General features: G+C 33.2%; 4 protein-coding genes and 1 pseudogene across 6 annotated transcripts; 2 read left to right on the plus strand and 3 right to left on the minus strand.

The window, feature by feature from the left end:
- The first annotated feature begins 343,398 nt into the window (after positions 1 to 343,398).
- Positions 343,399 to 948,406, plus strand: ADCY2 (adenylate cyclase 2). Its single transcript, XM_031946113.1, has 25 exons — positions 343,399 to 344,072; positions 364,292 to 364,489; positions 533,172 to 533,333; positions 671,651 to 671,800; positions 786,810 to 786,958; positions 792,591 to 792,702; positions 795,219 to 795,346; positions 801,901 to 802,059; positions 802,869 to 803,001; positions 804,086 to 804,262; positions 805,246 to 805,289; positions 808,063 to 808,143; positions 817,523 to 817,592; positions 820,638 to 820,735; positions 826,471 to 826,555; positions 866,296 to 866,433; positions 881,925 to 882,041; positions 888,742 to 888,911; positions 902,070 to 902,154; positions 906,160 to 906,318; positions 923,063 to 923,209; positions 925,554 to 925,661; positions 939,676 to 939,790; positions 942,928 to 943,052; positions 946,716 to 948,406. The coding sequence occupies exons 1-25, from the start codon at positions 343,827 to 343,829 to the stop codon at positions 946,866 to 946,868; spliced, it is 3,309 nt and encodes a 1,102-aa protein (XP_031801973.1). The 5' UTR covers positions 343,399 to 343,826; the 3' UTR covers positions 946,869 to 948,406.
- On the minus strand, positions 713,808 to 714,580 carry LOC100928442 (annotated as a pseudogene).
- A 15,268-nt stretch (positions 948,407 to 963,674) lies between the features above and the next one.
- On the minus strand, positions 963,675 to 987,079 carry C1H5orf49 (chromosome 1 C5orf49 homolog). The gene is made up of 3 exons (XM_031946114.1): positions 986,783 to 987,079; positions 967,232 to 967,348; positions 963,675 to 964,212 (listed from the first exon to the last, which is right to left on the minus strand). Exons 1-3 carry the CDS (start codon positions 986,930 to 986,932, stop codon positions 964,033 to 964,035), a joined length of 447 nt encoding a protein of 148 aa, XP_031801974.1. The 5' UTR covers positions 986,933 to 987,079; the 3' UTR covers positions 963,675 to 964,032.
- A 6,907-nt stretch (positions 987,080 to 993,986) lies between these two features.
- Positions 993,987 to 1,013,089, minus strand: FASTKD3 (FAST kinase domains 3). 2 transcript variants are annotated; one of them, XM_023495913.2, is made up of 7 exons: positions 1,012,978 to 1,013,089; positions 1,010,094 to 1,011,565; positions 1,007,222 to 1,007,307; positions 1,001,319 to 1,001,493; positions 999,716 to 999,785; positions 998,014 to 998,128; positions 993,987 to 995,021 (listed from the first exon to the last, which is right to left on the minus strand). In XM_023495913.2, exons 2-7 carry the CDS (start codon positions 1,011,520 to 1,011,522, stop codon positions 994,926 to 994,928), a joined length of 1,971 nt encoding a protein of 656 aa, XP_023351681.1. In that variant the 5' UTR covers positions 1,011,523 to 1,011,565; positions 1,012,978 to 1,013,089; the 3' UTR covers positions 993,987 to 994,925. The 2 variants fall into 2 exon arrangements, with proteins under 2 accessions (XP_023351681.1, XP_012396653.1); XM_012541199.3 differs by lacking the exon at positions 1,012,978 to 1,013,089 and adding an exon at positions 1,012,742 to 1,012,836 and having other exon boundaries at positions 993,988 to 995,021.
- A 120-nt stretch (positions 1,013,090 to 1,013,209) lies between these two features.
- Positions 1,013,210 to 1,047,758, plus strand: MTRR (5-methyltetrahydrofolate-homocysteine methyltransferase reductase). 2 transcript variants are annotated; one of them, XM_031946115.1, is made up of 15 exons: positions 1,013,210 to 1,013,404; positions 1,017,941 to 1,018,097; positions 1,022,913 to 1,023,066; positions 1,026,312 to 1,026,429; positions 1,027,920 to 1,028,256; positions 1,030,446 to 1,030,583; positions 1,031,138 to 1,031,291; positions 1,031,840 to 1,031,928; positions 1,033,496 to 1,033,676; positions 1,037,047 to 1,037,089; positions 1,038,293 to 1,038,479; positions 1,040,383 to 1,040,501; positions 1,043,223 to 1,043,315; positions 1,043,423 to 1,043,605; positions 1,045,315 to 1,047,758. In XM_031946115.1, the coding sequence occupies exons 2-15, from the start codon at positions 1,017,969 to 1,017,971 to the stop codon at positions 1,045,457 to 1,045,459; spliced, it is 2,070 nt and encodes a 689-aa protein (XP_031801975.1). In that variant the 5' UTR covers positions 1,013,210 to 1,013,404; positions 1,017,941 to 1,017,968; the 3' UTR covers positions 1,045,460 to 1,047,758. The 2 variants fall into 2 exon arrangements, with proteins under 2 accessions (XP_031801975.1, XP_031801976.1); XM_031946116.1 differs by having other exon boundaries at positions 1,030,461 to 1,030,583.
- Positions 1,047,759 to 1,153,433: the final 105,675 nt, after the last annotated feature.

Here is a 1,153,433-nt window from a genome sequence, read left to right on the forward strand (position 1 = left end):
GAGTCATAATTGTCTGTTTCTGGGATTGCCTGCTGCTTTTACAGTAGCAGTCTACTTAATTTAACATGAAGCAATTTGGAATGCTGCTTCTCCAAATTAACTAGAGAGGGAGGGAAATAGTCTGTGTAACTTAGGAAAGCCATCTTCTTAATGATGTTGTTTTATTTATGACTCTTTAATGTATATTGAAGTATTATAAAAATAAAAAAAAATAGGTTATAAAAACATCAGTCATAAATGAATCAATATTTTTTATCTTCCTGCTAATTTTTCCATACTTCAATTAATTGCCTTTTTTCCCCCTGAGGCAATTAGGGAAATGACTTGCACTGAGTCACACAGCTAGAAAGTTTACATTCATTTCCCAGTGCTTTTTTTCCTTTGGGTGTAGCTGCTTCTGTCCATCATTGATCATTTTGAAACTGAATTAGGTCTCTTTGTCAAAGAAATCCACTTCCATCAGAGTACATCTTATAGTATCATTGCTGAAGTATATAATGATCTCCTGGTTCTGCTCATTTCACTTAGCATCAGTTCATGTAAGTCTCTCCAAGTCTCTCTGTATTCGTCCTGCTGGTCATTTCTTACAGAACAATAATATTCCATAACATTCATATACCACAATTTACCCAACCATTCTCCAATTGATGGGCATCCATTCATTTTCCAGTTTCTAGCCACTACAAAAAGGGCTGCCACAAACATTTTGGGACATACAGGTCCCTTTCCCTTCTTTAGTATCTCCTTGGGGTATAAGCCCAGTAGTAGCACTGCTAGGTCAAAGGGTATGCACAGTTTGATAACTTTTTGGGCATAATTCCAGATTTCTCTCCAGAATGGTTGGATTCATTCACAACTCCACCAACAATGTATCAGTGTCCTAGTTTTCCTGCATCCCCTCCAACAATCATAATTATTTTTTCCTGTCATTTTAGCCAATCTGACAGGTGTGTAGTGGTAAGACAGGTGTCTTAATTTGCATTTCTCTGATTAATAATGATTTGGAACACTTTCATATGAGTGGTAATAGTTTTGATTTCATCGTCTGAAAATTGTCTGTTCATATCCTTTGACCATTTATCAATTGGAGAATGGCTTGATTTCTTACAAATTAGAGTCAGTTCTCTATATATTTTGGAAATGAGGCCTTTATCAGCACCTCTAACTGAAGATGTTTTCCCAGTTTGTTGCTTCCCTTCTAATCTTGTTTGCATTAATTTTGTATGTACAGAAGCTTTTTAATTTGATGTAATCAAAATTTTCTATTTTGTGATCAATAATAGTCTCTAGTTCATCTTTGGTCACAAATTTCTTCCTTCTCCACAAGTCTGAGAGATAAAATATCCTATGTTCCTCTAATTTCTTTATAATCTCGTTCTTTATGTCTAAATCATGGACCCATCTTGATCTTATCTTGGTATACGGTGTTAAGTGTGGGTTCATGCCTAATTTCTGCCATACTAATTTCCAGTTATCCCAGCAGTTTTTGTCAAATAATGAATTCTTATCCCAAAAGTTAGGATCTTTGATTTGTCAAACACTAGATTGCTATAGTTGACTATTCTGTCTTGTGAACCTAACCTGTTGCACTGATCAACTAATATATTTCTTAGCCAATACCAAATGGTTTGGTGACTGCTGCTTTATAATATAGTTTTAGATCAGGTACAGCTAGGCCACCTTCATTTGATTTTTTTTTCATTAATTCTTTTGAGATTCTCGACCTTTTATTATTCCATATGAATTTTTTTGTTATTTTTTCTAGATCATTAAAATGTTTTCTTGGAAGTCTGATTGGTATAGCACTAAATAAATAGATTAGTTTATGGAGTATTGTCATCTTTATTATATTTGCTCGGCCTATCCAAGAGCACTTAATATTTTTCCAATTATTTAAGTCTGACTTTATTTGTGTGGAAAATATTTTGTAATTTTGCTCATATAATTCCTGACTTTCCTTTGGTAGATAGATTCCCAAATATTTTATGCTGTTGACAGTTATTTTGAATGGAATTTCTCTTTGTATCTCTTGCTGTTGGATTTTGTTGGTGACGTATAAAAATGCTGAGGATTTATGGGGATTTATTTTGTATCCTGCAACTATGCTAAAATGATGACTTATTTCTAATAGCTTTTTAGTAGAATCTCTGGGGTTTTCTAAGTATACCATCATATCATCTGCAAAGAGTGATAATTTGGTTTACTCATTGCCTACTCTAATGCCTTTAATCTCTTTCTCGACTCTTATTGCCGAGGCTAGTGTTTCTAATACAATATTGAATAATAATGGTGATAGTGGGCAACCTTGCTTCACTCCAGATCTTACTGGGAAAGGTTCCAGTTTTTCCCCATTGCATATGATGCTTACTGACAGTTATAAATATATGCTCCTGACTATTTTAAGGAAAAGTCCATTTATTCCTATACTCTCAAGTGCTTTTATTAGGAATGGATGTTGGATTTTATCAAATGTTTTTTCTGCATCTATTGAGATGATCATACGTTTTTTGTTAGTTTGGTTATTGATATAGTCGATTATGCTAATAGTTTTCCTAATATTGAACCAGTCCTGCATTCCTGGTATAAATCCTACTTGGTCATAGTGTATTATCCTGGGGATGATTTTCTGTAATCTTTTTGCTAATATTTTATTTAAGATTTTAGAATCAATATTCATTAGGGAGATTAGTCTATAATTTTCTTTCTCTGTTTTCGACCTACCTGGTTTAGGTATCAGTACCATGTCTGTATGGTAAAAGGAGTTTAGTAGGACTGCTTTAATCCCTATGTTTTCAAATAGTTTATATAGCATTGGAGTTAATTGTTCTTTAAATGTTTGGTAGAATTCACATGTAAATCCATCTGGTCCTGGGGATTTTTTCTTAGGGAGTTGGTTAATAGCTTGTTCTATTTATTTTTCTAAAATGGGACTGTTTAGGATATTTATTTCTTCCTCTGTTAATCTGGGAAAGCTATATTTTTGAAGGTATTCTTCCATTTCTTTTAAGTTGTCGAATTTATTGGCATAAAGTTGGGTAAAGTAACACCTAATTATTGCTCTAATTTCCTCTTCGTTGGTGGCGAGTTCTCCCTTTTCATTTTTAAGACTAACAATTTGATTTTCCTCTTTCCTTTTTTTAATCAGATTTACTAAGAGTTTTTCTATTTTGTTGTTTTTTTTCATAGAACCAACTCTTATTTTTATTAATTAATTCAATAGTTTTTTTTTTTTTTACTTTCAATTTTATTGATCTCTCCTTTTATTTTTAGAATTTCAAGTTTAGTGTTTGACTGGGGAGTTTTAATTTGTTCCTTTTCTAGCATTTTTAGTTGCAAGCCCAATTCATGGAGCTGGTCCATATTCTTGAACTATCTTCTCAAGAGGCCATGTGTCTCCCCCATCTATTCGCATCTCCAGTTTGAGTGAGAGAAGTATCAATACTTTGTCTCCCTCATTCTATATCATCATACAATCGGATCCCTAGATGATTCCCACCTGTGCCACGTAAACAGAAAAACTTTGGCCTGATTAGTCCAACATAATACACACCAGTTCACTTGAGAGGTAGGTGGGTATAAACTGTTTGACCACAGATCCAATAATGCCCCTTTAATGCAGGGTGGTTTGATTCAAAGATTCTGGTCCTATTGAATACTACAGTATAATATTGAGAGTCCTTGTCCCCCAATGGACCACCCTAGTAAAGAGTCCATATATTGTCCTTATATTGATATCTCCATAACTGCTGTTTCCCTTTAAAACTACAACTCATAATGTTAGCTTCAGATCTATCTTTCATACTCCAGAAAGAATTGAAATACCTGGCCCAGGTTGAATTTTGCCAGGCCCACTGATACAAAGGTTGGATTGAGATTCCTTTTTCCTCCTGCCTCATACATTCTGCTATTTGCCAGGGCCTACATGGGTAGCCAGGCTTATCCCCAGTGAGTAAAACGATTTCACATCGATTTAGAGGCCAATTCAGATTTTGGCGTGGTGGAAATTGGCAATAATCTAGTTCCCATGCTGAATTAGTGCTAGGACACCATATAATATTGTTGCACTGAACATGGGCTTGATTCCACCTATGTGTATATTTTGCGCAATCTAATTGGGTTTTCTTGACCTCCACAGCATAAGTCCAATAACACTCACTACTTCTCAACCACTTCCCTTCTCCATCTGATTCAGATAGTATCTACCAGAGACAAACTCAGTTAGTGACCATTGATGTTTCTCTTTTGTCAGACCAAAATCCCGTCCCATTGTGCACATCCACCCTTTTGCTCAAGAGCCAAGCTGAGCTCAGAGGAACAGCTACCTATGGCCACTGATCGAATTGTTGAGGTCCTCCACAAATCCAGCAGTCTCAGATGAAGAAAGTGTCAGCAATTGTCTGTACCAGGCTCTGGAAGGTGTTATCTTTCCCTAAAATGGGTTGTGAACTGGGGCTACAAGGGCAAATGACAAGAAGAATAATATGATATACATAATAATGTCACAGTAGAAGAAAAAAGATCAGCTTGTCTCAACAAGTTTTCTTTTTGAGTTGTAGTCTCAAGTCTCCCTTAGGAACTATAGTCCATTCCTTAGGAACCTCTACTGGTCCTTTAATTTTGGTATGATGAGTCCATCCTTTCTTTTTGGTATGTACTGCTGTGTCTGATGTTAAGAGGATTTGGAATGATCCTTCCCAAGTTTGTGTCAGCTTATCCTCCTTCCACGTACAAATCAGGACCCAGTCTCCAGGCTGGAACTGCAAACCCTAAGGAAGGAGTCTGAGCAATAATCCAATTGTAAAGTTTTCAAATGTTGCAATAAAGACATAACATATTTTCTCAAGAACGAGTCCTTAGTTTCAAATATTGGGTTAAGAAAGGGTTTTGCATTTCCCTAGGGTAAGGGTGACCATATATTAACTCATAGGGTGATAACCCCACATCCCTTCAAGGTTTTGTTCTAATCATAAACAAGGCAAAGGGAAGGCATTTAGTCCAGGGCAATTGTGTCTCTAATGCCAATTTGGTTAGTTGCCATTTAATTTCCTGATTCATACTCTCCTCCTTGCCTGATAAGGGTGGATGCCATGGGGTATATAAATCCCAATTTCTAAAACTTGGGCTATAGATTAGAAGACTCTGGCCATGAAATGAGTGCCTTGAACAAATCTATTCGCTCCACCAGCCCATACCTAGGAATGATGTGTTCAAGAAGTATTTTTACAACTACTGAGGCTGTTGCCCAGGCAAGGGGAAAGGTTTCCACCCATGAGGTCAGATGGCCCACTATGACCAACAAGTATTTGAGACACCCCACAGATGGCAGCTCAATGAAGTCTACTTGTATGCTTTGAAAAAGCCTGATGGCAGGGGGCCTTCCCCCTTTTCAGACTTGTTGTTAGGCTGCTCTATTTGTCCTTTGACAAACAAGACAACCACTAACAAGTTGCCATGCTATTGTGTACAGGCCAGGTGCTACAAACTTGGTAAGCACTGCATCACACAGGTTCTGGACACCCCAGCGACTGCCTTGATGTAAATACTGGAGTATATGTCTCATACCTGCTATGGTCAGTATCTCTCTGCCATCGGGTAGGAACCAATGCCCCTCTTTATCCTCCTCAGCACCAAGACTCTGAATCTTTTTCTTCTCTTCCAGGGGAGGGAAGGTGGAGGCAATTGAGGTGAAAATACTGGAATTAGCACCATCATTTCCTCTGTACTTACAGATTCCTTTTCTCCAGCCCATTTTGCTTCCTCATCCGCAAGGTGGTTTCCCTTAGTCTCAAATGAATCTCTTCTTTGATGTCCTTGCACGTGAATCACTGAAATATTCTTAAGTAACATAAGATTAGTTAGAATTTCAGTGACCAATGCCCTCTGTGCCAATCCCTTTCTTTTGCTATTTACCATTCCCCTTTCCTCCTATATCTTTCCAAAGATATGGACAATTCCCCAAGCATATTTTGAATCTGTGTATACAGTCCCATTCTTTCCTTCAAGTAATTTTAGGCCTTGATTTAATACATATAATTCACAAGTTTGGGTTGATCACTCTTTTAGCAAGGATCCAGCTTGAACCAGAGTCAAGTTCTCCCCATTAACAATAGCATACCCATTTTTCCTTTTCCCATTAACTACTCATTAGGACCCATCTAGGAACCATTGAGCACCTTTTAACAAAGCGAACTCCTAAAAGTCCTCCCTAACCTTAGTTTGATAATCAAACCTCAGAATCAAACCTCAGAATTAATCTTCTGTTTGTCCACTTCCCTCGTCACAAAGGTTCAGATTGGAACCAGCAGGGGACCCCAAGGCACAAGACCAATTGAAAGCTTTGTTATCAAATCTCTCCCTAACAAATTTACTCCTGCCCCAGGAGCCACTAAAAATTGCCCATTCACTTTAACTCCCTCATATTCTATGGGTAATATCTCAGTCATAGGTACTGAGAAAGTTTCTCCCTTAACTCCAGAAATCATCATACATTTTGATGATAATTTCTCCCCTGCCGATAATTGTGTCACAGAAGTCCAGATTGCACCCGAATCAACTAAAACAAACAAACAAACAAACAAAAAAATGTCTTCTTTTTTAGACCCAAATTCGAATTTATCAAGGGCTCTAGGTGGGGTCCCCCTCTGAGACCCTGACACCCCTAGTCTTCCAATTCCACCAGGGACAATACCTACTCCTCTTCAATTTTCTGTGGGCACCTCCTAGAGAAGTGACCTGGTTTCCCACAAGACCAACAAATCACATCAACTCTCTTCCTTCCACTCCCCTCACCTCTTTTCTGAGGGGGTTTTCTTGAACTCCCCCTTACCTCTTTCTCCTTATTAGCATCCTGCTGTGTTGTGTGCAACAACATCTTAATCCTTCTATCTCTGTTTTTCCTTCTCCTCATCCCTTCTTACATACACCTTGGTGGTTTCTTCCAGAAGGATTCTTAGAGGGGACTGCATCCATCCCTTAATCTTTTATATTTTCTTATTAATATCTGGCCAGAAATTGGATACAAACAGTATTTTCAATATCTGTTCATTCTCTGGGCTATCAGGGTCAGCCCCTGAATACTTCCTCATTCCTTCACTTAGTCTTTCTAAATACTGAGCTGGTGACTCATACTTTTCCTGAATGATAGTCAGTGCTTTGTTTATATTTTGTCTCTTTGGGAAGGCATCCTGTATTCCTACAATTATTAGCTCCCTCAAGTCCTGCATATTTTGTCTATGGGTCTGATTATTGTTGTCCCATCCTGGGTCATTCACTGGATATTTCTGCTCTGCTGGGAGCAGAGCTCCCTCATTCAGGGGTGGGTGCCTCCTTTCCCATTCCTGCATAGCCTGTGCTTGAATTGAACACCTCTCCTTGGGAATGAATAATATGGATAAGATATGCATCAATTCTGACCAAGTATAAAAACTGGGACCTAAAGGATGCCCCAGCCGAATCTTCCATGATAGAAACTAATTCCTTCTTAATTTTTCTAACCTCATTCGCTGACAGAGCTACATTTCCAAATCCAATCCCTCCCTGATCCCCACTTAATGGGACCTCTCTAAGTGGATACATATTTTGTATCTCATTAGCTACTGCTACCAGCTCCTTTTTCTCTCTAAAGGGGAGATTCTCTACATCCTGTCTTAATTGATCTAATTCTTTTCTTAGATATTTATGAGTCACTGTGAGCTCTGCCTACACTTCCCTGGCCTAAATCCATTACTTCTTCTTTTACAGGAGGGGGAGGAGGAAGCAAAGGATCTTCCTCTGGTGGTGCAAGGGAGGGGGGCTGCATAAGGAGGTGGAAGGGCAGCAAGGGGATCCCACTGTCCAGCTTCAAACTCTAGGTTCTTATCTACTTTCCCTTTTTTTTTATCATGCTTACTCCCTTCCTTTGTTTTGCTCAGAAAAATTCTCAAAGCTCTAGCAACTCCTAGCACCCAGAGGCTAGCATAAGCCTATTTCTCTGGATTATACAGAACTCTATTGTTCACATATTCAATTGTTGACATATTCAATGCTCAGCAGAACCATATTTTGGCCAGATTATTCCCTCACCAATATTTTGGTTATCCCAAACAAAACAGCAATACTTAATCATTATTTTCTTGACTTTCTCTTTATATTTGGCTAACTTATCCCAGTCTTTCAGTTAACTCCCAAGCAGACTATTGACTGGAATTCCCTGGCTAACTTCCTGAAATACATTTTTGGACTGCTTATGTCCCATTTTTACAACTGGGTCTCAAGCCACATTGTCAGCGGATGCCCTTCATTACCCTCATACCCCGCAGTCACTCGAGAGAGAGCCTCCTTAGAAAATCCTTTATCGTTGGGGTCAATAGCAGTCCAACAAAACAATTTTTAAGAGGACTAGTCCCTCGGGTCTCCCTTGACCCAGCCAATAGAACTCCAGACTTCCCAAGAGCTTTGTTTACCTCGAGAACATGTGTTTCTTTTCAGACTGCTACCGGCCTGTCAGGACTCTATTTCTCCTTCAATTCTGCTTTTCACTAAGTATCTCTGCCTTGGGTCATTTGTCTGAGAGGGAAGGAGGCTACACACTCAGAGCCAGAGACCACAGAAAAACTAACCGTGAATATGCCTATCCCTGTTTGGGATGCACAACCATCTCCCCTAAAGACTCATCCCGGATGAGCCCTCAAAACTGTGAGGGATAGAACTCCTATCCAAAAATGACTACTCAGAGACTTCTCAAAGTAAAAAAAAGCAGAAAAAATGTTGTTTATTAATAGATTCTCATGAGAATGAACAGTTCTACCATGAGGAGGGAAAGAGAGAAAGCTCATGGTAGAAGGGCTAAATAATTAGGAAAGATATACAGTTTTGATAGGTTTGATTACAAAGGATTATATCATAGGCTAGGGAGCATTAGAAAATAGGTACCCTTTCCCCTTAATTGAATGTTAGACAAGGGTGCCAACAGACCTTCAAAATTCAGATTACTAAGCTAACAGGATTCAACTAATAGTCTAAATATTGATAACATTGAATAGTGATAAATGTCATCATTTTAGGTTAAGTAAATATATCTAAAGTTTAAGTAAATATTGGCACCACATATTTATGCAGATCACAAGGACATAGAAATAATGAATAATAAAATACAGAAAAAGAATTTAAATATTCCTAGAAGTTCTTCATCTTCTCTTTCCATTTAGTACAGTTTTGTCTTTACAATTAGTGGAGAAGATAAAATATGTATTTAAAAATAAATAGTAAGGATTCATCAGTTACCATAATTTGCTCTTACTATGAATTTTAGATTTTTTTGGTAGGGGTCAGGGAAATAGCCTTGTTACTTAACTGGTGTTTAAAGTTCCTATGAAAGTGCTTTTTTATACAGCAAATTGATATGTCCTTAATAATGCCATCATAGACAATGGCCTGCAGCAATCTTTTTTTTTTTAATTTTGGAATACTATTATTCTTTTTTTCTATTATAGCTTTTTATTTAGAAGTTATATGCATGGGAAATTTAATAGCATTGACAATTGCCAAACCTTTTGTTCCAATTTTTTCCCTCCTTCCCCCCACCCCCTAACCTAGATGGCAGATTGACCAATACATGTTAAATATGTTAAAGTATAAATTAAATACAAAATAAGTATACATGTCCAAACAGTTATTTTGCTGTACAAAAAGAATCAGACTCTGAAATAATGTACAATTAGCCTGTGAAGGAAATAAAAAATGCAGGTGGACAAAAATAGAGGGGTTGGGAATTCTATGTAATGGTTCTTAGTCATCTCCCAGAGTTCTTTCACTGGGTGTAGCTGATTCAATTCATTCCCTGGAGCAATCTTTCAATGAGATTAAGTATATTACCCAGGGATAATGACCCATATGTGTCACAGAAAGGAACAAAACATAGATCTTCCTCACATTGAAGTTACTTTTCTTGGCTAACTTTACATACCAAGATATTTCAATATGTATTCACATATATAATGCAACAGTTACCCTGGTCAGGTAGATAGGTGTAGTTATAATTTGTATTATCAATATATGCATGCCAAATGACTGTCAAAATGACAGTTTGTTGATAATTGAACATTTGAACTTCTGAGGGTGGGGCCAAGATGAGATGGTGGAGTAAATTCAGGAAGCTGCTAGAGCTATCCCAATTTCCTTTGAAAATTACATGAAACTAAGTCTCTGAACAGAATCTGATGTAATGAAACCACTCTCCAGCAAAAGATAGATTTGAAAAACTTCAAGAAAGGTAAAACTCATTGCAGTGAAAAGGGTATTTTCATCTAGCTCAGACAGAATCTGCAAAAGCCAATGAGAACATTTTAACCACAGTTGAGCAGCAACTGAGACCCTTGGTCCTACCTCAGTAGCAGAACAAACCAGTGGGATAGTTTCCAGTCCCAGCTCAGAAGGCAAATTCTGAAAAATCAGGGTGTTTTCTGAAAAGAGCAGGCAAAGCTAACCCCTACAAACTCAAAATGTCCATGTGCTCAAAGCCAAGGCTCAGAGGTACTCAGGCAGCTTGGAACAGTACCCCCTTTACCCCAGGAGCAGGGCTCAACTATAAAAGTAAAAAAAGAGGAAATATCAAAAGAAAGAGGAAAGAAAATGGCAAGACACAGAAAAGAATATTGATCAAAGAAAGCTACTATGGTGACAGGGAAGACCAAAACACCAACTCAGATGAGCTCAAAATGTCCACAGAGGAAATCTCAAAGACTGATATGAATTGATCTCAAGCCCAAAAAATCTTGGAAGTGCTCTTAAAAGACTTTAAAAGGCAAATAAAAGAGGTAGAAGAAAAAGTAGAAAAGAAATGAGAGATATATAAGAGAGACTCAATAGCTTGGAAAAGGAAAGCAATTACTTAAAAATACAGTTGGCCAAATGCAAAAAATATCCACTGAAGAAAACCAAACTTTCACAAGTAAAATTAAACAAATGGGAAAAAAATACAAAAGCTAATTGAAGAAAATAACATCAGAATGGCGCAAATGTAATATAATGACTCTATGAGACATCAAAAATCAATCAAACAAACTAAAAAGAATGAAAACATTGAAGAAATGTGTTTTTTACTTTCAATTCCCTTTCTCCCCCCATATATTATTCTCCCCATATAGTATTCCATCCAAAAATCCTGGCCTCATCATTTTTTTTTCTGTAAGAGAAAGCCCAATGTTGTGACTACTCAATGTGTAATGTGTATTTTTAGGGCATCATAACTTGTACTTTGGATTATGATATTAATTTTTGTGGTAATACACTCATATTTACTTGCCACCAATACTTTCTTTTCAAAAATAACAGAAAAAGGAAATTAGGATTATCTCCTACCTAAGGAAAATCAGAGTATTGTTGCTATAGAAGGCATAGAGTATGGCTGAAGATGTGTCTGGCCCCTTTGAGTTATAACTTTGAAGAAAATGCAATGCAAGAAACAGCATGTGAGTGCTCCTGTCTGTTGTAAAGAGTTCATTTCTTCTAGGTATGGGCATAGCTTATTTGCATGACGTTAATAAATCAGGTTATTTCTTATTTCTATATCCATAAGGAAGAAAAATAAAGGAGTTCTAAGACACATGGAATATGCACCAAAGCTAATGGAAAGGTAGCAAAATGTGACAAATTTCTGCAACTGCAGAAAGCATTTTTTTTAATTGAACACATTGCTTCAGATATTGGAACGTATACATTTATTATTATTATTTTTTAGTTAATTTAGTACTTGCTTCTTAGTATTTTCATAACTGAAAGACAGCTTCCTATATATTCTGAGACTGTCATTTCCCAAAGAGAAACATCTTAGTAATTAAATAACTTGTCCAAAGTCTCACTGCTAGTTAGAGACTCTGAAATTATTACAATTACTTCCAAAGTTTATTTTTATTAAAAATTGTGTCATTAGGAGTAAGTTTCAGAAAATCTTTTATGTAAATATCTGAAAACATTTTTTTTACAGTGAATTGATGAACTATTTATCAAGGTACAAATTATCTCATGCCAAATATAAATGATATCCCAAATATGATGATAATTACCTCTCAATATGTTATGCAGTAAATGGCAATGTTTATAATTTTAGGTATAGAATTGAATTTCCAGAATTTGATCAATAACAACTTTTTGAGTCTTAAGACAAAGCTAGGGGATATGGCCTAAATAAAATGTAACTACTTAACTTTTCTTCACTGTTGTAGTGTTGGGCAAATCTATAACATGATACATATATAATATGATGTGGTTGTGTTATTTTAGACTAGCTTTAGGATAAACTACCCAGGGCAGGCACACTTATTTAAAAAAATTGCTAGAAGGAAAGGGGGTAAATGTTTTTTGTGAGATCAATGTTGAATGGACTTTTTATTGTATTACAGAGATGAAGTCTCTATATCTCTATTGAATTGTGTCCTAAAGTCATAGAGAAATTATAGAAATGTACACGGGTGTTTACTGTAAATAGACCAAAAAGATATGGGAATGTTCTTTCCAGGAACTGAGAAAAATGGGATGCTAAAAGATTTGTCAGTTATTTTTCTTCAACTTTCTTCTTGAAGATGGTAATGAGGACAATATAGCATGGTACAAATAGAATTGGATTTAGACTCAGAGGGCCTATGTATATCACCTTGGACAAACAATTTTATTTTTTTATCATAACTCCTATTAAAATGAGGAAGTTAGAAAAGAATGTTCCTAAAATGCCTTTTACCTCTCAATCCTTCATCCCATCAGCCTGTGATGACATTTCTTTAGTATACTGACACAAAGATGGTGCCAAGAAAAGTATTAGTACTTTATTTCTCAACAGAATTTGTACCAATATGTTTAAGAGCTTTTTTACTTTATTCTTTTTCTTCCTTTTTATCCTCCTGTCATCCCCAAGCAGGTTATAGTTAAGAAAGGATACATTTATATATACATACACATGCATATACACATACATAGATAAGCATATATCTCCCTTTTATCACCCCCACCTCTAAGCAAGCTACAGTTAAGAAAATATATATTTTTGTGTACATATGTAGATATATACATACATACACACACTCACACATACATATCCCACATACACACATGTCTTTCCTATTCCTGATGACTCTTTCATTAAATTCTGCTACATAACTTAGCTTAGTATTATTTACTCCCACCCAGGTATTCCTCCATTATCTTTTCACCTCACCCTCTACTTCCCCATTGACCTATGCCTTCCCCTTATTTTTTAATAAATTTTGGAGCATGCTGTCCTCTTTATGATTTTGAATCCATTCCTGATGTGAAAAGGTTTTCAGAATTATGAACCTTTCTCCCCCTCTAATGTTTCTGTGTTTATTCTTTTTCTGTACCTCATTTGCATAACATGATTATTATTTTTACCTTTACCAATCTTTCTTTTGAGTTTAACCTATTGTTGATATAATTATTAAAGATAAAGTATACATTTCCCATGTTAGAAAAACATAAACAATTTGTCTATGTTTAAACAGTTTTTCCATGTTGAGTTACTTAAAATTGCTCTCTGATCTTGGATCTTATATGCTAAATTTTCTTTTAAATTTGGGTTTGGTTGACAGAAAATCATGAAAATCTCCAAGTTTGTTGAATGTCCATTTTTTCCTTATTCAAAATTATAGATAATTCTGCTGAACATGATATTTTTGCCAACAAGTATAGTTCTTTTGCTTATCTATGGATATGATTCCAAGATCAGTGGTCCTTTATTGCAGCTGTTGCTAAGTCTTGTACCATTCTAATTGGAGCTCCATGAATTTTGAATTGCTTTTTCCTTGTTTCTTGCAAAATTTTCTCTTTGATCTGGGAGTTTTGAAATTTGACAAAAATATTCCTATGTGTTTTCCACAAAGAATCTCTTTAAGATGATGATGGGTGGATGGTTTCTATCTCTACTTTCTCCTCATGATCTTTCACTCTAGAATAATTTTTGAGGATTATTTACTGCTTTATTTTGACAATTCTCTTTTTGGCCACAACTTTCTGATAGTTCAATTATTCTTAGATTTTCTGTTCTTAATCTGTTCCCAGATATGGTATTTTTCTTATGAGATATTTCACATTCCATTCTATTTTCTCATTCTTTATAATCTGTTTTCTTATTTTTTCATCTCTCATAACTTCATTTCTTCCTCTTGCCTGATTTTAATTTTAAAAGTTATTAATATCTTTGAGACTTTATATCTCCTTTTTTAATTGGTTAAATTTTTTTCTTGGTTTTTTTTTTTTGGCTGGGTTTAAGTTTTTTTCTTTATTTTATCCTCAATATCTCTTGTTTGATTTTTCAATTCTTTTTTGAGTTCTTACAAATTCTCTCTGGGCAGGGAGCCATTTTACATTACTTTTTACAGCAGAAGCTTTTTTTTTTTTTTTGGCTAAAATGTCTTTCTCAGAAGATGAATCCTCATCTTCCCTGTTCCCATATGTTTCAATGGTGGGGTTCCTTCTTCTTTGCTGGTTCATTTTTTTTTTTTTTTGATAAAAGGTATTAGTGTAAGTATCTCCCATTGTGGGATAAGGGGATAGTACCTCAAGTTTCCCTTCAACTTTTCAGTCTGACCAAGAACCTTAACTCAAGAGCTCACCCTCCTACACATGTCCACAGGAAACAGTACCCCTGCTCCACTGTTTCTGCATTTGCTAGATGCTAGTTCTTTCTTGCCTTCTTGCCTAGGGCAACTAAGCACAACTAAGCCCGGCCTTCCCAATCAGCCGAGGTTCACTCTGTCCTCCTGGACTCAAACCTGACTCAATAAACATTCTGGGAAGGTGAAAGTTTCTGTGGTTTCTATTAAGGCTCCAGCCATAATCAGATAGTCAGAGGGATTCCCACTTGATGTTTCTGCAGTTGGCCAGAAGTGTTTGCATTTCAGTCAGGTTAATCCCAGCCAGGGATTTGTATCAGGAGGATCCCTGCTCTGCCCCAAGTCTTCTTGGTTTTTCATCAATCTATGTTCACCCTGAGATGCAAATTTGTTCTATTTTGGGGGGAAATCAGGAGAGTTTGAAATTTACCAACTTACTTCACTATCTTCCCAGAATCCTCTCCCCATATTCTACTTTTAATCAATCAGTAATCTATTATGAATTTATTCTGATTGAATTCATTTAAATTATTTTTAATGTATTTGTAATTTCAATTGTCATATATCTTGGGATATAAAATTGCATTAATATATTAGAGATCATAAAAAAGACCTTTTCCCTTTGGTCTCAAACTTACCCTACAAAATTTGAAAGGGGTTCCCTTTCTTTTTGAGTTTTCAGGATGCAATCAATTGACACATTGCCCTGTAATGTACACAAATTTGTAAATCTTAAGCTGATCCTTCTCTGACTACTTTTTAGTTAAAAAGGCCCTAACGTAGTATTACAAGGCATAATATAATTTCCTTCTGAATAATTGCGGTTTAATTGACACACATTTTTGGAGAACCTTATTGAATGCCACCATTGGCCAAGGTCATATTTCCCAATCTCCTCTCTCTGTCCATATTAAACAACAATAACTGATATATGATCTGTTTCAGCTTCATCTTGATCAAAATTGATCAGTTTTTTTTTTTATAAAAAAACATTTTAAAAAGAAGAAAACCTTACTGGATAATATAAGGAGATTAATCTCATAACCTTTGATTCCTTGTTAGTTAGAAATTGTAATTGTATTTATAAAGGATATCAAGTTGTCAAGAAAGGAATTGTAAATTATGGCAGCTTCTTCAGTTAAAGCTTTAAGCCTGGATAATGATGCATTTTTTTTTCCTTCAAGGAAGAGAAATGGAAAAATGTAGAAATTTTAATTATGCTAAGGCTTAACAGTTTGTTGAAGATGAAAGTTAAATTTGCAACTCCTGTAATTAATTTAATAGAAATATGAAAATGATGGAATGTCATAAAGTGTGATTTTTTTCTGGTTCCAAACAGGGTTGTGTATGACTCACAGACATCTGACTTCATCACAACTATTTGAAATTCCAGGGAATTTGATAAGTTCACTTTTTGAACTACTTGTAATTTGATAACAAATCACAACCATAAGATTTCAGATTATTTCAGTGGGTACCTTGTCTTTTAGTTTCCAAATATTTTCTAGCTGGGGCACTAAAAAAAGATATTAAGAATATGGGTCATAGAATATAAATGATTTCCTTAAATTGCTATCAATGGTCAAATTGAAACCTGAGAGAGTCTTATCAAATATTATGAGTCTCCCAAAGGCTTTTCTTAAGGATAGGGTTTTGAACATTTTTATCTAATACCCAGCCAGTGATAGAATGTTGGAGATAGAATGAGATAAGACCATGGGTCAGTTTACTTAATTGTGTGATTGCAAAAAAGTCACTTAACTCTTTTAAGCTATAATTTCTTCATTGTTAAAATGGAGACAATATTAGTACTTACCTAATAAGGTTGTTGTGAAAATCAAAGGAATAATGAATTTAGAGAATTTTGCAAAAATTCTCTATGATATGTAAATATCAAGTGGCAATAGTAGTAACAGAAAGGATATTTGATGCCTGTGACAACCTATAAAAAGGAAAAAAAATATACGCTTCCTATAAAAACATATCTACAAGGTATGGGAATTGTGCCAAGCACTTTATGAATATTATCTCATTTAATCTTCACAACTCAAGAAGGTAGGCCCCATTTTACAGCTAAGGAAACTGGAGCAGACAAATTAAGTGGTTTGCTTAAAGTCACACAGTTTGTAAGTGTCTATGGCTGAATTGGAACTTAGGGCTTCCTGACTCCACAGTTAATTACTTATTCACTAACCTTGCTACCTCTTTATGACAGGAAAAATGAACTTTAAAAGATAGCATAGAAACACTGTATGGGAATACAATAATAAAAAAATATTTAAAAGAAATGACACCATACAAGGAATCAGGAGACCTGAATTCTAGGACCAGCTCTACTAGTAAGTAGCAATGTTTGCCCCAATTCAGATTTCTCTGAGTCTTCAACTAAAAATATAGGTTTAACTCCATCTTTGAGATCTTTCCTCAGAGGCAAATTCATGCCTTAGAATTTTGCAGACACAAAATGTTCAGAAGAAAGGGGTTGTTTTTTATTTATAGAATTGAGATATCATTATTGATTTAATTTATATCCAATAGATGTTATTTGCTAAGACAGGGAGGTATGTAATACATTTAAAAGTTTTCCTTACAGAATTATCAAAATAAGGCCATCATTCTGTGTGTAAAGTAAGTAAGCTTCCATTATCTGAAAATTTCATTACAATGGAAAATCTCTTTCCTGGTTGAATTATATGTGATTGTTTGATTCAATTCAATTATAATTTAATTAATTTCAACAAGCATTGTGGTGAGACTATGTATGAAATGTAAGGTACCGAACTAAATGCTGGGACAAAAAAAAAAAAAAAAAAAAAAACATACAGGAAAGCCTCTCAAAATGCTGATGTATTACTGAAAAGACATATGAAAAATGTAAATAAGTAAATACAGAATAATTTGAGGAGCAAGAGAGATCCTAGGAGGAACAGAAAAAGCTTCTTCTAAGAGGTGGTACATAAGATAAACCTTAAAGTAATTCAAAGACTCTAAAGTGAGGAACATCATAGGAGTGAGGAGACATTCTATTATAAGAAACAGAGATTAGAGATGAAAGACTAGTTAAAACAAAGATTTAGGAAAAGTAGCTATTTGCTACCTGGAAGCAATTCCACATAGCAAAATGCAACATGATTTACTTAAAGATTTAAAACTATATATATACATATATATATATATATGTATATATATATTTGTATTTCAAATGGATAGCTACATTAAAGTGTGACAGAAAAAAAGTCAGAGTAGAGCATTTGGTCCAATATTGACAAGATCTACTATTTTTCTTTAATTGTATTTAGTTGGAGGTCTTTAAGTTCTTTTATCAATAAATTAATTATTTATTAATTTTCTATTTTCTCTCTTTCATGATCTTTTCATTGCTTTTTCCTTCCTTATGTATCTTTCTCCCTCTCCCCAAGCCCATTGCGGGTCATCCCTCCATTTCAGACATGACTCTACTCATATTCTCTGGATCTGTTGTTGTGGGAAACAAAAGCTTCAGAGAGATGATCCTGACATTCTTTATTCAAAAACTAGTTTGATAGAGTTAGCATTTCTAATCTTTATTTCCTTTTTTCATTTATAATGAACTACAAACAAAACAAAAACTGGTGAGAATCAGTTTATTGGGAAACTAGTTATGCACTTCATTTCTAGACCTATATTACAAGTCGTTTTTACTTGGTTAGAACTGGTACTAGCTTACATATTACTGTCACAGTGTCTGAGAAACCAAGTTTATCACCACACTTTAAAAATGAAGGCAATTTGATATACATGCATATATATATATATAATGTCTATGCTAATCTGTGGAGGACATTTATTCAGTTTTTTTTAAAGAAAGACAGAAATCCCCCTATGCTCTTGACATGGCTTCAGGGTTTCTATATAGAGCAATTATTAGGCTTCCTATGATTAAAATCAGGCATATTAACAGAGAGATATATGTGCAAATTATCCAATTAATTGCAATGACATTCTCTATGAAGTTTTGAGTTACCACAATTATTCCTTCCAGAAAACCTGCACATATCTCTGTTACTTCCCATGGATGTTATGTATTAGCTGGTATTTCAATTCATGGTACCCTGCAGTAATTGAAAATTACTTACCATTAAGTTTACTTCCCAATAAATTACTTGAATAGCTAGAGTCAATTTTAGAGAAAGGTGAGTGGGCTGAAGTATTAAAATGATAGATAAATATACTGTTAAGCTTTATGCAGTGTCTTTTTAAGGCATTCAAAAGAGCTCTCCTTCCTCTCTCAACTCCAGTGTTATATTAATTAAATTAAAAAGTCATATAAAAAGTCATATAACCATATCAAATATTTAAAAGATTCACCAATTTTCATACCACTTTGCAGATGCTTTTGCATTTACTGTTTTTCCCCTCAATTTTCCATATGTAATATAGAGAGAGAAGAAAAATTTTATTCCATTTTTTACAATTGCAGAAAACATGAGGAAGGCATTTAAATAACTTATCCAAGGTTATTCGTCTTACTTGGCACTAATTTCCTTTATTTTATGAGTAGTATAAGGAAAAATCAGGATTTTATTTATTCCCTGAGATGGTAAATTAACAATAGGGACTGATTATCCCATCTTCAAGCATTACTACAATTGGGTGGAAGAAAAGAGGTCATAAAACACTACCAATGACATAATATAGTATTCCATCCACATCATAGGGGTTAGGGGTGTGAAGCCTCAATGATTTGGAAAATTCATGAAAAATCCCTTCATACTAGAGAAGTTTGAATTGCTATGGTATTAAAATATAAAATACATTGATATCATATTATGCTATACATACATATGTGTGTGTGTGTGCATTTCTGAGTTTCTAAACTTATTCTTCTGGCCTTTGCATGTGTGGTTTCCACTAAACTCCCCCAGAATTCCAATTTAATTTCTCATGCTGATTCATAATATAATAAAACTATGATGGGGAAAGTGGAATGGAAGGAATAAGTGTAATACAATTATATATTAATCATCTAATTTATAATAAAAGTAGAGGAGAACCATAATCTAGGGAAATATTACAAATTAATATAATTGAACTACTCTACATATTTATGTATGGAAACAATGAAAAGGAGATAGAGATTCTATAAAAGTTTTTTAATGTTCCAATTTACCAACTGTTCTAAAAGGATCCTTGTGTCACTTATCTCCTTCAATAGCTTCTAGATCCTTTCTTGATTTGAACAAATCAGTGTTGTTCTTTCTACACAACAGAGGGAGGGTAGCTCCTGGCACTTCTGCATGGCAACCATAGTTTTTCAAATTTCTAAGTAGCAACTTGGAAAAAAAAGTATTCACAAACCTTTGGTCTAGACAGGCATTGAGGAAATCATAATGGTGCCAAACCCTATGACCTCATATTTCTAGCTGCTTCCTTACACTTTTTCTGCTGTACAATAAAGAAGGATAATAATCACTTGATGCTTCTTAGTTCAGAGTATATTCTCATAAAGAGTCTTCCCAATTAATTCTAGCAGAAATTAATTAATTAATTTAGCAGAAATTTATTGAGCCTTTACTCTGTACAAAGCATTGTAGTACTTTTTTTTTTTTTTTTTGATTATGGAATCTTAGAGATAATGAAACCTAAAAGGTTATATGGTTCAACCCATAGCCAAATGCTACAAAATTCCCTCTTCAAGACAACGCAGAAAATAGTTTAAATCAGTATGTACTTAAAGACCAAGAAAGGGAAAAGAAATATTTCTTGTCTACCATGTTCAGGCTAAGTATCTTATAAATATTATCATATATCTTCTTACAACAGTTCCATAAGTTAGGTGCTATTGTTACCCTCACTTAGCAGTTAAGGAAATGGAGGGCTACCAATTGACTTGCCCAGGATCATACAACTAGTATGTGAGGCTTTATCTGAACTCAAATCTTTCTGACTCCAGGCGAGGTACCTTATCTATTATATCACTGAATTGCCATTCATTTAGTGAGGGATCCCACTGCCCCATGATATTTTTTATATGTATAAATAAGAAGAATTTTTGTGTTTTTTAAAAACTAAATTTGGGTCAAAATCTCTTTCTTTGCAACCTCTATTCATTGCTACTAGTTTTGCCTATACATTTTTTTATTTACCATATTCATCAAGTCCCTTCAGGTTAATTATTCTCAATTCCTTAATTATAGCTTTATGTGTAATGTACTCAAGGCCCTTTGCTATCTTGGTATTACTCCCCCAGATGATCTCTAGTTTATTAATGACATTTCTAAAATTTGGAACCCAGACCTGGGCACAGTATTTCTTGTGATCTCACCAGGGCAGAGGAAAGTAGGATGATAATTTCACTAACTAAACTGAATTGCTGTTTGGTGTTGTACAGGGTTTTTTATTATTGAAAAAAATTTAAGAAAGATCATTTTGGCTTGACATTTTTTAATACAGGGTTTGTAACTAAACATTTGCCTAGTGACAATTTAGTTGCAAGGTATTTTCAGTGGTTATTATTAGAGAAAGTCTATTACACACATATTTGGGGGATTGCTTTTGTATTTACATGTCACTACTTAATGGAAGTGAAAAAATGATAAAATATCTCAGCTTAGAGTGAAAATACACCAAGTAGCTATTGTTCTATGGTTTGCTCTATCATAAGGATAATCATGGAGATGTTACTAAGTAGGTTGCTGGCCTATAAAAATGAAGATCCCTATCATATTCACATTCTTCCTCTAGTTTTATTTAAAATTACATGTACAAAGTACTCTTAAAAAGAGCAATTTTATTTGGTTATTAAGGTAACAATTTTTTTTTGATAACTAGGGGAAGTCAAGAAGTAACCAAGAATCAGAAAGTTAAGGGGGGAGAGAAAAACTGATATCAAATTGGGTCATCAGCAAGACACTACAAACTTGGGACAACTGTAACTTGTGGGTGGGAGAAAAGCGAAGAGACTTGGACTGAATGGAAATATTTTTCATGGGGCAACAGAATAGAAAACAGTACAAAGAAGCTGGCATTTTTGATAAAATATTGCTTAGCCATTGAAAGAAGATTGACCGTCCGGTCAGAATTCAATTCAAACCTCAATTCAAATCCTCTCCCTGACACTTGCTACTTAAGACAACTTTGAGCAAGTAATTTTATTTCCATTAATCCTCAGATCACTTATCTGTAATATGAGAGCATCAAGCAAGAAGGTCTCTGATATCCTTTCAATTCCAGATTTCTCACCATTATGACCCCCATGTAGATAACAATGCTGTTTCCATTGAAAATGATCACCTTTTGACAATAAGAATTATTTTAAATCAAAGAGAAGTTATTAATGCAAAGCAAGAAAAGACATATGAAGTGATGTTGGCTGAAGACAGCAAAGACAAAAGAAAAATATGCAAACTGACAACTATGTAAAGACAACAAGAACAAGAAAAATGGCTTTTAATGGTCTCTGAAGTATCTTCTCTAAGATTCTATGATCTTGCAAGATTGATTAGTATTACATGCATATTGGGTAATGCAAATTCTGAGATTTTAGCAGTGATTTTGAGATTTATGAAGATCAATTCTGCTTAGGCAGAATATTAAAAATATCTAAAGTAGGGGGAGAGATTTAGCAACTATTTTAGACTGGGTATATAAGACATGAAATGATAGTATTTAGAAAATGGAGCTTCTAAGGTATGATTTTTTTTCCCCTTGATTAATTTTTTCTACAGTCAGGGAATACATCTTGCTTCTTTGGTTCCTGCCAGATATGAGAGCTAAAAGTTCTATTAGTAATGGCTGCTAAGGGGTATGGGAGTGGTTGAGCAGAGATGAGGGCAATCAAATCACCTGGGAAAACTTAAGTACAGAAAGAATTATCAGTCAAGCTTGATTGATTATTAATAAAGCATCCTTACTGAGATGTTCCCTTGCAATAGCTTGTTAAAGAAAAGGAAATGAGCTTCTGACACATAGGTAATTTTCACCTTTTTCCCTTTTTAAACCTAATCCATTTTGAGTGATTAGGACGTCAATACACTTGATAAAGTCTAGTTGGGTATTGTGTTGTTGCTTTTATAATGAAAGAGAATAAGATAAATGAATTCCCAAATTCCCTCAACAAATGACTCACTGTGACTGACTCAAGACTTTTGCTTGATTTTATTTAAATTTTAGTTGTAGTTTTCTACTAATATAGGTTAGAACTGAGGCATTAAACAAATTTTGTTCAAATTTTCAAATAGCTTTATAAAGATCCTGAATTCTCACAGGAGTCATTAAATACTAGGTCTAACATCTATTTTACTGATCTCCCCTGCCTTCACAAAAGCAATTCCTGCTTCTTTGTTAGCTAAAAATAAAATAAAATTTTAAAATATGAGTAACAGTTAAATAAGGTGTTTGGCAAAAAATGCAAGGTATTTTCATTAACATTTTTTGATAATTAGAGAGCACAATTTTTCTTCAAAGATATTAGCTTACTTTGTTGGATGGTATACATTGGACAGGGTATCCTTTCATGATCTATAACTTTAAAAAGTTTTAAGTAGGTCAATCTATAGATTAATAGAAGGTTCATAGGGAAAAGAGCCTATCTCATAGTGAGAAAAAAGCATAATCTTTTATCTCCTTTAATGTTGTACTTGGAGCTTTCCCATGTCCATTATTAGCCAGTCTTGTTTTAAAATGGTATTCTATTTTTATATCAGGTCTAGACTATATCGCAGAAACATCCATTACAGGTATTATTTTGTCAGCTTCATTGTGTTCCTTTATTACAGGTCCTAGGAAAATGGCCTTGGCAAGGTAATTTCATTTGTGGAAATGAACTCTATTGAAAATATGAAGTTGTCTCTAATATTATCAGGCAGTGTTAGCTTTGGTTTTTAAACCATTTTTTTATCCTCCTTATTCTGCCCTTTTTAATTTTTCAAGAAAAACAAGCACATAGTGTTCTTCTTATTAATTTTCTTTCTGAGAACATTCTGGGCACTTTGATTTCTAAATGAAATTTGCATAAAATATACTGTGTGCATTAGTAATAAAAGAGTGCATAGAACTAGTTTTCTGAGAAAATATGAACAATCTTGAAGGCTAGGGAGGATGAATAGTTTTTTGATATTTGAGAAAGCAATAATTAATGCCAGAATATAGACTGAACATGAAAAGTGGGTGGTGTTGCCATGGTCTTTTATAAGTAAAATTATTGTGTAGATTATTGCTAAAACATAAATAAACAAACAAAAGGCAAAACAAAAATCAAATCATTCAGAGGCATTGTGTACTTATATAGAACGTCATCTCTGCCCCTTCCCCCCATTTAGGTATTGAATAGTTATTACTAGGTATTACATAGACCAGAGCTGAGACTAAGTTCCTCTATGATCTTAATTGGCCTAAAACTAGAATGTGAGATAACAAAAAGAATACTAGACTGGAAATTCTAGCTTTTATTCAACTATTAGCTAGTTGTGTGACCTTGTACATGGTTTTTACCAGCAAGTTTCAGTTTCTTCCCATGTAAAATGAGAGTTGTAGATTGGAAAACTTCTACTCTTCCTTCTGATATTTTTTTTTGCTTCTAAAAGACTGAAATTGATCTTTCAAGAAGGTTCATTACTTGGAAAAAGACAAGAGGACAACTCCGATATAACTGCAACTGATTCCAAAGGGTGAGAATTGAAAAGTCAAAAGTGGAGTTCATCTTTTTCTATGATAAATGACAATGAAGTTTACAAGGTGACAATAAAATCTGTTAGACTGTGTTTGTTTAATTGCTCTGGTCTTAACACTACCTAGAAGAGGCCTTTTTCTCCTCCTAGAGAACTGACAATTACCAAAATTCAATTGGGTCCCATGTTTTCTATATTCGGGTTATGTTAGGTTGCTTCTTCAATTTTGACTCTGTGCAAAACACTGACTAAAATCCTCTTCAGAGATGAAATTAAGTGGTCAAAAGAGAGGATAGTTTATTTTAAAATCAGTCTCTGCAAAAAATGTTATTTTGATTTACTTGGTCTATCTTAAATATATATATTTGTTTGCTGAGGCAATTGGGGTTAATTGAGTTGCCCAGGATCACATAGCTAGGAAGTATTAAATGTCTGAGGCTGGATTTGAACTTAGGGCTTCCTGACTTCAGGGATAGTGTTCTATCCACTGGGCCATCTAGCTGCCCCTGATCTTAAATTTTAAAAGAGCTAAGAGGGTGAGTGAGAAGACAGAGAAAAAAAGAGAGATAGAGACAGACAGACAGACACAAGCAGATGCACAGATACATGAACAGATGAACAGAAACATAGGGAGAGACAGAGACACAAAGATTGAAATAGAGGGACAGAATGATAGAGACAGGGATTTGACTCTAATAAAATATTTCCATTTTTATCCTAAAAGTTCTTCCATGTAGAAGAATTTCTAATTTCTTACTAATTAGCTAAGTACTAACCAGCACTCAGTGACATACTGCTAAGTGGGATAGAGGTATTTATTTTATGCCTAGAAAAGACTACTTTCCTATTCCTTGATTTATAGAAATTCAGAAAGATTCCTGTCTTGTTACATTTTATCTCTGTCAGCCTCCTGTGCTCTCCTTTCTCTTGTCTATCTTTTTTTTTTTTCCTTTGTCTTTCTGACTTTCACTTCTTCTGGCCCTTCTATCTCTTTTAAAACTTAAAACTTAAATAAGGGCATCACTATTTTAAATCCAGGAGGATATTAGCAACCCCATGAGTATATTTTTCCCCTATAAAATAATCTACTGATAATGAAAACCACAGCTAAATTCCTTTTCTAGGAGTTTAGACCAACTTATAGAATTCATGATTTATTAGACCTTGCCACCCTTTAATCGAATCTTCCCCTTGATTAAGTGAATTCTACTAGAGAATTTAGTTCTTACCATTCCCCTTATTAATTGGTAAAACCCCATAGCCAGCTTTTGGAAGCATAATAAAATCTTTGACTCTTATTTGGAGATAGAATAAGCTAACAAATTCTTGTCAGACACTTTGTGACACCAGCCTGAAACCCCTATATACTTTTGAGCTCCAACAGTCCCATCACCTCATCATTTGGTGGCAAAATGCCATTGATCTAGATACAGCAAAATCCAAAGTTTCAAAATTATTATGTTTTCATTTAGGAGGTTTTTTCTTTTAGCTCAGTTGATTAAAAGATGATACACCAAGGCCAAGACAAAGATTTTCACCCCTGAATCAGTCCTTTATTTTTCTATAGAAAGAATTATTCATTAATAGTTCATAGTAACATTCCTCCTCTATAAATCTCTCTTCTGGTAATAACCCTGAGAAATAGATAGCATTTGATATTATTATCATCTTCAATTTTTATTGATGAGCAAGCTAAAGCTCAAGAAAATGAGGGATAGATTTTGGAGTTAAATCCAGATTGTTCTACTCTAAGATGAAAATTCTTCTTTCATGTGACAGTTTAATCTTTTATTATATTTGTTGTTGTAACTTCTGTCAGCTAATGAGGGAGGTGGTAACAAGAAAGAAGAGCACAGATGATTATTCAATCAAACCATTGCCAGTAACATAATAACAGTTTTAATGCATTTTCAACTAAGGGTAGATCAGTGGCACATAAAGTACAATATATTCATTTAAGAATAAAATATAAAACCTCCCCAAAGTCATTAGCTTTAAAGATTAGTTTATTAGAGATCACCAAAAGTTTTATTGATGCCACTCTACCAAAATAAGGGAAAGGTTTCCCTCCAAGTATCCAGATTTCCAGGGTTTTTAAAAAAACATTAACCATCCCATTAAAGTGAATTCAGCCATCTATGCAATGACTAATAAATTTCAACTTGTAAATTTAATAAATTGCAATCCTGAAAATTGGTTCTGTCAACTTAAACATTTTTGACTTATGTTGCATAATCATAGATTCAAATAACCTCCATTTCAGTAACACTTTTGTAGTCTGAGTTTAATACTATGATAAATTTTATAACCTTATTTCAACATTTTGTATGTTTTGTTTTTGTCCTTAAGAAACAAGACACTTACATGTATGCATACCATCATATTCACATTCCCAGATGCATAAGACTCACCCTTATAATCTTGATGTATTCTATGTAGTGTGAAAACAGACTTGAGGGAGAAAACATAGTTGAGAGATTGTAAAAGAGAAAATTTGAATGGAGCAGGAGGTGATCATGTGGAGAAGGAAAATAATTTTACTTAAGTTATTTGAGGCTAAGGAAATAAGGGAACATTGAGCTAGTTTTCAAAGCTATAAGTATATATCCTAAGTCATAACAAGGGCACCATATGCTTGAGCCTGGACATGGATTGAAAGCTACAATCTAATGCCAATCATTTCAAAACTCTCTCTCCCACCAGAAGCTTGTTCACTGAGAGCAATTGAGAAATATTTTTTTCCCCTAGCACCATTATGGAGAGCATATAAACTCTAGCCATCGTATCTTACATCCAGGGGAATTCCCTTAATCTATCACTCATATTTCTTCTATTACTCTTCTCATACTTCTTGCTAATACTCATAAAGCAATAATGTGCCAGAATATCTCAACAATATCTCTAATACCTTAACCCCTCCCTCTCTACTACCCTATAAGTCAGAGTAATCTTTAGTAAAGACAGTGATAGTGTTGTAACTGTCATGGTGAAGAGAGAAAAAGGTGAGTTGTGTATCAGATTTTTACATGTTCTGCTCTAAAAATGGAAGTTTTCCCTCTATTTGTTGATACCACAGAAGAATTCTGATTATTTATGATCATACTGAAATGTGATATTAAGGATATGAATTTTGAGGTTAATTTTTAAATTTAAATTTAATTTAATTTTAATGAGGTTAAATTTAATAATTTAATTAATTTCATTTCTCCAGTTCATTTAATTAGTAGTATGACATAATAGGAAACTCATTCATTATGAAATTAAAGAATCTGAATACTGAATTTACTACCTACCAGCTTTGTTAACTTGAACAAATCATCTAAACTTTAATTTTCTTATTTATAAAATATGGAGATTAGAATTGATAATCTCTTTCTTAGGTTCTTTCTAGCTCTAAATTTTAGTATCTCATTGTTATTCCACAATTCTTTTTTGTACTGGTTATATTTTATTGAATATTGGTGAATTTAGCTTTTAAAATAGTGATATAGACTCCTGAATATTAAAATAGAGACTGATGTCCCTCTTATTTTTTATGTAAAGTTCTTTCCAGTTCTAAATCTTTGAGTCTAACATCCCATTAACACTTACCAAATCTCATTTGGGGACAAGAATAAATAAATAATATTTAACCTTTCTGATTTTCATAATCATTAATGTATAGGGATTAATATCTTTCTCATTATTTACAGGATCATAGGAAGAAGAGATCATAAAGGCCATCTAGTACAACTCCTTAAGTTAATATAGGAGAGAGACCAAATAAAGTGGCTTCCAGAATATTACATTTTGTGGTGAGCATTATAGGCAAAAAGTTGAATGAACCCAAGTCTTCAATGTTCTGAGCCATTGCTCTTTTGAAGGTTTTCTTTTAAAAATCTTGGTTCCCTTTCATGATTTTCCAATTTCAGAACTAACTTTCAGAAGTAATGTGAAAACTTTTTTTTTTAACTGATTTTATTTCACTTCCTTTTCTCTTTATATACATAACAAAGTGTTTAAGATAGAACCAAGATGGCAGAGTAAAGACAGGAACTTGCCCAACCTCTCCCCTAAACTGCTCCAAATTCCTTTAAATAATGATTCTAAACAAATTTTGGAGCATCAGAACACCCCCAAAAGACAGAGTAGAACATTTTCCAGCTAAAGACAATTTAGAAGATCAACAGAAAAGGTCCGTGACACCAGGGTGGGAATATTAGTGAAGTCCCAAACTCAACCCCAGCTCCAGTCCAGCTAATTTCTGAATCAGAGGCAGTACTAGTGGCTTCCAGACTTTTCAGCCCAGAGACACTAAAGAGAGCTGAAAGGTCAGGAGAAAAGGTCTATGGAATCAAAGTGGGAACCCAGCATACAATCCCAGGGCAGACCTAACCTGGACCCAGATCCAGCCTGGATTCTAGTGATGCAGTTAAGGAACCAAATAATGCAGTTGGTGTCAGTGCAAAGAGTTGTGGGAATTATTCTTTGGTCAGTGCAGGTTCAATGTGAAAGAATTCACTAACCCAAACTATTAGACTGGAAAAAGGAAATTTATTGTTGGCACTACAAAAGTCAACTTTTGCTAGGAAAACAGACTTTCCGGTGACAAAGTCCTGGCAGAGAGATAAACAGAGGTGTTAATACTGAGAAGAGAATGTCTTCACAGCTAGGCAGGAGTCCTGGCAGCTATGCCAAAGTTTACTACTTTGGACATTCTACAAAGAATAAGTAAATATATTTTATGAGCAGATCTTGGTGGAGATGGGGGGATAGGGAGAGAGGGGGCAGGGGCTGGGGACAGTTTGAGCTAGTCAGCTCTCCCAATTGAATGAAATTACTTTGAAGGCTTTTTCAGTCTGAATTTGAATGGGGATCTGGATATCAATGGGGTGAGACGGTGATTTGCCTTAGAAAAGGCAAGCCAGAGCCCTTTTTGTAGTGGCTAGAAACTGGAAACTGAATGGATGCCCATCAGTTGGAGAATGGCTGAATAAATTGTGGTATATGAATATTATGGAATATTACTGTTCTGTAAGAAATGGACCAACAGGATGATTTCAGAAAGGCCTGGAGAGACTTACACGAACTGATGCTGAGTGAAATGAGCAGGACCAGGAGATCATTATATACTTCAACAACAATATTATGTGATGACCAGTTCTGATGGACCTGGCCATCCTCAGCAACGAGATCAACCAAATCATTTCCAATGGAGCAGTAATGAACTGAACCAGCTACGCCCAGAGAAAGAACTCTGGGAGATGATTAAAAACCATTACATTGAATTCCCAATCCCTATATTTATGCCCACCTGCATTTTTGATTTCCTTCACAAGCTAATTGTACAATATTTCAAAGTCTGATTCTTTTTGTACAGCAAAATAACGGTTTGGTCATGTATACTTGTGTATCTAATTTATATTTTAATGTATTTAACATCTACTGGTCATCCTGCCATCTAGGGGAAGGGGTGGGGAGGTAAGAGGTGAAAAATTGGAACACGAGGTTTGGCAGTTGTTGGTGCTGTAAAGTTACCCATGCATATAACCTGTAAATAAAAGGCTATTAAATAAAAAAAAAAAGAAAAAGAAAAGGCAAGCCAGGAGCTCATGCTCTCTCAAAAACTTTCTGGAGTGTGGAAGACCAGGAATCTCCCTTCTTTTACAGATCAAATGGGACACAATTTTAGAGTGATAATTTTATATAATAAAGGGAACAGAGTTTCACTCCCCCTTCACTAGGAAAAGCAAGGTAGGACCTCTGAATCAACAGTACTGCTGGAAGTTTCTGGATTTCTCAACCTGGGAACACCAGGGAGGCTTCAGAAAGTTCAATGAAGAGGGTCTGTGGCAATGGAGTAGGAGTCTGGAGTGTAGCCCCATTCAGCAGAGCAACTAGATGTTACAGCTATAGTGGGGTGGGGACATACCTGATAGCTGCAGAGAAGGAAAGAATGCTTGTAGTCAGATTCCAAGAAGGATTTCTGAAAAGAGTTGCACAAAATTCCTGAAGCTTGGGAAAATGAACCTTCCACCCTGGAAACCAAGCCCTAACATATAATAAAGAGTAAAAAGTAGAGTAATAGACTGGGTAAATGAGCAGAAAACAAAAAAATGTTCTGAACATTGAAAGCTATTATGGTAACAATGGGAATCAAAACACACTCAGAAGATGATAAAGTCAAAGCTCCTACATCCAAAGCCTCAAAGAAAAATAAGAATTGAACTTAGATGATGGAAGAGCTCAAAATAGACTTTGAAAATCAAGGAATAAAGAGAGGGAAAAAATTAGGGAAAAATTGAGGGAGGTGCTAAAGGAAATAAAAAAAAAAACTAATGAGGGAAGAATGCCTTAAAAAGCAAAACTGGCCAATTGGAAGTGGTGGTACAAAAGTTCATTGTGGAAAAAATTTCCTTAAAAAATTGAATTGAGCAAATGGAAGCTAATGATTTTATGAGAAATCAAGATGCAATAAAGCAAAAGAAAAAATAGGAAAAATGTGAATATCTCCTTGGAAAAACAATTTACCTGTAAAATAGATCCAGGAGAGATAATTTAAAAATTATTGGTCTCCCTGAAAGTCATAATCAAAAAGCGAAACCTGGACATCATCTTTTAAGAAATTATCAGGGAAAACTGTCCTGATATTTTAGAACTATAGAGTAAAAGAGAAATTGAAAGAATCCACTGATCACCTCCTGAAAGATATCTCAAAATAAAAACTCCCAGGACAATTATAGACAAATTCCAGAACTTCTTGGTTAAGGAGAAAATATTGCAAGCATCCAGAAAGAAATAATTCAAGTATAGTGGAGCCATGTGACATAAAATCTAGCAGCTTCTATTCTAAAGAACTGCAGGGCTTGGGATATGATAAAGAGCAATGGGGCAAGGATTGTAATCAGGAATCATCTGAGTATAATTCTTCAGAGGAAAAGGTCATTCAACAAAATAGAGGATTTTCAAGCATTTGTGAAGAACAGACCAGAGTTGAATGGAAAATTTCATTTGCAAACAAAGAACTTTGGAGAAGCATAAGGAAGTAATCAGGAAAGTGACATCATAAGGGATTTAGTAAAATTCATTTGTTTACCTTCCTATCTGGGAGGAGGATACTTGAAATTCATTAGAACTTTTTTTTATTATTATGTCAGTTATAGGGAATGCATATATAGAGAGGACACAGGTGAAATTAAGGGATGAGAGAGGAATGTACTGGGAGGATGGGAACAGGGGAAATGAAATGGTACAAATTATCTGCCATAAAAAAGGCAAGGAAAAAATTTTGTTGTGGAAGGAAAGAAGAGAGGATGAGTTAGTGAACCTTGCTTTCATTAGAATCAGCTCAAATAGGAAATAATATACATATTCAATCAGGGTATAGAAATCTATCTCACCCTGAAGGCAAATAGGAATGGAATGGAATGAGGGAAGGGGGGAGGGTGACTAAAAAGAGGGCATATTAAGGGAATGAATGATCAGTAGCAAAACACTTGAGGAGGGACAGGGTAAAAGAGAGAAAATAAATGTGAAGGGATACAATTAGCAATAGTAATTATAAAAATAATGAGGCAACTTTCTCTGATGGAATAGTACTGTTCTCTGGAAAATGATGAACAGAATGTTCTCAGAAAGAAAAAAAAAACCTGGAAAGTCCTCCATGATCAAAGTGAAATACTGAAATACTATAATAACAATGATTTGTGATGACCAGCAGTAAATGACTTTATTTTCAGTAGTATAATCATCTACACCTTCTCTGAAGTACTTATGATGAAAAATCAGTTCTTCTCCAGAGAAGGAACTGATTGAATCTGAAGACAGATCAAAGCAATCTCTATTACTCTATCTTTCTATTTTTAACTTAATTTTTCTTGAGGGTTTTTTTTCATTAGAGATCTATATTTTCTTTCACAACAACTTTTATGGAAATATTTTTCATAATTTCACATGTGGTTTCTTAATTGTGGTGGGGAAGAGAACCTAGAACTCAAAAATCTTAAAAACAAATGGTTTTTTTTTATTATAACTTTTTATTGACAGAACATATGCATGGGTAATTTTTTACAACATTATCCCTTGCAGTCACTTCTATTCTTACTTTTCCCTTCCTTCCCTCTACCCCCTCCCATAGATGGCAGGCAGTCTTATACACGTTAAATATGTTATAGTATATCCTAGATACAATATATCTGTGGGACACCATATAGTTCTCTTGTTGCACAAGAAGAATTGGATTCAGAAGGTAAAAATAGCCTGAGAAGAAAAACAAAAATGCAAACAGTTCACACTCATTTCCCAGGGTTTCTTCTCTGGGTGTAGCTGATTCTGTCCATCATTGATCAATTGAAACTGAATTAGGTCTGCTCTTTGCCAAAGATATGCACTTCCATCAGAATATATCCTCATACAGTACTGTTGTTGAAGTGTATAATGATCTCTTGGTTCTGTTCATTTCATTCAGCATCAGTTCATATAAGTCTTTCCAAGCCTGTATGTAATCATCCTGTTTTTCATTTCTTATGGAACAATAATATTCCATAACATTCATATACTGCACTTTACCCAACCATTCTCCAATTAATGGGCATCCATTCATTTTCCAGTTTCTAGCCGCTACAAATAGGGGTGCCACAAACACTTTGGCACATACAGGTCCCTTTCCCTTCTTTAGTATCTCTTTGGGATATAAACCCAGTATAAGCAGTAACCCTGTTGAATCAAAGGGTATGCACATAACAACAAATGTTTAAAAATGTTTTGAATGTAACTGGGGGAAAATATTAAATAATTTTTTAAAAAAGTGTACTAAGGGTAATTAATACAGTTGAGTATCTGGGGCCACTGAATTTTTATTCGTATTCTGTTATCCAGGCTGAATCCATGTGTGGAAGTATCCAAATAGATTGGGCTAAATTATATAAATTAGCTTTCATATCAATAAAAAACCCCTTTCATTAAATACTATATGTAATGTACTGAGTTAAACTCCAGGGACAGAAATAGAAGGCAAAACTATCTCTGATCTCAAAAATCCACATTCTATTCAGGGAGAGAACAGATGAACTCTGAATGCAGATTAAAATATAAATATAAATATAAATATAAATATAAATATAAATATAAATATAAATATACACACACACACACACACACACATACCCAGACATATGCATTGTACACATGTAAGGATATGTGTATTATGTATATTTATGTATACATACATACACATATAAATTTTCTTATTTATTTGCCAAATAATGTTTTGCATTATTTCACATGTATAATTGATAGATATTGCTTGCCTTCTCAATTGTGGAGAAGGGACTAGAGAGAAGAAGAGAATTCAGAAGTAAAAAAATGTTAAAAAAAACTTCACCACATTTTAATAGGGGCAGTAATATTCTTCACTGTAAATAGATATTTGTACTCCAATGAGAATGTGGATTAAAAAGAACAAATTTATTATTTATCTTTAACTTTTATCTAAATTTTTGAGTATATATTGATATATATGTATATGTATATATATATATATATATATTCATATATATGTATATGTATATATATAAAACATATTACAAACAAATAAGAAAAAATGAAAACCCTCAAGTTCCCAGATACATATTCTTCCATATGATTATATTGTCAATGAAATAGCCTCATTATTTTTGATTCCCCCTCTCCTCAGAAGTTCTCTTTAAAATGTCTAGGGTAATAGTTTATCTCTTTTTCCTTGAGACCATTTCTTGATTTGATTTTTGTAGATTGTGTTTCATCTGTCATAAAGATTTTAGAAAGCTTTCTATCTTTGCTGTTTTATACTCACAACCATTCTCCATTAGATGAATTCCAATCACTCCCTAATTCTGCGTCCCATTGCTATTGCTTTTTGAGTCTCTGAGTGAGGTCCTTTGTAATTTGCTTTCACAACTCAGACACTGATTTGTGCCTGGCCACATATTGTGTACAAAATTAGCATGCCGAGTTGATCACTTTGAGTTCAGCTGTGCCAATATATTAGTTGCAGTAGGCAGCTGCTGATAATGTATTAACAAATAATGCTTAATTAGCAACTCCTGAAATCACATAGGCATTCTCTCCCCAAGATTAGCTCTGCATCCAGCTGGTCATCAAGTCCTTGGAGATTTCTGATGGCCAAATGGAAATTATGGATGAGGAACATAGTGAAGGGTTTCATATTCTTTCTGTCTTGGGTTTTCAATTTCTATTATTTTGAAAGGGTCCTCTCTTTTAACACACACACACACACACACACACACACACACACACACCACACACCACACACCACACACTAGCAGGAAAAAACAGACTCATATCTCTTTTGATGGATTGCATACCTTTCTCTTTTGCCAATTTTTTGACCCTTACAAGTTACAGTTTCTTATCATTGAAACTGGAATAATAATTTACCTGCCCCAAAACAAGGCCAGATGATTTCATGAGGTTTTATTTTTAGCTTTAATACTACAATTCTGAATCTGTACCATTGTGTCTTCCCCCTTTTCATGGCCTCTGTCTTCTTATGCTTTTAATTGAATTTTCAAAAACTCATATTTGTAATTTTGAAACTTGACTTACATACATTTCAAGAACAGTCTTATGAAGAGTAGACATGTGATTTGTTATATCTTTTTTTTTTTCTTTTAGTGTATTAGCTTTTCTTTGGCAATATTTGATTGAGTTTTAGTCAGTATGTTTTATCATTCTCTTTTAATGGTTTATGCTTTCTCTCTTGTGACAAGGGCTGCCCTTTATTTTCATTTCCACCTCAAAGAACTTCAGAAATATGAACAAGACTGCCTTCATAGAATCCCAAAATAAGCAGGTGAGGGTCCCATAAGAATTACTTAAACATAGGCTGTATCAATTGCTTCAGAGAACATAAGGGGCTTTATCCCAGGTACTTAAGGGAAGAGGGAGATAAGGTTACAAGTGTTCCCTGCTATATTTTAGCAGGACCAATTTACTTCTTAAATCAGCATGGTTTACATGACTCAGAATTCAGAGAATGTTTAGATTAGCCCTTCTGGAGAAAAAAAAATACATGGACTCTTTATCCCAAATAGCTACAGTAAAGTGTTCTTCACAATTGTCGTTGGCTTTGATCCTGTTCTACTCTGGTAGTAAATGAAGTATTCTTTACCCTATAGGAGAGAAATAAAAATATCCTTTATTTATCCATCCCATCTTTATATTTCCAAGTCTCACTTTACATATAGCTCTTGATTTTCCTTAACAATAAATGTAATAGGATTTTAGCCATGGAACTGAAAGGAGTGTTAGACATATATTTAGCTTGAAGATTCCTGAAGGACTTTTTTTTAATCTCATGAACCCCTTTCCCAGTGTGGTGAAGCCTAAATATATTCACTCCTCAGAACAGTGCTATTAAATGTATACATTAAAATAAAAAGGCTTATAACAAAAACCAATTATTTCAAAATATTACTATTAAAACATTTTTAGAATTCACAGAAACCTGATTAAAAAACCTTCTGAATTCTGGTCCAATCTTTTCTTTGAAAAGATAAGGCAACAGACCCAAATATATGAATGATGAAGGAGAATATAAAAATGAATTATGTACAATTCTTGTCCTCAAGAAATTTGTAGTTAACTTAGCCCATAATAAGTAACACTAAATCTCAGTGTTCCAGAAGGTTAAAACTTATTTCTAAACAACTTGGTTTAATATTCTACATCCTACCATTTAGGTGGAGCAGCAGAGAGAGTACTGGGCCTTAACTCAGAAAGACTCAACTTCCTGAGCTGAAATCTGGCCTCACACACTTATTAGCTGTGTAAGCAACTATCTTTGTCTCACTTTCCAAATCTAGGAAAATTATCTGTAGAAGGAAATGGCAAACTATCTATCAATATTTATTTACCCCTGGTAATAATAGCAAAGATCCCTAATAGTCCAAGATTCTCAGATTGGGCAATGCTAACTGGGGCCATTTCACTTTTTATAAGGTTTCTTCAATAAAATAGAAATTTTGTTGTGACCTTGATCTTGTCCTATTCTGGTAATAAATGAAATGATCTTCACCCCATAGGAGAGAGGTTAAAACTTCCTTTAATTACCAACCCCTCCATATATTTCCAAGTTTCTCTTTATAGTTACAGTACTTGATTTTCCTTAACAATAATTGCAACAGGATTTGAGACCATGGGTCTTGAAGGGACTTTAGATACATCATTAGCTTGGAGATTCTTAAAGTTTTCTTTTTTTTTTCCTCTCATAGACTTCTTTGACAGTGTGGCAAAGCCTGGCCATTCACTACTCAGAACAGTGCTATTGCATAGGTACAATAAAATATAATCCTATCAGAAATTGATTATATTATTTATGATAAGTAAATACATGAAGAATTTGGTGATTTCCTCAGTCATTATATCAATGAAGTTCATTAAGTGACTTGCCTAAAGTTACACAATTAGCTAGTATCAAAGACACTTTTGATGATGCCCACATCTATGGTATATTGTTATATAACAAAGGTCCAGGAATTCAATTTCTTCCAAAGATGAAAAAGCTCCAAAAACTGGGTCATTTTTATATTAAATGTGAAGTAATAGGTTCCCATAGAATTTGAGCCTAGTATGCTATTTTACTTTGGATAAAGGATCACTATTGTTGCTTCCATTGAAGGTCCAACTTAATAGGAAGAACAAATGATATTGTTTAATCCAGTGTATGCAGCCATACCTGGCCAAGATCTAGGCATGTCTTTGTCTGAAACAAGAGGAATGTAACAACAATAACTAGAATTCGTATAATACTTTAAAGTTTGAAAAGCACTTTACATATAGTAGTATCAAATTTGATTCTCACTACAACTATAGGTACTGTTATTAACCCATTGTTTTATAGATCAGGAAATTGAGACTGATACAGATTGAACATTTTATCCAAGGTTATACAGCAGTGTTTGAGGGCAAGAAGTTAACTCAAGTCTTTTAGTCTCCAATATGTCTATCTACTGGACCAATTATTGACCCAAATTGGGAAAAATATTACATAAAAAATTTCTTAACTTTTATGCATCTAGACTTTCAACCCACTTCTTTCTGACTCCAAGTCTGTCATTCTATTCACTATATTTTTCTGGTTCTTAGATTTTAGAATCATCTGAAACATATTAGCTATAAATTTGGATCCCAAATTCTAGTCTAAATAGCTAATAACTGAATTATTATTGATAGATATTTGATGAACCCCCTTTCCTTCTTACAATGTAGATACATCAAACATCTCAATAATTTCAAAATCATTTAACATTTTAACCCTCATTTTTCAATTTCTTTATTTATGAAATTAAGTTTTTGGATTAGTTGATTTCCTAAAAGCCTTTTCAGATCAAAAATTCCATACTCTGTTATATATGCAAATTAAACATTCTAGTTAATCATATGGTCTCAAAATTTAAATTCAGGTTTAATTTTGGTCAAATGCATATATGATTAACAAGATTCTTCTAAATCATAGACACCATGTATACTTATTGTGTATCTAATTTATATTTTAATATATTTAACATCTACTGGTCATCCTGCCATCTGGGGGAGAGGGTGAGGGGGTAAGAGGTGAAAAATTAGAACAAGAGGTTTGGCAATTGTTAATGCTGTAAAGTTACCCATACATATAACCTGTAAATAAAGGCTATTAAAAAATAAATCATAGACGCAGTCAAAAATTAATTTTAGGAGATTATGAGGTGTCTTTAAAAATGGTTACACTCTGTCCTCAATTTCCTCTATCCCATGAGGTAAACACTTCAATAAATTCTTAGAAGACATATTTGCAGCATAAATTGAATCAAGGTTTCCCTGCTATTCCCTCTTTGTACTTTTTTAATTGGCCTTTTCCCTTAAGAATGCCTTGGAGGTAATGTATGATGTCTCAGTTCTTCCTTAGGAACAAAGAACATTCAAACAAATAAAATAATTTGAGTAAATGAATTACTTTCCTCTTAGTGAGAGGTTGTAGGTAGGTTGTTTTTAGTATTTCCTTCTTTTTGGAGATCAATCTGGCTGCCAAGCTTACCACTGGCTGCAGGCTTCATAGCATAGCCAACAAAGTGAGCCTCATGAAATGATCTTTAAAACTGATTTCTAATAATACATCTTCATAAAGAGGGCTATGATATTGATAAATCACCTTGGTTCATGAATGAATGAGAAGAATGCATTTATTAAGTGCTTGCTCTATGCTAGGAATCATATGAAGCATTAGGTTACAAATGTAGAAATTAGGGCAGTCCTTGCCCTCAAGAAGCATTTTTTTTTCCTGATAAGGGAAAACAACACATGTATAGGGGAATGAGGGGATTCTGTAACAAATCAAAAGTCTCATTAGCCTACTTTTTGCCTCAAGGTACACCAACACCAGGAGGAATTCCAAGTAGGAATATTTTTGTATGAGAAATGAAAGTGCTACTGAGTCATTTGGCCAATTAATTGGTATATCTTTTTTAGGAATGGTTGTTGTGATTTAGTTATCCATCCTCAAGCTAGAAGTAGAAATAGGTAGATAGGAGGGTAGTGGGATATGTGCAGAGCAATAGCAGAGAGAGTTTGAGAGTAGAATGATAGGTTGGCCAAATATAGCAAATTCTCACCAATCTGGTTTGGGCTCCAGTTATGTCAGAAATAATATCATAGCTTTCAATTCTCATATGAAAAAGAGCAGGTAAATTATTTTCTGATGATATGCCAAATAAATAATATAAGATAGCTACAATTTTATTACTTCACAGATCATTCTTATGAGCAAATTAAACAAAAGCAAGTAGTTTACAGCAAGAAACTTAGAAAAAGATATCATCTCGGGCAAATCAAGAGAAGTCCAGTCAGTTGATCCAGAAGGGAAATGAGCATAATTGAGAGTCCTTTAAGTGTCAGTTTAGCCTGGGAAATCATCCATCAGAAGACCAGGCACCAGGGCAAAAGCATCTAAATGTAAATTTATTCAAATTCTTGAATTCCCCACAGAATAAAAAAAAATGTTTTCTAGTTTATTGTCTAATTCAAAGCATGAAACCTACAATCAGGTATTTCTGAGGCTCTCTATTCTCTATCCATTAATTTTCAATCCCTCACATCTATTTCTGGCAAGCCTTGTTCCAATTCCATTTTACACTACTCTTCACTGAGCCCTTTGGAGTTTCATTCTATCATTAAAGAATTGCACTTCAAAGTAGACTTGTGTCTTCCCCTTCCCCTAGAAATTATTCTATTTTTACAACAAGCAAATTGTGAGCTCTCTGAGAGCAGGGATTATTCTTATGCCTTTTTCTGTATCCCCAACACTTAGAACAGGCAAGTAATAGGTGTTTAAATGGTTAGCTAATTTACTATGCACATATTCTTCTCCCATCCTCCTACCTCAGAAATACAATTTCATTTTATATACCCAACATTGATTATCATGCCTGACACATAGATTGAAATCATTTGTTTCTTGAATTGAATTGGATCAATATTAATTGGTAAACTTAGGAAAATCTCTCCTCCCACACATCCAAGAACATTATTAAGGACATTTCTCCTCCATATTCCCTAAAGTATTGAAATTATAATTAATCTTGTTTTTTATAAGGTTCTAACAGCAACATCTCCCCCAGAAAAATCTATAGAAGACTGCTTTCACACAGAGGGGACCAGTATTAAAAATTACAAACTCACAATTTATAGCAGGTGCCAGAAATGAACTTCAGCTTCATGTATGTTTATAAATAAAACAGCAATAGTTACACAACTTTCTAGTGCTTAAAGAACAAGAACTGTGAAAACTAATGGTTGGGAAAAAAACAAAAAGAAAACTAATGGTTGGTTGCAATTTCCTCAACAGATCCTGCATTCCTTTCCCTCTCTTGCTTCAAAATCAAACCTCCTACAGTCAAGAGAACGTATTCTGTGGCATTTCCCAAAAACTGAAGTACAAAGAGAATGATTTTTTCATGATGTTGGCAAAAGAATAGCAGCAAGGCAGTCCTTTTCTAAAATAGTTTGAATCCTGCTGGTATCAAAGTGAAAACATCAGAAACTGGTTTATGGAGGAAAATACTCTTAGGAGAGGCAAAAAAATAGAACTATGAGGAGAAAAGATGCTGAAAGAAAAATGTTCCTGCCAAGTTCCATAATCTACTCTGAAATGAGATGATGCATTTAATATCTTTTCTCTGTGATGATCCATGTTCTCAAGGAATGACTGACACATAACATCCTTAGTTAATTGGCAATATTTATATGGATGAAGAGGCACCTCATACTTGAGAGGGAATGAGAGAGAGAGAGAGAGCAAGGGAGCAGTTATTTCTCTGGTTATAGATATGGTTTTCTATCAAAAGTCCATCCATGGATGATTGTACTAGTGAGAATAGCAAATTCATGCAGTCATCCCAGAAGATTTCTATTACTTTGTATGTACATTTCACTTTGCTTGAGTTCATGGAGGACTTTTCGGGTATTTTTCTGAGAGCATCCTGCTCATCATTTCCCACAGAACAACAATATTTTATAACAATCATATACCACAATTTATTCAGCCATTCCCTTATTGATATGCATCCCCTCAATTTACAATTTTTTTTGCCTTGAGAAGTGAGTTACTAGAAATATTTTTCTTCATATAGGTCTTTTTCTTCTTTTTTAAATTTCTTTTGATATCCATTCTTATTAGTGTATTTTGCCTCATTTTATTCTTTACTTTCATTCTGTCCCTCCTCAAAAGTGGTTTTTTTTTGGTTTGTTTGTTTGTTTATTTGTTTTATTTAAAATAACTTTTTATTGACAGAACCCATACCAGGGTAATTTTTTACAACATTATCCCTTGCACTCACTTCTGTTCAGATTTTTCCCCTCCCTCCCTCCACCCCCTCCCCCAGATGGCAAGCAGTCATATATATGTTAAAGAGGTTACAGTATATCTTAGATAAAATATATATGTGGAGAACCGAACAGTTCTCTTGTTGCACAGGGAGAATTGGATTCAGATAGTATAAATAACATGTGAAGAAGAACAAAATTTCAAGCAGTTTACATTCATTTCCTAGTGTTCTTTTTTTGGGTGTAGCTGCTTCTGTCCATCCTTAATCAATTGAAACTGAATTAGATCTTCTCTTTGTTGAAGAAATCCACTTCCATCAGAATACATACTCATGCAGTATCATTGTTGAGGTATATAATGATCTCCTGGTTCTTCTCATTTCACTCAGCATCAATTCATGTAAGTCTCACCAATCCTCTCTGTATTCATCCTGCTGGTCATTTCTTACCAAACAATAATATTCCATAACATTCATATACCACAATTTACTCAACTATTCTCCAATTGATTGGCATCCATTCATTTGCCAGCTTCTAGCCTCTACAAACAGGGCTGCCACAAACATTTTGGCATATACAGGTCCTTTCTCTTCTTTAGTATCTCTTTGGGGTATAAGCTCAGTAGAAACACTACTGGATCAAAGGGTATGCACAGTTTGATAACTTTTTGAGCATAGTTCCAAATTGCTCCCCAGAATGGCTGGAAGTGTTCACAATTCCACCAACAATGTATCAATGTCCCTGTTTTCCCACATCCCCTCCAACATTCCGTGTTATCTTTCCCTGTCATTCTAGCCAATCTGACAAGTGTGTAGTGGTATCTCAGAATTGTCATAATTTGCATTTTTCTGATTAATCATAATTTAGAGCATATTTTTATATGGCTAGAAATAGTTTTAATTTCTTAGTCTGAGAATTGTCTGTTAATATCCTTTGACCATTTATCAATTGGAGAATGGCTGATTTCTTATAAATTAGAGTCAATTCTCTATATATTTTGGAAATGAGGCCTTTATCAGAACCTTTGACTGTAAAAATGTTTTCCCAGTTTATTGTTTCCCTTCTAATCTTGCCTGCATTAGTTTTGTTTGTACAAAAACTTTTCAATTTGATATAATCAAGATTTTCTATTTTGTAGTCAATAGTGACTTTTAGTTTTTCTTTTATCATAAATTCCTTCCTCTTCCACAAGTCTGAAAGGGAAACTATCCTATGCTCTTCCAATTTATTTAAAATCTCTTTCTTTATGCCTAGATCATGAACCCATTTTGACCTTATCTTGGTGTATGGTGTTAAGGGTGGATAAATGCCTAGTTTTTGCCATAATAATTGCCAATTTTCCCAGCAATTTTTTGTCAAATAATGCATTCTTATCCCCAAAACTGGGGTCTTTGGGTTTGTCAAACACTAGATAATTAAAGTTATTGGCTGTTTTGTCCTTTGAACCTAACCTATTCCATTGATCAACTAGTCTATTTCTTAGCCATTACCAGATGGTTTTAGTAACCGCTACTTTATAATATAATTTTAGATCTGGTACAGCTAGGCCACCTTCATTTGATTTTTTTTTCATTAATTGGCTTGAAATTCTTGACCTTTTGTTTTTCCATATGAACTTTGTTGTTATTTTTTCTAGGTCATCAAAATAGTTTTTTTGGGAGTCTGATTGGTGTAGCGCTAAATAAATAGATTAGTATAGAGAGTATTTTCATTTTTATTATATTTGCTCACCCAATCCAAGAGCATTTAATATTTTTCCAGTTGGTTAGATCAGACTTAATTTGTGTGGAAAGTGTTTTGTAGTTTTGCTCATAAAGTTTCTGATTTTCCATTGACAGATAGATTCCTAAATATTTTATATAATCAGTAGTTACTTTAAATGGAATTTCTCTTTGTAACTCTAACTGTTGGGTTTTGTTAGTGATATATAAGAATGCTGATGACTTATGTGGGTTTATTTTGTAACCAGCAACTTTGCTAAAATTGTGGATTATTTCTAATAACATTTAAGTAGACTCTCTGGGGTTCTCTAAGTATACCATCATATCATCAGCGAAGAGTGATAATTTGATTTCCTCATTGCCTATTCTTATTCCTTTAATCTCTTTCTCAGCTCTTATTGCCAAAGCTAGCATTTCTAATACAATATTAAATAGTAATGGTAGTAGTATTAATGGTATATATTAAATAGTAATTAAGGGAAACCTTGTTTCACTCCTGATCTTATTGAGAATGGTTGCAGTTTGTCCCTAATACATATGATGCTTACTGCTGGTTTTAAATAGATGCTACTGATTATTTTAAGGAAAAGTCCATTTATTCCTATACTCTCAAGTGTTTTTAATAGGAATAGATGTTGGATTTTATCAAATGCTTTTTCTGCATCTATTGAGATGATCATATGGTTTTTGTTACTTTGGTTATTAATATGGTCAATTATACTGATAGTTTCCCTAATATTGAACCAGCTATGTATTGCTGGTATAAATCCTACTTGATTGTGGTGTATTAACCTGGGGATGATTTTCTGTAGTCTTTTTGCTAATATTTTATTTAAAATTTTAGAATCAATATTCATTAGGGAGATTAGTCTATAATTTTCTTTCTCTGTTTTCAACTTACCTGCTTTAAGTATCAGTACCATGTCTGTGTCATAAAAGGAATTTGGTAGGACTCCTTCATTCCCTACTTTTTCAAATAGTTTATAAAGCATTGGGACTAATTGTTCTTTGAATGTTTGGTAGAATTCACATGTAAATCCATCTGGTCCTGGGGATTTTTTTTTAGGGAGTTGATTAATAGCTTGTTCTATTTCTTTTTCTGAAATGGGAGTAATTAAGCAATTTACTTCCTCCTCTGATAATCTGGGAAGCATATATTTTTGGAGTTAGTCATCCATTTCACTTAGCTTATCAAATTTATTGGCATAAAGTTGGGCAAAGTAACCCCTTATTATTTCTTTAATTTCCTCTTCATTGGTGGAAAGTTGAAAAGCTGTTCTCTTTCTGAATAGAAGCTATCAATTGTCCTTTTGATTTTTTCCTCATTTTGTTAAAGCTTGTAGGGTCTGCCTTCAGGGCCAGGAGGTTACCAGCTTCCTCTGCAGAGCAGTGAAAGATGTATGGACAGGTAGGTATCCTGCTAGCTGGCTCCAAAAAGCAGCGAGGTACTGGTGTGCTCTGGGAAAGAATTCCCCACCTGGAAGTAACTCAGACCTGCAGGGCAGAGCTGGGAATGTACCCTGCAAATAACCCCACTGTGTGAGCTAACAACTGCCCTGGGGCTAGATGCTGAGCAGTGAGTTTCACTGCCCCTAGACAAATCTCACCATGGCCCTATGGGTATTAGCAGTTGAGCAGTGAATGTACTAGCAGGGACTGGAAGTGTCTCTGCCCTGGGAAGCACAGTCCTGCTGGGGAAGTTCTATTGCCCCAGGCCAAGCCCCGCACTGTGCTAATTAGAGGCTGCTCAGACTGTGCCTCCCTGCCTTTTGGGTTTGTAACTGCCCCGCAAAAGCCCCAAACTGCAGGATGTGGCAGCAGGGCTGATTTACAATCTGCTTGAGTCACTTCCGGTTTTGAGTAGTTACAGTCAGATCTTGTTAGGTTCTGGCATTTTTTTAGAGTACCCTCTGTTTTAGGCTTTAATTTCTCTGTCAGTTTACTGCCTTGTAATCAAGACAGAGCAGTTAGCTTATGGGAAAGTAGTCTCCATAATTCTCTAGCCACAGAGATCCCCCCCCCCCCCCCCAGTCTGTTCCTGGCCCATTAGGACAAACCTTTCTTGTCGATCTTCCTGATTGACTTCAGCTGGTAAGTTGTAGTACTTCTGATCTTCCTGAATTAAAGCAGTGAAGAGCTATTTTTGAGGCTGAATTGAATAGTTGGTTATGAGGGGAATGAGAGGAGTTTAGAAAGTCTTCTCTGCCTTCTTGGCTTCTCTGTGCCTTCTCTGCCATCTTGGCTCCGCCCCCTCAAAAGTGTTTTGCTACTTACCACTTATTCTCCCAATATGCCCTCTCTTCTATTATCCTACTCCCTTCCCATGACCTATTCTCCTCACATTTTCTTGCAGGGTAAGATAGATTTCTATGCCCATATTGAGTTGTATGTTATTTTCTTTTTGATCCAATTCTGATGAGAGTAAGGTTCACTCACTCCTCCTCTACAACCCCTCTTCCTCTCCAGTATAAAAGCTTTAACTTACCCCTTTTATGGCAAATAATTTGTAGAATTTCCCTTTCTCCCAGTACAAGTACATTCTTTTCTCATTCCTTAACTTCATCTTCTTTTAAGATATTATCCCTTCATAGTCAACTCACACCTGTGCCTTCTGTCCATATATACTCCTTCAAACTGTAATAATAATGAGAAACTTCTAATGAGTTACAAGTACCATATTTTCATGTAGGAATGTACACTGATAAACCTTATTAGGTTCCTAATAATATCACTTTTCTGATTACCTCCTTAGACTTCTCCTGAATCCTGTATTTGAAAATCAATTTTCCATTCAGCTCTGATTTTTTTTAATCACAAATACCCAAAAGTCCTCTATTTCATTGAATATAAACTTTTCTCCCAAAGGGTTCTTCTTAGTAGGTAATTCTTGGTTGTAATCCTATCTCCATTGCTCTCCAGAATATATTGCAAGCCCTCAGATTCTTTAATATAAACTCTGCTAAATCTTGTGTTATCTTGACTGTGGCTCCACTATATTTGAGTTATTTCTTTCTGGAAGCTTTAAATATTTTCTCGTTGACCCAGGACATCTGGAATTTGGCTATACTATTCCTGGGAATTTTTATTTTAGGATCTCTTTCAGGAGGTGATTGGTGGATTCTTAGAATTTCTATTTTACTCTCTTGTTCTGAAACATCAGGACAGTTTTCCTTGATAATTTCTTGAAAGATGATGTCCAGGTTCATATATGAATAAGAAAAGAAAAATGAATTGTATAAATAATCATATGTAAAGAAGAAATATTAAAGTGTTTGGTCAGTTAAAATTATAATAACAAAAATGGTTGTTATATTTGGGCAATCTTATTCTATCTCTATTGACTTATTTTTATTTTGTTATTAATAAATTAATTATGTTATTTTTTCCTAATAGGAAAAACATTTCTACATTCCTTGTATAAATTCAACCTGATCATAGTGTGTAGACTTTGTGATAATATTATTTTATCACACATACATGTGTATATATATATATATATATATATATACACAAATATATACATACATATGTACATATATGTATATACATATACAAATACACACATACATGTATATGTATATATACATATACATGTATGTGTGTGTATTTGCATATATTTCATGATACTATAATAATCTTGCTTTACGCTCACCCCAGTATTATCTATCTGTAGATATTTGAATCTTCTCTTGCTTGTTTCCCCTTTACTTTTGTTACTTGGCTTTTCCGAGTGTCTAATTGCTTAAATCTCAGCTATTATTTTGAACTTTAGCAATACTAGTCTTTCTCTTTTTTATTATAGCTTTTTATTGACAGAACTTATGCATGGATAATATTTGCAACATTGTCGCTTGCACTCACTTCTGTTCCAACATTTCCCTTCCCTGCCTGCACTCCCTCCCCTAGATGGCAGGCAGTCTCATACACATTAAATATGTTAAAGTATATCTTAGATATAATATATATGTGCATATCTGTACAGTTCCCTTGTTGCACAAGAAAAATTGGATTCAGAAGGTAAAAATAACCTGGGAAGAAAAACAAAAATGCAAGTAGTCCACATTCATTTCCCAGTGTTCCTTCTCTGGGTGTAGCTGATTCAGTCCATCATTGATCAATTGGAACTGAATTGAATCTTCTCTTTGTTGAAGATATCCACTTCCATCAGAATACATCCTCATACAGTATTGTTGTTGAAATGTATAATGATCTCCTGGTTCTGCTCATTTCACTTAGCATCAGTTCATGTAAGTCTTTCCAAGCCTGTCTGTAATCATTCTGCTTTTCATTTCTTATGGAAAAATAATATTCCATAACATTCATATACCAAAATTTATCCAACCATTCTCCAATTGATGGGCATCCATTCAATTTCCAGTTTCTAGCCACTACAAAAAGGGCTGTCAAACATTTTGGCACATACAGGTCCCTTTCCCTTCTTTAGTATCTCTTTGGGATATAAGCCTAGTAGTAACACTGCTGGATCAAAGGGTATGCACAGTTTGATAACTTTTTGAGCATAGTTCCAAATTGCTCTCCAGAATGGCTGGATCCGTTCACAACTCCACCAACAACGTATCAGTGTCCCAGTTTTCCTGCATTCCCTCCAACATTTGTCACTATCTTTTCCTGTCCATCTCAGCCAATCTTACAGGTATCTAGTGGTGTCTCAGAGTTGTCTTAATTTGCATTTCTCTGATTAATAATGACTTGGAGCATCTTTTCATATGGCTAGAAATAGTTTCAGTTTCCTCATCTGAGAATTATCTGTTCATATTATTTTTTTCTAGATCATTAAAATATTTTCTTGGGAGTCTGATTGGTATAACATTAAATAAATAAATTAGTTTAAGTAGTATTGTTATCTTTATTATATTAGCTAGACCTATCCAAGAACACTTAATATTTTTCCAATTTTTTAAATCTGACTTTATTTGCGTGGAAAATCTTTTGTAGTTTTGCTCATATAGTTCCTGACTTTCCCTTGGCAGATAGATTCCCAAATGTTTTATGCTATCAACAGTTATTTTGAATGGAATTTCTCTTTGCATCTCTTGCTGTTGGATTTTGTTGGTGATGCATAAAAATGCTGAGGATTTATGTGGATTTATTTTGTATCCTGCAACTTTGCTAAAGTTGTGCATTATTTCTAATAGCTTTTTAGTAGAATCTCTGGGGTTCTCTAAGTATACCATCTGCAAAGATTGGTAATATGGTTTCCTCATTACCTACTCTAATTCCTCTAGTGTCTTTTTCTTCTCTTATCGCCAAAGCTAGCATTTCTAATAAAATATTGAATAGCAATGGTGATAGTGGGCAACCTTGTTTCACCCTTGATCTTATTGGAAATGGTTCCTATTTATCCCTGTTACAAGTAGACACTTACTGGTAGTTTAAATAGATGCTCCTGACTCTTTTAAGGAAAAGTCTATTTATTCCTAACTCTCAAGGGTTTTTATTAGGAATGGATGTTGGATGTTATCAAATGCTTTTTCTATATCTATTGAGATGATCATATGGCTTTTGTTAATTTGGTTATTAATATAGTCAATTATACTAACAGTTTTCCTAATATTAAACCAGCCCTGGATTCCTAGTATAAATCCTACTTGGTCACAGTCTACTATCCTGGGGATGATTTTCTGTAATCTTTTTGCTAATATTTTATTTAACATTTTAACATCAATATTCATTAGGGAAATGGGTCTATAATTTTCTTTCTTTGTTTTCAATCTACCTGGTTTAGGGATAAGTACAATATGTGTGTCATAAAAGGAATTTGGTAGGACTCCTTCAATCCCTATTTTTTCAAATAGTTTATATAGCATTGAATTTAATTGTTCTTTAAATGTTTGCTAGAATTCACATGTAAATCCATCTGGTTCTGGAGATTTTTTCTTATGAAGTTGGTTAATAGCTTGTTCTATTTCTTTTTCTAAAATGGGATTCTTTAACCAATTTACTTCTTCCTCTGTTAATCTGGGCAAGTATATTTTTGAAGGTATTCTTCCATTTCATTTAAGTTATCAAATTTATTGGCATAAAGTGGGGCAAAGTAACTCCTAATTATTGCTCTAATTTCCTCTTCATTTGTGGCAAGTTCTCTTTTTTTCATTTTTAAGACTAACAATTTGATTTTCCCCTTTCTTTTTTTTAATTCCAATTTACTAAGATTTTATCTGTTTTGTTGTTTTTTCATAAAACCAACTCTTAGTTTTATTTATTAATTCAATAGTTTTTTATTTTCAATTTTATTAATCTCTCCTTTTCTTTTAAAAATTTCAAGTTTAGTTTTTGACCGAGGGTTTTTAATTTGTTCCTTTTCTACCTTTTTTAGTTGCAAGCCCAATTTACTGACCTGCTCTTTCTCTATTTTATGCAAGTAGGCCTCTAGAGATATAAAATGTCCCCTTGTTACTGCTTTAGCTGCATCCCACACATTTTGATATGACATCTCATTATTGTCATTTTCTTCAGTGAAATTATTAATTATGTCTATGATTTGCTGCTTCACCCAATCATTCTTTATTACAAGATTATTTAGTTTCCATTTTTTTGGGTCTATTTTCCCCTGGCTTTTTATTGAATGTAATTTTCATTGCACCATGGTCTGAAAAGGATGCATTTACTATTTCTGCCTTACTAAATTTGTGTTTAAGGTTTTTATATCCTAATACGTGGTTAATTTTTGTATAGGTTCCATGAACTAATAAGAAGAAAGTGTACTCCTTTCTGTCTCCATTTATTTTTTTTTCCCAAAGGTCTATCATATCTAACTTTTCTAGTATTCTATTTACCTGACTTTTTTTCTTATTTATTTTGTGGTTTGATTTTTCTAATTCTGAGACTGCAAGGTTGAGATCTCCCACTATTATTGTTTTGCTGGAGATGTAGTGCCCCCACTTTAACCGTTTTCTGGTACAATTTCCTTTCTACCTCTAGTTTCTAGAATAAATTATATATGTGTTCTTTATATATCTTTATAGTAGAAATATAGTTCCCAAGATTTCTTTTTATCTTTTTAAGTATCTCAAGTTCTTTGTGTGGAGATTAAACTTTTTGTTTAGTTAAGGTTTTTTCATCAGAAATTGATGAAATTCATTTATTTTGTTGAATGTCCATTTTCTTCCCTGGGGGGAAAAATATTATAATTCTTTTCTATTTAATGCTCTTGGAGGGACATTATATTTGTGGATAAAATGACTACTTTTTTCTAATGGCTTAAGTATTGTTATTATCACTGTTGTTATTCATATAACTTATGCCCACTTCTGGCATGGCACTTCTTCCTTTCCAGTGATGCTTAGAGTGATAAAAGATTGATTTCAGTTTTGTCATTAAAATAGAACACTGTTTCCTGGTGCCCTATTGTCATATCTTTGAATTCTCCTAATCTTCCTTGTCTCTATTCCAATCTCTTTTCAATGTGTAGAAGCAGGAATTCCCTAATCATTTTTCCTGGATTTCTTCCAAAATTAGTTTTAAAGAAATTAACATCTAACACCATCATCAATCATTACAGACTATTTAAGCTTGTACTTCTTTCATAAATCTCTATACTAAGGTTATCATTTTCATGCTTAAAGTGTAATTTTGGTGCCTCTTTAAATGCATAAGGAAAGAGCACACTTGTTAAAGCTTCATTTCAATTTTTATTCTGAATTATTATGGCTTCCTAACTAAGGCTTCCTGGAAAATAAAGTGAGATCTACCAGAGGGCCTGAAATTAAACCAGAATTATCTTTAGATACATTTCAGTACTTACTGATTTCTCTATTTTCTTTCTTTCTAACTTAAAAGTAATTATCTGACCCAGAGTTATTTCTATATAAGCATATGTCCCACCACCATTGCATTCTGCATACATTGGTTTGATTTTGAATTCTCTTGCTTTCGAACAGAAATGTATATGTGTATGTATGTGTGTGTGTACTCTGCTACTGTAGATGATTTAATATTTGAATTAGGAAATAGGATTAATTTTGCTTATAATCACTTCACTTAATTATGAAACTTGTTGGAAAAATAGAATATTAATGCTCTTTAAAGTCACACAATCAATGAGTATCAAAGGCAGAAATTAAATTTAAGTTCTTTAACTCCAGAGCGAATGTTCTTCCCCCATACCAACAAAGCATGATTAGCACTCCTCCAAATAAATCTGACTCAAATTAATTAAGCATAAATAAGCATATATATTCATATCCATATGTCCCTTTCAGTTCTTGTACTGTTGGTTTTTGAACCAAAATCTAAAACTTATGCTTATAGTTATTAAATTGATGTTTAGTGCTTAATAATTCCTTGATTATTAATTATTAGATTTAGCTGATAATTCCAAATTACTGATTGGAAACATGGCTTTAAAATTTAATTTGTTGTGTTTTTCTTTTGTTTTTAGGGTTTTTGTAGTTGCAGTTGTTTACTTTGGGAATGTGATATGTTGACTGAATTCTTTGGAAATTTGATTCATATAATCATTCCAGACCTGAACCAATTTTAATCCTATTGAACGTAAGTATCTGTGTCTTTTTTCAGTCCTAAAAAATCTAATACATGGGGTTCTTTAATAGATATGTTTTTCCAGATTGATATTGATCAACTAACGATTAATTTTTGGATCCATTCTTCTAAACAACTTTTAATCTACTTAACTATCCCATTAATCCATTCCACTTGTTTCCAGATTGCCCACCATTGCATAGTAGAAGACACACTGAAATAAATATCTATGGAAATGGAATCCTTTCAATCTTCTACTTCCACAATTATATTTAACAAGTCCTACTTTTGGTGAACATTTATTTTTCTTCTTTATCACCACTTACTTTGCTATAAACATGGCAGCCTAATTCCTGACTCCACACTTTGCAGTTTTGCTACATGTATAGAATGAACTCTTTTCTAGCTCTTAGAATATTTTCATTTCTTTTAAGACTCAATTTAGCCAAAGAAAAGCTTTTCTCAATATTCCTCCATTTAGAGGCATTAAGCTTTGTTCCTTCCTAATTTTACATATAAATATTTTACAACTACAACTTATTCTAGGACAATGCCAACTTTTGTATACAGACACTATTTTCATTTTGTCTTTGTATCTTACTGCTTTAATACGATATAGTATATTATTGCATAGTATAGTTAAATACTGTATGTGTGCTATATGTAATAGTATGATATTACATATTATAGTTATTCAATAAATGCCTATTAAATCAAATTCAGTGTTCTAGTTGCTTTCAAATTGGCCATTGACAACATCATTATGAGACACATTATGTTATGATCTTTATTTTATAAATGAGGAAACTGAATATAAGAAAGGTTATGGGATTTGTCTAGATTCACACAGCTATTAAGTACCTGACATAGGATTTGCACTAAGTACTTCTTGACTCTTAGTCCCATATTCTATTCACTGTATCATGATTCAGTTTAGGTGCCATCCATACTCATAAGTGTATATGAACCTATCTGGCTAGATCTGAGCATTGATATAATGAACTATTCTCTGAGAAGAGGTCTGTATATACATACTGATACTGTGTACCTGGCAGTAAAGATCAGTCACAGAGATGTTTGACAACAAATCAAATTTTATCTTTTGCAGAGATTCTCTGTTTCTGTTTTTATATTTTATCTATCTATATTTCATGATAGAGATAGAGATGATAGATAAATGTATCTTATTATTAGTCTTCTTTACAATCTTATGTACTATTTTATGTGCATATAAAAGCATTACTCTGAGAAAGGATCCACAGGTCTCTCTGGACTGCCAAAGGGATCCATAACACAAAATATCCTTCTATTACTTTACTTAGATTTTGTAATATCCATCCATTGTTTAACTTGTGAGGACAAACAAAACAAATCCTACCCCTTTTAATTAAATATATATCCTTAAAATGATTAGATTTTAAGGACTTCACAATAATTATCATGTTCCTCTTAGAAGTTCTCTAGAGTCTAACAATAGCTATTTTTCTTAGTGATGACATGTTCTTCTTGTCAAAAATGCTTGCCTGCCATATTTCTTAAGTTTTGGAAATCACTTATTTTCTACCAAAATAATAATCATCATATGTAAAAGTGGCTTAATGATAAGATGTGCTTTTCAAATTATACAATTTCAGAAATTCTTTCCACTCCAACAAAATACATTGGCATTTATGCAAACAGATAGTTAACCTAATGTTTAGGGACTTTGCTGATTCAGATATGTTATTCCATGAATTCAACCAATTGTGCCATTTCAGTTGTATAAAATCAATCATTAAATCCTTTTTAACAGAAGAAAAATGGCTACTTTGTCATATACCAATAGTCTTTTCATATCTAGAGTCTAAAATGTCATCTCAACAAGCTACTGGTTAATAGAATATTTTGATCATCAGTTCTACTACCTTTTTCATATTTACCAATTGCATATCTCTGTCATTAATATTTTGTGACTCTTACAGATGTGAAAAATTCAAGGGTGAGAGAATTACTTCTTACAGCAATATATTCTATACATTTTCACTACTAGTTTTCTCTTCCTTCACAGAGAATTGCCTATATATCTTCATTATTCCTGGATCCATTTTTCAAGATTGTCAAGTTACTCTAAGTAGGTAATTGAGGCTTTTGTAAATGTTTCATTCTCCTTCTGACTGTCACATTTTTTTCTGTCATTTTTCCCCTCATGTTTTTTCTCTAAAGTCAGATTTATCCATTGCCTATTTTTCTCTTTAAGTTTGGCCTTTTCTTAGACTCATTCCTAAGAAATAAATCATAGATTGTTTTAGACATTACTTTTGATATCAATGATCTTCAGTCATGTCATTTTCCCTCATCTACTCTGAGTGGTTTTGTAAGCCTCACTTCCTTTAATATAGAATCCTACCAAGAGGACAAATACAAACTTCATTAGTAACTTCTGTTCTCCTGAGTTGGACAATGAGATAATAATACCATTTTCAATGACACAGCTGGATCAATTCTGACAATTTTAAAAGGACTGAGATTTAATTAGTTATACTAAAGCGGTAAGAAAACTATCAGGAATATTTTGTTAAAAAGCATGGAGAAAAAAAGACTTTATTGTCTAATAAAGTCATAGACCGACTTTTCACCACTTCAGTTATACCAACACATCTCTTTAAGAGACATGTTGTTCTCCTTAAAAGATAGGTATCTTTTAAATGGAAGGTATTTCTATTTTATTTTGTTCCTTTTAAAAAATCCTGATTTTCCATAAAAAGTGAAAAGTTATTTACTCATTATTGTAAGAAGTACTCATATTCTAGATATATTAGAGGTTGCTAATTGATGGAAAACTCCATCATTTAATTTTTCTTATTTATAATGCTTAATGACTTTATATATCTGAAGTATCTTTGAGAAGTAATGTAAAGGTCAGTTTCTCTAATTTATAAGAAATCAAACTATTCTCCAATTGATAAATGGTCAAAGGATGTAAAGTCTGGGTTAAGCACCCTGGATGCCTTAAAATCAGCTGAAGGCAGGATAAGCAAAAGTCCTTGGTCTTTATTCTAGGTGTTTAGGGGGACAAGTGAAGGGGATGGACAAAAGCTCTCTACAACCTTCCTTCTCCTCGTCCATCATAAAAGTCACCCTGGCTTCTCTTACTACACCCCCTAACCCCTCCTACAATTATCTGTATACACCAAAAGATCAAGCCAGCACAGAATAGTGGGAAGGGCCATTTTCCAAGCATATGCTAACAGAGTATTGTCCAATAGGTAATTAGACTTAAGTGCTTGGTTGTCTGATTCCAGTGCACATATTCAGAATTTTAGCCCTTTACAAAAGAATATGAGCAGACAATTTTCAGATGGAGAAATTGAAACTATTTCTAACCATATGAAAAGATGCTCCAAGTCATTATTAATCAGAGAAATGCAAATTAAGGCAACTCTGAGATACTACTACTCATCTGTCAGATTGGCTAGAATGACAGGAAAAGATAATGCTGAATGTTGGAGGGGATGTGGGAAAACTGGCACACTGATACATTGTTGGTGGAATTGTGAATACATCCAGCTATTCTGGAAAACAATCTGGAACTATACTCAAAAACTTATCAAACTGTGCATACCCTTGATCCTGTGTTACTACTGGGCTTATATCACAAAGAGATTTTAAAGAAGGGTAAGGGACATGTATGTGCAAGAATATTTGTGGCAGCCCTGTTTGTAGTGGCTAAAAACTGGAAAATGAATGGATGCCCATCAATTGGAGAATGGTTGAGTAAATTGTGGTATATGAATGTTATGAAATATTATTGTTCTGTAAGAAATGACCAACAGGATGATTTCAGAAAGGCCTGGAAAGACGTATATGAACTGTTGTTGAGTGAAATGAGCAGGACCAGGAGATCATTATATACTTTAAGAACAATACTATATGATGATCAATTCTGATGGACATAGCTCTCTTCAACAATGAGATGAACCAAATCAGTTCCATGTTCAATAATGAATACAACCAGCTACACCCAGCAAAATAACTCTGGGAAATGAGTGTGAACCACTACAAAGCATTTCCAATACTTCTATTTTTGTCCACAGGTTTGATTTCCTTCACAGGTTAATTTTATATTATTTCAAAGTCTGATTTTTTTTGTTCAGCAAAATAACTATATGGATATGTATACATATATTGTATTTAACGTATAATTTAACATATTTAACATGTATTGGTCTACCTGTCATTTGGGCTAAGGAGTGTGGGGAAGGAGGGGAGAAGTTGGAACAGAAGGTTTTGCCAGTTCAATGCTGAAAAATTACCCATACATATATCTTGTAAATAAAAAGCTGTATTAAAAAAGAAAGAAAATGAGGTCAGTTTTTAAGTTCACAAAACACAAAAGCCAAATGCATCTCTTAGGTTGTATTTTGAAAGGATTTACAATTAAATGTATTAAATTTAATTGATGGCCTTAAAGGATAGATAATTACAGAGTTGAATTCAAACTCAGTTTTGTTACCCTTTGTGGGAAGTACAATACAAACAGGCTTAGGATAGAACCTCAGAATCATGGAAATGATAGAATCATAGAGAGTTCTATTATATATAACTTCAGAGACAAAGGACCTGGTTTCTGGGCCTTGATTTTGCTATTTCTAGCCAGTGTAACTACAGACAAGCTACTTAAGCTCAACAGGGCTTGTTTTCTCATCTAAAGTGTAAAATGTGATTATTTCCTATTTCTAAGTCTCTTGTTCAAGATTTTTATAGCCCTATACTGTACTGAAATACAAAAGTTACAAGGGCAGCTAAGTGGCACAGTAGATAGGGTACCAGCCCTGAATTAGGAAGACCTGAATTCAAATCTCCTCTTAGACACTTATCTGTGTGACCTTGGGCAAGTCAATTAACCCCAATTGCCTCAGCAAAAAAAAAAAAAAAAAAAAAAAAAAAAGAAAAGAAAAGAAAAAAAGAAATGTAAAATTCACAAGAATGGTAAATAATAGATCTAGTTTCTAATCCAGATTATACCACTAATTATACATATCATAAAAATGTGTTTAACATCGTTGACACTCAGTTTTTTTATTGGCCTGGGGGTTATTTTAGGTAGTATCTGATGAACTTTCTGGTTCTAAAATTCTAAGTTTCATTTTTAATTATGCAGGGAAAAATTTACCTTTCTTTTAAAAATGTAGTTAAACTATACTACAAAAATGCTATGAATGAGAGGGCAAGGCCAAATATAAATGAAAAATGTCCACACTAGATTCAACATGCTTTTGAAAAACCAAGGCAATAACTTATAAGATATCTGAGAGGTCTAGAAAATGTCTGAAAGAGTAATGAATATTATTATTGTTGAAAATTTTGATTGAGAAAACACAAAAAGCTATGAATCTATCTTTATAAAATATGTATGAGAATAGTCTAAACACAGAAGGTAATGTGAACACTTTCACATACTGTAATCAATTGTTGACCACATATTTAGGAAGGCATAATTAATTAAATGGACAGAAAACACAAAATTTTTGATGGTTTAACACACACACACAAACCAATTTCAGAAGAGCAGAATATTACTTTAATAGTTATACTCCCATAATTTTTCCTTGCATATGTAAAAGTAATAGAAGATTTCATAAATCATTTAAGATATCAAATTATTTTGATGATCTTCTGTTTATTAAAATAAAAGCGTGGCATAAATTAAAACTGTTATCCTCAAACATTGTTCTACTATCATAGAGGAGGTTACACATAAAACATGAGTAAAAGAATTATTCCTTAAAAATCATAGGATCCAAAATATAAGTCTGTCAAGAAGCTCAGAGGCCATTAGTTGCCTGAATGTTCCTATTATAAATCATCTTATATTGATTGCATAAAATCCCAGAATATTACAGGTTTTCCTTAAGGAAAACCATAATCTCTCAAAAATCCCTCATCCATAGGATGGGCTAGAGAAGATAATGACAACCACTGTAATATTTTTGCCAAGAAAACTCCTAAGGGGTTCATAAAAGGTCAGACACAACTGAAATGAGACATAGTTAAGAAATGTTTGTTAAATGTTTGAGACCATATTTGAACTCGAGTCCTCCTACTCCAGGACCAGTGCACTATTCATTGCATAATTCCTAGCTCTGTGACCAAGGACAATTTACTTAATCCCAATTGCCTCACCACTAGTAATAATAAAATTAAATTAAATTTTAAAAACTTTATGCTAAAGTTGGGCTGTACTCAGGGGGTTCATACAGAATTGCCCCAAGATTCAAAATTTTTGTGTTCCGTCTTTTAGTGCTAGTTCAAGGGGTGAAAGGTATTTGTCCAGAATCACACAGTCAGTCTATATCAAAGATAAGTCTTGAATACAGGTCTTTCTGAGCCTATGACTTAGCTCTTTATTTACTATGCCATTTATTAAAGTAAAAATTTTCCAAATAGCTTACATTTAAAACTTTTGACAGAGAAAATACAAATTTAATCTATTTGGATAATTATTTTTCAATTTGATGATGAAAAGATTAAATAAACTCAAATTCAAAAAATAATACAGATAGAATGAATGCACAATCAGCCAATCAGGATCATTTCCTGATCCTGATCAAAATATATATTATAGAGGTCATTTCTGGCTCTACCATTTATTGTCATTTTGATCAATGACAGTGCCAACTTTCCAAATCAATGAGCTAAATTTATCTATTTGACGCCATATCATCTATTAGAAGATTGAAATTATTTCTTAGAGTCCTGATGAGGAATTAGATTGCACAAAATTGGACTGGTAGCACCTGGCTACTAGGAGATTTAGAGAACCCAATTAGAAAGCTACTGAGGAAAACATCTCCCCATTGTGTGATTACCAATTATTAGTGTTTGCTAAGAGACCACAGAAGGAGACCATAACTAGGGTTAAGGGTGTAATCATTGATAATCTGGATCTGAGAAACTAAGGAAGAGGCAATTTGAAGAGAAATGCATCTTGTTAATCGAGAAGATGCTTTAATTACAGAAATTTCATCACTTCAGTAAGGAAAATATCTAAAACTATTTGAAGAGAGCGCAAAGTCAAAGAAAACTCTCAATATCCTATTGTAATCCCTTCCTTATATGTGATATTATACTTTTTCATTCTACAAAATAAAATAGCAATTCTATCATGCATTATTTGGTTATACAAAATATTTTTCAATTATGTTAATAAGTGGATTACAAGAAGCTTGAAAAGGAATAAGTCTTTTCCCTTAAATTACCTTATATTTAGCTTTTTGAATTTATTGTCATATAACTTTTACATATTTTGTGTGTATTTATGATGTTGTCTTCTGGTTAAGTTATCTTACCTTGAAAGTATATTTTCCAGGAATGTCCACATTGATAAACAGATTGACACATCCATTGCCAGAGCTAGTTTGGTGTTTGGGAAGCTCCAAAGGAAAGTGTGGGAGAGGAATGGTATTAGACTGGCTACCAAACTGAAGATCTATAAAGCTGTTGTGCTGACTTCATTGTTGTATGCCTGTGAAACCTGGACAGTATAACAGCTCCATTCCAGGAAAGTGAATTGCTTCCATTTGAATTGTCTTAGGAATATTCTGAACATACTCTGAGTATCACCTGGCAGGATATGATACCAGACATTGAGGTCCTTTCTCAAACTAAACTGCCAAATATTCCAATTCTACTGCGGCCAGCACAACTCCACTGGGGTGGCCACACTGTTCGAATGAAAAATGTATTATTGCCTAAAACAATTTTTTAATGAAGAACTTATGCAGTGAAACTGGTCACAAGGTGGTCAGAAAAATGATACAAGGACACTCTCAAGGTCTGTCTTAAGAACTTTATATGAATATGTAATGAGGATAAACTAGAACCATTCCCAATAAAATCAGGGGTGAAACAAGGTTGCCCTCTATCACCATTGCTATTCAATATTTTATTAGAAATGCTAGCCTTGTCAATAAGAGAAGAAAAGGAGATTAAAGAAATAAGAGTAGGTAATGAAGAAAACAAATTCTCAATCTTTACAGATGATATGATGGTATACTTAGAGAACTCAGAGAATCAACTAAAAAGCTATTAGAAATAATCCACAACTTTAGCAAAGTTGCAGGATACAAAATAAATCCACATAAATCATCAGCATTCTTATATATTACTAACAAAATCCAACAGCAAGACATACAAAGAAAAATTCCATTTAAAATAACTGGTGATAATATAAAATGTTTGGGAATTTATCTGCCAAGGGAAAGTCAGGAACTATGTAAGCAAAACTTAAAAAAAAACATTTTCCACACAAATAAAGTCAGATCTAAGCAATTAGAACAATATCAAATGCTCTTGGATAGGTTGAGCAAATAAAATAAAGATGACAATACTCCCTAAACTAATCTATTTATTTAGTGCTCTACCAATCAAACTCCCAAGAAACTATTTTACTCACCTAGGGAAAAAAAACCCAACAAAAATCTTTTGGAAGAACAAAGGGGCAAAAAGTTCAAAGAAATTAAAGAAGAGAAAAGTAAGTGAAGGTTGCCTAGCGATACCAGGACTAAAACTATATTATAAAGCAATGGCCATCAAAATCATTTGGTACTGCCTAAGAAATAGAGAAGTTGATCAGTAGAATAGGTTAAGTATATAGAACAAAATAGCCAATGACTATAACAATCTAGTATTTGACAAACCCAAAGGCCCCAACTTATGGTATAAGAATTCACTATTTGATAAAAACTGCTGAGAAAATTGGAAACTAGTATGGCAGAAACTAGGCACTGACCCACACATAGCACTGTATACCCAGATAAGGTCAAAATGGGTTCATGTTCTAGACATAAAGAATGATATTATCAACAAATTAGAAAAGCATAGGATAGTTTACCTCTCAGATTTGTGGAGAAGGAAGGAATTTGTGACCAAAGAGGAATTAGAAATCATTATTGATCATAAAATAGATAATTTTGATTATATTAAGTTAAAAAGTTTTTGTAGAAACAAAACTAATGCAGACAAGATCAGAAGGGAAGCACTAAACTGGCAGTTTTATATCCAAAGGATCTGATAAAAGCCTCATTTCTAAAATATATAGAGAATTGACTCAAATTTATAATAGTTCAAGCCATTATCTAATTGATAAAGGATCAAAAGATATTATTAGACAATTTTCAGATGAAGAAATTGAAACTATTTGTAGCCACATGAAAAGGTGCACCAAATCACTATTCATCAGAGAAATGGAAATTAAGACAACTCTGAGATACCACTACACACCTGTCAGATTGGCTGAGATGACAGGAAAAGATAATGATGACTATTGGAGGGGATGTGGGAAAACTGGGACACTGATACATTGTTGGTGAAACTGTGAATGGATCCAACCATCTGGAGAACAATTTGGAATTATGCTCAAAAATTATCAAACTATTCATACCCTTTGATCCTGCAGTGCTTCTACTGGGATTACATCCCAAACAGATCCTAAAGGAGGGAAAGGGACCCACAAGTGCAAAAATGTTTGTGGCAGCCCTTTGGCAAGAAACTGGAAACTAGTGGATGTCTATCACTTGGAGAATGGCTGAATAAATTATGGTATGTGAATGCTATGGAATACTATTGTTCTGTAAGAAATGACCAGCAGGATGATTTCAGAGAGGCTTGGGGAGATTTATATGAATTGATGCTAAGTGAAATGAGCAGAACCTGGAGATTATTATACATGACAACAAGACTATATGATGATCAATTCTGATGGATGTAGCTCTCTTCAACATTGAGATGATTCAGACCAGTTCCAGTTATGCAGTGATGAAGAGAACCATCTACACCCAGAGAGAGAACCATGGGAACAGAGTGTGGAACATTACATAGCATTCTTACTCTCTCTCTTATTATTTGCTTCTATTGTGTTTTATTTTTCAGTTTTTCTTTTTCTTCCTTCTTGATCTGCTTTTTCTTCCACAACAAGATGATTGTATAAAGATATATACATAATTGGATGTAACAAGTCTTTGAATATATTTACCATGTATTGAAACCTGACAGCTAGGGGAGGGTGTGGGTGGAAGGAGGGGAAAATTTGCAACAAAAAGTTAAACAAGGGTCAATGTTAGAAAAATTATCCATGCCTATGTTTTGTAAAAAAGCTTTTAAAAAAAAGGAACTTTAGGTGAGATTGGAGACATTGGCATAAGACCACCCAGCATAACATGCCCTTATCAGAGAAGATGCTATGCTCTTGAGCAAAGCTGAATTGAATTATTCCAAAAGAAACATAAGATGTGCAAAATTACAGAAGGTACCTCAAATATTCATAAGGACTACTTGTGTCTGACCTGTGGCAGAGCATTCAGAGCTCATATTGGTCTGATCAGCCATTGTCAGATACACTGTATTAACATGGTGATGTCATTTTGATTCTCTTTGAATATGAAAGACAACAATGAAACAATGTGAATAGTGTTTAGCATATTATGAATACTTATTGATGACTTTTTCCCCCACAGGGCTATTTTTTTCATATAGCAAATGAGAGCTGTGGCATTTTAGCAGATGGAGTCTTATTTTCTGATGCAATGAATTTAATAATAAAATGATGTGAATAGGTGACTGATAATTTCAATCCAACCCAAAGTTAAGGAGAAATCAAATCAATATTTGGGGATGAGATTTAATAGTTTTGGGTAACAATGATAATGCCTTTTGAGTTCTACAATTTTCTGATTTTGTTTTTGCTTCAGTCAACCTACTGAAGAAAGCTTTGCAATTATAAATTTGCAAGGAATTGTGCTTCTTTCCCCCTTTAACAAATTTAGTAATTTTGGCAGAGTTTTTTGGTATTATTTTTTAATTATACAAAAAAATAACAGTTTGTGTAAAGAGTTAGGTGCCTATAATACATCTTGTTTAGACTGATTATTCATGAATAATTACAATTTGGGGTTTAGTTGTTCCATATAAAAATTATTTATTTATACATATTCATGTATATATATATATAATATTCATATATAAAATCTAAGTGATATGTTTTTTACAGAAATATTTTATACAGTATTCATAAATTCAATATTTTGTTACTTAGTTAAGCAAAAAAAGGGAAAAAAAATTAGAGAGAGGTTAAAAAAAAAACTGCCCAAATTAGTATGTTGTTAGACAAGTAAGGAAGGAATCTATTTAGTGTTTTGAATATTATATTTCTTATTCCTAACATACTTCCTGATCAATAAGAAATAGCACTCAGAAATATTGGGCTAGTTAACTCTCTGTATACATGTAGTGCTTATACAATTCATAGGACAGGCTATGGTGCTGAAGTTGGAGAAAAAAGGGGCAGGGAGTTCTCAGTTCTTTCCCAGATACTTTAAGGTTTCTGAACCAGTGAAATTTTTTTTTAATCTCAAAGATATATTGAAAACTGATTAAACTTCCCTGCTAGTCCTTTTTTTGTTATTTTTGTTAATTTATCTTTCCTTTTGTTCAAGAATTATTTCCCCCAAAATAAAAACAATGAAAAAACTTTCCCCAGAATAATATTAACAGGTAAAAAAGAACAACATTTAAGCATAGACAACCAACACAACTATGTTCAATAGTGTGTTTTTAAGTTCACAAATATCTTCCTTAGAAAGGTGTATTTTCTATCAGTTTTCCAGGGCCAAGCTTGTATATCATATTTAAACAATTTATCTCTCTTTTTTAAAAAAAAGTATAATTATTTGAATTGTTATAGTATTATCTTTAACCTGCTTTCCTTAATCTGCATCACCTCTTCTCAGATTTCTTTGAATTTCTCACCTTGCTGATTTAATTTCTTATGTTCTCATGTTATGACTAGCTTATAGAAGGAATTTATTTTCTCCTCATCATTAATGTTAAGGCCTTAGATTAGGTTCTTAATATTTTTGTGTACCATAAATGGTTGGCAAACCTATGAAGCTTAAGGGACCTACTCAGAATAATGTTTTTAAATTTATAAAAATAAAATGCATAGAATTGCAAAGAAAATCAACTATACTGAATTATTAAAATATTAAAAAAAACATTGCATAGAACCTAGATTAAAAATATCCTGCTCCTCATTGATTCATAGTCCATCAGATAGTGTAGAATCAAACCAAACTCTAAGCAGAAGTATCTTTCATGAGCAGAATTATCTTTTGACTCAGCAGCTATTGCTTTCATATTTACCAAAAATTGGCTTTAGTTGGCCTTTTAACAATTTTTTTAATTTGTTTTTTTGCTGAGACAATTGGAGTTAAGTAACTTGCCTAGGGTCATACAGATAGTAAATGTTAAGTGTCTGAGATCAGATTTGAAATCAGGTCCTCCTGACTTCAGGGCTGGTGCAGTGGATAAAAATCCACTGCACCAACTAGCTGTCCTGGTTGTTGGCCTTTTATTATTATTATTATTATTATTATTATTATTATTATTAGCATTGAAATATCAGAGAATGCAACAACTTCTGTTTTTGGAATATAGACTATATACTATGTTATTAGTGTTTACAGGATGTAGAAACATTATGCCCTATAAAGTTGTTAAATCAATAATGGGTTTTTGTTTTTGTTTTTAATAACATGACTGATTTTTAAATAACAGAAGTACATTTACTTTAATTGTGTCTACATTATGGTTGTCCAGATATACAGAAACCAAGAAGTAGTCAAATCTCTTGGCAATGAATCAATTGCCTTCATCAAAAGACATAATTAAATCTTATATGGCCAAACATACATTTCTTCAATGTAAAAATATGATCATTGAGTAAGATTTCCCTGTTTTTTTTTTACTTTTCTATATATTAAAAAATAAGGTAGGATTAAAGAAATATTGTCCCTGATATTTGAATACATCTGACTCTTGTAAATCCAGCTAAAGACAATTACTGTTTAGGAGATACACGAGTGTGTATGTGCATAAGTATTGTTTTAATGTGAATACTAGTCTATTCAAAATTTATGACCATGCTATTTCCAAAATGGAATGCTCATTGAATCTAATTGTAGTTATAAGCCATTAGATGACTAATTGGAATATGTGGATGGGAATATTATATGATAATTCCAGAAAAATGTTGTTGGAGCCAGGTTGTACAGGTCTTTAAATAACAAGTAGATAAGTTTGTACCTAATATTAAAGGAAATATAGAACCACAGGGATTGTTTAAGAATAGAGTGACAAGATCAGAGCTATGCTTAAGGAATTATAATTTAATAGCTCTGAGAAGGATGGATCCAAGAGATGGGAAACTTAAGGGAAGGAGACCAGTTAGGAAAATGTTGCAGTTGTACAGAAAAGAAATGATGAAGTCTTGAACTAGGATTTTAGTTCTATGAGTGGAAAGAATATACCTTCTTCTTTCTATATGTATATATTAGGAAAATGTTTCAGTTGTACAGAAAAGAAATGATGAAGTCTTGAACTAGGATTATATATATATATATATGATACCAGGAAAGTAGAATCAACAAGATTGAGTCTCTGATAAACTATATATGATGAGAGACAGTGAGAAGTCAAGGAATGAATGGATTGAGGATGTGAGATTGGGTGATTGAGAAGAAAGCATCTCAAAAGACATCTTCATGTTACAAAGAGATGTGTTTTATGGAAAAGACAATGAGTTCTGTTGAATTTGATCTACCCATGAAAATTCTAATTCAATGAGAAATTGTTCAGGATTGGTGATGTCAACTCTATATCAGGACAATTCAAGGGCAAGAGTGGGAGGAAATAACGTGTTGAATGAACAACTGAATGAAAATATGGTATTTTGTACTAATTAGACTAATCTTGTCCTAATATCCCAAATGAAATGTGAACAGCTACGGAAGAAGAATTTCTACCTAAGTCAAGGCTAAAGGAAGATGAAATAGGAAACAGGATCCTTTTACTAAAACAAGTTCTCAGGACTGAAATTCCAAGGGCACAAAGAGAATGGCAAAATATTTTGATGAGAAAGAAAAGAGGAAGTTGTCAAAAGAGACTTATGGGTACACATGCAATTCGATGGCCAGCTTCAATTTCTTAAGGCATGTATAGAAAATGAAAGTGTGAAGAGATGGGAAAAGGATTATAAAATTATATCACAGTTCTTAAAAAATAATATTTAGGGTATGAAAGCAAAGGGTGAACTAAAGAAAATTTATTATTGGTATCCTTCTTAGTTTATGTAAATCCAAAGTTTCTGTTGTAAGCCCACTAAATTTCTAACAATATATTCTTTCAGGTGTAACATTCATATCTATCAAGAATACACACACACACACATACACACACACACACCCCTTTAAAAATCTATATACCAAAAAATAAGGTGGCCTGAGGGAAATAAAGCAATCTTGAGCCTTATATATAAAACATATAATTACTACACACATAATAATAATCCATATATACCTATGTGAATATATGTGTGTTTCCCTGACATATGTATGTGTAAAATCTAATATATTTATGTATATATGCATATGAATATACATATATAAACATATATGTATGTGTGAAAATATATATGCATATATAGGTGTGGACGTGGGTGTGCGTGTGTTTCTGTGTCCAACCTCAGTCTCTCCCCTGAGCTCTAGTCTTGCATTGTAAGTTACCTATAGGACATATCAAAAAAAGGTATTCCAAAGACACTTCACATTAAGTATATCCTAGAATGATTTTTCTGTCTCCAATATGTTACTTGTTGAAGTACTTCCATTTTGTATGGGATGGGTAAATATTTTTTTCAGTGTAGCAAGATTATAAATTGTCATTATCCTCAATTCTATACTTTTGTCTCAAATATTCATCATTACCAAATTTTGCTCTATTTCCACCACTTCTCTTGCTTCTAACTTGTCCTTTGTACTCACATGGGCACCATCTTCGTAGAGCCCTTTATTATTTCTTACCTGATTATTGGGACTTCTTTTGAACTTAAGTTCCTAGCCCATTTCATTTTAGGTCAGAGTTTCCAAAATGCTACTGATAAGATGAATTTCCATAAATGTATATTATTACTTTCCTGTTCAAGGGACATCAGTTGTTTCCTCTTGCTTCTAGGATATAATAGTTATTATTTTCTTAAACTTTCTGAATCCCAGACAACTGTTCCTTAAACTGTCTTTTCACCTTCATTAGATAATAGTCCTCCTTTAAACTCTTTTTTTAAAATTTTTTATTTAATAGCCTTTTATTTACAGGATATATGCATGGGTAACTTTACAGCATTAACAATTGCCAAACCTCTTGTTCCAATTTTTTACCTCTTACCCCCCCCCCCCTCCCCTAGATGGCAGGATGATCAGTAGATATTAAATATATTAAAATATAAATTAGATACACAATAAGTATACATGACCAAAACATTATTTTGCTGTACCAAAAGAATCAGACTCTGAAATATTGTACAATTAGCTTGTGAAGGAAATTAAAAATGCAGGTGTGCATAAATATAGGGATTGGGAATTCAATGTAATGGTTTTTAGTCATCTCCCAGAGTTCTTTTTTTGGGCATAGCTGGTTCAGTTCATTACTGCTCCATTGGAAATGATTTGGTTGATCTCGTTGCTGAGGATGGCCTGGTCCATCAGAACTGGTCATCATATAGTATTGTTGTTGAAGTATATAATGATCTCCTGGTCCTGCTCATTTCACTCAGCATCAGTTCATGTAAGTCTCTCCAGGCCTTTCTGAAATCATCCTGTTGGTCATTTCTTACAGAACAGTAATATTCCATAATATTCATATACCACAATTTATTCAGCCATTCTCCAACTGATGGACATCCATTCAGTTTCCAGTTTTTAGCCACTACAAAAAGGGCTGCCACAAACATTCGTGCACATACAGGTCCCTTTCCCTTCTTTATAATCTCTTTGGGATATAATCCCAGTAGTAACACTGCTGGATCAAAGGGTATGCACAGTTTGATAACTTTTGAGCATAGTTCCAAACTACTCTCCAAAATGGTTGGATTGTTCACAACTCCACCAACAATGCATCAATGTCCCAGTTTTCCGCATCCCTCCAACAATCATCATTATTTTTCCTGTCATCTTAGCCAATCTGACAGGTGTGTAGTGGTATCTTAGAGTTGTCTTAATTTGCATTTCTCTGATTAATAATGACTTGGAGCATCTTTTCATATGACTAGAAATTGTTTCAATTTCTTCATCTGAGAATTGTCTGTTCATATCCTTTGACCATTTTTCAATTGGAGAATGGCTTGATTTTTTATAAATTAGAGTTAATTCTCTATATATTTTGGAAATGAGGCCTTTATCAGAACCTTTGACTGTAAAAATATTTTCCCAGTTTATTGCTTCCCTTCTAATCTTGTCTGCATTAGTTTTGTTTGTACAAAAACTTTTCAGTTTGGTATAATCGAAATTTTCTATTTTGTGATCAGTAATGATCTCTAGTTCTTCTTTGGTCATAAAGACCTTCCCCTTCCACAGGTCTGAGAGGTAAACTATCCTGTGTTCCTCTAATTTATTAATAATTTCATTCTTTATGCCTAGGTCATGAATCCATTTTGACCTTATCTTGGTGTACGGCGTTAAGTATGGATCAATGCCTAGTTTCTGCTATATTAGTTTCCAATTTTCCCAGCAATTTTTATCAAACAGTAAGTTCTTATCCCAAAAGCTGGGATCTTTGGGTTTGTCAAAGACTAGGTTGCTATATTTGTTGACTGTTTTATCCCTTGAACCTAATCTATTCCACTGATCAACTAATCTATTCCTTAGCCAATACCAAATAGTTTTGGTAACTGCTGCTCTATAATATAATTTTAGATCTGGTACAGCTAAGCCACCTTCATTTGATTTGTTTTTCATTAATTTCCTTGAAATTCTTGACCTTTTGTTTTTCCATATGAACTTTGTTGTTATTTTTTCTAGGTCATTAAAATAGTTTTTTGGGACTCTGATTGGTATAGCACTAAATAAATAGATTAGTTTAGGTAATATTGTCATCTTTATTATATTTGCTTGCCCTATCCAAGAGCATTTAATATTTTTCCAATTGGTTAGATCAGACTTAATTTGTGTGAAAAGTGGTCTGTAATTTTGCTCATAAAGTTTCTGATTTTCTCTTGGCAGATAGATTCCTAAATATTTTATATTATCAATAGTTACTTTAAATGGAATTTCTCTTTGTAACTCTGACTGTTGGATTTTGTTAGTGATATATAAGAATGCTGATGACTTATGTGGGTTTATTTTATAACCAGCAACTTTGCTAAAGTTGTGGATTATTTCTAATAACTTTTTAGTAGAATCTCTGGGGTTCTCTAAGTATACCATCATGTCATCGGCAAAGAGTGATAATTTGGTTTCCTCATTGCCTATTCTTATTCCTTTAATCTCTTTCTCAGCTCTTATTGCTAAAGCTAGCGTTTCTAATACAATATTAAATAGTAACGGTAATAGTGGGCAACCTTGTTTCACTCCAGATCTTATTGGGAATGGTTGCAGTTTGTCTCCATTACATATGATGCTTACTGATGGTTTTAAATAGATGCTGCTGATTATTTTAAGGAAAAGTCCATTTATTCCTATACTCTCAAGTGTTTTTAATAGGATTCAGTCAAACTTACCTATTTTCTATTCATTTCATATAATACTCCAATTCCAATCTGCTTGTCTTTGCAAGGTAGTGGATCAGTTGAGTAGGATTATTGAGACACAATAATCAATTGTTATAGTGATCTAGTGTTTGAGAACTCCAAAGAATTCAGCTTCTGGAACAAGAACTCACTATTTGACAAATGCTGTGAAAACTAGAAAATAAGATAACAGAAAATACTCATTGAACAACATCTCATAAAATTGATAAAATTGAAATGGGTACAGGATTTGGACAAAAGGCCAATACTATAAGAAAATTAGTAGAGCAAAGAATACTTTATTTGCCACATATAAGGAGGAAGGAGGAATTTATGGCCAAGAAAGAGAAAACATTATGAAATGCAAGATGGATAATGTTGGTATAATTAACTAAAAATAAAAGCAGCCAACATTAGAAGCGAACCAGAAAGCTGGAAAACAATTTTTACAGCATGCATTTATGATATAGGTCTCATTTATAAAATATATAGAGAATAGAGTCAAAGTTATAAGAATACAAGTCATTCCCAAATTGCTAAATGGTCAAAGGATCTTAACAGACAATTTTCAGATGAAGAATTTAAAGCCATTTCTAGTCCTATGAAAAAAATGTTCCAAATCATTATTTATTAGAGAAATGCAAAAATAACACAACTATAAGGTACCATCTCACACCTATCAGATTGGCTAAGATGACAGGAAAGGATAATGATAAGTATTGGAAGGGTATGGGCAAATTAGGACACTGATGCATTGTTGATGGAGTTGTGAACTGATCCGGCTGTTCTGAAGAACAATCTCCAACTATGACCAAAGGGCCACAAAACTGTGTAGATCCAGCTTTGTTATTACTATGTCTGCATCCAAAAAAGAGCATAAAAGAAAGAAAAGGACCCACATGTACAAAAATGTTGGCAGCAGCTCTTTTGTAATGGTAAGGAATTTGAAATTGAATGGATGTACATCAATTAAAGAATGGCTGAATAAGTTATGGCCATAGCATATAAATGTAATGGAATATTATTTTTTTATAAGAAAGCATAAGTAGGCTGTTTTCAGAAAAGCCTGGAAAGATGTGAACTAATGTTCAGGAAATTGAGCAGAATGAGGAGAACATTGTACAAAGAAATAACAAGATTATATTATGGTCAACTATGATAGATTTTGCTCTTCTCAGCAATGTGATGATCTAAAACAATTTCAGTAGACTTGGAATGCAAAATGTTATTAACATTCAGAAAGAGAATTATGAAGACTGAATGTGAATTGAAGCATAGTATTTTCATCTTTTTTGATTGTTAGATTTTTCTTTCTCATGGTTTTCCCCTTTTGATTTGATTTTTCTTGCACCACATGACAAATATGCAAAAATCTTTAAAAGAATTCCACATGTTCAATCTATATCAAATTGCTTGGTGTCTTGGGGAGAGCAAAGTGTAATAAGGAAAGGGAGAAAAATACATGTTGAAAACTACCTTTACATGCATTTGGAAAAAATAAAATACAATTGAGGAAAAACAATAAATGCTTGGTGGTTGATTGGTACTAGCCAATCTGTAATCTATTTGGGAGAATGAAAAGAATGAAAAATTGAAGATTAACTACTATTCCAGGTATGTCAGATATTAATAATGAGAAATATATAGAAGGCAGAAATACTTTCTAATATTACTTCTATATTTTTTGAATCAGAATGGATAGAACACAAATAGTTAATGAGAAATTGAAACGGAAGTATTTAACAAAGTTTTTCATGCTATTCCTATGGATAAAATTATGAATGGTCCTGTATTAAATGAGGTAAATTTGGAATTATATGTGTCACAAGGAGCATGCTACTGGCACAGAACCGCCCAGTATGGTGGGTCCTCATCAAATATATGTGCAGTATTGAAATAGCTCAAAAGAAACATGGAATGCACAAATTTAGAATCCACTTCATATATTCACATCAACTAATTGTGTCTGACAGCAAGTTATCCACACATTAACTTATCTCTTAACATAGTGATATAATTTTGGTCCTTTAAGAGAATAAAGGACAGCAACCAGCCAAATAGATTTGGAGTCTATACTCAGCTAAAAGTCTATAGTGGACTACCCCATGACTCCATCTTGGTTTTGTGTTGTTTAATATTTTTATGTATGACTTGGATAAAAGCACAAATAGGATGATTATCAGATTTGCAGGTGACATTAAACTGAGTGCTAAGTAACATGTTAAGTCAGTGTCAGTATATCAAAAGTTCTCAAAATCTTAGAAGGCTATACTCATTCTCATAACATGAAATTTAACAGTGGTATATGTAATGTCTTCCTCTTGCATTAAAAAAAAATAAACTTCAGGGGCATCAAATGTTAAGTCAGAAGGATCTGAGTTCAAATCTAGTTTTAGATACTTAACACTTAGTAGCTGTGTGACCCTGGTCAAGTCACTTCACCCTAATTGCCTCTTAAAAAATTAATAATTTAACAAATAAACTTCAAAGTACAACATGAACAGCAAGTAGCTAAATAGAAATCAAATTGAAAACATCAAGGGTTTATCATGTATCATAACTTTCTTATGTATTAACTAGATGACTTGGCAACCATTTTTTAATTTAGCCATTTTAAACTGTATTAAGAGAGGTATAGTGTTTTGAACCAAGGAGATAGACTGACATTCCACTGTAATTTGTCCTAGTTTTTTGCAATTTTGGGATTCATGTCCTCTACATTTTAGTCAGCACCTGGAAAATGTGGGGCACATCCAGAGTAGTTCAAGGAATATTATGAGGAGTCTTAAGATCTGGATGTATACAAATTGGGTGAAGGAATAAAGAATATTTAACATGAAAAAGACAGCAGGCAGGGGGTGGAGAGACTGTTTTCAGAGTACATTGGTAATCATATGAAAGAGTAACTAGACTTATTCTTCACTTTGATTCTTAAATGGTAATCTTTGCCTAAAGAGGGCAATACACTTCAGTTGAAAACAATTTCTATGGCAACTATAAGGGGCAATCTCCTTGAGAGAGATATAAGTTAATATTTGAGAGTACAAGAAAGAAAATAACACAATTGTGTCCATTTAAATAGAATTGTGGTAACTATATCTTAATTTTTTATTTAAAAATGTATCTACAAGGTCACTTATTCCATAAATATTTTACTATAAAGAATTTTAAGAATAGCTACCTTAAAAATGACTATCCTTGATTTTTCACTCAAAAACACAGTCAAGCAAAAAATTGATGACGAGAAAAATGTAGTCTTATTAAGATATTAAATTTGCTAACATTATGTTTTACTGAGTATTATTTTATAATAGTCTTTGATTCAATCACTATTTTCATGTATCAATGTAGTGATTATTTATTTTTAAAACTGCTCAAAATGAAGAGATGAATATTAAAATGAGACAACCAGTGGCATGTGAAAGTCAGCTAGGTCAGAGCAAAACAATACAGAAGAGATGACAATAGATATCTATTTTCTCCACTCTCTATTTGGTTCCAGTAAATTAAATATAATATTCTATGTACTTGGTGGGGGAGGGGTTGAAGATTTGGCAGAGAGATCTACAGTACCTCAGAGACTCTTTTTTTAAAACCATGATTTCCCATAAAAAACTGTCCTTCTGTGATTAATGATCATGGGAGGAGGAGAGAAAATTATGGGGTAGAGGTTTTATCTGACTTTCTTATCCTGGTTCTATATAAACTAACTGCTTTTGCTTTGAAACATGATTTAAGGATGCAGTTATCTTTTAGACAAGCCTTAGCATCATTGCATTGCAGCCTCTTGTTTTTCAACTTAACAGAATTTCCATATGGTTCAGCTAAGTGCTACTTCAGGTTTGGAGAGCCTCATGGATTAAAAATTTCTCCAAGGGCATTCTCTGTCCTCTGTTATTGATGGTACTTTTTCAAAAGAAGATGCTGCCAGCAGACCTTTCTAAAGCAGTCTTTTTTTATTGAGATAAGTGGCCACTTAATCTTTTGTGCATGTATTCACCTCTCAGGTGAATGCACACTGATGAATTAGAGGCAAAAACAGAATTTAAACTGAATAGGCTCTCCTGATTCCTGCTATTAGTAGATGTGCATATGGAAAGAGTTGGAAAGTTCATTAATATTCAGTGACTACTTACAATATATAAGCCACTGTGCTATGTACCATGTATCTTGACTGTTAAATGGAACATAAATCTACCATAAATTTAAAAATGGCCACTGCACAAATAGAAAAGATTCCAATTTCAATTAATGGCATGATTATTGGGAGATGTATTTAAATGTCTATGATGTCGAAGACAAATAGGTTGGTGCAATAGATAAAGGGTGGCCTAGAATTTAAGTCATACTTTTGACCACACAAAATCTGTTGTCCTGTGGAAGACACTTAAGTTTGTATTACCCCAAGGAAACTATCCAAGACTGTAAGACCCATTCTCCCCCTTTAAAAAAGTCAATATACATTAGAGAATTCTCATACTGGCAATTTCTGATGTTAAATGAAGTCACAAACCTAGATGAAAGAGAGGGAGAGGGAGAGGAAGAGAGGATATGATAAAATTTTTCTATTATTCTTTATATTTTACAGACCCTTACTAAAATATTCTATATTGCTTTGAGATATGTACACACTCACACACATATATGCATTATATATATATGTTGTATTTTATTTTTGCAATTACATATAAAGATGATTTTAAGTCATTAAAAAAATTTCATTCCAAATTTTCTTTTCCCCCTCCCTTGGTTCATGTTCCTTAAGAGAGTAAGCAATTTTATATTATAAATAAATATATTTATATAACACACATGTATATATGTGATTTATGCATAGATGTACACGTAAATTATCTAATATATATATATATATATATATATATATATATATATATATATGTATATGTGTATATATATCACATTTAAAATAAATTTCTACCTTAGTATAATAGTATGCTTCAATCTTCAATCAGGGCCCATAACTTCTTTCTCTCATTCTGAATAGCATCATGGATCTTTTGCAATTGTTTTGAATCATTATATTGTTGAAAATTTCATTCATGGTTTATTACCACACAATACTGCTGTTACTCTGTCACAATGTTCTAGTTCAGCTCACTTCACTTTGTGTAAATTCATTTAAGTCTTTCAGGTTTTTCTGAAACTTGCCTGTTCATCATTACTTATGTTTTAATAGTATTCCATAACAATCATATATTACAACTTGCTCAGCCATCTTCAATTGATGGACATTCACTCAATTTCTAATTCTTTACCACCACTAAAAAACTGCTATAATTTTTTTGAATAAATAGAAACTTTTCCCTTTTATTTTTTCTTTGGGATACAGACCTAGTAGTATTTTTTTGGGTTGAAGGTAAGGCACAGTTGGACAGACTGGGTATAGTTTCAAATTGCTCTCCAGAATGGTTGTATCAGTTTATAGCTCCACCAAAAATGTTTTCATGTCCCAATTTTCCCACATCACTTCCAGCATTTTCACTGTCCTTTTCTGTCATATGAAGAAGTGCCTCAGAATTATTTTAGTTCATATTTTACTAATCAATAATGATTTAGAGCATTTCATATACTACATATAACTTTTATTTTTTCATCTGAAAACTGCCTGTTAGTTTTCTTTGTTGGTCATTATATTTTAGGAGGGAGACAGGGAAAAAAGAGAAAAAAAGGTTAATCAAAGAGAAACAATGAAAGGGACTTATGTTTTCTGATTTGTGATTAAAAATAACTTAATGTGAAGCAATTATTAGCTTTCTACATTGTAGGTAAGGAGCTATGATAATGGATTTTATGGTTTCCCTCTTTGCAGAGTTAAGCAATAAGGTCCAAGATTAAATTAAAAATAAGAAAATTGAATCAGAATTAAGGATTATAAACAAAACAGAAGAAACAACTAAAGGAGGAAAGAAGATCATTAAAAAAGGAAATAAGAAAACAGTCCTTTTTTAGTTCTGGCCACTGAGGACTATGTAGCAGAAGGGGCTAGAGAAACTTAAAGGCTTGAGCTATATAAGAACAAAGACATTTCTGAGGTGATGTGCAAATGAATGCTGGTTACATCTGCTAAAGTATAAAATAAAATCTAAACTCCCTCAACACCTAACATTCTCTTTTATATTTAAAAAAACCTAAAATTTTTTTCTAAGTACACATAAAGTTTTAAAAAGACGAGTTTTATTAATGAGGTAAATCCATGACAGAGATCTCATCAATTTACCACTCCTCCCATAAAATGCCCTCTTGGCAGAAATAAAAGTGGTTAAGGAAAATGACTGGAACAATTAATAATATGAAAAATATTCAGTCTTAGTAGTCCCTCTGCTTCAATGTAAATATATTTCATTATTTTCTCTAATTTCATAGATTTTTTTCCCATTGCTGAGTTTAGCTTCCATTTGTGATCTTTTTATTTAAATTATTACAATCATTGTGATGTCATACTTCTGTTTATATTTTTCTACCTAAGTTTATAAAAACTTACCATGTTTCTTTGAACTCTCTAATATTTCTCATTTGTAGGACCACAATATTTCATTATTTTCATATGATATAAGTTGTTATTGTTTTGCTTCATTTTGGGGCATTCATCAAACAATAGACATTTACTTTGATTCTTCTTTTTTGCTTATTCTCCATAGTTGAATGATTGCATGGGAAATCTGAAAAAAATGATAGAATTGGTTTCAAGTCAAAGAGATTTCTTGGAAATGCTCATAAGCGACTTTAAAAGGCAAATAAGAGAGGTAAAAGAAAAAATGAGAAAGGAAATCAGAGATATGCATGAGAGAGTCAACAACTTGGAACAGGAAAGAAAAACATTGTCTGAAGGGAGGGGGGTGATAGAAGCAAAGGCAAGTAGAGGGTGGGATGAGTTTGAAACAAAACACTATTAAAGAAGCACAAGAGGACAGGATGGAAAGAAACCGAAATAAAGAAGAGAGAAGATGGTACAGAGGGAAATACAGCACTGGTAGTCATAATTGTGAATGTAAATGGGATAAACTCTCCCATAAAATGGTAGTAATTAGTAGAGTGGATTAAAAAACAGAATCCTAAAATGTGTCATCTATAAGAAACACATCTGACACAGAGAGATACTTATAGAATAAGGTTAAAAGGCTGGATTATAATTTATTGTACCACAGATGAAGCAAAAAATCAGGGGTAGCAATTCTAATCTTAGATAACACAAAGTAAAAATAGATCAAATAAAAAGAGATAAAGAATGATACTATATCTTGTTGAAGGGTACCCTAGAAAATGAAGTAATATCAATAATAAATGTTTATGTATCAATTGGTAGAATGTTCAAATTCCTAGAAAAGAAATTAAGCCATTTATAGGATAAAATAGACAGCAAATCTATATTAGTGGGGGACCTCAAACTCCCAATCTCAAAATTAAATAAATCTAACCACAAAATAAAAAAAGAAAAAAAATATTGAGTCCTAGAAAACTTAAATATGATAGACCTTTGGAAAAAAATTGAATAGTGACAGAAAGTAATACACCTTTTTCTCAGCAGTACATGGCATTTACACAAAATTTGATCATGAATAAGGGCAGAAAAACTGCATAATCAAATGCTGAAAGGCAAAAATATTAAATGTTTCTTTTTCAGATGTCAAGGCAATAAAAATTATATTCGGTGAAGGACCAAAACCTATAAGCTGAAGCTGTTCTAACAGAAAATTTTATATCTCTTATAGGGGGCTGAAACTCCAAAAAGGTATGACTGAATCAGACAACTAAGCAGTTAGGGTTAATTACCTATTCACTGTGGGATAATGACTGTATTAGCATATATTTGGATAATGACTCTCTTCACCATTGGTGCTTGCTGAATGTTTGGTGTTAAGATAATCGTAGGCAAGTATAGGAGAGAGTGGAAAGAGAAGTCAGATTCACTTGGCAGCAGGATGAGGAGTAGAGAGGCTAGAAACTCTGGACTCCAGAATCCAAGATATATCGTTGGCAAGCCATATGGCAGCTTGTCTGCCTCCTTCACTTCTCCCCTAAAGACCGAGGACTTTGATTTATCCTGACTCTGGCTGACCCTGAGGCCCTCAAGGGAGCTAACCCATACTTGACATTTGGTCCCCAGTGTGGACCAAGTACCCTAATTTCAGTCAAGAAGTCCTTGTGACAAGGAAATAGGATGAGTATTAAAATAGATAAACAGGGAACTAACTTTATCAAGGAATAAACTAATAATTTTCCTTTTCTAGCTGAAATGGGGAAGATATCATGAAAACATTCTCCCTCACCCCCACCCCAAACCCCAACACCCAGGGAACTCTATAGAAAGAATACTTAGACTAATAAAGAGACAAGGTTTGCTTGTAACTTGGGAGCAACATTGGGAGAAACATTAGAATGCATGTCCCTGTGGTTCTTCAAGGAAGAAGAAATGGAGGAAGATAATTGGAAAGTAGTAGGAGATCAACTATGTGAATATTACAATGATAAAGGTCTTGATTCAATTTCTAAGGAACATTCTATATATACAACATAATACACTTGACCTTAAAGAATCCTGCAAGTTCTAGAAAAAAGAAAAGTTTTAAGTAATATAGCCAGACAAGGAAGCCTGTGGAGAAAAAGGAGGAGGAGGGAGAGGATAATGAAAATATAGCTGAAAGGCCTGGGAAGTTAACTGAACTTGAAGGGTGTGGTGATTCTCACCCCACCCCCCCAGCCCAGCTTCATCTCCACCTAAAAAAATTTAGCAAGACCTTTAGCAGGCTCTTGATCCTCCCCCATCAATTTCACCTTCCAGGGTGGAGGGAGGAGGAGTGGAAGAAGCAGTGATATCACCAGCACCTTTCCCCAGCAATTACCACCCCCCCCATGACTTGATTACAAAGGGCACTACTTAATGCCAAAGAGAAAGGACAGAATACAGGTGATTTGAGAATAGAAATTTATCCTGTGATTGAATAGCTTAACTTTTCAGGTCAAGAAAGGAGAAGATGCACTCCTTTTAATCTAGAAATTATCAAAGATCCGAAAAAGGCTTGCACTCTTTACAGGTCTATATCATCTTATGTTAAGATGTTATTACAGAATTTGGCTTATGAAATTTTAACCTGTAGTGAATGGAAATCTATAGCAAGGACATGCTTAGAACATGGACAAAACTTGTGACTTTCTGAATATGTGAACTCTGTAGGATACAAGCCCAATGAAATAAGCAAACTTCAATTAATACACCAATCACCTGTGACCAACTAACAGGTGTAGGTTCTTATGCAGACTCTTCAGCACAGATTATCAAATTGCTTCTGCTGCTATCAAAACATGGGGCTTTCTCCTAAGAAAACAAGACAGAGGAGAAACTTTCATGAAAATAGCACAAGTTCCAAATGAACCCTTTGCTGATTTTGTGGGATGTCTGCAGACAGCTGTCAGATGAACAAATATGTGAAAATGCAGCAACAGAAATTATGATAAGGCAACTTGTTAAAGAAAATGCTAATAAGGTTTGTAGAAGAATTATACTAGGATTATACAAGGATGCTCCTTTAGAGGAGATCATAAGATGCTGTGCCATAGTGGGCACAAATACCTTTTATACCCAGGCTATGATGCAGACTATCAAGATCCATACATGGGAAGATAAGGTCCCTTTTATCAAGGGACTTCCAGAGAAACTTGTCAATGCTTTCAACGTGGTAAAGTAGTGCATTTGAAAGCTCAATATTGGCATAAAGACAGAGTGAGAAAACAGGGTGGGAGAAAAACCTCATGTACAAAATGCAACAGAGGCTTCCATTAGGCATCATAATGTAGATTGATTCAGGGAAAATGGATGGGGGGACCTAGCCCCAGGGCCCAAAGAAAAAAAAATATTTGGGCCATGATGGCAGCCGATGCTATACCCAGAGAGTTTTTAGAAGTTCAGTACTCAGACATAATCAATCAGCCAGGAAGCAACCTGATGGGTGAAAGGGATGACAATTGGGGAGAATAGAGTTGTATGCAGTTGGGATTACTGAAATACCCCCTGGAGAGGTGAAATCTGTTCCTCTCCAGCCTATAGATCTCTTTTTTTTTATTTAATAGCCTTTTATTTACAGGTTATATGCATGGATAACTTTACAGCGTTAACAATTGCCAAACCTCTTGTTCCAATTTTTCACCTCTTACCCCCCACCCCCTCCCCTAGATGGCAGGATGACCAGTAGATGTTAAATACATTAAAATATAAATTAGATACATAATAAGTATACATGACCAAAACATTATTTTGCTGTATAAAAAGAATCAGACTCTGAAATATTGTACAATTAGCTTGTGAAGGAAATCAAAAATGCACAGCCTATAGATCTCTTGACACCAGGCACAGTAAGCTTGAGAACAGAGGAGCTAAATATCTTAAATGACTTTCAGAAATTGATAGGAGATATCCAATGGATGTGTCCAGTGTTAGGCTTGAGTAGCTATCAATTGCAACCATTATATGACATTTTAAGGGAAGACAATGCTTTAAACACAGCATGACAGATTACAAAAGAAGTTCAAGAGGCTTTGATAGAAGTTGAACTGGCTTTATCCAACGTGGTTGAAAGAGTCACTCAAAAACCCTTGGAAAATATCAGTTTTTTTTTTGCTACAAAAGAGGCACCCACAGCAGTCCTTCATCAAGGAGACAGTGTGATAGACTGCATGACCCTCCCAGAGCAACCAGAACAAAGCCTTACTCCTTACCCAGCGCTTGTGGCTAGAATTTTATTAAAGGCCATTAAGTGAGCAGTACAATTATCAGGAATAAGACCTGACAAGATATATACGTTTTATAACAATGAACAAATTAATGTATGCTGTGAAACCATTCCAGAATGGCAAATTTTATTGGCTATGGCTCTAAATTTTACACATGGGTCTCTATTAAAGATAAAGATAATAACTATTACATAATTGGCAATGGATTCTTGAAGAAAAGGTTTCTAAAGTTCCTCTTAAAGGACCAACTATCTTTACAGATGCATCCAAATATAACATTTGTGCTGTATACTCTCATGACTTAAGTGTAGAGTAGTTAGAACTCCTTTTCAGTCCTCTCAGCAAAATGAATTGTATGCAATCATTCTAGCTCTTGCTTATTATCCAGGAGATGTAAATATGATATCTGATTTGGCCTATTCAGTAGGTATGGTACAAAGAATTGCCACAGCCCAAATAAAATTTGTAGCTTCTAATATATATCACTTCTTTATGGAACTTCAAGAGCAAGTGAGAAAGCATCCAGGTAAGATTTATACCTTGCATGTCCACTCACATAGTGGACTTCCAGGTCCTATTTTGATGGTAATTAAAAGGCAGATAGCATTCTAACTATGTTGGCCAATACTCCTTTGTTTCAGGCAGCCCAAGAATCTCATTCTAAATATCAGGCTGCTCAAGTTTTATGTTTGAAATTTGGGATAACAAAAGAGGAAGCTAGGAGCATAATAAAAACCTGTACAGCTTGCCTTCCTTTCCACACTCTTTCACTCCCTTCAGGGAAGACCCCTCATGGTTTGAGACCCAATGAAATTTGGCAAATGGAGGTAACCCATTATAAATATTTTGGTTATCTGTCTTTTATCCATGTTGTAGTAGACATCTTTTCAGGATTTACTTTTGTAATACCAACAGCCAAAGAGACAGCCCAAGTGGTCACTGAATTCCTTATAGAACCATTTGCAATTATGGGTGTACCACAAGCAATAAAAACAAATAATGGACTTGAATATACTTCTAAACATTTTGCAAATTTTTGTGCACAGTATCAGATTTTACACACCACTGGCATACCTTTCCATCCTCAAGGACCAGCAATAGTAGAGAGGAGAAACAGAGACATCAAGACACTCCTCCAAAAATCAAAAGAAATGGGAAGCCGCAGCTAACCCTAGAGAACTTCTAAATTTAGCTCTTTATATAATTAACTTCTTGATTTTTGATAAAGATGCACTGGCTCTGACAGACAGTTTTATTACCCACTGGAAGGGCAGTGTCCAATGCGAGCAGCACTATCTTTAGATAATCACCAGGGGAGGTAGAGAGACCCAGAAAGTGGTGAATTAGAAGGGGCCAGATAGGTTAATTGTTTGGGGAAGAGGGTTTGCTTGTATCTCTACAGATGGAGAAGGAATCAGATGGGTGCCAGTGAGCCATATTTGCCTCGTCCATCAGAGACAGAGAAGACCCTTGAAATGAAGGAGAAGACCCAAGAAACATCAGGTGGTTCCATTGATGATCATGCCCACCATTGAAAGAGCATGGCAGTTATGGCAATTGATTCATGTACATCAAAAATTGTTAATGACACTGATGCAGGACTTGAAAACCTTCAGGAAACATTGGAATCCCTGAGACATGATAGAGAGTTGCAAGACTTCAAAATCTGCAGGAATCATTGGATTCCCTGACCCATGACGAGACTGTTACAGAACTACAAAATCTGCAGGAATCATTGTATTCCCTAACACATAAAAAGACTGTTGAAGGAATTCTAAAGCTTGCAGGGACCATTGGATTCCCTGACATGTGAAGTAATGGACAATAGATTGGTTTTGGACTATTTCTTGGTTGCTGAAGGAGGAGTATGTGTGATTGTTATTTACATACCCTCCTTCTGGGACTCCTGGAAATCTTTTACAATACCATGTTGATTCATATATATATATATATATATATATATATATATATATATATATATATATATAGTTTGTTTGTTTGTTTTATCACTACTTACATGTACAATTTATGTATTTAACCCCACATTGAGCCTGTGCCAGCTGTGGGGAGAGTCATCACTACTAGCCTGTGCTATATTGGTATGTTCTTGTGTAATACCTCCCATGCTGACGGATTTGTGTATACTTGTTTCTAGTAAGACCCTTCAGCTCAGAAACCCGCTAACAATATCTGGTTTGATTCCCCATTCCCTTTGGTGTTTTTCATCTACTTTCCTGAGAAATCAGGGGGGTTTTGATCACTTCCTTTTTGGTGTTTTTACCCCCTTTCCTGAGAATTCAGGGAGGAAGTGATTACCTCCTTTTTGGGGTTCTCACATCCCTGAGAAATCAGGGAGAGCATGACGACCCGTATTCTAAAACAAAAGAAAGCAGGAGATGTAGAGGGCTGAAACTCTAAAAAAGTATGCTTGAATCAGACAACTGAGCACTTAAGGCTAATTACCTATTTGATGTGTGATAATGACTCTATTAGCATATATTTGGATAATGACTCTCCTCATCATTGATACTTGCTGAATGTTTGTTGTTAAGATAATTGTAGGCAAGGATTAGAGGGCAGGGAGAGAGAAATCAGAGTCACTTGGCAGCAGGATGAGGAGTAGAGAGGCTGGAGACTCTGGACTCCAGAATCCAGGATACATCTTTGGCAAGCCATGTGGCAGCTTGCCTGCCTCCTTCACTTTTCTCCCTAAAGACCAAGGACTTTTATTTATCCTGCCTCTAGCTGACCCTGAGTTCCTCCAGGAAGTTAGCCAGTACTTTAGAATCTCTAAATGGTTAAATCAGTAAAACAGAGAAAGAGTTGATGAATGAATTGGGCATACAACTAAAAAAGCTAGAAAAAGAAGAAATTTAATTAGATTAGAGTTATTACCAAATTAGAAAATTAGAAATTACAAAATTTCTAAGAGATTAAAAAATTGAAACTAAGAAAATAAATTAATTAATAAAACTAAGTTTTATGAAAAAATCCAACAAAATAGATAAATCTTTGGATAATTTGATTTAAAAAGGAAATTGCAAAAAAAAATTACAAGCACCAAAAAATGAAAAGGGTAAATCACCACCAATGAAAAAGAAATTAAAGGACTAATTAGGAACTACTTTGCCCAACTTTATGCCAGCAAATCTGACAATCTAATTACAGTTGATGAATATTTTTAAAAATATAAATTGTCCAGATTAACAAAAGAGGAAATGAATTACATAAATAGTGCCATTTTAAATTAAATTGAACAAGCCATCAATGAACATCCTAAGAAAAAATTTGCATGGCCAGATGTATTTACAAGTGAATTCTACCAAACATTTAAGGAACAATTGATTCTAATATTTTGTAAACTCTTTGGAAAAATAAATAAAGAAGGAATCAAGCCAAATGTCTTCTATAACAAAAATGTGGTACTTATACCTAAATCAGGAAGGGCCAAAACAGAGAAAGAAAAAGCAGAAAAAAAACCAATCTCCCTAATGAATATTGATGTAAAAATTCTAAATAAAATATTAGGAAAGAGACTAGAACCATCTGTTAGCAGGATAATACACTATGATCAAGTAAAATGTATACCAGGAATGCAGGGCTGGTTCAATATCAGGAAAGTTATAGTCATAATTGACCATATCAATAACAAAAGTAATGACATCATGATAATTTCAATTGATGCAGTAAAAGCTTTTGACAAAATACAGCACCATTCCAATTAAAAACACTAGAGAGCATGGGAGTAAATAGTTTTCCTTAAAATTATAAACAGCATCTATCTAAAGCCATCAGCAAGCATTACGTGTAATGAAGAGAAACTGGACACATTCCCAATAAGATCAGGGGTGAAACAAGGAAACTCATTATTTTCATTGTTATTTAATATTGTACTAGAAATGTTGGCATTTAAAATACAAGAAAAATAAAGGAATTAGCTTAGGCAATGAAGAGATAAAAGTATTGCTCTTCAAATAATATAATGACATATTTAGAGAATGCTAGAAAATGTACTTGAAAAATCTATTTGGAACAATTAACAATTTTAGCAAATTTGCAGAATATAAAATAAACTGACAGAAAATACAAGCATTTATATATATATATATATATATATATATATATATATATATACTTTATAAAACCTAGAAACAAGAGCTAGAAAGCATAATTCCATAAATAACTGTAGACAAAACAAAATATTTGGGTGTCTACTTGCCAAGACAACCCAAAAACTGTATGGACAATTTCAAAGCAATTCTCACACAAATAAAGTAAGATCTAACAATTGGAAAAATATCTGTTGCTCATGGCTAACGGAGACTAATATAATAAAAATGACAATTCTTCTTGTTCAAAGCCATATCAATCAAATTGACAATAAATTGTTTGATAGAACTAGAAAAAATAACAACATTTATCTTGAAGAACAAAAGGGCAAGAACATCAAATAAAAAAATACATTCAGAGTCCATAGTTTTCTCTTTGCATAAAGATGGCATATTCTATCCAAAGTTTATCAGAATTGCCTTGGATCACTGCATCACTGAGAAGAACTAAATCTTTCATAGTTGATTTTTGCATAATCTTGCTGTTAGTGTGTATAATATATTCTTGGTTTTGCTTGTTTTGCGCAGCATCAGTATACATAAATCTTTCCAGTTCCTTCTAGTTTCTGGGAATAAAAAGACAAAACAAAAATTATTCTTGGCCTTAATGAGTTTAGGTTTTTATGGGGATTAAAACATCTAATATGGATAGACAGATAAGTGTTTATATACCTAATTTGAAGAGAAAGAAATGTAACCATAATAAAGGGCTTGTATACAGTATTGTATTTTGAGGTTTACAAAAATGTTACATAATTTATTTCATTCATTACTGAAAATACTGTTAGGGAAGTACTTTGATTATTATTCCCATTATTTTATTTTATTTTTATTGCCTTATTTTTTCTGGTTACATATGTACATTTTTTTTTTAATTTACATTTAAGAATCATGTTGTGGGGGGCAGAGCCAAGATGGCGGAGAAGACACACTCGACTTTCTAAGCTCTTCTCTTACCCTCTTTATCAATATTATATCGAGCCTCAAAAATAGTCTTGACTGCTACAATTCGTAAAGATAAGAAGTAGAACAACTCACCGGCCGAAGAAAATCTGCAGTCTTGCCAAAAAAGGTTGGTTCCGGGGCCAGGGGGGAGATCGGCTCAGACGGGGAGAGAAATTAGGTTCCGAGGAGAGTCTCAAACCAAGGGTGAAGGAACAGATCCGAACCCGCCCCAACCGCAGTACGGGCTTTTCCTTGGGGCAGTTTCCTGCAACAGGAGGGAGCAGCCGGGTTACCTAATCTGGAGTGGGAGCTCGGGCTTGGGCCAAGAGCTTTCCAGGGCCGTTTCTTGGGCAGAACACTGGGCGGAGTTCCGGCAGTCTGGGCGGTCGTTCCCGGGTCACCACCACAGTCCCATAAGAGGCCCGCCTGGGGGCAGTGACACTTTCCCCCAATCCAGCTGAGGGCAATCACTAACCCACTAGCCCTACTGCATTTGATAGTCCCAGTGGAATCCACTTCCTGTTAAGGAAAACCCACTCAGAGACTCCCCAACCCGGAGCCGGAAATGGTTTACATCTTTCCCTGATCTGCAGAGGAAGCTGGTAACCCCCTTCCTAGACTTACCCTAAAGGCTTTAAAACATGAATAAAAAGATGAAAAGAACGACGACAGCTTCTATGCAGAAAAGAGCAGGTCAGCAAACCGAAGAGACCCCAAACAGCAAAAATACATCAGACTGTCTTTTACATGATGCTCAAGAAGAGACATTAAAAGTCTCAAAAGAGGTTAGAAGATAAATGGGGAAAGGAAAGAGAAGCCTTAAAGAGAGCAAAATTCCTGAAATACGAATTGAAAAGTTAAAAAAATTCCCAAAGTAGGGAAACAAAATTGGTGAATTGGAAAATAAAAAAATCTTTGGGAAAGTAAGAAATTGTGAATTGAAAAATAAAGAATTATAGAAAGTAGGATTTGTGAATTGGAAAAGACAAAGAACTCGAAGAAAGTAGGATCCTGGAATTGGGCAAAAACACGAAGAAAGAGGATCTGTGAATTGAAAAGAAAATAATTCACTAAAAAAAATTAGTGAAATGGAAAAAAACCACAGACCAAAACAATACATTCAAAAAACTCAATTGACATATACAGAAAGAAGTAAAAAAAGCTAATGAAGAAAAAAATTTTAAAAATTGAATAACAAAAGAATCTAATGATTCATTGAGACAGCAAGAATATAAGCAAAACAAAAAAATGACAAACTGAAAAACCATGAATTATCTTTCAAAACGACAGACTTGGAAAAATAATCAGGGAGAGATAACTGAGGATTATTGGACTTGAAAACAATGAAAAAGAGTTTAGATATTATTTTACAAGAAATCATCAAAGAGAACTGCCCGATGTAATAGAACAGAAGGAAATAGGCATTGAAAGAATTCATCAACATTTGAAAGAAACCCTAAAATAAAACCCCGGAATAGGGCAAAATTTCAAAACCATCAGATTAAGGAAAAAATTTTACAAGCAGCCAAAAAAAACATTTAAATACGAGGGCAAATAAGGATCACCCAAGTTCTGGCTCCCTTTAAAGGAAAGAAGGCCTGAAATGATATTGAAAGGCACAAGAACTTGAGATGCAACCAAGAAAAACTACCCAGCTAAGTGAGCATTTTCTTCCAGGGAAGAAGATGGAATTTAAGAAACAAATGAATTCCATTTGTTTCTGAAGAAAAAACCAGAATAAACAAAAAAATTTGACCTCCAAGCATAGAATTAAAAGATGCAGAAAAGGTAAAATAACTCTTGAGAATTTATTTTGTTGTGGATATACAAAAAGAATACATGTATAATTTGATTGTACTGATATAAATAAAAAGGGAAGTAGATATGGAAAAGGAATGGCAGAAAAGGGGAAGGAGGGATAAAAAGAGGGAAACCACATCCCACAAAGAAGCTAAGGAAACTTATAATCTGAGGGAATTTGAGAGGGGAGGAACATTTGGTGAATCTTACCCATCAGAGTTGGTAAAGAAAATAATTGACATTTGTTTTAGAGAAAATTTCCCTTGCCTCATTAAAAACAGGGAGAGGAAAAGGGAAAAGAAAAAAGATAATAAGGGAAGGAAGGGGAAAGAACAAAGGGGGAGGGAGGGATTATAAAGAGGATAAGACGAGAACAAGAGGGGACATAAGTTTAAAAGGGGAAAGAGGGTTGGGGGCAAGAATGAAAGCACAATCGGGGTTATTAGGATGGCATGAAATACAGATTTAGTAATTCAACCAAATGTGGAATGGGAAACCCCCATAAAGAGGAGGCAGATAGCAGACTGATCAAAAGTCAGAACCCTACAATATGTTGTTTACAAGAAACATTTAAAGCAGGGGATACATATAGAGAAAGGTAAAAGGCTGAGCAAAATCTATTATGCTTCAGGTGAAAGTCAAAAAAATAATCCTTATCTCAGATCAAAAAAGAAAATTGACTAATTAAAAGAGATAAGGAAGGAAACTACATCCTGCAAAGGGAGCATAAACAAAAGCAATATCAATATTAAAATATATGCACCAATGGTATGGCACCCAACTTCCTAAAGAAGAAGAGAGGCTGCAAGAAAAATAGACCAAAAAACTGTAAAGTAGGAGACCAACCTTGCACCTCAGAATTAAAAATCAAACCAGAAAACCAATAAGAAAGAAATTAAAGAAGAAATAGAATATTAGAAAAAATTATATGTTGGATCTTTGGAGAAAATTGAATGGAGATGGAAGGGAATATACTTTCTTTTCAGCAGTTCATGGAACCTATTAAAATTGACCATATTAGGACATAAAGACCCAAATGAAATGCAAGAAAGCAGAAATAGTAAATGCTTTCCAGATCATGATGCAATAAAAACAATTCAACAAAAGTTAGGGGGAAATAACCAAAAAATAATTGGAAACTAAACAATCTCATCTTAAAGAATGATTGGGTGAAGGCAAATTATAGATACAATTAATAATTTCACTCAAGATAATGACAATGATGAGACATCATAAAAAACAAAAATTTGGGGAAATTTTACCAAGGTTATTAATAAAAAAAAAAAATTAAGAAGGCTTGAATAAAAAAAAAGAAAAAAAAAAATTAATAAATTGGTTTAAAATTAAAAAAAATTAAAAAAAAGAAAAACCAAATTTAAAAAACAAATTTTCAAAAACTTAAAATGAAATTTTTTTAAAATTAAAAAGGAGGGAAAATAAAATACAAAATAAAAAAAACCAATGAAAAAATTAAAACTAAGAGTTATTTTGAAAAACCAAAAAATTTGATAACCTTGGTAAAAAATTGATTAGAAAAGAGGAGGAAAATGTTAATAGTCCCTTTTAAAAAAAAGAACAAATTAAAAACTCCCTAAGAAAAACCCAGGACCAGATGGATTTAATGTGAATTTTACAAACATTTAAAGAACAATTGGCCCCAATGCTATAAAATTATTTGATAAAATAGGTAATGAAGGAGTCCAACAAATTCCTTCTATGACACAGACATGGAATTGATACCTAAACAGGTAGGTGAAAACAGAGAAAGAAAATTTTAAGACCAATCTCCCCAGATATTGATGCTAAAATTTAAATAAGTATTAGAAAAAAGACTACAGAAAACCCCCAAGATAATACACTATGATCAATAGGATTTATACCAGGAATGCAGGTGGTTCAATATTAGGGAAAAACTATCAATATAATTATTTAATAATAAATTAACAAAACCATATGATCATCTAATAGATGCAGAAAAAGATTTAAAAATCGAAATCCATTCCTATTAAAAAACACTTGAGAGGATAGAAATAAATGGACTTTCCTAAAATAACGAATCTTTTAAAACCACAAAACATATGTAATGAAACAAACTGCAACCATTCCCAAAAGATCTGGAGGAAACAAGGTGCCCACTATCACCATTACTATTTAAAATTAGAAACGCTAGCTATAGAAATAAGAGCTGAGAGATATTAAAGGAATAAGAAAGGCAATGAGGAAGCCAAATTATCACTCTTTCGATGAATGATGGTATACTTAGGCCCCAGAGATTCTGCTTTATTAAAATAATCCAAACTTTAGAAAGTTTTGGTTATAAAATAAACCCACAAAGTCATCAGCATTCTTATATATTAATAAAAATTCCAAATAGAGTTAAAAGAGAAATCATTTAAAGTAACTACTGATAATATAAAAATTTAGAATCTACCCAAAAGGGAAATTTAGAAACTTTAGAGCAAAATTAATACCACTTTTCCACAAATTAAGTCTGATCTAACCAATTGAAAAAATATTAAATGCCTTGGATAGGGGAGAAAATAATAAAGATGAAATATTACCTAAACTAATCATTTTATTTAGTGCTATACCAATGACTCCCAAAAAACATTTTAATGACCTAGAAAAAATAAAACAAAGTTATATGGAAAAAAAGGCAAGAATTTCAAGGAATTAATAAAAAAAATAAATGATGGTTTAGCTGTACCAGATCTAAAATTAATTATAGAGCAGCAGTTACCAAAACATTTGGATTCAAGGAATAGATTATTGATCAGTGGAATAGATTAGGCAAGGATAAACAGTCAACAAAATAGAAACCTGTCTTTGAAAACCCAAAGATCCCAGCTTTGGGATAAGAACTACTGTTTGATAAAAATTGTGGAAAATTAAACTAATATGAAAACTAATTGATCCATATTTAACGCCAGACACCAAGATAAGGTCAAAATGGGTTCAGACCTAGGATAAAGAAGAAATTATTAATAAATTAGAGGAACATAGGAAGTTTACCTCAGACCGGGAAGGGGAAGGTCTTTATGACCAAAGCAGAACTAAGATCATTAAATCACAAAATAGAAAATTTCGATTATACCAAACTAAAAGTTTTTTGAAAAACAAAATAATGCAGATAAGATTAGAAAAGCAATAAACTGGGAAAATATTTTGTCGGTTCTGATAAAGGCCCATTTAAAATATATAGAGAATTAACTCAATTTATAAAAAAACCATTCTCCAATTGAAATGGTCAAAGGAAGAACAGACAATTTGATAAGAAATTAAAACAATTTCAGTCATATGAAAAGAGTTCCGTCATTATTAATCAGAGAAATGCAAATTAGAAACCTAAGATAACCACACCGCAATTCTAAGATGAAGGAAAAATAAGATGATTGTTGAGGGGATGCGGAAAACTGGGACATTGATGCATTGTTAGGAGTTGTGAACGAATCCAACCATTTTGGATAGTTTAACCAGCCGTTATCAAGTTGATACCCTTTGATCCAGCAGTACTTACTGGATTATATCCCAAAGAGATTATAAAGAAGGGAAAGGGACCTTAGTACGAATGTTTGTGGCAGCCCTTTTGTAGTTAAAACTGAAACTGAATGGATGTCCATCAGTTGAGAATGGTTGAATAAATTGTGGTATATGAAAATTATGGAATATTACTGTTCGTAAGAAATGACCAACAGGATATTTCAGAAAGGCCTGAGAGACTTACACGAACTGATGCTGAGGAAATGAGCAGGACCAGGGAGATCATTATATACTTCAACAACAATACTATATGATGACCAGTTCTGATGGATCACCACCCGAAAACGAGATCAACCAAATCATTTCTAATGGAGCAAATGAACTGAACCAGCTATGCCGAAAAAGAACTCTGGGAGATGACTAAAACCATTACATTGAATTCAATCCCTAATTTATGCACACCTGCATTTTATTTCCCCAAGCTAATTGTAAAATTTCAGAGTCTGATTCTTTTTCACAGCAAAATAACGTTTTGGTAGGTATACTTATTTGTATCTAATTTATATTTTAATATATTTAACATCTACTTCATCCCCATCTAGGGGGGGGGGGGGAAGAGGGGAAAATTGAACAAGAGGTTTAGGTTAATGCTGTAAAGTTACCCATGTATATATCCTGTAAATAAAAGGCTATTAAATAAAAAAAAAAAAAGAAAAAAAAAAGAAAATATCTTCAACCTGCTGAAAATTCAAATTTTTATTTTGATAAAAATAAATTTGAAATTCATTAAAAAATGTAAAAAAAAAAAATAACAAACAAACAAACAAAAAAAAAAGAATCATGTTGTGGGGGAAAAAACACTAAGAACAAAAGGGGAAAAACCATGAGAGGAAAAAAACAAAGAAAAAGTGAATATAGTTTGAGTTCAAATCAGACTTCCATACTTTTGACCTTTAGTAAGTCTTTAAACCTTTTTGCTTTAATTTCCTCATCCTTAAAATGAGCTGGAGAAGGATGTAGCAAAGAATTGCACTGTCTTTGCTTTGGAAACCCCAAATAAGGTTAAATGAGTCAGATATGACTAGTTAATATCAGCTGTTTTTATTGAATTCTATCTACTAAAAAAAATTCTAGATTGAGCATTACCCCTGAAGTCAGGAGAATTTGAGTTCAAATTTGGCCTTAGACACTTAACTTAACAGTTCCTATCTGTGTGACCCTGTGCAAGTCACTTAATCCCAATTGTCTCAGGAAAAAAAAGTTCTAGCTAAATTGCATATTTTTAAATCTATGCATAGATCGATTTATTCTTCCAACCTGATCACAAAATAACTGAATGGGGGAAATCAGCAAATTAAAGGCACCTTCTTTAAATTTCTAATTCATTATTGATTTGATTACTGAATCATCATATGGGAGACAAAATTGTGGCAAATTGATATTCAGTGAGATGAAAGCACAAATGGAACTTTAGTGATAATGACTTTTCTAAAAGGCTGTGATCATCTTTAGGGTGTAATCCATTTCCTTCTAATCGTTGGATTCATAAGGATCACTGACTCTCTGAGGTCTTGTCCAAGGGGTCATCTAGTGCAGTACTATTTGGGCTAGATGAACTTGGTAACTTTCCAGGAGATGAAAACATTCTGCTCCATTCAGAAAATGAATAAAGCACTGGGGAAATTTGAGTCATTGATGTATATAACCTGGGAGACTGAAAAATCAATTAAGAATCAGTCAGGAGAAAAAGTTAGAATTCTGAGTCTTTAGAGCATTGATAAATAGGCAGAGAGGAAAATAAAAAGGCAAGTCTAGGAAGAAGTTGCTAAAATCCAGATATTAGGCACTATGTATTAAAAAGGAAAATGCAAGTTGACCAAGAGTAGCAAACATGTAAATACCAGTTCTGCAGATAAAAAGCAAAAATGATCTGAAATCCTATTTTTTTCTTTTATAATAAGTTTTGAAGAAAGATTACAAGGTTTCAGAAATAATGGTGTGTGTGTGTGTGTGTGTGAATTAATAGACATTGGTAACCATCCATTTGTAGCTGTTAGCTTCCCATGGATAGCAATGTCTAAACACATAGCTAGGGCAGGTAAAGTAGCAATAGACTAGAGATTTCTTCGTAGTCTAGGGCAAATCACTTCCAAAGTTGTGAAAATATCCCTTTAATTGTCAAAAGTTGCCCACAGATGCCACAGGGCTTCTGCAAGGCCAGATACAGTTTATTTCTTTGATAAGGAAGAAGTAGTTATAAATGGGGTCTCAGGAAGTCTGAACTTAAGTCTTAATTTTTTTTCTGTATTCTCTTTGTCCCAAAGTCCTCACTGTAGGGCAACAGATCAATCCACCCAAGCCTAATATTCACACAATCTTCCTGGGGATCTGCTTTGCAGAATTTGGGCTTACAATACTTCCTTAATAGTGTGGAAGTAGGAGAGTTCATTCATGTACCTAGTTCACTAAAATCCTTGCCCACAATAATCCTCTTAACCACTTGCCTGAAAATTAAAGGATTAGATTACCTCTAAAGATCCATTTAAAAAAGCCTTTTATCAGTGACTTGGATGAATGCATATCTGATATGAAGTTAGGAAACATAATTAATTCATTGGATGCAAGACTGTTTTCATGAGCATTTTTTAACAGAATATTATGTAGGGTTGATTTTAAGAAAATTAAATTGAATAGAGATAAAGATAATATGAAGTTCTATGCTTATGTTAAAAAAAAAATCAGCTCATATGAATAGAGGTTGGGGAAAAGGGATAAGGAGGATCCAAAACTACTTAATGTGAAAAGATCTAGGGCATTTAGTGGACAGTAAATTTAACAGTATGAAATTGCAACCAAAAATTTAATGGAATATTAGACTGTATTAATTAAGGCACTGTCCATAATGAAAATGTAATAGTCACTTTTTCATTTTTTAATGTGATGTTGTCAAGTCACATTTTGATTACACGGTTTTACCAAGATGCTTTAAGTGATGTTGCCAAATATTTGCAATGAAGGTAAAAACATCATCAGGATTAGGTATGTTTGCCCAACTGCCCACATGATAGTCTGAAGAAGCTATAAAATGATACTTTCAAGGTCTTTCTAAAGAACTTTGGAACAGATGGTGTAAAAGAAAGAAACTGAGTCTAGAGGTCCTTTGATATTTATAGGCAATCTTCAATAAATTTCACTAAGGAAATGAGTGAAGTCATTGTTTAAAAAAATAAGAAAATTTAGAAGCCATCTGTATTTGACTTTTGACTGCTAAAGTCAATGCTCACATTTAAATGTGATTGTTTCAGATGTACATGGTGCTTCACACTAAATCATGAAACCACAACAACACTTGGAAAGTTAACCAACATTTTTAAATTTATATTTTGACTGGTTATCTTCTGTCTTGGAGTATTTTATATGAGATTTAAACTTTGTTGAAATATTTTTCAGAATTTTGATCAAAACCTCAGGTTACTTTTGATAAAGGATAATTTTAGTGTTCTGGCAGAGATGTGATGGACTATACCTTCAGAATCATATATGATGAAAAGATGCTCCAAGTCATTATTAATCAGAGAAATGCAAATTAAGACAACTCTAAGATACCACTACACACCTGTCAGATTGGCTAAGATGACAGGAAAAAATAATGATGATTGTTGGAGGGGATGCGGGAAAACTGGGACATTAATGCATTGTTGGTGGAGTTGTGAATGAATCCAACCATTCTGGAGAGCAATTTGGAACTATGCTCAAAAAGTTATCAAACTGTGCATACCCTTTGATCCAGCAGTGTTACTACTGGGCTTATATCCCAAAGAGATTATAAAGAAGGGAAAAGGACCTGTATGTGCACGAATGTTTGTGGCAGCCCTTTTTGTAGTGGCTAGAAACTGGAAACTGAGTGGATGCCCATCAGTTGGAGAATGGCTGAATAAATTGTGGTATATGAATATTATGGAATATTATTGTTCTGTAAGAAATGACCAACAGGATGATTTCAGAAAAGCCTGGAGACACTTACACGAACTGATGCTGAGTGAAATGAGCAGGACCAGGAGATCATTATATACTTCAACAACAATACTATATGATGACCAGTTCTGATGGACCTGGACATCCTCAGCAAGGAGATCAACCAAATCATTTCCAATGGAGCAGTAATGAACTGAACTAGCTACGCTCAGAGAAAGAACTTGGGTGATGACTAAAAACCATTACATTGAATTCCCAATCCCTATATTTATGCCCACCTTCATTTTTGATTTCCTTCACAAGCTAATTGTACAATATGTCAGAGTCTGATTCTTTTTGTACAGCAAAATAACGGTTTGGTCATGTATACTTATTGTGTATCTAATTTATATTTTAATATATTTAACATCTACTGGTTATCCTGCCATCTGGTGGAGGGGGTGGGGGGTAAGAAGTGAAAAATTGGAACAAGAGGCTTAGCAATTGTTAATGTTGTAAAGTTACCCATGCATATAACCTGTAAATAAAAGGCTATTAAATAAAAAAAATAAATAAATAAATAAAAGAAAGAACTCTGGGAGATGACTAAAAACCATTACATTGAATTCCCGATTCCTATATTTATGCCCACCTGCATTTTTGATTTCCTTCACAAGCTAATTGTACAATATTTCAAAGTCTGATTCTTTTTGTACAGCAAAATAACGTTTTGGTCATGTATACTTATTGTGTATCTAATTTATATTTTAATGTATTTAACATCTACTGGTCATCCTGCCATCTGGTGGAGGGGGTGGGGGGTAAGAAGTGAAAAATTGGAACAAGAGGCTTAGCAATTGTTAATGTTGTAAAGTTACCCATGCATATAACCTGTAAATAAAAGGCTATTAAATAAAAAAAAAAAGAAAAAGACCAAATTAAAATACATAATTCAATACCAAATTAGAAATTCTGAAAATAAAACAATATATTAATGAAATTAAAAGTAACAAAACTATTAAACTAATAAAGAACTGTTTTTAATAAACCTGATAAAATAGATAAACCTTTGGTAAATTTAATTTTTAACAAGAAAAAAAAAACAAATTACCCATACCACATATGTAAAAGGTAAATTCATCACCAATAAAGAGGAAATTAAAATAAAAATTAGGAATTATTTTGCCTAACTGTATGCTGATGAATCTGACAATCTAACTGAAATGGGTGAATGTTTACAAAAATGTAAATTGACCAGATTAAAACATTCCTGAAATACAATTTCACACCTATCAGACCAGGTCATATTACAGAAGGAAAATGATAAATGTTGGAGAAATTGTGGAACAATAATGCATTGTTTATCGAGTTATGAACTGATCTAATGACTCTGGAAAACAGTTTGGAATTATGCCCAAAGGGTTATAAAATTGTGCATATCCTTTAATCCATCAATATCACTACTATGTTTGTATCCCAAAAAAGATCATAAAAAGGACAGACTTGTACAAAAATGTTTAGGTGGAAACCTTTTTAGGTGGAAAAGAATTGGAAATCCATCAACTGGGGAATGATTGAACAAAATGTAATATATGCATGTAATGAAATTATTTTGTTCTATAAGAAATGGTGAGCAGGCACATTTCAGAAAACAAAACAAAACAAAAAAAATTAAAAACTTGGACTTATATGAAAAATAGATGCTGAGTGAAGTGAACAGAACCAATTGAACAGTATACATAGTAGCATCAACATTGTGTAATGATCATTTATGATACTTTGCTCTCCTCAGCAGTAAAATGACCTAAGATAATTCCAAAAGACTCATTACAGAAAATGTTATCCATACCCTAGAAAAAGGACCATGGATTTTGAATGCCAATCAAAACATATTATTAATTTTTCTTTATTTATTTCTTTTATTTTTCCCTTTTGTTCTAATTATTCTTTCACAAAATAACATGTGAAAATATATTTAATATGATATACATGTATAACCTACATATGATTGCTTATCCTTTTAGAGAAGAGAAGAATGGAAGGAAAAATTGAAATAAAAGTCTTCTAAAAGTAAATATTGAAAACAATATTTAGATGTATTTATAAACAAAATACTATTAAGTAGAGAAAAAAGAAAATCCCACAAAAATTTTAGAAAATCTCATTAAATTTGGAAAACCTTTAAAAATGAGCATCTTACAACTCCAGCCCTATGCTAAATTCAGTGAAGATAGAAAATATAAACTCTGTCACAGTGCAGAGTGAAAAGACTAGAAATTTGGACATTTGTTATCCGAGCCTAACTCTAGTTCAAAGTAATACTCACTCTGAAATAAAAGAAAATCAGGCCTAATGAGATCAAACATCAGAAGTTCTCAACTGGTGACATTAAACACAATGTAAATGCTTTACAGATCTTTATGTTAGTGCTTAATGTTAGTGCTAAGTTAGAATATATGGAAGAGAAAAATTACCATTTCTTTTGCTATTAATTCTATTGCCGCTTTCTCAGTTTTCACCAGGGATCAGAGATAGAGACAGAGTATATTCAGTTTTGCAGTTTTATTCTAGAATGAATTGATTTTCTTTCTGTCACCCACTTTTAAGAACAGACTGGTACTGAACAGAGATAATTCCATTCTTTTAATAATAGAAAGTAACCTTCTCATTCCAGTTAAATGGTCCAGCACTATACCCTTGTCCAAAAACATTTTTTTCTGATTATAGCTAAGAAGTAAAACAACATTATACCACTTCCCAAATTGCTAGAAAGTAATGAAGTATTGATAAATAATTATTCCATTAAGAATTTGATAATGATCTGTACTATTTACTTTCAAATGAGCTTTATGGAATGCAATTTAAGATCAGAACAATTTGCAATTTTTAAAATGACAAATCTCCTAGTTTATGTTAAGAAAAAATAATCTTGTAAAATAATTTATTTTGCTTTACATTAATAGAATAATGAGTAGAGGTAGGATGAGGAAAGAACATCTAGAACCAGTTCATTCACATACTCAGGAAAATTAAATCTTAAAATTTTAAATCTTTTTTCTCATACAATCATTCAATGACTCAGCAAGCATTCATAAGTGTGTCTTTGATCTTCAGCATTATGCTAAATACTTGGTAAGATGGAAAAGAATGAAATTTTAAAATACATTATTTAGTGTGGTACAAAGGGAAACAGATTGGCAACCTATGATCTAGCCCTCACTCTGCCATTAATGTGCTGATTTACTTCAGTTATAAAAAATTAAGGTGTTTGAATTAGATAAACTCCAAAGTTCTTTTTAGGATGATTAAGTATGGAATTTACTGACATTGGTAGTACTGTGGCCAAGTTTTCCCTTTTTCATGAAGCCTTTCTTGATCTCACCTTCCAAAGTCTTGAAAATATTATGTTCACCTCAAAAGCTACAAGTCACCAGCCCTTATCATCAAACATTTTCTTATGGAAATGAGACCTGATAATTGTTGCTTCTTCTTTTCTCTCAAAGATATTTTATTTTTCTAATTACTAGTTTTCACTCCTGCTCTCCAATACCTCCTCTCCTTTTAAGACAGCAAGCATATGCTGATATAGGTTATATGTGGAAAATCCTTTTAGACATATTTCCACGTGTCATATTATTAAAAAACATCAGAACAAAAAATGAGGGGGAAAAAAAGCAAAGAAAGCAGAAAGCTAACAATAGTATACTTCAATCCACATTCAGTCTCCATAATTCTTCCTCTGGCTGTGGATAACATTTTTCATCCCCAAACTATTGGAATTGTCTTGGACCACCACATTACTGAGAAGAACAAAGTCTATCATAGATGATCATTCATATAATTTTGCTGTTACAATGCACAGTGTTTTTCTCACTTCACTCATCATAAGTTCATATAAATCTTTCCAGTCTTTCTGAAATTAGTTTGCTCATCATTTCTTATACAATGACAATATTCCATTATATTCATATGTCTGACTTATCACATAAATTTCTTATATATGTGTTGCTTCCACCATGAGACTGTGAGATTCTTTAAAGCACTTTTAAAAATTCATTTTATTTTTTAATTTATAGAACAAAAATATTTCTATAAAATATTATATATTTTTTAAAAATTCATATTGAACTCCACATCTGTTATTTACAACTTGCTGTTGCTTTTAATCATGCAAGTTTTATCATGTACATTTCTCATTTTCTCTTTTTTATTTTCTCTCCTTTCAACACTAGAGATGGAAAACACCAGACATATTACACAATATATGTCACACACATACACACAAACATATGTTTATACATGCATACAACATGTATATACATATAAGACATATTATATATATATATATATATATATATATTGTTATTTACAATTATTTGCCTTTCCATTTAAATCCTCAGAAATTAATACAGTGCTTTAGTATTGCACTTATAATGCTTTTTTCATTCATTTATAGTAATTAGCTACTTATTTATTGCAATAATTATTCAGCTGAGCATCTTTTTCCTTATTCATATTATATTAAACAACACTGAAAGATTCATGTTCCAAAGAGCAAAGCTTTCTGATCATAGAATCCTTGACTTTAAACCCTGTAAAGAATCCTTATATCTACAAGGCCAGGCCAAGTTTATGTGATTTTTCCTCTTTAAAAATCTTCAGACCAACTTCTACTCACCTCCATAATTGCCAACATAATATAGCTCAAGTTCTTTAACCAAAAACAGGGTAGGATATATGTTATGGTTAAATTATTGTTTATGTGGGAACACACACACACACACACACACACACACACACACAACCCTGAGAGTTTATAGTTAAGCATAACCTCCATATAAGACAAAAATGTCATATTTGGCCATCTCAGAAGTGAATGCAATTTTAGGCTGTATTAATCTATTAATATTAGTAAATGAAGTGATATGAAATCCCTTAATCGAATACTCAGTTTTTATTAGACAATACCTGGAGTCCCATGTTTAATTGTGAATAATATTTTAGGAATTATGTTGAAATATTAATAAGCATCCAATAGAACAGAAGCAAAATATCTGGGAGACACACAACCATGCCATCCAGTGATTAACTGAAGGAACTAGAAATGTTTAGTAGTGCATTCAAGTGAAATAGGAGTTGATTTGGTTTAAAATTCTGGATGTGATGCTTATGACTTATAAAGTTAGACAAATCATTTAGCTTCTCTTGCACTTGGTTAGCTCACCTCTAAAATGGTGTACTTCAACTACAGAAATTCTAAATTTCCTTCAAGCCTGAAATGACATAATTATCTACCTAATTTTTAAGGAAGTGTTTGAAAAGTTGTCCTGTACAAGAAGATAAAATAGAAATGAATTAATCTTATTTTTTTGGTTATATTTTGCTTAGACAACAAATTAAGAGCCATATGGGTGTGAATTTGTACATTTGTCTTAACATAAAGAAAAAGTTCCTCATAGTTATAGCTATTTAGCACTTAAATAAAACTTAAATATAAATTATTACATTAAAATTAATTTTAGAAACTTGGAACTTCTATTTAGAATTTAAATTGAAGTACTTACTTTCCCAATCACTGCACTGGAGAGATTCAATATAAGAGATTTTATATAGAGATTCTTGCCAAGATGTGGGCTATTAAATACCTTCAGAAGTTTCTTACTATTTTTATCAAATCCCTCCATTGTCTAGTCCATTCCTTCTTTCTAAATTTTTATCACGTAATCCTCGTACCTATATTCTATTGAATGGACAAAATATTTGACCTTTACACCTTCTCTTCTCCAGGCTAACAATCCCTAGCTTCTTTAACAATTTTTGTATGGAATAATTTTGAGGTTTTTTTCCATTCCTATAGAACTCCTCATTCTTTTTATCACAATTATATCTGAATACTTTGTGTACTTTTCCACATATGTTTTTCTTCATTCTATTTCCCTTAACCCACCTGAAGTATATTTCCTCCAACTATTATCTGATGAAGTTTTTTCTCTCCTTTAAACTCAAGCTCACCTTTAACATTTTTAATGAATCTGCTTTGGAATTAAATGCATCTCTCCTCATTGGAGGTTTTCATGCAAAAGCTAGATGAGGATTTATTGGGGATATTGTAGGGGGGGACTTTTGGTTTAGTCAAATAGAAGTTGCACTAGATCAAGGAAGATTTAGTTTTAAAATGGTAGCACATGGAATAGTAGCATGTCCAAAAATAGATTTCAGGGGTTAATTAAATTGAAAGGACCAAAATATATTTTATTTTCATTTACCTGTAATTGAATTTAGCATTACATTAAAATATGAATGTAGGTAACAAACATTCTAATGAAGAATCCACTGACTTAATCAGATCATTAAGTGGTTTATGAAAAAAATGATAAGTTCTAGAGGTAATATTTGAACACAGATCTTTTAATTCAGAAGTCATTTCTTTATCTACTGTTTCATGCTGTCTTTTCTGACACTACCTTTTGGAAATGTGATTTTCCTCTAAATTCTCAGGAAACTTAATCTCTAATTGAATTTCCCTTATCTTGAATCTCTATCACTATAGTCCATCCTCCACACAATTGCCAATGTGATTTTCCTATGGTGCAGATTTGGACAAATAACACTCCTCTGTTTGTCAATTATAGCCATTTACAACCTAGGACTCAGAATTGTATAAGGACAATAAATCTGATGATTGACTCCCATTACTGCTTTCTTCACAAGTTCAGGCCTTTCTTTCCTGAATTTGGAACTTCCTGCTGTGGTACACAGATACTCTCTGAATTGAAATTCTTTCCACATTCCCTGGCTAGACCTCGTCCCAGTGTTTGTAATTCTCCTTCTCTGTGTTCCAGTGTTGAACTGGGCTTACTATAATACTTTTTTTCTTGGCTTTTATGAATATGACTCAATGACTTGATCTGGTGCATTTGCTTAGTTCTTAGAGGAGATGTGAATTATAATGCATCCGTCTACTCTATAATCTAACTAGATTCATCTTCATACATTTCCAAATACCTATCACACATCCTTTGCACATAGCAGGCACAACAATGTATTAAATTGATGAAAAAGTAAATATAGAAACATGCATTTAAGTAAGTTTAACTTCTCTGTGAGATCTATAAGGACATGAATAGCACATCCTCTGTGCTTTCCTCTTTTGTTTTTATAATTCTAAATACTTCTACAGGTTTTGTTGAGTAAATCAAGGAAAATTTGAGATAAAAAATGGACTGCAAAAGCATTTGCTCCAGCAACTTGGCAGCTAGCTGTTACATAGTATTTTCTACATAACTTGACCTGAAGCAGAACTTTGCTTTTTTCCTAAGAGAAAAAAATAGGATGTTTTTAGTTTTGTGATTTTTACATCCTGGTATGATTGATTTATACTAACTTATCTGTAATGCAAATGAAGTGATAGGCCAGGCATAAGATCCAAATAATACTTTGCTTGCCAAACATGATGCTATTTTTTTCAAATTGGAGATATTCTGTGCAGCTCTGCTGAGCCATGTTATTTGTTTTTCAAATCGTGGTTTTTTTTTTTTTTTTTTTTTTTTTTTTGTGAGGTAGGAAAAGCCAGTTTTATTGGATCAGAATATTAATAGGGTGGCACTAATAAAAGAAGCAAGGTCGTTCTGCAAAACCAGTTCACTGTACTCACATGGTGATAGGAATCTTACAGTTTCTTGCCTTTACTTATGAATACTCTTCCAGGGAGAAACTGTGACAATAAGAGTCAATGTGGTATAGTGAGAACGGTGCTAGAAATGTCTGAAGTGTTGGGTTCCAAATATTTCTCTCCCAATTTTAACTATATGATTTTGGGCAAGTGTTGTGACTTCTTTAAAGTCCAGTTTCTTCACATGTAAAATATGAATTGAGGGGACTAGATGAGTGTTGTAAAATAGCAATAGAAATAAGAGTCACTAAACTGTAATAGGTAAGCATGTCTATATATAGCATATTGACTTAGAAAAACACATATTAATATTATCTATATTTTATTGAAAATTTTTAGTTATTTCCCAAATTCATTGGAATATGGTTCAGGCCTCATTCAGTCGTATTGCGGGGCCTTTGGGCCTATGAATCCCCACTCTGCTGCTTGATCTCTGGACTAAATGATGTCAAAGATCATTTTAGCTCCAAATATATGATCTTATGAATTTTAACTTATAAATTTCTCAAATTCTGTATTTCAGAAATTAATTTAAATGTTAAATTATTTTAACATGAAATTAATTTGAAATAAATTTCTCAAATTCTGTATTTCTCAAATTTTGTATAAGGTCATGAATGTCTATCCAGATGTTTCTGAGAGCTTTCTGCTCATTATTTTGATAGTACAATAGTGTTCCATAATAGTTACTTACTACAATTTGTTCAGCCTTTCCTCATTTGATAGGCATCTCCTCAATTTCCAATTCTTTGTTCCCAGAAAAGAATTGACATAAATATTTTTTGTACATATAAGTCCTTTTCTTTCTCATATAAATCTATCTATCTATCTATCTATCTACATATGATTTTTATGGTCGTTTGGGTATAGTTCCAAATTACTTTGCAGAATGGTTGAATTACTTTATAACTTCACCAACAATATATTAATGTTTTTTTTTCTATATACCTTACAATATTTGTCATTTTCCTTTTCTGTCCTATTAGCCAATAGGTATATGGTAGTACTTCAGAATTTTTAATTTGAATTCGTTCAATCAATAGTGACTTAGAACATTTCTTTTTTGTATGGCTATAGATGGCTATCATTACTTCATCTGAAAACTGAACTTATCTCTTGACCATTTATCAATTGGGGAATAACTTATTTTTATAAATATAATTCAGTTCTCTATATATTTGAAAAATGAGGTGTTTATCAGAGAAATTTCTTTCAAAATGTTTTTCAGTTACTTTTGCTAACTGTATTCTCTCCACCCCATCCTCTCGTTTATTCTATTTTTTTCTCTTTTTTTACTCTGTCACTCCTCAAAAGTATTTTGTTACTGACTGTGTCTTCCCCAAATAGGACTTCCTTTTTATCACACCCCCCCCCATTTCCTTCCATTCCTTCTTTCTGTAGGGCAAGAATGATTTCTAAAATCCGTTCTGTATGTATGTCAGTCCCTCTTTGAGTCAATTCTTGTGAGAACAAGTTTCATTCATTCCCCTTTACTTTGCCCTCTTTGTCTCTACTGTAAAAGCTTTTTTTCCCTTGCTTATTGCATGGCAGATAAATTATTCTATTCTACTTCTCTCTTTCCATTTTTCCCAGTATATTCCTCTCTCACACCTAATTGTGTTTTTAGATATTATTCTTTCATGTTCAAACATCATCTGTGTCCTCCATCTATTTATACATCTTCTAGCTTCCATGAAAATGAGAAAATACTTATGAATTAAATGTATTATCTTCCCATGTGGGAATGTAAACAGTTTAACCATATTAAGTTCCTTATAATTTACCTTTTTATAAAGTCAGATTTTCTATTCATAATCCAAGCTCTCTAATCATTTAATGTAGAAGGTGCTAAAACTTGTTTTATCCTGACTATGGCTCCACAATACTTGGATTGCTTCTTTCTGGCTATTTGAAATATTGTCTCTTAATCTGGAAGCTTTGGAATTTGACTGTGATAATTCCTGGGAGTTTTCATTTGGGGATCAGGTGATCATTAATGAATTCTTTTAATTTCTATTTTATCCTATGGTTGTAGAATATCAGTTTTCCTTGATAATTTCTTGAAAGATAATGGCTAGGCTTTTTTTTTCTTATGGCTTTCAGGTAGTCCAGTAATGTTTTTACTCTTTTTTTGCTATTTTCCAGGTCAGATGTTCTTCTAAAGAAATGTTTCCTATTGTCTTCTTCTTTTTATTCTTTTGTTTTTGCCTTATTGTTTATTGATTTATCATAAAGTCATTAGCTTCCTTTTGATCAGTTCTAATTTTCAAGGAATTATTTTCTTCAGTGAGCTTTCTCATCTAATTTTCTATTTAACCAATTTTATTTTTAAGTAAGTTATTTTTTCTTTATTTTCTATTAAGCTAATTTTGTTTTTAAGGCATTCTTCTTATTGGCTTTTTGATCTCTTGTCTTGGCCTTCTGTTTTTGTAAAATATTATTTTTCCAGTGTCTCTTTTATCTCCTTTTCCACAATGTTGACTCTTTTTTCATGATTCTCTTGCCAATTTTTCTCTCTGATCTGAGTTTCAATATTCTTTTTGAATTCCTCTATGGCCTGAGAAAAAAATCTTTTTTAAAAGAAGCTTTAATATAGGGACTTTAATATCTTCTACTAAGTGTTTTCTTTGATCTTGTCACCATAGTAAATTTCAATGGTCAGATTTTTTCTACTCTTTGCTCAGTTTCAAATCTATTCCTTGATTTTTAATTCTTTGTTAAAGTAAGGATCTACTTACAGGGTGAAGGGTGAACTGTTTCAAATTTCAGGGCTTTTGAGTAGCTGCTTTCAAATATTCTTCTAGGTACCTATAAGTTTTTAGTTCTTTTAAAATGATTTGATTTAAGAAGTGTGCTTATTACTCTCTTGGCCTGTGCTCTGTTCTGTGAGCAATCATCAACATTCTTTTCTACCCTAGAACTGTGCTGAGGCTCTCTGCTCTACTGTGACCACAACCCCTCTCCAGCCTAGGACTTCCACTCAGATCTTTAACCTGAATACCAGTATGGCTAAATCAGCTGTATCCTTCCTACAATTCCAGCAAAGAGAGTAGTCTCCTTCTGCCAGTTGTTCCATCCACTTATTATCTGTGGATTGAGAGGTTTTGAAACAGCCATTATCACTAATGATTCAGTGGTTCCTAAGGCCTGTTCCTGGCTTTTTGGGCCCTAGGCTGCACTAGCATGTCTTGCATTGGACTCTACTCTCTTCCTAGTGCAACAAACCTTTCCTATTGACCTAAGTAGTCTTGGACTGAAAGCTGTTTCTCCGTGTCTTTTTGTGGGTTCTTCTGCTCTAGAAGTCAAAAATTTTGGTGGCAATTACAAATGTATTTCACTAAGATGAAATACAGAGGGATGGACAGTTGGATGGATGGATAGATAAACATATAAATGAGTGGATGGATAGATGGATAACAAGATGAGAGATAATCCAAAGGCCCTTCCAGGTACTAAATTCTATAATATTTTGAGCTTAAATATATTCCTTTCTTATTTTTGACCTTTTGGCCTCATTCGTGTTTTTAAATAATTCAATTTGACAAACATTTATTAAGTGCCTACAATAGTGACATTTTTTTTTTGGTTGTTTCATGCGATTTGTGAGTTTTACTCCTGCAGGGAGGTTGCACACTAGATAGTTCCTTGTACTTAGAATCAAGAATTGAGTTTAAGCATGGCCTTAGACACTTCCTAGCTATGTGATTCTTGTGAGTCATTTAGTCATTTAACTTCTATTTAGTTCAGTTTGCTTAATTATAAAATGGGGATAAATAACAGCACCTATCTCTCAGTGTTGTTGCAAGGATCAAATGAGATTATATTTATAAAACATATAGCACAGTTCATAGCACATAATAGGCACTTGATAAATGTCTTTGTTCCCTTCCTTTCCTCAACTCATTACATAGATCCATCCACCTCTGATTAATTAAACAATTATCCAATAATTGGCTTATTATTAATATATTTGACTTTTCATTGTTCCTTCAACTTATTCCTTTTTCAGATATCCAATGAAGATTTTATTATAAAAGTTGAAAATTTAGTGGGCCATCTTTTCTCTCGAAAGATAAGTGGCTTATATTACAATCTATATAGTATACTTTTAGCATTTTAAAAAGATTGTCTTGAAGAAAAATGTTATTGCTTTCCAAAGCCTGCCATTGTTCTTCCTGTTCCTTGGACATTTTTTTCTTTAAAATGTATTCCTGGGAAAATTAGTACCAAAATTAATTCTCATTGAAAACTGGTAACTATGAGCTGCTCTTGACAGGTAATCAGAATTATTGGAATGCCAGGTACTTGGGCCTTTGAGTGGCAAGACATTATAGGAAAGGGAATATGATGACACAAATTTGCAATGACCTGTTGTATTCCCATGTAATGTTAAGATTAGTAGAATTAACTTGCAATTTATTATTTCCACCAGATAAACTGTTCAGATTCATCAAATTTTCTGGTGATTTTTTAAACCATTGGGTGGATAAAATAATGCATAGTTTTCAAGGTTCATCTGATTCTAACCTGTATGTGCAATTGTGAGTGTTTCCTAAAAAGAGGATATTGATTTAACTTGTTTTTCTTAATATTTTTCTCTTTAATAATACAATTCAAAGTGAGAACAAATGTTTGAAATCTAGCAGAAAATACAGATGGATTTATTATTTATGTATTTAATTCATATGATCCTTTAAAGTTATGTCTTTTAACATTAAAGTTTGTTTTTCATCAATATACCTTTTAATTCTTCATGGATATTAAGGGAATATGAATGAAATCATTCAGAACTACTAGATAATATGATGTATTTTTTATGAAATCCCTAGGAGACTTTGAATCAATAATAAGCTTAATCAACCAAGGTCCAAACTCATCTTTAAGGTGCAAACTCTGCCAAATGAGTGGTATTCAGGTTATTGATCCAGGTAACACTATGTGTGTGTGTGTGTGTGTGTGTGTGTGTGTGTGTGTGTATGTGTGGGTATACTATAAATAGACTATATAGTATCACCAGATATTATGGACTGGAGCCTAGTACTTAATTTTCACAAATTTAGCCATCATCAATTTAGGCAATTTCTCATTGGTGGCCTCCACCAATGCTCTCCAACCACTATTTACTATAGACAGACACACGTTTGTTTCAGTACAGACCCATGATTTGTAAGAAACACAGAACAAAAGGCTCATATCCAAGAGACTAGTGCTTGAGAAACTAATCAGAAGTGAGATCATACACTCATACACAAGGACAGAGTTGGACCATATCTAACAGGAATAAAACAACAAAAAGTTTTGAATAACTTCCCCTATTTTATAAATCCTTTGAATTACTATTCTGTAATATTCTGTATTCTGTAATAGCAAGTTTGCACAGATCAGGAATTAAGAAGTAGCCTCCAAATCACCAATATTAAAAAGTTTCTGGTTCTGACTTATCTTGCATCAGTCTTTCTTCTTCATCTAGGGTTATGGCAAAAAACTGAATAATCTGGGGTTAGAGGTCTAACTCTGTTGAGTTCAAGATTTACTACAATCTATCTCAGAGCCTCTGGGCCCTTCTAATATGAAGCTGCAGTTAAGTTAGTTTTTTTTTGTTACTTAATTGTCTTCCATGAAACCTCCAAATTGGGGATATTTTTGAATTTTGCTTTTGTGAAAATCACAATACATAAATTTCATTTACAAAGGAGCTGGCTAGTTCTGATTCTCTGTGTGACTTTACAAACTATTTTGATTGAGTGAGAAGTCATTATATATGTCACATATAATGTGAAAGTCATTATATATATATATATATATATATATATATATATATATATATTCTCTAAGCCTAGATTTTACAGAATCTATCAATGTGAGTCTAGTCTAGGAACTTCATTTCTGTGTACAAGTATCAATCTGCATAATGCAAAAAGTAATCTCTCTTAGAGTTAATAGTATGGATGAAATGATACACTAGAAGCACATTTTATTCTTTATGTATCTATGCTTAAAACCACACCAATTAATCCTTTTTTAAAAAAAATTCAGTATTTTTCCTCATGTTTTATTTTTTTTCCTACATGTTTTATTTTTTTCTCTGATGATTGTCTTCTTATGTTCCCTGTGTTTCTTAGTTCTGCACCTTTGGAGCCCAGACCTTAAAGAATTTGCAATTATGCTAATTTTTCAAAAGTTTTTATACATGAGGAAGCTTTCTTTAAAGGTATAAATAGCTAGAAGTATCTCAGGAAAACAGGCAAAAAGGGAGAAATCAACAGATATGAAGAGTAGCCTAGAAACTCTTAGTTATTATTACTTTAACAAATAGAATGATGAAATGTGATAGATATCAGTTGTGCCCAGTCTCCCTCCCTACTTCTTTTGTTGTTATTAAATTTATGTGGAATTTAACATGTGTAAGACTGCTTGCCATCTAGTGGAGGGGGTAGAGGGAGGAAAGGGAAAAGTTGGAGCAGAAGTGAATGCAAGGGATAATGTTGTAAAAAACTACTCAGGCATATATTCTCTCAATAAAAAGTTACAATTAAAAAAATTATATGGAATAAAACAAGTCTTTCCATAACATAGGATAATAAAAAAAGATAATTGTACATGAAACTGCAAATCTTCTATATAAAATCTGTTCTTCCTTTTAAATATATGACAAAATTATCATGTAAATTTCTTTTTTCTCCCTCTTACACCCTAGAGAAGGCTATCATAAGACACAAATACACATACATAATTATTCTATACATCCTTCTATTTGTTAGTTCTTTTTTCTGGTTGTAGATAGCATCTTTCTTCCTATAGCTTTCATAACTAATTTGGGGATTTATAATAGTCAAAATAACTTAATTCATTCAAAGTGTTTCTTAATACAATATTGCCCTAATTGTATACAATGTTCTTTTGGTTCTGCTCATTTTGCTCTTCAAAATTTGTTGTTTTTTGTTTTTTTTTTTTTTCCTGAAATCATTGAGTTCATCTTTTCTCATAGGACAATAGTATTCCAACACAATCATATGCCACAACTTGATCAATAATTCTCCAAATGACGGACATTCCCCAATTTATGGGCATCCCTTCCAATTCTAGTTGTTTGCTACCACAAAGAAAGCTGCTATAAAAAAATTTAGAGCATGTAGGTTCTTTTCATTGTTTTTTGTTTTCTAATTATCTTCAGAAATAGAATATTGGCAGTATTGCTGAGTTAAAGGATATATAGATGTAGTTTACAAATTCTTTGGAGATAATTTCAGATTGCTCTCCAAATGTTTGGATTAACTCACAATTCCATCAAAAATGAATTAGTGTCCTAATTTTCCCACATTTCCTCCAACATTTTCTATATACTTCCCCTTTTTAATAGTTAGTTCATATATTCATCCAAATCCTGCTGTGTGAATCCTTCAAATGAGAAAATAATGATTATAATCCCTCTATTTAGTGTCCCCTAATTTTTGTTGTTTGCAACCTGCTTAATTTCTTGCTGAGATAATTGATGCTTAACTAATTACTTTTAGCTACAATCTGGCATTCAAGTAAATAGATAAGAGAAAATCCGCCACATTGAAATTAGAATTGCTTGACCTCATATTGATAATTTGGCATCAATAAACCTGCCTTATAGACAGAGATATAAGATTCAAGATATTTGTATGCATATTTACAAATACATATACATGGATACATAATGTGTTTGTCACTATAGATGACAACTTGTAGGTACTACCAGAGGTAGATAAATGGCCATAGCGAGGGAGGAGCAATGGGGGCTACCATGCCTATTCATTGCTTATAGGGAAGGGAACTCTTTAATTCTTCTCTTTCATTTGTATTCCTTCCTTTTTCCTTTCCCTTTTCCTCCTCTCCAAAATTTTTATAAGTTAGATGCCCTTAAGCAAAAACTCTTGAATTAGATTCATCTTATTAGGGAACTTGGGGTTTTGGGGTGCTTGAAAAATGAGAGACCAAGCCCTGGGAGGAAAGAGAGAAAGGGAATTATGAAAGAAAATAAAACTAAGGTTTGGGCATTTTGTTTTTCCAGAGTTCCTCACTTAGTGGCTGTGAAGGCTGAAGAAAATTAGCATTTTATATGCTTTGAACTTTGAAACTGATTCTTTTGATCTCTTAATTAGTGTTTTCACTGCATTTTATGGTTCAAGAGTTTCTTGTTGCATTTACATAGTAGAGTCCAACTAATCTGATTGATTTAGGCCTGGCCCAGAATACCATGTAGAATATTTTTTACTATGTCTTTCCCTGTGTTAAATTAAAATCCTAGCTGTCTTGCTTTTTTTTTTTTTTTTTTTTTGGTATGTGGTTAGTGAGAATATGCACACCACATTCTCAAACAGACAGTTTGTGTTTAATTAATATTATTTCTTAAATAGAAGATGTGCTTTGATTAAATCCATGGAAGAGGTTACATGTTTTGTTTGTCACTTTTGCTTTGTGGAATTTTATGGACGCAAAATATAGCATTATTAACTTTGCATCAAAAGAGAAAAATATCCACATGAAATTAGATGAGGTGAGGAAGAAAAAACATTCTGTCAAAGGAGAATTTCTGATGATAATAAAAATCTTTAATTTCCATAGAACTCCAGCATTTAAGATTTGCCTCTAAGAAAACATTCTAATTCAGACACATAGATAATTTCCAGAATAGGAAAGGCTTAATTTTTCTTCCTTCAATATGTCATTGTTATGGGAATACATTATTCAGAAAAAGATTATCTAGTGTCCAAAATTCTTAATAAGTGCAACTTCTTTTTTTTTTTCCTCTTGAGTTGTGCTTTGGCAGTGTTGGGGGTTGTCAGTAGAGTTTCACAGAGATTAGGGGCCCAACTATTTCCTAGTATTTCTTTTGAAAAGAAGAGAAACTGGGAAAATTAAAAAGGAATGATATAAAATTAGGTTATCGTTAGGGTGAAAAAGCAAATGATTAAAAAGTGATTGACGTGGAGGTAGAGCCAAGATGCCGAGTAAAGGCAATGACTTTCTCTAGCTCTCTCCCAAATCTTTCAAAATAATAAAATTCCAAATTCTTTAAATAATGACTCTAAATAAATTTTAAAGCCAAAGAACCCATAAGAAAGAGGAAGTAAAATTTTTTTCCAGCACAGGACAATGAGGAAGGTTAGAAAGAAAGGTTTGTCACACGTGTGTGTGTAAATGGAACACAGTCCAATAGAGGTTGCTCTAGCATGGTCCAGGGCCTCAGCAAATAGAGAATAGGGCTTGGGAGTCAATGAATCCACAGCAGCAGCTACTTCTGGAGAATTCAGCCAAAAATTGCTCAAGTGATCATACAATTTGTCAGGAGGAGATCCTCCTGCTCTCTTTACTAAAACTGAGACAGGATTCTTAAAAACAAAAGAATGGGGAAAAAAATAGAAGACAATGTGAGATATCTCATTGGAAATACAATTCACTTGGAAAATAGATCCAAGAGAGATGACTTAAAAAGCATTGGACTATCTGAAAACTGTGATCACAAAAGAGCCTAGAAACCATTTTTTTAATTAAGAAGTTGTAAAAAAAACCCTGCTCTTCTGTTTTTTTTTTTTTTTTCATTTGCCATGGATAAGTTTATTGAGCAATCTGAACATCTTCAAGGTTCTTAGATTTAAAGTGAACATTGATAAGGTATCATCATGTTCCTTTTTATCTTTTGAGCAATCCCTCCTGTAGGTGACAGTTATTTTCTATAGTGTTCCACTTATGTAACAAATATATTCAGTGGTTTAGCAGAGGGTGCAATGGCTTTTTTTTCTTTCTTTTTTTTTTTTTTACTATAGCTTTTTATTTACAAGTTATATGCATGGGTAATTTTACAGCATTGGCAACTACCAAACCTTTTGTTCCAATTTTCCCCCTGCTTCCCCCCATCCCCTCCCCTCAATGACAGGTTGACCAATACATGTTAGTCATCTCTCTGAGTTCTTTCCCTGGGTGTAATTCAATTCATTACTGCTCCATTGGAACTGATTTAGTTCATCTCATTGCTGGAGATGGCCACATCCATCAGAATTGATCATCATCTAGTATTGTTGTTGAAGTATATAATCATTTCCTAGTCTTGCTCATTTCACTCAGCATCTGTTCATGTAAGTCTCTCCAGGCCTTTCTGAAATCATCCTGCTTGCCATTTCTTACCAAAAAATAATATTCCATAATATCCATATACCACAATTTATTCAGCCATTCTCCAATTGATGGGCATCCACTTAGTTTCCAGTTTCTGGCCACTATAAAGAGATCTGCCACAAACATTCATGCACATACAGGTCCCTTTCCCTTCTTCAAGATCTCTTTGGTATATAAGCCCAGGAGTAGCACTGCTGGATGAAAGGGTATGCACAGTTTGATAACTTTTTGAGTATAGTTTGAAATTCCTCTCCAGAGATGGCTGGATATATTCACAATTCAATGAATTAGTGTCCCTGTTTTCCCAGATCCCCTCCAACATTCCACATTATCTTTCCCTGTCATTCTAGCCAATCTGATAGGTGTGTAGTGATATTTCTGAGTTGTCTTAATTTGCATTTCTCAGATTGATAAACACTTGGAGCATCTTTTCATATGGCTAGAAATAGTTTCAATTTCTTCGTCTGAGAATTGTCTGTTCATATCTTTTGACCATTTGTCAATTGGAGAATGGCTTGATTTCTTATAAATTAGAATGAATTATCTATATATTTTGGAAATGAGGCCTTTATCAGAACCTTTGACTGCAAAAATGTTTTCCCTGTTTATTGCTTCCCTTCTAATCTTGTCTGCATTAGTTTTGTTTGTACAAAAACTTTTCAATTTGATATAATCAAAAAAAGGATATGAACAGACAATTCTCAGATGAAGAAATTGAAACTATTTTTAGCCATATGAAATAATGCTCCGAGCAGGATGATTTCAGAAAGGCCTGGAGGAACTTACATGAACTGATGCTGAATGAAATGAGCAGGATCAGGAGATCATTATATACTTCAACAACAATACTATATGATGATCAATTCTGATGGACCTAGCCATCTTCAGCAATGAGATGAACCAAAACACTTCCAATGGAGTAGTAATGAACTGAACCAGCTACACCCAGCAAAAGAACTCTGGCAGATGACTAAGAACCATTACATAGAATTCCCAATCCCTGTATTTTTGCCCACCTGCATTTTTTATTTCCTTCACAGGCAACTTGTACACTATTTCAGAGTCTGATTTTTTTTGTACAGCAAAATAACTGTTTGGATATGTATACTTATTTTGTATTTAATTTATACTTCAACATATTTAACATGTATTGGTCATCTGCTATCTAGGGGAGGGGTGGGGGGAAGGAGGGGAAAAATTGGAACAAAAAAGTTTGGCAATTTTCAATGCTGTAAAATTACTCATAAATATAACTTGTAAATAAAAACAACTATTAACAATTTAAAAAAAGATGAAATTATTTAGTTTCCAATTACTTTTTGGTCTATTTACCCCTAACTTTTTTGTTGAATGTAGTTTTTATTGCATTATGATCTGAAAAGAAAGAATTTACTATTTCTGTCTTCCTGCATTTAATTTTGAGGTCTTTATGTCCTAATATATGGTCAATTTTTGTATAGGTTCCATGAACTGCTGAGAAGAAAGTATACTCCTTTCTGTCACCATTTAGTTTTATCCAAAGATCTATCCTACCTAATTTTTCTAATATTCTATTTACCTCTTTAATATCTTTCTTATTTGTTTTGTGGTTTGATTTATCTAATTCTGAGAGTGTAAGATTGAGAACTCCCACTATTATAGTTTTGCTGTCTATTTCTTCTTGCAACTCTCTTAACTCCTCCTTTAGGAAGTTAGGTGCTATAACACTTGGTGTATAAATGTTTAATATTGATATTGATTCATTGTCTATAGTACCTTTTGGCAACATATAGTTTTCTTTCTCATCTCTTTTAATTAGATCAATTTTTGCTTTTGCTTGATCTGAGTTAAGGATGGTTACCCCTGCTTTTCTGACTTCACCTGAAGCATAATAGATTCTGCTTCAGCCTTTTACCTTTTTTACCTTTTACCTTTTTTTTACCTTTTACCTTTACTCCGTATGTATCTCTCTGTTTGAAATGTGTTTCCTGTAAACAACATATTGTAGAGTTCTGACTTTTGATCCAGTCTGCTACCCACCTCCACTTTATGGGAGAGCTGATCCCATTCACATTTACAGTTAAAATTACTAATTCTGTATTTCCTGCCATCATAATATCCCTGTATTGTGCTTTTCTTTTTCTTGCCCCCCCTTTACCCCCTTCCCTAGTATTAAACTTATGATCCCCCCTTGTGTCAGCCAGTTCTCCCTCTTTAGGATCCCTCCCTTCTCCCTTTGAATCTCTTCCCCTTTCTTGTACCCTTCCATTACTACTCTTTTCCTTTTCCCTGTTCCTCTATCCCCTTTCAATGAAGTGACAGAAGATTGCCTGTAAAATAAATATGTCAATTATTTTCTCTTTGAGCCATCTCTGATGAGAGTAAAATTCACACAGTGTTCCTCCCCCTCTGTAAATCCTCTCAGATATGATAGAAACCTTTGCCTCATTGTGGGATGTAGTTTCCCTCTTTTTATGTCCCCTTTTCCCTTTTTCTGACACTATCCCCTTTCCATTTCTACTTCCCTTTTTATGTTATATCAGTAAAATCAAATTATACATGTGGTTTTTATGTATATCCACATCAGAAATACAGTTCTCAAGAGTTTCTTTTACCTTTTTCTGCTTCTCTTGATTCCTATGGTTGGAGACCAAATTTTTTTGTATAGATCTGTTTTTTTTTTTTTTTTTTTTTGTTAGAAACAATTGGAATTCATGTTTCATTAAATGTCCATCTTCTTCCCTGGAAGAAAATGCTCTGCTTATCTGAGTAGTTTATTCTTGGCTGCATTCCAAGTTCTTTTGCCTTTTGGAATATCAGATTCCAGGCCCTTTGATCCTTTAATGTGGAGGCGGCCAGATCTTGAGTTACCCTTATTGTGGCACCTCAGTATTTGAATTGTTTTTTCCTGGCTGCTTGTAATATTTTTTATTTAGTCTGATAGTTCTGAAATTTGGCCAAAATATTCCTTGGAGTTTTTCTTTTAGGTTCTTTTTCAGAAGGTATTTGATGAATTCTTTCAATGCCTATTTTATCTTCTGGTTCTATTACTTCTGGGCAGTTCTCTTTGATGATTTCCTGTAAAATAGTATCTAGGCTTTTTTTTTTTTTTTCATCATAATTTTCAGGTAATCCAATGATCCTCAGGTTATCTCTCCTAGGTCTGTTTTCCAGATCTGTTGTTTTTCCAAGTAAATATTTAACATTTTTTAAAATTTATCTTTTTTTTTTTTTGGTTTTGCTTGACTGATTCTTAATATATCAATGAATCAGTCATTTCTATTTGTTCAGTTCTGATTTTTTGTGAGTCATTTTCTTCATTAGCTTTTTTTTTTTTTAACTTTTTTTTTCTATATGTCCAATTGAGTTTTAAATGACTTATTTTGCTCTATGGAATTTTATTTCACTATTTTTTTAAGTGAGTTATTTTCTTTTTCCAATTAACAAATCCTACTTTCCTCAGAGTTCTTTACCTTTTCAAATTCATAAATTATGTTTCCCTGCACTTCTTGGGATATTTTTACCTTTTCCAATTCACATTTCAGGAAGTTGTTGCTCTCTTGCATAGCTTCTCTTTCCTTTCCCCATTTTTCTTCTAGTTCTCTTTTAAAGTTTTTAATAGTCTCTTCTAGGAAAGCCTTTTGTGTTGGGGACCAAGAATTGTCTGGAGACTATCTGCTGTTAGTCTCTTCAGTGTTGAAAAGCTTCCTCTCTTTCTGTATAGAAGCTACTGATCATCCTTTTGAATTTTTACTCATTATTTAAAGCCTGTAGGGCCTGCCTTCCAGGCCAGGAGGTTACCAGCTTCCTCTGCAGAGCAGTGACAAGTGGTATGGATGGGTAGCTCTTGTGCCAATCAGCTACAAAGAACAGTGAGGTACAGGAGTGAGCTGGGAAGGGTTCCCCACCTGGAAATAATGCAGGCCTGTAGGGCCAAGCTGGGAAAGTGCCATGCAAAGAACCCTGCTGTGCTGGTTAACGACTGTCCTGGGGCTAGATGCTGAGCAGTGAAATTGTCACTACCCCAAGCCAAAGCCTGCAGTGGGGGTGTAGGTATTAGTGGCTGACCAGTGAATAGTCCCACACAGACCAGAAGTGTCCCTGCCCAGGGAAGCACAGTTGGCTGTGAAAGTTCTATTGCTCCAGGCCAAGCCACACACTGTGCAGATTAGAGGCTGTCCCGGGCTGTGCCCCCCTACCATGCAAATTTGTAACTGCTCCCACAAAAGCCTAGTACTGCAGGATGTGACTGCAGGGCTGTGTTACAGTCTGAGCTGAGTCACTTCCAGTTTTGGGTAGTTATAGCCAGATCTTGTTAGGTTCTGGTGTTTTTAAGAGAGTACCCTCTGTCTTTGCCTTTAATTTCTCTGCTGCTTTACTGCTTTATAATTAAGGCAGAGCAGTTAGCCTATGGGAGAGTCATCTCTAGATGCAGAGGTCACCCCCATCCCTTGTCTGCTCCAGAGGGTAGTCTCTCCCTGCCTGCGCTGGTGTGTTCCTGGCCCCTCAGGACAAACCTTTCCTGGTGATCTTCTAGATTATCTTCGGCTGGTAAGTTGTGCTTCTATACTTTGTGGATTTTACCAGTCAAGTGCTATTTTTGAGGCAGAATTTAATAGTTGGTCATAAAGGCATGGGAGGAGCTTAGAAAGTTGCATGCACCTTCTCTGCCATCTTGCTACCTGCTATTCTTGAACAGAGGACAAAAGAGGAATTGAAAGAATACATAGATGATCACCTGAAAGGGATCCCAAAATAACAACTACCAGGAATATCATAGTCATATTCCAGAATTCCAAGGTCAAGAAGAAAATATTGCAAGGAGTTAGAAAGCAACAATTCAAGTACAAGTGACTCACTGTCAGGAAAATACTAAATTTAGAAGCTTCTACATTAAAGTATTGGATGACTTGGAATATGATATTCCAGAGGTCAAAGGAGCTAAAATTATAACCAAAAATCGCTTATCCAGCAAGGAAAGTGGAGTAAATCAGTTTCTGACAAACTCAAAACCAATTTTATTAACCTTAAATCTTTGATAACAGCAAAATTCTCTCTAGGTAAGTAAACATTGATGGATTATAGTATGTATCATTATAGTGAAATTCTCAATCAGTGAGAGCAGTGACTTATTATTTCATTGAATTTGAAGAGAATAAGGACACAGATTAAAGATCTTAAGGGAGAAATGATTATTTTTAATCAATGACTAGTTTAAACAATAGAAGAGGCATTTTCCATAGTAATATATTTCTAGGATTCAGGAAGGGACAAAGAATAGAATAATAAAACTAGAATGCAAAAATACAATAGTAAAGAAAAATAATAGCACATAAAAATCGTTGTAGGAGAATATATGGGATCTCTATAAAGTATAGAGAAAGTAGAGATATAATGCTGAAGAAATATCTAAGCATCATCATTCTTTAGGGAAAAATAAAAGATGCAAAAGAAAAATGTGAATACCCTACTCCAAGAAATCATGTAGAAATTTTCTGAGATGTATTATAAACTTTATATAATTAAAAAAATAAAAAAATCTATTTTAAATGAAATATAATCCAATTTCAACACTTTAAGAAAACAATTCCAACAACACAGAAAAAGAAAAAAAAACAGCATTTAAAATTCCAAGGAGAGACAATCAGAATAGCATAGGATTACACTATAATAAGAAACCAAAAGATAAGATTGGAGTGTAATAAATAAAATAAAATAAAGATAAAAATAAATAAATTTATTTTCTATGACAAAGAAATAAAATCCAATCTCAAGACTTTACTATTAAGAAAAAAATTTCCAATAGTGACAAAAAAGAAGAAAAAACCATTTAGCTCCTGGCAGAGCCAAGATGGCAGAGAAGGCACACACGACTTTCTAAGCTCTCTTATACCCTCATGACCAATTATTAAATTCAGCCTCAAAAATAATCCTCGACTGGTAAAACCCATGAAGATTAGAAGTATAGCAACTTGCCAGCCAAAGATAATCTGGAAGTTCATCAGAAAAGGTTTGTCCTGAGGGGCTGAAGCAGACCAGTGCAAACTGGGAAATAGAAGAGGCTAGCAAACAGAGCAGACAGGGGAGAGGGTGGTTAGAAAAATTGCAGAGAAGACTCTGGCACGGGCTGATTGCTCTGCTCTGCTTGCAAAACAGCAGATCAGCAGAGAAATAAAAGTCAGAGACAGAAGGTACTCTAAAAACCGCCAGAACCTAACAGGATCTGGCTATACCTACCCCAAACCAGAAGTGACTCAGCACAGATCACAGCACAACTGTGCAGCTCCATTCCACAGTACGGAGCTTTTCCTTGTGGCAGTTACAAACCTGCCCGGCAGGGGGACACAACCTGGTGCAAACTCTAATCTGCACAGTGTGGGGCTCAGCCTGGAGCAATAGAACTTCCTCAGTGCAGGTGTGTGTCCCTGGGCAGAGACACTTCCGGTCCCTGTGGGGTTATTTGCTGGTCAGCTGCTAATATCCACAGCCCCACAGTGGGCTTTTGCCTGGGGTAATGACACTTTCACTGCTCAGCCTCTAGCTCAGGGGAAGGGAGCTAATCTGCACAGCAGGGCTCTTCACTGGGCACTTCCACAGCTAGACCAGTGCTAACCAGGTCTGAATCACTTCTGGAGGGAACTTTTTCCCAGAGCACACCGGTACCTCGTTGCTCTTTGCAGCCCATTCACAAGACAGCTGCTGTCCATATACCTATCCCTGCTTTGCAGAGGAAGCTGGTAACCTCCCTGCCCTGAAGGGAGACCCTAAAGGCTATAAAAAATGAGTAAAAAAATCAAAAGGATGATCCTAAACAGAAAGAGAGAAGGTTTGCAACCAAAAGGAGACTAATAGCAAACATTTTCCAGACAATAACCCAAAGGGGAATATTACCTGGCCCCTAAGAACTCTCTCCTAGAAGAGACTATTAAAAATTTTAAAAGAGAGGTAGAAGAAAAAATAGGGAAAGGAAAAAGAAGCTATGCAAGAGAGTAACTTCGTCCTGAAATGTGAATTAGAAAAGGTAAAGAATTCCCAGGAAATGCAGGGAAACAGAATTAATAAATTGGAAAAGGTTAAAATATCACAATAAAGTAAGATTTGTAAATTGGAAAAGATAAAGAATTCCTAAGAAAGTAGGATTTGTGAACTGGAAAAAGAAAATAACTCACTAAAAAAAAATAGTGAAATGGAAAAAAATTTCATAGAGCAAAACAACTCATTTAAAAACTCAATTGGGACTTCCGGGCAAGATGGCGGCGAGGAGGCACACAGCTTTGTAAGCTCCTCATTTTCTCTCAGAATCCATCTCATTACAAGCCTCTGAATTAATGCCTGACTGAAAAAAAAACAAAAAACCTCACAAATCGTTACCAAGAGAAGACATCCTTGAGATTCACCAGGAAAGGTCTGTTTTTGCTTGAGGGCGGGATGGTTTTAGATTGGGCACAGGCTGAGGGCAGCTGGAGGGCTGAACTCAGCAGGCAGCTCACAGCTGAGCAGACCAGAGGGAGTTGGGGTGTGATCTCAGCTGTCTCTGTGGAGAGAGCTTTGCTACAGGATTGGATACTTTGCCCTGGCAGCAAGTCAGTAGCCCAGCAGAAAAGCGAAAACCACCGGGGGTGAAGAATTCAACCCCAAACAGCTGGAGTTCCTTGGGACCTGGACACCTCTCCTCCACAGCATCTCAGCACGATCTCAGAGACTTGGAGCACAGGCCCAGCACAGTCCTGCTAGTGCCTCGCTGCTACCCCTGCAGTCTGTAGAGGAAGCTCGGTAACGCCACCCAGCCCCTCCCCCAAAAAAGCAGATTCCATTTGGGGTTTTTTCCTTTTTTTTCTTTGCTAGTTTGTCTCTGATTCTTCTCTGACAAAATGAGCAAAATATTGAAAAGGACCTTAACAAATGACAGCTTTTATATGGACAGCGAGCAGACTCTAAACCCTGAGGAGACTAAAAAACAGATTATCTCCAGGTGAATTCCCACAGGAGATCATCTGTTCCTCAGCACAGATGAATCTCATAGAAGAAATTAAAAAGGCTCTCACAAGAGAGCTAGAAGAAAAATGGGAAAAGGAGAGGGAGGCTTGGCAAGAGAGTCTGGAGAAGTCATCCCACTCATTTAAAGACAAAGTGGATAAAGAAATCAAATCCTTGAAAAATAGGATTAGTGAACTGGAAACAGAAAATAGCTCTCTAAAAAATGAAATTGGCAAAATGGAAAAACATTCCATAGAACAAATTGGACAATTAGAAAAAGATATAAAAAAGTGAGTGAAGAAAACACTTCATTGAAAATCAGAATAGAACAAATGGAATTGAATGACTTGAGGAGACAAGAAGAATCAGTCAAGCAAAACCAAAAAAAAATCAAACAATGGAGAAAAATGTGAAATACCTTCTTGGGAACACAACAGACCTGGAAAATAGGTCTAGGAGAGACAATCTGAGAATTATTGGACTCCCAGAAAAATACGATGAAAAAAAGAGCCTGGACACTATTTTCCAGGAAATTATCAAAGAGAACTGCCCAGAAGTCATAGAAACAGAGGGTAAAATAGAAATTGAAAGGATTCATCACCCACTGAAAGGGATCCTAAAATCAAAACACCAAGAAATATAGTGGCCAAATGCCAGAACCCTCAAACAAAGGAAAAAAACTCCAAGCGGCTAGAAAAACCCAATTCAAATATAAAGGAGCCACAATAAGGATCACCCAAGATCAAGTAACAGCATCCACATTAAAAGATCGAGGGGCCTGGAATATGATATTCCAAAAGGCTAAGGAACTTGGTATGCAACCAAAAATAATTTATCCAGCCAGAATGAGCATCTTTTTTTCCAGGGAAGAAGATGGTCCTTCAACAAAATAAGTGAATTTCACCTATTTTTGGTGAAAAAACCAGAACTTAACAAGAAGTTTGATCTACAAATATAGAACTCAAGAAAAACCTAAAAAGGGAAAAAGAAATCTTGGGAACTATATTTCTGCTGTAAAGATGCATAAAAAATACATGTATATCTTGTTCTAGAAATTAGAGGTGGAAAGGACATTGTATCAGAAAAATGGTAAAGTGGGGGTACTATATTTCATGAAGAGGCAAAGGAAACCTATATCTGAGAGAAAGAATGGAGGGGGATGAATATAGTAGGTATTTTACTGCCAAAAGAATTGGCTTTAAGAGAAAAAATTTTAGACATATTCAATGTATGGTGAAACTTCTCCCATCTCATTGAAAAGTGAGAAGGGAAAAGTGAAAAGGGAAAGAATAAGCTAAGCAGAAGGGAATATGGAAACTGTGAGGGAAAGGAGTAAGATAGGGGGAGGCACTCTAAGGAGGGGAGGAGGTATACTAAAAAGAGAGGGCTGTGAGAAGCAAGTGGTGCTCACAAGTTTGATACTGGGAAGGGGGTAAAGGGGAAAGAAGGGAGAAAAGTATAAACAGGGGTTAACAAGATGACAAGTAATACAGAATTGGTTATTTTAACCATAAATGTGAACGGGGTAAACTCCCCCATAAAAAGGAAGCGATTAGCAGAATGGATTAAAAGCCAGAATCCTACAATATGTTGTTTACAGGAAACACACCTGAAGCAGGGAGATACATGCAGAATAAAGGTAAAAGGATGGAGCAAAATCTACTATGTTTCAGCTGAAGTGAAAAAAGCAGGGTTAGCCATCATGATCTCAGATCAAGCAAAAACAAAAATTGATCTAATTAAAAGAGATAAGGAAGGGCACTATATCTTGCTAAAGGGTAACATAGATAATGAAGCAAGATGAATATTAAACACATATGCACCAAGTGGTGTAGCATCTAAATTCTTAAAAGAGAAATTAAGAGAGCTGCAAGAAGAAATAGATAGCAAAACTATAATAGTGGGAGATCTCAACCTTGCACTCGCAGAATTAGATAAATCAAACCACAAAATAAATAACAAAGAAGTCAAAGAGGTAAATAGAATACTAGAAAAGTTAGATATAATAGATCTCTGGAGAAAACGAAATGGAGACAGAAAGGAGTACACTTTCTTTTCAGCAGTTCATGGAACCTATACAAAAATAGACCATATATTAGGACATAAAAACCTCAAACTCAAATGCAGTAAGGTAAAAATAGTAAATGCATCCTTTTCAGACCACGATGCAATAAAAATTACACTCAACAAAAAGCCACGGGAAAGTAGACCAAAAATAATTGGAAACTAAATAATCTCATACTAAAGAATGATTGGGTGAAACAGCAAATCATAGATATAATTAATAACTTCACCCAAGAAAATGACAATACTGAGACAACATACCAAAATGTGTGGGATGCAGCCAAAACGGTAATAAGGGGAAATCTCATATCTCTAGAGGCTTACTTGCATAAAATAGAGAAAGACAAGGTCAACGAATTGGGCTTGCAACTAAAAATCCTAGAAAAGGAACAAATTAAAAACCCCCAGTCAAATACTAAACTTGAAATTCTAAAAATAAAAGGGGAGAGATCAATAAAATTGAAAGTAAAAAACCTATTGAATTAATTAATAAAACTAAGAGTTGGTTCTATGAAAAAAACCAACAAAATAGACAAACCCTTAGTAAATCTGATTAAAAAAAGGAAAGAGGAAAATCAAATTGTTAGTCTTAAAAATGAAAAGGGAGAACTCGCCACTAATGAAGAGGACATTAGAGCAATAATTATGAATTACTTTGCCCAACTTTATGGCAATAAATTCGACAAGTTAAATGAAATGGAAGAATACCTTCAAAAATATAGCTTGCCCAGATTAACAGAGGAAGAAGTAAATATCCTAAACAGTCCCATCTTAGAAAAAGAAATAGAACAAGCTATTAACCAACTCCCTAAGAAAAAATCCCCAGGACCAGATGGATTTACATGTGAATTCTGCCAAACATTTAAAGAACAATTAACCCCAATGCTATATAAACTATTTGAAAAAATAGGGATTGAAGGGGTCACACATAACTCCTTTTACAACACAGACATGGTACTGATACCTAAACCAGATAGGCTGAAAAGAGAGAAAGAAAATTATAGTCCCATCTCTCTAATGAATATCGATGCTAAAATCTTAAATAAAATATTAGCAAAAAGGTTACAGAAAATCATTTCCAGGATAATACACTATGACCAACTAGAATTTATACCAGGAATGCAGGGCTGGTTCAATATTAGGAAAACTATTAGCATAATTGACTATATTAATAAGCAAACTAACAAAAACCATATGATCATCTCAATAGATTCCAAAAAAGCATTTGAAAAATCCAACATCCATTCCTAATAAAAACACTTGAGAGTATAGGAATAAATGGACTTTTTCTTAAAATAGTCAGGAGCATATATTTAAAACCATCAGTAAGCATCATATGCAATGGCGAAAAACTGGAATCTTTCCCAGTAAGATCTGGAGTGAAGCAAGGTTGCCCACTGTCACCATTATTATTCAATATTGTATTAGAAACACTAGCCTTGGCAATAAGAGTTGAGAAAGAGATTAAAGAATCAGAATAGGCAGTGAGGAAACCAAACTATCACTGTTTGCAGATGATATGATGGTATACTTAGAGAACCCCAGAGATTCTACTAAAAAGCTATTAGAAATAATCCATAACTTTAGCAAAGTTGCAGGTTATAAAATAAATCCCCATAAATCCTCAGCATTTTTATACATCACCAACAAAATCCAACTGAAAGAGATAGAAAGAGAAATTCCATTCAGAATGACTGTCGACAGCATAAAATATTTGGGAATCTATCTACTAAAGAAAAGTCAGGAATTATATGAGCAAAATTACAAAAAAAAACTTTCCACCCAAATAAAGTCAGACTTAAACAATTGGAAAAATATTAAGTGCTCCTGGATAGGTTGAGTGAATATATTAAAGATGACAATACTCCTTAAATTAATCTATTTATTTAGTGCTATACTAATTAGACTTCCAAGAAAATATTTTAATGATCTAGGAAAAATAACAACAAAATTCATATGGAATAATAAAAGGTCAAGAATCTCAAAAGAATTAATGAAAAAAAAATCAAATGAAGGTGGCCTAGCTGTACCCGATCTAAAACTATATTATAAAGCAGCAGTCACCAAAACCATTTGGTATTGGCTAAGAAATAGATTAGTTGATCGGTGGAACAGGTTAGGTTCACAAGACAGAATAGTCAACTATAGCAATTTAGTGTTTGACAAACCAAAAGATCCTCACTTTTGGGATAAGAATTCATTATTTGACAAAAACTGCTGGGATAACTGGAAATTAGTATGGCAGAAATTAGGCATGGACCCACACTTAAAACCATATACCAAGATAAGATCAAAATGGGTCCATGATTTAGACATAAAGAACCAGATTATAAAGAAATTGGAGGAACATAGGATAGTTTATCTCTCAGACTTGTGGAGGAGGAAGAAATTTGTGACTAAAGATGAACTAGTGACCATTATTGATCACAAAACAGAAAATTTTGATTACATCAAATTAAAAAGCTTCTATATCAACAAAACTAATGCAAACAAGTTTAGAAGGGAAGCAACAAACTGGGAAAACATCTTCACAGTTAAATGTTCTGATAAAGGCCTCATTTCCAAAATATATAGAGAACTGACTCTAATTTATAAGAAACCAAGCCATTCTCCAATTGACAAATGGTCAAAGGATATGAACAGACAATTTTCAGATGATGAAATTGAAATTATTACCACTCATATGAAAGAGTGCTCCAAATCATTATTAATCAGAGAAATGCAAATTAAGACAACACTGAGATAACACTACACACCTGTCAGATTGGCTAAGATGACAGGAAAAAAATAATGATGATTGTTGGAGGTGATGCAGGAAAACTGGGACACTGATACATTGTTGGTGGATTTGTGAACGAATCCAACCATTCTGGAGAGCAATCTGGAATTATGCCCCAAAAGTTGTCAAACTGTGCATACCCTTTGACCCAGCAGTGTTTCTACTGGGCTTATACCCCAAGGAGATACTAAAGAAGGGAAAGGGACCAGTATGTGCCAAAATGTTTGTGGCAGCCCTGTTTGTAGTGGCTAGTGACTGGAAAATGAATGGATGCCCATCAATTGGAGAATGGTTGGGTAAATTGTGGTATATGAATGTTATGGAATATTATTGTTGTGTAAGAAATGAACAGCAGCATGAATACAGAGAGGCTTGGAGAGAATTACATGAACTGATGATGAGTGAAATGAGCAGAACCCAGAGATCATTATATATGTCAATAATGATACTTTATGAAGATGTAATCTGATGGAAGTGGATTTCTTTGACAAAGAGACCTAATTTAGTTTCAATTGATCAATGATGGACAGAAGCAGCTACACTCAAAGAAAAAACACTGGGAAATGAATGTAAACTGTTTGTATTTTTGTTTTTCTTCCCAGGTTATTTTTACCGTGTGAATCCAATTCTCCCTGTGCAACAAGAAAACTGTTTGGATCTGCACACATACATTGTATCTAGGATATTCTAGGACATATTCAACATATATATATAGGACTGTTTGCCATCTAGGGAAGGGGGTGGAGGGCGGGAGGGAACAATAGGAACAGAAATGAGTGCAAGGGATAATGTTGTAAAAAAAATTACCCAGGCATGGATTCTGTCAATAAAAAGTTAATATAATTTTAAAAAATATACTCAATTGGATATATACAAAAAGAAGTAAAAAAGCCAATGAAGAAAATGACTCATGAAAAATCAGAACTGAACAAATAGAAATGACTAATTCATTGAGACATCAAGAATCAGTCAAGCAAAACCAAAAAGAAATGATAAATTAGAAAAAAAGTTAAATATTTACTTGGAAAAACAACAGATCTGAAAAATAGATCTAGGGGAGATAATCTGAGGATTATTGGATTACCTGAAAATTATGATTAAAAAAAAGAGCCTAGATACTATTTAAAGGAAATCATCAAAGAGAACTGCCCAGAAGTAATAGAACCAGAAGGTAAAGTAGGCAATGAAAGAATTCATTGAACACCTTCAGAAAAAGAACCTAAAAGAAAAACTCCAAGGAATATTGTGGCCAAATTTCAGAACTATCAGATTAGGAAAAATATGACAAGCAGCCAGAAAAAAACAATTCAAATACTGAGGTGCCACAATAAGGATCACCCAAGATCTGGCTGCCTCCATATTAAAGGATAGAAGGGCCTGAAATCTGATATTCCAAAAGGCAAAAGGACTTGGAATACAGCTAAGCATAAACTACCCAGCCAAGCTGAGCATTTTCTTCCAGGGAAGAAGATGGACATTTAATGAAACAGATGAATTCCAATTGTTTCTAAGGAAAAAAAAAACAGATCTACAAAAATTTTGATCTCCAACCATAGGACTCAAGAGAAGCAGAATAAGGTAAAAGAAACTCTTGAGAACTGCATTTCTGTTGTGGATATACATAAAAACTATGTGTATAATTTGATTTTACTGATATAAAATTAAAAAGGGAAGTAGAAATGGAAAGGGGATAGTGTCAGAAAAGGGGGAAAGGGAGCATAAAAAGAGGGAAACTACATCCCATGAAGAGGCAAAGGAAACCTATCATATCTGAGGGAATTTAGAGAGGGGGCGGAACATTGTGGTGAATCTTACTTTCATCAAACTTGGCTCAAAGAGAAAATAATTGACATATTTGTTTTACAGAGAATTTTCTCTCACCTCATTAAAAAACGGGAGAGGAAAAGGAAAAGGAAAAGAGTAATAAGGGAATGGTACAAAAAAGGGGAAGAGATTCACAGGTAGGAGAGAGGGATCCTAAAGAATGTAAGTGGTGTGTCACAAGTGGGGTTATTGAAACAGGAATTCTTCTCAAGGTGAAGAAAATAGAACCAAGCTCAACTGTGTCATTGGATCAGATAAGCTGTACCAATTAGGAACTGATCTACAATTCCCAAAACAGATTGATTTGTCCTAGTATCCTGACACTTGAACCCAAACTTATTTTTCAAAAACACACAATTCTCTACCCCCAAACCACATGATCAAATGATCAAACAGGAGGAAATTCAAGGCAAGTACACAATAATCTATAAACATGAACTCAGTTCCACTAATAGCACCCAAAGCACAGGAACCACCAAAGACCCTGAGCTCAAGTAGACTCATTTTTAGTATTCTGATCCCAAATCTTAGAATCCTGACCCAAAAGAAATAGAATTTTATTAAAAATCATTAATGTCCTTCCTCTTGGATTTCTCTAGAAACACCTCTAATACAAAGTTTAGATGTAATTTCTTAAATATGGGTCCAAAAGCAATCTGATTATATTGTGCAATATGAGTATCAGGAATGCAAATTAAAATATTTTTTCTTTCACTCATTTTAAAACACTCAATGTCACAGTGAATATTTAAAAGAAATATTTAACACTGAAATAGACAAATATATGTATACTTCTCTTGCCTCTTAAAAATAAAAACCAATTATTTTGGGAATGCTGAAAGGATATTTGACATTCCTTTGGATATGACTTTTCTTAAAAACTAATACAAATTCTCCTAAAGGTTGACAAGATCTGTATCACTTGCCCAGTTATTGCATGACTTTGTACTATACCTATCGGCTGTATTTTGTTGGAGTTTTCTCTTTGACAAATATAATATTGTATAAATCTTGTCAGACTGAGTAGCTGATGTCTGAGATTCGTACACAGGAACCCTTATAGTTAGAATCACACATAGCTGTAAATGTCCATTTATTACAATTGTTCATCACTGACCTATGCACAAAAAATGAAATTAAAAGACAAAAGAAATACTGGAAATGAGAAAGCTAAAGAAATTCTTTTTCAGGGTCACTTGGGCAAATGTGACAGCCACTGTCACCTTGCTTCTAATAATGCTTAAAAATAGATAATTTTCCATAGCCCTTGCTATATGTCAGGCACAGAATTTTTATAATTATCTCATTTGAACCCTCACAATAACCCTAGGATGTAAATGCTATTATTATCTCCATTTTACATAAGAAAAAACAGAGGCAAATGAAAATTAAGTGATTTGCCCAGTGTCACACTTATAATATGTATTTGAAATTATATTTGAATATACCCCCATCTTCCTAACTCCAGGACCAGCACTCTATCCAACTACTACTCCCTACTGTAGAGTTTCCATTGTTTTAGGTTTTAGAAGAAGAAAAAAATCCTCTTTTTCCTTGCTCTTGGACTCTCCTTAGTCAAATTGGTTTCATATGAAGCACTTAGATGATATACTGACAATGTTAAAGCCATTTCTCCAAGTAAAATTGCAATTTTAGGATCAAAGAGTGCTCAATCTTTTGTCCTCACTTGACAGAATATAAAATTAAGTGTCAGAGAGCTTTAGTGACTTTCTTGAGGTTATATAGACTGTATTTGGCAAAGATTCCAATCAATGTCTTCTGCTTCAAAATCCAGTGTTTTTCTTCCCATTACTAATAAACACTTTCTAGGAACTTCCAAAATATTGTGAAATGTGGAGGAATTCTAATGAAATATCAGCAATTTCCTATTTTTATACTTACATCTTGGGAGAGATATCAGGTTTAATACTTCTGAACTCAGTCTTGGGAATGAGATTTGTGGATGATTTGGGGATTAATGTTTCTTACACCAAAATTTAGGGGACCTAAGTCCCCATATCAGAAATATAGACCCAAATTGTTCTCTAGGGGAACTGACATCTCTGAATAATCTCTACTGACAGCTCATTATGGCAGACATTATGATAGACATCATCACATAGCAAAATATTTAAATGATATGGAACGGTGTTCAGTGGATTTATTTTCTCATATTTTTGATGCTCTATCATTTTCTAAGAGACTACCTATAGGTTTTGCCTTCTCATCCTAATCCTAAAACTACTAAACACAAATGGACTGGATGATCTAAGATGATAGCAAAAACCAAAGCCATGGTATGCCCTTAAATGTCAACCAAAGGAAGTCGGCCATTATCTGATGGCACATAATTACATAGTTTCAGTATTCTTAACAGTCCATACCCTGTTGTCCTTTAAGTTTTTGCCTCTTGTATTAATATTCTATTCTATTATTTAGTTGGATAATTCAGAGCCATTAGGCCTAGGTGATATAAAGAAAAGCACAGTGCTACATAACCTCATATCTCCTTGTTAAAGATTTCTTAAAACCTTCAACAACTTCTTTCTATCCTTGAATGATTCTTATATGTCAAGAACAAATAATATATTTGACAAAAGAGTCTTCTTCTTTGATATACTTATTAAAACAAACATCCTCTCTTTTGAGTAAGTAACTATGTACAACCTCAATAGTTCCTAACAATATCTTCTTCAAGGAAAATTCCCCATTGTGTATAGCCCTATCAACAATACCCCAATAAAGATTAATCATGTCTAATTTCTAGAAAATCAGGATGGTGTTTTCTTTTCAGTTACTATCTTTTCAATGACTTCTCCCTGTTGTGCCCTGTATGGATATCATAAATTGAACTGATGAAAGGGGAAGAGTTTGACTTCCTCTGCTTAACTTTCTTCTAATTCTGAGAAATGGGTTTAGAGGTGTTTATTTCATGCTAGAGCTTATCCGCCAGGAACTGGAAATATGAGTCATGCTGGATCTGGAGCTTGGATTGTCAGGACCATCAGTCAAACAGTCATGCAATATAAGCCTTGAGAAGATGGAGTGCCTATGAGTTGTGGCCATGATGGGCTTTGGATTTGGAACTGGGACAGTGCTCTATGGTGACAAAACTAATCTATAATCCTCTTCCCTTTTCCATTCACTGAGATGGTGTACAGCATCTATTCCTTCCATGATTTGGAGATAAGTGGGGGTGGAAGGGTAATCTATGCTCATAGCATTTTGAAAAATAGTGAATAGTGTAATAGTAAACCATGAAAATCATTCTGTTACCAACAAGGCTGCTATTACTTTATTCAAAATTATCTGGTTCCTTTAAAAACTGACAGTATCTTTTTCTTCCCCCCTCAAAAAAGCACACCATGTAATCTTGGACTTTGACAGGAAAATAAAAGGTACTGAGCAATGGAATAAGACTGTGAACCAAGAAGAAAGTTTAAAAAGGTGGTTGAATGTATATAAAAAATTAAGTATTCCCTATCTAAGATAATTATCATAAAGCAACATATCTAAATGATCTTGACCAGAGTTCAGTGGCTTTATTTTTTCATACTCTTAATGATCTATGAAATATTCATAAATATTTTAAATAAAATGAAATCCTTATTTTCTAGCTAGCTCTAAGGTCTCAGAACCAAGACATCATTATAAATGACTTTTAACAATAACTGAAAGGAGGCAATGACATGAGTGTATCTTTTTTATAAATGGAAGCAAAAATGTTAAAGGACTTTAAAGAAATTTGAATTGAAAAAGAACAAAGAAGCAGTTCATGGTGAAGAGTTATTTTTCCAGGAAAACTGAGAGGTGTTTTCATGTTAAGAGAAGAGAAAATTTATGTCAGTAGCTAAAATCCACATTGTAAGCAGGATGAATAAATCTAGAATGTAGAAGCCAAAGGAAAAGAGAGAGAAATTAGGAAATAATGACTATTATTTTTAAAAATAATTGGTTAAGCATTAGATATTGTTCTAGATATTGTTATTAAATATATATTTAGTCATATTAGGTAGGATTGTAGCTGACAATTTTTGGTTAACTATAAGGGATACTAATGAATAGAAAATAATGCCACATTTTTACTACTATTGCTTAATAATTATGAGTACTCTTCTGTGGGTTTTGAATACAACCAAAACAAAATGGTAAATATGAAAACAGGACATTTCAGAAACATAGGAGAGAGATGTCTTTCCAACTTTGACTTTGCTATCTAACTTTGGGGGTGATGTATTTGGTTTTGAAGGTGATTATGTCAATTCCAGAACATTTCCAGGGTTTATATTTCTCAAGAAGAGGTTATATTTACCTTGATCCAACAATAGCACTGTTATATTTGTATCCTAAAGATATTAAGGAAATAGGAAAAGACTTATTTGTACCAAAAATATTTATACTAGTTCTTTTGGTGGTGGTAAAGAATTGAAATTGAGTGTATATTTATCAATTATAATTGTTGAACAAGCTGTGGTATATGATTATGATATAATACAAATGTAATATAAAAATGATGAACACTATGGTTTCAGAAAAACCTGGAAAGACTTACATGAACTGATGCAAAGTGAAGTGGGAAAAGCCAGGAGACAATTGTATAGAGTAATAATGAAATTGCATAATGATAAACTGTGAATTACTTAGCTGTTCTTAGCAATACAATAATACAAGATAATTCCAAATGACTTATGAAAATTGCTATCTACCTCCAGAGAAACAACTGATAAGAGTCTGAATGCAAAATGATGCATTCTTCTTTTAAATCTTATTTTTCTCCTTTTTGTTTTCCTTTTGGTGAATGTTTTCTTTTACAATGTGACTAATATGGAAATATTTTTACATGACTATACTTAGATAGTCTATATTAAATTGCTTTGATATAGGAGAAGGGAAAGGAGTAAGAGAGAGTGTGAAATTCAAATTAAAAAAGAATGTCAAAATTATTTACATTTAAATGAAAAATATTTAAAACTCAAAAGAAAAAATTATATTTCAATGATTTTTATTTTAGTATTTTGGGATTGAAAAATATGCTACTACATAATGATAAATAAAGAAATTTGAATAATGTGTTATCACTGAAACTATAAGAATCTATATAGACTTCTGCTTTTTTACATCGTCTATTAAGGACGCAAAATGTTAGACCTATAATGCTCTTGATGTTCCATACATAGAAGTAGTTTTGAGAAAGTATATTACTAAAAGTATGCTTTATCTCTGTTCGTTTTGGTTTACCCACTACTAGAGAATTTTTTCCCACTTTACCAAACCTTAAGGAAACTGTTGACCTCTAAGGGACTGAACTAAGAAACTTGATATATTTGTTATTCCAATTGGTATTAGCAATGTATAAACTTAGGCTTTTAGTTAATTAAGAGGTTTCTAATACCACAAATATCTATTGACAATGTTTTATCTTCTATTTGAGGGAAGGAATATCATTTTCCCTCCTTTCAAAAAGTGACCCTAAATTGTCCTTCCCAAACTAAGTAAATGACTTTCCATTTTTGTTAGTATTGGACTCTTTAGAATTAAAAATCTATTTGCCATTTAAAAATGGTTAGGACCTTTTAAATGGACCATAGAACTTTGAAAAGAGAAGGCATGATTTTGTTCACAGATATCTAGGGAAGATAAGGAGCTATTTGTAGGTTTGTCAAGTGACATATCAAGAACAGTTAGGATTTCTTTTCACAGAAAGTCCTTACTTGCAAATTTATGCTAGGACATATGGAGAGTACAACATGCTGCTACAGAATACTCAAATCCTTGAAATAGACATGTAGATCAAAGCATTCTTTCTGGCTCCTTTCCCGCCTATAAGTGCCCTAGGAAATATACAAAAAGGTGCAATCATGTTGGAAACCTTTTTATCCCTAGAGAAATACAAAGTATATGAATTAACTAAACCTTAACAGGTTAGTGGCCTTTTTTATTTTTCTCACTATAAGAATGATTTGATCTAACTAAAACCACATAATTGCTCAGTTAAATCTACTACAAATGGTAATTGTCTTTTGTTCTCCTTAATATTCAAGATAACGTTTCAGTGGAGGACAAAAACAAAACAAAAAAAAAAAAAAAAACCCTCAGCTACACTACCCCACTTCTTTATCCAGTCTTTGTGTAGTCAATAGTGATTTTGTTTGTTTTTGTAAAGTTTCAAATACACTGCAAAGCACAGTGCTACCTTTTACCACTTGCATAAGGAATCCACACTAGAGATAATAGATGCAAGCTCTAGATACTCTAAGAACAGCAAAGATTTTGTTGCTCTTGATTTATTTTCAAATGATTTGAATAGAGTGAAACACATACTTTGGTTCTTCTTCCCCTCTCCTCCCCTATTTAATTTAATGTATATTTTAACATGTTGAACATATATTGGATTGCTTGTCATCTAGGAGAGGGGGTGGGGGGAAGGAGGAGAAAATCTGAAACACAAAAAAGTCAATGTTGCCAAATTATCCATGCATATGTTTTAAAAATAAAAAGATTTAAAGTGAAAAAAAATAAACAGGTAAAATTAGTATTCAGTCATATCTCTTTTGTTGTTGAGATTCCCTCATCTTCCTTTTTCTTCATGCTGTATCAGCCAAATGATCAAATTCATAATAGTTTCTGCTTAGGAAAGAAAATCTTTCCTGAAGTTTTGTTTATAGTATAGAATAGATAGAAAAATATTAGATACTATAAATATTGCAATCTTCACTGATGAAATTGGCTACCTTTTGCTTTCCAAAAGTAATTTTAAGTTCTAAAGTTTTAATAAGTACTTATCCTTGAACATCTTTCCACTGACTGAAAATTCCCCATTTTCAGGAAATATTCATTGACATTTAATTCAATTTTAAAAATCTTTTTAATGAAATTATGTTACTTAGTTACAGAAATTATTCTATTAGAAATATGAACATGATACTTATCTTATTATCCATTTTCTTTTTTGCCATGTTTATGGGTATCAAAAAGGCAGTGAATGATAATAAGATGATCTTTTTGTTTTATTTCTACTTTTTTGGAGAAACAGAAAGAGAAAGGCACAAATACATGACTTTTAGCATTAGGATAAATGAACCACTATTTTGTTTATATCTATTTTAGTGATTGAGATTTAGCTAAAAAACTATCAATAACAATACATTTTCAGGGTTGACTGGTTTCACTCCGGTTTTATACAATATGAGTTCCGAGGCCTATTCTTGAATAAGGTTAAGGAAAAAAAAACAAAACAAAGCAACAGCAACCAGAATTTCTTCCCATAAATTCTTGAATAGTCACTCCCAGAGAATGCTCTTTACTTACAGACACTTCAGGACTTAGTGATCTAAAATAGTCCAAGACCTCCAAAAAGAACATGCACCTTTAGGGCAATTAGGTTTTTGTTTTTTAAATTCTAGGAATTCTCTAAATTGTATATGGAAAGTAATGACATTTCCTCACAATATTTAGAGAGCTCTGATGGCACTAGGATTGACACAATAACTCTTTAGTGTTTTGTGGGATTTTTTGGTTGTTACTGGAGTCTTCAGGTTGGAAATAAAATCTTGATCTGAGTACCTAATGGTATTGTTCAATGCTAGTTAAATTCATTAGCTTAACTCAGTTGAAGACTGTGAGACAACAATAAGTATATTTCTGGCAGCCTAGAGGAATTGTGGGTGAAAAATATTATTGAAATTAGTGAGAAAAAAGGGTATATGAAGATCTAAGAATTATGTTCTTTGAGATTACTAGCCTTTGATCCATCTGAAAGGTACCCAAAAGATCAGCTGTGAAATCTACTCTACGACTTGTTGCAGAAGGATGGGGCTTTTAATATAGTCAGATAATTCTCAAGAAAGATATCTTGGTGTGCAAGTTGCATTTTGTATTTGTATATCAAGCACCTGTATAGAATCTGGAACTTAGTGAGCTACTTATTAAATGCTTGTTCATTGTTCACTGACTAATTCATTTGAAGGTTGGATTACTTAATATTGCCTCTTGATTATTCCTGTTGTCTTTATCAAATGACAATCCTATTTGTCATGCTTATATGACTCTATTTTGGATCCAAATCTTATAACCTATGTCGAGATTTTCCCTAGTATCTGTTCCTATTGGTATCATCAGATTAGTATTCTACCTTCCTTCACTTGGATCTGCAAAGTTTGCTCTTTTAATCTGTTGCATTATTTGTTTTGTTTTGTGTTATGTTGCACTTCTCTTTCTTTGTTTGGAGACTGGTTCTTTTTATCTCACCCAGGCTAGTAGTACAGTAGTCACCTATGGACTTAATTCTGCTGCACAGGAATTCGACCCTTCTTTCCAATCTGAACTATTTCATCCATACTTAAGCAATTTAGTGGACCCTCTCCTCAGAAATGGCTTATTATATGGGTGGTGGACTTAGCATGGATATATGACTGGTTTAACTCAGTATAGCTCATGAGCATATGAGCTTCTGAGCTCAAATAATCCATCTTCTTCAAACTTCCTAGAAATAGAGATTATGAGTATGCCCTACTATTCTCATTCACATTTAATAATCCTACTGGAGGACTTTTCTCTACACTCTTACACTTTTCTATCTTAGCTAAAAGTAGTTCATTCATTAAATGGGGCCTTTTAAAAAAGACTCACTATCTCCTTAAATGGAAACATATTGCCTTTTGGCTTTTTGGAAAATATATTAAAATGTCTTCTCCTTTCCAACTTCCCTTCTCTAATTCTTGGGAATTGTTCTTCCCCAAACAACAATTATAAAGAAGGAAACAATAGATAATCTAACTGGACTGAGAGGGCAGCTTCTGTTACTTATGAGGCAAAATATATTTTGTTCAAAACTGACCTATATTTTAAAAATAAACAACATCCCTTAAATTATTATCTGTACTAGATTAGAGTGTATTTAGTTATTTAGGAAACATAATTTTACATCTAACCTTACAGGTATATTAAAGGACTTTTGGGAAGAACTATAATTTCATGGGACTTGATGGAAACAGAAATGAAAAAAGTACAAAATAGAAGTGCACAAGACTTTTACCTTCTTTTGGGGGAGAGAGGTCTGTCATTTTTTTCTTCTGTGATGACAAGAGGAATAAATGTCTAAATGCAGTTTATAATCCTTTGGTAGCATGCCAAAATCTAGAACTGTCACTGAACTTGTCTCTATATATCTACTCTTTAATTCTTTATTGCCCAATTATTTCCTTCACTTTTTTCTCCATTCATCTATGCTTAGTTTTGATTTAGTAAATCTAAAGCTCTAATGTCAAATAAGTAAGCCTTATGAAGGACTTAGGTTTTATAAATATATATCAATTAAATCCATCCATATATATAATGTATATATATATGATATTTCTAAAGCATTGAAGTATTAAAGTTTAAAACTTAAGAATTAAAACTTATTGAAATTTAAAGCTTAAGACTTTTGAGACATCCTGTACATTTCTTCATATTTCAATCTGTAGATGATTATAATAAAGTTGTGTCTATATTTTTAATGAGATATTTTTTTATCAGTTAAGCATTCTACAGGACACTTTCTGAAATTCAATGAGTGCTGGTTGTGAAAGGTAGTCAAATGGACCTTGAAATTCTTTCCTGGAGCAGTATTAATTGTGAATACCAAAAGCTTCTGGTTTCTTTTCTTGTTAACTGTCAAACCCAATGTCCCATGGGATTACAGCATTAACGGATTTAGCACATTCATGCTCATGAAACCTTTCTGCAAACACTGATGCTAATTTTGGTCCAAGTTTTCAGTTACTTGGAATATTTTTATGGAATGGTAACATTTTTTTTCTGAGGAAAAATAAGTGGTTCAGTGAAAATAAGTTGAGAAATATGAGTGGTTAAGTCTGAAAGGATTTATATTTATGACAGTTCAAAGACCTTGTAAAAAATCATTATTTTTTTATACTCCAGGTTGATATTGTTATTTTTATAGAGCTCATTTATTTTTGGAACAGTTGATTTTTTTTCTTTCTTTTTTCCCCTCAACACATTTGTGGATATAGGACTTGCCTAGGATCACACAGCTGATAAATGTCACTTGTCTGAGGTCTGATTCAGGTCCTCCGGGCTTCAGGGTTATGCTCTATCAATTGAGCTACCTACCTACCCCAAACAACACATTCCTTATTATTATATTGCTACTATCTATTATATTATATTTATATAATATATATTTTATGTGTAATATATATGATTATAATTATAAAATATATTACATTGCTACTATCTCCTTTATAGAATTTGTTGCAAAAATTAAATAAAATAATAATGTATGTCAAATATTTTATAATCATAAAACTATATAAAATGTAGGATATTGTTATTCTTAGAGTCATCTGAGTGACTCAATAAATGCGGCACCAGGCCTGGAGGTCATGAAGACCTGAGTTAAAATCTGGTATCATACACTAACTGTGTAATCTTGAGCAATACACTTATTCTCTGGCTGATTCTATTTTCATAGCTGTAAATGGGATTAATAACATCATATAACTCCAAGAGTTGTTGTATGAATCAAAATGATATAACAGCAGTTGATTGATTGAAATGAATCTGGATGTTTTGCCTCTAAAACAAGTGTTCTTTCCACTCCAGTATATTGCCTTGTCCTACTAATACAATACACTTTGAGATTTCATATGAAATGACTTGGATGAAACATTTAAAAAAATTTTTTTCCATATAGCAAATGAAGAATCCCATGCACATCCCTAACTTTGAAAAGTTAGGCCATAAAAATCCATTTAAAATGATGGCAGAAAAATCCCTTTTCATTATAGATGAGAAGGGCAGAATATCTTTCTTAGACATCTCTTTTTTGGGGGACCAGTGAATTATAGCCACAGAATTTGGGCTCTTTCAACTCTGTCATCAAGAAAGTTCTTCATTAAATTTCTAGGATCTTTAAAAATGGCAAGTAGATACCATTCCCTGTGCCTCAGTGTATATCACACAGAAACATTTTTATTCATATTTTCTTTCTGTTTTATTAATGTATAGCACATTCAGATTTAATTTTCCTGTAATCAGTGACATTTTTGGTGAAACCTCTTCACATTATTCATTCAATATTTGAATACATTATTCATTTAATATTTGAATTAAACACATAGAACCAGTTGAGAGAAGGGAAGATACCAGAAAATAGAGAATTCATTTCTTTTCTAATCCTTTCTATGTCAACATTAAGGAAAACTAAACATAGATAGAAACATAGATTTATCAGGGGCAGCTAGCTGGTGCAGTGGAGAGAGCACCAGCCATGAAGTCATGAGGACCTGAGTTCAAATTTGGCCTTTTGCACTTAATACTTACTAGCTGTGTGATGCTGGCCAAGTCACTTAACTCCAATTGCCTCACAAAAACAAAACAAACAACAACCAAAACAAACAGAAAAATCCATAGATTTATCAATATAAAAAGATGGAGAGATTGCTATTTATTCAGTTTCTATTTAACATGATTTTGAAGTTCATTTAGCGATCACATTTAGGGCTCACCAAAAGACCCAGTTGGTATATAGCAGTGCTTTGACTCAGAACTGTTTTTATATCTCAAGGTCCAAACTATTTTGCTATGTTGCCAGTGTATACACTTCAATATGGAATCTCATATATGTGTTACTCTTTCCAGTAGTGCTAATCACAATCTTCCCATGCTCCTTCATGCTTTAAAATTCTTGTCCATGAAATCCTCTAAAACCTTTACAGAGGATCTGTGCACCATGTCTAGGGATTTTATTCTAGTTATCTAGATATGATATTGTAAGAAGCTAAGGTTGGGAGAGGTGGAAAGTCCTCTACCTTTCCTGCTCAGTTGATGATGTGTAAATAGGATGATGAGGTATGTTAACAAGGTGTTAGTATCCTGTTATCCTTTTATGATGTAGGACTCTTTCTTGACAGAACCCAAAGGGCCAATAACCTTTGGCCACCCTAAATGAAATAGTTTTAGCAGTGAAGACATTTGTTAAGAGGCATATACACCTTTTATTTCTTTTAACATTTATTGAACTAAATATTACATAATAAAAAAATTAAAAAAAAAGAAAAACAGAAAAGAAAAATAAACAAAGCAAAATTTTGTCATGTGCCCAGGAGAACATCAGGGAGGATTCAAAATATATAACAATAAATCTCCATTTCAAGAAAGCATACATATAATAGAAAAATTATATTCATAACTTTATTTTTCATTTGCTTCCTTGTAGGTTATTCTGTTCTCTGCTAAGTATTTTTTACTTTATTATTTTCCCCCTCTCATGCCCCTATTTTCCCAAAGAAACAGGCTAAGTTAATCATGAATATATTTTATATACATATATATATATATATGTATATATACCATACATACACACATATATATATAAATATACTATATATGTTTCTCTGTATGTATATAGATTATATGTATATACACATACACACACATTCACACTCACCCAAAGATCCTCCTACATATACATATATTAATACGTACAAATACATAGGCCTATATTGATACATACCCACATATACTCAGATTTCCACCCACATCCACATACCCACTTGCACACCCCCATCCCCCACCCTCCTATATATATGCATATGTAAATGTGCATCTAAAATAATAATAATGATATGGCTGATATATAATATATATTTCTCTCGATTGAATCTCAAGTTTGACTTTAAGATCAATGATTACTAGTCCTTTTTTTCTAGTAAATTCTATTACTGATACTTAAAGGATTTTTATTTATCTCCAATTTCCTATCCTTGATAACTCTTTTTATTTAATTCTGCTCCTTAACTTGCCTTGCAATTGCTTAACTGCCCCCTACTCAAGGATCTTTCCCAAATCTTCTCACCTCACCCATTTCTTCCCTGTTTATCCCATTCCCATTAATCTATATATCATATCCCACTTAGATTAATCTAAACACCCTCTGTATCCTTATTTTATACTACTCTTTTCCTTCTATTTTATCCCTTCCCCATTAATCTACACATATTGTACTACTACCATTACTCTACATATCCTTTTGTACCTCCTTATTTTTTATCCCTTTCTTATTAATCTACACAAGTTCATAATTTATTATTTAGTGTTGTCTATTTCATTCATCTCCCATGCTAGTAGGTTTCACTGATACTCTACTGCTGTTTGTCTATTCTTCCTCTTCATCTCATTTGGATTATATAATTATTTTTACCTTTTCCTAGAAAGTTTTGCTTTTTAGAATCAGATAATACTTGACTCTGCCTCAATCTTTCTTTTGAGCTACCCAATTACTGATGTCTTAAACATATGGTAAACATTTCCATGTTAAAAAGCATAAATAATTTGTCCATGTTAAGTTAGAAATTGATCTTTGATATTGACTCTTCTGTATTATATTTTCTATCAAGTTTGGGTTTGGTTGAGATAAAAGCCTAAAATAAAAGTCTGAAGATGAAACCTGGTCTTTTCCTATAGTAAGTTTCTATGGTTGGGTTCTTTCTTCTTTAGTGGTTCATTTTTTTTTTATGAGAAGTATTAATTGTTGAGTGGATCCTCTAGCTTTAGCTCTCCTCTCTGACATGGAACCACAAAGGCAATCTCTAACATTCTGCGAGTGCCCACAGCCAGCAGCATCCCTTCCCCAGCTGCTTCTGTGCTTACTGGGTGTTTTGGTTCCTTTTAGCTCAGCCTCTTATCCCTGCAGCACACCTGGGCCTGGTATTCTTTATAAGTAAAGCTTCCCTCAGTCTTCCTAGGCTCAGAACCCAGACTCCCTGTGTTGTTTGGAATGGAAAAGTTTCAGTTGTTCTGGCTTAGGCTCCAGTCAAGTCCATCTTCACACTGCTTAACCTCCATGCTCTGGCTTTTCGTACAGTCTTCTTAGGTTGTCCCAAAAGTTCCCCTTGTTCTACCCCAAGTCTTCTTTGTGTTTCACCAGTCTTTATTGACCTTGAAGAAAAATTTGTTCTGTTAGTGGAGGAAATCTGGAGAGCTTGAAATTTATTGAGTTACTCTGCCATCTTCCTATAATCCTTTTGGTATACATTCCCTTGAACAAATACAGAGTCAGTTGTGGAGAATTTGAGACTTTACACATTAGACAAAAACAGATCCAAGGAGGCAGTCACTTACTACTGGAAGCAAAGGACGTGACTTTTAAAGCCAAGGAGATACTTAAATATGGACTGACCAGAGAGTTGGCCAGATCAATCATAATCTGTGTGCAGAGATAATCAGACTTTGGTGTGTCAGAAGAATAATGACTGAGTAGATACATTATACTAAAGTTTTTTGAGGACTGTACTAGAAGAAAAATGATATCAAGGTTTTGCATGACCATATTTTTTAGTTACATTGGCCCTATATTTTAGTTACATTCCCTATATATGTGTGTATGCCTCACGGCCATTGTATTGTTTTTTGGCTCACTTTTCAAAGATGTATGTGTATTTTTGATAATATGTTACCCAATTGGGAGAGGTATATAAATATATATATTTTTACTTTTGATTTTGCTGTCATTTTAATAGATAATGTTGTGTCTCTGAGTAAAATGTGGCTAGTAATTGAAAGTTAATGGGACAACTACTGCGTAGAACATGACAAAGGTTTTATGAATGCATTCCCACAGGATTGTGAGAGTAGTTCTCCATTCGTTCACCTCACCTGAATGTTTGAGGACCAAGTAGGAGGAAGTAGTACAGAGAGGGTGCTATGTATTAATAACATAGACATATATAAATTATTCTTTGGTTATGGTTTTACTCTTTTTTCATATTTTGTTTCATTTTTATCTTTGAATTCTTTCCTTCTCACTTTCCATCCCTCATCATTTGTGAAAGCAAGAACAAAATCCTTTAAGTATGTAGTTAATCAAAACAAATTTCTGCATTCATCATGCCCAAATACCTATCTTCCTAATTTATCTATCTATCTATCATTATTTCCTTTTTATTTTCTGGTGAGGTAATTGGGGTTAAGTGACTTGTTCAGGATCACATAGATAGGAAGTGTTAAGCGTCTAAAATTAGATTTGAACTTAGGTCCTCCTGACTTCAGGGCTGATGCTTTATCCACTATACCACCTAGCTGCCCCCATCTATCATTATTTCCATTGTGCTGATCAGAGTATTTGTCTTTCAAAATCATTTATCTTTATAATATATTATTGTATAAACAGGTCTCCTGGTTTTGTTCACATCACTTGGTATCAGTTCATACAAGTCTTCACAGTTTTCTATGAAAGTATCTCCTTCCTTCACATACATGTACCATATGCTTTTCAGTCATTTCCTAACTGATAGATGCTCTCATAAGTTTCCAGTTCCTTGATATAATAGAATTACTATAGATGTTTTCAATTATAATAATCCTGTTCCTCTCTCTTTTATCTTTTTTTAATATAGACCCAGGGGTGGAATCAATGAGACAAAATGTATGCCCAGATTAATAATATCCTCAGAGAATTCAGTTTCAGATTGTTTCTAGAGTAGCTAGACAAGTTTACAGTTTTATGAACATTTCATAAATGTAGCTTTCCCTAACACTTGTCATTTTCCTTTATTATTAACTACTAATCTGTTGAGACTGAGGTTATATTCCAGAAATGTTTTAATTTATGTTTACCTAAATATCAGTGATTCAGAACATTTTCCCACAGGACTATTTGCAACTCTATTTCTTATTCTAAAAACTAGCTTTGAAGATTTATTAAAAAATGAATGCATACCTCATTCCCACTATATGACAAACTTATCTCCTTTTCTGGTCACAATTTTCTCAAAAGATATATTCCACCCAACTATTCCCGACAATTCCATTGTCATTTCTATTCTCTAGTTCCTTTTTAGAAGATGGCCATAAATTTAAAGTTCTGCAGTAAAAGAAGTACCTTCACTAAACCTTATATTTTTACACTGATGATTAAGGGTAGGTGAAGTAAAATTCAGAATAATGTGATACTAATTATTCAGAAATTATAAAGCTGTAGGGAAAATATTAGTTATGCAAATTTAACTTTAAATTGTATCATGACATGCATGCATTTCCCCCCAAAGAGCCTGTTCTTATACATTTATGGATACCCCCAGGTCTAAAACCAAACTAATCCCATATAGTTTCATCATGGCAAAGAGATAGATCTGAAATTTCATTTACTAAGGCAGCAGAACACATTCTGGAAAGAGTTATAGAAGAGTCCCAGTTTTGATAAAGAAGTAGTAAATTGCTTCAGTATCTTTGCCATGGAAACCACATATATAGCCTTTGTATGCTATATTCCATAGGATAATGAAGAGGTGAATGTGACTGAAGTGAATACGAGTTTCAACAACAGTCTTTTTCCTGAGTACAAGCCTTGCTTGCTAAATGTAGAGTGGTTCATCAGCAGTAGGGAGTTACTTAATAATGCATTGTTGGACCATGATAACCCATAAAAAAAAGCACCAACTGACCCTAAGCCCTCTATGTCATCCTTCTGCCTCTACAGTTATGGTAGCAAAGTGAAAGGAGATAAGAAAAATAATGTTAATAATTAATTGCTTACTTATTTAGATAGTATAAAATTTTATCTTTATTGCTTTTCAATGATTTTTCAGTTATGTCCAACTCTTCATGATATCATTTGGGGTTTTCTTGGCAAGGGTAATGGAAAGGTTTGCCATGTCCCTATCCAGCTCATATTTTGGTTGAGGAAACTGAAATAAAGTTAAATGACTTATCCAGGGTAACACAACTAGTAAGTCTCTTAGGTCAAATTTGAATTCAAGTCTTTCTTACTCTAGATCCAGTGCTTTATCCATTATATAGTTAGAAACCCACTGAACTTTACTATTAATACTTAAAATATGAGATCCCTATCTACTGACCAAAAATGGACAATCTACTAGAGAACTTAATCATGTCAACATTGATATTCAAATTATACTTGAAACAAGAAGTTGAAGATAGAGTGTGACTAAATGGAAAGACAATTTCTAGTTTCTTCTTGGAGAGATGAATAAAGGAATCATCTCTTCAAAGGGAACATGATATGTTCTTTCAAGAATTATGTAAGCATTTTTATTCCATCACAAGTATTTGAAAAGATTATATGAAAATAATTGTAGCTTATACACTGTGGTCTATTTCAGAGTATGGAAAAGGAAAGAAATGCAAGTTGTTCAACAAATTCATCTAGATTAAATTAACATATCATTTTGAATTTGTTGACTTCAGTGCAGGGAATGGGATAATGAAAAATATTTGAACATATGGAATCAAACTAGTCATTGAAAGAAGCTAAAAACTTATAGAAGCAACATGCAGATATGCATGCAAACTCAAAAAAGTGTCATGAATGCATTATCTTTTACCTGGAGTCAGTTTTTAAATATTTACAGCACACTTTTGAATCTTTAATGTATAATTAATACTTTTTTCAATCAAAAAATCAAAAACAGTGGACCTGGAAGTACAAAATACTACTACAAAAATAGCAATGATTATATTTTAGTGGACAGAAAAATCACTTACTACTAAAATATATTGTATTTAATAAAATGAAATACTTGTTAGAGGAAGGATAAAAATTAGTGCATAGTTAGAATAAAAGAAAAACAATGATTAAAAAAGGCTTTTATATCTAGTTAAATCACTTCTGCCTTTACTTATTTAAATGAGCTATTGATTCCAAAAATCAGGTATAAAAGAAGAAATATGCTTATAATATTTACATGAAAAAATTCATTTATTGAAAATAAATTTTTATAACAGGAAGAATAAAAGTGTTAGCAAACACTTGGCTAACTACCCAAGCAGAGATTTGACTCAAGAATAACTATTAAATTGCATATAAACGTTTTTATAACTCATGAAAGAGAAGCAGCAAATGGTAAAACCAGGTTGAAGAAAGTTTTTACCTGAGTATTGACTAAACAAAATCATTCCAAGGGACATGAAGAATGCAGTCATAAGAAGAGCAATAAATAGATGAAAAATAGAAAAGATATGCAAATAAGTTTCAAATAAATTATTTTGATCAAGTAAAGAAGATGTACTATACTTGCATTCTAACATTTCAATCCTAATTGTATTGAATGAAGAGGTAGAAATGACAGTAAGGAGAAAAAGCTAATGGATAAAACAGATTTAACTAAGGGTAGTGGAAATATATGCTAAAGCAAATATAATTATGAAGAAATTGAGCTATTGAGTCATAGAATATTTAAAGGAATGGAAGATACAAGGAGCATGGGAAAATTTCAGATTTTATTAATAATAACAAACATTACAGAAACAATCAACAATTACTATTCATTGTAGGTTATCTCCATATCTATATAATTTTCGTGAGAATGATCTAGAAATAGTTCAAAGACGTATTTGGCACATGCATATATTGTCAGTAATAAATTTGGATCTAAACATTGTTAACAATGACCACAAACTTACATAAAATATATTTTCTTTTAAAAGATTTCATGTTATTTTCTGTCTGTTATGTTGAATCAGTATATGAAATTATTCTACACCACTTATATAATTGTAAATGTTTTCCATACCCAAATCTGAAAAAATAGGATACTATAACCTGGTGTTTTAAATTTCATTTTAAAAATCTTTATATGAAAATTTAAATTATAAATTATAAATACTAATAAGAGTTAACAAATTATTTTGATTTTAGTACCTATTGTGTATCAGATATTGAAGATGTAAGGTGTCAAGACTAAGAGCAGTATAAAACAGAGATTATCAACAGAGCAAAGGTATTAGCATAAGGGGGAGCCGCAAAGGTTTTTATAACATATTCTTGCAGTGATTGCTATAGCACTGAGCTACTTAGTAACTTGATTGTCTCAAAATTTTCATTTGCCAGCATCATGACTTGAATCCAGGTCTTTCTTAACCCAAGGGCAGTATATTTTCGAGAAATCAAGAAAACAAAAGGTATCTCTCTACCAAAAAATAAATCAGACAGACATATTTGATTCCTCAGTTATTCCATGACTTTAGACTCAATTTCTACATTTATTCAACCTATAAACATTTATTAAACATCACTTTGTGCCAGGCACTATGAAAAGCATATTGTATGAAAAGTTATTCTAAAGTTGATTACCTTGATATGAATCACAGTCCAACATCAGGAAAACAGTCCATTTTCTGGCCAATTTACCCATATCAGGGTAAAAGATTCATACAGTAATTAATTCAGGAATTTGAATTTGAAAAGAAACTAAGCAACTAAAGAAGTATTGCCTAAAGAAATGACTATAGGTCAATTCTTTGCAATGAAAAATTTTCATACAAGTACCAAGAATACTGTATACAACAGGCTGAAAATGGATATGAGCCTTTATTTTCTCCCATGATACTTATGAACAAGGTATCCTTGTTTTAAATCTTATAAGTATATAACTTTAAAATATAGATTAAACTTATAAACATTAATTATGCATACAGAATGTCCCAAAACATAAAATTTCAAATATTAAAAATAGATTATATAGTGCAAAAAATCTTAGGGTAATTTCAAAGCCCTAAAACTTTTGGGACATATTGTATAAATATCTTATTCTATAGATTTAAGTATTTTGCTTTTGATAGACTAGCTACATTAGATTTTAAATTATGTAATGAATCTAATTGTTCTCTGTGTTTTTGCCATTACCTTCAAATAAATTATTAATTGAAAGAGGTGCATAAACCCCATGATGTCATTTATAGGACAAAGAACAATAAAACCTTTAGTATTAGCTCATACTTATAAAGCGCTTAAATGGAAAATTATATATTTCACAGAAAGATTGGTTAATTTGAATCTTTGAATCTAAGTAACAGTCTAATCATACAAACAGATTATTTCAAGACTTTAAAGATGGGGTACACCAGTCCCCACAATTTATAAATGTAGTACTTCAAAGAGCTTAAGTGACTTGGTCAAGATCACTCAGGAAATAAGAGACAAAGAATTATATTTTACATTTTTGGATTCCAGAACTCTTAATACATAGAGACACTTCCAATACTATTATATTTTCACAAATACTTCTGGGGTCTTCTTTTTTGTTGTTGTTCTTGTCCTTATCCTTGTCTGTGTTCTTATTCTTGTTCTTGTTCTTGTGCTTCTTCTGCTTCTTGTTCTTGTTCTTATTGTTGTTGTTGTTGTTCTTCTTCTTCTTCTTCTTCTTTTCTTCCTCTTCCTTGTCTTCTTCCTCCTTGTCTTCCTCTTCTTCCTTCTCCTCTTTTTCTTCCTTGTCCTTCTCCTTGTCCTCCTACTTAATTTCTCTGTCTGTGTATGTGTGTTTGTGTAGCTATCAAAAAAAGTGATGCTAAAATTATTTTGTGGTAGCCTTCCTCACTGTATTTGATCTTCTTGTGCATAAGTCCACCAGTTGAATCTTTGGGTCAAAAGGTGACCAGTTTAGTCAATTTTCTAGTAAATCTTACTTGATTTCAAGAAGTTTGAAATTTTCAGAGCAGTTTCATCAACATCTTATACAAGAACACTTCCAACATTGATGAACTCCATATTTTGCCATTTTTGAATACCGTGAGGTTAAACTTCAAAATTATTTTAACTTGATTTACTCTTTTTATTAATTATTGCTATTATTTTTTCATATGAATGTTCATAATCATTTTTCTTTTGAAAATCACTTGATTATGTTCTTGGGCTCCTTAACTTTTGGGGAATAGTTATTGATTTTAAATATTTATGTCAGTTCTCTATGTTTTGTATATCAGAATTCCTTTAAGTGTGACAAGAAATACTCCCATATCACATATACGTACACTGCACCCTGAAATTTCCCTGCACATTTCATCCTTGAGATTCCTCTTATTGGCATTTTAAAGTAATGTACTTAACCAAGTTTTTTTAATTAGCCATTGTTTAAAAAAATAAAACTAACTTCTTCTGAAGCACTATCTACCAACTCCTGCTTTCTAGAACACATTTTTTCAGGTTCCTAATGTATTAGATGTAATATTGAGCATAAAAAAAAATTTGTTCCTGGTGCTTTAGTAATGTGATCCATCAGAATCAAACATACTTCTTTTCTTAGAGCATAGGTTTGCTTTGCTATTGGGCTGTTCATTTTTTCCCACCCAATACTCCCCAAGAAACTCCCCAGAGACATTTAACTGGGTTGCACAGTTCAATACAAAGCATGTTCCTTTTTCCCTTTGGCACCATCATTAAACACAACATGTGTTGTATTGATGGAGATCAAATCCAGAACCTGAAGATTAGTTTTTAATAACACCTACAGCCATTTTCTGTAATTGCTAAGTGCACTAGGCAAGAAAGAGAGTGCCTCTAACTCTCTTTGAGAGAATAGAACAAAAACATCTCAGATTCCATTCCAGTTCATCCTGAAATTGGCACGCTCATTTTTTACTGCCCTGGGAAGAAAAAGATCAGACATTCTTTTTCCTTATTATTATTATTATTTAAAAAGAAAATATGAGCATAGTTATAGTGATTATAAGCAATAGAAAATACTATGATAATTGTTGCTTCATTTTAAGAAGAGATTCCAGGTCATTTTTTAAAGTTGAGATAAGGATGGTAGCATCTTTTCTCAGCCTGTGCCTACAAAATAGCCTTTAATCCAACATATACAGCAAATATCTACTTTTTTATTATTCTTCCATCCCCAAAACATTGACAAAAATCATTATTTTTGTAGTTATAAAGAATTTACAGTTGATGAAGAAAGTCTTGAATGTTTGTGCCATCTTAATGACTTAAACATCTTTTGGGTTTGTACTGGTCTTTTAATAATCTTGTTTCACTCCTGATCTTATTGGGGATAGTTGTAGTTCATCCCCATTATATATGATGCTTACTGATGGTTTCAAATAGATGCTACTGATTACTTTAAGGAAAAGTCAATTTACATTTATTCCTATACTCTCAAGTGTTTTTAATAGGAATAGATGTTAGATTTTATCAAATGCTTTTTCTGCATCTATTGAGATGATCATATGGTTTTTGTTAATTTGGTTATTACTAAATTATACTGATAGTTTTCCTAATATTGAACCAGCCCTGCATTCCTGGTATAAATCCTACTTGATCATGGTGTATTATCCTGGAGATGATTTTCTGTAGTCTTTTTGCTAATATCTTATTTAAGATTTCAGAATCAATATTCATTAGGAAGATTGGTCTATAATTTTCTTTCTCTGTTTTCAACCTACCTGGTTTAAGTATTAGTACCATGTCTGTGTCATAAAAGGAATTTGTTAGGATTCCTTCATTCCCTAGTTTTTCAAATGGTTTATATAGCCTTGGGGAGAATTGTTCTTTAAATGTTTGGTGGAATTCACATGTAAATCCACTTGATCCTGGGGATTTTTTCTTAGGGAGTTGATTAATAGCTTGTTCTATTTCTTTTTCTGAAATGGGACTATTCAAGCAATTTAGTTCCTCCTCTGATAATCTGGGAAGCCTATATTTATGAAGGTAGTCATCCATTTCACTTAGGTTATCAAATTTATTGGCATGAAGTTGGGCAAAGTAATTCCTTAATATTTCTTTTATTTCCTCTTCATTGGTGGAAAGTTCTCTCTTTTAATTTTTAAGACTACTAATTTGATTTTCCTCTCTCCTTTTTCTAATCATATTTACCAAAGGTTTATCAATTTTATTGTTTTTTTTTTCATAAAACCAACCCTTAGTGTTATTTATTAGTTCAATTTTTTTTAACTTTCAATATTATTAATTTCTCCTTTTAATTTTAGAATTTCAAGTGTAGTATTTGATTGGGGTTTTTTTATTTATTTATTTTTTTCTAGCTTTTTAAGTTGCAAGCCCAATGCATTGATCATCTCTTTCTCTATTTTATTCAAGTAAGCCTCTAAGGATATAAAATTTCCCCTTATTACCACTTTGGCTGCATCCCATAAATTTTGGTATGATGTCTCATCATTGTCATTGTCTTGAGTGAAATTATTAATTGTGTCTATAATTTGCTTTTTCACCCAATCATTCTTTAAGATGAGATTATTAGTTTCCAATTACTTTTTGGTCTATTTATCCCTAACTTTTTGTTCAATGTAGTTGTTAATGCATCAAAATCTGAAAAGAAAGCATTTACTATTGCCCCTGCATTTAAATTTGAGGTCTGTATGTCCTAACATATGGTCAATTTTTGTATAGGTTCCATGAACTGCTGAGAAGAAAGTATATTCCTGTCTGTCTCCATTCAGTTTTCTCCAAAGAGCTATCATACCTAATTTTTCTAATATTCTATTTACCTCTTTAATTTCTTTCTTATTTGTTTTGTGGTTTGATTTATCTAATTCTTAGAGTTTAAGGTTGAGATCTCCCACTGTTATAGTTTTGCTGCCTATTTCTTCTTGCCACTCTCTTAACTTCTCCTTTAGGAAGTTAGATGCTATACCACTTGGTGCATATATGTTTAGTATTGATATTGCTTCATTGTCTATGCTACCCTTTAGTAAGATATAGTTTCCTTCCTCATCTCTTTTAATTAGATCAATTTTTGCTTTTGCTTGATCTGAGATCAGGATGGCTACCCCTGCTTTTTTGACTTCACCTGAAGCACAATAGATTCTGCTCCAGTCTTTTACCTTTACTCTGTATGTATCTCCCTGCTTTAAAACTGTTTCCTATAAACAACATATTTCAGGGTTCTAACTTTTGATTCAGTCTGCTATCTGCCTCCACTTAATGGGAGAGTTCATTCCATTCACATTTACAGTTAAAATTACTAATTCTGTATTTCCTGCCCTCTTATTATCCCCCGATTATGCTTTTCTTTTTCTTGCCCCTCCCAACCCTCTTTCCCAGTTTTAAATTTACTCTTTGAATTTTTGAATTGCATTTGAATTGAGTTTAAACAAAACCCTTCCCTTATTACTCTTTTCCTTTTCCCTTTTCCTCTCTCCCCTTTTAATGAGGTGTGAGAAGATTTTCTGTAAAACAAGTATGTCAATTATTTTCTCTTTGAGCCAACTCTGATGAGAGTAAGATTCACACAATGTTCCTCCTCCACTCTCAATTCCCTCAGATATGTTGTTTCCTTTAGCTTTTCATGGGATATAGTTTCCCTCTTTTTATCCTCCCTTTCCCCCTTTTCTGACATTATCCCCTTTTTATTTCCTCTTCCCTTTTTCATGTTATATCAGTAAAATCAAATTATACATGTAGTCTTTATGTATATCCACAATAGAAATACAGTTCTCAAAAATTCCTTTTACCTTTTTCTGCTTCTCCTGAGTCTTATGGTTGGAGATCAAATTTTTTGTTTAGTTCTGATTTTTTTCTTAGAAACAAATGGAATTCATCTGTTTAATTAAATGTCCATCTTCTTCCTTGGAAGAAAATGCTCAGCTTGGCTGGGTAGTTTATTCTTGGTTGCATTCCAAGTTCTTTTGCCTTTTGGAATATCAGATTCCAGGCCCTTTGATCCTTTAATGTGGAGTCAGCCAGATCTTTGGTGAGTCTTATTGTAGTACCTCAGTATTTGAATTGCTTTTTTCTGGATGCTTGTAATATTTTTTCCTTAATCTGAAATTTGGCCACAATATTCCTTGGAGTATTTATTTTAGGGTCTTCTTCAGAAGGTGTTCGATGAACTCTTTCAATGCCTATTTTATCTTCTGGTTCTATTACATCTGGAGAGTTCTCTTTGATGATTTCCTGTAAAATAGTGTCTAGGCTCTTTTTTTCATCATAATTTTCAGGAAGTCCAATAATCCTCAGTTTATGTCTCCTAGATCTATTTTCCAGGTCTGTCATTTCTCCAAGTACATATTTAATGTTTTTTTTCCTAATTTATCATTTTCCTTTTTGGTTTTGCTTGACTGATTCTTGATGCCTCAATGAATCATTGGTTTCTCTTTGTTCAGTTCTGATTCTTAGTGAGTTATTTTCTTCATTATCTTTTTTTACTTCTCTTTGTATATGTCCAATTGAGTTTTTAAATGAGTTCTTCTGCTCTATGGAATTTTTTTCCATTTCACTATTTTTTAAATAAGTTATTTTTTTTTTAATTCACAAATCTTACTTTCTTGGGAATTCTTTATCTTTTCCAATTCACAAATCCTACTTTCCTGGGATTTTTTTAAACTTTTCCAATTCACAAATTCTGTTTTCCTGCACTTCTTGGGAATTTTTTATCTTTTCCTATTCATATTTCAGGAAGTTGTTACTTTCTTGCATAGCTTCTCTTTCCTTTCTCCATTTTTCTTCTTACTCTCTTTTAAGATTTTTAATGGCCTCTTTAAGGAGAGCATTATGTGATGGAGGCCAGGTACATTCACCTTTGGGCTATTGTCTTGAGACTATTTGCTATTAGTCTCCTTGGGGTTGCAAACCTGTTCTCTTTCTGTATAGAAACTATTGATTATTCTTTTGATTTTTTTTAACTCATTTTAAAAAACCCTTAGGTTCTGCTTTTAGGGCAAGGAGGTTACCAGCTTCCTCTGCAAAGCAGGGAAAGGTATAAATGGGCTGCAAAGAGCAGTGAGGTATGGGACTGCTCTGGGAAAAAGTTCCTCCCCTCTCCCCCACCAGAAGTGATTCAGACCTGGTTAGCCTGGGCCCAGCTGCAGAAGTGCCCAGTGAAGGACCCCTGCTCTGCGGACTAGTGACTGACCTGAGGCTACATGCTGAGCAGTGAAAGTGTCATTACTCCAGGCCAAAGCCCATCATGGGGCTGTGAGTATTAGCAGATGACCAGTGAGTAGACCCACATGGACCGGAAGTGTCTCTACCCAGGGAAGCACAGTCACTCAGCAGGAAATTCTATTGCCCCAAGCCAACCTCGACTGTGCAGATTACAGGCTGCCCCTGGCTGTACCGCGCTGCTGTGCACATTTGTAACTGCCCCAAGCAAGCCCCATACTGCAGAATGTGTATGCTGAGCTGTGTTACAGTCTGCACTGGGTCACTCACTTCTAGTTTGGGGTGGGTATAGCCAGATCCTGTTAGGTTCTGGTGTGTGTTTGTTTGTTTTTGTTTTTGTTTTTTTTTGTTTTTTTTTTTGTTGTTGTTGTTTTTTTTTTTTTTAGCATACTTTCTGCCTTTGGCTTTAATTTCTTTTTTTTTTATTTAATAGCTTTTTATTTACAGGTTATATGCATGGGTAACTTTACAGCATTAACAATTGCCAAACCTCTTGTTCCAATTTTTCACCTCTTACCCCCCACCCCATCCCCCAGATGGCAGGATGACCAGTAGATGTTAAATATATTAAAATATAAATTAGATACACAATAAGTATACATGACCAAACCGTTATTTTGCTGTACAAAAAGAATCAGACTCTGAAATATTGTACAATTAGCTTGTGAAGGAAGTCAAAAATGCAGGTGGGCATAAATATAGGGATTGGGAGTTCAATGTAATGGTTTTTAGTCATCACCCAGAGTTCTTTCTCTGGGCGTAGCTAGTTCAGTTCATTACTGCTCCATTGGAAATAATTTGGTTGATCTCCTTGCTGAGGATGTCCAGGTCCATCAGAACTGGTCATCATATAGTATTGTTGTTGAAGTATATAATGATCTCCTGGTCCTGCTCATTTCACTCAGCATCAGTTCGTGTAAGTGTCTCCAGGCCTTTCTGAAATCATCCTGTTGGTCGTTTCTTACAGAACAATAATATTCCATAATATTCATATACCACAATTTAGTCAGCCATTCTCCAACTGATGGGCATCCATTCAGTTTCCAGTTTCTAGCCACTACAAAGAGGGCTGCCACAAACATTCGTGCACATACAGGTCCCTTTCCCTTCTTTATAACCTCTTTGGGATATAAGCCTAGTAGTAACACTGCTGGATCAAAGGGTATGCACAGTTTGATAACTTTTTGAGCATAGTTCCAAACTGCTCTCAAGAATGGTTGGATTCGTTCACAACTCCACCAACAATCTTTGGCTTTAATTTCTCTGCTGATCTGCTGTTTTGCAACCAAGGCAGAGCAATCAGCCTATGCCACAGTAACCTCTGTAATTTTCTAACCAGAGAGCCTTCCCTCTTTCTTGTCAGCTCTGTTTGCTAACCTCTCCTACTTCCCTGCCTGCACTGGTCTGTTCCCACCCCTCAGGACAAACCTTTTCTGGAGATCTTCCAGATTATTTTCAGCTAGTAAGTTGCTGTACTTCCAATCCTCGTGGATTTTACCAGTCAAGTGCTGTTTTTGAGGCTGAATTTAAATTGGTCGTGAAGTTATGAGAGGAGCTTAGAAAGTCGTGTGTGCCTTCTCTGCCATCTTAGCTCCATTCTGGAATTTCCTATCTAAAAGGAATTAACAACATATATAGAGGGATTTTGACAAGAGAAGGCTGTTTAGGTTAAAATGATATATGACTGATGTCCCTCATACTTCCTCAGGCAATTCCAATATGTTTTTGATTATGGTTTCAGAGTTGAGAGAAAGACAAAGGGATAGGCAGGAAAGATGGCAAGAAGATGGCCAGGAAAAAAATGTCAGAAGTTGATTCAGGGTTTGCATAAGTGTAACAAATTAAATTTTAGTTTGAAGCTACTGTATTGGTGTAATCCAAACATTTTATGAATATTAACATCTAAAGCTTATAACTGCCATAAAATTACACTCATGTTTTATTCTTTGTATGGCAATGACCTAAGGTGCTTGAAACTTATGCCAATAGAACTAGGTCCTGAAAGGTACTGTTATGGTAAAAGAATATGATTCCATCCTAGTGAAAGATTCTTTAGGCCTTCTGAGGCCCAGAGCAGCTAAACTAGGAGAGATTTGTCAAGTAGGCTGGTTATTCAATGATGATTTTGTGATGACCAAACTGGCACATATAAAAAATGAAATGGCCTTTAGTTATTTATTTATGCTCCTATTCTACTTTTTCAATGATGATGAAATTCTTGTACATTAGACCAATGAGCTTACCAGAATAGAAAATTTTAATGTGTGTGTGTATGTGTGTATGCATATGTGTGTGTGTGTGTGTGTGTGTGTGTGTGTGTGTGTGTGTGATGGACCTTTTTGTCAGTGTAATTAAGCCTCAGGAATGCATTTCAAAATAATTATTTTAAATAATTAAAAAATAGTTTGTATTAGAATTAGAAGTTAGTGAAACTAAATCTTTACATTGATATTATATGGTAGTACACTTATCACCGTACACCAAGATAAGGTCAAAATGGGTTCATGACCTAGGCATAAACATTGAAATTATTAATAAATTAGAGGAACACAGGATAATTTACCTCTCAGACCTGTGGAAGGGGAAGGACTTTATGACCAAAGAAGAACTAGAGATCATTACTGATCACAAAATAGAAAATTTCGATTATACCAAACTGAAAAGTTTTTGTACAAACAAAACTAATGCAGACAGGATTAGAAGGGAAGTAATAAACTGGGAAAATATTTTTACAGTCAAAGGTTCTGATAAAGGCCTCATTTCCAAAATATATAGAGAATTAACTCTAATTTTTAAAAAATCAAGCCATTCTCCAATTGAAAAATGGTCATAGGATATGAACAGACAATTCTCAGATGAAGAAATTGAAACTATTTCTAGTCATATGAAAAGATGCTCCAAGTCATTATTAATTAGAGAAATGCAAATTAAGACAACTCTAAGATACCACTACATACCTGTCAGATTGGCTAAGATGACAGGAAAAAATAATGATAATTGTTGGAGGGGATGCGGGAAAACTGGAACATTGATGCATTGTTGGTGGAGTTGTGAACGAATCCAACCATTTTTTTTTATTATAGTAACTTTTTATTGACAGAATCCATCCCTGGGTAATTTTTTTTTACAACATTATCCCTTGCACTCACTTCTGTTCCGACTTTTCCCTCCCACCCTCCACCCCCTCCCCTAGATGGCAAGCAGTCCTATATATGTTGAATATGTCCTAGTATATCCTAGATACAAATGTATGTGTGCAGATCCAAACAGTTTTCTTGTTGCACAGGGAGAATTGGATTCATAAGGTAGAAGTAACCCGGGAAGAAAAACAAAAATGCAAACAGTTTACATTCATTTCCCAGTGTTTTTTTTTTTCCTTTGGGTGTAGCTGCTTCTGTCCACCATTGATCAATTGAAACTGAATTAGGTCTCTTTGTCAAAGAAACCCGCTTCCATCAAATTGCATCTTCATACAGTATCGTTGTTGACGTATATAATGATCTCTTGGTTCTGCTCATTTCACTTAGCATCAGTTCATGTAATTCTCTCCAAGCTTCTCTGTATTCATCTTGCTGATCATTTCTTACAGGACAATAATATTCCATAACATTCATATACCACAATTTACCCAACCATTCTCCAATTGATGGGCAGCCGCTCCGCTCAGTTTCCAGCTTCTAGCACTACAAACAGGGCTGCCACAAACATTTTGGCACATACAGGTCCCTTTCCCTTCTTTAGTATCTCCTTGGGGTATAAGCCCAGTAGAAACACTGCTGGGTCAAAGGGTATGCACAGTTTGATAACTTTTTGGGCATAATTCCATATTGCTCTCCAGAATGGAATCCAACCATTTTGGAGAGTAGTTTGGAACTATGCTCAAAAAGTTATCAAACTGTGCATACCCTTTGATCCAGCAGTGTTAATACTGGGCATATATCCCAAAGAGATTATAAAGAAGGGAAAGGGACCTGTATGTGCACGAATGTTTGTGGCAGCCCTCTTTGTAGTGGCTAGAAACTGGAAACTGAATGGATGCCCATCAGTTGGAGAATGGCTGACTAAATTGTGGTATATGAATATTATGGAATATTATTGTTCTGTAAGAAATGACCAACAGGATGATTTCAGAAAGGCCTGGAGACACTTACACGAACTGAGGCTGAGTGAAATGAGCAGGACCAGGAGATCATTATATACTTCAACAACAATACTATATGATGACCAGTTCTGATGGACCTGGCCATCCTCAGCAAGGAGATCAACCAAATCATGTCCAATGGAGCAGTAATGAACTGAACTAGCTATGCCCAGAGAAAGAACTCTGGGTGATGACTAAAAACCATTACATTGAACTCCCAATCCCTATATTTATGCCCACCTGCATTTTTGATTTCCTTCACAAGCTAATTGTACAATATTTCAGAGTCTGATTCTTTTTGTACAGCAAAATAACGGTTTGGTCTATTGTATAATCTTATTGTGGTATTTAATTGATATATTTTAATAAGTTTGAATATCTAAATAGTCATCCTGCCATACTGGAGGATAAAAGGTATGTAAATTAAAAAGAATTGAATAGAGGTTTGGTCAATTGTAATGCTTAAGTTACTCAAATCATATAACCTAGAAATAAAAAGGCTATTGAAATTAAACTAAGATATTATATTTGAGTTTAGATTCTTCCGTGTAAAAGGACTATATCAGAATCATTAAGACCATCAAAACTTCAGCTATTGTCTTTCTTCCAAGTCTCTTTCATTCTTCTGACTCCTTAGATTCTTCCCTCTGTAATGGGAACCTTAATCTTATACTCTATAAGACCAATAAACAATTTCTCTGTTTCTTTCTTCCTGCGTGTCTCTGTCTCATTCTCTCTGTTCCTCTGTCTTTCTGTCCCTCTGTTTCTCTGTTTCTTTTTCTCTATATCCATGTGTCTTTCTCCATCTCTCTTTCAGTCTATTCCTCTGTGTCTTTGTGTCTGTCCACTTCTCTCTCTCTCTTTCTTTCTGTCTTTCTTCTCTTCCTTTGTCTCTGTTCTTTTCTGTGTGTGTGTTTCTCCTCTTCTTCATCTGTCCATCTTCTCTGTCTATCCTTCTTTTGATTTCATCTACCTCCTTATTACTGTCTTTCCTCTGCATTGTATCTTTTCTCTTTTCTTCTTCTGTCAAATACCAAAAATGACAACTACTCTTTCTTCTGCAGAATTTAAATAGGGTTTCAAAAATAGGCCTCACTTAAATTAACTGATTACCCTAGACAATTTAATGATTTGTGATTATCAAACTCAGTTATGCCTCATTTTCTTAATTAGCAAAATTGGCAGAAAAAGAAATATATCAGAATTTAATCATAATTATCTTTAAAATCAATAGTCAACAGCATAGGACTACTGAAAATAACTGAACAACAAGAGCATATTTAAATTGATTTTTGGTTGATTACTCCAAACTCAGTAGACGCTAGTTACTTTCTTACAATATAGGAAAGATTTGGGGAAACAGAACCATACTTATCTATGAATTTTTTAGTCATGAATTATTTTATCTTCACTCACATCTGGTCCTCCCATTCCCTGAAATGTCATCTTTCACTTAAGCAATTCTGCACACAGATAAATTTTGGAATCCTAATGAAATAATCACTGTTAATCATTGACAAAATGAAATGAAAAGGGTTACAACTCAGTTGATTTCATTTTAGAAAAGCCATTATTCCTGGGAGTATATAGCAGAGTCTCTCTCTGAAGACAACAAAAGAAAGGAGAAGGAAAACAAGGGGCCCTCTTTCTTTAATTTCTGATGCTGTTGTCTCTCTCCAGACCTGAGTTACTTATTAGTAATGAACAAGGATGCAGGAATTTTATCTAGGCATTTTATTTGAGCTTCTTTTCATATTTGATTTTAAAAGGGTAGGCTTTGACAGTGGTTGAAAAATCACAGCGAACGTTGTTGGCTTTCTGGTACCAAATACGATTTCTGGGACTGAGTGTACTTTTCCTGACAAACATGGTTATTTGATCTCCACTTTCTGGATGGAAAGGCTATTTTGTAGAGAAAATAAATCTCTCGAAATTGGCTTTGAGCAGTAAACCGGAACCAAGCAGACATATTTTTTCCCCTTTGTTGTAATTTAACTGTGCCATAATTGCACCCATCATCTTGTACTTGTGGGATGAATTTAACAATAGTTGGATGAAGTCGGGAAAATTTCAGAATTACTCTTGTATTTGACAAAGTTTGGAAAATATCACCTATTTTTCCACAGAATGTTTTGGGGATTTTTGGTCTTGGTTCTTGCACAAATGCAGAAAATGCTTTTCTTCTGTTCACACCTGGGTCTCATTGTCTTTGGGAGCTACGTAAACATCAAATTTCTAATGTTATCCCTAGTAGTTTATTCAGTTCTAAAAAGAAAAGAACTTTCTCTTGAGCTCCAAAACACCCTAAAGATCATTTGATGCAATTCCTGAAAAAGATATTTTTTTCAATTCAACAAGCATGTATTAACAGCACTTGCCATTGCAGATACAAAGACAAAAATGAAAACAGATCTGTCCTTAATGCCTTTATGTTTTAATAGACAGTGCAGAAAAGGGTATTATTTTAGAAAGAAAGTCTACTGCAGATGATTCCATAAGAGCAAGGGTATTGACTTTGTTGAGACTGAGAGAAGAGTTACACTCCATTATTAAATAACATGTGCATCCCTCTAGACGTCCTTCCCTACTCCATGATGGAATGCTGTGCCAAAAGGATTGCCTCTCTCACCATGAAGAACATCCCACCAAGGAGAGAAGCAATCATTAAGTTCATTTTCTTCCATTTCTCCAGAGAGTAGAGGCCCAGAAAGCTTCTTTCTTAGATTTTTCATAATGGGGGAAAGATATCCCCCTATTGAATGCATACAGCATTCATTTAGTCATCAAGCACTTATTCGGTTCTTACTATCTTTGAGATAAAATGCTAAGGATTAGAGATAAAAATAAACACAAAAACATAGTTACTAATGTTAAGGAGCTTATATTTTAATAGAGGATACAGGATTTCACCATTTAAGATATATATATATATATATATATATATATATATATATATAGCATAAATAAGAGGTAATTTCTAAGTGAAGGTATTGAGATAAGAGTGTAGATGGGTGTTAGTCTTTATTTACAGAAACTAGGATTAGGACTAAATCTTAAAGAAATTTAAGGAAGCCAGGAAGTAAAAGGCAGTAGTGAGAACATTTATTGTATGGAAGGTACAGCAATATGTAATGTACATGGGCTATTTAATAGATCCTGATCCTGGATCACAAATTTCTGGATGCTTTCTTTTCTTTCTGTAGGTGACCAAATAGCAAACAAGAGATTGCCTTCCAAAGAATAGCTAAGTGGGGAATTCAGGTGCTCCTAGTTTCTTTAGTTAGAATAGTCTGAAGGTTGAGGAGTTTCTATGAATATAACCTTCTCAGAGAAGTTGACCACTGCTAAAATTATGAGCCTAAGCTATGGCTTGGCTTGTTAATGAATTTCAATTTTAAGGAAGTTATTTCGAAAATACAGAGAAAGAGAAGTTAAATTCCTGGTTAATAATCCTATAAATTCATTTGTATTTTGGTGTTTTAAATATTAGCCTCCTGGCAGAGTATGATATAAACTAAGAGATTAATATTTCAACTTTTAAGTCTATATCTCATACAATTTTTGTGTTTTAAGCATTTATTTTCTTTGAAGGAAATAAGTAGCTGTTGCATAGCTAATTATCTTTACCACCATTCTAAATTTTTTTTTAGAAAAAGATATGAACAAACTTTTCCTGAGTCTTTGGGTGAGGATATAAAGAATTAGATATAATGAAAAAGAGCTAGATTCTTCTATGTAGATGCTAGCCTCCCCTCAAGTCTGAATCCAGTCCTTCAAGAGTTAAGAGTTGGGGTAACAGAGGAGGTGAGGATATTGCCTAATCCACTAGTCTTTAATGAGGAGAGCAAAAAAAGATATACAAAATAAATATTAAATAACTTTTGGGAAAGAGTAAACTAAGTATTAGAAGGATTAGATATGGCCTCCTTTGGAGATAGCATCTGAACTGAGCCTTTGGGAAGCAAATGCTGTGTATGAGAAACAATAAATAGGCTACTTTTATTGGAAAATAGAGAGAATAAAATAAGTAAGATGCAAAGAATCTGGAAAGATTAAGTGGATCCTATGTAGAGCTTTAAATGATAAAAAGGGGAATTCAGAATTTCTGTGTTATCATAGAAACAAAAGGAAGTCCTTTAATTGTTATGAAAGAGAAGCCATGTTCAGAATTGTGAATTTAGTAATACCAGTTCTGAAGTTGTGTGAAGAATGAATTGGATAAGGGGCCAAGTTTAGTTAAGGAGAAAAATTAAGAGTCTGTTGGAATAATACAGGTGAGAAGTAATGATAGTCTAAACTAAAATTGTAGCCATGTGAAGGGGGAGACGTATATGGAGAGAAGTGGTATAGAAATAGAATTAAAAAGAAGGAAATATAGAAGACTAATATGGAAATGAAGGAGAAAGAAGAATAAAGAATAATTAAGTGTTGTGATTGGAAGGATGATAAAATCCTTTATAGAAATGAAATGTTTAGCATTTTTTTTATCATGAGAAAAAAGATGAATACAAAGTTGACTAGAATTTGGAACACTACAATAGTACACAGATGTGATTTATAATTACTATTTTGATTATTTTTATTGGTGTACAAGATTTTATCAATATTATATTTTATTTTTGTCAGGTAAGGCAGACTGGAATCATCTTCACTACTATATTATTGTCTTTTTGAGCAGACAATATACTGATGATGTACCAAACACCTTTTTAAGATGGTCAATATTTCTATATCCAGTTACATATAAAAACAGTTAGGAAGAATTGTGACCCCATAGATTTGATTCAATTTAAATACAATATTAATTTAACTTCCCAAAGCACATGGTCTTCTGATGATGTCATTTCAGAAGTAATACAAAAAGTTCCCATCTCCCATACTAGCTAATTTGTGAAATTTCACACTTTGAATTTTATTCCTTGTCTATAAGGGTTTGAATGCTAAACGAAGATATTTCTAAGAGTGGTAACACTTTAGATTGTTCTCAGCCATTTATTCTTTACTCTAGATAAGTTTCAGACCTTTTTTTATTGTTACCCAGTTTTTACAGGAAGGAATATTGACAATTAATGCCCTATATTTAAAAACTTCTATTTATTTAGCTCTTATCATGCTAAATATGAAAAAAAAATGACCACGGAAGGTACAGTGAAGCATAAAATGTAGTCTTGACATCTAAGAGTTTGTAGTCTAGTAGTGTCAAGGAGATATGCATGAGACATGACATCTTTAATAATATGTTAATTCCAGCATGTCTGTGGAGGGCAAGACTGGGGTACCAGAGAAAGAAAGTAGAATTAAAAGATGATAGGCACTTAAGAGAAATGTGGCCTACCACTTGACTTTGCTTAGAATTGATCCTAGTTTATATCCTATACCACTTCATTTTTTTTCTCCTTTTTTCCTCCTGGATTAAACTAAAATGGTAACTCCATTCAAAAAAGACAAAAAGTTGCACAATAGCAAACGATACTACTAAGGAATGAAGACAGGATCAGGATGTATATTTTGTGCTCTTTCCAAATCCTTGAGCAGCCTACTTTATCTCGTTCTTATTGTTTCAGAGATTTTTCCCAAATCTGAAGCTTTGTGATCCTGAATAGGGCACCAAGAATGTAATAGAACTAGCTTGAACTCTAATGGAGCTCCTTAATAAACCCTCTGTCCCTGATGACTAGTTATTAAAACCTGGATAAATTGCTCAGCCATATTGAAGCCTCATCTATCGAAGTTATTTTAATTACAGTTAAGTTAAATTTGCTTTTATTAAGCTTTTTTTAAAAAAACTGTTATTTGACTCTACTATTGAGTCTTGATCTCAGGAGGACATTTATAATTCTAGATCTGGGTCCAAAATATTTTAAATTGGCAAAGTAACCCAAAATAGTATAATTTAAGGCCTTTTTATTTCTAAAGTAGAATTAGATGGGATAACACCTGTTTTCTTTCCTAAAGTACTTTTCTAAAGATTCAGTGACTAAGACAGATGAAACATCAATTTCCAAATATATGTATGCTGTCCCTGAGTCTACCCCTTAGGAAGTCCTTATTTCCTTTTACACAACTCCATTCTTACTCTTTAATTCTTCTTTCTGAAGCTTTAGGAATACTTTTGCTATAATAGATATGCCTTATGATATGGAAATTGGACGCAGAAATATCCCATTATAGAATTAGTAAATTAGGGTAAAGATTCATATTAACTCTAACCTTCAGGAAGTCTTTAGCTTGTTTTCCTCTTTCATAAAGTGAGAATAATAATGCTCTCATTAAATTCACCACAGAGTTGTTCTAAGGCTCAAATAAATAAGAATTATTCATTACTAATCATAACACTATTATTACCTCATATCTTAGGTCCTCTAATGTTCAGATTTCCTAAAAAGCATCCCATTAAAATGTAAATTTTCCATTGCTCCATTTATTCATATAATCCTCTAATAATGAGTCAACTCTGTGATCATTGGATAAAATCCCACAGTCAATATATTAACAATATAATTCATTTTTGTACATGGTCTACCAATTGTGTGATTCTTAGAACTCTCTGCCCTATTTGCCACCTCCATTTCTAAAAACAAACAAACAAAAAAAAACTATCTAATCTTTTTCTAAAAGTATTGAAACACTCCTGAAGCCATAATTTTTTTTTAAAAAGGTTAGTGCCATTTTCTGGTGGGCTAATTACAAAATAAAATTTAGGAGTTAGGAGTTCTTCCTCTTGCTTATAGTATATCTTATTTAAATAAAATTTTACTAAATAAGATAAATTTTTTAAGTAAAATTTTGTTATATTTTATTTTCACTTTACCTAAATTTCTCTTAGTATCCTTAAATATAATCCTTCCCACAGAGTTATCGCATCTAACAAATGATTTAAAAAAATACCAAAACAACAAAAAGCCATGATCAAGATAAAGCAAAACAAACAAATAGAAACAAATCAATCCAGATTAAACACAGCAAAATGAAAATCTGGGGGGAAAATGCAGCATCCTATAGCTGTGAAACTCCCTTTTCTGCAAAGGGGTAGAAGGGATGTCCTTCCATTTCTCTTCTTTGGAATCATACTTTTTTTTAATGATTCATTCAGTATTTTATTAGTTTATAATCATGAACCTTTTGTTTTATATTGTTGCAATAGCTGTGCATATTATTTTACTTTTCTTTTGGCATTCCTTCTTTTATTTTTATAGTTGAGCTCTATTCTTGGGGTAAAGGAGGACTGTCTCCTATGCAACTCTGAATCTTGGCTTTTAACTTGGGGCCCCTTGAATTTTGCAGGTAGCTTTGCCTGCTCTGTTCAAGAAAAATCATGGCTTCCCAGAGTTTGTTTTCTGAGCAGGGACTGGAAGTTCCTCCCCTACTGTGCTCCTCTAATGAGCCAGGACTGAGAGTCTCAGTTTCTGATTTGCTATGATTAAGACCCATTTATGGGCTTTCCCAGTCTGTCTTAGCTGGGCTGAACACCCTTTTCACCACAGTGAGAGTGACTTTTCTTGAAGTTTTTACAATCTGTCTTGAACTGGAGAGTGATTTCATTCCATACAACTGTTTAGAGACTTGGTTTCATATATTTTTCAAGGGAAACTGAGAGAGCTCAAGAGGCTTCCTGGCTTCACTCCATCATCTTAATATATGTTGTCTTAATAGCTCTATTTACTTCACTTTGCTAAAAGTCTTCTCAACCTTCCCTATATTCACCATTTCTTACATTCATGCACCAAAATGTGTATAGCTAGTCCCCAAAGAATGCATATGTACACTTGTTACAGGACCTTGCTAACAAAAAAAGAAAAAAAATGTATTGCTGTAAATCTTTTTATGTAAATGAAGATTTCCTTCTTATAACAAAGCTCCTTAAGATTTATGCCTAACTAATGAAATCTCTGGGTCAAAGAATATGAGAATTATATGCATAATTCCAAATGGCTTTCTAAAATATTTGTATTGATTCACAATTCTATCAATAATGTAGGTAGTAGCTATCTTTCCATAATCTCTTCATAATAGGCTATTATCATCTTTTAAAAAATTTTGTCACACATATAAACTATATCAAATTACTTGCCTTCTCAAGGAAGGGAGAGGCAAGGAGGGAGAGAATTTGAAATTCACATTTTAAAAAAAAAGACCATTAAATTTTCTGTTTACATGCACTGAGAGAAAAATATAATGAAAATTAAATGAACATTTTTTGTCAATTTATGGGGTAAAATATGAAATTTAGGGGAATTTTTATTTACATTTCTATTATTAGCTATTTAGAACATTCTTTCATATGGTTGTTAATGGTTGTGCTTCTTTAGAGGACTATTTTTTTTTCTTATGTTTTGACTTTATCTATTGGGGAATGTGTTTTACTTTTATATATTTGTTATATTTGTTATGGTGCATGATACTTTCAATAATGCCAACATGGTCCCTACATACAAAGACTAGCTTTATAAGCTCAATATTCCCCTGGTAATAGTGCATGATTGTAAATCATGGCCCATGATGGGCTCAAAAGAATTCAAATTGTAGGTCACCCCAAGAACAATGGAAAGATACATGATAAAGTAATTATTCTGAAGCATATTATCAACAATGACTTGCCTACAATAAGTGATGTTAAAGATATTCTCAGGCATGCAGAAGGAAGTACATTGGATTTGGAGTCAAAGAACTAAGATTTAAATTCTCATTCTGTCATGTATTTGTCCTGGGACCATTCAATGAAACACTGTATTTCTCATTTTTTCTCCTGAAAAAGGAGAAAGTTAGACTAGATCAGAGATGTCCGACATGCTGCTGCTGATTGCATGCAGTTGCAACAGAATGAACTATATTAAAAATTAACCTGATCTATTTTATATAGTATTTTTTGCATTTCCCAATTATGTTTTAGTCTGGTTCCCTGATGCACTTAGGAATTTTGCAAGCTGCAGATGATCAGTGAGTTTCACATTTCTTTCTAGAGCACTGAGAATGGCTTCTTTAGGATTACACAATCAATGTGTCAGAGGTTAAACTTGAACTGACATTTTCTTGGCTCTCAATCTGGCTTTCTAACCACTGCGTCAGCTGACCCTCCTACACAGGAAAGTACAAATGAATCCAAGACAGTTAAAAATAAGGTATTATGGAAGGGAGGCCAGTAACATTTGAATAGTATCATGAAGCAACAGAGGACTTCCAAGAAGACTGGATATGGAGGAGATTTCAGGCATGGCTAACAGATGGGAAATGGAAAACCATGTTAGAAAAACAGAGAGAATGTCGGCTCAATTGGAATCTCACATGGCATAAGGGGAAACAATATATGATGCGGATGGCAAGAGACATTGGGGCCAGGTTCCATTTCCTCTTTTTCCTATATATTTACTTAGTATAGCATTTTAAATTGTTGTATGCATATGTCTTCATTTTTTCAGAACAGAACAATTTTACCATGTGTAAAAGCCAATATTTTTTTCACAATGTAGTGGTTAAAGGATCTATACAATTAAAAAAAGGAAAAGGATGCTTTCTTGCTGTAGAATATTCAAGGAAAGAGTTTAGTAGAAACTGACCTTTTAGTATGTCTTTTCTTTCTAGTATGAAAATTTCTTTTCAGTTCTTTTGTCATTGATTTTCTTTGGATTTTTATCCTTGAATAAAAAATCTGAAAAGAAGTCCCCTTCATAGATATCAATCTCACATCCTTCATGCCTTTGAAAATAGGCTTTGTAATTTGTTATGCCCCAAAATATTCATCACCCAGTGGCCAATTATATGATAAAGTTCTCCAAAGTTAGACTCTTTCTGATATTCAGCCTACCTTCACAGGATTTTTAAAGATTTACATTCTGTAACACTGCCTTTTAAGAATGCATTGGCACATTCTCTGATTGATAGTCAAAAAATATGAACAGACAATTTTCAGAAAAAGAAATCGAAACCATTTCTAGTCATATAAAAAGGTGCTCTAAATTATTATTGAACAGAAAAATGCAAGTAAAAACAACTATGAGATACCACTACTCACCTTTCAGATTAGCTAAAATGACCAGAAAAGATAATAATGAATGTTGGAGGGGATGTGTGAAAACTGGAACATTGATACATTGTTGGTGAAATTGTGAACAGATCCAACCATTCTGGAGAGCAACTTGGAACTATGCCCAAAGAATTAATACCCTTTGATCCAGCAGTGTTTCTACTGGGCTCATATCCCAAAGAGATCTTAAAGAAGTGAAAGGGACCCACATGTACAAATATGTTTGTGGCAACCCTTTTTGTAGTGGCAAGAAACTGGAAAATGATTGGATGCCCATCATTTGGAGAATGGCTGAATAAGTTATGGTATATGAATGCTATGGAATGTTATTATTCTGTAAGAAAAGATCAGCAGGATGATTTCAGAGAGGCCTGGAGAGACTTATATAAACTGATGCTAAGTGAAATGAGCAGAACCAAGAAATTATTACACACAGCAACAACAAGGTTATATGATAATTAATTCTGATGGACATGGTTCTTTTCATCAATGAGATGATTCAGATCAGTTGTTTCAATTATATTGTGATGAAGAAGCCATCTACACTCAGAGAGAGTTCACAAAGTAACATTTTCACTCTTTTTGTTGTTTACTTGCATTTCATTTTCTTTCTCATTTTTTTCCTTTTTGATCTGATTTTTCTTGTGCAGCAAGGTAATTGTATAAATATGTATACATATATTGAATTTAACCTCTAGTTCTACCATGTTTAACATATATTGGACTGTTTGCCTTCTAGGGAAAGAGATAAGGGAAGGGAGAGGAAGTTAGAATACAAGGTTTTGCAAGGATTAATGTTGAAGAATTATCTATGCATATGTTTTGAAAAATAAACTTGAAAAAAAAGAATGCAGTGGTATAATTATATGTCATGTTGAGATAAGCACACAGTGTTTCAGTGGAAGTTCCTTTAAATAATCTGGACATGACAGGTGCCTATATAATTATTTCAAGTGTTTCTCTTTACATAATCCTATTTTCTCACTTGAGGAAAGGTTGGCAATTAAAAAATAGTCAACTATTAAAAAAATATGTGTTTTTTTTTAATTGCCAATCTTTCCTCAAGTGGGAACTATAGAATCCAAAGAAAAAAAGACAGCAGCAGCAAGGTTTATATATTAAATATCTGACCAGATTATCTTAACTAAAAAATCAAAGGAACAAAACACAGCAACATGTTTGGTGGGCATCAATAGAGCCCATTATAAGAAAAATACTACATATGAAATTGAAAGCTAAATATGTCTTTTCTGAGGATAGATTATTTCTGAAGGGAGGGGCATTTGTATTGATTACTACTTATTGGAATAGTAACTTCTTCATTCCATCCCTAGAACTACTTCCAAGTCTTAACTTCTTTGGATCCTATAGTTCAGAAATTCTTAACCTGGAGGCTATAAGTTTTTTTCTCCATTATATTTCCATTTAATTTCCTTAACAATTCTATATATTTTATTAATTTAAAAACAAATATCTGAGAAAGAATCCATAGGCTGCAATACAGGCCCAGAGCTTATAAATTGTTGAGAACTCTTCTACTTTCAGGCCATGCTAAAGTGCTACTGGTACATGTGAGACCTGCCCTGGTCCCAGACATCCAAAATAAGAAAGGTACTTTTCTATCAGGTCACAGGTTACATGGCATTCTGCAATAATTTCCCATTTACTTTATTCATCTTTTCTACAATTCTCTAGAAAGTCTACTTCCTTTCTCTCATATACTACCTAACCATTTCTCTCTATTCTAGTTCAGATTCTCTGAATTATGTTCAATAAATAGCTGTTAAGATTCATCCTACCCTTTGTTTAAACAATTGCTTCAAATTAACATTTTGACTCTGGCTCCTGAATAGCTAAGTAACCTAGAGAGAAGGCACCCTTGGAGGAGCAGGCCTGACTTATGTTGATGACCTATCCAAAATAAAAGTAGACTGCCTGTATCTTTCTATTTCAAAACCTGTGCTAGTTACATATTTTGTCTTCTTCTTGAAAGCAATGTTTTTCAAAAAAATATTTTTATCCACATTTTTATTGACTAATCAAATGCTCTCCACTTTAAGTAATACTTCATATTCAGACATATAGTCATAATAAATTCCCTTGTCCTTTGTAATTTAGTGCATTCTGATCACATACATTTGTAAAATGTTTACAGGTTTAATTCATAATACAAATATTTTACATAGAGAAAGAAAGAAATAAACATTAAATAACAATTAATCATGTGCCTGACCCCTTTGTTTGGAGACACAAATACAAGCAAATAAATCTCAATGAACCAACCAAACATATTACAAATATATTATCTGCCTTCAAAGAGTTTACACTGTAATGAGGAAAGGCAATTCCAAGAAATAGCTGATGGTGAGGGAGGGTAAAGGAGGCAGCACAAAAGGAAGGTACCCAGAATAGGATTTTTGGAGTCTGTAAAGTTGAGAGGGCAAGTAATTGGTACAGTGCCAGGCTTGAAGTCAGGAAGATTTACCTTTATGAGTTACAGCATGGCCTCAGACACTTACTAGCTGTATGACTCTGGGAAAGTTTGTTTCAGTTTCATCACCTGTAAAATGAACTGAAGAAAGAAATAACAAACCACTCTAGTTTCTTTTCCAAGAAAATCTCAAATGGTGTCACACAAAAATGACTGAAATGACCAAACAACAACAATCAGATAGTCAGGACAAAACCAAGAGGGAACTGAAAACTGGACTGCCTCTTTCATAATGGATGTCCTAGGAACTCAGAAATGGGAAAAGGGGATTGGTCTCATGAAGAAATATTCCAGGATAGATGGGACAGGGGTAGTTGGATGTTTCAGATCAAGCAGATGTTAGGCACAGAGTAAGTTCAATGATGAGATACCAAGTGAGAAACGATTTTGTCTGTAAAGTCAGAAGCAGAACTCGAAGGGTAATGAAAAGAAATCACATTATAGAAATCATTTTGATCTATTGTTAGGTCATAATGTCTCATATAAGAGGGGAGTCTTTCCTTCACAAATTCACACTGAGCTAATACTGAACACACTATGGCTATAATTTGTAAAATAGAACTTTGGTATTTGGATGATGGACAGGATAAATTCAGGATGATTTGTACTATTTTTGAATCAATCCATCATTTTTTTGGTACTTAAAAAATCTGTGGAATAAGCACAGTACTACTTATTAATTATACAAATATAAATGTTATTGTATTTCAGGCGTATTTAAATGTTAGTCAATTAATAAACAATTATGTTTTAGTCTTGGTATTAAGTGGTACTTATGATGCTAGAAGATAAAGATAAAGATATAAATGAAAACAGTCTTTGATCAAAGGAGTTTCCAGTCTAGCTTATATTCTCTGATGATATACAACATATGCATAGTAAATACATGACATATAAAATAAATACACAGTGATTTGGATGAGATGAACCATTAACTGGGGGAAGCATATTGGCAGCTCTATGAATGATGATTTGGGATGGATAGAAACAAAAGGTAGGGAGAAAAATTAAGAGGTCTTTTCAAAAGTCTAGGGAAAAGCATACAAGGACCCAGATGAGGCTAGTTGGGGTGTAAATGTAAATAAGAGTTGCTTGAGACATATGTTGAAGAAATAAAACCATTTTAAAAAAAGAAGTGGGTACCAAAATTAAAGTTACCAAAAGCAGAATGAGAGCCTTTATTCCCAACATTTTCCTCTTCAAAACACCATTATTTTAAAAAGATTTTTAAAGAAAGCTTTGAACATGAATGTCTTCTTCCTTATTACTTTAACTTAAAAAAATGTGAACCATAGAATTCTAGATTTGAAGTTTGAAGATCAAACACCAGTTAATCCATGCTTATTTCATCCCACAAACCTTTCCATGACTTCAAAAAATGTAGCCCTATTAAATAGCAATTAGTTTCTTTTTCTTTAATAATTTGAGGCTATAAAAAGAGAACATTAATTTCTGATTGTCCAGAACACAATGCACAATGGGATCGGTAAGTCTGAAACTTAAAGGTTAACAGTGAGTTTGCAGGACTTGACAATGATTCACAAGATAATGAGAGGAAATCTTCTAAGCATGGAACCATGTCCAGATTTCAGACATTGAGTATGAGCATATCTATGTGATGAGCAGTTTTGCAGCTTCTCCTCTTACTTCATTCCAGTTGTGTTATTTGTTGTCAAAACCTGATTTTAGATTTGCATTTTTATTAAAGATAGAAATTAGATTTGGAGACATTCATAAAATGGTTGGCCTACAGTATAGTTCTGCTGATAGCACTGACAAATATTAATAATCTGACAACATATCTCATATACTACCACAAAAACATGTTCTCATTTGCTCACTCATGGTCTCTAACATATAGCCATTCTATTACTTAATTATTATTATTCTATTACTTAATTATTATTGTATATAATACAATGTTCATTAGCTTCTGCTCATTTCACTCTTGTTTTATGATGGTCTATCCATGTCGTTTTAAGATCATCAAACTCACCATTTCTTATAGCACAGTTGTATTCCATCACAATTTTATACAACTTGTTCAGCCATTCCTTAATTGCTAAGTGTCCCCACAATGTTTTACTTTTGTGTTTATATCTCCCAATGCCAAGCATAGTGTCTGAGACATAATAGACACTTAATAAATGTTTGTGGGTTGATAAGGAAAGTTGATTCCATTCACACCCAATAGAGCTCAGTGTAGGTATATTACCACAGAATCTTATATAGTTTAAACTTTATTAACAGACCAAATAGGAATAATCAGTTTAATTACAAGGTATTTAAATGGGACAAAATAAAGAAAATTTCCGTGAAAAGTCAGCCAATGGAAGCATTCTTAATCTTTCATTTTCTATTTTTCACCCTATTCACTCCTCATTTATAAATGATTACTATGCCCTAAGCAAACTCACTTGTTAATGGAAGGGGGTAAGTATCATATCATATCCTATATCAAATCAAATCACATCAAATCAGTAAAATAATATATTCAAAATTATAGTAAAGGACTTGGGAAAACAACAATAACAAGAAAGACAAATTATAATGTTCTGAAATAATGAATATATTTGATTATATTATTATATATTTTATATATTATATTCATAATTCATGTGGGGAGAATAAAATGAACTAACAATTAGAAAACTGCTTAGCATGGCATCTGATACACTAATAAGTGCTATATACATGTTAACTCTTAGCTGTTATTACTTGAAATATTGGTAAAAGCAATAAGATAAGAAATAATTTATTGAATAAACATAAATAAAGAAAAATTAATTTGTCATTTTTTGAAAGTGACACAATGGAATAAAATTAAAGATTTAACTAAAATTAAGACAAAAACTTTAGCAAACTTGTAGGAGGTGAGGTAAATCTTCACAAATTCAGCATATCTATATAATACCAAAAATCCCAGCAAGAGAAAAAGAAATTCCTTTTAAATGTATAAAAATTTTGGAGTCCATAAAACCAAGATACAGAACTATATAAATATGATTATAATCTACTATTAACATAAATGCAGACCTAAATAACTGAGAAAACATTAATTTCTTATTATACTGAGTCAATAAAGTGACAATTCTAACTAAATTAATTTACTTATAGAGTAATACTTGTTTTTACAAAAATATAAAAAAGATCACATAAAATTAAAACTTTTCAAGAAACCCAATGAAAATAATGGGGAAAAAAAGAAAAGAAAGGGGGCTATCAGTATTTGATTATAAGATCTCAAAATATACTACAAAGTTATAATTCTCAACAAAACAAAGGAAAGAAATCTGACATTGGTTACAAAATACAGAGATGGATCATTAGATCAGAATAGGATTGTGGCATACAGAATTAAAAAAAATCAAGTAATATAAAAATGGTCGATAAAACACAAAGTCCTAGCTACCAGGATAAGGAATCGCTTTTTTTTGTTTTAATAAAAATCTCTAGGGAAACTGGATAGCAACATGGAAAAAAATAAATTTAGAAAAAAAATCCAATATAGTTCAAAATATTCCTAGCATTACTGTGTTCAGAAAAAAAAAATAGAAACAAAGTAATTGTTCATTAATTAGGAAGGTGTTAAAATTGGACAAGGGATTAAAAACATAACAATATAATTGATGTAGATCAAGATAGGGTAACTTCAAGAAAATCCTAGAAATGTGAAAAATTTGCATGAAGTGATAAAAAAATAAAAATAATCAGAACCAAATGAAAATATAAATAATATCTTTGATGAATGAAAAATGATTAAAAAGAAACATCTTTCAATAACTAAAAGAGTATGATTAGGGGAATATATATATGGCTATTTCAAGACAGGGATTCCTATATTATCTATTCCAGTGATATGAGAACCACCCAAAAGGTTACCTTAAATCTAGATCTACCCTTACTAAGGAAAAAAAAAACCTATCAATTTAATTTTATGTGATAGTTCAAAAGTAAGGGCATTATTTAGGACATCATTTAAAGTGCAGTAACTTTAGTCACAATATCCTAAAGGAAAAAAAAATTATTTCTTTCACATTTTTCATGGAAATTTCCACTGGATTCATTTTATGTAACAATAGAGTTAATAATACATTATGTATTGATACCCATTTTCATTTTTTTTCACTTAATAAAAAACCAGAGTGGAAAGGGGAAGAAAAACTCCTCAAACTTTATTTTAAAAAAATAATGCATTAGGCTATGGATTAGGCATTTTTATTAGTACTTATTCTTTTTTTTAACCTTAAAACCACTATATACCTTAATGAAAAACAAAAAAATCAAAAAAAACTTAAAATCCATCATATTTTCAAAGATTCACATAGCTCTCAGAATCCACCCATGTGGATTCCTATAAAACAACCTCAATTTTAAGGTATTATGTAGTACAACACTAATCAAAATCCTAACTTACCTGCTGCACATTGTTACAAACTAAGAGATATTTAATAAAAGACCATAGCAAGCTTAGTGTCAAAAATATCTTTCCATGCAACTATAGGGTAAACACTCCCTCATGTTTATAAAGCACCAGTATGGAAATATACACATAGATAATATTTATGAGCATGAAATATATATAGTAGGGTCACATGTTAAAGTGTGGAAATGGAAGGTATGTGGAAATGGAATACTGTGAAAAGGCACATAATCCAGTATGTTTGTGGCTGGTAGACACACTTGAGTAACACACATGTAGGGACATGCATATTCAGAACTTGGGTAGGTCCACAGCAACTAATATTTTGGACTCTGTAGCATCACCAGTGTTTTATAGTGATGTTACCATGCTTCTCTTGTTCTCTGCTGGAAAGTGTATTGTTCTTTCTGTTGTATCCTCTTTGCAAGTATTCCCTGATGGTTTTATGCTCTCTGAAGTGCGCTCTATCATCAAGATCTTCTGTCATCAAGCTTCTGTCATCAAGATCGAAATATTTTAGAGTACATTTTTGGACTATGATAGTGAGAAAAATTGACCAAAGCCCCTGATGAAGAGTAACTATAATTTTGTCCACTTTTCTTTTCATGCTGACTCAAATCCTTTATCTCCTTTTCAATATCTGATTTCTGATTAAAATCATCTTTTTAAACTTCTGTTAAATTTCTGATATAATCATTCTTTATCATGAATAGATATACTCCTAAAAAACCCCAAAGGATTGTTGTGAGATCTGAGGTTCCCCGAGTACCCACAATTTTTCCTGGTTGGAATACAAATAGGTATCAATCATGACACTAAAAATGAACTGAATGATATTGAAGCCAGAAGAATGATCTCTTCCTTTTTCCATATGATGGTCTTTATTGGTCTATATGCCTGCAAAAAAAAATGCTGGTTATCATTAGTTATTCCGGTTAGTTCAAAAAAGTTAATTTTTCTGTACTTGGATATTCAACATCACACAAACAAAACTTTTCACTCTTTCCAAGTTTATAATGGGATCCTATATTTAAAATTGGGTAAATCAATATAATCTCACCCCTTCATTTTACAGAGGAGGAAATTGAGACCCACAAATGTTATTTGCTCAAATTCACAAAGCTAGTAATTGTCACAGAAAAAACTTAAACCTATGCATTTTGACTATAGAGATACTAGAGTATATTGTTTCTTAATGACAATGTTTTCCAAATACAGGCAATATGTTTTCCAATTGCCCAAAATAATTAAAATTTTTATGCACTCTCTTCCATCCACCTTCTGTAATTTTATGTGGTTTTTTGCATGGGTTTGAGTATATGATATTAAATGTTTGCTTTGACATATAAATGATAAAAATGTGTAGGTTCAATTTGGCCTTGAATTAAAAACTTGCTCCTCACTTCCATATTTTCCAAAGAATCCATGTTTAACTATCAGAGAACAAAATTATCCTCTTTTGTTTTTAAAAATTATGATAAGTGAATGGAGATCTTAAAGAAAAAAGAAAAAAATGTTAAAAAAATTTCATCTAAATGTAACATTTCTGCTTTGATAAATTAATAGTCTTTTAATTAAGATCCTAAACATAACATATCCCAGATGGACTAATTTTTTCTCCCTTTCAATTTATGTATTTTTCTGGGAAGAAAACAAAAGAGAAAAAAAATAGCTATTCTAGTAAATCCCTGCAACATGAAATAGAAAGGAATGCTTTATGTTTTGATGTGTAAATATCCAGATGTTGCTCTTCTTCTACATTCTCAAAGTATGTAAAGAAACCAACTTGGGGTGTGTATATGTAAGGAAAAGTTCTTTTTCTGTTAGAGAACTCAAATTATTGCCAAATTGCTTTTGGATGTTAAGATTCTGACTGAAAGAAATCTCTCTTGATGTACTGAATAAAATGAATTAGCTGATGGCAGTTTATGCTTAAGAAATGAAGCAGCCTGTAAAAGGAGTTTCATGGGGATTTTAACCCCTTTGATGCTATCTGATGTGCTTATGTATTTAGGAGCAGGATTTTTGCTTTAGTTACAGAGTTGAGAAATGGTGAACTAGGGAGACAAATGCAGCAGGCTTCCTTTTCCCAAAGCAAAAGCAGCTTTTATCTTTACTATTGGAGACATTCTAAGCTTCTAATCAATTGGTAAATCCATAGATCTTAGACTGTCAGGCCCACAGTCCTCTAGCATCAGGAGAGAGAAGAATTACTTTCCTCTCTTATCTTTCAGCATTCCTTCAAAGGTTTAAATCTCAGAAAGGTCTTTTTTGGAAACATCTAGACCTGAAACTGAAAGATGTAAGTAAAGGAAAGATCTCAACATGAAATGGTAAAGCTACTGGATCAAGAAGTTCTTAGGACACTTGGAGATTTACTCTCCCTCACACATGCAGTTTCATGAATAAAGAATACCAATCACACAACTATTCCTAGCTTTTCCTTGGTTCTTTATTTTCTCTACAAAGCATAAATTTAATGTCACTGAAAACAGAGCCATTGGAACAAATGATTATTTAAATCTTAATGCCCTGCTTTAATTTCTAAGTTCTTTAAAACAATATATATATCTAGCATCAGGAGAGAGAAGAATTACTTTCCTCTCTTATATATATACATATATTGTATATATATATATATATACATACACACAATGATTGTATCTATAATAATGAGGACTGGCATATGCTAATGACCTAAAATGCTGAGACCCAATAGGATCTTTTGGTCTCTTAAACTGTTCTCCCTGATATATATTCCATGATCCAGTGATCTGAATTATTCTTGTCACAAGACATTCTATCTCGACTATCATTTTCAATGACTTTCGTTCCAAGAATTCTCTCCTTCCTCTCAATAGACCTGGCCTCCATGGAATCATTCAGTCCCAGCTAAAATCTCAGTTTCTGTAATAATTTTGCAGAATAAAATTCTCCATTATTATCTCTTCTACCTTTTAAATAATGAAATTATCATTTCAGCAGGTACAGAAGTTAATAATCTACTCTACTTTTGGCAGAAAATTTCAGTAATTGTCTAGTTAATTTAAAACTCCCATTACAATAAAATGTCTCTGTGCCATGCTTGTGATCAGTTTCTCAAACTCCTCATCCATTTCCTCTGTAGGTCAGGTTTGTACATAATTTAATGGAAAAATTGTTTTTGTCTCTCCAAAGACTGATCTTTACCCATATACTCTTTGCCATAATACCTGTCTCTAGATCTTAAATGTAATGTGGGAGAAAGTATTATAGATGAGGTTTAGATAAAACAACCTACTATCAAGTTCTCACATCTTTTACTACACTCCCACTGTGTCTGACTTATACACTATAAACTGTCTTCAACTTGTCAGGTCCATTGAAACAGATTGCAACCACTACAGAATTATATTCAAACTTTCTTAAAATTCTGCAAGTTAGGGGACACACACTTCTCATATTCACCATCATATTTACAAGTTGATGCATCCTCTATAATATTTACACATTTAGCTAATTTGTAATAATTTTTAAACATTGCATATGCATAATTTTGCTTAAATCTAATTCACATGACATCATCTTCCATTTGTTACAGTCCTTGTTGAGAATGAAGGACAAATAAGAGTAATGTATTTATTTTGATATATTAAGTAATAATATTACAGATGCAGATGCAGGAAAACAAATACAAAAAGTAATAAAAGTGAACACACATTGAATTTTTTTTAAAGTTGGTTTTCCAGTTTTGAAGTACCATCTTATAGCTACTAGATTGTCTAATAGGACAGAACAGGAAGATGAGAAATGTTGAAGGGGATGTGGGGAAAATGAGATTAATGCTCTGTTGGTAGAGTTATAAACTATTTCAACCATTCTGCAGAGGAATTTTGAATTGTGTAATATTACTAGGTCTATATCACAAAAGAAATTGAAAAAAAAGAAAATTACCCACTTTTACAAAACTGTTTGTAGCACCTCTTTTCTGGGGACAAAGAATTGGAATTTGAGGTGATGTCCATCAATTGGGAAATGACTGAATAAAAAGTAACCATGATGGAATACTATTGTGCTCTAAGGAATAATGAGTAAGATGCTCTCAGAAAAACTTTGAAAGACTTCTAGAAACTGATGCAAAGTGACATGTACTATATACAAAATAATGACAATATTGTAAAATGATCAATTGTGAGTGACACAACTACTCTCAGCAACACATAAACTGAAGGATTGATGATTTAAAAATGCTATCCATACCCAAAGAAAGAACTCATGGTATCTGAATAGGCATTGCAGCATACTTTTTAAACTTCATTTTCATGTTTTCTTTCAAAACATGACTATCATGGAAATGTTTTGTATGACTATGCATGTATAACCCATATTGAATTTCTTGCATTCTCAATGAGAAGGGTTGAGGAAGAAGAAAAGGAAGACTAGAACTCAGAGTTTTAAAACAAAATTTTCTATTTGAAAATGAAAAGAAACTGAGGTTGCTGATGATGATGGCAAGAAAACAATAATAGATGAATCATGATAAGCATATAAGAAATATTTGAAATCAACAAAAAAAGAATGATAAGACATAGTACATCATGAGATTGGAACTGGCTGTATTCTAATATGAGATCCTGAACTCTCCAGAAAAATCCTCCTCCCTTAAAAAGACATATTTGAAAGAAGCTATTACTGAACATTATGCATTAAGTAAAGAATGTATAACAGTATAGTATAGTATAGTAACAGTATAGTAACAATATAATTATTGAGAGACAATAACATTGTAGACAATGTCTAAAATATGGACAAAGGGCAATCCTTGAGCCCCTCCATCTTCTTTCAAGCATAGAGATTAACTCACACTTAGAAAATACTTAGTGATTTCATTTGGTTATGTAAATTACAAACATCTATCATTTTGTAGCAAGGCCTTGAGTATTTTTCTCTATTTTTCTTAAGTTGAGAATTTCAGCTATCCTTTTTGGACCACTCAAAATGCTAATAGCACATTTCCTGAGCAGCATATAAGAACTGTTGTTCCTTTTCTCACTTCCTAACAACTTGACAGCTAAATTCAACTTTATTTCCTTTTTTTTCTTTCAATTCCATAATTGATATGCTTTAGTTCCTCACCTCTAATGCTTAGACTCTTTGGATTCCTTCACGACCCAGATGCAAAAGCACTTTAGCTTTAATAAACCTTTTTTTCCCCTAGCTGCTGGGGCTCTCTCTGAACTTATTGTATTTTCCACCTACTCTGTATGTATATAGTGTGTATGTACATGTATGTGAATATGTTGGTATACGTGTTGTCTCCTACATTTGAACCTTCAGAGTTTTTACTTTTTCTTTGTATCCCTAATGCTTAGTAGTATACTGTCAAGCACAGAGTAAAAACTTAATAAATCATATTTGGATGATTTCCATTAACTCACAGTTTTATAGATGTACCATGCATCTGTTCCTTTAATTTTTATAAGTTCTTATATTCTAATTTACATTCTATTATGGTGATTAGAACATTTTCACAGGTAGATAGTATGTACAAAATTCACAGTGATTTGAAAGGGGGTTCCGTAATAACTGGGAGAGTCAAGAAAGACCTCTTGACAGAGTTGATGCTTAATTTGAACTTTGACTGGAGCCCAAAGCATCAAAGGATAAATAGGTAAAAAGGAAAAGTATTTCAGTTATGAGTGACAGCCTTTGCAAAGATATTCAAATAAGAAGTGGATTTTATATGTGAGGAGAAACAGGTAGGATCTTTTGGCTGAAGTTTACCATATGAATAAGAGCCAGTTCATGGATTTTCCATTGCTTTTGCAGAACTGGGTACACACATCCAGAATTGGATTGAGAATCAAATTATGCTTCTGCTGCTATCTTTTGGGTTGTGATCTTTCTTTCACTAGGACTGAAAGGGGGATAGCTGAAGGGTTCCTAAAGAGGAAATATTCAGGTTTCTTCCTCTTTCTTCCATGAAAAAAATTCATTTTCAAAAAATATAGTCTCTGAGTCCCTCAGAAAGGAAAAATGACAAAAAACAATTTGGCTACCTTTTGTGAACCTGTTAAGTAATTTCTTCCATATCCTTCTGGTGTCTGAACCAAAGGATGCCCTCTCTCTCTGCACTGAATTAAGAGTGAGTCAAACAGACATTACCAAAATCCTCAAATAAATTTACAATATATATCCCACAAAGATTTGCTGATCAAATCATCTGGTTGATTGAAGAACTATCTTGAACAATTCATTAAGCCTCCTAAATTATATTACAAACAATGTTCCTTTGGAACATTTCGGTAAAAAGACTAAACTATTTTTAATTGTTTTATTTCCTGCTTACACAGGTACATTAATTTTTAAATACACATTTCTTTATGAATCATGTTGAGAGAGAAAAATAAGAACAAAAAGGGAAAACCATGAGATAAAAAAGCAGAAAAAAAGACAAAAAAAAAGTGAACTTAGCATGTGTTGATTTATATTCAATCTCTACAGATCTTTTTCTGGATTGCATATGGCATTTTCTATTCAATATTTATTGGAATTATTGTGGATTACTGACCTTCTAAGAAAAAAAAATCTTTCATAATTGATCATTACACAATCTTGCTGTTACTGTGTATAGTGTATTGCTGGTTCTGCTTATTTTGCTTAGCATCATTTCCTGCCAGTCTTTCCAGGCCTTTCTAAAATAACCTTGTTCATCATTTATACAGCACATTAATATTTCATTACTTTTATATACCATACCTTATTCAGCCATTCCCCAACTGATGGACTTCTTTTCATTTTCCAATTCTTTGACAGCACAAAAAGAACTGTGACAAACATTTTTGCATATGTGGGACCTTTACCTTCCAAAAAGCCTAAATCATAAATGTGTTCATATTCTTCTGGAAAGAAAATTTCAAAAAAAAAAAAGGAAAATAATTCATAAGTATAAAAATTTTAAATTTAAATAGAATGTCCTTGAAGAATCGCTTTTATTTTGGTTTTGAACTACATACTACTTCCATTTTCTCATCCTCTTACTTCTAAAAAGAACAAGTGTCACTGTTTTAGGTTTTTGTCACATTAGCAGGACTTAAGACTGAGTTTTATTGTAGGAAGTTGATATGTGCCATTGAAAGTTTTATACCAAAAGTAAAATTTTAATGTATGGACATAAAAAGTCTTAGAACCAAAATCACATTAAAATGTTGGAAATGTATCTCTTGCTTATGTAATGTAGTAATATTTCTAAAGGTCTTTATAGCTCTGCCTGTCCTCCAATTATTACATACCAGAGAATGATTTCTTCCTTGAAACCTTTTTTTTAAAGAGAGACAAACAATTTTTAAATAATATATGAGTTTAAGCATTGTAGGTACCCAAAACTAATCTTTGCACAAATGTTATATTCGTGTTTTAGAAGAGTAAAGCTAAGATTGGGACTAGCTTTCTTTGATGTGTAGCTATGTGACATTGAACAAGTCATTTTACTTTCTGTCTCAGACAACTCCCATAAGCATTGATAGATTTACCTATTTCCTCAATAAAAAAATCATTTACTGATACTTTCACCAACCAGGGAAAATGGCAGATCCTTCACATATAGAGATAGTAAATATAACTGACATTATATCTATATCTATATCTATATCTATCTATATATATATATAGATAGATAGATAATATAACTGTCATTGTTAACAGCATTTTGAATTTTATTCTGTTCAAGTCAGCAAGAATTTTAAACTGCTACTATATGATATGCATTTTTCTATGCACTGGGAATAAAAAGACGAAATCAAAATAGTCATTGATTTCAAAGAACTACTGTTTTACAGTAATAGAAAACCTAATATGAATTTTTCTATCTAACTTCCACAGCAATACTGCCAGGTAGATATTTTTAAAAGGTCAGGAAGTTGAACCTGCAATGTCATTGTTTTGGGAAAATCCTAGTGATTAAACTCTCTCAGTTTAGTCAACAAGCCTTTATTTAGTACTTTCTGTGTGCCAAGTATGATGCTAAACCCTTCAGATGCAAAGGATCCATTTTTCAATGCATATCTATAACTGTTGTGCAGCTAGTAGTTCTAAAGAATTGATTGGGATACTAAGATTTCAAATCTTTTACCCAGGCTCGCATAGTTAGTATATTTAAAAGGCAATACTTGATCCCAAATCTTCCCAGTCCCAAAAAGTTGACTATCAATTCTAAAACAATGCCTCTTCAACTTCTGTATTTCAAGAATTATTTTCCCATCTTACAAATCAAAAAAATTGAGGCTAAGATGAGGTAATGACTTTTTCATGTTCACACAGCTAGTATGTATCACAGAAGCTTGATTCCAAGCTTAGACTTTTCCAAATACAATCCAGCACTCTTTCCATTATGCCAGGGTTCATCAGAGAGGTGCCAGAAACTTGAATTTATTGATATAAATATTTGTTGAAGCAACCCTGATATTCGTTGTGTACTTTGGGTACATATTGTATCATTATGCTTTTGTTATACAGTTATTCACCAAACTCCCCCAAATATTTGCCATTCAGCTCTACAAGTTATCTTTCTGTAGTCAGCCATAAACCAGTTTCCAACAGGCAGAACCTTTTTGCCTAAAGCTGAGGTGTGAGACTGGTTTTGGATAAACAAATTGAGAATCATCTGTTCAACTCTAGGAAGGTAAAAATTTCCCATTCTTTTCTTTGACTTTTTTTAAATTAACTTTTTGGGGAAATACAGTTATCACTTCTTTCTCATAAACCAAAAATGGAAGAAGATAATTTGAATGAAAATATTTTTTATCACCATTGCATTTTTTATTTCTCAATGAATCTAATCCTAATGTGCACATCCTATTAACTACACATTGAAATTATAAGTATATTGTCCCTTCTATCATGAGTCTGATATCCCTGAGTGAATCCATCAAGGAAAAGAACTTGACTTGAAAGGAAAATGTTTCACTTATAGTTCAGTGAATTAATCAACTTTGAAATATCACTGTTCCGAGGATCATTGAAATATCAATGCATTCCCAGGAATGCATTATAACCAAAAGTAGATTCTAATATAGTAAGAACAGGCCAAGTAAACAGCTGTTACATAAATGCTTGAACTGATCTATTCATTAATAAGGTGATGGCTCTTGTTATGTTGGAAATAGCATTCTAGTGAGAATCTGTATACATATTATTCTTTCTAAGCCCTGGTACAGACAAAAACCAATTTCTAGATCTACCAGGTAATATCATTGGAGGACTCTCACAAATAATTGACAGAATTCTACCCTATTTGATAAGAGGTGGATAAATTTGAGTCAAGCAGGAAGTATGTGGCCCCATAATGGGGAACATTTATAATATGATGACTGTTCGGTGACAGAAGGTACTGGTCTCATATCTAAAAAGGTCAGAGATTTGAAGGGAAAAAGCAGTGTCTGAAAAGGAAATAGTTGTCATTATTAGGGATTACAAATCAAAGATCTGAAAGGGTAGGGAGGAAAAAGCAATGTAACAGAAACCATATCAAAATTGGAATTTTATATTGGTCGAAAGAGGCAATGAATTGGGTTCAGAATTTAAGAATTAGATATTTGATAACTTATCTCTGCTCTAAATGAAAGATTAATACAATTTGAAGAATTTATGCTGTATAAGAATTGATCACTATCTAAAACCTGTGTTTGGAATGAGTATTAAGAATAATAATACTCTTGCATTTATGGTCCAGTGAAGTGGAATAGAGTTCTCTGTTGTATGTTATTTATTATTGGATACAAACATTTGTAACAGATTTTCTTTTCTTTCTATTTTAAGATAAGAAGAAATGCTCTAGATTAAACTCTTTAGTGTAGAGAGTTGCACGTATTTTCTACCTGGATTAATATCGCATACAAAAATGAAAATAAAAAAAATGATAATTGTGAACTAGTGAAGTTTTGCAACATACTTAAAATGTGTTAATTTGGCTGATCAGAGCAGTAGCCATAATGGAACTCCTTCCCTACCTCAACTGAATTTTCTCCAGACCTGAGAATTATTGTTCATCTATAGGGAAGTTTTATCTTGAATGTGCCTGAAGAAACTGAGAGGAGATTTCAGAGCAGAATCATGAATTGAATAAGCATAGATTGTTGGTGAGTGTATAAACCTCAAAAAAAGAACTGCCTCAGGTTATCAATCCCATTTCCACCTATATCTCATTCACTTTTACACAATAATTATTAAGAATCCTTGTGGATTTTCTGAAGAAATCTTAATTCAATGCAACAGAAAACTCCCCAAAGTCCAAAAAACTAAAGTATCCTCATTTATTAGGCTCTGTCAAACTTAGGGAAAATTTAAGCAAGTCTTAAAAAAAAGAAAAATAATAAATTCTAGGCCTGTAGATGGTATGAACTAAAAGCACTTGCTTTAAAAGTCCATGTTTAATTAAATAGCTCTGTTTTTTGAACAGAATCCAGGTATGATGAAAGAAATCTTCTTAAGATCCATTTAAAAATATTTTATGATGAACAAAGTTTCTGCTTGAAGCAACAGATATTTCTAGTCATTGTGGTAAGAACAAAAATTTTTCCTTGGCTTTTAATGTTCTCATCCTCTTAACTTATCATGTCAAATGCTAAAAGCCTGAGGTTATTGTTTTGATGAAAAACCATTTATGATAGCAATTAGTGACCAAAGAGTAGGATATGAACCCATAATTTTATTTTATTGTTTGCTACCAGAGAGATAAGAGCTTAAATATGTCCATAGTTACCTTTGTTGGGTGGCAAAAGATACAAAATAAGGTCTGCTAACATCTTTGCACAAATGTCCTCATTTCTTTTTTCTTGAAACAAATGACACATAATCTGTCAAATTCTAATCAACTTGAATTTATCATGTTTTTCTTATACCTCTACAGAACAAAGAAGAGAAGCCTCACAAGATTGACACTGAAATTTGTTATTTTCTATAATATAAATAGATAGGCATTAAGAAATAGAACTTCTGGCCAAGATGGTGGAGAGAACACACACATCTACTTAACCTCTGCATTTTCACTCTGAATTTATTTCATATTAAGCCTCAAAATTAGTCCTTGACTGAAAAAAAACCCCACAAATAATTATCAAGAGAAGATATCCTTGAAATTCGCCAGAAAAGATCTGTTTTTGCTCGAGGACATGGATGGTTTTAAATCTGGTGCAGGCTGAGGGCAGGCAGTGGCAGCGAGAGCACGGCAGGCAGCTCACAGCTGAGCAGACCGGAGGTGGGGTGGGTTGTGATCTCAGCCATCTTTACAGGGAGAGTTTTACTATAGTATTGGCTACTTTACCCTGGCAGCAAGCCAGTAGACAAGAAGAGAAGCTAAAAACACAGGGAGTAAGACTCTAACCCCAAAAAGTTAGGGTCTCTTGGTTCCTGGCCATACCCACCAAGAACATCTCAGCATGTTCTCAGATCCTCAGAGTTTCAGAGCACAGATGCAGTGCAGCATTGCTATCCTGCTGGTGCCTTGCTGCTGCACCACCACAACCCCCAGTCTGTAGAGGAAGCTCAGTAATAAAATCCAGCCCCTCCCCCCCTAAAAAAGCAGACTGCATTTTTTTTTGTTTTTTTTTTTTTTTGCTACTTTGTTTTCTTTGATTCTTCTCTGATAAAATGAGCAAAAAATTTAAATGAACCCTAACCATTGATCGCTTCTGTATGGATAGAGAGTAGACTTTAACCACTGAGGAGACTAAAAACAAGCTGTCTCCAGATGAATCCCCAAAGGGGGATATGATCTGGTCCTCAACACAGAAAACTTTCATAGAAAAAAATAAAAAGGCTCTCACAAGAGAGCTAGAAGAAAAATGGGAAAAGGAAAGGGAAGCTTGGCAAGAGAGTCTGGATAAATCATTGTACTCATTTAAACATAGAGTGGTAAAGAAATCAAATCCTTGAAAAACAGAATTAGTGAACTGGAAAAAGAAAATATCTCTCTAAAAAACAAAATTGGCAAAATGGAAAAAAAATCCCATAGAACAAAACAACTCACTTAAAAACTCAATTGGACAATTAGAAAAAAGATATTAAAAAGTGAGTGAAGAAAATACTTCATTGAAAATCAGAATTGAACAAATGGAATTGAATGACTTGAGGAGACACCAAGAATCAGTCAAGCAAAACCAAAAAAAAAATGAAACAATGGAAAAATGTCAAATATGGCCTTGGGAAAACAACAGACCTGGAAAATAGATCTAGAAGAGACAATCTGAGAATTATTGGACTCTGAAAAATATGATGAAAAAAAAAAGCCTGGACACTATTTTCCAGGAAATTATCAAAGAGAACTGCCCAGAAGTTTTAGAAACAGATGGTAAAACATTGAAAGAATTCATCAGTTACCTATTGAAAGGGACCCTAAAATCAAAACTCTAAGAAATATAGTGGCAAAATTCCAGAACTATCAGACAAAGGAAAAAATACTTCAAGCTGCTAGAAAAAATCAATTCAAATATAGAGGAGCCACAATAAGGCTTACTCAAGACCTAGCAGTGTCCACATTAAAGGATCAAAGGGCCGGGGATAGAATATTCAGAAAGGCTAAGAAACTTGGTATGCAGCCAAAAAGAACTTACCCAGCCAAAATGATCATCTTTTTCCAGGGAAGAAGATGGGCATTCAACGAAATAAGTGAATTTCACCTATTTTTGATGAAAAAAATAGAATTAAACAAAAATTTTGATCTACAAAAATAAAACTCAAGAGAAACCTAAAAAGGTAAAAAGAAATCTTGGGAACTATATTTCTGCTATAAAGATATATAAAGAATACATGCATACCTTGTTCTAGAAACTAGAGGTGGAAAGGAAATTGTACCTGGAAAAGGGTAAAGTGGGGATACTACATCTCTCACAAAGAGACAAAGGAAACCTATATCTGAGAGAAAGAATAGAGGGGGATGAACATAGTGTGTATTTTATTGCCATCAGAATTGGCTTAAAGAGAAAAATATTAGACAGATTCAATTTATGGTGAAACTTCTCCCACCTCATTGATAAATGGGAGGGGAAAATGAAAAGGGAAGATATAAGCTAAGCAGAAGGGAATACAAAAATTGTGAGGAAAAGGAATAAGATAAGGGAAGGAACTCTAAGGTGGGGGAAGGGATATTAAAAAAGGGAGAGCTGTGAGAAGCAAGTGGTGCTCACAAGTTTAATACTGGAAAGGGGGGTAAGGGGGAAGGAAAGGAGAAAAAAATGAACAGGGGTTAAGAAGATGGCAAGTAATACAGAAATGATAATTTTAAGCATAAATGTGAATTGGGTACTGTGAAGACGGTGTATTTTAAAATCAGCCGGAGTCAGGAATTCAGGTTAGGGGAAAATCGTCAGTCTTTATTATCAGTGAAGAAAGATCAGAGGTGGAAGGGAATCGGTGATAGTAATGTGTGCAGCTGAGTCAAGAAGTTAGCTAGACCAGCAGCCACACGACCAGCAGCTAGGAGTATGGAACCCAGCTCAATCTCTCCCAGCTTCTCTTCCTCTCTCTTTCTCTGCCTCCACCCACCAAAATCGTCATTTCCTCTACAACACATCAGGACTTGCACAGAGAGTGGGCGGGGCCATTCTTTATCCAATCATGTATATTAATAGGGTATAGTACAATTACTATTTAGCCTCACGGACTTAGGACCTCAGTTCATCAACTCAAACCTCAGCCCATTACATCTCCCGCTTTCTTTTGTTTTAGAACACAGGTGGTCATGCCATCCCTGACTCCTCAGGGAGGTCAGAGCCCCCAAGGGGAGGTGATCACACCCTCCCTAACTTCTCAGGGAAGGAGGTGAAAGCACTGAAAAGGAGGTGATCACAGCCTCCCTGACTTCTCAGGAAAGGTGGTGAAAGCACTAAAAAGGAGATGATCACACCCTCCCTGACATCTCAGGAAGGGAGATGAAAAGCACCAAAGGGAAGTAGGGGTCGCTAGCAGGTTTCTGGGCTGAAGGGTCTTATTATGCACAAACCTATCAGCATGGGAGGTATTACACAAGCACATAGCAATAACGCAAAGGCTATTAGGGATGACCCTCCCCTCAGTCAGTGCAGGCTCAATGTGGTGTACCAAACATGAATTGTATACGCAAGTAGCAGAATAACAAACAATATAAATCAGCATGGTGTTGGAAAAGATCACCAGAAGTCCTAGAAGGAGGGTATGTAAACAACAGTCACACATACACCTTCTTCATCAGCCAAGAGATAGTCCAAAACCAATCTATTGTCCATTGCTTCACATGTCAGGGAATCCAATGATCCCCCTGAGTTTTTGAAGTCCTGCAAAAGTCTTTTTATGTATTAGGGAATCCAATGATTCCAGCAAGACTGTAACAGTCTTATCATTTCTCAGAGAATCCAATGATTCCTGAGAGTTTTCAAGTCCTGTGTCTCAGAGAATCCAATGATTCCTGAGGGTTTTGAAGTCCAACAATCTTTGGAGCACAATCAGCAACAGAACCACCCGATATTTCTTGGGTCTTCTCCTTTGTTTCAAGGGTCTGCTCTGTCTCTCTGCGATGGACAAGACGAATATGGCTCGTTGGCACCCATCTGATTCCTCCTCACATGTAGAGATACAAGCAAACCCTCTCCCCAAAGCGGTTAGCCTATCTGGTCCTTTCCATTCACCACTTTCTGGATCTCTCCACATCACCTGGCAATTATCTAAAGATAGTGGAGCTGCTCTCACTGGACACTGATCTTCCGGTGGGTTATAAAACCTGTCTGCCGGAGCCAGTGGATCTTTGTCAAAAATCAAGAAGTTAAGAGTATAAAGGGTTAGATTTAGAAGTTCTCTAAGATTACCTGTGTGTGAAGACCGTGTATTTTTAAATCAGCAGGAGTCAGGAATTCAGGTTAGGGGAAAATCGTCTATCTTTATTCTCAGTGAAGAAGGATTAGAGGTGGAAGAGAATTGGCAATAGCAATGTGTGCAGCTGAGTCAAGAAGCTAGCTAGACCAGCATCCACATGACCAGCAGCTAGGAGTATGGAACCCAGGCCCAATCTCTCCCAGCTTCTCTTCCTGTCTCTCTCTGCCTCCACCCACCAAAATCTTCATTTCCTATACAATACATCAGGACTTGCAAGGAGAATGGGCGGGGACCATTCTTTATCCAATCATGTATATTAATAGAGTATAGCCCAATTACTATTTAGCCTCATGGACTTGGGACCTCAGTACATCAACTCAAACCTCAGCCCATTACACCTGTGGCTCCCCCTTTCTTTTGTTTTTGGAGGAGCATCTTAATATCTCTGTTTCTCCTCTCCACTATTGCCTGTCCTTGAGGATTAAAAGGTATGCTCGTGGTGTATAAAATCTTATACTGTGCACAAAAGTGTGCAAAATGTTTTGAAGTATAAGCAGGACCATTGTCTGTTTTTATTGCTTGTGGCACACCTATAATGGCAAATGCTTGTGTGAGGAATTCAGTGACCATTCGGGCTGTCTCTTTTGCTGCTGGTATTGCAAAAGTGAATCCCGAAAAGGTGTCTACCACAACGTGGATAAAAGATAGATGACCAAAAGATTTATAATGGGTCACATCCATTTGCCAGATTTCATTGGGTCTCAAACCATGAGGGTTCTTTCCTGGAGACAGTGTAGGAGCGTGGAAAGGAAGGGAAGCCTTACAGGCTTTTACTATGCTCCTAGCTTCCTCTCTTGTTATTTCAAATAGTAAATATAAAGCTCGAGCAGCCTGATGATATTTAGAATGAGATGCCTGGGCTTCTTGGAATAAAGGAGTATTGACCAACATAGTTAGAAGGCTATCTGCCTTTGAATTGCCATCAAAAATGGGACCGGGAAGTCCACTATGAGAGTGGACATGCAATATATAGATCTTACCTGGATGCTTTCTCACTTGCTCTTGAAGTTTCTTAAAGAGCTGATATATATTAGAGGCTGCAAATTTTATTTGGGCTGTGGCAATTCTTTGTACCACACCTACTGAATAGGCCGAATCAGATATTATATTTATGTCTCCTGGATAATAAGTAAGAGTAGAATGATTGCGTACAATTCATTCTGCTGAGTGGACTGAAAAGGAGTTCTGACTACTCTCTTTATAGTTAGATCATGAGAGTACACAGCACAAATATTATGTTTGGATGCATCTGTGAAAATAGTTGGTCCTTTAAGAGGAACTTTAGAAACTTTTTCTTCAAGAATCCATCGCCAATTATGTAATAGTCTGGTTATCTTTAATGGAGAGCCATGTATAAAATTTGGAGCCATGGCTAATAAAATTTGCCACTCTGGGATGGTCTCACAACACAAATTAATTTGTGTATTGGTATAAAAGGTGTATATCTTGTCAGGTCTTGTCCCAGATAATTGTACTGCTTGCTTAGTGGCCTTTAATAAAATTCTAAATAAAATAGATGAACAAGCTGTACTATATTAAGGTAATGGAATATTATTGTTCTATAAAGAAAATGATGAACAAGATGATTATAGAAAGGCCTGAAAAGATTTACATTAATTGAGAAACAAATAGAATCAGGAATACATGTTCAATGATCAACTATGAAAGACTTGATTCTTCTCAGTGGTTTGGTGATCTGAAGCAATCCTAATAAACTTTGGACAGAAAAATACTATCTGCATCCAAAAAAGATGTAAGAAGACTGACTGTCAATCAACACTTGCTATGTTATCTTCTTTTTTTCTGGGTTTTTTTTTCTTTTGGTTTCTCCCATGATTTTTTGTTTTTGTTCTGATTTTTCTTTCTCAACGTGATTCATAAAGCAATGTGTATTAAAAATAAATAAACTTACTACAACAGGAAAAAAAAAAGAAAAACAAAGAGAGTAAAAAATGTGCGCTTAACCTATATTCAGACACCAACCGTTCCTTCTCTGAGGATAGATAGTATTTTTCATCTTAAGTACTTCCAAATTATGTTGGAATATGGTATTGCTGAGAATAGCTAAATTATTCACAGCTGATCAGCTTACAATATTGATGTTATTTTGTATACAGTATGTGTCATTTTGTATCAGCTCGTGGAAGCCTTTCCAGGTTTTTCTGAGAACATTTTACTCATTATTTCTTATAGGAGAACAGCAGTCTATCTTAATTATATACTATAATTTGATCAGACATTCCCTAGTTAATGGGTATAGTCTCAATTTCCAGTTCTTTGCCAACAGAAAAGAGGCGTGCATGCACGACACACATACGTACACACACATGTTTATACATATAGACCTGTTTTTGTAAAGTCGGGACTAGCTCTCTGGAGGACCTCAGGATCGGTCCAAGTTCTTGGTCTTAGTGGAGGAGTGAAGGAGGCAGGAGAGCTGTCAGGTGTCTGGTCAAAGATAGAGTCTGGAATCTGGTGTCTTCTCTTGTGTCTGTGGCTGAGAGCTGTGGCTGAGAGAGAGTCCTGAGTCTGAGACTCCCTTCAAATACTCCAGTATGATTATGTCACTACCTCACACTGAGCATTTATAATCACACTGAGCATGTGCAACTGTTGAACATTACATCACCAGATACCCTTAAGTATATGTACTTAACTAGAGTGATTTCATCAGTAGCTAGAGAATCATTATTTCAATCATATTGCATCTTAAGCATACCTTTTCAGAATTTTGGCCCTCTACACATTTTCTTTTCTTTTTTAATATCTTTTGAGATACAGACCTAGCAGTAGTATCACTAGATCAAAGGATATGCAGAGGTTTATAGCCTTTTGGCATGGTTCAAAATTGCTCTAGAGAATAGTTGAATAACTTCAAAACTCCATCAACAATGCATTATTGTTTCATTTTTCTCACATCCCCTCCATAATTTGTGCTTTTCTTTTCCATATGTGTTAGCCAATCTAATAAGTAGAAGGCAGTACCCAGAATTGTTTTAATTTGCATTTCTCTAATTGATAGTAAGTTAGAGAAATTTTTTTTCATATAGTTGCAGGTAGATTTGATTACTTTATCTGAAAACTGTTCATATGTTTTGATCATTTATTAATTGGGAAATGGCTCTTATTTTATAAATTTGACTCAGTTTTCCATGTATTTAAAAAAAATAAGGCCTTTAAAAGAGAAAGTTTCTTCAATTTTTTTCAGTTATTATTTCTAACTCTGCTTCCCTCCATCCTATTCCTTCCATCTTATTCCCCACTTTAATTATGTTATTCTCTCTCCTTTTACCATGTTGCTTCACAAAAGTGTTTTGCTTATGACCAACATCTCCCTGAATCTGCCCTTTTTTATATCAGCACTACCGCCTTCCCTGATCCCTTCTTCTCCTAGTTTCCTTTAGGATAAAGTAGTTTTCTATACCTATTGATGGTGTATGTTATTTCCTCTTTGTGTTTATTTTCAGAAGGTTCACTCACACTTCCTTACCTTACCTCCCCTTGCCTCCAATGTAACAGATTTTTCTTGTCTCTTTTTATGTGAAATAATTTATCCCATTCTAGTTTTCCCTTTCAACTTCTCTCAGTACATTCCTCTTACCAACTGGTTTTTCTAATGAAATATTGATGAAATAGTTCACATTGTCTTCTATTTTTCATTCTTTTAGTTTTGTTTGGTTGTTTCTTGTTTTATCATAAAGTCCTTAATTTGCATTTGTTCAATTTTAATTTTTAAGGAATTTTTTTTTTCAGTAGGCTTTAATACATTCTTCTGCATTTGGCCAATTCTACTTTTTTAAGGAGTTTTTTTTTTTTTCCTTCAGTGAATTTTTACACTTCTCTTTCCACTTGATCAATTCAACATTTTAAGGCATTTATTTTCCTTGTTAACTTTTTGTATCTATGTTGCCATTTAACTTAATCTGTATTTTAAGGTGTTATTTTTTTCAGCATTTTTTACATTTCTTTTCTATATGTATTGACTCTTTTTTATGATTTTCTTACATCACTCTCTTTCCCCAATTTTTCTTCTACAGCTCCTATTTGTTTTTCAAAATGCTTTTTGAACTCTTCCATGTCCTAAGACCAATTCATTTTTTTTCCTGGAGCTTTTGTATATAGAAGTTTTGACTTTCTTACATTTGTGAGGGATGTAGAAGACCTTTACTCAAAATGACTATTCAGAGATTATTCAGTAAAAAGCAGAACAGTTGTTTATTGAAAATCTCCAGAGGATGAGCTGTCCCATCATGAAATAAGAAAGAGAAAGCTTGTGTTAGGAGGGCTAAAGAATTAGTAAAGATATACAGCTTTTATAGATTCTGTTATAAAGGATTACATCATAAGTTGGGGAGCATTGAGAGATAGCTGCCCTCTCCCCTAATTGAATATTAAACTTTGGTGCCAAAGAGAGATTAAAACAGAAGGATTTGTTTCCCTTATCCTGAGAGGAATCATCAGTCAGACCTTCAAACTTCAGATTACTGAGCTGACAGCATTTAATAATCTAAATATTGATAACATTGAACAAGGATAAATGTCATCATTTCTGGTTAAGTAAATATATCTAAAGTTTTAACTAAATATTGGCTGGCACACATTATACTTATGTAGGTAACAGAGACATAGAAATAATAAAAAATATAGAAAAATAATTTAAACATTCCTTTCTTCACTTTATCTCTCCATTCCATACATCATCTTCTAAATGTGAGTTTTAATCTTCCTTGTCACCATAATGATATAGTTACATATATTATACAAACTATAGTCAGATTATTTTCTGTTGTTGCTCATTTTCTCACCTATTTCTTTACTTTTAATTCATTAAAGTAAGGTTCTGCTTCTAGGAGAGAGCGTAAACCATCCTAAGCTTTAGGGTTTGTTTTTTTTGTTTGTTTGCTTGTTTCCAGCTGTTTTCAGAGATACTTCTTAGAATCTATAAGTTTTCAGTACTTTAAGTGATATGATCTAAGGAAATGTATGTTTGCTCCTCTCCTGGTCTGTGTTGTGTTCTGTGAGTGACCACAAATACTCTTTTCGGCTCCAGGATTATTAAAAAGGTCTTTTTTCCACTGTAGCAATAATCTCTGGTCTTCTAATAGTCATTTTCACCTAGAGACCACCATTCAAGACTGTGACTCAGATCTAAATATGGGAAAAACAACAGGGACATGGCTCAATGCTAACAAAGAGACCCATGCAATTTCCCTTTTCCAGTTATTTGAGTCCCTTACAGTGGGCTTAGAACTTTAGAAGTAGTTTGTATAGCTGTTGATTCAGTTGCACCGAGGCCTGCTATTGGTTTGTTGAGGCCCTGTCTACTTTGATTTAGTTTCTGCTAGACTGTTTTCCACTTTTGCCCTGGTACAACAAATCTTTCCTCTTGATCTTCTAAATTGTCTTGGGTTGGAAAATTGTTTCACTTCGTCTTTTTGGGAGGAGGTGATTCTGCCACTCTAAAATTTGTTTCAAATCATTATTTAATGATACTTGGAAGTATCTTTAAAGATATTAGGAAAAATTTAGACAAGTCTCTACCTTCATTCCACCATCTTGGCTCTGCCTCCTTCTCAGTTTACTTTTAAACTATTGGAGTTGTTAAAGTGAATTATATAAGTATAATTGCAAAGAGTCTGATAGTTTATCGTTTTGATAACTCTAAGTGTGGTAATTTCCTCAACAAATACATATTGTTAAATATTCTCATAACTCAATTGGTTTGTGTCAGAGAGCTGTCTAAACCACATGAAAGTCAAATGGCTTTCCGAAGGTTACAAAGTTTTAAAAAAAATCACAATTCTAATTTTATGACAATTCTTCTTGACTCTAACAACATAGACATCATGCTTATTTTAAATAAAAGTCATTTAGAATCTAGAAGAAAGTTATTTTAAAAGATGTAGCATTATATATGCTGTAGAAAATTCAGAAAAGAGAAAGTAGTCAATATGTAAAAGATCTATTGACCATGTTCCAAATATAATGAAATCTGACTTGAGGAGTTCAAATTATCATATAAGGTAATAAGTACACTTGTTACTCTAGAGAAATTGTGTAGGTTAAAAAAACTAATTTAAAAGATGACAGAAAAAGTCATAGATGGTTTTTCCATAAGAAATAAAGGACATTGATAATATTGAAGACACTATCCTTTCACCTAAGGTTGTAACGTATTTACTGAGGAAGGTGAGCTTGATGCAAATATCACATATACAGACAAAATAGCCATCATCAGAGACACATGACATGAGTAGGTCATTGGTGTAATCCAATGGGCATTTCTTAGAATAGTATTTCCATGATGGCTTAAACAGCATAGACAGGGATGGTAATAAGTAACCTATAATCATCTGAAATTATTCCACCTTTGTTTAGTTATAAGTGTAAGGAAATTTTTCCCTAAGTGGAGCTAAAGTTTCCCTCTATAAGCTTCATCTAGAATCAAATGGAGAAAGCACATTCTCTTTCTCTCATAACAGATCTTTGGATACTCAAAGACAACTATTCTTTCAGACTAGGTCTGATATCCTTTATTCTGTGCATCCTTGTCTCCTTCACTGGCAAGACCCTAAGTCTCATCTCTTTCTTAGCCACCCTATTTTGAAATTGTTCCAATATGTCAATGCCTATCTGAAAATGTAATGCTCAGAATGAATCTTTTTAACTTCTCTGCATCATCTTTAAAATAGAGCATTGCATTTTATAAGCTCCAAATATTCTATCTGGTCTAGATGCAAAGGAGTATCTACCAAACCCCAGGAGTCAATGTTATTTACATAGAGAGAAAACCATTATCCCTGGATTTGACTTTTTTCTGGGCTTTTATCTCCTGACTATTCTCCAGAGGAGAACAAGAAAGATTTAGGATTTGAAAAACAGAACCCATTAGGAAATTATTTTGGAAATACCTTATTCCCTGGTTTGTCCCTAGCTTTGGAGATTGGAAATTTGAGAAATATATTGAATGTTCACCATGTAGGCCACCACCATCAATAATAGCAATAGCAAAAGTAACAAGCAATTAAGTGTTTATGGGCCTGGTATTATACTAAGCACATTATATAAATAAAAGTAAAAGAAAAAAACCCACCCTCAGGAGACTTATAATCTAATAAATGTAAATCTATGCAAATAACTGCATAAAAATAAGATGTATATATGGAGAAAAATGAATATATATTCTCCTAGAAAGTTGTTACTAGCTAACACTTGAAGGAAGTCAGGAAAGCCAGGAGATAGAAACAAGGAGATATTTTCAGTACTAGGGGACAACCAGAAGGTACAATGGAAGGGCTAGGTAGTATTTGGTTGAAACTTTGGTGTGGGAACTTTGAGGGATATGGAATAAAGAATTAGGTAATGGGTGTGAATTGGATTTAGAAGATTTTCTACAGAGATTCAGAATTAGAGATATGAAAGATATAATCAAGTGTAAAAATGTTCATTATTGAGTGGAAGTTGAAGATCTGGCTTGGAGACAAGTATAGCATGAGAAAACAGAAATGAAAGCTGAGCAACAACTATCAGAAACTACATGTTTGGCTGAGCTACAACTGCCTTAGATTACATGTTTAGAAGAGAATCATCAAATGGAGACTACAACTTCAATGGCAGCAGGCCAAATGTAAACAATGTAGTGATATCATTAATTAAAGTCAGCTGACTATATATTGTCCTTCCATGCATGGGCCTTGGTCACACTTTTACCCTACTTGTCATATCTTCAAATATATACTAGCAATGCATGTTTTCTTTTTTCTCTGTAGGTCTCCACTTTTCACATTTGTCCTATCTGCTTTTGTGAGAAAAGCTCCTCTGTCTCAGGTTAATTAGTGAAATATTTTGTTCACTAATTAACTAATTAATTAATTCACTTGAAAAATTCACTTGAAATTTTTTAAAAATTATTATTAATTAGTTAATTAGTGAAATATTTCCCACTATTGTAATTTTGCTTTCTATTTCTTCTTGTAACTCTCTTCACTTCTCCTTTAAGAAGCTATACCACTTGGTGCATATATAGTTTAGCAAGATATAGTTTCCTTCCTTATTTCTTTTAATTAGATCAATTTTTGCTTTTGCTTGATCTGAGATAAAGATGGCTATTCCTCCTTTTTTGACTTCACCTGAAGCAAAATAGATTCTGCTCCAGCTTTTTGCCTTTACTCTGTATATATCTCCCTGCTTTAAATGTGTTTCCTGTAAACAACATATTGTAGGGTTCTGGCTTTTGATCCAGTATGCTATATGGCTCTGCTTTCTGGGAGAGTTCATCCCATTCACATTTACAGTTAAAATTAATAATTCTGTATTTCCTGACATCTTATTATCCCCAGATTATGTTTTTCTTATTCTTGCTCCCCCATACCCTTTTCCCCAGTATTAAACGTATGGGCATCACTTGCCTCACACAGCTCTCCCTCTTTAGGATTCTCATAAGTTCTATGTTTGGAGATCAATTTTTTTTTTTATTTAGTTCTGATTTTTTCTTAGAAATAAATGGAATTTATCTATTTCATTAAATGTTCATCTTCTTCCCTGGAGGAAAATGCTCAGCTTAGCTGGGTAGTTTATTCTTGGCTGCATTCCAAGTTCTTTTGCTTTTTTGGAATATCAATTTCCAGGCTCTTTGATCTTTTAATGTGAAAGCAGCTAGATCTTGAATGATCCTTATTGTGGCTTCTCAGTATTTGAATTTTTTTTGGCTGCTTGTAATACTTTTCCCTTAGTCTGATAGTTCTGAAATTTAGCCACAATATTCCTTGGAGTTTTTATTTTAGGGCCTTTTTCACAAGGTGTTTGATGAATTCTTTTAATGCCTATTTTACTTTCTGATTCTATTATATTTGGGCAGTTCTCTTTGATGATTTCCTGTAACATAGTATCTAGGATCTTTTTTTTTTCAATCATAGTTTTTAGGAAGTCCAATAATCCTCAGATTATCTCTCTTAGATGTATTTTCCAGGTCTGCTATTTTTGCAAGTAGATATTTAACATTTTTCCAATTTTTCATTTTTTTTTTGGTTTTGCTTCACTGATTCTTAATGTCTCAATGAATCATTCATTTCTGTTTGTTCAGTTCTGATTTTTAATGAGTTATTTTCTTCATTAGATTTTTTTTTCTTTTTGTATAGGTCCAATTGAGTTTTTAAAGTAGTTGTTTTGCTCTATGGAATTTTTTCCATTTCACTATTTTTTTTTACTGATTTATTTTCTTTTTTTAATTCACAAACCCTATTTTCCAGGGAGTCCTTTATCTTTTCCAATGCACAATTCTGTTTACCTGGGAGTTATTTACCTTTTCCAATTCATCTTTCAGAAGTTGTTTTCTTTTTCCACTTTATCAAATTTTTCTTTAAGTGAGTTATAAGCTTCTCTCTACTCACTTGCTTAGCTTCTCTTTCCTTTCCCCATTTTTCTTCTAGCTCTCTTTCAAGATTTTTTATAGTTTCTTCTAGGAGAGCCTTGTTTAATGGGGAACTGGTTACATCTCCCTTTGGGGTTTTGTCTGGAGACTGTCTGTTATTATTATCCTTGGGGTTGAAAACCTGCTCTCTTTCTATATAGAAGCCATCAATTGTCCTTTTGTCTAGTTTACTCATTTTTAAAGCCCTTAGGGTCTGCTTTCAGGGCAAGGAGGTTACCAGCTTCCTCCTCAGAGCAGGGATAGATATATGGACAATAGCTTTCCTGCAAATGGGCTCCAAAGAGAGGCTAAGCTGTGGAAATGCTCTGGGAAAAGTTCTGCACAGGAAGTATCTCTGTCCTGGGTAGCACAGAATGAGATGGGGAAGTGCCCTGCTAAAAGCTCCACTGTGGGGATTAGCGACTGTCCTGGGGCTAGAGGCTGAGCAGTGAAAGTGTCACTACCCCAGGCAGAACCTCACATTAGTGATTAGCAGTTGCTCTGTGAATAGCCCCATACCCCACAGGAAGTGTCTCTGCCCTGGGGAGTGCAGTCACTCCCAGGCTGAGCCCCCCACTGTGCAGATTAGAGGTTGCCTTGGGCTGAGCCCCACTGCTGTGCAGATTTGTGACTGCCCCAGGCAAAAGCCCAGTGCTGCAGAATGTGACTGCATAGCTGTGCTAGGTCTATACTGAATCACTCACTTCTGGTTTTGGGTGGGTATAGTCAGATTCTGTTAGATTCTGGCATTTTTTGGAGTACATTCTAACTTTGGCTTTAATTTCTCTTCTGGTCTACTGCTTCACAACCAAAGAAGAGCAGCCAACCTGTGGTAGAGTCCTCCCTGTAAATTTTCCAGTCAAGGAGACTGCCCCTCCCTGGTCTGCTTTGTATGCTAGCCTCTCCTATCTCCCTGCTTGCACTGGCCTGCTCCTGCTGCTCAAGACAAATCTTTTCTGAAGATCTTCCAGATTATCTTCGACTGCTAAGTTGTTGTACTTTCAATCTTCATGAATTTTACCAGTTAAGTGTTATTTTTGGAGCTAAATTTGGTAATTAGTAACGAGGGTATGAGAGGAGCTTAGAATGTTGGGTGTGCCTTCTCCTCCATCTTTGCTCCGCCCTCCCATTACAGAACTTAGAAGAGGAAGTGGAAGAAGTTAAGAAAAGCAGTTTTTTAGACTATCAATAATGATTTACTTTTTGGAACTCTGAAGATGAGATCTTTGACAGTGACTATGAAGCATACCAACCAAGTCATATTGCTCTTGGTGAATGAATGCCTATGAATAAAGTCAGAAAAAAAGACAATGGAACCAAAAAAGGAGGTGGTTGTACTCATTTTATTGTGTGTCCAAAGAGAACAAAAGACATCATTTCATGGAATATTTGGTCATCTCATATTGCCATGGACATGTAAAAAAAAGAAAAAAATAATTACAGTAAGGTGGTGTATTCTCAACATCTTGAAGTTAATTGCATGACTATAAAATATGATCTGCTGTAGAATATTACTTTGAATTTCTACTCTATCCTTTATCATCCCTTCATCAAGATTTCTCTCAGTACATGTGTAATGCAATAGCATGATTCAGTTAGAAAGTACTAGATGGTGGATTCGAGAAACTCAGTCAAATATTACCTCCACGATAATGAGAAAGTCACTTAATATTTCTTACTTTCCTCATCAGTAGAAAGATGGCATTCAAGTAGATGGCTTCTGAGATCTCTTATGAATCTCTAATGGTATAGTATTAAAAAATTACAAAGAAATGGCAATGTAGGCTTATAGTCTAGTAATTATTGTTATCTAATTTGTTTTAAAGTAAAAGTAAGGTATATTTGCATTCCCCCATTCCTGCAAATATTTAGCTCTCTTTTATCAGATATTTTATAATAAATTCAGCATCATACTACAAATTCTGTAATCTTCAGAATAGAACATTAAATCTTTTATTCTTACAATTTAAATATCTATTGTTAGGTATATTGATATAAGTATATTGAATCCATAAATATGTGATAGATTGATGCACTATGCTCAATTTATGACTCATAAATCAAAAGTTTTTTTTTTTATTTTTAATGAAAAAAAAGGATAAGCACAATGAAACTTTTTACTTAGCATCTTCCACAGAACTGTATTATAATAAAGATGTGGTCTCAGAGGCAGAGCCAAGATGATAGAGTGAAGGCAGGAACTTGACCAGTTTCTCTTCCAAACTGCTACAAATTCATTTAAATAATAACTAAAAAAAATTGGATCATTAGAACATCCAAAAAGATGGAGTAGAAAGAACATTTTCAAGCCAAAGACTATTTAGAAGCTTAGCAGAAAAGGTCTGTGATACTAGGGTGGGAGTTCAGCATGCAGTCCAGGGACAAGATGCTGGTGTAGCCATGGATCCAGCCCCAGTCCCAGCCTGGTCCAACCTCTGAATCTGTGGCAGTACTGGAGACTTCCAGACCTCTCAAGCCAGAGAACTAAAGAGGCCCTGGAAGGTCAGCAAAAAAGGTCAGTGGAACTGAGAGCACAATACTAGAGTATGCACAGCTCAGCCCCACCATCAGTGAGGCTCCAGCATCAGTGAGGGTGGGTGGGTGTCCCTAAATCTGCAATAGTGCTAGAGACTTCTGGATCTCTCAACCTGGGGACACCAGGAAGAACTCAGAAGGTCAATGGAGAGTATGTGTAGCAAAAGCATAGGAATCTGGTGTGCAGTCCAAATGAAGCCCTGATCAGTAAAGTCCAAGACTGGGTTAGGACACTAAATCTTCTATATACAGTAGGATAGGGGAACACTTTATCAATAGCTCCAGGCACAAAAGAGTGATTGTTGTCAGATTCCTAGAAGTATTTCTGAAAGCACCTGCACAAAACCTTGAAGCTTGGGACAATGAACTCTTCACCTAGGGAAAAAAAAAAGATCCCTACTTTAAATAAGAGTTAAAAGTAGAGAATAGGCTAGGAAATTGAGCAGAAAATAAAAAAGTTTCTGACTATCGATAGTTATTATGGTGATAAGAAGAATCAAAACACACGTTCAGATGATATCAAAGTCAAAGCTCCTACATCCAATGTCTCCAAGAACAATAAGCATTTGGCTCAGGCCATGGAAGAGCTCAAAAGGGATTTTGAAAATCAAGTAAGAGAGATAGAGGTAAGATTAGGGAAAGATTTGAAAGAGGTACAAAAGGAGATACAAAAAACTAATAAGGAAAAGAATGCCTTAAGAAGCAAAATTGGCCAATTAGTGAAGAAGATACAAAAGCTCACTGAGGAAAATAATTTCTTTAAAAAAAGAATTGAGCAAATGGAAGCTAATGTCTTTAGGCAAAATCAAAATACAGTAAAATAAAATAAAAAATTGGGAGAAAATAGAAAAAAAATGTGAAATATCTCATTGGAAAAATAACTAGCCTGGAAAATAGGTCCAGGAGAGATAATTTAAAAATTGTTGATCTACCTGAAATTTAAGATCAAAACAAACAAAAAAAAGGTATTGGACATCATCTTTCAAGAAATTATCAAGGAAAACTGTCCTGATATTCTAGAAATAGAGGTTGAAATAAAATTTGAAAGAATCTACTGAAAGAGATCACAAAATAAAAACTCCAAAGAATATTATAATCAAATTCCAGAACTCCCAGGTCAAGGAGAAAATATTGCAAGTATCTAGAAAGAAACAATTCAAGAAGCCACAGTCCAGGATAACACGGGATTTAGCAGCTTCTATGTTAAAGCACCAGAGTGTCTGAAATATGATGCGTTGGAAAACAGTGGAACTAGGATAGCAACCAAAAATTATCTACCCAGCAAAAGCGAGTATAGTTCATCAGGAAAAGGTGGTCATTCAACCACAGGATTTTTAAGGATTTGTGATAAAAAGACCAGAGCTGAATGGGAAAATTGATTTTCAAATACCGAACTCTGGAAAAGTATAAGGAGGTAATCAGGAAAGTAATATAAGAAACTTAATAAGGTTATCTGTTTACATTCCTACAGAGGAGGAACATTCTCATTAATATTGCAATTAGGAATATATATGAACAGAGGACATGGATGTGAGTTGAATATGAAGGAATAATATATGTTCTTAAAAAACAATGATGAAATTATGAGATGAGAGAGAAATTACTAGGAGAAAGGAAAAGGGAGAAGTGGAAAGGTATAAATTATTTTCCATAAAAAAAGAGGCAAGAAAAACGTTTTTGTTTTTTTTTTTTTGTTTTTTTTTTGTTGTTTTTTTTTTTTTGGTGGAGAGGAAGAGAGGGAGGAGAAAGGACTTAAGTGAACTTTCCTCTCATCAGAATTGGATCAAATATGAAATAACACACATACTTACTAGTGGTATAGAAATCTGTCTTACCTAGCAGAAAAATAGGAGAAGAATGGAATATGTGAAGGGGGAAATGTAATAAAAGAGAGGGCATATTAGTGGAGGAAATGCCCAGCAGCAAAACACTTTTGAGGAGGGACAGGATGAAAAGAGAGAGAGAGAGAATAAATAAGGGTAAATACATTTAGCAATAGTAATTGTAAAAAAAAACGAAGGGCATTTCTCTGATAAAGCCTCATTGCTCAAATATAGGTGGAATTGAGTCAGATTTATATTTAAAAAATAAGAGCCATCCTCCCTATAATAAATGATCAAAAGATATAATCTGTGCCTAAAAGGCTTCAAATTCATACATATCCTTTGACCTAACAAGACTGTGGGGAGCCAGGCACAATCTCTAAGCTGATTGGCAAAGCCCAGCACTGAGATCAGATGTGCACAGCACTCATGCAGAAACAACATTTCCTTCTATGATTCTCATTAGTGGACTACTATTTCCTATATTATGTATAATTGACTTGATTACAGCACTAAACATTATCTAAAAAAATCTTGTGACAAGGGGAATTTGGGCAAGTTACCTAGAAATGATTCCACATGCATATTCTGTCCTAATAAAACTAATCTCCCACTGAGACAAATGATAAAGGAGAGAACACCATAGAAAGCATTGTCACTATCGGAGTGAATCCAGAGTTCCAGGGAATAATGGTGTTTACCAACTTAGACTCAGAAAAGATCAGTATGTCTAGGAAGCAAAAGATGGTTAAAGTATAACTAGGAATTGCCCTAAATGCCTATGTACATGGCTCCAAGTCAGGGAAATAGAGGAATCAAACAATCCATAGAATTGACAGAAGACATAAATAAACTAACAAAATTCACTGATATTTAACTTTGTATAACATTTACCTTTCATTACTGGCTTCATGTAATGTAATCAATAATTAACACAGTCATAAAACGCTTACTCAAATATTAAATGTCAAATACATAAAGGTCAATAAGTCAGACACATGTCTGAAGACTATATTGACCTAAAGAAAAGAATATGATCATGATATAGTATAAAAATAAAGCCTGAAGAAGCCTAAGAGATCAGTTCCTCACTCAAACTACCCCATGACTCTTGTCTTCCTTTAACGCTGACCCTATTCCTCCTGCTCAGCCCTCTGGACCCCCGGCAGAGGCTTGAACCACCTGCACAAGACCACTACCAGGCATGAATACCAAAAGAGATTTGGAAAAAAATAGAAAAGAAAAAAAAAAGGAAAATGATCTATATGTACAAAAAATAATTGTAGCAGATCTTAGGACAAAAAAATAGAATTGAGGGGATGACCATCGATTGATGGGTAATAACTCAATAAATCGGGTAATAACTCAATAAACTGTGATAAGTGTGTTTTTATGGAATAGTATTGTTCTCTAGGAAATGATGAGCAGGATGCTTTCAGGGGAAAAAATCCAACCTGGAAAGTCCTCCATGAACTAAGTGAAATATACTGTATATGAAGTAATAACTGGGATGAACAGCAGTAAGTGACTTTGTTATTCTCAGTAGTACAATCATCCACAACTACTCTGAAAAATCCTATCCATACCCAGAGAAAGAACTGAATGTGTCTGAATACAGATTGAACCATTTTGAATTTCTTTTTCTTTTTAACTTAATTTTTCTTAAGGGTTTTCATTTTCATTAGGGTGGGAATCTATGTTTTCTTTTATAATTCGACTTTTATGGGAATGTTTTGTGTAACTTTACATGTGGTTTCTTAATTGTAGGTGGGGATCGGGGAGAGAACCTAGAATTCAAAAATCTTTTTAAAATGTCAAAAAATGTTTTGAATGAATTGAAGAAAAATATATTTTTTAAAAAGATGTAGTCTCATTTTGAATTTCCTGAGAAAATCTATTGGTTCCTGTCTAATACCCTCATCAAGGATGACCTTAATTAGTACAGAGTTTTCTCAAATATTTTATAGAAGTGGGAAAGTAACCATATGGAGCTGATATACCTCAATCACATTTTTATAATAATGATAAATTCTGAATTTTTACCCACTATACTGATATCTTTATTCAAATATTTTTAAAAGATCCTTAAGTATCATCAAAATTATTTTACTTCAAGATTGATTATGATCTATTCCTTCAATAACACTTAGAAACATTTAGAAAGTATTGGGAAAAAGGTGAAACAAAAGGAAGCTATGAGTTTACACATAGGGATATGTGAGTAACCAGTCAGATGGCTGAATATGGATTGCAGCCTATATCTCTGCAAAGCTGAGACTTATCTTCAAAACAACTGCTGTGCTTCCTCATTCCCCATCTTTGACTTTCAGTCTGGCTGTACCAGAAGAGGTCATCTCACCAGAGTTATTATCTAATCAAATCCAAGATGTTGAGACAGCATAAAACTTTTTCTTTTTAATGGGAAAAAATATGTAGCAAAGGTGGAGTGCCACAGGTGAATTCTAATTACATTACCCCTCCTCCCAAAATCCACTCCTCTTTCTTGCATGTTTATTTACATGGAGGGAGAGCACCTTGATTCTTCCAGTCTTCTAGGTTCCCAACCTATATATTATCCTTGTTTCTCACTCAATTGAAATTGTTCTTTTCAAAATGACTAATAATTTTAATAGATACTTTTTAGCCTCACTGCAATATTTTATACTGTTAAACACACTCACCCCCTCAATATTTACTCTTTCCTTTCTGGGATATCATAACACTGTTCTTTAATGGTCCACCTGGTGATGGAGTAGGATCTAATGATAGACTAAATATAGGGCAAGAATAGAGGTAAATTATAAAGCTCTCACTTTTTCCTAATTCATTATCTCTATTGTGAAGCCAAGTTCTTTGGGAGGAACAGAAAAAGTAAATGGTTGAGGCAGAACTGAGTTTCCTGCTAACAACCTTGTCTCCTCATCTCAGAAACCTTTTCTTTCCTCAAATTTGGGGAACAAATGTTTTAGGTCCATCTAATTACAAATAGGCCTCCTAAAGTAGGATTTTGACTATGATGAGACAATAAATGAAAAATAAGTGGTAGACTACATGATATAATATAAAGAGCATTGGATTTAGATAAAGAATACCATGTCTAATTTGTATTTTATATATAAATAGCCATTAAAAGTAGGACTCTTTTTCAGAGATCCCAAAATTGTTCTCCCAGATCTAGGAGATCATCACACATTCTCAACACTGTCTGCCATGGAAAGTGAGGGCTGGCAATGCTTCAAGTGGACTGAGGGAGGGGAAAGATTCAGGGTTTTAATAGAAAATGCTCCTACTCCACACAGTGCTACAAAATTGCTTATAAATTTGATCTTTTAATCTATTTGGTTAGATTTTAGGTGGAAAGGACAAGGGTACTTCCTGCTTTCATGCTTCCTGTATGCTTGATTCTTGAGAATGGGAATGAGTTCTCTAGAAGAGTCATTATCCCAACACATATTAGGGAGAACATTTTTAGACAGTTTGGATAGATAGGACAGAGTCCTAACCTGGCCATTAAAAGAACCTTATAAATTCCAGTCCCTGCTCTACCACTAACTTTGGCTCTCTATTTTCTTTTTTTCAAAGTGAAGAGATTAGACAAAATGAACTATAAGATCTACTCCAAATATATTATTCTGTGAATATATGAAATATAATCTCTATTTAAAATTTATAGCATTTTAACAAGTAAATAAACTTTTCTCTGTTATGTTGAACAAATCACTTCCCCCTAAAATGCTTCAAAATCATTTCACACACAAAAGTAAAATAAAGATTTGAATTAAATTAGATTAGAAGTTGTTAAACATTTTGTGTATGTGTGTCATGGACCTCTGGGAAAGTCTAGTGAATACTAGTGACATCCTTTCATAATAAAGTTTTTAATTGCATAAAATAAAATACATGGGATTTCTAAGGAAGCTAATTGTTTTAAAATAAAGATATAATTTGCTTTTCCATCCAAGTTCTAAGACCTGAAATATATCCTCATCCCATGGGGGATTTTTAGTCTCTGAATATAAAAGCTACATGGAGTCTAATGTCTATATCAGATTTAATATGATACTTCGAAGGATAGAAGTGGGAAAATAATTGAATTAAAATCCTATTTCTCTCCTCTTCCTATAGTATTACTTATTTTTGTAAAGGTTATCATTCAATCCTTGCCTCTACATAATCAGATTCTTTGGATGCCAAATTTCCATCTGTTAAGTTTGATTTAAATTTGAAGCACTTGGAAGCTACCTAATAAGCTTCTCTCTCTGGCAGAAAGGTTTTGTGGGCAGTTTCTGTGACAGTGGTCTTTTATTAAGTTGCAGTTACTGACTCTCACCACAGAGGAGTTTCCACCCCTTCCCTAAGAGGCCTTTTATGTTTCTTGCCCTCCTTGCAATTTTGATTTCTATCCCCAAAGGCCAAACTGCCTACATATAGCTCTGAATTGTTTCATGAATCACTATGTTTAATGAAGTGGTCACCAACAGAACAACCTGCTAACTATGTGTGGCTTCATGATACACAAGGTTGTCCCTTAGAAGAAAGAAACATCTTAGTCCTGATAATACACTCAAAAACTTATATCATAAAGGATTCTCCAAGCTCTCCCATTTTGTTAGGATAGCCTTAAAGAACCCAGGGTCACTTTCACATCATGATGAGGCATTGGATATGTATATTGTTAATTACGTATTTTAGAGTACCTATCTTAAACTTCAAGAAAGTAGGTATGAAATAATAGCAAGTATTCAGCTTCTCTTTATATGAAAATGTAACAAGTATTCAGCTTACAAATACTAGAAATGAAATTTCTAAAATTTACAGATAATGATAGGAAATATGTAGCAAATCTCCATTTTCTCAGTATGTAGAAGGTTACAGTGTCAGAGCCTTGATTTTGACTCTGAGATTAATTGTATATGAATCCATTTATGCTTTGATCAGATGACTGCATTAGTATAATTCTCTTTCTTTTAGCCTATGAAAAACATAATGTGCTCTGCTTGCATTTTATTTTTTTTTATCAGATAGTACATGATTGTATGCTACCTCGGTATTAAATGTGGATAACTAATGACATAACAGCATAGTAGATCAACTGCCATATGGAAAAATAAATCGAGGCAGTTATACATAAAACAAGAAGGAAAAAATGACATAAGCATACCACCAAATAATGTGGTTTAACTTTGGAGTCATACTCGGCATGACCAATTAGAAATAGACTCAGTCTATTCTTAGATTTTATGTGTAAAAAAACTGAGATATGAGTGATGTTAGGTATTGTAGTGAGTATCTGTAGTTCCAAATCCAAGCAAACTTAATGATAATTAAGTACATTAAAAATGTAGCTCATATGTCAGTATTTTTAGTCATAAATGATAAAAATGCATGCCATAAAAGAAAATTCAATTTACTATTCTGCACAATAAGTTGTCACTATTAAATATTTATTCAAAACACTGATTTCAGTGGGTAAATAGTGAATAGAAAATTAGCCTTGCAGTTAGAAACCCAATATTTTATGCCTATATGGGCTTTGTGATTCTTGCTCTACCACATTTGAGGGAGATTTCCATACCAATTAGGTTCTAATTTACTGCCAATATATTTCATGCAATCAATGAAATCTGGAAAGAATCAAGGCACATACAAGTTTTTCTGTCTATGTATCCAATGATTAAAAAAATTAAGGTAGTTTGTTTAGATTGTTGTACCAATAGGATATTCATTCTAAAAGGGGCCTATAAGACAGAGGACAGTCTGAAAGATTGTTGAATTGGAAATCATTTTTTGTAGCTTACATTTGAAAGCTGGAAGATAGGTTTTCTGACTTTCACCCTAAACATAATATCATGAATTTATATTTATTTATTTATTTATTTTATTATAGTGACTTTTTATTGACAGAATCCATGCCTGGGTAATTTTTTTTTACAACATTATCCCTTGCACTCACTTCTGTTCCGATTTTTCCCTCCCACCCTCCATCCCCTCCCCTAGATGGCAAGCAGTCCTATATATGTTGAATATGTCCTAGTATATCCTAGATACAATGTATGTGTGCAGATCCAAACAGTTTTCTTGTTGCACAGGGAGAACTGGATTCAGAAGGTAGAAGTAACCCGGGAAGAAAAACAAAAATGCAAACAGTTTACATTCATTTCCCAGTGTTTTTTTTTTTTTCCTTTGGGTGTAGCTGCTTCTGTCCATCATTGATCAATTGAAACTGAATTAGGTCTCTTTGTCAAAGAAATCTGCTTCCATCAAATTGCATCTTCATACAGTATCATTGTTGACATATATAATGATCTCTTGGTTCTGCTCATTTCACTTAGCATCAGTTCATGTAATTCTGTCCAAGCTTCTCTGTATTCATCTTGCTGGTCATTTCTTACAGAACAATAATATTCCATAACATTCATATACCACAATTTACCCAACCATTCTCCAATTGATGGGCAGCCACTCAGTTTCCAGCTTCTAGCCACTACAAACAGGGCTGCCACAAACATTTTGGCACATACAGGTCCCTTTCCCTTCTTTAGTATCTCCTTGGGGTATAAGCCCAGTAGAAACACTGCTGGGTCAAAGGGTATGCACAGTTTGATAACTTTTTGGGCATAATTCCATATTGCTCTCCAGAACGGTTGGATTCGTTCACAGCTCCACCAACAATGTATCAGTGTCCCAGTTTTCCCACATCCCATGAATTTATATTTAGAAAAATATGTAGAGGTCATCTAAGTCAATTACCTTTTTCCAGGCAACTAGAATTCAAGTGACATGATGACAGATGTGGGTTTAAAACTACACTCATCCCTCCTCTGAAAATATACCCTAGAAAAAAGAAATAAGTTGGATAACTAACTAGTTAATAATATTCTTTCCAAAAAAGGATGGAGTTGAGAAATCACTCAACCTTGACAAACAAATGTTTCCTATATTTTTTTTTTTAAAAAGCTCTCTTTTCTTTTGTAATGTCCCTATTAAAAATAGTCCAATTCATTTTTACATTGTTTGTGGATCAACAAGAACATAAAATTTATTTTTCTTCAAAATATTTTATTATTAAAGCTTTTTTATTTTTAAAACATATGCATAGATAATTTTCAATATTCACGCCTGCATAACCTGTGTTCCAAAATTTCCCCTCCCTTCCCCCAAACCTCCTCCCGTGGATGGCAAGTAATCTAATGTTAAAAACATAAAAATTAAAAATCAAATAAACAAAAGATATTAAAATGCGTAAAATTTGAAATAAACAATCTTAAAATCTGATCAAACACTAAGCTTAAACACAGAGCTACACAAGTATTTGAGTATTATCATAGAAAATATACATAAAGACCTTTGAGAACAAACAGTAGTCAACACCTATAAATTAAAGGAGTGAAGTTTTTATTTTAATTAGATTTAAACCAGGTCCTACATTCTCATGTCATGTGAGTGTGTGAAAGTATAAAGGAAATTAGTTCCATAAGGCCACTTTGTTGTTATTGTTGCAATTTGCCATTTTATTTTTCCACAATTGCAGCATTTGAATTCTAAATTCTCTTCCTTCTTCTCCACACCTCTAGAGAAGGCAAGCAATCTAATATAGTCTATGCATGTGAAGTTATACAAAATCCCATTTCAATATTAGTCATGTAATGAAAGAAAACATAGAGAAAAAACCCTCAAGAAAAAAAAAAGTCAAAATGTTTGCTTCAATCTGTATTCAGACAACATAATGCTTTTCTAGGGATGGATAGCACTTTTCATCATAAGTCCTTTCACAGTTGTCATAGAGCATTGTATTACTGACAAAAGTCATTCACAGCTGATCAGTAAATAATATTGCTTTTACTTTGTACATAGTATATGTCATTTTGCACTAGTTCATGGAAGCCTTTCAAGATTTTTCTGAGAGCACTCTGCTCATCCTTTTATAGCACAAAATAAGATTCCATCATAATTATACACCACAATTTTCAACCGTTCCCCAATGATAGGTATCCCTTCTATTTCTAATTCTTTTCCCCAGGGAGGGGAAAAAACTACTATAAATATATTTGTACATGTAAGACCTTTTTTCCTTTTTATCTCTTTTGGAATATAGGCATAGTAATGGTATTGATAGATCAAAGGCTATGCAATGCCTCATGGATAGAGTTCATAATTGCTCTACAGAATAGTTACATCAGTTCACAACTCTACCAACAATGCAATGTCTGATTTTCCCCATATCCCTTTTACCATTTGACAATTTCTTTTTTTTTGTCCTTTTAGCTAATCTAATAGGTATGATATAGTATCTCAGAATTATTTTTATTTACATTTCTCCAGTCAATAGTGAGTTTGAGCATTTTTATTTTATATGGCCATATCTTATTCCCTTCCCATTTATTCTAATCTCACTCTCCTTTCACTCTATCCCTTCTCAAAAGTATTTTGCTTCTGACTACCACCTCCTCCAAACTGTCTTTCCTTCAATCATTACCACTCTCCTACTCTGACTATCTTTCCCTCCTGATTTCTTGAGGCTAAGATAGATTTCTATACACAAATGAATATGTATGTTATTTTTTTTGAGTCAATTGTAATTAGGTAAATTTCATTCATTCTCCTCTGTCTCCCCCTATTCCCCTTTCCTGTGAAAGCTTTTCCTTGCTTCTTTTATGTGAGATAATTTATCTGATTTTATTTTCCTTCATCTTTCTTTTTTTAAATTTTCAGTAGTATTTTATTTTCCATATACATGTAGATAATTTTCAACATTCATTTTTGGAAGACTTTGTGTTCCGTATTTTTCTCCCTTTCTCCCTTAACTCCACTTTCCCTAAGACAGAAAGCAATCTGATAGAGGTTAAATATGTGCAATTCTTTTAAACATATATTCATATTTGTCATGTTATGCAAGAAAAATCAGACTAAAAGTGAAAAAATAAGAAATAAAACAAATAAACAAAGACAAAAATACTATACTTTAATCAACATTCAGTTTCCATAGTTCTCTCTCTGGATGCAGATGGCATTTTCCATCCTGAGTCTTTTGAAATTGTTTTGAATCACTGCATTGTTGAGAAGAGCAAAGTCCATTACTGCTGATCATCACATTCTCTTGTTACTGTGTACAAATGTTCACTCCATTCAGCATCAGTTCATGAAAGTCTTTCCAGACTTTTTTTGAAATCAACCTGCTCATCATTTCTTATAGAACAATAGTATTCCATGCATTCATATACTATCACTGCTTTGGTCATTCCCCACTCAATTTCCAGTTTCTTGCCATTAGAGAAAAGGTTGCTATAGATATTTTCATACATGTGGGTCCTTTCCCCTTTTTTATAATCTCTTTGGGATACTGACCCTATAGCAATACTGCTGGATCAAAACGTATGCATGTTTTTTATAACCCTTTGGATACAGTTCCAAATTGCTCTCCTGAATGATTGGATCATTTCACAATTCCAAAAATGTAATAATGTCCCAGTTTCCCCATATTCCTCCAACATTTATCATTATCATTCTCTGTCTTAGTCAATCTGGGAGGTATAAAAAGGTACCTCAGACTTGTCTTAATTTGCATTTCTCTAATCAGTAGTCATTTAGAGAATTTTTCCATATTATTAGAAATGATTTTAATCTCATCTAAAAAAATGTCTGTTTGTCCTTTGATCATTTATCGATTGTCTCCCTTTCTCTTTCCCATATTCTTTCCTCTCTGACTCCATAATTATATTTTTAGATATCATGTTTTCAGATTCAACACACATCTGTGCCCTCTGTTATCTATACATTTCTCTCTACATATATATATGTATATGTGTGTATATATACATATATGTATATATATATGTGTGTGTGCATGTGCTTGTATGTGTATTCCTTCCAACTGTCCTAAAAATGAGAAATGAGAGTTTTTATAAATTCAAATATCCTCTTCTTATGTAAGAATATAAAGTTTATCCATATTAAGTTTCTTATGATTTCTCTTTATATGCTTCTCTTGAGTCTTGTTTTTAAAAATCAAATTTTCTATTTGTTCTGGTCTTTTCATCAATAATGTTTGAAATCCCTCCTTTTGATTGAATATCCACCTTTTTCCCTGATGGATTATATTCAGTTTTGCTGGGAAGATGATTCTTGATTATAATCCCATTTTCTTTACCCTTTGGAAGATCATATTTCAAGCCTTCTGATCTTTTAATATAGAATCTATTAAATCTTGTGTTGTAGTGACTGTAACCCCACACAGTATTTGAATTTTTTTTCTGATTAGTTGCACAATTTTCTCTTTGTCATGGAAACTGAAATTTTCTATAGTATTCTTGAATTTTTTCATTATGGCATCTCTTTCAGGAAGTGATTGGTGCATTTTTAAAAAAAATATTTCTACTTTACCTTATAGTTCTAGAATATCAGAGACATTTTCCTTGATAATATCTTGAAAAATGATGCCTAGGATCCTTTTTATTTTTTATCATGGCTTTCAAGTGAGTCAAATAATCTTCAAATTATTTCTCCTGGATCTATTTTCTAAGTTAGTGTTTTTTTTAATGAGATAACTCATATTGTCTTCTCTTTTTTTCATTATTTTGATTTTGTTTAATTGTTTCTTTCTTGTGAGGCCATTAGTTGCCATTTGCTCAATTCTAATTTTTAAGAAATAATTTTCTTTAGTGAACTTTTCTATTTCCCCTTCTGATTGTGCAATTCTACTTTTTAAAGAAGGTTTTTTTTCCCTTCAATTAATTTTTGGTCCTTTTTTCCCATTTGGCCAATTCTGCTTTTCAATGCATTTTCTTCCTTATTGTTTTGTTTTGGGTTTTTTTGTATCTCTTTCAACTTTTAGCCTAATCTGATTTTTATGGTGTTGTTTCTTCAGTATTTGTGTGTGTATGTCTCCTCTCTCAAGAAATTGACTCTCCTTTTAATCACTGAATTCTCTTCCCAATTTTTCCTTTACCTCTCTTACTTAATTTTCAGAATTCTTTTTGAGCTCTTTCATTGTCTGAGACCAATTCATATTTTTCTTAGGTACTTTGGGTTGGAGCTTTGACATTGTTATCTTCTCTGTGTGTTTTGATCATCCTTGTCACTATAGTAACTTTCAAAGGTCAGATTGTTTTTTCTGTTGTTTGTTCATTTTCCCAGACTACTGACTTGACTTTTTAATCTCTTTGTTAAAGTAGGGCTCTGCTTCCAGGGCATATGGTGCAGTATCCCAAGCTTCAGGGGTTTTCTGCAGTTGTATTCAGAAATAGTTCTAGGGATTTATAAGTTTTCAGTGCTTCCAAGGTGGCCTTGATCCAGGAACACATGTGTTTACTCTTCTCTTGGCCTGAGCTCTTGTCTGTGGATGACCACATACTCTTTTCTGCTGCAGATGTATAAGGAGGATCCTCACTTTATTGTGGCTTTAAGCTCATTTGTTGATGTTCCTCTTTACCCTGATATTGCCATGCAGGAATGAGATCTGGATCCAGTATGGTCAAAGCAGCAGAGTCTTGTCTCGGTGTCAGCAAAGACCCTTCAAATCTCCTTCTGATCAATTGTTTCACCCCCTTATCAACTGTAGGCTAAAAGTTCTAGCAACTGCCCCTGCCACTGCTGGTTCAATGATTCCCAATGCCTATTCTGGGTTTGCTGGGATAAGGGTCGTGCTGGTACAACCTGTGCTATGCTGCACTCCATTCCATCCCAAGGATGACAAAACTTTCCTGCCAACCTTCTAAGTTGTCTTTAGTGTCCAGGGCCTGAGAGGTACCAACACTACTATTGCTACTATTGATTCAGTCATTTTGATTTGCTGAGGCTGGGGCTAGACTGTGCTCCATGCTCATGTTGGTGGAACAGACTTTTCTTGCTAACCTTCACAATATTTCTTTTTTTTAATTCCTTTTTTTATTTATTATAATAAATTGTTATTGACAGAACCCATGCCAGGGTAATTTTTACAACATTATCCCTTGCACCCACTTCTGTTCCGATTTTTCCCCTCTCTCCCTCCACCCCCTCCCCTAGATGGCAAGCAGTCCTATATATGTTAAATATGTCACAGTATATCCTAGATACAATATATGTGTGAAGAACCAAACAGTTCTCTTGTTGCACAGGGAGAATTGAATTCATAAGGTAAAAATAACCTGGGAAGAAAAAAAATGCAAACAGTTTACATTCATTTCCCAGTGTTCTTTCTTTGGATGTAGTTGCTTCTTTCCATCATTGATCAATTGAAACTCAGTTAGGTCTCTTTGTCAAAGAAATCCACTTCTATCAGAATACATCTTCATATAGTATCATTGTTGAAATATATAATGATCTCCTGGTTCAGCTCATTTCACTTAGCATCAGTTCATGGAAGTCTCTCCAAGCCTCTCTGTATTCATCCTGCTGGTCATTTCTGAACAATAATATTCCATAACATTTATATACCACAATTTATCCAACCATTCTCCAATTGATGGGCATCCATTAATTTTCCAGTTTCCAGCCACTACAAACAGGGCTGCCACAAACATTTTGGCACATACAGGTCCCTTTCCCTTCTTTAATATCTCCTTGGGGTATAAGCCCAGTAGTAGCACTGCTGGGTCAAAGGATATGGGCAGTTTGATAACTTTTTGGGCATAATTCCATATTGCTCTCCAGAATGGTTGAATTCATTCACAATTCCACCAACAATGCATCAGTGTCCCAGTTTTCCCACATCCCCTCCAACATTCATCATTATTTTTTTTCCTGTCATCTTAGCCAGTCTGACAGGTGTGTAGTGGTATCTCAGTGTGATCATCACGTATTTTAAAATCAGTCGGAGTCAGGAATTCAGGTTAGGGGAAAATCGTCAGTCTTTATTCTCAGTGAAGAAGCATCGGAGGTGTAAGAGAATTGGCGATAGCAATGTGTGCAGCTGAGTCAAGAAGCTAGCTCGACCAGCAGCCACACAACCAGCAGCTCGGAGTCTCGAACCCAGCCCCAATCTCTCCCAGCTTCTCTTCCTGTCTCTCTCTCTGCCTCCACCCACCAAAATCGTAATTTCCTATACAACACATCAGGACTTGCACAGAGAGTGGGCAGGGACCATTCTTTATCCAATCATGTATATTAATAGAGTATAGCCCAATTATTATTTAGCCTCATGTACTTGGGACCTCAGTGCATCAACTCAAACCTCATTCCATTACATCTCAGAGTTGTCTTAATTTACATTTCTCTGATTAATAGGGATTTGGAAGACTTTTTCATATGAGTGGTAATAGTTTCAATTTCATCGTCTGAAAATTGTCTGTTCATATCCATTGACCATTTATCAATTGGAGAATGGCTTGGTTTCTTATAAATTAGAGTCAATTCTCTCTGCATTTTGGAAATGAGGGCTTTATCAAAACCTTTAACTGTCAAGATGTTTTCTCAGTTTGTTGCTTCCCTTCTAATCTTGTTTGCATTAGTTTTGTTTGTAGAAAGGCTTTTTAATTTGATGTAATCAAAATTTTCTATTTTGTGATCTATAATGGTCTCTAGTTCATCTTTGGTCATAGATTTCTTCCTCCTGCACAGGTCTGAGATATAAACTATCTAATGTTCCTCCAATTTATTTATAATCTTTTTCTTTATGCCTAAATCATGGACACATTTTGATCTTATCTTGGTATATGGTGTTAAGTGTGGGTCCATGCCTAATTTCTGTCATACTAATTTCCAGTTATCCCAGCAGTTTTTGTCAAATAATGAATTCTTATCCCAACAGTTAGGATCTTTGAGTTTGTCAAACACAAGATTGCTATAGTTGACTATTATGTCTTGTGAACCTAACCTGTTCCACTGATCAACTAATCTATTTCTTAGCCAATACCAAATGGTTTTGGTGACTGCTGCTTTATAATATAGTTTTAGATCAGGTACAGCTAGGCCACGTTCATTTGATTTTTTTTTTCATTAATTCTTTTGAGATTCTTGACCTTTTATTATTCCATATGAATTTTGTTGTTGTTTTTTCTAGATAATTAAAATATTTTCTTGGAAGTCTGATTGGTATAGCACTAAATAAATAGATTAGTTTAGGGAGTATTGTCATCTTTAGTATATTAACTCAGCCTATCCAAGAGCACTTAATATTTTTCCAATTATTTAAGTCTGACTTTATTTGTGTGGAAAGTTTTTTGTAATTTTGCTCATATAATTCTTGACTTTCCTTTGGTAGATAGATTCCCAAATATTTTATGCTGTTGACAGATATTTTGAATGGAATTTCTCTTTGCATCTCTTGCTGTTGGATTTTGTTGGTGATGTATAAAAATGCTGAGGATTTATGGAGATTTATTTTATAACCAGAAACTTTGCTAAAGTTATGAATTATTTCTAAAGCTTTTTAGTAAAATCTCTGGGGTTCTCTAAGCGCACCATCATATCATCTGCAAAGGGTGATAGTTTGGTTTCCTCATTGCCTACTCTAATTCCTTTAATCTCTTTCTCAACTCTTATTGCCACGACTGCTGTTTCTAATACAATATTGAATAATAATGGTGATAGTGGGCAACCTTGCTTCACTCCAGATCTTACTAGGAAAGGCTGTCAGTTTTTCCTCATTGCATATGATGCTTACTGATGATTTTAAATATATGCTCCTGATTATTTAAAGGAAAATTCCATTTATTCCTATACTCTCAAGTGTTTAGGAATGGATGTTGGATTTTATCAAATGCTTTTTCTACATCTATTGAGATGATCATTTGCTTTTTGTTAGTATGGTTATTGATTTAGTTGATTATTCTAATAGTTTTCCTAATCTTGAACCAGCCCTGCATTCCTGGTATAAATCCTACTTGGTCATCATATATTATCCTGGGGATAATTTTCTGTAATCTTTTTGCTAATATTTTATTTAAAATTTTAGCATCAATATTCATTAGGGAGATTGGTCTATAATTTTCTTTCTCTGTTTTCAGCCTACCTGATTTAGGTATCAGTACCATGTCTGTGTCAAAAAAGGAGTTTGGTAAGACTCCTTCAATCCCTATTTTTTCAAATAGTTTGTATAGCATTGGAGTTAATTGTTCTGTAAATGTTTGGTAGAATTCACATGTAAATCCATCTGGTCCTGGGGATTTTTTTTTTAGGGAGTTAGTTAATAGCTTGTTCTATTTCTTTTTCTAAGATGGGACTGTTTAGGATATTTACTTCTTCCTCTGTTAATCTGGGCAAGCTATATTTTTGAAGGTATTCTTCCATCTCATTTAAGTTGTTGAATTTATTGTCATAAAGTTGGGCAAAGTAATTCCTAATCTTGCTCTAATTTCCTCTTCGTTAGTGGAGAGTTCTCCCTTTCATTTTTAAGTCAAACAATTTGATTTTCCTCTCTCCTTTTTTAATCAGATTTACTAAGGGTTTGTCTATTTTGTTGATTTTTTCATAGAACCAAATCTTAGTTTTATTAATTAATTCAATATTTTTTTTTACTTTCAATTTTATTGATCTCTCCTTTTATTTTTAGAATTTCAAGTTTAGTGTTTGACTGGGGGTTTTTAATTTGTTCCTTTTATAGAATTTTTAGTTGCAAGCCCAATTCATTGACCTTTTCTTTCTCTATTTTATGCAGTAGGCCTATAGAGATATGAGATTTCCCCTTATTACCACTTTGGCTGCATCCCCCATATTTTGGTATGATGTCTCATTATTGTCATTTTCTTGGGTGAAGTTTTTAATTATGTCGATGATTTGCTGTTTCACCCAATCATTCTTTAGTATGAGATTATTTAGTTTACAATTATTTTTTGTTCTGCTTTTCCCTGGCTTTTTGTTGAATGTAATTTTTATTGCATCATGGTCTGAAAAGGATACATTTACTATTTCTGCCTTACAGCATTTGAGTTTGAGGTTTTTAATGTTCTAATATATGGTCAATTTTTGTATAGGTTCCATGAACTGCTGAAAAGAAAGTGTACTCCTTTCTGTCTCCATTTCGTTTTCTCCAGAGATCTATCATGTCTAACTTTTCTAGTATTCTATTTACCTCTTTGACTTCTTTCAAATTTATTTTGTGTTTTGATTTATCTAATTCTGAGAGTGCAAGGATGAGATCTCCCACTATTATAGTTTTGCTGTCTATTTCTTCTTGCAGCTCTCTTAATTTCTCTTTTAAGAAGTTAGATGCTACACCACTTGGTGCATATATGTTTAATATTGATATTGCTTCATTACATATGCTACCCTTTAGCAAGGTAAAGTGCCCTTCCTTATCTCTTTTAATTAGATCAGTTTTTGCTTTTGCTTGATCTGAGATCAGGATGGCTACCCCTGCTTTTTTGACTTCACCTGAAGCATAGTAGATTTTGCTCCAACCTTTTACCTTTACTCTGCATGTATCTCCCTATTTCAGGTGTGTTTCCTGTAAACAACATATTGTAGGATTATACCTTTTAATCCATTCTGCTAACCGCTTCCTCTTTATGGGGAAGTTTACCCCATTCACATTTATGGATAAAATTACCAATTCTGTATTACTTGCCATCTTGTTAACCCGTTTATGCTTTTCTCCCTTCTTTCCCCCTTAAACCTCTTCCCAGTATTAAACTTCTGAGCACTACTTGCTTCTCACAGCCCTCCCTTTTTAGTATCCCTCCACCTCTCTGCCTTAGAGTTCCTTCCCCTATCTTCCTCCTTTCCCTCACAGTTTCTGTATTCCCTTCCACTTAGCTTATTCCTTCCCTTTTCACTTTTCCCATCTCACTTTTCAATGAGTTGGGAGAAGTTTCACAATAAATTGAATATGTCTAAAATATTTCTCTTAAAGCCAATTCTGATGGCAGTAAGATACCCACTATATTCATACCCTGCCATTCTTTGTCTCAGGTATAATAGGTTTCCTTTGCCTCTTCATGAGATGTAGTACTCCCACTTTACCCTTTTTCTGGCACAATGTCCTTTCCACCTCTAGTTTCTAGAACAAGGTATACATGTATTCTTTATATATCTTTATAGCAGAAATATAGTTCCCAAGATTTCTTTTTACCTTTTTGGGTTTCTCTTGAGTTCTATATTTGTAGATCAAACTTTTTCTTAAGTTCTGGTTTTTTCATCAAAAATAGGTGAAATTCGCTTATTTCGTTGAATGACTATCTTCTTCCCTGGAAAAAAGATGCTCATTCTGGCTGGGTAAGTTATTTTTGGTTGCGTACCAGTTCCTTAGCCTTTTGGAATATCATATTCCAGGCCCTTCTATCTTTTAATGTGGATGCTGCTAGATCCTGGGTAATCCTTATTGTGGCTCCTCTATTTTTGAATTGGGTTTTTCTAGCCGCTTGCAGTATTTTTCCTTTGTTTGAGGGTTCTGGAATTTGGCCACTATATTTCTTGGTGTTTTGATTTTAGGATCCCTTTCAGTAGGTGATCAATGAATTCTTTTAATGTCCATTTTACCCTCTGTTTCTGACTTCTGGGCAGTTCTCTTTGATAATTTCCTGGAAAATAATGTCCAGGCTCTTTTGTTCATGATATTTTTCTGGGAGTCCAATAATTCTCAGATTGTCTCTCCTAGATCTATTTTCCAGATCTGTGGTTTTCCCAAGAACGTATTTCACATTTTTTACATTGTTTGATTTTTTTTGGTTTTGCTTGACTGATTCTTGTTTTTTTCTTGAGTCATGCAATTCCATTTGTTCGATTCTGATTTTCAATGAAGTATTTTCTTCACTCACTTTTTTTTTCTCTTGTGAGAGCCTTTTTAATTTCTTCTATGAAATTCATCAGTGCTGAGGAACAGATGATCTCCTCCTGTGGGGATTCACCTGGAGACAGTTTGTTTTTATTCTCCTCAGGGTTTAGAGTCTGCTCTCTATCCATATAGAAGCTGTAAATGATTAAGGTCCTTTTCAAATTTTTGCTCATTTTGTCAGAGAAGAATCAGAGACAAACTAGCAAAGAAAAAAGGAAAAAAAAACCAAATGGAATCTTCTTTTTTGGGGGGAGGGTCTGCGTAATCTTACCAAGCTTCCTCAACAGACTGGGGGGGGCATGCAGCAGCGAGGGACTATCAGGATTGTGCTGCACCTGCGCTCTGTGACTCTGAGAGTGTGCTGAGAGGCTGTGGGGGAGGAGTGGCCAGGTCCCGAGAGACTCCAGCTGTTTGGGGTTGTATTCTTCACCCCCAGTGTTTTTAGCTTCTCTGCTGGGCTACTGACTTGCTGCCAGCGCAAAGTATCCAATCCTGTAGCAAAGCTCTCCCTGCAGAGATGGCTGAGATCACACCCCACCTCCCTCCAGTCTGCTTGGCTGTGAGCTGCCTACAGAGCTGTTGCTGTGCCTGCCTGTCCTCAACCTGCACGATCTAAAACCTTCCCTTCCCTCAAGGAAAAACAGACCTTTCCTGGCGAATTTCAAGGATGTCTTCTCTTGGTAACTATTTGTGTTTTTTTTTCAGTCAAGCATTAATTCAGAAGCTTGTCATGAAATGAATTCTGAGAGAAAACATGGAGCTTACACAACTGTGTTCCTCCTCTCCGCCATCTTGGCAGGAAGTCCCCCAATTTTTCTTGCACTGGAAAATGGTTTCACTCCATATTTTTGTGGGTTCTGGTGCTCTACAACTTATTTAGGGTCATTATTTAAAGGTGTTTATAGCACTTTGTGGGGGGGAGCTCAGAAGATTGTCTGCATTTTACTCCACTATCTTGGCTCTGCCTTCTAGTAATCTCATTTTCATGTTCATATTAACACTGGACACATTTACACCCATGTGCAGTAGAGAAACAAATGAGATGCAATGTTGGTAAGTTTGTGAAAAAGCTGTTATTCTGTTAGGCACTTCCCTGGTCTTGTTTAGTCTTCTCTTGTAGTGTATTCATGTGTTGCCTATGTTCATTATTTACCTTAAAAACTCAAGATTTGTGTTGTAATTATGCCCCCAAAGGGTAATACAGGTTCTTCAGGCTCTAAACCCAAGGTACAGGTTCAGTGATGTAGCTTAGTAAGAAAATAAATGTGTTAGATAAACTTTGTGCCAGAATATCTATAGCCACTGTTATGAGTTTGGTGTGAACAAATAGATGATTCCACAGAAAGGAGCAAAGTATTCAGAAGAGCATTTATGAATCTGCTCCAGAAAGTGCTAAAGTAACCTCTCAAGTATGCAAGGTGGGTGTTGAAAAAAGAGAAAAGCAGCTGAGCTTATGGGTAAATGAGATGGTTATCCCTGCCCTTTCTCCAGTGCTTGGGCTGCTGAGCTAGAGTTCTGCCTCTCCTGCTCCTGGCACTTTGGTCCTCCAGAGTGCTCCTTGTACTCCAGGTGCTCTTGAGTGCATGGCTTGCAGCAACAGAACTTGGAGCAGCACAATATGCCCAGACCCACTTTAGGTTGATAGGGAAGTTCGCTAGGCCATACCTTCTACCTTTGTGGAAGTTTTGAGCTTCAGAGGGGAAAGCAAGAGGGAGAACAATAGGACTCAGCCTATGGGTCACATGCTTTCCATGAGGAATAATTCAGTTACTTAATCTAAAGTTTATTAGAAATAGCAGAGTTCTGATAAGTTTGTCCTTGCTGTTCCTATTCCATATTGCTTTGCCTCTTTCCTGCATTTTATGTTAACATTTTATGTTAACATTTTATGTTATGGTTATTGTCTTAGGAAAGATATAATGTGTATAAGAAATCATCTATTTGTTCACAACAAACTCATGACAAAATATCGGAAGTAATGTTTTGTCATAAAGAATTTTATGTAAAATATGTATTTTCTGCAATCCATAAGGAAAGATTATAATTTTTAGTGATCACAAGAATCTAACCCCCTATTTCACATAGGTTTCAGAAATGTTACCTCCTCACCCGACCCACCTCATCCTCTCCCCACCCCTACTGCCCTGTGACAGTTGAGGATTGATTGTATATATACATTATTATAGGGATTTAGGTGGGTTGAGATGCCAGTGGAACAAACAGAGGCAATCTAAATAAGGGCTAGTAGGACAGGAATGTTAAGTTTGATATTTATAATTAACTATTTTAAATTATTATTCACAAATGATGTTGAAGAAGTTCTGAGACAGAAAATGATGACTACAACAAAGTAGAGTAGAGATCTAGGTTACAATTCAGGTAGGTGGGCAGAGATTCTATGAATCAAAAATCATATATTGAATGGAATAAGGGTGGATCAGCTGTGGTCATAACATATTTGTGAATATCATGAATTTCTTACTCAAACAGGGAAGAGGAATGGATCCCTATTGGATAACAAGATAAAGCATATATAGAGATATATAAAATTATACTGGCAACAGGAAACATTTTCTGTTGACAGCTACCATTTACAATTGTGCCTCATTGCTTCTTCAATCCTAAACTGATCCATCTTGGTTTCCCTGATCTGACTGTCAGGGAGAACAGATAGTCTCTGTCTGTGTTGCTTTTTGCTTTTGTTTTATGGGCGAGGAGTCACAAAATGATAGGATATACAGACAGAATATTAGATCCTACCATATGACATATGGGGACAGCCAAGCTCAAGTAAATGAAATAATTTGCTCAAAGTCACTCAGACAATAAATTTTGGAGCTACTGAGTCTATATTAGTGCCTTAATGATTTGTTGTACTATTTGAAAGGCCAAATGATGGAGAAATTTCCAGTGTCCTTAAAAACTCCATTCTCTAATTATTATGCAATTCATTGGAGCCATTTCAAGATTTCTTAAACACAGAGAGCAGGTTAAGAAGTTGTAACCTCAGCTGACAAGGAACCTTAATGCATGTCTACCATTGCTCCTCCATTCCAGTGAAGTCATCCATTGGTCACCCTTGTTTAGTAGTGACAAAAGGGGGAATGCCAAAAACCTTTAGCAGGAATGGGAGATTTAAGTAGAGAAAAGGAACCACATATCAGGTCCTTGAAGAGGCTATTGCTCAGTTAACATGATTATAGGTGATGAAAATTTATTTTTCCAACTATGTATATCTAAGATGGTAATCAATTTTTGTTGCAAATTCCAATTAAGAAGCATTCCTAGTTTTACATTGGGAATCATTCCACAGTTAAAAACTTTTTTTTAGCTGATTATCTGTATTACTTGTCTTCCTTTGGCATTCTGTATCTTGTCCTTTTTCTCTAACCAGATTAGTTTTATTTCATATGTTCATCTTTCTTCTAGTGCCTCAAGTCTTTAGGCACATTCTTTGCCTGTAAAACTCACCCCCCCCTCACCTTTCCAGCAAACCTTCTTTAAATTACTTTTAAAAATCCATGTCTTCCTATTTCTAGTTGTCCACCTTATAAACTCATACCATTCTGAGCATTAGTAATGAATGCTTGAACACTCTATAGTAGATATTATGTGGTAACATGTAATGTTTATAAAATGCTTTACACATATTACCTTATTTAATCCTCAGGTTCTATTATCAGCATTTTAAAGATAAGGAACCAGAGGCTAAGGGAATTTAAGTGACTACTGCAGGATCATAAAAATAGTAGGTGTCTGAGACAGTATTTGAAATGGAATTTCCCTAAATCTAAGCTCAGCACTCTATTTAATATTGCCCTGTTGTGCATATCTCTATACTGACATATATATTATTTAAAGTAATTTGATTTTTGCTTGTGCATTTTATATGTTACCTTATTTTATACAGCTTTACTTTCTATCACCATTTTATCTGGAAAAATTTTAGAAATTATGTATAAAAATTCAACAAAATTGTGATTAATGAAGACATCAGTAGATAGATTTCTTTCCAAATATAGAATTTGATCAGTTTTTTAAAATTCTTTTTTAACTTTTCTTACAATTAATCACAATCTATCTGCTTGGAACTTCTTATATTTTTTCAGGAATAAAGTTGAAATAATTCAATCCCTTTATTGGGGATAGTCTTGTAAATACTTAATGACAGATATCATAGTCTTCTCCACTCCTTTCTCCTCCCCTCACATAAGCACATATACATATCTTCTCTTCTCCAGGTTAATTGTACACAATCTTACCAACCAAACAATATAATATTATATAATTTCAAGGCTTAGAGTGCTTTCTCAGGATGCTCTTCAGTTTATCAATTTCCAAAATGTAGCTCTTAGAACTGAAAATATTAGGTCTAACTAGGGCAAAGTACCATACAGATATCATTCATTCTTGCTGGAATTGTCTTCCCATTGTTGCCTTATAGGATCCCCTTTAGCTTTGCTGATTCATATACAATCAGCCAAGCTCACTCCTTTACAGATAAGAAAACTGAAGTGATTACATTTCCCCCCATATATGTGGTATCACTTAGACAAACTAACATCCAGTTGCATAAATATTGTATTCCTGGATACTATAAAAACAAAATATCTAACATTATCTATGTATTTGGGCATGTGCGCATGCGCGCACACACACACACACACACACACACACACACACATATATGCCAGGATGTGCCAGACACTGTACTAAGACTTTTCTCATTTTATCCTTACAACATCTCTGAGAAGTAGGTGCTATCATATTATGATCCTAAATTTTAGCAAACAGGAAGACAGATTAAGTGACCTACTATGACACAATGAGTAACTAAGACCAGGTTTGTACTCAAGACCCATGCCCCATCCACTACCCCACCTTCTACTCTAATTTGTTTAAATAGTTCTCTACATCTATAAATCTATTTTGTAATCTGTTGTAAGGAAATATTTGTTGAATGAGTTGAGTATTGCCTTTTTTTATTATCAACATCTAGAATACTGTATTCTAAAAATTGAACAAAGCCACCAGTCATAATAAAAAACATATATACAAATATAATAGTAGGGAGATAGTACTATTTGATTGATTTTAATAAATTATGCAATAATTTATAGTTAATCCTACAACTGGAACTGGTGGTTAACTGAAACATATGATCATAATATCAGAGATTTTGAGCTGGAAGAGATCTCTAGTGTCATCTAGACAAAGACTTTTGTTTTGCAAATGAGAAAACTGATCTTAGATTTGGTTGATTTAGCATGATACCAGAGAAACCCAACATATACTCATATATACATATAAATACAGATAGATACACATACATATTTACACATATATAACAATATATGGCCATATACACATATAACACATGCACATATATATGTGCATGTGTGCATACACACAGTAGCTTGATACTGTGAAGAGAGAACTGACTGGGTTTGAATCTGATACTTGATACTTGTGTGATTTAGACAAATCATTTAATCCCTGAAACTTAATTTTCCTTATTTAGGAAATGAAGGATATTGGACCCACTGACATCTCATATCTTTTCCAGTTCTAGATCAATGCTTCTAAATTCAAGCAACTTATATTTAGTCAAAATTTTTATAATAATTCTATCACTTTTATTCTAAAGTAATAAGTTGTTTACATAGTTATTGCTTGAGATTCTTGAGAAAGTCTTATGGGAGAAAATAATCTTTTAAAAAGCATTTTTTCAGGAAGTTTTGGTAATGGTTTTTCACTCCTTCCATAAAGTCCCATTTGTCCTACAACAAATTTAGATTAGTTTAGCATGGCAGGGAGAAGCTGGATTTTTTTTGTCTAAATTCAAGAGTTTAAAAAAATAATGTAAACCATTAACTAGATACATAATCTTTCTCTTAAAACAAGGAAAGATTATTTTTTTTGTTTTTCATGTTTTTTTTCTCTTGATATGATTTTTATTGTGTAGCATGACAAATATGGAAATATGTTTAGAAAAACTGTACATGTTTAACCTGTATAAGATCTCTTACTGTATTGGAGAGGAGGATGAAGCAGGGAGTGAAAATTTTGGAATACAAGATTTTGTAAAGGTGAATGTTGAAAAGAATTTGCATGTATTTAGAAAAATAAAATGCTATTGGGGGAAAAAAACACAAATAAGTGCATGAGTCAAATGAGTTAATGTGGAATCCTGCTGCCATATCATAGCTAGAGATGCAGCAAGGCTTTCACAGTTTTATACACTTTTAAGGAAAATACAAGTTTACAGATAATGCCTTTTCTTTATGCCTCAGGAAAATTTTCATTCTTTTAGGAAATGTTTTATTTTCCCTATACCATGATTTGATAGATGGATTCTATAACCTAGTCTTACTATCCCAAATAACTATTTGTTAAGTGATATTAATGGACAAGCAAACTTAAATACCAGCATCACTTATTAAAATATAATGACCTCCCATCATTTACAAAGTACTTTGGGGAGTACATGACTTTTGATAAACAATCTCTATAAATGAATAGGAAGACCAACAACATAGAATGCTTTTAGTAAGTAGTATAAGAACAAGTGAGAGTAGCTCTATTAGACTAAGGAATATTGTTGCTTGTTAATTATCTTTTTTATTATAGTTAAGACACTAAAATTTTGTTGAAGTGATTTATTGTTTATAATTAGATGCCATAATTAAAATAGTTTTTACATCACCCTGGAGCTCCTTTTAAAAATAAGGAGTTGTTACTTTAATGAGGACAGTGGGTGGTTTTGAAAGAATGCATTGACTGGTTTACAGGATCCAGTTTTTTCCATTTGCAGAAGTGCTTAGAATTCACTTTTAGATTCCCTAAAGATTCTGCCATGTTAATTAAATAAGACAAACACAGTAGATATTATCCTAAGGAAACATAATTGAAACATAATGTTAACATTAGATTGGTCTTTACCAGTGGAGATATAGATAGAAATAGATATATCTGCCTATGTTATCTATATGGATGTACATGTATGTATATATAGATATGCATATTTATATAAGGTCTATTCTACCTAAATAAAGCATAAAGATTTTGATCATCTACTCTACACACACACACACACACACACACGCCAAAGACAAAAACAAAAATCTAATATGTACTAAAATATTAATAGCACCATTTTTGTGGAATCAAGAACTGGAAACAATTCAGGTGTCTATAATTTGGACAATTGAAGTTTAATATATGATAGTAGTGGAATATTATTGTTGAGTATGAAATGATAAATGGGATGAATCCAAGGAACTATAAGCCATTATTTATCACCTGATATAGAGCAAAATAAGCAGAATGAAGAAAACAATATATACTGTTTTAAGTAGTCACTGTGCTCATGGCTAAGAGGAGGCTCTTGGTTTCAGTTAAGCAATTGAATCTCTACTCATGTTATGTATAAAAGTTACTCTGAATGAGATTTGGTTGATAATATTCCATCTCTACTGTGACAAAATGATATACAAATAGGGACCGACCATGAAAGACTTCTGGAGTCTTTCAGCATAGTGGAACAAAGAACCATAGAAGGCCAGATATAGTGGTCATCCCACAACAAAGCAGCAGACCTTCCTAAAATTGCTGGCAAAAATTGTAAGTCACTTTTTGCTAATTCAGAAAATGTGTCATATGGCCTGCCAGCTGGGATTATCCTCTTGACTCCACATGTATTCTGTGTTTCACTAGTCTTTGCTACCGCAGATTTGACATCCAATAATGCTTTGTTTAATTTGGGTAGAAGTTGTTCTTGATGACCTTGACTATCAAATACAATGAGACTCCCTCCAATACCTGGTGGTCTAGAATATGGTTGCAAGACACAAAGATGATTTGAGTTCTGATCCTATGGCATGAAAAGGTGTTCTAGAAGTTCATTTGTGGAGAGCAACTTGGGCCCATTGATTTCTATATTTCCTGATTCTCTGATCCCAATACCACATTATACTTTGGCTTATATTCATTAATTTCCCAGTTTGGGTTTCAGCTGTCCTACTCCAAGATAAGAATTACTTCTTTATCTGCCCTGTTTATGTAATCATCTACATCCTTCACCCCAACTTCAGATAGGATAGAATGTGTTGCTTAATTAATCAAGTTTATTGTCGGCTATCTGGTACTAAATCTTTAATACAAGATATACTTCTAATTGTTATATTGTTCTATGGAAAAATGTGATTCACCTTACTCTGAAATCTGGGGATTTGGTTTCCAGAAAAGCATTGCAGCAAGAAGTCAACTCAGCATGCACAAGGGTAGCTTTATACATGGGGTCCTTTTTGTAGTTTTTATTTTTATTTTTATTTTTTTTAAGGCTTAAATAGATTACCATGTCTTTAGCAATTGCCTTCCATGAACAAAACATCTTGTTGAAGGACTCTTAGAGAGAAAAAAGAAATAAAAAAAAAGTCTGTGAAGTCTCATTTTCAAGAAACGGTGCTGTTTAGAACCTGTACTTTTACTTTCTATTTTAATGTGTTTTCCCTTGTAATTATCTGTTTCTTTTACAGGAAGGAAACAATAGAATATAATTCCCTAGTTAATAGAGCACCTGTAAATTTCCCTTAATCACAGGCAGAGACCAAAGCTTAGTGGTAAAATTACCAATCCCATTATGTGAAAGGTATGAGTTCAAAGGTTGTCATTTTGTTAAAATTACTATTAATTTTGAGCTATTGGTGTGATTAGATTTCACATGGATAATGACTGTTGCAAAACTCTTTTGAATTATTTTATAGTGGAGGCAGTCTGTGGTTTATAATTCAAAACTAACAATTCTACCATATTTATAGAAAAGGGTAGATTTTCAATTTAGAAGGCAGTGGGTATACATATAGAATAATTTTGGAATTGTAGTGGAATTATACCTGCCTTCTTATGTTTGTTTAATAAACTAGAAGATTTAATTACACATATATGAATATTTTATCATGTTATAGAGGAGAAAATACTGTATTTAGAGTTCGAACATCTTGGGTTCAAATTCTATCTTGGCTTCTTAATCTTAGCCAAATTATTGAACTACTCTCATTTGGCATTAGCTTCTACCTCTGAAAAATGGAATTAGGTCTTCTAAAATCCCTTTCAGGCATAAATCTATGCTTTAATCATTAGATGTAAGTACTTTCATCCAAATGTTCAATACAAAAGCATGTTAAGAATATGTAAAACTCATTTTTTTTTAGCATAACTTCACATGTGTCTTCTCAATGAAGTTGCAGGTGGGAGTGAGTAGGGAGGAAGAGAGAGAGTCTGGAACTCAAAGTTTTGCAAAAATTGTTTCATATTTAACTAGAGAAAATACAATATTAAATAAAACTAATGCATTCAGAAAAACAACTTTCAACCCTCCATACTTGGAAGAAGAAATAATATTTTTTACAGAGAAATGAGCAGTGAACTTGAAACAACAACAACAACAAAACAAAAAAACAAACAAAAAAAACCCTTAAGTTTCAATTCAAGTTCCAGTGCTTACTTCCTATTAATGTAGATACATCACATCATCAGAAAAACAAAGATCTGAATTCAGGGACATGTATGATGAAAAATGGAGGGAGACTAGTCATATAGCAAAGGTAAAGAAAAATAGCCTCAATTTAAAACATTAGAAGAACACGAGAAATTCCTTCTTTGTGTTTGAATGCTCCACTGAAGAGGATTTATGAGATAATCCCTTCCCCAAATTGCACAGGCAACATGTGGAACAATTGCTCTACTCCAGAGTATCTCCACTAATGAGCTCAAGGTACTATATTTTAGAATTTAAAATTAGAATAACAATAATAAGCTTCCATCACTGGGTTGCTATAAAAAATCTGATAAATGGTAGTTATTTACCATGGTAAATTAATTGAATTAATGTAAATAATCATTATTACAATTATTATTATGTGGAATTCCATACTGTAACTATTTTGTACAGGTACCATTTAACTTAGTCTATCCCAGAAGTAATTTATTAAACAAAGTAAGGACTAGGGTTGGACAAAAAAAAGGATTGATGTAATATTTGATTCATTCTACTTTCCATGCTCATACTCCAATTCTATTTCTTCACCAACCACATATTCATCCTAGACCTGACCAAGTGGAGTAATTATGAGAAAAAAGTAAAATCAGCTTTCCTTAGCTGGGATATCAGCCAGTGACTTCACTGCCCATACTTAATTCACATTAATGAATATTGTACATCAGTGACTTTTGAACTCAACATACAAATGTACATAATTTACAAATTAAGTGTGTCCCTGAATGAACAATAATAATAGTATTAATGATCTGGTACCCTTTGGAAAGATGCTTTCTAACTGATAGTTCAGAAACCTCTAAATTCAAGTTTATTTTCATGTTAAAATTTTTCTTAAGCCTTTTATGCTTAGTCTGAGAAAATTTATCTGCTTAGTTCTGTGTTCATACTCCATCAATTAGTTTTTTTTGAAATACAAGGCAGTATTAGAAATTTTCTGTTCCACATTTTTCAGAAATGAACTAGATGAAGCTAGCAAAGCCCATAGCAAGTTGCTTACCAGGAGAAAAAGAACAAAGGTGATGACTATCTGAATGCATCATTGCAATACCTATTCTTTATACATTTTGATTAATGGAGGGCAGGAGAGAGGCTTCATTAAAAGCAAAGCAAAGGCAGAAAAGTTTTAATTAAAGAAAGTTTCTAAAGATCACCCCTGGTCAGCATTAAGTAAGCATCATCTCAATGTACTCATTTTTAACTCCGTTATTTAAAATTAATTAGTCTAGTGAAATTCATATATAAAGCAAATATTCACCTATAGGATAGAAATCTGCTAAATACCAATTGTCTGGTACAAGACTTTTCTTGTGATTTCTTGAATGATTTATATACTTTATAAATGCTTTCCTTCTTGAGAGTATTTTCTGTGCATGGTTCAAAAGCTTAAACTGAATAGTAATTCTGTCAGGGCAAGAGCCACTTCATTTCTTTTTTTTTTCTGTTCTAATTCTAACCCTTCTATTTATTACTCTTATGAGTTTGGGGGAAGTCACTGATACTTTCTGATTAAGCCAGGAGCAATATCAACCTAATATGAAAAGATCCAGAAAAACTTCTCATTCCTCATTTCTTGATTACTCTTTACATGGGCTTCACTTCAAAACTAGTTGCCTGGCCTCTACACAAATTGGATCCTGCTCTCCCCTTTCTCACCATGAATCTACTTCCCTTTAATGTTTAGTCTCTCTCCATTAGAATGTAAGCTCAATAAGAATATTTTTGTAACCCTCACACTAAGTACAGTGCCTGACACATAATGAGAACTTAATATACATTTTAAATAGTTATCTCTGGGCTTTAGTTCCTCATTTGTAAAAGAGTGATTGGATGTGACAACCTAGAAGGTTTCCCCTTGCTTTATATCTATGCTGCTATTCTATCCCATATTAGTATCGTATAGGACGGCAAAAAAGTATAAATAAAAGGGGCATTTAGCTGAGATTTCAGCATGAAAGGTAATATAGTACACCAATTCTCACAGATATATTTAGTAAAAATTTTAAAGGCACATTAGCAAATAATGATGAAGAAATCTAATGAGAAATAATAATTTGTTCTCTTATACAGCTCCAGAAAGGTACCTGAAAAACACAGCAAGTTTTCTCTTTCCAAGAAGAAGGAATCCTAAAGTTTTCTAACAGGGCAGCTCTAGAAGATTGAATAGAAAGCCATAATGCTTTGATCATCATTGTGAATCTAGAAAATCAACTTCTAGAACTAAGATGAGATGCCCCTTGGTTGCCAGGAATGTATAGTATATAAAACTGAGATGTCCAGAGGTTTCTCTGAGAATCCTAAACTGAATGATCCAGGGAAAGCTAAAATGAGCCAACTTTAAATCTGAAGGAAAAAGGTGGGAAAATTTAACATTGAACCATTCTTATGAACCAAATAAAAGGAGGGTGAAAAACATGCACATACACACCTAGAGTATTAAAATTATATCTTGTTATAGTCCCCTCAATAAATCCACTTAGTGAGTAGGTAAAGAAGTAACCAGAGTAAGGTAGCAATGAACAGAAAATAGAAATTAAGAATAGCTTTCCACAAACTGCCTCATAAATTAATTAATGTTATGTCCGGAGACTATGTGGCAAATTGGGAGAAACTAGCTAAGTCAAAATAGTGGTTCCTTGTTGTATAAGCTCTGAACCCTTTTTGTATTGTCCTAATTAAAAAACTATTGCTGGCACAGATAACTTTGTTATGATATTGCTATGTTAATACTTGAACCATGAGGTGGAAAAGATAGAATTCGATTCCTTCATCAGAATCCGATAAGAACGGAACCACAAAAATCCTGTGTATTCTCCCATCTCTTGTAGGTCCATGTTGCTCAAGTGCTCCCAATTTAATTTAATAGATCAGAATTAATCAATAGGTAAAGAAAAAGCTTTTGACCTGAATATAATATCTATTCCTTATAAAAACAGTAGAAAACATATGAATTAATGGAGCTTTTCTTAAAAAGAAAAGTAGTATCTATTTAAAATCAAGAGCAAGCACTATTTCTTACAGGGATAAATATGAAGCCTTTTCAATAACAACAAGAATGAAGCAAAGACATCCATTATCACTACTATTATTCAATATCATGCTAGAAATGCAAGCCATAACAATAGTAAAAGAAGAAATAAAAGAAGGCAATTAAAAAACAAAACTATCATTCTTTACCAATAATATGATATATACTTAGAAAATATTATGAAATTAACAAAAAAATTAAAAACAATTAACAATTCTAGCAAAGGTACGCAATATAATATAAACCCAGGGAATCATCAGCATTTATATATATATATATATATATATTCAACAAAGCCTAGCAGGAGAAAATAGAAAGAAAAAAACCCAAATTTAAAATAACTGCAGAAAATATAAAATACTTAGGAGTCTACTTGAGAAAATGAACTGAATACAATTACAACCACTTTTCATGCAAATAAAGATAGAATTAAACAATTGGAGAAATATTAACTGCCCATGTATATGCTGAACAATATAATAAAAATAACTATTATCCTTAATTTATTTATTTGGTGCCATAGCATTCAAACTACTAAAATATTTAAAGAGCTATAAAAAAATAACAAAAGTTATTTGCAAGAACAAGAGAGCAATAGTGAATATCAAGGAATCAGTGAAAAAAATATGGGAAGGAATGTTGCCTAATAGTATAAGATTTCAAATTGTATTGGAAAGTAGTAATCAAAGAAACAATCTGGTACTGGCTAAGAAATAAAATAGAGGATTAGTGATACAAATTATGTAGACAACATATAATAGCAAATGACCATCCTAATATATGTTGTTGTATATTCAATAAACCTAAAAGAGCGAAACTTTTGGGATAAGTATCTCCCATTTGGCAAAAAGTGCTGGAAAAACTTGAAAACTATTTGAAAGAAGCATTGCATAGATTAACATTTTATTCTGTATACCAAAGTAAGGTCAAAATGTGTACATGTTTTAAACATAGAAATTTATATAATAAAGAAATTAGGACAACATTAAAAAAAAAGTCCCTGTCAGATCTGTAAGAGAAGAATGTATGTAATGGAACAAGAGCTCTAATGGATCAGCAGAAATGTAACTGGTAATTTTTATTAAATATAATTTTTTTTTTAAAAAGACCTTTTGCACAAATAAAACTAAGAAGCCAAAACTAGAAGGAAAGCTGGAAACAGGGGAAATATTATAGCAAGTTTCTTTTGATATAGGCCTCATTTCTGAAATATATAGGAAACTGAGCCAAATATATATATATATATATATATATATATATATATATATATATATATAAAATTAAAATTTCCTGGTTGTTACATGGTGAAAACAAACGAATAGGAAATTTTCTGAAGAAGCAGAAAAGTTATTATTGATAGTCACAAAATATCCTCTAAATAAACATTTATTGGAGAAATGAAAATTAAAACACCTCTCAGGTACTACCTCATACATTTCAGGTTAGCTAACATGACATACAAAGAAAATCATAAATGCTGAAGGGAATGTGAAAAAGTTACAACACTAACACACTCTTGGTAGAGTTGTTACCTGCTTCAACATTATGGAAATCAGTTTGGAAAGGATTAGACAATTGATCATATTACCACTACTGTATATGTATTCAAAAGAAATTGGAGGGGGAAGAGAAGGATCTATTTATACAAAAACATTTATACTAAGTCTTTTTGTGATGTTGATGAATAGGAAATTAAGGAGATGCCCATCAACAGGTTGTGGTATATGGTTGTGATAGAACCGTAGCATGCTATAAAAAAGGACAAAGAAGATGACTTAAAAAAAATCACACACACACAAACACACACCTGGGAAGACTTCTCTGAATTAATGTAAAATGAAATGAGTAGAATGAGGAAATTATTATATACAGTAGCAGTAATATTGCAAGGATGATCAACTGTGAAAGACTTTGCCACTCTGATGAAGACAGTGATTCATGATGTAAGTGACATCAGCTTCCAGAGAGTGAACTTTTGAATTTGACCACAAATTGAAAAATGCTTCAAAAATTTTTCCTTTATTTTCTTGCCTTCTTTCTGTTTTTGTTTTTGTTTTTCTTACAAAATGACTTATATGAAATTGTTTTGCATGACTGAACCTGTATATCAACATCAAATAAATCCCTTCCTTTGTCAAGAAACAGAGTGATGGAAAAAAAAAGAGAGAGAATTTTAAATTCAAATTTATAAAAAAAAATGGTCAAATATTTTTACATGTAATATATTTAATTTAAAAATATTTTGAAATGTTAAAAAAGTGCACTGAGAGACTATCAGTTCTTTTTTAGAAGGTGGCTAGCATTTTTATCCTTTGGAATTATTTTGAATTATTTTGTTGAATATCTATGTCTTTCACTATTTATCATCATTACAATATTGCTGTTACTACATGTAATAATTTTCTGGTTCTCATCAGTACACCTCTTTTGCTTTGTATAGGTCTTTCTGATACCATCGCCTTTGGTATTTCTCATATGCCACAGCTTGTTCTGCCATTCCCCAACTGATGGTCATCTACTCAATTTCCCATTCTTTGCCATGAAAAAAGAGCTTCTGTAAATATTGTGCATACAAGTCCTTTTTCTTTTCCCCCCATCTAGCAGTAGTATGTAGATGTAGGGGGAAAATAGGACACTAATACACTGTTCATTAAGTTGTGAATTGATCCAAACATTCGATAGAAAAATTTTCCCCTTCATCTCTTCTTGTATTTATCATTTTCCTTTTTTTTTTTTTTTTTTTTTGGCATTTTAATCAATATAATAGGCATGAGATGCTACCCTAGTTTCTTTAATTTGCATTTAAATGCAATAATAAAGAAATTAGGACAACATGAAAAAAAAAGTTCCTGTCAGATCTGTAAGAGAAGAATGTATGTAATGGAACAAGAGCTCAAATGGATCAGCAGAAATGTAACTGGTAATTTTTATTAAATATATATTTTTAAAAAAGACCTTTTGCACAAATAAAGGTAATAAAGGTTCAAAGACCTTTTGCAAGGTCTTTGCAAAAGAAGTAAATATATCCAAAAAAAGTAAATAAAAGCATTTTTCATATGATTATAAATAGCTTTCACTTCTTTCATAAACTAATTTAATATGTGGGGACCATTTATCAGTTGAGGGATTGCTCTTATATATTTGTTGTATTTTCCTACAAATTTAAGAAATCAGGTCTTTATTAGAGAAACTTTTTTTATATTACTTCATCATCCATGGCACATTTTAGCAAAATATAGTTTTCCTGATTATCTCCTTTAATTAGGAATATTATTGCTTTTCTTTTGTCTGGGATTGTGATTGCTATCCTTACCCTTTCTTACTTTAGCTGAATAGATTCTACTCCAGACCTTTATTTTAACTTTGTGAGTCTTTTTGTTTCAAGAATGTCTTTTCTAAGGAGCATGTTGTTTGAGTCTGGTTTTTAATCCATTCTGTTATCTGCTTACCCTCTTCTTTTTATGGAAAGTTAATTATTTTTTTCACATTTAGTGATGAATACTTAGCTTTGTATTTACCTCTCAAATTATGCCTATAAATATCTACCTATCCATATACACACATGGATATGCATTTGTCAGTGTGTATATATCCTCAAAGAAGTAGCAGTATAAGATCATCTAACTTGTCTCCTGAAGAATCTGAGGAATCTTGCAGACCATGAAGCATCAGTTAGAACAAAAGGTGTAATAACTGATTGGTTGAAGATTGGAAGGGAAATATAACAAGACTGCATATTTTCACCTCATGTATTTAAGTTCTAAGCAGAGTTCATCATGTGAAAAGTCAGACTGGTTGAATCAAAAGCTGGAATTAAGTTTGCTGAGATAAACTTCAACAATGTCAAATAAGCTGATAATACCACTCTGATGGCATAAATAATACAGAAAATAAAATCCTATTGATGAGAATGAAAGAGAGGAATATAAAAGCTGGTTTAAAGCTTAACCTCAAAAAAAATAAAAAAGTAAGATCTGAACAACTGATCACTTCCTGTCAAAAAAGAGGGGAAAAAGATGAAGCAGTGTCAGATTTTATGTTCTTGGGCTCAAAGATACACAGAAGGCAACTGTAGCATGAAATTATGAGACACTTGCTCCATGAAAGAATAGGTATGACAATTCTCATCAATCTACTAAAAAGCAGAGATATCTCCTTGTGACGACCACGCTAGCACCCAGGACACCCCAGAATCAGACGGAGTCAGGAGAAGCAAAAATCCTTAGTCTTTATTCTTGGTCTTTAGATGCAGGATTGAACAGGATGGAAGCAGAATCTCCACAACTGCCTTCTCCCTCGTCTACCACCAAATTGTGACTCTGACTAGTCTTATTCCACCCTCTAGTCCCTCCTACAATCCTCTGTATACACCAAACATTGAGCCAGCACAGGATAGTGGGAAGGACCATTTTCCAAGCATATGCCCATAGAATATTGTCCAATCAGTAGTTAGCCTCAAGTGCTTGGCAGTCCTGACCTCAGTGCATTGACTCAATAGTTTTAGCCCTCTACATCTCCTTGATAAAAAATGTCTGTAAAATCAAAGCAATATTTTTGTTTGTTTGTTTTTGTTTTTCTAGTAGCAATGTTTGTGAGAGTTGAATTATAATGAAAGGTGAGTGCTGCAGAATCAACACTTTAAACTTTGGTTCTGGGAAAAATTTTTGAAAGTCTTTTGGACAGCAAGAAGATAAAATCAGTCAATAATGAAAGGAAATAATGAAGTTTAATAACTGGAAGGTCAAATAGTGAAGGAAAAGTTTAAATAGGCTACATAATGAGAATATGAGAGTCATGGGAAAAGATCCTGCTGTTAGGAAATATAGAAGTCAAAAGAAAAAGAAGATGAGATGGATAGATATTATCATAGAAATAATGAACATGAACTAGGGACAGAATTGAAGAGATACTGAAGAATAGAAGATTCTGGCATGTTCAGGGGGTAACAAAGAATCAGATACAATTGAATAACTGATCAGCAACAGCAACGACAACAAATTTACCTTTATCCTATTTGTTTTTGTTTATGCTTCTATATTTCATTTTACCCTGTCCCTCCTCAAAAGTCTTTTCTTTTTGTTTCACCACAGTCTCCTTTAATGCATCCTTCCTTTTATCACCTTTACTTTTCTCTTATCCCCTTTTCCTCCTACTTTCCTATTCAGCAAGTTTCTATACCTTTGAATGTATTCCAATGAGAGTGCTGTTCAAGTATTGTTCTCTCACTCCTTATTTTCCTCTCCATACTAAAACTTTCCTTCATGCAACTTTTATATGTTGCATTTTATATGAGATAATTTTTCCTATTCTACCTCTCCTTTTTCACAACTCCAAGTACATTCCTCTTTCTCACACCTTCATGTTTTGGGAATTGTTCCAACATAACTGAATCACACTTAAGCCCTCTTTCTATTTGGATGACATCTAAATACATTATTAATGCGAAAGTTCTTAAGAGTTACAAACACAATCTTCCCTTCAGTGTCAGCTCTGGGAACTGAGAATCTCTCAGAAACAGACACAGAGAAGACTCAAGATTCCAGATTACAAACTCTGGACTCCATCTTTGATCAGCCTCTTGGTGGCTGCCCTGCCTTCATCACTTCTCTACCTAAAGACCAAGGCCCATCCAGAGATCCTCAGAAAGCTAACCTGGACATTACAATGTGAAATTCATTTAAACATATTTTCATATTAATTATGCTGAAAAGAAAATCAATAAAAATCAGATAAAAAGGAAAAATTGATAAAGAAAAAAAGCAAGCTACAAAAAAGTGAAAATGCAATGCTTTGATCCACATTTAGTCTCCATATTTCTCTCTCTAGATGTGGGTGATTCTTTTCATCACAAGACTTTTGGAATTATCTTAAAACACCTCATTGTTCAAAAGAGACAATTCCATCACAGTTAATCATCATATAATCTTGTTGTTGCTGTGTACAACTCTTTAAGATTCTACTTATTTCAGTTAGCATCAGTTCATATAAATCTTTCCAAGCTTTTCTAAAATCAGCCTGTTCATCATTTCTTATAGAACAATAATATTCCATAACATTCATATACCACGACTTATTCAATGATTCTCCAACTGTTAAGCAAACAGTCAGTTTCCAGTTCCTTAACATTACCAAAAGGGTCTTCTACAAATATTTTTGCACAAGGAGTATTCTTTTCTTCCTTTTTATGATCTTTTTGGGATATAGACCCAGTAGAACCACTGCTGGATCAAAGAGTGTGCACAGTTTGGTGGCACTTTGAGCATAGTTCCAAATTGCTCTCCAGAATGGTTGTATCAGTTCACAACTCCAACAGCAATGTATTAGTGTTCCAGTTTTCCCACATCTCCTCCAACATTTTAGATTCCAAGTTTTAGGAAATTTTTTTTTTCAGTGAGCTTTTACAACTCCTTTGACTTGGAGAATCCTGCTTTTTAAGGACCTCTTTATTTTTTTTCAAGAAATTTTTGTACCATTTTTACTATTTAATCAATTCTGCTTTTAAAGTTGTTTTTTTAAAATATTTTACTGGTATTTCCCTTTTTTCCCTTTTTACTAAGCTATTTATTCTCTTTTCAAAATTTGTTTGTAGAATTCTCATTTATTTTCCCAATTTTTTTTCTCTTCCACTCATATTTTTATGTTTATTTTTCCAGGAATTCTTGTTGTGTTTTGTCAATTTTCATTCCTCTTTAAGGCTTGGCTTATAGCTATTTTCATTTTGTTGTTTTCTCCTGAGTTTGTATCTTAATATTCCCTGACACAGTAATATAGCTTTCTGTGGTTGGATTCTGTTTTTCCTATTTGCTCTATTTCTTGACACTGAATTTACATTAAAATTAGGCCTTACATGGGGTTGGGAAGACACTGTTGTAAGCTTCTGACTTTTATACTTTGCTATTTTTAGAACTCATTCTGAGGTTTTTAGTAAGTGAAGTTTTCAATGCTTCTAAAATGGTATGAATTGTAGAGAGATGTTATTACTATTTTCCTAATCTCTACTTTGGTCTTTACACAGGAAAAGCCCTTATCCTAAACATCTACAATTATATTTTTCAGTTCTAAAACTGTGATCCACAACTTTGAATGGGCAATTTAGTTTCCACAGTGCCCAGTCTTATAGTGGTATCAGCTCTGAGACCTTTGTAATTTCTTTTTTTTACCAATTGTCTACCCTGCCTCCTTTCTTCTCTCCCTGGCCCACCCCCATAGTCACTAGGCTGAAAGCTTCAGAAGCTTCTACTGTTGCTTTCACTGCAGTTCCACTGTGTGCACTTTAAACTGATCCCTACCCCAGTATTACAGATCTCCTTCTAACCTCCTAAATTGTCTTGGACTGGAAAAAACTATCACCCTCAATTTTTATTGGTTCTATAACTCCAAAATTTGAATTGAGCTATTTTAAAAGTTTTCTGAATGGGAATGTTGCAAGATTTCATATGTGTTGCTGTTGCTACATTGCCAAATTGATTCTATCCTCCTTCCAAAATGATCCTCAACATAGAAGGATTCATAAAAAAGAGTAAAAGATGGGGGAAGGAATGAATAAGGATTAATGATTAGAGTCTGAATAAGAAAAAAAAGCTTTTGAATGTAATTTTGAATGCATTTTTGGAGTTCAATTTTGAAATAATTAATGTAGAATGGGAGAAAAAAGATGAAAAATACAAAATTAACAATCATATTTGTGAAGATAAATGGGATTCATATTAAGAAAACTGAAAAAAAAACATATGAGAATGGGCTGCAAATTAGGCTTCAATAATATGTTCTTTACAAAAAACATTTAGGTGACACAAATAGATAAAATTCTAAGCTTAGAGCGAGAAAGAGCAGAATTTATTTATCTTCAATAGTACTTTATTTTTGCAAATATATTTTAAAATAGTTTTCAACATTCTTTCTTGTAAGACTTTGTGTTCAATTTTTTTCCTTTCTCCCTTCTTTACTTCCCCCTCCCTAAGACAGAAAGTAAACTGATATGTTAAACATGTGCAACATATTTCCATATTTATCATATTGTGCAAGAAAAATTAGATCAAATGGGAAAACATGAGAAAGAAGACACAAATAAATCTAAAAAAGTGAAAATATTATGCTTCAAACCACAGTCTCCATGATTTTCTTTTTTTGAAAAATTTCAATAATATTTTATTTTCCAAATATATGTAAAGATAGTTTTTAAGATTCATTTTTGTAAGATTGTGTTCCAATTTATTTTCCCTCCCTCCTTTACCTCTCCCTTTGTCAAGACAGGAATAGTAAAATATAGGTTAAATATGGAGAATTTATTTAGACATATTTCCACATTTGTCATGTACAACAAAAATCAGATCAAAAGGGAAAAATACCACAAGAAACAAACACAAACAAACAAAACAAACAAAGATGAAAATAGTATGCTTCTATCCAAATTCAGTCTCCACAGTTTTTTTTTCTTTTAGATGCAGTCAATATTTTCCATTCCAAGTTCATTGGAATTGCATTGGATCACTGCATTGTTGGGAAGAGCCAAATCCATCACTGCTGATCATCACATAAGCTTGCTTTTACTATCTGCAATGTTCTCTTAGTTTTGTTAGGATCTTTTACTGATCAGCATCAGTTCATGTATTCATGGTTTTTCTGAAATCATATTCCTCATCATTTTTTATAGAGCAATAATATTCATTATATTCATATACCATAATTTCTTCAGCCATTACCCAACTGATGGGCATTCACTCACTTTCCAATTCCTTGACACTACAAAAAGTTGCTATCAACATTTTTGCACATGTGGGTCCTTTGCCATCTTTTACAATCACTTTGGGATACAGATCCAGCAGTGAAACTGCTAGATCAAAGGGTATGCTTAGTTTAATAGATTTGGGGGGCATAGGAATATCTGAATTTAAAATTGCCTTCAGACATTAGCTGTGTGAAGCTTAGCAAGCCATTTTTTTATTATAATAACATTTTATTGACAGAAACCATGCCAGGGTAATTTTTTACAACATTATCCCTTGCACTTACTTCTGTTCCGATTTTCCCCTCTCTCCATCCACCTCCTCCCCTAAATGGCAAGCAGTCCTATATATGTTAAATATGTCGCAGTATATCCTAGATACAATATATGTGTGCAGAACCAAACAGTTCTCTTGTTGCACAGGGAGAATTGGATTCAGAAGGTAAAAATAATCCGGAAAGAAAAAACAAAAATGCAAACAGTTTACATTCATTTCCAAGTGTTCTTTCTTTGGGTGTAGATGATTCTGTCCATCATTGAGCAATTGAAACGAAATTAGGTCTCTTTGTCAAAGAAGCCACTTCCATCAGAATACAACTTCATATAGTATCGTTATTGAAGTATATAATGATCTCCTGGTTCTGCTCATTTCACTTAGCAGCAGTACATGTAAGTCCCTCCACACCTCTCTGTATTCATCCTACTGGTCATTTCTTACAGACCAATAATATTCCATAGCATTCATATACCACAATTTATGCAATCATTCTCCAAATAATGGGAATCCATTCATTTTTCAGTTTCTGGTCACTACAAACAGGGCTGCTACAAACATTTTGGCACATACAGGTTCCTTTCCCTTCTCTAGTATCTCTTTGAGATATAAGCCCAGTAGTAGCACTGCTGGATCAAAGGATATGCACAGTTTGATAACTTTTTGGGCATAATTCCAGATTGCTCTCCAGAATGGTTGGATTCATTCACAACTCCACCAACAATGCACCAGTGTCCCAGTTTTCCCGCATCCCCTCCAACATTCATCATTATCTTCCTGTCGTCTTAGCCAATCTAACAGGTGTGTAGTGGTATCTCAGAGTTGTCTTAATTTGCATTTCTCTGATTAATAGTAATTTGGAACACTTTCATATGAGTGGTAATAATTTCAATTTCATCATCTGAAAATTGTCTGTTCATCTCCTTTGACCATTTATCAATTGGAGAATGGCTTGGTTTCTTATAAATTAGAATCAATTCTCTATATATTTTGGAAATGAGGCCTTTATCAGAACCTTTAACTGTGAAGATGTTTTCTCAGTTTGTTGCTTCCCTTCTAATCTTGTTTGCATTAGTTTTGTTTGTACAAAGGCTTTTTAATTTGATGTAATTAAAATTTTTTATTTTGTGATCAATAATGGTTTCTAGTTCATCTTTGGTCATAGATTTTTTCCTCCTCCACAGGTCTGAGAGATAAACTATCCTATGTTCCTCTAATTTATTTCTAATTTCATTCTTTATGCCTAAATCATGGATCCATTTTGATTTTATCTTGGTATATGGTTTTAAGTGTGGGTCCATGCCTAATTTCTGCCACACTAATTTCCAATTATCCCAGCAGTTTTTGTCAAATAATGAATTCTTATTCCAAAAGTTAGGATCTTTGGGTTTGTCAAACACTAGATTGCTATAGTTGACTATTCTGTCTTGTGAACCTAACCTGTTCCACTGAATAAACTAATCTATTTCTTAGCCAATACCAAATGGTTTTGGAGACTGCTGCTTTATAATATAGTTTTAGATCAGGTACAGCTAGGCCACCTTCCTTTGATTTTTTTTCCATTAATTCCCTTTAGATTCTCGACCTTTTATTGTTCCTATGAATTATCTTGTTATTTTTTTCTAGATCATTAAACTATTTTCTTGGAAGTGTGATTGGTATAGCATTAAATAAATATATTAGTTTAGGGAGTATTGTCATCTTTATTATATTCGCTTGGCCTATCCAAGAGCACTTAATATTTTTCCAATTATTTAAGTCTGACTTTATTTGTGTGGAAAGTTTTTTTGTAATTTTGCTCATATAATTCTTGATTTTCCTTTAGTAGATAGATTCCCAAATATTTTATGTTGTCAACAGTTATTTTGAATGGAATTTCTCTTTGTATCTCTTGCTATTGGATTTTGTTGGTGATGTATAAAAATGCTGAGGATTTATGGGGATTTATTTTATATCCTGCAACTTTACTAAAGTTATGAATTTTTTCTAATAGCTTTTTAGTAGAATTGCTGGGATTCTTTGTACCATCATATCCTCTGCAAAGAGTGATAGTTTGGTTTCCTCATTGCCTACTCTAATTCCTTTAATCTCTTTCTCGACTCTTATTGCTAAGCCTAGTGTTTCTAATACAATATTGAATAATAATGGTGATAGTGGGCAACCTTGCTTCACTCCAGATCTTACTGGGAAAGGTTCCAGTTTTTCCCCATTGCATATGATGCTTACTGATGGTTTTAAATATATGCTCCTGACTATTTTAAGAAAAAGTCCATTTATTCCTATACTCTCAAGTGTTTTTTATTAGGAATGGATGTTGGATTTTATCAAATATTTTTTTCTGCATCTGTTGAGAAGATCATATGCTTTTTGTTAGTTTTGTTATTGATATAGTCTATTATGCTAATAGTTTTCCTAATATTGAACCAGCCCTGCATTCCTGGTATAAATCCTACTTGGTCATAGTGTAATATCCTGGGGATGATTTTCTGTAATCTTTTTGCTAATATTTTATTTAAGATTTTAGCATCACATTGCTGGTGGAGTTGTGAACGAATCCAACCATTTTGGAGAGTAGTTTGGAACTATGCTCAAAAAGTTATCAAACTGTGCATACCCTTTGATCCAGCAGTGTTACTACTGGGATTATATCCCAAAGAGATTATAAAGAAGGGAAAGGGACCTGTATGTGCACGAATGTTTGTGGCAGCCCTTTTTGTAGTGGCTAAAAACTGGAAACTGAATGGATGTCCATCAGTTGGAGAATGGCTGAATAAATTGTGGTATATGAATATTATGGAATATTACTGTTCTGTAAGAAATGACCAACAGGATAATTTCAGAAAGGCCTGGAGACACTTACACGAACTGATGCTGAGTGAAATGAGCAGGACCAGGAGATCATTATATACTTCAACAACAATACTATATGATGACCAGTTCTGATGGACCAGGCCATCCTCAGCAACGAGATCAACCAAATCATTTCTGATGGAGCAGTAATGAACTGAACTAGCTATGCCCAGAAAAAGAACTCTGGGAGATGACTAAAAAACATTACATTGAATTCCCAATACCTATATTTATGCACACCTGCATTTTTGATTTCCTTCACAAACTAATTGTACAATATTTCAGAGTCTGATTCTTTTTGTACAGCAAAATAACGTTTTGGTCATGTATACTTATTGTGTATCTAATTTATATTTTAATATTATTTAACACCAATGGGTAACCTTGCCTATTGGGGGGGGGGGGGGGGGGGTAAGAGGTGAAAAATTGGAACAAGAGGTTTGGCAATTGTTAATGCTGTAAAGTTACCCATGTATATATCCTGTAAATAAAAGGCTATTAAATTTAAAAAAAGATTTTAGCATCAATATTCATTAGGGTGATTGGTTTATAATTTTCTTTCTGTGTTTTCAGCCTACTTGGTTTAGGTATCAGTAACATGTCTGTGTTGTAAAAGGAGTTGGGTAGGACTCCTTCAATTCCTATTTTTTCAAATAGTTTATATAGCATTGGAGTTAATTGTTCTTTAAATGTTTGGTAGAATCCACATGTAAGTCTATCTGCTCCTGGGGATTTTTCTTAGGGAGTTGATTAATAGCTGGTTCTATTTCTTTTTCTAAGATGGGACTGTTTAGGATATTTACTTCTTCCTCTGTTAATCTGGGCAATCTATGTTTTTGAAGGTATTCTTCCATTTCATTTAAGTTGTCTAATTTATTGGCCTAAAATTGGGCAAAGTAATTCCTAATTATTGATCTAATTTCTTCTTCGTTAGTGGCAAGTTCTCCCTTTTCATTTTTAAGACTAATAATTTCATTTTCCTCTTTCCTTTTTTTAATCAGATTTACTAAGAGTTTCTCTATTTTGTTGGTTTTTTCATAGAACCAACTCTTAGTTTTATTAATTAATTCAATAGGTTTTTTTATTGATCTCTCCTTTTATTTTTAGAATTTCAAGTTTAGTGTTTGACTGGGGGTTTTTAATTTGTTCCTTTTCTAGAATTTTTAGTTGTAAGCCCAATTCATTGACCTTCTCTTTCTCTATTTTATGCATGTAGGCCTGTAGAAATATGAGATTTCTCCTTATTACTGCTTTGGCTGCATCCCACACATTTTGTTATGATTTCTCATTATTGTTGTTTTTTTGGGTGAAGTTATTAATTATGTCTATGTTTTGCTGTTTCACCCAATCATTCTTTAGTATGAGATTATTTAGTTTCCAATTATTTTTTTGTTCTACTTTCCCCTGGCTTTTTGTTGAATGTAATTTTTATTGCATTGTGGTCTGAAAAGGATGCATTTACTATTTCTGCCTTACTGCATTTGAGTTTGAGGTTTTTATGTCCTAATATATGGTATATTTTTGTATAGGTTCCATGAACTGCTGCAAAGAAAGTGTACTCCTTTCTGTCTCCATTTCGTTTTCTCCAGAGATCTATCATATCTAACTTTTCTAGTATTCTATTTACCTCTTTGATTTCTTTCAGATTTATTTTGTGGTTTGATTTATCTAATTCTGAGAGTGCAAGGTTGAGATCTCCCACTATTATAGTTTTGCTGTCTATTTCTTCTTGCAGCTCTCTTAATTTCTCTTTTAAGAATTTAGATGCTATACCACTTGGTGCATATATGTTTAATATTGATTTTGCTTCAGTACATATGCTACCCTTTAGCAAGATACAGTGCCCTTCCTTATCTCTTTTAATTAGATCAATTTTTGCTTTTGCTTGATCTGAGATCAGGATGGCTACCCTTGCTTTTTTGACTTCACCTGAAGCAGAGTAGATTTTGCTCCAACCTTTTACCTTTACTCTGCATGTATCTCCCTATTTCAGATGTGTTTCCTGTAAACAACATATTGTAGGATTTTGGCTTTTAATCCATTCTGCTAACTGCTTCCTTTTTATGAGAGTTTACCCCATTCACATTTATGGTTAAAATGACCAATTCTGTATTACTTGCCATCTTATTAATTCCTGTTTATGCTTTTCTCCCTTCTTTCCCCCTTACCCCTCTTCCCAGTATTAAACTTCTGAGCACTACTTGCTTCTCACAGCCCTCCCTTTTTAGTATCCCTCCACCTCTCTGCCTTAGAGTTCCTCCCCCTGTCTTACTCCTTTCCCTCACAGTTTCTGTATTCCCTTCTGCTTAGCTTATTTCTTCCCTTTTCACTTTTCCCATCTTACTTTTCAATGAGGTGGGAGAAGTTTCACCATAACTAAAATTTTTCTCTTAAAGCCAATTCTGATGGCAGTAAAAGACCTACTATATTCATCCCCTTCTATTCTTTCTCTCAGATATAATTGGTTTCCTTTGCCTCTTCATGAGATGTAGTACCCCCACTTTACCCTTTTTGTGCTACAATGTCCTTTCCACCTCTAGTTTTTAGAACAAGGTATACATGTATTCTTTATACATCTTTATAACAGAAATATAGTTCCCAAGATTCATTTTACCTTTTTGGGTTTCTCTTGATCTTGTAGATCAAACTTTTTGTTAAGTTCTGATTTTTTAATCAAAAATAGGTTTAATTTGCTTATTTTGTTAAATGACCATCTTCTTCCCTCGAAAAAGATGCTCATTCTGGCTGGGTAAGTTATTTTTGGTTGCATACTGAGTTCCTTAGCCTTTTGGAATATCATATTCCAGGCCCTTCTATCTTTTAATGTGGATGCTGCTAGATCCTGGGTAATCCTTATTGTGGCTCCTCTATATTTGAATTGGGTTTTTCTAGCCACTTGCAGTATTTTTTCCTTCATCTGAGGCTTCTGGCATTTGGCCACTATATTTCTTGGTGTTTTGATTTTAGGATCCCTTTCAGTAACACCATCAATGAATTCTTTCAATGTCTATTTTACCCTCTGTTTCTAGGACTTCTAGGCAGTTTTCTTTAATAATTTCCTGGAAAATAGTGTCCAGGCTCTTTTTTTTCATCATATTTTTCTGGGAGTCCAATAATTCTCAGATTGTCTCTCCTAGACCTATTTTCCAGGTCTGTTGTTTTCCCAAGAAGGTATTTCACATGTTTTTCCATTGTTTGATTTTTTTGGTTTTACTTGACTGATTCTTGTTGTCTCCTCGAGTCATTCAATTCCATTTGTTCGATTCTGATTTTCAATGGAATATTTTCTTCACTCACTTTTTAAATATCTTTTTCTAATTGTCCAATTGAGTGGTTTTGTTCTATGGATTTTTTTCCCATTTCACCAATTTTATTTTTTAGAGAGCTATTTTATGTTTCCAGTTCACTAATCCCATTTTTCAAGGATTTCATTTCTTTATCCACTCTGTCTTTAAATGAGTGGGCTGACTTCTCCAGACTTTCTTGTCAAGTCTCCCTCTTCTTTTCCCATTTTTCTTCTTGCTCTCTTGTGAGAGCCTTTTTAATTTCTTCTATGAGATTCATCTGTGCTGAGGAATAAATGATCTTCTCCTTTGGGGACTCACCTGGAGACAGTCTGTTTTTAGTCTCCTCAGGGTTTACAATTTGCTCTCTATCTATATAAAAGCTGTCAATGGTTAAGGTCCTTTTCCATTTTTTACTAATTTTATCAGAGAAGAATCAGAGACAAACTAGCAAAGAAAAAAAGAAAAAAACCCAAATGGAATCTGCTTTTTTGGGGGGAGGGACTGGGGGGGTGTTACCAAGCTTCCTCTACAGACTGTGGGGCCAGCAGCAAGGCACTAGCAGGACTGTGGGCACCTGTGCTCTGAGAGTCTTAGAGAGAGCTGAGACACTGTGGGGGAAGGGTGGCCAGGTCTCGGAGAGACTCCAGCTGTTTGGGATTGTATTCTTCACCCCTGGTTTTTTTAGCTTCTCTGCTGGGCTACTGACTTGCTGCCAGGGCAAAGTATCCAATCCTGTAGCAAAGCTCTCCCCACAGAGATGGCTGAGATCACACCTTACCCTCCTCCTGTCTGTTTGGCTGTGAGCTGCTTGCTGAGCTCTCCCTGCTGCTGCCTGCCCTCAGCCTGCGCCAAACTAAAACCGTCCCCGCCCTCGAGCCAGACCTTTCATGGCGAATTTCAAGGATATCTTCTCTTGATAACTATTTGTGGGTTTTTTTTTTCAGATAAACAGTAATTCAGGGGCTTCTCATGAAATGATTTCTGAGAGAAAACACGGAACTTACACAGTTGTGTGCCTCCTCTCCCTTAGCAATCCATTTAATGTGTTCAACTCAGTTGCTTGATCTATATAATGAGAATAATAATAGCACCTACCTTATAAATTTGGTATCAAGATCAAAGGAGAAAATAATTGTAAAACACAGCTGGAACATATTAAGCTCTATAGAAATATTAGCTATATTAATGTTGTTGTAATTATTATTATGAAACATAAAGATATATACAATTAAAGCTCCCTATTATTCCTGAATAATAATTCAGGAAGATAAAACATTTATTAAGCACATATTATATGTTTATATCTGCTAGAAATCTAAACACTTGCTAATCCCTGTCCTCAAGAAACTTATATTTTAATGATGGAAGATCACACATAAAAAAGTGCTAGAAAATGTGAGATGAGTTACATTATGTTCATCATGGTAAGGAGAGTGATGACAAGAGAATTGCAGACCTCAGAGTATCTAGGTAACTCAGCCCTGAAGTCAGGAGGACCTAAAGGTAACTCAGCTCTGAAATCAGGAGGACCTTAATTCAAATCTGGCCTCAGACACTTAATACTTTCTAGCTCTGTGACCCTGGACAAGTCACTTAATTCTAATTGCCTCAGGAAAGAGAGAGAGAGAGAGAGAGAGAGAGAGAGAGAGAGAGAGAGAGAGAGAGAGAGAGAATAGCAGGCCTGCATCCTTGCAATATAAATTGAAACAATCTATCAGAGCCCCAGAAATCAAGGAAAAGTTAGAGTTCTCTAAGAAAGTTGAGACTTACTGGTTGGAAACATGATTTTAAACAAGGTAACAAGAGAAAACAAATTTTAAAAAATAATGAAGGAAAATAAAATATTTTTAAAGATACAAGAAACAATAAAATCATATCAATACACAATACACATTCACTTAACGGGATAGCATCTTTAAATAAAAACAATCTAATTTTAAGGAGAAATAAGAAATTTTAAAAAATAATAATAATAATCATTGGAGTCATCATTGTACAGACTCCCCCTTCTAAATGTAGACAATCAAACAAGATATAAAGAAATAAACATAAAGACTTAAGTAGAATTTTTTGGGAAAATTAGATAGGATGGATTTCCAGAGATTACTCATCATTAAGGAAATATAAATATTTCTCAACTATGCATGGCACCTATTGAACAAATAGCAAAGGATTTAAAACCTCAAAAAATTCAGAAACTGAGAAATATTAAACCCATTTATTTATCACTAAGAGAATAATCAATAAAGTGCCTCAAGAAAGGATTTAAAATTGAAGACTAAATAATTTAATACTAAAGAATTAATTGTCACATAAATAAATCATCATCATAATAATTCCCTAGAGAAAATTATTTTAAAAGTTCCAAAACTCCTGTAAAGTGTTTTATGGGAAAATTCTTACGTCAAAAATTTTTACAATGAATGAATGGTAAATATCATACTAATGAATTTGAACAAATTTTTAAAAATAAAATATTCATATATGTGTGTATACACACAAATGTACATACAGATTACATGATTATTGTTCAAAGTCAGAACAAAATCAGAAGAAATGAAAGGAATCTTAACAAAAGAGCCTGATTTTGATTCAACTATCTATATGATCAACTTAATTTACCTGAACATCAGTGTCCTCATCCTTAAAATAAGAGGATTGAACCAAACCTATAGAACACTCCTATGTGACAGTCAGAATGAATCAGCTGATTTTAAGACATTGCAGATTTTCTTTTTTGATCTGGGATTACTACCATGGTTATTTTTTTGTAGGTTTCAGACTGGGCTAGTAAGTTGGATCTGAGACTCTTGTTCAGCTCAAGGAGTTGAAGTCACACTGTTGTTCTTTGTTTGTGAATTTGAGTCTTTCAATTTAGGGTCTATGACACTCTTTGATACACTTTCCCTTCCACAGATCTGTGACCTGGGATTAGATAGGAAACAAAATGTTGCTAAATGACACCTATTTCCATGTCCTATGATGGCCAGTAATGGATCTCAGATCTTCTATCGTATTGCTGATACAGTCTTTCCTTGAGTACCACAGTTTTCCACATAGCTGCTTCTAGACAAACCCAGTCCCCGGTGTCCATACAGTTTTCTTTCTTGCTAAACCAACATGATAGTCATTGAAAAATTACCCATATAGTGTATTCTTTAAAAAATTGTTGATTGGTTAACAATTAGAACTCCATAAACTCTAAACTTTATATTTCTGTTAATTATACAAGAGTATTATTATAGCAAGAGACATAGGAGTTGACTTTAAATGCAATAGCAATTATAATGAATATCTTATGGTCCTGTAATCAAAGGTCTTTGAAGAATAGAAATTTTATTTACTTTCCCCCTTTTGAGCTGTAGCATCATTTTTTAAATCTATACTAATCTTTTTTATTAAAACTTTTTATTTTCAAAACATATGCATAAATAATTTTCAACATTCATCCCTGAAAAACCTTGTGTTCCAAATTTTTCCTCCCTTCCCCCCACTCTCTCCTCTAGAAATCCAATATATATTAAACATATGCAATTCATATATATATATATATTTCTACAATTAATATTGTAGCATCAATTTTAGAGTTCACATAGCAAGTGATTCATAAAAAATTATTAATTAGTAGAGAAAGAAATCAGACTTTTCTTAACTAGACTGGCCATTAACATGAAGAATATACTCATCCCTCATTTAAAAGATCCCATTCTATTCATCTACATGTAATACAGTGATAATCCTCTCCCAAATTCAATGAGTCTCCCAATTAATCTCCCAATAAACTTGATAAGATTTCATAGCAGAGAACTTTGTCTGAAGAGAAGCTCCCATCACACTGACATGTCCATTGCTCCCTTGCTCAGAATAAAGGCCATCCCTTTGCTTGGTTCCAAGTGACAGGAACTACAGGAAGTTCTTCCAAAATGATTAGGGAATGAGAGTCAGAAGGATGAACTCTTGAAGAAGGAGCTTCCTTGTGGACTTTTTTCTTCTTTGAAAGACTTTCAGATTATGGTATAGCAAAGAAACATTTGACAAAATTTAGATATGACATGCCTAAGCCAAAAACACATTCTCCTTTCTTTGTGTGTGAGGGTTCTATAGAATTTAGTGAATAATCACTATGGTTTATTCTCATTAAATGTTGAAGAAGATTTTACTCACGATTCTTACTTTTCTTTCCCAGAATCACTGCAATGTTTTTGTTTGTTTGTTTTGTTTTGTTTTCTTACCCAAAAATAGTCTAGATATGATGTTGAACTAACTGTTGTCTCACTTGGCACCACTAGAGGGAGAGGGTAGCTGAGCATGGAATCTCTCAGACATGGCTAAGTCCGAGGCTTAAAAGTTTCTGTATTTCCTAATGATAGAAGACCTACAGGGAGAGGGATAGACAGACATAGATATGGGAAGAATTCAGTTCAAAAAGGAAATGTATCATTTGAGATTTGTGTTTGTTTTGTATTTTTCTCGTAGCTTGATATTGACAAGCATCATAATACAAGAGAAGCTCAGCAATTGGGAATAATTGGGAAATTATTTTTAAGAGTAATTATAGATGGCAGTTATCATAATGGCCAGAAAAGAACAAAGAGGGCAAGTTATAATCAGACCAGTTAAAGATTGAAAGAATCATATGGAAAAGAATATCTAAAAGGGAATTTAAAAAGTCACCAAATGGGCCACATTGTAACTGGGACAAGGGACAATGTGGGAGAGACAACTTTTTTATAAAGGAGGGACAACTGTAATGATGGGTATTACATGGGAACTGACTGTATAAAAGACAAATAAACAAACACACAAATAAAAGACATGAATAAAAAAAATCACAAAACTGTAAGCTCATTGATATGAATATTCTGAAAAGACTTCACTGGATTAGAAATTTGAATGTTCTATATTTTGTATATTGGTAAGGTGACCCCCAGAGTATCAAGTGGTGTCAAAGAAGAAGAGAAAGCTTAGTCACCTGAAATTGATAGGTTTTGATGTCAGATTGGATATGGGGATAAGAGATAAGGAGAAGTTCAGGATGATGTTTAAGTTGTGAAGTTGAGGAACTGGGAGGATGGTATTCCCTTCTATGTGAAAGAGAAAGGTAGGAAATAGGGAGGTTTAGGAGGAAAGTTAATGAGTTTCAGTTAAGTTTCTGTAGTGAGTATGGGGAGGATAAATAACCTTGAGAATTATCAGCATAGAGATGATAATTAAATCCATGGGAACTGATGAGATCATAAAGTGAATAAAGGGAGAAGAGATGAAAGTTCAGAATCAAAACCTGAAATAGATCTTCTTTCCATCTTTTCTCCCTCCTATGCTATTTCCCTCCCTCCCTCCCTTCTTTCCTTCTTTCCTTCCTTCCTTCCTTCTTTCCTTTTTTCCTTGCTTCCTTCCTTCATTTTTTCCTTTTTCATTTTCTTTCTTCTTCATTTATTTATTATTACTTTTCCCCCCAAAAGCTGAAACAATTTGCTTTTTTTCCTGCTTGTCTTTTTCTTTAAATTTTCTTGAAATACAGCTCTGAAATGCAGAGTTAAAAACCCATTGTGTTTTAAATAAAACTACTTGACTCCACCTTAAAACCCAAATCACTCTGAAATTCTTTGAATGGCTAATAATAAGGTCAATTCAAGTCTCAAGACTCATTGTTGACTTAGAAAGCATATAAATAGATTTGTTTTCTATTCTGAACAGAATACTCTCGGTTTTTTTCCTCTCTGGATCTTACATTACCAAGTGTTGTCTTTGCCTTCCATCAGATTTCAATGACTGAAGGAGAGAATGAGACCCAGTACTTTGCCCAAGTCTGTACCATTTGTGTCCAATTCATGCACAAATCAAGACATCACCCTCATTATATCATTGGTCATCTTGAGAAGTAAGGATAAAGAGCAACAACAAACAATAAGAGCAAAGATTACAATAACAACTGGAGATGGAAATCAAACTTACACAAAATCATAAATATTTTTTTCCTATTAACTTTCCCTTTCCTTTTTCCTCAAGGGACAGGTGCAGCAGGAGGTAGATAGAAGATGTGAAACCAAAGGAAAGGATGCTCCCCTTTGCACTGGAAATTGTACAGGATGTAGACTCTGTCTTGTTATCAAACATGGAAGTCATTGCTTTGGGGCAGATGGAAACTGTCCCCTTGCTGCTTCCTCCTACTACACAAACTGAGCACAGTTGATATAAACTTACTCAATTTCTTCATCTGTAAAATGAATTGGAGAAGAAAAATGGCAAATTAATGTAGTATTTTTTGCCAAGAAAACCCCAAATGGAGTTATGAAGAGTCAGGCATAACTGAAAAACAACTAAACAAGGAAAAAATAATTTGATATCTTTATCAATTTTCTTGACATGAGGTGAAGCATCAGAATTATTTGATTTTAAATCCTTTCATTTTTAATAATTGGTAAGATCCTTTTTTTTTTTTTTTGCTAGTTTGAAATTCTTTCTTAGAAATGACTTGCTCATATCTTCTTACCACTGAAGAATGGGTTAAATCCCTTTGTATCCTACTTATCAGTTATTAACAGAGATATTTGATGTCATTTCCCCCCATTAATTGACAATTATCATAATAACATCAGTTTGTTTTGCAAAAGCTCCATTCATTTTATGTAATTGTGTTGAGGTCTAGATTTGGGGTACCTAAATGAAATTAGGGTTTAGTTGAGGTCTAGTGGCAGGTTTGGGGTATAGGAAGTCAAGCAAAGCTCCCCTGCAACCTCCTTGGATTCAGTGCAAGGATACAGCAGTAAATAGCGGCACAAATCCCCAATAAAAGCATTTATTAGCCCAAGAGCTAGATTGATAAAAGAGGTTTATTATTGAGTTTGGAAGTAAGGGGATAGGTGAAGGTAGAGATAAGGAGGGCACCAGACAGAGGGTCCAGTGGGCAGAGGGTCCTCACATGGTTAGCATGTTTGGAATCTCTGCAAAGAGGGGTTCCCAGCATGGCCCTTTTATAATAGGAGACTTAGCTTGAGGGGCTTTTTGGTGTAACCCCAAAGTTGGCTCAGATCTGGATGGGGCTGGGTCAGGTCTGGATCTTCTATTGGAATTCAAAGGGACCAGGATTTGTGAGTCAAAGGGTAATTACATTCACTAGAGGGGTTCGGGAATCAAAGATAGGAATCTTTTTCTACATCAATTGAACCTATTGAAACTATTTAATTCTTAAGGGTCTTTTAAAAATTATTAATAACCCTTCTTTTATTAATACTTGTGAAAGAAATCTCCTTCAACATTCAGTTTGTCTTATTTTGTTTTGTGATTTGACCTTGCTTTGACCACCATTGAGGGAAGCAACTCCTTTGTACAAACTAAATGTTTGATAAATCCTTCATTTATCAATTCATAGTGGAATGAAGTATAAGCCCCTGGTCTAATCTTATTTACTGTCAAAAACCTTTTCTAGTTTTCCATAAAGTTCTTGTTAAATAATATGTGTTCTTATATTTCTTGAATAATGGGCATGGTTTCATTATTTCTGATTCTCATTTATCTAATGTGTTCCATTCATATCCTGTTTTATGATTTAGCCAGTAGCAAAATTCTTTGATAATTACTTGCTTTGTTATATTTTGGGATCTGGAATTATTATTGCCTCTTCAGTTCTCTCCCCCATACTGTTTTCCTTGAGACTCTAGACCTTTTGTTTCAAAAATGAATTTTTGTTCTATAGCTCTATAAAGTAACCTTTCCACAATCTGAGCGCATTGTTTCTGTAAACTAATTTCATCAGTATTCTTATTAGGTTGGCAATATTTCTTCTTGAGAAATAAATGTTCATGCAATTATTTATGTCTTTTTTTTTAATTCTAGAGAGTTGTCTTACTTGTCTTTTAAGTTGATGCTGAAATATTTTATATAATTTTCTGTTATTTTAGATGGCATTTAGATTTTATTTTCTTTTTTTATTTTTGCAAAAAATAAAACTGCTATTTTCTTGTGCATTTAATCATTGATGTTCATATGCATGTATACATGTTATCTTTAGTATCCTAGTGTTTTAATGAAACTTTTCTTTTTTATTCTCAAAAACAGGTGTTCTTAAATACTTTTATATGTGCCATAAATGACTTTGGTAGTCTGACGTTTCTAGACCATTTCTCAGAATAGTGTTCATTACCAACATGCATAATTGAAATAAATGCTCAATTTTGGTCACAAATTAATGAAAAAAAAACAAGGAAAAAATTTTCAATGTTCCTCTTTCCCTAAAATCTGTCCACAAACTATCCGTAAATGCCAGATTAAAACCCTGCACTTGAACTATAATAGTAAATGATAATACAGTCAATAGACAGGCAAATTTGGGGTATTATTTTCTGATGTTTATATATTTAATTTCTTTTTTTTTTGTCATATCGACATCACTGGAATTTTTAGATTATCTAAAATAATAGTAATGAGAATAATGTATATTTATATTTAATGGGAATTTATGTAACATTTCAATATTGCAAATAAATTGTACTTTTTAGGATATTAAGACAGTATATTTCTATTACTACTTTATATAAGTTTTAGCATAAACAAAGGCTATATGTTTGAGGGGGTTTTTTGTTTGTTTTTGAAACTAAAGCTCTTTAATTCAACTACTCTGGAAGCATAGCAGTCACCAAAGGCCTGACTGCACAATTACTTTTTAATTTTTTTATGGAAGTTTTTAATCTGCATTTTTTCCTAATCTATCCTGGTTCCCTACTTATGAGACAGGTTGATAGCACTGTGTTCCTATAAGTTCACTATTTTGAGATGCTGGACTATATGGATACCCAATTATTTTAGTTCTACTTCATCTAAGAACTCCTGAAATCAAGATATACACCATCCTTAACACACTTCCCCAGTAGGAAGTATAGGGATTGAAACAACACTGGCTAGGTTTTTTTTGCATGTATAAACATAAGTGTGTGTTTTGAGTGACTTTCTTTTTAATATGATTACATATGCTAGTTTTTTCCTATAATTGAACAATCTTTGCATCCCTGCTATTAGCACAATTTTATTCTAGTAAACAATATACTTTGACTAGTTTTGTTGATGTTTTTGAAATAATTTTATTTAAAATTATTACATCAATATTGTAAATGATATGGCTCTACAAGTTATCCTTTCCTGCTTTGGATATTAGAAAAAAATATTCATTTCCAAAAAGAGAAATTAAGAGACTTCTTTCTTTCTCATTTATTGAGAATATTTTTTTCTGGAATCTCTTAAATGCTTTTTAAGAGCTTGATAAAATCCACTTGTAATATTAGAATACAGGACAATACATGAAGATAACATATTGTTTTATGGTTTAACTTTCAAAGTTAAGCTATTTAAGATCTCTGTCTTTTGTTATTGAAGTTGATTATTGATTATGTTATTGAAGGAAATTGCGACTTTTATTTATTTTTTAGTTTTGTGAAATATTATTGTTCTCATTGGGTTCTGATGATTCTTTTCAATTTTCTCCATTTTTAATGATCAATTTGTTATTTTATTTTTGGAAATCTTGTTTTCATCTCTTCATCCTTTCTTTTTGAAACTTGCTGATGTTTAATTACATACACACATATATAGATATATATGTATACATACACATGCACATACACACACACACACACACACACATATATATATATATACATATATATATATATATATATATATATACACACACATACATATGTGTGGATGCATGTGTATGTCCAAGATTAGTGGAATAATTTTCTTTTTCTTTCTTTTGCTGAGTCATCTATGATTTAATTTGCAAAACTAGCATTTACATTTCAAGCCATGTCACCTGAGTATCAGAAATCTGAGACTAGGAATGATTTATAGAGAGGTTTTTATAGTAACAAAAAAATAGGAATTAGAAAAATAATTAAAACTGTTTTGAACATAATTGTATTGGATAAGAGAATCAACTTTAGACTCCATCAGCCAGTACCAATCATCCATATGTGAAACTATTGGCTACAGCAAATGGTGACGTTTTGAATGTTGTGGCTAAGTTCACTTCCCTTAGCAGTATATTTTTCAATGATAAACACATTGATAATAAGATCAGCATTAATTGCCAGGAGTACCTCAGAGTTTGAGAGGCTCTAAAGGAAAGCATGGAATAGGAGAGGTATTATACTCATTGTCCAACTAAAGGACCGCAAAGCTTCATTGTTGTATACCTGTGAAACATGGGCAATATACCAGGGCCATACCAGGAAACTGGTATTTGAATTGTTTCAAGAAGGTTCTAAAGATCACTTTATAGAATAAGAGAGCAAACACTGACGTCCTTTCTCAAACTAAATTGCCAAGCATTCAGCTCTACTGAAGGGAGCACAATTCCATTGGATTGACCATATTGTTTGAATGCCAAATGTACACTTGCTTTTAAAAAAGACTATTTCATAGAGAACTCACAGAGGTAAGTGTTCACAAGATGATTGGAAAAAGTCATACAAAGATACTCTCAAGGTCTCTCTTTAGAACAATGAAATTGATTGTATGACATGGGAGATATTGTCACAAAATCACCCACCATACTGTGCCTTTATCAGAGAAAGTGCTGTGCTCTATGAGCAATTGAATTAGCTAAAAAAAATGTGAAATGTGCAAAGTTACAGTCCATCTCAAATGTTTATAGAAACTATTTGTGTCTGACATGTGGCAGAGTTCTGATCTCATAGTGGTCTGATCAGCCACATTAAACACACTAATTTGGCTATAACATAGTGATATCATTTTAGTCCTTTCAGTATACAAGGAAGCATCTGGGATAGGATTTGAATTTAGGTCTTTTTGTTTCTATATCTTAATCCCTATCCATTATAGCACCTAGTTGCCTCTTTGAAGAATCAATTTGGATAAGTAGAATTATAGTAAGAAAGGGTATTCACTCTATGATCTGAACACCTGTATTCCAAACCTGTTGGAATCCTTGCAAAGTGTTAACTCATTAGAGTTGATAGAGATAATAATTATCTAATTTATCATGGTTCAGTATAATTGATCTAATCTTACAAGGAGATGTTATGGGCTAGAACCTGAAACAAGGTACTAAAAGTAGAACTAATAGAAACAATGCTTGTGTTCACACCTTTAGAGAGTGCATATAAGCAAGAAGCTCCCAGGGCCAAAGGGCACTCTGGGACAGACGCAGAGCACTCTGGGAGATAGAGAGCCAGAAGCCCTCTCTTGGAGGCAAGACAGATTCATTCCCTTTTCCACCTTTGTGCTGGTTGGAGGCTGAAGGACAAACCTTTGGATTTGGAGTCATTCGGAGTTGAGCTAGAGGCAAAAGATTAGCAACGAGGGCTCTCGGAACCAAGGAAAGCTGAGGCCTCTAAGAAAGCTACCCAGGCCCAAGGAAGAAGAAAATAAATACTTGCATTTTATCAGCTGGATGCATTTGGAGTAATTATTACTTGTAACTGAAACTAAGGCTACCTCCAGAAAACCTCCCCAAGAAACCTGCTTCCAGAGAAAATGATTATATTTTTAAAAAGAAGAAGAACATCACACAAACCCATCTTTGTTGCTTTAAAAACTATTTAGCCACAGGGAAATTATTTTTTTTCCCTAAGACTTGTTTCCCTCCTCTGTTAAAGGAATAGTCTGGTCCAGAAGAGATATCTCCTGAAGCTTCTTTCAGCTTTAAGATACTAATCCTACACCTTCATAACAACTGGGGGTAAAGAATCAGGCAAAGGTATAGGCTGGTCGCAGAGCAAATGAATGAATAAACAGATTGAAAATCTATACATTCCAGGTATCCACCTAATAATGTGCAATATGGAAGAATTGAGCCAGCTTCCTAGTGTGTATTCTGTGGACCCTGCACTAAAAGAATATTAACAAGTGTTGCTATTACATGGTGCAAATTTACAAATAGGTTGCTTCTTTACTATTTGGGAAAATATCCATATCATTGAAATCACATAGACACCAAGCATGATAGTATTATTCTTCAAGAATTCTGATCTTGTTGCTTTAAAGGAGGGTACTTGGAGAATGAGCTTGATTTCCAGGTAACTGTCTATTAACCTAGAGAATATAAACTTTAAAAAAGTCATTCCTACATTTCAATTTAATTGGTTTCTTTTTAATACTATGTGTTTTATTTTATTCATTTGGAAACATTATTCTGTGTAGAATTCCATAGACTTCACCAGACTTACAAAAGAGTAAGAAACTCTGCTCAGTTATGTGGCTACATTTTATATGCCTGTACTTGATTGAATGTTTGCAAATGTGTGGGTCTAGTCTTAAGAGAAAGGCAGAAAGAATTAATTTATTATTAATTTAAATTAATTTATTAGTACAAGTTTGTCACTATTACTGGAAAAACACATTCCATGGATCTGTATTATTATTATATTCCATGAAGGGCAGTATAGTTTTCAATATACAAACCCTAGCAAAAATAGCTGCTTAGCAAATATTAGTTAAATGGGATTTAATATACTTCATTGTTATAGTATTACTTTTTGACAACAGAATGGGAATGAGTCAAAATTGGGTGAGCTCTCCTTTATGTTGCATCCTATTTCTATTTTCACCATTATTTCTTTAACAACCAGAATGCAGAGGGTATAAAAAGCACATTAGCACTATTTTGCTTCTGATAAATTTGTGCTAGCCAATTGAGCAAGCTTAATGAATTAGTAATGTTTGTGTCTTGATTTGGAAACACTTTTTAAAAGGATCACAAAGCCTAGAGCCAAAAGGGACGTTACCACTTATAAAATCTAATATCCTTATTTTATTGAAGTAGAACCTGAAAATGAGAGACCTTGGGTTTTACCAAGGTCAAAAAATAGTAAATAGTTGATCCTGGAGCCATACCAGGTCCACTAATTGCATTGGCGCTCTTTCTGCAATACTAATTGATGTCTAATTTATAAACAATAGGAATTACTATCTGCTCTGGTGACTGGAGAGCTGTTCTTTTATCTTTGTAGCAGTACCTAAAATAAATTGTAAGAAGGAAGTATTATAACCTTCTTCATAGACCTGCTTACCTCAGTTTCCTCATCTGTAAAATGAGCTAGAGACGTAAATGGCAATCCATTCCAAAATCCTTGCCAAGAAAATCATAATTTCAGCCATAGAGAGTCAGGCATGATTAAAAGGACTCAAGAAAAATAACAAACATTTATAAAATATAAACACTTCTTCAGCTGTATTACAGAATAAAAAGAATACATAACATAGCTTCAAACAATTCATAGATACCTAATTGAATCATTCAATAAAAGTAATAAACTATAGGCAAAGAGAGAAGTGCCTCTAGCCATGGATATAATCAGTTAGAGAAATGTATTTGGATTGGACCAAGGTGCATAAAGACAAAGAATTCAAATAGAAAGAAATGAATTTTGAGGATACTTAAACTTTGTACTTGTAGACTGCAAGGAGAAATGAACTAAGAGAAAGTATCACAGACCCTCTTTACTCTTCTCTCTTTGTGTTTTTAGAGATACAAATCAAGGAACAAAAAAGGCATCCAAATAGAATATAAATGGGATAATTAAAACACAGAAAGTAAAAGAAGTTTTAGGGATCATGGCAACTTTGAAGCAGTGAGAACTGCACCTTCAGGATTATAAGATTGTTAAAACAGAGAGTGCAATAGATGACTATGCCTTCAGGGAAACTCCATAAGCATTTTAGGAAGGAGATCTGGATAAAAAGCATTTCCATGCAATAAGTTGCTGTAAATTATTCTTTTTGGTAAATATTTTGTAAGCTTGTGTCCATTTTCCTCTGGTCTCTGTATGCATTTGTGGCAGAGAATTTTGGAGATAATATTTTGTACCAACTATTATTAAAAATGCCTAACTGAAAGTTAATGAATTCTACACATCCAATTATTATCAAAAGGGTAATTAACAGGAACATATCAGTGGGGGCTTCTGAATGACAGAATTTAGAAACCAGTCCCTTACCTTCTAAAAGAAATTAAACTAAAGGCAGTATTTAAAAGTAGTAAGCATAAGATAAGAGATTCAAATCCAATTTTTCCTGATTCCAAGTCCAATAATATTTTGTGATACTTATCTTTTCTTCTAGTTAGTCATTTCATACTTTAGGAAATATTCTTCTATTTGTTTCTGTTTTCTTAGTGGAATTAATTTAGTCATAACAAATCACTCTATGGGAAGCCATACAAGTTTTGAAGGGTGAAAGGATTTTGTGGAGAAAAGTTCTCCTTTCTCTATAAAAATAACTGAAAGACTGTAGAAGTTTCTTTTTGTTGTACTCATATATCCAGTTTCTCATCTCTTTTATGCCTGACCACTGGTAGACTTCAAAGAACATTTGCCATATGGAAAAGATTTAAAGAGGAATAAGAGATTTTGGTTGTCCAATACTATATGATGACCAGTTCTGATGGACTTGGCCATCCTCAGCAACGAGATCAACCAAATCATTTCCAATGGAGCAGTAATGAACTGAAGCAGCTACGCCCAGAGAAAGAACTCTGGGAGATGACTAAAAACCATTACATTGAATTCCCAATCCCTATATTTATGCCCACCTGCATTTTTAATTTCCTTCACAAGCTAATTGTACAATATTTCAGAGTCTGATTCTTTTTATACAGCAAAATAATGTTTTGGTCATGTATACTTATTGTGTATCTAATTTATATTTTAATGTATTTAACATCTACTCGTCATCCTGCCATCTAGGGGAGGGGGTGGGGGGTAAGAGGTGAAAAATTGGAACAAGAGGTTTGGCAATTGTTAATGTTGTAAAGTTACCCATGCATATAACCTGTAAATAAAAGGCTATTAAATAAAACAAAATAAAATAAAAAAAAATTTAAAAAAGAGATTTTGGTTGTCTTTAAAATATGGAGCTCAGACTAGAGGGTATCTAAGGTTTTTTCCAGCAGAGATGCTACTATTCTATGCTACAGACAGGAACCAAATTGTTGTTCAGTATGCTGCAAGTTCTTTTTGAGTAAGGAGTGTGTGGGTCCTTTTCCTCTATACATTAAACAATCTTGCACAATTACCATCGTTGGCCTCAAGAACCACTTGGTGATAGATTATCTGCTTTTTTTTATGTTCAAGCCTATGAAAGAAGGGCAAAGGTTCTTGCTGACTGACTGCCTGCCCAAAGTAACAACTGACATTGTGCTTGTCTTGGATTTGTCCCCATTCTCCCTTTTCATGGTTTGGCAAATCGATTTGAACCACTGCTAAAAATCCATTAATTTTTCTTTCACTGTCATTTTTTTCTCCCATTGATGTTAGCTACAGTCATTACCTCAAGGGTAGAAAATTTTGAGTGCATTAAAATAAATAAGGTTAGAGGAATGGTTCCTACTGGGCTTTGGTTTGATATAGCTCAGTATCCTTTGAAAATTTGTTATTATAACAGAAAATGTATAAGTTATTACCCAATTCAATAGACCTTTAGAATAGAATAGAGATGAAAGAAGAAAGCCAATATGAATTGGTGAAAAAACTGACCAGGGTATTTGAATATGTATTGATAGACAAGGACCTTAAAAGATTTGCTGATGTATTGAAATTTACTTGATAACTAGAAAAATAGCAAATCATATAGCTAAATGTTAGGAAATACTGTAATCCCTTAAGAAAGCTATGAAAATCCTTATCATTTGATTCTTTGTTCAACAAGGGTTTTTTTTTTACTTATTAGGAAAACTTTTGCTGAGTTAATTATATCATTTTACATCAGTGCACAAGAATAATATACATTCAATTGGTCATCATTGATTTTAACCCTGAAGATACACTGCCATAATATATGATGTAACACAAATTTATTATATTGCAATTAAAACATATTTCAAACTTCTCCCATGTCATTGAAAAGTAGGAGGGGAAAAGTAAAAAAGGAAGGAGTAGGCTAAATAGAAAGGAATACAGAAATAGTAGGGGAAAGATTTAAGAAAGGGGGAGGGACTCTAAGGGGAAGGGAGGGATTCTAAAGAGGGAAGGCTGCATGAGGCAAGTGGTGTTCGTAAGTTTAATGCTGGGGAGGGAGGTTAAGGGGAAAGGAAAGAGAAAAGCATAATCTGGGGATAATAAGATGGCGGGAAATACAGAATTGGTAGTTTTAACCATAAATGTGAATGGAATGAACTGTCCCATAAAGCTGAGGCAGATAGCAGATTAGATTAAAAGTCAGAATCCTACAATATGTTGTTTACAGAAAACACATTTAAAGCAGGATGATATATAGAGTAAAGGCAAAAGACTGAAGCAGAATATGCTATACTTCAAATGAAGTCAAAAAATGAGGGGTAGCCATCCTTATCTCAGATCAAGCAAAAGCAAAAATTGATCAAATTAAAAGAGATAAGGAAGGAAACTATATCTTACTAAAGGGTAACAAAAGATAATGAAGCCATATCAATACTAAACATACATACACCAAGTGGAACATCTTGATTTAACATCTAAATTCCTAAAGGAGAAGTTAAGAGAGTACGGGAAGAAATAGCAAAACTATAACAGTGAGAGATCTCAACCTTGAACTCTCAGAACTAGATAAATCAAACCACAAAATAAATAAGAAAGAAGTTAAAAAGGCAAATAGAATACTAGAAAAGTTAGATATGATAGATCTTTGGAGAAAACTGAATGGAGACAGAAAGGAGTTCACTTTCTTCTCAGCCATTCATGGAACTTATACAAAAACTGACTATATATCAGGATATAAAGACCTCAAATTCAAATGCAGAAAGGCAGAAATAGTAAATGCATCTTTTTTCAGATCACAAATGCAGTAAAAACTGCATTCAATAAAAAGCCAGAGGAAAATAGACCAAAAATTAATTGGAAACTAAATAGTCTCATTCTAAAGAATGATTGGGTGAAACAGCAAACCGTAGACACAATTAAATTTCATCCAAGAGAATTACAATAATGAGACATCATACCAAAATGTATGAGATGCAGACAAGGCAGTAATAAGGAGAAATTTTATATCTCTAGACACTTACTTGAATAAAATAGAGAAAGAGAAAATCAATGAATTAGGCTTGCAACTAAAAAAGCTAGAAAAAAAGATCAAATTAAAAACCCCCAATCAAATACTAAACTTGAAATTCTAAAATTAAAAGGAGAAAATAATAATATTGAAAGTAAAAAAAAAAACTATTGAATTAATAAATAAAAGTTGATTTTATGAAAAAAAAGCAATAAAATAGATAAACCTTTGGTAAATTTGATTAGAAAAAGGAAAGAGGAAAATCAAATTGTTAGTCTTAAAAATGAAAAAGGGGGAACTTTCCACCAATGAAAAGGAAATTAGAGCAATAATAAGGAGTTACATTGCCCAACTTTATGCCAATAAATCTGATGACCGAAGTGAAATGGATGACTACCTCCAAAAATATAGGCTTCCCAGATTAACAGAAGAGGAAGTAAATTGCTTAAATAATCCCATCTCAGAAAAAGAAATAGAACAAGCTATTAATCAACTCCCTAAGAAAAAATCCCCAGGATCAGATGGATTTACATGTGAATTCTACCAAACATTTAAAAAACAATAAACTCCAATGCTATATAAACTATTTGAAAAAATAGGGAATGAAGAACTCTTACCAAATTCCTTTTATAACAGAGACATGTTACTGATACCTAAAACAGGAAGGACAAAAACAGAGAAAGAAAAATATAGACCAATCTCCCTAATGAATATTGATGGAAAAATCTTAAATAAAATATTAGCATAGAGATTACAGAAAATCATCCTCAGAATAATACACCGTGACCAAGTAGGATTTATACGAGGAATGAAAGGCTGGTTCAATATTAGGAAAACTGTTATCATAATTGACTAAATCAATAATCAAATTAACAAAAAATATATAATCATCTCAATAGATGCAAAAAAGCATTTGATAAAATCTAACACCCATTCCTATTAAAAGCATTAGAGAGTATAAGAATGAATGGACTTTTCCTTAAAATAGTCAGTAACATCTATTTAAAATCATCAGTAAGCATCATATATAATGGGGATAAACTGGAACCATTCAAGAAGATCAGGAGTGAAACAAGCTTGCCCACTATCACCATTAATATTCAATATTTTATTATAAATGCTAGCTTTGGGAATCAGAGATGAAAAAGAGATTAAAGGCATTAGAATGGATGATGAGAAAACCAAATTATTGCTCTTTGCAGATGATATGATGGTATACTTAGAGAACCCCAGAAAATCTACTAAAAAGTTATTAGAAATTATCCACAACTTTAGCAAAGTTGCAGGATACAAAATAAATCCACATATCATCATAATTTTATTTACCATTAACAAAATCTAACAGCAAGAGATACAAAGAAAAATTCCTTTTAAAATAACTGTTGATAGTATAAAATATTTAGGAATCTGTCTGACAAGGGAAAGTCAGGAACTACATGAGCAAAATTACAAAACACTTTCTACACAAATAAAGTCAGATCTAAATAATTGAAAAATATTAAATACTCTTGAATAGGTCAAGCAAATATATTTAAAATGACAATACTCCCTAAATTAATCTATTTATTTAGGGCTATATCAGTCAAATTCCCAAGAAACTATTTTACTGACCTAAAAAAATAATAATAAAATTCATCTGGAAGAACAGAAGTTTAAGAATGTCAAGGGAACTAATGGAAAAAAAATCAAATGAAAGTAGCCTAGCTGTAACAGATCTAAAAGTATATTATAAAGCAGCGGTCATCAAAATCATTTGGTATTGGCTAAGAAATAGAATAGTTGATCATTGGAATAGATTAGGTTCACAGAACAAAACAGTCAATAACTATAGCAATCTAGTGGTTGACAAATTCCCAAACCCCAGCTTTTGGGATAAGAATTCACTATTTGACAAAAACTGCTGAGAAAATTGGAAACTCGTATGGCAGAAACTAGGCATTGACCCTCACCTCACACCATATATCAAGATAAAATCATAATGGGTTGCTGATCTAGACATAAAGAATGAGATTATAAATAAATTAGAAGAATATAGGATTGTTTACCTCTGAGACCTGTGGAGGAGGAAGGAATTTGTGACCAAAGAAGAACTAGAGATCATAATTATAACAAAATAGAACATTTTGATTATATTAAATTAACAAGTTTTTGTACAAACAAAACTCATGCAGACAAGATTAGAAGGGAAGCAATAAACTGGGAAAACATCTTCACAGTTAAAGCTTCTGATAAAGGCCTCATTTCCAAAATATATAGAGAATTGACTCCAATTTGTAAGAAATCAAGCCATTCTCCAATTGATAAGTGGTCAAAGGACATGAACAATTTTCAGATGAAGAAATTGAAACTATTTCCAGTCAAATGAAAAGGTGCTCCAAATCTTTACTGATCAGATAAATTCAAATTAAGACAACTCTGAGATACCACTACACACCTCTCAAATTGGCTAAGATGACAGGAAAGGATAATGTCAAATGTTGGATAGAATGTGGGAAAACTGGGACACTGATACATTGTTGGTGGCATTGTGCACAAATCCAACCATTCTGGAGAGCAATTTGGAACTATGCTCAAAAAGTTATCAAACTGTGCATACCCTTGGATCCAGCAGTGTTACTATTGGGCTTATATCCTAAAGATATCCTAACGAAGGGAAATGGACCTACATGTGCAACGATGTTTGTAGCAGCCCTTTTTGTAGTAGCTAGAAACTGGAAAATGAATGGATGCCCATCAATTGACGAATGGCTGAATAAATTGTGGTATATGAATGTTATGGAATGTCATTGTTCTGTAAGAAATGACCGGCAAGATGATTTCAGAGAGGCCTGGAGAGATTTACATGAATTGATGCTGAGTGAAATGAACAGAACCAGAAGATCATTATTCACTTCAACAACAATACAGTATGATGATCAATTCTGATGAATGTGGGTCTCTTCAACAATGAGATGATTCAAACCAGTTCCAATTGTTCAATAATGAAGAGAATCAGCTACATCCAGAAAGAGAACTATGGGAAATGAGTGTGAAACACAACATAGCATTTCCACTTTTTCTGTTATTGTTTGCTTGCATTTTTGTTTTCCTTCTCAGGATTTTTTCCTTCTTTCTAGATCTGATTTTTCTTATGCAGCATGATAACTGTATAAATATGTATACATATATTCTTTATCATATACTTTAACATATTTAATGTGTATTGGACTACCTGTCATCTAGGGGAGAGGAGATGGGGAAGAGGGAAAAACTTGGAACAGAAGGTTTTGCAAGGTTCATTGTTGAAAAATTACCCATGCATATGTTTTGTAAATAAAAAGCTATATATGTCAAGAAATATTTATTTATTGCTTTTCAAATAAGATTAAAAAAACAAAATAATATTTTGTAAGTGTTTGGTGTTATAAAATTGTTTAACTGTATTATTTTTGAAAGTTTTTAAAAATTTATTAAATAGAGCAAAATTTCCCAAAACAGACTAGAATTTTTAAAAGATATTTTATCTAAATTGATCATTTACAATTACCTATTTTTTAAATATATAATAAATTTTTTAGGAATTATTTTTTATTCCCTTACCTCACCTTTCCATCCTAGAGTTGGCTACCAATAGTCACAAATATATATGTTTTTTTCTATGGATGTAGATAGTATCTTAACTTCAAATTTACTTTATATTTAATTTTGGTATTTATACTTGCCAAAATAATTTCAACTCAAAGTAGTTCTTCAAATATTGTTGCTGTTACTAATGTAACATGGCATTTTTTAAATTGTTGTTAGATGATAAAGGAGAAAGAAGCAAAACCCTCATAGCTATCTTCCTATAAAAGAATAAAAATCAACAATGAAAGTTTTCAATTAAATTATTCACAAACTTTATGAAAATGATAGCAACTCACTCTTAGCAATTATATAATCACCATTATTATTACTGATGTTAATGATGATGCTTTGTTCCATAATCTATCTCCACTTGTTATTTCTCTCTGAAGTTCTGTTCTCTCATGCTGTTTTTCTGATAAATAGGCTGTCATAAAACTCGTGCTCTTCTCAGAAATACTGTGGGAGTAGTGGATCCTGACTAGGCCTTTTAGGCAAATATTAAGATTTAGAGGAAATAACTGAAATTAGGAGTTTAAAGTCTTTGCGTAAGGCAACTGAAATGCCTTAAAATGCCTTAAAAATAAATAAATAAAATTATGTCAATTCTATATTCCCAAAAGAAAAAAATGTTTTCTGTATCGTGTCTAGAATAAAATTTGTTTTCCTTGGAATTATAGAGAGCCCTTCACCTAAAAGAGAAAAAAAAAAAACTACCACTGTATGGATATCAGTAGTTTGGCATTAGTCATAACAATGCACATTTGTCATGTCTTTCAATTATTCTGTTTTTAGAAAACCAAAGGCCAAATGAGCATTATTGAGCTTTAGAAGGCTCAGCAAGCATTTCTGATAGTGATGATTTAAAAGCTCATTCTTCCTTCTTATATTTATCTTTGGAAACCATAGTTAATCATGAATTGTTTTCTGATTTCTAAAGTGAAAACATCTAAATGTAAAAATTAAAATACCAAAAATTACAATAAAAACTGAAAAAGCATACCTTTTTTTTCCCTGAGGCTTTCCCACTCATCACATCTGTAACAATCTCTAAAGTTAAAGATTTTCTGTCAGGGATAATCATCAGGATAGATTGCAAAAATATTTTGTGTATCATCTGAGCAGTCAATCTCTGCTTTAAAAGTCACAATAGAAAGATGAAAAGAAAGAAAAGTGGATAAATATTTGTGAAATAAAGGTTTCATGAGACAAAATCATAATTATTTAAAGAACTCTCTGTGGAGAAATGTCTTTTAGTCATATTTGTAGAGTTCAGATATTTATAAATGGTATTTATTGTAGACTAATATTATATATTTCTTCTAAATGTGAATTTTAAAAATAATCATTTATATACTTATCTCTTTTCTCTTCAATATTTGTTTTATTTCTCCTTTCTTTAATACCCTGTTTTACAAACAGATGCAGGATATTATTTTTCCCATAATTTCTATGAAGGAATTTAACAATAAACATAAAAAAATCACACAGGAATAATTGCTGGATGTGATCCATTGAAGAAAGCATATAAATTATCAAGATATTGGATCTGGAACCTGCTGAAATAGCAATTAATTATCTGAGTATCAGATTGATTTAAGGATAAGCATTGTTGCCTTTCAGAGAAAGCAATTAACTGAGAGTAAAAACTTGTATCTCAGCATGGCTTTTAAAAAGTTATAGGACGTAGGTGTTAATTTCTTTGAACTTCGGTTCTTTCAGTTGTAAGATAGGAATATAATAATGACACTATTTTATATAAAAAGATAAAATAATTATCATTTTTAAAGGTGAATGTTAAGGATTAAAATGTACACAATATCAGAAGATTTAGTGGGATACATTAAGTATCTTCTTGGTAGTTAAACTTTTTTTTAGCTATAGAAGTATTACCAGAAAAATTCACCTTAACTTACCCTTTCTAGGTCATAGGAGGAGTGGGAATTTGAAGTATCTTTAAAGAGAGAAGATATTTCCTCTCCAGGTTGTGAGTTCAGTATATGCAGTCATCAGCACATGATTCTGTCTGGCCTTATAAGAAAAATTCAGAGATTGTCTTGTTATGAGATGCATAACATGCTATCAGAATTATGTCAGTGAGTTCAGATTTTCTTAGAACATGAAAAGGTATTCAACCAAAGAGTTCTGCTCCATGTACATGAATGTCAATTATGCTGAACAACTCTGATGCAACTAATTGCCATAACTATTCTCTTAACCCTCTGAATACAAAAGCATCTCAGAAGAGATCACAAAGGTAAATAAAATAATTTCAGTTACATGAAATTTTAAAAAGTTTTTGCAAAGCAAAATCATTTCAACAGGATAAGTATACTATTAATAGGAGAAATATTTGCATCAAATATTTTGATAACAAAAACTAGTAAGGTTAAAAATAATTCAACAATTAAGAAGTGGTAAAATACAATAAATTATATTATAAATAATTTATTTCTAGTTATATTTATATTAATACATAAATAATATAATATAAATACTAATAAATAATTCTCAGAACATTTGGAAGTAATTATGAACTACATGAAATATTGTTATAAAACAGTAATAATTGAAGAAATATAAATAAAAAAAAAGTTTAACTTCACATTTAGAAAGCTGGAAAAATGTCAAAATATGTTGCTAGATGTTAGAATTACACTGGGGGAACAAGAGAACTAATATACTTTTGGTAAAACTGTGAATTGATCAAGTGAATAAAAGTGATGTGTCCTTCACAGAACAGATTAATAATAGACTAAACAAAACCAGGTATCTTATTTACAAAGGTTTCAGGGTCAACTATTCTGCCTTTAACTTATCCAGGAACAGTTTTTAGAAATAAAGTTTCTATATTTTTTTCTGCTACGAGGAGAAAATCTACATAGCTAGTTTTTAAAAAATCAGTGACAATGATTTAAAAAAAGCCCAGTATATTGTATAAATATTGAATTTACTTTATATTTCTCAATATTTATAGTATGTTGAGGGATAATGGCTTACTTTTGTTTACATATACTTTGTTCAACTTGTGATAATATAAAAAAAAAGTTTAACTGCAAAATCATTGGGTTAAAAATTAGAAGGTAAAAGGACCTCAAAGTATCAGCCAATGTAGCTTTCTAAAATTAAAGAAAATTGGGACAGCTAGGTGCTGCACTAGATAGAGCACCACCAGATAGAGCACTACCCCTGAAGTCAGAAGAACCTGAGTTCAAATTTGACCTCAAACACTTAACACTTCCTATCTGGTGACACTGGGCAAATCACATAATCCCAATTGCCTGAGCAAAATTAATTAATTAATTAAATTCAGTTAAAGAAAATATTGTCTTAAAATGATATAAAATTTATTTTATTTTAGAGATCTCTCAAGGAGATTTATATTGTTTTCTATAATAACTTTTCACTTTTAGGAATTTTATTCTTAATAATTTCCCTCATATCTTAGTTTAAGTCAATTTAAATTACTGGTCATAACTGGAATTTCAGAATCCTCATCTTTATGCCTATGGGGGCAGCTAGATAGCATAGTGGATAGAGTATTAGCCCTGAGGATCTGAGTTCATATCTGGTCTCAGACACTTAACACTTCCGACTTTGTGAGCTCTGCCTGGGCAAATCACTTAATCCCAATTGCCTCAGCTAAAAAAAAACAAAACAAAACAAACAAAAACAAAAATTTTATGCATATCTATTTTTGTTTTCTGTTGGTAGATAGAGGGAGAAGAAAATATATTTATAGACATCCATTGTAGCCTGAAAATATCAATTACTAACCATATAATTATGATCAAATCAATGAAACTTTATGAGCCTCAAGTTTCTTATTCACAAATATGGAAAAAATAATAAGCAATTTTTGTGAGAATCATTTGGCACAATGTACATAAGAACAATTTTAAAAGCTGAAAGAACTTCAGAAATGTAAGTCATTGCTAATTTTCCTTAGTTACTTTTTATTGCTTTGGTAATCTTCATAACTCTACTTGATATTTATTAATATTTTTCATTATATGAAATTGTAGAAGCCTAAGTCACACATAGCTCTCTAAAGAGTAATAAATTTAAATTCCTTGGAAAGATCATTGGATTTCATGAAAACCATATTTTTTCTATCAAATATTTATCAATTGTTGGCTAAATTCAGTGCCTTTTTAAAAGCTTCTTCATACTCCAGGTATTTGAGAAAGTGAACATAGAATTCCTTTAGGTTTTTTTTTTTTTTTTGAATAGGGAAAATGTTACTTGTTTTTGCCTGATCTTGCTTTCTACACATTTCCCTTTTTTTCCCCCTCAAATGTAGTCATTACTCTTTTTTTTTTTTTTTTTTTTTTTTTTTTTTTGCTGGCTGCCTTCATTTTTATTTTACTTTTTGTTTTTCTAATTCAAATATGCTATTCTAGTATTTATTACTTTGCTGTTTTTTTTTAATTACTTCTCAAATCAACAGCAAGGCAAAAGACTCTAGCTAGAAAGGTGTCATGAAATCAGAAAGACTAATCAACCTGAGTTGAAATCTGGCCTTAGGTACTTTCTGTGTGACACCATACAAATCACTTAACCGTATTTACCTCAGTGTACTCAGCTGTAACCTTTTAACTGGAGAAAGAAATGTTGAGGTGTCCCAAATGTTGAGGTCTAGATTTGGGGTACCTAAGTGAAATTAGGGTTTAGTTAAGGTCTAGTGGCAGGTTTGGGGTACAGGGAGTCAAACAGAGCTCCCCTGCAACCCCCTTGGATTCGGCACAAGGATACGGTGGTATATGAGGTCTAGTAGCGGCGCGGAATTCCCAATAAAATCATTTATTGACCCGGATAGCTAGATTGATAAAAGAGGTTTATTATTGACTTTAGAAATAGGAGATAGGTGAAGGTAGAGACAAGGAGGGCACTGGACAGAGGGTCCAGTGGACAGAGGGTCCTCACATGACTACCATGTTTGGAATCTCTGCAAAGAGGGGTTCCCAGTGTGGCCCTTTTATAATAGGAGACAGCTTGAGAGGCTTTGGGGTGTAGCCCCAAAGTTGGCTCAGATCCAGGTGGGGCTGGAACAGGTCTGGATCTTCTATTGGAATTCAAAGGGACCAGGATTTGTGAGTCAAAGGGTAATTTACATTAACTGGGGGGGGGGGGGTGGGAATCAAAGATTGGAATCTTTCCCTCATCAAAATCACTCTAGTATCTTGGCCAAAAAAACCCCAGAAGTTTTTCTTCTATAGAAGAAAGGGTCAAGAAAAATCAAATATGAATGAAATAACTGGTCAAAAATAAACCAATATGCAAATCTAAGTATTCAAACATTTAAGGAGCTAATAATCCTGAAATATTCTGCCTATCCCTTCTACATACATACCTATAAGAACCCTGACATTTAATTAGCCTCATTTATATTGCCTTTTGAGGCCATTAATAAAATTTTTTAAATTCATAGCTATGTATAGTTTCAGGGCTGGGCAGGATATATAACATATTCCTTTCTACCAATTCTTTCACCTTCCCACTAAAAAGTTTTATAGTATATATTTTCTAAATTTATTAACTATGACAGCTGTTATTTTGTAATAAATTGACTAATAATTATAACATTTATTACAAAATGTAAATGGATAATTTAAGAAAAAATCCTTGTTATTTTTAAAATAAATCAATGATAACTTACATTTCCTTAATGACCAGAATACTCTATACAATTTAACTCAGTAAACATTAATGCCTGCTATATGCCCAGCAATGAGCTAAGCTCTTGTTAAGAGTCTATTTGTTACATATAGTTTTATTCTGTAGAAAAGATAGATATAGACACAAGAAGTGAATTTACTATATACTTAAATGTTTTCCAATTTTATTGCCATACTATTTTAAAGATATACTTAGTACCAATTTAAATTATAATACACAATAAAATTGTTGGATTAATTTGACTTTAATGTCAAGCATATATTAACAAGATAATTTGTTTTTTAAACTTAAATATTTTGAAGGTATGATTTCCTTAGTGCCAGCATTCCCAACAATACAAATACTATTCTTCAAAACATTTCATCCTTTCTGATTTTGGTTGTTATGAATTATCCATGTGACTTTGGTCAAATAACAGTTTTTTGGGCATTGTTAAATTCATCTGTAAAGTCAGAATATCATAAAAAAGTGATATTATATACAAACTAGAACAACATAGGATAATTTACCTTTTAGATCTGGGAGAAGGAAGGAATTTATGTCCAAAAGAACACCAGTCCTTCTGAATATCTAAATAGATAATTTTGATTATAACAAGTTAAAAAAACTTGTACAAACAAAACAAATGCAGACAACATTAGAAGGGAAGCAATAAACTAGGAAAACATTTTTTTACATTCAAGGGTGCTGATAAAGGCCTCATTTCTAGAATATATAGAGAATTGACTCAAATTTATAAGAATTCAAGCCATTTTCCAATAGATGAATGGTGAAAGGATATGAACAGACAATTTTCAGGTGAAGAAATTGAAACCAGTTCTAGTCATATGAAAAGGTGCTTTAAATCACTATTGCTTAGAGAAATGCAAATGAAGCCAACTCTTAGGTACCATTATATACCTCTCAGATTGACTCAGATGACAGGAAAAGAAAATGACAAATATTAGTAATAATAGGATCTCTGACATCATCATTTCTTATAGAAAAATAATATTCATTAATATTTCTATAGCATAACTTAATATATACCATAACTTATTCAACCATTCTCTGATGAGTAGTCACTCAGTTTGCTGTTTCTTGACACTACAAAAAGGGCTGCCACAAACATTTTTGCACATGAGTTCCTTTCTCTCCTTTAAGATCTCTTTGGGCTATAAGCCTACTAGAAACACTGTTGTATCACAGGGTATGCACAGTTTGATAACCCCTTGGGCATAATTCCAAATTACCCTCCAGAATAGCTGGATTTTCCTACAAGAATTGATGATGTCAGATAGGCCTCGAGAGACTTACATGTACTGATGCTAAGTGAAATGAGAAGAACCAGAAGTTTATTGTACATGGCAACAAATTCTGATGGATGTGGCACTTTTCAACAATGAGACAATGCAGGCCACTTCTAATGATCTTGTAGATGAAGAGACCCATCTGCTCAGAGAGAGGACTGTGGGACCTGACGGTGGATAACGGCATACCATTTTTACTCTTTTTGTTGTGGTTTCCTTGAATTTTATTTTTTCTCATTTTTTCCTTTTTTGATCTGATTTTTCTTGTGCAGCTAGATAACTGTATAAATGTGTATGCTTATATTGGATTTAACATTTATATTTTTTATCATGTTTAACCTATATTGGATTATTTGCCATCTAGAAGAGGGGATGGAGGGGAGGGAGAAATTGGAACACAAGGTTTGGCAAGAGTAAAGATTAAATATTATCCTTTCATACATTTTGAAAATAAAACATTTCAATAAAAAAACAAAAATAAATAAATAAAGGATAAAAATATCAGAATATCAGATTAAATGATATTGAACTCCTTCTTGCTCTAAATCTATACTATCTATGATCCAAGAATAATTGATAAAAATTTTCCCATAGAAATAAAGACCTTCTTAGATCAGCTCTTGGTATATAGTTTAGGGATGAAGAGGAAAGAAAGAATGTGAAGATATGAAATGGTAAGCATTGTACCTTTAAGCTCTTCTATCTATTGTCTTTTTCAGTTAACTCTTTGTGTATGTATATGTGTATGTAATTTGATTCAGAGAGAGGTGGAAAAGTGATTTTAATTGAATCTTTTGCCAGTTTTTCTATGGAAGAAGTAGAAATCAAAGTGTTTTTCATTCAAAGATAAAAATCTAGCCCCAAGTGATCTTTTTCAGCCATCTTATAAACATTATGGACCTTTATGCATACTAAAATTCAACCAAAACTCATCTTCCGCTATCATAATTAATTTCCCAATTCTATGATATGCTTCATATACTGATTGTAGTTTCTTTTCCTCTGCATATTAGAATTCAAGAATAAACTTAAGTACTATCATTTTCTATATGTGGTCTTTTTTTCATACCCTGAATTACCAATGACTCTTCAGACAGGATTCTGTGCAGTACAAAACTCTTACTGACTAATATTCATTCTTCAAAAAAATCTGGCTAACTCCTGAAAATGAGCATCCCAGAGAAATTCAAAGCCCAGCAATTCTTCTGCAACTGAACAGATGCAGACAGGAAGATGTGAGTGATTTAGAATGTTTCAATCAATGGTTTTATGTTTGCTGATTGCCCAGCTAATGCTTGCTTCTGTTTAGTGTTTGTTTAAGGGAGAGAGGTTTGAGGACACTCGGAAAGAGGACCAATTCCTGATTGATAAAACCTGGTTTTCTTAGAGCAAAATGAAGCAAATTAACTCCAGAAGGGAGTAAACAGGTGGCCAGTATAAAAACAGCATCCTCAAAGCTTATCATAGGCAAGTCAGGCCTTAGAAACAGCACTAGGAGCAGAAATGGCAACATATTTTCATAGTAGACAGCACCAAGAATTTCCTAGAGAAGTCACATCATATAAGCCCTAAACCTTCCCAAACCTGTAGTTAAGAAACAATAATTCTGATGGACATGACTCTTTCCAACAATGAGATGATTGAGGCCAGTTCCAATGATCTTTTGATGAAGAGAGCCTGCTATACTCAGAGAGAGGACTGTGGTAACTGAGTGTGGATCACAATGAAGCATTTTCACTCTTTTTGTTGTTGTTTGCTTTCATTTTACTTTCTTTGCCATTTTTTTCCTTTTTGATCTGATTTTTCTTGTGCAGCAAGATAATTGTATAAATATGTATACATATATAGGATTTAACATATATTTTAATATGTTTAACATATATTGAATTATTAGCCATATGGGGAGGGAGAAAGGAAAGGAGGGGAAAATTAGAACACAAGGTTTTGCAAGGGTCAATGATGAAAAATTATCTGTGCATATATTATGAAAACAAAAAGCTTTAAAATAAAAAGAAATTCCATCTCCTCCTCTGAGAAATGATGCTGAGTCTTGCTGATTGTTAATTCTTGGTTGTAATCATAGGTCCTTTGCCTTCTGGAATATGGTATTCCAGGCCCTCTGTTCCTTTGTTATAGAAGCTGTCAGATTATGGATAATCCTGACTGTTGCTTCTAGATATTTGAATTGTTTTTGTCTGGAAGTTTGCAATATTTTTGTCTTGATTTTATAGTTTTTGAATTTTGCCACAATTTCCCTTGGAGTTTTCCTTGTGGGGATCTCTTTCTGAAGATAATTAATGGGTTCTTTCAATGAGCATTTCCTCTTCTGTTTCTAGAATATTGGTACCATTTTCTTTAATCATCTCCTTATCTTTTGGTCATGGCCTTCAAGTAGGCCAATAACTTTAAATTATCTCTTCTCATCTATTTTCTTTAATTCTATTTTAAGGAGTTATTTTTTTCAGCATAATTTTGCCAAATTTGTTTTTTAAGTTGTTTTTTTTTCCTCAGTTAATTTCTTTATTTCCTCATTCCAACCTATTCATTCTTTCCCAAAACTTTCATAATTCTCCTGCATTACTTCCCTTTCTTTTCCCTATTTTTTCTGTCTCTCTTTTAAGTTCCTTTGTGAGATCTTCCAAGAGAACCTTTTGAGCTTGAGTTCATTTCTTCCTCTGAAGCTTCACAAGCCACTGAAGTCCTCTTCTGGGTTTCTTTTCTGATCTTCCCTCTCTCTGTTGCAGCTTTCTATGGTCAGGGTTCTTTTTGTTTTTTTGATGATTTTAAAAAGTGAGCTCTGCTCTTGGGCCACAAGGAAAATATTCTCAAGCTTTTTTTTTTTTTTTTTTTCTTTTCAGTGTGACAGGAGCCTCTTACTTTTTGCTGTACTGAGGAAGTGCTACTGCAATGGTGCAATTCAGCCCACTCTGCTGGGTTGGTCTGACCTGGTCTCACCTGTTATTCTGGGGTTCAGGGAATCATAATTTGTCATTTTTGGTTGCATTGAAAGTCTCACACCTCACTGATGAATCACTGTCTCTTTAAATCATGACAGAGTAAGCAACAGTTAGATTCTTCAGGCCATACCTCCCTGCACCATCCCCATGTTGAACTCCATGTCCCCCTGCCCAATTGAGACAGGGTTTTCTTGCAGTCTTTCCAAGATATCTTAAGCTGGAAAACTGTTTCACTTGAAGTGTTTGTTCTGTCACTCCAAAATCCATTCAGTGGCTTTGTCTAGTCTTGATTCTGAGAAATACTGGGGAGAACTAAGGTAATATGCCAGCTTTTCACCACTATTTTGTCTCTGCCCAACTTTTAAGATGTTTCTTAAGTGCCAACATCTAAATAATTATTTTTTAATATGCTTATTATTCATGACATCCCTTTGAAATTTTCATGCACTTATTTGTGTTTATTCTTTTTTAATTTTTTCTGTATATCAATTCATAATTATTTGTCTTCCACAATATAATATAAACTAACTTGTAGTAAAAATTGCTTCATTTTTGAATCCCTGACATGGAGTGCTTGGCACCTAGTAAACTTCTTTTTTTCCCAATGTATTTTTGTTTATTAAATACTTCCCAATTACATGTAAAATTTTAACATTCAAAATCTCTCCCTCCCTCCTCCCCCTTACCACTCTTTGGAAGGCAAGCAAATTGTTGTTAATTATATATGTGTTGTTATTTTTACAGTCCTTTCAGTCATATCTGACTCTTTGTGACTCCATTTTAGGGTTTTCTTGGCAAAGATACAGAATTCATTTACTATTTGTTTCTCTAGATCATTTTACAGATGAGGAAACATGACTTGCCTATGGTCCTGTAGTTACTAAGTATCTGATATAGAACTTGAACTCGGATTTTTCTGACTCAAGGCCTGACACTCTATACATTGTACAACTTAGCTGTCCTAATTATGCATGTAAAGGCTTTTAAAAATATATTTCCTTATTAGCCATTTTGCAAAAGGAAACATTGGAAGGGGCCAAGAAATAAAGAAAGTTAAAAACGTATGCTTGATTTTATACTAAGACTTCATCAGCTCTCTTTCTGAAAGTAGATGCATTTTTTTTTTTGGTCACAGGTCTTTTGGAATTCTCTATTGTTTTTCTCAGAGATGCTAAGTCTTTTCCAGTGGAGCATCCTTACAATATTTGTTATTTGTGTACAGTATTCTTCTAGTTCTGTCCAATTCATTTTGCATGAGTTGATATGTTTTGTCAGCTTTCCCTAAAACTATCCTTATCGTTATTATTATTATTGTTTTATGCTAAGGCAATTGGGGTTAAGTGACTTGCCCAGGATCACACAGTTAGGAAGTGTTAAGTGTCTGAGACCAGATTTGAACTCAGGTCCTCCTGATTTCAGGACTGGTGCTCTATTTATTGTGCCACCTAGCTACCCCTTTATCATTTCTTAGAGCACAATAATATTCTATCACATTTAAATACCATGACTTGTTCAGGCATTTTCTAGTTGTTGAACATCTCCTCCATTTCCCATTCTTTGCCACCACAAGAGGCTGTTAGGAATATTTTTGTACAAACACATTGCTTTTCTTTGATCCTTGGAAACTGAGTGGATGTCCATCAATTGGAGAATGACTGAATAAATTGTGGTATATGAATAATATGGAATATTATTGTTCGATAAGAAATGACCACTAGGATGATTTCAGAAAGGCCTGGAGAGACTTACACGAACTGATGCTGAGTGAAACGAGCAGGGCCAGGAGATCATTATATACTTCAACAATAATACTATATGATGATCAATTCTGATGGACCTGGCCATCTTCAGCAATAAGATGAACTCCAATGGAGCAGTACTGAACTGAGCCAGTTACACCCAGGGAAAGAACTCTGGGAGATGATTAAGAACCATTACATTCAATTCCCAATCCCTATATTTTTGCCCACCTGTATTTTTTATTTCCTTCACAGGCTAATTGTACAATATTTCAGAATCCAATTCTTTTCGTACAGCAAAATAATGGTTTGGTCATGTATACTTATTGTGTATCTAATTTATACTTTAATATATTTAACATCTACTGGTCATCCTGCCATCTGGGGGAGGGAATGGGGGGAAGTAGGGGAAAAATTGGAACAAGAAGTTTGGCAGTTGTCAATGCTGTAAAGTTACCCATACATATGACCTGTAAATAAAATGCTATTTAAAAATAAATAAATTTAAAAAAAAAAACTTTTCTTTGATCCTTTTTGGGATACAAACCTGGTAGGTGGTACCGTTGGGTCAAAAGGTTTACACAGTTTTACAAGACTGGGAATAATTCCAAATTGTTTTCCTAATTGGTTTGATAAGTTTTCAACCACACTAATTCTGCATTGAGGTTCCTATTTTTTTTCCCTCATTCCCTTCAGCATTTATAATTTTCCTTTTCTGTTATGTTAATGAATCTATAGATGTGAAGTGATATTTCAGAGTAATTTTAATTTACATTTCTCAAATCGGGAGAGATTCATATAATTTTTCATGATTATTTATAGCTTTGATTTCTTCTGAATACTGTCTATTCATATGCTTTGATCATTTATCAATTGGGGATTGACTTTTATTATTATAAATTTGGCTCTGTTCTCTATATATTTGAAAAATGAGGCCTTTATGAAATTTTCCACAATTTTCTATTTGCCTTCTAATTTTGATTTCTACTAATTTTGTATAAAAGCATTTTAATTTTATGTAATCAAAATTAGCTATTTTATTATTCATGATGATCTCTATCTCTTGTTTAATCATAAACTCTTCTTTTACCTACACATCTAACAGGCACCTTTTCCCATGCTTTCCTAATTTGCTTATATAGTCCTTCATGTCTAAATCATTTATCCATTGTTGAAGCTCAAATAAGGTAATATATGTAAATCACTTTCCACATTTTAGAGAATTTTATAAATGTCAGTTGTTAGTAATTTTAGTTATGATGATAAAATGCTTGTGAACACTTGAAAAGTATTAATCATTAAATATACCATGTATTCATTAAGAACAAGACATAGGATTTAGAATCAAGCAACAGATGAGGAGATAAAGGCCTAGAGAAAGGAAGAGACATTAGGCTAAGGAAACATATTAAATAATTAGAACAAAGGGGATTCAAATTGAACTATTATGAATTCAAATCCAACACTCTTCCTAAAATATCTCATAGACCTTATTCCAAATTCACATTTGTTTTATTGGAAGATTTATTAACTGATAGGTGTGGGAGTGCTAGAGATAAAATATGCCTATATTTAATGACAAATTTAACAAAGTTTTTCAAAATTTATTTGTGGCCTACATGTGGATTAAGTTAATTCAAAACTGGTTGAGACAATTTACTCTACACTAAATAGCACTAGGCATGTAGTATATACTTAATTTCTTTTAAATTTTCTGTCCTGAATTCAACTTTTCTGATTCCAAGCCAAATTCTGATTCTACTATACCACATTGCTTGTAATTGGTCCCGCAGGTCTCTCTTTTTGTTTATGAAATAGGTAATAGCTTAGATGATGGCAATGACTTTTGTATTAAAATTTTAGATGGTATGAAGGTTAGAAGGGCAATTAATCCATTAGATGGCAAAATCAGCATTCTCAAAGTTTTCAGTATCTCATACCTAATGGCATTATATATAATTTACAAGTATAAGAAAAAAGATTATATAAATAGACAACAATTTGTGTACAAGAGGGATATATATGTTTTTATAGATTTTCAGAAAGAAAAAAAACCTTGTTCAAACAAAAAGCTTAAAAAATAATTTAACTATGATTTACTTTATGAATGATCTAAATAATGCCTCTTTCAAGTGAGAATATTTTGAATCATTAAAGTGTCAGAGAAGGAATATTTATTTATTAAAAACTGATAAAATCTAAATGTTAAAGAATACTTTTTTTCAAAGATACAAATAGGAAGAAGGCTACATTAAGAACCAATCAATGCCAGAAGTGGTAGATTATTTTACTATGTCATTTAATCTGCATATAACTTTAAAAAATTAAAACTATATATCTCAGAAAATGAAAAATATTGTAATTACTGACAGACTATGGTAAAATTATATAACTACTATCAATTCAAAAGGAAGATATAGTGATTTTTTTTTCATAGTAAGTGAAAAGTGAATCATTGTTTATGAGGAAGCATTTATTTGAATCTTTGAAAGTATAGTGAAGACATTAAAGAAGCCTTCTTGGAATATTCAATAACATATAGGAGAGAAAAGACTCAGAAAGGACTAGAAAAGAACTTGCCTGAACTGAGTGAAGAACCAGGAGGAACCCAGGAGCAGAAATAGTTCAGCTAAAGTATAACTTTAAATTCCAGTTTCTGATGAGTTGAATAAAGACTGGAAACCAATAAAAGAGTTTTGGTTTCAAGTATTTATCTTCATCATCTCTTAAAGTTGGACAGCTAGGTTGCACAACGGAGAGAACACTGAGCCCAGAGTAAGGAAAACTTACTTTCATGGCCTGAAATTCAGCCTCGGACATTTGCTAGTTGTGTGATCCTGGGTAATTTACTTGAGATATCTTATGTGTAAAATGAGCTAGAGAAGGAAAAGAGAGACCATTTTGCCAAAAAAAAAAAAAAAAATCCCAAATATGGACACAAAAGGTAGAATATGACGGAAAAATCCTTCAACAATGACTATGTAGGATGGAAGAGAGACATATTTCTAAGAAGTTCCTTTGGCTCTTTGTATGGAAGAGCGAAATACCTCTAAGAAGTTACTTTGACTTTTTGTTTCTCTCCCTGATTTGAGAGTGAAAATCTCAAATAAAAAGGAGACTTATCTTGCTGCAATGGACAATACAGTTTCCTTGTGATTGAAAGTTTTCTGTGATCATCTGCCATGTACAGATTTTCTATAAGTAAACTTGTTTTCTGTCATTTTTATTGTTTCTAAGTTGATTGGATAATGCATCACTTTGTTGAATGAATAATTGTTTAAATTTGTCAGTATTGCTCAGAGACAAAATATAATATTGGTGAGTTTTGAAGTTCTCTGGCTTAAAATATAACTGCTAGTGAATTTAATAGTGTAACATTTTTCCAACATCCTTTTAAGGGTGGGTGAAATTTAAAAGAATTGTCTATTTTCTGTCAGTTGAGATTATAAGACAAGGTTTGCTCAGCTGAAGAGTGGTGTTGCTCATAAAAGGGACAGTTTACAGAAAACTTTGTTTTAATATTTAAATATATGTAAGGCTATGAGCATATCTTTTGCCTAGTTATTAAGTAATTGCCTGTATTTAAGATCATATTTTTTTTATTGTAAGTAGCTGGTTTGTATACATGAAAGCTTATTGGCAGACGCTCAGTAGATTTCTTCTACAACAGGGTTATCCCAAGGTTTTGGAGAGAGTCTTAGTGAAATTTTAAGATGGTGGTCCTTTCTGAGATAGATAAGTATGATATCAGGTTAGAATGAAAAAGCTGGCAGAGCCACGTGAGTGGGTATTGACATAATCTGTGTGAGGTGTATAAAGCACCATTGTGTGAATAGTCATCTCACACAAAGGATAAACCTAGCAGTGGGATATTTGGATCAAATGGATGACTATTTTAATCACTTAGTATAATTCTTAGTTGTTTTATGTAATGTTTGATCTATTCCATGGCTAAACCAGCAGTGATTTAAAACCTATGTTTTAGAAGGATTTCTTAAAGCAGATAAGTCTTAAGTTGAACCTTGAAGACTAGAATTCAGAATACAGAAGACAAGTTTTGAGGATTACATGAAGATAGTGAGAAGAAAAAAAGTCTAATTGAATTTATGGATTTAGAAAATGTGAGAATACATATAGAAGATTCAAAAAGTCTCTTTCCTAATGGCCACAAAGGGAATATGCTGAAAAGTTATTAGGTATCAATCCTCATAAGAGCTTAAAACACTACATTGATGTGTGTAAGGACAATAAGCAAAAAGAGAATCAATAAATAATATAAAAAGGTAAGTAACATGCATTTTAATTTACTACTATATATATGATTTTTTAAAAAGATTCCAGATGTTGATAGTTGTCATTATAAATCTTGATCATTAAAGGTTCTGATCATTATAAAAGTATTATCATTTCTGGTGGTAGAGCAAAAATAACAGTAAAATCAGGAAGCTGCTGGAGCTCTCCCAGTTTTACTCAAAAAACACATGAAATCAAGTCTATGAACAGAGTGATGAAATGAAATCACTCCCCAGCTCAAGGTAGACAGGACAACTTCAAGAAAGCTCAGTCTCACTGAGGTGAAAAGGATGTTCATCCCTGCTCAGATACTCTGAGAAATTTGGTAAGAGGGGCTTAATCAGAGGGGCAAAACTCTCAATCCTGACCCAGTAGAGCAGCAAATAAGTAGGACAGCTCTCAATCCCAGCTCAGAAGGCAAACTCTAGCTGTTTCCTGAAAAGAGCAGACAAAGCTATCCACTGCAAACATGAGGGATACCTGTGTTCAAGGCCAAGGATCAGAGCTGCACAGGAAGCTTAGAACTATGTCCTCTTTACCCCAGGAGCAGAACTCAATCATAAAAGTTAAAAAAAAAAAAAAAGGAAATAATGAAAGAAAATGAACAAGAAAGAGAAAAGAACCTTGACCATAGAAACTGTTGGAATCCTTATAAAGTGTTAAGTATTAAGAATTGATAGAGACAATAATTATCTAATTTAACATGGTTCAGTATGATTGATCTGATCCTACAAGGAGATGTTATGGGCCAGAACTTGAAACAAGGTACTAAGTGGAACTGAGGAGACAATGTTTAAATATAGTTTAGAATTGATTTAATCCTACAACAAATAATGGTTTCCCAGTGATGTAATTATTGGTGTGTACTCAGTGTACAGCATATAAACTAGAAGCTCTCAGGGCCAAAAAGCACTCTGGGAGATTGAGAGCCAGGAGTGAGTGGAGGCGTCAGTTGAGAAGATTCAGAGAGAGCTGGAGGCAGAAGCTGGCGGACAAGCTGCAAGAGCTCTTGGAACCAAGGAGTGATATAGGCCTCTAAAAAAGCTACCCAGGCTCACGGAAAGAGATAAGACTTGGAAGGAGAAAATAAACATTTGGATTTTAACAGCTAGCTGCATTTGGGGTGATTATTATTTGGAACTGAAGGCTGTCTCCAGAAAACCTCCCCAAGAAACCTGCTCCCAGAGAGAACCATTCCATATTATACAAAAGAAGAAGAACACCACAAGAAACTACATGCTTGTAGAATAATATGTTTCTATATGGTGAGAGAGCCAATCAAAACACAAACTGAGATGAGGGCGAAATTTCCACAGAAAAAATCTCAAAGAGGGATATGAATTGGTGTCAAGGTTCCTTGGAAGTAATTATAAAAGAATTCAAAAGGCAAATAAAAGAGGTAGAAGAAAAAATGAAGGAAACGAGAGGTATGCATGAAAGAGTCAACATCTTGGAGAAAGAAAAAAAATTGTCTGAAGAAAACAACTCCTTAAATAGTAGAATTAATCAAATGGAAAAAGAGATACAAAAGCTAGTTGAAGAAAATCACACATTAAAAACTAGAATAGAGCAAATGGAAGCTAATGACTTTGTGAGACAGCAAGAATCAGTCAAACAAACTAAAAAGAATGAAAGAATGGAAGAAAATGTAAAATACCTCATCGGAAAAACAGCCAACCTGGAAAATCGATCCAGAAGAGACAATTTAAAAATTATTGGCCTACCTGAAGGCCATGACTAAAAAATGAGCCTCATTAGCATTCTACAAGAGATCATTAAGGAAAATTGCCCAATATTCTAGAAACAAAGGGGGGGAATCCTGATTGAAATAATCCTCAATTGCTTTTGAAAAGAGATCCCACAAGGAAATCCCTAAGGAACATCTTTTTGAAACTCCAAAATTAGTATCTCAAGGAAAAAAATTGCAAACTGCCAGACAAATACAATTCAAATATCATGAAGCTGCAAGAATTTGACAGTTTCTACAGCAAAGGATCAAATTGCTGGACTACCATATTCTAGAAGGCAAAGAACCTGGAGTTACAACCAATAATTAACTACCCAGCAAGATTCCGCATCATCTTTCAGGGGAGGCAATAGAACTTCCATGAAGTAAGAGAGTTTCAATAATTTTCTATTGAAAAAAAAAACAGAAGTAAACAAAAAAATTTATTCTAGAAACACAGGACTCAAGAAAACTATATCAAGGTGAACAGGGGAAATACATATACTATTTAAAGATTAAATTGTTTACATTTCTAGATGAGAAAGGAATATCAACTCCTGAGAATATTTCTGTCATTAGGACAGACAGAGAAGGACATTGCATGAACTGAGGTTGTGGTTGTAAATGTACTTTGATATGATCACATCAAAGAAAAAGACATTAAGGGTGAGAAAAAGTCTATACTAAAAAAAAAACACAGGAAAAGGGAGGTACAATGGGAACATTAGTTCACATGAAGAGGTGCAGAAGACCTATTACAATGGAAGGAATGAAGGGAGGGGATGAGCATTATCTGAAGTTTGATCTTATAAGTTTGGGCTCTAAGAGGGAATAACTTAAACTTTCAGTTGGATATAGAAATTTATCTTCTATAAAGGAATAGAAAAAGAAAGAGGAAAAGCAGAGGGAGGGACGAAGAAGGGAAGGCAGAAACACTAGGGAAAAAGGTAAGAGAAAGGGGGGAAAGGGATGGTAAAAGACAAGGTAGTAGGTAGAGTGGGTAAAAAAAAATACTGAGGATGGGAGGGAGAACAAAAGTATATACAGGGGAGAAAATAGGATGGAGGGCTAGTAATCATAATTTTGAATGTGAATGGGATGCATTCTTCCATAGAACAGAAGCAAATAGTAGAATACATTAAAAAACAGAATCCTACAATATGTTGTTTACAAGAAACACATTTGACACGGAGAGACACATACAGAATAAAGGTAAAGGGTATAACAGAATTTATTATGCTTCAGCTAAAGTAAAAAAAAAAAAAGCAGAAGTAGCAATTCTGATTTCAGATAAAGCAAAAGTTTAAAAAAATATCTTATTAAAAGAGGCATGAAAGGGAAAGTACATTTTGATAAAGGGTAGCATAAAGAATGAAGTAGTAATGATACTAAATGGGTATGCACAAGTGGCAAAGCAGGAAAATTCTTAGAAAAGATTTTAAGGCAGTTACAAGAAGAATTAGAGAGCAAAACTACAGCTTCAACATTCTCCTCTCAAAATTAGACAAATCTAACCAAAAATAAACAAGAAAGAAATTAGAGAGATTAATAGGATCCTAGCTGTGATAAACATCTGGAGAAAATTGAATGGGGACAGAAAAGAATACACCTTTTTCTTGGCAGTACATGGCACCTACCCAAGAATTGACCATGAAGTAGAATATAAATACATCACAATTAAATGCAGAAAGGCAGACATAGTAAATGCTTCCTTTTCAGACCACAATGCAATAAAATATATATTTAAAAGAGACAGAAAAAGATAGACTAAAGTCCAATTGGAAATTAAATAATCTAATTATAAAGAATGAGTCAAACAAAAAAAATCACAGAAACAAGGCATAATTTCGTGCAAGAGAATGACAGTAGTGAGATGACATATCAAAATCTTGGGATAGAGCTAAAGGAGTTCTTAGAAAATTTTATATCTCTAAATAGCTACATGAATAAAACAGAGAAAGAGGAGACCAAGGAATTAAACATGCAACTAAAGTAGAAAAAATTTTAAATGTCCAATTAAATATTAAATTAGAAATTTGGAATCTCAAAGGAGACATTAATAAAATAGAAATTAACAAAACTATTGAATTAATAAATAATAAGAGTTGCTTCTATGCAAAAAATCAACAAAATAGATAAACTTTGGTTAATTTGTTCAGAAAAATGAAAGAAAAAACAGACCCCCAGCATCAAAAATTAAAAGAGTGAACTTAGCAGCAATGACAAAGAATTTAAAGCAATAATTATCTTGCCCAATTGTATAACAGCAAGTCTGACAATATGACAAAAATGGATGAATATTTACAAAAATATAAATTGTCCAAGTTAACAAAAGAGGAAATAAATTATTTTAATAGTCCCATTTTAGAAAAAGAAATTTAACAAATTATTAATGAACTCCCTAAGAAAAAAAATCTCCAGGGCCAGATGGATTCACAAGTGATTTCTACAATACATTTAAAGAACAACTAATTCTAAAGTATTTGCAAAAAAAATAAGAAAGAATCCTGGCAAATTCCTTCTATGACACAAATATGGCATTGATACTTAAACCAGGAAGAACCAAAACAGAGAAAGAAAATTACAGACTAATCTCCTTAATGAATATAGATGCAAAAATATTAAATAAAATATTGGCAAAGGATTACACCACTTTATCAGCAGGATATCAGCACTATGACCAAAAAGGATTTATACCAGGAATGCAGGAATGGTTCAATATCAGGAAAACTTTTACCAAAATTGACCATATCAATAATAAAACCAACAAAAATCATATGATAATCTCAATAAATACAGAAAAAAAAAACTTTTGACAAAATACAAAACCTATTCCTATTAAAAACACTAGAGAGCATGTGGTTAAGGGAACTTTCCTTAAAATAATAAGCAGTATCTATCTAAAACCTAGATCAAGCATTATTTGCAATGGAGAGAAACTATTTCTATTGCATTCTATTGCATTTGCAATAAGATTAGGGGTAAAACAAGGATGCCCATTATCATCTCTATTATTCAGTCTTGTACTACAAATGTTGGCTTTAGCAATAAGAAAATAAAAAGAAATTAAAGGAATTAACATGAGCAATGAGATAATAAAACTATCATTCTTTGGAGATGATATCATAATATACTTAGAGAATCCTAGAAAATCATTACTAGAAAGAATTCACAGCTTTGCCAAATTTGTAAGATGTAAACCAAACTCACACAAATAATCAGCATTTCTATATATTACTGATAAAGCCCATCATCAAGAAATAGAAAAATTCCATTTAAAATTACTGTAGAGAAAATGAAATATTTGGGAGTCTACCTGCCAAGACAAACCCAAGAATTATATGAAAACAATTACAAAACAGTTCTCATGCAAAAGTCATATCTAAACAATTGGAAAAATACCAAGTATTCATGGTTGAACCAAGCTAATATAGTAAAAATGACCATTTCTACTAAATTGGTCTACTTGTTCAGTGTCATACCAATCAAACTACCAATACCTCATTTTATAAAACTAAAAAAAACAAGAATGAAATTCATCTGGAAGAATAAAAGATCAATTTTTATTTCAGAAGCTGGAGTTTGGAGGTTTATCAAATACTAGATTATTATAGGGCTTCATTATTATGTTATGTGTCTCTATTCCACTAATGCACTATTCTATTTCTTAGCAAATGGTTTTAGTAACTTCTGCTTTATAATATAGTTTTAGTTTTGGCACTACTAAGCCACTGTCCTTTGTATTATATTTTCAGCAAATTCCATGAAAATCTTGATCTTTTTTCTTCTTTTTACCTATCAGATCTTTGAAGAAGGAAGAAAAGAAAGAAGGAAAGAAGAACTAGGGAGTATTATGAAAAGCAAAATGGACAACTTTTATTGCATAAAATTTAAAAGTTTTTGTGCAAATAAAACCAACAGAAACAACATTAAAAAGGAAATACAGAATTGGGGGAAAATCTTTATAGCCAGTATTTCTAAAGGTCTCCTTTATAAAATATATAAAGAACTGTCTCACATTGATAAGAATTAAAGTCATTCCCCAACTGAAAAACGGTCAAAGGATATGAACAGGCCAACAATTTTGAGATGATGAAATTAGTCATCTACAATCATATGAAAAAATGCTCCAAATCATTATTGATTAGATAAACACAAATTAAAACAACTTTGAGGTATCATCATTGGCTAAGATGACAGGAAAAGATAATGATAAAAGATAATGGAGTGGTTGTGGGAAAACTGGGAAAACTGGAACACTAATGCATATTGATAGAGTTGTGAAATGAGCCAACTATTCTGGAGAGCAATCTAGAATTATGCCCAAATGGGTTTAAAACTGTGCATATCCTTTGACTCAGCAGTTTCATTATTGGGTCTATATCCTAAGGAAATCATAAAAGAGGGGAAGGGACCCACATGTGCAAAATGTTTATAGCAACTCTTTTTTTCTGTTTTTTTTTTAAATCTCTGCCATGGTTTTTATATTTTACTCTGACTTTTTTTTCCCAACAGGATTCATAAAACAATGTGTATTAAAATAAATAAAAAATTAATTTACTTTAATTTAAAAATAAAAATAAAAAATAGAAGTGTTACCACCAGTTGAATTGTTAAATATCAGCTGTTTTAGGATACATTATTTTTAATGTTTACTTAGTTCCTACAATATGCTAAGCATGACTCTCTCAAGAAGCTTATTGCTTTCTCCTGATATGAGATTATGAGCTTTGTAGTGAAAGCTATGCTATTCTATGACAGAAGAATAAGTGGACAGGAAAATAAGTACTATAATTTAGTACAGAGAGGGATTGATATTGGACATGCTATTTCATTGACATAGGGAAATCCTGCATAAGGAAACTCACCCTTGAAATACAGTTTAGCACCTTCTCCTGTATTCCTAGAAGGAGTTTTCTTACTCAGGATCATACTTGGCATATTGTGAAAACTTAGTTATTTTTTTTAGCTTCAAGACTGATTATCTACTATCCTATGTTGTCTTTCATTTTTTAATATAAAAATTAATGCAGTTTAGAAGAGAAAGATGTGTTTCATATAAAAGTAATGTATCATTCCACAATGCATATAAGCTGAGTATCTAGAAGGGATTGTATTGAAACTACTATTAGTTCTAAATAGATGGAAACATGAAACAGACAACAGCAACCATAGTGACAGGAAGACAAACACATTCCATAGAAAAAATGTAACCAAGGGATAACTTTCTCTTTAGCTGAATATGGAGACCACACAGAGGGATGATAAGCTAAAAAAACAAAATTTATTTCAGGATGAAACAACGTAAAACATATCTGAGTGTTAAAAACATGGATGTATTTCACCAGAAATTCATCAGTATTATTTTTGGGGAAATGTTGTCATTTCAGGTCTGAAGAGGAAAATTATAGCTCAAGATAAGCCATAGAAAGTGATCATGTAATCATTTCTGGAAATATAGAAGAATTTTTAAAAAGAATAATAGTTTTTATTATCAAAATATATACAAAGAGTTTTCAACATTCATCCTTGCAAAACCTTGTGTTGAAAATTTTTCTTCCTCTCTTCCCTCCAACCGCTTCTCTAGACAGAAAGCAATCCAATATATGATAAACATGTCCAATTCATATTGGACTATACATATTTCCACATTTATCATGGTGCACAAGAAAAATCAAATCAAAAAGAAAAAAATAGAAATAAAATAAAAAGCAAGCAAACAACAACAAAAAAATGAGAATAGTATGTTGGGATCTACATTCAATTCCAACAGTCATCTTTCTAGATACAGATGGCTCTGTCCATTACAAGTCTATTTGAATTGGCCTGAATCACCTCATTACTGAAAAGACTTCTGTCCATCTGAATTGATCATCACATAATGTTGTTATTGCTGTATACAATGTTCTCTTGGTTTTATTCATTTCACTTAGCATCAGTTCATGTAAGTCTCTCCAGGCTTCTCTAAAATCATCCTGCTGATTGTTTCTTATAGAATAATAATATTCCATAGCATTTCTATTTCATAACTTATTCAGCCATCCCCCAACTGATGGGCATCCATTCACTTTCCAGTTCCTTGCCACTCCTGGCACTACACCACCTACCTGCCCAAAATTTGGAGGACCTGCCAGATTAGTTTTGGTTTCAAAAGTCATACCAATGTATTGATCCCTTTCTATCTTTTATTTTTATTCAATATTCCACTTGTAACAATAAGGGAAGAAGAGAGAGAAGAATATTAATAATATGGAGCTGGACAAAAGAGAGTCACTATGGTAATTTATGATAGTTGGGTTAATACTGGTTAAGCTTTTCATTAATACAAAAACTTAGGACCCAATTGCTTTCATTATTCTTCACATCTGATATTGACAGCTTCTTCTCTAGCATCAAGACAACTATACCATTCCTAATGCTTTTCTATATGATAATAACCAGCCTATAAGAAATTATGGTATCTTTGTTCATATTTTATATACCTGGAAGATATATGAGTCTATGAACTTTTATTTTTTTTTTTAATTTTTATTTAATAGCCTTTATTTACAGGTTATATGTATGGGTAACTTTACAGCATTAACAATTGCCAAACCTCTTGTTCCAATTTTTCACCTCTTACCCCCCATCCTCTCCCCCAGATGGCAGGATGACCAGTAGATGTTAAATATATTAAAATATAAATTAGATACATAATAAGTATACATGACCAAACTGTTATTTTGCTGTACAAAAAGAATCAGACTCTGAAATTTTGTACAATTAGCTTGTGAAGAAATCAAAAATGAGGTGGGCAAAATGTAGGGATTGAATTCAATGTAATGGTTTTAGTCATCTCCAGAGTTCTTTCTCGGACGTAGCTATTCAGTTCATTGCTGCCATTGAAAATGATTTGGTTGATCTCATTGCTGAGGGTGTCCAGGTCCATCAGAACTGGTCATCATATAGTATTGTTGTTGAAGTATATAATGATTTCCTGGTCCTGCTCGTTTCACTCAGGATCAGTTTGTGTAAGTCTCTCCAGGCCTTTCTGAAAACATCCTGTTGGTCATTTCTTACAGAACAATAATATTCCATAATATTCATATACCACAATTTATTCAGCCATTCTCCAACTGATGGGCATCCACTCAGTTTCCAGTTTCTAGCCACTACAAAGAGGGCTGCCGCAAAGATTCGTGCACTTACAGGTCCCTTTTCCTTCTTTATGATCTCTTTGGGATATAAGCCCGGTAGTAACACTGCTGGATCAAAGAGTATGCATGTTTTGATAACTTTTTGTGAGCATAGTTCCAAACTGCTCTCCAGAATGGTTGGATTCATTCAAAACTCCACCAACAATGTATCAGTATCCCAGTTTTCCCGCATCCCCTCCAACAATCATTACTATTTTTTCCTGTCATCTTAGCTAATCTGACAGGTGTGTATTGGTATCTTAGAGTTCTTAATTTGCATTTCTCTGATTAATAATGACTTGGAGCATCTTTTCATATGACTAAATTGTTTCATTTCTTCATCTGAAGTGTCTGTTCATATCCTTTGACCATATTTCAATTGGAGAATGGCTTGATTTTTAAAATTAGAGTTAATTCTCTATATATTTTGGAAATGAGGCCTTTATCAGAACCTTGACTGCAAAAATATTTTCCAGTTTATTGCTTCCCTTCTAATCTTGTCTGCATTAGTTTTGTTTGTACAAAACTTTTCAGTTTGGTATAATCGAAATTTTCTATTTTGTGATCGGTAATGATCTCTAGTTCTTCTTTGGTCATAAGATCCCCTTTCCAAGGTCTGAGAGGTAAACTATCCTGTGTTCCTCTAATTTATTTATAATTTCATTCTTTATGCCTAGGTCATGAACCCATTTTGACCTTATCTTGGTGTACGGCGTTAAGTATGGATCAATGCCTAGTTTCTGCCATATTAGTTTCCAATTTTCCCAGCAATTTTTGTCAAACGGTAAGTTCTTATTCCAAAAGCTGGGGTCTTTGAGTTTGTCCAAGAATAGGTTGCTATAGTTGTTGATTGTTTTGTCCCTTGAACCTATCCACTGATCAACTAATCTATTCCTTAGCCAATACCAAATGGTTTTGGTAACTGCTGCTCTATAATATAATTTTAGATCTGGTATAGCTAAGCCACCTTCATTTGATTTTTTTTTCATTAATTCTCTTGAAATTCTTGACCTTTTGTTTTTCCATATGAACTTTGTTGTTATTTTTTCTAGGTCATTAAAATAGGTTTTTGGGAGTCTGATTGGTATAGCGCTAAATAAATAGATTAGTTTAGGTAATATTGTCATCTTTATTATATTTGCTCGCCCTATACAAGAGCATTTAATATTTTTCCAATTAGTTAGATCAAACTTAATTTGTGTGAAAAATGGTCTGTAATTTTGCTCATAAAGTTTCTGATTTTCCCTTGGCAGATAGATTCCTAAATATTTTATATTATCAGTAGTTACTTTAAATGGAATTTCTCTTTGTAACTCTGACTATTGGATTTTGTTAGTGATATATAAGAATGCTGATGACTTATGTGGGTTTATTTTATAACCAGCAACTTTGCTAAAGTTGTGGATTATTTCTAATAACTTTTTAGTAGAATCTCTGGGGTTCTCTAAGAATACCATCGTATCATCAGCAAAGAGTGATAATTTGGTTTCCTCATTGCCTATTCTTATTCCTTTAATCTCTTTCTCAGCTCTTATTGCCAAAGCTAGCCTTTCTAATATAATATTAAATAGTAACGGTGATAGTGGGCAACCTTGTTTCACTCCAGATCTTATTGGGAATGGTTGCAGTTTGTCCCCATTACATATGATGCTTACTGACAGTTTTAAATAAATGCTGCTGTTTATTTTAAGGAAAAGTCCATTTATTCCTATATTCTCAAGTGTTTTTAATAGGAATGGATGTTGGATTTTGTCAAATGCTTTTTCTGTATTTATTGAGATGATCATGTGGTTTTTGTTAATTTGGTTATTAATATGGCCAATTATATTGATAGTTTTCCTAATATTGAAACAGCCCTGCATTCATGGTATAAATCCTACTTGATCATAGTGTATTATCCTGGGGATGATTTTCTATAGTCTTTTTGCCAATATCTTATTTAAGATTTTAGCATCAATATTCAGGGAAATTGGTATATAATTTTCTTTCTCTGTTTTCAACCTACCTGGTTTAGGTATCAGTACCATGTCTGTGACATAGAAGGAATTTGGTAGAACTCCTTCATTCCCTATTTATCAAATAATTTATATGGCATTGGGGCCAATTGTTCTTTAAATGTTTGGTAGAATTCACATGTAAATCCATCTGGTCCTGGGGATTTTTTCTTAGGGAGTTGTTTAATTGTTTAATTTAATAGTTGTACTATTTCTTTTTCTGAAATGGGACTAATCAAGCAATTTACTTCCTCCTCTGTTAGTCTGGAAAGTCTATATTTTTGGAGGTAGTCATCCACTTCACTTAGGTTATCAAATTTATTGGCATAAAGTTGAGCAAAACAACTCCTTATTATTTCTCTAATTTCCTCTTCATTGGTGGAAAGTTCTCAGTTTTCATTTTTAAGAATATTAATTTCATTTTCCTCCCTCCTTTTTCTAATCAGATTTACCAAAGGCTTATCTATTTTATTGGCTTTTTCATAGAACCAACTTTTAGTTTTATTAATTAGTTCAATAGTTTTTACTTTCAATATTTTAATTTCTTTTAATTTTAAAGAATTTCAAATTTAGTATTTGATTAGGGTTTTAATTTGGGTCTTTTAGTTTTTTTAGTTAAGCCCAATTCATTAATCTTTTCTTTTGTTTTATTCAAGTCTCTAAGGATATAAAATTTCTCTTTTTACCCCGGGCATCCCACAAATTTTTATGACATCTCATCATTGTCATTATCTTGAGTGAAATTAAATTGTATCTATAATTTGCTGCTTCAGCCAATCATTCTTTAAGATGAGATTGTTTATTTCAATTACTTTTGGTCTTTTTCCCCTTTTTTGTTAATGTAGTTTTTGCATCATGATCTGGGTTTTTTCGCTTTCTTGCATTTAATTTTAAGGTTTTATGTCAATATGGTCAATTTTTTGAATAGGTTCCATGAACTGCTAGAAAAAGTATATTCCTTTCTTCTCCATTCAATTTTCTCCAAAGATCAACATACCTAATTTTTCTAATATTCTTTACTTTTTAATTTCTTTCATTTGTTTTGGGTTTGATTTGTCAATTCAAAGGAGTGCAAAAGGTTGGGGTCTCCCCTATTACAGTTTGTTGTTTTTTTCTTGCAACCCTTCTTTCCCTTTAGGAAGGTGGATATACCATTGGGCATATATTTTAATATTGAATTTGCTTATTGTTTATGCTACCTTTTACAGGATGGTTTTTCCTTATCTCTTTTAATTGATCAATTTTGCGGATCTGAGAAGGATGGGCCCCTTTTGATTACCTGAAGCATAATAGATTTTGCTCCAGCCTTTTCCCTTTACTCGTATTTCCCGCTTTAAATGTGTTTTTGTAAACAAATAGAGTTCTGACTTTTGATCCAGTTCTTTATTGCCTCCTCTTTATGGGGGATTCATCCCATTCCATTTCAGGAATTATAATTCTGTTTTCCTGCCATCCCAATAACCCCAGTTATGCTTTTTTTCCCTCCCCCCAACCCTCTTTCCCTTTTTTGAACTTTGCTACCTTGCATCATGTGCTTACCCTTTAAATCCCCTCCCTCCCCCACTTTTCTTTTCCCCTTCCTTCCCTTTTTCTCTTTTTCTTTTCCCTTTCCCTTTTTTAAAGAGGGGTTTTCTTAAAACAAATGTCAATAATTTTTTTACAACTCTGATGAGGAAAGATTCACTGTTCCTCCCCTCTAAATTCCCTCAAATAAGATGTTTCCTTTGCCCTTTGTGGGATGTGGTTTCCCTCTTTTTTATCCCTCCTTCCCTTTTTTCTCATCCCTTTCCATTCTCTTTTTTTTATTTATCAGTAAATCAAAATTAACATGTATTCTTTTGTATATCCCAAAGAAATACAACTCAAGGTTCTTTTTATTTTTTGCATCTCTTGAGTCCCAGGTTGGAGATCAATTTTTGTTTAAATTTTTTTTTAGAAACAAATGGAATTCTTTGTTTCATTAAATTATCTTCTTCCTGGAAGAAAAATGTCAAAACTGGGTGGTTTATTCTTGGCTGCATTCAAGTTCTTTTTGCCTTTTCGGAAATCAGTTCAGGCCCTTTTTTTAATGGGAAGGCATCCAGATCTTGGGTGATCCCCTTTTGGGGCCCTCATTAAATTTTTTTTTTTTTTTTTGTAAAATTTTTTCCTTAATCTGATAGTTCTGAAATTTGGCCAAATATTCCCTTGGGGTTTTATTTTGGGGTCTTTTAAAATGTTCGATAATTCTTTTCCTTTACCTTCGTTCTTTACATCCAAAGTTCTCTTTGATATTTTTTAAAATTGTATTGGCTCTTTTTTTCATCTAATTTTGGAAAGTCCAATAATCCTGAATTTCTCTCCCTGATCTATTTTCCAAGTCTGTTGTTTTTTTTAAGTAGATAATTCATGTTTATTTTCAGTTTGCTTTTTGGTTTTTGATTAATCTTGCTGTCTCAATGAATCATTAGTTTCTTTGTTCAGTTCTAATTTTAAATAATTATTTTCCATTAGCTTTTTTATTTTTTCTGTATATTTATTGAGTTTTTTAAATAATTTTTTTAGTTTTTATTTCACTAATTTTTTTTTTTTTTTATGAATTATTTTCTTTTCAATTCAGATCCTTTTGTGATTCTTTTCCCAATTTGTTTTTCAATTTTTTTTCCACAAATTCTTTTGCTGGGTTTTTCTTTTTAATTCACAAATTTTCTTTTCCCTGCACTTCCTGGGAAGTTTTTATCTTTCCAATTGATTTCTAAGTTGTTGCCTCTTGTAAGGTTTCTTTCCTTTCCCCTTTATCTTCTAACTCTTTTTGAGACTTTTAATGGTCTCTTCTGGGGCATCAAAGGGAAGGTTCATTCCCCTTTGGGATATTTCTGTCTTTCTTAGTCCTTCAGGTTTGCTGACCTGCCTTTTCTCAAAAGCTGTCAATTTTTTTCCTTTTTTCTTTTTAAACCTTTGGCTATGCCTCAGGCAAGGGGTTACCAGCCTCTGCAGAGCAGGGAAGAAACCGTTTTGGGCCCGGTATGGGGTGCTCATAGGTTTTCCTTCCCCAACTGGAGGTTTGCACTGGCCTACCAAAGTGCCCAGTGGGCTGTGTGGGTTAGTATTGCCCGGACAGAACTGGCTGAAAGTGTCACTGCCCCAGGCCAGGAACTTCTTGTGGGGTGGGTAATGAGTTGACCACTGATGCCGATTTCTGGAAATCTGCCAGCCCCCCCATCTCGCCTGATCAAATCGGCCCCAAGTCTTGGCTGCCAGCCCCCATGTAAGATTGGGCTAACCTGGGCTGTGCCCTCCTTCCGTGCAGGTTTGCAACTGCCTCAAGGAAAAGCCCCATACTTGGGTTGGGGCGGCTTACTGTTTTGGCCTCACTTTGGTTTGAGGCCTCCTTGGAAACAATTTCTCCTGTCTTGCTGATTCCCCCTGGCCTGGAAAAACCTTTTTGCAAGACTGCAATTTTCTTTGAGATTGTTAACACTTTTTTGTAGTAAATACTATTTTTGAGGCTCAAAATATTATAAAGAGGGTAAGAAAACAAAAATCATGTTGCATCCTCCCCATCTTGGCTCCCCCTCCCTTTCCCCCCAGTCTTGAACTTTGAGGGGTGCTCGTTATTATACAAGATCTGGAGAGAGAAGAGTTCAGAGAAATGATTGTCAGCCTAAGAGGATTATATAGAGGTCTAGAGAACTCACTTATCACCTTAGAGATTTAAAAGACATGTTATTGAAGGGAAAGAAATATGTTTTTGGATAAATATTTGGCTTAAAATCATATTTCCTTATAACTAAGAGCAATCACAACTTTTACTGCTCCAGTAACTTCTTTAAGACTATATGTATAGGTCATTAAAATAGTTTTTTTGGGAGTCTGATTGGTATAGCGCTAAATAAATAGATTAGTTTAGGGTTATTTATCTTTATTTATTTTCCCCTTCCAAGGCATTTTAATATTTTCAATTGTTTCAGACTTAATTTTGTGAAAAGTGGTCTTTAATTTTGTCAAAAGTTTTAATTTTCCTTGGGAATAATTCCAAATATTTATATTATCAATGTTACTTTAAAATGGAATTTCTTTTAACTCTGACTGTTGGATTTTGTTAGTGATATATAAAAATTGATGACTTTGTGGGTTTATTTTTAAAAACTTTTAAAGTTTGGATTGTTTCTAATAACTTTTAACAAATCTCGGGGTTCCTAAATATCGTCATCGGAAAAGTGATTTTGGGTTTGCTATTGCCTATTCTTATTCCTTTAATCTCTTTTTAGCTCTTATTCAAAGTTAGCGTTTCTAATACAATAATTAAATAGAAGGTGATAGTGGGAACCTTGTTTCCCTGATCTTATTGGGAATGGTTGCGGTTTGTCTCCATTACTTGATGCTTACGATGGTTTTAAATAGAGTTGCTGATTATTTTAAGGAAAATCTTTATTCTATACTCTCAATGTTTTTAAAGTTTGACAATTTTGTGGAGCCCTTTTTTGTGGTGGCTAAAACTGGAAACTGAATGGATTATCAGTTGGAAATGGTGAAAAATTTGGTATATGAAATTATGGAATATTACTGTTCTGTAAGAAATGACCGGGATAATTTCAGAAAGGCCTGGAACCACGAACTGATGCTAAAAATAAAGGGGACCGGAGATCATTATACTTCAAAACAATAGTGATGACCGTTCGATGGACCAGGATCCTCCAACGAGATCAACCAAATCATTTCTAATGGAGCAGTTGAACTGAACCCTATGCCCAGAAAAGAACTCTGGGAGATGACTAAAAATCATTACATTGAATTCCCAATCCCTATATTTATGCACACCTGCATTTTTGATTTCCTTCACAAGCTAATTGTACAATATTTCAGAGTCTGATTCTTTTTGTACAGCAAAATAATGTTTTGGTCATGTATAATTATTGTGTATCTAATTTATATTTTAATATATTTAACATCTACTGGTCATCCTGCCATCTAGGGGAGGGTGTGGGTGCGTAAGAGGTGAAAAATTGGAACAAGAGGTTTGGCAATTGTTAATCCTGTAAAGTTACCCATGCATATATCCTGTAAATAAAAGGCTATTTAAAAAAAAGACTATGTATAATAATAAGTGACTACAAAATCAGAAAACGAACTGTGAATCTCTGAATTCTCAAGTCTGACACAATGACAGAAGCATGCACGATCCACAACAATAACAATAAAAACCTTCCCTAAATAATGGTAAGGAGAAGGAAAAGTTTAAAGAAGTGAACTTTTCTCAAAATGAAGGGGTGAGTGAAAACAGATGATAGAGAGGTAATAGAACTATTCTACTTCTGTTTTCTTTTTCAAGGAGCAAGATTTTTGCATAGAACTTAAATGATTAACAGAGTTGATTTAAAAGGATTTGACATTCAGCATAATGGAGGAGATAACCTTATTGAGGTCATCACTAGGCCTAGATGAACTTCAAGCCAGAGTACTGTATGAAGTGGCAGATGTGATTGTTGATGCCTTTTTTTTTTAATGGGAAGTGTTCTTGTTCTAACTGAAAATGTTACCTCAGTATTTTTTTAAGAATAAGAGCTATGATTTTGTTGATATATAAGAAGTATAAGATATATAAGAAATTCCTAGATACAGTAAACTCCCTCCATCAAAACAGGTCAGCAGTTTCTTTGCAATGTAAAGTCTTATAGAATTGTGAAGAACATGGTCAAATGAAGTGATTTCCCAGTGTCACATAGGCATTATATATTTAAAAAATGTGCCTAAAATTCAGGTCTTTGTGGCTCCTGAGATTGATCACTTATCACACTTTCCTGCTACCCATTCAAAATACCAGTGAGCAATATCTCAATTTCTAGTAAAAATTCTGAAAGGGAGTGAGTATATATTAATGGAGGAGGTGATCATTAAGTGTCAGCATGACTTAAAGAACATGCCATTATTCTTGTTTCATTGCCTTATTTCATAGGGCTATTAGCTTGGGGGGTCCAGGAAATACCGTAGAAATGTCAGCAAAGCCTTTGACACAGTTTTTGATGGTCTCCTAATTGGCAAAATAAAGAAGGTTTGAATTGATGGCATCATGAGAACTCTGTTCAGACCTATACTTTTCAATATTTAATTCAAGATATGGATGAACAAGTCATAAAATAGTTGTCTTTTTCTCTCTTCATTCTCTCAGTGATTGCATCTGCTCAAATACAACTCAAATATAATCTAGATGTAAGTGGCTATGAAATATTCTTAGAATCTCATTTTTTTCCTTTATCTTCAGTCCTGCATTCAGTGGAATCATAGAGTTTCCAGATAACTAAGTGCCATCTTTTCCAATGCATACCTACCTATGAAAGCCCTCAACATCCCTTATATGGAATTTTCAAGCCTAAACTGACCAATTTCCTGTGGGACAACTTCATCTATGTGTTCTTTCTGCCAACTCAAAATGTCTAAATACTGAATCCATCCTTTTGTCCCCAAAACTACCCTTCCTGTCACCTTCACTATTTCCACTGATGACAACAACATTGTCTCATTCAGCCAAAATCCAAACAGACTCATATTTGATCCTATCTATTATTTATTCTCTTATCTTCTATGTGTACTCAAAGAACTAATTTCTTCACATTTCTCACAATCAGTTCTTTATTCCACTTACATCAACCCTCATCATTGTTCTCCAGAGTTATTATAAAGGTCTACTAATGGTTTTTCCTTCTTCTAGTAATTCTTGTTTCTAATTCATCCTTTATAATAATTCATCCTTTTATACCTGCCAAATAGGCTTCTGTATGTCAGGGTTTGGTCTTATTACTCTTTTTCTCAAATACCTCACTCACTTTTTCTTCTAGAATGAGACACATTATTTTGCTTGGTATTTAATGTCCTCTGCCATCTGCATTCAACACATTTGCCATATTATATTTCATATTACTCCTCTTTATATACTTCAAGTATCTGCCAAAATGAAATTCTTACAAATTAGATATCTTGTCTATTACCTCTATATTTATGCATGCAATCATCTCAAATATTGAGAATGATTGGTTTTTGGTACTTTTTGTTTGTTTTTTTCACATGATTGTCTATTATAAATATTCTCTTCTTTCAAAAGTCAACTGAAGTACAATTTCTTTCATGAAGTTATATTTGATTTTTCCCTCAACTGAAACTTCTGTTCTTCAGATTTACAACCCTTATTCTCTCCTTTGCCCAAATACTGTACATTGTATTTCCCAGCTTTGTTACTGTGGAGAAGTCATTTAATCTTTTCTTCATTACTTTCCTTATCTGTAAAATGGGGATACCAATAGCACATATGTTGCTGGGTTATTTTGAGAATAAAATGAGATAATTATAAAATGTTATACATACCTTAAATTACTGCACAAAAGCTAGTTATTTTATTATTTTATATTTATAAAATTAAAATATTCATTCCTTAAGGTAGAAGTTCTGTCTTCATATACACACATACAAAATACCTAAAACAGTGTCTTGCAAAAAGTATGGACTTGATAAAAGATCTTACCACACTAACATAATCCACCAAGTCTTGTTTCAAAAAAAAAATAAATCAATAAATAAATAAACCAAAACAAACATGCTAAATTTCTGGAAAGAATGGAGATTCAGAAAACAGTTCCCATAAACAGTATAATGAGATTTCAATAATCTGAAAGCTCAACGTAAGTCAAACAGTGTGGCATGCTCAGCACATAGTACAGTGCCTGGCATATACCAATATTTAGTATATGGTGGCTTATTGTCATTGATGGACGTCCAAAAAGCTTATATAAGAAATAGAGTTTTACCCATTCTGTTCAGAGCAAAGAAAATCCTATGTTTTCTGAACTTTGCCCCGATTAGACCATATCAGGATTATTGTTTTAGATTCTATGTGACACCTTATAAGAATACAATTGATAATTCTACTAGGAAGCATGGAGAGGAGGTAAACCATTATGGTGAACTTTTTTTATTATTATTATAACTTTTTATTGACAGAACCCATGCCTGGGTAATTTTTTTTACAACATTATCCCTTGCACTACCTTCTGTTCCGACTTTCCCCTTCCCTCCCTTCATCCCTTCCCCAAGATGGCAAGCAGTCCTATACATGTTGAATATGTCATATGGTGAACATTTATTAAAATTATTTATGGATATATAACCTGGAAATGAGAAGGGGATAAGGAGAGGGATAAGTCTCTTCAAGTACTTGAAAAGCTGTCATTTCAATGAGTAATTGTTTTATTTTTCTCATGCTCAGATGGCAGAACTAAAAGAAATAGGTGGAAGTTGTGGAGAAGAAAATTAGATTTATTATAAAGAAAAAAAAACTTAATGATTATAGTTATTTAAAAATAATAAAAAATAGAATGAGCTGTCTTGTGAAATAATGTATTCCCTCTCACTGGAAGTCTTCAATCAAAAGCTAAATGACTGTTTATCAAAGGTTTTATAGATAAAATGATTTTAAAAGGACCTTTATAGTTCTCTTTAAATTCAGTTATATTGTAATATTTTCACCAAAATGAACATGGTGACTTCGTTTTTTATCACATCTTACTATTTACTTTTAGTTTTAGATTCAAGACAGCAGGTTTAATGTTCTTTATAAATAATGATGAATCTTGATATCCTTTATACTATCCTCTGGGTCAAGTCTTGTTAGTACAAATTAAATTTCAGTATGTTACTGGAACTTGTCCCCATTTTATCATTGCACTAGGGTCATAACAACTAGCATGTCAGAAGCTTATTTCTCCAGGCCAGATTACAAAAATTTAAACATCTGCTGGATGTTTTCTTTGCAAAACAAACCAAAAAAAAAAAAAAAAAAAAAAGGAGAGCAAACATTCACACTTTCTCTTCAAGGCACCAAATCTGTCTATAGAACAGCAAACTTGCTATAGGCTTATATATCATTTTACTTGTGAGGTATTTTCATGGTGGGTGGGGAGTGTGGGGAATTACTTTGTCCCCACAGATTCTGTTGATTAAATAGATCTGGGAAATCTGAAACAAAGTAGGCATCTGCATAGTTTTCTGTTTTTATATATGACTCACCTCATATGGCAAAAATACTTTGAAACCATTGGATGTCAACTGCTGTTTCAAAACAATCAAAATCAAAATTCATTATAATTATGTTTTTTTTTTAATGAGGGCATTTCAATGAATAGCAATATAGTAATTACACTGCAGGACTCTTTAGATTTTTAGATTTTTGTAGCATATAAATTTCTTGATATAGGAAGTTATCTGTTTTAGCATCAAATATCCTATTAATCAAAAAAAGCATTATAAAACTTTTGAGTCTTAGTGTCTTTATGTGTAAAATGGAGATAAAAATTATGTTAGTATTTTCAAGTATTATTTAGTTTCCATTTGCTTACTTTTATTTTTTAAGGAATTATTTTCCTCAGTGAGCTTTTGTACCTCTTTCCTAATTCGCCATTTTTATTTTTGAGGCATTCTTTACCTCATTACTTTGTTGTATTTTCTTTTGTACACTCTCAATTCTTTTCCTAATTTTTCCTCTATCTTTCTTACCTGATTTTCAAAATTCCTTTTGAGCTTTTCCATAGCCTGAGCCCAATTCCTATTTTTCTGAGTCTTTGGATATAGGAGCTTTGATATGCTATTCATCTTCTGAGTGTGTGTTTTTATCTTCCTTGTCACCATAATAACTTTCAATGGTCAGAAACTTTTTTTGCTTTTGTCTACATTTTCCTAGACTGTTGTTTTTTTAACTGTTTTCTAAAGTAGGGGTCTGGGCAAGTGCACTGTCCCAAGCTTCCAGGGTTTTATGCAACTATTTTCAGAGATTTTTCTAGGGACCTGATCACAAGCACTCTTTTCTGCCCTGGATCCATAGTGTCCCCATCACTGTAGCTGTAAGATCTACTGTGCTAAAGCATCAGAATACAGCTTTTCTGATACCTGGGCCAGGCTTGGGGCCAGGGCTGTACTGATCAGACATCTGCTGGGACAGCATGCTGGACTCCCACACTGTTGCTGCAGACCCTCTCCACTGATCTTTCAAATCCTCTGTAGTGACCCCCAAAGAAATGGCCCAGAAGCCTCCATCACTGCTTCTGATTCAGAGGTCCTGCCTTACTGAAGCTGGAGTTAGGGCTGTGCTGCCATAATCTTCACTAAGATTGCATGCTGGGATTGTGTGGTGGCCTCTCATCCTGGTTCTACAAACCTTTTCTGCTGACCTTCCAGGTCTTCTTTGGTGTCTCTGTGCTGAAAGGTCTGGAATCATCAGTATTTCTGCTGATACAGAGGTAGGGGTGAGGCCCTGGGCTAGGATCAGGGCTAAGGCTTGCACTATGACTGCATGCTGGACTCCTATCTTGGTGTCCCAAACTTACCTTCTGAGTTATCTTCAGCTGAAAAATGTTCTACTTTGACTTTTTGGGTGTTCTGATACTCTATATAGTCCTTATAAAGGAATTTGCAGCAGTTTGGGAAGAGCTTAAATGAATTCCTGCTTTTACTGGACCATCTTGGCTCTGCCAAGTATTATTTGGTGAGCAAAATACTTAATGATGATATATATCCAATCTTGTATTAGACCTGAATATTGGCTATATCACAAATTCTATGGAGTTTTTTTGTTATTGTTGCTAAAGGATGTATGACTATAAACATAAGCAACTCTTGTGATGAAATTCCCTCTTACAATAAGGTCAACACATGTTTTCAAATGAAAGTATTAGATTTTTTTTCCTGCACAGAGGAATCTGGGAAGAAAGGGGAGTAGGTTGGTAAATTCCAAGCTCTCCCAATTTCCCCTACAAATAGAATAAATTTGCACTTCAAGGCAAAAGTAAGTTTGTGAAAAATCAAGAAGATTTGGGGCAGAAAAGAGGTTCTCCTGATACAACCTGAGACATTCTAAACAAGGATCCAGGACTGGGATTAACCCATATAAAGTGCAAATACCTCCAAGCTAGCTCTGCAAAAAAACACCAAGTGGGGAGCTCTGGGATAAGCTGGGAATGACTGGACCTTCAGCAGCAACCACAGAAACTTTCACCTCCCAGACTGTTTGTCAAGTTGGATTTAAGGTGGGGAAAACTAAAGTAATCTCAGCTGATTAGGAATGCCTGTCCCAGCTGTTCTGCTAAGACATAACTCTGGGGGAGAAGGAACCAGCACCCAGTGAGTGCAGAGGCAGGTGGCCAGGAAGCTGCTGGCTGTAGGCACTTTCAGGATGTTGGAACTCTTAATTTGGGGGTTCTAGTCAAAAGAGAGAGCTGAAGCAAAGCCAGAGACCTCACTTCCCCCAACTAAGGATTAGAACTACTTACACTTGTACCTCTTATTTTAAAAAATGAGCCAGCAAAGAAGAAAGAACCCTTCCCCCCATAGAAACACACTATGGGAACAGGGAAGACCAGGGTTCATCTTCAGAGGAGGACATTGAATTAAAACCCTTCCATCTCAAAGAATAATATGAAATGGCTTCCAACCAAGAGAGAATTTATTGAAGAACTCAAAAAAGAATTTAGAAGTCAAATGAGAAACATTGAGAAAAAGCTAAAAAAATAAAACTATCCAAGAAAAAAAAGAAGATTATGAAAAATAAGTAAACCAACTAGAAAAGGAGGTAGAGTCTCAAAGGTGAAAATAACTCTGAAAATTAGAATTGAATTATAAAGCAGCAGTCATCAAAATCATTTGTATTGGTTAAGAAATAGATACTCTATTGGTGGAATAGGTTAGGATCACAGAACAAAATAGGCAATAACTATATAAACTATAGCAATCTAATGTTTGACAAACCCAAAGTCCTCAGCTTTTGGGATAAAAACTCACTATTTGACAAAAAACTGCTGGAAAAACTAGAAACTAGTATGGAAGAAATTAGGGCTTGACCCACATCTAACACCACATACCAAGATAAGCTCTAAATGGGTGCTTGATTTAGACATAAAGAGTGATATTATAAGCAAATTAGAAGAACATAGGATAGTTTACCCCTCAGATTTGTGGAGAATGAAGGAATTTGTGTCCAAAGAAGAATTGAAACTCATAATTGAACACCAGATAGATAATTTTAATTATATTAAGTTAAAAAGTTTTTGTACAAGCAATATTAATGCAGACAAGATTAGAAGGCAAGCAATAAATTGGGAAATCATTTTTACATTTAAGGATTCTGATAAAGGCCTCGTTTTTAAAACATATAGAGAACTGACTCAGATTTATAAGACTCCAACCCATTCTGCAATTGATAAATGGTCAAAGACTATAAACAGACAATTTTCAGATAAAAAATTTAAAACTATTTCTAATCACATGAGAAGATGCTCTTAAATCATTATTGATCAGTAAAATGCAAATTAAGACAACTCTGAGATACCACTTACACAATTTTCAGATTGTTTAAGATGATAGGGAAAGATAAAGATAAATGTTGGAGGAGATGTGGGAAAAGTGGGACACATACATTGTTGATGGAGCTGTGAGTGGATCCAGCCATTCTGTATAGCAATTTGGAACTATGTTCAAAATGTCATCAAACTGTACCTACCCTTTGACCTAGCAGTGTTTCTACTGGGCCTATATCCCAAAGAGGTGTTAAAAGAAGGAAAAGGACCCAAAGGTGCAAAAGTATTTGTGGTAGACCTTTTTGTAGTGTCAAGAAACTGGAAATTGAGTGGATGACCATCAGTTATGGTATATAAATGTTATTATTATTCTGTAAGGAATGATCAGGAAGATAATTTTAGAAAGGCCTGAGGAGACTTACATGAACTGATGCTAAGTGAAATGAGAAGAATCAGGAGAACATTGTACGATATAACATCAATATTATATGACGCTTAATTCTGATGAACATGACTCTTTCCAACAATGAGATGATTGATGCTAGTTCCAATGATCTTGTGATGAAGAGAGCCATCTACACCCAGAGAGAGGATTGTAGGAACAGAATGTAGATCACAACATAATATTCTCACTCTTTTTGTTGTTGTTCACTTGCATTTTGCTTTCTTATTCATTTACTTTCTTCTTTTTTATTTGATTTTTCTTATGCAACAAGAGAATTGTATAAATATATTTATACATATTGGATTTAACATACATTTTAACATATTTATCTTATATTGAATTGTTTGCCATCTAGGGAAAGGAGTGAGGGAAAGGAGGAGAAAATCTGAAACACAAGGCTATGCAAGGGTCAATGTTGCAAATTATCTGTGCATATGTTTTGAAAATAAAAAGCTCTTTAAAAAAAAGAACAAAAGACAAACTATGACAACAGCAAAAGAAAATTAGAACTGGGCAAGAGGAATACAGTGAAGCTATGGGAAACCAAGAGTAACAAAAAAGATTATAAAGAATGAAAAAAATCGAATAGAACATGAAACATCTTATAAGAAAAGTGACAAATCTGGAGAATAGATCAAGAATAGAAAATATAAGAATAATTGAACTGCCTGAAAGTTGTGACCCCAAAAAGTATTTTAACATAATAATACAAGAAAAAATGTCCTGGAGTAATAGAACGTGAGAGGAAAGTAGAAATAAAAAAAAAATCCACCAATCACCACCTCAAGAGATCTTTTGTGATATATAGAAACATATAAAAAACATACATATAGAAACATTATTGCCAAATTTCAAAACTCTCAGACTAAATGGAACATTTTGCAAGAAACAAGAAAAAACAATTCAAACACACTGGAGCTATAAGTAGAATTGTACAGAACTTATCAGCCACAATATATTAAAACCTGCAGGTCCTGGAATTACATCTACCAACAATCAAGAGAGACAGGCCTGTGACCAAAAATATATCCAGCAAAATTATCTACAATAATTAAATGAGAAAAAATGGACATTCAATGAATTTTCAGATTTTTAATACTTTCTACCAACCAATCCTGAACATAATAGAAAATTCAACATATAAGAAATAACATAAAATAATAAATTTCAAGGAACTCAACATGGATAAATTGCTTTTTGTTTTTTATTTTTACACAAGAAATGTATAGCATATATTTAAAATTGACATGAACAATGCAAGAGCTCAAAAGAAAGCTCAGGGAAGAGTAAAAGTAAAAATAGTAATTATATCATACAAATGAGGTGTAGAGAAATAATAGACATAGAGAAATTAGAGGGAGGAGGAGAGCTCATTGTTCTGAAAACCTACTCACATTGGGTATGGATTAAATAGGTTATGGATTAAATTAAATATGCACTATGAAGCACCCTCCAAAATCTATAAAGAAATAATGGGGGAGTAATGGATGCACAGGGAAGCAAAGAATGAGGGAAGAATACAAGGGAGGGATCTATGGATGGGGGAGGTTAAGTTAGTAAGGCAAGTGAGGGATAGGAAAAATATGTGTATGTCTATATGTGGTATATGTGTATGTCTATGTAAGTGTATGTATATTATTTACATATATATATATATATATATATATATTATATATATATTTCCTTTCTTAACTATAGCCTTCTTGGGAATGGTGACAAATGAAAGGGGGATAAAAGGATAACATAAAAAAAAAAGATTCACAACAATGTCAAAGCTAATGTATCAAAAGTCTCAAGCTAAAAAAAATGTGAATTAGTTTCAGGCACAAAAAAAGGATTACTAGAACAGTTCAGAAAGGATTTTTAAAATCAGATAAGAGAGATAAAGGAAAAATAGGGAAAGAAATGACAATAAGGTAAAAAAATCATGATAAAAGTCAACATCTTGGTTAAAAAAAAATGCACAAAAATATGAAGAAAATAGCACCTTAGAAAATAGAATACTCCAAATGGTAAAAAGAGGTACAAAAATGCAATGAAGAAAAGAGTGCTTTAAAAAGTATACTTGGTCAAATTGTAAAAATGTACAGAAATTTACAGAAGAGAAGAACTCATTAAAAAGCAAGATTGGGTAAATGGAAAAGGAGTTATAGATGCTCACTGAAGAAAACATTTTTTTTAAATTGGGACTGGACAATGAAAACTAATGATTCCATTTGACATTGGGATTCAACAAAAATGAAAGAAAAATATGAAATATCTGATGTCTGGTGCTGGGTAGGTATGACTAGATCCCATTTTTCTAAGGTTCTGGGGTTCTGAGATTCACATTTTGCTTTTTATATTTGCTTTGGGCATCTCACAGTAAATCTGCTGAACCACTGGCTTGGAAGCAGGACAGAATAGCCTAAAAGCCTCACAGTAGACTCCCCAGTGCATAGACACAGAGCACACTGCAATAATCTGGCTCCACACCCCAGCTCCTTGTCCCAGGCTTCCTGCATTGTGGTCTGAGCTTGGCAGCCTTTTCTCCTACTGGATTGAAACAGACCTTTCTGAAGTTCTTTAAAAATATCTTCTTCTGGAAAGTTGTTGTACTCCAAATATTTGTGGGTTGTGTCATTCCAAAACCAGTTCAGAGGCTTAATCTTCTGTTGATATGAGGGAAGCTCCCAGGAGCTCAGATACTTTTTATTCTATGCCAAAATTTAGAATCACAATCATAACCTTACTTGTCTGCTTTGTAAATCTTGGTTTGTGATTGTTGGCTATATGGAAAATAAACTATAATTCCACAAATCTGCAGCATAAATCATTAAAAGTAGGCCAAGCTTAAGGGTGCCAAGATTTACTGGCAAATTGGTTTGCTATGTCTGACACTCAAAACTGCAAGGCAAATCATGCAAAGCAAATAAATTAGATGAATGTCCTTTGAGATATATGAAATGAAAATAAAGATTTAAGTAATTATTACTTTACCTAAAAGTATTCTATAACCTCTTAATCTACCATCTCTTTTCCCTAATTTTTATTTCTGGACAGAAACATAACTCCATGGTGAAATATAGGTAAACACAATCTTTTAACATTTATTGTGCTAGATAATGTAAAAGTAGAATGGGGGAGAAGAAAGAAGGTAAAGAAAAAAAGACAATGTTATAGAAACAGATTTGATGATCATTGAGGAGTTATGATCAATATGTGATAGAAATTTCAGTGCAAATTGATAAATATATAAGAACCTACTTCTTTGTGGGCAATAACAATTATATTTTACAGTTGCACTCATAAAATGTTAATCTGAACTTAATTTCTACATAAATTCCTTTGATTCATGGAAAGGTCTGAGATAATTCTATTGATTATGCCTTTTAAAATTATTCAATTTTGAAAATGCTTTCTCAAGTTTGATACATAGCAGCATCTTAATCTTTTGTTTTAAACTGATGTTGAGAATTTTAAGTCTATGATTACATTATGAATTTGACCTCATGTAATGATTCCTGTGCTGAAGTTGAATATATATATATATATATATATATATAGAGAGAGAGAGAGAGAGAGAGAGAGAGAGAGAGAGTAGGTAGAGAGAGAGAGGTAGGTGTGCATGTTTGTATAATAAAAACAAACACCTTTAATGGTTTTTCATATTCATCTAGATAAAGTGGTTTCATTTTCATCTAGATATGTTTTAACAATTCCACTATACTAGTTGTAATTTCTCTATCTGTATTTCTGTTCTTTACTACTTTACTCCCTCTCTCCTCCTTTTTCCCTCTCTTTCTCCTTCCTTCTAGATCTTTTTCTCTCTGTCCCTGTCCCTCTTCCTGTCCCTCTTCCTCTCCCTCTTCCTTTTCCTTTCCCTCTTCCTTCCCCACCTCTGTCTCTGTCTCTCTCTCCCTCCCTTTCTCTTTCTCTCTCTCTTTGTAGATGTATGTACTTTCTTTCTGTGTCTCATATACACACAGAGACACAAATGAGAATTGAGTCTAAGTGAAAATTAACCATCCATATATGCAGAGATAAAATATGGTCCTAAAAAAAGCAAAGGAAGGATAATTAATCCCAAAGTCATATTTTTTAATGAAACAAAGTATAAAAAATGCTGTGCCTACTATGTGCCAGGCACTGTGTTAAGTTCTTTGCAAACATCATCTCATTTGTGTCTCTCAGCAACCTTGGGAAACATCATGTGGTTATTAAATGTCTCAGCACTCTCTTTCCAATTAACTGCTTCAGTGACATAATTTTTCATTTGCAAAAATTTCAGGTAGCATCCCCTTTCATAAGAGAAACACAATTAAATACAAAGGAGAAAATAGTAGTGAAAGTACTGATTCTATGGATTTAAATGTTTTCTTTATACTTTGAAAAAGTAACCATCTACTGACTATATTATTTAATCCTCTGGATGACCTGGTAACATAAGACCAAATATCTTTAATCTCCATTTTCTTAACAAAATTTTCTCAGAGAAGTTAAATGGCTTACACAAGGTCATTCAGTTAATTGTGAGTTACAGTCCAAGTTAGAATCTGGCAAAGAATTTGACCTTTGTCCAATATTATTTCCACTGATCATGTTTTGGGGTATCCCCCCCAGAGACCTAGGCTTTTAGTCTACAGAAAGCATGAATTCTATCAATCAAAAAATTTCTTGACGTATTTTTTTTCTTATTGTAATATTTTTACAAAAGTCTCAGAAGTCATCTATAGGTATGTCTGGAATGTTTCCTCCAAGTCTGAAACCCTGTCCTTGCAGCTTAATAATTGAGAAAGATGTAATTTAGAATAAAATAAAATATTTTCTTTAACCTTTTTCCCATTAATTTAATAAGATCTACATAGTACATCAATATGAATGTGTTTTTCCTCATTGATAACAGTGGAAGTATGTATATAATTTCATTTTTGTATCATCTAGCATTACATCTGTTGGAATACACAGGAGAGCTTTTGGAATATACGGGAGCCACTTGACAGTGGCTGCTGGAGGTCCTACCCAGAATGGATCTCCTCTTATGAAAGGATGATACAAGGAGACTGAGAGCTAGTTGCTGTTCTCTGACCTCTCTGACTGAGAGGCTGTTGTGTTGTCTGACCTATCTCCTCTTCCCTCTACCTCCATTTTATCTCATTCCCACTCTGCAACACTTGTGTCAGCAAAGGTTGCCTTGCAACTCCTTCAGATGTTATGTTTCACAACTGTGGAGGCTCTAGGCAGGGGTCCTCAAACTACGGCCACGGCCAGATGCAGCAGCTGAGAACGATTATCCCCCTCACCCAGGGTTATGAAGTTTCTTTATTTAAAGGCCCACAAAAGAAAGTTTTTGTTTTTACTATAGTCCAGCCCTCCAACAGTCTGAGGGACAGTGAACTGGCCCCCTTTTTAAAAAGTTGAGGACCCCTGCTAGGGGAATAATGATACATACGGCACCTCAACGTGGGGTAAAAATTACAAGAACCAGAGCTATTCATGAGAAGGATCCTTCTAGAGTTAAGGAAGAAGAACCCCTGTAAGACTTTTTTAGTCAGGGTAATTAAATGGGCCAATACATCAAAGGAACAAGTCAGGAGACTGATGAGAGATTTAAATGCCTATTCTGCCTACAATCCTCTTTTCCATTTGAAAGTTTGCCTCAATGACCTCCTGCTACAACCATCCTGAAGTGATAATGGTACTTGTATTCTTCAGTGTGCAGACCATCCTCATGGGGAAAATAACAGCAAAAAACAAAAACAGGGAATTGTTAAGGGACAGGTCAATTCTCTGAGAGCCCCCACATCTGTGGATCACAGCATTTAAAGGAGTTGCAAGGCAGCCTTTGCTGACATGGATGATGCTGACTAGGAATGAGATAAAGTGGAGGCAGAGGGAAGAGGAGAGAGATAGGCCTACACAATAGCCTCTCAGTCAGAGAGGTCAGAGAACAGCAATTGCCTCTCACTCTCCTTGTATCATCTTCTCATAAGAGGAGATCCATGCTGGTTTGGATTCACTGTCAAGTGGCTCTCGTGTATTTCAACAATATCCTTTTAGACATATATATATAATGCTTCTCAAAGAAGGTATTTTGTGAATCACAGAATATTAGAACCAGAATAGAAGCAATATAATATGTGTAAGTGGGAAAGGCCATGAATTTAGAATCAAAAGATCTCAGTTCAAATCCCAACCTTCTGCTAACTGCTTGAAATGCTGTGAAAAATCATTTAGTATCTTTGATCTTCAGTCATGTGATTCATGAAATAAAGTGATGACTAAATTATTTGTAATACCTTTTCCAGATTTAAGCTATGATCCTATCTTACAAACATAAGAATTTCTTCATCAGAGAAATAATACCTGTTTTTGCTTTGTACATCATACAAAAACACAAATTGAGCTATATCATAAAATATGTAGGCCATATCTTGCCAATCCCTGAACTAGTGGTGTGTGTGTGAGAGAGAATAATATTTATTAATTAATATCTATTAATTAATTAATTAATTAGTATTTAGTAACAAGATTTAGAAGAAAAATATTCATGTAAAAATAGGCATAATCATGTAAAACAAATCACTACTTTGGCCATTATATTTGTGTGTGTGTGTGTGTGTGTGTGTGTGTGTCTTATCCTACATCTTGATTCCAACATATCTCCTTTTCTTCCTTCTTCCCTTCCTCAATTTCTCAGTTTGACTATCTCTCCTTCTCTCTGCTCTCTGTCTCTCTCTCTCTCTCTGTCTGTCTGTCTCTCTCTCTCTCTCTCTTTCTTTCTTTCTCTTTCCCTTTTCCCTTTTCTTTTAAGTTTCTAAAAATATTTAGTTTTTTTTTATTTTCCTCCAGCTATATATAAAAACAATTTTAACACTCATTTTTAAAATTGAGTTCCAAAATCTAAAATTTTCTCCTTCCCTTCCACATTTAGAAGGCAAACAATTCAATATAAGTTATACACCTGTAATCATGCAAAACATTTCCATAATAGTCATGTTGTGAAAGAAAACACAGATAAAAACCCCCTCAAGAAAAACAGAGTAAAAAAGGTGTGCTTCAAAATCTATTCAGACACCAGGAGTTCTTTCTCTGGGAATGTGTATCGTTTTTCATTCAACTTTCATTTTCAGAGTTTTCTTGGGTCATTTTATTGCTGAAAATAGCTGTCATTCACAGCTGATAATCTTACAATATTGCTGTTACTTTGCACATCATATATTTCCCTTTGTATCAACTCATGGAAATCTTTCCAAGTTTTTCTAAAAGCATCCTGCTCATCATTTTTATAGCACAATTCTATCTCATTATAATTGCATGCCACAACTTTTCAGCCATTTCCCAATAGATGAATGTTCCCTCAGTTTCCAGTTCTTTGCCCCAGGAAAGAATTGCTATAAATATTTTTTGTACAGATAGGTTCTTTTCCTTTTTTCCTTTTTACCTCTTTTGGAATATAGATGTAGTAATGGTATTGCAAAGTCAAAGGGTGTGTAGGGGCTTATAGCCTTTGGGCATAATTCAAAATTGCTCTGCAGAATGTTTGAATCAGTTCATAATTACACTAATGATTCATTAATGTCTCCTGTTTCCCACATCCCTTCCACTATTTGTTATTTTTCTTTTTTATACTATTAGCCAGTCAAAAGGTATGAAGTAATACTCACAATTGTCTTAATTTGAATTTCTTCAATCATTAGTGAATTAGAGATTTTTTTAAATGACTATAGAAATCTTTAATTAATCATCTGAAAATATTTCATATTTTTCATCATTTATCAATTGGGAAATGGATATCATTTTTAGAAATTTGATTCAGTTCTCTGTGGTGTATGTGTGTGTAAACATTTATGAAGGTGATAAGCTTTCAAATTTTTTCCAGTTATAGTAACTTTATTTCCCTCCATCATATCACCCAATTTATTCTATTTTCTCTCTTCTTTATGCTTTAACCTTTTAATCCTTGTCTGAGTTGTTCTCCTATTCACTCCACTCTGCATTAATTCAAACAAATCTTCCAAGTTTCTCTGAAACCAACCCCTTTGTCATTCCCATTGGCACAGAAACACATTACATTATATTCCACAATTTGTTCAGGCAATTCCTCAATTTTTGAGTACTTCCTTCCTTTCCATTTGTTTGTTCTTATAAAAAGTTTTGCTATAAATATTTTTGTATATCTAGATACTGTTCCACTTCCTTTGATCTCTTTGAGAAATAGGCATAATAGTGGTGTCACTGAGTCAAAGGGTATATTTTACTGATTTTGGGGGTATAATTTCAAATTACTTTCCAGAACAGCTGGATAAATCCATGGTTCCAGCCATATTTTGTTAGCATACTTGCTTTCCTACATTCCCTCTAACATTTTTTTCCATTTTTGTTATCTTTACCAAACTGGAAAAAAAAAAGCTACTAAACAAACTGGAAAGTAGTTTAGCAGAGCAATCTTTCACACTAAAATATGCTCCCCATACGAGGTCTCCATGACTTAAATGTAAACATACTGATATTAATAAAAAATGCCACATCATAAACAAATTAAGGAAACAAGAGGGTAAGATTATCTTGCATGTCCATGGAGAAGAATCTATTTATGACACAGAGGAGAAAGAAAATTACAGAAGATAAAATGGATATTTTTTTTTCTTATTAGATTCTGCACAAATAATACCAATCCAGCTAAAATTAGGGGAAAAATAGTTAAATGAGAAATTACAGAAACTTCCTTTGTAAAAGTCTTATTATATATACATATATATATATATATAAATATATATAAAGAATTAATTCAAATTTATAAAAGTAAGTATCCTTTCCCCACTGATAAGTAGCTAAAAATATAAACAGGCAGTTGTTAAGGAAGAAAGTTATTGACAGTCATGTGAAAAAAATGAAATATAATCATTACTTTGGGATTATGCAAATCACTAAATTACAGGCATGCAAATTAATCCATATTCATTCTTCCTAATATCTCTCTTGTAAGCATCATTTCTTTTCCATTTTACTACTACCATTCTATATCAGGCTGTTATCCTAATGCTTGAACAACTAGAATAGTTTTAATTTGCACTATCTCTTCAAGCAACTAGCAAATTAATTTTTTTATAAAAATACATCATATATATATATATATATATATATATATATATATATAATTTCATTGAAGGAAATAGTAAATTTCAGTTAGATGTTAGTACGACGAAAGATATAATATTTTTTTTCCATGTAACTTCAGGTATCCCCTGAAATCCACCCATGAAACCCTATTTTGTACCCCAGGCTAAAAACCCATAACTTAAATGTATTTTATCCTTTTTACAATATGTTTCCTGCATAAATGCCTATGTTCACCCTGTTACACATTGCCTAAAATGATCTTTCTCTTCATTGTTAGTCTTGAGACACACTCTTCCTTCAAGTCTTCAGGGGATAATTCATAAAGTTTTATCAATTGCTGTCTCTGTGTCAAGTGCTGTGATAATTGATTAGGATACCAAGGTAAAAGGCAGTCTCAACTCTCAAGGAACTCACACTTTAATGGCTTCAATTCAAGTTCCGTCTTAGTGATGACAAATTATTTAACCTTTCCAACCTCCACTAATTGCTTCTTCTCCTGATTTATTTTAACTCTTATTGTCTGTGCATTTCACACTTAGCACATGCTAACATTCATTGGTTTAGTATATATAATCTGTCTTTTCATCAAGATCATATGACCTTTCAAGACTAGAGACATGATTTATGTTTCTTTATATCTTTTTAGAATTTATCCAATGTATTAGTTGTAATAGATGAAAAATAAGTATTTATTTTACTATAAATATAGCTTTTGGGAAGAGATAGTAGTGAACAAGATAGGTATCGTGTGACCCAACCATAAACATAACTTGCTTTGACTCTTTTCATCTACTCACTTTTTAGTTTCTACTCTCTGCCAAGTATTATGTTAGGTGCTGGAACTACAAAGACAAAAAAATAAGCAAACATACAAGTATGGATAAATAAATAAAGGTTAAGTAAATAAATAGATTTGATTAATGGATGGATGGACTAAATATGCTCTGCCTTCAATGATTTTAAAGTATATTGAAGAAAAAAAACATATATCAAGAAAAGTAAAAAAAAAAAATAAAGATATGGAGGATGGACTCTAACAATTGTATAATTAAGACAGTCTTTCTGTAAGATATGGAACTTTAAAGCAGCCACAAATTCTAAATGACTGGGTAGCATAGACGTATACTACAGAACCCTGTGCAGTGATAATATCCAGTTCATCAATGAAGAATCAGACTTTCATGATGGGAAATGTAAACAAAAACCTCAGCAAAAATGAGAGAACTGATTGCTTAAAAGCAGAGTTGACTTTCAATAAAATGATCAGCTACAGAAAGAATCAAAATAAGTAAAATATTAGGGAGAAGATTTGGCTGAAATCTTATATTCTTTTTGTTTTTAAAGGAATCAGAATAATTTATATATTTCCAGCTAAAGTTTTCTGTCTGATTACAGGAGGAAAACAAAGGCATTAAAGTTAATTACCACTTTAATAGGCATGGGATTAGACACTCTAAAACTTTGATAGGTTCAAATTCTGTGTCCCTTTCTCTTTGGTATGTAAGCATTCAAATTAATAAGGATTTGTTATTCAATTTGCTACATAATCGTGGTGTAATCAAAATGCATCATGAAAAAAACCTTTTATTTCCTAAAATGGAAATCATTCCTAAATGTAGTAATATACAGCCATGGTTGTGATATTTATTGCGAAATGTATGAAAATGATGCCCTAATGCCTATCAATTGGAGAATGATTGAGTAAATTGTGGTATATGAATGTTATGGAATATTATTGTTCTGTAAGAAATGACCAGCAGGATGAATACAGAGAGGATTGGCAAGACTTACATGAACTGATGCTCAGTGAAATGAGCAGAACCAGGAGATCATTATATACCTCAACAACGATACTGTATGAGGATATATTCTGATGGAAGTGAATTTCTTCGACAAAGAGAAGATCAATTTGATCAAGATTTCAATTGATCAAGGATGGACAGAAGCAGCTACACACAAAGAAAGAACACTAGGAAATAAATGTAAACTGCTTGCATTTTTGTTTTTCTTCCCGGGTTATTTATACCTTTTAAATCCAAATCTCCTTGAGCAACAAGAGAACTGTTCAGTTCTGCACACATATATTATATCTAAGATCTACTGTAACCTATTTAACATGTATAGGACTGCTTGCCATCTGGGGGAGGGGGTGGAGGGAGGAAGGAGAAAAATCAGAACAGAAGTGAGTGCAAGGGATAATGTTGTAAAAAATTACCCTGGCATGGGTTCTGTCAATAAAAAGTTAAAAAAAAAGAAAAGAAAAGAAAATGATGCCCTCTCTGACTCTCTGTTCATTAATCAGTCTCAACTCTGTCTAAAATAACAATAGATTTAAATATAAAATTAATGAAACACTGGCTTTTTTTCAGTTATTAAGTTGGTTAATTTTTTTTTACATGACCAAACCGTTATTTTGCTGTACAAAAAGAATCAGACTCTGAAATATTGTACAATGAGCTTGTGAAGGAAATCAAAAATGCAGGTGGGCATAAATATAGGGATTGGGAGTTCAATGTAATGGTTTTTAGTCATCACCCAGAGTTCTTTTTCTGGGCATAGCTAGTTCAGTTCATTACTGCTCCATTAGAAATGATTTGGTTGATCTCGTTGCTGAGGATGGCCTGATCCATCAGAACTGGTCATCATCTAGTATTGTTGTTGAAGTATATAATGATCTCCTGGTCCTGCTCATTTCACTCAGCATCAGTTCGTGCAAGTCTCTCCAGGCCTTTCTGAAATCATCCTGTTGGTCATTTCTTACAGGACAATACTATTCCATAATATTCATATACCACAATTTATTCAGCCATTCTCCAACTGATGGACATCCATTCAGTTTCCAGTTTCTAGCCACTACAAAAAGGGCTGCCACAAACATTCATGCACATACAGGTGCCTTTCCCTTCTTTATAATCTCTTTGGGATATAAGCCCAGTAGTAACACTGCTGGATCAAAGGGTATGCACAGTTTGATAACTTTTTGAGCATAGTTCCAAACTACTCTCCAGAATGGTTGGATTCGTTAACAACTCCAAGGTTGGTTAATTTTTAAACATTTATAGCCTATATATTCCTTAGGATTATCAGTTTTTTGCTGGGTTATTTAATGTTTTATCCATCAGAAGTGTCCAAAAGGTTGAAAACAATGGCACATACCTATAATTCCTGTTACTGGGGAGACTGAATCTAATTGATTATGTAAGTTTGGAAGTTCTGAGCTATTATAATTAAAAACTGATGTATATCTGCATGAACTCTGGCACTGAGATTGTAAGACTTCAAAAGTAGGAAGTCACTATTTGATAGGCCTACATTTGAAACAGAGTGGGTTGTAGCTGATGGATTAAGCAGAAATGGGGTCAGGTACATAAATCGCTACTGTATTTTTAGGCTTAGGGAAAATCAAGAAGATAGTTCTTATTTATTTTCTTTATTCCCAATTATGATATTATATAAATGTAAGGGAATACTGGTGATGTGTAAGAAATGACTAAAGGGACATTTTCAGAAAAAAAAAAGCTGAATAGAGGTATGTGAATTGATTCACAGTAAACTGAGCAGAATCAAAGGAACCATTTACAAAATAACCACCATTTTAGAGAGAAAAATTAATTTGTAAAACTTAAGAACTCTGATAAATACAATTATCAAGTCATGCTTGATGAAGAATGCTATTCACTTCAACAAAGAATGGTGATAGATTTAATATGCAAAATGAAATATATCTAAGGACAATCAATATGGAAATTTCTTCTGTTTCAAGAAGAAAAGTTTTTGTTCTTTATTTTCCAGTCTAGGAGGGGGAGTTGAGAGGGAAAGAAAATTATACAATTTAATAATTTTTAAATAAAAGTATTTCAATTTCCATTTGGTACAATTCATGACCACCACCCCCCAGTAAAAATTCCCACTCACCAAACTAATGGATATTCATTCTTTAATTGATAACCTTCAATGAAAGTACTTTTTTGTGGCACACATGGCTTTTAATTGTTGAGTAGCTTTGCCTAATAGCACACCTAAATTTCCCTTTACAAGTCCCATTCACTCATCCTGGTTCTTATCTCTAGAAGCAAAGGAAACAACAACAGCAATAACAAAAATCCTTCTTTCCACAAGACAGCATCTGAAATATTTGAACACAATTTTAGGTCATTATATATAGCTGAAAATAAAGGTCCTGGAGGAGTGAGTAAGGATAACAATGAAGTGCTTGTATAGGGTAATTAATAAGGGCAACATTTAGGTAGGCCTCTTTTCTGAGAAAAAAGCAGGAGCAAATGAACTCCTTGAAAAGTGTTGAGGTGTGAAAGATGTTGAATATAGGAATTTCTAATGAACTGAATTTCAAATGAATTCCTTCTCTTAAGATAAATAAAAAGCTCCTATGTTCTAAACGTGAAAGCTGAGATGCATTTGTGAACTTGAGAAGACAAGTTATAGCACAGTAATTATAGATACTGTATTAAAACTTCAATAAAAGTAGGGTGGAAGAAACTGTAGTAAATGAAGCTGTGCTCCCCAAAATTTTAATGAATATAGCAAAAGAAAGCAGCTATCTCTTTTTCCAATAAAAACTCATAAAATCTTAAAATCTTAGAGTTGGAAGGAACCTTAGATTTTAAGATTTTGGTTCGTGCAAGCATTCCGCTCAACCTCTCACCCTTTGTGATTTCATGAGATGAAATGAAATTTAAGATTTAACTATATTTATTTTTATTCAAAACAGTATTCAAATAGTATTCCAAATAGCTGAAAGTCATAATCCTATCAGACTTATGAGAACACTTATCTCTTTACAAATAAGTCAAATGATTCAAAGGAAGAGCTTTATTTTTATTCACTTTCTTTTTAACAGCATGAAAAACAACTTTTGAATTGAAAAGAAATAACCAAACATATTTACTTTGATTATAAGCTATTATATGGCATGCTTTTAAAACTATCTATAGATATCATATTCTTGTCCAATTGAGTTCCTAATTAAAAGAGAAAATATATAATTTAATATCTCTTATTATGAGAAATGCTATTTAAAAGTTCACCTTGCTGAGCCCGAAAATTTTATTTGTAAAATAATAGAGTTGGGATAACTGACTTGGAAGATGCCTTCTTATTCTAATATTCTAGAATTATATCATTTTGCAGAGGTTCATGTCAAGGTGATTTGCTAATGAAAAAAGCAAAAATATTAGATTATCACTGGATTTTGATTTTTACTCAACTTTAAAATATGAAAGAGAACCAGATCAGAAATCATTCATAGGTGGAGTTAAGGGAAAGCTTCTCAGTCAAACAAGGGAAATATGAAATCACAAAAGATAAACTCAAGACTTTTGATTTTTTGTAAAATGTTTCAGAACAGAATAAGAAAAAATCAATACAACTAGAATAATATGGGAAATTCTTAATTGGGGGGAATAAATCTTTGTATGAAGTATTTCCTCAAGGGTCTGATTTCCAAAATCTATAGGGAACTAAAAAAAACATGGAAGTAATATAACCAAACAGTTCTTAAAAGAATTGGGATTTCCAGATACCTATGTCTGAGAGGCTGGTGGTATTCTGTGACAAAAATGTCCTATATGTCTGCCAAGCAAAAATAATCAAAAACCCAAAGGTTGCTGACAATGTATTTGGATAAATATGGAAAAGGAGTGATTTATCCTTCACCATTTTCTTTCCTTTGTGACTTTGAATCAGTTTGATGAATTCCTGAGGATTTACAGGGAGCAAATAATAGAGGTGTAATTAGGAACTGAAAATCCTAACTACAAATCAGATGCTGTTTCTACCTAATTAAGACTAAAATCTTATAATTCAGTTTTTTTATTATTCTAAAATAGTACTTTCCTAATAAATTATCCCATATTAATTATTTTTAAAAAGGTTAAAAATAGTTCCTAAAGCAACTTTAATAGAATTGTTTATAATATTTTCATTTCAAATGATAGTTTTATTTTGTTAGTATGATAAAAACTTATCCCCCTCATATTATTTTTCCATGTGTAACCTATATATTCAAAAATAATATCCAAGAATCATCATTCATTTATTCATTGAACAAGAATGTATTATGTCTGTCCTGTGCAAGGTAACTTTTCATAAAGTCAATATTTGCAAATTGAAATAAATGTATTTCTCCTCCAACCTGGTAGAACAGGCTTGTAAATTCCCATCGAGATGACTACAAAATAACATTTATTTTCTCCCAGTGTTCTGATATTAACTCACAGAATTGGAGAGTTGGAAGAGATCACAAAAGTCTTCTAGTTCAAACCTGATGCTTCATATGCTGTATAAGTTATGTTTACTTAATCCCCTGGTTTTATAGACTAAGAAAACCGAGTCCCTCTTTGTTGAAATAGTTTGCACATGATGCCAAGATATTTATTCATATTAAATGTGCAATGATCAGTGCTTCCAAAAAGTATTCTAATTCTTCACTATGGATGGCACAAGAGATGATCAGCTTTGTAAAGATTGTATGAATTGTAAAAATATTAGTGAAGAACAAGGGATGAGATATTCCACTTTGTAGATACAAAATTGCAAGATATTGTTAGTGTAAATTGAAGGAGGTATCTTCATCTGTAGATAAAGGTGGATATTCTGGTCATCTACATGAGCAAACTTTTTTTTTCTCAACTCCATTGTAACTTAGCTCTCACTCACTGTTTTTCAATCAAGCACGGGTTGCACTTAACACATGAGCTCTGGTAAAGTGCTACTTACTTGGATAATCAGGTCCACCTAGGTTATCAAAGCATTAGGGAACAAGCTCTGTCAAGTCACAAAATCTTAGTAAGTTGGAGTTGGAAAGTACCACAGTGAATATCTACTCCAATCCATGCTCAAAAGTAATCATCTTACAGTAAACACATTCTCCAGAGTAACTGTCTAGTTTCTTCCTGAACTCACACCTCCAGTGAGGAAGATGTCATAATTTCCCAAAGCAAAGCATTTAAATAACTCTAATTGATGGATATATTTTTTTCTTAACCAAGAGCCTCTTTGCAGAACTATGGTTCTTGGTTCTACCCTTTAGAGGAATTGGGAAAAATCCTCTTCAACAAGAAGCAGTTCAAAAACTTGAAGACAGATATTCTGCCCTAATCTTCTAGGTTTTCCTATCTCCTTGTTCCTTCAACTAAACCTCATGTGACATAATCTCAAGGCCATTGACTTATTCATTCCTATAATAGATTATGTCCAGTTTACCAAATTATTAGATTGTGCTAAAATGCTAAATTCCAGATTCTAACAGGTTTTTCTAAGTTGATGTATTTTGTCTCTGTACTCTAAGGAGCAAACCAGCTAATTTTAATCACTCAACAAGGATTTATCAAATGCCTATTATGTGTTAGATATTGACCTAGACTTTGTGAATGAAAATGCAAAGATAAAAACAAATCACTCCCTGTCTTAAAGAGCTTATATTCTATTGGGAAGAAATAATATGTATAAAGGTAATTCAATATAAAGTAAAACTACATTAAATAAAGACTAATACTCGCTGAACTATAGAAAGATGACTATCTCAGCTCACCTCTTAAAGGCATCTATATGCAGAAGTTTATCTACATTCTACATTCATGAAAGGAGAACCCATACCTTACATATCACAGATCCTTAAAATATTGAATATGGAAAATACAATCCACATTGTACTTAGAGATATAAAGGATACAAGGAAGAAAGAAGACTATCTCTGTCTTCTTTCCTTGTATATAATTGATGAGATTGAAAGTATATATATAAAAGAATAATTAAAAATACTAAGTACAATAAGGTAAATATTAAATGAAGAGAAGTTACACAGATAGGAAGGAAGAAAGGAAGGAAGGAAGGTGGGAAAAAAGGGAAGACGGAAGGAAGGAGGAAAGGAAAGAAGGGAAGAACAGAAAGAAACAAAGAAAGTCATATGAATAAATCAACTTATTTGCATTTACATGATCCAGGAACTCTCCAATCCTGGCCTATTCTTAAGATCAAGGTACCAAGCAGAAGAGCCTAGAGCTGCCAAGGACAGAGACAAGGAGCTAAACTAAAACAGATTGATATATAAAGACACTGTCTGCTCAGCAGCAATACCTGGAGGTTTTTCTCTGTAAGAAGAAAAGAAAACAACATTTTTGGCCAACATCTTGCCACAGGAGGGATCCATGCTAATATAAAAGAGGATACAAAGTCATAATTAAAGTGAAGATCATAAAAAAAATGTCCCTTATTTTTGGAATTTGAGGTTATGGGAGCAGAGGTGTATTTGTATATGGAAAACTAAAGATTATTACTTGTTACGGGAGCAACCTATTAGTGGCTACTCCATGTTATCAGAGCCACCTGCCAGTGGCTACTGGGGATACAACTAAGATCAGCAGAATGGATTCCCTTCATGTGAGAGGATGATAATGATACAAGGAGACTGAGAGGCAGTTGCATTCTCCGACCTCTCTCCCCTTTCCTTTTGGCTCCAATTTATTTCATTCCCAACCCACAAGCAACATCTGTGTCAGTAAAGGCTGGATGCAATTCCTTCAGGGTTGTTATGATTCACAGCTGTGGGGGCTTTTGGAGAACCAACCTTCCCCTTCACACCCAGTCCTTAACAATTACTGATTGATTTTTAATTTTTTTCCCCTTGCAAACCATTCTCTCTAAAGTACTTTGGCTATTTGATTAACATATAATTCTTAGTAGAAGAGGATATCCATTTGTCCTGAGGGTATTCCACTAAACTTCATGGAAAGCCTATGATTTGATCTGTGATTTAAAAATTAACTAATATTTCAGATAGTAGAGAGAAGGTAAAAAGGCATACCCAATATAGGTAGCCATGAGAATGAAATGCAGAAGGCAGGAGAGAAGTTACTGTAGAGAGGATATTGAGCTAAAACTAATGGTTTGTGTAGGCAAATAGAGGATGAGCCTGGAAATGTCACAAAGAACCTGGTTGTAGATAATCTTAAAGGCTAAGGACTTGGGAAATTTTCTTACAAGCAATGAAGAACCACTGGTCATTTTTGAGTTATTGCTGTCCATTTAGAGAACACTTGTTAATTAACATAATGGGCCTTCAGTTGACCATAGCTTTATAATTGGAAATGTGTGTTGTTCCATTAAAAAAAAGAATCAAATTAAATGCTTTTGTATTTATTTTGAATTTCATAGTTTTGACATAAATATAGGAAGAAGAATAAAATTTTAATCCCCTTAACAGTCAGCAATGCTCAATCTCATCCTTCTAAAGTGGATATCCTCAAAAATAGCCCTAAGTAATTTTAATAAGAACTTCCTTTTCCAGTTTCCTTCCAATAGATTTGTGAGTTTAAGCTATTATGATTGAGGAAGAGGGAGATGAAGATTTGATGAAACCTCTAAAGCTACGAAGATGCAACGTGGGTAGGAAATTCTTTACCAAGGAACTCCTTGAAGTGGAGACTATTTTTATTTTTGTCTTTGTATCACTATTACCTAGCACATGTCCTAACAGGTGCTTAATAAGTGCTTGGTAATGAATAAATTATCTTCTCATTCAAATATCTTCAGAGTTATGGCAAAATCTTATGGTCCTTCATTAAACTAGGAGCTCTATTCTGAATGCCTTAGTTTAACAAGGCCATTCCTAAAATATAACATGTAGAATAAGCAAAAAATCAAGAAGCTATATAAACTAAACAGATTACAGAAACATGATCCCTTCCCATCTTAGTAAAGCACTTCGCAAATTTTGAAGTATTGTATAAATGCTAGTTATAGTATTCAGGAATACAACACTTTTAGGTCATTACATTACACTATGGCCTCATCCTGAATAACCTAAATTTATATTTATCTTCCCAGTTAGATCAGGGAAATTTCTTTTTAGCTACCTCCCATCCAGAACGCATTAGATACCATAAAGCCTGGTAGAACAAGTGCTATGGGGTTCACTTCTAATTCAACTTTTGCCAGAATTTTCTCCTTCTCCTAACCTTGGTGAATACTGAGTGCCCATACTTCTACACCTCTGTGAAAGGGAATTCAAAATCTTGTTCCACTCAGATAGTCAGGTCCACTTATTCCTTTCTGAATAGTGATCATTGAGGTCCATTCAGCAACACCACCCCACCAACAACCACTCTTTTGTCCTACTCCTAGCAGTTTTGGCAACCACAATCCTTTTAAATTAGAGGATTTCTTTTTAATCTTACCTCTCACTACATTCTAATGTACTTTAACTTTTAACATCTATTTTGATGCTACCATTGTCAGCTACTTAAGCAGTCCCATAATGACTCTTCTTGGTATCAACCAGGATTTAGGAATTCTTTTTTTTTAAATTCTGTATCACAGATAAATTACTTATATATGTATTGAATTCTACAATTAAAGTTTGAGCTCCTTGAGAATAGTGATTATCTTATTTTTCCATTTATATCTGTGAAGGTTAGCAAAATATTTAGCAAAAAAGTAGATAATAAATATTTTTATTCATTAATTTATAAATCTTATTAGAATTGAATTAGCTCTCTAAGCTGTTAGATTCTGATTCTATCATAAGCTTGATAACTATATCTCCCCTGCAGAATTTTTCAGTCATTTGAAAATTTTACCAGTGTGCTATCTATGCCATTATATAAGTAATTTATAAAAATGTTAAATAGCATTGGCCCCAACCCAGATTTTTTGAGTATTCTAAGACTTCTAAGTTTGACATTAACCATTAATCATTTTAAATCCAGTTATTCAATTAATTCTAAATCCAGCTAATCATAACATTTAACCTACATTTCTCTAACTTTTATGCAAAAATAGCAAGATGCTAAAACATTTTATAATTTTTTTCTCAAATTATATTTACATCATTCAAGATCAGGTTAAGTATGCTGTCAAATAAGGAAATTAGGTTAGATTAGTATGGAATAATTTGTCCTTGATGAAGCTACCATCACCTTTTTTTAAAAAGATAATCCCCTTCTGCTGTTACTAGTTCTGTTTCCGTTCCTTAGCTTGTTCTCAGGTTTAACACTATTATTGTTGAACTGGCGCATTGTTTTATTCATTCCCCATCATTTTCCTTTGCTATCATCTTCTGTACATTTAAAAATTCTACTTTTGGGAGGGCAGAGCCAAGATGGCAGAGAGTAGACACAATTTTATTTAACCTCCTTTGACTTTCTCTTAAACCAACAGTAGAATAAGTCTCTAAACTGGTTATGGAGTCACAGAACCCACAAATATTTCAAGCACAGCACATTTACAGAAGATATCTTGGAAGAACTTCAGGAGAGGTACAAGACAATTTTACAAGTCAGTACCATGTCTGTGTCATAAAAGGAATTTGTTAGGACTCCTTCATTCCCTATCTTTTCAAATAGTTTATATAGTATTGGGGCTAAGTGTTCTTAAAAAGTTTGGTAGAATTCACATGTAAATCCATCTGGTCCTGGGGATTTTTTTCTTAGGGAATTGATTATTAGCTTGTTCTATTTATTTTTCTGAAATAAGACTATTTAACAATTTGCTTCCTCCTCTGTTAATCTGGGAAGCCTATATTTTTGGAGATAGTCATCCATTTCCTTAGGTTATCAAATTTATTGGCAAAAGGTTGGGCAAAGTAGCCCCTTATTATTTCTTTATTTTCCTCTTCACTGGTGGAAAGTTCTCTCTTTTAATTTTTAAGACTACTAATTTGATTTTCCTCTCTCCTTTTTCTAATCAGATTTACCAAAGGTTTATCAATTTTATTGTTTTTTTTCATAAAACCAACTCTTAATTTTATTTATTAGTTCAACATTTTTTTTTTACTTTCAATATTATTAATTTCTCTTTTTAATTTTAGAATTTCAAGTTTAGTAATTGATTAGGGGTTTTTAATTTTGTCTTTTTCTAGATTTTTAAGTTGCAAGCCCAATTCATTGATTTTTCTCTTTCTTTATTTTATTCAAGTAAGCCTCTAAGGATATAAAATTTCCCCTTATTACCACTTTGGCTGCATCCCACAAATTTTGGTATGATGTCTCATTGTTGTCATTATCTTGAATGAAATTATTCTGGTTTGGGATGGTCAGAGCCAGATATTGTTAGGTTCTGGCATTTTTTAAGAGTATCCTCTGTTTTAGGCTTTAATTCCTCTGTTAGTTTACTGCTTTGTAATCAATGCAGAGCAGTTAGCCTATAGCAGAGTCATCTCTATAATTTTTCTAGCCACAGAGATCACCCCCCTCTGGTTTACTCAGGATGCTAGTCACTCCCTGCCTGTACTGGTCTGTTCCTGGCCTCTCAGGATAGCTTTCCTGGCTATCTTCCAGGTTATCTTCAGCTGGTAAGTTGTATATTTCCAATCATCATGAATTTTAGCAATCAAGCGCTATTTTGAGGCTGAATTTAATAGTTGGTTGTGAAGGGCCTTCTCTACCATCTTGTCTCCATTCCCTGAAATTATACCTTTAAAAAAATCTCTCTTTTAGCCAAATCTTATGAGAATAAGATTCACACAATGCTTATCCCCCTCCCTTCTTTCCCTCAATTTGTCTTTTTTGTCTCCTCATGAGATGTAATTTACCCCATTTTAATTCCTTTTTCCAATAGAATCACCATTCCTCCTCTAATTTCTTTTTTCAATGATCACAATAAAATCAAATTATACCTGTACTTTCTAAATATACCCATAACAGAGATGCAGATCTCAAGAGTTAAACATCTCATCTTCCCATTTAGGGATAAAAGCTTTTTTAACTTTTAAAAGAACATTATTTTCTCTTTCCTTTTTAGCTTTTTTATGCTTCTTTTGCATTCCGTATTTGAAATTCAAATTCAGCTCTGGTATTTTTCAGAAATAGAGGAAATTCACCTGTTTCATTGAATATCCATCTTTTACCCTCAAAGATGATGCTCAGTTTTTCTGGATAATTGATTCTTCACTGAAATCCAAGTTCCTTTACCTTTCAGGATACCATATTCCATGCCCTTCAATCTTTTAAAGTGACAGCTGCTAGGTCTTGGGTAATCTTGATTGTGTGGCTCCTTGATATTTGAATTGTTTCCTTCTGGAAGCTTGCAAATATTTTCTCCCTGATTTTTAATTCTGAAATGTAGCTACACTATTTCTTGGAGTTTTCATTTTGGCATCTCTTTCAGGAGCTAATTGGTGAATTCTTCCAATGGTTATTTTACCATCTGTTCTAGGACATTCAGGTTTTGATGATTTCCTGAAAGATAATATCTAGACTCATTTTTTCATCATGGTTTTCAAGAAATGTAATTTTTCTTAGATCATCTCTCCCAGATCTATTTTCCAGGTTAGTTGTTTTTCTAAAGAGGTATTTTACATTTTCTTTTTTTTCCCTTTTTTTTTTTTTTTTTGGTTTTGTTTGATTGATTCTTGAAGTCTCCTTCAGTCATTCATATCCATTTGTTAAATTCTAATTTTTAGTGAATTATTTTCTTCAGCTAGCTTTTTTTATCTCCTTTTGCATTTGGCCAATTGAATTTTTATATAAAGTGTTTTGTTCATTGCATTTTTTTTCCCATTTCACAAATGTAAAGGGCTGAAACTGAATAGGTGTACTTGAATCAGACAACGGAGCACTTAAGGCTAATTACCTATTTAAAATAAGATAATAACTCTATTAGCATATCTTTGGATAAGTGGCTCTTCTCACCATTGATGCTGGCTCAATGTTTGGTGTAAAGATAATTGTAGGAAGGGTTGGAGGGTGGGGTGACAGAGGTCAGAGCTTACTTGGCCACAGGAAGAGGAGGAGAAAGGTGGATATTCTGGACTCTAGAATTGAGGAGAGATCCTTGACAAAACTCCTGGCAGTTTTGTCTGTCTCCTTCACTTCTCCCGCTAAAGACCAAGAACTTTTGCTTATCCTGACTCTGGCTGATCATGGGGCCTCAGGGGAGCAAATGTGTGAACCAAGGACCCTAATTTCACTGAACAAGGCCCTGTGACCATGAAATAGGCTGAGTATTTTAATAGACGAACAGGGAACTTACTTTGTTAAGAGCTAAACTAGTAACTCTCATTTTCTAGCTGAAAAAGAGCAGATATTAGGAAAAGATTCTCCCCCACCCCCAACCTCACCCCAAGGGAGATCTACAGGAAGCATACTCAGACTGATAAAGAGACAGGGTTTGATTGTAACTTGAGAGCAGATTGATGGACTCGTAGATACAGTAGATTGCACTTACCCTTGGTTCTTCAAGGAAGAAGAAATAGAGGCAGGAAATTAGTAGGTGATCAACTATGTGAATACTACAATGATAATGGTCCTGATTCAGTTTCCAAGGAAACATCCTATATGTACAACTTAATACAATTGGCCCTAAAGAACCCCGAAAGTAATAGAAAAAAGAAAAGTTTTAAGAACAGCCAGTTGAGGAAGTGTGAGGAAAAAGTGGAAGAGACTGAAGAAAATAATGGAAATATTGCCAGAGGGCATGGGGAACTTAAAGAATGTGATTCTCACTCTCACAGTCCAGATTCAACTCAACCTACACTGGAGCAGGTCCTTGACCCTCCCCCATCAACTTCCCCTTCCTGGGTGGAGAGAGGAGGAGGAGTGGGAAGGGCAATGATATTACCAACACTCCCCTTCTCCCCCCCGAAATCACATTAGATTACAAAAGGCACTACTTAAAGCCAAAGAAAAAGGGCAGAATATAGCTGATTTGAGAATAGAAAATGTATCCTGTGATTAAACAGTTTGACTTTTCAGGTCAAGAAAGCATAAGATACACTCCTTTTGATCTATAAAGCATCAAAAGACCTAAAAAGGCTTGCACTCTTTATGGGACTACATCATCTTATGTTAAGATGTTAATAGATAATTTGGTTTATGAAATTTTAACCCCTAGTTAATCTATAGCAAGGACATGCTTAGAACCTGGACAAAACTTGTTGTGGCTCTCTGAATATAGTGACCAATATAGTGAACTCTGTAGGATGCAAGCCCATTGAAATACACAAAATGGAGTTAATACTCCAATCATCTGTGACCATCTAACAGGAGTAGGTTCTTATGCAGACATTTCAACATAGATTACTTACCCCATAGCAGCATATGTGCAAATTGCTGCTGCTGCTATCAAACAGAGAAGAGGCTTTCACAAAAATAGTACAAGGGCCAAATGAACCCTTTGCTAATGTTGTGGGAGGTCTGCAGACAGCTATCATACAGACTATTTGTGAAAATGCAGCAACAGAAATTATGATAAGGCAACTTGCTAAAGAAAATGCTAATGAGATTTGCAAAGGATGCTCCTTTAGAGGAGATGATAAGATGCTGTGCCACAGTGGGCACAAATACTCTTTATATCCAGACTATGATGCAGACTTTCCAAAATCCAAATATAGAAAGACAGGGTCCTTTTTGGCAAGGGACTTCTAGAGAAACTCATCAGTGCTTTCAGTGTAGTAAAGTAAGGTATCTGAAAGCTCAATGTTGTCATATAGACAGAATGAAAAAAACACAGGTTGGGAGAATAAGACCCAAAACCCTATGTCCAAAATGCAACATAGGCTTCCATTGGGTATCAGAATGTAGACTGATTCAGAAAAATGGGATGAGGAGCCTGGCCCTAGGGCCCAAAACAAAAAATATTTGGGGAATGATGGCAGCCTATGCTGCACCCAGATAGCCTTTATAAGTTCAATACTCAGGCATTGCCAATCACCCAGGAAGCAGCCAGATGGGAGAAAGGGATTATAATTGGGGAGAATAGAGTTATATGCAGCTGGGACTACAGAGATACCCCCTGGAGAGATGAAATCTGTTACTTTCCAGCCTATGGATCCCTTGCCTCCAGGCAAAGTAGGCTTGACCATTTCATCTCCTGAGAATACTTACAAAACAGTGTTCATCCATACAATGATGTGGGAAACTGGGGAATACGTATATAATATCCCAGTCACTATTACAGGTAGACAATGTGTGGCTTATCAACCAGGAGAAATAGTAGCATCAGGTTTACTGCTATAGACTCCTAATAATCAGTTTGGGGATAGTTGCTCAGATTCTGACTCCAAGCAACACAATCCAGGAATATTCTGGACTGCAGCAGTTACAGCCGACCATCCTATGCTCACTATCTATATGAATGGCATACCATTTGAAAGATTGGTAGACACAGGTGCAGATCATACATTCATTAGAGGTTCACCCAGTCACTGGCCAGATTAAGACAGATGCTTATTTTTCTGGCATAGGAGGATCAATAACAACTGAAGTTAGTGCTAACCCTTTAAAATGGACTTTTGAAAGCAAAACAGCAGTTTTTACTCCTTATATAGTTGCAAAAATCCCCATCAATCCATGGGGAAGAGACATTTTACAATTAGGATTATAAATAAGTACTTATTTTTTTAAGCAGGTCTGCTGTTGAAAGCCTGCCAAAACTTTCACTTGTTCCTATTCAATGGAAAACTAATACACCAGTGTGGATAGAACAGAGGGCCCTTAGCTAACGATAAAATTCAGGCCTTATTAGATATAGTACAGGACCAACTTGACCAAGGACACTTACAACCTTCTCTAAGTCCTTGGAATTCCCCTGTATTTGTTGTAAGAAAGAAATCTGAAAAATGGAGGATGTTGACTGATTTAAGAAACGTAAATGAACAGATGGAAACTATGGGGACTCTTCAGCCTGGACTTCCATCTCCTACCCAATTGCCTAGAGAATGGCCTCTTTGAGTTATAGACATTAAGGATTGTTTCTATTCTATCCTTCTAAATAAGGAGGATATGAAAAGTCTTGCCTTTTCAGTGCTCAGCATTAACTTAGCTGAGCCTTATAAAAGATATGAATAGACAGATTTGCCACAGGGAATGAAAAACAACCCTATTATGTGTCAAATGTATGTTGCTGCTGTTCTTACTCTAGTAAGAAAAGCATTTCCAAAAGTAATGTTAATACATTACCTGGATGATATATTGGGATGTGCACCTGAGGAACAAATGTTAAAAGCATGCCTAAAAAAGATCATAGAAACACTAAGGAACTAGAAATTGCATATAGCTCCAAAAAAATTCAAAGACATGCTCCTTTTCACTATTTAGAATATGAAGTATATCCTAAAGTGCTTACAGGACAAAAACTTTCCTTAAGAAGAGTGAAGCTAAACACCTTAAATGATTTTCAGAAATTGATAGGAGATATCCAATGGATGTGTCCAGTGTTAGGCTTGACTACTTATCAATTGCAACTATTATATGACATTTTAAGGGGAGACAGTGCTTTAAACTCATTACACCAGCATACAAAAGAAGCAAGAGGCTTTGAGAGTAGTTGAACTGGCTTTATCCAATGTGGTTGAAAGAATCACTCAAAAAATCCTTGGAAATATCAATTTTTGCTACAAAAGAGGCACCTACAGCATTGCTTCATCAAGGAGACAATGTGATAGAGTAGGTGAACCTTTCAGCACAAATAAACCAAAGCCTTATTCCTTACTCATTGCTTGTGGCTAGAATTTTATTAAAGGCCATTAAGCAAACAGTACAATTGTACTGTATCTGGGATAAGATCTGATAAGATATATACCTTTTATACTAATGTACAAATTAATGTATGCTGTGAAACCATCCTAGAATGGTAAATTTTATTGGCCACGTGACTTTTTAACACATGGGTCTCCATTAAAGATAACTCGACTACTACATAGTGCACAATGGATTTTTGAAGAAAAGGTTTCTAAAGCTCCTCTTAAAGGATCAACTATCTTTACAGATGCATCCAAACATAATATTTGTGCTGTATACTCTTGTGACTTAACTATAGAGTAGTCAGAACTCCTTTTCAGTCTACTCAGAATGAATTGTATGCAGTCATTGGAGCTCTTACTTATTATCCAGGAGATATAAATATAATATCTGATTTGGCCTATTCAGTAGGTGTGGCACAAAGAATTGCCACAGCCCAAATAAAATTTGTACTCTAATATATATCAGCTCTTTAAGGAACTTCAAGAACAAGTGAGAAAGCATCCAAGTAAGATTTATATCTTGCATGTCCACTCTCATAGTGTACTTCCAGGTCCTGTTTTTGATGGTAATTCAAAGGCAGATAACCTTCTAACCATGTTGGCCAATACTCCTTAATTTCAGGCAGCCCAAGAATCTTATTCCAAGTGTCCAAATATCATCCAAAGCTGTTTGAGCTTTACGTTTGCAATTTGGGATAACAAAAGAGGAAGTTAGGAGCATAGTAAAAGCCAGTACATCTTGCCTTCCTTTCCATGCTCTTACACTCCCTCCAGGAATGAACCCTCATGGTTTGAAACACAATGAAATTTGGCAAATGGATGTCACCCATTATAAATCTTTTGGTTGTCTGTCTTTTATCCATGCTGTAGTACACACCTTTTCAGGATTCACTTTTGCAGTACCACAGCAAAAGAGACAGCCCAAGTGGTCACTGAATTCCTTATATAAGAATTTGCAATTATGGGTGTTCCACAAACAATAAAAGCAGATAATGGACCTGTGTATACTTCTAAACATTTTGCACACTTTTGTGCACAGTATAAGATTTTACAAACCACTGACGTACCCTTTAATCCTCAGGGACAGGCAATAGTAGAGAGGAGAAAGAGAGACATTAAGATTCTCTTCTAAAAACAAAAGAAAGGGGCAGCCACAGGTAACCCTAGAGAACTTCTTAATTTAGCTCTTTATATTATTAGTTTCTTGATTTTTGACGAACATGTACTTTCTCCAGCAGACAGGTTCTATAACCCACCAGAAGGGCAGTGTCCAGTGTGAGCAGCTCCACTATCTTTAGATAATTGCCAGGTGATATGAAGAGATCCAGAAAGTGGTGAATGGAAGGGACTATATAAATTAACTGCTTGGGGAAGAGGGTTTGTTTGTATCAGTACAGATGGAGAAGGAATCAGATGAGTGCCAATGAGTTGTATTTGCCTTGTCCATTGGGAAGAGATGGAACAGACCCTTGAAACAAAGGAGAAGACCCAAGAAACATTGGATGGTTCTGTCGCTGACTGTGCCCACCACTAAAAGAGTATGGCAATTCTGGCAACTGACTCATGGACGTCAAAAATTGTTAATGAGACCAATCCAGGACTTAAAAACCCTCAGGAATCATTGGATTCTCTGAGCCATGATAAGATTGTTGTAGGATTTGAAAACCCTCAGGAATCATTGGATTCCCTGAGAAATGATAAGACTGTTTAGGCCTTCAAAAACTTGCAGGGCTCATTGGATTCCCTGACACATGAAGTAATGGACAATAGATTGGTTTTAGACTATTTCTTGGTTGCTGAAGAGGCTTATGTGTATTGTTATTTACATACCTTCTTTCTAGGACTTCTGGAAATCTTTTACAATACATGTGAATTCATATTGTTTGTTATAACACTATCTGCATGTACAATTCATGTTTATTGCACCACATTGAGCCTGAACCAGCTGTGGGGAGAGTCATCACTGCTAGTCTGTGCTTTATTGCTATTTGCTTGTGTAATACCTCCTATGGTGATGGTGTGTCTACCTGTTTCTAGTAAGACCCTTCAGTCCAGAAACTCACTAACAATATATGGCTTGACTCCCCACTTCCCTTTGGTGTGTTTCATCTCTCTTCCTGAGAAATCAGGGAGAGCATGATCATCTCCTTTTTAGTGCTTTCACCTCCCTTCCTGAGAAGTTGGGGGGGGTGATCACCTCCTTTTTGGGGTTCTCATCTCCCTGAGAAGTCAGGGATGGCATGACCACCTGTGTTCTAAAACAAAAGAAAGCAGATGTAAAGGGCTGAAACTTTGAATAGATATACCTGAATCAAAGAATGGAGCACTTAAGGCTAATTACCTACTTGAAATAAGACAATGACTCTATTAGCATATGTTTGCATAAATGGCTCTTCTCACCATTGATGCTGGCTCAATGTTTGGTGTAAAGATATTTGTAGGAAGGATTAGAGAGTAGGGTGACAGAGGCCAGAGCTCACTTGGCCACAGGAAGAGGAAGAGAATGCTGGAGATTCTGGACTCTAGAACTGAGGAGAGATCCTTGGCAAAACTCCTAGCAGTTTTGTCCGTCTCCTTAACTTCTCCCCCTAAAGACAAAGGACTTTTCCTTATCCTAACTCTGGCTAATCATGAGGCCTCAAGGGAGTTAATCCAGACCTTACACACAAATTTTGTTTTTCAATGAATTGGTTTCTTTTTCATATCTATTTTGTAAGGTGTTATAGGCTTTTTTCATTTCATCACACCGATTTTAAGGAGTTTTCTTCAGATAATTTCTACCTTTCCTATTCCATACCCTCTTGCAAAGATCTCATTTCCTTTCCCCATTTTTTCTATCTCTTTTAAGATCCTTTTTGAATTCTTCCAAGAGCCCTGTAAACTAAGGACCAACTCATATTACCCTTTGGGGTAATTTGAGGATTTCTTCCAGTGTTGATTTGCCTTTAGAATCCTCAAAGTTTGAGGTCTGTTGTTCTCTTTCTCCATATAAGGTATTAATGCTCAGAGTTCCTTTTTGTTCTTTTGCTCATTTTTTTTAAAAGATTGAGGCCTACTCTTAACGCAAAGGGACAATAGCTGCTTTAGTTCGTTCTGGGGCAGTTCTGCCGACTGACTTCTGGGGCTGGATAAGCACAGCCAAGTCCAGTGTTCTCCCCCAGGCTCAGTGGCTCACAATTTGCCTTTTGTATTTGATTTTAGGTATCTTACAGCAAATCTGCTTAACCACTGATTTGCAACGAGGACGGGATAACCTAAAAGCTAGATTCCCCTGTGTTTGTACACAGTAATGCCCTGGCTCTCTGCTTTAGTTCCTTGTCCTGGACTTCCTGCACTGCAGTCTTCCCTCAGCAGCCTCTCCCTTGCCTGATTGAAACAGACCTTTTCTGAAGTTCTTCCAAAATATCTTCTTTTGGAAATTTGTTGTACTCCAAATATTTATGGGTTCTGTCAATCCAAAACCAGTTAAGAGACTTAAGCTGATGTTAATTTGAGGAAAGCTCAGAAGAGGTCACACAGAGACTTGCCTGCTCTCTACCATCTTGACTCTCGCAATCTGGAGTATTTAAAGGACATACATTTATAATAATAAACTTCTGATTCATTTCGTTTACTATTATAACCATATTTTCACTTAAGTAAAAATATAATTTAAGCTATTTGGATATGTAAAATTAGTCCATAATACCCATTCTGATTCAACATGATGGTCAGGCAACAGGTCCTAAGGACACAATGTAAGAAGGATTGACTAGCTGGGTCATTGCTTTTAGTTAGAACTTTCCCAAGCCAAAGCTCAGAAAATCAATGTCTTTTGCAAGGCTGTGGAAGTGTTGGAAACAGTTTATCATTAACCTCCACCCACTGTTCTCAATGTCCATGAAACAGATTCTAGTCTCCCCAGTGGCTTTTGAAAAAGAACTAGTAACCAACTTGTAAATGGTACTCCATTTTTTTTTGATACCAACTCTTAAATATATCTGATGCTTCTCTCCTTAATGTTAATGAGTTCCTTTCACCATAGCCAATGACTCACAATCAATATTTGATAGCAGCAGTATCTGTTCCAATTCTATTTCTAAAGGATCAATTAATCAAATTTATTAGAAGATAAGTATTTTCAAAATTATTTTAATAACTCTAAGAAGTGAAATGATATAAATCTAATTCTTTCTTCTTCATTATTGCCAATGACTCTAGATATTTATTTTCTAAACAGCAATTCAGTCTATAACTTACATGAAAGAGTTAATTTGACTTTCTCAGAATACCTGCCTGATTCCAACAGGGTGATTTATATATTTAGAGAATCTAACTCTATCAATATATGAATGTTATCTGGGTACACAAAACATATTTCATGTTGATAATGAATTTCTGTTGACACTGTTAATACTTCATTATATAAATTTCGCTGATATATTTGCTAGAGAGAAAATTAATAAAGGAAAAGAATATGGACTATGACAAACAATATGTTTCTGTTGGCAATGTGCATTTTTTGTGGTGGAATACAGTTTTCTACTGAGCTTTTATTTGAACAATATGAATATTGAAATCTTCATACTAAGCAAGTCTTTATTATTGTCCGTGGTATATGAATTGCTTTGAGAACATAAATGAAAACTTTTATTATTCTTTTAACAAAGATCCTAAATTCAAATTTTATGATGTTGATGAAGATAAATAAATAGAATTACAACATATCAAATTTGTTTTTGTTTATTGTAAAGTGCAAATGAAAATGTTATGTCAATTATCTATTAGACTGTTTTTTAAAAATATTGCTAAATTTCTTCTAGGACTACTAGATGTCATAGCTGATATAATACTAAGTCTGAAATCAGGAAGAATTGTGTTCAAATATTACCTCAAACATTTGCTAGGTATTTGACCCTGGAGAAATCACTTAACCCTGTTTACCTCAGTTTTATTTTTTTTTATTATTTGTCAAATGCACTAAAGAAAGAATTGGCAAACTATTCCAGTATCTTTGCCAGGAAAATCTCAAATTGGATCATGAAGAGTCAGACATGACTGAATTAATTAAACAACAACAACAATTTACTTCTGGTTGAACTCCATGCTTCCCAAATAAAGGTATAATTTGAGAAGATAAAATTGTACTGGTCAAGTATACATTGGTAAACTGAACCTGAAAGCACCCAAGCCTAATTAAACCTGAGTGTTATAAAAAGCAGGAAAGACCTTCCCAAATTAAACAGACCTCAGCTCCAATATACTGGCATGGTATAGCCTTTGTCATATATTGATTGAAGAACTCATCACTGAATTTTCATTGCATCTTAAAAATTTTATGTAATCTAACTGTTCAAAATGTTCAGTGCTTTATAACATTCTTAATCATGTAACACTGCCATCTTCTGTCACAGAAGAGTTTCTAAACTTCTTTTGATTATGTTATGGAATCTTCAGTCACAAATATTTTTTTAGTTGAAATATATCATCTGATTCAGGTGCTATTCAGGTGATATTAGAATATCATTCTAATTGAAGGTAGAGAAGTAAGCTCATTTTAAACTAAATCTTTGCTAGACAATTTGAATGAATAGCAATATGAATAAAAGAAATGCTAACCCTCTTAAATACTGTTGCATTAAACAAGCATTTTTCCATTTCATTGTAAAGTTATTTTTTTTTCCTATTTGCCTGTATTTGTTTTTTGTCTTTCTCTGTTTCTGTTTTTTCTGTCCCTCAAAGAATCAAGTTAGTACTTTGTGGCCAGAGAAGGGGATTTATATTCACAACATTTTCATATGATGATTTGATATATGTATTTACTGAACAACCTAAATTGGTACTTGGTTAATTTTCTATTTTCACTTATGTAAATAAATATATAAGAAAATAAACAAAACAAATATCAGTAAGGAATCACAACAAAATTCAGAGTTGTACTTAAAAGACAGAAATGCAAAAAAAATTCTTCTGAAAATATCCAAATAACCATGAAGGAGTGTGTATGTGTGTGTGTGTGTGTGTGTGTGTGTGTGTGTGTGTGGTGTGTAACGTAAAGAATGTAAAAATCACAAAACATAGACTGCTGCCGTTGAGATTAACCTCATATAGCATCTAAGCTAAATTTAGCCAAAATATGATTTCCTTGTCACAGTCTTCTGTGATTTTGACGCTAAATTTTCAATTATGTTCTTCATGATTTGGGGGAGGCGTCTTTTTTGGTATGATGGTATTAGATACTACCTGCATTTTAGCCCTGTTTTTCATGCCCCCTTGGAAGTCATAAAACTAGCATCTCAACTTTTGCCTCTCCATATTTAGATGCTATAAAAAGGTTGTCTTAAGACCATATGGCAGGATCCCCCAAAATATTTTTCTCACTCAATCTCCCCTCCTGTCATATCTTTATTTTATAAGAATTCCCAAGCTCTTAACTGGAGTCAATCTGTTCTCTTCTCTCAACAGGATGTTAATTATGTGGTTTGGGGATGACAGTCTACATTGCAAGAGGGGCAGATGAGCAAACTTATTTACACATTTTCCAAGTCATCTAACCCTCTGTCTCTCTCTCTTTCTCTTTCCCTCTCTTTCTCTCTCTCTCTTTCTCTCTATCTCTCTCTCACACACACTCATACACACATACTCTCTCTTAATTTGGAAAGTTAGCTGTGGTTTAGTGTTTTGTTTTTGTCAGAGTGTGTAAGAACATATGTACTAGAGAGGTTTTAAATGAGGAAAAGTTGAGTAAGAATGAGAATAATATCATATTACACAAACATTCCCCAAACAACATAAATTCATAGCATAAGCAAATATCAAAGTTGAAAAGGAACTGAAGAAGCAAGAAGAATTGGAATCTTAGGAAGGTTGATTGTTCAGTACTAGCAAAAGAAAAAATATATTTTAATTAATTCTCTTCCCTCCCCTCAGACAATATTAGGAGAGATCTTTTTATGATCATGTTCATATGAGTTGAGAATGGAAAAAGAATTTAGTAGACTACTCATTGAACTACTTTTTTTTAAATGAGAAAAGAAATACATGAAAATATAAATTACTTGCCTAAACATATTAAAAAGCATAAACAATATTTAAATCAAATACTTCTCTGACTATATATCCATTGGCCTTTCCAAAAAAAGTAAAGCTTCACCAGCATCAATACCTCCAAATCAATAGAGAATTTGAAATAGTAAAACTTAATCTGTATATTTCTAACGTCATCACTGGGATTAAGGAAAGAAAGGAAAAGACACAGAATCTTATCTTTGGAAAGAATATTGAAGGTCCTTGGGATCTGGGTTATCAGAGCATTGAACCTGACGTGAATTGTTGTTTAAGGGAGTGGGGGTGATGCCATCAATTTGAATGAAATGATCTGACAAAATAGTTTTCCTTGGGAGTCATCAGTTTCATTAGCATGACAAACTAATTACATTTGTCTTGTGTGGGGTGGTAAAGGCTCCTAGAAGTATCAAAAATCTAAATTCTGCTTATGAAATAATGTCATTTCTGTTTCTGTAAATGGATTTTGTGCTGTGTAGGAGCTGCTAAGGCTGGAATAAAACCAGGTTAAGTTTTTCTTAAGGTGGAAGAAAGAAACATGCTGAGCTGTCTGATAGAAATGGGTAGAAAGAAGACTAGAAGGATGAAGAAAAAAAGAACTCATTCTGTCTGCTCAGGAGAGATGAAAAACTAGTGAACTGGAATCTTTCATAAGCTGGTTTATAATGTAAATACATTTCTCATGTTAGATATAAGTAGGGATTTGTGTAATAATACTTTATGTACATTCCCTAGTTTTTCCTATCCTCCCTCACATTGTTGCACATAAAATATCACAAAAACTCTTATGTGACATTAATTGTCAAATGTAATTAGTACTGCAAAACTGAATTAAATCTTTTTGGGATATGCCTGCCCAGTCTCTTTTTTTAATAAAAAAAAAATTAGGTAACTGAGTCAAAATCCAGACAATCACTTGGTTTTGCTTTCTGCTTTCCCTCAGCTATGATGTCCCTACATGGGGACTTAACATCTGTCCAAAACAATTTGTAGTCTTTCTCCTCCAAGTGCCCAATGAAGCAAATGAGGCCCTTTCCTTAACAATTAAGCACCTATTTCTGTCAAATGATACCTAGCAATGCACCACCCTAGGGAAAGGAATATATAGCCTGATGTTTAGGTACCTGATTCTGATTTATTAAGCACTTAATGTGTACTGCATAGATACTATCAGGAAATTTTTTTTTTCAAAATAGATTACAGAGTTCCTGATCTCCAATGTGGAGAGGGAAGTTAGGATCCTTACCCTTAGGGATTTAGTGCTGTACATAAAGATATAAGATGGGAGTGTGTGTGTAATAACTAGAAAATAATTCAAAATACTATATATAACCTATCTACCATCTACTTTGTGAGATAGAACCCATTACTGCTATGGGAATATAGAGAAAAGAAAATTGTGGTCTGAAGTTGTCTAGGAAAGGAATACCTGAGTCACATTTTGGAAAAAGCAAGAGTTCAGGATCTTTAAAGGAAAGGGCTGGTGAAAAGGTAGTGGTGGTGAATTAAATGCAATTGACACCCAAAGAAATGATCTGTTTTGGATGCCAGTGGTCTCTCAATGTGGCAGCTTTTTGCTTGAAGAATTCTACAAAGACTTAGTCATTCTTTCCCCATTTTGTTTCTCTACCTTTTGCCCAGTCAACGCTAAAAGTTCATACTTTTTCCAAAAGTGTTTCAACAGTACACTTTGATATGTGAATTTCAATGAGCTGTTCTAGTCAGTCTTTTGCTGGTAAAGATTGAATTGGAGGATGTGGCCCTAGGAAGGTAGAAATGAACTCGCCCCATCTTTTCAAGTCCAGAACTGATTCCTCCCTAACTTTCCCATCATCTTCTGCATGAAGCAAGCAAGGAACTTGACAAGATCATTAGTCCCTTAATAAGTGATGTAACTTTACTCAAATCCTCTGGTGAGGAGAACCTTTCTTACGAATGAGATCACCCAAGTAAACATTACATCCAAAGGAGGACATATAATACAATGGAGTTGTCTGAAGAAAAGAAAAAGGAAAAGATCCCGCTTTCTTTTCTATCTATCACCATTCTGGATCTTGTCTTTTTTTTTTTTTTTTTTTCTTCTCTAGAGAAGCTGTCAACTCTATTTTCTCCCTATTTCCCGAAGAATGTCTGCCCAGCTCTCCTCAGTTTTGTTGGTGGGCTGTTACATCCAAGTCCAATAAAGATAAACTCTCTCAATGTCCTCTTGAGGGTGAGAACATTGCCCTCCCCCACCCCAAAGTCCCCTCCACCTTTTTCCCAACCAGTCCATGGAAGTGTATCCATAGAGGCACTGATCTCCCTCCTGCTCCCTTCTCTTCTTTACATTTCCCTCCTCCCCCTCTCCACTACGCTGCCAGGCGCTGACCACACCCCTCTCCCGTTGTCCAGTGTCCCCGGGACGGGTCCGCTGCCAGTCTGTTGGTGCTGGGGTTTGGCGACCAGAGTCCGGGAGCTGTCAGACCGCCCATGCGCGGAGGCAGCAGCAGTGGAGGCTGCGGGAGCGCGCAGTGGAAAGGCAGAAGGGCAGCTCCTCCAATGTAACTCTCCTCCTCCTATCTCGCCGCTGGTGGCAGCAGTAGCTGCAGCGGCGGCAGCATCTCGCAGTCCCAGAAGCTACACCATGCTTCTAACTGCCCTGCCACTGACCGGAGTCGGGGGGTCTCTTGTCTCCTATCCTCCTGGCCAGTACCTCTAGGGCTGAGAGCTCATTCTCCCTGTTCTCCAATTCTGGGAAGACTTTTCTTTTTTCTTCTTTTTGGCTTTGGGATTTAAGAGTATCGGGCAGCGAAGTGGGAAGTGGGCTACAGAAGAAGGGCTGAGGAAGCAGCTGTACAAGTCGGCTCCAGACTCGGCCTGAGACTTACACCAATGTGGCAAGAAGCGATGAGAAGGCGTCGCTATCTGCTGGACAGGGCAGAGGCTGCCGCAGGCGGAGGTGGCAGCGGCTCCGGGTCCGGGGCTGGGGGTTGTAGCGGCCGGCTACACAAGTCCCGGGACTGGCTCTACGAGTCCTATTACTGTATGAGCCAACAGCACCCACTCATCGTCTTCCTGTTGCTAATTATCATGGGCGCCTGCCTAGCCCTCCTCTCCGTCTTCTTTGCTTTGGGGCTGGTAAGTCCCTTTCCTGTATTTCCACACGCGCTGAAGCACCCCAGACCCTTGTGGTCCTCTCCCTTTAGTACTATGGCTTTCCCATCCATTCCCTACCTCTTTCCCCTTCTGGAGACCTCACCTATTTAGTTCAGACTGTACAGGTTAAACCTTTTGCCACTCAATCTTTCCTTCTCTACCTAAATTTTCTGCGCCCTCCCCATCCTTTCTGTCTCTTTCTCGTTGCTCTACTTGAATCTTGGTTTCTTTTCCTGGCTCAGAGAAGGGCATGTAGAAAGGAGAAAAAAAAGTTATTTTGGGAGGCATTAGACAAAATAAAGTTGCAGAATTTTCAGGTCTATGGTCAAGGTATAAGGACTTACTTGTTGTGGTGTATCTTCTCTCACACTTAGGCAAACACCATTTTCCCATTTAAACTAGTCACTTCAAATTTGAATGGGCATAAAATCAACAAATTATTTGGGTTCATTGATTCCTAGTCTTTTCCATTGGAATAATCACCATTGTGACATTTTATAATGTAAAACTCATGACATGAAAATTACTTTAAAAATCTCAAGGAACAAGGGATAATAAGATTTTAGCATGGAAAAAGAAGGAAAATTTATCAATTTTTCATGCTCAAACAATTAGAAATGAACTGGTAATCAAAATAAACCATTACACAAGTTTCGTGAGAGGCAGATTCAGTCTGCTTACTGTATATTTAGTGCACTTTATAAATGTAGCTTTTAGTACTATGGAGGATATAATGCCTCAAGAAATGATGTCAATTGCCAGTTTACATTTTCAAGCAAAAATCTATAGCTTTATACATTTGGATTGAATAGAAAGGGTGAGTCTGTAGAGGGCAGTAAATTCCTGTCAGTGGTTCTTTTTCTTATTTACAATTCAAAGTTTTACTCCATACAAGGATAAATATAAGATTTGTTCCAAGGCATTTATTGTTCTAAGATACATATTTGGTTATTGTGCTATTATTTCTCTCTCTCTCTCTCTCTCTCTCTCTCTCTCTCTCTCTCTCTCTCTCTCTCTCTCTCTCTCTCTCTCTCTCTCTTTCTCTCTCTTCTCTCTTCCTCTCTCCCTTCCTCCTTCCCTCCCTCCTTCCTTTCTCCTTGTCTCTTCTTTCTTGCTCTGTCTTTCATTGCTAATCTATCTTTCTGTCTGTCTCTGTCTCTTTTTCTTTTCTTTTTTGCCTCTCTGCTTTTTCTCTGTATCTTTTTCTTCTCTCTCCATTCTAGGTGGTATTTTCTGATACTGGTTACTCTATCAAAGAAAAGGATGCTTTTTATTTAGAGAGTAATGGGCCAACAAAATGGTTCTTTATTTTTTTATCAGGTACAATTGAGAGCTTCCTTGGTTTTTGAAATATGTTTTTTGAATGAGCTAGTACTCAGTTTTTATTCATTGGTCATGCTGAATGTCTATTCTCAGAGGGTTACTTGGTATTTCTTTTTTGTTTGTTTGAAGAGGAAATGAATTCTATTTTGTTGTCAATATATAATATTTTTGATCTTTTGGATAAGAGAAAAGCAATATGACCATCAAAGCATACAGGAAGGGATATTTTGGTATCAGTTCACACATGTGAAAATGTGATAAATATCTAAAAATCAAAAAGACCTAACAGATTCTCACTGTCTAGCTACATAGGGCAGTTCTTTCTGGTATTCATTCTCTAGGCTATTTTGGCCAAGTTTTAAATATCCCTATTCAAAGTGTATTTATTTCTTTCACTGAGATATTATTCTCTAATCACAGAACTGGTAAAGGACCTCAAGTTCATTCTCTTTTTGAGGAACTGTCTTGAAAATCAAATGATATCCTGTGTGTGTGTGTGTGTGTGTGTGTGTGTGTGTATGTGTGTGTGTCTACTGTATGCCTCCAGGTAAGGAAAATCCATAACTTCCCCTCGATGCATTAAATAGCTCTCACCTTCAGGAAGTTCCTGCTTAGATCCAGTCCTAAATCCATAATACTCATTTGTTTTCTTATAAATGAAATCGGAAATCAGGTGACCATCTATTTATAGTATCCATTTATCTGTTTAAAGACAATTATGAAATTGGGGCCTCTTTTAATTTTGTTCTTTGCCTGAATATATTTTCTAATTCTTTTAGCTTTTCATCATAGTAAGTGCTAAAAGGTCAATCAATTTTTTTGAGTGGAGAAGCTAGTCAAAGTTATTTCTTTAATTTCATTTCACTTGTTTTGGGGACTGAATCACAGATTTATATCTGAGAGAGACCATAAAAGTTATCTAGTTGAAAGTATCTGTTTTATAGAAGTGGAAAAAAGAGGCCCAGATGACTTACTAAAAGTCACACAAGCCAGAGACAGAATTTAAATACTTGTCCCCTCATTCCAGAGTCAAATGTGTTTTCCATTGTATCACAAAGTAAAATAATTTCTATATATCATGTTTTGTTTAGCTATTATGCACTTTTTTGAAATGTTAGAATAATAGTTTGACAAATATTCTTTGTCTAAAAGCATTCATTCCTAAATTATCATATTTTCAAAAAATTTGCTGTTGCCTCTCCCTTTAGAAGATTTGGAAAGAAATCCTAGGGCCAATGATGAATAAAATCAAGCATAGCAGTATCAGCCTATTTCTTTATGACCTGGTTCCATTCTATGCCACTCATCATATAGATCTACTTTAGTGATCTCTTTTATTACAGGAAACTAGGATTAAATCTGCTTTCACAAATAATGGTGATGTCTTTGGCTACTGAAAGCAAGATCTTGTTTGAATTTACTAACCTAGATAATCTGATCAGAGAGAAACAATTCTTAAGTGGAAGGACTTGCATTACTTCTTACACTAGACCCGTTGAAGGTGCAGAGACATGAGGGAATTCTGTTACCTTGTGATTTGTTGTTGTGAAGACATCATGTTAAACCTTATTATAACTCCAAGTCAGATAAAGTCTAGTTGGGGAGCTTCACAAGAAGAGGAAGTTTCATTTGAAGTTGTGGTGCTTTCAATGAGCCTAAGATGATTTCTTTGTAAGACTGAAGAAAAGTTTGTCTTCAGAGACTTCCACCTCAGGATATTGAAATATTTCCTTTGGGATATTGCCCAGATTTCCACCTTAAAACACTTTACTAGAATAGCTTGGCTCTGATGTAATTCAGGAGCTAAGCAGATCTATTTTTTGCTGCTTGAAATCTTGGATTGATTCCTTATTTTCCCCTGAATGTGTCTGATTTAAATTAAGAGACTTTTATCAGGTTTTAGTAGTAGAAAAAGTCTAGCCAATTTTTAATAAACAATTGTACTTTCTTTGAAAATTTGATTTGAATCAGTAATTCTAGAATATTTCTAGCACATAACGTGTGTTTCTATTGCATGTTTTTCTTGTGATACGAAATTAAATCAGTAATGAAATTCATCTTAATTTAGCATTGCTTTAATTTTTGCAGAATTTCAAAAGCATTTCAGTTCACTTCAGTAAGAAGCCTAATTTTTGATTCACAAATAATGTGCTTATGACACTTTGCAAATAATTTTAGAGAAAATTTGCAACTAAATCTTAAAGTGGATATCACAAGGGCTTAATTATAAAGTTTCTTATTCCTTAAAATTAACTTGACTGTTTAGAGAATTTTTATTTGTTGAAAACTATTTGAATGTTTAAAAAAATGTAAATAGAACTTAGAGTTTGTCCTGAATATTCAAATTGATAGAAAATTTACTCTTTACAAAGGGTAGAAAATCTTTAATATAAATACTCAGTGATATTGAATTTAAGTTTAAAAACTTTTTAAACTTTTTTTCCACAAAACTAAAATCCTTGTTTCCATATGTACATATTTGGATGTTTTCTACATAGATATAAGTTTGGGATAAATACTTGACACGTTCTTTGGACAAAAATACAAAATACTAACTGGACCTATTTAAACTTATTTTCAGAAATATAAATTATAGTGAGGCAGTTTGTTGGAAATATAATTCTTATAATTCTCAAGTTAACAAATCACATTATAAACCATACATTTTTCACATATTGGGTTTTTTACTATTGCATTTCTTTTCTAAAAACCTATAAAACAATTTTTGAATAGGTAAACACTGATGGAGTTTTCACAAAGTTTTTGGGGTTTTAGACACAGTAGGATGATGATAATACTAAATTGCAAATGCCAAATAATTTAGTAATCGGTCCTATTCCCACTTTAAGATATCATTCCATCTTTCAAATTTATTTCTTTCCCTACTTATTCCCTAACATTAGACAGTTTGGGTGCAACTTAAGATCTTTATTCTTCCTTGATAACTCTTAGATAAGATAATAATTAGATCTTATATTCATATTTACTTTTATTATTTAATTGCTAAAATGTCTCACTTAAGATTTTTTTCACTAACAGAATTATTTGTGTTTTAGATTTTTTTTAATATGGATAATGAAAATTTATTAAAAGTATCAGTAACCCTAAATAATCAAACCCATGAAGGAATTGACATGTTTTTCCCATAATAATCAAATAGATTCTCTTCCAGATGGGCTAATGTGAGAAAAGGGATATGGATTCCTCCTCTACAAACAGAAGATGGGGGAGGAAGGGGAAAGAGAGTGGTTGAAATTGAGGTACTATGCATACAGGTCCCTTATTCAAAAGAGTTGTGTGTATAGTTACTTTGTCTTCATATTTGTTGAAATGTGGAAACATAAGTACATGTTCCAAGAATTTCAGTGGAAAAGGGGGGGGGGGAGAGGAAGATTATGGTTATTAAGGATACTTCTCTTGTGACATATTTTATATAATATTTGGGAGGGAAAAAAAAAAAACAGATGTGCTGCTGCTTCCAATTGTGGATCATCCATTCTCCTGCCTGAATACTTCAACTATTCCTTTTCATCTAATTAAATACCCCTTCCTTTAATACAATTTATAATTCTATTGTGTCTCAACATGTGATCTTAATGAGTAACTCTGGCTGAAAAAGAAATTTTGTTTTCCTTCTAGTTAACAGTCTGGTAATTCTTTGACCAGGTCAGTCCTTGCATAACAGTTATCTACAGGTTCCCATAAATTAGATAGCTGAATGTGCTTGGACTCTTGAGACAGTTATTAATAGAATTCTTATATAGTCTACAGAATGAGGAAGAAAAGCTGAAATTTCTATAGATGCTTTGTGGAAGTGGTAGAATAATTGGATAAAACATTTTGTGGTTTAAAATAGCCTCTTTTATTTAATTAGCTTTAGAAATATTTTTATTTATATGCCACTTGGACATAAATAGATTCAAAATTGTTTATTCCATCCCTTCCCCATCTACTTTTTGAAATTTCTTGACTGAACTATTGTTTATATTAAAAATATACCTTACAACTGATTGGTTGTACTGATATAACTTATTCTTTCATTTTTGTAAATGTGTGAGGGGGTATTTATGTGGTGTATTTATGTGTGTGTGTGTGTGCATGTGATTGTATGTTTTTAAAAAATATTTTAAATATGTTTTTCATAGTTTGAAAGTTATAACAATTATCTGCCTAGCTTTGAATTGCAGAAGGATTATCTTCCACACTGTATATTCCAGTAAGATTTCCAAATAGACACTAAGTGAAAACCAGTAATTCTCTATAATTTAATGCAACATTCACTTTATCACAATATTAAGTTAACATTGCTTCAGGGGAAAATGTGCCCCAGTTTACTTTTAACATGATTGTGTTCATGACATTGATGTGGTTTCATCAATAATTATCAATGACAGAAAATGAGTTTCTTTTTCCTTTCTATCATGAAACTTTTCATTATAAAGAAAAATTCATTGGAAAGAGGGTCTTTGTTGCACTACAAAATAGAAAAATCATTTACTGAAGTGCTAATATAACATCACAAAAGTACCCTAAGCATTTTAAGAGCAATGACCAATTACAACTTATGTTTGTAACTTCTAAAGCCTAGAATAGTATTTGTTGTATATAATAGTTTACTTAATAAATATTTGTCAAATGAGGTTATCTAATCTAAGTCATGATTTTTATGTCATGAAACTGACATCTGAAGAATTTAACTGCCTCAAGGTCACACAAATAGAAAAAAAAAAGTCAGAGCTTAGATTTAAACTCAGAGTTCAAAGCAGAAAATTTAAATAACTTCCCCAGCATCACAGATAAAAAGAGGGTAGAGCTTAGATTTGAAAACAAGTTCACTAATTTTAAAGATCGTATTATTTTCCATGCTTCTTTTTATATGACATATTTTAACTTCAACTAGGTTGGAATGACTAGGAATTTGTTCAGGGGTGATGAAATTTATGAGATATACCTGTGTGTGCATGCATGTGTGTGCATATACACACATACACATACATATACACATGCACATGTGCACACATGTTCAGTACCTAGTTAGCAATAATAATTAATTTGAAATATACTATTAAATAGTCTACCTCGGAGCTGTATTATAATTGAGTTCTTCAATAAACTTGACATGCTCTTTAGTCATAATCAAGGTGAGCTTTTCCTATAAGTGATAGTTGCAGATTCTTTTGGGATAACTCTTTCCTCTCCAAATCACCATATCCCAATGGTCTCCCATTCTGTCATGGAACCTTGTGTTCTGAAAGGTGATGTCACTCTGAAATCCATCAATTAATCCCTTTGAATATCTCTTTGCCCTAAAGACTAGATGTCCTAGATGTTGCAGTGCCCATAATTATATCATCTGAAATAACTCAAATTACTTTATGTGTGTTGTTCTTGCTTCTTACCTAGATTATAAGCATCCTTGAGATTAAATGTTCTGTCCAACATTCTCTCATTTCTTCAGTAACAAATAGCACAGTTTCAGAAACACAGTTGATAATCATCCAATAGTTATTCATTTATTGATTGTGAGTTTTTTTTATTAAATTCCTAGAACAAATCAATTTTCCTGGAGAGAAAGCAATTCATAAAGCTGCATGGTACTGTCATTTAGACAATAAAATGATAATTATTTGACTAATTTTAGGGTGTAGATAAGGGAAAGTAGAGTTGTTTGCTGTCTCTATGATAAACATTTACGATTTCTTGGATAATCAACTAACTAATGGTGAAGAATCTCCCTCCCCCAATGCAGTTTGGAAACTTTCTTGCAACTTTATAGTGTTAGATTGCTGCCTAGGGTCCTGGAAGTTAAATGATTTTCCTGTCCACACTGCCAATATGAATTAGAGTAGCTTTTCTGTATTCCAAGATATCACTGTGTATTACACATTCACTGACAGAGTGTTCAAGATCCCAGAATAACAAATTAGAACACTAAAATGAAGCACAGAGTTTTAATAGAGTTATATATGGTGGTACAAATTACTTTACACATATTATTTTATTTAATCCTCACAACAGTTCTAGGAGGTAGGTTCTATTTTATCTCATTTGGACATTTGAGAAAGCTGAGGCAGGTGGATATTAAATGACTTTCCTAGGATCACACAGTTAAATGCTTAAGGTTAAGTTTGAACTCAGGACAAAGGATTTTATAGATCGTTGAAATCGAAAAGACATTCATTGTTTTTAAATTTCTCCCCATGCAAACTTTCTACCAAATTGTTAATAAGGAGTAAAATTGACTAGGGTTTGTTTCTTCTAGAGATGAAAATTGAACATTATTTGAAGTTAGTTCCAACAATTAGGGAACCAATAAAAAGGTACACAAGGAAGAAAAGCAAGAGGTGGGGTGATTCAAAAACTGGATAATGAGCCTCTGAAAAAATCAAATATTGACTGTTTATATAAGAATTTCCAATTCAGTGTGAGTTGAATAAGGTACATATTGACCCTAGTACTCAGATCTATCATAGAGAGATAATTTTATACAAATTGATAAAAAAAATAAGCAGATTAAAAAAAACTGCAATTCCTTAGCTTAAAATTTAAGTCAAACAACTGCAAATGTTGGATTTAAGAGATAATTTTTTCAGCATACCACCCACATGCTACTTTCACTAACCCAAAATATGATCAAAATTGTGCTGGCAATGCTATCTAGATTGAAAAGAACATAATCACAATGAATGGAAAGAGGGCAGGGCAGTGTTCAGGAGGATTCTTATACTGGTGTTGTACTTTAGAAAAAAAAAAAGAAAAATAGTTTTGCATTTTTCTTGTCACTTTGGTTTGATATCATGTTGCCTCAAGGAAATCTCAGATGAAGGGGAGATGTGTATTGTTGGCATACTTCTTAGCTGAGTTTCAAAGAGTCATTAGGAATGTTTTGTTTTGTTTTGTTTTCCTAGACAATCCTGGCTCTGATGCATAGAACCAGCTAGAAGCCAGAGAACAATGAAACAGCCTAACATTTCTCCTTAAAGCTCCTATATTTACTTTTACAAAGGGGACACTTAGAAGTTCCAACACAGATGAATTTTGTCACCAGTAATAGTAGATGATGCAGTAGGCTTCATCTCCCTAGGTCTTTCTACCTCACCTTTCTGTCAAAGAGTTTAGGAATGAAGAACAGAAGAGATAAATGAAGAATGAGAGACTATACTGACAGACACATTTTTTTCCTATGATTTCCTAAGCTCTGGACTGCTTTCATGATCTGAAGGTGGAACAGATCATCCAAAATGTGTACTGACCAATAAACACATAGGAAACAATGATGTAGAAGTAGTCCCATAGGCAGTTTGCCTTAGCCTTTTCGCAGTTAGGAAGTTCAAAGGGATACAAGCTGAGTTTGTTCCATGTTTTTACAATTCCATCATATTTAAATTCTGCATGTTGCATTACTGGTGGTTTCTTTATTGACTTTCTGTAATGTCCTAATTTGTTTTGTTAACAACAATTCTTTCTTTAAAAAAAACACAGGAAGTCTATAACAAGAAATGTTCAGTCACAGATCCAGATTTTTTTTTTTATTTAATAGCCTTTTATTTACAGGTTATATGCATGGATAACTTTACAGCGTTAACAATTGTCAAACCTCTTGTTCCAATTTTTCACCTCTTACCCCCCACCCCCTCCCCTAGATGGCAGGATGACCAGTAGATGTTAAATACATTAAAATATAAATTAGATACACAATAAGTATACATGACCAAAACATTATTTTGCTGTATAAAAAGAATCAGACTCTGAAATATTGTACAATTAGCTTGTGAAGGAAATCAAAAATGCAGGTGGGCATAAATATAGGGATTGGGAATTCAATGTAATGGTTTTTAGTCATCTCCCAAAGTTCTTTCTCTGGGCGTAGTTGGTTCAGTTCATTACTGCTCCATTGGAAATGATTTGGTTGATCTCGTTGCTGAGGATGGCCAGGTCCATCAGAACTGGTCATCATATAGTATTGTTGTTGAAGTATATAATGATCTCCTGGTCCTGCTCATTTCACTCAGCATCAGTTCGTGTAAGTCTCTCCAGGCCTTTCTGAAATCATCCTGTTGGTCATTTCTTACAGAACAGTAATATTCCATAATATTCATATACCACAATTTATTCAGCCATTCTCCAACTGATGGACATCCATTCAGTTTCCAGTTTCTAGCCACTACAAAAAGGGCTGCCACAAACATTCGTGCACATACAGGTCCCTTTCCCTTCTTTATAATCTCTTTGGGATATAATCCCAGTAGTAACACTGCTGGATCAAAGGGTATGCACAGTTTGATAACTTTTTGAGCATAGTTCCAAACTACTCTCCAAAATGGTTGGATTCGTTCACAACTCCACCAACAATGCATCAATGTCCCAGTTTTCCCACATCCCCTCCAACAATCATCATTATTTTTTCCTGTCATCTTAGCCAATCTGACAGGTGTGTGGTGGTATCTTAGAGTTGTCTTAATTTGCATTTCTCTGATTAATAATGACTTGGAGCATCTTTTCATATGACTAGAAATAGTTTCAATTTATTCATCTGAGAATTGTCTGTTCATATCCTTTGACCATTTTTCAATTGGAGAATGGCTTGACTTTTTATAAATCAGATTTTTTTTAAAAGAGTAGGATATGTGTGTGTGTTTTTTTTTTTTTTTTTTTTGTGTGTGTATAGACATTTCCTTTAAAGACATGCATGTTCAGGATTGCTAATGTAATAAAAAAATTTTAAAGTTCTTATATTTTTTAATACATTTAATGAACATGGGGAAAATCCCTTGAGTTATAAATTGAAGTATTGCACTAATCCATAGGAGAATTCCCTGTTTACATTGTTCTTTCAACATCTTAACCATTTATTGACCAGCTAGACTGAACTTGATAGTCCTCTACTTTACTTCCTTGAGAGAGGTGACAAATCAGTACTCACTGTGACATGGGTACCTAATTAGAAGAAACTGGAGGCAAAACTACAACTCTTTTTTCATTATCCAGTTAGCTGTTTACATGTTACTGATAAAGTTTAACTTAAGGGAAAATCAGAGCTCAAAGATCTTATATTTCATTTCCATGTTCTTGCCCAGAAGAATATGTTCATTTTTGTTTGTTTGTTTTAGTTTCATGTGCCATTAACAAAACTATAGTTATTAATAAAAGGAAAATTAAAATATTCCAAACTGTCAATGAGCTTCAAATATTACAGATGAAATAGAAAATGACAAACTAAATACATTATCACAACAAAATGAACAAATTGGATGGTGCAGAAATGGTAAAAGCATCTAGCCTGAGAATCGAAGGCAAATAAATTATTATGTAAAGAGATGCAGTGTGGCTGAAAGCTTAATTAGTAGATAATACAAGGTTGAATTTTAAGCCTCACTACCTCACTGATTTACTACCAACCTCAGTGTGACTTTTCTGTATGTCTTTTGCCATAAAATATGATGAACAAAACTAATGTGCTGTCCTACCTTTTAGAATAAAATGTCATATTATAGCAAAGAGGCTGAGTCAGACTTTGGCAATGAAGATTTATCAAGTCCTATCTGTGTGCAAAATTCTACAAGTACAATGCTAAGAAGGGCATCAGAAACCAGATGACTGTGGCCAGGCTTTGTCATGCAAGTTTTTACAATAACTCTAGAAAGAGAAAGAAACTTCAAGACATGGTCTCTACTCCTAAAGTTTACAGAATAGTGGAAGGCTATAATACATGTATAAAAACTATGTTAAACATAATAAATGATAACTACAGTAGATAGGTACAAACTAAGTCTTTTTGAAGACAAAGAAATGAAAATTAAAGGACTGAAAATTGTGCCAAAACTTTTACTATATATTTAAAGTGTCTGGAGACAAGTTACTTCTTCAAAAACAGGCAATGTTTTCATTTCTGTCATTTTTCATATTATAAACATATGAGGGTCACAACTAATCATGATTGGAGTATAGAAAAAGCATTTCAGAAACAAAATATAGGTCACAGATAAAGATTGATTGTTACAATTCCAGGAAAACCTTCAAAATTATTTGAGATGAGCAATAAAGGAGAAAAAGAATTATTGAAAAATGCAAAAAATAATTATCATTCTGACAGAGTCAGAAAAGTCCTTGGGAGGAAGCTTTGAGGAAGCAGACCAAAGGGAAAGAGGGGAGAGATGGATAAGAGGATTACAAAGAAACTTAGAAGGCAGAAAAATAGTCATCAGGGAAAGAGAAAGAAGAGCAGAAAAGAACAAGAAGGAAGGTGTGATGAATAGAACTGAAAGAAAGGAGGGAGAAAGAAAAGTGAGGCTTTAGTTTTCCCACATATTCCACATGATCACATATGATTGCACAAATATGTTTTGTGCTATTTATACATTTTAATCCACCTCCTGAGGCACTGAAGACAGGAATTTTTATTTGTGTATTATAATACATTTTAAAAAATCTTTCTAAGTGCTTATTATAGTTCTCAGGCTGATAACAGACATAGAATAAAATATTTGTTGAACTGAATCTTGGGGAGCTGATTGATAATTCAATAAAAATTCAAATGAAATGTTGTAAATAAATAAATAAAATAAAAATAAGACTACATTAATTAAAGCTATGTTAGTTGAAATATTTATTAATTATAAATTCTTAAAATATAATGAGATATAATATAGTACTATCCCGGTTTTCAGGAATAAAACTGCTTTCTTTTTATTCCTCTATACTATTAAAATGATTATTTGTTAGGGAGTGAGCAGAGGATAAATAAGACAATTAGACAAAATATGAAAATTACAACAAATACCTTCCCCTCCCCCCCAACCTTTACTAAACTACCTGAAACTTTGAATCTTCACTACACCTAGCCTTCATTAGAAGTAAAATAACTTACTTCTGAATAAACATAAAAATGAATTTCTTGATATTAAAAATATGTATATCTATAAAAAGTAATTTTGAAAAATGCTCTTTTTTGTGTATCTCATTCATTCCATCTTAGATGTCTGTCTACTAGTCTTGGAGTGGAAGCAAAATACCCCCCGCCCCCAAAAAAAATAAATAATGAAAGACAAATCCAAAACTATAGGCAACACTATAGTTTAGTTCAAAGTGGCAGCCAGGTGGCACATAATGAATGAAAAACCATGCCTGGATTCAGGAAAACTCATCTTCCTGAGTTCAAATCTGGTCTCAAACACTTACCAACTGTGTGACATTGTAATCCTGTATAACTCAGTTTCCTCAAATGTAAAATGAAATGGAAAAGGAAATATCAAAGCACTTCAGTATCTCTGCTAAAAAAATAAATAAAATGAGGTCATGAAACATTAGACATGACTGAAACAACTGGATAACAACAGGAATATTGGCATAGCAAGGAAAGGATAGGTGTAGCAGAAAGTTTCTATCTTTAAGCAGAACTATGATGAGCTCTTCTCTGTATGGGCTGATTGGGTTTGAAATTGGATTGCAGATTCCTTGAAATCCACTCGAATGCCTTTTGTAATTACAGCCCAAGAATACAGTGACTTGAGACATAATTTATTTTAAATAACTATGGTGTATATGCATGCAAATATATATGCATGTATTATTATTCAGATAGTCCATTAATAAACAAATAAACAAAATAATTATGTTGTAATTTAGGTTTTCAATAGCATTTGGGAAGTAAAGAAAACAGTAGGAAATAAAAACTTATAAAGCACTTACTATATGCCAGGTTTTATGGTAATTTTTTACAAATGTTATTTTATTTGATCCTTGCAACAACCTTTTGAGATTACTGCTATTATCATTTCCATTTTTACAGTTGAGAAGGTTCTGTCAAGTAGAGGTTTAAGGACTTTCCCATGATTGCACAAATAGCAAGTATTTGAAACTGGATTTGACTTCAGATCTTTCTGATTTCAGACCCAGCATCTTTTTTTTTTTCATTGCACCAGTTAGTTTCATTAGATTTTATATTTTTAGACAGACAGATTGATGGATAGATAAATAGAAAGAAAGAATAAATAGATGGATGATGCACAGCTATAAAGCAGAATAAATAAATCAATAAGAATAAGATTATGAATGTATAAAGATGGTATAAAACAAAAATCAATCAATCTACAATATTTATTAAAAATCTTCTATGTGCCAGCATTCTGCTAGTTTTGGGGATATGAAAATAAATAATGAAACAGTCCATGCCATTAAGAAGCTTATAATATATTAGGAAGAAATAATAGCCCCATTTAGTACGTGTAAATATTTGCACATGTAGCTCATCATCTAAAACTAATCTCCCTACTCCTACTTATACAGGCAGGCTGAGCATGTCTGCTGCAACTCCACCCCAGAGTCCTAGGGGATAAACCTACAATATTTGGTATTTGTTTATCTAAAGTTTTATAATTTAGGACCTTCTATACATATTCTTCCCTCCGTGATTAGTGATTTATATCAGTCACACAAATTTCTGAGCTTTTAATAAGAGGTATTACTTAAGATATTATAGTTAGAACAGTTAATACTACTTGTACTTCCAAGTTCATGGCACAACCTCCTATATAACATATTATATATAAATATATAGACATATCTATATATCTTTATATATAATCTTTTAGGAAACTGAGGCAGAGAAAGACTATAATCCTCAGAGTTACAGAAATTATAGATCTCAGAGTTACAGATCAAGAATAATAGGACTAAAGAAATAATGAATTATTTTTGTATGTGTGTATTCTTGTCCAGATATTACATTAAGATGTATATATTATGATAATGTATGCATTGCATACATCCAGTAAGAGAGAGAGAGAGAGAGAGAGAGAGAGAGAGAGGCAGAGAGAGAGAATCTTGTGAATTGGTTTAACATTTAAGAAATAAATATGTCAAAATGTGGTGATACAACCCTGATTTCCAGAATTTTTTTCTGCTTTTCCTGGGTACTTAAAAAGTTCCCTTCAGGTATCATATAGCTTTCTCCTAAACTACTTGTAGAGCCTTTACTCTGTTTTTCTCATAATATTCAGTCTGTCCCTTCCAATGATCACCACTAAATGCTACTATCTCATGGAAACTTTTAGGATGCAAATTGAAAAATTCAAACTCTTTTGGTCTTCCAAAGTTCACAAGATCCTCTCCTTTTTAAGAGAGAGATTATACTGAAGCTGAAGCTGAGGTACTTCTCCTGCTCTCTCCCAACACACCACACACACACACACACACACACACACACACACACACACATTTCTGTACTGGTCTGATATTTTATAGAAGAACTATATGATATGATCAAATATTGTAAACAAATAAGGATTTAATCCCAAAAGATATTCTGTTCTGCTTAATTATAGTACTTATAATCAGAGTGAGAAACTGATTTATTCTTTTGAGATATTTTTCCATCTGGTAAAATATCATGGGAAAGTAGGATAGAGTGATTCAAATGACCCCAGCCCTTAATAGGATAAATTTAAGAAAAATAAAAGATATCACAAGATAGCATGGAGAAAAGAGGAAGTTTATGATAAGTGTATGAGAAAAGACTCATGGGATTGTACTAAAGCTAATCTTCAGACTTAGTTAAGGATTCAAAGTAATAAAGCTCTGAGATGAGACAAAATTCCAAGTATAAAGGACAGGCTGCCTAATGGTATGAAGAACAGAAAAATCAGTTTTGGTGGGAAAAGAGAGTGCATAAAGGATGGTAATGTATAAGTCTCTAAGTTCAAATTTCAGGACTTAAAAAGCTGAAAATAAGACTTTGTATTTGAATCTAGATGCTTCAGTATTTGTATCTTTTTAACTTAGCACCCAGCACATAATAAGCACTTAACTGTATGTTGATTGATTGGTTGCCTATTTAAAATGATTAAATTGTGTAATGTTTTATATTTAATTAGTCTTCTCTAGTCTAAATAAGTATATGTGCTTTAAAAAAGAGATTTAGCAGATTCTAATTGTGGTCTGCAAAGCCTATCACTATACTATAGAAAGATCTATTAAACTTTACATTTGAGAGGAACTTTGTATCTTAACATTTACTTGAAAATTATTGAAACAACTTTCTTTTAAATTTTTGAAATAGGAAACTTTAAACAGAGTTTCTCCTCTTTCTTTTAAAATTAAAAAAAAAACTAAAATTTAAAAATTTGTTATTAAAAAATAACAACTTTAAAGAGAGTTCAACTGAAGCCACAGACTATTGGGGTTTTATTTTGATAAAACAAGCTGGTGAAATGTTTGTGGCCCAGTTTTAAATTGTCACAAAGAGACTAAAGGCGAATTACTTTGCAGCACACACACACACAAAAGAACATGAAGAACTGGGGACCAAAGAAATATATGAAAGCAGACTGGCCCCTTAAAATTTTAGAGAGCAACCTTTAGTTCATATCAAAGCTGTTCATTAAAATATCTTAACCTGAAAGAATAATTTTGTATAGCACTGATGCTCTCTCTGTTCAATACCATCTAAATGGAGGCTCATATTATTTTCAAGGAAATACAAGAATGAATATGGTTAAGGATGGAGAGGCAGGTGAAAAAGGATAGCTTTATAGAAAGATCACAAAGAATGACTTACCATCTAAAATAAAAGTGCTATCATACAATACGTGAAAATGGTGAGCTTTTAATTAGCCTAACAATTAGATGGAATACAACATTAGCAGAAAAGCATTTGGAAAGGAAACAAATTCTGAATTGAAAAGAACTATCCAGATGGACTGATGCATTAGAGGCACTATGCTAGTAATTTCATTGTTTTTGCTGCTTTTTAGTGCATTTATTTAAGAGTGGAATCTGTTCAAAGACTAGCCCTTCTATCCTTCTATGGAATATGAGGAGGTAATGTGATTTATCTTGAACTGAAAAGATTTTTTAAATTGTTTTAGTATCAGTCAACTTTAAAATTATCTATGCTTTTGCCAAAACATTTTAATATTGATCATTGTTACTAAAGATTATCTGGGAGAAAACCATTTTTTAAAAGTATGTTTCTGTGTTACCATGGCTTTGTTCCTTTTTCTGTACATTTTGAACTGTAAGTTGGAAGACATTCAGAATCTTGCCTTCCTATGATTAAGGAAATATCCTCAGTTAATTGATCTTAACCTTAAGAAGACATTTAATTGAAATGATGGAGTCTAGGAAGGAAAAACAGGGAGAGACAGAGACAGAGACAGAGACAGAGACAGAGACAGAGACAGAGACAGAGCCCAGATAGAACCTTTTGAACTCCTTAATGAATATCTATTTTTTCTTTGTGATATTTTTTAAACTTCTGTTTCATTGAAGAACCCACATTAGAACCTTGCACAAATATAGTTCAAAAGAAAAATGCCTAGGTTAAAGATTGCTCCTCTTTCTTAGGGAGTTCTTGGTTCTTCAGTGTACCATCCCTTCAGAATAAAAGGCTGACAGAGATGACCATACCAAATGATGGAGTCTTAGGACTAAAAGAGATTTTAAGATTTATATAGTTGAAGTCAAATCTGATAAAGAGTAGGGATAGATTTTATCCTCTATATTATATCTGACAAATGGGTAATCAGTCTTTGTTTTAAGATATACAGTGAGTAGGCAACAGCAACATGGTACAACTGAAAAAGTTCATATCCTAGAAGTAGAGGCCCTGGGTTCAAGTCCCAACTCTACTGATTATTATATGTTTGACCTTAGGCAAGTCATTTTATCTCTATGGACTTCAATTTACTCCATTTGTAAAATGAAAGAGTTGGTCTTGGTGGCTTCTAAGATCCCTTCCACCTTTAGATCTAGGATTCAATGAACTTCCCAAAACATCTTATAGGCTTCAAGTAGCTTCAATTTTTAAATTTTTTCCCCCTTCAGCTGCATATACTTTTTCAGCAACTTTCATTTTATATTATCTCAAAACAAGAAGGAATCTTAGCAGTTTATCATGTCCTTTTACAAATGATGTTACTTAAGCCAGAAAAGTGGAGTTTTGGCAAGATCCAACAAGTGTGCACACACACAAACACACACACATACACACACACACACACACACACACACACACACATATATATATTTAAATTAGGAATTTAATAATGTATGGATAGGGAGATTAATGATACGATATATTATGATGTGATATAATGAACATGTATTAAATACCTAATTGTATACTCAAGGCACTATGAAAATTACAAAGTTTTGCTAAAAATAGTCTCTGCCATCAGAATAAAATTAAATTATCAGAAAAAAATTATGAAGCTATAAGGTACAATAGTACTTAATAACAACAGCTAACACTATATATATGTATACATATATATATATATATATAATTTTAAGATTTGCAAAGTGCTTTGTATACATTATCTCATTCGATCATCATAACAGCTCTTTGAGGAAGATATTATTATTGACCTCATTTCAGAGATGGGAAATTGCAGAATAGAGTGATTAGAAGAATTGCCCAGCATCATACAGCTTCTCTGAGATAAGATAAGATTTGAACACAGGTCTTCATCATTCCAAGTATAACATTCTGTCTACCAAATCAGATTTTAGAAGATAGTAGGAATTTGACCTAAGAAGAAAAGGGAATTTTTGGAATAAAGTAGATATATTTATTTTTTGGAGTACTCAGTGTACAGAGGAGATTAATCTGGGGTTTATTATAGGCTTTAATTGTCAAGTAGAGGAAATTAAATGGCAGTTGGAAGTCAATAAGAAGCACTTGAAAAAAATTTAGCAGAGCATATAACATTACCAGATCTAAGTAGGAAAAGGATTGTCCAGAAGTGATAAAGGTTATGAACTGGACAATGGTCAGAGCAAAGACAGAACCTTGGGAAATTTCCACATTAAGTAATTATAAAAGACTAAGAAATCAATGAAGATAATAATGAACTGGTAAAGTGGGGGCTAGGGAAAGGAACAGAACCTAGTATGTCCTACCAAAATGAGCTTTGGATATGAAATCAAAGAACCTGGGTTGAAACCAGCATTATTGCTTACTGTGTTCTGGGGGGTGTGTGTGACTTTTCTTTTCTAGAACTTAGTCTTCCATAAATGATGATATTAAAATAGATGACCATTGCGGTGGTTCATACATGTGAGTTCTATGATCTTAAAAAATAGAATAATATCTACATTCATTTAACAAATATTAAGTTCAATGCATTGTGTTATATAAGTAGCACAATAGACTTCAAAAATAATGAAATAAAGATGATACTGAAGAATGATCTATACAGTGTGAGAAGTATTCTAAATTTAAGCCTTAAAAATATTCTTCCTAAGACAAATTTTCTGATATTATTGAAATGAATGGTACAACATTTAGAAAACAATAAAATATATTGCCTAATCCACCTATAATGTTGTCATAATTCTAATTTAACAATCTGATATTCTTCTCAATATTTTAAGTCTTATGGATTAAAAGAAAGGAAAATAAAAAGACATTTTACTTTTTCAATTAAATCTAAAAGTAAAACTATGCTACTTTGTATAGAAAGTGTCAAATTGAAAAAGAGAATAGAAATATGGCAGGTGGGAATAGAACCATAAAATAAAAACAGAAGAATAGACTACTCTAATTCATCTTGCTTTGCTGCTTTCCTCTTCAACTTTTGGTACCCAGAATAGATAAATAATTATTTGCAAAATAATGCCCATTATGTACCAGGCTATATACTAAATGCTTTACAAATATAATCTCAATGCCTGTAGATTCTATTATGATACTAATTTTTCTGTTGAGAAAAGCAAAGAGATATTAAGTGACTTTTTCCAAGATTATACAGTTGTTAAGTGTCTGAGGCTAAAATTGAAACTGCATTTTCCAGACAGCAGGCCCAATGGCCTATCTATTGGGGTACCCAGTAGCCTATACAAGGTTCTAAATATAGAAGAACAAAAAATTTGTAAAAAAAAAAAATAGCTACCTACAAAATTGGGGGGAGGATGCAATTGTACTTAAGGTTTTTGTGTTGTTGTTGTTGTTGTTATTATTTTCTGAGTATGAAAGCTTGATCACATCACCCCACTATGCAAATCCTTCTTTGGGTTCCTATTACCGACCAATCAAAATCCACTCTATATGTTTCCAGTTCAGAGCCCTTTACCATTTTGCTATAGTCCAATTTTCTAGCAAAATTGTGCTTCTTATTTTATATTTCTCTCAAACAATTATTTCATGCTATAGGCAAACTTCTTTTCAAATGCTAAATTTTGTTTACAGTTTTATATTTTTACTATATTTGGTAGGCAAAAAGAGAAATCAGAAAGTAAGTATAACTGGAAATAGTAAAAAAAAAAAATACAGTAAAATTTTGCAAATAATTATTTACCTATCCTGGATTCTGAAAGTTGAAAGGGAAAGTAGCAAAGCAAGATGAATTAAAGTTATCTATTCTTCTGTTTTTATTTTATGACTCTTTTTTCAACTATCATATTTCTATTCCCTTTTTCAACTTGATCACTTTTATAGAGAGTAGCAGTTTACTTTTAGACTTAGTTGAGAAAGTAAAAATATTTTTAAAAGCAATGATTTCTATATGTATGAATATTTTTCTTTAATGTAAATCCAATTCTGTTCTCCTAAATTGGATTAGATAGATTTTATTTTTCTGAATTTTATGTTTCTTTGTATTGCAAAATTAATTTCTTGATTTATTATGTATTGTATACATGAGAATATATTTGTTGTTACACTATAATATACTTCATATTATACGATTTATGTATAAGGTCATGTTTCTATTTTGTATTAAACTTAGTTTTCAAATGTTTAAGCCGGTTTACTCTTGAAAGAATGGTTTTATTCTGATATTCTTTGACATTGGTTATCGATCATTGGATTTTAACAACATAAATACTTTTTTAATCCAAGTGTCTTTATATTGATACATATTTTCCATTTCTCTTCTCAGGAAGCTAAAGAGCATGTGGCATTTTTAATAACAGTTCCAACTGCCCTTGCTATTTTCTTCGCAATATTTATTCTCGTCTGCATTGAATCTGTATTTAAGAAGCTGCTTCGTGTTTTCTCCTTGGTAATATGGGTATGCCTCGTTGCCATGGGATATTTATTCATGTGTTTTGAGGGATCCATTTTTCCTTGGGACCAGGTAAGATTTCAAAAAAAAAGTTTTTTTATTTCTTTTTTTTCCACAATTTGATTATAATTTCTGTAATCTATTCTAAAATAAATAATTTTGTAAGTGAGTTACTTTAAGTAGATATCTTAAAAATAAGCAAGTTGATTGATAATACATTTTAACAAGATACTTTCATGTCAATATATTCAAAACAGAAATAAGAGCAACAACAATGACAATTTAGTCACCACTACTTAACCCTAAGCCTTAGAAAATGAAAACATTCAACAGAGATTTATGCCATCAACTTTCCTTTATATGGAAAAGATTTTTGAGGAACTCTTATCAGGGAAAGAAAGATGTTGGAAGAATTTCATAAACAAAAGGCTATTTTTGAGCAAAAAGCAGTTGGTGGATTTTAGCTGGAAGTTGTGATGCATAAGTATGGTTCCTGCAACTGTGAAGGCTGAAGATGGTAGATCATTTAAATGTGGCAGTTCTGAGCTTCAGAACTAAAGTCAATCAAATCTAGCACCAGTATGATGAGCCCCTGAAAGTCAGAGAGAGGTAAACCAGGTTGTTGAAGTAAAAGCAAATTGTTTTATGTTGATAATAGCATACATAAAAAGCCTTCTTTTTGATCAGCAGCAGTCGTATTATGAATGGCTGCTGTGCTTTCAGACAGGGGCAGATAAGAAGATGCAAATAAATAAAACAAAATGGAACACAAAATATGAAATGTAACCACATATTGAGAGTTTTTTCCAAGACAACTATAGATATAATGAAAATGTTTTAGTTCATTAATTGACACCTCTATAGATAGGAAGAATGAAAAGATTGACCAGTTTGATGATTGACAGTCACTCAATTACTTATATGAAGATTTTAGAAAATATTATCAAGACTCAAAAGAGCAGAAACAAAAGTGCTTCTCTTATGAATATAAATGATGTACTTAAGGTGTTCTTTGGGGAATTCCAATTTTTAGGCACTCTATGGATCAGTATGTTCCTAAAATAATAGGACAGAAGTGTGAAAACCATGTATTTTAAAATCAGTTGGAGTCAGGAATTCAGGTTAGGGGAAAATCGTCTTCTCAGTGAAGAAAGATTGGAGGTGGAAGAGAATCGGCGATAGCAATGTGTGCAGCTGAGTCAAGAAACTAGCTAGACCAACAGCCACCTGACCAGCAGCTACAAGCATGGAACCCAGGCCAATCTCACCCAGCTTCTCTTCCTGTCTCTGTCTCCACCCACCAAAATCGTCATTTCCTATACAACACATCAGGACTTGCACAGAGAGTGGGCAGGGACCATTCTTTATCCAATCATGTATATTAATAGAGTATAGTCCAATTACTATCTAGCCTCATGTACTTGGGACCTCAGTGCATCAACTCAAACCTCATCCCATTACACAGAAGCCCTTACCAATGTGCTTACTTACTGGTAAATAGAAGACATACATTTTAAAATGCATTTATCAAATAGAAAAGAGAAGAAAATGACAAGAAAACATCCTCCTATATATATATATATATATATATATATATATATATATATACACAGAGATTACCACACTACTGATAGGAGAAAATATAAATGACCAGAGAATATTGATACCTCATACTATTTAGAGGTCATATGACCAGGGTATATGCTTAAAAGACCACATGAAACTAGTTCACACCTCTGCTGCAGAGCTACCATTGTTCTTTGGTGATATCATTGCCCTGCTTTCTGCTACTTTGCTTCAGTGCTATAGAACATAATTGTTTTCTGCTGGATGTTGTATCTAATTCCATTATTTCTACTTGTTAATTGTTAATCTATAATTGCTAAACTATTATTTGTTGCCATATGCTGAACTTTAGCTCTTTAATGTCTTCAGGGTCCTCTCGAGCTTTGGTGCCATCTATTGAGGCACAAGACCTTACACACTTCTTTGACAGAGGCCAGCTAATTCTTTTTTAACATGCAGGACTCAAACACAATACTACCTAGTCAAACATTCAGTCAAAGCTAGCAGAAGATGCCAAACTAATATTGATTTGTAAATCTTAGCTCAAGAAATTAAGTTTCTCTCCCTCACAACATTCTGCCCAATAAACATGAAGCAAAAGCTAGAGGAAAGAACAGAAAGCTAGATAGAATAGACAGTCCGTATATGTGTAGCCTTGTTTCTCATTCTGTTGGGGTACACCATAATGTTAGGGTATTGGGGTGTATGTAATATCATCTCTGAAATAATTCATGCTCAAACCAACTTCAAAACAAGCAAAGGGCATTTACTGGCATTATGCACTCTGAGGGTTAAGGGAAAAGAGCCACCCAGCAGAGTAAAGTGAAGAGTAAAGTAAGACAGCAGGAGAAATGGGTAAAGTAGGAAAATTGCTCTGATATGTTTGTACAATTTCAGATAAAATGAGCATGGGAATAATTCTTGTGATTAGATATATCTCACATAGAATATGCTTGGGAAAAGTAATATTTTTCCTAGTGAGCAGTATATTGGTACTGAAAAATGGTGGAAAAAAAAAAAAAACTTATCAGGTTAATGGGACTGGAGTTGCAGTTAAGATTCCAACAATTCAAATATTTTCCAGTAATAAAATTGCTGTGTTTTTCTGCCACATTCTGGTTAGCACAAACCTTACTAACCTTACTATTCCTACAATTGAAAATCTGAGAATTATGGGAAGAGCTGATTCAAATGTTGCTGAGTAAGGTGAGAAAAGCCATGGAAATAATATACACAGTGATTCACAATAGCTTGTAGAAACATTTAAAGGCAGCATAACTGAGATCAACCACAATGAACATTCAGCTGGTGCTAAAGAACAGATAATGAAATATTTGCCCTTTCTTGGTCGAGAGGTGAAGGGTTATAAGTGCAAAATGCAACACCTGTTTTCCAAAGCAATAATTTTGTCATTTGGTTTTACTTACACATCTTCATTTGATCCCAGGGAGCATTTTCTGAAGACTGAGAGTGCATATAAGGAATTAATTGATATAAAAATGAAAACAATTTAGAGGTTCAATATTTTTTTAAAAAAGAAGATACTTTTCATCAAGTCTATATACTTTATTGACAATGGAAGCATAGGAAGACTTCTGGTTTAAAAGGATACATTTACTTTTAGAATTTAGATTTAGAATTATATGCTAAACTTGATCAATTATTGCTAAAATTTGCTAGTTAAATGTGGCCTAGTCATTTCTTTAGTACCTCCTAAGACTGAAAATTAAAAGGAATAAAAGAATACTTCCTCTCTGCTAATACATTTTCAGCCTAAAAGACAGAGAATGAGGACAATCATTAATAGCAGTCTAGTGCTGCTTCTTAGAAGACAGGAGAAAGGATTTATTAAGTTCCTATTACATGCCAGACACTGGGCTAAAAGATTTTTTAAAATTCATTTCATCCTTACAACACTCTGAGAAATAGGTGATATTATTATCTTCATCTTACAGTTAACTAAGACAGTCTGAGATTAAGTGTTAGGATATATCTAAGACTGAATATCTTTCCCTAAATACTTTTTAAAAGATTACAATATGTTCAATACTTTTTGTTTCAAAAATCTTTTTTCCCCTTAAAATTTTCAATAAAAGGCTAAATATTCATTTTTAGGAGATCATAAACCAGATTTCTCTTCAGGTAGGGGGTGAATTAGATGCTTTGTAGGCTCCCTTCCAGCTTTAAGAGTCAGTATTTCTGTTAATACTTCATTACTGAGGGAGATGAACAAATGATGAGAATTTTCAAAAACAAAAGAGCAAGTAATGACATTCAAATTTTCTTCTCTAATTTTTCATGGTAGCTTGTTACACTATTTGGGGAAATTTTAAAAATTATAAAATAAAATCCTATTTATTGATAATAGTATTCATATAATCATTATTAATCTACCACCAGTGCCTCATTTCCTAAAATATTGCTAAGATATCTAGCCATATAGAAGTTATACAGAATTAGAATGAATCAGAATTAAAATTATTTTATGAAAAAATATTTCACTAAAAAAGAAGTTAATAACATATTGTATTTTTTAAACAATCATTTAGATAAACTTTGTTCATAAACAAGCAGTTTTAAAATTTAGACCAACAACAAAATAACAATAAGAAGCACAGGAATGGGCTATTTGCTAGGTATTAAGACGTAAGTTCAGATGCCACTCCTAAAGCTTGTTACCCACAGGAATCTCAGTAAATCATTTATTCTGTGTCTTTTGGGCCACCAACTAGGACTTTTGTATTGAAATAAGAGAGGGATTATAATCTGCATCTATGGAAGATGTTCCCTATGTGGAAAAAGATACAGATCTTTTACATTTTCAAGTGACAAATAAAAACTGATAGATTTTATTGCCTTATTCCTTGGCATTTATTCAGGCATGAGATATTTTAAGAGAATTATTTTCTTTAGAAACAAGCTTCAAGTGAATTTAGGCATCTTCAAGTATCTAAATGCTTACTTCAACTTTTTAAAAATAGAAAATGCTCCTTAAATATTCTACTCCCCTTCCTGTCTTCTAAAATAGAAGATAACAAATATAATTTCATGCTATTTGATTTCAGCATCATCATAACAACCCATTTTATATTGTATGTAAAATTGTATACCTCAGAAAGAGAATTAGAGAACAAAACACAAGCCACTGTAACAGAGACTCTTAGGAAGCTGTTCCTGGTATAGAGGATTTTTTGTTCTTGTTAGTTTGGCTCTATTCTGGAAAAGTTGAAGCTTCTGGATATATTGCCATTACTACTTTTACCTAAGCCATTACTATTTAAGTTTTATTTTTTTCTTTTCATTTCACAAGTTGCAATATTCTAAAGATGGAACCCAAACCCATAGCCTACCTATAGACAACATAATATGAATGAAAGAATACGGATAAATAAAGTCAGCAAGCATATATTTAGCCCAGGCACTTTACTAGATATTAAAAATAGCAAATAAACAAAAACCCTCTGAATCAGAGAGTTGGGTTCAAAACTCATCTATTCTATTAATCATGTAACTGGGTAGTGCACTTAACTTATCTGGGCTTTCACTTTTCTCCTCTGTGGAAAAAAAAGGCAGGTCTAGATACTTGTTTATGGTTTTTCCTAGACCCAACTCCAATCTTGCATTGTTGTTTTATTTTTCTTTTGGAAGTAAGTAGCTTTCTATTGATTATTGGTATCATATATGCTATTTTGGCAATTAAGAATCTCCAGTCAGATTCTGACATCTTTCCAGAAATATTTAATGTACCCATTGAATATAAACTATATCAAAGTATTAAAATATCAGCTGTTCCCCGATCTTGTCCTGAACTGTCCCATCTCATCTTTCCTTCCTTCTAAGACCCCTTTTAGGTGTTCTATCTTCTAAATTTCTTTGTCAAAAAGATCTGTTTTTCATTAAATAATCCTAGAGCACAATTTTCTCTAGAGAACATAGATACACCTTTATTTGTTCTATCTGTCTGAACTTCCATAGTACTACATGAATTTATTGAGGGGAAGAACAGTGTCATTTTCCATTGTCCCAACCATCAAACATTTGATTGAATTAATTAGGGTAATAGCAGCAGCAACAACAACAATAGATTTTTATATGCACTTTATAGTTTTATACTATCTCTCTTGAGCCTAACAATAATAAATACTATAATCATTATTCACCTTATAAAATAAATTAGAAAGATGAGGTTCAAAGGGTTTACATTATTTTGCCCTGATCATAAACATAGTGGGATTATGAATTTAGATCTTATAACTCCATGTTTTACCAACAGGCAAGCACAACTTCACAAAATTTACATGAAAACTAGGTTTATTATAAGAGAAACAAACCTACATGTGGAACAAAAGGATTCACAATCTATGAAGAAGTTTGTATTTTTAACAGTAGGACAAAGGAAGAAGATACCAGAAATTTCCATCTGAGGGAGCATGAGAAGAGAAAAGGTACAATGAAGTTAGAAAAAGAATAAAACTCTTCCAGAAAGAGCAAGGCAATGGCAAAACCCTCATTGTTTTCCCTTTGGAACTACTAGGCTTTGAAGATAAGGTGATTTGCTTATCTTTGAGTCCTTGCACACAAAACTTTCATATTTGACCATAGACAGATAAAGTTTTAATACGTGTTGCTTTATTAATCATGTTTTCAAAAGGGAAAAACCAGGGGAGAGATAAAAAAAGTGAACATAGCATGTGTTGATTTACATTCAGTCTCCTTATTTCTTTTTCTGGATGCATATGGCATTTCTGTTCAAAGTCTACTGAGATTGCTTTGGATTACTGAACCACTGGGAAGAACCAAGTCTTTCATAGTTGATTATCACAGATTCTTTCTGTTAATGTGTATAACATATCCTGGCTTTGCTTGTTTCATTTAACATCAATTTGTGTAAATCTTTCCAGGTCTTTCTAAAATCAGCTTGTTCATCGTTTTCATAGGAATTGCACAAGTAGTTCTTCAGATTAGCAAAGACTGACTAGCAACCATCTTGACCTCAAGGACACACAGAGAGTCCAGTTTGGGATACTTAACAATTTAACAAATTATGTCAGATGGGAGAGACTTCAATCAGGGTACATGCTCTGGGTCCAGGGTATCTGAAAAATATAACAACTCAAAAAATGAGTTCAGGGGACCTCTTAACATTATAGAATTTTTTGTAAATAGAAGAAGGAACCTTCTGAAGATTCCCCACTGGGGTGACTATGGCATATCTTTCCAGTTTTGCACAGTGTTACTACTCTGTCCTAGCAGGACACCTGTTGGGGTTGGCAGGAGGAATAGGCATAAAACCTCTCTTGTTCTCTAAAAAATAGCTTTCTTAACAGTCCTTATTTAATAAGAAGCTCCTAAGCCATGGTGGCAGACACTGTCAGCTATACTGAAGAATTTAGAAACTCTGTTGGAAAGGTTTTTCTTTCCTTTTAATCTCTTTGAATTGATCTGTGAAAATATGAAAAGTAAAACAAAAAAGAAAGATCAAGCAGAACACAAATTTTGAAGGAAAAACATTCACTTATTTGAGTAACACTGTTCCTTTCACTAATTAGTTGTTTCTTTGAGAGATTCAAATGACTGTCATAGACAAAATATACTACCCAAAAGGATATAGCTCTACTTAAGAACAAGTATTTGTCTATTAAAAATCACTAGTATTTTTTTCTAAATTATTTTTACTTGATCATTGGATGTAAATTCATTTAAACTCTAAGCATAAAATTATAAATATAAAGAAAAAACACAAGTATGACATTTAAACATTTTAAAATAGCAAACTTTTTTGCATCAATTAGAGATAAATCAATAATCATAAGTATAAAGAGAGTATCAATCCACAAATCTGGCCAAGCAGATTTACCTGAGAGTTGTGAGAATTTTAAGAATTAATATAAATGATGATTTGTCATTGGACAGTCAAATCCTATTTCAGGGTCTCCTTTCTGTTACTGTTCTAGGATTATTTACAGGACAATGACGTGTTACCTAATATTATCTTTTGTACATATTATAATACAAAAATAAATGTGTGTGTGTATCTATTGAAATTCTGAGCGAATAATTACCTTGAAGACTGACACAATACAAGGCAATTGCTTTTTGGCTTGTGTAACCTCTCTCCTCTAGATTTTGGTACAATGCAAAGAGTTCTAGTTTTGGGGTCAGAAGAAGTAAGGTAAAATCATAGTTCAAATGTTTAGTACCTGTCTAATTTTGAACAACCCATTTAAAATAACTAAGTCACAGTTTCATCATTATAAAATCAGAGCATTGACTTGGTGGTATCTGACATCCTTTCCAGCTTTACATCTATGATCCTGTGATTTGTTTTTATATGGATATAATGCAATTGGAGCACTAGTTCTGGAGCCAAAAGACTTGGCTACAACACTACCTTCTGATATTCAATGTGTTACCTTGGGAAAATCATTTAACTTAGCTGGGGTTCAGTCTCCTCTTCTAAGTAATTAAGTTATTGGACTAGTTGGAGTATAAGATCCTTTCCAGGACACTTACTCTCCTTTCTCTCTCCCTCTCCCTTCTTTCTTCCCTTCCTCCCCCCTTCTCTCATACATATATAATTATATGAATATTCATTCCAAATTTTGAAAAAAAAAGGGGGGGGGGCTAGTCTATATAGCTAGAGCCATTGGCCAGTACAAATATGACCTATAAAGGTATAAAGGAGCTTGTAGAAAATTTTCACATTTGACCATAGACAGATAAATTTTAATACATGTTGCTTTATTAATCATGTAGGCAAAAAGGAAAAACTAGGGGAGAGATAAAAAAGTGAACATATCATGTGTGGATTGACATTCAGTCTCCTTAGTTCTTTTTCTGGATGTATATGGCATTTCTGTCCAAAATCTACTGGGATTGCTTTGGATTACTGAATCACTGGGAAGAACCAAGTCTTTCATAGTTGATTATCACAGATTCTTTCTGTTAATGTATAACATATATCCTGGCTTTGCTTATTTCATTTAACATCGATTTGTGTAAATCTTTCCATGCCTTTCTAAAATCAGCTTGTTTATCATTTTTTATAGGACAATAATATTTCATTATCTTCATATACCACAACTTGTTCAGCTATTCCCCAATTGATGGGTATCTACTCATTTTTCAATTCTTTGCTGGCTCAAAAAGAGTGGCTACAAACATTTTTACACATGGGGTCCTTTTCTCTCCTTTATCATTTCCTTAGGACACAGACCCAGTAATGGCACTGCTAGGTCAATAGATAACAATATTTAACAGAGTTTATCTTCATCATTATTGGATTTAAATCTTTGATTAACATTTTCAGTCTGTCCACATTTATTTCAGTATTCAATACTTAGTAAAGAAAAATGTTAAAAGATAATTATAAAAATACATTAATGGTCATTTATCATCATAATATGTAAAAGTTAACTAAGGAATTCTTCATATTTTCAACTAGGAAGATGTAAAATAACTCAGCATATGCTTATATGTATTTTCTTTCCTTTTCTTTTTTTTTTTTTTTGGTGAGGCATTTGGGGTTAAGTGACTTGCCCAGGGTCACACAGCTAAGGAAGTGTTAACTTTCTGAGTTCACATTTGACCTCAGGACTGGTGCTCTACCCACTGCACAACCTAGCTGCCCTTAAGTATTTTCTTACAAAAAAATAGAGCATTTGCACATAAACATTTTCCTTTTGGGAAGGGAAAGAAGGAAGCCTTCTTCTAGACTTTGGGAGTACATGGTTTGCTTTTGCTTACGGAAATTATTCAGAATACCATACAATTATATATTTACTATATGAATAGCCAAATATGTTATTATATAGCCAAGAATTCAATCATTTATAACTGAGTAATCACTTTTGTGGTACATGTTTTCAAACAAGAAACCAAAGCAAATAGATAAGGTTTTTATGTTTGACTAAAAGTGAATAGATTTAAATGGTCTATATTATATGAAATAATTTTAATTGTTAAGTAATTGTGTAGTAATTGTTAAGTAAATGATAATTTTAATTTTCTTTCAAGTCATATTTTTCAATAAACATAAATTAAGCACCTACTCTATATTAGACACTTTGCTAGGTGCTGAAAATAAGAGAAAATTAAGCTCCCCTTCTTCCTTCTCTTCCCTTCTCTTTCTATCCAATAAGAAGTTTACATTTTTGTCAATTTTCACAACAAACTCAATCTTTGTCACAATTTTCTGAATGCCTAAATTGGTCTGGTCTTGTTTATACTTCTTGTAACCTTCCTCTCCATGATGAGTGATAATTTCATTAATGTTCATGATTATTAATCATGATCATCATTAATTACTATAAATTGATCTAATATTTTAGCACTTTCTTTGCTAAACAATGAATGCTGAGATATGTTTATTTCTGACTGAAAATGTTATTCAACTAATCCAATAACCAATAACTACAAGGGAAATAATATAAAAATATGGCACATAGGTTTCTCTCTTATCTATCTTAGGTTTCCCCCATATTTTCATAATGATAAACATCTTCTCCCTATTCCAATTAAATGTCTATTTGTGTGCATTTTTTCCCTAATGGGTATAGGCATTCCTTCTTCCCTTTCTCTGCACGATTGTATTATGAAAATTTAAAAAAATAAATAAAATAAATACTTCCTTAGTTTGGAGTGAGAGTTGAAAGGCATTGATTGACTTGTGATTATCTATTTTTTCTCATTTTTTATTAACTTAAAAAATCTACATTTATTTTCTCTTTATCAATTCTTCCCTCTTAAGATTTGGAGGATTCTAACAAACATTCATAATAAAATAGATATAAGCACAGATGAAAGGAACAGATTTAGAGAAGTCTGGGGAGAGACTTCAATGAATTCATGTAGAATGAAGTAAGAAAAAGTGGGAGATAAATTTCTGCAAGATCAAAACTGTTTGTTTGTTTTTTAAACTCTCTGTAATCAGATCAGTTTTTTGGTCAGAAAAGATAATCATCTGTTAACTTAGAAAAGACAAAAAATCAATTGATTGATAAAGGATTTGAATGAAAAAAAAAGCATGTCCTTAGGCTATCTTTGATAACATTTCACTGAAGGTTGTGTGCAAAAAATGCTGTATTTGCAAGCACTTACCACACTGCCTAACATGATAGGAACTTAATAAATGCTCATTTCCTTGCTTCCCTTTAAGGCTGTCTAAACTGTGACCAGGTCCTTGCATTCTAGTCTTATTTCGTAGTTCCCCTACTTATCTTCCAGAGTAGGATACTCAGTTTTCATCCAGCTGATCCTGATCTTTCTTATCTGAGTTTTTGCACCCTCCCTCCATGCCTAGAATATAATCCTTCCTCAATAGTTTCCTGAACTCTCCAGGATTTTGCAAAAGATGGAGGGAATATGCTTTCTATACATCTGCTATTAACTCATTTTAAAGAACAAAAATTTGACTCATCTCAATACTTTAGGATTTGTTGTAAATTATTCCTTATTGTTTAGCAAGTGACTTTTTTGAAACACACATATATTTTAAAGATATTCTGCTGCTGTCTGACTGGGATTCAGACTTATTCTAGTAGATTAAGCAATTTAGTAAGCAAAGTTTTAACCACCAGCCAGGTTGAAGAAGGAGGGGAAGAAATTTGGAAATTTTGGATATAGCACCAAATTCCTAGGAAGGAATAATCCAGAGTTTAAAATATTCCCCATTAAGAGTTGCTAGGCAACATCTCAGCCTCACCTCTATTTAGTATTTCAAATTTCCTTATCTCAGCAGCTGCTACATCAACTTCACCTACCTCATAAACTAAGGAGCAAAGTATAGACCTTCAAACCAAATAAAAACATTTTTATGGAAGAATTTTAAATCTTGATTTCTATATTTAGAGTAACCAAATAATGAAATATCACTCATTTTTTCATGACAATTGTAAGAATAAAGAAAATTATTTTGTCTTAATAATATCTTGAAACTATCATTATCTTTCCTTTAAGTCTCCCATACCCTCATTGTGAACTACTTATATTCCTAAATTGGTTCATTTTTTTCATCTCTCTTTTGCACCTTCATCTCTCTCTCTCTCTTGAAAGAGTATAAGTTCCTTGACAGCAAGAACTATTTTTCATTTTTGCTTTGTTATTTATGATGTTATTCATTAGCTCAGTACTTTGTAACCAGAAAGCCTTAAATGATTGTAGAATTTAATTATGTGTTATGTACTAATTTTTTTTTTGTATTCCCAAAGCTCCTTTACATGATACTTGGCATATTATAAATACTCAATAAATAGCGTTTTAATTGTCTGATTGATTGATCATTACTTAAAATATTTGTGGATAACAATTATATGTCTTATTCTTCAGTGTAGTTCCTCCCATGCTGTGAAAACCCAATAAATATTGCACTCTTCATCCTCTCTCTTCCAAGTGAGGCTGGACTAAAGAGTTTCATTTGCTTTTGCTTAATATGCATTTTAAGAGTTCCCACAGGTGTTTTTTAAAATTTTCTTTTAGCTATTCTTAACATGCTTGCTAGGCTTCAAAACACATGAGTAAAAAGAATTGGTGATGATAATGAAGAATAAATTTATCCCCCACCACACACTCTCTTTACTTCTGTCATGCATACTTTTCTATGAATCATCTAGCACTCAATGTCATCAGGAAAACCATTTCACCATATGTGATATCTATTACAGAGCTAATTGAGCTTAAAATTGGATTTCTATCATTTGTTCACAATAATACTGCTTACCCTTGTGTGTAAGTGATTACTAATATTTCTGTTTAGAAGACGAAAATTTACCTCCCGGATATAAAAAGAAACAGTCCAAGGCAAATGTCTCATTCAGTATAGTTCAGAAAAAACTTTGGTTTACACATATAACTCACCTCTCAAGTAGTCATTTTTCCCCACAAAAGAGGGGGTTTTCAGGTGGATGGATGAATAAGTAGAAATAATGTAAAAACTCTCACTGTCACTCATAGGACTAGAAGGAAGGTCTTTTTTGGTAAAGAGAGAGAATACCCTAGTAGTATTTTTCACTGTGACATCCCCTGGGGCAGACATTTTTCCTTAACCTTCAAGTTCTATAGAAAGTGCTTAAGGCTTCCCTTAGACTATAGAGGAAAGGGAAGATTCCTTACTACACACTTATTAAAAATTTTTAGTTAAAATTAGACTAGGTAAGCATTCCATTCAAACTCTTCATTTTTATACCAAATGGGACTTTATTATTATAAGATCTATAACTAAGCCAGGACATTGAAGAATGTTCATTTTCCCAGCTGCCTATAACAACAGTTAAAACAGAATTGCTGGTAAATACATAATTATCTATGCTCAATAATGTAGGCTTGGATCAATTTTATTAAAATCTTAGATCTATGGAACTGTAATCAGTTTCAGTTTGAATTCAAGTTCTCTTACTTGAACTCAGAGTATCCCACACTGATAATTCTTGACCAAGTAATTCATTCTTTTCTATATATATATATATACATGTATACCCAGTACAGTCCTTCCCAGGTTCAATGACATATACCTCTAAGGGAAAATAACATATGATGAATGAAAAAGGAATTCCTGTTATGATTTATAGAGATTCTTTGAAGGATTCTCTAAGAATGGCTTTCCTGATTGTAGAATGCATGCTCTAGGGCTTTCCTCTGGTCAAATAATAGATGACCAGCTGAAGAGCTACATCTTTTGCTGTCCCTTTTGTCCTAAGTCATAATCTAAGTTGAGACAAAGTGAGTGAACATGATAGAAATTATGGTTAAAGAATATCACTAGTTCTGCCTGCTGAAATCATTGCATAATTAGCATATATGTGTTTATGCTCTTCCTCCCTCTCAGTCATATTGCTCCAAAGTTCTAAGTATGGCAAAGAATTTGTTCATCTCTTTCAAGGCAGAATGTCTGACCAAAGAATATCTATAGCACGTTGGCAGTTTGAGTTACTCTATTTCCTTCTTTTGTTGATAGATTTCCTCTGGATTTTCATTTGGTTCAATTGTATACAGAGGATGGGAGTTAGAAAATTCAATAGGAACAATTAATAGTACAGGGAAAAATTAATTTAGCCTCTTAAAGAAGGGCAAAATTTTTTTTCAATAAAGAGGTACTACTATGACCTCTCTATTGTTTATTGTAATAAATTACAAATTTAGGCACAAGTTAAAAAATTTACTCTTTACCTTCATATTCTTATATGATCCTTATTGCTGTTTTTTTTTATTCTATAGCTTATGAACTCAATAGTAACATTTATATTATAAAGAACAAATCCTTCCTAAGAAATGTAATCTAAGTTGAATATCCATGGAGTTTTTATTGCATCATATTGACATCATTCTTTGGTGGACAAGAAGATGAAAAGTCTGAAAAGTTTACAGCAAGGAAAAAAAAATTCTTGCATCTTGTAGAATTCTGGCATGTTGAATTTGAAATTAGTCCTATGATTATTTGACTTTTCCATCTGCTCTCAGATATTGCTACAATCACATTTTATTCCTTCCACTACTCTTCTTTTATAAAACTATCACAAAACAATTTTTTTAAGTCTTGTGGATAAACAACTCTTAAAATTTGAGTGCCAATTATATAATTTGTAGATTATCATAGGACTTTTATCCTTGGTTAAGCATCAAGCCTACCACAAAATTTCATCATTCCTTTAATGATTTCCATTAGTAAATCCAAAGTAAATAGAATGAGTAGAAAATATTGAAATTCAATTAGTGGCTTTTGTGACATCAGTGATTTCTAAAATATAAACTAAAAGAACAGATATATCTTGTTTCTTTAGAGTAATTTCTACTTTCTATTGATGTTAAAGTGAATTCATTGAACCTGATGATATAAAAATTGTTATAAAAATCCTGGAAGATCTTTTCTGTTTTCCTTATGTTTATTGTACTCTTTCTATTTGTATCTATAAATGTCCTGAATTATTATAAACTAAATTGGATTTCTCCCTTAAAGTGATGGTTTTGCCTCTATTTCTGTCTAGTTTATACAGAAATTTCCTTCTATTTAATGAAAAGACAAGATTATGCTTACCTTTGTTGGGTAAGTTATTGTGGTTATAACATCAGCTCTTTTGCTCTATGAAATAAATTTTTCCAATTTCTACAGTCCTTCCACATAGAAGCTGGTAGATCTTATTTAGTCTTTATTATAGCTCACAATATTTAAATTGTATTTTTTCTTATATTATATAGAAGGCATAACAGAAAAAAAAAACCTATAGAGCAGAGTTTTTGATAAACTTAGGAACACATTTCAGGGGAAAGAATTTTGGAATTTTAATTTTGTTACATTTTGTCTACTTTGATAATTAGAATACAAACATTTCAAAAAGTGATTTATTCTATACGATATCTCCCACCTACCATTTAATAAAAATTAAGAATCCTTCAGTTTTCAATAACTAGTACTAGCAGAAAACCTGTGGAGATTGAATTGAATAGAGACCATGGTGAGTGTTAGAATAGATATAATCAAACATGGCCCACAACTGTCACAGAATATCCTGAATTAGAACAAAATATGTTTAAGGATATTTAGCAAAATAAAATTAAAAAAACATATGTAATGTTAGAGTTTGAAATTATAAATATGTAGTCTGAAGGGACTTTGTGGGAGGAGGAAAGGTGGGTATGTGTCAATCAGAGTTAAGGGACTTACCCAGGGTTACATAACTAGATAATGTCAAGTATCTGAGAACAAATTTGAACTCAGATCCTCCTGTCTCTAGGGTTGGCACTGAATCTTCTGCACCACTTACCTTCCCTTTAGGGATGCTTATGTATGTCTTAGTGACTCCCATTTCTATTTGAGTTTGAAACTACTGTTGTAGAAGAAAAGAAGGCAATAGTTTGGGAGGTTATTTTTTCTTATTATCCTTACTTTTGGTCTTCTTTCTATTTCCTCTTTTTACCCTCCAATGGCAAGTCTAATCATGAAATAAATCTGTCCTGCTATTGCACTGATATTATCTTTCCTCTAACTCCTACACTCTCATCCTTATTCCATCCTATGTAGAGTGAAGATGCAAGAGTGTATGTATGAGAGTATGAGTGAACATAGCTATTTTCACCAGTCTCCAGTCTCAATCTTAATTAAACATCCAAAGTTCCTTCTTCTTTAATATTTCACTGGAGAGTATGGAAGACCATTATAGCCTGGTTGTGATGATTAAAAGATATAGTGGGTGCGTGTGGAGCCAATGCCTAACAGAACAAGGAATGTACTAATAATTATAGATATTAAAAAATCAAATGGGCTTCTATAATGCTTGATGAAGTTCTCATAACTATGTCTTTGAGGAAACAATGGATAGTCACTCTTCATTGTTACTTTTTTCTTTGTCACTCTTAATTATTATAGAAATCAGTAACATCAATGGGTTGCTGAATGACAAGATGAACTGGAAACAAATCTATCTCATTTTAGCCTGATTCTTTAACTAGGCAAATATAACATTCATTCAATCAAAATACTTTAAACTAAGTTAGAAAAATCTTTGAAAGCCAGTCAATGAAGTGAAAGGATGCCAGACTAAATAAGTCTGCTCTAATTGGCCTTGGGATTTTATTATTCCCTCTGGCTCTGGTATAACAGCATACAGTTAATTAGAATGGAATGCTTTTTTATCAGTCAGTCAAGAAGAATTTATTATGAGCCTACAATGAACCAAGCACTGTGCTGGGTTTTTCCAGAAATTAGAGCAAGTAAGCCTTTCAAGCACCTCATTGAAGAAGCACTATCTTGGAGCAGGACTGAGGAAGGAGAGATCTTTAATTTGACCAGATCTTCTTCTCCTACCCTCTGCTTTTGAATAGAGAGAACTTTCCCTTTTGAAGGGGATTTTTGAAGTACAAAATTACTTCCTAGTGGTGTCCTAAATGGTATTACTGGATTACCTGTAGCAATGTCTAAATTAATTTTGACAAAAAGGACAAAGTGGACCTGTGGGTTACAAGCTTTACAAGGAACTCAACAAAAAGATTTTACTATGCTTAAGGAATTTCCCACAATTGGGGAAAATAATATCCAGAAACCAAGAAGTGTAAGTTCTTTGCCACATAGGCTCTTTAAAAAAATTATTATAGCTTTTTATTTACAAGATACATGCATGGGTAATTTTTCAGCATTGACAATTGCAAAACCTTTGGTTCCAATTTTTCCCCTCCTTCCCCCCACCCTCTCTCCCAGATGGCAGGTTGACCAATACATGTTACATATGTTAAAGTATATGTTAAATACAATATATGTATACATGTCCATACAGTTATTTTGCTGTACAAAAAGAATCGAACTTTGAAATAGTGTACAATTAACCTGTGAAGGAAATCAAAAATGCAGGCAGACAAAAATAGAGGGATTGGGAATTCTATGAAGTGGTTCACACTCATTTCCCAGAGTTCTTTAGCTAGGTGTAGCTGGTTCAATTCACTATTGCTATATTGGAACTGATTTGGTTCATCTCTTGTTGAAGAGGGCTATGTCACATAGGCTCTTTAAATTTGAATCCACTTAACTTTACACACTATATTAACTTGTGGAAGAGTATGTTATAGACCTCTGGAGAGATGTTTGTACTAAGTGATCTTATCTATTTCATTTACTTTTTAACTAAAATGTAACTGCAATTAGAATGTCATATTCTTTCAATTAAAGCAATACACCATGAAGTAGGAAAACTTTTTATTAAAAGTAGTATTTAGGTAATAACAAAACACTTTTATATTGCTTGCCAAATATAAAAATGGTGATTTCCTATTTTGAATTTCAAAAATAAATTTTCATCTAAACATAATTTCCAGTTTGGGATGGAATAATGAGGGAAGTATTTATTTATTTTTATTTTATTTTTTTATTTAATAGCCTTTTATTTACAGGATATATACATGGGTAACTTTACAGCATTAACAATTGCCAAACCTCTTGTTCCAATTTTTCACCTCTTACCCCCCCACCCCCTCCCCTAAATGGCAGGATGACCAGTAGATGTTAAATATATTAAAATATAACTTAGATACACAATAAGTATACATGACCAAAACATTATTTTGCTGTACAAAAAGAATCAGGCTCTGAATTATTGTACAATTAACTTGTGAAGGAAATCAAAGATGCAGGTGTGCATAAATATAGGGATTGGGAATTCAATGTAATGGTTTTTTAGTCATCTCCCAGAGTTCTTTTTCTGGGCATAGCTAGTTCAGTTCATTACTGCTCCATTAGAAATGATTTGGTTGATCTCGTTGCTGAGGATGGCCTGATCCATCAGAACTGGTCATCATCTAGTATTGTTGTTGAAGTATATAATGATCTCCTGGTCCTGCTCATTTCACTCAGCATCAGTTCGTGTAAGTCTCTCCAGGCCTTTCTGAAATCATCCTGTTGGTCATTTCTTACAGAACAGTAATATTCCATAATATTCATATACCACAATTTATTCAGCCATTCTCCAACTGATGGACATCCATTCAGTTTCCAGTTTCTAGCCACTACAAAAAGGGCTGCCACAAACATTCGTGCACATACAGGTCCCTTTCCCTTCTTTATAATCTCTTTGGGATATAATCCCAGTAGTAACACTGCTGGATCAAAGGGTATGCACAGTTTGATAACTTTTTGAGCATAGTTCCAAACTACTCTCCAAAATGGTTGGATTCGTTCACAACTCCACCAACAATGCATCAATGTCCCAGTTTTCCCGCATCCCCTCCAACAATCATCATTATCTTTTCCTGTCATCTTAGCCAATCTGACAGGTGTGTAGTGGTATCTTAGAGTTGTCTTAATTTGCATTTCTCTGATTAATAATGACTTGGAGCATCTTTTCATATGACTAGAAATAGTTTCAATTTCTTCATCTGAGAATTGTCTGTTCATATCCTTTGACCATTTTTCAATTAGAGAATGGCTTGATTTTTTATAAATTAGAGTTAATTCTCTATATATTTTGGAAATGAGGCCTTTATCAGAACCTTTGACTGTAAAAATATTTTCCCAGTTTATTGCTTCCCTTCTAATCTTGTCTGCATTAGTTTTGTTTGTACAAAAACTTTTCAGTTTGGTATAATCAAAATTTTCTATTTTGTGATCAGTAATGATCTCTAGTTCTGCTTTGGTCATAAAAACCTTCTGAGGGAAGTATTTATAAAGGAAGTTAAATGAAAGCATGGCCTTCATAAGCTACAGTTAGATAAGATGTGGGGAAGAATATTTTAGATCCAGGTATCAAGGAACAAAAGAAGACAATAAATTCTGAGAATGGTGAATAGAACACTTTTGCTGATCAACATACAAAGGAAAGAGTATAGTATGAGATCAATTTTGTAAAGCAGTTCAGAGGCAGATTGTGAATATCTCGAATTACAGGCTAGGGAATTTTTAAAGTTTTTTTCAATAGCCAAAAATGAGTCATTAAATGATTTATCAAAGCAAGGAGGCATAGAAGTTGGGGAGTAGGGAGCATAAGGGACTACTAAAATTATTCAGATAAGAAGCAATGAAATCAGTTAGGATGGTGGCAGGGGAATAGAAAGGAGATAATGGAGAAGAAAGATATTGAAGGAAATAAAACAAATAAGTCTGTGTGATAAATTGGAATAGGATAAAAATGATTGAAAATTTTAGTCATGTGACTAAACTTTGTGTGCTATATTACTCAGGGTGAATGTCAGAAAGAGATTCCATGAAAGAAATCAATTAAAATGGCAGAATGATTATTAAGAAAACCTCCCACTAATTATAATAAAAAGGTTATGGCAGTATGATGTAGAAGAAATAACATCTGTCTGTAAGACCTCTAGATTCTAATGTCATCTCTATTATTAATTATTCTCAGTAACTTCAGCATATTATTTAGTTTATTTGGACATGAATATCTTCATCTATTAAGTAAAAAAGGTTAATCATTATAGACTCTTTTATAGACTATGCCTCTTTTTATTTCTATTATTATACCAAATATGTGCATTACTATGGATTATACTTAAATAGCTTTAAAAAGATGGTTGGTCCTATCATTTCATCTATATAGTAATATTCAAATCATTGTGATTAAGAACATCTTAAAACAGCTATGAAAGGTTCCTGTACTCAGCTGAAAATAACCAGAATATTCACAGATTCTCATTTCTACTGACACTTTAATCATAAAGTTGACTTTTTAATGCTTATAGGCTTTACCAAGAAGTCAAAAGAAACTATTTAAATAATCCATACCTTGCATTCCACACAAACTAAGCTTAGTCAGTGCTTCACATGCCAATAATACCAATCAAGAACAATATCTCTCTGTAATTAATAAGTATTTTATTTTCACAATGGAGATATAAACAAAAGAATAACATGATTTAATGGGTGTTCTCTACTATGGATATCCATTGAGTTAGAGTATAATAATGAAATTGTCTAATGTTCATAGATAAGGGTGTAAATTGTGATTCAGCCATTAATTCTACAATGTCATGTAGCGAAAAGAAAATCATTGAAGCAAGAATCTTAATTCTGGATCTCAATTCTGGTATGTTAGTTAACATTTATGTGATGATGGACATGTAATAAGCTCTGTGGCGTTGGATTTCCTAATATTTAAAATGAAATACCTGCCCTACATGACCTCTAAGGTCCTTGCCAAATCTAAATCAATGTTTCTTTGAAATATGTATGTAGTAGATACATACTGTAATAAATTATGGAGGAGAATAGGAAGGAGGAGAGGATCACAATACATAAGTATAAGGCACATCTTTAAGGAACATATCATCTTGTTTGGAAGACAACATGAAAAGTGTTAAATAATAAAACAAAAAAAATATGTGAAGATGTAACTACTTGAGGGATAGAAACATGTATCTAGAGAACCCCAGAGATTCTACTAAAAAGCTATTAGAAATAATTCATAACTTTAGCATAGTTGCAGGCTATAAAATAAATCCCCATAAATCCTCAGCATTTTTATACATCACCAACAAAATCCAACAGCAAGAGGTACAAAGAGAAATTCCATTCAAAATAACTGTTGACAGTATAAAATATTTGGGAATCCATCTACCAAAGGAAAGTCAGAAATTATATGAGCAAAATTACAAAAAAACTTTCCACACAAATAAAGTCAGACTTAAATAATTGGAAAAATATTAAGTGCTCTTGGATAGGCTGAGTGAGTATAATAAAGATGACAATACTCCCTAAACTAATCTATTTATTTAGTGCTATACCAATCAGACTTCCAAAAAAATATTTTAATGATCTAGAAAAAAATAACAAAAAAATTCATATGGAATAATAAAAGGTCGAGAATCTCAAGAGAATTAATGAAAAAAAATCAAATGAAGGTGGCCTATTTGTACCTGATCTAAAACTATATTATAAAGCAGCAGTCACCAAAACCATTTGGTATTGGCTAAGAAATAGATGAACTGATCAGTGGAACAGTCTAGTTTACAAACAGAATACTCAACTATAGCAATCTAGTGTTTGACAAACCCAAAGATCCTAACTTTTGGGATAAGAATTTATTATTTGACAAAAACTGCTGGGATAACTGGAAATTAGTATGGCAGAAATTAGGCATGGGCCCACACTTAACACCATATATCAAGATAAGATCAAAATAGGTCCATGATTTAGGCATAAAGAAAAAATTATAATGAATGTTGGAGGGGATGCAGGAAAACTGGGACACTGATGCATTGTTGGTGGAGTTGTGAATGAATCCAACCATTCTGGAGAGCAATCTGGAATTATGCCCAAAAAGTTATCAAACTGTGCATACCCTTTGACCCACCAGTGCTACTACTGGGCTTATACCCCAAGGAGATACTAAAGAAGGGAAAGGAACTTGTATGTGCCAAAATGTTTGTGGCAGCCCTGTTTGTAGTGGCTAGAAACTGGAAAATGACTGCATGCCCATCAACTGAAGAATGGTTGGGTAAATTGTGGTATATGAATGCTATGGAATATTATTGTTATGTAATGACCAGCAGGATGAATACAGAGAGGCTTGGAGAGACTTACTGATGCTAAGTGAAATGAGCAGAACCAGGAAATCATATACTTCAGCAATGATACTGTATGAAGATGTATTCTGATGGAAGTGGATTTCTTTGACAAAGAGACCTAATTCATTTTCAATTGATCAATGATGGACAGAAGCAGCTACACCCAAAGAAAGAACACTGAAAATGAATGTAAACTGTTTGCACAAAAATGCAAAAATGCATTTTTGTTTTTCTTCCCAGATTATTTTTACCTTCTTTATCCAGTTCTCCCTGCGCAACAAGAGAACTGTTTGGTTTTGCACACATATATTGTATCTAGGATATACTGCAACATATTTAACATATATAGGACTGCTTGCCATCTAGGGGAGGGGGTGGAGGGAGAGAGGGGAAAAATTCGAACAGAAGTGAGTGCAAGAGATAATATTGTAAGAAAAATTACCTGGACATGGGTTCTGTCAATAAAAAGTTATTATAATAAATTAAAAAAATTTTTTTAAATTAAAAAAAAAAGAAATTATTGAATTGAACTGAAAAGTGGACCTTGGTTAGCTAGGCCAGTCAGAAAGAGCAGGGCTATCAAAACAATCTATGATTGAGGTTCCTAAAGTTTGGTTCTATTATTTATATCCATTACCAAATGGTAATCATTTTAACAGGGTACTCCTCTAGATAAAGGTACTTAGTCAGATGAAAGTCATCAATCAATGAAAAAACATTTATTAAGTGCTGATAGCAATACAGTGATCACTTTAGGAAACAAAAAGCATAAATAAGACATGATCCTTGCTTTAAAGGAACTTAGAGGCTAAAAGTAATTAAAAATCATTTTCATTTGTTTCCTCTGTATTTTAATATCAAAACCATATGCTAGGTAGAGCTATTTTTTTTCTGAGAATTATTCTTATGATTAAGAAACTAAGTATAAAAGTTTAAAACAACACAGTAGCTTTCAGATGAAAAGTGAACAGAAGACAACCATTAAGAAAGTGGATTATGGTTTCTTTCTACTTTGAATATTATCTTGGTTCTTGATTTTTGGAAGCAGGTTGAAAAACTAGCATAAAAATATTTGGTATCAGCAATAACATTTGAAAGGCATCAGATTTATTCAAGATTTATAATTTCTTATTTAGTCAATATTTAGATTGGCATTTACTGGTTTGGGAATACTTTTTTTGACCCTGTGCAGAATATTAAAAATGAGAGGTATGACAAATGGAAAAGGTTACTGAAACTGACTCTTTTAGAACAGACTTTGGATAGTAATACCTGAACCATATATATTGAAATCCAAAATAAACTTCCAGGCCATAACTGTGATTTTTTTTTTTTTTTTTTGTAATTCCATAGTTAGCTTTGGGCTCTGCTATCAGGAAATATTCTGATCTACCATATTCTCGCTAGTGAAGGCTATTGCCTTCATTTATTTAGACAATAATAAAGACTAATGATGGGATTAAATAATGTATGGCTGCACATGCACAAATTTAGTGTTAATCAAATCTTACTTGGCAGAAAGCAGAGACTGCTTTCAATTAGTTTTTAATAGTACTATTTAACTTATTTTCTTTTTTGTCATAAGCAATTCATCCATTTAAATACCGGTAGTTTTTTTTTTTTTTTGTTCTGCTTTGTTTTTTTTTTTTTTTGTTTTGTTTTTGTTTTGTTGTTGTTTGTTTTATGTAATTTTTTTTAAAGAAAGAGATTAAACTATTCTACTCACCATTCCCAGAGTTTACTGACTGTCTTCTTTTGTTCCATGATGCATATGCGTAAAATGTCCTTACCCAGACTGCATTTAGCTGGAGGCTTTGAAGGTCATGGTTACATGTCATTTCCTTCACAAACACTTCTCTCATATGCATCCTAACCTCAGGCTTAGCTAGAAGTGATTTCTCTCTTTTTAAGAACTCTTATAAGGGAATTTTTCCAGATGTATTTTGTTAATTTTTGTCTGTGTATTATTTCATTAGATTGTTTTAGATGTAAAAATAGAAGGCCCTTAAAGATCATGTATTACAATCCTTCATCTTAAATATAGGGAAGTTAAAGGAAATGGAATTTCCACAATAGACTGCTAGTTTATAAGCTTCTTAAAAGCAAATACCAACTATTTGTATACTTAAGTGGAATTGTTTATATCCCTTAAATAGCATATAATAGGTTCTCAATAACTATGTGTTGAATAAGATTATCTTGTTCAAATTGGGAATATAACAGAAAGGATAATGGATGAAAGTTACAGATATAAATCTTTGACTGCTAAAAAGCAAAAATTTTGAAAAAATAAAGTTGTCCACCTGAATCCCTTTTAAAAGCCCGAATTGTCCAGCATATAAGTTAGATAATCATATCTCAGGTATGTTCTGGACAGAATTGAGAAACCAGAGGTCAGTTAACATCTAAGTTTCCTTCCTGCTCTAAAATCCTGATTCTTTTTAGCTTGGAAATTCTAGTCATCTTTTCTGTAAATTAGATTCTTGATATTTAAGGTGGAATTAATGACTTCTTTTCTTAGGTATCATTAGAGATAGCAGCAGCAGCAGCAACTTCATTGTTATCATTATCAATATGTCAAGGAGGATTTAATAGATATAATGTGAGCAAAACAACAAATTCTTAACAAAAGTTAAGAATGAGAATAAGATTTTATAACAGGAGCAATATTTGGGGATGAGCGTCATCCAAGCAAAGTAGTCTAACATGTACTCAAATTAGGGTAATTAAGTATGACATATTTTTTAAACTTTTAAAAACCATAATTATTCTGGATTTTATTTATAGAATTAATATTGAAATATAAAAAGTTTCTATGTATGATTTGATGGAAAAAATCTTGATTTTTAATTTACTTTGATTTTTTTGGATAGCTAGAAAAAAACCACAAGATTATAAAAAGACAAAAAAATTTCTTTGGATGCCAGCTTTCCTTCAAATCTGAAACAGCCATTTCTTTGACATATGTGTTAATAGAATAGTTTTGTTATGATTGGATAATATTTCTTAACTATTTTGTCTAAATGCTCTATTATATAACTAATCTAGACTCCTGTGACAGGCATAATTATAATAATAGTATATTAATTTAATGCCAATTAATTGTTCCTGTACCTGCCTTATCTATCTGTATCTTCTCTTTCACTTGAACAAATTATTTAAATGCAATATTTTTTAAAATGGAGTTCTTAGTATATACTAAATCCTCATCATGCAATGAGTTGTGGGAAACATAAAAAATAATTTCTTTTCCTAGAAAAGTATTTTCCTTAAGGAGTTTTAATTCTTTAGTTTAAATATATTACTGAATGCTTCCTTTTCTCCTTCTTAAAATGCTAAGGATTCCAGAAATATAGAGGAAGCAAAGAATCACTTTTGAAAGCCTAAAATTGAAGAAGCAACAAAACACATTTGTATTATACAAATGGTGCCAAAGAATAATTTTCTGCATGGGGTCATACTTGACTTTTGCAATAATTAAACCACAAAACATCAAGTCTTATATTGTTTATTCAGAAATCAAAGCAAAAAGGGAAAAAAAAAACATTTAGGACCATTCTTTTTGTTGTCTGAGAAAGCTTTATATTACATGTGAAAAGCCTCATATTGAATGTTGTAAGCTGGTTGGAGAGCTGTAGAAACTCTTTGGGGTAATTAGGGTATAATTAATAAATTATTTCACAAGATTGTGGTTCCTATGATTAGAGAAAGATTAGCCCTGCAGCAATTTGGGGTAAAGTTTCTTGAATTGTCTCTACCTTGATGGGCTCATTTCAGATCTGAAGTGTGGGAACATTGAGCTGTTTTCCCTGGAAACTTGTGCTATATCTATTCATTTGGGGGTGATTTTCAAAAGTAGGATTATATCTATTCATCTGGTCGTAATTAGGATTATTTTCCAAAAACAAAACTTCAAATAAATTTGCTTTTAAATCTGAATGAGAATTGATTAGTTCACAAGAATGAATTTACCTTTTCTTCACTAATTGAAGACACGTTACTTACCCGAAGATTTTACTTCCTACTATCAGTGTATTGTGGAAGCATAATTATTAAACAGAAGTTTCCAGGTAAAGCTAGAATTAAATGAATGGATTTTACTTATCCTCAGGAATATTTAATCAAGGCCATATTGCAGCTTTAGAATTATTTGTTCTGATTTTTAATTTATTCTTGTATTTATTCAGTCAATTAACAAGTATTTATCAAAGTTTATTTTGTGCCATGAGTTGTTCATATGCATATGCATTAACTCATTCAACAAAGGTTTATTAACAGCTTATTGTGTATATAGCACTGTTATAAGTCCTGGAATGTGTTCTGAAGCTTAGATAATATGGAACCCTTGCCCTCACCAAGTTTAAAATTCAATGGCAGTTAGGACCTATATGGCAGAAGAGGAGAAAGAAATATTTCAAAGTCCTCATCTAGAACTTTTTAACAGAAATCTAAAAAATGCATTAGACGGAGTCCTTAGTGAGAAAATCAAGGGTAAAAAAATCACAGCAAGTCATTATTTTCTAGACCAGAACATATTAGGATATTGAAGAAGAGGGCTGAGGAAACTGAAGAAAGATTTTTATATAGAACTAGGGGGAGATGGTAGTGATGAAGGTAAAAAGAACAGAGACATGGTTTTAAGTCTGTAGAAAGTCAGGAACAAGGCTATTGGGAGAATAAAGGCAGGTCAGTCTCAATCTCTTAAAAAAATTTCCTGGAGGAAATCACCAATGGAGAAGGGCAAGGCAACAGGAGAAAAAATTAACTCAATCAAGTAATTAGGTAACTAATTAAAATTATAATCCCCTACCTTAAATTTCATCTTAACCAAATTTAATTTTAGGCCATTGACTCTGTCCTAAGATTTCAGGATATGTACAAGTAACATGCTAACTCATCTCCTATAAGAATGTTTTCATATTTTTTCCTGTACCTTTGTCTCCCAGAACTTCCCCATCAGTGCTAGAGAAGCTGCTTTCCCAAATTTCGAAGAAGGAAAGAGATAGTTATTGTTATCCACAGAAACTTTGTCCCTCATGTATTAATTAAGGAATGATAAAAGGGGAAGGGATGACATTTAGGGGTGAGGAAAGTACAGCTTAAGTAATAAGGATGCAAGGACAGCTAAAAGAGGAAAGATTGCTTATCTACTCAGAAGAAGGGAGGAAGTCTTAGTTGAACTCTTTGTTTTTAAGGAAGTGCTATCTGAGAAAACTTCTATTCTATTTCACAACTCTATATATTCAACTTGACTGATAATTTGTATTGGGTGCCTCTTGTATACCACACTGGAAACTTGAGAATTTCAATGGAACTTAGTAGACATAACCTTCAGAGATTATTCTTAAGGAAATCCATTTTTGCAGCTGTGTGGAAGATGATTGGGAATGGAAAGTTACAGAAAGAGAATTTCAAGGAAGATGAAGTTAACAATGTTGAAGAAGCCAAATCAAAGAGACTAAACATGAAAAATGGCTGTTTTTATTCTTGAACTTAGACTGCAGGAGATTTTATATTTGCACTGCTTTTCTTTGTATTGTTGTTTTTAAGTTAGGCTTTCCAGACTCCTTGTGCCAATTGCATTGAAAGCTTTTATTAAATAAAGGTTCCTTTTGAAATTTCTGTTAAAGACAGAGAAATAGATTGATTAAAGTTGTGTTATGTTTGTAGACTTCATAATAGCATAACAGACCACAAATATTTATAGAAGCTATTCAAGTCTCTTTTCCTCCTCAGCCATCTTTTAAATCAGAAATTCTTAACATTGTGTGTGTGTGTGTGTTATAAATTCTTCTGGCAGTCAAGTGATTGATCCCTTCTCAAAATAATGTTATGAAATGAATAAAATTAAATACATAAGAATATAAAGAAGCCAATTGTTGCATTGTTAAAATATGTTATAAAAACATCAACAGCTTTATATACCCCAGGTTAAGAACTCCTATAAATCAATCTGTTTAAAAGTCAATGATTATTCAAGACTACTTCACCCTAATGGTTTAATTAGTCTATTCTTTATGCTATGTAGTGATTCCTAGTTGCATTGTTGCTATACTTCAGTCAGAATTTCTTTAGGGGTCCAAAATATGTAATGCACAAACCTTTCTCATAAGTACATGTAAATGCTTCCTGGTAAAGAAGATGACATATTGAGATGGCTCATATTTCACTAGGAAACTGCATAGCAGAAGGTAGGAAGAACATAGAAAAGAATGTAGTTTTAAGATAAGGGATGAATGGCATTAAAGTAACAAAAAACCATTAAATTAAAATTCAAAATGATACATATACAAAAATGAAATAGGTTTTTCTAAAAAAAAGAAAACGGGGGGGAGGGGGACAGAAAAAAAAGGGGGACAGAAGTAGGGCACAGGATTTTAGGGTTTTAAAAGTTGAGCAAAGAGACCCAGAAAGGAGTGGAGATACATGATAAATAGGGAAAGTGCTGTTTTCTTTTTAGCAGATTTACAGTGGCTAAGGGAATTTTCAAGCTTTAGAAGAATTGCAGGAATAAGGAAACTGTATGGCTTCCCAAGATTAGCTCAATCAGCCACCTTATCAGAAAAGTATGGGACCACTGGACAAAAAGTAATTATGACTATGTCTGTCAGTTCCTTAGCCCAATTTTGTTTCTATTTTTGATCATTTAAAACTAACTTTTAAAACTGAAGGAACAGAGATCATCTGAGTCAACTCCCGCAATATACATAGAAATGTTAGTACTTAAAAACAAAAGTCTCAAATTCACAGAGCTAGAAAATGATTTTTTTCACAACCAGGATCGTAGAGCTAGAGTGAGAAGAAATCCCAGAGTGCCCATAATCCAAGCCCCTCTACCAGGTGAGAAAACTGAGCCAACCAAGGTTAAGCAACATTCCCAAATTCATACATTTAATATTAAAGGCTGAATTTAAATCTAGATTCTCTGACTTGATCCAGTGAATGCTTTATTTCTTACTCACACTGTTCTATAGCTGAATTCTACTAGACTACCAGACAAAAACTCTTTCAATTGCAGATAGCTTTCCCTTTCAGGTAGACTTCAGGGGAATTCAGGGCCACTTCTGTGCTCCAAGATCTCAATATATGTTTCTTGCTACCTTAAATTCTTTCAAGAAAGGGAGAATTTTTTCAATAATTAAAGGAAGTTGGCTTGGAATGAAAATTCCAAATTGAAGTATTGCTTTTGCTTGTATCCCTCAGAAGTCAATTAGCAGGATTAAACTACTTATTATTACAGTTTTATTAATCCTTGTCTGACTTCAAGTAAGAGTGAAGAGAGCAGGACTCCTGAAATGAGAGAAGAGTTGCTTTTTGGAAGTAGAATAATGCAAAAGGAGAAAACCAGGGAAAGGCAAAACACATTTCTCTGACTTTAGGGCTTTGCTTCTGGTAAATACCTTTTACAGTCAATAAGAGTAGGCCATATAGAAGCTAAGCACTCTATGGTATTTTTATTGTGAAGCTGGTGGCTTTTTATTTGTGAAGCAGAACCCAGGCGGCTCTGTTCATATGGCTTCTGAAAGGTGTGTTTTGTTTGTTTTTCTTAACAAGGTATGTCTACTTCCTGTAGTGGCTTTTTATATCCAGGGAAAAGATGACTTCCCTAGTGTTTCTTGCCTACTGAATTTAATCCATTGGGTAGGGTTTATTATAGGTTTTGGAATGTAGAGAAGTGCATGGATTTTAATGAAAACCTCTGACTTTTTGAAACTTGAATTTTATTGATAACTTTTTTATTTTTCATATTTGTAGGCTTTCTGCTAAAGTCCTTTCTTTATCCCGTAGAGCTGTCCTTTATGACCTGTGTGTATATGTTACTATGTGTACATTTATATATGTGTGTATATATGTATATATATGTATATATATATATATATATATGATAAAAAATGAAATTTTCCCCTCTGCAAGGATTAGAATCATATGGGACAAGGGAGAGTCAGGGTAAAGAGGTCTTCTCATAAGTTTTCATTGGAACCAAAAACTTATTCTTTAAAATTTTTCAATATTCATTTTCAGTTATTCAGTGGTTATTGTTCTTTCCATTTATATTGCTCTAAACATTATGAGTATGGTTTCCATGGCTCTATTTAATTCATTTTGTTTAAATTCATGTTTTTTTCCTTGTTTCCATTTTCTGTATTTATCACGTTCATATTTTTAAATGAACACATAGATTCCATTACATTCATATGCCATAGTTTGCTTAGCCATTTCCCAATTTATGGGTGTCTATTTGTTTAAAGTTTTTTCTATGTACAATAGTAGTACAGAAGCTTTTTTTTTTTTGGTCAGTGACCTCCAGAGAACATATTCTTGCTTAATAATGAAATTTTGATATATAGAGAATTAACTCTAATTTATAAAAAATCAAGCCATTCTCCAATTGAAAAATGGTCAAAGGATATGAACAGACAATTCTCAGATGAAGAAATTGAAACTATTTCTAGTCATATGAAAAGATGCTCCGTCATTATTAATCAGAGAAATGCAAATTAAGACAACTTTAAGATACCACTACATACCTGTCAGATTGGCTAAGTTGACAGGAAAAAATAATTATGAGTGTTGGAGGGGATGCGGGAAAACTGGAACATTGATGCATTGTTGGTGGAGTTGTGAACGAATCTAACCATTCTGGAGAGTAGTTTGGAACTATGCTCAAAAAGTTATCAAACTGTGCATACCCTTTGATCCAGCAGTGTTACTACTAGGCTTATATCCCAAAGATATCATAAAGAAGGGAAAGGGACCTGTATGTGCACGAATGTTTGTGGCAGCCCTCTTTGTAGTGGCTAGAAAATGGAAACTGAGTGGATGCCCATCAGTTGGAGAATGGCTGAATAAATTGTGGTATATGAATATAATGGAATATTATTGTTCTGTAAGAAATGACCAAAAGGATGATTTCAGAAAGGCCTGGAGAGACTTACACGAACTGATGCTGAGTGAAATGAGCAGGGCCAAGAGATCATTATATACTTCAACAACAATACTATATGATGACCAGTTCTGATGGACCTGGCCATCCTCAGCAACGAGATCAACCAAATCATTTCCAATGGAGCAGTAATGAACTGAAGCAGCTACGCCCAGAGAAAGAACTCTGGGTGATGACTAAAAATCATTACATTGAATTCCCAATCCCCATATTTATGCCCATCTGCATTTTTTATTTCTTTCACAAGCTAATTGTACAATATTTCAGATTCTGATTCTTTTTGTACAGCAAAATAACATTTTGTTCATGTATACTTATTGTGTATCTAATTTATATTTTAATATATTTAACATCTACTGGTCATCCTGCCATCTGGGGGAGGGGGTGGGGGTAAGAGGTGAAAAATTGGAACAAGAGATTTGGCAATTGTTAATGCTGTAAAGTTACCCATACATATAACCTGTAAATAAAAGGCTATTAAATTAAAAAAAAAATAATGAAATTTTGAAATCAAAATGAATAAGTATTTTACTCATAGCTCCACTAACTATATATTAGTTTGTATTTTAACTATCCCTCTAACTTTTACAATCTTCATTTTTTGTATCCTTTCCCAGTTTACTAAGTGGAAGGTGAAATTCCATGTGTGCTTTGCTTTGCATTTTTATTATTACTTTTATTTAACATTCTATTTGTTAATGGTTTGTAATTCTTTTGAGAACTGATTAAAACCCCTGATATTTTGTTTATTTAAAAAAAAATCTCAACTCTAATTTAAAAGAATGAAAAAAAATGAATCGTAACAACTTTTTTTCCTAATTTCATTTCTTTTTGGTTTGATTTTAGAATTGAAATGGTTATTTTATATATGCTCATTGTGGCATAGTTAGTATGAAATCTTGATGACCCTTCTTCTATATTAGAGAGCTTCTTGGTCTCAGTTCATACTTTCTCATGGGTTGTCTGCATTAATCTTTTTAGAATACGGTTTTAGCTACAATTTGCTGTCACAGCATTGAGACCAAGTTATAGTAGGGTTCCACAGTGTCTCCGATTTCATTTAACAATAAACCTACTCTTTGGATGTTTGTTGTTGTTTCCTTTTCCTTTATTCTCAGAAAATACCAAGACAGCAGAGAGGTTAGGCTATGACATAATTTAATTGAATTTAAGTATAGGAAGGATGTGCAAAGTCAGCAGAATTATTCTTCTCCAGAGCCGTTTAGGTCCAGGCAAGATGGTCCTGGATGCCATGAAGGACCTTGGCCTTTTAAAGCTAAGATCTTTAACAAATTTCAGTTTGATTGAGGCAAAATTGATACTGTTAATAAGACTAAGTTAGAATTGAGGCAAAAATTAGTAAAAAAAAAAATCCAATCTGGGAGGGAAAAACCCAGGTTTATAACTAAACTAGAAACAGTATCTATTTATATTCACTCTGAGCCAATCAGGGCCCAAATAAATAATAATCAAATGAGCTGGGATTTATTGTTGTTCAATTAATTAGAACTAGAGTGATTTGGAATTAAAGCATGGTCCTTAAGAAAGAAATTTACCTGGTAAACTCCAGGATATTTCTGGAGGTTTCAGTGATCAAAAATAAATAAATAAATAAATTACTTACCTTTGAGTGCAGTAACCACAGCCAAGGGTATTATATTCACTGAAGGAAGAAAAGAAGGAAGAAAGGAAGAAAGGAAGGAAGGAAGGAAGGAAGGAAGGAAGGAAGGAAGGAAGGAAGGAAGGAAGGAAGGAAGGAAGGAAAGAAAGAAGGAAGGAAACTGACAAGGAAAGGAAAACTGCCTAATGTAATATCCTTAATTTTTTTTAAAAAAAGGAATTAAAAATGTAGGGAAAGTATTTTAAAGTATTTCAGTTATTTGAAGTTCAATTTATTTTGATGCTATTGTTTTTAATGTTTAACTGCCCAAACAAGCCTTATCTGTCTTTACTTTTTCTATATATAAATGGAATATCTTCCTTTTTTTTTCTTTTTTCTTCTTAATTTCGTGAAAGTAACATCATCTTTCTAGGCAATAGATGAGTGGACAAATATAAACAATAATCCTTATTCCTTAATAATTATAGATTATTATTGTCTTCTCAAGAGAGGGAAATATATTGTCACTAGGGTAAATTTTATTTGGATTTTAATTTAGTTCAAATGTGTTTCCATTTTGTGACTATATATAATTTTCTATATTTTTTGAATTTTCAGATTCATAATCATAGGTTCCCACCTTTTCTTCATATGTCCTTCTTATAAGTATCCAGAAATGTGTCTTCTATATGTTCCTCATCTCTACCACTCACCACAATACTATTACAATTTCTTTCTGAGCTACTAGAGCCTTAATCACAAAGCAGATTAACAGAAGAGGAATGATAAGAAATTAGAAAAGAGTTGGGGGAGGGCCATCATTATATTATCATTATCTTCATAAAGCCACTGGAGTAAAAGAGTAAATATGTTAGGGAATATGACAGCACTGCAACAGAATAGTGGAGATATCAGCTATGAATGTTTCCCTTTGCAGTATGTTTACTTTGGAAGAATTTGTAGCCTACATCTGATGCACAGAAAATACCTTTGAGACTTGGAGTGATGAATCTGTATCAAAAGATGAGTAACATACAACTTCCTTGGAAGGACCAAGTGTATAAATTGATGCAAGAATTTTTTAAAGTGTTATGTTACAATTTTACTATCTTATTATAATTTCTCCCACATGTAACAATGTACCTTAAGGAGAAATAATTAAAAGAAGATATTATAATTTGAAATAAAAATTTTCATATCTTAGATGCATTTTGCATTGAGTTTTGGATGTAAAAAAATGTATTGAATCAATTAATGCAGCTTGGTCCTTCAAAGTAGTCTTAAATTCCAGGCTTCTTCTTTTTTTTTTATTATTATTATTATAGTAACTTTTTATTGACAGAACCCATGCCAGGGTAATTTTTTTACAACATTATCCCTTGCACTCACTTCTGTTCTGATTTTTCCCTCCCACCCTCCAGTCCCTCCCCTAGATGGCAAGCAGTCCTATATATGTTGAATATGTCGTAGTATATCCTAGATACAATGTACGTGTGCAGATCCAAACAGTTTTCTTGTTGCACAGGGAGAATTGGATTCAGAAGGTAAAAATAACCCGGGAAGAAAAACAAAAATGCAAACAGTTTACATTCATTTCCCAGTGTTTTTTCTTTGGGTGTAGCTGCTTCTGTCCATCATTGATCAATTGAAACTGAATTAGGCCTCTTTGTCAAAGAAATCCACTTCCATCAGATTACATCTTCATACAGTATCGTTGTTGACGTATATAATGATCTCTTGGTTCTGCTCATTTCACTTAGCATCAGTTCATGTAATTTTCTCCAAGCCTCTCTGTATTCATCCTGCTGGTCATTTCTTACAGAACAATAATATTCCATAACATTCATATACCACAATTTACCCAATCATTCTCCAATTGATGGGCATCCATTCAGTTTCCAGTTTCTAGCCACTACAAACAGGGCTGCCACAAACATTTTGGCACATACTGGTCCCTTTCCCTTCTTTAGTATCTCCTTTGGGTATAAGCCCAGTAGAAACACTGCTGGATCAAAGGGTATGCACAGTTTGATAACTTTTTGGGCATAATTCCAAATTGCTCTCCAGAATGGTTGGATTTGTTCACAACTCCACCAACAATGTATCAGTGTCCCAGTTTTCCCACATCCCCTCCAAGAATCATCATTATTTTTTCCTGTCATCTTAGCCAATCTGACAGGTGTGTAGTGGTATCTCAGAGTTGTCTTAATTTGCATTTCTCTGATTAATAATGATTTGGAACACTCTTTCATATGAGTGGTAATAATTTCAATTTCATCATCTGAAAATTGTCTGTTCATATCCTTTGACTATTTGTCAATTGGAGAATGGCTTGATTTCTTATAAATTAGAGTCAATTCTCTATATATTTTGGAAATGAGGCCTTTATCAGAACCTTTAACTGTGAAGATGTTTTCCCAGTTTGTTGCTTTCCTTCTAATCTTGTTTGCATTAGTTTTGTTTGTGCAGAAGCTTTTTAATTTGATGTAATCAAAATTTTCTATTTTGTGATCAATATGATCTCTAGATTATCTTTAGTCACAAATTTCTTCCTCCTCCACAAGTCTGAGAGATAAACTATCCTATGTTCCTCCAATTTATTTATAATCTCGTTCTTTATGTCTAAATCATGGACCCATTTTGATCTTATCTTGGTATACGGTGTTAAGTGTGGGTCCATGCCCAATTTCTGCTATACTAATTTCCAGTTATCCCAGCAGTTTTTGTCAAATAATGAATTCTTATCTCAAAAGTTAAAATTCTAGGCTTCTTGATAACAAAACGATTTGAACCACGCCCTCACTGTCAGTGCATAAAAGAATAAGAAAATATTAGCTTAAACTATAGAGAGGTAATTTAAGATGTAGATGGTAGCACGGTTGCAAAGTAGTTAGAGCACCAGACCTGAAGTCATGAAGATTTGAAATGAATGTACCCTCAGATACTTATTAGTTGTGTGAGCCTGGGAAAGTCATTTAACCTTATTTGCCTCAGTTTCCTCATTTGTAAAATGAGCTAGAGAAGGAAATGGTAAACTTTTCCAGTACCTTTGCCAAGAAAACCCAAATGTGGTCATAAAGAGTTCAATACAACTGAGAAGACAGAACATGTACACACACACACACACACACACACACACACACTCACACACACACAGAGGGATGTAACTAATTTTATTAAACTGCATTTCTAGGACCAGAAATTTATAACACTTTGAGTGTGGGAAATACTGCTTTCACAATATGTTTGTTTCTAAGTATTGTTGAGGGTAAAATTAACTCAATTATTAAAAAATTGAAGTATCATGGCTATTTTATTGTTTTTTGAGCATGGGATAGAGAAAACAATTATCTTTATGTCAGAGGGAAAGCAAGACAAATATTTTCCCCTGGGATGAAGAAAGTACTTTAACATTATGGAAATGTCTTTCTTCATTGGATTCTTGATTCATTTTTTTTTTTGAACATTTCATGAAGGGAGACATTCTACTGACACAGTAATCTATGTTGTTACTGACTTTGCTGACCTAAGGGCTTTTAATAAGAAAAATAAAGCTAACCTCTAAATCAGAGATCGCCAGTATTTATCAGAGAATAATGCCTTTAGTGTCTCAATTGTAATAGTTCCATTTATTAAGTAGTTAAATCCCCAAAATTAACATTTACTTATGCTCTAAAAACTTAGTAGTGGTTTTGAAAAAAACTCATATAAATTGAAAGGAATTTTTAAAAATGTTATTCTTAAATAACCTCAATTATAAATAAAAAGATGATGTATGTCTATTGAACAATGCAAAACTTTTCAAGTCCTGAATATACTTATACATTGTTCAGGTTTGAATTTTGCACAGTTCTTGCTTTTTATCACAGCAACTAACCAAAAGGGAAGAAAAAAAAAAAACACCAACAATAAAGAGTATCACAAATGATAAAGTGAGAGAAATTATTAGCAGAGCCAAAAGTATAAGCAAACAAAATATATCTCAAACATGGAAGAACATCATTGACAGAAATAAAGCTCAATCTAATGTTGAAATTGTAAACTACCTCAATCTAATAGCTGCCAGTATGACAGAATTATATCAAGTATCTCTCTATTTCCCTAAAAATGTAAAATATTCTGCTATACCCTTCTTGATTTGCAGTTTAAAAATGTGGAATTGAGGCCTTACATCTTAAATGTATATTATTATTTCCAGTTAGGCCAATAGATTAGAGTGAAAAACAAGTTTTGAAAGTAAGAGAAGTGAATTTAAGTCTTGTGTACAATAGTTATTAGCTGTGTGAGCCTGTAAAAGTGTTTTAATTTCTTTGGACCTTATTTTCCTTAAGATAATATAATAATATCCTAGAAGGTTGTGAATAAAGAACCTCATAACTCTGAATAATTTTATAAATGTGAGCAGTCATTTCATTTACTTATGTCCATAACCTTGAAAGTTGTTTTTAGGCAGGTTGAAAAACATTTGCTTCTATTTAATGGAAGAAGATGTGAAATAAATAAATAAACTACTTGCTCTGCAGTTTCCAAGAAGAAAGTTTTCTTTCTGGTTTACCTCTAGGCAAAATGGTAATTTTAACGATAGTCCATTTTTTGTAAAATCTACCATTGCAGAATGGCTTGATAATTCAATGAGTATTAATTTGAAGTGAACAAGAGAATATGACATTTTAAAACTAAAGGTAATTCAATGATTAATTATTTAGATTAATATATCCTTAGTATGAAGTAAATAAACCACTTGTTTTTATAAAATTCATGACTCATAGAAGTTAAATTATTTATGTATAAAGATGAACTAGCTCTTCAAAATATTACTTAAGAAAATTATTGCACCTCCAAATACAATGAAGTTTATATCTAGCAACAGCCCTAAAATTAAATTCCTAATAATTTAGCTTTTGCTAACATGAAGATGATGAAACTTTATTTACATTTCCTGAAGCAAGACAATTAGAATCAAAGTTGCATTTATATTTTGAATCATGACATTTGATTTTATATTATTTGCAAAATTGTTGACCAAGTCAAGGAGTTACATTTTCTGCTCATTTTAGGAATTATTCTTTTAATATTACTAGTTAGAGGGAAAAATCTGTCTTCATTAAATTATATGTTTTCATGAATTAAGCAGGTTTTCAAGATACAGAGATACACTCATGTGATATAGTTAGAGAGTTTCTTAATAAGTGTACACCCTTGCTGTCTCATGCCCATTTTGATTGTAATATTGATTTTGATTTCGAGAGATTGAGGCATTATATCAGGTAGATAATTCAGTGGATACAACACTAGGGCAGGAGACAAGAAGACCTGAATTCAAATTCAGCATCAGGCACTTTCTAATTGTATGATCTTTGGTAAATCAATTCTCTCTGCCTCCATTTCCTCAACTATAAAATGGGGGTAATAATAACATCTATCTCGCAAAGTTGTTGGAGGACCAATTAAGCTTTTATAAAGTATTTACCATAGTGCCTGGTTTAATAAATAGATGTAATTAATAAATGCTTATTCCCTTCCTCACTTTCCCATATAGAATAAAAAGCTAACCTCAGGAACAAGACCACAAGTTTCAAATTTTGCCTGAAAATACGAAGAATCCAGTTGTTTTGTGACCCTTATGGAAGCTACCCAACTCCTCAATGGTCTAGGTACATATCTAAGATTAGTAGTTATGAATAACATACTGACTTTCTTTGATAGAATAAACTCTCTTCCCTGTACTAAGTCAATCCCATGATCAGTCCCTGTTCTCTCTCAGAGAGATGAAACGATAGAAAAGATAATTTCAGCAAGCATTTCTTCCACAGACTTTGCTGGCTGAGTCTGAGTGACCTGGAATAGTTAGGTTTTGTGGGAACAAAGCAAATTGGAGCCTTCTAAAAATATACTGTTTAAGAATGACCAGAATCTACCTTTGAAAATACTAGTCATGACAGGAAAAGATGATAGATATCTAAGGGGATGTTGGAAAACTAATACACTAGAATATTGTTGGTGGAGTTTTTAACTGATCCAACCACTTTGGGAAGCAATTTGGAAGTGTGCCCAAAGGGCTATCAAACTGTGCATATCCTTTGATGCAGCAGTATTGCCACAGAGGCTGTATCCCAAAGAGATCATAAAAAATAAAAGAACCCACATAGGCAAAAAATATTTGTAGCAGTTCTTTTTATATTGGCAAGGAACTGGAAACTGACTGGAAGCTTATCAGTTGGGGAATGGCTGAATAAATTGTGGTATATAAATGTTACAGAATATTGTTGTTCCATAAGAAATTATCAGCAGAATGATTTCAGAGAGGCCTGAAGAGACTTACATGAACTGATGCTTAGTAAAGTGACTAGAATCAAGAGAACATTGTACACAACAACAAGATTATGTGATGACCTGCTGTGATTGGCTCTTTTCAACAATAAGGTGATTCAAGCTAATTCCAATAGATTTATGATGGAGAGAGCCATCTGCATTCAGAGAGAAGACTGTGGGGACTGAATGTAGATCACAACATAGTATTTTCACCTTAAAAAATACTAATCACAGGTAGGTTAATAGGAATAAACACTCAATGAAGAGATTACAACTTTTTGGGGAGAAGGGGAAAGTCATTTCTCGTTAAAGAAATCATATGACTGAAGTCAAAGAAGTAGGGATATTCTCAATGAATATTATTGAAAATAATGAAGATGGTCTGACTGAGGAATTATATTAGGAAGCTGCATATGTATTAAGGAGAAAATTGGGTAGAAATAGGGACAGGGGGAAATGTCAATTTTTGAATATGAAGATGAGAATATTTTTATAGTTTTTACATTTATCTATATGTCAGATGTTATAATTGCCTTCATATCTTCCCTGATCCTTTGTTACAACACACCTCCACCCCTTTTCAGCATTTTCTCTCACTTCACCGCCATAATCTATAGAAGTAGCTCTGACACTGGAAACTTCAAATAAGAATAGTAACTAAAATTTCATATAAAATTTTCAAAATGTGTTCTGGCAATGTTTGCTCATTAAAATATAATTTTAAAAAATGTAACATTAAATGTAGCCTTCCCCATTGTTCTTTGGAGATAAAAATCATCTCTCTTTTTTATGAGTAAAATAGTAATGGAAAGATTTACTTCTTATAATTCTCCTAATATTGAATCTAAGACAGTTGTACAACTCGAATCCATTCCCCCCCCACCCTAGGTAGTCTTGAAAAGACATTGAGATAAGGGAGCCAATGGGGTATCCTTTTTGTGTTCTTGATACTATCAAGAAACTTTTGGGATTGAATATAAAAACCTGAAATGAAACTCACTTAGTTTTTATACATCCATAAAAATATTTCATAGGTATTTAAACCATTGTCTCTACTTTGGGAAAAAGAGGAGCATAATCCTACTACATTTACATATTTAGCAGAGATCTAAACAATTTTGATGAGCAAAGCAAACTCAAAATAATGGGGAAGATTTAGTTTGCTATTGTCTTCATATATTTCCAAGAAAGATCAAAATTTGGATTTTATTGTAGATAAGATTGATTTGTTTGTTGGGGTTTTGAGTATTTTTGAGTCATAGTGGAAATAATATATAGAGAGGGAAAATGACAGAAACAAAGAAAGGGAGGCTGAACAGGGAAAGAAAAAAACAAACAAACTCAGGCATAATAATTATCTACAGCTTTTCAAATACTCTTATCAGGTTTTTAGAGGACCACTCTGAAACAGACATGTAGTGCTGATAGTCACAGCTACCTGCTAGGGGGGATATTATCTGCATAGATTCAGTGACTTTGTGGGTTCTACACTCCAACAGGAGATTGCTAGACTATCTCTATTTGTATAATATCCTTAAATCATTTCCAATAACTGAGCTATTACTATCTCCCCTGCTACCTCTGTTTTAGCAGTAAAAATCTTCAAGAGAAAATGAGAAAACCATGCAAGTAACTAACAAACTGTGTAGGTATATTATCAACCAATTTTGCTCTTTAATCTATTGTTACTCTTTAAATGCAAAGGAAGAATGAAGAGGAAAATGGAGATACTTTTAGTCATATCATCAATCTACATCATCTACAGTAAGAATATATATTCAATGAAAGGGGTTCATATAGACCCAGAGCAATCAGTGGTCAGAAGAAACTTTCTTTTTCAAAGTCGAGGTTTGTAGGACCCAATCTTAAAGAATAAAGGGTAAAAAAAGACCACAAAGGATTTTTTCATTGTTAAAGGTGGAGTAGTAATAGGAGAAACATTGTACATTTCCAGCATTAGAGATAATCTACTCATAAGGCATTGGAATAATTATAAATATTCAGTGTTCTGTTTTGACATCTATTATTGAATTATCATGATTGATTTATTTATAGGAGCTTGGGAAAATAAGTGTCAGTAATGACAAGCATATAAGTCTGTTCAACACTTTCATTTTACCTTTATAAATCCTTTATTTTACATATTATTTCCTTTTCTAGACTGGAGTTTGATTCTTCTTGTACATGTCAGAATGAGTATATACATTTCTTCATGTTTTTTTTTTAATTTTAAAATGTAGAAAGATTTTTACATAATTTAATTGTAGTAGGGGAATAATATTCATTGGGGAAGATTTTAGATGCTACCCAAATATTGGCCAATGGAAAAATGCCTTTACTTTTAGACTGTAGTTGGTGCTAATATTTGTGTAGAATCTTAAAGCTTACAAAATACTTTTCTCACAACAATCCTGAAAGCAGATTAATGAAAGCATTATTATTCCCATTCCACGGATGATTAAACTAAAACTAAATTAAGTAATTTGCCTACAGTTGAATAGATTTTTAAGTGGTAGAACCAACACTTCAACTGAAAATTTTACTTCACAGTAAATTCTTATTAGACTTTAAAAATTAATTTAAAAAATATTAAAAATTCTTTTTATTAGACTTTGTTGCCTCATATACTGGGAGAAAACAATAAATTATGCAACATATTATTAAAATGTCTGATATCTTTGTAGATCAAAGGACTACTTTCCACAAATTGGGTCCTCAGAGGAACAATTACTACCTTGAGTCAGAGGAATAATGGGTATGGCTAATGTAGCTGCTGAATAGCCATCAATGTTCTTTACATTAGTAATCAAACAGTAGACTTAATTAGCTTTAACAAATGCATTTACTCTAATGCCATAGTAATTACTATTGTTATAAAATATTTCCTCTCAAAATTCTGGGATTCATAATGCTAATAAGTATTAAGTTTTCAAGGGAAAGAGTTGAATATGTCAGAGTACAATGGTAATGAGAAACACTAGGTCTTATGACTTTAAGTTCAAAGAGTTTCTCATTACACAACATTATACAATAACTCAGACCATCCTATTACGACTGTGTGTACATTGGTCCCCTATGACTAGAACAGACATTTCTTCCTCCAAAGACCAGCAAAATTGTCAACTCCTTGAAATTTTTCTTGGTCTTCTCAACTAAGAATGACCAACAAATACTTTTTTCAATAGTTTGAGATCTCTGCATTTCTTCAATATTTCCATTAATTTATTAGTTCAATTTATAATTGTTTTAGGTTTTTTTTTTAATTTGTTGGTAAGGTGTCATGCATCATGTGTGAAGTTGTCTAACTTAGAAAAGCAGCAATTCTAACTTGAACTGACTATAAATAGTTTTAAAGAATTCTTTTGAAGATAATTCAATGAATATGATAAAAACAATGAATTTAGATTTTTTTTACTTTAATATGTTCCATTTTAAATTTGTCAAGATTAAGAGTGGAATGATATAAAATTTTATAAAAGAAAACATTTTTGCTTTCTAAAAAAATGTAATTTAATGTTTTAATAAAATAAGATAAAATTCAAGGATGATTCTCCTCTTTTGTGACTCTCTTTCCTTAGAAGTTTTGGTAATGTTATATTCTATATTTTAACTTTCTTTGGACACAATAACTCAGTATTAGTTCCTGAAAGTAACCAAGTGTTTGAGAACTCCTTTACGTGCCATTAGGCTAATGGGTTGCAATCAATGAAAACCAAAAGCCTAAAGTTTGAATTTTGGTATATGTAACTTTATTTTGAAGTAATCATTGAAAAAACTTATATTAATTAATGAAAATTTTAAAAATACCGGTGCATGAAGCTAACAATATGTCAGCACTTCAAACTGTGATATTTAGCTCACAAATTAATAATAGGTCAGATGCCAAGTTTTGATTTTTTATTACATGGCATGAACAATATTGTATTCATAGTTAATGGAATTAATGTGTAGTATCTTGAATACTTCAGATCTCTTGGTTTCTTTTTATCTCTGGAGAGATTTTTCCTAATACAGTATAAATTGTAAATGGAATTACATCATTTAGGATTCAGTTAATGAATCAGTTCCATTAACTGACAATTTTCCACATTTAAAGTAGTCATGCCATATTCTTGGCACTGACCAGATAATGTGAAATCTCAAAATATGTCCAGGATGACAAAAGAGAGACTAGATTATGATAAATAAAATTTTGAAAGTTCCATGTGTTTTATTATTCTTCTTTTTCTTAATCTAGCACCTATCTAAGTTGTGTGTATTGATTGCCTACCAATCATTAATCCTATTCTATGGCTGAGTCAACAGAATTTTTACTGTTTCATTAGTTATATAATTTCCAAATCAATATCATAATGCATAGGTAAAAGAATGATTTGCATATTTTTCAAATGCTGTATTTGTAGCAAAAATAAAGATTTTTCTAAGTTGGCTTATGATAACCAACTCAAGGAGGCGATAGGAAATCTAGATAAGTTTATTTATATTATCTTAGAGCTTATCATAACTGCCTTTTCATCTTTCAAAATACATTTCATTACTCCCCAAATGACATCTTGTCAAATAGTCTAAACTCATTGTAAAATTCTTAAGAATAGTGTATATTACATAAGATTTTCATTCCCTTCATGCTTAAATTGGCTTTTTTCTCTGTATTTTAGGAAGGGGTTACATGTTTCAGATGACCTTTGTGGAAATATGGGTTGTCAAGTGCTTTTTGTAGTGTCAAAAAATATTCAAATAGTTAGTTAGGACAGGAAGGCACTCACAAAAATATTTCATTTGTAATCTGTAATTTTCATCTGTAATGCAGAAAATATTCAAATAGGACAGGAAAGCACTCACAAAAATATTTCATTTGTAATCATTGTTAGATTTTTAAAAGGGCAGGAACCTGAGTGTTACATTAAAGTCTCTAATTGTTTGGGGTAGGATAGGGATAGGAATTGAATCTTTGATTTCATTAGAATAAAGAATCTCTCTCTGATTGGGTAAGATCCCTTAGTATTTAAGTCTGTGTCTTCTTGAGAACTTATAGTCTTAAGAGTTGGCTAGAACAGGGGTGTCAAACTCCACTTGAAACAGGGACCACTAAAGCATCCCTATGACATGTATATTGATTTATATAACCACTCATTAATATTATCTATGTCACATTGTATTTGTATTTACTTTGTTAAACATTTCACAATTAATTTTAATCTTGTCTGGCAATACTCAAGAGCAGCCCACAGTTTTACATCTTTATCCTAGCACACTGACAAGTCAAGCTGCTTACCCAAATTCTCATAGTAGTGAGACTCAAGGGCAGAATTTTAATTCAAAACTTGGGCTTGAAGCCCATTCTGTGATTACTATTCCATGCTGCCTATAAGCAAAAAGAAAAAAAAAGTCTTTTAAGAAATATAAATATCATGTGACTCAATGTCTTTTACATACATACATATATATGCATATATATTTTTCCCACTTTTTTACCATTATCACTGCAGAATCCATATATCACTTGGTCTGTTTTTGTTGTTTTTGATGGTTTTTCATGGATTGGCCTGTGTTTACCAAACCTACTGCCTAACACATATCCTCTTTGCAAAGTAAACTCTTTTATATACTTCTATTTGAAATTATACTATGGTTATTGTGTTAGACTCGCAGGCGTCCTCACACTATGGCCCGCGGACCATAGAGTCTCCTGGAAGAAATATATAACCACAGAAAGATTTTATCACATTCTTACAAAAACAGCAGCAACAGCATATGGAGGAAAAATAGTTTTTCTCTAGATTATATATTTGTGTTGGGGAAGGTGTGATGGAAAGGGGACAGATAGTGCAAAGACAAAGTTGGGCCCATAATTAAGCAGGACGTAGAGAATGGCTGAACTGTCTTTAGACAATCAAAAATCTAGTATTGTCTTCAACTTTGTCTCAGAAACCAATGTTGTACTTTTAATATAAATATTCCAGCCATGTGGCTATATGGATTTGTCATATGACATAATTGACAAAGAAGATTAAAAATAATCACCACTATATGAAGAACCAGAAAGGTGTGAGCAGGTATCATATTACACAAATAAGGTATAAGAGTAAGGCTATCATTGAGAAAATTATATGATTGGAAAAGAAGATGAGGTGCTTCTGAGAGAGAGACAGATAACAGGTTACCACCTTGAATATTCTTTTGGTATGCTCTCAATATGAGGAGAAAGAAATAAAGAAAGCATTGTTCTGATCCCCCTGACTACCTCCCTTCTATTCAGTAGAGTAAATAAATTTATAAGTAGCCAAGATAAAGGGTCAATAGTAGGAAATAAGATTGCATAGAGGGACTTATAAGTCACAGACAAACCATCTCAAAGGGAAATGGAACATGGATTACAAATTATAACATATTAATAAAAATTCATATCTGGGTAATATATGTTGAATCATCAGAAGCTATTTAGGTGCTGCCATCAGTGTTCTTGGGTCTATGACATATAAATTCCAATTTCCAAACTTTCATAGTTCCAGATCAGCTGTATATCAAAAGGTACTAATAGCTTTGAGATGATGTAGACATTTTAACTATTAAGTTTTACTTTAAAACTTTGAGATGACTTGTCTATGTTAACAAACCCCCAAGGTGGCACAAATAGAAGTTGATCTATTCCTCTAAAAATCCTATGAAAATGAAATCTTGAATACCTTTCCCCAGCTCTTTTTGATTTCCATTGGGTTCATGTGGTCTAATGTTCCCAACTCTAATCCAAGGTTACATGAGTGACACTCTCTGTTTCTCCCTCTTCTGATGCTTTCTCCCACACCATCAGGTTTTCTACATCTTCCCTACACCATCTGCATATGTACCCACTTTGCAACTTTGAATTTTCTGTGCTTTATTAAAATGTAGTATTTTCGTTTTCCACTGATATCATGGGATTTCCCAATAAATACACAAGTAATGTATGTACCTGTTCCCTTTTCAAAGTCCCATTATTTCGTAAATTTATCATAAAGTCAAAAGTCCTTAGGTTGACTATCTTTAGTAAATTTATGGAAGAGTCTAGAAACAAGCTGCAAAAGATGGAATGGCATAAATTGATTCTAATATGTGTTTTTGGAAGAAATATAAAAATCAGTAAGATTGAGATGAGTTTAATGTTGACTGTGGTATAGTTTAGATTACAATGTCATCTTTAGGTAATGAAATGATGTGAAGACCGAGTTAGCACCCTGGATACCTTAGAATCAGCCAGACTCAGGATAAGCAAATGTCCTTGCTTTTTATTCTTGGTCTTTAGGGTTAGAAGTGAACAGAATGGACACAGATCTCCTTGACCTTTCTTCTCTTTGTCTACCACCAAAGTGACTCTGGCTTGTCTTACTCCACCTCCTAATCCTTCCCACAATTCTCTGTATACACCAAAAGTTTGAACCAGCACAGAATAGTGGGAAGGGTCATTTTCCAAGCATATGCTAATAGAGTATTGGCCAATCGGTAATTAGCCTTAAACGCTTGGTTGCCCAACCTCAGTGCATCAACTCAGAGTTTCAGCCCTTTACAAAATGATTTGCAGTTTTGATAGAACTTTAGCTATTGATGATAGATATTGTTGTCTAGTGAGGGGGGAAAACATTTGGTTGAGATTAAACAATCTAAATTCTAGTTTCCACCACTTAAATCTATGATACTATGACTCAATTATAGTATTTCACATTTTAGAGTGCTTTGAGATTTACAAAGTTGTTTATTAGCAACCTAACCTCTTTGAACACAAATTTCAGTATCTTTAAAATGAAGAGATTGCACTAGATAATTCCTTGGATTTATAGAAGCTCTAATCCAGTGAAGCCTATGGATTTGTGATCATTGCTATATAAATATTCCCTTTGTTATTGTATGTAGAGATTTTCCTCCCTTGACTCCATTCTCTTCCATTCAAATGCCTTCTTATCTTGTGTGATTTTTATCAATATTTTTTAATGTATCATTCTAAAAAGATCATGAGACTTAGTGACAGAAGAGGCCTGGGTTCAAATCCTGCCTTTATAATTTAGTAGATGACTCTTTGCACGGTACTTAAATTTTCTGAACCCAGAACCCAGAACTTCCTTTTATGCAAAATTCCCAAATTAATAATCTCATGGAGTTCTTGTGATAAGCAAATGAGTGTATAAATTATCTTGCAATCCTTAAAACCCTGTAAAAATATCAGATATAACTATCCCTGACTGTTTTGTTTGTTTTTAATACCTCATGGGTCCTATGCAACACATAGGCTGCCTATCTATTAATCCTCACTCTAACCATATGGCTTCTTTTTCTTTGTATATAGCTCACATAACATTTTTATGTTATTTTATCCACTGAACAATTTAGCAAATAAAAACTCTTTTGTATCAGGCATGGTGCTAAACACTAGTAATACACAGACAAAATCAAAAGCATCATTGAATGTATGAGTGAAAAATAATCATTAAATACTTACAATGTGCTAAATAGAAGGCTGAGACAGAAATTGATCTTAAAGATTTAATGTTATGATTGAAGAAGATATACATGGGAAGGTTCTCCTTTAGAAAGATTGGAAAGATCTAAAGGTACATCAATAGGTCAGATGACAAAGACCATAGCTGTTTTGGAAGGTTTACTGTTAAGGCAGATGTTTAGTCCTGGTAGTCCTCCAGACCAGAGAATTATAATTAGAGGTTCCTTACTTGGCCAAAAAATGTAAGAGGCCATATGGAGATGGGGTGGAGGCAATGAAAGTAGAGTGAAGTTATAATGGTTTTGTGAAGACAGGAATAGTTCAAGGCGTGTGAATGATGGGAGCTTTAGGATTTCTCTTTTAGGAGGATGGAAGTGTCAGCTTTCAGCCAGGAAGGATGAAGGAAAATGAGAGATTACAACAAAGGTTGAAGGGAATAGATTCCCACAGTACCTACTCAACTGAGTCAATAGAGCCTCAAGAAAATCCATATCTAATGGCTCAGTTCCCCAGAATGTCAACTCTTACTACATTTTCCATTTATTTAATGATTTTAAATTTTAATTTCAGAAGGCAATTTGTAATAAGTGAATTTAATGCATAGATAATATTTTTTTGGGGGAGGAATTACACCTAGGAGAATAACACCTCTGAGAAGATGGCTTTTGACCTAAATCCCCGAAGGAATTAGGACTCTCAGGAGGCCAAAATTGGAAGAGATGGCATTACAGGCATGTTGGACAACCTGTGAGAAGATATAGAGGAGAAACTAGTTTTAATATGTGTGGGGAGTATAAAGTCATTTTGTTTGGATCACAGAGTTACACATTCTGTAAAGATAAATGAGCATTTTTGCACAAACAAAACCAACAGAAACAAGATTAAAAGAAAAGTACAAAGCTGAGAAAAAATCTTTATAGCCAGTATTTCTGATAAAGGCCTCCTTTGTAAAATATATAAAGAATTGTCTGAAATTTATAAGAATACAAGTCATTCCCAATTGATAAATTGTCAAAGAATATGAAGCCAATTTTCACATGTTGAAATTAAAGCCATCTAGAGTCTTATGAAAAAATGCTCCAAATCACTATTGATTAGAGAAATGCAAGTTAAAACAACTCTGAGATATCACTTCATACCTATCAGATTGGCTAAGATGATGGGAAAAGATAATGATAAATTTTGGAGGAGATATGGGAAAATTGGAATTGTTGATAGGGTTGTGAAATGGTCCAACCATCTGCAGAGCAATCTGGAACTGTACCCAAAGGGCTATAAAATTATGCATACCCATTGACCCAACAGTCCTATTACTGGGTCTGTATCTCATGGAAATCATAAAGGAGGGAAAAGGACCCACATGTGCAAAAATGTTTCTAGCAGCTTTTTTTTGTGGTAGTGAAGAACTGGAAAAGGAGCAGATGCCCTTCACTTAGGGAATGGATGAACAAGCTGTGATATATGAAGGTAATGGAATATTATTGTTTCATAAAAATGAACAAGCTGATTAGAGAAAGACCTGGAAAGATTAATATGAATTGATTATGAGTAAAACAAGCAGAACCAGCAATACATTGTACATAATTACAAGAATGTGCAATGATCAACTATGAAAGACTTGATTCTTCTCAGTAGTTCAGTTATTTAAAGAAATCTCAAAAGATTTTGGACAGAAAATGCCATCTGCATCCAGAAAAAGAATTAAGGAGACAATGTAACTCAACACACGCTATGTTCACTTCTTTTTTCTGTTTTTGTTTTTTAAATATATCCCCTGTTTTTTCCCTTTTACTCTAATTTTTCTCTCCCAGCATAATTCACAAAGCTATATGTGTTTAAAAAAATAAAATTTTAAAAATATAAACTGAGCTTGATTTTGAAGGATTTTAAATGCCTAAAAGTTTTTATTTTATCCTGGAGCCAATAGGAAGCCATTGGAACTATTCAATAACAAAAAGTTACCTTCCTTGTGGGAATATGAATTAGGCAGCTGTGTAAAGGATAAATGGAAAGAGAAAAGACTAGAAGCTTGGAAACCAGTTAGGAAACTTTTTGAAATAGTCTTATTAAATACAATTCACCATTGGTAATCTGCTATAAATCAGTGTACATATATTTAATTGATTTAAATTTAAAATGTATTTCTATTAAAATTATGTTGTTCCATGTAGTCTTCTAGACTTCTCCAAATAGTAGCTTGAAGCAAGAAATCATTCCTTGGAAATTCTATGGAACTCCCTAATTTTGTTCTAGTTTGCCACATATCTATAACCAATAATACCTTGAAAGCTAAAATAATAGAGGTAAATTTGCTCCATGAAAATTTAATTATCAATATTAGATGGGGTATAATATTGATGAATCCATACTCTTCAAAGGCATTTGTCACTTGTAGAACAGAGCCAATGCAGACCAAGTCAGAAAGGGATTCCAAATAGATGACAAACTATTCCACACCCTCATATGTATGACATTGTGTGATATTCATGTTTTCATGAAATAACCAGAAATACTGAAAAGTCTACTAATGAGTTCTATGATCATTTAAATAAGCTGAACCATTGAAAAAAGGGGAAAATAATAATAATTTTTGTTATTTAAATTATAAAAAAAATAATAATGTATATCCTCAGAGAAATTATGGTAAATGTTTAACAACTAGCTTTCTGGGAGAAAAATATTAAGGATGACACTATTTTAAATTTAATCTACATTATTAACATTCTTCTTATAACTTATTTAATTATAAACTATCAAAAAATAACAAATAAGACCCTGATTTGAAGTCTTGATTTCTAGTGTATAGATGCTTACTGTAAAAGTTAAATAATTGGCTTCACAACATTTTATGATTTTGCTCTAGTAAGCACCCAGGTTATGACATGCGATTGGATGAATAACCAGTAGAGAGAGAAGACACCCAATCAATGCTAATCATATGTAAATTTATTCATAAGGATATAGTTATTTATGCACATGCATAAATGCACATGTATGATATATGTGCATGTACATATATTGTATGCATATATTATATCTATGGTCATCTACATGTGTGTATATATGTGTTTATATACACATGTGTGTTTTAATAAACATTGAGTTGGCATAAGAATACCAAGGTGTTTGTGGAAATTATGAATTTTTTAAAAAAAATCTTAAGTTTCTTGAAATAGACTCATCTTTTCAGCACTGATATTTTTCTTGGAAATATTATGTAGGTGGCTATCATGGAAAATTAGTCTTCAAAGGCATGAAGGTGAAACACATCTAACATGTGATAGGAAGGTGCATCATAAACATTAACATGCCATGGCATGTTCACTAAATCATATTATAATAGCAATTAATTAGAAAAAAAAGAATCCATTTAAAGAATGCCATTCAAAAACTTTTGGTAGAAAAATAAGAGAGGAATGTCACACTGTAAAAGCTTATTGTGTTGTTGTCCTCCCAACTAACAACAAAGGTCCTTAATGTTAGATGAACCTCATATAGTGAATATTATAGACAACATGAACAAGAACTAGACAGAATACATAGACAAAGATGGACTGTGAGCTCTATGTTGGAGAAAATACTCATATCCAAGTTACGAGTTGGACCCACTACATTTTCCATCTACACATTTAAATCTGGAAACACTCAAAATTACTTAATATTACATATTGCTATATCTTGATACTGCAAGATCATGTTTCCCATACTATTCTGTGATTTGCTCAAATATCTAGCTATTTTTTGTGAGAGTGTTTTTCAAGGGCATATATCTTAACTGACTAGAGAAGGTATATTTAAAGTTTTTAAGGCTAAACATAAAATCACCTTAGTTTATTTAAGAACAGAAAGTTCCACTGATAATGAATTGCAAGGAAGTGTATTATAAACAAAGAAGTAAGCATAAGCTTGCTCTTGTACAAATGCAATGGTGCATAGATTCCTAAGGTACTCCCTGTTCAGTTCATTTGATGTGACTTGGAAAGAGTTCAGATAATAACTAAAATCAAGGAGATGGAGGACTCTGGACTAACTTTTTGAAAATAAATATTTCTCAAGTCTGAAAAATCCAAATCTGGGAAGTTAATTTATCAAAAGTTGTAAAAACACAAAATATAAACAGGGTCAATATTATTCAGTAAATCCTAGAGAACCAGAATTAGCAATACTATATCTGAAACTTAAAAAAAGTAAAGTTGGAATAATTGGAAGTAAATTAGTCAGCCAATTAACATTTATTAAGCTGTTATTATCTTTTAAGTACCTAGCTAAGTACTAGAAATACAAATATAACATTTTTAAAAATGCAATCCCAGCTCTCAAGGAACTTACTTTAAAAAAAAATCTAACCTTAAGAAATAAAAAAAAGCATTTCTATAATATGGCAGAAAAAAAGAGATTATTGCATATGAAACTGCAAGTCTATTTTATACAACTTGGGTATATATATTATAAAATTATCATTTAGTTTTCTTTTTTTTTCATCCCTCTCTCTTTTGCCCATCTAAAGACAGCTACTATTATTCACAAATATGTATGTTCATATGTATATGTATATGTACACATATGTGTAAAATCATTCTATGCATTCTCCTTTTTATCACTTTTTTGTTTGCTTGCAGATAGCTTATTTCTTTCTTCATGTAAGAAAATAACATAAAGTAGGATGCTGAAAAGGATGGAAGGAAGATAACTTCCTTGGGAGGATGATAGAGGAAGTCTCAGAATATAACTTAGAAAGGATTGATTTATAGTTTTGAAGGAGATTCAGAGAAAGGGAGGAGGGGCAAAAAGCAGGTAGGGTACTTCAAATTATGAGAATTCTAGGCCTGTAGTAAAACTCCATGATGAACAATTGGATCATGTTATGACTTTAATTTGAAGAGCTAGAGAATGATATAGGAAGTTAGAGTGCAAGAGTACAGCTTGTTCCTGACAGGGGGTTAATTCCACATTAATCATGACAATATAATTTCCTGAGTTTTGGGGACTCCTAATGTGGGAACTCCCTAGACCAATCCATTTATAACTTAGCAGATAGTTCTAGGATGCTGCTTGAGGCATATAAAAATTAAGATATTTCCTGACTCATATAGTTGGTATCAGAGCTGGGACTGAAACACACATTGCCTTCAGGGTACAGTTTGGAAAACATATGATTATGGTGAATAAGTCCCAGTAGAAAGGCATATAATCATAGTTGATAATGATTTAAATAAAGGCTAATCTTTTAAAGTTACATAATAGAATATAAAGTTGACAAGATGATAACAAAGCAATGATTTCTTAATGTCATCAAAGATATGATTTAGGTTTATTGAAATATTATATTGAAGTAGTATAGATTTCTTGTGATCTTGTATTCTTATCTGCAAGTAATGATCTCTCCTAAGAGAATTCTATAGCCATCATGAATGTATCAATCATCAAAAATTTCCGAGTACCTGCTATATGTATGACCTTTTGTGTGAAAAAGATATACAGCAAATGGTCCCTGTCCTCAAGGTGTCTATGGATTTGGGGATATAATTAGTTATTTAATAAATACTTATTGTATGCTTATTATGTTCTCAGGACTAGGAACAAAAATATGAATATGGAAAACATTTAGAATTACTTAAAATTTTAATGTTGAAATTTTAGAAATTTAAAATTATTTTAAAATTCTAAAAATTAATAATTAAAATAATAAATTAAATTACATTATTTTAGAAACTTGAAATTATTTTTAAATAATTAAATCACTAAATAAATGTTAAATTTAAATAATAGTACATCAAAATATTGAGATATCATAAAACACATATGGTTAATAGCAAAATAAATGAGATTTTTATACTATGATAATAATATTCTGAACTTGGTATCATTGAAGTCATGATTCAGTAAAGTGTTGCCTGTCTGTGTAGTGCTTTGTAGTACTTCTGGGGTATAAGCATAGGCAAAAAAGTCTTTTTTTTTAATATAAATTCTTGGATTTGTGGTATTTCTTATGCATTTATGTTTCCAAATTTTATTTAGTTGTATTGTTATAGCTAGAAATAAAAAAAAATACTCTCTATTACCTTATTTTAGCTCTTTGAAAGCAAATTTGAAATTTGTTTTGTAGAAAATAATAATGCATATTCCTAAAGTAGGCTTTTCCCTTAAATTACAAACTTATCCCCATTTGAAATTGGAGATTGACTCAGCTTCTTCTGAATAGCCATTGCTAGAGGCCAGTATAGAAAAAGTAATGTTAAACAATATATATTTTTTAAGTAAACCTATCTTAAAAGATTAAGAGTGGCTACCTGTTATTTCACAGATAAAAACACGAAATGAATGTAAGACTTGGATACATGATACTGAAGGCATTTACATATTCCCAATGATGATTAAAATACTTGTACTTTTTAAAAGATTAATTTCTAAATTCTTTCAATTTAAAAGTTTTCTTAGTGATTACTTAGAGACAATACCATGTATTAGTGACATATTTAGAACTACAACTAAGTGAAACATTCAAAGTCATCAATGTTATATGGGGAAGCCTCTTTACATAAAACCAAAATCCTTATTTAGAGGGAGTCTAACTTCTGGAATAACTGCAATAATAATTTAAGGTCATTTTAGGAAGGTAATATGTTAGATATTGATAAGACATTTGAAGTCAATTAGCTTCTTAATTTCACAGTTGAGGAACTGAGGTTCTAAAAGCTTAAATGATGTCTCTGATGTTAACTGCTGCGGCCAAGATGTGACTTTTAACTGGTGTTCTTTCTACTTCATCACAGAGCCAATTCTTTCTTTTTCAAATTTTGTATAAAATTATTCCTCTTATTCTGGCTTATAGCTGTTGAGTAGAATATATTCTCTAAAAATAACCTCTACAATGTAAAGTAAACAGAATAAATAAATGAATAGATAGATAAATAGAGAGAGTTAATAAATACACATATAAAATTGCTTTTGACTCTACAAAAATAAGGATACTGGGTAATTTTTCACCTTTAAAGTTGCTTTCAATTATCCCTTAATCTAATTTAAATTTCTATATAAGGCATGCACTTTATGCTTTTACTATTATTTTCAGAAATGGTCTCAAGAAAAGCCTTGTGGAGTTGACTATTTGTTCTAGTTTTCAAGCTGTGAGGAAACCTCCTCTCTCCTCTACCTCCATCTAGTATGTGTCCATCTTGTAATGAATCTATGATTTCATGGATATTAATATTGCCTCCATATTACAGAAAACAACTCATTCTTGCCCTGCCATTCTATGTCATTCTTGTTAATGTTCTCCCTACTGATAATGCTTGTCTTCAAAAATTATCATATATGTTTATACATATATAAATAACTATTTTGTATGTCTTTCTTTTTAGTACCTTTACATTTATGTCGGATACATATTTTATATATACCTTTGGCCTCCTCCATTAGAATGTAAGGTGTTTGTGAAGAGGGCTTGTTTCATTCTTGTATTTGTATCTCCAGGATCTGGAATAAAATTGTGTACCAAGCTACATATTTACTGGATTGATTAAGTGAATGAGAAGCAAATATCCATGAAATAAGAAATACAAAATAATTTTATGATCTTGGGAATTTAAGAAAAATAAACTCAAGAGATGTTAATGAAACAGGTATTAAATACATTCCTAAAGGCTTCTTACTAATGAAACTCTGAATTATGATGACATAAAGCAAAATATGAATTAAGAAAGGCATCACAAACATGAGAAAGACTATTCAATAGGCAATTATATATAGCATTGAGGCATTTTCCCTTACCTCTCTCCCAATTTTAGATAGCATTGCCATGCCAACATTTCTTTTAGGTACTAAAACTTACCTTTATGTATAAAAACATTTCAATTGGAAAATTAAACATCAGTCACTGGCTAAGGGAGAGTAGGATATACCTTAAAGCCTCAATAGAATTATGAGTATTTGTAAATGATAATGGCAGTATAAGTGATAAAGCAAAAATAACCCCATTGCCAAATTAAGCTCTTTTGCAATCAAAAAACAAGATGATACAGGGAACACTTACTCACTCATAACGTTACCTTCTTCTCTTATCTGTACTTTAAAATCAATCTTTAATGAAAGAACATTGAGATGTTACAAAATGAGAAAATAATGTCCAACTGAAAAAGAAAAGCAGAAGGACTAGTTAATGGGAAAGTAATGTAATTTTTGGACTGTGATGTCTCTCTATCTTATTTTGATCTCCTCTTTAGAATTTGAGGCTTCAAAGTCTTGAAATTTGAAGTTTGAATTATCTATGATAGAGACAACTCTTACTGTGTGACCTTTGGCCAGTTATTTAAACCACTTATCTTGCTAAATAGAATCCCATTTAGAACCAGATATTGTCACTAAGAAATATAGTTACAAATATCAGTCTTAAGACTTCTTATTCATTGCATGTCTGGGCACTAATCCATCTAAGAAAAGACATATCATTTTACACAACCTTGCAAATACATACCTATGCTATATCAGTTTCCATAAATTGTTTTATTACCCTGTACTTCTGCCAGGAGTTAAAAGTAGGAGAATGAACAAGATCAGGATTCTTTACTACTTGCTTAGGATAAAGTACTGGTTGTCACAGGTAAGTATTTATTCTCATGGCTGAATTCTTTACTGCAGTTTATTTAACAGTTTTAACTGTGTGCTTTCCAGATTCAGAGTTAGGGTAAAAGAGTAACTATCATGGAGTAGCATTAATTAAAAACTCATGTCTACATCTCTCTCAGGAAACTTTAAAAAAAATGAAAAAACAACCAAAAAAACCTCTTTAACTCAACTTGTCTTTAAACCAAATGTAAACTAAAAGTTTCCAAAAATTGTTGGTCACAAAATTTTCATTATAACATTTATCAATACTCTCTCACAGGCTCTTGTATATCTTTACCTTTTTTTCTTTGAACTCTATCAACATTGATAAGGTAATGGAACTTTATACTCCAACTATAGTAAAAGCCAGTTTTTACTAATATTTATATTCACATTAAATCCAAATCATGTAACTAAAAGCATAGTTTTGTGAGATGGTTTGCCAGAGTTCAGTTTCTGCCACTGAAACATTTTGCTTCCAGAACTCATTAAATTGTGCTCACCACAATATTTCACATGATTTATGATTGCACAACTGTGGTTGACCAACCATCTACTGTCAGATAATAGGCTAGACATCCTATAACAAAATGATATTTAAACTGAAAAGACAGTTTCTTTTGAAGTGCCATAACCAAAGTATTTAATCATATGATATATAGCATTCTGGTGATGAATCTCTCTGACCTTCTATATACTAAGTGGTTATTGAATGGCAGGAACGCATTAGAATCATTAGAAGTACTTAATTTAAAGAGGAATACAACACAATCTTTTTTTTGCTTACTTAAAATAGTTTATAATAATATATTTTATTTTATATTACCAAATTTTTCCATTGACTCTTCCCCTCCCAATATTGAAAGCTACTTCAGAAAATAAGACTTCTTTAAAAAAAGAAAAATCAAAGGAGATAGCAAAGGGACATCATAACCTGAGAAGAAAAACAAAAATTTAAACTGTTCACACTCATTTCCCAGTGTTCCTTCTCTGGCTGTAGCTGATTCTGTCCATCATTAATCAATTGGGACTGAATTAGATTTTCTGTTTGTTGAAGATATTCATTTCCATCAGAATACATCCTCATATAGTATTGTTTTTGAAGTGTATAATGATTTCCCGGTTCTGCTCATTTCACTCATACAATGCATTAAAAAAAACAGAATAGGTAGCACAAAATTTTAATTTATTTCTCCATTTTAGTTTAGTTTCTCTAGCTACATTATAAACTACTTAAAGTCAAGGATACTTCTTTTCTTTCTCTTCTACTTCTTAGGACATTGGTGGGCACACTGTGGGATCTCAGAACTTTCTTGTTTATTGCTTGAATATAGTATCTGCACAATAAAGATAAAAAACTTATAATTATACTTACTTCCATAATTATGTGTGGAAAATCCATCTATATTATATATTATTATATGAACATCTGGCCTCACAAAGTATGCTTTGTGAAGCTCTACAATTGAAATACTAACTTTTGATAATATCTCACATTCCTTTATATGTTTTCTGACTTTAAAGAAGGAAGAAATTGATCCAGGTAATATTTCATTTAGGTGTATTTGGAACTGGTTGTTTAAATCAAAAGAGAAATTTGGTTTTAATGCCAAAAATGGGGGAGATTCTAGTTGAGTATCCCAGGTATCTGTGTGTGGTACTGCACTATTTAACACTTTTCTGTGACTTGGATGAAGAAAGAGATAGACGGCATGCTCATAACATTTGCAAATGACACAAAAGGGGAAGGAGAGCTGTCACACTAGATGAGGCATTATTAGAAAAGATTTTGACAGAGTAGATTGAACATTAGGAGAAATAAAACGAGATGAAATTTAATAGAGATATCAAAATAGTGATATTCAACAGGTATATGGAAATATATTTTGGGTAAAATATTAGAACCAAATATAGTGATTTTTGTGTTATCCATGCAAGTAATTGTCAGTACTTCAACATAGGGTGCTTTATTAAATGACAAAAAAAAAATTACAAAAATGGACAGAATTCAGCATAAAGAATGCTCCTTATTAGACTACTGTTCTGATTTATTTTGGATGCAATTTAGTGGAGTTTATGTAAAGCTTTCCACTAATGTCAAGCAAAATTACACACAATATGGGGAAGGGGTGCAATATGTCTGAAAACAAGTTTTTGAGAATTTAGCAGAACATAAGTTCAATGAGAGTAAATGATGTGCTATGGCAGCTAATAATGAGAGTGTGATTTCAGGCTGCATTGAGAGGCATAGCTTGAGGCATAATGATATAACAGTTCTTTTGTACTCAGAGTCACTCTACTGAGAATGTTATGTTTAGTTCAGAATGTCATATTTCATGTCTCAACCTCAGAATCCTTGATTCTTCATTCTTTCTCACCATTCCACCACACATAACACATGACTCCATTCAGTTGTGAAACCATATGTATTCTATGACTATAACATCTCATTCATATCTCCCATTCTCTCCTTTCTCATGGCCATCATCTTACTACATAATTATCATTATGTCTTTTCTATGTGATTGCAATGGCCATCTTTTAAAAACATATTTATTTTAACATGTTTTTAGAATTTTTACTTTCAAATCCCCTCCATCCATTACTGGTCCTCCATCATCCTTTGAGAAAGCAAGCAATATGATATCAATTATACATGTGACATCATGGAAATATATTTTCATATTAATAATGTTATAAAAAAGAAAAGAAAGAAAAAAGTATAGTTTAATTTGTAAAGTTTATCATTTCTCTTCCTGGAGTCAGAATTTTTCATCATTAATCTTTTGGAATTGTCTTAAACTATGTTAATGATCTGAAAAGCAAATCTTTCATAGTTGATAATCATTTTAATATGGCTGTTACTGAGTAAAATGTTCTGGTTATACTTACTTTGTATCCTTTGATATTTTTCTCATGTTTTTTTTCCTGAAATTTTCCCTCTTTTAAGTTTTTCTTATAGAATAATAATATTCTATCACAATCATGCCATAGCTTGTCCAGCCATTTCTCAATTGAAGTTCATCTCTCAATTTCCTATTCTTGAACATCAAAAAAAGAGCTGAAAAATATTTTGGTACATACAGGACCTTTTTCTTTGATCTCTTTTGATTGCAAACTTAGTAGTATAAATTCGACTCAGTTTCCTATATACTTGATAAAAGAGACTTTATCAAGGAAACTTGCTCTAAAAATTTTTGATATTACTTGTCCATGATGTTTTTCATCAAAATTACCTCTTTTAATTTGATTTATTTTTGGTTTTTCCTTTGAGATCATAATTGCTACCCTTGCCTTCTTTTTCTTTAAATGAGGAATAAAAAATCTCCTCCATTTCCATATTATAATTCTGTATATATGTGTTTCTTTGTCAAGATTCTCTTGTAAACAATATAATATTAGATTCTGGTTTTTAATTCATTATGATATCTGATTTCATTTTATATGTGGACTCATTTCACTCACATATATGAGCAAATATTTTCCTCCATTCTATTTTCTCCTGTTTATATTTCCCTCTTTCTTTTTGCCCTATCTTTTTTGAATGTTTGGTTTGAAGTGATGCCAAAATGGTGGAGTAAAGGCAGCAACTCTCCCAACATCTTTCCTTAACCACTGCAAATTCCTTTAAATAATGACTCTAAATAAATTTAGTTTCAGAATACTGAACAAGACAAAGAAGACAGAGTTGAACATTTTCCAACCAAAGGCAACCTAGAAGGTCAGCAGCAAAGGTCTGTGAGACCAGGGTGGAAGGCCAACATGCAGGCCCCGTGCAAGCCATGCCAGCACAAACCTGACCTCAGCCTCAACCCCTCCCCCATCCCAGTAAAGCAGGAACAAATATAGGGATCTCTGAATCAGAATCATGCCAGAGTCACTAAAGATGAGTTTAAAGGTCAACAGAAAAGATCTATGGCAACAGGGTGAGAGTCCAGCATGCAATCTTAGTCCCAGCCCCGGCCCCATCATCAGCAAAGCAGGACTTTGTTAATTTAACACGCTAGATCTTATAGCTACAGAGCAGTGGGGACACTCCTAAGAATTTCAGGGCAGAAAAGAGTGCTTGTGGCTAGGTTCCTAGAAGTATCCATTTTCACAATCACTCTGTACAAATAGGAAAGTCTGGGATTTAGTTATGCCTGATAATAACAGGTTAGGATTTTTCCTAACAAGGGAAAACAGAAAGCTCAAAGTTCACACTAGACTATAAATCAGATGTTTTAAAGAAGAAATCATAATGATGAAAAAGCCAAGTAACTAGGAATATGAGAAGACAACAGAAAAATATTCTGGCCATAGAAAGTTACTATGGCAACTAGGAAAAACCAAACACACACTCAAAACTATTTCAAAAACTCCTACATCCAGAGCCTCCAAGAAAAATAAGAATTGGACTTATGCCATGGAAAAACTAAAAGGGATTTTGAAAATCAAATGAGAGTTAGAGGAAAAATTAGAGAAAAAAATGAAAGTGGTGCAAAAGGAAATACAAAAAGCTAATGAGAAGAAATTCTCAAAAACAAAATTGGTTAATTGGAAAAGGAGATAGAAAAACTCACTAAGGAAAATAATTTCCTAAATATTAGAACTGAGTAAATGGAAGCAAATGACTTTATGAGAAATCAAGATACAAGATGCAAAGCAAAACCAAAAAAATGGAAAAAAATGAAATATCTAATTGAAAAAACAAATAACCTAGAAAACAGATCCAGAAGACATAAATTGGTGTACGTGAAAATCATGGTCAAAAAAAGAGCCTAGACATCATCTTTCCAGAATTTGTCAAGGAAAATTGTCTAGATATTCTAAAACCAGAGGATAAAATAGAAATTTGCAAGAATCCATTGATCACTTCATGAAAGACATCCCAAAATGAAAACTCCCAGGAATATTACAGACAAATTCCAGAACTCCCTGCTCAAGAAAATTTGTTGTAAGAATACAGAAAGAAACAAGTCAATACAGTGGAATCTCAATCAGGATTACACAATATTTAGCAGCTTCTACATTAAAGGACAAGTGAGCGTTGAATATATTTCAGAGAGCAATGGAGCTAGGATTACAGTCAAGAATCACTTACCCAGAAAAACTAAGTATAATTCTTCAAGGGAAAAGGTGGATTTTCAATGAAATAGAAGATTTTCAAACATTCATGATGAAAAGACCAAAGCTGAATGGAATATATGATTTTTAAATACAGGATTCAGGAGAAGCATAAGGAGGTAATCAGAAAAGTGTTTTCATAAGGGGGGACTTAATAAAGTGTATTTACACTTATATGGCATGCTGATACTTGTAACTCGTTAGAACTTTGTCATTATACTGGAATGAAGGAATGAAACAGAAGTTAGAAGGAATGAAATAGAAAACACAGGTGTGAATTGAATATAAAGGGATAATACCTTTAAAATTATGAAATTAAGGTATGAAAGAGGGGAGAAGTAAAATATTTTCTTCAATAAAAAACAAGCATGAAAAATCTTGTATAAAGAAGGGGAAAATTGTAGGAGAATAAACGTTACTCTCATCAGAATTGACTCAACATGGAAAAAACATGCATACTCAAAATGGGTATAAAAGTATATCTTTCCCTGAAGAAAAATAGGAGGGAAATGGAATATTGGAAGAGGGAAGGTGATACAGTAGAGGTCATAGTGGGGAAGAGAAGGGTCAGTAAGTATTAGTAGCAAAACTCTTTTGAGGATGGACAGGGTGAAAGGAAAGAGAGAATAATTTAAATGGGAGAAAATAGTAATTGTAATAGTAATAGTTAATAGTAGTAAAAAAAATTGAAGCATGTTTCTTTAATAACATTTCTTAAACCTAGGGATAACTGAGTCAAAATTATAAAAAATAAGAAACATGACCCAATTGATAAATGATCAAAAGATATGATCTATACCCAAAGAATGATAAATTCATGCATTTCCTTTGACCTAATAATACCACTATTAGGCATGAATACCAATAGAAATTTCTTTAAAATAAGAAAAAGACCTATATATACAAAAATATTTATAGCAGCTCTCTTCTCAGGGGAAAAATGTTGGAAATTGATGGAAAGCCCATTAATTGGGGCATGACTGAATAAATAATGATATGCGTTTATCATGAAATATTATTGTTCTATGGGAAATGATCAGAATGTTCTCAAAAAAAAAAAAAAACAAACAAACAAACAAACAAAAAAAAACAAAAACCTTGGAAAGTCCTCCATGAACTCAAATGTAGTGAAATGTACTATTTTCAAAGTAATAGCAATGTTCTGGGATGACCAGGGGGTAGTATTTTCAGCAGTACAATAATCCATGAATATTCTGAAATATTTATTAAAAATGCTATTCATTCCCAGAGAAATAACTAATTGAGTCTAAATACAGATTGAATCATATTTTCTCTCTATTTTTTAAACTTTATTTTTCTTGAGGGTTTTTAAAATTAGGATTGGAGAGCTATTTTTTTTAAATCCACAATATGACTCTTATGTAAATAGTTTATATAACTTCACATCTAGTTTCTTAAGGGGGTACTGAGGATGGGAATAAGGAAGAGACTTTGGAACTCAAAAATTTTAAAAACCAAATGGAAAAAAAAATGTTTTAAATGTAAACTGGGAGAAAATATAAAATCAGTTAAGTAAAAATAAAAAATAAATACTAATGCAATAAAAAAGCCTGATTTGCTTTTCTCAATGTCTATCTTTTATATTTTTCTCCCTTTCTCTTATCCCCTTCTCCTCCTATATCCATTGATTAGAGTCAATTTTTAATACCCAAATGTGCTTGTATTTCTCTTTTTGAACCAATCTGATGAGAATGAGGTTCAAGCATTTCTTGTCAGTTTTCACCCCAAACAAAAGCTCTTTTTTGCACACCTCTTCTTTTTTGAGAAAAATTTCCCCATTCTTCCTCTCTTTTCCTTTTTCTCCCAGTGCATCCCTCTTTCAAAACCCTTCAATAATTTTTCAGATAATTGCAATATAATCAAATCACATCTATGCCTTCTGTCTATGTAGATTATTTCTCACTGCACTGATAAAGATAAAATTCTTAGAAATTGCATGCATCAATTACATGTAGGAATATAAACAGGTTTACTATATTGAATCTCTTATGATTTATCTTTCATATTTACTTTTTTTCTTCTCTTGTGCCTTATGTTGAATTTCAAATTTTCTATTCAGTTCTAATCTTTTTCTGTCCGTTATTTCATCAAATATCATTTGTGTTAGGTATATTATTCTTGTATGTAATTCTGGTCCCCTTAGAATATACTATTCTAAGCTCTCTGATCTTTTAATGTGGAAGGAGCTAAATTTTGTGTAATCAATCCTGATTGTAACACAACAGTATTTTAAGAGTTTCTTGCTGCTTCCTTGCCATATTTTCTCCTTGACATAGAAACCTTGAGACAGAAACCAAATTCTAGAGCTTCCATTTCAAGAATTTTTTTCTCCTGCCATAGCATGATGCTGGACACATGGTAATTGTTTAATGTTTTTATTATTTATTCATTTATTGCTTATCTTGGTCTCTTAATCTCCCAGTTTTCTTCATGTGCCACCTCCCACAACATGCTTTCTCCTCCTGGTAACTAGTAATATACAATACAGAGCTATATAAATAGTAGCAATTGTTTCTGTTATTTCAAGTACTTCTACAGGCTCAGGTAAAATCAATATTATATTTTCTTTAACTTCAACAAATATTAGGGTTTATTTATTAATAACTGTTTTCCATTTTTTCCACTAGATTTATGTCTGCATCTGAATTCACTAAATGTGTATGTAGATATTTTAGATTAAAAATTAGAAGAGATGGAGGAATAAAACCTAGGAAAAGTTAACATACAGAAAGATGCAATCCTGCCTTCATGGAACTAAGAATCTGATAAAATTAAATGAACCAGACATAACAAATGTAGTTCAGTGTAAAAGGTTTCATTTTTTACAAAAACTATGAAGAAAGGAATATGAGAATTCTAAAAAGGTATTGCATTTGAGCTATATGTTAGAAATAGAATTGCATTAGGGAGAGACTGGAAATTGAGTACTCCAGGTATAGGGAACAGAGATGGAAGAATTCATTTAGAATGTAGTGAATAAGAAAAGTGAAAAAGTACTACAGAAGTGTGGGCTAAGACTGAAAAAATTAAAACCAAAGTGTGGAAAGCCTTGAATACTAAGCTAGAGGTTTAGACTTCATTTCATCCACAAGAGGAAAACACTGGATGTTTTAGAATAGTGTGATGATGTCATATGGAAACAACGAATAATAATTTAGCAATGAGACATGATTAAAAGACAGTGTGAGATTGGGAAGAAAGGCTTCATCCTTGCTTAAATCCCATAGAGTTAGGCAAAAAAAATAGAAAGAATGGCTATAGGGAAACTCTGAATTTGACAAATTTAATCTAGACTAAAATCCAGATAAAAACAACAACAAAAACATATAGCCTCCATCAGATGTCTTTACACAAATGCAAAAGAAAAATAGAAATAAGCTGAACTAGAAGTTCTAATGTTAGAGGATATATCTGAAATCATAATTGCCTCTGAGATTACCTGATGCTTGAATATGAATATGGTTGCAGAAATAAATTATTAGGCTCAGTTAAAAAATAAGATATGAGGATGGGAAGTAACATATTATGCAAAAAAGAAGCCTTAATCTCAGAAGAAGGACTCCCATCCCAGTGTGCTGACTACCACCCCAGTGTGCTGATTTAGGAGCCAAGCTTCTTCCAGTACAGAATACTGAGACATAATGTGGTGGTAGAATCAACAGATCTTGGCAATCAATTAAATGTGGGAGAAAATCTTAATAATAGCAGGATTTACATAAGACACTTCTGAAAGAGGAATACCATGATTTAAAAGGGAAACTGAAACAAATTTGATAACCTAATATTGTATTGTAATCTGACTTTATAGTGAAACTAATATTTAAAAGCAAACAAAGCTGAGTAAATTTGAATAGGACTAATAGATAAAGCATATTTTGATAATGGGGGATTTTAAAAAGGGAAATGGCTTGGCCTGACATGAATTTCAGTTTGGAAATGTGTTTTCTCTGTTCAGATGAAATATTATATATATATATATATATATATAATAACTCAGGAAAAAATTCTTGGAGCAAGGAATACATGGGAGAGCAGCAAAGGCTGCCTTGCAACATCTTCAAATGTTATTATCCACAACTATGGAGGCTCTCGGAAAATTGGCCTATCCCTTAACAAAGGATAATTATAAATAACTAGTGTAACATTTTTTCATATGAATCTGAACACAGAATATACAGCCCCTATTACAGTTTCACACTGTTTTCAGTTCATTCATTCCAACTGGCATCTGAGTACAGTATTTATATATATCATATTTTCACTACATTTAAATTCAAATCCTTCCCAATCAAATGAAGTATGTAGCTTTGTGTTAATATACAATCTATACACACTAAAGAGTAGAAAAACTTAAATCATAATTTGGGTAGCAATAGACTTAGAACAACTAGACATGAATTCAGTTCAACTTAAAACAAAATATTTAAGCATTTACTATATGAAAGACACAGTGCTAGGCAAATGAATACCATACATGGAGAAGGCAGAGACCCTACTCAAGAAAGCCTTATAAGATCATAGGGGAAAAAGACAAATAACTTATGTAAAGGAAAAGATGATAAGTATATGCAGGTAGAATGCTAGGGGAGTAATTACATTTCAAGACCTTCATGGAATAACTGCTACCTGACTTGAGACTTGAAATAAGAGGGATTAGAATAGATATGACTGATAAAGTTTATTATAAACTGTACATGGAAATGGGAAAAGGCAGGATGAGAACAGGTTTACACTACTTCAGATTATATAGAATATATTGAAGTGGATAATAGTAGGTCAGGCTGCAGAGATAAGACAAGAGTCAAATTGCAGAAAGCCTTGAAAATCAGGCTTAGGATTTCACATTTCATTCTGAAAGCATTCAAGAGGCATTGAAGATTTTATAATATGAGAATACTGTGATCAGAGTAATGCACTGGGAAAATTCCTAATGGGTAATGAAGACAAAGATTGCTTGGGGAAAGCACCAGATAGATCAGATAGAATACCAGAGCTGATATGAGAAGAAAGATCTTGGGGAAAGTAGCAATGTTAAGGAAATTTTGTTTCTTTTCTTATTTTTTCTTGATTCAGAGCACAGGGTTATAAATATGTTTGTAGGCTGAAAGGAAGCAGTATGGGAAAGATAAAAGATTTCATATACCTTAGAGTAGGAGAAAGTTAATGATTGACAGGACATTTGTTCAGTCAGTTTTTAGTCACCTCTTACTATTTGTGATCCCATTTGGGATTTTCTTGACAGAGGTACTGGAGTGATTTTTCAGTTCATGGTCCACCTCATTTTATAAATGAGAAAACTGAGGAACATGGGGTTAAATGTCTTGCCCATTATCACATAGCTAGAAAGTGTCTAAGGCCAGATTTGAACTCAGGAAGATGAGTCTTCCTGATTCCCGGCCAGATGTTCCATCCACTGTGCCACATAGCTGTGCCCAGGACAACATTTACATGTAAGAAGAATTGGAATTGAGGGTAGAATGAAGTGGCACTTTAGCTTCACCAAATAAGAAAACTTTATTCTGTAAAATATTAAATGTTATAGATTTTTTTAAATTTCCTGAAGTAGACTAATTTGTGTCAACAGAAAATGTCAAATAAACTTTTTTGTTCATATGTGATATCTCAAAATAGTAAAGTACATAGGCTGAAGAATCAAATATAAGATATTTGTATATGTATGAGACATGTATAAGACATTTGTATGTGTATGAATTGTAAATATATATCTAGATTTATAAGCATGTCATTTTATCCACTCTGCTTAAACCAGAGTAACTCATGTCTCTGGTATTTGAATCATAGAGCTATTTTCTAATAACTGACCAAAACATCTACTACTATTCCAGGAAATATCTAATTTTAGCTGCCTCACAGTTTATTAAATCTGTCTGTAACATAAGATCACTTTACTTATAATATGAATTAATCAGTGAAGCAGACCAAATCATATTTCCTTTAGGATGATTATTTTTGAAGGAAAAATATTTTGATTTCTCCTGCTCTTTATATGAGTATTTCCTTTTCTAATATATGAACAGTGTTAGATTGTATTCATGTGAGTAACTGATATATTGAAAGGTTTCAATTTATAAATCCATAAGTAATGTAAAGTCTGAGGAATATATTTGATATAAGCTAACCACTGTTTCATATTTTCAAAGTAAAATATTTTTTACACAGGATGCCAATGAAGTTGTAATGAAGTCTGTTCCTTTACGTAAAAATCCAAATCAAAACTTCCCACCACTTTAAAGTTTATTCTGCCTAAATATAGTGATTACAAAATTCTAAGTGTACCTATCACAAATTAAATTGAACACCCAAAGTTTATGTTTTAAAGTTGAAAAGACCCATAAAGTTTCAAAGTTTAACACCATTACCTTGCAAATGAACTGAGATACAGAAATATTAATTGCTTTGACAAATTCCCTGGCAGGAACCATGGTTTAATTTTCAATCCTGACACTAAAACCTGTATGGTTTGAAAAAAAATTGTATTTACTTTGGAAGTCACTTAACTATTGGGACTTCAGTTTACTCATGTATAAGATAAAGGGTTTAGTTCAGGTCATCTCTATGATCCAGTACAATTACGAAAGTCTATATTTCAATGTGTCGCAGCTATTATAGTCAGGTGCTACATATACACTACAAACCATTTGTTGAAAGTCAAAAAATCAGTCAACCATCTATCTTAAAATATCCAGATGGTTCTCATTTTCTTCACCTTCTAAATATCTGAACTTTAAGAAGATGAGCCCTCAATGAAACTAAATAAACAATTTCATAGAGAATGAATTAGTAGGAGTGATAACTAGAGATGTCATGATAATGTACTAAAGGAACCATAGTCATCCATGAATGCTGTTATGCAGCAGATGATAGATTGGTAAATCAGAATTAGAGCAGTAAGTGGACAGAAGAGTTATTTTATTCTTTTTCTGAAGATTGTTCCCCTTTTGTCACTGGTATTAGCAAATTCATTTTAGTATAAAGAATAATTAAAGCTTAAAATTAGATTATTTCTTACTCTTTGAAGATCACTCTTTAGTATCTTTACTTGTTTCATTGTTATTTTACTTATTTTGATACATGAAAAATTTCTTTTCTTTTTCCTCTTCATCTTCGTAGTCCCCTACATAGCACAGTGTATAATTTAGCATTTAGTCAGAAAGATGAGTCCAAATCCAGTCTTCTATACAGAAAAGCAGAGACAAAAATTCTACCAGATTATACACAGAGCTACTTGAGCTAAAAAAAGCTTCATTAATTACATTGTGATTTAAAATATATGTGCTCAAATAACATTTTGGTCATGTATACTTATTGTGTATCTAATTTATATTTTAATATATTTAACATCTACTGGTCATCCTGCCATCTAGGGGAGGGGGTGGGGGGTAAGAGGTGAAAAATTGGAACAAGAGGTTTGGCAATTGTTAATGCTGTAAAGTTACCCATGCATATATCCTGTAAATAAAAGGCTATTAAATAAAAAAAAATATATGTGCTCAAAAAGTTATCAAACTGTGCATACCCTTTGATCTGGCAGTGTTACTACTGGGCTTTTATCCCAAAGAGATCTTAAAGAAGGGGAAGGGACCTGTATGTGCAGGAATGTTTGTGGCAGCCCTCTTTGTAGTGGCCAGAAACTGGAAACTTAGTAGATGCCCATCAATTGGAGAATGGCTGAATAAATTGTGGTATATGAATATTATTGTTCGGTAAGAAATGACCAACAGCATGATTTCAGAAAGGCCTGGAGAGACTTACATGAACTGATGCTGAGTGAAACGAGCAGGGCCAGAAGATCATTTTATATATATATATATATATATATATATATATATATATATATATATATATCAAACAATACTATATGCTGACCAATTCTGATGGACCTGGCCATCCTCAGCCAGTTCTAATGGATCAGTAATGAACTGAACCAGCTACACCCAGCAAAAGAATTCTGGGAGATGACTAAGAACCATTACATTGAATTCCTAATCCCTATATTTTTGCCCACCTGCATTTTTTTATTTCCTTCACAGGCTAATTGTACAATATTTCAGAGTCTGATTCTTTTTGTACAGCAAAATAATGGTTTTGACTTCTATACTTATTTTGTATTTAATTTATACTTTTATATATTTAACATATGGTCATCCTGCCATCTAAGGGAGGGGGTGGGGGAAAGGAGAGGAAAAATTGGAACAAAACGTTGGCAATTGTCAATGCTATAAAATTACCCATGCATATAACTTGTAAATAAAAAGCTATTAAAAATTAAATATATATGTGTGTGTGTGATATATTCACAGACTTTTTCTACATAATTTAAGAATAAACTTATTTGCATTAGGTAATCCATATGCACTCAAATATAAACAATACTCTTGTATACATCAAATGTGCTTCGATTTGAGGATCCCTGCTTATAATGCAGATAGCAACTAATCTCTCCAAGTAAGATCATATTACATGACTCTCATCATAACCTGCAGTAAATTCATCACAAAGAGTTCATTCATCCACTATTCTAGACATCTTTGCATTTCCTTGATAATATAGAGACAGTACTGACACTAATGGACTAGCCATAAATATTTGGTTTTTTTTTTAAATGTTTCAATATTATACTAATTTGAATATATCATTTTTTACCATTTTTCCTTGTAGTTTTTTTATTTTATTATAGAGCCAATTTGCATTGACCAGTTATCACTTTATTGCTCTGTGAATGAAATTGAATTTTAGTTTTTTAAAGACCATAATACTCCATAACTTCACAAAAATATAACAATGCCAGCAATGATATTAAAGATATGTGATTGTCTTTCAGGTATTTTCTTGGGATTTATAGCACTTTACAATCTTCCAAAGGCAATCTAATCTGCTTACCTCCTTCTATCCAAGGCAAGTTTATTGTTCATTTTTAGTGTTTGACCAGGATATAGATCATAATGAAAAAAAGCTTTCTTTAACTTTTCCCCTTGTGATAGAAATGGTAAAGGTATATAATTTATAATAATAATGAAAATATATTTATTATTATTAACAAATAAAATTATTAAGGTTGCAATTCTAATGAAGCAATGGAAATTGTTATTTACTTTGAAGTGAGTATCTTTTTTTAAAAAGATATTAAATTATTAGCAGGTAATTAGTAGCTGTATCCCCCCAACCCTAACATGTATTAAAATTCTATCTGCAATTAGATTTGGATGTAGAAGGAAGGAAAAGAAGAATAAATTCAGATTTAAGTTCCCTGATCTTTTTAACATTTATTGTACTTAATAAAACATCTAGATTTATTCTTTTGCTTTTTAAAAACATATTTTGTTTTTTTTAATTGCTTGTAAAAACAATTTGGACATTTGTTGTAAAATCTTGCCTTCCTTATCTCTCCTTTGCCCTCACTGGGTAGGCAAGCAATGGCTATATTATAAATGTGCAGTCATGTAAGACGTATTTCTACATTAGTCATTTTGTGAGAGAAAATAAAAGATCAAAAAATTAATAGAAACAAAATTTAAAAATACACTTCAGTCTGTATTCAGGTCCATCCATTCTCTTTCTGGACGTGCATAGCATTTTTTCATCTCAAGTCCTTCAGAATTGTCTTGGATCATTTGTATTCCTGGGAATAGCTAAGTCATTTACAATTAATCATAATACAATATTGTTATTGTGCACACCGTTTTTCTGGTTATGCTAACTTCACTTTGGATCAGTTCATATAAATCGTCTATGTTTTTCAGAAATCATTCTGCATTTCATTTCTTATAGCACATTAGTGTTCTATCACAATCATATACCACAACTTGTTCAGCCATTTCCCTGTTGATGGGCATTCCCCACAATTTACAATTCTTTGACACCACAAAAGGGTCTGTGTAAATATTTTTGGACATTATTTTCCTTTCCTTTATAAAAATATCTCTTTGAGCTATAGACCTAATAGTGGTCTGTGTCAAAGGGTTATATGATTTTACAGCATAGTTCCAATTTGGGCATAGTTTCAAATTACTCTCTAGAAGAGTTAGATCAATTCACAATTCCACCAGATGTGTTTTAGTGTCCCACTTTCCCCACATTTTCACCAAAACTTGACACTCTCTTTTTCTCATATATTAGTTGATTTGATAGGTGTGAGTGGTGCCTCAGAGTTGTTTTAATCTTCATTTCTCTAACCAAGAGTAATTTAGAACATTTTTATATGATTATAGATATATTTTATTTCTTCAACTGAAAACTGCTTTTTCACATTCTTTCACCATTTATCAATTAGGGAATCCTTGGTATTCTTTTTTAAATTTAGCTCTTTTCTCCATATATCTGAGAAATGAGACCTCTCTCAGAGAAACTTGTATAATTTTTTTCCACAATTATGATTACTAACTATATATTTGCCTCCGTACTTTTCTACCATGTTTATTTTTCTCTCTTTGTCCTTTTACCCTCTCTGTCTTCAAAATGGTTTTGCTTCTGACCATCATGTCACCCAATCTATCCTCCATATTATCAGCATCCTTTTTTCCCCCTCTTTTTCATCCTTTAATTTTGTTTTTCAGATAACTTCTCATTATCTCACACTCTTCCCTGTGTCTATGTATATTCCTTCTAACTGCCCTAAAAATTATAAAGTTCTTAAGAATTACAACTTTCATTATCTCATAAAGTGATATAAAAAATCCAACCTTATTTAATCCCTTGTGATTTCTATTTCCTGTTTAGCTTTTTTGTTTCTCCTGAGTCTTGCTTTTGAAAGTCAAATTTTCTATTCTATTTTTTTCTTCAGAGTGCTTAAAATCTTCTTTTTCATTAAATATCCATTTTTCATTTGAAGATTATACTACATTTTTCTGGATATTCTTGGTTATAATCTTGGCTCTTTTGCACTCCAGAAGATCATATTTCAAGCCTCTGATACTTTAATATAGAAGATATTAAATCTTGTATTATCCAGGCTGTGCTTCCTTGATATTTCAATTGTTTCTTTCTGGCTACTTACAATATTTTCTCCTTGATCTGGGAGCTTGGAAATTTGGATATAATACTCTTGGGAGATTTATTTTGGGACCTTTTTAAAGAGTTTTGAATTCTATCCATTTCTCTTTTTACCCTCTGTGCAATTTTCCTTGATAAATTCTTGAATGTGATGTTTATATTCTTTTGCTTTTATCACTAACTTTCAGGTAATCCAATCATTCTTAAATTTTCTCTTTTCATTATCATGAGACCAAATCACATTTTTCTGTAATGTTTTGATAGTTACTTTAAGTTTGTTGTCTTTTGAGTTTATATTTTTATGATCCCTATCACCATAATGACTTTCTATAGTCAAGTTCTTGTTTACTTGCTTCTTTTCTCATTTTTTAGGCTATTTCTTGATTTTTAATTTTCAGTTAAAGTTTCTGCTCCCAGGTTGAAGGGGAAAGCATCTCATGTTATAGGTTTTTCTTGTTGCTATTTTCAGCTAGTTCTAGAAACCAAGTTTCCAGTTCTTCCAAAGTGGTAGGATTTAAGGACAGGTATGGTTAATGCTTTCCTAGCCTATGAGTGATCACAAATACCCTTTTTCGACTGTGGAACTCAGTGTAACCTCTTCTGTTTACCTCTTCCTCAGTTCAGTTATGTTTACATTTGGATTTAGCAAAGGAATAAGTACTTGTATAATAATGGCAGGTATTACTTTTGTTATATGGTTGATATAAGAAAAAAACATTTGCTGAGATATGGTTCTGAGGATCCCAAGTTACATCAAGAGCAAAACAGAAGAAGGTTGACATACCTACTATACTGTTATCCAGTAATCCAGGTAAAAGCCAACTAGATTAAGAGAGGATGGATGGTCTTTTGAGATGGGATAACACTGTAAAATATCACTCTGATTTGCATATCATAATCTAAAAATATACATTCTCCATCCATTTTGTGCAATTAATGTAATATCATACACAAACAGAAATGTAGGAGAACTCCACCATCTATAGGGAATTTCTTTTCTATTTAGACACTGTACTGAATATTTCCATGATAATGTCCCAATCTTTGTAAGCATATTTCCTTCTTGTAATCTTCACTTGATATTAATAATCAGTTGGCCACTGAATAAAGTCTTTCTGATTTATTTCTTTCAAAGAATTTTTTTGCATATATATAGTATATATATTGACCTGATAGTTTGTCAGATCATAGCCTTCATGCTGATTCATTTTTTTTTATGATCAACAAACAACAATTGCAGAGGGATCTTATATGCTTTAAATCAGGGGTCCTCAAAATACAGTTCATGGGATAGATGCAGCAGCTGAGAACATTTATCCCCCTCACCCAGGGCTATGAAATTTCTTTATTTAAAGGCTCACAAAACAACGTTTTTGTTTTTACTATAGTCTGGCCCTCCAACAGTCTGAGGGACAGTGAACTGGCCCCCTATTTAAAAAATTTTAGGACCCCTGCTCAAATCTTCCAGAATTGGGGCTAGGTAGTACAGTGAGTAGAGCACCAGCCCTGAAGTCAGGAGGACCTGAATTCAAATCTGGCCTCAGATGTTTAACACTTCCTAGTTGTGTGACCCTGGGCAAGTCACTTACTCCCAATTGCCTTACCCCCCTCCAAAAAAAAATCTTCCAGTCATTGTGTAATTGAAAATGCCATCTACTAGTAATATATTGCTTTTGAAAGCTTGCCCATTTGTTCTTAATATTATTAAAGCCATCCTTGAGGTGAGTGTAAGTTATTCTCATAAAGGTTTTATATTGATGAAAAAGTAAGAAGGTAGGTCTAATTCTTTATGTAACCTCAGTAACTTTTTTGTAATGATAATATCTGAGTTGTTATTTTTCTTTTTAACTATACCTTTCTTATTCTCTATCCTCCTCTCTTTCATGTAACTTGACTTTAAAAATTGTATTACTTTCACGGATCTCTTTTGTTTGTGTGTGTACCAGCTGCTGTTCTGATATTTGCCTTTTATTTTTTTAAATCTTCATCTTTCTTCATTGTTAAGTAAAATTGATATTATATAGATACATTGGTTGGTTGGTTAGTTATTATCATTCGAACTTGAAAAGAACCAAAATTACATCATTATGTTAGAGTCGAGTTACAATATGTCTGACTGTGTCTGATCAGAGCAATACAGGCTCAAAATGTTCTGCCACAGGATGGACACAAATAGTTCTTATGCATATTTGAGGTGGCTTCTCTAATTTTGCATATCTTGTGTTTCTTCTGAACTAATTCAATTCTGCTTCCCTTGTAGAGCACAGCACCTTTTCTGATGAGGGCATACCATGCTGGGCAGTCTTGTGCCAGTGTCTCCCATGTCATATAATTGAGTCTAAAGATTTTAAGAGAGATCTTGAGGGTGTACTGCTTTTTTGATCACCATAAATACATACATATTTGTATACATGTCTTTTTTTGAGTATGTAAAGATACAAAGAAAGGGAAATTTGTTTTACTATTTCTTTTTAGCTGTTTAACAGCACCTTCTTCACCTTTGTTTGCATTTAGCTTCTTAAGCATCCTGAGAGGTCTTTCTCTCCAAAGTTCTCATATCCTCTAGAGAATGACTATTGGATCAGAAAAATAAATCTTTATATTTCTGGACAAGTAGAAGAAAGATGGATTTCTGCAGTGTTCACTTATGTGATAGAGAAACCAGTCAGTTTCAGTTTCCCTTGTCTTAGTTAATTAAATCTAAGGTAGAGATCTTGAAGAGTGACTACCAATGACATCAGTGTTTGTGTTCAAAGAAATGCCCTGAGATTATATAAGCAGATAATCTGAACCAATGTTTTCTTTGCTTCATCTCCATAAACTTTCACATAGCCCTTGGTACTTTATGTCAGTAATTAGGGCAGGACTAAAGAATTATACAAACAGGCAGAATTTTTACCCTCATTAGAAAGCAATTAAGTGAGTCTTCCAGTAGGTAAATTCATAATTTTTGCTAATTGTCTCATATCTGTTTATACCATATACTAAGAATAAACCCTGCTTACTTTGAGTGGAGTAGGATTTATACTCAAGTGAGAAAGGCCACTTGAACACCCAACTATTGATTTAGAAAGTACTTGCTATTATATATTCCAGTAATGTGCAGAATCAGTCAACCAATCAAAAATAATTCACTGGGGACTCAAGGATAAAATTGAAACAGTTTTTTTCTTCAAGAAGCTTATATTTTTATCGTGCAGAAGGGATTGATCACCTTTCTTTTTTTTTTTTTTTTTTTTTATTTAATAGCCTTTTATTTACAGGATATATACATGGGTAACTTTACAGCATTAACAATTGCCAAACCTCTTGTTCCAATTTTTCACCTCTTACCCCCCCACCCCCTCCCTTAAATGACAGGATGACCAGTAGATGTTAAATATATTAAAATATAACTTAGATACACAATAAGTATACATGACCAAAACATTATTTTGCTGTACAAAAAGAATCAGACTCTGAATTATTGTACAATTAGCTTGTGAAGGAAATCAAAAATGCAGGTGTGCATAAATATAGGGATTGGGAATTCAATGTAATGGTTTTAGTCATCTCCCAGAGTTCTTTTTCTGGGTATAGCTAGTTCAGTTCATTACTGCTCCATTAGAAATGATTTGGTTGATCTCGTTGCTGAGGATGGCCTGATCCATCAGAACTGGTCATCATCTAGTATTGTTGCTGAAGTATATAATGATCTCCTGGTCCTGCTCATTTCACTCAGCGTCAGTTCGTGTAAGTCTCTCCAGGCCTTTCTGAAATCATCCTGTTGGTCATTTCTTACAGAACAGTAATATTCCATAATTTTCATATACCACAATTTATTCAGCCATTCTCCAACTGATGGACATCCATTCAGTTTCCAGTTTCTAGCCACTACAAAAAGGGCTGCCACAAACATTCGTGCACATACAAGTCCCTTTCCCTTCTTTATAATCTCTTTGGGATATAATCCCAGTAGTAACACTGCTGGATCAAAGGGTATGCACAGTTTGATAACTTTTTGAGCATAGTTCCAAACTACTCTCCAAAATGGTTGGATTCGTTCACAACTCCACCAACAATGAATCAATGTCCCAGTTTTCCCACATCCCCTCCAACAATCATCATTATTTTTTCCTGTCATCTTAGCCAATCTGACAGGGATCACCTTTCTAATAACTCAAAACATGAATTATTTTAACCTGAGACAGTTCTTATAAGATAAGGTGCTTCTTAATCAAGTGTATATGAATTTCTTACTGTTGCTATTGTTTTATTATTTTTATAACTGTACATCAGTATAATTGTTTCTTTTATAATTCCATATATTTTATTTTTGGAATTTTTTTGAGAAAACATCCATAGATTTTATCAGAATGCCAGAAATATCTATGATGTTAAAAAAATATGAATGCTTTTAATAGTTGTATAATAGTAGAATGGTCTACTTCTTGGTTCATGGGACCTCTATCTTATATTTGATGAAAAACATTTTGAATGTGTAAAATAATATAAAATTGTTATGTTTTATACTCTCTGTCATCACTGTAATAGTGGAAGGAGTCCACACGAATTAAAGGTCAATTTGTTATTGTTTTGTGTCATAAATTGTTATAGTCAAACAGTTCATTACTATAGCTGGCTAGCAAAGCACACTGAAAATCAGCCTTTCTGGACATAATGGGCACAGTTTTTGGAAAGCAGGGGATATCATTATTGGCATTGCAAAGCTGAAGAATCTTCTGAATTAAAGCTCTGCTGCTATAACCTCTGAGAAAGCAAAGTTAAATCTATAATTTGATGAGAAATCATAATAGAATTTTTGTGGAAGATTACAGTATAATTCTTATAAAGTTATTTCAATTACCCTGAATTAAAAGGTAAAATGCTTGGTACCATAGGATCTATTTCTAGAACTTCTTTTACATACCCAGAAATCTTTTTGCCTGAATTGAATTTATAAAACTTGAGGCTGAATCAAAGAAATTTAAAGACCATTTGTTTTAATCCACTTATTTTACATGTGAAAAAACTCTTAGTGAAAAGTTAGGTAACCTGCCCAAGTTCATACAGATTGCTAGTTCCAGAAATGAGACTGGATTTCAGTTTTCCTAATTTTTAACATATTTCATTTTTGGTCATAGGTTCTTTTTTAATTTATGAAATAAAACAAACATTTTACACTATTAGGTTCTTAACAAATTATATTAGTTACAGAATGAAAATTCAGTAAGTATGAAAGCAAGAGATGATTAACTGAGAATATATAGGTATACAAAGACATGTATGCATACATGTATATGTATTTGTGTATGCATATATATAATATATAACAGTATATATTATATAATCACATATATATGTGTATATATATATGAAAGAAATGAAGCTGATTTAGAGAGGATAAAAGGCCATAGTAAATGGATTATACAAATCTGATTTTGAGTAAATATAGGAAATTGATCTTTAGGGAACAATCGAGAGGGGAATGTCACAAAATGAAATAATTGTATTTGGGAAAAATCTGTCCCTGAAAATAAAGGTTTATTGTAAAATTGGGAAAATTGGAATATATGCTTAGACTATGTTAATTTTGAGAAATATTCGCCTTAAGTAAAGTTTATGCTTACAAGTCTTACATGTTGCATGGTATTTATGAACCTTAAACTGCTGGATTTTAACAATCATATTGTATTTTATTATTATAAACATATTATAATAATTTGTATTTTTCAATTGTGTAAAAAAAAATTTCCTTTTCTTGAAAACTTTGGTAGACATTAAGATAGCTGCACAAAAGAGAGTGGAGCAGAAAGAATCCAGGACTAAATCTAAGTAAGAATCAGCAGATAGAACATCCTGATTCCATTCTAGGACTAAAATTCTTAGAGTCCTCTATGACCAGATTGAGGATTGATTTACTCATGGTCCTATAACATAAGATTATATATATATATATATATATATATACATATATATATATATATATATATAGAGAGAGAGAGAGAGAGAGAGAGAGAGAGATACACATATATACACATATATTATAAATTCTAAGGGAAAATATTAAATTTTATAGTAGTAAAATTGTAAACCTCATATTTCATATTATTATTTGTCTTAGGTTTATTGGATATTCAATGGGTGAAAAAGAATTAAATTGAAATAAAACAGGGCATTTTAGAATCACATTTAATGTCAAGGACTTTTAAAGAAGGGAAAGGGACCTGTATGTGCACGAATGTTTGTGGCAGCCCTTTTTGTAGTGGCTAGAAACTGGAAACTGAATGGATGTCCATCAGTTGGAGAATGGCTGAATAAATTGTGGTATATGAAAATTATGGAATATTACTGTTCTGTAAGAAATGACCAACAGGATGATTTCAGAAAGTCCTGGAGAGACTTACACGAACTGATGCTAAGTGAAATGAGCAGGACCAGGAGATCATTATATACTTCAACAACAATACTAGATGATGACCAGTCCTGATGGATCAGGCCATCCTCAGCAACGAGATCAACCAAATCATTTCTAATGGAGCAGTAATGAACTGAACTAGCTATACCCAGAAAAAGAACTCTGGGAGATGACTAAAAACCATTACATTGAATTCCCAGTCCCTATATTTATGCACACCTGCATCTTTGATTTCCTTCACAAGCTAATTGTACAATAATTCAGAGTCTGATTCTTTTGTACAGCAAAATAATGTTTTGGTCATGTATACTTATTGTGTATCTAAGTTATATTTTAATATATTTAACATCTACTGGTCATCCTGCCATTTGGGGGGGGGGGGGGGGGGGGTAAGAGGTGAAAAATTGGAACAAGAGGTTTGGCAATTGTTAATGCTGTAAAGTTACCCATGTATATATCCTGTAAATTAAAGGCTATTAAATAAAAAAAAAATAATGTCAAGGACTTTTAAACAGTTTGCATCTTCTGATATTTAATATCTCAATACATGAGAAAGAAAGCAAAAACAAAACAAAAAAGCTAGTCTTTCTTAAAAAAAAAAAAGAAGACAAAAAGCTTGTCTTCTTTTTTGTCCCAAAAATGAAGCAGGATGTTCTGTCTACTAATCCTTCCTTACATTCAGTGTATGTGTGTGTGAAATATTTGTGTATGTGTGTGAAATGTTTGTATGTGTGTGTGCATGTGCTTATATATATATATATATATATATATATATATATATATATATTTGTGTGTATACACACATTTATGTATGTTAGTTGTAGTCCTTAGTTCTGGAAGAGGATCAAAATGACATCACTATTTTAGAGCCAAGTTACAGTGTGTCTAACTGGCTCACCAGACCAATACAAGCTCGGGAATGTTCTGGCACAGGTAAGATACAAATAGATCCTATGAACATTGAGGATGAATTATCTAACTTTGCACCTCTCACATTTCTTCTAATCTAATTCAATTCTGTTTTGCTCAAAGAGCACAGCATCTTCACTGATAAAGGTATGGTGTGCTGGGCAATCCTATGGCACTGTCTCCAATCAGTTCTAAAGTTCTTAAGAGAGATGTTGAGGGTGGCTAGGTGGGCACAGTGGATAAAGCACCAGCCTTGACTTTAGGGCCTGAGTTCAAATCTGGTCTCAGACACTTAACATTTCCTAGCTATGTGACCCTGGGCAAGTCACTTAAGCCCAATAGCCTCAGCACAAAAAAAAAAGTAAAGAAAAGAAAAGAAAAAGAAATATGTTGAGAATGTTCCTGTATTGTTTTTTCTGACCACCTTGTGTGTTATATATATATATATATATATATATATATTGGCAAGGATACATTTGAATAATGTGACTAGCCCAATGGAAAGTACTCTTCATAGTAGAGTTGGAATGCTTGGCAGTTTAGTTCAAGAAAAATCAGTGTCTTTTACCTTATCCTGCCAGATGATCTTCAGAATATTCCTAAGGCAATTCAAATGGAAGTGATTCTGTTTCCCAGAATGGTACTTGGTATACTGTTCACTACACACACACACACACACACACACACATATTTGTGTGGATGTATATGTGTGTTTGTGTGTGGATGTGTGCTTGTGTGTGTGTGTATATATATATATATATATATATATATATATATATATATATATATATAAGTTTGAGAAGAAAAAGATCAATGATGAATTCTCCCTACATTTATGGGTAGCTAGGTGATAAAGTAAATTGAATGCTAGAACTAGAGTCAGAAAGACTTCTTCATTGTGAATCTGGTCTCAGAAACCTACCACTTGTGTGACTGGGGACAAAGCATTTTTCTGTTTGCCTCAGTTTCTTCATCTATCAAATGAGCCAAAGAAGGAAATAGCAAACCACTCCAATATCTTTGACCAAAAAACCCCTAATGGGCTCATAGTCAGACCCAATTGAAATAACTGAATAACTATGACACTATATTTATACTATGATAAAAATTATTTTGGTGAATTCGTGATCTGGTTGACATGAGCATCTGCTCTTTCCAACAATGACATAATTACTTTTTTATCAAGTGGAATTTTGGAACATCTCTTATGAATTTTTCAGAGGGGTTCACCCAATACTCTAGGAGACATTTTGTAGATCTCTTGATAGTTGGTTCATAAAAATGTAGCATGGTCCAAAAATAAAAAATACTGGGTCCTATTTTGAATACAATTATTTTGTTTTGTTTTTTAATTTCATGTTTGTGTGTCTTTATGTCTCCTTAACTAAAAAGTTATTTGAACATGTTTTTTACCCAGATATACTTCTCTTTAATCATTCTGACCCCTCCCCTAAGTGCACAGAGCAGAACTGGACACAGAAAAAGTATTTAATAAATACTTGTTGGCTTGCTGATTAGTTTATATTTAATGTCAAGCACCTGTAATCTACTCAGCATTATACAAAAATCTATGCAAATGTGATATATGAAGTTGATACTTTCGATATCCATGTTATCCATAAATCATTTTAACTGTTTTTTTTTTCTTAGTTATTTCACTTAAAATTTAATCACAAATCCAGTAAAGAAGACCTAGGCTAGTATCTGTATTTGTACATTTCTTTTTAAATAGATTTTATAGATATTTTAAAAAAATATTTACTTCTAGATTTCTCCCTGTATAACTTTCTGACTCTCCACATCCAGTAAAGCCATTCTTTATAACAGACTTTTCAAATAAATGAAGAATAATTTCAGCACACCCAATCAATATTATTTTTTAAAAAGTCATAAACAATGTTCCACATCTACAGACCTACTTCTCTAAAGAAATAGATTATATTCTCATATCTCTTCTTTGAAGTCATGCTTGATGTTTAAAATATATTTATTTTTCACTTTTTTATAACTTATTTTTTTTCTTTTACATTGGTCACTACTGTGTATATTGTTTCTTGGCTCTTATTATTTGGTTTCATCAGTTCATATAGATTTTTTCTTAGCTTTCTATTTTTATCATATTGGCCATATCTTATAGCACAATAATAAAATAATAATGAGAAAGTTAAATCAGTGGTCATCAATTACATGCCAATGTAAATTGTAGGTTCAGTTTAGTACTCTTATTTCTAAACTTCAATGATTTTCATCTTCTGTCTTTGCTTGGTGTTTGTTAATCCACGGGATGATTATTATTTAAAAATTAATTTTACCATTCAGTTATCATCCATTCTTTCTAGATAGTTAAAGTTTAATAACAACATTAGACAATCTTATAGTTGCCAAGATGTTTCCCTATTAAAACCCAACCGAGTAAGGCAAAGTAGCAAATCTTGGGCTAAGGAATCCACATTCTCATCTCTTTCTGCTGGAGGGGAAAATACAACTATGTCATAATAAATGTCAATTTAGTCACTTGTTAGGATCTAGCATCCTTAATTAAGGGAGGAAAAAAACCTGAAAAGACAATTCTAGTCATGGTAGAATGGGGTTCATCATAAGTGGCAATGTAAGGAACCGCAGTTGGATATTGCATGCTTTGATGAGATCAATGACAGCACTTTTAGGGTACTACTATAATAAAAAGAAAATCTAGAAATTTTTAAATTAATAACCATAGATTGGTTAGTAATCTGTGAAATTCTGGGATATATTACAATGACCTGTGGAAGGGAAAAAGGAGAAATCTGTATTTGTGATTTTGGTAAGACAAATGAGAACTCCAAGAGAAGTGTTCCTAGTTAGTTAATAATCAATTCATTAATTAAACTATCCAGCAACCAATAAATTAATGGTCAGTGGTTTCTCTCAGTAACCAAAGATCCCAAGGAAGACCTTGAAATACCTTAAATCCCTGCTGAAAGAGAATTCACCTAACAAGTAAAAATCAATATTGATTAATGGACTTTTAAAGAGGTGAGCCTTCGTATTTTTTTCTGCTGAGAATGTAGCTTGATCTTAAAATTCAACAGTCTTCAGTAATCTAGGGAGAGGAAGCTGTTTCTATCCAGACTTCTCTGGCTGATTTTCTCCTTTATGAACTGGGCCACCCTAAACTCTAATGGAGGAGATGGAGAAAAGGGTTTCTCTCCCTCAGGGAAGGTTCATAAGGACTGGATTCCATTTATATTCTAAAAAGAACCCAGGCTTCCTAGTTGGATGGAGTTCTACTCAAATTGAAGAGCATATGCCTTGAGGGCTAGGAACAATACCTTTCTGAAATTGATTGAGACTTAACCAGAGTTGGAACAGAAATAAAAGAAAATATAACAGGAAAAGGGTGGCTGATTAGTTATTGATATAATAGTATATTGACAAGGTGAAAAAATGTCTGCTATTTATATAGATTGGCAACTTTGGTTCTTAAATGAGTTTAACGGTGAGTTGCTGAGTATAATGGTTTACACTGCTGGTTTGTGTCACAGATAGAACTAGAATTTAGATCTTCCTCACAATATAATCAAAGGAATTTTAATACAATTTGAAAAATTTGAAAAAAAAGTAATTTTTTTTCTAAATTGCCATATATTCCTTAGACAAGTGAGCAACATAGATTGATGATATACAATTAAAGCGACAAAATTCTACTGTAAAAATCAAAAGAAAATCAAATTTAAAGAATTGTTACAGGTAAAAGAAAAATTATATAATCCGTTTAAAAATACGGGATAACTCAGGTGAAAGAAAATTACAAAGAAAGACAGAGATAGAAAAACAGAGACAGTATTAATTAGGAACTTACTTTTTTTTTCAATTACTGTGTTAACATTTTTGGATACAAATGCAAGTAAACTTACCCATGTTTTTCTACAAACAATGAGCTCGTTATTTCTTATAGAACACTAATATTCTATCATTATCATATACTACATCTCTGGGAAAGAGAATTGAGGAGAATGAGGTAAGGGGGAAAAAGAAAGTTACATAACACTTTATTATATATTTAAAAGGAATAGCAAATTGTAAATAATAGATTAGTTGTTTCATGTGCAGTTATATTTTTATTGTATTGTATTATGGAAATGCTTGTGTCATTTTATAAATAATGAAGAAAATAAAAACAATAAGTTCCTTCTCATTCTGACAACAACAATGAAAGCGAGCACAATAATCCTTGTCCTCAAGAAGTATATATTCTTACAGGAACAAATAAACAGTAGGTAGCCAATGGGGGAAAAATTAAAATAAGATAAAATTAATAAAATTATTGTAGTTTTATGGATATTAAAATTATTGGAATACCTTTTTTTTTAAATGGAAATATGTTATTTGAGTATACAACATCAAAATAAAATCTTCAGTAGACTTAAGACTAAAGAACCTATATCTACAAGTCATTTCTATGATCTGCTTTTTAGTGTTTGATTTCAGGAGTCTTCTAAACATATAAGAACTATCAGATATCTTTAGCAATCTTCTTTTATAAATTAACTATGACAGAAAAAAGACAAATGTAATGATTTCTCTGTGGTTACAGGAAATTCCTGTTTAGGATAAATAGAACTCTTATAGGCTTTTAATTTCTTTAGTATTTTATCATAACAAAACATTTTTACATTTAAAAAATCTTACCTTATCTTTACAACAGCTATGAAAGATTGATAGTGCATTATTATCTTTTTTTAAATACATGGTTTAACTAAGATTTAGAATGGTAATGGGTCTTTCACAAGTTCACACAAGTAATAATTGGCAAAACCAAAAAGTAAAACTTGTTTTTACTCCAAGTTCAATATTCTTGACACTGCAGCATTCACTTTTCTTTACGTGGGTCATCCCGATATTCAATGCTGCTCCCCTACATGTTAAATTTTTAAATATTTTTTCAGGACATATTAGAATATTTAATAGAATATTTTAAAGTTGAATATATATATATATATATATATATATATATATATATATACTTAGCTTGTGAGTTGAAAGTGTTAACTCAATAAACAGTTTATTCTTTATAATCACTCTTTTATTGTAACACCAGAGAAACCAAGGCAAGAAAGAAATTGGTTTTTAATCTTTTAATGTGGAGATTTTTAAGCTAGCTGACTGGGATGGGATTCATGTTTAAATCATTCTGGCTCTTAGAAACTGAGACAGAGAACTTATACAGGGCTTTAGCTAACTAGAGTTTGTAAACATAACATATAACCTGAGTATAAAATCTTAAAGAGCAAACAAAGACAGATGTGGGGGAGGGGGCGCAAGGACACTGGGTGGGCAGACAAGCAAAAATTCCAGAAAAGGACCATAACCTAACAGGATAGGGGTTAAGATTAGAAGTTTGAGGGCAGGAGACAGGAAGGTGAGAGGCAATACTCAAATGGAGGGGGAATTGTCCTAGATAATATACCTGAAATTTGTAACACAATGATATGTAAAGGTGATCAGAGCCAGGATTTGTCGTGACTCAATTCTCCCAGTCTTAATGGCAAGGAAAGGAGAGTGGCCATAATAATTTTATTCAAGTCATAACATTATAAGTTGCAAAGTTGTGTTTTTCCACCATAATCTTTCATCATTACTCTTTTTATTTTTATTTTAAAAACAAAGTAGTCCATATGTTGAAAAATTCTTTAAAACTCAAAACAAATTTGGAGTATAAATTTTCAGTGTTTGTTGTTCAAGTTGAGAGAATGACTTTTAAAAAGTTGAAATATGGCAGTCACTTCTCTTAGCTTTTTTATATCTCTACCAACTCAACTCCTAATTGGCTGGCTTCTTGGTTTTCATAAAAATAGGAATTTCATTGTTGAAAATGAGATATGGTTCTTTAAACTAAAAGTTATTTTGTCTTCTCATAGTTCAAGCCAACACTATTAATTCCTTTTTAATATACATTCTAATATAATAACAGCCTAAAAGCACTGATTCCGGGTGCTCTAAAATGTATGGAAAATCAGTTTTAAGATAAAAGCATTAGATGTTACTTAAGATTGTATTTAAAATTGATCATTGATTAGCATTGATGTAAGGTAGACATATCAAAGCATAGATGTCTCTATACCAAAGGCTTGGAACAATTTAAATGATCGTTTCCTTTAAGGCAGAGACCACATTTTGTGCTATAAAAAACTCTTTCTCCCAATGGTTAGAGACTGAACCTGGAGTTGTGAAGACCTAAATTCAAAACTAGTCTCAGATATTTATTATATCATCCTGAATGAATCAATTAACCTCTCTCTACCTCATTTTCCTGCTCTGTAAAATGAAGATATTAATAGCAACTACCTGTAAGAGTTGTTGGATTAAATGAGATATTTGTGCCTGGCATATAATAGGTACTTAAATTTTTGTTGCCTGCCTGCCTTTCTGCTATGCTGATGAAGCTCCCCATGGTGGATTCAGACCTTAACATGGTTAGTTGCTTCACTTGTGTTTATTACACAACTATATACTTTTAATCCATCTTTTTTATAATACTTGCTTACATAGGCCATGTGAGTTTCAAATGAGAAAATATAAAAATAATTTCAAAAAATTGGTAGATATATGATAACCCTTTTAACCTCTTATTACCAATATTAGATTCATATGAGCTTGGGATTTCTAGTTCTATCCTTTTAATAATTTAGGTACTTAGATTTTGTTCAATTTTGTTGTTCTTATTTACCCAAAGGGCGTATTGAATCTTCTTAATTTTCTTATTTTTTAAATTAGGAAATAGTACAATTGATGCCTTTTTCCTTTTGAAATATAGGCAATCTTCTTAATATCTTTATAGCCTTATGGATTAAAGGAGAGGGAAAGGAATATAATTTCAGCTTCATGACCATCATGGTGCTAAGTGATTTATAAATATTATCTCATTTGTTTCTCACAATTCCGTAAAGCAGATGCTATTAAGATTCTCATTTTGCTTTTAATAAAACTGAAGAATGAATTTACATTATTTGTCCAGAGTGATACAGCTGATATTGAAGCTACATCTTACTGAGTTTGCATCCAAAATGCTATCCATTGGATCACCTAGTTGACTATGCATAGTAAAAGAACCAACATTTGGAATAATTCTATGGAAAGATAAATGAAACAGTATAAAGACTGAAATACAGAATAAATATGGAGAAAACAAAATACAATTTTATTTTTAACTATTTCCAAGTGTGTAGACCTGTTCACTTTATATCACCAACCAAAACCTTCCTTGGCTTCCCAATACATAACAATTAAACTCCATAATTCTCATTTCCAATTCACAATTTTGCTACAGTTTGTCTTTCCAGTTTTGTTTTATAATTCTCCACAATTGCTCTGTGCTATAGCAAAAATAAATTTCTTTGCCATTCTCCACAACTTGCCCACAATTTTATTTGTTTTTTTAACTTGTTTTGATTTTTGTTATGTGTGTCTTGCTCATCATGTTCTTTCACCAATTAGTGCCCTCTCTGCTACCTCAGTTGCTTAATATCCAAGCCATCCTTTAAGGACTTGGTCAAATGCTTTCTGTTTACCCCAGGTAAAGTGTTCAATCTCCTGTTTGATCCAATGGTCCTTTGTATAACTAAAATGAACTCCTTAAGTCTTGTTTTATATTATACTTACTTAAAAACATGTCTAATTCCAAATGCTGATGGTAAATTGTTTTACATCTGGAATTTTATTTGAACTTCACACCAAGCCAATGAAGTAAATGCTATTAACCCTCCTTTTAAAGGTCCTTAAGTATAAGCTGAGAAAAGATAAGTGAACTTATGAGGTCACACAATGGGTAAATGTCTGAGGCAGTATTCTAAGGCTTTCCATTCACCAAGTCATCACTCTCTCCATGATGGTTTATTGCACATAGCTTCTTTTAATAAATACTCACTTCTTCAATTTTTCAAGAAATTTCTGCACTTGAAGAAACTAAAGTTTAGAAGTGAAGTGATTTTTTTAGTCACACAGTTGATAAAGGTATCATAGAATTAGGACTCATGACTTACACCCAGATCTTCTGACACTGAAGCCCTTCCATTATGTTTCACTGCTTTCTAAAAGTACTTAGAATAATTTTGTCTAAGATTTTCAGTGACTTCCCCCGCCCCGACCTATACTACCAATATGCAATATAAACAAAGCATTTGATAAATAAAAATCAATTTAATTCCAGCCCAGAATTATCACAAGCTTCAAATTTATTGTCTGAATTAATGAAGATTCAGAGCAAATACAGAATATGTTATCATGATTAATATAACTACCATTAAAATTCTGTGAAGTCAGATTCCTTTAAAGTCACGCTTTTTATTTCTGAATATTTTAACTGAAACCTTCAAAGTCTAAATGAGTTTCTATCTTTTTTCCTCAATCTAGGTCATATTACTCATGCTGCATTGTTTGTTCTGTTTTCAACCCTCCCCCCCCTTTTTTTTTGGTCTGGATCTCAAGGTGAGAGCTTATTATGATGATTGCTCTCCTGCAGATAACTTAAATTACTTAGGCTCAATGAGAAGAGAAAGATGATCCTATTGTGGTTCTCATAGCAAAGGCAATAATTTTGAGGCTTTTAATCATTTTCAAGGTGGTTTGGGGGTTTCTTTGGCTCAGTTTTATGAACTGAGAATTCTATCCATGTGTAATATTTTCCTGAAAGTAGGATTTATATAATTCTAAAATCAGCAGGTTATAGTCTTGTGGATTTTTCCAGGATTATTTTACCCAAATTTTTTCTCTGGAAAATATTTACTACTGAAGCTGAAATTTGAGAGAAATTGAAGAGCTGCTAAATACTGATTAGAGATTGACAGATGACTGATTTGGAGGAGGCGTAGACACAGGAGTTTCAGGCTGCTGGTCTATTATTCTTGATTTCATTGTTTCTCGGTACAGTTTTAAAGGTGGTAAAGTTTAACATTTCATTTGGATCAAATGTAAAGGACTTGCATGATGTAAATTACTACTCTGAATGAAGAGGCCTCATATTTCTGCGGGGGAGGGGTTCAGGCATGATTAGAGGTTTAATTATTTTTTGCCAGAATAAGTGGTTTTCACAGAAAAAAAATATAAAAGTGATTGAGTTTAGATTTTTTTTCAATATGTGAGGTATTTGTAATAGGAATAGCTATCATTGCATATATCCTTTATATCTTTTGCTTTACTCATTTCAAAAAGGCACTGCTTGAATATTTCACTTTTTTCTTTACATTTAAGAGAAAAGAATATTTTGAATAGAAATACTTTGTCTATTTTGCACATCAGGGATATTTAAAGCTTATTAGAAGACTTTGAGGGTTAGATACAGCTCTTCTTTGAAGGCTGCTGGCTAGGCATGTTAAAAAATCATTTGGGAGAAAGGAGTACTATAATATCTTAAATATAAAATTTCTTCTAATAGCCTGAGGGGAAGAAAATAAAGGCATTGCAGCCTCATGAGAATTTAAGGAGTTAGAATCCTCATCTCTTAGCACTGAAAGAGATCTAAGAAAACTTGTAATGCAGTACCCTTATTGTATGCTTGAAGAAACTGAAACCCAGTAAGTTCATCAATTTTGTTTTGTTATACTCTCTGCTTTTTTTTGTTTGTCTATGGTCCTCCTAAGTTATAATATCTCATTTCTAAAATAGGTTAAATTTTTAATCAGCTCTTTAATAGTACTGAGCCTTGCTATACTAAAAGGCGTGAGGGTGGCCTTGTCTTTGAACTGGCTTCTTCCCCTAAAAATGACCTGCTAGCATTATCCTGAATAAGTTGCAAGGCTACTTCCATATCATGTATCATTTTGTCTTCTAACTTATCTAGTATTCAAACTACCCTTCTACTTTTTTAATCTGCTTATATATTATTCTGTAGCCAACCCAACCCAGATACGCTGCTCAGGAGTCATGCTATTCTAGGAACAAGACACCTCATGTCTTTGCTTCAAACATTTTCTCTGACTGTCCCCCATGTCTATAGTGTTCTCATCTTTTCTCCACCTACTGGCTTCCCTGGCTTCCTTTAAGTTCACCTAAAACATGTTAATTGTAGTTTCTTTTTTTTTTTCTAGTTCTTATTGCCATTTCATCTTATTTATAGCTTTTGTGTAATTTTTCTTTTTCTTATGATCTTCCCCATTAGACTGCGAGCTCCTTGAGAGAGCGGAGGGTCTTTGGCCTCTTTGTATGATCAGAACTTAGTGCAGTTTCCTAATAAATGTTTAGTGACTAACTGCTCCAACTTCCTTATCTAGATTCCTAATTTTCCAATCCTTTGTGGATTGCAAATCTGGTTTCTTGATACCCTATCCTCTCTTTTCCATAGTGTACTGATTGCTTACTTATTGACTTGTTTACTTCCTCTTACCCATAAATATTAGTAGCTCCTGACTTTAACTTCTGGTTTGAATTTCCTTACTTTGGATTCTACCTTTGGTATTCCTTCTCACTCTTGACTATCTGGTTTCAACACCTTATCTTGTTTTGAGCCACATTGCTAAGAGACTATCTCTCACCTGCTCATGCTTATCTTTGACTTGACAGTTAGATTCTAAATACTTACTTGGTTCTAGCTTGTTTCTCTGCTCTTAGCCTCAGTACAACTCTCGCAGACAAACCTGTTCCTTTCTCTATCTCCTGGAATCACCCATATGCTTAACGTACTACCTGGACCACTAATATACCAAAAGAGAATTTTCTCTTATTGTCATGTCCAGATTAACTTTATTGATCCAACTGGGAGGCATTTATAAAAGCAATAAGTTGAAAAAGCTGCATATTCCAATTTTCAGATGTTACAAGGAAAGTACTTTGTTAACTGCTTAAATGTCTCTCTCTTTTTTAAAGATAGGCTCTTCAGTAATGAACTGAACCAGCTATGCCCAGCGAAAGAACTCTGGGAGATGATTAAAAACCATTACATTGAATTCCCAATCCATATATTTTTGCCCACCTGCATTTTGGATTTCCTTCACAGGCTAATTGTACAATATTTCAGAGTCTGATTCTTTTTGTACAGCAAAATAATGGCTTGGTCATGGATACTTATTGTGTATCTAATTTATATTTTAATATATTTAACATCTACTGATCATCCTGCTATCTGGGGGAGAAGGTAGGGGGAAAGAGGGGAAAAATTGGAACAAGAGGTTTGGCAACTGTCAATGCTGTAAAGTTACCCATACATATAACCTGTAAATAAAAGGCTATTAAATAAAAAAATAAATAAATAAAGATAGTCTCTTACTATTAATAAGCAATCATATCTAAAATGTTATAAATTTTGCACAAAAAGACAAGTAAGCAGGAATCTCATTTAAGTTATTTTTGGTACAATAACATGAGGAGCATGCAATTTTCTTATAGTCTATTTAAATATATGTTATTAATTATATCTTGTTTTCGCTTTTCTTCAAGTAAACTGGTGGGGCTGTTATTTTGCAACATGATCTATTAAAGTGTTGCTATGAAAGGAGGGAATATGAAGAAAAGTGTTTGAACTAGGATAGCAGACTCATCTGAGTCTGATTTTTTTAAAACATTTATTTTAGTCTTGAGAATAATACTTTGTGAATCTGCCATCTGGAAATGACTGTCACCCGGAGTGATTCTGTTGTAAGCTTCTTCAGATTCAAATAATAGGCAGTCCTCATTTTTCTGAAGTTTCAAATATTTCTGGTTTCCTCATTCCATACCTCCTTGTAAAATCCTATCCCTTCCTTCTTTTTCTTGATTTTATCCATTAATAGTTTCTTCCAGTATCTGAACACAAGAAAGTAACATGACTCAGGATGGAAGAGAGAAAGAGAAGGAGAAGGAGAGGGAGAAGGAGAGGGAGAAGGAAAGGGAGAGGGAGAAGGAGAGGGAGAGGGAGAGAGAGAGAGAGAGAAAGAGAGAGAGAGAGAGAGAGAGAGAGAGAGAGAGAATATCTAATCTTAGCTAAACATTTAGACTATTTAGAGATGGAATGTTCTAAGTAAAGTTTAATAAAGCCCTCTCATTGTGCTTTTCTCTCTGTCTATATGTGCAAATGCTTACGTATATATGTATGTATATAATATATACACATATAGATCTCACCAGTTCTCTAAGAAATCTTTTGAGTTCCTTTTTAAAAAATTGTTTTAATGATCCTGTAAATTTCTTTAGATATCATGCCTTACATTTGTCAACAAAATGAAAAGAAAATGACTTAGCCTCATTTATTATTTACTAGTGTTACTGGCTGGGTCTATTGACTTCTAATTTTAGATAAACTATGAAGTAGTAGACAGAAATTTTGGAGCAGCTCTAACTTCAGATATGCTTTCTAGTAATACAAATATCATCCTCAAAAATAAGTACAGCAATTGAAAATCTATGGTGATTCTTTGAAGTTATAAGGACATTTAAAGGATTCTTATTTCCTTGTGTCACTTCAGGAAAAGTTACAAAAACAAAACAAATAAATAAATAACAGATGGATGAACATTTAGATAGATGGGCAGATGAATCCTCAGACAAGAAAGTAAGAATATTTACTCAGACTCCTTATAAAACCCTATTAGAGTAGAAAGGATAATTTTACAAATAAAATTATATATCTTCAAAATATTAAAATATTTCATTTATGTCAAATTTGCAATCTAATAAACTTGAAGGTTTTTTAAAAAATATATTGCATTTATATTTTATAATTTGTCAGAATCCCAAAGTCTAATGAGTTTGTGATCATTTTATAGAAATCGGTATATAGTTTTAATATTTTAATGGATATGTTTATAAACAGATCAATGATTTCATGAAGAACTTCCTCTACCAGTGCATGCAGCTCAGCTCTTTTCTGCAATTCTTAGCCTGAAGAGAAATGCTTGAAAATCTATTGTCCTGGGTCCCAGAGCGGGAGGCAAAATCCAAAACTTTATGATTCCAAAGCTAGCTCCTTACCAATTTGCATGCTAAATATCATTAGATAATTATTGAGGTTTATAACTGCACCTTTCAGAACAGATTTTCAAGTGCAACTGCAAGTTCTTATTCAACTGTACATTTGTCAATTATGTCAGTGTTCATAGAGTATGGGTTTTGAGCTAGAAAAACCAGCTCATATTAAAGATGAGGAAATTGCCCTTTGAACTGCAGCATGTCAACTGTAGGGAAATAAATTCTATTTTACAATCCTCTACTTTGTTGTTTCTAGGAAAAATTGGAAACAGCTCAGAGGCTGCATTCATCTTCCTCCTATTGTTTCATTTTTCAGAATTCTCTTATATTGCCTTATGGAGAATAAGAGATCCAATAAGCCTTGAATTCAACAAAAACTGAATCAAAATACAGCTGGATTCACCTTCTCGCTTTCCTTTAGCTTCTTATATTTCGTGACCCTTCTTTTTTTAAATTCAGAAAATCCACATTTTAATTTTCTCATAGTAACAACAGTAACAATCCACTATGATAGCTGTATTCAGCTGCACATCTCTGATCATTCCCATCATGCTCCAGAAACCTTTTTTTCATTCTCAATGATCACTTCAACTCTAGAAATCATACTACACTAGTAGCCTTAGACCCCACAGCCCCCTCTGACTGGAGCTTCTCCATGAAGCTCAGTTTAAGGAAAACAACTAGAACAGCCTTTTCTTTATTTCCCATTGGACTATACTTATCTGGACTTTCCTATCCTGCTCCTTAGTCACCATATCTACTTTCAAGATTTTTTTTTCTATGTAGTGTACTCCTATTAGATTGTAAGCTTCTGAAGGCAGAGACTAAATTTTGCCTTTCTTTGTATCCTCAGTACTTAGCACAGAAGCTGGTATATAGCAAGTACTTAATAAATGTTTATTGATGGAATGGATAATAATAGCAGATCTTTGTAAAGTTCTCTTATCTTAATTTCTTGAAATATGATATCTAGGCTTTTTTTTTATCATGGCTTTCAATTAGCCCTATAATTTTTAAATTATTTATTTCAGATCAGTTGCTTTTCTAATGAGATATTTCACCTTGTCTTTTTTATTCTTTTGATTTTGTTTCTTGTTTCTTGATTTCTCATAATGTTATTAGCTTCCATTTACTCAATTTTAATTTTGAACAAATTATTTTCTTCAATGAACTTTTGTACTTTCTTTTCCATTTGGCCAATTTTGCTTTTTAAGGCATTCTCCTCATTGGCTTTTTGTACTTTACCATTTCACTTAATGTTTTTAAAGTATTTTTTAAAATTTTTTGTGTCTACTTTATTAATTATTGACTTTTTTCATTATTTTTTGCATCACTCTTATTTCTCTCCCCAATTTTTCCTCTACCTCTTTTACTTCCTTTTCAAAATCTTTTTTTGAGGTGTTCCATAGTCTGAGACCAATTCACATTTTTCCTGGATGCTTTTGATGTGGGAACTTTGACTTTGTTATCTTCTAACTATGCATTTTGATCTTCCTCATCATCATTGGAACTTTCTATGATCAGAAATTTTTCTATTGTTTGCTCATCTTCCCAGCCTATTATTTGACTTTTAATTCTTTGTTAAAATAGAACTGTGCTTGTAGGGTGCACTGTCCCAAGCTTTAGGGGTTTTTTATAGTTCTTTTAAGAGAGATTTCTAGACACCTATATATAAAATTTTAGTTCTTCCAAGGTATGATCTAAACAGTGGTGTCTTCATTACTCCCCTGAACTGTGTTGTAATCTGTGAGTGAACACAAGCACTCTTTTCTGTCCTGTAATTGTGAGGACAATACCCATTCCACTGTGTATGCAAATTTTTGTGTATTAGTATTCCTGCTTGCCTTGAAACAGTCAACCAAGACTTCTACCCAGATCTGAGTATGAGCAAAGAAATAGAGTCCTGCATCAATGCTAGTAAAGAGATTCCTGCATTCTCCTAATTGACCAATGATCATTATGGCTGAGAGCTCCAGAAGCAGCCACTAGAATTGCAGATTGAGTGACTTCCAAGGCCTTCTCCTGATTTGCTAGGACTGGGGCTGTGAATTATTTTAATTGAAAAAGCTGACTCAAATTTCATACAACTAACTTTCCAATTCTTTCTATCAGTCATTCTTTTGTCCCAGCAAATTCTGGCTCTAGACTCTAGGCTAATTTAGACATGATATATATATATATATATACACATAGAGACAGAGAAAGAGATACATATCTATATCTATATATATAGCTATCTATATCTATATCTTATTCTTTATGTCTTTCTTTTTCCTCATTCAGAAATAACAACAACAACAACAAGGCTAATCTACTCATTATGACCTCCAGTTTCAGTCCTAACATAACTTTCTGACCTTGGAAATTCCATCATGAATACTATTTTCACTTTTTAATTATTTTTTTCTTTCTCAAAGTTTTTCCCTTTTGTTCTGATTCTTCTTTCATAACATTACTAATAAAGAAATATATTTAAAATGATTTTACATGTATAGCCTCTATTGGATTTTTGCTGTCCTGGGGAGATAGAGGAGAGAAGGAGGAAAGAAGAAAAATTTGAAACCAAAAATATTACAAAAGTGTATGTTAAAAACATTTTTATATGTAACTGAAAAAATAAAATATTTGTAGTTCAACAAAAAGAAAGAAAAATTATTTCATGAGTGAGTATACCTTTCTTAGCTGCAAGCCTACTTTGGGAAAAATATAATTACATACTCATAGCTAAAAAACACATATACACATTGCACATCTTGAAGTTAGAAATGGCTACACTATTGTGACAGTTCCATGTTCTCAATTCAGAATTCAGGATTACTGACATGAACTACTGAATTTTTCAATAAGTTGATTTGTTTGGGGTTTTTTGGGGGGGAGGGGAATAGAAATGAATATCATACATGATTAGTAAGAAATATAGAGAATTGTTTTAGAAAATTGAAAACAAAACTGATGTGAGGATTTTTAGTGGTTTACCCTAGGAAATATATATATATATATATATATATATATATATATATATATATATGTATATACATATACATATATATATATATACACACACACACACACACACACATACACATACATACATACATACATACATATATTCACTGCACTGAACGAAAAAATATTAGAGGTATGAAGTAGCCAAGTTTGAAAATTTTAAATATAGCTTTACATTTGTTCCTTTTAAGAAAACAATTTTGATTCTTTTATTTTTTATGGGTACTAATGAGTAAAAATTCTACATTTTATTTTTTCTGTTATATTAAATTAAATGTGTGTTTCATCTGCACATTTAAGCATCTGTTGCTATCTAAAAATAGCTCCTTAGAGTTTTTCATTTCTCCAAATTAGCCACTGATTTGGAATCACTCTCTATAAATTATTTATCCAGTCAGTGGAAAGACCTCACATATTTCAGGAAGGAGAGTAGCTACAAAGAAGGATCTGTGAATCTGCAAAAACAATTTCCTTTCTGAGTTCTGGTCATGTATCTGCCCATTTTTTTACAAGCTAGTTGCAGCCTACTCCACATGCCCTACTGAGACTGCAAAAGGCCCCTTTTATTGCCAACAGAGACTGGCCAAGTTTAAAACATATACAAGGATGTGAAAGCTTTTCTTTTTTTAGGACCATAAATGTTAGGGGATTTCTCACCTTCTTATATTTTTGACATTTTCATTTTCCAATGTGATTTACAGTGCTTGGTTGAAAGTATGAGCAATGTGTTAACTCCACAGTAATATTCTTCCATTTGTAACTGAGTGTCTATAAGAGAAAGCAAGTAGCCAAGTGTACACCTGGCTGAAGCTCACATTCCATCCTAACAACTCGATTACACTCACACAAACTTATATTTGCTAAAGTGTGCTTTGTATGTCACAACCTGATTAAAACACTGGTATCACAGAACAGACCTAATTCTTTTCTTAGAATCACAAAAGGGGAAGAGAGAAGGGAGAAATAAGCATTTATTAAGCATGTACCATGTGCTAGGCAATGCACTAATTGCTTTATAAACATTATCTCAGTCACTAGGGCCTTAGGACTTTAGAAATTACAATAATAGTCATAGTAACTCATATATATGTATATGCATATATGTGCATGTATAAATATATGATGCACATATATAGAAATAAAAATTCTTAATTTCTTTACCTCGTAGCATTAAGAAAAAAAGTATTTGATTCTCTCTTTCTCTGTCTCTGTCTGTGAACATATATATGTATGAATCAGATCATCAAATACTTCCTTCTTAATACTAAGAGGTAAATAATTTAAGAATTTTTATTTCACTGAATGTAAGTTAACACATGCTATGTTCACTTCTTTTTCCTATTTTTTAATCTCTCCCATTGTTTTTCCCTTTTGCCCTGATTTTCTCTTCCACCATGATTCATAAAGCAATGTATATTAAAAATAATTTTTATTTCCATTTTAGAGATGAGGTTAAGAGAAAGGAAATGACTTATCAGTGGCCATCTAGTTAGTAAGCATGTAAAGCAGGATTCACACTCTTGTGTCTTGATGCAAAGTCCAATTCACTATCTATTATGCAACAGTTTCTCATCTAGTTCAATACAATTCTGTCTTAATAAGCAAATTGTTTTATATCATTGTTTGTTTTTTACAACTGTTGTCATATTTTGGGAATATGCAATCTGAGTTTTGGTATAGCTAATGGTATTCATTAATCTGAGTTAACAAGAAACACATTATACATACAAACTCTATGATTCACATGTATTTCCTGAGTTCAAGTTTCAAGAAGTCTAGGAATGGTGGATGGGGAACAGAGAAAGAAGTTCTTTTTTTATTATTATTATTAGTTTCTACAATTTATTTTCTTCTTACCTTGTATCTGTCTGTCTTCTTTTTTTCCTGTCTTTCTCTTTATCTCTGTCTCTATGTGTGTGAGAGAGAAAGAGAAAGAAAGAGAGACTCTCTCTTACTTCCTTTTATCCCAAGAGAAGCAGCTGGGAGACAATATATTTCTCAACCAGGAAACAATATATATTGAGAGCTTATCCATAGCCACTGGTCTTAGGATAATATATTTTTGTGTGAACAAGAAACAAGGGTGTGGGGTCTAGGAGAAAAATATAAAATGAAATTTCCATTTAAAGTCTGTCAAGAAGGGTCCAGGGAAATGACTAAAATCCAAGGTATAGAAAAAGTCCAAGGTATAGAAAAAAGAAAAACACTTTGAGTTAGTGAAAATAGAACTTGAAACAGTTAGAGGCAACAAGACAGGTCTATACACCATAATGAGCATCAAAAAGTATTGCAGCAACTCATTGAGGTTAAGGAAGCATGGAACTCCAAAGCCAGAGTCAATTGAGGACAAAATAAATGGGTTCAATCTTCAAGGTTTACTCACAAATTGATATTCTATCTGAATCATGACTCTGCCTCAGGGACTTCTCTCTTATAAAAATGATCTTTGCTCATTTTGGCTTTTATCTAGGTGTCCTTACTTGCTTTGCTAGCTAGAAAGCCAGTGAAGCATGAAAGAAAAGTTTGTTTAAAATAAGAAAGAATACAAAAAGATAATATACTCAAAGCCCTAGGCAGAAAGTACTATCCCCTTCTTGTGATCCTTAACTGAGAAGAGGAAAAGAAATTAGATTTGTTATTTTTGGTCTTGAGTAAAAATATCAAAAAGGCAGATTTAAGGTGATTGTAAGGAAAGATCCCTTAACAATTAGTGTTTTTGGAAAGTGGAATGGACTAATTTGTTGCTGTTCTTCATGAAAAAGCCATGAAAAGGCTGGACAAAAACATTTTGCAAATATGCAAAACCAACTTCTTGTTTAGGAGTTGGTTGATCAAGATGGTTTTGGTATCATTCCACACTCTGAAATTCTGTGATTTCCCACTTAGTTATACAATATTTTCAGACTTATGTTACCACTCTAGTTGAAAATTCCAAAAGCAAGAAAAGATTAAGAGTTGTTAGACAGTTAGGCAACTACTATGGCAAGTCCTGCCTTCCCAGGATCTGAGAAAAAGTATGTAATAGTTCCACTTGAGTGCCACCATCATGGGACTAATCCATTCTTCCATCCACTTAAGACAAGAATACAATCTTACTCTGGAGTCTATCTCCTTCTATTCTGCCAAAACAACAAAACTCAAACAACCCCAAGAAGGGAATGTCAGTTTATAAGTTTACATTTGTTTAGTAAACTATTTGTAACCTTATTCCTATGGTATTAACTGCTTCCTGAAATGTTATTTCACTTAATATATTTTCGTGAAAGCCATTGATTATGATGTTTCAGAAACTTTGCATGTTTATTTTAATTTTGTTTTTAATTTTTGTTGCTGCAACTTTTTAATTTATCCTCCCTTTCAGAGACTAATCAATAACAGATAAATATAATTCTAACTAACCAACTAAATTTAAAAGGATAGATGGAAGGATCCCAAAAGAATGTATGAATGTCTTGAAAAGACCACATGTGAAAGTGTGATGGAGTTGAGTAATAAAACTACAAGACTTAGTTGTCCAATTAGCAAATTGAGCAAATCATGTCTCTCTTTACCCCAAACTTCAATACCTATATCCTATGAAGAAAATTGCTTCTCAAGCTTTTGCTTTTGTTTAAAAATAAATGAAAAAAAGTCTTATTGTCTTATACCATGCTTCTTTTATTGGGCTTCCTATTTATCATATTAAAACAATAACACTTTCTAGTGATTGTCCTTTTTTTCTTCCTCACTTCCCTATGGAAGAGGACACAAATATACCCATGCCGATGTCTAATTTAGTTGTTTTTGTGATTCCTATAAGCAGCGTGGAATACCCAAGCAATTGTCCCTTAAGGGTTATTGATTTAAAACAAAAAAAAAAGGTGTTCTTAACTAATGTTAAAATCAATTTTAGTTAAAAATCTATTTTTAACATCACCTTTATTTCCCAATACATCTTTTTCTTCTCACCCACCTAACAAGCCAGCATTCTTTTCTCACAAAAAATAAAAAAAGGAAGAACAAATAGAGAAGGTAGGGACATTTATTTTCAAATCTCATTTTTAGAGTAAAGCCACTCACCTATTATATGACAAGTTTCTACATTAATGCATGAAAATAAAAATTATGATACAAAGAAATATGTGACTTTTTGAATGGAAGGCTTTATTTGCCCTATGTCTAGTATATAGTTGTAAAGACCACAGGATTCAACACCAAAGACAAGACTTTGAATCTTAGGGTTGATATTTAATACTCACAATACCTTAAGCAAGTCACATCCTCTCTCTGGTTCTTAGTTTCTTCATCTGAAAAGTGGAGATATTAGACTAAATATTTGTAAAAATTCCTTCTATATTCTATTCACTTGAAATCAAAGTTGGATATTTATAGAATAATCTCTGGTTTTTCTTCTTATTTAATCTTAGATAGAATTGTACCTGGTCAAAGGACTTAATAGAATTGGTTGCAAGTAAAACTAATACTTTGAAGAAAACTCAAGATACATTTGAGGCAACAAAAGAATCTGCTTTTAAAATTCTTGCTTCAAATTAATTACATATACACTTTTGATCTCATTTCAATTTATTCCCTGGGTCTCGCTGAGATGCTGATTAAAAGCCAAAAGCTGTTCAGTTCTGAAATGGAAGTTTTCAACTATTAGTTCCAAGTGCTGACAAATTAACAAATTCTCTATCGCCATAGAAATGATATAGAAAAAAATAATGGCACTAAGAAAATAGTGTGGTACAGTGGAAAATCCCTTCTTCTATACTTAATAGCCATATAACCTTGATTAGCCTCAGTTTTCCTCATCTATACTCTGAAGTAGTCTTTTCTCTCTGGTATTTTAAATGGTATATAATGATTTCTTGACAATATGTGTGAGACCTGCTTCCAACAGTTGTTGAAACCTAACCATGATTGTTTTTGAGTATTTACTGACCTGGAAACCCAAGTCAAGTCTCTTCCAGGCACTTCAACCCAATATCTGTCCCACTGTTCATTGGACATTTTAAAGGCTGTCCCAGAGACATCTCTTAACATATCTGAAACATAACTTATCTTTCTTCTCTATCTTACCCCTTTGGAAAATTCTTCTATTTCTTTTAAATGAATCATAATTCTTTTGATCTCTTAAGTTAGTCATTTCACTGTCATCCTTCACACCCCACTTTTCCTTATTCCACATGTCTAAATCATATATTTCTATCTTTACAATATCTTTTAAATGTGGCTTCTTTAAAGTTTAAGTCAGACTACAATCATCTATTCCTTAAATTATTGCATTGGCATCCTAATTGGCCTCCTTACCTGAAAAAAATCTTTATACTTTATACAGATATTAAAGAAATCTTTATTAAACTATATTTAATAGTTGTGTCACTCTTTTACCCGATAAACTTCAGTATTGCCTTCCTATTACCTCCAAGAAAACTGTGAATTATTCTGATTAGTGTTTATACCCTTTGACAATCTGGTTCTAAAAAACAAGATGGTGTCTTTGATAGAGTGCTGGGTCTGAAATAAGGGAGATCTAAATTCAAATACAGCATTAGACATTTCGTAGCTATATTTGCCTCATTTTCCTCATATGTAAAATCTGCAATAGTACCTATCCCATGGGTGTTGTGAGGATCAGTTGAGATAATTAATAAAGTACTTAGTGTATTATCTGGAATATAGTAAACACTATGCCAGTATTGGTCATTATTTTCCCGAACCATATTGTACATTATTCCCCCTCCTATGCTTTCTTATCCATCAAACAGAACAAAAATCACTTAAAATAATTATATAGCAAACCAATTCTGGGACCAAATTATCTACATATATAGACTTTTTGGTATTATTTAAAATAAAACACTATTGAAATCTCATCTATATAAAAGCTTTCATCTGATATATCACTTGCAGCATAATATGACAAGTATAACAAATTTTAGTAAAAAAATTTTGCATATATCCGAAAAATTTTTAAACTTTTTTTATAACACTATCTTGGAGCAACTTTTACTGTTTTCCATAAATCCACTTGAAAGATATTAATTTTAACTACTTTGATCATTTATGGAAATATTATTCAATAATAAAGTAGAAAATGGTCTTGTGAAGAGACATATATGGAGCAAAATCATAGCAGCTGACAATGGGAGCTCTAAGTCAAAGGAACACATAAACCTAAGAAACTTTTTGGAATTACTTTTTCATGCATTACTAAAGCTATTTACCTCATTCAAAGACAGTGTTTTGATTTATCCTGAAGGAAAGATCCATTATTATTCCAGCTGGAAAATTAATACTATTTATTAGATTATTATAGAGCTTTATATTAACAGTTAAAACAACCATCAACAATTGTTGAATAGTAAAGTTATAATTCATTGCCTCAGATTATAAACATGTGTCTATCTCCTAATGCAACTGACACAACAAAATTATTGATACTTTATATTACATTGATGGGTCTGGAACCTCATCAATGTGAATATTCCAAATAACAGTATAGATCACATCCTCTCTGTGCTTTCTCATTCTCAAGCAATAGCTTGAATATGGTGGTGGTGGGGGAGGTGTTGATAATGAAAAGTCAAGGATGACAACTAGAATGCCAACCTGAGGGAATGGAAAGATAGTGGTATACTTTTATAATAATAATAATAATAAATAATAATAATAATAATATCAAAATAGATAGCAGGGGAAAATATTTAAAGGATAGGTAATGAGTTCTTTTTTAGACATACTGAGTTTAATTAAGATGTCTACTGCTGGACTTCTATTTTAATATGTCTAAAAGGCAGTTAGAGATGAAAAACTTCATAGTGTTGGCAGAGGTAGGGGAAAAAGAGATAGATTTGAGAATCATCAACATTGGTTATTCAATCATTTTTCAGTGATAGCTCCAAATTCGTGACTCTATTTGGGGTTTTCTTGGCAAAGATATGGGAGTGGTTTGTCATTTCCTGCTCCAGCTCATTTTAAAAATGAGGAAACAACTAAACTGGGTTAAGTGAGCTCCTTCAGGTCACACATCCAGTATCTGAGGTCAGATATGAACTCAGGAAGATGAATCTTCTTGACTTCAGTACCAATACTCTATTCACTGTACCACTAAGATGCCCACCATCAGCATAGAAATGGTAAAGAAAATCCATGATATCATCAGGTAGGGGTAGAAGAGAAAAGGATTCAGGACAGAACTTAACTTCTCTAGACCTCAATTTCTCCATCTGAAAATGAGAAATTTGAATTTGTTATTTGCTAAGAACCATTCCAACTCAATCTATGATGTTATGATTTCATTTCTTTTATATCTTAGCTACATCTAGAGCTAAATTTATGGCTACACAGGGAAGAGAGAAGGAAATATTTTCTGTAGTATGACTTTATTGTAAACTACCATGGAAGATATTTCTTCCCCCAAAATAGATGAGCAACTCATTCATAAATTATAATTCAAAATGTTGTCTATAGCACTAAATTGTTAAATAACTTTTATAATCTTGCATCTAACATGTGTTAATTAAGTGACATAAACTTGGGTCTTCCTGACAATAAGGCTGGTGGTGTATTCAATATATCATGTAGTACCAGATATTTAATATTGCAGGAAAGGAATAAATATCATAGGGATCCTATATGTGCTAGACATTTTATTTAACACTTTTTAAAACTATTATCTTATTTGTTAACAATAACTATGAAATGTTTATGTTATTATTATCCCCATTTTATAGCTGAGAAAACTGAGGAGAAAGGAGGTTAAATGATTTTTCCAGTCTAACATAGCTAGTAAGTGTCTGAAGTCTAATTTGAATTCAGTTTATGCAGACTCAAAGCCCCAATGATTTATCCATTCTATCAGCAAGCTGCTTTGTATTACTTATATGTTGCCTAGTTACTATTCACAAAAAAAAAAAATGGGTACAACTGTGACACATAGAAAATGTAAAAGGGGGTTATTAAATTGCAATAAAGATGTTACCATCTTTGGTATGGTGTTTGGTAAAAATACCATTTCTGGTATTTTTAAATAGATGACTAAGGAGAGGATTGAGAAAGTAGCAGGAAAATAACCCATGTATTGATATATCTTTCCACTAGTCATAGTGCTATTTCAAATTAGTTTAAGTTTGGTTTTAATGCAAACCCGAGATAAATCATTTATGTATTTTTTTATTTTTTTATTTTTGCTGGGGCAATTAGGGTTAAGTGACTTGCCTAGGGTCACACAGCTAGGGAATAGTAAGTGTCTGAGATCAGATTTGAACTCAGGTTCTCCTGATTTCAGGGTTGGTGCTGTATCCACTGTGCCACATAGCTGCCCCCATTTATGTATTTCTTATATTGGATGGCTAATGTTTTTGTTTTTGTTTTTGTTTTTTTTTTTGTGAAATGGGATAGGTAAAAATGAGAGGTAAAGATATCTTATTAGTGAAGATTCATTTTTGTTTAATATGGTTAAGGTCAACAGACACATTATAGGGCAAAAAGAATTTTTGTGGGCATAAAAATCTTGAAAACTATTTTGATAGCATGGCTAATACTGTCCATATTAGACAAATTTTTGGATATGTGGTTCAGTAGATAACAAAGTTAAATAGTCCATGAACTAGAACTGAATCTTATGCCTAACCAGTTTGAAGGAAGAGTAGGCAATGACTAATGATCTTAAACTGTTATATATTCATTAAAAGATTCTGAGAGGAAAAAAAGTCATAGGGTTAAAGAATGTAAAATTTTGTCTAGATTATTCTAATGGTAATTGCAAAAGCTATTTATATGAAATCTTCAAATTTAGAGGGCCTTATTGTGGAAAGAATTTCATTGTTTTCATTTGGTATTGACTAGTTTCAGTGGAATAAGTTAGGTTCAAAGGACAAAGCAGCCAATGACTTTAATAATCTAGTGTTTTACAAACCCAAAGACCCCAGCTTTTGAGATAAGAATTCACTGTTTGACAAAAATTGCTGGGAAAATTGGAAATTAGTATGGCAGAAACTAGGCAGGGACCCACACTTAATACCATACACCAAGATTAGGTCTAAATGGATTCATGACCTAGGCATAAAGAATGAGATTATAAACCAATTAGAGGAACATAGGATAATTTACCTCCTGTGGAAGGAGAAGGAATTTATGACCAAAGAAGAACTAGAGATCATTATTGATCACAAAATAGAAAAAAATTGATTATATCAAATTGAAAAGTTTTTGTACAAACAAAACTAATGCAGACAAGATTAGAAGGGAAGCAATAAACTGGGAAAACATTTTTAGAGTCAAAGCTTCTGATAAAGGCCTCATTTCCAAAATAAATAGAGAATTGACTCTAATTTATAAGACATCAAGCCATTCTCCAATTGATAAATGGTCAAAGGATATGAACAGACAATTCTCAGACGAAAAAATTGAAACTATTTCTAGCCATATGAAAAAATGCTCCAAGTCATTATCAATCAGAAAAATGCAAATTAAGACTACTCTGAGATACTACTACACATTTGTCAGATTGGCTAGAATGACAGGAAAGATAATGTGGAATGCTAGAGGGGATGTGGGAAAACAGGGACACTGATGCATTGTTGGTGGAATTGTGAATACCTCCAGCCATACTGGAGAGCAATTTGGAACTATGCTCAAAAAGCTATCAAAATGTGCATACCCTTTGACCCAGCAGTGTTACTACTGGGCTTATATTCCAAAGAGATTTTAAAGAAGGGAAAGGGGCTTGTATGTGCAAGAATGTTTGTGGCAGCCTTCTTTGTAGTGGCCAAAAACTGGAAACTGAGTGTGAGTGCCCATCAATTGGAGAATGACTGAATAAATTGTTGTATATGAATATTATGAAATATTATTGTTCTGTAAGAAATGACCAGCAGGATGATTTCGGAAAGGCCTGGAGAGACTTACATGAACTAATGCTGAGTAAAATGAGCAGGACCAGAAAATCATTATATACTTCAACAACAATACTATATGATGATCAATTCTGATGGATGTAGCCCTCTTCAACAATGAAGATGAACCAAATCAGTTCTAATAGAGCAGTAATGAACTGAACCAGCTACATCCAGGGAAAGAACTCTGGGAGATGACTATGAACCACTATATAGAATTCCCAATCCCTCTATTTTTGTCCGCCTGCATTTTTTATTTCCTTCACAGGCTAATTGTACACTATTTCAAAGTCCAACTTTTTTTATATAGCAAATTAACTGTTTAGACATGTATACATATATTGTATTTAACTTTAACATATTTAACATGTATTGGTCAACCTACCATCTTGGGGTAGGGGTGGTGGGAAGGAGGGAAAAAGTTGGAACAAAAGGATTTGCAACTGTTGATGCTGAAAAACTATCTATGCATATATCTTTTAAATAAAAAACTATTTTTAAAAAGTTTAAAAAAAAGAATTTCATTGTTTTGCTGTAGAAAGAATAGACAAAACAATTCTAGAGTTACAATCTTGGGCAAATAACTTGCCTTCTTCCAACACCATTTCCTTCCCTACAAAATGAGGAGATTCTACTTGATTTCTTTCCTAACTCTAAAATTAAATCATTATCTAGAACAGATGTATGGTTATTTCCCAATCTAAGATACTGATTTACATAGGTGCTGAAAATACAAGTGCAAAATTTGGCTCCAAAATAATATTTGTAGTTAAGAGGATAATTTATTCATGTTCCCTGTTTGAGTTTTCCTTATCTGAAGCCATGAGCTTTCAAAATAAATATATAAATGTTTAAAAAACACCAGGCATGAATATTCACAAGTGAAGAAAATTGATGAATTTTTTCTAGAATATTCAGAGATATTTTGAAGGCTTTTAAATTTTCTATTAAATGAAAATTCAAAGAATGTTCAAGTGTCCTAATCACATAGAAAAATGACCCCAGCTCCTTATGCTTGATGACTTTTTCCTTTCTTGTGTATAAACTGCCATAGACACAGAACTTTCTTTACATGAGAGAAATAAAATGGATTTCTATTCTATCAAGGCCCCTTAGAACTTTTCCATTGTCTTTCTCTTCTTTCACATGTTAGGCCTTAGCTATATTTGGATAGAATGCATCCAATCTTTTGTTTTATCTTGGACTTCTTTTCTTTACATGTACCGCCTATTTAGCCTTTAAATAGCTGAGCTTTGTATTTTGTCATGTAAATGTCTAAAGTATTCAGTGGGAACAATGTACTTACAGAACAAAAAGCACATTAGTACAAATTTTCTCATTTTGTCCTCCCAATAAAATGTTGTGGTGTTAGATCCATTTTTTTTAGATGAAGAAGCTGAGGTTGAGAAAGGTTCAATGATTTTACTAGGTGACCTAGTTTCCAAATCCTACAGCTGAGGGAGAATCCAATTCTACTTTGTCCAGGTCCAGTGCTCCTTTCATGAAACTAACCTTTATACATTGCCCAAGAAAGTAAGTAGCACAGTAAATAAAAACACCCTGAGTTCAAAACTGGTATCAGACACTTACTAGTTTTTTTTTTTTTTTCTTTAATGACCATCTATCAGTCATTTAGTGTGTCTCTTAATAAGATTCCTCAACTATAAATAATAATTCATACCTAATTTTTTTTGCAAAGTGCTGGTAAATATATATAGTAGGTGCTTAATAAATACTTATTCTCTTCCCACTCCCCAATAAAAACCCCTAATGTAAACTATTGGATTCTGAGAACATGAACTTTATGTGACTATTTTGGAAATTTTTACCTTCTTAAAGGCAATACTTATCTGCCTAAACTCTGTTATATATACATACAAACACATAATAATTACTAGTCATTTACTGTGTCTGTATCATTCGAAATTGGGGTCTCATATACACAAACACAAAGTTATTGAAATGAAGAATTCTCAATCTGTGAATTGCTGTCATTAATGTACCATCACAGATGCAGACACAAAGAACTGAAGTGAACTGAGACATTCTGATATTCATATTAGCATGTGTCATTTCAGTCTAAAGAAAGGATATAAAGTAAGAGTTTGATAATGATTTCATGTTTGTGCAAATGTATGAGTATAAAATAGAACACTAGTTATTTATTACTTGCTGAAGAAAAAAAAAGTACAATTCAGAAACTCTCCATGTAGTTATCTATGATAACTAGTGAAAATTATGCTTAGAGGGGGAAAAACAGACATGTGATATCTTTTGAATAAAAATATCCTTGCCCAATCTCTTCTAAATCACATTGCTGTTTTCTTTCTTTGAATCTAAAAAGAAAAATCAGATGATCTACATTGATAAAGACTTGTCACTGTAAAGTGCTTTTAGTAAAACATATAAATACCCAAATTTCTTATGATTTTATATGTAGTAAATGTCTTGGGTTCTAAAACTTTTCTTATATCCTTTCCTGAATATTTTTAGAATCAGAAGAAATATCTTTATATACTTTAGGGGAAATGTGCTCTTAGTTTTACTATTTATGATCTTGGACATCAGTTAACCTCTTTATGCCTCATTTTCCCAAATGTAAGGAAGGAAAATAATTGCCAATAGGCTAAATCTATAAAATGTTTTGTGATGTATAAAAGGTCACTATGAGGTTATGTGAGGTTCCCCCTTTCTTTATTTCCTTTGTCTTTTCCATCATTCTAAAATTCTTGTGATGTGATGTTTACTTTTACTTGTAGAGATTGTTCTTTCCACTCAAAGATATTCTTACATCTAACTCTAATTGCTTTATGACTAAGGCTGTCATTTTTTTTGTATAAACTCTGAAGTTATTTTTTTTTCAGATTCATGCTGATGATGATAAAATAATAGTTGCCATATGATACTAGACATATCTTTTAATCCCTCACAGTGTTGGCATTTTCATCAGTAAAATATGAATATTATTGTTTGTATCATTTTCTTCATATTTCTTGTAAGGAAAACACTTTGTAAAGTATAAAATTATATACACATTTTAGGTATTATTAAATATTTTAACTCAGCTGTGTCCTTACTCCATAAAGTATGGGCTAGCTCCCTGGAGGGCTTCAGAATCAGTCAGAATCAGGATAAATTAAAGTCTTTGGTCTTTATGGGGAGAAATGAAGGAAGTAGGCAAGCTGTCCTGAGGCTTGCCAATGATGTATCCTGAATTCTGGAGTTCAGAATCACCAGCTTCTCTCCTCCTCATCCTGCCACCAAGTCATTCTCCTTTCTCTCTCTCTGCCCCCAATCCTTGCCTAAGATTATCTTACTACCAAAGATTCAGTAAGCACCAAAGGTGAGGAGAGCCAGGATCCAAATATATGCTAATAAAGCCATTGCCTCACATGGAATAGGTAATTAGCCTTATATCTCTGCATTTTCAGATTCAAGTACACCTATTCAGAGTTTCAGTCCTCTACATCACTCCTCTATTCTAGAAAGGGATTCTTAATCTAGTATCCATACATAGATCTCTGTGGGTCAAGAATGGATGGTTATATATACAAATATGTGTGTATGTATTTAAGTGCACATGCACATATCTATATTTATATATTGTTTAGTCTTTTCAGTCCTAATTACTTTATGACTGAAGTTTCCATAGATTTCCATAAACCTTGAAGTATTTTATATAATTTATGTCATGTATACATTCACTACACTTTAACTAGCCTACTATTTTTATTGTTTTATTGTTTTTTGTTTTTTTTCTCATATTTTTTCCCTTTGGTCTGATTTTTCTTTCACCATATGACAAATATGAAAATATGTTTAAAATGATCGTAATCCTATATCATATCGCTTGCTATTTTGGAGAAGAGAGAAGTAAGGGAGGGAAGGAAAAAAAAATTGGAATTCAAAATCTTGCAAAATGAATATTGAATGCTATCTTTATATGTAATTGTAAAAATAAAATACTTTTTGGGGGGAGAATTTTATGGACTTCACGTTAAGATTCTTTATATTTCAAACTTGAGTGATTGGGAGAATGGTGGAAACTTCAAGAGAAAAAATAATTTTCTGAAGGAAAAGCTGTTATTAGATGGAAGATAAATAGTTTATGAAATGGTAAATCTGAGTTGCTAATAATATATTGAGGTGGAGATATGCAGCAGTCAGCCATTGGAATGCTCAGGAACATCCTGAGCATGTTCTTGAATGCTTATATTCTTTTCAGCACAACATACTGGGAGCAGTGTTGCAATTGAGGTAATAGAAACTTCTATTTCACTATTACTGGCTATGTGCCCTTGAAGAAATCTATTAACTTTTGTGAATATTAGCTACTTCATTTTAGGGAAAAAAGGTTGTGGGGATGAGAGAGAGTTCATGAGTCTCTGATATATGAACACTATTTTAAATATGCATCTCAAATACCACAAAAATTAATACTTGATTTTGAACAACTTTCTATCTCTGTAGATTTCCTGCCATATTATATTTGAGATATTTAGTATTTTTCTCTGTTAAGCTATTTTTACTAAAACTATTTCTTCTCTGCTTTTAAATTGGAAACATCCAAAGATGTTTTTTCTTTGATTTTTACCACCTATCTTTTTGAGTAATGCCCCCAAAGATAGATGCTATGTTTGTGTGAGTGTGTGTGTGTGTGTGTGTGTGTGTGTGTGTTAGGTCCCTATTTTTCAATCAAACTATGTTTTTCAAATAATCTTTCTTATGTCTAATAATGCAGTCCTGAAAGAAAATATTTTTACTTTTGCCAAGATAAATTTGATAACTGAGATATATTTTTAGCCGAAGATATTCTTATGTAGAAATTATTTTCTGCAACATATGATCAAAATGATCTAAATGCTACCAGGCTTCTAGAAGAGGAATGTGGCATTTAAGTCAGAAGGAAGTATTCTAGGAATGAAATAACTTTCCTTATTAAAAAAAATACATATTTTATTGATACTGTTGAAAAATACCACTATCAGTTTCTAATGATCCCCACTCCCATAGAATTCTTCTTTCTAAAAAAAATACATTTAAGCCAAATAAACTAATATGTTAGCAATGCCTGACATGTTACTCCCTCTTTGTACTTATAAACTACATTGAAAGGAAGGAGACCTATCTCTCAAGTTAAAAACTGTCACTGATAAGAGTCAGTGTTCTTTAATGACAATATATGCAAAATGTCTTTTATATTTTCTTTGTAATAGAGGTTTGCCCCTAGTTAGAACTTTCATAAATTTATTCTAAGGTTTTGGTAGCATATAATTTATTCAGCATAATTTATTTAAAGAATTCCAATAACATTTATTAATCACTATTTAAGTATAACAACAACTTCCAGGACAAGAAAAAATGGAAAGAAAAATAGAAAGAAGGAAAAAAAACTTTCTAAGAAAGACAAAAAGACAGAAGGAAAGAAAAAAAAAGAAAGAATAAAAGAAAAAGGAAAAAAGAAAGAGAGAAAGAAGGCAAGGAAAATGAAAAAGAAAGGAGGAAGGAAGGAAGGAAAGAAGAAAGTAAGGAAACAAAGATTGAATTATATAAAGAAAGATAAAAGAAGGAAAACAAGGAAAAGAAAAAAGAAAATATCAAAGCTTCTTCCATTAAAGAGTTCATAATCTATTGTGTATTACTTCCTTTTCTTTTTTTTAATTTCAACTTATTTTATTTATTTACTATTTCCCTGATTACATGAAAAATAAATGTTTTACATTTGTTTTTAAAATTTTTGAGTTCTAGATTCTCTCCCTTATCCCTAATCACAATTAAGAAAACATGTGAAGTTGTATAAAAATTTTCCATGACAGTCAAGTTGTGAAAGAAAACATAGATCTCCCACCCTAATGAAAATAAAAACCTTCAAGAAAAATTAAGTTAAAAATAAAAAGAGAGATAGAGAGAGTAATAGAGAATGCTTCTATCTATATTCAGATTTGATCAGTTCTTTCTATGAGTATGGATAGGATTTTTCTTCATAAGTCTTTCAGAGTAGAGATGAATGATTGACTCCTAAGAATAACAAACCCATCTACAGCTGGACATCCCAGAAAATTGCTATTACTTTGAATACAGTACATTTTATTTTGTTCATGGAGGACTTAGGTTTTTGTTTTGTTTTGTTTTCCTGAGAGCCTCCTGCTCATTATTTTCCAGAGAACAATAATATTCCATCAGAGAAACTTGGTTCAATAAACTTTTTTTTTTTACAGTTACTATGGTTAACTGTATTTTCTTTCATTTATTTTCTCTCTCCTTTCATCCTGTCCCTCCTCAAAAGTGTTTTGCTACTAACCACTCTCTCCCCAATGTGCCCTCTCTTTTATCACTTTCTCCTCCCTTCCCATATCCCATTCCTCTTCTATTTTCCCTCAGAGTAAGATAGATTTCTATATCCCTACTAAGTATGTATGTTATTTCATATTTGAGCCAATTCTCATGAGAGTAAGTTTCACTCATTCACCCACTCCTCTTCCTCTTTACTCCCATTATAAAAGGTTTTTCTTGCCTTTTTTATGACAGATAATTTGCACCATTCCACTTTTCTCTTTTTTCTTTCTCCCAAAACATTCCTCTCTTACTCCTTAATTTCATCATTAAAAAATTATATATTATCCCTTCATATTTAACTCACACTTGTGCCCTCTGTCAATATGTATTCCTTCTAATGCCATAATAATGAGAAAGTTCTATTGAGTTTCAAGTGTCATCATCCCATGTAGGAATGTAAACAGATAAATATTATTGAAGTCCCTTATGATATCACTTTCCTGATTACCTCCTTATGCTTCTCCAGAATCCTGTGTTTGCAAATAAAATTTTCCATTGAGCTCTGGTTTTTTATCACAAATGCTTGAAAACCCTCTGTTTCATTGAATGAAACTCTTCCTCTGATGAATTATACTCAGTTTTGCTGGGTAGGTGATTCTTGGTTGCAATCCTAACTCCATTGCTCTCCAGAATAAACATATTCCAAGCCCTCTTGTCCTTTAAGGTAGAAGCTACTAAATCGTTGGTTATCCTTACTGTGGCTCCATTATACTTGGATTATTTTTTTCTGGATTCTAACAATATTTTCTCCTTGATGTGAGAGTTCTGGAATTTAGCTATAATATTCCTGGGAATTTTTATTTTGGGATCTCTTTCAGTAGATTTCTATTTTACCCTCTGGTTCTAGAATATCAAGACAGTTTTCCTTAATAATTTCTTTAAAGATGATATCCAGGCTCTTTTTTTTAAAAATCATGACTTTCAGGTAGACCAATAATTTCTAAATTATCTCCCCTGGATCTATTTTCTATGTCATTGTTTTTTCAATGAGTTATTTCCCATTTTTTTTTCTATTTTTTCTCTTTTGTTGGTTTTGCTTTATTGTATTTTGATTTCTCATAAATTCCTTATCTTGCATTTGCTCAATTCTAAATTTGAAGTAATTATTTTCCTCAGTGAATTTTTGTATCTATCTTCCCAACTGGCCGATTTTGCTTTTTAAGTCACTCCTCACATTAGCTTTTTGTATTTCCTTTTGTATTGTTCCCAATTTTTTCCTTAATTTTTCCTCTATCTCTCTTACTTGATTTTCAAAGTCACTTTTAAGTTCTTCAATGGCCTGAGTCTGATTCTTATTTTTCTTGGAGGCTTTGGATGTAGGAGCTTTGACTTTGTTATCATCTTCTGAGTGTTTTTCAATCTTCCTTGTCACGATCATAATTTTCAGTAGTCAGAAACTTCTTTTGGTTTCTGCTCATTTTTCTAGTCTATTACTCAGCTTTAACCTCTTTGTTAAAGTAAGGCTCTGTTTCCATCATGGAGGGTGCATTGTCCCAAGCTTCAGGGGGTTTGTGCAGCTGTTTTCAGAGATCCTTCTAGAAATCTGACCACAAGACCTCTTCTGTGCCCTGGAGCTATGAAAAGTTTCCCTGTTCCACTGTAGCTATAAGATATAGTGTGCTGGCCTGGGGGCTGGAACTCTGCTGCTCTGGACTGTGCTGGGATTGCAAACCAGACTTCTACCCTGTTGCCACAGAACCTCTCTACTGATCTTCTGAATCCTCCCTGAGGTCCCTGGGTTGAGTGGTCCTAAAGCTTTCATCACTGCTGCTGAGTCAGAGGTTCCACCTGCTGATGTTAGGGCATGTCAGAGCTGAGGCTGACCTGTGCTGGGATTGCATGCTGGGTTCACACACTGGAATCCTACTCATGTTCTATAGATTTTTTCTGCTGACCTTCCAGCTCCTCTTTGGTGGCTCTGGTATGACAGGTCTGCAGCCACCAGTACTGCTGCTAATTCAGAGGTCAAGCCTGGTTGGGCTAAACTGGGATTGATTTTGGGGCTGCACTAGCATGTCCTATCCCAGTACCCCCACCCTAAAGTCACAGACCTTTTCCGCTGAGTTTCTAAATTGCTTTGGCTGGAAAATGTTCTACCTCTGTTTGTGTGTTTTAGTGCTCTAAGATTTGTTTAGAGTCATTATTTAAAGGATTTTGGAGCAATTTGGGGGAGAGTTTGGATAATTTCCTGCTTTTACTCCATCATCTTTGATCTGCTTCATTACTTCCCTTTTCTCTCCCCTTACCTTACTGTTTTGATTAAAATTGATAAGGTCTAGATTTAGGGAACCAAAATGAGATTAGGGTTTCTGGTGGTCAGGGAGTTAAATGATAAGGTCTAGTGTCAGGTTTGGGGTTCAAGGAACCAAATGGAGAATTTGACTCCCCTGTATCCCCTTGGGATTCAGCACAAGGATAGGGAGTTTTGGAGACTCCCTTCTGGTGGTGCAGAGATTCTCTGTAAAGGAATTTATAGACCCGAAAACCTAGATTGATAATAGAGGTTTATTATAGGAAAAATTAGAAATCCTGTCAGAGAGGCATTAAGTCTGGTTAGGGAAATAGGTGAAGGTAAAGAGAGGGTGACACTGGAAAAGAATATTCCAGTGGACAGAGGCTGCTTGGCATAGCAAGCATAACATAGCTGACATGTTTGGAATCTCTGTAAAAAGAGGATTTTAGTTTGGCTCTTTTATATTGAGTGTCTTAGTGGGGGCTGGGAAAGAGAGCATGTCAGACCTGGTGGGGGCTGGGACAGCCCAAGTTGGCTCAGACCCAGTGGAGGCTGGGACAGCCCTGATCTCCTATTGGAATTCAAAGAGATGCTTTTTGACCAGGATTTGTAATTGAATCAAAGGCTCTGGTATCCCAGAAAGACAACTTATCTGGGGAGGATATGCCTCAGCCAGGAGGGGCTGAGAATCTAAAAAGGATTACAGATCAATAGGAAATACAGTTTCTTAAAGGGGCCATAACCCACTTCAAAATGAAATTGAGAAGAAACTATATGACTATTTAACTCATATTCTGTTTTATTCCATTGTATTCCATTTTGTGGACATTTCAGCTAACCACAAAAGAATGGCAAAAAATACTGGAAGAGTAAGAAAAGAAAAGAAGAAAGTTGAAAGTAGATAGAAATGGCAAATAGAGAAATATTATTAGAGCTTTGTGCCTAGAAATATAAAAAATGATATAAGATAAAGAATTTTTGTTGTAATTTTAGAACTTAACTGCTGGAAAATTTGGGAAGATTAATATTCTCAATCAATAATTGTTGTCAGCACCAGTTCTGAAGTCAGGAGGACCTGAGTTCAAATCTTGTATCAGACATCTAACACTTTCTAGCTGTGTGTGATCCTGGGCAAGTCACTTAATCCCAATAGCCTCAGGGGGAAAAATGTTGTCTGGAAATAACATTTATCTGAAAGACAAAGAACATTCTTATGAAAATTACATCAAATTACATCAAATTCATATAAATTATATAAATTGTCATATAAATTATATAAAAATATAATCATGATGGGTTTCTGCAAAGTATTTAAAGTTTATTTTAATTTAATTAATATTTTAGAAAATTAGTGTCATGGTGAATAGAATGGTAGTCACAAAATTATGAATACCAGCTTCTGGATACTATGTCAGATTTTATTTTTACCCTGGAAAAGTCTCTCTAAATCACAAAATGAGGTTTAACCTCCAAATACCTTTAAATAATGACTCTATGCAGATTTTAGAGCATCAGAACCCACAAAAAAGACAGAGTAAAACAATTTTCCAACCAAAGACAACTAAGAATGTCATCAGGAAAGATCTGTTGCACCAGGGTGGGAGTGCAGAGCAGTCATACATAGGCTGTGAAAGCACCGACCTGGCCCCAACAAACCAGGAGTAGTTCTTCAGGCCTCTGAATCAGTGGCAACAGCAGTGGCAATTGCCAGACCTCTCAGCCTATAGATACCAAGGATAGCTTAGAAGGTTGTCAGGAAAGATTTGTCACTCCAGGGAGCCCGGACAAACCAGTAGCTTTGAGAACCACTGAATCAGCATAGATGGTAGTAGTAGCAGGGGCAGCAGCAGCAGATTCTAGAGATTTCAGGATAAATACACATCTCCTTGGATTATAATTCCTTCAAAAAACTAAAAACTTACAGGTCCCTAGAAGGCTCTTTGAATACAGATGAAATTTCTGAATCTTGAACCAATGCACTCTTCACCCTGAAAAGAAAACCTTACTTTAACAAAGAGTTAAATGCCAAGTAATAAGCTGGGGAAATAAGCAAACAATGGAAAAAAAGATTTTAACCATCAAAGGTTACTATGATGACAAGAAGATCAAAACAAATTATAGTCATGCAAAAAAAAAAAAAAGTACAAAAAGCAATGAGAAGGATAATACCTTAAAAAGCAAAATTGACCAAATGGGAAAGAGGGTACAAAAGCTCATGGAGGAAAATAATTACTTAAAACTTATAATTTAGCTAATGTAGACAACAACTTTATGAAAAATGAAGAAACAATAAAACAAACTCCAAAAGAATGAAAAAAAAAATAGAAAACATCTTATTAGAAATATCTCATTAGAAAAAAACTGATCTGAAAAATAGATCCAAGAGAGATAATTTTAAAAAAATATATTGATCTTCCTTAAAACCATGATCAAAAAAAAGAGCCTAGACATCATCTTTCAAGAAATTATCACAGAAAACTGTGCTGATCTTCTAGAACCAGAGAGTAAAATAGAAATTCAAAGAATTTACTGATCATCTCTTTAAAAAGATCCCAAGATGAAAACTACCAGGCAAATTCTGGAACATACTTACTTAATATATGTTGAGAAATCTATTTTACCCTGAAGTGAAGTAGGAGGGGAAAAGGAAATGTGAATTGGGGGAAATGATAGAAGGAAGGGCAAATTAGGGGAGGAATAACCAGAAGAAAAATATTTTTGAGAAGGAAAGGGTGAAAAGAGGTAGAGAATAGAATAGGGGGAAAGAAGAAAGAAATATGATTAACTAATAATTTTGAAAACAACTGTAAATCAAATTTGTTCTGATGAAGGCCTCATTTCTCAAAGTGTGGGAAACTGAGTCAAATTTCTAAAACTGAGATCCATTCCTAATTGATAATCAAAAGATATGAATTTTTCAAATAAATTAAACTATCTATATCCATATTTTTTTTAAAAAAACTATTAATTGGGGAAATGTAAAAATGCAAATTAAAACAATTCTGAGGTACTATCTCATATGTATCAGTTTGGTTACTAGGCCAGAAAAGCAAAATGACAAAAGATGGAGGGAACGTGAAAGAATGAGATATTAGTGAATTGTTGGTGGAATTGTGAACCGATTCAACCATTCTGTAGAGCAATTTACAATTATGTCCAAAGGGTTATAAAAGCATCTCCTTTTGGCCTACTGGGCATGTATCTCAAAAAAGATTTTTTTAAAAAAGGAAAAGGACCTATATGTACAAAAATAATTAAGACAGGGGTGGAGCCAAGATGGCGGAGAAGGCAGATGTGACTTTCTGAGCTCCTCTCATGCCCTCACTACCAACATTAAATTCAGCCTCAAAAATAGTGCTTGACTGGTAAAACCCATGAAGATTAGAAGCACAACTCACCAGCCAAAGATAATCTGGAAGATTGCCAGGAAAGGTTTGTCCTGACGGGCTAGGAACTGATCAGCACAGGCAAGGAGAGACTAGCATCCCAGAGCAAAAAAGGTGGGAGTGACCTCTGTGGCTAGAGACAACTCTTCCATAGGCTAACTGCTCTGCCTTAATTACAAAGCAGTAAACTGGCAGAGAAATTAAAGCCTAAAACAGAAGGTACTCTAAAAAATGCCAGAACTTAAGAAGATCTGGCTATAAAACCCAAAACTGGAAGTGACTTAGGCGAACCCATAACAGCCCAGCAGTCACATTCTACAGTTCAGGGATTTTGTTGGGGCACGTACAAATCTGCACAGCAGGGGGACACAGCCAGGGCAGCCTCTTATCTGCAGAGTGAGGGGCTCAGCCTGGAGCAATGGAACTTTTCCAGCCAACTGTGTTTCCTGGGGCAGAGACACTTCTGGTCTCTACAGGGTCATTCACTGCTCAGCCTCTAATACCCACAGCTCCAGGGCAGGCTTTGGCTTGGGGTAGTGAAACTTTCACTGCTCAGCATCTAGCCCCAGGGCAGTCATTATCTCACACAGGAGGGGGAGTGAGGGGGGGTGTTCTTTGCAGGGCACTTTGTTAGCTCTGCCCTGCAGGCCTGAGTTACTTGCTGGTGGGGAACTCTTTCCCAGAGCACTCCAATACCTCCCAACTCTTTGTAGCTGGTTGGCAGGATAACTACCTGTCCATACACCTTTCACTGCTCTGCAGAGGAAGCTGGTAACCTCCTGACCCTGAAGGCAGACCCTATGGTCTTTCACAAAATGAGTAAAAAATTCAACAGGACGATTGATAGCTTCTATACAGAAAGAGAGCAACTTTTCAACCCCAAGGAGACTCATAGCAGACAGTCTCCAGACAATTGTTGGTCCCCAACACAAAAGGCTCTCCTAGAAGAGACTATTAAAAACCTTAAAAGAGAATTAGAAGAAAAATGGGGAAAGGAAAGAGAAGCTATGCAAGTGAGCAACAAGTTCCTGAAATGTGTATTGGAAAAGGTAGAAAACTCCCAAGAAGTGCAGGGAAACAGAATTTGTGAATTGGAAAATGAAAATAACTCACTAAAAAAAATAGTGAAATGGGAAAAAAATTCCATAGAGCAAAACAACTCATTTAAAAACTCAATTGGACATATAGAAAAATAGGTAAAAAAAAAAAGCAAATGAAGAAAAAAACTCACTAAAAATCATAACTGAACAAATAGAAATGACTGATTCATGGAGACATCAAGAATCAGTCAAGCCAAACCAAAAAAAAATGAGAGATTAGAAAAAAAAATGTCAAATATTTACTTGGAAAAGCAACAGACCTGGAAAATAGATCTAGGAGAGATAACCTGAGGATCATTGGACTATTATGATGAAAAAAAGAGCTTAATTACCATCATACAGGAAATCATCAAAGAGAACTGCCTTGAAGTAATAGAACCAGAAGGTAAAATAGACATTGAAAGAATTCATTGAACACCTTCTGAAAAAGACTCTAAAATAAAAACTCCAAGGAATATTGTGGCCAAATTTCAGAACTATCAAACTAAAGAAAAAATATTACAAGCAGCCAGGAAAAAGCATTTCAAATACCGAGGTGCCACAATAAGGGTCACTCAAGATCTAGCTGATCAACATTAAAGGATCAAAGGGCCTGGAATGTGATATTCCAAAAGGCAAAAGAACTTGGAATGCAGCCAAGAATAAACTACCCAGCTAAGCTGAGCATTTTTTTTCCATGAAATAAGATGTGCATTTAACAAAATAGAGGAATTCCATTTGTTTCTAAGGAAATAGCCAGAATTAAACAAAAAAAAAAAAAAAAAAAAAAAAAAAAATTGATCTCCAACAACAGAACTCAAGAGAAGCAGAAAAAGGGAAAAGGAACTCTTGAGAACTGTATTTCTGTTGTAGATATACAAAAAAACCACATGTATAATTTGATTTTACTGATATAACATCAAAACACTGAAAGTGAAGTAGAAATGGAAAGGGGATAATGTCAGAAAAAGGGAAAAAGGGAGATAAAAAGAGGGAAACAACATCCCACAATGAGGCAAAGGAAACCTATCATATCTGAGGGAACTTAGAGAGGGAGAGGAACATTGTGTGAATCTTATCTCATCAGAGTTGGCTCAAAGAGAAAATAATTGACATATTTATTTTACAGAGAATCTTCTCTCACCTCATTAAAAAGTGGGAGAGGAAAAAGAAAAAAGAAAAAGAATAATAAGGGAAGGGTACAAGAAAGGGGAAGGGATTTAAAGAAAGGGGGAGGGATCCTAAAGAGGGACAGCTGCATAACACAAGTGGGGCCCATAAGTTTAATATTAGGGAAGGAGGTAAGGGGGGGAAAGAAAAAGAAAAGGACAATCCGGGGATATTATGATGGCAGGAAATACAGAATTAGTCATTTTAACCGTAAACGTGAATGGGATGAACTCACGCATAAAGCGGAGACCGGAAGCAGACTGAATCAAAAGTCAGAACCCTACAATATGTTGTTTACAGGAAACACATTTAAAACAGGGAGATATATAGAGTAAAGTAAAAGGCTGCAGCAGAATCTATTATGCTTCAGGTGAAGTCAAAAAAAGAGGGGCAGCCATCCTTATCTCAGATCAAGCAAAAGCAAAAATTGATCTAATTAAAAGAGATAAGGAAGGAAACTATATCTTCCTACAAGGTACTATAAAAAATGAAGCAATATCAATATTAAACATATATGCACCAAGTGGTAGAGCATCTAACTTCCTAAAGGAGAAGTTAAGAGGGCTGCATGAAGAAATAGACAGCAAAACTATAATAGTGGGAGATCTCAACCTTGCACTCTCAGAATTAGAGAAATCAAACCACAAAATAAATAAGAAAGAAGTCAAAGAGGTAAATATAATACTATTAAAGTTAGACATGGTAGATCTCTGGAGAAAAGGAAACAGAGACAGAAAGGAATATGCTTTCTTCTCAGCAGTTCATGGAACTTATGGAAAAATTGATCATATATTAGGACATAAAAACCTCAAACTCAAATGCAGTAAGGCAGAAAGAGTAAATGCATCCATTTCAGACCACAATGCAATGAAAATTATATTCAATAAAAAGCCGGGAGAAAATAGACCAAAAAATAACTGGAAACAAAATAATCTCATATTAAAGAATCTCATATTAAAGAAAGAAAATAATATCAACTCTGATGAGATAAGTGAAATGGCAAATCATAGACATAATTAATAACTTTACCCAAGAAAATGGCAAGAATGAGACATCATACCAAAATGTGTGGGATGCAGCCAAAGCGGTAATAAGGGGAAAGTTCATATCTCTAGGGGCCTACTTGCATAAAATAGAGAAAGAGAAGGTCAATGAATTGGGCTTCCAACTAAAAATCATAGAAAAGGAAGAAATTAAAACCCCCAGTCAAACACTAAACTTGAAATTCTAAAAATAAAAGGAGAGATCAATAAAATTGAAAGTAAAAAAAAAAACTGTTGAATTAATTAATAAAACTAAGAGTTGTTTCTATGAAAAAAAAAAAAAAAACAACAAAATACACAAACCCTTAGTAAATCTGATTTAAAAAAGAAAAGAGGAAAATCAATTTCTGGGTCTTAAAAATGAAAAGGGAGAACTCACCACTAATGAAGAGGAAATTAGAGCAATAATTAGGAATTACTTTGCCCAACTTTATGCCAATAAATTCAACAACTTAATTGAAATGGAAGAATACTTTCAAAAATATAGCTTGCACAGATTAACAGGGGAAGAAGTAAATATCCTAAACAGCCCCATCTTAGAAAAAGAAATAGAACAAGCTAATAACCAACTCCCTAAGAAAAATTCCCCAGGACCAGAGGGATTTTTTACATGTGAATTCTACCAAACATTTAAAGAACGATTAACTCCAATGCTATATAAACTATTTGAAAAAATAGGGATTGAAGGAGTCCTACCAAATTCCTTTTATGACACAGACAAGGTACTGATACCTAAACCAGGTAGGATGAAAACAGAGAAAGAAAATTATAGACCAATATCCCTAATGAATATTGATGCTAAAATCTTAAATAAAATATTAGCAAAAAGATTACAGAAAATCTTGTCCAGGAAAATACACTATGACTAAGTAAGATTTACACCAGGAATGCAGGACTGATTCAATATTAGGAAAACTATTATCATAACTGACTATATCAATAACCCAATTAACAAAAAACATATAATCATCTCAATAGATGCAGAGCAAGCATTTGATAAAATCCAACATCCATTCCTAATAAATACATTTGAGAGGATAGGAATCAATGGACTTTTCTTTAAAATAGTCAAGAGCATATATTTAAAAGCATCAGTAAGCATCATATGCAATGGGGAAAAACTGGAACCTTTCCCAGTAAGATCAAGAGTAAAACAAGGTTGCCCACTATCACCATTATTATTCAATATTGTATTAGAAAAACTAGCATCGGCAATAAAAGTCGAGAAAGAGATTAAAGGAATTAGAGTAGGTAATGAGGAAACCAAATTATCACTCTTTGTAGATGATATGATGGTATACTTAGAGAACCCCAAATATTCTATTAAAAAGCTAATAAAAATAATTCATAACTTTAGCAAAGTTGTAGGATACAAAATGAATCCCTATAAATCCTTAGCATTTTTATACATCACCAACAAAATCCAACAGCAAGAGATACAAAGAGAAATTCCATTCAAAATAACTGTCAATAACATAAAATATTTGGGAAGCTCTCTACCAAAGGAAAGACAGGAATTATATGAGCAAAATTACAAAAAAACTTTCCACACAAATAAAGTCAGACTTAAATTATTGGAAAAATATTAAGTGTTCTTGGATAGGCTGAGTGAATATAATAAAGATGACAATACTCCCTGAAGTAATCTATTTATTTATTGCTATACCAATCAGACTTCCAGGAAAATATTTTAATGATCTAGAAAAAATAACAACAAAATAACAAAAGGTCAAGAATCTCAAGGGAATTAATGAAAAAAAAAATCAAATGAAGGTGGCCTAGCTGTACCTGATCTAAAACGATATTATAAAGCAGCAGTCACCAAAACCATTTGGTATTGGCTAAGAAATAGATTAATGGATCTATGGAATAGGTTAGGTTCATAAGACAAAATAGTCAATGATAGCAAAGTAGTGTTTGAAAAACCCAAAGATCCTAACTTTTGGGATAGGAATTCATTATTTGACAAAAACTGCTGGGAAAACTGGAAATTGTATGGCAGAAATTAGGCATGGACCCATACTTAACACCATATACCAAGATAAGATCAAAATGGGTCCATGATCTAGGCATAAAGAACAAGATTATAAAAAAAAATTAGAGGTACATAGGATAGTTTACGTCTCAGACTTGTGGACGAGGAAGAAATTTGTAACCAAAGATGAATCAGAGAGCATTATTGATCACAAAATAGAAAATTTTGATTATATCAAATTAAAAAGCTTTTTTTACAAACAAAACTAATGCAAACAAGATTAGAAGGGAAGCACCAAACTGGGAAAACATTTTCATGGTTAAAGGTTCTGATAAAGGCTTCATTTCCAAAATATATAGAGAATTGACTCTAATTTATAAGAAATCAAGCCATTCTCCAATTGATAAATGGTCAAAGGATATGTACAGACAATTTTCAGATGATGAAATTGAAACTATTTCTACTCATATGAAAGTGTTCCACATCACTATTAATCAGAAATATGAAAATTAAGACAACTTTGAGATGCCACTACACACATGTCAGATTGGCTAAGATGATAGGAAATAATAATGATGAATGTTGGAGGGAATGCGGGAAAACTGGGACACTGATACATTGTTGGTGGAGTTGTGAATGAATTCAACCATTCTGGAGAGCAATCTGGAATTATGTCCCAAAATTTATCAAACTGTGCATACCCTTTGATCCAGAAGTGCTACTACTGGGCTTATACCACAAAGAGATACTAAAGAAGGGAAAGGGACCTGTATGTGCCAAAATGTTTGTGGCAGCCCTGTTTGTAGTGGCTAGAAACTGGAAAATGAATGGATGCCCATCAATTAGAGAACGGTTGGGTAAATTGTGGTATATGAATGTTATGGAATATTATTGTTCTGTAAAAAATGACCAACAGGATGAATAAAGAGAGGCTTGGAAGGACTTACATGAACTGATGCTAAGTGAAATGAGCAAAACCAGGGGATCATTATACACTTCAACAATGATACTGAATGAGGATGTATTCTGATGGAAGTGGATTTCTTTGACAAAGAGTAGATCTAATTCAATTTCAATTGATCAATGCTGGACCAATGCAGCTACTCCCAAAGAAAGAATACTGGGAAATGAATGTAAACTGTGCATTTTTGTTTATCTTCCCGGGTTATTTTTACCTCCTCAATCCAACTCTTCCTGTGAAACGGTTTTGCACACATATATTGTATCTAGGATATACTATGACACATTTAACATGTATAGGACTGCCTGCTATCTAGGGGAGAGGGTGGAGGAATGGAGGGGAAAAGTCGGAACAGAAGTGAGTGCAAGGGATAATGTAAAAAAAAATAGCCAGGCATGGGTTCTGTCAATAAAAAGTTATAATTATTAAAATATATATTTAATATAGCTTCTTCTAAGGGCAAAGAATTGGAAATTAAGGGGATCCCCATCAATAGGGTAGTAGCTGAATAAAATGTGGTGTGTTCTTTTAATGGAATACTATTGTTCTATAAGAAATGATAAGCAGTATGCTTTCAAAAAAAAAAAAAAACTGTAAAATCTCCAGTGAGCTTATGCAAAGTGAAATGTACTGTGTAAAAAGTAATAGTATTTATTATTGTGGGATGATTAGCTGTGAATGATTTTGCTATTCTCAGAAATAATATGATCCAAGACTACTCTGAAGGACTTATGATGAGAAATGCTATCCAAAACCAGAGAAATAATTGATGGTGTCTGAATAAGGGGGGGTGGGCAATCTATGTTTTCTTTTGCAACATGACTTTTATGGAAATGTTTTACATAACTTCCTACGTGCCTTCTCAATGTGGGGGGGGGGGTAAGGGGGTAAGGGAGGAAGGAAGAGAGAAAATCTGGAACTAAAAATTTTAAAAATAAATATTAAAATTTCTTTCACATGTAACTGGAAAAATTTTAGATATATTTAAAAATAAAATAAAATTATGTTTAATTAAAGCATCTATAGTATTATGTGCCAAATATTATGCTAACTTTTGAAGATACATGCAGAAGAGTATAGCTTCAGGTAAAATATCAAGGTCTAATAACTGTTAGAGAGTACTAGTGCATTTGCCTGCATGGTGAGGAACTTGCAGATAGCTCCAAATCTTTCTAAATTATGGTCTTTCCCAGGTCTCAGTTTCTCTAAGACTATACCTTTTAATTGAGGAAGGGCTAGGGAAAAATTGAGATGCCCTATTTCATCAATGGAAAGATTATCAGTCTAAGAGGGAAAGATCCTCTAGAGTTTCTGGCCAGAACAAAATAATAGCTACCTACCCACATTCTAAAACATTCCTAAACAACAAACTATAGAGGCTTGAGTTGGGGTTATCATTAATCATTCAGTGAAACCATGAGTGATTTGGCTTTAAAGGTGTAGTCAATTAGCTCCATTTAAAACACAATGGGCTTTTTAAAAGCTTTTTTTTTTTCAGAGCTATTTCAAGAAATCAAAGTTAAAAGGAAAAGAGACATCCACAAGAAGGTTGTTGTGGGGTCTGGAAATCCTGTATCAGAGAAGAGAAATGATATTTTCACATTATTTCATTTTTAGCTAGGTCCCTTTTAATGTTCCATAAGACATATGACAATATAATATGATATTAATTTCATGAAAAGTTGGCATCTACATCAGTGAAGAGAGTACATAAAAAGAGCACCATGAATTCTCTGTATTGTTGGTGTTGTATCAAGATATGGCATAAATCCTTATCCTATTTAAACAAACAAGTTGAACTTTCTATCACACCACACTGTTTCCTGATAAATTTTTTAAAAATGGTCGTTTTATTGTGATACTTCTTGTAATAATAGTTGACTTATTTTCTCCAAATAGATATTTTAATAAATTAATTAGTATGTATTAAATAACTACACTGTGCCAGGCACTACACTAAGTGCTGGAAAACTTGGCATTTAGGGTTGGAGGAACGGGAGTATTGACTAATGAAAAAGTTTTATTTAGTTACAAAGGACCAAGCTTTGGAGCCTTATTCTGAAATCTATTCTCTATATAATCTTAGGAAGATCACTTATTTGATTGGATCTCAGTTTCTTCATCTATAAAAGAGAATTTCCTTCTAGCTTTAGATTCTATAATACTGTCAACTCATTTCTTTTTCAAAAATGACTAAACTACAACACTTTTTGCTTTGTCGTTTGGTTTGCTTTAAATTTCAGACATTCTTTTTTTGCATAAGTTTTAGAGTTATAACATCCTCAAATCCAATTTACAGATGAGGAAACTGGATCCAAAAGAGGCTAAATGACTCATTCAAGCTCACATAGATAGCAAGTGACAAAACCAAGATATGAAGTTGAGTCCTGTGACATCCCCTTTAGTATTCTTTGATTCTTTGTTGGACAACTTCTTTCTAGCAGTAACTTTTCTCTTGAATACCTTCTCAATGATATATATTTAGGAGAATCTTGCTATTCAGCTAACTCAGGGGGAACATAAAGATTCAAATTATAATATTAAATATTTAATTTAACTCATATTGTTAAGAGTTGCTAGTTCTAAAATAAATTAAATATTACAAAAATTAAATAAAAAGGTTCCCAATTATGTTCTGGTCCTGCATATAAATATTTCTGAATTTTCTTTGGAAGAAGATTTGAAGTAAAATCTTTTGAGAATAATCAAAAATTGAAGACATTTCCCTAAATCTTAGAACAGCACTATACTGTCTCCCACCTCCTTCATGACTGTGAAATGCAGCCTTGGAGATATTTATGAATTCCTAAAATATAGCCACCGAAACTTTCTTCTTGAATTTAATGTAATTTCCTTAATTGACCCATTTTTGAAATAATTTATCTGTTGTCTGAAAATTAAATTTAAAGTGTACACCTGATGAATTTACTATGTAGATATAAAATGGATATGTGTGGGTATGATTTATTATTTGTTTAGTCTAATATATTGCTCAACTGGCAAGATTTAGCAGTAGAGCAGATTCAATTCAATTCAGTTCAGTTCAAAGATGTTTCTTTGTCAGATAGCTAGCAGAACATCAGGGAGGATTAAAATATATAATACTAAATTGCCAATTCAAGAAAGCACATATAATAGTAGAAGCAATTTATATTTGTGAGTGTCCATCTTTGCTTTCTTTTAGCTTATTATTTTGTTCTCTGCTTTACACTTCTTATTTTTTTTTCTCTTTAGCCCCCTCACCTTTTCTAAGCAGACTACAGTTAAGTACAGATATTTAGATTCACACACACACACACACACACATGCATTTACCCATATGTAAAGATGTATCTAAAACAATAATAATATGGCTGACATATAATGTAAATTTCTCTCATGATTGAATCTTTAAGTTTGATTTTGTATAAGATCAATGATTAGTAGTGTTACTTTTTTTTCTAATAAAGTCTACTTCTGATTCTTGTAGTGTTTGTACATATCTTATTTCCTATATCTGATAACTTTTTTACTTTAATTCTTCTCCTTAACTTTTCTTAACTTCCCCCCACATAGAGTTCCCTCCCTTATCTTCTCCCCCCACTCTTTCCTTCCCTCTTTATCCAGTTCCCATTAATCTACACATTTTATCCCACTTCAGCTAATCTAAACTCTCTTCTGTGCTCCACCCTATCAATGCCACTCTTTCCCCACCTCTTTATTTCTTTTCCATTATACTATACACCTTGTCCCACTATCATAACTCTATATACCCTTCTATAACTAAACACCTTGTGCTACTTCCATAAATCTACACATTCTTTTATGCCTCACCTTATCCTATTCTGTCTCTCCTTAAGTCTTTATAGATTTTGAAGGGTGCTATATCTTTCATTATATGTGTGTGTTTCTGTATAGTGTTCCCTATTTAATCCATTTCCAAAGTGAATAAGTTTTCAAAACTATGAGCCCTCCTCCCTCCTCCAATGCCTATATGACAGTTTTATCCAAATCTTATTTGTATAACATGATTACTATTTTTACCTTTTCCCAGACAGTTTTGCTTTTTGGAATCAAATCATGCTAAACTCTGCTCCAATTTTTCTTTTGAGCAACACAATTACTGATACATATGGTATACATTTCCATGTTAAAAAACTGAAATGTTCTGTTCATGTTGAGTTCCTTGGAATTAATCTTTGTTATGTGTTAAATTTTCTATTAATTTCAAGTTTAGTTGAGACAAAAGTCCTGAAAATCCACAAATTCATTGAATGTCCATTTTTTTCATTCAACATTATAGATAATTTTGCTGGGTATGGTATTTTTGGCTACTGGGCTAGTTTTTTGATTGCTGTTATATATTATTCTAGGGTCCATGATCTTTTTATTGTGGCTGCTGATAAATCTTGTACAATTCTAATTATGAATCCAGCATATTTGAATTTTTTTAACTTGTATTTTGCAAAATTTTTCTTTGATCTGGGGGTTTTGACATTTGGTTCTTCTTCTTATTATTATTATTTAGTTTTTTCCTTAATCTCTTCCAGTTGATTTTTAAAGTCTTTTTTTAAGTTCTTCTATAAATTATTTTGGAACAGATAGTTATATAATATTACTCTTTGAGGTAGAAGAGCCTTTTTTTTTTTTATTTCACCGCCCTCCACTGAAGATGAACCCTGGTCTTTCTTATTCCCATAGTAGGTTTCCATGATTGTGTTCTTTCTTCTTTGCCTGTTCATTTGTCATTTTTAAAAATGAGAAATATTAGTGTAACGACCTCTAAACCTGGGGTGGAGAGGGGGAGCATGGTGCCTCAAGCTTCCCTTCAGCTCTCCTTTCTGACCAGAAACCTTAAACCAGCAGCAAACCTGCCCCACTGCTTCTGCACTCACCAGTTGCTGGTTTCTTCACACTTAAGGCTCTTACTGCAACACAGCTGGGTCTCAAATTCCTAATCAGCAGAGTTCCTCTCAGTCTTTTGGGACTCAGACTCCTAACTCCCCATGCTGTATAGGAGGTGAAAGTTTCTTTGATTCCTGCTGAGCTTCCAGCTGAACCCAGCTAGCCCCAGAGGTTCCTACTTGTTATTTCTATGGAGCCAACCTAGAGGTGTTTGTATTTCACACTCCTTAAACCCCATTTTAGGGTTTTTTTTTTTTCAGATCTTCAAGGGTTGTCCCAAGAGGAAACCTGTTCTGTCCTAAATCTGTTTTTCACCAGTCTATGTTCATCCTGAGCTGCAAATTTGTTCTGTTTGTGAGGGAAATCTGGAGAGTTTGGAATTTTCTGACTTACTCTGCCATTTTTCCAGAATCCTCTCCATAAGTATGATTTATTTTTGATATTGACATCTGTGCAACAGTAAAAATGTTATTATGGTAGGATGTTTTAATAATCATATTGTTAACATTTAAATTTTCTTTTTTACATGCAAATGTAAATACTTAGAAAAGCTCAGAGAAATGCCAAAGACTTTAAAAAGAAAAATTGTATTGAAGCAAATAGGTTTATTAATAATGTATGGATTAGTTGCTTTTGTTACTATAATTTAGTAACTTATCTGAGTTATAATTATGTTTTGTAGAAATGGTACCTATGTAAATACTCAAATAAATCTTTGGTCTCAGTACTGTGACTGTTCCTTTAGACCATACAAATTATCACCCATCTAAACCTGATGATTCTGTGTAATTTTTGTTAATGCTTTTCTATAAGTTCACCATATGGTGTTCACCTAAAAACTGCCCTGCCCCCTCTTCCTAATATTGTTGTTTACCACAGACACTGGCTGTTCACTACTTATCTTTTATTGTTTCCCAAAACATCTTTTTTGTCATATATTTTGCAAAAAATATTTTTTATTCTGATACAAACAAGGTAGATAGCAACTTTTTTTTTTTTTTTTTAATTTAATAGCCTTTTATTTACAGGATATATACATGGGTAACTTTACAGCATTAAAATTAAACCCTTTTGTTCCACACCTCTTCCCCCCACCCCTCCCTAAATGGAGGATGACCAAGATTTAAATATATTAAATATAAACAGATACATAATAATTATACATGACCAAAAATTATTTTTTGTAAAAAAGAATCAGACTCGTTTTGAAAATTAGCTTTGGAAAGGGAAATCAAAAATGCAGGGTGATAAATAAAGGATTGGGAATTCAATGTAATGGTTTTAGTCATCCCCCAGGTTCTTTTCTGGGTATACGGTTCAGTTCATTACTGATCCATTAGAAATGATTTGGTTGATCTTGTTCTGAGGATGGCCTGATCCATCAGAACTGGTCATCATCTAGTATTTTGTTGAAGATATAATATCTCCTGGTCCTCCATTTCATCAGCCATTCATTTAAGTCTCCAGGTTTTTGAAATCATCCTGTTGGTCATTTTTACAGAACAGTAATATTCCATAATTTCTTACCACAATTTATTCAGCCATTCTCCAACGTGGACATCCATTCAGTTTCCAGTTTCCCAGAACAAAAAACTAAAACATTGTGCACAACAGGTCCCTTTCCCTTCTTTATAATCTCTTTGGGATATAATCCCAGTAAACCTGCTGGATCAAAGGGTATCATAGTTTGATAACGGCATAGTTCCAAACTTCCAAAATGGTTGGAGTTCACAACCCACCAACAATGAATCAATGTCCCAGTTTTCCCACATCCTCCAACAATCATCATTATTTTTTTCTTCATTTTGAATCGCAGGGTGTAGTGGTATCTTAGGTTTCAATTTGCATTTCTTGATTAATAATGACTTGGGGCATCTTTCATATTAAAATGTTTCAATTTCTTCATCTAAATTTCTGTTCATATCCGAATTTTTTCTGGAGAATGGCGATTTTTTATAAATTAGGAAACTTATATATTTTAAATGGGTTTATCAGAACCTTTGACTGAAAAAATTTTCCCAGTTTTGTTCCCTTCTAATCTTGTCTGCTTAGATTTGTTTGTCAAAAACTTTTCAGTTTGTATAATAAAATTTTCTTTTTGTGGTCAGTAATGATCTCTAGTTCTGCTTTGGTCATAAAACCTTCCCCTTCCCAAATTAGGATGTAAACTATCCTTTTCCTCTAATTTAAATGTTTCATTCTTTATGCCTAGGCCTGAACCCATTTTGACCTTATCTTGGTGTTGGGCGTTAAGTATGGATAAATCCTAGTTTCTGCCATATTAGTTTCCAATTTTCCCACAATTTTATCAAACAGTGTTCTTATCCCGCTGGGATCTTTGGGTTTTCAAAGACTAGGTTGCTATATTTTTGATGTTTTATCCGAACTACTCTTTCCACTGATCAACAATCTATTCCTTGAAAACAAATGTTTTTAACTGCTGCTCTATAATATAATTTTAGATCTGGACAGCTAAGCCACCATCATTTGATTTTTTTCATTAATTCCCTTAAAATTTTGACCTTTTGTTTTCCATATGAACTTTTTTGTTATTTTTTTCAGGTCATTAAAATGTTTTTGGGGTCATTGGTATGCCTAAAAAATGATTAGTTTAGGGTAATATTTCATCTTTATTATTTTGTCGCCCTATCCAAAGAGCATTTAATATTTTCAATTGGTTAGATCGACTTAATTTTGTGAAAAGTGGTCTGTAATTTTTCATAAAAAGTTTCTGATTTTCCCTTGGCAGATAGATTCTAAATATTTTATATTTCAGTAGTTACTTTAAATGGAATTTCTTTTAATTTGACTGTTGGATTTTGTTAGTGATATTAAGAATCTTTATGTTATGGTTTATTTTATAACCGCAACTTTGCTAAAGTTGTGGATTATTTCTAATAACTTTTTGCAGAATCTCGGGGTTCTTAAATATACCATCATGTCATGGCAAAGGTGATAATTTGGCTTCCCATTGCCTATTCTTATTCCAATCTCTTTCTCAGCTCTTATTTATAGCTAGCGTTTCTAATACAATATTAAATATCGGTGAAACCCACTCAGATCTTTTGGGAATGGTTGCAGTTTTCTCCATTACATAGATGCATGATGGTTTTAAATAGATGCTGGATTTTTTAAGGAAAAGTCCATTTATTCCTATACTCTCAAGTGTTTTTAATAGAATGGATTTGGATTTTATCAAATGCTTTTTCTATCTATTGAGATGATCATAGGTTTTGTTAATTTGGTTATTAACATGGCCAATTATATTGATAGTTTTCCCAAATTGAACCAATCATTCCTGGTATAAATCCACTTGATCTGTGTATTATCTTGGGAATGATTTTTTAGTCTTTTTAATATCTTATTTAAGTTTTAGCATCAATATTCATTAGGGAGATTGGTCTATAATTTTTCTTTCTCTGTTTTTCGCCTACCTGGTTTGGTATCAGTACCATGTTTGTCATAGAAGGAATTTGGTAGGACCCTTCATTCCCTATTTTATCAAATAATTTATATAGCATTGGGGCCAATTGTTCTTTAAATGTTTGGTAAAATTCAATGTAAATCCATCTGGTCCTGGGGATTTTTTCTTAGGGGTTTTTAATTCCTGTTTCTTTTTTTTCTGAAATGGGACTATTCAAACTTTACTTCCCCCTCTGTTAGTCTGGGAAGTCATATTTTGGGGTAATCCATTTTTAGGTTATCAAAATTTTGGCAAAAGTTGAGCAAAATAACTCCCTTATTTTTAAATTTCCTCTTTTGGGGAAAGTTCCCCATTTTAAGACTCTAATTTCTTTTCCTCCCCTTTTTTAATCAGATTTACCAAAGGCTTATCTATTTTTTGGCTTTTCTGAACCAACTTTAGTTTTATTAATTAGTTCAATAGATTTTTACTTTCAATATTTTAATTTTCTCCTTTTAATTTTAAATTTCCAATTTAGTATTTGATTGGGGGTTTTAATTTGGTCTTTTTAGTTTTTTTATTTGGCCCCAATTCATTAATCTTTTCTTTCTTTTTATCAAAAGCCCTAAGGATAAAAATTTCTTATTGCTTTGGTTTAAAATTTTGGTATATGTCTCATCATTGTCATTATCTTGAGTGAAATTATTAATTGTATTTTATAATTTGTGCTTCAAATCATTCTTTAAGATGTTTTTAGTTTCAATTACTTTTTGGTCTATTTCCCCAATTTTTTTGAATGGGTTTTATTGCATCATGATCTGGGAAAAAAAGTTTACTATTTCTGCTTTCTTATTTTAATTTTAGGGTTTTATGTCCTAATATGGTCAATTTTTTGAATAGGTTCCATGATGCTGGGGAAGAAATATATTCCCTTCTATCTCCATTCAATTTTCCCAAAGATCCAACATACCTAATTTTTCAATATTCTTTTTACTTTTTAATTTCTTCTTTTTGTTTTTGGGTTTGTTTGTCTAATTCAGTGCAAGGGGATCTCACTATTACAGTTTTGTTGTCTATTTCTTCTTGCAACTCTTAACTTCTCCTTTGGAAGTTTGAGTGCCATACCATTTCAATTATGTTTAATATTGATATTTTCGTTGTTTATCCCCTTTACAGGATGTGGTTTCCTTCCTTATCTCTTTTAATTAGATCAATTTTTCTTTTGTTGATCTGAGATGGGATCCCTCTTTTTTTGATTTCACCGAAGCATAATAGATTTTTTGCTCCGCCTTTTACCTTTACTCTATAATCCCCTTTTAAATGTGTTTTTTAAAAACATTTAAAGGGTTCTGACTTTATCCAGTCTGCTATCTGCCTCCCTTTTGGGGGGGTTCATCCATTCACATTTCGTTGAATTCTAAATCTGTTTTCCTGCCATCCCATTAACCCCAGATTGCTTTACTTTTCTTGCCTCCCCCAACCCTCTTTTCCCCTTTTAAACTTGACCCCTCTTTTAACATGTTTCCTCTTTTTCCCTCCCTCCCCCCTTTGGGTCTTTCCCCTTCCCCAACCTTTTTTTTTTCCTTTTCCTCTCCCCCTTTTTAATGGAGGGAGAGAATTTTCCAAAAAAATGTCAATTTTTTCCTTTGAGCCAACTCTGATGAGGGTAAGATTCCAATTTCCTCCCCTCTAAATTCCCTCAGATTGATAAAGTTTTAGCCTCTTTGTGGGATGTGGTTTCCTCTTTTTATCCCTCCTTCCCCACCTTTTCTGCCATCATCCCTTTTCCATATCTACTTCCTTTTTTAATTTATATCATACTATCAAATTTTCATGTATTTTTGATATCCACAACAGAAATAAATTTCAAAGTTATTTTACCTTTTTTGCATCTTTATTTCATTCTTGGAGATCAAATTTTTTTTAATTCTGGTTTTTTTCAAAACAAATAATTCATTTGGGTTTATTAAATGTCCATCTTCTTCCCTGGGAAGAAAAGCTCAGCTTACTGGGTAGTTTATTCTTGGGATCCCAAGTTCTTGTGCCTTAATATCATTTCAGGCCCCTTTCTTTAATGTAAGGGCCAGATCCCGGGATCCTTATTGGGCCCGGTTTTTAAATGGTTTTTGGCTGCTTGTAAAATTTTTCCTTTATCTGATGTTCTGAAATTTTGCCACAATATTCCTTGGTGTTTTTATTTTGGGTTTCTTTCAGAAGGTGTTCGATGAATTCTTTCAATCCTTTTTCCTGTTCTTTACATCTGGGAAAGTTCTCTTTGAATTTCTTGTAAAATAGATTGGGCTTTTTTCATCATTTTCGGAAAGTCCTAATCCTGATTATCTCCTAGATCTATTTTAAGTCTGTCATTTTAGAAGATAAATTCATGGTTTTTTCCGTTTGTCATTTTTTTGGTTTTTGACTGATTCTTGCTGTCTCAATGCATCATTAGTTTCAATTTGTTCTTTAATTTTTAAAAGAATTATTTTCTTCATTAGCTTTTTTACTTTTTCTGTATATGTCCAATTGGTTTTTGAATGTATTGTTTTGGTTAGATTTTTTCCATTTCACTAATTTTTTTTAGTGAATTATTTTCTTTCAACACGTCCCTTTCTTCGTGTTCTTTTCTTTTCCAATTCACGGATCCTACTTTCTATTAATTCTTTATTTTTTCCAATTCCAAATTTTACTTTCCTGTGATTTTTTATTTTTTCAATTCACCAATTTGCACTTCCTGGGGATTTTTTAACTTTTTTCAAATTCATTTCGGAAGGGTTTTGCTCTCTTTTAAGGCTTCTCTTTCCTTTCCCCATTTATCTTCTAACCTCTTTTGGGACTTTTAATGGTCTCTTCTGGAAATTTTATGTAAAGGAGGACAGTCTGATGCATTTTGCTGTTTGGGTCTCTTCAGGTTTCTTTATGCCTTTTTCTGCATAGAAGCTGTCGATTTTCTTTCATCTTTTTTATTCATGTTTTAAAGCCTTTGGGGTATCCCAGGGCAAGGGGGTTAAAGCCCTCTGCAGAGAGGGAAAGATTTAAAAGGTTTCGGCTGGGATGGGTCTCTGGGTGAGGTTTTTAAACAGGAGTGGACAGCACTGACCGAGCTATCAAACGGCTTAGTGGGGCGGTGGATTTCGATTGCCCTAAGGCAGAGACTAAATTGAAAGTGTCACTGCCCCGGGCCGGGCCTCTTGTGGGACTTAGTTTAGCGCTGGTGGGACCGGAACCGCCGGGAACTCTGCCCCAGGCCTGCCAATGCTCGCCCTGGAAAAGCTCTATGGCCCCAAGCCGGGCTCCCCACTGTGCGATTGGAGGCCCCGGCTCGCCCTCCTGCCGGCGGATCACCTGCCCCAAGGAAAGCCCCTGCGGGTTGGGGGCGGCTGTGAGATCTGTGCCTTCACCCCGGTTTGAGACCTCCAACCAATTTCTCCCCCGCGCCCGATTCCCCTGGCCCCAAAACCTTTTTGGCGAGACTGCAGATTTTTCTTTGGCAGGTGGGTTCTTTCCTTCTTTCCATGTGCAGTCAAGACTATTTTTGGGCTCGAAAATATTAAAGGGTAAGAGAAGAGCTTAAAAAGTCGCGTGTGTCTTCTCCGCCATCTTGGCTCCGCCCCCTATTTCACTCAGATAGCAACTTATAATTTGGAAATTGTCCTATTCTGTCTGATTATTATCTGTTTTATGGAAACCCAAAGTATCATTAACAAAAGAAATACAATTCTAAACTAATTCCTGTAACAATGATCTTACGTAACATCCCATATCCTTGACCTTAATGAATCCTTTCTTTTTTAATTATTAAAGCTTTTTATTTTTCAAAATATATACATAGATAATTCTTTGACATTTAATCCTTACAAAATCTTGTGTTCCAATTCCCCCCCCCCCTTCCTCCATATCCCTCTTCTAGATGGCAAGTAATCCAATATTTGTTAAACATGGTTTAAATGTATGTTAAATTCAATATATGCATACATATTTATGCAATTATCTTGCTGTACAAGAAAAATCAATTCAAACTGGAAGAAAAATGAGAAAGAAAATAAGATGCAAGCAAACAACAAAAATGAAAAGTTATTTGTGTCCCACTCAATTGAAAAGTCCCTCTCTGAAGATGGTTCTAGGACCATTTAACTTCAAATCATCTCATTGTTGAAGAAAGCCACATCCATCAGAATTAATCATTGTATAAACTTGTTGTTGTGTACAATGATCTCCTGGTTATGCTCATTTCACTTAGCATCAGTTCATGTAAGTCTTTCCAACTCTCTCTGAAATCATCCTGCTAATTGTTTCTCATAGAACAATACAATTCCATAACATTCATATACCATAACTTATTCAACCATTCTCCAATTGATGGGCATCCATTCAGTTTCCAGTTTCTTGCCACTACAAAAAGGGCTGCCACAAACATTTTGTGGTCCCTTTCCCTCCTTTATGATCTCTTTGAGATATAAGCTCAGTAGAAATATTGCTGGATAAAAGGATATGTACAGTTTGATAACTCTTTGAGTGTAGTTCCAAATTGATCTGCAGAATGACTAGATCAGCTCACAATTCTACCCACAGTGTATTAGTGTCCCAGTTTTCCTACACCTCCTCTAACATGCAGCATTATTATTTCCTATCATCTTAGCCAATCTGAAACATGCATAGTGGTACCTCAGAGTTATTTTAATTTGCATTTCTCTGATTAATAGTGATTTGGAGCATCTTTTCATTTGACTAGAAAGTGGTTCAATTTCTTCACCTGAAATTTATCTGTTTATATCATTGAACCATTTATCAATTGGAGAACGGCTTTAATTCTTATAAATTTGAGTCAATTCTCTATATATTTTAGAAATGAAGCCTTTATCAGAACCCTTGAATGTAAAAATGTTTTCCAAGTTGATTGCTTCCCTTCTAATCTTGTCTGCATTAGTTTTGTTTGTACAAAAACTTTTTAACTTAATATAATCAAAATTATATATTTTGTGATTAATAATGATCTGCAGTTCTTCTTTGGTCACAAATTCCTTCTTCCTCCACAAATCTGAGAGGTAAATTGTCCTATGTTCTTCTAATTTATTTATAATATCATTATTTAGAATATAAATCATGAACCAATGAATATTTGCTTAAAACAAGTAATAGTACTAAAAATACTATATAGCAAATTATAATGGCAGCTAGGTGCCACAATACCTGTCTTGGAGTCAGACAATTTGGATTTTCAATCCTGCTTTAGTTACTCACCAACTGTGAGACCCTGCATATATCACCTTTGGCTTCTTCAATTTTCCTTATCTGCAAAATGGGACTAATAATAGCACCTAACTCCCAAGGTTATTGTGATGATAAAGTGAGATAATATTTTCAAAGTGCTTTGTAAACCATAAAGTACTAAATAAATGCTATCACTATTATAATTAGTATCATTTCATTGACTGATTCAGACTATCTAATGTACTTATCTTTAATAAGGAATTGGATTAATGATACAAGTTAGGCAATTTGTTTTACCTATTATTTAAATATAGAAATCAAAAGAGAAGGGAAGTATAGTTATTAATATATAGAGTTGATTTTTTTTTGTTGTTTGTTATTGGGTCTATGTATTTCACTGCATTTTGCCTTCTTACATTCTATGAATTCCCCATAGTCATTACACAATGATATAACATTGTTAATTTATCATTTTTTTTAGCTATTAACTAATTGATGATTATTTATTATTTCATCTATTTGGTACCACAAAAATGACACTAAAAATATTTGGGCACAAATTAGATCATAGTTTCTATCCTTGATCTCTTCATCCAATAGTAGCATTAATAAATCAAAGGGTGTGAACAATTGTTTCAATTTTCTTACTTATTGTCAAATTGCTATTCTGAATGTTTGGCTTCATTTACAATTCCAACAGTAGTTTATTAACAGGTATTTTTTTTCTGTCTGTCTGTCTCTCTCATCCTTGTCTTTGTTTATTAACATATTGAATGATGAAACTTCAGGAATAATTTTAAATTGCATTTCTCTTTATTAGTGACTTCTATTATATGATCATTTATTTCTGCTTTTCTTTGAAAACTATTTGAATCATTGATTTCTTATCAATAACTATGTTCTTATATGTTCCCAATGTATAAGAAGGTAACATAAATAAAATATAACATATGACTATATTCTTATATGTTCCCAACAATTCCCTAAATAGCTTTATATCAAAATTTTATTTGATATATTTGATGCATATTATCTATCATTTATCAGCTTTTCTAATTCCATCTTTGTATTTTTTTATAAAAAAGCTTTTAAGTTGTTATGTAATTGACAGTATTAGTTTTTATGATTATTTCTTTTTTCTTGTCTGATTAAGAATTTCTCCTCAACCGTATTTAGAAAAATGTAATTTTTCCTGTTCTCTATTTTAATGATACTAATTTTTTATATTTAGTTAGAGACATTATTTAGAGCTTTTTGTGGTATATGCTAACTTTTTTTAAATTGTTACCAAACTATTTTTCAGTTTTTTCATTAGGACTTGCCAAGTAGGAAATTCTCTCCTCAGTAATTTATATTCTTATGTTTATCAAACATTGAGTTATTAACTTCAATTGATTTTGCTTCTTTCTCTCATTTGGACATTTTCCTTGATCGTTTATTTCTTATTTTTGAGCTATTCTAAATACTTTTGGTAGTTACAATTTATACTGTAATTTAGGATCTAGCAATATTTTACTCTCTTTATTCCTATTTATTTTTCTTTATGCTTCGTAAGGAGCTAGATCTTTTAATACTTCAAATTACTTTTGTTAAGTACTTTGTTTACTGTTCTGCTACTTTTTACTTCTTTATCACTTCAGGATCATTTTGAAGGAGGAGACAATAAATTATAGCTTTGTCTAATTCTATAAAATATTCTTTGTATAGTCTGATTAGCAAAACACCAAATCTTTCAGTGATCTAGTTAGAATTGTCATCTTAAAAGATTATTAGAATAGCCCACCTACAAACACTGATGATCTTTCCAGATATTTGTTTTCCTTTAAATCTGTGAAGAATGTCTTCTTTTTAATTATTAGTAGTGGTGCTATCCATTGGGGATTTTCATATGCACTTATATAGATAATGTCTTTCATCTCAGGAGGAATACTCAGTATTTGTCCTGTTCTCTGTTCTTCTCAAAGAATTAGTAACTTTCTATCTCTCTGAAGATAATTAAGATTTGTTGATGAGAGTTACATGGATCTGTGGATCTATTCATTTGGAATTTAGCTCTGAACCTCTATCCATGGTCAAAATCCTTCCTTACTTAGGCTTTTTCAACAAGTGTTATTCATATAACATTGACATATTGAAATCATCTCAAAAGGAAGCAAAGAAGCATTCTTCAATACTGGATGTGTTAATTTTGCTCAACCCAGAATAATGGCAATTAGTATTATCAGTAATAATACTAATAACAACAGTAATCAAAAGTAGCTAACATTCATACATGCTTACCATGTGCTAGGGACTTTGTTAAGTGCTTTATACTGATTATTTTTTTTATTCTCACAACACCATTGGGAAGCAATTGCTATCATAATTATTTACCTTGTATAGATTAGGAAACTGAAGCAGAAGGAGAAAAAAAATGACTCATAACTAGGCAGGATCACAAAACTAGTAAGTGTATGAAGCCAGATTTGAACTCAGGTTCCAAGATTCCAAACCTAGTACACTAATCACTGCACCTCTTAATTACCTTAAAATCAATTAGCAAATAAGCTGTACATAATAGAAGGTAATTTTTAAAAAAAATTAAATATTAATTAAAATTCAGACCTCAGTACTTCTAGACTTTAGAAATCCATGAGCTGGAATAGAAGTTCTCGGAAATTCACAGAACTCCTGATCATACAAAGTAGCATAATCACACATTTCCTATAGGACAATTGATTCATTGCAGTACAACTGTTCATTAGATATCAATGTCAAAAATGCAGGAAATGGTTGACTGAGGACTCATAGCATGGGGAATAAATTGGAAATCTGAGTACTTTTGGGATCTTAGTTCAATTCAGGGCATAGAATATGGATGCAGAATTCATAAATCCTGCTACTTATTTGAAGTTATTAATCATATCAGTTTCTTTTCTTCCATTTTTTTATATTTCATTGTCATTCATAAAAAGGAATAATTTATTTCCTTTTCCTCCTGGTTTATAATTTTAATTCTATTGTATTTTCTTATTAATGGCTTAAATTTCTAGGACAATGTTATATAAAGAACAAAGAAAGGGAATCCCCATTTTTTTCTTTCTATATTACAAAAGCTTTGAAAACTATTTTCCATCAATTTTATATTTTAATGTGTTATTTTATTATTATATTTGGGCAATATTACCAAATAACAAAATGATATCCATGTTTATTTTTAATAAATAAGTTCTAGGTTCTTATTTATTTTTAAGCTTCTCACTATTTCTATTGAATTAACTGTGGTTTCATTGATTTCTTATTCCCTCATTTCTATATTGACTTTATGTCACAGATGACCATAACAGTAGTTTAAATGCTTCCTATCTTCCCACTTAGAGTTTCATAGGGATCATGAATCTCTGGATAACATTCTTTTTACTTTACCTTATTTAATGGATAACATACTTATGTACTTTTTACTTATAACTCATTTTGCAAGTATTTGTGTTTTTGCATTCTATTTTTTGTAAATGGAAAATAGAGACATTATATGGAGTTTATAAATTTTGAATATCCACTATTTACTGTACTATGTACAGAGTAAATTACTGATAGCTAAGTTTTTACTATAGTACACTATACTAGTCACTGAGGATATAAAGAAAAAGGAACAACAATCATTGCTCTCAAGGATAAAAAATGTACATAATTCATATTCTCAGCAATTGTCTTTTTCAAGGATAAAAAATGTATATAATTCATATTCGCAGCAATTAATTGTCCTTTTCTATGACTGTTTATTCTTTTTATCTTTCTTCATCTCATTTATTAGGGGCTAACAGTAGATTTTTGGAATGGGTATGTGTTGGAAGGTTTTAACTACATAGCTAAAACAATTCATATAAGATTCCACTCTAATAATCCATTCTTACTTCTGGTTGCTCTGCCCAAAGGAATATAAATTTTCCTCTCTAAAACTTCATAAGATGTCTTAGGACCATTCCTTAAATCCAAATCATTTTGGTTCTCTTTGATTGACCAACAATAAGTACTAGGCCAAGCCCTACTTGGTCATTTTTTGGTCCCTGATTGTCTTGGAATGAGTGTAAATAGTAATTGTTTCTGGGTTTTACCCTTCCAGATTATTATTTTTTTTTGACTAAGAGAAGCCATTTTTGGCCTTATTTCTTATGTAGTCTTAATCATTGATTAAGCACGGCCTTAGTCAAAAGGTATTAGGACTTGTTGAAGATTTCAGATTAAAAAATGCCAAGTTTTTTCACAGCATTCATGGCAATCCTCAGTCTTCCCAAACTATCCCAAACTTTCCATTCAGATAATTCTAGAGGAAAAAGTCATTCACATCTAATTTATTTGCATGTCATGGCATTACCTTTCTGCTGATATGATTCTTTTTGAGAAGGAAGGACAAACAACAGCAGTTGTCATTTGAAAATAAATAAAAATTTTAATTTACCTGATATAGTGATAGCCTTTGTCATACAATTATTGTGAGGAAACTAATTTATAAACCGTATGAAGCACTAAGTGAATGTAATCTATTACAGTCCCTCTTATACAGAAAGGAAGCAAATTCCAAAGAAGTTAAGACTTTCCAATTACAATAAATTTTCTAGGTTTGGAATATAAGAAGGTTTCCTAGAGTTTGATTATACTAAAATCTATTTCCCATGATGGAATATATATATTTTTTTTTTTTTTTTTTTTTTAGTGTTTGCCTCCCCTAAAATAGTCTTTACTTACATTCAACACTGTTCTTTGGGGAATATTTTATGTGAGTATTCCAAAAAAGCATCAGATTTTTGTCCATGTTTATCTTTTTTTAATATCTGAGCAGCAGAAGTTTTAGCTGGCTAATCAAAGAATTCTGTGCTATATATGTATATGATACATATATACAGGCCAAAACATATGAGGTACAGTTTAGTCCAAGAAACAAGAAGAAAAAAAGCAAAGTGTTAAATTTCCTTAAAGAAAAATGTACTCTAAAGGGAAAGGACTATAAGAGTACCTAGCAAGTCATGAGAAGTATGAATCAATCGGAAAGTTTTCCAAACAATGTCTGCCTATTAAATAATTTTGTCCCTAGTTGGTATGAGAATTTCTTATATTTGTATTATGCCCTTTATTTTGTGACCCAAAGCAACAGAAAATGAAAAGTAGTCAAGTGAATGAAGTAATGCTGTTCTGTTAAGGATTCTGTGTGAGGAAAAATGTGGGTGTGTATAAGTATATTATGTTTATGTGTCATAGATGATTTTATTAGGAAATTTAATGACAAGTAAATTGATAGCACTCTATAGCAATTTGACAGATTAAAGCAGGAAATGCTAAAAAAAGTAGGCCATGGACCTAAAAATACTATGAATAGGCAATACCTTCAGTAGCTTGGATCTGGGAATGAGAATTGTGGAATGCATTTTCTGGGTGAAATAATAAAGCATATAATACAGTGGTGATTTCAAACCAAAAATAGAGACCATTACCCAATATATGAGGCTCACTGTGGGTCTCATATTAATTTAGAAAATGATATCATCTATAGTATTTCTTTTATTAATTATTTCCCAATTATATAAATACTGTTTAGGCATCACTTCAGAATATTGTGGGCCACATGTATGTTTTGACACCTCTGCCATAAAGGGCAGATGATCTATAGGTCATCTTAATATTCAGATAGTGTGAGCACTAACCATCTGATTTTAGAGTATATAGTATCTTCCTAAATGATTTGGTTTTCAATTGCGTATTTTACTCAAAATGGTCTCTCTATGAGTGGAAAGCACTTTTAACTTTTTTTTTTCCTATGGTATTAACAAATAAAAGGATGCTGAGGAAAATGGGTGGTGGCAATAAACTTTTTTTTAAAGAAATAATTAAATGAAATTATGACATGAGTATGGCAATGTCAGGGTTAAAACATATCAAAAGAAAAAGTTAACAGACTTTATAGAATTCTATGAACCTGTAATCAGAAATAACCTAGCAACATTTGGACAAGAATAAAAAGATAAAGAATTATGAGAATATACTGCAAGATGGAAGGAATGAATTCTATTTTCCTATTTCAGATTATGGAATTGGCACAAAGAATGTTAATAATGAGGCATTTCAATTATGTACAGATTTACTAGAATCTGATTCTATGAGATTATAAATAAATTGGAAGAGCATAGGATAGTTTACCTCTCAGACCTGTGGAAGAGGAAGGAATTTATGAACAAAGAAGAACTAGAGATCACTATTGACTAAAAAATAGTAAATTTTGATTATATCAAATTGAAAAGTTTTTATACAAACAAAACTAATACAGGCAAGATTAGAATGGAAACAATAAACTGGGAAAACATTTTTACAGTCAAAGGTTCTGATAAAGATGTCATTTCCAAAATATATAGAGAATTGACTCTAATTTATAAGAAATCAAGCCATTCTCCAATTGATAAATGGTCAAAGGATATGAACAGACAATTCTCAGATGAAGAAATTAAAACTAATTCTAGCCATATGAAAATATGCTCCAAATCATTATTAATCAGAGAAATGCAAATTAAGACAACTCTGAGATACACACCTGTCAGATTGGCTAGAATTACAGGGAAAGATAATGCAGAATGTTGGAGGGGATGTGGGAAAACAGGGACACTGATACATTATTGGTGGAATTGTGAACACATCCAGCCATTCTGGAGAGCAATTTGGAACTATGCCCAAAAAGTTATCACACTGTGCATACCCTTTGATCCAGCAGTGTTTCTACTGGGCTTATACCTCAAAGAGATACTAAAGAAGGGAAAGGGACCTGTATGTGCCAAAATGTTTGTGGCAGCCCTGTTTGTAGTGGCTAGAAGCTGGAAAATGAATGGATGCCCATCAATGGGAGAATGGTTGAGTAAATTGTGGTATATGAATGTTATGGAATATTATTGTTCTGTAAGAAATGACCAGCAGGATGAATAAAGATAGGATTGGCAAGACTTACATGAACTGATGCTAAGTGAAAGGAGCAGAATCAGGAGATCATTATATACCTCAACAACGATACTGTATGAGGATGTATTCAGATGGAAGTGGATTTCTTCAACAAAGAGAAGATCTAAGTCAGTTTCTATTGATCAAGGATGGATAGAAGCAGCTACACCCAAAGAAAGAACACTAGGAAATGAATATAAACTGCTTGCATTTTTGTTTTTCCTCCCAGATTATTTATACCTTCTGAATCCAATTCTCCCTGAGCAACAAGAGAACTATTTGGTTCTGCACACATATATTGTATCTAAGATATACTGTAACCTCTTTAACTTGTATAGGACTGCTTGCCATTTGGGGGAGGGGGTAGAGGGAGGGAAGGGGAAAATGGGAACAGAAGTGAGTGCAAGGGATAATGTTGTAAAAAAATTACCCTGGCATGGGTTCTGTCAATAAAAAGTTATTTTAAAAAAAGAATCTGATTCTAACAATAAAGTAGATGTTAAATTCTTAATTTTGTCATAGTTCAACATATAACCTTCTAACTCCATTCTTATGTATTTGGACTAGAATTTTGTATATATTTACCTTCCCTTTATTTCTTTACATGTTCTTGATTAAAAATTTATTAACTCAGATGAAATGAAACAACACAATCCAACACTACACTTTGGCACTAATTGTTTTCTAAAGGTTATTTCTAATACAATTTTCCCCAGGGACTTCAAAAAAAATTTTTTTACAGTTTTAATAATGACCTAGCATGCTTTTCTAGTTCTAAATGACAAAAAATTAGAAGGCAAATCTAATAAGTATGAAGATAAAAAATCTTCATTATAGAATTTTGGATCAATCTCATAAAGAAGATTTTAAAGAGATAGATAAATATGAAATGTTGAATTTTGGAGGAGAGGAAACTCTTCACTTATGTAAGGTTAATGAATAACATGGCTAAATAAGAAGTGTTCTAAATAATACTTGTAGGATTTTTGCACAATTAAACTTATCATGAGTCACTATTTGATGTTTACAGACAAAAGAGTTAATATTGCTCAGGCTACAGCAAGCAAAACAGTGAGTAGAAATAAGAAGGCAATAATCCTGCTTCATTGTTTCCTGATTGGAAAACATGGAGTGTAATTATTTTTTGTTCTAAGTCCCAGATTTTATGGCATATAGGACACCAATAAGCTGAAAATCATCTAGAAGTGGACAACCTGAATGAGGAAATGAATTAATAATATGCTATACAAGTGAATGAAGAAGCATTTTTACAAGTTTCATATGTGTCAATTAATATACTGAGTAAGACAGATAAAAACACAAAAGTGAAATCAGTGCCCATTATTAAGACATTTACATACTAATAGTAGAGATAACAGATATAGGGATATGATGACTGTGAGGATATTTTGGTAGTCATGTAATCTTAGATTTTTGAATAGTAAATAAGAAGATATAGACAAAGTTGGCTTTCCACTTTCCACTTTAGGGGAAACTACCTCAAAATTTAGAGAAAATGTGGTTATTATGGTATAAATTAACTTCTAAAAGGTGATCAAGATGAAGAATTATGGAGGTTTTATAAATGAAATCCTATATAAATATGACTAATCCAAATGAGGGAGCAAAATGTATTTTAAGAAATAATATAGAAGCATACAAAAGTTATCCAATGACTTGACAATTTTTAAGAGACCATATTTAAAGAATGATTAGCAATTCATGCAACCAAATACAAATACAAAACAGTGTCACAAACCACCAAAAAGGTGTCAGAATTTTGAATGTCAAATTGAGCTGAGACTAGATAAATATATTTATGATCTGAAAAGTAGAGAGTGAGGTTAGGCTAGATTCAGACCAAAAAAAAAAAAATGAACAAGTAAAGGATAGTGTGAAGGATTATATAATTTTAACAGATGACTGTGAAAAAATAGAACTACTCAACTTATTTTCCTTATGCCTTCTCCACTGATGATAATGAATTTTAAACTGGATAGAATGGAACTGGTATTATTTATCTTTTTTAAAAGAAGGTTTTTGTTCTTTACTTAAGAAAGCTTTATTTTACCTTCCTCATACTTCATCCCATTTTGAGGAAAAGAAAGAAAAGAAAACCAAATATACAAAACAAATATTGATAAGAAGAAATTGAAAACCAAGACTGGAAAGAAGATATAACATTTATCATTTTTGAATGATGTTAAATATCTATAATTTGATGAATTACATATCTAGAAACTAAAAGAATTTGCAGGCATGATTGTGGAACCATGATTTAGAATACTGAAGAAGATAAATAAAATGGAAAAGTTTCAGAATACTTGAGAATAGGAAAATGTCACATGGGTGATAGTGATAACCCCAAGAGAGAAAAGTTTGAAAAAGAGATGTTTTGAAGTAAAAATCACTTATGATCTGGGCTTGTTTAGTATAACATGCTTATGGGACATTCAATTGGAAATAAGGATAGACCATTTTTGCTGTATGTCTGGACCTTAAGAGCTAATGAAGTTAGTGAAGGAGTTCAAAAAAAAGAAAGAAGGTCCATGATAAACCCTTGGGAAACAAACATTTAGGATATATAATATAGATGATGTATCAGCAAGGGCTGATAGGAAGGTGAGAGGAGAACTTAAAACAGTTTCATGGATGTTCTAGAAAGAATTTCTAAATTAATTCTTGAGGATTTATGGTCTTTAAAGGCCTAGCAAAACAGTACCAGAACTAGGGTAGATGAAGTAGGCAGTAAGCTAAGACACAAGATAAGAGGTTTAGTTTAATCTTATTTTTAACATATACATATATGAGTATATATACATAACTATACATAAATAGTATATATATATATATATATATATATATATATATACATACCTATATATACTGTGTGTATACACATATACACATGATATACATATATAAATACACAACATAGATAGATAGATAAATAGATTTCTACATTTATTAGATGTCTTTTTTACAATGAAGTAATGGACTAGTAAATATTCAAACCTTACCTAGGACATATGTGTACTTTGTTTTAAGATTCCTTGACTATATAAAGAGATAAAGATATTAATGAACAGAACTTATGAATAAGAGAAACTCAAATCTGAGATTATTATCCTCCCTTTAGAGAAAGTGTACATAGTTTATCTAATAAGAAAATATATAGTATACTTATCTAATAAGAAAAGATAGCAGAAATACTTAAGATGTAACAAAGATAAATATAAAGAACCACATCAAGCTATGTCTAGAACTTCAAGTCCTAAGAGAAGGAAAAGTGTTTCTGTAATAAGATAATTCTAGAGCTAGACAGAATTTCTAGACATCATCTTCTATAAAATAAATGAATAATCTAAACATCCTCAGTAGATTGTTTTCTTCTTAAATATTTCTAGGTAACAAGATTCTACAGTCTCTTGAAAAGGATTAGCATGTTTATATGAAAATTTTTTATATTCTTGAAGATAATATACATAAATATCATTGCATCTGCCTCCTTTCCTAGAACATGAATTTCTCTAAATGATATACCATCTTAGTTACAAAATCAGTATCTAAAACTGTGTGCTTCCCACTGAGATACTTAGATGAATATGTGACCTCAGAGATACAGTAAAGTCCCTAAAATAAATTCAAAATAATCCAAAAATCAACCAACAATCATTTATTAAACATGTATTAATTGTCATGCATAACATGAGATACTTTAAAAACAAATCTGGAAATTGAACAATCTCTCCCCTCAGAGCACTCACTTTCTATTAAAGAAAACACTATTTACATCCATTAGTATATACTGTATATGTAGAAAGTAAATATAAGGCAATCCAGAAGGTAGGCCTAATATCGGCAAAGACACCAGAGAGATAGGAGGTAGTATTCAAATAAAGCTTTGAAAGAAGCGAGGGATCCTAAAAGGGGGGGAGGGGTGAGGAAGATGTATGTTTCAAGTACCCTGAGAAGTACATGGAGATGGATCTAAGAAGGTTATATATGAAGATCAACAAGAAGGCTAGTATGACTGAACTGAAATATAGAACATATGAATGCAAATAATATATTGGCCTGGAAAAGTAAGTTGAAGCCAGTTGATGAAAAAAAATTAAATGACAAATAGAAGAGTTTATATTTGCTTCTAGAAGCAATAGGAATTTACTGGAATTAAGTCAACAAAGAAATGATTTCGCTAGTTTTGTGCTTTAAGAATAATCCTTTCACAGTTAAACAGAGAGTAGAAGAGGAAAAAAAAAAAACTTGAGGGTAATTAGGGGGTTATTTCCATGGTCCAGGAAAGAGAAGATGAAGGTCTGAATTAAAATGATAAGTATATAAGTGGAGAGAAGGGGAGAGATTGGTGAGTGGCTAGGGAATTAAAATTTACAAGATTTAGCAGCTTTTTGGTTATAATGGAAGAATGAGAATGAATTTCGGGTAATTTTAAGGTTGCAAATCTGAGCAGTCAGAACAGTGCATTAGAGAGAGAAAATAATGAGCTATGTATTAGACATGTTGATTTTTCAAAGACAGAGTGCATTCAGTTTTAAATGACTACTTCTTAGTTAGTGTTATGGGAATGGAGCCTATGAAAGACAATACAGGGTTTATAGACATAGGAATCATTGGCACAGAGATGAAATTACTAAGTGAGAGAGGATAAAGAAATAAGAGATGAAGGCTTGAATATGGGCTTGGTTATACCACAATTAGACACATGGATAATGTATCAGAAAAATGCTGAACATTTAATTATTAGATAAATAAGTTTAACTAACAGAGAATAGTGTCATAGAATTTCAAAGAAGAGTGAATATGCAAAAGTAAGGGGGCAGTAGACAAGGAAAATAATTAGAAAGGAAGGGGAGGAAGGAAGGAAAAGGATAAAAGAAAAAGGAAGGAAGGATAAGGAAAAGGGAAGAAAAAAAACATACATTTAGTAAATGCCTATCATTCTGAGTACTTTTGAAAAATATTAATTTTTTTAACTTTACCCAAGAAATTAGATGCTATTATATTCATTTTACAGTTGAGAAAACTGAGGCAGAAAGGGTTAAGTGACTTGCCCAGGGTCACACAGCTAGTAAGTATCTGAAGTCAGGTTTGGATTCAGGCTTTCTTAACTCCAGCTTCAGAACTCTAACCTGCTACATCAAGAAGGATTAAGAAGGGGGACTTCTGGCCAAGATGGCAAAGAGAGACCAGCAAGATGAATACAGAGAGGCTTGGAGAGACTTACATGAACTGATGCTAAGTGAAATGAGTAGAACCAGGAAATCATCAACGATACTGTATGAAGATGTATTCTGATGGAAGTGGATTTCTTTGACAAAGAGACCTAACTCAGTTTCAATTAATTAATGATGGACAGAAGCAGCTACACCCAAAGAAAGAACACTGGGAAATGAATGTAAACTGTTTGCATTTTTGTTTTTCTGGGTTATTTTTCTACCTTCTGAATCCAATTCTCTCTGTGCAACAAGAGAACTGTTCAATTCTGCACACATATATTATATCTAGGATATACTGCTACATATTTAACATTTATAGAACTGCTTGCCATCTAGGGGAGGGAGTGGAGGGAGAAAGGGGAAAAATAGAAGAGAAGTGAGTGCAAGGGATAGTGTTGTAAAAAATTACCCTGGCATGGGTTCTGTCAATAAAATAAAAAAAAGAAAGATTAAGAAAAGAGACCTTTGATTTGACAATTTAGAAAGCAGTATTACTTTTAAAACAGCAGTTCCAATTAAATGATAAATTTGGAAGTCATTTAACAAGCATTTTCAAGTTAATAAAAATCAATAAGAACTGAGAATTTAGTATCAAAAAATTAAATATTTCCCACCTTAAAGGACCTTGTATTTTATAGGTTCCTCTCTCTTGGTGAATATCATAATTCCCTAAACCTCATCATCATTGAAATTCTCATCTATGGCATAGCACAAATACTCTACATTGGAAATATTCAATATGCTGAAGGCTGTTTTTAATTCATCTACTACATGAATTTCATGTTAAATAATATTCATGCACAGTGTGAATATTTGTTCCCTCCTGTTTTATGATGTTAAGTTTATTTCTGTGAAATCAAAATAATAAAACTGTTCAAATTATTTGACCTCAAGCTATTTTTTAAAAGCAATTGAACTGGAGTATAAGGATTAAAACAGATGCTCCACATAGTATGTTTGAATCCTGGCCAGAATTCCTAGCCATTTTCAAATTCTTCTAGGTTATTTTACCTTGGCAAGTTCAATCAGATGAAATCTTTCTAGGATCTTGAAGAAATTTATATTAGAGAGCTGCTAAAGGGCCTATCTATGATGAAGGGTATCAAAAGAGTAGCTCTGTGGTGTGTGTGTGTGTGTGTGTGTGTGTGTGAGAGAGAGAGAGAGAGAGACAGAGACAGAGAGAGACAGAGTAGTTGTGTGTATTCATGTAAAAGATATAGACAAAACATTGTTTTCCTGTGTCCCAGTACATTATAAGAACTTTAAATTATAAAAAATGAAAATAAAGAAAAAAGAAAAATATCTATGATAGTTCATTGTAAATTCCCAGAGGATAAAGATTGTACATTGTCCTCAGTTCTTTCAAAGTATTTTTTTCATATAGCAAAAGGGCTATAAAATAATACCTTTTGAGAGATATAGGTCTTCCTATAAGTGAGATTTCTTTTTATAAAAAGGGGAAGAGAGCACTGGTACAAACAGTGATAAATGAATATATTTGTCCAAGGCAAAATTTTTATGTTCTTATAGGTTTTTTTTTACTATACTAGTTCTGATCAGCTGCCTGGGAATAAGGATAGCAAAGTAGACAGTGTATTTTTGACATTCTTCTATGAGGAAACATATTTTAGAAGATATGCACCAATGTAAATATGTGATTTCCTAGGAGGACACATCACATAATATCTAGGGAACTGGATTTAAATCCTTGAAGATATGGGTTCAAATTTGGTTTCTGGCATATACTGGCTATGGGACTCTTGATAAGGTACTTAAGGACAGAAGAATAGTCAGTATCTAACCCAAGGAGAAGTTCATCAAGTCTCTAGTGTAGCAAAATAGGGATAGGATATGATGGAATTTGCTGGTTTATCCACAGTTTGACTTTCATAGAATCTTTCTTTCTCCTAAGGGATATTCTGTCATTTTTTTCTAGATTGTGGAACTATGAGTTTTCTTTTTCTAAGCTGGAAACAGGAGATCAGGATCTCTCTTATAAAAAGCTCTCATTAACTTGACCTTCATAAAGATGTAGAGCACTGAATATTCAGTTTTCATGGTTGTGCACAGTCTTATGTAAATTAACCTTTGAGCTAAGAATTACACAGAGAAGATGCCATCCTGCATTGGTAAAACCCTGGGAGTTTCCTATTCCAAAGAAATCGTGATTTTGGTCATTGTCCCAGGCCAACAGACACATGCACACATGCATGCGCATGCGCGTGCACACACACACACACACACACACAAACATACACACACACACACGGGAAAGGGAGAGAAAATATAATTTTTCTCCACCTGTAATGTTTTTTACAATGATGAATTTACTGTTTGAAATTTATCTGGACCAAAATTATGGAGCTATAGCAACAACTCAGCTGAATTATCTCTCTCTCTTTTTTTAATAGTCTTTTATTTACAGGTTATATGTATGGGTAACTTTACAGCATTGACAGTTGCCAAACCTCTTGTTCCAATTTTTCCCCTCTTTCCTCCCACCCCCTCCCCCAGATGGCTCAGCTGAATTCTCATTACACTCTCCCTTCAAATGACTTTAAAATAATCCCACTAATCAAATTTTTATCTTCAGAACCTTCAAAAGGCCAGAATAATATATTTCCCCAGTATAAAACAACTTAGGAGAGATCTGTGACAATGGGATGGCAGCCATCCTAGAATGATCACAACAGCAACACCAATGGTGGAACTTGGAGGCAGATATGAGAGCAGCAACAGCCATTTCTGGACCTCTCAGTCCAGAGATGAGAAGTGAGTCAGACAAGTAAGGAAAGGATCTCATGGGACCTTTTTCTGGTCCCGGGTACAGCTCATACAGATTTGCAACTCTATTGTTTTTATGCAGTTCTACCTTGCTGTTCCAAGACAAAGAAGAAATTAATACTTATATATTCAGAAGAAAATGGTTTCTGGTCACAGTTCCCTTTAGTTGCACTGATGTTTGAAGAGGAGCATGAACCCTTCCATGGACAAACACCAGAATCCAGAAGAGCAATGACTACAGCTCTCACCAGACTACACCACTTAGGTAGCATCGAAAAACTTGTAAACCCCCAGAACTAACTTTGAAATAGCAGCAAGAAAAATCTAAAGTTTGGAACAATGTTCTACAACCCAAGATTGAAAAGAGCACAACATAAAGTTCAAAATCAAGGAAAAAAACTTGGAGAATTAGCAAACAACAACAACAAAAAAAACAAAACTTAACCACAAAATGTTATTATGGTCATGGAGAAAACCAATATACTCAAGGGAAAGCAATGTGAAAATACATATAAGCAAAACCACAAAATGATGATAAATGGACCAAGACCAAAAAGAATTTCTAGAAGAGTTAAAGAAAGAAATTAGAGTAGTGAGGAAAATTGGGAAAGGAAATAAGAGTGATGCAAGAAAGGTAAGAAAAGAAAATTAATAGCTTGGTAAAAAAAAAGACAAAAATATTTTGAAGCAAATAACACCTTTAAAAAAAGAATTGGCTAATGAATGTAAACTGTTTGCATTTTTGTTTTTCTTCCCAGGTTATTTTTACCTTCTGAATCCAATTCACCCTTTGCAACAAAAGAACTATTTGGTTCTGCACACATATATTATATCTAAGATATACTGTGACATATTTAACATATATAGGACTGTTTGCCATCTAGGGGAAGAGGTGGGGGGAGAAAGGGGAAAAATCGGAACAGAAGTGAGTGCAAGGGATAATGTAAAAAATTACCCTGGCATGGGTTCTGTCAATAAAAAGTTATTATAAGAAATAAAAAAGAAAAGAAAAGAGAAAAAATAAATAAATAGGGGAAAAAAAGAATTGGCTAATGGTAAAAGGGGCACAAATTTTTTTGCAGAAAAGAACAATATATGAAGCAGAATTGACCAAATAAAAAAAGAGGTACAAAAGGTAATTGAAGATAATTGTTTAAGCTGGAATTGGAATTGGGCTACTATTAAAAAAAAAAACACAAACAATGCAGCAAAGCAAAAAATGAAAAAAATGGAATAATATGAGAACTCTCTCTTCAGAAGAAACAACTCAACCAAAAAATACTTTGAGGAGAGATAATATAAGAATTATTGGCCTTCCTGAAAGCCATGATTAAATAAAAAGAACTTAGACATTATATTTCAAGAAATTATCAAGAACTGTCACAATGTTTGAGATGCTGAGAAAAATAGAAATTTAAAGAATCCATCAATCATATCCTGAAAGAGATCACAAAATTTAAACTTCTGGAGTATTATTTACAAATTCAAGAAGCTTCTGGGTGAAAAAGAAAGCATGGCAAACAGCTTCAATAAAACTACTTGTTTATGTCTCAGACAGTGTCACATGAAATTTATCAGTTTCCATATCAAAGGAATGGAAGGATTTCAATATTTTATTCCAGAAAATAAAGGGATGAGACTCACTACCCACTAGCCTTCAAGGAAGAAAAGGGATATTTAGTAAAATAGAGGCCAAGCAAGCATTTCTGAGGGAAAAGGCCAAAACTCTAAAAAAAAATGTGATATTCAAACACATGATTCAAGAGAAGTTTAAGAACTTAAACCAGAAAGAATATCATCAGGGACTTAATAAAATTAAACTATTTATATTCCTAAATGAGAAAATGATTCACGAAACTCCAAAAAACCTTGTAATTACTAGGGCAGTTAAAAGTAGTCTGCACAGAAGAAAGGCATTAATATAAGTTGATTGTATTTGGATGATCTCAAAAAAAAATTGAAAGGATAAGAAAGAGGACTGCACTGGAAAGGGAACATTTAAAAGAGACAAACAAGGAAGAGCTTTTATAATGGAGGAGAAGATGGGGTCTGGGAGAAATGTCTTAATTTCATTCTCATTGGGATTGGTTTAGAGTGGGAAGAAGATAAATAAAGATTTGGATAAAAAAATATATTTACCCAATAGGGAAATAGAGGAAAGAAATAAAATATATGGGTAGAGGGGACAATGATAAAATTGAGGTTGCATTAAGGTAGGCAGTGATCAGAAGCACAATAGACTTTTGAGGAGGAATAGGATAAAAAGAGCAAAGAATAAATAGAAAAAAATAGGATGAAGGAAAATACTCAATAACTAATCATAACTGTGAATGTAAATAAAATGAACACCCATGAAACAGAAGAAAATAGAAAAAAAAATGAATTAGAAATCAGAATTTTTAAAATACGTCTTTTATAAGAGAAACACTTAAAACAGAAAGATTCATGTAAAATTAAATTAAAGGACTGGAGAAGAATCTATTATGCCTTAACTAAAGTGAAAAAAAAAACAGGCATAGGGATGATGATCTCAGATAGAGAAAAAGCTAAAATAGGTCTAATTAAAAGAGATAAACAGGAAACTACATTTTACTAAAAGATAATTTAGATAATGAAGTAATTTCAAATATATTTATATATTGTTTCTCTATTGAAAGCCTCATTTTCTCAAATTTATAAAGAACTAAGTCATATTTATAATAACAGCCATACCCCAATTGAAATATGATCAAAGCATATGATTAAAAATCCTCAAAAGAAGAAATTAAAATTAGCTATGTCATATTAAAATGTTCAAAGCCACTATTGATTAAAGAAATACAAATTAAAACAACTCTGAAATATCACCTCACAACTATAAGAAAAGAAGAATGTTGGAGGGAACAAGGGAAAATAGGTACACTAATAAATTGTTGGCGGAGTTGTGAAAAGTTGCAATCATTTTGGAGAACCATTTTAAACTATGCTCAAAAGGTCTTTAAACTGTGCATTTCCTTTGACCCAGTAATACTACTACTAGGTCTAAGAGTTCAAAGAAAGAAGTTAAAAAGTTCAAAGAAAAAGGAAAAAGATCTATATGTATAAAAATATTGTAGCTCTTTTGTGTTGGTAAAGGATTAGAAATTAAGAGGAATAAATTGAGGAATGATTGAAGTTAGATCATATTATTTTGATGTGATACTATTTTACTATATAAAATAATGATAGAGTAAATTTTGAGATGTAAGATAGCAAGACCTATGAAAATTAATACAAAATTAAGAGCGAAGTACTGGGAGATATTTATGCACAGTAACAATAATAATATAATGCTGATCAGCTTTGAAAGACTTAACTAATCTTATTAATGCAATGATTCAAGATAAATTTTAAACAACTTATATTGAAAAAGTCCTTTTCACTTTGAGATAGAAAACTAATAAACTCAATGCAAACTGTAGCATACTTTTCTTGCTTTCTTTTTTCTACCTCCTTGTAATATGGCTAATATGGAGATATGTTTTGCATGATTTCACAAGTATAATTGATATCAATTCTATTTATATCCTAAGTGAGGAGTAGTAAGAGGAGGAGAGAGAACTCGCAACTCAAAATTTTAAAAGAAAGGAATGTTAAAATAAATATGGTTATTTAAAATATACATATTTATTGAAAAAAACTAAATAAATTGGCCCCATTTTGTAAAAGATACAATGTTAATGTATGTTCAATGGTTGCCTTAAAATATTTTCTTTTAATATTCAATAATAAGTGAAATCTCTACAAACTGTCTTATGCAATTTATATTTGATAGACTTATTACTGAAAATTTTCTTCATCATTTATGCTACAATCATGTAACAAGATGGAATTCTTTATATTCTTTCACCATTTATCAATTGGAAAATGTCTTGAATTCTTATAAATTTGAGTCAATTCACTGTATATTTTAGAAATGAGGCTTTTAGAACAACCTATAGTGTAAAAATATTTTCCTAGTTTATTGCTGCCCTTCTAATCTTGTGTGCATTACTTTTGTTTGTACAAGAACTTTTTAACTTAATACAATCAAAATTATTTATTTTGTGTTCAATAATGAATTCCAGTTCTTCTTTGGTCACAAATTCCTTCTTTCTGCATAGATCTGAGAGGTAAACTATCCTATGTTCTTCTAATTTCCTTATATCACTCTTTATGTCTAAATCCTGAACTCATTCCAATCTTATCTTGCTATACTGTGTTAGATGTGGGTCAATATCTAGTTTTTGCCATACTAGTTTCCAATTTTCCCAGCAGTTTTTGTCAAATAGTGAGTTCTTATCCCCAACATTGAAGTCTTTGGTTTGTCAAATACTAGATTACTATAGTCATTATTATTTTGTCCTGTGAACTTAACCTATCCTAATGATCAACTACTCTATTTCTTAGCCAGTACCAAATGGTTTTGATGATTGCTGCTTTATAATATAGTTTTAAGTCTGTCACATCTAGGCCACTTTCATTGACTTTTTTTTTTCATTAATTCCCTTGAAATATTTGATCTTTTGTTCTCCCAGATGAACTTTATTATTTTTTCTAGATCTGTAAAATAATTTCTTGGCAGTGTAAGTGGTATGGCATTAAATAAGTAGATCAATTTAGGTAGCATTTTCATTTTTATTATATTCTTTTGACCATTAGCACTTGATGTATTTCCAATTGAGTTGTGTTCCTATAGTTCCTGACTTTTCCTTGGCAGATATACTCCGAAATATTTTATATTATTGACAATTACTTTAAATGAAATTTCTTTTTGCTCTTCTTGCTGCAGTAATATGTTAGTAATATATAAAAATACTGATGATTTATGTGGATTTATTTGGTATACTGCAACTTTGCTAAAGTTGTGAATTGTTTTTAGTAGTTTTTTAGTTGATTATCTGGGGTTCTTTAAGTATACCATCATACCATTTTCAAAGAGTGATAATTTTCAGATGAAGAAATTGAAACCATTTCTAGTCATATGAAAAGGTGCTCTATATCACTATTGATCAGAGAAATGCAGATTAAGACATCTCTGAGATACCAATATACATCTCTCAGACTGACTAAGATGATAGGAAAACATAATGAGGAATGTCGGAGGGTTTAGGGGAAAACTGGGACACTAATACATTGTTGATGGAATTGTGAACAAATTCAATCATTCTGGAGAGCAATTTGGAACTACTCAAGGGTTATCAAACTATGCATATGCTTTGATCCAGCAGTTTTTCTACTGGGCTTGTATCCCAAAGAGATTTTAAAGGAGGGAAAGGGACCCACATTTGCAAAAATGTTTGTGGCAGCCATTTTTTTAGTGGCAAAAAACTGGAAACTGAGTGGATGCTCATCAATTGGAAAATGGCTGAATAAATTATAATATATAAATATTATGGAATATTATTGTTCTATAAGAAACGATCAGCAGGAGGATTTTAGAGAGCTCTGGAGAGACTTAATGAACTGATGTGAAGTGAAATGAGCAGAACTAGGAGATCATTGTACATGGCAACATCAATATTTTAGAATGATCAATTCTGATGAATGTGACTCTTTCCAACAATAAGATGATTGATGACAGTTTCAATGATATTGTGATAAAGAGAGCCATCTAGACCCAGAGAGAAGACTGTGGGAACTGAAAGTGAACTACAATATAACATTCTCACTCTTTTTGATGTCTGTTTGCCTTTTGTTCTCTTACTTATTTTCTTTCCTTTTGGTTCTAATTTGAAATCTGATCTGAGTAAAATGAGCAGAACCAGGAGATCATTGTACAAAGCAAAAATAAGATTATATCATGATTGATTCTGATCACAGATTCGTTCAATCCTTGTATTTCACAGAGTAGAAAGAATAAAGCTCATGGTAGTGAAATGACTTGTCAAAATCATATGCATAATAGGCATCAGAGGTAGGATTTGAGTGTTTTGGGGCTTCAATTTTCTCCTTCATAAAATAGCTAATATATTTGAATGCAACACAAAAAATCTTTAATAAATGTCTTGAATGGTGAAATACAAGCATAGTTATTGAAAAACACACAAACTGCCTATATTCCAATGGAAATTAACAACTTTACAAAGTTATTGTAAGGAAAGCAACTTTATAAACCTTAAACCCTATATAAATATGAATTTTTAAACTTATTTCACTAATCAGAAAACTGAAGCTTAGAAAAATTCAATGATTTTTCCATGTTTAATAAATTATGCAGCCAATGAATAAAGCCAATGAATAAAATGCCAATTCTTGGATCTCCAAATTTATTGCTAGTTAGCTATTTTTTTATTGATCTTACCATTTTTCATAAGAGAAAAAACAGAAATATTTGAAAAATTTAAATTTCAATTATAAGTTTCAAACTTTCAAGAACTGAGAATACCAGATGGGTGAGGTTAGCACCTCATTCATTTAACTGAAAATTCATTCCCGAATTCAGTCAATCAGTTTTTATATGTAATATATTTATACCACATATCCAGTCTGGGCATCTCACATTCCTGTCTGTAGGTAATATTGTTCATTTAAGAAATCTTTAAAATCTGAATGTATTTTTCTAACACATTTTTGTTTCTTCTGAAGAAATTATTACTTCCCATAAATTTCCTTTTTTAATACCTGGAATAGTGTTTTCAAAGATTTTCTGAGGAAGTGACTTTTGTTTTAATGAGCTCTATGAAATTTCTTGCTTTTACATTTCTATTTCCTTTGGTAGAATATGGGAATGGAACCTGATTAGGATAGAGCATTCTCCCCTTTTATATAATTAACAAAATATTACTCCATTTAATTTCAGGCTTCTTGAGGACAGGAATTGTTTAAATTTTCCTTTTTATACTCCAAACCTTAGCATAGTACCTGGCACATAGTAGTTACTTAATGAATGTTTAATTTAATTGAATATCATCAAGAATAGGTTTGAAAGTCACTGTTAAGTTAAAAATCACTGAACTTAGAATTCTCAATTGCTTTCTTTCATTGATATAATTAATGTCTTTTACCTTCATTTACTCATATATAAATGGAGATTAATGCTTCTGATGTATTAAAAAGTTCTTCTTTATAAATAAGTTATGGGAAAAGGGGGCTATAATAATATTTGACTACATGGGACTATTTGTTTTTTTGTTAGCTATAAGAATAGAAATAAAATAAAAAAGGAGGGGCATTTTTTCTAACCAGTATTTATTCAGTCTTCTTGAGTATGAAGAAATTTGGAATATACTAGACTTTAGATTCCTAAAAAGACCTTATTTGCCTAAGATACCCAGGCTCAGGCAGACCTTGGATCTATAATAATTGCTTCAAGTTTAGTCTAGTTGTTATGGGGTCTCAACAGCCTATAGATTATAGCTTGTCAAGCTTAAATATACATATTACTTATTTAATTTATTAAGAGGCAGCTAAGTGATGTAGTGATTGAAATACAAGGCCTACAGTTATGAAGATTCATATTTCTGAGTTCAAATCTGGTCGAAACTCATCAGCTGTGTGACTGTTTACTTCAGTTTCATCATATGTAAAAATAAACTGAAGAAGGAAATGGCAAACAACTCCAGTGTTCTTTACCAAGAAAACTCCAAATGAAGTAATGAAAAGTCAGATATCATTGAAAAACAATTAAGCAGCAACAATTTCTTAAGAGATTTGTTTTCTTAATTAATCAAATTAACCAGAAATTTTAAAGCACCTACTATATGCCAGGTATTGTGCTAAGTCATTGAGATACAAAAGCAAAAATCTAATACTGCTGCCTTCAAGGAACTTAGATGGAATCAGTGAAAATGAAAATGTCATGCAGAAATATAGGAGTGTGTGTGTGTGTGTGTGTCTATGTGTGTATGTGTGTGTATGTGTGTACAGACATATATACATGTATACACACATAAAGGCAAATCCCATTTTATTTTAGCATGGAACATTAACAACTGAGGAGGCAATAAACACATTTGTAGTATGAAGTACATGAGTATAGAGTATACCTTTAAGAAAGGTAAGGATTTCCAGTTGGTGAGGAAAAGGCTTCTAGATATGGAGCCATGTACAAAGGAATAAAAATGAGTGTTAGAAGGCCATGTAGATAAGTAGACCAACCCAGACAACTTGGTTGGATAAAGTAATACATGAAAGGCAAATAATGTGTAATAAATTTAGAAGAGTAGATTGGGACCCAATTGTGAAAGATTTTAATATGTAACAAAGTAGTTTACACTTCGTCCTCATAGCAATTGAGATTCCCTGGAGTTTATTGAGAAAGGAAGTTTCATGGGGGAGGCTTGTTAAAGATGAACCCTTTAGAGACTATATAGAGCTTAGATTTAAAAAATAGTAAATTAATAGATTTAGAGCTGAAAAGAAACTTTAGACATCATTGAGCCTAGCTCTCCCATTTTAAAAATGGTGAAACTGAGGCCTAGAGAATATAAATAACTTGTTCAGGTTCACAAACCTAGGGGGTGCCAGAGAGAGAATTGAGACAAGGACAAAAATTAGTATTATCAGTATTTTTCATCATTAAGTTGTGGTTGTTGGTAACATTCAAATTTCTGAGAAGGCTGAAAGCTACTTTGTTGCTTTATAAGAAAAGGCAATATATCAATAACCATTGTATGATATAATATTAAAAAAAAAAAGCAGTAGGAGTTCAGAGCTTTTGTTGTCTTGCTGTATTATCCTGGATTTTTAGAAAAGAGAAGGTAGGTTTTCCTCTTCCCAGAAAACTTCATTAGGTATCTTTTGCCTAACAAGTACATTTTGTGTTCCTTTACCTAGACTTCAAGAACCTCTAAAACCTGACACCACTATATTTCTTTCATTTGTCCCATAATTCATTGTACTCTTTTCTATCCATTTAAGTAACCTATTATAAAGTAAACCAAATTTTAAAGTCCAGATCAAAAGCTCTCATTAAGTCTATTATATTCCTCCTTTTAATAGCTATCTTCCCCCTAGGACATCTAACCACTTTATTTTTCATATAAATGTGTATATGTTAATGGATATTAATGAATTTATGATATGTGTGTGCTTGTATGTGTATTTTCCCAGTATAAGTTCCATGAGGGCAAAGATTGTGTCTTACAAAATATTTTCTCCCACAATGCTTAGGATAGTGATCTGTACTATTAACAAATCTAATAAATATCCTGGTCAGTAGACATTGAAATCATACCCATTTTAAAAAATCAATTAAATATGATTTTTTTTCATTTTCAGCTTCCATGATTCCCCAATCCCTGTTAATAATGGAAGAGGATGATCCTTCAAAGGGGACCTTCCCTATATTGAGTCCTGATTGTGCTATATGTTTCTTCTATCCAATGCATTGATCCTATAATGTGTGTATTATACCTCTACAGAATCATGATTAGAAATGCAGTATTCAAAGCAAGAAACACTACATGCAGTCTGAGATCTATATTGAAATTTCTAATGAAAAAAATAGAATAAAACATATGATATAATATAAAATATTACCAGAATCCAGTAAAAACAATTCAGTTGAATAGGAAGGGAATCAGCTTCTAAAGTAGAACTCAGATGTGTGATATCACCATTTGATAGTTTATTATTAAAGGTAGTATTCTTGACAAATACTAAGCTCAATTAATTTTTTTTCTTTGGAGAAGTTCTTATGGTATTAACAGGTAAATGTAACACATTTTAAAATTTGCTTTAAAAATTGTAGCACATTCCCTTCTATATCACAAATTCCAAGTGGATAGAAATATTTCTGATCTAATCTTTATTTTTCCCTCAATCCCTTGTTTCCCACTTAAGTATGCAATAAATAATTGTCAAATAATAAAATGAATGAATATGGAGACATTAAAATGCTACAATGGTGTGTTGGATCTATACTGTACTTTTGGATGAATCTAAAGTGCTATAACTTTTGCAGTCACACTGTCATGGGAGCTGACCTGAAGCAGCACTGGCAATGGACCTTGAAAATAGCCATGAGCATGTTCAGCAGGAGTAGCACCTTTTGAAACTTTCCAATTGGGTATGGGAAAAGGGCCAGACAACCAGTCAGAAAGATTACAGGGGAGCTTTGATGGAACTGGTACAAACTGATACTGAATGGCAAATCTATTGCCCATATGCAGTTCAGGATTGCAATTCCTGAGAATAGAGAAGTACTAATGCTTGTGGCTTCGGGTGAAAAGAACAGCTCTAGAGCCAAAAGGAGCGCTTTGACTTAAAGTTTCAAGAAGCATGGGCCCTTTTAAAGTAAACAACAAAGTGTACACCAGGGGAGCAGTAACAACTCCTTTCTCCAAATCACATTACCTTGAAAGCACCAAAATCTAGAACTTAAGAATTATCACTGAAAACAGCAGTAGGAAAAAAATTTAAAACATAGAACAGTACTTCCCATCTTCAAATGAATAGAGCACTACTCTAACATAAAGTTAATATTAAGAAATGGACTGAAAAAAAGGGCATACTACCACAAGAAACTAATCATAAGAAGCTACTTTAGTTTAGACTCCCAAAAAACTATTTTAATGACCTAGAAAAAATAACAACAAAGTTCATATGGAAAAACAAAAGGTCAAGAATTTCAAGGGAATTAATGAAAAAAAAATCAAATGATGGTGGCTTAGCTGTACCAGATGTAAAATTATATTATAGAGCAGCAGTTACCAAAACTATTTGGTATTGGCTAAGGAATAGATTAGTTGATCAGTGGAATAGATTAGGTTCAAGGGACAAAACAGTCAACAAATATAGCAACCTAGTCTTTGACAAACCCAAAGATCCCAGCTTTTGGGATAAGAACTTACTGTTTGATAAAAATTGCTGGGAAAATTGGAAACTAATATGGCAGAAACTAGGCATTGATCCATACTTAACGCCGTACACCAAGATAAGGTCAAAATGGGTTCATGACCTAGGCATAAAGAATGAAATTATTGATAAATTAGAGGAACATAGGATAGTTTACCTCTCAGACCTGTGGAAGGGGAAGGTCTTTATGACCAAAGAAGAACTAGAGATCATTACTGATCACAAAATAGAAAATTTCGATTATACCAAACTGAAAAGTTTTTGTACAAACAAAACTAATGCAGACAAGATTAGAAGGGAAGCAATAAACTGGGAAAATATTTTTACAGTCAAAGGTTCTGATAAAGGCCTCATTTCCAAAATATATAGAGAATTAACTCTAATTTATAAAAAATCAAGCCATTCTCCAATTGAAAAATGGTCAAAGGATATGAACAGACAATTCTCAGATGAAGAAATTGAAACTATTTCTAGTCATATGAAAAGATGCTCCAAGTCATTATTAATCAGAGAAATGCAAATTAAGACAACTCTAAGATACCACTACACACCTGTCAGATTGGCTAAGATGACAGGAAAAAATAATGATGATTGTTGGAGGGGATGTGGGAAAACTGGGACATTGATGCATTGTTGGTGGAGTTGTGAACGAATCCAACCATTTTGGAGAGTAGTTTGGAACTATGCTCAAAAAGTTATCAAACTGTGCATACCCTTTGATCCAGCAGTGTTACTACTGGGATTATATCCCAAAGAGATTATAAAGAAGGGAAAGGGACCTGTATGTGCACGAATGTTTGTGGCAGCCCTTTTTGTAGTGGCTAGAAACTGGAAACTGAATGGATGTCCATCAGTTGGAGAATGGCTGAATAAATTGTGGTATATGAAAATTATGGAATATTACTGTTCTGTAAGAAATGACCAACAGGATGATTTCAGAAAGGCCTGGAGAGACTTACACGAACTGATGCTGAGTGAAATGAGCAGGACCAGGAGATCATTATATACTTCAACAACAATACTATATGATGACCAGTTCTGATGGACCTGGCCATCCTCAGCAACGAGATCAACCAAATCATTTCTAATGGAGCAGTAATGAACTGAACTAGCTATACCCAGAAAAAGAACTCTGGGAGATGACTAAAAACCATTACATTGAATTCCCAATCCCTATATTTATGCACACCTGCATTTTTGATTTCCTTCACAAGCTAATTGTACAATATTTCAGAGTCTGATTCTTTTTGTACAGCAAAATAACGTTTTGGTCATGTATACTTATTGTGTATCTAATTTATTTTAATATATTTAACATCTACTGGTCATCCTGCCATCTAGGGGAGGGGGTGGGGGGGGTAAGAGGTGAAAAATTGGAACAAGAGGTTTGGCAATTGTTAATGCTGTAAAGTTACCCATGTATAAATCCTGTAAATAAAAGGCTATTAAATAAAAAAAAAAAAAGAAAAAAAAGAAAAGGAAAAAAAAAAGAAGCTACTTTGGTGTCAGGGAAGAACAAGAATTCAGCAATATGAAAACATATGTAAGAAAAGCCTCAAAGAAAACTACTAATTGGATCCAAGACTGTAGTGTTCCGATTGGTTCTCTGGAGCAGCCTTAGTTTCAGCAGAGTAATTACCACAGGAGCAGCCAACAACAATTCCTGGAAGAGTTAAAGAAAGAAATAATAGTGGTAGAGGAAAAAATGGCAAAGAAATGAAAAAATGAAAGAAAATTATGAAAGAGAATGAAAATTAATAGCTTGATAAAAGAGGAACAAAAAATACTGAAGAAAATAATACCTTAAAACCAGAATTGGTCTAATGGTAAAAAGAAGAGCAACAATTCACTGAAGGAAGAATTCTTCAAAATTACTACTGTGTATCTGGAAACTAAGGCCTCCATAAGATATCAAGGAACAATAACAAGAAGTGAAAAGAAACAGAAAATGTAAAACTTCTCATCAGAAAAACAACTGACCTAGGAAATAGATTGAGGACATATGATGTAAGAATCATTAAGCTATCAAAAAGACATGTCAAAAAAGCCTAGACATCATATTTCAAGAAATTGTCACTAATTAACCAATATCTCAGATATAAAGGATAAAATAAGAATTGAAAGAATTGACCAATTATCTTCTGAAAAAGATCCCAAAGGGAAATTTTCAAGAATAGCATAGCCAAATTCAAGAGCTTCTGAGTCAAAGAGAAAAAAAATTACAAAAAGCTAGAAAGGAATAATTCAAATATTAAAGAACCAAAGTCAGGACTACCCAGGTTTTAGCATCTTCCACACTAAAAGGAATGGAGAACTTGAAACAAACTTTTGAAATGCAAAGGAAATAAAATCACAACTAAGAATAACTTACCCAGCAAAACTAAGTATAAGACTGAAAGGTAAAATAATCAATCTTTAATGAAATAAAGAACTTTCAAGTATTCCTTGTGATGACCATGGTAGCACCCTAGAATCAGCCGGAGTCAGGATAAGCAGAAGTCCTTAGTCTTTATTCTTGGTCTTTAGGAGCAGGATTGAATTGGATGGAAGCAGAATCTCGGCAACCTTCCTTCTTTGTCTCCCGCCCAGAGAGTGACCCTGGCTAGCCTTACTCCACTCCCTAGTCCCTCCTACAATTCTCTGTATACACCAATTATTGAGCCAGCACAGGATAGTGGGAAGGGTCATTCCCCAAGCACATGCCCATAGAGTATTGTCCAATCGGTAATTAGCCCTAAGTGCTTGAACTGACCTCAGTGCAACAACTCAAGAGTTTCAGCCCTCTACAATTCCTGATTAAGTGATCAGAAGGGAATCGAAAATTTGACTGTCGAATACAAGATTTAAGAGAAGCCAAAGGAGTAATCATGAAAGAATAATCATAAGATACTTTTCAAAAGTTTAAATCTTTACATTCTTATATGGTAAGATGAAAAATAACTTCTAAGAATTTTATCATTTTAAGACATCTCCTTAAAAAATACAATTGGCCAAATGGGAAAAAGTGAACAAGATTAATGGAAAAAAACACACAAAGAGTATTAGAGTGAATTGTTTTGGAATGATGTAGAAAAAGGGGGTAAGAAAAAAGGGTGCACTGGGAGAAAGAGTAAGTGAGGGGTATAAAGGGAAAAAAATTTATATAAAAGAGGCATACATAGAAGAGTTTTTGTACTGGAGGTAAAAATGAGGATAGGTATGGTATCATTTTCACAAGATTTGGTTTAGAGAGAGAAGTGGATAAACAGTCAGATATGTAGAGAAATCCAAGGAGAAAAAAAAATGTGAGATTTTCTATGAAAAATGAAAGACTGAATTAAGAGAGCCATGGTCAGAAGCAGCGAGACGTTTGGGGAGAGACAGGATAAAATGAGAGAAAAGGATAAACAGAAGAAAATAAATTAGAAGGAAATATACAGTTAGTAATCATAACTGTGAAAAGCAGTTAAGTAATGAAATTGATAGACTGCAGAAGATGAGAGCCTAGAGTCAGGAATACTTGAATTCAAAACCAATCGGACATTTATTAGCTGTGTGTCCCTGAACGAGTCCCTCAACTCTGTTTGCTTTACTTTCCTATTAAAAAATGACTTGGATTAAAAAAAAAAATGACTTGGAGAAGGAAATAATAAACTACACTAGTACTATTGCCAAGAAAACTCCAAAAGGATACTTGAAGAGTTAGACCAACTGCAGAATCAATTATGCTCCAACTGAAAAAAAAGAAAAGAAAAGAAAAATCAAAACAACAAAACAAAGCAAAAACAGGATTAGAGCAATTATAATCTCAGACAAAGCAAAAGTAAAAACAGTCCTTAATTAGGCTAAATAAAGAGATAATCAGGTAAAATACATCTTGCTAAAATCAAAAGATTTTATTTAATTTCTCTAATGAAAGCCTCATTTGTCAGATATGTAAGAAAATTGTCTAATTCATAAAAAATTAAGTCACAACTGATAAGTAGTAAAAAAAAACATGAATTTCTGCAGAAGAAAACAGAGCTAGTTACAATCACTCAATCTTTTTCTGAAAAGAAAAACATAAATTAAAATAACTCTAAGGTAAAACATCACACTTATTCATAAATGACAAATGCTGGAGCAGATGTGGGAAATTAAGTTGGTGAAGTTCTGAATTGGTCCAATCATTCTAAAGAACAATTTGGAACTATACCCAAAGTGCTATAAAAGTGTGCATATCCTTTGATCCAGCAATACCATTATTAGGTCTGAATACCAAAGAAGTTAAAAAAGCATGGGATCTATTGTACAAAAATATTTGTTTCTGCTTTTTTTTTGTGGTGGCAACAAATTGCCAATTGAAGGGATGATTATTAATTGTAAAATGGCTGAACAAGTTATAATTTATAATTGTGATGAAGTATTATTGCGCAATGAGAAATTATAAGGGTGTGGTTTCAGAATAAACATGGCAAAACCTATGGGAATTGATGTAAAATAATGTGAAAATAACCAGATCATTGAGCACAGTAATAGCAATGTTGTAATGATGATCACCTATGAAATGTTTAGCTTCTGCAATCAATACAATGATCCAGGACAATTGCAAAGGGCTCTTGTTGAAAAAATTCTTTCCAACTCTAGAGACAGAACTGATGAACTTTGTGTGTACATTGAAGTATTTTTTTTTGCTTTCTTTAATTTTTTTATAATAATATGAAAATGTTTTACATGATTTTAAATGTCCATTTTCTGTCATTTTACTTGCTTTCTCAATGGGTATTAGGATGGTGGGCAGGAGAGAGATAATTTAGAATTCAAAATTTAAAAAGAAAACAAAGTTTAAAAATAATAATTAAAAATTATTTAATATATCCCAAATAGGCCTTTTCATCTTTCTTTTCATAAAAAGGAATAATATATTTCTTTTAAGGATTCCATCTTTATAATCATTAACACTTGCAACTTTGAACTCATTCTCACTTTGTCATTTTCCCTTATCATATGTATATAATTGGTTGTATTTTTTATACTTTAAGCAGAAAATCTGTCACATTCATCCCATATTATTACATATTCACAAATTTGATCCTAGTTTTATTCTTTATTATATCTTACATAAAGTACTGTAATTACCTCCTAATTAGTCTTTCTTTGTCTTTAATCTTATTCTTTATCAATCCTTTGTGCTTATAGCTGCAAAAGTAATGTGCCAAAAGTATAGGTTTGACTATAACAGTGTCCTGATCAAAAATCACCAATGGCTCCCTTTTGTGTCTATATTCAAATACAAAAGCTTGTCCTTACATGAAATTCCATCCTGTCTTTACACAGCTTCTTCCCTTTTTTTTTTTTTTTTCTGTACCATTATTTCCTTTAAAACTCAGAAAAGCCTGTTAGGATATAGAAGAAGAAAAAATTAAAAGAAGAATTATTGAGCAGTTGAATGGTCCCACATGAAACAACATATATCTAATACCTAGACAAACTCATAGCTTTGAGCATGGCAACATCTGTGTATACTCTTTAATAAGAGTAGTTGTTTTCTGTTGAATTACAAAGGGAAAAATTAGATGAATTAAAGCTCAAACGGTTATCACTATCCTAAGAAAGTCACGTGGTTATTCCTGCTGCTGTTAAGAAATCAAGCCAGCAAATAACAAGACAAGAGCTAGATTCTACTTACTGAAATTTTTTTCCTTTATTATATGACATAAGCATATTCCTCTCAAGTCAATATGATACCTTTGATAACTCTAACAATATAATACTTTGATAACTGGTAAATGAAAAATATTGATTTTCTTTTCTTGAGTTCTTAATTTATTATGAGGCTGATCTCAATCTGTTTAGGTTTAGGATTTAAAATTTACACTGAAATATGCAAAAGATTTCTGTAATCTCAAGATTTCAATCTTTCCAATTCATACACTTAAATCTAGATTAGTGACCATGCTATAATATGTATTACATGGAAAAGAATTCAAATAAATTGTGAGCAGTCAGTTAATTAGATGAAATTATTTATGAATACCCTGATTACATGTTATGAAGAGGACAGTGCTGCCTTTGGGAAATGTCAAGATTTGAATAATTTAAACTGTGTCTTTTCCATTGCAAATAAGGATTGATTACCACTGTTTTTAGGTATTTAAAAATACAGTTGTATGGATGTTTCAAAGTTCATTCATTCCTATTCAACATCAATTAAATAGATAGGTAAAATTGTGAACATTTTGTTTGAAAAGAACTGTCAAATTTCAAATACAAATTGTAATTTTCTTACTTTTTTCTTTCATATTTATTTTCTCTGTTGGCTATGTGATAATTGCTTTGCAAAGTTTTTGGAAAAAAACTAAATTTAACAGATTACAATGATTTTGAAACATAAGAGCTTCAAAACTATTGTTTTATTCCAAGATAATGGAGACCATTATTAATGTTCACTTAAAATAATTTCATTTTGTGCATTTATTTGGAGAAAATGCTGGATTTTGAAAGGGCACAACATTTCATATTGCCTTAAGTAGCCTCATGTGGAAAATTATGAAAGAAATTCTTAAATCTGATTTCAATGTAACCTTGACTATTCTTTTTTTCCTCCTTATAGGTATCATTTTTTTTATTCATTATCTTTGTGGTATACACTATGCTGCCCTTCAACATGAGAGATGCCATAATTGCCAGCGTACTGACCTCTTCATCCCACACCATAGTTCTGAGTGTCTGTCTCTCTACTCTTCCAGGAGTGAAGGATCACCTGATTTGGCAGGTGAGTACATGATAAAATGAAGCATGATTATGCATTGACTCATCCAATGACAATAGGAAATGTATGACAACTTTCATTTGAGTATATGATTCCATTTTTTTTTCATTCTTCCATTAAATTTCTATAGCTTACACCTCCACAATTTTTGGCTTTAAGTTTGAGTTTGAGAGCTAATAGATATATAAATCCACCAGTACAATCAACAGCCATTTAGTTATTAGCAATACACATTAAAACTAGCATGAAACCTAAATACAGAAAATCTATTTCCCTGACTTCTAAATTATAACATAGCCCCACAGTTTAAAAAAACAGTCATTTTATCATAAATTATAATATAACTCTACTAGTTTTAGGATGAAATATTGCTTTTCAGTAAATCCATACACCAATATGCACAATACACACACTTGTAGAAAACTTACCTTCCAACAAACACATGACACACACACACATGCATATCCACACACATACTAAAAGCATTACTAATCATTATATTTCATGAGACAGTACTTTGGACAGTATTACAGTTACATACATAAAATGTTATTTGTTTATTTATATATTTTTATTTATTATAATAACTTTATATTGACAGAACCCATGCCAGGGTAATTTTTTACAACATTATCTCTTGCACTCACTTCTGTTCCGATTTGCAGTCCTATATATGTTGAATATATCGTAGTATATCCTAGATACAATATATGTGTACAGTACCAAACAGTTTTCTTGTTGAACAGGGAGAATTGGATTCAGAAGGTAAAATTAACGAGGGAAGAAAAACAAGAATGCAAACAGTTTACATTCATTTCCCAGTGTTCTTTCTTTGGGTGTAGCTGCTTCTGTCCATCATTGATCAACTGAAACTGAATTAGGTCCCTTTGTCAAAGAAATGCACTTCCATCAGAATACATCTTCATACAGTATCATTGTGGAAGTATATAATGATCTCCTGGTTCTGCTTATTTCACTTAGCATCAGTTCATGTAAGTCTCTCCAAGCCTTTCTGTATTCATCCTGCTGGTCATTTCGTACTGAACAATAATATTTCATAACATTCATATACCATGGTTTACCCAACCATTCTTCAATTGATGGGCATCCATTCATTTTCCACTTTCTAGCCACTACAAAGAGGGCTGCCACAAACATTTTAGCACATACAGGTCCATTTCCCTTCTTTAGTATCTCCTTAGGGTATAAGCCCAGTAGTGGCACTACTGAGTCAAAGAGTATGCACAGTTTGATAACTTTTTGGGCATAATTCCAGATTGCTCTCCAGAATGGTTGGATACATTCACAAATCCACCAACAATGCATTAATGTCCCAGTTTTCCCACATCCCCTCACAATCATCATTATTTTTACCTGTCATCTTAGCCAATCTGACAGGTGTGTAATGGTATCTCAGAGTTGTCTTAATTTGCATTTCTCTGATTAATAATGATTTGGAATACTGTTTCATATGAGTGGTAATAATTTCAATTTCATCATCTCAAAATTGTCTGTTCATATCCTTTGACCATTTGTCAATTGGAGCATGGCTTGGTTTCTTATAAATTAGAGTCAGTTCTCTATATATTTTGGAAATGAGGCCTTTATTAGAACCTTTAACTGTGAAGATGTTTTCCCAGTTTGTTGCTTCCCTTCTAATCTTGTTTGCATTAGTTTTGTTTGTACAAAAGCTTTTTAATTTGATGTAATCAAAATTTTCTATTTTGTGTTCAATAATGGTCTCTAGTTCGTCTTTGGTCACAAATTTCTTCCTCCTCCACAAGTCTGAGAGATAAACTATCCTATGTTCCTCTAATTTATTTATAATCTTGTTCTTTATGGCTAAATCATGGACCCATTTTAATCTTATCTTGGTATACGGTGTTAAGTGTGGGTCCATGCCTAATTTCTGCCATATTAATTTCCAGTTATTCCAGCAGTTTTTGTCAAATAATGAATTCTTACACTAGGATGATATAATTGACTATTCTGTCTTGTGAACCTAACCTGTTCCACTGATCAACTAATATATTTCTTAGCCAATACCAAATGGTTTTGGTGATTGCTGCTTTATAATATAGTTTAGATCAGGTACAACTAGCCCACCTTCATTTGATTTTTTTCATTAATTCTTTTGAGATTCTTGACCTTTTATTATTTCATATGAATTTTGTTGTTATTTTTTCTAGATCATTAAAATATTTGCTTGGAAGTGTGATTGGTATATCACTAAATAAATAGATTAGTTTAGGGAGTGTTGTCATCTTTATTATATTTACTCGGCCTATCCAAGAGCACTTAATATTTTTCCAGTTATTTAAGTCTGACTTTATTTGTGTGGAAAATGTTTTGTAATTTTGCTCATATGATTCCTGACTTTCCTTTGGTAGATAGATTCCCAAATATTTTATTCTGTCGACAGTTATTCTGAATGGAATTTTCCTTTGTATCTCTTGCTGTTGTATTTTGTTGGTGATGTATAAAAATGCTGAGGATTTATGAGGATTTATTTTATAACCTGAAACTTTGCTAAATTTATGAATTATTTCTAATAGCTTTTTAGTAGAATCTCTGGGGTTCTCTAAGTATACCATCATATCATCTGCAAAGAGTGACAGTTTGGTTTCCTCATTGCCTATTCTGATTCCTTTAATCTCTTTCTTGACTCTTATTGCCAAGGCTAGTGTTTCTAATAAAATATTGAATAATAATGGTGATACTGGGCAACCTTGCTTCACTCCAGATCTTACTGGGAAAGGTTCCAGTTTTTCCTCATTGCATATGATGCTTACTGATGGTTTTAAATATATGCTCCTGACTATTTTAAGAAAAAGTCCATTTATTCCTATCCTCGCAATTGTTTTTATTAGGAATGGATGTTGGAGTTTATCAAATGCTTTTTCTGTATCATTGAGATGATCATATGTTTTTTGTTAGTTTGTTTATTGATATAGTCAGTTATGATAATATTTTTCCTAATATTGAACCAGCCCTGCATTCCTGGTATAAATCCTAGCTGGTCATAGTGTATTATCCTGGGGATGATTTTCTGTAATCTTTTTGCTAATATTTTATTTAAGATTTTAGCATCAATATTCATTAGGGATATTGGTCTATAATTTTCTTTCTCTGTTTTCAGCCTACCTAGTTTAGGTATCAGTACCATGTCTGTGTCATAAAAAGAGTTTGGTAGGACTCCTTCAATTCCTATTTCGTCAAATAGTTTATATAGCATTGGAGTTAATTGTTCTTTAAATGTTTGGTAGAATTTTATGTAAATCCATCTGGTCCTGGGAATTTTTTCTTAGGGAGTTGGTTAATAGTTTGTTCTATTTCTTTTTCTAAGATGGGACTGTTTAGGATATTTACTTCTTTCTCTGTTAATCTGGGCAAGCTATATTTTTGAAGGTATTCTTCCATTTAATTTAAGTTGTTGAATTTATTGTCATAAAGTTGGGCAAAGTAATTCCTAATTATTGCTCTAATTTCCTCTTTCTTACTGGCGTGTTCTCCCTTTTCTTTTTTAAGACTAACAATTTGATTTTCTTCTTTCCTATTTTTAATGAGATTTACTAAGTGTTTGTCTATTTTGGTGGTTTTTTCATAGAACTAACTCTTAGTTTTATTAATTAATTCAATAGTTTTTTTACTTTCAATTTTATTGATCTTTCCTTTTATTTTTAGAATTTCAAGTTTAGTATTTGACTGGGTTTTTTTAATTTGTTCCTTTTCTAGCATTTTTAGTTGCAAGTCCAATTCATTTCCCTTCTCTTTCTCTATTTTATGCAAGTAGGCCTCTAGAGATATGAAATTTCCTCTTATTATCACTTTGGCTGCATCCCACACATTTTGGTATGATGATTCATTATTATCATTTTCTTGGGTGAAGTTATTAATTATGTCTATGATTTATTGTTTCACCCAATCATTCTTTAGTATGAGATTATTTAGTTTACAATTATTTTTTGGTCTACTTTCCCCTGGCTTTTTGTTGATTGTAATTTTTATTGCATTGTGGTCTGAAAAGGATGTATTTACTATTTCTGCCTTACTGAATTTGAGTTTGAGGTTTTTATGTCCTAATATATGGTCTATTTTTGTATAGTTTCCATGAATTGCTGAAAAGAAAGTGTATTCCTTTCTGTCTCCATGTTGTTTTCTGCATAGATCTACCATATCTAACTTTTCTAGTATTCTATTTACCTCTTTGACTTCTTTCTTATTTATTTTGTGGTTTGATTTATCTAATTCTGAGAGTACAAGGTTGAGATCTCCCACTATTTTAGTTTTGCTGTCTATTTCTTCTTGCAGCTCTCTTAATTTCTCTTTTAAGAATTCAGATGCTACACCACTTGATGCATATGTGTTTAATATTGATATTGCTTCATTATCTATGCTACCCTTTAGCAACATATAGTGCCCTTCCTTATCTCTTTTAATTAGATCAATTTTTGCTTTTGTTTGATCTAAGATCAGGATGGCTACCCCTGCTTTTTTGACTTCACCTGAAGCATAGTAGATTCTGTTACAACCTTTTACCTTTACTTTGCACTCCCTGCTTCAGGTGTGTTTCCTGTAAGCAACATAGTGTCGGATTCTTGTTTTTAATCCATTCTGCTAACTGCTTCCTCTTTATGGGGGAGTTTACCCTGTTCACATTTATAGTTAATATGACCAATTCTGTATTACTTGCCATATTTTAACCCCTTTTTATACTTTTCTCCCTTCTTTTACCCTTACCCCCCTTTCCAGTATTACATTTGTCAGCACTACTTGCTTCTCACAGCCCTCCCTTTTTACTATCCCTCTGCCTATCTTACTCCTTTCCCTCACAGTTTCCATATTCCCTTCTGCTTAGCTTATTCCTTCCCTTTTCACTTTTCCCTTCTCATTTTTCAATGAGGTGGGAGAAGTTTCACCATAAATTGAATATGTCTACAATTTTTCTCTTAAAGTCAATTCTGATGGCAGTAAGATACCGACTATATTCATTCCCCTCCATTCTTTCTCTCAGATATAATAGGTTTCCTTTGCCTCTTCATGAGATGTAGTACCCCCACTTTGCCCTTTTTCTGGTACAATGTCCTTTCCACCTCTAGTTTCAAAAAAAAGGTATACATGTATTCTTTATACATCTTTACAGCAGAAATATAGTTCCCAAGATTTCTTTTTATCTTTTTAAGTTTCTCTTGAGTTCTATATTTGTAGATCAAACTTTTTCTCAAGTTCTGGTTTTTTCATCAAAAATAAGTGAAATTTGCTTATTTTGTTGAATGAACATCTTCTTCCTTGTAAAAAGATGCTCATTCTGGCTGGGTAAGTTATTTTTGCATTCTGAGTTCCTTAGCTTTTCAAAATATCATATTCCAGGCCCTTCGATCTTTTAATGTGTATGCTGCTAGATCCTGGGTGATCTTTATTGTGGCTCCTCTGTATTTGCATTGAGTTTTTCTAGTCCCTTGGAGTATTTTTTCCTGCGTTTGAGGGTTCTGGCATTTGGCCACTATATTTCTTGGTGTTTTGATTGTAGGATCCCTTTCAGTGGGTGATCGATGAATCCTTTCAGTGTCTATTTTACCCTCTGTTTCTATGACTTCTGGGCAGTTCTTTTTGATAATTTTCTGGAAAATCGTGTCCAGGCTCTTTTTTTCATCATATTTTTCTGGGAATCCAATATTCTCAGATTGTCTCTCCTAGATCTATTTTCCAGGTCTGTTGTTTTCCCAAGAAGATATTTCACATTTTTTCTTTTATTGTTTGATTTTTTTGGTTTTGCTTGAATAATTCTTATTGTCTCATCGAGTCATGCAATTCAATTTGTTTGATTCTGATTTTCAATGAAGTATTTTCTTCATTTATTTTTTTTTATATCTTTTTTCTAATTGTCCAATTAAGTTGTTTTGTTCTATGGAATTTTTTTCCATTTTGCCAATTTTATTTTTTAGAGAACTATTTTCTATTTTCAGTTCATTAATCCTAATTTTCAAGGATTTGATTTCTTTATCCACTGTGTCTTTAAATGAGTCGGATGACTTCTCCAGACTCTCTTGCCAAGCCTCCCTCTCCCTTTCCCATTTTTCTTTTAGTTCTCTTGTGAGAGCCTTTTTAATTTCTTCTATGAGATTCATCTGTGCTGAGGAACAAATGATCTTCTCCTTTGGGTATTCACCTGGAGACAGTCTGTTTTTGGTCTCCTCAGGGTTTACAGTCTTCTCTCTATCCAAGTAGAAGCTGTCAATCGTTAAGGTCCTTTTCAATTTTTTGCTCATTTTGTCAGAACAAAATCAAAGACAAACTAGCAAAGAAAAACAAAAAACAACCCAAATGAAATCTGCTTTTTTGGGGGGAGGGCTAGGTGGTGTTACTGAGCTTCCTCTACAGACTGTGGAGGACAGCAGCGTGGCACTATCAGGACTGTGCTGCGCCTGTGCTCTGAGACTCTGAGAGCATGCTGAGACGCTGTGGGGGAGGGGTGGCCAGGTCCGGAGAAACTCCAGCTGTTCAGGGTTGTATTTTTCACCCCAGGTGTTTTTAGCTTCTCTGCTGGGGTACTGACTTGGTGCCAGGGCAAAGTATCCAAACCTGTAGCAAAGTTCTCTCCACAGAGATGGCTGAGATCACACCCCACCCCTTCTGGTCTGCTGTGAGCTGCCTGCAGAGCTCTAGCTGCCGCTGCCCTCATCCTGCACCCGATCTAAAACTGTCCCCGTCCTCGAGCAAAAACAGACCTTTCTTTTCGAATCTCAAGGATGTCTTCTCTTGGTAACTATTTATGGGTTTGTTTGTTTTTTCAGTCAAGCATTAATTCAGAGGCTTTTCATGAAATGCGTTCTGAGAGAAAACACGGAGCTTACATAGCTGTGTGCCTCCTCTCCCCCATCTTGGCTGGAAGTCCATATACATAAAATGTTGCTGAATGAAACAACATTTTAAAAAATCACTCAGAAGGAAAATACTCTGTTTCATTTGGAAAATAAATAGCTTTCTCACAAATATTTACATCAACAATAGAGACTATAAGTTATTTAGAGTTGTTCCTAACAGTCTCTTTTTTCTTACTAAAATGGCATTTCCTTTTTCTGTAATACTGTTGAATGACAAAAACATCAGCACAAAGTATGATGTAGGAATCTCTGAAAATCATGGTAACTATAAAAAAAAAACTATAATGAGAAAATGAAATCTGATCTTTGATCACTGCAATCATCTATTAACTACCTAATGTTTACGTCTTGAAGGTTTCTCATGCAAGTGAATATGGTGTTGATTATGTAATGTTAGATCTATGGAAGTTAAACAATAGAACTGGAAATTCTTGGAAATTATATGATGGTAAACTTTGGTTTGGTATGAAATCTGAATAAGGATTAAGGCTTTCCTTGAATGGAAAGCCTTGAAATTAATGAGTTCTTTATTATTGGGGTTGTTCATGCCTAGATGATCCTTGATGGGAAGTTTGTGGAGGAAATTTGCAAAACATGAAGTTTGCTGTATTAAATGGCCTTTTTAGTCTCCTCAAGATCTGTTTCTATAATCCTACAAAATTATAAACAATGTTCTCTATCTGATGCAAAAGAGAAGAAATCCTCATTTGACCCCCAACAGCCTTTGAAACTCTTTTACCTCTCAAGTTTTTAGCACACTGACTAGAAGTAAGCAGGTGATTAATGTTGGGACTTGCAGTAACTTAGAGTACTTTTTCTTCCTAGCTCTATACTCAAACATGTAATGTGATTTTATACTGGGTTTACTGCTCTGTGGTTTTTTTTTTTTTGGTCCTCAATAGGAAAATTCAGTTCTCTCATACTTCATTCCTCTCCACTTTGGATTCCCAAGGAAAGTTACTTCTTATAGAATCACTAATTATAGAACTGTTAACAGATTGTAGTCTAAGGTTTTCCCCAGAAAGGAGAGAAATTAAAAAAAAAAAAGATTCACATGATCGTATGTTTGGTGAATCCTAGAGAATTAACTAAAAAAAAGAGTTGAAATAATTAACAGCTTTAGCAAAATAAAGGATATAAATAAACTCACATAAATCATCAACATTTCTCTATTACCAATAAGGTCCAGCAGTAAGAAATGGAAAGATTACATTTAAAATACTTGGGAGTTTACCTACTAAGACAAACATGGGAACTATATGATCAAAATTATAAAATTATACATTTCACACAAATAAGTCAGATTCAAACAATTGGAAAAATATCAGTTACTCATGGATGAGCTGAATCAAAATAATAAAAATAACTATTCTATCTAAATTAATTTACTTACTTGGTATCATATAATCCATTATCAAAATTTACTTTATAGATCTAGACAAAGATAACAAAAATGAGCAGGAGCAGAATATAAGAAAAAAAGAAAGAAGAGTATCAAGGGAATCAAAAAAGGGGATGGGGTAAGAAAAAGTAGCCTAGGCATGCCAGATCTCAAACATTATTACATAGTCATAATCATTAAAACAACCTGATATTAACTAAAAAAAAATGGGATGTCAGAGAGAATTAACTTTTTACCCTTTAAATAAGGGAGGGGGGGGGGGATTACCCTAGATGAAAATTACTCCATTATACCATTTTGCTACAGGGCAGTGCTGGAGAAAACATCTTAAAACATAGAACACATCAAAATATCACCCAGCTATCTTTTTTTATACATAAGGGTATCTCATTTATACATAAGAGAAAGATTTCTTTCGGGTCATTATACCATAATGCATTTGATGTTTCCTCAAAGGACCACTACCAGTAAACCGTACAGTCCAAATAGAGTAACTCACCCCTAGGACAAACAGATTAAAAAAGGGAAAGCATATTTAAAAATGCACCAAAGTTGTATATATCCCAAACTGAATTAGGGTTGATGGCTCAGGGTTTATCAAACCAGCCAGTAAAACATATCTTAAGATTTAGAAGTCCATAAAAATGACAGATAAACTATTTCTATAAAAATATTACAGATAATTCAAATCTGTTTAAAGCCAAAAAGGGGAAAAAATGGACATTTATAAATTTTATGCAAATAAATAATTGGGTAACCTTGAACATATAAGTGGTAGTAACAACAACAACAATAATAATAACAAACTAATATTTCTGTAATAGCTACTATTTTCCAGGTACTATACTAAGCACTTTACAAATATCTCATTTGATCCTTAAAACAAGTCTGTAAGATAAGGGTAGAGTAAATATTAAATAAATATAATAAAACAATATATTGGAACTAAACATTCAAACAAACAAAAGTTATCTTGAAGGAATCAATCTAATTGATGAGAAAACACTGAAATAGATTGTCCAAGTATAGTCTAAAGTAAAAAAAAGAAGAAAAATATGCATTTCCATCTAGTGAATCTCTGCAAACTTAAGTATCCAAAGATAAAAGGACTTCAAATTATCCTAGGAAGCTCAATCCCTGTTGCTGTTCAGTTGTTTCAGTCATGTGAACTTCATTTGGGATTTTCTTGGTAAAGTTACTGAGATGCTTTGCTCATTTGTTTCTATAACTCATTTTACAGAGGAGGAAACTGTGGCGAACAGGGTTAAGTAATTTGCCCAGAGTCACATAGCTATTATGTCTGAAGCCAGATTTGGACTCAGAGATTTGAATCTTCCTGACTCCAGATCCAGTATTATACTTATTGTGCTGTCTAGCTACCCTTCTCCTACCCCCCAATATAGCACTAACTCCAAGATTACTTCCCAAACTTCCTCTAACAAAGGCCAGGTCCCTAGAGGACAGCTAACTATTACCGCTGATAGTCTAGGGAATGATCTTAAGGGGTCGTATAATTTCCCTGCCCCCAACTTCTCATTATCAATCAATAAATATTAATTAGCTTTTTAAGCAAACCTAAAATATAAATAATAAGTGTAGTTTTAAAAGTTTTTCCCAGAAGTCTGTTACACACTGGTTCCATGAGAAGAGAAGGCACAAACATAAACCAAAAAAGTACAAAGTTATATGTAATGGTCATATATTGTAGAGGTAACTCACAATTCCTAGTATAGTAATATAATAATATTCTTAAAATGATTATGTACTCACACCAACACAATCCCAAAAAACTGGATGAAAAATGCCATCTGCATCCTGAAAAAGAACTATGGAGAGTGAATGTAAATCAACACATGCTATGTTCATTTCTTTTTTTTTCTATTATTTTACTCTCCCCTGGTTTTTCCCTTTTGTTCTGATTTTTCTCCCCCAATATGATTCAAAAAGCATTGTATATTAAAAATAAATAATTAAATACAAAGAAAGAAAGTGATTATGTACCCACTTATACCTACTTTGTGTGTTTGATTGATTGATTTGAAGTGACTTGGCATTCTGTGATTTATTGGCATGGGAGTGAAATAGCACCCTTAAATAATCATAACTTTCATATGACAAATACAGATGGTTAATTATCATATTCAGGGAAGAGAATGAGACTAGAGATTTAGTGGAGATCATAAGAGAAAAAAAGAAGAATATGGTGCTTGCTCTCTGTATTTATATGTTTATTTTTATTATATATACTATAATATGTGTATATGTATATATGTAGATATAGCTCTATATGCATGTGTATATATATATATATATATATATATATTGTGTGTATAATTGTATATGTGCATATACATATTACATACATATTAGTGACATCTAATATAGAGATGTTAGGGAGAGAACCAAGAGTGAGCTGTGTCACAGAAGCCCAAAGAACAGAGTATCCAGGAGGGGAGGTTTATCAAATTCTGTAGAAGCATCAAGAAGAATGGAGACTAAGCAAAAGGTCTTTAGATTATCCAATTGGGAAATTCCTGATAAGTTTTAGAGATTGCAGTTTCACTTGATAAGCAGTAGGAAAAATGGGGAAATAACATATTCTTAGTAAACTGGTAAAAACATTTAAATGACTTTGAATTGAAAAAACAAGGATATTCAGAAGGAATATATGTACCTTAGTAGAATTAAGGAAAAATTCAAAATATAGATAGAAAATAGAAAATAATTTATATTGTAACCACTTGACAGCTGATTGTAAAGACAGAAATGTAGCACTGATTAAAAATGAGAATGGAGAAGAAACTTGTCAAAACCAAAATACTAGTCCTTTTTCCATAAGGTAGTCTTTCAGGTATTTGAAAATAATTGTATTACATTTCCCCTGAATCTTCTCTTCCTCAGGCAAAACTTCACCATTCACTCCAATTGATCCTTATTACATGGACTCAAGGCCCTTCACCATCTAAGTTGGCCTTCTCTGGATACTATCTAGTCTTCTGATGTCTTTGCCATACTGCAGTATCCAGAAATAAACACAATGATTCATATATAGTTTGGCAGGGGAAAACTACAGTGGTGATATCACACATTTATTCCTATATGCTATTCTACTCTTAACACAGTATAAAACTGAATTAGCTTTTTCAATTCCTATAACTAATAATTATTTATTATTGAACTAATACAGTTCTTTTTCAGGTAAATTGTTATCTAATCATGCCTCTACCACCTTGTATTTGTGATACTGATTTTTTTTTCCAACTCAAACAAAATACTTTGTGTTTTTCCCTCTAAAATTTCTTTTTTAAATCCAACCCAACATCTTTTAAGATTTTTTGAAGCCTATCTTTGCCATTCAGTATGTTAGCTATCCCTCTAAATTTTATTGTGTCTTGGATAAAACACCAGATCCAAAATTGGGAAGGATTGAATTAAATCTTGACTTAAATACTTACAAGCTGTGTAAGTCTAAACAAATTATTTAACACCTTTGTGCCTCAGTTTCCTTTTTTCTAAAATGATGTGATTGAACTTTTCAGTCTGTAATGTTTCTTTTAGCCCTAAATCTTGAACCCTTTTTAACTTTTATTTAAGCTATTTATAGAAGTGTTAAATAGCATGGAATCAAGCATATGTCCCCATATTACAATGGATGTAGCATTGGGCCTAGAGTCAGGAAGACTCATCTTCTTGAGTTTAAATCTGGCCTCAGTTACTTATTGGCTGTATCACCTTGGACAAGTCACTTAGTTCTTCTTGCCTCAGTTACATATATATAAAGTGAGCTAGAGAATGAAATGAAATGAAAAAGCTACTCCAGTATTTTTACCAAGTAAACTCCAAATGCAATCACAAAGAGTGAGACATGATTGAAAAACAACTGGCCAAGAAGCATATTTCCTTGTTACACTATGCTAACCATTATCTTTCAAGTTGATGTTTAACTATTAACCATGAAAATCTGATTCTGACTAAGCAATTCCAAATTCAACTAATTGTATTATTGCTGAGTCCCTTCAATCCAATTTTTTATAAGTATAGTTTGGAATACTTAATCCAATGCTTTGCGAAAATCTAGGTCAACTTTCACAATCCTTTGGCCTAAAAACATAAAATCCTGTTCAAAAATAAAATTAAGTTAGTTTGGCAGGAGTTGTCCTTTAAGAAAGCATGATGACTTTAAAGGATCAGCAGTTAATTTTCTAGATGTTTACTAAGCATTTCTCTAATATTATAATATTATATTATTGAAATGAGTTTTTTTTTCAGAATTGGTTTTTCTTTTTTCTAGAAATATAGCTGGATGTTTATTAATATATACTTAGCTGGAAATGGTATTTAGCACATGTCAAGATTACCAAAGATGGCAGTGTGAGACACCAGGAACTGCTACAGGCATGGAAATTCTGCATTACTTTACCATATGAATGGGAGTAAACTGTCCAAAGTGCCTACGTTTAATAAATGATGAATCTCTGGTCCCCATTTCACCCATCCCAGAAAATTACCTTTTACTTTCAGGTGATTGGAAAGATGGATATCTCATCTCCAGCACTGGCTCACACCCCAATAATTTTCCCCCTATATTGTATTTCAATAGCTTATATCACAAAAACTTGCTATAAATAAATTTATTTTAGTTTCCTACTTTCCTTCAGCTTTTTCCTGCATTGGTTTTGACTTGGTTTCTTTGTATGGAACTGATTAATTTAGGTATATTTGTTATTTTAGTTATATTGGTTTGGCCTACTTATGAGCAATGAATATTTCACAAATTATTTAGATCTGTATTTTATATGAAAATTATATTGTCATTGTATTCATGCAATCCTTTGGTTTCTCTAGGCAGTTAGATTCCCAAGTATTTAATTTCATATGGTCAAAATTATCCATTTTACTTCCTATGAGCCCTTGCTATTTCTTGTTTGGTAATAAATATTTCCCTTATCCATATATGTGACAAGCAAATTGTTCTATGCTCTCCTAATTGACTTATGTATATCGCCCTTTTATGAATCATTTATCCATTTTGATCTTACTTTGGTATACTGCGTGAAATTTTGGTCGGCACCAAAGTCCTATCAGACTGCCTTTGAATATTCCCAGCAATTTTTGTTAAGTAGTGAGTAATTACAATAAAAGTTTGGATTTTTGGGATGATCAAACATTGTATTTCTTTGTATTGTATATCCATTCTATTCCTGTGATCAAGCACTTTATTTCTTTGTCAATACCAGATTTCCTTTGTGGAGATTACCATTTTGTAATATTGTTTGAAAACTGGTAGTGCTAAGCTATGTTCCTTCATACTTTTTCAACTCATATCTATATATCTATATATCTATCTATCTATCTATATATATATATATATATAAAGAGAGAGAGAGAGAGAAAGATAGATATATATATATATATATATCTATCTTTCTCTCTCTCACTGTCTCTCTATCTTTGTCTCTCTCTCCCTCTCTTCCTTTCTCTTTCTTTCTCTCTCCATCCTTTAATATTCTTGATTCCCTTAATATTCTTGAACATTTTTTTCTTCTAATGAATTTTGATCTCATTTTTTTCTAGCTCCTTAATATAATTTTCTTGTCATTTGTTTGTATGGAACTGAATAAACAAATTAATTTAGGTATATTTGTTATTTTAGTTATATTTGTTTGGTCTACTTTTGAGCAATGAATATTTCACAAATTATTTAGATCTGCATTTTATATAAAAATTATATTGTAATTGTATTCATGCAATCCCTTGGTTTCTCTTGGCAGTTAGATTCCCAAGTATTTTATAATATCTGCAATTATAGTAATAGAATTTTTTCTCTCCTTTATGTAAGTTTAATTTATATCCTGCAACTTTGAAAGAAGTGTTAATGATTTTGATTAGCTTTTTAGTTGGTTCTCTAGAGTTCCTTAATTATAGCATCATATCATCTGAAAAGAGTAAAAGTTTTGTATTCTCAATGATTATTTTTATTCTGCGAAATTCTTTTATTTGGCTTATTGCTAGTATTTCTGTTTGGTTGGTTGTTATCCTTTGTTCTCATAAATGACCAAAATGACATCACTATGTTAGATTGAGGTTAGCATGTCCAACTTTTGACTTTGCAGTAGAGTCTGAATGCATGGTAGTTTAATTAAAAACACTGTTATGCTGTCCAGGTTTCACAAGCATACAACAATGAGGTTATGGCAATGGCTCCATAGATCTTTAGTTTGATATTCAGTCTAATACCTCTCCCCTCTCCCACTTTCCTTTGGAGCCTCCCAAACACTCAGCTAGTTCTGACAACGCATGTGTCAACCTCATTATCAATGTGTACATTCCTCAAAAGCATAATACCAAGGTAAGCCAATTTATTCACAGGATTCAAAACTTCTCCATTTGTTGCAACTGATGTTTCACATATGGATAGCTTGGTGCTGGGTGATATAGTACCTGTGTTTTCTTGGTGTTACTTGTTACCTAACAAGTAACAAGTTGGCCTAACAAGTAAGGCAAAATTAGCACAAACAGCAAAGAATCAATCCATACTTTGTTGCATCTCAGCTTTGGAAGCTCTACTAAGTATACAATCATCTACAAACAAAGAATCATGCACCAACCCTCCTTCCCCTTTAGTTTTGGCTTGTAGCTTTTTTAAGTTGAAAAGTTTGCCAAAAGTGCAGTAACTCATTTTGATGCCTTGTTTGTCATCGTTGAAAGCTTTTGGCAATATGGCTGAAAAGACCATACTAAAAAGCATGATGCAAGCACAGAGACTTGTTTCACTCCACTACTGACCGGAGAAGCTTTAGTGCACTGTCCATTGTCCACAACCTAGGCAAGCATGCCATCATGAAAATGACATGAGATACTGATAAACTGCTCTGTATAAACAAATGTTGACATAATTTTCCATTAAGACCTCATTACTGACACTATCAAAAGCTTTGGTTAGATCCACAAATATTGTATGCAGACTTCTAAAGTTCTGTTCCTGAGATTACTAAAGTTGTTGGACAGCAAACACCATACCTACTGTTCCTCAGCTCCTTCTCTTCACACTACTTCTTAAGTAGATGACTTTCTTCCATATATAGGATCCATCTATTAAGGAGGAGTCTGACAAGAAACTTCCATTGGAGACTAAAAGAGAGACCTCTCTGTAATTGTCATGGGATAATCTATTCCTTTTCCTTTACAACAGAAATATCTTTGAGCTGCTGGGTCATAACATCCTCTTGCCATATAATCAGTCAGATTTTGTATAAGCAATGGACCTTCCCACTTTGCAAATCTAGACTGGAATAGAACCAGCACCAGGTGCTTTGCTCAAGAAAGTAACCTAATGGCATCTAAAACTTTTTCTTCAGTTGGAACATCAATCACTGAATATTTGATTTCAATCTGAGATAAATGATTGATGATTGATGATGGTCTGCTAACAACACTATGGACTAAACAGTCCATCACTTTAGGCTCATGTTCTTATCATTAATTGATGTGGCTCCATTAGTACTGAGTAATTAAGATGCACCAAAGCTGTTTGACTTATAAATAGCCTTTATTACATCATAAAATCCCTTTGATTTATTACTGTCAGCATAAAACTGAATTTCATCTGCCTTTTTAATGAGCCAAGAATCTTGCATCTCTCAAGTTTTGCTTGTACTTTATTTTGATGGAATTGAATGGTACCACTTAGAGATGAATGAACTATCCTATTGGTACAACCTGTGGAGTTCTCATTTTTCACTTAATAGCTTCAGAATTTCTCCATCATTGTCATGAAACCGTTCTTGATATTTGCAGGTGTTCTGACCCAGATGATCAAATCAATGCTGTTCTCAGAAATCTCTGAAAGTTGTTCCTTACTTTTCGCTCCATTGTTGCCAGCTTTGCTTTGACTCAACTTACTCTCCAAGTTAGCAACAAAGCATTCTAATATGTTGACTTTAATTCTTCTGGTAATATTCAGCTTGGCGAGATTAAGTCTATGATCAATCCAGCACCCTGCATCACATGTTATCTTCATCACTTTCATATCCTGTCTCTTTGCCTTCTTAGAGTCACGTGGTCTTTTCAATTACAGTGTTTGTTGTAAGAGTAAATGCCGGAAGTTTTATCATTTTTAAGATAGCAGGAAACAGTTTTAATGTTGGGAAGGTCATGAGATACACAAATCTTCAATAATAATGACCACTGCTACTGGTCTTTCCAACTGCATTCCTCCAAAGGACTTCCTACCTTGTCTTGTAGTCTGAGTCTACTCTAGCTTTGACATTATACTTATAGCATTACATTAATGCATTTATAACTTATAGAATTAAAGCACAGAAAATCATAAGCTTGTCCTCTTCTGACACATTTTAACTATACATTTTCTTCTGTATCCCCTTCTCTCTCTCTCTCTCTCTCTCTCTCTCTCTCTCTAGAGAGAGAAAGATTTTTCTTGTGTGCTTTTTTATATATATATCTTTCTCTCTCTCTCTTTCTTTGTCTCTCTCTCCCTCTTGTCCTTTCTCTTTCTTTCTCTCTCCATCCTTTAATCAAAAGTATGTTCTGCATTTGAACAATGCATCTTAATTCAACCTTTTTTTATCACCCTTCACTGGCTTTTTCTCCTGTTTTCCTATTTGGTAAGATAGATTTCTCTAAATAAATGTGTGTGTGCACATGTGCATTTATTCTTCCCTCTTTGAAAAAAAATTCAGATGAGAGAAAGATTCAAATACTATCTATCTCACCACAACTTTTCTTTTTAATTTACGAGCTTTTTCTTGTGTGCTTTTTTATGTGAGAAAATATTCCCCATTCTTCCTTCCTTCTCTGAATGCATTTCTCACCCAATATTATATGTATATGTGTGTGTGTTTGTGTGTGTTGGTGTATGCATGTGTAAGATTATGTATGATTTATGAGGGTGAAACAATCATTTCTGTAACAGCATAAATAAAAAGATGGTTACACATGAAACTGAAAATCTACTGTGTACAATTTTCTATTCCTTCAAATATCAAACATTTTCATGTGTCTTTTTGTTCTTCCTTCCACACTTACCCTAGAGATGGCTACCATAAACACTATAGACCCAACTATATTTTTATATCATACCAATATTATTGACTCACTCCTGCAATTCCTGTCTATGCAGAGTATTTCTAACTTCTGTAATAATAATAAAATTCTTAAGAATTGCATGTATCATTTTTAATATAGAAAAAAAAGTTTCACCTTACTGAATCCTTTACAAATTTTTTTATGCTTATGCTTTCCTTGACTCTTGTTTATAAAAGTCATATTTTCTATTCACTTCTGTTCTTTTCATCAGGAATGCTTGAAAGTCCTTTATTACATTAAATAACCATTTTTTCCTCTGAAAGATTATATTTAATTTTTTCTGGATAAGTTATTCTTGGTTGTAAATGACTTTTAACATATCATATATCAATCCTTCCATTCCTTTACAGTGATACTTGTTAAATCTTGTGTGATCTTCACTGTAGCTCAATTTGACTTTCTGACTTCTTAAATATTTTCTTTTTGACCTGGGGGTCCTGGAATTAAGTAATAATATTCCTGGGAGTTTTTTGGATCTCTTTCAAAAGATGATTGATGTATTCTTTCATTTTCTATTTTATCCTTTGGTACTAGGATCTTGGCAAGTTTTCCTCTATAATTTTATAAAACATATTACCTTGGCTCTTTCTTTTATCATGGCTTTTCTGCTATCCATAATGATAAAATTATCTCTCCTTAATCTGTTTTTCAGATAAGTTGTTTCCAATTAAATATTTATATTTTTCTCATTTTTATTTTTAATTTTGTTTTATTGTTTCTTGATGTCTTTGTACTATCTTATCTTCTACTTCCCCAGTTATGATCTTTAATTCAATCTTAATTTAATTTAATCTTCAGTGAGATTATATATCTGTTCTTCCATTTGGCTAATTCTATTTTGTAGTTTTCATTTGTTTATTTATTTTTAAAGGTGTTTCTTTTTTATGCCTTTTTTAATAAGCACCATTTTTCCTTTATTATATTTCTTGTAAAATTATCATTTCATTTCCCAGTTTTTCTACAACCACTCTTATTTGCTTTTGAAAATCATGTTTAGCTCTTCTAGGAAATCTTATTTTGCTTTTGTCCAATTCATGTCTTTTCTTTGTAGTTTTGCTTGTGGCTCTTAGGATATCTAGTCTTTTTTTGAGTTTTTTTGAGTTTTGAGTTTTGGAGTTTGAGTTTTTTGTCTTGACCTTTCCTTTCATGATAGTAGTTTATTCCCCCCAATAGTCAGTTTTTTATTTTGTTCTTTGCCCATTTTTTGTAATTTTCTTGACTTTTAACTTTATGGTTAAGTTTGGCTCTGTTCCCAAGGTGGGAGTACAGGATGCTACCCTAAACCTCAGGCTTTTTTACATTTGTGTTTTCAGAGTTAGTTCTGGCAGTTTTTGGTGCTTCCAAAATTTTCTGATTTGGGAAGAGGTGATATTTTTACTTTCCTGATCTTCCTTCTACTCCTTACTTAGAAAGAACTACTGATCCATTGCAGCTGCAAAAAGTACTGCCCCTCATGGTCCTTGATCTCTTGTAATAGCAAAAATCTTCTCTCCACCCCAGAACTGTGACCCAGAAGAGAATATGGGACATTCATTGGTCAACAGCATACTGTTCTGGACTCTGTCCTAGGATAGGGCCCCTATACTTCCTTGGAGATCAATTGTCATATTCCTTTATTACTTCTGGCTTGGAGAGCTTCTGAGTTTTCATTTTCTTTTCTGATCCTGCCTCTGACTCACCCTGTCTCATCCAATATCACAAATCCTTGTTTTATACTTCCAGATTTTCTTACACTGGAAAATTTTCTCATTCTGACATTTTGTTTGCTATATCACTCTAAAATTTGATTTAAGGAGTAATTTTAAAGTTGTTGGAAAGGGAATGTTGGGAGAGTTCAGCTGCCTCATATATTCTACCATTTTGGTTTCTTCCCCTCCTCCAGATAATTTTTTTGAAAGATCTTTCACAATATTTAACAAAAGACTAAAAATTGTATTAAATCAACGTGAACTCCTCTATACTATTTTATATAGAATTCACTGATAAGTGATCTCAAATCCATTTAACTTATCTCTGTGTTATTTCTGTGTTAATATGTAGATTAATCTACATATAATTAGCTCCTTTGGGCCAAAGTCTCAACAAAATTATTTCTAAGATAATACTCAAAGTGATTTTTCTTTGTTTTATTTTGTTTCTTGAGACCAAACTAAAATATCAGCTCAGTTTACTTTTACTTTTCCCAAGTATTCATTTAGACACATTTGGATGTACAGTTGTTATTCTTATTTATGTAGAAATAAAACTGCATTATAAAATTACACAAATCTCCAAATATTTTAGCCTTAAATAACTTCATTTTGTTATGCTTTTCTTTTTTGACTAAGTTGTGGGGAACATAAGAAAATTACCTTTTCCTATTTATATTTAAATTCTGATTAGTTTGCTAATAATTTGTTTCCATAAAAAGTCATGTCTAGCTTATTTCAGGACTAAATTTAATTTGATTTTCAAATTTCAGTTTTTTTATTTTTTATAGTATCTTTATTCAACATAGATTTCTGAATGATTTGTATATATAATCGTTTAGATTTTTACAATTTGCTTAAATGTGTCTATCATCATACACTTGTACAATCCTAGATAAAGAAGTTTCTTAGGCAATCCAAAGCTTTGAAAAATTAATAACTTAAGTTTGCTCTATTAGTAGACTGAGTGTATTTTAATTTTAGAACTGCTGAAGGTTAAATTTAAAACTCCTTTTATTGCTCTGATTATAGATGACATTTGCTAATTTATAGTTGAGTTAATTTGAACAAATAACTAAAGAAATTGCCAGCAGGATGTTAGGAGTGTAGAAAATATAAATAATAATAAAGCTTTGAAAGGCTTTTGGGCTTAGACTTTGGAGTCAAGATACAAAAATCATTTTGATTTTTTGAAACTTACAGACTAAATTAAATGCCCAATATAATAATTTATTGTAATTTAAATTATATCTAAAGATCAGTTAAACAATAGCATATTCTGTAAAGCCAATACTTTATTCACACATTATACTTTGTTATCTTCATAACTTAAGATTTTTAAAATACTTTACATTTGTTCTTTCATGACTACTTCTATTCTATTTTTCCATTACTTTTCAGAGATACTGCCATGCTATTTTAAATAGAACTGGCCTTAAAGCTAAATGGTGCCTGTGACATATAGTGACTGATCCTGAGCAAGTGACTTCACTTCTCATTTACTTTAGACAACTCTTTCTAAGTTGCAGCAAAGATGCTGGCCTATACTGACAAATGGAGTTCCGTCACTGAGAAATTCTATGACAATGAAATAACATTTGGTTTTTATCCCTTATGTTAATTTTGTATCTATTTCACTTGTTAGCATTTGCCATTTTAAGGGGGAGGGCAGATTGTTCTTTTCTTAGATCTTATTATATAATATAGAATAAAGCCTAAAAGAATTATTCAACTGGAGTTACATATTGCGATCTATACCTTTCCCTGTCCTTCCTAATCATTGTACTTTGCCTACATTCAGTTCTAAAGAATCTGACTTATCAGTAGTGAAACTAGGCTCTTCATTTTCACTTTTATGGCCTAAGTACCTTCATATTTGTGTTTTGTGAAAAGTTATCAATTATAGCAATATTTATAGTTATAGCTCAGGTCTAAGTGGCTTCTCCAGAAAAACTGATGGTTTAAAAGTTACCTTATACACAATATGAATCAACTTAAAGAAAGCAATGATAAACGTAAGACAATGACAACATGAATTCATAGATTGTATTAAATATCTAGACTTAGAACAAGTAGCACCTTCAGCTGGAATGGTAATATTTAAGCTTTGTTAGGATATGAATTTTTTTTCAAAACTTATAAGTAACCATTTCAATTTCACATTGGCATTGTCTAGTCAACCATCTGAGATTGGATTTTCTGGTAGTACATTTCCAATGCCATCTCTTCTGTTGGCACTAATCAATTCAAGTCTCTGCTTTGGTATTCCTATTCTCCTGCTGCTTATTCCAGAGCATGGAAAGACTGCCAATTTTTCAGACACTGGATCAATTCTAAGGAAAAAAAATATACAAAAGACTCAAAGAGAATGGTTTAGAACTGATTTTTATGATTTCAGATTGAAATTTTGCTTACAATTTTAAGCTGATACAATAATATTACAAGGTATGTGAATTTGAACTAAAATTAGTAAAGTACCAATGTTTCATTTATGGGGAAATTAATGAGAGAGTCCTTTTTGTTTCATGGGAATGTAAATGACACAAAGAAATGTCTTGTCTGAAAAAATAACTTGCAAATTCAAATCAGAAGACCTTCCTGAGAATAAGATTTTGTATTGCTTCATCAACACATGGGAGTGGTAATACTGTACTGTGCAGGGGGGAGAAGGTGGTAGAAAAAAGGCAGGAGGAACAATATACTTCAAACCACACTTCAAACAAGGTTACAATTCTAACTTAGTAAAACCATTTCAATTCACCAGGCCTCAGTTTGAAATGAAAACATTTGACTAGTTGTCTTTTGGGATCCCCTCTAACTATAATATTTTCTCTATGATCTTTTGAATCATGGTACTTGAATCTAAAAGTACAGTGTTAGAGCAGACTGTATTGGAGATATTTTAGCTTATCTCTTGTCCCTTTTCTATCAGTCTTCCCTAGATACCTCAACATAAATATCATATTGTGTTATGTTTTATTATTATATAATGTTTTTTATTTTATGTTATATTACCCATAAGGCCCTGTCTGTATCTATAATATTATAAGAAACCTCTTCATTGACAGCATTGATCTTTGTTACTTCCCTTTTTTTGTGTAATTTTATTCCAGTATCACTGGAGATGATCTCTCTAACCCAACCTCCTTTTGAGTGTTTCTTCCTGGATATTTGGCAGGTACAAGGAGTATGTGAAATGCATAATGACCAGTTATTGAACAAGAGAAAATACAACTTCTAATAATGATAATGATAGTACACAATTATATATTGTTTGACAATCTACAAAGGATTCTCTTCATAACAGTCCTCTAATATAGAAATACTCATTTTACCAGTAAGCAAAATGGAAGCTTCAGACATTAAATCCCTGACCTATGATCATAAAGCTAGTGAGTGATGAGACCGTAACTAGAACCCAGGCCTTTTAAATTCTAGTCCAGAGTTCTCCTTACTGCAGCAGAAGTTAACATACTCAAAAACTCTGGTTATTTTTTAAAAGATTGCTTTAAATTTCTTTCTTCCCTTTCATATTCTAAAGTTTGATATTTTCAATGTTATCTTCTCTCTACTCAATTTTTTTTGTCCTCACTTCCTGTCCCCTTAGCAAAAATACTTTTATTTTCTAATTATTCATGAACTTTTAATGGATACTGTCCTATCTTTGAAGAAACAGTTTGATTAATAAGACACAAGTGTACTACAACAATTATTATCATAAACATATAAATGTTAGGTGAGAGGAGAGATATGTGTGTATATATATCTATATACACACACACATATATATAAACAAAATTATCAATTTTATATTTTTGTAATGCTCTCTATTTCTTTGGTCTTAAATTCTTCCCTTAACCAGAAATTTGACTTAAACTATTTCATGCTATCTTAATTTGCTTATGGTATAAATCTTTATGTATTAATCATGTATCCAATTTGACCTTGTCATGATATACAGTGTGAAATGTTGATTTGTAATTAGTGTCTGGCCTGTTGTTTTTCAGTTTTTGTTAAATAATGAGTTTTTGTTTCAGAATTTTGGATCTTAGGATTTATCATATACTAGATTACTATGGTCATTTAGTATAATATAATTTGTGTGTTATCCATTTCATTGATCCACCAGTTTTTCTTAACCAGTACCAGATTGTTTTGATAATTACCACTTTATAATACAGTTTGGGGTCTGGTATAGCTGAATGACTTCCTTTAAGTATTTTTTCAATAATTCCCTTAATATTATTGACCATACCATCTTCCAGATAATTTTATTGTTTTTTTCTAGATTTATAAAGTAATTTTTGGAAGTTTGATTGGGATGGCACTCAGATTAATTTAGGTAGAATAGTAATTTTATTAAACTGGCTTAGCCTATCTACAAACAATATTCTTTATTTTTTAGATCCAAATATATTTGTATGAAAAGTGTGTTATAGTTGTATTCATATAGTTTGGGAGTTTTTTTCTCAGCAAGTAAATAAACTCCCAAATATTTTTATTGTCTACATTTTTGTTTGTTTATTATTTGGATTTCTCTTTCTATATCTTGCTGCTTGACTTTGTTGGTAAAATGTAGAAATGTGTTAATGATTTATTTGGATTTATTTTGTATCCCGCAGCTTTGCTAAAATTGTAATAATTTCAAGTAGCTTTTTGGTTGATTCTCTAGAATTTGCTAAGTATAACTACATCATCTACAAAAAATGATAGTTTTGTTACCACATTGCTTATTCTAATCCCTTTAATTTATTTTTTCTACTCTTTGTTATAGCTAACACATTTGGTACAATTTAAAAAAGAAGTAATAATGGGCATCCATGCCTCACCTTGATAGTATTGGGAAGGCTTCTAACCCTATAATAGGTAATGCTTGATGGTTTTTGATAAATACTATTTATCATTTTAAGGAAATTTCCATTTATTCCTATGTCCACTAGTGTTCTTAATAGGAATGACTTCTATATTTTGTCAAAATATTTTTCTATATCTAATGAAATAATCATATGATTTCTGTTGGTTTTGTTATTCATATGGTCAGTTATGTTAATAGTTTTCTTAATACTGAACCAGACTTGAATTTCTGGTATAAACCTCCCTCCCATAGTGTATTATCCTGTTGATAAATTGCTGTAATCTCTTTATGAATATTTTATTTAAAGATTTTGTATCAATATTCATCAAAAATATTTTTTCTCTGTGTTTTAGCTCTTCATTATTTAGGTATTTGCACCATATTTATGTCATAAAAGGAACTTAGTTGGAATCTTCCTTGCCTATTTTTTCCAAATAGTTTATATGATATTGGAATTAATTACTCTTTGAATGTTGGATAGAATTCACTTGTAAATCAGTCCATGAAGATTTTATTTGTATTTTAAAATCTTTAATATTTGCAAAATATATGGATCATAGTTTTTAGCTTTTACCTTTACAAAACCTTTTGTTCCAAATTTTTTCCCCTCCTTTCCCCTTATCTCTTTCCTTAGATGGGAAGTAATCCAATATCTGTTAAATGTGCAATTCTTTGATACACACACACACACACACACACACATTTTTCCAAATATCATGCTACAAGAGAAAAATGAGATCAAAAAAGAAAAAATGAGAAAGAAAACAAAATGCAAGCAAATAACAACAAAAAAGATGAAAATACTATGCTGTGATCCATATTCAATGCCCACAGTCCTCTTTTTGGATGCAAATGCCTCTCTTCATCATTGGCCTGAATCAGGTTATTGTTGAAAAGAGCCATGTCAGCAGAATTGATCATAATATAATGTTGTTACTGGGTCCAATGTTCTCTTGGTTTTATTCAATTAACTTAACATCAATTCATGTAAGTCTCTCCGGGTTTTTCTGAAATCATCCTGCTAATCATTTCTTATAGAATAATAATATTTTACAACATACCTATACCATAATTTATTCAGCCATTCTCCAATTGATAGACATCCTCTCAGTTTCCAGTTCTTTGACATTGCAAAAAGGGCTGCTACAAACATTTTTGCTTATTTGGATCCTTTACCATTTTTATGTTCTTTTTGGGATGCAGGTTCAGTAGAGTCACTGCTGGATCAAAGAGTACTCCCATTTTTATAGCCCTTTGGACATTGTTTGATAGTGTTCTCCTCAATGGTTGGATCAGTTCACAACTCCATCAAGAATGTACTAGTTTCCCAGTTTTTCCACATCCTCTTCAAAATTCGTATTTATCTTTTCCTGTCATCTTAGCCAGAGGTTTTGTTTTTGTTTTTGTTTTTGTTTTTTTAAGGATGATCAGTGATAACTTATCCATTTTTTTTTTTAATGTGCAGTTTAAGTGCTTAATTTCTTCTGTCAATCTGGGTGATTTCTATTTTTAGACATTCATTCATCTATTTCATTCAGACCAATTTATTGCTTTATAACTGGGCAAAATACTTCCTAACAATCATTTTGATTTCCTCTTTATTGGTGATAAATTCACCCCTTCAATTTTGGATACTAATGTTTTTCCTTATTTTTTCTTCTTTTCTTTTTAAAATCAAATTAATCAATAGTGTTATTTCATCATTTGTGGTTTTTAAGTCTTTCATAAATCCTGCAACTGGTTTAACATTAGTTCAATTTCATTAATCTCTCTTTCAATGTTTAAGATTTCTAATTTAATGCTTATTTGGGAATTTTAAATTTATGCTTTTCCTAGATATTTTTTAATTGCATGCTTAATTTAGTGATCTATTTTTTCTCTATGTTATTAATGTAAGGAAGCAATTGTAGAAATAAATTTTCCCCTAATACCACTTGGACTGCATCCTATGAATTTTGGTATATTGTTGATTGTTGCCATTTTCTTTAATAAAATTATCTGTTGTTTCCATAATTTGTTCTTTGGTTCACTTATTTTTTACTTAATTTCCTAATAACTTTATCTTTTTGTTCATTATTGAATGCCATTTTATTTCATTATGATCTGAAAATGATATGTTTATTATTTTTACTTTTTTGCATTTAGTTTTGGTTTTTTTTAATATCCTAATACATGTTTAATTTTTGTGTAGGTGCCTAAGAACAAGTTACATTCCTTACTATTCCCATTCAGTTTTTTCCAAAGATCTATATCTTAACTTTTTCAGAATTTTATTTACCTCCTTAATGTTTTTCTTTTTTTGGGGGGGAGATTAGATTCATCTAGTTTAGAGAGGGGAAAGTTGAGGTACCCCACTCATACTTTTATTAGCTATTTTTTTCTGTAACTCATTCAACTTCTCCAAAAATTTAGATGCCATACATTTTTGTAAAAAAATGTTAATTATTGATATGAATTTATTGTCCATAATACCTGTCAGCAAGATATATATTTCCTTCTTGTCTCTTTTAATTGGATCTGTTTCTGTTTTTGCCGTGTTTGAGATCATGATTGCTGCCCCTGTTTTCTTTGCTTCAACTGAAGCATAATAAATTATGCTCTCATCACAGTTACCCTGTGTTTATCTCTGTTTCCCATGTGTTTCTTGTAGATAGCATATTATAGTATTCTGATTTTTAATCCATTCCACTATCTGCTTCTATTTTATAAGTTCATCCAGTTCATGTTTAAAGTTAACTTTGTGTTTCCCTCCATGCTATTTTCTCCTTGTTTACCCTCCTATTTCTCATACATCCCATGTACTTCTGGCCAGCTTAGCAAATTTACCCTCCAATTTTATCAGTCCCCTCTCCTCCTTCAATTATCTTCATTCATTTTTACTTCTATATAAGGTTAGATAGATTTCTATATCAAATTAAGTGTTTTATTCTCTCTTTGATTCAATTTTGTTGAGAATAAGGTTTAAGTTTTGCCTACCCTACACCATCTTCCTCTCCATTATGCTATTTCTTCATGTCTCTTTGAAATGGGATAAATTGTCATATTCAATTTCTCTTCTTTCTCTTTCAGTGAAATTTTCTCCCATCCCTTTATTTTTCAATTTTGGCTATCATCTCATCACTGTCCCCTTACATCCATACCTTCTGTCTATATATCCTCCTCCTAATTGCTTTTATAATATTATATTTCTTAAGAGTTACAAATATTATCTTACCATATAGAAATATAAGCAGTTTAACCTTATTGAATTTCTTATATTTTCTCTTTCTTGTTTCTTTTATTTTTTTTTACCTTTTTCTGTTTCTATCTAGTATTTGGAAATAACTTTTTTTATTTTCAATTTAGCTCTGGCCTATAAATTAGGAATGCTTGAAAGTTCTCTCTTTTGCTAAATGCTTGGTTTTTTTTTGGTTCCTAAAAGATTATAATAAATTTTGCTGAGTAGGTGATTCTTGGCTGTAATCCTAATTCCTTTGCTTTCTGTTATATCATATTCCCAGCTTTATAGTTATTTAATGTAGAAGCTGAGAAATTCTGTGTAATCCTGACTATAGCTCTTTGATAGTTGTATTGTTTCTTTTGGGTTGCTTGTAATACTATCTCCTTGATCTCTAAGCTCTGGAATTAGACTATGATGTTCCTGGGAGTTTTCCTTTTGGAATCTTTCAGGTGATGATTAGTGAATTCCATCAATTTCTATTTTTTTTTTTTTGTTCTAATATATCAGGACAATTTTCTTTGATGATTTCTTGAAAGTTCTTGTCAAGGTTTATTGTTGTTGCTGTTATTGTTGTTTTAATACAGTTTTCAAGTAGTGCAATAATTGTTATATCATCTCTACTGGATCTGTTTTCTAGCTGTCACTTTTCCAATGAGAAATTTCACATGTTTTTTTTTTTTACTTTTTTATTTTGATTTATATTATCTTGGAATCTCATTGAGTCATTAGTTTCCACTTGCTCTGTTCTAAGTTTTAGGGAATTATTGTGTTCAGTAATCTTTTGTACTTCCTTTTCCATTCGACAAATTCTATTTTTTAAGGAAGTTATCCTTGGAAAATTTTTGTATATATTTTTTCATGCTATTGACTTTTTTCATAGATATAGATATATACACAAGATCAGAGCATTCCATGGAGTAAATCCATATATACTGCAAAGAAGTAAAAGGATTTGTGAGTTACTCTAGAGGAACAGCTAAAGCAGACTGAAAATCTACTCTGACTGCTAATGAATGGCCTAGATCTGCACCTGAATTCTAATTTGGGCAGACAGTTTGTTGTAGTCAAAAGGATTATTCAATCTGATTTTTTTCTTCCAATGTATGCTTTGATTAGATCCCTCATGGGATAGCCAAAAAGGTGATCAGTCTTGATGCATACATAGTCTTATGTCAGTTTTGATTAATTGGTTGCAATAACTCCATTCTCAGCATAAGAATTCATGTAAATACCTCTGAACACCTGCAGCTAAATCCAAAGTATATGCTCAGCATTTATTCTGAAGCATATTTAAATTTTTCTACACTATGAGAGGGACTAGCTGCAGTAACAGAGGGACAGTGGTTCTCAAGCTAGGAAGGCCTGGGATCAAGACCTGACTCTGATACATACTATGTTTTTGTGGCAGAATCACTTAACATCTCAGTACTCCAGGCTTCTCTTTTAAGACAATAAATTGAAGAGATGATTCCAACCTACAGTGATAGGAGTTCATATGTCCTCTTGGTGAGGAAATCAAGCTTTCGTCACATCTGGGCCTGAAGTTTATAGCTTGAGTGTTTTATGTTCTCTAGAGAGCTTTCAAGTAGCTATGCTATAGAGAAGTTGATTAGATCTTTTAAATGTTGGTATTGGAGATAGAGGCTTTCTGCTAAAACACAGGCAGAATTTAAAATTAGAAAGGAATCTGAATTAAGTGTACTCATTCGTTCATTATTTTTCACGATGTCTTTCACATACAAATCATGTTATAATTATCTGTTGACTGACATTTTTAAAAACATCTTTCAGTCTCTAAATTTTGTAATGGGGTAGATCATGTTACTTGTTTATATCAAACCAAGAAAAGAAGTTGAGGAGAGGCAATGTTAAGAAGAATGAAAGCCTTCTTAAGCATACGAGAATTTTGATAGTAAATATTTAGATCAGTTTAGTAATTTGCTTATTCAGTTCCCAAATGCCATCGTCTTTGCAATTGTGTCCTGATACTCACAATTCATATGAACCTTTTTTTTATTCTGTATCAATCCCCACAATACAAATATATATAAAAGATATGGATTTTTTGTTTGTTTTTTTAAAGGTTTATCATTAGTAAATCATTTGGCTATTCTAAGTTATCTGAACACTTGATATATCTAATACTAGATAGCAATTCATCTCTGAAGTATTTTGTTTGTTTATTTGACCGTAATTCAGAAGCTGGACAGTTAGCTGTGTTTTTGTGGTGCACATAAAGCTGGCTTCTAAAAATATATTTTATAGAAGTGACATGAGAATCCCCTAAGTCAATCTCTGGTCAGAAATGCAAGACTTGCAAAATAAAAACATGTCAATGGAAATAAAAACCCATTTCCATTTATAAATGTTATAATAAAGACACACAAACTTCTGTCTGTCTTTGGGAATGTGACTGTAATTTTTAGCACCTACCTCCAAAGCTAGTTCTGAGGATCAAATAAAACAATATTTGTGACAGACCTAGCACATTGTATAGCATGTAGTAGGCACTACATAAATGAAAATTCCCTTGTTTTTGCAGTTTATTTTTCAGATATCACATTCAATACCTAACATAGAACGCTGAATATTCATAAACTTTTAGCAGGTTTTTATGAAATTAAAAATAGATGTGAAAAGAAAAGTACTTTTAGAGAAAAAATAGCCCATGATTCAACCACAAATATAAATTATCTATAATAATACTCCCAAAATATTTGTCAATTCAAAGAAATTAATATAAAAACATTGGTCTCATAAATTCTAATATGGTAGATTTGGAGTATTAAGAAATCTTTGTAGTCCAGAAACTATCCAGTTCTGTGAAACTCAAATTAAAACTCATATCATAAATTTGAACTGACTTCTGGCCAAGATGGTGGAGAGGACACACATACCTACTTAATCTCTGTCTGTGCTCTCAGAATTTATTTCATGACAAGGCCTCATAATTAGTGCTTAACTGGAAAAAACCCACAAATAATTACCAGCAGAAGACATCCTTGAAATTCACCAGAAAAGGTCTGTTTTTGCTCGCAGGTGGGGACAGTCAAATGGGGCACACACTGAGGACAGGCAGTGAGAGTAAGGCAGTTAGCTCACACTGAGCAGACAGGAGTGGAGATCTCCCCATTCAGCCATTTCTGAAGAAAGAACTTTACCACAATGTGGATACTTTGCCCTGGCAGCAAGCCAAGATTAGCAGAGAAGTTGTAAACATAGCAGGTAAAGATTATAACCCTGAAAAGCTAGGGTTTCTCAGGACCTGGCCAGAACCATCCAGAGTGTCTCAGCACACTCTCAGAGCTTCAGAGCACAGATACAGCACAGCCATTGCTGTCCTTCTAATGCCTCACTGCTGTCTCCCCCCACCCCCCCCAGTCGGTAGAGGAAGCTCAGTAATAGCATCTATCCAGCTCTCCCCCCAAAAAAAGAAGACTGCATTTATTGTTTTTTTTGTTAGTTTGTTTTCTTTGATTCTTCTCTGACAAAATGAGCAAAAAAATAAAATGAATTCTAACCATTGATAGCTTCTATATGAATAGAGAGCAGACTTTAAACCCTGAAGAGACTAAAAACAGACTGTCTCCAGAAGACTCCCCAAAAGGGGATATGATCTGGTCCTCAACACACAATACTCTCATAGAAGAAATTAAAAAGGCTCTCACAAAAGAGCTAGAAGAAAAATGGGAAAAGGAAAGGGAAGCTTGGCAAGAGAGTCTGGATAAGTCATCCCACTCATTTAAAGATAGAGTGGATAAAAAAAAAATAAAATCCTTGAAAAACAGAATTAATTAATTGGAAAAAGAAAATAGCTCTCTAAAAAATAGCATTGGTGAAATGGAAAAAAATTCCATAGAACAAAACAACTCATTTTAACATTCAATTGGACAATTAGAAAAAGATATAAAAAAGTGAGTGAAGAAAATAATTCATTGAAAATCAGAACTGAAGAAATGCAATTGAATGACTTGAGGAGACAACAAGAATCCGTCAAGCAAAACCAAAAAAAAAAAAAAAAAAAACTGCAACATTGGGAAAAAAATGTCAAATATCTTTTTAGGAAAACAACAGACCTGGGAAATAGATCTAGGACAGACAATCTGAGAATTATTGGACTGCCTGAAAAATATGATGAAATAAAGAGCCTGGACATTATTTTCCAGGAAATTATCAAAGAGAACTGCCCAGAAGTTATAGGGACCCTAAAATCGAAACTCCAAGAAATATAGTGGATAAATTCCAGAACTATCAAACCAAAGAAAACATATTATAAGCTTCAAGAAAAAATCAATTCAAATATAGAGGAGCCACAATAAGGATTACCCAGGATCTAGCAGCATTCACATTAAAGGATTGAAGGGCCTGCAATCTGATATTCCAAAAAGCTAAAGAACTCAGTATATAGCCAAAAATAACTTGCCCAGCCAAAATGAGCATTTTTTCCCAAGGAAGGAGATGGACATTCAGTGAAATAAGTTAATTTCATTTATTTCTGATGAAAAACACAGAACTAAAAAAAAATGTTTGATCTCTAAATACAAAATTCAAGAGATACCTAAAAAGGTAAAAATAAATCTTGGGAACTATATTTCTGCTAAAAAGATATATAAACACACAATGTGTAATTTGTTCTAGAAAGTAGAGGTATAAAGGAAATTGTACCAAAAAAAGGGGGAAAGTGGGGGTACTACATCTTATGAAGAGGCAATATCATACTCTCGTCACAATTGGCTTAAAGAGAAAAATATTAGACATATTCAATTGATGGTGAAACTCCTTCCACATCATTGAAAAGTGGGAGGGGAAAAATGAAAAGAGAAGGAGGAAGTTAAGCAGATGGTAATACAGAAATTATGAGGAAAAGGAGTAAAATAGAGGAAAAAAATCTAAGGGGGGAGGAATACTAAAAAGGGAGGGCTGTGAGAAGCAAGTGGTGCCCACAAGTTTAATACGGGGGTGGGGGCTAAGGGGGAAGGAAAGGAGAAAAGCATAAGCAGTGGTTAACAAGATGGCAAGTAATATAGAATTGGTAATTTTACCCATAAATGTGAATGGGGTAAACTCCCCCATAAAGATGAAGCGGTTAGCAGAATGGATTAAAAGCCAGAATCCTACAATATATTGTTTACAGGAAACACACCTGAAGCAGGGCGATACATATAGAGTAAAGGTAAAAGGTGAGCACAGAATCTACTAGCTTCAGGTGAAGTAAAAAAAGCAGGGGTAGTCATTGTCATCTCAGATCAAGCAAAAGCAAAAATTGATCCAATTAAAAGAAATAAAAAAGGGCACTATATCTTGCTAACAGGTAGCATAGATAATGAAGCAATATCAATATTAAACATATATGCACCAAAGTGGTGTAGCATCTAAATTCTTAAAAAAGAGAAATTAAGAGAGCTGCAAGAAGAAATAGATAGCAAAACTATAATAGTGGGAGATCTCAACCTTGCACTCTCAGAATTAGATAAATCAAATCACAAAATAAATAAGAAAGAAGTCAAAGAGGTAAATAGAATACTAGAAAAGTTAGATATGATAGATATTTAGAGAAAACTAAATGGAAACAGAAAGTAGTACACTTTCTTCTCAGCAATTCATGGAACCTATACAAAAAATTGACCATATATTAGGACATAAAAACCTCAAACTCAAATGTAGTAAGGCATAAATAGGAAATGCATCATTGTCAGACCATGATGCAATGAAAATTGCATTCAATAAAAAGCCAGGGGAAAATAGCCCAAAAAATAATAGTAAACTAAATAATTTCATACTACAGAATGATTGGGTAAAACAGCAAATCATAGACATAATTAATAACTTCACCCAAGAAATGACAATGAGATATCGTACCAAAATGTAAGGGATGCAGCTAAAGCAGTAATAAGAGAAAATTTTATATCTCTAGAGGCCTACTTGAATAAAATAGAGAAAGAGAAAGTCAATGAATTGGGCTTGCAACTAAAAATGCTAGAAAAGGAACAAATTAAAACCCCCAGTCAAACACTAAACTTCAAATTCTAAAAATAAAAGGAGAGATAAATAAAATTGAAAGTAAAAAACTATTGAATTAATTAATAAAACTAAGAGTTTGGTTCTATGAAAAAAGAAACAAAAAATAAGAAAATAGGTAGATACTTAGTAAATCTGATTTAAAAAAGGAAAGAGGAAAATCAATTTTTGGGTCTTAAAAATGAAAAGGGAGAACTCACCACTAATGAAGAGGAAATTAGAGAGTTACTTTACCCAACTTTATGCCAATAAATTTTATAACTTAAATGAAATAGAAGAATACCTTAAAAAATATAGCTTGCCCAGATTAACAGAGGAAGAAGTATATTGGTTAAATAGTCCCATCTTAGAAAAAAAATAGAACAAGCTATTAACAAACTCCCTAAGAAAAAAATCCCCAGAACCAGATTGATTTACATGTGAATTCTAGCAAACATTTAAAGAACAATTAACTACTATGCTATATAAACTATTTGAAAAAGTACAGACACGGTACTGATATCTAAACCAGGTAGATTTAAAACAGAGAAAGAGAATTATAGACCAATCTCCCTAATAAATATTGATACTAAAATCTTAAATAAAATATTAGCAAAAAAATTACAGAAAATCTTCCCCAGGATAATACCCTATGACCAAGTAAGATTTACACCAGGAATGCAGGGCTGGTTCAATATTAGGAAAACTACTATCATAACTGACTATATCAATAACGTAATTAACAAAAACCATATGATCATCTCAATAGATGCAGAAAAAGCAGTTGATAAAATCCAAAATCCATTCCTAATAAAAACACTTGAGAGGATAGAAATAAATGGACTTTTCCTTAAAATAGTCAGGAGCATATATTTAAAACTGTCAGTAAACCTCATATGCAATGGGGAAAAACTGGAACCTTTCCCAGTAAGATCAGAAGTGAAACAAGGTTGCCCACTATCACCATTATTATTCAATATTGTATTACAAACATTAGCCTTGGCAATAAGAGTTGAGAAAGAGATTAAAGGAATTAGAGTAGGTAATGAGGAAACCAAACTATCACTCTTTGCAGATGATAAGATGGTATACTTAGAGAACAGCAGAGATTCTACTAAAAAGCTATTAGAAATAATCCACAACTTTAGGAAAGTTGCAGGATACAAAATAAATCCTCATAAATCCTCAGAATTTTATACACCACCAACAAAATCCAACATCAAGAGATACAAAGAGAAATTCCATTCAAAGTAACTGTTGATAACATAAAATATTTGGGAATCTATCTACCAAAGGAAAGTCAGAAATTATATGAGCAAAATTACAAAACACTTTCCACACAAATAAAGTCAGATTTAAATAACTGGAAAAATATTAAGTGCTCTTGGATAGGCCAAGCAAATATAATAAAGATGACAATACTCCCTAAACTAATCTATCTATTCAGTATTATACCAATCAGACTCCCAAGAAACTATTTCAATGACCTAGAAAAAATAACAACAAAATTCATATGGAAGAAAAAAGGTCAAGAATTACAAGGGAATTAATGAAAAAAAAATCAAATGTAGGTGACCTAGCTGTACCTGATCTAAAACTATATTATAAAGCAGCAGTCAACAAAACCATTTGGTATTGGCTAACAACTAGATTAATTGATCAGTGGAATAGGTTAGGTTCATAAGACAAAATATTCAATACCTATAGCAATCTAGTGTTTGACAAACCCAAAGATCCCAACTTTTGGGATAAGAATTCATTATTTGACAAAAACTTCTGGGGAAACTGGAAGTTAGTACAACAGAAAGTAGTCATGGACCCACACTTAACACTATATACCAAGATAAGATCAAAATGGATCCATGATTTAGGCATAAAGAATGAGATCATAAAGAAATTAGAGGAACATAGGATAGTTTACCTCTCAGACTTGTGGAGGAGGAAGAAATTTGTGACCAAGGAACCAGAGATCATTACTGGTCCCAAAATATAAAATTTTGATTACATCAAATTAAAAAGCCTTTGTACAAACAAAAGTAATGCAAAAAAAAATTAGAACAGAAACAGCACACTGGGAAAACATTTTTACAGTTAAAGGCCTCATTTCCAAAATATATAGAAAATTGATTCTAATTTATAAGAAATCAAGCCATTCCCCAATTGATAAATGGTCAAAGGATATGAACAGACAATTTTCAGATGATGAAATTAAAATCATTACCACTCATATGAAAGAGTGTTCCAAATCATAATTAATCAGAGAAATGCAAATTAAGACAACTCTGAGATACCACTACACACCTATCAGATTGGCTAAGATGACAGGAAAAAATAATGATGAATATTGGAGGGATGTGGGAAAATTGGTACATTGATGCATTCCTGATGGAGTTGTGAACAAATCCAACCATTCTGGAGAACAATATGGAATTATGCCCAAAAAGTTATCAAACTGTGCATACTCTTTGATTTAGCAGTGTTATTACTAGGCTTATACCCCAAAGAGATACTAAAGAATGGAAAGGGACCTGTATGTGCCAAAATGTTTATGGCAGCCCTGTTTGAAGTGGCTAGAAACTGGAAAATGAATGGATGCCCATCAGTTGGAGAATGATTGGGTAAATTGTGATATATGAATGTTATGGAATATTATTGTTCTGTAAGAAATGACCAGCAGGATGAATACAGAAAGGCTTGGAGAGACTTACATGAACTGATGCTAAGTGAAATGAGCAGAACCAGGAGATCATTATATACATCAACAATGATACTGGGAGGACTCCTGGCCAAGATGGTGGCGAGGAGGTACACAGCTGTGTAAGCTCTGCATTTTCTCTCAGAATCCATCCTTACGCCCTGAATTAAGCCTGACTGAAAAAAAAAAACATAAACAGTTACCAAGAGAAGACATCCTTAGATCGCCAGGGAAAGGTCTTTTTTGCTCGAGGCTGGACGGTTTTAGATCAGCACAGGCTGAGGCAGGCAGCGGCAGCAAGAGCTGGCAGGCAGCTCCCGAGTGGCCAGAGTGGGTTGGGGGTGACCAGCGTCTTCTATGGGAGATTTGAAATTACTTCTGGCAGCAAAGCGACCCACAGAGAAGCTTAAAACACCGGGGTAAGAATACAACCCCCCAGCTGGGTTCCTTGAGACCGGCCACCCCCCTCCCCCACAGCGTCTCAGTACTCAGAGTCTCAGAACACAGGTGCAACACAGTCCTGCAAGCCCGCTGCTGCCTCCCAGTCTGTGAGGAAGCCAAACGCCACCCAGCCCCTCCCCAAAAAAAGCAGATTCCATTTGGGTTTTTTTTCCTTTTTTTTTTGATAGTTTGTCCTGATTTTCTCTACAAAATAAAAAAGTTAAAAAGGACTTTTGATTGACAGCTTTAAGACAGAGAACACATTCCAAACCCAAAAAGATTTTATCTTCAGGTGAACTTAAGGAGAATCTGTTCCTCAGCACAGATGAATTCATAGAAGAAATTGGCCTCACAAAGAGCAGAAGAAAAATGGGAAAAGGAGAGGGAGGCTTTCAAGAGAGATGAGAAGCCATTCCACCATTTAAATACAGTGGATAAAGAAAACAAACCTTGAAAAATAGGATTAGTGAACTGAAACAGAAATTGCTCATTAAAGAATAAAATTATAAATGGAAAAACATTCCGTAGGAACAAATTGGACAATTAGAAAAAGATATTTAAAAAGTGAGTGAAGAAAACACTTCATTGAAAATCAGAATAGAACAAATGGAACTGAATGACTCGAGGAGACAGGAAGAATCAGTCAAGCAAAACGAAAAAAACCAAACAATGGAGAAAAATGTGAAATACCTTTTGGGGAAAACAACAGACCTGGAAAACAGGTCTAAGAGAGACAATCTGAGAATCATTGGACTTCCAGAAAAATACAATGACAAAAAGAGCCTGGACACTATTTTCCAGGAAATTATCAAAGAGAACTGCCCAGAAGTCATAGAAACAGAAGGTAAAATAGACATTGAAAGGATTCATCGATCACCCACTGAAACGGATCCTAAAATCAAAACACCAAGAAATATAGTGGCCAAATGCCAGAACCCTCAAACAAAGGAAAAAATACTCCAAGGGACTACAAAAACTCAATTCAAATACAGAGGAGCCACAATAAAGATGACCCAGGATCTAGCAGCATCCACATTAAAAGATTGAAGGGCCTGGAATATGATATTCTGAAAGGCTAAAGAACTCAGTATGCAAAAATAACTTACCCAGCCAGAATGAGCATCTTTTTCCAGGAAAGAAGATGGTCATTCAACGGAATAAGTGAATTTCACCTATTTTTGGTGAAAAAACCATAACTTAACAAGTTTGATCTGCAAATATAGAACTCAAGAAAACCTAAAAAGGTAAAAAGAAATCTTGGGAACTATATTTCTGCTGTAAATATGTATAAAAACTACATGTATACCTTTTTCAGAAATTAGAGGGAAATGACATTTATCAGAAAAAGGGTAAATTGGGGGATTATCTACAAAGAGGCAGAGGAAACCTATTAATCTGAGAGAAAGAATGGAGGGGGATGAATAAGTGGGTATTTTACTCCATAAGAATTGACTTTAAGAAAAAATTTATACATATTTGATGGGAAAATTCTCCCATCCTTGAAAAGTGAGAAGGGAAAATTGAAAAAAGGAAGGAAAACAAGCAGAAGGGAATACAGAAACGGAGGGAAAGGAGAGATGGGGAGGAACCAAGGTGGGGAGGAGGGATACAAAATGGGAGGGCTGGAAAGAAGTGGTGCTCACAAGTTTAATACTAGGAAGGAGGGGGGAAAGAAGGAGAAAAGCACAAATAGGGGAAAAGATGGGAAAACAGGAGTAATTTTAACCATAAATGTGAATGGGGTAAACTCCCCATAAAAAGGAACAGTTAGCAGAATGGATTAAAAGCCAGAATCCTACAATATGTTTTTACAGGAACAACCTGGAAGCAGGGAACATGCAGAAAAAGGTAAAAAGGATGGAGAAAATCTACTATGTTGGTAACCAAAAAAAGGGCCATCCTGATCCAGACGCAAAACAAAATTGATCAATTAAAAGAGATAAGGAAGGGCACTTATTTGCAAAGGGGCATAAATAATGAACAATCAATAAAAATAAGCACCAAGTGGTGTAGCATCTAAATTTTAAAGAAAAATTAAAGAGCTGCAAGAAGAAAAGATAAAAAACTAATAGTGGGAATCTCAACCTTACCTCAAATTAGATAAATCAAATCATAAAAAAAAAGAAAAATCAAAGATAAATAGAATACTAAAAAGATATGATAGACCCTAGAAAACAAATGGAGACGAAAGGAGGACACTTTCTTTTCACGCATGGAACCATACAAAAATAGACCAATTTAGGACATAAAACCTCAAACCAAATGCAGTAAAGAAAATAGTGAATGATTTTTAAGACCATGATGCAAAAAATTAACCAAAAATCCAGGAAAGAGAACAAAAATAATAGGAAACTAAATAATCTCATACTAAAGAATGATTGGGTGCACAAATCATGACATAATTAATAACTTCCACTCAAGAAAACGACAATAATGAACCATTCAAAATGTGTGGATGCACCAAAGGGTAATAAAATTTATTATTCTAGAGGCTTACTTGCAAAATAGAAAAGAAAGGTCAAATGGGCTTGAACTAAAATCTAGAAAAGGAACAAATTAAAACCCCCATCAAACCTAAACTTGAAATTCAAAAATAAAAAGGAGAGATCAATAAAATTGAAACTAAAAAAAACTTTGAATTAATTAAAAACTAAAAGTTGGTTCTAGAAAAAACCAAAAAATAGACAAACCACAGTAAATCTGATTAAAAAAGGAAAGAGGAAAATCAAATTGGTCTAAAATGAAAAGGAGCTCACCATTAATGAAGAAATTAGAGCAATAAAGGAAATTACTTTTTCCAACTTTTATGGCAAAAATTCTAAACTTAAATAAATGGAAGAATACCTTCAAAAAATAACCCCAGATTAACAGGGAAAATAAATATCCTAAAAGTCCCATCTTAGAAAAAAGAAATAGAACAAGCTATTAACCAATTCCCCAAGAAAAAATCCCCGACCAGATGAATTTACAGGAATTCACCAAACATTTAAAGAACAATTAACCCTTCTTTATATAAACTATTTAAAAAATAGGGACTGAAGGAGTCCTACCAAACCCTTTTACACAAGACATGGTATGATTAAACCGGTGGCGAAACAGAGAAAGAAAATTATAGAAATCTCTTTCCGTCATCGATGCAAAATCTTAAATAAAAATTAGCAAAAAGATTCGAAAATCACCAGGGAAAACACTATGATCAAGAGGATTTATACCAGGAAAGGGTTGGTTCAATATTGGAAAACTATTACAATTGACTATTAACAAACTAACAAAAACATATGATCATCCAATAGTGCAGAAAAAAGCATTTGATAAAATCCCCAAAAATTCCAATAAAACACTTGAGAGGATAGGAATAAATGGACTTTTCTTAAAAATAGGGTATATTTAAAACCATCAGTAACATCTATGCAATGGGGAAAAATGGAATCTTTCCCAGTAAGATCTGAGGAAGCAAGGGCCCCTTCCCATTATTATTCAATATTGTATTAGAAACACAACCTCGGCAATAAGAGTCGAGAAAGAGATTAAGGAATCAGAATAGGCAGGAAAACCAAACATATCTCTTGGATGATTGATGGTATACTTAGAAACCTTTGAGATTAGAAAAAGTATTAGAAATAATCCTAACTTTAGCAAAGTTGCAGGTTATAAAAAAACCCCTAAAATCCTCAACCATTTTTATACATCACCAACAAAATCCAAAAAAGAGATACAAAGAAATTCCATTCAGAATAACTGTCGACAACATAAAAATTTTGGGAATCCATCTACCAAAGGAAAGTAGGAATTAAGAGCTAAATAAAAAAACTTTCCAAAAAATAAAGTCAGATTTAAAAATTGAAAAAATATCAAATGTCCTGGATAGGTCAAGGAAATTATAAAGATGACAGTACCCTAAACTAATCTATTTATTTATGCATACCAATCAGACTTCCAAGAAAATATTTTTAATGATCTAGAAAAATAAAACAAAATTCATATGGAATTAAAGGTCAAAATTTCAAAGTTAATGAAAAAAAAATCAAAAGAAGGTGGCCTAGCTTATGATCAAAACTATGTTATAAAGCAGCAGTCCCAAAACCATTTGGTATTGGTTAAGAAATAGATTATTGATCAGTGGAACAGGTTATTTACAACACAGAATATAACTAAGAATTTATTTTTGAAAACCCAAAGATCCCAACTTTTGGGATAAAATTATTTTTGAAAAAACTGGAAACTGGGAAAAATATGGCAGAATTAGGGACCCACATTTAACACCATATAAAATAAGCTAAATGGGGCAGATTTAGAAAAGAAAAATTATAAACAAATTAGGAACATAGGATATTTATTCTCGGACTTGTGGAAGAGGAAGAATTTGTGACTAAAGGGAAACATAGACCATCATTGATTAAAAATAGAAAATTTTGATTACATCAAATAAAAGTTTGTAAAAAACAAAACTAATGAAAAAGATTAGAAAAGGGGCAAAAATGGGAAAACATCTTCACAGTTAAAGGTTCTGATAAAGGCCCATTTCCAAAATATATAGAGAACGCTCTAAAAAGAAAACCATTCTCCAGTTGATAAATGGTCAAAGGATAGAACAGACAACAGATGATGAAATTGAAACATTATACTCATATGAAAGAGGTTCCAAATCATTATTAATCAAGAAAGCAAATTAAGACAACCTGAATTACTAAACCTTGATTAGCAAGATGAGGAAAAAATAATGAATTGTTGGTGGGAGGGGAAAACTGGGCCTGTCTTGTTGTGGGTGTGCAATCCAAATTCTGGAGAGCAACTGTTATGCCCAAAAGTTATCAAACGTATGCCCTTTATCCAGGTTTTTCATTTAAACCCGAGATTAAAGAAGGAAAGGGACCGTATGTCCAAAATGTTTGTGGGCCCTGTTTTAGTGGCTAAAGTGAAACTGGGGATGCCCACAATTGGAGAATGGTTGGAAATTTGTATCTGAATGTTATGGAATATTATTTTTAAAGACCAGCAAAAGAATACAGGAAAACTGGAAAATTAATTGAACGATGCTAATGAAATGAGCAGAACCAAAGATCTTTTCGCCAACAACGATACTGTATGAAATGTAATCGGATGGAAGTGGATTTCTTTGACAAAGAACCTAATTCAGTTTAGTTGATCAATAGGAAAGAAGCAGCTCACCCAAAGAAAAAACATTGGGAAAGAAATTAATTTTGCATTTTGTTTTTTTTCCTGGGTTTTTCTACCCGAATCCAATTCCCTGTGCAAAAGAAAACTGTTTGGATCTGCAATACATTATCTAGGAATATAGGATATATTCAAATATAGGACTACTTGCCATCTAGGGAGGGTGGGGTGAGAGGGAAAAAATCGAACAAAGTGGTGCAGGGATAATGTTATAAAAAAATTACCCTGGCATGGATTCTGTCAATAAAAAGTTACTATAATAATAAAAAAATACAATGATACCGTATGAGGATGTATTCTGATGGAAGTTGATTTCTTCAACAAAGAGAAGATGTAACTCAGTTTCAATTGATCAATGATGGACAGAAGCAGCTACACCCAAAGAAAGAACACTGGAAAATGAATGTAAACTGTTTGCATTTTTGTTTTTCTTCCCAGGTTATTTTTACCTTCTGAATCCAATTCTTCCTGTTCAACAAGAGTACTGTTTGGTTCTGCACACATATATTTTATCTAGGATATACTGTGACATATTTAACATATATAGGACTGCTTGCCATCTGGGGGAGGAGGTGAAGAGAGGGACAGGAAAAGTCAAAAAAGAAGTGAGTGCAAGGGATAATGTTATAAAAAATTACCCAGGCATGGGTTCTGTCAATAAAAAGTTATAATTAAAAAATAATAACAAAAAATAAAAATAACAAAATAAATAAATTCAAAAAAAAATCTCAATGCCTGAGATTACTTCCTAAAATAGCAGTTACAGTCTAGTTGCTGGTCTACATTGATCAAGTCCCAGTTTAGATTTGAATTTTCCTTGACCAATGAAATTGAAAGTTTATCCAAGAAAAAAAAAGAGGTGGGAATTATTTTCAATATTCTATGAATGCATAAGTCAAAAAAAGATGACATATAAAAGAAATAATAACTGGAAAATAATGTTATGTTTATGACAATTGGTATGTTGTTATGATATGTTAGAAACATTATATGGAAAAGACTATTATAAGTGCTGCCATAAACTGATGCTTTAAAATTCTCAAGTGGCAGATAAAAATGCTTTTCACCTTATTTTAGAAATTATTTCTAGCTTTAAAATTTTGTGAGAAATACATCAAATACCTGTATATTTGTGGAAAATTCTTATGGGTATTACAAGTTTTGAATTTAAACAGTACTTTGGAAGATTTAATGGAACAAAACATAGAAAACTTGCCGAACAGTTGGAAAGACCCGAGTTCAATTCTTAACTATTTTACATAGTGACTATATGACCAAATGCAATGCACTTATTACCTCCATAAGCCAATCAGAGAAGGTTTTAATATATATTCGTAAAGAAAGCTTCTCACCAGAAGCTTCCTATACCGTTTAAATCATTAGTACAATTTCCCAAAGAGAAACTTATAAATGATCTAGCTTAATCTTCTCATTTTCAGACGAGGAAACTGAATCTGAGAGAAAATTTATGGGCCCAAAATTATATAGATGAGAAATGCCAGATCACATGATTACTAGTTCAGTATTCTTTCAAATAAATTATATTATGAACTACAAGTTCAATGTGATTCATCTATAAAAATAGGTTAAATCAACAGTTAGGGTATGGAACAAAAAATATAATAGTACTGACCAAATTTTACAAATATATAGTATTGTGTTCTATTGGGCATCAAACACAGGTGAAGGATTGGGAAATGCTGTTTTAGCTATCAACTAAAAATGGAGAAATTATGTTTTTTGCAATTCCAGAGAACAAAGTAGATGAAGAACAAAAATAGTAAGAATAAAGAGACATAATTTTATATGAGGAAAAATTTAAAATTAAGAAATACTATATAAAATAAATACTATATAAAATATTTATAGATGCTCTTTTTATGGTACAAAGAAATTGAAACTAAGGAAGTACTTAATCATTGAGAAATAGCTAAAAAAATATTACACATGATTATAGTGGAATACTGTACAACCTTGAAGGTAATTGTTTCAGAGAAACTTTGTAACATTTATATGAACAGATTCAGAGTAAACTGAAAAGAACTAGGAAAAATTTTAACATAAAAAAATATTATAAAGATAAACACTTCAAAAGACTAAAGAATTTCAATCAACCAAATAACTGGCGATTGATGATGAAATATATTCATGAATGACCATGTTGTTGACATGCTATTGCCAATAGGGGCACAACATTGTGAAACTTACATAAAAACTAGGTTTATTACAAGAGAAATGAATATGCAGGTGTAACCTAATATATTCACAATCTATGCAGAAGTTGTCATATTTATGACAGTGCAAGAAGGGAAGGAGGAAACAAACACACACTTCCCCTAAAGAGGCATGGCATTAGAGGGGTAAATGTTCTGTAAAGTGGGGTAAAGACAAAACCCTTCCCAAAGGGGAAGAGAAAGGCAGTGGCAAAAGCTGCATTCTTTTCCCTTAGGTATGGCTAGACTATAAACATAGAATTGTTTCCTTATCTACAAAAATCCCAGGTACACAAGAAATTTTCCAGTCTAATGTAGACTTATTCACATTTGTCTTGATTACTAATAACACTCAGGGAATTCAGTTTGGGATGCAAATAAATTATATTAGCTGAGATTCAGGGTAGGAGACTTTTACCTTGACACATTCAGGGCCTTCTCCTTCTTATGGGTCTAGTGTTTTTGAAAAATATGGCAACTCAAATATTTAAATTCAGGAGACTCCTTAACATTCCTCAAAACTATACACAATCTTGCAGAATGGTGATGGACTCAGGGCTACAGAATGAGATGTATTTTTTTAGATTTGAATAATTATCTACATTGTAATAAAGTTTTCATTTTCCTCTGTTTTTTTTTTTCAAAAGGAAGATTATTGAGTTAGGGATTTTTGTTGTTGTTCATGGGGAATCTTAATTTTGTTTTGAAACTCAGGTAAGAGATGTCTCCAAGTAGAATGAATCTCCTTGTGAGGTCATTAATGTCACTAGAAGTTTTCAAATAGAAACTGGCTTTTAATCCCATTTATTTCACATATTTTAGAAGGGATACCTACATTTTGCCCCTAAAATTTTACATCTTTTTTTAGTCAAAAAGTGTTTTAATGACTAAAAATATTTAGTATTTTATAAAAAGTCATCCCCATAAGCACATTTGTGATAGCTCACAATTTGTCACTTGGAAGAACTTTCCAAACCTAATATGATACCAAGAAGGTAAACTGACACATTTTCAGTGCATTTAGGAAAATCATATTTACCTTCTGTTATTAAGACCTTTTATTTTGCCAGCTATCTTGATTCTTTGATGAATCTTCAAAGCTAATGAGTTCAATCTATTACATAGCAATTTCCCATATGTTCCAAACAGAGGAAGGGATTTTAAGTTGCTTCAATGAATCTTCATTGAAAAATTCAACCTTTTACACAATAGATTCCCATATCTTCCTAACAGATGAAAGGTTTTTAATATTAATAGATTTTAAAAGGATCATAAACTTGGAAAGGAAATAAATTTCATCTTTTTCTTCTGTAACCTTACTGAAATTTTATTTTCCTTCAGTTATTTAAAACTCTGAAGAGTTCTAAAGGCTTCTACCAAACTAGTGAGAGTTCTACAAAATGATACAATGATAATTAATGATACAAAATACTCTAAGAAAATCTGCTAAAGAGATTCTATTAAAATTTTACAGTAGAAATAATATTTTGCTTATTTTTGTGTTTCAGGGAATACTAATTTACAACCAAGATTCACAACTATATAGCAACACTGAAAGACTATCAATATTAAATAAATAGCCCTTATATTTTTTTTAAATTTCAGATCACATCAATCTACCATATTTGTTCAAATTATACATGTCGATGGATTAATTTAATAAGTTGAATTTAGTAGGTTAATTCAGTTGTATGTCACAAATTGGACATTTTCTTATCTCTTTCATATATTTGAATTTTTCTGAACTTCACAGCATTCAGTTCTTTGGTGAAATGAATAGGATTCTACCTGTGAATAGAAATTTGTAAGATCAATAATCAATGAAGTAACAACGAACATTTATTAAGAACTTATTTATATACTAGGTATTGTGCTTTGCTTTAAGAATACCAAACTTAAACTGGTCTTTTTGCCCTCAAGGATCACACATACTGATAAAGATGACAATACATATATGTAAAAGTTGTTTGGTGGTGCAGAGCTAACTAGGAAAAACTTCAGTACCCTCTTCTTTGGCTAAGCTTGAAGGAGAACAGAAATTCTAAGTGGAGGTATAAAGGCAATGTAGTCCAGGCAGGAAGATGAAAGATGGAGAACTTTTGTGTTAGGAATAGCAAATAGTCCAGCGTGATAAATGAGTAATATGTAAGAATATCAAAAAGTTAGGAGAAGATCAGTTTATGAAGATTTTAAAAACCAAATGGAAATGTTTATTTTCATCTTTTATTTATTTGCAAGGTAATTGGGGTTAAGTGATCTGCACAGAGTCATACATCTAATTAAGTATTAAGTATCTGAGGTCAAATTGGAACTGAGGTGCTTCAGGACTGGTGCTCCATCGACTGTACCATGTAGCTATCCTGAATTTATTTTCATCTTAAAGGTAGAAGAGAATCACTAGAGTTTACTGAGTGTGAATTCAGGGGAAGTTAACACTATCTTACTATAGGAAAATCACTTCAGGAATTGAATTGTAAATGAATTGGAGTAGGAATGATCCTAGGACAGGAAAATCAAAATAGGAAATGATTGTACTAGTACAAATGAGAGATCATGAGATCCAGAACTAACTTGCTGGGTTTGTGAATGGAATAATGAGGATATACTCACAATATTGGGAATTTTAAAATGGCTATATTAAAAATGACTTTCTTTTATTTACCTTTTGGAATACATATGCTATGAAAATACCTTCGGCAAACACATACCTCCATGTTTAATGTTATATGAAGACAATATTATAAGAAAGACAATATCTGTTACATGCAAGAGTCACAAAAGGCTTAATGAAGAAGATGATACATAAGCTGGGTATTGGAAGAAGAAAAGGGAGTTCACAGGGAAAAGGGGAAAGGAACAAGTATTTATTAAATACCTAATTAATATGCCACAGAGTGTGCTAAGTATTTCACAAGTAATATCTTATTTGATATGATCATAGGTAGAAATGGGCTAGTGAGTGAGTAAAGGAACAGAGATAGAAGAATGCAAGATAAGAATGTGTTAGCAGTTTGTATGCAAGAACTGATAGGGTATGAGCGGTTAATGAATGATAAAGAGTGATAAAGAGCCAAAAGAGAATCCACAATTTAGAGCCTGAGCAAAGTAAAGAATAGCAAAGAAATTAGATGTTAGGGTAGGATTTTGAGGGTAAATGAAAAGTTCCCTTCCAGGCATGGTATATGTGAATTAGACATTCCTTAAGAATTTTACTAGAAGAAATGGATTCCATGAGAGACAACAAAGCTGAAATAGTTCTAAAAGCCATGTATGGAGGTGATCATTGAACCTATGAGAGGATAAAAAATAATATAGAAAATTTAGAAATTTAAAGATACAATCTTTTTTTGTTTATTAGTTCAAATCTATTTGTTTATTTCATAAAGGCAATCAGGGTTAAGTGACATGCCCAGTGTCACATAGTTAGTGCGTAAATGAGGCTGTATTTAGATTCAGGCGCTCCTGAATCTGAGACCAGTGCATATCCACATAACTGCCCCATTTTTTGGTTGGTTGGTTTGAGGGGTGTTTTCTTGTTTGGGGGTTTTGTGGAAACAGTCACCATTCTTATTAGGATCATATGAATTTCTTGATCAGGTAAGTGATGGAAGTTCATGTATTAAGAGGAATTAATTGAAATTCAGGTAGCTAGAGATAAGAACAACCAATGAATTTCTAATACAACTTCCCAATGTAGTCATATCATTGATATCAAATGAATCTCTAGCCCAAAACAGCTTAGGAGGACTCCTTATTTGAATGAGAGCCAGGAAATCAAATGTGGAGAAAACACAAAAACTGGAACCCTTTTTAAATAATGGCAAGGAAAAGCTAATGTGTTAAGACAACAAGAACTCTTTGATAACTAAGTGATAGATCAAAATCAATTCATCCACTAGTAAAACTAAAAGCCTTTGGAGACTGCAGGCCCCAGGTATTTAGAGGAGGAGAACCTGGACATACAATCCCTGAAGAGCTAGTGAGAGCAGTCTTTAAGAATTAGGGAGAAAACCCTGAAACGATAGTGCTTCATGATATTTAAGAAATGAATCTTGGGTATGGCAGAGGGGACAAGGTTGGTGGAAGGTTGGTGGAAGCTCTCACTCCTAAGGCATTTCCTGCACCCTGATGTTAGAATAAGAGTCCCCATCCCTAAAAATGCCTAAAAGGTAGATCACTGAAAAAGGAAGAACAATTGTTCATTGGTCCACCTTTAAAATCTATTTTAAAAATCACACGGACAGGAACCAGGTTGGGAAAATCTCGCTTTATTCCAGTGAAGAAGGACGAGGTGGAAGAAATCGGCGTGCTTGTCAGCTAGTCAAGGCTAGCCCACCAGCGCCACACAAACAGCATTCAGTCTCCCAGCCCAATCTCCCCATTCTTCTAGCTCTCTTTGCCTCCACCAACAAAATCTCTTTATCCACATCAGGACTTGCATGGAGTGGGCAGGGACCATTCTTTATCAATCATGTATATTAATAAGTATAGCCCAATTATTCAGCCTCATTACTTGGGACCCTCATCAGCTCAAACCTCAGCCCATTTAATTTCCCCTTTTATTTAGAACCCAAAGGTCTCCATCCCTGACCCCTCAGGAGGTCAAACCCCCAAGGAGGTGATCACAGCCCCTAACTTCCCAGGGAAGGAGGTGAAAGAAAAAAGGTATCACAGCCCCTGACTTCTCAGAAAAGGCGGAAAGCACTAAAAAGGAATGACCACCCCACCACCTCTAGGAAGGAATGAAAACACCAAAAAAGGGGTTGCTAGGGGTTTTGGGCGAAAATTTATTATAAAAACCATCGCATGGGAGGTACAAGCCCAAAAATAACACAGAGGCATTAGAAGACCCTCCCTCAAACATTTTGGGCTCAAGTGTTTAACAAAATGAATTTTAAAAAGTACAAATAAAACAATATAAATCAAAGGTGTTGGAAAAGATCACCAAAGTCCGAAGGGGTAGTAAAAACAGTACATATACCCCTTCACACGAATAGTCAAAACCAATCTATTGTCCATTTTTTCATTCAGGGAATCCAATTCCCCTGAGTTTTGAAGTCCTGAAAAGTCTTTTTATGTGTTAGGAATCCAATGATTCCAAATTTTAAGTTTTAACAGTCTTTTTTCTGAGAGAATCCAAGATTCCTGAGAGTTTTCGTCCCTATTTAGAAATCAAGATTCCTAGGGTTTTCGTCCTATTCCAAGAATCCAAATTCCAGGGTTTTGAAATCCAACAATCTTTTGTCCATATCAAAGCCATCCCCTTTTGGTGACACAATCGCAACGCCCCCAAATATTTCTTTGGGTCTTCTTTGTTTCAAAGGGTCTGCTCCGTCTCTCTGAGATGGACAAAGGTGAATATGGTCGTTGGCACCATCGTTCCTTCTCCACCTGGGTAAACCCCCCTCCAAACAGTTACCTTCTGGTCCTTTCCATTCACCCACTTTCTGGGTCTCCCACATCACCTGGCGTTATTAAGGTGGGTGGACTTTTATGGACATGACTTCCTGGGGAAAACCCTGACCGGGGCCAGTGCATCTTTTCAAAAATCAAGGTTAATAGTATAAAGAGCTAGATTTGGTTCTAGGGTTACCTGTGGCCCCCTTTCTTTGTTTTTGGAGTAGTGTCTTAATATTCTTTTCCCTCTCCACTATTCCTTTGAGGTTAAATATCCTGTGGTGTAAAATTATTTTTAAAATTAAAATTTTCAATATAACAGGCCATTGTCTGTTTTATTTTATGACAACCTTTAATAAATCTTTTAGTGACCATGGTCTCTTTTGCTGCTGGCATTGAAAAGGAATCCTGAAAATGTCTCCAACATGGATGAAAGACAGATAAAAATTTATAATGGGTCACATCCATTTTAATTTATTTTCAAACCACAGGGTTCTTCCCAGGCAGTTAGGAATGGAAAGGAAGGCAAACAGGTTTTCTATCCCAACTTCCTCTTTTTGTTAAATTGAAACGAAAGCTAGCAGCCTGATATTTTAAATAGATGCCTAGCTCTTGGAAAAAGGGTTTGGTTAAAATTAGACGCTATCTGCCTTTGGTCCCAAATAACCTAAGTCCCTTAGGAAGGGATTTGGGATTTACCTGGATGCTTTCTCCTTGCTCTTGAAGTTTCAAGGCGTATATTAGAGGCGCAAAAGGCTGTCTTTTCAACCCCTCTTAAAGGCCAATCAGATTTTATTTGTTCCGGATAATAAAAGGAGCTAGTATGCTTTAAATTATTCCTGAGTGGATGGAAAAAGGGTTCTGACTCTTTTTTATAGTTGATCATGAGGACACAGCACAAATATTATGTTTGGATATCCGGAAGATTTTGGTCCTTGAAGAGGAACTTTAAAACTTTTTCTTAAGCCATCGCCAATTTAATGTCCCTAGTTATCTTTAATGGAGACCATGTAAAAATTTGGATTGGCTAATAAAATTTCCACTTGGGATGGTCTCACAACAAATTTTTTGTATTGGTTTAAAGGGGTGTATATCTTATCGGTTTTCCCAGATAATTTGTATTATGGCCTTTAATAAAATTAACAAGCCTTTGGGGTGTTTTGATCTGGGTTGGGAGGTTCACCCCTCTTCACCTGTGTCCTTGATGAAGGACTGCTGGGGTGCCTTCGGTTGGCAAAACTGATATCTCCAAGGGTTTTTGGTGACTCTTTCAACCCATTGGATAAAAAGTTCAACTTTCTCTCAAACCTTTGAGCTTCTTTTGTGTTGGGAATTTAAACACTGTCCCCAAATGTCTATAACAATTTAACTGATGGAGTCAACTCATTCCATCCATTGGATATCTATCAATTTCTAAAAATCATTCAATGTTTTACTTTTCTGTTCTTGGAGGTTTTTGTTTGAAGCATTAGGGTTCTTTATATCCCAAAATTGAAAAGGACATGTCTTTAATTTTTTTCTGGTGCTATTATAATTTGTTCTAGTGTTTCATGGTCTTTTTGTAGACATCCTCTAACATTTTTCCTAGGGACATCCCAAAATGTCATCCATGTAATGTAATAGCATAATTTTGGGAATCTTTTCTTACTGGAGCAAAACAGCACAACATACATTTGACACATAGTAGGGCTGTTTTTTTCCTTGGCAAAACTTCCATTCATATCTTTAAAGGCTCAGGGTTACGCTGGGCACTGAAAAAAATCTTTTCATATCCTCTATCCAGAGGGATAGAATAAAAAATCCTTAATATCTATGACCCAAAGAGGCCATTCTAGGAACTGGTGGGATGAAGTCAGGCTGAAGGTTCCCATGTTTCCATCTGTTCATTCCCACTTTTTCTTAAATCCGTTAACATCCTCCATTTTCCAATTTCTTTTTTCACAAAAACCGAATTCAAGGACAGAAGGTTTTAAGTGTCCTTTCAACTGTTCCCGTACTATATCTAATGGCCTAATTTTATCTTTACTTAAGGGACTCTATCCCCTGGTGTATCAGTTTTCCATTGGATAGGAACAGGTGAAAGGGTTGGCAGGCCTTCAACAGCAGCCCTGCTTAAAAAACATACTCATTTTAACCCTAATTGCTGTAAAACGTCCCTTCCCCCACGATTGTGGGTTTTTTCAACAAAAAGGATAAAACCCTTTTTGAAAAGTCCATTCATGGGGCACAATGCTTAAGTCCTCCTCGAGGAAGTGTCTGTTTTAATTTTTGGACTGGGCCAGCTGGCATCTAATGACCGTCCGATTCTTGCTAAATCCTTAATGGAAGGCCATTTTATAGTTGTGAGCATGGTCCAGTTTTCAACTGCTTCAGTAAACTTGGATTGTCTGGAATCAGAATCTGGGTGACTACCCAGGTCTTATTAGTCTTGTAGAGTAAACCGATCTACTATTTCTCCTGGGTGATAAGTCCACATTGTCTCCTTATTGATGCTGGGATTATCTACTTCCCCAGTTTCCCCATCAGTATGTGGATGGACATTTTTTTCGGCTCAGAAAAATGGTCTCTGGTGGAAGGGATCCATGGCTGGAGGAAAGTTTTCCCTCCGGGGTATCCCAGTTGTCTCAGCTCCAACAACCTATTCTCCCATTGTAATCCCTTTCTTCCATCAGGTTGCTTCCTTGATTGTTTGTAATCCTTTCTGCCATCATTGGCCCTGGCTGATTGGTCATTTGGTTTGGCCGTCTAGTCACCTCTGGGTGCACCATTGGCTCCATCTGCCCCAAATGTTTTTGCCTGGGGCCCTGGGGCTGGGCCCTCATCCTTCCCTCCCCCACTTCAGGAATGGAAGCCTTTTTCATTTTGGACATGGGATCGGGTCTTGTTCTCCCACCCTGTTTTCCCTGCCCAACCAACTTGGCTTTGATGCCCTACTTTCCACCGGCTTGACGTGTCTCTTAAAGCCCTTGTTGGAAGGGACCCCACCAATGTTGGGATCTTGGGAATCTGCATCTAGTCCTTATAAAGGCATTTGTCCCATGTGGCCCGTCTTATGAACTCCTCTAAAGGGGAATCCTTGGGCATCCTATATAATCCTTTCCACCTCATTAGCTTTTCCTTAGCAAGTTGCCTTATTAAAACATCTGTTGTTGGTTTTCCCCATTTTCTGGTAGCGTCTGCAAACAAAAGAAAAGTAAAAGGGTATCTGGGCGCTTTTTTTGAAGGCCTCACCTTTATCATTTTATTGTAATGGAAATCCCACGCGTGCTTGGCAATTTGCTCATATGCTGCTACTGAATAATTAACCTGTGCGTGCGTGCTATGGACCTATACGTATGGTCAGGTGATCCAGCATGAACAATTTGACTATTTTGTTGGGCTTGTATCCTGGCTCACTATATTCAAGCCACATGTAATTTTGTCCAGGTTCGGACCCTCATAGATTTCCAGTTCAGGGTCAAGAACTTCAAAAGAAATTTTAACACATCTTAACAAAGCTGTGTGCCCTGAATTACAGGCCTTTTAAGATCTTTTGTTTACTAAAAGGGCATATCTTCGACTTTGTTACCTGAGGCATTAAGACTGGGAAATTACAGGAAACATAAGGTTAAGCCCGGGACCACACCCCCTTTGGCCTTAAGCCCTCTAGAAGCCGCTAAGGTTGGTCCCCTCACTGCCCCTCCCCCCCGCCCTCCCCCTCCTCCCCGGGGGGTTGGGGAAGAGTCAATCACTTTGGGGGTCAAGCCCTCCTAGGGGAAGGCCCACCCTTGCTCATTAATCTCCATGCCCTTGGGGATTGGTCATTAATCTCTTCATTGTCTTCCTCCAATATATCAATTTGAGGAGGTGGAAGGACCAAGGTTTTTTTTTCAGGGATTCTTATTAACTAAATACATTGTATAAATAAAATGCCTCCATGGAAATTGAATGAGACCATATTCCAAAAATAACCTTTCTTTCCAACCTGGGACCAGTTATCTGGAGATCTGCCCTCCTCTAGATCAAGGGGTAGATGCAGTTTAATATACCCCAAAATCTCCATCTGCCCAAGTTATAAATAACCATGTATTTCTATCAGCTTAATCATGTTTCCATAGCACCACCTTGGGTGGGGTTGGGGGCGGGATGAAAGTCTTTATACTTTGTCCCATTTTAAAAAAAAAAGTTCTGTTTAGTTTTTTAAAAATAAGTTCCTTTTTGTCTATTAACAAACTACCCAAGTTCTGGTCCCGGAGACTTCTTCAGTCCCGGTTCCCACCGTTGGGCCCAAAGTTAAGATCGGTATTTTAAGATCAACGAGACAGGAATTGGTTGGGAAAATCGCAGTCTTATTCTCAGTGAAGAAGGATCGGGGTGGAAGGAATGATGCAAGTGTCATTGACAAAACTAGCTCACCAGCAGCCCCACAAACACAGCTGGTCTCGAACCCAGCCCAACTCCCCCATTCTTCCTAGCCTCTCTGCCTCCACCCAACAAAATCCAAACCTTTATACAACAATGGACGCATGGAGAGTGGGCAGGGACCATTCTTTTCAATCATGTATATTTGAAATTAGCCCAATTACTATCTCCTCATGTACTTGGGACCTCAGTGCATCAGCTCAAACCTCAGCCCATTACACCTACCTAATCCCAATGCCGAGGGTTTCCATAGGGAACTAACCCATTTGGATAAGTCCCTGAAAAAGTCTATCTCCCCAAAATCCCTTGGTTTTGAAAAAGAATAACTTTTATTTACTTGAAACCTTTTTGTTTTTTTTCTTTGTTCCGGGTAAACCTTTTTCTTTCCACAAACTTTTCCTTTTTCCCTTTTTTAAAAACTTTTTTCCTTTTATTTTTAATTTTTTATAATAATTTTATTATTTTTATCCCTTTCCAAAATGTTTTCTCTCACTCTCTTTATTATCTCATTCTCTCTATTTAGTCTTTCATTCTCTTTCATGATCTCCTTCCCCCCTTTTTTCCTGGTCTCTTTCTTTTCTTTCTATTCTCTATGCAAAATATCTGAGATAGCCATTCTAGATTTTTCTTCAACTGCCTTGTAGTACTTGCTTCTTGTGTTCCTCTTTTCAATTTTTCTTCAGTCCTAAAACAATGCCAATTACTGAAGGTGTCAGAGAAGATCCTTCATGATAGGTCCCATCATCATCATGTTTGTGATTATGCATCCCACCTTTCATATAAACTCTTTTATTAACCCCCTTTCCCCTAAATTTTCCTAGAAATCATTTCTTTGTCTCTATGTTACCCCATTTCTCTAGATTCAAGTTGCTTACAGAGATTCCAATGTAGTACAAGTAAATAGATTTTTTAAGTACCAAATCTCCCAGACCTTGAATAGTATAAGGTCCTCACCTCCTTTTACCAAATATCTCTCTTCATCCATAATATCATTGATCTTGTTGAACCTTCTCTTACAAGGCCTTCTTCCTTGACCTCCATCCCAATTTTAATCATTCTTCTCTCTTCCTTACCCACTTCCTGATAGGTTCTTCTCTTTTTAAGACATCAGAGGTCACCTTACCCTCATTGCTATCTCTGAATTTGACCCTGGTATACCACATACTCTTTTCTCTCTACTCTTCTTTCCCTTTTACATACTTTCCCATGTTGTAATGTAGTTCCCATGTTGTCCCCTTCTTTTCCAAAAAACCTTTAATTCCCCTACTATTAAGCTATTGCCATCTTTTGTTCATAATGCCCCCATCTGCCTCTTCACTGTTACTTCTAACAGATTTCCACCTTCATTCTTATCTCTTTGTGTATATTTGGAAAGAAGTTGTTTTTTTTTTTTTTTTTTAATATTCTCTTTATTATCACTGTGTTGTTGTTGCTGACCTTGCCTATTATATTTATTCACCTTTCCAGCATTTTTGTTGTTTGAGATATGAAAGAGGCAAATAATCTCCTTGATTCTGATTTTCTTTCTAAAACTGTTTCAAACTCTTCTTTTTTATTTACCATCCATCTTTATTTCCCCATAATTAATCTTTGATTTGCAAGAAAGGTTACCATCCTCTCTGTATCAAACTTCATTGTTCGTCACAACACATTATTCCATTTCCTGCTCCTTTTTAAGTAGGAATGCAAAAGGTTTGCATTATTTGAATTGCTTTCCTTTGTTTATGAAGGCCTTTCTCTTCGTGGCTTATTTATTGTTTCTATATGGAACTGATCAATTTAATCATGTGTCTCAGAATCAATAGCTTTAATGTGTTTTTTTTTCCTTTTTTTCCCCCCTGGAGATATTGATGATTTTTTTCTTCAACTGGAATTTCACTTTTTTTGTAAGTTTTGGATCTCTAAATAGTTCTTATCTATTACTTCTGTCATTTTGGTGTTAAGCTTTTTTTTTTTTTTTTTTAGTTTTATTACGTTCTTCTGAAAGACCTATAATTCTTGGCTCTGTGCATCCTTTCTTTGAGATCAATATCTTGTTTTCTTTTTATGGTAGGATTTTCCTTCTCTTATTTTAGATTGTCTTCAATTTTTTGTTTTTGTATTCTCTATCTATTATTCTCTCTTTAGTTTCTTTTGTGAGCATTGCCAAGCAAATTCCAGTTTTTCTCTTCTGTTCATTATTTTTGCCAAACAAAACACAAATTCTGCTCCCATAAATTTCATTTCTCTTTAAAGCTACTCAGAAATAGCATGTTGTGAATCGATGTGAATCCTCAAATTCTATAGAGTCTTATGTTTCATCAAGTATTTGTATCATTTCTTTTCATTTTGGAATATTTATTAATAGAGGCCTTGACTCATTTATTAGAACTGAAATTATATTTCTTTTTATTTAGTGCTTTTCCTGCTACTGCTTTTCCTGCTGATTTATCTGTTTATATTCAAGTTTATTTTTATTTAAATTTTTTTCTTCCTGACATTTTTTGATTAATTCAGTCTTCCCCTTCTCAACCCTTATTTTCTTTGTAACTTATTTTTTGACTCCCTCTCCTCTAATTGTGATTTTCTTAGGGACTATATTTCTAAGAATTTTAGTCTTTTCCATGGTTTATTGATGCAAGTGTTTGTGCCAAGTCACATTTGGGTAGTCAGAAACAGTCCTGACTAGATGCTTTGCTTCATTCCCTCAGGCTTTGAGGAGTGCTGGAGAGTCTCCATCACACAAAGGATCCTGTCCCAATAACCTGTACCATTCCATTTTATCCCTAGTTCTCTGACCTAGCAATGACAGAGCTTAATTTCCCCAACACCAGCCATTCAGAGTTTGTATTTGTAAGCTGAAGCTTTCAACAAGGTTTTATTCTTACAGAATTGTGGCCAAGCTGATTGTTGAAACTCAAAGTTCCACAGTCTATGTCCAGATTTTCCACAGTATTATAAAGTGGGAGGGGTCCTAGCATATAGGTGTTTTGTTTTAAGCTTGTGTCATGACATTGGGTATGCTAATACAGCACCACTATAAGTGGAATGGAGTACAGAGGGATGCTAAGTGAGTTCATGGTTATTAGGCATGAATTCCCTTTTTTTTTCAATTTTCTTTTGGATTTTGGTTGTTATAGACCATTGAGACATCTATTGTTGGTTCATCTTTAGCATTTTTGCAGAGATTTGAGAAGTGATAGAGATCTAAGAAAATACCTAATCATCTATCTTGTTTTTCACATGACCTGGAAATTTTAGAACTTTTAATTTTTGACTTTTTTTACTTCAATATAATGTTCCACATTGAAAAGCATAGTTTCTAACATAGGAAGGTCCTTTATTCAAGGAAAATAATAAGAATAATATCTAGCACACACATGATGCCTTAAAGTTTGGAAAACACTTGATATGTGTGATCTCATTTGATCTTCATAACAACCATGCAATATAAATACTATTAGTATTTCCATTTTAAATCTGAGAAAACTGAGGCAAACAGATTATGTGACTTCCCTGGGGTCACACAGTAAGTGTTTGATGCCAATTTTGAACTTAGGTCTTCCTGACTGTAGAAAACAGTGTTCTAACCCTTGTGCCACCTAACTGGTTTAACATGTCAAGCTCTCTCAGAAACCTTGTTAAGTAAGTAAGATTATTATTACCATTTTGCAAATGAGGACTTTAACAAGGCTAATTGACTTTCTCTGTCATGTAGCTAAAAAGTTTCTGAGGCAGAATGTGAATTCAGATTTTTTTTTTTACTTGAAGTTGAACATACTATCTTATACCAAGCTCTCTCTTAATAGCAAATTTCCCTTTGCTAGAACTAGCCCTCCTACATCTTTTTTTTAATTAAAGCTTTTTATTTTCAAATCATGCACAGATAATTTTGAACATTCACCTTGCAAAATCTTGTGTTCCAATTTTCCCCTCCTTTCTCCCATCCTCTCCTCTAGATGTCAAATAATATAATGTAAGTTAAACATATACACTTCTTCTCTATATATTTCCACAATCATCATGCTGTACAAGGAAAAATCAAAGCAAAAAGGAAAAATAATGAGAAAGAAAACAAAATGAAAGCAAGCAACAATAAAAAAGTGAAGGTAACTCTGCTGTGCTCCACACTCACTTCACAGTCCTCTCTCTGGATTTAGATAGCTCTCTCCATTACAAGACCTGACTTAAATAATCTTGTTGTTGAAAAGAAGCATATCCCTCAGAATTGATCATAGTATAATCTTGCTGTTGGTGTATACAACGTTCTCTTCATTCTACTCACTTCACTTGGGATCAGTTCATGAAAGTTTCTCCAGGCCTCTCTGGAATTATCCTGCCAATTGTTCTTACAGAACAATAATATTTCATTTATATACCATAACTTATTCAGCCATTCTCCAACTGATGGGCGTTCACTCAGCTTCTAATTCCTTGTCACTACAAAAAAAGGCTGCTACAAACATTTTTGCATTTTTCCTGTTTTTATGATCTCTTTGAGATACAGTCTCAGTAGACACTGCTGGATGGTATACACACTTTGATGGCCCTTTGGGCATAGTTCCAAATAGCTTTTCAGAATGGTCGGATCAGTTCACAACTCCACCAGTAATTAGTGCCCCAGTTTTTCCACATCTCCTCCAACATTTATTATTATCTTTTTCTGTCATCTTAGCCAATCTGAGTAATGTATAGTGATACATTACAGTTGTCTTAGTTTTCATTTCTCTGATCAATAATGAATTAGAACATTTTTTTTCATATGACTGTAAATGGTTTTAATTTCTTCATCTGAAAATTGTCTGTTCATATCACTTGATCATTTATCATTTGGAGAATGGCTTGAATTCTTATAAATTTGAATCATTTCTCTATTTTAGAAATGAGCCTATAAGAAAACCCTTGTATGCAAAAATTTTCCCAATTTTCTTCTTCCCTTCTTGTTTGCATTGGTTTTGTATGTACAAGAACTTTTTAACTTAATATAATCAAAATTATCTATTTTGCATTCCATGATGTACTCTACTTCTTCTTTGGCCACACATTCTTTCCTTCTCCACAAATCTGAGAGGTAGACTATTCTTTATTCTAATTTGTTTATAGCATCACTCTTCATGTCTAAATCAGGAACACATTTCAACTTATCTTGATGTACTGTGCTAGATGTGGGTCAATGCCTAGTTTCTGCCATATTAATTCCAATTTTCCTAACAATTTTTGTCAAATAGTCAGTTCTTATCCCAGAACCTTGGATCTTTGGGTTTATCAAACACTAGATTACTATAGTCATTGGCTATTGTGTCTTGTTAACATAATCTATTATTGATCAACTACTCTATTTCTTAGCCAATACTAAATAATATTGATATCTGCTGCTTTCTAATATAATATTAGGTTCGGTACAACTAGGCTATCTTTATTTGCTTTTTTTCATTAATTCCCTTGAAATTCTTGACCTTTTATTCTTTCAGATGAACTTTGTTATTATTTTTTCTAATTTTGTAAAATAACTTCTTGTGAGTTTGGTTGCTATGGCACTGAAAAAGTAGATTAGTTTAGATAGTATTATTTTTTATTATATTAGTTCAACCTTCACATTTGTATGTGTTTTTTTTTTTTTTCTAATTGATTATATCTCACTTTACTTATGTGGAAAATATTTTGTCATTCTATTCATATAGTTCCTGACTTTGTTGTGACAGGTATACTCCCAAATATTTTATATTATCTAGTTATTTTAAATGGAATTTCTCTTTGTTTCACTTGCTGCTGGACTTTGTTGGTAATATTAAAAATGCTGGTAATTTATATGGATTTATTTTTGTATCCTGCAACACTGCTAAATTTGTGAATTGTTTTTAATAGTTTTTAATTGATTCTCTAAGATTCCCTAAGTATATGATTATATCATCTGCAAAAAGTCATAATTTGGTTTCCTCATTACCTACTCTAATTCCTTTAATTTCTTTTTCTTCTCTAATTGCTAAAGACAAAATTTCTAATATATTTTAATGTAATAGTGAGTAGGCAACTTTATTTCAGCCCTGATCTTATTGGGAATAGTTCAAATTTGTTTCGATTACATGTGATGCTTGGAGATGATTTTAAATAGATGCTACTAATCATTCTTTTCCTATATTCTCTAGTGTTGTTTTTCTCCTGAGGCAATGGGGATTAAGTGACTTGCCCAGGATCACACAGCCAAGAAGTCTTAAGTGTCTGAGGTCTGATTTGAACTCAGGTCTTCCTGACTGCAAGGCTAGTGTTCTAGTCACTAAGCCAACTTGATCTCCATTCTCTCTAGTATTTTTAATAGGAATGGATGTTGAATTTTGTGAAATGCTTTTCCTGCATCTATTGAGAGAATCAGGTTTTTTTTTTAGTTTGGTTATCGATATAATCAATTATGCTAATAGTTTTCCTAACATTGAAATAGCCTTACCTTCCTGGTATAAATCCTACTAGGTCATGGTGCATTATTCTGGTGATAACTTGATATAATCTCTTTGGTAATATTTCATTTAAGATTTTTACACCAATATTCATTAGGGAAATTGGTCCATAATTTTCTCTCTGTTTTGATCCTCATAGTTTAGGTATTAGCGCTATATCTCTGTCATAAAAGGAATTTGGTAGGGATCTTTCTTGACCTGTTTTTCCAAAGAGTTTGCATAGTATGGGAATGAATTGTTCTTTAAATGTTTGTTAGAATTCTTATATAAATCCATTTGACCCTGGAGATTTGTTTAGGACATTGATTAAAAGCTTTTTCATTTTTTTTCTAAAATGAAAGTATTAAAATAATTCATTTCCTCTTCTGTTAATCTGGGCAATCTATATTTTTGTATATATTCATCCATTTCACTTAAATTATTAGATTCATTAGCATATAGTTGCCAAAAATAGCTTCTAATTATTGCTCTAATTTCCTCTTCATTGGTGGAAAGTTTACCCTTTTCATTTTTGATACTAAGAATTTTATTTTATTCTTACCTTTTCCTAATCAAATTAACTAAAGGGTTATCTATTTTGTGTTGTTTTTTTCATGAAACCAACTCTTGGTTTGGTTTATTAGTTCAAAAGTTTTTGTTATTTTTTAATTTTATTAATCTCCTCTTTTATTTTCTGCATTTCTAATTTGGTATTTAATTGGGGCGGTTTAATTTGTTCTTTTCCTAGGTTTTTGTTTGACTGCCCAATTTATTGATTTTACCTTTTTTATGCAATTAAGTATCTAGAAATATAAAACTTCCCCTAAGAGCTCATTTGGCAGCATCCTATAAGTGTTAATACATTTTCTTATTCTTTTGGATGGAAATATTGAATGTTTCTATGATTTGTTGTAATCCCACTTATTTGGTAAGATTAGATTGCTTGGTTTCCAATTAATTTTTGGTCTATTTTCTCCTGGTCCTTTATTACATGTAATTTTTATTGCATCATGATCAGAAAAAGATGCATTTACTGTTTCTGCCTTTCTGCATTTGGTTTTGAGGTTTTTCTAATACATGGTCAATTTTTGTATAGGTTCCATGTACCAAGAAAAAAGTATATTCCTTTCTGTATCCATTCTTCAAAGGTCTATCACACCTAACGTTTTTAAAGTTCTATTCACTTTAGCTTCTTTTCTTATTCATTTTGTGGTTTGATTTATCTAGTTCTCTGAGAGCAAAGTTGAAATCCCCCATTAGTACAGCTTTGCTGCTTGAAAAGAGAGCTTGCAGCTCTCTTAATTTCTCCTATAGGAATTTGGATGCTATACCACTTGTTGCATATATGTTTAGTATTGATATTACTTCATTATCTATGGTATCCTTTATCAAAATGAAGTTTCCTTCCTCATCTCTTTTCATTAGATCTATTTTTGCTTTTGCTAGATCTGAGATCAAATTCATTGTCCCTGCTTTTTTCTCTTCCCCTGAAGCATAATATATTCTACTTCAGATTTCTACCTTTCCACTACATGTATCACTCTGCTTTAAATATGTTTCTTATAGACAACTAATTGTAGAATTCTGGCTTTTAAACCAGTTTTCTATCCCCTTCCGTTTAATGGGAGAATTCATCCCATTCACATTCACAATTAAAATGATTAACTCTGTATTTCCCATCATCTTATCTTCCCCGTTATACTTTTCTCTTTCCCCTTTCCCTCCTCCCCAATGTTTTGTTTCTGACAATCATCTCCCTCAAATAGATCACCCCTTTTATAGTCTCTCCCCCTCTCTTATCCTTTCCTCTTCTAATTCTGTTCTTCTTTGAGCCAATTCTGACACATTTAGCTCACAGAGAAACTTGTATCACCCTATAGGGAAGTAAGAGAAGAAAGGGGAAAGGAAAAGGGGAGATAAATAAGAGTCACAGCATCTTCCCGTATAGGGGTGTAAACTTTTCAATTTAAAAAAGTTATTTTTTCTTTCCTTTTTATCTTTTTATACTTCTCTTCAGTTCTGTATTTGAAGATCAAATTTTCGGTTGAGCTCAGGTCTTTTAATTAGAAATAAATGAAATTCACTTGCTTCTTTGAATGTCCATCTTTTTTCCTGAAAGATAATGCTGTTTTGCTGGATAGTTGATTTTTTGCTGCAGTCCAAGTTCTTTTGTCCTTTGGAATATCACATCCCAATCCCTTTGATCCTTTAAAGTGGAAGCTGCTGGGTCCTGGGATATCCTGATTGTGCCACTTGATATTTGAATTGTTTCTTTATGGTTGCTTGCATTATTTTCTCCTTGGTCTGATAATTCAGAAATTTAGCTATGATATTGCTTGGAGTTTTTATTTGGGGGGTCTCTTTCAGGAGATGATCAATAGCTTTCAATGGCTCTTTTACCCTCTGGTTCTAGAATATCAGGGCAGTTTTCTTTCATGATTTCCTGAAAGTTGTTGTCTAGACTCTTTTTTTTCATCATGGTTTTCAGGAAGTCCAATAATTCTTACATTGTCTCTCCTAGGTCCATTTTCTAGGCCAGTTGTTTTTCCAGTGAGATATTTTACATATTCTTCATTTTTTTTTTTCATTTTTTGGTTTTGTGTGACTAATTCTTGATGTCTCATTTATTCATTCAATTTTTCAATTCTAATTTTTACTGAATTATTTTTTTAGTTAGTTGTATATCTCCTTTTACATTTAGTCAATTAACTTTTTAAATGACTTGTTTTGTTCATTTTTTTTTTTTCTATTTCAGAAATTTTGTTTTTCAATGAGTTGGTTTCCTTTTAAATTTTGTCTTATCTATTTTATAAGGATTTTTTTTTTACATTTTATGAAATCTATATTTTAAGGAATTATGTGGTCTTTCCATTTCTCTAAATCTAATTTAAATTAGATTTCAGATAATTTTCATGTTTCCTTTTCCAAATTTTCCTTCTTTTCCTAATTTTCTTCTACCTCTATTTTTAATTTTTTTCCAAGTGAGGCTTGTGAGATGAAGACTAACTCATATCACCCTTTCAGCCTTCATCTGGAGATGATTTGTATTTAGTATCCTCAGTGTTTGAGATCTGTTCTTCTCCATCTCCATGAAAACTTATCTATGGTCAGAGTCCTTTTTGCTTTTTTTTCCTCATTTTTAAATGTTGAAGTCTGCTTTTAAGGCAAAGGGAAGATTGGCCCAATCTTCTTCTTCAAAGCAGAATCCAGACAGATAATCTTTTTTTGGCTAAGATCCTTGCAGTAGAATTCTCTGGTGCACTGCAACACCCTGTATCCCTGAGGTCAACCCCCTCCTCCTTCCCCTTCCCCCTTTTGTCCCCAACACCATGCTCAATTAAAACAGTCCTTTTCTGAAATTCTTTCAAAATATCTTCTTTTGAAAATTTGTTACACTCTAAATATTTATATGTTCTCTAACTCCAAAACCAGTTCAGAGGCTTGATCTGTTGTTGAACTCTGGGAAACCAGGAAGAATTTAGATAAAGACCTGTCTATTCTCTGCCATCTTGGCTCCCCTCATCCCCAGCCATTCTACATAATAATAGAGAGCTTTGCAACTAATATGTTCATGGAAACATCAAGTTCAGGTTGTTTAAATGTGCTTTTGTAAAAAAATATTTGGGGATAAAACTTCTTGAGAAGAAATTTCATGGATCACCTAAAAAAGTCATATGTAATTTCTATGAAAATTTCAACAATGGGATCTATGTGCGAAGGGGTCCTCAAACTTTTTAAATAGGGGGCCAGTTCACTGTCTCTCAGACTGTTGGAGGGCCAGATGATAGTAAAAACAAAAACTTTGTTTTGTGGGCCTTTAATAAAGAAACTTCATAGCCCTGGGTGAGGGGGATAATCGTTCTCAGCTGCCACATCTGGCCCACGGGCCATAGTTTGAGGCCCCCTGTCTGTGGGTATCTAATGGTATTTATGTGTGTAATGGCATTATATTACCAGTTATAATAAACTATTAAAAGGTGCCTTATTTTAAAGTTAAAATGAGCCAACTAAGTCACTTATCATGCACAGTTACTCAATAATAAGGCATGAAAGTATAGTTTTTATGAATTAATTATTCTCAAACTGATTTTCTTTTATGTTAAAATGAGATGATACAGAGTACTTGTGAAGCTTGAAGTTCATATTTTTGAACAATATTTTGAAAATAATGGGAAATTGGACTTAGAAAGACAGCCCCCTTTAAAGAGTTAGACAATAATACCTGATTCAAGATTGCAAAGTTATGATTTTACTTTTCAAATCCTCATGAGAGGCAGTGTGATATACCAGATAGCTTAATTTAGAGTTAGGAAGGTCTGGGTTTAAGTTTTCCCTCTGATGTATGTTGGTTTTAATATCCAGAACTTCACTTAGCCTCTCAGTGCTTCAGGATACTTTTAAGATTATAAATTGCAAAACAAGTATAAATTTGTCTTAATTGTCTTAACGTTTCCTGACTAGGAATCCCTTTGTGCTAATGAAATTAGAAGTATATTTTTAAAAAATGGTTATTTTCAAAATGGTTCCCAAAATACATGTCCACTGATGATGCATACTTTCATAAGTGTCTTTATCGGTGCTATAGGAGTGACACAGAGATCTGAGACTATTGGCTTCGTAAGCACTACTCTTACTAATGACAAGTACTTGATCCTAAATCATTTCCTAATCATTTCTTTTTTAGTCAATGTGATATTATGAAAGCACTCAACTTTCTTCTTCAGGAAAGACTGTAAGCCCAGACTCTGTATCCCAGAGGACAATGTTGGCTCTTTGCCTGGAAACCAGAAGTCACCTATAATTTGCATAGAAATGTACTTCAAAAAATCTAAAATAAACATGCAACCATAATATTTACTTGTCCTCTTTTTTTTTCTTGCTGAATGAATAGAAGTTAACTGGTTGCATTCACTACCAATGAAAAATCTTTGGTTAAACAGTATCTCTTTACCCTGTACTGAAAGTAGGAATCGTTACCGATGATGTCTCTATATACCAGAAGGATATGTGACTAGGAAAAAAATGTAATAAATGAATTTACCCAGTCTAAACTGTATAGCATTTCCCATGTATAATGGTTAATGGCTTTACTGTTGAAATATTTCTGTGTCCTATCTGAAGTTTGCATAGACTACTTCACTTTTTCCTGAGGATATATAGATCATTTCACATGTAAGTAGGAATCTTTCTGTGATAAAAAGGCTTCTTCTGGGGAAGTAATAAAGTGGGAAAATATTTTTACAGTCAAAGGTTCTGATAAAGGCCTCATTTCCAAAATACATAGAGAATTAACTCTAATTTATAAAAAATCAAGCCATTCTCCAATTGAAAAATGGTCAAAGGATATGAACAGACAATTGTCAGATGAAGAAATTGAAACTATTTCTAGTCATATGAAAAGATGCTCCAAGTCATTATTAATCAGAGAAATGCAAATTAAGACAACTCTAAGATATCACTACACACCTGTCAGATTGGCTAAGATTACAGGAAAAAATAATGATGATTGTTGGAGGGGATGCGGGAAAACTGGGACATTGATGCATTGTTGGTGGAGTTGTGAACAAATCCAACCATTCTGGAGAGTAGTTTGGAACTATGCTCAAAAAGTTATCAAACAGTGCATACCCTTTGATCCAGCAGTGTTACTACTGGGCTTATATCCCAAAGAGATCATAAAGAAGGGAAAGGGACCTGTATGTGTATGTTGGTGGCAGCCCTCTTTGTAGTGGCTAGAAACTGGAAACTGAGTGGATACCCATCAGTTGGAGAATGGCTGAATAAATTGTGGTATATGAATATTATGGAATATTATTGTTCTGTAAGAAATGATCAACAGGATGATTTCAGAAAGGCCTGGAGAGATTTACACGAACTGATGCTGAGTGAAATGAGCAGGACCAGGAGATCATTATATACTTCAACAACAATACTATATGATGACCAGTTCTGATGGACCTGGCCATCCTCAGCAATGAGATCAACCAAAACATTTCCAATGGAGGAGTAATGAACTGAACCAGCCTCGCCCAGAGAAAGAACTCTGAGTGATGACTAAAAACCATTACATTGAATTCCCAATCCCTATATTTTTGCCCACCTGCATTTTTGATTTCCTTCACAAGCTAATTGTACAATATTTCAGAGTCTGATTCTTTTTGTACAGCAAAATAACGGTTTGGTCATGTATACTTATTGTGTATCTAATTTATATTTTAATATATTTAACATCTACTGGTCACCCTACCATCTGGGGGAGGGGGTGGGGAGTAAGAGGTGAAAAATTGGAACAAGAGGTTTGGCAATTGTTAATGCTGTAAAGTTACCCATACATATAACTTGTAAATAAAAGGCTATTAAATTTAAAAAAAAAAGGCTTCTTCTGATAGGTGTATATGTGTGTATGTGTGTGTTTGTGTGTGTGTATATATGTATGTATACATACATATATATATATATATATACATATTTATAGTGTGTATGTATCTTTATGAGATATATACATTTCTGAGATACATTGAATAATTAAAAGATGCCACATTAGCATAGTGCACAGCACATTAATTTGGCACTCAGCATTAATAAAAGATGTTGACTTCATTATCTACTAGAATTGATCACCTTATCACTAATTCTTAATTTTGACAAACTCAGATACATCTTTACAGGAATCCATATTTTGCTTTATGGCACAATTCAAGTAACATGCTAACAGATTCTTCTTGGTTCCCAAATTAGAATTTGCCAAATTTAATGAGCTAAAAATAAAGCTTTCTACTTTACCTTTTGTTTTCTACTATATATATATGAATTTATATCAAAAGTTAGTTAGTAATCATTTTCACCACCACGTAAGATAAGTTACTTATTGGCTAATAAAAACACATATGCATTTTTCGTATACAGTTTTTTTTGTTTGTTTTCAAAAAATGAGTACTTCAGTGATTTTAGACACTAAAATTGTATCAACAAAATGATACATTGACTTGAAGTCCTTTTTAGAAGTTGCCACCAAAATGTTTTATATTCTAGAATGAGAAACTCAATTCAGTACTCAAATACTCCTTCTAATGCTGCTACTCATTTTAATTGAAAGTTATCACCCAATTTTTTTTATTGTATTCTTGAAATGGTCCAAAGTAATACAATTCAATTTCCACTATACCATAAGCTGTGCCTCCAGAATAAACAATCTTAAAATTGTAATGTGGATGATATTATGGAACTATATGTCTTTGTGCTATATGATACATATGTATTAATATATATGTATGTATATATATGCACAAAATATAAAAATAAATATGTGTGTTTATATGTGTGTGTGTGAATGGTTTTAAAAAAAAACAGCTAGGTGGCTCAGGGTAGAGAGAACTGGGCCTGGAGTCAGGAAGAGCTGAGTTCAAATGCGGCCTCAAGCTCTTATTAACTGAATGACCCTGGACAAGTCATTTACTCTCTGCCTTAATCCACAGAAGGAAATGACCAACTACTCTTGTATCCTTGCCAAGAAAACTCCATGAACCATATAAAAATGGTATGGTCCATTAGTTCACAACAAGTTGGACATAACTGAATGACTGAACAATAACAACTATAAAAAGTCCATTTTACACCAGATTAAATATTGACATTGTCTGATAGTACCCGAACAGGTGGTAAGAATTACAAGAAGAACCAGAGCTGCTCATGAGAAGGATCCTTCCAGAATTAAGGAAGAAGAGCCCCAGTAAGACTTTTTTTTTTAGTTGGGGTAATTAAATAGGCCAACACATCAAAGGGCCAAGCCAGGAGACTAATGAGACACTTAAATGTCTGTTCAGACTATAGTCCTCTTCTCAGTTTGAAAGTTTGCCTCCATGATATTTCACAAGATCAACACCTACTACAACCATCCAGACGTGATAGTGCCATTCTTCAGTGTGCAGACCATGCTGTGGGGGAAAATAACAGAAAAAACAAAAAATGGGGAATTGTTAAGGAACAGATCAATTCTTCAAGTGCCTCCACAGCTGTGGATCATAACATCTGAAGGAGTTGCAGGGCAGCCTTTGCTGACACAGGTCTTGCGGACTGGGAGTGAGATAAACTGGAGACAGAGGGAAGAGGAGAGAAGTCAGACAATGCAACAGCCTCTTAGTCAGAGAGGCCAGAGAACAGCAACTGCCTCTCAGTCTCTTTGGATCATTCTCTCACAAGAGGAGATCCATTCTGTAGATATGGGTTGAATCTCCATCAGCCACTATCAGGTGGTTCCCATGTATTCCAACAAGTGAGAGTGTTAATAATTATTAATTGATTTTCAATTATAATTTCAGAAAGGGATTTCAGAGGTGACACAGGTGTTTTAAGATATTTTTCATGACTAAATAATTGCTATCTCATTGCTGGTTTTTAAATAATATTTGACTATACTGAATCTTCTCTTATGAGACATATAGCAAATGATATTTCTATTTGTTGTATGCATTGTGATTTTATTGCCCTCTACTCTGTTGGCTGAGTATAATCAAATCAGCATGAGTTCTCCAAGACTAAATTAACATTATTTCTACTATTAATACCTTAACAACAAATGTTGAATTATTTGGGGGCAACTTTAATATGACTCACCACTAATAATCTCTAATTTTATACTTAGTGCAATAGGTGCAATAAAACATACTTTAATTCTTTCTGAGGATTGTTTCCCCATAGTAGACTTCCTAGAAAACATCTTTAAAAAAGCCACACATATGTCTTAACATAATTTCCCCCAAATAAATCAGGTACATATAAATACTGATTCAGATTTTTTAGATCCATGAATGGGCAGACAGATTTTTTTAATCCTTTATCTTCTTTTAAAATAAAATTACAAAACAAGGAAAGCATCATGATTCCAATCCCCATCTACGAGAGGTTCAGAGTTCTTCCCCACTGAGAAGTAGTAGAGTGATAGGTTACTAAAGTCCATTTTAATAAACTATCCTTAAAGGGCATATCTATTACCTTTCTTCTGATGCATTTAATCTATAGATAATTTTATTAATAACCAAGTTCTTTACTTAATAAATGAGTCAAGTTGATTAAAAGTAAGTGCATTGTTTGAAAGACATAATTCTACAATGTAAATCATCCTTTGCAATCTCATTGCAATCATAGATGTAATAATTATTTGTAGTAAAAACAGGCAATATGATGTTGTGAATAAAGAACTAACTTTGGAATCATCAAAGACTGGTTCCTGTCTTCACTATAACATATATGTGCAGTTTAACTCTGATTATGTAAGTCATTTAACCTCTCAGGAATCCATGAATTTTAAAATATTAATTCCAATCTATTTTGATAGACAGAATGCCTAGAAAATCAAATTTCTAGAACAAATAAAATTTTTAGATTTTTCAGAGACTTACTGTCCCACCAACCTATTCCAGTTTTACTCAATCAAAAACATTTTGAAGTGAGAGGAAGATTGGAGGTTATTTAGTCTAGTCTCTACTTGATATGTGAATTCTGTCTTTAATATCCAAGCAAAAGGGGGTGTGAAAGTGAAAAATCTTACATTTTTATGTAGTTTATTATAGCCCCAATGAGATTTTATAACATCTGTCCATTCTATTTCTGGATGGCTGGAATTATTAGGAAGTTCTTTGTTGGGAGTTAATCTGTTCTAATCTGTCTTGCTTATAGTTTCTAGCCTTTGCTTCTAGTTATTCCCAGGAGAGTCAGAAAGTATGTTTCATAATGAATTCAAACAAGAGCCTTTCAAATACTTGCAGATTTCTACTGAGGCTATGTAAGACTTCCCCTGGCTTAAAACCAAGACTGAGAAAGATTATGATTTCCCTGTGTTCAAAGACAAGAACTAGGATTTAAATGTGCATTTAAATCCATCATTTCTATGTTTCAAGTTTACCATTATACCTCTTCTCAAAATAAAAAATCGTCCCTGCCCACAATAACCTTATAGATCAGCTCAAGAGGCAAATAAGCTCATGAAAAACTTAGAATTATATGAAATAAGGAACATTCACTTTCATAGTGGTACTTGAGTTAAATTATTTTCCAATAAATACCTGCTCCCATTTTCCTTCTAGTCCTATTTTAGAGGAGATGACATCCATTTTTTTCTCTTCCATATTAGTTCCTTCCCAAACTTCTTTAATCTTGTTGAATAATCTTGGTTGCTAATATTCATTTTAGTTAAAATATTGATTGATTATGCAATGTGTACATTTAGATATAAAATTTGGATTTTCCTTGTGGAAAATAACACTCATCCTCTGGAAGTAGTGAGAACTTTCTTGACTGGTTCCTAACATTAGCATTATTATTATTCCAAGTCCAAGTCCTACATTTTTCTTATTTATAAAGCTCTGAAATTCCAAGACAATATTTTTACTAGTTCTTTTTCAAGGGTATTGTTCTTACTGCTAGCTAGTATTTTATCATCTATGCTTAATTCAATGTAAACTTGGTTCCCAAATAACAGCTCTTTAGAGACACCAACTTCAGATATTATTTCTAACTGAAAAGAGAAGTTATGCAACTTGAGATACACAACTTCATTTCTTAGCTAGAAATAAATATTAGCATCCATTGGTTATGTGGACACCGATATATTTCAATCAAAGCAAAGCTCAGTAAGCTGATGAGTTCATGAGTTTAGATAATATTCATTTTCACAATAGAATTAAGAATATTGAAATAGTACTTTATGATGTGCTTTGTTTAGTTTCTTTATATCTTAATATTAATTATAATTGGTAAAAAAAGAAAAAGGAAAGAAGAGGAGAGGAGAGGAGAGGAGACGAGAGGAGAGGAGAGGAGAGAAGAGGAGAGGAGAGGAGAAGAAAGCAATACACTCATATTTTGTTTCTTCTTTTCCGCTTCCTGCTATTGCAACAAAACCACTCTAATTCATTTAGAAATAGAGTTAATTTAAGCCCTTAAAACTGCTTAGCAACAGATGTTTGTAAGTTTCTGGAACATTCCATTAATTTTGTCCTCTGCCCATCTTGTTAAATTAAGTGGTGTTTCTTAAACAAGCCAGATTTCATTAATTTTGTCCAATTTCTTGATGTATTACATGTTAAGAATAAGAAGCAGCCAGCTTCTGTCTGACCTTTCAATGTCTTCTGAAAAGAAGCAAATCTTAAAGTTTTTCTCTTTTCTGTTATTTTATATAATCATGCATTTAAAGCTGGAAGTGATCTTAAATTTCTACCGTTTATAGATGTTTATAAATACTAAAAGTAACACAGTTATTAATTGGCAGAATCAAGATTTGAAATCATTTTCTGACTCCAAAGTCAGTGTTCTTTGTGTTGTCAGTGCCTCCCTCCTTTAAAAAAATTGAAAGATCAGTTTTCCTTAAGTCTATGACATGAATTTTTAAACTTTTTACAATATTACAAAGTTTTAAAAAGTAGCAAATAATAAAACAAAGAAAAACTCTTTTAAGGCATCATTTTTTCCTTCTTTCTTAATATATACCTATTCTTATTAAGAAATCAAAGCTATATCTGTGGGATTTTTTTTAATTCCATTATCTTTATATGAATTATATAACTGGACACAAGGTCTCAACTGGATGCTAATGTTTGAAGAAAGTTGAAACAATCTACTCCTGAATGAACACAAAGGAAATTCTATTAATATATTCCATCTAACTGAAAAGATATCAAAGTAAAAGTATATTTTGGTCCTATGTCCTTTTTCTCCCTCATAATATATGTTCCAGCTTCAAAGCCAACTGAGGGAAAAATTGGGATAGATTGTAACAGGTATCTGACATTTGAACCAAGATAGATGTCCAATTTGCCCTTAGAAGGAAATAAGGCTATGAGCAACAGTATTTATTTCACAGTTAATTTCAGGAATAAGTAATAAATATTTAAAGGTAATATGATTATAACTGGCTAAATTTAGATTTTACTTTTGCAAATAAGAAAGGGTACAACAAAACATTTAATATTCATTTGTCTCCTTTTCTCAATTCCGTTTTATCAGACAAACCAAAACTCATAAAAATCATGTATTGTACTATTAATATGAATTCAAACATGTATGGGAGAATATTAAAATAGCAGCTTTCCATGATTGCAAAAGTGAAAATACAGGTTACAGATCTTTTCTCACTCTCAAAGAACAATAGGAACAATGCATAAATGTCTAGAAATACAGAATGGAAATTATTTCCAGACTTTGTTATACAAAATATTCACAAAGGAGATCATGTAGAAGGAAAAATTTATACAGCCTTATAGGTATGTATGTATGTGTGTGTGTGTGTGTGTATTTGTTACCAAATTGTTACCAAACTTGATAGCATGATTATTGTTGGGATTACTCATAAATATTCCATCTGACATAAAATCCTACCCAAATTGTGCATCCGTAGGAGTCTGGTGAATAAAGTAGGTTTTAAGTCCTACTGGAATAGAGATTTTGTAAAGAAAACCAGAACTGAAGATAATAGTTTTGTGAAGAAATACAAAAATAGTTGAACATTTTTCATTATGCTAAGGCTCAAAACTGACAACATATAATATCTCTAATATGAAAGAAAAATCAACATATCCTTATCCAGGAAAGAGTATGTTTTTAATATCCAGATGTTTTTCTTTCTTTTTTTCTTTTTTTAAACAAAAATATTTATTATTTGTGATGTATAATCCTACTAATTGAAAGAATTGTCAATTTTAGATTTGCAGAATGAAAGCATATTTTTTAATTTACACAAAGTATCACAATAATTCAACTGTTATAAAGACAAAATATTATTCTAAATTTTTTAAAAATGTGATTACTTCTATGTGAGGGAATTCCAGACTAAAGCACAGTTGGTGACCTTGCTGTTTTTGTTCTTTTCTACTGAAGAAAAATCTGCAATAGCCCATTAGAGAGAGCATGGAATATTATTTGGGGAAAAAAAACTTATAAAGTTCATCAAGTTGTTACAGACATTTTGCATTTTTCCATTTTTGTGATTACTTTAAAACACATAATCCTGATAGAATTTCTAAGTGAATTATATAATTGAGTAAGATAGTTATAAAATTCCCTTTAATAAAAAATTCATATTTTTTAAACTTTGGATAAGGCATTGTGATGATAAATCTAGTCAAGTTAACAAATTTGAAGTTTGATAGTTATACCCAATTGAGGTTTTGTTTCTTTGTGCTTTAATACAAGTTGTTGTTGGTATAAAATGCAACCTTAACTCATTTTGATGATCTTCTTTTTGTGAGTCTTCACTCAAAATAATTTGCTCTTTGTGCTACCACATGTTGAATTTAATTGAGCATTTGTTCTAATTCATAAAACATACATATAACTGGCTTGATTTGGGGGAGTTGATTTTACTTAATTCATAAAAGAGAAGAATGTAGCTACTTCAAGCATATTAACTTGAAAAACAACTGGGTACTTAAAAAGAAAAACTGTGAAGGTCAAGAATTGAATTTGGGATTGAAATGCAAAGGAGGACCTAGAATAAATAGATTGTCATTAGATAAGGAAACTTAAGAGTTAATGAAGATGAAAGTGTTATATTTGTGGATGATAGCAAGATCAAGACTATGAGCATCTTTATGTGTGACTGAAATTGGATGCAGTAGTTCATGTGAAATAAGTAATATGAAGAAGTGAGATGATAGCATCTTTGAGGAAGCACTGATTTGTCTGTTGGCAGAAATTGAAGAGAAGAGAAAAACTATAAGCCAGGCACTGACCTTAACGAGGAGAGAGAGCATTCCAAAGATTATTAGAAAATGCCTACTAGATTTATGATTGTATAATAAATAAATTTATGATTGTATAATAAATATGAAGTGAGTGAATATTTATTACATGAAGTAAGTAAATTTCAAAAGGGTACTGAATTACAGTAGTGAGGGAGAATGTAGAACTGACAGTATTCCAATTCCTTGGTGAGATAGCTATATATGGTTTGTCTAATTGATTATTTCACAATTTCATCATTTATTTCACAATATGCCATTTGTGATAGTCTAAATATATCCTATCCTGCAGCATAATACATTAAAATACATTTTCATTTTTAGTCTATGATTTCTAAATTTAATATGATGTTTCCTTTTGATCATTATGAGAAGTTTTTTTTTTCAAAATTTATTTATGAGACTATGATCTGCACCACTGCATTACCATTCTGATAGGAATATTCACTATGGAATCTGATTTTCAGATTCATTTGTGCTCTCCCACAATGCTGATGGAAATTGTGATATTAACTGCATAAATAAATTGTTACACAAAACTGTTGTTTTGTTATATTATTACATATGCAATATATTATAGATCCTGTGAAGTAAAATATTCTTGAAAGAATTCAAAAGTGTAGTTCTAGATATGATAGTGATAGAAATAAGTCACAACTGCAGTTAAAATAAACATCAATTTTAGTTCAATAAAAATGTATCACACAAGGAAATCTGTTAGTAAATCTAATAAAGTTAGGGGGTTCCAAATAATGCTTCATAATATTGGCCAGTTGAAGTTTGGTTTCTTTGTGCCTTAGTTTATGGTTGATGTTCTATTCAATGATATTGTACTCTGATCATTTTTCTGCAGTGTCCCATCACAACTCTGAAAAAGAAACTAAATGGATAAGCATTAGTCAAAAAGAGATCAAATTCTCTCTGTTTATAAGATGCTTTATTTAGATAACAAAATATTTATACTCTCAAAAGAAATAATGAGAGGGAAATAATGTAAGGGGACTAGTACTTCCAAACTTCATATTGTATTATGATTATATATTATGTCCTTATTAAACAATAAAACATCAACAGCATAGATATGAAAGAATAAAAAAAATAGAATTCAATGACTCAATATTCTTTAAACTTAACAACAAAAATCACTTGGAGAAAATATCTTCATGAAAGCAACTTGGGAAATTAAAACGCAATTTGTCAGAAATTAGGTTTAAATCAATATCTTATAGCACATAACAATAGAAATGTTCATATGCAACATTAATATGAAAAGCCATGCCATAAAAATGTAGTTATAATAAATTTGTAGTGAATAAAATGTTCATATTTTGAAAGAAAAGTTGTACATACTATTTAACCTAGCAATACCACCACTAGATCTATGTCCCAAAAAGATCAAAGGAAAAGGAAAAGGACTTGTATATACAAAAATATTCATAGCAGTTCCTTTGGTTGAAAAAAAAAAAGAAATGGAAGGGATATTCATCAATTGGAAAATAGTTAAACAAATTGTGATATATACTTATAATGGTACACTATTGTGCTATAAGAAATAATGAGCAAGATGATTTCAGGGGGAACAAAAGACAAGATTTATATGAACTGATGCAAAATGAAGTGAGCAGAACAAGAACATTCTGAATAACAGCAATTCTGTAAATGATCTATGAATAACTTAGCTATTCTGAATAATATAATGACCTAAAACATTCTAAAGCACTTAACCATAAGAAATGCCATTTGAAAATTGGCCAGTTGAAGTTTGGTTTCTTTGTGCCTTAGTTTATGGTTGATGTACTATAAAATGATATTGTACTATGATCATCTTTCTGCAGTGTCTCATCATAACTGTGAAAAAGAAACTAAATGGATAAACATTAGTCAAGAAGAGATAAAATTCTCTCTCTTTGTTTATATGATGGTTTATTTAGATAACAAAATATTTATATTCTCAGGAGAAATAATGAGAGGGAAATAGTGAAAGGGGACTAGTTGATAAAGTCTGAATGAAAACTGGAGCATATTTTTTTAATTTGGTTTTCTTTTATTTCTGTTACAACATGCCTAAATGGGGATGTGTTTTTCATGACTTTAATGTACAAGTGATATCACTTAATAATAAGAGAAAAGGAGAAAATTTGGAACTCAATCTTTTTAAAAATGGCAACATTCTTGCCTTAACAATGAGAGAAAAGGAGAAAATTTAGAACTTAATCTTTTTAAAAAATGAATGTTTATATATATATCATTATTTTAAAAATTAAAATGGACAGGATTGGAAGAGTCTTCTACCTCTATTTTGGAAATTGTATTTTTATCTAGTATTTTCCATTATAAGCATGCCCCTTCAACACTGATATTTGATTTTATCAAAACTGAATTTGAGGTTTAAAAAAAAGGTTATTTCTGTGGGAAAATAATATAAATGGACAATTGTCCCATTTACCCAGATAGCATTTGAATTAGAATTTGTTTTTTTTATGATGGTATTCCATTCTAACATATTAATGATATAGAGCGAAACTGGACTTGTGATTTCATTGGTATAGGGAACTCTTAATGAAAAAACTTTCTCTACCAATGCAGATCTGCACCCTCCCCAAAATTTATTCTCTTGGCTATTTGCCTAAAGCACTTAAAGTTTAAAATCCATACCTCTACTTTAATGGTGTTAATGCAAAATAGCATTAGGACAAGATTGTTATATTTTGTATTTGGGAAATGACTAAATTAGATGTCAAGCTGGAGTTTCTTATCTGACATGAACTCTAGGGTCAGATAAAAATTAGAGTAGTCCTAATTAATTAATTGCTTGCCCACCTCAATAAAAAATCTTTTGAGAAGACAAAGTAACATCTTTGTGCAGATATATCTTTTTTGGCAGGACCTATAGATATTCTGGAATTAAAATATCCGGTTGTCATTGTTACTGTTGCTGTTGCTGTTGATTGAAGGAAACTTGTTTTAAATTTAATTTAGGATAGCATCTTTTGACAATTAACTCCAGGACTGAACATATCAGAAAAGCAGCAGGAACAAACAAAGAGACCAAACTTCTGGAAATTATATTTGTAAGCAAAGTAGCATTTTTCATTGGCCCATTTTTTCTTCAATATTTGTGGATTAAAGTTACTCATTTAAAAAATTATTATGATACTCAACTTAGCTTTTTCTATCTAGATTTGGTTTAATATTGCTCCTTCTTTGTTTCCATTGTTGACATTCAGGTGTCATTGTGAATATGACCTTTTGAAGTTGAAGGTCTTGGGATTCCTTACTGAAGGCCCTCTGGAAATATTTGGCACATTACTTTTGAAGCTTAATGTAGTGTTGCATAAATTTGTGATTGAATTCACATCTGTATTCCTTAAAAGTAGCCACACAAACCCTACTCTGTTTTGCCTAGGAAACTTTGGGCCTGGTTTATTTATTTTTAATGAATCTAAAGAAAAGAATGAAAGTGGAAAAAAGCCTAAATAGAACAATACTACAGGGACATTGATGGAGCTAGTTGCTTCTCAGCAAATTCTTGCCTATGCAAGTATACATTTGATTGAAGAAAATTTAGACTGAGATTGAAAAGAACCTTAGGGTTCAGCTGATAAAACTCCATTTTCTAGTTGAGAATACTGAGAGAGGTCATATAAGCTGTCAGAGGTTATAAAGCAGTAAACATTCAAGCCAGGACTTGATTTTGAGTGCTCTTATTCCAAAGTCAATATATTTTCTACCATACTATTTGCCTTTTTATATTTGCCTATACATGTGTGTGCACACACACACACACTTGGAGTCAAGAAAACCTGAGTTCAAATTCACCCTCAGATACTTCCTAGCTATGTGACCCACAGCTTCCTCATCTTTAAGAGCTGGAAAAGGAACAAAGCACTCCAATATCTTCACCAAGAAAACCCTAAATGGAGTCACAAAGAGTTGGACATGACTGAAACTACTGAAAAACAACATTACACACACACATACACATACATGAATAGACAGCCACATCCACAAGCACATATACATACACACTGTTGTGTTTAGGCATGTTCAACTCTTTTTGACCCTGTGGACCATAACACACCAACACTGTCTTTGGAATTTTCTTGGCAAAAATAATAGAGTGGTTTGCCATTTCCTTCTCTATTGCATTAAGTCAAAAAGAGGATAACTGATTTGTCGAAATTCATACAGCTAGAAAGTGGCTAATGTCAAATTTGAACTCAGGTCTTGCTGACTCCAGGCCTACCATTCTATCCACTGGGCCACCTATCTTTGTCTAACATATATGCATCTATGCACTGCAGACTGATTGTATAAAAAAAGACGCTGTTTTAAATGTAGCCATAATGATATTTATCCTAGTAAACTCTTCACCTCTTCTTCTCCAGCTATTTATAAGTGGAAAGGGATGAACTAAATAGGGTCTGAAAGCTTTTGCTCTAATGTAGTTATTGTTAAGCTATAAATTTTAAATGACTTCCATACAAAACCAAATGTTTAAACTAGGAAAGGAAAATGTCACTTTTAATCTCTTACTGAGTTTTCCTTTTCTAAAAACACTAAATAAAACCACTGTTTAAAGTGATGAAGGCATGTGTACTGCTGAGAAGTAAGGCCAGCAACTAATATCTTTAGACCGTGTGTTCTCTCTTTTGTTGTTTTCGCTTCTCTTGATACTCGTGTTTTTATTAACTTCATAAATGTCTTCTGTAATTTCATTCAGAGACTTCAATGGGATGTAGAGACAGAGAATTTTAATCCTAATACTTAGTGACAGAAAGATTACTTTACTTCTATAGCTGATGCCTCATCTTGTAAAAGAGAGCAAGAGTTTATCTTTCACAAAGCTGTTCTAATCAATAACTAAGAAAAAGTGTTTCTTATTTGAGGAAATTAGATACTATATTTTTATTCATCTTCATTTCTCCCATACCTGGCACATTGCCTGGCATAAAATAAGTAGGTGTTTAATAAATATTTGTCTTTGGAATTAAATCAAAGTTGAATTATTTAGGAAACAAGATACAGCCAATCTCTGGGTTCCAATATAGGAAAGATGATTCTTTCCCTCTTGAGAATTCATAGAAAACTTCTTGTGTACCTTGTTTTATATTCTAATCATATACTCTTCTACATTATAGTTCTTTTGCTTTGCTTTCTGTTCATTTTTGTGTGCCTGTAACCTCTCTTCTGTTTAAAAAGTCTTTAGGACAGTTCAAACTTCTCTTCATTTTCTCCAAGGCACCTGCATTAACATAGACTCTGACAATGTTTAATGAATGTTTCCTGAATGGAATGAAATTGAATCCCTGTTCTTCCAATATCTATTTGATTCTGGATAAGAAAATTACCAGAACTTTGTTTTCTCATTTATAGATTTACACGATTGAATAGATATTTTGAAGGTTCTTCCTGGATCTGATTTTGTTTCTGATTCTATATTTGATAAATAATAATAATATAACTATTGACTCAAACCTTGTAAATTTGGACTTTTTTACTACTTGAATGAGTAGCTAGAAGACATTACTTAACACTATGCTAAAACTGTAAATGGTTGCCCAAACCAAGTTATTAGTGCCATGTAAAGAAAATAATGATATTTCTTTAACTGAAATAATTTTTCCATTTTCATTCTAATATTTTGGCATCTTGTAGTCTATTGTTATGTAATAATCTATCTAAACTCCATAGTTCTAATATGCAATCTTATGTCCTTTTCATGACTTTAATTAATTGTATGAGTCATTAATAAACTCCCCCCTCCCACCTCACACCTTTCAGTCAGATCTCTAAAAACCCACACATCACTCTAGTTTTAAATAGTTTTATTCCTCATATGTTGTATATTTACATCTTAAAACTGCCTTATTTCATTCTTCTGTACTTCAGTCATCTCACTTCTGTCCAACTCTTTGTTACCCCATTTGGGGTTATCTTGGCAAAGATACTGGAGTGGTTTGTCATCTTTTCTAGTACATTTTAGCTATGGGGAAACTGAAGCAAACAGGGTTGAGTGATTTACCCAGAGTTACACAGTTAATATGTTTCTGATGCCTGATTTGAACTAGTTTTTCTCACTACACCCTGGATATTCTATCCTGTGTACCACCTAGCTGCCCACTTTGTTCTCCTAGATCTATATTAACTGTGGGGTAGAATGATATACTTTAAATCAAATGCTTTGAAATTTAACTAGTCATAGTAAATATTCCATAGCTCTAAATTGTTACAGTTCTTCTATTTTACTTTCTACTAATTTGCAGAATGTCAAAATCAATCTTTTTGAAAGAATGAAAGCATTTCTACAAAAGATAAGTATCTTCCCTAAGCAGGAATTCAAAATCTCTTGTCAGTATCTGAGAAAGCATATCTCTATTCTCAAGATATGTTTGATTATGCTTTTTGCTACTTATTTTGTTTTCTTCTTTCCCTATTGAATTCATACCCTTCCTATAAAATCCCAAATCAATTGGTAAATTTTTCACCTTGCCCCATATAATAGTCTTTTCCACTAAGATGTCAAAGTCTTTTGTTTTGGACTTCCTGAATGCATACATCATATCATGTTGCATATTATGATGAGCTGTGTTTGCATCTTACCTTTTATATAAGGACCTTTGCATTACTCTGAGTGAAGTAACTATGTATTACCCTGACAGTGATTTCAAAAACTATTACATATTGAATGAAACAAAAATTTTAGTGACATTAAAGGACAAATAAACTCAACTTTCAAATTCATTTTTCAAAAATAATTTTCTCTCTTTTAGAAAGTCCAGATCATAGCTATAAAAAATGGTTTTGTATTGGATATAGTTCCAGTACATACAATCTACCATGCCAATACATACTTTGAAAAAAAAAAGTAACTCAATGATTTCTAGCTCCTGAAAAGGAGCACCCTCTATCAACATACTATGCAACTATAAGTTGAAGAGTATCTTTTAAAGTTAAATTTTATTTATTGTGCTCATTCATTAAATTGAAGTGATTGCCTATATGTAACAAACAAATATATTGGAAGACAAATAAACTGGGGAAGGAGAGTGTATGTAAACCTGCAATTTCATCCATGAAGAGAATTCTCATGCAAACATTCCTTTTCGTGGTGGCCCCGACAACAATTTGTAACTTAGAGTGTTAAAGCATTACCTAAGACATTGAGATCCTGATATTTGTCTAGAGTCACATTTCCAGTATGAGTTATTATAGTGATTAAATTTCATAATTCTTGATCTAGATCTTCCTAATTTTTTCCAGACTGTATCAATCATTTATTTTTTTTCTTACTCTCTCTTTCTATATCTCTTTCCCCCACTTTTCCTTCCCCTCCCCAAATCAAAAATACCTTTTAAAAAGGCCAATAATTTATGATTTTGTTGTGGATTTTAAAAGAAAAAAATTTACGATTGAAAAATAAACTTGAAAGTAAAGTTGACTACTTCTTTTGAACTCCATTAGATTTTTTCTTTAAATTTTCAACTTTTTTGGACATTTAACATATATTCATGATATTTTAGTATGTGTATATATATAGAACACATGTGTAAACCTTTCAAATCAGAGTGCTTAATTAGTTTTCATTATGCACCAACATCATCCTTCTAACAAAGAAACAGAAACTAAGAAAGACCAAATAACTGAATCCAAGAGGCTTACATGATTAATTCCAGTAAATATCAATCATATGAAGAAAATTAAAGCATACTGATATAAATGTAAATACTGGAATTAGTTCTGACAGAAGCAAAGTTGGTCATTTTTTTAGTGAGCTGAAAGAAAATGGATTTTTCATAGACCACTTTTCTTATAACCTCTATATATTTACATACCAACATATCCATTAACCCTGAGAAACTATCAATAAAACTGTAAAATTTTCCTTCACGCAGACCTATCCAACTACTGGTTTTTAATATCATACTTTCTCAATGCAGCCTTTCACACTGCCTTTGGCCTTTTTGTGTCTTTCCTCCCATCAGTCAATAGGTTTTTCTTCTTTTCCTTAGTATATCTTAAAACAAAATGTTGTTCCTCTCTCATCCCTTTGCATCCTCCCATCCCCATGACTGCTCTGGGAGATCCAGTCCATAAATTTTTGGCTTTCATATAAATATAAATTGAGCTTTATTATTTATATTTGAAGGATTCTCAAATTCAATCCCTTCATTATGATGAAGAAATTAAGTATCTTCCTAAACTCACAGAGTCTACTTAGGGCCAGCTTTTGTCTGCTGATTCTAAGTTATGTTCTCCTACTGCACAGTTGTCTGAGAAATAAAAATGTATATCTAAATATGGAGATAAAACATACATATATAAAAGTTTGATATGGATACACTTTATATGTGAGAATTCCTTAAGGAGGCAGTACTTCATTTATTGCCTAACCAGAATGGCTGCATCTAGATACATCATATGTAGAGAAGAGCTATTCATCAAGTTCACAATTTTTAGATTCAGTTATTTTAACCTTTTCACAGAGGAAAGAGGAGAGAGAAAGGGAGAGAGAAAGAGAGAGAGAATGAGAGAGAGAATGAGAGAGAAAGAGAGAGAGAGAGAAGGAGGGAGAGGAATACCATAGAATTGATGCTAGATTACTCACTAACACATGTACTTTTCTTAGATCAAATTTTAAGCTAATCTGGGCATCTAGTCATTTTCTCTTGATTCTATCTGATGTCATATTATTAGATGTAGAAAAAGAGGAAGTAAAACATTTCAAATAAAAACATATGTGTGGATTAGTTCTTGTCAAATTAGTGCTTATAATCATAGCCACAATTGACTTTTGATTCTCAATTGACAATTAAGATCTGTCTCATGAAATATTTACTATCTTTTAAAAAGCCACCTTTAAAGTAACAAAAATTTTTAAAAATTATTCACATTCTTCACCTGTCCATGATAGTGACAGACAATAATAGTGTATTTTAAATAAAAGGAAGGGAAAAAAAAGAAAATAAAAAACAGTTATTTTTAACCAACTCTCTCCCTTTTCCCAAAGACATTTTAGTGTTTAACTACTTTCAAATAGTCTTTGATTACTGAAGTGATTAGTAAATGATAGCTTGGCATTTTTGTTTTGTTTTGAGAAAAGGTTTAGACCTGTTATATTACTGCTTTGTGGAAACTCCCTCCATCAGCAATTGATAATCTGCAGAGTATAGAGCCATTGAGAAGTTAAGCATCTAGTTTACTGTCTCATTTGTTGCTGTCCAACTCTTCATCTCCCAATTTGGGGTTTTGTTGACTGGGATATTTCAGTGGTCTGCCTTTTCCTTCAACTAATTTTACAGATGAGGAAACTGAGACAAACAAGATCTTTCCAGGGTCACACAGGTAGTTAAGTATTTGAGGCCAGATTTGAGCTCACAAAGAGGAGTCTTCAACCGAGCTACCCCTTGTTACATAGGTATTGTCAAAGGTAAGACTTAAACCCATATGTTCCTTTCTTCAAAGATCCAGTACTCTCCACTGCACTATGAAGTTTTTGGCAATAGAAGTTTACTTCAGAACATGAATGTAGCGTGGTAGAATGGTGGCACTTAGCCTGAGAGCCAGATGAGGTAGATTCTAGACTAGATTACAGGACAAACTGGTCTTGCATAATCTAAGTTCTAGTTTCTTCATGTAAAATGAGGAAATTGAACTTGATAATTTTTAAGGCCCTTCAGCCTCCCAAACTCTAGGAGTCTGTGAAAATCTACTTTAATACTGAGCCCCTGAATGCAAGGAAACCAATTAGACAGTTTTGACAATTGCCAGCTAGCAACCTGGTGCTATGTAGATAGATGTTCTATTCCCCCACACTCACTATTCCCCAATTCACTCCCCTTAAATCTTTTGCCACTGGAAAATGCTGCTTTGGACCTCCTCTTTTGAAAGGACCTTTTGAAAGCCTGGCTTTATTTTTTGTCACTGATGGAGATCTAAGAAATGTCAAAAGAACTTTAGAGATTATTTAGATCTGTGTTTCTTACACTTTTTGTGTCCTAGACCTTTTTCCAGGATAGTAAAGTTTCTGGACTTATTCACAAAATAAGTTTTTTTTTTAAATGCATAAAATAAAGTTTATTGGATTAAATACATACACACACACACACACACAGTCCAACATAATCATTTTAAAAATGAGGAAACTGGAGGGTCAAATAGTTTAAGTAAATTGCCCAGTAGCATACATTGCAAAGTCAAGAACTTAAATACAATTTCTTTTATTCCAAATATAGTATTCTTTTCACTATGCCACAGTACTATAAATATCTCAAAGTCAAAGTCTTCACTAAGATTTTGCTCATTATCCCTTCCTGAAGATCTCCCACTATGGAATTCCTGTATGATCATTTTAGTATTTATCATTTACTAACTGTTATTGTTAATTATCTTTTATTATGCCAGGTGTCTAATTCATACAAATAGACTGTAAGCTCCTTGAGAGTAAACATCTATTCATATATTTTTTCTTATGGCTTCACTAGTTACTGTCATAAATTATTGATTATAAAATTATTATAAAATTATGTATAAAATATATAATTATAAATCATCTAAATTAAAACATGTGATTTTTGGTGTTATTCAGTTCAATAGCCATACATATTTATACTTCAGATGTTCAGAACTGCTGTCTGTAATGTTAGCTTTCAAGGGTTGTAATTATATGGGAGAAAAAAGTTCTGTCAGCATAAAGGAAGAGAAGAAAATGAGTATAAGGAAAATACATAAGTAAATTAGACAAATATGCATGCATGCATTCAGTCTGTCATAAAATTAAAGCAATTAAAAAGACAATAAGAGAGATATCTTAAAGCATTATGCATAAATATGGTAGATTATAATTACTGTGCATTTTATAGATCAGTAATATTTGGTATTCAAAAGCTCACTCACCACATTAGTCTTTGGCTTTAGCAAAGCAAAGTCCCTAAAGACAGAACAGATTAAGAAATTGGAGCTACTTTAATTTTGCTGTTTACTATAAAGGAGGAAGGTCCTATAAAATTAGTGTCCCCATAAAGCAATTCAAGAAATCCATTCGGTCTTAAATGCAAACTCATTTTCAACCCAATTCTCAGTTCTGTCCAGGTTTTAGTAGAGAACATAAAACCTTGATGATTTATGGACCATTTTACCTCAATTCAAAGATGTGGCTGTTCCGCAGAATTGCCAGAGCCCTGGAGGCTTGAGGGAAGATACTTCATCTCTGCATTATTCCAACACCTTTCAATAGACTTATAGAAGAAATTATCTCAGACAAAGCTCAAGTCTTTTTCAAGTGGTTGTTGTTGCTCCTTTTTCATTTGACTCTTCTCAGGTACCTAAAAAAATAGTAATGAAAGGCCAAAACCAAAATGAAGTATGCTTGGACAAAAAAAGCTTGGGGTAGGGGGAGGAAAGAAAATTTTCCCTCTTCTTTTCTTTCTTTCCTGTCTTTTTTTTTCTTTTTTCAATTATGTTCACAGCAATTTGAGTGAGATAGGGAATAATAAATTGCTTGCAGGAAAAAGTTTAACAATGCTAACAGTTGACAGAGAGAATGTACAACTTCTTAACCCAAGTTTTGTTACTGTCTTATCTGTCAAAAAAGAATTATTGTTAAATTGTAAAGTGAAACAAACATGGTTAAGAGGGAATGGAAGAGCAAAAGGTATGAGGCTGTAGTGTGCTTTCTAGAGTCCCCACGTTGGGGTGACAAAATGTACTGTTGCTTTCTAGAGCCGCCATGCTGGGGTGGCAAAATATAACATCTGGACTAACTCTCTGGAGGACCTCAATACCAATCCAAGTCCTTAGTCTTAGTGGAGGAGTGATGAAGGCAGGAGACTCTCAAGGATGGTCAAAGATGTAGTCTGTTTATTTCAAGTCCTCTCAGACTTTAAATACCTTAGTAGGATTACATCACTACTGCATACTGAGCATATGCCAACTGTAGAACCATTACATGACCATTACATGACCACATCACATTGCCCAAGTGCTAACTATGGTAGCATTACATCACCATAGTACACTGTACATGTGTTAACTATAAGCATCCTGCTATTGATATGTAAATTCCTCTTACTGTAAGTATTCCTTGCTTCAAGTAGAACACAGATGGTCATGCCGTCTCTGACTTCTCAGGAAGGCCAAGAGTCCTTAGGGAGATGGGGAACCAAACCAGAAATTGTCAGCAGGTTCCCTCTGGGCTGAAGGGTCTTATACCTTACCCAGAGTTCTCCCCTATCTATAGCCCTCTACACAAAGTGTTAATAGAGGACCTCGTAACTGCTTTAAGTGAGTTCATCTCTAGTTCCTATGAATTATATTTAATTTCAGTTTGCCTTAATCCACTGAAAAAGGAAATGGCAAACTATTGTCAAGAAACCTTATCAATCTCATTAGCATTATATATTTCATGGGATCATGAAGAGTCACACACTATTGAACACAAAAATAGAGGCAGAGGTGAACTCTCCAAGCTGAAGGCCCATTTATATCTATTCTCAGATGCTGAGTTTGGTTATATTCACCAGGATACCCAAATTAACCTCTCCCCCCAAGACTGGCTAACCTAAGAAGATCAAAACTAGCTAAACTGCAACTGCACAAGTCTTAGAGATTTGATTCCCTTTGATGAGCCAGCTTAACTCAACAGTAGAAAGTCATCCAATCTCATAGTGAGAACCCTGCCAAAAAGAAAATATCCTGAAGTCCTCTTACGGAGAGCCAATATTAAGGAGTTCTTAATTACTGAATACTATACATCCCTGAAACATGTCCCACATGCCTATTTCATATGTTGTCTGTTTCCATTATCCTTGCCATGGATCAATCTATGTATATTTGCCCTAGTTTATGAGAATTTTAAAAAATATATATCATTTGATAAAATGCCTGTATTAAAAATTTGACTCCACTAGCTAATCTTTAAGAATAAGCTCATTGGTAGGAGTTTGTGAATTATATGTTAGATGGATATCCACCCACAACTAGACTGGAGCAGAGGATAAAGCATTAGTTCTAAAATTAAGAAGATGAGTTCAAATTTGGCCTCAGAAACTGAGTAGCTGTCTGAGCAAGTCATTCAACCTCTCTTTGTGTTAATTCTTTTCACTGCAAAATGGGATAATATGGAATTTTGTGAAGATCAAACGAGATAATATTTGTAAAGTGCTTTAGCACAATACTTAGTACATCACAATTGCTTAAAAGAATGGCAAAGTATACCACTCTTTAAAAATCTTTTTGTTGTATCACCCCATCATGAGTTGAATTTCCCAATCTAAACTGGCAGATTATTTTGTCTAGAAAAGCTTATGTTACCACATTTCTTTTGAGTTGGTACTGTAGAGAAGGGGAAAAAAGAATAAATATTTATTAATATATGCTATATATCAGGCATTATGCTAAATACTTCCAGGACAGTTAGATGATGTACGTCAATGAGCCATCTCAAGAAGCATGCCTCTTTTATTTTAAATCACCCAACACATTTGGTTCCAAACTGTTAGAAAAACATCTTACTTTCCATATTACATAACCATAGATTTCACTTTTCATTAACCCTATAGGAAGTCAAGTTTAAAACAGTTAATGGACTAGAAATTGTGGTACCATTAAGTCTGAAGCAATAATTAGTATGATAAGATTACATTTAAATAGGCTTCTCATTGTTATAGTCAAGTGTTTTAAATTCCTTACTTTCTCAATAAATATAAAATGGCATTTTATTATTTTTGTTATTGCTATTGCCACTGTTGTTGCCAGTGATGATTAATATACTGTTTGGGTCTGTTGTCCTTAGTCACAAAGGTCAACCTGTCATCATCCTAGATATATTACAAAGTCCAACATTCTACAGCTCCTGTTTCTGATGGTCACCCTGATAACTCCACAACACTAGAAGCTTTAATCCCCGTTCCAGAATTATCCAAAGGGTAGGAAAAAGTGATAACAGTGATGATAGAGCAGAGAAAATTCTTCCAATCCTCAAAGTACTTGGTATCTTGGTCTTCTGGTTTTCATTAGACCCATTGTTCCATTACTAATTATGGAGATAAGCTCTAGGACTTTTGTTTTAGAACCTCTGGTTCAGTCACTTGACTACCTTTTTCCAAACTACCCTCTTACCCCTTTTTTGGTCTTTTTGAATGATGTCTACAATTGTTAACTAATCAAAGATTACAAAGCATTCCTTTTCCTTTCCCATATTCATTTATTTCATTTATATGGCTGCTTTTATAATAGTCTGGTTCTTTTAAAACTGAAGTTGACTCAATAAATCTAAAGGATTTTTCTTTTTACTTAGTTCCTTCTCTCAACTGTTCTCTTCTATATTTACTTCATTACCAACTTCTGAATAAGTAGGGAGATGATATGAAATGCAAATCAGCAAATTTTACTCCTGATTATATTTAGCCATCTCTTATTTTAAAATGTCTATGAAAGTATATATATGTATATATATAATATATGTTTATATTATATATATACATATATGTATAGATACAAGCACATAACATATATGTGAATGTATATAGAGAAAAATTGCACAGAATGAGAGTATTTTGGGATACTTGTGCCTTAGACTAAGAACCACATTGAAGGGATCATAGAAACATGAAATAAGTTCGTAAGGTAAATCAAATTTGGGAACTAAAGGCAGAAAATGTATTCATATTGTTCCTCTATGTTAGCAATGTTAATAGAAGTTTGGCCATAAAATTATAAAATCTTACAGAATTGGAAATTAGCACTATAAAACATTAACTATATTATATTTCATTAAATCTCTCCCCAAATATATATTTAACAATCACTTAATGATTTTCTCAAAAAAAAAGTTTATCCAAATTTTTATTTCAGTGACAAATTCCCAGTGAAATCAATGCAAATTAATGAAGCAAATATAAAGGTTTTAAAATATAAAAATTGCATTTTGTCCTAAAGAGAATCATTCATTTGAACTTCTTTAGCAGGTAAATGATATAGTCAGATCTGTGCCTTAGAAATAAGTTATTGTTACTATTATTCATTTTGATGGTGATATGTTATGATCGGAAGATGTAATATCAGAGAGGACTGAAGTTTAAATCAAACATTTTTGATGATAGTGATCATTAACTTGAAATACATAAACCAAAAAGCTGGAATTTTAGATGTCTGATTTAAATTTAGGCATTGCAAATATATCCTAAGACTGGAGACTATAGAGTTTAAATGTAATGATTTGGATTTTTTTTTTTTAATTTAAGCATTTTTGCTACTTAAGAGGAACACAATTCTTGACAAAGTAGAGAGGCTGATTGGATTCTTCTTTGTACTTTTATAAGCAAAGATAAGCCATAGCTCTTGGATGACTAAGGAACAGAGAATATCTAAGCCAAAAAGAAAAAGAAAAAGGCTGAATTTTAGCTCTTGCAACTTACTGACTGCTCTTTAGCAAGCAATTTAATCTCTCTAAGTCTATTTTCCTTCCTTATAAAATGAAGTGGTTGGACTAGATGATTTCTCTAGAACTCTTCCCAAGCCTAATTTATTTGCTTCCATGTCCCTAATTGTATCAAACGAGAAGGTATGATGGGTTGTAGTCTACCAAAGGAAAGAATGTGCATATCAATGATATTGAGAAAAATTATTATTTTTCTATTATGTTAATAGCAATTATTAATTAGGATCCAAGGTTCCTATTTCCTCATTTAAGGCTCAGCCCCTGTAGACAGTCAATCTCTGAAAGTCTGATTGATAAAATTATCCATATCCTCAACTGTGTACTCTCCAGTTTTAGACCAAACCCAGCACAATTAGGAGACCTAATTTTTGTCTAAAGTATAAATAGAATCCTGTTTATTGGAGTTCTTGCCCTAAGGAAATATACCTCTATTCCTGTAGTCTTCCAACTAGACTTAAAGGCAACCCATTTCATGAACAAGAAAATCAACCAAAGTGGTCTGGATGCAGATGAATTCCCTTTTCCAGGCTTCTGGAGACAGCTGGATCTTATGATCAAGTCATGTTCTCAGCAGGAAGAGCTGAAGATTCCTAGCCCACCTACTCATTAAATGTTCACCAATAGGGGTTGGTTTCACATATGGGGGCATTCCCCCTTTCCAGAGATATTTAAAGCAGTCCACAAATCTATTGTGAATCTTTGTTTTTTGTTTTTGTTTTATTTTGTTTTGTTTTGGGGGGGTAGGAGAAACCACTGACCATCAATTTAGTAATTACTAGTTGGTTTAATTACTAAATTAATTATAATTGCCCAGAAACCATATCTCCAGGCTTTTTATTCATCATAAGATCATGAATCTATTTGCTGATGGGATTATAAAATCTGTTAAAATCTTTTTTGTTGTTGTTATTGGTGTAGAAACTTTCTCTTATGAAGGTAATACTGTTTGTGATATCTCTGTGGTTGTTTTTAACTATCAGTCCTTTAGCTCAATGTCAAATCTGCTACTCTAATCAGTAGTGAGAATTTATAATTAGTAACAAAAATCAGTGACATTGGCATAATGGGAATATTATATAAGAACTGATATAAAATGAAATAGGTAGAACTTGAAGATAAATATACCAATAACATGAATCACAGTGTCAAATATAAGCAATTAATAAATACTTCTTAACTATCTATAGGAGTGTAAATTGTCCCATTAGAACTTAAAGTCACTGAGACATGGATTAATTTTGTTTTATTTTGTTTTTTATCTTTTCAGTTACATAACAATATGTAGCACATAACATATATTTGCTTAAGTAATGATTTTTGATTGATGAAAACATCAGCAATGACAAAAAAGTCAACCTTTAAAGAAGAGAAATTTAACAATCAGACTTTGTCCCAAAGAAAAGATAGGAGAATGTACTTCTCCTACCCTAGACACGGAAGACTAGGAAGTTGTCAGATTTTTAAATGTGTTTGTTGGTTAATTCTAGTGATTCTTTTCATTCTATAATATATCCTTCTCGGATGTGTTGGAAAATGTGATATAAAAACAAAAGATATCAATAATATTTTATTTTAAAAGAAGATGGAGATAAATATAACAAGTGCATTTGCCATTTTTGTGTAAGATACAAATGTAAATGAGAAAAACACAAGCATCATAGTAGCTTTGGTAGCTTCTTTTTACACTTATATAAGTGACCAACTTCTCTAAGAAAGGATCATACTTAGTTATTGCAGGAGTAGTTATGTAAGCAAAAAAAAAAATTCTAGAAAAAAATTACCTAAAAATAAAGTTCCCCTAATTAATTTTTCCAGCAAAATTTGTAATCATTTTCAAGGAATAAATGTAAAATAACTTTTCATGACAAACTACCAAACAAAAGTATTAAGCCTCAGAATTGAAATTAGCTTCCTATTATAAAAATATGGATATATGCTACAGAAATCAGTTATTACATTTTCTTAATTAAGCTTATCACTTATGAAAGTACTTGATTAGAATCATTTTAAGCATTTTTCATTCATATGAAGGAAGCAGAATTTTTTCTAGTATTTTCAAAGCACAAATATCCAAAATACTTCCTTACATCCAGATGTTTGGCAATGTATAAAGCAAATGAGCTTTTACCTGCTAGAAACTGTAGTAGAAGAGAGATGGTATTGATTGGAAAATTCATTTTAAGACATATAGTGGTAAAATAGGTAAATGCCTTTTTTCTGATGTCCCATTATTTGTGATGAGTGCAAAGAGAAGGTAAGGCCTAATTTTCAGAAGTAATCCGTTTTTCCATTTGGTTGGAAAAATCTTCCTTAAGAGAAGTAGGCCTCTGCCTTCTGTTTCATAAATTCCTTAATAAATATATTTCCATATTTTAGATAAAATGTCATTTTATTTTTTACTGAGAAATCTATAAATCATCAGGATTTTAATTTGTCCATTTCAGGAATTCAGTGATATCTTTGTGAGGACAGAGAGTGTCTCAACAGCATTGAGAGTCATATATGTACAAAAACATACATACCTGAATTTTTTAAATTAAATTCAATTCTTAAGCACAAACTAAGGTTTTATACATTTGATAAGCACCATCTCTGAATGGAAAGATTATTGCCAATAAATTAAATCTATTTTTAATTATTGATCAGTTACCAATTTAATTTATAAAATAATACAAGATATAAATAATTTTAATAAGTAACTGTTTTCCACAAAATGAAGATGAATTAAGAATCCTCTTGATGAAGATGAAAGAGGAAAATTCAAAAGTTGGCTTGAAAGTTAAAAAAAAAAAAATTAAGATTTGGTAACTGGACCCATCACTTCCTGGTGAATAGAGGAAGAAGAAATGGAACTGTGTCAGATTTTCTATTCTTGAGCTCAAAGATCACTGCAAATAGTGACTGCAGCCATGAAATTAAAAGATGCTTACTCTTTGGAAAGAAAATTATGGAAAATCTAAACAACATACTAAAAAGCAGAGAAACCACTTTGGTGACAGAAGTTCATATAGTCAAAGTTATGATTTTTCCAATAGTAATTTGTGACTGTGAGTGTTAGACTATAAGAAAAGCTGAGCAGCAAAGATCAATGCTTTCACATTGTGATGATGAAGACTTCAGAGAATCTCTTGGACAGCAAATAAATCACATCAGTACATACTAAAATAAATTAATTCAGGATATTCAGTGATCAAAGATCAAATATTGAAGCTGAAGGTTAAATACTTTGACCACATGAAGAGAATATGAGATTCATTGGAAAGTACTCTAATTTTAGGAAAGACTAGAGACAAAAGAAAAAAAAAAAAAGAACAGCAGAGGATGAGATAGATAGATATCATGATAGAAACAATGAACATGAACTTGTTTAGACTTTGAGAGCTAGTAAAAGATAAAAGAGTCTGGTGTGCTGTAGACCGAACTGAACCTTTCGTGGAAAGGACCACATGACAGACTAACCATCTGAAAGCTATTCAACATATCTATTTAAATACAATTAGTAGAAGTTTCTGAAATTCATGTTGTATATCCTGATGAATACAATACAACATAGGTCATTAGTCACATTTTATTTTTTCCTCTTAACTTAAAACATTCTTTTTTAACTTGAAGTATGATTGTTGTGAATTTAAGATAAAACAATAAAGTTCTTTATATGACTTTTTTTTTCCTTTTCCCTCTGCCTAGAGAAAATGAATAGATAATTGTTTAATGTTATTAGGTAAGCTTAATGCTCTTTAAATTCAGACAAGTTGTTTTGTAAACTTTATGTTTGTCACTGATTTTACTACATTAAAATGAGTTTTTGAGACTGGAAAGACATCTGAATGTATGTGTCTTAACATTGGAATCTGATGATTATTTATATTTTATTCATTTGAACAGATACAATTAGCCACAAAATTAGCCTTAACCAAGAGTTTCTTGAAATTGATGATAGCAGAGAAAATAAATAGATTGAGGAAAAGTCACACCATGTTCAACAAAATGGGAGGGGGAAAACAAATTAACTTTAAAAGGTAGATTACCCTAAAACCAAGTGTCACAAGGCCCCAAGTTATGAGAACATCTTAGCCTGTCCATTTATTATTTTTCTAAAACCAGATACACTTTATTTTTCTTCACTAAACAAACAAGCAACAAGGAAGTGCTGTTACACTTGATGTTTTCTTTATCTTCACTGAAACATTCTGAAATTGATTCTTTGGATTTGGGATAGGTTTTAGACATCTATTATTGCAAAGAGTATTGCTGTGTATAAAAATAATTGTGTATTTGCTTCTCTCTCTCTCTCTCTCTCTCTCTCTCTCTTTCTTTTTCTCTCTCTTCTCTCTTTCTCCAACTCCGCAACCCAATCACCATCACCCCCACCCCTGCCATCATTGAAACAGAGCCAAAAATGGTTTCATTCTGGACAATCCTGCTGTACCTAAAAGCTCCCAGGAGACTAGCAGGCTGGTGACTAACAGTCAGCAATGTTATAGATGGAACCTTGAGAGTACGTGTAATGCATACTTTAAATCCACAGCCTCAATTCATTCAGCCTTGGAGAAGGATTAAGTGGTAAACAGGGGCCAGTGTGACTCAGTGCAAAATGTAAAATCAAACCTTTATGATCTGTATGGTAAATATTGTATCTTTCTTTGGATTTAGAATCTTCAGAATATTAACTGAAGTTATCAAAGCTCTTAAATCATTTAGAGGCTTATATTTACATAGGAATGTTTCAAACCTTATCTTATTTAATCATAATAATACAATCTTATGAGGTAAATAATTTAGTTAGTATTTCCAGGATTTTACAGGTAAGAAAACAGATTTCGGAACAATTAAATGACTTGTCACACAGTCTCTAGGTAGCAGAGCTAGATGTGAAACTTGGGAGTTTGTTTCTAAAACCGAATAAAGATAGCATTCCATCTATCTCCCAGAGCTTTGCCTTTGTAGAAGATGTCTAGGATGGCCACAGTTTCCCTTTCACTGCACCTTTGACTCTTATAATACTTTAGCATCTTTGACTCTTACAATACTTTAGCATCTTTCAAGGAATATCACAAAGGGACTATCTCCCATAGCTTATTAGTATTCTGTGTTAATGTAGTTTCCTTTAGCAGAATTTAACTTTTTTGAGTTCAGGGACTTTTTCATCATATTCTTTTATCACAGTTTCTTAGCAGAATGCTTTAAATTCAGATTGATTAAAGAAATATATTTTCCATCAAATTAGTCAAAGGATCATTTTTCTTTTTCTAATATATGCCCAGAAAGTCTTGTTGCAGGTTAAAGCTTCAATAGCCTTAATAACAATAGCTTTTGGTAATTAACAGCTTTAATAACTTAAAACTTCACTAAGACTTTTGGAACACTCTATATTTAGCTTCATGATCAGTCTCAATTGCAGTTAGTTTAACTCAGCCTGTACCATGCTTTTAATATGAATTTTAATAATTACCAGGTGACTTTTAAAAATTGTCTAAATTTAATGTTGATAATTATCTCTCTTGACTCTCCAAAGAGCTTTCAATCATCTTTCTGCATAGAGTATTCAAATCTATAACTCTAGCCTGAATCCTCTCCTGAAATTCAAATTGACTTTGGATGTCCTGGAGACTCTGAAAACTCTTTTGTCCCCAATAATATTTATCAAATAACTTAGATTTTAAAGGAACATGTGGCAAAGTTGTGATGCATCAGGAAATGAGATTTGCATAGAAAACCAAAGGCACAAATACCACAAATATCCATATAGCGATACATCTATATGGCATCCATGCATGTATAAATAACCACAAACTTATGTAGGAAGCAAGAACAGGTAATGTAGGATGAATACAAAAAACCATCATATAATATTATAAAGATATTCTCAGTTCTAAAACTGAAATGGGGCTGGCAGTCAAAGCTAATGATCACAAAAAGGAACATTTCTTTAGTCATTTTAGAGAAACAGGGAGATTCAAATAAGGACTAATGCCTAGACTAGAGGGTATACTAATAGCTGATTATGAAGAGAACATGAAGTTGATCAACTCATTTTATTTGTTTTTTCTTCCCTTACCAAGGAAAAGGATCTTTATACTGGAAAGGACCAAACAAAACTGACTAATAAAGATTTGATGCCCTTGATAAGCAAAAAAGATAATAAAAGCACTTATCTACCCTATTTGTATTCAAAACACAGTATTCCAATGAACTTATCCTAGGGAACTGAAAGATTTGAAAGATGACAATATGGAATCATCTGGTCAATTAAAACATCAAGTATTAAGTATAAGGCATTGTACTAGGGTGTGAAATTCTCATATAAGACAACATGCACATATAGGCATATAAAAATGTACACAAATCAGATATGAGGTGGCCTCAGTAGTAGAAATGCTTATAGCTACAGGGAACAGAAAGGCCCTGTGTAAATAGTAGCACTTGATCTTTGAAATATCCTAAAGAGCTAAAGAAATACTACAAGAAGATTAGAGAAGTAGAACATTTTTTTTTAATTAGAAAGCAGAGCTTATCAACTATAGGCTAGTGAGTTCCACTTCAATTCTTAGTCAGATAGAGTATTTTACTATAGGGAAGGCTAATGGAAATCTGAAAAAAGCAAGCAGTGGTCATAAAGAGCCAATGAGCTTGACTTCATCAAGCACATGACCAAAATTATCTGCTTGTTTTTGAAGAATCCTAAGAAATAGGTAGGTGAAATAAAAAAAAATTAGGTAGTTTATTTAGATTTTAACAAAGCATGTGAAAAAGTCTTTTATAATATCTCATAGAAACTGTACAAATATGAAGACTAGACAAGAGTATACTTAAAATTCATAACTTATTGAAACAAAACAGTAGGCATTAATTATTCAATACTAAATAGGCAAGTAGCCTAGAGTGGAGTGATCCAGTCATCTATATTTGCTTCTGTGGTGTTTGACATTTTTATCAATGACTTGAATAAAGACATAAATACTATGTACCATACACTATACTAAGCACATTACAAATATTATTACAAATACTTGCTATTCATAACAACCCTGAAAAGTAAGTGATATTATTATCTATATTTGTAGTTAAGGAAGTAAGGCACACAGTAGTCAAATGTTTTGCCCAGAATTCAAATCTAATAAGTATCTGAATCTGGATTTGAATTCATATCTTCCTAACTCTGAACCTTCACTCTATCCACTGTGCCACCTAGCTCCTATTGAGATCCAAAAAGATATTTATAGGCCAGGTTATTTGGCCAAATATACTAAAAATGAAAATAATATGGATAAAGATTTTTTTCATTTTTCTTGAATTAATTCACTTTACAATTATGAGAGTGTGAAATAGCTAAGTGGTCATATGTCCAAAAAGGAAAGATTTGGGAATTTTAGCACACTACAAGCCTGTATGAATTAGCATTGTAGCATAGTAACTACATAAACCTACATAATCTTTAAATACATTAAGATAGGTATGTTATTCAGAACAAGAGAAGTGATAGTCCCACTTCACTCTTTCCTGATCAGACCAAATTTCAGGAAAAAAATTAATAAAAGAGAGTGATTTTAGAAAGGGGCAATGAAAGTGGTGAAGGTTCTTACTTTCATGTCACATGGGAATCAATTTTTAAAATTGGGAATGATTAACCTGACAAGATGATGGAGGGGTGGTGGTAGAGTGGGTGGCTATGATAGCTTTCTTCAAAAATTTGAAAGAATATTTTGTAAAATTGTAATTAAACCTGTTTTACTTGAATTAAGGCCTCTCAAATGCAATGAAGGGCAGTGTCATATAGTGGGAAAAGCCCAGGTTCAGATACTATGTATGGCTTATATTGAATGTCCCTGCCCATCTGGTGTCCCCATTAACTCTTGATCCTATGTTTGCTTCAAGATGACCTCTCACTATGCATAAGAAGCATTTGTCCTGTTATACATGATGCATGGTGGGACACCGGTAACTTAGCGGCTAGACCAATTTGTCCTCTGATTTAGAGTATAATTTTCTAGTTTAACCTTTCTCTAACTCCCCTTTGTTGAACAAGATAAATTGAGGCATATAGCAAAGGGTCAATAAAGTAATATTTTCTAATGCCTTTTGTCATTTAAAAAAGTATAATCAGAAACAAATATACAACATGCATACAAAGAAAATTTAAAATTTAAACCTACATATTTTAGTTAAATATGCTGTTTCGTGGGCTCTGTGAAACTACCAATAGAATTCCAGCACTGAAATTATACTGTCTTTGGAACATATTTCTAGTCCCAGGAGATTCACTGTTCAAAGAGAGAAAGAGACAGAGAGAGAGAGAGAGAAAGGTATTGAATATGTTGTGATTGTTATTGTTTGTGAAAATTACATAATATAAATATAATACTGAAGTCTAATTATACAGTTTTTTATTCTTGTCTTCCTCCACACCCAGAAATATATTTTGTTCCTGTTTGCTACCTAAGTACTTATTTTTTTTTTTTAAAGCAGCAAACCATTCAACCAATATAATGAATTACAAGCCACCTCTCCCTTCATTTGTTTGTTTGACTGTTATTAGGGAATTGTGAAACTGTCAAACAGCTTTTTATTAATTACCTACTTATTCCTAACAATTTAATATGTATACTCTAACTTGAAAAATAGGATACCTTTATTGTTCAGAGTCTCTATTCCACTTCTGAATGTTTATTGGGACAACCAATATTCTTTTTTCTAGCAATGATTCTCTATTCTGCGAATAAGAAACCACAAAAAAAGATGAATAAAATATCTACTGCTTAAAAAATAATTCATACCCTTCCACCAACTTCCCCACATGCACATTTTCCAATTGGAAATATCTAGGTAGTAAAATGATCAAATTTTAATTAATTAAAATTGCAAGAGTTATTAAAGATCATCTTATTCAATTTAATTTAATAAATTAGGAAACTGAAGTTCTGAGAATTTTTCTTTCCTAAAGTCATACAAATTTAAAAGTTGCTTCACTAATGTTTAAAATTTTATTATTATTATTATTATAGCTTTTTATTTATAAAACATATGTATGGGTAATTTTTCAACATTCACCCTGGCAAAACCTTCTGTTCAAACTTTTCCCCTCCTTCCCAACCCCTCCCCTAGATGGCAGGTAGTCCGATACATGTTAAATATGTTAAAGTATATTTTAAGTCCAACATATATATATATATATATATATATATATATATATATATATATATATATGCATATTTATGCAATTATCTCATTGCACAAGGAAAATTGGACCTAGAAAGAAAGAAAGAAAAAAACCCTGAAGGAAAATAAAAATGCAAGCAAATAATAACAGAAAGAGTGGAAATGCTCTGTTATGGTCCACACTTATTTCCCATAGTTCTCTCTTTGGGTATAGCTGATTCTCTTCTCTATTGAACAAATGGAACTGGTTTGAATCATCTTATTGTTTAAGAAAGCCACATCCATCAGTTGATCATTATATAATCTTTTTGTCGTGTATAATGATCTGCTGGTTCTGCTTATTTCACTTAGCATCAATTCATGAAAGTCTCTCCAGACCTCCCTGAAATTACCCTGCTGATCATTTCTTACAGAACAATAATATTCCATAACATTCACAATTTATTCAGCCATTCTCCAAATGATGGGCATCCATTCAATTTCCAGTTTCTAGCCACTACAAAAAGGGCTGCCACAAACATTTTTGCACATGTGGGGCCCTTTCCCTTATTTAAGACCTCTTTGGGATATAAACCCAGTAGTAACACTCCTGGATCAAAGGGTATGCACAGTTTGATAACTTTTTTAGCATCATTCCAAATTGCTCTCCAGAATGATTGGATCCATTCACACTTCCACTAATGATGTATCAGTGTCCCAGTTTTCCCACATCCTCTCCAACATTCATCATTATCTTTTCCTGTCATCTTAGCTAATGTGACAGGTGTGTAGTGGTATCTCAGAGTTGTCTTAATTTGCATTTCTCTGATCAATAATGATTTGGAGCACCTTTTCATATGACTAGAAATAGTTTCAATTTCTTAATCTTAAAATTGTCTGTTCTTATCCTGTTGGAATCTTTACAAATTGTTAAGCCATTAGAGTTGATAGAGACAATAATCTAATTTAGCATGGTTCAATATGATTGATTTGATCTTAGAAAGAGATATTTTGGGCCAGAACTTGAAACAAGGTACTAAGTACAACTGATAGAAATGATGCTTGTGTTCACACCGTTAGAGAGCTCATAAGTATCTAAGTACTCAAGGGAGTTCACACATTTGAGATTTCAGGGTTTAGAAAGAGATATCTGAATTCACACCTCCCTTAGTGCCAGAGAGCACTCTGGGAGATAAACCCAGAATTCCTCTCTCTCCAGAAGGAGGAATTAACCTTTGGGAGATCATATACAGGAAGCTCTTAGAGCTTGAGGGAGTTACTTGGGAACATTCCCAGGAGTCAGAGAGGAGCACACTGGGAGGAAGCCCACAAGCCCTATTTCCGAGGCAAGAGAGATTTCATTGCTAGCTGGAGTCAGAAGGACAAACCTTTGGATTTTGAGACATTCGGAGGGAGCTCTTAGAACCAAGCAGAGAGATAGGCCTGAGCTAACCAAGCTATATTGAAGAACGTAATAAAAGATCTGAACCTTTATCACCTGGTGTGTTTTGGAAAAAGAACACCACAATATCCTTTGACCATTTATCAATTGGAGAATGGCTTGATTTCTTATAAATTTGAGTCAATTCTCCATATATTTTAGAAATAAGGCCTTTATCAGAACCTTTCAATGTAAAAATGTTTCCCCAGTTTATTGCTTCCCTTCTACTCTTGTCTTCATTAGTTTTGTTTGTACAAAAGCTTTTTAACTTGATATAATCAAAATTTTCCATTTTGTGATCAATAATGATCTCGAGTTCTTTTTTGGTCACAAATTCCTTCCTCCTCCACAGGTCTGAAAGGTAAACTATCCTATGTTTTTCTAATTTATTTATAATCTCATTCTTTATGCCTCAATCATGAACGCATTTTGACCTTATCTTGGTATACAGTGTTAAATGTGGGTCAATACTTAGCTTCTGCCATATATTCCCAGCAATTTTTGTCAAATAATGAATTCTTATCCCAAAACTCGGGGTCTTTGGGTTTGTCAAACACTAGATAGTTATTGACTATTTGTCCTGTGATCCACTGATCCACTAGCCCATTTCTTAGCAGTACCAAATGGTTTTGATGACCGCTGCTTTATAATACAGTTTTAGATCTGATACATTAGTTCTATTGAAATTCTTGACCTTTTATTCTTCCAGATCAATTTTGTTGTTATTTTTCTCAGGTCAGTAAGATAGTTTCTTGGGAGTTTGATTGGTATAGCACTAAATAAATACATTAGTTTAGGGAGTATTGTCATCTTTATTATATTCACTTGATCTTTCCAAGAGCACTAAATATTTTTCTAATTGTTTAGATCTGACTTTGTGTGGAAAATGTTTTGTAGTTTGGTTCATATAGTTCCTGACTTTCCATTGGCAGATAGATTCCCAAATATTTTTATACTATCAAAAGTTACTCTATTTTATTTTATTTTTGTTAAAGTATTTTATTTACAGAGCAAATGCATGGGTAATTTTTCCAACATTATCCTTGCATAACCTTTTGTTGCAAATTTTCCCCTTCTTCCCCCTCCCCTATCTGGCAGGTAGTTCAATACATGTTAAATATGTTGAAATTGATGTTAAATCCAATATGTGTATACATATTTATATAGTTATCTTGTTGTGCAAGAAAAATCAGATCAATAAGGAAGAAAAAGAAAAAGAGAAAAAATATTCAAGCAAATAACAGAAAGAGTGAGAATGTTATGTTGCCTTCCACACTATGTTCCCATGGTTTTCTCTTTGTGTGTAGATGGTTCTCTTCATCACTGCACAAGTGGAACTGGTTTGAATCATCTCAGTGTTGAAGAGAGCATATGTCCCTCAGAAGTGATCATCATATAGTCTTGTTTTTGCCATATATAATGATCTTCTGGTTCTACTCATTTCACTTTGCATCAATTCATGTAGGTCTCTCCATGCCTCTCTGAAATCATCCTGTTGGTTAATTCTTACAGAACAAGAGTATTCCATAGAATTCATATACCATAATTTAGTCAGCCATTCTCCAATTGATGTGCATTCACTGTTTCCAGTTTCTTGCCACTAAAAAGAGGGCTGCCACAAACATAAATGTTTATGCATTTATGCACATGGGGTCCCTTTCTCTCCTTTAAGATCTCTTTGGGATATAATCCCAGTAGAAACACTGCTGGATCAAAGGGTTTGCACAGTTTGATAACTTTGTGAACATAGTTCCAAATTGCTCTCCAGAATGGTTGGATCCATTCACAACTCCACCAACAATGCATTATTGTCCCAGTTTTCCCACATCCTCTCCAACATTCGTCATTATCTTTTCCTGTCATCTTAGCCAATGTGACAGGTGTGTAGTGGTATCTCAGAATGGTCTTAATTTACATTTCTCTGATCAATAGTGATTTGGAGCACCTTTTCAGTTGCCTACAAATAGTTTCAATTTCTTAATCTGAAAATTGTTCATATCTGTTGACCATTTGTCAATTGGAAAATATCTTGAACTATTATAAATTCTCTATATATTTTAGAAAGGATACTTTTATCAGATCTATTGGATATGAAAATATTTTCCCAGTTTATCCTTGCCCTTTTAATCCTGTCTGCATTAGTTTTGTTTGCACAAAACCTTTTTAACATAATATAATCAAGCATCTATTTTATGATCATTAATGATCTCTAGTTCTTCTTTGGTCACAAATTCCTCCCTGCTCCACAAATGTAAGCGTTAAATTTTCCTATGCTCTTCTGATTTGTTTATAAAATCATACTTTATGTCTGGATCATGAACCCATTTTGATCTTATCTTGGTATATGGTGTTAAGTGTGGGTCTATGCCTATTCTCTGGCATACTAGTTTCCAGTTTTTCCAACAGTTTTTGTCAAATAATGAATTCTTATCCCCAAAGTTAGAGCCTTTTGGTTTGTCAAATACAAGGTGGTTGTAATCATTAGCTATTTTGTTCTGTGAATCTAACCTATTCCACTAATCAACTTCTCCATTTCTTAGCCAGTACTAAATGTTTATGATGACCACTACTTTATAATATAGATTTAGATCTGGTACAGCTAGGCCACCTTCATTTGCTTTTCTCTTCATTAATTCCTCTGAAATTCTTGACCTTTTGTTCTTCCAGATGAATTTTTTGTTATTTTTTTTCTAGTTAAGTAAAATAGTTTCTTGGGAGTTTGATTGATATAGCACTAAATAAATAGATTAGTTTAGAGAGTATTGTCATCTTTACTATATTTACTCAACCTATCCACGAGCATGTAACATTTTTCTAGTTGCTTAGATCTGACTTTATTTGTGTGGAAAATGTTTTGTTTATGTAGTTTTGCTTATGTAGTACCTGACTTTCCCTTGGCAGATAAATTCCCAAATATTTTATATTGTGAACACTTATTTCATATGGAATTTCTCTTTGTATCTTGCTGTTGGATTTTGTTAATGATGTATAAGAATGTTGATGATGTTTGAGGATGTATTTTGTATCCTGCAACTTTGGTAAAGTTGTGAATTATTTCTCATAGCTTTTTACTTCATTCTCTGGGGATATACCCTCATTTCATCTGCAAAGAATGATAATTTGGTTTCCTCATTATTTACTCTAATTCCTTTAATCTCTTTCTCTTCTCTTATTGCCAAAGCTAACATTTATAATACATATTGAATAATAATGGGGATAGTGGGCAACCTTGTTTCACTGTTGATCTTACTGGGAATGGTTCCAGTTTATCTCCATTACATATGGAGCTTACTGATGGTTTAAATAGAAGCTATTGATTATTTTATGGAAAAGTCCATTTATTCCTATATTCTCTTGTGTTTTTAATAGGAATTGGTGTTAGATTTTATCAAATTATTTTTCTGCATCTGTTGAGATGATCATATTTTTTTTGTTAATTTGGTTATTGATATAGTCAATTATGCCATTAGTTTTCCTAATATTGAGTCAGCCCTGTATTCCTGGTGTAAATTCTATTTGGTCATGATATATTATCCTTGGGATGATTTTCTGTAATCTCTTTGCTAATATTTTATTTAAGAATTTTGCATCCATCTTCATTAGGAAGATTGGGCTATAATTTTCCTTCTCTGTTTTATCCTACCTGGTTTAGGTATCAATATCATGTCTGTGTCATAAAAGGATTTTTTAGGAGTCCTTTATTCCCAATTTTTTCAAACAATTTATTTAGCATTGGGGTTAATTGTTCTTTAAATGTTTGGTAGAATTCACATGTAAATTCATCTGGTCCTAGGGATTTTTTCTTAGGGAGTTGATTAATAGTTTGTTCTATTACTTTTTCTAAAATGGGACTATTTAAGCAATTTACTTCCTCCTTTGTTAATCTGGGCAACTTATATTTTTGTAGGTATTCCTCCATTTCACTTAGGTTATCGAATTTATTGCCATAGAGTTGGGAAAAGTAACTCTTAATTATTGTTCTAATTTCATCTTCATTATTGGAAAATTCTCCCTTCTCATTTTTAAGACAACAATTTGATTTTTCTTTTTCCTTTTTCTAATAAAATTAACTAAAGGTTTATCTATTTTGTTGTTTTTTTCATAAAACCAACTCTTAGTTTTATTTATTAAGTCAATGTTTTTTTTTACTTTCAATTTTATTAATCTCTCCTTTATTTTTAGAATTTTAAATGTGATATTTGATTGGGGGTTTTTAATTTGTTCTTTTTCTAGCTTTTTTAGTTGCAAACATTGATCATCTCTTTCTCTATTTTATGAAAGTAAGTCTCTAGAGATATAAAATTTCCCCTTTGGCTTTACCTCACAAATTTAGCTATGTTGTCTCATTATTGTCATTCACATGGATGAAATTATTAATTGTTTAATTAATTAATTAAAGTTAATAATTAAGATTATTTAGTTTCCAATTACTTTTTAATCTATTTTCCCTTGGCTTTTTATTGAATGAAGTTTTTATTGCATCGTGATCATGATCTGAAAAGAATGAATTTACTATTTCTGCCTTTCTGCATTTGATTTTGAGATCCTTATATTCTAATATATGTATATGGTCAATTTTTATATAGGCTCCATGAACTGCTGAGAAGAAAGTGTACTCTTTTCTGTCTCCATTCAGTTTTCTCCAAAGATCTATCATACCTAACTTTTCCAGTATTCTATTTACCTCTTTAACTTCTTTCTTATTTATTTTATGGTTTGATTTATCTGGTTCTAAGAGTGCAAGGTTGAGATCTCCCACTATTATAGTTTTGCTGTCTATTTCTTCTATTCCACTTGGTGCACATATGTTTAGTATTGATATTGCTTAATTTTCTATGGTAACCTTTAGCAAGATATAGTGCCCTTCCTTATTTCTTTTAATTAGATCATTTTTTGCTTTTGCTTGATCTGAGATCAGGATGACTACCCCTGCTCTTTTTTTTTTTTTCTTTACCTGAAGCATAGTAGATTCTGCTCCAGCCCTTTAACTCTAATCTGTATGTATCACCCTGCTTTAAATGTGTTTCCTGTAAACAACATATTTTAGGATCGTGGCTTTTAATCCAGTCTGCTATCTGCCTCTGCTTTATGCTAGAGTTCACCCCATTAACATTTATGGTTAAAACAACTAATTCTGTATTTCCTGCCATCTTATTATCCCCAGATTGTACTTTTCTCTTTTCTTTCCCCCTTACTCACCTCCTCAGTATTTAACTTAGGGGCACCACCTGCCTCAAGCAGCCCTAGTCCCCCCCCCCCGTCTTATATCTTTCCCCTAATATTCCTGTATTTCCTTCTATTTAGCCTACCCCTCCTCTTTTCACTTTTCCCTTCCCACTTTTCAATGAGATAAGAGCAATTTCTCTGTAAACCATATATGTCTAATATTTTTCTCTCTGAGCCAAATCTGATGAGAGTAAGATTCACACAATGTTCATCCCCCTCCCTTTTTTCCCTCAGATACAATAGGTTTTCTTTGCCTTTTCATGAGATGGAGTTTTTTCTCATTTTACCTTCACTTTTCCCTTCTTTTGGCTACCATCCCCTTTCCACCTCTAGTTCGTTTTTTATATTATAACAGTAAAATCAAATTATACATACACTTTCTATGTATGCCCATAACAGAAATATAGCTCTCAAGAATTCATTTTACCTTTATATGCTTGTCATGAGTCCTATATTTAGAGGTCAAACTTTTTGGCTAGCTTTGGTTTTTTCATCAGAAATAAATGGAATTCACCATCTTCTTCTGTGGAACAAAATACTCAGTCTAGATGAGTAGTTTATTCTTCGCTGCATTCCAAGTTTCTTTGCCTTTCAGAATATCAGATTCCAGGCCCTTCAGTCCTTTAATATGGAAGCTGCTAGATCCTGAGTGATCCTTATTGTGGCTCCTCAGTATTTGAATTGTTTTGTTGTTGTTTCTGACTGCTTGTAATATTTTTATCCTGGTCTGATAGTTCTGAAATTTAGCCACTATATTCCTTGGCCTTTTAATTTTGGGGTTTCTTTCAGTAGATGTTCAATGAATTCTTTCGATGGCTATTTTACTTCCTGATTATATGACATCTGGGTAGTTCTCTTTGATGATTTCCTGAAAAATAATGTCTAGGCTCTTTTTTTATCATGATTTTCAGGGAATCCAATAATCCTTAGATTATCTCTCCTAGATATATTTTCCAAATCTAATGTTTTCCCAAGCAGGCATTTAACATTTTTTTTCAATTTTTTCATTTTTTTGGTTTTCCTTGACTAATTCTTGATAGCTCATTGAGTCATTCATTTGTATTTGTTCAGTTCTGATTTTTATGAGTGCCTGTGCCCAAACAAATCTTTTCTGGTGATCTTCATAATTATCTTCCCCTGATAATTTGCTGCCCTCCCAATATGCGTGTATTCTGTCAGTCTAGTCCTATTTCAGAGACTGGATTTTGTAATTAATGTGCAGGTAGTGGGAGAGCTCAGAAAGAAGTCTGTGTCATTTCCACCATCTTGGCTCCACCCCCCAAAAAGCAAAATCAAATTGTCTTTTTCTCATTTTTTATTCTTCCTGACCTCTCTGCATCTTCTGACCCTTACACGCCTTCCTCTTTTTAATATATCTCCCTCTTTTTAGTACACTCTTTTTTCTAAGTTTCTGTAACACTCTTCTTTCCTGGTTTTCTTCTACCTTTCAGACACTCCTTTTCTGTCTCATTTGCTGGATTTTTATCCAGTTCACAGTTAAAAAATGATGTTTTTCTTTGTCTTATGCCTGCTTTTTTCTCCATCTCCGTCAAATCACTTGTTGATATTATCAGCTCTCATAAATTCAATTATCATCTCTATGCTGCGAAAGATTGTCATATCTACTTATACTATACTAAGCCCTGCCCTTACATCCAGACTCAAATATCCAGCTATTTACTAGATACCTCAAAATGGATGTCTCATAAATATCTTATATTTGATATATCCCCACTTCATTATCTTTTTCTGGAATGAAAAGCTATTCTTTCTATTTTTCTATTACTGTGAAAACCATCACCCTCCTTTTGTTCAACCATTTTCATTCTCAAAGCATCATCACATTTTCTTACATTCAAACTATCAGCAAGTCTTGTTGATTTTGTTTTTGCCAAAATTGATGAGATCAAGCTTCAGATAATACTTATCCCCCTTTTTTCTTTCCCCTAATTGCAGTTGATCTTTTGCACCATTTTCTTATGAAATAATTTCCCCATTATACCTTCCCTTTCCTCTATTTTTGAATGATTAAAGTCTTTTTCTTTGATGTCATCACATCAGAGTCCCTTCACCATCACACTCCCAGTCCATATTATGGTCTCCTCTGCTCCAGTGACAGATACAGTTTTCAAGAATTACTAATATTGTTTTCCCATCTAGTGATGTAAACAGTTGAACCTTTAAAGAACATATATTCTCCCCTGTTTACCTTTCTATGCTTCTCTTGAGTCCTGTGCTTGTAGATGAAATTTTTTGCTTAGTTATTTTTTTCAATAGAAATGATTGAAAGTATCTTACTTCATTGAAGCTCCATTGCCTCCTCTGGAAGATGATGAAGAATTAATTCTTGGTTGTAACCCTAGGTCATTTGACTTCTGGAATATGGTATTCCAGACCTTCTGATCCTTTATTGTAGAAGCTTCTAGCTCCTGGGTGATCCTGGCTTTTGCTCCTTGATATTTGAATAGTTTTTGTCTAGCAGTTTGCAGTATTTTTTCCTTAAGACTGCAGTTTTAGACTTCCACAGCAATGTTTCTTGGGGTTTTCCTTGTGGGATCACTTTCTGAAGGTGATTGATAGATTCTTTCAATCAATATTTCCCCCTCTGTTTCTAGAATATTGGGGCCATCTTCTTTAATGATCTCTCGAAGAATGTACCTAGGCTCTTTATTCAGTCATGGCCTTCAGGTAGGTCAATAATTTTTAAATTGTTTCTTTTGGATCTATCTTCCAGAACAGCTGTTTTTCAAATGAGGTATTTCACATTTTCTTTCATTTTTCATCCTTTTAGTTTTTTTGACTGATTCTTGCTGTCTTACAACATCATTTGCTTCCATTTGCCTCATTCTTGTTTTTAATGTGTTATTTTCTTCAGTTAGTGTTTGTATTTCTTTTTCCATTGTGTTAATTCTACTGTTTAAGGAGTTGTTTTCTTCAGACAATGTTTTTCTTTCCTTCTTCAAGCTGTTGACTCTCTCATAAATACCTCTCATTTATTTTTTCATTTTTTCTTTTGCCTCTTTTAATTTCCTTTTAAAATCTTTTTTGAGCACTTTTGAGAAGCCTCTTGGGGCTTGAGACCAATTTATATCATTTTTTGATATTTCCTCTTTGGCCATTCAGTCCTCGTCTGAGTTTGTGTTTTAGTCTCCCCTGCCACCGTAGTAGCTTTGTGTGGTCAAGATTCTTTTCTGGTTTTTGCTCGTTTTTTCTTTTCTTTTGGTATTTCCTCTTTTTTTCTTTTTTCTTTTTCTTTTTATGGTTGACCTTTGCTTCTGGAGTAAAAAGGGTGCTGTCCCAAGCTTCCTGTGTAGCTCTCAGCTTTGGCTTTGAGCAGAGGTACCCCTTATGTTTGTAGAGCTGCTATTTTCAAAAAACAGCTTGTTTTCCCAGAGTTTGCCTTCAGATCTGAGATTGGAAGCTGTTCCACTGATATGCTCCTCTACTGAGCCAGGACTGAGGGTCTTAGTTATTGATTTACTGTAATTAAGACTCTCTCACTTGCTTTCCCAGAATTTATCTGAGCTGGGCTGAATATCACCCTTTTTATCCCAGTGAGACTGAGCTTACTTGAAATTTTTTCAGTCTATATTGAGCTAGAAAGTGGTTTCATTCCATCAGGCTCTGTTCAGAGGCTTGATTTCAAGTGGTTTTTGAGGGAAATTGGGAGATCTCAAGCTGTTTCCTGACTTTACTATGCCATCTTAGATCCACCACTGGAAGTCTCTTATTATAATCCTAATATAAATTATTCAACCACTCTCTAAATTATAGAAACCCATTTTACCCCTAGTTTCTACCACAAAAGTTTGTATATGTGGGAGTACTGCCTAAATGCTGCAACAACTTCCAAATATGTTTCCCTCCTTCAAATATCTCTTTTTCTATTCCTACTTATCAAAACTAAGAAAATGATCTAAAGCATAGACCAATTAATAGCACTTCTCTCCTCAAACATCTACAGTAGTTCCTTATTGCCTCTAGAACAAAATACAAATGTCTCAACTTGACATTTAAAGCCATTTTACTATCTAATTGTAAATTAAGTTTCAAGAATAATTATATTACACCTAGTCATATTACTCATTGTGGAGATGGACTGAAGTTGTCAGAATGAATGAGTTCAAATCTAGTCTTAGACACTTGTATGACTCTGGACATGTCACTTAACTTATGTCTGCTTCATTCCCCTCAGTTGTAAAATGGAAATAATAATAGGACCTATTTCCCAGGATTGTTCTGAGGATCAAATGAGATACTGTGTGTAAAGTGCTTAGCATAGCACCTGGTCCTTAATAAATACTTGTTTTCTATATTATTTCATACATAAATGTGTTCATGTTACATTCTAGATAAATTGATGTATATGCTATCTTCTAAATTCAACTTTTCCATCACTTGCCTCTGTATTTCTGAAGACTATCTCACTTATATGGAATATATTCATTTACCTCTGCCTCTTAGAATCCTCAATTTTCTTTACAACTCAGCTCAAAATTTGGAACTATGCTCAAAAAGCTATCAAACTGTGAATACCCTTTGACCCAGCAGTGTTACTACTGGGCTTATATCCCAAAGAGATTTTAAAGAAGGGAAAGGGACCTGTATGTGCCAAAATGTTTATGGCAGGTCTCTTTGTAGTGGCCAGAAACTGGAAACTGAGTGGATGCCCATCAATCGGAGAATGGCTGAATAAATTGTGGCATATGAATATTATGGAATATTATTATTCTGTAAGAAATGACCAGCAAGATGATTTCAGAAAGGTCTGGAGAGACATACATGAACTAATGCTGAGTGAAATGAGCAAGACCAGAAAATCATTATATACTTCAACAACAATGCTATATGATAATCAATTCTGATGGATGTGGCCCTCTTCAACAATGAGATGAACCAAATCAGTTCCAATAGAGCAGTAATGAACTGAACCAGCTACGCCCAGAGAAAGAACTCTGGGAGATGACTAAGAATCATTACATAGAATTCCCAATCCCTCTATTTTTGTCCACCTGCATTTTTGATTTCCTTCACAGGCTAATTGTACACTATTTCAAAGTCCGACTCTTTTCGTACAGCAAAATAACTGTTTGGACATGTATACATATATTGCATTTAACTTATACTTTAACATATTTAACATGTATTGGTCAACCTGCCACCTGGGGGAAAGGGTGGGAGGAAGGAGGGGAAAAGTTAGAACAAAAGGATGTGCAACTGTCAGTGCCAGAAAATTACCTATGCATGTATCTTGTAAATAAAAAGCTATAATAATAAAAAAATTAAAAAAACACATCTTTTTTAAAAAATCTATTTATTCTTCTATATATATCAAATAAATGTCTTTGTAGAAACCTTTTTTAAAACAGACCAAAAAAAAAAAAAAAAGGAATCAGCTCAGGTGCTATGGTATTTTCCTTATAATTATGTTTCCTCCAGCATAGAGTTTCTTTATATACAATGTATGCTAAAAGTCTTACTGCAGTTTTAAAACTTCAATAACTTTTGCCACTATGAAATAAAGATAATAAATCAATTCTATTAATCTATTATTACTATTACTACTAGTTTATTACTCTTATTAATTTTATTCCTTTGTCATTTTAAGTTGCTAAATTTTAAACTGCATCATACATTTGAGACATCCTGCATAATTGGTCCAATTGAGCTGTTTTTCTCATCTTTGTTCCTTTTTAATGCCATTTATACCTCACTTATAATTACTTCCAGGTTTTGATCTTAAAGTATTTTGATTCTCAGAAATATTTTTACACTGAAGTAAAGTGATAATCTTTCTGGTCTTTAATATTATAATTTAAAAAAAAACTTTAAAATTCAGAAATACGAATTAACCTGATTACTTCTATCAAAAACATAATGATCTTTATTTGTCTTCCTCTACAGAATTTATTCTAATTTAATAACATTTACATACTAGGAAAATTTTGTAACTATTAAATAAAGATACTGAATTATTATTATTTAAAGCAATATTTCACTTCATTATCTTTTTTCAAAAGGCAATTCATATTTTTAAAAAGCAAATGGTTTTTTATTACAATTCTAAAAATGTCATTAGTTAGCTCTGAAAAGCAAGGAGGAAAGATTTTGGAATAATTATCTCTTAAACATTTCAAAGTAATGAATGATTCGGAGTCATATCATTTAAATCAGAGCATATTGATTCAAGTTTATTCTATTTACCAGATGTGGTATCAGTCTGTTCTTTGTTGTAAAATAATAAAATTAACCTAGGAGGAGGGATTAAAATAAAATGCTTTTATGTAATGAGAGAAGTTCTGCATGTGTGAAACTTTATAAAAGACAAACAGAAAAGAAAATGAGAGACAGAGATAAAGACACAGAGAATATCACAGAAATAGAGAAAGAAATTTTCTGGTGGTTAGTTCTTTAACATAACTAAGATTAAAAATAAAAAAAAAAAACTAAAATACATTTATTTATTGTTCCTGCCATTAAAGCTGACTAAATTTTTCCCCTTCTAATATGTTCTAATATTTCTATAATCTACTTTCTAATTACATACCCTCCTGTGTCTTTTATGTCACAATGATTTATTACAATGTTGATTTTAATATCTGCTTTAAATGAACGACTGTGATCTGTGTATACATGTATAGAAAGATGTATAGGGGTGACATAAAAAAAAAGAGAGATGATTCAAAAATTCAAAGTTGTAGGCTGAACTTTGACTTATTAGCCATGTAGTGCTGGGTAAATCACTCAATCCCTTGGATCCTCAGTTTTCTCATCTGTACATGTGTTAATGTTTGCTAATGTTCTCCTCCTACAAAAAGAAAACAAAATCCAAATAACTTTTTTTGTATTTACTTGTTTACTTGTATACTTTTCAGTAAAATAATAATTCCCTATAAGTAGGAAGTGTTTTCATTGAGGTGTGCATTATCAGCACTTTCACAGATTGTAAGTAATTAATATTGTAGGTAATTACATGATGATTATTGAATTGTCATTGAATAAAGAAATGATGATTATGGAATTCACATCATTTTTTCCCTTGCACTTATCTTTTTCTTCCTACCTATTTAGTGAGGAGAAAACAAAAGGTCATAGAAATGTGCTATGTTCATCAATCTTATCAATAGGTATTTTATTGTTTGTTTTGGTTCATAGCATTTGTGACCAAGGGAAATTACATTGGAGTGTGAGAGAAAAATCTTCCATTATATTGCCTGGGTTCGTTTCAGAATACAATTTACTCAGAACATTTTCCCTGGGGTGCTAATAAGTCCTACTTTTGAACTGCTTCCAGTAGAAGAGTGTAGGTGGGAAGGAAAGCAAGGATCAGAAGGAGGAATTGTTGAGAATTCTGTTCAATTATGTTGGAATTAAATGTAGGAAATAAATGTGTTTGTGAAAGAAAAAGCAAGTCTCATGTTTACATTTAAAATTCAAAATTCAGCTAACAAATAGTCTTCTAAGGAATAAAAAAAAACTATTTCCTTTTCTTTTACTAACAATGCATTTAAAGTTTAAGTATTTAGTACATTTTGCATGTATTTCTTAAAATTTCATTTGGACAATGAAGATCAATGAGGATAAAGACACTGGTATTTATTGGTATTTGTATAATAATAACCAATTGGTATTGGTATAATAAATTGGTATTTATTAAATACTTTCTATGTGCTAGACACTATGCTATGTGACAGTATACAAAATAATGAACGAAAGACTTTTTTTTAACTCTAATATTCTAATGGAAAAAGAAGCACATATTTCAGTCTATGCAAAATAAAACCAAATACAGAACATGAAAAGTATTTCAGTCCACAAGATAATTAAAGTATTTTAAAAGGAAGGGGCCCAGCAATTTGGAGGGTCACGAAAGGCTTCACATAGATAATAATGCTTGAGATGTAATTGAAGGAAGAAAGGGATTCTGTGAGACAGAGATAAGAAAGCAACACATTCAGGGATGGGACCACCAGTGCAAAGACATAGAGAGTAATATGGAGTGCCATTTAGAACTAACAGAGAAAACTAGCATATCTAGATTACCTGATCCAAAATCTTTATAGATTATCTTCAATAGATGTCCTTTTTTCATGATATTTTTTTATTCCCAAATTCCCATTTGACCTCTGAATTATGAACATATTTTATGGTTGGCCATGATTCACAGTCATCTAGAATCACTAAGATAACTTGGGTACTAAAAATATATGAATTCTTTTGTCTGTAAGATTCTAGTTAGTTTTCTGGAGGTCTTTGGACCAACCTTCATTTCCAGCAGAATAATCACCAGGAGAAATTCTTTATCTCCTTCACAGTCTTGTCTCCTTGCCTGGGGCTTGTCTAGCTTTCCAGAGGCCCTTCAGACAGGCCTTGGTCTCAGTGTGGGAAGCAGGAGGACAGGCCAACCATTAAGGTGGTGTGAGATGGAATGAATGTCTCTCATCCAGTTCTTGTTGGTTCTTATATACTCTGTTATAATTACATCTTCATAGATGTGAATCTTGTAGAATAGGTGTCAGTCTTGTAGAACTATATTAAGTACTAAGTATATGTACTGAACAAGACAACTATTAATCACCATGCTAAACTAGATAGCCATTGTCTTATCAATTCCTCTGAGTTATCATCTTGTTTCAAGTATGCTTCTCCAGAGTTCTGGCTTTCTGCATTTGTCCACTTTCTTCTTCATGCATGGTTAGTTATGTTAAAGCTCTGTGTCATTATCCTTATCTAACAGATACTGAGATCATTTTGTGAACTAAACTGTCAAGCATTCAAACTCTACTGCAGAGAATATACCTCCATTGGATTGGGCACATTGTTCAAATGCCATATGTATGCTTCTCAAGAAGACTATTTTGTTGAGAGTCCACACAGGGCAAACCTTCACACAGTGGTCAGAAAAAGTGATACAAAATTACTCTCAAGGTCTCTCTTAAGAAATTTAGAATTTTCTTCATGAGATGGGAGGCTCTGGCACAGGATCATCCAGCCCTTATCATGCTCTTATCAGAAATGGTGCTGTGCTCTATGAACAAAACACAATTAAAGTAGCTCAGAAGAAATGTAAAATGTGCAAAGTTAGAGAATATACCCCAAATATCCATATAAATTATTTGTGACTGACCTATACAGAGCATTCTGAGCTCAGTGATCTGATCAGCCACAGTCAGATACACTGTAACTTGACTAGTGATGTCATTTTGGTCCTCTTCAAGAGCAAAGGACAACAAACCATGTCAATAAAATAACATAAGGCCTAATTGAATAAGAACTTTTAAGGATGCTATCTTAGAAAACAACTACCAAGATTTCCTCCATATATAAATTACCAAAGGAACAAAATTCTGACATGGATTTGTATATTTCCATTTGAATAAACTTTTATTTGAGAAATGAGACAGGGAATCTAATAATTGTAAAACAGTAAATCATGCAAACTTGAATGTTTAGTATAGAGCTAAATTGTAGTAAATATTTGAAAGTCCTCTTATCGGATGGCAAGTGAGAATCATGATAGCAATCGAATTGTATGTGGGTTTATTATACATTAATATAAAAAGTAAGCAGGATTAGTCTTTCCATTTAAAACTTGCCAAATGAAATTGTCAAATTTGGTCTAAATGATGATGTATGTATGCTTCCCATTGGTTCAATTCTCCTTTCTACTTCTACTTCTAGGTCTTTTTATTGCTGAGTACATTCATTTCTCATCAGTGTTTCTCATTTCAGTGGTTTCCTATAGAAATCCTTGACATATGGAAAATAGATTCTAGGAACCGATATAGCATATCAATTTATCTTGCTATAACAAAACAACTACCAGGACTACCTGGCTCGAAGCAATGGGTTCTTCATCGGTTCCCTCCTAAACGCTCTAGGAAGTCACATAAAATCTTACATTTTCTTATTAATTATGTTTACCTATATTTCAATACATTTGTACACACATGGAAATTGTTTTTTCTGTGCATTTGGAAGTTCTCTATCCACATCCATATATGTGAAAATTATCAATACATGCCCTAATAATTATATATTAAGCTTTGAAAAGTTATTTAGTCACAACAGCCCTATGTGGAGGATAATATTACCTCCATTTTAGTTATGAAAAATTTAAAGTTAAAAGAGTCTCAGTGACCTAGAGACTATCATTCTACATGCATATCCTTACTTTGAAAAACGGGGAATCCATAGCTTATCGACTTTAAAGGACAACTAATGCTAACTCCCTCATTTTACATATGTGGAAACTGAGATCTAGGCAGGACTTAATCTTTGTCCAATTGCTTCTTCTTTTCACCTATTTTTATTTGACTTTCTGAGGCCTAGGTATAAAAATAGATATACAAATCAAATATTTACTAATGATAAAATGATAATTTTATAATCCAATTTTATAATTCAGTTATAAGATTCCATATGGGGCCATGACCAATTTAAGAAGCTGGAATTTAGAGAGGCAAACTGACTTGCCTCAACATCACACAGGTAATAATAGCCAAAAATGGAATTTGTCACCAAGTTATCTAATTCCCAGTCCTGTATTCTTTTGGTGGTACTACATTGCTTATGATCCAGAAACTTGTCTGAGTAAAAGAATGCTGTATTTCTAGACATAGACATTCTAATTAGTATGACAGTGTCTTATTACTGTATTGGCTAGGCCTGGCTAATGACCCATGACAATCTCAGAATAATAACTAACATACCTAACAGTTTATCTTGGAAAGATTAATTTTAATAAAAATTACTTGTAAGGGGGCAGCTAGGTGGTGCCCTAGATAGAGCACCAGCCCTGAAGTCAGGAGGAACTGAGTTCAAATCTAGCTTCAGAGACTTAATACTTCCTAGCTGTGTGACCCTAGGCAAGTAATAAACCCTCAGCAAAAAAATAAATAAATAAAAATAAAATTACTTGTGAGTAGTAAACAATAATTTTGATGGGAAATTTGTTCCTATCTTAATGCAAGATAATTTAAAATGTTCTTTTTTTTTCTAATTGCTGAATCTTTAATATCAGCAAAGAGGTAAGCGATATGTCTAAGTACTGTGAGAATTGTTTCTCTTAGAATCATTTTCTAGATAATTAATGCATCTTCTGAATATTAACTGGAAACTTGGTTGATTTCTTAGTAAAAGACCAAGGTCTTTAATAGAGTCCACATATTATGGCAAGCTAATCAATAATATTTTGAGACTCTTTTGTCTCCAGCACAGTAGCAATTCACAAACTGTGGATTTACTTCTCCACTTTATTTGAATTTTTTTAAAGCATTGCTACATCCCTAAGATATGTATGGCACTGTAGGAAATGAAAAGAAGAATTTGACAGAAATTCTCCCTTCATGAATTTTACAATCAATAAGAGAAGTCAAGATAAGCTGTTAACTCTAATATAATATATATGTATATTATACATATACATATAGGTATAAACAGAATTCTCTGGGAGCTCAAAGCAGGAGATCAAGTAAGGTTTCATAAAATAATTAAAAGAGGCAGATTTTGAAAAGTCAGTCAGCTAGCATTTACTAAATGCCTAAGAAATCCAGGCCCTATGACAAACTCTGAGGATACAAAAAAAAATGCAAAAGTTAAGGGTTTAGAAGAGAATCTTTACGATTGTTAGCAAAGAGTAAAAATGAGCATTTTTTAAATTAAAGGTATTTTAGAGATCATTTTCTGCCTTTCTCTGTCCCATCTCCTGATTATTTCTACAGTATCATTTCTACTTTTGAGAAGGTTTAAGTCAGAATGAGAGAATTTAAGAAAGACAGGAAGATAGCTGATTTGAAGGGATAAAGTAGAACCTCTAGTTTTATCCATGGGGAAATAAATGTACTTATCTTGAGGTTGTTTTTTGAATATATTATTCACAATTATTGTAACACTATGGCTATAGTCACAATATTAAAAACTTATATATCTGCTGCTTCACCAATCTCCCTACCATTTCCATTGTTAGACTGTTAGAAAACTAGGTTCTGACCTGTGCAGAAGTGAGCAGTAGAGATGTGAGTAGTGATAAGAATTTTGTCTTTGGTTTCCTAGCATTCACTGTGACAAGTGTCTTGAAATTGCAATTAGTCTGAGAAAGACAAAGAAATCAAAAATTGCAGCTGCTAGGTAAATCACAATCTCTTCATGTATACTAATATCTATGAGCCATGGCCTTATGAGAAAATAGTGATCACAACCACTGCTTTAACAATCATGCCCTCATCTTGCTTCTGCAATTCAGGGTATCTCAAAAGTTTAAATTTGCTTTTAGACTTTAGTAGCTTGAAGTAGGAAGAAGGGAGGCCTAGGAAACCTCTAGAATTATTTTATGAGTAAATTCAAAAGTGACATTACTTTATTCAAGCTTATATTAACAAAAGCAAAAAGAATAAATTGAGGGTGGAAGATTTAAAAGAGAAACTAAGAAAGAAAGGAAAACCCTCAGCTATATTCAGATTGAATAAAAGAAATATATTTTAATAATCTGCAAACTAATTTCATCATCAGTGTTTAATTAGTAAAACCAGTCTGCTAAGTGCTATGTTCTATACACCTGCAGACCATTAATTATATGTTCTTCCTGAAGGGTTGACAAAAGGAAGAAATGAGATTTTATAATAATTCCAAGTTTATTTTAATCATTTATGCAGAAACGTGTGTGAATGGAGATTTTTTTTAAAGCAAATATCTAAAATTATGATAGAAGGAGTACTCAGGATGATTAACACCTGCTTTTCATGCACTCAAAAACTTCCTTCATGTAAGATTCATAATGATGAAAAAAACTATGACTGATATGCCAAAGATCCAGAAAGATACTAAATAAAAATGTTTGCTTGCTACGAGTCATTAAAGAGGTGTCTTACATTTCTGTAAGTGAGCAACACCACTGAATCTCACAGGATGCTGGTTTTTTCTCCTGGCAACAGATTTTCTGGTGATTCACTGATGAATCTGCCCCATTAAAATCAATACTCTGTTTAGCAAGACATCTCTTCCTATCACTTTACCCATTGAATGCACTTGGCTGCTTCCAATCACTGACAGTGAAAAAAAATGTAATGATGCTGAATGATCAGGACAAATCCAATGTTATTTTTTGTAATTGAGATTAACCAGCAAGTCAATTTTCTTGTCAGACACTGAAAGCAGAATTTTTTTGTCAGTTGATTTAAAAATATGTCTTGGCATTTCTGAGAAAAATATACAGTAGTAAAGGATGGGAAATGATTAAGCTAACCACATGAATTCAGATTCTGATAAGTCACTTAAACTCCTGCAAAAGTCTTTTATTGTTTCCTGACTTTTTAATCACAAAGAAAGAAAGCCCAGGCATTCATTTTAGTCAGTATTTTTCGAAGAATAATTAGGATTTATATTTATTTAAAATGTTTTTCAATTTTTTTCTACCAATCAGTGCCCATGTGTTTTGTTACTTCTGTTACTGTTATTCTTGTTTATAATCACAAGCTATTTGTTAGAAAGTACCTATAGTTATGAAGAAAGAAAATTTTCCAATTATCATCTAGGGCCATTTCATTGTAATTCCCAAAAAATTCATAAAATCTCTAATATGTGCCTTATCCCAGAGGAGAGGTACATAGAAAACAATTTTTCCAGTAAATGGCCAAGAGGAATTTATGATTTACTCAGAGGCTAGGTCAGTTCACAGATAAGCAGGAGTCGAGGTAAACATATGTTACATGCAAAAGACAATTCTACACTAATCTCACTGGGAGAATTTAGGAGGGATAAAGCTAATTGGATCAGAGGCTTCACAGAAAAAGTGGCATCTGGGCTGAGCCCTAAAGGTTGATATAAAAATTCTGAAACATAAAAGGTCAATATAAAAATTCTGAAATATGAGGAAGGACTTGACTTCTGATATGAGCAATATATTGATTGTTAATTCAGATAAGGAAGAAAATAGGCTAGTTTCAGTTAACACTTGGTAGTCCAACTGGCTAAACTATAGAAATCCTTGAAGGAAAATAATGTGTGATAAAGTCTCAAAAGGCAAATTGAAGCCAGATCATGGTGCATGTGTGTGTGTGTATAGATTACCATAAAAGTCAGATTAGTGACGATGAAACAGTATTGTCTTTCTCTCTCTTTTTCTCTTCCTCCCTCTCTCCATCTTACTTTTCCTCCCTCCCTCCCTCCCTTCCTTCTTTCCTTCCTTTTTCTTTCTTTTTTTCCTTTCTTTTTCTTTCTTTCTTTCTTTCTTATGACTGTAAATACATTACAATTTTATTTATAATTTTTGCATTTCTAAGGATCTAAAAACATATTATGACTATTCAGAATTTCAGAATGGAGTCTTATCTGCATACTTAGGAAACTGTTCTAAAGTTATGGAAATATTTATTTTAGATGTTTACCATGGAAAGTTATAACATTATTTACTTTGGTTCTGTAGCATATACAAGTTACTGGTAGTCTTAGTGATATCAGGGAAATGAACCCAGAAAGAAAACTTTTTTGGTTTCTGGTGTTTTTAGGTAGAGTAAACCACAAGAATGCAGTTCAATTAGACGACAGCAGTCTCTCTTAATTTAAGGCACTTAGTCAATGAGTATTTGTTAAGTGGCTATTATATACCAATGATTTTCTGAATTGTTAATGTTAAAGAAGGTTTTATAGTAATGACTAGCCTTTTCTACCAGCATAAGGCATTTTATTTTATTTAGCTTTTTATTTTCAAAATGTATGCTGTTTTCAACATTAATTTTTCAAAACCTTGTGTTCCAATTTTTTTCTCCTTTTCTATCCCCACCCCTCCCTTACACAGCAAGTAACCTAATGCATGTTAAACATGGGCAATTCTTTTATACAAATTTCTACAATTATCATGCTGCACAAGAAAATTCAGATCAAAAAGGGGAAAAAAAGAAATAAATCAAAAAGAAAGAAAATAACAAAAAAGGAGAAAATATTGTGTTGTGATTCATATTTCATAACATTCATATATCATAACTTATTCAGCCATTCTCCAATTGATGGGCATTAACTCAGTTTCCAGATCCTTGCCACCACAAAAAGGGGTGCTACAAGCATTTTTGCACATGTGGGTCCTTTTCCCTTTTTATGATCTCTTTGGGATACAGGCCCAGTAGAGACACTGCTGGAACAAATACAAAGTTCAATAGTCCTTTGGACATAGTTCCATATTGCTCTCCAGAATGGTTGGATCAGATCACAACTCTACCAACAATGTATTAGTGTCCCAGTTTTCCCACATCCCTCCAAAATTTATCATTATCTTTTCCTGTCATCTTAGTCAATCTGAGAGGTGTGTGTTGGTACCTCAGAATTCTCTTAATTTTCATTTCTCTAATCAATAGTGATTTTGAGCATTTTTTCATATGACTAGAAATGGTTTTAGTTTCTTCATCTAAAAAGTGTCTGTTTATATCCTTTGACCATTTATCAATTAGAGAATGACTGGTATCCATGAAATATGAGTCAGTTCTCTATAAATTTAGAAATGAGGTCTTTATTAGAACCCTTGAGTATAAATTTACCCCTCCCCCCAGTTTTCTGTTTCCTTTCTAATCTGCACTGCATTGTTTTTGTTTATACAAAAAGTTTTTACCTTAGTATGATAAAAACTATCCATTTTGCATTTCATAATGTATTCTAGTTCTTCTTTGGCATAAATTCCTTCCTTCTCCATACACCTGAGAGGTAGACTCTCTTTTGTTCTTCTAATTTGCTTATGGTATCACTCTTTATGTTTAAATCATGAACCCATTTCAATCTTATCTTGGTATAGTTTAAGTTTCTGTAATTTTTGTCGCATAGTGAGCTCTTATCCCCAAATCTGGGATCTTTGGGTTTATCAAACTCTGGATTACTATAATCCTTGATTATTGTGTCTTGTGAACCTAACATATTCCACTGAACAACTACTCTATTTCTTAGCCAGTACCAAATAGTTGTTGTTTCACCCACTCATTTTTAGGATTAGATTATTTGATTTCCAATTAATTTTTGGTCTAATTTTCTCTGGCCCTCTATTACATGTAATTTATATTGCATCATTATCTGGAAAAAGACGTATTTACTATTTCTGCCTTTCTGCATTTGATTTTGATGTCTTGATGCCCTAAAAAATGGTCAATTTTTGTGTAAGTTTTATCTGAAACTAGGATTGCTACTCCTCATTGTTTTTTTACTTCAATTGAAGCATAATAGAATTTGCTCAAACCCTTTACCTTTACTCTGTATATATCATTGTGCTTTTGATGTGTTTCTTGTAAGCAATATATTTTAGGATTTTGGCTTTTAATCCAGATTGTTATCTGCTTCTGTTTTATGAGAATGTTCATCCCATTTAAATTCACAATTAAAATTACTAATGCTGTATTTCCCACTATCTTCTTTTCTCCATTATATTTTCCTTTCCCCCTTTCCTTTCTCCACAGTGTTTTGCTTCTGACAATCATTTCTTTTAATCAGTCAGCCCCTTCCTCCTTCCTTATTCCTTCCCCCTTCTACTTCTATTCTCCCTTCAATTAGCTTCCCCCTTTCCTTTCCCTTTTTATGTCCTACTTCACTATAGGATGAGACAAGCTCCTCTTTCAAACTAAATATGCCTGATATTTTTTTAAGCCCAAATCCAATAAGATTCACACAGTGCTCATTCCCCTTCCTTCATACCCTCAATTGTAATAGGTCTTTTTTGTCTCTTCATGTGATATAATTTACTACATTTTACCTCCCCTTTCCTCTTCTTCGAGGACAATCCCTTTTCTACCCCAAGTTTCATTTTTTATATTGTCACAGTAAAGTCAAATAATACCTGTACCCTCTAAGTATATCCCTAACAAAGATACAATTATCAAGATTTAAACACATCTTCTTCCATAGAGATGTAAACTTTTTAACCTTTACAAAACCATAGTTTTATTTTTCTTCCCTTCTTAACCTTTTTATGCTTCTCTTGAGTTCTGTATTTGGAGATCAAATTTTCTGTTCAGTTTTGGTCTTTTAAATGAAATTCCCCTATTTCAATGAATGTCAATCTTTTCCCTGAAAGATAATACTTAATTTTGTTGGGTAGTTGATTTTTGGCTGAAATCCAAGCTCATTTGTCTTTTGGAATGTCATATTCCAGGCCCTTCCATTCTTGGAAGTAGAAGCTGCTAAATCCTGGGTAATCCTGATTATGGCTTCTTGATATTTGAATTGTTTCTTTCTGGATGCTTGCAACATTTTCTCCTGGATCTTAAAATTCTTGGAGTTTTTATTTTGGGGTCTCAGGAAGTGATCAGTGAATTCTTTCAATGACCAGAACCGTCTGGTTCTGGAACATCAGTGCAGTTCTCCTTGATGATTTCTTGAATGATGTTGTCTAGGCTCTTTTTTCATGATGGTTTTCTAATAGTACAATAATTCTTAGATTTTCTCTCCTGGATGTATTTTTGAGACTAATTGTTTCTCTAAAAGTTATTTTATATTTTCTTCTTTTTTTTCATTTTCTGGTTTTGTTTGACTGTTTCTTGTTGTCTTATTGAGTCATTCATTTCCATTTGTTCAATTCTAACTTTTAGTGAATTATTCCCTAAGCTTTTATACCTCCTTTTGAATTTGCCTATTGAACTTTTAAATGAGTTGTTTGATTCATTGGATTTTTTTTCCATTTCACCAATTCCATTTTTAAGATGTTGTTCTCTTTTTCCATTTGCCAGTTGCATTTTTCAAGGAGTTGTTTTCCTTTCTTTTTTTTTTTAAATTAAAGCTTTTTATTTACAAAACATATGCATGGGTAATTTTTCAACATTGACCCTTGCAAAGCCTTCTCTCCCAAATTATCCCCTCCTTCCTCCAACCCCCTCTCCTAAATGGCAGGTAGTCCAATACATGTTAAATATGTTAAAATATGTTAAATCCAATATATGTATACATATTTATACAATTATCTTACTGCACAAGAAAAATCAAATCAAGAAGAAAAACAAAACTGGGAAAGAAAACAAAATGCAAGCGAACAACAGAAAGAGTGAGAGTGTTATATTGTGGTCCACACTCAGCTCTTACGCTTCTCTCTTTGGGTATAGTGGCTCTCTTCATCACTAAACAATTGGAACTAGCTTGAATCATTTCATTGTTGAAGGAACGCACTTCCATCAGAATTGATCATCGTAGAGTATTGTTGTTGCAGTATGTAATGATCTCCTGGTTCTACTCATTTCACATAGTATCAGTTCATGTAAGTCTTTTCAGGCGTCTCTGAAATCATCCTGCTGGTCATTTATTACAAAACAATAATATTCCATAACATTCATACACCATAACTTATTCAGCCATTCTCCAATTGATGAGCATTCATTCAGTTTCCAGTTTCTTGGCTCTACAAAAAGGGCTGCCACAAACATTTATACACATGTGGATCCCTTTCCCTCCTTTAAGATCTCTTTGGGATATAGGCCCAGTAGAAACATTGCTGGGTCAAAGGGTATGCACAGTTTGATAACTCTTTTTTCATAGTTCCAGCTTGCTCTCCAGAATGGTTGAATTTGTTCACAGTTCTATCAACAATATATCAGTGTCCCAGTTTTCTCACATCCCCTGCAACATTTGTCATTATCTTTTTATATCATCTTAGTCAATATAACAGGTGTGTAGTGGTATCTTAGAGTTGTGTTAATTTGCATTTCTCTGATCAACAGTGGTTTGGAGCACCTTTTCATATGACTACTAATAGTTTCAATTTCTTCATCTGAAAATTGTCTGTTCATATCCTTTGACCATTTATCAATTGCAGAATGGTTGAATTCTTATAAATTTGAGTCAATTATCTATATATTTTAGAAATGAAGTCTTTATCAGAACCTTTGAATGTAAAAATATTTTCCCAGTTTATTGTTTCCTTTCTAATCTTGATTGCATTAGTTTTGTTTGTACAAAAACCTTTTATTTAATCAATAATCATCTCTCGTTTTTCTTTGGTCACAAATTCCTTCCTCCTCCATAGATCTGAGAGGTAAACTATCATATGATCTTCTAATTTGTTTATAATATCATTTTTTATATCACTCATTTCAACCTTATCTTGTATATGGTATTATATGTAGGTCAATGCCTAGTTTCTGCCATACTAGTTTCCAATTTTCCCAACAATTTTTGTTAAATAATGAATTCTTACCACCAAAGCTGGGGTCTTTGGGTTTGTCAAACACTAGGTTGCTATAGTCATTGACTATTTTGTTCTGTGAACCTTACCTATTCCACTGATCAATTGCTCTATTTCTTAGCCATTACCAAATGGTTTTGATGACTGCTGCTTTATAATATAGTTTTATATCTGGTACAGCTAGGCCACCTTCATTTGCTTTTTTTCTCCATTAATTCTCTTGAAATTCTTGACCTTTTGTTCTTTCAGAAGAATTTTGTTGTTATTATTTCTAGGTCAGTAAAATATTTTCTTGGGATTTTGATAGGTATAACACTAAATAAGTAGCTTAATTTAGGTAGTATTGTCATCTTTATTATATTCACTCAATCTATCTAAGAGCACTTGATATTTTTCCAATTGTTTAGATATGACTTTATTTGTGTGGAAAGCATTTTGTAGTTTTCCTCATATAGTTCCTGACTTTCCATTGGCAGATAGATTCCCAAATATTTTATACTATTGACAGTTATTTTAAATGGAATTTCTCTTTGTATCAAGGAGTTGTTTTCTTTTTCCATTTCATCAAATGTATTTTAAAAGGAGTTTTCTTCAGTTTTCTTGTCCAAAATCTCCTGTAAAACTTCCATTTTCTTTCCCATTTTTCTTCTACTTCTTTTAAGATCCTTTATTGAACTCTGCCAAAAGAGTCTTTTGAGTTGAAGACCAATTCATATCATCCTTTGAGATTTCATCAGAAGATATTTTGCCTTTAGTGTCATTAGGGTTTGAGGTCTGGTCTTCCTGTCTCCATAATACGTATCTGTGGTTAGAGATATTGTTGGGTGTTTGTTCTTATTTTTTTTTTTTTGCTCTTTTTAAAAAGTTGAGGTATACTCTTAAGACAAAAGATAGATTGTCCAGAGTTTGCTCTACAGAAAATAGAGATTTCACACTGCCCAGAGGCAAGTTCTGCAGGCTTTTTTCCCATGGTATGTGGGTATGGCCAAGTCCTACATTATGCTGGGGTTCAGTCTCACTATTATCCTTCTTTAGTTGCATTGGAGGTCTCACAAATGCTGATCTACTGGCATCGGGACCAAGACAGAGTAGAAAACTCTGCTGGATTTTGGCTAAGATCCTCCTAATAGATTCTACCTGGGGTGAAGGCCTCTCCATTCTGGGTCCCTGCACTGTGACAGACAAGGTATAAGTCTGTGGAATTGATAGAGTGAGACAGACCTATCCTGAATTTCTTCCAAAATATCTTGTACTGCAAATTTGTTACAGTCCAAATATTTGTGGGTTCTGACACTCTAAAACCTCTTCAGAAATTTGTTCTGGTGTCTTTCTGAGGGAAGTTAGGAAGAGTTCAGGCAAAGAATTGTCTACTTTCCTCCATCTTGACTTACCCCCTACCCCATGACCAATCTTGATCCCAAAGAAGACTTAAAAATATAATGCATTTCATGTTTTGTTTTGTTTTGTTTTGTTTTTAAATGTGGAATGGAGCATAACTTCACTGACTATCATTTTGTTGGCTTGGTCTTTCTTCATTTTCAGAGGGGAAAAACAAAAAAATATATAGCTTTAAAAATTATAATCACTCAAATCATTAAAAGAAACCATTTTGTATTAGAACTTCTTAAGATATTTGCTTTAAGTTTGAAACTATTCCCAAATAAAATTGTGCATCCTTTTGACCCAGCAGTGCCACTACTGGGTATGTAATCCAAGAAAATCATAAAGGAGGGAAAAGGACCCACATATGCAAAAATGTTTGTAATAGCTATTTAGCAAGAATTGGAAAATGAGTAGATACTTATAAATTGGGGGATGGCTGAATAAATGGTGATATACCATTTATATGATATATGAGGATTGTTGGATATTATTGTTCTATAAAAAAATGATGAACAAGGTGATTTTAGGAAGGCCTGGAATGATTTACATGAACTGATGCTGAGTGAAACAAGCAAAACCAGAAATACATTGTACACAGTAACAGCAAGATTGTGGTATAATATGTAGTGTTCTACTTGACTTTCTGGAGATCTCTGAACAAGCCTTCGTTTTAGCACGAGAATAGCCAGGTGGTAAAGTCCAAATTCTTTATTATCTCCTTCACAGTCTAGTTTCCTTGCCTGGGGCCCAGGCTAACTTTCTTGAGGTCTTCCAGAGTGTGTCTTGGTTTCTGTTAGGGAGGCAGGAGGACCATCACCACAGTCTCTGTCTTGAAGTCTGTCTCAGTCCGAAGGTTTGTGCTCCAGTCTCCAGACACCATAAAGGTGGGACATAAATGATATCTCTGGCTGAGTTTATTCCAGCTTATATACAGTATACTAAGTATAAAACAATCATTATATCACTAGGGCATCATTATTTGCAGTAAGATTAAATCAATCATACTGAACTAGGGAACTATTAATCACCATGCTAAACTAGATAAGCATTGTCTTATCAATTCCACTAACTTACAATTTGTAAGAAACCTTGTTTCAAATACAGAGTTCTGACTCATAACAATAATCAGCTATGAAAGACTTGGGTCTTTTCAGTGGTTCAGTGATCCAAGGCAATTCCAATAAGCTTTGGATAGAAAATGCCATCTGCATCCAGAAAGAGAATTATGGGGACTGAACATAGATCAACACATGCTATGTACATTTCTTTTTTCTATTTGGTTTTTTTTCCTATCCTGTGTTTTTTCCCTTTTGTTCTAATTTTCTCTCCCAATGTGATAGAGAAAGGTGTATTTAAAAATTTAATATAAATGTATAACCAAAAATAAATAAATAAATAAGTGATGGATTATGGGGAAAAAAAGATACTTGCTTTAGTGAACTGTTTTTAATTAAAGACAGGTAAATAAAGCATTTATTAAGCACTTAATGTGTTTCTTAAATTCTTGATGGTTTTTAAAATCAATGGAAATACATAGTTTAAATATTACATCTGAAAATTTCTATCAACAATTTATTTAGTAAGACCTCTAGAATAAGCAGATACATTTCAGCTTAGACTAGGTCCTCAACATTACAAATTCTAATTTAGTACACTCAAATTAATCAGTGTTTTTTGTTTATATTATAAAAATAATTGCAAAAAAAATTAGAGGTTGGGCATCAAGCAAGCATTTATTAGCATTATTTAATGTACTTGGTCTTATATTTGGTGCTGGAGATATTCAGACAAAGGTGAACCATGCTCTGCTCTCACAGAAGCAACATTGTAATTCAAGGAAGTTATAGGACTTTTGTTTCTACTCCTAATAATGGGGAATTGACAAATCTAGAGGAGAGTATTAGCTTCTGATTTCTTTTAATATTATGTAATATTACAAAATAAGTAAAGCTACTCCCCAATCTGATGTTAATAATCTGTTGCTCTTCTAATAACCATTGTTTAGTGTCTTGACAACTTTGAGCATAAAACCTCTGGTCAAAAACAAATCACTACATTTTCTTAGCGCCATATAAGCAGGGAATATTTGGTCACTTTTTGGTTTATCCATTAACATCCCCAAAAGATGATACTTAGATTATTAATCTTAAAAGCAATGTTTGCTGTCTCCCATAGAAATTAGAAGAAAAAAAAACAACTATAATAAAAGCTAGCTTTTATAGAATGCTTTAAAATATGCAAAGGGCTTTTAAGATTATTTCAGTTTATCTTCACAACAATCCTGGGAGAGAGGTACTATTATTATGCCTTTTTACAGATGGAAAAACTGAGGGAAGGAGAAGTCAAATGACTTGGCCAATATTAGATTGAGTTTAGTCTTTATGACTCCAGATCCAGCACTCAATTTATTGTGCCATCTAATCCCTTCTTTTAAAACTTTTATGTCCAGGCATGGATGCCATAGTGGATAGAATTCTAGAGTTGGAGTTGAGAATTCTAGGAGTTCAAATCTGGCCTCAAACACTTACTAGCTAGTTAAATTTGTACAAATCACTTAATCTCTGCTTGCCTTACTTTCCTCAACTATAAAATGTGGTAATGATACCATTTACCTCACAGAGTTGTTGTGAGAATCAAATGAAGAAATATGAGTAAAGCATTAAGAACAGTGCTGTGCTTTATTCATTTAGGTAACAATAGTACAGACAAGTACCATTCACTAATCATCAATTGGTTTTCTCTTAACTTTGTTTCCTTATACCTTTACTAAAGCAGAATTTAGTAGTTTTCCCTTTGTTATCTTTCCTTTTATGAACAGTGGTAAGACAGTATATCAAATAGGGAATAATCTTCTTTCTCCTAATCTACATTTTATTTGGTTTTGAGAAGAAACAAGATTTAGTCCTAACTTCATTCTCCAAGGCAAGAATTACAGGTCTGGATCTTTGCAAGGTTAATTAATTCAGCCTTTTAATTTTTAAAGATGAGTTGTGTTCAATAGATTTCATGGGGGGATTGATATAAATATATATCAAATATATATTTGAAATCCAACAGACTCATCTCTTTCTACATGATTTTTAGCTGTTGTCTGAAAGGTGACTGGATCCTAGAGAAAAGAGAAAATATTTATATCAGAAGGCTTGAATTTCAATGTAAGCAATGACATTTTCTAACTAAATAATTTTGAATAAGTCTATTAGCTCCTCCATTTACAATATGGGGAAGATTGCACTGCCTGTAATTCTGAAAGTAAGAATGACATCTAGTCTATCTCATACCACACAAAGATGTATTGCAATAATATAGCAAATAAACATTCCTCCAGTTTTTATTGCTTCCCAAGGTAGCTCATTATACTTTTGGATGGTCAGAAATGTTAAGAACTTTTTTTCTTGCATTACAGCCCCAGTGTTTCCTTTTTGTGACCTCCAATGATGCTTCTCATTCTGCCTTTTGTGACCACGCAAAATAAATCTATTATCTCTTACCTCTGATAGCCTTTCATTATCTTTATAAGTATGTTATGTAAATGAAATGAGATAACTCAGTTAAAATATAATCATTATATAAATATCAATTCTACTATTAGAAATCAAATTTGGAATGATTAGAAACTGATAGGAACAAGAGGTCTTTTCAATATGTCTTTGTTATTATAGTAGACAGTGTATTCTGCTTCACACCTGGTTTCTTTGAATACTCAACTCAAAGGCAGTTGGATACAAACTAATACATGCAGTATACAAAAAGATTCTTGTAGGGCTAATAGATACAGTATAAACATGCATAATAATGCTGTCAATCAACAGTGATCATTATCATCATTATTTCTATTGGTTTTTCCTGTAGGATGCCAAGGGTCTCTCATATTACAAGTCTAAGTTTCATACTACTCACCTGAAACTTGTCATCCACAACAATCTGGTTTCACTGTTCTAGCTAGTGCCCCCTTCTTTTACTAATATGTAATTTCCATGAATTATCAGCTCAGGCTTATTTTGATCTCTGTCAATTCATCATTAATTTTTATCAGCTAGAGAGCAGTGTCTCCCATTACAATTTAATCATATGATAAATAACAAGAAATCAAGAAGTCTGGGCAAGAAATCAAATTTAATTCATGGGAGAAGAAGTTTATGGTGTATCTACAAAAGCCTCTAGTGAAACTGCAGTGAGATTGTAATTCCCTGGAGCTGTGTTTATCAGATCAGGTCAGAAAATTTGTATCTGTTAGTTTTCTTGTCTCTAACAAGACTTACTTTATTAAAGCAGCAATTGTTTGTGCAGTGGTATAGTTTTGATCAATATTCATCATTAGGTTTCTTAAAGACATGTCAGGGTTTTTTTTCCTCTCCCTTTCATCTCTAATACACATTACTTTTGACAAATTTGCATATTTAACATATGCTTTATTTTATTTTTTAAAACTTACGACCCTAGTCCTGTATGCTAAGGACTCAGATAATAAAATATCATTTGTCATTTATTAAATATCTACTTTATGCAATGCACCATAGCATGTAATTAATGCAAGACACTATTTTTCTCATTTAGATAAATCAGTGCTGTATGCAAGGAGACTTAATGAATCAAACTCAAAACACATGTCTATATGTATTATCTTCATGAAATCCAGTTTCTCATGTCCTTAGGAACTAAAAGAAATTAGGGCAGGTATTTTTAGAACTAAAAAAAACATAACATATAACACTAAATTTCTTTTAGCTCCAGTGGTTTGTCAGCTCCAGTTGTGCAATAATTTTGGCCAAAGTAGTGGTGGAAATCTATAAGCTCATACAACCTTTCTCAAATTCTTATGGTGCCCAGGTCCACAATAATATATGTGCCCAACATACTCTTCCCTATTTCCCACAGAGGGTTCATCTAATCTCAGGGAGGGGTGGTGAGAAAAGCAAGCTTCTTGCCTGATTCTGGTCATCTGCAAGGTCAGTAAGACTAAATTGGTTCTAGTGTTGGGAGGGCTTTTGAAATGCTTTGGGGAGTATTTTATTAACTAAATTATGTCCCTAAGCTAGAATTCCTTTAGAATGAACTCTTAGGTCCTTTCCAGACTGGAAAGTACAAGAGAGCTATATTGACTCCTGTAGAAATCCAGTGGATCTATGGGTCCTATCAATCTATACCTAGAATCTCAAAATAAAATTAAACATTTTTCAATTTACAATATGTATAAATTATTTTATTTTTTATTGAATCTTTTTTATTTTTTAAAACATATGCAGGGATGGTTTTTCAACAATGATCTTTGAAAAACGTTTTTTTTCCAATTTACCCCCTTACTTCTTGCTCCCTCCCCATATGGCAAGTAATCCAATATATATTAAACATGGTAAAAAAATATATATATGTAAATCCAATATAAGCATACATATTTATACAATTATCTTGCTACACAAGAAAATTTAGATCAAAAATGAAAAAAATGAGAAAGAAAATAAAATTCAAGCAAACAACAACATTCAAAGAAGTGAAAATGTTATGTTGAGCTACACACTCAGTTCCCACAGCCCTCTCTCTGGATGTAGATGGCTCTTATCATCACAAAATCATTGGAACTGGCCTGAATTATCTCATTGTCAAGAAGAGCCATGTCCATCAGGGAATTAATTATCATATAGTCTTGTTGCAGTGTACAATGATCACCTGGGTCTGCCCTTTTCACTTAGCATCAGTTCATGTAGGTCTCCCCAGGCCCCTCTAAAATCATCCTGCTGATCATTTCTTATGGAACAATAATATTCCATAGCATTTACAAAAAAATAACTTATTCAACCATTCTCCAATTGATGGGCATCCGCTCAGTTTCCAATTTCTTGCCACTACAAAAAAGGCTGCCACAAACTTTAAGATCTCTTTGTGTATAAGATCTCTGTGTGAAACACTGCTGGATCAAAGGGTATGAACAGTTTGATAACTCTTTGAGCATAGTTCCAAACTGATCTGCAGAATGATCAGTTCACAATTCTACTCACAATGTATTAGTGTCCCAGTTTTCCCATGCCCCCTCCAACATTCATCATTATCATTTCCTATCATCTTAGCCAATCGGAGAGATGTATCAAGTGGTACCTCAAAGTTGTCTTAATTTGCATTTTTCTGATCAATAATGATTTGGAACATCTTTTCATATGAGTAGAAATGGGTTCAATTTCTTCAACTGAAAATTGTCTGCTCATATACTTTGAAAATTTATCAATTGGATAATGGCTTGAATTCTTATAGATATGTCAGTTCTTCATATATTTTAGAAATAAGGCCTTTATCAGAACCTTTGAATATAAAAATGTTTTCCCAATTTATTACTTCCCTTTTAACTTTGTCTGCATTAGTTCAGTTTGTACAAAACTTTTTAAGTTAATATAATTAAAATTATGTAGTTTGTGTTCAATAATGAGTTCCAGTTCTTTAATCACAAATTCCTTCCTTCTCCATAGATCTGAAGGGTAAACTATCCTATGTTCTACTAATTTGCTTATGATATCACTTTTTATGTCTAAATCATGAACCCATTTCAACTTTATCTTCATATATGGTGTTAAATGTGGGTCAATGCCTAGTTTCTGTCATAGTAGTATCCAATTTTCCCAGTAGTTTTTATCAAATAATGAATTCTTATTCCAAAAGCTGTGGTCTTTGGGTTTGTCCAACACTAGATTATTATAGTCATTGACTATTTTGTCCTGGGAACCTAACCTTTCCACTGATTGAGTATTCTATTTCTTAGTGCCAAATGGTTTTGATGACTACTGCTTTATAATATAGTTTTAGGTCTGGTACATATAAGGCACCTTCAATGGCATTCTTTTAAATAATTCCCTTGAAATTCTTGATCTTTTGTTATTCCTGAAACTTTGCTAGTTATGAATTGTTTTTAGGAGTTTTTTAGTTGATTCTTTAGGGTTCTCTAAGAATATCACCATATCATCTGCAAAGAGTGATAATTTGATTTGCTCATTACTTAATCTAATTCCTTTTATTTCTTTTTCTTTTCTTATTGCCAAAACTAGCTTTTCTAATACAATATTGAATGTAATGTGATAATGGGCACCTTGTTTCACCTTGTTTTCATTAGGAATGGTTCTAGTTTGTTTCCATTAAATTTGAATTATCTATGGTCAGAGTTCTTTTTTGCTTCTTTGCTCATTTTTTAAAATTGAGGTCTGCTTTTAAGGCAAAGGGGAGATTGTCCAAGCTTCCTCTACAGGTGACAATGGCTGCACTGGGTCAATGCTGACTTACTTCTGGTGCTGGGTGGATGTGTCCAGGTCCCACTATAATCTGGAGTTTAGGGGCTCATTATTTGCCTTCTATATTTGTGTTGTATGTTTTAAGGCTAATCTGCTGTAAAAACTGGCTTGCATAATTGTACAATATTTCAGAGTCTGATTCTTTTTGTACAGCAAAATAACGGTTTGGTCATGTATATTTATTGTGTATCTAATTTATTTTTAATATATTTAACATCTACTGGTCATCCTGCCATCTGGGGGAGGGGCTGGGGGGTAAGAGGTGAAAAATTGGAACAAGAGGTTTGGCAATTGTTAATGCTGTAAAGTTACCCATACATATAACCTGTAAATAAAAGGCTATTAAAAAAAACTGGCTTGCAACAAAATCAGAGTAGTCAACACTGCTGTAGATTTCTCTCAATAGATTCCTCAGAGTACAGAGCCCATACCACCCTGAGTCTCTGCACTGTCTGTGCTTGGGTACCTGAGCTTAGCTGCCTGCCCTCAGTCTACCTCCTCTCCACACTTCTGCCTCCCATACCCTATCCACTATGCCCAATTGAAACAGCTCTTTTCTGAAGATTTCCAAATTATCTTCTGCTGGACATTTGTTACACCACAAATATTTGTGAGTTCTGTCACTCCAAAATTAGTTCAGAAGCTTGATTTGTTGTTAATTTGAGGGACATTAGGGAGAGCTCAGAAAAAGACATGTCTTCGCTCCACTATTTGGCTCCACCCTCATGTAAATTATTTTATAATTTTCAGCTGTTAATGTTATTAATCCCATTCATTATTAATGATAATCTCCTTCATGCCTCACAGTTTTTGCCTTACTTTATTATTCTGAAAGATATAGAATAAGGCATTTAGGTGGCACAGTGGATAGAGTGTCAGAGCTGGAGTCAGGAACACTCTTTTTTGAGTTGAAATTTTACCTCAGTCACTTACTAACTATGTCACCCTAGGCAATTTTCTTAACCATATTTGCCTCGATTCTTCATCTGCAAAATGAACTGGAGAAGAAAATGGCAAACAACTCCAGTGTCTTTGCCAATAAAATCCCAAATTGCATCACAAAGAGTCAGACACAACTGAAAAATGAATAAATACAATATAAGTAGTAAGTTCCCTTACTACAGAGTCTTAAAGATTGCAAAGCACTATAAATGCAGTATCTTATTTGATTCTCACAATAATCTTGGTAGAAAAGAATTACAAGTATTTAGTATCCCCATATTATTGATGAATAACTGAGATTCAGTGAATTTAGATAATTTGACCATATTTACAGTTAGTAATTGTTAGAGGTAGGATTATAAATCTTACCCTCTTTCCATTACCCCTACAGGCATCTTCATAATATTAAGTATCCACCACTCTTCCTTCAGTCATGTGGTTCTTTTCTCCCTTCCCTCTACAGGCTACTTCTTAGAGAGTGGGACAGAAAATGAAAAGTAAATGTGACAACATGACACCAAAATAGATGGATTGTAGACAATGGTGAGAAGTTAGAGATGGAGACTGGATAGGGCCTACTTTTTAGCCATTAGAAACTTGAAGTGAATAAATTAAAGTCAGAGACAGGATCAAAAAGGGGATGAGATGGTAAAGAGGAAAAGATTCCCTATTTGTCTTCTTCATCTTTGCCTCCCCCTTCTTTTTCCAGTACTTACCGGCAACAAAATACTTATTAAACAAAACCAAATCAATTATATACTCATTGACCCACTACTAGGATAATTGTGGAAAAGTGGGAGAAAAAAGAACATCTATATGTTCTAAAATGTCTTATACAATCTCTTTGTGGCAACAAAAAGAAAAAAAAAAGCCTGAAATCTTGGGGATGCTTATCATTTGGTAAATGACTGGAAAGTTATAGAACATGATTGGGATGGACTACCCCTGTGCTATAAGAAAGAATGAGCTCAATGCTTTTAGAAAAACATGGATAGACTTGCATGAAATAATGAAAAGTGAAATAAGCAGAAAGAAAACATTGTATGCAGTAACAACAATATTGTTTTAAGAACAGTTTTGAGCAGATAAGTCATTTTGACTATTATGAATATCTAAATCAATTACAAAAGACATATAAAGGAAGATACTATTTATGTCTAGATAAATAACTGAAAAATAGAAGTAAGCTTTCAATGATTTTTGTATATATAGCTATCTCTGGGAGGGAAAAAGGAAAAAAATAAATTTATATAGCATTATTATATATTTAAAAGGAATAGTAAATTGTACATAACAGATTTTTAGTTCAAGAGCAATAATCTTTTATTGCAAACTTTTTTTATTCTATAAATTAAAAATAAAATAAATTTTAAAAGTCAAAAATAAAATATCTGGTTCTCAGGACCTATTACTCAGGATCCAGAACCCATATCCCATAGTAGAAGAAAGGGAAATTTAGTCTAGAAACCTAACAAGTCCTACTAAATGATATCAGTCAAACATTTGCTAAAAAATATTTTCTATTTTCAACATTCTTTTGTCTAACCACAGAAGGAGTGGACATAGGGGAACAATGAAAGGAGTCAGATTTCTGAATTGAGGGAGGTCCTTTTACTATGAATGTGAGGGTGTATGGGTCTAGGTTTACCAGAAACTATGAGTGAACATCTGCATGGTAAACATTTTCCTATCCATTGTTTACATTTTTTATAGTTCCTATGCCAAAATTAAAACACTATTTACAACTAAGTTTCTCTCTGTTCATGTGGGTAGACACTATATAATGCTAATATAACATGACTACAGGCTTTGTAAAATATGGCAGATTCCAGAGGAATATAGAGTTTTCCATAGGTAGAGGTTTTTAAAGCAGATCCATATAATTTCTTATCATTCATACTGTGCATACCTGATGAACTGATTAGATAATCCTCAAGAGACAACTAAGTGATTGAATATGGTCTGCTCTCTAAGAATTGTTGGGAAGTTGGAGAAGAAAGAAAGAAAGAAAGAAAGAAAGAAAGAAAGAAAGAAAGAGAGAGAGAGAGAGAGAGAGAGAGAAAGAAAGAAAGAAAGAAAGAACAAGAGGGAAAGGGAGGGAGGGAAGAAGGAAGGGAGGGAGGAAGGGAGGGAGGAAGGAAGGAAGAGAGGGAGGAAAAAAGGAAAGGAGGAAGGGAAGGAGGAAGGAAGGGAGGGAGGGAGGAAGGAAGAAGGAAGGAAGGAAGGAAGCAAAGGGGAAGTGAAGAGAAGGGAGGGGATGAAAGAGAAGGCAATATTAGGAAAAAGACTAGGAAAGATTAAGGGAACATTTCAAACTTGCATAATTTTGACAATTGTTTTTTAAAAAGACAACATAGAAACTAACATACCTCTAAGACTCTTGGATTAAAAGGTCATAACTGAAGAGCTAGAAAGAATCTTAGAGGCCACCTACTCCTAGCACTTTATTTCATATGTGTAAAAACTGAAGCCCAATATCATATTTAAATATTTAGGAGGCAAATTTTTTAGCAGAGAACTTAGTCATAAAGATTTTCCTCTTATTTTCTGTTTCCTAATTTATTTTATTTTTACAAAATCATTTTTATGCAATCAAAACTATCCATTCTATCTTCTGTGATAACTTCTGTCTCTCATTTGATCCCCACTTACTAACAGGTAATTTTTTCCTTCTTGTTTTTGTTTTTAAATTTTTAATCATGTAATCTTTTATAGCTCAGTCATTTATAATGGTAACTTCCACTTATACAGGGCACTGTGGTAATCCTGATCATATTCCAGTATGATAAACACCAGCGGTTTCTTTTATGGTACACTTTCATCTTTAATTTCGATTTTGGAGAAATTTATTCTTTAATGTGTTTACATTCTTTTGGGCTTTATGTTTTCATGGGAGGGGACAAAATTTCTCCTCCTGGAGAACTATTATTGTTGTTTTTCATAACAACATTTAATAACAGTGAAGTTTAGTATTTTGTTAGAACAGGGATGTGGGTGTGAGACAAAAGCTGCTTCTTGTTTGGGTATTCACTCCTTTCATCCTTTTGCTACCTTATACTACTGTTTTGCAAAGGGTTCCACACTAACAAAGCTCACAGTGTTATTAGTACTTAGGGCTGTCACTTTACAGCAGCAAGTGATGGCAGCATCTAATTAACTCTGTACATTGGAGAGCAGAAACTGAATTCCTCTTTAGGGAGATACAAATCTCTTCGAAATAGGTGGTCAGGGAGTTCACCAAGACTTACTATTTTCACTCCAACTACAGTGAAGAGACTGATTTATTATCAAAAGATTTTCAAATTTGTATAAAATTATAGAGGTCATCTAGTACAATCTGTTTTATTGATTGCTTTATGGAAGCCCAGGGAAGTTAAAGGATTTGCCCAGTCAGAAATTAGCAGAAGCAGGATTCAAATCCAAACAGTTTAACTTTAAATTCACTCTTTCCATACTGTGCCTCCTTTTCCACCTAGCCTCTTGATATACATTTGGATTCTGAGTCTGTCATCTATTTTATCAGCTATTTGGCCCCCTACATGGAGGACTGTTTCTCTTTGATTACTTTTACAGCTAAAGATTTCTGAATTGGTTATTGGCTCAGAGAGACCTTAGATATCACAGAGTCCAGTGATCTCATTTTACAAATAAGAAAACAGGTACAGAAAGCTAAAGGGACTTGAGCAATGCCAAGTGTCCATTTAAAGAACCTTATTTCTTATCCAGGATTTCCCTTATATTATTTTCATAATTTAACAGGTAAGTATTAATCTATTCAATTATGCTGATACTTCTGGTTTTGGCCTAATAAATTTTTTTCAAATTAACAGATGAAATTTTGTAACAGTCCTCTAGGAGAGTCTTAATAGTTATATAGGAAGTCAGAATAATTATCTTAGAAAACAAAGGAATATCAGTGAAATTGTCCCTCAATAAATGCTGTTTGAAGGTGCTACAAACTTTTGATGAATATAATAGCCATCAGAGTTCATATTATCTCTTGGTGATTGTTGATGAATATTTTTTCTTTTCCACCCATTCATAATCTGGTATTGTCCTAACTTTCCAGTCTTCTGGACAGTTAGTTGCTACAGTGGATAAAGTACTGAGCCTGAAATTAGTAAGGTCTAAGTTCAAGCCAGCCATACTTGCTATCACTGGAAAAGTCATCTAACCTCTCTCTACCTCAGTCTCCTCATCTGCAAAATGGGGTAAATAACATACTTGTAGGGTTGTTGTGGAGCTTTAATTAGATAATATTTATAAAGTGCTTGGTGAAAGAGCCTAGCACATAGGACGTGTTTAATACATGTTGGGTCCTTCTTTCTTCTTACACTTTCTGCTGGCCCACATTCTCTGCAATACATTTATACTGTCCTTACTATTCTTGACATATAGCAAAAGATATCTCTCTACTCCATGCTTTCTAACTAACTTCTGCAGAACTAAATGCTTTTCTTCCTCACTTTTAGCTATTGGAGCCTCTAACTTCCTTCCACATTCAATCCAATATAGCCTTCTGCAAAAGGCATCTCCATCCCTAACTGATATATTCCCTCTAAAATTGCTGTCCATTTTCATTGTTTTGGGGCATATTTTAGATATATAGTGACTGCTTGTTATAGATGGTAATGATATATAAATGTGAGTTTCAGTAAGAAAATTCCTGATTTGTTGATTGATGAAAATCAAATAATAAAATATAATTACCATCTTTTTATTCCTTTAGATACTAGCAAATGTTATCATTTTCATCTGTGGAAACCTGGCAGGAGCCTACCACAAGCATCTCATGGAACTAGCTCTACAGCAGACCTATCAAGATACTTGTAATTGCATTAAGTCCAGGATCAAGTTGGAATTTGAAAAACGGCAACAGGTAACATTAACCTTTGTGTTTTGCCTATGTTAATATTTTCATTAGAATTGTACTGATGTAGTCATTCTAAATAATATATAACAGTAGTCTGGTGAGTCAGTACAATGTCATCAGTTTGTACATCTTACACCTAGCACTGAAGGAATTACAAATAGAAGACTTGGTCACTTGTCAAAAGAAGTTTTCAATCACATATAATCCAATAACTAGAATATATAAAGTACTTATCACCTCCCAAGAATTTTAGGAAAACAAATACAGGGAGAAAGATAATCCTTGTCCTCAGAGAGCTTGCATTCTAAAGAAAAAAGATAAAAGGAGTGCATGATAGAGAAAGTCTTTGTTAGATCAAGTAACTGGGACACAAAGAAAGCAGGACTCAGTCCTGCTTCAGTAATGTCCTCTCATCTCAGTCTCCTCATCTGTAAAAGGGATTCAGAATGTCTGGCTTCTGTGTATCCCTCTACTTCTAGAACTGTAATATTGTTGTTCTTGCTATGCAAATATATTACCTACCTATTTTTCCTCCTCTCTTAGTCTGCTTCCAAAGTCATCATTCTTAACATGTTTCCTGAGGAGAGGCACTGATCTCTTCTGACCAATAGATTTTTCCAGCTCGGGGCTCCTGATTATTTGTTGGCATGAAGTATATCAAGGACAGGTCACCTAGATAGTGGTAATAGGGAAAAAATAATAGACAAAGTGACACAGGAAATCTTGGGTTAATTATTTTTAAAGTGCTTTAAAGTTTTACAGATGAGAATACTGAGACTCAGAGAAGTTACATTACTTCCGTGATCACTACCAAATTTACTCAGAAAGAACCATACCCATAACTGGAATAGAGCTCTGTCCTGATAACAAATCATCTGTCTTTTTTCTCTTTTCCATTATGCTATGCTACCTTAGATAAGTAGGACCATCTAAAGGATGACAAAAATAGAGAATAGCAATAAAATAATAATAGTCTTATGATTTGCTAATAGCTTCCTCTGACAAAATGCATAATTGAATATTGAGAAATGGCAGATGATAAATTCCTTCTTTACAGAATAATGAACTTCAGAGCATGGACAGTATGTTTTGTGCTCTCTTTGTAATTCTCACAGCACCTACTGAAGTATGTATTCTATCTAGCTGAATATTTAAGGAGAAACATAAGAAAGTGTAACTAAAATTATTAGTGCTTTATAGAAAATGCTAGGAAAGAGAGAATTGGCATAAAGGTATGGAACTTGCTAGAGTCAGTGGCTATAGAAAGGTAGACTTTGTATGGCAAGGTTGAAGGTGAACACTGCATAAAATATTGAAGCAAAGGAAAAACAATGATAACCAGAGCAGAGGGACAAGATCATTCCAGCCTAGCAATGTAGTAGGACAACTGTATTATCTCCTCATTCTACTTTTCTGCCACCAAGAATAATCTGAGTGAAGGGTAAACAACAAATAGGTTAAAATTATAAAATTATAGATCATGATGATAGGAAAATCCTTTTCAGATCATGTAATCCAATTTATACCTGAATAGAAATTATTTCTGTAAATAAAAATAAGAATAACCTGAATTATATTTCCATCTTATTTATAATTTTATCATTGCTTGCTAAATGTTTCATTTACAAACTCCCCACACCTTACCTCCATAGCATTTACTATATATTATTTTGCATGCAAGTAATACTCAGTAAATATTTGTTAGATTAATAGAATAAGTGACAAAGTGCTCACTGAATGAATAGAATTGATGTGGAGCTGTGATCAGTATCATATCATAAGATAATTGAAAACAGGTGGTTGGGTTTGATAAAGAAGCTCTCTTAATAGTGATTATCCTTGGATATTGCCTGTGACTTATGGGATTCAAAAGGAAAGGGATTATTGCAGGAAGGGGAAAGAATAAGAGAATCTACTAAAAGATGGCAATGGATTAAGAATAGAATTTTTAAAAACCTGAAGATTATCCTAAATAAGCCTATTTTTCTTGATAGCCAGAATCATAGTGCCAGCCACCACTGGCAATGGAGAAATTGGGATATGGCAAAGATATCTAGTATATTTACAAATAAGCTGTATACATAGCACATTCAACTTTAGGGCATGTTGGGACATCTGAGTGAGACATCTACTACTTATTTGATTGTCACAAGATCACATTTATTGATCTCTCAGAGCCCAGTCTATAACAGAAATTAGCCCCATGGTTCTATTGAAGGCAACAGCTTTCTGTGAACATTCGCCTTAATGTTGGTATCATTAGTTTTTATTTCTTTCAATCAAAGTTACTTTAAAATGTATTGTGGCATTGGGAGCCATCAAATTCAGCCTTAATGTTGAAATTGTTGTGTTTTTTTGGCTCCCAATTGGACTGATTTCATGGCATTCATTTCTCTTTTTGGAAACATGAATTCTATCTGCTCATTCATAGAGTAATACCATATAACCCACAGTTTGGATATGAAAAAAAGACATTTCAGGTGATAGAACTCTCATACAGGAACATTTAATAGCTGAAATGGAACACTATGGTCTCTGTAGTTGGATATGAATAGACTGAAGAATATTATAAGTAATAATATTTGTGGGGACAGCACAGTGAATAGAGCACCAATCCAGAAGTCAGGGGAATCCGAATTCAAATATGGCCTCAGACACTTAATAATTCCTAGCTGTGTGAACTCTGGGCAAACCACTTAACCTAAATTGCCTCACCAAAAAAATAATATTTGTATGACAATTGGCATTAAAAAAATCACCCAGAACACATTAAACTATGAAAGGCAGTAGGCCACTTATGTACCAGGAAGAAAGGTTGATAGATGGACAGTCTGAGACCTTCCAGAATCATTATCAGAATTAGAAGCAAGATTCAACTGTTTTGGGTGTAATCTCTATGAAAAATTTACAGAGACCAGAACAAGAATATTTCAGGATAGGTTGGAAGGACATCACTAAGCTGTAATCAAATGATCATTGATGATAAAAAAAAAGGAATTTTAGTGATCATTTCCAGGCCATTAAATAATAATAATAATAATAATAGGATTTATATAGTGCTTTAAGCTTTGCAAAGCACTATACAAATGTTACATCATATCATCTGAGGCATGTGCTATTATTATCATCTCCATTTGATAGCTGAGGAAATAGGCTGAGAGAGGTGAGAAAGGACTTGCCAGGTTTACACAGCTAATAAATGTCTGTGTTAGTCCAAGTTGTGTGGTTTAATAGCATAATTTTGCCTCACTGAAGTATGGAAAGTTGTTCATTTTAGGATAAATATTCTCCATTTATTAAAATTTCCCTAATGACAAAATTATATACTTTTATTGTACATGCTCATTTATTGAACTCCAAATGATACTCAGTTCACTGAGTAAATTTTAAATCATATTCTAGAGAACATCAGGGATATAATAAAAGGACTTTTAAATTTCAGGATTCCCAAATGAAGATAAGAAGGGATTTGATACTATATGTGTCCTAAAATCTGGTGTATGATTTTGGACAAGTCCTGACATCAATGGACCCCAGAACATTTAGCTATAAAATATAACAAGATGATTTGTAATTTCTAATGTCCTTTCCAAATCTAAAATCTCACCATTTTTTCCACTTTACAATTTGACCTAGCATACCTGCAGGTAAGATTTGCTTGTCAAAGAAAGCAATAAGGAAAATTTATACAGCCTCAAAAGTTGAAAACTTTTGTCTTAAACAATCTTCCTCCAAATATACATACCAATTAAAAACAAAATATATAGGCTGTCAAATACTGTGTTATGGGAATTATATAGAAATACTTTAAAAGTAAAATTGTAGGATTTAGAACACAAATATTATTTAAACAAGCCCCTTATTGCACATAAAAGGGAATTGAGACCCAGTATGATTAAAATAATTGTCCAAAATCAAACAGGGAACATCAAAACTGCAATTTGAATGCAGGCTTTCTGACTCTAATAAAATCACAGTAGAGAGCAAGAAAGTAATGTAGGGCCTTTTGGAGGTATGACCATGGCCATATTATGTGTAACTCAATAGTATAGATAATACCATGATGCTCCATTATTTCCCATCCCCAAACACTTTTCCTGAATTCTAGTAAATTTGTAGGATCCATCAGTCATAGAAAGGGGAGTAGAAGGAGGAAAAACACAAGGCATAATCAAAGTAAAATAGACAATGTAGGTACATCAATGAGAGGTCAAATAAATAGCAATTGATTATGTTTGTTTCAAGAAAGAAGAAAATGCTGAATTAAAAAGATTAAAAATTGAGAAAAATTATTTAAAAGAATTGAGAAAAGTTACAAAACTTAGTGAGATGCAACCTTCCTTTGGAATTAAATTAGGTCACTGTTAATTTTGAGCTTAGGCATTTAATTTTGCTTGGTAATCTTTAGAGAACCATAACCATCTTTTATGTACCCTGATTGTACCATAAAAGTCTCCTTGTCAAGCCTGAAGAGGCCTGAAGGTTTTTGTTACTGGAATCTGTCAGGATCTTTCATAAGTTGATGAGACATTGATGCAGAGCAATACAAGAGACCTCTTTTTCTATTGGTGAAGCCTGTTGTATGCAGAAGGCAATCACTAAGTCCTTGTTAAAGTGAATTGAATGGAATATTGCTTCCATACAAGAATGAAAAGCTTATTTTTTTTTCATTCTTTCAGGCGAAATTAGGAATTTTTCTATTTGTAAATCTTTTTTTTTTAGGGCGTAAGTAATAGAATTTCAGATTTTATTAGCTGTTTTTAAACCGTTGCAGCAGAAGGATAATGAATCTCATAAAAATAGCTGATATTTATATAGTATTTAAGTGTTTTATATGACTTTTTTTTAAATTTATAAATATGAAAAAGCATAGATACAAAGATGTCACATCAAACTTTAAATCTATTTCCCCATGTAGGGAACAGACAATGTATGAAGCCATTTTGGCTGCATGCACATGATTTTTATTTATTTTTGTTGTTATTGTTGCTCAGATTGTATATATATATATATATATATATATATATATATGTTTGTGTTGCATGAAATGAGTGTGGGAGCTTCAGCAGTAAGGTAGATGCATGAACTTTTACCCTGGCACCTAAATGGTATTTAATAAATACTTACTGATCAACTGAAAAAAATATATAACCATCACATTATTAGTATTGTTATTTTAAAAGTTGTGATTCTGGGACTAAAAAAAATCTACTAAAGATTGACTTAACATTGCTATAAAGAACTTCTGAAGAATATTTTCAACGGTATGACTATTTTTAACAAACAAACAAAATATAAATATGAATGAATATGATTTAATTAGTTGTCTGGGGTTTCACATTTTACATATATAATAAAGAAAAGTACATAAGTGCTCCCTAAAATTTGGAATCAGTTTGTAAAGTAACATTTTATTTAGTAATATAACACTATGTTTAGTTATATTTTAATGCCTTTATTGGAAATATCTTCATTTCTATCAAATGGATAAGTAGCGGTGCTGTAATACTAATCAACAAGAAATGTAAATTTCCCATCTTAGCCATAATAAGAAGGAGTTTTCTTCTTTATTTATTTATTTTTATTTTATTTTTTTAATAACTTTTTATTGACAGAACCCATGCCATGGTAATTTTTTACAACATTATCCTTTGCACTCACTTCTGTTCCGATTTTTCCCCTCCCTCCCTCCACCCTCTCCCCCAGATGGCAAGCAGTCTTATATATGTTAAATAGGTTACAGTAGATCTTGGATACAATCTATGTGTACAGAACCGAACAGTTCTCTTGTTGCTCAGGGAGAATAGGATTTAGAAGGTATAAATAACCCGGGAAGAAGAACAAAAATGCAAGCAGTTTACATTCATTTCCTAGTGTTCTTTCTTTGGGTGTAGCTGCTTCTGTCCATCCTTGATCAATTGAAACTAAGTTAGATCTTCTCTTTGTTGAAGAAATCCACTTCCATCAGAATACATCCTCATACAGTATCGTTGTTGAGGTATATAATGATCTCCTGGTTCTGCTCATTTCGCTCAGCATCAGTTCATGTATGTCTCACCAGTCCTCTCTGTATTTGTCCTGCTGGTCATTTCTTACAGAACAATAATATTCCATAAAATTCATATACCACAATTTACTCAACCATTCTCCAAATGATGAGCATCCATTCATTTTCCAGCTTCTGGCCACTACAAACAGGGCTGCCACAAACATTTTGGCACATACAGGTCCCTTTCCCTTCTTTAGTATCTCTTTGGGGTATAAACCCAGTAGAAACACTGCTGGATCAAAGGGTATGCACAGTTTGATAACTTTTGGGGCATAGTTCCAAATTGCTCTCCAGAATGTCTGGATAGGAGTTATCTTCTTGAAAAATGGGATTAAGAGAAGAATAAAAATTATTGTGTATGAGTTTTATCAAATATTTAGAATCATTTGTTATGGAAAATTATGGCAAAGAAAGAGTAGATTTTATTCAAAGAAAAGCAATATTGCTGCATTTTAACATCTTTACATTCTAGTATATTGGTAACCTAAAGATTATGATTTCACAAAGACAAGCACATACGTTTTTTACTTTTAGCATCATCAAGCATTGAATCTCTACTATGTGAATTTAATTCAATCAATGAACAGGGAAGCACTAGAGATATGTATAGTTATGTGATATGACTTTTGCCTTCAGGAACTCTATAGTTAGAAAAATAAGACAAACAATTTAAACGATAATAAATGTAGTAGATATGTAGATAATAAATCTCTAAAAGTGTTTGAAGCCTGGCTACATGGGTTTCTGGAAGTTATAGTTTTAAGAAAGTAGTCTTATCCTCTTCCCTCCCTTGAAGAGTTTTGGGAACTCTCCTGGGAATGGTATTTGTATACAAGATGAGAATTTTTAGAACAGAAAATCTTGGCAACAGAAGCTTCTATAATGAGAAAAAGGGAAACTCTGTGAGAGAGATTCTGAACATAAAGAACATGGGAGTGATGAGCAATCCAAAATTCAACTGAGCAAGTTGATATCGCCCTTCACTGAGGCTAATGAAACAAATATGATAAGAGCATGAGATATCTGATCTTTGGTAAAATGTCTCTTGGGTAAGAATTCCGTTTTGGACATGTTAAATGTAAAATACATACAGAACAGTGAGTTTGAGATATCTGATAGACTATTAGAGATGTGAAATGAAGCCAAGAGGAATATTGGAGCTGATAATCATTGGGATAAAAATGATGTTTGAATCCATAGAAATTGATGAGATAACCAACTCTTTCTGGTAAACATAAAAATATAGAGAAACATAAAATCTGTCCAGACACATGGGTTTGTTAGCATATGACATGAATAGAATTGTACATGAATAACTGGCATTAAAAACATTATCATACTGAAAATGATGTCGGGCAAAGGGGTGGAGGAGAAGTAAAATTGTAAGATCATGCAGTAATAGAATCAGAACCATTAGATAGTAGGGCTGAAGAAGAACTTAAAGATTTGGCATGTCTATCTCAGTTTACAAACAAAACTGAAGCTTCAAGAGGTTACATGGTTTGCTCTTAGTCACCCACCTATATAATAGAGCATCCAGGATGCCAGTTTCATAACTTTTAATCCAAAGCTCTTCTAAATCTATCATGTTGCCTTCTAAATAGGCCATGATTATTGCATAATATGGCCATATCATGTTATTTATTTCTGGGCATGGCTGCCTACATTATTCATCTGAGAAAGAATTCTGAGAAAAGTTTAAAAAAAAAAAGCAAATATCCAGGAAAGTATACATGATGAAAATGATCAAGGAAAAATGGAACTTAAGAGAGAAATAAAAGAAGAATCTGAGGTAGAAAAAAGTACTTCCCCCAAAACTTCAAAAAGAGTTGGGAATAGGGGAAAAGATCTAGAGATTTAATGAGGAATGATGACTAGAAAGCTTATGGTGATTTTTGAAAATTTCTAGATTGGTGTAAGCATAAAAATACACTCAAATGGAATCTAAAATTAGAATATAATCTTAAATAGTAACATAACGATTTCAAGCAGAGAAGCTTTTTCTGTAGATAGGATGGAATTTAGGCATCTTGGACACCTGTTCATAAAATTTTCTCAGCTCCAAAGCAAGAAAAATGATGGGAAAAGCAAATAAAGGAAATCAGAGTATAGTGGGGATGTATTTGTGTTCTCCCAGTATAGAAACATTGTGGCCAGCACCCAGAAAAAAAGAAGGAAGGATGAGGAAAGGAGAGGAAGGAAAGAGGGTTGCAAAATAGTTAAGAAAGCCATTCAGTCCTGCCCCAATCTACCACCCTGGTCTCTACTACTTCTCATTGTGTCAGGTAATCTGTTTTTCAGGTTGAATTTCTGACTGCTCCTTAGCATACTCTAAAGGCTGGAAACCATATCCTACCTCTATGACAGATCTGATGACAAATAGAATTGTTTATCACTTTAAAGGGACAAAACAATTTTTGAATTGTGGGTGGACAACCTCTTTGACAATGGAAAACTATATGTTTGATCCAATAACATGATCCAGAGGAGTCTACTTCCCTGAAATCTCTTACTCTGGCTAGAACTGAGAAAGACAAATTATATATCCTCACTGTCCCACCCCCCCCAAAAAAAAACTACCTCCAAATGTATTATACTGTGTCTATTCCTAACTACAATACCATACTGTATTGTTAAATAGTTAAAAAGACAGATTCCTCAAATAACAGAATATTGGAAGAATCAGAGGAAAGTTTCCAGTACACTGAAAAGATTTTCTTTGGATGAATTAGGAAAAGAAATAAATAAAAATCAAATGGAATAATGTGGCAATACCATTATATTTGAAATGTTATGGCTTCTCTGAACAAGCAATACATTTCATATGTATCGTGTTAAATATCCTAAAAACACTAGGATCAAAGCAGTGGCTTCATTATGTTATCATTCTAGCATATGTTTAAAAGCCATTGGATGCTGAAAAATGTTATTGAACTGAATCTTGTGAACACTAAAGTTTCCTCTCTTACTGATTGGTCCCTATGATGTAGTGGTTGTATTAAAGTTATTGTCATGAGCTGTCAATGTGTTTCCAGTGGGATGTATAGAAAAAGGAAGTCTTTATACTGTGAACAATTCTATTTTTATGTCAAAGATGAGATACAAGCATGAAATCACTGGGCTGCTAACTTAATCCAGGTATGCAGCAGAATATGCATTTTAACTAGCCTTATATTAAAATACTTGGATCACAGATCCAATTGTGATGACAATATGCAAGGGTAATGAATCTTTAAAGCTGTGTTAGAGTTTGACATTGATGAGTACAGTAGTTAACATAATTACTATTTCAGTTCTTTGCTGGTGATTTTGTATTAATACACTCAGGGGAAAAAATGTTTGGAGGAATTCTTAAGGATGGGAGTTTGGAAGAGACAGAAAGTAGGTATTGAGATGAATGTCAACACTAGCTACCATCCTTTAAAAGGAGGCAGAATAATGACAGACTTAAAAACAGGGCTCTGAAGATGTAGCAAATTTAAATGAGTGGGATTTCTGAAACGTTATGAGTGGGATGTTAAATGTCTCATTGAAAAACACAGCAAAACCCTTTCATTATAGGAGTGAGACACTTTACAAACTGACTTTAAATTAATCCAGAATGAGTGAAATCTGACTCTTGGGTGAGGATTGACAGCTCACATCCTCTCTCTCTCTCTCTCTCTCTCTCTCTCTTTCTTCTTCTTCTTCTTCTTCTTCTTCTTCTTCTTCTTCTTCTTCTTCTTCTTCTTCTTCTTTCATTAATAAAGGAAAACTTTGAAAAAGTCATTTTAAAACCAGACTTCCTTTTATATCCTGATTTTTAACATTTGCATAGACATGAATTTTATTTTCCATATGTTACCATTTTAGCAATTATTTTTATATTCATTTGGCTATGATAAAACAATTATTTTTAGTTTTAAGCTTCAGAGCAAGTTGGAAAGAAAAACTTTGAGACTAAAGCCCCTTTGCTCTCTAAAGAAAAGAGCAGCAATAAGATGCAATCAATTGAAAACAAGAGCTTCTAAGGTGTACAAGATGGCTTCCAATTTATCCCCTGCCTTTGATGATACTTCAGTAAGTCTTTTGTAGTTCTTTCATCATTTAAATAGGGATTATGATATTTAAGTTACTTATCTCTTGGGATTAAACTAAGGAAAACACTTTAGAAATAGCAAAATGATATATAAATGTGAGCTATTATTAATAACAATCCAGTTTTATTAACTTCCTTATTGCTTCTTTGTTTTCAATATACTTCCTAGTTTTGGCAAAGACCAGATGGGTAGGAAGGACTAGATTAGGCCACACCATTTCTGCAGTCTAGTCCCAGTTGCTCTGTCATTATCTAGTTTATGATCTTAAGCAAGGAAATTAAAAGTTCTGGACTCATTATGATCTTTAAAGTTACAGGGTTGAGCAAGGCAACTTCTAATGGACCTACTTTATATTTATTTAGATATGGTTAAGCCCTATCTCAATATAATCAAGGAAGTCCAGATATCTCAATTAATATTGAGATAATTCTTCTGTAATTATAGAAGTATACCATGTGGTTGGCTAACCAACTATGATAACCAGGTCAATAGAGCCAATAGAGTCAATAGAGGAGGAAACATCCACTAGTATAGATTTCAAGTTTGGAAGTTTTCAATTTCCTAGTTGTGTAGATATGTCTTCATGTCTGCATCAGAGGGAAACAATCGGAAGTATTAAGGGAGGAGGCACTGAGTCCAAAACGGTTCTTATCCCTCTTCCATTGACAACATAACTGGAATGACTGGATCAATCAGTAGTAAACACTGCACCCGGTCAGAAGCAGAGAAAAACACCCACTGAATTGGAGAGAGAATTTGAAAGGAGAAGCCATACCTCTGTTCATCTTTCATCTGAGACATGAAAACCTCAAAGTTAGAGTCAAGCTAAAGAAGTATATAACTTTTTTAGGTTAACAGTATCCTTTCTTTCTAAAAGGGTATAATAGTAGTAGTCCAGTCAAGAATTAGCAATTAAATCTGAAGGTAGATGTGATAGAGATAATAACTGCCGAAGAAGGAATCAGCTTAAAGTACTGACCTAAACAGCACAGAAGTCATTCCCAACAATGAACTTCATAAGAACTCTCAAAGAGAGAAAGTTTCTGGTAGTTATGAATTATTCTTTGACACATCACTATATCTGGCATGTGTCTCACAATAATTCTAATGTTAAGCTTTAATTTTAGCCCATTTTTCCCATGGTCTGTGTGTGTTTATGAGACAATGACCCTGAAAGGTTTTTTGGAGGATGGAAGCAGTGGGTAAGGTGTTTGTGCCAATTGTTCTTATTTTATCCCGTTAGTAAATTCTGTTGTTAAAAAAAATAGTAGTCTACTGGTAGAGAGTTAATAGGAAGCACTCCATATTTCCTATTACAGTGTTAAGAAATATAATCTCACAGGGTCTTTATAATGCTGAGGGACAATAGCTTCTCTTCTGAGGACCCAAAGTTTAAATAAAGGTATGTTTGGGAAGTAGCCTCAGAGGGGTGTTTTGCATATTTAAAATTATTGATTGCACATGGAGAGACTTGTCTTTTTTCAGAAAAGACAGTGATTGCTGTTTCTTCAAAAGGACTTAATAGGGATGATTCTATTCCTTTTCACATCGAGAGTTCTTTTAGAATCTTTCCATTTGTTCAATGAGAAAAATAAAGAAATCAGTCAGAAAATGGCATTGCATCATTGATGCATTCTCAATGACTTTATTTTGGTCTTGTTGAAGCAAAGAGGACAGAGACTAGAACTAGTTCTATTGATAAGAGTAAGTTCTACCCTACTTCAATGGTGAGATGTTCTGGGTTAACAGGAGAAAGTGCATTTTGATTCCTTAAAGGTAATAACCAGCAACACAGTACTTATTTGATTATACTATGGCTAAAATAAGAGAAACAAGGGTAGCTAGATGGTGCCATAGTGCATAGAGTACTGCACCTGGAGTTAGGAAGATTCATCTTCCTGACTTCAAGTCCAGCCTCAGACACATACTTGTTGTGTGACCTTGAGCAAGTCACCTAACTGTGTTTGTTTCAGTTTCTTTATCTATAAAATGAACTAGAGAATAAAATGACAAACCATTTCAGTATCTTTGCTAAGAAAACCCTAAATGGGGTTAAGAAGCATCAGATAGAATTGAAACAACTGAGTAGCAGCAGGAAGAGTCAAATATGATAGAAAATGACTGAACAGCAACAATATAAGAGAAACATGTGACCCATTAAACAGAAAGATTGTCCAGAACTAATATTTTTTGCTGAACAACCTAATAAATGACAAGAGAAGGATATTTTGAGCTGCAGATTTTTTTAATTCCCTGAGATGATAAGAAGAAATCACTTCTGTAAAAGCATTAGTAATCCTAACCCTAATTAGTAACCCATCGTAATTAGTAACCTTAGGAGAGCCAACCTACTGCTGCTGTGCTTAGATCTAGCTGTAATTTTACGGAAAGTTTGAAACAAGTTCTTTCTCCCTCTTTTCCCATAAATAGGAGTGAGATGCAGACACATGTAAGCAATACCTGAAAGTAGTTTTGTTTTTGGTAATGTCTAGTCCTATAAATGGGTCTGGTAGAGTTATTCAGAATGCATAATGGCTACTAAGAAAATAGTGAACAGAGAGTCACTGTAATATTTGTTGAAAATTCTTACTTGATCATTGATTTTTAATTGCATGGGAAGTTAGAGACTACATAATTAAGCCTATCTCATTTTACAGATGAGGAGAATGTGGATCAAATAAATTAAGTGATTTGACCATAAGCAGCAAACTAAAAAGTACTTGAACTTGTCTTCCTAATTCCAACTCCAATTTTCAATCTACTGTGCTATGTAGCTGCCTCTGTAGCAGATAATACTCAAGTAAATGCTGTTTCTAGTCCCTAGAGAAGGGTGTGTGTGTGTGTGTGTGTGTGTGTGTGTGTGTAACTATTGGAAAATGGATGGAGCATCACAGACTATTTGAGGTGAATACTTAATAACATTCTTTAGCACTGAAAACCATGTATCCTTCATACCCATGTTTCGATTGCTTATCTGACAGTAAAGATAGAAACTGACAATGCTTTATATCATTCTATAATAATGCAGTCATTAACCTGCAACTAAGAATTTATACCTCCAAAAATTATTGACTCTGATGATTCTCCTATGGTCTTGATCTTCCCATTGTAGCCATCAGCTGTCACAGTTTAAGTTACTATGTGACATTTTTTTCATTCTGATATCAGCAGGATGCTGAACACATTACTTTGTGTGAATAATGACAGAAAATCAGCAAAAACAAATCAGATTGCGACAGAGAGACATAATGAATGACAGAAAAACAAAGAGACAAGAAAGAGAGAAAAAATATAAAGAGAGCAAAAGAGTCAGAAAAAGAAAAAGAGAAAGAGGTGAAGAAAGAAATATTTTGCCACAAAAATTCAGATTTATTAAGACATCATGTTTATTAAAATTTTTGTTCACAGAAAAATAATGTGTTGAAATTTTACACATCCAACAGATCCATCAGATATATGATCTCTCAGATAGAGGACATACATGAAATATAGAATATGACAGTTGTATTCAATTAATCAGTGTAAATGCTTTTCCTGTCTATATTCTAAAGGGGGAAAAAACACAACTCTTTTAGTTTTCTAGCTGATAGTTCATACTTGAGAAAATGTCATTTAATTTTTTTGGTCCAAAATAAAAGAAAAAATATTTTTCTTCCCCTAAGATTTGATAAGAAAACAGGAGCAAAGAGAGCTCTCCAAAAACAATTAAAGAATGGAAGTTCTCACAAGTTGATTATACCATCTGTAAATCCAATCCCATCCACTAACACATCACTTCATAAGTAGGACTGCAAAAGAATAAGAGTCTTGTGATAATTCACAAGCCAGTGGCAAGGAGTAAAATAACATGGGTTATATATGAGGGAAAGATCACTTCCTAAATTATGCAATAGAATCCAGTGAAATTTTTCCATTATCATTTTACAAGCAATATTTTCTCCATCCATGAACATGAAAGCCCTTAGTAAAAGAAAAATCTTAATTATGTTTAATACATTTAATTTTCAAAATTCTGCACTCTCTGAAATTATACAAATTGGCATTAGGGGCATGTTACATTTTTATAGCATTGTTTACTAAAGGAAAATAAGTGCTTCATAAATATGTAACTTAATATCAGAAAATGTCTCTAGAAGCAATGTTATATGTAAATATTATAATAATTACATTTTCATTAAAAAAAACCTGAAGTAAAGCAAGGGTTGATAGTCATTTATATACTCATGTAATCACTCTTGGTTCATTTGCCATAATTTTGCACGTCTTGAGACATATGGCAATCTCTTGAGACTGACAGATCCTTTTAGTGAGTTCATGTTGAAGTCTCATTGGTTATTTGTGTCATTCTGAGGAATGAAAAGGAAAAAAAAAAGCTCTTGGCACAGAAACTTTCTTCCCTAATTGGTAATTATAAAAATGCTCTTGAATTAATTTTCCACACATTTAATCTGACCTTCACTTACCAGACTCTTAGAAGCTGAGATATAATGGCTTCAGAACTTGAGTATTTGTGATTTGACAGTTTGATAGAGCAACGATTCTGTCAGGATGGGTGAATGCTATATTGGTACACATAGGCAATTCTTATCCATGTTTTCTCATAAATCCTCCATTCTTCATGATATAATCATTTTGAATTAAAATATTCATTTTTACCTATGAAGAAGTCAAAAAACGATATGCAAACTCATGTAGCACTAAAAATTATTTTGAACTGGTTTATAAATAGCAGCTAGAACTCTGATTTCTACTGATTCTTATGCATTAACACACTCAAAATCTATCTTACACACTAATTCAATTAATCTTCCAGGGATATGTGAAAATTCTTACATGGTATTTCCCTAGTATGACATTTCGCATCACATGACACTAATAACTTCTTGTATTTAGTTCTGGTCTTTTAAAATTGTGACAGGATGTTCATTTTCTCTCCTTAGCACTGTCTTGAATATATTTCCTTTTTTTTAACTTTTGTGTTTGCAAAACTTGGAAGATTATACTAATATAATTTATTATAATTGTCCCTGTTTTCATTGGTCTTGTTGCCATTTATTATCATTTTGTTGTTATTAATCTGCTGGCATGAAATTGCTTATCCAAGAATGCTATTAATAGGCTTCCAAAGAGTCTACTTCTCCAATTTTCACTATTGTGTTAAAATCTAGAGCCTGACCAGGAATGTTCTAGAATACTTTCTAGAATGACTGGATCAGTTCACAACTCTACCAACAGAGTATATATGTCCTAGTTTTCCCATATCCCTTCTAGCATCCATTATTTTCCTACTTTTGTTATATCATTCAATTTAACAGCTGTGAAGTGGTACCTTAAAATTGTTTTAATTTGCATTTTTCTGATCAGTAGAGACTGTGAAAATTTGTTTTCATAAGACTAGATAGCTTTGATTTTTTCCCCTGAAAACTGCCTGTTGACCATTTAACAAATGGGGAAAGATGTATATATTTTTAAAAAATTATTATATTTTTTATAAATTTGACTTAATAATCTATATATTTGAGAATGAGATCTTTATCAGAGATAATTGTATTTTTTCCAGTTTACTGCCTTCCTTTTTATTTTGATTGCATTGGTTTTATTGTGAAAACAACTTTGGTTTTATTGATTTTACATTTTGCATTCCTCTTTCAATTTTCTTTTATCATAAATTCTTCTCTTATCTATATACCTGATACACTATTCCATGCTCTCCCAATTTGCTTATTATATGACCATTTATGTGTAAATCATGTAGCCATTTGGGCCTTATCTTGATATGTGATGTAAGATATTGGTCTATAGCTAGAGTCTGCGTAACATTTTTTCCAGTTTTCTCAGTAGTTTTTGTCAAGTAATATGTTTTTGTGATTGGGTACTAGTATTTAAAATATGGGTTTTCCTTTTCTTCAAGAATCCATCGACAATTATGTAATAGTCTGGTTATCTTTAATAGAGACCCATGTGTAAAATTGGAAGCTGTGGACAATAAAATTTGCCACTCTGGAAAAAAAATAAAATAAAATAAAATATGGGTTTTCTACATCTTGGATTAGCAACTTGAATCTCTGGGTTTATTATATACTATATTATTATGACAATTTTATATAATGTAATGTAATGTATACCTAATCTATTCCACTGATCTATCACTCTATTTTTAACCAGTACTAGATTGTTAGGAAAATTACCACTTTATCATACAGTTTAAGATCTGGTATAACTAGATCACCTTCCTTCACATTTTTTTTTCTTTGATTCCATTAAAATCCTTGACCTGTTTTTCTTCCAGATGAATTTTGTTATTTTTTATAGCTTTATAAAATAACTTTGACAGTTTGATTGGAATGGTACTGAATAAATAAATTTAGGTAGAATTGTCATTTTTTATTATAATGGCTTAGTCTACCCATAAACAATTAATATTTTTCAAATTGTTTAGATCTGAATTTATTTGAGTGAAAAGTGTTTCACGGTTGTATATATAATCTCTTGGTTTGTTTTAGCAGGTAGACATCCAAATAATCTAGGTTGTCTATAGTTATTTTAAATGGAATTTCTCTTTCCTTCTCATGCTATTGGAGTTGGTTGGTAAAATACAGAAATGCTCATTAGTTCTTTGGATATATTTTGCATTGCAACTGTGCTAAAGTTGTTAATTATTTCAACTAGAATTTTGGAGTGGGGAGGTTACTCTCTAGGATTCCTTACATCTAATACCATATCATCTGCAAAGAGTGATAGTTTTGTTTTTCCACTGCCTATTCAAATTTCTTCAATTTATTTTCCCCCTCATTGCTACAGCTAACATATCTAGGACAACATTAAATAATAGAGATGATAATGGGCATTCTTAGACTTCCTGATTATATTAGGAAGGCTTCTAGCTTGTCACCATTACAGATAATGCTTGCTAAGTTGATAGATACTACTTATTTTAAGGTAAGCTTTATTTACTCTTTATGTTTGCTATGTTGTTTGTTTTTTTTTTAAACAAGAATGTGTGTTACTTTTTGTTAAAGACTTTTTCTGCATGAATTGAGATGATCATCTGGTTTCTACTGGTTTTGTTATTGATGCATATTGATAGTTTTCCTAATACTGAATCAGCTCAGCATTCCTGGTACAAATCCTACCTGGTTATGATGTATTTCTTTGCTTGTTATTATTTTATTCAAAAATTTGCATAAATATCTATTAGAGAGATTGGTCTAGAAATTTCTTTCTTTGTTTTGAATCTTCTTGGTTTAGCTATCAGCTAAATGTTTGTGTCATAAAAGGATTTTGGTGGGACTCCCTCTACTTTTTCCAAACAATTTATATAATATTAGAATTAATTATTCTTTAAATGTTTGATAGAATTTCCTTGCAAATCCATTTGTTCCTGGGGATTTTTTCTTAGGCAGTGACTTGCCTTGCTCATTTTTTCCCTAAGATTGGGTTATTGAAATATTTTATTTCTTCTGTTAATCTGGACAATTTTACATGTTCATATATTTCATTTAGATTGTAAAGTTTATTGGCAGATAATTGAACAAAATAGCTCGTAATAATTGTTTTAATTTCCTTCATTTTTGATACAAGAAATTTAGTTTTCCTCCTTTTGGTTTAAATCAAATCAACCAATAGTTTATCGCTTTTTTTTTTTCATAAAAGAAGCTTCTAGTTTGATATATTAGTTGAATGGTTTTCTGTTTTTCAATTTTATTAATCTTTCCTTTGACTTTTAGGATTTACAATTTGGTATTTAATTAGATATTTTTAATTTGTCCTTTTTCTAGTTTTTTTTGTTTGCATACCTAATTCATTTTTCTGCTTTTTTCTGAATTTATTGAGGTAAATAATTAGATATATAAATTTTCTCCTATGCACCACTTTTACTGTATCTGATAAATTTTAGGATATTGTCTCATTGTTGTAATTTTCTTTAATGGAATTACAAAATATCTGTATAATTTGTTCTTTGAACTTTTTTGAAGGATTAGATTTTTTAATTTCTTCCTGCAGCTCATTCTCCTTCTTTAATAATTTACCTTCTGTACCGTATAGTAAATATATGTTTAGTATTGATATGACTTCATTGTTTATAGTGCACTTTTCAATAAGATATCAATCTTACCTTTGATGCTTACTACCCTCTATGATCATCAGTAAAGTATTTAGCTTCCATGGATTTCAATTTCTTCATCTGTAAAATTTAAAAGAATTGAATTGGATGGTTTCTGAAGTCCTTTCCAACTCTTTATTTATGATCCTATATGAAAATGTACACATATGAGGATGCACAGTAAGAAATAATAGTAACTACTTATATACAATAATTGATTATAGGATAAAATACTAAATTTAGAATCAGGAAAACCTAAATTTGATCCTTCCTCTCATCCTTACTAGATGTGTGACCTGAAAAGTTACTGAATATTTCTTAACTTCAATTTCCTCATATATAAAACCGGGGCAGTAATATCTATCTCAAAGTAAGTGTTGTTCCTCCTTTCTGTAAAACTCAAGTAAAAGTATAGAAAGAACTTTGTAAATCACAAAGCACATTATAAATGTTAATGCTTATTATTACTATCCGAACAATAATCCTATGAGGGAGATGCACATTTTCATTCTAGTTTTACAGAAGAGGAAACTGAGACTCAAAGAAATTAAGTAACTTGTCCAAAGTTTAATATCTAGTAAATGAAGAAAATGGGATCTAGAAGATCTTGCAAACAAACCGATGCATTAATAGTTAGTGATAGCAATCAGTTGTCCAAGAAAATCAGTAACTTTTGTCAGAATTACAAAAATAAGTGGTTTTTTTATAATTCTGTGAAGCAGAGAAAATAAAAATATCAGTAAATGAAATCCAGTGATAGACAGACAGATAGATACTTAGATAGATAATAGGTATTTTTAGAAAAGATAAGACTATATACTTATTACTGATGTTTTAGAAAATGCTTGACAATTAATATCTGTATGTAGTAGAGAAAATTGACTTACATTAAGGATTAAGCTTATGCAGATTTATACAAGAAACAAAGTTCAAGTCATAAGGCCCAGTAATATAAATGTGGAAAGAGATGAATTTAAAAAAAAAAACCCACAGTTTATATGATATAAGCAAACATTAACAAATGACAAGATGTTACATGAAATTTTTAAAGCAACTGTTCTTAGCCATTCCAGACATCAGGGGTGGCCTAATCCTTTTGAGTCTGAGAAAAGAAAATATTTTGGAGAAGGGCCTTTTACTAAAGATTCTAAGATTATGCAAGCCATAATGACTTAGAAGATAAGCTACTGTAACTTATTGGAAATAAAACAAGTTCAATAAATAAGAGTAAGCTTTTATAAGTAATTCCTCCAGTTCAGCAGAGGCTATCATTATGATGTTGTCAGGGTCACATAGCTGGTTTTCCACATAAAGGAATAGCTGCAATAAAATGTGATCTTAGTCTTAACATTATTATCCTATGCTGCTCTTCACCATCGGTCATAAATAAGAAAAAGTGTTCAATTTTATGTCCTTTATATGCAAATATTATTTTGATGATGAAAAACAAAATGGAATTATTCCGTTTTTATTTGGATACTTAGGACTTTATAAAAGACAAAGAGTTCATTATTATGCCTTTTCAAATACTGTATTTTTATGGGCAAAGGATCAATTTATGGAGCACCTAATTCTAATTAAAGTACACTCAACTGAGTGTAGTAAATTATACAAATCTTAGAGGCTGTAGGTAACATAAGTACTATTTACTAAGCATCATACTGTTAGTAATATAGCAAAACACATTTCTATAGAGCCAAAAATGGAATTATCGAATCATTTCCTGTTGCCCTCTCTCACACACATTCTCTCTTTATATGTGAGAACAGCTTAAATTAACAAATGCATAACCATAGTAAAAAAAACTTCTGGTTTTCCATGTGGGTAAATAGTATCCTCTCAAAGTATTTGCTACTGTAAGGGGGAAGGAAAGAAGAAAAACATAAGCATGGGTTAACAAGATGGCAAGAAATACAAAATTATTCATTTTAAACATAAATGTGAATGGAGAAAGCTCCCCCATAGAGAGGAAGTGGATAGAAAATTGGATTAAAAGCCAGAATCCTGCAATATGTTGTTTATAGGAAACACACTTGAAACAGGGTGATACACACAGAGTAAAGGTAAAAGGCTGGAGCTGAATCTACTATGCTTCAGGTGAAGTAAAAAAAGCAGGGGTAGCCATCCCGATCTCAGATCAAACAAAAGCAAAACCTGATCTAATTAAAAGAGATAAGGAAGGGCACTATATCTTGCTAAAGGGTAGCATAGATAATGAAGCAATATCAATATTAAACATAATGCACCAAGTGGTGTGGCATCTAAATTCTTAAAAGAGAAATTAAGAGAGCTGCAAGAAGAAATGGACAGCAGAACTATAATAGTGGGAGACCTAAACCTTGCACTCTCAGAATTAGATAAATAAAACTACAAAATAAATAAGAAAGAAATCAAAGAAATAAATAGAATACTAGAAAAGTTAGACATAATAGATCTTTGGAGAAAACTGAATGGTGACAGAAAGGAGTATACTGTCTTCTCAGCAGTTCATGGAACCTATACAAAAATCGACCATCTATTATGACATAAAAACCTCAAATTCAAAGGTAGAAAGGCTCACACACACTGCATCCATCATCATCATCATCCCATTTATATATCATTTTGATTTTTGTAAAATATTTTTGATTATTATCTTACTTTATCTTTAAAGAAATCTTAGGCATCAGGTAATATAACCATCCCCATTTTAGAGATGACAAGATTGAAACAGACAGAGACTAACTAATTTGCTCAGTCACAAAGCTATTAAGTGGTTGAGGTTAAATTTGAACTCAGATCTTCATGTTTATAGCACTATTTACTGTGGCACCTTAGTTATTTTAGTAATGAATAACAGAGCTCGAATCTGAAACATGATATTTCAACTTCAGATCCAGCAATTTTAAGTGTATAATGACAATGAGTTTTCATCTGCAATAGCCTCAATATACATGTTGTCAAGAGATGAAGTAAAGTTGTAACAACCCCTTCAGATACACTCTTGCTATTTTATTTCTGAAGCCTGCCTACTTGACCATGAACTGAAATGTTCCTGAAAAGTAGCAGTTCATTCAGGGAGATTTAAAGCCAGATTGATGAATAACTTTTTACTATAGAATGTGAAGAATGTAACTTCTAATTTGGATCATTAAACTGGTTCTCCTAAATAGGAAATCACTGGCATGCTGTAAATCTTAGGATCTTTCATTTTTACAAGTTTGATTAAGAATGAGTAAGAATTAATTTTTAGATCTTCTGCATTTATATTGTCTTTAAAGTTTCTCCTAGACATCTAGATTTGCTACCTTGCCAGTTGCTTGAGGGTGCTGTTAAGGTTAGTATTTCCAGAAAATGAAGTCTATGGTATGATTTGCAGAAAAGAACCAAAATTGCTATCCAAAACTAACACCTTCTACTACCCTGACACTTCTGATTCCTTTACTTCAGTAGACTGATGATTTCATTAATGCCAGTATTTTTTTTCCTTAAATACAGACAGTAATTCATTCTTACTTTTTTTGTTTTTGCTCAAATACTTCCATATTGTCAAATTAATAAAAGCTTTCAATATGTACACAACACATACATATATATACTTGTATGTGTGTGTGTGTATATATATAGATATAGATATAGATATATATTTATAGAGAGAAAGAGAGAGAGAGAGAGAGAGAGAAATCCATGGTATATTTGTGTATAAACACATGCACACACACACACACACACACATGTATATGTGTGTATGTATATATATGTATATATATGCATATACATATGCACACACATACACACATCTTTCATGTAAAGTGATTCTCACCATGACTTAGTGGCTCACCTACAATTTTTATTTTTTGTCATACATCATGTTCTATAATTAATCATTATTAATTGCTAAAAGGCTCACTAGGGGAATGTTGTAGATATTGATTATGTATAAGAGTGTGTGTATATGTGTATATATGTCAGGAAGCAGCTTCAGATTCAGATTAATTTAAGTTCTCTATAATTTCCCAAATAAGGATTTCACTTTCTCCTCCTTTTCAAATTTGCTATCCATTTCCAATTCCCATTAAAAATGTATACAGATATAGTTGCTGGCTATAAAGACTCAACATCAATTAGTTTTTCAGTCCTGTCACATGTTCTGAAATTCACCACTAAAGCAATGCTGGAGAATCAACTCAAAAATGAAAGAATGCTATCTACTTAAGTTCAAGATAAACAATTCAGTATCACAGTATACAAGTCTGTCCTCCTATCACTGTAACCAAAGTGACCAAAGTTTCTCAATTTTATGAATATCTACAACATTTTGAAAGAACACCCCTAAAAGATGTAACATCATAGGAATTGAAATGCTTAATTAGGAAATCATAAGTTGACTTTAATAAAAGGAAAGTTTGTCCTTGTGGTACAAAATAAAGCAAGACAGAGACTAATAGAATTTTGTCAAGATCACTGATTGGTCATAGCAGATATTCTTTTAAAAATTCAAAAGGTGATTCTACACATGAAAATTACCAGATGATCAAAATCAAATTATGCAGATGATCATTCTGATGGCAGAATGTGAAGTAGAGTTAAGAAGCTTCTTGATGAAGGTAAAAGAGGAGAATGAAAAAGCTGGCCTGGAGCTTAATATTAAAAAAAAACCTAAGATGAGGGCAATTGATTTCATCACTCACTAACAAAAAAAGAAAGAAGAAAAGAAATAGAAGTGGTGTCAAATTTTGTATTTCTGGGGCTCAAAAATCACTGCAATTGCAACTGCAGCTATGAAATTATAAAACACTTTCTTCTTGAAAGGAAAGCTATAGCAAATCAGAACAGCCTCCTAAAATACAGAGTCAGCACTTTGCCATCAAAGAGCCATATAGTCAAAGTTATGTTTTTTTCCATTAGTAATGCATATTATATATACATTATATATATATAATGTCATCTTATAACATTATAAGCCTATAAGAGTTGGACTATAAGAAAAGTTGAATGCCATACATTAGACAGCAAGTAAATTGAGTCAATCAATATTTAAAAGAAATCCATTCAGACTATTCATTGGAAGAAGTGATATAGTAGCTGAAGCTTAAATAATTTAGCCACATAATGAAAAGAGAAAATTGATTGGAAAAGAAAATGATATTGGGAAAGATGGAAATGAGAGGAAAAGGGGATAGCAGAAGATGAGATCTACATATAGTATCGTAAGTGTCATGAGCTTGGACAGACTTCAAGATAGTGGATGATAGGAAAACCTGTCATGCGATAGAAGGTATGAAAAGTTGTACATTTATTAAATGATTGAATAACAACACCAGAGCCCCACTCACTTAGATTGCAAAGGTCTTTTAGCCTTCATAGATTCCATTTTAAAATACAAATATCCTTGTATGGAAAGCCTCCAGTAAAGCTTATTAAAGTATGTGTAGAGTGCATGAATTGAGGCGTGGTATGCCTGAAAGAATTTTCTGTCCAGAGTCAAATGTCCTGCATTTAAATTCCTGTTCTGATACTTGCAATTTGTGTCATGTTCATCACTCTGGGTCTCATTTATTTACCTGTAAATGAGTTCAACTTGATCTCAGAGATTCCTTGAATTCTATATTTGAGAACCTTTGAGTAAATTAGGATGCACAGAATATATTTCTCAAGGTTATCTATAGATAGGAGATTATATTGTAGGAATTAGTACTTGAAGTTTAGAGATGGTCAAAACTATAAAATAAAGAAGTAAAAATTCTACAAATCTAGTATCTCTAAGTGTATATAAATTATAATAGTGTGTAACATTCTAAGATGGCACATCTGAACCACCAGCTTCAGGTATATCTGGTTCAGTAAAAAGAAAATAACTTGGTAGGCATAGTCCTCTTGCTGTCTATAGATGGAAAGTAGTTGGTAGAAGGGACAGGAGATGTCTTCTGAACAGACAATACTTTAGATATAATAGCTTTCTATTCTCACTCACACTTTAAACAAATGATTTTTCAGCTTATTTCTGCTTTACAATTTTACCTTCAGAAGTTGCCATTAAAGTGCCATGGAGAATTAAAGGATAATTGTCTATGCATCAGTGGACTAAAGTGATTGAGGAGAAGTAGAAAGCACATAAACATGATACCTAGAACTTATGTCAAAATGGGCTGTTACCCTGGCAAGTTGTTTAGCAAAGAATATAGTCACATGGGACTGGAAAGATTGTGAAATAATTTTTTCAAAATATTATGTTATTCATCTACTGGTCATCCTGCCATCTGCGGGAGGGGGTGAGGGGAAAGAGGTAAAAAATTGTAACAAGAGGTTTGGCAATTGTTAATGCTGTAAAGTTGCCCATGCATATAACCTGTAAATAAAAGGCTATTAAATAAATAAAAAATAAAATAAAATAAAAATTAAAAAATTATGTTGCATTGACAGTAAAAAAACAAAAACAAAAACAAAAACAAAAACAAAAACATTATGTTATTATAAAAGTTGTGATGTAAATGGACCATAAATTGTAAGATATTGTTTTCATTTGCATTAATAGGCAGATGTTTTGTTCTTCGTTTCCTTAGACTTTGACAATTTTAGTAAACATTTTTTTTGTTTACAAGTTTATGTTTTACTTAAATTGGATTGTGAGCCATGGATGAAGAACAGAAAAACCTATGAAATAAATGGTCAGAAGATAAATAGTACAGTATTATATATTTAAAATGTGTAAATCTTACACATCAGTTTGAAGAGTTGGTCTCACATTTTTAATTTTAGGTTAGATTATCAAAATATATTTTATTAATAATAATAATAGTAATATAAATAAAGTAACAAAACATTAAAACATTCATTAAAATCTTAGCTCAGGAACAGAAATGCTTTGTAATATTTTACAAATATCATGTAGTGTTTCAGTGTATGCAGTCATATTTTTCATGCTACCAAGATATTTAAACCTTTAAGTTTTGTCGGTCAATCTATGTATAGAAGATATTAATTACAGAGAGTATGAGGTCAACCTATGTCCCCTTCATGGTTTTTATTTCAGGTTATATCTTTGGTTAAAATATTTTTTTCATTGAGATTCTTGGATGTCCTATATGGATTTGGGCAAGTTATAACTTTTTCCTTCTGCTGAACAATAAGTATTATTATCTATCTCTTGAATAAAGACATTATAACACTATTAACATATTAATTGTGTTAAGTTAGTTGCAATACAATTTGACTTTCAAAAGGAAAAATGGGCACCACTGATTGTTTTGTGAAGTTTCCTAAATTAACTTTTTAAGTGAACATGCTTTTGTTTTTTTCTAATCAATCAGATATGTTACAGTAAACACAATCTTTTGGAATTACTATAATATGACTGGCTAGAGAATATTTTATATTCATAGCATAAAATATTTGTAAACTATGTTGGTGCTGACTTAAATCTTAAGAGGGTTTAAAACTAATACTTATCCTTTATAAAACAGCAGTTATTGAAGATTTCAGATACTCATTGAAGACCTATTTTTTTTTTGTTTTCTTCAAAAATAGTTGCTTAATTATCAGAATAAATAAGTGATGGATTATGGGGAAAAAAGGATACTTGCTTTAGTGAACTGTTTTTAATTAAAGACAGGTAAATAAAGCATTTATTAAGCACTTAATGTGTTTCTTAAATTCTTGATGGTTTTTAAAATCAATGGAAATCCATAGTTTAAATATTACATCTGAAAATTTCTATCAACAATTTATTTAGTAAGACCTCTAGAATAAGCAGATACATTTCATCTTAGACTAAGTCCTCAACATTACAAATTCTAATTTAATACACTCAAATTAATCAGTGTTTTTGTTTATATTATAAAAATAATTGCAAAAAAATTTAGAGGTTGGGCATCAAGCAAACATTTATTAGCATTATTTAATGTACTTGGTCTTATATGTGGTGCTGGGGATATTCAGACAAAGGTGAACCATGGTCTGCTCTCACAGAAGCAACATTGTAATTCAGGGAAGTTACAGGACTTTTGTTTCTACTCCTAATAATGGGGAATTGACAAATCTAGAGGAGAGTATTAGCTTCTGATTTCTTTTAATATTATGTAATATTACAAAATAAGTAAAGCTACTCCCCAATCTGATGTTAATAATCTGTTGCTCTTCTAATAACCATTGTTTAGTGTCTTGACAACTTTGAGCATAAAACCTCTGGTCAAAAACAAATCACTACATTTTCTTAGCGCCATATAAGCAGGGAATATTTGGTCACTTTTTGGTTTATCCATTAACATCCCCAAAAGATGATACTTAGATTATTAATCTTAAAAGCAATGTTTGCTGTCTCCCATAGAAATTAGAAAGAAATTAGAAGAAAAAAAAAACCCAACAATAATAAAAGCTAGCTTTTATAGAATGCTTTAAAATATGCAAAGGGCTTTTAAGATTATTTCAGTTTATCTTCACAACAATCCTGGGAGAGAGGTACTATTATTATGCCTTTTTACAGATGGAAAAACTGAGGGAAGGAGAAGTCAAATGACTTGGCCAATATTAGATTGAGTTTAGTCTTTATGACTCCAGATCCAGCACTTAATTTATTGTGCCACCTAATCCCTTCTTTTAAAACTTTTATGTCCAGGCATGGATGCCATAGTGGATAGAATTCTAGAGTTGGAGTTGAGAATTCTAGGAGTTCAAATCTGGCCTCAAACACTTACTAGCTAGTTAAATTTGTACAAATCACTTAATCTCTGCTTGCCTTACTCTCCTCAACTATAAAATGTGGTAATGATACCATTTACCTCACAGAGTTGTTGTGAGAATCAAATGAAGAAATATGAGTAAAGCATTAAGAACAGTGCTGTACTTTATTCATTTACGTAACAATAGTACAGACAAATACCATTCACTAATCATCTCTTAACTTTGTTTCCTTATACCTTTGCTAAAGCAGAATTTATAATAAATTTTATTACTATGTTAATAACTTTGAATGTTGTAATTGACAAGTTATATTGTCTGTTACTATGAACAATATGTGTTCTTTTCTTTAAAATATCATAAGTATGTTGTCATTTTTATTGACAAAGAAACTGAAAAAAGGATCAGTCATAAAAATGAGTAATATAGAAGGAAATTGAAATAGAAACTGATAGTTTTTGCAATTTTCCACAATGTCACTGACAGAATAATCTTTCTTTTTTAAAATATAATATTAGCTTTTTTTTTTTTTGCAAAATTTATACAAAGAGGGGCATCTAGATGAAGCAACAGCCCTGAAGACAGGAGGACCTGAATTTAAATCTGGCCTCAGATACTTAACACTCCTTAAATGTTTGTTTCCGAGCAAATCGTCTAACTCCAATTGCTTCACAAAATACATGCAAAGATAGTTTTCAACATTCATTCTTGCAAAACCTTGTGTTCCAGTTTTTTCCCCTCCCTTCCCTACATAGCAAGTAATTCACTATAGGTTTAAAAGGTGCGATTTTTCTAAATTTCTACATTTATCCTGCGGCACAGAAAAAATCAAATCAAAAGGGTACAAAATGAGAAAGAAAAAACAAGCAAACAAACAAACAGCAAAAACAAAATGGTGAAAATACTATGTTGTGATACATATTCATTCCCCATAGACCTCTTTCTGGATGTAGTTGGCTCTTTCTATTACAAGTCTATTGGAAATGGCTTGAATCACCTCATTGTTGAAAAGGGTCAAGTCTATCACAGCTGATCATCACATAAGCTTGTTGCTGCTGTGAACAATGTTTCTTTTGTTCTATTCACTTCTTTTAGCATCAGTTCACATAAATCTTTCCATGCTTTTAATGAAATCAGTTTGCTCATCACTTCTTATAGAACAATAATATTCCATTTGTCTTTACATACCATAATTTATTCAACTATTCCCAAACAGATGGTCATCCATTCAATTTCCAGTTCCTTATGACAACAAAAAGGGCTGGTGCAAACAATTTTGCACTTGTGGAATCTTTTCCCTTTTTTTTATCTCTTTGGGATACAGGTCCAGTAAAAACATTCCTGGATCAAAGGATATGCATAATGGTTTTATACCCTTTTGGACATAGTTCCAAATTACTGTCTGGAATAATTGGAGTAGTTCACACTCCACCAACAATGTATTTGTGTCCCAGTTTTCCCCTCATCCCCTAAACTATTTATCATTATCTTTTCCTATCATCTTAATCAATTTGAGAGGTATGAAGTGGTTTCTCAGCACTGTGAAGACCTAATTTTTAAACAGGAAAATAATATAGCCACATATACATTAAGAATTCCATGATTATTATTGCAACAGGTATAGATGCATTATTCTTTTAGATAGAATCATTGTTATGAGCCCGTGATGTCATTTATTATATAGAGAGTCAAGAAGGAAAAGAATAATACCAGAGAAATTGAAACCTTGCTGGTTATAGCTGGATTTAAGTGAGGGAGGAATGTGCAAAGAATGTCACTTTCTCCTTCAGAGCCATCTGGGTCCAGTGGGAAGATATAGATCAGGAACTAGAGATGGCTTTGGGGGCTATGATAGAGATTAGTCTTATTAAGCTAAGATCTTTCCCAAGTCATAGTTGGCATCATATAGCTAATAGAATCAGGGTGATACAGTGGACTAAACAGTGGTTTCAAAATCACTGAGCTCAAATCCGATCTAATAATAATTGCTGATATAACTTTGGGCAACTTATTTAACATTCTTTGGTTTTAATTTCCTCAGCTCTAAAATGAAGAGGAGTACTGGATAAATTCTGAGGTCCATTCTACCTCACAACTGATGCCCCACTGTTCTAACCTAAGAACTAAGCACTTCATTCATAGTCACAGAAAGTGAAAACATCCCTAGGGATACCTTCAAGAAATTTAGATCTTCTCTAGAGGATTTATTTTAAAAGCATGGATGAAATCAAAATGAAATCATGGTTCTGAGTGAGAACTGAGATATCATGTTTTACTAAAACAGTGTGGCCTGTCATTTCCAAAATACATAGAGAATTGACTCATTTATAAGAAATCAAGCCATTCTCCAATTGATAAATGGTCAAAGGATATGAACAGACAATTCTCAGATGAAGAAGTTGAAACTATTTCTAGCCATATGAAAAGATGCTCCAAGTCATTATTAATCCAAGAAATGCAAATTAACACAACTCTGAGATACCACTACGAACTTGTCAGATTGGCTAGAATGACAAGGAAAGATAATGTGGAATGTTGGAGGGGATGTGGGAAAACAGGGACACTAATAAATTGTTGGAGGAATTGTGAATACAGCCATTCATTCTAGAGAGCAATTTGGAACTATGCTCAAAAAGTTGTCGAACTGTGCATACCCTTTGATCCAGCAGTATTTCTATTGGGCTTATATTCCAAAGAAATATTAAAGAAGGGAAAGGGACCTGTATGTTCATGAATGTTTATGGCAGTTCTCTTTGTAGTGGCCAGAAACTGGAAACTGAGTGGATGCCCATCAATTAGAGAATGGCTGAATAAATTGTGGTATAGGAATATTATGGAATATTATTGTTCTGTAAGAAATGACCAGCAGGATGATTTCAGAAAGGCCTGGAGAGACTTACATGAACTGATGCTGAGTGAAATGAGCAGGACCAGGAGATCATTATATACTTCAAGAACAATACTATATGATGATCAATTCTGATGGACGTGGCCATCTCTAGCAATGAGATGAACCAAATCAGTTCCAATAGAGCAGTCATGAATTGAACCAGCTACACCCAGTGAAAGAACTCCAGCAGATGACTAAGAATCATTACATAGAATTCCCAATCCCTATATTTTTGTCTGCCTGCATTTTTTATTTCCTTCACAGGCTAATAGTACACTTTTTCAAAGTCTGCTTCTTTTTGTAACAGCAAAATAACTGTTAGAACAGGTATACTTATATTGTATTTAACTTATACTTTAACATATTTAACATGTATTGGTCAATCTGCCATTGGGGGAAGAGGATGGGAGGGAAGGAGGGGAAAAATTGGAACAAAAGGTTTGGCAATTGACAATGCTGTAAAATTACCCATGCATATAACTTGTAAATAAAAAGCTATAAAAAAAAAAAAAAAAACAGTGTGGCCTGACTAACCATACAACCTCCTTTCCCATTTAATATTAAGCCTACATTCTCTATTCTCTGCGAAAGAATGTTCAAGTCCATTCATAATGCATAGAGACTTCCAACTCATCACTATATAATTTTTTTCTTATATGATGTTATTTTCCTTTTATCACAAATTCATATTGAAATTGTGTGCTTTTACTTACTTTTTCCCCCCTTTTTTGTTATTTCTGTCAGTGTTTAGTATTATGCTATGAATGTAGGACACAATGTAATATCCCATACTTGTTTATTCTATTCTCACTTTTTTTAGGGGATTAGAGTTTCTTGATCAAAATAATAAATTAAACAGGCTGGTGAGTCTATCTAGAATTTTGAGAGAATATTCTCATGGAGGGAACATTTATGGGTACCTTCGACAAGATCAAGGATGCAACCTGAAGATTGATCAAGGACATTATCTGAACCTAATAAATTGATAGGATAGTGAGTTTTTGATTGGAGCATTTAACTATATTGTTTTATAGAAGACATTTGTATGGTTCTTATCATTTTCTAGAGTTTGGATATTACTGTTTATAGGTTGCTTGATTGACTCAGACTTCCATAGAATGACCACATAAGAGAGCATCCACCCATTTGTGATATCATCAGTCACAGATATAGCCTCTTTTCCTTGTTGGGGAAGACAGACCAAGACAAAATAGCTCCTGGCTGGGAATTTGGGTAAGTGTTTCCCAAGAGCTGTTAATGATTGTCTCAGAGTAGAGATCCATGAGTTGTATATGAAATTATGGCTCATGGCTAAAAAAGAGTTCTAGATCCCAAATTGCTGCCTCTAGTTTTGAAAAGGCAATTATATAACTTCTTAAGCTAATAAAAAGCAAGGGTTGAGAAAAGAATAATGTGGCCATGTGATAAAAAAAAATTCCTAGATTCCAACCTCCTGGATAGAGCTAAAGGTTTTCTTTTATTTAACGATTCATTAATTTTTGACATTTACTAATACAAGATTTTGATTTTCATTTTTTCTACTTCCTCTCACTTCTCCCCAAGACAGGCATCAATCTCATGTAGGTTATACATATATAATAACATTAAACATATTTCCACATTAGTCATTTTGTGAAAGATGAATCAAAACAAAGGGGGAAAAACATGAGAAAAAAAATGAAAATTGTATGCTTTAATCTTCAACCATACCCCCTAGTTCTTTCTCTGGATAGGGATAGTATTTTCCATCATGAGTTGTTATATTCTCTTCTCTACAATATAATCATTCTCTGGGAGCAGGTTTCTGGGGGTGGGGTGCTTCTGGAGGCAGTCTTCCTTTTAGTTCAAAGTAATAATCACCTCCAATGCAGCCAGCTGTTAAAGTTCAGATCCTTTATTGTCTCCTTCAAAAGAGCCCCGTTAGTTTTCTTAGAGGCCTATCTCTCTCCTTGGTTTCAAGAGCTCTTGCCGCTAGTCTTTTGCCTCTGCCAGCTTCAGCCTCTTGTCCCTTTGGTTCCAAAGCTTCCTGAATCTGGCTCTGCCTCCGAGAGTGTGCTTATGGGTTACTGGGCTTGTCCTTCCTGACTTGTGAATATCATGGACTTCTCTCTGACTTGTGAATGTTGTAGAACTCCAATGTGTACTAAATACATTAGTGAGCAAGAGAACTGTTAAGTACCATGCTAAATTAGATAACTGGCTTAGCACCTTGTAAAAATTCTAACAATGAGTCTTTTAGAATTCTCTTAGATCATTGCATTGCTGAGAAGAGCAAAGACTACCAAGTTGATCATACATGCAATATTGCTGTTATAGCAATATATAGAACACAATGTTCTCCTATCTCAGTATTAGTTCATATGTCTTTATTTCTGAAATTTGCCTGCTCATCATTTATTATAGTATAAATAGTATTCCCTTACATTCATTTGCCACAATTTATTTAGTCATTCCCCAATTTGTGAGCATCCTCCCAATTCCCAGTAACTTACCACCACAAAAAGAACTTCTGTAAACATTTTTGTACAGGTGAGTTCTTTCTCATTTTTATGATCTCTTTGGGATACAGGAGATCGAGGATTTATTCACGAATGTTAAACTTTAAGTTCAAGAAATACAATCTGGGGTAAGTTCACATCTTGAGGTAGACTCTTTAGTAATACAAATTTCAAAAGCTATGGAAGCCTGTCTTTCAGAATGATATGGGAGATTTTTGGGTGTAGAATTCCTAAGTCCAATCCTAATAAGTAAAGAGGATGTTCTAGGTAATTTTACTCAATACTGTGTTAGAAAGGAAGTTTCTGGTTAAGTTGCTCAAAAGTCTATCAATCTATCTTGTGTGAGAAAGGGAACTTCTTGGGAAATACTTGGAAGACATGACTCTTACAGTTTAAAAATCAGTAAAGTATGAAAGGCACAATAAGACAGAGCTAATCCAGAGACCTAGTCTTTGCCCTGCATTATTGCTGTGAGTTATTCATATATTAAAGTTTTCTGGCAAATGTGTTTGTCTATTTAGCAACCATAATTTAGGTTCCTTTCAGGGAGAATTGAAACTTCAGGGTAACTCCATAAAGATATAAGCTGTTATGAGTCTCCCTAGGGAGGGGGGGGGGGGCAGAGGGAAATGGAATATGAATGTTGTGGAAGTGTCTATCCAGCATGGCCCAAAGCATTTCTCTTGAAAGAGAGTATATGACCTTGGAGTAGTAGTATGAGGCTGAATGTCTACAGCTATAATCTTGGTAAAGTATAGACTCATCGAAATGTCCCAGTTACCTTGTTACAGAAACCCTAAATTCATTTAACCTCCTAGAGTGGTCTAATCCATGGGATAGCACAATGAGTTTGGGTGTCTGTATAGGACAATAAGGAGAAGACCTGTGCTCCACACACACACACACAAAAAATTGTTTTGCCTTAGTAATCTTTTTTTTTTTTTTTTTGCAAACATACCTTAACCATGGCTATAGGCTAATGGGGAGAGTGCCAGTTTTGGAATTAGGCTGACCTGGATTCAACTTTCTAGCCCTAATTATATGAACATGGGCTGCTTTCTTTGCCTCTGTATTTTCAAACTCCCCAAGACTTTTGCAGGCAGTGTCAATAAAGGGAATTCTTCTCACTGAGGAAAATATAGATCCATCTTAAATTTAGATGACAAGAGGTTGTTTGCTCCTTTCTGAGCTATCCTGTTTTAGCTCCACGGTTTCATACAACACCCTAGCTGTGGGATATGTTTTTTATTTGGTGTGTGTGTGTGTGTGTGTGTGTGTGTGTGTGTGTGTTTGAATTTGTTTCCTTACATAAAAAGTAGCAGATGGTTTCTGAAGAGAATGTGGCACTAGATCACTCACTCATGGAGAATTACCAGAGTGGTCCATGGGCAGAAGTTGTTCTTCCACAATAAGGGAAAAAGGGAAAAGGGGAAACATCATTTCACTCCGACCCTCCCTTATTTCTGAACTTTCAATAAGAATACATTTTAGGGCAGTCACCTTTGTTATAATTCTAATTGCATTTCAAAGACTTTTCATTTTCTGGAATCTACCTAGAAAATCTATTATGTGGGGAATTTCAACAAATGAATGAAAAATCCAATCAAATAGACTGCTCCAAGGTACATAAAGATAGATCCATGATGATGGATTAGAGGCAGCAACTCAAACTCTCTCAACATTTCTCTCTAAAAATTTTAAAATAATACCTCAAAACATGGAGTGACTCAATAAATATAATAAGGGCAAAAGAGACATTTTTCCAACCTAAGAAAATTTAGAGGGTTTACAAGATAGATCTGGGTAGAGGTCATTCTGGAGCATACACACATGGAAGCATAAACAGCAGCTTTGGAAGCTCTTTGTGCAGAGATGCTAAGAGTGTTGGACAACTAGTCAGAAAGAAATTATAAGGGATCATTGTTAGCTTTGTATTTAGCTGACGCTAATTAGCAATTCTATTGCCTATAACAAGTTTTGGGTGGTAGCTCCAGGATAGGGAAATGAATCTGTGGTCAGTTACAAGGGAATAGCTGCCCTGGCCACAGTTCCAGAGCCAAGAGCAGTATTAGCACTTGTAGCTGCAGAGTAATAGGGGACCTTAATTAGTAAAGAATAAAGCACAGACCACATCTATTCCTGGATCATACCATCTTGGAAGCACCAAAAACTTTCAGATATTTAGAACTAGCACTAAAAACAGCCACACAAAAAAGCTTATAGAGTAGAATAATGCCTCCCCAATTCCAGGTGAATAAAGTCCAATGAAGTTCAAAGTCAAGAAATACCTTGGAAAATTGATCAAACAACAATTTTAAAAAATAACTTGACCATAAAGAATTACTAAGATGTCAGGGAAGACCAAGAAAAACACTCAGAAAAAGATAACAAAGGGAAAAGAGCTAAAAACCAAAGCTTCAAAAAAAAAGCCAAACAAGTATTGCTTGAAGATTTAAAAAGATAAGAATGTTCAAATAAAAACTGGAGAAAATGGGAAGATGACAAAAGTAATGGTACCTTAAGAGGTGCAATAGTTGAAAGTAGAATAGACTTTTGAAAAGAGACAGGATAAAAAGATGTAGAAAATAATAAATACAAGAAAATGAGATAGAGGGAAGAACACAGTAATCAGAGGAAGAACATAGTAATCAGATGAACTCACCCAAAAAACATATATCAGAATGTGTTAGAAACCAGAATCCAACAATATACTATTTACAAGAGACCATTTGAAAGAGAAAGACACATGGTGTTTAAAACAAAGGGCAGGAGCAGAATCTAATAAGCTTCAGTGGTAGTAAAATATTTTTTGTCAGGGTTAACTGTTGTGTACTCAAAGAAAGCAAAATCATGATTAAAAGAGATAGAGAAAATACATTTTGCCAAAATATAATATGAACAAGGAAACAGAATCAACAAATTTATAGCTAGTTTCTGACAAGTTCTTTGTTTCTAAAATATGTAGAAAATTGATTCAAATTTAGAGAAATGAGTCATTCCTAATTTACAGATGATTAAAGGATATAAGACAGTTTTAAGAAAAAGAAATAAAAGCTATCTACAGTAATATGCAAAATTGCTCTAAATCAGTAGTGATTGGATAAATGAAAATTAAAACAATCCTGAGCTACCACCTTATCCTAACCAGAAATGACAAATTCTAGAGGGGATAAGGGAAAATAGATATAATATTAAACTGCTTGAATCAATCTGAAGAACAACCAATATTCTGTAAACTATTTGGAAAAAATAGGTAAAAAGAGAGTCCTACCAAATTCCTTTGTGACACAAATACGATACTGATATCTAAACCAAGGAAAGCCAAAACAGAGAAAAAAATTACAGTCCAATCTCCCTAATCAACATTGATGGAAACATTTAAAATTAAATATTAGCAAAGAGATTACAGCAACTTAGCAGCAGCATAATACACTATGACCAAATGTGATTTATACCAGGAATGCAAGGATGGTTTAATATCCGGAAAATTATTACCATAAAAGACCATATCAATTACAAAACCAACAGAAGTCTTATATAATCTCAATAGATGTAGAAAACCTTTTGACAAAATTTACCACCCATTCCTATTAAAACACTAAAGAGCATAGGGATAAAAAGAACTTTTCTTAAAATAATGAGCAATACCTATTTAAAACTAATACCCAGCATTATTTGTAATAGAGAGAAGCTGGACTCATTCCCAGTAAAATCAGAGATGAAATAAGGATACCCATTATAACCATTATTATTCAACATATTACTAGAAATGTTGGCTTTTGTGATTTAAAAAAAATTAAAGGAATTACAATAGGCAATGAAGAAATGAAACTCGCTTTTTGCAGATGATATGGTGATGTACTTAGAGAATTCTAGAAAATCATTCAAAACCTCTTTCAAAAAATTAACAGCTTTAGTAAAGTTGCAGGATATAAAATAAGTTCACACAAATAATCAGCACTTCTATGTAAGATTGACAAAGCTCATCAGCAAGAGATAGAGAAATTCCATTTAAAATAATTATGGACAAAATAAATAAACTCCAGAATTCTATGAATACAATTATATTTAGACAAATAAAGTCAGACTGAAACAATTAGAAAATATTAGTTGCTTATGGATAGGCTAAGTTTATATAATAAAAATGACAATTGTGCCTAAATTGGTCTACTTGTTCAGTGCCATACCAATCACACTGCCAAAATATTATTTTATAGAACCAGAAAAATTGATAATAAAATTAAACTAGAAGAACAAATGTTCAAGAATATCTAGGAAAATAAAAATACAAAGGATGGTGGCTTAGCGGTACCAAATCTAAAATTATATTATGAAGCAGCAGTCATCAAAACCATTTTGTTACTGGTTAAGAAATACTGGTGAATCAGTGGAATAAATTAAATACACAAGACACAATTATCAAGGCCAATAGTAATCTAGTATTTGATAAACCCCCGAAATTCAGCTTCTGATTTAAATACTTACTATGTGACAAAAAATTCTGAGTAAACTGAAAAACAATTATGTCAGAAACTCAGCACAGACAGACAGATAGACAGAGTTCTATATCTCACATCATAAGCCAAGATAAGGTCAAAATGAGTACATGATTTGAGTATAAAGAATGATATCATAAACAAATGAGGAGAGCAAGGGATAATTTACCTATCTGATATTTGGAGAAGGGAAGAATTTGTGACCAAAGAAGAACTAGAAAACATTATGAAAAGTAAAATAGACAATTCTGATTATATTAAGTTAAAAAAATTGTAAAAACAAAACTAACAGAAAAGATTAAAACTAACAGAAACAGAAACTTCTTGTACAAGAAGTACAAAGCTAGGGGAAAATCTTTACTACCAGTGATTCTGATAAAGGTCTCATTTCTAAAATTCAGATCTGTGTCAAATTTATATGGATACAAATCATTCCTCAGTTGATAAATGGTCAAAGGATATGAATATACAGTTTTCAAATGACAAAATTAAAGTCATCTATAGTCATATGAAAAAATGCTCTAAATTGCTATTGATTAGAGAAATACAAATTAAAACAGTTCTGAGATACCACCTCACACCTCTCAACAGGAAAAGATAATGATAAATGTTGGAAGGGATGTGAGAAAACATGGCTTGTTGGTGGAATTATGAAATGACCCAACCATTCTGGAGAACAATTTGGAACTGTGACCAAAGGGCTATAAAATTGTACATACTCTTTGATCCAACAGTGCCTCTATAAGGTCTGTATACCAAGAAAATTATAAAGAAGGCAAAAGGACCCACATGTGCAAAAATGTTTGTAGCAACTCTTTTTATGGTAGCAAAAAATTGGAAAATGAATACATGCCCATCAATTGGGGAATGGCTGAACAATTGTGGTATATGAAGATAATGGAATTTCATAATTCTACAAAAAATTATGAACATGATGATTTTCAAAAGGCCTAGAAAGATTTATACAAACTGATACTGTGTGAAACAAGCAAAACCAGAAATTCATTGTACACAGTAACAACAAGAATATGAGATGATCAACTATGAAATTCTTCGTTCTTCTCAGTGATTCACTGATCCAAAGCACGACCAAAATAGACAGAAAATGTCATCTGCATCCAGATAAAGAATTGTGGAGATTGAATCTAATTCAACACATGGATGCTATGTTCACTTCTTTTTGTGGGTTTTTTTTCCCTCTCATATGATGTTTCCCTTTTGCTCTGATTTTTCCCATTCATAAAGCAATGTGTATTAAAAATAAATTAATTTTTAAAAATCTGGAAAATAATTTGGAATTCTGAACAACTGTGCATATCCTTTGACCTAGCAATACTACTACTATTTTGGCCACTTCCCAAAAAGAGGAAAGAAAAAAGAAAGGGATCTATTTGTACAAAAATATTTATTGTGGCTCTTTGTGATGGAAAAGCATTGAAAATTGAGAGGCTATCATTAGGAGAATGACTGAACAAATTGTGCTATATGAGTGTGCTGGAGTACTATAGTACTATAAGAAACAATGAGAGTAGTGGTTTAAGAATAAAAAAAACAAAAAATATGGCAAGACCTACATGAAATTAATCGAAGTAAAACTGAGAAATACCAGGGAATGACTGTACACAATAACATTAATGTGACTATGAAGCAATGAAAATCACATGTGAAAGATTTGTTTACTCTGAACAAATCAATGATTCAGAACAATTCTAGAGGACTCATATTGAAAAAAAAAATGCTGTCTTCCTCTAGAGAAAGAACAATGAAATTTGAGGTCAAATTTAAAAAATGTCTTTATCAATTCATTTATTTTTGCTTTGTTATGTGACCAATATGTAAATATATTTTGCATGATTTCATATATATGATTGATATATTGCTTGCCTCCCTAGTGAGTGGAGGAAGAGTTGAAGAGAATCTATTTTGGTAAATATCCTTTAGTAAAATAATTTAATTATAGTAATTAATGTATATGGGTAACAGTACACTGGATGGGGTTCATGGGTGACAGGGCTGGAAACTACAGCTCTTTCAAATTATCCTATGATAGAAGTCTGAAAGAAAAAACAGTTAGCTCTTATCTGAAGGAAAAAATTTCCCAGTATGCATTGAGTTTAGAAGATTGCACCTATAGTGCACTAGAAAAGGACAATTTCTAATTCCTTTTGGTTAGCCCTTCAAGTACCAGAGCACTCTTGAAATATTTTAAGGTTGGGTGATACCATATGCAAATTAGAAGGGCAAGGGATAGTTTACCTATCAGATCTTTGGAGAAGGGAGGAATTTATAACCAAAGAAGAACTAGAAAACATTATGAAATGCAAAATGAACAACTTTTATTACATTAAATTAAAAAATTACATGTAAATGTTATTGTCAAGTAGTTTATAAAACCTGACCTATTGTTAGCTCATGGCATCAAAAAAACAATACACAATTGGAAAATGATAAAATAATAATTTTGTATCACCACTATGATTAAAAGATAAAATAAATAAAAATAAACTCCTTCTAGAACAGATATAAACTTTTAGCAGCAAAAATTTATTATTCATTTTTATAAATGCATTTCTATTATATACAAACTTAAGTCACATATTGTTCATAGATTACATATTTGAAATAGGCTTAATATGCCTTACTATTCTGAAGAATCTAATCAACCTGAATTAAGCAATGATTATAATGTGTTTACTAATCGTTTTTTCTTGTCTGCTTCAGATATCTGACATTTTGATTATATAGACATAACTACAGAAAGAACTTAGACATGTATAAACATAAATATCCATGTGTATACACAGCAAGAGTTGAATTCTGAGACTTGTGTTTCATTGAACTAAACATGGACAGCAACCAAATATAATCATTTAGACATGCAGGCTTATTATATATTTTCTTTAAGAAAACATTGTTGAATAGTCACTCACTTGTTTACTAAAATAGTATATTTAATGCAATCTCTCATTCTAACTATAGTAGAACAGACTGTCAAAAAGATATTAAGACCATTATACTTTTATTCATGATCTCAAAACATACTTGCAAAAGCCATTATATTTGATTTTTTGATGAAATTGTGATATGCTGTGAAATGCATAACTATATAATGTTAATTATACAAAAACAAGGCATTTTTAAAGCATTGCAGCCAAGTATTATATGGCACTATAGTTTACTTAATCACTTTTACCAACTTGATTCATTAAGTCTGAGTCTTGTAAGCCAAGCTTCTACTTCAGGAAGTGATTCAGTTTTAGAAACAGAGCCAAAGAACTCCATTTGCTTTTCTTTGATACTTTTTTCTATGTCACAGGTTTCTGTCCCAACATCCTTGATTCTCACTATAAATGAATGTCTTAATTATAATTAAGTTCCTTGGAAACAAGAGTCCTGGTTGAATTGCAATTGAGTTTGCTGTTGGAATGGGACCCTTCCACAGATTTCTTCTTCTGGCTGCTAGGCATCCAGCAGCAGGAGTTAATCACTCCTGTCTCAAAACCCTCCATTTCACTTTCACATCTATCAAGTGTGTCTTTTTATGGATGTTCTGCTTTTACTTTCTCTGCTATTCCCTTGGCTATTCTAGCACATTTATCTTTTCCCTCAGCTTCTCTTCCTTTGGTGTACATTGCTTACATGAACATAGTTCTGAAATTATTTAAATAAGTAAAAAATTCTTTTACAGACACTTTCTTCATATCAATAGTATAGTAGCCCATTTGTTCATGAACAATTTTTCCATGTTTTTATACATTATATAAATTTTCTTGGAATTGTTCTTTTACAAAGATCACAAAACTGGATATCTTTGTTTAAAAATTGCCATGCTTGTCCTCAGAGGAAGGAAAGGAATCCAAATCCTTCTCAAACTGCTGAAATTGCCTTCCCATCTGTGTTAAATTCTTTTCTAGGTTTATTGCAAAGACTGTTAGGTTTGTCTATGTGCTTCAAAGTATCAACAAAACTCAAAGTAGCTGGATATTTATCTTCACATATTTCAGTTAGAAAACAGAGCAATGTTGTTTTCTTATCTGGTGACTTTGTGTCTTATAGTTTGCAGGAAAAAACTAAGGTTTAATCAAAGATCTAGGCATTCATTCATGTAGTTTCCCATTAGCAACACAAGTTCCAATACCTTGCTGAATTTTTGCTCTCTTTGTCAAAGGCAGCACTTGAAAGCCATGATATCCAGTTTGAGGCTATTCATCTGCTCCTCAAAGAGAATGCAATTTAGACATTGCACTTTCACTGCACTCATCCCAAGAAATTATTCTGGCTCACATAGGTTATTATATTCATTCTTGAACTTAGTGGATTCTGCTGCTCCTGATCTCGCAGGTGCTTTATTAATTTCCTAATTGTAGATTCAACTAATTCATCTAACTCCAATATCATTATTTTTATTTCTTCATTAGTCACATGAAAAGAATCCAGAAAGATTGAAAGATTCTGGGCAACTTTGGAATCCAGAACTTTTAATTTTTTTAATTCATTTCTTTATTGTTCTCTTCTCTGAAAAATCCTCCTCTTCCTTTTTCTATTTTATTTGACAGCAAAACCTATTCTCAAGTTTAATTTGCAAGTCTGTGTTTCTTACTTCTTATTTACTTTTGACTGGAAAGATTTCAGTTATTTGATAAAGTCTGATTTTTTTTTTTGCAAGTCAAATGGGGTTAAGTGACTTGCCTACATTCACACTGCAAGTAAATGTTAATTATCTGATATCAAATTTGAACTCAAGTGCTTTGGCTCCAGATCTGTACTCTATTTATTGTGTCATCTAGCTGCACCTGAGGTCTGATCTTTTACCTGTTCAATCTTTTCATAGTGGTTTCAGGTTTGATTTTTTTATTTGTTTTAATACAAATGGTAGTGTTCATGGGGAGGGAGATCAGTGCACTCCTAGAGATCATAAAGAGAGTGGTGGAAAGAGAGGACTACCAAAAATCATTGGCATTCCTGAAATCAGGGGAGGAGTTGGTGGAGACAGGTGGAACCATATCTCTCTACCCAGTGACAGGAATTGCAGTGGAGGTAAATGGTAAACAATTACATCTTCTCTTGATTGTGGTTAAAGCAAGAAACTAGGATTGTGGTTAAAGAACCAAAAGCCTATACTTCTGGCTGCAGCTCAGTGATTTCTTTTCTTTTATTGGGACAGTTTCTTTTTCAGATTTTCTGCAAGATTCTCATACTTTTTTCACATTCTTCTAGTTTTTTCTTGATCAATATAAATTGATCAACCTACAAATTGTCTTAGATCTCTACCTAATTTTTACATGTAAAATTAGGATCTGTTACACTTCTATGTAATATTATCTGAGATATGCATTCTTTAATTAATTTGAAATACTGTGACTGTATGAAACACTTATTTCTGATGAGCAATAATGTTGAAATATAGAAAGAAATTATCCTTCTGCTCGTTTCCTTCAATGTGCTCCATAACATATTGTAAACATCATTCACTTCATCAAGTTCAGCTCTAATACCTTCTAAATGATGAAAGAAGTCAATAAAATATTCCTCCTTATGTTCATCAAACACTTTAAGCTGTGTGCCTAGACTATCACTTTTGATGTGTTTCAAATTAGCCAGAATTTGTTTCAAGCCACAAGCCATAAATTAATTTCTGATATGAAGTCTGAATTCTAAGTCATCAAGAAATGTAAGGAAGCCATTGATGAATTCTTTACAATCTATTTTCATTTGAACAGAATTTTCCTGAAGACTTTTACAATAGAAGAAAACCTCCTCCCACCTTCTAACTGTAGTTAAGGTTTCTGAAATTTTTTCAAGGGTATTTTCCTCTCCAACAATACATACTACTGCAGAAAGAAGTTTAACAACATTCATTATCAAATTGGCTTGTTGGGAGTCCATGTCCTTGACCAATAATGACAAACACTTTTCTTCTCCCATCACTTTTTAAACCATACTTCCTGTTCAACAAAGCTTTCAAAAGCTATATGACTTCATGCTGATTCCTCCCATATTTTTCTCCATAGATTTTATTATTAATCAGTTTTTTCCACAATATCCAGCAATAACCCAAGATCTCCATGTCCAAAGTTTTTCACCCATCTGATAGATTTATTAGTCAAAGATACCCATGGGACTCTAAGCAGGTGAGAAGACTTTTGTCCTGAAGCTCCCATTTGCAATTCAGTGATGAATTCCTGTAGTGATATTTGTCTCCTACTTGAAACATCCCACCTTACAAGCAGTATTGATGTATTGCAGCTCCATTTCTCTTTTGATACTGAAGTACTTTTCCCATAATGATGCTTTTATAATATTCATTCAAATTCATATCTTACATCATTTTCCCCCCAAAAAAATGCCAGGAGTTCTTTCAGACAGTAATCTAGTATTATTTTCAATCATATCTGAGGATATTGAAGATCAATCAGTCCTTGAGGAAAATAAATGCTTCAAATGAAGTTTGGAGGACTCTTTCTTACTTCTTGGAATTCTTATGCTCGCAAATTTGTTTTTTTTTTAACTTGATTCTTTTCTTTCTGGGCTGTTCAGTGTTGCATGGCCCAGCATGCGGCTCTTCCACCACTGCAGTTTGATTTCCCAGCTGCCACTGCACAAGGAATATGAGGATAAGGACCAGGAGGGCTTCCTAGCCCATTCCTCTTCATTCTTCCTAAGTTCTGTGGGCAGGCGGCAGCTCCACGAAGGAAGGTAGTGGGATGGGAAGGTAGACAATAACCAGGCTATGAGCTGCTGAGGGGATAGTGGAAGTGAGTGGGGAAGTTGGGTTGGAGGAAAATGGTACTAAGGTGGGAGATACACCAGTCTACCCTCTACCACTCATTAGCATACAGCAATCCTTCTTACTTAAAAGTTAGCATGAAAGAAAGTAAAAAGAGGACAAATGAAGGGTGTGTAAATTATTTTAATGTGCACTGAGTTTTTACTTTATTATTACTCTTTTTGTCCCTGAAACAAATTATAAAATTCCTCATAACTGTAGCATCCTAAACTCTAATTTCTTTATGATCATAAGGAGGCTCACCAACATAGAACTGAAAATAAGTATTACATATTTATGAATGTATATCACAAAATGTAAAGGACAATTTTTAATGTTCTCTAATAAACTTTTTCTCCAAGTATTATGAAATAGAACTGAATAGCATTCCTCTCTGGTTCAAAAATCATTCTTTTCATTTTGTAGGGCAGTTGCTTGGAGAATATTGTTTTGCCTATAAAGATGCTGATGGGACAAATGCATTAATAAATTATTTCTGAACCTATAGTTAAACAGTCCTCTGACAATTTGTTAAGGGCAGTATCTGTACCACCTAGCAAAATTATTTTTCACATAGCTCTGAGCTATCTTCATGATTCTTGATTATGTAACTATCTGAGTAAACCATAGTCATCAAAATCAGTCTAGTGCTAAAGTTCCCTGATTCATAGCTGAATATAAGGAGGTCTTTTTATAGAAGTCTGATCAAACTGCAAAAATATCTGAAATTTTTAAGACAGATGGAATGAAAGAGAAACTATTTCCTTTGATAACTCTTTCTTACTAATCAATGAATTATGTCTCCATCAACAAAGATCCTCCTACACATCTTAAAATCATTCCCAGCTGTTAATGTTCTCTGTCACATACATAAAATACTTAAATATCTAGCACAAAAATAACACCATGACTAAATTATTTTAAAGGAAAAATAAATTTGTTCTGAATATAAGCTTTAGTTATCTTTTAGATAACTTTTTTCTCATTAAATATGAAATGACAGTATATAACAGTGGAAAAAGTCCAGTGCTTAAAGCCAGAAGTCACTGGTAGTTATGTTAGTGTGAACAATTCACTTCATTCCTTGAATCTCGGTTTCCTCCTTATTCTCAGATAAGATTCCAAAAGATACTTTCTGCTTTATAGGATTGTTATAAAGAAATGACTGCAAATCTTAAGGTGACTATATCAATATGGATTGCTATTTTTGAGAGTTTTAGGAAATAATAATTCCTTTTTTTCCCCATATGTAAAAAGGATCAGATCAAAAAGCACCAGAATGCTAGAAAGCAATCTAAGTGGGGATAGTTTCTCTATTCTTCCTTAGAGCAGTAGACTTACAGAATGATGTATCCATGCTGTTGTATCAATTGTAAGCAACTAGAACTAATTGAAATCTCCAATTTCCTCATTATCTATGAACTTTAACTACAAATTTTCAATATTGTTTTTAGATCAAGATTTATCTTAAAGGTATTTGGGTCAACATATTGAAATTTTTGTCTATGATTTGATAAAAAAAAAACTTCAGGAAATACTAGAAAATAGACTGACAGAATCTAGGAAAAGACAAACATCTCACACAATATATCCAGATAAGCTTAAACTGCGTACAGGATTGAGACATAAAGGATGGTATGATAAGCAATTTAGGGGAGCATAGAAAAACTTACAAGTCAGATCTATGAATAGGATAAGAGCTTATGACCAACTAAAACATGAATAAGTTATTATAGATAAAATGGCTAAATTTAATCACATAAAATTTTGAAAAGTTTTTGCACAAACCAAACTAATAAAGCTAAAATTTAAGAAAAGCAGGAAACAGGCAAAAGTATCCTCACATCAAGTTTTTTTTTTCTAATAAAGTCCTCATTTATCAAATGTTATCAAAGTGCTGAGACAAATTTGTAAAAATAAGAACCATTTACCAATTGACAAATGGTTAAGGGATATGAATAAGTGGCTTTCAGAGGGAGAAATCAAAGTTCTGAATAATCATATAAAATTATTGTCTCAACAATTACAGAAATGAACATTTGAAAAACTATGATACCACACCACAGTCATGAAATTAACTTAAAATAACAAAAAAAAAAATGACAATTGCTGGAAGGGATATGAGAAAATAGATACACTGATGAACTGTTGGTGGAACTGTTATCTAATTCACCCATTCTGGAAAGCAATTTGGAATTGAAATTTAGGGAGGGAAGGGGATATGTATACAATACCTCTTTTAGAGATGTATACATATTGGCAATGAGATAAAAGAAAAAGAGAAAGAACCCTTATGTACAAAAATATAACAACTCTTTTTGTGGTGGCAAGAAATTGAAAATGGAGGGAATGCCCATCAATTGGAAAATGACTGAATACATCATGATATATGAGTGAAAGTGAAATATAGTATTTTTTGTTCTGTATTCAGAGGGTACCAGTTCTTTCTCTAAAGGCAGATAACATTTTTCATTATGAATCCTTTGGAATTGTCTTATTTCATTGTATTGCTAAAAAGAGCTAAGTACTACACAGTAGTTTATCATATAATGTTGTGGTTACTGTGTACAGTGCTATTCTGGTTTTTCTCATTTCACTTTGCATCAGTTCATGTAAGTCTTTCCAGTTTTTTTTTTAATCATCATGGTTTTAATTATTTTAAACTACAATAATATTCCATTATAATCATATACCACAATTTGTTCAGCCATTCCCCCAATTAATGGAGATTCTCTTAATTTCCAGTGCTCTCCCACCACAAAGAAAACTGCTATAAAAAATTTTTGTAGAAACAGGTTCTTTTTCCTTTTAAAAAAATTCTCTTTGGGATACAGATCTAATAATGGTATTGCTGGATCAAAGGATATACACAGTTTTATAACCCTATACACATAGTTCCAAATGGCTCTCCAGACTGGTTGGATCAGTTCACAGTCCATATATCAGATGTGAGGTAGTATTTTTAAGTTGTTTCACTTTGCATTTCTCTTATCAATAATGATTTAGAGCATTTTATTTCATATGACTTATAGATAGCTCTGAATTCTTTACCTGAAGACACTCTTTTAAGGCTGTGCAGTGTAGTAGAAAGAGCACTGGCTCAAGAGTCAGAGGATTAAGGATCAGATCCTGAGTCTATCATTAGCTAGTAATACATCACTTCAGAAGATTGACTCCATGACATTTAAGATCCTTTCTATTTCTAATTGAGAGCAATAATTCTATAATAAGACTTGGATTCAAGTTATTTTTTAATGCAGATCAATTATATGACTGAGCAAGTCACTATTTTTTTAGTATTCCAAAGAGTGCTCTATCACACTAAGTTGCCTAGAAAATGCCAATTTGCATAGAATAAATAAGTTTCTTAATTGATAAAAATCACATCCTGAAAAAATACAGAAACATGATATTAGCATAGAGAACATTTCACTATTTCATATGTTCATAAGGAAGATAAAGGCTAATCAAAAATTATCAGGATACATCACTCAATCAACTTTACCTTTTCCAATATTATTCAAGTCTTTGTAAAATTTTATTTTTAGAACATATAAACCCTCCACAATGAAATAAAGAAGATTCCTTTAGTTTCTCTTTAGCCAAATACTTAATAAAGTCCATTCTCTGCATAAAGGATTTTTCATACTACTCCATAATCCTGCCTTTTGCATTCAGATTTATGGGAGTTCTCCAGGGTAATTCTAACAAGTATCACTTGAGAAGAAGTACATTTTATTTATTGTGTAACATAGAGATAAATTTGAGACTGACTTTCTTTGTTCTTATAATGTTGACTTCCTGGTCCCTAGTGCCTGAAGACTAAGTATGTTACATCTTCTTTTCCTAGGTTTCTCCAGTACTCTTAAACAGATTGGGATGGCTCTCTATGTTATCCAGCCCCACCAGTTAGGATCATTGATTTTTGAGGGTGGGTCTCCTGTAGACCAGTTCCATTAAACCACTAACAGATTAGCATTTACAAAGGAAATTTTACTTTGAAGTTATAAAAACAAATATTTGAACATATTCCCCAACATGTGGTAGGGATAAGCCACATGCCTACTCAAGTCTACTCCCATACAAACCTTAGTCCCTGGGGAGAGGAAGGAGATTAACTTCATATCTTAACTTTATTACTGTAGAGTGCAGTCCCAAATTTCTAATCACAAAGCCCCACTTGAGGTCAAATCCCAGGCATCTTAGCATCTTAAGGCTTCTCTTCTGGACTGTCTGGCTTTCTGATCTACTACAACATCCCTCTTGGGATCCTGGCTACAAGGACATCATGGACTTAAACAGAATGGACATAACTGAACAGAACAGAAATATTTCAAGCCACAGTACTTAAAAGGAGAGAGGAGGGAGAAGGTATCTCTCTTTCCTAGTTCAGTTAATATTTCTTATGCTGTGGATGAACTATGTATGGTTTTTACCCTCTGGATGCAATACAAAATAAAGAATGAAGTTGTCTCAATCTTGAAGTTTTAAAAGACTCAGCCTGTTACAGTTTTATATCCAAAAAAGAAGACTACTTCTATCTACTTGGTAGGGGAACATAGAAAAGCAAGATCCTTTCATATTTGGCAACTGAGGAATATTCCAAGGCCCTATAATATACTGATTTTTTTTTTAAAAATCTAATTTTAAATCATGTCAATGGATTGTCTTGATATCTATTTTGTTTATTTAAAGATTATTCTAAATTGTAAATAGCTTCTTTCATTTTAACTCTTTAAAGATGACATTAAGCCTGCTTCTTTTTCTTTTTCTGGGGAAGAAGTATGGTATGCATTTTCAAAGAAAATAATGAAAAGAAGTTAAATAAAACAAAAAGGATAAAGATTTAGGGACATAGACACTTGGTTTTAATATAGAAGGAAATGTAGGTAATTTCCACAGGGTACCCCAGCCTTCAGTGGTACCCCTTCATCTGCAAAATCAAGAAGCAGCTCTTTTTCTTTGAATATAAATCCTCATCAATCTTACCCATCAACTCCTCTAATTTATAGTCTTCTGTATGGCAAACTCTTAACTCCTATTAACTGGTTTCCTCACTGCTCTACAAACATACTGATTTCTGTCTTTCCTTCTTAGTCCATGTTATTCATTTTGCCTAAAATACTCTCTTCCCTCCCACCTGTTGAAACCCCTATCCTCCTTTAAAGGCTCACCTCAGATTCCAGCTTTTCCACAAAACTTTCCTGTAATAGTGTAGCCCAGCTTTACTTTGTTTGTTTTTGAATGACTACAGTAGTAGTTGGTGACGCCTTTACCAACTTCTATTGGTCTATTTCATTATTAAATTTTCATCTAAAGATATATTCTATTATTTCTTCATAAATTAGTAAAAATGAATAATTTACCCTTATAAGATCTGAGTCTTCTCCCCAATTTATAAATTAATGATAAAAATGTTTTTTCCAATATGCTTTCTTTCATCACTGCTTCATACCACCTGGTTTCAGAGGCTTAAGTTAAAAAAATATATTTATTTAATTAAGCTAATATTTACTAATGTCATTAGAAATATTAGTTATTAACATTTAATAGTATTAAAAGCAATAGAATGACACATTGGTGTATTTCAACAATGTATCAACTGTAAGGAAGATTACAACCAGAGTTACAGCATTAAGGGCTATTGCTGAAGGATGAATACAGAGAGGGTTGGAGAGACTACATGAACTGATGCTAAGTGAAATGAGCAGAACCAGGAGATCATTATGCACTTCAACAACAATACTGTATGAGGATGTATTCTGATGGAAATGGATTTCTTTGACAAAGAGAAGCTCTAACTCAGTTCCAATTGATCAATGCTGGACAGAAGCAGCTACACCCAGAGAAGGAACATTGGAAAATAAGTGTAAACTGTTTGCATTTTTGTTTTTCTTCCTGTGTTATTTTTACCTTCTAAATCCAGTTCTTCCTGTGCAACAAGAGAACTGTTCGGTTCTACACACATACATTATATATAGTATATACTGTGACATATTTAACATGTATAAGACTGCTTGCCATCTAGGGGAGGGGGTGGAGGAAGGGAGGGGAAAAGTCAGAACAGAAGTGAGTGCAAGGGATAATGTTGTAAATTCTTTCAATAAAAAGTTATAATTATGAAAAATAAAAAGGGCTATTGCTGATTTCTTAGTTTAACAGTTCAATTTTCTCAAGATGGCAGTCAAAGTCACTCAGTACTCTTTTTAGAATATCTTCTTCATCATACACTTTTTCACAGGATGGGATAACCTTGTTCTTTATGGAAAGATCTCTTTAAACTATTTGTCATTGACGATTAACTCAGTCTCAAAGGAAACACTCCTAGCCCATTCAGTTTCTTGATTCTCAAAAAATGACACTATTTCCAGATGATAGTTAAATAAATTTACTTTCTCCAAAATGTCATTTGAAGTCTATATACTTAAGCACATAGACATATAGGTATAACCTTGTACTATTTAAAATTATTTGATTTATATCATTTTTCTTTAGTTATCTTATAAGCACCTGGTGGTCTATATATTATGCTTCTGGCATAGGCTGCTTAAAACCTAATACACTATTCAATGCAACGATAAAGGCATACAAGATGTCTATTGATTTTAGTTTGCTAGTTTAAAGAAAATCTGCATTGTACCCACATTCTGTTATGATTTGGAACCAAAATTCAAAATTAATCTAAAAGATATTTGATTAGTTTATATCCCATTCCCCATTCCCTGTCAGTATCTTATTTAAATGTATTTATGTGAGATTTATATGTCAATAGGCATTTGCAAGTTGTGTTACATTTTAATTTTTTTTTTTAAAAATGCACTGAAATAACTTTGTCAGAGTGAAGAGTATATAAGGCTGTTATAATAAAGCACCTGTTTTAAGCTTCAGTCTTTGTAATTATATAGAACACCTAATGATGTGTTGCAAGTTATTTACTTTCTTTTAAAAAACGATAGTAATTATAGGGAACTTCTATAGAAGCTGTTCACATTATTAACTACTATGACATTTGATTTGAATTTAGTTCTGGGAATAGAATTGGAAAATAAAAATGACAATAGCATTTTTTAGACAATAAATCATGCTTAACAAATTTTCTTGATAACTTAAATTGTTTTTAAACTTTGGATTTTTACATTTTTGTGTAATCCACAGAACATGATAACCAATAAAGAGATTAGATTTGTTTTACGCAGCAGTAAATATATATATAGATATAGATATAGATATAGATATAGATATAGATATAGATATATGTTTATGAATAAGGATATCTCATTGACAATACATTTACTGACATAAAGTTATTATGTATGCATATATATGTAGGATGACAGCAGATAGTATCATGCAGTGCTCCAAATGGTTCAGAACCATGTCTTCATTTTCCCTTCTTCATTTTTCTTCCTATAGAGATCAGGAATAAGGGGGATTAAAAGAGGGGTGATAGAACCAACATTAGACCACAGTGGTCTGAAATTCATGTAACTTGAATTCTGAAGCCTCAAAACTTTGGAAGAGTCTGTAATTCAAAACTAGGCAGTTTGCTTCAAACTCATAATGTACACTCTACTTCTTTTATAAATATCAGTATACTTCTAAAATACAACTATATACTTTTAATTTCAGTATGAGATAGAATATATAATTTGAATAAATTAATTTGAATTCACTATGAGAGCTTAAAGTTTTTATAAGATGATATTAATGTAAGGGTTATATAATTCAAATATAGAAATCAGAATTGTGTTTTTACCTAATTCCTATTGACCACATTTTAGAATCACAGTCAGGGAGGACTTCAATATCCATTTAGTTAAAGCCATATCTGAGAAGGAATCTTTCCTATGCTATTCTCAACAAGAATTCATGTATATTTCATTAAAATATTTCTAGTTAGGAAAAACTACTACCTCCTAAGGTAATTCATACTTTTTCTCTTCTATCATGAAGTTAGAATGGTCACTTTTCTTCTTCTCAAGATTTTCCTTTTTTTATTTTGTTTCTTAGTCAAAATCATCTTCCATTAGTTTATCTCATTGTTTAGTATCATTTAAAGGATGAAACAATCAGTAAGACAATCTAAGAATTTTCAGAATAGAGAGTTCTCCACCATAAATCATTTTGACAGTATTTAGTATGCTTCTAGGTACTGTGTTCAAAGTTGTATGACACTATCATTTCTAATTGCTCTTCATCCACTGTTTTCTTCCCCTTTTTTTATTTCCTCATAAGCATATAATTTTAAAAATGTACAGTGCATCTGAGCATTTTCTTCTATGCCCCAACAAGATTTGGTTATATCTATGAAAACTCATTTACCTCTTTGCAGTTGAATATCTCTTCTGTGTTTTTGTTGTACTACTTACATCAACATTGATCTCAATCCTTCTATGTCTTTTGATTAATCAATCAACAAGCATTCATCAAGTTCCTATAATGACTCAATTCTGTCATAAATATTCAAGATATAAAGAAAAAAGTTAAAAAAAGTTTCTGCACTCAATAATCTTACATTTTATTGGTGGAAACAATATGAAGATATAAGAAAATATTTACAAATCAGATATGAAATTAATACAAGTTAATTTTGGTGATGGAACTAGTAGCTAGAAAGATCAGGAAAAGCCTTGTGTAAGATGTCGCATTTGAGCTAAGTTTTGAAGGAATTAAAAGATTCTAAATGGCCCCAGTGATGCAAATACCTTTCAGGAATAGGTGGGAAACCTTTGTAAAGGCATGGAATGTCATATGGGAGAAATGACAAAAAATTAATTGGGCTGAAAAATAGAATGCAATGTAATGTAATAATTCTGGAGAATTATATTGAAGCTATATTGTAGAGAGATTTAAATGCAAAATAGATTATATTTTTAGAGGTGTCTAGGTGACATGATATATAAAGCATTAGAGCTGAAGCCAGAAAGGACTTAAATTTATTTTTTAAATTAAAGCTTTTTATTTTTCAAAACATATGTGTGGACAATTCGTCAACATTACTCTTGCAAAACCTTGTGTTCCAATTCCTACCCCCTTTCTCCATGCCCTCCCCTAGATGGCAAGTAGTACAATACATGTTAAACATGGTAGAAATATGTTAAACCCAACATATGCATACATATTTATACAATTATCATTCCATGCAAGAAAAATCCAATCAAACCAGTTTTAAAAAGAAGCAAAATAAAATGCAAGCAAACAACAACAAAACGCATGAAAATGCTATGTTGTGAACAACACTCAATTCCCACAGTTCTCTCTCTGGATGTAGATGGCTCTCTTCATGACTGAACAATTGGAACTGGTTTGAATTATCTCATTATTGAAGAGAACCACAAAGGACTTGCATTTAAATACCACCTCAGACATTTACTAGGAGTGTGATCCTAGGCACTTAACTTCTGGGTACCTCAGTTTCCTTATTTGTAAAATCATATTAGCACCTATCTCACAGTGTTATTGTAATGCTCTAATGAGATAATATCTGTAAAGCATTTATCATTGTGCCTGGAATCTGATAATCTGATAATCTGATAATCCCTTCCCTCTTTAATCTACAAATAAATTTAATGTTACATTAATTAAGGTAAACTACTTAAATTCCATTTGAATACACAATAACTGTAAACTCCATATATCCATTATTATTATTATCCTATTCCATTTATGATCAGCCAAGCTACAACAAGAGTCCATTATATTTCCCTGATTCCCCAAACTGTATTAACAGTGAGCCTATGTCAAATATGTCAATGATGCACAAATTAGTAAAGCTATCTAATCCTCCCTTTTTGTGTTCCATTGCCTTTTTTGTTACTTTTGTTTAAACTATCATATAATTAAGAGGCTTCATGATTTATAAGGTATAATACATCATTCTAACTGTAGTAAGTGAATCTTTTCAACTTACATTGAGAAAGATGCAATTATGCTACTTTTTTTCTCATACCTTTGGGAAAGACCTTTTATATTGTCACTTATGAGTTCATGCTTCTTTACTAACAAACTTACATTATATCCTTTCGGTAGAATTCAAGTTTAACAAAATTTCAGTCTGTCCAAGAATTCAGTATCGTTTAGTAATAAATGGCAATGATCTAAGAAGATAACGATGAATTGTTTTTTTCTAGAAAAATTTAACTTAATAGAAAATGGTTGAAAGGAGAAAGGTACATTAGGGCATAATAATGTTTGGAGATATATGTTAAGAGAAAAAGTATGTTAATATATTGACACAATTTAAATAAGTTATAATAGTATCATGGAATGTTTTAAGGACATGGAAATTAGGGATTTCCACCATGGTCTTACAGGATGCAAACAGCTATGAATAAATAAGTTATAAATAAGATGAACTGAATGTAAGCAATAGACATAAGGCACTGTAATTACAATTGATTGAGAAAGGCTCTATGTAGCAGGTGTGATTTTAGTTGAAACTTCATGAAAACCAGCTAAATTTGAAGAGAGAGAGCATCCTTCCCATCAGAGAAAATTCAGAATTATATAATCATGTTGTACAGCTCAAGCACAACCTTCTGGAAATTGTAGTTGAAAGAATTTATTCCATTGAGTAGTTCTCTCTTTTTCACTCTCTCTTTCTCTCTCTCTTTCTCTCTCTCTCTCTCTCTCTCTCTCTCTCTCTCTCTCTCTCTCAATCTCTCTCTGCTATGGGAAGATATAATTCATCCATGATCATTGTATGGATGGATGAATGGATAGATTATTTACCAATAGCCTAAACACAAATGTAAACACATTTAGCAGTTCCTTGGGGGGAAAAATAAATGTCCCTTTTCCTTCACATTTGTTGAAATCAAGATCTCCATTTGACTTTTGTTTCTGAGGATATCTTTCATGGCCAGTTTTTATGATTAACTGCCTTTTTTTCTCTACTCAGAGATATATAAAGTCTGGAGGCTTATCTTATAAAAAGACTCAACTTTTTTGTTCTGAAGCCTCAAAATTTCAAATCAAAGTTGTGCCAAATATTTTGCATATTATTCTGAATCTGGTGGATTATTGCTTAGAACAGAATAATGACTTTAAGAAATGAAAAAAAATCACTAATTCATGGTTACATTCTTTAGATTTTTCATCTATAAGGGGCAATACATAGTGAGAATTCAATTTGATTCAACAAGTATTTAGTAAGTACTTGTTATGACAGAGTCACTGTGCTAGACAGAGAAGATAGGTAAAAATGGAAATAGTGCTCATCATGATTAGTTTAGAACACTTTCTGAAAACAAAAGAAGTCTTACTGAAATATGAGTTAAAGACTTCTTGTTCTTGAGAAAGATTCTTATATTATCCTTCATCTTTGGCTGGCTTCTTATATAATCGGTAATTCATTTTCTAGAATTACTTAAACCTAGCTGTCTAGATGTGTGTGTGTGTTTGTGTGTATGTGTCAGTCCAAAGGAAAAGCATGAGTTTTAGAATAGTCACATATAACATTCTATATGGATAAATATGAAAATTCTTACTTGACATTTTTATAAATATTCTTGAAGAAAATACATCCCATGAAATTTCTAGATTTACAGATAAGTTTAAGTTCAGATGGCAGGTGGAATGTGGAGCAGACAGGATATACTACAGTGATACCTCATGCAGACAAACAACAGATGGATTTCCATTTGGACATATGTAAGGTAATTCATTTAAAAAAACTACACTTGCATGTTAATGAGCTATAAATTCTCAGAAACAATTTAGGAAAGGTACCTCAAAGTAATAAACATTCCAGAAGTCATTGGTTCATTGTGCTCCTATAGATAAATAACTACAGAATTATTGAATACTTTTAGGAGAAACATTGGAAATAAAGAGAAACACTTTTCTTACTTAAATAAAATTATAAGATAATTACACTTGAAAAACTGTGTAAATTACTGATGACTGAACATACATAAAGACACAATGGGGTTCTTAATGTCTCACAGAACTATAACTTACATGGTTATATAGGCAGAGAGGCTATCATGTTAAGGCAGCTAGGAATACCAAAAAAAAAGGAAAAGATAGTCACTACTTATTCTCAAGGAGCACATAGTCTAATGGGAAATCAACATGCAAACACCTATTTTTAAATAAGAAAATTTTAAGGATAACAAGGATCATCTCATATGGAATGCACTGAGATGTGGGAATATTGGGAAAGGCTTCTTGTAGAAAGAAGTCAAGACATTAGCTGAGACTTGAAGTTAACTTGAGAAGTTTAGAGGCAGGAGTAAAAAAATGAGATATTTGATCTGTCAACTGAAAGCAAAAGATTGAAATTTACACAATTATCTATATTATAGGTAAGGATAAATAGCAAAGGAAATGGTGAATATTAAACTGCTTTATGAAATCTCAAAAACAATAATATTTAGAACAAATTAATAGATGTTCTTAGGAGGTAATAAAGATATGAAATGGGTTACATAAGAGATAAGAAAGGCTTTAAATTATAAGTAGGTTTAATTCAATTTAACAAACATTTATTAGCTACCCTATTAGATGTTAAGACCTCGAGCTAGGCAATAGAATACAAAAATTGAAACACAATTGTTCCTGTGTTTAAGAAGTTTAGATTCTATTAGAGAGCTGCATGGTACATTGATAATTAAACTCTAAGTAATTTAAAAGGGATAGGACACTCAAGCTGGGAAAAATCAGAAAAGGCTGTATATAAGAAATGAGACCTCAGCTGAGCTATGCTGGATAGAAATTTCAATTAAAATCATAACTGTTTGAGAGTATATTCATAACCCATCAGAGTTGATGTCAAGAATAAAAGCAGAAAATATTCATATGCAGAGATACAGTATTGGTACATATATGCTACGAGACTTTGAATTTCTAATCTAATTAGTTATTTGATTGAGAAATCTGAGGACAGCATTAAATTAATTTCAAGTAAGGGTGTATTTGTTATTGTTTTCAACATTTAGGAATGACAGTTTCTATCATACTGAAAAAAAGAAAAGGCAAAGAAAGTGTATGTCTACAAATATACATTTTTGTTGGAATGCATACAAGTAAATTTTCTGGACTGATTAGTAAGCATCTGGGGGGGAATAAAATGCTCTGAAGAAAGTTTTAGTCTCTTATTAAATAATTCATACATTTCCTTTTCACATAGTGGAGATGTTTTCATGTTCAGTTCTCATTGTGAATGCTCTGTTTATAACTGACTAGTCAGACATGTTGAAACTTTTCTACTACTCATGTACTCTAAAGCTGGGCTTAATTAATTTTCAGTCATAAAGCATTTCAGAAAGTCAGGTGGCTTCCTCAAAGGTGCTTCGATAGTATTTCACACTAAGTAAACTATCATGTCTGTGTTTTAATCTCATATTAGAATAAATTTTAAATGTTTACATTTTTCCAGTATAAATTCCATCTCAGTGTATCACCTAGACAAATAAAATCAACTGGGGCAATTGGAATCTGAAATGTTTTTCAGTAGTCATGGTCTTAACAGGTATTCATTTGTTCGATTTTTAAACCCTGGTTGCAGCTGACAGGAATTTGGAAGTTAAAGGATAAGGAAAGAGAGGGAAAAGAGCAACAGACAGTGAGTAACAAGGTCAAAGAGGAAGAATGAGTATTTGAATTTGATGAGACATGAATCCTTTCTCACTTCGTGCTTGATTGCTTGAGATCAAAATGTACAGTATGCTGTTACTTGTATGACTGGATCAGTTTACCTAAGTGTTGCTGCTAAGCATACCAATTCATATCAGCGAAAAGGATACATTGTTAGTAGTGCCAAACAGTGCCAACAGTTATTCTATTGCTGACATCCGAATCTCTTTATTCCTGGAGGTAGGGAAAGATTTTCTCACTTCATATACCTTTTATAGAGGTATATTTTAATAAGGCTTCATTTGTCTAGCTATTAATAGTCATCATCCAGAAAAAGCAATGACAATTTGTTATATTTAAATTAAGGATAACCACAAACCATAGGATTTTTTAAATTGAAAATTGTCTTATTGCTCATTTTAGAAATTTTAAAATAGGAAATAATTCCTTGGGCAATATAATACCATCCATTACTTCCTCCAACCCCTGAAGTTTAAAATGCTGGAACTGGGAAGGAATTTATAAAAGTAATATCAGCAACTATTAATGTTTTATATGATCCCCATCATATACACTTGTTCCCAGTGTAGAGAGTGGTGGAATATCTTTTTAGGCTAAAGGAAGAAATAATTACTTAGCCCAATGCAAGAGACTGTTAAACTTTGAAATGTTTAATTGATGCTGAGTAAGGAGTGGCCTAAGTTTGCTTTACCTATTAACAGTATCCTGAGGAGCAATTTCATATTTTCTCTCCGACTGACTCTACTTAGTGACAACCAAATGGGCAATAAAGCAATAATGATTTCTCTTTCATTATCTAACCAACCTTGATCATTCCTCCTTACCCCTTCTAATACTTTACCAACTTGCATTTCCACTGCCTTGGGGAGAAATGAAAGGGCTACACAAACAGGAGAGAAGATGTGACTAGTTTTTATTTATTTTTAATCTCTTGGCAAGTTCTCCTCTGTCAATGTACTCAGTGTTCCTTCTTATAGTTAGACTCTTTTGAAGGAGGTAAAACACATGTGCAGTTCACTTGGATGTGTGGTTGAACTGGAGCTCAATGCCAGTGCCCACACAGCTGCTCTTGAGATGATTTCTGGATACCAGGTGTCTGGCCTGGGTAGTGATCATGAGGTTAAAGCATTTAATATTCATACATTTGCTTTTTCAATCCACTGAGACATCCATATAAAAGGCACACATTCTTAGCCATTTACTCTTTTTACATTCTTTTCATTTTATTTTTTAAATTGAAACTATATATTTTCCCCTTCCAAACCTCCTAATATAAAAGAAAAAGAAAAAAAATAAATCCTGTAAAAAATCCGTAGTCATGCAAAATAAGTTGTTACATTTCATCCAAAAATGCATATTTCATTCTGTATGCAGAATGTATTATCTCTTTGTTTGGAGGTGGTTAACATGCTTCATCATCAATCCTGGAATCATGATTGGACTTTGCATTGATCAGAGTTCTTCCAAGGAGATAAAGAATAGAAAGACTAATATAACTGATAGACTGGTTGTTGTAGTTTTGGATGATTATCTCATGCTAAGGTGAGAAAGAGTTAGAAATGAGTTCTCTCTTCAAATGAAAGTCATGATAGAACTTTGAGGCATAACCAATGACCTTTTCCCCCTGAGCACACAAATATATAGTGGGTGGATTTAGACCTTCACATATAAGCGCTCTTCCAGTTTTATAAAGATTGATCTCAAAATCATTCTATGCGATCTTTCCTTATCAGTCACAACAGCAATCCAGCAGTCCTCAGTAAGCACCCTGGATTGATGCCCTTTCCTACTAACATGTGCAGCTAATCTATAAACTCTTATTTCTCAAAAACTGAACTTCCCATTCTCTGAATGTGCTAGTATGCTCTTACTTTTTTCATCTACTTTCTATATATCAAATTTACTATAGTCTATATTACATGAGATGTATCCACTACTGAACCATACCATATTTATTTTTTACTTTCTATAGTCATAAATGAAAATGTGTATTTTAAATATAAAAGGAAAATTGTGTCTCTTTATGATGCTATTCCTTCTGTTGAAAGCAAAAGCTAAGGAGACATGCACGAGTTCTAATATACATAACACTGACATATCTCTGAGTACCTCTTTCTCTTTCAGAATAAATCATTTTTTTCTAAAATAAATTGTTTTTAGGCCTAGGTTTTTAATGTAGTAATTGTTCAAAAGTCCTCAGAGGAATGCTACAATGAATGTGATAGGCTTTAACTCTGTGACTGTTGCTGAGTTTTTTTGTTTTGTTTTTTTTTTTTATGGAGGTTGATTCCTTCTTTTTTGAGCAGCTGCAGATTCTATTGAATTTAGTTCCAGTAAAATACTATACAATTATTTAACTCTCCCAGAAACTATGTAATTTAAAACTAGAATTGGCAAGAATCAATGTGTCTGTTCTGTGCGTGTATGTGTGTGTGCATGTTCCATTTTCATTTATTCAAGAACATTGCCCAGATTAACTTTTTTTGGTAAACTAGTTAATTGTGTTCCACCTTAAGAATTAAAGGAGCTTAATAAATGGATATCAAGATGCTTTTCTACTTTTCATATGTTCCAGAAACCTTTGGCATTTTGTACTAAAATGCTGTTTTATGATTTCTAAGAGCAATACTTTCCCAATGAGTCTTTAAATATCTATGATCTTGCCCCACCTACTGTAACAATACACTTGTGAGATCAGAGTATTTCTTTTCTAATGACATAATAATACCTACGTGAGGTACTTGGTAAAATTAAAAATACCACAACTTAACAATGTAGCAAGAAAAATCCAAATGGATAATATTTGTTGTCCAGAGAAAACTGCAATTGGATGTACAACTCACAGAACTGATATATTTGAGATAAACATTGCATATAGACTATGAACAAGGTCTAGAATTAAACAGAAGAAACAAACCTATATTCTCTTGGCAGAATTGCACAATTATTTTAATGAACCTTTTTAATAAAATCAAAGCTCATCTTTTTAATATTACTGGTCTTTCAGTGTACTGAATGTACACTGTACTATGTACCATGGAATATAGTACTGTGTACTATGGAATTTCCATAGTCTCTAAAGAAATGAAGCTAAGAATACCAAAAATATAATAGAGAAGTGTAAGTAGACTGCAATATGTTGCCAATGAGAAGTTATGAAAAATATCAGAGAAGTATATGTCTGGGAGGAAAGAAGATAGTCTGGTTTTATCAAGAAGACAATTCAGTAAATATTTATTAAATGCTTACTAAGGCAACAACAGATAATGATGGCCCCACTGGTATTCATACATTATCAATAGAACTAGAAGAACACCTTTAGTATGTTGAATGGATGTAATGGTGAAAATTTAGGGGAAGACATTAAATCAGCAAGAATTACTCACAAAGAATGGAAAGGTTTATATGAGATAATGAAAGAAGTATCTACATCTATGAGACTACTAATTTATCAAATTATTTAAGTATCTGTACCATATCATAAATATCAAATGAATTTGATGCAAATTCATTTAAATATAAACACAAGTAGAAAAGCAGCATAACATGATGGCTTGAATATCAGCTAATAAAATTAGCAAAAGTGTATAAATGAACTATCATGTCAAAATCAGTTAGGAAAATGCAAATAAACTAATTAAATATTTAAGTTGGTTATATAACAATATGAAAATTAGCTCAGCTATTAATAGGCTGTACACTATGTTCTTCAAATGACCATTTCTTGGCCTTGTCCCAAATATTTGATGATACTAGAGCAGACCTAAGAACTTTAGCCATCTCTATACAACCATATTTACTATTCACAATTCAATTAAATTAAACAAATAATTCTTAAGTGGCTGCTAAGTACAAAGCATTGTGCTAGGTACTGGGGATAATGAGACCAAAAAGAACAGTCCCTTCCTTCAAGGAACTAAAAGACTAATAAAGAAAGTGTGACATAAGTACAAAAATGTATGATATAATATTTATCAGAGGTCATAATAATATTTACTAATGTCATAAAAGCCAAGAGGAAGTAAGTTGGACAGTCACCACTGAAAATAGTAAATAAATAATAGTTTGGGAGGATGGGAAAAGAAATGAAATAACAAATCTTATTTGCCAAAAAAAAAGTTGATCATTTGCAGAATAAGAAAGGGCAGTAAACTTGAAATGTGGGTCATTTGAGGATTCTACTATATTAACAACTATCCAATCTGACCTTAGTTTGAAATCAATCAATTATTTGGAGACACTAAAATTGTTTTTCCACTCTTGTTATGATTACTACTCAATGTTTCTAGTGATGACTTTCATCTTTTCCCTCTTGGGTATTATATTGTCTGTAAAAGTATTAATATTGCTCCTGATAAATGTGTTGGACTCTGTTGTTACCATCTAAGCCACCCTCAGCATGCAAATCCCTGGGAATCTGATATTTTTCTAATACTCCAGCACAAGGTTTAGAGAAGCAGCATGTAATATACCTCTAGAAAATCCCCAATCTCAAGGTATTGTTTTGTGATTTCCTGACCCATCTTGTCATTTTCATTTATGTTACATTTTAAAATTCAATTAAAACATTCTATAGACATTTTAGTTATAACATGCTGAGAGGGATTTGAGATTTAAAGAAAATCCCTTAGGAACTCAGAAAAATCTGCTCAAATATGAAGATAATAAAGTCACTGTGACAATTTTTTTTCTTGCAATATCAGGAATAGCTTTGCTGAGATTTCAAAACCTGTTTTAACATGTTTGATAGTAGAGATGAACAAGTACCAGAAACAACTACCAGATATATGGAAGGACAGACTGACAGAAAGGGATGGGTTACTCAGCTCTAGAATGTATTCTATTGGCTTTGCACAAGACATCTCGTTCCATTCATGTGGGCTCTCTACCTGATTTCTTCCATCTTTCTGCTAGGAACTTTGGAAACCACTGGGTTTCTAAGGGTAGTGGGTAATAGCAATTGGATAAAATTAAACCTGGAGTGAGGAAGACAAGTTCGAATATGGCCTCTAGAAGTGTAACAAGGACTAGTCTCTTAAGTCTATTTGCCTCAGATTTCTCAATTATAAAATGAGTATGATAATAGTACCTACCTCAGAGTGTTATTATAAGGATTAAATAAGATAATATATGTAAAAAAACATTACAGTTTCTGGTACATAGAATACAGTCTATAAATGCTTATTTCCCCTTCATTTCTAGTGCAGCAATTTGATAATATTATCATGATTGTTATGAGCAAAAACACTTGAGAATTAGCTTGACCTGGCATTATATCTAGATATAGTCAATCAATTAACATTTATAAAGTCTAATAGACTTTTTCCTTCTTCAATATCCACAAGTCCTAGAAGATATTTTAGCAAAAGAAATGATTCATATGATGGGATAATTTATATTTTTAAGGGTATAATTGATTATGGAGAAAGGTAATAAAAATTTTGGAGCATAGAGTTTAAAGATTTACTAACCAAGACCGGAAAAACAAAGACCTCTAGCAGTTCTTTTTAGTAACACAGTGGGCTTTGTTTTTATTGTTGTTATTTGGATTGTTGTTATGGCATTGGTGGTGAGGATGGTTGTTCTTGAAGGGGAAAAAATCTGGAAATAATTCGCATTCCCCTATCAAGGGGCAAGTGTGAGGACAGCTGAAATTTCTTTGGTATAACTGCTCCTAGAAAAGCTGACAGCTGCTGCCCATTCTCATTCCATTACTTAAGGAGACTTCTGTCCATCCTGAATGATTCTATGAATTCTGTGAACTCAGAAAATATTATTTCTTCTAATTGCCAAGATTCTTACCATCTTTTCTAGCTTCTGGTTGTTCTAGTATGACGACTGTGGTGTTTTTATTTTCCTATCATTTTTAATTTATATGACTTCATTCTGAATCTTTTCTTTGTTACTGGTTCTTCCTCTCCACCCTAACCTTGCATGTAGTTTAAAAAGAAGTATATTCTTAGGACTGAAAGAGACATAGTTAGGGTTTCTATTTAGCTGACAGTTTTTATTTCAGAAGACTACACTCCACAGCTTGTCTAAACAAAAAAAAGCTCACAAATTTAGCATAGATTTATCAAGATGTTGCAGTGAATAGAGTACAAGCTATGGAGTCCAGAGAACCCGAATTCAAATATGGCTTCAGACATTTACTAGACATGTGGCTCTGGCCAAGTCACTTAATTCTGCTTGCCTCAATTTCTCATCTGTAAAATGAGCTGGCAATAAAATGGCAAACTATCCAGTATCTTTGCCAAGAAAATACTAAATAGCAGTCATGAAGAATTAGACACAATTGAAAATGAGCAAATATACACATGTAATGATTAGCACAGTGTCTGGCAAAAAAAAATAAGGTACTTTATAAATGAATCTGATTAAGAAATACCCCAGATAAAAGGAGATGCATATTTCAAGAATTTTCTTCGGAAAGAAGTCAAATTAGAAACACTCGATTCTACAATATATCTGAAGGTTAATAATAGAAATATTAGAATAATGGCTCCTTTCCAATCCCACCTCTTTTTGCTTCCTAAAAAGATCAGCAGTCTCAGACTGAACACTTGATGGGCTTATAGAATCTGACAATCAATGTCAGATTCCCATTCTTCTCTTCCTTCATAAATCCTGATCCTTTAAATCAGCAGTAAGGGTAATGGATATGACTCAGCTTTTAAGGATCCAGTTTATATCAGTTTTGTACAAATATTGCTCAGCATATTCAAGTATCAAATTAAGTTGATATTAGAGGTCTAAAGAAGACATTCAGTAACCCAGAGAAGTCAAATTTAATGTATGATCCAAATTTTGTGATTTCTCTCTATCATTATACTGTTATTAAAAGTATTAATACTTTGGCTCATGAACATTTATTAACTATCTACATAATAAACATAGATGTGCATCATCTAGATAGACATAGCATCACTCAAACAATTGTTGTTAAACACATAATAGTTATTATATATACCTGGGGCAGCTAGATGGTGCAGTGAATAGAGCACCAGGACTGTAGTCAGGAGAACCTGATTTCAAATCTGAGCTCAAACACTTAACATTTCCTAGCTGTGTGATCCTGATTAGGTCACTGAACCCCAATTGCCTTATCCTCCCAAAAAAATTCTGAAAGGGATCTTAAAATTTACAATGAATTGTGTCAGTTTGTCATCCAGGGAACACAGTTTTAGTGGATTCTTTAGGGTCTCAATAAAAAATCCAGATTTAATTTGTTTAACCCTCTTCTAGGGTTCTCTGATCTCTGAGACTCCTTGCAGAAGAGACACGGAATTGTCCTGAGCAACTAGGGCAGTTTTTGTTTTAATAACTTTTTTTGAAAGTAGGTTAGAGTCACTCTCCAATTGATAAATGGTCAAAGGATATGAATGAGCAGTTTTACAATGAGAAAATCAACGCAATTTATAATCATATAAAAATGTTCTAAGTCTTTATTAGAGAGATGCAAATTAAAGCAATCTTGAAATATTTTACATCTACCAGATTGGCTAAAATGATCAAAGAGGAAAGAGAAAAATGTTGGAGAAGATGTGGAAAAATTGGAACACTAATTCATTGTTGCTGGAATTGTGAACTGATCTATTCATTTGGGAGAGCAATCTGGAATTATGCCCAAAGAGTTATTAAACAGCCTATACCCTTTGAACCAGCAATACCACTACTAAGATTATTTCTAAAGATGATTAAGGAAAAAGAAGAGCTCGTATGCTTTAAAAAGTTTATAATAACTCTCTGTGGTAACAAAGAACTAAAAATTGCAAGGATGCCCATCAAATGGGAAATACCTGGACAAATTGTGGTATATGATTATGATGGAATCCTACTGTGCTATGATAAAAAAAAATGATCTCAATGATTTTAGAAAAAGATGGAAATAATTGCACAAAAAATGAGAAATGAAATGAACTGAACCAAGAAAATATTATATACAGTAATAGAATATTTTTTTAAGAATGAGTGAGTCTATTATAGTCAAGTTAACTATGAAGGATATATTTAGAAAGATTAATAGTGTGTATAGAATGATCTGTGTGTGTATACATACATACATACATATATATATACACATACACCACATATTTCTATTTGTGTCCAATGATAGCCAAATCTAAGGTGGGAGGTAGGGATAGAAGGGGTAGGAAGAAGAAAAGCAGAGGGAAAGGGAATTTACATGATAATTCTGTTGTATATTTGCAAGGAATAACAAGTTGTGCAGTTTTGTCTGTAATCATGTATTTATTGTACTGTTATAGAAATGATTGTTTTAATTCATAAATTAAAAGTTAAGCATATATCCTCCTTATGACAGAAAAGTAAGGGAGTACTAGAATTGACCATTATATATATATTATCAAGTGAGTTTCTTGTATCAGATATTTTAAAATTGTTTTTCTTTGTTTTATGGGACAGTTGCTGTAAGAGAAGGTTGGGAAGGAGAAGAGAAATAATGAATTGGGCAACAAGGTATCAATTTTCACATAATTGCACATAAACTTATACGGGTATATATATGAAAACATAAATACACAAACATGCAAAAATAATTACTTTCAAAGAAAATAGGCTTAAAGTCTCCTTTATTTTCATTTTAGCAAATCTTTACTGGGGCTGGGGATTTGGAAGATAAAAGTCTAGAAATCCAAAATTACTCTAAGAAAGATATAGCCAAGTTCTTTCCCCAGATTTTGCCTCCTAGTGCAGGTGCTTTTGTGTATCTGTGTTGCCAAGAATAAATTGTTTATTTCTTTAAGCTTGATCTGGAAGTCTGTAGCATTTAGTTTGCCAGAGCCTTGTAAACCAGAAATGGTTCTTTAAGGTAAAACTAGCAGTTAATGTTTATGGAACCATCAAATTGTGATAATCTGAACATTTCAAAAGAATTCTTCATAAATTCCCCTTATAAAAAGGTTACAGGCAAAAGAATGAATAGCAATACAATAAACCACAGCCACAAAATCATTCATTCCAAAAATCATGTGAGCTTTCTCTTGGCTCTGGAAATGAAAAGCATGATGAAAAATTTAATTTCTTTTAGATAAATAGTGAAGCCTCAATTCTGTTCTTCTAATAAACTTTTATTCCTCTTTAGCCATGACAAAAGGCTTTACAACAGGGGCTGAAGAGTAAATGCTAGTATTGTGTATTGTGAGGCTGTGATCTAGTCTAGGGAAAAAGTTGCAATGATCATTTAAAGGAAACCCCTTTTTATTTCAGACTGGGTAATATTATCTTGAATAAAATTACTCTAGTATCCATTGTGCTGGAGTTTCAAATTGCCTACAGGAAGAACATCCCTATCCTAGAGGTCAATACATTTTCAAAACTATGAGACTAGCAGTGTTTTTAAATCCTTCTGGCATATTGTAATATGGATAAGAAATGGTAGTAGCAAAGCTTACAAACTTCCACTAGCTAGGAGGGTGTTGGTTCTAATAAGAAGGAATGAGGGAATTGTAGAACTTGACCCACTACTCCTAAGGAGAAAGTCAGTCACTGTTGATGTTGTTGATAGAATGTAGTTTAGAAGGCAGTAGCAGTAAACACCCTACATGTTACTTTAAATGATTCACCTATGATGTTTATAACATATGTGGCATAAAATTGCCTATCTGTGATCTACTACACAGTCCACAATCTACCTATTTTTATAGGACCATGAGCTAAAATCGTTTTCCATATTTTTGATTGCAATAAAACATTTTTATAAAGTTAATTTAAAAAACATTCTTAACTACTTATATATTTAAAAACAGGTAGTTTCACTTGGCCTTCAGCCAAATTCGCCTGGAAGAAAGAATAATGACCTCAGAAGATTTGACATCGACATCTATACCTTGTTTAGTCTATAATTAATTATGTCATTCATTGAATATCTCTAGATCCCTGTTTGAACATCTAGAAACAACATTTTCATACTTTAATGACTCCTTGAAATCTATTTTCCCTTATTTTTGCTATACAAAAATTACTTTATGTAAGATTTTCATGACAATTCCAGTGGAAAGGAAGAGAGAAATTTGAAAGATATATTGCAGATGGTATCATCAGAACTTGGCATCTGAGTGAATGTTGTCAGAGGTTGAATAAAGAAAGAAAAATGACTCCAAGATTTTGCATTTATATGGCTAGCATAATTTTGGAGTCATCAAAAGAACTAAGAAAAAGATCAGGTCAGATGTGTATTCTACAGTATATATATGAAAATATGTTTTTAGATATAGAAATAAGGGATTTGGTGACTGGCACACCTAATCCCATGTATACCAAAATTTTCATAGCAGCACTTTTTGTTGTACCAAAGAATTGGTAACATAATGGTTCCATCAATTGGATGATAGCTAAACACATTGAAATACATGAAAAAAAGGATAATCATTGTAAATTAAGAAAAGATCTGTGATAGGATGGTATCATGGAGAGAGAGCTGGCCTTGGAATAATTGAGTTCAAGTTCTACTGACTGTATAAACTTGGGCAAGTAATCTAATATTCCAGCATCCTAATAAATTTTAGGTTAGTCAAGGAGGTGTCAATCTGCATTAAGGAGAAGATTTGTTCACATTAGTGAAATCACTGGTCCAGAATGAAGAAGAGGACGGAAAGAGGGAAAGAAAGGAGTAAAGATAAGAGAAGAAGAGGAAAGAGAAAGAAAAAAGTGAAGGCAAAAGTAAGAAAAGAGAGGAAAGAAGAGAAGAGAGGGAGAGATCAGTTCCTTTCCTATGTTCCTAGTTCACATTTGCCTCCATAATCAACTTTAATGTCATGGTATGCAATCATGCCTTAATCTTCTATTCGTTATCAATTCTTCCTTACCTTTAACTCATGGGCTACTAAGTCTCATTTAAAAATGAACAAAATTAAGATCATTTTATCTGTAATAAATTTATGGTGCCTAATCTCTAAGAAACCTGGGATAAAGAGCTGGCTTTGAAGTGATGAAGACAAGGATTTCAATCCTGCCTGTGGTATATCTTGATTGTGAGACACTTGGTAAGACACTTAATCTTGAAGTACTATAGGCAACTCTATCTTTGCAGAAAGGATATTGGTTTCCTAGATGGCTGAAATCATAGTCCCTGTCCCTACCTATCTTATTGCTATCTGAACCCAAGGTAACGCATACACTGTTCAATTAAAGTGAAATTTAAGTACATAAAAATTTGCTTTGACAACAACATTCTCATGAAAACCACTTGTAGCAGAATGATTAACTTGGTGAATTATTTCCATGAAAACATAAATTGGGAGGAATAGTTAACAAATTGGATAATATGGAATATTACTGTTCTGTAAGAAATGACCAACAGGATGATTTCAGAAAGGCCTGGAGAGACTTACACGAACTGATGCTAAGTGAAATGAGCAGGACCAGGAGATCATTATATACTTCAACAACAATACTAGAATGATGACCAGTCCTGATGGATCAGGCCATCCTCAGCAACGAGATCAACCAAATCATTTCTAATGGAGCAGTAATGAACTGAACTAGCTATACCCAGAAAAAGAACTCTGGGAGATGACTAAAAACCACTACATTGAATTCCCAGTCCCTATATTTATGCACACCTGCATCTTTGATTTCCTTCACAAGCTAATTGTACAATAATTCAGAGTCTGATTCTTTTTGTACAGCAAAATAATGTTGTGGTCATGTATACTTATTGTGTATCTAAGTTATATCTTAATATATTTAACATCTACTGGTCATCCTGCCATTTAGGGGAGGGGGTGGGGGGGGGTGGGGTAAGAGGTGAAAAATTGGAACAAGAGGTTTGGCAATTGTTAATGCTGTAAAGTTACCCATGTATATATATCCTGTAAATTAAAGGCTATTAAATTTAAAAAAAAAAAAAAAAAAAAAAAAAAAAAAAAAAAAAAAAAAAAAAAATAAAAAAAAAAAAAAAAAAAAAAAAAAAAAAAAAAAAAAAAAAAAAAAAGAACAACAAGAGAACTGTACAGATCTGCACACATATATTGTATCTAGGATATACTTTAACATGTTTAACATGTATAAGACTGCCTGCCATTTAGGGGAGGGTGGGAAGGGAAAAGTTAGAACAAAAATGAGTGCAAGGGACAATGTTGTAAAAATTACCCATGCATATGTTCTGTCAATAAAAAAAAAAAAAAAAAAAAAAAAAACAAATTGGATAATAGAATCTCAAATCAGCAACACTGAGATAAGTTGGATTCATAGCAGGACTTCATTTCTGGGACATGGATTTCTGCAGGTGCTTATCCGAACTCAGGGATCACATGGTGTTGGTCTGAAACAATTCTGGGATTTTGCTGGGGCAAAGTGGGAGTTCATCCAGAGGGTGAGCACAAATGATTGCTGCTATGCCAAACTCAGGGCACAGCTTACTTGTTGTTGGGTCTTAGCTCTGGAAAACAGGGTATCTTCTAATAATAAAAAGAAAGGAGTAAAAAGAGAGAGGTGGTCTTAGCATAGGGATACTCATACTATCATATGCAACATGTCACTAAAATAAAATCAGCAAGACTTGGCAAGAGATTCTATATTGGAGGTTAGAGAGCGAGTAGTGAAAAATGGCACCTAGGTTGCAAGCTGCATGTGAAAGGATGGTGGTGCTCTCAACAATAAGAGGAAACTTGGAAGAGGGTTGTAGGGAAAGATGAGTCCAATTTTGGATGTGTTGAGTTAAGTTGTCAATAGAACATCCAGTTTGAGAAGTGTAATGGGTAGTTGGAGATGTGAATCTGGAGGTAAGTAGAGTAAGGATTGATCATTACAATTATCAGCACAAAGATGTTAGTTGAAACTATGAAACTAAGCTGATGTAATCAACCAAAGGAAATAATATCAAAAAGTGAAGAGATCCTGGGACAGAGCCTAGGAACATCTACCTTGACGAGGCATGATTTATATGAAGATCCAGCCATTCATTACTAGTTTGATAGGATATGTGAAGAATAAATCATTAAAGTTGATATAGGAAATAAGGTGAAAAATGTGGGCAGAAAAACTGAAATCAGGAGCAGGGACAGCTTGGGGGAAGAAGAAAACTATGTGTTTTATGTCAGATATAATGAATTACAGTGTAAGTAGTATTCAAGAAATTTAGATTTAGCCATCATTTACTATGCCCCACCTCAGATATACAATATAAAAAGAGGTCTTTGCCATGAGTGTTTGAGGTTTCATAGGACAAATAACAGGAAATAACAGCTTCTTTGCAGATTATATGATCCATTGAAAAATAAATTGATTCCGTACTTATTTGTAAGCTTAAGGGTTAAATTGTGAACAGTTTCAGCTTTTATGAACAGGTCTTATTTGTCATGATTTTGTACATTTAAAGGATTTGAGTAGGAAATTCACTAACCCAATTAATATGCTGAAGAATGAAGCTTTTTAGGTTGCTCCATCAATCCTATTTTTTTCTTCCAAAAAAAACCCTACTTTATATAGCTTTGCTAAAATAAAAAAGTGAAAAAACATGTTATGTATGCAGATTCATTATTTCTTCTTGAAATCACCACCATTTTTCAATTAAAATTACTCAAATTAATTATGTGTGTCTTTTCAGTCACATCCAGGGCTTCATACTCTCATGTGAACTTTTCTTAGCAATGATGCTGAAGTGGTTTGCTATTTTCTTCTCCAGTTCATTTTACAAATGAGGAAACCAAGATAAACAGGGAGAAATGACTTGCCCAGGGGCTCACAGCCAGTAAATATAAGAGGCATATTGGAGCTCAGATCTTTCTGTCTTCCAGTTTAGTTGTATACACTGTTCCACCTAGCTGTCCAATTATTTGGAATTAAAGTAGTAAATATGGATGATAAATAGGCAAAGCATTTTGGGAGTTGAATTGGAATGAAATTAACAGTGTAACTGTGTTATTAAGTATTTAGTGGCAAAATGTGAAAATACTTTTTAATCTCTAATTAAAGACACACATTTGAAAAGATTTAGGTCACGCATTTGATTTTTGACAAAAATAATTTTATTTGCCTAATTCCCAAATAGATACATAGTATTGAAAATGTAGTTTTGACAATTTATTCTTTTATTGGCTTTTTAGGGTAGGAATGCTGCTGCCATGTAATTTATATAGAGGTGGGACAATTTTGCTCATCATCTTTTCTACCCACAAATCCCCCAAAATCTCCTAAATCTCTGAACTACATAAAATTTTCTTTCCTCTGCCACTTTGGAGAGCATGTTTCTGCCTTTGCTTGATTGAAACAAAAAATCAGGTCAAATCATGGAAACTTCTTGCTAGGATCAGGCTAAGAAGTGTTACTTTAAAATAAATAAATAAAGCTTTGTATATAGTAGGATTCTAATTAATTATGGCATGGGAAGGTTTCTCTTAGAGACCTACAGAGAGAAGCAATACTGAAAAATACTTGCCCATAACTATAACAGAAAAATAATAAATGCATCTGAAAAACAGACAGTGCTATGTAAATAATCTTACCAACTATATCAACTCATATCCTTTATGAGTGAGATAATAGCTGAGTACTAAAATTAACTTCCCATTATATAAGATGCTAATATAGGTACATTTCTGGAATATTAAAGATTTGGATAATTTAAAGTTTCATATATTTTAAATGACATAGATAGCATATTATAATCATTACAGTAATTGAGAATATCTGGGTTCAAAACTTATCTGCCTCAATCAGGCAAGTTAGAAGGTATTTATTAACATCCTACTGTGTGTCAAACACAAAAGCAAAGCATTGGTATTGCTAGAGAAATATGCTGATTATATTGATTTCTTAAAATTAAAAAATAATAAATGCAGTGGTTATTTGTAGCATTTACCCTCTTCTGAAGTAATAAATGCTCACATTGAATATTTAATAATCTCCTCTCCCAAGCTGAGAGTAGTTGGCTCCCAAAACCCTTGTATAATTGCTGGGTCAAAGAGTAAGTACAATTTAATAATTTTTGTAGCATAATTCCAAATTGTTTTCCAGAACAGTTAGACAAATTCATATATGTATCAATAATTTCTAGCTTCAGGATGCTTATTTTAAATGGTGAGGCTTGTACAAGTATAGGCATAAAATAAACAGAGAAATAGAGGAGAGAGACAAAGAAAGAGAAACAAAAAGAGACAGAGAGAGAAATAGAGAGAGAGAGACAAATATAGAGAGACAGACAGACAGAGAGAAAGAGAGACAGACAGAGAGACAGACAGAGACAGAGACAGAGAGAGAGAGAGAGAGAGAGAGACAGAGACAGAGACAGAGAGAGAGACAGAGACAGAGAGAGACAGAGAGAGACAAAGAGAATACAACCTTAGTGGGGAGGTACTAAGTAACTCGTGGAATTAGGATGGTTCTCATGCATTAAGTGGCATTTGAGTTGAGTCTCAAAGGAACCTAGAAATTCTAAGAGGTAAAAGTAAATAAGAAGAGCATTCTATGCATTTAAGAAAAATAACAGAAAAGTTCAGAGCTAGGAAGTGGAATGTCATGTATAAAAGGAACAAATAAGCCATTATAGAGGGCATGTCAGGGAATAAGGTTGAAGAAGTCTGGAAAGGTTCAATGGAAACAGATTAGGAAGGAAGGAAAATGGAAAGGTATTTTTAAGTACCTAATATATTGTAGGCACTATGCTAAGTCGTTACACATTATTTCATTGGATCCTTATAACCCTTAGAAAGTAAATGCTATTATTATTCCCATTTTAAAATTGAAGGAAATTGAGGCAAATGTAAATAAAGTGATTTGATCAGGGTCATACAGCAAGTAAATGTCTGAAGTTGGATTTGAACTCAGTTATTCCTGATTCCAGACCTAATACTCTGTACATTGACCCACCTAGCTTCCTCTAAAATCTTTAAAGGTCCAACAAATGAATTTATGTTTGACCTTTGAGATCACAGGGAGCCACTGGAATTTATTGAGTAGGCAGGTTGAAATGTTCAGACCTATGCTTTTAGGAAATCACTGTCACAAACAAGCTGTGTGAACCTGGGAATTTGTATGTGCTTTAAGCAACTCTAATCTCTTAAAATTAATAGGCAATAAATAGTTTGGGTTATAACTTTTTAGTGTCTTAAGATCATAGAATTATGGTGGGGAAAAATGAAATAGAAGAAACACGGGCTGAGAGGTAGAATACTTAGGATTTGGTCATAAATTTGTTTAGCTAATTAATTAGATATATGTCTTCATTTCTTTACCTGGGTAACAAGAGGCATGGTAATCTTCAAGCTTTTAACATTGTATAAGTTTATGATTTTAGTCCAATTCCAACTCTCATGGAGCAATCCCCTCTAAGATATGTATCTTTCGAAAGAAGTCATATTTATATTCTGCTTGAACTTCATGAGGATTATTTCAATTAGTGACTATTACATTCTTGCTATATCATAGTTTACTATAGAATAAAAGTCAGTATAACAACAATATAAAGAACAGTATAACAATAATATAAATACCTATAATTTGAACAGCATATACTAATATAAAGAGAGTTCAATTCTTGGAGACAAGACAACCTGGATTCAAAGTCTTCTCGGTTTATGAGATTGAACAAAAAATTTAACCTCTCTAAGCCTAAGGTATTTATCCCCACAGTGCTGGGGATACCATAAAAGTGCTGCTGGATAGTGTTTGGTTTAGTTGGAGTGAGAACAGTCACACAGAATTTTCTATAAGTCAAAATTTTATTCCACAAAAGTAGGTAGGCCAAATAGCATAAGTAACTAATTGGCAATTAGAATCAGAGGGAAGAAAACTTTTAAACCAAAATTCGGGCTCTAATCATGTTAGGAAAACTAAGGCTGCTAAAAATAGAATCTTTTTCAGATAGTAATAGCCATAGGGTCTGTTCGTGAAAACAGCAACTTGGTTACCTAAGTTCAAGGAACAGTTTACTGGGCAAGTGTTTCTGCCGTGGGCCCAGCAAGTGTAAACATACTTATGCTAGTGATTTTATAAAACGTTTGTCAGTAATTTTCATAAACTAATCTGTAGCCCAGACTTAGTGTACAACATGTCCTCTACAAAATGAAATGATAAATGAAAAAAAAAAATTGCATACCATAAATGTAAGGTATTATGTGGGTAGGAGGCTCAAGTTGAGGATATAGTTGTAGTGTTCAATTGATACTAAGTAGCTGTAACACAGAAACAATCTGATCATGGAAAAATTTAATCTTCTTTATTCTGAAGGCACCATAGCACAGTATTACTATTGAAAATTCCATGAGAATTAATATGTCTGTCTGTCTCTCCTATATATATGAGAGAGAAAAAGCATCTATCACCAGAAAAACAAAAGGTTCACTCTTATAACAAGAATAAGAGACAATACTTTGAAATTCAAAAAAAATTGTGAGGATCAAATCAAATTATAATTGTATAGCACACAACAAAGTGGCTAGCATACAGTAAATGCTACATAAAGGCTAGCTACTATTATTGTTATATATGTGTATATATACCAATGTATACCTACATGTATAACTACATATACCCACACAATATATAGAGAGACACAATCATATACATATATATGTGTATATATATATATGTATATATACATATGTAAAGAAGGAAATAATGGGAAAACCTAGCAGTTTGTTGGAAAATGGATCATGCCAATATCTTACACATCACAATAAATATAAAGGAACTAATAATCTGTGTTTGTTTTCTTTTTTTTAATTATACCTTTTTGTTTTCAAAATATATGCAAAGATAGTTTTCAACTTTAATCTTACAAAATCTAGTGTTCTAAATTTTTCCCTCCAGTCTCCTACCTTCTCCCCTAGACAACAAGTAATGTGATATATGTCAAACATGTGCAATTCTTCTATACATATTTCCACAATTATCATGCTGCACAGGAAAAATCAGATCAAAAAGGGAAAAAAAGTGAAAAAATAAAAAGCAAACAACAATAAAAACAAAAGATGAAAATACTATGTTGTGATCCACATAGCCCTCTTTCTGGATATAGATGGCACTTTCCATTACAAGTCTATTGGAACTAGCCTGAATCACCTCATTGTTGAAAAAAGTCAAGTCTATCAAAGTTGATCAGCACATAATGTTATTGTTGCTGTATATAATGCTTTCTTGGTGCTACTCACTTCACTTAGCATCAGTTCATATAAGTCTCTCCAGGCCTCTCTGAAATCATCCTGCTGATTGTTTCTTATAGAACAATAATATTTCAAAACATTCGTGTACTACAATTCACCCAGACATTCTCCAGTTGATAGGCATCCACTCAAATTCCAGTTTCTTACCACTACAAAAAGGGGTACTACAAAAATTTTGCACATGTGGATCCTTTTCCTGATATAGGCCCAGTAGAAATGAAAAGGTATCCAAAGTTTGATAGCCCTTCGGACATGGGAATTAAAATTTTTGGCTGAAGTAATTGGGGTTAAGTGACTTGTCCCGGGTCACACAGCAGGAAGGCCAGATATGAACTCAGATTCTCCTGACTTCAGGGCTGGTGTTCTATTCACTACACCACCTAGGTAATACAGAATTCAAACATTTTTTAAAATGAATGTCAAGACTTTTGGGGGCAGGGAGGGGGATGTAGAGCCAAGATAGTGGAGAGGAAACACATTTCTTTATGACCTTGTACAACCTTCAGAATAATTCACAAATCCAGCCTCAGAATTAGCTCTGGACTGGCAGAATCCACAAATATTGGAAGCACAAAAAATTACCAGGAAAAGAAAATTTCAAAGATTGCCAGAAAAGGTCTGGTTCGATTGGAAATGGGAGGGTGGCAGCTAAGTGCAAACACTTGAGCAAAAATGCCAGCACAGACAGTGCAGATCCCAGGATGGACTCAGAGGAGTGGTGCAGACTCTACCTGGTAGAGAATCTATAAGAATCTACAGCAGTGTTGGCCACTCTGTCTGGTTACAAGCCAGCAGATCATCAAAGAAGTTAGAAAACATCCAACAGAAACACAAAAGCTAAATAGTGAACCCACAAATGCCGGAAGTAAAAGTAAAAAAGTAAAAAATAAGTAAAAAGTAAAGTAGAAGTAAAAGATACAGAAAGTTCAGAAGTAAAAAAAATGAAGAAAATAATTCATTAAAATTAAGAACTGAACAAATGGAATTAAATGACTCAATGAGACAACAAGAATCAGTCAAGCAAAACCCAAAAAAATGAAAAAAATAGAAAAATGTAAAATACATAATTATGAAAACAACTGACCTGGAAAATGAATCTAGGAGAGACAGTCTAAGGATTATTGGACTCTCTGAAATACACAATGAAGAAAAGAGCCTAGACACTATTTTTCAGGAAATCATCAAAAAGAACTGTCTGGATAACATAGAATGAGAAGGTAAAATGACCATTAAAAGAATTCATGGAAAACCTCCTGAAAAGAACCCTAAAGTTAAAACTCCAAAGACTATCATGACTAAATTTCAGAACATCAGACCAAGGAAAAAATATTACAAGCAGCAGGAAAGAAATAGTTAAAATACCAAGGATCCACGATAAGGATTACTCAGAACATAGTAGCTTCCACTTTAAAGAATTGAAGGGCCTGAAATCCGATATTCCAAAAAGTAAAGGAACTTAGAATGCAGCCAAGAATAAATTCCCCTGCTAAAGTGAGCATTTTCTTTCAGGGAAAAAGATGGACATTCCATGAAACTGATGAATTCCATTTATTTTTGATGAAAAGACCAGAGCTAAACAAAAATTTTGACCTCCAAATATAGAACTTAAGAGATGCATAAAAAGGTAAAAATTAAAAAAAAACTCTTGAGAACTATATTTCTGTTATTGATGTACATAGAGAATACATGTATAATCTGATTTTATTGCTATAATATAAAAAAGAAATTGGAGGTGGAAAGGGGATTGTAACAGAAAAAAAGGAAAGTGGAGGTAAAATGAGGGAAATTACATCTCAGGAAGAGACCAAAAAATCTATTGTAATTGAGGGAAAGAATAGAGGGTGATGAATATTGTATGAATCTTATTATCATCAGATTTAGCTCAAAGAAAGAATATTTGATATATTTGGTTTCACCGAGAAATTTCTCTTACTCTATTTAAAAGTGGGAGGAGAAAATTTGGGGTTAATAAGATGGCAGTAAATATAGAATTGGTAGTTTTAACTGTAGATGTGAATGGTGTGAACTCTCCCATATAGCATAAGTGGAGATCAGACTGAATTAAAAGCCAGAATCCTACAATATGTTGCTTACAAGAAACACATTTAAAGAAGAGCAATACATACAGAGTAAATGTAAAAGGCTGGAGCAGAATCTATTATGCTTCAGGTGAAGTAAAAAATCAGGAGTAGCCATCCTGATCTCAGATCAAGCAAATGCAAAAATTTATCTAATTGAAAGAGATAAGAAAGGGCACAAATATTAAAGCAATATCAATATTAAACATATATGCATCAAGTGGTGTAGCATCTAAATTCCTAATAGAGAAGTTAAGAGAGTTGCAAGAAGAAACAGAAAGCAAAACTATAATAGTGGAAGATCTCACTTTTGCTCTCTCAGAACTAAATAAATAAGAAAGAAGTTAAAGAGGTAAATAGAATACTAGAAAAAATAGATATGACAGATCTTTGGAGAAAATCGAATGGAGACAAAAAGAAGAATACTTCTTGGCAGTTCCTGGAACCTATACAAAAATTAATCATATATTAGGACATAAAGACCTCAAGATCAAATGCAGAAAGGCAGAAATAGTAAATGCATTTTTCAGATCATGATGCAATAAAAATTACATGCAATAAAAAGCCAAGGGAAAATAGACCAAACATAAAGAATGAATGGGTGAAACAGCAAATCATAGACACAATCAATAACTTCATCCAAAAGAATGACAATAATGAGACAACATATCAAAATTTGTGGGATACATCCAAAGCCAAAGTGGTAATAAGGGGAAATTTTATATCTCTAGATGCTTACTTGCATAAAATAGAGAAAGAGAAGATCAGTGAATCGGGCTTGCAACTAAAAAAAACTAAAAAAAATAAAAAATAAAAAACCTCCAATCAAATACCAAACTTGAAATTCTAAAAACAGGAGATCAATAAAACTAAAAATATAAAAACTAAAAGTATAAAAATAGGAGATCAATAAAACTAAAAGTATAAAAGTATAAAAAAAATAATAAATAAAACTAAGAGTTGGTTTTATGAAAAAAATCAACAAAATAGATAACCCTTTAGTTAATTTGATTAGAAAAAGGAAAGAGAAAAATCAAATTGTTACTCTCAAAAATGAAAAGGGAGAACTATCCACCAATGAAGAGGAAATTAGAACAATAATTATCTATTTATTTAATGCTATACCAGTCAAACTCCCAAGAAACTATTTACTGACCTAGAAAAAAATAACCACAAAATTCAACCAGAAAATAAAGGCCAAGAATTTCAAAGGAATTAATGAAGGGAAAAGTTGGCCTACCTGTACCAGATCTAAGATTATATTATAAAGCAGTGGTCATCAAAACGATTTGGTACTGACTAAGAAATAGAGAAATTGATCAGTGAAATAGGTTAGGTTCCCAGAACAAAATAATCAGCTTTGGGGATAAAAATGCACTATTTGACAAAAAATGCTGGGAAAATTGGAAACTAGTATGGCAGAAAGTAGACAAAGACCCACACTGTATACCAATACCAGGTCGAAATGGGTTCATGATCTAGACATAAATAATAATATTAGAAATACATTAGAAGAATATAGGATAGTTTACCTCTCAGATTTGTAGAGGAGGAAGGAATTTATGATCAAACAAGAATTAGAGATCATTACTGATCACAAAATAGATAATTTTGATTATATTAAGTTAATAATGTTTTATACAAACAAAACTAATGCAGATAAGAAGGGAAGCAATAAACTTGGAAAACATTTTTACATCCAAAGGATCTGATAAAGGCCTCATTTCTAAAATATATAGAGAATTGACTCAAATTTATAAGAAATCAAGCCATTCTCCAATTGATAAATGGTCAAAGGATATGAGCAGACAATTTTCAGATAAGAAATTGAAACTATTTTTAGTCACATGAAAAAGTACTCCAAATCACAATTGATCAAAAAAATGCAAATTAAGACAACCCTGAGATACCACTACATACCTATCAGATTGGATAAGATGACAGGAAACAATAAAAACCAATGTTGGAGGGGATGTGGGAAAACTGGGACACTGATACATTGTTGGTGGACCTGTGACTAGATCCAACAGTTCTGGAGAGTAGTTTAGAATTATGCTCTAAAAGTTATCAAAGTGTGTGCATACCCTTTTATCCAGCAGTGTTTCTACTGGGACTATATCCCAAAGAGATCTAAAAGGAGAGAAAGGTAGCTACATGTGCCAAAATGTTTGTGGCAGCCCTTTTTGTAGTGTCAAGAAACTGGAAACTTAGTGGATGCCCATCAATTAGAGAATGGCTGAATAAGTTATGGTAGATGAATGTTATGGAATATTATTGTTCTGTAAGAAATGACCAGCAGGATGATGATTTCAGAGAGATCTGGAGAGATTTCATGAACTGATGCTAAGTGAAATGAGCAGAAGTAGGAGAACATTTCACACTGCAACAACAAGACTATGTATAATGATCAATTCTGATGTACATTACTCTCTTCAACAATGAGATGATTCAAACCATTTCCACTTGTTTGGTGATGAAGAGAACCACTACACCCAGAGAGAGAACTGTGGGAACAAAGTGTGGCATATAACATAACATTCTCACTCTCTGTTGTTATTTGCTTGCATTTTGTTTTCTTTCTCATTTTTTTCTTTTTCTTCCTTCTTGATCTGATTTTTCTTGTACAGCCAGATAAGTATAAATATGTATACATATGTTGGATTTAACATATATTTTAACATATTTAACATGTATTGAACTACCTGCCAGCTAGGGGAGGGGATGGGGAGAAGGAGGAGAAAATATGGAACAAAAGGTTTTGCAAGGGTCAATGTTGGAAAAATTCCTCACGCATAAGTTTTGTAAATAAAAAGCTTTAATAATAAAAAAATGCCAAAAAGATTTTATATTTAATTTGAAAATATTTGTCAAAATACTTAAATATATTTTTAAATACTTCAAACGTATTGTAAAGCCGAAGGAAAAGATACAGAACTAAAAAAAATTAGAGATGACACTTAGAGAACCTTAAAGATTCCTTGATACCGTTAAGATGCTAAAAAAAAAAAAAAAAAAAAAAAAAAAAAAAAAAAAAAAAAAAAAGCCCAAAAAATCGGGGGTAGTTCTTCTTAGTTGGTTTAAGGGAAAATCTGAAAAACAAGACAAAGTACAGAAGATTTTCAGTTGAAGAAACATGGACAAAAATGCTGAATTCATGGAACCAAAAAAAAAAAAAAGAAAGAAAAAAGAAAAAGTAAAACCTCAATAAGATTATACTTACGTAGTACATCACTATTCTAAACTATATTCATCATCTCATTTTATTGTCAAAACAAACCTGGTGAAATATGTGCTAAGGTTATATTATCTGTGTTTATAAATGAGAAAGACAGAAGTCCATGTAATAACCCTGGGTACATGGAAGTAATTTTTCATTTTTCTGACATCCAATTCAGTGCCCTTTCCACTAAAACTATACTGTCCCTTTTTGTGGGGAATGGGCAAACTTAGGGGGTAGGTAAAACTAATTTTTTTTCAATTCACTGATTTAGATGAGGCAATTTTATAATTTAATTATCTTTTCTAAAGCTATAATCCTACAGGGATCCTGACAAATACAAGAGGAAAATAGGGAAACTTAATATTTAGTATTAATTACACAACTGAAAAATAGTTTTCTTTATCAAAGACCTCTTTTAAAAGTTTTCATTGTTCATATTGTCTGTCGTGGATATGTGGGTGACAGTGTATGAATCAAACTAATTGTAACTCTTACTTGGATATGAAAAAAAAATGACAGGTGCATTCTTCCAAATTAAGTCTTGCTCATACAAATTACTAGTTGCATTGTAAATCTAACAACATGTGTTCAGAATTCTGACTATTTGAGAATTAGCTATTGAGGAGGGAAATGAGATACTTTTGTTTGTAGCTAAATTCAAGTTGACTTTTTGTTTTAGATAAAAATAATATTGTTTTAGAATCATGGAACTTGGAACTCAAAAGGAAAGGCCCTTTTAGATAATTTATTGCAACACTTGTTTTACATGTGAGAAATAAGAGGCATAGAGAGGTAAAATGGCTTGAGAAATATTATATTGCTGGAACTAGTGGAAATTTTTTATTGAAACTCAGATAACTAGTCTCTTATTCCATAGCATTTTTCATTTTACCATTAGGTTAGGAGGTCAAGGGATTTTATTAGAAGCTATAGACTTTTTTTAGGGAATGTTTTATTAGAGCATATGATCGTAGGTAAATCTCCTCAAGACCCCCAAGCATCTCTGCAACACTGGAAAGTTATAGAGGAGTTATTAACCTAAATCTGTAGAGAGAGTTCTCATATCAGGGGTTCATTACTTTAATCAAATCATAGATCTAGAATCTTTGCCTTTCCATCTCCTACTCTCCTTAAATAAGTAGAAATACACTTGCAAATTGTTTAATTCACTACCATTCAAGTGGGAAAAATGTCATGTGCCAATTATGATTGGCTAAAGCACTAAAAGATATGACTTTTTCCTGCCCTTAAGGAGTCTCTAATCTATTTAGGAGATGTGTGGTATATGCACAAATAATTATAATACAAAATAGAATAGAAATGAGAGAAATGCAAATGGTTGTAAGAGTTCTGAGAAAGAAATCAATTTGATGAGTGTAATGATAGGAGGACTGTGCCCATGAAGAAAGGCTGTCAAAAGGAATGATTTGATCTGGGCCCTGAAGGGTTAATAGGGTTTTAATGGACAAAGTTAAGGACATAAGCTGGTAAATTCCAGGCATATGCAACTCCAATTTAGCTTAATTATAACAAACATGAAGAAGAAATAGGCAATCTTGATGGCCAATGCAATTCAATCAGCATCTGATAGGTTTGGCAAGTAGAATCAGCTACAGAGTGGTTTGCCTCTGGGACCACTGTGGTGGTGAGGATATCCCTCCTGTTTTAATGAATTGTTATTGTTCACTTAGTACTGAACTTAAATGCTTCTATACTTTCTATAAAAAATGCCCTTCAATTTCAGCACCCTGGGGCATCTTGTATTTCTCTCCAGTTAAGTTTCAAATACACAGTGAAATAGGCTTGTAAAGACTGGACCAAATTTGGTTGGATAGAACCATGAACAGGAGGATAAGAAGTATAGATTTGATTTATAGCAATGAGATGTCTTTTAAATGTTTAAAATAGTAGAAATATAGTCAAAGTTGTACATCAAGATAAGCAAACTGACCATCAATTTGAAAAAAAAGATGAAATGGTTGAAAGAGGGAAGACAGGTTAAGAGTTTGTTACAATAAGTCTGGAAGAAGGCAGTTAGTACCTTAATTAGGCTGATGGCAGTTGAAATGGGAAGGAGAAGATAGATGATATACAAGAACTAGAATTAATAGGATTTCTTTTCTGACTGAATGCTTCAACATTAAGGACTAGTCTAAAATAAAGTTCCAGACTTCCAACATGGGTAATAGAATGGTTATATGCTCAATAGAGGCAGAAAAATCATTTGATAAAATCCAACATCCATTCCTAATAAAAAACACTTGAGAGTATATAGAAATAAATGGACTTTTTCTTAAAATAGTCAGTAGCATCTACTTAAAACCACCAGTAAACATCATATGTAATGGGGATAAACTGGAACCGTTCCCAATAAGATCAGGAGTTCACTATCACCATTACTATTCAGTATTGTATTAGAAATACTAGTTTCGGCAATAAGAGTTGAAAAAGAGATGAAAGAAATTAGAGCAGGTAATGAGAAAACTAAATTATCATTCTTTGCAGATGATATGATGGTATACTTAGAGAACCCCAGAGATTCTACTAAAAAGCTATTAGAAATAATTTACACCTTTAACAAAGTTTCAGGATACAAAATAAATACACATAAATAATCAGAATTCCTATATATCACTAACAAAGTTCAACAGCTAGAGATATAAAGAGAAATTCCATTTAAAATAACTGCCAATAGTATAAAATATTTGGGAATCTATCTTTCAAGGGAAAGTCAGGAACTATATGAGCAAAACTACAAAACCCTTTCCACACAAATAAATTCAGATCTAACCAATTGGAAAAATATTAAATGTTCTTGGATAGATTGAGCAGCTATAATAAAGATGACATTACTACTTAAATTAATCTATTTATTTTGTGCTATATCAATCAGACTCCCCAAAAACTATTTTAATGACCTAGAAAAATAATAACAAAATCCATCTAGAAGAACAAAATGTCAAGACTTTCAAGGAAAGTAATGGAAAAAAAATCAAATAAAGGTGGCCTAGCTGTACCAGATCTAAGATCATATTTTAAAGCAGTGGTCACCAAAACCATTTGTTACTGGCTAAGAAACAGACTAGTTGATCAGTGAAATAGGTTAGGTTCACAGGACAAATAGTCAAAAACTATAATAATCTAGTTTTTGAGAAACCCAAAGACCCCAGCTTTTGGGATAAGTTTTGTCACTGTTTGACAAAAACTGCTGGGAAAATTGGAAATTAGTATGGCAGAAACTAGGCATTGACCCACACTTCACACCATACACCAAGATAAGGTCAAAATGGGTTCATGATCTACGCATAAAGAATGAGATTATAAATAAATTAGAAGAACATAGGATAGTTTACCTCTCAGACCTGTGGGGGGGAAGGAATTTGTGACCAAAGAAGTACTAGAGCTCATTATTGATCACAAAATAGAAAATTCTGATTATATCAAGTTAAAAAGTTTTTGTACAAACAAAACTAATGCAGACAAGATGAGAAGGGAAGCAATAAACTGGGAAAACATTTTCACAGTTAAAGGTTCTGATAAAGGCCTCATTTCCAAAATATATAGAGAATTGACTCTAATTTATAAGAAATCAAGCCATTCTCCAATTGACAAATGGTCAAAGGATATGAACAGACAATTTTAAAATGAAGAAATGAAAACTATTTTTTAGCCATATGAAAAGATGCTTTAAATCATTAGTTATCAGAAAAATGCAAATTAAAACAACTCTGAGATACCACTACACATCTGTCATATTGCCTAGGATAACAGGAAAAGATAATGATGAATGTTGGTGGGGATGTGGGAAAACTGGGACACTGATACATTGTTGATGGAATTGTGAATACACCCAGCCATTCTGGAGAGCAATTTGGAACTGTGCTCAAAAAGTTATCAAACTGTACATATCCTTTGATCCACCAGTGTTACTACTGGGCTTATATCCCAAAGAGATCTTAAAGAAGGAAAAGGGACCCATATGTGAAAAAATGTTTGTGGCAGACCTTTTTGTAGTGGTTAGAAACTGGAAATTGAATGGATGACCATCAATTGGAGAATGGCTGAATAAATTGTGGTATATGAATGATATGGAATATTATTTTTCTGTAAGAAATGACCAGCAGGATGATTTCAGAAATAAAAAGCTATAATAAAAAAAAGAAAAAATAAAATGGTTATGTGAAAAGATAAAGGATAAGATAATAGAAAAAATTACATTTAGAATAAAGGAAGAAACTCATATTTCTGTGTCCTCCAATGTTTATTGATGAATCTACTAATAGTTATATTACTCTTCAGTATATCTAAAGAGACTTTGACATAGTGGCTAAAAATATGACCTTGGATCCAGGAAAACCTTGGTTCAAGTCCCATTTCTGACATTTCTTGCTATGTAACTTTAGGCAATTTGAGATTTAGAACACTCTAAAAATAACCATGCGTATAGAAGTTTGCCAATTCTCATTTGCATAGGGACTTTCCTTAGCAGGGAGCTTTCTATACTAGTAAAATTAAAGGGCATATCCCCATTCCAGTCTTTATAAATGAAGGTCCAAATGATAAGAACAAAGAATTAGGTATATATTGGAATAAGCTTTAGATCTGAAGTCAAATGACTCAAATCCTGGTTCTGCCACTCACTACCTTTGTGAACACAAGGAATTCACTCAGATTTTACTTTTCTCATTTGTAAAATGAGGAAATTGAATGAGGTGATCCCTTGCAGGTCTAAATTTAGAATTCTATATGATAACAATAATTAATTATTATACTTCCTTAACTTTACTTTTTAATAGCAAAATAGTCATTCTCTAAATGAGCTGTGTCCAACTTACAAGACAAGTTGGATTTAATTGGCTGTCATTTAGTGTAGGACTCTGCCTGAATGATTCATTAGTTAAGTGGTTCAATGCAAAAGGAATACAGAGAAGAAAATTGTAGGTAGACAGTATGCTACTGTAGGAAGTACAAGGGACTAGGATTAAGGAATCTTGAGTTCTAGCCTGAGCACTACAACTGGCTAGGTATGAAATTGGGAAAATTATTTAACTATTGGTTATTTAGTTGCCTTAATTGTAAAATAAAAGAGCTGAATTAAATAATTTCTAAGGTCCTTCCAGTTCCAAAATTCTGTGACTTTCCTAGTTGAAAAGATCCTAGAATGTGTGTAAAGTATCACATGGCAGGAATCTCTTAGAATTCTTTTGCCTTTCATTGTATTCCCAGTGCTCAACATACTGCCTAGAACACAGGAAAAGATAAGTAATCTGTCTATTAGTTGAAATCTATCCTTCATAAGTGATCATCCACATTTTGCTTAAAAGCAGTTTACAAAAGAGAATTTCCTACATCAATAAGGTAACCAAATTTATTTCCACAATGTTTTCATTGTTTGAAAATATTTTCTTTTACTGAGGCTCAATCTGCCTGCCTGTGATTTCTTCCAGTAGAAGGCTAATAACATTCTCTTCAAATTTTTCAGTGACTCTATTAGTCTCTTCTCCTCCCAAAGTAAATTTATCTTCAGATTAGGCATTCCATTTTCTTTCAACATAGATGATGTAGCTAATTTGTTCCTATTTTCTTAATATCTTCCTAAAGATATATCGAGTTACCATGAAGTTTTAAATTTATATTTGAGATCTCTTATTTGGTGTGAACCTCTTTAGGTAAAGAAGAGAGATGATAGGCCAACCACATAAATTAACTACATTTCTTAGACTTTAAATAGCTACAGGAATATCAGCAATTAACTATTAAATTACTTCATAAATTCTTTCACCAGTAGAAGATTCCAGATTCAGTGTCTGAGAATTCCAGACCCTGAGAAGAAATTGTTTTGGGGGCAAGAAAAGAATTTCTTCCTGTCATTCTCCTTCCTGCCCCACCACCCTCTCACCATTAAACATATAGAAACTGAATCTGTAGGCATGTAATAGGAATGATAGGAAAGCTTTCCAAGATCAAATACTGGCAAATATAGATGTAAATGAAATAATACCCTGAGAAAAGGCCACTTCAGATAATGTGGACTTTTAGGGTAAAAAGCATCTATAGACTTTGCAAAAGCATTTTCCATCAAAATCCAGAAGAGAATTATACCTATGGGAATTCATGAGGAATTTTTGAAGGGAGAAAAGGACTACTGGTTGCTCTATGGCCACTTTTTTGCCACAGGTATTACTTACATATATGTCTTAGGACCTTCATATTTTAAGTATGAGCCCACTTCTCCAAGGACCTTGTTTTTTCAAGGGGAAATTTACCCTCATATTCAGAAATATTTTATACCTCCTGTCCATATTTTAACACTTTAGATAACATCCTATTCTAAATATATAATTAAATCTGACTGGTTAGTTTTCTATGGGCACAGAGCTCAGGTCTCAAGTATGACAAAACGGGAAACTTTGACCCTCAGGGTCCCTCCTAGAGTCCTGAGAGTAGTACAACCTTTTTGGGAACCTGGCCTGCCAATGTACATATTGATTAACTCCAAAAGGGAGGTAATACATAAATGAATTACCTAATTAGAGATGTTGTGAAGTAATGAGAAGCAGTCTGTATAAATATGATGGGATCAGATTATGGAAGCTTTGAAAGCTAATAAGAAATGTGGGAAGCAGCAGGTATATTGTAAATTGTTGACATAATATCAGTGGTTATAATCATGGAATATATACTAAATATGATTGTTTCACCAATTAGGGAACACTCAGAAGAAACTGAAATAATTTTTGAATATGATAGTAAAGACAAAGATTGTATACCCGTTGTCATCATCTCTTATTAAACAATTTTAAAAACTAAGACATTTGATTGATATAGCCTTTGCTGTATTATAAATGAATTAACTATAATCTATAATTTTTGAGTTGAGTAAGAATCATCAATACCATGTAGTGAATTCCATTTGTTCAAAATATCTCTTTGTTTAAAAAATAGATATTTTGCCTTTGTCATAAATATTGAGTAAATCTTATTATAGGTAGGATTTGGCTATAGAGAAGTATTTTCACTAAAATCACTGAAATGAAAACAAAATGTTCCCATTTCTATGCATAGATCATTTAATAATATTCCAGGAAAGATATTTTTTAAATCATTTAATTAATTTCATTTCTTTCACCAATAAATGTTCATTTAAAGTAAAATTATCAACTGTAGTCAATTATAATCTCATTTTAATTTTCTTGAGAAAATAATTTTAGTTAATATTTGAAAATATGACAGTCTTTGTCAGAAATGTACTTCAATTCTAAAGTAATTAACAGGATTTTATATCAAAGAATCTTTAAAATATACTGAGTGTAATTGTGTTGATCCCATAATGCATGTTATTGTGCTATCCTTTTCTTTGTTATGACTCGTATTGTCTGTTAACAAACAATATGAGTTTAAAAAAAATGCAAGTTGCAAAGGGAATCAAATTGGAAGCAAACTTACCACTTCTCAAATTCAGTGCTTACTAACCATCCTAATCTTATGAGCCCAGATTTGAAGGACAATTGTGTTCTAGTACAAGACATTATGAAAGATAGTAAGCCAACATTGTTTCTGGTTTGGAAATATCTTAAAAGAAGCTAACTTGGTTCAAGTCAATCTTTAAAAGAAAACAAAAAACAATAAAACTATACTATTCAAAATAAAGTCAATCTTGAGAGACAAGGTAGGTTAGTGAAAAGAATTATGCATCTAGGTTCAAATATAGGCTTTTATACACTTCCTACATGTGTGAAGCTGGACTAGCGATTTCATTTCCAAGAGCCTCAAATTCCTTATCTATAAAATAGAAGTATGAAAGTTCTAGCATTACCTATCTCAACTCATAGAGTGAGTGAGAAGAAAGTGTTTTATAAACTTCAAAATACATTATCCAGAGCCAGAATTACAGTAGATAAGAGTTTCTGAATTAAATAGCTTCCACATTTGCCATTGAGTGGACTTCATTTTCCATAAATTCTCTAGAAGCAATCAGTCAACAAATAAATATTAAGTGCCTATTATGTCTCAGGCACTATGTTAAGTTCTAAAAATACAAAGAGAGGTAAAGGATAGTCCTTGCTCTCAAAAAAAAAAAAAAAGCTTACCCTCTAATGGGGGAGACAACATACAAACAAATATATTTGTAAAAAGTTAAAAAATTAAGAGTTATAGATCATACCCATATATGTATAGGATTTATCTATAAATATCAGAAAAGGGAAACTATTAGAAAAAGAAAAGCACTGCCTTCTTGTAGATGGTGGGATTTTAGTTGGAACATAAAGGAAATCAAGGAGGTCAATAGATGGAGCATAAAAGGGAGACTACTACAGATGTAAAGAATAGCCAGAGAAAATGCCCAGAATCTTTAATTTGTGCAACAGTCAGGAGGCCAGTATCATTGGATAAAAGAGTCCATGCTGGGGAGTAAGGTGTAAGATGATTGAAAAGATAAGAGGGGGTAGGTTTTGAAGGAACTTGTATTCCAAAGAACATTTTGTATTTGCTACTGGAATTAATAGATCAATGCAGATTATTGAGTAATTGTCTGGAGAAAGTGACATGATCATCAGACTTATGTTTCAGGAAGATTACTTTAGTGGCTGAATAGAAAATGGATTTAAATTAGGAGAGACTTGTAGTTGGCAGATATATATATATAATATATATATATATATATATATAGTGTATATAATATATATATATATACACTATGTACAACTTACAAAAGGAATGCCTTTCAAATACATAACAAAATTATCATGTGAATTTCTTCTTTTTTTTCCTCTCTCCACTCTTCCCCCTGCCCTAGAGATGGCCATTAGACACAAATCCATATGGCATATTGAGTTTAAGATGACAATCTAGTTCAAACTATCTGAAAGGCAGTTGGAGATGCTAGATTTGAGGCCAATAGATCAATTGTGGAAGAAACGATAGATTTGGAAATAATCAGTCCAGAGACATTAAGTCCATAGGAGCAAATGAGATCATCAGGTGAAGTACTATCAAGAAAAAAAGAGAAGTTCTAAGAGACAACTATGAGGGACTCCTACAATGGGAAGATGCAATCCGAAGGAAGAAACAGCAAAGTAGTTGAAGTCATATAGATGGTGGTCATATAGATAGGAGAAAATCAGAAATCAAGATTATCTACCATAATTTAAAGAACCTGTGATCTGCTCAGTTCTACATGTCCAAAACCTTCCCAAGTTTGGGCTGAAAATGCCTTAATTTTGGAGTAGATGAGGCAAGATGCTATTATGCTAGAAATTCAGTCAATGATATTTGATTCTTGATCTGACACCAATTTTAAAAATAATATTTTATGTGTTTTCTTTTAAACTGATTATTTTGAAAATATATTTTATATTTGCAAAAATATTGAGAATACTTTACATTATATATGTACATGTGAATGTTCCAGTTAGCCAAATCTTTCCCTCTCAAGAAAATGTGGGTATCCATCTAATGCACTGACCACTCATTATCTAAAAAGTTCAATCCCTTTCTGATCTCATTGACTCTGTCTACCTGAAAATATGCTCTATTTTCATTTTGTCAGCATAATATGGAAGGTAGGTTTTTATCTTCTGCTGCTCAGCACTAGCGTTCAGGACTGTCACAATTCTAGCAGTCAGTATAATTAGAAGTCAGCTGCATGAAAAGTATATTTTCACGAAATTTACATGAGTAAAGTGAATTAGTAACTGTGTGGCATCAGGAATATGAACACCATTTTGCTATTTCAAGTAATTAATGTCAAAATTCTGAAATTTTTTGAATTACAGGCAGCAGATAACAAGTCTAAAACAAGAGAATATCTGAAAACAATTGATGTGACCCATTTATTGAATATTTTCAATTATCATCAATATAAAACCTCAACTTTTATACAAATTTCAAAATATTGGAGAAATTGAAAGCTCTTGGTAAAATCAATATCTTCCCTGCCCCACTCTGACATTCCTGCCTAGGAAAATTAATATTTAAAAATACCTCTTAAAATATACCCAATAAAATAATTTCTCAAAAAACTTTCCAACATTCTCCATTTTTAATCAAGAAAACAATACCTTTAAGTATGTCTACCCAGTTTATCCAAACTACCCACATAAATTACTGAGGAAATAGCTGGAAACATTTTCTTAATGTAAATCTTTATAAATTCATGAAATATCACTGTTTCAAATTCTAAGTCTCATCATTGTCTTTTCCAGACAAAAAAAAGGCACTACAATAAAGGACTCAGTATTAAATATAATGTGCTATTTGCTCTTTGACTGTAACCCCATGTATCTCTTCTTTTGTCTATCAAATGAAGAACTTTGATTAGATAAACTCATAGTTCCTTTCTAATTCTTTCTAGCTTTACATCTGTGATCCACAATCTTGGCCCTTAATTTTTTTTTATTTTCTTTAGCTGAGTTGGCCCCTAACTTTTATCTGTGGTAGAATTAAGCACCAATCTCCCTCATTTTTTTCTATGCTAAATCCACAGAATTCCTTACTTGTATTGTTAGGTTCATTTAAACTTATACTATTACTCACTAATCACCTCCATAGGTAATTTGCTTGAAAGGTGCCAGACTGAATCATTCAAAAATCTTATATAAGCTCCCATCTCTTAATCATCACTAGTGGAATTAGCAAACAGCTAGCATTTATAGATTGCTTTATGGTTTGCAAAGAGCTTTACATATATTAGAGCCTCTGACACTGAATGAGAAATAATTCTTTAAGCTCATTTTTATTGTGTGTCCCCACAAATCTTTCTGGAGTTGAGAAAAGAAAGTTTCCTTTCAAGTAACCAAAAAAAAAATCTTCAGTCTGTTTCCTGGGAATATGTTTTTATGAAAGATAAATCCCAACTACTGTGGTGCCTACACTAATGTCACAGATTTATTCAGTACAATGGAGTAAAGCACATTATTGAGAGATGCTTACAAACATTCTTAACCCAGGAAACTTCATCATAAGAGAATCCATGTGTATAGAGACAAATCCACAGCTTCTCATGGAATAAAATTTAGTTGAAATTATTTTTAATGAAGTCTTTGGAAAATAAATTCTTAAAAAATTTAACAGTGGTATCTTATTGCACAACTGTCTCCTTTTATTTTATCTTAAGAGGGTTGCTCATATTTAGGTTAGCTGCAATAAAATTAGTGTTGTCTATCCTTTTAAATTCATCTTTCTTCCATAGAATGATTTTTGTCTGTAGAAATGGTTAATAAATCTTATGTGAGTTGCATTAGTACCCAGGCAACCAAGTTAGCTTTTATTTGTTTGCTTTTCCTCTTATGCAGGCCTCATATTTTAGTAAATATTTTCATAATGCGTCTTAGAAGTATGAAAAGAGATTTATTAGGGAAGTCCGGTGGTATACTGATAAGCAAACATTTGAATGTCCTTTTCAATACAAAGAAAGATCCTAGGCTCCTTTCCAGTGCCAACTGTTCACTGCACATTCACAGGAAGAAAGAAAAAAAAAAGAAATTTTAAAAACTATAGTCATTCAGAAGCTCAGGATTATGATCACATAAGAAACATTTAAGGATTTTTAATCAAAAAATATCTTTATATTTAAAAATATTAAGTTAGATCTTATCAATTATTTTTTGCATGAGTTTCATTTTATACTACAGTGGATAAGACTGTATTCTACACACTTCTTAGTGTATAGTTTAGGGTAGCTTTCTGGGTCTTAATTCTCTCATCTGTCAAAGTAGAGTTATATGACCTCAAGTTTCTCTTCAAACTCTGACATTCCATGTAATATATTGTGTAAAATATATTAACTTTGAAGCAAGGGCTCAAGAATAATGATTTGTTGAAAAAAAATATATATTCAGTTATAAATTTGAAAATCTCTTTAAATAACAAAATAAAATGAGCATGAGACTGGTGAGCTACCTTTTGTAATAGCTATATTTTTATAACAAAGAAAAAATTCACTGAAGTATGAGAATAATACTGATTTCTTTGAGTCAACTTACTGACAATTTTATTTGCCAAATATCATCCTCAGGGAATATGTCCGAAGTACTTTTTTTTCCCCCCAACTGAAGTTACTATGACCTGAATTGCAAATTTGGAAGTTACATCCAGTATGTTAAGAATATATATCAGTTGGCTGCTTTTGGATAATTTGGCAGAGTACACAGCTACATTAGTAAAAAAAAAAAAAATCTGAAATATTCATGACAATATTAATATTGTCAGACTACTAATTTAGTAGAAATGTCTCTTGTGTACCATAACATTATGCTATTCATTTGAAGTATAGCATTTCCAGGAGGGGGAAGGGGAAGTGAAGAACCCTGAAAGTAACAAGGAAATCCTTTACCTGACAATCCCCAAAATGCTACCAAATCAATTTTGGAACTTTTAATGGTTAATAGGCATTTTGTGCTTTGTTAACTCAGATAATTCAATGTAAATAGAGATGCTGAAGACCCACAGAAGACCCAGTTCAGAGCCAGTAACTTCTCTGGCTAATACTTTATAGTTTAATTAGTGAGGAATTATGGAAGTGCTATCTACATAATATCTTCTTTTTGAATGAACAGAATTTATTTCTATTTCTATTATTATCATTAGCATCATCATTGCAATTTTTAATGAATTTCACTGATATAAAGTACTTCAAGTGAGAAAGTTCCCTCTTCCAATGTAGCTCAGAACTTATGTTGCAATTGAAATTTTGGAGTGTTGCCTGGGCACTGACAAATTAAAGAACTTCCCAGAGTCACACAGGCAATATATGTTAGAAATAGTACTTGAACCCAGGTATCTGGAACTATTAAGTCATGCTATTTCTATTACTATTATCAGGTGACAATTTTGTAATACTTAATGGTCCAAAAAGTACTTATTTTACAAAAAACGTACAAAACATCCATTCTCCCATTTGATCTTTTAAAAAGAAACACTATAGGGAAAAGGGAACATGACCTCCATTTCATAGATTAAGAAACCAAGTCATGAGAATATTTAATGACTTGGATCTGGACCAAGGTCTTGGCATAGTGAACAGACTTGGCAGGCAAGGCTGCCACAAAACTTAGCCACAAGTTGAAGAGAGAATTGAGGAGTTCATTCCTAGCAAATAAGAAGGGAAAGGGAATTTTCCAATGAAAATTTTCCAAAAATGCAAAAATTGCATAATATTTATGTTTCTAGCAAAGCCAAGGTACAACAATTATGTCCAAAGAGCTTGTTGGTTTCCTGAGAAAAGTAGAGCCTGAAGAATTAGAGAAATGTCTCTCTACTTTCCTGCTTAACAGGGGAAATGAGTTTCTTTTCAAATAAATAACTTGCAAAGGAGAAGAAAAAGGCAGAAGAATCATTATCCTGAAGAAAAGGACATAGACTTTAAATAGGAGCCTCTGAAGCTTTAGGGCAGGAGTCCTCAAACTTTTTAAATAGGAGGCCAATTCACTGTCGTCAAACTGCTGGAGGGCTTTAAATAAAGAAACTTCATAGCCCTGGGTGAGGGGGACAAACATCCTCAGCTGCTGCATCTGGCTCATGAGCTGTAGTTTGAGGACCCCTGCTTTAGGGGATTTGTAAAAGATATGAGGTTATTCTCATAGTGACCAGAACTAGACCCTGTGATGCTTTACATATTCCAGAGATTGATTATGGAGATACAAAGGTCTCATTATTAGAAAAGACATTCAATACTGGTGAGAAGAAATAATGATGAAGATGGTGGTGGTGATGATGATGATGATGATGATGATGATGATGATGATGATAATGGTGATGGTGGTGGTGGTGGTGGTGGTGGTGATGGTGGTGGCAGTACCAGCAGCAGCATCCATATACCACTGGATAACAAAAGTTTTGCAGAATCCTATACTCTATCTAATATATTACTATAGCTTCCACACTGTTGGAGTCCTCTCTCCACTAAGAGCAAAGCAGATGACAAATTTCTGACTTGCTTAATGTTACTTTCATTCTTTAAAATACAGAGGAATCAATAAGGGAGAACTCTTATTTTGAATATGATTTTGATCAATAAAGGAGAACTGGTTGTAGGAAATGTTAAGAGAAAATACATTATTATATTTTTAAAGTTCATGTTATGTAAGAAAGGGAAACTGGGATTAGTTTAGTGAAGGTTAGAGAAGGTTCACATGTGAATTATAGGCCTCAAATTCTCCCAAAACTGGAATTGTAAGGGCTGTAAAGCTATTGAGAATGACAAGTTAAAGACAATAATTGAAATGATTCCTATGTGGTAGAAAGATGGGGCTGTCTTAAAAGAATGAGGTATATACACAAGGAACTTGTCAAATTACTAATTTTTAAAGACATGTATTGATAGAGATTAAAAGTCAAGAAAAAATGCTTAGGATGAAGAATGGAATAGTTGTATAAGAACAACATCTGAAACATTGAAGTTCAGCATAAAATAAGTCCAGAAATGGATGAAAAAGAACCCATTTTAGCCATTTGGGTAGCACATTGTTAGATTGCTCATTAACAGATCAGGGAAGAAAGTACAGAGCAAAAATAGTTCAAAAAGAATTGAAACTCAATGTAAGTAAAAATCACTAGACCCACATGAAGTAAATTTCAAGCATACCTATTGTTCTAGGGTATAAAGACATTTAACCTGTAATTAGAGAAAATTGAAAGACAAATGACATAACTCAAAGACAAACCTATTCCCAATGAAACTTAAAACAATAAAGAAACTAGTTGAAATTACTACTGCACAATTTTTTTCCACTTTTGTTAGAGATATAGAAGGAAAGAGTTATAGGACAATATCAATAATAATAATAATTATCACTTATATAGTTTTTTAAAGTTTGCAATATGCTTTATAAATATTATTTTACTTATCTTATAATCCTAGGAAATACATGTGATTATTATCCTTATCTTACCAATGAAGAAACTGATGCAAACAGAGATTAAGTAATATGTTGAGCTAATAAAGTGTTTGAACTTTGAACTAGCTTTGAACTCAGGTCTTCCTAATTCCAGGTCCAACATAGTTCCATCTAGCTCCCTAATATGGGACAAATAGCCACTTGGAAAATTGTGGAGGAGATGTAATTCACTATTACTCCAAAGAAAATGGGGAAAAAAAGGAAATATTTTAATAAATGGCAAAGTAACATCTAAGGTTAAATGACTAAAGCTTTGTCTGAGGACATTGGCAGGATTTAAAATTATTCCATCATGTAGAAACAATTAGGCATAGTGCATTATAAAACGAAATCATTAGTCACCAGGAAGTACCCATTTTTCCTACCCTTCTCTGACTTCTCCTGCCTAGTCCTGCTTTGCCTGGCAGGGCTCTTAAGCAGATACCTCATTAATCACTGGGAACTTAGTACATAGAAGCCAATTCCACTCCAACATTTGAAGGAATATTTCATGCCAATTTGGCCTGGTTATAAAAAAATTTTAGCTATAAAACAAGTGATCATTTTAAATATTCAGTAACAAGTCCCTTCCTAATTTGAGAGTGAGGAAAGTTCTTAAAGATCAAATGAACTCTGAGTAAGAGAGCTAGTTGAAAAAGTATTTGTGGTGGGTTGAGGAAATATTCATTCAGCTCTAGCATAGGGCAATTAATATACTATGTGTGACTCAGCAAATATTTACTGAATAGTTACTATGAACAAGGTATAATGCTAGATTCTGTGAAACTACAAAGCTACATAATACAATTTTTGACCTTGAAAATATTATAGTCTAGTAGGAAAAATAAAATGTATATGTATATGAATATAATGCAAAGAAATATGAAATAGGCATCATAACAGTGATCCAGACACAGTACAATAGGAATTTAAAAGAGAAATAAATTCCATCCTAGGAGAATGAGCTTCAAAAAGGACATAAAAAATAGATATGAATTTGATAAAGCTGATGGAGAAGTAGAAGAAATCCAATTTGATTAGAGAATCAAATATGTAGTAGATGACAAAAAGGAAAAGATAAATTATAGTCGTATTATAAAGAATTAACCTAAACAGACTACAGTTATCCCTTCTACATCCCAGCTTTCCTAGTTGTGGATTTGATATACCATGAGTCAGCATAAGAAATTAAATGGAACTTTGGAGGAAGTTTTGAAGAAGGCACAAATGACATATGAAAGCTAGCAAATAACACAAAGGTTTAGAAACTCAAAAATGCATGAAATATATGCATATTATTGTAAAAATATCACCATATTTTATCTTTTAATACTATAATAATTGATTTCTCTGACATTAAGGGTGGGCCAAAAAAAATGCAGATTTTCCAGATTGAGGGGGGCACTGTGCCTCTAAATTCCATGATGTGAAAAAGATTACTGTACTTTTTATTTTGTAAATAAAGTGAATAATTGAAAGAGAAAAATAATTGAAAGAGAAAACTGAAGGTTTTTAATCAAGGCAATGACCTTATTAGAAGGCAATGTTTTGTAGTAGATAGTGTACTGCACCTTGAGTCAATGAAGACCTCAGTCCAAATCTCATCTCTGATGCTTAGTGAATGAATATCTGTAAGAGTGTGAAACCATGGTCATGTTTTTAAGCCCTCAGAATTATAAATTAATTCTGATAATAATAATAATAAAATAAGATCTGTTGGTCCCACCCTCACAGAGTTCTGAGGTTCAAATGAGATAACAAATGTAAAGCACTTTGTAACCTTTAAAATTCTTTATAAATATCTATTTTGTTATTTAAAATCAAAAGTGTGAAGTCCGAGCTAACTCCCTAGAGACCTCAGGAACACCTGGAGTCAGGATAAGTAAAAATCCTTGGTCTTCAGGGGGAGAAGTGAAGGAGAAAGACAAACTGCCACAAGCTCACCAGCAACCTCCCTTCTCCTCATCTTACTGCCAAGTGAAGTTTTCTGGCCTCTTTCACCCCACCCCCCCTTATCCTTACCTATAATTCTCTTAACCCCAGACACTGAGCCAGCATTAACTGTGAGAAGAGGAATTCCAAACATATGCTAATAGAGTCATTGTTTAATAGGTAATTAGCCTTAAGTGCTAGGTTGTCTGATTCAAGTGCACTTATTCAAAGTTTCAGCCCTTTACACAAAGGGTCACACTAAGAAGGCTAATTTTATAAGTGCATGAAATAGATAATGGAAGAAGAAAAGAAATAGAAGATCCATGAAGAGAGTATTGAAATACCTTTGATTCAGAAATGATGTGGCCATGTTGGATGTTCTGTCTTAGGTTAGAGCTCATACAAATAGAGGTTGAGCCTAGTGGGGCCTGAAATAAACCATTCCATTTGATAATATTACTACTGTTCAAATCAGCAAAAGTCTTTACTTGTCATTTGGATATTGAATATAGTATAGATATAATATATATCTAATATATATTATATATATTAGGGTCTAATATAAAGACTTCTTTTAATTATGTTCTATCTTTTTTTTGTCTGTAACAGAAGCAGTTTAATAAATGTTTTCAAATTATACATATTTCTATGGGATTTCCAAGTAGAAAAGGTTGAGTTTAGACTAAAGTTATTTTTTTCCTGTTAATGTCTCTCTCAGACTTCTTCATTATTTGAGAAGTATTTTTTAAAGCAAAAGTCAATTTTCAAATTCCTTGATTATGAGCTTGGCTGTGAGGTTGTAAGAAATAGTTCTTGTTTTCTTTGGTCACAATCTCATCAAAATCAAAATGCTGCATTATTGAAAGCTGTTGCTGGTAGATCACTTCCCTGATTGGTTTTTAATCAAGGCAATGACCTTATTAGAAGACAATATTTTGCAGTGGATAGAGTATTGCACTCTGAGTCAAAGAAGATCTAGATCCAAATCTCTGCTGCTTTAGTTAGTAGCTATGGGAGTGTGGTCAAACTATAATTCTGTAATAACTAAAAATAAAAGCATTCTGGGTTGAATGGGATAGAGTCCTATGTCCACTCTCTTTCCTCTAAGGTGACCATATGCGTGATCAGAATGGATTCAGTCCTGGGGAACTTTATGGCTTCCAGTGAAAGTATTGGGCTCCCCTTATTCATCTCTTTTGCTCCTTATAACCCTTACACAATACCTTCGGAGGAAAATGACTAATGGCTTGGGCCAAATGTAGGGTGTCTTCAAAAGGAGGATGTAATAAGATATGCAATGTACTATACAAATCAGACATGGGATTGGTGTTTTTCTACACCCAAAAGAAATAGATTCACTAAGACATTAAAGGAGAGAACTGGGATTTTTCTATCAGTGTTCATCTTCCCCTGATAACATTCAGTTCCAACCAATAGAATCAGGGTTTTAAGTCCTCTCAAACTCAGAAAGTCACCTCCACGCCTCAATATTTCATTTCATTATCAATTTTCAGTCATCTGGAAAGGAAATACAAGGAGGAACCTTTACACCTGGGTTCAAGCCTATTTTCTTGAATTTACATTCTCTGTCTGCCACAAGAGAGCTATAGTTTTCAGATGGACAAAGCCTAACCCTCCCTTATCCATCATAGGAAGTCTCAGAACTGCATAATACCACCTGGGAAGTTGAAAGAAGAGAATCATTGAGCAGTCATTCCCTGTTTAAAAGTCTGCTGATTCATCAATTCTTTCTTCTCAGTAGCCAATAAGGGGAGGGTCCTGTCATTTATAAAGTGCCCCTCAGTACTGAGTCACTGACAGTAATAAGGACTTCATCATTCCCAAAGCTCCCAAACATTGATCTAGGACACAAAATCCGCTAAAATCCAGAAGAGTGATTCTATGAAACACCAGACTCCACTCTCCTGCTAGTTACTTTATACAATTTTCAAAAAACCAGTCAGAATTTATCTGGACCATTTGTCCATAATTATGGAAAGTTCTGTTAAACATTGTCCTTCCTGATACCTCCCTCTGTGCTTTTATTAAAAAATCTCAAAAGAACTAAGTGGTACATCACTTTATGATTTACATATCATTTAGAGTTTTATCAGTCCACTCAACCCAAGCCTTATACAGTCCCAGACCTAAAAGATGGGCAGAAGAACCCCCAAACCTACCACAGTTAATAGGTCTAGATCTCATAATCCATACCCAAATACAAAGTTATTCAAGTTCTACAAACAACATTTTACAAAGCTTGTAAGAGTTTTGCCTATTTAATACTTAGAAAAGACCAGTCTGAAAGCCAAGCCAAAAGAGGAAAATCATTTTTTAAAATGAAATGTTGAAATAAAGAACTGAAGTGGAAAATAGAGAAAAGCAAATGGACAAAGTTAACTTTCTCAGGGAAATCCTAACTTCAGGTAAATTATCCCATCAAACACCTTACAAGTTCCCCACATCTAATAGGACATCATTGATGGGCCCAATAAATGTGCACACAGTCTCCAATAAGGGATTCCTCTGATGGACCATACATGTATATGGTCTAAAACATGCTTAGTCCTGAAGGAAAATATCACATCTATTGAAAGCAGGGTAGCTCTTTTTTTTTTTAACATACTTCCACACATTACATCAGAGACTTAGAAAAAGTTTTCTTAAAGTTTCAGATTGAGTTTATGTCTAGGAGTTCCCCAAAATGGGGGGATAAAAAAGAATGCAATAAACAATATAAATTAAGTTTGGGGCATGTGTTTAATTCCTACAAACAAAATAAATGCTGGACACAAAGCATTCAAAGTATACATGAATACAAAGACTTAACTAATCTAAACAGCCTTACTAATAATAACATTTATGCCCTATAGGGAGGGTGATACTTAAACTTCATCAGAATAAAAAGCAGTTTGCAGGCTACTGATTGGGCATTGTTAAACTTTACTTCTGTTTTACATTGTTCTCTCAAAATTCATGTCTACCACTAGCCAGTCCAGGGTTCAGTTTCCTCCTCTTGATAATGGTCATCTTGAGGCAGAAAATTCACATTTTAAAGATCTACTAAAAAAAAAAGCATTGGCTCTCACTGTTGAAGGATAAAGGGATATTGCTTTATCATCTCAGAATATCAAAGCATTTAATTGCTAATTTCTAAATACTTCCTTTAATGATTATCTCTTTGTAAATGTGAATCTCCAACATCTCCTACAATTTAATCAAATAACACAGAGAAACTATTTTGTGGGGTAGCCACATACCTAGCTAGTGCCTATATTCACTCAGGGATCCTCAAACTTTTTAAATAGGGGGCCAGTTCACTGTCCCTCAGACTGTTAGAGGGCCAGACTATAGTAAAAACAAAAACTTTGTTTTGTGGGCCTTTAAATAAAGAAACTTGATAGCCCTGGGTGAGGGGGATAAACTTCCTCAGCTGCCAAATCTGGCCCACGGGCCCATAGTTTGAGGACCCCTGAAGAGCATCAATGATATAGTCTATTCAAAAAATTTTTTTTTCAAATCAAAAGTTACAAAATGGAATTGGTACTCCAAACCAATATTTCCTCAGTAAAAGTCAAGTCCTATTTCCAATGCCAGTTTTCCAGTAACTGAATCATTATTGTATTTATTCACATCATTTGAAAAATATGTACTATGTAATGTGAATTTAATAAAATAAACAATAATATTTCCATAAAGTACAAGAATACTTCTCAAAAGTATGTGCTGTCATTGAACACAAATATATATTCTGGATCAAGCTGCCAGTAGATTACCACTAGGACTTATGCTGTAGAAACACATTTATAATGTATATAAACTTATACATATACAAATATACATACATATCCTTCATATTACAATATAGAGCTTGAAAAAAAATCTCCATTGAGTCACCACTTCTAGAGGTAGATTTAGCTTGATCCCCCATCTCCGCAAATTTATTTAAAGATCTTGGACAAATTCAAAAATATGACTGTCATCCCACTCAAATGCATAATCACAACAATACTTCAATGTATTGTAGAGACTGCATGTAGTTTATGCCTCCATCCAGTGGAACTACTACTAGCAAATCAGACAAGCAACTTGAAGCAAATAGCTGAGTGTGTAGGATAACCCCTCATATCCAAATGTATGCGTCATACCTGCCTCCCACATAAGACTTCTATATTGATGGGAAAAGGGGACAAATTAAAACACACACACACACACACACACACACACACACACACACACACACAAGAGGAAGAGAAAACTGTGTGTCCTGTGAGGCCAGATAGATTTGGAAGTAAGGGGCAAAAATTCAGCCAATTCATATTTTCTCTCAAGTTAATAGTCTCACTAACAAGTATAAAGGCTTTTCCACACTAGACTGGCTTCAGCACAAAGTGATGATTGTTACTGTCACATAGAATTGGACTCCATGCATGTGCACTAAGTAGACAGCTTCTTCTGACATTTGGCTCTTTGACTGCAGAAGCTCCAGGCTCCAATCTTTGCCCTGTAGATTTCAGAAACATTCAGCAGATTGCTGATCTGGATGGCACCATTGCAAATACAGTCACATAGCTCTCCTTTCTACCTCACTTCCTTGCTTCGTGGTAAAAAAAATTCTTCTGCATTCAGGCACATATGTCAAGGAATTTAAATCCTGAGAATTCTAATTAAACATTATGGAAGACAAAATAAGAAATACATTTCAATGTGGTCCTATTATACATAATTAGTAAAATCAAAAGCAATAGGTCTAGAGAAACACAATAAAATACTTAATTTGGACTAAAGTTGACCTAAGAGTGAATCCCATCTCCCTCACTTTATGACAATGGAAAAGTCATTTAACTTTCTGAACTCAACTTATTTACTTGTTAGATCACGGTAATGAATCCTGCATCATCTAACTCACAAGATTGTTGTGTAGCTCAAATGAGATTCTCTGTGTTAAGTGCTCTGCAAACTTAAAGTGCTATATAGTTGGTTATTATTGTCACTGCGGCTGCTATTCTGATAATGAAGAAGATATCTTGTAAATAGCTGAAAATTTATCTGGAACATGAAATAGAGACTGAGACTGGAGATAAAAATTTAGGAGTACCATAGATAGGTAGAATAACTAAATCTGTGGAAGGAAGCAGTCATAAAGGATGTTTCTGAAGCTAAAATAGGAGCCCTTTGTACCATGTATAAGTAGAAAATATGGGCTATTGGGAAATATGTACTTTTTATCTGTATGTATATAGCCATACACAGATATATGTATATATACACACATATATAAACATGGATGTGTACATAAGCATATACACAATACACATACATAACTACACACACATTGTACAAATGTCACTAGATTGTGTTAGGGCAAGAATTTTCCTCCATTCTATGCTTGTAGCCACAGTCCTTAACCACAGTACCTAGAAGTGGGCACTTAATGAATGCTGATTGACGTGAATATCTCTTTATAGAACTCAAATGCATTGTATAATACCAAGGTGATTTACATTTTTGAAACATATACCAGGTCTGATATAAATCCTATTAATGATTTTGGAAGCCGAGCACCAATTATAGTAAATATTTAATATGTTAAATTAATTTGAGGATCATCTTACAGAAATATAAATAAGGAAAACTCTGTCATTATTTTTACAACTTTTTCTATTCTTTTTTTCCACTAATTCAACAATATTTTTGAGTGTCTAATTTAAAGAATGCACTGTGCTAAGCATGGTGCAACACATGCAATAGAAGAGTTAGATGGAGGGATAGGTAAAGTAGGAAAGTTAGAATCAGAAAGACCTGAGTTTTAATCTTGCCTCAGACATTTACTAGCTATTTGTCCCTGGGCAAATCAATTAACCTTTCTCTGTTTCAATTTTATCATCTATAAAATGGGATAACAATTTCAACTAACTCACAAGTTGTGAAGATCAAATGAAACAATGTATAAAGTGCTTTCTGAAACTTAAAGTGCTACGTAAAATGTTAGCTATAATTATTTACTTCTGTTTAAATATATATGTATTATGTATATATATGTGTGTGTGTGTGTGTGTTGTGTGTATGAATATACATATTGGTGTGGTAGTGTCCTTCACACTTGAAGAGGACCAAAATGGCATCACTATGTTAAAGTTGAATTACGAGTGTATGACCGTGGTTGATCAGACCAATACATACTTGGAATGATCCGCCACAGGTCAGATACAAATAAGTCTCTATGAACATTTTGAGATAGTTTCTCTAATTTTGTACATCTCATGTTTCTTTTGGGCTAATTTAATTCTGTTTTGCTCACAAAGCGCAGCACCTTCTCTGATGAGGGCACATCATGCTGGGCAGTCCTTTATCAATGTCACCTATGTCATATCATGCAACTGATTCTAAAGTTCTTAAAAACTTTAGAGTGTCCTTGTATTATTTTTTCTGACCATCTTGTGAGGACTTGTCCTATGTGAGTTCTCCATAAAATATTCTCTTTTTTTGGTAAGCATACATTTATATTCAAACAATGGAATTGGTGTTTTCTGCAGTAGTTGAAATGCTTGGCAGTTTAGTTTGAGAAAGGACCTAAGTATCTGGTATCTTATCCTGCCAGGTGATCTTCAGAATCTTCCTAAGACAATTCAAATGAAAGCAATTCAGTTTCCTGGCATGGAGCTGGTATGCTCTCTAGGTTTCACAGACATATAACAAGGAGATCAGCACAACAGCTCTGTAGACCTTCAATTTGGTAGTCAGTCTATACCTCTCCTCTCCCACACTTTTCTTCAGAGCCTCTCAAAGACTGGGCTACCTCTGGCAATGTGTGTATCAATCTCCTTTTACTTTCTTGAATGTTACTTTCTTGAAAGATATTTGCCAAAATAAGAGAATTTATCCACAGCATTAAAAACTTCACCATTTACTGTAACTGATGGTTCAACATATGATGTGGTGCTAACTGATAGAGGTATTAATTGTTAGATCAAATTAGCCCTCGCCAGCAAAGGTCTGTTTTTCCTCGAGGGCGGGACGGTTTTAGATCCGGCACAGGCTGAGGGCAGGCAGCGGCATCAGGAGCTAGGCAGGCAGCTCACAGCCGAGCAGACTGGAGGGGGTTGGGTGTGATCTCAGCCGTCTCTGCGAGGAGAGCTTCACTACAGGATTGGATACTTTGCCCTGGCAGCAAGTCAGTAGCCCAGCAGAGAAGCTAAAAACACCGGGGGTGAAGAATACAACCCCAAACAGCTGGAGTTCCTTGAGACCGGCCACCCCTCCCCCACAGCGTCTCAGCATACTCTCAGAGTCTCAGAACACAGGTGCAACACAGTCCTGCTAGTGCCTCGCTGCTGCCTCCTCAGTCTGTAGAGGAAGCTCAGTAACGCCACCCAGCCCCTCCCCCCAAAAAAGCAGATTCCATTTGTGTTTTGTTTTTTTTTTCCTTTTTTTTCTTTGCTAGTTTGTCTCTGATTCTTCTCTGACAAAATGAGCAAAAAGTTAAAAAGGACTTTAACGATTGACAGCTTTTATACAGACAGAGAACAGACTCTAAACCCTGAGGAGACTAAAAACAGATTATCTTCAGGTGAATCCCCACAGGAGGAGATCATCTGTTCCTCAGCACAGATGAATCTCATAGAAGAAATTAAAAAGGCTCTCACAAGAGAGCTACAAGAAAAATGGGAAAAGGAGAGGGAGGCTTGGCAAGAGAGTCTGGAGAAGTCATCCCACTCACTTAAAGACAGAATGGATAAAGAAATAAAATCCTTGAAAAATAGGATTAGTGAACTGGAAACAGAAAATAGCTCACTAAAGAATAAAATGGGCGAAATGGAAAAACATTCCATAGAACAAATTGGACAATTAGAAAAAAGATATAAAAAAGTGAGTGAAGAAAACACTTCATTGAAAATAAGAATAGAACAAATGGAATTGAATGACTCGAGGAGACAAGAAGAATCAGTCAAGCAAGACCAAAAAAACCAAACAATGGAGAAACATCTGGGGAAAACAACAGACCTGGAAAACAGGTCTAGGAGAGACAATCTGAGAATCATTGGACTCCCAGAAAAATACAATGAAAAAAAGAGCCTGGACACTATTTTCCAGGAAATTATCAAAGAGAACTGCCCAGAAGTCATAGAAACAGAGGGTAAAATAGACATTGAAAGGATTCATCGATCACCCACTGAAACGGATCCTAAAATCAAAACACCAAGAAATATAGTGGCCAAATGCCAGAACCCTCAAACAAAGTAAAAAATACTCCAAGCAGCTAGAAAAACCCAATTCAAATATAGAGGAGCCACAATAAGGATCACCCAAGATCTAGCAGCATCCACATTAAAAGATCAAAGGGCCTGAAATATGATATTCCGAAAGGCTAAAGAACTCGTATGCAACCAAAAATAACTTACCCAGCCAGAATGAGCATCTTTTTCCAGGGAAGAAGATGGTCATTCAATGAAATAAGTGAATTTCACCTATTTTTGGTGAAAAAACCAGAACTTAACAAAAGTTTGATCTGCAAATATAGAACTCAAGAAAAACCTAAAAAGGAAAAAAGAAATTTTGGGAACTATATTTATGCTGTAAAGATGTATAAAAATACATGTATCCTTGTTCTAGAAATCAGAGGTGGAAAGGACATTGTATCAGAAAAAAGGGAAAGTGGGGTATTATATCTCACAAAGAGGCAAAGAAACCTATTATATCTGAGAGAAAGAATGGAGGGGATGATATAGTGGGTATTTTACTGCCATAAGAATTACTTTAAGAGAAAAATGTTAGACATATTCAATATATGGTGAAACTTCTCCCATCTCATTGAAAAGTGAGAAGTGAAAAAGGGAAGGAATAAGCTAAGCAGAAGGGAATACAGAAACTGAGAGGAAAGGAGTAAGATAGGGGAGGAACCTAAGGTGGGGAGGGATACTAAAAAGGAGGGGGGAGAAGCAAGTGGTGCTCACAAGTTTAATACTGGGAAGGGGGGTAAGGGGGAAAGAAGGGAGAAAAGCATAAATAGGGTTAACAAGATGGCAAGTAATACAGAATTGGTAATTTTAACCATAAATGTGAACGGGGTAAACTCCCCCATAAAGAGGAAGCGATTAGCAGAATGGATTAAAAGCCAGAATCCTTCTACAATTTTTTAAGGAAACAACACCTGAAGCAGGGAGATACATGCAGAATAAAGGTAAAAGGATGGAGCAAAATCTTACTATGCTCAGGTGAAGTCAAAAGAGGGTAACCATCCTGATCTCAGATCACAAAACAAAATTGATCTAATTAAAAGAGATAAGGAAGGACTATATCTTGCTAAAGAGTAGCATAAATAATGAAGCAATATCAATATTAATACATATGCACCAAAGTGGTGTAGCATCTAAATTTTAAAGAGAAATTAAGAGAGCTGCAGAAGAAATAGATAGCAAACTATAATAGTGGGAGATCTCAACCTTGCACTCTAGAATTAGATAAATCAAATCACAAAATAAATAAGGAAAGAAGTCAAGAGGTAAATAGAATACTAGAAAAGTTAGATATGATAGACCTCTTGAGGAAAACGAAATGGAGACAGAAAGGAGTACACTTTCTTTCAGCAGTTCATGGAAACCTATACAAAATAGACCATATATTAGGACATAAAACGTCAAACTCAAATGCAGTAAGGCAGAAATAGTGGAATGATCCTTTTCAGACCACGATGCAATAAAAATTACACTCAACAAAAGCCAGAAAGTGACCAAAAAATAATTGTAAACTAAATAATTCCATACTAAAAGAATGATTGGTGAAACAGCAAATCATAGACTAATTAATAACTTCACCCAAGAAAATGACAATAATGAGAAATCATATCAAATGTGGGATGCAGCCAAAGCGGTAATAAGGAGAATTTTCTCATATTCTAGAGGCTTACTTGCATAAAGCAGAGAAAGAGAAGGTCAATGAATTGGGCTTAAACTAAAAAATGCTAGAAAAGGAACAAATTAAAACCCCCAGTCAAACACTAAACTTGAAATTTAAAAATAAAAGGAGAGATCAATAAAATTGAAAGTAAAAAACTATTGAATTAATTAATAAACTAAGAGTTGGTTCTATGAAAAAACCAACAAAATAGACAAACCTTAGTAAATCTGATTAAAAAAGGAAAGAGGAAAATCAAATTGTTAGTCTTAAAAATGAAAAGGGAGAACTCACCACTAATGAAGAGGAAATTAGAACAATAATCAGGAATTACTTTGCTAACTTTATGGCAATAAATTGACAACTTAAATGAAATGGAAGAATACCTAAACATATAGCTTGCCCAGATTAACAGAGGAAGAAGTAAATATCCTAAACAGTCCCATCTTAGAAAAACAAATAGAAAAGTATTAACCAACTCCCAAGAAAAAATCCCCAGGACCAGATGGATTTACATTGAATTCTACCAAACATTTAAAGAACAATTAACCCCAATCTATAATAAACTATTTAAAAATAGGGACTGAAGGAGTCCTACCAAACTCCTTTTACGACACAGACATGGTATGATACCTAAACCAGGTAGGAAACAGAAAAGAAAATTATAGACCAATTCTCTAATGAACATCGATCAAATCTTAAATAAAATATTAGCAAAAAGATTACAGAAAATCATCCACAGGATAATACACTATGATCAAGTAGGATTTATAACCAGGAATGCAGGGCTGGTTCAATATTAGGAAAACTATTAGCATAATTGACTATATCAATAAACAAAACTAACAAAACCATATGATCACCTCAAAGATGAAAAGCATTTGATAAAACCAACATCCATTCCTAATAAAAACACTTGAGAGTATAGGAATAAATGGATCTTTTCTAAAATAGTCAGGGCATATATTTAAACCATCAGTAAGCATAATGCAATGGCGAAAACTGGAATCTTTCCCAGTAAGATCTGGAGGAAGCAAGGTTGCCCACTGTCACCATTTCTATTCAATATTGTATTAGAAATACTAGCCCTCGGCAATAAGAGTCGAAAAGGATTAAAGGAATCAGAATAGGCGTGAGGAAACCAAACTATCACCTTTGGATGATATGATGGATACTTAGAGAACCCTTAGAGGTTCTACAAAAAGCTATTAGAAATAATCCATAACCTTAGCAAAGTTGCAGGTTATAAAATAAACCCATAACCTCAGCATTTTATACATCACCAACAAAATCCAACAGCAAGAGATACAAAGAGAAATTCCATTCAGAATAACTGTCAACAGATAAAATATTTGGGAATCTATCTCCAAAGGAAAGTCAGGAATTATATGAGCTAAATTATAAAAAACTTTCCACACAAATAAAGTCAGACTTAAACAATTGAAAATATCAATGTTCCTGGATAGGTCAAGCAAATATAATAAAGATGACAATATTCCCTAAACTAATCTATTTATTTAGTCCTATACCAATCAGATTCCAAGAAAATATTTTTAATGATCTAGAAAAATAACAACAAAATCATATGGAATAATAAAAGGTCAAGAATCTCAAAAGAATTAATGAAAAAAATCAAATGAAGGTGGCCTAGCTTGTATCTGACCTAAAACTATATTATAAAGCAGCAGTCACCAAAACCATTTGGTATTCTAGAAATAGATTAGTTGATCAGTGGAACAGGTTAGGTTCAAAGAAGAATAGTCAACTATAGCAATTTAGGTGTTTGACAAACCCAAAGATCCTCACTTTTGGGATAAGAATTCATTATTTGACAAAAACTGTTGGGATAACTGGAAATTAGTATGGAGAAATTAGGATGGACCCACACTTAAACCGTATACCAAGATAAGATCAAAATGGGTCCATGATTTAGACATAAAGAACGAGATTATAAACAAATTGGAGGAACATAGGATAGTTTATCTTCAGACTTATGGAAGAGGAAGAAATTTGACTAAAGATGAATTAGAGACCATTATTGATCAAAAAAAATTTTGATTACATCAAATTAAAAAGCATCTGTAAAACAAAACTAATGTAAACAAGATTAGAAGGAAGCAAAAAACTGGGAAAACATCTTCACAGTTAAAGGTTCTGATAAAGGCCTCATTTAAAAATATAGAGAGCTGACTTCTAATTTATAAGAAACCCCAAGCCATTCTCCAATTGATAAATGGTCAAGGATATGAACAGACAATTTTCAGATGATGAAATTAAAATCATTACCACTCATATGAAAGAGTGTTCCAAATCATTATTAATCAGAGAAATGCAAATTAAGACAACTCTGAGATATTATTACACACCTGTCAGATTGGCTAAGATGAAGGAAAAATAAATGATGAGTGTTGAGGGATGTGGAAAACTGGGACACTGATACATTGTTGGTGGAGCTGTGAACGAATCCAGCCATTCTGGAGAGCAATATGGAATTATGCCCAAAAAGTTATCAAACGTGATACCCTTTGACCCAGCAGTGTTCTACTGGGCTTTATACCCCAGAGATACTAAAGAAGGGAAAGGGACCTGTATGTTTGAATATTTGTGGCAGCCCTGTTTGTAGTGGCTAGAAGCTGGAAACTGAGTGGCTGCCCATCAATTGGAGAATGGTTGGGTAAATTGTGGTATATGAATGTTATGGAATATTATTGTTCTGTAAGAAATGAACAGCAGCATGAATACAGAGAGGCTTGGAGAGAATTACATGAACTGATGCTAAGTGAAATGAGCAGAACCCAGAGATCATTATATATGTCAATAACGATACTTTATGAAGATGTAATCTGATGGAAGTGGATTTCTTTGACAAAGAGACCTAATTCAGTTTCAGTTGATCAGTGATGGACAGAAGCAGCTACACCCAAAGGAAAAAAAAAAAAAAACACTGGGAAATGAATGTAAACTCTTTGCATTTTTGTTTTTCTTCCTAGGTTACTTCTACCTTCTGAATCCAATTCTCCCTGTGAAACAAGAAAACTGTTTGGATCTGCACACATACATTGTATCTAGGATATCTAGAAATATTCAAATATATAGGACTGCTTGCCATCTAGGGGAGGGGTGGAGGTGGGAGGGAAAAATCGGAACAGAAGTGAGCGCAAGGGATAATGTTGTAAAAAAAAAATTACCCAGGCATGGATTCTGTCAATAAAATGTTACTATAATACAAAAAAAAGATCAAATTAGCCCAAGCAGAATTGATGCAGACTTTGTTGCATCTTAGCTTCAGAAGCTGCATTGTGTGCACAATTATCTACAAACAAAAAAATCATGCACCAACATTCCATTTTGGTTTTGTCTTGTAGCCTTTTCAAGTTGAAGAATTTATCATCAGTATGGTAGCTGACTTTGATTCCATGCCTCATTGAAGGCATTTGACAAGATGGATAAAAAGATCTTGCTTAAAACAGGGGAGCAAGAACACAGCCTTGCTTCATTCAATTGGTGAATGAGAAAACTCAAGAACATCACACATTGTCCAGAATCTGGGCAAGCATGCCATCATGAAATTGCTGTACTATACTGATGAACTTCTCTGGGCAACCAAATTTTGACATACTTTTCCATAAGCCCTCATAACTGACAGTATCAAAGACCTTGATCAGATCTATAAATGTTGTATACAGCTCTCTCTTCTGTTCCTGGAATTTCTCCTGGATTTGGTGGGCATTAAACATTACATTAACTGTCCTCAGACCCTTCTGAAGCCACATTGGCTCTCAGGTAGATGATATCTTTCTAGATGTGGAGTCAGAAGAAGATTCTGACAAGAATTTTGCCAGCAATGACTAAGAGAGAGAGCCCCCTTTTTCCTGGGGTCATCATAGGACAATCTATTCCTTTCACCATTATAAAGATGGACAATGTATGTATCCTTGAACTCCTGGGGCATAACTTCCTCTTGCCACATAATCTGAAAATTTTCAGTTCAACCTTTATATGAGCAATAGACGCCCCCCACCTTGAAAATTTCAGCTGGAATAGAATTATCATCTTGTGCTTTGCTACACAAAAATAGCCTAATGACATTCAAAATCTTTTCTTCATTTGGGACTTCAGCTAGGGAATGATTGATTTCAATTTGTGGAAAATGGTCAATAGCTAAGCATTGATTGGTGATGGTCTATTGAAAACACTATGGAAATATTCAGCCCATCTCTCTAGGGTCATGTCCTTATCATAATCAGGATGCCATCAGCATTGTGTAGTTGAGGTGCACCATAGATCTTTGGCCACTAAAGAGCCTTCAATGTATCATAAAAATGCTGTAGATTGTTGCTAACAGCATAAAATTTAATTTCATCTGCCTTTTTACTGAACTAAGAATCTTTAATCTTCCTAACTTTTGATTGCACTTTACTTTTGATAGAATTGAATGCTATTTTTTTAGAGACTGATAAACTACCCTGTTGGTACACCCTGTGGAGTTCTCGTTTTTCATTTAATAGCTTCTGAATTTCCCCAGTCTTCATTTTTGTGATTTTTTTTCACCCAGATGAGCAAATGTAATGCTGTACACCAAATCTCTGAAAGCTGCCCACTCCTTTTCTGCTCCATTGTTGCCAACTTTGTATTGGCTCAACGTACTTTCCAAATTGGCAACAAACTGTTTCTTCTCAAAAAAGCGCTCTAATCTGTTGAATCAATTCTTCTAGTAGTCTTTTTGCCTTGAGGTTGCCACTTTTGTTGAATGTGAATGTTCAGCTTGGAGTGGATAAGCCTATGATCAGTCCAGCACTCTACAATACACATTGTCTTGATCATTCTCATATCCTTTCTGTCTCTTCTTCTTATATTCACAAAGTCCATTAAATGTCAATGCTTGCCACAAGTGCACATCCACAAAGTTTTATTGCATGTAGTAAACAGAATACAGTGTTCATGATAAGATAATTATGAGATGCATAAGCCTTCAATAGTAAATGACAATTACTATTGCTGTCTGCAGCTTCATCCCTCCCAAGGATTATCTGCCATAATTTGTAGGACTAAGTATATTCTAGCATTAAAATCACCCAGAATTATAAGTTTCTCCTCTTTTGGCATATTGATAATATGGGTCTCCAGATCTTTATAAAAGTTTTTTCTTTGACCACATCAGAGTTCATGGTATTGGGAGCATAGGCACTGAATGATGGTGACATGGCATTTTCCTGCAAGACACAATCACATTGTCATGAGCCTGTCATTCACTCCTTTTGGAAGGCATACAAGCTTGTTTGCTAGATGAGTTTTGATTACAAAACCTACAGCAGCTTCTGGATGCTCCCTTTTACTGCAGTCATTCAAGAAAAATATCCAGCTCCTACTTCAGTAAGCTAGCCTTCATTTGTCAGCCTTGTTTCACTCAGGGCTACTATTTGGATGTGATAGTTTTCTCACAACAAAAGCTGTTTTTTTTTTCAGAGCTACTAAATTGTATATTGTCTATAAGTGTACTCACATTCCATGCACCAATAGTGAAAGCATTAAGCTTTTCCGAAGTTTTTGTACATTTTTTAGTAATTCAACCACAGAGCAGGATGTCTACTTGACACAGTAATCAGACCAGGATTGGGGAAACAGATAATTTTTAGAGCAACTTTTCCAGCCTCTTCATTACACTAGGTGAATAGTATGGTCCTTAAAAGGCTTCTCAGATACCCAGGGAGCTGCTGAATCCCACTGTTGTTTCAAGTGAGAAGATGATCCTATGATCTGGGCTGCCTATGTGTAGGGTTTTGACTACAGATCCCAGTGTATTCGCATCTGCTGCTTCATCATTCATTAATTGCCACGGGACTTTGAGATAGGTAGATATAGTAAAATGGTATGGCAATATCTTTTGATTCATGTATAAATTAGATTTAAGTGAGGTAGAATTGCACGAGGTCATCAGCTTCACTCTCTCCTCTAAAGCCATAAATTTCCAGTGGCAAGATAGAGTCAAGATACTTGGTGATGGACTGGAAATACAGTGAATAATCTTGGTGTCTAATCAAATTCTACATGCTCCACAATGTCTGTTTCATCTGCCTTCACGGCCATTGGAACAAATCATTCTCATTCTCTCATTCCATCGGGGAAAGTCTTTGCATGCCTGGGGTAGATGCCAATCTAACTCACCATAAAGTTTGATACCCTTTGATTATACTCAACCAGGTTTACCCTGTCTACCAAAATGGTTTACCAGGATGCGATTGCCACAGCTTTTTGGACCCATAGATGAGAGTTAAGTGGATCAGATGGTCACCAAAGGTAGAAAGCAGTCTATAAAGGGCTCAGCAGCCTTCACACCAGAGGTACTAGTCTTCCTTGAACACACTCTACACCCTGGGCATACATTAAAATACAAAATAACAAGCAGGGCTTTTTTTGTTTTGTTTTGTTTTTTTGCTGACACAATTGGGGTTAAGTGACTTGCCCAAGGTCACACAGCTAGGAAGTGTTAAGTGTCTGAGACCAGATTTGAACTCAGTTCCTCCTGACTTCGGGGCTGATGCTCTATCCACTGCACCACCTAGCTGCCCCAACAAGCAGTTTCTTTAAAAAAAAAACTTTTAGAAAAGATAAAAACATTTCTCATCGCTCAAATGTATAAAGGACTCTGGAAAATCTATGAGTATATAAGTAATTCCCCAATTGACAAATGCTCAAAGGATATGAGCAAGCAGTTTTCCATTGAGAAATCAATTCAATATATATTCAGATGGAAAAATGTTCTAAATCATATTAAAAGAACCTTAAAATATCATTTATATCTACTAGACAGGCTAAAACAGTTGAAGAGGAAAGCTACAAATGTTGGGGGGAATCTGGATTAGAACACTAATTTATTGTTGGTAGAATTGTGAACTGATACAACCATTTTGGAGAACAATCTGAAATGGCCAAAAATTTATAAAACTGCCTATCCCTTTTACCTGGCAATACCACTGTTTGATCTGTTTCCAAAGATGATTAGGGGAAAAGATAAGAATTCACATGTTCTAAAATACATATAGCACCTCTTTGTGATGACAAAGGACTGCACATTGCAATGATACCCATGAACTGGGCCATGAATGGATGAACAAGTGATGGTTTATGAGTCTGATAGACTACTGTACTACTATGCTATAAGAAATGATGAACTCAACAATCTTAGAAAAACATGGACTTATAACCTTTATAGAGGTTTTGCAGTGTGTTTATTATTGCTTTTCCTTAAATTAGAATCACTGTGGAATTCCATGGATAGATCATATAATAAATAGTTATAATAGATAGTTCATCTGTGACTGTCTTTGTGGACAAAATAAAAAGTGACATATTGGCAAACTTTTATAGTACAACAAAACATGTACTTCAGTTCCCAAGTAGATTAAACAACAACAAAAAATGGATGTTTTCTTTCTTAGGTTAACCATGTTTTGGTATGTGAATGGCATTTCTCTTTCAACAATTTAAAAAATCCAACTTGAAATATAGTCTCCTTGGGGAAGATACTCTTTTTTTCTACAGAACTGGACACATTCATGAAACTGAATAATAATAAGCAATGTAATAATTCTCTCTGACCATGGAAAAAAATATACTTATGTGTTTTTGTTGATGGGGACTTGGGTCAAGATGAATCCTCTTAAAATCCATTGTTGATTTTTAGTTACTATTTATACAATGTTAGTCATTTAAAATTTTCTTAGTTGTTGTTTTTATTAATCATTTCTTTGTTCTAGGAGCGTCTTCTGCTCTCTTTACTGCCTGCTCACATTGCCATGGAAATGAAAGCAGAGATCATTCAGAGGTTGCAGGGACCCAAAGCAGGCCAGCTGGAAAACACAAACAACTTTCACAATCTCTATGTCAAGCGGCACACCAATGTGAGGTATTGTGCTTTGTTCATGTTTGTTAGCAGGATTTAGCAAGCAATCTGGCTAACGAATGAATTAACTTCTCTGTGTCTGTGCATTTGGAGTCCAGAGCACCAGATCTGAAGTCAGGAAAACCTCAGTTCAAATCTGGCTTCATACACTTGACACTTAGGAGCTGTGTGACATTAGGCAAGTCACTTAACCCCAATTGCTTCAGGAAAATAAATACAAAAAGTTATATTATACCATTATAATAGTATATCATTAATTCATATCTGTTTTTCCTATAATTTTATTTCTTGTTTTAACTGTTGTGATATGTATTGACAAAGTGATTCATATTCATGTCTCTCTCAGAAATTTTGCAGTCATAGAAAACACTGAGTAATTTGAGAACCTCTGTACTTTCTTGTACTTTCTTCCTTTCCCACTCATAATTCTGCTTTTTCCTAAATGAACATTTTTTGAATTTTTGAAATTTTTGAAAAGTACCTTAATAGAAATGTTGATGTAGTGAATGGAATGCTGGATTTGGCACCAGAAAGACTTAAGTTCAAATCCTTGTTCACACATATACTAGTTATATTACTAATAAGTACTACTATTAGTGATATTGCTATTATTACTATTTACTAATAAATTATCATTATTAACAATAATACAATATATCATATATAATTATAACATACATATATTAACAATAATATAATTAATAACAATACTGTAACAATAATAATAGTTTATTGTTATTAGTAATTACAATACTTATGACCAAGCAAATTACTTAACTTCTTTATTCCTTAATTTCCTCATCTGTAAAATGAGCAGGTTAGATTCATTGGCCTCCAAAGTTCTTTAAAGCTCTAAATTTATGGTCTTGTGCAATGGTAGCTGAGACTCTGACAAATGGTAATTCCCCAAAAGTCCAAAGGTATAAAACAATTGTGTTTTAAGCAACTTAATAAAAGTTGGCATTTAACCATTGACTAAAAGTATATGAAGGTACCATTTAGCAGTAGCATAAATATCTACAATATGAGTTTATGTGTTAAAGTCTAAAACAGAGTAATTAATTAACATTTTGCAAATTCAAAGAAATCTTTTAAAATGCTAAATATACATTCAATGTAATTTAGGGATCATTTATTAATATCACCTGTGTGCCCCGAAGTAGTGCCTACCTATCTTTATGGAGTTTATGTTGTGTTCACAGAGATCACTTATATCTCTCTATTAAAAAAAAAAAAACATAACAAACTATAAAAATTATTGGGGAAGGGACTGGAATGCTGAATCAGTAAAGACCTCATTTTAGGAAGCATCACTTGAATAAAGCCTTGGAAGATGCCAGGGATTTTAAGAAATAGAGAGCATTTCAAGCATGGGGAACGGCACAGAATGCCATATATAGAACATTAAGGACTACAGTTTGGCTGGGAAATAGAATACATATGGAGAATTGTTATGGAATTAGCCTGAGCAGAAAAATTAGAATTCAATTATTAAGAGCTTTGAATTTCAGAGAATATTTTTTAATCTTAGAAGCAGCAAGGAATCCATGAAATTTCTTGAGAGAGAGACTATGTTCAGATCAATGCCTTAAGAATACCAATTTGGCTGACTGTTGAAGAACTGGAGAAGGGCAAGACCATAGAGAAAAACCAATCCATCAGATAACAAGCACTTACTGAGTGGCTATTATGTCTTAGACACTGGGTATATATAAATAGATAAAAATGAAATTTACCTTCTGTGCTCTTATATGTTAATAAGGGGACTAGGTAGGACATTATTACAATAGCACAGGTAAAAAGTGATGAAAGTCTAAATTAGTGTAAGTCTCTGGGAAAAAAAGGAATAATTTTAAGAAATGGATATTCTTTTATATCAATTCTTTTTTCCATACAAATAGATCCACTAAATGTCAAAATAGAAAACATTTTATTATTTTTTCAACAAATTAGATAAATTAGTGGCTCAGTAATCCTTTATAGAGGTTCTAAACATTTTGTGTGCTTTAAACCTCTTTGGCAATCTTGTGAAACCTATAGAACCCTTCTCACAATAATGTTTATAAATGCGTAAAATAAAATACATAGGATTTCAAAGGAAACCAGTTACTGTTATGCCTTTCACATGGTGAGATGGTAAGGAGGAGCTAAAGGGCAGTGTACCCTTGCTATCTGGAAAATCTGCAATTTTTTTGACCCTCCTTTCATACCAGAAAAGAAGTCTGATTTTTTTTCCTTTTTCTTGCATGGGATGTTTACAGTATCTTATTATAAAATTTTGGCTAAATATTTGGTCATAGCTCTGTGTCATCTGCTGGATTTTATCCCTGACTTCCACAAAACTCCTCAGAAATTCCTGTTTAAATTTTTATCGAATCCAGAATAGAGAAAGTTATGATGTAGAAATGATATGACATGTAGTTATGAAATGTTTTAAAGTTCATGGATCCCAAATCAAAAACTGATTAATATAAATGGAGCTCTTTTCCTTGAATGGCAAGATATGTTCCTTTAGCCTAATTGATGTCTGTATCACCTCTCTATCCTGCTTCTGGGGGAGGGGATCTTCTCCAAAGGAGTTCTAAACTTCATCAGGGGGCAGTTTCCATGAACACCAGACATATTTGTATATTCTGTTTAATTACTATTAAATAGAATAGCTAAAGATTCTTCAGAAGGTGACTTTTACAAAGTCACCCATCTATCAGAAAAGAAAGACAAAAGTCTTTAAAGAGAAAAAAAATGTTTCTCTCTATGGGAACATTTGTATATGTTATTAAAATTAAGAAGCTTGTTGAAATTTCTTAGCAGAAAGCAAACCAAATTAAATAAAATTCTGGAATAATAAGAAATGAAAGGATTAAAAACATCATCCTGACTAGGTATTGCCACCCTGGAAGGTACAGAATTTCACTGAAGGGCAATACTCACTGTACCTGATAAGGGAGAATAATCAGCCCACTGCTATTCTTCTGCCTCAGATGTAGACCAAAGTTCAGCCATCATTCTCTAATCTTTATAAAGCTTTGTAAGTGACTGATAATCCACACTTGTAAAGATAAGCATAGATTTAAATGAATGGAGTCCAGAAAAGCAAAGGTTGAGTCCCATGGCAAACATCATTGAGTAAACATGAGCCCTGATATTCCGGGTTAAACGGAACTATGAATGACTAAAAACAAACACAGAGAGCTGTTAAACAGCACTGGGAAATCAATGTCAGGCAAGCTAAAATTTGGTGAAAATGATAACATGGATTGTGTATCTAAAAATGACTTGAAAATATACGAAATTTAAACAAATACACAGAGACATACACATACAAACCAACTAAAGATAACAAATGGAAAGTGAATTTGTGTTCTCAAAATGGAATATACAAAATCTATTTCTAATCATGCTGTAAGAACAACCAATGTTTACTTGCAGGCTTAAGCAGTGAAAGGAGTTTTGCAATATTAGTGAATCCAGGCCTGTGTATAAAAAGCATGCTAATAATTGAGACAGGAACTGATTTGTCTTTTTTTGTCACTTTTCTCCTGAAATATATTTTATCTTCCTTTGTCAGTAGAAGTAATTTACCTTAGCAACCAACTTATATGAAGCAACATGATAGAGGATAGAGTAGTGGGCTTAAAGTTAGAAGGACTTGGGTCCATAATATCCCTCAGATACTCAATAACTGTGATCTTGAGCTTGTTTAAGTTTTGATTCCCTTATCTATAAAATAGGAATAAAAAAAAAAACACTTCATATGATGGTTGTGAGAATAAAATGAGATTTTAAAGCAGTTTATAAATGTTATTTATTTTGCATTAGTTATCTAGATCCACTGATGACAGATATGAGGGGGAAAGTGCTTTTAGTTGTAGTTGTGAGGAAAGTGGATAGGAACAGTGTTTCCAGCTCGTTAATCCAATGACAATACATGAGAGAATTCAGAAAACTAAATGTTTGCCCACTCACTTGAATATGAAAAATCAATTTGATATTTAGAATAAAAGTAAAAAGACAGATATGTGCAAGCACAATCATATTGATGTTGTCCTAAAAAAAATTAAGTTTTATTTAGTTACCAAAGTGATGTTAAGTGTATTTTTTGTCCTGAGTCTTTTAGATTTGCTATAAAATGTTCCCCTAATGTAGCAGGCTGCTGTCAGCTCTCTCTTTCACTTTATCAAGTGCAGAACTGGAATTCAAATAGTTTTTTGTTTGTTTGTTTGTTTGATTTGGTTAAAGCAACTAGGTAAAGATGAAGTTCCTTGAATTTATTGTTGTATTGTGATTGGTTCTTCATTCTTAAAGAGAACCAATGTGTTATAAAGATGTTATCTTAACTTGTGAGTGAATTGGACATCTTCAGCTACTATATCCTCCAGTCACCAGAGTCCAGTAGCAAGACAAAAATTGAGATGACTTAGCAATAACCCACCTCTTAAATTCAAACCATATCAGTACTGCTTGAAGGAATTTGGGCTGATTAGTCTGAAAAAGAAAGCATTTAGTGGTGGACATAATAGTTGTAGCTATATATTTTAGAGAATATCATGTCAAAAAAGGGAGGGAGGGAAACATGATTTTTCCTATTGTTCCCTGAGGAGGCCCTAACTAGAAGAGATGATATTAAAGAAAGGTAAAACAAAGTACTAAACATGAGCAGAAAATTAAGAAGGGGATATTCAATGAAGAAAAAAATCTCTCTTAAGAAACAAATCTTCACATTGGATAGAGCACCAGCCCTGAAATCAGAAGGACCTGAGTTCAAATTTGGCCTCAGATACTTAACATTTCCTGGCTATGTGACTCTCGGCAAGTCACTTAACCCCAATTGCCTCAGCAAAAAAGAAAAAAGAAAAAGGAAACAAATCTTAACAGTTTAGAGCTAGCCATAAGTGGAATGAGCTTCTTTCGGTAGGTGGAAGGTTCCCTCTCTTCACTTGCCCTTAAGATAAAGTTGGATGGGTACTTGGGAATACAATAAATGAAATTCCTTTCTGTGTCCAGGATAGTCTCTAATTCTGTGATTCATCATTATTATTATACATTTCATGGAATTGTATTTTATTCTTACAGAACACTTTACACATGTTAATATCTTTTATTCTTATAACAACCCCTGAGGCAGGTAGTGTAAATATTATTCCTTTTTACAGATAAAGCATTCAAGCCTAAGAGAGATTAAGTGAAAGGTCACTTAATAAATAATGGTAACCATGACAGTCACAAATGCAGGGATCTTTTCACTTTTCCATGTGTTCTGGGAAGATTTTCCTAAGTAAATACATTATCATTATCATTTCTGTTGGCCCAACTCATTTTTACTAGCTCTCAGTAATGATTCTGCAAGTGTTAATGGAATCAAGACCAACAACAAAGTGCAAAGTTCAAAATAGAAAATTAAAAGTAGATGGTTGCTTTTCATCTTTGAAATAACACTAACCTCAAGTAAGTTCTGTGTAAATTTTTACAAAGGAAAAATATTCAAAATAATGAAGAATTCAAGAAAATATACAAGCAATCAGACCTCAGGGAAACTATATTCCTCATGTGAAATTACTAAATTAGTGATCATTTATAGGGAAATATTTTTTCTTAACAAATACATTTTCAAGTACTGATTCCTTTATTTTGATAGCATATTATATGCTGACATTGTTGGATTCACCCGTCTGGCTAGTGACTGCTCTCCAGGAGAATTGGTACACATGCTGAATGAACTTTTTGGAAAGTTTGATCAAATTGCCAAGGTGAGTCATGGTGAGAAGCACCATCTGCTTCATTACCTTACCCCTACTCCTTTTTAAAAATTCACCTTTTCAGAAAAATGAATTGTCCTATTTCATACCAAAAAAGTATACTTTTTGTCCTGTTGCTTTAATCCAATTGAGAACAATACAGGCAGGGAAGTGATGCTGTGAATAGAATGCTGGTTACTGAATCAGGAAGACCTTAGTTCAAATGTACCTCTAGACACTAGCTATAAGCCCCTGGCTAGTCACTTAACATCTATCTGTCCCAGTATAGTACAGTATTATGGTTTTTTTCCTAGATTTTTATCTCTGTAGCACCTATTCTAGAAGCTACCTCATGAGCATGGCACTGCTAGGTTACAGGTTGAATTCCTCCACAACCAAATGAGATAATATCTGTGAATTGCTTTGCAAACCTTAAAACACATTATAAATAACAACTATTAGTGTCCCAAAAGTAAAAACTAATTTGTCTGTGTTTTACTGCCTTTAAAGTATTTGTTTGAGAATCCTCCATATGAATGTGTGCATCAAGTAATTAGAGATATAGTATGTTTACCCAAACCCTCCTTGATTTGACAGTTTTTAACACTTTCATATACATAATTTATCAAGAACTCCTCTTTGAACAACTATACGGTGATATTTGAATCCACTCACATTCCTTTATTTACTATTGTCTTATTTGACTTTTTTGCTAATTGAAATAATTAGCCAAAAGAGTAAGAAACCAAATATCAGCAGTGACAAAAGATTCAACCTTTAAATAATTGTGTTTTCACTTATAGTAGAAACCTCTCCTTCAATATAAATAATAAAAGTGTGAGATGATATCTCAAAGTTTAGTTTGTATTTCTCTAATCAATGATGATTTAAAGCATTTTTTTCATATGACCACATCTATAGCTTTGATACCTTTATCCAAAAATTGCTTGTTCATATCACTTGACCATTTCTCAATTGGGAAATGATTCATATTCTTAGAAATTTGATAATTTTCTCTATATGTTTAAGATATGACTTTTATTCAAGAGATTATCTATGTTTTTCCTTAATTTTCTGTTTTGCTTCTAATGTTAGCTATATTGATTTTATTTATACAAAACTTTTTTTTTAATTTTATGTAATTAAAGTTATCCATTTTACATCTCACAATGTTCTCGTGTTAATTCACAAATTATTCACAAGTATGATTGTGAATTTTCTACTTTACTCATGATATATCCTTTTATGTCTAGGTGATATATTAATTTGACCTCATCTTAGTAAGTAGTGTAAGATACTGGTCTACATCTAGTGTCTGTGATACTGTTTCTAGTTTTCCCAAAAAATTTTTACCAAATAGTGAATTCTTATGTCAAAAACTTAAATCCTTACATTTATCAAACACAAAGTTAATATAATCATTTACTGTTGTGTGTTGTATAGCTACTCTTTCATTTATCTACCTTTCTATTTCTTGGACAATACCACATAGTTTTGATAATTACCACTTATAATAAAATTTAACATCTAGTACTGATGGATCATCTTCTTTTACATTTTTCCCAATAATTCCTTTGATATTCTTGACTTTTCATACATCCAAATTAATTTTGTTAATTTTTTAGCAATTCATTGTTAACAATGAAATTAAAATGAACAGTATCTCAAGCAAACACAAGCTTTGTATGTTGAGTTTAATGTGAACTTTAAACTATGAAAAATTAATTTGTTTATTTTCATGAAATTCATGTTCTATTGAGATTCAGAATCTATATTTATGAAGTAGCAGGGGGAGTCATTACTAAAAGATATTGGGTTTTTTATTGCTTTCTTACAGTGTATTAAAATTATATTTTATTATCTGGCATTATTAAGCACAAAATTTAGGGTGTCTGGAGTAGAGATCAAAAGGAGCACTGGCTTCTATTTTTATTTTATGAAAGAAAAAAGGAGGAATACTAGGCAAACTAACTCAGATTTGGGATTAGTTTTTAAAATAAACATAAGCTTTTTCTTTCTCCTTTTATGAATATGTATATTTGTGTATGAGTTTGTTTATGCATAAACTTTCATGAAGAGCTCTATATTTTCTGTGGCTACTTTTTTTGTATTTTCTTTATTTCAAGGTAATGAATGCAATAATTGAAAATCCTTAATGAATGTTAGAAATGAGAAAAATTTTCATTGACAAACTTAAGCCAGAGTCTGTTGATCAAATAGAATTTAATTATTATTATTTTTTTACTTTATATACAAACTTCTGAATAAGTACAGTTTATGCTAGGTTATTTTGGTCACTCTCCTTGTTGCTTTATTTACTTACTCTTCTTTTCTTTTCCCAAAATGGATGAATGAGTTGAACTATTAACAGTAATAGGCAATCTCTTGCTTGATTTTTCTTTTACTTCAAGCATAGTTGACTATATATTGTTATCAATAAGAATAAAACACTATATATTACATGAATCTAAATATCAGACCAGAGTGCAAGGACTTCATGCTATTAATATCTTTTTTTTTTCTTTCAGGAAAATGAATGCATGAGGATCAAAATTTTAGGAGACTGCTACTACTGTGTGTCTGGCCTTCCTATATCTCTTCCAAACCATGCCAAGAACTGTGTGAAAATGGGACTAGATATGTGTGAAGCTATAAAGTAGGTACAATTTAAAACTTAAGTGACCTAAAATTTTTTATCCTTGACTGCACTCTTTCTTTAGGATATTTTTAAGTATATTTTTAAAGTTCAGCATTATTTGTGTTAATAACAAGACTAGAAAGAAAATGTGTTCAAGTACTAGAAAATGATTAAATGAGACATTACTATGCCATGAAAAAATGAGTATGAAAAATTCAGAAAAACAAGGGGAAAACATCATGAAGTGATGCAAAATGGAGAAAGTGGACCTAAAATAATTACTCATGTGATGACCATAGCAACGTAAATAAAACCAGCTTAGAGACACAACATTCAATGTTTTTATCATATTGTTTAAGTTTTTCTTTCCATTAATAATCCATAACCCTTTCTTTTTCTCCTTAGGGAGTGTACTTTGTAGAATGAACTTTTTCAGTGACTGTTGGGAAGGATCTTGTGTCAAAATAAAATATCATTTTTTAAGATACATGGAACATAGAACAAGAAAACTAGAACCTTAGATTACTTCTAGATTACATCACTCATGTTACATATGAAGGAAAATTTACCAGATTATTTCTATTTTAACAACTTTAGAAACATAGCAGCAAGATCATGAGAATTTAAGCTAAAAGGAACATTAAAGATTCTCTCTAATTTAAAGCCCTCATTGGTCAAGTAAGAAAATTGAGGTCTACTCTGGGATAGCTAGGTTTCATAGTGATTTAGGGTTAACCAGACTTGGATTCAGTAAGAACTAAATTCAAATTCAGCCTCAGACACATAATAGCTATGTAATCTTGGGCAAATAATGTAATCTTTTCTTCCCTAAATTTCCTCAACTATAAAAAGAGAGCTGTAACCCAATGGACTGTTAAAAGGATTAAATGAAAAAATATTTGTAAATTACTTAGCACGTTGCTTGGCATATAGTAGGCACTATTTAAATACTTACTATTATTATTACTATTATTATTATGTTATTATTATTTGGTTATTTTACCCTTTGGTAGAAGGAAGTAAAATTTTAGTTATTTATATGTCTTAAAAATAGCAACTTATCATTTTTATATTGTTATATTTGAGCACCTAATATGCTCTTCCTCAAATATTTTCACTAAAAAATAGAAGTAATAAGTATGTCTGTGCATACTAGTTCTCTACACTTTCCTATTAATAATAAAATAAGCTTTGTGTGAAGATATGAGTATATATATATGACAATACGTATTTATAATAGAATCACATATAAAGAGAGAGCAGGAAATAGCATAAAGTGAAGTGAATAGAGATTGAAAGATATTTATAAATAAGATTTTCTTTCAAGTTTTAGAATGAGACAGTATTGATATGGGAAAGCAGAAACAGGTGATAGTTTCAGTCTAACACCTAACTTCTCTAGTCTAACATCACAGGGTTATAGGAGCCTTTCTTTCTAACTTAGTGTTTGTTCCCACAACTGGCTGTCAGGAAAACTTAGTTCACCAGCATTAGAGTTGATATAAGAGGAGATGAAAAAGAAACAAAGTGAAAAGAAAGAGCTAACTAGAGGAAGTAGAGGGAATATTGACTCACTCTCTAATTCACTAGCAAGTGTCTGGAAACATCTAAATCCTTCATAAAATGGAATCCTTTAAATTCTTTGAGGTCAAAAATCTTGATTTATCAAAAAAAAGTTTCTCGATCAAAATATTATGTTCTTCAGTCCCAAAATGAACTTTGTTATGGTTATTAGACTAGAAATTGAAAGCAAAGTGAAGGAAAGAGAAAGCCTTTATTATTGAAGGAATTATTTTTCTCTCTTCAATCAGGTGGGAAAGATTTTTCAAAGGAAAAATTTGCAGTTTTATATTGTTTTTCCTATCTCCTCCACTGGTTCTCCAAGGATAATTATATTAGCTATCTCTACATATTGATGAACTATCAGGAAAATTAAACTAGAATCATTTTGTTATATCAAGAATTTTAGAAATATATTTCACAACTCTGATTAGAAAACTTGATGGATCAATACAGTAAGAAAGATTGGAAAACATATTCAGGCTTCTTTTTCATTGGCTCATTAAGCCCAGTTGAAGAAAATTGTTTCTGTGTTCCAACAGAATACTTCAGGGTATTTCCTTACCTTTATTATCTGCCATGCTGCAAACTGATTAGGTGACATTCCTTGTGATTCAGTACTTTGTCCACAATAGATTATTTACAGCAGACTTGGAAAAATTAAGGTTTTCTTATTAGTAAAAAAAAGTAAAGAAATACATCAGATACAAGAATTAGGGAATTTGCCTTATTTCTATGAATAGTTTATGGATTACAAATATGTATATTTATATTTTTATGTCTTGTTAACTTTCCAAAAAGATTGTGGACAGCTAGTTTATTAATATTTTTAAAACAAAAAAGATATTTTATATTATTATTGCAAATTTTAAACAAACCAACTGCAAGAATTTTTGATGTAGCAATTAAATTATTAATACAAGAAATAAAAATTATTGTTCCATTTAATCAAGGTCAGTCCACATAAAGGAATGAAATATTTGTACAGCTGCTTTAAGAAGCTTGTGTAGAACTAAATTGCCCAGTACATTTAACCAAAAGGATCATTTCATTAGTCTTCTCTTGGCTATGAGCCTTTTTTGGCAATATTTGGGTAACTTAAGTTCAGTGAATATTGCACTTTCTCACAAATATTAAAATATAAAGTGCAAGTTAGACTCCTATGATAAATCTTTAGGAAAATTGCTTTAAATTCCCAACTTTTCAAAAAGGAAGTCCAGAAATTTCTTCACAAATTACTCACCACATTTGTTTCACTATTATAATTGATTGGACAAATTTTGATAGTTTTTATTTAAAACCAACAACAAACAACAAAAATCATTCCCGGATGGGGGGGAGGGGAAGCTTTTTATATCTTCTTGTGAGGTATTTCTGTATCACTTTCAGGGAGTCTATTTTCTGTGTCTAGCAGCAGGAAGGAAAATTTTTAGCCCAGTTTAATAACATTTTTTTAAAGTTTTAGGTTTATCCTATGGTAACATAAACTGTCACTGTCTTTTCTTTATGCTACAGCAATAAGCAGCTCCAAATTTAGTCATGTTTTTTCCTGAATTACAATTATTTCGTTATCTCTAGGCTTAAGATAACAACATGACTTCAGTGTGACCATGTATCTTTTCATATACTATTTTTGCATGTATTTTATATTTTTATTGAATTATAGCAAGTAACCCATTCTTTTTTTCTTTCTTCTATGTTTTTGACTTACATTAACTATTATTCAAAACAAAATGGCACAATGATTTTTAAAAATCAATCATTTAGAACAATGAACTTTAAGATGTGTAATATGATATATTTACTACTATAAGAATTGAAGGCTGGACTTAGAGTCAAGAAGATTGAAGTTCAAATTCCACATCAAACATTTACTGTGTAACCCTGGACTAGTAATTTAACTTTTCAAGCTCCTTTTCTTATCTGTAAAATGGAGGTAATGATATCAGCTATTTCAAAGGATTCTTATGAGAACCAAAGGAGAAAACATGTAGAGTTGTTTTAAAAATCTTGAAGCACTATATAAATGCTAATCATTATTAATAGTAGTATTATCATGTAAAATACTAAAGCTTTTTAATGTGAATTTTCTTTGATGTTGACAAAATAATACCTATTAGCTAGCTGTGTGATATTATGCAAGAAGGTTGGCTTTTATGTCTTTCTGAAAAGACAAGCAGCAAAAATAGAAGAATTCCTTGAGAAAATCTGGAAGTCTTGAAAGATTCAAATAGAATTCTTAGGTTTCTAATACTCTGTCTTAAAACCCCAGAATGTATCCTAAAGAGCCAGCACTGAATGTCAACTATTCAGGGGGGCTACACTAAAGATTTTCTGGTGAATGTTTTAACAGCTTGGTTTCCAAAAAAACTTAATCTGTGTTATTAACATTTTCTTCATCATTTTCTTCAACAATATTGTTGTAAATTAAAATTTACAACAATTTCCTATTTCCAGAATGTTGCTAGACACACAGAAAATTTAACAATTGGCCAAAAAAACGGATTTAAACTGACTCCCTCCCACAGTCCGGGATTTAACCCAAGAGTTGGGGGTCATCAAAGAGTCTAGGAAATGCAGAGTCAGATGAAACTGGGTTGACCAATAAATCCAAAACTTAAGCAGAAGCTTGAGTCTGACCCTGTTGTTTTTTTTTTAAGCTGTTATTAATGAACTAAACTTGGAAAGATGAATAAATCAAAGAAAATGTCCATCATTATCAAATTATTACAAATAAGGAGGAGGGTGGAGCATTTATTAAGTATCTATAAGCCAGTGACTATGCTAAGTATTTTCTAACATCTCATTTGTTCTGATCTAATCAAATATAACTCCATAAAGCTCTAGAAAGAAACTCAAAAGGGAAAAAAAATGGATTCTCATGTACTACATTAAAACATTGAAGATGTGAAGTAAGAGATTATTAAAAATGAAATAATTTTTAAGTACAATAAATTGCCAAGAAAAAAGTGTCAACCCATTCAAAAAATGAACTCCCTAAAAAGTAGACAATAACAGAAAAAGATTTCATGAGATAGCAAAATATATTAGAAAAATAGAATAAAATTTAGGATATCTTATATGAAAAATAACTAACCTGGATAAAAAGGTTGAATACATATAATTTAAAAATAACTGCACTCATTGAAAATGATGATTTTTTTCAAAAAGCTTGAATGTTATTTCTAGAAATCATAAAGTAAAATTGCTTAGATATATCAGAACTAAAGGACCAAGCAAAGATAGAAAGAATACACAGATTATTTTCTAAAAACAATCTTTATACCATCAACCCATCCACCACCCTCCCCCCCAAAAAAAAAAAACCCAACACTTTATGGATGACATAACCAAAAATAAGAACTTCAATATCAACCAAAAAATAGTGTAAGCATACACAAAATAGTCATAATCAGGATCGCATAAAATCTGATAGCTGGTACTAAAATAAAGATCTTTTATTACAATATTCCAAAAAGCAAATGTTATAAGCTTATAATCCAGAATAATTTAATTCTGTAAAACTAATATAATCCTATGGATTGGATGGGAAAGAGTCAGAATTACCCACTAATTCAGTGGTCCTCAAATTTTTTCATCTCAGAATTCCTTTTAATTAAAATTAAAAACTACAAATAGATTTTTTTTTATTTCTGTGGGTTATATATATATATATATATATCACCATTTACTGTATTTGAAATTAAAACTTTTTTTAAAAAATAATTCATTTAAAAATAACAACTATAAACTCATTAAATACTAATATAAATAACATTTTTTAAAAATTTATATTTTCCAAAACAAAAAATTGTGAGAATGGCATTGTTTTGAATAGTTTTTAGTGTCTAAATTAATATAGGGTTCTCATATCTGTCTCTGAATTCAATCTTTAAAAATACATTGTTGGAGTATTGAAGTATATGATTGAAATATATGAAGAAAATTTGAACTCACAGAGATATATAATTGTACAAGATTTGATTAGACAAATGTGTTAGTATTTATATGAAAATAGTTTTTGTCTTAGAGATCCTAGATGTCCTTGGTCTACTCTGAGAATTGCTGTTTTTATGGAAAAGAGGAACATAGAAGCAATTCAGATGAATTACCAGAACTAAATAGGAATTTTGAAATTAACAACACACACACAAAAAAATCCAGAGAAGCCTAGAAAGAAATGACAAAGAAAAATGATTTCTGGGTAGCGTGAATTGACCCAGAGCCAAGTGAGCAATACCATGAAAACAAATTATACAACAATGTTGTAAAGAAAAACAACTTAGAGATTTTTTTTTAATTGATCACATAAATGACTAAACCTCCAAAGGATCTATGATGAAGTGTTTGTAATGAGGGGAGAAGGGAACATGTCAGAGTTGGCAAAAATGATGTTATAATAAAGCATCTTTTTAATTAATTAAAGTATTTAAATGTACAAAAGAAAATAAGGGAAGTTCAGAAGAAAAGTCAGACAAGTAAAACAATTTTGATAGTTATATTTAGAATATATTTAATTAAAAAAACTAGAAGGATGAAATGGAAATATACAGTTTCATTAAATCTTTTATTTATATTCAGCATTTGATTAATTACTTTGGTTGATCAAACTATTTTGAAGCCTCTCTCCTGATACTTCTTTTATGCAAAATGATCACTGCCTAATTTTTTTTAATCAAGACAATTCACAAATTAATATGGGTACAATTATGTTTTGCTCTGCCCTTCCTTAGAGTCCCTAGTCCTTGCCTTTCAGTGAACTGTTCTAGGGAGGAATATAATATGTCTATATTGTTGGCTCCTAGCAGCTGTCTTATACAATATAATCTATTTGATGACAACATTACTTTTAAAATACATGGGGAAAATGGGATAGAATGTGAGCTGATGGTTATAATTGGGGGTTGAGGAAAGAAAAGTTATTTTATCCATTTTATATATTTTTTCTTCTTTTTAGAAAAGTAAGAGATGCAATTTTATCCATTTTATATGTTTTTTTTTTCTTCTTTTAGGAAAGTAAGAGATGCAACTGGAGTTGATATCAATATGCGTGTGGGAGTACACTCTGGAAATGTCCTCTGCGGTGTGATTGGTTTGCAGAAGTGGCAGTATGATGTCTGGTCTCATGATGTTACACTAGCAAATCACATGGAAGCTGGAGGTGTTCCAGGGTATGGAAAATTGAGTTCAATTCTTAAGTCATCACTTTATTTACTTATTTGTTTGTTTGTTTGTTTGTTTTGCTGAGGCTTTAAGTGATTTGCCCAGGGTCACACATCTAAGAAGTATAAGTGTCTGAGATCAGATTTGAAATCAGGTCTTCTTGACTTCAGGGCTGGTGCTCTATCCACTGCACCACCTAGCTGCATCACTCTTTAAGTCATCACTCTTGACTTGGTTCTTATTTGACAAAATCCTTATCCTCAACACATATTTACAAGTTATTAAATTGATGCTATTTATTAGATTTGATGACCTACTTGGTTTAATTATTCATCCTTTATTTAAAAAAAACTCACATGGATAAAAATTTAAATTTGATTCCCAATTTTTTAATATTATTTTCCCCAAGATAAATCTTTGATTAACCTATTGAAAAGGGGAGAGAGGAGGATGCTATATAGTTCTATGCACTTCCTATATAAACCTTTTACATAAGCTTCATCAAATATGCTTGCCTGATTTGAATTGGATGTAACAAAAATTTTCAGTCCATGAAAAGATCCAAATTAAATCCCTTGACTTTGCATGTGCCACAGAATACTTTACTAGACCTTGCTGCTCCTGAAACAGATATTACAAGTTGTTAAACCTTGGACATACCTTGCCTTTCACTCATATTCATTTCTAAACTATATCCATAATTTTCCTTACACCATTAAAATAGGAAAATACTTGCCAAAGTAAGCATTGTTTTATAGGGTAAACCACCAAGATAATTTTCATATTGTTCTGATCAGGTTTTAAAATATAATTGCAGGCGTGTTCACATTACTTCAGTTACCTTAGAGCACTTGAATGGAGCTTACAAAGTAGAAGAAGGAGATGGAGATATAAGGGACCCATATCTGAAGGAACATTATGTCAAAACTTATTTTGTGATCAATCCCAAGGTCAGTATTGATATGAAAACATGTGGATGTTTTTTGAAACAGTTATTTCTGATTTAAAAGTCAAAAAAAGTAGAAATGTAACAATTTCAATAATTTTGTAAGTTTTATATTCCAGTTGCAGAGTCCTGGGATTATAGAAGTCTCTCAACAAATATTTCTGGATTTCAGTTCAATATTTCATCTTTATCTGCCTACAAATTTTAACTATTCTAAATTTTTACAAAATTATGTTTATTTTTCTAATCACATTAGTGGAGGGAGTTGCTTTGGAGTCACTACATACAAGAAAAATCAACAGGACTAACTTAAAATTGTTATTGAGTTTCTTTAGGTCTATACATATGTGATGGTTTTAAACCATCTGTTGATCAAGCGTTATTAATTAAATAATTGTAAGTACAATGTATGTTAATGAATAATGAGGCCTTTAATACAACTGTTCATCAATCAATCCTTATTAATTATCTACTATATGTAAAACACGGGATACAATAACAGATTCAACATAGACCTTGTTCAAAAGGAACTTAATGGGCAAATGTATTTGCAAATTAATAATTGTAATACAAAAGAGAACATGCTCAATTTTAAAATGGCAAAGTTGTTTTTTGTCAAGTCTTTTAAAAATCAAGAGTATTTCAGAAATGGTCATGCCAAATTGACCAAAATATTATTATTATTATTATTATTATTATTTTGATTCTTGAAAGCATAATTTTTACTTTCCATTATCTAAAATGTTTAACTACCTAAAGATTCTAGATAAGTTATATTTTACTATAGATGATTGTTAAAAGCAATAAACTGAATAAACTGAGTAGAAGTAGATTTATTTAAGTAGGGTTTTCTGGAGATGTGTTTTCAGTTGGCTTTTAAGAGATATATTGCATAATATAAAAGATGTATAAATATAAATTAGCAAAGAAGATGGATAAATAAATTTTAAGTAAGAAATAATTTATTAAGAAATTACTATATATACACATACATATATGTATACATACATGCATACATACTATGATACATAAATTGATCTAATGCTTCAGATGTGTAATGTGCCTGCTACTTTATTTTTTGCAATCAGGGAGAAAGACGAAGTCCTCAGCACCTCTTTAGACCAAGGCATACATTAGATGGAGCCAAAATGAGAGCATCAGTCCGCATGACCCGGTATTTGGAGTCCTGGGGAGCAGCCAAGCCCTTTGCACATTTACATCACAGGGACAGCATGACAACAGAAAATGGCAAGATCAGTACCACAGTATGGGCTTTTTTATGTCACTTAAAGTAGCATAATTATGAGAGGAAAATATATTTTCTCAATATTAAATGTTCCACCTTTCCTTGACATATTAACTATAGTCCATGTTAAAACATTTTCAGTTTCCTTTTCCAAACAGATCATTATAGATGGATAAATGGATAGATGTGAATTAACATCAATTCCTGAATTCTATGTTACATAAGAGCAGTATGCTCCCTGTACTGTTATTTCTTTGATTAATCTGTGGAATTAGATAATCAGTTTCTATTGAGTGACTGAGTCTGCCAACTTTGGTTTCATAAGAAATTACAAGGTTTTACTCATGAGACACTCTTTCTTGTATGCACAGATCTAACAAGAAATTGTCATATTCCCTTATCCCACTTGGTCCTACTCATGTTATGCTCTGAATCTCATCTGTATTCTATCATTCCATGGGCCTTGTTTGTTTTGATCTTGAAGTCTTGTTGAACTGTTTTGTAGTCAACAACCCTTGTTGTCAAACCTGTTCTTTGGTAAATTTTCAAAATATATTATGTATTCATGTTTTATGTTTGAAAAGTATTTTCATTTTAAACAAGATCCTTTAAATATCTGTCTAGCCCCAAACCTAATCAAAATTCCAATCAGATGTAATCTGACCATCACTATAAAAACCAATTGCTTGGGACCAAACCTAAAAACACCTGAATGAAATGTAAAAAGTTGTAAAACCATCTTATTCGTAATGGTCCAGATAATTGCAATTATATAGAAAAAAACATATAATTCACTACATTTTCATTTTTCATTTGACTATCATGGTTCCATATAGACAGTTTTGAAGGATGAGAGTCTAGTTGTCTATAAGAATTATTTTTTAGCTACCTAAAGTTTTCATTGTAAAAGCAGATGGCTATGTGGTGTATATGTTGTTATTGTTTATAAATTATCTTGTAATTCATAATCTGACTAGTACATATTCTTTTTTTTTCCTCTAGGATGTTCCAATGGGTCAGCATCACTTTCAGCACCGCACATTAAGGTATAACTTATGGTATCAAATGAATATATATGTATTGCTCTCATATTTCTGGAAGATAGAATCTATCATCATTTTTAAAAAGCTTGTTCCTTTTTTAAAAATGAGTCTTTTATATTGCGTTTAGTTCTGAAAACAAAACAGCATAATTTAATATCATTTGAATAAAGAAATAAAATTAATAATACATGATTACAAAAACTCCATGAAATATATAAATTGTTTTGCTGAACAGAATTATCTTATATTGAATTTGTGACTAATACATGCATTTCTTCCTTCTAAGATTGTCAGAGATTAACTCCAGTTTATCCTGTATGTATATATGTAAATAAATACATATGCACACATAATATACAACATATAATATAAACAATACATGCAATATATATGCACACAATGAACATATATGTGTACCATATATAAGTATGTGGGTATATGTATGTGTACGTGTATATGTAAAGAAAGGGAGAAAAAATGGGGGGAGGGAGAAAAAAATAAGTATAATTATATGTTGTCTTCCCCATTAGATCATGAGCTTCTTCAAGGAACAAAGACTTTTTTTGCCTTTCCTTGCTCACCATTTAGCCCATTATGTCAAAATAATAGGCATAAAATGAGTGATTATTGCTTAGTTAACTTTTAGCTAAAGAATCTTCTGATAAAGCAGAACTGAATCCATTCTCCTTGAATTTTTTCTCATAAAATGTAAAATTCTTTAAAGCAAGTAATAATTCATTTTCATCTTTGTATTTCCAGAGGTTGGTACAATGCCTAAGAACTTTCTTAACATCACTATCTTATCATCAGACCCTTTTTTCTCTAAATCCTATTTACTTTCATGCTTTTTTTTTGTTTTAATTGATAGTTGAAAATAAATGCATATTTGTTTATATGGATGTGTACACATTTCTGTGTATATGTTTTATTTAGATGGGTAGGATATATCTAGGCATGAAAGAAAATTCTTCATTCTTAATTGGTGATCGTCAATTAAAAAGCAGAATCAAATCATCAATTTTTCCCCATTTTGTCATCTAATGATGCAAATAAAATACAAATGCTTCCATTATGGAAAAACACATATACATACATATATACACATATATATGTGTGTAAGAATAACACATAGAATCATGTTAGTATCACACAATGTAGAAAATTAATTATAATCATTGCTTTTTTAATGGAACATTTGCCCAAATATGGAAATAAAACTAACCAGAAAATGTACATTTATCTAAAACAGAAACTTGAGAAATTGTTATCCTAAAGAAAAACTAGGTAGTGATGAAAGAGAAATCTATAGATGAGGTTAAAGAACAAAGATATATGGGTAAAATGGTATTCTCTAAGATTATTGAAATAAATGATGAAATCAAATTGATAAATATTTCATAAGTAAATAAAACTTTTTATTCATTTAATTAATAGTAATGTTTAAAAGCTGTAAATACTGGCAAATTTTATATTAGTATATAAAGGTGCAATATAAATTTTTATTCTAAGCTTAAAAGTTATTTCTTTTTATTTTATGACAAAAATCCATTCAGTAATGAAATTCTTAATCAAATTAAAGAGAATCAGGACATTTATTTTCAGAGTTATCACTGCAGTCCTCATTAATATTGTCACTCAGTGTATATAAAAGTTAAGAAATGCCAATGAAAACTCTGCTTTTTAAAAGAATTCAACTGGGGTTTTTAGCTTAATTCCAAAGAGTAATTCCAAAGTCCCAGTTTTCCTGCTATGAATTATTCACTTAATAGTTGTCAATTAATACTTCTCAACTGCTATAGTTATTAAATTTTAATGTGTTGAATGTTTCAATGTACTTATAAAAACATGTTAAAGTCATAACATACTTCCAAATATGGTCTATAAATAGGAAACTATTTCTGAATAGGCCTAAAAGAAAAGCTTTCTTAGACAATTTGAAATTCATGTTGCTGGTTTTGGGGGGAAATTGGTTTGTATTTATTTTTTCATCAATATAGAAAACTCCTACTGTCTATTGAAGATAGTTGTTTGGGAAGTTAACTGATTTATCGATGGTATTAAACCTAGTGTCAGAGGCAGAGTTTGAGACTCAGTTTTCCTCAATCCAAAACTAATCCTCTCTCCATCATGTATCTCTCAGGTTAAGATTGAATATAAATAAAATAGGAAACTATGTGATCTCTCTGAAAATAGAAGCATTGAATACTGAATAAGACCAGACAGGCAAACTCACCCAAATTTTCGAGGTTTCTAAGTAATGATTCATAGGAAAATTAGATTTCTCTTTATCAAATTAAATGATTGTATCAATTCCTTCAATGAGGTAAATATAGAGCTTTTATTAAAGTGGGTTCTAATATATAATCTAAACCTCTCTATTTGTACATTTTTTGCAAACCTTCCAAAGTATTATCTTTTAGTGTTGTTATTTAATACATAATGTCACTCATTGTTAAGTCTGAAATTGGAGTATATACTAAGATCAATTCTTTATTATTGTTCAGTGGTTTTTATTTATGTCCATTTTTTTGCAATCCCATTTGGGTTATTTTTGAGAAAAAGATATTGGAGTGGTTTGCCAATTTTCTTCTCTATGAAGACTAAACCATCCACTAAATTCAATAAGCCTTGATGTTTGGTACTGTGTTAATAAAACGGCCTAATATCGGAAACATTTCTTCATGAAACTGAACAAGTGTTTTGGCATCATGTGTACAAAGACAGGTTAGTTATTCTTAAACATTTATTCCTTAATGATGCTTTTATTTTCCTTTAGAACCAAATCACAGAAGAAAAGATTTGAAGAAGAACTGAATGAAAGAATGATTCAGGCAATTGATGGAATCAATGCTCAAAAGTATGTTGCTATATTTTAAGAATTGAGAATTATTGCTCATCTTCCTTTTCCATCCCTGTTTTTCTTTTGCAAACAGAAATTATATGTTTTTATCTTTTTGTTTCTGTTGCTATTTTTAAAATATTTTAATTTGTTCATTTATCATCATCCCTTGGGTATATTTGTCTTACATAATTATACTTTGTGTGTCCCATGTCCTAGACTTCTCACCTAAAAAAATTTCTTATATCTTGTTCTTTAGTGTATCAATTTCTTTTTTATAAAATATGCTTTGTTGTGCATCACTGAAAAGAAATAACAAAAGTCAAGAATGAATATTATCATGTTGATAGTGATTATTTGAAAAGCTAAAAGTGATATTCATTTGAGGTCATATGGTTAATGTACATATTCATATAGGGTAACCTAGGCCTCAGTAGCTAAATGCAAGCCTTTCTCTTTATGAATTGCCTGTTCAGACCCTAAAGAAAGGAACAATCTTAGAGAAGAGAAAAGACAAGAAAAATTATTAGCTATACATGTGGAAATTGAACTAGATTTGCAGCAATAAATTGAGATGGCTTTGGGAGGGGGTAAAAGCAAATTTTACTATATATAACAACTTATCAAAAATTGACTGGTCCTGCTAATCTTATTACTGCCCTACTAATCAATAAAGAAGCTATGCATTTTCCCAGGATGGAAAGAATAATGTGTGACTCGAAGGACTCAACTAACTTTTTGTTTTTTGTTCAGGTGTTCGGTTATATCCAACACTTCCTGACGTCATGTATTAACAGCCCATCAAGTCCTCCACTCTATTCCACTATCTCCTGAAGTCTATTCAACCCCAAGTCCATTACTTTCATAACATTATCTATCCATCTCACTTCCTGCTGTCCCCTTGTTCTTTTACTTTCAATCTTTATCAATATTAGGGACTCTTCCAAGTTCTGTCTTATTATTATGTGGCAAAAGTGTTTAAGATTCAGTTGCAATATTTGGTCATTTAGTGAATAATCTGGATCAATTTCTTAAAATATTGATTAATTTGATATCTTTGTTGATCAAGGGACTCTCAAAAGTATTCTCCAGTACACAGTTCAAAAGTTTCACTTCTATGACAATCAGATTTACTTATGGTCCAACTGTCACAGACAAATGCTATTACTGGGGGAAAAAACATAATTTTGACTATACAGACCTCTGTTAGCAAGGTGATAGCTCTGTTTTAGTATACTAACCAGATTTGCCATAGTTTTCCTTTTAAGAAACAAGCATTTTTTTTTAATTTTGTGGCTGCATTTACTATTTACAGAGATCTTAAAGCCCAAGAATATAAAATCTGTTTCCATTTCTTTTTCTTCTGATTTTCAGGAAATGATGAACCAATTGCCAAGATCTTAATTTTTTGATGTTAAACTTCAGCCCAAGTTTTGCACTGCTTCTTTCACTTTCATCAAGAGACTTCTTAATACCTCTTTACTTTTTACATCAGAGTAGAAGAATATCAGATTATTGGTATATCTACCAACAACCTTAGTTTTGGTTTCTGATTCATCCAGTCTGTCATTTCACATGATGTACTATGCATATAAGTTAAATAAATTAGGTAACAATATACAGCCATGCTTTATTCTTTTTTTTGATATTAAACCAAGGTAGTTCTGTGTTTGGTTCTTATTGTTGTTTCTTGGTCCATATAAAGATTCAGTAATCTGGACGTTCTTTGATATTTTTCTTCTTTAGGCTTGAAATGTAAACTAATCTTTTCCAATCCAATGGCAATTGTTGAGTTTTCCAAATTTTCTGACATATTGAGTGCATTACTTTAATAATATGTTTTAGGATTTCAAATAGCTCATTTGGACACTTAGCACTTTCTAGTTGTGTGTCCCTGGCAAGTCATTTAACCCAAATTGCTTCAGGAAAAATAAAAAGAAGATTCAGTGAGAAAAGCTAAGTGATCTGAATTCAAATCTGGCATCAGACGCTTAACACTTACTAGTTTTGTGGCCCTAGTTGTGACTAGTTGTGTGACAAGACACTTAACCCTAATTGCTTCCAAAAAGAAAATCTCAAAAGCAAGATTCTGTGCAAAATTTTACCTCAATTATAGCCATGTATACATTTTCTTTCAATGTTTGTTGGCCATCACTATGAGCAACCTTTCTCAATTCCTAGAGACAATATAGAGCAGTATTTATCTCATTTGAAATAATGCGGTTTTTTAGACAACTGAAAATATAATAAGAAAAAATTAGTATGAGTAGATATGGAATAGCATTTGTTCATGTGAGGTGAAAAGAATAAGTAACTATTCAGTAGGCAATTTTTAAAAATGTACTTAAAAGCATTTCAAACTCTAGTGCTATTTACATGTTATTAATGTTACTCTTCTAAAGATTTTATAGTGAAGAGAAATTACACATATCTATTGGTACTTATTAACCAACTAGCAAAACTATATTAAGCACTTACTATGTTCCAGCCACTGCCCTCCTGATCACCTTATCCTGACAAAATTATTTGTGATTTTCTCCCAATCATTTGAAGAAAGGACTTCATAAATTTATGAGAATATCCTTCAAAGTCCTCATAATTCCAGACCTCCCAGAAAGAATATCCTTTGTATATTTGGTTTGGTTCAGATGTTCTTCCTTGCTTTGAGGGATCATGTCTTTTTCTCCATTTCTGCCCTAAATTTTATTGCCAGGCTAGAGAATGAGGAACAGAGGGACAGGTTCACCATAAAAAGATACTATATTTAAGGGGCTGTACAGAATTCCACTATGTCTAAAGGAAATAATATAGTACCCAGCTGGGGTCTTTTCTAACTAACTAAAAGTCAGTCATGGAAGAAACATAAGCTAGTGAATTGGTGAGGAGACCGAAATATTTTTTAATCAACTTCCAAGGAAACTATAGTTAAGAGTTAAGGGAGTCAGAAGGTGAATAATAAGGAATAAAAAGGTGTAGAAGAAGAGAAATAGTGAGACTGAAATAGCCAAAAATTCCAGGAAAATGAAATCCCAAAGACATTGATAAGTCAAAAAAGAAATCATGAAGAACAGATAGATATGAGACTTCAAATTCTAGTAAGCAAGCTGAAACATCTATGAATAAATACTGAAAAGTTAAGAAAATGTTTCAACATTTCATGAGACATAGGACATTGCAAAAAAACAAGAAAAACATGGAACTGCAATGTGCTTTTTCCTCAATGGTTTAAAAATGATAATTTTAAGTGCAGAATTTATATCCAACACGGCAAAAATAATGAGCAGAATAGAGTATCTCGAATCTGCAATGACAAGCCTCAACAAAAAAAAAATGAAAGTGAAAACAATACATTGGGAATGGAAATAAATAAATGTGAAGGACATTCTAGAAGAGAAGCAAATAAACAATAACATTATGTAAGCAAAACATACTGATCTCAAAGACAAGATGAACAGAAACAATTTTAGGATCATAAGTCTCCCTGGAGAATACAATAGTGCAAAAAAAAATCTAAACACCATTATGAAGGAAATAATATAAGAGAAGAATCAGAATTTCTGAAAATAAAATTTCAGTTGAAAGAATTTACAGATACCAAGGGGGAAAACTATAAATACCAAAGCCACACAGTGGTTAAATCTAACAATTCAATTAAAAAACAATAAGTTCTATAAACCATCGAGAATAATCATCAAATAATATAAAACCACACTGCATCCACTGGCAAAAGAAAGAAATGGAATAATTTATTACAAAGAGAAATGGAGCTCAGGATGGAACTTACAATAACCTATTCTATAAATCTGAGCCTTACCATACAGAAAAAAAGATGGATGACTCAATTAAAAATAAAGAGTTTAAAACATTTTTAGAAAGAAAAACAAAACTAGAGATTATTTGCTTCTCAACACCCCAGATAATGGAAATAAAGGAGTAGTGAATAAATAAAACCAGCAAATACAGCAATAAGAATAAAGTTTCAATAGACAAATCAATAAGAAACTTCTTTCTAAATGTACCCAAGAAGATGGGATGAAGGCAGAAATCTGGTAGCAATTAACAATGAAGATTTGAACAGGAGGTATTATGAACAGAACCTGATGACACTCTGCTTGTAGGTTTTTTTTTTTTCTGCAGGACTTTATTAAAATATAGAAGGCTACATGATAGGGGAGAAGAAGAGTGGGGAAATATAGGGATGATATGCCAGGGTCAAATCAAGGACTGGCAATGAGGGGAAAGTGATCACCATGGTCTCAGAAAGAAAAAAGCCTACAGAGAAATAAGGAGAAGAAAATATTGACACAAAGGGGGAATGGAGAAGGCCTTACTTTGGAAGTGGGAAGGGATTCTACTGATAAATGCTTTTATGTGTGAAGGAAGATGAGGATTTTATACTGGGTGTGACCCAAGCTATTTGGTACTTGAAAAATCTACTTGTTCTGGGAGGGGGAAAATTGGAACTCTTTGGGGCAACTGACACTTAGAGAAGTAGAAGAACATGTACTGAGGAACATTTCCAGGCAGATATAGGGAGCAGAAAGGATTAATAAAAGAGGGCAAAAATAAGTACGGGAGGATGTCCTCTCCGACATCTAAAATATTTGGAATTATTCCAACACAGAAGCACAGTAGAAAAGGGGAATTCAAAGCTTACTAAGCCCTATTAAGAAGTAATAGAAAGTGGGTAAAGGGGAGAAATCAGAATGGATACCTTGGAATCTTTAGAGTCATAAATCTGAGAAGCAGGTCTAGAATAAATAGAAAGAAAAGGGAGTGAATAAGAGATGTAATTTTATAATATCTTCTTTTCCCCAATTACATCTAAAAATATTTTTTTTACATTTTTTTGAGTTCCAAAATTTTTCTTTCCTCTTCTCCTTTCACCCCTTCTGGGATGGTAAACAACTTGATACAGTTGATACATGTACAATTATCCAAGACATATTTCCATATTGGTCATGTTGTGAAAGAAGACACAAACTGAAAGGAAAAAATGAAGAAAAAAATAAAGTGAAAAAAAAATAGTATACTTCGATCTGCAGATTCCACCAGTTCTTTCTCTGTATATAGAAAGCATTTTTCATTATGAGTCCTTTGGAATTGTCTTGGATCATTGTATTGCCAAGAGTAACTAAGTCATTCACAGTTGATCACTATATAATATTGTTGTTACAGTGTACAATGTTCTCTGGTTCTGCTCATTTTACTTCACATCAATTTGTGTAAGTCTTTCCATGTTTTTCTGAACTCAGATTGCTTTTCATTTCTTATTATACAATAGTATCCCATTAAAATCATATCCTACAACTTGTTTAACCACTGACAAATTGATAGATATTCCTTGACTTTCCAATTGTTAGGTACCACGAAAATAGCTTTTATAAAAAATTTTGTACAAATAGGTCCTCTTTCCCTTTTTATTTGAGATGTATTCTAAATTAAATGATAAAAGTGATTGCAAAAGATAAAATAGAAAACTTTGATTTCTTAAAACAAACACTTCTGCACAGAATATTAATCACATATATAAGATCAGAAAAAAAGAGGTCAAATGGGAAAAATATTTTTGTATCAAATTTCTTTTATGATAATTTTGTATTATATATATATACAAATTATATATTTGTATTTATACATAGATATAGATATATACATATATATATAATTAATAGCTATTCCTTAATAGATAAATATCAAAAAAGATATAAAAAGCTCTCCAAAAATGCAAAGTATTCACAACCACATGAAAAAATACTTCAAATTGATAATAATAAGAGAAGTACAAATCAAAACAATTTTGAGATATTACTTCACATCTTGAAAATTAGCAAAAAATAATTTTAAATGGCACCAGTCATTGTTAGAGAGATTGTGGAAAGATAGGCATACTAATACATTATTGGTGGAGCTAAAAATTACTACAGCCATTTTGGAAAGCAAATTTGGAATTATGCAAATAAAATAACTAAAATGCCTATACCCTTTGAACTAGAGACTTCATTATTGGACTTGTGTTAAGTCCAGGTTAGCTCTGGAGGCCTCAGAATTAGCCAGTCAGGATAAGTAAAAGTTCTTGGTCTTTAGGGGGAGAAGCAGGTAAACTGTCAGGAGTTTTGCCAAAGATCTCTTCTCGATTCTGGAGTCCAGAATCTCCACTTTTCTCCTCCTCTTCCTGCAGTCAAGTGAGTCTCTGGCCTCTGTCACCCTACCCTCTAATCCTTGCCTGAGATTATCTTAACCCCAAACATTGATCCAGCACCAAACAGTAAGGACTATTTTTCCAAACATATGCTAATCGAGTCATTGTCTTATATTGCATAAGTGCTTGGTTGTCTGATTCAAGTACACTTTTTCATAATTTCAGCCCTTTATAGGCTATACAAACATACAGCCAAAGAACCTATCAATAAGAAAAAAAAAGGTCCCTATATACTTCAAAATATTTATAGCATTATTTTGTTGTGATAGTTAGAAAATGAAAACAAAATAGATAGTTATTAACTGGGAAATGGCTAAATAAATTGTGATACATGAATGTAATGGAATAGTATTGAGAGGAATATAGAGAAGCAGTCATATTAATCAGTGTGGTGTCTTTTTTTTTCCCTCTGTAAAAAATACTATTTGTCAAATGGGATGAGTCTCTTGGAGGAATAGGAGTAAGGGAGAGATAAGTGGGGGAAGATACAAGAAATAAGAAATAGCAATTAAAATTTGTTTAAAAAGTTTTATAAAATACATATATATGCATATGTGTATATACATATGAGAGAGAAAGAAGGAAGAAGAGGGAAAGAAAATCTAGATATAGATATATCTTTAGGAAAATTTAACAAAATAAATTAAAGTAGAATGAAACAAAAATAATATTAGTATGTAGTTTTCTATGTCAATATATAGACTACATGGATTCTTATGTACAATTTAGTGTCTCCCATTCTATTTGAGTTTAACATCACTGTTCTATATTTTTCAATGATGATTTCATCAGCTCCATGGATTCACCTATTGTATCTATGAATATGATTCTTAGGTGTATTTGTTCAGTCTTAACTTGCCTCCTGACTTTTAGTTTCATGTCACCAAATGCTACTGGGAACTTTGAGCTGAATTTTTTGTAGACATCTTAAGCTGACCCTGACCAAAACTTAACCCCAAAGCTATCTTCTCTAACTTTCCTATAACTGTCCGTGTACCAACATCTTTCTAAGTCACTCAGACTCACAAAATATCATTCTCAAGTTCTCATTTCTTTCATACATACCCTCCATATCTAAGTTGTTACCTCAATTTATGATCTTTCCTTTTGTAGCTTACTTCATACTTCATACTTTAGTGGGCATATGCCCATGTCTCTTCTCCAATGTTACTTACCACCCTAGTGCAGCCCTTGTAACAGTTAAAATTAAGGTGAACTGAGCTACAAAGTTCCAAATATGATCAATTTATTAGTAAAACACATATTTACCAATAAGTAGGATTTCAGTTTCCTAGGCAAAACTAAGACCCCAAATGAGAGAAACAACTCTCTTTTATAGTTTTGGGGAATACAGAACAAAGAATAAGACTTCATAGGTAAGCCAACAAATTATGGTTGGTTATAAGAGGTTACCATCATAAAAATCAATATGATTGGTTACAGAGCGAAGATAGGGGACAATAGGGTTGATTGGAAATTGGGAATGAGTGTCTGGCAACAATCCCATCCATCCTTCCTGTAACTAAGAAATATTTATTGTTTGAATGCCCTTGCATTTGTGGTTACAGATAATAGACTAGACTTTGGATAACAAATTAGACATTCTTGACACAAGAATAGAACACTGATAAGAATAATAATGGTCTATTCTTCATATATCTGTCAATCAGATCTTCCAAACTCTATGTCTGATCATATAACCCTTTGTTCTTATCCTATACTATCCTAGTGGCTCCCTATTTCGTTTAAGATCAGATATGAAATACTCCATTTTGTTTTTAAAGCCCTTTATATCTTGGCCCCTTTCTTCCTGGGCAGCCTTCTTACAATGCATTCCCCTCAATGCATTCTGTGAACTCCTTATTCTGGCCTCCTCAATGTTGTCCATTTTCTACTTCAAAGTTTCTTCATTGACCATCTCCCATATTTAAAACTGTCTATCCCATCTCCATCTCTTAGCTTCCTTGGATTCCTTCAAGTTTCACCTAAAGTTCCATCTTCTGTAAGAAATTATTCTCATTTCCCCTTAATCCTAAATTTTCCCTCTGCTGATTAGCTCCAGGGTCTTCCAGCTATATCATGTCTGACCATAGTAGTCTATATATTGAGCAATTTTGTTTTTCTTTCTGTTTTTTTATTTACTTTATGTCTCCAGAGCTTAGCAAATGAAGAGAAGGACTAAATGAAATGAAAGTAAGTAGGGAGGATATTGAAGAATTGTGGAATGGACCAAAAAGTCAAAGAAATTGAAGATGTAATGATGATTTGATGAATTAAAAAAGGCTATTCAGTCTCAAAATACAAGAGAGGATGTAAATGATGTAAATGTTTAGTAAGTCTTGAAGCATAGTTTGAGGCCAAATTATGAAGTATGTTAAAAGCTAATCTGAGGAGTTTATATGTTGCCTAGAAATAGAAAACAAATGAAATTGATTTAATGGGGGAGTGCCATGGTCATGTCTGGTCTTAGGAAAAACACTTCAGCATTAGTGTGTTGGATGGTCTGGAGCAGTGAGAAACTTAAGGTAGAGAGTTTAATTAGAAGATTGTTGCAATAATCTAGTGGAGAGGTAATAATGCACTAGACTGAAGTGGTATTTGAGGAAAGAAAATGAGTAAGTGTGTTGCAGAGGTAGAAACAGAACCTAAAAGCTATGTATGTTAACTAGGAGATATCATACTTTTGTTGTTCTGTAATGAATGCATTGGAGAATCATTATGTGCTAAAGAGAATGAATAGAGTATTTTTTCAAGGATCCAGAGATATCCTTCATGAGAGAGAAATTTTGTGTAATTTCAATATAGCATCAGTAATAAAAAGAGAATAGGGGATTCAAATATTTTTAATGAACACCCCATCTCCTCTATCAAATTTTGGCCATTTGTGCGTATATATATATACACATATATGTATGTATACATTTATTTATTTATTTAGGGCATGTGCTGGTAAGTAGGTAAATAAGAATATAGTATTAGCAGAACCTCATTAGAGTCTCAGGATTTTATATCCAAAGCAATTATTTCATTCAGTCTTTTTCTCTATTTCAATCTTACTCACATTTTATCATTTTTTTTAAGATTGAGGAATGGAATATGAAATTATTTGACTCTTTTAAAAGAAGAAATAATTTTTACAGATGCTTTAATGGCAATTTTGGTTTGTTACATTCTGTCCTTTTTTTTAATTTTCAGGCAATGGCTCAAATCTGAAGACATTCAAAGAATTTCTCTGCTTTTCTATAACAAAACATTAGAAAAAGAAGTAAGCTATTTTCACTTTAAACTCAAATGTTTTTTTTCTGAAATGCTAAAGTCATTTTTAAAAGTTTTTCTGAGAGTTCTTTTCAAGTTATTTGATGTGGCCTTAAAACTATAGCTAAATATGTCAGAATCATTCTTGGCTTTTCCTTTCATTCCTCCATGAATGTATTTTTGTTACCATAGGAAACCTGATTTCTTTTGCTTTGCATGCCACAATCCATTCTATACTCATTACACATCTTACAAAAATGATGTTGGCAGCAGATGTTTCATATACTTGCATTAAGCTAAAGGACTAAGGGCAAATATATGTGATTTTTTTTATTTTCTTAGGAAAAAATTAAAACATAATCAACTTCTTGGTGATACATCTGTAGTGTGCTTTAAAAGGAAAATATCATTGAACTTAACACGTGTTCACTGTTTGGGGGAAAAAAATGTCATTTATATCTAACACCTTTCTTAATGGGATTTAGAAATTGGATATTTTAAAACTTTGGTGAGTGTTATTGACTTCTAGTTGTGACCTCCAAATTTTAATGTTTATTCACAAATAAACAGGTGAAATTTTCTTTATCTTTTTATATGCCAAAATTTAACAGCACCGCTTATGAATATATATATATGTAACAGCCAGCTGAGCATTGAACTAGAGCATGGAGAAGAGAAATCTTTCCTAGTTAAACTTTATTTCATTTTGTCTCCTGTTATATTTTGTTTCTTGCTGACCTAAAAAAAGGAGGTAATAGCAAATCATTATTTCCAGCCTTAAACCATTTTATTATAGCCTTGAGTAACAAGACTTCTATAAAAGTACAAAAAAAAAAAAAGATACAAAACTCTAATGTAGCAAAACATGCATTAAATTGAAAATTCACCTGAAATAATTATCTTTTGTTACATCATAGACATTAGCCCATATTTGGTATGGAATATCAACTTCTCTGTCAAAATATTTTCACAAAAAAAATAGCCCTGTGTCTTTGTGGCCAGGAAAATCATTTTGTACACTTCTAATTACTGTGTTTTAACTTTTGATAATTTACAATATTGTTATGTATTTTGTTCTCACTTACAATTTAATTGAATAGTGTTAGCCTTCAAATAGTTGCAATGTAAATCAATCAGGTTTGGGGTTTTTTTTCCTTAAAGATAATACTAATAATACAGTTCTTTTCCACTTTGGTACACAGTAGCATTTTAAAAATTATATTAACAAGCATTTTACTGCTAATTCCTATGGATATCTCCGTAAAAACTTGAGAATTTAAACAGATTAAAGTGTAAATTCTTGTATGTGGATTAATCATATTTAAATAATTATGCTAATATAGATAATTTATTTGCCCACAAATTCTTTTGGACTTTCAATGACATATTTCATTAAAGTGTGTTAATAATACTTGCCTAATATATACCTCTATATGTACCACCACATTAAGATTCTGAAACTTTGGAAATCCTCAGGGAAGGATTCAGCATTTAATGTTTCTTATTCTATTTCCAAGTGCTCTAAGAGTTAATAATGATGATGTTCAAAATTAACAGTAATCATTTATATAGAGGCTTTTTTTTCTGGCTGAGGCAATTGGGGTTAAGTGACTTGCCTAGGATCACACAGCTAGGTAATATTTATTACATGTCTGAGGCCAGGTTTGAACTCAGGTCCTCCTAATTTCAGGGCCGGATGCTCTATCCACTGCACCACATAGCTGCCCCTTATTAAAGATTTTTGAAGAAGCTTTAATAGTACTTTGCATATATTACCTCATTTGTGCCTCATCAAAACTTATTATAAAAACACAGAAAAGATTGAGACAAGGCTTTACTAGCTTTCCCCAAATCAATTACTCATATATCCATATACATTTTATAAGCTACTTATGTAGAACATTAAAAAAGGAATATGTAAATCTTTCAAATTATCTTTTGAAATGCAAGATAGTAAGGTATCCATGAGTCTAGTTAATCCTAGTGAATATTGAAAGAATATCACAAAGATATTTCTTATCCTTTTTATTCTAGAGAACACACATATATATATATATATCAATTTTTAACTTTCATACCCTTATGCACAGCATAAACAGCACTAAAAAGCATGCCCTTCCAGATAATGTTAAAAGCAGTATGAATGCCCTGCTGAGGGGACTGGGGTAGCTAGAATTCTAAGGGCAATAACATAGATGTGAACAAATTAAGTACATCATTTCACATTTTTATGAATAAGAAGATTCATCAAATCAAAGTATCTAGTAAATCTCTGTTTCTTAAACTATATCAACTATCTCAGTACAGAAAACAGTGATTCTTATTCTTAGAAGGAACTATTTGCCTAATTGAATCCAATCTACAAAGTGACATTAAAAGATAATCGGAGAACATTTTTATGATTTTTTTTTCTGAATGAGTGATTTCACTAGTGTAAAAAACTTCCAGTACAAAAAGTTCCTATGTAAAGACTTATAATTTTATAATATGGACTTATTTCCCAAGAGATTGAATGACTTTTCAGGATGATATATCAACTATATGTTAAGGAAAGTACTTGAGTCCAATCCATGACATCACATATCCTCTAAGGATGTATTCATTTCCTAGACAGTATACCAAATTCAAAAAGTCTATATAGCCAGGTTTTGTGTAATAAATTTACAAAGTAATTTGACATTTTGCAGATGATTTGAATCTTTTCAGTTAACTTATTGTCTCCTAAGATCTTTTCATTTTCTCAGGAAGTTCTTTACTCTTTTTCCCCCAAAGAGATATGCAAAGACATAAAGAAAGGACTTTGAATAGCTATAGAAAGCAGTATTAAGGCTCTCTGACAGGTCTCTGTTATGTTGTATAAAGGGAAAAAATGAGCATGACAGAGTTAGACCAGATAACTGGCGTTAATTGATACTGTGGTGAATACTGTAGTTATTTTATTTTGTCATTTGTTATTCAAATCAGTGAAGTGTGTTCTAAGTACAAATTAGGCTGATGGATTTTTATATTTCTCTCTTAAGAAACTAATTAGATTTCTATTTGTTTTATCTTCTAGTACAGAGCAACCACATTACCTGCATTCAAGTATTATGTGACTTGTGCTTGCCTCATCTTCTTTGGCATTTTTATTGTGCAGATATTAGTATTACCAAAGTAAGTATATGGGATTTTTTCTTTTTTTTTAATTAAAGATTGTTTCTCTTTTACACCGAATTTTTATGGACAATTGTGGGACCCAGATTGTATTTAACAACAGAAACATTTTATAATAATGCAGTCAAATGACTACTTTAACATGACCGTTGAAGATTCATTAAAAAAAATCTTGATATTAAAGCCACTGTAGTAAAGAAGGCATAGAATGAAATCCATTTCTTTAGTTTTTGAGCATATTTTTAAGAGTTCAGTCATCTCTTTTGATGACCTCTTGGTGGAAGGTCAACTCCAATAAAAAAAATCCTAATTAGCTTATTGTCTATTGAGCCTAACCACTTCATTTTTTTCATTTTAAGTGACTTGTCTAATGTCACATAGAGAGTAAATTCTTGAGGATGGATCTGAAGTTGGGCCTTCTTAACTCTATGTCTAATGCTATATCCTCTAATTCACCTAGAAGCATAGTTAAGTAAATATAGAAACAGAAAAATCTAAATCTTTAGATTTAGAAAAATCTATTTTTTTTAGAATAGACTTCTACTATATTAAAGGAACAAAACTTATCCTGGTCACTTTCGTTCTGATTCATCAACAAGGGGAAATATCTAGAATTATCAGGATATTCTATATTAATTTTGGATGTACCCTGGAAGAAAGAAGAGTCACACATTCCCAGAATATTTTGCTTTATAAACAATTTCAGCATCTGGCATTAACTATGGTTATTTTGTTAGTAAGAGTTCTTTGTTCAATGTAGTCAATCTTGCACTTCTTTCTTGCATCTCTTTACCTATATAGATCTTTGTTTTGAAAAGCAAAGCAAATTGCAAGTCAAATTAAATGTATTGATACAGTCAATGGTAAATATGTAATATGTACTTCTGAGATTCTGGTTCATTTGATTTCAGGCAAATGTTAAGCTGTCTTGGAAGTTCTTTGTTTCATTCTTCTTTTCCGTGGGATCTTTTCCCCTTTTTTCTGAACCATCTCTGAAACTAATAGATGGATGAAAAAGCATTTGTTATGCCTCTAAACTTGACTAAGTGCTAGTAATAAAAATGCAAAAAGTAAAACCTCTCCCTTCATGGTACTTACCTTTTAATGGGAGAGAACCCAGGTTCTGGTTCTGGTTGGACTAAATGGCTTCTGAGGACTCTTCCAGCTCTGGGATTCTGTGGTATTTTGTGTTATCACTTCAAATACCTTACCACCATGACTATAATACCCCATGCTAAAAAGGTGGAAGAATCCTAATTTTTCACTTCTAGAAGGCCACAATTCTTTTCTTATAGAGTTGAGTAATAGATAAAACTGTCCTTTAGTATTTGGCACTTATTTATATTTGGTGGAACCAAGTTTGAATAGTAGTGAGAGATAAGAATAAACTTATTTTTTTTAACACAATGAATAACATTTATTCGGAAAGAACAAGTGGAATTATATGGAGGGAAAGACATTTCAGTTGAAAGTGGCTGTTATCAAAAACCACATGACCTATTCACTTAAACATAGAAACACCAACCTCAGATAAATTCAGGACTACAGAATATTCAGAAAATTCTATTTTGTGATATTTTAAAAATAGTATCTTTTTACTACAGCAAACTAGTACCTCTTCTACCTCATCTGTCCTTGCTTTTGCTTTCCTTTAGGAAACAAGCAAAACATTGTGGCAAATACAAAAGCTAAAGAAGAAAGGAAAAGAAATACTTTATAAATTTTTGAAGTTACACATGGATATTAGGTAGCTAGTATGTACAAAATTAAAATTGTCCATTACAGCCTGTTTCCATTCATAATTTTTGTACTCAAAAAATCTTTGCATCTGCTTTGCATCTAATTATAGGGCATCATTCATTTTGTAAAATGAATGTAATATGAATAGTTTTTCTGTTAAACTTCTATAAAGATAGGGCTATTTTTTCATTAGCTACTCTGATAAGAATGAATTTAAAAGTACAGCTTGCAACCTCAGTAGAAATTAAGAATTGGACACAATAATATTTGGAAAAGAACCTTCCAAGGTATCTTATCAGACTCAATATGTGTCTCTGGAGGTTTCTTGCAGTATAAATACCCTGTAGTTGTAATTGAAAATTTAATCAAACTTTAATACACTCCTTTTACCCTCCACAGGGATTCTGATTGGGCAGCTAATTACAGAACATTCTCTTCTCATAACTAGAAAAAATATGCCCTGGGTGGCAATAAAAGTTGATTCTCATTGTTTTTCCAGACCTTCTTAATTCAATGGAGATAAAAAGAAACTACCTCTCCCTCTAAAAGTGATTCTAATCCTGAATTAAGCTAAACGTCATCAAAATTAGCACAGATATGACACTCAAAGAACTTTCAAGTCTGTAAACTTGTATCTTAAGTATTAAAAAACCAGGGAAGGAAATGAGGGGAGAAATTGCTTCTCAAATGAGTTGGCGTCCAAAGGAAGAAAAAGGGATACTCAACTATCTTCCCCTAAGAAATGAGTGTCTTATTAATATTGCTATTTTTAGCCCATTCATGGACTTTGTTCTCTGTTTATTTCCTGTCAGCAAATTGTCTACTTTATTTTTCTTAGGGTCATCTGTTAGTAGTTATCAGACTGAAAATAAGCAGAAAGAGACAGATGGGGGAAGTATGTACTAGTCTTTAAACAGCCCTTATTCATCCATAGGATCAATCCAGCTGAATTTTAAAACTATAGCATCAAAAATGACTAATTAAAGAATATGTTTTGCTTCTAACATGACAAAGAAAACTGCTTTTCTGTAAATTTTATCAATCTAATATGAATTTTTAAAACAGCTTCACATCTAGCATGTCATCAAAATTGATTAATTTACATGGACATCTTGGTATACCTAATGAACCCCAACCTGTCATCTTTAAAATAGACAAGATTAATGGTTCTGATGAATGGCTTTAGATCTACTATCACTATGTCACAAAGTGTTTGTGGTGTTGTTGTTGTTTTTTTTTTTTTTAAACAGGATGACAGTTCCTTTCATTTGAACAAGAATGCAATATGCTCTGCATATTCTAATATGATCAGATTCATTTGATAAATCTAGCGAGTGTTTGACCTGAATGAATATTATGTCCTTAGTAATGTATTTTGTCATTTTTATATTTTTTTCTTGTCGATGATTTTGTTTGTTTCATGTCACATTTAGTTTCTTTTCCTGATATATGGTCGCCCCTTCCCTACCCAGTGGTAAGAAAAAAAAATATCTTAAAATAAAGGGGAAGGGGAAAACATTTCAACAAAACTAAGCTACACATTGACCATGTCTGACAGTATATGTAATATATAACACTTATGGCTACTCTAGTTCTGTGATAAAGGTGTATTTTCTCAACTTTTTTTTTGAATAAAATTTGGTCATTCTTTGCTGTCACAAGAAGTATTTCCATGATTATTTTGGTATACATTGGAACTTTTTTCTGGTTTTAGCGCTCTTATTATCTATGCCTAGAAAAGGGATCCTGGGTCAAAACTTATAAATATCTGTTTAAAAATACTCTTTAAAAGATTCTTTTCTACATTAGTGAGTATCTGGAAGGACAAACAACAAGTATTATTTGGCATACTATCATCCAGCATATATATAGTATGGCAAATTAAAGTTTATCAAAAGCTTTATGTCTCATATTTTATTCTCACAATAACATTGAAATTACAGATGAGAAAACTAAGGGAGGTTAAATGACTTTTCCAATGTCACACTACTAATAAACATCTGAAGGAGGATTCAAACCCCAAACTTCTTGACCTTATTCAACACAATCTACTATGCCACCTAGCTGCCTCGATGAAGCAATGTGTTTAAGCCATTTCTACTTGATGAGGCAGATACAGAATATCCCTTATCAGCCTCACAACTGAAATGAACAACTTTGTAAACAAGAATGTAAGCATTAAAACTTTCCAGCAGAAGTGTCAGAAACCCTCTATCAGATTATTTAACTACATCTTTCTTATCAAAAATATATTGGTGATGGATTCAGATATTTTCTGGAATGTTAACTAACATGTCTGTATTTGATCTTTCTTGAATGATCATTCATCAAATAAGTTTTTATTGCTTAAAATATACAGGGCATAATGGAAAATCCTTGGTATATAACTACAAAAAATTCTAGAACTCATGTCTTCAAGATGGCTATAATCTCTTTGGAAAGAAAAGGATAAGTAAATATACAAAAAAAGTAGGAAATAATGGGGGGGCACTAAGTACTGGTAGGCTTCTTTCCAATAAAAGTTTTATGTAGGACATAACCCTTGAATTGAACTTTGAAGGTAGTTAAGGATTCTGAGGGAGGAACACACTTTAGTCATAAGAGACAATTTGTTCAAATGGAATGTTGTATACAGTAAACAGTAAAGAAGCCAGTTTGGGAGAGATGTTATGAAGAAAACCTGTAAAGGCTGGTTAGAGTCATATAATGAATAGCTATAAATGCCAGAGGAGCTTGTATCTTATCCTAGAAGCAATAAGAATGTATTCTTCTGTTATCTTCATTAAGAAATAGAGTCTGTGGAGAGGTAAGACATGGGAAAGTTAGAATAAAGTAACAATTCCTGTAATTTTTATGTCAATATTTTGAAAAATCTTAACTTCATCTTTATAATACTCTCTTTGTGGATGCAAATCAAAATGTCTTCCATACTTCAGTAAAGGGCAGTTGATCCTTCTGCAGCTGCTTTGACTGATCCAGTATTCATTTGATGCCAAATTACTATCCATACTCAAAGCCCTTTCAGCTTGGTGAAATTTTCCTGAACTGATATTCCTTAAGTAGAGTTTTATACCTATGCTTATACCTATCCCTATACCATATAAAGATTTTTCAATAAAATTTCAGTAAAGAAGCTACATTTAAGAACATAATAAACGATTTGAGCCCAGCTCCGAACACTGTTCTATATCTTTATTGGGAAGGGAAGGAGAAGGAATAAACATTTATATAGCACCTATCATGTGACAGACATCATAAAATGCTTTACAAATATAGAACTTATCTTCAATTTTTAGAGTCCAGGGTCCTATAAATTACTTCTTTTTACTTGGTTTTGTGGAAATGTTTATGCTGTCCAATGGAAGTAGTTCAGTTTTTTAGAGTTTCTTGGATCAAAGATACTCCAGTGGAAGGCCAGAGCTGGCCCATTATATCTGATAGAAGAAGGATAAGCTGACTCCAGGGAAGTAGGAGGATCTTAAAACAAAGTCTTCAAAGCAGTGTTTCTTTAAGAAACAGTGGTAGCAACATCATCTTCCCTAGTCATAACAACAAGGGCTCCTTTATAAAAGAGTAAGGAGAGATGAATGGGAGAAGAGGTAGTACCAGTTATTAAATAATGATTTTAAGTCACATATTCATACATAGAGAACATCTCCATGATTGTACTACCATTTACAAGAAAATATTTGAGTCATATCAACTTTCATCATTAAGAAACAAATTGTTTGTATAGAGTCACTTGATTTGAAAATGTCTCCTCTCAATTTGTTTTCATACACACACACACACACACACATACACACACATACACACACACAGGATAGATTTAAGGGCTGGACTAAAAGCAGATAAACTATTCACTTAATGTATAATCTTAAAGGGCATTTAGATTAGCTATTAATAGAAAAAATATTTGGTGTAGGTTTTATAAGTAATCTTTGGGACCATATTATCTCTATATTAACCTGACTTTTTGTTGTTGTTGTTGTTAGAACATCTGTTCTTGGAATTTCCTTTGGAGCTGCATTTCTTGTGCTTTCCTTCATCCTTTTCATCTGTTTTGCTGGACAGCTTCTGGTAGGTACTCATTGGTTTTAACATATCTGAAAAAACAATATAATGAAAAAAGAAAGACAGGGAAGGGGAAGACGGGAGGGTAGGAGGAAGGAAGAAGGGGAAGAAAGAAAGAAGGAAGGAAGGAAGGAAGGAAGGAAGGAAGGAAGGAAGGAAGGAAGGAAGGAAGGAAGGAAGGAAGGAAGGAAGAAAGGGAGGGAGGAAGAGAGAAAGGAAGGAAGGAAAAGAGGAAGGAAGGGAGGGAGGAAGGGAGGGAGGGAGGAAGGGAGGAAGGGAGGAAGGGAGGAAGGGAGGAAGGGAGGAAGGGAGAGAGGGAAGAAAGGAGGCCAGGCCTCTTCTTTTAACTGATCAAAATGTCATTTGCTAGGAATAAATTATCTGTTCAGAAGATATAGTCAAGAAAAAAGTAAATATCAGTCAATAAAAATTTTTAAAGAAAGTTTTTTAATCATGTAAGGATCAACCTAGGAAATTTAAAATTATGTCAATTTTTATATTCATTTATGATTTTCCTCTGAAATTATTCAAAGGAAGTTTCAATAATTAATAATAAGCTGTGACTGATCTAATAGATAGTTGATGGGAAAATGAAGAGAATAGGATATACTGATATTTCTAAATATGTGATATTGAAAATTATTGCTTATTAAAGTATTCTAAAATAGTAATCATTTCACTTAAGTGAAAAATCCCTATTCTTACAACTAAAACTTACAAGTTTTAGTCCAGTCCATTATGTAAATAAATATTATGCCTTTATATTAATTAGTATAGGCAGAATTATGTTCATTCATGATTCTAGTGAAGTTAACCAGATAAAAATGCTCATAGAGATATTTACCTCATTCATGTGTTATATTGAATAAAAGAGGAAATTAACATCATTGTCTACTTATTCATATACCTAGGAAATTTGCTTTGTGTGAATGATATTCCTTGCTTCTTTCCCACTTTGATTTCAAAACTGCTTTTGAAAAGCAAAATATTTATCTCATTCATTGGTGAGACTTTTTTCTGCATGACCTACTTCTTCTATCACATTGTAAGAGTTGTACAAATGTCAATAAAGATTTCACAGCCATTTCCATAGAAATAGTTTTCTTTGGTGATTGTTGGTTAAAGCTCCCTTATGTGTCTCTGTGTGGTAATATCATTTTGGCTTGTTCAGAGCTCAAACCATTAGTTTGACCTATACCATTACTATAATTCATAATAATATTTTATTTTGCTTTCATGAGTACGTATCATGCTCTGAAGAGAGCTGTCAAATCAAAAGGGTTGAAATAGATCATCTATATGGTCATTTCTAGATTTGAAATTCTATGTTATTATCAGCAATTCTCAGATACATAACCGGAGGGCTGTGGATTGTCCATCTTTTGTTTTTGTTTTACAAAAGAAGCATTAGAAAATTTTTACAAAGGAGAATGTTAAGTGATATCATGATGGGCTTTACAATATCTTGGGCATTTTTTCATTCATTTGTACATGACAAACACTTATTAAATATCTAGTCTGTGCCAATCCCTTGCCTAGTTGCTAGAGATGAAAAGACAAAAAATGTCTTATCTCTTGGACCTGGACCCACCTGTTGTTGGATATTATAGCATCTAGGACTCTTGTTGCATGCCTGCATGCCTCAACTACTTCATATGATTTGCAAATTGTTCTAGAAATGAACTGTGCTTTCTAAGTCACCCAAAATACCATCCAACCTAAGAAGTGAGCCAAATAAGGTACTAGGATGGGGTTCGCGCTTCTAGAAAAATTAGTAAGGTTAAACAATTGTTCCTTTCAGTAACCCTACCACAACTTAATATGCTCCACTTAAAAAAAAAAAGAAAGAAAAGAAAAAAAAAAATAATAGCTCTTTTTGAATGATAAAGAATCACATATCTTCCTTGGACTGACTTTACATGAAGCAACTTTGACAAGTTATCAGAGAAGGCACTCATCAAAAACCATATATACTCTCAATTTCATTTAATAGGAATTTTTAAGAAGTCAAAATAATCTGTTTTCCTTGACAATAGATTATAGCACTGTATGGTTTATTTAAAATTATTAGATCATTTTACTTTGGCAAAATTGGAGATGATTTATTGGAGTGCAGGATCTTTCCAGCTTTAAAATCACTTGAAATTAATTCATTAAATCTCCATCTAGTGTTCAAATTTAATCCTTACATTTTTGAAAGTAGGGGAGGAAAGTGCAGGCTTTCATGTTATACAAATTGTTCCAAGAATAAGCATCATACCCTATTCAAAGCATTTCATTATTTGTTTTAATATGTCCCAACCAAGTATAGATTTTATTTAAAATATCAATAAGATTATGCATGTTATACAACCAAAAATCAATGTGGGTGATTATTTTTTATTTATGTGCTACAAATATACATCACAGCACAAAGGAAATTCATTATTGCACATCCTAAATACCAAATTGTCTCTTTTGTGGTTTACTAAATATATGAGGGTTTTCCTATTGTTAACATTGTTATTTACAAATTCGAGTTGTGCCCTACCTAGCTGCCTGAAATATATGCCTTAGATTCATCCTGTTCTGAATCAATATTTTATTATGGTGAGATATTAAATTCCTAAAGTGGATCTGTTCTGGATCTAAGAACACAAGTATTTAATAACCTTTCTTTATAGCACTTATAGAAAGGGAAATTAAAGTACAGTTTGTTTTGATCTTTTAAAGATAGATTTGAAATTGTAGGTTCCCAGGGATTGGTTTGTTGTAAGGTTCATTGGTTTGTTGATCAAGCGTTGTAAATAATGGCAAATATTATTACTATGGAGGCAGTAGATTGTGTGAGGAAATATTTTGTGGCAGCCTCAGTGGCTCGTGGATTTTTGGGGGTTGTTATTATTGGAATGATAGCTAATGTGTTGATTTCTAATCCTATTCAGGCTGTGAATCAGTGTCATTGAAAATAGTTAGGCAGGTTCCATAAAAAGACTTAGTGTTAAAATAGTAATTACATAGGGGACATTAGTATGGGAAGGGTGTAACCAACATTTTCGGGTATGGGGCTGATAGCTATTTTAGCTGACCTTACTAGGATGTGGTGTAATGGGAGCACAAAGGATTTTGAGTTCTTTGGTATAGGTTCAAGTCCTATTGTCCTAGAAATAAGGGGGCTTGCACCTCTATTATTTATCCTATCAAGATAATTCTTTTGTCAGACATATTTCTATATTTGTGGTGGAATGCAGGATAGAGCAATAGGTAGTGAGATAAATCATAGGCATATTGCTAGAGTTATTGGTAGGAAATTTTTTCATAGTAGATGTATTAGTTGATCATAGCGGAATCGAGGGTATGATGCTCGCACTCATAAAAAGGTTATAGTGAGAAGGAGTGTTTTTGTTATGAATGATATTGTGTTTAGGTGAGATAAATTAGGTATGAGGGATGGTCCTAGAAATAGAATAGTTGTAATTGCGTTTATGGCAATAATATTTGCATATTCTGCTAGAAAGAATATAGCGAAGGGGCCGGCGGCGTATTCTACATTAAAACCAGATACTAGTTCGGATTCTCCTTCAGTTAAATCAAATGGTGCTCGATTTGTTTCTGCTAGTGTAGAGATATATCATATTATAGCTAGAGGTCATGTTGTAATGATAAGTCAGAAGTTTTCTTGGGTGATTGATATTGTTTTTAATGTGAAGGATCCGTTGATTAATATAATAGATAGGAGAATAATAGCCAGGGAGACTTCATACGAGATAGTCTGTGCTACTGCTCGTAATGCTCCAATTAAGGCATATTTTGAGTTGGAAGCTCATCCTGACCATAGGATAGAATAGACTGATAGGCCTGATAGAGAGAGGATAAAAATAAGTCCTAGATTTAGGTCTAGTAGGGTGTTAGGTATGGGTAATGGAGTTCAGATTGTTAAAGCGATGGAGAGGGCTAGGATGGGGGCGATAATAAATATTGAGGTAGATGAGGTTAGTGGGTGGAGTGGTTCTTTAGTAAATAGTTTTACTGCATCTGCGAATGGTTGAAAGAGGCCATAAGGTCCTACGATGTTAGGGCCTTTTCGGAATTGTATGTAACCTAGTACTTTTCGTTCAATAAGTGTTAAGGAAAGCGACTGCTAGAAGAATTGGGATAATATAAAGTAGAAGGTTGATTGTAAACATCTATTAAGAAGAGGGTTTGAACCTCTGGGAGTAAGGTTAAGCTTTATGCAATTCCAGTCTGCCATCTTAATAGCCCTGTTCTTGGGGATATATGGGTTGATTTAGTATATTTAGATAAATTCATATATTAATTCTAGGGCTTATTATGGATATTAGCCCTATTTCTCTTGTCCTTTCGTACTGGGAGAAATGAATTTACAGATAGAAACCGACCTGGATTTCTCCGGTCTGAACTCAGATCATGAGGACTTTAATCGTTGAACAAACAACCTTTAATAGCGGTTGCACCATTTGGATGTCCTGATCCAACATCGAGGTCGTAAACCCTGTTTTCGATATGGGCTCTCAAATAGGATTGCGCTGTTATCCCTGGGGTAACTTGTTCCGTTGATCAAAATATGGGTCAATTACTGGTAATATTAATTAGATTTGTTAATCTTGGTTTTATTATTCGAGGTTCTTTTATGCCTGAGGTCACCCCAACCAAAGACTATAACTCATAGATTATACATGTTATTCCAATAGGTTAAATATTAGTATTTGTTGAGTTATAGACTAAGCTCCACAGGGTCTTCTCGTTGTATAATTATCCCCCTCTGCACGGAAGGTCAATTTCACTGATTGGGAGTAAGAGACAGTTGAACCTCGTGGTGCCATTCATGCTAGTCCCCAATTAAGAGACAAGTGATTATGCTTACCTTTGTAACTTGTCAGGGATACCGGTTAAAGTCATGACTCACTGGCAGGAATGCCTCTAATACTGGTAAGTGCTAGAGGTGATGTTTTTGGTAAAATTAGGGGTTCAGATTTCGAGTTCCTTTTACTTTTTAATCTTTCCTTTATATGCAACCTGTGTTAAAAAGTATATAATAAGGTACTAGTATGTGTTATGATTATTTGTTTGGTTAATGTGTTGTTGTTCCGTCGGATATATGCTTGTGCAAGGAGAATATTCAGGTTACTCATATTAGCATTATATCTTCAAATAAGAATAGAATTGTCCAATATAAAATAAGGGATTTTGATTAAATATGGGAATTAAGTATTGGATAAGTTTGAGCTTTAACGCTTCTTAATTGATGGCTGCTTAGGCCTACAATGTTTTGTGTTGATTTCATTATCCTATGAAAGTTTTTCACATATCAAAAGAGTTGTCCCTCTTTGAGTAACATTTAAATTTAAAATGATGTTTATGGGTACTTGAATTAAATTTAAAGTCGAACTTAAATTCATTTTTTGGACAACCAGCTATCATTAAGTTCGATAGGCTTTTCACCTCTATTGTAAAATCATCTCAACTGTTTTGCTACACAGACGAAGTTCGTTCTGTCAACTGTTCTACAATAGCTCACTTAATTTCGGGAGGGGTTCAATTGCTTTTGTCCGGTTTGACTAGCTAAATCATGCAAAAGGTAAAAGGTGAAAAACTTTGCTTTTTATTGCGTGGATGAAGTTTTTCAACGTTCCTCACGGTACTTCTCTATTGTGCCTATATATTTGTTCGTTCTATCGCCATACTAGGGCTGATAAAATGTTTTGTGGGTGTAATAAATAGTTTAAATGTTGTTTGTAGGACTAGGTCTAGCCTAAAATGGTCAGGATTAGCTGAAATCTTTTAGGTGTAAGCTAAATGCTTTAGTTGCTACATTTTGTTGTCCAAGACACTTTCCAGTACACTTACCATGTTCGACTTTTTCTCCTCTTTTGGTGTATTGTAATTAGGTATTAAAAGTTACTTTATTGAGGAGGGTGACGGGCGTGTGTTGTAATTGATATTGCTATTTCAATTAAGCTTCTATTCTTAATTTACTATAAATCCTCCTTCCATGTCTTTTTTCAGTTACAATTGTTATGTTCTAGTATAGAAAATGTAGCCCATTACTTCCCCTTCAATGCTAACACCTTGACTAACGCTTTATGGATTTATGATTTTGCTTCACTTTGGGCCCCTATTGGGGTGAGCTGACATGGCGTATATAGACTGTTGGAGCGAGAAGGGGTGAGGTAATCGTTTATCATTATAGAACGGCCCTCTAGAGGTTAGGGCACCGCCAAGTCCTTTGAGTTTCAAGCGTTGCTAGTAGTTCTCTGGCGAGTAATTTTGTTATTTAATTACCTGGGTTACTGTTAAGATAGTTTCTAATCCTAGTTTGTACCTTAGCTTTAGTGTCTTCAGCTTTAGTAAATTACAGTTGTGTATTTTAGTATCAATCCAGGGCGACTGATAATTGAATTTTATTTATTTGTTTTGCGTGTTTAAACATTTTTTACGCCAGAGTTTCTGTTAATTTGGGTTAATCAGATATCAGGTGTGTGGACTAGATTTACAACCCTTTTATTATGATTTAGTCAAACTTTCGTTATAGCTCAATATTAGTCATGCAAACTCCTGTGGGGTGTGGTTAAACAAGGTGTCATGGGCTTGTTTTAGTGTGCCTGATACCAGCCTTAACTTTAATGGAGTTAAAAGGCATACCACTGATGGAAACTTGAGTGTAGGTCTTAATAAAAATTAACAGTAAGGCCAGGACCAAGCTCTGTGCTTGTGGAACTGATTAAAGTCCATCTAAATTTTCAGTGTTTGTTTTATGTTGTTCCAAACAGTGAGTTTGAATTTTAATTTATCAGAAATTTTGAAAATTTAAGTTTGTACTATGTCAGTATTAAATTTATTTTAGGTTTTTTTTTTTTTTTATAAAATTAAAATTTGGAATAGAAAACGGTTGTATGTGTGATTTATAGAATATTGGGAGGTATTGTTGAAGAATTTATATAAGTAGAAGTTTGACAGTGAGTAGTGGCGGGTTAGATTTAGTCAGGCCCAGTTGTTACTTATGTGTTTTTAAAGCCTATTTCTCTGAGGTATTTAGTTACCATACTAGAGGACTATCATCCGGTTTTGGGGTTTGACGGAAGCGATAAAATTTAGTAAGGGGGGTAGGGGGGTTTAGTGGTAGAAAACTTTTATAAATATATTTGTATTTGTTGTTGTCTTAAACACACACGCGCACACATACACACACATACACATTACACAATAATACAACACATACACAACACATACAACACACACAACAATAAACACACATACACACACAATAATACATTAACACACATAATCACATTATACATACCATACACATACACGCCTATCTATACAAAAACTCCTCTGACTGTACTATTTTAGTCGAAAGGAAAATTATGGGGGAATATAAACTCATGTCTAATGAGTTGTTATATATATATATCGATCATTGATTATATGTGTAAATTAATTGATATTTATTATATTTCTTAATATCTAAACAATATATATATATCTTGCTTCTTATTAATATAATGTCTAATCATCATTCATATATTAACACCATAATGGAAATAATCGCGTGTCCGGAAAGAGTTCTCAAGTGATGTCCGTTTGAAATGTCGTTGGTCTTGTTATGTAAGTCTGCATTTTAATGGTGTCCCCAGGCTTCCCCGCTTGCTGATAAACCACCCCCAAATTAAAAACTACCTAATGCCGTAATGATCACTGGAGATGCCGCGATATGAGGTTAAACAGTATTGTTACCATCACAAATGCCTCGACGAAAAGCATGATTTAGCTGAAGCAGGAACGAATGGGCCTGAAGTAACAACCAGTAGCCAGTCATGGGAAAGAAGGTTCATCCACAAGTTATGGGCTTGCTCTGAAGGATATTGTATCTTCAGATGGCGGGTTGCTGATCTCTCGTGAGTTGGGGATTAAGGTATCCGTAATGGTGATGATCTGCTAGAGGAAGTAGTTTTAGTGGTCTTGATTCATGGAGTTAATGTCTATGTACGCCAACATTATATGTCTTATGTAATATATACATATTATGTATAATGTACTATTATGAGTTATATTAGTAAGAGATATGAATGTATTAATTAATTATTAGTAATATATTACATTAATGTATTTAGTAATATATGATTATTATGTACATTAATTATATGATAGAGGAATATAAATGTATGCTCTATATACATAAATATATCATATTATATTGATTTGTATATCAGAATATGGATGAATCTATATGAATGTGCGTATATTTGTTTAAATTGATTTTATAAAAAATTGTAAAAAAAAAATTAATACTGGGATAGTATATAAATTAAAATTAAAAAAAAAATAAATTTAAGCAGGAAGTAGTTTAATTAGAATGTCGGCTTTGGGCGTTGATGGTGGGGTGTAATGTCTCCTTCCTGATTGGTCCTAGGAAGGAGTTTACCTTCATAGTTGGCTTACAAGGCCAGTATTTTAGTTAAATTACTTGGACTCTTCATGACTCTGTGGTTTTAGTATATACCTTTCTCGACCCGCGTAGAGGTATGAGGACGAGAATGAGTAGGAAGTAAAGCACAGAAGCCAACTGACCAATGATAATGAACGGTTGTTCTACTGGTTGGCCCCCGATTCAGGTAAGTGTAATTAGGTTTGCAGTGAGAATTCAGAATAAGGTTTGGGAGATTGGGCGGAATATTATGCTCGCTGATTGGCTGTGCGAAGCAGTGGAATGGATTAGAGAATTAGATAGACGCTAGTAAAGTTTGAGAACTCCTAGTTTGTTAGGACAGGAGCCAGAATGGCATATGCAAATAGTGGTGTCATTCTGGTTTAATGTGTGGAGGAGTATTTAAGGGGTTAGCAGGTGAGAAGTTGTCTGGGTCACCTAGGAGTTCCAGAGAAAAGGGTTAGGGATGAGGAGTGCTAAGAGGAGAAATATAACCTAAGGCATCTTTGATGGTATAGAATATGGGTGGAATGGAATTTCATCTGAGTTTGGGTTGATGCCCGATGTGTTGCTAGGTCTGTTTCATGCAGAAAGAGTAGGTGGACAATGGCTAATGCTATACGATAAAATGGTAGAACAAAGTGGAAGGCAAAGAATCGTGTAAGAGTTGCTTTATCTACTGCTAAACCCCCCCAAACCTTATTCTGCCAAGGTTAAATTAATGTAAGGGATAGCTGATAGTAAGTTTGTAATACGTAGCACCTCAGAATGATATTTGGCCTCAAGGGAGGACATAGCCAACAAATGCTGTGGCTATAACGTAAGTAGGGAGGACTACCTGATGTTCCATGCTTCCTTTGTATAGATAAAGATCCATAGTAAATTCCTCGCCAACATGTAAGAATAAAATACATAAAGAATATGGAGGCCCCATTAGCTGCAGATTGGCGAGTAATCAATGTGAATTAACGTCACGACAAATGTGGGCCACGGAGGAAAAGGTGAATGGTCAGAGGTGTAGTGTATTGCTAGGAATAGTCCGGCAGAATTTGAATAATTAGGCATATTCCTAATAAAGACCCGAAGTTTCACTACCATGCAGAGATGTTGGATGGGGTGGGTAGGTCAATAAAAGAGTGGTTGATAATTTTAGGAGGGGTGTTTTCGAATGTTAATCATTAGTTTTTGTAGTTGAATCACAACAATGGCCTTTCTCAGGTCATGTTTATGGCTTAAGTCCATACTCAAAACCACATGAAACCAGATGCTTATTTTGCATTGTCTTTAATGTTAATTTTGGGTTTGCGTTACCTACTTCTAAACCTTCTCCTGTGTATGGGGGGGGGTTTGAGTCTTGTAGTCAGTGGGTTTAGGTTGTGCTATCATTGTTAGTTTGAATAGCACGCTTGGGGTTAACAGTTTTGATTTATTTAGGAGGCATATTAGAAGTGTTTGGTTATACTGCTGCTATGATGCACTGAAGAGTATCCTGAAAGCTGGGTAGGTAATATGGCAGTTTCTAGTATGTTGTTATTGAGTTTATTAATAGAAATAGTCATTAATGGTGTCAGAGAGGCAGAAGCGGTGATGGCTGCTGAGTTACTTGATCCATTAGGGAATTCATTGTGTCGGGTCAGATTGGAATGGGGGGCATCTTGCTGTAATGGTCATGTGGCTGGGCCATATAGTATTATTAGGTTGAATTTTTTCTATTACCATTCTTTGGTAGTTTCCGGAGGTTATCTGGGCCTTGTAGTTTACAGGATTATAAGTTAGTGCTATAGAAATTATAAAAAAGAGAGGAAGTAGTATTTGATGAGTCCTTTTGGCAGAAGCAAAAAAGCAGAAATATTAACAGGGAGCTATGTAAACTGGTCATCCCTTTGGTCCAGTCTTTCATATCACCCTAGATCAATTAGTATGGTAGCAATGTGTTGACCTGTTTGTAAACCTGCTAAAGGTTTTAGTCGATGAAAGATGTGTGTGAAATATCCTAGTATGTTTGAAAAGTTGTATGCAGGAATTATAGGTATGATCTGCATTCTTGTTGGGTTAAGGTGAAAAAGTTCAACTGAATAGAATGCCCATAATAGTAATCCAACATATTGAGATTTTAGTATGGTTGGTATTGTTATAGGGATTCGTTGTGGTAGAGGAACGCTTGTTGTGAGTAGGAATCCCAAGAATACTCACCTAAAGCTAGTCGATAATAGGATTAATTAAGCTTGGATTTTGTTTTCAGATATTACAGGAATAGGTAGGAATCGTGGTTCGTTTAGTAAGACGGCTATGAATTACCTCGTGATGCCATAGAAGGCTGTAAGTATGGTATGGCCGCGGATGGCTAGGCTCATGTATTTACGCAGATGTGTTTATGGTCATTATCATACAGCCTTTGAGTAGAATCCTGCTAAAAATGGGGTTCCTATAAGAGCCAAGTTGCCTAATATAATTAAAAGAGGATGATTGAAGAAGCGTAGTAGTCCTCCCATTTTAATGGATATTATCTGGTTCGTCATTAAGGTTATGACACAGAGCCGAGCATAGGAATAGTATTGTTTTGAAGCTGCTGGGTGCAAATATGTAGGAATGCTAGGTATGGTTGGTTTAGGCCAAGGGCTACTATTATTAGGCCTAGTTGACTTGATGTGGAAAAAGCTACGATTTTTTTGATATCATTTTGGGTAACGGCACAAATAGCGGTAAATAGGGTTGTAATTCCTCCTAAGCATAGTATAGTGGTGAGAGCTGTTTGATTGCCTTGTATGGTTGGGTTAAATCGAATTAGTAGAAAAATACCTGCAACAACTATGGTGCTAGAGTGTAGTAATGCTGATTACCGGGTATCCTTCTATAGCTGATGGTAGTCATGGGTGTAAGCCACCAGTTGATTCAAGCGGCGTGCAAGGATTAATCCAAGTAGGGCTGGTGTATTAATGTTTACATGAAAATATGTTGATGTCTCAGGAGTTGTAGAAAGGAGTATTATTCATGCTATATTAACATGAACTGGAGCGTTCCGGGATTCGGGTTGTATAGTACAGCTTGAGAGCAGCGTGTTTAAGGCTGAAATTGGTCCGGACCATCATCCGAGCGAGAGTATAAATGATATGATGCCTACTCCTTCTCATCCCATGAATAACTGAAGTAGATTGTTTATGGATACAAGAATAATTATTAAAGAGGAAAGATAATTAAGTATTTGGAAAAAGCGGTGGATATTTGGGTCAGTGTGTATGTATCAGATTGAGAATTCTAGGATGGATCATGTAACATATAATGCAATTGGGATAAATGTGATGGAGAAATAGTCTAGTTTAAAGCTTATTGATAAGTTAAATGTGCTAATAGGAAGTCATTGCCAGTTTGTAATTGTAGATTCTTGTCCGGAGTAAATGAAGAGTATTAGTGGGATGAGACTAGTAAAGAAAGCTAGTTTGATTGTGGTTTTGCATAATGGTGGGAAGTTGATGGTTTTATTTGGTATAAAGATATTATAGATTAAAGGAAAAGTAATTATAATAATGGTTAGTAGAAGAAAGGTATTTAATAAATAGTTAATTACTTTTATTTGGAGTTGCACCAAAATTTTTGGTTCCTAAGACCAATGGATAACTACTATCCTTTAAAAGTAAGAAAGCCATGGGGTTTAATCATGGAATCAAGAGTTAGCAGTTCTTGTAACTTTCTTAGGCATATAAGGAGGTTTAAGCTCCTAATATTAGATTCACAATCTAATGTTTTTGTTAAACTATATTTGCAGTATGTAACGCCAAGAATAAATTTGGGACAGGTAGAAATGATAAGTAAGGGTAGAAGGTGTAGGGTTATTAATATATGTTCTCGAGTAAGTGTTGGTTTGATAGGGTAGATATGGTCAGTAAATTTACCTCGTTGTGAAGTAATTAGTATATATAATGAATATACGGCTGTAATTACTGTATTGGTGCCTAGTAAGATTAGTGAGAAATTAGATCAAGAGAATGAGGTCATAATAACTAAAAGTTCTCCTAAAAGATTAATGGAAGGGGGTTGAGCTAGGTTGGCGAGACTTGCTAATAGTCATCAGGCTTATTGTGGGAGAATTATTTTGTGCTCCTATAAGAATAAAGAGTCTCGCTGTGAGCGCTCATAATTTCAGATTGGCTAGACAGAAGAGTATTGAGGAGGTGAGTCCGTGAGCTACTATTAGGACGGTAGCTCCTATAAAGCCTATTGGGGATTGTATAAGGGCTGCAATAATTACTAAGCCTATATGGCTGACAGAAGAGTAGGCAATGAGAGATTTAAGGTCTGTCTGTCGTAGGCAGATAGAGCTTGTTATAATTATGCCTCAGAGGGATAGGATTATGAATGGGTAGCATAGAGTTGATGTAAATGGTTCTGTGAATGCTGTAATTCCAGATATTACAAATGCTTCAATTTTAGTAGACGAGCAGCTAGAACTATAGAGCCGCTGCGATAGAGCCCTCAACGCGTGCCTTTAGGCGTTTCAAAGACGGAGGCCGAAAGCGGCATTTTAATCATAAATGCCATTATGCAGCATATCAGAGTAGGGAAGTTGACATAGAAGAGTCTGCTGCAGGCGCTACCAATGTTATATAGTAAGCATGCGTAGATCTGGTTATTGCGTAAACAAAGCAGTGCCACCAGGAGAGTGGAGAGTCAATACATAGAAGAGGAAATATAGGCCAAAGATTAAGTCGCTCGCTTTGGTCATTCCAGCGCAGCACAATAATAAGGGTGGGGATTAGGTATCTAAATAGGATATAAAATATGATTAGCCTCAGATGCGAGTTTCATAATTAGGAGAGCTGGAGAATAATCAAGTGTAGTTAAGTAAATCCTTCAGACTAGAGGTCTCGTCAACAAGTATGCCTAGATGATCTTTGGCTGAAGCACACCATTAGTGGAACAGTCAGCAGGATAGGATAAGTAGTGGTCCTGATAATGAGTCTAAAGAGAAATAATTATTATAATTATAACCCAGGTCAGAGTCGTGGCATAAAGCAGGGTTGCTTCAAAATGCCAATAATAAAACCATGTATGGTAGTATTGTCACAGTCAGGGTTTTGGAATAATCGCGTTAGGGGATGAGTATGAAGGCTGATGTAAGGATTTTAGCATTGTAGTAGGTTTAAATTTTGAATATAATCACACCATGGGTTGTTGGAGCCTTAACTAGTAGGGCGAGACCAATCTCGCTCTGGCCAGGCTGAGAACACTAATAAGATTAAAGGTAGTATAGATATTGAGAATATATGGAAGTGGGTAATTTAAAGAAATGCTATACAAATGCACAATATTATACTCTGAATAAAGGAGGGTGGATATTAGGTGTGAACGATAGATTACCACCCACCGGTTTCAGTGCAAAAGCCAATACAAGGTTTATGCTAATGGAAAGCATAAGGTATCATAAGAACCATGATTTATTGAGTCGAAATCAATTATCTAATTAGATTAAAAAACCCATTCAGTTCACTAAGGCCTTTTGAACCATTCGTATTTCAGGCCTCCGTCAGTAGAATGATGATGAAATATGATAGGAAGAGAATAGTATTAGTAGCAGGTTGGATGGAAACAAAAGAGGTGAATGAGGAGGGCGATTCTAAATCAAATAATAAGAATGTAATAGCTACTAGGAAGAATTTTATAGAGAAGGGTAGGCGGGCAGATCCTAGGGGATCAAAGCCACACTCATAGGGGCTTGATTTTTCTAGATATAGATATAATTGTGGTAATCAAAAGGCAATTAGTACTACTACGGTTGCTAGGGTAGAGTTGATTAGAAGTGTTAATATTAGGTAATTATTTTTCTCTGGTGTTTCACCGCAGAACTTAATGATTGGAAATCAGCAGTACGACCATACTAGAAAAAATAAGAACCTCCCATCAGTAGATAGAAACATATAGGAATAATCATACAACATCTACGAAGTGTCAGTATCAGGCAGCAGCTTCAAATCCAAAATGATGTGTAGATGTGAAGTGGTAAAAAAGTTGTCGCATAAGGCATACGATTAGGAAGAGAGAACCGAGCAATTACAAGTCGTAGCCTGTTGCCACAAAGAATGCTGATCCAGAACCGTCAGAGAGAAGTAAAAGGGGCTTTACAAGACTGTAGCTTGCAGATCTGTAAAGTACAAACCCAGCTAATAGTAGTTGTTAGAGCTTGAATTATTTGTCGGCGGTTACCTTCTATTAGGCTATGATACCTGGGCGATAGAAACACCTGACGCCCAGGAGAATAGCTGTGTTTAATAGTGGTACTTCTAGTGGGTTAAGTGGATGATTCCCACAGGGCCAAAGCAGCCTCCCACCCTAAGGTTGGGGACAGGCTTGAATGGTAGAAAGCCCAGGTGCCCAAAAAAAAAAAGCAAAGACTTGATGTGATGAAAAGATTAATAGCAGACCTTTTGACCACGGGGTGTGATGGCCTCGATAGGTGCTCTCTCGTACAATATCCCGTCACTACTGGTATATTGTTGTAGAAGCATGGTTGAAAAAGTCCCATAAATAGGAGCAGGGTAGAATGGAAAATGGAATCATATGATTATTCCTGAGGTTAAGAGGTGAGCCGATATAGCCCCGCTAGTGGGTCATGGGCTAGGATTTACTATGTGGCAGGCATGGGTTTGCGGGTCATTAAGCATCACATATACTATAACATTAATATGTAATTATGCGTTATTATGTAAAATATGTTTACCAGCAGGGTGAAGACATGTTTGAATTATAGCCACAGCCAACTCCTAAGATGGTTAGGAGGAAGAGAACAATAAGTGTAACTGAGGATAGACAATAATAGAACCAATGCCAAGCTAAGAGAGCTAATAAGATGGATTAGTAGGTGACCAGCAGTGATGTTAGCTGTCAATCGGACTGCTAAATGCCAGTGGCTGAATAAAAGGCCAATAGTCCTCACACACTACAGCGATAAGAAGTGCTGGAGTTCCTTGTGGTGAAATGGGCCAATGAGAGGTTTTGGTTTGTTTCGGAAAGTCTAGCAGTACGGTTGCTATTCAGAGAGGGATACATGCTAATATTTATTGAAAGTTGTGTTGTTGGGGTGAAATGAATAGGGTAAAAGGCCTAAAAGGGTTGGTTGTATGATAAAATAAGAGTTATGAGTATATGGCTCAAGGTGCTTACCCAGGTTATTATGTATTGTTATTATTTGTTTAGTAATCAGTCGGATGAGTCAGATTGTAGTATTTGGATTCGATTAGGGAGTCAACGCTTGGGTGTTGTAAAAATGAGACAAGGGAAGATTATAATAATTGGTAAAGTAGAAATGCCTATAATAGTATAGGGGCAGATGAAAGGGCAAATAAATCTCTCGTTCATTTTTCCTGTGAAACGGGATTTCTGGAGTTTGAGGATTTCTTCTGGAGGATAGCATAGATTATTTCAATACCATGAGTTGTGAAGCTGAATGCTTGCAAAATATTAATGATAGTTAAGCCGCAACGTGAAATCATGCTGATGTTTCTAATTGAGGCATAGCTTTGAGAGTTGCTAACCCTATAAAATACCCAAGTATTATTATGATTTTTCAAAGATGCTTGTATTATGTGTGATCAATTTTCAAATATTTTAGAGTAGATAATATTTCTAGTACGATGGTATAAAGCCGTGGATTAAATCACAAATCTCTGAGCATTGACCGAAATAGACCCCAGGGCGTGTAGAGGTCAGGTGGCTTGGTTTAATCGTCCAGGAACAGCATCTGCTTTAATCCTAAAGAAGGTACTGTTCATGCGTGTAGAACATCTTCTGATGAGATTTAATATTCGAATTGGTAATTCTATAGAAGAACTACTCGGCTGTCAACTTCTAGTAAATGCAGTTGTCCTGGATTTAAGTCTTGAGTTGGTACCATGTATGAGTCAAAAGAAAGGTCTTCATAGTCAGTATATTCGTAGCTTCAGTATCATTGATGACCTATAGCTTTAACTGTGAGATAGGGGTTAAAGATTTCATCTATTATGGCAGAGAATGCTTAGGGGAAGGAAGGGCAATTAGACTGTAATAATTGGCGGTAGGGATTGTTCAAATGGTTTCTACTTGAGCCGCCTTATAGTACTAGTGTATGTGTTAGTTTTGTTGTTAATATTAAAATTACCACGCAGAAGCACCAAAGAACTAATTAAGAAGACGATTATTAGTGTATGATCATGGAAGTATATAAGTTCTTCTATAATGGGGGAAGTAGCATCTTGAAAGCCTAGCTGTATAGGATATGGCATGCTAAGATATACAGGGGTAAAACCTGTAATTTAACTATGGCAAAGTTATGTAATTATTACGGCACATCTTTCTTGGAGAAAAGATTGGTTTGCAGTCGATCTGAAACCTTCGAATTGATCATTTTATTTGTTTTAAGATGGATAGTGATCATTGTCATAAATGCAGGCATAGCGCAGGAGAGCGCATTATTTATCTAGTCATTAGTATGGTTGGTCACGATGATAGGTTATTAGATTACTGATTGATAATGCCTGTATCAGCCCACCACGAAAATTACCGCGGCATTTGGGTTTAATGGTCGATACGTAAGCATACCGCGCTGTCCGGCAAAACACCCGGAGCACCAGGCGTCCAGAGAACCAGGCTGGCGTTGAAGCGTCGACCCCACGTCGGCCAGAAGTGAATTTTGTCTGCACCGCCCAGCAACCCGCAACAGCCAAACCGCACGCTCCCGGGCGATAGCAAAGACAGCACCTATAGATAAGACGTAGTGGAAGTGAGCTACCATGCATTATGTGTAATCGCGAAGAACAATATCTAAGGATGAGTTAGCTAACACGATTCCTGTCAGGCTCCAATTGTAAAGCAAGAGAAAAATATTTTAGGCTCGCAATGTCATGGAGACCATTTAATATTACTCAAAAATGTGCTTAATCAGCTAAATACTTTTAATGCCTGTAGGAATAGCAATAATCATGGTGGCTTACGTGAAATATGCTCGTGTGTCAACGCCTAAACCTACGGTGAATATGCGTGATGGGCTCATACACAAAGCCTAGGGAAGCTAATAGATATTGGTTGCTCAGACTATGCCTGCGAGAACCGAAAAGGTTCTTTTTACCTGCATAGTATAAAATAATATGAGAGATTATTCGAAGCCTGGTAAAATTAGAATATAAACTTCAGGGTGACCAAAAAATCAGAATAAATGTTGGTATAAAATAGGGTCTCCCCTCCTCCGGCAGCAGTGATCAAAGCAATGTTGTATTTAGATTACGGTCCACAGCTAGTAGCATTGTGTCACGCCAGCACTGGTAATGAAAGTAGAAGGAGCACTGCTGTAATCATCACTGATCAGACAAATAGTGGTGTTTGATATTGAGATATAGCAGGGGTTTTATGTTGATAATAGTCAATAAAGTTGATAGCACCTAGAATGGATGAAATACCTGCCAGGTGAAGTGGAGAAAATAGCTAAATCTACAGAGGCTTCCCATGGGAGCTAGGGTTACTCAAGGGGATAAACTGTTCATCCCATCCTGTGCCCGGCCTCAACGGGTCGAAGATGCAAGGAGAAGAAGGAATGAGGGAGGTAGTAGCCTGTAGTTTATATTATTTATCTGGAGGAAATGCTGTCAGGGGCTCCAATTAGGGGAACCAATCAGTTTCCAAAACCTCCAATTATAATAGGCATAACCATGAAAAAATTATAACCTAAAGCTGCAGTTACCATTACATTGTAGATCTGATCGCTCCTATAAGGGTGCCTGGTTGACCTAGTTCTGCCTGGATTAAGAGACTTAGAGCTGTTACCATTCTGCTCATGCACCAAATAGTAAATAAAGAGTTCGATGTCTTTTGCGATTAGTAGAGAAAAGTCATCGAGTAAATGAACATAGGTAAAATGGCTGAGTGTAAGCATTGAACTGCAATTCAAAGACAGAGATAGATCTCTTTTGCCACGCATAAACTGAAGCCAAATGTTAAGGCGCTTAGCTGTTAATTAAGAAATAGTAGGATAAAACCTTCAGTTTAGAGGAAAAGGGCTTTACAGACACCGGACTCCCCGCCTTTTTTCTAAAGGCGGGAGTCTCTGGATGGCTCAAGAAAAGGCCAGGCGATTTTACACCTGCTTAAGGCTTGAAGGCCTTTGTCTTATTTGAACCTAAGCCTTTAGTAGCTCTGGAAGTATTGATTAATGCTGAATTGCAAATTGAAGAAGTAGCTTAAGTGCCGCCAGGCTTATGTAGAGAACTTAGCTTAATTAAAGTAACTGACGGCACTGATTACGGTGATAAAAGTCTTGTAGTTCTAGTTAGGAGAGTGTAATAAATAGTGGGGTGAGGGGAAGTAAGAGGCTGGAGATTACTGTTGTTGTTGGGATTAGTATAGTAATTTGTGTTGGATTGTTGTATCATTGTATTTTAGAATTATTGGTAGATGGAAATATAGTGAGGCTGGATGCATAGATAAGTCGTATGTAGAAGAAGAGGTTTAGCAGGGCGAAGCTAGGGGCTATTAGTGTGGCGGTCATGATGTTGTTATTATTGATTAGTTCTTGTAAAATAAGTCATTTGGGTATGAAACCGGTGAGGGGAGGTAGGCCTCCTAAGGATAGAAGAGTAAGTAGGATGATGATGGTTGCTGTATGATTTATTTCACAGGCCTCCCATGATTTAATTTGGTAACGCTTGATAGGTTAAGTGTCAGGAACATGGTTAGGTAGCTGATATAGAAAATGGTAAGTGATAGGACAGGTTAGAGTAGGGTTAATTTGTACAATAATAATTATTCAGCCTATGTGGGCAATGGAGGAGTAAGCTAGAATCTTTCGTAGGTGGGTTTGGTTAAGGCCTCCTCAACCTCCCACTAAGGTAGATAGGATTGCTAGTATAATTAGGATTTTTATGTTTAGGTGAGGGGCGATTTGGAAGAGAATAGCAGGGAGCAAGTTTTTGCCATGTTAAAAGAATTATTCCTGTTAGTAGTGGAATTCCTTGTGTTACTTCTGGCACTCAGAAGTGGAAGGGGGCAAGACCTAATTTGATAGCCAGAGCTAAGGTTATTGCGATTGGTTTGTTCCCTGGGATTCCCAGGCCAATGTCATCATTACACATCTTCTTCCCCAGTATTTGATTATAGAGAATCAGAGTTTTAAGTGTCAAGAAATATCTTAAATGTTGTATTGTCTACCATCCTTATTTTAAAAATGAAGAAATTGAGACCCAGAGAGATCTGTTGACTTGCTCAAAGTCACACAGAGAAAAAAGCAACAAAGTCAAGATTTGAATTCAGTACCTTTGATTCCAATCAAGATCTTTTACCACTCTACCACTTTATTGTAGGGTACAAAGTCATTGAAGTAGACTAAAGCCCTTTATTCATTTCAAATTCCATTTGAACTATAAAGAGAAAAGAAAATAAATATTGGCAAAGTAGGAAAACATTCTTTTATTTTATGAGAAGATTCAGTCCGGTTAAAAAAAAATCAAATAGATATTATTAAAAATGAATGGACAAATAGAAAATTATTTATTAAGACCTACAATGTCCTGATCACTTCAGATAAAATAGAAAAGGGAATCTATTCCTGTCCTTAAGGGATTTATAATCTAATCAGCAAAATAATAGCTAGAGGGGAGAGAGGACTGAAAAAGGGAAATTTTTTCTAGGGTCATAAGAATAAAAGGAACCTTTGAGGGAGGGAGGAGGCAATAATGAGGCAGGTTAGATGGCAAGATGTCCAGAAAGGAATAAATAGATGTGAAGTGTGCTTTGGAGGCTGGCTAGAAATGATGGATGAATTTTCATCATTAATCAAAAGAACTTAACCCAAATCATAATGTATAAATTTGCCCAAGGCATAGTGTCTAGAGGTCTGGTCAGGAGAGTGCCATTGCAGAGGGAGAGAGCTGAAATAAGATAAGGCAGATGACCATGTTTCCTGGTGATGATGGGTGATCAAAAATGGCTCATGTTGTTGGAAGAGGAAGACCCGAGAGATAGAAACCGAAAAAGAAAGAGAGAGAGTCAGACTCAGGAGTTAAGACTCAGGAAAATATGGGTTCAAATCCTACTTCTAAAAGACTGGCTCTGTGATCTTGAGCAAATAAAAATCTTTAAAACTTATAAATTAGGGATCAAGTGCCAAGCTGCACTAGTTGAAGAAGTTTCCTCCAAACAAGTTTTATACATTAGTAAAATTGCATATTTAGGTCCCATTTACACAAGCACCCAGGAGTTGACTTGCCTACCACTCCATCTTGCTATGTTCCCTGATTCATTATCTCTTTCTCCCTCTCCCTCTCCATTGCCCTCTCCCTTCCTTCCTCTTCTCCTCCCTTCCAATTCTTCCTTCCTCTTTCTCCTCTTCATTCTCTTCCTCCCTTTTTTTCTCCATCTCCTTTCTCCTCCTTCCCTCTTCTATTCTTCTAGAAACTTTCAGGTGGTCTGTCTTTCAGATTCTTGTCTTGTTTCTGTCTTCTTCTCCCCATCTTCCATATATAGTAACATATGAAATATAGATATTATTATTATTGCTACATATATTTATTATATATTTTATTATACTGAATTTATTCTAATGCTAGGTTTAGGTATATTATATTATTTATATTAAAATCCTCTTTTTTCCTTTAAACACAATTCAATCAAACCTGACTTCTCCTTTCTCTGATCTCTTATATTCCCTCCCTGTCCAGGGCAAATTAGGCTATGGTTGTATTTATAAGTCTGCTCTCCCCAAATAAATCATAAGGTTCTTAGGGCCAGGACTATATAGTATACTTTCCTGGATCTCCTTCAGTATATAATACAATACTGACTCAAATCCTTGATGCATTGAGTGAGTTAAACTTGATACTTTTTAAAGTTGTCATACCTTCCTCACTTCTGCCCCTTAGAATCCCTAATGACTTTCAAGGAACAGCTTAACTGTTACTTACTATATGAAGCATTTCATAAACATTTCCATAGATGTGCCTTCCCCAAAAAAATATGTATTAGTACATTTATTATGTGTGTATGTGCAATATACACAAATTTATATAGAGACTTACTTTCTCTTGTGAAACTACTTGAAAGCAAGAACTATTTCCATTTTTGTTTTTGTTTCCTAAGCACCTACATTCCTGCCATTCATTGGCCATGCTTAATAACTACACAATGTTTGCAGTCTTCTAAATGATAAATTAAATTTCTGTCTTCCATCTTAACATCTGACACTGATAGCAAGAATTTCCCAGGGCTTGACTGAATTTTTTTTTAATGGAGAATTCAAATTGTCTATGACATAATTTAAGACAAGAATAAATAAAGTTGGCAGATCAGAGGAAAAATATGAGAGCAATAACAGAAGAAGTTGAAATTCCTCCTATTTATAAATTCTTTTGGAGCTCAATAATTTGCATAAATTGGCCAAAACTGCTTGCCTTTAGATTTTTTTTTTTCATTTGGAATTCTAACCTGTAATTTTAAAATAGTTCTTGTTATTTGGAGTCCTGCCATTAATACAATCAGCTATGTTACTTATATCAGTACTTTGCCTTAAAAAAAAAAGAAAGAAAAGAAGCCTCTCTTCTTTAACCTATTCATTATAGTTTTGCCAAATACGTTTTCTTTTCGTTAACACTTCAGTAACAACAAGAATTCACATTTGTATAGGTTTTTTTGTTTTGTTTTGTTTTATTGTTTATATGAGGAATTCTTAAAATTCAGTCCAAGAGTCTCTAAGTGTCCTAAGATGCTTTCAAGGAGTTAATGAGATCACATCTATTTACACACCAATATTAATATGTTATTTGCCTATTAAAATATCCCTTCCCTTTCCAACTACATATCACTCTGAGGCCAATTTTTTTGTGGACTTCAATAAAACAACAGATTGAAACATTGAAAGCAGAAGCAACATAAGAATCCAGTTTTCTATTAGGCTGAAAATTAAAGAGATATGTAAAAATATGAAAAATAGTATTTTTCAAAAAAAAATGTTAACATGTAATGACATAATTTTTACAAATTAGTGAATCATTTAAAATGATCTCAACTTCTAACTATATATGTATATACACAAATATATTGTAGATATATATGTTTATACAAACACACACATATATATGTATATGCATATACATGTATATAATTCTTTATGGTCTTTAATAATTCTTAAGAGTTTTGTTCTTTCCATTTATATTATCACATTTATTTTCTCTAATGTTTTTCTGGTTCTTTATATTTCACTCTACATCAGTCTTTACAAATTTTTCCATGTTTCTCCAAATACTTCATACATATCCTTTCTTTCAGATCAATAATATTCTCTTTCATTTCTGTACCATGATTAGTTAATCATTAAATAATCATTAGGTGCTTACATTTTTTCCAATTATTTGCTACCACAAAAGGTGCTTTTTTATGTATATGGAACTCTTCATCATTTGGTCCCTTTTCAGAATACAGGATTTCTAGTTTGAGGGAAATTGATATTTTAATTATTTTATTAGCATAATTCCATTTGGAAGGGTTATACTAAAACACATCCACATCATATTAATTTACATATATTAATAAATCTACTTAAATGCAACCCTCTCAATATTAATTACATCATTCATGATCTTTGTTGTTTATTGAATAAGAAACTTAAGAGTTTTGATTCTCTTCATTTCTTGAAATATGCACAAGAGTCCTCCTTTTCTTATCAGCAAATTTCCGGGACCTTTTAGAGTATTATTTTCATTTTGCCTTCATCAGCAAGTTTGTGTTTCTCAAGTGTTTTATTGGTTATACAACTTTGAACATTTGGTGCACTAAACAAATATCTAATAACAATAAGCTTGAAGAAATATTGGATCAATTTCTGGCATAGTAATCAAGAAACTACCCCCTGTCTCTCCAGCTCTCACCCAGGTACTTTTCCAAGACTGCAGTTCTTGTTATCTTTTTAATTTTGTGAACATTCATCATAATAATAGTGTTATTGTTTTGTTTCATTTTATCTAGTTTGGAAATGTCTTTTCTTCCTGAGATACTTGAAGTTACAATCCTAGAGAGTCCAAGTATCTCAGTGAGTCAAGGGAACTGCCAGAATCTGATGTCAACTGTTTTGCTATTAAAATCAAGTGCAAGTTGGATGCTATCAGTTGCTAGGATTTAGGACACAAAATTCCCTTTCTTGAAAACTATAGAGAATTTAGAGATTATAAACCAACAATCTCATTATGGTTTGCAAAGTGCATTAAACATATTGTGTAATTTGTTCCTCATAACACCCTTATGAGGTAAGCATTATTTTATACTAATTTTACAAACGGGAAAACTGAGGCTGTGAGAGGTTAAATGATTTTCCCAAACTCACACAGCTAGTAAGTATCTGAAGAAGTATTTGAATTCATCATCTTGATTTCATCTCAGTACTATATTCACAGCTGGTCACAAATGGAGATCAGAAAATTATACACTTAGACCTCAAAGAATATCTAAGTCCACCTCATTTATTTTGTAGATGAAAAAAATGAAGCTCAAGGAGACTTACTCAACATCACACAAATAGTAAATGTCATATTAGAAATCAAACCAAAGTCCTCTTACTCCAAAACCAAATTTTTTTACACCAAATCATGAAACCTATAGAATTGTTAATAATACAGTGACTATAAGGAAATTTTGTTCTCATGTCATATGAAAGAACTGGTCTAATAATTCTCTCCTTAGGAATTGATCACTCTAGTATAAGCTGCTATTGAGGAAGACTGTCATTATTACCACTGCTTGTGCCTCTTTCTCAAAGCTACCACTAAAGGAGTTAATTTCCATTCTTAATGTGGCATGACATTGCTCTTGGCACCTTTCATGTTGTTATATATTAAAAATAAATTACAATTTTTTTTCTAGAGAAAGATAGTACCTCATGAAATTCCTGCATTCTGATTCTCCTCTCATTTTTTAAATATTTTTAAGATGGTCAAGTATACTTCACTTTCTTGACATTTGCATGATGGGAGGGAAAATGACATTTGTATAAAAAGAATTCTTTGGAGGATAAGGGATCTGAGGGGTCTTTAAGAGATAACATGGTTTAGGGGTGCCTTAGAGTTGTCTTAAAAATTTGAAAGGCTGTCATTTGGAGGAGGGATCAGAATTGTGCCCTCATGAGCAGAATTAGAAATAGTGGGTAGAAGTTACAGAGGGATAAATCTTGTGTTAATGTGGGGGGAAACTTCATAACAACTAGAGTCACTCAAAAGTAGAGTAGACTGCTTTGAAAATAAGTGAGATACTGAGAAGAGTATTATAAAAGGATATTTTTGTAAAGGTTCAGATTGTATTAGATAACCTCCAATTTTTCTTCCTGTTCTAAGACTCTGAAATTGTGAATTTACCTAAGGATTTTAATAATTTTCAACTTCTCACTTTGAATTTCAAAATACCCATTTGAAAAAAATATATCATTGTACCAATCCATACTAATTTAAGTGCTTTATACTTTTCAACAAATCCAAATTATTTTACAATCATGCTGTCAAGAAGATAAAAGATATTATCCCCATTTTATAGAACAAACTAGAGAGGTTCTTAGAAATTAATGGCCTTGTGTAAGATAACATTGTTATGGTGACATTAAACTTTGTCATTAAATTTGAAAATAGAAACAATATTACAAAGAACCAGAGAAGTTCTATATCTGTTTGCTAGACTTCTGACAAAATGAAGATACCATACAAGGTAAAAGTTAACTAACTTTTGAATATGAATGAAAAAAACATATCTCCTTAACATTTTCTGGAACAAGTACAAAAACAAAAAAATAATGAACAGAGTTTATCTAAGGGAGAAGAGAGTAGCTTGTGTGTACTAGGCAACTGAAAACCTATAAGATATATATATATATATATATATATATATATATATATATATATATATATGCAAACATATCCACAACCACGTACATAAGAAGACTGTGGAGTTCCCCTTTCCATATGAGTTAAATATGCTATATTTTCCAGTAGGCTTATAGGCATATGCTTATAATCAGATGAAGTTTCTTGGCTTTTGTGCCCTTGAAAAACTTACTATATCTTTTGTGTATGCACATGTGGATGTGAAAATGTGTAACCACTAAAAAGATGAGAGCTTGAAACATGAATAAAACCTAAGCTATCTTGTGAAAAAAGATTAATTATGTTTGAGCAAATAAAAGCTTTCAAATCAGAATGTTAACAATACAATTAAATCATCAAGTATTTACATAACAGTTCTAGTAGCATTATCTTTCAAGTGGGACATGAAATGTTACAAATAATTATGGCAACAAGTTTTTGCTGTCTTTGAAAAATACAGTCTTTCCTTTATTAAAATACTTAAAATCAGTAAATCAACAAAAAATAATGTTTTTAATAATCTTGGTTAGGCAATTCCAATAAACTTGTGTTGGAAAGTTCCATCTGCATCCAGAGAGAGAATTATGAATGTAGATCAAAGTTAGTATTTTAACTTTTGTTGTTGTTTGTTGTTTGGTTATTTGTTCTTTCAAGTGTTTTTTTTTTCTTTTGATCTGATTTTTTTGTATACATGATGAATATGGAAATATGTTTAGAAAAATTATACCTATTTAACCTATATCAGATTGCTTGCTATCTTGGGGAGGGAGAAGAGCGAGAGAGAGAGATAAAACTTTGGAACACAAAGTTTTACAAAGGTGACAGAGGAAAACTATCTTAGTTAAAAATATAACATGTAATATAAAAGTTTAATTATGATATCAAGATTTTTTGATAGTCATAGGTAAAAATAAGAATCTTAATGATTTTTTTTGGAGATCCTGACAACATTTAGAGATATTTTTTACTTTTAAAAAACAAGAACTAATAAGTGTCAAAAAAGGAATAGGATTAGAGAATGGAGCTATGATTCCATTGGTAAAGGGAAGACTCAGTTGAGTTGGCACTTTCTCTGCATCTTATTTTTTTATTTTATTTTTTATGTCTCATCTCTAAGAATTTTGTGGAATACTGAGATATTAAGGTACTTGACTGGAAGTAGTACTTGAACTCAGGCCTTCTTAGTTTCAAACAAACATTTTATCCATTTTGCCATACTACTTCAAATAGTGTTACTAATATTACTAAAATTAAATATTTCTCATAACTTATAAGCTATATCTTCTCATATCTTTAAGCTGATGTGGACAAAATTGAAAAAAATAATATACTCTTATAATTGCTCTTTATGAAAAGAGATAGGTATTTATCAAATATCAATGCCTATCTACAATCTTCTTTTGAGTTGGAAATCTACAAAAATCAGAAGCAGTTGAAAATGTATTCAATTTTGAAAGTCAAAAGATCATACATGATTCCTTTTCTTTTTACCCCCCACCTTCCCCCCAGATGGAAGGATGACTAGGAGATGTTAAATATATTAAAATATAAATTAGATACACAATAAGTATACATGACCAAATTGTTATTTTGCTGTACAAAAAGAATCAGACTCTGAAATATTGTACAATTAGCTTGTGAAGGAAATCAAAAATGCAGGTGGGCAAAAATATAGGGATTGGGAATGCAATGTAATGGTTTTTAGTCATCTCCCAGAGTTCTTTCTCTGGGCATAGCTGGTTCAGTTCATTACTGCTCCATTGGAAATGATTTGGTTGATCTCATTCCTGAGGATGGCCAGGTCCATCAGAACTGGTCATCATATAGTATTGTTGTTGAATTATATAATGATCTCCTGGTCCTGCTTGTTTCACTCAGGATCAGTTCGTGTAAGTCTCTCCAGGCCTTTCTGAAATCATCCTGTTGGTCATTTCTTACAGAACAATAATATTTCATAATATTCATATACCACAATTTATTCAGACATTCTCCAACTGATGGGCATCCACTCAGTTTCCAGTTTCTAGCCACTACAAAGAGGGCTGCCACAAACATTCGTGCACATAGAGGTCCCTTTCCCTTCTTTATGATCTCTTTGGGATATAAGCCCAGTAGTAACACTGCTAGATCAAAGGGTATGCACAGTTTGATAACTTTTTGAGCATAGTTCCAAACTGCTCTCCAGAATGGTTGGATTCGTTCACAACTCCACCAACAATGTATCAGTGTCACAGTTTTCCCACATCCCCTCCAACATTCCTCATCTTTTCCTGTCATCTTAGCTAATCTGTAAGATGTATAGCAGTATCTCAGAGTTGTCTTAATTTGCATTTATCTGATCAATAATGATTTGGAGCACTTTTTCATATAACTAGAAACAGTTTCACTTCCTTCATCTGAAAATTGTTTGTTCATATACTTTGACCATTTATCAATTGGAGAATGGCTTGATTTCTTATAAATTAAATTGATTCTCTATATATTTTGGAAAGGAAGCCTTTATCAGTACCTTTGAATGTAAAAATGTTTTCCCAGGTTATTGCTTCCCTTCTAATCTTAGCTGCATTAGTTTTTTGTTTGTAGAAAAACTTTTTAACTTAATATAATCAAAATCTTCTATTTTGTGATCAATAATGACTTCTAGTTCTTCTTTGGTCACAAATTCCTTCCTCCTCCACATGTCTGAGAGGAAAACTGTTCTATGTTCTTCTAATTTATTTATAATCTCATTCATTATGTCTAGATCGTGAACCCATTTTGACCTTATCTTAGTATATGGTGTTAAGTGTGAGTCAATGCCTATTTTCCCAGCAGTTTTTGTCAAAGAGTGAATTCTTTTCCCAAAAGTTAGGATCTTTGAGTTTGTCAAACACTAGATTGCTACAGTAATTGACTATTTTGTCCTGTGAAACTAACATATCCCACTGATCAACTAGTCTATTTCTTAGCTAGTACCAAATGGTTTTGATAACTTCTGCTTTATAATATAGTTTTAGATCTGGTACAGCTAGGCCACCTTCATTTGATTTTTTTTCATTGGTTCCTTTGAAAGTCTTGACCTTTTATTCTTCCAGATGAATTTTGTTGTTATTTTTGTCTATGTCAGCAAGATAGTTTCTTGGGAGTATCATTGGTATAGCACTAAATAAATAGATTAGTTTAAGTAGTATTGTCATATTTGTTATATTCACTCGACTTATCCAAGAGCACTTAATATTTTTCCATTTGTTTAAATCTGACTTCACTTGTGTGGAAAGTGTTTTATAGTTTTGCTCATATAGTTCCTGACTTTCCCTTGGCAGATAGAGTCCCAAATAATTTATACTATTGACAGTTATTTTAAATGGAATTTCTCTTTGTATCTGTTGCTATTGGATTTTGTTAGTGATGTATAAAAATGCTGATGATTTATGTGAATTGATTTTGTATCCTGCAACTTTGTTAAAGTTGTAGATTATTTTTACTAGCTTTTTAATAGATTCTCTGATGTTCTCTAAGTATACCCATCATATCATCTGCAAAGAGTGATAATTTGGTTTCTTCATTACCTACTCTAATTCCTTAAAACACTTTCTCATCTCTTATTGCCAAAGCTAGCATTTCTAATATAATATTGAATAGTAATGGTGAGAGTGGGCAACATTACTTCACTCCTGGTCTTATTTAGAATGGTTCCATTTTATCCCCATTGCATATGATGCTTACTGATGGTTTTAAATAGATGCTACTGACTATTTTAAGGAAAAGTCAATTTATTCCTATACTCTCTAGTGTTTTTATTAGGAATGGATGTTGGATTTTATCAAATTCTTTTTCTGCATCTATTGAGATGATCATATGGTTTTTGTTAATTTGGTTATTGATATAGTCAATTATGCTAATAGTTTTCCTAATATTGAACCAGCCCTGCATTCCTGGTAGAAATCTGATTTAGTCACAGTATATTATCCTGGGGATGATTTTCTGTAATCTCCTTGCTAATATTTTATTTAAGATTTTTGCATCAGTATTTATTAGGGAGATTGGTCTATAATTTTCTTTCTCTGTTTTGTCTTACCTGGTTTAGGTATCAGTACCATGACTGGTAGGACTCCTTCATTCCCTATTTTTTCAAATAATTTATGTAGTATTGGAGTTAATTGTTCTTTAAATGTTTAGTAGAATCCACAGAATCCTTCTGGTCCTGAGGATGTTTTCTTAGGGAGTTGATTAATAGCTTGTTCTATTTCTTTTTCTAAAATGGGATTATTTAAGCAATTTACTTCCTCCTCCGTTAATCTGTGTAACCTCCATTTCACTTAGGTTATCGGATTTATTGTCATAGAGTTGGACAAAGTAATTCCTAATTATTGTTCTCATTTCTTCTTCATTAGTGGAAAGTTCTCCTTTTTCATTTTAAGACTAACAATTTCACTTTCCTCTTTCCTTTTTCTGATCAAATTTACCGAAGGATTCTCTATTTTGTTGGTTTTTTCATAGAACCAACTCATAGTTTTATTTATTAATTCAATGTTCATTTTTTACTTTCAATTTGATAAATAAAATTGAAAGTATTTATTTTTATTTTTAAAATTTCAAATTTAGTATTTGAGTGGGGGGTTAATTTTCTCTTTTTTTAGCTTTTTTAGTTGCAAGCCCAATTCATTGATCTTCTCTTTCTCTATTTTATGCAAGTAAGCCTCTAGAGATATAAAATTTCCCCATTGATTGATTCCCACAAATTCTGGTATGTCATCTCATTGTTATAATTCTCTTGAATGAAATTATTAATTATGTGTATGATTTGCTTTTTCACCCATTCATTCTTTAGGATGAGATTATTTAGTTTGATTTTGAGGTCTTTATGTCCTAATATATGTTCGATTTTTGTATAGGTTCCATGAACTGCTGAGAAGAAAGTGTATTCCTTTCTGTCCCCATTCAGTTTTCTCCAAAGATCTATCACACCTAACTTTTCTAGTATTCTATTTACTTCTTTAACTTCTTATTTATTTTATGGTTTGATTTATCTAGTTCTGAAAGTGCAAGATTGAGATCTCCCACTATTATAGTTTTGCTGTCTATTTCTTCTTGCAGCTCTCTTAACTTCTCTTTTAGGAATTTAGATGCTATATCAGTGCATACATGTTTACAATTGATATTGCTTCATTATCTATGGTACCCCTTAGCAAGATATAATTTCCTTTCTTATCACCTTTAATTAGATTAATTTTTGCTTTTGCTTGATCTGACATCAGGATGGCTACCCCTGCTTTCTTTATTTCACCTTAAACATAATAAATTCTGCTCCAGCTTTTTACCTTTACTCTGTATGTATCACCCTGCTTTAACTGTGCTCAATGTCAACAACATTTTCCTGTAAACAACTTATTGTAGGATTCTGGATTTTAATCCAGTCTGCTATCTGCCTCTACTTTATGGGAGAATTCACCCTATTCACATTTACAGTTAAAACTACTAATTCTGTATTTCCTGCCATCTTAATATCCCCAGATTTCTCTTTCCTTTCCCCCTTACCATCTCCCCAGTATTTAATTTAGGGGCAATACTTGCCTCAAGCAGCCCTCCCCATTTAGAATCCCTCCCCCTTAGAGAACCTCCCCCTTTTTTATACCTTTACCCTACTATTTCTGTATTTAGTCTACCCCTTTCCTTTTCACTTTTCCCCTCCCACTTTTCAATGAAATGAGAGAAGTTTCTCTGTAAATCAAATGGCTAATATTCTCTCTATGTGCCAAATCTGAAGAGAGTAAAAGTCACACAATGTTCATCCTTTTCCCTTCTCTCCGTCAGATACAATAGGTTTCCTTTACCTTTTTGTGAGATGTAATTTCCCTTTTTTTACCTCCACTTTTCCTTTTTTCTGGTACAATCCCCTTTCCACCTCTAGTTCCTTTTTTATATTACAGCAGTAAAATCAAATTATACATACTCTTTCTATGTATGCTCATAACAGAAATAAAGTTCTGAAGAGTTCTTTTTGCCTTTTTATACATCTCTTCAGTCCTATATTTGGATGTCAAATTTTATGTTTAGCTCTGTTATTTTCATCAAAAATAAATGGAATTCACCTATTTCATTGAGTCCATTTTCTTCCCTGGAAGAAAATGTTGAGTTTAGCTGGATAATTTATTCTTGGCTGCATTCCAAATTCTTTTGCTTTTCAGAATATCAGATTCCAGGCCCTTTGATCCTTTAATGTGGAAGCTACTAGATACTGAGTAATCCTAATTGTGGCTCCTCAGTATTTGAATTGGATTTTTTCTGGCTGCTTATATTTTTTCTTGGTCCAATAGTTCTGAAATTTATCCACAATATTCCTTGGAGGTTAAATTTTGGGATCTCTTTCAGGAGGTGTTCAATGAATTCTTTCAATGGCTATTTTACCTTCAGATTCTATGACATCTGGGCAGTTCTCTTTGAGATTTCCTGAAAAATAGTGTCTAGGCTCTTTTTTTCATCATGATTTTCAGGGAGCCCTATAATCCTTATCTTTCCTAGATCTATTTTCCAGCTCTATTGTTTTCCCAAATAGATACTTAACGTTTTTTCTATTTTTTCATTTTTTGCTTTTGTTTGCCCCATTCTTGATGTTTCATCAAGTCATTCATTTCCATTTGTTCAGTTCTGATTTTTAATGAGTTATTTTCTTCATGTACTTTTTTTTACTTGTTTTTGCATTTGTCCCATTGAGTTTTTAAATGAGTTGTTTTGTTCCATGGATTTTTTTTCCATTTCACAAATTTTTTAAAGAGTTATTTTCTTTTTTCCAATTCACATATTCTGTTTTCCTGGCAGTTCTTTACCTTTTCCATTTCACATTTCAGGGAGTTTTCTTTTTCCACTTTATCAAATCTTTCTTTTAATGATTTATATGCCTTTTTCAAACCCTCTTGTAGAGTTTTTCTTTACTTACCCCATTTTTCTTCTAGCTCTCTTTTAAGATCCTTTTAATTTCTTCTAGGAGAGCCTTGTGTGGTGAGGACTAGATTATATCACCCTTTGGAGCTTTATCTGGAGATAAACTGCTTTTAGTCTCCTGAGGGTTTGAAATCTGTTCTTTTCTTTCACTATAGAAGTTGTCTATAATTAGAGCTTGCTTTGCCTTTTTACTCATTTTTTTTAATGTTGTGATCTGCTTTTAGGGCAAGGAGGTTCCAAGCTTCCTCTACTGACCAAGTAGTGACAGTGGTTGTGCTGGGATCATGCTGATCACTCCTGGTGCTGGGTGTATCCAGATCCCATGAGACTCTGGTGCTTTGGGGTACACTCTTTACCTTTTGTATTTGTGTTGGATGATTTATAACTTCTCTGCTGATCTACTTGCTTGCAACTAGGGCAGAGTAGCCAATACTGTAGTAGAGTCCTTCCTGTAGATTCTTCACCCTGTGTAGACCACACCCCACCCCCAGTCTGTTCAGCATGTGCTGGCCTCCATGCTCTGCCTTCTTGTCTGTGCCTGGTCTCCTCCCGTACTCACACCCAACCAAAACCGACCTTTTCTGGTGATCTTCAAAATTATCTTCTGCTGGTAATTTGCTGCAGTCCCAATATTTGTGGATTCTTCCAGTCAAGCTCTTATTTCAGAGGCTGAATTTTGTAATTAATGTGAGAGTAGTAGGAGAGCTCAGAAAGAAGCATGTGTTCTGTCCACTCTTCATTCATTTTTCACATAAGCAAAGTTATACTCAATATTCTTTTAGTTAGGCTTCGATAATATGTGAACAGTGAATTACCAGTAGAGCAAGCTAGTTTTTAAGGCAAAAGCACCAGAGACCAAATTGCCAACGTTTACAAGGTTGCTAGGAGAAATCACAAAAATTTTAGATATACAGATGATCATATGCCCAAGCCAAAAGTGAAAAATTAAAAAGTCTCTTTTTGAGGATAAAAAAGGAGAATGCAAAAGCTGGCCTGAATATTAAATCCAAAAAACTAAGATCATGACAATTGCTCCCATCACTTCCTAGCAGATAGAGAGAGAAGAAGTGGAACCAGTGTCATATTTTATATTCTTCGATTCAATAATCACCACAGATGGAGACTGCAGCCATGAAATTAAAAGGTACTTGTTCCTTGGAAGGAAAGCTAGGGCAAATCTGGACAGTATACTAAAAAGCAAAGATATCATCTTTCCAGCAAAGGTCCATCTAATCAAAGTATTGGTTTTTCCAGTAGCAATATGTAGCTTTAAAAGTTTGACTACAAAGAGACTAAGCACTATAGAATCATCCTTTTAAATTGTGATGCTATAGAAGTCTTTGAGTACCCTGGACAGCAACAAGGTCAAATCAGTACTTAAAGAAATCAATTCAAGCTGTTCAGTGGAAGGTCAAATACTGAAGCTGAATTTCTCTAATACTTTGGCTCCAATGAGAAGATGGCACTCACTAAAAAAAATTAAAATAAAAAACAAAAACCTTGAAGTTTTGAAAGATAGTCATGAAAACAATGAACAAGAATTTGGACAGAATTTGAGAGACAGGGAAGGACAAAAGGGCCTGTTGTACTATGATCCATGGGATCACAAAGAGTCAGACATGATTAAACAATTGAACAATAAGTATTCTTATGAGACATGGCACAGATTTAAACAAAACTATAATATATATAAAATAAACAGAAAAGTATCCTAAGCTTGGTACAAAGTGTAAAATTGGTCTCCAGAAGAAAAGCTCATTTCTTACTGTGACAGGGAGTGACTGTTAGAGGGCATGGTGTTGGAGTTAGTTCTTGAAGAAAAGGCAGAATTTCCAAAAGCAAAGCTGACACAATAAATAGTACTCCAGGCCTCGAGTCAAAAAGACATGAATTGAAATCTGGCCTCAGACATTTATTAGCTCCATGACTCTGGGCATATTATTTAAACCAAATCTCTTCTCACAACCTCATTTGTGAAATGGAAATTATAATAGCACATATCTCCCAGAGTTGTTGTGAAGATTAAAAGAAATATTTATAGAATACTTAGAATAGTATGTGGCACATAGTAGGTACTATATAAACGTTAGCAATTATTTTTAGCTATTATTTGCAAAGGCAAGACAGAGTGTGCAGAAATAAATGAATACAGAAGTTAAATAAGAGAATTTTAACACTGCTAATAGCTAGGCATTCTGTGTGAGAAAGATGTAGAAAAAGTCTAAGCCCTTGACTTATTTTAGTGAACTTTTTCCTTTTTGTTTTTCTTTCCCTGGTTGCTTTAGTTTTATGTAAAATTTTTCTTTCCTGGTAATATCAGACAGAAAATTTGACTAGTGAATTATACAATACAATACATACATCTACACACAATATATAATAAGCCTGGAGAGTTTCATTATATAGATAAATCATTAAAATTATTGCTATATTAGATAATTAGTATTTCTTAGTAATTATGGTACATCTCATTATTGCATTTTTTTCTTCAGTGTTAACCCTGGACCTTCAGCTAAATAATGTGGAGGGAATTACAAAATGTAAGGGAGGAAATTGTTTTAATTATTACTAGATTTAATATTGCTTCATTTTGCAATATATTTAATTTACTTTCTCAATTCAGTTAAACAAAATTATTCAACTACTACTATCCAATTAGTCACCTAATAAACAAACCAGTAATGAGCCTCACAAAACTTAGCTAGACTGATCCTCAGATAATATACAATCCTTTTCTGTACTTTTTCTTGAGAATTCTGATCCAATCTGCTAATATGGGACAGGACCTCCTTTTGCTTGGCCTAAACTTTGAAAATGCAGATTAATATCTCTCAAGAGTGACTTATCCATGTAGAATTTTACTGGAAACTTCACAGAAAATTGTTGAATTAAGTTTCATGTTATCCTGAACAACTTTTGGAGGGAAAACTAGATGCAAAATTGTCACACTATAGCTACTGAGAGACAAGTAACTAAATCTCTTTTCCAAGGTCAGCCAAAAACCAATCAACCAAGCCAAACTGAAGACTTGTTTTAGAATCTCAGATTTCAGCCTGATTTCCATTTGATCAACAGCCAAACATTCTCACTAACACTAACTGGCTCATGAATAAAGGAAATAGCTGAATAAACAGGAAACTTACTGTAACCCTGTACTTGAGGCCTCTGTCATGGTACCATTACAGGTGAAGACACCATTTAATGAAATTATTTCTAACAGATTTTTGTGGAAGAATTTCATGACAAATCTACTTCCATGACAAGTTCCACTCTACAGTTATTTAATGTTTAAAGTCAGGTTTCATTATTCTTTTTGTAACTAAGATGTCTTTGTTGTTGTCATTGTAGTAATATATTTTCTTTTCTTCAATAACAGTGTTTTGTAACTATTTTTATTGATACAAATAAAACTCCTCTACTGTTAAATCAAATATGTAATAATTCCACATTTTGAATTTATGCCAAAGTATGTTATATTACAAATTCTGATGATTGCAATTAATGTATATAAAATCATTTAACCAAAAAGATTAAGAATGTATTTATTAATTAAGAATTTACTTCTATATACTCAATTCTAAAGGGAGGAAAACATGACTAGAAATTGCATTAATTTGTTGGGAAAAACCCTGAAAGTAGTATTTTTTTAATAAATTGGAAAACAAAGTTTGTTTTCCACCACCACTAATGGCTTCATTCTGTTCAAGACCATCTCCTTTCTTTCTCTGTAATTTTGCTTGTTCCTTTCCTTTGCCCTCCATCTTTATTACTCTAATCAAGCACATATTTCCTTCATCTAGCCCACTACTGTTTTCTTTCCAATAGTATTATAGGATCTTTACACCTTTAAAACAGAATTTGGCTCCGTTTATCTTTCTTTTCTTACAATTTTTTTTTTATTTATTGTGCCCTGTGTTAATGAGAAAAAGAAAAAAATGTAGCTTTCTTCTCTGGACCTCTCATAAATAACACTGACATAAACATTTAGTGTTATCAGACTTAAGGAACTATGTAGGTTATACCGGTGACATGGCAGATAAACCCTGTTTTTCTGGGACTCAATCAGGACATTAAATATAATTTATTCATGATTTTGATAAGTAGAAATATGGTAACAAATTTTAATAGTGATTTTTAAAAAACATCTTTTGATATAAATAGATTTCTTTTCAGTCATGTACTTATATTTTTCTTAATGTGAGAGAACTAGGATCCAGTAAATTAGCATTCATCTATAACTGAGAAGATAGCATGTTTACCTGTAAAACATGTATCATAATAATGATAAAGAATATTGGAGCAGACATGAATATTTTCTCAAACAATCAAAGCAATTGGAAAGGAAAAGTTTTTTTTTTTTTAACTCTCTATTGTAATTGTTTTTTAAATGTCCCATGTTCTTAATGTTTCTTTGGGAAATTTTGAAATGCTTAATAATATTAAAATTGTTAAGCTTTGCAACTGGATGTATCTGAAATCTAATATTATTTATTAGATTAAAAATAAGAATCCAATAAATAAGCTAATTCTAACTTAGTAAAACAGATATTTTCTCAAAATTTCCAACCAAATATTTCAATATTGATTAGTATAATATTAACATAACTACCTGTGGGGACAAGAGCTAACATAATATGTTACTTTGTTTTAATCTCCAGTTTTATACTTTTAGCATAAACTTTTTTTTAATTTTTCAGCAAAGACAGTAACATACCACTACTACATGGCTACTACTACATCTTTTTGTACTACTACTGTACTACTACAGTACCACTGTACTGTACTGCTACAATCTTTTTGGTATTTTTTTTTATTTCTAGAAAGCCCCTAGTATTTTGGAAGAGTAAAATGACACATAAGAAGGGAAAACATACATCATTGGAGGAAGTCCAACATCAATTAGATCATAGATCTATTGAAATACTAGTGACAGTATCATCACCATCATTACTATAAACAATATAAAATGAATCCCTACTGCTCATAAGGCATCTTGAAAGTCTATTTTAAGCTTAAAATCTAAGAGAATCCAATTGATACATTAAATAATATCCTGCTAGCTGAAAGAGTTTATACAGAGTTTGGTAGTCCTCTTTACAGTATATAATTACAAAATCTAGCCCATGTATGATCATTGTGCTAAATTCTACAAAGACTGTCCAATTAAGCACAAGTCTCCTTCCATGAGTTAATAATGTATGTATCTAATATATCCTTTCATTCACTGAACCTAAAAGAAATAAGTGAAAAACTCATGAGAATCAGAAATAGATGAAAAATTTTAAGTGTGGCTTCCTTTTCATATTTCTGTTCTTTGAGATTTTTTGGTAGGATTTTACATTAATGAGGAAATATTTGAGATGCTTGCCACAAATAGATGCTCTTATCCTATCTTTTTAAGATATCTCAAAAGTCTTATTGCGGGTTTAAGCTTTAATATCTTACATAGCTTTATAAGCTTAATAGGATTGAGTAGCTTAAAACTACATTAAGACTTTGGGGTTATTGTAGATAAGGAACAGCAGAAAGAATTGAAAAAGTAGGGAGGGTAAAGAAATGCAATGAGGAGAAAGAGGTCAAGCAGAATTTTTGCAGATGAACAACTTTGAGGATTATTAGTAGAATAACTGCTAACTTATTGTGGGAAATATGATCACAATATAATTAAACAAATGGAGGATTATGTGAACATACATCTAAAATTAAATATTGTCATAATCTGTTCTCCATTTATAATGTGATGGTTTATCATTCCCAAAAATAATGAGACATATTCCAAACATATTTCTATTCATTAATCAGACTGAATGATTATAAAAAGAAAAAGTATATATATATATATATATATATATATATATATATATATACAGAATATAAATAATAGAGGGTTGCATTTCTTATCTAGTAAAAATAATGTGAATGACTGATTTTCAAATGGATTATTATTTCACTTTTATTGGTCCCACAGTGGGATAGCCTTTTGCTGGAAATAAGTCAGAGTTCACTAGGGAAAGTATGAACTATTATTTATTATACATATTTATTCTGCCTCCTCTTCTTTAGAATCCAATGAAAAAGAATTTTTTTAAACTCTTGAGACCCATAGATACCATCTTGTTAATTAAAGGCACCAAACCAATAATTGAGTTATTCTATAGACAAATAATTCTTCTTACTTTGTTCAATGGAGTTCAGCTGGAAATATCCCTTAGAGAAGTTGCTTTCTGGTTCTTATTTCTTTATATTCAAAAGAGAAAATAAGAATTTATTTAGTACCTGCTATGTGCCAGGCATTTTAGTAAGCATGTTACCCAATGATCTCATTTGATCCTCACTACAACCCCTGGGAGGTTTCTTATTGTTTCCCTTTTATAATTAAGGAAAATTGAAGCAAAGAGAGGTGAGGTACTTTTTCCAGGATCAAACAAGTAACCAAAGCCAAGGCTAGATAATGGCTTAGGTTAAATCTGAACTCAGATATTTCTGACTCCAAGCCCAAAGTCCTATCCACTGTGTCACTTAGCTATTGGTTCATAGTTAGACAAAAAAATCCTGCTTTTTGTGGTTAAATAAAAATATTATGATATTAACTATCCTTTTGTAAGCTCATTACAAATACAACTCTAAGTCTGTATTTTGAAAACTTCTCATCTTCTTTTAATCTTGTCATCTCTTTGGATGGAGTTCAGAAAGAAGTGGTCCAAGGACAAGTCACTTCCCTGAAATTATTCTTAGACTATTGCTCAGATGGATAAAGTGAGTGCATTCCTTTTCAGTAACTGAATAGAAGTATTGGCATGTAAGCTCATCCTTCTGTCAGGTCACTGAAAGCACCTTTGGGATATTTCCAGTAGCAAACAGAACAGAGGTGACATACTTCTCATCCTTTTGCCAAATAGTTTCTAATTCCCCTATTAGATCTCTGAGCTTTAAAAACTAACTATTCATTCTATATAGTTTGAAAATTACAAATATTTAGTATGGCTTCAATAATAAGAATTATTATTGTCATTATTGTTATTGCTTTTATTATTTTATCAGATAAATTATGCTACCTTTTCCACAAATAAGTTGAATTTATAGGAAGTGTTTGAAAATGGTCATGATCTCCCCCACAAAATAATCAAAAGATGAATTTGAGTAACCAAGTGTTTTTCTTCAGATATTTTAATAGGTATACTAAGAGATTTAAAAGACATTATTTCAAGTATATTACTCAGATGATGTTACAAATTTATTCTTAAACTAAAATTATAATCCCAAAATTATTTTAACGACTTACCAAATTAGCTTCTCTGAAAATATAGCCAGCAGGTATATATATATATATATATATATATATATATATATATATACATACATGCACACAAACAGATATGTATATGTATATGTATATACATACATATATGTGTATATACATAAAGGTACATGTATATGTGTTCACCTGAATATATAAGTACATGCATATATGTGTATCTTTATGACTAGTTTCCATTAACATGTATAAAAATGGTCATGATATTCTGTTTCCTGTTCTCTTTCTCTAGCAATGTAGCAAAAAAGCCTCTGCCTCATTATTGTGGATTTTGAAATCATCTGGAATAATTGCAAATCGTCCTTGGCCACGAATCACTCTCACAGTTACCACCACTACTATTATATTAACCATGGCTATCTTCAACATGGTAAGTGCCTCAACATATAATACTTTAGCAATATACTTTAGAGCTCACATCAGTCTAATCATTTTCTCTTTTTGTTATATTTCTTTTTTTAATTCACTCATTAAATATTTTCCCCACTTAACATTTAAAACAACTTTTAAAATTTGTTTTTAAAACTTTTGAGTTGCAGATTTTCTTCCTTTCCCCCACCACAATTCCAATAAAAAACCATATGTGAAGTTATGCAAAACATATCCAGAAATCATTTTGTGACAGTAAACATAAATCTGAGAGAGAGAGAGAGAGAGAGAGAGAGAGAGAGAGAGAGAGAGAGAGAGAGAGATTGAGAAATGTATTTAGATGCAATCAGTTCCTTCTCTGGGTATAGAGAGGATTTTGCATCATAAGTCCTTCAGAATAGTCATTAATCATGTATTGCTGAGAAGAGCAAAATCATTTACAGCTGATCATCCCAGAACATTGCTATTGCTACATATACAGTACATTTCATTTTGTTTGAGTTCATGGAGGATTTTCCAGGTTTTTTTTTTTTCTGAAAGCATTCTGCTCATCATTTCCCAGAAAACAATAATGTTCCATCATACTCATATGTCACAATTTATTCAGTCATTCCCCAATTGATGGGAAATCCCCTCAAATGTATAAAAGTACAACTCAGTAGCAGACATGATAGCAGGAATGATATTCACCTCATCTTGTTTGATTTTTTCCTAAGTCTGTATTTTGAAAACTTCTCATCTTCTTTTAATCTTGTCATCTCTTTGGATGGAGTTCAGAAAGAACTGCTTTTTATGGCCATCCCCTCAAATTCTAATTTTTTGCCTTGAGGAGAGAGCTGCTATAAATATTTTTGTACATATAGGTCCCTTTAGTTTTAAAAAATCTTTTTGGGATTCCTGCCTAGCTGCGGTATATTGTTAGATCAAAGGATATGCATGAATTTATAGTCCTTTGGCTACATCATATCTCTTGATCATTTATCAATTAGGGCATTCGATCACATGTTTTTAATGTCTTTTTATAATTGAGGCCTGTGATTGTTTCAGTGAGGAAAATAACGCCATTTATCTTTTATGAAATTTTATTTCAACTTTCAGTAAAATAATTAGTACACAGCAAAGATTATCTTCAAAAAGCTATGAGCTGAAAAAACTTCATGGGCCACTTTTACTATTGCTATGGACCAAAGGACAAGGAAGGGCATGAGAAACTTAAGACACAGATGTTCATCCAGAAGGACAACAGAGAAATACCAGTGCATGATTCCAAAGAAGAGCAATGTTGAAGCCTTTAGTAGTTTGTGCCAAGCTCTATTGCCAAATTTGGTTCATTTGCTACAGAAGGGGCAACACAGGTTGCAGATTGTGTGCTATCTAAAGTTTTCATTTCTTCCATTTGTACTCTAAAGAAAGAAAATGTTTAATGTTGACCTGAATACCACAAGGATCAGACTAGGTAATATAAATAAAATTATGAAATTGCAATTAAAATGCAATTTAAAAACTATGGCAAAAGTGACAGAATTGGAGAGGAGTACATGGCATGGCAGCAAATGAGAAAATACTTGATCAAGCATATCTAAGAATTTGCTCCTCCTTAAGCCCTTCATGCCCAAGCATAACTACAGCTGTTACCATTATCAAGAGTGCTCTTCTGAGAAAGTTAGGCAAAATTTTTGATGATCTTGACCCTCATGAACCCTAATGAAAATGTTGTCAGTATAAAATAAAGAAACTAGTAAATTGCATTTGGCATTTAAAAGCCATTAACAAAATGACTAGAACTTATATCTTCATATACATTTATATCTATGCAGCACAATATATGTAAATATATATAATATGTATACAACATATGCACACAAAATGTGTATATTTATCATATGCCAGATATATACATAGATCATATACATGTGTATGTGTATATACATTTATATATTTGTATATACATTTTATATACATATATATATATATACACATATATATACTGTGGCATGTGTTGTATAGATATACACATAATTAATAAAATATAATATAATTGAATAAAATGTAAGATAAATCCCATATTTATTTCTGGATATCTCCCTAATAAAATATAAGAATTGAAACTCTTTGAGAATAGGAACTTTATCATTTTGTGTTTGTATATATAATACCAGCACAATGGACAGGTAGTTGGCACCATGAATAGAGTGATGAGCCTGGAGTTAGGAAGATCTGAGTTCAAATATGGCCCCAGATACTCATTAGCTCTCTGACCCTAGGAAAGTCACTTCAACCCAATTTGCCTCAGTTTCTGCCTCTGTAAAATGAACTGGAGAACAAAATGGCAAACTATTCTAGTATCTTTGCTAAAAAAATAACAGATGGGGTTATGAAGAGTCACACATAACTGAAAACAGCTGAACAACAAAACTGCATTGATTGGGGCTCAATCTGAAGAACTATTGTTAATTCAGTATGAATTTCCATTCATTCCACCCATTTCTTTTCCTGTTCTAAGTCAATGGATTTAATGGAGAGGCTACTAAAATTTGTTGCTGCAATAATGTAATTTAGTAATAGCTTAGGTAAGACTTTCATTGGTCCTTGATGTATTATGCTTTGAAAGCTTCAGAGGTCCTATATGGACCTTTGGCTCAGATGCAACAAAATTTCTTTGCCAAAAATTCAGAAATGACTTGAAATCTGATGCTATTTTCAAAAACTGAAAATGTACTTGGTTTTTCATATTGAACTATGTGATTTTCCTTTTCATGAACCCTAGTCTTTAGTTCCAAAACAAGGTAATTTTTTTGTTTTGTTTTGTTTTATAATAGATGATAGTCACCATTTTTTCCATGACAACTTTTTGAATATTTGAAATTTAGTTAACAAAAAAAAGATTTCTATGTGAATGCTTTAATGACTTCAATAATGATGCTTCCCATGGTTCTCAGTTTTGTTTGCAAACCAATTACCATGGAGTTCCATTATTTTCATGTTACAATCATAAATTAGCCTAAAACAATATTAATAACTAAGATGCCAACCATTATAGCAGTGTTGAATGAGGGCCAATGCATCAAGTGACCTGAGGATGGTTCAGAGAGTTTCTTAATTATATTTGCTTAAGATATAAAACTAAATAGATTTTTAAATGTCATTAAGCATAGAATTAAAATTTAGTGTCAGCTTCAAAAACCAGAAAAAGAGATAAAGACCAAGAGAACATGAGACAAAAGAAGTAGTGCAGGCAGTCATCAAATTAAATAATGCATCCCCAAACAGTCTGTGTTCCTAGTACTTTAATGCACTTTTTAGACTTAAAATTATCATCATAAGTCTCATTAAAAATCATTTAGCAAGTGACTATTCTAGGTAGGATACTACCAGGTATTTAGAACACGATAAGATATAAGAAAGAATCACAGAAATTCAGAGTTAATAGGAGCTTCAGTAGCCAACTAAATACATGTCCATATTCCCTTTACTTGAAAAACTCCTCTAAAGGTGAATTTACTATTTTTGAAGCATCCCATTCCATTTCATGATAGTTTTAATTGTTAGAATATAAATCCTTATATCAAGTCTAATTTTGACTCCTAAAAAATTTCATTCATTGTTCCTAATTTTGAGATGAATCAGAAATGTAATTACTGTCATGTGAAAATGGACAGCTTTCCAAATACTTGAAAATTTTATCATGTCTCCCATGAATCCTCCTCCTTAGGCTAAAAATCTCCAATTCTTTTCAATAATCTTCATGTTGCAAGATCTTGGGATCCTTTCTGGTTTTTTATTGCCTCTTCCATATCTTTCTAGCTTAATAAAGCCTTCATAAAGTGTAATATCCAGAGAATGTTTTGTATAACATAGAGTTGTTTAACCAAGAGAAGAGAACACTTGGGAAAGGCATCATAACTGTCTTTGAAAGACTGTCACCTGAAAAAAGGACTAGATTTATTCAACTGGTCAAATCCAATTAGTCAAAACAAGTAACAATCAATGTAAGTTTCAGAGAGAAAAATTTTGGTTTAATGCAAAGGGAAATGTAGAAATAGCTAAAGTGAAATGAGCTGCCCCAACCAGTAATGAGTTTCCTCTCATTACAGGAAGCTAAATGTCCACTGGTTGGATATGTTAGAGAGAAGATTCTTGTTCAGGTAGAGTATGTTGGATAGTCTCTGAGGTACCTGAAATTTTGTTATTCTCTTTCTACTGTTGAATAGCCTGTAATCTATTTAGCGAAACAAGAATCTACATAAATAGAGCAACTAGAAATGAATAGAAAAACTAATATCTGTTGTGTTGAGTGGTTCAAAAAAACAAGGGATATAAGATTTTAAAGGAGGAAATATTCTGGAAAATAGGAGTAGTTACAAATAATGAGTGGATTGATGCTTAAGGTAATAATAAGATAGAGAGAAGGGAAATGTAGGAAATGTAGCTGAAGAAAATGGCATGACCAAACACATAGGGGAAAGTGTAGGCATTTCATGATATAAAATCAGTACCTTTGACTGGAATGAGAATTCATATAAAATAAGTTGAAAGTATAAGAAGAAATTTTGTAGAGGCCTAAAATACCAAGCTAAGAACTCAGATATTATCTTGTAGGCATAGAAGAGCCATTAAAGATACCTTGCAGAAAAGAGAATAGAGAAGTAAAAAAAGGAGTGTTTTAGGAAAATTGATCTGACAACATGCTCTATACAGCATGGATTAGAACAGGGAGAAAAATATTTACCCCAGCTTTCAAATAAAATCTCATTGTTGTATTAAGAGTTACTATACAGTTTCTAATATATGATAACTTTGGTACGTTTTTATACATTTTTTGAGTATAAAGCTGCCAGCCTTTCTATATCTTGGCAAAACAAGAAGGGAAAGTTTTCCTGCCAAAACCCATGATTAGAAATAGTCATATTCTCTTAATTTTGCTCTTAGATTTCTACTAACACATTCAGAGGTTTTTATAAATCATTTGAATATTCCAACATAGGCAATGTCATTTCTGGATAATAATCAATTTACTTGGGTGAGGGCAGTAACTTCTTCAGGCTTGTAAAAGAAACATGTGGTAGTACATTATAACCAGGAGGACCTAATATAAATTCCTCAACTTCTGGAAGAGTTAAGATACACAATTTAATTTTTAGTATATTCTGTTTTCTAAAAATCCCTTTTCATGTAGTTTTATATATTTGAGGTTGTCCTTTATCATAAATTATAATTTAAGTTGAGGCTATACATATGGAATTAGTGATCTGAGTTACCAAGCATTGCCAAGATATCAACAGAGCAATAGAAGGTACCTTGAGAGAAAATAGGGTACAGTAAGCTGAGGAGGATAGAAGCAAAAAGAGAGAAAAATATATCATTCTTTGTTAAGGCTCAAAGAATCCACTTTGGAACTATTTTAGAGGTGATTAGTTTCTCGGGGCAGATAATTCATTCATTCATTTAAAGAATGTTTTTGTAGGGGGTTTTGTTTTTGTTGTTTTGTTTTGTTTTTAACATACTACATACAAGGTACTGTGCTAGACACTGGAGATACAAAGATGGAAATGAAAAGGTTCCTCCTTGAAGATGCTGGGGAAAACAATATATTCACAGATTGTCAATACAAAATAAATTTAAAGTATTTTTCAAATAAAGACCATCAACAATTAAGGAAGATAGAGAAGGATTTCATGGGAGGTTTTACTTAAAACAAGCATTGAAGGAAGTTAGGAATTCTGAGAAGTGGAGCTGAAGAGAGAATACATTGTAATCATGGAGGACAACCTCTGTGAAGGTAGTAGTAATTTGAGAGGAGGAATTGGAAGAGTGATATAAGAACTTGGGGGATAAGTAAAGTTTCAAGTAGGAAGTTAAAAAAAAAGACTCAGGACAGACTCTTTAGTAATACAGTAAAGAATAGGCATATAACTTTTTTCAAAAGCTCTTTTTATAAGATCCTTTTTTTATTGCCTCTTATATAACTAGTGTCCATTAATTAGTTTAAAGAAAAAGAAAAAGAAATAAGAGATTATATTTAGGAAATAAAAAGACTTTTTTTTTTTAACAAAACATGTCCAGGTTAGAGAAGGAATAAGTAGCAGGTAACTAAATCAGTGTTTATAAATGCTTGATAAGATCAGCATTCAGATCAGGGCTAGGCTTTTGGCACAGTACAAAGAGTATTTGGAGAAAAATACACAATTTATAATAAGAGGAATGTGTTGCAATTTTACTTCCTCAGAAAGCAATCTTTTGCTTGGTAAATGAGGTAGAAAGGCCTGTAGCAGAGATACATTAAAAAATTATCTTTGGAGAAAGAAATAAAAACAAGTGGCTTTTTTTTTTTTTTTTTTTTTTTTTTTTTTGTTTTTTTTTTACTGAATTAGCTTCTGTTGCTGTCTAAAACAGCAAAGAGGCAAGAGATAAGCTAAAATGCATTTTTTCTCCTATTCATGGAAGCTCAGAGAGAAGAGATCACAGTCCCTCAAGAACTGACATTTTTTCCAAAAGCATAGCAAAAGGTATGCTTTGTGCTATGGAATTAATGATAATGGTCTCAAAAACCCTTGAAGGGCAAGGACTGTTTTGCTTTTAGTATCTAGCATATTAACTTATATATAGTAGGTGTTTAATAAATCATTTGAATTGAATTAGAGTAAGTCAAACTTTTTAGATGCTAAAACAATAGAAAATCAATATTAATAAATATATCCAGCTGCATAACTCATTTCTATTCTAATAACTAATGAATATCAAAGGGAGAAAAAAACTTGTAAATCAGTGTTATTCCTTTGTGATCATTTGCTGAGAAGCAGGTTTCAGCTTTTCAAATTGCCTGAAATTTTGAGATATATTTGGTTATAGGGTAAAAAAAAAATACCATCATCTGTGCCTCAAGGTACTATAAGTCCCATTTGCCATCATAACTTACCATATGTTCCTTACAAAATACTCATCTTGTTAAAAACAGAAAAATTGGGAATAGAATTTAAAATCACATGAACCTAACTCAATTCAATAAAAATTTATTCATACAAAGAACTATGCTGGATGCTTGAGCTACAAAGACAACAAACAGTTCCTACATCAAACAACTTTACATTCTTCTAAAGGATATATCATGTATCAGATAAATAAATATAAAATAATTTAAATAGAGAGGATACACTAAAAATGTTTCTCTAAAGGTTGGCATATAAGCTGAATATAAACATTCTAAGATTCAAAAGTAAGAAAGGAGTGGATATCAGGAATTTCAAGATTATTCCAAATTATTGGCAGTTCAGTGCCAAGCTCATGAAACAATAAGCTAATTTTGATGAAATATTGAATGTCAAAAGGCCTGAACTTGAGATGGTGAACTCATAACTATAAAGAAGAAAATGAGTATGAGAACAAGTATGAGGGTAGAATCAACAAGGATTCATATCTGTTTGGGTATAAGAAAATATATGAGAGAGGAAAGAGACTAGAATGACTGAGTTTGAAAACCTGGTCGAGGAGGATTCTAGGAAGATGGTAAGTCAGAAAATTCCATGCTCTTCAGAATTTCCTCCACAAATGAGGCAAAATTGTGCTTCAGAGTGAACATTTCAAATAAATAAGAGTTGAAGTAGAACAGTGGTCTCCTGGGAAAATGGGAAGATCTGAAGAAAAATACTAGGATGGAAGTTTGGCTGCTGTGAAGTGTAAATACCTTCAGGCTAATTCCTCTGAAATAAGCTGTAAGCCCTGGAGTTAGATAGGTTGAGGGGTAGCCTTGGCCTCAAACACAGGAATTTACACCTCTCAGACTGTTTGGAAGACTGTGTCAGGGAAGATAGAGAGAACTTCTCTTGTCAAGGAACACCAGCCCAGATTTGCTGAGGATACATGGCCCTGGGTGATAAGGAACTAGCACCTATCTGCTGAGTAAAGAAACAGTGAGGCAGGAATCCTGCTGTCTGCAGATACTTCCAGGAGGCTAGATTTCTTGATTTGGAGTTAAATGGCCACCTAGCCCCCCCCAAAAAAAATCAGAGAAGAACATTTTCTTAAAAGGCTTTAAAAATAAAATGAAAAAAATGAGAAAAACTGAAGAAAAAAATTGCAATTCAGAAAAATCATGATTACGTAAAGAAGGTCAACCAACCAGAAAAGGAGATCCAGAATCTTAAGAAATGACTCCTTCAATATGAGCAAAGGAAAGACAGGAAAAAAGTTATAAAGACCAGGATATAAAACAGACATTCAATGAATTGCTGAACTTAAAGGAATTTGTTGAAAAAAAGAACCTGAACTTAATAGAAAATTTAACATATAGAATCTAAGGTAAACAGCAAAGATTAATTTTAAAGGATTTGATGTGGACAAATTGTTTATGTTTTATATATAGAAAAGTAAGCCATATGTCTAAGATTGTTATTAGAAATTGAGTAGTTCAAAAGAAATATTAAGTTTTTGCTGTGTATGATATGATTCTTAAAAGCAAAACCATAAAGGAAAAGGTAAATAGAGTATTTTATATAAATGAAGTGGGAGAGCAAAAACTGGCACATAGCAAACAGACGGAGGAGATCTGGTAGTTCTGGAACTCTCCTCTCATGAGGAAAATGTTAAAGAGGGAATAATCTATCTATATTTAGAAGGGTATAAAAATTTTCTAAATTCACAAAGAAACAAGAGAGAGTGAGACTAGGATAAAAGAGTGAATAGATTAATGGGAATGAAAGAACAAGAGAAAGGGTGGGAAGACACTATAAATGAAGGCTCCTTAAAGACAGAGATCAGGATAGGCTAAGTAATAGCAGGACAAGATAATGGGTAGAAGTAAAGCAAAGGAGTCTGGATGAATAGAAAATAAGAGACACATACAAACATAATAATATTGTTGGGAAAAGCAGGGGTAATAATCATTGATCTCAGACAAAGTTAAAGAGAAGATAGATTTACTCTAAAAAGAAAATTAGGTAAATCACACTATTTGCCAACCATATTAATAAATATTGTTTTAGATCATTTAAAATAAGTAGATAGCATGAAGTTGGATTATTGCTGTGTTGGAGAAAATAATGAATTGCTGAATCTAGAAAAATATGAAAAGATTTTGACTTATGAAGTGTAATGATATCCACTTTCAGAGAATCAGAGGACAAACAACCATGTTAAGTCTTAAATGAAGTAATATGAATCAATTCATCTAGAAAATCCTTTCCAAAGGAAATACATAGAGCCATTCAGAAAGAAAAATGAACATTAAAGCATTTACTACCTTTATTATAATTACCAGGAGTAAAGACAAATAGATTCTGGAATCCAGTTTCCTGTTAAGTTTTTGTCTTTGGAAAGAATTTTTCTAGGGGATTTGATTTGCATGTGAGATTTCATTTCTCTTGGGTAATTCTTAGCAATTACTAATGTATTGATTCTTTTTCTTAAAAATAGACCAATGTTCCTGCTCTTTTTTTCCTAAGACAGGTAACTTAGTAGATGTTTAAGGTATTTAACAAATACCTTAGTAGAGGTATTTGGAAGGAGAATGGAAAATACTAGTTTAAAAAAAATTAACCAAATTTTGAAAAATTGTCTTACATTTTCAAAAATGAAAAATGGAGAGGGGCCTTCACAGGATAAGTAGGATGCATGATTTCAATTTTGTTTTGGAATTTGTCCATAAGAGAAAATGTCATGATATTTTTATTACATTGATTTGAAAGAGATGAAATTCAAGTGTACTCCATCTAATAAGCCTATATACAGAACTCCATTGGGTTTATTTTTAATATTCAAGTGGTAGATAGAATGTAAAATATCTAGATGAAAAATTGAAAAATAAATGAAGCCATTAAATCCAAATATTTAATGACTTTATTTTTTTTCAATTTTTTAAAAAAATTTCATCTATTCTACACCTACCACTTTTTTCTTGACATATTTAATAATGTCATTTTGCATCATGTTTTTCATGCTGCTCTCAAAAATTTTATGAGAATCTTAGTATAGTTTAATCATAGTTTTTTTTTAAATGTAAGAAAAAGGTCTTTGAGCAATCAATTTGCAACTACCTAAAACAAAAACTACAGGATAGCTTGATCTTATAAAGAATAAATTCTGCAAGACCAATTTAATTTTTTTGTGATATACCATAATAAGTCAAGGAAGCAGTAATCACAACAAGGTATCTAGACTTTTGGAACAATGACATCTTAGTGAATGGTCTAGGAAGAAATGTACTGAATATTGAATGTAAATCATTGATTTTGTACAAATCTTTTTAAAAAGACATGATGCTGAGTTGTATTAATTATGACATACAAAATCTTAAAAGCAAATCTACAATTTAAATCCTTATTAAAATGTCATGTGAAGTTTAGGTCTCTGCATTTTTAAGTGATGTGGAAAACCAGAGTACACTAAGAAGAACAACTACAATAATTAAAAGAATGAGGGAAAAGAGGGTGGTGATTTAACTGTGATAGAGGAAAGAACATCAGATCATTTCTAATAAGAGAGTCGAATCTGACAAAATATTATTATGTATCAGAGGCGTAATCACTAAATTAATACAGAAAAAAATAAAATAATAAACTATTACAGTCACTCAATTTTCCCAGAAGGCAAAGGCAGGCGTAGAGAACTGCTGAACAGAAATTTCCCATTTATCTCAGACCTTCTTTATCTGAGAAATACACACAATCCAAATCTTCTAAGCATCCTGGAGACCAAACTGGATAACTATCAAATTCCTAAAGAAAAATAGAATAAAAATTTAGTCTTAAGCAGGCCATTTTTTTAAACCAGAGAACCTATCAGAAATAAATTTGTTAATTAAATTCAAAATATATCTTCTTCAAGCTATTTGTTAAAGAAATTCAAAGGGACTGAAATTCATACTACCTTTAAAAATCTGGACATAAATCATCTCCATCTTACAGTTTATAGTTCAAGAACAAAAACAAACTCTTATCAGTCATAATTTAAGGAAGGTTGTTGTTTGTCCTTCATGCATGAAGAGAATCCTGACATCAGGGAGGTGATGCCATGACATGCAAGTAAATTGGATTTAAGTGAGGGAGTGCTATACAAATCATTAGCCTTATTTCCTCCCCTGGAGTCATCTGTATCCAGTGGCAAGATTTTAAATCATCAAAGAGAACAAAACTAGAATAGAAACTTTGGATACTTCCTAGAAAATCATTTTCCTAAACTCATTCAGTCTGATGTACAGAGAAGAAAGGAGGAATATATTTAATTGAATTAAGCAAAGGGTCTGTTGTTCTTACTGAAGATATTACTCTAATCAGTTTCAGAGAGGATTCTCGCCTGGACTGATTATATCTGTTCCTTTAGGAATTGATTAGACCTTAAAACAAGCAGGAAAAAAGATTTTCTATTCAAAGAATTGTTTCCTCAGAATAAAATATATGCTGATATTTTTTTACTCAGATGAGACCAAGAACTTTAGACAGACACTGAAAATATATGGTTTTTGAATATTTCTAAAAATGAAATGAGGTGAGGGTTAGAGGAGTGAAGATTCATTTATAAAGTTAACTAATTCTAACTGGTATTTATGAAAGAAAATGGAAAAGTGGTGAAGAACTCAGGTTCTCTTAAGCAAGTACTTAGGCTCCTTGCCTATGCTAATAGCTGACCTCATCTCCAGGGGAAGCAAGAGAAAGTAATTCCTCTCCTAGAAATTCAAGAGTATCCCAAAAGAACGAAAGCCCAAAAAAAGGGGGTATAATTGTTTTCATCTCTCTTAGGGACCCCACCAAAAGGAGAATTTCCTCCTGACTCAGTCATCAAAAATCAGCACAATCTCACAGGCACAACAATACATGGGAATCATGAACCAAAGGAGAGCTTCTGCATCATGCTAAAGTGCTGTAGAATTCTTCAATTCAGAGCCATTGGGCATATTTAGTTCCATAGAAAATTCTTCTTTCTTCCAAAGATCCATGCTTTTTTATCAAAAGGATTGGGAGACCTAGTGATCTCCCCTCAATCCATGCTACAATTAAATGTTCTGTGAGGATTGTGTGAGAATAGGCAGAGCTGTAATTGCTATTTGTATAGAGATTTAGTTTTAAATATCATCTATGAAGAGACTTTTATTGTCAGGCTGAAAAGAAGATAAGAAAGGGTTTGTCTAGCCTTTATATCGTGAATAATTAAGAAGAGACTTTAATTGGTATCTTGTGGGAACTGAGTGGTGGGGCTGTTTTCCAAAAATGAAGAGTTAAAATGATGGTGAGAGGTAACTCTGGCTTTGATCTGTGATAAGATGTTATAAATAATTATTTATGTCTTTGGTATTAATGTTATTCACTTAATGAACCATTAACAATGATGTTTATTAATGTCAATAAGATCTGGGCAGGTAGGTGGTGCAGTGGATAGAGCAACAGCTCTGAAGTCAGGAGACTTAAATTTAAATCTGGCTTCAGACACTTAACACTTTCTGGCTGTATGACCCTGGGCAAGTCACTTAACCCCAATTACCTCAAGGGGAAAAAAGAAGTTGAGTTTAGGGACTTTGATACATAGAAGTAATTAACTGTTTATGGGTAATTTTTTCTCCATTTGATTAAATAAATTATATTTAATAAAATTAGGTAGTGATTCAGAGTTTTAATTAATAAGAAAGTAGTTACAAATTGAAGAAATTATACTTAAAGTGAATTAGTAATTCAGAACTTTAATTAATAAAAAAAATAGTTACAATTTTATTAGTCAAAAAAGAAACAAATACATTCCTGGAATATTTTAGAATTTAGGATTATGAGAATGAATGTGGTAACAAGTCAAGCCAATTTAAGGGGGTGACCATCTCATATAAAGGAAGTTAATCTAAACTCATACAAATCATATGGTAAGTAAATTAGTTATACAAAATGGTATGAAATCTAACTGAGAGAAAGAAATTATTACTGACTGGGGGAGATCAGGAATGGTTTCCAAAAATATAATTGGGAATTCAGTCATGCTTTAAATAATTGGTAGTAAATGATCAAGTCAAAAAGACAAAAGATATTCACAGCAGAGGGATTAATGTGAATGAAAGTATGAAGGCAAAAATCAAATCAACAATAATTTTTTGTTAATTAACAAATTTATTTTTAACATTGATTTTAAAAAAATTTAGAGTTCTAAATTTCCTCCCACCTATTAAGAAGGTAAGCAATATGATATCAATATACATGTGACATCATTCAAAACATTATAAGCCATTCAACAAGAATATATTAAATGTGCACCTAGGGATTCAAAGAACTATGCATCCTAGGGATACCAAAAAAAAAGCAAATGACAGACCCTATTCCTAAAGAGCTCACAGTCTAATGGGGAAAGTCATGTGCAAACAGCTATATGCAAATAACATATACACAGCATAAATTGAAGATTTTTATAAGGTTATATGAAGATTTATAAGATATAGAGAGAAAACATTAAAATTAAGAGGAATCAGAAAAGCTTCCTGAGGCATCAGGATCTTTAACTGGTACTTACTTTAACTGGTAAAATAGGAGACAGATTAGAAAAGAATCCCAGGCATGAGGGATCCAACATGTTTGGATTTGGAAGATAAAAGTATCTTGCTTAAGGAACAGCAAACAAGTAAATCATAAAGAGTCCTTAGGATGCAGATTCTAGTCCAGTTTGGAGAGTATAAAGCATTGTGAAGAGAAAAGCATGATCTTAAACTTAAACATGATCGTAAACTTAGAAAATTAGAGTAGACTCCAGAATTTCTAAAGTTGCTACTCATATTAGGTTTTATAAATTGTATTCCATTTATTATAATAAGCTCCAGACAAAGTACAATTTTAAAAATACAACATTGATGCATACCGCTCCTCAGTATCTGTAAAAAAAAAAAAAAAAAAAAAAAAAAAAAAGGAAAAGCAGAGCCTCAGTCATTTTTTTGACTTTTTCCCTTTCACATGATGATATGATTAAGAATTTAATGCTATGCTTTTAATATCTGGAATGTCTACTTTTATAAATCCCCAAAGTAAAGCATTTTCCTTTAACTTGTCAGTCCTTGATACATTATTATGCAGATGGATTATATTCTGCTCCCCCAGAAGCTGTATTTATAAAATATTGAACTCATGATTTTTGCCAAGAAATTTTTCCATTCCTTCCTATCTGATTTAAAGGTTTTGTTTTTTCTCTTTTCATGGCTCCCATAGTAGCAGTCAAATAGTGATGATAATGCTTTTGATCAATTCTGCAGCAGCAGATCAGTAAAACTCTCAAGCTTCTTTGATTTTTTAATTAGCATTTTTCTGAATTTCATTAAGTGATATGAAGGCTGAAAATACTCTTTTCAGAATACTAAATATGCTAAATAACCATAGTCAATTTCTAACTGATATTTGTTCTATTTAGCCAAAAGCCTAAAGTGGCTATTATTTAAATATTTCAAGGAATCTTTACTAAGGGGGTAAATTGAGGTATCAGAAGAAATGAAAATATTGAAATGCATTTGATTTTAAATCCTAATTATATAAGATTTTGCTATATGCTAGGAAATTCCTTCTAGAATAATCAGTAAAAGTGAAATATTTTGAGGTAAAGAAATAACAGTCAAGACTTTGGAAAGTTTTAAACCTGACCAATTTGGTGACAGTGACTAGTTTCATCCTTAGACAGAAGTTAAAACCTCTTCAGCTTCACTTTTTCTCTTTAAAGTAGAAATTGATATACTCTGTTTTATAGATAAATTATCACTTTTATTCAAGGTATTAATATAACTATGAAAGGAACCAATTATCCTCATTTCCTCAGGATCATGTTACAATGGATGTATTTGTCTTTCTAGTATTCTAAAGGATCAATCTTTCTCAGAATTTTGGTATTTTAATATAATGGTCTATTCTCTCAATCCCATGTGTGTAAGAGAATTCTTAGTCTTTAAAATAGTGGAAATGTAATATGATATTGATGACAGTGGGTCTAAACCAACAGTGAGCAACATGATGTCATTTTGCTCATTAATTTAATGTATTTTATCATAGACTTATAAATGCTGGTGGATTAATTTAAATCAAGGTCCAAAATAAGACCAATAAAAGTTCTATTGAATACTTTACAAAGATGTCAATCTTATTCATTGTGATTTGACTTTCTACTTAATCCCTCTTTAAAAAAATTAAAATGAAACCCAAATGCTATGATCAAATAGTATTAGCTCTAACATTTTTACATTTTTAAATAAATATTTAGCTAAGAAATATTCCCAGACTTCCAAAAGGATTAGTATCCTAGTGATCAGATGCTTAGCTAATAATCATTCATCTTTCACTATAAATTTTTAAAACCTTCAGAATTCCAAGTAGAAAGTCATTAGTAAATTTAAAGCAAAAAAAGACTCCCCATCTGTCAAGAAAAGTAATTAAGTTTATCTTTTACCACAAAGGAAACAATGTATAATTAATGAGTGAGAATTTATCCTCCTGAGTTTCCTTTCTTGATAATAGCTTATACTAATAATACACTGTAAAATTGTTTTCCTCTCAGTTTTTCCTGAATGAAGCACAGATGATGATCCCTTCAGGTTCCAACATGTCAAATTCAAGTCTTTCTGACTCAATTGACCGCAAATCTCAGAATACACAAAAGTATTTTTTCCTGCCTGTAAGTATATTTTATTTCTTTTTATATCATATTATGCTTCACTTTATGCATATTAGGTTGTATCCATTTATGCTAAGTGGTATTGGAACTATAGTTCCAAGTTTTAGCTTAAGAGGAAATAAATATATCAAAAGATTATGTGTGTATATATATTATGTGATATATATATATATATATCAGAGTTTCTAGTTTTATTGTCTCTGAATTGTCTTTTAAAATGAAATAGGCAATGGCTAATACCTTTTTAAAATGGTAAGCTCATCCAGAAAGTATATTTCAAGTGAAATCTGTTTAAAATCAAATATAGATAGATAGGTACACAAATACATACATACAGAAATGTGTTAAGTAAAAATCCAACTTAAGGCTATGTCATGAAAGCTAGTAACTTTTAGTTTAAAGTCAGAAGTCTTGATTTTTAGTTGTGGCTTTAAAAATAGGCAAGTCAATGTCTCAGACATCTCAACATCTTTCTCAGTTTTATAGATTCAGAGCCAAAAAGAATCATTTAGTCCAACTGCTCCATTGCACAGATGAAAAAACAGGTTACAAATGGCTTGTCTATGGTCACAGAGGTAATAGAAGTAGAGGAGCTAGGATTTGAATTCAGATCCCTAGGTACTAAAAGAAACATTTTTTCCCATATATTTGAAATGTTGTACAACTCTTAAAGCAAAATAAAAATATCACCTATCTTTATTTATTTATTAGTTTGTCGATTGTTCTATGTAGCAGACTAGTTTGCCAACTTAGCATATAATCTCTTTGAGGACAAACACAATATCTTATAGTTTTTCATTATTCTTCCTAACTTCCAGCTCCAGATACTTTCTTATATACATATCTTTAATAATTACTAGCCAGTTGATACATTTTAACCAACAATTTGAACATTTCAAATTTAGCATTATTATAACCTCTTAAGTACAGAGTTCCTTCAAATATTAAAGAATATGTGATATAATTGATGTAAGAACTTTCTTTATATGAATCTTCCACAGAGGACTAAACCAATGTGCCTTCCTCTAAACCTTTTTTTTTTGAAAGAGAGGCAAGGATATTTCATGATTTTCAGTGCAACATTTGAGCAATCCATTTGTTAGGGTTCAGCATTACTACATAACCAGTCCAGCCTTCTTTTCCAGTTATATGTGGCCTCAATATGTTGAGGCCCACTTATACTTATTATGAATCTTTCTTTGACCTTTGATTCACCTGTAGCTAAGAGTTTTCTTAAATCAAGGTTTTTCATGATTCATAGCTATGGACTTTTATTGTGAAGGAAACAAATAGAAATTATTTTCTAGTTAAACATTCTTTTCCCCTGGAAATGATTTATACCAAAAGAGAGATATTAAACACTTCATTTTGAATACTGACCATTGCCTAGATCATACAGAAAAACCTGATTTAATTCTCACTTTACTTTGCAGCCTACCTCCTTGCTTTTCCTAGGTATCAATTTAAACATCCACATTGTGTTTTTTGTGATATTCATTTTCATTTGGCTCTCCTACTACCTGTCTGAAACTTTCTTTTCAGTCTTCTTTGCTTGGTCATTATAAATGTTTTACCCTTTGATTCTGGTCAAACCTTGAGGCTCTGTCTTGCACAGTGCTCTCTTCTATCTCTATATTCACTCAGCTTTCTACCTTTGTACTGAATATCTTCCCTTCAAGAACCAACTAGCTGCTCATCTGTACCTCTTAAAATACTGAGCATCCTTCAACACTTAAGTTAGAATCTCTATTTCATAGCAATCTTTCTGTATCTCCCTGGTTGATATTTCTCTATCCTCAAATTATAGTGTATTTCCTTAACTATGTAATCATTATATCCTTAGAATTTACATTTGCAGAATGTAAACTCTTGGAGGACTTGATCTATATTTATCTTTGCTTCCTCAATGCATAGTATTGTGACATTTGTACAGAAGACATGTAATGAACATTGGTGAACTGAATATAGACAAATCCATTGTAGGAAACTATTGTAGTATAATAGGAAGGACACATGACGTGGAGTTAGGAGCTAGAATTCAAGTCTTGACTTAAGGATTTACTATATATGGATCATAAGCCATTTAGCATCTAAACTCAGTTTTCTCATATGTAAAAAAAACTAGATGATGTTATATGTACAAATGAACAATGTTATATGTATAATGAACAAAGTGGTTGGAGGAAGGAAACAAACATTTACTAAGCACTTATTATAGCTTAAGCCATTTATAAATATCATCTCATTTGAATCTCACAACAACCCTAGATGCTGGGAGGTAGGAAACTGATGTAAATAAATATGAAGTAATTTGCCTAACACAACAAAGCTAGTGTCTGAAGTCAGAGTTAAAATTAGATCTTCTTGACTACAGGCTTTGCCTTCTACCTACTTTACTATTTAGCTGCCTCTAGTTGAGGCTGAAATGTTTTGCAAACATTAAAATGCCATGCAAACATGTGAGTTGTCATCATTTTATCCATAACTGAAATTATATCTTTGTGATCTAATATATAAATTCTATTTCTTATGCTTAGTATCTCTTGCACTGGGGTTAAATAACTGAACTTTCCAGGTTCTCATTTTCTTCCATAAAGTTAAGAGTCTATAATAGATGGCTTCTGAGGTCCTATAATTTTTTGACCATTATTATTAAACATTTGATTTGGAGTAGTGGACATAATCCTATTTATTTTATTTATGAGAAGTATTGAGCCAACAGAGGTCATCTTGATGATCCACATAGAGAAGATTATATGGTGATTCAGCACCTAGCCTGGTGTTTTGCACAGAATAAGTACTCAGCAAATGTTTGTTAAATTATGTAATATTGCATTTGATGTTAAAATTCTACATGACCAATCTTAGAGGTAAGCCTGAAATTAGGATAAGGTCCAACTCTGATATCTTGATCCAACCCTGAGATTTAAAAAAGAAAAGAAAAAAAAAAAGAGTGATTAATGCTGAACTTGAAGGATATTTTGACCCCTTCTTTAGATAAATAGCTAATTGATTTGTGCTAATTTCTATCATTTAAAAAATTATAGAACATTAACAGCATGCCTATATAGACACAGCAAAGAGAACACTTGCACTTAGTTTCTAATCCTACATTATAATGAAAATATTCCTGTATTGAAATCAATTTTAAAAAGAAAAAGTAGTTTGACTGGCAAGGAACATTTCAGAATTGGTCCAGCTAATATTTTTAGATGAAATTTGGCAGGACATGATTGTTATTACTTAGAGAAATTCTATATTCTTCTATGACCTCATTTTAAATAAAAGCAAATCATTAGAAGCCCAAGTTAGTGGGAGTGATGGGAATGAAAGAGAGAGCATTAGGGAATATAAAAGTTAAAATTCAAATTTATTCTGTCTTAATAGTTCTTCTAAAATAAAATCACTTAAATGATTCATAAATCAAAATGGGGGCTTACGAATTTTCCCAATCTGTTGTAGCTATTTTGGAGTTTTTATGAATTAGCAGATTAAGTCAGTATTGCTAAAAAAAAGTAATGATTTTATTATAAAGAAACTGCGGTGTTACTCTTTTATGGCAAAAAAAAAAAATTCAGAGCGAAAGATAAGTCAAAGGCAATCTATTCTAGCCTACATGAATTGAATATGAAGATATTCTGTTCAACATAGTAGAAAAGTGATCAGATTTTAGTTGGCTACATCCTATGAGATAGAATCTAATACTCCTCAGGCAGTCCATTCTGCTTTTGGATAGCCTTGTTAAGAATTTTAGGAAGTTCCTTAATATCAATGTGGCTTTATTACCTTATCTATAAAATGAGTGATTTGGGTTAGAGCTAGCCTTAAATATTTATTTTAAGTAAATTAACTTTCAAAAATAATCCAAAATGAGCCTCAATATTGTAAAAACTGTGTGAGATATTTTTTAAAACAAGGACATTCCTGGATTCCTACAATTCATAGTTCCCAATAATTGACCACTTGATTGGACTCTTCAAAAGATCAGCCCCATTCACAACCTTTCCTTATAATATAATATAGAACTATACAAACATGAGGAAAGAAGGAAAGAATTGTACCATCTTGTTATTACTTGTTATTACTTTTCATCTTTCCTGCCACTTTTTTGTATGCCTGGAAAACTTCATAATGAGACTTTAATTATCCTTTTTTCTCTTTCTCATATCAGGGCAGTTGTAATATATCAGAGGTAGTTGCAGAGAGAGTTGCAACCTCCTAAGGAGGTTGGAAAAGAGAAAAAAGCTACTTTTTTAAAGTAGCTTTGGCTTAAGCTATCTCAGCTTCTCCTCTCCATTTTTAATTCAAGTTGGTGGGACTTATGTTTATCTCCTGAAAGGCAATTCTACTTATTTTTACAAAAGATTTGTATTGAGGAAGAGGGTAGGATCTGGGAGTATCCAATCTGACTTTTCTCAGCTAAAAATTGAGACAAATGGCCTTAAATGATTATTCTTCCTAATATATTAGATACTTCCTTTTATGAAATCAATGGAAAGAACCACAGATGAGAAAACTTATAGTTTAATATCTTTGTTATATGGTTGCAATAAAGAGCAGAACAAATAAGTGATGAAGAGAAGTTCAGAATTAGGGAAAAGGAAACCTACTTTCAAGATTAAAATTGTATTATGTAATAAATATTTTAGACATTCATAATTTCACATTTATTATTTTGTGTTACGTATTATGTTGAAAGTTTTTTACTGGCATTGAATTCCCCCAGAATTAGTCTTCTTTCACCTGATACAGAACATTAGGTTGTACATAGTGCAACTAGGCCATGGATCATGGTATGATTAAAGGGCTTACCTTATCTTACCTTATCCTACTAATAAAAAAGTGTTCCTTGTCCTTGTGTGATTTTAGTATAAGAACTGATATTAACCTATATCCCACCAGAAACCGAAAGATTGAGTATCAGAAAGAAATAGAAGATAAAAGCAGGAGCAAATTGTTGATGTGTATAATCGAGATTTTCTCAAAAGTCCTAGAAATCATTCTCAGTTAAGTAGAGAGGGTATTATTTTGGAGAGAATATAAGGTGAATGAGATAGAGAATCAATTTAAGAAGAAGTAAAAGAGTCTTGCTTCAGTGAGGGCCTAGTTAAGACTGGAAAAGTCTTCCTGATTCCACAGGCAGCTTTCTATCCACTGTTTCAATTCAGCATATTCCATGGTATGTAGCAGTTGTTGTTGCTGTTGTTTTTTGCTTGTTTATTTGTTTGATTCTTAAATACCCAGATAATATTTTCAGAATTGATGAAAAGGTTTCCACAAAACTAGATTTCTTTTTCTCATTAAATAAATGTTTAGTAATAAAACCAAAGCTAATCTAAAAGTATCACTTAGTAATTTAGTATAGTAATTATAAGTGTTTCAAATACATATTGTATTAAATAGTTTTAAATAATTTGAAAAAAATCTGTTGAGCTAAGATATCATTGTACCATTTTAAAATACCATAAAAGAAAAAGTTAACTCTTTACTGTGTCACTAATTAGGAATAGGCAGTATCATATACTTAACTACAAAAAATAAATAATGAATATTATATCATATAATATATATATATGAATTATATTTCATATCATATGAAATTGAGAAGCTGGACACCTGGTCTCATCCCACACTACTAATTTGCTCTTTTATTTTCTAAGGCTCAGATAACTTCTCCCAAAAACCTTCTCTGATCCCCTAGCTAAGAGTCTTCTCTCCATAAGTTTTCTTTGTACCATACTTATTGATTTATACTGTGTTTTGTATCTCCTCCAGTTGAATGTAAGTATCATCACAGCAGAGACTGTTTCAGCTTTGTCTTTGTATTCCCAACACCTAGACCATTGTATTGTACATAATAGGATCTTAGTAAATATTTGTTGAATCAAGTATTGCTTTATAAGGCAGACTCAATAGTATTTGCCACCAAATATCTAGAAATATTTTAGTCAAAAGCAGTATGGATTTTTAAATCTCTTTAATTGTCTTGAAAAAGACTACTTAAAACTAAGAACATCTAAGAAGAGAAAAAAACTGTGGAATGGTGTTTAGAAAAACTCCCTGGGTTCTAGACCTACCTTTGATACATACTGTCTTTGTGATTATAGGCAAGGAGCTTTAACTACCAGTATCCTAGGTAATTCCCTAAGATTAGAAGAAACCAAAGTTATCAATCACTAGATTAGAGGGATTCTGTATTGCCATTGAACAACATTGAAACATTGAAACTGTATTGCCTCCTACCCAAAACAAACAAGAAACCATCAACAGTTAAACAGGTTTTCAAGCTTCATTTGATGTCAGAACAAGTTTTCTGGATATAGTAATGGTTCTCATGGTTCCTAACTTGTAGTATTTTCCATTTCAATTAAATAGGCACCATTCTGAAATAGGTTAAATTTTTACTGGAGTCATTAAAATGTCAACATTTCCACAGTCTTTAGGACAGGCATCATTTAGCTGCACCAGCAGAAAATTCTTCATTCAGTTTAGACCAGATCTGCACTAGTCTGCAGATTGAGGGATAAAATGTTATTGACTGAGATGCCAGTTTTGTGATAATCTTTGATGTGAATTATAGTTACATGAGTTTGGAAGTTGACAGTATAATGATGGTAGTGGGATTTAATTTGTTCTGATTTTTCAAATCAGATCTTAAATATGTTTCTTTTTTGTTTTGTTTTATTTTTCCCATTTCTAGTACTTCATTTACAGCTGCATTCTGGGCTTGATATCCTGTTCTGTTTTCCTGCGAATAAACTATGAATTGAAAATGATAATCATGCTGATTGCACTCGTGGGTTACAATATCATCCTCTTACATACTCATGCCCCTATACTTGACGAATACAGTAAGCTTCTAATGGGCAGGTAGGTTGCCTTCTGTTTACATGAAATTTTCTCAGTAGTGAATAATAAAAATAAAATCTAGTAGTGGCTAAATGCAAAATGGGAAGATGATTGTTATTATTCTACTGTTACAATGCAGTAATTGTGGGAATTGAGGACATCCTTGAAAATCATGAAAGTGTTTACACAGTAATTACAGAGGAACTGAAAGGAAATTGTTTGAAGGGAAAGTTTACATAAGTTTTTGTTACTAATATGCCCCAAAATACATTTGTATAATTGCCATGAGTCTTAGTAATTTCAATTATGATTTAGTATTAGGCAGCACACTTTGAAGAGATTTCCTACAAGGTGCTAAGGCTGAAAAAAATAGAATATAAATTTTCTTCTACACTAAGGAATTGGGGGAAGGGAACTGGACTTCATTCATTTTTATTGGTCTTAATATTGTTCCAAAAAGTTGCTTTAGAAAATTATCTATTTTCACTTATATCTTCATACACACTCATTTTTCTTCATATTATGTTTTATTCTTGTTGGAAGAAATATCCTCGCTGGGAAGTACATTAATGTACTACAATTTGTTTAACCATTTAGCCATTTGGTGGGCCTCTACTTTGTTTACAATTCTTTGCTTCCACTAAATATGCTGCTATAAATATTTTGATATATATGCGGTCCTTTTGCCAATGATCTCTTTGAGTGTATATGCCTAGCAGTGGAATCACTACCTTAAAGCATATGGATAAATTAGTTGTTTTCCTAATTGCAAATTGCTTTTTCAAATAATTTTGCTAATTTGCAATTCCACCAATATCGGATAATAAACATTAATTAAGTGCCTACTATGAATACAAATACAACTAAAGATAACCCACAAAACAAAGTTTAAAAGTGAGTTATAAGGAAAGGAAGAAGTGCGAAAAATGACACTGGAGCATATTGGAGAGCTCCACTAGTTTCCAAAAGCAGGGTAATTGAAGAGAAATATGGAGAAAAATTGTGCTGAATCCACTCTTAAAGTGGATCCAGGGACTTGACCTACAATCACAGGGCAAAATTAGAATAGCAAAGAATACTTACTGAAATAAGGGTACCAAGAAGATTCCTTCTTGTAAAACAATGACATTTCCCTGTGATGAGTTTCCTTGGGAAGAAAGGCATGACAGAGTTTTAAATAAGTTCAAAAGTGTATCTGGTGTGAAATTACATTAGTATATCATTCTTACTACTAGTTAGTTTCTATAACTCTTCTACTGAACATTGATTCTTTCATTTATATTTTCAATTATTTTTTCAGAAGACTGAGAATATACTTCTCCTCCACTGTACAAAATTCAATTATCCATAATTACATTACATATTTGTATATATACCACTTTAATAATTGCTTTTCTTATACTAACATTATAAGATTAGAAATCAAAAATTTTGCCCTCATTTTACAAATGAAGAAATAAGTCACATAGAAATTAAATGATTTGTCCAGCACCATTGACCAACAGAGAGTACAGTGAGTACCTCAACCTAGGTCATCTAAATTGGAAGAATTGAAACCCAATTCTTATGATTCCAAGTCCAAGGTAAATTACACTACATGTGCTATTATTGGTTACAATAATTTTTTAAAATATTTCTAATTAAATTAAATTTATTTTATGATTTATAAACAACCATCAGGACAATGACTAAAAATTTCTCATAAATTGTAAAAAATATTAAGAAAGAAAACAAGCTGTTTCTTTTTGATAGAAAAAAAATCAACCATTAAATTCCCAAACAGAACATTGTCATTATCATGTTATAATTAATAATAATAATCATTACTCATGTTCATATGAAATTTATGGTGTATTCTAAATTTCCATTCATTAGAGTTAAAGATCATGAATATGGCATAAATCTGAAGCAAAATAAGAATATTAGATTGAGACATGTCTGAGAAAGAGGAAATGACTTGTAGAGAGTGGATTTGAGTACTTTAGGAAACATATAATCTCTCTAAATGCCATCACCAGAAACACTAGAGTAGGTATTTACTAAATAATAATACCTAGAATTTTACAGTACTTAAAATTGTCTTCTTAGGGTTTTAACATTTACTATTTTATCTCTGTCCTTAAACCACCTTAATGAGTTATACTGGACCAGTGTTATTTATAGATTTGGAACCAGGCAAGGGATTAAGATACAGGGAGCCAAATGATTTGCCCCTATTCTACAAAATGAATTAATGGTAGATACAAAAGAGGAATCCATTTCTCTTGCTTCCTATACTTATTCCCTTTTCTCTTAAAAATATTATTAATTTAGAGTATGGAAACTTTTTAATATAATAACTATTCCAAAATCATTTCCTTTAAACCTTATTGTATGCATTGAAAAACATTCTTCTGGGAAAGCATCCGTGGATTTCATCAGACTACCAAGGGGGTCCAAAAGTAGATCAGAAACCCCCTCTTTATAATTTTCCTTTATTGTTTTTGCATAAATAGATGTTAGATTGTATGAAATGCTTTGTTTTTCTTTATTTTTCAATATAATATTTTCTAGTGTTTATATTCATAGTGGGGTATTGATTGTGGTCTTTTGATCCATTTCCCATTATATGTTTTTATTATGATTGTGTTCACTGGTTTTTTTTAAATATTGAATCAGCCTTGCATCTCTCATGTATGTATGTATACACATACACACACACATACACACACACACACAAATTGATCATAATCAAGTTTTGAGACAGTGCTGCAGGGTTTTTGCTATTTTATTTAAAAATGTTTAATCAATATTCATTAGCAATATGGCCAAATATAAAAGATTTAATATATAAATATTTTATTTTGAAGGATTTGTATTATTTTCATGTTTTACATAATCTTTTGAAATAAATAAAAAAATTTTTAATATTGCTAGCTTAAAACAAATAACAGAGACTTTGAGAGTAGAAGTTTGGAGTCAACACCTGAACTCTATAAGGTTCAAATGATCTATATTTTATCTAGTATGTAGAATGAAGTTATAGGTCTTCTAATCATTCCATTTTCTAGGAAATTGACTTTATTTTATCAATATAATTTTTTTTTAAAAATCACAGTTTACTTAAATTCCAGTAAACTGCTCAAATCCCATGGACTACTCACATTTTTTTTTCTTTCCCCTTGTCTAAGACCTAGGGAAAGAATTAATCTTGACCCATCTGAATAACTTATTTTAGGTTCATCAAGTGTTTCAAGTGTTCCTCAATATTTCCACTTATGCTTTGTACTCGAACTTTTAAAACTGAGGATCAAACTCATTCTATTTCAGCATTTTTAGCTAAGGAGTCTAACACACTATAATTATTGTGAGTCAACTCCATTCAAAGTCCCAAGAACAAATATTATTCAGGATATATGTGTAATGCCAGAGAAACTGAGACAAGATAGAGATTAGAGAGAATTTAATAATTTATTTAAAAGGGAGAGATTTATTGGGACTAAATGGATCCATGGTTTGGTCCCAGGGCTGAATGAGCCTGTCATCTCCAAGAATCCAACCAACAATGTGAGTTCTCAATGACATATATACATGTGCTTAGACTCAGGGGGTAAACTGAGGCAGGGGCGGAGTCAGGGTGCTGAGAGCAGGAATGGGACACTGCCACCAAATATGGGATGACATAGGAGATGGGATGACATAATGGGAGAATGAATCCAGAAGATGGGGAGAGGCATCTTGATAAAACAGTATCTGATATTCTGATAGCTTGGGATAGGGAGAGGCATTCTGATATTCTAAAACAAAAAGATCTTTTATCCTTATCAAATATTCTGATAAAGAGGAAAAGGTAGTTTCACAGGACTGAGCAGACAATTATAAACTGAAGCAGAACAATTAGGGAAACTGAGTCAGGAAAATTAGGAAAACTAAGTCAGGACAATAAAAGAGCACTGTGGCATAACATTCCACACTCTCTTAGCACCACAATTTTGACAAATCTTATGTAAAGCAAATAAACCAAAATAAAACTAGAAAAATGCAAGGACTTATGGCAAGGACAGGTCTCTCCCTGATAACCCCAGTTATTAGCATAAAAACATTATTCCTCATTTAGGGAGGTACACAGGCCTATCTGTTGCAGAAATAGCAGGTCCTCTGCAGTTGGGGAGCATCTCAGTCAGAAAATCCAGTTTGAGATGGACAGTTCACTGTGAGTTAGATCTGTCATCATTTGTGCATTTAACTCAGCCTCTTCTTACATAGAGAGTAGCAGTGCTTAGGACAGTTTTACTGCCCATCCTAAAAGGGCACCCTAAGTCTGTCAGGGACTCCAAAGGGGGTTAAAAAGTGGGGCCTGGAGTAGCTCCACCTGTCCCCTCTGATAGAACAGGAGCTGCTATTAGGAAACATATTTCTGAGCAGATTATGCAGTTAGACCAAAGCAGGCAACCCCAAACTATTACAGACCTGAAATCAAAATGCTGAAATACTAATTAAGGAACTGGGCTAACAGGAGTGGAAAAACAGATCAGAGAGACTGTCAGTCCCAGAACAGATGTCTGATTTCTGATTGTTTCTAAAAAATAATCCCAAAAATTGAGTCTGCCAGGGCAATTCTAACAGAATTAGGGATTTCAAAGATAAAATATAACCAGTAAATCATAGTCCAGTAAATTTTAAGCAAGGAGCAAAAATGAAAAGGATTGTTTAAATAATTTCCAACTCAATCTGAACTAATGAGATAGGGGCAGGGCAGAAGTGCCTAAGAAAAATACATCAGTTTTCCCAATTTCCTAACCAGTTTCTTTCTCCCTTTTTTTCTCACAGAAAGGAATCCCAAGAGTGAATCAAAATTCCTATACATAACAAATTAGTACAGTAAGTTTCCTAAAAATTCGTCATACAGCAATAGTTGCAAATTTATCCAAAATTTTAAACACACAGTAATAGAGGACCCAATCAGCGTTCCTAAATTCTTCATGGGGTTAGGGGTCCATCAGGGGTAAGGGACAAAGCTTCATTCAAAACTGTTTCAAGCTGGGCACTGGCAGGAAACTCTCAGTCCATGCAGAGGATACACGTGGTATGGCCTGGTGTGCTGATCTAGGTCCCAGAAACCAGTATGAATTGGTCAGCAGCTTAATAGATTTTCTTCACATCACAGGCCCCATAAATAAATTGCAGTTAGGTCTCACTGTGCTAAATGTCTTCTCATTATTTGGAAACCTTTAAAAACCTGAATATCCACAAACACAATATCCAGTAACAGATAGATTGTCAGACTAAATACTTATTTGCCCAAGTATTTAGGATATTATGATTTCATATAACCAGATTGGAAACAGCAAGATATGACATAATTGAATTGCATTAACAGTTTCTATTGATCATTGCTCTGATTATACAAATTAGTTACAGGAGGAAAAAATGCAGGGACACAACCCTAACATAAGCAGTTAAAACTTTTCAGCAAACACCCAGGGAAAGAACTTTGGGAGATGACTATGAACTACTACATATAATTTCCAATCCCTCTATTTTTGTCTGCTTGCAGTTTTGATTTCCTTTACATGCTAATTGTGTACTATTTCAAAGTCCGATTCTTTTTATACAGCAAAATAACTGTTTGGACATGTATACATATATTGTATTTAACTTATATCTTAACATATTTAACATGTATTGGTCAACCTGCCATCTGGGGGAAGGGGTGGGGGGAAGGAGGGAAAAAGTTGAAACAAAAGAATTTGCAACTCTTAATGCTGAAAAATTACCTGTGCATATATCTTGTAAAGAAAAAACTATAATATTAATAAAAAAACTTTTCAGCAAAACAGGATAAAATAGCTTTAATTCATTTTTACTCCAGTTAATTGTCCCACTAACTGTCAGAGGGTGGAGCTTTAAATCTCCCAAATAGTATTAACTATAAGTCCAAGGAATTTTACTTCTAAAAACAAATTCTATTAACCAAAGTTTCAGATAAATCCTAAACAGATATTTATCATACTTATATTTATAACAGTAAGAATTTGTCTCAGTAAGTTCACTTCTTTCATATCTAAGTAGATGTTTCCATAAGTGAACATTATACATACAAATCATTTTGCTTTTAAAAATACCCAATACACAAGACAAATATTTCAAATTACATCTTGTCCATAACAGAAACATTTTCAAAAGGACAAAAAGTATTATTTTCAGAGACCCTTTAAATGGCCTCAGGATGACCCAATACAATCAATTAAAACTTAAAATATCCTATACCGACTATCCTAATACCACATAAAAGAATCCAAGAGGTTCTTAAAACTAATCTTTTAGAAATACCATAACCTCAAATACTAACCTCAAGTGTTAATATTATCTCATATTTGTGGATGAGGAACCCAAAAGAAAACAGAGATCAAGAAATTTTCCCATAATTACATACAATGTCTGAAGCTAGATTTGAATTCAGGTCTCCTTAACTCTACCAGTGCTCTATCCAAGGCGTCACAATATTCTCTGATGTTGAAAAAGTTAGAATAGATTTCTAAAACAAATACAGAAGTTAGAAGAGGTCTTTAAACTATATTAAAAAAAACAAGTTTCTCATATAATAGATAAAATAACTTAGTACTTTAGAAGACAGCAATTGACAAAGTCATGCTATTTTTTTTTAGAAAAGATGGAGTGATGATAGTGAGATAATAGCATAACTAACTGGACTAATAATTATTTGTAAACCTGGGTTCAAAGGATAACAATAATGATTCAAAGTCAACTTGGAAGGAAATCTCCAATAAAATATTTGGCCTAGTGCTATCTAACATTTTGAGAGTAATTTAGATAAAGGCTTAAATGATGATATGCTTATCAGATATTCAGAAACACAAAGTTATGGGGGAATAATAGCATAATGGACAGCAGTCAGGACTTGATAAACATACTGATGAAGTCCTTGGTCACTAAGTGGGTTGGCAGAGAAAACCTGAAGTACAGATAAAATGATAGGGATCCCCTCAACCTTATAATCCCACCCCTGTGAAGATCTTGGGTAATCCCATCTTCCTGTATTCAATCAGAAAGCCAAGTTAATCCCAACTTAAATTTCCCCTATAAATCTGTCCATGATCTATACCATCTTTGCTGAATCTCTTTTGTGTTAGCACACCATGCCTTTTTTCCAATCTCCTCCTTCATGCCTCATGATGAATTTCTCCTTCTTATAGCTAACTAACTCTTTTAAGGTGCTAAACTCCTCTACAAATGTAGCCTGCCAGTTAATGGCATATTTCTATTGTATTCTCTTGATGTATTCTCTTTCTTTTGGTTAATTGTGACTTCCACTGGGGAACTTGTATTTTCCATTGTTAATTGTTTAAACCCCTTTCCTTGTTAACTATATGCTCTCCCAAATCAATTTTATATTTCTCTGTGCACAGTATAAGATTTTATAAGTATAAGTGTGTAAAATCTTATACTATGCACAAATCTTTTATTGTGTCCTTCAATATAACCTGGTTAATTTTCTTAGAGGCCTCTCTCCCTCTTTGGTTCCAAGAGCTCTTGCCACTAATCTTTTGCCTCTGCCAGCTTTGGCTTCTCTTCTTCCAAATATCTCCAGCCAGCACCAAGGTGAAAGTTAGAATGAATCTGTCTTGCCTCTGAGAGAGAGCTTGTGGGCTTTTGTATCTCCCAGAGTGCTCCTCTCCGATTCTTGGCAATGTTCTGAACTGAACTGACTCTGACTGACTCACTGAAGCTCTTTTTATGCTCGGTGTAAAAGGTTGACTCCTCCTCCGAGAGTGGTATTGTGGGCTTCCTCCCAGAGTGCTCTTTGGCCCTGAGAGCTTCTTGCTTATATGAGCTCTCTAAAGGTGTGAACACAAGCATTGTTTCTATCAATTCCACTTAGTACCTTGTTTCAAGTTCTGGCCCATAACATCTTCTTGTAAGATCAGATCAATCATATTGAACCATGCTAAATTAGATAATTATTGTCTCTATCACCTCTAATGAGTTAACACTTTGTAAGGATTCCAACAACTCCTGGTGGCTTTTTTACCTCTTTATTTTGTCTGTAACTTCTTCTCATAAATAAAAATATGTTTTGGCATAGAGAAAGGCCATTTAGGGTTACTAAACCCAATTGGTGCCAAATCCCATGATTTGGTGCAAATGGCCTACACCAATGTCATCATATGCCAAGGAAGGCAATATTTAAGAAAGATAACCTAAATATTTTACATTTTGGTCCCAGATGTGGTGTTTTTCTTCTTTAAAATAATAATGTTTCTCTCTGGAAGAGAAGTTTCTTGGGGAGGTTTTCTGGAGGCAGCCTTAGTTTCAGTTGAAAGTAAATAATCACCCAAATGTAGCCAGGTGATAAAATGCAAACGTTTATTTTCTCCTTCCAAGTCTTGTCTCTTTCCTTGGGCCCAGTTAGCTCAGAGGCCTATCTCTCTGCTTGGGTCCAAGAGCCCTTGCAGATTGTCCCTTGCTTCTGCCTCTCTTCAGCCTCCAGCCAGCACCTCCTTGCCTGGGGCTGGGCAGCTTTCTGGAGAGCCTTTCAGACCGGTGTTGGTCTCAGTAGGGGAAGTGCAGGAGCCCAGCCACCACAGTTGTGTGAGATGAAGTGAATCTGGTTGCACCTCCAAGAGTGGGCTTCTGCTGAACTGACTGATGCTCCTCCATTCTGAATCTTTTCAACTGAACTCCCAACCAAGCCTCTGTCCACTTCTTATATATGATCTCCCAAAGGTTAACTCCTCCTCTGAGAGAATGGGATTATGGGTTTCTCCCAGAGTGCTCTCTGTCCCTGAGAGCTTCAAGGGAGGTGTGAATTCAGATATTTCATACTGAACCCTAAAATCTCCCAAAAGTGTGAACTCCAATGAGTACTTAAATACTTCTTGCTTATATGAACTCTCTAAAGGTGTGAACACAAGCATTGTTTCTATCAGTTGTACTTAGAACCTTGTTTCAAGTTCTGGCCCATAACATCTCCTCGTAGGATCAGATCAATTATACTGAACCATGCTAAATTAGATAATTATTGTCTCTATCAACTCTAATGACTTAACAGTTTGTAAAGATTCCAAAACCCAGAGATCAGATTTATTAGTTTAAATTTAAGGGGTCATGGTTAGACAGTAACTCAATCTGAAAATGATCTGATAAGTTAGAGAATATCCTAAGGAGTGCAACTAGTATGATGAAGGGTATCAAACTCATACTACTTAAATATCTTTTGAAGGAATTGGAGATATATATTCTGTCAAAGAGAGGACTTAAGAGAAATGAGATCATTTTCTTCATGTATTTGAAGGACTGTTACATGGGAAAGAGAATAAACTTTTCAGCTTGACAATGGAATAATAAGAATATAATAGAGAAAACAGAAAAATTGAACAGATTGTAAGTTTGGAATAAAAGCCACACCCTACTTCTACATTATGGACAAATCATTTAACCTTTTAGAAACTTGGTCTCTTCATGTGTAAAATGGGGATATTAATGTTTGTATTACCTAATAGGATTATTATGATTTGATTCATAAAGATCTATGAATCCAAATTACTATTGAATTATCTATAATTCCTAAGTACCTTAATAAAAATTTAAATATATCCTTTCCCTGTAAGGAAGTTGTAAACACCTTATTTATGTATTATTTGGCAAATGGTTCACATTTAGAAATAATAACATTTTTATAATAGCACTACAGTCACTTGCACATAGATGTGAAACTATCAAAATGGCCTTGATTCTGTAGATCTCACATAAAAATAAAACTTTTAGGTGATAAGACCTTATATATATAAAGCCCACATAAGCTCTAAAGATCCTCATTTTAACTCCCATTCTCACCAACAAGTCTTAGATCCCAGAGCAAAATTAAAAATACCCACCAAGAGTTTTACTACCCTCTGAAGATTCAGGAATGATTGATTCTCTAATGCCTTCAATTCAATCCCCCAACAGTGTACTTTTCCAAATCCCTGGGGTTATCAATTTAGGACAATTTAGTCAATCAGCTTTAAGTAGTTTTCAGAAAGAGATATTTACTTTAAATGATGCTGTGAGACTAGTTGTTATAAAATATCCCTCCTACAATCTGATACATTGTCCTACAAATTCATATGGAATCTAAAGGAAAGTGGATTCAAATGTAAGGACATCTATGGCAAAGGGGTTAATTTATCACTTTTGATTGTTGCGTATTCTTTTCTTTTGTTCATCAGGGGATAAAGAAGTTCACTTTAAGCATAGTGAATTTGTATTTTCTGACCTTGGATCTCAACACAGATTCTAATATCAGTCTTTGCTATACTGGGATGACAATACTGATGAGAAGATATGAAATCCAAAGTTTTCCACAATTGTATAAATTCACATTCCAATTTTAGTTAAAGTTGGGGAAAGAAAGAGGTCACAGAAAATCTGAAAAGGCAAAATCTTCTTTCTCCCTGTCTTGCTAGCTTTTACTTAGGTTTTGCTGAAAAGGTTTCCTTTTCTTTCCTGTTCACCACCTGCTAGAACTCCCCAATTAAAATCAATTCACTATTTTTATACAGGACCTAGAGGATGCAAAGAAATCCCTCAGCCAATTGCAAGAGACTTCTTTAGTGTCATTTTGTTTAATCCAATGGCTTTCAAGGGCTTTTCACACAATCTAAAGCCTATGATTGATTGATTGATTGTACCCATTAATCACTCACTTTAAATAGGTTAGAATAACTTGATTACGATCAATTAATTGTACTCTTACATGTAATACACAAAAGAGAAAATTATGAACTCCATGAAGGTTAATAGAGATAGTAAGTTCTTTTTCAAAGATAGTTGAAAAATTCTGGTTTCAAATTTGTTGACTACTAACCATAGCAATTCAAAGTTGTGAGAATTAGGTTTATTTAGAGACAAAGTGTTAAATAAGAACCCACCAGAACCTTGGGCACTCATGGGCACTAAAAGCATGTACACCAGGACACAAATCTACTCCACCTAGCAAGGATGTTCTCAGAATACACTATAAAATAATAAGACCTTGTACATAGCCTTCTCTCCTACTGAATCCTTATTGTATTTTCTGCCCCATGACTTCTAAATTTTTTCTACTCACAACTCCTTTTCATCTAGAAATTTTTATATGAGCCCAGGCATATAGATATGCAAAATAAGTTTACAGATCAAACATTTACTGATAATAGAATCATAATTTCTCAATTCCCACATTCAGTTACATATGAAATCATGACCCACAATTTAAGAAGCTGGCCTCTACACAATCATTTTTTTAAAAAATCTTTCATTCTGCTTCCTGTAGTTTTCATTTCATCTAACTTTCTAATTTTCATTGTATTTTGTCACCCTTCTGTTAACTCATTTTGTTTTTAATATAATTACTGAAAAATAATCAAACATGTATGGCTTTAAAATTTTTAATATATTTAATTTTTTTTTTGTTTCCTCAAAGAGCCCTTCCCGCTTTGATTTTTGAAACTGGGTTTCTCTCTCTCTCTCAGGCTGAAAGTGAGGCACTCATTCACTAACCTAAACCCAAGACTAATAGGTATAGAAGCTGTAGCCTGAACTGCTTTTCTGGCAGGCTAAGGTACCTCCCTTAGGCAGTCTTCTGACCCTCCATTTCTAGAGACTCACCATATTGGTGCCTGGTTTAGTTCAGACATTCAATCAACTTTAGCCTTACTTCAACTAAGAACTTCTGAACTCAAGCAATTAGCCTCAGTCACTTTAGTATCAGGAATCATGTATGTTGAGTGACTAAGTCCTTTTCATTATTATAAATATAAAAGGATATATAATGGAAGATGATCTCTGAATCCTGAGAAAGAACTGATAACTAGAAGGATATACAGAATAATTACACACATACAGGCATATTTGTGTCTAATGGTAACTATCTCTAATACAGGAAGAAGAAAAAAATTTTAAAAAAGAAATTTACATAATGTCCTTATATGTTTAAAAGAAATAGCAAGTAGCACATAATTGATTTGAGTTTCATGTGCAATCATCTTTTTTTAATTATGCTGTTATAGAAATGTCTGCTTTATTCCATAAATTAAAAACAAATAAATAAAATTTTAAAAATATGTGTCACCATGCTCTGCTCAAAAAATCTATTAGATAATATTAATTTTTTTAAAAATCTATATTTGTTTAAGAGCTCTTTTGTGATGACAAAAAAAATGGGAAAACAAGTAGATACCCCTCAATTGAGGAATGGCTGGATAAGTTATGGTATATGAAAGTAATAGAATGTTATTATTCTATAAAAAATTCTATTCTATATTATTCTATAAAAAATAATGAACAGGTTGATTTTAGTAAGGTCTGGAAGTTTTACATGAATTAATGCTGAGTGCAATAAGCAGAACCAGGAAAATATTGTACACAGCAACAAGATTTTGCATTGATTAACTGTGATAGATTTGCTTCTTCTCAGCAGTTCTGTAATTCAAGACAATCCCAATAAACTTTTAATGAAAGATGTCATCCAAATACAGTGAGAAAACTATGGAGATAAATATAAATCAACACATGCTATCTTCACTTTTTTCCCCTTTTTCTTCTGTTTTTGTTTGTTTTTTTTTCTTTTAGGGTTCCCTTTTGTTCTGATTTTTCTTTCCCAACATGATTCATAAAGAAATATGTTTAAAAAAAGAAAAAAAATGTTCTTTTTACCTGTAACTGGATAAAATACTTTAAAAAAAACTTTGTCAATAAATAGAGAATTAAAGCAAATTCAATGCAATTAATGAGTAAAATCAGCTTTGTAAGACCACATACCTGTTTGTATATATCTCTTATTATTTTTATTTGACTTTATAATCCATATAACAGAAAAAATGTTTCAATTATTTTTGCTGTTGTCCTTAGTCCCCCAATCTCCAGCATTTACTATGTTGAGAGGTGATATTTTCTAGAATTGAATAATATAAATTTAAACATTCTCCTTACAACATATTAAAGTAATTATTGATTCTAGTTTTACTAGTTTTACTGCAGAGTTTCTCCCAGACTAGAAATAAATCACACAAGTTCTCTTTAATTTGAATCTTAAAATAGCTATAAATACACATAAGTGAAAGACTAAAGACTAAATACTAAAGGCTGAAAACTATGACTTAACTGCTGTGCCTACACAATTTATTTTTCTATTTGTATTTTGTTTTTGTTGTGTAGACCAGGCATCTGGAAAGACCTAAAGACCATGGGTTCTGTGTCTCTCTTTATATTCTTCATCACATTACTGGTTCTGGGGAGACAGGTAAGAAATCTGTTATTTATATTAATAAAGATTTTTGTATGTACCTATGTCTTTATTTTCATGCAACCACATCTGGGAGTTACTTGTGTCAAAGACAGAGGACACAGCCTATAATGACAAGGTCTGGATATGCAACCTGAAGGGTAAATATTTTTGACTCTTTGATAAGAACAGGTAAATGCTTTGAACACAGAAAATCAGCCTATATTCTTTTAGTTTCATTTAAGCCTTAAAATAGGAAGTCATCTTCTGAAACTATTAAAAATATCTATAATGTTAGAAAAATGAGACTATTGGGTGGGGAGAATGTTCATTTGAACAATGGATTTTTTCTTTTATTTTGGAATACATATTCTGAGGTGTATTTCTGTCTCTGTCTTGTTATTTTTAATGTGGATGTTTGCAAACAGGATGTTTAGCTTAAGGAAGAGAACACTTAGAGGGGAATATGATTGCAGTCTTTAGTATTCGAATGGTTGTCATGGAAAAGAGGGATTAGAATTAATATTGGAGAGTGAAATTAGAAGCAATGGATAAAGTTACAAAGAAAGAAATTTCTACTTGATGCAAGGAAAACTTTGCCAGTAATTCAAGTGGGTACAAAGTAGAATGGGGTGCTTCAGGTGAAGCAAATTCCCCCTTATTAGAGGCTTGTGATGTTATTAGAGGGTTGTGATTTTGTTGTTTTGAGGTAATCAAGGTTAAGTGATTTGCCTAGGTCAAACAGCTAGTAAGTGTCTGAGGCCAAATTTGAACTCGGCTCCTCTTGACTGTAGAGCCAATGCTCTATTACCTAGCTGTTCCTCACTAAGAAGTTTTCAAAGAGATATTATTGAAGAAATCTTGGTCAGAAGGAAATTAAATCACTTGGATTCTGGAATCCCATTAAATGCTAAAAATTCTGTGGATTCCTCCCCAAAAAATGTTCACTCCAATATAAAGGGAGCCTCATTTCCATGGTGTTGGCCATCAGGTAACAAAAGATTTTGACATCAACAACTCATGGAGAACAATAGCACTCATTGACTTATGAAACTGACTGACTACCCATAGGATCTAAAATCATATAAAGTTCTAAAGTCATAGATCCTGGATATTTTAAAGTAATAAGTCTAACCAAATCCGTAAGGCTTAAAAAACTTAATCAAATAACTGGTCTCTGTGTCAGAGAATTTAATACAAATAACTATTTTACAAAATAGCTAGCTACTTGTCAATAACTGGTATATTGTTCATTCACATGGTCCTTAAGAAATAGGTTAAGATGATAAGTTAACTAAAAGAATTAACATGCCCAATAAAATTTCTAACACCTATTTAAAGAATTTGTGGTAGATACTGCTGGCACAGTTTAATCCAAAGTCATATTTTTTCTATAATAGTTTTGTTTTCTTTTTTTAAGTAGCAAGGGATACTAGAAAGCATTGAATTTAGAACTAGGAAAGCTGAATTTAGTTTCTGGTTCTGACATTTATTTTCTGAATGACTTTAAGCAAGGCTTAAACCATTCAGTTTCCTCATATATAAAATAGCATAAGAATACTTCACTAACTACCTCATAAACTTATCCTGAACAAAGAGCTTTGTAAATATAAAAACCCTATAAAAATGTCATTATTATTATAAACATTATTATTTTCCTAGACACCATATGTTCCAGTAAACTTAATGCATTCAATAAGTAATGTCAGTTTGTTAGTACAATTGTTTCCAGAAGCCTGTGGTAGTATTTTTTAACCTCTATTTTCTTCTTGAATACAAATATTTTGCAAACTCTTGCATTTTTCATGATAGCAAATGATCATCTTTTCTAATTTGCTTTTTAATTTTCACAGTGCAGTTATTTGGGAACTCAATTATTTATTTTTTGCTAGCCTATAGTACATTTTGCCTTAAGGTTGATCTTTTCTATCACCATTCTTCTTGAAATAAAAGGAAAACAAAACAAAAACAAACAACAACCAAAAAAAAAACATGTTTTTACTGCCTGAGTAAATTAGTATTTTTCTCTTAAGAAAAATACATTTTTAAATCGGAATTTTAAAATATGTACTATACACAAAACCAGAATTAAACTGTCATATTTGCAAAGATCAGCTTAAAAAATATTTACCAAAAATATTTATACTGCAATTTTAGGGCACCAAAAATAAAGGTGAAGATCTTTTTTCATTGTTGTTTAACTTAGAGGTTTAAAGAAGGGAAATCCTTTTAATGGTCCTTCCCTTCTCTCCCAGTATCATATCATGTTCATAATTTTCTTCTTTATCACTTATAGTTAAAGGAAATCATATTTTCTAAATAATTTCCCTTCAAAATCTAATACCAGTGATACTATGATCTTACCCTTGTAATGCAACTTCATAAATATTATCTCCATTCCCTCAGATGTGAAGCCCTTGCTTTATATTCATGGATTTTTTTGTTGTTGTTGGATGGGTGTGCACTAGGGACAAATGAAACATATGACAAGCTGAGTTATTTGGTGAAAAAAAGAGTTTAAAGTCACTTTGTGAAGGTGAATTTTCTAACCTTATTATGTAGGTGCTTATAGGATACTCTAACATTATTATCTATCATTTGTTTAAGCATTCAAAAGGCAATTCTGACTGGTACCAAAATTTGTGTTTTATGAGACACATAGTTGTTTACAAAAAAAAAAAAGAAAAAGAAGAAGAAGAAGAAGAAATTTGAAGCATAGAATTATAATGTTTATATAGAAGTCTTTTTTTAATTCTAGAATTTATTTATTATGTGATATTTATTCATCTAAGTTCTATAAAACATATTGTACATAGCAAATAGTTTGAGGTTGTCATGTTGAATGGTCATTTACAAAGATTTCATTTTCTGTGTAATGTTAATTGTTTGATTATTAATCTCATTTTGAGTATATGACTATGTCAGTATTCTTTTGTAATAAATATATGCCTTTATTGTTGTGGAAAATAATCTATATTTTCAGGAGGGGAAGGTGATAAAGAAGATTTCAAGAATGTTTGAGTTTTCAAATAAATATATTTTCAAGTTTCCATTTAAAAACTTCTCTGAAAATTTTTTAAACTAGAGGAAGAATATATCTGAGTCTACTTATGTAGGCCAAAGTCACATAACCTTTCTCCTCACTTTGAAAATAAGGGATATTTATTTGTATCTCATTTGTGAACTAGGCCCTGTTTGTTTGCTATTTGTTCTTTTTTGAGATGTCACTGAAATCTTCAGTCAACCCAGAAAAAGACTGCTGCATGCTCATCTGAATTTGTTTGTCAAATAAATGTCTATTGTGCCAAAAGTGCACCCTCTCTATTAGGCTCAATTAATCATTAATCGTTACTTTCATGAATTTTCATAAAACATGATAAATCACAATGTTGAAAGCAAAAAGTCTATAGTTGGGAAATGCATTTCTACATAGATTTATTTAAATGATACACTTTATTGAAAGTACTTTCTTATTTGTCTGAAGTATGCTTCTTTAATTCTAATGACTACATTTTACTTATCAAAGGAAAAAAAACTATGTGAGAAATGTTTTCCTTCCTCCATGTCTATGTTATAAAGCACAGTAAAGTGAGTTTTTCCTGATAGATGCAAGGTAATTTAATTGAATAGATATTATATAGCTATAACTATACTTTCTCAGTCTCACTCAAATCTATCTAAAAATAAACAATTTTGTATTGCCTATTCAGCTGAATAATATTCACTGGAGGAAAAAAGTGGCTGTGATTTTTTTAAAACTTTGAATGCAATCCAAAATTTAACATTATTGGTAAATGATGGCCAAATATGGCAGTGCCACATATATGATTAAACTTCCATAACAGCTGTTTCCTTTGTGTAACTTAGCTTTTTCCTCTGTGCCATATTGGAAAGCATTTTTTTAAATAACAGAAAGCTTTTTAGGGAGGGTGGACTATACTATGTTTTATTTCTTTAAAGCCTATTCACTTTAGCAGAACAAGATGCCTATTGTTTCTTTACCTCTGTGTCCTCTTGTAACAGAATGAATATTACTGTAGGTTAGACTTCCTATGGAAGAACAAGTTCAATAAAGAGCGTGAGGAAATTGAAACGATGGAGAATCTGAATCGTGTCCTGCTGGAAAATGTGCTCCCTGCCCATGTGGCCGAACACTTCTTGGCTAGAAACTTGAAGAATGAGGTCAGATATTCTCTGCTAATCAAAACTGGTAGTGTATGGGATCATGGTCAAACTTGCCAATGAAAAATGGAAATAGGGACAAGGAGAAGGGAAAAATACTGAACAATCACAAGTTTGTATTTCCATTCTATGATGCATAATATAGTATAGACATAGGATCAGGAGACCTAGGTTCAAATTTTGGCTCTGAAATTTGCTGGTGATATAATTTTTAAAAAGTCATCTAATCTATAGGAGTCTCAGTTTATTCAGTTCTAAAATGTTCTTTTTGCATTATCTCTCACACAAGAGTACTATAAGGAAATTTTGTTACAAACTTTAATGTACTAAAGAAATATGGCCTGTGAGTATAGCTAAATTCTAGGATCATGGGTCTATAAAGTGCCATGAAATATCCAGTTCAATTTTCTGCCCAACTTAAATCAGGAACATAAGTTTTTCTTTTATGTCTCTAAGCATCTGGATAAAAATGAAAAAATCTAGTCAAACATCCAAGTGTTTATTCCAACTAATTCCAAAGATCTAGATGTCTGATTGCATGCTTATGTTTTTAGCTGGACATTGTATTGTAAAGATACTCCTTGAGAATGATTCATTGTCTTCTGAATTTTTTACATGTGCCTGAAACATCATTGAAATGTTTCAAATTTCTTTTCTTCAAGCAATGCACCTAAATTTTCTTCTTTCATCTTATCCCATCCCTAATAATTATCTCAGGTTAATCTGAAAAAAGTGGGGCATTTACCCCTTCCTTCACTTAATTAAACTTATTTATTTCTATTGTTAATACTGTTAGTATAATTGAGATATGACTAGTATACAGATCAGCTGCTTTGATAGCAAACATCATCCAAAGTCTATTTATATAATGTGAAAATTGTCCTAGTGACGCTAGATGACTGTGAATCTCTCATTCAGCAAGCACCTATTACATATCAAGTATTGTGTAAAGCACAGGAGTGTGAAATGAAGTAACATGAAGATACAAAAGGAAGTTAGCCCCTGTCTGTAATGTCCAGGCTAGCTTTCTGGAGGATCTCTGGATGGGCTTTGGTCTTAGCAAGAGAGTCACCAAGACAATGGTCAGGAATAGAGTCTGGAGTCTGGAGTCTGTGAGTCTGAGATCAAGCTAGAGCACACATTCTCATCTCTAATCCTCTCAGCCCTTAAATACCTTAGTACAATTACATCACTGTAGCACACTGAGCATGTGCCAACTGTAGAACCATTACATTACCATATCACACTAAGTACTAAATACTAAGTATATGTGAACTAGAGAACCATTATCTCATCAGTTACATTGAGTAAACACCCTGCTGTAAGTCTCTTTGCTTCAAGCATACTTTTCTCAGAGTTCTCCAATATCTGCAGTCCTCTACATTTCCCACTTTCTTTGTTTTATAACACAGGTGGCTAAAACCTCCCTGACTTCTTAGGAAGAGAGGTGAGAACACCAAATGGAAATGGGAAGTCAAACCAGATATTGTTAGTATGTTTCCTCTGTGTTGAAGAGTCTTACTTGAAATACATATACATAAATCCATTATCATGGGAGGTATTATACAAGCACATAGTAATATAACACAGGCTAGTAGTGATGTAACAAACAACATGAATCAACATCTCAGGAGGTGAAATGGTCAAGCCTACTGTGCCTGGAAGCAAAGGATCTATAGGCTGGACAGAGACAGATTTCATTTCTCCAGGGGATATTTCAATAGTCCCAGCTGCATACAACTCTATTCTCCCCAATGTAATCCCTTTCTCCCATTAGGTTGCTTCTTGGCTGATTGATCATGTTGGAGTACTGAACTTCTAAAGACTCTCTGGGTGTAACATTGGCTGCCGTCATGCCCCAAATGTTTTTTGCCTGGGGCCCAGAAGCCAAATCCCACTTCCCATTTCCCTGAGTCAATCTACATTCTGATGTCCAATGGAAGCCTTTGTGGCATTTTGGACATGGGGTTTTGGGTCTTGTTCTTCCACCCTGTTTTTTCACTTTATCTTTATGCCAACACTGAGCTTTCAAATGCCCTACTTTACCACATTGAAAGCATTGATAAGTATCTTTGGAAGTCCCTTGCAAAAGGGACTCTGTCTTCCCATGTTCAGATCTTGAAAAGTCTGCATCATAGCCTGGGTATAAAAGGTATTTGTGCCCATGGTGGCACAGCATCTTATGATCTCCTCTAAAGGAGCATCCTTATGTAGTCTTAGTATAATTCTTCTACAAACCTCATTAGCATTTTCCTTAGCAAGTTGTCTTATCATAATTTTTGTTACTACATTTTCACCAATAGTTCATAGGACAGCTGTCTGCAGACATCCCACAAAATCAGCAAAGGGTTCATTTGGTTTTTGAGCTGTTTTCATAAAGTTTTCCTTCCCCTCTATCTTGTCTTCCTGGGAGGGTGCCCCATGCTTTGATAGCAACAGAAGCGATTTGCTCGTCTGCTGCTATAGGGTAATTAATCTTCTCTAAAGTGTCTGCATAACGACCTATACCTACTAGTAGATCAAGGGTAGCTGATATATTAACCCCAGGTTGCCTGTTTCTTTGGGCTTGTATTCTACAAAGTTCACTATACTCAGAAAGCCTCAAGTTTTGTCCAGGTTCTAAACCTGTCTTTGCTATAGATTTCCAATCACTAGGGGTTAAAGTTTCATACACTAAATTCTCTAATACCATCTTAACATAAGATGATGTAGACCCATAAAGAGTGCAAGCCTTTTTCAGATCTTTGATAATTTCCAGATTAAAAGGAGTGTATCTTCTTCTTTCTTGACCTGAAGAGTCAAACTCTTCAATCAGAGGGTTTATTCTCAAATCAGATGTATCCTGTCCTTACTCTTTAGCTTTTAACTAATGTCTTTTGTGATTGTGTCATAATCTGGGGGACAAAACTGCTGCATACGTGATGCTGATGGTGTCACTGCCCCTCCCACTCCTCCTCCTCCCTCCACCCATGTCCAGAGCCTCAAAATGTAGTGTGCTTCTTTCAGTGCCCCACTTTTAGGCACCAAAATATAATGTCCAGGATAGCTTTCTGGATTATCTCTGGATGGACTTTGGTCTTAGCAGGAGAGTCACCAAGAGAATGGTCAGGGATAGAATCTGGAGACTGGAGTCTGTGTTTCTGAGATTGCAGTAGAGCACACACTCTCGTCTCCAGTCCTCTCAGGCCTTAAATACCTTAATACAATTACATCACTATAGCACACTGAGCATCTGCCAACTGTGAAACTATTACAACACCATATCACAATAAGTATATGTGAACTAGAGAACTATTATCTCATCAATCACACTGAGTAAACACCCTGCTTAAGTATCTTTTGCTTCAACTTTTCTCAGAGTTCCCCATTTTTGCTGTCCTCTACACCTGTCCAAATCAAAATTTCAAATGATCTGAAAGATATTTTAAAAATACATATAGATATGAGTAGCTTATAGTTTATTACTAATTATTATTTGTGTGTAAAAATTAATGGCACAAAAAACATGAAGTACATAGATGAACACAGAAAAGGAAATAAGCATGTCTCTCTGGACATTGATGTATGTCATATACCATGTTAACTACCAAGTTTTTCTCATTTTTTGTGTCTGTCTGTCTCTCTCTTTGTATGTATTCATACACATATACATATATACACATATACATACACAGGGAGAGAACAAGAGCAGACAGACAGAAAAGGGGGATGAAAAGACAAAAGGAAAAGAGACAGCCACAGAAGAAAAATAAAGAAAGAGAGAAAGAGAAACAAAGAGAGATAGAGAAAGAGAAAGAGGGAAAAATAGAGAGAGAAAGAGAAATAGAGGAGGGGAAGAAAAGAGGGAAGAAAGGAGGGAAAGAGAAAGATATATATAGATATATATAGTTCCCTGGCCAAGGAACTTGAGTCTATGTAGTTTAAGTGGAATTTCTCTAAAAATCCAAAAATTTCCAGTCTTTTTTGGTAAACTTTAATGGAATGAAAGTGGGCTAAACATTGCATATGCATCAGATATTTCAGTACCTAATTTACACAGAAAACAAAAGTGTTCCACTTGTCAAGGAAATTCAGCCTCTTCTTAAGGAAAGCATAAAAATGTTGAAGGTTATTCAACTATTTAAGATAGGAATTACTTTCTCTGAATAGTCACAGGCAGTCTTCAATTTTGCCATTAAATTATTAGGAACAGAAGGCTTGCCCTCAAAAAGAAATAATAGGACAAATCTGGTCTTGAAAATAAGACAGTGTCACATAGTAGACAGTGTACTACTGGATTTGGCCCCAAATTCCGCCTCTTCAATTTATTGTCTTTGTGACTTTGGGCAGGACACTTTTCAGTAGGCCTCAATTTTTCCTTATCTACAAAATGGGAAATTGCTACTTAATATTCTGTAAGGTACCTTCTAGCTTTATGCCCTATGAATGTAGAATAAGAGATTACTGTCCCCTCCCCTTACTACTCAATGCTGTTACATGTTATATAAAATGCAAGCGTCAAACCTGTCTAGTATGTTTTCCATTAGCTAATATAGTAATATATGCATAAAAAAATCTTAAAAACTAATGGTAATGATCATAAGCTCAAATCCTATGTTGATAATAATGAATAATACAAATATATAGCATAGTGAAATCTAAGTAAAAATAACATCTCCAACATCTCTTAGCTAAGCTCAATGACTCAAGAATATACATATGCTTTTGTAGAAATGTGCAGTTGACTCAATTCATTTGTCATAAAAAATGAGACTTTGAAAGATAACAATAATAATAGCTGGGATTTTATAACACTTTAAAGTTTGTAAAATGGCTTCTACATGCTATTTTATTAATTCTTTAAAACAACTCTACTGGGTAAATAATATTATCATCCCCATTTAACTGATGAAGAAATTGAAGAAAAAAAGAGTTTAAGTGGATTGTATAAGACTACATAGCCAATAAGTATCAGAGGAAGGATTTGGACTTAGGTCTTCTTTCAAGTCCAGTGCCTTGTCCACTGAGCTATCAAGCCTTGATAAAGCTATTTTTTTTCCTAAAGATTTTGTTGCAGGATAATGAAAGTTCCAGAGAAAACAAATGCCCTGTGTATAATTTTCCGTCTCTTTAAATAAACAATTCTCTGCTCCTTGTTAAGAAGATCCCCACCCCTTCTTTATACATTCAGCCAGTGACTCCCACCACCTCAGAAACTTCCTTTGTACTCCTTTCCTGATCAGAAATTTCATCATAAAACAGTCAAGAGTAAACGAGCAGCCTGTTTGTAGTGTTTCTTTGTAGGAAACAAATTAAATTAAGCCAGTAACTGAGTTGTCTTGCAGAAGCACTTGAGAAAAGAAAGAAAAAGCTCTTTTTAAGTTCAGAAGCTTTCTCTTCCATATACATAATTGTGTCATGTTATCCTTCATTTAACCTCTGGCTACGCTTTTCCAGTGGAACATTTTAAAAATCCATTGATCCTTGTTACAATATATTGAGACTTAATTTGTCCATCAACGCAGAAGATAAATCCTCAATAATTTTGAAAGTTTCTATGGCAAAAACATTTCTATTAGAAAATGATGGCAAATGAAAATGTAAAACCACCATTTAAATATAATCTCTAGAATGATTTTCCTTTGCTGACCGGTTTTATATTTAACAAAAACCTCAGATGTAGTTCATCATGGGAAACTAATCTATTTCTCTGCAATTCTCCTGGCATCCAAAATATTCCTGAATACACTTAACAGGTAGTATTGCAGAGAAATTAATAATGACTCAAGGAATAGGGTTGTTGTGTTGTTGTTTTTGTTGTTTTAAATATAGTGGTATTAAGTTCTGATAGCTATATGTAGAATAGGCTCTATATTCTAGTCAAAATGACCTTCTTGTAGTTCTCACAAATGATACTTCAGCAACTTGTTCCCAATGCCTCAAAAATCACTCTCTTCTTAGCTCTCTCTCTTAGAATCTTTTATTTCATTCAAAATTTAGCAGCTAGTACCTTCCATCACTAAATTACACTATAATTACTTTGTATATATTTATATGTTCTAATAGAACATACTCTCTCCTTAAGGGCAAAAATGGTTTTATTTGTCTCTTTTTCTCCTTAGTGTAGCATGGTAGCTCAGAGTTTGTAGTCACATTTAATAAATGATTGTTGATTGATCTTAAGAGAAAATGGCATTAGTAAAAAGTATAATGACATAATTGCATCATGAATTTTACTATGTTTAATTAAAGGTAGTGTGTGTATTTAGACTGTTGGAATAGCAAGCCTTGAATAGTAGACTGAAATTAAATCAACAAGATGCCACTTTATAATGATTTTCTATGTTTCTTAGACCACTGGATTCCATCTTAAGGGCTCCAACAAAGCATCCATTACAGATGTATTTTTTTAATTCTATTAATTTATAAATTAAAGAGTTGTTTGTAGCCTCTGTTCATCATTTTGACTAGGGAATATATTTAGAGTATTTTTGAGAGACTTCCAAAGAGTTATTATGCCCATTTGAAGAGAATGTCTGCTGTAGCTAACTCTTTAAACTTTGCTGGAGTAGTAGACTCTATCAGGAAAGTAAAAAACTTAATGGAGTCCAGGCCATTTTCAATGAATAGGTTTTTATTTCCTATAAAAGCCAAGAGATAGTGTGTCTTGTTTGTAAAATTGCAAGAAGGTCAATGTCATTGGATCAAAGTGTATGTGACAGGGAGTAATGTGTGAGAGAACTAAAAAGTTAGAAGGGAGCTAAATTATCTAAATTATTAAGGACTTTGAAAGCCAAATAGAGAACTTTGTACTTGATCCTGGGAGTTATAGGGTGTCACTGAGTTCAATTGTGTAGGAGGTAAAATGGACCTGAGTTGTGGGGAACTCATTCTAGTAGCTAAATGAGGTTTGTTTGAAGTGGAGAGAGAAATTGGGGGAAGGCAGATCTACTAAAAGAAGACAACAATAGACTGGACACTTTTCTTGTCCTACCCCCATGAGACTAAATCTAACAAATTGAAGGCCTTCTTGTTCTTTTAGTATCACTGTGTTCCACTCAGATTGTTCATTTGGCATCTCTAATTTTTATAAAGTGACAAAGTCAAGTTCTTTTCTAGAATTACATGTCCTTATAACAAATTTTCACTGTTAATATGCTGACTTACCATGTATTTTCTCAGATTCTATCTACCTTAAATTCCTATTACTTAATTAGGGATTCAGATTATTGTTCATCTACATGCCTACTAAAAAGTATACAAATAGTGTACAAGTTTCACAGTTTATCCATATAGTTATATAATACAGTATAGGTGGAATGAGTTTTATCCATTTTATTTTTTACATATGAATGGCTGAAGGGAAAATTTATTTTAGTGCTATGAAGAATTGAATGTTGTAAGTGAAAATTCATGAGAAATAAAAAAGAGTTGCAGTTAAAATGATATTGTGAAGCAAAAGGTAGCATTTATATTAGTTACCATATTCAGGTTGACAGTCTATGAGGCATTGATAGAAAGCTAGAGACTACACAGAGAAGGATTCAGGAAGAAATAAGCTTACCCAACATATATACAAGAGCAACCTTACTTTTATCTGAACTGAAGGGAGGAAGATTAAATACACAAAAGGCATTTGGAACAGAAATATATTTAAGTCACTAGAACTTAAGTTACAAAAGGAGATTATAGAATAAAAGACAAAGTAGAATCACAAGCAGAACAAATTTCATCTTTAGAGAATTCATCATAAAAATCTAATCTATTGCCAAAGCCCATCAGTTTCAGTTTTGGAATATCTCTCATATACATCCATTTCTCTAATTTGACAATGCTATTCTAGAAAAGACCTTACACATGTACTATTGCAATAGTCCACTGATAGTTTTTCCTGCCTCAAGTCTCTTCCCACCCCATTCATCCTCCTATCTTTTGTCAAACTGACTTCTCAAAGTACAATTCAGACCATAACTACTATCACTTCTTCCCACTTAATGAACTCCAGCAGCTAGCTCCCTGTTACCTCTAGGATTCAAAATAGTTTTCTTATACCTTGTATACTTTTGACCACTGTGGACAATCCAGTGATACTAGTTTTCTTTCTGTTTCTTGAATGACACGCCATTTTCCAAATCTAGGCATTTTCTCTGGTTGTCACCCATAACTGGAATTCTTTCCCTTCTTATCTCTATTTTCTGAATACCTTAGCTTCCTTCAAGTTCAAACTGAAATCCCACCTTCTACAGAAAGCCTTTTGAAACCCCTCCTAATTCTAATACTTTCCCATAATTACCTCCAGTTTATAATATCTTCCCATAGCTTCTTTGTATATAGTGTTTTCATGTTGTCTCTCTTATTAGACTTTGAATTCTTGTCTTTTGCCTTTCCTTGTATCTTCAGGTCTTATCACAGTGACTGGTACATAGTAGATACTTAATAAATAATTACTGGATGAATGACTGGGATGAACTCATCCATTTTATAGATAGTACCAAAATCCATATTTTGTTCAAGGGCACCATAAATAATGAAATAATAGCATACCTATTTATACCAAAAAGAAAGTTATAAAATTACAGGAAGAAATAAAGAGAACAAACTATTACATTTATCTATATCAATGCATTCCTTTCAGAAGCAGACAAATTAACAAAAATGTAAAATCAAGATTGGGTAGTCATTAATGGATAGAAGATAAGGAAAAGTTTTATATTAAATGTGATACCTGAATTGTGCTTTGAAAGAATATAGATATTCTAATTAATTAGTTAAAAATCTTTTAGGCACTTACTATATAGCAGGCACTGTATTAAATATTAGGGATACAAAAAGAGACAAAAATAGTCACTCTGCTCAGAGAGTTTACAATCTAATGGAGTCTAAAAGATGAAGATGGAAAATATATTCCAAGAAGCAAGAACTGTGACCCATATGAGAAGATGCAAGGTTATGTGTTAGGGACAGGAGGTTATGCTCACCCTGAATGGTAAGAGAACTAGATCTGGAGTCAGAGGACCTTGCCACAACCTTAGAACTGCTCCATGAGTTACAATTGGACAAGTCACTTCCCGTCTTGGGACCTCTTCATCTAAAAAAATGAGATGTTTGGACTAATCAATCTCTTTGATCTAAAGATCTTCCTACTATCCTTCTAACTCTATATTCTTAAATATTTTTAAGGTCCTATGATTGAAAGATAAATGATCTTTGGCAGAGTGCATTTCAAAGATATGTTGTTATCTGTGTAAGTTACAAATATAGTTTTAAGTAGTTACAAAAAATTCCTATCCATGCTATGGAAAAAGTACCAGATTTGAGATCAGAAAACCAAGATTCAAATATAACCTTTGATATTTATTATCTATGTGACTTTGGGTGTGTCTCAACCTCCCTAATCCTCATTATTTTCAGTAAATAATGAGCCTTGAATCAGGAAAATTCTAGTTCAAATCTGGGTACAGAAGCTTAATAGCTGTGTGACCCTGGCCAAGTTGCTTGAACTCTGACAGCTTCAGTTTTCTTAGGTGTAAAATGAGAATATAATAGCATATACTTCTCAGAATTGTTATGAGGATCAAGTAAGATATTTGTTAATTATCTAGCATAATACCTGACACATTTTTTTGTGTTTTAGAAAAGCTTATTTTTTTCTTCCCCACATCAACAAAATAAGAGGTAGAAGGATGGACTAGATGATCCCTAAGAACCTTTCTGTTTCTATATCTTTAATTCTTTACTTTTTGGCAAAACAATTAGAGTTAAGTGATTTGTCTAAAGTCACACAGCTGGTGAGTGGAAATAGATCTCTAATTTTTAATAGACTTGGATATTTTGAATTTCTGTATCTTCAAGATCCTTAATCACTAATAAGAAAAGATTGGGCAGTACACTAGATGGCTAGAGGTCTGGTCCTGATGAGAAGGTGTAACTTTGGTACACACCCTGCAGAAAGACTTTCGGCAAATGTGGAAAGAATCTAGTCTTCAAAGAAATCGGATCTGGATAGATCTTGGATTCTAAGACTGAGATGCTACTTGTAACATAATATCATAATACACCCACTTCCAATATTTTCTTTTCATTATCTTTCTTCCATTGCCCATTCTTTTCCTTCTTTTTTCTCTTTTCTTCCCACAATCTCTCCCATTCTAAAGATTTTATTTTTATTTAGCTTTTTAATTTTTATTTATTTATTTTTACTAGTATAAGCATTAGGGTGGAGGATTACTTCCAAGTTTTTATCCCTATTGTATTAAGGAAGAAGAAGAAAGCCACACAGAACTGTCAGACAGGGAAATACTCCATAGCTCTTACTCTATAGGGAGGCACTGTTATTATTCAAACACTCTTGAGTGGGTTAAATGGATGATGCCTTCAGCAGGCTATTTTTAGGCTGCCGAGTTAATATAGAATCATCATTCCAAAACTCATCACAAATAAGACCGTAGAATACTCTATCTTATCCATTTTGAATGAACTCTCAGGCAAAAATCTCAGCATTGACACTGTGCTGTCTGAACTAATCTATGTGCAAGTAGGTCTCAACAAAAACAGAGGAAGAAGAAAAGACTTGATATCATATTGTGGTGTCTTTCATTAAGTTTGCTTCATTAGTATGCTTCAACACTGCACAATTTCTTAAATGAGAAATAAAATTCCCCATGCCTCAAAAGAATGAAAATTAGTTTAAACTAGTTTTAACCATTTTATATTGAAATGAATATTGAAACAGATAATATAAGACAATGAGGTGGCACAGGGTCAGATCTGGAATTGGGAAGACTTTCCTTGACTTCAAATCCTGTCTCAAACACTTATGTGATGCTGGGCAAGGACTTAACCCTGTTCCTCATCTGAAAAACAAAAGATAAAGTAGTAAAGCAATTTTCTACATCTATTTCTAATAAACTTGATGATTTTTTTCTTTTTTAATAGCATCTTATTTTTTCAATTGCCTGTAAATATCATTTTAATATTCATTTTAAAAAGATCTTGAGTTAATTGACAATAATTGAGTTAAAATAATATTTTAATGAGATTAAAGAGATTTCTCTGTCCTTCCATTTTCCTATCCCTAACGTAGCAAGTAATCTGATATAAGTTATACATGTGCAATCACGTTAAACATTTCCACACTACTCATGTTGTAAAAGAAGAATCAGAACAAAAGGGGAAAACCATGAGAATAAATACAACAAAAAATGGAAATAGTATGCTTTGACCTGCATTCAGACTCCATTGTTCTTTCTCTGGATATAGATAGCATTTTCCATCATAAATCTTTTGGAATTGCCTTGGATCATTAAATTGAGACGAACTAAGTCTATCATAGTTGATGATCACACTATGTTGCTATTACTGGATATGATGTTCTCCCAGTTCTGATCATTTACATTCAGTTTGTAACAATTTCTTGAATCAGATAGGGACTGCTTCAAAATTCATATTCCAAGATTTTCAGTGACTCTGTAAGATATATGCTTTTCCATATTTTGAACAGAGCCTTTTTCTAATTCAATATTAGTATTCATGAACTAGATTGACATAAGAAATATCACTTTTGTTTTGGAAAGGAAACTCATTTCCTTGGAAATCCTTTAGTCATAAGAGCATTTGATTTAGACTTTTCCATTAGCTGAATACATTTAAATAATTGGTTATATCAATAACAATATTAATGGTTAAGGTATATAACTGTTATTTAAGTTTTTATTCTCCAGTACAAATTAATCATAAGTTTTTTTTTCAATATACTTTCAAAAATTTCCGCCAGGGTTAGTTAGGTCTGTACCAAAACACCTGTCTTCATCCTCACCTGTTCCCTGCCATCAGCGGGTTCAGGAGCCAGAAAACATCTGTTCCAACAAGAGTCATTCTAACCATTTGCACCATATGGAATCTTTTTTCTATGTCCCATGCTATAGCCTGTTGTGTTGTGGCAGGAACATTTATAAAGAACCCCTGGAACAAACATCACAAATAGCTTTCATCAGATTTTGAAAAGACTTCCTTTTGTCATCCAATCCATATTCCAGCCAAAATCCCCAGGTGGTATTGCTTAAGTGTGACTCTGTCTGGGCCAGGCTACTTCATTCCACAACAGCTCAGGCTTGATCAAAATAGGCAGCAGATGTCACTATAGACATTAATGTAATATACTTCGCAAGCAAACTATCCTTAGTCATTATAATAGCTCCTTAAATTGAGACAGAATTCAATGGTGTCATCACTCTAGCTTGTAAACAGTTCTTTTGGACTTTCAGTATATAAATGCCAAGTTAACTCTAAATATCAGTTCTGGCTCGAGTGATTCTGCCTTTTATTTTTTAATTGAACAAATTCTCCTTTGCCTAAATTAGCAGTAAAATAATAAATCAGAAGAGAAAAGGACTTTTTAAGGCCCCCAAGTAGTTTAGCACTGCAGTCACTCATCCAAAGCACTCCAGAAGATTATTGAGTCACTGAGCCCAAGGACCAATGACCATATGCTGGTGGATCTGTGGATTGACAGTGTCTTCATAGCCAAAAAAAAATGATAAGATAGAAATAGCACTGACCTTGGAATCAAAAGATTTGGTGAATTACAGTACAAGTTCAACTATGAACTAACTCTATAATGTTACTCAAATATAGTATTTATATTTTAAGATTTGTGAACTGATTTCCTTATAGAAGTCCTATGAGACAGTTAAGAGAGGGATCATTATTTTCATCTGTAAAATGAAAGAGTTAGACAGGATGGATAATTCCTAAGGTCTTTTCTAAAGTTGACATCCTATTATTCTACATGAGTGTTAATACAGTGACCATGGAATGTACTAATTTCTATCCACTGATTCTAGAGAAATAGGGGCAGGATTGGAAGGGGTAAAGTAGGCAGTCACCTACTGTGAAATATGAAAAGGTTGGAGTAACAACAGTCTTTTTAATATTATCTATTCAATAAAACACAATAATTCAATAAAATTATATTATTCATGGTTCTAGGGTCAGTTTTTGTAGCCGAGAAAGTCACGTGTATAACAGTGAATGAAGGCTTAAAACTTATAATGGATAATAGCACACTTTACAATTATTTTCTACAGGTACAATTTTGTCCAGGAGACCCAGAGAATTGTCCTAAATTTCCTTAATGACCATTCACTTCATTTCCCCATCTTGATTTTCTTGAGATAGAATAGTAAATCAGGTGATCTATTACAAATTGTAGGTAGAAGAGTGTATTCTTTTTAGAATCAAGTCAATATTAGAATTTGCAGAATCATTGTGTAAGTTATATTTTAATATATTTAACATTTACTGGTCATCCTGCCATCTGGGGGAGGGGGTGGGGAGTAAGAGGTGAAAAATTGGAACAAGAGGTTTGGCAATTGTTAATGCTGTAAAGTTACCCATACATATAACCTGTAAATAAAAGGCTATTAAATTTAAAAAAAAAATCTATCTGAAAAAAAAAAAAAGAATTTGCAGAATCCTCTAGAGTTTTTGGTGAAGTTTCAATTTGTACAAGGGATTTATGATAAACTTCAGAGAAGTTATAAGGAATCTAGACTGAACTTGCTTTTTTTTTTCCTCTCAGTTCCTTTCCCTGCCCTATCAATGCATGTGGACGCACAAGCACGCACACACACACACACACACACACACACACACAGAAAGAGAGAGAGGAGAGAGAAGGGGGGAGAGGGAGAGAAAGAGAGAGAAGAAGAGAGGGGAGGGGGGGAAGGGAAGGAGAAAGAGATTCATAAAATTACTGTGAGATATCATGATTCCTTGCTCTTTACTTCCATGGGACATATCCTAATGGCCACCATAAACTGAAGACCCAGAATCATCAAGATCATTCCTAAATGGTGCTCATTATGCTAACTATATCCACACCCTAGAGCGACATATTAATTGTCTCATAAACATGCAAGACACCCTGGGTGGAAACAAACATAACACACACCACCTGCTCTCTCAATTGTCTTTGGATAAGACCAGACACACCCACAGAACATAGTAACATACCAGGGGGAGAAAACAATCAGAAATTCAAGACCAACACAGTCATGCTACCTGAAAACACCTAGCGCCTTGCCCTCCTTCTCCTTACTTTACATGTTATTATTCTGTAGTATGGACAAAGAATAATTTGAAAACATCAGCAATGTTTAAATCTCTTTTTTCTTCTTTAGAGGTTGCTAAATAGGTAAAATTCTGTGCCTGAATTAAGGAAGAACTGAGTTCAAATCCAGCCCCAGATATTGAGTGACATAATCCTCTCTTCCTTTGTTGGTTCTGTCAACTGTAAAATGAGAAGAACAATACCCCCTACCTACCAGAGTTGTTGTGATGATCAAATGAGATAATATTTGAAAAGCACTTAGCACATTATCTGGCATATAATTGGTACTTAATAAATGCTTGTTCCCTTTCCTTTTTATATCCTAGTTGAACAATGCTTTGCAGCAATAAAGGCCTGAATTCAGGTAACAATGTTCTACCATTGTAGTGAGGAATAGTGAGGAAGAGATGCATGTAGACATAGTAGATTCAACAGGACTTGATACCAAGAGGACAAAAGTAAGACAACATTAAGAATTCAAACTTGGGAGGCAAGGTCATGCTACAGGCAAAAGCAGTTCCTTCAGAAAGAATGAGGAGGGAAGTGGATAATAAGTATAGCCCTGAGACATGTTGGTTTTGAGTTACACAAGGGATATATAGGTAGATTTCTGGATCTGTAAGTTAGGAAAGAAGCTAAGTCCAGTGATATAGATTAATAATAACATTTAATAAATGTTTCTATAACTATAATTATATATACATAATTTTATCTTATGATATATATAATTTTATATATGTTTTATAATTTGCAAACGCATTTGATAGACATTGTCTCATTCAGTACTCTCAGCAACACTCTGAGGTAAGTAGAACAAATTGTATTGTCCCCATTTTACAAATTAAGTTATCAGAATTTAGTGACTTGATCAGATAACAGCTATTGAAATGGCAGGTCTGGGCTGAAGTCCATGTCTCTTGATCCTCATCCAGTACTCCTTTCTATTTAGTAATCACTACTAGGCTACAGAAAGAAATCTTTTCCACTTTAGCTATGCTGTACTAGGCTATATTGTATTTTTCCTTAGGAGCATCTGATCCTGAGATGTCCATTCTGCTATCAGAACTCTAAAGGACTTTTGTTGTGATTCTGTGCAAGAGAAAATTAAGCTTTGCTTTAAACTTTGAAGAACATTGTATTATTTATGGAAAAAGAAGCAAAGCTATTGCCTTGTGTGTTTTGAGAACTTTGATTTTTCAGCATGCATGTAGAGACAGAGTAGAACAGAACACAACTCTGTGTTTTATATATTTAAGTCTACAGTTTAAGGTGATCCAAAGCCAATGATTCAAATCTTGAATACTATTTATGAGTCATTTGGGTTTAATAAGGCAAGCTCTTATTATGTTTAGAGATGGTTCTGGATGTCTAGATGTCTAGAGATGTCTAGAGAGGTTCAGAAGATGAGGTCAAACTACAGTTACAAAAGCTCTGTCCTTGGCCCTACTCTCAGGGGAGAGATTCCAACCTCCATTATAAGAATGGAGGGAGCTAAAAAGGTCAGGCTTAGAAATGAAAATGGTCTGAATAGGAAGACTACTTTCTACCCTCTTTCACCTCTTCTGCCCTTTTCTCTTCCCATTCTTTTTCAGAGACTCAAGAAGCAGGAGTAGGTTAGGATACAAAGATGCAAAGACACCAGTCAAGGCCTCAATGGCTCCTGAGTCAGAGTTCTCCCTTCAACTAGTATTCTGCTTTCCCTGAATCTCCTCTCCCCAACTTACATACATACTATCTAGACAACAGACTAGCTGCTTATTCTAAAAAGGAGGAAAGCTGGGGAAGGTTGAGGATGACTCAGGAGGAGAACTTGAAACTGGTGACTTTGCTTCTCCCTTCTTTACTTAAATTCAATTCACTGACATGTCATAGCATTATCTTTCTGTTATTATGTTTCTCTTCAAGAACAAAGGACAAATAATAACTATTTATGAACTGTGTAATCTTAGATATTTATAATAATATGCATTTATATCATATTTTAAGGCTTGAAAAATACATGTTATTTCATTTGATCTTCAGAACAACTTTTTTAGGTAAGTGCCATTATAATCCCCATTTTACAGATTAGGAAACTGGAATGAGAGAGGATAAATGAATTGCTCAGTGTCACATAAGTAGTAAGGGTCTGAAGCAGGATTTTAACTCAAATCTTCAGTATTCCAAGTTCTGAATTCTATCTACTATGCCACCTAGCAGCCCACGTACATCACTTTCTTATCTGAAAATTTCTTATGAAGAAAGTATTTACAAAGAAACTTTTGTAAATATAAGTTATAAATAAAATGTTGCAATTACAAGCAATTATGTTGTTATTCATAAAAGACTCTGAGAAACACATTTCAAAAAATGTCAAACAGTATAGATAACTAATTTGATGTATTTACGCCATTGTAGATGAAAATAATTTGTAAAAAATTGTAAAATTTTTTAAATGAGCTTTAAAAATGTAGCTAAAATTAATTACAAATTAAAAAGTGTTAATTTTATTAAAAGATGTGTTTCTTTTCATTATAGAAGTTGTTTCCTGTTCTAAGCTTAATGATCTCACTTGATCAAATGGAATTGCCTAAGAAATCACTTGCATTTAAACCTTTTTTTAATATATTTTATGAAACATTTCTAATTTACTGCTCTTGGTTTTCTATTGTACAGGATTTGTATCATCAGTCCTATGACTGTGTCTGTGTCATGTTTGCTTCTATTCCGGATTTTAAAGAATTTTATACAGAATCAGATGTCAACAAAGAAGGCTTGGAATGTCTTCGACTCCTGAATGAAATCATTGCTGACTTTGATGATGTAAGTGCTAATGTATGTGGAAAATGACATGTGTGAATATAATAGGAAACCATATTTTCTCAGGAAATTTGCAACACGAGGAATAAGAATTATATTTTAAATAAAACCAATAGGTTTGGAGTGAAAGGAGAGTACTACTATAGAATTTCTGATAACCAGCACTATAGTCTCCTGCTGGCAGTGATTGGTATATCCACTAATCTAAATTTAGCCACCTTGCTATGGCAGGATAAAGATGTATATTTTATCATCAAAGTTAATAGGATTGCTGAAATTCATCAATAAACACTGTCATACAAAGAATGTTATTTATGCTACAAACAGCAATGAAATTTCTAGAAAGACATGAAACTCAAGGAAAATTTTCTGACAGTGGCTTTATGTCTAAAAGTATAATAAATATATTCTTCACTTTGGCAATTCTCAGATCAAGATGTATATTCCAAATGATTAAGTGATTTGTTGGATTCTATCTTGAAGCCTATATGCAGAACTGCCATCTGTTCTTTAAAATAAAAGTAAATTATGCTCCTTAACTCATCTTTTTATTCCAGAAGGCATAGTACACTCTTCCTTTATACAGGGGTATGGATTTTAGAATTCAAAATGTTATGTGTTCTATGCTAACATTCACTACATTATCTGAATATAAGAAAAAGCAATGTTTTCCATGTCCATGTGCATATTTTTTTCATTTCAAGAATACTGTTGATATATACTTTAACATATTTAACATGTATTGGTCTACCTGCCATCTGGGGGAGCCGGTGGGGGAAGGAGGAGAAAAATTGGAACAAAAGTGTTTGCAATTGTCAATGCTGAAAAATTAACTATGTATATATCTTGTAAATAAAAAACTATGATTTAAAAAAGAATACTATTTATGTTCCATTATGATCATATATAAAATGAGGTAATTTTAACATTCATTGTCATATAATCTAATAAATCATGGACATATTTTCATATAAAATAATGTATTTAGTCTACAAATCTTCCTAAATTGGAGTAGCTAGGTGATGCAGTAACTAGAGCACCAGCCCTGAAGTCAAGAGGACCTGAGTTCAAATGTGGTCTCAGATACTTAACACTTCCTAGCTGTGTGACCCTGGGCAAATCATTTAACCCCAACTGCCTCAGCAAAAAAGAAAAAGAAAGAAAAAAAGAAAAGTCCAACAAAGTATTATCGAGCTAAGGTCAAGAGAAATTAAATAACTTTCCCCAAATCATAGAGCCAATAAGTGATGGAGCCTTACTCCTATGATTCCAAATCCAATATTCTTTACACTGTTCCATTGTTTATATAGATAGAAAAATTTGGAGAGAAATGTGGATTTAGATATAGTTAGGCATATGTAATCTCTCTAGAGTATGGGAAGATTTAGTGTTACCAATATAAAACTGAATGTTTCCTCTATAGAATACAAATTATATTTTAATTATGTTTCCAGTGATTCTATTAAGAGCCTAACACTGATTTCTCACAGTGAGGATAATTAGATAGAGTAAAAGATAAAGAGGATCTTGATGGGAACATATTCTAGTTCTTCTAATGCCATATTTAATTCCATTCTGCCATTTCTGAACAGGAGCAAATCATTTCAATTTCTCTCCTACCTTGCTTTCTCCTCTTTCTTTCTTTCTTTCTTTTCCTAACCCTTACTTTCTTCTCTGTTTTTGCTTATTCCTTTTCCTTAAACTATCTCCTAATTTCAACTACTTTGTATTATATTATTCTTATGAAATGAGGCAGCTAGGTAGTATATTGAATAGAGTCCTGGGTCTGAAGTCAGGAAGACATTCTACTGAAGTCAAATATGACCTTAGATATTTAACCATGTTTGCTTCAGTAATGTTAAGTGACTCCAGTATCTTTGCCAAGAAAATCCCAAATGGGATCATAAAGAATCAGACATAACTAAATGAATAAAAAATTACAAAATTCTGACTACATACATAATTATCAATTTTTACTTGTAAACATTTTATTTATTCAAAGCATCATATTTTCAGAAAGCCAGTAATGGTATTTCTAACCAAGAGTCATTAAAATTACTTGGAGCCATCATTAATTGACTTAAGTATTTATTTTGATTCCATGATTAACAAATTCTTTAAGATATTACATATCGATTTGAAATCAGCTAAGAACACACTCCTCAAGAAATGTAATCTTTTAAACTACCCTCTCTTACTAAAGAAAAAGACCTAAGATAAACAAATAGCATATCTGAAAAGAAGTTAACATTGCCAAGAATTGGTTACTTACAATGCTGCCAACACATTGAAACTTAGATCAGTACAAGCCTAAGTAAATAAATAACTATTATTTATTTCTTCATAGTTGCTGTCCAAACCAAAATTTAGTGGAGTTGAAAAGATCAAGACCATTGGAAGCACTTACATGGCAGCCACAGGACTGAGTGCTACACCGAGCCAAGAACACACACAGGTACAGCACAAATATAAACATCTTGATGGGCAAAAGTGATTGTATGTGTGCTCTTTATGTTCACCCATATAGAATTATAACTTATCAGGACAAATCCTTTTTAAGAACACATAAACCTGACTCCTAAAGTTGTATTTACACAACTGACTCTCATTCACTTTGTCAAGTTGATAATTCCTTATCAGGGGTCCTCAAACTTTTTAAATAGGTTCACTGTCTGAGGACTGTTGGAGGGCCGGACTATAGTAAAAACAAAAACTTTGTTTAGTGGGCTTTTAAATAAAGAAACTTCACAGCCCTGGGTGAGGGGGATAAACATCCTCAGCTGCTGCATCTGGCCCACAGGCTGTAGTTTGAGGACCCCTGCTTAGATTCTTAAGTCTGTTCTCTCTTTTTCTCATGAACAATTTAGCACTCCCCAAGACATCAAGAATATAGCAGATAGGGAATAACTACTTTCTACATGAAGCCTTTCCTGACCTCCAATTACTAGTACCTTCCCCAAAATATTGTATCTGTTTTACATATACTTAGATATATGAAAAATTGTTTCATGGTTTTCTTTGTAGTCTGCTTAGCTAACAATGTTTGATCCACCATAGGAGCTTAATAATCAATTGTTCATTGATTGTTCCTCTTCCTCCTTTTAACCTTTTGTTCTTATTCATGTGTAGAGAACATAAGTTACCTTTTGACAGTCTATCCATACTCTATAAATATCTACACCCAAAATATATGATTTCTTACCACAAAGCTTTACTCAGTAGGGTTACCATGCCATGCTACTAAATACAAATTAAAATTTAACTATAAACTCATATCTCAGTTCTACAGAACTTCCTCTCCCTTACCACAACCTACCTATGACCCAAATGCCAATATCCAGTCTGAAGATCCAGTAGGAATGGCACAGAAGATGTCAATGGCATTAGGGGCAGACCTCAAAGAATTCATTTTCATCACATCAGCTCCATCCTGTAGCAATACCTACCTTCTTATCCCTATCCTTCCATATGTTAACCCAAAGTCTTGTTATGCTTCAATTCTGAATCTATCTCTTCCTTTTCTAATAATCATTGGTAAGAGATCATTTTCAGTACCCTCAGATTTTACTAGGCTTTACCATATACCTTGAAGATTTTCCGTCTATGCTCCCAGGCCTTTCCATGAGCTCTGAACATGAACTCTGCTTTATAAGTTGCTTCTCAATTCAAATAACTCTTTTATGAGATGTTTTGCTTTTCTATTTGTGTTGCTAGTGCTTAGCACAGTTTCTAGTATGAACATAAATTAATTAATTAATGCCTTTTTGTTGCATTCCATTAGCTCCTCACTGATGATTTCAAGCTGTTTTGTTCCATTTTTGTTAATCCCTTAGGATAATTCTCATAATGATTGTCTTAGACTTTCTTCTCTTTCCCCAAACTCTAAACTTTCCTCAGCTTCACTATTGACTAATGGTCTTATACCCTACTAGGAAGACTGAAGGCATTATATGAGGTTCCTATATTGCATCTTCCTCTATCTTAAAATATATCTTTAGATGATCCATGTGTTCATGTATCCTTTGAGAATCAAAAGGGAAAAGTAAACTTTTCTAAGGTTAACAGAGCTAGATCCTTAATCTACCCCTAAACCTGATACCAAGTTTGTGATACAAGACCCTGCCTTTATGGCAAGAAAGTATATTCTGCTCATGGTAAACTTCACATCAGTGTACTATGTTCCCAGTAGAGAAAATACAAATATGGCCTAATGCAGCATGTTGGCAAAGGTCAAGTAATTGGATCAAGCACATTTAGATGAGGAACAAATATCTAATGTTCAATGACCTAGGGAATTTCCCAAGCAATAACAAGGAAGCCAGGAGTGAACAATCAGAGAGAACAGGATTAAAGTAGATGATCAGTCTGGAAAGTGATCTACCAATAGAAACATTAAGTTGATGATCCAAGCTCATGGAAGAACCAGAAAAACACATTCTCTGGTCTCAGGGTCAAAAAGTCTGATGTCAGTTTAGGACAGTAGATAAATAATTTAAGTACAAAGGACCTATCTGACCACTACAATACAATTTTTACAAAACAATGGAAAATCAGGACACATACTATGGATGGCTTTGAGGAAGAGATTATGGATTTGGAATTTTTATAGAAATTAGTCATTTTTACAGGTGACCTCCAGGAAAGAGATATTGCTTTCCCAAAATCACACAGGAAGAACATAACAAAACATGGCTTCAGACTCAGATCATGAAACTCTAGATCTACTGTTTTGTCCAATAAAGCAACAAAGTTCACAATGAGGAATCAAAGAACATTTCTAGTTAGAAGAGGGACAGAATCAAGCAGTGCTGGAAGGAGAGTAATTGGATGACTGTCTATAAAAGTGGTGAGACTATTCAAGCAAGAAAATCATTTAAGCTCAGTAATAGTCTTCTTTCAAGGTTACAAAGGCCTGAACTAAGTTGATGACAATAAGTATGCAAAGGAAGAGATAAATGGAAAAGACTGCAAAGCAACAATTAAATATTTTTGGTGACTAGATGTTGGGGCAAAAGTAAAAGAGGAATACAAGTCATTACATACATATTGAATTGAATTATCTTCTTTCTTGATCTGAAAATTAGATTGCTAAACTACTCAATTGAATTCTTGTTTTTTGGAATTAAGCCACATTCTTCCTTTACTCTTAACATCTGGTCTTTTATTATTGTAAAAAGAATACCCTTCCTACCAACCTCAGAGGATTGTGACGAAGATTAGATGAGGTCATGGAGGTAAAGTATTTTGTTATGATATAAATCACTCTTCTTACTCTGTTACTATTTTTTCAATAACTTATCAATGAGGTTTCTGAAACCTTCAGTTTCAATTGAAAGTCATTTTTTTTAAAGATGAGAAATCTTTGAGTAGAAACTGAGCACATGTTAGGAACACCTTTTTTTTTTTAAGAAGAGTCACAATTTAGGGGTTTTTTTCCTGGGGTTTATTCTAACTCTCAGATTCTGCGAGTTGGGGATCATTTATTACATGTTTATTTGTCAGAAAGAATATGTTTTGTTGTGTTTATTTTTCCCCCTATAATGTTATTGCTCTTCCTAATGGTGGCTTAGTTGTAATTTTCCTGAAAAGTATATTTGTTACACAGCCTTTTGCTTGTTGATTTAACAGCTTGTGTTTCTAGTTAAAGCACAAATAGTTTTACCTCTAGCTGTGTATACTTTCATGAAATGTTTTTCCTCTAAGTTACAAGCTTAGCAACATTAATGCATGAAATAGAAAAGCTTTCCATGCATGAGGATGATCCTTTGCTTAAGCTATTAGTTGAAAGCAACTTTTCACTTTTAAATTATTCATTAAAAGTGGAAAAACTCTCAACCTATTCTAATTTCAAAGGGCTAGAAGTAATGGGGCCTGAAGCACTGAACCCAAAATATATTAGGTTCCAGGACTCAATCTGTACAATCCACCAAGTGTTAGGGAATTGGGGTTTGACCCTCAAAAGATATTGGTTTTATGGGCCAGTGTCACAAGAAGTCTCAAAAGAATTTATAGGCATTATTAGATTGGCTAGGATGACAGGAAAAAATAATGAAGAATGTTGGAGGGGATGTGGGAAAATTGGGACACTGATGCATTGTTGGAGGAGTTGTGAACGAATCCAACAATTCTGGAGAGCAATCTGGAATTATGCCCAAAAAGTTATCAAACTGTGCATACCCTTTGATCCAGCAGTGTTTCTACCGGGCTTGTATCCCAAAGAGATACTAAAAAAGGGAAAGGTACCTGTATGTGCCAAAATGTTTGTGGCAGCCCTATTTGTAGTGGCCAGAAGCTGGAAAATGAATGGATGCCCATCAATTGGAGAATGGTTGAGTAAATTGTGGTATATGAATGTTAAGGAATATTATTGTTCTGTAAGAAATGACCAGCAGGATGAATACAGAGAGGCTTGGCGAGACTTACGTGAACTGATGCTAAGTGAAATGAGCAGAACCAGGAGATCATTATATACTTCAACAACAATACTGTATGAGGATGTGTTCTGATAGAAGTGGATTTCTTTGACAAAGAGAAGATCTAACTCAGTTTCAATTGATCAATGATGGACAGAAGCAGTTACACCCAAAAAAAGAACACTGGGAAATGAATGTAAACAGTTTGCATTTTTGTTTTTTTTTTCCCGGGTTATTTTTACCTTCTGAATCCAATTCTTCCTGTGCAACAAGAGAACTGTTCGGTTCTGCACACATATATTGTATCTAGGATATACTGTGACATATTTAACATGTATAGGACTGCTTGCCATCTGAGGGAGGGATTGGAGGGGGGGAAGGGAAAAGTCAGAACAGAAGTGAGTGCAAGGGATAATGTTGTAAAAAATTACCCAGGCATGGGTTCTGTCAATAAAAAGTTATAATTATTAAAAAAAATGTATAGGCTTAAACCATTTCCAAATTAATAGGTAGAGATTTTATTACACTGCTAGCAATGGGCTAATTTCCAAAAGGGATTGTTTTACTCATTAACAAGGAGGAAGACACTGTAAAATAAGGCTAAGCTCCTGATAAACTAGCCATGCCATAATGTAGGCTAACTTCCTAAAGAAGTTAGGGAAGATAAAAGGGCCTGCCTGAACTGGTGCTGGGTAAAGTGAGCAGAAGGAGGAAAACATGGTACACAATAATAACAAGATTATGTGATGATCAAATGTGATGGATTTGGCTTTTTTCAGCAGTGATATGATTCAAAGCAATTTCAATAGACTTGTGATGGAAAGAATCATCTGCATCCAGGGAAAGAATACTGAAGACTGAATGTGGATCAAAACATAGTATTTTCACATTTTGTTACTGTTAATTGTTTGTTTGCTTCTTTTTTCTTTCTCTTTTTTTTCATTTTTGATCTAATTTTCTTTGCACAGCATGATAAATATGGAATTTTTTTTTTAGTAAAACAGCACATGTTTAACTTAGATTACTTTTTGTCTTGGGGAGAGGAGAGGAGATAAAGAGCGGGAAAAAATTTGGAACACAAGGTTTTGGGTGAATGTTGAAAACCATCTTTGCATGTATTTAGACAAATATTATTTAAAAAGAAGTTAGGGAAGAAGAGGGGGGTTGAGTTCTTTCGGAGAAAAATAACATGGGGTTGACATCATAACTTGAACTTCTGAATGGAAATAGTGACTTTGAGGTCAGGATAATTTTTTCAATGCAATAAATTCAATAAGGACCTACTGCAATAAAGGTTCACTTAAGGATAATAAAAGATCTGCTTATAAGAAAAGGACCACTTATGGATTGAATAATCCTGTCAGTGCTCCCCACTTGCCTCAGGGAGTAGGTTGGCTTCCTGATTATTCCTAGTAATACAGTAGTAATACAGTAATTCCTCTCCCTGTAACCTAGCCAGCTCCCAAAGACCAAGGACCCTATCACAAGTACTATGTTCTACTTCTTCTCTGGCTAATGGAAGCTTTTCTTCCTGACTCCAGAGCCCAGTCCTTGTTCCACTTAGATAAATGCTATTTATATAGTGCTTCTGGGTTTTCAAAGAACTTTGATCTCAACAAAACTCTGGGAGGTATATCCCCATTTTACAGATGAGAAAACTGGGAGAGGTTAAATGACTTGCCCAGGGTCACATAGTATCACAATTTTGATTTGAACGGAAGACCTCTTATTTTTTATTGCTCCATGATTTTTTTTCAGCTTAACTGAAAATATTTTTCCTGGCTTCACCTACTTTAAATAAAGAAAAAAATAGTCTATAAATCTTAGTTAGTGCCAGATACTGTGCTAAATAATGAGTACACACACACACACACACACACACACACACACAAAAGAAACAAAAGAATTCCTACTCTCAAGGAATTTACCATTTAATTTAATATATACAAAGCAAGCTATATATAGGATAAATAAGAAGTAATTAATAGAAAGAAGGCACTAGAATTAAGATGAATAAGGAAAGTTTCCAATTAAAAAATAGAATTTTAATAAGGACTTAAAGGAAACCAGGAAGATCCATATGTATAGTGGAGAAGGAAGAGCATCCCAGGCATGGGAGATAGCTGGAGAAAAATGCCCAGAGCTTAGAGTGTCTTGTTTGTAAAACAATATAGGAGACCAGTATCACTGAATTAAAAAATACATGTTGGGACAAAGCATACCTGGTAAAGATGGGAAGAAGCAAGTAAAAAATGTTCTTTTTTTAAAAGAGGCAACTGGGATTAAGTGACTTTACTAGGGTCACATAACTAAGGGTTAAGTGTATGAAATAACATTTGAACTGAGGTCTTCCTGACTCCAGAGGGTGGTTCTTTCTCCACTGAGCCATCTAGCTGTCCCTGGGAAGGTCTTTGATTACCAAAAAGAACATTTTGTATTTGATTCTGGAAGAAATAGGGAGTCACTAGAATTTATTGAAAAAGGGAAGAACATGATAAAACCTTTAGGAAAATTATTTTAGTGTTTGAACGACTGATGAATTAGAATAAAAGAAGGATGTGGTGGTGTAATTTGATTTATACAGATCCCACCAGCAAGCTATTGCAATAATCCAGGGGTGAGATGATAAGGACCTTCATTAGAATAGTGGAAGTATCAGAGAAAAGAAGGTTGGAGAGATTTAACAAAGATGAAATCAATAGACCTTAGAAACAAGAGTGGATATTGGCAGAAGGGGACAGAATAAGAAATAGGAATTTAGAATGACTCCTAAATTGGCACCTTGAGGAATTAAAAGGATGGTGTTGCCTTCTATAGTTAACAGGAAAGGTGGGGAAAGGCAGGAAGATTTAGAGGGAAAGAGAAAGAGCTCAGTTTTGGACATGATGAGTTTAAGATGTCTACCACACATCAAGTTTAATATAACTGAATGGCAATTTGAGGTTAGCAGATGATTTGGGGCAGGATTGAGAATCATCAGCATAGAAATAGTAATAAAATCCTTGGGAACTGATGAGATCATTGAATGTGATAATATATAGAGAGAAGAGAAGATGATTCAGACTAGAACTGTAAAGAACACAGAGAGTGTGATTTGGAAGAGGATCCAGCAAAGGAGACTTAGAAGTAGCAGTCAGATAGGAAGGAGGAAAACCAGGAGAGAGTGCTGTCCTGAAAACCTAGAAAGAAGAGACTATCACAGAGGAGAGGGATATCAACAAGGTCAAAGGAGAAATCACGGAGAATGAGGATTGAGAAACAGCCATTAGGTTAAGCCAATAAGAGATCATTAGTAACATTGGAGAGAACAATTTCAGTGTAATGATAAAGTCAGAAGCCAAATGGTTAGGTATAAGAAGGGAGAGAAAATGAAGGTACTTATTATATATTGTCTTTTCAAGGAGTTTAGGTATAAATGGCCAAAGAGTTATAGATTGACAGTTAAGAGGAATGGAAGGATAGAAGAGACATGGCCTATACAATCAGTAGAAAATGAGCAAGTAGAAATTGAAAATAAGTGAAAGAATAGGGATGACAAAAGGGGCATTCAATGGGGGTAAATGGAATGGGATGGAATAGTAAACAGCCTTAATTTTTTCTGTAAAATATGAGGCAGATTCTCAGCTTGAGAGAGTAGGGACAGGAGTAGCCATGGGAGGTTTGAGGAAGGATGAAAAGATTTATAAGCACTATTGTAAAGAGTGAGATAAAGGGTTAATAAGGAAGGTAGAGTAGGAATGCCTAGCTTCAGTGAGGATCCAGTTGAGTTTTACAGCATAAATTTTTAGTGAGTCCAGTCAGAATAGTTACATGGTTTTCTCCCTCTTTGTTCAACAGACTATGTGTAGAAATGAAGGCATCAAAGGTGGGAGTAATCCAACGCTAAAGCTTGGCTAAGCATAATCCCAAATATAATAAGAAGGCTAGGGAATCAAGAGAAGAGGACAATGTCGAGTTCGATTGGTTCACCAAGGAATCAAGATTGAGACAAGAGAATGGCTAATGCAGGGGGCAATAACCAGTATATTTTTATAGAGAATATTTTCTTTTAATTCTGTTACTACTTTAAATTTTTACCATATTTCTCTCCCTTTCACTAACATTCTCTAGAATAAGTTGTAGAATAATTCCATTGCCTTTATTTCCTCTCATTTCTTCATTAGTTGTCTTAAAATGGCTTTTGTTCATTCCACTTAACTGATTCTCTTCTAAGCACATTGGTGACTTAATTCTGGCCAAATCCAAAATTCTTAATCACTGTCTTTGTAACAAAAACAGTCAACTCTCTGATCTTTAGACCATAGTAATACCATGATATTTTAATTTCCTTTTTCTCAAATGATTCCATCCCTGCTTCCTTCAATGCCTCTTCTTCCTTTCTAACTGTGGATGGGTTTAATGTTTAATTCCTCCATAATAAACAGGGAGGATTACTGATTTGTCACATACCTAATATAATTCAGAAATGGGACTTGAACTCAGGTCTTCCTAACCTTGAGACTGCTCCTCCATCCAATGTGCCACATCATTTAATTCTGAAGCTTTATCCCTATTCTAAGCAAGAAAATTATGGCAAGTAAACTCTAAATTCAGCTCTGAGCACAAGATAATCAGAAAGTTGGGTGGAGATAGTGTTATTTTTTAAAACAAAAGAAAAGGAAGTATACTATGGGTTTGATGACCATATTTTAAGTTCAAAAATGAGGACACATTTTCAAAACAGTATTCCTCACATAAAATCAAGTATCACTGATTACATTCTGATATAGATGTACTTCCATATCCATATTGCTGGAGAAACAATAATTGTGCAGAATAATTATCAATCAGTCATTATTTTTACAAGCATTCTGCTTAAAGATTGGCTCACTTGCCACTGCAGTTTCAATAACTCTTAGACATAAATAAGATCAAGTCATTTATAGACTCTAAAAACATTCTAGGGTACTACTTTAGGTTAAAAACCTATGGGAACAGGGATGTTAAAGAACAGAGAAAAACAAGTTGCCTCAAATACCTATTTAATATTTACAGAAGAATATGTAGCACAGTGATCTCAAGAACCTCTGGATGTACATTTTTGATTGTACATTCAAACAAATATCTTTTGGTTCTTGATTAAGTTGCTCTCCTTTCTAAATATGCCATAGATATAGTTTAAAGCTGCTTTTTTTGTTGTTTTAACTTTTATTATTTATTTATTTATTTTTGCTGAGGTAAATTAAGTGACTTGCCTAGAGTCACATATCTAGAAAGTGTTAAGTGTCTAAGGCCAAATTTGAACTCAGATCTTCCTGACTTCTGGGTTGGTACTCTATCCACTGTGCCACCTAGCTGCCCCCTAAAGCTGATTTTTTTTAATGGAGATTTTTCCAAATTAACAAGCACATATGTAATGCCTTCCAAGGCACTTTACTAAGTATTGGGGATCCAGAGAAAAACAAAAGTTGTCCCTTTAGCTGGAGTATGGGGCAGAAATTAATTTTATTTTATTTAGATTTTAATTTATGGAATGAAACAAGTCTTTCTATAACATAGTACAATAAAAAATATGATTGTACATGAAACTGCAAAAAACAACATTATCATGTAAATTACTTTCTCCCCCCCCCTTTTTTTTTTCCTTCCCCCTCACTCTAGAGATGACTACCATTAGACACAGACACATATAATTATTCTATACATATTTTTATCAGTGCTTTCTCCGGATGTACATAATGTCTTTCTTCATATGTCTTTTATAGGTAACATGGGTATTTATAATAGAATAACTTATTCACTAAGTCATTCTTAAAAATATATTGCTGTTATTGTATACAATGTTCTCTTGATTCTACTCATTTCACTCTTCATTATTTTGTGCAAGTCATTCCATTTTATAAAAAATTTCCATTTTATAAAATCATTGAGTTCATCACTTCTTATAGTACATATTATTCCATCATAACCATATACTACAACTTGTTCAGCCATTCCCTAACTGATGAACATTCTTGTAATTTCTAGTTCTTTGCCACCACAAAGAGAGATTCATTTTTAAGAAGACTGGAAAGCTTTGAATGGTCAAGGCTGTAAAGCATTTTCAAGCTCAAACACAGTTTTATATTTGACCCTAAAAGAAAATAGGAACTACTGAAACTTTTTGTTTATTTGTTTATTGTTCTTTAATGAGATGTGGGAGTGACATAGTGATACTACAATTTAGAAAGATCAATTTGATAGGGAATGGATGGAGTAGGGAAAGACGAATTAGGAAGACCAATAAATAGACTACTGCTATAATCCATGTGTAAGGTGATGAGAAATTGTCCAAAGGTAATAGCAGTGTCATATGAGAGAAGTAGCATATAGATGAGATGTTACAAAGGACTAATCAATAGAACTTGACACAGATTGGATATTGGGGTTGAGGGAAAGAATAGAATTGGTGATGATAGCTAAATTGTAAGCCTGTGTGACTGGAAGAATGAAAGGAAGAAATTCCTTTACAGTAACAGAAAAGTTTAGAATAGGGGAAGATTTTGAAAGATCATGAGTTCTGTTTTGGATTTATTGAATTATAGAGTTCTACCTAGGTCAAAATAGATAATGAGATGAGGAGAGAAATTAGAACTGGATAAATAAATATGAAAATTATCTACATAGAGGTGATAATAGAATCTATGGGAGCTGATAAGATCATTAAGTGAAATAGCACAGAGAGAAAAGAGGATCCAGGACAGAGCCGGTGGATATGACATGACTGAAAACCAACAAAAGAGAATGATAGTCAGATAGAAGAGCGATATTTTAAAAATGAAAAGATAAAATCCATAACATATATTCCTAACTCAGATTTGAGAAAGATCATGATCCATTATTTCTTTTATTTTGTTCTTAGCATTAAGATTCTTCACCAATTTTCAGGGATCAGCACACATAGCTAGGGTTTAGATTCTTCCTTACACATGGTTGACTAAATTAACTATGTCAAACAATAGAATCTTCCTCCATCCTTATCTCCATTGCAACTTTTGATTCCATTTATTGAGTCACACCTTGCAGAGTAGGTTCAAGTCTGTTGGTTAACAGAGTTATATTGGTACAAATTTAACATTACTCTACTTCAACATCATAGTATCCTGAGAAGAAAATCATCTCCCTTCTTCCCAGTCAAACTTTAGTATTTCATTACAATTCATTTATGAAAAAGTTTGAGGGAAGGTATGGAATAATTTTTTTTTTATGAAAGGCAATCATCCACTTGAATTGTACAGTAGTTAAATAAAATGTCCTAGGACACAATGAATTTGTAGAGCCATTCTCTATAAAATGACATGAGATTTCAGTTGGACAGGAAAAGTAAACTCCTATAGGACCCATGAATGGACAGTTAGAAAAAGCAATTACTGACACTGCTCTGCACCTGAATATGAGAATCTGGGGCTTTCACATAAGTATCTTTTTTGGAGTTCGTGAGTCATCAATGTATAGTGAGAAGAAACCATCGAGGTCACCTAGTGCAGTTTGATAGCTTTATTCAATTGAATAATACAATATATTTTTCAATGGCTAGATTTACATTTCTTATAAAAAAGAAATTATGGTAAAAAAAATATTATGGAAGCAAGATGGGCTTAGGCTGGAACTATAGTTTCATTGGTACAGAAATCTCCTGGATGAAGAAACTTCATGCAAGTTGACACCTTTTCTGCAACTTTAACTCTTCAAGAGCTTCCAGAACTCTAGGAACACTGTTCCTAGAATATAAATTAAGTGACTTGCTGAGGGTCACATAGCCAGGAAGTGACTGAGGTAAAGCTTGAACACAAGTCTCCCTGGCTCTCTATCCACTAAGCTAGTGCTAGTTATAATTGTCTAAATCATACAAACTTAATTCCTATTAAATCCAAAGTGTGAATAACCAGTTTCCTTTAACTTAGTCTAAATGTTAGTTTTATTTATGTACCATTACTAGCCAGTGTAGATAAGGCGGTAATTTGAATGATCTAAAATTTGGCAAGGGACCTTTTCTTATGACAGTGATGTTTAAGTAGAGCAGGCAATTATGTTTAAACTGTCCTAATCAATAGAAACCAAACAGGAGCTGCCAATTATACTTTTATAATCAATTTTACTGAACAAGTGATCTTTGATTGTAATCCTAGCTCTATTGTCCTCCAGAATATCATATTTAAAGCCCTCCATTCTTTTAATGTAGAAGCTGCTAAATCTTGTGTTACCCTGATTGTGATTCCACTATACTTCAATTGTGTCTTTCTGGATGCTTGCAATATTTTCTCCTTGACCTGAGAATTCTAGAATACCCACTGGTTCTAGAATATCAGGACAGTTTTCCTTGGTGAGTTTTAGAAAGATGATGTCTAGACTCTTTTTTTGTTGTTGTTCATGACTTTCAAGTAGATGAATAATTTTTAAATTATCACACTTGGATCTATTTTTCTAGTCAGTTGTTTTTCTAATGAGATATTTCACATTTTTTCCCTTTTTTTTAGTTTTGCCTTATTGTATCTTGATTTCTCATAAAGTCATTAATTTCCATTTGCTCAAACCTAATTTTTAAGGAATTATTTTCCTCAGTGAGCTTTTGTATCTCCTTTCTCATTTGGCTAATTTTGTTTATCAAGGCATTCTTTTCCTCATTAGCTTTTTTGTATTCTTTTTGTACCACTCTCAATTCTATTCCTACTTTTTCCTCTATCTCTCATACTTGATTTTCAAAATACTTTTTGAGCTCTTTCATGGTCTGAAACCAAATTTTTTTTTGAGACTTCAGATGTAGGAACTTTGATTTTGTTATCTTCTGAGTGTGTGTTTTCATCTTCCTTGTCAACATAGTATCATTCTATGGTTAGAATCTTTTTCTGTTGTCTGCACATTTTCTTAGTCTGCTACTTGGCTTTTAATTGTTTGTTAAAGTAGAACTCTGTTTCCAGGATGGAGGGTGCACTATCCTAAGTTTCAGGGGTTTTATGCAGTTGTTTTCAGAAATCCTTCTAGGGACTTGACCACAAGTACTCTTTTCTGCCCTAAAACTGCTAGGAATGTCCCCACCCCACTGTAGCTGTAAGTTCTAGTGTGCTAAAGCAACACTATTTCCTTAGTACTAGTAAAAAAAAATACCCTGTGAACTGAGGCTTCAGGAAGCTGCCACCACCACCACTGCCCATGACCAGTCTTGGTTTGCTGGTTTCTGAAGGTCCTTTTACTCTAACAAACCTTTCCTGCCAAGCTTCCAAGTTATCTTTTATGTCTCTGGGCTCAGAGGTTTGGAAACCATTAATACTGCTACTGATTCAGAAGTCTGTAGATCTATTTCTGCTTTGCTGATACTGGAGTCAGGGCTACACTGGCATGGCCTGCACCAGGACTGCATACTGGAGACCCACCCTGGTGTTACAGACATTTCCTGCTGATCTTCTAAGTTGTCTCTGGCCATAAAATTGTTCTGCTCTGGGTTTTTTTTTGTGTATTCTGATGCTCTAAAATTTCTTTAGAGTCATTATTTAAAGGAATTTGGAGATGTTTAAGGGAAAGGTCTGTGAGTTCCTGCATTTACTCTGCCATCTTGGTTCTGCTTCTCTCCAATTATTTAAATATTGTTTAAAAAATATTATTAAAAAATAAGAGCCCATGCAAACTTCTAGATTCTGTAAGGGGAGAGAAGTACTACAAGAATGAAGAAAAAAGGGAGGATGGTGAGAGGAAAGCAGTGGATTTTCTTGATCAATCATTCCCTCTCCCCACCTTACCATAGATACGAATTCTGTTCATCCCAAAGAATCCCCCTTTTTTTTTTAATCTCTTCTGGTATTTAGAATCTTTCCCTTTCTTCACCCTAGGAAATGTCATAAAACAGAAAGGATCTTTTATTGCAAGAAAGGAATTTAAAGTCTCTAATACTATAGGCTTATATATAATGGGATATTCCACAGAGTTCTGTTTCTGAAGCAGTTTCATGTTTGGTTTTTCAGATTGGTGTGCAGATTTGGACATCAACAGAAAACATTCTGAGTTTTTCTCTAACTACCTTTTGTACATATTGCTCCCATTCAGGAACCTGAGCGCCAGTACATGCACATTGGCACCATGGTGGAATTCGCTTTTGCCCTAGCAGCTAAATTGGATGTAATCAACAAACATTCCTTCAATGACTTCAAGTTGCGAGTGGGTATGTTTTGGAAAGAACTTCATATGCTCTCTGATCCCTTTGTAAAAATAAATAAATAAAAAATATAAATAAAAATAAATAAGAATTGCATAAAGAGGAGGCTCAAAGATCTAGAGTAAGTCAAATACCAGTGTCTGTAGCCTTAAAACTAATTTAGATTGTATACAGAAATGTCCAGTTATTGTCTTAGGATTCATAGCCCAAAAGAAAATCAAGCATGATTCCAAAGTTTAAATCTCATCATTTAGTAACTTATCAGTAGGTAATCCAAAAAGAAAGTAGTCCAACCTTATAAATAGGAAAATAGATTATTTTTCCTTCTTTAGAATAAAGAAAATAAATGTATTGTCTTGCATATCAATCCCTAACATTTTCATAACACTTAGATGCTTTCAACAAGGTGATTTAATTTCTTTGACTTCAATTTTCTTTTTAAACAACATGATTTTGATGAGAACAAGGATCTAAAAGGAGCCCAAAGACCTACTGCCTTACCTAGAAATCTGTTCTATTAAAAAAGAGAAGAATCAATTAGTAAGAAAGCTCTTAAGAAACCTTCTTGTGAGCTTAATTTTCCCCTGTTTTTCTCATTTCTTATAATTTTAAAAACCAGATAGTTGGGAAAAGCAATTGATATTTATCTGGATTTCATTTTTATTCATGTCCTGAATCCAGTAACACACAAGTAAAGATTTCTCTACATAGTAGAGAAAAAAAGCATATTCAGAAATGTGTAGCAGAAAATTTGCTTTATAATTTTTATATTAAAAAATCACTGTTAATCTGCATCATTGTTTGAATTTTATAGGTAATATGATGACAAAAACAACCCATAGTTTTGCTTTGACTCTGTTATCTTCTTCTTCCATTTTCTTTCTTGTCAACCTTATTCCTGGTAACTTTTATCCAGACCACATAATGCTGCAAAGATACTGTCATTATGTCAAGGAGGCTACTTTTAGAGTTACTTTCTCAAGAGAAAGGAGACAGCTCTCATTTGATGAGATAAAATAGGAGGATTTTCCTCTTCCTTTACCTAAACTGCCCTCTTACCTGTCCTTCATACTATATGACACCTTCATGGATTCAACTGCTTCCTATTTAAATAAGGAGAGAAATGAATTTCATGACCTATAATCATTACCACCATGTGAACCTACTCTTTGGGTTAGGATTCTCCAAAATCTCACAAAAATTACTCATTACAGAGTGGGGAAAGTAAATGGGTAGAATAAAAGGCATACATGTATGCATATATGCAGACAATGAATTAATTTTATTGGATATTCTAGGGTGTTTATACAACAGTTTCATAATTTCTATGACTTAGACATTTTCATTTTCCAATGAATGATTAATAAAACAATAGAATAAGAAAATAGGCTGAGTTTGTAACCATCAAGCCATTTTTCAAGCAGTGAAAATTATGTCTAATTATCTTTTGGTATAATAATATTTGAGAACTTATGTTAAACTTACAAACCCATCCAACAACCCATATTTCCTGTTAGGTAACAATCTGCTTATGTATCCCATCCTTTTCTTTCTATAAAGGTGTTTCTCTATTTTTATGCCTAGTAGACAGTGCCATCTAGTGGCCAATCCCAAGGGCTAAAAATGTGTTCTAGGACTTGAGACAGCATTATTCCAAATATTAAAGGTTTGGAGGCAAATTCTCCTCCCTAGACTCCTCTCTTGTATATTAAACTGGGAAGTTAGTCTGTTAATCAAGAATCACAAATCAACTGTGCTCTTTTTCAAAATGGAAACTATCTCCATTGCCAGCAGAATGGGAGGTCATGATGGGCCACTTCTGGGAGCCATAGAGTTATGATTGTGTCAGCACTATGCTGTCAGAATGAGCTGCTGCAACCAGAGACGTCAAATTATCCAGTAAAACTACAGTCCAGGGTCCTTAGGTCTGATGTTCGTTGAGAAGTGTTTGCTAGAATGAAAAATTACTTCTGACTCCTGGAATAGAAATGCATGCTTGAAAAGTCATTCTCTATGAGAACAAATATTCTTTACTTTTAATGATCAATGAGTGTCCGGAGGTTTTATGGACTAGGGTCTGTGTTTTACTACTTGTCTTCCTATAGTAAAATTGGAAGACTGGTTTGGAACCATGATGATACCTCAAAACCATTTTTGTCTTCATCATACTAGATTCTTTTCTCCCCCAAATCAGCAAACTTTCATTAAAACAACTAGAGATGAGTAGTGGAAAGTACAGAAACTCGCTTGATGTCATTGTCTACTGTAATCTAAAAAACTCTTAATTTGGACAGGTAGACAGAGTCCATATTTTGTAATGACAGAGTCACCAAGTAGGTCAGAAATGTAATTTTTGTTTTCATTAGAAAAACAATATTAGTAATACCTATTAGCAGAAATCTACATATCCTAGAAATAAATGAAATTGAGACAGGACCAGAGAAAATCAGGTAGCTAGAGTAAATAATGGTTTAAAAATTATATTTCTTCAACTTTTTCAAGAGGTTTTCATTTTAGAGTGAGCAAGGAAAGGAAAATATAGTTAATGTTGCTAAAGATTTGATCTAATGATGAAATAGGGCGATTGGGGTAAAATAGTAGCTGAATGGGAAGTGCATATTTTTAGAACTGATGAAGTTGTTTGTTTAAACCTGAGTGCTGTTTTATACACCTCCAATTTTTCTTCACTAAGGGCAGCCTAAATAATAGAGTACTTTTCTTTAGAAATTAATGATTAATTTTGCCTGTATTATACAATTTCTATCCCATTATAATAAAATAATTTTGCAATCTTCCTGCTTTCCCCTATGTTTGGATGAATCAAAACCTACCCAAAACATTGTCTCCTAATTCTATTCATTCTTTTCTGTGTCTCCTTTCTCTACTTCCCTAGGTTGTAAACAAAAAATGCTCAATTTACTTTATATCTCTTACTTCTATCTAACTCCTGGTATAATCCCATTCGTGTATTCAATAAAATGTTACTAATTCCCATTTTACAAATTTTGTCCTCTAATATGCATCACAAGAGTACATAACTTCTATCCCAGTCCTATCAAAAAAAAATCTCATAAAGATGTCACTTATTTGAAACAGTGATGAAATCGTTATGGCCTTGTTAATTAGAATCTGATGTTTCATAGGTATTAACCATGGCCCCGTAATAGCTGGTGTAATTGGAGCTCAGAAACCTCAATATGACATTTGGGGCAATACAGTAAATGTGGCCAGCAGAATGGACAGCACTGGAGTCTTAGATAAAATACAGGTATTTCAATTTGGATTTATATCATTTATTTTTTCTCATGTGATTAGAAACAATGAATTCGGGACTGCCACAAACCATGATGATGGGAATATTAAGATAGGATAAAACATAACCACTGAAGAATTTTCATTAATATCTATAGTTGTTTTTTTTTTCCAAAAAAAAAAAAAAAAAAAAAAAACTAGGTAGGTTAAGTCATATCAGCAACAAGCATTTATGAAGAGCTTTCTATGTGACAGGCACCTTGGGAAAATGAACACAAGCAGAAAAATGATATCTTCTCTCAAGGAGTTTACATTTTTAAAGACTACACCCTAAAAGTAAATTATAAAGTGAGGGAGAAGTAGAGATAAAAGTACCTCACCCGGGGAAAAGTAGGGAAAATAGGCTGTAGTAAATCCTAGAAAAGAAGGAAGACATGGCTGGTCTGTGTACTTCCTTAATAGAGGTTCTGGGAGAAACCATTCAATTGGAAGAATAGGTCACAGAAGTAAAGAGTAGTTAGTATAAGCAAACAAAAACAAAAACAAACAAACTTAACAACAACAACAACAAAAAAAAAAAAACTCCACAAAACAACAAATGTTTTTAAGTAACAAGAATTAGACTGCAATAAAAAGAAAGAAACTAAAAGTATCAGCCATGTTTATTATACTTCCTTAACTTAGAAACATAGAAAAAACTCTAAAAGTTATTTAGTATATAGCCCAGGCCTAAAGTGTTTTACAATACTTTTACTCTTTATAGTAATCTCCAACAAAGAGTTATCTACTCTTCCTCTGAATATCTTCAGTACTAGAAAAGTCATTATTTCCCAATGTGCTTCTTTCCAATTTTGAAAACCTAAGTTATATTCATATATTCCTCATATTCAGCTAACATCACCTTATGGTGGCCAATCAGAAGAAATCAGAATTTTTCTCCCATATGACAATGCTAAATAAAGAAATAGCAGGTAGTTAATAGATCTTCAATGAAAATAAATTCATTAAAAATAGTTACTGATGAATTTAACAGAACAGTTCAGCTGAAGAAATATATTTGCTTGTAAATGATGCCAGACAATTGGAAGGAATAGTGAAATCTTTGAGGGAGGCAACATGTTAAAACAAAAAGATGAATGATTCTCAAACTAAAGAACGTAGGTTTAAATTCCATTTCCCATACTAATTATTCTGGTAAATCTTAAGCAAAAAAAAATCTCTTAACTACCTTGAGTCTCAACTTCCTCATATGTAATGTTAAAAAAAAAAGTTAGATTAGATAGTCTTTCAGGTTCTTTTCACATCTAGATCTCTGATCCTAAATTACATTTTCTATATTGAATCCCTATTTAATACAGTGTCAAAAACAAAGATGTATAATAGTCTTCCCATGCTAGAGAAAACATTTGGTTCCTGTCAAAAATAAAATCTTGGCACCTGTGAAAAATAAATATTCTTTAATGTAGGAATCATGAATGTAAATAGCACGATCATCTAATTCCTAAGCAATGGGTATAGGAAGATGCATCATTCCCTTTAGACATATGTTTAGACAATGACCAAACCCCTCTAGTCATGAAATCATTTTAAAGATATGACACTAATTATAAGCCTTCCATATGTAAATATAAAGTAATTGTTATTATGAAAAAAAATAAGACATTTAATTCATCTAGTACATACTTGCCACTTTGCCTGGGTGCTTAGATATTCCATCTTTCCATGTTTTTATATTTCTAAAATTCAGTTTTACAAATAGTGATACAAATAAAACTTCCAAATTCAAATAATAATGACTAGCATCTGTTTAATAATTTAAGGTTTCCAAAACATTTTACACATGTTATTTCATTTAATCCTTCCAACTATTCTGTGAGATAGATGCTGCTATTAGCTTTCATTTTACAAAGAAACTGATACATAAAGGGTAAATAACCTGGCCAGGTTCACTTGCTTAAGTATATTGGGCAGGATTCAAACTCAAGTCTTTTTGACTACAAGTTCAACATTTTATCTACTGTGCCTCTCTGATTGTCTAAAATATTGTGATTTCCCAAGCATTCTTGGCAAATAACCCACTCCTGTATCTCAGGCTACAAGATTACACCTAATCAGGAATATAAAATATAAATTAAAGCAAAAGAAATTCTTTATTGATATACCTTAGAATTTCAAAAGACATGATTTTTTTCCCTATATAGTTGACTCCTCTTTTTAAAATGTAGATTAAATTCTTCTTATACCTTAGAAGATGGTATGCATGAGTTGGTATGGCCAGGCAAATTGGTAATTAATTTATGAAATTATGAAATGGGGGTAGGCATGTCTCTTTGGGTCCTCACTTAGAAAGATCACAACTGGCATCAGAAAATGAAGCAGCAATCATACTTTCATTAAGCACAGAGAATATGGGAGTAAATAATCCATAAAGACAGAAAAAAAGAGGTAAAGAGACAAATGATGTGGCTCAGGGATGGGAGAATGAGGTGATGAAGGAAGGCAGTGTGAGGAAGAGAATGGGGACAGGGAGAGGAAGAGAATATCACTCACTTAATCATGGATTAGATTTAGGATCATTCAACAGCATGGGGCCTATGCAGATGGAAGTGTACTTAGGAAGCAGGAGTTTGAAGACCCATTTTTATGAGGTTTTGGGGGAAAACCAAACAACTCCTCTCTGTAATTTTGGAGTATCTCATTAGCATAACCAAATTATCTCAAAGTTATCGATAAAACTTCAATCATCATTTTATCATCTGTAAGTATCTTTTTGGTGTTCTGCTAGTCTGGAGTTGTGGAGGTCTGGATTTAGTTTAAAATTTATGTATCATGAGATCAGAACCTTCACAAGCAGTGCCTAAATGGTTTCCCCCAATTTGACTCCATTATCAGGATGTAAATTTAGTAAATATATGATACAGTTTTTTTTTAATTATGCTCCTTTGATGTTTGGGATGGTTTGTACATGATTTCCAGGTTACCTTTTGCAATCTATTTGGCTATTGCCTCTTTATACTGATTCTAAACTTATTTTACTGACTATAAGAGGAGAGAAGGTCAAGGAGACCAGAAAAAGATACAATTCTAACACACCAGAAAAAAATAATTCTTTCCTGACATTCTTCTGGTGATGTGCCTATTTAAAATTAGCTAGGTGATCTTGGACCTTCAATATGTAGCTCATCAATAGACTTATAGTGGAAGTCTTTTGACCTTCATTGGTTTCTCATTCTGCTCCTGGCCCCTTGTTGTGATATTTATTTAGTTCTTGAAATACTATATATATATAGGATGGTAAATTCCCTTTCTTATAAAAGGTCAGATTCTTGAATTTTGTTCTGCAGAAAAACAAAAGCTTCTTATCTTTAAATACCAAATTGGGGTTTTGATGTATTTCTGATTGCAAATGAATAATAAATATGTTAGTGACTGCATACATGACAGTCATTTGAAATATTTTTGAGAAAATAATTGTGTGTATATATATACTACATATGCTTTTATAAATAATATGTGAGTATATACCTACATATATTTATATATCTGTGTATTTGCATATACATATATTAATATGTATAAGTATGCACAAGCCTAAAGAAGAAAAAAAGCAGACTTTGAGATCTGATTCAGTTTTTTCTAATCTATCTATGTTAATATGTTTTTAAAACTTCTATTTCAGGTCACTGAGGAAACAAACATTGTCTTACAGACATTAGGATACATGTGTACTTGCAGAGGAATAATCAACGTGAAAGGAAAAGGTGAACTGAAGACATATTTCGTACATACAGAAATGGCAAGATCCCTTTCCCAAGCAAATGTGGCATCCTGAAGAATATTCCTACATTTGGAAAACACACATATATATATATTCACTTTTAGGGAAAGTGCCCTAAACTTTCTGAAGGCATTTCTGTTCCCTTAATTTGAATGCGTGTGCTATTTTCCACTATATGGACTTTGTGCAGAGAAGTCTGCATGTCTCATTGGCTCACGCATCTCTTTTTTGACATGCTGAGACACTTGCAGTGAACGCTAAGAAATTAGACAACTGTACTGCCATTTGCACTGTGTTTACTTCCAAATGGAGAAAAGACTGAAACAAAATGAGGAGAAACAAGAAGAAAAGAATGAAAGGACTTAATAATATTAGAAGGAAAACAAAATTCTTAAGGCAATAAAACTAGGGGGTGTATAATATTTTCTGGTGCATGTTATTTTCTGGAAAATACAGTAGCTCCCCAACCACATCCACTAGTCTGATATTAAAATACATAGTATTTGTAAATAGGTTAATTCTGTCCCTCCATATTAGGTTGAATGTCTTCACCTGTGTGTCTCATGACCAGTGGCAGCCTGCAGGCATTCTGTGATGTGGTATTGCCAACAATGGCTTTTTAGCACCATCTTCACTGGTCCATTGCCATTGATTTTCAGAATCCTCACCACACAGGATCAGTTTTTGTACAAAACACATCATGTTTTGAAGCCATTGTCTTTTGTAAGGTTAATTCATTAAAAATTTATATGGATTTTGTCTTGTGACTTGTGTCTTTGTCCACCCACCTCTTTTCTCTCTCTTCCCTGATATAAGTTAAGGGATACAAATCTCACCAGCTATTCTCCTTCTGACACAACAGCAACACATTTCAGAAAGAATTCCCTGAGCAACAGGAGGATACTAGAGTCAATCCTTTTGGCCTTTCCATCACTTTCGGGTATGAATGATTTAGAAGGATGAAGGTCAGCAGAGGAAAAGTATAAGAGAGGCACCAGGATGTTCTGACCTATCATGTCTAGTCTAGTTGTCAAAGACCTTGGGAAGATCCAGATCAAATCTGACCCAAGCCCCTTGGTGTCATGATGGTAAATGGGGACAATAACACACACACAAACACACACACACATACACACACAGACACATACATATCAAACATTGTACATTGTATATGTTTTTATATATGTTATATATTTACATATATTCCTAATACTTCTCCATCAATAGAAACATACACACTGCCTCTACTACATGTATATATGTCTATAGGGTATATGCAAATATATGTGTGTGTTTTAAACTGAGCCTTTTATTTCATTTGTGTAGGGAACTATATAGTAGGGAAGTTCTCTCTATCAGTCTTGCATATCAGTAACTCTTCTACAAATTATAGTGAAAGAAAGACAGAGACAGAGAAAGACAGAGACAGAGAGTGAGAGAAACAGACAAGGGGAAGGGGAACAGACCGATAGAAAGACAGAGGTGGAGGGAGAGAGACAGAGTGAGATAGAGAGAGACAGAGACACACACAAAGAGAAACAGAGACAGAAGGAGGAAGAGAGAAAGAGAAGGGGAGGGAGAGAGAAACAGAAGAGAAAGAAAGAAGATAGACAAATAGAGGGAGAAGAGAGAGATATGGAGGGAGAGGGAGAGACAGAGAGAGACAGAGAAACAGAGACACACAAAGAGAAACAGAGACAGAGAAGGAGGAAGAAAGAAAGAGAAGGGGGAGGGAGAGAGAAACAGAGGAAGAGAAAGAAAAGATAGAGAGACAAATAGAGGAGAAAGAGAAAGAGAGAGAATGTAAATATACACATAAATATGTATATGTGTGTATATACACATATATATTGTCAAATGTTCTTAATGAAAAGTAGAATAAAAAAAATTCACCACTTTTTATTCAGACAAGGTTTGTTTATCACTTATTTGGCTTAATAAATGAAATAAATGGTGTGTAAAAAGATTTCTTCCTATCTTATAATATTTTTATTTACTCATTATACATTTCTGCCAAACTTCAGAAAACCCCATGAAATATATCCCTTACAACCCTAGTCCTTCTGTTCTTTGCTAAATACCTAAGAATGGCAATAAAAGTCTTGTTTACAGATTTCCCCAGTAGTATTTCCTAGTTTTAAAACTAGACCATCTGTTGGAATGATGAATTGCCATTCTGCCGGCTGGCTTCTCTGAGAGCCTGGCCTAACACCCACCAAAACAGTCTGGCAGGAGATACTGTAATATGAGGTAATGGAAAATAGGTCATTTGGGGACCAACTACCATAGGAACTTTGACCTCATAAAATATAAGCTTGACTTTTTACAACATTAGTAAACTGATTTTAAAAAATGTGTATTTCTCAATATGCTTTAAAATTAGACTTTTGTTTTCAAAATCAATATCATTCATTACCTTTACAAAACCATATGTCATTATTGGCTAAATTATATTAGAGAAAAACAATACATTTCCCAGAGCTCTATTTCTGGGACTTGAATGGATGAAAAAGTTTTTACTAAGTGCTTGCTATGTGCGAAGGACTGGGTTTAAGAACAAAAAAAGGTAAGACAGTCCCTGCTTTAAAGAAGTTCACCTTTTCATTGGAAGAAATAATAGATAAAAGGAAGTTGTGCTGGGGAAAAGATAAAAAACCTGGAAGTCCTAATGGTTCAGCAGCATGGCAAATGGAGAGGACCTGATGTCACATGATTGTGCCAGATGTCTGCAGGGCATAGAATGTGGGTAAATAGGAAGATGGTGGTTCTCTATCTCACCTAAAGGTAATTGGTGATTTCCATTTCACTCAAGCTGTATAAGCAGTATGGATTATACATGGCCTGAATCAGAGGAAAGAGCAAGAAGGAAAGGATGTGCCTGTGGGGCTTTGGATACTTAGCCTGGTAATGCTTTAGAGAAAAAATAATCACCAAATCATTATTAGTGTTCACCCACTCAGTGAAGGTCATTAAAGCCACCACTGAGAATATGAGAATCTTTCTTGGACCATGGGAATCAAAGGATTATAAATGTAGAGCTGAGAGGGACTTGAAAGCTTATCTGCTCCTTAATTTATATATTTCTAGCTAGCTAACTAGTGATATATGTATATTTACATAAATACATATTTTTGTATAATTTTATGAAATTGTATTGAATTTTAATTTTATGAATGAGGAAACTGGGACCCAGAGAGTTTAAGGGCATGTGTAAACTACAACATGTTGTAAGTGTTAATTCTGGGATTCAAAGTCATGTTCCCTGATTCCAAATTCATAGCTCATAAATATATCACACAGTTTCTTGAGGACATATTCATTTTCTAAATGTATAAAAGAGTGCTTAGGATCACATTATTTTAGATGTTTGGAATTATTTTATTTGTGATTGTCTCAATCCCTTGTTTGATTAGAATTCTGCTTGCCGCCCACACCCAGCCAAAATGGCACAAGGTATTTTGTCTTGTTCTCTTCTCTTTGCTTTTTTAATGATAAAATCTTTTTTATATTCAGATTGCTTAACCATTTTGAACTTACTATATGCATTCTTGTGAGTACAACCTTGCAGCTTTTTTATGTATGGCCAACATTCCCATTAAGTTCCACCTCCTGATTGGTACAACTTGTGTCTTCTGTTCTTTCATAACATTTTGTAGACAAGGATTTTGAATAAGCATCATTGACTAGTGATAATTTGGTAGGCCAAAACAAAATTAGGGTGTCTGAAGATTTTTAGCTTCTCTCTACAAGAACTTTAATGTTACTTTGCATATTTATTAGTTTTTAGATTGTGAGTATCTATGCAAGGTCAGAATGCATTTTAACTTCTCATGAGTCAAAACAACAACAACAAAAAAAGATGTGATAAATATATCCTTTGAAGTCCTCTATAATTGAAGGCTTATTATGTAAAAATTAATAAGAACTGGAGAGGCAAAGCCAAGATGGTGGAGAAGGCACACATGACTTTCTGAGCTTCTCTCATACCCTCCCTATTAATTATTAAATTCAGCATCAAAAATAGTGCTTGACTGGTAAAATTAATGAAGATTGGAAGTGCAATAACTTACCAGCCGAAGATAATCTGGAAGATCACCAGAAAAGGCCTTGTCCTGAGCAGCAGGAGCAGACCAGCACAATCAGGGATAGAACCAGAGGATAGTGTTCCAGACAAGGGGCAGGGAGTGGTCTCCGCAGTTGGAAAATTTACAGAGAGGACTCTACCATAGGTTGACTGCTCTACTTTTGTTACAAAGTAGTAGACCAGCAGAGAAATTAAAGCCAAAGGTAGAGGGTACTCTAAAAAACCACCAGGACCTAACAGGATCTGACCATACCCACCCAAAACCAGAAGTAAGTGACTCAGCACAGAGATTACAGAACAGCTGTGCAGCTGCATTCTGCATCATGGGGCTTTTGCTTGGGGCAGTCACAAATCTGCACAGCAGAGGGGACAGCCTGGGGCAGCCTCTAATATGCACAATGGGGGGCTTGGCCTGGGGCAATAGAATTTCTACAGCGTGACTGTGCTCACCTGGGCAGAGACACTTCCGGTGCTATGTGGGGCAGGGCAACTGTTAATACCCACAGTGGGCTTTTGGCTGGAGTAATGACACTTTTGCTGTTCAGACTCTAGCCCCAGAGCACTCGCTAATGTGCACAGCAGGGCTCTTAGCAGGGCACTTGTGCAGCTCCCCGGTACTATGCAGGCCTGAGTCACTTCCAGTGTGGAGCTTTTCCCAGAGCACTTCTGCACCTTGGCTGCTTTTTGCAGCCCATTGGCAGGATAGTTACTGTCCATATACCTATCCCTACTCTGCAGAGGAAGCTGGTAATCTCTTTGACCTGAAGGCAGACCCTAAAGACTTTTTAAAAAGTCAAAAGGATGATCCATAGCTTTTATACAGAAAGAGAGCAGGTTTTCAACCCCAAGCAGACTAATAGCAGACAGTCTCCAGAACTGATGCTGAGTGAAATGAGAAGAACCAGGAGATCATTATATACTTCAACAACAATACTATATGATGATCAATTTGGATGGATGTGGCCCTCTTCAACAATGAGATGAACCAGACTTCCAGCCAAGATAGCGGAGAGGGGGCACACAGCTGGGTAACCTCCGCATTTTCTCTCAGAATTCATTTCATGACAAGCCTCTGAATTAATGCTTGACTGAAAAAAAAAAAAACCCACAAATAGGTACCAAGAGAAGACATCCTTGAAATTCACCAGGAAAGGTCTGTTTTTGCTCAAGGGTGGGGACGGTTTTTAGATCAGGTGCAGGTTGAGGGCAGGCAGTGGCAGCAGGAGCTCGGCAGGCAGCTCACAACCGAGCAGACCCGAGGGGGGTGGGGTGTGATCTCATCTATCTCTGAGGGGAGAGCTCTGCTACAGGATTAGATACTTTGCCCTGGCAGCAAGTCAGTAGCCCAGCAGAGAAGCTAAAAACACCGGGGGTGAAGAATACAACCCCAAACAGCAGGAGTTTCTTGGGACCTGGCCATCCCTCCCCACAGTATCTCAGCACACTCTGAGTCTCAGACACTGGTGCAGCACAGTCCTGCTAGTGCCTCGCTGCTGCCCCCTGCAGTCTATAGAGGAAGCTCAGTAACATCACCCAGCCCCTCCCCCCAAAAAAGCAGATTCTATTTGGGTTTTTTTTTCTTTTTTTCATTGCTAGTTTGTCTTTGATTCTTCTCTGACAAAATGAGCAAAAAATTAAAAAGGACCTTAACCACTTACAGCTTCTACATGCATAGAGAGCAGACTCTAAACCCTGAGGAGACTAAAAACAAACTGTCTCCAGGTGAATCCCCGAAGGAAGAGATCATCTGTTCTTCAGCACAGATGAATCTCATAGAAGAAATTAAAGAGGCTCTCACAAGAGAGCTAGAAGAAAAATGGGAAAAGAAGAGGGAGGCTTGGCAAGAGAGTCTGGAGAAGTCATCCCTCTCATTTAAAGACAGAGTGGATAAAGAAATCAAATCCTGGAAAAATAGGATTAGTGAACTGGAAACAGAAAATAGCTCTCTAAAAAATAAAATTGGCGAAATGGAAAAAAAAAAATCCATAGAACAAAACAACTCAATTGGACAATTAGAAAAAGATATTTAAAAAGTGAGTGAAGAAAATACTTCAGTGAAAATCAGAATCGAACAAATGGAATTGAATGACTCAAGGAGACAACAAGAATCAATCAAGCAAAACCAAAAAAAACAAACAATGGAAAAAATGTGAAATACCTTCTGGGGAAAACAACAGAACCTGGAAAATAGGTCTAAGACAGACAATCTGAGAATTATTGGACTCCCAGAAAAATTTGATGAAAAAAAGAGCCTGGACACTATTTTCCAGGAAATTATCAAAGAGAACTGCCCAGAAGTCATAGAAAAAGAGGGTAAATAGACATTGAAAGAATTCACTGATCACCTACTGAAAGGGATCCTAAAATCAAAACACCAAGAAATATAGTGGCCAAATGCCAGAACCCTCAGATGAAAGAAAAAATACTGCAAGCAGCTAGAAAAACCCAATTCAAATACAGAGGAGCCACAATAAGGATTACCCAGGATCTAGCAGCATCCACATTAAAAGATCGAAGGGCCTGGAATAAGGTATTCTGAAAGGCTAAGGAACTTGGTATGCAACCAAAAATAACTTACCCAGACAGAATGAGCATCTTTTTCCAGGGAAGAAGATGGACATTCAACAAAATAAATGAATTTCATGTATTTCTGATGAAAAAACCAGAACTTAACAAAAAGTTTGATTTACAAATAGAGAACTCAAGAGAAACCTAAAAAGGTAAAAAGAAATCTTAGGAACTATATTTCTGCTATAAAGATATATAAAGAATACATGTATACCTTTTTCTAGAAACTGCAGGTGGAAAGGACATTGTACCAGAAAAAGGGTAAAGTGGTGGTACTACATCTCATGAAGAGGCAAAAGAAACCTATTATATCTGAGAGAAAGAATGGAGGGGGATGAATATAGTAGGTATCTTACTGCCATCAGAATTGGCTTTAAGAGAAAAATTTTAGACATATTAAATTTATGGTGAGACTTCTCCCACCTCATTGAAAAGTGAGAAGGGAAAGGTGAAAAGGGAAGGAATAAGCTAAGCGGAAGGGAATATGGAAACTGTGAGGGAAAGGAATAACATAGGGGGAGGAACTCTAAGGTGGGGGGGAGGGATACTAAAAAGGGAGGGCTGTGAGAAGCAAGTGGTGTTCACAAGTTTAATACTGGGAAGTGGGGAAAGGGGGAAAAAAGGGAGAATAGCATAAACAAGGGTTAACAAGATGGCAAGTAATACAGAATTGGTAATTTTAACTATAAATGGGAATGGGGTAAACTCCCCCATAAAGAGGAAATAGCAGAATGGATTAAAAGCCCCAATCCTACAATATGTTGTTTACAGGAAACACACCTGAAGCAGGGAGATACATGCAGAGTAAAGGTAAAAGGTTGGAGCAAAATCTACTATGCTCCAGGTGAAGTCAAAAAAGCAGGGGTAGCCATCCTGATCTCAGATCAAGCAAAAGCAAAAACTGATCTAATTAAAAGAGATAAGGAAGGACACTATATCTTGCTAAAGGGTAGCATAGACAATGAAGTAATATCAATATAAACATATATGCACCAAGTGGTGTAGCATCTAAATTCTTAAAAGAAATTAAGAGAGCTGCAAGAAGAAATAGACAGCAAAACTATAATAGGGAGACCTCAACCTTGCACTCTCAGAATTAGATAAATCAAAACCACAAAATAAATAAGAAAGAAGTCAAAGAGGTAAACAGAATACTAGAAAAGTTAGATATGATAGACCTCTTGAGAAAACGAAATGGAGACAGAAAGGAGTACACTTCTTTTCAGCAGTTCATGGAACCTATACAAAAATAGACCATATATTAGGACATAAAAACCTCAAACTCAAATGCAGTAAGGCAGAAATAGTGAATGCATCCTTTTCAGACCACGATGCAATAAAAATTACACTCAACAAAAAGCCAGGGGAAAGTAGACCAAAAAATAATTGGAAACTAAATAATCTCATACTAAAGAATGATTGAGTGAAACAGCAAATCCTAGACATAATTAAGAACTTCACCCAAGAAAACGACAATAATGAGACATCATATCAAAATGTGTGGTATGCAGCCAAAGCAGTAATAAGGGGAAATTTCATATCTCTAGAGGCCTACTTGCATAAAATAGAGAAAGAGAAGGTCAACGAATTGGGCTTGCAACTAAAAATGCTAGAAAAGGAACAAATTAAAAACCTCCAGTCAAACACTAAACTTGAAATTCTAAAAATAAAAGGAGAGATCAATAAAATTGAAAGTAAAAAAACTATTGAATTAATTAATATAACTAAGAGTTGGTTCTATGAAAAAATCAACAAAATAGACAAACTCTTAGTAAATCTGATTAAAAAAAGGAAAAAGGAAAATCAAATTGTTAGTCTTAAAAATGAAAAGGGAAAACTCGCCACTAATGAAGAGGAAATTAGAGCAATAATTAGGAATTACTTTGCCCAAGTTTATGCCAATAAATTTGATAACTTAAATGAAATGGAAGAATAACTTCAAAAATATAGCTTGCCCAGATTAATAGAGGAAGAAGTAAACATCCTAAACAGTCCCATTTTAGAAAAAGAAATAGAACAAGTTATTAACGAACTCCCTAAGAAAAAATCCCCAGGACCAGATGGATTTACATGTGAATTCTATCAAACATTTAAAGAACAATTAACTCCAATGCTATATAAACTATTTGAAAAAATAGAGATTGAAGGAGTCTTACCAAACTCCTTTTACGACACAGATATGGTACTGATACCTAAACCAGGTAGGCTGAAAACAAAGAAAGAAAATTATAGACCAATCTCCCTAATGAATATTGATGCTAAAATCTTAAAATATTAGCAACAAGCTTACAGAAAATCTTCCCCAGGATAATACACTATGATCAAGTAGGATTTATACCAGGAATGCAAGGCTGGTTCAGTATTAGGAAAACTATTAGCATAATTGACTATATCAATAGCCAAACTAACAAAAACCATATGATCATCTCAATAGATGCAGAAAATGCATTTGATAAAATCCAACATCCATTCTTAATAAAAACACTTGAAAGTATAGGAATACATGGACTTTTTCTTAAAATAATCAGGAGCATATATTTAAAACCATCAGTAAGCATCATATGCAATGGGGAAAAATTGGAACCATTCCCAGTAAGATCTGGAGTGAAGCAAGGTTGCCCACTATCACTATTATTATTCAATATTGTATTAGAAACACTAGCCTCCGCAATAAGAGTCAAGAAAGAGAATAAAGGAATTAGAGTAGGCAATGAGGAAACCAAACTATCACTCTTTGCAGATGATATGATGGTATACTTAGAGAACCCCAAAGATTCTACTAAAAAGCTATTAGAAATAATTCATAACTTTAGCAAAGTTGCAGGATATAAAATAGATCCCCATAAATCCTCAGCATTTTTATACATCACCAACAAAATACAACAGCAAGAGATACAAAGAGAAATTTCATCCAAAATAACTGTCAACAGCATAAAATATTTGGGAATCTATCTACCAAAGGAAAGTCAGGAATTATATGAGCAAAATTACAAAAAACTTTCCACACAAATAAAATCAGACTTAAATAATTGGTATATAATATGTATAATAAAGCAAATATAATAAAGATGATAATACTCCCTAAACTAATCTATTTATTTAGTGCTATACCAATCAAACTTCTAAGAAAATATTTTAATGATCTAGAAAAAATAACAAAATTCATATGGAATAATAAAAGGTCGAGAATCTCAAGGGAATTAATGAAAAAAAAAATCAAATGAAGGTGGCCTAACCGTATCTAATCTAAAACTATATTATAAAGCAGCAGTCACCAAAACCATTTGGTATTGGCTAAGAAATAGATTAGTTGATCAGTGGAACAGGTTAGGTTCACAAGACAGAATAGTCAACTATAGCAATCCAGTGTTTGACAGACCCAAAAATCCTAACTTTTGGGATAAGAATTCATTATTTGACAAAAACTGCTGGGATAACTGGAAATTAGTATAGCAGAAATTAGTCATGAACCCACACTTAACACTGTATACCAAGATAAGATCAAAATGGTCCATGATTTAGGCATAAAGAATGAGATTATAAATAAAGCAGAGGAACATAGGATAGTTTATCTCTCAGACCTGTGGAGGAGGAAGAAATTTGTGACCAAAGATGAACTAGAGACCATTATTGATCACAAAATAGAAAATTTTGATTACATCAAATTAAAAAGCCTTTCTATAAACAAAACTAATGCAAACAAGATTAGAAGGGAAGCAATAAACTGAGAAAACATCTTCAAAGTTAAAGATTCTGATAAAGGCCTCGTTTCCAAAATATATAGAGAATTGACTCTTAATTTATAAGAAGTCAAGCCATTCTCCAATTGATAAATGGTCAAAGGATATGAACTGAAATTGAAACTATTACCACTCATATAAAAGAGTATTCCAAATCACTATTAATCAGAGAAATGCAAATTAAGACAATTCTGAGATACCACTACACACCTGTCAGATTGGCTTAGATGACAGGCAAAAATAATGATGAATGTTGGAGGGGATGCAGGAAAACTGGGACACTGATGCATTGTTGGTGGAATTGTGAACGAATCCAACCATTCTGGAGAGCAATCTGGAATTATGCCCAAAAAGTTATCAAACTGTGCATACCCTTTGACCCAGCAGTGCTACTACTGGGTTTATATCCCAAGGAGATACTAAGGAAGGGAAAGGGACCTGTATGTGCCAAAATATTTGTGGCAGCCCTGTTTGTAGTGGCCAGAAGCTGGAAAATGAATGGATGCCCATCAATTGGAGAATGGTTGGGTAAATTGTGGTATATGAATGTTATGGAATATTATTGTTCTGTAAGAAATGACCAGCAGGATGAATACAGAGAGGATTGGCGAGACTTACATGAACTGATGCTAAGCGAAATGAGCAGAACCAGGAAATCATTATATACTTCAACAACGGAACTGTATGAAGATATATTCTGATGGAAGTGGATTTCTTTGACAAAGAGATCTAACTCAGTTTCAATTGATCAATGATGGACAGAAGCAGCTACACCCAAAGAAAGAACACTGGGAAATGAATGTAACGTATTTGCATTTTTGTTTTTCTTCCTGGGTTATTTTTACCTTCTGAATTCAATTCTCCCTGTGCAACAAGAGAACTGTTTGATTCTGCACACATATACTGTATCTAGAATATACTGCGACATATTTAACATATATAGGACTGCTTGCCATCTAGGGAAGGGGGGGGGGAGAAGAAGGGAGGGGAAAAATTGGAACAGAAGTGAGTGCAAGAGATAATGTTGTAAAAAATTACCTTGGCATGGGTTCTGTCAATAAAAAGTTATTATAATAAAAAAAACAAAAATAAAAATAAATAAAAATCTGGGAGGAAAAAAAACAACAATGAGATTAACCAAATCAGTTCTGATAGAGCAATAATGAATTGAATCAGCTATACCCAGCAAAAGAACTCTGGTTGATGACTATGAACCACTACATAGAATTCCCAATCCCTCTATTTTTGTCTGTCTGCATTTTTGATTTTCTTCATAGGTTAATTGTACACAATTTCAAAGTCCGATTCTTTTTGTACAGCAAAATAACTGTATGGTCATTTATACATATATTGTATTTAACTTATACTTTAACATTTTTAACATGTATTGATCAATCTGCCATCTGGGGGAGGAGTGGGGGGAAGAAAGGGAAAAATTGGAACAAAGGGTTTTGCAATTGTCAATGCTGAAAAATTACCCATGCATATATCTTGTAAATAAAAAGCTATAATAAAAAATAATAATAAGGACTGGTCATTCCCACCAAGAGTTCAAAAGGCAATCCTTCCATGCCTTTACATCTTGTGTAAATCATACATCCTTACTCAAATGGATCTGCAATGTCATCATTTCAGGAGTTCCCTCTCATTATGTCAAGCACAACTCATTTATGCCTACTTATCTTATGCCACTCTTGTTCAACACCTCCCTTAAGATCACAGTGAAGGTCTATTCAAAGTCATGGAGACCTTTTTTTCCTGATAATTGCAAGGGCTTTAATGGAGAATTCTGCCTATCCAACTATCATTGCAACACAATCAGCATATATTTCCTAGGATACAATTCATCTTTTATTCATGCTCTCTCCAGTTTCTAATTATATCTTATTGCCTGCTTATACCTAGTGCTTCTCCATTGCCCTCTTTATGATGCATATTTTTAATGTGATATATTTATTTATATTGACATCAAACAATACCAGCAAAATGTTAGTATGAAAAAGTTTTTCTTGGGAAGTTTGGGACCAGCAAGGAACTTTGAAATTTCCTGAAAACAAGCCTGCTTCTTCTCTTCCTACAAAATTCTGGGCCCTATTTTGTTCTTCTGCATTGTCTTTCCCTGACATATATACTGACAAGCTCTATAAATGTCCATCAAATTCATGTTGAAACCAGGACAACAAATATTCTTCATCACTTGGGCTTTCCTGCATGTAATGAAAAATATTTTTTGTATGATTATTGATTTCATCTAAAAAGCTTTGCAGTATACTGAACTCCATCATCTGAAAGATTTCACTATCCACAAGGAATTTCTTCTTGATCTGAATTTAACATTAGAACACCTACATCATAATACTTTTTGACAAGCAGACCTGCTTTATGACTTTGCCTACTTATTATCAGATGTTTATTGAAAATTTCCATTACACATTACAAGGATCCTGAATGATGACGTGTGGATGATTCTTTGCTGTGCGAGAGCCTTTAGGATGTTTTGTCATACTCAATTTTGGGGTGTTGGATAGAGGGGGTAATCAACAAATTAAGCATAATCCAATAGCAGTTGTTTTCATTTCCGTAATTGGTAAATGTGTAGTGTATTGTCAATTATAATTTGTGAAAGCTTATTTGGTCCCTACAAATATGCTTGTTGAAAATATCCAGATGCACAGAAAATTAGCTCAAAAATTTTGTACACTAACAAAGTAGGCATATAAGTCAGTACTTATGTTCTTTTGATCACTTTTACCATTTTAATAAGATATGAGATTTTTTTTCCACCATGTCTTTGGAATCTTCTCTTCCTTCAGATATACTATATATTAGCTCCTTAGTGCCTTAACAGTTGTCACCTCCAGTTTAGATTATGTATATATAGATATATATGTTTATTCTTGGTCCAGTTCAGCTGCTTTTCTTTAGTTCTATCTATATTTGGCTACGTTTTCCTAAAAGTCCTCCATGGAGGATGGGGGTTCTCTCAGTGAGGGCCTTTCTCTAGGTTTCTTAAAATGTTAGAAAGACCTGGAACCTAACACCTCAAAACAAATGGATATGTGGATGTGAGTTGATAATGTGGATGTGAGTTGATGTACCTGATACTTCTAATTTTATTTACATTATATGGGTACTAGAAAAACATGTACTAGAGAAATTAATTCCCACAATATCATGACTAGTTTTTTTTTCTAGATATACATTTCTTTGGTCTCTTTCAAAAATCTTGTGTTCCTCTAGCATAAATCTCTCTATATACTTAATATAGATCAGCTATACTTCACACCTTTGGGAGGGGATTGCTTTGGTTCGTCTTATTTTGAAGTGTAATTGCTTACTCTTCCATCACATTAGAGACAGAGAATACAAAAATTATGACACTAACATTGAAGCTAAGATTAGTGTTTGAAATTCTTCATAGATCTTTTCATTTTTGCCTTGAAGTTTTTATTTTAAATGATCTTAAAATGTTCTGGCAACTCCACCAATTCTTCATGGAAGATCTATGAGCCATAATTCCATTGAACAGTGACTTCCTTTCATAAAATAATTTCATTTGTAGTAACAATATTATAGTGTCAGGGGCAGCTAGTTGGCTCAGTAAATAAAGCACTGATCCTGGAGTAAGGAGGACCCGAGTTCAAATCCAACCTCATACATTTAATATTCCCTAGTTGTGTGGTGCTTGGCAACTTAACACCAATTGTCTTTGCCTCCCCACCTCCAAACAAAACAAAATTATAGTATCAAAATCCAATTCCTCATGTAATGTCTCTTGCAGCACTAGAAAAAATTAATAAAATTATAATAACAGTTAATATGGATAGATAGTTTAAAAACAGCATGATTCTTCACAATATAGACCCCTTTTTCTACAAATAGGGGTAGCCACTTCCACAGCCACTGTGGTAGCCAAACAAGATTGAGGACCATTTGCTATCATGTAGAACTTCCTAAAAACTTGTTTTTCTCCTCTACTGCTTCTTGTCATTTTATAATCTAACATCTTTCTTTTTAAGATCTTACCAATTCTATTTCAAATTATTGTTTCTGCTGGTTGCTATACCTCCTTTTTCCAAAATATGCAAACGTTTACTAGTTGGAGATATTTTTAGACTCTTTTGTCTTCCTCATTGTGGCAACTGATGTAAGTCTGCTACATCACCTTTGTAACAGTCTATATTGATGCAGATCTTTTACCCACATTTCTTTTTTTTCCAGTATCAATTGCTTATTTAAATTTCAGATTGAAGATGTTTTATTTCATACCATTTGTTTTAATTTTTATTCTTTTGTCCAGTTGTCTTTTTGATATTGATCTTTTCACATCAGTTGTCAGACTGTACATAGCTAATTCAGCAATAACTACTGTATCACCAACTGTTATTTCCTGTCTAAAGTACAATCAATTTTATTTTTGTGTGTGATGTGATTCAATACTCACTATTTTTTTGAACCTATTCCTCTTTTTTTCTTGAAGAAAGTATGATCTTTGATAAGAGACTTAAGTATGGGCAACAAACCTTTGATTTTCATTTATTTCTAAAACATCTTTCCAAATATTTTTTCAACAGCCTCTTTTTGCATACCTTTTCACTTTTCACTTTGAATGTTATCAAATTCACATAAAATTTTCTACCTTCTTATATTCTATTACAGATGTTGATATAAAAATTGCAATTATCACCAGTGTTCTTCTACCAAAATATTATCATGAGCATCATAATAAAAGATGATCAAATATTCCATAAAATGTTTCTATTTACATTTGCATACATAATAAAAATTACTACCAATTTATTTGTCTCAATAGAGACACATGAACCATCTTTTCATTTATCTATGACTTCATTTTATAACATAGTTTCATTGATAGTGACAATGTTATACAAACAATATTGAGTTGCTCTGGTGGAATTTCTCCTACATCACTAGAATAAGACACTTTATAGTAATAATGTGTCTGGATGACTTAAAAACATTATAACTTTTAGAACCCTAGACAGCTTTTTATACTACTCTGTCATAATCATTGTAGAACTATAAGGTAGCTGCACAAGAGTGAAATATAATTGGCAATTTTTTTGTCATAAAAGTTGTTATAAACCATATGTCAACCTAGTGGCCAGTTTACTGGGAAATGGGCCTCTCTGTCTTTCCTAGTTTGATCCCACAGCAAGCACCCCATATATTGTCTTTAAGACCATACTTCAAGATTCTTCTAATTTGGCAGAACCTATAAATGCTTTCCCTCCTTTACTATTGCCTTTTTATCTTATTATTATTTTTATTTTTTGCAGAGGAAATTGGAGTTAACTTGCCCAGGGTCATATAGCTAGGAAATATTAAGTGTCTGAGGCCAGATTTGTACTCAGGTCCTCCTGACTTCAGGGCTGGTGCTCTAACTATCCAGTGTACCACCTAGTTGCCTCGTTATTGTCTTCAAAAATGTAGCATCACTTCCATAACAGAGAGATACATAAGAGCAAGTCTTTGCGGGGAAAACTGATTTTATCTTAATCAACTTCAAAATATAATTTTTGATTAAATTATTATAATTAATCATCCTTTTCTTTGAAGAATAAAGTATCACTTAAGAAATTAATGACTTTCGTAGTAATCATGATTAAGATGACAATTAACAAATCTAACTTTGTACAGCTCAAGTTCAAAGTGCTTTAAATTCCCAAAGGCATTCAAAATAAATTTCACCATTCTGTTTTCAAACTCAAAAGGCAACTTAACTACATAGAAAAAGGCCTTAGGGGATGAATAAAATAGTATTTCTGTGGCCATTTAACTTTGAAATAAATTCCAATTTGGTAGCATAGTTTCTATGATGATTCTGTTCAAATTCACAGCAATAAGCCCAAAGATGAGAAAAGTCAGAATTAAATTTAATCATGTCATATGCGTAAGTGGTTAAAATGCAATAAACTACAACATATTAAAAAAGGATACTATTCCAAGGGAACATGTTAAATGGATTGCCTTTGACATGAATAATTTTATAATTATCTTGAAGATAAGAAATTTTGAGTCATCTCTATAGAAAAATTAAACACTGATATTGCATATACATAACAGTTTCAAAAATGAAAGTGATCCAAATATATTGTAATCCGAGTACATCATAGAGAGAAACTTTAGCTCTTTCTTCCTAAATAAATTCTGAATTATTGGTAAATTTATATTGCTCCTATTCCATAACATTTTTCTTTTTTTTTAATAGCAATTTTGTCCTAAACAAATGACGGGTGAAACATACCTGAAATATACAAAAGTTGTATTTTGAGCTAAAACATGTCTTAAAATTTAGTTGTTAAACATAGCAGAATTGCCCTGGTACTTGGGAAAACCCTGGGGAAAAAAGGTATTGAATATTCAATTTTTTGCATAATATAAAAGATGAATTCCCTAGAAACATTCTAAAATTGTATTTTCCAAGAAAATAAAAAATATCCATCACAACAAAGGAAAAAATTTTATTAGGTTACTTTTGGACATATGATAGGAAAATAGTTTGTCATTTAATCAAAGTAACATTGACATAAAATATATTAACTACAAAATGAGCTTTAAAAATTTTGTAGCAGCTCCTTAAACTATGCAGAAAACTGGTTAACAATGAACAATTTTCAAATGCTCCACAATGAAAATATTTAATCAAGTAATTATGACAACTATCATTCTATAATAATAATCCTAACAGTCTTATTTCCAAAAAGAATTTGAAGGTTAAAAATTAAATCAAACTTTGCTCATCCTTTCTATAACTATACTTTTTAATGCCACCTCAATTTGCCCAATGGAGTATATAAAGAAATTAGGATGGAGTAATATGCCCATAACCAGGTTCTTCCATGCAAGTGATAGCATTCTTCCGGTAGAACTCGCCCTTCAGATGGTTAACCCTCACGTGCTCTCTGTTCATCTCTTCCACAGGTTTATATATATGTCTTCCATAAAGAGAAGATGTTAATACTCCAATAGGTCTTGCCCATTCCTATTGAAAATTGAAGAAATTTTATATATCAAATACTGATTAAAATCAGAATGATCCATCAACATGTCCATCTTATTGTTTTTTGCTGTAATAATTATTTCTGTCAAGATTATACAAGATCATAGTATTTGTGAGGAGACATGCCTGTTTATTTACTGTGGAGAAGAAAGAAATGTCACGATACCATTATCATGTGCCACTCTTGAAAAAATCTTTAGAAGAAGCAATAGAATCATAAATATTGTAAAAATCATTGAGTGATTAACTCCTCATAAATTACCACAATTCATGATTAAATAAGACTATTTTATAAGTAAAACAATGGTATTGCCAAACAGACAAAAGGCATAATCTGGTTGTGCCTTCTTTAAAAAAAAAAAAAAAAAAAAAAAGACAAAGAAAATCTAGATCACACCTGGGTCTTTCCTGTACAAACGATCATAGATTTAGAGCTAAAAGGAATCTTTGAGATCTGTCAATGGCTTCCATGGACAGATAAAGAAATTAAAATCCAGAGATATGAATAACAATTAAATCTTTATCCATGATAATCTTAGAAGACAAAGAGTAGCACAAGGATTTGAGTCCATGTCCTTGGACTCCAAAGCCTTGTTCTGCTACAGATTGTTTTATAGATACATGTAAGCATATTTAAAATAGAGTGCAATGCTTCAAGGATTCTCAGTTTTGTTGCTATGATTATTCCCTCCATGCATTTGAAGAGAGAGATTAACATTAAAAATGAAGAGCTCTGTCACTGTCTTTGTGACAGAATTTGTCTTTGACACCTCAATCTCTCTCAACTCATATATTCAAACAATTGTCAAATATATTATTTTTTTCACAACATCTCATGTGTATGTCCCCTTTTCTCCATTCACACAGGTCACTCTAAGTTAATGTCTAAAGTCATTCTCCTGGACTTCTAACTGGCCTTCCTGTCTAAATTATCTTCCCTTTACAATTGAGTTGGTAGTCAGCAAAAGAACTCTGGGAGATGACTATGAACCACTACATAGAATTCCCAATCCCTCTATTTTTGTCCTCCTGCATTTTTGATTTCCTTCACAGGCTAACTGTACACTATTTCAAAGTCCAAATCTTTTTGTACAGCAAAATCATATTTAATTTATACTTTAAGATATTTAACATGTATACTTTATGTAACTTTAACATTTAACATTCCATCTGGAGGAGGGGGTGAGGGGAAGGAGGGGAAAAGTTGGAACAAAAGGTTTTGCAATTGTTAATGCTGTAAAATTACCCATGCATATATCTTGTAAATAAAAAGCTATTAAAAAAAATTGAGTTGGTAGTTACAGTAGTAACTGCATTCAAATCTGTATTATCTCATTGCCTCTCCAAAACTAGCTAAGCTGGATAAGAATGCAATCCACTGCTAAATATTCAAGAGTCACTTAACATTCATGCTACCTTCATCTATTCTAAAGGAATCCTTTACATAAATAGTTATTTGCATATTGTCACTGTTTACCCCACTAAATTTAAATGAAAAACAAAAATACTATAAAAATTATCAAAGCAAAAAGTGAGTCTTTGAAGAGAATAACAAAATGAATAAAACTTTAACCTAATCAAAAACAAAAAAGGGGGAAATCAAATGGACAAAATTGGAAAAAAGGAAAGCTATAACAAATGCCAAAGAAATAAAAAGAATGTCAACCTGCAATATACATTATGTCAGTAAAACTAATAACGAATAACTAAATGCTTACATTAACAGAACATGAGCAATCTTAATCAATCTCAGAAAAAGAAACTGAAGAAGCCCTAAAAGAAATACCAAAGGGGTGGGGGAGTGGGGAGACAACCCTTGGTCTAATTTGATTTACATGTGAATTTTATCAAATGTTTAAAGAGCTAACAAATTGTTTTTAATCTTAAAGTTTGAGATATAAAAATTCAACTAAACTTTTTTTCATAGGATAAATATGGCCCTAATACCATCAAGGAGGGATAAAACAAAGAAAAACTATTAATGAACACTTTATATATTGAAGCAAAAAATCCACATAAAAGTCTAAGAGAAAGACTACAGCAACATATAAACACAATTATTCCAAATAGCAGTGATATAAGGATGGTTTAACATTTAACATTTGGAAATGAATACAAATTATCAAAATGATCCAAAACAACACTTTCATATCAAGAGATGCAGAAAAATCTTTTGATAAAGTACAATACTTATACCCTGTAAAATTGCACCAGGCATGTATACAGAATGTCTATTTTTAATTTAATAAAAGTACATTTGTAAAATGAAAAGCTAAAATTATTAGAATGGGAGAATATTATTCTCATTAATGTCGAGAATGAAGCAAGAATGCCTTCTTCCTGCCATTATTTGACATCACTCTTAATACTATTAGCAATAGCAATCATACAAGAGATATAAATTAAGGGCATATTTATTTGGAAAGAAGAAAAAAGATTATCTCTTTTATAGAAAAGTTGAGTCTTAAATATAGAAAATCCTAGAAAAATAGCAAAGAAACTAAAAGAATCAATAGCTTCACAGTACACACACATACACACACACACACACACACACACACACACACACACACACAAACATTCAAACATTCTTAAATCCTTGTTCTCCTAAGGATCTTTGTAGTTTTATAGTTCAATAATTGTTGTCACTAAAGTATAATAATCATTTGTTGAATGTTGGGAGTTCTTTTAAAATGTTATCTACAAGAAACAAACAACTTTCAAAGGATGGGCCATTGAAATATAAACAATATGCTATCAAAAACAAAACTAAACACCAATGGATATTCTAAATAAAGTCCTACAACATAAAGAATGTAAGATGTGTCTATACTTTGTATTATACATTCAAATGCATGGTAGCTGTAGGAAAACAGCTACATAAAACATCCTGTACATGAAATTTAGCTTTTTGCTATCAATAAATTAACAATTAATTGAATATTTTTTTTGAACTTTCTTTAAAAAGAACATGACTATAGTTAACTTGGCTAAATGTTACCTCCTCATTAACCTTGAGTCCTATACTTTTGGCATGCTCTCGATCATCTCGGTGTAAATTTTGATTGTAATCCAAAGGCCTTTTAAAAATGCAATCAAATATGGAAACAACTCCTGTCTTAAAAATAAAAAGAAAACATTAATTTACTGATTTAAAAATCATACACAAGTTAAAATGTTCTGAGTAGGAGTCATTATGATTAAAAATCTTAGATAATTTTATCTTATAACTCAAGAGTTATAGTCCAGCAACAGTATTTTAAGGAACGTTCCCCTATGCTATTTACCTCCAGAGAAAGAATTAATGGAGTCTGAATGCAGATCAAAACATACTATTTTTCATTTTATTTTTATGGGATTTTGGAGTCTGTGTTTTCTTTCACAACATGATAAATATGGAAATATGTTTTCCATGACTACACATATATAACCTATGTCAACTTGCTTACCATCTCAAGGAGGGGAAAAGGGTAGAGAATTTAAAACTCAAAATTTTTAAATAAAAATGTTAAAATCCAAAACCCCAAAATAAAGGGGGGGAGAGACAGACACAGAAAGAAAGAAAAGGAAAAGGAAAAGAAAGACGGACAAGAAGGAAAAAATGAGGAACAGGAGGACAAAAAAGAGGAGGAGGAGGAAAAGGAAAGAGAGGCAAGGCAGGAGGAAAGGAAGTGGAGGGAACTATATTGCTTATCCTAGAGAGACAAAAGATTCAGTTTGAACTATACCAGGGGGCTTGGGATTTACTTTAGAACAAGAAGAAAAGAGAAGTATCAAACTATTATAAATAGGCAATTAATTCAGGATTCATATATTTCAAGATTAAATCACAAGATGTCAAGAAAAATATACTGAGAGGAAACAAAGGAAAGCATTTTCCTCCCACACTCCATTTTCTTGACTAAATCTAAATGCCAATTTTTGTGGGTTTTTTTTTTTTGGTTTGGTTTGGTTTTTAAGGAAATTATGACCAAAAGGGAGAAGATCTGACCAGCTCTGAAAAGGAGAGCTACAGCCCCATGAAGGAATGAGTTGCTAAGGGAATAGCAACCAAATATTTGAGCATACTCAATGGGGACCTTGGCTCTGAAAACTCGGCCTGTCAAGTTTAACTAGTGCTTCCTCTAACTTACTTTTATATATTGTACCTATTTGTCTCCCTCATTAGAATGTTAGATATTTGTAGTCGGGGACTATTTTCCTTTTCTCTTTTTGTAATCCTCACACTCAATCTAGTGACATACATTGTAGACAATAAAAATTTTTTGAATGATTGAATGAATGAATAATTGAATAACGCATGTTTCTATTCTTGCATTCCATTTTTTCTCTTTACTCCATAGTCTAGTTGTCTAGGTTTAAACATACAGGTATATCTCAGATTTTCTGGACAATCTCATTTTCAAGAAAGAAAGAAAAAAAAAAGACTTTTGGCAAGATTTTGTCAAAATGGTCAATTTTTGATTTGTTGAGTATAATAACCTTAGTTTGAGATATAGAGGGATGTGTATGCACACACACACACACATATATAAACATGCAAACATACACATATATGTGTGTCTATATATGTCTATATATATTTTTCACTATATATATATATATATATCTTATAGAATAGTGTATTGTATATTCCTATTTCATGTCAACTAAATAATGAGCTGATAGCTGTAGACTGAGTATTAAAAAAAAAAAAAAGAAATTGAGAGAATGAAGAGTAAAAAGAGAAAGTCAAAGTAGGGAGGACTAGGGCCAAGAGTGGACTGAAGAAGCTCCAATTCCACTCACACTGTAGAATTTTCTCTAGTATTATTGTGAATTATATTTTGCTATTGAATTTATGTCTAAGTATTATTTATAATTTTAGATCCTTTGTGATAAATGTTTATTAAAATAAATATGTAGTTGCCTTGATTATTGGCAGGTGAACTGAATCATATTCTAGAAATAAAATTCATTTTTTTTTTAATTTTTGAGGGGAATGTGAGACTTGAACCATAGGAAGAATATTAATTCATAAGACTTTCAAATAGAAACTTTGGTATATTAAGAGTCTAATGCTGTTGTCAGTCTTAAGATATGCACTTTTCTACTTTTCTATTAAGTCTGCTTATTGTCAATTGCCCACGGGAAATACTTTAGATTGTGCTACAGATTCTCTCTATTTCAAAACTCACTTTGCTAAACCATTCAAAGTAAATCAACAGGAATTACCACACACTCATCTTTAAGACCAGGTTTCTTAAACTTTTTCTAATTGTGATACCTTTTTTGCCTGAGAAATTATACATTGGTTATATATACGTATATTAAATAGGCATATAAATCAAACATTTACTGATAATAAATCATAAATAAATTTATTTTAAAACAATTTTTGATATATAATTTCACCATTTATCAAAAAGAATGTGCATACTAATGAGATGGGTGTGCTTATTTAGTTTTACATAAAAAAATTAAATTGTGGTAGAATATTTGATACCTTTTACTATTGCCAATTTTCATGCAACCCCCATATTCAGTGATGCAGTCCTTTTGGGTCATGACCCAAAATGTTTTGCTTTAAATTGAACTCTAACTGAATTTTTTCCTGTTAATGGATGCTAGGCTACTTCCAGTGATCTTCTTCCCCTAATACTGCTCCATCCCCTCCCAGGCTACTGGTCAACACAGTCAGAATAGTAATGTATACTCTGAGACAGATCCCTAATATGACTTATTCAAATACAAATATTCATTCAGGGACCTTGTTGATATGGGAAAGCCCCCAGCTATCCTCTCCCTCTAATAATCTAAATCTTCCTGTTTGCATGTTATATATACCACAGTTAGAACATGAGTGCTTATCCATACAATGACTTATTCATACAGTCATTCATTCACCCTGGTGACGTGATGGAGAAACAGATAATGTGCAGACCACTTAGAAGGTTTAATTATCTGAGACAAAATTTTAATCTTAGAGCTCAATTGACTATTTTTTTTAAGATTAATTTATATATTTATTTTGTTCATGTTTTGGCATGTAGTTATATAAGTATATGATTTGTTTTTTTTTTTTAATAAAGCTTTGTATTTGATAACATTGAGCTTGCATAGCTTTGTCTTTCTGATTTTCTCTTCTTTGCCCCCCCTCTACCCTAGATGGCAGGGAATCCAGTATATGTTAAACATGGTAAAACACATGTTAAATCCAGTATGTATAAACATATTTATACAATTTTCTTGCTGCAAAAGAAAAACCAGATTAAAAAAAATAAAGTAAATGAGTAAGAAAAAAAATGCAAGTGAACAATAACAAAAAGTAAAAATGTTATCTTGTGATCCACATTCAGTTCTCTCTGGGTGTAGATGGCTCTCTTCATTACAAGATCATGGGAACTGGCATCAATCATCTCATCAATCAATTTTAGAGATCAACTGAGTTAATATCTTCAATTTACAAATGAACAAAATATGCTCCAGTAAGATTAAGCAAGGTCACAGTGTCAGAGTCTGCCCAAGAATAATGTCTAGGACTCTTTCTACTATATCAAGTTGAAAAAAATATTGAACAGATACACAACACCATTAATATGTTTACCTTTCTCTTTTTATTACCATCTAATGTTTCTGGGACATTAGTCTAGGGCTTATTCTATCTATTGGCTGTTGCAAAATAGAGCAAACTTCTTTATGAGGCAATGAATCCTTTCTCTCTTGGAGGTTTTCAAGCATAACTTATATAAGCACTGGTTGAGTATATTAGAGGGGCAACTTTTTTTGGCTATATCTGGAATACATAGCAACTTAATTCTCTTCTACTATGACTACAATCCTATAAAACTGCATACCCTTTGATCCAGCAGTCTTACCACTGGGTCTATATCCCAAAGGAAAATTAAAAAAAAAAAAAAAAAAGGAAAAAGAATCAACATATGCGAAGATGTTTGTAGCAGCTCTTTTTGAAGTGGCAATGAGCTGGAAATTAAGTAGATACCCATTAGTTGGGAAACAATTGAATAAGTTATAGCATATGAAAGTAATGGAATATTATTGTTCTATAAGAAATGAGCAGGCTGATTTCAGAAAAATCTGAAAAGAAATACATAAATGGATGCTGAATGACATGAGCAGAATCAGAACATTGTACACAGTAACAAGATTATGTGATGATCAACTGTGATAGACTTAGTTCTTTTCAAGAATGTGGTGATTCAAGGCAAATCCAATAGACTTGGGGTGGAGAATGCCATTCACTATGAACTATGGAGACTGAATGAGCGAAGTATTTTCACCTTTTTCTTTGTTTCTTTCTTTCTCATTTTTCTTCCTTTTGGTCTGATTTTTCTGCACAACTTATCAGATATGAAAATATGTTCAAAAGGATAGCACATATTTAACCTATATCAGATTACTTGCTGTTTTGAGGAAGGGAGGAGATGAGGACAGAAAGGAGAAAAATTCGGAACGCAAAGTTTTACAAACATAAATGTTGAAAATTATCTTCGCATATATTTGGAAAAATTAAATACTATTGAGAATCAGCTTTCAAAATCTATTATTCTATGACAGGTAAACAGAAAGTTTCTTAAGGAAGATGGGTAACTAATTAAGCAAATTGGTAGGAGTAGAGTAAGAACTGGGGAGCTGGACCGTGACCCTGGAAGTCTCAGTTTTACTCATTTAAAAAATGAGCTGAAGAAGGAAATGGCAAACCCCTCCACTATCTTTGCCAAGAAACCCCCAAATGGAGTCAAAAAGAAAGAATAGAACAAGATTGAAAATGACTAAACAACAATATGTCTAGAAGGCTTTTCTCTTCCTGGTCTGTGCTTCCTGGCTTCTCTGGCTTCCTTCAAATGCCAGCTAAAATTGCACCTTCTGTAGGAAATCTTTCCCAATCCCTTTTAATTATCATGTCTTCCCTCTGTATATTTCTCCCTGTATATCTTGTATAAAGTTTGTTTGTACATAACTTGTTTTCCTCTTGCTCTCTGCATTAGACTGTAAGTGCCTCAAGGGCAAGAACTCCCAATTGTCTTTCTTTATATCCCTAACTCTTAATGAAGTTCCTATGACATAATAGGCATGTAATAAATTCTTGTTGGCTGACTAAAACTGTAGATGAGAAAAAGGGAATGATCAATGGGACAAGAAAAATTAGGTAGATGTCACAAAAGAGCAATATAAAGCCTAAGAATTATGTGAGGCAAGTGGAGTCAGGTATTGTGGATCACACTTGATATGCTAAATAAATGTAAAAGGCCATCAGAGGTCTTTGTTTTTAGCACCATATGACAATATAACCTCTTTCCTTTACCAATCCGCTTTCCCTTGTGAGGGAAGGATCTTCTAAATTATTTCTTGCCATAACCCAGGGGCTGCCTTTCCTACTACTGTGTTCAATCATTTTAGTTGTGTCCAACCCCATTGGGATTTTCTTATTGAATACACTGGTTTGCCATTTCTTTCTTCAACCTTTCTTTTTTTTTGTTCTTTCAATAATATTTTATTTTTCCAAATACATGTAAAAATAGCTTTCAACATTCATTTTTTAAGATTTTAAATTCCAATTTTTTTCTTCCTTCTTCCCTGATCTCCTCCCCTCCCCAAGACAGCAAGTAATCTGATGTTACATGTGTACAATTCTTTTAAACATATTTCCATATGTGTCATGTTGTGCAAGAAAAATGATACCAAAAGGGGGGGAAAAACATGAGAAAGAAAAAAACAAAGAAATAAAAAGGTGAAAATACTATGTTTTGATCCACAATCAGTCTCCATAGTATTCTGAATGTGATTAACATTTTCCATCACAAATCTATTGGAATTGCCTTGAATCACCACATTGTTGAGAAGAGCTGAGTCCATCATAGCTGATAGTCACATAATCTTGTTATTACAATGTACAATATTTTCCTGGTTCTGCTCACTTAACTCAGCATCAGTTCCTGTAGGTCTTTCGCAAATTTTCTGAAATCATCCTATTATTTCTTATATAACAATAATATTCTATACCTTCATATATCATAACTTATTCAATCACTCCCCAATTGATAAACTTCCACTCAAATTTGCCACTACAAAAAGAGATAATATAAATATTTTTTCACCAAAAGGTCCTTTTCCCTTTTTTATTAACTCTTTGGGATACAAACTTGGTAGTAAAATTCATTGCTCAAGTTTATATAAATCTAGATATTAAGATGATTAAGTCATGGTTCCTCAAATCAGTTATTTGGCTTTAGTCATAGTTAATCTTTTCTGCAGCACCATTTAGAAAGAGTTTCAACTGTCATATAAAGAATGTTTTAAGAAATTTTCATCATGATAAATGGTTTCAATGATTGTCAGTTTGACATTCCTCTTCTTCTCCTGAGTTCCTATAATCTGTGCCTTTCCTATGCAAAGCTTCAACATAATGGCCTTAACTACTTAGACACTCTGGTCCATCGTTTGAATGCATTTTGCCAAGTATTTTTATTATAGTTTGGCTTTTAAATAAACTTTTGGCTATTTATTATCAATTTTATCAAAAAGAAAAAAGGGCTGCACATTTGCTTGTTCTTTATTCAAATATCTCACACTCAGGAGTTATTTTCATTATGGTATGTTGTATTATCATGAATTTTGGGATCACTGAAAAATGCAATTTCACTCAAATGCAGACTCATTTAAGATTGTGGCTGTCACACTGGCAACGCCTTTAGTTTAATCATCATTTTTTCAACTGTTCCTACCCTCTGTTATTGATCTCTTTATTTTTTTTTTACTATTTGATATCAAGTTTAAAAAAAATAAAGTAAAATTAACCAAAATTAATCATTAAAATATTCTTATGAAACACTACTTGACCAGCTATACTCAATAACTTTTAAAAGCCTTGTATTTGACTTTTGTAACTTTATTAGTATTCTATTAGTACTAGTAATAATAATATTATTACTATTTTTTTCTGCCTTAAAGAATTCAGGTACTTGAAACAACTAAAGTAAATTATTTTGTAAAAAAGGAATAGGAAATCAAAGCCATTTCATTTGTTCTCTTGAGGCCTTTCTCATACTCTTTCATGTTTTATGTATTTATTCTTTTACTTTAAAATTATCTTCCAATTGTTATCCTACTTATCAACCTTAGCATCAATCTACTTTCCAGCTATGCCCTTGGTTTTGACATTTGACATTAACAGTGCTATACTCTTCTGCAGAGTGAGGCCTGCTTTGTAAAGAAGGGTAGGAAAACCTTCCAATAGTACCACATACAAAATAACTGAAAATAAGTATTTGAAGGTTCCTAAGTATAGGGTAATCAATTTTGGATCAATGAAATAAAGGAACCAGAATAAATCAGGGATATTTGGAATTTAGGAGAACTTACATGAGAACATATGTTCCTCACAATGCAAATATGCTCAGTATTAAGCCAGGTTTCAGAGAAAAAGACAAGTTGATCTGGTAAAAGCCTCAATGATGATCCCTTTTTTAAAAAATGCTTTTTGCAACTTCTAGCAATATCATTTGCTATCTCCTTCCACCCATCCTGGTTCATATTTTGCTCTCCTACTTCCTAAACATAAATTGGTATCACCGAACATAAATTGCTATCACCGATGTGGTACATTTCCAGGTGTATTTAAATCACAGCCTTTTACTTCCTTCTCTATATCTAGTCTGTCTATCTGTCTCTCTCTCTCTCTCTCTCTCTCTCTCTCTCTCTCTCTCTCTTAATTCCAATTCTTAAGTTGGAAATATACTCATAGGCCTTAATTTACTGTTAACAGCACAAGAGCTTTAAACTTGCTCTGTTTATGATTTGGGATTTTTCCTCCTTATGCAGCCTTGTGGCCCCCTGCTCCTAGAATCTCACCATCCTGATGTTAGATTTAGTGTGCCCGGCTGATCCATTTGGACACTACTCAAATTCAGAACATCCAAATTCAAGTCAAATTCAAGTGATTCACTGGCATTAGCCTCCGCAGTAGCAAGTATATTCTCCAGAATCTGATCATTCTTTATAGAAGTATAGGACACTGATTAAAATGAACTTTAGATGCATCCATGATGGGGGATTCCATCTCCCAAAATGCTAGACAAGTATACATCAATCAAGTAGTCAATAAAACATTTCAATCATCTAGTCTCCACTTGAAAATCTCCAGAGGTCAGAAGTTCACTAGCTATCACTGAAGTTCATTTTGGTCTCCCTATATCTTTCATTTAACAAATCCATTTGTTTGGATTATTTTCATCTCTCTTTATCTATCTACATATCTACTTATTTATTTTTTGACCTTCACTGAATTCATTTCCTTTCACTGGGCTCAATCTATTGGGAAAGACACATAAAGGCAAAGCACTTATTTTTAAAATTTCTTTTAAACCAGACTACTAGCTGTGTGACTTTGGGCAAGTTACCATTTTTGCCTCAGTTTCCTCATTCATAGAATGCGCTAGAGAAGGAAATGGCAAGCCATTCTTGCATGTTTGCCAAGAAAACCCCAAATGGAGTCACAAAGAGTTGGACACAACTGAACAACAATTGTTTTATTCATTAACAATTTTTTGGACATTACAGTGTTCTATAGACTATAGCTAAATAGCACTTCCAATAGAATGTTATTGAAAAGATGGAATCATTAAAGGAATTTTCAAATTCCTGAAAGCAATCCAACCTGTGGTGTCAATTTGTACCATCTGTCCCCACAAAACACAAAATACAATAATAATAATGCCATTTATATAGTTTTTTATAATTTAAAAAATACTTTACACAACATTGTTTCACTTGATAGAATATATTAAGTTCATTTAGCAGTGGATAACTCTACTATCAGGAAGCTCAGAGTGGGTAAACTTAATTTCTACTTCTTTCTATTTAAAAGAATTAAGTTACATCACATTGATTCTGGGGTCAAACTTCCAAATTAGGAAGTTATTATCAAGAAGATAATAACTCTAGGTTGCTTTTACAATTAAAAAAATATATAACTCTTTAAATTTTCAGAACTTTTCTTTTACTGTAACTCCAACATCCATTCTGTCCCCATTCCATCCAGCTCATTAAGATTTTATTCAAATGTTCTTCAAGTGAACATTCTCTAGGGTTCTGCTTTTCCATTTCAGTAGCATGGAAATCACATAAGGCAAAAGGAGAGTAATTCAAAAACATTATTGAACTGAATCACTTTTGATGACACTAGAAGAGTTTTTATTAAAAAAATGCACCAAGAGCTACAATTCCCTAGAGATTCCTGCAATTCATTCCACAGGAGTTCATCACTTCCTACCTGACAGCTTCTAAGTGTTGATTTTATTCTAAGTTTCAAGGGCACACAAAGAGATTTTTAAAAAATTTAACAGATCTATGTATTAACTTTATAGATTCCTTGGGTGTCCAGACACTTTAGGAGATTAATAGTGACATACAGTGATTCATTTTAAGGCCAATAGATAAAAACTCTTACAATATGTTCACAAGCAGATGTTGTTCATCTCTTATGGTAAGGAAAGTCTTTGTGAGAAAGAAATAACTATAGACTTGGTCCCACCTCTAATAAAACGGAACAGAAGGATTTCCATGATAATAAAGTAATTGCATTTTAAGATGTCTTAGCTTAAGAAGTGATTTTTTTACTTCTCTTCTGTACAGAGATAGGGGATTATATCTGTGGGATATCTCACTTGCCATCAGACACAACTGATATATTATTTGATTTTTGTAGAACCACTTTTTAAAATTTATTTTAATTTAAAATGCACAGACATTATTACCAACATTAGTTACTCTAAGGTGATGTGCTATAATGATGCTATCAAGAAATACTGAGATGAAGAGGGCTATTTGCCCTAAAACTAACTGCCCCCAAAAAGCTGTCCTTTCGGAACTATTCATTTTTATTTTATTTTTGTGACATTTCTTATCTCTCCTCCCTAGGACCTATTTCTTCCAATAAAATTTAAAAAGTAAAACAAACAAAAAACAATTCTTAAAATAATTACATTTAAGCACATAATCCAATTAACAAATGCCCATAGGGATCATGTAGAAATATTTATATCTCATTCTGGATTAGTTCTCTAACAATGGATGGACCCAATGATTCATCTTCAGTCATTTGAATTGGCTAGATTTGAATTCGGAAACACCCCAGCACTTTATTCGCTGGGCCACCTAACTATTCCAATCATACATTGATGATATTAGAATACATTGAGTACTATGTTTTGAAATTATTTCTGTTCATACTAACATTAACATATCATAATGTATTTTAAGGTTTGCACTGTACTTTTATTCACAGCAATCCTTAGATAGCTCTTTCCAGAGCCTCTGTTTAAAGAGGGTGCCCACGCCAGCTACAACTCATTCCTTTCTATGCTGCACTTTGGACTTCCTCTACTGGAATGTTCCCTTCATCTTTACTTTCTTCTTTCCCCTAAATTCAACTTTCAACTTTCTTTTATCTGTTATTTTTTCTATTAGAATATAAGCTTTTTGAGAATAGGGAGTGAATTCCTTTCTACTTGTATTTTTTTCCCCAGAATTCAGGACAATACTTAACACATAGTAAACTAGTTGACTATTGTCTCCATTTTACAAATAGGGAAAATGAAGCTTAAAGAGTTTCAGTATACATTGCTGGTGGAATTGTGAAATGATTCACCCATTCTGGAAAGTAACTTGGAGAGTATGCCCAAAAGGCTGTAAAATTATGCATGCCCTTTGATCCAGCAGTCTTACTACTGGGTCTGTATCATAAAGAGAAAATTAAAAAAAAAAAAACGGAAAAGGACCCATATGTACAAAAATGTTTGTAGCAGCTCTTTTTTTAGTGGCAATGAGCTGGAAACTGAATGGATGTCCATCAATTGGGGAACAACTGAGTAAGTTATGGGATATGAATTTAATGATATATTATTGTTCTATAAGAAATGATGAATGTGCTGATTACAGAAAAACCTGAAAAGACTTACATGAACTAATGTTAAGTTAAGTGAACAGAATTAAAAGAATATTATACACAGCAATAGCAAGATTATATGATAATCAACTAGGGTAGGCTCAGCTCTTCTCAGCAATCTTGTGATCTAAGACAATTCCAATAGAATTCAAATGAAAAATGCTATCTACATCCAGAGAACTATGGAGACTAAATGTGAATTTAACATAGTATTTTTACCTTGTTAAATTTTGCTTTTTTCTTTCTCGTGGGCATTTTCCCTTTTGTTATGATTTTCTCTTGCAAATTTAAAAGTATTATATGTGTATAACCTATATTAAATTGCTTGCTGTATCTCTTGCTGTTGGATTTTGTTAGTGATGTATAAAACTGCTTATGATTTTGTGGATTTATTTTGTATCCTGCAACTTTGCTAAAGTTGTGGATTATTTCTAATAAGTTTTTAGTCGATTCTCTAGGGCTCTCTAAGTATACCATCATATCATCTGCAAAAAGTGATAATTTGATTTCTTCATTACCTATTCTAATTCCTTTAATCTCTTTTTCTTCTCTTTTTTCCAAAGCTAGCACTTCTAATACAATATTGAATAGTAATGTGATAGTGGCCAACCTTGTTTCACCTTTGATCTTATTAGGAATGGTTCCAGTTTATCCCCATTACATATGATGCTTGCTGATGCTTTTAAATAGATGCTACTGATTGTTTTAAAGAAAAGTCCATTTATTCCTATACTCACTAGTGTTTTTAATAGGAATGGATGTTGGATTTTATCAAATGCTTTTTCTGCATCTATTGAGATGATCATATGGTTTTTGTTAATTTGGTTATTAATATAGTCGTTTAAGCTAATAGTTTTTCTAATATTAAACCAGTCCTGCATTCCTAGTATAAATCCTACTTGGTCATGGTGTATTATCCTGGGGATGATTTTCTGTAATCTTTTTGCTACTATTTTATTGAAAATTTTTGTATCAATATTCACTGGGGAAACTGGTCTGTAATTTTCTTTCTCTGTTTTCATCCTACCTGGTTTAGGTATGATGTTTACGTCATAAAAGGAATTTGGTAGGAGTCCTTCCCTCCCTATTTTTTCAAATAGTTTACATCATATTGGAGTTAATTGTTCTTTAAATGTTTGGTAGAATTCACATGTGAATCCATTTGGTCCTGGGGATTTCTAGTAATATGAAAAGGTACTCAAAATCACTATTGATCAGATTGGCTAAGATGACAAGAAAAGATAATGACAAATGTTGGAGGGGATGTAGGAAAACTAGGATACTGATACATTGTTGAGTAGAACTGTGAATGGATCCAACCATTCTGGAGAGAAATTTGAAACTATGCTCAAAAAAGTTATCAAACTGTACATACCCTTTGATCCAGCAATGTTTTACTGGGCTTATATCCCAAAGAGATCTTAAAGGAGGGAAAGGGACCCACATATGCAAAAATGTTTGTGGCAGCCCTTTTAGTAGTAGCTAGAAAGGGGAAACTGAATGGATGCCCATTAGTTGGAGAATGGGTGAATATATCATGGTATATGAATGTTATGGAATATTATTATTCTGTAAGAAACGACCAGCAGGATGATTTCAGGGAGACCTGGAGAGATTTATATGAACTTATGCTAAGTGAAATGAGCAGAGGAAATTATTATACAAGGCAACAACAAGACTATACAATGATTAATTCTGACGAATGTGACTTTCTTCAGCAATGAGATGATTTAAACCAGTTGGAATTGTTCAGTGATAAAGAGAGCCATCTACACCCAGAGAGAGGACTATGGACCACAACATAGCATTTTCACTCTTTCTGTTGTTGTTTACTTGCATTTTGTTTTCTTTCTCAGTTTTTTTTTTTTCCTTCTTGATCTGATTTTTCTTGTGCAGCAAGGTAACTGTATAATTACACATACATATATTGGATTTTTTTTTTATTTAATAGCCTTTTATTTACAGGATATATACATGGGTAACTTTACAGGATTAACAATTGCCAAACCTCTTGTTCCAATTTTTCACCTCTTACCCCCCCACCCCCTCCCCTAGATGGCAGGATGACCAGTAGATGTTAAATATATTAAAATATAAATTAGATACACAATAAGTATACATGACCAAAACGTTATTTTGCTGTACAAAAAGAATCAGACTCTGAAATATTGTACAATTAGCTTGTGAAGGAAATCAAAAATGCAGGTGTGCATAAATATAGGGATTGGGAATTCAATGTAATGGTTTTTAGTCATCTCCCAGAGTTCTTTTTCTGGGCATAGCTAGTTCAGTTCATTACTGCTCCATTAGAAATGATTTGGTTGATCTCGTTGCTGAGGATGGCCTGGTCCATCAGAACTGGTCATCATATAGTATTGTTGTTGAAGTATATAATGATCTCCTGGTCCTGCTCATTTCACTCAGCATCAGTTCGTGTAAGTCTCTCCAGGCCTTTCTGAAATCATCCTGTTGGTCATTTCTTACAGAACAGTAATATTCCATAATTTTCATATACCACAATTTATTCAGCCATTCTCCAACTGATGGACATCCATTCAGTTTCCAGTTTCTAGCCACTACAAAAAGGGCTGCCACAAACATTCGTGCACATACAGGTCCCTTTCCCTTCTTTATAATCTCTTTGGGATATAATCCCAGTAGTAACACTGCTGGATCAAAGGGTATGCACAGTTTGATAACTTTTTGAGCATAGTTCCAAACTACTCTCCAAAAATGGTTGGATTCATTCACAACTCCACCAACAATGTATCAATGTACCAGTTTTTCCACATCCCCTCCAACAATCATCATTATTTTTTCCTGTCATCTTAGCCAATCTGACAGGTGTGTAGTGGTATCTTAGAGTTGTCTTAATTTGCATTTCTCTGATTAATAATGACTTGGAGCATCCATATATTGGATTTAACATATATTGTAACATATTTAACATGTATTGGACTACCTGCCATCTAGGGAAGGAAATAGGGAAAGTTGGGGAAAATCTGGAACAGTAGGTTTTGCAAGGATCAATGTTGAAAAATTATCCATGCATATGTTTTATAAATAAAAATCTTTAATAAAGAAAAAAAAAGGAAATGGTCAAAAAAATTAAATTGCTTGCTGTCTTGGGAAGGGGAGAGAGGGAGAAAATTTTGGAATACAAAATCTCACAAAAATGAATGCTGAAAATTATCTTTACACATATTTGGAAAAATAAAATATTATTCAGAGAAAATAAAAACTGTTTCAGTAGCATGGTCCAGTGACAGAGTCAGTCAGCATGACGACCAGCAATCAGCTGAGATCTCTTGATACCTGTTGGTATAGTCAGTGTTCTCTATATTAACTAAGTTGCTTGAGGACCAAGACTGTGCATGTCTTTACTCCTATTATATGTCCAGAGCCTAGTAATAGGTCCTGCACATAGTAGGTGTGTTTTCCAATATTTTTTTAAATTCAGTTAAATGTACGGATAAACATGAATTGTATGTAATCCAATGCTAGTTCAAGATGTTACTTAAAAAAATAAAAGTAATAAGTTAAGTAACAAGCATGTTAAATCTGTCCCCCTACTACTTCCTCACAAATTGAGAAAAACAATTAAATACTTAAAAAATTAAGCCTTTGATACATAGCTACATGATCAGCAAAACAAATTGCTATATTAACTGTGTCCCCCAAACTGTGATTTTTCTGCACTTAAGTTCATCACTCCTCAGGAAATAAATTGTATGTGTCATTTTCATTCTTTAAGACTCAGAATAAATCACTGTATTGACCAAAGTTCTATATTCTTTTAAAGTTGTTTTTCCTTTATATTGTTGTTATTATATGCATTGTTTTACTCTCAATTTCTGCTCATTTCCTTTTACATCAATTCATAGTGCTCTTTCCAGTTCCCTCTGAATTTGTGCATTTTACCATTTATTTTAATAGAATAATAATATACCTTTGTATTCATATGCTACAATTTGTTTAGCCATTCTCTAACAACAGAAAATGCTCTTAGTTTCCAATTTGGGGCTAGCACAAAATGAGCATGCTATAAATATTTTTGTACATATAGATCCTTTTCCACTTTGATTTCTTTGGAATATGAGCCTAGTACTGGTAAAACTAGGTCAAAAGTTATACAAAGTTTGATAACTTTGTAGGTGAAATTCCAAAAATTTTTTTTAGAATGTCCAGACCAATTCATCATTCTACTAACAATGCATTAGTGTGCCTGTTTTCCACAATTTATTCATTATTTATTATTTTTCATCTGATGATGAAAGCCTATCTGATGGCTTTGAGATAGAATTTAGAATTGTTGCTACAAAGTATCCCTTACTGGATAGGATAGAGGAAAAAAATACTTAAAACTGAAGCGATATGAAGACAACAGGTATCAATAAAGTAAGATTTTAAGTGAATTTAAAAAAGAACTTATATTAGACTTTCTTCCATCTTTGATAAGAGGTTTAACTTTATTTTTATGGAATTTATACCATTTCAGTAAACAGATAACAATAAAATTAGGTGCTCTATCCTACACATTTACAAAGTTCAATTGTCAAATTACATGATATGGCCTTACAGACACAAGTACACAAAAGCACAGAAAAATGGAGCAAAAGTTTAGGCATTTCCAGAGTAACAAAATCTTATAGCACCCAAAATAAGAACAAAGGTACCAGCAAGGTAGCACTTGTTACTTTTGTGGGAGAATATGGAGTTGGGACAGTGGGAAAGATTGTTTGATGGGTTTGGATTGGGAGGATCCGAGTTCAAGTTCCAGCATTGACACTTATTATTACCTGTATGACCTTAAGCAAGACACAAACAAACAAACAAAAATAAAGCCCATTCTCAGATGTACCTCTCAGGTTATCTAGGATCAGAATTTGCCTAATTATGATAATTAACAAATATCACTTGGTAGTAATAATGATTATTATGTAGGTCCCCAATTAGAGCTAATATATAGCCAATCAATCACAGCAAATAGGGAGCACTTTGGAATACACAAAGACTATCCTAAAAGCACTAGGGCAATAGTAAAGAAATTATTAACAAAACAATAAGAGCAAGGAAGGAGCAGTGTTAGCCTGAGGCACCTCAAGAACAGAGTGAGGTGAAGCTTTCTAGGCTTGAGGACAAAGGAGACTTGATGAGCATGACTTCCTACCATAGACATAAGCAATGTGCCCCAGGGAAAATCATCTGCCCTTCCTGTGCCTCAAGTTTCCACTTCCTTAAAAACCAGAGTATTGACATAAAAGAGGGTCAGAGAGGACAAGAATAATCAGGAAAGACTTTGTAGGACATAGGACTCAAGAAGGACCTGAAAGAACAGGTAGGATTTTTGAAGGACTGGAGGTGAAAGAGAAGGCATTTCAGATAAGCACTATGACAGAAGTGAAAGAAGACCTAAATACCTTTTGCATAGAAAAATAGACCAACCTGTCAGGAGCAAAAAATATGCAATATGTAAATAAGGTGTTGGAGCCTAAAAGCCAGGCAAAGGAATTAATACTTGATTGAACAGAAATTTAGTAGAAAGGTGTTTGTATGGGATAAAAATAAGATATATGGACTACCTGAATATCACTTCCTAAACTGCGATAACATGTAGGAAATTAGAAGCTGGACTAATATTTTATACCTAGTGTACCTTTCTTAAAAGTATATAAAGAGTTGTCTTCTGGTAGAAGGATGACACTTCTTGAAGCAGCTACCAGAGGACAAAACTAGGAAGAATAGGTGGAAGCAGTTATGCAAATTTTTATTTAATGCAATAAAAATTTTTTCCAACAATAAGGGTTATCCACCAGGAGAAGGAGAATGGTGTGCCCTGCAAATCGATATGTTTTTCTTCATTAAAAATCTTCAGACAAAGATTGAATGACTTCTTGGGGACAGAGTAGAGTGATTCCTGTTCAGGTAAACAGTGGGTCAGATTGCCTGTGAAGTCCCTTCTAGCCCTTAGATTCTGTGATTCTTATTGGTATATGCTTTCCCATCTGAGATTACTGGTCCATTTTTACATGAAATTTCAGGATGATACTTCTGTTGAGGTCTAGCTCTGGGGTACCTAAATAAAATTAGGGTTTAGTTGAGGTCTAGTGGCAGGTTTGGGGTACAGGGAGTCAAATGGAGCTCCCCTGCAACTCCCCTGCATTTAGCGCAAGGAGTCCCCAATAAAAGCATTTATTGGTCCGAGAGCTAGATTGATAAAAGAAGTTTATTATTGGGTAAGCAAGGTTAAAGTATAGGTGAAGGTAGAGATAAGAAAGGCACTGGACAGAGGGTCCAGTGGACAGAGGATCCTCACATGGCTAGCATATTTGGAATCTCTGCAAAGAGGGGGTCCCAGCGTGGCCCTTTTATAACAGGAGACTTAGCTCGAGGGGCTTTTGGGTATAGCCCCAAAGTTGGCTCAGATCTGGGTGGGGCTGGGACAGGTTGAATTCTATGGGAATTCAAAGGGACCAGGATTTGTGAGTCAAAGGGTAATTACATTAACTAGAGGGGTTTGGGAATCAAAGATAGGAATCTTTCCCACCTCACTTCTGCAATTGAAAAAAGTCTTGATTACAATTCTGGTTCTGTTATTTGATACTTGTGTGACCTTGGGCAAGAAATTTAACCTCTCCTCTGTTCTTAGATTACATTAGAAAATGGTCTCTAAGCTTTAGCTCCACGACCCCATAAAGTCTCTTAGCCCAAATTATCTTTTTTTTTTTTTTTATTTCAATGGTATATTTTTCCAAATACAAGTAAAGATGGTTTTCAACAATCATTTTTGTAAGATTCCAAGTTCCAATTTTTTTCCTCCCTTCCTTCTTACCTCCCATCTTTCCAAACAACAAGCAAAAGTTAAACATGTATAATCAATTTTTAACATTTCTGTATGAATCATGTTGGAAAAGAAAAGTCAGAACAAAAGGGAAAACAATAAATAAAAAAACGAAAGAAAACAAAAAAAGTGAAAATGGTATGCTTGAGTTGGCATTCAGTCTCCATAGTTCTTTCTCTGTATGTGAATGGATTTTCCATCCAAAGTCTACTGGAATTGTCTTGGATCACTGTATTGCTCAGAATGTTATGCCACAGTTCTCTTTAACTGTTCTGACTCGGTTTCCCTGAACTAGTTTCCTTTGTCTCAGTTTCCTTAACTGTTCTGTCAAATCCCCTTAGTTGTAAAAACCCACTCTGGTCCATTAAGATTGGGAACCGTTTACTCTTAAGTTATAAATTGCTAGCAAGATAAACAAGAGAGCAGAACTCCTGACCCTCCCCTGTCCTCAAGAATTTACAATATCCCTCTAAAATATTCCAAGATACCTCACTGACATCTTTATCTCTGGGTATTCAGACATCCTGTCTCTGGGCTTTTAGGAGTTATGGTCTCCCCCCAACCTGACAGAAGCCTCCGCCTTTTTGGGCCTTTGTTTCTAGGGTTATTTAAAGAAGCAGCTCCTATTCTTTGCTAGATTCTTTGAGATGACAGCCCTGGGACGAACATGGTTTCTTTAGTCCCAGTATATCTTTATCTCTATCTGACTGGATAATTTGAGAGAGAGTCCTGTCCAGTCAATTATACTCTCCAATTAATAAACTATTGAGAACTCTCTAATCTCTCTCCTGCTTCAGTTTCTGCAGCATTACAAGAAGAGCCAAGTTTATCATAGTTGATTATCACTTAATCTTGCTGTTACCTTGTACAATGTTTCCCAGATTTGCTCACTTCACTCAGCATCAGTTCATGTAAGTCTTTCCAGGCTCTTCTGAAATCATTTCTTATAGGACAATAGTATTCCATTACATTCATATGCCATAACTTATTAACCATTCCTCAATTGGTAGGCATCTACTCAATTTCCAATTCCTTGCCACCACAAAAGAGAGCTGTACATTTTTGCACATGTGGGTCCTTTTCCTTCTTTTATGATATCTTTGGGATACAGATCAGTAATTTTTAACCCATATTCTTATCCATATAATAGCAACTGCCCTGCCTATATCACAGGACTATGGCAAGGAAAGGACTTTAAAAACTGTAAAACAAACACACATGTAAATGAGATCTGTTGTTATTTTAACAGAGAAATTTCTTAGAGGTTGACATAATCATTGTCTGCTGATAAATATGTGGTTCCAAACTATCACTAGGAAGTGCATTTAAAACTATCTGGTGATTTCACATATATATATGAGTGTATCTTTATATATTAAGCACTGTATATAACTTGAATATATGTGTATATATGAATAAGTAATTATATGTCATATATAAAAACATGTATTTATATAAAATATAAATTCTTATTAAGAAGGCAAGATGGTGCTGGGAAACACATATGGGATTTTATGAGTTTTAAAAGCAGCTAGGAGGGAGGATTAAGGAAGGAGGGCATTACAGGCATAGAGAAAAACAAAATAAAACAAAGCAACCCCCCCACCCCCTCACAAGTTGGAATTTAAAAAAGAAAATCCACATTTGAAAGCCTGAGGGGTGGGGTGAAGATCACTTATTTATTAAGAGCTGTGTTGTCTCTACCACCAACTAACAGAAGCTCTGCTTCCTTGGTCTAGATTTCCTTCAAGCCTCTTGCTGCTTACCTTCCCTTCCTGATAAAAGTAGCTGTGTTCTTTAGGTCCGGTGCGTCGAGGCGGGATGAAACTGAAAGCAGACAAAGCGGAGACTGGAAGAGGCTTGGATTTCACTCTTAGCTGGTCCTCAGTAATCTCTTCCTCATCCTCCTCCGCCATGCCACCGGCCTTCTCCCTGGTATCCACAACTCAGGACAGAAAGAACTCTGAAAGGTTTCTGCGTTCTTTAGTTGCTAGGCAACCACTGCAAAGTTGCATTCCAAATGGGCACAGAATTGGAGAATGCTCTGAGCTCCTCTCCTAAGGTCCTCAAGCTTTCCCCTCTTTGCCTGAGTACTATCTTCTAGGATTTCCGGACCTAGTGCTGGAAAGGACCTTCAACACCAAACAGTGCGACTCTTGTCATTTTACATTTAAGGAAGCTGAAGCCTTTAGCTGTTAGGGGGCTTGTACAATGATACACAGGTAGAAAGCATCAGGTGGAATTTGAACTTGGTGTTTTCTGATTCCAGAACAACTTCTACTGCTTTCACAACAGTGAAAGGTGTAGACTTTGAATTTATAAAATCACATGCCATTTTTTCCTCTCACCTTAAGGCCTGTTGCTGTCAGGTAAGAGCACCAGTTTCAAACTCAAAAGTTTTATCCTCTTCCATTAATTCTTTGCCAGCATTGATGATTGATGCAGGCTGAAGGTGAATAGGATAGTAAAATTAATGTTATTCAGGAAGGTGATTCATACCAATTCCAATGATCTGGTGATGGAGAGAGTCATCTGCACCCAGAGAGAGGACTAAGGCTGAGTGTGGATTACAACATATTATTTTCACTTCTTTTGTTGTTTGCTTGTTTTTTGTTTTCTATCTCACTTTTTTCCTTTTGATCTGATTTTTCTTGTGCAGTATAATTATGGAAATATGTATAGAAGAATCACATGAATCATCATGTATTTAACGTGTATTGGATTACCTGCTATCTCAGGGAGGAGGGAGGAGGAAGAAAAAAAATTTGGAGCACAAAGTTCTGCAAGAGTTAATATCGAAAACTATGCATATGTTTTGAAAATAAAAAGCTTTAAATTTAAAAAATATACATATTATTTAAAAAAAAATAGTTGTGTCCAACTATTTATGATGCCATTTGGGGTTTTCTTGGCAAAGATACTGGAGTGGTTGACCCTTTTCTTCTGCAGCTTATTCTAAGATGAGAAAACTGAGGCAAACAGGGCTAAGGGGTCACACAGCTTGAAAATGTTTGATGCTGGATTTGAACTCAGAAAGATGAGTGTTCTTGACTTTAGGTCCAGTGCTCTACTTCCCTACCAGCTGCTCCATGAAAATCATTGCTGCATGGTTTAATTAGAACACATATGACACTCTCTTCTGTCAGTGTAATGAGTTCAGTGACCCAATGAATTTCTCTCTTATGCTTTAGAATTATAGTATTTAGAGCTGCAAAAAATCTTAAGAGATTATCCAATTCACTTTTATTTTATGTGAGAGCGTACTGGATTTGGAGTCACTTGGAATTACTCCCTGTGACTTTGGGAAAGTAATTTAATTCCTCTAAATCTCAGTTTCCTTATCTATAAACATGAGAAAAGTAGAGAAGATTCATTATCTTTAAGGTCCCTTCCATTTCTAAAACCTATGGTTATTTTACAAAATGAAGGAGTTTAACTCCACAGGAGTTAAATGTATGACGGGGTCAATTCCTCCCCTCCTCCCTATTGTAAATTTAAGGTTCTATTAATGGACAAGCCAGTGAGCATCCAGGAAAAGTCTGAAGTACAGAAATTCTATCATAGCTTAGATGAGTTGAAGGGGTCCTTGGTCTCACAAAGGTAGAGTTAGATTACCTAGGCCCATTTCTTTTATTTTTATAGGTGATGAAGTTAATGCTTAGGAATCAGTAACTAATTAAATATCTTGCTGAGGGTCATGCTATAGTAAAGTTGTATGTAGAATAAGGATTTGAACCCTTAGTCTGACTCCAAATTCAGCTCTTATTCCACTACATCCTGCCACTTACATGTTTTATGACTAGATCACCTTTCTGACAAGTTCTATGGCTTCTAAGTAGACATTTGCTGAAACTCTGCCTCCAAAGCTGACACTTGTTGCACCTCTACTTTAGTCACCCCACTGCTTCTCCCACTGCCTCAAGCTTCCCTAGATGTCAGTCCCTGCAACACTACCCTGCTAGCCTCTACTGATGCATTTGGCTACTTTATTTCTATTTTAAAATTGTCTACTTAGGCTAGTCTTAAGTGATCAAATACCAGATTAAATGATTACTCCTTTTAAAAAAGGCCAGTTTTCTGGGGCATCTAGGTGGCACAGTGGATAAAGCAGCAGCCCTGAAGTCAGAAGGACCAGAGTTCAAATGTGAATGCAGAAACTTAGCACTTCCTAGCTGTGTGGCCCTGGGCAAGTCACTTAACCGCAATTGCCACAGCAAAAAAAAAAGAAAAGAAAAGAAAAGAAAAAGTCATGTTCTAAACCACAGTGATTCTTGTAGTACATCTGGCCTTATTGTACTGTGCAGAGAGTGTCAAAAGGCCCTTCGGGATATTAGTCTTCCTGTTTTCCAGAGAGTCCTCAGTTTTATGCTTGGTCAGATTACAGCAGCTTTTTTTTTTTTTTTTTTTTTAAATTTCTAATACCTTCCCTTCATTGATATTTCCAACTTATTCCACAAAAAGCTTGTAAATAGTTGTCAACATGCTGTATCCATCATTAGACTGTAAGGAACTTAAGGACTCTTACTTTGCTTTGTATTCCAGCACCTTAGCACACTGATTGGCACATAGTAGGTGCTTAATAAATTTTTATTGACATAATGACATTTTTCCAATTCAAGGGCAGGTAACATACATCTTGTCCCTTATACTGCATCTTTCTCTGAGAATATACCCATACCCACACATTAACCAGCACCCTGCCATACAAATAAGGGAGTACTAGAGAGGAATACTAGGTGGTGTGTGTTGGCATTCCTGAATTCATGGCAAAGCCTTACCCCTCCACATCCCTGTCTGCAGGTAAGACTGCTTAGATACTTCCAATGATCAGATTACTTTTTAATTCTTCTTTTTAGTAAGCCCTGATCTTCTTTTCTAGTCTTGCCCTATGGAACAAAACAGATTGCGTATAGCCTGTCCTCTATGGCTTTACTAATACTATACTCTATCCCACTCTTTCCCAGTCAGTAAACTTAAATGACTTACCATTTTGCAGTATCGAGGATTTCCTCCCTTATTTTCTTTTATCAGTTCATTTTAAATCTGTTTCACTGTATTCATCGTGTTTGTCATTTCTTATATAGCACACTAATAGGTCAAACATTCATACATAAACAATTTAGCCACTCTTCAAGTGAACATCTACTTTATATCCAGTTATTTTCTACCATAAAAAAAAATTGATATAAATATCTTGGTATATATGAAGCTTCTTTTCTTTATGACCTTCTTGAAGTATATGAAATTTTAAGTCAATATTTATATACATTTTAGTCACTTTACTTACAAAATTCCAAATTGCTTTGCAAAATCGTAGTCCCAATTCACAATTCTTCTAATAATTCATTAATGTACCTATTTTTCCATTAGCTCTCTACTATGCTCAGTTTTATCCTGACTTTCCCATCTTTTGCCATTTTTGTTAATTTTGGGGGGAAGGCAGAAGTGAAACCAGTCAATCAATAAGATTTACAAAGTGCTTATTATGTGCCAGACATTGAACTAATGCTAAAAACCTTAGGATCATTTTGAAAAAAATTTTTTACTATTAACAGGTTTCAAGTAACAAAGAAGTCTTAGTTTTATAAAATACCTACAGGAATGTACATTACTTAGTCTACATGATTTTATAAAATCACATCCCTTTTAGATACTTTATATGGTACCAATAATGTTGTAAAAGCTCAAAAGGGTTATATCAGTTAGTCTCTTTTTTCCACTTATTCATGTTTCACCCTACTCAAATTCTGCGTAACGATAATTTTGGCACTGGAATTTGCTTTTCATAGGTAAAAATGTTTTAAAGGAAAGGCATATTATTTGCATAAATAACCATAGTGCATTAGGTTTACCCAAGTTTTTAATGAAATGTAAAATCTAACAGCTTCTTGCTATCTAAGGAACAGAATGTCATCAAGAATGTTTTATAGACAAAGAAAATTTTCATGCCAACTGAAATAGTTATATAAAACAGATTAGAAATGAATTGAGGATTGTTTTTAAAAAAAATTTAGAGCATTCACACCTTATTTTTCAACTAACTAAGAGTTTACCTTTTTTTATTCAGTCATTTAAGCAGAATTTTGCACCCTCCAAGTGCAAGGCACTCTGTTAGTGCTGAGAAGTACTACAAAAAGGATAAAATTCAGATTTTACTTAGACCTAGAAGAAACGACAAGCATGCAAATAGCTAGCAGTTATGTAGTGATTTAATATTTGCAAAGTGTTTTTTTACCTTTACAACAACCCTGTGAGGAAAGTGTTATGATTATCATCCCCATTACACAGTTATGGAAACTGAGGCTGAGAGAGATTAAGTGGCTTGCTCAAGGTTACACACCTAGTAAATTTCTGAGATAGGATTAAAATGCAGGCCTTTTTGACTTAAACTTCTAAATTCTATCTGCTTAGCTACTTAACAGTTTATGGAATACAAAAAGCACAATACATTTAAAAAACAATACATAACTACAACTCAGTGGTCATTTCTGACTGTTTTATGAATATGGCTATCACATAATCCCCAAGTCCTGTGAAGGAGAGACATCCGAGTTCTTTCATCCAATGTTTGTTAAGTGCAGGACAGTACAGCAGGAAAGGTAGTGGTTTGTGATTTAGAAGACTTCAATGCAAATACCAGTTTTGCTACATTTATAATCTTGGGCCAATATTTCATCTCTCACAGCTTCAGCTTTCTCATCAGTAAAATGAGAAATATGACCTTATGGTTTTGAGGTCTCTCAATTATCACGATTTCCTCCTCAGAACACAATTCAGCTCAATACATTTTCCCAAAAATGGGGTCCAGAATTATACCAGTATTTATAGAGACTAAGTAGAGCAGGTTTCATCCTAGAGTGTCAAATAAGTTTAAAATTTTGAGTTAAAAGGGGTAAAAGTATAAAGCAATTTATATATCTAAACTTCCATTTTACGATAAATCTGAAACAATGATGGCATACCTCTAAATTTATGAATTGAGACAATGGGGAAATGGGTTCTAATTTTTAAACATGCACCTATAATTTTCTGATGGTTCATCTATGGTATGGCATAATTATAATACTCAATGGGTGAACTTTTAAACAACAGCACCATCTACTGCTTAGAAAGAATAATAGAATATTTTAACTTGGTAAGTGTTTTAATGGCATCTACCCAGTTTCTCATATGATTCAGTCTAGATGGATTCCACTTTATCAGTTTGGCTGTATCTCTTGCTTTTTCTTGTTTAATTTTAAGATTAAGGTTTTAAATATACACCATTAGTTAATGAATATATGTTTCATAAGCTTAAATTATGGTTCATTTATTATAAAACTAAACTTTTCTGGAGAAAAAATATTTTTGATACTCCTTCAGCAAAAATAGGAGGTACTCTACAGCTATTGAGTATTCATCATTTAATGATGTAAATTTGTAATCATAAGAAATTGACTTTCTTTACTGAACACAAGAAATGAACCATGGATTTACACTGCATGTCCTATCAATGTACTGGTTGATTCTCTTGTTCTCATTTATAAAAAAAAAAATGGTGGGTCTGATCATACAGACCAAACCCAGACTCAGATCTGGCTCTCTACCAATATCCTCTGACATCTCAAGGGACCACAAATATCTCCTTTCCTCCCATGTCTCTCCCCACATCACAAGCCTCTCAGGTGAAGGCCTTGATTAGCTCTCTCTATAAAATTTCTTGGAAAATTATGAGTTTCTTTCACAATCTACTAGCTTTACTACTGCAATGGCTATTCTTGTTTCTCTCTCTATTCCTAGAGATAACAATTAGTAACCATTTCGAAGAAAATTTCCCCTATTCCTTCCTCATGACCTTCCTCAAGACATTCTCTCCCTCCTTCCACCCATCTCCTAGTCTAACCTTACTGAATCCTTCCACTGTGGCCCCTGGAATTCTCATTACATAGCTAGCAAATTTCTCCTCATTGAAGATGTCTATTAATTCACACGGAGAGACAAAACCCTCTGTTTGCAATGTACTCCTTGCTAACATCCTCAGCACTAGCTATTCCCTTCTTTCAAACTATCACACTAGTTTTTAAGGGGAAATCCTCGCCCCACCATTTTCACTCAGCAGTCTCTCCCTTGTTTCCTTGACTCAGTAACTTTTTGAAGCCCACACAGAAAATTTCCAACACAAATTAAAGAAGCTGTAATATACTGACCTGCCCAGGATTTTTTTCATGCTTTTCCAAGGAGTTTGGAACCTGACTTACCACCGTCTTCTCCCCAATTCATGCCTTTATGTCAGGAACTTTATATTCATGTAGCTATCCCTAGTCTCACAATTTCTTAGATATTCTTAAGCCTCACTTAAGATCAATTCTTCATTCCACTTCAGCTACACATAAAGATTGTTGTATACTTCCTACAGCTTGAGTGAAAAATCTGACATTTCCCAGACTCTACTCCCTATGCTTCATCTCTCTGATATCTATTTGTCTCTCATTGAGATCTCTAATCCCTCCCAGATTCAGTATTCTCTCAAGCTTTTTCTCTTGCTCTGATTTAATCTGTCCATCTCCATTCCCAATTGTGATTTCAAGTCTATGCTGTCCCTGGAGTACTGAAAACTTTGCTCCCTTGTCCTGTTCTTGCTTGTGTTTTGCCAAACCTCAGCTATGGATGACTCCCATAAGTGCAGAGAAAAAAAAGTCCCACTAGTCTGCTGATTGGATACATTATACATTGATATTAACCACCCTCAATGCAGCACCTTGATGCAACAAAGTGATTTCTATTTCTCGCTAATTTATTAGTTTCACAAAAGCTATTCTAAACCTCTTTCCTCCTTAAGTCTTTCTATCCTTCTTTTTCAGTGTTTATTTTATTCAGAAGATCTAGGGAAGGGACAATAAAGCAGAAGAAATTTAGTACTCAAAAATCTTACAAAAATAAATGCTGAACACTACCCACATAACTGGAAAAATAAAATGCCACTGAGAAAAAAATACTAATAAAAGCTAGATTTTCAAAGTGCAAAAATAAAATTGTCACTGCCTACATTTCTTTTCCTTTTACTTGATTTTAACCATTTGTAATTTGGCTTGTAATGTCATTACTCAACTATAATTCCTCTTTCAAAAGTACATAGTGATCTCTTATTTGCCAAATCTGATGGTCTTTATAGTTCTCATCCTTCTGGATCAGTATACTGGTGAACTGAACATTTCCCAAATGAAAAAACTTAATGACAAAGATGATTAAATATTTTCTCCAATCAGAAGAAATACCACAAATACATTTTAGGTCACATCACAGAAAAGCTATTCCGCGAAGATATGGTACTGGTTCAGGTAGATATAGCCTCCACTGTCACTCTCTAAATGAACTGCCTCCACTCAAAAGTGTTGCTTTATATGGCTGATGAACATTCATCAAATCTGAGGGGTACTAATTCATTGTGGAATGGACCTTTTATGGCCCAAACAACTGGGAAGTTATATCAATAGCTCTAGGCCTCAGAGACAGATTCCTTTTCTATTAGCAGAAAACTAGCTCCACCTAAGAGTCAGAGACTCTAGTATTCCTACCACAAAATAAGATCATTATTTTTGTTATACTTCTTTAGTTTATTCTAAAAAATGAAGTCAACATAATACAAAAAAATTAACATGAATGATCTCAGTGCTACATTACAAAAATATTTTAAATTATTAAGCCACACTGCAGCAACAAAGAAATGTCCTGAATCATTAGGAACTAGAAAACTGTTGATAGATATAAATTTTAATAAATTGGCTCAGAATAATTCACAAATTGTTCGGGTTTTTTTTTTTTTTTTTTTTTTTTGCTGTGTATGTGTGTGTGTAAGTGTTCAAATTAGTCACCACCAGAATGCAAACTGTTTTTACCACCAAGTATGCAGTCAATATTCCAATCTTGTCATCAATAAAATCTGTATCTGTGAAAGAATATTTTTTTCTTTAAATATTTCACTATTTCACATCTTGACGGAAGAATCTCAACTTCATGATATGGAATCTGTTGAAAAAATAAATATTTGGCCAAAAATTAATCCATTTGAAGGATGTCAATGTGACAGGATTCAAACAGCAATACTTATTAGGCAATCAACTAATATTTACTGGTGAATGTCCCTTTCTTCCCATTTAACACAGCAAAGACCCTAGGTTCAGGCTCACGTTATCACTTCCCCTTGTTTACAGCAGTCTAATTAATCTCCCTATACACTCCCTGTACACTATAATCTATCCTATACACTGCTGCTAAAGTAATTTTCCATGTGACTCCCCTACTCAAGCAACTCCAGTGGCTTCCTAATATCTCTAATATCTGTTTAGCTTTCAAAGACATATATACAACCTGGCCCCCCACTTATCTTTCCCAGTGTCACATTTCCACTCGTTCATTCTGTGATTCACCTGAACTGGTTTTCCCTTGGTTCTTCATATAAAACATTTTATCTTCTGTCTCTTTACCTTTGTAATATGTTTAAAAGGGACTCTTTCTTTCAAATAATTCCTTGCTTTCTTTATGATGCAGATCAAAGCATCATCCAAAGGAAACATTTCCAAATACTTTCAAATGCTAATATCTTCTTTCCTAAACCACCTAGTTCTTAGCTTTTTTTGGTATATATTTTCATTTAGTCACTTTATACTTATGTTACATATATTTATGTACATATATGTTATTTTCTGCTCTATTAGAATAAGTCCTCTAGGGAAAGATTAAAGGAAAGGGAGAGGCTAATAAGAAAGGAGAACAGACATAAAAGGAATAACAAAGGGGGAGGGGCTGTAAAAGAGGAGGGCAGATTGAGGCAAGTCAAAAGCAAAAAACTGGGGAGGAAAAAAATGGGGGAAAGAGAATAAGCCCTCTACCAGTAGGGATTGTTTCATTCTTTCTATGTACACTCTCAGCAGCAGGCAGAGTACCACACATAGTAGCTGACTAACAAAGCTTGTTAATTAATATGTGCAAAAAACTATGGGAGTCTTAAGTATAAGTTATTGTTCCCTCCTTAAGGAAATTTACAATTAGTTGCGAGTGTAAGGCTTAAACATATAAAAATAGTAACAAGAAAGAATTTCAAAGTAGAAAAAGATCCCTTTGTTCTAGGTTGGTCAAAAAAAGCTTACTGGAAACTGATCAGATATACTTGAAGGAGAAAGAAAATTTAGATATGCATAGGAAAGGAAGGAGTGAAAGAAGGAAGGTGGGACGCAGTGTATTTAAGAGAACAGCATGATCAAAAGAACAAGAGTACAAGATAAATTCTGATGATAAAGGGGAGACTAGTATGCCTAATTCAATAAAATACATATTTCTAAACCATCTACTAAACACCAGTGTTGGGGGATGTAATGAAAAAACACAATCATCCTTTCCTACAAGATATTTATGTTCTATTGTAGTAGATAAGAATACAGGGACTAAAACACAGATTGGGTCTTAGCCTGTAATTTGGTTCCATTAATATAAGAAAATGTCCTCTACCTCTGGAGGTCAGGAACTTTATCTTACTGTCTTAAAGAGTTGCCTATGCACTGAAAAGGGCCATACTCAGTGTATTCCTGAGATTGGGTCAGGTCTTCTTGGTTCTCAGGACAGACTCACTACATAGAAGAAATTAAAAGTAATTTTGGAATCTGAAGAGCACTAATGAAGTGGCTTGAGTTATGCTTTGAAAGAAGCCAGGGTTCTTTTGAGGTAGAGGTGATTAGGGAGAATTGCAATCCCAGATGGTCTGCAGGTGTGAGGGACAACAAAGAAGAATAGTAAGTAAATGAATGTAGGATAGAAGATAAAATAAAGTAGCCATTGAGGAAAGAGCAGCAGTGCAAGACGAGACTGGAAAATCCAATAGACAATTAAGAGCACTCTGAAAGATTAAACCCAAGAAATCTATCTTTTGCAAAGAGTTTTGCACTAGATAAATTTGATTTATTATTGTGAGTTATTCTTCTTCTTCTATAGACAATAAGTAATTGCAACATGATGGAAAAGTATTTTAGGAAGAAAAATCTGGAATGGAAAAGACACAGAATAGAATGGAATGGAGAGATGTACAGACATTAGCTAAAAAGCTCTATTAATAATATAGAGACCCTAAACATCCTACTTTAGCCTATATTTCAGTAACCAGATATTGACCCTCACCAAAGAATAGACACTATTGACGTTCAGGATATTCTAGTTCTTACAAAATTTATTTTAAAAAATAAATATGGGCAAACTATTAAGTGAGAGTAAGGCTTAATAGCTTTAATAGGTCTAGTGATTCTATTGTTCCAATTAATTTCAGAAAGATTAATAGAAGAAAATTAGTATTCATAGAAGTTATCTACTCTGTAGTTAATTTTTTTTTTTTTTTTTTTTTTTTTTTTGCTAAGGCAATTGGGATTAAGTGATTTGTCCAGGGTGACAGAGCTAATAAGTATAAGTGTCTGAGACCAGATTTGAACTCAGGTCTTCCCGACTTCAGGGCTGGTGCTCTAACCACTATGCCACCTCGCTGCCCCTCTGCAGTTGAATTTTAAGGTGGAACAAGATGATGGTATAAAGAATACTACTATTAGCTCTACTTTTTGTAAGTCTCTTGTAAGTGAAAATTCTAAAATTTAAGAAAATGACAAATTTGGGACAATTTCTCATATCATAAAAGGTTTATACGTAAGGTTCATTTTCTTGTACAACATTTAAATGCTAGGGGAAACGATATAATATAAATAGCAAACAAAATGTTCTCAAGTAAAAATCATTCAGATATGGAAAAATCTCCATAAAAATATAATACAATGAAGAGGGAAATGTAATTCAACAAAAATTCAATTTGCACATGTTTATAAATAAAACTTCATCTGTATTTATCTAAAACTGATTATTTATGGTAGTTTAATAAACCCCTATTTGAAGTGACTTTCTTGGGTTACTAAAGAGTTCCATTTAATGTTTTCAATGAGATAATTTTAAAATAAGAAGTTTTAGCAGCAAAAATGTTAAATCATACCTGTATAACTTCATAACCAAGTAATCGTAGGTGTCTTTGTTTAATAGCTTCTTTTCCTAGTAAGTTGTGGCTATTCAAACAAAATCTTTTTGGATCATCAATGCAGAGTGCTAATCTGGACATCAAATAAATATGATAGTTAACTTTTTAAAAACCATTAAATGACTGCTTATAAAGTTATGAATTTCTAATCACATTTAAATAAGAATATCATTTTAGAATTGTGTTGAAATATAAGATCAACAATTCTGATGGACGTGGCCATCTTCAGTAATGAGATGAACCAAATCAGTTCCAATAGAGCAGTAATGAACTGAACCCAGCTATACCCAGCAAAAGAACTCTGAGAGATGACTATGAACCATTACATAGAATTCCCAATCCTTCTATTTTTGTCCATCTGCATTTTTTATTTCCTTCACAGGCTAAACTTTTAAATAAAAAGCTATAATAAAAAAAAAATTAAAAAAAAAAAGAAATATAAGATCAAAAGCTAATGAGATCTAAAAAAATCACATACTTGGTTTTCCCTTAAGAATAATAACAATTAACATAATTAGCATTTATGCAGTATTTAATAATGTGCCAAGCACTGTGATGAGCATTTTATAGATCTCATTTGATCTTTATAACCTCTTCTGATATGGGAGTCACCTGCCAGTGATTGTAGGAGGTCTAACTCAGACTTGTAGAATGGATCTCTTCATGTAAGAGGATGATGATGATACAAGGAGACTGACAGGCAAGTTGCGTTCTCTGACCTTTCTTTTTCCCTCTTGCCTCCAATTTATTTCATTCCCAATCCACAAGAACATCTTCGAAGACTGCTTTGCAACTCCTTTAAGCTTATTATTTATAGCTGTAGAGGCTCTGGGAGAAATGACCTGCCCTTTTACCTAGGTATGGTCCTTAACACAACCAAGCTAGGAGGAAGGTACAATTATCTTCATTTTACAACTGAGGAAACAAACAGATTATATGACTTGTTCAGGGGCCCACAAATGAGCAAAGTATCAGAAATCAAATTTGAATTCAATTCTTCCTGACTCTAAAGCTGATGCTTTACCCAGTGGGTAACCTAGCTCAACTTTTTAGCAGAAAATCATCAGCAGTCATTATTTAAGCATGTTAAACTGTCAATTTATATTGAAATATAGATGTAGCTATAGTTCCAATATTTTGAAAATACAGAATTATGAATTTAGCATACAAGCTTCTTGAAGACTGGGGCTGTTCTACTTTTGATTTACCACAGCTTAGAACAATGTTCGACATATAACAAGCACTTAATGTTTAATGATTAAAAAGCAACATTATTTAACACATAATGGCTTTTACTACCTATGATGATTAAAATAGGACAGCTATAAAATAAGTATGAAGAAAACAGAAAGAGAAGTCATGACTGTTGGCTTATAATCCCAATTTATCATTAACTGGCTGTGTGATTTGTACAAATTAAATCAGTTTTTGGAATCTTAATTTCTCTCCCTATAAAATTAGGGGGCTAGACTAGATAAGACTTCTGAGATCCCATTTGTCTCAAAGATCCCCTTTGAGATCTGATGGGAAAAAATTGATATGGAGTTAATTTTTTGAAAAAAAAAATTACATAAAGCATAAGACATCAATTATATTAGCATGAGAATATTATTTTTAAAAAGGTATGTGACAACTATGTAACAACAATGCTTTTCTTTACCTTTTATATACATCTTCATCGCTTGTAAAAGGTAATACAAATCCTTCTTCATCTAGTTTAATCTCAATATCTGAGTCAGAGAAAAAAGGAAAATACCTTTACACACATATACTATCATAAATATTATTGTATTTCTGCTATTTTTGTATCCAAATTCTATTTATTTAAGGCTTTAAAGATATAAGCAAAACAAATGAGTATTAAAATTTTAATATAACATTGATTAAATAAGTCAATGCTACAAAAATTATATGGATCCCATAAAAAAAAAAAAAAAAACAGCTTAAGTAATTATTTAACAAAAGTGTATCAAGATTCTTGAAGCACAATGTATTCTTGTTACCAAAAGGTTCATTATTTTAGTATTTTAGCCCTAATTGGCTGTCCGGAAGTCAAAGAGAAAGCCTGTCATAGGGAACAGAATACTAGGCTTGGAAAACTTAGATTTGAATCACACTTTAGATACTTCTTGTCAGTTGGATCCAGAGTAAATCCTTTAAACTCTTGCAAACAATAAAGTGCTTTATAAATATAAGTTATTTATTCTAGTTTAGGCTTAGCAACACTAAAGCAAGTAGTATGAATCTTAGGTTTTGAGGATTGTAATTAAAACCACATTACACTTTCTTCTCCCCCTCCCATTTCAAATCTTAAAGGAAACACTCAAATGAGTCCAATTAGAGAGTAAGGGACTGGTTTTACTTGTGATTCCACTGGTGCAGAGAAATCCCAGTATAGAAGCTCTCTTCATTCTACTAATCAAAACATATTTCAGTTGTATGATTTGAACCATCTACCTGATTCTGAGGCCAGCTCTCTATCCACTATGTCAAGGACCTCAAATTTTAGATGAAGATTTGAAAAATCTATGCTTACAAAAGCATAGAAACCAAAGTAGCATTATTATATGACTGGCACTTCCCATAGTATATTTACTAGCCCTCACAATTATACTATAGTACAACTTCTAGTAGATAGGAAATGTAGAAATCAGTTACCTCCAAGGTCCAGTTACTTCCAACTTTAAATCTATCATTCTATGACAAGAGATTTCAGATTGTTTTCCTAATATTATCATTAGTACACTATCACCCAAACTTTATGTAACATTGCACTAACACTGTTTACCTATTGGGTAACCCAGCCACCTGACTCTGATTTTAACAGTCAATCACACCCTGAGGCATCTGTTTATGTCATGTGTTATATACCACATTTTGAGAACTATACATGTAGCACTAATTCTCTTCTTGACTACAGAGCCTCAGATTTCATGGCAATACAGGAGATTTGTACATTCTCTTTCCCTATAGTGTTGGTGTAATGCACATGTCATTCCACTGCCACAGTAGGATACTTTCTGCAGGTTAAGGTGTACTTCAAGGAAAGAGCTTCTCATAATAGCAAACTGTTCATCTATTTGATGTTTTTTTTTTTTCTCTTCTCTTAAAATCTTTCTCAATATAAATATTTAAAATGTATTTAAATTCTGATATAAGTTCCTTGAGGAAGTTTTGAATTTATTGTAGTTTTATATATGGTCTTCATTTAAAAATAGGATTATTGAAATCTCAAAAAGGTAATAAACCGATTTTTAGCTTACCTACTGTGTAACAACAGGGTGTTGAAACTTTTGAAGCAAAATATATTCTTCCTTCTAAAAGATGAATTAGTGCAACACTAACAATTTTATAAAGATGAAGATCCATGGGAGTCTCCAGGAGGTAAGGTGGAATAAGAAATGATTTCACTTGATATTGTTGAAGCAGTTTAGGACCCTATAAATTATAAACATATACACAAAAAATAAAATATAATAAACCTTTTTAAATTAGGGAAGAACTTTAATAAAATAATGTTATTGGGGTGGAGTCAAGATGGTGGAGTGAAGCCAAGAAGCTGTTCCCAGTTTCCCTCAAAAAACCATATGAAACCAAGCCTCTGATAGAATGAAACAACTCTCCAGCTCAAGATAGTCTGAAAAAACTTCAAGAAAGATCATTTTCACTGGGGGTGTTCAGCCCAGCTACAGCAGAGTCTGGGAAAGCCAATAAAAGAGTCTTAATCACAACAGATCAGCAGCTTAGACCCTGGGTCCTGGCTCAGTAACAGAACAAACCAGTAAAGCAGTTCCCAGTAACAGCTCAGAAGGTATACACTGAGAAAACAGACCATTTCTTGAAAAAAGCAGACAAACAGCAGACAAAGCTACCCCTTGCAAATACAAGGACTCTTGTGTTCAAAGCCAAGGCTCAGAGCTACACAGGAAGCTTGGGACAGTGTGCCCTTTACCCCAGGAGCAGAGCTTGACCATAACAACTTATAAAAAGAGAAAAATATCAAAAGAAAAGGAAAGGAAATGAGCAAGAAAAAGAAAAAAGAATCTTGACATAAAAAACTACTACAAAACCAAAACACCAACTCAGCTGAGGACAAAATATCCAGAAAAAAATAACAGTGATATGAATTGGCCTCAAGTCCAAAGAAGCTCTTTGTAAGTGTTCATAAAAGACTTTAAAAGGAAAATGAGAGGTAGAAGAAGAAAAAAATGAGAGGTATACGAGAGAGTCAATAGCTTGTTAAAGGAAGGCAATTCCTTAAAAAATACAATTGGCCAAAAGCAAAAAAAAAAAAAAAAAAAAAAATCCACTAAAGAAAATAAATTCAAAAGTAGAATCAGCCTCATGGAAAAAAGTTACAAAAGCTCACTGAAGAAAATCACATATTAAAAACTAGAATGGGCCAAATGGAAGCTAATGATATTATGAGACATCAACGATCAAACAAACTAAAAAGAATGAAAAAATGGAAGAAAATGTAAAATACCTCATTGGAAAAACATCCAACCTGGAAAATAGATCCAGAAGAGACAATTTAAAAATTATTGGTCTACCTAAAAGACACGAGCAAAAAGGAATCTGGGTAGCATTCTTCAAAAGATCATGAAGGAAAAATGTACCCATATTCTAGAAACAAGAGGGGGAAATAGTCGGTGAAAGAATCCATCAATCATCTTCAGAAAGAGATCCCACAAGGAAAGTCCCAAGAAACACTGTTGCAAAACTTCAAAACTACAATATCAACGAAAAAATACTTCAAGCTGACAGACAAAAACAATTCTGATATCAAGGAGCAACAGACAGGATTGCCCAAGATCTGTCAGCCTCTACAATAAAAGATAAGAGGGCTTGGAATACCATATTCTGTAAGGCAAAGGACCTGGGGTTACAAACAAGAATTAACTACTCAAAAAGACTAAGTATCATCTTTCAGGGGAAGCAATGGATCTTCAATTCCAATCATTTCTATTGAAAAAAAACAAAACCAAACAGAAAATGTAATCTACAAACACAGGACTTAAAAGAAGCATAGAAAGGTAAATAGGGGAAAAGTATATATTATTTAAAGGTTAAACTGTTTACATTCCTAGACAGGAAAAGGTATCTGTAATTCTTGAAAGCTGTATATATTACTGGGGCAGACAGAGGGGAGGGCACCACAGTGACAAAGGGTGTGGTTGTAAATGGTCCCTGATGTGACAATATCAAAGAAAAAGACATTTAGGGGTGGAAAAAAAATGCTGTACTGACAGAAGAGGAAAGGGGAGGTATAATAGGACAAATCAGATCATACGAATAGGCACAATAAGGGAAGTGGAGAGGGGTATGAGCATTGTCTAAAGCTTGATTTCATCAGTTTGGGATCAAAGAGGGAATTACTTAATCATTCAGTTGGGTATAGAAATTTATCTAACCCTATAAAAAAGTAGGAGGAAGAAGAGAAAGGAAAAGAGAGGGACAGGATAGAAGGCAGGGTAGAATCACTAGGAAAAAAAGGTAAAAGAAGGGGAGAGGTTGATAGAAGACAAGGTAGAGGATGGGGTAGATTAAAAAAAAATTACTACTAAGGACAAGGTGGAAAGAGAGAACAAAAGTATATACAGGGGATGGAGAGAAATACAAAGTAAAGACAAAAATCCTGGAACAGAATTTATTATGTTTCAAATGAAGTAAAAAAAAAAAAAAAAAAAAAAGGTATCAATTCTGACCTCAGATAAAGCAGAGCTAAATAAAAGCAATAAGGAAGCAAAGTACATCTTGATAAAGAATACCATAAACAATGAAGTAAAAAGGGCAGCTAGATGGTGCAGTGGATAGAGAGTACCAGAATCAGGAGGACCTGAGTTCAAATTTGTTCTCAGATCAAACTAACTAAACAAACTTGATACTCCTTAGCTATGTGACCCTGGGCAAGTCACTTAACTCCAACTATCTCGGGGGAAAAAATTTTTAAAAACAATATCGTAATGATACTGAATGTATATGCACCAAGTTGTAGAGCATACAAATTCCTAGAGAAGATATTGACAGTTATAGGAAGAAATAGGAAAACTATATTAATGAGGGACCTCAATCTTCCCCCCTCACAATCAAAATCCCCTCTCAAAATAAATGAGAAAAAAGTAAGGAGGTTAATAAGATCTTAGAAAACCAACATATGATAGAACTATGAATGAATGAAGCTTTTTCTTGGCAGTATATGGCCCCTCACAAAAACTGTACTAGGGCATGAAAACTCAAAATCAAATGCAGAAAAGCAGAAATAGTAAATGCTTCTTTTTCAGATCATGATGCAATAAAAATTATTTCATTAAGGGCCAGGGAACGATAAGACTAAAACCAGTAAGAAATGTATCTAATTCTAAAGAATGAGTGGGTCAAACAAATCACAAAAACAATACATAATTTCATCTAAAAGAATGACAATGAGACAACATACTAAAATCTATGGGGCCCAACAAGAGTAATTCTTAGGGTAAATTTTATATCTCTAAATAGCTACATGAATAAAATAGAGAAGGAAGAGATCAATGGATTAGACAGGCAAAAAAAAAAAAAAGCTAAAAAAAAAAAAGAACAAATTAAAAGTCTCCAATTAAATACCAAATTAGAAATTTTGAAACTCAAAGGAAAGATTGAGAAAAAGAAAACTATTGAACTAATAAAACTAAGAGTTGTTTTCATGAAAAAAAAAATAGATAAACCTTTGGTAAATTTGATTAGAAAAAGGAAGGAAAAAAAAAAAACCACTAGCATCAAAAATGAAAAGATTGAATTTACCACCAATAAAAAAAGAAATTAAAGCAATAATTAGGAGCTATTTTGCCCAACTGTAAAGCAGCAAATTTGATACTCTAATCAAAATGGATGAATATTTACAAAAATATAAAGTGCCCAGATTAACAGAAGAGGAAATAAACTATCTAAATAGTTTCATTTTAGAAAAAGAAATTGAACAAACCATTAATGAACTCCCTAAGAAAAAATCTCCAGGGCCAGATAGATTTACAAGTGAATTCTACCAAACATTTAAAGAACAATTAATTCCAAAACTATTTGTAAAAATAGTAAAGATGTTCCACAAATCTTTCCATGACACAAATATGGTACTAATATCGAAACCAGGAAGAGCCAAAACAGAGAAAGAAAATAACAGACCAATTTCCCTAATGAATACTGATGTAAAAATTTTAAATAAAACATTAGCAAAGAGATTACAGTAACTTGTCAGCAGATAATACACTATGACCCAATGGGATTTATACCAGCAGGGCTGGTTCAATATCAGGAAAACTATTAACATAATTGATCATAACAAAACTAACAGAAATCATGTGATAATCTCAATAGATGCAAAAAAAAGTTTTTATTAAAATACAGTACCCATTTCTATTAAAAACACTAGACAGCATAGGGGTAATGGGAGCTTTCCTTGAAATAATAAACAGTATTTCTCTAAGACCAACAGCAAGCATTATTTGTAATGTTCGAGAAGCTGGATGTATTTTCAGTAAGATCAGGGCTGAGACAAAGATGCCTATTATCATTACTATTATTCAGCATTACTAGAAATGTTGGCTTTAGCAATAAGAAAAGAAAAAGAAATTAAAAGAATTAGAATAGGCAATGAGGAAATAAAACTATCACTTTTTGAAGATGATATAATGATATACTTGGAAAATCTTAGAAAATCATCCAAAACCCTACTGGAAACAATGAACAGCTTTAGTAAAGTTGCAGGATATAAAATAAACCCACCGAAATCATTAGCATTTCTATATATTACTGACAAAGCCCAGCATCAAGAGACAGGAGAAACTGCATTTAAAATAACTGTAGACAAAAAACATTTCGGTGTCTACCTGCCAAGATAAACCCAAAAACTATATGGACACAATTACAAAACAGTTCTCACACAAATAAGGTTAGATCTAAACAAAACTGGGAAAGCATCAATTGCTCATGGGTAGGCCAAGCTAATATAATAAAAATGACAATTCTGCCTAATTGTACATTTATTAAATGCATATCAATCAAAATGCCAAAAAATTATTTTATAGAATTAGAAAAAATAAAAATAAAATTCATCTGGAAGAACAATAAGTTAAATAATATCAAGGGAATTAATGAAAAAAAAAATTTCAAAGGATGGTAGCTTAGTAGTATCAGACCCAAAACTGTATTATAAAGCAGCAATAATGAAAACCATTTAGTATTGGCTAAGAAATAAGAGTGGTGAGGGCAGCTAGGTAGTGCAGTGGATACAGCACTAGCCCTGAAGTTAGGAGGACCTGAGTTCAAATGTGGTCTCAGACACTTAGCATTTCCTAGCTGTGTGACCTTGGACAAGTCATTTAACCCCATTTGGCTCAGCAAAAAAAAAAAAAAAAAGAAAGAAAAAAGAAATAGGAAATAGAGTGGTAGATCAGACACAAATGATACAATAATCAAGACCTATAGTAATCTTGTACTTCTGAGATAAGAACTCACTAAAAATTGCTGGGAAAACTGGAATATAATGTCAGAAACTTGGCATAGACCTACATCTCACATCCCAGAGCAAAATAAGGTCAAAATGGGTATATGATTTGGGAATAAAGATATTATGACCAAATTGGAAGAGCAATGGATAATTATTCTATTAGAACTACAGAACATCATGAAAGGTAAAATGCACAACTTTGATTACATTAAATTAAAAAGTTCTTACATAAATAAAACCACAGAAACAAGATTAAAAGGGAAGTACAGAGTTGGGAAAAAATCATTACAGCTAGTGTTTTTGATAAAGGTTTCATTTTTAAAATATATAAAGAACTATGTCAAATTTATAGGAACACAAGTCATTCTCCAATTGATAAATAGTCGGAGGATATGAATAAACAATATTCAGATAACAAAATTAAATCTATCTATAGTCATTTAGAAAAATGTTCTAAATCACTATTGATTAGAGAAATGCAAATTAAATCAATCAACTGTGAGATACTACCTCACACCTCTTAGATTGGCTAGGATCCACAGGACAGGAAAAGATAATGATCAATTATCTAAATTTGGAGGGGATGTGGGAAAATTGGGACACTAATGGCTTGGTGGTGGAGTTGTGAAATGATCCATTAAACCAATGTAATATGTTGCCGATGGAAAATGTGAAATTACCTACCTTATAGAAGGGACATTCCAAGACCACTGCTAAATAAAGCTGGGTCAGCTGGGCTAAGCTTGATTTACTTAAACCCAATTCTTGAACTGAAATGAAAATCATCAGAAGTCAAGTTAATTTTAAAAGTTCTAATGCAGTCAAAACTAAGAAACTGGGAGTGATGAAAAGTATATTCAGTCACTTATAAAATATGCTTAGTGAATTTTTGAGGTTAAACAGAATGGTCTAACAGCTCAATGTAGCTTGTCCTTTCAATCAAGTTACTTCTAAGTAATAAAATTCCTGGTTTTAATTATTTTATGACTTTTATTAAGAATAAATTTAATGTCATTATACATCATTTTCATTACTTACAATGTCATACTATCCAATACTATTTGGACAACCTCACATAAAACAATAGTTTATAATCATAATTCATGTTTGTATAATTCATTAAGGTTTGCAAAGCTCTTTTTTTCAAACAATTCTGAGAAGTAGGTATTGCAAGTAATGCTTTGCCTGTCTCAGAAACCTCCAAGAAGTTAAGTTTTCTCCAAGAGTTATGGAGTTAGTGAACTTGAAAGCAAAAATAGAACCCTGATTTCTGCTGACCCCAAGGTCAGTATTCCCCATTACACTCTATTGCCTCTTACTACATCATGCTTGTAGTTTCTTGTAGTTTTTGTACATTTTGTACATTTCTTGTAGTTTCCATGCACTAGCATTAGGTCTAAACACATTACTTGCTCCTTGTGCAAAAAGATTCAGTTACTCTCTACTACAAACAGGATACAGTAAAATTCATTTAGCCTGTGACTTAAGACCTTCCCAACTAGCTTCACAGTCTACTTTTGCAGATTAATTTCACAAAGTTCACCTTCATGCAGCAAATATTCTGGTCTAAATAGATTTGATAAGTATATCCTAAACTTTATATACTATCACTTACATGGGTACATTCTTGAAGGTTATCCTTTGCCTTGAAAATCATTATATCTTTCTTAATCTCTTCGCCTTCAAGGCTCAGTTCAGATACCACCTCCGCCACCAATTGTTCCTGATCCCAAAGACTGTTATCCCCTCTCAAATTTGCTTAGCTTTTCTTTGTACCTACTACTCCTTACTTTATGATATACTAATCCAGATACCTGTCACACAGCCTTCTTCCTCTTCCCAAATTAGAATAGAAATCCCTCAAAAGCTGCATTATTTTTAAATCTTTGTATTCCTGATGGCTGGCACAATGCCTTGTCTAGTAAACATAATGTTTGCTGAACTGATCTCATAAATGAATGGAAAAAGTCTATAAAAGAAAAACTTGTTAATTCATGCAATAATTTTAAAACATGTTATTATAGTTATTAATTTTCCTGGGAATAATGAATATGCATATTAGGAATATGCACCCTATATACTGTATGTAGAATGTAGAAATATTGTATGGTTTTGACACTAGGTCAAAAATCATTATGCTGTATGTAAGACTTATTTTGAATAGATTGTTACATCTTTTATTTCTTTATCACATAATCCTGCCATGCCTTAGGGCATCCTTTGGAGTATTTTAAAATTTGTCTGTAATATAAAGAAGCAAATGAAATTGATTTTATGTTAGATGTTACCTTAGAATTTTAGAGATACTATGGTACAACCCCTTCATATTCAGATAAAAAATAAAAACAAACACTGGACTTCAAAATACAGCATTCAATAATGTTTTTAAATTAAAGTTTTAGGCTTGTATCATCACTTTTTGTAGATAATTTGAATTAGACATAAAATAGGCATCTCAAACTCAGAATTTACTTTCCCTATAAATTTTCTCCTCTTTCAAACTTTCCTAGTAGTAGCTTCATAGTTACAACAATCTTAAAGTTTTCCTCCACTCCTTTTTCTCACCTTCACTCTTATTTTTTTTTAACCAATTTTTGTCCCCTTTCTACTCAGTCACTACCCTAGTACAAATCCCTTATCAACTATGACTGGACTACTGCAATATTCTTTTGATTATTCTTCCCGACTTGTTTTTCCCCCACTTCAAAACATCCTCCACTCAGCTGCCAAAATGACCTTTATGAAAACTTAGCTCTGACCATGTTATCCATATTATTTTATAAAATCTAGCAGCTTCCTATCACCAAGATCAAATATTAAATCCCCAGAATAGCATTTAATACCAATCTAGCCTCTTCCTTTAGTACTCTATATAATCCAGCAATACATCTTGTTCCTTGTACATGCCACTCAGTTTTTAAAGCCCATGTCTTTTCACTTATTCTCCTCTTCCCTGGAGTGTTCTGCTTCCTCACCTGAGGCTCCTGGATTCCTTTAAATATTAGCTCACTTTCACCTTCGGCAGGCCTTTCTGTCTTCCTTTTAGCCATTTTACTCTCTTCCCCCTGAGATTACCTTCCATTTGGATTGAAAATATGTTCTACATACATTTAGTTGCTTGTTGTCTCTCTTATTAAAATGTGAGCCTTTCCTTGTATCCCTGCTGCCAATTATTAGCACAGTGACTGGCATATATCAAGTGCTTAATGACTGACTCATTGATTTTGCTACTTACTACTCCTGTGACTTATGGCAAATTCTTATACCTTTTATACCTTTTTGGTCTCAATTTTCTCTTCTGTAAAATGAAAAAGTACATGGCTTTTAAGATTCTTTTCAGTTTTAAATATATCACTTTAGAAAATTAGGCCCAAGTATCTCACAAATACTAAGACTCAACAGAAAAATGTAATATACATATGGAACCTGAGGCATGCTACCCATTTATGAAAGATAATTCCTTACTCAATTCAAAATATTTTTGAACAAAACGTTTTTGCACTAAAAACTAACAAGGCTTTTTAATGATGGAAGAAGTTATTTGTGAGTAGCTTACCTTGTAATTTCTGAAGAAAATATGGGCTAAATAACTTTGCCACATAATTGACTGGGGGGTGACCAATGAGGGTGCACGAATGAAGAAGATTCAATAGGGCTTGAGGAGGAAAATATTTAAAGCGAGTTCTTATTGTATTTTCAAGCTTCCTAAAAAAAAGTGAAGCATTTGGGGGCAGGTAATTGAGTTTCCCAAAGGGTATGATCAACTGAGAAATCTGAACAGGGGAGAATATTTCTGCTTGGTAAACAAAACTTTCTGCCACTGCATCAAAGATGGGTTTTGAAAGAATCAATTTTTTACTACAGTACTGCATAACTTTGCTGATTGATTCAGGATGCATAGTGAGACAACATGTGGAAACATGTTCTTCCAGGGCTTGTATGAAAAATTTGTCAGTGTAACCAAAGTATATGAAACCCTCTAAGACTTTTCCTAGCTCTTCATTGGTAAAATGAGAGACAAATTTTACTGAATGTACACAAAGCTTTACAACCAAAGGAAAAGCTTGAGTTTGGTTGAGAGTTACCAAGGCATTCAGTATTTGGCTTGTGACTGTAGGACTAAATTTATAAACTAATGAAATACAGAGGTTGTTTAACTGATCCAAGAAGTCCTGATGTTGAATCGCTTCTCCAAAAGCAGTTTGAAGCAATGTATATATGGCCACTATCTCCTCAGGTGTACATTCTTGCAATTTTTGACCTTGAAGTTGAAGTATAATTTCTTTGAGCACTGCACAATTTGGATTCTGGAGTTTAACCATACATTGTCCAAGAACACAAAGATTATGAATTGTCATGTGACCCTGCTGAAGCCGATTTTGGCATTCCATTATCAGATTTACTAGTAAGTTACTCTGGGGATCCACATGTAGTCCTGTCAAAGCTTGCAAAGCAGTCACCAGACCAGTATCTGACAGATTTGTGGACTCATATTCGAACTGAAAGCATAATGCTCTGAAGATTTCATTCTCCAAAACTGTTTTTGGAATTTTTTGGGCACTTTTCTCCTTTTCCACTTCAGAGACCCGATACAAAGCTGCTGCTGCCATAGTATCTGACAATGTTTCCAGTGTGGTTACAAATTTTAACACCTGTTCAGATGAAGTGAAATTATTTAGTTCCTTATAAAACCTCTGATGATCCACATGACCATTACTTTGTTCAAACCTGTCCCAAGCTGCTGTTTGGAAAAACACAGATCCAACTGGGTAAGCTTTACTCTCTTTTTCTAAGTGATGCTTCCTATAGTTTGCATGATGAAAGATTCTGAATTGCTCTTGTTGTGGGGAAAAATACCCCTGACACATGACTTTTCTGCTTTTGTTGTTATCAGGGCTCAAATATTTTCTCAAGCAAGTCAAAACTCTGCAAGTTTGAAGACCAGATGAATAAAAATGGGACCTGGGTAAAGTAATCAAGGCCATGGGGAATGATGGAATGGGATCAGCTGCCCATCTTGAGCACAGTCTAAAATAAAAACAAGAAAATAAAACCATAGTGTAAAATTTTTCTCAGAAAACTTCCACATAACCACAAAATATACCGTTCAATATTTATGTTACTGAGTATTCTGCAAGAGGGGAAATGTGAAAATAAAATTGAACATATGGTCTAAATTTAATAATAATACTTTTTTCTGAATAGTACTTTTAAGACTTAAAAAGTACCTCTCATGTGTTACTTCATATGACCCTCCTGACAATTCTGTGTAGTACATAACATAGGTACCATAACAAAAATGAAGATAAAATGCTAAGCCATGACTCCCGGGGCTAAGAGTATTCTTCGTATCCCCAGTAACTTCTCCTTAACCTGCCTGCTAAGCTTGATAAATGCTTTTTTGATCAAAATGTTAGAATTTGCTCTTGGATCTCTTTGATTCCAGACCCATCTCTTTATCTCTCACACCACAACTGTCTTTAAAAAAATCAATGAATTCATGAATAAATGCACCCCAGCTTCTGATAAGTTTCAAAGTGGCCCAATTTAGCATAAATCAATGCAAAACACAAAATGTGAAGAATATATAGGCGAACTTTCAAGTGTTCTTCTATTAGCAACAGGGGAGGGCTGATTAGTCTAGACTCTAGCAGGGTTCCTCAAACCACGGCCCGCGGGCCAGATGCGGCAGCTGAGGACGATTATCCCCCTCCCCCAGGGCTATGAAGTTTCTTTATTTAAAGGCCCACACAACAAAGTTTTTGTTTTTACTACAGTCCGGCCCTCCAGCAGTCTGAGGGACAGTGACCTGGCCCCCTGTTTAGAAAGTGCGCGGCAAAGTTCCTTAACAGTGGATCGTGACCTGTAACTGAATGTGGGGGAGGGGGGGGGAGGGGGAGGATGGAGGGGGTCGCGAAATTCTGGTTTGTTATCGGTAAATATTAGATTTTTACATCTATTTTATATACTAGGATAAAAATTTCTCAGGCCCGAAGGGGTCGCGAGTAGAATGTTTGAAAAGCGCCTGGTCTAGAGGAAAGCAGAGGGAGCAGAAAACGGGGGATTTAAAGCATGGGCAGAAAGACGGAGTAAGGGAAAATATACAGTCGGTAACGAACATCCCACCACCACAATGACTTCATTCTCTACCTCACGTTTGAAAAGTTAGAAAATCTAAAACCTTGACACCAGCTCCATACTTACTCAGAATTAAGCTATCCGGACGCAACCCACGCCTGCGCACAACCTCACTAACGCACGTGCGCTGTCCCGGTGAGTCCTCTTCCGCCAGGCCCCCCCCCCCCCCCCGCCCCTCCCTTAAGTCCCGACTTGCCTTGTTTCGCACACTGTGAGTCAGAGTGGAATGGGACGTGCGGAAAAACTACATTTCCCATAAGGCCATGAAATTGTGTACAATTCCCACAATGCGTCCATCTTACCTTAGCCCTAACTGAGGTTTGCTCTCGTTGGTTGACGCCCAGAGGCGTGCACAAAAAGGTGGGCATGCGTACTTCGTAGCTACTTCAAGTTGGCTGCCCTTTACAATCCCCGTGCTATAAATGCTTCGTGAAGCCCGAGCGAGCTGAGTTCTGTGACCCAGGATGGGCTCCGGGTGAGATAGCGCTGGAGTGAGAGGAAGGTCAGAGCGGCGGCCCGAGGGCTCAAGAGCGAGTTAAACCCGTTCTATAAAGCGGTGACTACCCGCTAGTTCACGTGCTGTGCTCCGATTGCTGGCCGGCTTGCTCAGATAGTTGGTTTCCGCAGACGCGAAGGGCCTGGATGCGGCCGAGGAGGTCAGGAGGCTGGACTAGCGAGCTTCGAAGCCTCAGGAGGTACTCGAGTAACCCGGACTAAATCTCCAGTAAGGTAGGTGAGCATTGCTACATGGGGAGCCCTTTTCCAAGTAGGCAACCCAAAGGCATTGTGGGACTTTAGGCATTCTCACGGCCTTATGGGAAACGTGGTCCAGTCCTTTTTTTTTTTTTTTTTTTTTTTTTTAATTTAGCCTTTTATTTAGGGTTATATATATGGGTAACTTTACAGCATTGACAATTGCCAAACCTCTTGTTCCACTTTTTCCCCGCTTTCCCCCCACCCCCTCCCCTAGATGGCAGGATGATTAGTAAATGTTAAATATATTAAAATATAAATTGGATACACAATAAGTATACATGACCAAACTGTTATTTTGCTGTACAAAAAGAATCAGACTCTGAAATATTGTACAATTAGCTTGTGAAGGAAATAAAAAATGCAGGTGGGCATAAATGGATATGAGATAGAGACAATAATTTTCTAATTTAGCATGGTTCACTATGATTGATTTGATCTTACAAGGAGATATTTTGGGCCAGAACCTGAAACAAGGTACTAAGTACAACTGATAGAACCAATGCTTGTGTTCACACCTTTAGAGGGCTCATATAAGCAAGAAGTATTTAAGTACTCATTGGAGTTCACACATTTGGGAGATTTCAGGATTTAGTATGAGATATCCGAATTCACACCTCCCTTAATTCCTCCCTTGGGCGGAGTCAACCTTTGGGATAGCATATATATATATATATAATAGAAGCTCTTAGAGCTTCAAGTTAATTACTTCAGAACATTCCCAGGGGTGGGAGAGGAGCACTCTGGGAGGAAGCCCACAAGCTTCTAACTATTACTGTTATGGGTACTACTGTCCTCTCAGTTACCCAGGACCACAAACTATGTGTCATTTTTAATTCCTCAGTTTTTCTCATTCCCTCAATATCTAATGGGTTGCCAAGCCACCATTCTATTCTCTCTTTTCTCCAGTGCCAAAAGTGGCACTTCCCCAAAGGCCCATATTATCTCTTACCTGAATGATTGACTGGTTGATCTCTTTACCACAAGTCTCTCCTTTCTTTTCACAAGACCATGAAATTTAGCTAGTTGGAATGGATGTCCATCAGTTGGAGAATGGCTGAATAAATTGTGGTATATAAATATTATGGAATATTATTGTTCTGTAAGAAATGACCAACAGGATGATTTCAGAAAGGCCTGGAGAGACTTACACGAACTGATGCTGAGTGAAATGAGCAGGACCAGGAGATCATTATATACTTCAACAACAATACTATATGATGACCAGTTCTGATGGACCAGGCCATCCTCAGCAACGAGATCAACCAAATCATTTCTAATGGAGCAGTAATGAACTGAACTAGCTATGCCCAGAGAAAGAACTCTGGGAGATGACTAAAAACCATTACATTGAATTCCCAATCCCTATATTTATGCACACCTGCATTTTTGATTTCCTTCACAAGCTAATTGTACAATATTTCAGAGTCTGATTCTTTTTATACAGCAAAATAATGTTTGGTCATGTATACTTATTGTGTATCTAATTTACCAATCCCTATATTTATGCACACCTGCATTTTTGATTTCCTTCACAAGCTAATTGTACAATATTTCAGAGTCTGATTCTTTTTATACAGCAAAATAATGTTTGGTCATGTATACTTATTGTGTATCTAATTTATATTTTAATGTATTTAACATCTACTGGTCATCCTGCCATCTGGGGGAGGGGGTGGGGGGGTAAGAGGTGAAAAATTGGAACAAGAGGTTTGGCAATTGTTAACGCTGTAAAGTTATCCATGCATATAACCTGTAAATAAAAGGATATTAAATTAAAAAAAAAAAAAAAAGTTTAGCTAGTTGTCCCTCATACCCAAACTGATCTTCCTCATCCCTGCCTCCTATCTTTTTTCTCACTTCAGGAGCTAAAAGCCCACCATCTAAAACAATCCCCCTTAATTCCTTCCCTCTATTGATTATCTCCAATTTAGTCAGTCTGTATTTTGTTTGTCCATAGTTTGCATGCTGTCTCCTCTATTAAACTAACACCTTTGAGAGCAGAGACTTATCTTTTGTCTCTTTTTGTATTTTAGCACAAAGTCTGATCCACAATAGACATTTAATAAACTGGATTTTCCATAAAAATGATGGGTTTGTTTTTGTTTTTTGCTGAGGCAATTGGGCTTAAATGACTTGCCCAGGGTCACACAGCTAGGAAGTGTTAAGTGTCTTGAGACTAGATTTGAACTCAGGTCCTCCCGACTTCAGGGCTGGTGCCCTATCCACTATACCACCTAGCTGACCCAAAATGATGTTATTTTGAAATTAGATTCCTTTACAAAGTTTTAACCATGGTGTGTGGGTGTAGGTGTGGGTGGTGATGCTTATGCAAATGCGTGCGCGGGCGGCGTTCTTTTGGATCTCTGAACCCTCCCATGATGATATCTTGGGTTTCCTAGCTAGATTTCTTAATAACCTTGCCTTAAAAACCAAAATCACTTAATTTCCTTTGATTGATTGATTGACTCTCTATAGATCCCAGGTCAAATCTCATTTGGTCATTGTTTGGGTCCTGTTTCACTGGGATTGAATGTAAATAGCAGTCTTTTCTGCTTTAGCTACTAATCCTGAGGGTCTTTCCTTCCCAGATTAATTTAGGAGTTAGTGGGTTTTGTTTTGTTTTGGACTAGGTAAAAGAACTGATTCTTTGCCTCAATTGCTACCTAGCCTTAATTTTCTGAATGGGTGTGGCCTTAGTCAAACTGAGACTTGTTCAAGGCCTTAGTTTAAAAAAGCCAGTCTCCCATTGTATCCAGGGCCATCTTCAGTCACCTTCATCTATATCTGGCCACTGGACCTAGATGGCTGTGGAGGGGAAAGTGAGGCAGGTGACGTTGCAACAGCCCTCCCTCATCTAAACCCAATTTACTTGCATGTCATGGTATCATCTTCCCTGATGTCATGGTCCTCTTTGAGAATGAAGGCCAATTACATAATAAGAGGATAATAATCAGAGTTTCTGTTTAAGTGGAACACTTGAAGCTTGAAACAATTCTTATGTGTGCCTGATGAGAAATTAAGAAGTTCCTTATGGATTTTATAAGATTAATTAAGTTGGTGTTTAGTCAGGGTCACTGCCCCCTCCCCCCCATCCAGTTAATCAGTGAATTAGGAAATTCAAAAAGGAATTTATTGCTTTCTCATGAGTTTATAACTCTGGAAACCAAACAAATACTCAACCATTTCTCACATTAGGAAATCTGAAGGATCATCTATGTGAATATTAAAGTTCCCTTGTATAAACGCAGGGAACTTGAGTCAGGAGGGAAAATGACATGGGGATGTTGGGAGGGAGGATGTACTACAGCTATCTTTATTTGGATGAAGAAGGGAATTGTATTTGAATGAACTTCAAAGAAAAGTGATAGAAATAATAGATTCACTTCTGAGTGATAAAAGTAAAGGGAGTGAATGGAATTACACAGAAGTAAGAAGACACCAGTGTCTGGGATTGTGAAAATAAAATGCTAAATAATGTCATCAGTATAGAGCTATGACTATTTCCCTTGTATCTTCAAATTTCTCCCCTTGAGTAATAGTGTGTTCTTGATGGAAATAATGGAATTTGGAATTTATTTGGTTCTACCATTTATTGTGTTCTGGAAATGCAAAATGAATTAAATATACACCTTATTAGTATGTTTATTTCAGGATTAAATTGTTGTGAGAAGAAAAGTGAAATTATTTAAATTTAATTTAATAAACATTAAGTGTCTGCCTACTATGTGGAAAACACTAGGGATACAAAACGTTCCTTGCCCTCAAGAAGTTTAGTCTCTCGAGGGAAGACAAAAGGAAACTGAAGAGAAGTGGATGGATCCCCCCCAGTGGATAGTGGGTGGTTTTGGGGTCATCTTATTCCCTGGAATTGAAACCAGACAGAGCTGCAGATGGGAAGTAGAATAAGATGGAAGATCATTTTCTTCTCTTTGTGAAGATAGGCTTTGGGAGGAGATCAGAATTCAGCCATCCAGTTAAAGAAAGAAGTAGGAAGAAGGAGATGGAATCCAAAGTTTGAATTAATTGCATAGTAATGCCTCACAGATTCGAATTTGAGGTAAACGGGGTTAAGTGACTTGTCCAGGATCACACAGTAAGTGTTTGAGGTCTGAGTTCATGAAGATGAACCTTCTGATTCCAAATCTGATATTCATCTTGGGAAAGAACTGGATATGGAGTTTTTAAAAAAAGAAAAGAAAGAAAGAAGAAAACCAACTGGGTCTTCTTTGCCTCTCCTTCAGATTTGGGAGGAAAAAAATCACTTTAGCTTTTTAGTCTAATTTTTTTCTCAACGTATAAAATGAAGTATTAAATGATCACTTATGATTCTTAAATGATTCTTAAAACTGAATGCAAATAGAAACTCTGAAGCTTTATTTACTTATTTATTTATTTGGTATTATACATGAATGTCTTAACCCTTTTTGACAAACACAGAATTTAAGTAATTTGTCATCTGCTTTTGATTCATGAAAAAAAATAACTTTGTTTTTCCTTTCTGCACTACAGTTGACGTGTTAATATATACCATGAAACAATGAGGAGGTTTTTGTTGCTTTATGCTACACAGTGTGGACAGGCAAAAGCCATAGCAGAGGAAATAAGTGAGAAAGCTGGTACACATGGATTTTTTGCAGATCTTCACTGTTTGAGTGAATCTGATAAGGTGAGATGATCAAGTAATTTTGCTATATTGGAGAATAAATATATAAGTGAGAAAGAATCCAAGTATACTGATTCATAGGATGGTTTGTTTACTAGTCTCCTGCTTATATCCTTATTTAAAAAAAAAAAAACCACGGACACAATGTTAAATTTATGACAATTTGATATTTTAGAAGGCTTCATTCCCAAAAAGTTTCAGAATATCATTGTAGGCATGCATATATTTTGTTTTTTAAAAAAAAAGTGTGTATACACAAACATAAATAACATGCATATTTGCTCTTTAAATGGTTTTCAATCTAGATATAAATGGAAGGTCATTAACTTGCTAATTCATGGGAGTAAAGAACAAACATTAAAGAACAAAATTAAAGGGTTTGTTCAAGTTGAAGTAGAGAAATTTTTTATTACTTTTCAAAAAACTTTTAATGTTTTTTAAACTATCCAGATTTCTGCGTTTTAAAAAACACATAAATGGGTGGGCAGAGGGAAATTCTTTATAACAGGTAAGAGATAACTAGACAAAATGTATTGTCCATATTGTGGTGTATAACTCCTAAGAATTTTTAAAAGGGGAGAACATAATGGATTATACTTTTATAAAGAAATGTTGGACTTTGAGGTTCAAATTTTCCTGTTAGAGATAGTAATTGTTAAGAACCTTATCCCATTGTATAGGAGTTATCTTTAGTCAAATGAAGTAATTACCTAAAACCTTTTAGACATTTTATAAGAAAATTTTGGCTATCAAAATCTTAGATATTGAGTTCTTCTGAATAGCTATGTCCTTAAAACTAGAGCTTTTAATTTTTACATTTTGTTTCTTTTCTTAATGCAAATCTTTCAAAAATAACTTCCTTGTCTTTTTTTTTTTTTAATACCATCTATAACACCTGACTGAAATCCTACAAACCTAATACATAGTAGAGATGCCCAGTGTTTTCAAAGGTTATTGCATGTTTCAACCAGTAACTCTGTGGGCAGCTTTTAGAGATTTCTCGTACAGCACAGAATTTACTCATCAGAATTATCAGAAATATCAGCATTGTTTGATGAAAATGATGGGGAAATTTAGATGCTATTAAATGTAAAAAATGAGAATTCCTCAGGATTTACCAAAAAGTAATTTATCTCTAGGAAGACAGCTTTTACTTTGATAAAAAGTAAAGTGCAAACAAATCTTACAAAGATACAAATTCTTGCCTCAGTAAGGAGGCAAATGAAATTCATTTTACACTGAAAATAATAGTCCAAAACACTTATATATGTCCCTGAAGGTTATTTGAAGGCCAAAGGCTTATAATATATTTCAGCTATTTAGTGTTGATGGAGCCACACTGCTCAGTGTAAAGGATGTGATCCTGGAGAGAGGGATTGAACACTTCTATACTGTTCTCAGCAGACTCATCATCCAATTCTGGAATTAGCTCAATTCCCTTTCTATTCAATTATGAGTTCAGTTTCTGCCTTGTGAGAAAACTTCATTCAATTATAGGAATTGGGAGGGAGGGATGTCAAGGTGGGGAAGTGGGGAAGAATGCTCCTTTATTGCATTGTCTGAATTTATTCTATACTCTACCCCTATACTGCAGAATGAACTGAAGAAGAGGTTTAGAATGTCATTAGGCTTCCACTGCTTAGACAAAATTACCTGAAATCTTTCCTGCTAAATGGCAAGAGGAGTTTATTCAGTATGGGATTAAGGATTCCTCCATTGTTCATCTCTATAAAGAAAAAAGAAATTAGCTGTCCTTTGCTAAACATGAGGCAGTTTTTCTCTCTTAGGCATTGCTGACCATATTGGTGCCCAAGTTTTTAATTTATTTATCCTTCCCATGGAATATGGTCATTTGTAAGATCTAGGTTTGGAATTCACAGGAAAGAGGAATCTCATAGCACAAAAGCAAGTTATACAAAACTTTCTAGTGCGAATCCTCAAAGACCCTTTCAACTAAGAGGTTTTTATAATTTTGAGAACAAAGAAGGCTTCTCATTTGATACAAGACTCTTGACACTTAGCAGCCTCCCAGCTACAGGAATGTTCCATTACAAGAAGTCCACCAAGGAGAATATTTATTTATTCATTCCTTTAGGAGGATTGTTTACTTCAGGAACTTACTAGGTTTCTGGGGTAAACACAGGTCTGCAATATAGGAAACTCAATAATTAATGCACCAGAAGAGTGGCCTTTCCAACTTCTTTGTTCTTTTCTGGAATTCCACCAGATAACTGCAAGTACTTTCTCATGTTCTCAGCATAAAGTTACACAGAAAACATGGCTGAGACTCACTTATGATTCCTTATTCACTAGGATTCCTTATATCATTTACCCCAGAGCCAGAACATCTTCAAAAAGGTTCGAGGAATGGTTGATGGTGTTTTGAATGCCAAAATTCTGTATAGAATATTGGTTAATCCAACCAAGTTGATAATATCAGTTTTGATACTATGGCAATATCATGGCAATTTTCTTGCCTGGTGAAGTTATAATACTTATGCAAATTATAAAAAATGGACAATGTTCTTGCACTGCTCCTGGTCACCAGGGGAAGGAAGTAGTTCTATGTGTTTGTTCCCATACTTTTTTTTTTTTAAGTATGCTAATTTCAGCGATGTTGTCAGAAACATCAATGGCGTCAGCTGCCACACTGATATTTAATGGAAAAGGTTACAAACCAAGACCAAAATGGAAGAAGAATTGGTATGCAGCTTTTTGTTTGTAGATGACTGAGTCAGTGCAGTCTCTGAGGCTAAGATGCAGTGATATAGATCAATTCTCTGCCAATTATGCTAATTTAGCCTCAAGAGTTACTAAGAAAACAGAGCTTCTCTATACTATATATGGAACCATTGGCTACAGCAAATGGAGAAATTTTGAATGCTGTGGATAAGTTCATTTACCTTGGCAATATACTTTCCAGGAATGTCCACATAGATGATGAGGTTGACACATGCATTGCCAAAACGTTTGGGATACCCTGAAACAAAGTGTAGGAGAGAAATATTGTGCTGTCTTATCAACTGAAGAACCATGATGTCAGCTTCATTGTTGAATGCCTATGAAATCTGAGTAGTATACCTGTGCCTATCCAAAAAATTGCATCACTTCTATTTGAATTGTCTTTGGAAAATTCTGAAGATCACCTAGCAAGATAAGGTAGCAGACACTAAGCCCCTTCCTTGAATTGCAGTGCTAATCATTCAAACTACTGAAGAAAGCAAAATTCCAATGGGCTGGCCATATTGTTTGAATGCTTAATATGCATTTGTCTAAAAAAAAAACTTTTGCAGACAGCTCACTCAAGACAAGCAAGCTCTTGTCACAAGTGGAGGTCAGAGGAAGTAATAAAAGGATGCTCTCAAGGTCTTTACAAAGACGTTTGGTAAATAAGGGCACAGGATCATTTAGTATAGTGTGCCTCATTGTTAGGATTCTTACAAAGTGAGAAGTTGGTTTTCTAATTTAACATGGTATTTAACAAGTTCTCTAGCTCACTAATGTATTTAGCATCTTTGGAGTTCACACTTCTGGGAGATTCACAAGTCAAGATTCAGTATTGAGATTCACAAGTCAGGAACCCACAATCCCACTCTCTTGGAGGAGGAGTCAACCTTTGAGTTCACACCTCAATATAATAAAATATAATAAAAATATAATAAAATTTAGGAGATACAGAAAGCAGGAGTTAGTGGAGGAGATTGAGAAGCCAGAGACTGCAGTCCGAATCCCCAGAGCTGGGGATTCAGAAGTGGGGAGGCTGAAGTTGGCAGAGGCAGAGGCAAAGGACTAGCAACAAGAGCTCTCGGAACCAAGGAAATCTTGCCGGGCTATTTTGGAAGAGACAATAAAGGACTGGACTTTAACTCCTGGCTGCATTTTGGGTAATTATTACTCAGAACTGAAACTAAGGCTGCCTCCAGAAGCCTCCCAAGAAATCTGTGTCCAGAGAACCATCATATTTTAGAGAAGAGAACACTACACCTCATCAAGCACAGTACAGCATGTCAAAAGAAACGTGATATACATATCCTTCCAAAATATTTATACAGACTATTTGTCCCCAGCCTGTGGTAGAGCCTTAGAGCTTATATTGATTTGAGCGGCCAGTCAGTCACAATGTACATTGATTCCAACATAGTCCTCTCTGAGTGTGTCATTCTGGTCCTCGAGTATGAAGGACACCAAATGGATGCTTTCAATGGTACCAGATTGAAGATGTCCCGTGCTTTCAAGGGTCATTGCAGTATTTTAGCAGGTGTCTCTTTTTTCTTTCTTTCTTTTTTTTCCCTCCACACTGCCCTTCCCTCTCCCCTTTCCCCATCTTATCTTATCATCTTGAGAGCTTTTTTATTGTCTGTCTTGCTAATTTTCTTCTACTGGACTTTCTCTTGCCCGTTTCCTTCAGAAATGAGTTTTCCTTCCTTGGATCTTCATGTTGTAATTGGTGTTATTTTGAATTATATCTATGTCATGTCTCCCCATTCAAGTTTCATGAGAACAAGGATCATACCTTATGTACTTTTTGTTTCAACCTTTGTTTTTCAACCTTATAATTTAGAAAAATTCCTGAAATATAAAATAGGTAAGAGAGTCTTTTAACCTCATAATGACTTGTAATTTAGTGCTTTTACTTAACAGATGTATTGAGCGTCATCCCATGCATTATCAGTTTGTAAAAACAGAAGATATAGTACCTTCATGTATATGAAACAAAATTAGTGACAAAGCCAAGGAGGAAATTGTTAAACCAATTCTTTAGTCTGATAGTCATGAGAATATAAATTTTACTAAAAATATATTGCTTGTGTTTTTTAGTATGATTTAAAAACAGAAAAAGATCCACTTGTTGTCGTTATTTCTACCACTGGCACTGGAGATCCACCGGATACAGCAGTCAAATTTGTTAAAACAATTAAAGAGAAAAATCTGCCACCAGATTTCTTCTGTCATCTGCGGTATGGAGTACTGGGTAATGGAAGATTATTTCCTCTTGATTCATTATATAACATTAATTTTAAGATGAATGTAAAAGCAGAGATTATAATTCTATAATTTTGAAAAGATTAAACACAAAAACCTAAGAAAATATATTTTTCTAGTTTAATTTAGATAGCTTTTTCTTATTTACACTTGCAGCAAAAATTAAAAGATATTTTACTATGGAATTTGTCTTTTGGTGTTAACTATTACCAGATGGACTTTATTTTTATTCAAAATAAAAATGTTCCTTAAAGGGAGAGAACTATGCTAATTTGTTAATATTTTTATATTAATCACTGACTTAGAAGATCCTTAAAATTAAGATTTAATTTAAAATTATTTTTACCTTCTTGACAATTGGGGGTGGTATAGAAAAACACAAGTGATTCATGTCTAAAATAATCCCTTTTGTGGAATGTATCTGTGTTTGGTCAGATGCTCTGAATTCAGTGTGCCAATTAATAACCAAGAGAAACCACTCAGTAAAGAGGCCTAACAGCCTCAGGAGGCATATTTTTCAGCTAGTTACCCAGGCCTAGTTAAGTAGACAGGAGTATCTAAGATTAGAAAGTGATTGAACTATATCTTCCTAAATGCACATACAGTTCATGGAGCCCCTATATACATCAATTATGAGTACTTTCAAGTGAATCAGAAAAGTGATAATGCAGAGGAATTATTGGGCAAAAGTAGCTGTTTTAGCTCATAAACCCCAAGAAAAGTAACATGGCTATAAAGCTTGATTTGGTCAGTGCTTAGCACATTCTCAAGCATGGCTTAGTGCTTTTCAAAGATGACAAGAACTCTGAAGTTCCCACTGAAGATTTCAAATTTTTGATTTGGAACTTGGAGAGCTGGAATTTTGTCTTGTGGAACAAATCTGGATAATAGTAACTGGATTTAGGCACATTTTCATGAATAAAGTAAAATTTATTCCTCTCAAGTTTCTAACTGTAATGACAACTGTAAGTTTTAAAATGACTTTGTATGGAAAATGATTTTATGGAAAATATCTGAGGAAATAACTGAGTTAATGCCAGCTTAAACAAATATCAGTGATGAAGTCAACTTAGAAAGTCAAATTAATGCAAACTGTATCAAGAAACAAATTTTAATAGGATTTTGCTTTTCCTACTCAGAACTTGCCCTACTGCAAAGGTACTCCCTGAGCTATGTCATATGGAAATATAAGAAGCGATGAGAGTCCCTGGGACGTAAAGATAAATGTTCCCCTGGACCAGTGATTTTTCAAAAGGGTGTTCCCCTATGTGAACATAAACTTAATAATATACTTCATTTTGTTATGCTGTATTAACACCTTATTAAATTGAGTAAAAGCTCTTCGAGTTTTTTTTTAATCTCCTTTGCTAGAACATGATCTGTCTATCATTCATTAATTGTCCCAAAGACTCCATCCTTGGGGATCATATCTCCAATTCTTTGATCTCATTAGCTGTTATATACAGATGACTTCTTTTCTGTGTTATCCAATTTCTTTTTTAAACTCTTTTCCCATATTACCTGCCTAGTAAGCAGGGATTCTTAACTTGGAGTACATTTTATAACTTTCATTATGATTGATTTTGTTAATAATCTTTAATTACATATATATATGTTGGGATTTGCCCACACAAAAAGTGGGTCCGTCTAATAGAGGGAGCCCTGATACATGTATCTAGTTTTCCTCCTCCAAAAGATTAAAATCCCTTTTTTTGTACATGTAAAAGCTTTTTTAGTATCTTGTCATTGAAATTGTGTCTTATCTTTTGTGATTACTATTATGGATTGTTTAAAAACTCTCCTCAGCCTTTTTATGAAAGGAATCTGAACTATCTTTTAACTGCCTTATGGTGTGATCTTTTAAGATTGAGAACACATGACTATGTTGAGCTTATATTGGCTAATTGTTTTCTCCCTGCATAAAATATATTCTTGAGTTTATTGTTGAATTTACTTATTTCTGAATTCTCTCTTTTTGTGGTAACACTGATCAGCTTTATTTTTAAGCAGCACCAAATATTTTGGATGATTATCATATCTTTGTAGTATAATTTAAGGGCTGAGAATACTATTTTCCTCTTCCTTTTTTTTTTTTTTTTTTAAATTATTTCCCCAGAGGTTCTAGACCTTTTGTTCCATTTAATGAAGGACTACATTGGTAGTTTGATTGGCACAGCACTAAATCTGTAAATTAATTTAGGTAGTATTGTCATTTTTATATTGGTGAGACTCTACCACTAAGCACTTGCTATTTATGACATTTAATTTTTTTTTTTTTTTGTAATTTTATTTACCTAAAACCAGAGTGTGCCATGGTAGACTAATGCCTGATTATTGCTATACATTAACAATTAGGGTTAAGTGACTTGCCCAAGGTCACACAGCTAGGCAGTGTTAAATGTCTTGAGACAAAATTTGAACTCGGGTCCTCCTGACATCAGGGCTGGTGCTCTATCCACCTAGCTACCATTTTTAAAAGTTCTTTTACATGGAATTTCCCATTTCCTTCTCTATTTTGTTGATGTGAGGAAATGCTGATATCTTTGAATTTATTTTGTGTCTCACTGTATTACTGGAACTATCCTTCAGCAAAGCTTTTTTTTTTTTTTTGCATACTTTTGACTTTAATTTTATTTTTCTTGCCTTATTATTCCTTGCATTTCTAGAACTATGACAAATTACAGTGGAGAAAGAAATCATCCTTCTTACTGAGAAAAATTTTAGTATTTACTTATTACAAATACTAGCTTTTGGTTTTAGATAAGTAGTTTTTATCATACTTAAAATGGACTTTCTATGCTTGTGTTCTGTAGTATTTTTAATCTAACAAGTATATTTTGTCAGAGGCTTTTTCTGCATCCATTGATGTAATCATATGGTTTCAAGAAATATTCTTTTTACATCCAATATTTTAATGTTGAACCATTCTTGCATCCATAGAATAAAACCCATCTTACTCCCTAAATGAATTTTTGGATTTATTATGTTTTTGGATAATACTTTATTTTAAAATTTTATATCAGTCTTCATTATTGAAATTGCCTCTTTGTCTTTTCTTTATTTAGATAAAAGACTAATTCAACTCATAAAAGGAGTTTTTGAGATTTCTTAGTTTTTGAGATTAAAGTAATAGCATATGTATTCATTTATATTTTAAAATTTGGTAGAAATTCATTTAGAGTATAGCTTTTTAAAATTTTCACATTTCATGCTAATTATTTATTCTTGATCTAGGTCTAGGTGATTCAGAATATACCTATTTCTGTAATGGTGGGAAAATAATCGATAAACGACTTCAAGAACTTGGAGCCCAACGGTTTTATAAAACTGGGTATGCAGATGATTGTGTGGGGTAAGATGATTTTCATGTATCCATATTAATTTTAATCATAAATGACAGAAGGAAATATTTTTATTAAGTCATTTACTACTGGCCCATTCATCAAAGTCAACAAAAGTTCTTCCATTCACTGAAATCCTGCTGATCAATTTTCCATCATTTTTAGTAATTGAAATTTTTATATATCAGAACACTTAACATTAGAGTGATATCTCTTCCTTTTCTCCCTTTCTTCTTGCTTCCCCAAAACTTCCCCTTCAACCTTCAGCCATTTTTAAACAGTTAGTCAGTAAACATTTATTACTGTGTGCTAGATACTGTTATAAGCCTGGTAGTTTTCTGCTTTGGTAGTATCTGGATTAGATTTGTACTTTATTTGGTTTTGATTTGAAAAAACCCTGTTTAAATTCAAATATTTATGCATTTCTGTATAAACTTGATGACCACTTTGATATTGGGTCTCCTACATAACCCTCTTTATACTTATATATTTCAAAATGGCTTTATCATCCATATTTTCTGACCCATGTCATCTTCAAAACCCCTCTGTGCCCTTACGCACAAATCTAAATATATTTCTGTATATTTCAGCAGTCTCAGACATTAGCTTTTCAACATAACCACTTTACTGCTCTTTGCCTTCTCAAAGAAATTGCCTCTCTTGCTTTTCCCAGTTTCAGAGTTCCCAATACTGCCATTCACATATGTCAATATGTCTTTTTGTTTATTTATGTATGTATTTATTTGCTGAAGCAATATTTTTTGTCTTGCCTCCCTAAAAGACTTCAGTTACAGAAGTGATGGATAATCAAATTTTATGCCTATATATATCTCAGTAGTAATGTAAATGTCTTTTTTAATATGTCTGTCTTCAGAGTAATGACATCATTCATTAACATTTGTATTATTGCTTGTTTTAAGATGTTACTGTTTGTAAAATACTGATAATGACATTCTCTGTTGTGAGTATATCTAGGCATTTCTATTGCAGTGAGTTATCCATAGTAGCCTAATTTTTCTTTTAATGTAATAATTGATTTATAAAGGTATTACTATGAATTGGATAACATTCTTGACTCAGAAAGACTTAAGTTTACATCACATCTATAGTACTTTTTAGTTCTCTCATTATGGACAAGTCACTTTATTTTAGCATTTCTAAACATTAGTTAACTTTCTGTTAAGATGGATTATAGGATGTATAAGTGGAGGGAGTTCCTGCCTTGACAAAATCCCAGGTCTTTGATTTATTGATGGGAACAGTTACTTAAACCTTGAAGGATTCTTGCACTTTCCAAACATTTCTCCTTTAGTTTCCCAGTATTTTTCAACAACCTGAGAAGAGAGTTCATTTAAATAAATTTTCTTTGGCATTATATATGACTTTATCAAGTTTTGTTAACTATGCCTAGTTCATATATACTAGAATGTGAAACTTTCTGTCTTTAATGTCTGTCTGTCTCTCTCTCTCTCTCTCTCTCTCTCTCTCTCTCTCTTTTTAGTTTAGAACTTGTTGTTGAACCCTGGATTGATGGACTTTGGATTGCCCTCAACAGACAATTTGTCCTAAGTGAAAGAAAAGCAGATATGATCAGTGATTTCAGTACCACATCCAGTGCCTCCTTAAAGAATGTTAAACCAGAAATATTACCCATTGACTCACAAATTGCACTTCTCAAATTGAATGATTTGGAGGGGAAAGTTTATTCAGGAACTTTAATTGAAGATTTTGAACCTTCCCTTACCCAATCAATACCACCCCTTTCACAGTCTGCTCTTAATATTCCAACATTACCTCCAGAATATTTAGATGTCCAGTTTCAGAAACCTCTTGATCAGGTAAGAAATATAGCTCTGATATGTGTTAGAGATGCAACTATATGATGGAAGAATGTATGTGCATCCAGAGAAATAATTGATAAATAGAAGTAGGTACAGAGTGGCTTACAAATCTGTACATAGTTGTATCTCATGGTAACTGTCTCTGAGGTGGGTTGGGGGAGGGGGAAAGAAAAGTCACATAATAACTTTATTATATATTTAAAAGGAATGGCAAGTTGTACATAATAGATTTGCAGTTACATGTGCAATTATCTTTTTTTTATTATATTATATTATATTATATATAAATTATATTATTATATTATATATAAATTATATATTATTATATTATATATAAAAATATTTTTTTCTATTTTGTTGTGCAAATGCTTGTTTTGTTTCTTAAATTCAGAGTAAAATAGATTTAAAAAAAATTCTATTGGGTGGATGGTTATATAGCTTTAAATTAGTTGTATTAATGGTATTAGTTCAAGAATAAGTAATTTCAGTAATTGCACCAACTTATAGCTTGATTTCTTAACTTAATTTTTAAAAACATTTTATGTATGCAAGATAACATAATTTTCTTTATGGATATTTCAGTAATAAGGTTAATTTAGTAGCTAAAGTTGGAAAAGTAGTAGTGCTCTCAGTAAAAAGTTGGAAATTTAGAAGAGGAGGGAGTTTGGCAAAAGTATGTGAAAGGAAGAGAAAGAGGAAAGGGTTAGTGTTGGACAATATTTCAGTCAATTTTGAGATTCTGGAGACAAAAGTATAATTTATGTTCACAGGGACTTTACTTAGTTCTAATTATTTAATGATAAAAGAAAGAAAACAGTAAGAATGTATCATGTGTTTATCTGTGGATCTATCTATCTCATAGTCAGGTGGGTCTCTTTTGTCCATATGTGTTCCAACCAGGTTGTTGTGGTTTTGCATTGCATTCTTGATGGCCTATCCACATGGCAATTATCTAGGGTAATTTATTCCTTTTAAGTACACAATCATGATTAATCTGGAGAAAGATATAGAGGGATTACTATATTTGTTTTGGTAATTAGTGCTTATACCAATGGATTCTTCACTCATTCTCTAAATGGGCAATCATCATTGTAGAGATGATAATGAAAAGCCTACTTTTTTTCATCATTAAATTTCATTTTTAGTTTATAGAATAAAATAAGCATTTTTATAACAGTATAATAAAAAAGATGATTGCACTTGAAACTGCAAATCTGCTATGAATAACTTGACATTCCTTTCAAATATACAAAAAAAATTAACTAAATTTACTTTTTTCCTTCTACCCCACAATACAGATAACGGTTAATAGCCACAAATGTGTGTGTGTGTGTGTGTATATAGAATAATTTTATCATATAACAATTCTCTTTCTCTGGATGCAGATAGTTCTTAATTCATAATTTGGGTATTTATAATAATCAAAATTTTATTTATTAAATAAATAAATAATTAAATAATAATTAATTATATATATTTATATAAATAGAAATATAAATTATATAAATAATTATAAATTATATAAACTATAAATATAAATAATAATTATATATATAAATAAATAATTATAAGTTATATAAATAAATAATTAAATAATAAATAATTAAAATTTATAATAATTAAAATTTTCATTCAAAGCCATTCTTTTTTATTCACCAACTAAATTTATTTTATAAGATTTATTTAGTATTTTGTTTTTCCCCAGTTACATGTAAAAACAAATTTTAACATTTATTTTTAAGACTTGGGATTAAAAATTATCTCCCTTCCTTCCTTCCCATCCCAGCATTGAGAAGGTGAGCAATTCAGTCTCCAAGTTCTTTTAAAAAATTCTTTTGGGGCTTGAGACCATTTGATAGAACTTTTTGGAGTACTACCCCAAAAAGTTCTATCAAATGGTCTCAAGCCCCAAAAGAACTTTTTGGGGTAGGAGTGACTTTTTTCATCTCACTATTTTCCTCTGAGTATTAACTCAGTTCTTTTTATACCAAAGTAGCTATCTTTGGTCAGGTTCTTTTTTGAAAGAAGGACGTGACAACTTGGTTTCTATAACTTGTAAGGTTATCCCTGTCATTCCCATCAGGGAAATGATGGAATGACTACAAAGTGTTAAGATCATTTGGCTAAAAGTCCACATATAAATGAATGATATTTTTGCAAGTTTCTTTGTTAATTTCAGCAGATAGAAATTTTCTTTCCAGGACCAGTGCCAAGTATCTTTTACTCCAGTGGAGACAGTTTTCCAGGTTCCCATTTCAAAGGCTATTCGGCTTACTAAGAAGGATGCCATAAAAACCACTCTGCTATTGGAATTGGACATATCAGTGAGTTGATGACTTTTACTTTGATTTGGGTAATTGCATATTAAAGACAAGCTGAGAAGTAAGTGAAATGATCAGGTGGTGCTTTTTTGTTCTTTTATGCTTATATTATTCTATTTTTTATATACAGAGGGAATGAGGAGACTGTGATTATAAAGGGGAGAAACAAAATTGTAAAAAAACATGAGATGTGAGGTCTGAAGTTGGGCATTTCAGTCCTTTTGTAATTTTATAATTGGTGATACCTTGGATAAATCATACAAACTTTTAAATCCTGCTTCCATCTGTAGAATGGACATCATTAAACATAGATTTTCTTAAAGAAAATTAAGAACATCTTTATTCATCTAATTCTATTTGCCTAAATTTAGGTGATCAAACATTTATATCTTACTAAGCATAATAAAAGTATCCTTTAGCTGAACTTATTGAAACTTTAGCATGCTTTCAACAAAATGAAAGTTTATTTCACCTCTAGCCTTACAAAATGAAAAGGTTATGTGCTTAGCTTTTCCAATACAATCTAAACTCTTAACTTTTTTTTTTAATTTACTCAGAATACAACCTTTTCATACCAGCCTGGAGATTCCTTCAGTATTGTTTGTCCTAATGATGCTTCAGAAGTACAGGAATTAATTCAAAGACTTCAGCTTTCAGAGAAAAAAGAACATTGTGTAATATTGGAAATTAAAGCAAACAATAAAAAGAAAGGTACAGCACTCTTGTTCATTAAGAATTTGAAATGATGTTATTTAGTTTGGTCACTGAAAAAGAAATGAGAGAGAATATGAGAGAGAAATGAGAGTTTTCTGTGAAATATGAAAAATGAAAAATGTAAGAATTATTTTTGATCTCAACACATTCAAATGGTCTGCACAGTTAAATTCAGATAGTAGAATGCTGGATGTTTGCAGCCTTCACTCTTGTATTCTATAAGAAATGATGGATCATTTTATCGAGATATTTTAAAAATAGTGTGACATAGAATGAGCTTTTTCAGTATTTCATGTCTAAAGCAATAAAGTTTTTTAATATTCAAAATATTTCAATATTTCTTTTTTTTTTTTTTGATGAACTTTGTCTTTCCATTGTATTCATTTTGGAAGTATTTTCTGAATGAATGGCTTCCTTAGTATTGATGCATATTGAAAGATGAGTATTACTTAATTTTTTTGGAAATTATAATATTAATTTTCCTGTTTTTTATGTTATATTTCCAATGCCTGCTGGATTCTTCTTTTCACCCTTCCTTATTAAAGGAGCAGCCATACCTCAGCACATTCCTGAAAGGGTTTCTCTTCAGTTCCTTCTTACTTGGTGCCTTGAAATAAGAGCAGTTCCTAAAAAGGTATCGTCTTCCTTCCATCTTTGCACTTCAGTATTTAAATTAATTCATATCCTTTGGCAGAAAATCTCTGAACAATATTTTCAGTTCTTGACAATGACCTACTGTAGTTGGAAATATTTATTATTTAACCCAATAAATGAAAGCAATTTTTCATGTTGATTAATTGGAAATTCTAATGGTCCTAATTTTTTCTCTTTTTACCAACTTTTCAGAAAATAATCACCAACAATTATTATTAAGCAATTAGATATGTCATATGAAAACAGCAAATTGAATCATTTCTTTAGGCAAAATTATAAAATTTGTTTTAGCAGAAAGAATATAGTTTTTAAATCGAAAGATCCACTAGATGTCAGTATTGTACAACATCTTAACTGAGATTACTTTTAATTGATTTTTGCCACCTTGCTTTAAATGATTGTATTGAGATCAACTCTATCTTGCCAGATATCTCCCAATAACAAGAATAAGTAAGTCATGCTATAGTTATAGAATACTCCCCAGTACAAATAGTTGTTTTTTCCTTTCTATCTTGTTCAGTTTCCATTATAAAACTTGTCAGCTAAAATGACTCTGTTCTCAGGAGGTTAGTTATCAAATGATAGTTACCATAAATCAAACTAGTATTCATTGCATAGAAAATATTTTTTACACTAATGTAACTGAGCTCTAGTACTTTGTTCTATACTAGAAACATTTCTTCAATTTGAGGGACTTGGGGCAAATGTTCAGTGTTTAAATTTTTCCTTATGAAAATCTTATTTCATATTTGTTTTCAAAAGTCAGTAGTAAACTTTTAAAATAAAAAATCTATACCTTATTTGTGGTCCATATTGCCAGATTCAAGCTACTCTGTCAAATATAGGTCCTCAATATACCCATTTCCTCATTATTTTTTAGCTTAGCATGTTTTGAATTTCTAGTGAAACCTGATGTTAGGATAAGGAACTTTCCCACTGTCTTTCTTGGCACCCCACAAATAAACTAAAATTTGAAAGTAAATAAAACATCCTAGGTATATATCTGGGGAGAAAAGTAAGGAAGTTCCTTATCCTTAATAAAAAGCTTAAAAATGTAATTGAAGTGAAATTGAACTGTTGATACAAATTGCAGAGGATTATACTTCAGCTGTAGTTTACTCTGGGGGCAACCGAGATGTGGAGGCATATAGTGGATATTGAATTAACTCAAATATAAGTATCACGTACATACTAACACTGAATTACTACTAATAAAGATTTTATTCAGACCTTATCACTGGGCCTTCAAATCATGTTTAACTTGCTGGACAACTTGCATTGTGTTTTCTACTCAGATTTTATAACCTTGCAGGTTACTTCAGGTGATGGCCAAAAATTAGAAGATGAAAACTGAGGGTGTTTTGTTTTTTTTTTTGTTTTTTTTTTTTTGGCAGAGTGTGAATTATATTTTCCTTTGGGCATTCTTTTGGGTTCTCTAGCTCATCTTTGGATAATTGGGCACATTCCAGATGAATAATGAAGGAGCTACCATGACAGTCTAAGCCACAAAGGACACCTTCATTAAAATCTCTTTTTCTTTATCACAGGCATTTTTGCGAGCCCTTGTAGAATATACCAGTGATTGTGCTGAAAAGCGAAGGTTACAAGAACTTTGCAGCAAACAGGGGGCCTCTGACTATAATCGTTTCATACGAGACTCTTATGTCACTTTGTTAGACTTACTCCATGCTTTTCCAACTTGTAGGCCACCTCTTAGTCTTTTGCTAGGTAAGTAGTCACTTTTGGTTTAATTGGTTTAGGTTTCTGAAATTTCACATAATCGTCAAAAAAAGATCCTTGTAGTTTATCTCAGAATGATCAGAATGATTCACTTTCTAAAAGTGAAAACACTATAGGAGAAAAAAACCACCACAACAAAAAAATCCTCTCTTCATTTTTTTTTTTTCAATTTAATATAGCTGTTTGTCTCAATTTTTGAATCTGATTTGTTAAATAGTCCGTGTGGGGGGTAATTGGGGTCAAGTAGCTTGTTGGAAGGTCTCACAGCTAAGAAGTTTTAAGTGGCTGAGGGTAGATTTGAACTCGGATTGTCCTGACTACAGGGCCAGTGTTCTATCTATTGTGCCATCTAGCCTCCCGTTAAATATTCCTAACCCTTTTTATTTTACCAGTTTTCTACAAAGTCCTCTTTGTTAGTCAAATCTTTACAAATATTTGAGCAATTAGTTTTTTCCAAAAGTACCCCAAATTAGAAATTTCTAAGTGTAATGTATGTAACACTGTACTGGATACTCTATTAGAAGCTGAAAGCTCACTCTACCCGATATCTGTAGTTGACTACTTTGAGTTGGAAGTTTTTATACAATAGCACAAATCAGTACTTTGAATCTGGTTAATGGGATATATAGTTACCATATTTCTTCTGAGAAAAATCAGAATATATGACATAATAAAAGCTTCTGCAAATAAACTTCTGCAAAGCTCTTTTAAAAGGATGCATTGTAGTTTCAGGACATACCTAGAAAAGCTCAGTTTGAGTAAAGCATAATCAATAATAATAATATTAATAATAATTAATAATACTACTAATAATAATAATTATATTAGAAATTATATTAGAATTATATTGGAAAAGAGTTTATAATTTTATAGAAACTAGATGAGATCGTTTCATAAAGAAGTATGATTTTAAACCAAAAATTATAGTGCTATTTATATTTGCTAGAATTATTCCTTTAGAATAAATATTGGTATAATCCTAGTTTAAAATTACAGTTTAGTAGCTCTCTTGAAAAATTTTCTATTTTAGCATGAGAAGTGTAGACAACCTAGTGTTAATTTTTATTTAAATTGTTGTATTTGAGCTTTTCAACTTCCTGAGTGATTCTTAACCAGAAGTGAAAATCATCTTCTTTCTCTGTCTCAATTCTATGTATTCACAGATAGAATGCAGCACTTCTTCAGTGTTGAACCTGAATGGAAAGCTGCAAAGATAGGAAATAAGGGATTTCTCTGGCATTCCCTTTTTAATGTTTTCAGGTTTCATTTGTGAACTAAAATGCTTTTACATTGGAGCCTCACAACCTTATAAAATAGGATCTACTATCATATCCCTAATCAGCCTTACTTTACAAGTGAGGAAACAGCTTCAGAAAATTTATATCTTGTTTCCTGATGATCAGCTAGTAAGTGTCAGAGATGGATTAAAAAACTGGGTCTTTGAAGTTTAAGCAGTATCTCCATTAGTCTATTTTCCCATATTTCTCTCTTTTTTGTTGTTGTTGTTGTTGAGATCTCCCTACAGTTAGACAATTGGCTCAAACAATTTATTAACCTAAACTATTTTTTTTTGGGGGGGGGGGTTAAGTGACTTGCTTAGGGTCACACAGGTAAGAAGTATTAAGTGTTTGAGGCTGTATTTGAACTCCTGACTTCAGGGCCAGTACTCTACAAAACTATCTTTTAAAAGAAAAAAGGATGGTTCATTTCCTAATGACATCTAAAGTAAAATATAATGAAACTTTTTTTTTGAAGTTTCTTTTTGGCAGAGATGGGAAATTAAGGACCATTTGGATATTTATAACATCTTTCGTGGGCCATAAAAAATTATCAACTTGCAGAATTCAGGCAATAGAAAGTTGTACCTAGCTTATTATCATTTGCAGGTGTCTTAGCAAATGATTCCACAAGCTGAAGGTGCCCCACTCCTGCTATAGTAACAATCCTCTGATTCAAATTGCTAAGTCAGTATTTAAATATTTAAAAATTAAGAGTAACATGAATTTCACAGAGGTTACCAGTCAGTGGTTACCATTGAGAGTACATAATTCAATAAAAATTGGCCAGTATTTTTTTTTCTCTTAATTTATTGTACTTCTGTTGATAAGATCTGGTATTTTTTTTTCTTCCTTTTTCTTGTAGGGTACTGACATTGCCATTTTAATTTTTTTTGCATAGCTTTCTTTTTTTTGGCATCTGTTTCCAGAAATTTATTATGTTTAAAAGAAAATGCTGTTTTTAACATTTGACAAATATTTTAACTTCAACATTTTTCTTTAGTTTCATTCCTTTACCATTAATATTGATACTTCAGTTTTCCTTAACTGACACATCCAAAATAGTTTCACCTGTACAACAATCTCTTGCTTTTGACCCCTTCTATCTTTTTAGCCACTATCTTCAAATTCTTTCCTAGACTATTGCGATGACATACTAATTGATTTTCCAGTCTCAGGTTCACTCCTGCCTTAGCTGCTAAAGTGATTTTTGTTAATCTGACCATGTCACCTTTCTGCTCAGTATAATCCAATGTTTCTCAGTTGCTTTTAGGAAGAAGTATAACTTTTTTAAAGCCAACCTGGCCCCTGCTTAATCATCCATTATACATTACTCTTTCCATATCCTTTGATCTAGTCAAATGGATATTCTCTTTTCCTCACACATTGCTGTTATACATGTAGACTATTTCTCATACCTATAATTTACATATCTCATCTCTGCTTTATAGGACACTTTCAAACTTCAACTCTTACAATATGAAATTCAAGCAGCATCTTCAAGTTTCCTTATCCTCTCAACATTTAGTGCTCTCTTAAGTCCTTTGAATTCACTTACCATTACCCATACTTCTGAGCACTTTGGAAACCAAATTATAATGTAATTATGAAGTCTCGAATGAATTAATAAAAACACAATAAAATATAGGTAATATTAATTTTCTAAGTCATTAGGATGCTTACAAGCATTCTTATATATGTTCAGTGTCCCTATTTCTATTTCAATTTGACACCACTGCTCAGGGGGAGGAATATCTTAGCATTAATAGAGCTAACCAGCTTTGGACCATATCTTACTGCTGTCATTGAATAAAAAGAGAACCAGTACCAGAGAACTGTGTTGCATTGTGGGTTTTGCAGATGAGGAAAAACAGTGTTTCACTGTCATACAGACCATGGAAGGAAGGATGTTTAGTGTAATTATTTCTAGAGGAATTTCTTGATAGCTTAGTTTTATAGATTAAGATCAGTCAGTCGATATTTCTCAAGTTACTACCATGTCAGTTAGTCTTCTGTTGTAGGGGATGTTGATGTGATAAGATAAATTGTTCCTTTTTAATATTGAATTTTTTTTTTTTTAGAACATCTTCCCAAGCTTCGAGCCAGATCATATTCTTGTGCCAGGTACTGTACCATTATTCTTTCAAAGAGTATATAGAAGTCTTCAAATGTTGTATTAATTAAAAAGATTAATGTAAATGTTGATGCTTGCCCCATATTAGAGATTATACTTAATGTTCTATGTACCACAAAGATACTTTTTATTAAAGAGATTCATACCTAATTACAAATATCCAAAAGCTCTCCATTATTAATAATATACTTTGCATACATGGTAATTTTTTGTTCACCTTCTACTACTTTGAGGAAGGGATAAACAGTGAGGAACTATTTAACTGAAAATAAGGTTTTTCCTTATCAGTTTCTTCTTTGACTTCTATAATACCATGGGACACTACACCGAGACAAAATTTCATTGGTTGGGGCTACAGGAGAAGAAAAACATGGAGAGCACAGAGTTTTATATAAAGGGACCATTTCAGCTTATTTATTTTGACCTATAAAAATAATGGTCTTTACATTTTGAAGATGTTGACTGTTTTATTTGTTCCTACGTTTGTTTCCAAATATAGTCTCAGTAAATGGGAAAAATTCAGTCTTGTGAAGACCCATAAAATTCATGTTAAAAACAATGCTAATAAATTCTTAATCATCTTTAATGTCATTTATTTTAACATTAAGAAATAAAACAAGCCATTTCCATAACATAGTAGAATAGAAAAACAAGATTGCATATGAAACTGCAAATCTATTGTGTACAATTTGCTTTTAAATGTGTGATAATTATGTAACTTTTCTTTTTTTCTTTTCATTCATCACCACGTCAGAGGCTACTAGTAGACACAAGTGTGTGTGTGTGTGTATAAAACCATTTTGAGAGTGTGTGGGGGGTGTGTGTGTGTGTACGTGTGCATGTGCATGTGTGTACATATATACATATATATGTCTACAGTTATTTATCACTTCTTTATCTGGATGTAGACTTCATAGATCTTTTGTAGTTAATTTGAAAATTTATAATAGTTAAAATAACTGTTCAAGTTAGTTTTCATAAATAGTCTCAAATCAGGTCAAAAGACCAAACAATTGGAAATCTTTCTGAATGTTATCAGTAGGGATGAAAAGTCTAAGAAAGCAGTATTTTCATTCACAGAGAGTATAGATGAGAACCCATAAATAAATATTATCCCCAAAAGATAGTACTTACTGGTTACCTTGTTTTTCACATAATAATCTAATCTAAAATTGACAACTTTGTCCTTGCAGCTCCTGTTTATTTCATCCAGGGAAACTTCATTTTGCGTTTAACATTGTAGAGTTTCTGTCCAGTGTGGAACCTGTGACTTTGAGAAAAGGAATATGTACGGGCTGGCTGGCCCTACTGGTTAACTCAGTATTTCAAGGAAATGGGAATATCTTACAAGGAAATGATATTGAATCTGGCTTTCCAAAGGTATTTAAAATACTCTAAGGTTTTGTCATCCTTAAAAGAGAAAGTTTCCCTGTTTTTATTTTATATGATTGTCTTTAAGTTCTGAAGAGGAAAATGTATTCTTTTAATTTAATATTGTAATAATGAAAATATATGTATATATACACATATATTTGAAATGTATATTTATTTTTATTATCATCAGATTCTCAAGTAAAAAATGTGTTTATTTGAATGCCAGTTATTCCAAGTGCAAGAGAACATTGTTTTATATTTTATGCATATTCTCTGAGCTTTTTCACCCTGGAAAATAAAGCTCATGTAGTATTATTTCTATTTTCTTTTGCTCTTTATAGTCTTAGAAAGAGTTCGTACTACAATACTAGAAATTACTAGTAACTTAACAAGAATGTTAGACTGTGATCTTTTTACTACTTTTTTTCCCCTGTCCTTTTTCTGTTATACTTTTGATGTAAAGAACCAAATACACCAAAGAAGATAGCCTATTTCATTAATCCCCAAATTACCTTTGCATCTACTCCTGCCTTTGTAACTGTTTTATATATAGGGTATAATCCTTGAAAAAAAAATCTTCTATGGTGGTGGCTTCTTTGTCATTGATATAAGGGAGTTTTCTGAGGCTTATCATAAAGCTTTCTGTGTATTTCTTGTTCTTATTAGATGTGGTTTTTATTTTTATCTCATGACTATTTTAGTTTCTATAAAGTTCTTCACTTGGAAAGTGCTTAGCCTCTGGGGAAAATTAAGACTTTTTGTGTACATGTGAAAACCCTTGAGGTTGACAGCTACTGGGTAATTAATGCTTTTCACCATCTTTCTATTTTCTGGACATGATGCCTTTATTAGGAATTTTACAGTATATTTTCCCCAAAGAAATTGTTCCATGTTTCATCTAAGCCCACTAAGCTGATGTGAAATGATAGGACTCTGAGAATTTGTGCTTCTTGTACTAAAAGAAATTACTGTAGAACTGACCCGAAAGTTTTGTTGATTCTTGATACCTGTCTTTACTAATATAAAAAGTAAGGAGAAATTGCAAAGGCAGTCATGGTGTACTAACAAACATAATAAGGGAAAGAAAACACACAAAAAAAGTGTTATTTTATTGGGTTGCCCCCATAATACAGAGAAGAAATTAAGTGTAGACATTTTTCAAAGTAAGAATTTTACTGGGATTACCAATATTTCCAATTCCGTTTCTTGGTATAAATGAAGTATGAGTTTAACTAAACTCATACAGTGTTTAGAAATTTTTCATATAATAGTGGTCAAGATAATTTTTCACATAAAGTACATAAACATGATATTTTGTCTTTAATTACTTGAAATGTTTTTGTTAGGAAATCAGTTCTTTTCCCTAGATTGAAGGACAAAAGGTAAAGATAGCTTCACATAGCTTTAGACAGAAGCTTCTAATGATGTTCTTAACACCAATGAAAAAGATAATCATTCAGTCTACAAGATAGCAGACACAAGTATGCACACATATACCTATTTTTTTTTTATTTCTTCTGTAACCTTAGATTTTCTACTCAAATATAGTTTTATATTTGCGCTTGTAAAAAGAAAAGCTTGATAAATCTTTTATACTCAGTACCCTTTACTTAAAAATGTAGCTTTTTCTCATTTTAAAAACACAGTTGGGATTTAGGGAGAAAAATAGAAAAGCTTTCCAGCTTCATTTTTATATGTCTCTTCTTTCATTGTGATGAATTTGTTCATATTTTCACTAAGGTTGATGCTATTGTTTTATTCAAAGGTGATTCTTGAGGAGAGAAGTATACTGTCAGATTTCATTGGCTATTTTAGCTTTGGACATCGTTCTCCCTCTACAGGGTATCCTGTAATTATACATCCTGTATACATACAATCCTGTAATTATATTTCTTTTTTTTTTTTTTAGATCTCCATTTTTCCTCATCCCACAAACTCTTTCCGATTACCCAATGACCCTTCAATACCCATTATAATGGTTGGTCCTGGCACTGGCATTGCACCCTTTATTGGTTTTCTACAACACAGGTATTTATATTCCATCTTATTTGATAATTCAAAGAGCAACCATGTTTTTGATTAATGAGAAAAACTAATGTCTTCTAGTGCAGTTTTATTTCCCTGATAATTTCTTAGCTATTTTTAAGTACATTGTATTTTTCTTCAGAATTCAAAAATTTTTTGATAATCAAATATAAAGCATTGGGGTATAAAGTAAATGCTAATAATTTAAAAGGATAGTAGCCATTCAGATTACATTGCAGAATTTTCAGTCATGAATGTGTATTACAGAATTTTGTTATATGAAGGAATAATGTTACTTTCCTTTTCCAATATGTTACTTTTATCTGTAAATTTAATTTTTTTGATGATTAATGCCCCCTTTCGATATTGTATGTTATAGAATTCTCTTGAATTCTTCTATAGTTATTTTTTAAGTTATTTTAGTTATTTTTAAGATCCTTGTTACCTGAATAAGATTTCATGAAAAATTATCACCATCAGAGTTTGATTAACTATATCTAAACAAAATTGTATTTAGTTTTGTTTAGATAATGTTGAGAGCTATTATTAATACTTCTGCATATGAAATAACTCCTATGTATTATATACAGCTCACATATAAATGAAGTAGTTTTCTTTAAAACACTTAATAGATAGAGAGCTCACATAGTTGCTCCGTGAAGATCAGAAAATATCCCCGTAGTCCAGATCAACCTAAAAAGCCACAAACTATCATTATCTGTGTTGAATTTTTATTTGTTTTGTAGAACATTTTCCAATTAAAATTTTATCTGATTCAGGCTATACTCAACAGGCCCCTGAAGTTGACATCTGTTCTAGGCAACCAAATTTCAGAGAATGCACCAATTTGCATTGGTAGAGGGACTTTATATTTCCATTGAAATCATACGTTCTGTACCAAGCTGGTTTTTAAACATTCATGCTCTCCTTTTTTAGTTTAGAAATATTATACAGGTAAAAATATTAATTGAGTATACCTGAGTTATATTTATTTAAGTAATTTTTACTTATGAAGGACAGTATAAATAAAGAATAAATAAAGAATAAATTTTACCCATCCGTCTTCCTTACATTCCTTTCCCTCCTTCACTTCTTCTCACCTCCTACATATCAAACTACAAAATTAACTTCAAAACCAATATATTTTTTGGATTATCTACTTTTAATGTCTTTCACGCAATAACTTTAATTTTGTGTCACCTCTTAAGTTTCTCCATGCAAAAAGTCTTCCCCTCTCTCTCTCTCTCCCCCCTTATTTTTTCTTAGAAGTAAAATTTCAAATTCAGTATATTCTATTGATTCCTGATAATTCTTAACTTTTTTTTTTTAAAAGTTGCAATTCTTGGAATAATTTCAAATTGTACTTCAGTGTTTAATTTTCTTAAATAGTTTTAAGACAGTTGTGTAACAAACTGACACTGGTGATCGATAAGCCCAGTTCTGTTTCATCAATTTCTAAAATGTTGCAATAAAAGTTTTAATACTAATTTCCTTCATGTATCACTGTTAGAATTTTATTTCACAGAAATATCATCCAACAAATCAAAGGCTATTTTACACTTAAAAATAAAACTTTGAAGTTAGAAGGGAAAGAAATTATATGACAGTATTAGCGAGTTTAATTGAAAGACAAACATCTTTTTTTCTTTCTACTTTGTTTTGAGAAGGAATGTGAAATAAGATTTTCTTTGCATGATTCTTATGGACACGAGATTTTTCCTTTCTTTGAGTGGGATTCATCATGTTAAAATTTACTCCTTAGTTGCAAATTAGTAACTTAATCTCAAATTGAAATTTAGGGCATACATCAGATTGAAAGGACTTGGACACCTTTTTATGCCCTTAGGTGAATAGAAGCCATTATGAAGAAGCTGTGATCAGCTAACTTGGTAAATCCTCATCTAGGTTTAGGGACAGCTTCCTTGCATTTTAGGGAAAGAACTGACTAAATTAGAGGGAAGAAAGAGATATTGATAGTGAATGTATCACATTCCATGCCCTGGTGCCAATATTGATACTAATTTTGGATAAATTTAGATAAACAGCAACTGGCAACTTTCTGTGTTTTAACATCCTAGTTTATTTTTTGGTTATTATTTCCAGTTAAATCAAACCAAAACAAAGTGTTTATCTTCCTGTATTTTTCTCTTTTAGAGTTTTTGTTGCATATCATAGATTGAAGATTCATAATTTTTAGTATAATAAATGATTTAGTATATTAAATGATGTATTATGTTTAATTTATAGAATAAGCACATAATCCAAGTTGACTTTTATAGAATTAGATGTTAAAAGAGAAACTAAATTTTGACATTTTATATTAAAATATGAGTAAAAAAAAAGCTATACTCTAAATGAGCTTAAAAAGCTATACTCTAAATGAATTTCTACCAAATTTTAAAATATGAGTAGAAACTTTGTAAGTATTAAATTGTAAGTATTTGTAAGTATTAAGGAGATGGGAATATGAAATCTATTATTTCACAGTTTAAGTACTTTGTTTAGTAACTTTTCCAGCTAATTTTTTCAAATTAGACTTACATAATGCTTTTTATTGGAAAAGAGAGAATATTCTTTTTATGCTTTATGATACACGCTCATTTGATCAGGCATAGGTGAGTGAACATTCAAAAGTTAGTCAAATAAGTGTTCAATGTTTGGCAATCATTGTTTGGCTTTTACTTTATTTTAACATCAAGTACATTATTTTCTTTTTTCATTTAGAGAAAAGATCCAAGAACAGTATCCCAATAGAAACTTTGGAGCTATGTGGTTATTTTTTGGCTGCAGACATAAGGATAGAGACTATTTATTCAGGTACTTCATCATTTAGTATTCTAGTATTTTACAACCATTGGCTAATATAACACACATTGTTCAGCCTTTTAAAAACTACCTAATATTATCTGTATATCATATTTCAGAGAAGACCTAAGCCATTTCCTTAAGATTGGAATTTTAACTCAGCTGAAAGTCTCCTTTTCAAGAGATATTCCTGTGGATGGGGAAGATACCCCACCGAAATATGTGCAAGATAGTATTCGCCTTTGTGCCCAACAGGTCACAAGAATTCTTCTCCAGGAAAAGGGTTATATCTATGTGTGTGGGTGAGTAGATATAACACTTATACATTACGTAGGAAAAAGAAATAAAGAATTGTATAAGCAGATAGTTTTCTATATTAATTAAATTGATCCTGAAATGAAGAAATACTTTTTTAAGCACAAAAATGGAAGTATCAAAATTACATTTGAATATACTTAGAATTAGATACTTAGCCATTGTGGCATAGTAGAGGAAAAGCTGCCATCAGAGAGCAAATCATTTAAGCTCAAAGAGCACCAGGTAAAAATAGTTACTAACAGAGTTCCTCACATCAATGGAATTATAAAATGTTCTTGACAAGAAGATGGCGATGAAGTTAAAATTTGCTATATATAAACTCTTCCTCCAGCCTGAGGAATATATATGTGATCTTATAATTTACATGAATTATTTGCTATTATCAGAGAAGAAATTACTTTTTTCCCCTCCTTTTTAATGCAGAATATTTGTAACTAGACTGGAGTTTTTTTTTTTTTTTTTTTTGAGGAATTACATCTTTTTTAGTTCTGGGCCATGATCCTTTGGTAGAAATTCTAGCAATTACCCTTAAATGCAATGACTGTTCTGATTGAATTCATTGATATTATGGAAATAGATAAGATTTAGTGCTAACAAAAACTATTTATATGCTTATTGAGAGAACATAACTTAAGTGGTTAAAAGCCTTTATTAAAATGGCATAAAATATTCCTTATCAGAGGTTAATTTTCCAGATAAGGACATTTAATTTAGGTGTTAGATGAATGTTAATTTGTAGTTTTAGTACTTCTCTTGTTTCATAAAGGAAGCTTGTTTTTAGTATTATATGACCCACACCAGGATAGTAATGTCAAAAGAGAGAAGGGAGAGTCAAAGAGATATTGTAAAGTTAAAATAAACAAGTTTTGGCAACAGATTAGATATGGGGGATGAGAATGAACTCTGCAATGACTTCTAATAATATATGTACCCTATTTAAAAAGAGTAGTTGTGAAAATCAAACCACCGAATACTAGATAGTAATTCAGTACAAAAACTGTTACAGCAAAAACCTCTAACCCAGAGTAGGTTAAATGATAACATCTCTGGTAACATAATTGGGCCTGGAAGCTATGAATAGCCGCTTACTCAGTGTAAGTTATATTGTGATAGACCTGTCACAAAATGTCCATATTCATTTTTATCATGATATGATGGTCTGATACCAAATTATGAGACTAAAGAATATGTTGAGTAAAGTTACTGTACTAATTGACCAAAGAAATTTTGTATAGTGTATCTGGATTTGGGCAGAAAGTATTACAAGCCTCTTGTAGCCTCTTGGAAAATGAGATGGAGAAATGTGAACCATACCAGTAATATACCGAACTCGGATAGAAACAGATGCCTCTCAGCCACACATTGACTTAGAAAACCACAAATGATCATTTTCTATGTCATTTTGTTAAACAGTTCCCAATTACATTTTAATATGGTTTAGGCTACATTTGGGGGACTTGTGGGGCCCCTCCATGAATTTAACATCTATCAAATATCAGTAAGTAGATGTATAACTGATTGATAATCAAGGGTTGAATCAACCTAAATTGGTTTTAACCTAGTTCTTTTGTGATATATTCTGTTTAGGTGATTCTGATGTCCTGAACTATTCTTTTCTCCTTTGGTTAATTACTGCTAAATTTGCATAGGTGCTAGTAAAGTAGTACATCATATTAAAAATATTATTTTTCAGTGATGCAAAAGGAATGGCAAAAGATGTGAATGATGCTCTAGTGGAGATCTTAAGCAAAGAGTCTGGAGTTGAAAAATTGGAAGCAATGAAAATGTTGGCTGCATTACGAGAAGAAAAACGATATCTACAAGATGTTTGGTCTTAAGAATTTTTTTTTTTTTCTGTCTGTTTGGAATGACTCAGATATTTTGAGCTGAAAATACTATGCTTATCTTCTATTTTCATATTCTCTGCCAATTGTTTTAGTTTTTATATTTTTATGGAGGAACTTTTATATGAAAAACTTGCCATTACAGAAAGCCCATATTTGGGATTTTGAATAAATTACTGCCTTTGTTGCCTACTCAGTAGTACTTCTAAGATTTGGGTTTTTTGGTTTTTTTTGGCAGATACTCTAGTTCAGTGGGGTCAAATCCAGATAGAAACAGTGGCCACTAATATATACATGAAGATTCTTATGGGCTACATATCAACAGTTTTAAAAATGAAATATGTGTGTTTTATTCTATTTTTATTTTAACATTTCCTAATTATGTTTAAATCTGGTTCAGGCTGTACTCTAAAGGGTTATGAGGCATGTATTTGGCACTTCTGCTGTGGTTGATAATACTGATGTTGTTTGCCAATTTTCCTTATTAAAATGAACTAGCAAATATGGAAGCAAGGTAAAAAACAAGTAGCATGTGGATTGGGACTTTTTCCTATGTAGTTAGAACTAAACAAGCATTTTAGCTTTAAAAGGGAATATTGTAACTATCCCATACATTTTATAGATTTACATACATTTATTTGCCTCCAAATATGTAGAAATGTATTAAAAATGAGCAGGTTAGCCCTTCAGTGATTTGGGTAGTAATTAATCCTTATTTTATTTTTGTCAGTTTATATTGTCCCAGTTCTTCAGGATTTTTGTACAAGGTAACCTTCATAATTTATATTTCTAGAAATGTTTATTCTAGTCAATATCATTTAATTGCAAAATTTTATTTTCCTATTATCAGCTGGAAATTCAGAAAATAAAGTATTTAGCATCTATGTTTCCATTTATATGTTGTATATGTAAAGATGGAATATATATTACTATATGTCTGTATTATAAATAATGTTATACCCTAACATATATATAGTGCATATTATGCTATATAAACATGTGTTTGAAATACTTAAAAAAAGATCCCATATAGCAGTTTATCACAGTAGTAAGTTGATATCCATGTTATATATCAATCATTTTAACTAAACTTAATTAAAACTAAATGACTTAAAAATTTTAATGACCCAGCTCGATTCCTCTCAAAGAAATGAATAGACACCTTCCTGTTCCATTGTAGCGATTGGGGACGGGTTTGGGAATGCTTAATAGAATTTTCCTCCCCTATATCGTGGTTAGTTGTTGAATATTTCTCCCACTTTTTACTTTGGATGTAGGCTCTATGGAAGAAGGAGGGAAGAACTTTGTCTTGGAATAAAATATTTTTTCAAAAAACTCAATTTGTATATTTTATTTGTGCATCTGAGAACATTCTGAAAATGAGTCCTTTCATTTCACCTGATTGCCAGAAGGATGAATGATACAATAAAGATTTGGAATCTGTTGAATGGCAAAGGGGAGTTGATGGGTGTAAAGGCATGTTTATATGACAGAAAAATTTTGCTTTCTTAAGGGAAAGGTCTTATTTTGCAGAGTTATTGTGAGGGTATGAGACAGTATTTGCAGTTCTTTGCAAAACATGTTCCTGACATAGTTGGGTGTTGTATAGAATAATAAATTATTATATATGTTAGTTTTGAATAACATGTTTATTTTTAACATTCCTTTTTTAAAAACATGAGATCCTAATTCTCTTCCTCCAGCTCTTCCCCTTGTATTGAAAGCAAGCATTATCAGTTAGAAATGTGAAGTCATGCAAAGCAATTTCACATTAGTCATGGGGCAAAACAAAACAAAAATACGGTTCAGTCTGTTCATTGGTTACTCTGGAAGTGGATAATAATTTTTATCATAGGTCTTTTGGAATTGTCTTAATCAGAGTAGCTAAGTCTTTGACGGTTGATAATTGTTAGGGTATTGCTATTACTCTGAACAGTGTTCTGGTTGTTTATTTCACTTTGTTAGTCATATAAATTTTCCCAGGTGTTTTTCTGAAACTATCTTGCTTGTCATTTTTTAATCACAAAACTATTCTAGCACAATTATGTATCATGTGTCCAACCATTCCCTAATGAAGGGTGAGATATCTCCTACCTCCACACAGACATACACATACACAAAAGATCCGCTATGAATATTTTTGTACAGATAAGTCCTTTTCCCTTTGATATCTTTGGGGTGCAACAGTCAGTAGTGATATTTCAAAGGCAAAGGGTATGCCTGGTTTTATAGCCTTTGGAGCATATTTCCAAATTTTCCTCCAGAATGGTTGGGCCCTGCAAGTTACAACTCTACCAACAATTCATAATTTTGTTATAAAGCTAGTGTTTCTAGCTTTATAAAATAATTTCTTTGGTAGTTTGGTATTAATATGGATAGGCTGAGTGAATACAATAAAAATGATAGTCCTATCTATGAGCAATGAATATTTTCCCAGTTTAGCTCTATTTGTGTGAAAAAATGTTTTGTTCAAAATTGTGTTTGTGTTGTCACTGACTTTGTCTTGGTAAGTAGTTTCCTAAATATATGTCGACTGCAGTTATTTTAACTGGAAGATCTTTGTTTCCTCTGGGTTTTGTTGGCAATATATAAGTATGCTGATGATTTCTATGGATTCTGCTAAAGTTGTTTCAAATAGATTTTTTAATTGATTATCTAGGGTTCTCTTAATACACCATCATATTATCTTCAGAGAGAGAGCTTTGTTTACTCCTTGCCTAATTTTTTATTTCTTCAGTTTCTTTTTGTCTTATTGCTATATAAATAATATAATATAAATTATTTTATTAAATAATAATAAATAATAGTGGTGATAATGCCCTTGTATCCTTGCTTTACTACTGATCTTTTTGGAAATATTTATATCCCTATTATATATAATGCTTGCTCTTTTAAATAGATACTACTTAAAGAAAAGTTCTGTTTATTTCTATGTTTTTAGTGGCTTCAAAATTAGTTTATTTGTTTATCTTTAGGAGTGATAATAATATTTGGTCAAATGCTTTAATCTTGAGTTTTGTTTTTGTTATTAATATGGTCAATTATGCTTATAGCTTCTATTATGCTAATATTGAAGCAGCCTTATATTACTGGTCACCTTGTCACATTGTTGATGTTTGTAGCATATTACTGTTAATCTTCTTGCTTAGTAATTCAGAGTCTTTGTATCAGTAGTTATGAAGGAAATTGGTTTTTTATTGTTTTTATTCTCCCTGGTTTAAATATATATTTAAAAATATATATATGTGATAAAAGGAGAACTCCTTTACTTATTCTTTCAAATAGTTTTTATCATATTGGAATTAATTGTTGTGTGTTTGGTAGAATTCATAAGTAAATCCTTCTGGTTTGGACAATTTTTTTTTTCCTTGGGGAACTCATTTATGTCTTGTTCAACTTCAACTCTAAGATAGGATTATTTAAGTATATTTGGTGAGATGCATTCACCCTCTTCATATTGGATCCTGGAAATTTTAATTATTGGATTTTTTAATCAGATTAACCAGTAGTGTACTTTTTTAGTTTTTTTTCCCTCATAAAAAATGGTTCTTGTTTTTATTTAAATGTTAATTTAATTTAATTTAAATGTTTATTTAAATGTTCAGTATTTGTTTTTTTGTTTTTACTTTCAGTTTTATTTCTTTGCTTTTCAAGATTGCTATTTTGGTGTTTGAGTATTTTAAATTAGTTCTTTTTATAATAGTTTAGTTGCACATTTAATTCATTGTTCTTTCTCTTTTTTATTAATGTATGTATTAAGAGTTACAAAATTTTCCCTGAGAACTGCTTTGGCTGTGTACAACAAATTTTGGCATGCTGTCTTGTCATTCTCTTTAATGATACTGATTGTTTCTGTGATTTTGCCTCACTTGTTCTTTTGGATTAGATTATTTCATTCCATTTAACTTTTAATCTTCTGTTTCCACAGCCCTTTATTGAATATAATTTTTATTGCTTTATGGCCTGAAACAGTATTTCTGGTATGGTGTGAAAAAAATATTTTTACTTTTTCTGTATGTGTTTTTTTATGCTCTCTAGTATTTGGTCAGTTTTTGTGAAGGTGCCACATATATCTGAAGAAAAGGTATTTCACTTTTTTTTTTCTCATTCATTTTTTTTTCCTAAAAGGTCTGGCATATCTAAAATTCTATTCATCTCATTAACTCTATGATTAGATTTTTTAGCTTTGATAGGAGAAAGTTGAGGTCCCCTGATACCCTTGTAACTACCTTTTTCTACCTGGAACTCATTTAACATTTACTTTTAAGAATCTGTAATTTCTGAAATGAGCAGAACCAGGAGATCATTATACACTTTAACAACAATACTGTATGAGGTTGTATTCTGATGGAAGTGACAAAGAGAAGATCCAGTTCAGTTCAATGATGGACAGAATCGGCTACACCCAGAGAAGGAACACTGGGAAATGAATGTGGACAACTTGCATTTTTGTTTTTCTTCCCAGGTTATTTTTACCTTCTGAATCCAACTTTTCTTGTGCAACAAGAGAACTGTATGGATCTGCACACATATATTTTATCTAAGATATACTTTAACATGTTTAACATGTATGAGACTGCCTGCTATCTAGGGGAAGGGGTTGAGGGAGGGAAGGGAAAAGTTGGAACAGAAGTGAGTGCAAGGGACAATTTGTTATAAAAATTACCCATGCATATGTTCTGTTAATAAAAACTTATAATTAAAAAAAAAAGGAATCTGTAATTTCTGTCGCTTATTATTGATATTACTCCGTTGTCTATAGCACTTTTTAGCAAAATATACTTTCTCTGCTTACCTCTTTTAATTAGATCTGGTTTTGCTTTTTGTTTTGTTTTGTTTAGTCAAGAGATAATAATTGCTACCCCTTGCTTCAGTTCAGCTGAAGTATAATAGATTCCATTCCAGCCCTTCATTTTGACCCTGTTTCTCTCTAATTCAAGTGTGTTTCCTGTAAACATATTATTGAATTCTGGTTTCTCATTCATTCTGCTTCTGTTTTCATTTTATGAATGAGTTCATCCCATTCACATTCACAGTTATGGTTACTAACTCTGCATTTCCCTCTATCCTATTTTCTTCTGTTTTTCCTTCTCTATTTCTCTCTGCCTCTTTCTCCTCCCCTCTAAAAATTCTGTTTTGCTTCTGACTCTGCCTCCCTTTTTATAATCCCCCTTCCCTTCTCCCTCTTTTCTCTTTTGCCTTACCCCTACTACTTCCTTGTTGGGCAAAATAGGTTTCTATTCTTAACTGAGCATATATGCATATTTTTTTCTTCATAAGCTAATTCAGATGAAAGTGATGTTCAAGGGTTGCCCATTCCATCCCCATTTTCCCTGTCACTGTCAGAATTCTTTGCATACTTTTATGTGAGATAATTTTCACTATTGTTTGCCTCTTCTCTCAGTGTAATCATCTGTTTTTCTTGAGGTACTGAGAACTTCTTGATGGCTATATTCTAAATATCCCTGATATTTTTGGAATTCATTACATTATTTCAAGAGTATATTACACGTGTACAGTTTGGAATATAATAGGATTTTGTATATTTTTTCTCTATTGGAGGCCTAAAAATGAATTGGCTTCTAAACTTTTTATCACTAATTTTGTTGTGCCTCAGTTTCCTCAACTGTCAAGTTTTGGTAGTCCCAGCCTTGCCTAATGACAAAGGTGCTGTCACAGGAAAGGACTAAAACGATAGTAACACTCCATGGTAATATAAAATTAGAAAGAAGGGAAATGAGTTTTCATCAATTGATAAATGGCTGGAAAAATTGTGGCTGCTAAATCTATCATAGATTCAGTACTGGAAGAGACCTTATGAATGTAATGGAATGTTATTTTGTTGTAAGAAATTACACAAGAAATTCAGAGATACATGAGAATATTTGTATAAATTGATGCAGAATGATAAGAATAGTTTTTGCAGTGACTATAACAAATGTAAATGAAAAGGTCAGTAAAGGGAAGCCATACAGAAAATCCACTGATGATTTCAGAAAACAAATAGTGAAGCAGAATTCCTTCCTCAAAAGGAGTCCTTACTACTGTGGCAGAAATGGTCACTGTATTGGCTGTTTTTGCTGAAATATATTTCCTTAATTGTAAAGAGGGAGATTGAACCCAGAAATGACTGATTTTAAGACAAAATACCTCAGTACAATTTTTAATATTAAATATATTTACAAATCATTATATTGTAAAAATAGATAGTATAGTCAGTATAAAGGTATCAGTAGTAGATTTTTTTTTTTCCCTTTCTATGCTTACCACCTTTAGGAAAACTGGACCAAAGGCTATTGAGGAGCAACAGTGATGAACCTATGCATGTCCCAATAGAGGACCACACAGAGGCCTTCTTGTACCAAACTCTAAGTAGGTTTATGTACACAGCAAGAGGCAGCAAGAAGCCTGGCTCTCAGTTGAGATCTAGTTTTATGTCTACTGTTTCCTAAGATGGTCTATGAAATCATATGGAAATCCCCATGCAGCTTTTCAGTTCTTGTAACATTCTTGTACGTGAATATTTGCCAAAATGAAGAAATACAATCTTGCTGTCATCCAAACATTTTATTTCCAAAGGATTTCTTTTAAGGAAAATGATTAGACCTTTTATTTCATTGGCATAGGGAATTCTTGGATGCTGAAACATTATACCACTACAGGTCAGCACTTTGGGAGCAACTTTTAATGCTAGAAATATGAGTACTTAAAATTTAAGTGACTTTCCCAGGGTCACACATCCAGAATGTCAGGGATGGGAACTGATTTTAGGTTTTGGCTTCCTCTAAGTATATATTCCTCTAAATCACATGTCTATAATTTATTTAGGATAGGTCAGATTTCTGTACCTTGATTATGCAATTTAAGAAGTGAAATTAAAAATTCAAAACTTGACCTACCCATAGCTCTTTTTTTCTCCTTCAAAAATGGCCTTTAAAATGAAATTAATGATGTACATCTTGGTTCACTTTTATTGACTGTCCCAGAGATATACACACAGAAAACTGAGTAACAGACATTTTTCATCTACTGAGTTTTTCTTTGGCTAAATTTTATGGGCAAATTCTTTTGTGTACTTAGCTTTTCCCACAGTTTCTCCTGTGTTGCAGTATTTATATAACCCACAAACTCATAAGAAATAAAGAAAAAGGCGACATCTGAAGAACCTCCCTTATCCACAAGAAAATCCTCTTCTACTTTAGTGAATCTTATCTATTAATGTGGTGCACATCTGGCTAGTTTTCATCTCTCTTATATGGTTCCTCACTTGATGTTTCTGATCAAAGAATCATATTGTTAAATTCTGATTTTTATCTACTGCACACTACTTTGATCCTCCTCACTTATCTTCTCCAAGAATAGAAACCTTTCTCCCAGAGAAAGAGAGAGGTCTGTTAAGAGTTCTAGAACTAGGAACCTTGGAGGTTCATTTGTTCTACAGATGATGAAGTAAGCCCCAATGTTCTGTGTCTTGATCAAAGTCACATCACTAGTAGATGTCAGAGGTTAAATCTGAATGGAAAGTATCAATAATGCAGATTAAATTTTAACAGTGAGTGTGCATACTTTTTTTTTTCTCCTCCCATATTTCCCCCTTCCTGGAGAGCCTAGGTGATAGACATTTACCCAGCACATTCTTGCTATTATGGCTTGCACATGGCCGGAGTTTAATAAGTGTGATTGTCATTCTGATTTGTGATATAAATTAATGCCCTGTGGTAAAATTTATTTTGTCATAGCCAAATAAGTCCCTGCTACCAAAAACATGGTTTTCTTTCAATAGAAAGTAGTGTGTGTCAGTGTTGGGTGGGAGGAAAAGAGAGGAATCTGTAAGATGGTTAGCTCTCCAATCTGGAATTATGCCCCCTTTGATCCAGCAGTGTTACTACTGGGCTTATAGCATAAAAGAGATACTAAAGAAGGGAAAGGGACCTATATGTGCCAAAATGTTTGTGGCAGCCCTTTTTGTAGTGGCTAGAAGCTGGAAAATGACTGGATGCCCATCAATTGGAGAATGGATGGGTAAACTGAGGCATGTAAATATTATGGAATATTATTGTTCTGTACGAAATGACCAGCAGGATGAATACAGAGAGGCTTAGAGAGACTTACATGAACTGATGCTAAGTGAAATGAGCAGAATCAGGAGATCATTATACACTTCAACAACGATACTGTATGAGGATGTATTCTAATGGAAATGGATTTCTTCGACAAAGAGAAGATCTAATTCATTTCCAATTGATCAATGATGGACAGAATCAGGTACCCCCAGAGAAGGAACACTGGGAAATGAGTGTGAACTGTTTGCATTATTGTTTTTCTTCCCAGGTTATTTTTACTTTCTGAATCCAATTCTTCTTGTTCAACAAGAGAACTGTTTGGTTCTGCACACGTATTTTGTATCTAGGATATACTATAACATATTTAACATGTATAAGACTACCTGCCATCTAAAAGAGGGGGTGGAGGGAGGTAAGGGAAAAGTTGGAACAGAAGTGAGTGCAAGGGATAATGTAAAAAATTACCCATGCATATGTTCTGGCAATAAAGTTATAATAAAAAAAATAAAGTGAATTAAGAGTTAAAAAAAAAAAAAGATGGTTAGCTCTCTTATATTTCACTACTCTATAGATTCTATTTTATTATTTTATTTTACTCATTTAATCTGTCCATTGGCTTTAATTAAATTTTCCTAAGGCTCATAAGCTTTCTTGCCAAATAGATTATACTTCAGCTTTATCTTTAATCAGCTGAATGGTTATAATGCAAATACTTAGAAGGGTGCATGCCCTAATAAATCTGAGCTTTAAATTCTTAGCTTTAATTCCAGTAGTTCTGGGACTTTAAAGTTGTTTTGTCTTTTGATTTGTACTTTGCTAAAATTTAGTATTTGCCTTTTCATTTTTTATTGAAATACATTGGAGTTCACTTAGATGTGCAGTCTTAAATTAGAGCTTCCTTTGATCCTTTTCCCCCTGCATGGCAGGAAATACATTTTTTTCCTGTTTCAAGACATAATTCTCAGCTGAACTTCATTGTCATTTACACATTCATTTTTTAAAAAATACTTTTTGAGCACCATACTATGATTGAGGCACTCTGTGGGATGTAATGTTAAAAGTAATTTATGATTTACAAGGAACTTTCATCACAAAGAGCCTGTGAAGTGGAATTCAGAGGTTCAAGTCTATTGCTGTTACCACTGTTATTTTTTTAATTTATATTTTCAATTCCAAATTCTTCTAAGTCATTGAAAAGACAATTCATTATCTGTCATACATGTGATGTCATGCAAAACATACTTCCATATTATGCTACCTTTCTAAAAACAATATTAAGGTCTATTTCCCTTGAAGGACTTATACCCATAGCATTTTAGTGTGAAGACTTAATTAGGAGTAACCAATTTTATGTACTTCTAGGGAGATGAACCATTGTTCGGAACTTTGTTTCTCTCTGTGTAGAGTGTAGACATATCCATGAATACTTCTTATTGAAATCCCAACTCCTTGATAAGTAAGTGTGTTTCAGTTGCGTATGATTTGGTTGACTCTAATAGTAAGCTGGAGCCACCACTTTGTTCAATGTCTCTAAAAATCATCGAACACATCCAACTTGGCCTTTTGGAGAGAGAGAACTAGAGAGAGCTGAGAGTACTGACCTTGGTCCCAAGATAGAATTGGTGGGAAGTGCAGGTGGTGATGGCTGTTAATCAGCACAGCCAATGTCCCAATTTTGTGACAATCTGACCATTCCCCACTCAGTTCTGAGGTTCTTGGATTAAAAGATGACAGCAGTCAAGGTGTATTTTGAGTTCTACTTTGAGACACTATACTTTGGTCCTAGAAAAAGAAGTGGTTTAACCTCTCAGAGATTACAGCAAAGATGAAAACTGTGTGGCAAAATGGAGAAAGTTTTTGATGCCTAGCTTTCTGCAATAGTGTCCAAATCCCCTCAATTCCATCTTTCTGGAAGAGTGTCAGGAATACCTGGACTAAAGGTAAAGCTGATAGAGTAACAAAGTACCAGAGCCATGAAACGGAGAAACAAAAGAATTTACACTTTGCTTTGCCTTTCTATCATAGCTTACTTGGCTTGTGTAAATGTGATGTATAAAAAGTTCCAGAAATATAGTTTTTGGGTAAATAATCACTTTATTAATAATATTAGCATGCTAATAAGAGGTCAATTACACTCTCAGATGCCAAAGACCCCTCATGGCTTTGAGCTTACAGTTCATATGCCTTTGGATGAGCAAGTGTTCTTTTGGATAGCAATCAGCTCTGATTAATAGTCAATGAAAAAAAATGAATATTACAATGAGAGATGGGCTATGTTACGAGGGTCTTGAGATGCAAGACACTAAACACCCAAGTCTTGGTCAAGGAGACTTAATTTCCATATCACCCATCTGACAAAAGAGAGAATCCACATTTTCCCAGACTTGTCAGAATAAACACAATAAGCCTTTTACTTAAACTTGGAAAAAAAAATTTTTTTTTTTTACTGTCTTTGATTAGATCTTAGCCCAAGTAAGTCTTTGCCCAAGATTTCCCACATGGTTGATTCTGGGTGAGGGAATAAAAAAGGAGAAAAACTTTGGTCTCAATACAATAATTAGCTATTAAATACAAGAAGTGATCTTTTCTCTCACAAGAGCAGTGGGAAAGGGATTGTGTCATTTTTATCTTCTATCTATGAAAATTCATGGTTCTTTGGTACAGACCTGTAGGTCCTTTTTATTTAAAGTAATAAGCAATTGAATATTTGGGGGTTGACCAACCACATCAAACTGTTTTTTCCTTTCTGAAGGAAAGTCTACATCATAGAGTGATATTTTGAGTCTAGAAGACTATATATATCCTTGGGTTACAAGGTGGGACTTATTGGAAAGCGGAGATCACCTATTTAGCATTAAAAGGGACTCAACATCTAATTTAATTCTTTAGTTTTACATGTAAAGACACTTAGACTCAAAGAGGATGAGAAGTGTTTTTATGAAAACTACAGAAACCTTTACCTACTTCAATAGTAAGACACTATTTTATTATCACATAATTTATATCTCCAGTATAACATAGATCCTTTTGCTAGTGGAATATGAGCAGAGTACTAGTTAAGATAGTTTTCTGATACTGTATTAAGATTCATTTCTAAGGTATTAACCTTTATTTTGAATTTCAAGTTTAAATATAGGTCAACAAATATGAATGTAGAAGATTTAAATTAGTCTTACACCCATCCCATTTGCATCATTAGAAAAGTTGGGTAGAAATAATCTGCTATGATTTACTCAGATTTCCACTTAATAGTGCACCTGGGCTTAGTGCTAAAGGCTGGGTCTGGTTAGTAAAAAAAAAAAAAAAATACAAAAATTTTTCAGTGAGTCCAATTACGATCTACATAGAAGTTGTTTGTTATGTCTATAGCAACTTCATTAATTTGGATAATTCGAATGTCTCTTACCAATATGATAAACCTTCTCTGCTTGAATAGGAACATTAACTCAAATGATAATAAGTTCCAAGTAACTTACACTGATGGTAAATCAGTTCTTCTAGGTTTTTGCCAACATTTCTTTTATTGGTATCATTTTTCTCTTTAAATGTACTAGATTGGCATTCCAAGGACACTCAATTTTTTAAAAATTATGTTATTATAACTATAGACCCTAATAGTTTCTTGGTTTAGGTAAAATTTTATACTAAAAAGTAGAAGGTTTTGTTTTTTTAAACAACAGAAGAATTTTGGAAAAGTTAGCTGAAGAAAATTAAATGTCCCTTACTACAGTTGATCTTTTTACCTTCAGTTTTTGATGGCTTGTATAGGTGTGGAATGTGATGATGGGTTATCAGTAAAAACCCTTAGTGTGTATGTACATATATACACAAACACAAATATGTACATTTGTATATATAATTTATGCTTATGTATATATGCAATTAATACAAATGTTTATATAATAAATATTATTTAAATTCTATATTACAAGTAAGTATAATGTATATGGTTTTGGATTATTAGAAAAATGTTCAGTATGTGTATATACATATATACACATGTATGTATATATATATACATGTATGTATATATATATATGTATGTATGTATATATATGTATGTATGTATATATATTTGGTCCATTATATATACATATTTATTATGTACATATAACTATAAACATTAATAGGTTGTATATGTAAGCATATGTCTAAATATATACATACATCTATGTGCATGCATATATCGTATATATGTGTATACATGTTTATATGTATATATATATATATATATATATATATATATATATATATATATGTTTGTGTTTATGTGTGTGTGTCCATCTTTGGTTCCATCTTCCTTAATAAAAACTATTCTCACTGGAGATGAATCAGAAATTTAAACTCCCTGCTCATATCATAATCCTCAAACCAAATTAGAAAATTATCCTGAGGAAGAAGAAAACCATAAATGAGAATTACTAATGGGGTGGGGAGGAATTAAAATTGTTAAATTAGCAGCATAGAGTTCCTACTTCTTGTATTCCCTGAATATTCTTCCCAATCCTTCTTAAGGTAAAGGGAAACTTATGCAAACTGGGCTCTAGGCAAGAGATCTAAATTCTTTTGGCTTGTGGAGAGTGCCACACATTGAGGACAAAGGGCAGAAACTTCCAGACTTCCTAATTGATGCTTTTGTAATCATGAATACTGATCTTATCCAAGAGATCCTACAAAGATTTCAGCCAGACTGCCTGTTTTTGGACATTATTAAAAATGGAACCTTATCTCTAAGATTACATTAAACTGTAAACTTAAATGTAATCTGCCCTTTTATTTTGTTCCCTTTTGCTTCCTAGAGTTGAGTTTGTAAATATTGATGGTTATTTACCAAGACTTTAGCTCCTCCTGTCCATCATTAATGGCAACAGTGACCATTTTTATTGTTATCCCAAAAGATTGAGAGCCTTCTGAAGGCAGTCTGATAGAGAGAGACAAAGTCAGAGACAGAAATAGAGATAGAGACAGATAGACACAAAGACAGCTATTTATAAAACCAGAGAAAGAGGGAAAAGGAGAGGGAAAAGAAAAGAGAAAGAGTGAGTTGGGGGTGGGACAGGGGAAAGAGAACAAATATGAGAACTGGTTCCTAAGATCTGACTTCAAGTTTGGCCTTTAACATTTTGTGATCATGAGCAACTCATTTAGCCTCTAGGCTAAGCATTTTCCTTATCACCTAGCTAACTGAATTGTTGTGAGGCTTAAATAAGATAATGTATTTTGCAAACCTTAAAGCTCTATAAAAATGTCAGATTATTAACACAAAGATGTATGTCTTGATTTGCAACTTAATATTCTTGTCATAATGTTCCTATAGCAAATGAGCAAAAGAAAGGCATTTGGAAAATACTAAAATGGTATATTAGTGTTGAGGACATTATTTGTACAATATTTTATACATGTGCACATACATGACCTATAATAATAGTAACTGGTTTTGGGGTTTACAATTTGAATCCAACTGAAGCTATATTTCTTTCATAACCTTTAGAAAAAGATTTACAGATATAGATATGTATGTGTACACACATATACATATATATATATAACATATATATAATGGCATATAAATTTTTATGTGTATATGTACACAGGCAAACAGAAAATTTAGCAAATTATCCCAGAGAAAAAGAAGCAACTAAACAGCACAGTGAATAGTGTACTGATTCTGGAATCAAAAAACTCATCTTCCTGAGTTCAAATCTAGCCTCAAACACCTTAGTAGCTATATGACTCATGGCAAGTCATTTAACCCTGTTTGTTTCAGTTTCCTCATCTGTAAAATGAGCTGAAGGAAATGACAAATAATTCCAATATCTTTGTTAAAAAACCCTAAAGGGGATTGCGAAAAATCAAGACACAATCGAACAAGATAGATATAATGATTCTTTAAGGAGAAAAAAATGAAAAAAAGTTATTATTGTAAAATTAATATCTTAGATTCTATTTTCTCTCAAAGTATCTGGTTACTTTTAATGTAAAGAATATTATGTACATTGTGTGTGTGTGTGTGTGTGTGTATGCACATGTATGTTGGTATAGTTGAGAGAAATCAGAACAAATGCTGCTAATTCTGTCAGCTCCATTCAGTGATTTCATTCCTTGAGATTTACATGAATCCAGGATAAATCGGGGGAATAATATGGTTGACAGAATAATATGGTTGACAGAATCTCCTCTCTACCTTTGTAGTTTTGCTAGGAAGAATTCCCAAGATGATTTGTAAGGACCAACACTAGCGACTAGAGGAATGATAGAAGTTAAATTAAATTTTCTGACCATACTCAGATCAAAGTTTAGACTGGAAGGATTTAAATGGCAGGAATGTCCAAAGATTAAAAAATAAGCAGATTTAAATGTAAAGGCTTCTTTAGTTTATCTAAACTTTAGATATCTTTATCTTCAGTTTATCTGTTGAGTGTAGCTGACTGGGCTCTGGAATCACAAAAGAGCTGAAATTGCCCTGGAGCACTGTGTGAAAAGCTGAGCTGGTGCAGCTGCACTTCAGGAGAGAGAGACACCAGCAGATGTCAGCAGGTGCCCAGCAGAAGAATCAGCTTTGCATCCTGATGACTACAGTTCTGTGGGGAAACAAACAGCAGCCTTGTTGGAAGAGAAGGAGCTCCTCCACCTTAGGCAACCCTCCCTGTACAGACATGCCCCTGTAAATTCCCAGGTACAAGTTTGTCCCTTCATGTATCTTCAATTCCTTTAGGGGTATGGAAAGCTATGGCCCTCTGTGGGGCCGAGGAGTGGAGGAGGGGTGGGTGTCTTGGGGCCAATTTGTTCCAGCTAGAGAAAACCAATTGTTAAATTTTCAAGGTGATTATTTATACCTTAATGATCACTTATACCTTAGAATTTGGCAAGCACTGCAAATTAGGGTTAGGTTTATTGTTTTATGAATTATTTGGACTTTAAAAAGCAATGAAGAAAATATTAATAGTTCCAATTAAACTTTAAAATGTGTATTTCTTGGGGCAGCTAGATGGCACAGTTGAATGTGACATAAGATACCTAACACTTTCTATCTGTGTGAGCTTGGGCAAGCCATTTAATGCCAATTGTCTCTCAGAGAGAGAGGGGAGGAGAGGAGAAATGGAGAGAAAGGGAGAAAGGAGGAGAGGAAGAGGGAAGAGACATATATAGAGAAAATTGAGTATTATCTGACAAAAGGATCTGCAAAGTCAGAGCAAACATTGCTTTTGAAATGTCCCCAATGAACCATTTAGTGGAGGAAGATTGTGACTTTCCTCAAAGTTGGAGGCTCTATGTACCTCCATGTGCAATATGCCTTGCAGTAGTAGTGTGGTATCCAGATGCTGCTCTAATATATTCATGTATGAAATGCCTGCTGCTGCCTCTGGCATTCTGTTTTCCATACAGATTACCTTCTGTATAAAGAAATATTTCTTAAATTCCCTTAAGGTCTCATCATTTCCCACTATCAACTTTCTTTTGTTTTTGTCACTCACCTTTCCATATAATTTTAAAATAGCCACTTTTTTTCCCAACTATTTTACTCATTGACTACATAGTCCTTTCTCCATAGTCCTTTGTGACTTTTGTTTGCTTTTATTTTTAGGATTCTTTTTATTTTTAATGAATAAATTTTATCGATATAATTTTATATTGATTACATTTCTCCTATATCCCTTCTCTTCCTGCTGGAAAGCTAACAAATTTTTAAGAAAAAATTTAAAGAAAAGTTAAAGAAGAGAAAAAGCAACCAATGAAATTTATTTAATACAGTGAAAAATATATGAACTGATAACTCTTCTTTGAGGCCATATTTGTTCCTTGTAATTTTGCAATATTCACTTTCAATTGTTTGGGTTTTTTTTTTAAAGTGGTTATTATTTCTATTTACATTGTTGTAATCATTTTGTATATTATTTTCTTAGTTTTATTTATTTCACTCAATTTATCTAAGGCTTTCTAAACTTCTCTATATTCAGGATATTTCAATTATTTCCCATCTAAATCTGGAGGCACAGAAGGATCATATTTTAGATCTGCTTTGTGCATATAGCCATACTTGCTTAGAAAGCAAGATTATGTAACCTGAAAAATCTTAATTGTTCTTTTTTCTATCACATATACACATATATACATATACACACACATATATATGAATGTATATATAATAATAAAAAACATTTCTTGTAGCATAGTAATATTCTATTATGTGTTTGTCACAGTTTTTTTAGATACTCTATTTTCAGTTATTTGTTGGAAAAAGAAGTACTATTATAATTAGTTTGGTGGTGGTCTTTTCTTTTTCCAGGGACCTACCTGGGGATAAGGTAGTAATTGATTTTTTGTGATCAAAGGGTATGAGCATTTTAGTCACTTCATTTGCATAATTTCAGATAGATTTCCCATTGATTGTACTAATTTTCAACTTATCTATCTACCACAACTCTAAAATGATAGCATTAGTATAGTTCTTTATAGTTTACACAGCACTTTATAAATAAATATTATCTTACAACTTTGGGAGTCAAATACTATTACTAGTATTATAGAAGAGAAAAGCAAGACTTGACTATCATTACACAGTTAATGTGTATCAGGAGAAGGATTTGAATTTAATTTTTCCTAACTCTCAATTTTTCTATGCAATATGCATTGTTCCACTTAGCTGCCTCTAACATTCACCATTTGAATGGTTGTCATTTTTTCCAAGGTGTGAGATAAAACCTCAAAGTTGTTTTGTTTTGCATTTCTCTTATTACTGCTTTGGAATATTCTTTATTATAATGGTTAATTCTTTGCAATTCTTTTGAGAACTTTGGTTCTTGTCTTTTGACCCCTAATCTGTTAGAGAAGCCATTTGGTTCTATATGCATGTGTGTGTGTGTGTGTGTGTGTGTATGTGTGTGTGTGTGTGTGTGTGTGTGTGTGTGTGTGTGTATATATATAATTTTGTTGTTGTTGTTTAGTCATATTTCAGTTGTTTCAGACTCTCTTCATGGCCCTCTTTAGGGCTTTCTTGTTAAAGATCCTGGAGTGGTTTGCCATTTTCTTCTTCAGATTTTTTTACAGAAGAGGAAACTGAATGTCTGAGGCCCGATTTGAACTCGGGAAGATGAAACTTCTTGACTTCATGTTCAGCACTATTCACTGTGCCACCTAACTGTCCAGATATAAATATGCTTTTGTATATATACATATACACATATATTAGTTAGCTGTGGATATCAAACCCTTAGATGACAAATTTGATGCGAAGATTTTTTTTTGACAATTTTATCTTTTTATTTTAGATGCAAATTTTGTACAAAAGTTTTTTGATTTTATGAAATCAGTTATCTAATTTTGTTTTTTGTATTCTATCTCTTATTTGGTTAAGAATACATCTCTGCCCACACACAGCTGAAAAATTTATTCCTTCTAGTTTTTTTTAATGATAATCAGATAATGTTTTCATTTTGAATTTATTATTAAATATGGTATAAGATGTTGTTCCAAGTCTAATTTCTGACTTATGTTGTCTAGTTTATCAAACATTGAGTTATTGAATTTTATGATTTCTGATCTTCCCTTGTCTGGTATATTCCATTTTTCTTTTTCTTTCTTCCCTCCCTCCCTCCCTCCCTCCTTTCTTCCTTCCCTCCCTACTTCCCTTTCTTTCTTTCCTTTTTTTTTCTTTTTTTATTTCCTTTCTTCTTTTTTTCTTAAGTTCCAAATGGCTTTTATGATGCTTTATAATACAGTTTGAGATCTGGAGGTATTAAGGAAGGAATAATTCTTAAATAGAATTATTAAAATGGTAAATTAACTTTGATAGTATTAACATTTTGTATTGTTTGGCATGGCCTAGCCATGAACTCTGAATCCTTCTTAAGCTAACTATATTTCAATGTAATTGATTTCTTTTGAAAGGGATATTCCTATGTATGTTTTAATTCATAAAATAAATACAAGATAATTTTATGGGAAGGCACTAGCAGCTGGAAAGGGGATAGAGACCAGAAAATGTCATATTGAGCCTTGAAGGAAACAGAGGTGCTAAGAAGGAAGGCCAAGAGGAATATCTTCTTAAAAGAGTCTTTCTAGGCAACTGGAAACTCATAGATATAGCTGATGAAGTGCAATAAAGAAAGTTAGTTTGACTAGATCATAAGGTGTATAAAGGAAGATAATGTGTAATAAGACTAGAAAGGTAGGTTAGAACCAGTTTGCCAGTCATTTAAAGACTGGCATTTGAATACATTTGATTTTTCATTTTTCCTTTACCATTTTACCTCAAGCAGAAACACTTAGTAGCAAGAAAGAAATTTGGAAGGGCATGAACATTTGTCAGTATTTTTTGTCACATTTAACTCTTGTTTTTCTTAAATTGTCTTGTCCTTTGAGTTCTTCTTTCTTGCCCTAATTTTCTTCCTTTTCCTCCTCTTTTTCTTCTTCTATCTCTTCTTCCTCATTCTTTTCCTCTTTTTTCCTTATCATCTCATTTCTGAAGTGTTTACAATCCTATAAAGTTACACAAGCATTAACATTCCCATTTTACATGATTAAAACTCATTCTATTCAATAATCCTTTATTAAACACTTACTCTGTGTAAGATAAGAGTATTAGATGTTAGATATATAGGAATAAAAGTAAGATCAACCTCTTTGTTAAAGGCACTTCCTTCCTAATAGGATGAAAAAACTAAGCATCAGAAGAAAGCTTAAGAAAATGGCCTAGGGTCCTACAAATAGCAAGTTTCAAACTGAGATTCAAATTCAAATCCTGGTTTAGGCTCTTTCTATTATATTTCCATGTTGTACATATTCATATAAGAAGATGAATAGACACATGTAGTTGAAAACATAACCCAACTCTTAACACATAATTTTTCACAATCATATATAAATAGAGCTATAATCCCACTATTTTTGTTCTATTCAGGCCCCATTGTTGTTGTTCAGTTGTGACTAGTTCTTTGCTACATTAAATGAGTGATTTATCATTTCCTTCTCCAGCTCATTTTACAGGTGGAAGAAACTGAAGCCAACAGGATTCAGTAACTTCCCTAGGGTTACACAGCTGGTAAGTATCTGAAACTGGTTTTGAACTCAGGTTTTCCTGATTTGAGGTCCAACGTTCTCTCTACTGTGCCACCCTAAGTATCTGGGAACAGCACAGAGAGGTGAGAAGTGTGTAGGCTAAACATTTAATTTTGATGGCTCTTAGTTTCCTCATCTATAAAATGGAAGGATTAGATTAGATGACCTCTAAGGTTTCTTCTTATTAAAAATCTCTGCTTTTGTGGTTTGTGTGAGAGATCTGATTTCCTAAGTGGGGACATCAAAAAACTTAGATCTTTGTTGAGATCTCACAAAAGAATTGTGAAACCATTAGATGTCACTCTATAGTAGAGCTAGTGAATTGGCAACTTAATAACTCACTCCTTCCTCCAGGAAAGGGACTAGAATTGAATCCTCTCAGACCACATCTTTCTCCACCATTCAAGGAGGCTCAGAGGGAGGACTTTCTCCTCTAATCACAACCTATAGGCTCCTGTCCCTTCACTGAGGATGGAGCCTGTCCCCAAGACATTCTGATTTCAAGCAATTCAGATGACTAGAAATCTATTGTTTTTTCAATGGTTTTAGGTCGACAAAGATTTTTTTTTTCTTCTACTGGTCTGAAGAGCTTACAAAAATATAGATTTTTTTTTAGTACAGATTAAATGAAATTATCTAGTATGAATCTCCTAGTCAGAGGAAATGTCTTCTACTATTAGACAGGGGGGCAACTAAGTGATGTAGTGCATAAAGCCCTGGGCTTCTAAGGAAGACTCATCTTCCTAAATTGAAATCAGGTTGCAGACATGTATTAGGTGTGTGACCGTGAGCAAGTTATTTAATTCTGTTTGTCTGTTTCCTTATTTGTAAAATAATCTGGAAAAGAAAATGGCAAACCATTCCAGTATTCTTGTCAAGAAAACTTCAAATGGAATCACTAAGAATTGGATTTAAATGAGTGAACAACATTAGACAGAGAATAGAACCTCAGTTCTATCTTACACTCTCCAAATTTTAGCTAGTCTTTGTATTTTCCATTAATTTTCTCTGTACTTCATCATCAAATGAGCCATTTATGACATGACAAATTTAAAATATTGTTTTACATGAAGGGAAACTGAATCAAAATAAGAGTCAAATTTTAAGCATAAAACACATAAATCAAAAATGGGACCTGGTTGTTCCCAATACTGAAATGTGTAGGGAAGAAACCCTTCCACCTTCCCCCATGATATTTGGCTGCTTTTACCATTGATATTAAGAGGATGATTGCTTGTCTAGTTTAGTCTCAAACCCTTCTGATTCCTGGAGCAGCATCTTTCCATGAAACTTGCCCATTCTCTAATCCTGGATTGAATATGGCAAAAGTATTCCCAGATATCTTATCAGTCTCCATGGAAAGGTCATTCAGGTCTCATAATATCATCTGATCTCTGGCTCTTCTCATTTTGATTTCTTCTGATCTCTCCTACCACCTTATTTATTTATTTTAAATCTGTTAGAGCCTTTTAAGTTTAGATCAAGGAGTCTTTTCCAGTGAATAGACTACAAAACCCAGAATGCTTAGCTTTGCTAAGCAGCATTTAGCCTAAAAAGAAGGGGGATTCTTTTTTTTTTTTTTTTTTTTTTTAGGACATGTCACTGTCATATACAGTCAAATTTCATATGCTACAGAAGTGAATACCTAATTTATCAAGACCTTGGCTTTCCTAGTCCAAATCCACCAATCAACTTTATTATTAGGTTTTTTTCAGGAAATTTGTGGAGTGGAGAGATCTTTATTCTCCTCCAAACTCCTTCCTCTATGTCTTATTGTAATATATTTGGAATTATCATTACTGTTTATATTATTTGTTGTTTTTTTTCACACAAGTGCATGCTTTTTCCCTAACTAAATCATAAGCTCTTTTAAAAGCAATGACTGTGTTGTTGTTGTTTCACTTTTAATTGTAAACTAACTCTGTTGCACAATTCAAAGCATATACAAACAAAATTCATTTATTAAAACTTTAATGTAAAGAGTACTGTTCTAGACACCAGAAGAGATACAAAATTTAGGTATAATAGGTTCCCTTCTCAATTCTTTAGACACTCATTGCTTGTTTAACATTAATTGATTTATAGAATGGGTGGACTTGAAGAATTTCTCCTAGTTATAGTATGACCTTTTTTTTTACATACCCAGAGCCCCTAAAATTAAGAAATGTCTTTTTAGTTGTGTTTAATGACCAGAGTGCTTTATTCTGTGACTGTGTTTCATGTAATTTGTTATCAGAGAGGCAGGTTTACAAAGGGCCATCAGATCTTTATATATGACCATACATTAAAAAAAAAAAAAAAAAAGACAGAGATATCAGAAGATTGTTAGTATTTCTACTTTTCCTTTCCATAATTGTGTCCATTTTTCCTTCCACTTTATCTAGGTGTATGGTTTGGATTTTTTATTTTTCGAGTTGCTTGTTTGCAATAGTCTCCTTCTTGTCCTCTCTGTTTCCATTTTCTCTCCTCTACTCTCTATCCTCCATTGAGTATGAGATTACAAGGATGACTATGTCCCTGATTTTTTCAAGGACTGGCTCTTGAGTATTTTTAGAACAAAGAGCAAACTCCTCAGTTTGGCATTTTAAAGTCCTTCTTGACCTGGGCCCAGTATAACTTTCCAGGATAATTAGATATGATTATCTTCTCCAGCCACAATGGCCAACTAACAATCCATTTCCTATCTCCATGCCTTTGTGCAAGCCTCCTGTTATATTGGAATATTTCCCCTCTTTACCTTTGGTTCTTTCTCCTTCCCCTCCTATCTCACCCCAGTGCCTTTCAAGGCTCAACTAAAGGGCCATTTCCTTCAACAAGACTTTCCTAATTCCTCTAGATGGTAATGATTTACCCTCTGCCATATCAATATATTTACTTGGGATAAGCATATGTATGTGAGAATGTATATGTATATGCTTATGTTTATGAATATATATATGTCATCTCATAAAGACACGTATAATACACACACATATGCCTTTTAATGTAAGTATTGTTTTTGTGAGTGCATATGAATATAGACATACATATAGTGTGTGTATATATTTACAATATATATGTATGTATGTGTATGCACAAGGGTTTAGTAAGCATTCACTACATGATGACTGGCACTGTGCTAAGCACTGGGAATTCACATTAAAACTGAGGCACTATCTGGTATAGAGTAGGTGTTTACTAAATGCTTACTAAATATTTTGTTGCTTAGTTAAAAATAAAGAAGGGGGATTTTATTTATTTTTTTAATGTTTAAATACATTCATTTTTTGCATATTTCTAAATATGAGTCATGTTGGGAGTGAAAAGTCAGAATGGAGGGGGAAAACCATGAGAAAACAGAAGAAAAAAAGGTGAAAAGAATATGCTTCAATCTGCATTCAGTCTCCATAGTATTGTCTCTGGAGGCAGATAGCATTTTTCCATCCAAAGTTTATTAGAATTGCCTTGGATCACTGAATTGCTGAGAAAAGCCAAGTCTATTATAGTTAATCATCACACAATCTTGTTGTTGCTATTTATAATGTTTTCCTGGTTCTATTCACTTCAATCAGCATGAGTTCATGTCAGTCTTTCCAGGCTTTTCTAAAAATTGCCTTCTCATCATTTTTTATAGAATAATATTTCATTATATTCATATACCATAACTTATTCAGCCATTCTCCAACTGATGGGCATCCACTCAGTTTCCAATTCCTACCACTGCAAAAAGAGCTGCTACAAACATCTTTGCACATGTGATCCTTCCTCTCTTTTATAAGTAGGGAAATTTTTAAAATGATCTTTATATTATAAAATATCATAATTTATAATAGGCATCATAGTCATTCAGAAACATTACTATGTATAAGACAAATGAAGTGCAGTGTGATCAGTGAAACGGATACTAGATTTGGAATCATGAGGACCTGTCTTTGAATTCCTCACCAAATATTTACTGTCTATTAAACCTTGACTAGTGCCTTAACTTCATGATACTTCAGTTTCCTCATCTCTAAAATGAAGGAATTAGATTCGTTTTAAAGAATTGGAGATCATCCCTAGCCTTTGAGGGATAACATTCAGAAATATCTTGCTGTTTGGTATAGCAGCTCTGCCCTGGTCCCCTGAACTTCTAAGTAGTTATTGTTTCCCAATTTATCCTAACCCAGGCCCATCACATGGCTTCCCCTGGAGCATCTTCATGTGGGCTACAGTTTACCCTTCTACATTCATACTTTCTGACTCTGATTCTGGTTAATCAGCACTAATATTTCTGGAAAGGAATCAATTAACCTATGACTTTATTCACTATCTCTGTAACTTCCCTGACCAAAATATTGTTTTCTGGCCACCCCTCCCCATATTTGTTATTTTCATGAGGACAGGAACTATTTAAGCTCAGTGCTTAGAACATAGTAAATATTTAATAAATTTTTATTCATTTTTTTCATCTGCTCTCAGGGGTGTTTGTTTTTTTTTTCATATTTATTAATGGGGATTAAACATATATAAACATAGGGAAGGTCTTTATGACCAAAGCAGAACTAGAGATCATTACTGATCACAAAATAGAAAATTTTGATTATACCAAACTGAAAAGTTTTTGTACAAACAAAACTAATGCACAAGATTAGAAGGGAAGCAATAAACTGGGAAAATATTTTTACAGTCAAAGGTTCTGATAAAGGCCTCATTTCCAAAATATATAGAGAATTACCTAATTTATAAAAAATCAAGCCATTCTCCAATTGAAAAATGGTCAAAGGATATGAACAGACAATTCTCAGATGAAGAAATTGAAACTATTTCTAGTCATATGAAAAGATGCTCCAAGTCATTATTAATCAGAGAAATGCAAATTAAGACAACTCTAAGATACCACTACACACCTGTCAGATTGGCTAAGATGACAGGAAAAAATAATGATGATTGTTGGAGGGGATGCGGGAAAACTGGGACATTGATGCATTGTTGGTGGAGTTGTGAACGAATCCAACCATTTTGGAGAGTAGTTTGGAACTATGCTCAAAAAGTTATCAAACTGTGCATACCCTTTGATCCAGCAGTGTTACTACTGGGATTATATCCCAAAGAGATTATAAAGAAGGGAAAGGGACCTGTATGTGCACGAATGTTTGTGGCAGCCCTTTTTGTAGTGGCTAGAAACTGGAAACTGAATGGATGTCCATCAGTTGGAGAATGGCTGAATAAATTGTGGTATATGAAAATTATGGAATATTACTGTTCTGTAAGAAATGACCAACAGGATGATTTCAGAAAGGCCTGGATCGACTTACACGAACTGATGCTGAGTGAAATGAGCAGGACCAGGAGATCATTATATACTTCAACAACAATACTAGATGATGACCAGTTCTGATGGATCAGGCCATCCTCAGCAACGAGATCAACCAAATCATTTCTAATGGAGCAGTAATGAACTGAACTAGCTATACCCAGAAAAAGAACTCTGGGAGATGACTAAAAACCATCACATTGAATTCCCAATCCCTATATTTATGCCCACATGCATTTTTGATTTCCTTCACAAGCTAATTGTACAATATTTCAGAGTCTGATTCTTTTTGTACAGCAAAATAACGTTTTGGTCATGTATACTTATTGTGTATCCAATTTATATTTTAATGTACTTAACATCTACTGGTCATCCTGCCATCTGGGGGAGGGGGTGGGAGGTAAGAGGTGAAAAAATGGAACAAGAGGTTTGGCAATTGTTAATGCTGTAAAGTTACCCATGCATATATCCTGTAAATAAAAGGCTATTTAAAAAAAAACATATAAACATAGCTGTGTATATGTGTATATGTCTTCTTCATACACATACATTTGTATATATGTATATATATATATATATGCTTACTTATATATAAAATCTTATCAGATATGAAATAAAACTTGGTAATTAAAACATAAAATCTTATGAGCACTTATTCAGTACAATGTCAGATTATACTATCTAGACTGGATATTTAAGATTAGCACACATTTGGCAAATGTACGTGGTAAATTTCCATTTAACAAATCTATTCTATGACAAAGTCTTCATAGCTCATTGAAAACAAAACAGATACTTTAATGAGTTGTTCAAACCCTAAATTACATAGAACTTAAAATATCTGTGTAATCAACAGAATTCCTTACAAGTATTTTCCAGGCCAATTTTTTAAAAATTAAAATGATTGGATTTAAAATTAAAAGATAGTTTTGATTCAATTCAAAAAATTTTTAAAAGAACTTATGTCCCAGTTGGCTTCTTTTGCCTTGTTTGTTCACACGTAACTCTTCATAATCCTATTTGGAGTTTTCTTAGCAAAGATACTAGAATGGTTTGAATCTTCTCCAGTGGATTAAGAAAAACTAAGTTTAAATGACTTGCCCAGATTAGCTCAGCTAGTTATTTATCTGAGGCTATATTTGAACTTAGTTCTTCCTGACTCCAGGTATATAACTCCTGACTTCTATCTACTGAACCATCTAGTTGTCTAAGCATATTATTTACTCCTAAGAATACCTCAGTGATTAAAAACAACACCACCACCTCTTTCTGTGATGGAAAATGAGAAAGGAAGAGGGGGAAAAAGCAGGTGGGAAAGAAGGAAGTGTTATTTGTTTAATTTTCTCATCCTTGTTAGTCTAAAGTTCTTAAACTTTTTCCAGGTAGATAACTTTTTTTCTCAAGTTGTTTTTAGAAGATACTTAATGAATGTTCCTACCACTCTTTTGAATGCAGCTAATGCCCTTTCCCACCTGGGGATTCTCATTTTAATGAGGTAATATTGTATTTCTGAGCAGGAGGCCTCACTTTGAAAGGAGTTTGACTGAGAGTTTCAATCCCCTCTGGAAGCTAGGAAAATCAGAGATGCTCAGTGCTGCTTTCAAACAAGTCTTATTGATTCAAAAATTGTTGGGTTTAAACGAATCAAAACAGAAGAAAAAATGGTTTTGTAATCTGATCAGCTTTAAGAAAAACTCTTATATTGAAAAAAGATTTTTTGCCCCTCACTTTAAAATTTTTAGAGATGAAGTACTTAAATTATGAGTTTTCTTATAGTCATCATCACATCAATTTTATCATTAAAATTTCATATTATCATATGAAAAGACATTTCATTGTCTTTTTACACATAGTGGTCCCTTTATTGTTTTGAATCAGCAATATATTGTATTGAATCAGCAATGTAAATCTGTTATATTGCAGTTTCCCTTAGCATATTTTTTAAAGATAAGTAGAAAATGGGTATGTTGGAGCCAGTTGAAGGTCAGAAGAAACACTTCTAATATTTTCATTATGAGCAATTATACTTCAGAAATCAATTAACAACTACAAATAAGAGATAGATATATTGTTTGGCTGATTGTTGAGTCTTAAGAAAATAAGGAAGACAGCTTTTGGGATAAGAAGTCATTATCTGACAAAAACTTCTGGGAAAATTGGAAACTAGTATGGCAAAAACTAAGTGTTGACCCACATCTAACACTGTATACCAAGATAAGGTTGAAATGGGTTGATGATTAAGACATAAGGAGTGATAGAAGCAAATTTGAAGAACAAAGGATAGTTTACTTCTCAGATCTGTGGAAAAGAAAGGAATTTGTCACCAAAGAAGAAATGGAGTTGATTATTGAACACAAAATAGATAATTTTGATTATATGAGGTTAAGAAGTTTTTGAACAAACAAAACTAATGCAGACAGGAATCCAAGGGAAGCAATAAACTGAGAAAACATTTTTATATTCAAAGATTCTGATAAAGGCCTTATTTCTAAAATATATGAAGAATTCAAGCCATTCTCCAATTGATCAAAGGATATGAGCAGACAATTTTCAGATGAAGAAATTAAAACCATTTCTAGTCATATAAAAAAGTTTTTCTAAATCACAATTGATTAGAGAAATGCAAATTTAGACAACTCTGAGCTATTCCTACACATCTCTCAGATTGGCTAAAATGACAGGAAAAGTTAATGATGTGAGGAGATGTGAGATAACTGGGACTCTAATACATTGTTGGTGGTGTTGGTGAAGCTACCATTTTGAAGAGCAATTTGGAACTATGCCCGAAGGACTATCAAAATGTCAATTTTGTTTTGACATACCCTTTGATCCAGCAGTGTTTCTACTGGGTTTATATCCCAAAGATATCTTAAAGAGGGAAAGGAACCCACATATGCAAAAATGTGTGTGGCAGCTCGTTCTGTAGTGATAAGAAATTGGAAACTAAAAGGATGCCCATCAGGTGGAGAATGGCTGAATAAGTTATGGTATATGAATGTTATAGAATATTATTTTCTATAAGAAACAATAAGCAGGATGATTTCAGAGAGGTCTGGAGAGACATGAACTAATGCTAAGTGAAATGAGCAGAACCAGATCATTATACATGGCAATATCAAGATTATACCATGATCAATTCTGATGCTCATGGCTCTTTTCAATGATGAGATGATTCAGGGCAGTTCCATTGATCTTGTGATGAAGAGAGTCATCTACACTCAGAGAAAGGACTGTGGGAACGGAGTGTAGATCACAACATAGCATTTTCATGCTTTTTCTTGTTTGCTTGCATTTTTTTTCTTATTTTTTTTTCCTTTTTGATCTGATTTTTCTTCTGTGGTAAGATAATTGTATAAAAATGTATGCATAAATTGGATTTTACACATATTTTACCACGTTTAACATATATTGGATTACTTGCCATCTAGGGGAGAGGGTTGAGGAAAGGGGAGAAAATTGGAACACAAGATTTTTCAAGGATCAATGTTGAAAAATTATCTATGCATATGCTTTGAAAATAAAAGGCTTTAATATAAAATAGTAATGCATTAAAAATGAGGGAGAAAATATTACTTATAATGACTAGATTTAATAGTATGGGAAAGTACATTTCCCCAAGATGAAGGCGGGAAACCAGGAAGTTGCCTCAGCTATCTTCAGTTTTCCTTGGAAACAACATTAAATGAGTTTAAACAGATTCTAGAGGAATAGAACCTACAAAATGAGAGTGAAACAATACTCTAGTTTAAGATAACTTAGAACTTCATGAAAGTTTTATCTCATTTGAATAAAAGGGGAGCAGAGCCCTGCACAGTGAAATGAGCAAGGTTCTTGGATAAATCACAGACCACTCAGCCTGGTCTTGGCTCAGCACAATGGCAGAGCAGACCAGTGTGAGGCCTTTAGCATAGGCACAGAAGGTAAATTGTCAGCATTGGAAACTAGGCAATAACAGGTTGGATTAGACTTCACTATCTCAGTTCAGCCAGCACCAGAGGGCCCAGCTCTCAAAGCCAGTAACCATGCTCATGTTCCCAGCACAAGAAGTTTGGGACAGTGCCTGCTATACCCCAAGAAAAGAACTCAACTTTAAAACTATGAAATAGGCAAAAAAAAAAAATGAGCAAGAACCAAAAAAGAACTTGACTACTGAAAGGTATTGTGGTGACAAGGAAGATCAATACATTAACTCAGAAGAGAATAAATTGCCTACCTATGAAACCTCAAAGAGAAATATGAATTGGAAGAGCTTAAAAAAGGATTTTAAAAGTCAAATGAGAGAGAGAAGAACAAATGGGAAAAGAAATGAGATGTATACAAGAAAGAGTCAACAGTTTGAAAAAGGAAGAACAAAAATTGACTGAAGAAAACAATTTCTTAAGAAATAAAATTGGCCAAATGGAAAATAAAAGGAGATACAGAAGCTAACTGAAGAAAATAATTCCTTAAAAATTAGAATTGGGCAAATGGAAGCTAATGATTCAATGAGAAATCAAGAATCAGTCAAACAAAATAAAACAAAATGAAAAAATAGAAGACAATGTAAAATACTTCATTGGAAAAACAATTGGCTTGGAAAATAGATCCAGGAGAGATAATTTAAGAATTATTAGACTACCTGAAGGCTGTGAATCCAGAGAGAGAGAGAGTATGTGTCTATGGCATTTTCCAAAAAAATTATTAAGGAAGACTGCTCTGATATCCTATAACTAGAGAGTAAAATAGTCTTTGAAAAGATTCACTGAATACCTCCTGAGTTTCCAATGAAATTTTCCAAGCGTTATTATAACTGAATTCCAGAATTATCAAGTCAAGGAGAAAAATATCGCAAGTAGCTAGAAAGAAACAATTTAAATACACAGGACCTAGCAGCTTCTACATCAAAGGATCAAAGAGATTTGAATATGTTATTCTGAGAGGCAATAGAGGTTGGGCTACAGCCAAGAAGCAACTACCCAAGGAAATTAATGATAATTTTTCAGGGGAAAAGATGGATATTCAATGAAATGATAAACTTTTCATAATTTCTGGAAAAAAAGACCAGAACTAAATAGAAATGTTTCAATATTTAAATACAAGATAAAAGAGTAGTTAAACTGTTTACATTGCTGCTCTGAAAGACAATACTTGTAACTCTTGAAAACTCTATCTTCATTTACACTGTGGATTGCTACCTCTATGATCCCTTACTTTCTAAACATTATCAACATAATTATTTTTAGGATTTTATATTACCTTGATAATTTTTTAAAATACTATTTTCCCCCATCAGACATGGTGACTTGAGCACTAAACTTTGAGTTAAGAAGATCTGAATTCAAATCTTGCCTTAAACATTAATTGTATTACCTGGGAAAGTCACTTAACTTCTTTCATATTCAGTTTCTTAATCTGCAAAATACAGATAATAATAGCACCTACTTCAGCATTCATAATAACACCTATCATGTTCCAGGTACTTTGCTAAGAGCTTTACAAATATTATCTTGTTTGAGCCTTGAAGTAACCCCAATAAATGCTATTATTACTCCTGTTTTACAGAGGTTGACATTGGGGCAACATATGTAGTAAATGCCTGAGATTCAAATCAGATTTTCCCAACTGTGGGTCCACTGCTCCTTTCAGAAGGGTTTGGTGAAGATTAAATGAGATAATATGCAAACCCCTTTTCAAATCTTAAAGCATTATAAAAGTACTAGCTATTATTGTTATTGTTGTTATACTGCAATTGCAGTATTATAATAATAATTCTCTATGCAACTTCCATTGCTTGAATTTTTTTTCTTCGGAGAGCATATTATTCTCTAATTCAGAAACATTTAGCTTTTGTTGGAGAATATTGACATTAAAAGAATTGAACTTTTGTGGCAGAGAACAATTTGAGCTAATCAAAAAATATATATACATGAATTAATACATACCATGGAGGAAAAATTAGGATCAATGAAATTTTAGGACAAATTTAATTGTTGAAAAATTAAAACAGTTATAACCATTTTTGAATATTTTTTAAATTGCTCTTCTTTTTTGAAAACAGTTTATTATATTGTACTTAACAAATTAATGAAATATAATATATGAGTACTTTTAATTTCCATATAAACATAGCTAGCACTTTTATAAGGAAAGGCATTTACTAGATATGTGACCTTAGTGGCCTTAGTACATTTTCTATAACAGCAGAAAAGGAAGTGTTATCACTCTTCTCAATGTGTCAGCATCTTTAAACAGAATGAATGATTTCTGAGAATTATTCTCCCAGCTGAACCTAAGACTTCCTCTGCCATGCCACCATAGACTTCTTCATCCTCCAGTCTTAAAATTAACACACTGGAAGTCCCTTCTGAAAGTACCCTGTAGTCTCTCCTTCTGATTGGGTAACTCTTCTCAGAACCATTTCTCATTACTTTTTAGACTGAACTTCAGATAATATCTCATGGCTGGAGTTTTTTTCTATCTCAAAACTCCCCTTATTTTTCCCCTTCATCCCACAGCATTTTCTTCTTTAGATATTTTTCTTCTGCCATTAGAATATAAACTACTTGAGGACAGGGATTATATTTCTTTTTACTTGTTTTTGAATTCCCAAAACTTGGTACTATGCCCGGTGGTTAGAAAACACTTAGTAAATGCTTATTGATTGATTGAGAGTCAAAGTCTGTAGAAAACATATTTAAAGAGAGAAGTGACACTAGATATACTTTGCAGTAAGATAAGAAAACTTGACTTCCTTGCCTCTGTCTCTGCACTGTGGAAAGGAGAGCCCATCATCCTTCTTGATTTGAACATCTTTTATTCTGGTCACACAGTTATTTTAGCATGCTGGGCATCTTAAATCAAGATTTGACTCTATCATAGATTATACACTTTTCCCCTTAGGAATATACAAAGTTTACATGAAGCCACTTTGTTTATTCTTTCAAATCAGATAAAGCAAAATTATATATATATATATATATATATATATATATATATATATTTCCCTTCAACAAGTGACTTCAATAAAGATGTGTATCCAATTAAGAACTGCTTACTACATCTGTTTCTTGTGGAATCCCAGCAGAGCAACTTAATTCAGCCTTTCAGGTCAAGAAACAGACCCAAGTTTAGTGAAAATGCCTAAATTTCTCCCTTTTAAGTTATGTGTGCCTGTTAAAATTTGTACCAGTCCTGGGTCTTGTCTCACAAAGAATAAAGGAAACACTTTTCATTTGTGTAAATCTTGAAAAAAGTCAATGCGGAATATGTTGAGGGAATGAGAGCAGTCATTCTTTCAGACCCATTTATAGATCATGCATGTTATGGTTTTGTTTTCTTTACATTTCCATCTGGAGAAGCCAATGAGCTTGTTATTTTCCTTTTCTGTTACAATTTCAAAGGACCTCTTTCTTCTTTCAAAAACATAAAGTCAGGCTTAATTATGAAAGTGGATGTGAAGTGTTGTAGGTGAACTGTCAAAGAGAAAATAAGAAAACCTACCTATTCAAAGTTGAGTGCAATTACACTCACAAAATGTCTGACATTAGCTGAGAATGTGCACCATTACAATAATAAATAAAAACTACACTGTTTTTTTTTCCTTTTGTTGAAAAAATAGGTTTTAATTCTACATGTTGAAAATATACTATCTAAATTATTCTGGCATATGGGGTCAGATTGGAATGTTGGAGAGTTTGTCATTTAAAATGAGAAGCAAAGTAGCCACCTTGTGGTCCTTAAACCATCATATTCTTAATACATCTTCTCATAAATGTGCCCTGATGAATAAAACTGTGTGAAACCTTTACACTTGCAGTAAAGCTAGCAGGATCTTTCTTGTCTTCATTTCCAGTTCTAAAAAGATAAATTAATTCTTTAGGGAAAAGAGACAACTGGAAACTTAGAGGAACTTGAGATACTCTTGTGATTTCAGACTTCTCAGAAATGTTCAACAAGGTTTTAAATCCTCATTAAAGAAGAAAAAAGAAAGGGAATACGTGACTTGCCCCCTATTCTGGATAAGATATCACTTCTCAGAAATTTCTTAGGCACCCAGAAACAAACCCAGGTTTCAGGTCACCCAGAAACAAACATGAATGATTAAGTTTGGGGAGATCCCATTTAATCTGAAGCTGATATGACATCTCACAAAATGTCAACAGAAATTAACTTTAACCTGAAATAATGATAGTTTTTATTTTATTTGCATATCACAAATTCAAAACAGGTTATTAGCTTCTTTTTTGCTTGTTTTTTTTTTCCTTAATGAAAATGCATACAGTTTAAGTTTTTATTTATTTATTTCACTTTTTAGAGTTAGGGTTGAAAGAAAAAGGAATAATCTTGTAAACAGTGACATTATCTGTTATGATTTGATACTATAATAAAGCTAGTCAAATGCCATGTTACAATGCATGTTTTCTGTGTCCTATGGAATGGAGGAGTTTTCTATTTCCTGCTTACATCTTCTACCACCAAACTATAAATTTTATGTTACCTAATTTGCTAGGTACATCATGGCTAGTCTTTATGTTGCATTTTTCAAACCTTCCATCTTCATCAATACTTCAGTCTTCATGGCACGCAGAAATGAAAATATCCCTTCATCATACAAGCTTTTGTCATAGGCAAGGCCTATGGTAGAACATATTTCTTTTATCTTCTCTATAAATTTACCTGAATGGCTAAAAATTGATTAATGTCAGATTGCATTGTCTAATTGGGCCCTGCTATGTAAAGAATTGGCCTTCTACCAGAGTTCATTCCAAGTACTTTTGCACCACAGTACTAAAGATAGCTATCAGCCAAGAGTGGCCTTATCACAAATAATGCAGGTCATCATAGATAGGTCAATGTTTTGAGGAAAATTTGTCCTCTAATACCAAAAGGAAATTCGGCTGTTGGAAACTGATTTATGTTTCTCCTTGATGTTGCTAAAGAAATGCGAGAAATGCTAAACAAAATTTTAATAATTGTTCATCTTGTAGCACCGGCCCTTCTTCTTCTTCATGTCATCTATCACACAGATTTTCAGGTAAGCAAAATCTCATAGTTTACATTGTCCTGGCACCTTATGTCCTATTGCTGTCATCTTGGCTAACCTATATACTCTTAGTAATTCTCAATGGTTTCTTTTATCTCTGTGCTGATATTCAAGGCTTCAAGTAGAAAGAAAAAGGGAAATATGTGGGTTTATTCTGAAGGAATGAGTCCTGAGAGGAAATTGTGGAAACAAAGCAAGGGCTAGAAAGTCACTGCTCCTTAGAAGGGCAATTTCCGCATTTGAGGAAAAACAGGTGATTGGAGGAATTAATCTGGATGATATAATTTTCCATGACTTTTGAGATTCCATGACAGGCTACAAATTGCTCATTCAAAAAAATGGATGAAATTCATGAGATATTATTTTAAGTAAATATTATTTTAAGTAAAATAAAAATAAACATTTTTGGATTTTTAATCCCATGTACCCCAGAACCTAATCCCTCTCCCCGCAATTTTTTAAATATTTTAAAGTTTTGAGTTCCAAATTCTATCCCTCTCCAAAGCAATCAGATATCTATAGGTCATATATGTGCGAGTTGTTGAAATACACGGGAGCCACTTGACGTGGCTGCTGCAGATCCAACCCATACCTGCAGAATGGATCTCTTCTTGTGAGAGGATGATACAAGAAGACTGAGAAGCAGTTGCTGTTCTCTGACTTCTCTGATTCAGAGGCCATTGCATTGTCTGATCTCTCTCCTCTTTCCTCTGCCTCCAATTTATCTCATTCTGAGTCTGCAACACCTGTGAGAGCAAAGGCTGCCTCACAACTCCTTCAGATGTTATGATCCACAACTGTGGAGGCTCTTGGATAATTGACCTGTCCCTTAACAAGCATTTATGTAAAATGTAAGCATTAAAAAGCCTCTAGGAGCAAAGAATGCAGTTCAAGGCATGTGGGAGGATCTGAGGGATGAGAGGTACCAAGGCATAGGTGAGTTCTATGTAGAGGTGGAACAACGCCCCAAGAGGTGATGTCTGACCCCAGGTACCACATCTCCTTCCTTAGTGCTCTCAAAGCCTAGCATGCCTCCCTCCCTCTTCTTGGGTCAATCCCATCGGGCCAGGTTCCTAGAGGACCTTCTCTTTCCCCAGATCCTCAGGTGGGTATACATATGTGCTACCTAAGAATAAAGTTCTCTTTCGCTTCACCCCTACCTCCTGGTGGTATGTCTCTGTGTTATCTATGTTGGTACCCAAAGACTGGTAAGTTTGGCTTAGCTGTGCCACTGACAGGTGGGCACTTAGAGTAGCCCAAAGGGGGACGCTACAGTAAAACATTTCTGTATTAGTCATTCTGTGCAAGAAGACAAAAAAAAAAAATCAAAAGTGAAAAGTAGCATAATTCTGTCTGTATTTAATCAATATTATTTCTTTCTCTGGAGGCAGATAGTAAAATTCATCATTAGTCCTAAGTCATTCACAGTTCTTCATACAACAATAATGCTGTTATTGTGCACAATCTTCTCCTGGTTCTGCTTACTTCACTATTCATAAGTTCATCTAAGACTTGCTAGATTTTTCTGAAATCATCATGTTTGTCACTTGTTATAATATATGAATATGCCATTACAATAATTTACCATAGCTTGTTTAGCCATTTCTCAATTGATGGGCATCTCTTAGATTTCTAATTCTTAGACACCACAAAAAAGAACTGCTATAAATATTTTTGTGCAAATAAGTGCTTTCCCCTTTTGGGGGATTTCTTTGGGATATAGAGAGAAAAGTGATATTGCTAGATCAGAGAGTATGCACAGTTTTATAGCCCTTGAGGCATAATTCCAAATTACTTTCCAGAATGGTCAGATCAGTTTATCACTCCATCAATAACACATTGATGTTCTAGTTTTGTCATATCCTCTCACATCCAACATTTTCTTTTTTGGTCATATTAACCATTCTAATAGGCATGAAATGGTACCTCAGAGTTGAAACTAGGTTCTTAAGCTCAAATAATTATTGGCAAGCTAATTATCTAAAGGTACTAGAAGTCATACCTTAAGTAAAACCATCTTTTCCCCATCTTCTCTATCACTATGATACAGTAAAAAACATAAACTAAGGGAGAGAAAAGATAGCCTTTCTTAGGAAATCCAGCTCAGCATTACCCATACCTATAAAATCAAACTTAAATAACTGATATGGATAAAGCAAAAATTATGATAATAAAATAAGATGATCAGTAAACATGGCCTAATTACATAAGCAGAGAAATCAGAAGACTGCATTTTTCCTTCTATCTAGATGACAAGAGTAACTTGGTAAACCTCTCTAAGCCTCATTGTCTCTGTCAAATAATACTTCCCTTGCTGGATTTACAGGGTTATTATTTTGTGTGTGTTGGGGGGGGGGGGAGGAGAGGTGGGGACAAGACTGCATAAAAGTGAAAGTGCTTCAAAATGTAATGGTAGCATGTTGCAAGGGAAGGAGAGCTAGAAGGGGAGAAACAGACAGAGACAGAAGAAAGAAGAAGGAGGAGGAAGACGACGAGGAGGAGGAGGGGGAAGAGGAGAAAGAGAAGATAAATAAGAAGAGGAAAAAAAGTGCATTAGCATCAGGGAGGTTTGTGTGAGTTCTACTGAGGACAACTATCATCTTGGCGCCGGTCACTTAAAATCTCAGTGCCCCAGAAAATTCTGGCATACATTGTAAAAGAAGTGCTGATCAATATTAGCAAATATAATTTATTTGCAAATGATTCTACACATTTATAGTTAATATTCAACCATACATATGATCTCAACACATTTATGAGACTGTTCTCTTAGGGAGGTTAGCCCAAATTCGATATAATATGGACATTTGAACTCAACAAAAATTTGAAAGAATTGTAGAGCTGGAAGGGACCTTTTTGATTCATTCGAATCAATTCCTTTTATTTTCCAAGTGAGGGATTAGGGTCTCCTAGTTAATAAGAAGGGTAAAGAGCAAAATCTACTAGTCTTTTGACTCACTCCCATGCTTGAAATTACCTTTAAACATTTTGCCAGGACAGGAAGAGTGAAAGTTAAGATTTACAATATGGGAGACCTTTCAAGTTATGGCCAGTTTGGTGCTTAGACAGCCTGAACAGCTTAAATTTTTGCTCTTTAGTCTGAGTAGAAGAGAGGTTAAATGTTACTTAGCATCAGTACAGAGTCAATTTACATATGCTCTTTGGACAGTGAAGCAAATCTTCAGGGAAGATCAATACTGAATAGATTGGGATTCTTTAAAAAAAAAAATAAAGCTAAGAAGTTGGCTTTTGATATTTTCCAAGAAAGAAAACAAAATATATTCTCCTTTAATGGGTAGCAATCCGTGATTTAGTTTCATTTCCCTTGGATGATTTCATCTTTTCTAGCAGACTACTTTATTGAAATTATCACCATTCTTGTTAGTATTAGTTAGTAGTTAGAAAGTAAACTGCATCTGAATTAAAACCCAAAGGGCTTTTTTATAGTAATGTTAGAAGCAAAAAAAAAAAAAAAATGTCAAAGAAAGGCTATCAGTACTACTTGGGGTGAGCAAAAAATGGAAAGAGATAATGAGGAGAAGGTAGAAACTGTTCAACTCTTAATTTGTTTCTGTTTTCTCAGACACAAGTCAAGCCAATGCAAAGAATTGTAGATAGTTATTCTTTTTCATTAAGGCAGCATTTAAAAAAAAAAAGGCAGCATTGACCTAGAAAGGGCAGAACAAGAATGTTTTCTGGGGAGCTGAAAAACAAGAAAAGTGAGAAAAAGTGAATAAACACCTAATTGCCCTCAATGAATTTGTCCTAAAAGCTGGATGGGCTATGGTCCAGGGAACAGGGAGCTAAAAAATCAGCATGTGTGATGGTGGACTCATTTTGAAAAATCCTGATCAATCAGACTTCTGAGGATCTACTTTACACAGTTAGGATATTAATTAAACAAAAATTCTAGCAACTTAAAGTGAAGCAATTTTTTAAAAGGTAGGAATGAATGAGGGAATACATTTCTGTACCTCAAATTATATTACAAAGTGGTAAACATTACATTGCTTTGGTACTGGTTAAAAAATCTGTCAGTAGGTTAGAAGAACAAATAAGAAAAACAAGAGTAAGACATATTTGAATTCACCAATACAGTACTAAATGAACCTGACAGCATATGTAGGGGAATACCTCCCTATTTGACGAAAATTTCTGGGACAGATTGGAAAATGGTTTGGCAGAAATTAGGTTTAGACCAAAATCTTAGACCACATATACTACAATTAGCTCAAAACGGATCTGTAAACTAAATACAAAAGATTATGTAGTAAATAACAACAACAAAATAGAAGAGAATGAGATTAGCATTACACCTTTGTAGTTTCACCCAGGTTTTTTCTCATAGTCTGTTTTCATCTCTACTTCTCAGAATCCTTGTTTTCTATCAATGCTCAGCTCAGACTTTCTCAGTGATACTTTCCATGATTATCTTCTCCACCCTAGTTGCTAATGCTCTCTCTTTCCATTTATCTGCATATATATATATATATGCAGACATATTATGCCAAGTAGAAAAATCGATAGGGTATGAAGCAGAGAGTCAGAAAGATCTGAATTGAAAACTAGCATCAGACATTTCACTGCTGTGTGAAACTGTGCAAGTCTATGCTCTGTATCAATTTCCTCATATGAAAAATGGGAATAATAACAGCACTTTCCTCAAAGGGTCATTGTAAAGATTAAATGAGGTAGCATTCATAAAATACTTAGTGCAGGGCCTGGTACATAGTAGACTCTTAATAAAAGCTTATTCCCTTCTCCCTCCTCTCATCTATAAAGGGAAAATAAATAGTAGGGCCTATATCCCAAGGTTTTTATGAAGATAAAATGAGATAATATTTGAATACCTTTAAATAAAATTTTAGCTACTTCAAGACAGAGACTGATTCATATTTGTATCCTTATGGAATACTTCTTACATTGTAGGTATTGAATAAATATTTGCTAAATTGAATTAAATAGTAGAAGACTTGTAATTCACAATTATGACAATAGTTAGGAAGAAAATCAGCAAGAGAACCCAAAATGTGATATGAATAACATCCTAAACCTCTTACTAATGAAATTTAGGCTAGTTTTTCCTTAAAATGTATTGAAATGATTTTCAATAATTTACTGACTAAAGAAACTGAGAAGTTAGCCTATTAACACCATTTCCTGAATATCTGAGTACAAAACATCCACCAATACCTTTAGATTCTATTTGAGGCTTATCTGGTAGGCCAGCATAGTCAAGGAACTAAACTTTGCTTTATATGAATAATTTTCATTGTATATCCTTGTGGAATATCCTTCTCATTTCATGGTTAAGTAAATGTCTTTTCACTAGTTTGAATAACTTGTAAGTTTCTCATTTGCTTCCAATATCAAGGGTAAACTAGCTTAAAGAACTGACTTGAAGCAGACCAAGTACAGAATACAAGGTCTTAGATGTCTATATATCTTAGATGTCAAGCAGCTAGGTGGTGCAGTGGATAGAATATTGGGCCTAGAGTTAAAATTTAAGTTAAAACCTGTCTTTAGACATTAATTATATGATTTTGAGTTAGTCACTTAGCCTCAACTTCCTCAATTGTAAACTGGAGATAATAGCAATATATTGTGTTGTTATAAAGATAAAATACAACAATTATAAAACCCTTAGTACAGATAGGTGCTCTATAAATGCTTATTCCCTTTCCTTTTCTATATTCAAATGCATTGAATAAGAGTATGGGTAATTGATAGAAAAAAATTAGAATTCCTAATGCAAGAAGTCAAATTTGACATCATACACACCACTGGGACAGTAGGATAGATTTTAAGATTGAAAAATGGTAAATGAAAGGTATTTATGTTTTTGGTCTGAACTTTTGAGTCCAGTAGAGAACTACTCTTGTGGAAGCACTCTCCTCCAATAAAAATCAGGGCTTTTAGATATTTATTGTTTAAGAGAGTTTCTTGTGGAGAGAGTAACTGTGTGAGGTTAAATGGCTTGTTCATCATCACAAAGCTGGTATGTTTCATAGGGAGGTCTTGCAGACAGCCCAATTCACCACTCCATCTGCTAGTTTATATTGTCTTTAATGCATTTAAAATAAATAGAATAAGAAAGGGGGCAATGGAATAGTATTATATATTAAGAAAATATATTCCTGTGTTAGAATTCAGGAACTAAGGAGTAAAATGATCTACCGGACCTGGTAGAGGACCAGTAGAGAGAAAAATAAACGTGCTACAATTGGTACAGACCATTAGAACACGAAAACGAATTATATGAGAAGTTGGCAAAATAATAAAACTTGGAATTTAAAATGTCAAGATCATTTATTGGATCTTTCTATGTCCCTCTTTCTGTCTCTGTCTATCCCTATCTCCCTGTTTCCCTCACGAGAACAATATCAGAAAGAACTCAATGTACAAATATGAAACGTTGGAGTACAAGAAAACCACTTCACCATAAACTCAGTGATAGAAAATAGGAAAACCATGAATAGTTTGAAATGTCCCTGAATCTTTGGAAAAGAGAATTTCTAATAATTAAAAGAATGGATCTTACATTTTACATGGGGAAGATAGCCCAATCAGGAAAGGAAACTCTCAATAACAAAATACTTAAGATCCAAATAGAAAGAAGAAATAGCTTTAAAAAGATTTTTGTGGCGGCACAAGGAGCTCATCAACCAACTCAAGTTTTAAAAGGAAATGGAGAGGGGCAGCTAGATGGTACAGTGCATAGTGCAAGTCCTGAAGTCAGGAGGACTTGAGTTCCAATTTAGCCTTACTTAACCTTACTAGTGTGTGACCCTAGCCCACTTACTCAACCCTGATTGCCTTGCCAAAAAAAAAAAAGAAGAAGAAAATGGAGAGAAGAGGAAAACAAGGTTAGGTAGCTAAGGATGAAGAAGAAACGTTATCCAGTGAAAATAGAGATAGGAATACTAAAGCTCAGAATTAAGTGAGGTAAATCATGAATTCTAAAGGCAATAAAAAGACTAATTCTTTTGGTGCTTATGACATCCATGATATTAAAGCATATTAACTAGAAGTTCACTTTAAAGCTCAGGAAAATTGACCTTAGCTTATTGAAATCATTGGTAATAACTAAATTACCTTTTAATATAAAATTTTAAGATAAATTAACACCTTTGTTTCATTGTAATGAATGTAACATTAAGTATGATGTCTGACCTTTTGAATAGCTTAAAGGGTGTTGTAAGTTCTCATTTTAGTAACTCCAATCTAATTTTCTTAATAACTTTCATTTTGAGATTCTGGTATAGAAGATGTCCTTTTCTAGAGATGAAATCTAAATCTTGTAAATTTATCCACTTGTGCATTTTCTATTACAATAGCAGTCAGTCAACAGCTTCACAATTCTTATAATAGTTCTTGCATGCTATGATAGTTACAGTAATCTGTATAAACCAATTCTCTGTGATGAAACACATCTGTACCACTATTGCCTTAGTTGTTGAACAAAATTATTTTGAATGCTTTTTAAAATTTTTATTTTCTGAAATGTTCTACTTTAAGAAAGAAGCAGAAGGAGTCAGATGAAACATTAGTTTAAGTGATGCATACATAAAAATATTCTTGGGAAGTATTGTTTCTAATCCCAAATCCTTAGGTAGGTTTAATTCTAGTCTAGTACTGGATTGGTCAACAGTTTTTCCCAAAGGAGACTAAGAGACTTGGATTTTCTTCAAGGACAGATTTAGAAGTCCATATGGTCTTGGGAACTTTTGGAGTTACTCCTAAATTGATCCCCAAATATCTTCTGCATTTTCTGATATCTTTGGAATAGGAATTTCTTGAGACTAAAAATATCTATACCTCTTTGAACTGAAGTAATATTTCCAAGATTCCTTTAGCACATAGAATGAATTCCTAAAAAAACCTAAGGAAACTGATGGAAATCTAAACAAAATTTTTTTTGAATCCTGAACTCTTTAATGAGCTTTATCAGACCAGGATTTATAGTTAGCTTGGTTAAATGACTTGTTCTTAGTTTCAATACCTTCACTGAATAAGAATTAATTGTATTTAAGTGAGGGAGAGATGTTCAAGGTCACCTGCTTCACTTTCTCCTCCAGAGCCATCTGGGTCCAGTGGCAAGATATAGATCAGGATGACTGGAGATAGCCCAGGATGTAATGGAAAACCTCAGCCTTTTTAAACTAAAGTCTTCAACATGTTCCAGTTTGACTGAAGCCACACCCATTCAGTTATTTAGGCTAGGTAGCAATTGAAGCAAAGAATCTCCTTTTTTTACCCAGTCCAAAAAACAAATAAACAAAACCAATCTAAATAAATGAATAAATGAATCTGGGAGGAGAAGACTCTTCGGGTAAAAAGCAGAAATGACTGCTATTTACATTTAATCTGAGTCATTCAGGACTCAAACAATGCCCAAAAAGAGGCTTGGCCTAATTCTAACCAATTAGAATCCCATTGGTTTTGATTTAAGACCTGGTCCTTCAGAAAGAAATTTAGCCAGTTGATTCAACTCCATCAGTACATCTCTCCTAACTTTTGGCACACAAATGTAGTTAAATTGCCTTGTTTCTTACCTTCTTTTCTGATTTCTAGGCAGGAGATTTTATGGGGTTTCTTTCCTAGAATGGTCAAGGTGAATGTCTTCCATTCTCTATTCAATTTAGTTCAATGGAATGTATACCTAGTTTTCTGTCGCTTGCATTAATAATAATGATTAATTCATAATATAGAAATTCAAAGTAGAGGTAAACTTAGAAATTATCTAGGCTATTTCTCTCACTGCATAGATGAAGGAACTGAGGACCAAAGTAGTTAAGTGATATCCTAAGGTCATCAAGGAAGTAAGTTGTAAAATTTATAAGGCAGGATGATTGGCCTTATGGATTTTGTATTCTGGTAGAAAGTTAAGAGACAAACATAATCATGTTATTCAGTTGAAACAGACTACCCTAGACATCATTGTCTGGAAGGCCAGGCAGGTAAAATTTTGCCCTACTTCCGCAGTGTTGTCTTGTTGTACCACAGTCTCCTCTAATTATCCTGCCTCAATTTCCCTAATTGTCCTGCCTCAGTTTCCCTAATTGTTCTGCCTCAGGTTTCTTAAATTGTTCTGCCTCAGTTTCCCTGGTTACAACCCCTTTTTCTGCCCATTAGAACTAGACAATTAGGGCTGTGGAAATCTGACATTCCAGAAGATAAAAACTCCAGTTGTCCTATCTCAGATACCTAATTGGCATTGTTTATAACTCTAAGTTCCAGACTTCCTGGTTCTAGTTGGACACCTCCTTAACTCCCAATTTGTTACCCCCCAACCTGTCAGAACCGGATTGATGGTCCCTGCCTGGAGATTCCTGTTCACCAGTTTGGACTCCATACCCACTTTGTGTACCTGAGCTTGGAGCTTATATACATATTTCATTGAGAACTCACATTGGCTGCTGAATGCTTTGAGATATCAGCCCTGGGGGCAACATGCCCCCAGCACAATCTCTCCCTCTCAGAAATCCAAATAAAGTATCAAAAACTCTCTAATCTCTATCTTGCCTCAATTTCTCTGGCATTACATTTGGAGGCCTCCTAGTGAGATATGAGAAGAGGGTTAGAGATTAGAGATCTTGGGTGTCCACCTTAGGCCTCGGGTCAGCTGAGATCTGGGCTCTTTTTTTGGGAAGGCTGGCCCTCTGGATTACTTCAGAGTTTCCAGGAAGAGAACAGTTTCTTAGCTGAGACGAGATCTATTGTGGATGCCTCCATTTGGTCAAGGGAAATTGAGGCAGAACAATTAGGGAAACTGAGGCAGGACAATTAAAGGAGACTGTAATACAACAATTGACATCCTTAAAGAGACTTGGGGTATCTAGGTTCTCTGAAAATGACTTTAGCCCCGCTGATGGTGTTCTCTCAAGGGTAGGATGTGATTTTCTGTACCTCAATTCCATTTAATCCCTGGTATCTACATAAAGGGCAACTGGGTGGCTGGATAGAGTGCTGGGCCTATCATCCTCCTAAATTCAAATCTTGCCTCAGTCACTTAATAGTTGTGTGACCCTGAGCAAGGGACTTAGCTCTGTTTGCCTCAGTTTCCTCATCTATAAAATGAGCTGGAGAAGGACATGCCAAGAAAAACCCTAAATGGGCTCACAAAGAGTTGAACAGAACTAACAACTGAACAACAAAGCCATTAACTTTTACAAACACATATTTACTGTAGCAGGTATAAAAACAAATATATGCAAAATTATATTCCCTAAAGCAAGAGAATCATAATGCCATTGTTTTTAATCACTTTAATCTGTGGAGGGTAGAGGGGTAAAAAAGAGGGTTAGATTCATAGCTTAACTCAGTACTAGTCCCAAGAGTAATCCTGGATAGCTGGATGTAGTTGGCAGAAAGGGACTAGAGCACTGATGGAATTACTCCCTGGGGCAAGCAGGGAAAAGCCTCTGATAGAGATCAGATTAGCTTAGTGGTCTTACCCTCCGTGTATCCCCACTGTGGGTGACCCTATCTTGCTATGTTCATCCAAGAAATCCAAGTCATGTCAAGCCCCTGAGGCCTGCCCTCCATGGGTGTCATGGGAAGCCTCAACTTTCTATGTCCTATCAGAAATACCAATCATATCTCTAAGGTCAAATTGCCCCTATAAATCTGTTTATGGCTTTTGCTTCTCTTTACTCCTTTCCCCTGATACAAGGTGTTAATTCTTTGATCTCCCCACTATTCTCTCCTCTCAACCCCTACCATCTTTATGTTTTTTTCTCTTTATAGCTAACTTTTTTAGGATGCTAAATCCTTTTGAGGATTTAGCTTGCCGGTTAAGGGCATGCCCCAACCTCTGACTAATTGTGGATTCCACAATTGTGAATCCTTTCTATCATTAATCAATAAAAAACCCCTTTTTATGTGCTTTGCCACTCTCATATTTAATATTATTAAATTATCTGAGAACATTTGCACCTGAAAAGTAGGAAAATCACCATAAATCAGGGCTTGGTTTATTGTTTTGTTGATTATCTATATTAAGAAAGTGTTAATGATATAATATAGCTTCTAGGAGAGACAGCAATAATTTTAAGGTCCCCTGACCTTAGGAAGCTTCTGTTTTAACAATCTGTCAGTGATTCTAAATCTTCTGGCTTTGGAATCTATGATCCTGAGGTCCTCTGATCTAAGAATACTATTGTTCTATCAATGATTCTAAAAGTCCTCTGGCCTAGGAATATAATAATATTTCTTCCCTTAGACTTGGGGGAAGATATATTAGTGATCCTGAGACTATCGTTCTAACAATATCAATGATTTCAGGTCTTCTGGCCTTAGAATTGTCCTACAAACATTACTGTCTGTTTAATGATAACCAAATTCTTGATTCCACTTCTTGGTTCTACTTTTAGGCCATAAAATTAACATATTAATGATATGAACTAGATAAATTTGTCTCCTTGCTTCAGTTTCTATGCTAAATCTTCTGGATTTTAGCCTACTTCAATTGGCATTACAATTGCAATAAACTTTGCCCCCCTTGACTTGGATATGGGTTCAAGCCTGCAAATTCTTTTAAGACACCTTGTGACACCAGTCTGAGAACCTCAACTTTTTGGGGTTCCATTCTAACCTCAACATTAATAGTGTCGATTAAACTTGTGTTCAATGCTATTTTCTTTTCTTTGTGTGAGCCTGGTTGTTAAACATTTATAATACTTACCATGGCTCTTTAAACTTTGCTTGAGCTCTGTAGGAGGGCAGTAGAAAGCTCAGGGAATAAATCATCATCAGACTACAAACCTGATGGCTGTAGGTAAATAATAACTACCTACAGGATATTTAACAGGATATTTTAGGGTATTTTAAGGTTTGCATCATATTTAAGCTTTTTAACATCTGAGATTCTAGGCTAGGTCATAGGATCATAGATTTAGAGGTGGAATGAAACTGAGAGGTCATCTTATCCATCCCTCTCATTTATTATTATTATTATTATTAAAACTGGGGTTCAGAAAATTTAAGTGACTTGCCAGTGGTCACAGAGGTAGGAAGTAATAGAGGTTACTAACTGAGAGGAAATGGGGAGTCATTTATAGAAAAAAGTCATTTGATAGGAGGAGCAGACTTAAATGAAAAGATGAAATTTCATTTTGATTCTCCTGTTTTAGGGAATACAAATTTGTATATATTTGTGTTTATACCTACTGCAGTAAATTCATTTTGGCATGTACTGAATTTGAAGTTCTATGGGGCATAAATTATTGTTGTTAAGTTGTTTTCAATCATGCCCAATTCTTTGTGGCCCCATTTGGGGCTTCTTGGGAAAGACACTGGAGTGATTTGCTATTTCCCTCTCCAGCTCATTTTACAGATGAAGAAACTGAGGCAAACAGGGTTAGTAACTTGCTCTGGTCACACAGCTAGTAAATGTCTCAGGTTAAATTTGAATTTAAAAAGGTGAGTCTTCCTGACTCTGGGCCCAGCACTCTATCCATTGCACCACTTACCTGCCCTAGAACATAGATAGGAATGCCTTAATGTAATGATAAAAATTGCTATTCATATAAATACATACAGGAAAGAGGTTGGCCACAAACATAGTCACAAAAATCCCTTTTTAGTTTATAGAGAAAGAAAAATTCTTTAGAAAAAAGAAGTATAGTATATATGAGGAATCCAAGTTGGGGGAAAGTAAAGAAAAGCCATCCTTTCAAAAATTTCAGAATTATTTTCTAAAAGCAAAAAAGTGATTGGAAAGTATAGAGACTATTTAACAAATTTAATCTCAAGCTCTTCTATTTATCATTTCTGGCTCTTAGAATTAACTTCATTTTAGGAGAACTGACAGATGGATTTCTTGATTTATGATTATTTATTTAGACTGAGACCCAAAAACTCTTAAAACCCTTGTAGCTGAAATCTTATGTATTGACCTATAAGATGATTTATCTCCAATGGATGTTAAAACAAATTCATACTTTGGTTGCAGAGCAACATCTTATGTCTTGTACCTCCCAACTCACCACCTTGTTTACTTTCTTTTTTAAGTGATTTAATCTGTCATTAGACTTGTTCATAAGGGATCTTAAAAATAGCTCTGAAGGGTTTGACAGTTGGAAGATTTGTGAAAATTAAAAAGCTGCTCTTTCCAAATTTTTATTAAAATGAGCATTTTTAATTGTTCGACTCACCTTTGTAATTCCAACTTGCAGTCAATTCATTTTAGAAATAGAGCAAAAACCAATCAGGGGACCTTAGCTCCTGATGAGACAGATTGCAGGCAGTAAATTTAGGTAATGAAAGAGACGTAGAGTTAATGGAGGATTGACAAATAACCTGGCTGTGGAGCCATATTTCCTAACAAAGATTTGTTTTTAAAAATTAAAGTAAGTTTGGATGAGGACTAACACTTAAAATTAAGGCCTAAAAAAGAATAGGAATAGCAAAATGAAGAAATTAAGGTGAAATAATGAATGTGAAGATGCTGTGAAAAATATGAAACTCTACATACTTATAACTGATATATACATACACACATACATCTATATCTTTACATAGGTTAGACTATTGCAAAGGGGAATTTGCTAAGAAACAATCATATCACTTAAAAGGTTATCACTGAGGATGGGATATCTCACCTTATTCCTGCTCCTGTTGCTGCTAGTTTTTAGAATTAATTCCTGATTTTTTGTTTTTATTTTGCTTTGTTTTATTTTGCATTAGATTTTGCCTGGTGCTCTATATATCATTCTTTGTTCCTTTCACCAGTTCATAATAATGAGTATAAAACCATGCTTCCTTAGGCACAATCTCCTCCAACAAGGAGGTTGGGAACAGTTTTAATAAAACATTCATTCAAATCAGTGAAATGCATCAATGCACTTGGTAGAGTCAGCAGCCCAGGAAACAAATATTTCTTGGCTGTATTATTGACCTTACCCAAGGAGGAGTTAATAGAAGGTCTTAAGTTCCATTGGAACTTTTTTTGGAAAGAACCTTGAGAAAAAGAGAGGGAAAGAGAGAGAGAAAGAGAGAAAGAGAAGGACAGAAAAAGAGATGGGGGAGGATGGGGGAGGGAGAGAAGGACAGAGACAGAGAAACAGAGAGAGACAAAGAGACAGAGAGACTGAGATAATGACACAGAAACAGAGATAGAGTCAGGTAAAGAGAGAACACCAAGAATATGCATTCCTCATAATAATAATACCTAATAATAGCTACCATTTATGTAGCCATGACCTGTGCTACCATTAACTTACTCGATCTTCACAAGTCTGTGGAATAGGTGTTATTCTTACCCCCAATTTACAAATGAAAAAACAAAAATAAACTGAGATTAAGTGACTTGCCCAAGGTGACAGAGCTAGTAAGTATCAAGGTAAAATATAAACTCAGGACTTCCTGATTCCAGGCCTGGCACTCTATCCCCTGTGCCAACTAGCTTCCATGGGCACTTAAGAGAGACTTCTCTGAATTGTAATTATCTTTTTCCATCTCCCTAATTAAAGAGTAAGCCATTTTAGATGATCAAATAGTCACCAATTAAGAACTGGAAAGGACCTCAAAGATTACCTTATTGAACAGTCTTATGTCTTATGGAACTTCATATTTGAATTCATTACAATTCTTAATTACTTCCTTGAGTTCTCTCTCTCTCTCTCTCTCTCTTTCTCTCTCTCTCTCTTTCTCTTGACTGACAATGAATTAGAACTTAGCTCTCTTTCTTTTCTTTTCCTTATTTCCTGCATCACTAAAGGCAATACTGAAATAAACATTTCTTAATTTTGATTTAGATGTTCCTAGTGGGTTGGGGGACTTGCTTCCTAGGATCTGAAATGTCCATTCAATTGGCATTGTAATAAGCCAAATCATTGACTGAGGAAAGCAGGCTTTAGTAATAGTCAGCATAAAGAAATCCTAGTCCTTGTTATTATCTGCCAGTATCTACTGAATCAGAGAGATGTGCTTTGAAGAACAGATGCGAAGCTATTCAGTTACAACTGCAGCTTGTGTTTCTGCCTTTCCCTAATTTCAATATGGTAGGATGAAGTATGTTACCTCCAAAGCCTTAGATAACCTGCATTGTACTATTTTTGATGTTTTGAGTGTTTCTAGTGTAAAAGGAAAAGGAAAGAGTATTAAAGAAAATAGTTTTTTAGAATAAGAAAGATTTCTCTTAGAAAAGGAGAGGAAAAAGAGAGAGAAGTATGGAGGGGGGGAGAAAATATGAGGTAATCAAAAGGAAAGGAAAAATAAAAGGTATAAGGCAGAAGGAAATTGAGAGAAGCAGAAAAAGCAACCAAGAAAGTATGGAAGATAAGAAGAAAAGGAAAACATTAATAGAATCAAAAAGAAGAGAAGAACCCATTTCAAAGTTTCAAAATTTAAAAAGAAAGTAAGAGAAATATTAGACAAAAAAGAAGATAAAGTAGGTAGCAGAGAAGTGAGATAAATAAGATGAGATCACAAATTTCCAAAAGGGAGCAAGCATTAGATTCTTTTTTTTTTTTTTTTGCATTGTTATGCCGCTGTCTCTTTTGTACTGTTCTACCTCAGTTTCCTTGTACTAGTTTCCCTTGTCTCAGTTTCCTTAACTATTCCCCTTAGTTGTAAAACCCCACTCTGGCCCATTAAGACTGAGGACCATCTGCTCTAAGATTATAAATTGTTAATTTAAGCAAGATAAGCAAGAAAGTAGACTTCATGGCCCCTTCTGCTCTCAGGAATTTGTGACACTATTCTTTGCAATAACAGTCTTGTCCAGCCCTGGGACCAACATGGATCCCTTGGTCCCAGTATATCTCTCCATTTAATAAACTATTGAATTGGTCTTTAATCTCTGTCTGACTGGATAATTTGAAACAAGAGTTCTGTCCAGTCAGTTATGCTCTCCAATTAATAAAATATTAAAAACTTTCTAATCTTTCTCCTGACTCAGTTTCTCTGGCATTAAAGCATTTCCTACTGGGCCAATAAGCACAGGACTCCTGAATATACTAGGTGCTTAATAAATTTTGGTTGAATTTATTTGCTAAAGCAAATACTGGATAAGAGGAAGCTGGGAGCATAAGAAGGAAGGTGTCTTAGGTAAGAAGGCATTCATATGATAGTAGAGATGGCCCCCTAAAAATTATCAAGGCAAATCACATTGGCTCATCTCCCAAACATTTTTCTTTACATTGATTTAATCAAAAATTAAATGGATCTTAAAGACAGCCTTAAGTGGGAAAAGAAGTTTTAGAAACTCATAAAACATTTCAAAAAAGACATCGTACATGCTGAGGAATATGTCCAAATCCATAGGTCTGAGTGGAATCAGAAGCCTTCTCTCAATGAGTTGTATTTATTCCTTATATTTATTTTATAGGCACTTATCTAGGTATCACCATATCACTCAACTCTGTCTTCCTCACTTGAGTCCCTCCCTACCAGAAAGGGACAAGTTAAAAACCTCACCTATTTTTACCTTCTGAGACAAGGACTTTCTCCTCCAGTCCCTTCTTTTCATTTCACCTCCCTTCCTTGAGGCCTCTCCAGAGAAGAAATGTATAGCAGCATTTAGCTTCTGGGACCAAGCTCTGCCAGAGTCCCACCTGGAAATTACAGTCAACAAAAATCCAAAGTCAAGTTCAGAGTCTGAAGGACAAACAGGAAAAATGGAAAAAAGATAAACAACAAAAAAATCCTGGTTCTATTAAATTCTTTCCTCATAAATTTGGGTATGAAACATATACATATACTGCAAAATAAAGAAATACTATCCAGAACATTAGGGCCCCCTAGCACACTTACCTCTGTGGTGCTTACTATTTCCTCTAAATGTAGCAATAGAGAACAAATTCTTTATCTAAATGAATTAAACATAACAAATAGATAACAAATAACAAACAAAAAGAAATTTAAAAGGAGTGTAGAATTCTAGGGAAAAACATTGTCCCAGTGGTTGGAAGAGATTTAAAAAAGGAAGTGAAAAGACTGCCTTGTTAATTGATGATGAGGAGTCTTCGACCCTTTCTTTACTCTACTTGCTTGTACCCATGAATATGGTGGATATCTGGTCTACTTTCACTCTCGGACCATCAGGAAGGTGCACTTTAAAGATGGCTTAATACAACCTTTTATTTTTACATATTGGGACACTGAGACCTAAGGTCACAAAACAAATAAATTGAATAGTCAGGATTCAAACTGAAGTTTTCAAGTAAAATCCACTGTAGTTTCTGCAGTATTAAGCAATGCACCAAGTCTGGTTACTATTGCCATATCCCTATCTTATGAGACTATCAAAAATGTTGTTTAGTATAAAAAAAAGGAAAAATAAAAATTTCCGGCAAGAAAAAATAAAACTGTTGAAAAGCTTTACATTTTCAGTGTTTAGGCAACAAATAATGAAATTGGTATGCAAAAACAGAAAATAAATATGTTTTACCTCCTGCCTCTTATAGTAGGTAGAACACATTTTCTGTACTAGATTTTTAAAAGTAAGACTGCAATCCACAATGAAACATCTTGTAGATAAAAACAGTTCCACCCTGTGGAAATCTGTCTTTCTTCTTCTGCCTTGTGCACTGGGCATTGCCAACTTTAACTAAAAAGTAAAGTGGATTTAAACTTGGGAAATGTATTCTGCACTTCACTTCAAATTTATTAACTGACACTTTATTGCTTTTTTTTACACAGGTGCTTTTTTACACCTGAAGAATTTTTTTTTTCCTTTATTGATGCTGTTACTTGGAAATGTAGAGCCATTTGATAAGAACAGGGAAAAAAAGAACAATCTTATAAACTGTTGATAGATTCCTCCTTTACTAACAATAAACTCTGAAGTTGAATTGACAGATTAATAATTTTGGATTTATTTTCTTGACTTTTTTTTGTTACTGTCACAAATAAAACTTAAGTAACTCCTTAAACTATTTGCCTGTGGACAGAGGCTGAACAGTGATGACCCCAGGGATGCTCTAGATACATGGGGTTGGATATATATTCTGACTCAACATTGAAGGGTTTGTATTTTCAGATGATGAGATAATATAACAATCCCTTACTGGTTCCACTGACTGGAGCACCAAGTCAAAGCCAATTGATTATCGAATCAGGAAGAACCATATAGTCTCTAATAAAGATGAGGAAGAAGCAATATCTAGTTATTTGGAGAAGACCCTTTGTTGAGAAATAGCTAAATGCCAATTCTCCCTTAGATTTCCAGTCAGGTTTTAAAAGATTTTTCTCCCTTCCAACCTAGGAAATTCAAATATTTGGGCTTTTCAACATCATGCTATAATTACAAAAACTAATGGGACATCAAGATATAGTAGTGTGTAGAATTATAGATTTGAAGTCAAGAAGAACTAGCTTCACCTTCTGTCTCTGACAGGGACCAGTCCTTCACTTATGTGAGTCTCAGTTTTCTCATCCACAGAATAGAATTTTTAAAATATATTTTTACCTTGCAAGACTATCCTGAAGCTTAGATGAGGTAGGGGTCTAATACTTAAAGTACTATATAAAAATCACTTTTCATGGCAATATTAAGACTTTCTTCCATTGGACCATTGGGAGGATTCTGAAGTCAATCACATACTTAGAACCATTTTCCTTCTGTTCCTTGACTCCATTCCTTTATGGAAATCATTAATTACTTCAGCTTTTTAACTTTTTCTTTAATGTTCCCATTAACGAATTACTTTTGTCCTTTGAAACATTTTAGCTGGTTGAAACCTCTCAACTTTCACATAATATGCCCTGTAAAAGTGCTTCTGTCCCTTGAGGCTTATTAGGGCTGCAAGATGATGGTCATTATAGTTATTTAATTTCTTAATTATCTTGCCCATTTTATTAAGGACTCCTGTAGTTTACTATACTTAAACAGCTGGGTTAATGAGGTGTTTGGCTCTCTGAAATGAATGTTTTATAAAGAGATATACCCTTACCCCAGAAAGGCCTTATTTCTAGACACCAAGTTTTCTCATTAGGGTAAGAAATGTAGTATTAACAGAAGGAAGTTGAAAATGGGTCTCTACTAGCATACTAAAGTGGAGAACTAAAATAATTTGGAATAGCTTAGCCCAAGTTGGCCTTTTGCTTGAATTAGCTGAATAAGCATCTTATTTTATTGTTCAGTTTAACTGGGAGATGCATCACAGTAGGGGAACTACAGTGTCCAAGGACCAGTGTACCCCAAGCCAAGTTGGAAGGTGGACCTGGAATTAATTTCAGTCACTTCTAAACTCTTGTCTGTTGTAGCCTCCATACCTACATTTCTACCATCATCAAAACTTCTGCCTTTTCTTCTCCAAAGCCTTATACTTCCAAGTTATCAGAATGAAGGGTAAGGACTTTAATCAAATAAACCCATTCTGATCTATACATTAACTAACTAATGTATTACCAAGAATTCTTAATCTGGAATCAACAGACTTCCCTTAAGGGGTCTATAAATAGATTTCAATTAATCCATGAATTTGTTTTTTAATTTATTTGATAAGTATATTTCAATATAGTTTCCTTCTTTTGTAATCTATATATTTTATTTTATTCATTTAAAAACATTATTCTGAAAAAAGAATCATAAGCTTCACTAGACTGCCCAAGGGACCCATGACACAGAAAAGGGTAAGAACAACTTCTCTAGGATAATTTAAACCTTAGCCCTTAAGCACTGATAACTAAGGTTAAGATATTCATGCTGGTGCCAGATATTTAGGGACAGAGGGACTTTAGTTACCCTTAAATTATACTTTAAGGATGCTTGCCTTTCTGACTCATATTAATTCTATAACAAACACAAGCACATAGATACAGACATAAAGATCCATTTACTGGCATACTAAGATACTCTAAGGAAAACAAATTCACCTTTCTGTGGATCCCAGTGGAAAGAAGGAAACAAATGTAAGACTTTTTCTTGATAAAGATGAAATCAGTTTTCACTGACAATGTCTCTTTTCTTCTCCCACCTCTAAAACTCAAGAGGAATCTTTGTTCTTCTCCCCTATCACTTCCTAATTTCTCTTCATTATTCTTGGTCTCTTTCCCTTTTGGAATCACAATCTTTGGAGCAGAACTTCCCAACCTTGTTGCTTGTCTAGAGGGTAGGGGAATATTTATTAAAGAATCTATATTAGATGGTAGAAGTGAAGGAATGGAAAAGAATTCCTTAAAATCCTTCCTCAATGCAAAACATTATGCTAAGTACTGGGGAATACAACAAGGAAGTTGAAAATGGGTCTCTATTAGCATACTAAAGTGGAGAACTAAAATAATTTGGAATAGTTTAGCCCAAATTGGCCTTTTGCTTGAATTAGTCCTTGTTCCTGCCCTTGAGGAGATTACCCTCAAATAAAGAAAACAAAACAAATGGGAACCTATAGTTAGAAAGGGGCAGGATAGGCAGCTGAAGATACTTAAGCAGCCACATGATTTGGAGCTCTCTAAGAAACAGTACAGTGGGCTGGTTCTGGGCAGGATGAAGTGGAATTTATTAACACAACCCAGAACCCTGTGGAAGCAGTGCAAGGTTAGGTAGTTAGAAGAAAGTTGGTGTACAAGCAGAGGGATTTGAGATAGACCAGAAGCTACAGGCTGACCTGTTTCTGAGAATATGAGAGAAAAAATTGTGCATTAGATAAATATGCAAATAATGCCATGATTCAAAAGTGTTATTTGCCAAATAATTTTCTTTTTTGGCAAATTAATTTTAGTTTATTTCTTATTTGTAAAGACAAGGTAAACTCAAGAATTTATTTCCTTTCATAATAAAGAGGGAGTATGAGAAGATTTGTGGAAAGCCAAGAGGTATTGTTATGCCCTGAATAAAATTATTATAGCATCCCCACCCCCACCCCCACCCCTTTCCTTGCCATTAGGACTGGGAAAATTGAGTCAGGAAAAACCTTGAATTTCTGGCCACTTTACCATTCTGTTGTACCATAAAATCCAGATACATTATCTCTCCTTGCCAGGATAATTCCCCCTCAGTTCGAGTATTGCCCCTGGCCTTGCTATCTCCTACCCCCGACCTTCTTATCTTGACCCTTATTCTGTCAGGATTAAGTTATGATCCTTTCCTGGAATTATGGCTTATCAATTCACCCAGTGTCCTTGCTCCCCTTATCTGCCTTTGTTTCCCCTATATGCAGACTATTCTGTTTTCAAACCCTAGTTAGCTGTAAAGGTTCCCTGCTTCAGTTGCTCAAGGTTGAATGATTTTTGAACATGAGTTCTTTTCAGGCAGCAAGCCTAAACTCTCCACAATTAAAAGATTAAAAACTAATCTCTGTCTTAACTCAGTTTCTCTGGCATTACACTATGCGAACTAAAAAAAGGTTGAGAACCTTTGTCCTAGTGCTTGTATTTTTCAAAGTTTATTCTTTATAGTAAAGTAATCCAAGAAGCAAGGAATCCAAAATTTCCGGACTCCAACTCTAGTACTTTTTCCAGTATGCATTGATTAACCTTTCAAGAAAGAAATAGAGACCCACAGACAGAGATAAAGATGAACAGAGAGACGGAGAAAAACAGAAAAACAAGTTGAGCTTTCAATATAGACACTGTGTTTAAGAGGCATAGAGGGCTATACTTTTGTTGCAAACTTGCAGAGTAATGAACTTGATTTTATCAGACATTCAGATGCATTCGGGCTTTAAGAGGAATAATTTGTGTAAATTCCCAGAAACTGGTTTAGAAATTAAAATAATTATTTTCTCACTTTACACAAGAGATCACTTTTTAGCCACTGAAATGCCTGTGAGTACTGGCCTGGGTACTTCTACTATAGCGGACTACATTCTTAGCAACAAGGGGTGAGGGAAATAGAGAAGATTACCAGACTCAGAGGAAAGAATGAGAATGAAGGGAGTTGAACAGTCTAATGGAATATTGTAATCCAGGCTCTGATAGTGGAGCATGACAAGATATATAGAAACCCAGATTCTCAGACCAGGTTTGCCAGATGTTCATTTGTGACCTCAGGAAAGTCACTTTTATTCTTGTATTTTTCAGGTAAAAGAGCTATTAAATTTGAGGGTTAAACTGTATGTTTTTAAAGTCCTTTTCAGCATTAAAATTCTGTGTGGAGTATCCCAAAAGTCTTTTAAAACTGAACTGGGACTTTTGAGACATTTTGTCCATGTGTGGAGTAGAGCTTGGAGTATTACCCAATTCTTATGGTATACATCTTTTGTCAAGTCCTGAAATAAATCAAAACCATGAGTTAAGGAATAAAGCATGTTTAATTGAAATTATTGCCTTATTAAGTAGTAAACCTGCAACCCTGGGGGATGTTCTTTAATTTCTCAACCAAAGAGACCCATGAAAAAGTGCTTATAGTTTTAGGAAGAGAGGGGGAGGAGATAGGTAAAGTAGCAAGGCCTGGTCATAAGACCCAACAGGCCCTTGGCAAGCTGGGCAAGCAAAGCCATTTCATTCTGAATGTTTTGTGCTTTATAGAATGAAACCCAATGGAAAGGGACAAAGAAACTAGAAAATGGGATTCAACTTTACCTGGGCTCCCCAAAGAACAACTTCCCTGAGAGAGGGCCACCTACCATGTGGTTCAGTTAAATCTCATCTCATTAGGTGTGAGCATTAAAGTTTTGACATTGTTCTGATGACTAAGAGGTTTATGCAGTCTCTATTACATTACAATTTTCTGTCATTACATTTACAATTATATTAAAATTTTTATGATTTTATAGTGATTATTATATTCACATTCATTAATGGTCAGATAATGTTTCATTTTATGCATTTATGTAAATCTTTACTATGTCTTTACTACAATGATATGGTGAAGATATGAAGCATTTGGGGTATGGTGATATGGATTTTGAGTCCAAGTGATGAGGTTAAGTCTAGTTTTCAGGGTTCCAAGTGAGGGAACCAAAAATATGATGAGGTTTAGGTTTTGGGGTTCCCAGTCAGGGAACCAAATAATGAGATCTAATTTAGGGAACCAAAATGAGATTAGGGTTTCTGGTGGTCAGGGAGTTAAATGGTAAGGTCTAGTGGCAGGTTCGGGGTTCAGGGCACCCTCTTGGGATTTGGCGCAAGGATAGGGAGTTTTGGGGAACTCCCTTCTGGCAGTTCAGAGATTCTCTGTAAAGGAATTTATAGACCTGAAAACCTAGATTGATAAAAGAGGTTTATTTTAGGGGTTGGGAAGTAAGGTTAAAAATCCTGACAGAGAGGAATAAAGTCTCATTAGGGAAATAGGTGAGGAAAAAGACAGGGTAGCACTGGAAAAGAATATTATTCCAGTGGGCAGAGGCCTCCTTGGCATAGCATGGCATGTTTAGAACCTTTGCAAAGAAATGAGTTTTTAATTGCCATTTTTATAAGGAGGTCTTTGGCTGCAAGCTGAGGCCTGCTCCCTCTCCCAATGAAGCTGGTGGGGGGAGTTGAATTGAGTAGAAGATCTTTAATTGAATAGGGTTGGAATTCTTTTAGCTTAGAACTGAACCAACACCATCTAAATAACAGAATGAAGCCGTTTATCTTGTTTCCTCTGTCGGGAGGGGTCCCTCACTGAGGCAGAGTAGAAGATTTTCTCCTTCAAGGAGTTTTAGAGTTTCGGGGTCCCTTCTTCACAAATAAGTCACTTTACTGAATCTCAATTCTTCAAATCCCGTAAAACGGGAATGATGATACTAATGTTACCAACACAAAAAGCTCTTAGTGAGGAAAGATTTCATCAATATGAGTTATTGGTATTCTTCTTTTCTCCTTCATGACCTAGTCATTATCATGCATAGCTTACAGCTTCCAATACACTATCTACAATGTCTTTTTTCTTATCTCTTCCCCCAAAATGTATATTATTCTTCCTTAGTTCACCTTGGTTCCAGTAAAATGAATATTTTATTGGTCCTATTTAATCTGTATTTTAAAGATTAATGTGAGAATCTGTTGAAACACTTACCATTTAGAGAGGGAAAGAATTAACAACGATTTATGCAGAATGGTTTCTAGCATTTCATCCCACATTTGACCTCCCCAGCAGGTATAGGCTTAGTTATATAATGGACTGATGGTTGAATTGACCCCAGGTGGGTCAAGCCCCAAGCAGACTCAAAATTTAAAATTTAATAAGCACTTGTGGACCACTAAACACAATCAAACCCAATTCTACTAAGTAAGAATTAAAACCATCGATCTAAAATGACGCAAGAATATCATTTAGCTTTTCTTGGAAGACTTAACAGCAAAAACAAAAAAGTCAAAACCAAAAACGAAGCAAGCATTTCCCTGAAAAAAGCAAGAAAGAGGAAAGGAAGCTGTTAACTTCAATTCTCCTGAATAGATCAAGGAAGTTCAGAGATCCAGAAAGCAAAATGCCATTCTTGCTCTTTTAAAGGACCATCCTACTTCATAAAAAGTAAGTTTTAAATAATGGCTTCAAACTACAAGTACAATTATTTAATTTAGTTCAGCTCAGAAAACACTGATGAAAGCAGAATCTTTAAGCTTCATATTGGATAGGATCTTTGAGGCCACCTGATGCAAACCACATCTGAACAAAGCTCTCTTCTACAGTGTTTCTGGCAAGAGATCATCCTACATTGACTTTAAGATTACACTACTTTCCTATGGCAGCCAATTCCCACTTCAGGATATCTTTAATTATTAGGATTTTTTTTTTTTTGATCATCAAACCTGAACTAGCCTCGCTGAAACTTTTGCCTATTTAAACCAATTTTTCCCTCTGGGTCAAAGATTTTTGCTATTATGTGAGTTCAAATTAAGTAGTATTTTATGATATAGAATGATATAACTTCCTTTCCCAATTTCTTTTCTCCTGTTTACTAGAAATGATGTGGTATATGTTTATCCAATGTCACAGTGATCTTTGTTGCCTTCTTGTTGCTCTTCTCCCATTACTATTAGGAACAAGGCTGTACCTCTCCCATAGCCTAAGAATCATCCCTGCCGAAGCTCCATTCATTAGTGTTTGCTTAGCTCTTGCTCTGTGCTGAGCAAAATTATAAAGATGAGGTAGAAAAATAAGAGTGTAGATAGGAAATCCCAGGTGGCCTTGTCATCCATCAGCCTTGCTGTTGGACTATGCCATTATCTGTGAGGTCACATCAAGTCCTTGGTGCTACTGAAAATATGTAAATGACATATTTGTCATTATTCTTGGAATCTTGTTCTTGGTATCAAGACCAGGAATAGCTTATTATTTCCATCCCTCAACAGGATTGATATTCTACTGCAATATTCTTTTCACAAGCATTTGATGATTTAAACAAGTCATTTTCAGATTTTCAATTTAAATATTATATACCTTCAAAGCAGTTAACTCTAGAAAACCACTGAAAATCAAATTATACCAGCATCAACTCAACACATCATTGAACAACAAAGACAGTGTCCAAACATAGCACAGTGATTCCCAAGAGCATAAAAGTTCCAGAACATTTACCTCATGTTCCTAGTAACCTCTGTGGCAGGTGGTGTTTTAAGATGTGCATTGCCAAGGTGAATTGAATTAGCACAATGGATTGGTTTTAAGACTTTTGATCTTATTCCTTATTTTTGATCCAGCTCTCTTGGGAACTGGTGGCACACAGAAGGAAATTAAAAGCTGTTAAACTTTTCATAGTGCAAAATTTAAAAGTTTGACTCAATTTAATGCCATGGGCTGATGTTCTAAACATAGAGACCAATGACTCCCACCTGCCCCCTGTTATCCTGTATTTACTTTTTATATGTTTTGCATAAACATGTGTGCATAGATTGTCTTTCCATGATGAAACATAAACTCTTCAAGGACAAGAGCTGTTTCATTTTTTGAAATTGTAATACAACCACCTAGTACAGGGTCTGACATGTAGTAAACACAAAATGCTTAATAGTTGATTGATGAAAGATATTCTAGTTATAGATGGACCCCTTAATAAGTAAGGCAAATGAAATTTTTCTCTCATCTTGATTTCACAAATGAAATGAATCCTGATCAGAAGTGATTTATCTTTTTGGAGAGAAAGACTTCTCAGCCTTGGGGAATTCTGATAACATTGAAAATCAATATGTTTAATGTGAGAGGGATTTTTATGATATGGGCACCAATAAACCTTAGAATAGATCTTCATGATGACATTTGTAATTTTTTTTAATTAGAAATAAGCAATTTTCAAACTATTGAGGTTTTTTTATTTAGGTTTTTTTCAAAACCAAATTAAACAATAGAGCAAATCTTTCATTTAAATTCCATGATGTCTTACTTCCATCTGTGTAGAATTCTACAACTAAGTGTCATTTTGTCTTCAAAGTTATAATAGATTGTTAGACTCCCTGAAATAAGTTTATTATTGCAAACTGAAGTTTTAGAAAGAAAAAGGCTAGAAAAATTATTTTAATAAATAACAAAATTCTCTTATTGCAATCACTCAAAGCTTATTTTAAATTCAAAACATGAGTATTATACTGGGTAAAAGTAGTGGAATGAATAGTGGGAATAAACTAGCAGGTAGCAATAAAACTAATGAAAAATGGAATTTTGTTAATTAATCCATTCACTAACATAATAATAATAGATGATATAGAAAGTATTTAAAGCTATTTCATGGAGCATAATTCCTATTTCTTCTAAAGGAGAGGTAAGACCTCTCCAACTTTTCTTTTTCCACTAAGGATCACTGGCTAATAGGGGAAATAGGCAATTGAGAGAATGCAGCCAATTTGAAAATCCATTTAATTTAACTTTTTTTCTTTTCATATAAAATACTCAACTCACCTGCCTTTAAAGCTAAGAATGGGAAAAATAAAGTTTATTTCTAAAAATGCAATCAATCATAACATATATACTTTAGTTCCATTTTAAAAGCAATTGAGAGAGAGACAGAGAAGGGGATATAATGAATAGAGAAGAGAAAACAGAAAGGAGCAGAAGAAGGCAAGAAAAAGGTAGGAAAGAGAGAAAAATACAAAAGGAATACAAACATAAAAAAAGGATAGAGGCAGAAGAAGACGGTGCAAGCTGAAGAGTTACTGGGTGAATTCCTTTCACCCCAAAGCATTATTCTGCTAAAATAAATCAAGAATACAGCCCTGCCTTGCTCTCATTCCATTCAAAGAATTCAAAATAAAAAGAAATGAAACAAGGCCTTGATATGACTTCCCATGACAAAAGGAAAATGGAAATGTCAATTATTTATAGAGAAAATGCTACAACAATTTCAAGAAAACCATAGGCTTCCCATCACATGTAATCTTCAGGGGAGATATTCCGGCTTTAATTGAGAGCACAAGTAGTAGTTCTGCAGGAACTTTTGCAGAGAAGACCATTTAAATGAATGAGGAACACAGGTATTAATCGTGTGCTTTTATCAAACTGAGAAAAAAACAGATCAACAGAATCTGTTCCAATTACATAACAGTTTGGAAGAAATGATTGGAGATTACCCCTGGTGAAGGTCCACAAAGAATAAAAGATGAAATCATATGTTAGCAATTCACATGATGATGAAAATTTAGACCTGGGTAGCAGTGTGAGGATATAATTAACACCCTAGCATATGCTGTTTTGCTGAAGATATTGAGAAGTTCCTGACAGCAGTATTGCTAAAAGGTTTGTAATTCAGAGATTTTACATTGTATAAAAATACTATACATATACATATATGTATATATAAAAACAGGTGGTTGTGATCTAACAATTTTAGCTGCTGGAATCTGAAAAGGAGTTAAATTCTCATACTACTTCTGTCACTAATTGCTATGATATGGGGTGAATTATGTAATAGGGGTGAGGCTCATTGTCCATATTGTCCATAGAATATAGGTGACAATGTTTGCCCTAACTGATTGGGAAACTATAACTATCATAGAAGATAACATATAGGACAATGCTTTGAAAATAATATAATATACTGTAGAAACCCCACATGAAGGTATCAATAGTAATTTTTATTTTTGGCTGGTATGAAATAACTGGTTTTTATTTTATTTTTTTGGCCCTATCCCCCAACAAGAAACCATGTTAGGAGCTGTCCAAGGGTAAGCTGCAGGAGCCTGTGCAGTAAACCTTTTCTGAAGTGTAAATAGGCTGGAAAAAATAAGAAACAATGATTTAGTTCCTTATTTACAAATTTTCAATCAACTTTGAACAAAGGTGCAAATCAGAATGGTAAGCATAGAAAACTGGCAAAGATGACAAAACATAGACATTGTCAACATAGGAAGGATAGTGGGAAGAGACGTACACTGGTAAAGATTTGACAAAGCTATGAATTGGATGTAAAGCAATGTGTAATTATGCTTTAAAAGTGAGTAAAATATCTATATTTTTTAAGAAATGCAACTGCTAGACATATGTCCCAGAAGGTCATGGACAGTAAGGTCCCATAGGGACCTATAAATATAGGCCCCCTAAATATATATAACATTTTTTTTTTGTGGTAACAATAAACTAGAAGCAAAATAAGTGTCATAGAATGAAGAAGCCTGAAGCAAATTGTGGAATGTGAATGAAATGGAACATTATAGAACTATAAGTAACAGTAAATATGAGAATTCATAGATGCATAGACATCTACTGATACAAAGAGCAATAAACAGAATATGGAAGATGATATACATAATTACATTTAATATTGTAAATAGAAAATAATGAAGTTGAATGCTCTGTAATTATAATGGCCAATCCTGGTTCTGAATGAAAACATGCACCAACTTCCTTTCTTTGAAGAGATTGGAGAAAATACATATGAAGCATTGGATATGCTATCAGGTATTGTTATATTCCAGTTGGTTTTCCTAGATTATTCTTTTTTTCTTTTTTAATCTTAAATTATGGACAAATAATAAAGGTTATACTTTTTTTTGGTTTGTTTTTGTTTTTTAATATGGATGTAATCCCTAGTTCAATTTTACCAAAAGGGCTTTTGTCCTTAAGTGATCATTTCCTGCTATCATCAATTTTGGGTTTAGGAATATAATCCTGCTTCACTGTTCCACAAAACCAAATCCAGATCTTCTGGTTTTAAGATGATGAGGAAAAAAAATCTGGTCAAAGTGGCTCTCTTTTGGTCCAGTGTCTGTTCTATAAAGTACTAGAGCATGATGATTCAGGTGAATAGTTAAAAGAAATTTTTTGATGCTATTTTAAAGGATAATCAAGAATTTTATATTTTTAAGCAACATTTTTCCTTGAGGCATTTGAGTCTGAACTCCCATCCCATCTGAGAGGGCCTATCATGTAGTTGTCATTGAACTTCTCCATAACAGTCTTCTTCTCTGAAGGACATTTATGATTAATTCCACATATTTAAGTGTACCATGCACTAGTTTAATATGGTTTATATTATTAGTTCTATTGTTTCTACATGTTTCTGGGGATGGGTGTCAAGCTGCTACCTAAATTAAATCACTTTTGCCCACTTCATTTGCCTCTACACCAAATCAGTAATCATAATTAAAAGAAAATTACCTTCTTTTGGCATGATTTATTTTTAATCCAATCATGCCCCCCCCCCAATTTAAAAAATTCTTTTGTAACTATTCTTCTACTGAATCCTCATGTTCTAGTATCTTACAGAATAGATATTAAGCAAAAAGGAAGTAAAAATTCAATAGATTTTGCTTCCAAAAGGAAAAGGAAGCTTATAAGTTTCTTAGACTCAGAGTGCTTCATGTCTTTTAGAACACAAAACTGTTAACCAATTTATTATAACCCTTAGTCATTTAAATGGTCTCTGAATTTACTTTCTTCTACCGGTAGTATCCTTGTCTCAGACCTCTATGTGACTTAGGGTTAGAAAGTCTTTCTAACTACTATGTATTTACCTTAAAGAGTTGTAATTCCAATCCATTTCAGGAGACTCCTTTTAAGAAACTTTACATCACAGTTTTCTTTTAATATTCCATTTATCTCACCCTACAGTCTTCCATAATAAAGAGGTTAGAACAAAGTCAGGTTCATATCAGTCATTATTCTCCATTTCAGTTCTTTGTTCTAAATCCCTGTCCTTGTCAAGCTTTTGTGGCCTGTATAAGCCTCCCAAGGTTGGAACTACCTTTCATTTTAATATTATTTTTTCAATTACATGCAAAGATAGTTTTTAGACATTCTTTTGGGTAAGATTTTGGCCTCCAATTTTTTTTCTTCCTCTTTCCCTTACCTCTCTTCTCCCCCAAATAACAAGCAATCTGATAGAAATTATCTACATGCAATCATTTCGTACATATTTCCATATTAGTCATGTTGCAAAAGAAAAATCAAAAAGAAAAGGGAGAAACCACAGGGAAAAATATAAAACAAAAAAAGAGGTGAAAATAGGATGCTTCAATCCACATTCAGTCTTCATATTTTTTTTTCTTCTAGATGCGGATAGCATTTTCCATCATAAGTCTATTGGAATTGTTTTGGAACACTATACTGCTGAGGAGACCTAAGTCTATCACAGTGGAACATCACACAGTCTTGCTGTTACTCTGTATGATATTCTTCTGGTTCTGTTCACTTCATTCATCATCAATTCATGTAGATCTTACCAGATTTTTCTGAAATCAGCTTGTTTATCATTAGTATAAAACAATAGTATTCCATTACATTCATATACCATAATTTCTTCAGCCATTTCCCAATTAACATCCATTCAATTCCAATTTCTTGCCATAACAAAAAGAGCTGCTATAAACATTTTACATATGTAATAAATCTTTGTCCCTTAACTTGGAGACAAACTGAATTTGCAAATTCTTCCACCCCTATTTGCCATACTGATCTGGGGACCCGTACATTGATGGGATATACATCTCAACACAGTGAGATACATCTCAACACAATGAGATATTCTCATTCTACGTTTTTTAAAACACCCAAGTTCCTTGTGCTAATATCCCCTCCTTCTCTCTCATCATTTCTTCAGGGTTCATTAGTTATATATAGAAGAGAAAGGCATTTTCCAAGATTTTCTTGATTCTGGACATATAAATTAACCTAAAGAAAAAGAACAAGCTCTCATCCTGCATGATATCCAGGTAAAATGGAAACATTTTAAAACATCTACTAAATGTTTATGCCTACTGACCACTATGTCCCTTCCATATAATATGGTCACACTACTAGAATCGTCTTAATAGCTAGTAATTTTTTTATCTTTATTATATATTTTCTCTTTATATGTATCAACTGGCATAAATGATAGATGAAAGGTAAACATACAGGCATCAAATTGTTTTTTTTTAAATTTTCATTTTCCCCCTGTGGTGTATATCTATCTATATCTATACCTATATATCCATATGTGTGTGTGTGTGTGTGTGTGTGTGATACCTTGGGGTACTCTTGTAAATTAGTCTCTATAAGAAATATTATTTGCTTAGGGTTAGGTAGTAAATTAGGACAATCATCCTATTATCAACATCTTTAAAGTATAAAATACCCCTTCTTGAGCTAGTCCCCATCTTTTCTAGTCTCTGCTAAGACTGGTACAGATACTCTGTAAATTGTGTGTAAAATGTGTGTGTGTGTGTTTGTATACACATTCAGGAGATGTGTATTTACCTGTTATTTCATAATTTAATCAGTATAGAGAAAGTCCCTTACAATGCAGATTTGCACCTTCTCTGAAATTTCACTATGATAAACTCAGCAATGATAGTTTAGCTGACTTGCTCCAAGTAAAGCAGTTATTATGTGTCAGAGTTAGCATTTGAACCCAAGTCCTTTATAGTATACCACACTGCCTCAGAAATAAATTACCACTAGATATATGTGTTTCCAGAAAATTACTTTAAGGCTTTCAGTACAAGAATCAGTCTTATATGTTCTCTCTATATGTTTTAGTTCTGCCTAGTCCTAAAATAATTTCTCAAATATTACTTAATACTGGGTGAAAAACACATTTCTATATATTACACTTCAGTACATAAAAACATAACCCTTGTATTGGAAATATGGTGTTCATTTTATGAAAAAATTGTAAAAATGTCATCCAGAAGAGTGATAAATTTTAATTAAATACAGAAATGTTACAAGGTAATTATCCAATTCCCAAAGACAAAATTTTATGACTTAGTTTCTGGGATGGTACTTTCCTTTCCTATCTCCTCTATCATTAGTGAGGTTTATAATATGTAGATGAAGGTGGTTGGAATAATCAATTAAATTACCCAAGGTAATTGCTTAAGAAAAAACTTGGAAGATACTTGTTGTTAGATCAGACCAAGTAGGCAAAGCTCATTTGGACATCATTTGCAATATCTGAAAGACAAGGAACACTAAGATTTCTAGTAATTATATATAAATCTGGTATCAATTAGGATTCTCTTGGAGATGAATAATAGTGAAATTCCTTTTTCTTAGACAAGTTTCCAGAAGGATAGTGTCATTTGTCTAAAGAAGAGGAAGTCCTAGAAAGTGTCAAAGGGAAATAAGAGTGCCGTATGACACCATTATTAAGGATCCATGGAAAAATGTGGAAGAAGCTATATATCGTGCAATACTTCCAAGTACTGGGTACTGTATGGAATTGCTGTGTGGTCATTTCAATTATGTTTGGTTCTTTATGATTCTATTTGGGATTTTCTTGGCAAAGATACTAGAGCAGTTTGCCATTTCCTTCTCCAGTTCATTTTACAGATGAGAAACTGAGGGTAAACAATGTTAACTAACTTGTCTTGGATCATACAATTAATAAGTGTCTGAGACCACATTTGAATTCATCAAGATAAGTCTTCCTGAATCCAAGCCTTCTGCTCTATCACCTACCACCTAGCTGTCTTTGTAGAAGAAATATAGGAGAAGGTGGTGGATTGAAAGTCTGCTTAATTATGATTCTAAGTTGCTGAGACAGAGCTGTTCTTTAGCATGTCAACTTTATTTTCAGAGATTTCTGTTGTGAATATCTTGCTATGTATTTTTGAATCTTTCAACAACATTTTTCTTTCACTAGTTTGTTAACTACATAATTATAAGAGCAGTTGTATCAACACTTAAAGAAAGGAAAGATTTTTTTATGTAGATTTGGGCTCTGAGCCAGAAAAATGAATTTTAAAAAATCTCCTTTGTGAGTTGGGCTTATAATGGCGTGAGAACTTCTGATAATACAAAGATTCATGGTGTCCAAATCTAGCATGGAAAGCTGTTTCACACTGTTTTCAGACCCTTCTTCTCAAAGAATTATAAATCCCATCTAATTTTGAAGTAATATAAATGTAGGTCTCAATGTACTGCTCTGTCCCTTGTAGGTCAGTGGTCTTCATTTTTTCTTGATTATATGGCAATCATATAAATAAAAAAAAATTAACATTTATACTCCCCAATCATTACATATTTTTGGTAAATTATATTTTATATACTATATTAATATAGTACTTATATTATAAAACACAGATTTTAATAACTTAAATATATATTACATATTTAATATATAAATTATAAAATATTTTAAAAATCTATAAAAGATGTTTAAAAGGATGATATCAATAGCATTGTCAAATTATTGCATTTTATTTATTAATGATATAAGACCTTTTTTGGTATTTCACTAAATTATTTTCATATTAACAATCTGTTAGTAGGATATCATGCTTGAATATGCTTTACTATTTTTAAAAATCTTGGCTTAACGCTTTTTGATGTCATTTGGAAGTGTGGTTCTAAGGTCATTTTATTTCTCTGTTCTCTGTACTGGCTTTTATATCTGATGCCTTCCAAAGGTATATAAAACCAGAAGGAAGAAGTTTATCATTTGCTAAAAAATAATAGTCATTTTTCATTTTCAGTTACCAATTATAAAAAGTTTTTATTGAAATTCAGGCAGTAAATTTCCATCTTCTCTGATGTCATTCAGTTTTTCTTGCAAATTAATCAGAAGGTGTAGTGTTTTTGTATTTTTTACCTGACTCAAATCCCAGTGAAACTCTTTCCTAGGAAGATTTTTAACCACAGGAAAATTCTGTTTCCAAGTTTTTAAGGAAATGGAAGGGATTTTTTTTGGGTGGGGGGCACATTTCAGAATTATATCATTTTTAGGAACAATAACTTAGTTTTTAAATGTCTTGCTGATTGTAATAGCTTCTTACTATCACTATCTCAAAGTGTAATATATAATAAGAGTGAAGTTAATCATTCATGATAATGCATATAAATCCATATTGCAAATAGTCTTGATGATGTTGAATGTATGGGACCAACTTCTTGACAAATCTAAATAGGTCATCATTACACTGTGACTGATAAAGATCTTATCCTAGGAGTAGGGTGCCATTTTCTTGTTGTTCACTTGGACTCACATTATCAATATGTTTTTCAATCTAAAGTTTCTTTAAAGCGAGGCTGGTGACTTTGCATAATCTTGCCTCTCTTAAGTCCAATTCACTTGCAAGTCAAGATGTCACCTTACTGATATCATTGGCCCTCTGATAACAAAGGACAAAAACAACATAGTCTTTACAGGAAACTTCATAAGATATTCCCTGACTTCCCCCTTTTGCTTAGACAGTTTCCATGCCTACAATACATTATTTTGCTACTCCTGCCTCTCACAATCCCTGGTTTTTTTTTTTTTTCAAGTCTGAGTTGTCATACACTAAGGGAAGTCCTTGTTGATCCCCCTAGTTATTAGTGTTTTTTTCTTCCTCAAATTACTAAATATATATTTATTATTTTACATATTGCATTCCCAAAGTAGAATATATACTTCTTAAAGGCAGGAATTGTTTCCCTAACACTTAACTCAATGTCTTTCTTGCACAAAGTAGTTATTTAATAAATGCTTATTGGTTTGGATTGGAGAAATATGGACAAAAGATTAGAAGTAGATCCAAATATAGGTTCCTTTACCTCTCTCCTTCAGCATATGAAAATCTGAATTGGTTTAGGATTATATTACATTAGCCTTCTTAGTCACTTGGACTTAGAATTCTCTGAAGACAACCTCAAGATCTTCTTCAGTTCCCCTATTCTCTCTGTTCTAGATTCCCAGTCTAGCTTAGAAACCATTCTCATGTTCCTCCCTTCATGCTTAGTTTACATTTACCCTTTCTAGTTTAATTCAAATTCTTATGTTTTTATTTTTCTTTACCTTCATACCATTCTGCAACTTAAGTCCTTTTAAGTTTAGTTGTGGGAACAAAAATTAATTTAGCCTCAATCTTCTTATATTCCCCTATGTTTTGCACCCTAACTAGATGCTTGCCTTCTTTACCTCTGATTATGGCTCTCCCAGGACTGGACTGGCATAAAATTTTGCTGACAAATTCTTTAGATCATAATCAACTTTAAAGGGTAGGGATATCAAATGGACTAAAATTGAAATGAAAATTTTTGGGGGGAGTCGTTACTGTCGGAGCTGGAAAAAAGCATAGATCAACACTGTCAGGAGTCTTACTGATGATAAAATCATCAGAGCAGCAAACACAGAAAAATACCAAACTGCAAAATGACCAGGGTGATTAAAACCAGGGGCTGCTGTTTGCAGCCAGAGAAATCAATACTCATAAATGCAGAGGCCTGCATGCAGGGAAAGGAAATAAATAGCCCACACACCCACTGTGGACATCTGTTCAGAAAGAAGGAAGTTTACCTGCAAACTAGCCGATCCAACTGAGACTCATGTTATTGTTATGGATAGGGATGTGTGAGGGATCCGACTACATTCCTGGAATGTAACTACATGCCCTGTCTGTGGGCTAAAGGAGAAGCTTGGTTTTGGTGTATCCTGAGGAGAGTTTATCTCTACACTTTCTAATTTTTAATGTTCAGATTCATTTTCCTTTTTAATAGAAACTAACTGGGGTTTCTATCCATCAGATGTCAGCAGGTAATAAATGTATTCAATCTTTCCCTATGATAATATAGCTTCCTTGGGGAAAGAATTAACAGATTTTGCCCTTTCCTTCCCTTTTCACAGTGAAAAAAAAATGAGGCTAGGGGGAATATAACAGATAGATCTGGTAGGTCTTAAAGAGGGAGGTAAAATTTTACAATTTTGGGGAAAAATACCCAGAGGTCTTCAGAAATGAGCATCTCTACTTAAATGTGTCTTTTTTAAAATTTTTGCTTCAGAACATAGATCTTCCTTCTATTGATGAGGTGAGCATATTCTGTCATTAGAGGTCATTTCTTCTAAGGAAACAATAGAAATAGAAACTTATTGAAGGGAAAAACAAACAAACAAACAAACAAAACCACAATTTAAACTAGCTATCTTCTTTGGGGAGGAATTGAAAAGGGATAGATTACAGAAAAGCCTTGCATTGCAGGCTTTATTTTAAATATGAACATAACATCTTTTTTGTTTTGTTGGTTTACCTAAGACTTTAGGCAGAGGCTTCTGCCTTTTTAAAAATTTCTGTTTATAGCTTAATTGGAATCCTAAATGCACAATCCCTCCCTCTTCCCTTTATGTACTTACTAAGTTCAGAGCATGGTGCTAAGTGTTGGGGGTATAAAGAAAGGACAAAAAATGTCCTTGTCAAAAAGGCATTTACATACTAATTGGAAAGAAAAAAGACAATATGTTAGTAATTAAGTATATACAAGATTCATATAAAATAGATGGAGTAACCCTAGAAATAGAGGTTTTAATAGGGGTGTGTGTGTGTGTGTGTGTGTGTATGTGTGTGTAATAAGAAATAGGAAAATTTTCTGCAAAAGGTTGTTTTTGAGGTCAGCCTTGAAAAACTCAATGAAAATAACAGATGATGAGGGAAAACAATCTACATATGGGCAGAGCCCATGTAGAACATAGCTCCAACATAGTTTAGAGATGGGAGATGGAGTTTCAAGGTGAAGAACAGCAAGTGAACAATTATGATTAGATGATAGAATGCATAGAAGGCAGTAAATATAAGAAGACTGGAAAAGGAGGAAGGAATCAGATTGTGAAAAGCTTTAAATGTGAAATGAAGGACACTGAAGATAATATGAAGCTATTGGAGTTTATTGAGTAGAGGGGTTACAGTTCTTGATAAATGCTTAATTGATCGATTAAGTCACACAGTGAGATTGGATTGGAGAAAGACTTCAGTCAGAGAGATCAATTAGAAGATTATAGCAATGGTCTTTGCAAGAAGTGAAGAAGAATTGAAATAGGATAGTGGTTGTATAATTGGAGAGAAGGGAATCAATTAATATTATTTTTTAATTTTTAAATTGATTTTATTTTTAATTTATGTATAAAACAAGGATATGGGATCTAGTCTCACCCATTACAATTATAGACTGACAGTTGGCAGTCATTTAATCTTTTCTAACGTTCTTTAAGCCTAAAAATTACACATAAGGTGCCAATTGTGTCAGCAGGAGTAATATCATCTGGAAATTCCTAATATCAATAAAATCAAGGGCCTAATCCTTTCTCCTTGTTACATGTATACAACAATATATGTATTGTGAATAGCAAGAATTTTGTTTTGTCTATCCCAGATCCTTCTCCTATTGGTGAATTAGCTTCCCAGAGATTTCTCCCTAGCAAAGACAAAAACTTCCCAGTGTCATTCCCATTTATCCAATGGCTCATCAGAGATATCTAAATTGATCATGGCCTTTGGAATGTTATTTACTAATTTGATTTAATTAAGACCTGTGCTTACTTGATTAAAGTAAAAAGGTGAAGAATGTTATCACTTCTTTTGATGGGTGGAGTAATTTAATTTATTTACTTAATGAAATCCCCATATATGTATATATTGCAAAGATCAATGATTTCCTCAATATCTTTGTTGTAGATTACAAGTCCTTTTGTTGTCCCTTAATTCACTCTATGTAAGTCATTCCCTATTTTAGTTTATAAATTAGATTGTCCTGAATTGACATGGGAATTAGGTGTAAGTTGGTAGAAAGTTGATAATTGTTTGAATGGTTACAGAGTTTTTAACTTTTCTGGACCAGGTTGGTAGTTATTGAAGATATAATTTCTTCCACTTTACAGATTTTTTTGCTCAAAGAGCTTTGCATTTTACAGAAATTCATGCTTCAGGTAAGCAATTAAATGAAATGATCATCTAAACCCTTCCAACAGCAGTGCTACCATAAACATGATTTCTTCTAAACAAAAACAAATAACTAAAAAGCATAATTAAGACATAAATCAAATATCACTTAATATTTAGTTTTTGCTACTGGAAAATAGGTTTCTTTTGGTGTCATTAAATATTGCAATTTACATTATCATTAAATAATGACTATCATTAAAAGCACTATCATCTTTGGACTATATTCAAACATGAATAGGCCATCAGCATTCTACCTAAGAGGAGCAGCTGACTAAGTCAGCTTTTCTAGGCAGACAACATTGTAGCTTAGGAGATTTCTGTAATATATAAGATCTGCTTGAAGATTTCTGGTGAGAGAGAGAACTCATGATGGACCAAGTACTCCATTGTTAGACATTTCTAATGGTTAGTAAGATTTTTCTACATTGAATGGAAATCTACCTTCTTGTGACTTTCATTCATTTGTTTTTCTTTTAGGTTTTTTTTTGTTTTTTTTACTCTGTCTTAATCTGAATCTGTGATTTTATTTGTGTAGAAAGGTCTCCAGTGGGAAAATTTTCTCTCCTGGTGCAATTCTACATCTGCTATATGACTCATATTCTTAGAGTTACTTAGGATATTGAAAAGTTAAGTACCCAGTACCAGTGACCAGATATGAATTTAGCCTTCCCTGACTTTTGATATAATCTCCATATATAATTCTATAGTTGTTATATTATTATTATATACTTGTTATACAGTAGGAATTTTGCTAGCATTTCTATAGTTTTAAAGTTTATACATTATTTTATATATTTTATCTCATTTGATCCTCACAACAACTCTGTGAGATAGGTACTATTATCCTCATTCTGATAGATTAAGAACCTGAGGCTAGGAGAGGTAACATGACTTTTTCAGGGTCACAATTAGTGCTAAAATCTTTGTGCCTCAAGTCCAATTTTCTATTTACCAAACTACCTACGCTCATTATCCACAGAAGCCCTTAAAAGTCAACATAGATATAGTGCTTTACATACATTATCTCATGATGCTCTGTGAGTTTTTGTAACCAGATTATATATACATACACACATGCATATATATATATATATACACACATGAACATATATGTACACACATTATGTAAACAACCTACATATTGTATAACATTTATTACACAACATAGTACCCAATATCACACACACACACACACATATATATATATATATATATATATATATATATATATATACATACTACAGTTGAGAACACTGGGCCTGAAGGAGGCTATGTTCTTTGAGCAGTCATAGTTGGTTGGTGCTGGAGGTGGGGAATGAAACCTATTTTTTTTTTCTTACTCCCTATCCTGTATGTGCTTTCTACTATAACATGCTGGGAAATAGAAGAAATCCCAAAGTTAAGAATTACAAATGATTATTGCCTGAGCACCTTGAAGACACCTCAGCTTGAACCAGTTTATAAGAACTATAAGAGCTAGTTAAATTTAAATTAAACATTTACATCTCAGAAACCAGTTAATGCTAGAAATCAGAATTTGATTCATTGATTATATTGTTGATTGCATGTACTTAAGAAAGTTATAAAAATGTTAATTCAGATTAAATTTAAAAAATATATCATGTGGGGGCAATTAGATCACACAGTGGATAGAAGACTGGTCTTGGAATCAAGAGGACCCAAATTCAAATCCCATCTTAAACACTTACTGGTTGTGTTACTCTGGGCAAGTTACTTAACCTTAATTGCTTCTCTTCCCTCCCCACCCCCCCAAGTATATCATGTGGATATGTCTTATCCCCCAGTGAATTGTTAAACATTTACTTTATGTATTCCACTAGTGAATCTGGTACCTGAAAGAATCCCACCTACAACCCATCAACAATTAATCATCCAGCTTCTCTTTGAAAACCTCAAGTGAAAGGGTTACCCTCTACTTCATCCTAAAGCAACTCATTCTTTTTTTGGATAGCTCTTAAATGTTAAAAAGTTTTTCCTTGCATCAAATCTAGATGTCTCCTTGCTACTTCTACCCAGACTTCTAGCTCTGATTTCTGGGCACCAATCAGAATAAATCTAATCATACTTCTCTTTTGGCACATTTTAGTATCTGAAGAATTATTATGTAAAATCTTGGTCTTCTCTGAGCTAGATATCTCTATTTCCTTTAAATGTTTTTAATATGGCAAAAGTATGGGAAATATGTATATAACCTTTAGTATTTTTTTTAATTTTGTTTTTTTAATAACTTTTTTATTGACAGAACCCATGCCAGGGTAATTTTTTTACAACATTATCCCTTGCACTCACTTCTGTTCCGGTTTTTCCCCTCCCTCCCTCCATCCCCTGCCCCAGATGGCAAGCAGTCCTCTACATGTTAAATATAACCTTTAGTATTTATTACACAACTTGGTCATAGTCCTTTTTACTCCTGCTTGAGATCTTGTAATTTCAAAATCACTAATTTTCCATTCAATTTTGTTTTTGTTGCAAAAAAAGCTACCACTTTTAACTTTATGCGAAGCAAGATTCTTAAAGTGTCTTTGAAATTATTCTTTTTTAAAGTTTAAGATCTGTAACAAGTCAGTTGGTACCTTTTACTAAGGGTAGGGGAAACAGTTAAGAAAGTTGTGATTTATGAAATAATTATGCAAGTAAAAACAAACATCAAATGAAAAACATTGTTCTATAAACAAGTAAAACCATGAAGGAAAAAAAAAAAAAGCTTTGTGTTATTGGCAGGAATTAAAGCTCATCAAATTATAGACCTTGGACTTTTTTTTTTTTTTTTTTGATTTCCTCAAAGTATCTTAGATGATTAGCAATTGGAAAACTAAATGAACCGAATTCTGGAGAACCCAGTTGAGAATGTAGAGTGAGAGAATTGCAAAAGGGGGCAGGATCTTGCTGGGTTAAAAAGGGAGTTGGAATAGATAGAAATCTCTTTTGACAGATTGAAGAAGGAAATAGAGACATCACATCAGGAAATTAACTCCAGGAACAACTAACCCAACTTTGGTAATTAGTTTCAAGTTAGTTCCATATCAATGATGTTACAAATAGAAGAGTTGTTCCTGGATAGTTAAAATTCAGAAAACAAAGGCTTAAGATCTGTGGTTTTTTGAGCTTTGAGACAAGACTCTAGGCTTATCCTTGAACTGGGCTGCCTTGGCCTAGACAGGGCTGCAGCAACTGACTTATGAAACTTCAGGTTATCAGAGGAGCCCTTGAGGTTTGTGACTGGTGAATAGTCAATGGAGAAAAGTTAGAAGCTTTATATTAATAGTGTGCAGTGAAATAGCGAAACTAAGGTGCATAAACAACCTGGGGAAAGTAGTTCTGTGGATGAGGAGTTACAATGAAATAAACTTCATTGTAAGATGGTAAAGGTTTTTGCAGAGATTGAACAAAAGTTAAAGGATCCAATATCACTCTACAAATTTATTAGAAAGAGGAATAAATAGTTCATCACTTCAGTATCTCCTAGACTCTAATTTAAGTTGTAACCAGAAATAAAGATTCTCAAGTAAGTTTAATCTTTGTTTCTCAAAAGTAGAAGAAATTATTCACACATATATGAGCAGTACTGTCTCACCCCCCCCCCCATTCTTTTTTATTATTATTTTCAAGCTACATTTTGGGGAGAAAGGAAAATCAATTAAACAAGAATTAAGAGATTTTCATTATAGAATGAGGGAACAAAGGAATTTTTTTTTTTTTTTTTTTTTGTAATTGGTATAGCTGCTTAAGTGGAGAAGGTGCAGACTTTAGGCAAGAAATTAGATCCAGGAGAATAATAGATTTGGGAGAGGAGATGGGAGGAGAGGGAGAAAATCTAAATTCAAGCTCTAAGGTGGCTATAACAGAAGCTCCAACCAATCAATAGACTTGGAGACAGGAGCATTGGTTTTCATGGAAGAGACCAATTTCCTGGGATCTTAGTGATAATGGAGGGCTGTAGCATTCTGCATGCAAAGAAAAAGGTTCAGGCTCAGCCTAGTACCTGGGCAAAGCTGGAGTATGTCGATCCACCCTAATCAGTCAGTTTTTGATCTGATTCTGACTAAGTGATAATAAAAGGCTATGACTTGGTTATACTGAGTCAAGGCAAAAAAGCAAAAAACTCTAGATAGTAGGCTTTTAAGGAGTGTATATAAGAGATAGAGGTCTTGATGGGATTATCCATATTTATGAGTCAAACTCCTTTTGGCTCCAGTGACATGGTAGAAGAAGGTATTATAAATCTATGCTGCAAGTTCTTTTGTTCTTAGAAAATGAAATACATTTATATTTAATTTCTTTAATTTAAATTTAAATATTTGAAAACTTTAAAAACATATACATGATTTCATGATATTATTCCTTTTGTCTTTCCTACAGCTGGAGAAATTATAATCTATCACTACAGAGGAACAGAGCAATGGAAAACTGCTAAATCTTAGTGTAATTTATGGAAGGGAGGAGAAAAACATAGTATAGCTGGAAGGTGGAAATTAAGGATTGAAATTCCCTGGACCATACATTTTAGACTGGAAACATCAAACCTCAAATTTTATAAAAATAATTTTTCTTTTTCCTTTACCAGAAATAGGTAGGTTGAACAATATAATTAATACTATTTTGTAGTGAGTAGGGCTGTTATTGTGATTTAAAAAAAAATAAAACATCTAATATCCTCTTTCTGAGATATTTAAAAAAAATAGAATGGAAAACAAAAAAGGTCTTAAAGTGAGAACTGGGAGTGATCCAGACTTACTGAAGGGCAGGCATGAAAGATGATGTCGGTTGTTTCTGTATTAGGTATAGTGAAAAGAAAGAACATATAATTCAATTACCTTGAAAAGAATTGTGCAACTAAGTTTAGGGGGAAAAAAAAGATGTGAAATCCCATGGCAAACTACTCATATATAGAACAAAGATCATATCCTTCTGGCAAGTCTAGAAATGAGCCAATTTCAAAATTTAAGAAATTGACAGAGAGTGGATGCACACCATAAATAAATGACTATATTTGCAGGGTTGTTGGTGACATTGCCTCATTATATCACCTTAAGGAAGTCACTTAATCTTTTTTTTTTGTCAGAGATTTCCCATCTGCAAAATGAGGAACACAATACTTGTGCTTAAAAAGCCACAAAAGACTGAAAGACCATTAGTCAGTCCTCCTATTATCCAGATTTAAAGTCTTAAGTGGATTTAACTAGATCTATTGAAATGATTGCCTTTACCCAACAAATATAAAGTAATTAAATTATCTTAGAATGACAAAATACTACTTTTTGGCTAAATTTCCCCAGAAGGATCTCTCATTGGTGTATGTAAAGTCATTACTTTACCACAGAAGCTCATGCTTTCTTCTTTTACTTCTTTTAAATTTTCCCTATTCTTTCTCCACTGAGATAAAAATTATAGTTGTTTGAAATTCCAGGAGGAGAACAAATATTTAAGTGAGTACAAGCTGGTTTTGAAAATTGCTTTTTTTTATGCTCATGATTATTCCATGATGTCATGAATGTTTCCTTCAGTGATCCTGATTAAAACCCATTCATGCCTTTTCTTGTGTAATTCATACTCATTTTATCCATGAAATCCTCTATGAAGGTTCTACTTAATATGCTTCAGACCTTGCTTGATGTCTTTTAATATTTTAGGGCTATCAATATAACATTTGAGCTCCCCATTTATCTACATATTTCTCATTAAATGACCACCCCACTTCCTTTTCTGATCTTATACTTGAAAACATTTTTACATCCCTTATTGCATTCAGTTTCTTGATGGTAATATGTCATAGTCAACCCATTTGGTGTTGAATATTAAAATACCCACTGTATACCTCTCCATTTTCCTTTGAGTCAGCCACAATTTCAGTGTTTAAGAGACTGTGATATCTCATACTTCTCAGTAATAGAGTAAAGGATTCCCTCAGGAAGAGAAAAGATTGATTTTAAAAGGGTAAAGCAAAGAATTTTTTTTATGAAGAAGGAGCTAGTTAGATTTCTTAAAAGTACAGCCCAATTCCCTAAATGTAATACAGTCTGCAATCTTCTCTATAGGTTAGTTGAATGTAGTCTAGTTAATTGGCCATCTTCTGAGTCTGTCCAATATATATACACAGATGGAGTGACTCAGAAAGCTGTTACTCCCATTGCTTGGGAAGCAAACATTTCTCATCTATTTGCTTTGTACTAAACTTTTGGAAGGATCTCTTGACTAGTGATGAATCTCATCTGAGAAGTGAATAGAGCATTGGGCTTGGAATTAGGAAGTCCATGAATTTAAATCTGGTCTTAGACACTTACTAATTGTATAACCATATATAAACCACTTTATGCTATTTGTTTCAGTTCTTCGTTTGTAAAAAGAGCTGGAGAAGAAAAGGCAAAAAAAGGCAAATCAAAGCAATATATTTGCTTAGAAAATCCCAATGGGTCATGAAGAGTTGGACACAGCTGAAACAATTCAGCCACAAAAATTAATCTCATTGAGAAGTTTCTGTAATATTCTGGGTTTTGATATAGCCAGCATTTCATGTGTGAATAGCATTAATTGGAGGAATTGAAATCTCCCTTCTACTTGTATTCTTCCTGGAACATCTGTTCCATGAGAAAGGTAAACACTTCCAATTAACCATACTTGTTTAATACTGCTCTTGATATTCATTATCAAAGGATCTTTGAACCAATGATCTCCACGGTTACAACTTTCAAGGAATTTTATTAAGATCATAATATGTGCATGGGAAACATCTTGTTGGAGGAGAGCCTTCAAGGTTATGCTTTACTTAGAAACATTTTAATTTTTATAAACAAATTGTAAACCAGGAAGATTTTGCATCATCTATATCATTCAATCAGTTCTGGAACTTTGGAAATGTGATATGCTAAGGGTCATAGTTAGGAAATTTGTCATTCACAAAAATATGCATTTGGCAAGCAGAAAAAATATTTCCAAATTATCTAATTTAAAAAGAATTCAGATAAGAGGTGTGGAGAAACACACAGGCTTTTTTGGGGAAGAGACCTTGAGGGCATTTCTTCATATTGAAAAGACAGAAATCTCTGGAAGACTATTCCTCAAGGATAAAAGACTTGGTCTTTTGTGATAAAAGTCACAAAGCCATAGTTGAAATGGTCACCACAGTTCAGGATCATTATGGGAGACTTAGAAAAAGAAGAGAAGGCATGTCTTTGGGAGAAAAATGCAGGAGTAAAACCATTTAGTACCTTTTATGTAGCTAATCCTTCTTAATGGCTCAATCTTCAACTGAAGATATATAAGAAATATCAATATTCTCTCAATTGTGATACCTTAGTTCAAAGTTCTGGTTACATTATCTTAGTAATGATTCTGAATCTGTTGTAAATATTGTTGTTCAGTAATTTTTTTTGTGGTCCCATTTGGGTTTTCTTGGCAAACATACCAGAGTATTTTGCCATTTTCTTCTCCAGTTCATTTTACAGATGAGGAAACTGAGTAAAACAGAATATGTAAATTTAAATTTAAGTATTTAAGGCTAAGGACTAGTGTCTAAGGCCAGATTTGAACTCAGAGAAAGAAGTCTTCCTGATGCCAGGATCAGTATGTTGCTGCTCTCTATTGTAGATAAACATTTATAACAGATTGCCTAATCCCTTTCCTTTCCATATGGATTTTATAGAGATAAAAATGTAGCTATATGATATGATGATGTTTTTTGTTTTTAGATTATCTTTTTAAAAAGTGATATTATCTGTGATCTTTTTTATTCTTTTGAAATATTTGTCTCTTGATAATTGATTCCTGCATGTTTAAAAGTGGTGCCTTTAGCCTGTTTTCTTTTTTGTACAACTTATTATCAAAGACCTTTTATGTCATGAAGGGAGTAGGATTTTCTCTCTCTCTCTCTCTCTCTCTCTCTTTGGCTTATAACTTCTGTCTAGGAGGCCAGGACCATATATGCTGACACTATGCACTATATGGAGAATGATCATTTGTAGAATTGTAGTTCACAACATAAAAAATATATATATATATATATTTAAAGGAGGGAAACAAAATAAATATTTTTGATTAAATATTAACTGAAGTATACCCTATAAGTATATCCTCAGAGTTCCTTATAGTCTTGAATACAGGCATTGTTCAAACAGAAGTCATTCTCCACGTCTTACTTGTTGCCTCAAAGGGAAGAGTTGTAATATTTCTCTATTCTCTCTTCTCACCTCTTTCCTCATTCTACCACCTTAATATATATATATATATATATATATATATATATATATAATTTTTTTTATTTGTGTAGGATATATTATATTACTTTCTTGAGCTAGACTCTGTCAGTCTTCTGAAGAGTTCTTTAATTCTATGATGCCATATTACTGACATTATTTTGTTTAGGGCAACCTCAACAAAAACCAAAACCCACCAAAACAAACAAACAAACAAACAAAAAAAAACAAATTCTATTTTGTTTGTCCTCTGTTAGCCTCTTACTAATACCACCTTTCACTTTTTTTCCTAGGATGTTTCAATCCCCTCATTACCAGCCTCTTACATGACCATTTATATCTTTTGAGATGAGGGATACTAGTCCTTGTTTACCTTATTTACTAAAATGGAAAAGTAAGGGGTCAAATATTCTAATTTGTTATTATATGTGTGTGTATGAAAATACACACATGTATATGGTTAGATTTTAGTTACTCTTTCCAACTTATATTCCAAGTGATATTTCCACTTCCTTATATAGCACATCAAGTAGGGTGGTAGTAGATTCCAAGTAAAATTGCTTTGTTTCACTCTCATCAGGGATAGCAATTGATTGTTATATAAATGGTCCCAGAAATGTTTCATTTAAGATCTGCTTTTTTTCATTCTTCTAGTTTCACTCATAAATATTTAAGATATCTGACATTTTTTGTCTTATTCCAAACTTTCTGCAGGCTTGTTTTTCCCTTTACTAATATTTGAGTGTGTTTATGTGTGTATGTATTTATTTATGACTACTTTAATGTTTTGTGCAAGATACTGTACTTAAAATGAGCATCTTGTGTCTTTTTCTAGTAGCAATCATGTGTTTGTTGGCTGAGGTAGTTTTGGATCTCATTTTATCTTCTGGTGATTATTTTATATCAACTAGCCTTCTTTAAAAAAAAAGATTAGACACGGAGCCAAATACCTAGATCTTCATACCATTCTTATTTTCAGTCAATAATTTGTTTAAATAGATTGGGCTATATTTCTTATAATTGAATAGTGTCTTTTAATAGTGTCTGTTAATGTCTAGTCTTTGTCTCTCTGTCTTTTTCCTTATTGCTTGGTGTTCATCACATCCATCACCTTCCAAATTTCTTCTTGAAGAAAGGATTTATGTCATAAATTCTATTCTGATATCCTGAAGCAAAAATGATAGAAGAATCTAGCTAGCAACATATTTGCAACGCTAATACAAACTACATTAGACACATTGCAAAGTGTTTTTTTTTCCTTGAAAGTGTACATAAAGAAAATATAAATGTTAAATAGGGGGAGGCATGGAGTTTAATTAGCTTCTAAGTTTGTTACTCTCTTTCTAATTCCTTAGACAAGATTAGAAAACCTCAAAATAATTCTAATGCTGATGATACAAAAAATTATTAGATCACAGAAGCAGATATTCTGTCAGACTGTGGTAATTATAAACTTTAAGGACCATAGGTTTTGAAATTATGAGAAAATATAAAATAATAATTATTTAAGCAAAAATTTGAGGAAACTAAAAAACTATCAGTGCAACAATAATAGCATCAAAACTAAATGGACCAAAGAAAGCACTATACTTGAGAGACTTGGTGGAAGAAATCAGAACCATGTGGGAAGGAAAAAGTAGATATCATCCTTATCATCCTGGCTACTACAAGGAAATAAATAAGCATTTATTATTTATTAAGAAATAAGCATTTATTATTTATTAAGTACTTATTATGTGCAAAGCACTGTTCTAAGTGCTTTACAAATATTTTATCCTCACAACAAGGCTTGGAAGTAGATGTTAGTTTTAGCTCTATTTAGCTCATTAGACTCATCAATGTGTAATATTCTTAAGACCCAAGTGAGTTTGGCAAATTATAGAGAAAAGCATAATCATTAAAACATTTTCAATAAAAATGCCCCCTAGAAAATGATTTTTTTGGTATATGCATTATTTTGGGAGGATTTCTAAATGGAATTTAAATTCTATTGAGATAGATGCTCTTGTTTGAGAATGTCTTTGCCTGAACCCAAATTTTGTAATTGATGAATCTCTTAAATAAGATCTTCTGAAAGCAGTTTAGTCTAATTACTCATCCAAATGGGGAGGGAGGGGGGAGAGAAATGGTGTGCACAGGAAGCCCCTTGTCTACACTGATTTGTAGTTGAGTTCATCAGCATAAGTCCTTTGAATTGTATCAGTGTGGAAATCTTATATCTATCAGCACTTATGTTTTATACATATTAGACTTAGATCATGAGATCAGCATTAGTTCTTAATACTTGAACTGATTGTGTAGGTTAACTACTAAACTGGAAGAAAAGAGAAAACTTAATTGCATTTGGGAAATGTTACCAAACTTTACTATTCCTAAGTTTTTACCTGAAACAAAGTCCCATTTTTTTAAAACACCAATATTCTTCTAATTATATGTTATTCCTCAGTCTCTGAGGAATCAGAAAATATGCATCATCCAAAGAATCATGGAAAGACATATGGCAGACATAAATAGACTGCAGCATTTTCAAAAATTTTATAGCTGTATAGAAATTACATGCTATTGGATAATACTCCCCAAATTCTCCCTAGTCACAATAAATAATAATTAAGCAAAGTCAACATTCACAACTATCATTTTTTTCAAATATTTATTTTTTCAATTACATATGAAAAAAATTTTTTTATGTTGAAATACATGTTAGATCCAAATCAGATCAAAAAGGAAGAAAAAGAAAAACTGAGAAAGAAAACAAAATGCAAGCAAACAACAATAGAGTGAGAATGCTATGTTGTGTTCTGCATTCTGTTCCCATGGCTCTCTCTCTGTGTATAGATGGTTCTCTTCATCACTGCACAAGTAGAACTGGCTTGAATCATCTCATTGTTGAAGGAAGCCATGTCCATCAGAAGTGACCATTGTATAGTCTTGCTGTTGCTGTGTTTAATGATCTCCTGATTCTGCTCATTTCACTTAGCATCAGTTCATGCAAGTCTCTCTAAGCCTCTCTGAAATTATCCTGCTGGTCGTTTGTTACAGAACAATAGTATTCCATAACATTCATGTACCATAATTTATTCAGCCATTCTCTAATTGATGGGCATCTACTCAGTTTCTAGTTTCTTGCTACTACCAAAAGGGCTGCCACAAACATTTTTGCACATGTGGGTCCCCTTCCTTCCTTTAGGATCTCTTTGGGATATAATCCCAGTAGAAACACTGCTGGATCAAAGCGTAAACATAGTTTGATAACTTTTTAAGCATAGTTCCAAACTGCTCTCCAGAATGGTTGGATCTATTCACAGTTCCACCAACAATGTATCAGTGTCCCAGTTTTCCCACATCCCCTCTAACATTCATCATTATCTTCTCCTATCATCTTAGCTAATTTGACAAGTGCATTGTGGTATCTCAGAGTTGTATTAATTTGCATTTCTCTGATCAATAGTGATTTGGAGCACCTTTTCATGTGGCTACAAATAGTTTCAATTTCTTCATCTGAAAATGTTCTGTTCATATCTTTGACCATTTATCAATTGGACAATGGCTTGAATTATTATAAATTTGAGTCAGTTCTCTATATATTTTAGAAATGAGGCCTCTATCAGATCCTTTGGATGTAAAAATGTTTTCCCAGTTTATTACTTCCCTTCTAATCTTGTCTGCATTAGTTTTGTTTGTACAAAAACTTTTTAACTTAATATCATCAAAATTATCTATTTTATGATCAATAATAACCTCTAGTTCTTTGGTCACAAATTCCTTTCTCCTCCACAAATCTGAGAGGTAAATTATCCTATGTTCTTCTAATTTTTTGATAATCTCCTTGTTTAAGTCTAGATCATGAACCCATTTCGATCTGATCTTGGTATATGGTGTTAAATGTGGATCTATGCCTACTTTCTGCCATACTAGTTTCCAATTTTCCCTGCAGTTTTTGTCAAATAATGAAGCCTTATCCCAAAAGCTGGGATCTTTGGGTTTGTCAAATATTATATTGCTATAGTCATTAACAATTTTGTTTGGTGAACCTACTCTATTCCACTGATCAACTTCTCTATTTCTTAGCCAGTACCAAATGTTTTGATGACTGCTGCTTTATAATATAGTTTTAGATCTGGTACAGGTAGGCCACCTTCATTTGTTTTTCTCTTTATTAATTCCTTTGAAATTCCTGACCTTTTGTTCTTCCAGATGAATTTTGTTGTTATTTTTTCTAGGTCAGTAAAATAATTTCTTGGGAGTTTGATTGGTATAGCTCTAAAAAAAATGAATTAGTTTAGGGAGTATTGTTATCTTTATTATATTTGCTCGACCTATCCACAAGCACTTGATATTTTTCCAGTTACTTAAATCTGGCTTTATTTGTGTGGAAAGTGTTTTGTAGTTTTGCTTATATAATTCCTGACTTTCCCTTGTAAGATAGATTCCCATATATTTTATACTATTGACAGTTATTTTAAATGGAATTTCTCCTTGTATCTCTTGTTGGATTTTGTTAGTGATATATAAGAACACTGATAATTTATGTGGATTTATTTTGTATCCTGCAATTTTGCCAAGTTGCCAAGTTGGCCAAGGCTAGCTTGGCCAAAAGCCAAAGGTAGCAATTTCTAATACAATATTGAATAGCAATGGTGATAATGAGCAAACCTTGTTTGCTCAAACAAGGTTGAATCAACCTTGTTTCACCCCTGATCTTATTGGGAATGGTTCTAGTTTATCCCCATTACATATGATGATTGCTGATGACAACCATCATTTTTTAAAGATAGAAGCTTGTTTATTTACGTCTTACCATCATCTTGAAAAGCAAAATAATTTGGGTACACATCTGAATTGATTCACAACCATCAAATTTGACAGCACTTTCACATTTCCACTTGACCTCAAAATGATCATTATCTTTAATTTGAAATGCAGAATGTTGTTAGTGAAAATTTACATCTGAGAAGCAACATAAGCAGCATTGTTAAATAATTATTATCAACAAAAAGGAGATAGACCAGTTATGCATGGAGCAAGAGTAAAGAATTAAAAAAATATGGAAGAATTTCTCTAACATACATAGAAACAGATGGATAAGAATCACAGGTTGGGAAAAAATAGATAGTTGCATTGTGATTTGTGCCCCTGGAGAAAGTACTAATATTGATGAGATCACATATCCATTGAAATAAATTATTTTATATGTTACCTGAGAAGCAGTATGATAAGTAGATAGTATGTTGGACTGGAGTTGGGAAGTCCTAGACGCAAACCCTGCCTCTAGCATTTGATAATTGTGTGACCATAGAAATTTCACTTAACATCTCTGAGCTCCAGAAACCTCTCAAAACATATGTTATTTTTCTTTCATAGTTATATTTTAATACATATAAAATGAATTTATATCCTCTTCTTTCCTCTGTTGCTTCTCTATTACCAGTTACATAAGAGTAAATATTTAAGAATATGTATATACAAGTATTTCCTTTCCTGATCTGCCCTACTACAAGTAACCTACCTACCTTATATTTAACTATATTGTATTTATTTTGTAGTTATCCTGAATATTATTTATTCTCTATAAATCTCTTTCTGGTCTCTGTTTAGCTTTTTCTCTCTGTATCTACTTCTCTGTATCTCTCTCTGCCTCTGTTTCACGATCTTTCTGTCTCTGTCTCTCTCTCACTTCTGTGATCATATTGTTTCTCCCAAGAGAATGTAAACTCCTTGAAAGCCTGGATTGTTTCATGTTTGCAGTGCCTAACACATCATAGATGCTTAAAAAATTGCTTGTTGATTGATGAATCTGTATGTGTATGATAATGAAATATAGCTTATGAATTTTTTATGTATTAAAAACTGTTGTGGCTGGATGATTGCTCTTTTTCTGCCATGCTTTCTAGTTTGTGCTTTTGACATCTGCTTTTTCCTGGATACTCTTTCCTGAGCACTCCTTCAGTGGGGGCACCATGAACTTAAATGATAAGAGGAGGGTTTTCTTCTTCTATTCTCTCTTCTCTCTTGGCTCTGAGAATTGTCTTTCTCAGTTTTCTGTACTTAAGACTAATTCCCACCTGACCAGAATTTAAGCCCTGGTAATCTAGGAGTCAGGATTGTAGTTGGAATGGGATAGCCAGTAAGGGAAACCCACAGAATCCAGGGTGCCTACAAGTCTATCCTGGAGGAGTTTGGGATTTGGAACAATGACTATAGGAACTGAGCTAAACTGTGAACTTAATCTCCACCCCAGTGTCTGAGTTGGTAGTTATGATGGAGGGAAGAATTATGCTTCACATATATTGAGTAGTAAGCTACATATTTTGAAATAAATATTCTTTTATAAAACCTAACCTGATTCTCAATGACCAAATAGATCTGGGGTACAGGGGACCCACTATAATTGTATTATGCCATAGTTCTCCTTTATTATTCTGCCTCAGTTTCCCTAATTGTCCTGCCTTAGTTTCCTTAATTGTTCTGCCTCAATCCTCTTAGTTGCAAACCCCCTCTCTGGTTCATTAAAGACTGGTATGACTCAGAGGTTATAAATTGTCAATATGTAAACTCAAAAAGGGGGAGTCCAGACTTTTTGTCTCTAGCCAGACACTATCTTACATTGCAGTTTTTTAGAATTTTTGGTCCTATCCCCCAACCTGTCAGAACTGGATGGTCCCTGCCTAGAGATTCCTGCTCACCAGAGTTTGGACTCCACCCCCCTGCCTTTGTTTAGCTACTGTGTATAAATATGTCATGGAGAACTCACATTCTCTGCTGAATGCTGGATTCTTGGAGACAATAGTCTCATTAAGCCCTGGGGACCAAACCATGGATCCATTTGGTCCCAGTAAATCTCTCCCTTTCAAATAAAATATTAAAAACTCTCTAATCTCTCTATCTTGCCTCAGTTTCTCTGGCATTACAATTGGAGTAACACCACTGTTGGGGACTGGAACCATTTGCAGAATGCCTAAACACTGAGAAAAGAGTAGTTCTCTACAAGTTAGCACCATGACCCTTGGTTACCATAAATAGAAATATTTTGATTGCTATGGAGAAGTTCACTTGAAAATTATACTTTACAGGGATGTATAAATAGATGATAAGGTTGACACAGACATTGACAGAGCTAGTTTAGTGTTTGGGAGGCTCTGATGAAAAGTGTGGGAGAGAATTGCCTATCAAACTGAAAAGTCTACAGAGCCATTGTGCTGACCTCATTGTTTTATGCCTCTGAAACTTGGCCATGGTAGGCATCGGAATATTTAAATTATCTTAGGGAGATTCTGAAGATCACCTGACAGGATAAGATATCAGACAATGAAATTCTTTTTCAAGCTGAACCACCAAGCATTCAAGACTTAAATGTAGAGAATCTAACTCCAATGAACTGGCCACAGTTTTGGAATGTCCAATGGACCTTTGCCTAAGACACTATTTTGTGGAGAATTTACATAAAGCAAGTAATCATATGGAGGTCAGAAGAAGCAGTAGAAGGACTCTCAAGGTCACTGAAAAATTTTGAAATCAATTCATGGGAGATCAATTCAAATCAAGACATGGGAGACAAATCAAATCATTTCATGGGAAATCAATTCAAATCAAGACATAGGAGACACTGGCACAAGACAATGGCATGCTTGCATCAAACAAGGTGCTGTACTTTGTCAGCCGAGAAGAATCTCATTAACTCAAAAGAAATATGAAATGCACAAATATGAAATGCACATATCTCCACTTCAAATGTTCAAAAGGACAATTTGCATCTTACCTATAGTAAAACCTTCCAAGCTTATATTAGTCTGATCAACCACTGTTGAACAATCTTGTATCTTGACCCTTAACAATAATATCATTTTCATTCTCTTTTGAGAATGAAACTGAACAACAGATGCCTCTAACTCTCTTAAGGGTTCCAAAGAACCCTGGGGAAAGGGTAAAATCTAACCTGCTCTGCCTTCCAGTAGAGAGGGTCAAAGTAATCAGTACTGTATTTGTAGGATATTTCATTGCTCTCCTCTTTGGGCAATGTGCCTATGTATTCTCTGTATCTCCTCTTTGTCTTGCTATTCCTAGAAACCTGAGTAAGTCATAAAGTACCAAGTCACAAATCTCTGTGAAAGATCCCATCAGAAAATAATTAGTCAAAGCCCTAATTGCTCTTCACTACCTCCCTACTCATTGATATTTTCTCACTTCTATCTCTAATAAAATTTCCAGAAGTTCCTGCTTCTCAGAAAACAGCTTCTACCTTCTGCCATTCTCCAGGGTTATTTCTTTCTTTCCCCAAGATAAGGTCCCGCAGAGCTCTTACCTCTTCCTTTTATAATTTCATGTGAAAATCCAACCTTAAAGGATATAGTGATGAAATCCCTACAGACAAGGTCACATTTTTCAGCTGTATTTTTCTACTTTGTAAAAGATGTGTCTTATTGGTGTCAGTAGGAAAAAAAAGCCCCCAGGGGAATATTGTTTTTCCACTTTTACACATTTTTTTTTTCTTTTAGAGAGCCTGTGATTATGAATAATTTGAGTAATAGTTTCAACTACCACCATCTACTAATAATTAATTTAATGGAATCTTCTATATACCAAAATGGTTGGGAATCTAGGGACCCAAAATCTATTTTAGACATATGACTAGGAAGCCTGTCTTCTAGGGCATAGTTCTGATACATCAAAGATCTACTGACTGATCCATTGTCTAAAATTAAATCTTGTTTCAGTCTATAACCATAAGGTCCTTGTTTAGTTATCACCTGTTCTAAGTCTTGTTGGTTGTTAAAATAGAATTTTGGAGAAAGATTGTACATTTTTCTAAGGAAGAAATCAAATAGCATTTATAATTTTAAAAATGGGGATAAATGTCTATTTTTAATATACTTTGAATTAGAAAATAAAGAAAAACTTTTTTTGCATTAAATAAAAACATGATTTAATTTAAAAAAAATCATAGGCTTTTAGTGAAACTTTAACCATAGAAATTACAATTCTTATATATAAAATATGTACTTATAGTAATTGTGTGTGTGTGTGTGTGTTTGTATGTGTGCATGGGAAAGGACAGTGGTACTTATCTAGTTATGTGGGAAGAATTGATTTCATTTATTTGACTTTTAAAATCTAAAATTAATAACAAAAAGAACTCAGTGTATTTCCCAAAGATGAATGTTAATAAAAAGTATTAAGGACAGAAGTGCTAATATTCCTAATTAAGCTTGACAATATAACATATACTTTCTTTGTCTTATGTGTTGCAAGTGTTCAGTAATGTATTTTATGTGTATTAAGTTAACATTCCTAAAAGAGCAAAGGAGATTACTAGCTGAATGATAGAATCTTCAATGTTTTTACTAAATCAAAAGAAGAAAGTTTTATTGTCTTTATTTTTGACTGATTACATTTTATTGAATACAAAATAGCCATCTATCACCCATAAGAATTATGAGAACTCTGATTTTGTATTTTAGAAATCCAGGACTTCAATGATAGGAGAACTCCTTCCATTCACTGGTGTTAATCATAGCCCCTTTACACCTTTAGTCTTCCTGAGTTTTTGTGGCTAAAAATTTGATCACCAGGTGGTGATGAGCTTCTCTGCATTTATACTGGTTTCTTAAATGCCTAATATTCCTTACATTGTGAACTCTAAATCTATGACACCATAGCCCATATTAGAAGCCTTCTAGTGTAGTAGGACTTGGTAAAATGAATATTCTTCTATCATAATCTAGGTCCTTTGCAATATACCATAGTAAAAAAAAAGTACTAAATTTGGTATCAGATGTCCTGGGATAAAATTCCAGATCTGCTCTTTTGTCTCTACTGTGAGTTTAAGCAAATCTCTTAACTTCTTTGTACCTCAAGTTTCCTCATCTGTAGAATGGGAAAAAAAAGGACTTGAAAATTCCTTCTAATTCTAAATATTAGGAACCTCTGAGAACCCAGTGTCACTTCAAACACATCAGAGGGGAGGGAGGAAAACCTTTATTGGAAGATTGTAAGGATGAAATGAGATTATTAGGAGGATGCTTGATAATACTTAACAACTCTCAAATCTTTTCCAGCTCTAAATCCTATGACCCAAAGTACTGGTGCTGTATGATGGAAAGCATATGCTGCTTCTAATATGCTAAGTTCTGGGAGTTTTATCTGCAACAAATGGAAGGAGAGGAATTAATACACTAAGTTACTAGTTCTTTGATGGATCCTCAGTTTGATTGATCTAGAAACTCTTTCCACAAATACAAACCTTCCAAGTCCTCTTTTTCTGTGCGATTCTGATGGATGTTCTTCATAAAATCCTTCCAAATGATGAGAATTTCATGATTTAATAAGCTTTATTTCTCCCTTTTATCAGTTAAGGGAGGAAGTGGGATTCTCAAAGATACCAATATTAAGGAGAATTTTCCTACTTCTAATGTGTAAAGGTCACCACATATTATTTACTTTATATTGCAATCTAGGGTGTGATAGGATGGACCTGTGAAGATTCATCTCTCAGCAAGAGCTACTAAGACACTCAATTGAAGGGAGGATTGCTGTTCCCCCTACTTCAGGATTAAGCCTAAAATGTGAAACATCATGACATTCTAACCAATAGGTATTTTTCCCTGAAGTAAAAAAAGGAATAGGATTGATTAGAAAGCATTCTTCAAAACACAAAGTAGAGGAAATTGAGCTGCTTAGTCATTTTTTTCTGCATATGTAAAGTGGCTTATTCTGTTTAGATGGAAATTTGGCAGATTCTAATGGAATTTCATTTACTGATTTAGAATTTATTGCATAAATGCTTCATAAGGCAGGCATGGAATTATAGAAACCTGACAGGATAATTTATTGCTAGGAGAACTTTAGAAGAAGAGAAAGGTTTTTAAAGAAATGTTCAAAAGGTCTCAGTTAGTAGAATGTGAGATGCAGTAGTTGCATAAATAACCAATTCTATATGGGAATCTAGGACTGAGGCCATATTCTTCAAGGCAAATTAATTCTTGTGATATGTAAAGTGAATGTGTGTCTCTCTCTTTTTCTTTTTTTCCCCCATAGTAATTTCTTCCTTAGCAGGAAATATATACATTCTGCCTAACAGAGCAACCACCTTTCTATTTTCAACTACCCTTTTCAAACTGTTTTACTCCAGTTCTAGGTATAAATGAAAACGAGCTCATTTGTCTGTTTTCTCTGGGGAAAACACAGAATGAGCTCACAGAATGGTGAAAATATTCCTTGCCCTTAGGTTTAGAGTCCCAGGAAGTAGGGCTGATTTTACAGGTTTTCAAAAGAACCCCTACCACTTTAATTAGTCAGTCAATAAACATTTATTAAATCCTTAATTATCCCAGATATTGTGCTAAGCTCTAGAAATACAAAAAAGTCCCATTAGCTCTCAAGATCTAATGGGGGAAACAACATATAAATAACTATGTAGAAATAAGCTATATACAGGATATTAGAAACAGTCAACAGAAGGAAGGTCATAGGGGTCCTCAAACTTTTTAAATAGGGGGTCAGTTCACTGTCCCTCAGACTGTTGGAGGGCCAGACTATAGAAAAAACAAAAACTTTGTTTTATGGGCCTTTAAATAAAGAAACTTCATAGCCCGGGGTAAAGGGGATAAACGTCCTTAGCTGCCACATCTGGCCCACAGGCTGTAGTTTGAGGATCTCTGCCTGGGAAAGGGGGATTGGAAAAGGTTTCCTGTAGAAAATGGGACTTTACCTGGAACTTGAAGAAAACTAAGGAAACTAGGATCTAAAGATGAGGAGGAAGATCTTTCCAAGAATGGGAAATTGTCAGTGAAAATGCTCTGAGCCGAGATATATCTTGTCCTGTTTAAGGAACGACCAGTGTTATGGAAAAAGAATATATTCAGGAGTATTATGGATAAGAACCCTGGAAAGAAAGCAGGGACTGGCAGATTGATGAGGGCTTCAAATATCAAAGAGGATTTTATATTTGATTGGGCTACTGGAGTTTATTGAGTAGAGGGTCACTATCATCAGATCTGTACTTTAAGAAGTTCATTTTGAAGCTAAGCAGAGGATGAATTGTACAGAGATAATTGAGGCAAGGAGATCAGATTATTGTATTCGTCCAAGCATGAGGTGACTGGTATGAGTGTCTTATGAGAGAAAGGGACCTTTGTGAGAGATTATAGGAAGGTAGACTGGCAGTCCTTCGCAACATATTGGATGTGGGGGTGGTGTTGAGAATGACAGCCAGGTTGGGACCCTGATGATGCTTTTAACAGCAGTAGGGAATATAGGAGGAGAAAGTTTTGGGGAGAGGGAGGCAAGATAATTAGCTTAGTTTTGTATATGTTGTATTTAAGTTGTTTAGATATTTCATAGGCAGTTTAAGGTGTGGGACTGTAGGTCAGCAGAGAGATTAGGGCTAGGTCAATAGGTTTAAGAATCATATTATTAGAAATGATAATTGAACCAATCAGTGGGAGTTCATGAGAACCAAAAAATGAAAAAGTATAGAGGAGAAGACAAAAGAGTCCATTGTAGAGCCTCCTGGGACATTCACGGTTAGCAGTCGAGACCTAGATAAAATATTCAGCTAAACAGAAGTCAGATAGATAGGAGGAAAGCCAAGAACAGTAGTGTCACAAAAACTGAAGAGAGTAATCTAAGGAGAAGCCAGTGGCCATATCAAAAGCTACATAGAAATCAAGCAGGATGGGGATTGAGAAAAGGTCATTAGATTAGTCATTTAAGAGTTCATTAGTAACTTGGGAGAGAGCAATTTTGGTTGAATGATAATGTGTGGGACAGCTAGCCTCACCCAAATTAAAATCATACATTCTCAAAGTAAAAAGCAAAAAATGTATTTATTACAATCTTGTGAAAAAGGACAATTCCCAACAGACAAGGGTTGCAAAGCACAAGCTGCAAACAGAGGATTATATAGACCCTAATGCAGAACCCTCCATCCCCCTGTGACATTTTCTCCCATTGACCAGTGAGTTATAATTTACTCAGAGACTTATCAACCTCAGGACACACTTTACCATATATTTGTTTATTTAAGATAATCGAATACCTGCAGCTTTTAGCTATAGTTCAGGTTATTGGAAAGTCTCAAGTCGCAGTTAGGGCATTGGTTGAGGCCACATTCTTATGAGAGGTCTTCACTCAGTTTATTCCATTAAACAAAGTCAAAATACAGATTGTTGATAGCAAAATAGTATGAGGAAAGGAAGGAGAAAACCTATAAACCTCCTTCTCAAAGAGGTTATCCACAGAAGGGAGGAGAGATATAAGAAGATAACTAACTGGACAAATGGATTCAGTGAAGGAATTTTGGAGATGGAGGAGACACAGACATGTCTGTAGAAGTAGGGAAGCAACCATTAGATAGGGACAAACTGAAGACAAGTGATAGAATGGGAATACAAATGAAATGTCCTTAATGGAGAGCAAAATCTTACACTGTGTAGAGATAACATTAAAACAAACTCTAGAGCAGTGGTTCTCAAAGTATGGTCTAGAGAATCCTGGGGATCTCTGAAATACTTTAAGAGGGTCTACAAATTCAAAAATAGTTTTTATTTCCAATATGGCAAATGTCTATAAATATAATCCAGATAAACAAAGATGCTTTGGAGATATCCTCAATCATTTTTAATAGGATAAAGATACTGAAAACAAAAGTTTGAGAAGCACTGCTCTAGAGCATTGTAGAGTTTCCTAATTATGATCCACAATCATTTACAAAAGTTCAATTTATCTAGCCACACAAGTAAAAAAAAAACTAGTGGATAAAAATTAGTATTGTCCAGACCATGACATGAGTTTAGATAGATGATTCCCATAATTGATTTATTATATAGACATGAATACACATGTATACACAGGTACACACACACATATATATATATATTAAATATGCATATATCTTAACCAGTCACTTATAATAGAGGATAATTTTAATATACCCTGAGGTATGAACAACTGAGTCTGTTGTCATTTCATATTTCCTGATGATGGTCTAGCTTAGTACAAGCAAAGAGATTTATTTTGAGGGATTTGAGGGGTAGGAATGGAGAGAAGAGGAAGTTCATGATTGATGGTTTCTATTTTCTTGGTGAAGAATGAGAAAATTTGCACTTTACTCAGAGGGATTGGGGAAAGTTGCTGTAGATAACTCAAGGAGAAAAGAATCAACTGGAAGAAGGACCATAGAATCAGGGAAGAATAAAGGATTGTTCTGTAGCAGTGAAAGCTCAATTAATATAAAATAATAGACATTTATTTTAGCGAAACAAAACAGAATAGTTGTATGTTTTCCTGCAGTGGCATTCATCAACACAGAATTAGAAACAGAAAAGATGTTTAATGGAGATAACCCCAAAGCTTGGGTTTAGAAAGATAGGAATAGTTAAAGGATAGGGGAAAAGCCATAAATAGTCATAGGATAGTTACAAATTTAACTTGTTAGTTTAGAGTTATGTTTTGAAGGGAAGAAGATGAAAAGAGAGACAGAAAAGTAGGTTATGGGACAAGGGAGAAGTTGAATGACTTGAGGTTGTGATGAGGATAGGTACAGAGAAAGAGAAAAAAGGGTGATGGAAAGATATGGGATTTTGGTTGGAAAGACCAAGAGTTTGGAACTTTGTAGACCAAACAGTTAAGGAAGATGATAGGATTGTTTACATAACTATTTGGTATGGACTAAAGGTGGAGTCAAAGTTGGAGGTCAAAATGATTTAATAGGAACTGAATATTTATTATCCTATTTGGGGGACAATATCATGTCATAGGATCTTACTATAAGAGATTTAATACTGAAAAGGACTTCTGTGGTCATTTAGTACATTCTTCTCATTTTAAGAAGAGAAAACTGAAAAAAGGTTAAATGATTTGCGCAAGATTTCACAGATACTAAGCATCAGAACCAGGATTTAAACTAGCTCTCCTAATTCTCAATGAAATGCTTCTGTCCCCAAATTTTAGGAAGTAGTTTGAATAGAGATGAAGAGTATGGGTCAAGCACTGAACTTGAAAAATAATGCAAACCAGTACTTGCATAGAGAAATAGAGAATAATGGATGTAGAGAAAGGGAGAGTTGGAAGGAGAGATGAGCAAGCACTACTATTCCCTCTCCTAGGCTAATATATCAGAAATAGAGAATAAATATCTAAAGGAGATGTGGGGACTGAGTGTGGATCACAACATGGTATTTTCACTTTTTTGTTGTTGTTTGCTTGCATTTTGTTTTTCTTTCATTTTTTCCTGTTTTGATCTGATTTTTCTTGTGCAGCATGATAATTGTATTAATCTGTATAGAAGAATTGCATATGTTTAACGTATATTGGATTACTTGCCATCTAGGGGAGGGAATGGGGAGAAGGAAAGGAAAAAATTGGAACATAAAGTTTTGCAAGAGTGAATGTTAAAAATTATCTATGCATATGTTTTGAAAATAAAAAAAAAAACTTTAATTTAAAAAAAAAAAGAGAGAGAATAAGCATCCAGTGTAGACAGAAAGGAATACAGTGCTCCTTTTGGAAGGAGCAAAATTTCTGTGACTGTGAAAAGGTGGAAAGAAAAAAGAACAGATTTAATACAGAGTATCTCCAAAATCTAAGTAATTGTTTATTGATACAACAGAGTTTCCAGAATATAGAATGGAAAGGGTAACAAAACAGAGCAAGCTAGGGAAGCCTAAACAGTCTGGGAAAATAAAATAGCATGGTCATTTAACAAGAGCAAAGGATGGCAGATCAGTAATTGAGTGCTGCTATGGTACCACTATTTTTTTTTAAAAGCAGAAGAAAGCCTGTAGCAACTTGCATAAATCTTTTCTGGGGGGTTTATGGAAAGACCTGTATGCTAAAAGCACAAAATGCCATGACTTAGGGGGATTTTACTGTGTATCAATAGAAAGCTTGCATGATGGAGATCATTTTCAAAGCAATAATTCCAAAATTTTTGAACAATTTAGGTTTCTTAATAACTCATGGCCATTGTAATGAATATGGTAAAATGCATAGACACGTAGATCAAAAATCAGAAGACCTCTTTGAGCCTATTTGTTTCTGCATCACATAGTTCTGGTTTGTTCATTACTTTTGATTACTTACAAACTTGTTAGAGTTTTTTTTTTTTTTTTTTAATTTTCTCCTAAACTACAAATAAGATTGCCTGTCCCTAACCCCCCTTTTCCATACACTGATATTATAAGAGGTGTAGCAGAACATTTAAAAAGAGCACAGAATAAAAGACAGGGGCGGGGAGTGAAGTAGATTGGAAAGTACCCTGAATTTGGAGTTCAGGTGACATGGGTTAATTTTTGCCACTTACTGCAAATGTGACATTGTCAATCTTTCAATTTTCTCACGTATAAGATGAATGACTTGTTTTAGAAAACATTTCAAGTCCCTTCCAGGCATAAATCTATGACTCTGTCTTGTACCAGGCCACTATTATTGCATATGAAATAAGAACAATTAGGTTGTAAGTGAAAGGCTGAAGGGCTCTTGTATGACTAATGTGCTTTGGTACATAGGCCTTGTGACATTTATATAAATTTCATATAAAAGCAACTACTACTCTTTTTCAGTCCTCTCTCACTCAAACCCAAATTCATTTACCTCCCTGATGTTATGATCCTCTTTCAGAAATTTCATATAAAAGCAACAAAAAGTACTATTTCAGTCTTTATTAATGACTGTGTTTCAAAGAGCTGAGATTGCTGGAATAAAACCTAAGAAACAGTTCAGAGATCTTGTAGCTACCATAGGAATTCTTAGTTAAATATCCAGCAAACTCAAATAATAATACAAAGAAACCTCAGCTACTCTGAGTCCTCATAGTATGAGAATAAATTTTTGTTACTTCACTGAATTTCATATCTATATAACATGTTACTAGAAATGTCTAGGAGCAATGTGAAAGACCAAGTGACTTAACTGAATTTCTCTGAAACCATGGGAAGCAATGATTATACTCAACTCATTTAGGCTATAGGTTTCTTAAGCTTAAAGAAAATTACTAGGTCAATGTAACTGTATTACAAAGCATAAATTAAAATAAATATAATGAACAAAATGAGAGCATCACTTCAAAAAATATTCTCTTGACGCAGAGAAGAGACTTAGAGTGCAATGGAGCATCATTTTAAAATTAGAATTTAATCTATTCCAATGCAATCATCATTTATTAAATGTTTACTATATGGCAGGAACTGTACCAGATGTGAAGAATAAAAAGATAAAAAACAAAACAAAACAAAACAGTGTCAGCCTAAAAGAAATATACATTCTTGGAAAGGAAGGCAGTTATAAAATATAAATAAATAAGCAGCTACATGATAACCTATGAAAGGGCAAAAGAAAATTAACAGTGATCAAGAATAGCTTCCCAGAGAAGTTGATTTCTGGGAGCATCATCTGAACCATGTAGATACTTAGGGATTTTAAAATATACAGATTGGATTAGGAGAGAGTTCATTCCAGGCATTTGGATTTAATCTATAATTTGACAGGCAGGATTACTATATATGTATATTTTGTACAATTTAAAAGCGTTTATCCATGCTTTTATGCAATTAAAGATCTTCCATGGTTTAGGAGTACGTGTGCTTTGCTAAGTTTACAATTTGACAATATCAGGAACGACAAGATAGAGATGCCTTCTGTTCCCACTTCTGTTTTTATTGGCATTAAGACCATTTTATATAACTATTTGGAAAACCATTTGAGGCCAATTGGAGCAGACGTGAAGAATTATGTTGCTAATATGGTTTAGCAGTAATATAAAATCAACCAATTATCATTTTAAAGGGCAGAAGGGTATGAGACTGAATGGTTCTCTTAACTGAATTCTATTAAATGTAACATTAATTTCCTGATATGGTCATTTAGAGAATATGATACATTTAGGATAGCATAGAGGAAAAATTAAGATTAAAGGCCTGTCTAATGTTTTCACTTGATTCAGCAAAACATTATAGGGGGTAGTTAACTCTCCCCCCCAAATGGTTATGCCCACATAGTAAGCAACATTCTAAGAAGATTGTCACTCAAAAGAGAAAGTATCACTATAGCTCATAGGTTATCTTGGATTGTTGCCATCCATCTGGTTTGTATAATAGGGTGAATGCCTGAAAAAAATTACAGTGATGTTTAGAGGTTTGGTTATAGTATATTAATGGCATTATGGCAAAATGATATTAGTTATTTTAACATTATGTGGTAGTATAGCTGTGATTATATATAAAGAATAGCCTAGTGTTAATGAGTTATTATAAATGTATTAGAATCTTATTGTGGTCTAGGCAGTATAACTACATTTCACTGAAAGCTGAAAAAAATTAAATCATGCCTTGGGGGGAAAATCTAAAATTCCTATTCCTACAGACAAAGTCAATGATTTTTCTCAGTTTTCTGATTCTAGAGAGAGCATATCATTTGAATGAATATCACAAGTGGTCCAACGTTTTGCCATATTGCCTCTTTGATAGATGGGAGGGAATAGTTTCTAAAAGTAAAAGTGATCTCAGTTGTCAACTGGTACTCTAGTTTGATATTGGCACAGAAAGCTATCCTGATATTGTGTTTCAGAATATAAATGATGTTTAGAAGTAATGACTGAAAGATTTGGCTCAGTCCCAAAATGGAACTTTCAAAATTAATAGTGAGTCAGTTAATAAATATTTATTAAGCAATTACTATGTATTAGGCATGGTTTATATACTGGGTATACAAAGAAAAAAAGAGATTGGTCTTTGCCTTCATGGAGCTTACAATCTAATGGGAGAAACAACATGCAGATAACTAGATTCAAACAAGTTATATTTAGGATCAATACTGTTAATTATATATATAATCATTATTTACTAATGCTTCATGATTTGCAAAACAATTTTAATGTATAGTTAATTTGAGTCTCACAACAACCATGGCAGGTAGTTATACCAGAAAGAATTCTGGTTCTATGAGTAGTCCATGATCATATAGTAATTATCAAAGATGAGATTCAAACCTATATTTGTCTAAACCAAACATTCTGTTTCTATAACATGCAACTAATACAAGACCAGTTTGTTTCCAGATTTTTGAGATTTGTGCTAAAGGTAAACTTGAGCAGTAAAAGTAGACTTCTAACTTATTGCTTGGGGAGAAGGAGAACCATACAGATAAAAATGACTAATTTTATTTAATTGCTGCCTTACAAAAAAAAAAAAAAAGGTTAAAATGATATTCATTAAAATCTGTTAATTAATCAGATTCTTTCTTTGCAACAATGAAGTAGCTATGTGGAATGATTAATTTGAAAATTCTCATTAGCAGAAACACATATTACTATGTGCCATGGATTACACCTGGCTCTTGTGTTTTGGACCCTAAAGTCACTATAGAGCACAATATAAAACATGAAGTGTGAACTTTGGTATATAGTCACCCAAAAGTTCATTCCAAATCCAGACAGTTCTCACTGTGATTGAGCAGTTCGGAGCAAAGGAGCTGATGTATTCCAGGGAAAAAACAACTTTGCATTTCCATAACATAGTATAATTTTTAAAAGATGATTATAGGTGAAATTGCTTATGGTCTGTTATGAATAATTTGCTATTCCTTTTAAATATACCACAAAGTTATGCAAATTTTTTCTCCCCTCTCCCAATCTAGAAATAACTATCATTAAACACAAACAGGGATGTTTATATGTATGAATAAATGTATATATGTATGTACATACATATAAACATACATATATGTGTGTATATAAAATTATTCTATACACACTTCTATTTATCAGCTATTTCTGTGGATATGGATAGTATCTTTTTTCATAAGTCCTTCATAGTTAATTTGGATATTTGCAATAGTCAAATTAACCTATTTGTTCAAAGTTGTTCTTAAAATAATATTACTGAGGGGCAGCTAGTTGATGAAGTGGCTAGAGCACCAGCCCAGAAGTCAGGAAGGCTTGAGTTCAAATCTGGTCTAAGACACTTAACAAATCCTAGCTGTGTGACTCTGGGCAAGTCACTTAACCACAGTTGCCTCAGCAAAAATAAACAAACAAACAAAGAAATGAATGAATGAGTGAATGAATAAATAGATAAGTAAATAGATAGATAAAGTTGCTATTACTGTATGAAATATTCTCTTGGTTCTATCAGATTAGCTAAAACTATCAAAGAGTTATTGTTTCTCCTTCATTCTTGAAGAGGACCATGACATCAGAGAAATATGCAAGTGAACTGGATTTAAGTGAGGGAAGGCTGGACAAGGTCATCTGCCTCACTTTCCTCTCCAGAGCCATTTGGGTCCAGTAGTTTGATAGAGATTAGAATGACTGAAGATGGTCCTGGAGGCAGTGGGAGACTGGTCTTTTTAAGCAAAGTTTGAAAGAGGCCACAGTAATTGTTAATTAATTAAGGTAAAATAGCAATTGAGGCAAAGAATGGCCTTTTTCTTGTAGATAAACAAACAACAACAACCACTCCCACAAAGAAACTAAATAAATAAATATGGGAGGGGAAGACCCTTAAGCTTCATTGAAGTTAGAGTGGAGGGGAAAGGGACAAGATGGGATGGGATGGGGGAAGAGTAAGAGGGGGAAACAAACAAACAAACAAAAAAAAGAGAGGCTTTGGAACTAACCAAGTGCCATAGAACTTTTCTAAGACCACTATACCAACCTGATTTTAGGTTGTGTATTGTGGCTCCTTTGATCCTGTAACTATCTCAAATCTATACTTGCAGAGTGATTGTTCAGACAATCAAATCTAGACTTTGTAGGCTCTGGGATTTCCCACCTCTCAGTTGAATCATACATTTCTGCAAGATAGAAACTTTTCTAAGAATAAAGATTGCTTTACCATTCTCTGTCATAATGAGATGCCTAATTTAGCAAAGAACATATTTTAAAATTTTTAAAAAAGATTTTTGACTTCCATTTTTGTAGAGCATCTCAAAAAACAGATCTCCCAAGACAATATTATCTTAGGTAACACAACAAATAGATAAGAATACCATCTTAAAACACAGTATTAAGTGAACAGAAAATGTGTGCATTAAAACTAGTTTCTAAACCAATTAAGACTTCATAAAATTACTGTGCAAGACTGTAGGGGGAGCTGATGTTTTACCTTAAATTTCCATTAAAAATTCTATTCTTTCTTTTTCAGTTAATGAATTAACAAGAACACTCTCCTTTGTTTATTCTGGTTTGTGCTTTTTCAAAAAGACAAAATATGCTTGGTAAAATCTTTTAAATTTTTAAAGAAAAGTGAGGAAAGGAATATAATCTGAAAGTGAAAATAACTGGAATATTATAGTAGATTTTGTTGATATTGTTATGCCAACATGACAGAATATAATGTAACAGGCCTTAATGAAGGCCTGAGAGACAGCATGAGATTAGAAAGTTGACCTAGGTGTTGACTTTGTGACCTAGTAAGTCATAGGGGAAAGTGTATTACTAAGTGTCTACTATATGTCAGGCACTCTGCTAATTGCTAAAGGCAAGAGATGGACCCTGCCTTCAAACCTCATATTCTAATAAAGGAGAAAACATGCAAATAACTATATATAAAACAAGTTATTAATAGGATAAATACTGTTAATGGATACTTAACAGTACTTTATGGTTTGCAAAGCAATCTCATGTATAATTAATCAGAGCCTTATAACAACCAGGTCAGATAGGTGTGTATTGCAAGAGGAAATATGGACCCTTTTTCTCTCTCCTGGCTCTCTTTCTACCTATCATATTATGGGCAAATTTCTCTGTCTCCTCCACAAGGTGAGCAAGATGTTCAGTTTCTTCAGTTACGTGAGCAGCCAGTAAGGCATCTCTAAGATGGTCTTTTACATGGTCCCAGCTGGCTTTGAAGGATGTATCGGTCAAATTAAGGGGTAATGGAATTACACAGGCTGGCTGGTATTTATAGTGACATGGGAGTGAGGACAAAAGAGTCTGTAGGGCCAGGTCTTTCCCAGCCATTCTATGGCCTCTTCAAGGGCATTTATCTCCTGTTGGAGGTGGATATCAGTGTTACTGATGGGTCCAAGTCTGTGCCGCTTTTACCATGAAGGTTTGTAGCTCTGAGGCAAGGTACCCACCCTGTTCTTGGAGTTGCTGTATCTGGAACTCCTCAAAAAGGGATAATGCCAGATTCACAACGCCAAGAAATATTTTAAACCCGTCTTGCTTTGTTTTCTTGAAAGTCTTTCTAATCTTCAACCAATGTTGGTTGGAGGGATGTGGGACCCAGGGAATGGCAGGTTTGGTCGGTAGCAAGGCATAGAGGGGTCTTTTCACAATGATCACATAACTACTGGGGTTATCCTGGAGGTTATTTTTTAGGGAACAATCATTCCCATCCATCTGCCAGGTATCTATGGGTGAATTAGAGAGGTGGGTAATGTTAACCTGAGTACCTACTAAATAGGCATATGGGTGTGCGGCAAGAACAGTGGTAGTAAAATTGGATCTAAAAATATCACAATTAGATGTGTGGCCTTTGGTATAATTTAGGCCATCCCCAAATATAGCCTTTGTACACTTCATATGGAGGGTCAGAGCAATTCCTTCCGGCATCCTCCTCAGGGCATTTACATGATGCAACCAAGGCTTTAGTCCCTCAGGCCAGCCCTACCTTCCATAGAGCTGTGTAACTGCTCTTCCAGCCTGCAACTGGGACTGGTGCTGGGGCTTGTTCACAGAGGATAATATCAGGCTCCCAGGACTAAGTATATAATGATCTCTTTATAACAATACTTCTTGTGCCATTGGGAGAATTCACCACAATTTTCTACAGAAAGTGGGATAATATACATGGTAATGTTCAAATCTGTGGGATGTTGTCCCAAAGCAGTCGCCTGGTGCCCAACTTGATTTTCTTTTACCTTCAGGATTAAATGAACAATTCTCAGTCTGGCATTCAAAGTTCTTCATAACTTATCTATCTAATTCCATAACCTACTGTGAGAAACAGTGAGAAGTTCCCATAGTGTTGCAAACTTTGAGGTAGTGTAGGATAGTGAGTACCCCTGACCAAGAGGTCTTCAAAATGTGGGAAGTTGAGGAAGTAAAATTCCACAAAACAACTAAGTTTCAATTTCTCAGAAACCCTGAGTAAACAAGGAATGGGGAGTTAGGAAGGCACAGGTGGACTCAGTTGATCAAAAAGAATCTTGTGCTTTTGAGAAAATCACAAGCTTAAAATAATAGACAATCTAGGTCAAACTAGTTGGAGTCAATGACCTGAACTGACCAAATCACTATTGAACCTACTTAATAGGCTAACTAAATACTAAACAGCATACCCTATAGGAGTTTTTCACTATTTTTGAATATGGGATGTATGATGAGAGAGGTGGGACATTCTTATACTTATTTAGGGGGTAACATATAGTGGGCAGATCAGAAAGATTGTAACCCAGAAAGGAATTGAACCAATCTGTTCTTTGAAGGGAGGGACTGTGCTAGCTACATGTATAAAGCTTTTCTCGCTTCTGTGCTCAGTACTTCCTCTGCCCTAAAATGAGCTTAGCTGCTTCTAGCCAGAAACGTTAAGATGATTCCTTAACATTCTTCTTTAATGAATTTTCCTTAATATATGATTTTCAGTGTCAAGAGTGTGTTTCTACTTTGATCCAGCAGTGCTACTACTGGGCTTATATCCCAAAGAGATTTTAAAGAAGGGAAAGAGACCTGTATGTGCAAGAATGTTTGTGGCAGCACTGTTTGTAGTGGGAAGAAACTGAGTGAATGTCCATCAATTGGATAATGGCTGAATAAATTGTGGTATATGAATATTATGGAATATTATTGTTCTGTAAGAAATGACCAGCAGGATGATTTCAGAAAGGCCTGGAGAGACTTACATGAAGTGATGCTGAGTGAAATCAGTAGAACCAGGAGATCATTATATACTTCAACAACAATACTATATGATAATCAATTATGATGGACCTGGCCATCCTCAACAATGAGATGAACCAAATCAGTTCCAATAAAGCAGTAATGAACTGAACCAGCTACACCCAGGGAAAGAACTCTGGGAGATGACTATGAGTTACTACATAGAATTCCCAATCCCTATATTTTTGTCTGCCTGCAGTTTTGATTTATTTCACAGGCTAATTGTACAATATTTCAAAGTCCGACTCTATTTGTACAACAAAATAACTGTTTGAACAGATATACATATATTGTATTTAACTTATACTTTAACATATTTAACATGTATTGGTCAACCTGCCATCTGGGGGAAGGGATGGAGGGAAGGAGAGAAAAAGTTGGAACCAAAGGATTTGCAACTGTCAATGCTGAAAAATTACCTATCCATATATCTTGTAAATAAAAAACTATAATAAAAAGAAAGTGTGTTTCTAACACTACTACATTAAAGTATAACTTTTTTACCTTGTATCTACCATGTCTTCTTTGTTCTAAGTGACATTGACTTCCTCACTGTCACGGAGACAAAGCTCTGGACATTTTCTCTGGCTAAGCATCATGCCTGGAATATTCTCCCTCCTCATATCTACCTCCTGGCTTGTCTGACTTCCTTCAGATTCTTCCTCAAATCATACCTCTCTCAGGAAGCCTTTTCTAATTCCACTTAGTTGTAGTGCCTTCCTTCTGCTGAATATTTTGAATCTAGCCTGCAGATGGTTTATTTGTATTAGTTACAGCTGATTCTAATTATTCACTGATTCCATATTTGATAATTCACCTACTTACTAAAATCTAATTGTAATTCTCAAATCAACACTTGAGTTGCTTTAGTGGTCATTCAGGGACATATGATGAGCATCCAAAAATTTGAGTCACCCCAAGTAACTGACATACATGTTCCCAGCTGAGGTCAAACAAGATGATCCTTTCATTTCAACTTTCATACTGTAAACAAGTGTGCTTCCTCTGGTCTATTTAGTGTCATATTTTCACATTTTTTGTGCTTTTTGCTGATGATTTGCTGTTTAAAATAGCCCCCAAGTGTAGTACTGAAGTGTTGTCTAGTATTCCTAAGTACAGAAGGGATATGATGTGCCTAATGGAGAAAATACATGTTAGATTTGTTCAGGCATGAGTTATAGTACTGTTGGCTGTGAGTTCAGTGTTAATGAATCAACAACACAGTACAACCAGAAAAATGAAGAGGGAATTCACTACTCTGTATGTGAGGAAATTCAACAAACTATTAAAGTAAATATTGTAACCAGAGGCTTGCAAGGAACCTAACCTTATATTTCTCCTAGGAGCAATGGCTAAGTATTTGCTAATCTAGTATTCAGGAGACAATCTATATAACTACTGTAAATGACAAATATTGTTAAATTTACATATTGTTTCACCCGTTAGATTATAAGCTCCTCAGATATAGAGACTGTCTTTTACATTTCTTTTTATCCCCAGTGATTAACAAGGTGACTGGCATATAATAGATACATAAATAATGTTTACTGACTGACAGAGGAAGTCCCTTATTGGGAACTCCCTATATTGATGAAATTACAAGTATGGTTTCCTCCCACCCCCTAACAAACATAAAAACAAAATCAAAGCTTAAATTTCCTTTTTCATTTTCCTTTTGTAAAATGAACAAATATCTAAACACATTCAGATGACTGGTAGTGCTTTTTTTTCCCCCCTGGCATAATGGTTGATCTCCAAATAACCAATGTCAAGTGAATGATCTGTGACCACATAGATGCAATTTATATTTGATTAAAGAAAAAAGAAAACAGAAAAGACGTGACTTGAAAACATGATAGCAATAGGAAATCATAGCTGAGAAGAGACACAATCGAAAGCAAATGATACTCTAAAGTGGTCTATCATATTTCCTACTTTACCATCACAGTTTTTGAAATTCAGCCTGGCAATAGCCAGCAACAAATACTTTATTAACAACTTAATGTAACACAAAACTTAAAATCCATTTACATAAGACTCTGTTCATTGTAGGAAATTGCCTTTATAAAGATCAGAGTTCATGAGCACTTGAGAGAAGAGAGATGTTGGTTTTTTGGCTTCCATCTTCAGAAAGAAGATATCTTGTTCCAAATTCTCTTCTGGAAATTGTTCCTGAAAAGAGATAAAGATTCTTTGAAGAAAATGACATATAAAGGGAGCAGCTAGATGGCATAGTGGTTAGAGTACCAGGCCTGGGCAAGTCACTTAACCCTGATTGCCTCAGGAAAAAAAAAAGAAAAGAAAAAGAAAATGATATATAAAGAAGATATGACATAGCCCTATTCCCACTAAAGACTATTAAGAATTTTCCATTATTGAAAATGTGGGTTTCATCCCCTTTCCCCACTCTGCTGAGCTAAGATATCTCATTCTCAGTAAGAAACCTTATTTACTCTATTATTTTCTGTTATAGTCTCATCTATGTATTTACTGATTTTTTGTTTTGTTTTGCTTTCTTTGGCTTAGATTAATGTATTTATTTGCCATTTGCTATGTGTGATCTTTTTGTAACTAACATTTGGTGGGAAAAGTCAGCCCTTGGATATATAACTTGGGGGTATTCTCTATTAAATGGTAGTTTTAAGAAGTGTAAATTAAGTCTAAAACTCTATCTCCTACTCTAATAATATTCTGAGGGACAGATACACATAATTCTAGCCTACCATCCTTTCTCTTGAAGAAAGGTAGGTTAAAGAGACTCCAGAGATATTTATCTATACATGCTTCCCTGTGAATCACATCTAGACAGACCCATGTGGACATGTATACTAAATCAAACAACAAACCTACTTCCCATATATAAAATCATGGGACAAGATGGGAGTCATCTGCATGGACCTTATTTTCTTGTAGGTTACTGCCCACTCCAAATATATCACTAATCGAGTTATTTGTAGGATAATAGTTTAATCACCTTAGTATCTGAGAAAAGAGAAAAAGATTTTGGAGACAAAGCCACAAGTTCAACAGACAATATCATCTAAATAGATACCTCTTTATTTATACTTTTTACTAACTAGGAAAATGATAAAATATTCATTTTAAATATTGCTAAAATTCCAGCTTCTACCTGGATCTTTAGGATTCTCTTAGTGTCATATCCTACTATAATCCCCGGTTATGGGTTATTTTGTCCTTGTTAAGTTTCTTTGAGATTAGAAAATTTCAAAAGAGTCAGGATGGAAAATGCTATCCACATCCAGAGGAAGAACTATGGATACAGAAAAAATACAGATCAAGGCATACTATTTTCACTTTTTTTGGTCGCTTTTATCTTTTGTTTTGTTTTTTCTTTCTCATCATGAGTACTGTGAAAATATGTTCACATGATGGGAAAGTATAATTTATATCAGATTGCTTGCTGTCTTGAGGAGGGAGAACAATTTGAAACTCAAAATTTTATAAAATATTAAAGCTGAAAACTATCTTTACATGTAATTGGAAAAAATAAAACACTGTTTGCAAAAAAGTTTCTTTGAGGTTGAGTTTTATAATCCAAAGAAAATTTTTACCAAGAAAATTAATGCCATTCCCTATGAGCTTCTTTTTTATTTCTCCAATTCTTAACTTACAGATCTTTGATTGCACATTCCACTAACTCCTTTATTCCACTCAAGGAAAAGCCCTCCTCCTAGACAGGGCCTTACTTATAGACACTTGATGTTATCTCTTCCTTTATCTCTAGCAGATTATCTTCACTATCATCCTTTATCTACTTTCCTTCTTCTCTCCCTCCTCCTTTCCTCTCTTCCTCCTTTCTTTCCTTTCTACTTCCTTCCTTCCTTTGCTTTCTCCTTTCTTTCTCCCTTCCTTCCTCTTCCCTTCCTTTCTTTCTTCCTTTCTTTCCTTTCTTTTTAAAAGAAAGGAAAGGAAGGAAAAAAGGAAAGGAGGGAATGAAGGAAGGAGGGAAGGAAGGAAGGAAATTTTCTTCCTTCTTTCTTTTCTTTTCTTTCTTTTGTAGATATGCTTTTATTTGAAAGAGCAAATTACTTGCTCATGTACATTCAAAACATAAACTCAAGTATTATTTCTACTATATTCTGAGGTATATATCCATATAGTAATAAATGATTTAAATCGCTTGTTTCTGGTTGTAATTATAAAGATTCACCACTGAAAAGTCAGAAATTGAGGTAGTTGTGATATCTGACCAATTGACAGAGTTTGGGCAAATGTCTGGATTTTATCTTATTCCCCAAATAATTAATCAATTTATTATGTATTTTGGAGGTGGGGAAGAATTCTGTGTTACCACTTTGATTTGTGTGATTTTTATCTTGAATCATGGGAATTAAGATTTATTTCAAACAATGATTAAAAAGTAAAGTACCTAACTTTGTTGGAGCTAATTAAATTCATTAAATTAAAAATCTCTTTCTATCCATTGCCAGAATTGAATGCAATGAACATAAGAAAGTCCATAAATTTTAAAATGTTCTTTTTTTTTAAAGTTGCAGTGATATCAAATATTCTTAAAATGCTACAAATTAT

This window comes from Sarcophilus harrisii, chromosome 1 (genome assembly GCF_902635505.1).
Source record: "Sarcophilus harrisii chromosome 1, mSarHar1.11, whole genome shotgun sequence".
Lineage (NCBI taxonomy): Eukaryota > Metazoa > Chordata > Mammalia > Dasyuromorphia > Dasyuridae > Sarcophilus > Sarcophilus harrisii.

Bases quoted from the DNA above. Each gene is read 5' to 3' on its own strand.
- ADCY2 (XM_031946113.1), top strand. From the start codon at position 343,827: ATGTGGCAAGAAGCGATGAGAAGGCGTCGCTATCTGCTGGACAGGGCA. The intron at 817,593-820,637 runs GTAAGCTATTTT...TTTATCTTCTAG, and splicing joins ACAAAACATTAGAAAAAGAA to TACAGAGCAACCACATTACC. The intron at 939,791-942,927 runs GTATGTTTTGGA...GATGTTTCATAG, and splicing joins TGACTTCAAGTTGCGAGTGG to GTATTAACCATGGCCCCGTA.
- FASTKD3 (XM_023495913.2), bottom strand. From the start codon at position 1,011,522: ATGGCCTTGATTACTTTACCCAGGTCCCATTTTTATTCATCTGGTCTT. The intron at 1,007,308-1,010,093 runs GTAAGCTACTCA...TTTTCATTTCAG, and splicing joins TTTTCTTCAGAAATTACAAG to TTCAAGAATTGGGTTTAAGT. The intron at 999,786-1,001,318 runs GTAAGCTAAAAA...TCTCTGACTCAG, and splicing joins ACCCTGTTGTTACACAGTAG to ATATTGAGATTAAACTAGAT.
- MTRR (XM_031946115.1), top strand. From the start codon at position 1,017,969: ATGAGGAGGTTTTTGTTGCTTTATGCTACACAGTGTGGACAGGCAAAA. The intron at 1,023,067-1,026,311 runs GTAATGGAAGAT...TTCTTGATCTAG, and splicing joins TCTGCGGTATGGAGTACTGG to GTCTAGGTGATTCAGAATAT. The intron at 1,043,606-1,045,314 runs GTGAGTAGATAT...ATTATTTTTCAG, and splicing joins GGTTATATCTATGTGTGTGG to TGATGCAAAAGGAATGGCAA.
- C1H5orf49 (XM_031946114.1), bottom strand. From the start codon at position 986,932: ATGGCGGAGGAGGATGAGGAAGAGATTACTGAGGACCAGCTAAGAGTG. The intron at 967,349-986,782 runs GTAAGCAGCAAG...TTTATTTTTAAG, and splicing joins ACTTTTATCAGGAAGGGAAG to ACAGGAGTTGTTTCCATATT. The intron at 964,213-967,231 runs GTAACATTTAGC...AATTTTCAATAG, and splicing joins GACTCAAGGTTAATGAGGAG to GAATGGGCAAGACCTATTGG.